Raw genomic sequence first — 1,151,512 nt, 5'->3', positions numbered from 1 at the left:
TCCCATTTGTTTTTCGACTCACTGATGTACATATGGCTTCCAATTCAACTAGTCAAGTGGAAAATATTCTCAGAAAATTTCAAGTGTCACCAAGTTGCCAAATCTCAGGCACAATTTCAAGTTGGGATCTTCTCTTCTTGACAGCATATAGTGCTGTTAGATTGCTTCACATTCCAACTCTTAAATGCATTCATCCCCAGCTTCCGTGAACTAGTGTCTCATGAAACTGTATCTCAAGATTTTTCTTTTGTATTTCTGGACAGTCTTTCTCAATTACATTTCTGAGCTCTGTTTCTTTCACATATTATTTATAGTTGATATTGCTTTGCATTTTTTTTTCTTGATTCAATTTTCTTCTCAGTCTTCAAGTTCTCCTTAAGTGATCTTATGCATATTCATGAGCTGATAACCAATAAAGGTATACTATTCCTCATAATTGAAAGAGTTTTAAGCTGGTGTGTCTGTGTGTATGTGTACATATATACATGTACACATATGTACATATATATACTATATATATACATATACACTAGCCATACACACATACACACACACATACATTGAGCAGCTTTAACTGAATGTCTAACAGAAAGGTCACCCTTAGGATGTCCAAAACTGAACTTAACACCCCCTTTCACTGTCACCCTCATTGCCACTCTCAATATTCTCTATTCTCAGTATCAAGAGATTGTCAAACAATTTATTCAGTATTTCAATCAGTGGAAATAAACCCTCTTATTTATTCTTATTTATCCTCCCCTTTCTTTTTCTTGCAGTCAGTCTTAAAGTCATGTATGTTCCATTTCCAAAAGATCATTCTAGCCATACCTACTACCATTTCTTAGAACAGACCCTCCAGCATCCCATGCCTGAATAGCTACAGCAGCCATCTATCGGGCAGTCTTGCCTCCAGACCCTAAATTTCTTAGAATTTCACTACTCTTCTTAAAATATATTTACTCCTAATCACTGGGTCTTTATTCTTTTTTTTTAAAAATAAATTTATTTATTTATTTTTGGCTGTGTTGGGTCTTCGTTTCTGTGCGAGGGCTTTCTCTAGTTGCAGCGAGTGGGGTCCACTCTTCATCACGGTGCGCAGGCCTTTCACTGTCGCGGCCTCTCTTGTTGCGGACCACAGGCTCCAGACTATGGCTCACTGGCCTAGTTGCTCTGCGGCATGTGGGATCTTCCCAGACTAGGGCTCGAATCCGTGTCCCCTGCATTGGCAGACAGATTCTCAATGACTGCGCCACCAGGGAAGCCCCTGGGTCTTTATTCTTAACTACAAAATATTGTGTCTGGAGAGTGGGAGGAATACAGAACTGGAGTATGGTGAGGTCAAAGCTGAAATAAAGAGCCCATGTTGATTAAGCACTTATGATGTGCCATGTATTTATTATCTCATATTATCTCATTTTAATCCTCTCTATATCCCTATGGGAAGGTATTATGATTTTCCAAATTTTACAGATAAAGAAACTGAAGTAGGAAGATACTCGATTTCCCACTCAAGGTCATGGCATAGTAACTGGAGAGAGATGTGAATACTCAAAGTGAGAGTCCAGGACACATGCTCCTTGGAATTACATACAGTTTTTGAAACCATAGTTAACAACACTTGTTTTCCTGGATGAATATAAAATATCAAAAATTCTAGTAAAAACACACTGTGCTTTGAAAGACAACTGTGTTAAGGTACAGTGACCTAGAGGAGCAGTCAGAGTGGTGGATGGACCAGAATAAAACATCAACTACGTCAAAAAAGGAAATTTTTATTTAGAAAAGAGGAGGCAATCCACAGGGTTAAGGTTCCTAAAATGGTGAATAGAGACAAGATAATTTTTAAAAAGCTTTCCAACTTCTCTTAAACAATAACTGATTGCACTTGGAAGTACAGTTTCATTAGAGTGGGAGATATTTTTAATAAACTCTGGGTTACAACATTTTAATATTTTATCACAGTTGATAATTTGCAAAAACAAAATAAGAGAATAAGATTCCTCCAATTTCCAATATGCCTCTTCATGCTAACAATAAAACATTTTATTTGCTCCTAAAATAGTACAAGTAAAGAGAATAGAGAAACTGTGTTATGTTATTTTAATAACTATTTCAATATGAATAGAATAAAACATAATGAAGAACACATGTTTGCTTGGTGCTAATGACATAACGTTTTGCAGTTTTATAGATAAAGCAAAATGCATAATTTGAACCAGATGTTGAAATACTTTGGGATTAGTATCTAAGGACAAATATTTCAAAAACTATGTGGAAAGGTAACCGCATATTTGCTACTGGGAGTCCTCTATGTGTCTTTATGTTGCACTTTACTTGGTTTCTCAAAATGAAATTACAATCTGTTCTCAATACTATATATATATTTTAAATCTCTTAGCAGAGGCAGTTCAGCCAAACGGTTAAGAGCCCAGATTCTGTAGTCACATATTTTGCTTTATCGTTTTCTGGCAATGGGATCTTGGGAAACTTAACCTCTGTGAGCCTCAGATTCATCATTTGTAAAGAGAAGGATAACAGTTAAACCTACCACATAGGACTATTGTGTTGTTTAAATTAAGATAATATCTGTGAAGTGCTTTCCATAGGAACATAGCACTCAATGAAAAGTAGCTAGTATTATTGTCTTTGTTATTACTACCACTTTTTTTTTCATCATCGCTACTACCCCCCTTCAAAATTATTTACTGTTAATCTTCGCCTTGTCACTCACTGTCAGTGCCTCTGTATCTTGAGAAGTGTGTCAGCTGGGCTCTTTTAATTTCCACGGCAGAGAATCACACTCAGTTATCCTCAGATGATCTAGGCTTATTTTTACAATATACAGAAAAGTTTGGGAAAATAGGAAGTGATCCTAGAAGCCACTCCAGACCTAAAATACCATTTCTTACTGTTCCTCGTAACCCGTGGCTCTGTTGGACTGGCAATAGCTGTACTGATTCGGAAGCATCTCTACTGGTCATTTCTGCAGAAACAGGTATTGCCTGGGCTCTGGGGAAATATTTCTGCCTCTTCAATACCCAGCTGCTTCTGCTGAGCCCGCTACACCTGAACTGACTCTAAAGTCAGGGTCAGTGATTTCAATTCAAACTCACTGAGAAAGAAACACCTTGATGATTTGGTCACCACAATCCAGGGTAGTGCATCCCTCATACAAGGGGCTCTCCCCTTGGTCACCACAGAGACTGCCCGGCAGTGATCCCTTGTTCATCAGCTGTGTAGCCAACAGAAAGGGAACAGAATGTGACAAGATCAATACAGAGGTGGCTGTTATTCTGAGGCTTCTTGAAGGAATCAGTGTAAATGGTAGATGCGTTGTGCAGCATTCCAGTGCTGAATGCGTGTTAGGGGCACAGCAAGACTCTTTTTTAATTCACTGGCTTCTCTAAGTAAATCATTTTGGAGTGTCAAAATACACTATTTATATTCATAATGAATTCCTCAGGGGAAGTCACTTGGCCCTGTCTCTCCATGCCACACTTATATGGGGACTGCTTTCCCTATTTTACAGCAGGATGGCAGGGGTTAGTCTGGGCAGCTATTTTGAACAACATACCTTGCTTCTTACTAGGCCAGGTGGGACCATCAGATTCCATTCCCCAAAGATGATCACTTAGCCCAAGCTACTCCTGGCTCAATCCCTCAGAATTTAAAATTGGGACTGAGAAAGAAAAGTCCACTGTGGAGTGCAACATGTCAGCTGAGGATTCATCAGCAGTCAGGCTGATGCTTTCTTTTGCTTTGTTGCATTTGCTGTTGGTTGGGTTTTCTGTTTGTTTGTTTGTTTTTCTTTATTTTATGGTCAGGAAACTAAGAGTAAGCTTATCTCTGAGAGGGAGAAAATTGAAGCAGACACAAAGAGAAGCATAACACCTTCCCCTTGCTATCCCCAGATGTTTCCTAAGAAGGAAATTTATACCTACTCTTTCACTTCTACGAGATAGTTTTAAATCATTAAACCCCACATTGTTAAGCTAGCACCTATGAGTATCTGTTTTTGAAACTAAGAATTTTAATAACCAGTACAAAGAGAAAATTTTCTTCCCAAGGATGTAAATCAGGCACTAAAATGGCATAGATTATATATATAAATTCCAAAATAAATTTTGCAACCATTTTGCAGTCCTAAGAGAGGGGGGAAAACCTTTGATTATTACATTCCAGGAATAATATGGTTCTTGTGACCTCAGCCACTCAGCTCATGCTTTTTTGTTTCATCCTTGTTTATTGAACTTTTTAGGTCTTAATATACTTACTTGCTGATGTATAGTCAAGAAAATAAATATTTAATTTTCTCAGGATCTTCAATTCACATAAATACTAATTCTCATTGTTCAGAAATGTAGATATAAACGCAGGCAATATAAGAGATGGTACAAGGTTTGCAACAAATCCAGGATATATGTTTAAATACCTGAAGATGAATATGTGTTACTAAACCTAAACCCTGATATAAATCTACTTTCTTGTCATTTGCCTTTTTCTCTAAGGAAGTGAAATATATACATATATATAAATTTTCTATAATTATAGTCTTATATATATATATTTGCATTCCAGAACACAGAGCTGGCCAGGTAGGTGATATTTGTGTCTAATTATTACCAGCTGGCCTCAATCATCCCCAACTCACAATCCTAATGCCATTTCTGACTCCCTGTAATAACTGGTTTTGAATACTAGGTGCTTCCTTAGGAGGAATCTATCCTAGCTGGTTAGATCCAGATAAGCCTTGAAGAACTCCTAAGAATGATACACATTTCTGAGTGTTCTATTTCCCAAGAATTATCTTTTTCCCAAGAATTACCTTTTTCCTTTGTATGACTCGTCTGTTCCCTGGACATATTTTGGAGGTTAGGGGAAAGCTTTCTGGTTTCCCCTCATCCACACTTTCTTTTTCACAGTTATTCCAACCATTACTGCTGCATAACAAACCACCACTAATAACTTAGTGGCCTAAAACCACCGCCATCTTCTCTGCTCATTAATCTGTGGGTCAGCAATTCAGATAGAGTCCAAAAAAAAAAAAAAAAAAAGCTGATTTCTGCTCCAGGATTCTGGAGCAAATGGATGGAGATGACTCAAAAACATTGGGGCTAGACTATCATGGAGCCTCCTTCACTCATGTATCTGGTGTCCGGGGTAGGAGTGCATAACCCTGGGCTCAGCTGGACTGTCAACTGGATAGTCTCACATGGCCTCACTAGATGGTTTGAACTTTTCTGGGCACGGCAACTGGCTACTAGGTTCTGAGATACTCAAGAAGAAGTATCTGGAGAGTGAGTGTTCAAAGAGAACAAAGTAGAAGCCACGTGGCATTTCTATGACCGAGTCTTGGAAGTCAAATTAACATTGATTCCCACTCAGTTTCTAGGGGAGGGGATAATGACCCCACCTCTCAATGGAAAGATTGTCAAGAAATTTTCAGTCCTTTTAAATCCACTCAACTGAAAGCAAACACGAAAAGCCAAATGAGAATCTAAGTGTGCATTACTGGTAAAACTAGATTGGAGTTTACAGCAGGAATATGCTACTTTCCACTCTTATTTGAATTTGCCTACCTAGTTACAGTTAACATTTCAGAGCAGCAGCCTCTTCCCCATCTCTCCACTCACTGTAGGGGAGGATAGATCCCAGGATATTTATCACATTGGGAGAGGAAAGAGAGAAGAATTCACTCTGCTTAAAGGTGGCAAGGCAGGGAAGAGAGATTCTGTGATACTGACTATGATATGGACAAATTTGATAGTCCCCTAAGACCCAACACTCAGTAAAAGAGGAAACTCAAAGAGATTAGGGTAATAGTAAACCAGCCTTCAACTGAGTTCATCTGCCAAATTGGATGAACTTGAGCTTTAATTTTCATGACCTCCTGGTTGTAGCCCTTAGAAGGTGACCATAAGGTTTACTAACTAAAATAACATAGGATAGATGACGAATCTAATACAAACGTATAGAAAACTTGAGACTGCCTCAAATGAGAATGATTTTTTTTTTTTGAGAAAATTTTGTTTACTTGGTCACCATGAAAAACAAAGTTCTTATCCTGTGTCATGGCCAAACATATCAAAAGCCACTGTCGTAGAAAAACTCCTTTATATACCCAGGAGAGAGGTATAAGAATGTTCAAATAGCACTGTTCCCATTAGAAAAAAAAAATCAGATACATTCAAATGTCTATAATCAGAAGAATGGTAAGTAAATTGTGGTATATCCAGGTAATGGAATAGTGTGCAGCAGAGAGAATTGGTGGATAACAGTTAAAAGGAACAACATGGCTAAATCTCAGGAACAGTTAATTTAAAGAATGTGCTTCTGAAGAATATTTATAGTATGACAAATATACTTTATAAAACATGCAAAATATACATGAAAACATGCAAAAGCAAACAAAATATTAAGTATAGAAACAGTAAAACTTTAAAAATACAGGAGAATGATAAACAGATTTTACATGTTTCAAAAGACTTGCATTTTCTTGGATCTTTGCCTACCAGTGAATAGTCTGTCTCCTAACACCAGCCACAAATTCCTAATGTGACCCTGAAAAGTCAACATGCCTCTCAGTCTGGTTTACTGATGCCTTAATCTTAAATTCACCTAATGCAGTTGCAATTTCTGTGTGTTATTTGTGTTCCTAAATGCCAGATCTTATCTATTTCTTCATGGTCCCAGCCAGAAAAACAAGGTAAAAGGGTACTGTACTTTTATTTATGGCGCAATAAGTAAAAATCCCTCTTGCCACTTAATGGAACATAGTTGTTTCAATAAACACTATGCATAAGGGGGAAATAAAAATTAAGAAGTCACATTAAACAAGGCTCCTTTGTCTTATTGTAAATTCTGGAAAAAGGCAGTAATTTTGCAAATGCCATTAATTCTCTGAGATGATTGTAAGTATTGAGGATATTTTCCCCTCTAGATATTACCATGATTATTCTTGATGGTGAGATCTATGCCAATTAGGTTTAAGTTCAGAGATCATGGGCTCTGGATAACTGGCCCTAAGCAACCAGCATATTAGCAAAGGTAAAAGAAAACAAGCTTTTCCTTCTCTGTCCACCCCTCATCCTGCAGATGTTCTCATGCTCTTTCTCTGTGGCAAATTTCTTGGTTCCAGAAACCAAATTTTGCTCAAATAACTACGTTATTGTTACACAGTTTCTACCCCCGGTAGCAATCCGGTAGCAAATCTAGCCAGATCAAGAACCCAGACAGACAGAATCAAGAGTTGGTAATCACTGTATCATTGAGAAATAGATTTTTTTCAGGAGAAAAACTTTTACTTTAAAGCTCCCTCCTTCTTCATGTAATGAAAGAAATAGCACTGGCTATGTTTTTATAGCTCTCTGGTGGTATGTGGATTTATTAGGCATAAAATAAGTTTTAAAAGGAAATTATTAAAGTGATGAGTCAGCTTCCAAAAGTTCAATGTTTTGGTTCAGTTGAGTACAATTACTCACATTTGATAATTCATTATAAATGCCAGGCTCCATATCTCATGTTTCTTCCAACTATTCAAATTTTATGTTCATCCCACAGCTGTATTCAAGGTAAATTTGCCAAATGTGAATCATTTTCTATGCTGCTGGGTACCAGTTGCTAGGAATGATGCTTCATTGTTTTTCTCTTCAATGGCATCATTAAAACTCCAGTCAGTTAATCATCAAAGGAATTACACAAACAACTTTTTCAATTGCACCAAACATAACAAAGCTTGTCAAATTTATTTTTATACAAAATTTCCATGACAATAATGAAGCAAACACCAAAGTCTGTCAAGCATCACAGTTTCTTCATCAGTTTTATATTTATCCATCCTAAACTTGTCAAAATATCACAGCCATCCCTAGGCAAAGATATTTGCTTCAGATTTTGTACGTACCTCTGCCAAAATAAGATATTTAAACAATATGCAGATCTATGAATTCTCAAACCCAAATGACAACTAAATATAAAAGGAAATATAAGTGAGCATTTTTGGCTTTATGTCAAATCTTTTAAACAATGCTTTTCATAGGCATTAATTCCTTAATATGTTTTCATCAATCACCCATTGCTAATAAGATTATGAGATATTTCTCTGATTCTGTACTTTAAATGGATACCTAGAAGCATTCCTATGATATTTAAAGAGAAAAGGGAAAAGACAGATTGAGTGAATTTCTTATGTCTTTCCTTCCTTCTTGTCAGGACCCAGCATAGTATCAGTGTCATGATTAGCATCTAGATAGTCCCAGATTGAAGGTTAAAAAATACATAGTGCAGGGATCTGAGGTGCTAACAGGAGTCCTAAATTTAGACATCTTCCAAGTCTACCTTCTAATTTTTCTGACTCTGAGTTGAAAACACATGACAGTATTTGAATATAATAAAGATCTGTCAACTAATTGGCCCAGAGACCAGGCAACATTATTTTTGGTAAATTGTTTCTATTTCTCCATATCTATGCTCCCAAAGATTCTTTCTTTTTTTTTTTTTCCTTAGGTCTTTTTTTTTTAACATCTTTATTGGAGTATAATTGCTTTAAAATGGTGTGTTAGTTTCTGCTTTACAACAAAGTGAATCAGCTATACATATACATATATCCCAATATCTCCTTTCTCTTGCGTCTCCCTCCCACCCTTCCTATCCCACCCCTCTAGGTGGTCACAAAGCACTGAGCTGATCCCCCTGTGCTATGAAGCAGCTTCCCACTAGCTATCTATTTTACATTTGGTAGTGTATATATGTCCATGCCACTCTCTCACTTCGTCCCAGCTTACCCTTCTCCCTCCCTGTGTCCTCAAGTCCATTCTCTACATCTGCATCTATATTCCTATCCTGCTCCTAGGTTCTTCAGAACAATTTTTTTAAAAATTTCCATATATATTTGTTAGCATACAGTATTTGTTTTTCTCTTTCTGACTTACTTTATTCTGTATGACAGACTCTAGGTCCATCCACCTCACGACAAATAACTCAATTTTGTTTCCTTTTATGGCTGAGTAGTACCCCACTATATATATGTGCCACATCTTCTTCATCCACTCATCTGTCGATGGACACTTAGGTTGCTTCCATGTCCTGGCTATTGTAAATAGTGCTGCAATGAATATTGTGGTACATGACTCTTTTGAATTATGGTTTTCTCAGTGTATATGCCCAGTAGTGAGATTGCTGGGTCATATGGTAGTTCTATTTCTAGTTTCTTAAGGAACTTCTATACTGTTCTTCATAGTGGCTGTATCAATTTACATTCCCACCAACAGTGCAAGAGGGTTCCCTTTTCTCCACACCCTCTCCAGCATTTATTGCTTGTAGATTTTTTGAGGATGGCCATTCTTACTGGTGTGAGGTGATACCGCATTGTAGTTTTGATTTGTATTTCTCTAATGATTAGTGATGTTGAGCATCCTTTCATGTGTTTGTTGGCAAGCTGTATATCTTCTCTGGAGAAATGTCTATTTAGTTCTTCTGCCCATTTTTGGATTGGGTTGTTTGTTTTTTTGACATTGAGCTACATGAGCTGCTTGTGAGCTTTGGAGATTAATCCTTTGTCAGTTGCTTCATTTGCAAATATTTTCTCCCATTCAGAGGGTTGTCTTTTCCTCTTCTTTATGGTTTCCTTTGCTGTACAAAAGCTTTTATGTTTCATTAGGTCCCATTTTTTGATTTTTGTTTTTATTTCCATTTCTCTAGGAGGTGGGTCAAAAAGGATCTTGCTGTGATTTATGTCATATAGTGTTCTGTCTATGTTTTCCTCTAAGAGTTTTATAGTGTCTGGTCTTACATTTAGGTCTTGAATCCATTTTGCATTTATTTTTGTGTATGATGTTAGGGAGTGTTCTAATTTCATTCTTTTACATGTAGCTGTCCAGTTTTCCCATCACCACTTATTGAGGAGGCTGTCTTTTCTCCATTGTATATTCTTGCCTCCTTTATCAAAAATAAGGTGACCATATGTGTGTCAGTTTATCTCTGGGCTTTCTATCCTGTTCCATTGATCTATAGTTCTGTTTTTGTGCCAGTACCATAGTGTCTTGATTACTGTAGTTTTGTAGTAAAGTCTGAAGTCTATATCAAAAATTAGGTGATCATATGTGTGTGGGTTTATCTCTGGGGTTTCTATCCTGTTCCATTAATCTATATTTCTGTTTTTTGTGCCAATACCATACTGTCTTGATTACTGTAGCTTTGTAGTATAGTCTGAAGTCAGGGAGCCTGATTCCCCCAGCTCCGTTTTGCTTTCGCAAGATTGCTTTGGCTATTGGGGGTCTTTTGTGTTTCCATACAAATTGTGAATTTCTTGTTCTAGTTCTGTGGAAAATGCCATTGGTAGTTTGAGAGGGATTGCATTGAATCTGTAGATTGCTTTGGGTAGTAGAGTCGTTTTCACAATGTTGATTCTTCCAATCCAAGGACATGGTATATCTCTCCAAGTGTTTTGTATCATCTTTAATTTCTTTCCTCAGTTCCTTATAGTTTTCTGCATACAGATTTTTCGTCATTAGAAGGATGTTGGCTGTGGGTTTGTCATATATGGCCTTTATTATGTTGGGGCAAGTTCCCTCTGTGCCTACTTTCTGGAGGGCTTTTATCATAAATAGGTGTTGGATTTTGTCAAAAGCGTTTTCTGCATCTATTGAGATGATAATATAGTTTTTCTGCTTCAATTTGTTAATATGGTGTATCACATTGATTGATTTGCATATATTGAAGAATCCTTGCATTCGTGGAACAAACTCCACTTGATCCTGGTGGATGATCCTTTTAATGTGCTGTTTGATTCTGTTTGATAGTATTTTGTTGAGGATTTTTGCATCTATGCACACCAGTGATATTGGCCTGTAGTTTTCTTTTTTTTCTGATATTTTTGACTGGTTTGGTATCAGGGTGAGGGTGAACTCAGGGAATGAGTTTGGGAGTGTTCTTCCTTCTGCTATATTTTGGAAGAGCTTGAGAAGGATAGGTGTTAGCTCTTCTCTAAATGTTTGATAGAATTCGCCTGTGAAGCCATCTGGTCCTGGGCTTTGGTTTGCTGGAAGATTTTTAATCACAGTCTCAATTTCAGTGCTTGTGATTGGTCTGTTTATATTTTCTATTTCTTACTGGTTCAGTCTCGCAAGGTTGTGCTTTTCTAAGAATTTGTCCATTTCTTCCAGGTTGTCCATTTTATTGGCATAGAGTTGCTTGTAGTAATCTCTCATGAGCCTTTGTATTTCTGCAGTGTCAATTGTTACTCCTCCTTTTTCATTTCTAATTCTGTTCATTTGAGTCTTCTCCCTTTTTTTCTTGATGAATCTGGCTAATGGGTTATCAATTTTGTTTATCTTCTCAAAGAACCAGCTTTTACTTTTATTGATCTTTGCTATTGTTTCCTTCATTTCTTTTTCATTTATTTCTAATCTAATCTTTATGATTTCTTTCCTTCTGCTAACTTTGGGGCTTTTTCGTTCTTCTTTCTCTAACTGCTTTAGGTGTAAGGTTAGGTTGTTTATTTGAGATGTTTCTTGTTTCTTGAGGTAGGATTGTATTGCTATAAACTTCCCTCTTAGAACTGTTTTTGCTGCATCCCATAGGTTTTGGGTCATTGTGTATTCATTGTCAATTGTTTCTAGGTATTTTTTGATTTTCTCTTTAAATTCTTCAGTGATCTCTTGGTTGTTAGGTAGTGCATTGTTTAGCCTCCAGGTGTTTGTACTTTTCACAGATTTTTTCCTGTAATTTATATCTAGTCTCATAGCATTGTGGCCAGAAAACATACTTAATATGATTTCAATTTTCTTAAATTTACCAAAGCTTTATTTGTGACCCAAGATATGAACTATCCTGGAGAATGTTCTATGAACACTTGAGAAGAAAATTATTCTGTTGTTTTTGGATGGAATGTCCTATAAATATCAATTAAATCCATCTTGTTTAATGTAGAATTTAAAGCTCGTGTTTCCTTATTTATTTTCATTTTGGATGATCTGTCCATTGGTGAAAATGGGGTGTTAAAGTCCCCTACTATGATTGTGTTACTGTCGATTTCCCCTTTTATCGCTGTTAGCATTTGCCTTATGGGTTGAGGTGTTCCTACTTTGGGTGCATAAATATTTACAATTGTTATATCTTCTTCTTGGATTGATCCCTTGATCATTATGTAGTGTCCTTCTTTGTCTCTTGTAATAGTCTTTATTTTAAAGTCTATTTTGTCTGATATAAGAATTGTTACTCTAGCTTTCTCTTGATTTCCATTTGTATGGAGTATCTTTTTCCATCCCCTCACTTTCAGTCTGTATGTGTCCCTAGGTCTAAAGTGGGTCTCTTGTAGACACCATATATACAGGTATTGTTATTGTATCCATTCAACCAGTCTATGTCTTTTGGTTGTGGCATTTAATCCATTTACATTTAAGGTAATTATCAGTATGCATGTTTCTATTTCCATTTTTTTAATTGTTTTGGGTTTGTTATTGTAGATCTTTTCCTTCTCTTGTGTTTCTTGCCTAGAGAAGTTCCTTTAGCATTTGTTGTAAAGCTGGTTTGGTCGTGTTGAATCTTCTTAACTTTTGCTTGTCTGTAGAGGCTTTAATTTCTCCGTCGAATTTGAATGAAATCCTTGCTAGGTAGAGTAATCTTGGTTGTAGATTTTTCTTTTCATCACTTTAAATATGTCCTGCCACTCCTTCTGGCTGGCAGAGTTTCTGATGAAAGATCAGCTGTTAACCTTATGGTGATTCCCTTGTATGTTTTTGTTGCTTTTCCCTTGCTGCTTTTAATATGTTTTCTTTGTATTTAATTTTTGATAGTTTTATTAATATGTGTCTTGGCATGTTTCTCCTTGGATTTATCCTATATGGGACTCTCTGCGCTTCCTGTACTTGATTAACTATTTCCTTTCCCATATTAGGGAAGTTTTCATCTATAATCTCTTCAAATATTTTCTCAGTGCCTTTCTTTTTCTGGGACCCCTATAATTCAAATGTTGGTGCATTTAATGTTGTCCCAGTGTTCTCTGAGACTCTCCTCAATTCTTTTCATTCTTTTTTCTTTATTCTGCTCTGTGGTAGTTATTTCCCCTATATTATCTTCCAGGTCACTTATCCATTCTTCTGCCTCAGTTATTCTGCTATTGATTCCTTCTCGAGAATTTTTCATTTCATTTATTGTGTTGTTCATCATTGTTTGTTTGCTCTTTAGTTCTTCTAGGTCCTTGTTAAATGTTTCTTGTATTTTCTCCATTCTATTTCCAAGAATTTGGATCATCTTTACTGTCATTACTCTGAATTCTTTTTCAGGTAGACTGCCTATTTCCACTTCCTTTGTTTAGTCTGGTGGGTTTTTACCTTGCTCCTTCATCTGCTGCATATTTTTCTGGTCTCATTTTAGCTTACTGGGTTCGGGGTCTCCTTTTCACAGGCTGCATGCTCCTAGTTCCCATTGTTTTTGTTGTCTGCCCCCAGTGGCTAAGGTTGGTTTAGTGTGTTGTGTAGGCTTCCTGGTGTAGGGGACTACTGCCTGTGTTCTGGTGGATGAGGCTGGATCTCTTCTTTCTCATGGGCAGGACCGTGTCTGGTGGTGTGTTTTGGGGTGTCTATGCCCTTATTATGATTTGAGGCATCCTCTCTGCCAATGGGTGGGGTTGTGTTCCTGTCTTGCTAGCTGTTTGGCATAGGGTGTCCAGCACTGTAGCTTGCTGGTCGTTGAGTGGAGGTGGGTCTTAGCATTGAGATGGAGATGCTGGGAAAGCTTTCACCATTTGGTATTACATGGAGCCATGAGGTCTCTGGTGGACCAATGTGCTGGACTCGGCTCTCTCACCTCAGAGTCACAGGCCTGACACCGAGCTGGAGCACAAAGACCCTGTCAGCCACATGGCTCAGAAGAAAAGGGAGAATAAAAGAAAGAAAGAAAGAAAAAAATGGAATAAAATAATGTTATTAAAATAAAAAATAATTATTAAAAATTTAAAAAAACTGGGGCTTCCCTGGTGTCTCAGTGGTTGAGAGTCCACCTGCCAATGCAGAGGACACGGGTTCGTGCCCTGGTCCTGAAGGATCCCACATGCTGCGGAGCGGCTAGGCCCATGAGCCATGGCCACTGAGCCTGTGAGTCTGGAGCCTGTGCTCCGCAATGGAGAGGCCACAACAGTGAGAGGCCTGCATACTGCCAAAAATAAATAAATAAATAAATAAATAAATATTTTTTTTTATTAAAAAAAACTTAAAAACTAATTTTAAAAAAGAAAGAAAGAAAGAAGAGAGCAACCAAACCAAAAAAACAAATCTACCAGTGATAACAAGTGCTAAAAACTATACTAATAATTAAAAAAAGACAGAGAGAACCCTAGGACAAATGGTAAAAGCAAAGCTATACAGACAAAATCACACAAAGAAGCCTACACATACACACTCACAAAAAGAGAAAAAAGGATAAAGAAAAATATATTGTTCCCAAAGTCCACCGCCTCAATTTTGGGATGAGTCGTTGTCTATTCAGGTATTCCACAGATGCAGGGTACATCAGTTTGATTTTGGAGATTTATTCCGCTGCTCCTGAGGCTTCTGGGAGAGATTTCCCTTTCTCTTCTTTGTTCGCGCAGCTCCTGGGGTTCAGCTCTGGATTTGGCCTCGTCTCTGCGTGTAGGTCGCCAGAGGGTGTTTGTTCTTTGCTCAGACAGGACGGGGTTAAATGAGCAGCTGATTCGGGGGCTCTGGCTCACTCAGGCCGGGGGGGAGGGAGGGGTGCGGATGAGGGGCGAGCTCTGCCGCCGTGACGTTGCACCAGCCTGAAGCGTGCCGTGCGTTCTCCCAGGGAAGTTGTCCCTGGATCAGGGGGCCCTGGCAGTGGCGGGCTGCACAGGCTCCCAGGAGGGGAGGTGTGGCGAGTGACCTGTGCTTGCACACAGGCTTCTTGCTGGCGGCAGCAGCAGCCTTAGTGTCTCATGCCCGTCTCTAGGGTCCACTCTGATAGCCACGGCTTATGCCCAACTCTGAAGCTTGTTTACATGGTGCGCTATATCTCCTCTCCTTGAGCACCCTGAAACAGTGGTCTCTTAGGCAGGTCCAGAGTTTTTCCCAGACTCCCTCCCGGCTAGCCATGGTGCACTATCCCCCTTCAGGCTGTGTTCACGCCGCCAGCCCCAGTCCTCTCCCTGTGCTCTGACCGAAGCCCGAGCCTCAGCTCCCAGCCCCGCCCGCCCTGGCAGGGGAGCAAACAAGCCTCTCGGGCTGTTGAGTGCTGGTCTGCACCAATCCTCTGTGCGGGAATCGCTCCGCTTTGCCCTCCGCACCCCTGTTGCTGTGCTCTCCTCTGCAGCCCCGAAGCTCCCCCTCTCCACCACCCTCAGTCTCCGCCCGCGGAGGGGCTTCTAGTGTGTGGAAACCTTTCCTCCTTCACAGCTCCCTCCCACTGGTGCAGGTCCCATCCCTATTCTTTTGTCTGTGTTTTTTCTTTTTTCTTTTGTCCTACCCAGGTACGTTGGGAGTTTCTTGCCTCTTGGGAGGTCTGAGGTCTTCTGCCGGCGTTCAGTAGGGGTTCTGTAGGGGTTGTTCCACATGTAGATGTATTTCTGATGTATTTGTGGGGAGGAAGGCGATCTCCGCATCTTACTCTTCCCCCATCTTGAAGGTCTCCCCAAAAGATTATTTCTAAGTTTTTAATTCCAAATGAATTGACTCTCTGGTGCACAGATAGGCTATTTTTAACAACATACTCCTAAGAGGTTTTTTATTTCCCTTTTAACATTCCTTATCTAATGAAATATATTATACTAATAGAGTTTAATATAAAACGTATTTCTGTATTTTCATCTTACTTGCTCTTGGATCACATTAAAAATTTTAAATATTGAAAAAATAACTCTTCCTTGAAATAATAAAATTACATTTTCAAATGCATAATAGAGTGGAAAACAATTTCCTCCAAGTTATTCAAAATAGTGTACTAACAAATCTCAATATTAAAACTAATGTGTTGTAATCAAAATAAATCACAAAATAACCGTAATTAAAGCAAATGTGAAATATAATATCAGAAATTCATAGCAGTATAATTAGTTGCTTTGTCCTGCCTTAAGAAGTTTTCTAAAATAAGTAGCAGTGCAAGTCCTAAAGCTTTAACAATCTGGTTAAATTTACCACAAGCCAGTGCTTAGCAAATATATAATATTCAATAATAAACAAATATTAATGTGCTTGTTCTATTTTGATCTTTTTGCTTTAATCTTTTACATTGTAGTATATTATTTAATACATAAATGATATCTGTAAGATATAAAGAATAATAATATGAAGAATTACATTGAACTCACCACCCAACCCTCCAAACTGGACCATTTCCTATAACTTCCACTACCTTTGTGCCATTCTTCTATCACACCTTCCTTCGAGATAACCACTATTCTACATGTTGTATTTCCCACTTCCTAGATTTTCTACTTTTGTCATGTGATTGCATTGTTGGGCTTTGTTTAAGTTCTATAGTTTTATATAATAATGTAAGTCATCTTCCAAGATGTACTATCTTGCCCTGATATATTTCCAGAGATGTATTCCTATTGTCATGTTTACTGTAGTTCATTTCTTTTTACTGCTGCATTGTGTCTAATTGTATGAATATACCCCACTTTGTTTATTTTTTTGTCAAAGTGATTTTGAATATTTTCAAGTTTTAAAAGGGTGTGTCTTTCTCTTTTTTATCCTCACAAACTTTACTTCTGTATTCTCTAGGGTCTATGTACAAACTGTTCATTAAGTCTATGTTTCCTCTTTAAATTGGGTACACAGCTAGACTACATTTCTCAGCTTTCCTTGACACAGGTATGTTCTGGTCAGTGGAATGTGAGACAATGTTTTATACCTGGGATACAGCTTTCAAGAAGTGTGTTTTCTCTTTCCATGTCCCCTCCACCAACTGGTCACAGAAAATAGGAGGCTTTAGAAGATGAGGAGGCTCAATAGGGAAAGATCTTGGGTCCCCATTGTGTCACAACCTCAGGAGTTCCAGGGGTGAAATTTGAAACTGGCCTCTGTACACAGAGGGCAAGGAGAGACCAAAGAAAGAGGCAGACCACTCCAGATTGGTAGATGGCAGGTTTTTTTAATTTTGTTTTTTTGTTTTTGTGGTACGCGGGCCTCTCACTGTTGTGGCCTCTCCCATTGCGGAGCACAGGCTCCGGACGTGCAGGCTCAGCGGCCATGGCTCATGGGCCCAGCCGCTCCACGGCATGTGGGACCTTCCCGGACCGGGGCATGAACCCGTGTCCCATGCATCAGCAGGCGGACTCTCAACCACTGCGCCACCAGGGAAGCCCGATGGCAGGTTTAATAAGCAAGAAAACTGACATAGGAGGCTTGTCCTGGGCAGATGCAAGATGAGCAGATCTCCCTACCACACTCCACCCCCTGCCAGAATCTTAAAAGTAGGCCCTAATGGGGTTTAGTCATGTATTAGTCCAGATGGTCTCAACAACACATTCTTCTCTCAAATCTGTATCCTTGAAATGGCTCCTAGTGTGGGAATGGTGGGTAGAATATACATTCCAAGGACAGGGGAGGGGTGGGGAGCCTCTCTGATTGCTCTTGGATCAACTGGCAGTCATGTCCTCTCAATAACCTCCAACAACATTCCCTGAATGGTCATGTGGCACCCTCAGGGCAAGTGATATATATTTGAGTTATTATTTGAATGAGAAAGAAACTTCTAGATTATTGAGCCCATTTATACATTTTGTAATGTACTTGTTAAAGCTGTTAGTATTCCTCTCAGTGTTTCACTGAGTAAAATTTTTCCACTATCATGCCCCCCCCAGTGGGGGTATTTGACAATATCTGCCAGAGCTGGGACCAGAGTAAGGTGACAAATGACCTGAGAGGGCATTATATTCTGTACCCTACGCAACTCACTCTTAAAGGGGGCTGCTACTGGCATCTAGTAAATAGAGGCCAGGGGGCTTCCCTGGTGGCACAGTGGTTGGGAATCCACCTGCCGATGCAGGGCACGCCGGTTCGTGCCCCAGTCCGGGAGGATCCCACATGCCGCAGAGTGGCTGGGCCCGTGAGCCATGGACGCTGAGCCTGCGCGTCTGGAGCCTGTGCTCTGTAATGGGAGAGGCCACAGCAGTGAGAGGCCCGTGTACTGAAAAAAAAAAAAAATAGAGGCCAGGGATGCTGCTAAACATCCTACAATGCAGTCCCCCATAACAAAAATATCAGCTGAGAATAACTGCTCTAATTAATACAAGGAAATAACAAATAAAAACTTAATAAATAATAGTGACCCTAATGTAGCTTAGAATCTACTCGTTAGATTAAATTTCTGTGGCCATCAGATTTCATCCAAAAGTTCAATAATCCAAATTCACAAGAACATGTCTATTAATTAAGTAAAGAATATGTCTTAAATGTATGGCTTTCCATTTTTTAAGTTATGCAGATGCTCTTATAAAGTTTAAAATGCAAGTGCATAGGAAATATTACTCTATTTTTAGGCATGTTTATATATTTCTTAATTTATTCATTTACTTCACCAATCACTAGATCAGGTACTAAAAATATAAATTCTAATCTTTGGTAATCTTTAAAATGATTTAATGTTAAAAACTACATTGGATTATTCGACTAGGAAAATTAAAATGGATGAGGCATGACATAAAGGCAAAAACAACTTGCTTTCCTAATCTGCCCATATCTTGCCATGTGCTTCCAACATGTCACTCTAACATGACTTCCTGGGTCAGCTAAGCTTCAGGGTTGGTGTCTGCTCAAACATCAATCTGACATTAATTTTCCTGGCTGGTCTAACTGTTTGGCTCCAAATCAAGTTCTCTTCCTAGTTTTGTGCATCCATAGTTGTGCTTGATTTGCAAGGCCCCATTTCTTATTGTCTCCAGGGGATCCAAAGGGATGCAATAGAGCAAAGTGTTGAAGAGCAGAAATTCTGGATTCTGGTGTGAAATCAAGACCTTGAACAAGATGAAAACCTCTTGTGACTTATTTTCCTGTCTGTAACATAATGATAATAGGATAATGTGAGAGACAAAGAAAGGTAATATATGTGAAACACTTAGAACAATACCTGGAACATAGTAAATGCTCAAAAACAAAAAGTCAGCTTTATTAGAAAGTTCATTATTGCCTTCCTTGCTTTCATATCTTGGGATTTTCTTATTCCTGTCTGTATGCCTACTTGATTTATATTTCACTGATTAGCTTGCTTTGTAGTTTCTGCCTTTCTTCTTTTACCTCACCCTCTATATTGCTATCTGCTCTGTCTTTTGTTTGCTCTCGTGTTGTATATATTGATTCATCCATTCATTAAGCAAATGTCCATTGGGTGCCTAATATGTTCTACTCTGGTTACAGCAGTGAAAACAACAGACAAAAACCCCTGCATTCATAGAGATGCTCCACCAATATCTAGACTCATGACAAGATTTCTGGGTTCTTGATTTCTTCATGGTTGCTGATTTGATTTTCTTACCAGAACTCTTAAATTTAGTGTATTCTTTGGCTATCCTCACTATGCCTTCTGACCTTCTTTGCTACAGACAAATGAGAACAGCTGAACAAATCTTGATTGGCTGCAGCTCCATGAGTTGCAAAAATTACTGCACAGAAATGCAAACCAAAGAAGTTCTGAGTAGCCATTTTCCTCATACATGAGGCAGATTTACTCTATGTCTCATCAGAGTTGGTGCAGAGAAAAAGTACTAGAGGTAGAGGACCACATGAAAATATCAAGATATGTCCAGAGGAAATTTGAGCTTGGAATTCTAAGCCCTGTGAGTTACCATGGACTCTTTTCTATGCTGTTGGACATAGGGTATTTGGAAAACTTTTCATCATCCATAGATGTCCTAAAGCTATTCCTAGGCTTCTGACATTGTTTTCCTACAATATTGTTGTCTGGGATCCCAGTACAAATGCAATACTTAGTTCTATTTTTTGGTGATTATATCAAAGGCAAAAATGGGCTGGATAAAGTGTGTGTCTAATAAAATGCATGAATAGACGGTAGAAATCTTTTGTTACTGTGCAGCTATATGAGTTAATTTTATTTCCTAGCTTATGTTTTATGTATTTTAATGTTTTAATTTTGAAAGATACCCAAGGAAAATTACACAATGGGCTTTAAAAATGAATAATCATGCATTTTCTACATCATGAATATAGGGCCTTAAAGTTATCTTTGAAGCAAACAGAAGATCTTTAATTCACTACTGACTAATGCCACATGCCTTTTCAGTACACAAGGGAAGGATTAACAATATGTAGGAACATGTAAACAGAGAAAATCAGTCACAGGTGCTAAAGGCACCATCATGATTGCCTTCCTATGAAATAATAATCCTGATGTTCCTCTGATGGAAAATGGGGTTCCTCTTGGGAATATAAAATCAAGTTTTGTAACATTTAAAGGCTACTCTCGTGAAGACATTTTCAAATGGGTTGATGAAGGAAGATACATGTATGCTTCTGTGATTTATATCAAAATAATTGTGTTACAGTATAAAGATATTGAGCATAGAAACCTACTAAGTGAAACTTCTGAATTTTGATAGTAAATAGAAAGTAAAATGGTAAGTCAGACAATGCTGAGCAATAGCAGATTTTTGTTTGCTTCTGATATGAACATAGCATATATTTTCTGTCTATATTTCTATAAATATTAGCATATTTCAAATTAGCTATTTTAGTTTACATGTAGATATTACTTTTGAAGTGAATGATAGGGCTCAGAACTAGTAATATTTAATATATTACATTATCTGATTGAGGTGCAGTACTTTGTAATCGCATATATATTTGAAATTTATGCATGCCAGCAATTAGACTAACTTACCTCCCTTGCTCCACCTAGTTCAACAATGGCTTTTATTAATTATTTATGTAGTGAATTAATGCACCACTGGAAGAGTTTAGTCATGTTAGAGTACTTATCAGCCAAATGATTGTCTAAGATATGACATGGGAATCTCTTGCTCTGTCAATGACATAAATTCTTTTAAATTATACAATAGACTGGAAATGGTCTACAAAGAGCTGTAAAGACACTTCCTAAGCATCAGAGGCCACTAACTATGGATTATGTGATTTAGCTTTTAGTAAAAGCAGACACAAGAAGGTAGTACAACCAAAGCTGGTTTTCATCCCATACAGAAAACCATATGAACTGAATCTGGTTTTGGATATTCATGTGAAATGTGAGCAACCTAGTTACATACAAGCTATAAATCTTTGTTTGAAATAAGAGTTTCAATATTTTATTACAAAGACAAGTGAAATTCTAGAACCGTGTCCCTCTGGAGCCTGAGGTTGGCTCACTGTGGAACTTTTAAAAGCACCCCTTCCAAACTACCCTTGGATGAACAGCCTTGTCCACCAACTGAAAATTGTGGGTGCAGCATTTAAGAGTGCTTCTGGAACAGTCTACGTTTAGTTAGTGCTCCTGTAATTCCTGTAAAACACTCAGAGTTTCCAATGTTTAAACTAAAAATATACAACTACATATATATGTTTTTACATAATGTGTCTCTTTCATTATTTTACTCACTTGGTGAGAAAAGGTGATGGAAATGTTCTTCAGGTTTTGGGGAACCTTCTCTTCTGGGGTGGAAGATTGGGCATAGGCTACAGTCAACAGAGTATGAGAAACTGACATCATTCAAAGACAGCAGCTGAGGCCAAAAAAGTAGTTAAATAGAATGAAACTACTAGGCCTACCTTTCACTGCCTTTGATTTATCTCAATAAAATTTGCATTTAAACATGGTAAGATTAGCTTCCTTTCGTATGTTTCAGATAAAAAACACTTTTTCCCTGTACAAAGGAAGTTTAATGTCTTTTCCAACTTTTATTTCCATTAGACTTTATTACTACTGTGTCTGTTGGTATTTTGCATAAACATTCAGTATCTGTAATACAAAAACATATGTGTGTGGTCATCCTATATAAAAAGTGAATATTTGTTTCAAAATAGTAGTTTAATTTGTGTTAAATATCTATCTCCCATGTACAGCAACCAAATGTAACCCAGGGTTAGTTTAATTTTTAATTAGAATGCTTCCTTTGATGTCCTATTGTGCATAAAAGACAATGCATCTTCCAAATTTAAAACATTAATTTAGATTACATTTACTGTATTGTAGATTTACATGCAAAAGTTTTACTATTGAGCCATTTCAAAGCAACTATATTGAAGTGTCATCACATTGTTTACAAGAAAGAAAAATGTCTTCAAAGTGAGGCTATTTAGCTCTCTCTAATAAACAAAATAATCACTTCTTAGATTTAAAAGTTTTCTAAAGAATTAGTAAGTGTCCATGATAGCACTCTTCTATTATATAGCACTCTTCTATTGGAAAATAGTCAATATGTATATAATAAAGATAAACCAATAAAGATAAACTAAAACAGATCAGTGCTGGTAGGTTTTACAAGGTCACACCGTATAACTATAGAGTAAGGAGGAAGAACAAATATTTAGTCAAATTAGTCATGTATTAGAACTATATATTTCCATTTTAAAGTTTAATAATCTTCAATTTCAATTTTCCTTAATAATATTTGGGAAACAAGTCACCTTTTCTTGAAATTACCTAGGCATATTTCTCCCAGATTCTGAATGTTAAACTGATTCTAAATTCACTAGGATAAAATACAAACTTATGTAAATTACATGAAGCAAAATGGCAAGTGTTCAGCCATTAATTGATGCTTACACTTGCAGAAGAGGAGGGATGAGAGGGTAGGAGAGGAATAAATTAACTAGTTTGACTCTACATGACTGAAATTCACTAAGATAATTGACAACTTTCTTTTTGTAGTGCCCAGACTGGTTCTCAAATCAGTTCGTTTAAATCATCCCACATGGTGAAGTTTATCCATTTATTGCACACTTAAATCTGGGAAATTCGCAGCTACACGGCATTAACAGCAGTTCAACTGAAAATCACATCTGAAATTCAAAATAAACAAGAAAAAGACCAGTCAATCTTAGGCTTATTAAGTGCATTTTTATTGATTGTATTAACTTCCTTCAGCATGAATACAAAGGACAAAAACTGGTCCTGTGACTTTTCCTCTTTCATTATCCCAAACAAGAAAGGAAGGATGGTATAGAGAACAGGAACATAAAATAGCTGTTTCTGCAAAAATGATCACCTTCCTCATAGCTTCATAATTTACTCCCAGTCCATAAGGTCCTCAGTTCCAGTGACTGGAATGATGGATGACTCCACTTCAGCTACAACCGGCAAGGATGCTACAATGTATCATTCCGCAGGCTGTACAATAGAACAAACGAACCAGCCGGATGGAATGGCAAGCAGAAGTGCCAAGGGAATTCTCTTCAGTGGAAGAGTAGATAGTCATTCCCTGGAATTATGTAAAATACAGCTTGTAAATATTGCTCCCATTGTGGACACGTGCATGTGCAACTTGACAGAAAAGGGCAACACTGACATGAAAAAATGCAAAAATATTTTCCACTTCAGTGCCTGTGTTTTTCACATGGCCAGATTTTGCATTAAACAAAGCTCCAGCTCTATGCTCAATGAGTTGTTAAGAATGTAAATATATATATTTGAGGATGGGGTAAACAGCTTAGGGTTTTATCATTGATATTTGGTTAACTCTGAAGCTTATAATTCAGTGCTAAAGTAATGCTAAACTGCTTGGTAATACCTGATTAAATCACATTTTTAGAATCATTCCCCTATCTCTTTATAATTCAATGCTGATTTTTTTTATTGAAGTATAGTTGATTTACAATGTTGTGTTTGTTCTGTTAGTTTCTGGTGTACAGCAAAATGATTCGGATATATATATATATATATATATATATATATATATATATATATATATATAAATTTTCAGATTTTTTTCCATTATAGTTTATTACAAGATATTGAATATAGTTCCCTGTGCTATATGGTAGAACCTTGTTGTTTATCTATTTGGTATATAGTAGTTTGTATCTGCTAATCCCAAACTCCTAATTTATCCCCCCCACACACAGCCTTTCCCCTTTGGTAACCATGAGTCTGTTGTATAAATAAGTTCATTTGTATCGTTTTTTAGATTTCACATATATGTGATATCATATGATGTTTGTATTTCTCTGTATAAGTCAATACTAAATTTTAACTACTCAGGATGTGAAACAATACCTAGCAAATTAACAAAAGGAGCCTTGAATTTCCATACCATACCGGCAGACGTGTTCACTTCCATCCTTGTCTGTGCAGCTTGCACATGAAAGAAAAATTGTAACTAACCATACTTTGCACATTCTCACATAATCTAATAGAAATCTACTCTGTACAGAATAAGGCTAAATGTTTATATCCTGGTAAGACTTTAAGAGCTAAGAGCTCTTATCAGCAAGGGTTGTTAGCAATTTCTCCAAGTTACTAGCAACTAGCGAGAAAAACTTCTTGGCCAGCTCTTATAAACAATTTGCAGATCGCTTTTGCCAAGTTCTTCTTTATCTTTTTCATTTGAAAACCTCTGTTCTACAGGAGGCTCTGTTTGGGGGTTTGTATGTTTGTTTTTAACTTGTATGCAAAGTAACCTGCTCTTCTACTTCCATACTAGCGGGAAACTCATAAGACGTAGCCTACCAGAATTTCAGGCACTCAGCTCCATGCAGTGCTGCCACATTTAATTCATAAGCCATAAAACAGACTGTGTGTGTGTGTGTGAGCATGTGTTAGGGATGGGAGATAATCCATAATCTTACGTAAAATGATTGGCCCTCATGACAGATGCAGTGACCTTTATAAGCAAATGAAACCAGGATGTGGATTTCATCTTTTACTTATTGAGATAGCCACATTTGATGTTTTGCTTTTAAACTTTTGTGGGTTTTTAACTTTTTTTTGCTCAGAAAAAAAATGAAACTAAAGGAGAAACGTTAATCATAAAATGATATTTTGTATATCTTTTATTCTCAGGAAAGAGATTTGAAACAACTCTTTCACTTGAGAATGGATAATAGAACTCTTTGCTTCAGCTTCTCGGAGCATAAACTATACAGAATTTCCTATCAAGTACTAGAAAATGCTATTATTTGTAAAAAAAAAAATAAGGGTCTTGTGATCCAATAAATTTGGGAAACACTTGATAAAACAAAGCTAAATATGTATCTTTATTGTACACCTTTGCAGAGCCTTTCATATGTTCATATGCATTGAAAATATCAAAAAAGGGATATTGTATGCAGTTTTTCTCAAGTATACATGAATTTGAAAACTTTTGTTTTCAATTAAAACCTACTAATATCCTGAGAAACTTACATTATGCAAAGCATATTTTGAAAAATGCTACTTTAATGTTGCATTCATAAGTACAACCAGTGATCTTTGATCTTATATTTTAATCATTACTGTCAGCCTTCTGATACAATGCAGTGCTACGATGTGCAGACTCTCCATTTGTGTGTTATATTTTCTTTTCATTCTGCTATTTTATAGAGCTAGAACCTGGTCTATGCAGTCTATTTCTTTTTCTGAAAAACTTCTAGATAGGTTGATGACCATTTGTGACTAATGTGACATACCTTGAAGGAACTAACTCATAACTACGACTGTGAGGACTATGCTTTGTAATCTAGAATTCTGGGTCATTTCCTGCCCTCTTTATAAGAGAGATGCAGCCCATTACAAATTGTAAAAGTATATGCAGCTTTGAGCTTTAATGTAAACTGATAATTATTAAAATTCACCTCCTCCTTTTCATTTGATATCCAGAGATTCAAAGTCAGTGGAGGAAGGTGGCATATTGTAGTGGAAACAGAACTAAACTGAGAATCAAGGGACCAGAGTTTAATCACTAATAACAGTATAACCCTGGGCAAGTCACTTTCAGGATCTCAGTCTCTCATATGTAAGATGAAGAGTATATGATTCATATATTTGAATCTTTCATTCTGAACATGGAATGGGAAATCAAAACTTCATAAGTAATTAAATTACAATGGCTCATTCTTTCTTACACATATGAGCCATTGCAACTAGAAGTCATTGAAGACTAAAAATGTATTTCTTTTTTTAACTTTTACTTAAAATATATAAACAGAAATAGACTTTGATACTCAGTTTATTAAAACCTTGTACAATTAAGGCAACTTTCCTGCCCTAGTTTTGTAGTCAAATTATTATAGATAAAAATGTGTGTTGTTTATTATAAATTGGGTAAGATCAGAGACTTATTGGCATGAGTATTAATCTATAGGCTCTTTTCTCAAAAATAGTCTTTAGTCTAATAGACTCAGAATTGAATTGCATATCTTTCAGCTCGCTGATCTACCAACTCAAAGCTTTTTAGTGCCTTTCTGTTTCAAGAAGAATGTGCACCTACTTGTTAGAAATCTTGGCACCATTTCTCTTCTGTATATAGAAGGTATAATAGCCTGACATTAAAAGAACTTAGCTTCAACGAAATATACCCATTAAGTGTCACAGCCATTTCTTCTTGGTGAAGAAAAAAGGTTTGAAAAAACAAAACTGTAGATTCATGAGAAGAACACAAATTAAGCCTTTTAAAATTCCTTTGGTTTAACAACCTATGTTTCATCCATTGTTCAGTAAAACTCATTCATTACATTTTTCATGATTCTTTGCTAGGTGATTTTTTATTTTCAATGTTTTAAGTGTGTCAATTTTACCCTTCTAACATACACGTGAAATGCTTTATGCCATTCAAATATTTTAAGGGAAAACATGACCTTGAATGTTTTTGAAGCTGTACTTCAAAATTTGTGCTTTACAATGTATTATGACAAAATTAAAATGTACACGTTTGCAACTTCTGGGGCTTATGAAGGAAAGCTTAGAGCAAATCCAAGTGTAAAAATAAACACATTTCTTCTTGAAAAGGGTAGAAAATGTTTTAATTTCTTGGGTAAAAACACATATTTTTCACTTTGAAAACAGAGGACAAATGTTTTACTGAATTTGTTGGAATGCTATAGTGTGGATGTGTGGATCTGTTCAGGTTCTTGTTTATCATTTTACTTCTACCTCATTGAGGCACAATTAGGAGGATTAGAGGCTACACTAAGCTTTCAGAAGATGATATTTAGTTATTGCTTTAGGGCACGCAGATGGGCTCCCCAGAGCGCTGAGACACTGAGCCTTGTTCTACCTGCAGGCACCAAAGCAGGTGTGTGCTGCTCATGGGGCTGCTCGGAATAGAACCTACCACAGGTGATGCTAATTAAGGAAGCCCAGGGACTTGGAAGGAGCAAACAGTTTATTGCTGATGGTGGAGTGCCAAAGGTTAGTGAAAAGCGGGATTGTCTGCTGGCCCAGGGAAGATAAGAACACAAAGGGCACAGAAATGGATTTGAATACAGGCACCTATCAGTGTGCCTTTTAAACTACATAATGCTTCATATAATGGCCTGCTTTTAGCAGTAAAATTAGGAGTCCTTGTATGAATGTACTAATTTATTAACATCAATTTGTGTCAGCATTTAAGTAGTCTCATGTTTTTTGTCATGAAGAGGGAGCATCAAGAAAACATTAGACCAACCTCAAATATGCTATGATTAAAATGAAAATCAGATGTATAATGCCATTTTAATAAGTAGTTTTATATAGTGCAACTTTACCCCCATGTTAAGAAAAATTATTTTAATTTCAATAACATATGAATTGAATAAATCTCCATCTTTCCCTGATTTAACAGTTATTTAAAAAATATATTTATTTGGAGAATGAACACAACATTCCACAGAACAATGTAATTGCATTTTTATTGGTATTGGGATCAAATGGCTAATTCTAATAAGGATAAATCAGAATTAATTCATGTTAACTTTATTGCAGATAATTTTAAATTTTATATATTCTACTTCATTATTAGTTATATTTCATTTTTAACTAATGATGCTAACCAGTAAGAAATATTGCCTAAAGAACAATGACTGTTTACAATAAGGAAGACATATAGCCTGAATATTACAGATTTCAGCATGATTTACCCCAGAGCAGCTAGTCGATGATAAGCTGTGTATAGTCCCCTAAAGTGTAGGTGGCAGTATAATTGATCATTTTGAAATTTAATTCAAGTAAAGTGTGTTTTTGTTATCTTCTGTTGTTCAACAAACTACCCTTATATATAGTAGCTTAACATCAGTACCATTTTTATTTGCTCAAGATTCTGTGGGTCAGGAATTCAGGAGGTGGGTGTGCTTGACTGGACATTTTTTTTTCTCTTTTTTATGCCATTTCCTGGGATTACTCATTTGCCTGCATTCAACTGGGTTATTAGCTAGAAATTGGGTTCAGTGGGGGCTAGTGAGAGCTGGAATGCCCAAGATGTATTCATTCACCTGTGTGGTGTCTCAGTTTGAATGGCTGGAAGAGCTGGGGACTGCCTGGGTGTATATCTCTTTCTCTTTCTATGTCATCTTTCCAGTAGCTGGACATTTTTGCCTGGCAGCCAAAGGCTCCAAGAGAGGAATAGGAAGTTGAAGATCAGGGTTGGCCTCACAGGTTACAGTGTCACTTCCACCAAATTCCATTGATCAAAACCAGTTCGCTAGTCATCTAGACTCAAGGGGAGGGGAAAATAGATTCTAAAGTTTGACGTGGGAGTAGAATGGGAGCTACTACTGTGGCCCTCTTTAGAAACACAATATAAATCAGTTGAATATATTTTGTTTTGATATTCAAAAAGACCGTATATTTTGTAGCAGGGGTCCCCAACCCCCGGGCCGTGGACCAGTACCAGTCTGTGGCCTGTTAGGAACTGGGCTGCACAGCAGGAGGTGAGCAGCGGGCCAGCAAGCAAAACTTCATCTGCCGCTCCCCATCACTTCCCATCACTCACATTACTGCCTGCACCACGCCCCCTCCCTGTCCATGGAAAATTTGTCTTCCACGAAAACCAGTCCCTGGTGCCAAAAATGTTGGGGATGGCTGTTTTATAGAATAACATTTAAAATTATATTAGACACAGACATTGTCTCTGAAAGAGAGATGAGATAGATCTTGAAATAACTGCTCGTTACATATATAAATTTGAAATCATTATCAAAAAATAGTTAAACAAGAAATCAGAAGCCATACCCTCTTTGCCCTGAAGCAGTGTGGTGAGAGCTGTTTCAACAAGAAGCACATGTCCACCGTTATGAAACCAAACCTCAATGCACCTGGCCTCTCAAAGAAGTCTAGACTGGAAAGAATGATGTAAATTGTTATGGATGAGAATTTTCACCCCACTTAAGAATGGCTTTTATTTAGAAACAAACTACTAACCTCTTGTGGGGCCATAGTGTGGCCTTGAGCATTTGAGAGTGGTCACTTCAGGTATTTTCTAGCATTGAAATCATGGTGACACCAATTTTCTAAAGGACCTTAAGGACTAAATTCTATACCCAAGGGGTGAAAAACATTGTTGTCTTAAGAAGAGATTTTTGCAAAGAATGGAACTGAAAAAATAAGCTTTAACTGAAATCAAATGCTCTTTCCTTTGTGGATATCTATTCTTAGTTCTGATAGGTAATAAAATAGAATTTATTGAAAGAAGAGAATTTGATTTTCATTTATTTCAACACTCTCATTTCATTGGTTAAAACAGTAAATCATTGAGAGGCAGAATCTTGTTCAGAGTCAAAGAGCTAACAAATTATCAAGCCTGGATAAGAACCCAGGAGTTTGATCCGATTCCTCTCCACTGCCCAATGCACCATATTGACTCACATGACTAGTACTGTGACTCTAAGTCAGGAGTCAGCAAACCATGGCCTGGGGACCAAGCCCTGCCCTCTGTTTTTGTAGAGTTCATAATGAGAATCTTTCTCTTCATTTTTAAAAGTTTGAAAAGAAACAACAAGAGGAAAAACATTTTGTGACATGTCTTGAAACATACAAAACTTAAACATTAATGTTTATAAATAAAGTTTTATTGCAGCATAGCCACACTCTTTATTTTATGCATTTCCCGAGGCTGCTTTCACACTGTAAAGGCAGCATTGAGTAGTTGTGACGGAGCTCCCTTTTGGCTCGTAAAGCCTGAAATATTTACCATCTGGCTCTTTAGAGAAAAAACCTTTCTACCCCTACCCTAGGTTTTTTCTTCCCTTTGATTAATTATCTATTGTCCTTCCCTTTCCTACCTTTTTTATCTTTACTTTCCCTCTCCCTGCCCTCTTTCTCTCTGTGTCACTTTTTTCTTTCTTTCTTCATTTATTCCTTTTGCTCCTCTCACACATTTCATTTTTTATGGTACCAAGCCCCTCAGCTTTTCCTTTGATTTTACATGTGTTTATGTCCTATGCATGGTTCTTTATATATATTATGCTCAAATCAAGACTTTGTCCAAGTGTTTTGTTTTGTTTTGTTTCAAAATGGCATTCATTCCCATAAGCAGAGATTTGTTTGCTTGTTATACATATGGAGAAATTCAATCAGCAGTCTCTTGTCAACATTTCAAAATTCACCTAAACCAGAAACATGTTAAACCACATGATGTTAACTAAAACAGTACATTCCTTACACTTGCACTTATGCCCCAAGCACATGTGTGGCATAGTTCTTCCCCTTCTTCAGCTCTTTGCTTCAGTGTTTCCCTTTCAGCAGTGTCCTCCCTGACTGCTTCATTCACAGTGGCACAGACCCTCACAATTCCTTCTCTTCCTCCCTTTCTTAATTCCTTCACTGCAAATATCTGAAACATATAATTTACTTGTTTGTTTGTTAACATAATTTACTTGTTTGTTTGTTATCTGCCCCACTAGAATGTGAACTTCATGAGGTCGGAGATTCATATCAATTTTATTTACTGCTCTATCCCCAGAGCCTAGGACAAAATAAGGAGTCAATCAATATTTCTTGAATGAATGAAAGAATGAATTTTCAGCTTTGAGACACATAGACAAAGTCATAGTGAAACAACAAACTTAATTTCTTGACCAAAATTGAAACGAGTATTTTTTAAATCTTAAAGTTATTTCCAAAACTGAAAACCTAAATTGTGAGGATTTTTCCCAAAAGAATACTGCATCTTCTGAAATTATATTTTCATTTTCTCTAATAAAATAGGACAAAGTAGAAACTATTTAGTTGTTTTACTATATCTTAAAATATTTAATGTGTTTAGGTTATAATACCTTAAAATCCACTGACCCATTTTAGATGCCAAGAAGTTGTGAAAGAAATGACAACTATCAGGTGAGAAGAGAAAATTATATAAGCTCAAATTTATAGAAGAATTGAAAGTACAGTAGAATGAACAATATTTTGCTTAATCCATGGCCCTAAAATGTCTTTATAGCAAGAAGATCCATTTTAAAATCAGGAATTTAATTTACTTGCCATGCCTAGTTTCTTCAGTTTGGAACAACTCCTCCATTTTTCATTGGTTTCTTGACCTTGATACCTTTGAAGTATACAAACCAGTCATTTCATAGAATGTCTCTCTTTTGAGTTTGTCAAATGTTTCTTCGTGATTAAAATCAGGTTATGCATCTTCAGCAGGAATAGCATAGAAGTGATGCTATTTTCTTCTCATTGCATTCCAACAAGTGTTACATGATTTTGATTTGTCCTATTGTTGTTGATAAATTTGATCACTTGTTTAAGGGGGTATCTGCCAGCTTCTCCATTGTAAAATTACACATCTTCCCTTTCTTACTGGTAAGAATTTGGGACAGGAGTAGGGTAGGTACTCTGAAACTATAAAATACCTTAATCAGATTTCTCATCAAAGTTTCAGTTCATTCATTTAATCTATTAATATGGATTTATGGTTTTCTAATGTATTCATTTGGCATAATTTATTACTGATATTATTTAGTTTGATACTCAATGTGTTCTTTACTTGTCCAGTGGGAGCCCTTCAAGTTGGCTTTTGTGTTACTTTGATGTTTCCATCATTTTTGAGTATGTCATTGCTTTCTGGCATAATAGCACTTTTCAGGTTTATTTTATACTTTCCCTTCCTTGCCCTGGTATCATTTCCACATTTCCATCATTTCTTTTGAATTATTACTATTTCCAGGTCCTCTCAGTGGACAGACCTAGGGAATACATGTTTGTATATCATGGCTTATTTCCCACATGAGCCTCTTCATGCCCACCAAACCCACATTACTCCATAATTAGGTAACAATTTGTTCTCCTAGAGCATTCACAAATGCAATTAGTCACTTGATCTTTCAATAAAAGAGGTGAGTGGCCAATTTCACCTGCAATTAACCAATTACCTCATGGTTTCATTTGCTATGTGTGAGTCCATGTATTTCAAAACATTATTTGTACTGCATCCAAAACATCCAGAGGAAAGTCAGGGACAATTTTTCAAATCCTAGATTAATGCACTTGAGGCAGCACACACTTTCTCTAAAATAGGGACTAAAAAATTAGAAATAACACAATTAGATTTTTCTTGTTATTGTGAAACAAAGAATCCTCACATAGTAAAGTGCATAACTGCAGGATAGACTATCAACGTCACAGTCTATTAAGCTCACTGGCTTGTGCAAGGGCTATCATTTCATAGACCATTCGTTGCAGTATCTCCACTAAATCAGCAGATTTTAAGAAATGAATGACAGTGTTCTTAGTTTCTTTTTCTTTTCTATTTTTAAGGTAAATATACACATAGATAGATGATTGATGGGTAGGTAGAGAGATAGGTAGATGATAGATAGATGTGATTGAAGGTGATGGCTGCTAATTTTCAATTATTTTTTCTTGATGCATTTCACCTGTAACTAAGATATTTCATTTTCTGTGAGAAACCCACCTCAATCTATAATTCAAACACCTTAATTCAAATTTAAGATAGGAAGAGAATAATTGTTTCTGTGTTTTTCTTTGGTTCCCATCCCTGTGCTCACCAAGATCTAACCTAATCTCCACCTGGTACCCCAATCCCTTTCAGTTACAAGATTTAGATTCTCCTATTCCAGTAACTTGTATAATAAAAATGAGGGAATGACTGTCTATAAATGGTTGATTGTGCCACATAATGCTTGAAAATTGCTGCCTTACAGGTTAAAGAGTCACCTTGGCCATTTACTGTGTGATGGATCTTCCTTCACCTGAGAAAAATGGGATTTGATCAACTGTTCTAGGAAAACATGTGAGTACATGAATTGGGATAGTCCATTTCCAGAGATAATTTTTTAAACATTAAAACAATGGAGAAAAGGAAAGCATGAGATATTCTTCAAAGTCTTCCTACTTAGCTCTATTCCATGAGAATTGGAAAACAATAAGATTTTGGTTGAAAGTATTCAAGACCATTTAATAATCTTTTAAAAAGCTTATTCTTATCTCACATTTCATAAACTTACTGGCAATTCATTTTTTAGTCACAGAGGCTAGAAGAGTCTTCCTAATTTGCCTGGCCAGGTTACCTCTTTTAAATAGATAGTAGAAGTCCAAGCATGTTGTGTACAGACTCAACCTGTTGCTCTATATTATGTTTGGAGAAACCCCATCTTTCCATTGGTTTAACCATACCTGCAGAATAAACACAGTTATTAATCACAAGAAGCCCAAAATCTAATGAGAGAGGCAGGCACATACTCAATAATTTAGCAAAACAGATTGTGATTGATTAGTGATTATAAGGTAATTAAACATGAAAAAACAATAAGAAAATAAGGGAAAGGGAACATGACCAATTTCATAGGGGTAATACATAAGACATTGGCATGTAGAATTGGTAGAAAGGCATTTCTAGAAGAATTAAGAGAGATATAAAGTCATCCTTTGAACAACGACTAGAGGAGCCGAGGCACCACAATACAGAAATGTAAGAAGTATTTGGAGACATTAAATAACCATTCACTTAATTATTTTCAAGCACCTCTGTCACAGCATAAAGATGGGTACAAAATCTTTGCCACTCCTTCCCTTGAATCTAGGAGGGCTCTTCTTTAATATTATATTTTATATAGTATAATATAGCAGAATTTATATTGTGCTAGTTTCTGGACCTAAGCCTTAAGAGACTGGCAGCCTCTACTTCTGTCTCTTGGAATATTTGCTCTTGGAACGTAGCTCCCATGCTGTAAGGAAGCCCAAGCAGTAATGTGAAGCAATCCATGTGGAGAGGAGTCACACAACAACTCCAGCTGAGCTCCAAGCTGATGGCCGACACCCACTTATAAGACATGAGTGAGCCATCTTTGACATGTATTCTCCAGCCCCAGTCAAACTGAACCAGCTTCGTCAGAGGTGCCCAATCCCACCAATTCTTACTATGCTAATAAAGCAGATTCATTAGTAAAATAATATATTATTTTTGTTTTAAGCCACTGAGATTTGGGGTAATATGTTGCAAGATCAATAGATAAGAGAACAACTACCTATATACCAAGATTGCACCAGGCTCACCGTAGGTAGGGGAGAAACTGACAAATTTAAGTCTTGTGTTCATGAAGTTTACAGGCATCATGCAGTGCAGCTGGAAATGGGGTGTAATTGTGGAAAATAGTGGGATGTTGTAGAACATGAGTTGAGAAAAGTAAGTTTATTAGTGATTATATTGAGAATGCAGGGGCCTCTAATATAAGTATTTATAAAAATGTTTAGATGTGAATGTAAACTATTGAAATTTTATTAAGTGGAGAGTCATGCTTTAGAACAGTGAAAGTGTTGTTAGTATTTGGGTTCAACTGGAGAAGACAACACTGAAAGTAGACTCAGTATTTAGGAGACCCAAGAATCTGAGAAAAACATAATGGGATCTTAAGCCAGAGCCAAGAGGATGCAAAAGAAAAATTAGGTTTGAGTGATAATGTCACATCTCCATGGAGCAGATTTGATCTGTTGTGTTAATTCACATATATCCAATTTCTTAGAACACTATCTGGTACATAATGGATGTTCAATATCTATTTGCAGAATAAATAAATTTTTAAAGAATAAATCAATGTGACAGAAGCCTGGATATCTTTTAGGAAAGTTATACTTCCATTTGGCTCAATTCACCTTCACCGCAGCCCAACAGAAATCTAAGGTAATCAGTCTACTGCAATCCATGCCTCTCTTCCAAAGATACAGATCCATGCATTGGTTTAAACAAGGATAAAGGAAATACATCACTTGACCATGTCTCTATCCAAAGTGAAATTATCTAAAACACTACTTTGGGCTACTTGTACAGTATAAAGTTTAACCTGTACTACATTTAATGTCTCACCTTCCAGCCTCCTGCATTTTGTTTTTGTGTGTTTCTTTGTTTTTGTTTCCATTTAATATATTCCAGGAAATTTATTTGTAGGTGGTTATGTAGGAGAAGATATGATAAATGAATGTAAAGAAGAATCCTTTATTCACACTCTCCCCAGAGGAAAGGGCAAAAAAGATATAACAATAACCAATATATGATTGTATAGAAGGGCTACATACCTGATATTATAAAATACCATATTTTCTTATAGACTTCTCATTCATAGGCTAAAATATTGCCTTCTTCATCAAACTTACCTGACAGTATATTTGTTGTTTGATGAGTAAAAGACAATAATTTTATATTTCCCAAATATACAAATGAGTATTGCTATAGGATCTATATTCATTAGCCTCTAAAAATTTTACATAATTAAAATGACAAAAGAAGAAATTTGCTGAAAAGAATTGGGAACAAAGCAAATGTATTCGGTCATACTTATCTAGTTACTTAGTCTACATAGTGAAAAATGAAAGAAACTAACAAAGACTAAAAAGGTAAGAAAATTGTGTATTTATTTCTTAATCTAATAGTGGACCACCAAGTGCATGTGTAGAAGTTCATTGTGTATTATTCAATGTTTAGGAATTACTGACACTACTTATATTCTGTTTGTAGCACTGTTTGATTTGTTTTGCATCTATATATTCAAATTCATCTAGAACAAAAATAAAAACAAAACATATTTACCTGCTGTTTGGAAAAACAGTTGGTAACTATTTGCCTAAATTCAGCTTCTTATTTTAAAATTTTTAATTAAGAATGTAGTTTTAAAAATCATTTCAAAATAACTGTTTGAAGAAACAATGTCTTTATATTTTTTTAAAAAGTGTGCATACACATATATTTAGTTTTTAGATGTTATGAGGGAAACTTTACCATATCTGGAAGCTATATGCCAAAAATGTTCAGTTATTATCAATTTATCTCTGCATAAGTCATCGCAAATGATAGTTCATGTCATAATTCATCTAAGTGTTCCTTCCCTTGGAACACTGCTTTCCACAGATAGTAACAGGACCTGGAAAAAAATAAAATAGCAATATTATACCCATTTTCTATTTCTGCATTTTTCCATTTCTGGAAATGGTCATAGGACCATTTTATGACAGATTAATATCATCTATGATCCTAAATCTCTAAGAATAAAAGTGTTAGATTCTTTTGGTAAAGTTGCCATAAGGACTAAATTTATTTTTTAACCAGTTCCTTGGAGTATCAACTCATTTTTAATTTTACGGCATATGTATCACATCTCCAACCATTTTGCCCCCATTCTAGTTCTTTTCATCCTTCAATAGTGAGGATGAGAAAACCTGGATGCATATGGATATGGTTGATTTGAAAACTAGTTTTTAAACATTTGGAAGTTTTTCAAAACCAAAAACATGTTTGCCAAGTGATCTTTTCCCCCTACATTTTAAATCCATGTGTAACTTAAAAGAAATTTAGTCCATATGCTAGTTCAGATTCGCTTATATTAAAATAATGAAAATTATGTTTAATAGCTATTTGACACACAAGAAGCTTTTAAATTAAGTTTCTCTAAATTTTATATCTTTCAAAACACACTTTGCTCCCTGTCCACCCTCAGCACTCCTCACTACTCTCCTAGAAAAGATCAGATTTAATTCAGGACCTATAAATTAGATGCTTTCAATCTACTAATGATGAGTAAGTAATGAAGAAAAATGCATTCATTATTTTCCCTTTCTCTATAGTATTTTGTTTCAATACCTCCATGCAAGTTCAGAATGGTTTGATTTTTTTCAGGATCAATAATCTGAGGGATAAAGTCAATTTTTCCATTTGTGATTTTATACTTCCTTTACAGTACATGAAACACATGTACTTTTTGGTGTTTAATTACAAGTAATACATGAGCCTTTTAACAGCACAAATAATGCAAAATTGTATAAAGAGAAAAATAATCTCTTTTTCCTCATCTTCTTCCTCCTCCAATCCCACCTACACTAAGGTAATCAACGTGAATGGTTCTGTCTATCCTTCCACACCTTTAATAGCTGGATTTATGTAGTATAATTCTTTTTCAGGTACAACTACACATGAATAAAACTATGTGTGATTTAGAACCCAGGATTGAGATTTTTAAGGAGTGAGGGAAGGGGAAGGGAAAATGAGAAGTTAAGAGTGGAATGCAGCATAGAAAGGAGTCTTCTTTCTATGTGACATCTGCAGTTCTGACCACCTAACTAACCACATACTCACCTGAAATAATGAACAGATAAGCACTCTGAAAATTATAAAGCATGAATGAAAAGTGCTTGTGAGCGTATTACTACTATATCATTTAATCTTTTGTTTTCCCAAGGACGTATAAATCAAAGTTGTTCATATCTATTAACAAAATATTCATGAATTCACAAATTAGATAAAATTCTGACAATTTTTAGTACCTTTACATAGAATAATTTGGTCCATGTGGTGCTCACTGCTCCTGAATTTCCTTCTAACATTGAATAATAACTCATACTGGTTTTCAATAATAGTAGTAATTCAACATTCTGTATCCAAGGTTTGTGGACATTGATTGAATATGCAGTATTCCGAGAAGTTGTTGGAAGAGATTTGTGCTAATTTGTGAAAGACAGTATTCTGAGGAAGGACAGAAAAAGGATATACATATAAAGAAAGGATGGGTTTCATACTATAATTTAATTTGAGCACCCTCATTCCTGTTTACAAAAAAAAATCTACTTTGTTTTATCAAAAAAATTAACTTATATGAAGTCAATTTAACAGGTTAGAAAAATTCAGATTTGCAATAACAAATGAGTTTTTTTAACTACAGAAATTTTAATAGTATAGACTTTTCTTTTATAGCCATAAATGTATAGTTATAAAATCTAAATATGAATAAGCCCCTCCAATGTTTGATTAACATTACATTAGATATTGCTTAAAAGCAATGGCCTTCCTTTTGCTTTTACCCCAGTAACATTATCATTAGCACAGTGTCTCATATACACTTACTGTTTCCATCACCCATTGTTATGATTGACAAAGCACAAGCCATGCTCAAACAGTCATCTACGCGCACAGAGCTGCAGTTATCCTAGGGTGGACTGCATATTGGGTTTCTTAATTTATAAATCTTTATTTCCAATGCACAATTTGTAAAGTCTTGCTGTTGGAAAAATGTCTGAATGGCTATCAAATCCTTGTCTGATTCCTTCTCCCCAATGTGCACACCAATTCTTTGGTTCATTGTTACAGCTGTAGCTGTTCCTTAATTTTTGACTGAAACTAATCCACGTTTGCATCATTCAGTCTGATACCACTGTCAAAACTCTACCCTCCAAAACTCTTGTTTTGGTTTCTTTTTATTTCCTTTTTCTTCTTACATTTCCTCAAAGAAATATAGTTTTTCAAAATAGCAAATCTTTTGTCTGAGTCTTTATGATGCAAATATGAGGACAGTAGGAGCTTTAAAGACTTTTTAATTTATGTTAAATTTTGGGAATGCCTGGAACACATTTTCATCCATGCACAATGCAAAGTAGTCACCAGCACAAACTGTTTAATGGGGAAAAAAAAGAATTCTTTCTATATTTTATCAGAATTTTAAGTTTTATTCCACAACATTCCCCAGATGTTTTGGAAATGGTAAAACTTCGAAAATCAAAACATCACTATTATTTTACTACACATGAAGAATTCAGCCACAATTATAGGCAAACCAGATAGAATAGGATTTTCTCTTTCTATTTAGTTTTCACTGCTGGATACCTGATGTGCTGTTTGGTAGATCAGGTATCTGCACTGGAGAACTATACCTGAAAATGAGGTAATTATTGGTTGTGTGAACATACCCATCAACCTGAAGCAATAGTAACATTCTGTCATTCTGAACATGCTCAGGCTACTTCCTCCCCAGGCTTCAAATTTAGTAATAATAGTGAAAAATAGCCAACATTTATTGAGTACATTTGTTGAGAACTTACTGTGTTCCAGATGTTACATTAAAAACTTTATCTGCAACATTTAATTGAATGCTCACCCCCGCTCTCTGGGAGGTGTCATTGTTATGCTCACATTTACGTAAAGGGATTAAGACTTGGAGAGGCAAAGTAACTTGAGTATGTTCACATAGCTAATGAATTTAGGAAAACATGATGGTTTAAAGCTGTGAATTTCAAAGTTACAGCTGAGACAGAAGGGTCCTTCCTCCCCTGCAAGACCCCTTGCCCACCACATACACCACCACCTACTATTTTTAAAAATTATTTATTTATTTATTTATTTATGTCTGTGTTGGGTCTTCGTTTCTGTGCGAGGGCTTTCTCCAGTTGCGGAAAGCGGGGGCCACTCTTAATCGCGGTGCACGGGCCTCTCACTATCATGGCCTCTCTTGTTGCGGAACACAGGCTCCAGACGCACCGGCTCAGTAGTTGTGGCTCACGGGCCCAGTTGCTCCGCGGAATGTGGGATCTTCCCAGACCAGGGCTCGAACCTGTGTCCCCTGCATCATCAGGCGGATTCCCTGCACCACCAGGGAAACCCCCAACCACCACCTACTTTTTATTTGCACGTTGTCATCCTGGAGATTACACCACAAATATTTTTTGTATCAGAATGGTTTCATGACATTCAGTAAAAACTAAGAAAATCTGTTTGAATGAAGTTTGAACTTTAGTCAACCTATCAATATTGGTTCCTTAGCTGTGACAAAGGTACACTATGAATGTCAGAAGTTAACAGGAGAGGAAACTGTGTGTGGGGTGTATGGGAATTCTCTGTGTCATACTCACAACTTTTCTGTAAATCTAAAACAATTCTAAAATAAAAACGTATCAGAGGGGCTTCACTGGTGGTGCAGTGGTTAAGAGTCTGCCTGCCAGTGCAGGGGACACGGGTTCGAGCCCTCATCTGGGAAGATGCCACATGCCACAGAGCAACTAAGCCCGTGTGCCACAGCTACTGAGCCCTCGTGCCACAACTGCTGAAGCCGGTGCTCCACAAGGAGAGAAGCCACCGCAATGAGAAGCCTGTGCATGGCAATGAAGAGTAGCCCCCCTCGCCGCAACTAGAGAAAACCCACATGCAGCAATGGAGACCCAGCGCAGCCAAAAATAAATAAAATTAATAAAATTTTAAAAAGAATTAAAATGTATCAGATACAATGACTTCATATGCATACCCAATCAGTGTTTAAAACAATCCATCCTACTACCAACAGTCATCTTCCATTACAATTTTATTATGCTTTTGTTTAAAGAGGGACATAATAATAATCTCCCCAGAAAGAAACCAAAAAAAAAAAAAAAAAAGCTGGTTTCATTAAATCCATTCTTCATAATGTCAGAAGCCCTTATCCTTCTCTCAAAATCCATGATATTGAATGGATCATGGAAAAATATGAAAGCAAATTACAGCAGTCAAGGGAAAATTGTTTACAAAAATGTTATTAATGAAACAATCATTCTACACAGATGTGAACATATTTTAATAACCTTGGATATGGCAGGAAGAGTTGTAATGTAAAAAGAGATTTACATGTACAAAAGCTAAGGGGAAAAGTTTCAACTTCCAGCATTAAGGTCTTAGTTCATAAATCTGAAGGGAAATAGGTAGAAAATAAAGGCATTAGAAGAAGATATGAAAAAATGTAAAAGAATAAATGTCTCTTTCATGAATCTCTGTCAGTATATGGTGACACACAAGCTACAGAAAACCAGTTTACTGTTTGAAGGGTGAATGTGAGTTCAGAAGTATCAACATGGAATTTTCAAGTCAATAGAAAATAAACTCATGTTGTTTATGCAATAATTTATAGTATCCTGGTTGAATTAAAAGGGATTCTAGAACATACCTTTCCCTATGAAACACATTTTGCTGCTTTAAAACTGCAAGGTGTTTGGAGAACAGATTAAGAAGATTATAAAATACATACTAATAAATCAAAAACACTTATCCTAAAAATCAAATTAAAACTTATTTTTTGCAGAGTTTATTTAAAAGTATTTTGTTCATTTGCTCTAACTGGTTTGTGGCCAACTAAAATTTAAATCATATTAATCTTAAAATATGCTTTAGATGTAAACTAAATCTAATGCCTACAAAGTTCTTATTTTCCTATTTAATTTAATAGAAATTCCAAAAGACCACTTTCTTTTCAGAGAGAAACTTGTTGAAATAATTATCTACTGAGGACTAGAAATCCCAAGGGGTCAGCTATGGATACAGAGCTTTCAAGTTTCTAGGTCACTGCATGGAATCTGAAACCAAACCCACAGGAACTAAAAGGCATTATCAGGAAACGCTGTCAAATGACCTTTATCATATGGTCTCAGTGAGAGACAGTTGTCCACTGTTGTTGACCATCTGGGTTAAGAAGCAAGAACATAAAAGGATATGATTGCCCCTAAAAATGATCTCCAGAGATTTGGTTTAGGCAAAACATTGACAGTAGACAAATTCATGCACAATGGCTTAACATAATCCCTCTCTCTCTCTCTCTCATTCTCTCTCTCTTTCTCTCCCCACCCCCGGACAACACACACACTCTGCATAAGCTTCACTAAAAGGTATTTATTGAGAAGATGCTTCAGGGAAATGGGGAATTACCCCTATGCTTTGGAAAGGAAAAGACTAAATTTTCTCAAGGGGAATTAAGGTTTGGATCAATAGAAAAAGATGATATATCAAAGCCTTACATATGAAAAAAGAAAAACTGCGTGTATTAATTACACAGGTTTTAAAATTATGAAGACAAGTGCAAAACTTATTACAAAATAGTTTCAAATTGCACAAGTTCATAAGTTGATTTTCCTGTGGTTTAGGAAATTTTGAATCAAGTTCTGCCTTTCAAAGCTTTAGTGAGTAGAGAAGAAGGTTATATAATGTGGGATTGGAGAAAGTGGGTAGAACAGTAATCCAAGTACAAAATGAAGGATGAAATTGAATCAAATACATTTAATTTATTATCGTAAAAATTGTTTTCATAATCAGAATTGAAATTGAATCTTTATGCTTATTATTGAGTACAAATATCGATGAAATTCATATAGCAACATTGGGGAGTAGAGTAATGGTTACAACTCTCCCCATCACCAAGAGAAAGCAAATTCAATGCACAGTCTCTGTTACTTATTTTGGCCACAATCAATATAGAGACTTGTGTCTGGTATTTAAATCATCTTTCTACGTAGCATACTAATTTTAGCTAAGCTCATTCTTTGAAAAATGTACTTAAAAAAAATTAGAGCTGCTATACAAAGACTTGAGAGTGAGATGGGGAAAGAGAGTCTGTGGTTGATGAAATGCAAATGAGGCTTGGCTCAGGCAGCTGGCTGCTTTGGATGACATGGGTGATAAATGGTTCTTAAAACATGAGCAGGCATCAGGCACCCGATTCAGTGTCGAACTGGCAAAAACAGTAGTATTACTAGATGCTTCCTTTAATTAATGCAACACTACTGCATTAGTCCGGACACTGCCGATAAATGGGAAAGAAGTGATATCAAAGGTAATATCAGAAATCTTTCAACCTTGAAGCTGGGATGTCTTGGCCAAAAGCCACAGTATTGTAAGAGGTTTAATTGTATTTGTAATGTACCAGAGCACCATGACAAAAATGGGGAGATAGTGTAGTCAGGACCAGGAAAGGCTGTGATAAATGAGAGAATGAGTGATTACACAGCCAGGAGGACTGTGGAAACAGACAAAGGACAGACAAATGGAAAGGGGAAATTTAGCCACCACTGTAATTTGAAAGAACTCAGAGGAACTTTGAAGTGCACAAAAGGGCAGTATTTTGTCCTTCAGGATTTGTCAGGGCTAAAGGATGCACATAATACGTAAATAATTCAGTGTGCCCCCAAATATGGTCAGACAGCATACACCTTGTAATAATGTATACACTTTAACCTATATCCAAACGGAAATGTGTATGTTATTGGGACAGTGTCTGAGAAATAGCTTAAAAAAATATACCCTCACACACACACACAAGATATTTTAAAGAAAATATATCTGGACCTCCCTATCTTTTAAGAGTGTCACCTAGCTCTTGGCTCAAATTTCCACCTAGAAAACAAAATTTTTCAGATGGCACCAATATTGTAAATATGCCTCATCAAAGTAAGATTTCTTTTAAAGCAGATAAACCAGTAAATAATTTTCTGCAACAAGCAAATGACACAGAATTGGCCTCAAATCTCACAGTGGATGCCAGTGAGAATTTCCTGAAATCACATCTCCTTTCCCATTTTGTTAACTACAATGACTACAACCTCACCTACAAACTACAAACTGGCACACCTACAAACTGCCCTTTCTAGACAATCTCAACTGTACTTTTCTACTCTGATCCTATATCTTCCAGCCATGACCTCCTATAGCATTTTAAAGCAAGAGTAAGCAAACTTTTCCTGAATCAGGCAAGAGATCATAAATATTTTCAGGTTTGCAGGCTCTAATGTCGGTCTCAACTACTCAGCTCTGCCATTGTAGAGCAAAAGCAACAACAGAAAATATATAATGAATGAAGGTCCATGTTCTAATAAAACTTTACTTATAAAAACAAGCAGTGAGCTGGTTTAGACCATGGGCTATAATTTGCCAATCCCTGATGGAACATCCCAACTCCCCATGCTTACCTGAAGTACAGATGTGGGTTTGGCCAATAATGATACCTCTTTGAGCACTGTTTACAAAGCGAGAGGAAGAGCCAGTCAGGAATACCTCCTCTTGATACGTGTCCACTCAGGAGTGTACTGCAAAGTCACTACATTATATTTGGGATAGTAACTTTCCTTCCTTTTTGTTCTCATCTTTTGCCCTAGAGTAAAAGCGGTCACCAAACCAAACTGTTTCAGATGGAAAAATTAACATGTCTCCTAAACCCAGTCCTTTCTGCCTCTTTTTTTTTTTAATCTTTATTCAGGTATAATTGACAAATAAAATTGTAAGATATTTAAAGTGTGCACTATGATGATTTGTTATAAGTATACATTGTGAAAGGATTCCCACCAACTTAATTATCATATGCATCACCTCACATATTACCTTTTTTGTTGATGGTGGTAGTGAGAACATTTAAGTTCTATTCTCTTAGCAAATTTCTACTATACAATGCAGTATTATCAACTATAGTCACCATGTTGTACATTAGGTACTCAGAATTTATTCATCTTATAACTAAAAGTATGTACCTTTTCACCAGCCTTTCCCTATTTTCCCCACCCCAAGCCCCATGGCAACCACTATTCTACCCTCTACTTACATGAGTTCAACTTTTCTTTCTTTTTGTATTCCACATATAAGTGATACCATGCAGTGTTTTTCTTTTTCTGTCTGGCTTATTTCATTTGGCATAATGTTCTCCAGGTTCATCCATGTGTTGCAAATGTCAGGTTTTGCTTCTTTTGTAAGGTTCAATAATTTCTTTATTCATTCATCCATCAATGGACACTTAGGTTGTTTCAATGTCTTGGCTATTGTAAATAATGCTGCTATGAACGTGGGGCTGCAGATATTTTTTTCAAGTTAGTGATTTTGTGGGGTTTTTTGGGAAATATATCCGGAAGTGGAATTGCTGGATCATATGGTAGTTGTATTTTTAATTTCTTGAAGAATCTGCATACTGTTTTCCATGGTGGCTGCACCACTTTACATTCCCATCAACAGTGTACAAAGGTTCCCTGTCTCCACATCCTTGCCAGCATTTGTTATCTCTTGTCTTTTGGATAATAACCATCCTAACAGGCATGAGATGATATCTCATTTTGGTTTTGATATTTGTTTCCCTAGTTATTGGGGATGTTGAACAACTTTTCATGTACATGTTGGCCACTAGTATGTCTTCTTTGAAAAAGTGTCTAGTCGGGCCCATTTTTCAATTGGTTATTTGTTTTTTGCTATTGAGTTGTATGAGTTCCTTGTATATTTTGTATATTAACTGCTTATCAGATATGTGGTTTGAAAATATTTTCTCCCATTCCATAGGTTGCTTTTTCATTTTGATGAAGGTTTCCTTTACTGTACAGAAACTTTTAGTTTGATGTAATCCAGCTTGTTTATTGATTGCTTTTGTTTTCTTTGCTTTTGGTGTCATATGCAAAAAATAATTACCAAAACTAATGTCAAAGAGCTTACTCCTATGTTTTCTTCTATGAGTTCTATGGTTGCAGGTTTTATATTCCAAGTCTTTAATTTTGAGTTGATTTCTGTTTATGGTTTAAGATAGGGATCCAGTTTCATTCTTTTACATGTGACAATCCAGTTTCCCAACACCACTTATTGAAGAGACTATCCTTTCCCCATTGTATATTCTTGACTTCGTCATAAATTAATTGACCATATATGCATGGGTTTATTTCTAGACTCTCTTTTCTGTTCCATCAATCTATGTGTCTGTTGTTTTATCAATACATACTATTTGGATTGCTATAGCTTGTAATATAGTTTGAAATCAGAAATTGTGATGCTTCCAGCTTTCTCTTTTTCAAGATTGCTTTGGCTAGTTGGGGGTCTTTTGTGGTTCCATACAAATTTTAGGACCTTTTTTTCTATTTCTGTAAATAATATCATTGGAATTTTTTTAGGGATTGCATTAAAATCTTCAGATCACTTTGGGTTGTATGGACATTTTAACAATATTAATTTTTCCATTCCATTAACACGGAATAGCTTTATATTTATTTATGTCTTATTCAATTTCTTTCATCAATGTCTTATAGCCTTCAGTGTATAAATCTTCCACCTCCTTGGTTAAATTTATTCCTAGGTATTTTATTCTTTTTGATGTCATTGTACACGGGGTTGTTCTCTTAATTTCTCTTTCTGATTGTTCATTATTAATACATAGTAATGCAACTGATTTTGTATCCTATAATTTTACTGAATTTATTTATTGGTTCTAACAGTTTTTTTGATGGAGTCTTTAGGGTTGACTATAATGTCATCTGCAAATACAGGGGTTTTTTTTGTTTGTTTTTTGTTTTGTTGGTTTTTTGTTTGTTTGTTTTTACTTCTTCCATTCTGATTTGGATGTCTTTTGTTTCTTTTTCTTGCCTGATTGCTCTGACTAGGACTTCCAGTACTATGTTGAATAGAAATGGCAAGAGTGAGTACGCTTGTCTTGTTCCTGATAATAGAGAAAGAGCCCTTCGCTTTTCACTATTAAGTATGGCATTAGCTGTAGGTATGTTATATATGGTCTTTATTATGACGAGAAACATTCTTTCTGTACACAGGTTTTGAGAGTTTTTAACCATGAAACTCAATTGAATTTTGTCAAATGCTTTTTCTATATCTATTGAGATGATCATGTGATTTATATCCTTTATTTTGTTAATAGGGTGTATCACATTGATAAATTTTTGTATATTGAATCATCCTTGTGTCCCAGGGATAAAGCTCATTTGATTATACTGTATACTTTTGTAATGTAACGTTGAATTTGGTTTGCTAATATTTTATTGAGGACTTTTGTGTCTAATCTGAGATGTTGACTAGTCCTTTTCTTTTCTTGCAGCATCCTTGTCTGGCTTTGTTATCCGGGTACTGCTGGCCTAAAGAATGATATTTAAGTGTTCCCTCCTCTTATATTTTTTGAAAGAGTTTGAGAAGAATTGTGTTTTTTTTGTTTTTTTTTTTAATGTTTGGTAAAATTTACCAGTGAAGCCATCTGGTCCTGGATCTTTCTTTTCTAGGAGGTTTTGATTACTGATTCAATCTCTTTACTAGTAATTAGTCTATTTAGATTTTCTATTTCTTCATGATCCAGTCTTGGTAGGTTGTATGTTTCTAGGAGTTTATCCATTTTTTCTAAATTGTTCAATTTGTGGGTGTATTATTGTTCATAGTTGTCTCTTATCCTTAATATATCTGTGTTGTCACTGGTAATGTCTCCTCTTTGTTTTCTGATTTTACTTATTTGAGTCTTCTCACTTTTTTTTTTTTTTTTTTTTAGTTAATCTAGCTAAGAGTTTGTCAATTTTATTTATCCTTTCAAAAAACTAGTACTGGGGACTTCCTGGCAATCCAGTGGTTAAGACTGTGCTGCCAATGCCAGTGGCGTGGGTTCAATCCCTGATCAGGAAACTAAGATCCCACATGCCATGAGGCATGGTCAAAAAATAAAAAAAATAAATAAAAAACGTCTAAAATTTTTTTTAAATCTAGCTCTTAATTGTACTGACCTTTTCTATTGTCTTTATAGTATCTATTTAATTTATTTCTGTTCTGAACTTGCTTATTTCCTTCCTTCTACTAACTTTGGGTTTCGTTTGTTTTTTTCTAGTTCCTTGAGATGTAAAGTTAGGTTGTTTATTTCAATCTTTCTCTTTTCTTTTTCTTTTCAAAACAAACAACTTTTTATTGAAGTATAATTGATTTACAATATTGTGCTAATTTCAGGTGTAGAGCAAAGTGATTCAGTTTTATATCTATATCTATATCTATCTTTATTTTTCTTAATGAAAGCATTTGTCACTATAAACTTCCCTCTTAGAACTGCTTTTGTATCATTTCATAAATTTTGGTATGTGATATTTTCATTTTCATTTTGTCTGCAGATATTTTTTTGATTTTTCTGTTGATTTCTTTTTTTTTTTTTTTAGTTTCTGCTTTATAACAAAGTGAATCAGTCATACATCTGTTCCCACATCCCTTCCCTCCTGCGTCTCCCTACCTCCCACCCTCCCCATCCCACTCCTACAGGTGGTCACAAAGCACCGAGCCGATCTCCCTGTGCTATGCGGCTGCTTCCCACTATCTATCTACCTTACATTTGGTACTGTATATATGTCCATGCCTCTCTTTCGCTTTGTCACAGCTTACCCTTCCCCCTTCCCATATCCTCAAGTCCATTCTCAAGTAGGTCTGTGTCTTTATTCCCGTTTTACCCCTAGGTTCTTCATGACTTTTTTTTTCTTAAATTCCATATATATGTGTTAGCGTACGGTGTTTGTCTTTCTCTTTCTGACATACTTCACTCTGTATGGCAGACTCTAGGCCTATCCACCTCATTACAAATAGCTCAGTTTCGTTTATTTTTATGGCTGAGTAATATTCCATTGTATATATGTGCCACATCTTCTTTATCCATTCATCCGATGATGGACACTTAGGTTGTTTCCATCTCCGGGCTATTTTGAATAGAGCTGCAATGAACATTTTGGTACATGTCTCTTCTTGAATTATGGTTTTCTCAGGGTATATGCCTAGTAGTGGGATTGCTGGGTCATATGGTAGTTCTATTTTTAGTTTTTTAAGGAACCTCCATACTGTTCTCCATAGTGGCTGTACCAATTCACATTCCCACCAGCAGTGCAAGAGTGTTCCCTTTTTTCCACATGCTCTCCAGCATTTATTGTTTCTAGATTTCCTGATGATGGCCATTATGACTGGTGTGAGAATTGTAGTTTTTTTTTTTTTTTTTTTTTTTTTAAGTTTATTTATTTATTTTTTTAATTAGTTTCTGCTTTATAACAAAGTGAATCAGTCATACATATACATCTGTTCCCACATCCCTTCCCTCATGCATCTCCCTCCCTCCCACCCTCCCCATCCCACCCCTCCAGGCGGTCACAAAGCACCGAGCTGATCTCCCTGTGCTCTGCGGCTGCTTCCCACTATCTATCTACCTTACGTTTGGTAGTGTATACACGTCCATGCCTCTCTTTCGCCTTGTCACAGCCCACCCTTCCCCCTCCCCATATCCTCAAGTCCATTCTCAAGTAGGTCTGCGTCTTCATTCCCGTTTTGCCCCTAGGTTCTTCATGACATTTTTTTTTTTAATTCCGTATATATGTGTTAGCATACGGTATTTGTCTTTCTCTTTCTGACTAACTTCACTCTGTATGACAGACTCTAGGTCTATCCACCTCATTACAAATAGCTCAGTTTCGTTTCTTTTTATGGCTGAGTAATATTCCATTGTATATATGTGCCACATCTTCTTTATCCATTCATCCGATGATGGACACTTAGGTTGTTTCCAGCTCCGGGCTATTGTGAATAGAGCTGCAATGAACATTTTGGTACATGTCTCTTTTTGAATTATGGTTTTCTCAGGGTATATGCCCAGTAGTGGGATTGCTGGGTCATATGGTAGTTCTATTTGTAGTTTTTTAAGGAACCTCCATACCGTTCTCCATAGTGGCTGTACCAATTCACATTCCCACCAGCAGTGCAAGAGTGTTCCCTTTTCTCCACACCCTCTCCAGCATTTATTGTTTCTAGATTTCTCTTTTTTTTTTTTTTTAATTAGTTTCTGCTTTATAACAAAGTGAATCAGTCATACATATACATCTGTTCCCACATCCCTTCCCTCATGCATCTCCCTCCCTCCCACCCTCCCCAACCCACCCCTCCAGGCGGTCACAAAGCACCGAGCTGATCTCCCTGTGCTCTGCGGCTGCTTCCCACTATCTATCTACCTTACGTTTGGTAGTGTATATATGTCCATGCCTCTCTTTCGCTTTGTCACAGCTTACCCTTCCCCCTCCCCATATCCTCAAGTCCATTCTCAAGTAGGTCTGTGTCTTTATTCTCGTTTTGCCCCTAGGTTCTTCATGACATTTTTTTTTTTAAATTCCGTATATATGTGTTAGCATACGGTATTTGTCTTTCTCTTTCTGACTAACTTCACTCTGTATGACAGACTCTAGGTCTATCCACCTCATTACAAATAGCTCAGTTTCGTTTCTTTTTATGGCTGAGTAATATTCCATTGTATATATGTGCCACATCTTCTTTATCCATTCATACGATGATGGACACTTAGGTTGTTTCCAGCTCCGGGCTATTGTGAATAGAGCTGCAATGAACATTTTGGTACATGTCTCTTTTGGAATTATGGTTTTCTCAGGGTATATGCCCAGTAGTGGGATTGCTGGGTCATATGGTAGTTCTATTTGTAGTTTTTTAAGGAACCTCCATACTGTTCTCCATAGTGGCTGTACCAATTCACATTCCCACCAGCAGTGCAAGAGTGTTCCCTTTTTTCCACATGCTCTCCAGCATTTATTGTTTCTAGATTTCCTGATGATGACCATTATGACTGGTGTGAGAATTGTAGTTTTGATTTGCATTTCTCTAATGATTAATGATGTTGAGCATTCTTTCATGTGTTTGTTGGCAGTCTGTATATATTCTTTGGAGAAATGCCTATTTAAGTCTTCTGCCCATTTTTGGATTGGGTTGTTTGTTTTTTTGCTATTGAGCTGCATGAGCTGCTTATAAATTTTGAAGATTAATCCTTTCTCAGTTGCTTCACTTGCAAATATTTTCCCCATTCTGAGGGTTGTCTTTTGGTCTTGTTTATGGTTTCCTTTGCTATGAAAAAGCTTTGGAGTTTCATTAGGTCCCATTTGTTTATCTTTGTTTTTATTTCCATTTCTCTAGGAGGTGGGTCCAAAAGGATCTTGCTGTGATTTATGTCATAGAGTGTTCTGCCTATGTTTTCCTCTAAGAGTTTGATAGTTTCTGGCCTTACCTTTAGGTCTTTAATCCATTTTGAACTTATTTTTGTGTATGGTGTTAGGGAATGATCTAATCTCATACTTTTACATGTCCCAGTCCAGTTTTCCCAGCACCACTTATTGAAGAGGCTGTCCTTTCTCCACTGTACATTCCTGCCTCCTTTATCAAAGATAAGTTGACCATATGTGCGTGGGTTAATCTCTGGGCTTTCTATCCCGTTCCATTGATCTATCTTTCTGTTTTTGTGACAGTACCACACTGTCTTTATTACTGTAGCTTTGTAGTATAGTCTGAAGTCAGGGAGCCTGATTCCTCCAGCTCCGTTTTTCGTTTTCAAGATTGCTTTGGCTATTCGGGGTCTTTTGTTTTTCCAAACAAATTTTGAAATTTTTAGTTCTAGTTCTGTGAAAAATGCCAGTGGCAGTTTGATAGGGATTGCATTGAATCTGTAGATTGCTTTGGGTAGTACAGTCATTTTCACAATATTGATTCTTCCAATCCAGGAGCATGGTATATCTCTCCATCTATTTGTATCATCTTTAATTTCTTTCATCAGTGTCTTATAATTTTCTGCATACAGGTCTTTTGTCTCCTTAGGTAGGTTTATTCCTAGATATTTTATTCTTTTTGTTGCAATGGTAAATGGGAGTGTTTTCTTGATTTCACTTTCAGATATTTCATCATTAGTGTACAGGAATGCCAGAGATTTCTGTGCATTCATTTTGTATCCTGCTACTTTACCAAATTCATTGATTAGCTATAGTAGTTTTCTGGTAGCATCTTTAGGATTCTCTATGTATAGTGTCATGTCATCTGCAAACAGTGACAGCTTTACTTCTTCTTTTCCAATTTGGAGTACTTTTATTTCCTTTTCTTCTCAGATTGCTGTGGCTAAAACTTCCAAAACTAAGTTGAATAAGAGTGGTGAGAGTGGGCAGCCTTGTCTTGTTCCTGATCTTAGTGGAAATGGTTTCAGTTTTTCACCATTGAGGACGATGTTGGCTGTGGGTTTGTCATATATGGCCTTTATTATGTTGAGGAAAGTTCCCTCTATGCCTACTTTCTGCAGGGTTTTTATCATAAATGGGTGTTGAATTTTGTCAAAAGCTTTCTCTGCATCTATTGAGATGATTATATGTTTTTTCTCCTTCAACTTGTTAATGTGGTGTATCACATTAATTGATTTCACATATTGAAGACTCCTTGCATTCCTGGAATAAACCCCACTTGATCATGGTGTATGATCCTTTTAATGTGCTGTTGGATTCTGTTTGCTAGTATTTTGTTGAGGATTTTTTCATCTATATTCATCAGTGATATTGGCCTGTAGTTTTCTTTCTTTGTGACATCCTTGCCTGCTTTTGGTATCAAGGTGATGGTGGCCTCATAGAATGAGTTTGGGAGTGTTCCCCCCTCTGCTGTATTTTGGAAGAGTTTGAGAAGGATAGGTGTTAGCTCTTCTCTAAATGTTTGATAGAATTCACCTGTGAAGCCATCTGGTCCTGGGCTTTTGTTTGTTGGAAGATTTTTAAACACAGTTTCAATTTCAGTGCTTGTGATTGGTCTATTCATATTTTCTATTTCTTCCTGATTCAGTCTCGGAAGGTTGTGATTTTCTAAGAATTTGTCCATTTCTTCCCGGTTGTCCATTTTATTGGCATAGAGTTTCTTGTAGTAATCTCTCATGATCTTTTGTATGTCTGCAGTGTCAGTTGTTACTTCTCCTTTTTCATTTCTAATTCTATAGATTTGAGTCTTCTCCCTTTTTTCTTGATGATTCTGGCTAATGGTTTATCAATTTTGTTTATCTTCTCAAAGAACCAGCTTTTAGTTTTATTGATCTTTGCTATCGTTTCCTTCATTTCTTTTTCATTTATTTCTGATCTGATCTTTATGATGATTTCTTTCCTTCTGCTAACTTTGGGGGGTTTTTGTTCTTCTTTCTCTAATTGCTTTAGGTGCAGGGTGAGGTTGTTTACTCAAGATGTTTCCTGTTTCTTAAGGTGGGATTGTATTGCTATAAACTTCCCCCTTAGAACTGCTTTTGCTGCATCCCATAGGTTTTGGGTCGTCGTGTCTCCATTGTCATTTGTTTATAGGTATTTTTTTTTATTTCCTCTTTGATTTCTTCAGTGATCACTTCGTTATTGAGTAGTGTATTGTTTAGCCTCAATGTGTTTGTATTTTTTACAGATCTTTTCCTGTAACTGATGTCTAGTCTTACAGCATTGTGGTCGGAAAAGATACTTGATACAATTTCAATTTTCTTAAATTTACCAAGGCTTGATTTGTGACCCAAGATATGATCTATCCTGGAGAATGTTCCATGAGCACTTGAGAAAAATGTGTATTCTGTTGTTTTTGGATGGAATGTCCTATAAATATCAATTAAGTCCATCTTGTTTAATGTATCATTTAAAGCTTGTGTTTCCTTATTTATTTTCATTTTGGATGATCTCTCCATTGGTGAAACTGGGGTGTTAAAGTCCCCTACTATGATTGTGTTACTGTCGATTTCCCCTTTTATGGCTGTTAGTATTTGCCGTATGTATTGAGGTGCTCCTATGTTGGGTGCATAAATATTTACAATTGTTATATCTTATTCTTGGGTCGATCCCTTTATCATTATGTAGTGTCCTTCTTTGTGTCTTCTAATAGTCTTTATTTTAAAGTCTATTTTGCCCGATATAAGAATTGCTACTCCAGCTTTCTTTTGATTTCCATTTGCATGGAATATCTTTTTCCATCCCCTTACGTTCAATCTGTATGTGTCTCTAGGTCTGAAGTGGGTCTCTTGTAGACAGCATATATATGGGTCTTGTTTTTGTATCCATTCAGCCAATCTGTGTCTTTTGGTGGGAACATTTAGTCCATTTACATTTAAGGTAATTATTGATATGTATGTTCCTATTCCCATTTCCTTAATTGTTTTGGGTTCGTTATTTTAGGCCTTTTCCTTCTGTTGTGTTTCTTGCCTAGAGAAGTTCCTTTAGCATTTGTTGTAAAGCTGGTTTGGTGGTGCTGAACTCTCTCAGCTTTTGCTTGTCTGTAAAGATTTTAATTTCTCCATCAAATCTGAATGAGATCCTTGCTGGGTAGAGTAATCTTGGTTGTAGGTTTCTCTCCTTCATCACTTTAATTATGTCCTGCCCCTCCCTTCTGGCTTGTAGAGTTTCTGCTGAGAGATCAGCTGTTAACCTGATGGGGATTCCCTTTTGTGTTATTTGTTGTTATTCCCTTGCTGCTTTTAATATGATTTCTTTGTGTTTAATTTTTGACAGTTTGATTAATATATATCTTGGTGTATTTCTCCTTGGATTTATTCTGTATGGGACTCTCTGTACCTCCTGGACTTGATTAACTATTTCCTTTCCCATATTAGGGAAGTTTTCAACTATAATCTCTTCAAATAGTTTCTCAGTCCCTTTCTTTTTCTCTTCTTCTGGGACCCCTATAATTAGAATGTTGTTGCGTTTAATGTTGTCCCAGAGGTCTCTGAGACTGTCCTCTGTTCTTTTCATTCTTTTTTCTTTATTTTGCTCTGCATCCGTTATTCCCACTATTTTATCTTCCACCTCACTTATCCGTTCTTCTGCCTCAGTTATTCTGCTATTGATCCCATCTAGAGTATTTTTCATTTCATTTATTGTGTTTTTAATCGATGCTTGATTCATCTTTAGTTCTTCTAGTTCCTTGTTAACTGTTTCTTATATTTTGTCTATTCTATTTCCAAGATTTTGGATCTTGGAAATAGAATCTTGGATCATCTTTACTATCATTATTCTGAATTCTTTTTCAGGTAGACTGCCTATTACCTCTTCATTTGTTAGGTCTGGTGGGTTTTTATCTTGCACCTTCACCTGCTGTGTGTTTTTCTGTCTTCTCATTTTGCTTATGTTACTGTGTTTGGGGTCTCCTTTTTGCAGGCTGCAGATTCGTAGTTCCCGTTGTTTTTGGTGTCTGTCCCCAGTGGCTAAGGTTGTTTCAATAGGTTGTGTAGGCTTCCTGGTGGGTGGACTAGTGCCTGTGTTCTGGTGGTTGAGGCTCGATCTTGTCTTTGTGGAGGACAGGTCCACGTCTGGTGGTGTGTTTTGGGGTGCCTATGGCCTTATTATGTTTTTAGGCAGCCTCTCTGCTAATGGGTGGGGTTGTGTTCCTGTCTTACTAGTTGCTTGGCATAGGGTGACCCACACTGTAGCTTGCTGGTCATTGACTGCAGCTGGATGCTGGTGTTGAGATGGAAATCTCTGGGAGATTTTCACCACTTTATATTATGTGGAGCTGGTAGGTCTCTTGTGTGTCCGTGTCCTGAAGTTGGCTCTCCCACTTCAGAGGCACAGCACTGACTCCTGTCTGCAGCACCAAGAGCCTTTCATCTACCCGGCTCAGAATTAAAGGGAGAAAAAGTTGAAAGAAAGAATTAGTAGAAGAAAGAAAGGGAGAGAGAAAGAAAGGAAGAAGGAAAGGAAGGAAGAAGGAAGGAAGAAAGAAAGAAAGAAATGAGGGAGGGAGGGAGGAAGGACGGAAAGAAAGAAAGGAGGGAGGGAGGGAGGAAGGAAAGAAAAAGAAAGAGTGAAAGGAAGAAGCGAGGGAGGGAGGGAGGAAGGAAAGAAAGACAGACAGGAGGGAGGGTGGGAGCGAGGGAGGAAAGAAAAAGAGTGAAAGGAAGAAGGGAGGGAGGGAGGAAGGAAAGAAAGAAAGAAAGACAGGAGGGAGGGAGGGAGGAAGGAAAGAAAAAGAAAGTGAAAGGAAGAAGGGAGGGAGGGAGGAAGGAAAGAAAGACAGTATGGAAGGAGGGAGGGAGGGAGGAAGGATGGAAAGAAAGCAAGGAGGGAGGACGGAAAGAAAAAGAAAGAGTGAAAGGAAGAAGGGGGACGGAGGGAGGAAGGAAAGAAAGAAAGACGGGAGGGAGGGAGGGAGGAAGGAAAGAAAAAGAAAGTGAAAGGAAGAATGGAGGGAGGGAGGAAGGAAGGAAAGAATGAAAGAAGGAGAGAAAGGGGCGGAGGGAGGGAGGAAGGGAAGGTAGGAAAAATAGAAAGAGAGAAGATAAAGTAAAATAGAATAAAGTATAAAATATAGCAGCATTATTAAAAATAAGAAAGTAATTATTGAAAAAAAAAACAAACCAAAAAAAACGGACTGATAGAACCCTGGGACCTATGGTGGAAGCAAAGCTATACAGAGAAAATCTCACACAGAAGCATACACACACACATTCACAAAAAGAGAACAGGGGGAAAAATCGAAAATCTTGCTTTCAAAGTCCACCTCCTTAATTTGGGATAATTCGTTGTAAAAAGAGGAAAAGGGAAAAAATCTTAAATCTTGTCCTCAAAGTCCACCTCCTCAATTTGGGATCATTCGCTGTCCATTCATGCACTCCACAGACGCAGGGCACATCAAGCGGACCGTGGAGCTTTAATCCGCTGCCTCCAAGGCTGCACTGTCTCTTCTCTGCTCTCACAGCTCCCGGGTCTCAGCCTTGGACCGGGCCCCGCCTCTGCACGTAGGTCACCGGAGGGCGTCCGTTCTTCGCTCAGACAGGACGGGTTTAAAGGAGCCGCTGATTCGGGGGCTCTGGCTCACTCAGGCAGAGGGGAGGGAGGGGCACGCAGTGCGGGGCAGGCCTGCGGCGGCAGAGGCCGGCGTGACGTTGGACCAGCCTGAGGCGCTCCGGCTCCGTGCGCTTTCCCAGGGAAGCCGTCCCTGGGGACCCAGGACCATGGCAGTGGCGGGCTGCACAGGCTCCCTGGAATGGGGGGTGGACAGTGACCTGCGCTTGCACACAGTCCTTGTGGCGGCGGCAGCAGCAGCCCCAGCGTCCCACGCCCGTCTCTGGGGTCCACACCTTTAGCCGCGGCTCGCGCCGGTCTCTGGAGCTCCTTTAAGCAGTGCTCTTAATGCCCTCTCCTCGCGCACCAGGAAACAAAAGGGAAGAAAAAGTCTCTTGCCTCTTCGGCAGCTCCAGACTTTTTCCCCGGACTCCCTCCGGGCCAGCCGTGGCGCACTAGACCCTTCAGGCTGTGTTCCCGCCGCCAACCCCAGTCCTCTCCCTGCGCTCTGACAGAAGCCCGAGCCTCAGCTCCCAGCCCCGCCCGCCCCGGCGGCCAAGCAGACAAGCCTCTCGGGCTGGTGTGTGCCTGAGGGCACTGATCCTCTGTGCGGGAATCTCTCTGCTTTGCCCTCCACACCCCTGTTGCTGTGCTCTCCTCCGCTACTGTGAGGCTTTCCCCCTCCGCCGCCCACAGTCTCCGCCCGTGAAGGGGCTTGTAGTGTGTGGAAACCTTTCCTCCTTCACGGCTCCCTCCCACTGGTGCAGGTCCCGTCCCTATCCTTTTGTCTCTGTTTATTCTTTTCTCTTTTGCCCTACCCAGGTATGTGGGGCGTTTCTTGCCTTTTGGGGGGTCTGAGGTCTTCTGTCAGCGTTCAGTAGGTGTTCTGTAGGAGTTGTTCCACGTGTAGATGAATTTCTGATGTATCTGTGGGGAGGAAGGTGATCTCCGCGTCTTACTCTTCCGCCATCTTCCTGCCTTCCCCCCTCTGTTGATTTCTTATTTGATCCACTGGTTGTTCAGGAGTATGTTGTTTAATCTCCACATATTTGTAATTTTTCAGTTTTCTTCTTATAATTAATTTCTAGTTTCATTCCATCCATAGTGTTCAGATAAGATGTTTGGTGAGACTTCAATCTTCTTAAATTTATTAAGACATTTTTTTGCCTAACACAGGATCTATTCTAGGGAATGTTCCATATGTACTTGAGAAGAGTGTATATTTTGTTGCTGTTGGATGAAATATTTTATATATGTCTGTTAGGGCCATGTGGTATAATGTGTAGTTTAAGTCCAACGTTTTCTTATTGATTTTCTATCTGGATTATCTACCCATTGTTCAAAGTGGGATATTGAGGTCCCCTACTATTATTGTATTGTTGTGAATTTCTCCCTTCAAATTTGTTAATATATACTTTATGTATTTATGTGTTCCTATGTTGGGGACATAAGTAATTAAAATTGTTATAGCCTCTTGATGAATTGACCCCTTTATTGTTATATAATTAATTCTTCATCTCTTGTTAGTTTGTGGCCTAAAATCTGTTTTGTCTGATATAAGTATAGCTACCCCTGCTTTCTTTTGTTTCCATTTGTATGGATTATCCATTTCCATGCCTTCACTTTCAATCTATATGTGTCTTTAAAGCTGAAGTGAGTGTCTTATTTGCAACCTATAGTTGGGTGTTGTTTTTTTTTTTTTAATCCTTTCAGCCACTCTGTGTCTTTTAATTGAAGAATTATTTACCATTTACATTTAAAATAATTGTTGATAGGTTTGGATTTACTATTGCCATTTTGTTAATTGCTTTCTAACTGTTCTGTAAGTCCCTGCCTCTTTCTTCTTCTCTTGCTCTCTTCCTTTGTGATTTGATAATTTTCTGTAGTGGGATGCTTTTTTTTAGGATATTTTGAATTTAACTACATGTTTACCTTTACCAGTGAGTTTTATACTTTTACATGTTTTCATGTTAGTAATTACCATCCTTTCATTTCAGCTTCTGAAATATCTGCTGGAGACTTACCAGAACTGCCTCTTTGTTTACTATAGTCCTGTGAGTCTTGTGGACACAACTCTCTTCAGCTTCCAGAGCTAGATGTTTTCAGGGCCCATCCCTTGGGTGAAAGTCTAAAAATGTGATGTACTAGACACACAGTCCAAACCCTTTACTCTTCAGGGGGAATCTGGGAGTTGGACAATTCCTCCTGATTGTATGGCACTGTGCCAGAAGTGGGGTTTATGGTGAGAGTATGTCTCAGCCTTTTGTATTCATTTCAAAGTGAGTATTTTCTCATTCCCCTGATGTGTAGGAGCCACTCAGCTAGCTTGTGGATTTCTTCCAGAGGAAACTTTCATGTGTACATTCAGTATGTCCACAGAAAAGGAAAGTTCAGGAGACTCTTAAGTCACTATCTTGGTCCCTTTCCTCCTGCTTCTTAACCTTAGTGTTAAACTTTCCTTACCCAAGGATAATAAAGATACTTCAACACTTCTGTAAGTTTCTAACAAGCATTGTGTTTCATTTCATTATCTGCAATATGCTATGGAAAGAGCATACAATTTTGTATGTTATCTATTGCAGCATAACAAACCACCCCTCCACTGCAAACAAAAACTGTTTATCCTTTCAGCTCACACATCTGTAAACACCTCAGACACAGTTGGTCTAGGCTAAACTTAGCTGGGTTGACTGGATTTATTCATGTGCAATTTGCTAGTCTAGGAGAGTTCTTCTCTTTACTGCTTACCTTGGGTAGCTTAACTAGAGAGGTTATGCTCTTCATGTCTTTCATCTCCTTCCTGGAACCAGGAGATTGACTGAGAATATTCTTCTCATGACAATGATAGAGGCACAAAAGATCAAGTCCCATTGTGTAAACTCAATTCAAGCCTTTGCTTGTATCATGCCTGCTGAAATTCCATTGGTCAAATCAAGTCCCATGGATAAACTCAGTTCACCAAACAATAGTAGGAGACACCATAAAGAGGATGGATTTAGGGAGATATGAAGACGTTAAGTCAAATATGCAATCTATCAAAGACTAGGAACTAGGCAAAGTTGGGTGTAACTAGCAGCCCAGCCAAATTCCAGCTACGTGATGTTGAGCTCAGTTTTTTCAACTGTAAAAGCAGGGAAGGTTATGCTTAACAAAGAAGATCATTTGTGTGATTGTGAGAAATAAATGAGATAATGTAATGTGAAGGGTCAACAGTATAGTGAAAATTAAAGATATCAAAATGCATAAGCAAATATAATTTATCCTTGAACAACATAGGTTTGAACTCTGCAGGTCCACTTACATGTGGATTTTTTTTAATAGTAAATACTACAGTACTATGCAGTCCACTACTGGTTGAATCCATGAATGCAGAACTGTGATATGGAGGAAATGCATACGGAGAGCCTACTGTAAGTTATACAAGGATTTTTGACTGCAAGGGTTGGTGTCCCTAACTCCCTCATTATTCAAGGGTTAACTGTAATAATCTGGAATGCCATGCACTATGTAACATGAAATTTATATTAGTTTAATCCACAAAAAGTTAAGAAAATCTAGTTTTCTTCAACACACTTAGTTTTGGAGTTGACAACTTGAAAATTTACTCCTTTGAGAAAGATACAGTATCAATAACACTTGCATATCTATTAATAAATCTATTAGTCTAAAAGATGATTCTGTGGTTTTTACAGAAGTAATAATATATTATTCAGCCAAAAACTGAGTATTTCTTGACAACTTTTAATTTAAGGTTAAGCTACAAAATTCTTTCCATGTGACTTGAAAGCAAAATATTTTACTTTTCATATGCTTCATGTAGTTATAAAGTCTTCAAAAGGCGTACACTATTGATGCATTATCTTTAATTCTTCATCCTGTAATGACCATGATTAGTTAAATATATGGGAAAATGTAGTCTTAAGACTCACATCTATCTCTTGGATTTCAATCAGTAGCACTCATTTTAGAATTGAATGCATTATTCCTAGTGTAAAGTCATTAGTCTCTAACTTAGAGTTTTTTACATGTCTCCAGCTGAGATCAAGCCTGTGCTATTTCTTGAGAACTTTCCTGTGTAACTTTAAAACTTATTTCAAGGAGTTGGAGTAACTGAAAAACTAAAGATTAAAGATTTTTCTTTCTTTTTGCTTTTTTTTTTTTTTTCGTTAAATGGCTTCTTGGGGAAGATGGATTGGACTGGGGTAGGTTATAATTCTTTTTTCTACAATGCTCATGACATGCACTAATGAAAATGTTCACCTTTATGTTCCTCTTGATTATAACCAAGGAATTTTTGATACTACATAGGCATAATTTTTTGTTTCTTGATTGGAAAAGGGCAGGCTGGTTGTGGAGTCTAATTGCTGAAAGATGAAATTTGAGAACTGGAGGTCATTCTGAAGTTATATTTATTTCCCACATCTTGACAAATAACTAAAACTCCATTTTTTCTTAAATTTGAGGTTAAGCTTTATTTTCTGAAGTTACCTTTTGCATTAGCACTTTCAAAAACAACTATCTACATTTATAGTGAACTTCAATATAAAACTCATATTCCAACATAATATAAACATATATGTATAAGTTGGCTGAAGAATACCTTTCTGGAGTCTTTAGCAGTAAAGGGCCAACTGGGGATAAAAAAGAAGCCAACAAGGTTCATTTGACTCTTACACTATTGAAAATAATGCACTCATTAACAGAAGACATCAGAGACTGGCTAAAGACCCAGAACGGTGACTTGATGTCTGATTTGTTTCCCTTGTCTAAAATGTGAGATATGACATTCATGTGCAAGTGGGGATCATGAATAACTGCCATCAAGGTGAATCAATTATATAAGAAAAAGTTTTATCATAACTATATTTTATCAGTTTGCTGTAACAGAAAAAATTATTCCCTGTGATATGAGAAAGTTTCCAAACTTTAAATTCTCTAAACTTCAAATCCTTAAATGAACTTATCTATTTACCCATCAATTTACCAATGTATCCATCTATCTAATGTACATGGAATAAAATTTTTCTTTTTCTAAGACTTTATCAAAATGTAATAACGGTTATCAAACATTCAACTTGCTAAGGCAGGTGACTTAGAAGTTAGTTGCTTCTCCAATCTATAAAAAAAGGAAGGGTAATTCTCCACTTTTGTCATTTGCAGGCTTATTCTGAGGATCATATGAGATAATGAACAACAGCAACACTTTGTAAGCTGTGAGATCTGAGATACTATGATACAAAGGAATTACTTTTTGTTTTGATATTTGTGATACAGTGGAAAGACTACAGGCTCTGGGGTTAAAAAAATAAATCTCATTGGTTCCTTCATCTATGAAATGGGAAGAAAAACGTATTTGGATTTGAAATGATATTTGGAAAGTATCTAGTGCTTTTCCTGAAAAATAACACATGCTCAATAAGTGATAATAATAATTATTATTAATGTATCGAAAAGGGTGAAGATGTGATCTAAATGAGAAGACAGAGTAACAGGCAATTTCTGGTATATGTACTACTCAAAGTCAGACAGGTTCACAAGACACTGCCCAAATTGTCCATTGAGAAACAAGACCACAGGCAGTAGCTGGGAAGATATGAGGACTAGTACAGGCCCTCAATAGGGAAGGAAGCAACAAGATGTAGGGAATTCAGGGAAAGCTTCTTTTTACAATAAGGGAATTAATACAAGGCTGAAGACTGTCACAGTGACTGCACAAATCTGACTGAGGTTGGGGGTGGAGGGCGAGGAAATGTTGAGATCTCTGTAGTTCAGTCTAGGTCCACCATCATCTGGCAAAGAAACAAATTTGCTGAATGACAATAACATCCATTATTTTACATAATTATACAAATGTCTGTTATGGACATTCAGTACATGTGTACCCACATGCAATATATTTAAACTTTTACTTCAATTTTCAAAGCCCTTTATATTTCAAAGTCCTGTTATCACCACCCTTTATTATTTATTTTTTGCAAGAATCAGACTAGCTATCTGCTGTCATCTACCTTAAATCAGGCCTTTACTCTTGTTGTCCACCTGCATTAAATACCTTTTTTTCTATGTTTGTTTAATTCCTACCATCTTTTAAAGCCCCAGCTGAACGCTGAGTTCTTCCATGAAGTTTCATTCTCTGAATTCTCCATTACACTCTAATCCCCTTGTTCTCTGATCTTCTATTGCACTTAAGCTGTAACACTCCATTTAGCACATGCCCTATCTCTAATCTTGTCACATTATGTTAATCTTGTCATTCTATTACGCTTGTAAACCCCTGTGAGCACAGACTATGCGGAAGGCTGAGAATTGGTTCTCTCAACTGTCATTCTATCTCCTTTCAAGTTGAAGAAATTAGAAAGCTAAAAACATTCCTAGACTTCCTGGCCACTAAGATTCCTGAAGAGAATTGGGTTCCACCAATTAGATTTACTTTGAGAAGAACTGGAGGGTAGAAAGTGAGGCAGAAACTATTCTCTTGCACATCTTTGGTTATGCTAATGAGAAATGTTATAGCCATGTGCTGTTTTTCTGCAGTAACATTCTTGTGTCCATTCTCTACCTTACCAGACACTTGCATCAGTAACAGCAGCTAATATGGTGATGGCTTTTTCACCTCTTCTGCCTCATTCAGATATAGGGGTGTGTTTTTGAAATCCTGGCAATAGTGATGATCTCCACATCAGAAGCTCCAGTAAAAATAAATCAACAGACACTTCAGTTAAAATACAGTCAGGAGTGTCAGTTGTTACTTCTTTTTCATTTCTAAAATTATTGATTTGAGTGTTTTCCCTTTTTTTCCTTGATGAGTCTGGGTAATGGTTTTTCAATTTCGTTTATCTTTGCAAAGAATCAGCTTTTAGTTTTATTGATCTTTGCTATTGTTTCCTTCATTTCTTTTTCATTTATTTCTAATCTGATATTTATGATTTCTTTCCTTCTGCTAACTTTGGGGTTTTCTTTTTTGTTCTTCTTTCTCTAATTGTTTTAGATGTAAGGTTAGATGGTTTATTTGAGATGTTTCTTGTTTCTTGAGGTAGGATTGTATTGCTATAAACTTCCCTCTTAGAACTGCTTTTGCTGTATCCCATGGGTTGTGGGTCATCATGTCTTCATTGTCATTTGTTTCTAGGTATTTTTTGATTTCCTCTTTGATTTCTTCAGTGATCTCTTGGTTATTTAGTAGTGTATTGTTTAGCCTCCATGTGTTTGTACTTTTTACAGACTTTTTCCTGTAATTGATCTCTAATCTCATAGCATTGTGGTTGGAAAAGACACTTTATATGATTTCAGTTTTCTTAAATTTACCAAGGCTTTATTTGTGACCAAAGATATGATCTATCCTGGAGAATGTTCCATCAGCATTTGAGAAGACAGTGTATTCTGTTGTTTTTGGATGGAATGTCCTATAAATATCATTTAAGTCAACCTTGTTTAATGTGTCATTTAAAGCTTGTGTTTCCTTATTTATTTTCATTTTAGATGTTCTGTCCATTGGTGAAAGTGGGGTATTAAAGTCCCCTACTATGATTGTGTTTCTGTTGGTTTTCCCTCTTATGGCTGTTAGCATTCACTTTATGTATTGAGGTGTTCCTACATTGGGTGCATAAATATTTACAATTGTTATACCTTCTTGAATGGATCCCTTGATCATTATGTAGTGTCCTTCTTTGTCTCTTGTAATAGTCTTTATTTTAAAGTCTATTTTTCTGATATGAGAATTGCTACTCCAGCTTTCTTTTGATTTCCATTTGTATGGAATATCTTTTTCCATCCCCTCACTTTCAGTCTGTATGTGTCCCTAGGTCTGAAGTGGGTTTCTTGTAGACAGCATATATATGGGTATTGTTATTGTATCCATTCAACCAGTCTGTGTCTTTTGGTTGGAGCATTTAATCCATTTACACTTAAGGTAGTTATCAATATGTATGTTCCTGTTACCATTTTCTTAATTGTTTGGGGTTTGTTATTGTAGGTCTTTTCCTTCTCTTGTGTTTCTTGCCTAGAGAAGTTCCTTTAGCATTTGTTGTAAAGCTGATTTGGTGGTGCTGAATTCTCTTAGCTTTTGCTATCTGCAAAGTTATTAATTTCTCCATCGAATCTGAATGAAATACAAAAGATCATGAGAGATTCCTACAAACAACTATACACCAATAAGATGGACAACCTGGAAGACATGGACAAATTCTTAGAAAAACACAACCTTCCGAGACTGAACCAGGAAGAAATAGAAAATATAAACAGACCAGTCACAAGCACTGAAATTGAGACTGTGATTAAACTTCCAACAAACAAAACCCCAGGACCAGATGGCTTCACAGGAGAATTCTATCAAACATTTAGAGAAGGGCTAACACCTATCCTTCTCAAACACTTCCAAAATATAGCAGAGGGAGGAGCACTCCCAAACTGATTCAATGAGGCCAACATCACCCAGATACCAAAACCAGACAAAGATGTCACAGAGAAAGAAGAGTACAGGCCAATATTACTGATGAACATAGATGCAAAAATCCTCAACAAAAGCTGATTCAGCAAACAGAATCCAACAGCACATTAAAAGGATCATACACCATGATCAAGTGGGGTTTATCCCAGGAATGCAAGGATTCTTCAGTGTATGCAAATCAATCAATGTGATAAACCATATTAACAAATTGAGGGAGAAAAAACATATGATCATCTCAATAGATGCAGAAAAACTTTTCAACAAAATTCAACACCCATTTATGATAAACCCTCGAGAAAGTAGGCATAGAGGGAACTTATCTCAGCATAATAAAGGTCATATATCACAAACCCACAGCCAACATTGTTTTCAATGTTGAAAAACTGAAACCATTTCCTCGAAGATCAGGAACAAGACAAGGTTGTCCACTCTCATCGCTATTATTCAACATTGTTTTGGAAGTTTTAGCCACAGCAATCAGAGAAGAAAAAGAGACAAAAGGAACCCAAATTGGAAATGAAGAAGTAAAGCTGTCAGTATTTTCAGATGACATGATACTATACATCGAGAAAGATGCTACCAGAAAACTACTACAGCTAATCAATGAATTTGGTAAAGTAGCAGTTTACAAAATGAATGCACAGAAATCTCTTGCATTCCTATACACTAATGATGAAAAATGTGAAAGAGAAGTTAAGGAAAAACTCCCATTCACCATTGCAACAAAAAGAATAAAATACCTAGGAAAAAACCTACCTAAGGAGACAAAAGATCTGTATGCAGAAAACTATAAGAAACTGATGAAAGTAATTAAAGATGATACAAACAGATGGAGAGATATACCATGTTCTTGGATTGGAAGAATCAACATTGTGAAAATGACTCTACTCCCCAAAGCAATCTACAGATTCAGTGCAATCCCTCTCAAACTACCAATGGCATTTTTCACAGAACTAGAACACAAATTTCACAATTAGTATGGAAACACAAAAGACCCCGAATAGCCAAAGCAATCTTGAGAAAGACAAACGGAGCTGGAGGAATCAGGCTCCTGGACTTCAGACTATACTACAAATCTACAGTAATCAAGACAGTATAGTACTGGCACAAAAACACAAACATAGATCGATGGAACAGGATAGAAAGCCCAGAGATAAACCCACGCATATACGGTCACCTTATTTTTGATAAAAGAAGCAAGAATATAAAAAGGAGAAAAGACAACCTCTTCAATAAGTGGTGCTGGGAAAACTGGACAGCTACATGTAAAAGAATGAATTTAGAACACTCCCTAACACCATACACAAAAATAAACTCAAGATGGATTAAAGACCTAAATGTAAGGCCACACACTACAAAAGTCTTAGAGGAAAACATAGGCAGAACACTATGACATAAATCACAGCAAGATCCTTTTTGACCCATGTCCTAGAGAAATGGAAATAAAAACAAAAATAAACAAATGGGACCTAGTGAAACTTAAAATCTTTTGCACAGCAAAGTAAACCATAAACAAGATGAAAAGACAACCCTCAGAATGGTAGAAAATATTTGCAAATGAAGCAACTGACAAAGGATTAATCTCCAAAATTTACAAGCAGCTCATGCAGCTCTATATCAAAAAAGCGAACAACCCAATCCAAAAATGGGCAGAAGACCTAAATAGACATTTCTTCAAACAAGATGTACAGATTGCTAACAAACACATGAAAGAATGCTCAACATCACTAATCACTGGAGAAATGCAAAACAAGACTACAATGAGGTATCACCTCAAACCAGTCAGAATGGCCATCATCAAAAAATCTACAAGCAATAAATGCTGGAGAGGGTGTGGAGAAAAGGGAACCCTCTTGCACTGTTGGTGGGAATGTAAATTGATACAGGTACTATGAAAAACAGTATGGAGGTTCCTTAAATAATGAAAAATAGAACTACCATACAACCCAGCAGTCCCACTACTGGGCATATACCCTGAGAGAACCATAATTAAAGAAGAGTCATGTACCACAATGTTCATTGCAGCTCTATTTACAATAGCCAGGCCATGGAAACAACCTAAGTGTCCATCAACAGATGAATGGCTAAAGAAGATGTGGCACATATATACAATGGAATATTACTCAGCCATAAAAAGAAACGAAATTTAGCTATTTGTAATGAGGTGGATGGACCTAGAGTCTCATACAGAGTGAAGTAAGTCAGAAAGAGAAAAAGAAATACCGTATGCTAACACATATATATGGAATAAAAAAAAATGCTTCTGAAGAACCTAGGGGCAGGACAGGAATAAAGACGCAGATGTAGAGAATGAATTTGAGGACATGGGGAGGGGGAAGGGTAAGCTGGATGAAGGGAGAGAGTGGCATGGACTTATATACACTACCAAATGTAAAATAGATAGCTAGTGGGAAGCAGCCACATAGCACAGGGAGATCACCTCGGTGCTTTGCGACCACCAAAGGAATGGGATAGGGAGTGTGTGAGGGAATCGCAAGAGGGAGGAGATATGGGGATATATGTATATGTATTGGTGATTCACTTTTTATAAAGGAGAAACTAACACACCATTGTAAAGCAATTATACTCCAGTAAAGATGTTTCTAAAAACAATACAGTCGGGAGTCAAATGGGGTAAGCTCTCATGCCCTAATATAATGGCAGAGCCCAACAGGAGAAGAAAGACTCCTCTTCTTGCCTGACAAGAGTTCAGCTCATGAGATACTGTCACAATTCAGCCAATGGAAAGCCACTATACTTTGAACTTTTAGTTCTTCCAATAAACTCTGTTTAGTTTAGCTCTCCCAATTCCTTTTCCCCTCTTTAAAAGATTCTACTCTCCTCCCTGTGTGGGGTCTTGCACGTAGCTCACCATGGTTGCAGATGCTGAACTGCAGTTCTTTGCTGATCCTGAATAAGCCCATTTTTGCTAGATAAATAACTGGCAATCTATATGTTTTTGGTCAACATTCCTAAAGGCCCTGACTTGACCATGAAGTTGAAGTTTTCCAATATATTTCTAAGCACCTAACTCCCTCTATTAAAACTCTTCCAGTCAACAATTCCTACAGTGATTTCTATGTTCAGCATTAAGTCCTGATATAGATATTAGATATTATTTTTCATCATTATCTCTGACAGCTCCTCATACAAAGTAGGAGATCTAATAAGTTATCAATAAGCACTTGGATGATTGTATGAGTTATTTGTTGCTGTGTAACAATTTACCCCCAAACTTGGCAGCTTAAAACAAGAATTATTTATTTTATCACATAGTTCCTGAGGGTCAGGAATCAGGGAGTTTTTTTAACTGGATGATTCTGATTCAGGTTCTCTAGGGATGTTATAGTTGAGATTTAGGCTGAAGTCTGCAGCAAGTTTGACTGAGACTGGAGGACCCATTTCCAAGTTCATTCATGTAGCTGTTGATAGTAGCCTTCAGTTTCTTACTGGTGGTTGATCTTACTGGACTTAGTTCCTTAACACATGGGCCTCTCTATTATGCTGCTCATGACATGACAGCTGACTTTCCCCAGAACAAGTGATCTGAGGGAAGGATGGAAAGTGTGCGAGAGGAACATCAAGATGAAAGGCATAGTATCTTTTGTAATCTATGTTAGACATGAAATACCATTACTTATAATAAATTAGTCACAGAGCCTAACTCTGTTACAATATGGGAAGGGGTTGCAATAGAGTGCATTCCAGGACATGGGGGCTATTTTGGAGGCAGTCTACCCCTTCCACCAATAATTCATGTCTGTCCTACATGAAAAATACTCTCCCCTCCTCCCAAGGACCCCAAAGTCTCACTTCATTCCACCTTCAGTGTGATATACAGAATCTTATCTAATCAGGTCCATATGCAGGGCAGTCTGTTTGTGTGTATTTCCTTAAGGAAAGCTCCTTGAGTCCAGATCCTCTCAATCTGGTGTCCAGTTAACTAAAGAGACAAGTGATCTGCCCCCTTCCCCCAACAAAAGCCAACATACATCACTGTTGGGACAGGCACAGGAGAACTGCTACAGGAACTTTTATTCCAAAAGGGAAGACAGGAGGTACACATACTGACCCACAGCAGTTCTGAAATCCATCCAGACACATGTTGAAAGTTCCTTGATTAGGACTCAGTTCAACTCCTGCTTGCATATGACTTACCATAGTTCTGGCCTCCACACTCTGGTATCTTGGTTCTGCACTGTTATCATTTTTTTCACAAAAGGAAATGTATGTCTCTAGCTGCTTCCTGCTTACAGAAGTTTGGAAATCCAAAAGCTTTCATTTTCTACTCTCTGTCCCTTTGAGTCAAGCTTTTTGCAATTCTTCAACTATCTTACCTAGAAGGTCCAGGCTTTTCGAAGAGACTGGTTTGTTCATATACAGTAGAGTGCAGGCACATTAATCTTTTGCAATCTGACCATCTGATGGCATGTGCATGTGAGGAGAAAAATAACTGAGTGACTGAGTGAGTGAATAGAAAGAGCTTTTATTTTGGTGCCCTAGAAACCCTACTGCAAGAACATCAAAAAAACAAGAACAAAAAAATCCAGATATAGCATTTCCTCTTCTCAAGAGACTGCCATGCAGTGTTGGAATTGGAAGGGGAAAGTGGAAGCTGGCAGCATTGGCAGGACTCCGAATAGAGGAGGACAGGAGAGCAAGGAAAGCCTGCACTGGTGCCCAAAGGACCAGGGAGAGATTTTCTGTCTAGAAGACCATGGTGAATAGAAGTTTAGACTGGTTCCCAGTCAATGTGGAGAATATCAGCAACCCTAGTGGTGAATTGTGACTGGGATTAGAACTTTTGTGTGAAGAATTAGGAGCTCAAAGCTAGTGAGACTGCAGTAGTAATGCAAAGATGACCTAAATTGCACCCATGGGTTAGGGAGTGCTGGAGAAATTGGGTTTACAAAGAGTATGTACATGATTTCCCATTTCTTTATTTTTGGAACAAAGCCATATCCTTAAATAGAGCTCTTTGTCTTTCAAAAAAACAACAGTCCACACTCAGCAGTCCACACCCATCAAATAGTCATCTTTCTTATGGCCCCATTCAAGAGAGAAAAAAATTATATAATATATATGTATATTTATATTTACATAAATGCACACTAACAAGAAGCAAAGATCTAATTCTCTATGTCATGTACTAAGCAAATAATTTCACAGAAACTAATTTTTTCTGCTGTAAAATGAGGATACTAATCCTATCATTGGAATATAGACTAAAAGGGTTAAATGAGATACTATTTGGATAGAAAGTTCTATAAAAACATAGTGAGAGGGGTGGGATAGGGAAGGTGGGAGGGAGGGAGATGCAAGAGGGAAGAGATATGGGGACATATGTATATGCAAAACTGATTCACTTTGTTATAAAGCAGAAACTAACACACCATTGTAAAGCAATTATACTCCAATAAAGATGTTAGAAAAAAAACATAGTGGGAAATAATTATTTGATTGACTAGCTGTCCACAATCAGGAACCAAACAAGATTCTGCCTTTTGGTGCATACCTTTAACTAGAACAGTCTGTGGCTGAGTAGAAAGATGTGATCTATACATTTAATAATTCCATTACCACTTATTCTTAACCAGACCCTGTATCATCTCTGTTTTTAAGGAACTACATGATATACTTGACGCTAAATAATTCTGCAACTCATCTACCCACATTTAGGCAATGGATTCTAGTCTTACACAGTCCCCAGCCAGCTTTAATGAGGCGTCTCTTCTAGGCAAAAAGGATTTTTAAAAAGCCAAATAGTAAATATTTTGGATATTTGGGCCATGTCATCTCTGTTGCAATGACCCAACTCTGCCATTATATCAGGAAAGGAGCCATAGACAATATGCTAATAATCTCTGTTTTCTAATATACATTATTTAATTAAGCAGGCATCAGCCAAGATTAGGCCAGAAAGCTCAAGTTTGCTGACCCCTGATTTAAACAATTACTAGAAGATACTTTGATGAGTATGTTTATATAGTCTAAATAAATCTCTTACCTCTTGTTTTAACATATACTTATCTTACAAGTAAAAAGCAATCCAAATATATACATAGAACATAGATAGATAGATAGATGATAGATAGATAGATACATATGCAGTTTAAAACCAGCCCTGTATCCCACTTCCCACAGTAAAAACCTGTTATTATTTTATTATTTTACATATTATGCTTCCAGGCTTAAAAAAAAAAAAGAGGAGTATAATTTGCAGGTAAAATAAAGACTTTGAGATTCAGAGATCATCTTGGAATATCTGGGTTCTTCCAACCCAATCACATGAGCTCTTAAAAGCATACAAATGAGAGAAGAGTCAAAGAAATTCAGTGTGAGAAGGCGTCTGTCTACCATTGTTGGCTTTAAAAATGGAGGAAGGGGACCATAAGTCAAGGAAGGAAGTAACCTCTCAATCTGGGAACGACTCTCAGTTTACAGTTTGCATGATAACAAGGACCTCAGTACTGCAACCTGAAGGAACTGAATTCTGCCAACCACCTGAATGTGTAGGAAACATTTTCCCAGAACCTCTAGAAAAGAAATAGCCTGCTGACTTGATTTTAGTGCATTGAGAACTACGTCAGACTTGTGACCTCAAAAACTATAATTTGTGTTGTTTAAGCCTCCGAGTTTGTAGTAACTTATTATGAAAACTGTAGAATTGGATGTTAGTATGTTACTCTTTTGTGACTTACCTATTCTTATCATTGGCCCATTTTTCTATCAGGTTGTTGGGTTTGCTTTATTAATTTGTACTTCTTTGTACACTTTAATAATCCTTTGTTATAGCTTATATAAGTTGCAAAAATTTTCTCTAGATCTGTCACTTGACTTTTTTTTTGCCACTAGCAATTAGAATTTGTTTCTTAACATCTTTATTGAAGTATAATTGCTTTACAATAGTGTGTTAGTTTCTGCTTTATAACAAAGTGAGTCAGCTATACATATACATATATCCCCATGTCTCCTCCCTCTTGTGTCTCCCTCTCACCCTCCCTATCCCACCCCTCTAGGGGGTCACAAAGCACCAAACGGATCTCTCTGTGCTATGCAGCTGCTTCCCACTAGCTATCTATTTTACATTTGGTAGTATATATAAGTCCATGCCAATCTCTCACTTCATCCCAGCTTAGCTTTCCCCCTCCCCGTGTCCTCAAGTTCATTTTCTACATCTGCATCTTTATTCCTGTCCTGCCCCTAGGTTCTTCAGAACCTTTTTTTTTTTTAGATTCCATATACATGTGTTAGCATACGGTATTTCTTTTTCTCTTTCTGACTTACTTCACTCTGTATGACAGACTCTAGGTCCATCCATCTCACTACAAATAACTCAATTTTGTTTCTTTTTATGGCAGAGTAATAGTCCATTGTATATATATGCCACATCTTCTCTATCCATTCATCTGTCAATGGACACTTAGGTTGCTTCCATGTCCTGGCTATTGTAAATATAGCTGCAGTGAACATTGTGGTATATGACTCTTTGAATTATGGTTTTCTCAAGGTATATGCCCAGTAGTGGGATTGCTGGGTCGCATGGTAGTTCTATTTTTAGTTTTTTAAGGACCCTCCATACTGTTCTTCATAGTGGCTGTACCAATTTACATTCCCGCCAACAGCGCAAGAGGGTTCCCTTTTCTTCACACCCTCTCCAGCGTTTATTGTTTGTAGATTTTTTGATTATGGCCATTCTGACTGGTGTGAGGTAATACCTCATTGTAGTTTTGATTTGCATTTCTCTAATGATTAGTGATGTTGAGCATTCTTTCATGTGTTTGTTGACAAGCTGTATATCTTCTTTGGAGAAATGTCTATTTAGGTCTTCTGCCCATTTCTGGATTAGATTGTTTGTTTTTTTGATACTGAGTTGCATGAGCTGCTTATAAATCTTGGAGGTTAATCCTTTGTCAGTTGCTTCTTTTGCAAATATTTTCTCCCATTCTGAGGGTTGTCTTTTCATCTTGTTTATGGTTTCCTTTGCTGTGCAAAAGCTATTAAGTTTCATTAGGTCCCATTTATTTATTTTTGTTTTTTTTCCATTTCTCTTGGAGGTGGATCAAAAAGGATCTTGCTGTGATATATGTCATAGAATGTTGTGCCTATGTTTTCCTCTAAGAGTTTTATAGTGTGTGGCCTTACATTTAGGTCTTTAATCCATTTTGAGTTTATTTTTGTATATGGTGTTAGGGAGTGTTCTAATTTCGTTCTTTTCATGTAGCTGTCCAGTTTTCCCAGAACCACTTATTGAAGAAGCTGTCATTTCTCCATTGTATATTCTTGCCTCCTTTATCAAAAATAAGGTGACCATGTGTCACTTGACTTTTAACTTTGTTTACAATTGTCTTGATATAGAGATGATTTTAATTTAATGTAGTAAAATTTACCAAAATGTGTCCATTAATGGTATGCTTTTGTTGTGTTAAGAAAACACTCTTTCTGTCTCATTGTTAAAAGATAACTAGACTATGTGCTGATTTGATCAGTAAGGAGATTTCTAGGTTTAGTGTTGATAATGTAAATTGGCTTCTTTTAATTGCATGTAATAAGGTACAGAAAATAAGAGATGAAAAAAGAGTTGAAAAGAAAAAATGAAATTTCAGTTTGTAGTAGTTATCCACTCTAATATTTAGTTTCCATTTTATTATCTTACACAATATAAAACTGACATTTTGTGGTCCAGCCAGTAGAATATTGGCAATGATAATTTCACATATGTACTCTGTACCCAGTTATTCAGATTCCTTGATGGAATCTTGTCAAGGTTTATACTCTTTACATAGCTTATGAGAATTTCTCATTCAGATCATTTGGATTCCCACACTAGTTTTTAACTGTTTTATTTGTTAGAGAATTTATAAAAAGCAATTTTAAAGTTAGCATTAAAATGTACACAGCAAAATGTTCACCATTGTCAGGCAAGATGTCTCGATAAGGAAGCTACATTTTTTCTTTTTTTAATATATTTACTTATTTATTTGTTTGCTTGCTTGCTTGTTTGTTTGATTATTTTTGGTTGCGTTTGGTCTTCGTTGCTGTGCACAGGCTTTCTCTAGCTGTGGCGAGTGGGGGCTACTCTTTGTTGTGGTGTGCGGGCTTCTCATTGCGGTGTCTTCTCTTTTTGTGGAGCATGGCTCTAGACATGTGGGCTTCAGTAGTTGTGGCACGTGGGCTCAGTAGTTGTGGTTCGTGGGCTCTAGAGTGCACGCTCAGTAGTTGTGGCACACGGATTTAGTTGCTCCACGGAATGTGGGATCTTCCTGGACCAGGCTTGAATCCATGTCCCCAGCATTGGCAGGCAGATTCTTAACCACTGTGCCACCAGGGAAGTCCCACCACATCTTTTCTTGGTCTTAGGTCCCAGAGCTTGGAACTAAGACTAGACTTGCAGACAGCCAGAACAGCATTTTGCCTGGCCTGACTTTCTCACTTAAATCCTATTTATATATTACTACTGTTATGTATCCAGTAATTTTCCACAGCAAATTTACCCACATTTCCAGTTTATTTTTCAGCATATACCCCCTTAGGTGTTTTTGTCTGCCTTGCATGGATATGAAAGATCACCAGAGCTGATGTCAGCATGGCTTTCAGTTGGAAAACCTTTACTTTTTTGCAGAAATGCAAGCTATTATTACTTGAAAACTGGATTTAAAATGTTTTGTGTCATTATCATTATTACTGTTTCTTTTTAATTGAAATCAAGCAAAAAGGGAGGCAAGTCCAAACACTAGTCCTTGTCAGCTATTGCATAGAGACTGGCTTCAAGTCTCTCTCATACAATATGCTATGCAACTTTGTGGATTTGATAATGCAAATATAATTTCTGTGTCTACTGCAAGGTTTTATATATTAAACCAGTGGGAGGCAGAGGCTATAGCAAGCTTTCTATATTTAATGAAGCTCTTCATTATCTGGCAATGTGATCCAGGAAATATCCAATGCATTTGCTTCAAAGTCCAAATTTTGTGGTGGCAGATGGGATTACTCTAAGAATACCCAGAAGCTAATTCTCTTTCTGAAGAAATAATAAAGATGATAAATATTGTTATTATGATGATTTCTTTCATCAAGGATCTAAGTATCTTATTAACCAGAGTTAAAGTCTGGTATAATTTCAAGTAAAAATAGGGCTCTTATTCTTTCCTCCTGCTGACAAAGATTTTTAGGTTAAAATTAAAGCACATTGGGCTTCCCTGGTGGCGCAGTGGTTGAGAATCTGCCTGCCGATGCAGGGGACATGAGTTCGTGCCCGGGTCCGGGAAGATCCCACATACCATGGAGTGGCTAGGCCCGTGAGCCATGGCCACTGAGCCTGCATGTCCGGAGCCTGTGCTCCGCAACGGGAGAAGCCAGAACAGTGAGAGGTCTGCGTACCGCAAAAAAAAAAAAAAAATATTAAAGCACATTTTAATCATCATCTTCTTTCACAGGTTAGATAAAAGGGAGAGGTGAACCCAAATTTAGATAGAAACCAGTACATGATTCACTTATCTGAGATTAACATTTTCAGAACAGTTAAATACCAGTTAGTCTACTCACTAGTGAATACCAGTACACAGTGGTAATCTTGAAGACTTAATGGATGAATTGAGGAACATTTATTTCAGTTTTCTTCAGTATAGACTACAGAAACTTACTCCAAGATGCTCTAAGGGAAAAAGAAATAGATGCATTTGAAAACTGGTCCATATATTGTACATAGAGTATGGATGTATAAATAAGTAAATATATAACTATTCATATATATATAGTACAAATTAACAGTTTAAAGGTTATGAGAAGTACTACAGTAAAGACATTTGTCTGACTTGTTTAAACCAGTTTTTTCCAAATTCATTTGACCACAGATCTTCTGTCTTGAATAATACCAGTTGATACATTTAAAAATGACAACTGATGAGATCTATATTCTAAATATTCAAATTCTTCTCTTGGATGTTTTTAAAATATACTTTATTTTAAATTCTAGCCAGAATCTACATAGAATGAGAATATGTCTAAATGTTTTTTCTCTATCCCTTTCCATTCCAAAAAGTGTCATTCCAAAAGATGAAATTAGCCACATCTGTTATACTGCTCTCAAACACTTTAAGTTGGACAAGAAAATGAACTTGTTCTTCTTTAAATAAAAACAAACAAAGGAAAGACGTACATAGCATTCCTCTGCATCTGTTTACCAATTACACATAATGGTGAGTCATTTTTTCCCTACAGAATTACTAATGCATAAATACAAAATATGTCTGTTTTTAATCAAGAGTCTGAACTCTGTCAGAATATTCTCAGATATCTTTTTTATTAATTCTATGACCAGGCTAAGGAGGTTAGACTATTTATGTAGCTATCTAGCTATCTAGCTATCTAGCCATGTTTTGTTCAGTCAGATTTGGAAATCTATTTGGAGAGATCCAAACACTAAAAGAGATTTAATGTATGCATAACTATCATAATCCATATGCAGAAACTTACCTGTCTGCAAATTACAGATAGGATGAGCCCAATCAGGGAGGAAGTAATGATTTCAAGCTTTTTCAATGAATAAAATCATTTTTTTAAAGCATTAGAAAACATTTTACATAAGTCAATAAAGAAAACTATCCTTTCATTCATTCAAAAATTCTTTATTAAAGCATAGGCATAAATATAAGACAGTATGTTAAAAATTAGCTGAGTGTCTAATTAAGAGAGACAAAGATGGTTAAATTCCACATTCTTGAAATCATCATGCAACTGTAAAGATGCAGGTAGTTCCCAATGGATATCACTATGTGGATAGCACTTTAGGGAACACTTGATTATTGACCAGGGTTTGGCCTGGACTCTCTTTGTGATCTCCTGCTCTAACAAACTCTACTTAACTATTTGTGAGCCTAGAATGGAGCCCAGAAAGAGACCAACATTCTTCCTCCAATAACCTGAATTAACTATGGTTTGAAGATCCCCTCCAAAAATGAGAGATAATCCCATCTACATTTCCAAGACTTCCAAGAGAGAATGATAGCTAAAGTATTCCAAACAGAAAAATGGCCACTTGATGTGGAAGGCCTCCTAACTTCTTTGTCTGAAAACACCATAGCCTATCACCATGTCCTATTTATGTCCTTGACTGGAGTTATGAATGGGGAAATGGAAGATCATTTAGTTCTACAAAGAGGTAATATGTATGTGTGAAACTTTAGGGAGTTATATTCTAGGAATAGTTAGTGACTGTTAAGTGAGACTATACTTTAGACTCTATAAATAAAAATGAGTCTCAAGCACCACTCCATTATCTATATATTTTTCACAACACATCCAGTTGATTTCTAAAACTGCAATATTTGTCATAGACAGGTGTTGTGTGGCCTCTTGGGTTGGTAACTTTAATATAAAACAAACTACAATGATAGTGATCAAAGAGGTACAGCAAATGATCTTCACTACATGAGTTACACTCAAAAGTCAAATGGATGAGTTTCTTATAGTAAGGGAATATGTTTACAGGGCAAGAGTCTAAAGTCACAGCGTCTCTTCAGAAATGGTGGATGAGTTTATTAGCACAAACCAGGCAAAGAAGCTGGACTTTAGGTATAGGGTTAGGGTTCAGAACAAGAACTTACTACTGAACAAAGGTTTTTATAATTGTTCAAGTAGGTGTATGGAAGGATGCAAAAAAAGAATTAAATTCACTAAATTAAAAAACTACACTAAGCATAATTTGTTTCCATTCAGAATTAAAGACCTCTGAATCTTCAGTATAATTATAAATCCTTACTGGCTTGGCAAAGTAATAGTAAATATATCAAAATGGTGAAATAAAAGGTACATTTCCATTTCCCAAACTGCCTCTTCCCATAACATATACATGTAATATATGCCTACATATAACAGACAGCCCAGAGCTCTGTATATCTGTGGATGAGAGTACATGGGGATAATATGAGAGAATGTACAACTGACTCATACATTTTTACCATCTAATATTGAAAGGAGAAAGGAACTTTTAAATCATATATTTTAAGCATTATAATATGTATAATAACATATATATTACATGTATACACACTTTATTTATTTATACAATACTTTTGAAGCACCAGAGTAAAGGTTGTAAGTTTTCTACGATGTAGTGACACATCAGGGAAGAAAATATATCTTAGAGGGCATTTCTTAAACATTGATGCTACTGTAAGGGAATCTATGGCATGCCTCTAAATGAAAAACCTAATATCTTTTGACTCAAATTTAAGTGACAAAATTTTAGGAACATTATGTGTCTATGTATATAATACATGTGACAGATTTTAAAACTGGAGCAAGTTTGGTCTCTGATAAGAATGAGGTGCCAGTTATAATTTGCCTATGGTGACCTTTTAAAATAATGTCAAGTCCCAAAGAACTACCACCATCTGGATGGTTGCTGGCTCTGAGACATGGATCTAAATTAGGCATAGAAAGTAAACCAGGATTATTTTAAACAATGACAAACTGATCTTAATTTGTAATAAGCCTTTGTTGGCTACCTGGTTTAGAACTATTACCCTCTCTATGTGGTTCCTAATTTTCTGGGTGGTAATAAGTATTGGCCTTTACAGTTACTCTTATCACAAGCCCACTTACATGCAGCATAAAGAGAATGAGCCCCTCCCATTTTTCTACTCCCAAATTCCTTCTGGACAGAGGTGTTTACCAGTAGAATAGGACACAAGGTATATGATAGGTAACTACATGATTAATTGTTTACACCTAATTCTAGCCAAGTTATTAGGGAGAAACAATGGGTCTCTACAGTACCTGGGAATTCTTTCAAGCATGCAGAATCAAAAGAATCCTTTCTTTTACATGTAATAAATTCTAACCCACAACATGAAGGTCTTTCTAAATCCTCTCCAGGCACTCAACAAAGGTAGAACTAGCTAGACAATATATGGCTCAACTATTAATTACTATTTACTTATTTTGGTTATTCTCATTATAATAGAGAATAATTATAATTTCTCCTAAAACACTGGTCAGCTGTGGTAAGTATCCAGAAGTGGAGCCAAGAGAAAAGCACTTAATTCTCCTAGAGGATGTTCAGAAGAGGAGGATCTAAGAGAAGGTAACTCATAAAGATAAGAAAGAGCCAGATCCTGAAATCCCTGAATGCTGAACTGTTGGGACTTAAACCTGAAGTTATTGCACAAGATTTTGAGGAGGGAAGTGACATGATCAAATTAGCATTTTAGGAAAAACTCATCGGGGTCACTATAGAGAACATGGATTGAAGCTGAGCAGGTCTGTGAGACAGAAGGCTACTTGGGATGCTGTTGAATAGATCCAGGGAGTAGTCTCATGGAACAGAATTAGCTTAGTGGCAGTGGATATGGATGGGGCAGATACTGGTGGTCAATTGAATAAGATAGGAGGGGATCAGAGTTTGACTGGAGATTCTGGGTTAAAAGCTGGCTGTATCGTGTTACCGTCCACTCACCAATGTAACTAAAGCATTAACTTTAAACTAGCTCTGGTACCAAGTATCTAGGAAGAAAAAACACTGATATTCTTTTGTAGTTTGTGTAACCATACTCATAACTTTGTGGTTGTACTGCATATGTGAGAAAACTAGTTTGCTTCGAGGGTAGTACCAACTGTACATTTCATCTATTTATTGAAACTTACTTTAGATTTTCTATAATCTGTAAAAAAAATCACATGTCCTCAACTTCTCCTTTGTAGATGGGTAATGTTTATTTTCTTTCAACATAGGCTTATATACAGAATATAATACTGAAATTTATAAAAGTGAACTTGCATACACAATGGTCTTATCTTTCTTGGTTAAGGTTAATGATAAACAATGAAGCAAGTAATTCATCTTCAACAAAAGATTCTTGGCCACATCTTCTTTCTTCTCCCTTATCTAACAAAATATGGTGTATTCTGCCAGGTTGCACTTGGAAAAGTAACATAACAAATCATCTTTAATATGACGATTTCACATCTTGACTATCACAGAAACATTTTCTGCATAACTTTATTTTTTTAATGCATAGCTTTTAAAATATTTTATTACTGATTTTTTAAAGTAATTTTATTTATTTATTTTTGGCTGTGTTGGGTGTTCGTTACTGCGCGTGGGCTTTCTGTAGTTGCGGCGAGTGGGGGCTACTCTTTGTTGCGGTGTGCAGGCTTCTCATTGTGGTGGCTTCTCTTGTTGTGGAGCATGGGCTCTAGGCGCACAGGCTTCAGTAGTTGTGGCACGCGGGCTCAGTAGTTGTGGCTTACGGGCTCTAGAGCACAGGCTCAGTGGTTGTGGGGCACGGGCTTAGTTGCTCCACGGCATGTGAGGTCTTCCCAGACCAGGGCTCGAACCGTGTCCCCCGCATTGGCAGGTGGATTCTTAACCGCTGCGCCACCAGGGAAGTCCTCTGCATAATTTTAAAATCATTTCTTTTAAACTCCAAATCATCTGTGTTGTACAATACCTTATTATATGCATCATTATATTACTAAAGAATAACAGAAACTTAGGATAAATTACCAGTAATAAACCTCTAAGTTAAGTTTCTGGGCAACTAAAATACGGTTACATTTCAGAGATGACTAAAACCAGAAGACAAAAAATCAATGAAGGATAACATCAAGCCGTGGCAGGCTGAATAATGGCCCCCAAAGGGGAACTTGTAAATATGTTATTTTATATGGTAAAAGAGACTTTACAGATGGGATTAAGTAAGGGCTTTTAAGATGGGGGGATTACTATGGACTATCCGAGTGTACCCAGTGCAATTACAGGTGTCCTTATAAGTGGGAGGCAGAGATAGACTTGACTGAAGAGAAAGAGGTAATGTGACAACAAAGGCAAGGATGGTGCGGAGATGTTTCCAGCAGCCTCAAGAAGTCAGAAGAGGCAAGGAACAGATCTCTCCAGGAGACTCAGGAAGGAGCCAGCCCTGCTGCCTCCTTGACTTGAGCCAGGAACGACTCATTTGGGACTTCTGGCCTTTAGAATTATAGTTAAATGAATTTGTGTGGTTTTAAGACACTATGTTTGTGGTAATTTACTAGAGCAGCAATAGGAAACTAATATCAGTTTTGATACCTGGAAGTGGGGCACTGCTGCAACAAATATCCAAACATGGAAAGGCGGCTTTAGAACTGGGTAATGGGGAAAAGCTGGAAAAATTATTAGCAGTATAACAGGAAAAAAGGTACATATAAAGGAAAATTTTTCAATTCAAATCAAGCTAATGATAGCTACCTGATTTTTTTGGTAAACTTCTTTACTTTTCATTCCTCTAAATACAATGCAAGCTCCTTGAGAACAAAATTCCTCTCTGTATTGATGGCTATTGTGTCCCCTCTACCTCAAACAAACAGTGCTTTGCAATTACTTGGTTCTCAAGACATATGTGAAATAGACTGAATAAGTACTTTTTTTTTAATTTCAAAATGAAAATTTTAAAAATGTAAATTGCCTTGAAAAAACTGTTAGAAGTAGTATGGATTTTAATGACTCTGGATAGTAAGAACTCAGAAGGAAGTGAGGAGTGTGTTAAAGCCTATATCATCTTAGATAATACCTAAATGGTCATAAACAGACGGCTGATAGAAATATGGGGGGGGGTAAAGATGCTGTTCATGAGACCTCATAAGGAAAAGAGGAACGTATTATTGAGAATCAGAGGAAAGGATATCTTATTATAGAGTGGCAGAAAACTGCAGAATTGTGTTCCACAGTTTTACTGTAGAATTATGTCCTACACTTTTGTAGAAAACAGAACTTGTAAGTGATGAACTAGGAAATTTAGCTGAGAAAATTTCCAAAGAATGTGTTAGCAGTGCAGCATGTTTTATTCTTGCATTGGTAGAATGCAAGTGAAAAGAGATATATTGAGGTAATAACTGTTAACCAAAAAGAACTAGTAGTGGATGATTGGGAGAATTCTTAGTCCATTCAATTTCAAAAAAATACTACATTGGAGGGTCACTGTCACGAAGCAAGCTCTAGAGAAAACGAAGTGTGTGGGTGACGACCTTTTGCTAGTGCCTCTGAAGTATCAAAAGGTAAATTATTCAGTCATTTGGAGGGCCCTTGACGAGATTAGATGCATGACTCAGACCTCCTCAGCTATCTCAGCAGAAGCCACACTCTAGCCTTCAGAGATCCGTGTCCGTTCCACATGCAAAATACATTTACCCCATCCAAAGTCTTCAAAATTCTCAAACCATTACAACATCAATTCAAGTCCAAAATCTCATAGAAATCTCATCAGCTGAAAATTCCCAGATCTCATAACCTAAATCATCTAAATTAGGGATGAGTGAGGGTCTAGATACAATCCATTCTGGGGCAAAAATCCTCTCCATCTGTTGACTTGTGGGGACCATTTTGGACTTATGACAATCAGAACTGTAAGAGACTATGTCTTGTTTTAAGCCACTAATTTGTATTAACTTGTTTCGGCAGCAATAAGAAACTAATAAACAATCCTTCAAACTTTAAAAAAATTTGGTGTTTGTGTTTGGTAACCTCTCCAAACAATAATAAGTAAAAGTAGAAGACCTTGGTTTCAGTGGAACTCTGTCAGAAAAGCTTTCAACATTTCCTAGCAGATTTTTTTTTTTCTGACAGCAAAGTGGAAAAAATTATGAGTGAGGAGGAAGTCAGTAAATACATTCTGATTTACATGATATATTTTCATCCTTGTTTGAATGAGAATTAAGATTATGTATAGGTTATAACTCTAACCTCACTATTTTCCCTTAGGTCAGCAGCCTTTGGCAAGTAACTTAACTTCTCTGAGTCTCAGGTTGCTAATGTATAAAGGAAGGAAATTATAATACCAAGTTTATGAGATAACCATGGGGATCAAATGACCTCCCTTGTAAATTCTAAAATAGCTGAAATGTTAACCTTTTACAATTTTCACCTTACTTCATTATTATATCATTTTTTAAATATTTGTTTAAATCCCTGTTGACCAAGGAAGGAAAAAAAGATATTTTATTTTATTAAGGGATTTATTTTTTAATAGTCTGGAGTTATGAATTATAGAGCTAAATTATTTTTTGCATCATTCAAAGTAGCTTCTAATTATAACAAATCAAATATTTTAAAAGCATAATTTTGTGTATGAACTGAGAACAATTAAGGATGGATTTCAGGTATTATTTTAAGAAATCTAGGTCACAAAAACTTAGACTTATGGAACATTTTACAGAGCTATTATTTATTTAAAAGGAATCACCTAGGGGTTCTTTGAATAGCCACCAACAGAAAAGGATTACACATGTAAATATAAAATATCTACAGTATAAATTTTTTTTTTTTTTTTTTGCTGTACGTGGGCCCCTCACTGTTGTGGCCTCTCCCGTTGTGGAGCACAGGCTCCAGATGCGCAGGCTCAGCGGCCATGGCTCACGGGACCAACCGCTCCGCAGCATGAGGAATCCTCCCAGACCGGGGCAAGAACCCGTGTCTCCTGCATCGGCAGGCGGACTGTCAACCACTGCGCCACCAGGGAAGTCCTACAGTGTAATATTTTTATTTTTATTTTATTTATTTTATTTTATTTATTATCCTTTTTTTTATTTTTTGCTTTATAACAAATTTAATCAGTTATACATATACATATGTTCCCATATCCCCTCCCTTTTGCGTCTCCCTCCCACCCTCCCTATCCCACCCCTCCAGGCGGTCACAAAGCACCGAGCTGATCTCCCTGTGCTATGCGGCTGCTTCCCACTAGCTATCTACCTTACGTTTGGTAGTGTATATATGTCCATGCCGCTCTTTCACTTTGTCACAGCTTACCCTTCCCCCTCCCCATATCCTCAAGTCCATTCTCTAGTAGGTCTGTGTCTTTATTCCTGTCTTACCCCTATGTTCTTCATGACATTTTTTTTTCTTAAATTCCATATATATGTGTCAGCATACAGTATTTGTCTTTCTCTTTCTGACTTACTTCACTCTGTATGACAGACTCTAGGTCCATCCAACTCATTACAAATAGCTCAATTTCATTTCTTTTTATGGCTGAGTAATATTCCATTGTATATATGTGCCACATCTTCTTTACCCATTCATCCGATGATGGACACTTAGGTTGTTTCCATCTCCGGGCTATTGTAAATAGGGCTGCTATGAACATTTTGGTACATGTCTCTTTTTGAATTATGGTTTTCTCAGGGTATATGCCCAGTACTGGGATTGCTGGGTCATATGGTAGTTCTATTTGTAGAACTATAGTAGTTCTATTTTAAGGACCCTCCATACCGTTCTCCATAGTGGCTGTACCAATTCACATTCCCACCAGCAGTGCAAGAGTGTTCCCTTTTTCCACACCCTCTCCAGCATTTATTGTTTCTAGATTTTTTGATGATGGCCATTCTGACTGGTGTGAGATGATATCTCATTGTAGTTTTCATTTGCATTTCTCTAATGAGTAAAGATGTTGAGCATCCTTTCATGTGTTTGTTGGCAGTCTGTATATCTTCTTTGGAGAAATGTCTATTTAGGTCTTCTGCCCATTTTTGGATTGGGTTGTTTGTTTTTTTGTTATTGAGCTGCATGAGCTGCTTATAAATTTTGGAGATTAATCCTTTGTCAGTTGATTCATTTGCAAATATTTTCTCCCATTCTGAGGGTTGTCTTTTGGTCTTGTTTATGGTTTTCTTTGCTGTGCAAAAGCTTTTAAGTTTCATTAGGTCCCATGTGTTTATTTTAGTCTTTATTTCCATTTCTCGAGGAGGTGGGTCAAAAAGGATCTTGCTGTGATTTATGTCATAGAGTGTTCTGCCTATGTTTTCCTCTAAGAGTTTGATAGTGTCTGGCCTTACATTTAGGTCTTTAATCCATTTTGAGCTTATTTTTGTGTATGGTGTTAGGGAGTGATCTAATCTCATACTTTTACATGTCCCTATCCCGTTTTCCCAGCACCACTTATTGAAGAGACTGTCCTTTCTCCACTGTACATTCCTGCCTCCTTTATCAAAGATAAGGTGACCATATGTCCATGGGTTTATCTCTGGGCTTTCTATCCTGTTCCATTGATCTATCTTTCTGTTTTTGTGCCAGTACCATACTGTCTTGATTACTGTAGCTTTGTAGTATAGTCTGAAGTCAGGGAGCCTGATTCCTCCAGCTCCATTTTTCGTTCTCAAGATTGCTTTGGCTATTCGGGGTCTTTTGTGTTTCCATACAAATTGTGAAATTTTTTGTTCTAGTTCTGTGAAAAATGCCAGTGGTAGTTTGATAGGGATTGCATTGAATCTGTAGATTGCTTTGGGGAGTAGAGTCATTTTCACAATGTTGATTCTTCCAATCCAAGAACATGGTACATCTCTCCATCTATTTGTATCATCTTTAATTTCTTTCATCAGTGTCTTATAATTTTCTGCATACAGGTCTATGTCTCCTTAGGTAGGTTTATTCCTAGATATTTTATTCTTTTTGTTGCAATGCTAAATGGGAGTGTTTCCTTGATTTCACTTTCAGATTTTTCATCATTAGTATATAGGAATGTCAGAGATTTCTGTGCATTACTTTTGTATCCTGCAACTTTACCAAATTCATTGATTAGCTCTAGTAGTTTTCTGGTAGCATCTTTAGGATTCTCTATGTATAGTATCATGTCGTCTGCAAAGAGTGACAGCTTTACTTCTTCTTTTCCGATTTGGATTCCTTTTATTTCCTTTTCTTCTCTGATTGCTGTGGCTAAAACTTCCAAAACTATGTTGAATAAGAGTGGTGAGAGTGGGCAACCTTGTCTTGTTCCTGATCTTAGTGGAAATGGTTTCAGTTTTTCACCATTGAGGATGATGCTGGCTGTGGGTTTGTCATATATGGCCTTTATTATGTTGAGGAAAGTTCCCTCTATGCCTACTTTCTGCAGGGTTTTTATCATAAATGGGTGTTGAATTTTGTCGAAAGCTTTCTCTGCATCTATTGAGATGATCATATGGTTTTTCTCCTTCAATTTGTTAATATGGTGTATCACGTTGATTGATTTGCGTATATTGAAGAATCCTTGCATTCCTGGAATAAACCCCACTTGATCATGGTGTATGATCCTTTTAATGTGCTGTTGGATTCTGTTTGCTAGTATTTTGTTGAGGATTTTTGCATCTATGTTCATCAGTGATATTGGCCTGTAGTTTTCTTTCTTTGTGACATCCTTGTCTGGTTTTGGTATCAAGGTGATGGTGGCCTCGTAGAATGAGTTTGGGAGTGTTCCTCCCTCTGCTATATTTTGGAAGAGTTTGAGAAGGATAGGTGTTAGCTCTTCTCTAAATGCTTGATAGAATTCACCTGTGAAGCCATCTGTCCTGGGCTTTTGTTTGTTGGAAGATTTTTTATCACAGTTTCAATTTCAGTGCTTGTGATTGGTCTGTTCATATTTTCTATTTCTTCCTGATTCAGTCTTGGCAGGTTGTGCATTTCTAAGAATTTGTCCATTTCTTCCCGGTTGTCCATTTTATTGGCATAGAGTTGCTTATAGTAATCTTTCATGATCTTTTGTATTTCTGCAGTATCAGTTGTTACTTCTCCTTTTTCATTTCTAATTCTATTGATTTGAGTCTTCTCCCTTTTTTTCTTGATGACTCTGGCTAATGGTTTATCAATTTTATCTTCTCAAAGAACCAGCTTTTAGTTTTATTGATCTTTGCTATCGTTTCCTTCATTTCTTTTTCATTTATTTATGATCTGATTTTTATGATTTCTTTCCTTCTGCTAACTTTGGGATATTTTTGTTCTTCTTTCTCTAATTGCTTTAGGTGCAAGGTTAGGTTGTTTATTCGAGATGTTTCCTGTTTCTTAAGGTGGGATTGTATTGCTATACACTTCCCTATTAGAACTGCTTTTGCTGCGTCCCATAGGTTTTGGGTCCATTGTCATTTGTTTCTAGGTATTTTTTAATTTCCTCTTTGATTTCTTCAGTGATCACTTCGTTATTAAGTAGTGTATTGTTTAGCCTCCATGTGTTTGTATTTTTTACGGATCTTTTCCTGTAATTGATATCTAGTCTCATAGCATTGTGGTCGGAAAAGATACTTGATACAATTTCAATTTTCTTAAATTTACCAAGGCTTGATTTGTGACCCAAGATATGATCTATCCTGGAGAATGTTCCATGAGCACTTGAGAAAAATATGTATTCTGTTGTTTTTGGATGGAATGTCCTATAAATATCAATTAAGTCCATCTTGTTTAATGTATCATTTAAAGCTTGTATTTCCTTATTTATTTTCATTTTGGATGAACTGTCCATTGGTGAAAGTGGGGTGTTAAAGTCCCCTACTATGATTGTGTTACTGTCGATTTCTCCTTTTATGGCTGTTAGTATTTGCCGTATGTATTGAGGTGCTCCTATGTTGGGTGCATAAATATTTACAATTGTTATATCTTCTTGTTGGATCGATCCCTTGATCATTATGTAGTGTCCTTCTTTGTCTCTTCTAGTAGTCTTTATTTTAAAGTCTATTTTGTCTGATATGAGAATTGCTACTCCAGCTTTCTTTTGGTTTCCATTTGCATGGAATATCTTTTTCCATCCCCTTACTTTCAGTCTGTATGTGTCTCTAGGTCTGAAGTGGGTCTCTTGTAGATAGCATATATATGGGTCTTGTTTTTGTATCCATTCAGCCAATCTGTGTCTTTTGGTGGGAGCATTTAGTCCATTTACATTTAAGGTAATTATCGATATGTATGTTCCTATTCCCATTTTCTTAATTGTTTTGGGTTCGTTATTGTAGGTGTTTTCCTTTTGTTGTGTTTCTTGCCTAGAGAAGTTCCTTTAGCATTTGTTGTAAAGCTGGTTTCGTGGTGCTGTACTCTCTCAGCTTTTGCTTATCTGTAAAGATTTTAATTTCTCCATCAAATCTGTATGAGATCCTTGCTGGGTAGAGTAATCTTGGTTGCAGGTTTTTCTCCTTCATCACTTTAATTATGTGCTGCCACTCCCTTCTGGCTTGTAGAGTTTCTGCTGAGAGATCAGCTGTTATCCTGATGGGGATTCCCTTGTGTGTTATTTGTTGTTATTCCCTTGCTGCTTTTAATATGATTTCTTTGTGTTTAATTTTTGACAGTTTGATTAATATGTGTCTTGGCGTATTTCTCCTTGGATTTATTCTGTATGGGACTCTCTGTGCCTCCTGGACTTGATTAACTATTTTCTTTCCCATATTAGGGAAGTTTTCAACTATAATCTCTTCAAATATTTTCTCAGACCCTTTCTTTTTCTCTTCTTCTTCTGGAACCCCTATAATTCGAATGTTGGTGCATTTAATGTTGTCCCGGAGGTCTCTGAGACTGTCCTCTGTTCTTTTCATTCTTTTTTCTTTATTTTGCTCTGCATCCGTTATTTCCACTATTTTATCTTCCACCTCACTTATCCGTTCTTCTGCCTCAGTTATTCTGCTATTGATCCCATCTAGAGTATTTTTTATTTCATTTATTGTGTTTTTAATCGATGCTTGATTCATCTTTAGTTCTTCTAAGTCCTTGTTAACTGTTTCTTGCATTTTGTCTATTCTCTTTCCAAGATTTTGGATCTTGGAAATAGAATCTTGGATCATCTTTACCATCATTATTCTGAATTCTTTTTCAGGTAGACTGCCTATTACCTCTTCATTTGTTAGGTCTGGTGGGTTTTTATCTTGCTCCTTCTCCTGCTGTGTGTTTTTCTGTCTTCTCATTTTGCTTATGTTACTGTGTTTGGGGTCTCCTTTTTGCAGGCTGCACGTTCGTAGTTCCCGTTGTTTTTGGTGTCTGTCCCCAGTGGCTAAGGTTGGTTTAGTGGGTTGTGTAGGCTTCCCGATGGAGGGGACTAGTGCCTGTGTTCTGGTGGATGAGGCTGGATCTTGTCTTTCTGGTGGGCAGGTCCACGTTTGGTGGTGTGTTTTGGGGTGTCTGCGGACTTTTTATGATTTTATGCCACCTCTCTGCTAATGGGTGGTGTTGTATTCCTGTCTTGCTAGTTGTTTGGCATAGGGTGTCCAGCACTGTAGCTTGCTGTTCGTTGAGTGAAGCTGGTTGCTGGTGTTGAGATGGAGATCTCTGGAAGATTTTCGCCGTTTGATATTATGTGGAGCTGGGAGGTCTCTTGTAGACCAGTGTCCTGAAGTTGGCTCTCCCACCTCAGAGGCACAGCACTGACTCCTGGCTCCTCAATTTGGGATGATTTGTTGTCTATTCATGTATTCCACAGATGCAGGGTACATCAAGTTGATTGTGGAGCTTTAATCCTCTGCTTCTTAAGGGCTTCCCTGGTGGCGCAGTGGTTGAGAGTCCGCCTGCCGATGTAGGGGACACAGGTTCGTGCCCCGGTCTGGGAAGATCCCACATGCTGCGGAGCGGCTGGGCCCGTGAGCCATGGCCACTGAGCCTGCACGTCCGGAGCCTGTGCGCCGCAGCGGGAGAGGCCACAACAGTGAGAGGCCTGCGTACCGCAAAAAAAAAAAAAAATAAAAAAAAAAAAAATAAAAATAAAAAAATAAAAATCCTCTGCTTCTGAGGCTGCTGGGAGAGCTTTCTCTTTCTCTTCTTTTTTCTCACAGTTCCTGGGTCTCAGCTTTGGATTTGGCCCCGCCTCTGCGTGTAGGTCGCTGGAGGGCTTCTGTTCTTCGCTCAGACAGGACAGGGTTAAAGGAGCAGCCTCTTCGGGGACTCTGGCTCACTCAGGCCGGGCGGGAGGGAGGGGCATGGAGTGCAGGGCGAGCCTGCAGCGGCAGAGGTCGGCGTGACGTTGCACCAGCCCGAGGCACGCCGTGCGTTCTCCCAGGGAAGCCGCCCCTGGATCCCGGGACCCCGGCAGTGGCGGGTTGCACAGGCTCCCGGAAGGGCGGTGTTGACAGTGACCTGCGCTCGCACACAGGCTTCTTGGTGGCGGCAGCAGCAGCCCCAGCGTCCCACGCCTGTCACTGGGCTCCGCGCTTTCAGTCGCGACTCGCGCCCATCTGTGGAGCCCCTTTAAGCAGCGCTCTTAATCCCCTCTCCTCGCGCACCAGGAAACCAAGAGGGAAGAAAAAGTCTCTTGCCTCTTCGGCAGCTCCAGAGTTTTCCCGGACTCCCTCACTGCTAGCTATGGCGCATTAGCCCCCTTCAGGCTGAGTTCTCGCCGCCAGCCCCAGTCCTCTCCCTGCGCTCTGACCGAAGCCCGAGCCTCGGCTTCCAGCGCCGCCCGCCCCGGCGGGCGGGCAGACAAGCCTCTCGGGCTGGTGAGTGCTGCTCGGCACCGATCCTCTGTGCGGGGATCTCTCCGCTTTGCCCTACCCAGGTATGTGGGGAGTTTCTTGCCTTTTGGGAGGTCTGGGGTCTTCTGCCAGCGTTCAGTATGTGTTCTGTAGGAGTTGTTCCATGTGTAGCTGTATTTCTTGTGTATCCGTGGGGAGGAACGTGATCTCCACATCTTCCAGTGTAATATTTTTAAATAGCTTGGCTGAGATTATGGAGCGTTCTCCAGAACAAAAGTGATTTTCTTTCCATGTATATACATTTCCTTTAAATTTAGAACAATCTCACCATGCACACAAGGGCTACTTTCAGCTCATCATGAATATTCACAAGAATGCCCATTATTAATAAACTTAGAGTTGTTTGTTTTATACTTCTGAAATTTCTTTACATATAAGATTCAAAATTTAAGAACTCTTTTTAAGTATTTCCTATCGTGAATTAGGAAAAATGAATTTTAAGGTAAAATGATTTGCTATCAGTTTGATTTCCATTAAAAACTAATATGTTAAATAGGATAACACATATAAATTACCTACCAAAATCCCTGATACACAACAGGCATTCAGAAAGTAGAAGCAGCTGTCGTAAAATAAAATATTATAACTATATTATATTATTATATCAGTATTAATGTTATCAATTTAGAAAGGGCCAGAGTGTTACATGCACATTTTCATATGGATGAAAAACTCAATCTATGCAAACATATATTATAAGAGTTTTTAATTCAGCTGTAGAAAGAATTAAATGTTTAAAGGGACAAAGTAATAATTGTTTTGCCTGGAAATTTAATTGAACATATTTGGGTTTTTTTTGTAACTAGTTACAATTTTTTTTAAAAATTCAAATTATTTAAGTGCTGTGATACATACAAAACTGCAAAAAAAATTGGCATTTATGTTTTCTCTTCTTTGATAGCATGAGTCTTTCTCCTTCACACCTTTTTATGAGGTAATATGCATATATTATTAACGTAGAACATCCACTTGGATATTGAACTTGAAATAGTACTGCAACTTAGCACTATTAAAATGAGAATCAGGAATAAAATCAGTATCAGAATCAGAAATCAGAAATAAAATAACACTAGAAATCATATCTAACTTTATTCCCATAATCTTGCTTTTAAAAAATTATTAAATCACTTCTTAACCTTGAAAAATTACTAAAAGCACAACATTGTTTTAAAGAATTATAAATGTGGGAGTTTTTCTTGTCATCTTCATTAATTACATATAATTTCATCACTACTGAATCTTAAGTAATATTAATATTAACAGTATAATATCCTATATTTAGTCTCACTATGCCCTCATTTTTATTCATGTTTATAGTAGAACATCTGTTTGGTTGACATTTTAAAGGAGCCTGTACTGAAATAAAGCTAAAAAATGTTATTTGACACCTCGTATAACTAAAAGTAATAAATCTAAAAATGTGCAACAAGACGAGGTGATATTTACATCATTTAAGAAAACTGCGTAAGTGCTGTAAACATAATTCACTTTTAAACGTCTTTATGAGATGAGGAAATACTTTCTGCCAATCACAGTGTTTAGATTTAAAAATGATACATTTTTAATATACATAGCAAAAAGTAACTCTAGAGAGAAGTGGATATTATGGTATGCAATAAGACTCAGACACACTGAATAAGGTAAATAGTGTATAGAGAAAAAAAAAAGTTGTTTAAATGCCGGCTTTCTATAAAGAGAAGCAAGTTGAATACAATCAAAAGCAATGTATATTTTTTCAATGTATGTTTGCCTATATACACATATAGAGAATTCTTACAATAATAACATACACCTGTTCTGTGCTTTATGCTTGTCAATACATTTTCACATGTATCAATTTTAACCTTACAGACACACTCTTAGGTAGACAGCAGACTTTTTGATCCCCATTTTACCGATTAGATAGCTGAGATTCAAAGAGTTTAAGCTCCAAACTTTACTCAATTGTAAAGTCGGAGTTGGAACTTGAATTCAAATTTTCTCATGCCAAACTCTCAAAGTCTTGATATGAGATGGTCATTTGTAAGTATTCGAATCCACATACACTAAGCATGAGGAGGAAACAACAAATTTCCTGTTACAACAAACCTTCTGGAGTTCTCTGAAGGAATGATGATAATGAATGTTTGGGTACAAAGGTATGCCAAGTAAGTATCACCTCTCCTCTCTGCCAAAGTCTGAAACAACTGAGAAGTAAGACAAAAGATTATACAGGTATGGACCAAAATTATACTAAACTCAGAATTGGAGAATGTGGCTTGGACAAATGGCAATAAAGCACTTCCAACTACTGGTCCCAGAAAATCAGAAAGATATAACCTCCCAGTTATCCACAGCCCTGGACCACCACAAGCATCCATGGGGCAGAGCCTTTGCTTGTAAAGTAACTCCATAACCAAGAGTACATGACTTCCAAAGGCAAGCAGAACCCACAAGGAAAGAAGAAGAGGCCAAGTTTCCCAGGCCCAGTTTATTCCAAAACTGACATTTAGGTGAGTGACCGGGTAGAGAGAGGCAGGAGTGTGAACTAGCAGAGCTCCCCCTACAGGGGAGAAACTATCAGGAGTGGGGAAGAAATGTTTCTTCTCCCTAAAAGTAGATGTTAAATAATCATATAAACAAGAAATATAAGTGTATACTATTTAGATTTTCAAAAAGGCTTTCAAAAATTCATGAAGTGTCAATATTTTCCACAAAAGGAGATGCAAAAAATTAATGTTAAAGAAAATATGAGTCCTACTACCCAAATAAATAATTATTTCATTCAAATGAGACATAGTGGCATCCCTGTATTTATGCTAAACCTGCAGTCCCCATTGGCCTATTTTAAAAATAATCTCTAAAGGTGAGGTATACCTGTTTTTTCCTGTACACTCTTAAACTGATATAAGGAAGGAAGTGTGTAGCTTGTTAAAACAACTTAAATGAGGCTTAGTATTATCTCCCAACTAGAGCTATCTTTATGTGGGTTGTGGTCCTCCCTTCTACCCGTGGGATAGAGAGCTTATTTACTTTAGTCCCTCACTTTGAATTTCTAATATAGTAATGAGTCTTTTACCCAGTCACCCCACCCACTGGCACTGGATTTTTAATTGTAAAGCAAATTCTTCATCTTTTTATCCATATAATGGGATGGCACAGAGTTTGGGCTCCTGATACCAACGTTTACTGGAGCTATGACTAGAGATAGTCAAATTCCTTGGTTACCATTTATGTCATTTTGGATGAACTGTAGTGTCAGAAAGCTGTGTTTTTAGCTTGTGTCACTCCCTATTGGGGGTCATCCCAGTTCTTTGCCGTCTGCTCCACCCTATGTATGTCCGTGCCTTGATGACAAATTCCATGGTGTCACAAGAAGTGCATAATTAAATTGAAATGTATTTGACAAACTTTAAACTCTTCCAAACTTTATAATGTTAAATTTATGTAAATAAATTGTAGTGAGATCCTATGTATTTGTTTTCATAGGAAAATCAATCATTGTATGCCATTTTGGAAAAAATAGAAAGCCATGGTTTGGGGCATGGGAGGCGTAATGGAGAGAATAATCCGCATTCTACTGAAATCTCTTTCTTCTGCCACACAGAAAACTTCTGATAGTTATTGCACTAATCCCTCACTACGCAGTGGGTGGTCTACTCACTAGCAGCATCACCTGGGAACTTTCTAGAAATGCAGAATTTCAGACCCCAACTTAGACCTACTTCATTGGCATCTGTATTTTAAGAAGACCCCATGTGGTGCCCATAAACATTAATATTAAGAAGTACAGAAACTAACAAAACACTGTAAGTCAACTGTACTCCAATATAACATTTTTAAAAAATGTTTTTAAAGTACCATATTATCCCACGAATACAACTGTTCAAAGAGCATTTGGAGCCCAAAGCATGTTGGGATATGGGGGAAAATGCTTAGGGATAAAACTGAAGTTATTGTCTTATCCTTGTTCAAATGAATGGACAATCCACATCTGAAAAATCTCCTTGAGCCACCTCAAGAAATAATGGAGTTGAAGAAAGTCTGGAGAATGATAAATTTGAGGGGAAAAAGGGGCTACCACGTGTGGAAGGTCTAAAGGCTCGTTCAGACTGCAAACATAAAAGATGAAGCAACTGTGATCAAAGTTTGTAAAATAAGAGAGGCCCAGAGAGCATGTTCACTGATACTGGTGCCAGGGAATGGCCAATGCTGGAGAAATACGTCTGTCCTCTACCCCAGCAAATGTAGATGAAGTATCTGCTACTCAGACAGGCAGGCAGCTGTTTGTAGTTATTAACAGTTTACTTCCAAGCCAGCTTCAGTCAGGATGGAATCTCAACCAAGTGCAAGGAATATAAAGACAGTGGAGGCCAAGACAGTGGGCTGGCTCTGTGTCAGAATTCTTTGCTTCGCTCCCCATACACAGCCACCTTTCCTTCCAGAGGGAGCTCTCTTCAGTTATTTGTGCTGCCTGCCAGTAGTTTCAGATTATTTAGCTGGACTTCACACTCTTTACTCCTCTGCTCACAGGTATGGATGTTCTCTTGATATCTTTGGCTTATCTGATCTCTGGCTGACAGCTGCTCAGACAACCCAGCATATCAGCTCCTGCCATTCCTCAGGCCACCTCAGCTCTTTCTGTGGGTGATCTAAGGCTCTTAGGTAGAGGACAGTCCTTGGACTTCATTCAAAAAACAGGAAGTATTTCTCTATATAACAGTAAACCTATCCTGTAAATGGTAGACTCTAGAATTATAAGTAGGTTTAAGAAGGTTTGATGTATCATTAAATCCATGGGAATCTGTAAATCCATAAAATTATTAAAATCCATGTGGATATTCAAAGGAGGAAAGGAGATGAATATTTCTTGTTAATATGTTGGAGGACCTCTCATAAAACACCCCTAAGTGGGCAGACACAGAGCACTGAGGAGATGGAACATATTTCCACCCAGTGTGATATCTTTTCATTCTCAGTTATAAATTAATAACGTTGTCTAGTTCTAAACTCTCATGGTGGTTAAGGAACTGAGGGACAAAAAGAGACCTCTGGCAATATTTAGTATAGTTATGTTATTTTGTTCTCAATTTGCTATGAGAAGAAAATAACGTAACCTGTTGCTATGCTCTCAGGGTATAATTTGTAAGTTTTCATATATTTAATATTTTAACATTCTTTAATGGTATTTACTTATTAATATGAATCTCTTTACTTATTAATACGATTCTCTTTTCTTTTCCATGATATGGGAAGCAGATGGATTGATAAAAATGTACAGAAGTTTGCAATCTGATGTATTTATACAAGAGGACATTTATAGAATTAAAATTGTGGACTGGAAAGGAATTTAGTTCAGAGAAGGATAAAAAAGAGAGAGAGAGAGAGAGAGAGAAATAGGAAATAAAGGAGATAAATGTCTTCTGGGTATCTATCATGTGCCAGATATGGTACTCATGCTTTAAAATATAACCAGATGAGATGAAGTTTCCTATAATCTGAGAGTTTATAACCAACATCTCTGAGGCCAGAAATATTATAATATGTGCCAGTACCCTTCCAGTTTTAAATTGATTCCTGTAACATCTATGTAGTATTTGCATAATGCTTGTTTCTGCCAGCATTAACCCATCACCTATCTTCAGCCTCTACACATGGGAGGCAAGGGTATCAGGGAATTGAGGACAATGGTAGTGAGAACTCATCTGGAGACAGTGGTCAGTATGTTCTGAACCCTCCCCTTCCCATGGTGCAGCCACAGGAAGGAGTCCCCTGCTCTCAAGCTAAGTGACAATGGCTTCCTGGGGACTGCTGGAGAGCATAGTATACGTTGTCTGGATTTTGGTAGACAAAGGGTTGGTCTTTGATTCACGCAGGAAAAATTTAAAGAAGAAGAGTTTCTGACTTTTCCCACAGCAAGTTTCTCAGCCCAACTTAGGCCCAGCAAGTTAAGAGAAGAAATAATAATTGTTGAAGTTTAGAGTTTTAAGATGATACTGGAGTTGATTTTGAATACTAGGAAAAAAGGACTAACTATTTACCTGAAACTCTCTAGAAAACTTTGGCCTTGAATGACTTTTATGCAGGAGAAGGAAACAATAAACAATGGAATGGGATTGCAGTTGACTTCTGTTATCTTACTGAGACCAGCTCATTTTACGAACTGGGTTACTCACACAATATCTCTAATCCAGGTCACGTTAAAATTCTGTCCATAGTCATACAGCCAGTAACTGTGTTTTTTAAATTTTTATTTTACAAATCTTGTGTTCTTTTCAATAAATCACATTGTAAGTGAATTTACTGCAAACTCACACACATCTATTTCTGCCTAATTCCTCACTATTCCCACAAATAAATTTCTAGTCAAATAATAAAGATCATCCTTTACAAACTTGCTTTTTTTTTACTTTCTTGTCTTTACTTAAATTTGACCTCCTGTATTTTCTGCTTATTTTAATTCTACCACATTTATTAAATACACAAGTCATCTCAGTTGAATTTAATCTCTGCTTTAAAGTAATTCACTTTTTGAGTGCCTTGCGTGTCAGCCACTGTGGGAGGAATATAACGTGAATGATACAGTACCAGTGATCTTAAGAAGCTAATGGATCTGGTAGCAAAGACACATATGTAAATTTTTTTTTACTAAAATGCAAAGCAATATTTGATAATTATATGATAGATGTTGGTTCTGGGGGTGGAAAGCAAGAAAACCTACTCATTTGTATATAAAACAGAAATATAGTACATAACCATATGCAGTCCATCTGTGGTGTTCCAAATTCACAGGGAGGACAATTAGGAAAAAATGTTTCCAACAGCTCTTGGATGGTTGAGGGACGTACAGTGACAGGGAGAAAACAAACAAACAAAACCCCCAAAACTTTGAGAATCACTGGACTAGAGGAATTAGTGAGAACAACCTGGATAACTTTTTTTTTATTTCAATTTTGAACAAATTTCAGACTTAAAAAATGTAAAGAGTGTACAGAAAGTGTTTGCATATCTCAATGTTTTCTTTGACTTCCTTCTTTTTCTCTTTGTTTTTGATTTTCTGTAGTTTGAAAATAATATACCTTGGTATAGGTTTTTTTGGTATTTATCCTGCTTATTGTTCTCTGAGTTTCTTGGAACTGTGGTTTGCTGTCTGACATTAATTTGGGGAAATTCTCAGTCATTATTTTTTCAAATATTTTTTCTGTTTCTTCCTCTCTTCTCCTTCTGGTCTTCCCCTTATGTATATGTTACACCTTTTTGTAGTTGTCCCACAGTCCTTGGATATTGTTTTTCTCAGTCTTTATTCTCTTCACTTTTCAGTTTTTGAAGTCTCTATCCACATATCCTCAAGCTCAGAGATTCTTTCCCCAGCCATATCCAGTCTACTAGTAAGCTCATCAAAGGCATTCTTCATTTTTATCATAGTGTTTTTTTAATTCTAGCATTTCTTCTTGGTCTTTCTTAAGATTGCCTCTCTCTGTTTACCTTGTCTGTCTGTTCTTGTGTGCTATCTACTTTATCCATTAGAGCTTTTAACATGTTAACTGTAATTGTTTTAAACACCCAGTCTGATAATTCAAATATCCCTGCCATGTCTGGTTCTGATCCTTGCTCTGTCTCTTCAAATTGTGTTTTTTGCCTTTTAGTATGCCTTGTAATTTTTTCTTGACAGCTGGTCATGCTGCAATGAGTGAAAGGAACTGCTGTAAATAGGCCTAGAGTACTGTGGTGGTGAAATGTGGTGGGGGGATAGAAGGGTTCTATAGTCCTATGATTAGGTTATGATTCGGTTTTAGTCTTTGAGGGAACCTATGCCTGCCTCTGGCCTGTGACCTTCCATGTGTTTCTCAGCTTTTTCCTTAGGTGGGACAGGATGCCTAGAGTAGGCTGGAGGTAGGTATTTCTCTTCTCCCACATAAAAGGCTAGAGCTAACTCAAGTTGGGTTTTTCCCTTTTCCCAGGTCAGTTAGATTTTTCAAAGACCCCAGCAGTTAGACTCTAGTTAACTAGTTTCTCTTGAGGGCAGTCCTTGTTAAGAAGAAAATGCTCTGGTATATTTCAAAATGGTCCCTTTCCCCCTCTCCCTGTTGGAAGTGAGAGGGAATTTTTCTCTGATATTTACTGTGGCAACCTGGTCAAATTCCTAGAGGTACACCTAACTCCAGGGGGTCCCTATGACTGAGCCCCCCTGGAGTTTTGGACTCTCAGACTTGTCCACAGTGAACCTACAGGAATTAGTCAATTAGAGCTCAGATTTTCCTACCCTAGCATTGTTTGCCATGGAGTTTCTGCTAGTGAGTCTCTGCTGTGGTGAGATTTGACTCCCTGTGGTTGCCTATCTTTCTCTCTAATTTGGGGCAATAGTGGTTTGCCTTGCATCTTCCCCTCTGTTTTGAATCAAGAAGAGCTGTTGATTTTTCAATCTGTTGAGTTTTTTTTTTTTTTAGCTTTGTAGTTTTTTTTTAATAGATCTTTATTGGAGTATAATTGCTTCACAGTACTGTGTTAGTTTCTGTTGTACAACAAAGTGAATCAGCCATATGCATACATATGTCCCCATATCCCCTCCCTCTTGAGCCTCTCTCTTTCCCATCTTCCCTATCCTACCCCTCTAGGTCATTGTAAAACACTGAGCTGATCTCCTAGTGCTATGCTGCTTCTTCCCACTAACTAACTATTTTACATTCTGCAGTATATATGTGTCGATGCTACTCTCACTTTGCCTCAGCTTCCCCCTCCCACCCTGTGTCCTCAGGTCCATTCTCTATGTTTACATCTTTATTCCTGCACTGCAACTAGGTTCATCAGTACAATTTTTTTTTTTTTTTTAGATTCTGTATATGTGTGTTAGCATACGGTATTTGTTTTTCTCTTTCTGATTTACTTCACTCTGTATGACAGACTCTAGGTCTATCCACCTCACTACAAATAACTCAATTTTGTTTCTTTTTATGGCTGAGTAATATTCCATTATATATATGTGCCATATCTTCTTTATCCATTCATCATCGCCCTTCAGTTTTTTTGCCCTCTGTTGAGTTTTTTACTTGTTGTTAAGGCAGAGTGGCAACTTCCAAGCTTCTTACATGGAGAACCAGGAACTAGAAATTCCCACTCATTTCCTAAAGCAACTTCTTACATGAACATACTATAATGATAAGAACCAAGAAATTAAATTGATACTATACTATTAACCAAAGACCTTATTTGAATTTCACAAATTTTTCCACAGATTTCTTTTTCTAGGATCCAGAAATTTAATCATTTCTCCTTAGCTTTCTTCTTCACCTGGGCAATTTCTGGAGATACTTTTAGTTTTTAATAACTGGAGAGTTGCTATGGTATCTGGTGGGTAGAGGCCAGGGATGCTATTAAACTTGCTATAATGCAAAGGACAGCCCCCTCTAAAGAGAATTATCTAGCTCATAATATCAAGAGTGTCACAGTTGAGAAATCCAGAATTGAGGGAACAGAATGTATACAAACTTGAATGTGAAAGGTGTGCAACAATTTGAAAGAATAATTAATTGTCTGGGATGACTAATGTATAGCTGACATTTTGGAAGATGTCTTGGTCAGCTTGGGCTGCTATAAAAACATAGCATAGATTGGGTGGCTTAAGTAACAGACATGTATTTCTCACAGCTCTGGAAGCTGGGAAGTCCAACATCAAGTTGCCGGCAGATTTAGTTCTTAGTGAGAACCCACTTTCTGGCTGGCAAATAGCTGCTATCTTACAGTGAGCTCACATGACCTCTTCTTTGTGTGCATAGAGAGAGACCTTTGGTCTCTCTTGCTCTTCTTATGAGGACATTAATCCCATTAGGGGTTCTCCACCCTCAAGGCCTCACCTAATTATCCTCCAAAGGCCCCATCTCTTAGTACCATCACATTGGTGGTTAAGGATTCAACACATGAATTTGGGGGAGACACAAGTATTCAGTTCATAAGAGAAGGGGACAGCAAGCAATTATTTTTTAAATGTAGTTGAAACTCAGCTTGGGAAGTTTACGTGCGATGCTAACAAGGTTAGGCCTTATTCGTGTAATTAATTGACACTTGTAGTTTATTGTTTGTTTGTTTGTTGTGCAAGTGGGTCTTGTTTGGAGTGACTGCCCAGCATCTTACTTCCCTCCCGATTTGGGGCATCCCCACTGCATGTAGTGTCCATGTGATGCAATACCTCTTCTCATACTGAGGAAGCCAAAGACTCCTCTCTTGTCTCCTGGTGACAGTGCCTGTAGCAGAAACAGCAGCATCCTGGCCAGATATTTCCTGCTAAAATACAATTATTGTATTTCCAGGAAAGCCCTCCAAACTGGCTTTTCCCAACACACATTTTTCAAATTTTGTTCTCCAACCTCCCATTAAGTCTGTCATTATATTCCATTTTCATTGTTAGAAAACTGGAATTGTTTTCTGAGCCTGCAGTCACAAACCCTGACTAATACAATAGGTTCCTATCTAAGGTTTTTCTATAAGGGGAGTGATGCCGTTATATTTCTGTATTAAGATGTTCACTCTGACCAGTCTGTAGTGTGGATGAAAAGGGGTAGGACTAGACATGGTAAGAAGAAATGTATTATGGTTGATCTGATAGGACATAATAAATGATGAGCTTGAACTAGAACAGGGGAGGAAAAGAAAGAAAACACAATATGAATGTGGAGATATAATTAGTAAATTGATATGACTTGCTGATTGCGAAGGTGCTGAAAAGAGTGAAAGAGGAGAGTAGGTGGTTTGTGACTCTTGAGATAGTAGCCTGAGCAGAACATTGATTCTACTCCCGGAGAACAATATTGGGAGCCAGAGGATGAGACACATGGTAGTTTTCAATATCAAAAGTGAGAATTTGAGGAAGAATAATAAGATCCCTTCTGGAAATGCTGTATTTGAAGTACCAGTAAAACATGTCTTCATATGATTGCTACTTATTTTGTGCTTACTCCTTGTGTAATGTTAATTACTGGTACACAAATGTTAGTGACCCATAGCATGGTGCCTTCAACAGTGAGTATATAAAATATTGGCTTTCACTTATCATAGCATTAAAGCATTTAAAGTAATTGTATCAAAAGTTGTAAATATGTATGGAGACAGTCAGCTAAATAAAATAATCCTAAGCAGATTTTCCATAAATTTTACATTATTAGGAATATTCTATAATCATAAATGGTAGTTCAGGATGTAGTGTACTTCAAAATGCTCATAAATTTAATACAAACTCTAGTATATATAAAAATTGAAGGAAAACATACAAACATGCAAAACACAAATTTTTTATACTATTTTTATATCCCTGGCTTACAACTTTAAAAAAAAAAAACCCACACACTTATACTTGCTCATAATAAGATGCAAATATGATTCATTCACGCTAAGCCTCTCCTTTTTACTGTAGTTCTCTCTCATCCCCACATCTCCGTACCCAATGGTGAGGACATTAATAAACATCAAAATGACTGGAAAATAATTCAACCAAAATAAAATATTTGCCAAAATAAATGAAGAATCACATTAGTAATGTCGCCACCCTAGAGGGAAATCAAAACAGTTCATGTGATTCAGGCAAGATCACTATAAAAAACTTTTTATGATAATTTTTGAAAAATTGTTCTTTTTAGTATTGCTTAGGCATCATTCCCAAGATATATCAGTAGCTGCAAAATGTGTAATCAAGAAAAATATCTTTTTTATTACATAAATTTGATAATGAATCTCAGTTCTTAGCTTGTTTTTGCCTTATTTGATGAAATAGATCTATATTTATTGATTGTCCCCTGGAAGTTGAGATTTTAATTTCAATAATCCTAGTCAAAGATAACTTTGGGAACCAAAGAAAATCTCTTAACTTTCCAAGATATCTCAGTTAACATTTTCCTTTCTCTAAGTTTATGCTCTTTCTCTTGCCCCATTGATAAGACACACTTATCTGTATATGGAGCCCATCACTTTGAATTAATTAGGAGCCAATTAAAATAGGCATGAATAACAAAGTCATGATAGATTTATCATCTTTTTCCCAGCTTGCTTTCCTATTAGCTGTCTTCTGAGTCTAAAGTAATAGAAAGGGAGCTTCTGTAATATATCTCAAAGTTGGGGAAGAGACAGACACTCTTGGTCTAAAAATGTGTCTACTATATGCCAGAAGGAGCTTAATCTCTGAAGCACAAATTGACTGATTTTCTATTAGATTCTCCCAACATCCGTAAGCATCTTTCTCCACTTTTCTCTTTCCCCTACCTCCACTGATAAACAAAATCCCTGGTAATCCAAGCCAGAGGCCAGCACTAGGGCAGGTATAAACTTGGTGAGGAGTATGAATAAAAGGGACAAAAGGTCTAAGAAACTGTGTTGGAAATGGACAAAGAATAAGGTTTGAAAGTCGTGCTCTCTCTTGAGCATGGTTGTGTCCACACAGTCTCTTCTGAAAACCTAGAAGTGAGGCCTCCATATCAGTGGACTCAGGCAGGGATGGATAGAACAGGCTATGTCCCCACCACATTGTGAAACTTGCTATTTGGGTTGGAATATTTAGTGTTTATACTGAACAAAAGTGATATTTTTTCTACAATTTGTTTGCTTCTAATAAAAATATTTGTTATAGGCTTCATTATCTATAATTTGAGGTGTTATAATTTGAGGGTGGCACTGTCTTATAATATTATACTCTGACACAGTATTTGGCTGTGCCTTAACTAAATTATTCCATAGAACTAACCCTGGCAAGACACTAGTATGATAATTAAAGTGTTAGTGTAAGGTACAAGAAGCATACCTAGTATTTGCCATGCATTTATCTAATAAGTATTTATAGAGTACCGACTATTGGTCACAATTCCCTCTCAGAGGAAAACAGACAAAAAAGGAACTGTCTCTGCATGAGAACACTACGCTAAGGATAACACTATATCTTATGTGAATTTACCAATGGTAGTTCCCAAGAGAGACCTGGAAGATGCCAGAAGGAAACAGGTTCTGTAAAGGAGCATGTAAGATCACATCTTTACCAGAGTTTTGGAAGAAAGTAATGTGACTTTGAGAGAGAGGAAGCTTATCCAAGGAGAGAATTCATAGGAAAACCCAAGCAGACATCAATTCACTGGTGGCTACTTTGAGCTCCTAGACCAATGGTTTGGGACAAGTATTAGGCCAGGCAGGGCAGTCTATTTTGGATATAACCATGTACTAAAAGTTAAGGGGTTTTGCATTTGACTTTTATCAGAAATTCAGGAAAGAACAAGGGATATTAGAACAAGAAAGGCCCAGTCCTTGGGTTCTATAATGCTTAAAATCCTTGAACACGCCACCCTCAGTGTACCATACGTCACTGGTCTGTAAGTGAGCATTTTTGGAGAAGAGCAAGGATAAAGGAGGAAAATTACGATTACTTAACCACCCAGGAAATAATGGTTGACATGCTTCTTATATATTTTATCAGACTGATTGCAGACAAGAGCAGCATGGGCTTAGGCATTGCTTAGGCAATTTTTGAAAGGAGATCGGTATATCCAGGAGCTGATAGTCTACCTCAGGGCATAAGATTCGTCTGAAATTTCCCTTTAGTTCTCACTAAAAATGGAGTTAATTTAGGTGAAAGAGATGAAAACCGAAGAGATCCAGAGTTACAAAAAAGTGAGTATTGCAGCCTCATTTCATTTCTGAAGTGATGTGGTTAAACATGTCATAGAAAACATACACTCTCAAGGAATTCCTTTTTAGTGGTGGAGAATATTCACAAGTCCTCTGATTGTTCATGAAAGAGAACAGAGTCCCAAACCAGAGTCAGCCAAGTCCCCTCACACAAAATTTTGCCACTTCAGTCTCCTTACTGAATAGATACCCAGCAGCTCCAGGACCAGGTCAAATCAGTGAGAAGTTTGACAATCCACGTGTAGTTTCAATATATAGCCTATAATATTTGCTGAAACCCCACAACTTCTTTAGGTCTCTAAAATGAGTTGCACAGGATTTGTGATGAGGGCATTGATCACAGCAGACTTTCTGCTCACCCCTAGTTGGTTATAGTGAGCTTAAGAAACTTCAGAAAAATGCAGCAGTATCTGGCTGTTGTCAAGAGCATTGTAGCAGACCCTGGGTAGATACTCAATCTTCCCATTTTCTCTTATTGAGCATACCAGAAGAATATTTCATATCCTCTCTCCAAGTTAACTTAGAGATCCATGTGATTTGTTTTAGCCAATGAAATGTGAATGGGAGTGATATTTGCTTCTTCCTATCTTCCAGATTCTCACAGATAAAATTTTCCAGATTCAACTAGAGTGTTCTCTCCCCTTTGCCCTGAGGAAGAATGCAAAAGACTCAAAAGTGACAGAGTTATGAGATAAAAAGAGCCAGAATCCCTTAGTCACAACCTTGGAGGAAAACCTTGCCCAGGCAAACACTCAATTGCATCCAACTATGATGCGAATGTGTGTGTTGGGGGTATTTGCTATAACAACTAGCATTGTTGTTATGAGACGTTAATTAATGTCTCTTACCATACAGGCATCTTTTATACCTGGCTCCCCAAACTGGTCCAGCAGTTTTAGGAATCATGTTTCATCCTCCACCAAAGTTCTTCAAAACGGATGAAGGGTGAGCATTTACATATATAGCAGCTGCCAGTTGTTCTATCTTTTCAACTAAACAGCCAAAAGCAAACATACCTGTGTCAGCTGGCGGACCACTTGTATAGCTATGGTATATTTCTAAATTTAGAAAATCTTCCCTCATGAATGACACAGAACTATGAATTTCCTACTCCATCTGCATTCTGAGCAAGAGAGAAATGTTGAGAGTTGTTAACCATGGAGAATTGATTCCATTGGTAATAATAAAAAAGTCAAGGTCAACTTCTTATACCTCAGGGGACCAAAACTTAAAAAGATTTAATAAAGCTCTGTTAAATTATGCTAAACATATGTTAAATTATGCTAAACATGTTATGCAAAACATGAGTGTTTCCTAACCTAGGCCCACAGTAAAACTAAAATCATTGCTCCACTAGTTATACTCAGTACATCTTGATGTTAAAATAGGACCCTGGTTCCGATTTGAATGTCTGTCTAGAGAGAGAAAATTTAATTACAACTGTGAAGTTGGTTAGAATCAAACAAATTGAAAATATGGGCTTGAAACATTCATCACATAGCATCTTAAACAGCTAGGATTATTTAATTAATATTTGACACTGTGCTGAAAAACTTTTATAATCAAGGAGCTATTTTTTCCAACTGAAATGATAAAGAAAACAAAAGCAAGGAAGATCTTTCATGAGCAGAATGTATTAATCAAATGGCTCCAAAATTCCAGATCCAAATTATATCAGTAATTGAAATTCTTCTGTAGAATCTCATGATAATAACCCAGATGCCATATATAAAGCACTAAGCTAAATATGCAGGTAGGTACAATTAAAATTATTGAGAAATGTGGTTTGTTTGAATGTACATTATTGTTTTGATTTTTAATAGAGAGGCTGCCTTTGGCTTGCTTGACAACATGCATTTCTAGAAGGTATAATTATGTTTGAAGCTAACCTTCCTCTACTTCAGGAAAGACTCCAGAAAAGGCCTTTCAGTTGCATATATATAAGACAAGTACCCACCTATCATTTAGGAATAAAAAAGTCTTCTTAATTGGAATGGAGATATTAATGGATTCCACATGGTTATATAAACTGGATTTATCTATAGCCAGATAATCTTATAAATGATTACATTTTTTTTCTTGAAATGAATAAGTTAATTGGAATGTTGGTGGCCTCTACAGTAGGTCACTTGAAAGAAATAACAGAGATCTGGGGGAAAATTTGCCGTGCACTATTGGTTTATCTTGTTCATTGGTTGAATTTTTCTGTGAAAGGCTGGAACTCACACTACACATTGAAAAAATAGCAAATTTACCAGCAAAGTATGTAGATGATTTTAAATTCCTTGTGACCTTGCATCCTGAGGAACTACGATGGGGTGCAGAGACGTGGTCAGTAAACATTGATCTAAACTACTGAGTTTGCCAGGTCTTGACAACAAGCTAATGTGGCAATGGTCTCTACCTCAAGCTAGCATTACTTTCCAGTGATGGTAACCAGGATTTACTTACCCTTGCTCAAAACTAACTCTACTGGGCTTTGGAGAAGATCTCAGGAAGAGAAACTGAGGAATAGATAAGATTCCCTCAGTATTCATGGCATGCAGTCTCCAAGCCATAGTGATATAACTATGAAAAGTCATACAACCTTACATTGAACCTGAAGTTGGTGAAGCCAGACATATTGGTTATTTGGGCTCCTTTCTCCAAACTCTTTTTTAAGTTGCAACAATGTATGGTCATGAACCCTTTCCCTAATGCTAATTATAGGTTTTCCTTATTCCGAACTTCATCCTGCCTTGCCTGCAGGAGGGAAAGAATAATAAAGCTTGAGTGTTCTTTTTAAGGCTTACTTGGACAAAAGTGGAATTTTCTTCCTTCAAAATGACATCCTAAGTACATTCTAAACTGGACCTGACACTTAGGTAATCTCTTAGAAGTTCACCAAGGCTATTGTAAAGGAATTCTGCTGTATCATAAGGAGATATTTTTGCCGGAGGGAGGCAGTCTGGCCACTTTTAGCTTCAAAGCTAACTTACTTCCACTCCACCAGCTCTAGTTCTCAGTATATTGTAGCCTTTAGCAAAGTTGCTTCAGCAAGAAATAAGGAAATGCCATGGAGAACAAAATCATCAAGGGCAATGAAAATAGCCTTTTGAGCTATCATTTACTTTTCCCTGAGACTAAAAATATAAACTATCAGGTGGTTCTCAAATCGGCTTGCACTCAGCTAGTTAATAGCATGAAAAAGACGTGCGGAAGTTCATCCCTGCAAAACACTGTGGTTTCTTATTTCATGGGTATTTTTCAGTTTCATAGTTCAATACATTAAGTGAATACGTGGACAACCCAAGACTCATTTTGTTGTCATGAACAAAACTGGAGTGTATATTCTCCAGGATCTTGTCACATCGTTAACTTAGAATACAATATGGGAGAAATGCTTTACTGTTCAAAATAACGTCATTGCTGTATCGATTCCTAGACTAACCACGATGGAAAGAAATAACAATGTTTTCCACCTTTCATTAAGCAGAAAGGATGGAAGGCTTGGGAGTGCGGCCGAAGATCCGGAGGCTGTTAGGCAGTGGACACACGTCAGTCTTTCTATCTATTCTATACAACACTGAACGTCATCCCTGATTTTTGTGTGTTAATTTTTCCACTCTTTTTTTTTAAATTACTTAACTCAAATTCTATAAATTCAGACAGAAGAGATCAGTTGTAGTGTCGACCAGCATAGAAAACAGTTCTGAAGTATGGTAGGTCATGTGACACTGAGCTCCTTCTATTTAAATAGCTTTACATTATCTCTCAAGTCTGGCTAAACTGTCAGACCAACATTTTTTTTTGAAGAGGCAAACATTGTTATTCAGGTGCCCTTTTAAAGAGAAACAAATGTACTGGGAAGAAGAAGAAGAAGTACCAAGGAGAAGTGCAGAAATACAATTTCCTATTTTAGGCAGTTAGATAATAAATTGCTCAAGCATGGAAATGTGGAATACTTTACATCAACTGGAGAACTGGGGTTATTAAAATGATCTGTCAATAGAAACAAAGCAAAGTTTAGGTGATGAAAGGCTAGCAGCTCTACCTTTTCTGCACAGTCAGGAAATTATAATGAGGTTTAGATACTGTTTTACTTTTCTTTCCCCCTTTTTTTTTTTTTTTTTTGGTAAATAAACAGGGAGGCTTGGAAACATCTTCAAAACTATACGTTATAGTAGATTACATTCTGTGTTTAAAATGTTGTAGAATATTTATGTTTCATAGTGAAATTTTCTGGGGGTAAAGCAATGCATATCTTCTTTTCATACTGTCTTCAAAGCAACCCTAAACAGTCCATGAAAGCCTTGCTAGGGACATTTATACCAAACATAAATGTCCCTGTGTCAAGGGTAGTACCTTTCAGATAATGATTACAAGCTCTGAATTTCCTTTTATAGACGAAAACAGACAAATTACAAAACCCATTAATATAGTCTTAGATCTTTTAAAATACATTTATCACAAAATTGCCATTAAGACTGAACATTCAGATAAATGAGCAAGTGTCTGACTCCCTTACTGGATTACCTAAAATACCACCTTTATCTTGCATCTCTATAATTCTAGGGTAAAAAATAAATAAATTAGGGAACTATGATATAACTAATCTTTAGCTATAGTTATGTTCTTGACTCCCTGGCCCTCAGTCTTTCTGAACTTTGTAGCTAGGGCTAGTTAACTTCATGAATTATCTCCTCTAAAGGTTTTGGACTGAAGTCTGAATCTAGTCTGGTTTACCATATACCCATTTCATGGAGACAGCAAATCTTATTTGTCCAATCATATTCGTTCTAAAAACTGGTCCATTTTATTTGCTGCAGCCCACTGACCAAAGACGATCAGGAGCACACATGTGTGAAACAAGGTGAGAACTATTAGTTTCTGGAAGCAAAAGAAAACACTTAGCAGAGCTATTGGCTGGGGGGACGGGTGGGGAACACACAGAAAGAGAGGTGTGCAAGAAGAGGGTCTCTTTAGGGTTTTGGCTTGTACTGGTTGATTCTAAGTAGGGACATGGAAGTAGGGGCCATTTTTGAGATGGATGCGTTAAAGAAATGAAACAGTTCTGCAATTAGTTGTTGCAGTCATCTTTGTTCAAGAAGTCGGAGAAATGATATGTGGCCGGGAATGTCATTGGTAAGAAAGTAGCAATCCCTCTGAAGAGCTGATCCTCAGTACGTTTGCAGCTGTGGTGTGGCCGTGGGCATGATTCTGTAGAAACACATTTCTTTGTCAGCATTGTCCCTAATTTGTTGGAAAATGGTTGATGTTCCTTGAGGAAAAGCACAGTCAGGACTGACTTTTACTTTCACATCTTGTTCTGCTCCAAAAAAGTCCATGCTACAAATTTCAGGTTCTTATTTTATTCACTGGATCCCACTATCCTACCTGTTTTGGTTTTCTATTCAATTGCATCTTTCTTATATTTCATTTCCCAAGGCCAGGAACATGCCTCTGAATACCATTTGGCTGGGATCACAATAGTTTTGAAAGTATCTTCCTAGTGATAATTGCTTTAAAGGACTCTGCTGCCAAACTGTGTCACCTGCCAGGTCATCAGCCTGTTTAATGGCAGGATATCTCAGTTGTGTAAACTTCCTCCTTTGCCCGCTTCAGGAACTTTCCCCGATTTTCTGCCTCATCATTTTTGTTCTGTTCAGTCTCTCTTGCCCAACCCCCAACTGGAGTCCAGCAGAAAGAATAAAGACAGAAACAAAAAGTTTTAAAACTTGGTCCAAAATAAGTTTCCAAATATTTAGGTGTTTGGCAATTGACAATTCGCACCCTAGGTAACACCAATTAATATGTTATAGTTATTAGTATTTGCTTAAAAAAAAAAGAACAAAACACATTAAATTAACCTAAAATAATCAGTGATGAAAGAGGAAGTGTTTCTTCTTTGTTTCAAAACTGAGCCAGGACGCTTGGGTTTGAGCCTCGCTAAGCTAGTAGCAATGGGATGCTGCAAAAAAATGATTAGACCTCTTTGTGCCTGGAGTTCCTTCCTTTGTAAAAACAAATGCAGTAATGGTCTTACCTCATAAGATTGTTGGTATGTAAAGTGCATCTATGGCACATAGTATCTTGCCATTTTTATTATTATTTTTAAGAGGCAATATGTGAAGATGGTGGCATTGGAAGAAAAATAATAATTGATGTTAGGAATCTTTCTAGAAAATATGATTTAAAATTTTATTCTTAACATTTAAAAAAATGTTTTAGGTTAACGTCATTGAACAGGAGTACATATGATCAGAAGGGAATAATTCAATAACGTCATTTCTGAGATAATATACGTAAGGTCTGCTGATGTGAGTAATAGGAGTGTTGCAGTGCTAATACAATTCTTAAGTGCCATTGTTAGTTATGCCATTGTTTAAATCATTTAGGTTTTTGTAATTTACATGTACTGGGAGGCCTTAAAAGTAAGTACACATTATAAATCAAAGGAATAATAATAATGGCTTTAGATATTATCAGCAAATAAAATATGACTACTAAATTATCTGAGTGACAGAGTAATATTTAAATATAATGTGTTATTATTTTGCTTTCCTTATTAAACACTTGCTTTAACCCAATATTTCAAATTATTCTCTCTTGCTTAACGTGCTCAATAAAAATATTATAATATTTTGCCATCCAATGGAGGGGTGATTTAAATTAGACCATCCCTATCAACCTTAGTTTTTTTCCTCCAAATATCGCGGAGTACAAACATGAAAAACATGACTTTCTCAGATGTATATGGTGACAGTTTTCTGAGCTCTGCTTAGCAAGTCCTCAGCATGATTGAACCCCTTCATCGTCACCTTAAATTTGTTTACACAGTTTCATTTTCTTATCAGCCAATTCAACACAGTCCCTCAGCCTCCGAGCAGAAGCCTTCTATTGTATTCCTTACTTTTATCGAACCCCAGCAAGCATCCTCCACCCAAACATTCTTGAAAATTAACTTTAAATCTTTGCCTGAGGGGATTTTTTTTCTGCCTTCCAATTTTCCACTTCTGTGGTCTTCTCTTTGCTTCAACATATTCAGAAATGTGTGCAGTTGATAGGAACACATTTGGAAAGGCAGCGCCGAGGAGCACCCCTCTCCTCTGCTTTTTCCAGAGGGCTGCTCCAGTTTCATGTGGTCTGTGTTCTGTGGTGGCGGTGTCTGCCTAACAAGGCGGTGGCCATTATCTAAGGTTTTAGGTATTTTAGTGGAGTTCAACATCTAGTCTGTCCTTTGTTTTTTAACTGCGAGACAGAGTGCCAGGGAAATGAAATTTAAATAACAGTCACAAAAACTCTCCAACATAGATGACATAAAAGGCACTTACTAAAGTAAATCATATCTTGGCAACTTAATGTCTTGCAGTAATGAGAAAATTTGAAGTCATTCCTAGGAACAATAGATCATACAGCTCCATCCTTAACAAGAGCTTAAGATAAAATGGAAAAAAATGCAATCGCCATTAATACAGGAAACAGTTATGAAAATAAAACTTGCAAGAGGATATACTAAATCGAAGATTTAACTGTCTTAAAAATAGTGCTGCTAAAAAATAAGAAGCAATATTAAATACAACAAAGAGCCTTTCAAAAAAATTACAGTTCAGCAGTCTTCAAACTCAGCTTCGTCCCAGGCAAAGCCTTATGACACATTGTGAGTGTGTATATGGTTGCTAAGATATGTGCAACTGAGCCTTAGAAATAGAATTTGAAAAATGCTTCTTCTGATTGGCATTTTCCTCTATGAGTTGTAGGTGGTTCAGTTTATTCATCACCAGTAGATATTTTAGAAAATAGTTGATCACATCTAGAGAATTGATTTTATCAATTCACAAGCAGTGATTACATTCAAAGACAATGTTTATACCTAACAAATCCACCAGGGACTAAATATTAAAGTTCATTGTCAATGTATTAATTGCACCCAGGTATGTGCAAGAGGGCAAAGATTTTCCATTTATTTTGTTTCTTATTACCAACGTAGAAGTTGTTCATGTAGAAAATCTAGAGAATTCAGATAACCTGAAAATGGAAAATAAAATTCAACCACATGTGCATCACCCAGAGATAACCATGCTAGCTTTTTGTAGTATGCCTTTCCAGCCTTTCTATGCACCCTTTAATATTTTTTTAATTTTAGAAATAAATGATACCCAATTATATATATTATTTTACAACTTGCCGTTTTTTATTTAATAATATATAACAGATATTTTTTGATGTAATGAAATGTATCTAGAAAAAAGTTTTGTTTGGCTTTAGTACTGCCTTGTTTATGTGATATTTGAAATTTAAGTAGGCAACGTACCTCCTCCACAACTAACCTTAACCTCAACTTTCAGTGACTGATGCAAAATCTTAAACTTACAATTAAAGGAAACTGAATTTCCTTTGGATGAAATTTTCGTCACATTCAAGATTCTTTGTCCCTTCTGAGATGGGGTCTGTGTCTTGGAAGGAAGATATGCATGGTGGATATAGGGTGTATGTGTATTGGTGGTGGGGGGTGGATTTCCACAGCTGACTCCTGTTACCTGTATCTTCCCCCACCTGCATGTGGTCCCTGATGCTGGTGAAGTCCATTGTTGCCTGATGAGTGGATGACAGGTGTCTGAGTTCTAAATATGATTTGATCTGATGCCACTGATTTCTGCTGGTACAGTGGTTTTGGCAAGGATCATGTCCATTTCCTTAGCTTTCAGAGTATCCTCAGCCTCTCTCTTTTTCGCTTCTGTCAGCATCAAGAAGGAGGTCTTAAAACCCATCACTTGGTTGAGAGACTTCAGCCTCTGGCTCTTCTCTCTCAGGTCCACAAGAGCCTGGTAGGTTATATTCGTTACACACTGACATCCAAGGACAACTGGTGGGGAAAAGACGAGGAAAGGAGTGTGTCTTCCAGGCTCTCCTACCCAAACAAAGCGCACTGCATTCCCCCAGTCTTCCTGAAGTGGCTTCTCTTTTTGGAGATTAAGAACACTGACCAGGCTTCCCTGGTGGCACAGTGGTTGAGAGTCCGCCTGCCGATGCAGGGGACACAGGTTCATGCCCCGGTCCAGGAGGATCCCACATGCTGGCTGGGCCCGTGAGCCATGGCTGCTGAGCCTGCGCTTCCGGAGCCTGTGCTGTGCAACGGGAGAGGCCACAACAGTGAGAGGCCCGCGTACCGCAAAAAAAAAAAAAAAAAAAAAAAAAAAACACTGACCAAGGGACTTCCCTGGTGATCCAGTGCTAAAAAATTCTCCTTACAATGCAAGGGACGAGGGTTCGATCCCTGGTCAGGGAACTAAGATGCTACATGCTGCAGTGAAACTGAGCCTGCGCATCACAACTACTGAGCCCACACACCCTGGAGCCTGTGCGCCACAACTAGAGAAGAGAAAACCCACATGCCACAACTAGAGAAAAGCCCACGCACCACAATGAAGAGCCCATGAGCCGCAATGAAATATCCCACATGCCTCATCGAAGATCCTGTGTGCCGCAACTAAGACCCGATGCAGCCAAAAATAAATAAAATAAGTAAATAAATCTTTAAAAAAAAAAAGAATACTGACCAAAAACACATCAAATAAACATGGAAAGCTCAGGGCTAATTTTATTATGCATTTTTTTTTTACTAACTATAACTTTAGGATATTTAAATGTGCATTATGAACCACCAAGAATATAAAGTATGCAGTGTTTTTCTTAAATGTATTTGACTACAGTATACTTACTCTGAGGAAAATCATACATAAGTCCTGTTCCATGGAAGATTCTTTTAGAAATGTTTCAGGTTTCTCCAGTCTGCCTGCCACAAAAAAGTCAGAATAATATTGCCAATATTCAGATCTTACCATGGTCCTCCCATCTCAAAAGTTTTCAATGTTTTTCCATTGGCCTACAAAATAAAAGTCTACACTCCTTGGCAAGACATAAAATAGTCTTTCAACATTTAATGAACTTCTGGTTCCTGATCCAACCACTTAGCTCTTTGCAACCTCTCCCTAGCTATTATTATTACCCAACAAAACTTGGGTCCAATTGCCCATGTGCAGTAAAGCCAATCTACTGACACCGGGTTTTGGTGAAGGAAAGTGCAGTGTTTATTGCAAGGTGCCAAGCAAGGAGTCCAGGCCATTAGTGCTCATAAGGCCCCAACTCCCTGATGGTTTGTAGGGAAAAAAGGAAAAGTTTTTAAAGACAGGGTGAGGGAACGGGGTTGTGGGGTATGTGACCAGCTCATGGACATTCTTCCGATTGGCTGGTGGTGAGGTAACTGGGAGTCAACATCATCAAACTTCTGGTTCCAACTGATCTGAGGTCTATGTGCTTGTGGGAAGCATACAGTTAACTTCTTCCACCTGTTGGGGGTTTCAGTATCTGCCAAACAGCTCAGAATATTATCTATAACCCTTGAGGAGGAGCCAAATGTCCTTGACTTCTTTAATGGCTAAACTATTACTATTTTGTTTTGCTTGACTGTATTCCTTTGTTTCTGCATTTTCTCACTTCTCTGATTACATTTATTATTTGGAACATGGGGAAGGGCTAGAGGCTAAAGTTTTTCTACAAACAAGAGGCAGGTGGATGACACGCGGAGTCTGTCCTAGAAAAGGCCCCCTAGGTCCCTGCTTGTTTACATTACCTCCTACTTATAATCCCACAATATTGAATTGTCCATAGATTCCAGAACAAGCCTTTCTCCTCTATACCTTTGTATGCACTGTTCCCTCTGCCTGGTATCCTCTTCTCTTGGGAGTCTAATCAACTTTTTATATCTTAAAACTCTCAGCTCAAATGCAGTATTCTCTGTGACATTGAACTTGACACCCCTAGGCTGATTTAGGTGCTTCTCCTTCTAGTGCACTTGGCACACACATCATTAAATCAATTGTCTTATTTAGTTACAACTGTTTACTTGAAGTGTACCTCTGCAGTAGGCTATAGCTCCTTGAGGGATTAGGTAGTGTCTTATTTCTTATGTGTCATTAACACAGGAAGGAGACATGAGTACAGTTCTTAACAGAATCAAGTCCCCTGTCTCTGTTATCCCATGAATTAAGCACCCAGAGTCAGAGCAATATACCAAGAAATTCTTTACTTCTGGCCCAAGTCTTCTCCACACAGGACTGCATAGTGAGTGGGGGGTAAGAAGAGGCTTATAATCGCTACTCAGCAAACCTACCAGTAACTTCCTGAATGTGACAGAACTTCATTCTTTCTTATCTCACTTCCCAAGTACACTTGGGAGTCTCTCCTTACTGTAAATTCCTTTTTTATTCACCCCTCTCCCATTCATTCCAGAGTCCCTTAAGGATTTTTTTCTCTCTTATTCCTGCCCTAGCATCTTGCTTCTTTTTCTCAGATTTTATCCTTGGTTTACAAGCTTTCCTTTTGGTCTAATTTTATTAAAGTGAATTGAGAATTTTTGGATCTCTGAGAATAGAGAAAATATTGAAGGAAAGCATGACAGTTTCAGCCTCAGGATCAAATATCGATAAGACAATCAGTCATTTACATCGTCCTGAGCAATCTTGTCTTAGAATAACAACTGTGTTTTATACAGAGAGAGATATTTCCTTTTCCTTTCTTTCTCTAAGTTGTATTTTAAAGGCTGCATCTTTTTTTTAACTTGATTAATACCCAAAAGGAGAGGCTAAATTTTATGCCCAAGAAGGTGGTAGTGATAGATTTGTAAAGAAAATACTCTCTCCTGCCATGTTGCATCCCCAATGTCTAGCAGAGTGATGACACATATTACATATGTCTAATAATCTTTTAAATGAGCCAAAAATTAACAAATTAATGATGCTCCTAACTAAAGAGTTTTAGGTATGGAATATGGTCAGGAACCAGTGTGAGAAATGATTCCGGGAACCCGAAGTTGAGTAGAAACAGAATGTTTAGGCCTCTTCTCACAGCTTTGCTCTGAAAGAAACAGAACAGCATTTGGAAAGGTACACAGGATCAGAAGTTACCTTATTTACTTGCTTTCATTTTTGTTTATCAAGATGAGAAACACATAAACATACCAATGTAGTGAAGGGAAAGTCTCTTTGAGGACTTTTCCTCTTTGAGGAAACTCTCTTGACCAAACATAAAAGGATTCACTTTACAAAAGAGAGAGGCTTCTGTCTCTAAACTAAGGGTGGAGCAGATGTGAAAATGGACACAGAGGCAGTAAAGCTTATCACAGAGGATCAGTAACTTAAAGAAATTTGTATCTGAGAGCTTCTCTCTATTTAGACATGTATATATGTATTTTTATTTTGTTTGCCTAGAGCAAATCTGACAACATTTCATGGCACACTATCAAAACTGACCCATGTAAGTTTCTTCTTTTGTATTAGTTATTCATCAATTTTATCCCTATTTCCACTTTCACTCATCTACTCTGCCCCTATAGGCACTTATTCAAATGTCTTTTACCAGTGATATTTATCTATCTCCCAGTGCATTACTCTTAGCACATGTTTAGATGGGGTTGAGGAATATGTCAGCGAACAAAATAGAAGAAAAAAATCGTCCTGCCCTTGTGGATTTTTTATTCTAATATTCGAGGAGGAAGCAGGGAGAAAGAAAAAAGAAAATAAATAGGTAAAGCATATAGCTTAGATGCTCATAAGTCTTAACAAGAAAAAAGAAATCAGAGAATAAGAATAGGAAGTGCCCAGGAAGGGAGAGGTTTGGGGTTCTGATTAAGGCAGTCAGAGTCTCACAGAGAAAGTGACATTTGAATAAACACTTGACATCACATCTTGTCTCTTCTCTGCCCAGAACCTTTAAAGAGCTTCCCACATCACCCAGAGCAAAACCAAGGATCCTTAGGAAGGCCCACAAAGCCCTACACACCTGTGCGTCCTTCACCGCTGTAAACTCATCTCCCACATCCCCTCTCTCCCAAGGCCCAGAAATAATGGACTCTGTGCTGCTGCCAATGCCAGCACCTCCCAGGCTCTGCATTTGCTCCTCCTTCAGCTAGAATCGAATTCCTCCAAATATCCAAACAGCCCCCCTGCTTACCTCTTTCTGTTCTTTGCTTAACTGTCACTCTCCCAACAAGGCCTTCCTTGAGCATGCAGTTAAAAGAAAGCAGTAACATGCCCTAAACAAAAAATGGTGATACATTGTGTCTATGCTTATTTTGGAAGGGAATAGATTTCCAAGAGATGCAGGGTGCCTTCTGTACGCCTTTAATGACCCATACTGAGACGACAGCTTCTTGGCTTCCTTTCTTGCTCTCCAGCTATGAAGTCCTGCCGTCCCTGAAAGAGGGTGTTAATAAAGCCAACAGAGCATCCAAAAGATAATAAATAAATATGTTAGCGTATTCTGTATCCCACATCTACAGTCTCTACGGCTCTTCCCTGCCTCATCTAACTCCAGACAGTGTATCACTTTCTAACATGCTTTAGGAATTGCTCATTTTGTTTATTATCTGTCTTCATTAACTCCCCTCCCCACGCTCCCACTGGCACACACACTAAAAGGTAGCTCCTGGGGGAGCGGGGGAGGAAGAATTCTTTTCAATTTTAGCCACGGATACGTTCACCAACCACCCACTCCGTCCCTGAAGTACCTAGAAAAGTAGTCTTTGAATAAATGTTTGAGAAATACGGGAACAGAGGGAGCAAACCATGAGATATTTGGAAGGCATATGGGAGATGTCCACAGGGTGTGGACCAGAGGAAGAGTGTCCCTGGCCTGTTCAACAAAACAGTAAAGAGGCCACTGTAGCTGGAAGAGATGACCACAGAGAGGAAAGTAGGGCAGTAGGCGGATCATGCTGCATTTTATTGTCCCCCAATAGGATTTTGGCTTTTGCTTTGAGTGTTGTGAGAAACCTTGGAAGAATTTTAGCAAATTAACTGTAATGGGTCAAGGGCTAAGGGAGGCCTGTCAGTAGAGTGGTACAATAAACCAGTGTAGATATGATAGACGAGGATTAGCTTCTTATAAAATGCTTAGTGTTATCCTGTGTTCATGTATTTTTAATTATGACAAATGTTATTATTGTACTTGTACTATATGTCTCCTTCTCCTTCTTACTTTTCTTTCACCAGCTATGCGTTTTTATGATGTATCCATGCTGAAGGGTGAACAGCTAGTCAGTTGTTTCTAATTGCTAAGTATTATTTCACTGTCAGCTATCTGTGTGTTTTTTCCAAACGTGAACTAGAAACAAGGTTAAGATCAGGATATTTGTTTGTTAGGGGAACCACATTAGGGGAATAAAGGTAAGGAGCAATTTGCTAAATGGGATAGTGTGAGCAAAATGGAAAAGCAATGGGTTGGTTTAAGCAGTGTTGGAATTTTCCAGGTGGGGTCTGTGAAGGAAGAATAAGGTTAGAGAACTAAAGGAACTAATAAGAAAATGGCTGAACAGATAAACCATGGGTTCCATCTAGATAGTAATAATATAGTAATAATTATAACATAACATATAATTACATATAATATAGTAATAATTATAATAACAATAACAATACCGCTAACAATAAAGTAGTTTTTCCTAAATACTTTTAATATGCAGGACACCCAGCTAGAAATTCACTTACATTCATTAAAATAAGGGACTAATATATTTGGAGAACAAAGAGAATTCAAGGCATTTGATAGGAAATCAGCAAAGCAATTTAGTGGAAATAATAAAATGAAAGTGTTAGAAGTATAGAATATGACATTCCAAAGTACTGATATTTAATTTTCCAGGAGTGAATACTTTCAAAATTGCAACCAAGTGAATGTCTTCATAACTGGATAAGGAGCTAGGCTGTTAGAGAATCATGTGCGTGAATGCTGACATTCTCCAAGATGGCGGTAGGAGTTGGGGTGGAAACCTCAGATGCTGGCATGTAATGACTGCACTTGTGATTGAGAGATAGGATGATGCCATCCCAACCTCGTGTCCCATTGACACGTAAGGCAGGGGGGAATAAAAAGCTCATACAGAGGAGGAGAGGAAAGAAGCAACACTAGAAGGAGACTCAGATTCAAGGCAATGCAGAGAAGGAAATCACGTGGAGACATTGCGTTATAAGACAGTTTATTGTCAGTGGGACAAGAGGTCCCAAATGGCACAATCGCAAGATCTAAAGGAATATAACAGAAGAAAATACATAGGGTGGGCAGAGGAAGGGAGAAAAAACTCATGAAATGGGCTTGCATTTAGGCAGAGATATCTCGTGGTTCTAAATAAAATAATGGCCATGTCACCCCAGTTAATTAAATAATTAATTTGGAGTGAAAGCTATTAAACTAGACAAGTGCTTTCACTCTCTAAATACAACCTGTGCAGTAGAAGTGCCTTCATGATGGGGGAAGGAGAGTCTATTTCACCCAGTTCTTCTGACATTCTCAGCCCAACCCCATATACATGGGCACATACGCAAAATAAAATTAAAATTAAAGCTATTAAACAAAGTGTCATATTGTCATGTTGACTATTTGATCACTTGGAAAAAATATAACAAGATATTATCCCAATAATTACATTAAATGGCCTCTCATTCTCTTACCCCTTCTTGGAGCAAATAATAGGTTAATCTGCTTCTGACATTTAATAATTTTAGCTTAAAAAATTTTTTCTAGTTGGTTCTTTGCCTGACAATTGTTAAAGTGACTAACTTTCTTTTTACCTTCAGAGTGTTTGATAGGCACACAAGCCATTAACAGGTCTGAATTTTAAATAAATACACAGAATGCATTTTCTCACCTCAATGTTTGCACGTCATTCTAAAAATAAAATATGAGAAACTAGAGCAGTTTATATTTTGGGGAATCACAGTGTGTTTAAAATTCAAGTGATAAGGTTTGTTTTTAAAAGGTAAAAAAATCCATACTAATTATTTGACTTTTACATGTGCCAACTTCTTAGTAGCACATTCATTAGATGCAGGAACCACGTAACATTTATCTCTGAACTTTGTGACTTTCCTTGTCTCTGCCGACATTCCCCAACATTCACATTCACTTTGAAGTGAAATTGGGCCTGACTTTGTTTCTGTGGAAGGTCTAAATCTCCCCTTAAGACTGATAGTGACTGGATTATGTCCTAAAAGTTGCAGTTCACAGAGAAGTTCCCAGACTCTATTTTTCCAAGTCCTAGTGGAGAACATGGTCATGGGTAACTTCTAAGATGTGAGATCATTCCCATAGCCAAAGAATTGCCAGGTAGAATTGTTTAAAAATAAAAGAGTTCCACAGCTTAGAGATACAAGTCAAATAGCTGGGCACAAATATAACATTTGTTCTCTAATTTTTCTTTTTTAATTGAAGTATAGGTGATTTAGTTTCAGGGTATACAGCAAAGTGGTTCAGTTATACATATATGTAAATATATATTTATATATGTATATCCTTTTTCAGATTCTTTTCCATTATAGATTATTACAAGACATTGAATATAGTTCCCTGTGCTATACAGTAGTTCCTTATTGTTTATCCATTTTATATATAGTAGTGTGTATCTGTTCATCCCAAGCTCCTAACTTATCCTCCCTTGCTTCCCCTTTGGTAACCATAGATTTGTTTTCCATATCTGTGAGTCTTTTTCTGTTTTGTAAATAAGTTAATTCATATCATTTTTTAAATTCCAAATATAAGTATATCATATGATATATGTCTTTCTCTGTCTGACTTACTTCCCTTAGTATGATAATCTCTAGGTCCATCCACATTGCTGCAAATGGCATTATTTCATTCTTTTTTATGGCTGAGTAATATTCCATTGCATATATGTACCACATCTTCTTTATCCATTCATCTGTCAGTGGACATTTATGTTGCTTCCATGTCTTGGCTATTGTAAATGTTGCTTCAGTGAACACTGGGATGCATGTATCTTTTCAAATTAGAGTTTTATCTTTTCTAGATGTATGCCCAGAGTAGGATTGCTCAATCATATAGGAACTCAATTCTTCATTTTTTGAGGAACCTCCATACTGTTCTCCAATTTACATTCCCACCAACAATATAGGATGGTTCCCGTTTCTCTATACCCTCTCCTGCATTTATTATTTGTAGACTTTTTGATGATGGCCATTCTGACCAGTGTGAGGTGATACCTCATTGTAGCTTTGATTTGCATTTCTCTAATAATTAGTGATGTTGAGCATCTTTTCATGTGCCTGTTGGCCATCTATATTTCTTCTTTGGAGAAATGTCTGTTTAGGTCTTCTGCCCATTTTTTGATTATTATTTTTTTGTTTGTTTGTTTTGAGCTGTATGAGCTGTTTGTCTATTTTGAAATTAAGCCCTTATCAGTTGCATCATTTGCAAATAGTTTCTTCCATTTCCATAGGTTGTCTTTTTGTTTTGTTTATGGTTTCCTTTTTTCTTCAACAGCACTGTGAGCTAAGTGCAGGGAATGGGGATGAAATGAACATGGAATGGCCCTGGAAGAACTCATGGTCCATTGAGGGAGATGGGTTGCAGAAGCAAATACCTTACAATAATTACAGTAATTAATAAATGCAACTCCTCAGTTGTGGCTGAATTGCCTAGAAGAGCTGGAATGATTATCTATTAATAGAAAGAAATCAACCTTATTATTAATAACTTGTGAACAAAAACAAAGTCAAGGATATGATACCAAATCTTTGTTTTCTTCTTCTAACCAGAAAAAGTTCATTCTCTTTAGAGTCCTTTTCAGATGGACATCAGGTGTTTCATCTCCCCCTAGCTGTTCTCTTCCCCTCTTCTTTCTACCTGCATTTTTCAGGGTCTTTTCAAACCTTTCTTGATCTTTCTACAGGGTACTGGTGCCGGACTGGAAAGATAGAAATAGATCCTTATTGGTCTTCATACAAGGAAGCTATAGTCCTTAGGAGTCTCCAAATGGAGAAGCTACAGCATAAGTCTTACTTTTTTGGTGTACCTCTGCACCAAGATTTCCCATACTCTCCCGTGAAGTTTCTTTATATAAAGTTGTTCCAGTATTAATGGGTAAAGTCTGGAAACGTGAAAAAGTGATCAAGCTCATAGATTCTGGAGCCAGACTGCCTGGGTTTGAAACACTACTCTGACATTATTTAATGTCTGTCTTCATATCATTGGTTGAGGATTAAATTAATTGATAATATATGTAAAGAGCAAGGACAAAATGAAAAGCAAAAAGTGTGATGAGAACGGCAAACCTCATCCTGCCATAGAAAGGTAAATCAGCAACTCTGCAAACCCAGGGGAGTCAGGCACACTGGCTTTGTGCTAATCCTCTGTCCTGGTGCCATTGCTTCCACATCCCCTTTTGTCTGGGAGAAACTCTTGCTCTTATGGTCTCTGAGAGATGCCCCCCAGGACTGCCATTCCTGTGGCCATCCACACAGAATTTGCCCTTGCAGGTTGATGCAGCCTTCTCTGGTCATGTCAAGGTGAAGAACTGGCTCACCTTCTCCCTCCAGCCCCATTTTCCTCACCAGGTGGGTAGGTCCTTTTCCCATGACGGAGCTTGACAGATTCCAAGGGCCCAGGAGTCCGGTCTCTGACTGCTCATCTCTGCATTGTGCTAGAATTCCTTATTGCTTTTCATGTCTCTCTGACACTAGTAAATGGAGGCTTTGCTTGACCACTTTGCCAGCTGAAGCTGAATCAACCAGCTTCTATTTCAGTTCTGTAGACCCCAAGGAGTAGTCCCATGTATGTGGTTTCCTCATCCAGGGATATTTAACTGACCCATCACATTCTTGGCTGTGAGAATCTAAGGACGCCATCACTGCTAGTGCAGTGCCAATGGGTTTATCCAGTTAATGGGAGCACATTTCCATAAACCTAGTAAGAAGGAGGTGATAGGGAAGACAGAATTGGGTTGTCTTTCGTTCCTCCTTTGGCTGGGTCCAAAATTAGGACCCCATCCTCATTCTTTTGAAAACTCCTATTTTTTAAATCTTTCTTAAGTTTTGGAGTTCTCACTTTATTATTGCCTCCATAAGGTGAAACATTTACAATATAGCCCTTAGCTAAGCACATTAGATCCTACAAAAAACCGTGGCTAGCCTTTTTTTTTTTTTTTACTTACAATCTATAGGAAACTATCACAATGTGAGTGTCTTCTATAGAGTAGCATACTATGTGCAAGGCTGCAAGGAGAGCAGTGGAGAAATTTTTACTTCAGAAAAGAATACTGCTTATAATCTTAGAGACCAAGATTTTAAAGAAATCAATCCCTAATGCCTTCTTGAACAAAACAAATAACAGCAGAACACCTTTGAGAGAACTTAATCTTAAATTAGTAGAACATGGATTAAAATCTGTCTCTCCCACTTACTAACTTCTTGTCTTGAATTATTTACCATCTCTGAGTATTTGCTTTCTCTTCTATGAAATGGGTATGCTAATATCTACTTGATATGACTTTTGATATAATAAAATGAGAAAATATATAGAGCAACTAACAAGAGTATGGTGATCATAACAAAAATCCACCTATTCATCTCTGTGTTGAATTCAACTACATGTAATTTCCAAGAGTCAGTGTGGAGTTTCCTACAAGTTAAAAAAACCAACTTAATTTGCCTCTCTGGAATATTTAAATATAGCTCCTTTAAGGGAATCCAATGATTTCTTGAAGAACCATATCTAAAGGAATTAGATGATTTATTTAGCATCTCAGCCTAGATTTCTATTCCCAAAATAATCACAAAAGATTATGCTATTCCTGTAGCTACATAGTTAGTACCCACTGAAAGTGTTTGCACTATACTCTGTAATAAATGCATTTTTCTCTTAGTTGCAAAAGACTCTATCCCCAAGAAGTTGTATGCTTTTCCAGATCATGAAAGTGTTGAAGTCAGTAATTGATATTATTAAATATGTTTACTGCTGATGCAGTGACACAGCTGAAATGTGCTTGCTTTTCTATGCTGAAAATTGATGGGATATTGAATCTGATTTCAATTCTACAGTGGATGTCAGCGAAACTTCAACATGTGAACCAAAGAAAGCAGGAAGAGTTGATAAATGTTCTTTCTGAATCAGCCTCAGAAATAAGAGCAAATCAAATGCCTGTGGTAACATATGCTGCAGTTTCAGGCAGAGTCTGTGCAAAGAAACCAAGATTCAGAGCAGCTGAGTTTTCGCCACAGAATGAAGCAAAGCCTGTGGAGCCAGAGGAACTGGATCTAAGTCTCATCTTCAGACCAGGGTTTGCTTGGGGCTTGGTCTATGCCTATGGCTGTCTTCCTAGAGGGCACATGTTTTGTTTGTTTTGGAAAGGTGACTTTTTTTTTCTACTATGCTGCAAAAATGGTAGAGAATGACAGGAAACAATATTCAGACATACTGATTAGAGAAACATCTTTTGTAAGATTATGGCCAGAAAAATGAATTTTTTGTTGGAAATAATATAAAGTAGGCTTTTAAAAACTTATATGATGCATTGCATATAAGTATGCACTATTTAGCCAAAGATTTATAAATTGCTATCAAAATGTGAATTTCACCATGGACAAGCCCAGAACTTATTCTCTTCCCAAAGAAATAGGCATGTCCAATGTTTTCCAGTGTTTTCCATTTCATAATTTTAGGTTGCAACCCTTTGTGCATATTAGACTATTTCCATGGAGGACAAATATTTACATATATATTTATAATATCACTAATGCTCTAGAAAAATAATATACTTTCACACGCTTCATCTTTTTTAATCTTTATAACAATCATGTGACCCACATAGCATGGCATTTTAATCCCCATTTTACATATTAGGGCACTAAGACTCAGGGCAGGGAAATGACTTGTTTGGTGTCATATAGTCAATCAGTATCTCAATGATGACTCTATCTCATCTATCCTGGTTTTAAGCTAAGTGGTTTTTGTTTTACATTTTAGTATATCAGAGCACATTTCCCACTTACTTTGTATCATTTACCGACATAAAATAGGAAAAACTACTAAAAATTTCCCCTTTATTATTTCATACTTTAGACACACTTAACATTAAGTATTGTGTTGCTCATTGAGCAAGGATCACGGAATGTTAGATCTGAAACATGTTTGACAAGTTTGCCAAATTCTTTTTTCATTTATACCTTCTATAAACTTGGCAGACCTTCTCCATTGTTCCCATCCAAGTACTAACCAGGCCCTACCCTGATTAGCTTCCGAGATCAGACGAGATCTGGCATGTTCAGTGTGGTATGGCCGTAGACTCCATTGTTTCTCTTCTAAGATTATCAACGTGTCAGTTTCCAACTTACTTATGAGGCTTGTTCTCTGGATCTGTTGAACAAACCAGCAGTATAACTGAAGATATGTTATAAATGGGCTAATTACAAAGGTGTGGGCAGGGTTAAGAGAAAGCAATAAGAGATGGTGCAGTACCTTGAAGTCACTGTCTCCCGTGGGCCTGAAGGAGCCAGGAGAGGAAGCAGACGCTAGAACCCCAAGAGAATGGTTGGAGGAGAGGGCTGGAGTGGAATTGGCAAGAATGAAGACAGGAAAACAAAAACGCTGAACTCACTTTCTTCTGAACTACCTATATCATACCGTACCTCCCATTGTCCCAAACCAGAAGCCAGTGTATTTTAAACAGAGCCTAAGCTAACATATTCCTTGGGAATACAATCCTGGGGAAGTGGAACTGAGAGAAGGAGGAGTGAAGAAGCAAAAGGAGAGCAAGTATAAAAAGTGCTTTACTGAGCTGGCCCATCTTCAGAACAGGCAGATGTCCTGGTTTCACAAAACATCTCCAGAAAAAGTGGTATGAAGCTGTGATGTCTGTCAAGAGTTTGAGGGGTCCCGTTGGCTCTTAGTGGCCCTATGAAGTGTCAACTCCTCTGATCTTCTGGATAGTGTCATGCAGGGGAACTGAGTGGTCCTGAGGTGTTTCCCACTAAACAACAATGAGGAAGCTGCAGGGTGCAAGGAAAAAACTGTGAAGCCTGAGCCAGCGTTCTGTGGGGTCACACCTGTGAACCATCTGAAGGAACCACCAAAGCAGAGTCACTCTCAGCCGTAAGTGGCTGGAAAGACCTAGCTCCATGATCTTTAAAACAATGTTAGCTCTGCTAAGGCTGCATCAGTCAGAGGGCAAGCAGGGTAATGGTGCAGTTCTGGGGACCTATAAACTTGTCTCGGTACAGAGGGCCAGAGTGTTTATAGACTGGGACCAGCCTCACGGGGAACAAGCAGAGACAGGAGTTGGGGGAGAAGAGAAGTGGGTCTGGAGGGGCAAATAGAAAATACGCATCATGCACGTACACAATGGGAATAAGTTTCTACAAACTAGCCACGCTCTATTTTGTAACACTATATCTTCAAAATTTATTCTTTTAAGATTTCTGAAGTTGAAGTGGCAAGACAGAGTGTTCTAGTGGTGTAGTCTGACGGCTTTGTGTGTAGCCTTAGAAAATTTTGCTCTCTTCCTTATAGTGGTTTATTTTCATCCAACCTCCTGTAAAACTGCATTTTTACTCGAGGCTCATCCTTACCATGTCAGGGAAACAAGTGCCATGTTTCCAGTCTTCCCTTTCCTGTAGAATCTGCTTCTGGCCGCCTGACCTCAGTCTCATCCCCAACTTGGAAGTCTTAGCTGTGTTAGAGATTTATATATGCATTTTAGTATTTAATTCTTTTTTATACACTGTATCGTTAGTACGTTTAATGCAGTAATTTTTTTCTCTTTGGAAATTACAATACATTTTAATTTTAATCACTAGTTAAAGAGAATACCATTCCCCCTCTTCAATATTGTAGAAACGAACCTGACCTAGAAGTAAATTTGCACTTATTAATGTCAAACATCATGTAGTTACCCGTAATTGTGATTGGAACCACATGAAAAAAAAGAAGGAAAAAAGGGTTTGCCTACCTCTGCTGTCTAAATTTGACTAACAATATTTGCAGGTGCTGGGAAATTTACTTAGACTGTCGCTGCCAGGGCACACCTTGATCTACCCTTGAGGCATGGCATTAGGCCTCCAAGTACATAACTCAGAAAGGAATTATGCAGGTGCAAAAAGGATTCACAGATGAATTGCCAAATGCCTCCTTTTGTACTCCTCTGATTCTGAAGACAATGTCACCGGTCTGGTTTGTACTAACTTTTGATAAGATCTAATTAGAAATAAAGATGAGAACAATATTATAGAAACAAAGGATTTTTTAAATCAATAAGCTCTTGGAAAATCATAAATTATTCTGAGGTCTTCCTCTCATTTCTAGTTCCACCCTTGCCAAGTTGCGTACATAAAGCCACCTTTGCAGGATTGGTATAAAATTCTGTCCATATGATTAAATCTTCTGCTATAGACAGGAGTAGATATAGTACACAAATGTTTTTTTCCAGAATGTTCTTTCTGTTTAAGTGATGGGCGAGTGAGGAGTGTCTGCACATGGGGAGCTTTCAAGAAGCTTCGTTCCTCCTTGAAATGTGGTATACATGGCAATCACCCTGGTCACACCTGTAATGGCTAAATACATAATCATAATTTCTTCACAGTAAGGAAATAAAATAAGCTATTAACTGCAGAGCTAATATTATTTTGGAATAAAGAGTGTAATTTTGGAAGGGAAGGGCACGTTTTTGGAAATCTCTTTCTCTTTTGACATTTAACTTAGAGGGTGGGAGTAGATGGTATAAATTACCAAGATCTGAGTTGTGGAACAGGGCCTGCACCCCAAATGTGTTTTATGTGGTTACCAAGCCCTCAGCTTTGTTTTGTTTCTTTGGCCATGCCATACTTTCTGAGGCCTAAGATGGTTTGTTTTCTTTTGTTTGTTTATTCATTTTTTTCACTGGTACCAGGACCCGTTCTTAGCTATGCACCAAATTGCTAATGTTGATGTACTTCAACTCCATGTAAATAAAAATGGAACTACTTTCATGTATCTCTACTTTAGAATTGCAGTTTTTCAAAAAGTATTGTAGGGTGAACATTATTATTTCAATGAAAAATTTTTCAATACTAACCTGGCTTAAATCTCTTTTTTCTAAAGCCAGTAAATAAATAAACTAACTAAAATTCCTTTAAAACACAACATTAACAATGAGTAGGGGGACTTCCCTGGTGGTTCAGTGGTTAAGACTCCACGGTCCCAATGCAGGGGGCACAGGTTCCATCCCTGATCAGGGAACTAACATCACCCCTGCATGCTGGGTGGCCTGGCTGAAACAAACAAAGCAAAACAATGAGTTGGACTATGCTAGATGGAAGGATAAAACCTCCTTGTTTTTATTGATTAAAAAATTAAGGCTTAGAACTGTGTTCTCTAAGAACACAGTTAGAAAACCAAGAAACTAAGAATGGAATCAAGGTTATTTGCTTCTAAATCCAGTACCTTTTTCACTATTCCATTCTAGTGGACTCTACCTGATACATTATAAACCAGTGTTCTTCAAAATATAGACCCCAGGTTCACCTACATTATCTATGATGCTTTTCATGATATAGCTTCAGACACACATCCTGAGATTGATTCTGCAGATGTGAAATAAGGCATTAGCATCTGCATTTTTAACAAACAACCACCCAGGGGACCTAATGCACAGTGAAATCTGAGAACACTGCCAACAGCGTGATGCCTTGGATCACTGTGCAGGCACTCTATCGATGCTGGTCACCTGCTCCCCATACATTTCCGTGAAAGTGTCCACAGCATCTCTAATTCGGATATTGATACTGAGCCTCTGACAGAAAAAAATAAAGAAATAACATGTAAGACTTACCTGGGTTAATCTATTTAGTCAGTGAAGCAATAGATGGAATATAGGATCTGAAAACAAATTAGCTCTCATCCTATAAACATCATGCACTAAGTCAAAATCAACTGTTGCATCTTATTTATTCGGAGATGCTGGCAACCAGCATTTAAAGAATGGAGTAAATGTATTTCTCTCGAGGGAATGGCCAGCTCCTCAAGGAATCTTCAGCTGGCAGCACTTAATTATATCGAGCCCCCAATTCAGAATTGGTGAATTTCTGGGAAAGGATGGTAAGTTCCATTGACTAGCTTAGAAATGACACTGTCAGGGTTCAATATATTGTTATTATGATCATCAGGAACAGACTAGAACCTATTTATTTATGGAGGTTATGAGACAGTTTTCTACTGACGACGTTCAACAGGAATCAAGGCAACATTTTTCACGTCAGGTTTTGATTTTGTTTTTGTTTTAAGAGAGTGGGGGGAGAGGAGACGGAGGGATACTTCATATCAACATTTGATTGAAAACAACCAAATGCCTGCATGTGTCTACATACAAGGTGCGGCTTCAAGTTTTCTCATTTCAAGCCTGAGTAATTTAGATCATCTGGAAGGCACGTGGGCTGCAAGGCCACAGATTCTAGTCAGTGTCAGTTGCCTTTGTACGGGAGACAATCAAGCAGCAAAGCACACTGTAATTTTTCTTTTATGTTTCAAAGGGTTCTTTAAAAAGATTGTATTCTTCCCTCACATTTTCCATGCCACAGCTGGTGGCTCCCTCCTAAATGGTATATTAGGGCCCTGGAGCACTTGATGTCTATCTTCTCTTACTTGACTGACATGATGTGTGTGTCAAAATGTAAATAGTCTAATGCAGAAAGCACAAGAATTCAAGGAGAAATTATAAAACTGTTTCTGAAATGTCTCTGATGGCTGTGCTCTGAGAAATTTCAGCCTGTGACCTTCTCGCTGTCTCTGATTCTAAGCTGGTGGATGTATAAAGTTGTGCTAATGACCACATGAATCTATAGCCACTGAAAAGACTGAAACGTTCTCTCTCCTCTCCTTGAATACACAGCCCTTTCTGCAGTGATCTGAAGCAGATTATTCACAGCTTGCTGTATAGCCCTACAATTCCTTAGAGCGAAATTAAATTAAGCTAATTTCAGATTCTTTTCCTGGTTATTAAGGAATAGTGCACTTCATTTTTAGCACTTTGCTCTAATGAGAGTTCTGTTGTTAATGAAATCATTAGGCATCGATAATGCTGTCTGCCTCTGACCAATACAACTGGACGCAGTTGTGGAATGTTAGAGATGGCAGGAGGTTAGAGACATAGGACCACTGAGTTAGGTAAACGTGCCCTCACCTTCATTTTCAGGTGCAGTATTCTCTGTGAGTTAAAAGTCAAACAGCCACACATGAGATCAGCTAATTCTCTATCCACTCCTATGATTGCTCTTCAGATACCTCCCACTTTGGCCACAGAGCCACTGCCCTGATAGTGGAGATGGAGAAGAATCTCAGGAATCCTGGTAGAGGGAGTCAGACTCCCTTGGCAGGTCAAATGCTGGTCTCAGAGTCTGCGATTCTTTCCTTGCTCTCATCCCTCTTACTTCCCGTATTTCTTGAGTGCCAGGTTTTTCCAGGTACACTGCTAAGAATAGAGGTTTGGAGATAAGTAAGAAAATGTCTGCCCTCAATAAATGAACAGCTAAATAGTCATACTTGTGCATCAGTAACATAAGGTAGATATTAATGGAGATATTGTGAGGATGGAAAGGTAAGATTTGCTTGCAGGGTGATGAAATGCAACCCCCCACACACACCCCCACACCCCACCTCTCCAGCCGGGCAAGGGATTACTCTTTCTTCCTGTCTTGTGTTGTTACAATACCTCACAGCTAAGGGTCTGGCCCAGTCAGAGTGGCCCTACTCTCCCAACATACTGTGGCATTTCACACCTCTCCTCCCTTCAGGGTTTTATTTTTCCAGAAAACATTAGATAATCTAATGGACAAAATGACTCCTATCAAACATTCCCCTCCACCGTTTCCCTACTTCTAGAAACACAAACACACACCCCACGCATACACTCTCTTGGTCTCTTCTCTGTGTTATCATGATGTGTACCTTGTGAGGACGACATAGACTAGTCTAGTTTGCAGAAATTTGGATCATGTTTGGACCTCAGGATTTATTCTGGCTTTTTTTGAGTAAGTAATGAGATCATTCAAGCCCAACTCAAATTATATGGTTGGTTAGGTTTACCAGATCAACAGACTGTCTTTTTGTGTCATTGTGCATATTGCAGAGACAAGTTCTTACTATCTAAGCTCCTGGTTTCTAAATGACATGCCTCGGTATTTCTTCCATCAGGTGAGACCCACAAAATGGAGGCTTCTCCAGTGGCCCAGCTTATGTCACAAGTCAAAACCTAAACCAGCTGGCCTTCAGGGGAAATACCTCACTGACAAGGAAACCTAACGTACACCAATTACAATCCTCCAATGGAGCTTTGGCTAGCTTACCTTATCCTAGAAAATAGGACCTGCTCACCTTATACAGAAATCCCTGCCCCCCTTGCCAATCATACCCTGTTTGAGTATTGGTGCTTCTAATGCTCTGTAAAACTCTTGCACTAAATCTCTTGGGAACAGCGCTTCACTGCTTGTAAAGCACTGTACTCCCCCAGTGCATGGATTGTCTTACCTTGAATACAGAACATCTAAGGTGTTGCTAAATTGTTCTATTTTTGTCATTTGAAACTTGTCTCCTGTTGAAATGTATGTATTTCTTTCTGAGTTTGTTTTTATTTATACATTTGCATATGACTATGTTTGTGATTGAATAGGATCAGTTACATTAGAGCTTCAGTTAGTAAAAAATATTCATACATAGCTTCAAATAGGACACTGAAATCATGTCCATAGGTCGCCTAAGTCACTATTTACTATTTCTTTCAAGTTGAGGCAATGCAAATAATTTTGACCATTACAATGTCACTCTAAAAATGATAATCTCATTTCATAGTTCTGGGGAACTATTGTCAACAAGGAGGGAAATCTGGAGGGCAGTGGTGAGGATCCAGTATTAAGCAGTTGCCTCATCCTTTCGTAGTAGAGTTTTAATCAGTTACCTAATGTGTGAATTTCAATGTCAACAGGAGGATAACACGAATACTTCACATCTGCACAGGATTTTAAATATTAAAACAAATATTAATTTATTTGATTCTCACAACTCTATGAGAAGAGAAACTTAAGAGTGGATTAAAAAAAATGTTAATAGATAAATCATGGGTGTTTTTCCCACCGGCAGAAGTGAAAAGACCTCTCATATCAAAGCATTCAATTTGCCTCCAAATGAGAATTCCTGGAACATGAATTAGGTCTGCTTCTTTAGAGCTTTGAAGAAACAACAGAGCTGGGCTATATCAGATCAAGGCACCAACACTCCTAGACTTGATAGGCAAGGATATTTTCATGTGTATGTGCAGCACCTAATTCTTGCTGGTCAGGAGTTGGGGGAGGTGTACGAGTGATGGAAATCCACTGATAATCAACAAACTTCTTTTGCTCGAAGGGTTTGTGTTTTATCCCCAAGGAGGCTTTTGCCGTGATCTCTATGTAGAAGGAAGAATTGGCTGCTCTTTCTTCTTCTTCAAGCTCCCTTCCCAGCGTGTGGTCACGAGGCCCCCCTCCAGGAGTTTGTGTAGCATCGCCACTGGAAGTCATCTTTTTTTCATCACCATCTGGAGGTCTTTTCCCAGGCACTTTGGTTGCTCCTCCAACCTGATTACAATATCCCACTGATCCTGTTTTACACTCTCTGCTTCTTAACAAGATGTCTCTTGGTGTCCCAACACCATAAAGAAGTTAATAATGCATAATGAGCTTGGACATCAATCGTTTCAGCTGTGGTGGACTAAAATTACCCTTCTCTTTCATGGCACCACGAAGGCAGAGTCTGAGCATCGGTTCAGTGAATTCCCACGTTGTCAAGACAAACAGACATAGGTGAATGTTTCCTGAACAACAGTAAGCATAGGAGCAAAGGCCACGGCAAATTCACCTCTCTTCCTCATGCTATTCATCTGGAAAAATGATAGCTTTGCATTTGTCCTTGAAAAACCAGCAACTAATAGTCTGGAAAAACTACCTTTGTCTTGTAAAATGCACAATATAACCTTTGTCGTTTCCACATAAATCCAGGTTGTCTTTCATTACCTTTGGCTTTGTGTTTCTTAATAAATTATGATTAGCATGCCTAGACACACTTTTAAGCATACTTATTTTCCTTAAGCTTGTAAGAGAGTCATGGCTTAGGTATGCCAGGAGCTTCCAAACCATATTCCTTTTTTTTTTTCTTTTAGTACATTAATAGAAAGGAAAAGGGTGTTTGCTCTATGAATTGATTGCTTGGAAAAATAAAACAGACATACAAAAGCCAGTATTTGTTAAATGAATACATGAGTAAACTAACCCTCTAAAACAACTCGGGTCCATAGACAAAACATTCCATTTGGGGAGAGAATAAGAAGTAGGAGGCAATTTGGGATCAGTATTTGCTCCAATGAGTGTAATTATTGTGTAAATTGTGGCTCTTGACAAAAATCTCTGAGTCCTGTTGAGATGTTGTTAATGCCCCAGGAAGAAGCTTGCCTTCTCTAGTGTGATTCCTTACAAAGATGCTGCCCCCTGCTTCCTCCTTTTCCCACAGGGGATGGGCAATTTGCCAGTGTTTCATTTTCAAGTACCATTGTTCACCTAGAGCTTTAGGAAAAGCTCCTGCTTTTTATTGTTAATCTAAGCCTAAATGATGACCATTTTTTTAAAATCCTGTAACATTTTATAACAAATTTATTGGGCACTGACACTAGCCACGAGGACACAAATAGCTCTGTCACTTATTTTTTAACTTAACAAGTAATTTAGTAATTTATGCAGCTTCGGAATTACTTTATTGGTTTGTGAAATCTTCTATGAGTAATTCATGGGAAAAATTATATATCTGCAGCTGTTTCTGCAGTACCTTTCCGACCTCATTCCATTAGTTATGATTCTGACAACAAAGCAACATGATAATGTTTATTACATGATTTAATCACTTTAATGTCATATTTTACGTTGCATGTATATACGACCCTGAAGAACAGTCCAATCATCCTACATTCTAAGGAAATAAGATACATGTATTCATTAAAGAAATTGAAGAATAGGTTAAAGATGTTAATGATTATTGAATGTGAGCTCATGCTGGGACCTTATGTGAATTAGGTTTGGCAGTCTTGGATTAATTCTTCATATTTAACACACACTGCACATTCGGGGGGTAATTTCCTGTGTTTTATCATAAAGACTGAAGCAGGATCAAAATGGATGCCAGAATTTGAAATGGTTCTATGCAAAAATGGAAAGCAGGTAATCTTTGCTTTTATCACCCCTTCTAAAATCCTTTGAGCCTGTGTCCCCAGCCCAGCCCTCCCCTCACTTGTCATGGGCTACCCACCCCCCAGCACTTGAGATCTGTCATTTGTCCAAAGTCTCCACTGTGACAGCGGCCTTCTGCCCGCAACCTTTCCTATTCCCTTCACTCTCAGTTCAAAAATTTCCTACAAACATTATGGTCTTTAAGAGTCCTGTCTAGTCTAGAGAACAAGAACACTGATTTGTGTTTAGGAGTTAATAGCTGGTAGTAGCTATTAATGTGACACCCTTCTGGATATAATTTGCAATTAAACAGCTGCCTGGAACTGAAAGAACTGGAGAATGCTGAGGACTTCAGACTCTGAGGCAGGGCCAATGTGAATTACTTTTTGTCACCAAGCCCTTCCCAGGACCCCTCAGGTGTTTCCTCAGCCTATGAGACATTAAGAGGGAGAAAAACAAATAAACAAGGCTCTGATTTGATTCCCAGCTCTGACAATTACTAGCTATGTGACCTTGAGCTAGTTCTTCAGTGTCCTCAACCATAAAATAAGGCTAATAAGTTTTAATGAAGGCTAAATGAGTACAATAGCTAAAACTCCTAAAAGGTTTAATATTATAAGAATGCCAGTGAAAAATCTTTTGGTTACAAATGACAGAAATTCATCTCAAACCAGGAATTCTGATATAGTAAAAATGTGTTGTTGTCTAGAAATGTGTATTTGTTTAGCCAGCAAAAGATTCTGATATGGGTGATAATCGGAGCATACTTCAAAGAACACTCTTCTAGGGGTTCAAGGAATATTCCACAGACCTTACAAAATGAGAGGCAGGAGGTGATAGAGAATGTAATGGTCCAGATCTAAAAGCATCTGGAAGATGGGGATGGAAACCTCAGTAAGCCATAGAGAGTACAGACAAGATTGAAATGTTCTGCCTAAAGTATACCAAATTGTACACCAAATCTTTAAGTACTTGAGGATAATCTTTGACAATAGAGAAAACTATGTTTTTAAAAAATGTAGAAATTAACTGAAATCAGGGAAGATAATTGGACCACTAGTGGTAAATTGATAAAAGAAGCAGAAAATGAAAGAGGTGCCAAAAGACTGGAGATGAAAAAATGCAGTTCCATTTTTCTTTAAAGAGCCCCAATCTGTTGTGACATAGAAGAAAAAATGCATTTTCTATAACACACCTGTCCACCTTCTCAGATTCTAATTCTGTGAGAACTAGTTACCATTCCGTAGGTAGCTGAAAGATATACAAATGTTCTCTTTTTTGGTAGAGGTTTAAACATCTTCCCTTGAACTCTGTGAAAAAAAAGGTTTACCTCTATCAGCAATTCATTGCAACATTCTTTTATTCCTATAAATTTGGGCCTTTTTGACTTTTTCTTTAAACTGGTTCCCTTATATGCTTGGTTCTCTCAGTTAATGAGTAGAATAAAGCTTAATTGCATGATCATTTTATATCCAAAGGAGAGTCATAATTTTACCTTTTTTTTTTTTTTAAGTATCTTTCAACAGTGAAATCACTTGTGTAGGATTGGAAAACTCCACTTTATATTCTTGAGAAAAATGAACAATAAAGAAAAATAATGCCTTAGTATTATTAAGAAAGTAATTTTAACTTTGCAGAGCCCCCAACAATCTTAGAAACTCCCAGGTAATCTCAGAATCATATTTTGAGAACTCCTGCTTCACAATCTTAAGAAGAGCAGTCTCATTCAGCATGGCCAATGAAAAGGATTTTTTATTTAAAGTCAAGTCAAAAAGGATTTTTTATTTAAAGTCAAGTCATTTTACTACCTAAAACGTAGTCTGATAGAAAAGTTTAAAAAAACTGAATAATACATTTAGCTAAGAAATGAGAAAATATAAGGGAACAGGATATTAATATTCAAATATTTTAAAGGCTTAACATAGAAGACTGACATCTCTCATGCAAAGGTGGAGTTTGAGTCCTTCCCCTTAAAGTGGAAGTTTAGTGACTTGCTTCTCATGAATAGATTGATGAGGAAGTGACACTGAATGACCTTCCACATCTAACTCATAGTCATACAAGATGATAGAACTTACCTGATTGTCTCGCTGGACACTCATCCTCAGGACCTAGCCACCATTTTTTTAGGAAGAAAGCTCAGGTCACATCACATGGAGTGGCCATTTGTAAGTATTTTGTCCACTGGCACAAGCCAAGGTCCAAGTCAAGAGCTAGCATCAACCACCAGACATCTCAGTGAACAATACTTCAGCCACCAGCCTTAGGACCATCCAGCTAAAGCTGAGTAGAGCAGAGACAAACTGATGACTGCCGTGCTCTGATCAACTCTCAAACCCATGATCAAAATATATGTCATTGTTTGTAGCCACTAAGATTTGTGATGGTTTGTTAGGAAGCAAGAAATATCCAGAACAAAGAGCAATTACTACTTGAAGGGTTAGCTCTAAATTTTTGCAACATTTACATGGAAACCAATTTTGGTTGACTATATAAATACTTTTATAATGAAAATCTATTTTAAAAATACAATCATAGAATGAGCATATTTAATGTTCTTTATTTTTATTTTTATTTTCCATGTGAGGAAATGTAGACATAACAAGGTCAAATGGTTTTCTTCTCTGCTCCTTACTGGCTCAGCCAGAACTAGAACCAAGTAAGTCTAAATCAATCAATTTCATTTTCCACTACTCCTCTTGGGGAGTCTTGGCTTCCCTACCTCCAGAGCTCTTCACAGAGCTTGACTTCCTACTTGTCAGGAGTGTGGTGTAAGGGAGTACAAGGTAGGATGGGTCTTTTGAGCAGATGATATAGAAGCATCTTTCCAACACCAAGATATTATGATTCTATGATTTAAAAAGGACATGTGTCTGACCTCTGAGAAGTAACAGTCTTTTCAGTAGCACACCACTTACATGTTTCTGGGGTTCTCTGTCTCCCAGACTAGTAATTCATATATGTATTTATAATTTAAAATGTTGCAGTATTTTAGTTAATTATCCCTCAAAGAGACTGAGAGCTGCAGCATGCACTTACGTCCTCACTGGTTCATGTTTTATACATTTAAGGAACTAATGCTATTTAATTTCATCTCATCCAACCCAAATTCTTCCAAGTAAATTTTCATCTAATTCAATTTTTATCCTTATTCTATTTTTCTTAGTGCTAATTTTTACATGTTTGAGAAAGGTAAGAATTATTCTGTTATTTTTTATTAAATTATGGTTTAGTAGAAAACATTAGAAATGGAAATATAATCATAGAAAGATGTAGGATTTTTATTACAAGTCTACATTGGTGAGCTATCGGGAATATTTTAATTGTCACTACGTGGAATATTTGCTGTCTTTTCCTATGATTGTAGCTAAAATAAATGAGATGTTTAAAAAAATCAAAGCAAAAGGCAAATATTTTCCAGAAGTCTAATGTTAATTGCTATTTCTATACAAAATTTTGAGGAAAGCAATACAGGGTAGTGGTTGACAGGGCAGATCTGTAACCAAACTGCCTAGGCTCCTATCTCAGTCTGTGCATTTCTTTACTGTCTTACCTAGGGTGAGTCACAAACCTCTTTCTACTTTCTTCATTTGTAAAATGGGGATGATCCTTATAGTACCAGTTTCATGTGATTGTTACAATAGTGAAAGGGTTAAGATTTGTAACAATACTTAGAACAATGCTTTACCACATGGTTTGTGCTGTATACCATTTGTTAATTAAAATGTGGACATTTAGTAATACTTTGTGTTCCTCTTTCTTGCGATTCATTACAAAGCTCAATTTTGTAGATTTATTTACCTGACATTTTCTTTGACAATTGATGAATAAATGGCTTTAGACTTAATTTAGGCATAACAGTAATCTGCCAATTTATTTTTCTATCTATTTTTAAATCCTCTAAAATTTTGGAACTCGGATGGTTTACTATCACTGTAGAACTATTTAAACTTAATCTAAACTGTCTACTTAATTTTAATTTTTACCTTAGGTTCTTTGCTTTGGAGATTTTGTGAAGGCTTTCATCACTCTAGGGGTAGAGTGTGTATGGGTTCATACATTTTCACAAGATTTACAGTATTACCTTTCACTCCTTTTTAACCCACTTAAATTTAAACATTTTGTGTCATGTAAAATAGGCATCTAGATTTATTATTTTCCATGTAATTAGCCAACTTTCACAATGCCATATACTAAGCCATCCATATACAGAAGTGTCGGCATCTTTATCATACACAAAGTGCTCATATGTCCACAGGTCTGTATCTGGACTCTTGAATGTAATCCATTGGTCTATTTCTTTTTCTTTTCCTGTGCCTTACCACACTTTTAACCTTTATACACATATAGTAATAGCCATTCTTTACTGAGCAATATGTATCACTTAGGATGTTAATTACAAACTATAGAGTGTAATGAGAAGCTTATTTTAAAACAGAGAAAAAAAAGTGGAAAAAATCCAGTCACTGAAGAGTGGGTAAGTAAAGAAGAATGTGGATGAACATTAGTACTCAAATGAAAAGCTTATTAACTATCAAAGTGAAACTATTGTTAAAATTACAAGGCAACTCTCCACGAGACTGACCGTATGTGACGTTCAGACAGCTGTTTTAGCCCATTTATCATCCATTTAAGGTAGTACCTGAAATTAACAATGCAAAATTTGATCATTAGCAATACACCCTGAAGAATTAGACATAATAACACAGGAATTGTCAATGGGTCCCGGATGCCATGGTGTCTGTCACCTGACAGGTAGAGTATGTACAGCATGTCACCCCCGCATTTCTCAGACTTGGTTGTGGACCTGAGATAAGAAAGGGAGTGAATGAAGACTTTGACAAAAAGAACTAAATCACTTAAAAAATGTAAATAACCAAAAGCTGCCTCCCATGTGGCACATTTTTGTCTATGCACTGTTATCTCCAGACAACATTTTGAAAATGTATCCCTCTCTATCTGTTGCTAATATTGTAATCGTCCTTTATCCTGGGTTTTCATAAGAATCCTGGAGGATTTGAGGAAGACCAATTAATCAATGCCAGAGTGGATAATGATTTGTGACCAGAGTAAAAATAGGACTACATACGTTTCAATGTGGTCCCTTCTCTCTGTTGATCAGGTTTTTTTTTTTTTCTTTCTCTTGGAATGACTCCAAATATCTTGCTGGCAAAGTGAGTGTACTTTTTGAGATAGCAAAGTTGTTTATTGAGCCACTGAGTTCAGTCAGCATCAATAACTCCTGCGGTAACAGGAAAACTGGAAAGAAAAGGCTTAGTGTAAATTCTTCAAATATAGAGTAACCCACTAGCTGGTTCAGCAAGTCACAGAATGGGCCTTATAATGTGAACACATGGTACAGGGAGTGTGTGTTTGGGTCTGTCTGTTTTAAAATATATAAGATAGTCTCTTCCTATGGATGCATTTTTATTACGCTGCCACATTTGTACCCAGGTATTTGGATAGCATGGCTGACATAGCACTCCCAGCCAAAATAAAAGAGAGATATAATTTTTCCTTGAGTTCTAGTTTTATCCTTCAAGGTATCTGGTTCAAATATTCAATTAGATTTTATCACCTTTGTTTCCAAATCATAAATTGTTTGACAAATACCATATCATTGATGTGTATCATAGAATAAAATAATATCTTCTTTCTTTGATGAGTGATTATGGTCTACTATCTTTATATTGCTGAGATTTATGGTACTCTTTTCAGCAAGAGCTACTGTAAGATGGTGAAATGAACAGTAATAAAGTTGGCAGGCAGAATGCTGCAATGTGTGTCTAATGTCTGAAAAAGGAGTCTGCTTTTATGCAAATACAAATTGGCTGTGAAGCTTGTAATTCTGGAATCCAAACATCAAACATGTGTCCTCTGTATGACCCACAGTGATTTGAAAGACAGAGTGGAGACAAAGGGTGGAGAGAGCAAGGATGGAGAAGGAAAATATTAATGTTATTTGTAGAAATTTGTTACAGGTCAGTGCCTATTAAAGAAAAAGACAGGAATGGAACTCCTGCTAAATTACAATCTTAGTAATAAAAGAATAAAGAACTGTTGTTATTATTTTTCTATAGCAACAATGAGGGTTAATTAATAGCCAACACTGCCTTTGGTATTGAGTAAATAGATGATTTCATTTTATTAAGTGTTGTCGTGAATACTAACAGTACTCCTTTTGTGAGAAGGAATAACAAATGACAGGAAGGGAACTATCCCTGGTAGATCTGATATATGGAAAGGGCCTGCTGAAATCTGAGAGTTGGTACCCAAGGACCATTTCGAGCCATATTAAAGAGGTTACTGGGTCCCCCCGTAACAGTTAATGTAAGAACTGGAAACTCTCTCTTTATATTCCTACACTGAATATCTACTGTTTGCTCTGCCTGATTCTCTCCTTCTTCCAGAATTCTTGCTGTTTATTAATGGTTCTCTCAGTAGAAGCCATGTTTTCATGACTCTATCTCTTAAGCACCATCATTGGTCCAAGGGTGAGAACTTGTCCAAGACCGGTAAAAATAGAATTCTCTGATGCTGAAGTCACTAGTCCAGGCTTGGGAACTGTATCCTACCAGACTAACCAGGGTAAGTCTGTCTCTCTGAGATTTGAAAACTTAAGATGAAAAACACAGAAGCTATAAAAAACCATGTTTTCTGCCATATAAAGGAAGCCATTATAGCTTTTATATATTGAGGGAAATGATATAAATAGACAAATGGCAGCTCAGTTAATACATTGGTCCTTTAAGCCCTGTTTCTAGGAGTTCTTAAGCCTCAGCTACACCCCCAACTTTCTCATACATTGGACATTCATCTATACCTTCTGTTCCTTGAGCTGAAACATTCCATGTTTTGCCTAACTAATTCAATTTGGGATTTTGTAATCTACAACCAGGAGTCCTGATATATTTTCTAAGGTCAATGATTTTCAGGTATCCTGGAGAGAAGGAGTGTTACATATTAACTATGGTGTATATAAAAAACATTATGGTGCCAGATTTGTGTCTAGAATTGGCCCCAAATTTTTTCTTAATAAAATTGTTTATATAAACTATATTTCAGCGGTTAAATAATGCTGAAAACATTTTAATAGTTTAGTGTGACACAAATTAGTACAGACAATTTTATTCCTTTTATAATGTGATTACATCAGGTAGAAGATACTAAATCATTACTCTTTATTTTAGCTCACCAAAAACTTCATAGCTTTTTCTATACACAAGTTAGTATAAACTTAATTGGCTGAGCACTAAGTAAAAATATAAATGGCAAATTAAAAATGGAGAGATTTGAGTTGCTTATCTCTTCTGCAAAGCAAGTTCTGTGATATTTTTCCCTGCTTTTTGTCGTTGTTGTTGTTTAGAATCATTTGCAGCTACCATGTAGCAAGAACTGAGATGGAACTCAGAGTCTAATGGAAGATGGTAATAGTGAAATCCAACCAGCACAGACAGAGAGAGGTGAGAGAAGAATACCCATCAATCAGGGTTATTTTGTGAATATAAAAGGAATTCACATTCAAGAAAGCATCTTCTTGGAAAGAGAAGGTACTCACTGTATGCTAGGTGTGGGTGAAGTCTTTCTCCATCCCCTTTCCATTCTTCATGTTTGTGTTGATTTGGAATCTTTATATGCACTCTTGTCCTTTGCTTTCTCTTTTCTATCTTCTTCAACTCTCTATAGATCCTCTGATTTCCCATATGCAGATTCAGCATCCCCAACTTTTCTGAATTAATCCCAGTTGAACCAGAATATATTTCCATAGCAACCATAACACCCTCTCCTTAATTCCAACCTAATCAGATGGGGCTTTGAACTGTTATGTTCCTATACTTATCATTAAGGTTCCAGGCATTTCTCTCTCTCAAGTGTCCCTTGCTGCTAATTTCTGTAAAGTAGAAATAATGTGTATGTCCCATGGAGTCACTGTGATGATTAATTTTTAAAATGGAGAGAAAATGCTTAGGCAAATGACTCTCATTTGTATATCTATAGTTATTATATTTGTTAGTGATATCTATACTTATTATTTGTCTTTTTTCCTATCATTACTATTATTAATTATTATCTTGCAGGACCAAATGATGGGTGGCTCTGTCTCACCCAAACTAATGATCTGGTATTTGCACCAGATTTCAGGATTGCTATTCTTTCAGTATTCTCCCATTTTAGTTCATTTGTTCAACAATTCATTTATTCAGTTAATATTTTGCAAAAAGAAGCAGGAAAAAGGAGGCTTATGTTAAAGACAAGAAATGAGGCAAAGAGGTAGCAGAGATGACTTAGCCAGTTCAGCCCTGAGAGAGATGGAGGTAAATGGGGTGCTCATATCCAAACATAATAACAAGGACATGGGTCTTTATTCCCAAAATGGGATGAGAAGAATCCAAGGAAAGAGATCAGAGTATCTTGTTAGGTTTTCCAAACTATAGTCATAATCTCTGACCTCAAGAAGTACATAATATAGGAGGAAAGACTGACACATGAACATACAATATAATGCAGGGTCCTAAGCATTATATATGTACGAATAGTAACACTAATAGGTAGTGTTTATGAACACATATTACATGTGACTCACTGTGCCAAATTTATAGGTGTGCTGGAGCTGACTCTTACCTGCACACAAAATCGAATCCGGTGCGTATCCATTTAACTCAACTTTCAGTGGCATCATGATGCTACAAATCAGGTCCTTCTTTTAACCTTGTTTGTTTGTTTTTGTTTGTGTTTTTAACACCAGAATAACACAGCCTAAATCATTTAAACCTGTCATCTTATTTTCTTATGTCTTATTTAATCCCAAGACACAGGTATTATAATTATCTCTTTTTACAGATGCGTTGTTTTAAAGTTTTTGTGACTTACTCAAGGCAGTTAGTGGTTGTACCAAAGTTTGAATTCAGTCTAACTCAAGAGTCTGCAACTCTAAACATGATACAGCCCAAGAAGGGCTGGGTATGGAGATGATACCTTTTCTAGAAAGGCTTCACAAAACTGCTGTTGAAGTTTGGTTTGAGCAGGAATAGGAATGGGCTGCAAAGATATGGGGAAGCATAGAAGCTGAATGTTCTAGCTCTGATTTTGCTCTAAATGAAAGAGGAAAACCAGCCAAGAAACATTTTGAGCCTTTCACACTGCTAAGATTGACCTGCTTTTAGCTTATTTCCAGTTACATTTTTATGAATTAAAAGAAAAAAACCCACAACTTCTCACTAACTGGAAATTCCTTTCTTCCAATTATCCAGGCCAGTATCTTGAGTTATTTTTGACACCTTTCTTCCCTTTAGGTGCACATTTCAATTAATCAACAAATATGAGCTCTACTTTAAAAATACATTCAGAGTCTGACCACTATTAATCAACCTTCAATGGTATCACCCTCCCCCAAACTGTCATTATCTCTTACCTGCAATAGTTTTTTTGTTAGTCTCCTCGATTCCATTCTTGTCCTGTAGAGACTTGACTTCACAAAATATCCAGTAAAGTAAAATCATGTAATTTCTCTGCTTAAAATTGGGCAATGGCATTGTGTCTCACTCAGAATAAAGTCCTAAATACTTACCATAGTTGGGTTTCAGCAGAATCACACTGGCTGAGCTATATGACCCTGAACATCATGAGAAGGGAGAATTGCTTCTACAGAACTTGGACAGGAATAAATAGATGTCTAGAGCTCCAGGAAGGTATCGTGGGAATGCAGGGGGCCAAGTACAGCTATGGTAGGCAAAGTCCTACCTCAATCTCAAAATGCTAATCTATGGACAGAGTACATCACACCGTAGAGTTGTCTAGATCAAGGTGTAAGAGAGTTGAAAATTCATACCTTCATACCATAATTATTGTTTTAGGGCTCTGCCTGGAGGGACATAAACTCAAAGCCAATTCCCACCCTCTTTGTGTGAGTAGAATAAGCTCAACATCCCAAGAACAGTCCTATGAGCAAGAGATGCAGGTTCTGGCTGCTGGAGTCAGAGTGAAAATGAATTTGTAAAGTTATCCCAGGGAATGTGTGTGAAGCACAGTGTCTGTTACAATCCACCCATTTCAAGGTGAGATCCATTCAACCCTCACATTAAATTCACTGTACTGATTCTTCAGGATGGTGCCTGGTAACATTTCTAAAAATAATACTTAAAGCAAGATTAGCAGATTAAGCTACAGCCTCCACTGCTGTGGTTGGTCTTGAGGCAAAGGTGATATTCATCCTCTGCCTACTTTCACTCCCCTCTTGGCCAACACTTCTGCTGCTCTGGATTAATTAAATGCTGGGGTAATCTAGATCTTTATACTGCAAGTGACAGAGCCCTTGGTACTGTGTCTTTGTTCGGCTATGATCTGTTCATAGTTAAAACAGTCTTGTGATCGCCAAGGTGGCCACAGTGTATTTCCAGAGGTTCAGACTACCTTCTGTATCTTTGTATAGAAGCAATTCTACCTCCTCATAATGATCAGAGTCAGTTACCACTGCCAATATGGTAACTTTCTTGTCTGCTGGTCTACTGGATTGAGGACCAAAATGGCCACGTAGAAGTCATAGTTTTAGAACTCTAGACCAGCCAAATTAAAAATTGGAAGGACAAGAAGCACAAATCCTCTAAACGGGTCACGGGGAGTGATGGCAATGGGGGGGAGGGTGTCCCTTCTACTTTCACCCTATCACTTCTGGACTTATAAATATCAGGGACTCAGGACAAAATGGCTGTTGGCTAAAGGTATATACCATTTCTGAAAGCAATCCTTCAAACTAGCAAGGTGTTATTTGCAAGTTGGAACTTTAGCTATGCCTTTGAGTGGCCATTGCAGCATTATATCATACTGGCAGGCTCTGGCTGCTACAGAAAATAGTAGAGCCAGTGATCCTTTGAGCCAGGCTCAATATTAAAATCGCTTTTCTGCAAAATGTATCCTTTGGTCTAAAGAAATATTATATGAGATAAAATGTCAGTAAATCAGATATACTATAAGCCTATAAAACTGACCAATACATTAAGGACAGGAAAGGAAAACACATACCAGCATATCTATCAATTACTGCCCATTCCAGAGTGGATGGGGTCTTGTGTAATCAACTTGCCACCAAGTGGCTGATGGATCTTGAGAAATGATAACATATCAAAAGCCCAGCATCACAGTTTGTTGACAAGTGGGATTTTTTTTTAATGTTTTGGCCACGCCGTGTGTCATGTGGGATCTTAGTTCCCCAACCAGGGATTGAACCCGTGCAATGACAAGTTATATCAAATTTATTAGAATAAGTCCATGCTATTGGACTCATGTATAGCCATCATCTCTTTTGTCATGGCTAGTTCATTTATGGATTTATTATACGAACACTCTCATCAATGAGTACAGAGTGTATCTGTCATATACTGAATGAGTCACTCTGTCCCCCTGCATGTTTAGTACCTCCAATTAATTCATTTACTCTGGTTAGCATTAATATTTTCTACAAAAATCTGCACACATTCTGATGACTCTCATGAGTCTAACCATATGCCCTTAATCTAGACTTTCTCTTTCAACCTTGCTCTTTCCAAGCCACTGATCAACCAGCGAAGCCTTTTACCACTTGTCAGGGATCTGAGTATGTCCCTACCACAGGCCACTTCTTTCTCCCCGTGAGATAGAAGACCAGATGCTACACAAGGTCTGTCTGTTGGGAGGATTTTTTCTTGCCACTGTCTTTCAGGACCCATTATGCACAGGACTGTGATACAGCAAGAATGTCCAGACCATCAAGATCCCCTTGGACCATATCATAAAGTAGAAGGAGAGTTAAAATTGCACTGATCAAGACTGGACTGTATATTAGTTACTGTCTACCCTCGATAAAAACTCAGGGACTGGAAAATGACCACAAGATGAGACTATGTTTCCTCTAGAATTAGACAAGTACCTCATTTGCCACATGACATTGCACTATAATGGGTGGCTACAAGGGGATTTGGGATCCTTGGTATCATGTTGGCTTGGACCTTGTAACTAACAACTTTCAAAAATTCTGCATATCCCCGCATTCCAATGGACATAGATCTCTTTGGGGAAGGATTGGGTGAACTGCTGTTGCATTTCAGGTTTCCTCCTCAAATGCACCTACATCTTTTTCAATCAAGCTCAGGTCTGGAAACTGGATGAAGAATAATGATTTTCCACTGGGGTGGTTAATACCAGTTCATCTGCCTTCAATCTTTTTTTGATTTTCTATATTAAGTTACACCACATTGGTTCCTCCATTTATCTGACTCTTGAGAATGTCCTGGTGTATTAGCCATCACCATAGATCCCTGTGGGTCAGAGTCCCCTTGTTTCCATTTCAACCTTACTACCCATAATGGCAAATACACTCACCTTGTGTCTGATGGTTAAATGTTACCACCTGGCCTCTTCTATTCTGTAAATCTATCATTCTCATAACAGAAGCTCAGTTTCACAACATCTTCTATTATTAATGTTGTCCTTTAGTGGATAGCCATCACTCCACCGCTGAGCTTCCACATTGCTAGTTCCTCTCTCACTGAGTGCTCTCCTTAGGAAAAAGAGTGTCCTCTGGGCCCTCCCAGGAAACGTAGCTATTTGCTAGGTTTGGGGCTCACATAATAGATATATTCTTGCATATCTACCTCTCTGAGTATTTTTGATCCTTTCTCAACATTCTGCCAAGAGGAGTTCTGTCATCTCCAAGTATTTTAATGTGGAGCATCATTATGTCCAGCTTTCCAAGAGCCAACCCAACAGTGTATCAAAACCAAGCCCTTGCTTGGGTGTTGAATCTAAATCATCGGAAGGAGCCCACCATATATGCAATCCTTCCAATCTAGCGTTATATACAACTCACTTTGTCCAGTACCTTCAAGTCTTATTTAAGTTTCCTTGATTCTAGCTGCTCCATACTGTCTAGACCTTATTGTTCCTTTAGTGAATAATGCTAATCCTCCCTTAGTAGAGTCAGTACTTCCCAGTTGGACCATCCTAATACTTGACTTTATTTATTGGTGTCCTAGCCAGGAGGGGTACACCTTAGGGGAGATTTTAGCATGATCACAGGCAAAGAGATGTCTCTGCATGGTCTTTAGGAAAGGATATGTTGCTATCCTCAAGCTAGAGTAAGTAGCCATTTCTGTAGACACGGATGGTACAAGGTAATCTTAGATTCAATGTATTCAAGCACATTCACCCAGGTATCTCCATAGCAGGTCATAGGATCTCACTCCCTTCCTGACTTTAGACCTTGCCAAGGCTGTGAATTCATCATTCTTTGTAGCTCTGCTATACTCACTCTTGAATTCTGGGCCTAGTACTCAGCATGGTCTACTCTCTGGCTCTAGGTGATGAGAGTCTCTGTTAGTGATGCCATGGAAGATTTTTCACTTTCACATCATGCACCGAGTTGGTCATGGACTGACCTGAGTTTGTCATTTTCTTTCTTTACCTCATAATTGACACTTAGCAAAAAAGCAATCAATTCCACAATTCTAAAAATAACTATCTCCCCTACATTACTTAAATGTTAGAGATATTGTATAATCCACTACATCCTCTTCCACTTTCTTCCCATCCCAATTTACCAAATGGAATGTCTTGGCAATTGTAAGGCAGCGTTGTGCCAAGAGTTACCATCTATCCAATTTTAATTGCTATCTGGCTGGTAAATGACCCCACTCCAGAATTCCATTCTGGCCATCTATTTTCTAAACCACCTCTGTTAACAACTCTGTTATATTGAATTCCCCAAAATCATATTCAGAGACAACGTTTGTTTGAAATAGAGTTACTAGAAAGAATTCACTGAAAAAAAATTGGTGCCGAAGTGGGTGGATAAGACTTGGAAAGAATGGACATCATGCAAGGGTGTGATATCAAGGAAATTCCCACATGTACCAAATTAGTTTTCTATTGCTACATGGCAAATTACAGCTTGGTGGCTTAAAACGATGACCACTTATAAGCTCAAGTTCTGTAGGTCAGAAACCCAGGGAGGGCCAGCTGGGCTCTCTGTTTAATGGATCACAAGGCCAAAGTCAAAGCATCAGCCAGGCTGAACTCTCATCTGGAGACTCTTGGGAAGAACCAGCTTCAAAGTCCATACAGGTACTTAGCAGAATATAGTTCCTTGCAAGGGTAGAACTGGAATCCATGTTTCCTTGTTGGCTGTTGATCAGGATCAGGGTCACTCACAGCTCCTAAAGTCTACTCTACAGTCTTTGCACATGGCTTCCTCTATCTTCAAGGTCAACAATGACCCTTAGAATCTTTCATGGGCTTTTTATCTCTGACTTTCCCTTCTGCTACCAGTGTGGTTAGATTAGGCTCACTTATTATATAAGAACATAGTTCCTATGGGATTTTGAGGCTGGTTGATACAAAGACTCTCTGTGATGTAGGATATTTGTCTCCCATTTGGTTTATGGAGCCTGATTATGCATTAGAACACATTCCAGATCTTTGACCATCAGAGATGAATGCCTATATCCATGAACTGTCAAAACTCAAATTAAATCTGACATGCACACAGAGTAGTTGGAGTTAATATCCTCTTATAAAAAGGTCAACTGGTTAGGAACCTTAATGAAATATGAGAAGACCCTTTGCTAAGTAAGACAACATAGTCACAAGAGTAACACTATAGAGCAGAGATTACAAATGCCATCTCAGAATTCTGTCTACCACAGTCTGCTACAGAGTTTCCATCAAAAAATATTTGAATCAATTACTTTATAAAATTAAGAAAATAGTATCATCAAGAGAGAAATTAATTAATTAATTAATTATTAACATCTTTATTGGAGTATAATTGCTTTACAATGGTGTGTAAATTTCTGCTGTATAACAAAGTGAATCAGCTATACCTATACATATATCTCCATATCCCCTCCCTCTTGAGTCTCCCTCCCACCCTCCCTATCCCACCCCTCTAGGTGGCCACAAAGCACTGAGCTGATCTCCCTGTGCTATGCACGCTATGCAGTTGCTTCCCACTGGCTATTTATTTTACATTTGGTACTGTATATATGTCAATGCCACCCTCTCATTTAGACCCAGCTTACCCTTCCCCACCTGTGTTCTCAAGTCCATTCTCTATGTCTGCATCTTTATTCCTCCTGCCCCTAGGTTGGTTAGAACCAATTTTTTTTTTTTTAGATATATGTGTTAGCATATGGTATTTGTTTTTCTCTTTCTGACTTACTTCACTCTGTATGACAGACTCTAGGTCCATCTACCTTACTACAAATAACTAAATTTCATTTCTTTTTATGGCTGGGTAATATTCCACTGTATATATGTGCCACATCTTTACCAATTCATTTGTTGATGGACACTTAGGTTGCTTCCATGTCCAGGCTACTGTAAATATTGCTGCAATGAACATTGTGGTACATGACTCTTTTTGAATTATGGTTTTCTCAGGGTATATGCCCAGTAGAGGGATTGCTGGCTCGTAGGTTAGTTTTATTTTTAGTTTTTAAGGAACCTCCATACAATTCTCCATAGTGGCTGTATCAATTTACATTCCCACCAACAGTGCAAGAGGGTTCCCTTTTCTCCACACCCTCTCCAGCGTTTATTGTTTGTAGATTTTTTGATGATGGCCATTCTGACCGGTGTGAGGTGATACCTCATCGTAGTTTTGGTTTGAATTTCTCTAATGATTAGTGATGTTGAGCCTCCTTTCATGTGTTTGTTGGCAATCTGTATATCTTCTTTGGAGAAATGTCTATTTAGGTCTTCTGCCCATTTTTGGAGTGGGTTGTTTGTTTTTTTGACATTGAGTTGCATGAGCTGCTTGTAAATTTTGGAGGTTAATCCTTTGTCAGTTGCTTTGTTTGCAAATATTTTCCCTCATTCTGAGGGTCATCTTCTTTATGGTTTCCTTTGCTGTGCAAAAGATTTTAAGTTTCATTAGGTCCCATTTGTTTATTTCTGTTTTAAAATCCATTTCTCTAGGAAGAGGGTCAAAAAGGATCTTGCTGTGATGTATGTCATTGAGTGTTCTGCCTAAGTTTTCCTCTAAGAGTTTTATAGTGTCTGGTCTTACATTTAGGTCTTGAATCCATTTTGCATTTATTTTTGTGTGATGTTAGGGAGTGTTCTAATTTCATTCTTTTACATGTAGCTGTCCAGTTTTCCCAGCACCACTTATTGAGGAGGCTGTCTTTTCTCCTTTGTATATTCTTGCCTCCTTTATCAAAGATAAGGTGACCATAGGGATGTGGGTTTATCTCTGGGCTTTCTATCCTGTTCCACTGATCTATATTTCTGTTTTTATGCCAGTAACATACTGTTTTGATTACTGTAGATTTGTAGTATAGTTTGAAGTCTATATCAAAAATAACGTGACCATATGTGCATGGGTTTATCTCTGGGTTTTCTGTCCTGTTCCACTGATCTATATTTCTGTTTTTGTGCCAGTACCATACTGTCTTGATTACTGTAGCTTTTTAGTATAGTCTGAAGTCAGGGAGCCTGATTCCTCCAGCTCTGTTTTGCTTTCTCAAGATTGCTTTGGCTGTTCGGGGTCTTTTGTGTTTCCATACAAATTGTGAATTTTTTGTTCTAGTTCTGTGAAAGATGCCATTGGTAGTTTGAGAGGGATTGCACTGAATCTGTAGATTGCTTTAGGTAGTAGTGTCATTTTCACAGTGTTGATTCTTCCAATCCAAGAACATGCTATATATCTCCATCTGTTGCTATCATTTTTAATTTCTTTCATCAGTGTCTTATAATTTTCTGCATACAGGTCTTTTGTCTCCTTAGGTAGGTTTATTGCTAGGTATTTTATTCTTTTTGTTGCAGTGGTAAATGGGAGTGTTTCCTTAATTTCTCTTTCAGATTTTTCATCATTAGTGTATAGGAATGCAAGAGATTTCTGTGCATTAATTTTGTATCCTGCTACTTTACCAGATTCATTGATTAGCTCTAGTAGTTTTCTGGTAACATCTTTAGGATTCTCTATTTATAGTATTATGTCAGCTGCAAGCAGTGACAGTTTTACTTCTTCTTTTCTGATTTGGATTCCTTTTATTTCCTTCTTTTTCTCTGATTGCTGTGTCTAAACCTTCCAAAACTATGTTGAATAATAGTGGTGAGAGTGGACATCCTTGTCTTGTTCCTGATCTTAGTGGAAATGGTTTCCGTTTTTCACTATTGAGAATGATGTTGGCTGTTGGTTTGTCATATATGGCCTTTATAATGTTGAGGTAGGTTCCCTCTGTGCTCACTTTCTGGAGGGTTTTTATCATAAATAGGTGTTGAATTTTGTCAAAAGCTTTTTCTGCATCTATTGAGATGATCATTTGGTTTTTCTCCTTCAATTTGTTAATATGGTGTATCACATTGATTGATTTGCATATATTGAAGAATCCTTGCATTCCTGGGATAAACCCCACGTGATCATGGTGTATGATCCTTTTAATGTGCTGTTGGATTCTGTTTGCTAGTATTTTGTTGAGGATTTTTGCATCTATGTTCATTAGTGATATTGGCCTGTAGTGTTCTTTCTTTGTAACATCCTTGTCTGGTTTTGGTATCAGGGTGATGGTGGCCTCGTAGAATGAGTTTGAGTGTGTTACTCCCTGTGCTATATTTTGGAAGTGTTTGAGAAGGATAGGTGCTAGCTTTTCTCTAAATGTTTGATAGAATTCGCCTGTGAAGGCATCTGGTCCTGGGCTTTTGTTTGTTGGAAGATTTTTAAACACAGTTTCAATTTCAGTGCTTGTGCTTGGTCTGTTTATATTTTCTATTCCTTCCTGGTTCAGACTCAGAAGGTTGTGCTTTTCTAAGCGTTTCTCCATTTCTTCCAGGTTATCCATTTTATTGGCATATAGTTGCTTGTAGTCATCTCTTATGATTCTTTGTATTTCTGCAATGTCAGCTGTTACTTCTCCTTTTTCATTTCTAATTCTGTTGATTTGAGTCTTTTCCCCCTTCTTCTTGATGAGTCTGGCTAATGCTTTATCAATTTTGTTTATCTTCTCAAAGAACCAGCTTTTAGTTGTATTGATCTTGGCCATTGTTTCCTTTATTTCTTTTTCATTTATTTCTGGTCTGATATATATGATTTCTTTCCTTCTGCTAACTTTGGGGGTTTTTTTTGTTCTTCTTTCTCTAATTGCTTTAGGTGTAAGGTTAGGTTGCTTATTTGAGATGTTTCTTGTTTCTTGAGGTAGGATTGTATTGCTATAAACTTGCCTCTTAGAACTGCTTTTGCTGCATCCCATAAGTTTTGGGTCATCATGTTTTCAGTGTCATTTGTTTCTAGGTACTTTTTGATTTCCTCTTTGATTTCTTCAGTGATCTCTTGCTTATTAAGTAGTGTTTTGTTTAGCCTCCATGTGTTTGTATTTTTTACAGATTTTTTTCCTGTAATTGATATCTAGTCTCATGGCATTGTGGTCTGAAAAGATACTTGATATGACTTCAATTTTCTTAAATTTACCAAGGCTTGATTTGTGACCCAAGATATGATCTATCCTGGAAAATGTTCCATGAGCACTTGAGAAGAAAGTGTATTCTGGTTTTTTTTGGATGGAATGTCCTATAACTATCAATTAAGTCTATTTTCTTTAATGTGTCATTTAAAGCTTGTGTTTCCTTATTTATTTTCATTTTGGATGATCTGTCCATTGGTGAAAGTGGGGTGTGAAAATCCCCTACTATGATTGTGTTACTGTCGATTTCTCCTGTTATGGCCATTAGCATTTGCCTTGTGTATTGAGGTGCTCCTATGTTGGGTACATAAATATTTACAATTGTTATATCTTCTTGTTAGATTGATCCCTTGATCGTAGTGTGCTTCTTTTTCTCTTGTAGTAGTCTTTGTTTTAAAGTCTATTTTGTCTGATATGACAATTGCTACTCCAGCTTTGTTCTCATTTTCATTTGCATGGAATAACTTTTTCCATCCCCTCACTTTCAGTCTGTATGTGTCTCTAGGTCTGAAGTGGGTCTCTTGTATTCAGCATATATAAGGGTCTTTTTTTTGTATCCATTCAGCCAGTCTATGTCTTTTGGTTGCAGCATTTAATCCATTTACATTTAAGGTAATTATCAATATGTATCTTCCTATTACCATTTTCTTAATTGTTTTGGGTTTGTTATTGTAGGTCTTTTCCTTCTCTTGTGTTTCCTCCCTAAAAAAGTTCCTTTAGCATTTGTTATAAAGCTGGTTTGGTGGTGCTGAATTCTTTTAACTTTTGCTTCTCTGTAAAAGTTTTAATTTCTCTGTCAAATCTAAATGAGATCCTTGCTGGGTACAGTAATCTTGGTTGTAGGTTTTTCCCTTTCATCACTTTAAATATGTCCTGCCAGTCCCTTCTGGCTTGAAGTGTTTCTGCTGAAAGATCAGCTGTTAACCTTATGTGGATCCCTTGTATGTTTTTTGTTGCTTCTCCCTTGCTCCTTTTAATATTTTTTCTTCATATTTAATTTTTGATAGCTTGATTAATATGTGTCTTGGCATGTTTCTCCTTGGATTTATCCTGTATGGGACTCTCTGAGCTTCCTTGACTTGATTGACTATTGCTTTCCCCTATTAGGCAAGTTTTCAACTATAATCTCTTCAAATATTTTCTCAGTCCCTTTCTTTTTCTCTTCTTCTTCTGGGACCCCTATAATTCGAATATTGATGTGTTTAATATTTTCATAGAGTTCTCTGAGACTGTCTTCAATTCTTTCCATTCTTTTTTCTTGATTCTTTTCTGAGGTAGTTATTTCCCCTATTTTATCTTCCAGGTCACTCATCCATTCTTCTGCCCCAGTTATTCTGCTCTTGATTCCTTCTAGAGAATTTTTAATTTCAATTATTGTGTTATTCATTGTTGTTTGTTTCCTCTTTAATTCTACTAGGTCCTGGTTAAATGTTTCTTGTATTTTCTCTATTCTAGTTCCAAGGTTTTGGATCACCTTTACTATCATTACTCTGAATTCTTATTCAGGTAGACTGCCTATTTCCTCTTCATTTTTTTGGTCTAGTGGGTTTTTACCTTGCTCCTTCATCTGCTGTGTATTTCTCTATCTTCTAGTTTTGCTTAACTTACTGTGTTTGGGTTCTACTTTTCAGAGGCTGCAGGTTCGTAGTTCCTGTTTTTTTTTTTTTTTTTTTTTGGTGTCTGCCCCCAGTGGTTAAGGTTGGTTCAGTGGCTTCTGTAGGCTTCCTGGTGGAGGGGACTGGCGCCTGTGTTCTGTTGGATGTGGCTGTATCTTGTCTTTCTGCTGGGCAGAACCGTGTCTGGTGGTGTGGGGTGTCTGTGAACTTATTATGATTTTAAGCAGCCTCTCTGCTAATGGGTTGGGTTCTGTTCCTGTCTTGCTAGTTGTTTGGCATGGGGTGTGCAGCACTGGAGTTTGGTGTTCGTTGAGTGGAGTTCGGTCTTATCATTGAGACGGAAATCTCTGGGAGAGCTCTCACCAATTGATATTATGTGGGGCTGTGGGGTCTCTGGTGGTCCAGTGTCCTGTACTTGGCTCTTCAACCTCAGAGGCTCAGGTCTGACAGCCAGCCAGAGCACCAAGACCTTTTTGGGAAGTCTGAGGTCTTCTGCCAGCATTCAGTAGGTGTTCTGTAGGAGTTGTTCCACATATAGATGTATTTTTGATGTATTTGTGGGGAGGAAGGTGATCTCCACATTTTACTCCTCTGCCATCTTGAAGGTCCTACCAAGAAATTTATTTAAAAGAACTTAGTATATTGCTTGGCAAAGAGTAAGCTATAACAATTCACTTAGCTAATGAACTGGTAAGATTCTGGTAGGTAGTCTCTATAGATGAATCCCAAAGCACCCAGCCTCCTAATACTCATGCCCTTGTTTAGTTCCCTTCCCTTGAATCTGGGCTGACTCTTGTGATTCACTTGTAATAAATAATATGTGACAGAAAGAATACTGTCTGATTTCTGATGCAAGATCATAAAAAATCTCATAGTTTCTGTCTCAGTCTCTTGGAACACTTGCTCCAGGGAAGGCTAGCTTCCTGAGAATGCCATGTTCTGTGGCTACCCATCTAGCCATGCAAGGAGGTGGCATGGAGGGAAAGATGCCTAGGCGGCCCTAAGTTGTCCCATCTCAGGCAGACAATACATCTGGGATTGAAGAAGATATCTTGCATTTCCAGTTGAGCCCTCAAAAGAGTCCAGACCCTGCCAACATCTGACTGCAGCCTCATGGGAGACTTACAGAACCAATAAAGGTGATAGTAAGTTGTTGCTTCAAACCACTGTTTGTCATGGTTATTTATGCAACAATAGACAACCTGGATGGAGTTCTAAGCAAGTTACTAAATTGAGTTTTCATTGAGGATTTCCTTACTGTCCCAGTTGGGTTATATCCTTTCCCCAGTTCCTACAAGTTTTTGAAGCTGGTTGATATAAACGTTTTCTGTGATGTACCCTATGGGTCTCTCATTTGGTTTATGTAACCTTATTCTTCATTGAGACCTACTCCAGTTCCTTGATCGTCTGTGATAAATGCCTATGTCTATGCACAGTCAAAACCTAAATGAAATCTGACATACACACAGGGTAGTTGGAGTTACTTTGTTCTCCCCTGACTCCCACTTATTATAGAAAGACCTGCTCATTTAAGTGTTTTCCAGCTACACGTTCCCATATTTGGAAGTTATTACATGTTGATAGTTGTCTTTGCTGACATTCACTAGCCTTGATATGCCAAGGAATTTTAAATGGAACTGAGAATCAAAGGCAACACAGTTATGCAGACACTAGAACATGAAATAACACTCCAGTTACTTAAAGAAATGGAATGAATGCAGCCCTATAAAATATGAAGGCTTTCCAGCCCCAGATCCTATTATCTCCAGTGATACCCCAGTTGTCTGTCTTTTAAAAGTGCAGATGCAATCCAGTTAGAAAAACGTCACAGCTCTCCTGTAAAAACAAGATGCTCCACCTCACAGTAATAAAGGTTTCCTCCATCAGTGAACATTGTTGTCTTTGGTCTCTGGCGCTGAGAAGTTTCCCCCCACATCTCACAATCAGTTTGTTTGACAAGTGGGCTGATCTCAGCCACAACAGCAGCAAATATCTTCTTCAACTTTGGTAACTTGCCAAAATTAAATAAAGGAAGTGATCCAAGAGGAGCAATAAACAACAGAGCTGCTAGGATGCTAGTTGAACAGCCTAGCTTGGCATCTTTGTCCAGCAGTGCGCCTTCATGTACTATTTTCAACAGCTTATTGATGATAAATGACAGAGAGGTCCCTGAACTCAATTGCAAAACCTCCTCAATTCTTATAAGCACAGTCATGCCTGACAGGCATTTAAAGATGTTGGTGACTGTCTAGGAACATGAAGGCCGTAGCTCCAAGTTTCATGGGCAGAAATGCGCTCTGAAGGAAACGACAATTATCTGAAAACCCAAGACTTCAAAACTTCTGACAGTGCAATAAGAGACACTGAATTCATAAAAATATAGGACCCCAAAACTAAGGGAGTATTGTTTAATAGGTTCCTTTACAGCAAAATCTATTAGCTGCACAAGACTACAAATCTAGCTGAGTTACAGATCCATACATCTCATAATAAAGGAATTTTTTACCTTGATTTTTTTCCCCCATTAAATGTCATTAGATCAGTCCTTATAAAATACAGCCATAGTATGTGCATGCTTGGAGGAACTGAAGGAAGTGAGTCAACAAATAACCATAGAACTAGAAGGGACTCCAGAATTTTACTGGTTTCAGTCTATTATTTTAGATTTTTCTCCATGACACCAGCCCAGAGACTGAGAGTTGCACAAAGCGTCACAGCACATCTGTGACAGGACCTGACCAGAATTTCCTGCTTCTGCACTTTTACTCAACCCATTGCTCCTTCAAGTTGCTGGATACACCACAGATGCCATTCTATTAAAAACAGGCTACTTTCAGTTAAGTTCTTCTTTATGTAGCTAAAGTCCTAGCACTGATGGTGATGAGAGAGGAAGAGGGGGAGGAAGGGTTCACTGTTCTACATTCGTTGAGCTTTAGGGAAAGTAGGGCAAGCAGTAAGCGTGTGACCAAAAGAGAATTTCTGACGTTCGAATAAAGATCTTAAATATTAGGGATTATTGACAAGGGATCTTATAGAATCTTAAAGTTAAAAGAGAATTCAACTATTCCATGTTTCAAGGAACAAAAGAACAAGCCTTATAAACATAGTCCAAAGAGGCCTTTAAAATCAGACCATATCTTTGCTTTTAGGTTTCATTTGGAAGCTCCCTGCCCCCTACCCCCCTTCCATCTCAAAGACTACGTTTCCAGTCATACGTCATTTCTCCCTATTCCCTGTTTGTTCCTCTTTTATTCTTCCTAACGAATTATTTGTTGTTGTTGTTATTTTCAATACAGCAACGTTCTCAGCTAAATATTTGCTTTCCCAGATTGCCTCCTTGCTGACAAGCATGCAGAGAGGGGAGGAGGGTTGAAAGGGAACAAACATGGTACATCCAGGCTGAGATCTAGCTTAAGTCATAGGAGAAGGGAGGAAGGGTCCTAGCAAAGCTCTATCCTTCCAGGTAAAAGAGGATGGCTGGTATGAACATTTTGTCTTTTTCCTTCATCTTGACTAAAGAATGTGTGTGATAGCTGGAGCTGCAGCAGCCACTTTGCAACCATGAAGGAAAGACATAATTGATTCCCCGAACCATGTGCAGCAACTACCTATTGTGAGCATTCTTGTTATGCCAGAAAGCCAAGTTTTTTGTTTAAAATACTGTTATTAGGTTTTCTATTACTTGCAGTGGAGAACATTCTAAACTAATGCACTCTCTCAACATGCCATTGTTATTTGTCCATGTTTTTTTTTTTTTTTAAATACTGGCCATTTTGAAATGAATGTCTCCTCTCTCCTCGTGTGAAAAGTGTTCTTCTACCTTTAAGGAAATAATTAACTATAGCCTTTCCTGTTGATCTCTCCCTCAAATCCTCCTGGAGTTATTAATTCCACACCTTTAGGTGTCCTCATAGCTATTTGTACCTGCAGTCACTAGACATTTCTTACATGTTAGTGATAACTCTGCATATAACCTGTATGTTCCCATTCAGTTTCCATAGACTCTGAGATTATATTAGCATTAATAATCACTTGTTACCTCGGTCCCCTTCACATTCATGTTCCTGCAGAGAAAGGAAATTCCTGCAAAGACAACCCACCCATTTCTCAAATATTGTGGATGCCACATGTATGAAAGGATGAGTACCTGCCTCTAGGTGGAGTTGCCCCAGACTCAGGCCTCTACTGCTGACCTTTTCTATCTGCTGCGCATTTGTTGGATCTGATGAGTTTCTTAGCTCCTGTTCTACCTGCCACAAATTCTCCCTCCTCTTGGGAGAGTGAGCTCCTGCTCTGGGTACAAAAGTCCAAAAGTCCAGGGCAGCCCAAAGCTGCAAAACCACCAATGTGTCAGAATCGCAGGATCAACTTTAGTGTCTCACGTTTCTCTAGGCTGTAGCTCAGATCCAATCCCGTGGTCCTGCAGGAGGCCAGATGCCAGTATAGCCCAGTTTCTCCTCCATGGCCCTCCTCTCTCTTCTCTTTTTCCCTGTGACTGCAGCGCAAATCTCTCCTCCTCTTCCTTTACTACTTCTAAAGAATGCATACATTTTGGCTACCTGGCACAGCAGTCATGGACCACACATTTTACACACAGGCAGGCTCCCAGGCTGATGTCAGCTGACACCCTGCTGTTACCTATGCTTTTTTTTTCTACAAGGTTTTAAGTTCTTCTGGGACTTGGAGCTTTTAGGTTTCTTTATCTGTTTGTTTGTTTTTGTTTATTTTTTTCTTTATCCCTGCACAACATCTGACATACAGTGGGTCCTTGAATAATACTTAATGAGTTAATGAGGCAAAAAAATGCTAAATGACAATGTCCAAACCTGTCCAGCTAGACAGTGGCAGAGCCAGAACTAGAAGAAATTTCTTTGATTTCTAATCCTGTACTTACTCATTCCTTTGGATGATCTTTTTGTTTTGTTTTGTTTTTTGTTTTTTTGTTGTTGGTGGGTTTTTTTTTTACTGTACACAGGCCTCTCACTGTTGTGGCCTTTCCCATTGCGTAGCACAGGCTCTGGACGCACAAGCTCAGCGGCCATGGCTCACGGGCCCAGCTGCTCCGCGGCATGTGGGATCTTCCCAGACTGGGACATGATCCCATGTCCCCTGCATTGGCAGGTGGACTCTCAACCACTGTGCCACCAGGGAAACCCCTTTGGATGATCTTAATGAGAGCTTGGAGCATGCGGAAAATAGAACTAATAACACTGTTAGCAGTGCGGGGTTTTCTTCAAGGAAAAAAACATATCTCTTGCCTGACATTAAATCTAGAACTTATAGTTTGACAGAGAAAATGGAAATTATCATTTCCTATAGACGATTTGTGGCCTGCCTCAGAGTCCTAGCAGGCCATGTGCTTTGAAAGCCCTAGGTAACCCTCGAAAGCACAGTGGAGGTCAGCTCTGCTTCTATTTGAGAATTTACAAGGTCCAAAGATGGTCAGTGGTCCACTAGTTGTATGGGGGGGGAACAAATAAACAAACATGTGTCAGATTAGTGCATGTGAAAAACAATCTCTCATATGTATACAAGCAACACTCCCCCATACACGTATATATTGCTTCATATAAACATATCTCAGCAAACTCATAAAATACAGCAAAGGGAACTCATAGAAGCAAAAAGACAACAATCAATACTCAAGTTGCCCTGGCAACTGGTGAAGGGGTAGAAAAGCTACTGCCAAGCGATTCATATGATAGCAACAGTCTTCATGAGAGACCTGTGGTAGCACCGTTAGCCATCTGGCTTTCAAAACAGTAGAGCGGAGTATTGCCAGGGCATTACATTATTTTATGCATGCTTCATTCTATCCCCCAAATCCAGGCTTCTGACTCAAACTGATACGGATTCAGTTTTCTTTTAAGACAAAAGTTACATAGGGTGTATTAAGGTAGGGGAGACAGGATTTTTTTTTCTTTTTCTATTATCTATAATTTTAAAATGAGAATTGTATCAGCCAGCTCAGGGTGCTATAACAAAATACCACAGACCAGTATGAATTAAATAACAGAAATTTATTTTCTCACAGTTCTGGAGGCTGGAAGTCCCAGGTCAAGGTGCTGGCAGATTTGGTCCCTCGGGAGAGCTCCCTTCCTGGCTTGCAGACAGCCACCTTCCTGATGCATCCTCACATGGCCTTTCCTCTGTGGCATGTGGAAAGAGAGCTCTTCCTCTTATTATAAGGCCAACAATCATATCAGATGAGACCCCCACCCAAATGACCTTTTTTAACCTCAGTTACCTCCTCAAATGTCCTATCTATCTCCAAATACAGTCACATAGGGGGCTAAGACTTCACCATGGCAATTTGGGGTGAGAATTCAGTCTCTAGCTTAAAATTCATGTCCTTTTCAAATGTAAAATGCACTCATTACACCCCAACATCCCCCAAAGTCTTAACTCAGTGCAGATAGTCTAATGTCAAATGTCTCATCTAAATATCATCAAAATCAGGTATGGGTGAGACTCAAGGTGTGTTTCATTGAGGCAACATTCCTCTCCAGCTGTGAACCTGTGAAACTAGCCAAGTTATGTGCTTCTGAAGTATAATAGTGGAACAAGGGTAAGACGGAAATTCTCATTCCAAAGGGGAGAAATGGGAAAGAAGAAAGGGCGATAGGCCTCAATCTAGTCCAAAGTTTAGCAGAGCAAATCCCCTTAGATCTTAAGGCTAAAACCAGTCCTCTTTGCTCTGATGCTTTCCCCTCCAGGCCCACTGGGGTGGCAATATCACCCCATGGCTCTGCAGGGCAGTCGTCTCTTTGGATTTGTGGGGTAACCTCCCCACCTCATGCAGCTCTCTGTGAGGGTCCCCCTCATGCAGTTATCTGTGGCAGCCTCTTGTCCACTGAAAGGAGAAAACAGCCTTCCCCCTGGGTCTATGGTGGGAGTGGCAGCCCTCACATTCTCCGAGTTGACTTTGGGGGTCATTCTTCCCTTTTCTTGAAGATTAACACATGTTCACAGCCTTCCTTCATTCCGCCCTATTTTCTCTGTTTCCTTTGGTCCAGTGTCTCATCTCTGTTCTGCCCTCTACTGAGGTGGCTGATTAAAATCATGCTTTGCACTCATACTAACCTCTTTATCAAATGATTGTTCAGATACACCCTCAGCGTTCTCTTCAGAACAAGCTTTCTCATTTTTGGTAATAATGGATAGTCTGAGAATTTTCCAAATCTTCAAGTTCTGGTTCCTTGTTGCTTAACAATTTATTCTTTAATTCATCTCTCCCCTTTCACATTTTACTATAACCAGTCAGGATGAACTAGGCTGCTCCTTCAACACTTTGCTTAGAAATCTCCTCAGCTATATATCTAATCCATTGCTTGCAAGCTCTACTTTCCAAAAAACCCTTCAACATGCACACAGTTCAGCGAATTTCTTTGCCATTTTGTAACAAGGATTGCCTTTCCTCAAGTTTCTGATAACCTCTTCCTCCTTTCCATCTAAAATCTCACAAGAATGGTCTTGAATATCCATATTTCCACCAACATTCTACTCATGATTATTTATTTATCATCTAAGGAGATGTAAGCTTTCTCTCCAGTTATTTTCTCTTTCTGAGATCTCATCAGAATGACCCTTAACGTTCATATTTCTATCAACACCTCCTTCACCACAATCTTGGATTTTTCTAGCCTGCACCTCAAAACTCTTCCAGATTCTACCCATTTCTCAGTTCCGAAGGCACTTCCACCTTTGTACATAATTGTTACTGCGGCACTCCATTTCTCAGCATCAAAATCTGTTCTAGTCAGCTTGGGTGGCTTAAACAACAGAAATTAATCTTCTTACAGTTCTGGAGGCTGGAAGTCTCAGGTCAAGGTCCAGCAGTGTTGGTTTCCAGGAAGAAATCTCTTCCTGGCTTGCAGACAACCTCCTTCATGCTGTTTTCCACCTGGCCTTTCCCCTGTGTCATGCCTCTCTCCTATTCTTTTTATAAGACTACCAGTCCTATTGACTTAGGACCCCATCATTTTGACATCATTTAAATTTAATATCTCCTGACGGCCCTATCTCCAAATATGGTCACTTTTGACTTAGGGCTTCAACATATGATTTTGGAGGTGGGGAACGAAGAGGGGGGTGGCTCGATTCAGTTCCTAGCAAGACTGTATACAACATAAAACTTTTTCTAAAACACAAACTTGATGAAAAGGAAACAAATATTTCTTGGGCTTAGTAAATTGATATGAATGGACATAAATAGCATGACTAAATAGCTATTCAGAGTATTCTAACTAGATACCATTATGAGCCACAATGAGATACAAACCTCATTCAACTGGTAGCTTTAATAGTTCTTTTTCTAGCTATAAAGTAAATATGATATGAATTTCTTTGTAGGAGTGAGAAAATTATAAACCTGGTAATGCAGTTGAGATTTACTCTGAAATTATGGCTAATTACCTACAGTTTAGAGCTGATTAAAACCTAAAAACCTGTTCTTTCTTACCTCTAGGGCTGTCCTTTTAGACTAATTATATACATTTTTTCTCCTATAGACAAGGCAACTGAGATGGTTACATTATTCTCTTACTCATATGTACTATGATTCATATCTACAGAGTAACGACAACAGTTTTGTGATTGACTTTGTAGAAAAAAAATGGATTTAACCATGTAGAGTCCAAGGGTGAGTATATTCATTGAGCCAGAGTCTATGTTATATTTTGCTTCAAATGTAATATGTAGTAGCAGTTTTCTTCTACCAAGTGTACCTATTTATAACATGCCTCCAGCATGTACTTCAGTAGCTTCACTTAAAAAATGATAGACAAAACTGCTTAAAATAACCACATGGACTTGCATTGTCTGGCCTCTACATTGCCCTCTAACCACATCTCAAACCATACTTGTCCTTGTGTTCTCTGATACTAGCATCATCATACTACAGCCAAATGGGAACGATATGACAACTTTTAAAACAAGATAGCTCAATAAGAGCTCAATAAATGAACTATTTACAGATATGTAAGACAGATTGAAACCACACCCTAAAAGTGCGACTATCCTTAGGACTAAAGGGATTGTGAGATAGGAGTGCTTATGAAAACTAGGAAGATAGATCCTTTTGGAAAAGACTTGAAAGAAACCATGACCTGTAGTGAAAGGCATCTCCTGAGGCAACCCCACAAGGAGGGAGCCAGAGGAATGGATATCTTGACTTCTTTATGCTCCCTTGAGTTGTTTTTTCCTTTTTTTCTTTTTTCATTTTTTGGTTAGGTCTCCCCACTGACCAAAAACTAAAAAACTACAAGCCAGAGATAAGGGACTCCATTGTTATAAACTATTCAGGCCAGCTCCTGGGGCAGAAAGCTAAATGGTAAAGAGTATTTGGGAGGGATAAATAGAAATATCCAGCAAATAGGGTATCTCTATACTGTGTTTGTCATGATCTCTCTTGAGAAATGATATTAGCATATGTCATTCCTTCTCCTTGAGTAATTCTTCTATTCACTTTGCTAATTCCTATTTATACTTTGGATATTAGCTTAGAAAGTCACTTCTTTAGTTAACTCTTCTTCAGTGCTTTATTAGTCAGGATATGTCAGGTTATGCTGTGATAATAAATAACACCACAACCCCAATGGCTTAATACAACAAAGGTTTATCTCCTACTTAACAAGGTCAGCTTCATGGTCATGCAACATATGCAGTCACACAGGTCCTCATGTGCAGGAGGACCAATGTCTGGTTTAAGGCTCTGCTGTAATCGTTTCGATATTCTTCATAAGGTTTTTTTGAATTGTGGTAAAATATACATAACTTGAATTCTTGAATTCTGCCTTTATTTTGGCCGCGCTGCGCAGTTTGTGGGATCTTAGTCCCCCAACTAGGGATTGAACCCGGGCCCCAGCAGTGAGAGTGCTGAGTCCTGAGTCCTAACCACTGGACCAGTGGGGAATTCCCTGAATTTTGCCATTTTTAAGTGTACAGTTCAATGACATTCAATACATTCACATGTGCATTAGGCCCTACAAATTGTGTAACTGGTCCTGCTCACTAACGGCAGATGCCCATCGTGGGAACATACTCCATCTACTCATGGAGAAATCCAGGCCTATGGGAAATCCAGAATCTTGTAACTGAACCCCCAGAAATACATGCTTCCTCCACTGCCGTGGCAGGAGAAGAATCCTCCAAGTCAGGCACACGTGCTCTTCTCTACATTGGCTCGGAAGTGATAAATATCATTTCCTACTCACTGGAATTTGTCATATAACCCAGTTTAACTGTAAGGCAGCTAGGAAACTGAGGCAGCTCTACCACAACCCATGATTACATCAAGTTCCCCAATTAGAAAGTCCCGTAGTATCATATGCCTTTCCTGCATCATTGGTTTGAAGGTGATATTTTACCAGTACGTAAATTGCAAGTACAGGGTCTATTTTTGCCTTGAGCACTTTAGTTAGGGCCTGGCACCTCATATTGCTGTATTAGTCAGGGTTCTCCAGAGAAACAGAAACAATAGGATATATAATAGATGATATCAATATAGATATATGGATAGAGATATAAGAGATTTATTATAGAAATTGGCTCACCCAGTTATGGAAGCCAAGAGGTGCCATAATCTGCTATCTGCAAGCTGGAGAAACAGGAATGCTGGTAGTAAAATTCAGTACGAGTCAGAACGCCTGAGAATCTAGAGGCCAATGGTGTAGTTCCAGTTTAAGTTGGAAGTCTGAGAACCAGAAGTACAAGTAAACAAGGAAAAGAGAAAATTATGCCTCACCTCAAGCAGAGAAAATGAATTCTCCCCCTCTCTACCTTTTGCTTCTATTCAGGCCCTCAGTAGATTGGATGATACTGTTGACTTAAAAAAAATGCACAACGTGAGAGCTGTGAGTTAAGTTTTCTGGGGGACAAAATGAGGACTATGGCCTGGGAGGCAGCATCTCAGATAGCTCTGTGAAACTGCTCCAAAGAGGTAGGGGGGAAGGTCAAATATATGTGATTTTGGTGAAGAGGGAGTACATGCAAACAAGCACGTATTTTTTGCAGAAGATTTCTGTTAGTCTCATGGTTACTCCTAGTCACAAGAAGCAGACGTCACCATGAAGGATTTTAGTGCTTTTCTAGATATGAAGAGGTACAAGAATTGGGCTCATAAAATCAGCTCCTGAAAATATCTTACTATCTGAAGACCTGCTCTGCCAGTTTTCCCCAGAGCACAGAGTGCCTCATTTCTGCTCTCCACCTGAACTCCTTTCAGGGGGTGTTGAAAGTCAGCAGATGCAGCAGCACATGATTTAATCCTTGTAGAGGCAGATGGCAAGTGCCAACGGCAAGTGCCAATGACAAGTGCCAATTTGTAGTTGACAATACCCACTCACAGCGGTGAGGGCAATCTTCGTTACTCAGTCTACTGATTCAAATGCTAACCTCATCCAGAAGCACCCTCAGAGATACACCCAAAAATGGTGTTTTACTAGCTATCTGGGCATCCCTTATTGCAGTCAAGTTGACAAATAAATTAACCATCACAGTTACACAACAAATATAATTGAATTAATGAATGAATTAGAAACTCCCACAATGGTTTATTCCAGTGGCTCTCCATGTCACTGGTCTCAGGATGCTTTATCCCTATACTATCCAGTAGATGGCCACAAGCCACATCCACTATTTCTATTGAAACTAAATAAAATAAAAAAAATTCAGTTTCTCAATCACACAAACACAGTTCAAGAGCTCAGTAGCTACATGTGACTATATTGGACACAACACATTGGACACAACAAATATAGAACATTTTCATTACTGCAGAAGGTCTTATTGGAAATAGCTGCTTTATACTCAAAAGATGAGATAACTCAAAAATTTTTGTTTTATGTGGGTTATAACTACAGAGACTTACTGTATTCGAAATTTAATTAATTAATAAAATATATGTTAATATATTTTGAAATAACAATAGTAAACACTTTACATAACATATATTTGTTTAGCTTGATAAAAAGACTTAGATTTTCACATACACATCTATGTTTAATCTACTGAGATATGTCATTTTGGTTGAACTATATCCTGCCTTACACACATAAGTAGTTGGAAAAGGAGGAGTATTTTAACAGCCTTTTCAAATAATGATGGCTATTCCTCTTTTTATACTATATAAAACTTGACAAGTGGAATTTTCTGAAATTAAGTCACAATGCAAAATTTGAAACTGTATCAGTGAACTTTTAAAACTCTGTTACATTAAAATCCATTAGCCTATCAGGCACTTTGAATAGATCTTTTGTCTATACAAGATTTTAAATACCATGCACTGGCTAATTGGAAGATATTGACCCATTGAGTTATGCAGATCTTTCAATTGTTGGCTTACTTTGTTATATAATATCAAAAAAATCATATATGCCAATATTATTATCAGTCTTACCAGAAAAGCCTTTAAGTATTAGAAAGTTGTCAAGTTCATGGTGGCACATGTATGTGTTCTAATTCTAATTTTTGTTTGAGAGCTCAAATGTTGTCATTAATAATACTCTCATGTATTTTTGCTTGAGGTGTCAGGCTTACTTCCTTTGTTTTTGTTTTTGTTTTAAATCTGTCAAATACTCACATCTGAATAGCTATTATTTGTCCGTTAGTATTTGTTTATTTTATATTTTAAACCGTTTTTTTTTTTTGTAATTGGGGTATAGTTGCTTTACAATGTTGTGTTAGTTTCTGCTGTACGACAAAGTGAATCAGCTATATGCATACATATATCCCCTCCCTCTTGTGCCTCTCTCCCACCCCCCCCATCCCTCCATCTAGGTCACCATGGGGCACCGACCTGAGATCCCTGCACTATACAGCATTTTCCCACTAGGTACCTGTTTTACACATGGCAGTGCACATACGTCAATTCCAATCTCTCAGTTCATCTCCCCACCACCCCCATGACCACACAGCCATTCCCTACATCTGAGTCTCTACTCCTGCCCTGCAAATAGGTTCATCTGTACCATTTTTCTAGATTCCACATACGTATATACAATGGAATATTACTCAGCCATAAAAAGGAATGAAATTAGGTCATTTGTAGAGACATGGATGGACCTAGAGTCTGTCATACAGAGTGATGTATGCCAGAAAGAGAAAAACAAATATCATATATTAACACATGTATGTTAGTCTTTATTTTAATTAAATATGTTCTGTTTTTAAAAAGTGGCTAGTTCAATCTTACACATGTTTTATCTGGGACTCCCATTCATACGTTGGTGTGGAGCAGAAGTATTTATGAGTATTTCCCATCCATTCATTACACAGAATATTAAAAATACATTTACTCAGGGGTTGAGATTTAATAAAATTAATACTTTTTACTGCTTCATCAAGATATTCTTACCTTTTTTTTTTTTTTTTTTTTTTTTTTTTGCCGTATGTGGGCCTCTCACTGCTGTGGCCTCTCCCATTGCGGAGCACAGGCTCCGGACGCGCAGGCTCAGCGGCCATGGCTCATGGGCCCAGCCGCTCCGCGGCATGTGGGATCTTCCCGGACCGGGGTACGAACCCATGTCCCCTGCATCGGCAGGCCGACTCTCAACCACTGCGCCACCAGGGAAGCCCAAGATATTCTTATCTTTTTAAGTTATGTGTGATGGTGAATGTTATGGGCTGAATTCTGTCCCCCTCAAATTCATATGTTGAATTTCTAACCTTCAGTATCTCAGAATGTGACTGTATTGGAGACTGGGTATTTAAAGAAGTAATTAAGTTAAAATGAGCACATTAGGATGGTCCCTAATCTAATGTGACTCATGTCCTTATAAGAAGAGGATATTGAGACAGAGGAAAGACCAGGTAAAGACACAAGAAGAAGTCAGCTGTCTACAAGCCAAGGCCTCAGAAGAAACCAACCCTGCCCACACTTTGATCTTAGATGTCTAGTCTCCAGAGCTGTGAGGAAATAAATTTCTGTTTTTTTAAGCCACTTAGTCTGTGGTACTTTGTTAAGGTAGCCCTCGGAAACAAATACAATGGATACAGTAAAAAGTACAATGACTACTAGTACTTTTTTTTTTTTTCTTTTTTTTTGCAGTACGCGGGCCTCTCACTGTTGTGGCCTCTCCTGTTGTGGAGCACAGGCTCCGGACGCACAGGCTCAGCGGCCATGGCTCACGGGCCCAGCCGCTCCGCGGCATGTGGGATCTTCCCGGACCGGGGCACGAACCCGTGTCCCCTGCATCGGCAGGCCAACTCTCAACCACTGCGTGACCAGGGAGGCCCTACTAGTACATTTTGGTGCTAGTAACTTGATTTGTGCTGAAGGAGTAGCAGTTTCATCCATCTCTACTTTTGCGATATCATTGCAAATAACAACCCAGTGAAAAAGACAAGTGACATCTTGCTATTATTATGAAAATAGTGTTGACTTCACAGTGTCTCTGAAATTGTCTTGAGGACACCCAGGGTACTGGAAAGATACTTTGAGAACAAGTAGATTATCCATATTACATACTTTATTTTATTATTATTATTCCTTGCCTGTCCCATCTGGGAGCTACTAACTCCATCTTTTCTAAAATGTCTGATGATACACATAAATCTGAAATATATCTATTTCCACTGGACTTTTTCAGAATCTGTATAAAGCATGATTTCTTACAAAATAATTAACATCACAGATAAGTCTCCTTTGTTTGTCTACGTCCTGAAGTGAAAAAAAAAATAATTTTGAACAAAGCTTTGAAACTCCATACAATTTTTCTCTTGAACAAATTTACTTAGAAAGAGTGGGTAGGATTTGGGTAAGATTATTCCAAAACTAATTACATTTATTTTGTTGCCAACTCATTCACTGCAACTACTCTGGATCTACTTAACCCACTGGCAGCTTGTTAAGTTACATTAAATCTGTATTTTTAAACTACTTCTTTTGGGGAATATCCTGTTTTTTGCACCCAAAAGCATTGACTAATACACAGGGGGTATTCTACTGAAAAATTCTAAATAAAATTACATATATATATTTTTAATTTACCCCTTGTTTTTAATATGAACCTTCACAATTTGGATCAACAATTAGGAAAAAATAAATGCATATCATTATTACTGTAAACAAGAAAATGAGAATTGAAATATTAATAAGATTAAAACCTGTTGCCTAATTTGTTCTGATAACTTCCACTGAGCAGTCATTGTACTGAGAAATAAAATATTGCCTGTCATATCAGTAAACAAAGAATGTCACAGTCATCAGCCATCACATTGCAGCTGCCCCAATGGTGAGCCCTGAGGAAACTCAGGAAGGAAACAAAGAATGCCCACCATCTATCAGTCAATTCCCCCAATCCCACCCCCAACGGTGCACCCTGAGGAGACTCAGGCTGAGAAAGTGTTACCAACCAGGGTTCTTGGCCTTCCTTAATCAATAGAAATTGATAAAAGGTCAGACAAGATTCAGGCAGGGCTTTACTGGGGCTCCTGCTGCAGCAGTGGGGGAGCAAAAACAAGTACTAGTTTCCTTTGCTCACTCCCTGGGGGTGTGAGCTGGTGCCTTATATGGGGTGAGGGTAAGGGTGTATCCAGGGGTCGGGCCAGAGGGGAGGCTTAGGTGTTTTGCCCACCCCTCTGGTAGTGTTGAGTGTGGGGGACATGCACAGTACCCTGCTTTTGCTCCTAACACCCTGTTTTTGCTCACAGCTCTTTAGAAGTGGCAGTTGGGTTTTGGTCTTTTTGTATCTTGTTATCCATAAATTGCCCCAACTGTTCATGTACGCGGTACGCGGGCCTCTCACTGGTGCGGCCTCTCCCGTTGCGGAGCACAGGCTCCGGACGCGCAGGCTCAGCGGCCACGGCTCACGGGCCCAGCCGCTCCGCGGCATGTGGGATCCTCCCGGACCGGGGCACGAACCCGCGTCCCCTGCATCGGCAGGCCGACTCTCAACCACTGCGCCACCAAGGAAGCCCCTTCATAGTTTCTTTTTATTTTGTTGCTCAAGGAGACGTTTGTCCAGGTGCAAGCAAAGGTCCCAGGTCCCAGGTCCCAGGTCCCAGCCTGTCTCAAAAGCACAGTAAGATACTGGCCCCAGATGGCTGAGGTGCATATCAAAGGAATGACGTCAGTGAACCCAGAATCTTGCATCTTCCCATACTTAGAAAAACGCTAAATTCCTTAACTTGAGGTTCTGGTTTTCTTTTATTAACAGTAATACTTTGTTCTCACTACCTGGTGTTGTTGCAGAAACTCCTATATATTCTGGCTTCCTCCCACCCTTTCCCTTCGGAGCAGTTTTCTTAGGGTTACTTGAGATGCTGCCTAGCAGGCTTGAAGTCCCAAGAATGCAGAATAAAACATAACTCTCAACTTTTAGGTTGTGCATTATTTTTTTCTGTCGACGGTACTAAACAAAACCAGTGTGTATATCACAGTCATCAACATCTATACGGAAAATCTAAGATTCACTGGTTTCATTGATGAGTTGCTTGTTTCATGAGTATATTGGGTGACTTCTGGTGTGCTCAACAGACTGCAGTACGTTCCACAGCATAGCTGAGTTTCTTTAGCTTCTCTTATGAGAACACATGCAGGAATCGTTTTATGCTCAAGGACAATTTCTTCCACATAACACAGCATTCAGGCATTTGCTAAATGCTTAAGATGATGCAAAGATCTTCTCACAGGAAAATATTGACTCTATTTGCTCCCTAAGTATATATTGCTTAAGTGGATTGACCTCTCCAGGTACAAAATATTGGTCTACTGCCTACACTTTAATAACCACCAATAAAATTGCCTTGGATAAGGTAATATTTACTATGACTTCAATCCTCAGCTTTTATAAAGGGTTTATATTAAAAAATGATCTATTGGAAGAATAGTTCTCTGACTTTTGCAAAGCTGCAGTTGAAGATAGTTCTACTGGCTTACCCACAATTTATACAAAAGAATCTCCTAGTAAATTTTTGCTTGCCTGAGGTTTTAGTACAATAAATATGGTTGTCTCTTTAGAGGAATTTCATGTTATTTACTTTGACATAAAGAGGTAAAATGATGTGCTATGTTTTGCTTCTCTTAAGCGGGTTTAAGTCCCAAATTTAACTGTTCAACAGGCATGTGCCTAGTAGTTTCTAAACACATTTTTGCTGCCCTCTATTCTGTTTCCACTACTGATTAGCTTATTTTTAATATGTTTAGACTTTAAGCTCTTAGATAGGGTATTTAGTCAAATAGAATGAATGTTTTTACATGAAAAGTCACAATACTATTTTACTTAATGTGGTAAAATAATTCAGTGGGTGCCAGTATAGTCAAATCAATTTAGCAGCCTTACAATTTAGTGTTGCGTCAGAAACTGGAAGTTACAAATGGGGCATAAGACATGATGTTTCAGTGTTGCACATTTTTAAATAGTTCACAATATTTTTTAAGAAACCCTCTCTCAAATCTCACATGGTTGGGAAAATAAAAATCCACATTTTCAAGGGAAAAAAATCATTTTTAGTAGCACTAAATTTAAACATGGAAAACTTGAAATCCCTGAGGACAAGCTATGACTAGAGAAAGATATCAGATAAAGTGTTGAGCAGGTATAGTTTATGCCTGGAAAGCTAATCTAGCAAACTCACATTCAAGAGTATGTTGAATATTGCCCCTAAATCTCATAGCAACTTTATTTTGTCAGCAAATAGCTTTGTTTGCCATTTGTACATGTGTGTTCATGAATGTGCGTAGGTTTTACAAAATTAAAGTTCTTGTGCATTTTAAAATAAAATTATGGAGCCACTTGAGAAGAGATTTGCAGGGAAAGGATGATTAATTATATTTTGCCACTTCATAATTATCCATACTTAGTCTTATGCTCTAATTATTTTTCATGTTTCTGAGCTTTTCTGTTGTTGGTCTTTAATAAAAGATAATCAACAACTCATTAGGATCCTGGGAGAAGGCAGAATGGGAGGGAGGTAAGACAGGAGGACCAAGATCTATTTTTCCCTACAAAGTTTTACTTCACGTCATTATCTTTGTTTCAATTCATCTGTTCTTGCCAGGATATAGTTTGAGTTGTTTGTGCTCCTTTTGTGGTTGGTCCTCAGGCAGATTATTGTATCAGATTTATTAGTATTGTGTAGTGTTCTTAATTTTCCCTAATGAAGTTCCTCTTTGAGCCCTGGGGTCTGGTTTGGCTCTGCTGCATTCAATTGCACATGTGTGGAAAGCTGTTCTGCCCCATTTGGGATTGTGTTCCTTGTAACTGGTCTCATTTTGCCTCTGCCTGGTATTTCCTATTGTTGTTTACATGAAACTGCACATTTTCTAAGTAGGAATACTTCACACTGTGTTATGTTTATGATACTTATTTAGTTTGCAGATTTAGGCATATATAGCATTCTTTATTTGGAAACTTATCACATGAATGGCAAATTTGGATACATAGAATTTAAAGGTAGAATTGAATTTTCCCATTTCCAAAAGCCGAAATCCCCTTTGAGGGTGAGATGTCCTTACCTCCCCAGAATGGAAAAAGAAGCATGTGCTTCTGCAGAGGGAAAGTGAAGCCCTCATTTAACTCCTTTGTTTAGGAGGAATAGAGACTCTCTGGGGCATTATTTGATCTGGAAGGCCTGGCTTGACCCCTAGAGTCTGAGTTAGGTGCCCACCTTCCATACCTCACCATAACACTGCACATACTTATCATATCTTGGATTCCATCATATGATGTTGGTTGGAAACGGTTTAATTCGCTGGTTCTCTCATGAGACTGCAGTTTCCTGTAGGCTGGAGACTGCGTTGTGTCTGCTTCCTCTCCACCAGGTGATGTTCTATCAATTCTTCCCATTTAAGGCCAAACTCAATCTGTTTTATCACCGAAGTCTCACTGACCATACCAGCCCTCAGTGTTCTCTCCTACCTGTTAACTCCTGAAATGGATTTCTGCGACATTCAGTCTTATACTGTTTACTTCACTTTCTACTTCTAATATAATGTTCATGCCTTCTATTCCTTTCGACTAGTTTATAATGAGATTGTATTAATTATCATTGCCAGCCTCCCACGACATTGTGCCAAGCACAATACTATGCATACACTTGTTTATTCATTCTAAAACATTTGGTTATTCAAACAACAAAATATCCATTCCTTCACATATATGTATATATTATGATATATATGATGCACATGATATACATAAGTTTATGTGTACGTGAGTGTATGTACACATATGTATAAATATAAATGTATATATAAAAAATGAGTGTATGTGTACTACACACAAATAAAAATGCATATATATAAAAACATATATGCACATGAGTGTATATATACATACATATAAGTATAAATGCTTATATAATTTGTCCAGCAGAAACAGAGATTATCTAAAGCATTATTCAGTCTGGAATACTTGTCTTGATGTCTATAGTCTTTGTTAGGTGCCCTTTTCCATACTACATGAGTGTATTCATCATATCTTAGATTCTACTGAATTGAAAATCATTTATATATGTATGTGTGTGTGTGTATACATATGTGTGTATCTCCTACTGCATTTATTGGCTACAAAATACATTTTAAGTGTTAAAATTCATTTTATTTTTAATATTATTAAACAGATCCAAAATATCTTTCCTCTTGAGAGTCAATGACAAAAGCAGCTCTTATCATCATTATAAATTTTAACTTTTATTATAATAACTAGTTAAATGATTTTAATAAGAATTGGGTGATATTGGATATTTAACACATATTTCTTTAAAATTATCCTTTATTGTCATATGTTTATGAGTGTGTATTTTATACATTTTAGGTATAGTGGAAGTATACTTTAAATGCCAGGGAAATGCTAAGAAAAATTAGCATCATCAACATTAATGAAGACAGGGATTTAATCTTTGGAGTATAATTACTTGCACAAAAATGCTTGCACATTTATTGAAAATGTTTTAATCGCTTTTCTAAAGCTGACTGCCACTTTCATCTTGTGTCTTTTTTTCCAGGCTGCTTCCATTTACCTATTTAATCTTTTTTATTAAACTAACCATTACCCGTAAGCAACTACTCTCAAATCATCTATGTTGAGGCATTTTAATCTATTGATTGCATTCATCTACCATTATTCAAAATTAATCAAGTACATTTAAGTCCCCACTCCCCCCATTTCACTTTAATTTCCCTTATAACATATCATCTTCTTTTACACTTAATGCCAGCAGAAGTTCATATAATGGTAATCCTCAATTTCTCTTTTATATTTTTATATTTATCAATTTCTGAGTACACTGGAGTTCATCATTACTAATTAGCTGTTTTCCACATCCCACTGCAACTTAGTTCTCTATTGTCTTATTGACAAATTATAAGTTCTGTCCTTGTTAATTTTGTGTGATCCATTATTATTTTTAGCAATGTTCCGCTTGAAGTAGAACCTAGTAATAATCAGACAGTACTCTTAAAAAATGAATAAACTATCCTTTTGTAAGAGTTGGGAGTTAGGGGAGAGGGAAGACAATGAGTGTATTTTCGTGCTTTTGTTTTAGCCTAATGATTTGGAGATTTAACAATACACAAAAGAAATACGGAAAAGCTAAAGAACATATTGCAACCTTACCTGTTGATCAAGTGCTCAACACTGATATCAATTAAGTACTTGAAACTCTATCAAAAAGGGGAGGATACTTGCAATTTCTCACTACATATTTTTTCTCTATTATCTCCACAGAATACCTGGGATTCACATGTGTTTTTTGCATGACTTTATAATGACTTTAAAAAACCACAGCAAGGCATGGCATGCATGCCTTGGGGGCCACTAATGTAGAGCCTAGGGACAGAATGAGGTATGTCAGCTTCTAGAAGAGTATTTCTCAAAGTGGGTTCACATAGTACTAGTCTTACAAGATGCTCCAGTACTAAGGGTTTTATGTCAGATAAGATTTGAACAGATTTGAAAAGAAGTCAAGTAGTAAAGAATTCTCTACATATTCAACCATAGAATTTTCACTCCTTTATCTTCTTCTTTATTTTAAATATACCTATTAAAATTCCATAGACTGTTTTGAGAAAAACTAGAATATTGGATAATGTGATGGAGTGAAGGGAAATTAATGAAACTAGTGCAGATTTTATTGCTTGTGAATTTTTTGGAAAGTCTTGCTTCAGGCCTCTTTTCCCTTAATTCAAAAACATTAATCAAAAAGATACTTTTCTAGATATCAGGGCCAGACTTCACAGATGATACTAATCTATTTATGAAGGCAAAATCCATTTCTGTTTTAATTACTCTGAATCTTTAATTCTTAGCATAATATCTCAATGCTTGCTTGCAAAAGGAATGCATAAGCAAACAACGATAAAAAAAAACAGTTTGTCAGAAACAAATTATTCATAGATGTTTTCTAGAAAAACATTGTCTAAAAATTGACCAAAAAATGTTGTCTGCTACCCAGAAGCTGTATCCACCAAAGCATTTTATAGACAAATGGTAATATGGTGCTGTGACCTAAAGGCAGTTACAAGGGCCTGGAAATTGGAGGCTGACCTGAGCCCAAAGTCATTGTATTTGAATTATAAAACAGAAGTATCTTTCCTTTATTAATTACAAAGATAACTGAATATATATATATATATATATATATATATATATATATATATATATATATATTTCTTGTAGCTTGACAGCTGGAAGGAGAAAATGTGTTGACTAGAAGATGCAAAGGAAGTCACCTTTGTAGTTCCTTATAAATTAAATGCACAATCATACAAGTGTCTTTCATCTGTCACTTGGATTCTTGACAACTTTGCAACTCTTGTGTACCAGATTCCTTCTCTGGGCCTGAAGAAAATTCCTTCTGATGGTGAAGACCAAAACAAAACGCTAAATTCATGGAGGTGAAAGAGTCCTTGAGAGCTTTTGGAGATGGCATATAACCTCCCCACCTAAGTCACGAATCCCAGCCCCCTCCCCGTCCCACACTTAGCAAGTCTTTCCACTTGCCTTTTCTTTTGAATTCTTATGGCAGTCTTCTGTTACTGCAGTTTTATTTCACATCTCTGCTATAAAGTGAAATTTAGCATGAACTCTTCTGATCGCTTCTTTGAAAGAGATAAAATACATATTCACAAGTTGAGGACATTAAATATTATTTGTTGTTTAAATGCTTTCTTGTAACATTGATATATCTTTTCTCTAGCTCATGTACAATAATTAAGAGAGAATAGTGAAAAGAAAATAGAGCATAGTGTATCTTTAATAAACCTTTCTGGTAACTTTGCACTTCTGCCATTTGCAGGAGATTCCATGGTACACTCAGACTCAATAGAGCAATGATTGTTTTGTAATTTCTCTACCATTTACCATACTGGTAACTGATATATTTTTCTTTAACCACATGTATTATATATTACCATTGTATTATATCAAGACAGCATTATTTGTAATTATTTTATTTTCTTATTATTAATCTAAATTAAACTCTGAAATGTATTGTCCACTTACCATGTCTTTTTAAAAAAATTTAAAGTTTTCTTTTTTTTCATTTTCCTGTTACTATGATTATTAATTTAAAGAACTCAAAAATTCTTTTTATTTTTACAGAGCATCTGATCCTATAATTGTACTTAGTGAAAACGAGTGAGCCAAGAAGTTTGTATTCTATCTATCTGAAGGCCTTTGTGGGATGGGGATGACCAGATCTGTAAAGTAGTGCTGATGGAGTGGGATCTATAATTTCAAACACTTTTAACATTTCATCAGTGACCTTTAGTCACTACTATAAGTAAACACCAATTTCTATTAATTACCACCAACCCATAACCAAATGAGAAAATGAGATTGTGCATTTGGCCACAAAATATTAATGTAGAGTTCTGAAAGTGACAAAATGGTCTGTTTTGGATTTGTCTACAAGCAAGTCTGTTTTACATAAATGGCTTTTTTACAGATTTGAAATGTGAATATATTTTATTTTTTTCCCAGTGAGTACACAATACACAATTCTTTGACAATACTATTAATCAATTTTATGCTGATTTCTTTTCCAATCTAACAACATCAAATGAAACACATTAAGATTTTGGACACTGTTTGGTGACTTAAACAAACTACAGTTAAAAAAAAAAGTACATCTATAAAACAAAGTATAAAAAGTCTACCCACGGCCACAAAATCCCTTATCTTGCAACACTTTAAAGTCACAATAAATGCTTTTGAAAATTACGAGATAAGAAAAAATTTAACTTCATTAGTAAAAATTATGGTGTTTCATTTGAAGTACATATCGCAAGGAAGCAAAATAAAAGTAACTTCACCTCTAAGATAATGTGGAAAGACATGTTGCTTTACACCAATTCTTGTCATGTAATTCTATAAATACAATATACAGAAGCAGATGAACAAATCAGTGAATGTTACAGTTCTGCATATCTTTAATACTGACACACAATCACTTTCCAGTGGAGAAACCACAGTTAAGAGCTCATTGGTATTATACTTATGTTGTCAATGGAGAATTGCATAACTTTGTTGAGTAGAAATTTGGAGGTGTTCTATTAAACTCATACAAACTTTCAACTCAAATCCCCTTGAAGGTATATTTAAATAGCCAGAGCATTAGACTATGACATAGAACGCCATTTAATGTTTTGTTACAGAGAAAGTCAACTTGCAATGCTGTTATTTCCCTTTGGTTACAGGATATCTTAAATGTTGGTCTGGATTTTCCTATATTCTCCTTTGAACTGGATTCAAATCCTGTGAAGAAATCAATTGTTTTCATGCTCCCGTACTATCTCACCTTACTTTAAATACAGCATGGGGAAGATTTGGAGAAGGGGTAGGGCAAATCTGCCTGCATACACTGAGGCACACCTGAGTGGGAGCACTGATTCGGCCATGGCCCCAGTGCAGACCTTGCATGTTAAGAATGGAGCTGTGCTTGTGTTGGGCGTGACTGCATAGCAGCGCTGCCAGTGAGTGCAAGATAAGATTATATTCTCTCCCACCCAGGCTTCCTTCTGACAGTTTATGCAGGTTTCTGTTTAGACCTGCACAAGAGTGAGCTCTGTGAATTTCCACATTCACCTAACTGGCTTCAAAAACGAAAAAGTTCATGGTAGCTCTCATGATACTCTCTGACTTATCCTTATTGGAAGTTTTTTACATATAGCAAGTTGACAAAGGCTTTTGACTTTCGGTAGTGTTCCCGAATTCATGTGAATTGCCACGGTATTTTTTTCTTGCTTTATACCTACAGAGGAGGATATTTTGGGTGCAATATTAGACCGAAATCAATTAATTTAAAACTAGACTTAACAGAGGTTGTGAACTATTGTAAAAGAACATTCCAAGTAACCATAAGGCCTGATATAATCTAACCAAAACAGTTAATTTTTATGCACTGAAGACAATCAGGAAGGTACGATGCTCTGCTCTGCATTACTCCAGAAGTGACCTGCATACACATACTCTGTTTTTGAAGTCTTAGTTTATTAGTCACATACACCTGCCAGTTACCAGGGATAAAAGTTTATGTGTACTATGCATAATGAATTAAAGTTTTAGTCTAAACTGGGTTATAGAGGAGCATAAAGAGGAAAGAAAAACAAACAAAACTTTGCTTTTAAATAGAAAGAGGTGAAGTAGGGAACTGCATAAAGAAAGAATTGAATTCCTCACATCTTAGAGCTGTGAATAAGTATGTATTCATTCTTCACAGAAACTTCTCATCTTCCCCAGTCTCTCTGTCCCAGAGAAATCAAACTGCATTAAAATTCAGGCACTGATGGTGGAAAGTTGATAAAGGGATTAGTAAGTGGGTCTCAGAATTTCTTTTCTCTTCTATGAAGAAATGAACTACATGGGACCAAGAAGATGTTGGTCCCATAAAGAATATTATGTTCCTCTACTCTTGCCTGTGTTGATGCAGTCTCGGGGAATAAAAAAGATGGAAACATTTAACTATGTCCTTCCTTTGCTATAATAATATGACACAATTGGTGACTGAGCCAATAATGCACTGAGTATGAACTGTCATTCAAACTGGCCCCATATTTTAGAACTGATCCTAATCATTACATTGAATATTTTTCATAGTACCAACTACTGAACACATCATAGGAAAAACATGAGAAAGTATAACTAGAAATAGAATTTACAATTGTGTAGGCAGCACATGGAAAAATGTCACAAGTGGGGATTTCAGGAAAGTTTGGGAAATTCAGGAACGTTCTCTTCTACTTGACTGATTGACTATACATGTACAGTAGCTAACATATATTTCAAAGTCATATTCAATTGGATGATACCTGACTGATGTTCAGGAACTTCTTGTTCTCAAAGTCGTGTAAACAAATGAGGCAGGACACTGTTATTAATGTCCACTTACGAGGTTTGGTTTATTTAAAAAGTGTATAAACATGCATTTTTCTTCTTTAAAATTTTTCTTTTCGATTTACTCATTCAAAATGGGTCAAACATATTTTAGTTGGTAGCCAATTTTTGAGAATGTACCATAAAATATTTATTCAAATAACTCTACTTACTGTGAACTGAACATACTCTGAGCACTGCTTTTTAAGCACTTACAATTTGGCTATATATTTGGTGGCATAACTTCACTTCTTAATCAAATAAAACACAAAATTGTATATAGACTGCATTATTTTTAAAAAAATCATGAATTTAAGTGATGCAGCTCTATCCTCTAGTGTTTACTGTACATGTATTAGAAAGATGAAACAAGATATTGCAATAGAGTTTTTGTATTTGGAAGCAGCTCGAGTATGTCCTAATAATAAATTGCCTCTTTAACTATTCGCTAGATACTCTAGAGTTCATTTTGTTTGTTTCCTTGGGGAACTTCATATTATATTCTGACTTAATGAGTTGGAGAGATTAGTTATGGTAATTCAGAAAATGCTTTTTTAGAAAAACTGTAATATAAATACAGCTCTTGTGAAATACCTTAATTTCCTTTTGCTTGTTGTAGTTCTCAGATGGGTCAATTACAGTGACAGGTAAAGCTGATTCTAAATATAACTTTAATTTCTTTTTTTTTAAGCAAGTTTAGTACATCATTGCTACCTGTATTTTTTAATGCCTATTCAGTCTTAAGACTTCAACTTCCTTCTTTTGACCCCTGCTTTTGTCAATAGTAAAAGCCACCTTTCTGCTTTTTTTTTATTGACTCAGTCGCTGATGTTCCAAGAAGACTTCGCCAACACCACTGTTCCTTTGCATCTTTCCTATTTCTACACCCCAACTGAAAACCCCCTAACATGATTGGTTACAACCAGCATTATCCAACCTAGCTTACAGTACAGAAACTCCCTTCACATTCAGTCTTTTTCTTCATGTCACGAGGAGTAGAGATTTGTGCTTATCACCAAATAAAATTGCAGTGCAAAATTTAAACATAAAAGTTACACAATTAAAAGTTAATATATGGCACCACAGCCTATTAATTCACATATAGTACAACAGACCAATAAGAACAGACGATAATATGAACAGAGCTAAAAAGAGTGAGCTTGCATAGCAATGCACGAAAGAAATTATATACAGAGGAAAATCCTTTTCTTCCTGGAGGGCGAGCTTTGTTTTCTTTCTTTTCTTATATACTCCTGACAAGAAAGAGTTAAGGTGGGTGGTGTACTTAAGAGAAGAACACAAGTAAAATATCTGTGGGATATGTGTGGCTGTGTGTCTTTACATTGCATTTACAGTTCTTTTAATAGTACATAAATAGAAATTGTTCATTGCACTGTTTAGTGTCATCACTTCCATGAGTTCAGACCTGATGGTCCTTCAGAGCAGCTTTGCATGTCTCCTCTCAGTTACTCTAGAAAGAGATTTAAAAAAATCAGAAATAAGTTTACGTTTAAAGTATTCTTTACCTTGATCAGCATAACAAAAAGCAAAGCAAACAGATAATAGATGAAGATAACATCTTGGATTTTGTGAGGTTGCGAATTTAAAAAATTATACTGATGGAAAGTGAAAGAAAAAAAACACTGTAAAATTTGGAGACAAAATCTGAGATCATTTTTGCACTTCTTATGAGTCTATAATTACTCCAATATAATAGTTAAACAAAAATCCAAGTAGTCCTGAATCAAATGAAAAATTATAAGCCTATCTTAATCAGATTATTAATAGACAACAGTAATGATAACTTCCATTCATAAAGAAATTTAGTTTTGAAGTACTTTCACTTTCATTATCTCATGGCATCCCCCAGTCTGTGATGTGAGCATAAGAGTAATACAATTTTTTAGATAAGGAAGTAGAGAAATTAAGAAGGTAGTTTACTTTCTCTTCTCACATAACCAGTAAAAGTTGACAAGGTTGGAATTCAGGGCTATTCCTTCAGGTAAACTGAATTCACGGAAGCAGTTGAAAATATTCAGCAAGTATAATTCTGACATTGGATAGTGAAATTGGTAACTTTCATGGTGAAATTAACACAAAGAGTTCAATGTTTTTTACTGTGTGTGACATACTGTGACATCCTACCTTTCTCTAGTATTTTATACTTGGAAAGTAGTTTAGTTATATTAACTACCAATGATAGCTCTTTATCAAAAGAGAAATTTTATTTATGTTATTATAATTCAAGTATTAAAATTAACAAAAATCAAAGATCAACCTTTCAAAGTTGACTGCCTAAATTTAAAAAAATAAATAAATGAAGAGCAACTAAGGAATGAGGAATTCCCAAGGAGGTTCTTTAAAACTACCAAAGGGCCAACATTTCCTTATTAAATAAGAAAGAAAAGGCAAAGAAAACTACAAGAACTATATTTAATTAATTTGTAAGTATTAAAATTAATTGCCTAAATTATGCAATTTTTGCACAGAATAATTCAAACAAAAGAGAAAAATGTTTATTTGACTGATGTAAATAGCAATGGTCTTCATTATAACCAAACCTACTCAAAATCATGATTTTTTTTCTCATAGTAAAGCAAGCTTTCTATAATTTTGAAATTTGTTTATTGTGGCAATGTCATTGTAGGGGTTCAGGACATGCTACCCCAAAATGTGGTACCTTGGCATATTGAATACCTTAAGGTGAAGGAGTTTGAAAAAAAAAAAAAAACAGCAGAAACAGAGCGGTCACTGTGACCGCTCCCACCTCATTCTTCCCTGAAGGATCATAAAAATTCCTATGTGACAGGTACCCACCCTGTAGTACCAGGAGGAAGATAATCTTGTCATCAGAGATGGGGAAGTTGGGGCTGAGAAATCTGTACAAACAAACCTTGTTAGACTAATCCTTATATTCTCAGTTACCTCTCCACCATTTACTACCCCTAGCCCAAACCTCTCTGTCTTACCAAATTTAAACGCATTTATTGTTTCTTTGTCTAAAGGATTGAAAAGTTTCCTGCTCTGGTCACTTTGAGTCTTCATTCTCTTGTGAAGGCTCCATGTTCATGTAAAAATTCAATAAAATTTGTATGCTTTTTTTCCTGTTAATCTATCTCATCAGTTTGGCTTTCAGACCCAGTCAGAGATCCTAAGAGGATCAAGGAAAACTTTTTTCTCCCTTACATTATTAACCCAGTCATCTTTCTGAATCACCATAGCCTTTTAAACGTCCTAAAGCACTTACATAATTCACCTGTAAACTGTCCTTGACTATTTGAGCCCATATATCCTATGTCAAGAAGGTCGCTGGCATTGCGCTGGTGGCTTCCCCTCAGTGCCTCAGCTTTCCTAGGTCCAGTGGATCCCTTAGAAGAAGCCGTTCCTGATGAGCTGTGACCCCCTGGAGATGGGAAACTGGGCTTGCTGTAGGGCACCAAGGTCTCCTCTGAAAAAAGAAACACAAAAGGTTGAGTTGAACAGCAATGTGGAGGCAGAACAAACTTAACTTTAAATACTAAGCTCAAGCTAGGCTATTTTATGATTCCACTCTTCAGTAAAATTAAAAATAAGAGATTAATAAGGCCCAAATAGTAAAGGAATTTCTATGTTCAAGCAACATTTCTGACAATAGGAACTGAGGCAGGATTAAATTAAAAGAGATCTTGGGATAAGTATCTAATGATATATATTATTTGCAAAATTTAAACTCAGTTTAAAAGATATTTGCATACAATAATCATATTGTTTAACTAAAGCATTTCTGAGAATAATTTCTGGGTCCAAAGAGGCTGCAATTTACTTTTTTCATTAAGAAGGAAGGAACATCATTTTTGTTTTAGTTTAAATTATGGCAACATTTTCTCAATCAACTTAGATAAAGAAGTATATATCAGTGTAATAAACAAAGCTTTTAAAATTTCTCTTGCTTCTTTAGATAGAAATACATTATTTGAAAAGCTGTGTATTTCCTTAAAAGAAAAAGAGAAACTCATTCATTTTAATAAATAATGTCCATATTCTTTTTATGTACCATCTCTCTAAAAATAATTCATGATGTGCATTACTAAATACTTACACTGAAATAACTTTTTTCTTTCTCTCTTTTTTTGCTTTCTTTCTTCTTTCTTTTTTACCCCCCTCTCTTTCTCTCCACCTCTCTGTTTTTTCTTTCTTTCTAGGTATGGGTTATTATTACTGCGATTAGATGACTAGAAAAAATGCTGACTGAATTTAGTATTTCTCTTTTTAGATAGTCTTTAATGACAAGGGTCACGTGATTTTTCTCTCACAACCTAAATGTGTAAGCATCCTAAATGTTCCACTAAATCTAGATACTAATATTATCATCTTTTGGCTTTTTTATAACTGTATCTTCTAAAACCTTAAGCACCAAGTTGTGACAAAATATAATTATTGAAAATGCATGAGTAGAGGACATATCCAGAAAAGACTGAGTCCGAATGAATAAAAGAATGTGTAAGGAAACTCTTTCAATTGTGTGTGTGTGTGTGTGTATGATTTAATACTCAATGAATCCTGACATAAGAAGAGATGTTCTAGAAAATCCATTTCTATAAGTGGCTCAACATCCCCCTACCAAAAAACATCCAACCACAAACCATGAAACTTATTTTGTGACATTTCCAGGAAGTTTGAGTTATAAACAAAAACATTTCTCATTGAAGTGTTATCAACTAAATTTAATCCTTTGGAGCAAGTGCAGGCTCCAGTTTAACCTTTTTTAATATGAGAATTTTGTGATTGCCTATTTATTTGCAACTTTGTTATTTCCATTAATTTACCTATTTGACTGAAGCGAGTTTTCCTCTCAAAATGACTAGTTACTTCAGTCAAAATGAACAAACGGTTGAAGGCAGAGATTCAACTGACACTAAAGATGAAATTTAGTGGTCTAAAAGGACTCAATACAAACATTAAAAGGCAAAAGAAACAAAAAAAAATCAAATGGTCTCTTGAGCACTGCAGATGAAGCCTGGAGGTCCTTTGAGCTCAAAGACCCTATGCAGAGGTAAACTTGAGGAGCAACCCTCACTGAACTGACTCAGCCTTAAGGGGTGTGCTCGTGATCTCTGCTGCGGAATTCCAACTTCAATTAGTGATTTAAAGCAAACGCATTTCAGATGTCCTTAAACAACTGGCATTTCCAAGATACCTGGTAGAAAAAAAAAAGGTAAAAGTCCACACTTTCTTGGGACTGTGCAGAACACACCTGGTCCAACACCTTGTTTGTGGAGGGCTTTCCGTATGTCTTCTTGGCGTTCTGTGGAGTTTATCCATTCCTGGGTTTGTCGCTGCCACTCTAGGGATGTTTTAGCTGGACAATCCAAAGAGCTCTTTGTGTCTTCTAAGTTGGATGCTTGCTGTCTCTCCAGAGAGCTTCCTTTTCTCTCTGTTGAGTTTTCCACGTTACCAGCATGCTGGCTCGGGCCTATTGGCTGCCTTAAACCCTGACCGGGAGGGGGATCTGGTGGTGGTGGAAGATCTAAAAATTTTGAATAATGTTTAGAATGGACTAAAATGTAATGAAAAGTACAGGTTTTAATTCAAGATGAAGAAAAAACCCTTGCCCTCCTAAAGGTATCACCTATGCGAAATGAATTTGGGGGAGGAAAAGGTCAGTTATTTATATCTAAAATGCACATTATTGATCTCTTTGCTATCTTTTAACCACAGTGTCTTTGAAATAAAATCAACTGGCTTTATCCGACTATTGTACATAGAGAGTGTTTTCAATTGCACATTGAGGCTGATGCTCAAGGTGTAAAGAGCAGTTTATGGTTTTTCTCCATCTTTAATCCATTGTCCACTGCCACCTCCCCAAAGTAGAAATACCAAGACACAAAGTGAATAGAAATCCTAGCAGCTGTGTTAATAAAAGTCCCTGGGAATAATAAAAGCTGCCCTGCCAATCTCCATAGGAAATGTTGCCCTTGGGAAATTAAGAACTGTATGCCATATCATATACAGCATATGACTGCTCTTATCCGTGTGCGTGGCACATTTAGCAACAGTCAAAGGGTTAAGCTAACATTTATTAAATGCAATTAACATTCTGCCTGACAACCAATTCTGGCTGTTCATTTCATGAGTTAGCTAATGAGTTACAACTAATATATTATAATCTTCCAATGGATTAATTTTAATAAGTAATAACCAATGTTCAGAGTTTAGATAGAATATGCTTCATGGTGCTAGAGCAGACAATGCATCATGAAAATTTGAGATGTAGTGGAATAGATAATTTTTCATAAAAGCTCTTTACATTAAATATCAGGTATGAAAAAATTAAAAGTTCAAATACTCAGCTAATTTTTCATTTTTCTTTTACTAGCTTTTCCTTCCATGATACTTTTATATTTTGAATGTCTTTAGTTGTGAAATCATAGTCCCTTCTTTCATATTTCTTTAAATATTATAGTTCTATTATATAATTTATACTATTATACTAGTCCTGAAATTACTCTATGGAAGATTTTGAAAGCTTCTAAACATTCTCACATTCTTTTGGATTATTTTCTTCTCATTTTTCTGGAATCCTGTTGCAAACTGCTTTGTTCATCCTTAAAGTATCAGTAATTATGTTATTTGTTCACAAAGATCAAATATCGTGGACAATATACATACTTATATCATTAATAGAGGATACTGTATATAACATAGGTAATTATTTCCCATGCCATTTTAGTAGTGATGCACTTGTTTCTAATAATATTGTTCATGAAATTTAAAAGGGGAAAGTATAAATTTCTTGTGTACAAAACATAATTTCTTTAAGGAAGGCTAAGTTGCTCCTTTTAAAGACTTTATTAAGAAGCTTCATACTCTCTTTTATGAACAAAATAATACCATCCTCCATTGAACCAACAATGAAAATCTCCGCCATATCTGCTTCGGGAGTTCCCACATTGGAGCAACATTTCCAGTTCTTATGTATGTCCTCTTGTTAGATTACGAATTACTAATTATTGAAGGGAACAGGTTTTCTATCTGGGAGAATAAAGTTGCAATTGGAACATTTCTTCCAAAATGAAGAGCTAATCCAATACTGAGAAAACTGTTTGTTGAATAATCCACCAATGAGTTTTGGTATTTTCTTTATATTCAACACTGACTCCCTTCAGTTTGTATTATTATAAATGTAAATTAATTATTTCATTTGAGTAATTGGACTTAAGACTGCCAGTTGGGGGAAAATTATTATTTTTGCTTCTAAAATAACATATCTTGTCACCGATTTTTATTCTCCATCAGAGCAGCTTAATTTTTCAAATGGCCAAAATGGCATCTGCTTATGCTAGCTAAAATTCTGATTACTATTTAATTTAACCTGAAATTATATGACTATGTAATTAGGTAATATCCTTGGAGTTTGTATAGTCTAAGAAGAAAGAACATTGAAAGTACATTGAAATAAACAAATTGGAAAAAAGATGAGATTAAGAATGGCTGTGGAAAAAAATAAAAGTATGTAATCAAATATGTTTACTTAAATTAAATTTATTATTCATTTCTCTGCTGATTCATTTCAACTAAATCAATTCACTAAAGAGTCTCTGGCTGGCCTACAGAGGATTTTCTATTGTCAGGCACACAACAGTTCAATGATATATGTGCCATTATTATACTCTTTTTTTTAAGTAAGAAGAAAAGGCATAAAGAAATTAAGTATCTCCAGCCTGGGTCTCTCCTTCCATGAACTCCAGACTCATCTAACTAAATCCATACTGGAGAGCTCAGCTTTGATGTTTAGAAAGTATCTCAAATTTCACACATGAAATCCGAGCTCTAGATTTTCCTCCACAAACTATACTTCCTCCCTAGTGTTCCTCATCTCAATTACTACACGTTGACCATAACTTTGGAGTAATTTTTGGCTTCCCTGCTTTACAGCCTTTATTAATTTTATTAACAAACCCTGTGGGCTCTGCCTCCAAACTATACTCAGAATTCAACATTTCTCATTGCTTCCACTGATTCTAGCTTGACATGAACCTCTAGCATCTATTATCTACATTACTTCCACAATTTCCCATGTGGTTTCTGTGATCCCACATAGAAGCACATTCAGTCTATCTCAACCTAACATCTAGAATGACTTGTTTTTTAATAAAAATAGAAGGAAAATCCTGTTACTCCTCTGCCTTAAACACACAGACATGCACACACACACACACACACACGTGAATACCATCAGTGGTTTCCCACTCAAAGTAAAGAGCCAATGTCCTTATAGAAACTTAAAGGTCCTACAGAACGCTGGTCCTCACTTACTTGTCTGACTTCACAGTCTATTTTTTTGCTCTCTCTGCTTCAGTCACACTGCTCCTCTTCCTTTTTATCAAATATTTCAGGATTCCACTTGCTGTTCTCATTTCCTGGAATGACTTTTCCTCAGATATCATCATTGCTCTTTCCCTTGTAATCTTCCAGTCTTTTCTCAAATGTCATCATCTTGGTTAAGTCCTTCCCTGAGCAATCTAGTTTAAAACTCCCCCCACTTCTATATTTCTCAACTTCTTTCCTATGTTTTTTTTTTCTCTATGACACTTACAACCATCTTGTATACTTTTATTTTTCACTTATATATTTATGTTGGTCTTTATCTATTTTCTCTCACTAGAATGTAAGCTACTGGAGGGCAGGGAATTTTGTCTGTACGGTTCCCATTGTGCCTGTCATTTGGTATGAGCTTAATAAATATTTGAATGAGTAGATAAATGAATAAAGAAATTTGCTCAGTGGTCAAAGCTAGTCCATGGTAGAGCTGGAAAAGAGCCCTTTCTCTGAATAGACAGTAGTGTGAGGGGAGGACAGGCTGGAAGGAGATGGGAAAAATGGCTGACAGATAGAGCACTACCTCTCTGCCTCCTTTGTTTAGCATTGCTCAATATATTTGCTTTAAAGGATATTCTTTGGCTTGTGCAAATGCAATAGATGATTTGAACTGAACAATGCCTGCTTAGGTGAGACTTTATCCAAGGGAGAAGAATATTCCTTAACATGTGTGTGAGTTTTTGCATAGTCTTTGAGACAGAGACTGAGGTTGCTTACCACTCCCAGTTCCTCTATTGGCCACAAGGGAAGATTACTTTCCCACTCTAGTAGTTAGTTTGATGCCATGTGACAGAGTTCTTGCCAATGAAGGAGGCATGTACCACTTTCAGGACTAGCCATAGAACCTCTCAAATAATCACCTACGTTCTGTCTTCCCCTCACTCAGAAACCATCAAGGTCCCATCTTGGAAATAATGGTGTCTCAATATTTAAGAAGCATACATCTTTACACTACAACTTAGAGGAGAGTCACCTGACTTTTATAAATCACTGTGTCCATGAGAAATAATGCTTAATGTGCTAAGGCACTGAGGGGATAGAAGCTGTTTGGTATAGCAGCTAGCAATAATTACTCTGATTAATGTACTCATAAAACACTGTTCTAAAATCTATAATGCAAAAATTTTATGCTAAAATGTCTATACATTAAGAGCTACTAAATAGCAACCTTCCTCAAAAGAACAGTTTGATTTTATATACAAATATTATAAATTTATTACTGATGCATGGATTCATACCATACAAAAGCTACGACATATACATCTGTGGTAAAATAACAAAATCCTTAAGGATAGTCTGTAGAATGTTATCCAAAATAAATGTCATTGTGTCATAACTAATATGTCTTTGGATCAAACACTTGGAAAGATATGTGAGCCAAAATTTGCTTTGCAATATCACCACTTCCAAAATGTATCTACTAATAGCACCTAATCCATAACATTTTTTGGAATGCCAGTAAATTTGAAATGTTAGGAACCTATTTGTTTTTTAGAAATACAAGCAATATATTGATCATGCTTTAAACTAGGAGGTAGCTTGTTTTAACTAGACATCCTGAAGAAAGCTTGCAAGGAAAGTGTTTTAGGAAGAAAGAAAAGAGCTCTCTATTTTGCTGATTTATATTTTTATATCTTCCACATATTCTGGACATGATCTTCAAACATTTTGGAAAAGCCACAAAAAACCCATATTGTCCCTGGATTTTTTCCTCTCTCCATGATATTCATATCAGGAAAATTACACGAAATTATTAATGCTGAGATTTGTAACTAGAATATCAGTGAGAGTAGTCCTTTTTATTTAGAGGGAAAAAGATCAATGCTTCAAGTGCTCAACTAATCTTTAGATCATCTGAGGCAGAAAGGAGGTAATAAGCACTTTTGCTCACCACAGGATATCCACTTATAGAGAATCAAAATTTTGATTGTACCCTTACCCTTGCATTCCATAGAAACACTTTCCAATGGGGACAAAGTAAGCAGGAAAGATAAGTAAACCTGAAGGCTTTTAGACCAAGTTATTTTGGCTTTTAAAATCTTCTTAGCATTATAAAATGACAGGGGAAAGCACAATGGTGGCTGCCAGCTAAGGACCTACCCCCAAACCAATAAAGAACAAATACTTCTTTTCCAACTAAGCCTCATTCTGTCCTATAATGATAAGTCTAAGAGACTGAGTTGAGTGCACAGAACTCAGTTATAGCTTCTCAAAGCTGACTGCACATTAGATTCTCCCATGGAGCTTTAAAAATACTCGTGACTGGTTTTCACCCCAGAACAATTACATCAGAATCTCCAGGGTATATTTTAAGAGTTCCCAGATGGTTCTAATGTGCAGCTTGGCTAGGTTCATCTTTTTGATGTTTAGTGGTACTACCTCAGGAAAGTGTGTGTGCTTGCAGGAGACAGTGCAGAGAAGGGGGAAGAAATTTACCTTTGGGTCTGACATTATATTGGGCTTTTTACATATATTATCTTACATATTCCTGAGGATAAAACTTCAGGATAAATACTTTTAGTCCTATATTTAAACATATGAGAATTAAGTTGAATATAGAGCTGATGAACTACTCATTATTGAGCAAGGATATCATCCAATAATACTTTGTTTCCTGAAACTAACAGTATTTAAACAAATACTCAAAGACCGGATGTTATACATAAATACAAGAACTGAAATAAATCAGCAAGCTATGGCCCATGGGCCAAATTAAGCCATTGCCTGTTTTGTCAATAAAGTTTTATAAGAAATCAGTCACACCCATTCACGTACATTTTTTCTGTAGCTTCACAGACACTACAATTGAGTAGTGTTGAGTAGTCTTGACAGACACTGTTTGGCTCGCTAAAGCCAAAAATATTTACTATCTGGACTTTTCAGAAAAAGTTTACTGATCCATCAACCAGATGATCTATTGCATATTTTTAGCCCTGGAATTATGAAACTAAAAAATTACTAAATTGGAAATCACTACACAGTCTTTTTCAAAAGTGAAATACCATCTAAGATATCTTAATTCAATTTCAAAAATGATCCAACAACATGGCAACTGCAATGCTACTTATGCTTTCTTCCTTAATCTTAAAAAGGAATGTTCACTAAAAGGCACTAATGGAAAATGCCAGAACAGCAGAAAAATCAACATTGCAAAGAAGTATGGCCTGTATTTCTTGGGGCTGGATAATGTAGAAATAATTCCAGATTGTTAAAAAAAAAAAGAAGGTGTTTTATTGAAACAAGACCACATTGCCAGGTGTTCAGCCTGGTTATATAACAAGGCAATGCCTAATATACCATAGCTTCTTTAATCTAAGTTAATGATTGCACAGAGCATGTCTTTTCAGTTAGGAGACGAGAGAAGGAAACAAACCTACCATCTGTCATTCCTTCCCTTCGGTGAGGCAATGCTGGTTGTGGGTCCACTCGCCCTCCCTTGTGTTTTTTAGTGGGCCGAGGCCTCTGATTTTGACTCATGGCTGCACTGGTGTTACTGTCAGTAGAAAATGGGCTGGTTGGTCGAGGTCTTTGAGAGGAGGTAAAGGCTTTGCCTAAAACGTAAACAAAGGGAATGAGGTATAGAGAATGTTATTATAAGACCTTGATTCTGTCTTGTATTTCTGCTCTAAGACTAGTCTCTAAACCTTCCTGGAGATGACATTTGAAGATTCAAAATACTAGTGCATCTCCATAGAAAAAAAATCTGCCCTGCTGCAGTTAGTTTGTCTGATTTTTATAAACAATATACTACCCACTGAAAAAACTTAAACAAATGAATATGAAACAAAACCACTAACCAAAAACTCAATATTCCTTGATTATATTTTGATTTAACCTTGACAATCTTACTAACATTTTCATAGATATAGGCAAATTCATGCAGCTTTTACTCCTTAAAATTAAAGAAGCTATTTCTAAAGTGAATTATGTACTGTCTTATCTGTTTAATCAAATTTCACCCTTGGAATCTTACAAACTCTCTTTGAGCACAGAAAAATGTCCTGTAGTAATTACATTTGAAATTTTACATGAAAGGTCTGCTCAGATACATATATTTAATTGACCTTACCACCCATATACATACATGATGAATTCTACCTCTCTTAGCAGAAACTCAATAACACTAGTGTATAGTATAGGATAGATAGTAGATTAAAATCACCTTGTATATCCAAAGTGCAATAGGTGTTTTCTGATGAATAGTATTGTATTTGAGCAGACTCCAAATTCTCATTGAAAAATGAAATGTGCTATGTCCTTTTCTTGTAGTTTAGTGTACATATACACGGAAATATATTCTGGCAAAAGGTAAGCTAATAAATTTTCAATATCTTACAATTTTACTAACATGTTTATTATGGTATGAGAGGGTTGATTTATGTACATGTATTTATTCTTTATTGCATGTTTTCATTTCATTCAAAATTACTGTATATAGTTACATTTTAAGTCAATGTTACATGATATTGCTTAATGCTTTATTAGCTATTAGCATACATGCAAGAAATGTACTTGTGCCTTCTAATTTATTAGTTTCCTTGAACTTTCTCACTGTTCTGCTTATAACTATGCCACAAAAAGCACTCAGGCAACATAAAGTTTCTGACTTATGCCTTAGAAAGCAAGAAAATTCAAATAACCATTATATTACAACATATTTTAGTTCAGATGCTATATGAAAAATAAACCTCTGCAATGCTTGGAAAATCTTCTTTACTTTGAAGATACCTAGTGCATACTCAAAAGAAATAGTATAACATTATATGATGGTATAATTAAAAGAAAACTTCCAAGACTCATTTTTATAACTGGAGAGTTTAGTGAAGGGCAAAGTCATTTATTTTTCTTTACTATTTGAATACTATTAAGATTTCTAAAATGTATTTAGAGTTTCATTAGTTTGTTTTGTAAGGCAACTCAGTTTAATTCATATATCAGAAGTTTCTTCTATGTGCATTTAAGAAGTACACATAGTCATGTAACATGATCATGCCAAAGTTATTTTGCTCAGTAAAACAAATGATTACAAAATTACTGATCTATTAATAGAGTGAATCCCATATTTATTTTTGAGTTAATGAGCAGAAATGTGAAAAATTACATATTTGGTCTTTTATATTATTATTATTTATTAATTTCAGAAACCAAAATTAGATTGTGATAAAGAGCAATACACAAGTAGTCATCATTTTATTTAACTTGCAAATGCAGTGGGTGTATTTTTAATTAGCATCCTTTAAAACAAATAATAAATTATTGGATTAAAATCTTAACTAATAAGACCATCAGCCATTTGAACTGTTAGACTGACAGCCTCAGACCCATTCACCCCATGCTGAGAAAGCCTTTCCAGAAAATGCATTTGCAGAAAGAAATGGGGCAAAGGAAAGTAATGGAGATAAAAGCTGAATAATTTTAATCACTGGGTACATTATTGATTGTGTGAGAATTTTGCAAAGTGTGAGTTATTGAAAATTTAATGGCAATCTGAGCTGCAGCTTTGCTGTAGTATAAGAAGGAAGCATATTCCAATTAATCAGCGGAGCCATGAAGGGAAAGGGGAACAAAGGATGGAAGGTGGTGAGTAGAAGCCTATTCTTGGCTCTGCAAAGGGAGCATCAGAAGAGAGTTCTGTCTGATAACTGAGCATCCAAACTGTGTTCATGCATATTAAAGAAAACCCTGCAGTCAGACTTACTGAAGAGAAAGAACAGAAGATAAATAGCTCAGTGTCCAAGGACAAGATTCTCTCATGCAAAGAGTGTTGACTCAGTCTACCAACCTGTTCTTGTAAGGCTGGTTCCATCCAGCCTAAAACCAGCTTTATCTGCTGCTGCCACCAGTGCTTGTGCAAAACTGCCGCTGGCAAAGATGGAGCCATCTGAGGAGCTACCTACACTAGATCTATGACTAGAAAAGTTACGATCCTCATCAGATGCAGAGCCCCATCCATTTACCATTGAACCTAAAAACAAATGTAGTCGTCTAGTGAGTTGTATATATTGGATAGCTCATCTGCTTGTACATAACTATACTAATGAACAAGAGCCTTCACTCCTCACTCTTCCTTGAGGTAAAGACTTCTTTAGCCATGTGCAAGCATCATCCATGTTTTAAACAGTTCTAGTGCAGAAGAATTAAGCTCATTTAAGACATGTATCTGTTTTCAACACATGAACAAAACATGTTCTGTATGATTCCATTCTTACATTGTTTAAATTGTTACACTATTATTTTCTAAAAGAGAATTGCTATGTATATTTTAAGGCCTAGACTTCAGAGAAAAACATTTTTACTGAAATAAATTATAGTGTGTTTAATTCAACTTATCAAGAACTCAGTTGAACAAATAGTGAATATATTTTGAATTTAATGCAGACTAGTGATAATTTTCATGAAATCTACACTCAAATACTGCAGAAGGGCTAGAATTATTTCAATAATTTAAAATAAAAATTTAATTACTCAGGAAATAACAAACACTAATAATCAAAAATGTTTAAATAATACCAGAGCAAATAGACTTAGAATATAACAAAATATTTAGCTTTGAAAAGTTCTATTTTTTCAAAGCTTAGTATGATTTCTTTGTTTTTCAATTACTTTAAGACCTCCAGTTTTCTCTTTAATACTAATCTTTATTTTAGAAAATTAATCATTATAAAGAATACCACTGACATTAACATGGATTTTTCTGCAAAGTGCAACATGGCAATAGAGGAAAAGTATCACAGCTTTATGTGTAAAGAACTGCAAAATACAATGCTACTGAGAAATAATGCTTATTCTTAATTTTTAGCAAGTCATTTACACTTTTATCCTTTTTTTCTTAGACCAAAGCACACTGAGACTATCTATTACTTAAAACAATTAACATTACAGTATTTATTTAGGTTGTTGTACCGTTAGTGTATGACACAATAAAAATGCCAAGAGTTGCTTACCCCAAATTTTTAAAAAGAGAAGCACAAAGTATTTATAGGAAGCTAATTTAATATTCCAAAATAAAACAAACACATAAAAGAGGCTAAAGTTAAGTGCCATAGATTTTCTTCCCCCTTTACTCCAATATTTAAGAGACAGCAGTAGAGTTAGAAGTGTTGCCATGATAAAGTGTTTGTACTTTTAGTTCAGGGACCAGGATACAATAACACGGGTTTATGCACTTTCAAGACATAGAGAACAGACACTGGAGGGGTTTGAAGGATCAGAGAAGTTAAAAGGGTGTTAAGTGTAGCAGAAAAAGAAAGAGTTTTGATTCTGTTTGCCAAAAGCATGGAGATACACTTTTTACTTTCCAAACAAATTCCCTTGACACAGGCCACTGCAAGGAAGCCAAGATAACACCAGCAACTGAGCCTCCTCTGAGAGAACCATTTCTGAGTTAATAATCACAAGTCAAGGACCAACAGCCCAAAGGAGGAGAAATGATGCAATCAGCTTTGCAATATAATGCTACAGTAGATAAGAAAAAATCAAAGTGATTCAGCCAGTGATCACAAAAGAATATGAAACCCTAGAACTGAGGATACTTTGGAAACATGGGAAAGCTCAGTTTTGGTCCCATGTCCTGTTTTCTGTATTTCTAAATGTCTGCTGAAATCTGCAAATAAATCTGTGCCGACTATTTGAAAATCACTCTCCAAACAAGCATCTCCTTTTCTACATCTCCAGTTTCATTCCTAAGCTCCTCCTAACTGATTTCCTTCTGGTCCCTTCTATCTTCCTCCTTGTCATATGAATTACTTTTTCTGGAACATTTATCACATAACTCGGTCTTTCCATTCAAAGCCTTACCTAGTTTGCCAATATATTTAAACACTGACTGAGGTATTTGAGGTTCTTCAATATCTAGCCCAGCCTACCTTTCCAGTCCCATTCCCTCTAATAGCCAGTTCAGTCCCATGGCCTCTCATTCCTTTGACACACCTCTAGATTGTTACTAACTCTATTGCCCAGTGCCTAACTTCAAAGTCCAAATCAATATCATCTCTTTTATCACCCTGACTCCATTTCATCTTCAACCCTGTCTTAGAGAGAATCAGTTTCTCTACCTCTTGTGTTTTTCAAATAGTATGCATACGGTAGCATATCATATCTCTACAAACTAGTGTTTGTTGCATATATGTTTTCTCTTCCAGACAGTGGAACTCTGGAGATTAGGAACTATTTATTATTCATTTTAATACCTCATATACAGGGACATTTCCCAGTAAAAATTCAATGAACATTGGGGTAATGAATTAAATGCCTTCGATATTTTCATTATTCAGTATAAATTCTGCATGGGATTCTATTCCATGTGTAATTTCCTAGCAATGGCCTTACTTTAGTTACAGAAAGAACATACTCATAATAACTCCCAGAAACTTTATTAACTAAGGAATATAAGGTAAGTCAACTCTTGTTGATTACTTGGACAATGGGGAAAGCAGTGATGTAACTAGTCCTTCATATGAGGATTTCCACATACAGATTTGCCAATTCCTAAACAAATCAACTATTTTCCGGCCTTTGGGTCTTTGCTCTGACTTTATCTCAATCGTTAATGCTCCTTACTATTACTCAGAAATTCCAGTTATTCATGAAGTTTTCCCTGATGCTTTTTTTCCCTTCCCTGGGAAGACAGGGTAGCATGGATGAATGACATGGCTTCAAGTGGGTGTTGGTCAATACAGAAATATATTCTTTTTCACCACTCTCTGTAAGAGCAAAGAAACTAGATAGATGACTTCAAGTTGAAGAGATGTGTGCCATAGTGATTTGCCCATAATGGGCAACAGGAAACCTCATCACAACAAACTAAAGAGGGGCAAGTGCCCTCAGCTTAATATAGTTGAGTTTGCCTTCAAAATGGAGGGCAAGAAGGAAACAAACAGAAGGAAAAAAATTTTCTTTCCCTCTTTGTTCCTTTGTCTTTATATTTGACAACCCATTCTCTCTATTTGAGATATGGAGTACTTATGATATATGGAATGGCTACATTTGTGGGAAATATTTTTAAGGCAAATTGGCAATACACCATGAGTAAAAAAGTATATAACATATATTAAATTTCTTCCATAGTGTAAAATTGTTAAAATTTATTTAATGATTACTGATTTCACCTCTCTGTGGCTACCATTCTTTCTTTTTCTTTATTTTTAAACATCAAAGGTTATCTGAAGATTTATGTAAACTATTACCAAAAAAAGACAATGATTATAAGAAAAGAAAAACAGTGATTCATCAATTAGAAAGTAAGCCATTTTTTTTGATAACTGGCTTTCTTTCATAAATGTAAACATAACCACAAAAGTTGAAATGAAAACTAGGTAAAACAGCGAAGGTAGAGATTCTTCACAAATTACAAGCAATCCAAACCAATTTGTCATGTTATAGACACAAACATAATCAATACATATTTAAACATTTAATGAAAAATGAATTTGTGTAACATAGCCAGATTTATTTGTGTTTGCATCTTCCATCTTTCCAAATTTCTCAGGTTTAAAAATTGCTGAAAGGCCAAAAAGAATCTCAAATGTATTCAAGCTGTTAAGGAAGAACTGCAGATAGGACATTAAGCTGTTGCAAAATGGTACTGAGCAGTAAAATACAATGATAAAGTGGCATCTTGCTGTATCTCTATTATGTCTTCAGCACTAAAATTAATTTATGATCAGTCATCAATTCATTTACATGTCATTTTATGCTAAATCCTTCCTTGCTGATAGATGCTCACCCTTAGACCCATTAAGCTAGAGTAAAGTGTATGCTTTATAATATGACCCTGCTAATTGTTGCATTACCATTTTTATGAGATACAAAAACTGGCTGTCCCCCATTTTTTCAGCCAATATTTAATCCAGGAACTCTTCCTATTAAGTGCAATCTGTCAACTATCTGTTAAACAAAATCTTCAGCTCTGAGTGCCTTTGGACAAATCAATCCAAATATTGACCTCTGCCTAGATGTAGAAAAACATTTCTAATATTTAGAAGTTCTTTCACTCAAACATATTGCATACACAACAATTCACCTACATTCCTCAGAGAGAAAGGAATGTGTAATATAAAAGGGAAAGCAAAATAAGAAATTAAAAAAATCTCTTCCTTGCGACCTATGACACCAGCTAATTTGTTCTACCCAGATAAAAATTGAATATATGATATTCCATGTTTATCTGTTAAATTTTGAAGTGTGTATTTAATTTCTTTTTAAATAAATCAGAGCTGTGGAGAATGTCTAAGAAAATTATTTAGTGATTTTTAGCATTACCTCTGAAATTTCCCTATTACAAAAATATTTTCCTTAAATTTTTACAACAAAAGTAAGGCATCAGGTCATGCTTTTAAGTGGCCAATTCTTTAAAAGCTGTGTGGTCAAGTAAGGTGGTGAGGCTGCCAGGTTTTATTGTTTTCAAAATAATCTGCTTTGGGACTTCCAGCAAAAACCTCCAAAGACATAAAATACAGAAAATATAGAGCCCTGATTTCCTTTCAACCAGGGTATTTATGTGGGGTTCAGCAGTCAAGGAAACTTTTATTTGTTTCATTTAACAGCACTCACTCTCAGTCTTACTATTTGTGATCACTGACGCAGTTAGAACCTTGGCTCCATGTTCAGGATATTTTTCTCCTGCCCTCTCTCCTATTGCCTTCTGTTTTTTTTTTTTTTTTTCCTGTGCTGGAGTCATTAAATCCAGGAAACACTCACCTTTGACTCCCACCATGGAAGTCAAAGAAAAAAGTATTAAAGGTTTCCCCCAACCTGTTACCCAAAAGTGGTGGGTTTGCCATTTAGAAAGAAATATTACAAGCATATTCCTGAAGACTGAAACAATCCTGTATGTTTACTTTCTAGACAAAAAAGAGTGTGATGTGCTGTAATCAGAACATTTTTTGTACTTTATTACAACTAAGTAGGTTTAAACTGTAAGTATAAATTAAAATAAAATTATAAAAATGTGACTCCCTATGAGAGTTGAATTTTGTTGGCATGAGTCATTATAACTGAATACAGAATGAAATATGAGAAAAACAAATAATAAAAGTTACATCTAAAAATTTAATATTTTTGATCTTGATTAAGTGTATAAGGGGTAAAAATGAATGTTTCCAGAGATAAAATAATGTGTTGTATTTGTATAAATATATATTTATTCATATATGTATACATGCACATGCACAGAAAGGGAGAGAGAAGAACAGACCAGGAAATCATTTTCCTCTTAAATATGCTAAATCCAAAGATGAGAAAACAGTTGAACATTTCCAGAGCAGGGATCATGATAACTGGTCTTTGGAGTAAGGCTGATTGATTTTGAACATTCTTCTGCGACTTATCAGGTGGGAGATCTTAAAGAAAGTCTTTAAACCCCTCTGTGCCTCAATTTCCTTATCTATAAAATGAGAATAAAAATAGGGTTGTGACAATTAAATGAGTTAATACATGTTAAAATCTTAGAACAGGGATCAGCAAACTTCTCCTGCAAAGTGCCATATACTAAATAGTTTAGGCTTTGCTGTCTGTCATTTATTTTTTCTTTTTGTTTGTTTCTTGTTTTCTTACAGCCCTTTAAAAATGTAAGAAACATTCTTAGCTCACTAAGCCACTCATACAAAAAACAGGCAACTGTTTAGAAGAGTGCCTTGGGTGTACTAAGGGCTATATATGTGCAAGTTGTTGTTGCTGTTATTATTATTACTATTATTACCAAATCTAAATTCCTAGCCAAGTGGTTGGAAGGAATAGACTTTCAATAAATATTTGTTGTGGAAATCAATAAATAACAGATTTTCAAATACATTTTCCACACCTGAATGTTATGGACTGAATGTTGACATCCCCCTAAAATTCATATGCTGAAGCTCTAACCCATAACGTTATGGTATTTTGAGGTGGAGCTTTTGGGAGGTAATCAGGTTTAGATGAGGTCATGAGGATGAGGTCATGAGGGTGGGATTAGGGACCTTATAAAAAGAGATCAGAGAGCTTGCCTCCTTCTCTGCCATGTGAAGACACAGTGAGAAGATGGCTTCCTGTAAGCCAAGAAGAGGGCTCTCACCAGAAACCCAATCTGCCCACACCTTGATCTTGGACCTGCCAGCTTTCCACTGTTTGTTGTTTAAGCCACCTAGTCTGTGATATTTTGTTATAACTACCCAACCAGACTAAGACACTGAGGTCATGGGTTATAGAATTACTGATATTTTCCTTTCTTCTTGGCCTTTTCCATTCATGAAGCATTATTTCAACAAATTTAAAGTCCCTCATAAATTACTTAGTTGTTCAGAAAACATTTGAAAATAATATACTTATTTCTTTACAAAAATAGGCTCTGTACCTTGTTAACTGCTTATATTCCTTAATGTGGCAGCTGTTGGAATGCAACATATTTCAGAAGTAAAATTCTAAATAATTTTATATACAGCCTTATTAGCCCATCTTTGTGTTATCACTGGGCTTTTGTTCTGGTTGGCTTTAGAGTTTCAAGGACTGGTACGTAACTGTTAGTTCTATTACATAAAAAAATGGTCATTAGTTTCATGAAAATGAAAATAGAGAATTCAGATGAAAGTGATGACTCATTTACTCACACCACACACAAATTTAGAATTCAAAGTAATTTGCGGAAAAATCAGAATCCTCTCCGTGGGCACTTACCATCTTAAAAACATACAAAGCCAATGGAAATAGCCTCTGTTTTATTGCCCACCTCATTTAGCACCATTAAACTAGCCTTGAGTGTCTGAAGAAAACATAAACACGTTAGAGCAATATTCATTAGCATGTTGGTTTCTGTAGAATTTGATCCGTACACACATGCATCTCAGGGCCACCCCCAGGTACACATACACACATGCACACATGCTCTACTACACTCAACATCCTACGTATGCTCATATACACACTCCTACATACACTCACACACACACACCTTACACATAATCACAAACCCAGGCTATACTTTCAGACACGCACACTCTTCTGTACACATACTCCCTACACACACATCCTTTTTTCTGAAAAACTATATTTACTTTTATTTTTAACTTTTATTTACTTTAAATTACACTTACACCCTAGAAAGCAAATTAAATCTTTGATCATACCTTCCCCACAAAGTTATTGTAAATCTAAAAAACCCCAAAGAAACCCCAAAAATATTTCCTGCTTGGCTACTTTGGTGTAGAGTGCAACTTCTTTTACTAACTAAGGAGAGATATTATTCATAGGATAAATTCATTGTAGAATGCATACCTAAACACCTTGAGGTTTTTATATATGGCAGTAATTAAGCACCGAATTCAAGTAGGAAAACAGACTTTTTGTTACCAATAAAAGCTTCATTTGGAATGAACATTATACCAGCTACAAGGAGAAATTCAGATTGTCTTTAACCGCAGTCATATTAAACAGTGAAACATCTTATTAACAGGTGAGCATGTAAAAGTTCAAAATAACCTTCTCCTGATTTATAGATATATTTATCATCTTTGACATTATAATATTTAAGAAAAGAACTACATAGGCTCTGGCTGACTTTTATCATTGCAATTTTTACTGCATTCCTAATAGTCCAGTATCAGCAGTGAGACATGCAAAACTATGCAGATTTTACCCTGAAGGAGATTATGCTAGAAATTCAGGCAAAGGGGCTTAACATAATAGTGCAGTAATAAGTTAGCTCTCTGCATTCAAAGATTTAAACTTTTGCCCTGCCACCTTCAGTCGGATCTGGATTTCAAATCACAGCAGTTTATCTGCAGTTCTTAAATCTTAATTAGCTCGGCATGCAGACAGCCCCCAGGTAAAAAGAAACCCTGAAAAGTGTAGGCTCGTGCATGACATTGTGTAATTCGGGAAGTCGTGCCGAGGAAACATGTAGGTACTTATGCTTCTCCATCACTTTCAGAAAGGAGTTTCCATCAGTGTTTTTGAACTGTAACACACAGTGTGAAATGTGTGCAAATTAAGAAGCCGTTGGAGGAAAAGCGAATTAAATGGGACTGTGGTAAAATGCACTCCTAGAATGAAGAGTGTCATGAAGGTAAATATAGAAATGGGTGGTATACAGAGAAGACTCAAGGATAGGACGTGCATGGGCAACACATTTGTAGCAGTTATGTCTTTATAGTCACGTAAGAGCATTTGCGTGTGTGTATCAAAGAACGGATAACTACTTGAATAGAAAGACTGAATTTTTACTTTTCTCCACAGTCATTGTGTACACATTAGGATTTAAGTTTTTTAAAATACAATTTGCTAAATTTAAATGCTTGGAAATAGGTGGCAATCCTGGGATCATCCTAGGTGGATACCAGTTGCAGCCTTTCACTTGGTGAAGGAGGCCAGAGGAAGTCAAAGGGGTAAACAGCAAAAATAACTACTTCTTGGCAGAGGAGCAATTATTGGATCAACAATATGAAATGCATAAATGTATGGTTTATCTCGCTATACATTTTCTCCACTCTAAAAATAATACCTTGTGCCACGTTAGAGAGCCTTATTCTGAAAAGTTGCTTATTTTCATCAGTGAATGATTTTACGGAGTGAAATATCAAGAAGCGTTTTAAGATTGCATTCACTTTGTATGTTGCTCCTGATATACAAAATATATCATTTCTAAAAGTCAAGGTTTTCTATGTAATAGACTTGGTTCCCCAGTAGAGTGAACTTTTCATGAAAGCCCTGGATATAACTGAATTTTCTTTCATGTCTTTAAAGCTTTTTAAAATTCATGAATTTTTCTTATCATTTTTGCAGCAAAGCAAAAGTATTTCCAAATCCTTTTTGAATTTTGTGTTTAATATTAACATATTAAAAATGTTAAAGAAATAGATGGAGTGGAATAAATCTTACATAAGAAAGTATTTGACTTTCGATGCATTTTAATATTACAAATGGGTCACTTATTCCTATTAAATCAGTTCCATTACCTGTCACAGAGCTGTCTAGATTGTCCGTACTGGATCCGGGTGTCTGTTCTAGTGCTCTCAGGGGCCTGGGGATTTCTAAAGCTTCCTCTTCATCATCAGCATCATCATCTGGAACACCTGTTTCCAAATCGGAAATCAAAGCTCCGGACATGTAACCTAATGGTGGAAGCGGGGGCTGCGGAGGTTGATTATTGCTTTGAACATGCCTAGGATTCACAAGGGAAGGAAAAAAAAAAGTACTGGTTAGCATTCCACAAAATTGTAATTAGAATGAAACAGCCTGCTGTGGTAACTAATTTTGTTTTCTTGCTTTCCTTTAACTAATTCTGGAGCTTACTATGCTTTCTTACATTTCAGCAGAGACAATGGTCTACGTATACATGACTTGCCGAAACAGTAACAACAGTATAGACTATTACACTCTTCTATGGGTATTTACGGGACAATACACAGAGGAAAAAGAATACAGACCCAGCATTTTTGTGCAAATAAATCACCCAAAGGAGAATAGGAATATTCATCACACATATCTATTTAAAACTGATTTTTTTTTGGTCCAAAAAGAATACAATTACATTCCCAGTTTTGTGTCAAAGTTCTACTCAGCCTGTGTAACCCATGTCCCCTGCTGGTCCTTATGAAGAAAAGATGTCACATGGAAATCTAATACCAACACCTTCTCCCTCCAACCATGGCCCATTCGCTGCCCTACGAGACTTTCCTCCTGCACGATCCCCCAGGAATCAGGCTGGGTGATTGTTTCCACTTTAACGAGTTTAGGTTAAACTGAGGAGGAATGGCTACTTTTTGCTCTAGCTAATATTTTTGCATCTGTCTTAGTCACCAAAGTCTTAAACACCTCAAAGGCAGAAAAGATTCATCTCAGCACTCTGTGTTTAGAACAGGAGGTGTGCCAAATAAACCAGTTGCAATGAATGAATAACTCTAATTGCAACCTTGGGAAGTAGACAGAACTGGTATTATCACCTCTCTTTCAGAATTTTTTAAAGGGAGGTTCAAATGTAAGGTTCAAATAACATGGCTAGTAAAATGCAGAGCTGGACACTATAGTCCAGCCAGCTCGTTTTGTGACTACTTAGGAGTTTTTTCTAAACCATAAAATGCTGAAGGAAAGTAAGTCTGTTATTTGTTACTGTCATTAAAGACGAAATATAGCATGTTTTGACACATTTGTCTTTTTTTTTTTTTTGCCTTGATACAAAATACTTAAAAGACCACTGGATTTAAGGGTGATTTATGCATTTTTATGGTTAGTTTTTGAATTAAAGATACAAGGTTATTTTTCTTTAATATTTGCATTTATGGGGAAAATATTTCATTTTTCCAGAATTTGTTTAATATTCTTCTCCCAACTGCATTCTTGAACTTGTAACCAACTCCAATATTAACAAGATTCTAGACCTTTTAATGTTAAAAAACCTAAAATATTAGTTCTGGAAGCTACCTCAATATCATCAGGCCCACATCTTTAATCTGATAAGGCATTTGAGGTCCCATTTATTACCTGGCATTCATCACATCTCATTCATTGGAAAGTCAGGAAGTTTCCTAACTAATACTTTCACAGAAAATCTTGAGTGTTGATGGCAACTTCTTGTTCTAAGTGTAACCTCAAATTCTGTCTGTGAAGTGGGGATGGAGTGAGTCAAGTCATGAGCAAGAGAATATAAAGTGATATTTGTATACATGAGCCATTCTTGTCTAATAATTTGCACTTTGGTCCTGAGAAGGACCGAACAGACCAACACTCTAGTCCTACAGCACTGCTGACACCTTTTGATGGAACCAAGACACACTGAGTGGTGAAAGTGTATTCTGTGAATTAGGGAGAATTAGGAGATGAACAGGAAAAGGGTACATAACATTTTTAAGTATCTTCTAGTAACAGGCACTGTGTTCTGCACTTCATGGGTCAATATGAACAGAATCCCTGGAGGTGAAGACTGGAATTATTATCTTTAAATACTCCTCCTGTGATGTCGATGTGCAGCCCAGATGGGCTGGCACTGCCATCCTAGTAGGGCAAGGTCCTGTGCGAACACATGAAGACTCATACCTCCTACATGGGGCGTCAGCATGGCATTCTGGAGGACTGTTGGATGAACAGAAGCATACTCAGAGAGAGAAGCAGGGTGTGCTCAGTGGGTACTTGGGGCAGGTGGACAAGAGCTAGTTTGTTCACTCATTCAGCAAGTGTCTATGGAGCACTCACTAAGTGGGGCTCTAAGAGTGGAAAGACAGCAATAAACAACTCAGGTGAAAACCCAAGCCTTCTGAATAATCACAGCTATAACATGGCTAGATAATTTACTAAGTACTATACAAGTGTAAACTCATTTAATTCTCCCCAAAAACAATGGTGTGAAATAAAGAATTTGACCTTGCCCAAAGAGAAGTTAGACTTTTGCCTTGTCCTCCTGAGAGGTAATCTCTAAGCTCTAGAACATCCTATCTGATAAAATGTCTTTACTTGGAGGCCAGAGGCTCCTCCAGAAAGTCTAACTATATGATTTATGGAGGGAACTTTGAGTCACAGGATATCAGCTCACCTTCTGGCAGGGCCATAGACCCTGGTCAGCCATGCAGATAGTTAACCACATCTATGTGACAGACCCCCAATAAAGACTCCGAAACTCAAGGCTCATGTGAGTTTCCCTGGTTGACCCATATTGTCACACTACGTTGCTGAGAAATTATGATTTTCACTACTCCACTGGGAGAGGACAAATGGAAGATCCGTCTTTGGAATTTCCTAACCTTTCTCCCACGCATTTCTTCCCTTGGTTGATTTAAATCTGTATCTTTTCACTATAATAAGCTATAACTTCAAGTATAATAACTTTCAGTGGGTTCTGTGGCTCCTTCTAGTGATTCTTGAACCTGGGGGTAGACTTGGGGACTCTCCAAACTTGTACATAGTGTCGGAAGTGAGGGTGGTCTTGGGGGGACTGCCCTCTCACTTTGTAGATGAGTCAATTCCTATTACCATTATCATTTTACAAATGGGGGACCATGGCACAGAAGTGTTAAGCGAGTTGCCCATTGTCATACAGCTAGTAAGGAGTGGCAGTGGAAGTGGTCCAGCCTTGGTTGACCCTAGTCAAATCCCAGACCAAGCAATCAGAATATCTGGGGTTGGGGCCTATGCATCCAGGTTATCCAGATGATTCCAAAACGCAGGCAGCGTTGAGAACCTCCAAGCTAGAATCTGTGCTTTAAAGGACTAATATGCAGGGCTTCATTTAATTAACTTGAAAGAAATCTTCTGGATCTTAAAGCAGCTGGCTTCAACTTCAATAGTTGTACTTTATAAAGCAGACTGATGCAAAAGAATACTGTTTAACAGTAAGATGTCTTTGACCTTTGGAAAAAAATCTGATGATTGAGAAAATGTTCAAGAACCTCTGGTTCTAAAAAAAGAACCTATGTTTGTAATAAGCTTTCAAGGATATTCCTGGTTTGAGTATCTCTTTGTATATTTAGTTGTATTTTTAAAACACATAGTTCATTAACACTGAGAATAAGGCATCTCATTATCAGCTTATCCCAGTAGCTAAAACTACCCAAAAAGAAGCTAAGGCTCTTTCATAAAACTTTAACTTCAAGCACAGGACGTAAATCAACATAAGATAATCAGAGGTATGTTACTGAGATTCCATTTTCAGGAGTCAAACTTATATGTTACTGTTTGGGAGAAGGGAGAGAAAATAAGAAAAAATAACTGCACAGAATTGTGAGAGTCGGTTCCACTTGTATTCCTGTCATATTTTTCACAGGATACATCAGCAGACTGCCATCTCTACCTTATGAAAGTTTATGAATCAATGAGAAAAAAAGGAATTTGGGATTTGTAATTTATTCTAGGGGCTTTTTTTGTGTGTGTGCATTTACTGTTACTAACATCGTTGTTCTTTTCTGTCTTATTTAGTTCAGCCCAGAGAAGGTCTTTTAACAACTGACACTGACCATATGTGATTTGCAGAAGCTTACATTTACATATTCACAACCACATACAGAATTAATCACAGACACTTTGAAGAATCTAAAAAGAGTCCTTCATTATGGTGTTGGAAGTGAGTTCAAGGATAAGCTAATTGAAGCTAAACTGTAAATTAGAAAAGATGCTGGTGTAGCCAAAAGTACTTGAGTCTGAAACTCAGCAGATCTGAATTCTTGCTCCAGCTCACTCTAATTAGTTGTGTGACTTTGGTCAAATTATTTAACATTTCTTCAGTCAATTTCCTTATCTGGATGATGAACGAGTTGTACAAAAGCATTTCTAACCCCAGCTGTAGAGTTCAATGAGACTCTCTTGTGAATTTAATGTGAAAGAATGTTTCCTCTATCCATGTGTTGAAAGCATGGGTCCCCCGACCTCATGAGGATATTTACCATGTTTGCTTTGCTATATCAAACTGATAGGCCCTTGTCAACTCATCCAGGTGAGCCTGCAGCATGGGCTGCATCTCTTCCCGTGGGGAGGGAGTTAGAGTTGCAGTGGACTGCTGTCCAAAGGAAATAGCAGGGGAAGAAGCCACGCCTCGGACAGGAGGTGTTGGGACACGATCATCATCTTCTTCCAGTTCATCTTCCATACCCTGGTGTAAATAAGTTTGTACTGGTAATGGTGGGCACCAGCTATCACTGTCATAGCTGAAATTAAATGAGGAAAAAAAGCACATTAACACTTAGGCACGCACACGCACACACACACACACACACACAATTACACTGGCAATGAATGGCAACCACAGTAGCATCTAAAATGTTCTCCCAGTAATTCCTCCTGATTTCTGGTTGTTGGCACTATTATAGTAAATCACTTGGCTGTTATCTAATTTCTAATCATAAGTACATCAGTTATCTCAAGATCTCAATTTATTCTTAAAAGATCTTTTTAGCTAATTGTTACCCCGACAGTTACAAAAGGCAATAACTTCCCAACAAAGTTACCCACGTGGAAAAACCAAATTGCCAGTTAAAGACAATTAATGAATTTAGTGCTTGTAGATTTAACCACTTTCTTCTCTTCTTCATCCTTGTGCACCAACAGAATATGCCAATATTCATCTAAGAAGTGTTTGATAATTTTATTTACTATTATTCTAGATCTATGCCAACCTTTCATTCTGTATGACATGTCAATCATTAAGACTTTGTGCTACAAAATGTATTCAATAACCTTTAAACTGTCTTAATTTTCTTATTTTTTTCATTAGAAACTGATGTCTCCTTGTATCTCAACATCTCAAATCTATAGAAACAGAAGTTTAAAACCTAATCCTATAAAATATATATTAAAAAGAAAAACAGCAATTTTAAAAACAGCATGTTTTAGGGATTCTGGTGAGGGAACATAGAAAATTAATCCAAAATATTTTAATTGTGACACAAAATCAGTAGCATTTTTATTTACACCTTCTCTGTAGTGCTATTATTTTCTTAAATCAAATAGATCCCAATGTACTTTTTTTTTTTCTTTTTGCGGTATGTGGGCCTCTCACTGCTGTGGCCTCTCCCGTTGCGGAGCACAGGCTCCGGCCGCGCAGGCCCAGCGGCCATGGCTCACGGGCCCAGCCGCTCCGCGGCATATGGGATCCTCCCAGACCGGGGCACGAACCCGTATCCCCTGCATCGGCAGGCGGACTCTCAACCACTGCGCCACCAGGGAGGCCCCCAATGTACTTTTAAAAGGAGACAAGGATAAGATAAGCAATTTTATTAGATGTAATTGTCCTATAAATTCAACCTCTTAAATATCTCCCAAGTCTTTATTCTACACTTCACCTCTACTCCCACAATCACAGATCAATCTCCTTCTGAGGTGAACCAGCCTATTAGCTTTCCTAGTCTCTTGGAATATCAACATTATCCTTTCTATATCTTCCATACAGGCAATCGCATTATATTTCTAAAATCTTCATTCACATCACACCTATGTTTAAATTATTAGTGATATTGCTAATGTAAGAAAAAGTTCAAACCCATTAGCAAGAACTAAAAGATACTTCCCCATCTCATCAGCCTATTATTCTAGCTTAATTTCCCATTATTTCCCCAACACCAGCCTACTCTATGTTTTTTTCATCTCTGGGTCTGTATATGACTACTCTCAAATCACGTGACTGTGAGCTCCTTCTTCTCCTTCAAGGTTCAAGTCAAATGTCCTCAGTTTCATGGGCCTTCTCTGGTCCCACCATATGGAACTGATTACAACTCCATAATACTTATACTGTGCACTCCCCATGTTATACTGGAGTTATTTGTCTCACGTCTCTTTTTCCCCACTATTCTATGAGATCCTTAACTGGAGAACTCTGTAATTCTCCACTTTGCATTTCTAGCACCTATTACAGTATCTAGCATATAGAAGGTTTCTATTAAAGAAACTGAAAATAGAATGAATATTACAAATATATATATCTAGTCTTAATGTCCCTTATAAAACACTAATTTGTAAATGTCCAGATGATTCTTGAATAGTTTTACTTGAGTGTCTTTCCAATTATCCTGTTTAAAAATGAATTTGTCAAAAAGCCTACACATGGATGTTTATAGCAGCTTTGTTTATAATTAGTGAAACTTCAAAGCAACAAAGATGTCTTTCAGTAGGTGAATGAGTAAATAACTCGTGGCATATCCAGATAATGGAATATTATTCAGTGCTAAAAAGAAATGCACTATCAAGCCATGATAAGACATGGAGGAATCTTAAATGCATATTACCCAAGTGAAAGAAGCCAACATGAAAAGGCTACAGTAGAACTCAGCTTTCTAACTGGTAAGAGCTGGCAAATAAAGAAGGTTGGTTATGGATGAGGCAGGAGAGGTGAGTATGTGCTAGATCATGAAGGGCTTCATCAGCCCCGAGAAAGAGTTTGGAATTTTGCCTGTGGGTGATGGATAGTCACTGAGAGGTTTTATACAGAGTGTGATGACATCTCTGGCTGTTGAATTTTCATCTCTTATTGAGGGTACCTGAATAATCTTCTACCTTGATGAGTTGCAAACTGATTACTTTGTTTCAGAAGCCCTGTATAATCTGATAGGAATATCTCCTCTGAAATGTCTTTTACATTTTAGTATCAGGCACACTTTAGTGTGTTACAAATAACCACTTTTATATATTAGAAAATATCAACGGTTAAACTTGTATTCCCATTTCTTGACTGTATAAGTACCAGTATGACCCGAAAAAAATATATTGCTCTAAAACGATGGCATTTTTAATGTTTTTTATGTTGGAGATCACAGTTAGATTTCATTTGAAGATAAGAGTCTGGGGTGTAAAGGTTCATAACCCACTATCCCAGTTGGATTTATTGCTTTTAATTTTCCCCATCTTCTAATCAATCTTGCACATCACTTACACTTTCTGTCTATGGAAATATCAGAACTCTTGGAATAAAACATTCACTTCACTTTACTCTGTTCTGTCCATTAAATGTGTCAAAGCCTCAACCTACCTTTTCAGATGTTTTCTTCAGTTTCTCAACAAGAATCTCCTGCTCAAAAGAAATTGGTTTGTTTCCTCCTTTCTTTGTACTTTTCCATCCTGTTGCATTAGTTTAAAGAATTCAACTTATTTCAAATAAGCTAGACTCCTCCAATTTCACCTAGCTTACTCTTACAAATCCTTCAAGCTACAGGCTAAATCCCATATCTTTTATAAAGATTTCCCTGATGAGGCCAAGTAGTACTGATCTATTACTCTTCTGAACTTGCGCTGATAATATTTTTGCACATTTACTTGAAAATTGATTATACACTGTCTTCTGCCATTTCCAATGTTGATTTCTGTAACTGTTGTCCAATTTATTTTAGTATTTAACCTTTCACATGTTAATAGTATTTTTCCTCAAGTGGATTTAAGCTACATTAACATAATGACATTGAACTATTCCTGTTTGGCCACATCTGATGTAATACCTTAAAAATAGTACATGATAAGCATATTTATTGATTAGAAATGAAAACTCACAAACTGCTTCATTATTAAGAATGCTTAGGTTTCTCTTCTTAACTTACTTAGCTTTAAATGCTATATTATTACGTCAAACAAAAATATGTATAAGTAGCCTATTTTTTTTTTAAAACTGCCCATTTTCAATATGGAATATGTATCCTGTTATACTCATCAATAGTTACAATTAATTTTATTTCATAAACTTGTTACAAAATAGCACAATTTTATTCTATAAACTAGTACATGTACTTTCCTTGCTTACATAGACTACTGTCAGGAATGTCCTACCTTTGAACAAAGAAAGAACATTTATATATTCAATCTTTCAAATGGAAGTAGGCAATTATCTCCTAAAATTTCCCTACTTCATAAGTAGTAAACAATTCTTACTTCAAATAATTTAAAGGAAACACACATATGGAATGAAAATACATACAGAACATAAGAAAATGAGTAAGTAATGGTACATATATCATGTGTTAAGGTAACATAAAAAATTGTAATTAGTTTTACTCAACTCATTTTTTTATTATTCAAATACCATCAGGCAAAGAAGAGTCTACCATATAAATATGAGTTTTAACATTATACAATTACATTGCATAATGTACTAAATGACTAAAAAAAATATTCTAATTGCTATTCCATTTAACTAGAATGGGTGTTTATCATCAATTCTTCCAAGTCTTTTCTACAAAGATAATCTAGAAGAGTAGTGAGCAAACTCTGTCCCCCTGTGGAACATAAGCAGAACTAAGAAAAATCCATGGATTCATCTCAGTCGTTTGTGCAAGAAGTGGAAAATAGAAAGAGGGGGATAAAAGGAAGTCTAGGTGAAGAACATGCGAGAACAGGTTAAAGAAATGTGGGATACAGTGCAAATCACACGATGGGGAGAATTGTGCATCACCTGTGAGGTATTCATGTCTTAATTCATTCCAGAACAACAGATACTTAGGTTTTGTGCAGTTTCTGAAGAAGGGCAAGAAAGTAATAGATGACTCTATGAATGTTATGAAAAGCATAGTTCCGGTTTTAGAGTTTCCTTCATATTTACAGATGTATATCTTATTTGAGTGACGAAAATTCGACTTTTTCTTGTAGTAACCTAAAATAGACTGTGAAAACGATTCTAATGCCAATCCAAAGGTCTTTTGGCCAACCTTTCCTAGAGAAGCTTTTGTTCTTTGACTTACTGTCAGTGAAATATGAGGCATCATATTATCTGTCTTGCCTGGTGAATAATGAGCAGGATGACAACAAATCAATGTTGCATGTGAACTAACTTGTGAAAGGCCAGATACAAACACCAAACTACTAATAAAAATACAATAAAGTTCAACAACCATGAAAGCCTGCCAATTTCTAATTACAATAGCAAAACAAAGCATTGGTTTTCTATTGAATTACTACTGAATTCTTCCTAGCATCATATGATTACATTAAAATACATTATATTTATAGCTAAGAACATACATTTTGATACATTTTTGTCTAGCTGAGAGAGGCATATTGATGAGAGAGAACATTTACCATTGTTGATATAGTACTGAATTAACAAATCATTGTCTATTAGGACAATGATTAGATAACTTTTGATATTTAGTATTGTGGGAGGAAAATGGCTCAAGGAAGGCTAAGAAAGAAAATTGATGATATCTAAGTTCTTAGAAACAATATTAAACATTGTAATAAAAAGCAAAAGACAATCTTTTCAAGATTGTGATTATTCTGGGTTAGATACATTTCTAAAATCTATCCCTCTCTCTCCATCCTGCTGCCATTGCCTTATTTTATTCTCTTATCATTTTCATGGTATTGGCCATTCTCCTGCAATATCCCATACATCATCTACCTGCCCTAGCCTCATGTCCTCCAATCCATCTTCTGTACCCAAAGATCAGAATTCCTATAAGACATACAAGACTTCACAACTGGCCTCACGACACCTTCTCAAATTATCTTCTATCTTGTGCATGTTTCAAGCTCAACAAACCTCATATGGCAGAAAGATATAGACAAGTAACTAGAATGCAATGTGATGAGTATTACAATAGAGAAGTAAGTTTAAGGAATAATGACAAATAAAGGAAAGGTAAGTAACCTTAACTAGAATAGGGTGGGGTTTCAAAGGAAGAGTAGGAAGTACCTAAGGAAAACTAATGGGACTATTCCTTTTTTTTCCTCATCTTTCATTTTATTTCTATTTTTTGGCTTTGGCTAGGAAAATTTCTCTCCATCTGCACGGCAAATAGTGACATTAGTAATATTTTGTTGTACTCATTGGTTAGAAATCTATTCTGATGTGGAGATTACTTTATGTTAGGGACTACTTCTCATTATCTTTGTCCTTTTTGCTTCTGGCTCAGAGTCTGGCACCCAATAGACACCCAACTCTGGGTACTATAATTTGTGAATAAGTGATTCAAGATTCACCTCAGAATTCAACTTCTATAGGCCTGCCCCAGCCTTATCTGGCCTACATGGTTATCCCTTTCTGTATGCAAGTTGTTATTTTGTACATATTGCTTAGCTAGGGTTTGCCATACAAAATAGTGTGTGTGTGTGTGTGTGTGTGTGTGTGTGTGTGTGTGTGGTTTCTGGTCTCTACCTCTGAATTCTGTGAGTTTCCTAAATCAGGGATCAGATCCTCCTTATTAATTGTGTTTTTGTTTCTTTCATCTCTTTTGCTTTCCTTTCTGGCACTGGGCTTAACAGTTCTTATGTACTTAAAAAAAAAAAGTATGTTGAATAAGTTCTCTATTACGATATACTAAAACAACAAAAACAAAATCTACATATCACCATAAGAAGTACAATTGCTGAATCCTTGTTTGTTAGAAATAAAAATTATTAAAAACAGGTGACTTCTAAAGTTTTTTGTTGTTTATATTTCAAGAAAACTTTAAATTTGCATAAGTTTCAAATCAAGGCATATAAACAATTCTATAAAAGCTCAAAGTTAATATCATGAATAGCAGAGTATAAATATAGAAAATATTAAAAATATCTTTTCTCAGTATTATAAGGTTTTCACATTAGAAAATACAAAAATATTAATAAGATAACAAGAGATGGACAAAGTCATAATCATCTCAAATCTACTAATCAAAATTCCAAATTACCTACAATACTTATGTTATCTGAGTTCAAGACTTTATGTTTATAAATGTTTAACAACACTACTTTTCTCTCCCCGGTTTATAAGTTTTATTTTCTTATTTTCTAATTACGGCCTTTAAAATGTATTTTTCTAAGCCCTGTAATAATATTTTCTTGTGAAATACACACCTCTGTTCCCTGCTTCCCTGCCTAGGAATTGTGTGACACTAACATATTTTATTATTGATATGTATTACATAAGATCATGGGCAAAGTTTTGTTTTTAAAAAGGTCAGAGAAAGAAGGTATACTTTTAACTTCCTATTTCAGATGTGAACATTTTAACAAAAGTACAATAAAAATGACATGCATATATATGGGAACTACAATCTCACAAAAGCAAATGAAGCCCTTTGGAGGGAAAGAAAGATATAGAGAAAAAAATATGGAGGTATGCTTATTTATATATATGCATGCCCATCTATCTATTTGTGTATATAATGAATATATAGAGTATATGTGTATATATATATTAGGTAACTGAAAGAAAAAGCAAATGGAATCTTTTTTTGGAAGCAAATGTGATAAAGAAAGTTCTAGTTAGGAAAATTAATCTGGAGACCTCAAAGATAGCAGTTATGTAAGAAAAAAGGAGATGGAGAAAAAATTATAAGCATGTGCATGTGATGTTTATGTAAAACAAGATAGGAAATAAAACCATTATTTAAATAAACTGAGATATTTTAATACCTAAATACTTCCAAATAAAGGAAAACTTGGAATAAAAAACTGCCTCTATTCTGCATTTTTCAGTTTCAGTCAAAAGCAATGGGCGACCTGGAAATTGTGAGGAAGACAGAGCACTTAGAATTACTAAAATAGAAAAAGAGACTATGTTTCTTCTGACGAGCTATTTTTTCTTTTGGATTAAAAAATAAACAGTATCAATGTCTTTCTACTTCAAAATCAATTAACACTTAAACTAACAGAGGAAAACAAACTAATTCTTGTGAGATGTTTGGGAAAGAATAACGAAGCTGGTCACAATTTAAAACTCTTAAAGGAAAATTTCTAACTTAAAAGGTTTTGTTACAGAGTGTGCATTGGCTTGAACCCCCTTTATTGTTCGGACCCCTAAATTCCCAGCAAAGCTGATGAATAAAGTCCTACCCACTGTCCAGATCCTTACAATTATCCCATTGTGATGGAGCTCAACAGTGGGCGCCCTGCTACGGCCAGACATCAAGTCATTAGAGAAATACAAGGGATGATGAAGAAGGTTATTTTAATTTCCTTTTCAGCCCTTCTCAGGAGTGCCTCTTTAGTTCACAGAGCTCTGGGTTACTTGCTTTCAAACTAACAAGCAATATTATAAATGGAGGCTGCATTATCATGATTGCAGACAATCTAAGGCACTTGATGGCCAAGGATTCTACGTCCTCAATATGTGCTGTGTTGTATTTATCAGCTAAAAATATATAGATGGGGCAAACAATAAAAGGGGGGGGGGCAATGAACAGGTTGGGAAGGCGGCAGGGAAAACAGGAAGATGACACAGTATCAAGACAAAAATGCATAACAGAGAAAGGAGGATAGCCCTGGGCATTTTGCTGGTGTGTGAGATATTTTTACCCATTTTCTTGCAGTTCCACTGCATAGTGTTCCAGCTCTGTACCAGGAAGGGGCTGGACTGGGGGAGGAGGTAGCGGAACATTGGCCCAGGTTGATCCATTGTTTTTCTGTGCTTTAGAAGAGTTTTTATTTTTCTTCTTTTTTCCACCTTTCCCACCTGAAAATAATAATACATTTATTCAGACATAGTGAATATCACAAGAAACAGAGTATATCAGACAGGAAGATGTATTTATGTTTTCAAAACACCAGAATCAGTATGTTACAGCTGTTAAAAGCAATAAACAATGAAATGATATAATAAGAAAAACATTTTTATAAATCACTCAAAATGATATTGTTTCTTTCACAATGCATTAACTGCAGAGTTGAATAAACCAAAAACATGGCTGCGGTAGCAAAAGCTAATTTATTGATTTATTCACGTTTGCTGCCTCCACATTTTCATTGTTAGATGAAATAATGGGCCATAACAAATTCTTTCAAATGTCAGATTTTAGTGCGTTTATAATGCTCTTTTGCATAATCTGTCTCAGTGGAAAATGCAGTATCTAAGGATACAGGCTAAACTTTTCCATTAGAATTTACTCAATTTAATTAATCCAGGAGAGTAACAGTTTTCTCTCAAAAGTAACTTATAAAAATCAATCAACTACAATCTGGAGGATACTTGTAAATCTTTCACAATGATATGTTTAATAGAATTTCTGACTAATGAATGGCACAATTATTTTTGCATATAGTGAGAGTAGTTCTCAGATGTCTAAGCATAACATTTCTTAAAATTCCAAATATGCGGGAAATTAATGGAAATATAGTAATCAGTTTCAGTATTCTCATAATACAAATGAATTCATGCACAAAATATGAGCAGAAAGTAGGTTGGCAGCATATAAGCCATATCTGGAATTACCAGAGCTTAATGAAATAGAGTTTAAAAAATATAAAAATATAAAAATATTTTAAAAAATATAAAAATATAGTTTTATCGTTTGTTCAATGAAGTATTTTTTACTCTGCCAAAATTAAGTACATCAAGTTTCTTCCTAAATGGACCACAGTTGGATGCAGAAATGTGTACTTCTTGAGCAGAATGACAAAAAATGTTTCAGGGGAACCTAAGTAACTTCTGTCACTTCCACTACAGTCAACAGCTCTATTTCCAAAAAAAGAATGGTATTGACCCCTTGAACTACATCTTTCTGGAACTAAAAGTTATGAGCATCAAATATTTGTAGCAGAGCTATCTAACAATAGAGATTATCACTGAAGTTTACCTCAACTCCTTTCTTCTACCAATTACTAACCTGCATCAGCCAATTCAGAAAATTATGGAATGTAATAATAACTTTGAGTGCCAGAAGGTGATGAAACTACTGAACTGGACATATACTCTATTGCCAATTATGGAATTATGTCTGTTTTCTAGGTAGTGTGCACATATACACACATATTTAAAAGAGCATCCCTGAAAACTGAGTGCTTTCACCTTTCCTTTCACTTTTTATCTTTGGCAGAAGAAGCATTAAGAGAAAGGAGAGCAGGTATCTTCTGTTTGAGGATAAGAGCTGGATCTCTGGGTTTGAAAACTAGTTTCTCACCTACTTGACAAGTTATTCATAGATATCACCTCAATTTCCATGCATGTAAAAAAATATAAAGTTACTATTTTGGGGGATTATTTTGAGTATTACAAGAGATAAGGCATATAAAGGGCTCAGAATGTATAGAATGTTCAATAAATGCCAGTCATTATCACACTCTCCCATCTCACCTGTCTCAAAGCAAACTCAAATCTACCTGTTTCCAAAGCCATTCCACACCCAACTCCTACCTCAATGAGGATCCCAGAAATAACCCGATTCTTAGAATAAAAATAATAAACCTGATTGAATTTAAGTCTGTAATTTTTGTGTTTAAGGTAGGTGAGCCTTAATTCTTTGTTTCTTGATCAAAACAATCATAAACAAGATTGTATCTTTCTCGATAGTATCAGAACTATGTCCCAATACATAAAAGAAGAATGGGTTGGGCGTGTGTTCTTCATAGCTTTTCCCTAGTTGTACCTCTTTTATCCTTTGTATATTTATATGTGTACTATGCTCATTTCACTTTTAGAAATGTTATATGATCACCACCAGAACTGAGTGATACAAATAGGGAAGTTTTTACATCTCCATTTTATAGATGAGAAAATAGAGGTTCTTTCTGAATTTGTGGTCCATATTCACACAGTAAGAGAACAAGCAATTTACAATGCAGCAGCTTTACTGGAAATTACAATTTCAGCAGCTCTGAACGCAGCTTTGTTGAAATCCTTGTCCAAGGTCAGGAAAGCCATTATCAACTTTTCCAAACAACTTACATAAAAATGTGCTGTGGAAGCAGAGGTGATTCATAGGGGGAATTTGTGAGGGTTTTCCATACAATGTCTACTTTCCCCTCTTTGGGGGAAATTTCTGCCTCTCATTGTGGGTACTTATGGTAAGACTATCAATCAACATGCTTTGTCTTCTCTAGAATGAGTTAAGAGGTGGGCTCTTAGCATAATAGTGGCATACGATATGAGCTAAGAAAATTAAATTCTCTATCTGAGATCTATATCTTGATCTAAGTGAACCCATTGTGTTGCTGTTTACTTGCAACCAAAGATCATCAAGCATTTTAAGGTGAGAACTGCCTGCATTATATTTTAGGGGAAAATATTTTGATGATTTGCAAACATATTTGACCCGTCCCTCTTCAACTGAAAATGTAAATATTTGGATTTATATTTACTTATGCTGAACAAATGATTTCTATGTAAAGAAAATTACAAAAATAGCTCATTTTAAAATTAAACTTATAGTCTATTTTTTTAAATGGCATATAAAAAGATTTAGTTATTACTACTGGCAGTGTGTTATATATGATGTATATATATAAAATTATGATTGCAGATACTATTTTGAAAAAATCTGAGTTTTATATTTTTTAATGATTGGCTTTTTTAAGAGAAGTGCTAAGAACTTATGTCTTTAATATATTATAAGAGTGTTTCAAACAGGGTGAGAAATTCATTCATATAACTCAGGAATGTCCAATTTTCTTTATTACTGTGATTATTTTAAATTTGTTTCATCACTGTGCACAAATTAAGAAAATCTTATAATATCAATATAATATGATCCAATATCCATAGGGAAGTTTGATCTTAAATCTAAGCTTTAGGAAACATACCTCTTATTATAAGCACAAAACAAACTCTAATATTAAACTCAATTTGACTAAACTAAGAAGAGAATAATCACGTCACTCTTACCCCCTAACGAATTCTTTCTATCACCGATTTAAGTAATTTTGTATTCAAATGTAGATGAAGTAGTTAATATAATTCATATACATATATATATAAATGCCACTCAGGAGACTAATGGATTCAAAAAAGCAATAAGCACTATTGTGAATCATGTTCTGCTTACAATTACTCAAAAGATAACTTTAAAAACTCAGTGGTAATCAAGATATACAGAATATTTAATAAGGAATTCACAGAAGGTCTTAAACAATCCTTGGCTTACAATATATAGATTAAAAAATATACATACATATATATATAAATATATACATATATATATATATATATATATATATATATATATATATATAGATTGAGACTTTGCATATCTTGAATGAAATAAGCCTAGGATAAAATTAATTTTTTAATTATTCAGTACAGTTGTGGGATTCCTCATAAATAAATGACAGTACAAATGACATATAAGGTTATTCAAAAAAATTCCCCTATATTATTAAGCCAGTTTAAATTCATAACAGATGTTTAAAATTTTCTGCATTCTACAATGTATCTAATTCTACCAATAGGTAAGAAGAGCAAATGACTCATTTTGGAGGGGAGAGAGAACATTAACATTTTCAGACTGAAAGGGTTTTATCTCTGAGGAAAAGTCATTTAGTAAATGTTAACCTAATGACATAAAATAATTAACTCTTTATGGTCTTGATGCCTCGTAGTCTGTGACATATCATAATACGCCATAATCTTTTATTAAGGAACTGAGGTTAAAACAAACTTCATAGAAATAAATAGTATATCATTAGTATGAAAAAAAGAAGCAAATAAGGTCATGGCATCAACTAGAAATGTGCGGATAAAGTCGTCAGTCATACACAACATACATGTTATGTTTGAAAGTTAGAATGTCTACTAGGACCTCCTCATTTTAGAGATGAGGATCCTTGGGCCTAGAGAAAATCACTGATATTCATTATGATAGGTATATATTTCTTTCCAGTAAAATGTGTTTTTCCCCACGTGTGCTATACCATACCTGCAGTACAGACTGTTAGTTCAGCTGATGTATCTTGAATATATATTAAAATTTACAGCACAAAAGAATTATCAGTAGGAAAGGTTAGGGGGTTTTTGGCAATTAAATGTAAAGAATAATGTCCCATATTAACATTCTTGTTTAGCATGGTATCAAGACCTTACTCTAAATAATATCATTCAATAGAATCCTATTACATAATATTTCGGAAAAATTGTCCAAATATAGGAAGTCACATCACCAGGCTCCTAATATTATGAACAATCTCCAAAATCATTTGCATTTTTGTTGAATTCATCTTTTGCTGTCCACACCATGGGGTTGACTTTCTTATAAGATCTTTTTTATTGTAAAGTTCTCTGGACTCTTAAGTAGGGTTCAAGGTAGATCAAACTCATCTGATCCTTAATAATTTGTATTTAGTAAAATGGTACTGAATACATCCTTGTACAATTAGTACATAAAGGGTGATGGTGAATTTTACTCCCTCCCCCAAATCATGATTTCACTAGGATAAACTGTTATTGTTATTTGAAAGATAAATGTCTGACAGTGAGTTGTGATCCAGGTACTTCTTCATGGTTGTTAGGAACACAGGTCATATGCTGGTGACAAACAAATAGTTCTCCTTACTGTGACGAGACCAACCTGAGAGACTGCCACTCCTCTCTGAGCTGTTGTGAGAGCTGGTGGTGCTGAAATCCTGTGACTGGTTGTGTGGCATTCTATTAGACAATCCCTCAGCCAATCGGTAGTCAGGGATGTAAAGTAAGGCTAAGGGTTAAAGGGCAGAGGTCATAGTGGCATCATGTGATTAGTTCACAGCACAAGCCCATGCAGAACATGCAGTTAGCAACTCAGAAGCAGATGTCATAGGACAGTGGAGGCATGTTTTGTCTACCTGCCTAATGGAAGTCAAGATGGACTACTGATCGCTATTGAAAAAAGAGCTAAAAGGATGAAACTGATTGGTGTTGGTGTGTGGTGATAGTGACGACGGTGGTGGTGGTGGGGATTGTGGAAGGTACTGAATACATGCCGGTATATTTTTTAGTTTAGGTAGTGAACCTGGTGATGAATCACTAAACTGAACAACAAATACTAATTTCTATCTCATGCAAAAATGATATGAAAATAACTCTTCAGGAAGTAAGGACTTGACATACCATTGTTACCTTTGTTCTGATCAGGTAGAGAATAACCAAATCCCATCAGATCTGTTTTTTGCTGAATTGAGCTTTTCCACTGTGGATCAGGCAGATCAACAGCCAATTCATGTATGCTATTGGAATGCAATATCTGTGTAGTGGCATATGGAGTAGCCTGTGTTATTTGGCTGGAACTGTTGTAAGTGGTTTTGGTCGTGAAGTCAATGCTGCTATAAATGGCTCCATCTGAGAGCATCGTTGCCGTTTTATCCCCTTGGCCTGGAACTGGTGGCAGCACATCTGTGGTGAACATAGGGAAATGAAACAATTTAATGATGCACAGGAAGCCCAAAACTATCAGGACTGAAGATGAAAAATAAATGTGTCATGCCACACGTTTGCATTTCAGCTGAGATGGGCTTCATGAGCCAACGAAGGGTAGATGATATACAACCATCACCAAGCTCTCAGCCTTGTGACAGGAAGGCCTACAGCTCGTCCTTCATGTCTCACTGGTTAACACACCCCTTCCCCCATTTTCTTCAACCATGAATGAGAACTTTGGTATATTTCACTATTAAAAAATGCTTTCAGATGCTCATTCTGTTTTAGAATCTATGAAATTGTTAGCTCTTTACTGAAGCAATGACAAAAGTGAATCTACAAATCATGGATAAAAGCATCTTTTTCCACTTTATCTCAAGAGACATGGAATATAACTGCTAAATAGATGCAAACATGTCCAAAATTATACTCTCCAAACTATGAGGCACTTTCTTCTGAAGTTTCAACTTGCTGTTTATCTGGGTTGATTTCACAGTTCCAGAAATGGAGTGTAACTAATGGTAGCAATTTATTTTTTCTTGGATAACAAAGGAACATTTTCATGAATAAGTCATTTTCACAATACAGCAGGATTTAACTATAGAAAAAGCAATGAGTGATCAGCGAGTTTAGTTTATGCTACCAAATCTTAGAAGTGGAGAATTATAGTTTCAAGTTGTAACACAACAAGTATAAAATTAAAATTTAGGAACAATACTGAATATCAATCGGTCCATTTATCACTTTGGTGTGCTAAATTATCTTTACATGATGCTTTTTATTTCAGAACTGCCACCTCTCTCCTGAGCACTTACTTTCCTTCCCAGAAGAAAGATACTAGTATCTAAAAAAAGAAACACACACACACACACACACACACACTAATACTATTTTTAATCATGCAGTGTTAAAAGTGAATATAATTATATTATGCTCCTTAATAATGTATGTTCTGAAAGTCACATTTCATAGGACATGAGGTCATCAACCCACTTGATCTCTTCATTATGGGAAATTTTCAACTAGTTATAGTACTATAATAATAAACCAGTTTGTCTCAGTACCAAAACCAGCTTATCAGCACAAGGAGAAAGCTGAAATAGTCAAAATATCCTAAAACTTTTAGATGAGATGATACCCAACAGTACTTGAAATAAGGATCCTTGTAAAATATTAATTTTGCTTTTACATTTTACAAAAGCTAAAAATGATCTTCTTTAGCAACAGTAACAAGACATTTATAATGCATTTTATGCACTGTATAATTTAGGTCTCTCTGAGGGTTTTGATGTCTGGAATTCCAAATTGTTTTATAATTAAGTATATATGTACTTTATTAAATGACTATTTTAAATACATATCAGTGAGATTGTTACACATGTTCACATTTGTAATATTTCACCAAGTGGTATAAGCAAGTAAATTGTTCTTGGATTCAGAATTTTGTAACTACTTTCTCGCCCTTCTTGTTTTTAGCTATAAACTAATTAGAAAATTTGATGATAAAGAAACGTATTTCATTCTAAAGCATTAGGTCAGTATCATTTTATTATCAAAAACTTTTGATATTTAATAATATATCAAGATTGTGAAGGTAGATCCTTCACTCTAGGGAAGTTTTTAGGGTTTTGTTTCTACTTCCTCCACCATGTCTTTCACTGATGAATATTAACTGGATAGATTTTTCTCCAGCATTGACCCCAGCTTCCAAACACCTTGAATATGATGTTCTCCAAAGCTTTAGATTTATATTGTGAGCCACTGCAAGTTTTTGAACTGTTGTGTGTTTAAATGTTTAAAAATGGAAAAAAAAAATAGTCCGAGAATCTAATCCTTCATAATGTTATTCTGCACCAAACAAAGCTACGGGTCTAGAAATAGAACCTCTCTCTGCTTATGAATTATAGAAACATTTCCCTCTAGTTGGATTTACTCATGATTTCATTCTGCAGTATTTCAGCACCTTGGTTACACATGCATTTATTTCTTTTTGCCTGGAATAATTACTTGTATGAATGACTGTCCCCTTCACTGTATCTTAAGTTACTTGAAGACAGGAGTACCTGGGATTTATGTCTCTAATTCCATAATTCCTCACCTAGCATTTTGCAAAGAGTAAGCATTTAATGAATAGTTAAATGAATTTTTATAGTTTGTATTGTCAAAATGTAGACATGTGATAATTAGTAACTTTATTATTCAAAACACTATTTCCATTACATTTAAACATGTACTGGTATAACATTCTCTTTTTATTGTTATTAAAGTTGACATGTTTGGTGTCAGAAACCAGATTTTTAATTTTTATTTATTTATTTGGCCATGCCAGGTCTTAGTTGCGGCATGCGGGACCTTCGTTGCAGCACGTGGGATCTTTTTCTTTAGTTGCGGCATGAAAACTCTTAGTTGCAGCATGTGGGATCTAGTTCCCTGACCAGGGATCAAACCCGGGCCCCCTGCATTGGGAGCACAGAGTCTTAGCCACTGGACCATCAGGGAAGTCCCAGTATAACATTCTCAAGGGAAAAAATGCCAGTAACCGTGATTATTCTTCTAAGTGAACATGGTAATACAATCATACATGTGAATAACACCTTAACTGCAGAACAGTGTAAATAAAAGAACCTAGGCTTTAAAATCTGTTAGATCTGGATCTCAAATTTTTCATCTTGATAAACCTTAATTTCTTGACCTCTAAGATGGAAATATAATTATCTATGTCTCATATTTATTGTGCAAAGGAAATAAAATTTGCAAAAAATCCTATCTTTGGTACATAGTCAATGCTTAAAATGCTTATCACACTGAAAAGAGATACAGTAAACCCTGCAAAAACTTTGTCTTGGCCTTGATAGCTACCTGTGAAATATTTTCATGTCATGAAAATGAAGTGGAAATGGAAGGAAACCTTGAAAATCCTCAACTGTACCCTTTGGCTAAATTAGACTGAGACATTTTAGATGTTGATGTAGTCTGCTAGCAACTGAAAAACCCAAAACCAAAACACTTTCTCCATCTTCGCGCATTTAGTTCTTGATATGTAGATAGAATGGCTTGTTATTCCAATACAAATACAAGAAAGACAGGCAGCTATTCCTTGATTGATAAAAGCTTTGGGACCAGAATTTCAAAGTCAGTGTGTAGGTCAGGGCAGTGTTTTGCTTTCTTGGTGAGGAGATGCTTGGGCATAGAACTACCCAATGTAAAGTAGTTGCCTATAATTGCAGGGCTCAGAGTTTAGACACCTAGGGGAGGCAGCCACTATCAGAGGGTCTGGGCAAGTGAGAAGCTAAACGGGGAGTACTTGATTACAGAGGGTAAGCAAGACTCTTGAGGAGTCATACAACTTACTTTCTGTCCTATCATTTACTCCCCAGTCATGCCTGTTGGCCACTGATTGTATGTCAAGCTTTGTGCTAAACCTGTATATTTAGTCATCCATTTAATTCTCATTACACACCTATCAGGTAGGGCTGGTAATTTTCTGCATTTTATTTGGAGAATGGGAGGGAGACCCCTCTTTTTCAGTTGGTATTGACACAATGCAGAGTTGTGCAATAATTAGTAACTTTATTATTTGAAACACTATTTTAATTATATTCAAACTTGCATTGATATTACATTTGTAAAGAGAAAATGCCAATATCCATGACTATTCTTCTAAGTCAATATGTTTATACACTCATACATGTGAAATCCATCATTGAGGCTTATAATGGACTCAGAAGAGTTTAGCTCAACCCTAGGTCTCCTACATTAATTCTACCTAGAAGTGTAGAAATCCTCCAGTGGATTCACATGAACTTTCTTAGATTACAGCACTATTCTCCTAATTAATCACCCAAATTTTCCACACTCTCTCCATTCTCCACTCAGCAGCAGGATGGATCATTTAAAACAGTACTCACATTCTAGCATTCTCCTCTAAAAGTCCATCAATGGCTTCTGAACATCCTTTGGCCAAAGTTTATAGTCTTTGTGTGGCTCAGAAGGCCCTCTGTTACCTGTCCTTCTATATTTCTTATCACTTTTTCTGCCTTGCAATCTATACTCAAGTCATTAGGAAATTCATTCGCTTCTTAAATAGGTCAATGTTTCTCTTACTTTCTGGGCCTTAAAACACAGGAGCTTTCTTCTCTACACACTTTCTACACACTTTTGACTCCCCACCTTTCCTTCATATATCAGCTTAAATAATAATTCATTCATAGAACTTTCCTACTTCCAGGGGGCAGCTCTTTCATCTGGGGTACTGGCAAGGCAGCTCCATTCCATTTACTGTCTGTACAATCCTCTGCCAATGAAAAACTCATGTATCGGCTGAACTAAACAATGGGGCCTGAGACTTCTCTAGTCCCATCTTTCTCTAAACCCATTGCTCTCCTAGTGACTGGATGAAAAGTTGGAGAGGGGAAGGTGGTGATTATTTATAGTAGGTCCAATTCTGTCTCCTTATAAAGTCCTATGGGGAGGACCCTGGTACCAAATTTTGAAGATCTTAGCATGTCAGCCACTTAGCATTTTTTGTCTTTTATTTAGAGTACCAGATATCAGTTGTAGAACTACAGAAAAGCTCTCTGTCAACATGTTGTTATACTTATTTAAGTGTCTACTTCTTATGTGATATTATATTTTTACTGTCTGCCATAGTGCCAGATACACAGGACATGCTCAATAAATATATATTGAATGAGAATCAGAGAAGTGAAAAGACTAGTTCGAAATCATAAGCCCTGTTTGGCAGCATGGTTCCTGATTTTAGTAATCTTGTACTAATAGTCCCAAAACCAAATGTTTTATGAATATTTATCTTCTTCGTTAGTGATGACGTCCTTAAAAACTTAGTTTTACTCCAGATAATAGATACAACAGTTTTATAATAAAATATTTAGCAAATGTACAGCATTATATGTACCTGTGCATCACTAAATTTAATTATGGAAGAAAATACTTTTTAGTATGCCTTTTTCAAAGCATCTAGGAAAGCCCAGAAAACAAATAAATGAAAAAAAATTTGAAAAACATAACTTACCTCCACGCCCAAAATTTGCAATCTCATTTGGGCCACTATTGCTGTTGTTTACTGGCAAGCTTGTGGCTGGCCATGAATCAGCAAGCCATGGATAACTGGGATCACCAGCATTTAGAAGACCTGGGCGGCTAAAACAAGAATTAAAAGGAAATCAATCCATGGAACTCAATGAGAGATTTGGACATCAGTCTCATGAACTAAAATGGATTAAAGAATTTAAGATTTTAATTCACTTTCAAATTAAAATCTGTAGGCTCTCAAGAATTAAGGAACTTTAGCAGTTCACTAAGGCTATATATAGATCAACCCTGTCAGTGGAAGCCGAAGCATGCTGCCTGGGATTCTGCTGATATCCAAATGAATTCAGTCGTCTTCCCTGAAACTGGTGGGAAACTGGTAACATAGCAGCATCCCGAAACAAGGTCTGATGATAAACTGGCACCTCAAGGGAACAATTGCTCAGAATGATTGCTCAGTATCAGCCATTTCCAGGACTTTGAACTATTGCTTCCTTAATTCCTGCAACTCCCATATTTATCTGTCCCCTATAGGCTATAACCCCTGATATGGGCCCTCATGCTTGATTAGAGGCAAGGAACTTAAGGGAAATTAATGAACAGTATTTATACTGTTCCATCAATAGCACATTTTCAGGTTCTCTAAATTTAAAATATTAGGAGAATATTAAAGGTTTTTTTAAAGTGAGATCCACTGTGGTCTGATCCAGCATGTGTATATAATCTACGAAGAAAACTTCCTTCATATCCTATTTAATACAGAATTCCCATTTTTAATATAAAAGATGGGATTCTGATCACTTTCCAGATTATTAGCATATTTACAAAGATACAGCAACATCTATAGTCATTGTACTTTTTTTTCTGATAGACCCTTTGTGATACAATCCCTAAGAGAAACATGTGTTCCTATGGAAACTGCAATAAGAAGATCCAACTGCTTTCTTGCTACATCCACTAGCTTTCATTAGACCTAATCTCTTTTTGCTAAAATATTGATTAAATGGGAGATTGGAAGTTATTACCAGAGCCAAATTACAATCTCCATATCGACAAAAGGAAAATAGATGAGGATATATGGGTTTGTTATCAACTTTTATCAATTTCAATTGAGTTTCCAAAGTTGTGGAATCCAGTCTGATCAATCTACAGCCTATTCATCATCCATGAATCATTTACTTTGTGATCGATTATGTGTAATTGTTCACTCACGGCAATTTAGTGAGAACCAATAAGGAGTCTTAAACAACAGCAACTTCATTTGCTAATGTCTAATTAATGCAATAAACATCCTGCTAACAAATGAACACATTCCTTGTGATATTTACTACTAATTTCTTCAGGGGCCTCTGGGAGATATGAAACATCTGGACTTGATTCCTCTAAAGTGCACAATAGATAGGTCATTAAACCTTGTGGTAAGCCATTTAATTCCTCCTAGAATTCTCACTTATAAGTGATTGTTTATTACAATAATAGCATCTTACTATAGAGTTTCCTCAGTCCTGATTAAGAATAATAATTTAAAAAATCTCCTCAGTATACCTTCCATTGCTCATTAGTCCTCCATCTCCTCTTTGAAATGTAACTGTAAAAAAAAAAAAAAAAGAAACATACACAAGTAGTCAATATTAATTATGATTAATAACAACTACATATTGGCCCTTAGTTTAGAGCTGAAACCTCTGGGAATTTTAACAAAATATAATTAACATAATTGTGCAGAGAATAAGAAGCAGTGGTTTGGCCTAAAGCAAAGCTATCATTTGCTCCATCTTTAATAAGACATTTAAAAATTCCTCAAGCCAAACATATGGTTAAGTCAAAGGGACAATTTTTATTTGGGTGTCAATTGGTATATACATAGTATTGGAAGACCGACATGCAATTACGAGGAATTATCAAATCATGACGTTTAATGTTAACATATAGGTGGCCTAATCAGAGGGCATAATGCAAAATGCACATAGTAGAAACTGAAACAGGATAGTCCAAACAGATAATATCCTTTCAATGAAATAAGTGAAAGTACTGATTGACAACACATTCCTCCCCATCATAGATCCTTTTAGGGACACTGAGAAGCACTATGAGTTGAAATACTATAATTACAAAGACATGAACTGTAATGAATAGAGAATACATAATGTATTGGGTGCTTTGTTTCATTAGCCAACTCTTACAAAAATGAAACTTTCAAATAATTGATACTGAATATATTCCAATTGTATATAATGACAAAACTTAAGTTCTTTATAAAACTGTGGAACTTATTAGCAATATCAATAAGCATCCAGGAGGGCCACAACTGAAGAATCCACCCCCTCTGGTCACTAGATTCCATTCTACAAAACTAACAACATGAAAGTGGGTTTCAAGGACTGGCCAAAGAAGGTAAATATCAGTTTGGGTCCATCATTCCATATCCAAAACCTTTGCAGCTAAATTTAGTTGGAATTCAAAATGCTTCAGACCTGAGATAGGTAATATGATGCATACTGCAGAGAGGGTCCAAGGCAGCAAATGTATTTAAAATTATTGCTTTTGCAATGAGATATGAATATTCATGATTAGTGGAAAAAAGTCTATAAATAACTTCATATTATTTTGGACCAAATTTTGCCACAAAATTACTTAACTAGAAAATCATTGGGAAAAAAAAATTGGTGTTTAGAAGTTTATGGATTGCAAGATTGCAATTCTGACCAAAATGAGTATGGATCAGCTAAACCAATCACTGGGGATGAAGGCAAAAATACCATTTCACAGATGTGAATCCAACATATCCTATCTTTGGAAGATACTGATTAGATTTACTGTGATTACTTGGTGAGCAAAAGTAAAAATAAAATTTTATGAATTGATTCATATTTTTAATAAACTAAGGTCATATTGCTACTTAAAGTGCACACATAGTAAATACTTTCTCATTTGGATAATCTCTCCATCATTCACCTCTTTCTCAAGTTTGAGCTAATAAATATGATCACTCTTTAGATCTTATAACTTTCTAAATGTAGTTCCCTAATCCCTTCCCTAAGGTCATCTAGGGATATATCTCTCATGGCATCATAATTAGGCAATAAGATGGCTAAGGTTCTTTCAGGAATTCATGAAGCAGTGCTTTCAGAAACATCTTGGCACCTAAAAGTTCATTGCCTCATCAAGTTTTTAGGTAACTTGTCAAGTGAATTATAAAACAATCCTGACATAACCTTTGTACTTGCCCACGACTGGCTATGGACAGCTCCTTGGAGAAAATAAAAGAATACTGATCACTAATCTGCTTCCTGACGGACTCAAGGGTTGGGAATCAACAATCAGCAGTGTATCCACACCACACTGGGTGCCTTTAATAACTGCTTTTAAGAACAACAATGAAAAATTGATCTGAAACGATTATTGAAAAAAACTGAGCACTGGTGGCATTAAATACAGGCCTGATTTGGAGGAAAAAACACAAAATGTGAAAACAGTACAGCTAATTAGCTTTCTATCTGATGTGACTTCCTAGTTATATGGATTTTTAATGAACTATCAAGTGATTGTTTTAATCTGGTAAAAGAGAGCTAAGGTAATGCTGTGAATATCATTGTGAATATGCAAATCAGCAGGTATTGATGGGCTACACCTCCAAATGTGCTGCTTAGGAGATACATGGGGAGAAACTGAGCCCATTTCTCTAACTTAGATGCTCTTTTTCCTCACCGAAATTTTCTTTTACTGTCAGAACAATAAATGATATTAGAGAAAAAGAGGACAACTGAAGCAGAAGCACAGAAATTAAGTTGTATTTAACTTCATGTACTTACCAATGGTAAATTTTTCATAAACTGTAAATTTTAAAGTATTATGATGCAGCACTGAAAATCTTATCCAAAATATATCATTCAAATGGCTAATAAGCATCTGACAAGATGCTCAACATCAGTAATCATTAGGGAAATGCAAATCAAAACTATTGGGTTAGGGCTTCCCTGGTGGCACAGTGGTTGAGAGTCCACCTGCCGATGCAGGGGACACAGATTCGTGCCCCGGTCCGGGAAGATCACACATGCTGCGGAGCGGCTGGGCCCGTGAGCCATGGCCACTGAGCCTGTGCGTCTGGAGCCTGTGCTCTGCAATGGGAGAGGCCACAACATTGAGAGGCCCGCGTACGGCCAAAAAAATTATTGGGTTGGCCAAAATTTCATTCAGACCTTACGGAAAAACCCAAACGAAAATTTTGGCCAACCCAATACAATGAGCTGTGACTTCACACCTACTAGGTTGGCTGCTATGCAAGAAACATAAAATAAGCATTAACAAGAATGTGGAGGAATTGAAACCCTTGTGCACTGTTGGTGGAAGGTAAAATGGCACAGCCATAGTTGAAAACAGTATGTTGGGCCCTCAAAAAATTAAAAATAGAATTACTGTAAGATCCATCAATTCCATTTCCAAAGGAATTGAAATCAGGGTCTCAAAGAGATATTTGTACATCCATGTTCATTGCAACATTATTCTTAGTAGCTAAAATGTGGAAGCAAACCAAGCATCCAGTGATGGATGAATGGATGAGCAAAGTGTACATATAGACACAATGGAACATTATTCAGCCTTGAAAAGGAAGGAATTTCTGAAATATGCTAAAACTTTGGTGTACCTTGAGGACATTGTGCTAAGTGAAATAAGCCAGTCACAAAAAGATAAATACTGTATGAGTCCACTTATATGAGGTGCTTAGAGTAGTCAAAATCATAGAGACAGAAAGAAGGATGGTGGTTGTGAGGGGCTGGGGGGAGGGGGTAATAGGGAGTTATTTTTTACTGGATATAGATTTTCAGTTTTAGAAGATGAAAAGATTTATGGATATGGATGGTTGTGATGGTTGCACATCATGAATGTATTTAATGCCACTGAATTGTACACTTAAAAATGGTCAAGATAGTAAGCTTTATGTAATGTTTATTTTACCACAATAAAAAATTGAAAAAATATTTATCAAGTTAATTTACAGCTGTGTTAGTGTATGGACTCTATGGTATGGTCCATATTTACCAAAGGAGAATTAAATGTTGTGAATAAAAAATTTTAAATTTCAAAACTTTCAAGATATATCGATTTCCTATTTGTCTTCCAAATCATTAAACTGTTTTCAAATGGTTCTAGACCACTAAAAAACTGTCAAAATATTTCATAAAGACATTTATCTTTGTACCTCTGCATACCAACTATACAAAGGCAAAAATACACAGTCATTATGTAAATACATAATTGACTTAAAATGGCCCATGGATACAATTTGATATACATGAGAATCTTCAATTTTGTATGTTTCTACAGGAGAGAAAAACAACAACAACAAATAATACCTTTACATAATAAGGTTGATTAGTTGTCTTTTTAAAGCAAGGGAAAAAGAGAGAACACTTTTTCGAGTATCCTTTTCTTCCCATGCTCCAAAACTTTTAGATTTGTTCCATTTTGAAAAGTAGACCCAAAATAACTGAGTTCTATTAGAACATGAGATTAAAAGCAGACTAGAGGGCTTCCCTGGTGGTGCAGTGGTTGAGAGTCTGCCTGCCGATGCAGGGGACTTGGGTTCGTGCCCCGGTCAGGGAAGATCCCACATGCCGCGGCGTGGCTGGGCCCGTGAGCCATGGCCGCTGAGCCTGCGTGTAAGGATGAACAATCAGAACTCCTAAAATGGAAGTCATATTTGGTGTTTTGATCAGCATTTTTTGTGTGTGCAGAGAGAGAAAAACAGAAAAATAAATGCCACAGCAAAGGGAAAGCTGTTTTGAGGTAGCTCTCATTTCAGAGATGTAGAACTACCTTAAAGCTGAAAGCAAGAGGGTGGGGAGGATAGGTGGTTGGACAATCTTGCTGTAGTCACAATTTTGATAATCACAGTGTGGTAACTTTGTGCTTATTAGAATTAAATTTGAAATAAGTGTGAATCTTTACCAGGAGTTTCTGCTAGCATCTAAAATTAAGAATTTTCAAGGGAGCCACATAGAGAAGTTTTTATTGCTAAAACTGACTGACTAGTGCTAAGGTTTCCAAAAAGCTCTGTAGACACCACAATCTTAAATGTTTTAGAATTGCATTAAATATTCTGAATTTATTGCAATATTTATAAAAGATATAAGGTAAAGAGATTTTGCAAGTTCATATCATACACAAAGTACCTCTACTATTATCTGACAGGATTAATCCTAATCTCTCGCTTTCTAGAATTGAGGGGGAAGGGAAACAGAGCTACGTGGTAAATTGACATTTTGAGGTAAGGAAGCTTTCAGAGTGCCTATCTCTAGTAGGCCACATTTTCCTACTCTAAATGGAAACTTTAATGTTGCCAGCCAAGCCTCACTCCCTTTCCTGATAAGCTATTTCTCAACTATGAATGTAGATTAATCCTCTTTTAATAAGCATTAACTCAAGCCCAGATAATCAGAGCATAAAAATTCCATCAAATCTTTTAGCTGTCTTAGGGTCATTTTTTCAAATAATTTCACCAAGGGTTTAGAACCTATGCATGAAGTGTTTGGTATTTCATAATTTGCTCACTCATTAAATTATTTATATTTACTGAGTAAAATCTGTTCTCCTCAAAGGTAATATTCATAAAATAGAACACACCCCTTTAAAAGTGAAAATATGTTTATTTTCATTAAAAAGTTGGTGACTTAAAAATTATGAATAGAAATATGAACAACATAAGTTTGAAAAGAATCATGTAGCCTTCATGAAGATTATAATACAATATATAGAATCTTCATGAAGGCTGCATGGCTCTTATTCAAACTTATGTCGTTCACTTTTCTATTCACAAATACCGTTAATACATATAATCAAACATTTACTCTAGATTCAAAATCACCTAGTATTTTCTGCCTAAATATGTTTACAATTCTATTTCGCCCAGTAGTTCGGGTAGTGAATTCTTCTGGCAGTCAGGAACCTCACATGCAGTGACAAGCAGCCTGTTAGTGTTCAGTGAAGATTAAGATAAATAACACTGCATGTTACTCTAGAAAAATATAAAATGAATTCATGTAGAACATGAGATATGAGGATACATTTCTCATTCCATCTGCCCTTCTTTGAGCCACGAGCAAACCTGTCGTGCGTGTTTGTGTCTGAAGAATTTAAATAAAGAATAAATAGGAAAAAAAATTGAATAGGAAGTTAGTGTGTAATTTTGCCCTGGGGAAATCTCCAAGTTCTTCCATGTAAAGAAGCAAAACACGTTCAGGCCAAATTCTACTCTCAGATCATTTAAGTGTATAAGTTTACATTTGATTCTTGATAGTTGCTTTTACAATCTAAGGAGCTAATCCACTAGTGTTCTATGATCAATATGCTAAATCCTCTGAAACATAAGAAAAATATCAACACTGAGTAGCATGCCATTTTTTTTTACCTTCCTTTTAAGCATTCAAATATAATTTTCCACATGGAGATGGACAATCAAAGATTAGCCACAATAGAATCAGTGGGTGAGTTTTTGCCTGTACAGAGAGAGTGGAAAGTATCCTGCCGAGAGTTAGATTCTCCACTCTGCAAGTTACTTCTTCTCCCCACTAGTTAAAATCTTCCCTCTGGTGGTTAAAATCTACCTGTGGGGCTTCCCTGGTGGTGCAGTGGTTGAGAGTCCGCCTGCTGATGCAGGGGACAAGGGTTCGTGCCCCGGTCCGGGCAGATACCACATGCCGCGGAGCGCCTGGGCCCGTGAGCCATGGCTGCTGAGCCTGCGCGTCCGGAGCCTGTGCTCCGCAGCGGGAGAGGCCATAACAGTGAGAGGCCTGTGTACCACAATAAATAAATAAATAAAATAAAATAAAATAAAATAAAATAAAATAAAATAAAATAAAATCTACCTGTGATGGTTAAGAAGACTTGGAATGAAGTAGGAAAAAGCAAGTGCTGAAATCAAATTTTACCTGCTTTTCAGTTCTACTTAGGATCAGTCTAGCATTATTAAAATGCATGTTTCTTAATTTACATCAATTGCAGCAGAGTTTAAGTATAATCCAAGATCAAATTTGGGGTTTGAAATAAATGAAGACATTTTTTGTTATAAATTAATTTAATTACCGATCCCAAAGTAGACTTTCATTTATTTGAAAAAAAATGTTATTGCTATCATAAATCAATAAGAAAAATTTGAAACTATATAGATATTACCATGTAGTAAAAAGTGGAAACATTAGACTTTTCGTTTTGTGAGTAAAATTACATTGCTTTAATGTTACTGGGTTTAGTTTTCATGCTTGTTAAATTATAAGATTTCCAGATAAATTTTTATGAAAACCAAAAATAAACAGAACTAGTACACATAGACTATTTTCTCTATAATTTTTATAAAACACTTCAGAGAAAAATATCCCTGTATGAAATCCCTGTGCTCTTAAAATGGATCATTAGCTCATGCATGAAATATCAGAAATTTAAATATTTGATAAATACGTACTACACTAATCATTCCTATTTAAAATCCTCATATTCTCAAGAATATAAAAATTCCAGGAGTTGGAGGATAGCATATTTATGGAGGGAAATGTGTAGAGAATATTGCCAGGTCAGATATGCAATGCTAAGTACCTGTGGTTTGGATTTTCATTTGCTTCTCACCTAGAAGAGAACAGCAGTTGCTGGAAGGCAAATTACCAGCAGAAGGTGAATCCATTCTGAAAGTCAGCCATCTATCAATTAAGTATAAAGGTTCAGAAAGGCTGCTCTGTGGCTTGGCCTTATTCCAAAATATTTGAAGTGCATAGCACCTTCCGAGTTAGCAGTTCTTCTACAAGCAGATGGATATCAATCACACTGAGAACTGATAATAGGAAATGTACTACTCTTGTCAAGCTCAAAGACCAACAGATATTTTCAAATTAAATGCATAGGTTTTGCAAAGAACTGCTGTTTAAAAAAAAGAAGAAAAAAGGCTATCTGATATAATTTTACTAAAAACATAAACAACTAATTACGAGACCTATGCTATTTTGAAGGAGTGAGTGAATAAAGATGTATGGAGGGTAAAAATGCAACACTCCAAACGTGGCATCTTAGAACTTTGTACTGAAGTGGCTAGCATAGTCAATCTTTTATTATTTTCACTAAAGCCAAGCAATGAGATAAAACATAAAAATCGTCCTTGAATTAAATCATTCTTCCTGATTTCTCATGTCATTTATATGAGCGTGTCACAGAGATGAAATGGAACGTGGTGATTGACTAAACAGACACGTTGATAGACAATACCTTCAAGGAATGAAAGCAGAGGACTGGACTGCAAAACAAGAAGTTGTGTTAAAGTATCATTAATGTTCATGACTCTGACACTCAACAGTTATTGCCCAGCATACCTTTCCAGGAAGAATCACTCACTGGTAGGATGATAAAGCACTCAGGTGACAAAGCGTAAGGAAGCAGGCATCAGCAACCAATGAGAAATGAGAATGGCAGAGCAATAGCAAGTCACAAAGCAGGAAAGCCCCTTTTCAATGGATACATTATACTACCTTCTCTAGTCCTGGGAATTTGTTCTAACCAGTAACTAATAAACTTTATTTTCACAAAATATAGACATGAGCCACAGTGTGATCGTTAAATGATCGTATTTAAATGCTATCGAATAACAAGAAAGACAACCAAGTGGGTGCTATTCCTTTTATTTTGAACTATTCTCAGAAGCTCAGACACCTACAAGCTACAGCAGCGGATGAACTTAATAAGAATTGAAGCCTCTGTCAAAGTCACTTAACACATTTATGCTTCTTACTAAAGTAAAAATTAGAAATAGAAGATGAATAAAATATCTCAAAAATTTTAAAATATTTGTAGGATGATGGTAAATTAAAATTGTTCCCTTGCAAATTCTACAAAGTGTGAAATATTGTGACACAATTTCTTTTGATGATCATTGTTAGAGAAAGTACTTAAAATGCATTGCAATTTAAACTGTAATTGAATATAGCTTCAGTATTGAGTTCATTTTTCAATCACTGACTTGATAATTTTCTCTCTCTCTCTCTTCCTTGGAAGTATTTTGAAGGCCATAATTTTGGACATCCTTAAAATTCCTGTTCTTGATTCTAAGAAGAAAACATTTTTGTGAACAAGTAGAACACCAACGGTCTTCTTTTTCTTCTGCTGCTTCTTTTGCTTCTCCTTTTTCTTCCTTCTAAAATGCCTATTGGTCACTTTGAAATAGACATCCTATTTAAGTGACTAGTAAATCACTTAATTCATGTCTCATCAATATTGGTGAGATTTTTTTTGCTTCGTTTGTATTTTCCATCTGAGACACAGTTTGTATTGTAATCTGTATCATGAAATACAAAGAACTACATTTCAAATCTTTTCTCCTTTTTTCTGAGCATTTTAGGAATGCTCTTGCTTAAATTCACTTTTCAAACAATGGTGTCATAGCATGCAAAGTCTGTGTGTGTGCGTGTGTTGAACTAGTTGAGAAAAATGTCTAAGCACTTTATCAGTGTGCATTCTTCTTATGCTTCCTTGGAGATACAAGCAAAAATATTGCCTTATGGTTATAATATGATATAGTGAAAAGCAGTGCATTAAAGCACGTTGTCTGTAATTGTTTAAATCAAGCCAAAAACATCCATTCATTCACTCAGTTATTCCATTCTGTTCCTTCCCTTGAATTTTGTCATATTTCTAAAGATAAGACATTTTTTTAGCTGGAAATAGCCTCTTACCAGCATAATTACTGAGTCCCTTTCTCTTCTTTCTTCGCCAATACAACCAGATGCTAAAACCCATCAGAATTACCCAGCAGGCACCACCAATACCAGCTATAAAAGCTGGTTGTTTCACAACATCAGTGATTTGCTCAGTTATGCTATTATTGTTTTCAGTAATGACAACTTCATTCCTTCCCCCTATGGAAGAAACAACAGTGTTAGTAAATATTAAGACAAAACCCCCACAAAAATGCATATATGGTATGCCAAAGGCACAGAAGATTAGAACATTCTTTGAAGCAGATAATGTTTGTTGTGTCCTGAGCCTGTCACAATTTATTAGTAAGCATATTTTGTAAGTTTCAGAAAAAGAATCAAATCATAAGTTTGAAATGTGATTAAGAACACTGCTCCCTTGTGTTTTGTTTTGCTGTGGACAGATTCAGAACCACTTCTTGATTTATTGCCTCATAAGTAAGTACTAAAACAAGTGCTGTGGGCTGAAATAATAGTAACCTTTCTTCAGTTAGGTAAAGCATTTTGTAATATAATTCTTTTTTTTTTTTAAAAAAAGCAACTACAACATTTAACACCAGGTATTTGAAAATTAGCTTCCCCCTACAGCACTGCCTAAATACAAATGTTTAAAATATTGCCCTTAATATTCTACCAAAGGTCTTATTTATTTATTTATTTTTTCTTTTTGCGGTATGCGGGCCTCTCACTGTTGCGGCCTCTCCCATTGCGGAGCACAGGCTCCGGACGCGCAGGCCCAGCGGCCATGGCTCACGGGCCCAGCCGCTCCGCGGCATATGGGATCCTCCCAGACCGGGGCACGAACCCGTATCCCCTGCATCGGCAGGCGGACTCTCAACCACTGCGCCACCAGGGAGGCCCAAAAGGTCTTATTTTGATCAAACATACTTTAATTTTCTGGAAGGTATTAAAATTACTATATTAAACAATGACAATTATGTAAACATCTTTTCATAGAGATTAGTATCTACAGTTAAAACGTCATGAAAAGATAAAATTCCTAAATGTCCTTAAAGTATTTGAAACTAATTTGAAAATCCACTTGAAAGTTGGATACAAAACAACTTGAAAATTAATTCTAAGGTCTATGTAACAAAAACATACATTTAAATCTGGACTAAGATGATTCTAGTAGTCATGTTTCTGACCGTTTAGCCCTCTCAGAGATAATAAAGAAAATCTCAATCCACATTTTTAAACAGGTTTTAAACTCATGGAATCATACACTGAAGAGCAATGATTTATATGTTTATTTAACAGATGAATGAATTCAGAACTGGAAATTAAGTGATTTCCTATGTTAATATCATATCTCATTAGTAACTAATCCAATACTTAAAAAATAAATGGTAAGCAAAATATAAATGACAAATTTCAGCACATCACATCACAGGAATGTGTAATTCTCATTGTTTCAGTTATCATGGCACTGTAATATATTAGAAAGTGCAAGGTCTTCGAAGTTCCACATTTGAGTATCATCTCTGCCACTTATTAGCTAAGTAAGCAGTGAGCTTATGTAGGGCACTTAATCTTTTGGAATCCCTGTTTCTGTGAGTTGGCAGCAGTACTATTTCATTTATTTGGGAGGATTAATTGAGACGATGAATGTAAAGAGGTTAATAGGAAGACTAATTATAGCCCATGTAAGGCTAAGAGTTACTTTAAGGGCCAATCAGGCAGGAATATAAGTTGCAAATTATCTAGATATGAGAGTCCTGCAAACAATAGGTGACTTGTTGACCAAGGTTTCACCTTTCTTCCAGGGCAGAAAATTAGCCTATATTCCCCAGCCTCCCTTGTAGCTGAGTACAACAAAGTGACTGAATATTAGCCAATTGTACACAGGCAGATGCATACTATCTCCAGATGTGACCCATAAACCACTGTGACAATACATCACACTCTCTTTCCTAGCATGTTGGATAGAAACGAGGGATCCACGGCAGGATGCTGACCATCTAAGACAGTGGTCCCCAAACTTTGGGGCACCAGGGACCGGTTTCGTGGAAGACAATTTTTCCATGGGCAGGCGTCGAGGAGGGGAGCGGGTTCAGGCAGTAATGCAAGTGATGGTCAGATGAAGCTTGCCCGCCTGCCTTTCACTTCCTGCTCTGTGGCCTGGTGACTACCAGTCCGCAGCCCAGGGGATGGGAACCCCTGCTCTAAGAGACGTAGAGCCATTGATGGAAGGAGCCAAGTTCCCTGAAAAATTTTATGGGGCAGAAACCCCATCCTCCATTCTGCTGAGTCATATTAGACTGGACTATGAATAAGAAAGAAACTTTTCTTTTGTTAAGCCAATCTGTATGCCCACTTGTTTGTTATAGCTGCTAGCATTTTTTATAGTCTAATATTCCATTCTTGAAACGACTTTTGTGTTAATTTCCAGATTTAAAAACCAGCTTCACTTATGTAGCGAAGCTGGTTCATTTTCCTAATCTATTTGCTCTTAGTTACTATACATATAAACATAATAAAAAATGTATTTAAAATGAGCTTATATTTTCAACCTGAGACATAGCAATACATATATCTGGTGATTGTGTTAAACACTAGTAGTTACTGAAAAGAAAACACCTTATAGCAAAAACAGAAAAGAAAATTCGTCCTTCATTTGTGTAAAAGATCCATAAAATGTCTTATTGAATATAGTGAAATATTTACTTATGTTACCCGAAGTGTATGAGTATTTCTTGTGCTGCTAGTATTTTTAAAACAATGTTGTCAGTTGGACTAATTAAAGCACAGACATGGGATGTGTGTGACCTGTAACACTCCGTTGTTCTTTCAGACAAAAAAAAATATAATGAAATATAATGTCTTCCTCCCACTGGAGAGTAATGAAGAACAAAACTAATTTGTTGGACTAAAAATTAATTAGACACATCAGATTCGATTGTACCTATTACTGTGAAAGTTTGCAGTTGTTCCACATATTATTACCAACTATGTAAGGTAACTGTGAAATAGGCAAATGATTAAAGAAACAATAGGTATATTACTAAGCAAGATTACTGAGAATTTTAAGTCAATGTAATTTTGTTATATGACATGCTGTTTGATGCTTATATATATAAATGTATTTGGTTGTATTTGTGTGTGTGTAATTGCAAACATATAAAATTATGGATATTTTGATGTAAAAGTCACCTTACCAGTGGAGACAGCAAATAAAAGAACAATACTACTTTTAAGTCTGTGTAAGGCTATTTATTATATTTATACAAATTTTAATTAAAGGTCCCTTAATGTAACTTTTTGGAATAAAAACTAAGCTGAGAAGGAATAGATGAAACAGTACATTGTCTGGCATAAGACAAATCTAAAATTATCAGCCATAAATTACATCAAATGCCAATACAAGATTTAATTAAAGCAAAGGGGAAATGAGGAAGAGGTTGAGTCACTTCAAGTGCTGTTTCCAGTACTGAATAGACAATAGGAAAATCATAAATTGAAAGAGAAATGGAGATTAGCTATCACTAAATCACTTTTCAACTAAGGAATAACAGTTGTGTAGATAAGGTTATCAGACAAGATGTTAAGGTAGATATGCAGGGGTAATTAAAGAAACAATTAAAGGCTTCTTCAGTACAACAGTAGATATTAAAAAGAAATAAATCTCTCGAGGACAAATAGCCTTTTCCAGGTTGAATTGTGCTTATGTGTGTGTGTGTGTATGTGTGTGTGTGTTTATTTCAAGTAGTACAATTCTACTGTCTATAATTATGTCTTGGGTATTGTGTATTCTAACTACATGAAAAGGAGATAGAAATATTACTTATTAGATTATTTTTTATTTCATAGAAAAATTTGAAAAGTATGATACATAAACAAATTAAAAGGTACTCATTATCCACTTGATCACTCAGTCTTTTTAAAATAATATGAGTTATGCAAAACTTTCCATTTGATTTAAAATAATCTTAGTTAACATTATTATTTTAAGTTACCATACAATTGTTTATTCTTAACTGTCATGACATGAACTTGGGGAAATGGTGTTACTGCAATTTTTACTTGCCTCCAAATACAATAAATCCCCCAAATATTGTGAAGCAAATAAGTAGCTACTACGAACCAAAATCAAAATCAAAACAAACCAACTTTTCTATGCTTGAGAATTATATTTATTATCAAAATGACAGAAAACAAAAAGAAAACATGAAAGGAAAATATAGATATTTGGTAATCCTACTGATCTTTGATTTAGAAAAATTACATTCAGTCAATCTTTTTCATATATATGCTAGAATGGCAGTGGAAAAAAAAAGCTTTGTTTACCTATCTAGGAGCTCTCATAGAAAGCTATATCTTTCAAACATGTTTCATATTTTTTAAGTGAAATATCACTGCCTTATTTCTAAATAACAAATATTCTAAATATTATTTAGAAAATATGTAGAAATAAGAATAAGTTCATCTATATCTGTTAAATCCTTTTGGGTGTACCTGTATTTCTTTCTTATTCCAACTTATTTTAGAAAATCTCAGAAGGGCAAGATTATAGGTTTCCCTCAGGTTAAGAAATTAATTCAGTTTGTATGACTAATTAACAAAGGGAAGGCAATTTAAAGAAAAGTTAATACTATAACCTTTTAAATGTTTTTAATATGTAAAAGGAAGAATACTTGAGAATCTAAAAAATTTTAACATGAGGACTGAATATTAAATCTCTTCATTATATAATAAGTACATTGTAAAAAGAAACAACTTCCCAGAATTTGGTAGTATGTTCTATGTGCATATTTCAGAAAATAAACAGAAAAGAATGCAAATGGCACATTGGCTTGTATGAGACTCTGGACAAGTATTTTTAAAATACATAAACTCTAGGAAGAACATTTAAAAAGATAAAGACACTGACAAACAAATAAAATCAGGGTCAACTGAAGGGATTTGCCTTTTGAAAGAATGAAACCACTCAAGAAAAAAAATCTGCATTTATGAGGCTTTCTACTCCCTTAGAGAGCTCAATCCATGCAGCACTAGGGAGCTAGAACTCAAGCTGAAAATCTCAGTCTTATTTCTAGGAGGTGTCAGAAGATAGCCTTCACACCTGCCAGTGTGACAAAAAATTAAGGGAGAAACCATGTGAAAGAGGGAGAGACAGGAGAGTGATGTTCTCAAATCTGTGTATAAATTCTCCCTCAGTACTAGTGTGAACCCTCAATTGTGCATGCAGAAGGACAATTTCAAGGATTTGGTGAAACTCAAACGGTAAAAGGCTGCAAAGACGGAGCAGACTTTCTCACTGCAGAGAAGATTGTGTTTGAAGTTTAAATTCCATCAAGTTAGGCAGACCAGATAAATATATTAGGCTTTTCACTGAATGTCCAGGAGCCCTATGCCTTAGAAGTAAAAATTAGACTGAGGTTTTGTCTGAAGAATATTGTCAAAACATAAATAGTCCATATTAACAATATGTAAAAACCAAGCCACCACAAGATCAAGATGATCAGCCAGTAACATAACTCCCTCTAAGGAAAAGAAAAACAACATTCTTCAGAAGATCACAAAATTGTATAGTATGTTTTCTGCAATGTCCAGTATATAGTAAACATTACCAGGCATGCAAAAACAAGCAAAACAATAATAACAACCACAGTAGCAAAAATGAGGAAAAGATAATCCAAGATCAAGAAGAATAGTAATCAATAGAAATAGACCATGAGATGACATGGATGTTGAAATTAGGAGGAAAGGACTTTCAAGCAGCTATTACAATATGTTCATTAATTTAAAATAATAGAGTCCTAATGAATGAACACATGGGGAATTTCAGAGGGAAATGTAAAATGTAAAAGAGAACAAATGGAATTTGTATTATATAAACTGAATAATTCACTGGATACTTCCACTTCTGCCCATGAAGGAATAACAGGAATGAGACATGCAATCCCACCATAAACAAGGAAAACCTAGGCAAAATATGTGAAACAAAAGGACAGAACTATGAGAAAAAAGGAAATAAACAAAGGGAATCATACGATATTCATATCTTTCTATCTGGAGACAATTTCTAAAATGTGATGCAAGGAAGGGGAGTCCAAAAATGACTGAATAGCATTCCTGAGTTTAAAGAGACAGTAAAACTGAGGCAGACTCAGGGATTGAATTTAAGGAACAGAATATCAGATAAAGGTGGGTAATATAAAATATTTTTTTCTTAGTTTTAATTTATTTGAAAGATAGTTGATTGTTTAGAGCAAAATCAATAATAATACTTTAGTTTGTGTATTGGTTTTTAATACATGTGCAGGAGTAAAAGGTAAAATAATAGAAAAAGCTTGAAAGGGAGGAAAATGGAATTATATTTTCTAAGATCCATATAGCATAGGCTAATCCTAGAGTAACATTACAAAAATAGGTATACTTAATGATTCAATAGTGAACATAAAATATTATACAGGAAGTCATTTTATTCATCCAAAAGAAATCAGTAAATTAGGAAAACAGGAACAAAGTCAGATAAAAAAAAATAGCAAAAGGGTAATTCTAAGCCCCCAAACATCAATGATCACATTAAAGATAATAAACACTCCAATTAAAAGGCAAAGATTGTCATATTGGATAAAAAATAAGGCCTCACAATATGCAATTTAAATAATACAAATGTGCATTAAATACAAAGACATAGGAACTAAAATAAAAGGATGAAAAAAATCACAAAATGCAAACACTTACACGGGTGTACTGACAACAGACAGAGTAAGTTCCAAGACAAAGAATCTTATGAGGAAATAAAGTGAGGCATTTCATAATGAAAAAGCATAAGTTCATTAAGAAGCTATAACAATCTTAAAATATACTCAGTTAAAACAGAGTAGCAAAATACATGAAACAAAAACTTACAAACAAAAAGGAGAAATACACAAATCTATAATTATAATAAATTTCCAGGCTCTTTTCTTATTAATTAAAAGAATGCATTACAGAAAATAAGTAAGGACTTGAACAATACTACCAACTGATTTTACCTGACATTTATTGAATGTTCCATTTCAAGATAGAAAAATAAAAATGAACATAGTTTTTAAATGCACAAGGCACACTCGCTAAAATGAAATTCTGGGCCATAAACTAAGTCTCCATATTTAAAAAGCTAAATTCATGTAAAATACACTCTCTGACCTCAGTGGAATTAAATTAGAAATCAGCAGCAAAAAGCTATATGGAAAATACCAAAGCATTTGGAAATTTAATAGCACATTTCCAAATAACTTCTTCAAAACCCAAAAATTTTTAGGGGAAGTGAAAAGTGTTTTCAACTTTATGATAAATGGAAACATAACACATCAAATTTGTAAGATTCAGCTGAAGAAGTGCTTAGAGGGAAATTTATAACTTTAAATATTCGTATTAGAAAAGAAGAGAGGTCCAAATCATTGATATAAGTTTCTATCTTAAGAAGCAACATAAAAGTAAGCAGAAGAAAAAAATCAGAAATCGCTTAATTAGAAAACAAATAAATAAAACTAACAAAGCCAAAATTTGTACACTGAAAGGATTAATAAAATTGATAAATCCTTATCAAGATTAAAGTTGGAGAGAAGGAAGAGAGAGAGAGGGTAGGGGACAACAAAAAAGAAGAGAGAGAGAGAGAGCATGAATCCACAGTACTTATGAATAAAAGAGATGGCATTACTACTCATCCTGCAAACATTACAATTAAAGGGATTACAAATAAGGAGATACTGCAAATAAACATGTGATAATAAATTCAACAATTTAGATGGATTAAACAAATTCACTGGTGGGCAAACACCAAAAATCCATTTACCACAACCAACAGAGAAGAAAAAAATATCTGAATAAATGTAAATTCATAACAATAAAAATAATTTACAAAGAAAACTCTAGGCACAGATATCATCATTGAATTCTAGAAGTATTTAAGGAAGAAATAGGACCAGGTCTACCAAGACTCTTACAGAATGTAAAAGAGGAAGGAATACTTCCCAACCCATTAAAGTTAGCCTCCCTGATTCCAAAACCTGACAAAGACATTAAAAGAAAACTACCGATCAATATCCCTCATGAACACAGATCCAAAATTCTTTACTAAATATTAGCAAATCAGATCCAGTAGTATCTGTAAAAAGCATAATATATCCTGACCAAGTGGGATTTATCCCAAGAATGCCAGGTTTATTTACCTTTGAAATCATAGAATTTATCATATTAACACAAATAAGGAGAAAGAAAATAGATGATTATCTGAATACACTCAGAAAAAGTATTTTGCAACTATTAAAATAAGTGAGTGAAGTTAGTAAGGCCATAAGATAAAAGGGCAATACATAAAGTTAAATTTATATATAACATAAAGTAGTTGAAAAAGGGAATTTTATAAATCCACTTGTAATAGTGTAAAAAACATTAAATACTTAGGAAAAAGTTTAACAAAACATATGTTAAGGCCATATGCTGAAAACTACAAAATATTGTTGAGAAACATAAAGACAAATAATGGAGAGGTACATCAAATTCCCACAGAGAAAGACTGACTATGAAAATGTTTAATCTTTCCTATTTGATGTATAGATTCACTGTATTTTTAAACATAAATATAATTTTTCCAACATAATTTTGTAGAAAAATATTTTCCAAATTTTTTTCCAACATAATTTTGTAGAAACTGACATGCTGATTTGAAAAGTATATGGAAAAGCAAAAGGTCTGGAACAGCCAAAAAAATTTTGGAGAAGAAAATGATGAAGTATTCACATTACCTGATTTCAGGACTTTTTATGAGATATTAGTAATCAAGACACTGTGGTTTGGCATATGGATAGACATATAAACAAATGGAATAATACAGGGAACCCAGGAATGGATCCACACATATATAGTTAACTGGAGAAAGGAAAGTTTCAGTGAAAGATACCTATGCATTTTAATTTTACTTATGGAAATAAATAAGCCTCAAGCCTCAAATCACATGCAATTACTTTAAGATGAATTATAGACCTATGCATAAAAGCTAAAACTATAAAGCTTCTGGAAGAAAATATCCTTGCTATCTAGATGTAGGACATAGTTTCTTAGAAAGTACTAAACATGAAAGAAAAATTTGATAAATTATAGATCATGTAAATTGAAAACTTTTGCTCATCAAAAGACACTATCAAGAAAAGGACTAAGAAAGCCATAAATTGGGAGAAAATATTTGTGATACAATCTATGACAGACAATTTATATTGAAAATGTACAAATAACTCCTCTTAGTAACAAGAGACAAATGACAGCATTTTAAAAAAGGCAAAGACTTGGAAATTTTACAAAAGAATATATGTGAATGTCCAATAAGCACATGTGAAGTTGCTCAACATCATTAGTCATCAAAGAAAATTGAAGTTAAAATGACAATGAGGGACTCTTACACTCACTGAAATGGCTAAAATGACAGATGGCAACATTAAATGTCAGTGAGGATATAGAAAAACGGGAAGTCATATTCTTTCCCAGTGAGAGTATAAAATTATACAATTTGAAAAAAATATTTAGAGTTTCTTATAAAGTCAAACTACATCAGTGTTGTTACCCAGAAATTCCACTTCTAGGTAATTCTCCAAAAGAAATAAAAACATATGTCCTCAAAAAAACTTCTTACACATTCTCTCAAGAGAAAAGCAGAGAAACAAAATATGATACATTCACAAGATTGAATACTGCTCAGAAATAAAACATATGAATTGCATAATACTTGTATGGGAGAATCTCAAAAACATTATGTTTAGTGAAAGAAGCCAGACACAAAATATTATATTCTGTATGATTCCATTTATATATATTTCAAGAAAAGTCAAACATAATCCATGGTGATAGGAAGCAATTTTCTGTAATGATGATAGTAGATTGAATAGGGATTTCTTCTTTGGGATAGTTTATTTGGATTACTAGTTACTTTTGGCCTGTTTCTGGTTAATTTTTGACATTTTTCTGGCTAAGAGGAGGTATACAGATTTGAAACATAATGCGCCTTCTTCAGTAACTGCCTCATTTCCTATTGTATTTCAAAGGCATCAAAATTACAAATGAAACAATAGATTAAAAATAATTTTCAAACCAACTTTCAGCATGTAAACTCTTAATGATTATGATTTTAAGAAGTTTGTGGAAATCCTAAGAGCATAAGCAATTGCTGAACATTTTGTTAGAAGCTCTAGTCAGTTTATTTGCCTATATGATGTATGCATCTTATTACTCATTATTTACTGTATTTCCACAGTTGGGATGTAGATTCAAAAAAATAATCTACCTTGTTACCAGTTGACTGATTCTAAAACACATACCATATGGATTGGTACTCACCAATTATTATTGGCTGTGGCTCACTTTTTACTCCAACTCCTGCACTGGTACTAGCTGCAACCTCTACCCGGTATTGAATACCTGGGAATAATCCACCAATGATTACAGATCGAATGGCTGCATCCACAGTTTTGTTGATGTGGAATCGTGTTTCATTCCCCAGACACCAGATCTATAGAAATGTAAAGTGAATATCCAAAGAATATAAAATTATTTTTTTCTGGTAATTAGTTCATTATAATTGATTAAGTCTTTTAGTAGAGACCAATCTATTTTCTAGTCTTATAGAAGTATTTGTAAATGACATTTTCTAAAGACTAATTTCTGCTGTTTATATATATACGTATGTATGTATATATATATATGTGTGTGTGTGTGTGTGCGTCTGTGTATGTGTGTGTGTGTATTAAAGAACAACAAAAGAAGCTAAAACTATGCAACGTTCCTTTATATTTTACAATCAACACTGAATGCTCATAGTACAATGATTCCCTCAACACCTCTGCAAGGTCTGGAAAGTGGTCCTTGATTGCAAATGGCATTTAGGTATGGATTAAAACACACAAATTCCTCTGCTTAATTTACTTATCGAGATTTATTATGCAAAGAATTATTAAAAATATGGTGATTATGAGTTGTTGTATCCAAAGTATATAGGTACACATCGAAGTAATTTATATTTCATTTAAGAAACTATTAACTTACACAGAAGTGGTTAACAAGATAAATTGACTAAAGTTATAGGTATTGACAGAGATAAAATTAAAGCCAATATTTACACTGACAGTAATAAATCTTAATATTGATCAAAACATACACATGCATGAGAAGAGAGTGGTGGGAAGTCTTTAAACACTGATGTGAGGAATGCTAGGCTTGTACTTCCAATAAGAATCAAATTTTAAGTCATACATTCTTTTGGGATATGGAAATCTGTTACTGTAAAATGTGTTATAAAAATTCTACTGTGTTTACTTATTTGTATTTCTATTATACAGTATTTATAGTCTACATGGGGACACGTAAGTAGGAACACACATTGCTTGTTTCTGAAAGAGGTAAGTTCCTGAAACTTTTTCTTTAAAAGAATGCCTGTGAATTGCAAATGTCTTTTATTTAGTCTATGAAACCTAAGTTACTAGTGAAGGATTATTTAGCCCTTACCAAAATATACACATTTTTATCAAAATAAGACAATCTTATATGAGTGAGAAAATTTACAACTTATGAAAAATTATCATGTTGTGAAAAAAATCAATATTTAAATAGATAGAAGTTGAAGATATTTAGTCCTACATGATATAAAAGTAAAATCCTAAACTCATTAAAAAACACACACACTCCAGGGTAGATAATGTTTTGCTTTTAAAACAATGTGTTCTAACACTTATAAAATTTCTGATTTTATATAATTATGCTACTGTAAAAGCACTTACTCTTATTTTCTTTTTTTTTTTTTTTTTTTTTTTTTTTTTGCTGTACGCGGGCCTCTCACTATTGTGGCCTCTCCTGTTGCAGAGCACAGGCTCCGGACGTGCAGGCTCAGCAGCCATGGCTCACGGGCCCAGCCGCTCCGCGGCATGTGGGATCTTCCCGGACCGGGGCACGAACCTGTGTCCCCTGCATCGGCAGGCGGACTCTCAACCACTGCGCCACCAGGGAAGCCCTACTCTTATTTTCTTATTCACATTTTTTATAATGTGATGGGAATAATTTTAAAATAAATTCTTATGCAACTTTAGTCCATTTGCTTCAGTAACTTAACCATTAACTTAGGAAAATTCTACTTTAACTTTCACATTTTTTCCTAGAAGTAACAATGTTTTGAGTAAAATTATTCAGCTTAATTTCACATACCAACTATGAATTTCTGGGGTGAGGTGGGGTGTCTAGTTTTCTTTTCTAATAGATCTACTTAGTATGTTATTATCAGATTTCTATAAAAATTTACTAATAGCAAAAAAGCATAGTTTTGAATTTTTACAAGATTTAAGGAGGTGTTTTACTCTCCCATGTGGTCTAATCACATCACAATTAATCAGAACCTTATTTCTCAAAGTTAGACAACTTGTGATTCTTAAGTGATGTCGCTCAAATGATGGTGAAGAAACAACAAATATATACTGTTTCCAAATAGCAACAAATTCATCAGTTGAAAAATAAGAGTTTTTCAAAATTTGTTTTTTCAATGGCTCCCTTTTTTCAAGTGAAATATTTTACAGAACCTTTTACCAATAACTTGGTAAAAGCAGAATTTACAGTGGGAGGTGGTACTGCCCACCCTCTTATCTCCATCTCAACTCCTTAAACCCCTGAAGCATCTTTTTTTTATGAGAATACAGTTTAAAAACAGCTGTTCTAAGTCCCATTACACAGAAATCTAATAACAAAGATAAAGGCACTTCCTAGGATAGGGCTTCACTATCTACCCTCTACCCTGTCTCTCTAAATCCCTGAGGTTCTGCAATCATATTATTAAAACAACAACCACAATGCTGCATTCTTATTATGGTTTACTTGTCCAACTGAGTTTGTGTTATCTGTGACCTTGGAATTAGGTTCTATGCATCCTAAGCATTTGCTTCCTTACCTGTCACACAAAGATATAAAATATTACTTTACACTCAAACTCAATAAGAAGGCCACTAGAAATGTTCCCCCTCCATGTGACTCTGAGACTTCTCTGGGCACTTTTACCTGTGAACTTTCCTTCTTCATGCGGGCCTTACCTTGTATTCTTGGATAATTCCATTCTGGTGGTCAGGGGGAGGAGGATCCCAGGAAACACTAATACTTGTGCTATTGTGGCTTCCAACAGTCAGCACAGTGACAGATTGTGGCGGGGCACTTGGGGCTGAAGAGGAAGTGATTAGAATAAACACAAACTGTAAGTCTTGGTGTACATTAAGGCTGCTTACAGAATATGAATATAAAGAAAAAATGCAAGAAGGTCTGGTTTCCAGTTCTGAATTAACAGTGACAGTTAAAAAAAATCCTTTATATATAATGGATAGATTAAAGCAAATACAATAGCTATGGTAATATGTCCTCAACAGTAAATTTAACAGTTAACATTTAAATGAATGTTTCCTATGTGCCCAGAACTGAGGCAAGAGTAAGATTTAATTCTCATAATAACCTCAGGAAATAAAAACAACTCTTATCTCAGTTTTACAGATAAGGAAACTGAAGACTTAGCTAAGTCAAACAATGAGGGAAAATTTGAACCCAGGTATGTCTGATTGATTCTAGAACTATGATTCTTTTGACTCTGATAGGCTCCCTTTTTAAAAAACAAAAACAAAACAACAACAACAACAACAAAAAACACTGCTATGAAAAATGTTCTGAGAGTATGCATTCCAAGATTTTATGTCATTATCTCTGAGTGGTAGCATTACTGATGATCTTTTTGTTTTGTTCTGGTTTGTGTTTAATACATAAAAACAGAAACACAGCTACAAATTTCACCAATGCAGAAAAAAGACACTTCTGTTTTCATATTGAGAAAAATAATTGACTGTTATAAATTGACCCATAATTTAAGATTTAAAACTTATTTTATATTGATGAGCAAGGAATTCTGATGATATAAATGAAAACATTTCATGTTGGGTCAAATGTGAAATGGACAAATTTTAATTTCCTACAGTTCTCTTTCTTTTTTTTTCTTATAACTAATTATAATCATACTGAGAAAAGATGAACAAGAAGAAAAATCATGATTTTGGACTGTAGCATCTCCTATCCAGTATATTTGAGAGCTAAATCATACTAATTTGGCTGGAAAAGTAATCAATTTTCAGTATATCTCTGAATTTAAACCAAAGGTTGAAAAAACAAATCAGAGTACTAACAGTTAAAGCAAAATTCAGATAATTTTGTGGTACAAAAGAATTTTTACATATAAGATCAATGCTTTCATAACTACACAACATAGTTCTTTGAAAACGTGTACACTTCAAACATAAAAGATATTTTAAAAGACTATCAATAGGGGCTTCCCTGGTGGCGCAGTGGTTAAGAGTCTACCTGCCAATGCAGGGCACCCGGGTTCGAGCTCTGGTCCAGGAGTATCCCACATGCCACGGAGCAACTAAGCCCGTGTGCCACAACTGCTGAGCCTGCGCTCTGGAGCCCTAGAGCCACAATTACTGAGACCAAGTGCCACAACTGCTGAAGCCCACGTGCCTGGAGCCCGTGCTTCAAAACAAAGAGAAGCCACCGCAATGAGAAGGCCACGCACCGCAACGAAGAGTAACCCCTGCTCGCCACAACCAGAGAAAAGCTTGCGTGCAGCAACAAAGACCTAACGCAGCCAAAAAAAAAAAAAAGCCTATCAAAAAAGTTTCCCACGTTTGATAAATGTCACAACATATTTCACTAAGGTATAGTCATCTTTGCATTGAGTGTAAGACACACACAGTCACGTTACCACCATACTGCTTTTTATCACTCCTCTGTGTGATAACGTTGCTCCAAAATGTGGCACAATGACATCAATCCAACTATTTGCCTACCAGTTTTGTAGTTATTAAGTAGACTTCATTGAAAAGTAACATTTTGGAGAACTGGTTTCTCATCTGCCTTACCACTGGCTTGGCGAGAACACCGTGCCTATTTCCTGACTTGTCAATTATTACGCAAATGTGAAAGAACCCACTCATTGCTCCCAGACAAGCCCAGCTGAGTTCCATTTGTTCCCTTCAGAAGGCCACAGAAAGTGGAGATGAACATACACCGAATGGTGACAAATGTCTAGTCCAGAGGAAAAGTCTAACTGCAGTGAAATTGATTTTTGGAAATATGCTTCAAATGTAGCATTCTATATTAAATTTACCCACCCCACTCATTAGTTCTACACATTATCCAAATAAAGTAAAATTTAATGGGGGATGAAGATCCTATTATTAATTTTTTTTCTTTACAAATCTTAAAGGTAGACTAATGATGCCTTTAAAAATATGTACTTCTGCTCATGTCAGTATATCACACTGTAAACCAATATGAAGGTAACATTTTTCTGTGTTGCTTATTATAAGATATGTATAATTTAAAAGTTCTTTGGTCAAACATGTACATCTATGTTACCATGAACAAGTTACACACATTTTCTTAAGGTTGCTCTTATATTGATTTATATGAAATATGTTTTTGTACATAAAATTAGTACAAAAGCAGAAAAGGGGGGAATTTCTTATAGTTGGTATCTGATTTTTTTGTACTTTGATGATAGCATTCATTATAAACCTCTAGTTTAGGGAAGGAGACACTAGACAATGGACTGGTTGAGACCAACATTAATTTCATGTCCATCACAGACTGACTTTAAAAGTATCTGCAGGTAAGAAAAGTTACAAAGGGAAGAGGGAGAGGGAACATCACTAAGAAGAATGCTGCTGCAAACATGCAAGGGGCCTTCTGGATTAGAAATTATGACTCAGACTGGCAGAGCCCATAGGGAAGGAGGCTTATGAAAGGAAATGTCATGCTTTACTCTACCCCAAAAAAGAGAGACAAAGAACAGCCTGTGTACTTGGGTTTCCATTAGCCTGTCCTTTAATGAAGCCAAATGAGCTAAATCCATGTGTTAAAAAAAAAAAAAAGGAAAACATTATAATCAAATTCCAGTGCACTGAAAAACAGGATTTGAAGCGAATGTTTCCTTAAGGAAAATTCAAACTACTTGAATGTCACTTTTTTGAGTTGTTAGATTCTATGAAATTCTCAGAATAAAAGGAGAAAATGATACTTCCTGGATTCACTTTTAGAATCTCTTTTGCTACCCTTCTAAGGAAGATGATAAACTAGAACTTCAACAGAACTTGATTTCATTATGGTTTAAGTTTGGTTTACGTTAGAAATCTGAATACTGACCTTCTTCAGTAGTACGAACTGTTTTAGATTCACTATCCATTCCTTGGAACTCATTAAAATATGGTCGAACTTTAATTTCATAAGTCACCCCCTTTTTCAGATTGACTAAGACAGCACTTCGCTCAGTCGGGACTTTAGCATCTAGATTCTGCCATGTTGATATAGCCTGCAGGCCTGAAGTCTGACGATACAACACTCGGTAGCCTTGAATAAACTGGGGCTGGCGATCCACCTGAAAAACAAAGCAAAAAACTTTTGAAACCAAATGGAAGTGTCTGAGTGATGCCATGGCTTTCTAATTCATCTCCCTGCTTCTAATATCCTTTCCCAGTTCTGAGTTCACGTTGCTCCTAAGTTTTTATTTCCAAAATGAAGAGCAGAACAACATTCTCTCCTGTTAAAAATACTTCATAGGGGGCTTCCCTGGTGGCGCAGTGGTTGAGAGTCTGCCTGTTAATGCAGGGGACACGGGTTCGGGCCCTGGTCTGGGAGGATCCCACGTGCCGCGGAACGACTAGGCCCGTGAGCCACAACTACTGAGCCTGCGCATCTGGAGCCTGTGCTCCGCAACAGGAGAGGCCACGATAGTGAAAGGCCCGTGCACCGCGATGAAGAGTGGCCCCCGCTTGCCACAACTAGAGAAAGCCCTCGCACAGAAACGAAGACCCAACACAGCAAAAATAAATAAATTAATTAATAAACTCCTACCCCCAACATCTTCTTTAAAAAAAAAATACTTCATAGTAGCTAAGATACTCAATTAATTTAAATTCTTTGTACTAGCACAAAAGCCTGTCAAGGTGTAGACCTGCCAATGTTTCTAGCCTTGTTGCTCGTCTGTTTGTTCTTTTTTTGTAGTCAACAATTCTCATTTTTGTGGTTTTATATGTAGTGTGCTATTGGTCAGGAATCTCCATTCTCACCTCTTGTTCATTCACTAATGCCTTCACTCACTCAAACATTTTCTGAGTTCCTACTAAGAGGTGCCAGTTATTCTGTAAACTCTGAGGGTAAAAATGGAGAATGAAAGTAGAGTCAGTCCCAGGCCTCATGGTGCATAGAATTCAGCTAGAAGGTGGGCATTATTTAATGATCACTCAAACAATGGGCAGGTTACATTCATAACAAATAAGCATATGCAGATATTATGAATGAGCTGTACTAGGAGCTAAGAAAGCCTAGAGTGGAGAGGAAGTTGAGTGATCAGGAAGGGGAGAGTTTCCTGGAAGAAGAACAAGTGCTGAGATCTGCATGGAAAGTCAGACTTATTTAGGGGAAGAAGACTAGGAACAGAATGTGTAAAATTCCTGTAGCTGGAGGAAGCATATGAAAGAGACTCAAGAGTTGTGGCGCCAGAGCGTCCGTTTAAAATGCATATGAAAAGCTTATACCCATTAACAAATATTAAATGAAAGACATTTATTAAGTTATCAACTTCTGGCTCCTCCAATATCCCACTATTGGCACAACCTGACAACTTTCTTGATCCTTTCATTCATTTGAGGTATAGAGGATAAGCAGCTGTTTTTAATAAAAATCTGAGATTTGCAACCTGAAAACCAATATCAAAATATCAAAAAATATCAAAAAACAAGTTCTCATTTTACATTTATTGAAGAGTCTTTATTGGAGTTACCATTGTTTCATTTCAGGGAGAAAGGGACTTTTAGCTTTTTAAACTTTTTTAATGTCTTGCCATTTTTTAGAAATGCTTGACAAATATAACTATCACAGCACCTTCTTCAATTAATATTCCATATGCTATAGTTTAGTAGCCATATTTTAAGAAGCCTTTAACTTGACATATTTCACTGTCAAATAAAGTGTAAAATTCAATGGAGAAGAGATGGAATAACCTCATTTTAGGAAGGTTGAAGAGAGAGAGGAAATAAAGAAGATGATGATGGAAACAGTTACTTCAGCTTTCTAAAAATGTCTTTAACCAACTGTTAACACATAATAAACAAAAGGTATTCTTTCATGTATTAACTTCTGGCATTTCTTCATTAGTTGCAGCATTTTAAAATATTTTTTAAGTGAAAACAGAAAATTAAAAAATACAGAACCTCAATCAAAATACAGTGAAACAAAGGGACATTTTTTTGGTATTTAGAATGTCCAAGCTAGAAAAATCCATAAAGTTCATGAGCATGAGCATGTGTGTTTCTAAGTATAGCTAATTCCAGGTTCACAGATGAGTCTCAACAAGAATTCCTTCACCCACCTGACAGTTTTCTAACCCTCAAAGATTTGTGGAATTAGTGCTACATTTGTATGAGGTTATGTCAAGGAAAAGTAAGCTCGGTTCTGATACCAAAGCTCATGATCTTTGAATCCTCATCCATGCTACCAGTTTGTGTTCATACCAAAGAACATATTTTTTGAAAAGCAGAAGTTGTTCTGACATTATAAAACAAGGCAAGTAAAAAGCAAAAAGGTAAATTTATGAGAGCCAGAGAGAGATGCCTTTCATCAAAGCTGTCAATGTCCAAAAAAAAATCCCTGCAGCATATGTTAAAACAACATTAAGCTTGCATTTTATAAACTTCTCTGCATTCACTTTAAGTGAATTTATATACTGAAAGAAAGACATAATTCACAATAATAGCTTGTTAATACTGAAAGAAGCAAGCTGTGTTTTTAAGAAGGACATTAAGCAGCTGTTTCCAGATGAAGGGAGTCTGTAAATCAGGGTAAATTGGTTTTATCCATGTTTGGTTTTCATTAATTAAGTGTTTTAGGACTTTATGAAGCTAATGTTTACTACACAACATTGCTTTGCTCACTTCAGTGTACACTGCCTTCAACCAGTGTATTCTAATGGCCTACTTGATAGCTAAATAGTTTAACTTGATTTTGCACTGTTGGTATACATTCTTTTCAGAAGGAAATTTGTTGTTACAGGTGAAAGCAAAAATGAAAGTGCTGCACATTACCTATTAAAAAATAGGTGGGATTTTTAGTGGCTATGGGCTCTACAGCACTGATTTTTGGAGCACCTTTTGACAAGTGGTCACGTTTGAGTTAAACCTTATGCTTGTCACTAGTTTTATTAACATTCTAGTTATAAGAAGGAGGATTTTCTTTTAGAGTTGATTATAATCAGAGTCCAGCCACAAATCCATGCATGGGCTTATAGAATTTTAAAAATTGGTATTTTCTGATATCTGAATAAAAAAGAATTGTCTTAAGGAACATGTGAAGTGAAGAGAGTTTCGGTCTTCAGGTCATAAGGTCTCTATTAAGTGACGGCTTAGCCTTTTAAACTTTCTGAGCCTCAGTTTACTTAGTTTGCTCAAATAATATGCATATTACAAGGGCACAGAAACAATTAAATGACTAATACAGTTTAAAGCACTCTGCAAGTTTTAGAGCTGTACGATGATAAAGCATTGCTACATAAGGGATATACTAAAAATGGGGGCCCATATGTGGACCTCAAATCAGCACTTTCATTAAAAGGTTTAAAGCAGGATGCTCAATATCTATCATTTCAATTTTAAAAATTCCATCTATACTGAAAATTCAAATTGAATTTCCTTTGGTGGGCTTAGCCTTCTAAGTAACTGATCTGGGTTTAATTGAGTTCTGAAATTCTAGTTCGCCAAAGCACTCTTTCAACTCCAGTAGCTGTGATGTTTAAGGGGCAAGGGGCCTGTAATCCTTTTTGTCCTTGAATAAAAACAAAACACTCACACACAAAAAAACTAGAATAATGATTTTAAAATAAGGGATTTATTGCTATTTTCTTTGTAAAACAGCCATTTTCATCATTTTTACCTACCCTCATTATAACAGCAGTCACTTTTAGAAAGTGGCTTTTGTTAAGTATTGTTGCTTCAAGATTAGACTTGTGGGGCAGGCAGATGGTCTTTCCAGTCTAAACATCCTATGTGTTTGGTAATAGAATCCTGCCAACTATTGATAAACCATATCAGCTGACCCCTAATCAAAATACATGGGCTGGGGAATATATTTCTTCCCTCAAACATCAACATGTCTATAACTCAAATACTAACAATGTTATAACTCAAAGAACATACACATTTAGCAAGTTGAAAATATGACATGAAAATGAAATATTTGGTTACAATTTCTTTGGCAACTGATCTGACTTCCAGCCTAAATTTATTTCACTAAAATTTACCTCTGAAATACATACTTATCTCATGTGTAACTACAAATTCATGGGGAATTTGTGATATAATTGGTTTCTTTTTTAAAGTAAAAAGTTAAAATGTATGAAAACAACTGATTTGATCATTCAACAGACAGTTACTGGAAAAGTATTTCATAATGAATGCTTTGTTCTGAAAAAACAGAAATGAAAACATGAACTTTGGACTCTCAGAACTCAAGATCATGAGGGATAGAGATATGAAAACTAGTAATGACAAGTTTTTTGGGATATAGAGATGAATATGACAAGGTCCCTCTCTTGGAAGAACTCCCAGACTAATGATCTGAAATTTTTTTCTAACTTGATTTATTCTTTTAAATTCAGTGACTTTTAAAGTGATTAACTTCATAAACATAATGACTTTGATTCTTACCCAAATAATTTCCACATTTAGAAGCAGCTTAAAAAAGAAACCCCTTCAAAACTCACAACAAAGCAGAGAAGACTTTTTCAATTGAGAATGAGGAAAAATCTGTTGTTAAAAATACAACCCTTTCCTTGGCTTTATTTGTTTTGTATCTAGCCAAAGCTACAGAAAGATGGAAGAGCCACGGCAGATGATACCCTTTCTGTGCCATTGGAAAAATGATGAGGTCATTATACTCCCTTCATGGGAGCAGAAGAATAGAAATCATTATATGCAGAAAACAAAATAAGTCTATGTGAAATTAAATCAAAAATAAAATTGGAAACAATGTAATCTTAAATAATCATAATTACTCTTAAAGCATAAATTTAGTTTTATTTTTTGTTAAAGCATTACCCAGTTTTGTACTCACTAAACATTTGACTGGTCTGGTTTAAGAAGTAAAGTGCCCCATCCAGGATCATATGTTTGAATTCCACAGTTAAAAGGTATTTCTTTCAACTACATATTTGTCTACAGTTTATCTTTAAAGTGAAAAACACTAAAAGCAGGTTTAAAGTAAGGAAATTCTAATCCTATCTTTACCTGTAAATAGACGTTGGATACTGGGAACACTGTTCAACCTGTCTGCATTGGTTTCCTTTTACAAGTCTATAGAACTGGACAAAACAGCCTTAAATGTTAATTTAGTTTCCTCTGTTCAAATAAATAATGCCTCTATATTTCCCCATATAGAAGTAGATAAGTGATAATGCTGTTTCTGATGCCTGAGGATAGAGTTAATCACTTCCTCTTTGATTGAAACCTGTGTTTATAAAATGTGTACATACGGTTATGGCCCTTATCCCTGTGTACCATCATTAAGAATTCCCACGTTTTTCTCAAGCAGATTTGTGTCTCTTTATACAGTGTTTCCCCATATCTAGTACAAAACTGGTCCTCAAAAAATGCTTGTTGAACTATGTTTGCTCAATGGTTTTATTATTAAGAGGACGCTGGAATAATTCTCTTCATTGTGTTTCATATTTCAAACATAATTAATTAAGAACTGATGAAAAATAACTGTTTTTCCTTTTTCAACTTCTTTTGTTAAGGAAATTGATGGAAATGGGTGAAATAGTTAGTTCCCTAAAGAAACTTGGATTCTAAGGGGGAAAAATCCATTTTTTTTAACTTACAGTCATTCTTCTACTACCACAAAAACAACAACAAAACTAATAGTCATAATTATAAATACTTTCTAATTAATATAATTCATTCTAATTAATTATGATTGATATAATTCTAATATTATAATTAAAGTGAAAATTTTCTAGAGATCCATAACTCAAATGACCATTACTTACACAACATACAAGATCTAGCACATATACAGGAGGCTTTAAAAAACTGTGCTCTTTTATCATCCTTATGGATTTTTAGTGGCACGAGATCTCAGGCATAAATGAGAAGTTGGCAAAACTGTATTAGGCACAGGGAAGAACATTATCTGGCTCTTCACAAAACAGACACACATATACAAGGGCTAATATCCTCTAATATGAGTAATATGGCTATTGTTATGCTATTTCTTGTTTTCATTGCAGTGGCTATCATGCGATGAAAACATTTGTATTTTGAAATAACAGTGGGCCCGTTGACATTTAATAATGCATGGAATTTGGAATTGGATGTTCTTAGCATATATTAAAATATCAATCTACTTCTTAAAACCCATTAATTTTTTTACTACATATGTCAAATTATTAAAATTATATACTTTTCTTTGTACTGCTGGATGGGATTCAGCTAAAAGAATGTGAAGATGATTGATTTATATTTAGAAGAAAACTTCAAATAAAATTTTTTGTGCTTCAAATGACATCATTAAGAAAGTAAAAAAAAATCCCACAGACTGGGAGAAAATAGTTACAAATCATATAATCTGATAAACGATTTGTATCCAATATGTAAAGAACATTATAGAACTATACTAAGAAGACAAACAACTCAATTTAAAAATGGGCAAAGAATTTGAACAGACATTTCTCTAAAGAAGATATACAAATGCTCAATAAGCACATAAAAGATTCAAAACACTAGTCATTAAAGAAATGTAAATTAAAATCACAATGATATACCACCCATACCCACTAGAACAGCTATAATCAAAAGGACAGGATAAGATGCAAGAGAAACTGGCAAGGATGTGGAAGAAACTAGAACCTTCAAATATTGCTTGTGGGAGCATAAAATTGTGTAACCACTTTGGGAAACATTTTGGCAGTTCATCCAAATGTTAAGCAGGGAGTTTAATTCAACAATTCCTAAGTCTATGCAAGAAAAATGAAAATATATGTCAATGTGTACACAAGTGTTCATGGCACCATCATTCATAATGGCCAAAAGTGGAAACAACTCAAATGTGAATCAGCTGATAAATGGATAAACAGATGTATGTGATACATCTATACAATGGAATTCTACTCTATAAGAAAAAGGAACAAAGTACTAATACATGCTATAACATGGATGAACCTCAAAAACATCATGCTGAGTGAAAGAAGCCCGATACAAAAGATTGTATATTGTATAATTTCATTCACATGGAAGAAGTAGGCAAATTTACGTAGACAGAGGACAGACTAGTGGCTGCAAAGGGCTAAAGTCAGGGGAATGGAGGAGTGACTGCTAATAGGCGGAGGGTTTCACTTTGGGATGATGAAATGTTCTAAAATCAGATTCTGGTGATGACTGCACAACTCTGCAAAGATACCAAACAATACTGAGTTTCACACTTTAATTCTGGTATGTTAATTATATCTCAGTAAGGCCATTTAAAAAGTCAGGAGACAGATCATATTGTTTATATTGTGATCTAGTTTTACTCTAGTCACACTTTTATCTATTGAATTTTTTTTCTTCTTTGCCTTTGATTACACCTTGACTTGAAATGGTGAGTGTTTTTGCTACTTTTTTTTTTTTTTGGTTTGTTTGTTTGCTTTTTTCTGTTTTGGTTTGTTTTCTTAAAGGAGTAAAAGAGACTATCATTAGGATAGTCTTTAAAAACTTACCGTCCATGTGACTTGAACAGTGGTGGGAGTCAATACAACTGGAGTATGAAGATGGACAAGGACATCACCGAGTTCTTTCTGGACTTGTCTATGGTCCACTCCCTGTGCTGGTGGGCTGATATCTATAGGGATAACCATTCCCAATTTTTAAAAATTAACAGTGGAATTCTAATATATATTATATAAGCCAATATTATGCCATTAGAAATAATTACAGGGGAAAAATTAAGAACTCTTTGGGACAAACAACGTTAAAGCATATTTATATATGTACCACTATTTTAGAACATAATTTGAGAACTGATATTTATCTTCACTAAAATAATATTAATAAAAGTGTATGCAACCCCTTAACCCCACTCAGTACACCACTGTGAAAGATCTATTATTTTCTTATTAAAGGATGAAGTATGTGCTGCAAGACTTCTTTAGAAACATCAGTTTTACACAGTTTTACAACATGTTGCCATGTTGAAGGACTTTTCCAAGTCGTTAATGGGGCCAGGTCTGAAAATTGCTGTTGAGGAATTTGTTCAATCCCTTTCCCCAGTTAGTAGGTTGTGTGTTCCTATTCCCTGATCTATTTCAGTCTGGGAGTGTGGAAGAGAAAATAATCAGGGGGACTGGGAGTGAATTATGTTACTAAAAGTAAACAAAATGAGGGAAAGAAGAGGAAGAACCTTCCCAAATTCACAAAAATAATTTTGACTGACCAATTTTAAATGCTGATAAAATGTTCTATGTAATAAATTCTGAACAGTACTCCAATATCTGACAAAAAAATCATGCTGCTATTTTTTCGAAGTGATGGGGGGTAGGAGGGAGAAAGAATTACAATGTGTAAAATGATATACTCTCAGCCATAAACTGTTCTGACCCCTTATTCACCATTTGCCTAAATACTACTCTATTTCCCATACAATGGTTTACATCCTATGTGTCCATTAAGAAAAAAGATAAATTATAGACGTCCAAGTCCATCAAATTGATATCAAACACTGAAGTTCACACATACTCAAATCAGCTTCTTTAACTGGTGCACTGAAATGTTACGTTGAATTTTTTTCTTCAATCACCTTATTTAAGGAACAAAGTCCAATTTAAAATGATTTATTTTCTTAATCTTGTTTTCTCCTATTTTCTCAGGCCACAATGCAACACTCTTGCAAAAATATTTTTAAGTGCATATCTCAGCCATAACTTAAACTGGGTGCACTAACTTAAGTTGGAACATAAATAATTGGGGACTACATTTTGGTAATTTTTTTCCAGTTCCACTTTTTTTCATCCTTAACATAAACAACACAGTGAGTTTTACTTGATTTAGAAATCATGTGTATATATATATATATATATATATATATATATATATGTATTTGTGTGTGTATATTATTAATATCAGGTGAATACTATTAATCTTTGCTGACATATCTATGATCTACTGTGATATTGATGGTACAAGTACCTGCTGCCTTGCTGAAATAAGAAATTGCTAAATTCTACAGTATTTAATATCTTTGAAAAATAAGAGCTCACACAGCCAAGTGTTCTTTGCAAAGAAGTGCTTTGCAGAATGTAAAGCTGCTGAAAGTGTGGTGTCAAAAATGATCCTGGGCTTCCCTGGTGGCTCAGTGGTTGAGAGTCCGCCTGCCGATGCAAGGGACACGGGTTTGTGCCACGGTCCGGGAAGGTCCCACATGCTGCGGAGCAGCTGGGCCCGTGAGCCATGGCTGCTGAGCCTGCACGTCCGGAGCCTGTGCTCCACAACGGGACAGGCCACAACAGTGAGAGGCCCGCGTACCGCAAAAAAAAAAAAAAAAAAGATCTGGGTACTACAATTTCTTGACTTAAAACCATACACTTCTTCATTTTCAAGTTCAATTATTTAATTTACTCATTAAATTCAGACACACTAAAAGCAACTGGATCCAGGCAAGGTAAAATAGAAACAGTTTCAGGTCGTCAAATTCCTTGTTGTACTTTTTCCTTCTCTTGAGACAGGTTCTTTACCTACAGGCCCTTTATCATTATGGGAAATTAATCACATTACTGCTTAGAGAACAATAGCAAAGTGGCATCCCCTCCTCCCTTGACTGTCATCATGTCAGCAACGTTGCAAAATCACGTGGTGACTTTATTTGACTTGATTCCTTTAAGGTGCCCTTCTCCGTTATAATAGCATGCTAGTTACTATCACCAAACTACACTGTAATTATAATAATATTTTATGGCTGTATGGTGCTTTTCATAGCATAAAAATACTACTTTGAATTACAACTATCTTGTTCAAAGCCTTTTACAAATAAGAAATAATTAACCCTTTCTCAAGAACCCTGTGGGAAGTAAGCTGTAACAAATAATAAAGCCACCGTTTCTATTTTATTAATTCCCTTCACCTACTAGTAAGAGGGAAAATTAAAACTCAACATCACATATTAACCCCTAGACTTCAGTAACTTCTCAGTTTGAAGAGGCAGGCTATGAAAGATGTGATGAGAAATCTCCCATTTTGATCTTATAATATTCTGGGTGGGTTTTTTTTTTTTTTTTTTTTTTAGTCAAAAGCATTGCATACCTCGGGAAGAAAGCTTGGTTTACTGCTTCCTGGAACAAATTGTTCCTTTAAACATGTGGTTTAATAAAATACACTGTAATGATGCTTGTCAAACTTAAGCATGAACATTCCTGGAGGGCACTTTAACAGGCTGCCAGGCTCCATCCCCAGAGCTTCTGAGTCAGGGCCTGAGAATCTGCATCTCTTATGTGGCCCCAGATGATGCAGATGCTGCTTCTGTGGGAACCACACCTTGAGACCCACTGCACTATCAAAACACAATTCCCGAACTAGAGGAAGTAATTTTGATATCCCTAACAGGGCATTTTATCCATTAAAGATCACTTTTTGCTATTGTACAATTAATTTCAAAGAAGGAGAAACATTTTTCCTTCTTTTGAAATATAGTAAAGCCCTACAGTTAAGCACCAATTTAACTTACTATGTAGTTGTACCAAATTATTCTGTTTCTTTTTTACCAAATAGACCCTGACAACTCCAGAAAGAGGACACTCACCAACATGAACAACAAGTTTTCTTCTCTTTCACTGGATCAGGTCTAGTGAAACATTATAATAAGCAATGCAGTCACATTTATCTTTGGTCCTGCAACCCCTTTGTCCTTAAAGATCTGTTTAATGCCTCCTTCTAGAAACAGTCATGTTTGCAGCTATTGAAATTACCTTGTGTGCGCACAGGATCTGACATAGCACTTGGGTCACTGAGACCTTGTGGGTTGATTGCTCTCACCATGAATAAATAGATTGTATTGGGCCGCAGTCCTCTCACTGTATAGAGGGTGGTCTTTACGTGGTTTGCCACTGTCTGCCAGCTATTGCTCACTGATTGGCTGAAACATGAACAGAAATTTCATTTAAACAGCAGTCATAAGGGTGTTGGAAATGGAGTTGGATATCAATGACAAAGGTTAATGGCTGAAAATTAAACACACACACACACAACGCTTGAAGTGTTCAGCCCAATAAATGAAACATTTGGATGATTTCAGTTTATTCAACAACAAAGCCGAGCCCACCTAACGGAAGTGCCATGCACAACAAAATTAAACTCAGCCCAGGAGATGTGATAGCCCTTTGCTAAAGCACAGCAGCCACTAAATGAATACCTGTAAAAGGAACAGAGGCCAAGATCACAACATCAAGTTTATACAATAAATATGGTCCTCGTAAATGTATGTATATATACCTTGAAAAGAATTAACCTGTAGAAAGAATAAATGGACTACAGAGTAAATTATGCCAATACATTTTCCTGTTACAAGGTGTGTTTTCTTTTGCATCAATTCCACATGCAATATTATAATAGAGCCTTCTAAAACTACATATCTGTAAAAGAAGAAAGGAAGCATGTAATGAATATTTTCCCTTGGTCACATTTTTAATAAAATTGTACATTACACAATATTGTGATTTATCACTTCCGAATGGTGAAATATCTCTGAATCTGTATGTGTGGACCCTTTAACAGTCATCTACTGATGGGATGCCCTTTTATAGCACTTTGTCTAAGGTCAAATACTGCTTTCGTTTAGAATGAGGAGGAAATGTGATTTTCAGGGCTGTCTGTTTATTTTTTAGAAGTCTTTTTACATCAAAGCATGAAACTTATAGAAAAACACTGTTTTGAAATTTGAAAACTATATATCGATCCTTAACTTTAATAGGTTAGGGAAGCCTAAAATGAAAGTGATGATTTGTCCTAATGCTTAAAAAGGAGAGAGGCTATCACTATACTTATAATGGCAAACAGAAGCACATTGAAACTAAATATGAATCCACATTTTCCCATTAGTACAACTATTTTTTCAAATTCTCATAAAACAATTTTATACTAGTATTTGCTAATTTATAGTCTATTTCCTTGAACTGACGGCAATTATTTCAAATAACAATTTGACATACCTTTTCCTTTCAGCAATCAGAAGTGCATGTACTCAATCTCTTAATCGTAGCTTTTAATATTCTCTTAGGCATAGCCAATACACTTATTCAAATATATAGCATAAAACACTGGAATTATTTTAAATTCTGCTCTAATTATTAGGAAGTAAAATTCCAAGCTTCCATGCCTCAATAACAGTTGCATAACTTAAAAAGTGCCTGTGCCTAATTAAATTATTTTCTGCTTAGTTCTAAAGCCAAAATTCACATCTGATAAATCCCTACAATGGTCAAGAGCTAAATGATTATGTCATAACTAGATCCCTATAGATGTAGGCATGGATAATGCATATTTAATCGTATAATTAAGGTATGAATGAAAAATAAAACTAAAGTCTATTCTTGAATAAAGTCAGATATAAAAGATAAATTCTTAAAATGCACTGATTAAGCATGTCCTTAGAATAAAACAGCAGGATAGCTCACTTGAGATTTTAGGATATAGGAGCTAAAGCAAAAACCCAGTGGAGAAAAAAGGAACAGTCTCATACCTGAAAGCCTCAATGATATATGCACTTGCTGGTAGGGTTCCAGGGGTACCTGGTTGCCAGGACAAGGTGACACTGTTCTTAGTAACATCAGTGACCTGTGGTTTGGATGGTGGTCCAGGCAGGTCATTAAAATCATAATTTTTACTGATTGTTGCTCCAGACTCTAGAGAGGACAAATAGAAAAAGCTTCATTTCTGATTGCATAAGCTGACACAGATGCTTAAAAGGAAAACAATCTATTAAAGAATTTGAATAGACAGTGAGCAATTCATCTTCATGAATCAAAAGTATATAAGTGAATATTTGATTTTTCCTACATATTAGTAAATATTTACTTTCACACATGATCATTAGAATTATTTGTTCTTTAGACAGAGAAAATGAAATAACAAGATTATGAAGGACAAACGTATCATATTTCATATGTGCAATGCTATGTACCAAGAGGTATAGAAATGAAAAGTGGCATAAAGCTTAGTTTTTACATTCAATAAATTTAAAAAAAATTGATCTCTCTTTAACTTGTTATTTGATAATGAGCTAATCACTGAAACTGGCTCAAGATTTCTCCCGTTAAAATAGTTCACAAAGAACCCACCTGTCACATCCAGCACAGCACTCCAGGAAGTCTCCCCACTTGAACTTGTAGCCACACAAGTATAAGTGCCAGTATCAGAAATCTAGTGGGCATAGAAGGGAGAGAATAAAATTGTTTTAATTGATTTGTAGAATAATTACTCAATCTCAACAAGGCAATATTTGACTGCGAAAATGTGATATATCATTTGGCTGTCCAAATTATACATTAGAGTCAATCATATGCACACATAAAATATTAAAATAAGCACATATGTATTTTATTCATAATGGTGATTCAAAGATTCTTATTATATTTCTACAACTAAATGTTATTTGTCTGTAAACTTTAGTTGTCTTTCTATTTGCCTCCACAGCAATCCCCTTATCTTTTAATTCCAGTTTATGTTGGTGCTTCACTGTGTCAGAGTTAGATATGGATAACTCAGGACAGAATTTTTCAGCATCCTATAAACATTCAGAGATCAGTAATGCAAAGCTGTCCTCTTTGTCTTCAATAAACTGTATTTCACAGAATAAAATATACCCAGGAGTAAATAAGCACTAAGATAATAGGGGGGCAGACCTCCTTCTTTTTTTTAAAGACATGGAGAAAAGTGAAGAAGAATTTTTTTTTTAAAAGGAAAACTAAATCTTTCCTTTTAAAGAGTGCAGTACTCACTTTTATTAAAATTGTAGCAGTGTAACAGTGAATGAAATAAAGTTGTGTCATTAAAAACAAGCAAACGATACCCATGGAATCATTGCAATAGAGAGCTGAAAGGGTCACAGAAATCACCTAATCCATAACACTTTTTAAAGCATACTAAAAACTGTCTTTCACTGATTACATAAAATGTTTTTGTTATTCATTGAAGAGCAGCAAAAGACTTTGAGGAATAGTTGACAATATAATCAAGAGTTCCCTTTTGTAAATGTTAAAAAGCAGAAGATTCCGTGATTATACCTTGACAAAAACTTCAAGATCGGTAATATGTAAATCAAAAATCCTCCCTGTGGTTGAGCTCCATGGGCTTAAATTGCAAACAACATTCATTCAGGTTAGTTTAGGGGTGAAGGAAAAGCGAGACTGGGAAGAGAAACTGATGACCAAACAGAATAAGGCAAAGCAGAAGATGTAGAATTAAAATTCCACGATGAGCGTGAGTCTAATTGTTGATAAAATATGGGAGTTCATGGAATATAATATCTGTTGGGTTCAAAATGCAAGTGTATTGATGACTCAACCTTCCACAACTGATTCTCAGGTAAGTCATTAGTGCCTGGATGTTACTGCGGTTCCACAATTTTAATTGATTTTAAATGGCATTATGTATTTTAACTTAAGTTTCAAATTACTCTGTCACGTCATTCTTTGCCATATTATCTCTGTACAATTGTCTTCTATTATACCAAGGGAAGATGGGGGATAGCCATTGTAGAAAGAGCCATTTTTTTCAAATGTGGCTGTGCACGCATTATAGTCATTAGAAACCTTTGCTTTTAAGAAGCATCACTCACAAACTAAATATAATGAGCCAAGGTTGGATTTTAATGGGATGTTCATTTGAATATAGTCTGTGAAAGAGTAAAAAATTTGCATTTTATTATAGCAGTTGAACTAAAATGTAGCAGTTGTTATTATGTGCAAATGCTAAAAGAAGAATACTAGGTAATGCTTCTTAACTGCATCTTCTTGTCATTGTGTGGAGACACAAGTCTGACATTAGCTGTGGTAGGTAGGTTTTAATGATTATTGGAATATTCTCCTTCTCAAAAGAAACGGATTCAGATACCAATTACTGGACCATGAGAACAGTGTTCATCACGCTATTTTTCCCCCCTTGCATTAAATACTGGAAAAGAAAGTAAGACGTAAAGGAATATGATCTACAGAAACCCTCTCTTGACTGTATCAGTGAAGTAGTGTAAAACATTTTATTTCTGTTAAAGACGGTCATCTTACAGAAAAAATAACAATGTTTTTTCATTGTGGAGCTTATCAAAAGTGATATGAAAACCCTAAATATCATTGCTAAAGCTCACTCTTGTATCACCATCATCATCACCATATTCATTTTTATTCCTTTAACTTTAAATAATGTCTTCTCTGGTCATGAGTACTTCATATCGTTTCCGTCCTTCTCTTTTCATCCTTAATCAGTGCTTTGAAAAAGACTAATGTGCTGGCAAACTCTCTCACCGACTTTTCTCCTTGTGTAGCTGGCTGCAGACAAGCTCCCAGGAGTATGCATCTCAGAAAGACTACTCAGAAGCCTGAGAGAGGGGCTCAAACTTTGTTTGACATCATCAAGCACCCACCTTTAATTGCTTCTTTTAAACACTATTGGGGGTCTCGACTGTTCAAGCACACCCTTTAATTCAGCAGTACAGTGGAAATGCATTAACCTCCATGGCCCAAGAAGTCTGCCTTTAGCTCAAAGAGAGAGGTTAAATTGTTTACTCAAGGAGAGCTGGCATTAATTTTTTAATAACTCCCATTTTGTCCAAAGAAGGTTTACAATTAATTTACAATAAATAAAAAGACGGGCTAAAAACCTGTATTAATTTATTTTTCTTTAAATTGAATTTGATAGCATTTTGTCTACTTAGAGCAATAATTAATGCCTATCTCAAAATTAAAATAAAAAATATATATACATTCATTATAGTAACAAAAGATTTGTGTTTGTGTATGCATGTGCACACTACAAAAAAAGTCATTCTTCCTTTTTGTTATGTGTCCGTATTTTATACATCTGATAAACATGTGATTGTAAATAATTTACATTGTAAGAAAAAAACACTCCCCGTTGTGATCATTTGAAAATACGCATAATAAAAATATTTTATCTGCCTCCTCAGGCTTCTGATTGGGAAAGTTCAACATCTTTTCGTTTGTTTTTTAATCACCTTGGTTCCCAATTTATACCTAGATACCACATGCTACTAATTGTTCTTCCACTGAATCATTTTCAGTCAATTTTTCTTCATGTACTATTACATCAACCACCCTAATTCTGGCCCTCATTCCCAATCTTGTGACTATTCTGACATACTCTTGAGCTTTAGCATAGTGCTTGCTACATGGAGGGGAGGCTTTCTATATTTGGTTGAATGAATTGACTATACTTGTGGAGGGCAGGTGGCCCCCATGATAACATCCTTCTGGTATTCACACCTGGTGTAATCCCTCACCTTGAGTGTGTGTAGGACCTGTTGACTTACTTCTGGCCAATAAAATATGTCATGGAGGTGACAAGATGTCACATTTGTGATTATGTTATATAGGATTGTAATCCTGTCTTGCTAAAAGACTCTCTTCCTTGTTGACTTTGAGGAAGCAAGCAATAATATTGGGAATATCCACATGGCAAGGAACCATAGGCAGCCTTCAGTCAATAGCAAGCAAGAAGCTGAGGTCACTAGTCTGATAGCCATTAAGAACTGAATGCTGCTAACAACTATGTTGTTTGGAAGCAAACTGATCCCCAGTCAATTTTCAGATGAGACTACAACCCTGACTGTAGCTTTGTGAGACCCTAGGGCAGAAGACCCAGCTAAGTCATGCCCAGGCTCCCAAAGAAGATATGAGATAATAAACGTGTCGTTTTGAGCCTAACAACACAAGTGTTGTGAAGTGTTTGCTAATACTGTTACACAGCAGTAGATAGCTAATATAATATTCAGAAGTAAACATTTATTTTGAGCTGCTCCTGAAGCAAGTCTAACTTGGTAAGTTGGCAGGAATGGTCATTTTCTATCATGTCATCTTCTGTTAAAAGACCAGCAATGGCTTGTTCTTGTGCACAGATTTAAATCTAAACTGCACAGCAACTTTACCTAAAATGTAAGATATTTTTACCAACTAGCCAAACCTGCTTCCTATGCAGTCATCGGTCTCATCTCTTTATTACTTTCCACATAACTGTTTGGCTGAGCTAATTTATCCACGTTTCATTATGAACTTCCCTTGTTCATGAGAGTAAATCAGAAGGATTTCTCCTTTTCAATTATTTTAAATGTACTATTACTATCATTAACTTTATGTGTTTAACCTTTTTAGTTTCATTGATTACATACATATAGGATAGAATGAAGGAATAAAAAGTTTCTAGGCCTGTTATGAACTTATAATTAACTTAAGGACAATGAACTTCCCTCTAATTTCAATTTGCCATTTGTAAAATAAGAAATAACAGGGTCTATAATAACATGTATAGCAATTATGCAGGGATGTAAGATTTTAATTTCACAACACAGTTTTTCCCTAGGGAAGTAACATACTTCTGTTGAGATGAAGATCCAAATACAAATTCCAAATTACTTACGCGTAAATTCTTAATCTGCAAGGTTCCTTGTTCTTGTATAGTTGCTCTTGGATCTCTACCCAGAAAAGTAAATCCCTCCTTTAGCCAGCTAATTACAGGAAGAGGGTCACCAGTAGCTTTACATTTCAGTAATGCTGTACCATCTACTGCTAGCGTTTGGTTGGCTGGGCCTTGTAGTATTATAGGTGGAGGTCTATCTGTCAAAACTAAAGGACAAAGATATTTTTCAGGATATTTTAATTTTATGAAATTTGGTAGTCTTTATATCATCAGTAGTCTTATATCAAAAGTAAGATTAAAGCCCCAAAGTCCTACATATTACTTATAATTTTTTCTGTAATATTCTACATCCATTATATATCTATCATCTATAATTACTATACATACACCTGTACATATTTTACTGAAGCCATACTATATTTATAACTTACTCTGAGTTACCTATAATTAAGATGATAATAAGAAAAATTCTGACATCTTAGAAAGGTTTAATCATATTAAAATTAAAATGTTGAGAGCTTATGGTAATCATTTGCAAAATGGCCATTTTGTCTCTCATATGCATGTTTAAGAAAGCCTGTGGAATATCACATGAGTACAATCAATTTTCACTTTTTCTTTTATTATAAATATATGAGTAATACATAATTTTACCTTCATAGCACCAGTTGCCAGCTTTATTTATATAGACTATAATATTTTGATGATGTTAAAATATTAGACTATAAATGATTTATTTCTAAAATTGTGATATTGGGCTCTAGATTATAGTAATATAATGTGGATGATATAATTTAATTAGTCTATACATTTAAGCAAAAAAATCTAAAGACCATATTTATGACATGACAAAAATAGCGTTTTCATGAAAATTTGTGTTTACATATCCATTTTTGTGATCAGTTGAGTAAATTTTCCATAATTTCATAAACTTAGTTCACTGTTTTTTTAATTGAATATTGATTTGTAGCAGTACCATCAGTGCCTTTAGAAGTATTATATAATGATTTAGGAAGTGTATCAGAATGTATAGTAATATTTAAATGGCTAATGAAAATATGGAATCAATTGGAGGCAGGCTTTCATCTACAATTCATTAGAAGACCATCTCATAATGAAACTGATATATCCAAGTCCAAGAAAGGATTTCTTAAGAGAAAGTTTTATAAACTTCACATAGGTTTTGGTTAATTATCCAAATATGCTCTTTATTATGTATAATAATATATAATAATAACAAATATAATATTTAAATATATATATATAAGTTCCACAAAAAGAAAAAGATGGTGAATCTGAATTATTGCTAAGCAACTGTGAAGAGTGCTTTTTCTCAAGGTCATCTTGGATTACTATGTACATAATCAAAAAAAGTCATTTTGCTTATTAATGCTCTAATTTCCTCTGTCTACTAGCTTTTACAAATACCCGTTTATATGTTTATATATTTCTCAATCTATATGTACTTTTATTTGTAGAGCTCACAGTTTGGGGGAAAGACATTAAATCAAACAGCCCTTTTAGAGGCTACCATGAGAAAGCCAACTGATCTTGATTTAAATAGAGGTCCCCTGCATGTGAAGATAGAGTGGACTTCCAATCAACCTAAACCTGTTATATTAAAATATGTATTAAAATGTGTGTATATGTAGAAAACCTTATAAAAACCTAAGGAAAACAAGATTCTCTGTGTATTCTTTGTAAATAAAAATTAGATCCATTTAGTTCACTGCTTTTCTTGATCAAATTCTTCATTTTAGAAGTAAATTAAATAATCTTCAGAGAACGTGAAAGCACAATATTATACCAATTCTGACATATCTGGCAATAATTGTGCAAATAGATATTCAAGTTGGATGCTGTGTGGAATTTATTTTCTCTCTGAGTCAAAAATGGAAGGCCAATTCACCAAACGTTATGAATAATTTTAAAATTCAGTAAGAAAAATGGATCTGCATTACCAGAGAAGAAACTATTTATTAAATTTTATATAATGTTACTTCTTTGTTTCAAATTAAATATCTATATAGAATTCTGGTAACTTCTTATAACCTGCTCTTACTGTCATATCCCTGAAATCATTATATATGGGCAAAGGACATACAATTAGTTTCTTTTTTTCTCTTTTTTACTGCCCAAATGAGTAGCTCATTGTCTTTTAAATGAATTTGATCAAAAAAGTAACTGAAAATCTCCTGGCCAGAAAGAACTTTCAATTTCAAGGATGTTATGGGTGAAAGATGACCACAAGTTTCCATGACACTAAGGTCAGGGGTTACATGAACATTTAGGGTTTCCAGTGATCTGTGAACAATTCCATGGTTTTCTCTAACTATGCATTGTGAATCCTCAATAAACCATTCATATAAGATCATGATGTGACATCTATTGTACATTTCTTCTCTCCAGTCCTTTTAGATTCTATTGGCTCTACTCAGAATTCTCATTACAATTTTCTAATTTTCTAAGAGAAGAAAAGAAATGAAGAACAGTGTTAATGAAATAATAAGAAGGTCTTTTAAAGGGATGTTTTGAAATTCAAGTGTATGAAAGATCTTAGCTCTACCTATAATAAGTAAAATTATCACTCAACAGCAGCTTTCATCACCATTAACAATCTCATCTCATGTGAACACATGAGTTAAAAATATTTCCAAAAAGGAGTCTAAGTACAAAAATGTAACAACAGAAACATCACTATAGATGTTTTGCTTGTTTTTCTGAACATGACATATGTTTCCATTCTACATTGGAATTTCATTTGGCTCTAAACTGCCCTGGATCATACCAAGCAACATGTTCAAAAGGGGATGACTTGCATATTATTAAACTGTTAACCAGTCTGAAAAATTCAAAACTATGAATAAAAGCTGAAGTCATCAGCCAATGTGGCAAGTTAATATTTAGAGACCGTTATTTATAATAAAGTGTGTGTGTGTGTGTGTTTAGGTCTTGAAGTTAGATTTTACTGTCAAAATCAATAACTCTATAACCTCCATTCAACGTTCTTGCAAAAGGATCTTGACTTTGTGAATGCTTACGAAAGTAAAAATCATTGTAGCAACTAATATTCAAGCCACTTGTAGCCAAACGTTCAGAGACATCTCAGTCATCAGATTTAAATTTCCTTATCACTCTTTTCAGTTTGACCACAGAACCAAAGCTAGAATTACTACTGGTCTGAGAGATTATATCAACAACAAACATAATTTCTCAAAACAAGTTTTCCTTTTCATTATATCAGGCACAGTTTTGAATATCCACCTGTTTCATGAACCACATCAGTCATATCAACTGGCTCTTCTAAATCATCAACTTTGTTTTCTACAAATATGGTCTGCCTTCTTCATAACACTTTCTTCATTTAGAAACACTTAAAAGTCTGTCTTTTGTAAAATACCATAAGTTCTTAAGCATTATATTTGGAATCTTTCATAGTAGTATAGAATAAAACTTAGGTTTTGGCCAGAATACCTTATTTTCCAAGTATATGTTTCTAGACATTTTTTTCTAGTAGAAGAAAACATAGGACCTTAAAAAAGATTAATAATTATATTTTATTTCTTTTAAAGAAATATGGAGGTTTGAAGGATCGACGATCTTGTCCATGTAAAGGAAGAATTTCTTGGCACCATTACCCTTGAACCTGACTTCTTCCAGTTCCATAGCAGTAAATCTCTGCTGCATCAGCAGGTATGGCCATTAACGACTCAATATCCCCTCAGCTAATGTTTGTCTGTTCTATTTATTCCCATTCCTGACATGGCGCTGAATCAGGCAATACCATGGGCTGACATTAAAAAATACTGCCTTTCTATTAATTTTAAATGACCTTTTAATCTACATGTAAATTTGAATTGCATGGAAGCTCAGCAGAGAAAGAAGAGAATCAGAGAGGTCACAGCCCAAAGCTCTTTTATCGCAGAACCCAGAGTGGGATGGTGTGGGTGTGGGGAGAATCAGAAACCCCACAAATCTAAGAGGGCAAGAGGGATTCTTTAAATTTAAGATATCAAAGAATATGGCTTAAATTAATGCTCAGAGGTTCACAAATATCTAAAACTCCCTACGTGTCAATTGTGACAAAAAAGCTCTTGGGGAAAAAAAAAATCAGACATGAAGAGTGCTGCATGGTCTTCAACTTTCACCTGAATCAGGTGCTTCAGTTAAGATTTGTAGTGCATACATACAAATAAAAAAATAGTTTTAGCATCCATTTGTAGTTTGAAAGGTATTTAATTAATTTAACTTAGTGAATGTGTAATTAACACATCATAGGATGTCATAATGTGATTGGCTAACTGAAAAGTCATCTCTGTTTCCACTGATAATAAAGATTATCTCTCTCTCCCCTCTAGTAGAATAAGATTATTACTATCCATTAGAAGCAATCATATCAGCACAAGACTGAATAAAAATATACAGCTAACATTCCTATTTCTATTTCACTAAAATAATGCATCACTATGTTTTTAAGAATAAAATAGATTGTGTTTGATGTTCTTCTTTGGGGAAGTAAATGGTATTAAATCAGGGAGAATTAGAAACTATTAAGAATGTTATTTTACCTAGATTCAAACTTAGAAGATAAGCATTAATTTTAGGGATTTAACTAACAGGTCAGAGAATTTCATAGTTTTGAAATAAAAATCATTATTTTCGGAAAACAAATTCTAATAATATCACACCATCAGTAACTTCCAGCTGAGCTTTTGCTAAAATGCTTCCTGCCACGGTTAGGGCCTGGCATATGTAGTAACCCGCGTCCGAGCGCTGAGTGTCGGTAATTGTAAGGTCCCCGGCTGGCGACACAGAACATCTGCTGTTGGCCTGTTGGGGTTGATTTGGGAAAAGCAGGTTCTGTGGAAACAAACACAATGTTACTAAGATTCTCTTCTCACTCAGAAGGAAAATTATATTAACAACAGCTACTGCAGTTAGAGAAATGTGGCTGGAAAAAGAAAACACAAAGATTTAAAAATACGGTACTGAAAGGGTTAAAGGCCGCACAGTGAGTCTCACTGGGAAACTTTTTTCCCATCATGGGAAAATAATGTGCTCTAAGAAGCGAGCATGCTCTGGCTGAACGAACAATCATCTAGGTCTGGATCATGACCTTTTACTCTCTGCCTGACTTTCTGTGAGTTACTGAACAGTTTTGAAATGCAGTTTCCTCATCTGTAAAATGTACATAATAATGCTCATCTGACTCAACTCATAAGACATCGTGAGAATCTGGAAGGTAACATCAACTGTGTCTGTGTTTTATAAACTGCAGACCACTAGAGAACCCAAAAAATATTTTCTGCTGACCCTTTTGAATATTTGACATAAGTAACTCAATTCCTCCTAAAGGTATTCAAAAGTGTGTGACTGAGACTGACCCAGAGAGACAACTGAATCTCATTCTGCTTTAAGATTTCTGCAGGCTGTAACAGCTTTGAAAGGAGCTAGGTATAAAGGCTACCGTCTGAGCAAGATTAACCAAATCATTGAAAATAAAAAGAAGATGCGGGATGCTTCTGAAGGATGCGTGTGATGGTAACGAATTTCATAATATTACCCTTTCAAAAAAAAAAGTTCTTTAGTTTCCTACATAACTCATATTAAATACAAGCAGCCAAATCACGAAATTGTGAACGTTCTTATAGGACAGCAGTAATGTTAACCTGGGTAACCTATGTTGCTTTACTGTTGTTCAATTAAAAAAAAATTTGGATATAATAAATTATATTGAGATATGCTTCCAAGTTGGATTATAAATAAGGACATATCAATTTTTATGTTGTATTTACTTACAAAAAAGAACATTATGACCCTCTGGGATCTGTTTCTCGACATAGTAATTAATTTTCCAGGTTTGTAATTAAACAGTTTCAATATGTTACAATCAGGAGGTAATAACATTCAATTAAAGGCATAAGACACATTTTCCCCTTAAAATGTTTCTACCCTTGAAGTAATACCAATGAAAGAGGATAAAATAGGGTATTAACACTTTTCAATTACGCTAAATGACTTTAATCCTGCGAACGAGGTCCTACTTTAATTAGAAGCTCTTCTCTTTATTGCAACATGATGGATGTCCACTTTATTAGATTCGAGTGTGACACAGTAAGCCCACTTTACATAAACATACTATGTTATTAAACGTTTTCTAAAAGAGGTGATGTTTGCTAGCATGTCAGGAATATAATTTCAAAATGCTATTGCCTTCCTATAAAATTTGTATTATTATATAAGGCTAGACTTTTTCATACATACGAAGTATAATTTGAGAACAAGCTAATTCTCCTGTGGAATCCAAATATATCACTGAAATAAACCATCTGAAAGAGAAGGGTCTAAATTTTAAAAGCACTTGGAAATGATACAATAACTCAAAGTGTGCACTTTCCTACAATTAGCCATTAGAATACTAATTTACATAGCACTAATACATCAGATGGGCTTAATTCTCTCCGGGATCTCTTCCTCTACAATGTGTTATCAGTCCACCTTCTAAATGATTCGATGACATGGAAAATGGCATATGATTGAGGTTAACCCATCATCTTTATTCCCTGTTTGTATGACATAGGCAAAAGAAAATGGATAACAAGCGAAACCCAGGAATTCTACAGAGCTCTTCTTGCCTTGAAGTGCCTGGCTATCCTATTAGTGCTAATTGGCATTATCAGCACATATTGAGGAATATGGACCATTAAGTCCAGGCTCTTAACTCTCTATACTGATGGATAGTCATAGATCACTGTAAAAATTGGATACTGCAGACAGTAAGACCAATTTATTTTTCCTAATGTCCCAATTCATGATTTGAAAATTTACAATTTGCTCAAGCATTTCTCTTTTGTTCTCATTCACAATCTCCTTTCTCTCTCTCCCCTTTCCTCTCTCACCCAACCCCTCTGTCTCATGTGAGGGAGATAGGTGAAATAAAGAAAACGAGGCCTAGGATTATAATCAAATCAAATCACCTAACTTGAAAATTTTTCCCAGAGATTAATATCTCTGGAATTACATGCCACTTTGTCAAATAACAGAAAAAGAAATACTTTAATGCTATTTGATCATTACTTGTTTAAAAAACATTAAAACACAATGTAGCATATTTAAATATCATGCTCATTGGGCCACAAGACCAATACACATTTCATGCAATAGCATGTATAAACCTGAAGCTATTTTAGGGCATGTGATTTACACATGATATAGCTGTATCTACATGATAACAAGTTATAATGAGATTTAACTCACTACATGGATTTAAAGTGCAGATCTGCAACAATCAAATTGCTTTATATCATTATATTTGTATCATTTATAAATAAATAACAAACTCACATAAATATATTTACTGTCAGTGGCTTGAGAAAGTAACTTCTGTGGACCCCATACCTCCCCGAATAGGTGGAGGGAAGGAGCTACAGGCAGGAGTGAGAATCTTGACAGGCTACCAGGGCTCTCCAGGCTCATCCCCTCCTGCCTTCTCAGGCACGATGTGGGTCTGGGGACAGAGGTGACCAGAGTGGTGCTGAGCTTCTGTGCATGGGCAGAGGGAAGCATGAACTTGCCACTTCAGCCAGGAATAAGGGAAGGCAGATGCATTCTGCATTTTCCCCATTTCTAAGCTTCAAAATGTGTAAAGCATTTTTACATATAAACTAATTTAATCACATAATCTTCATAACTTATGTGAAGTAAAATATATTATCCTCAAATTTTAGATTAAGAAAATGAGCTTCAGTAAATTTAAACAGTGCTACAAAGATTGTAAAAATTATACGGAGGGAAAATGGCTTTAGAATTCTTTCCTTTTTCAGGGTACGTGTGTGTGTGTGTGTGTGTGTGTGTGTTCAAGTGTGTTATAACTATATCATGTTGCTTTACACTCACTTTAGAGTTTGGGATGTTTTAATCTGAAAGCAATTTTTAAGTGAAGAATCAAGGAAGTCTATGAGTAGAAATCCATTGTATAGTTACTAACTGATAAAAAAGATGGCAGGGCTTCCCTGGTGGCACAGTGGTTGAGAGTCCGCCTGCCGATGCAGGGGACACGGGTTCGTGCCCTGGTCCGGGAAGATCCCACATGCCGCGGAGCGGCTGGGCCCGTGAGCCATGGCCGCTGAGCTTGCACGTCCGGAGCCTAGGCTCCGCAACGGGAGAGGCCTCAACAGTGAGAGGCCCGCGTACCGCAAAAAAAAAAAATGACAATTAAGTCCTGGAACAATCCTGATGTGGGATAAGGCAGTGGCCAGAACTTTACCTTATCCTTCTCATCACTGTATTTACATCCCACAAATCATGGGGGAAGTGAATCCAACGAAGAGCATTGAGGAAAGGAAGAAAGATAATTTGCCCGTCCATACTGAGATGTTAAAACTGCTAGCTTGGGGAGGTACAGAACTGTAAAGGAATTCACAACAATGCAAAATGACAGCTGAGGGAAACTTCCTGATGTCTCTCTACCCAGATAATCATACACGAGTTTTGATCAACAGGTTTTCTTAACTTAGCCTAAAGCATTTTCCGTCTCTGGCAAAGTTTTTAGATTGCCTGAGACTTTAAATCATGGTTTCCATGTTTGCCCAGGAAATTCTTCCAGAACTTGGACTAATACCAGAGGGTGCTGAGGAGGAAGACCAGTAGGTCTCTTCCTGTGAACTATATGCCCCCTTCGGAATGCTTCTGGAGAGACTAGAATGAAAATATCTCTAGGTCCCTCAGGAATGCACGGATAAGTCTTTAGACAAAGAACTCAATTTCTGATCTGGTTTAGGCTGGAAGTTCCACTCATTGCCTCAGAACCTAGAGGCTTGTGCTTGTCCAAGTTTGGACCAAGTTCTAAATGAGAAAACTGGTGTATTCAAATCGCTTTTAGCAGAGTCTGAGAGATCGTGCTGCCTGGAGAGGTCCCCGAGAGCACAAACCAGGGCACAGCAAAGACCAGACAAGTGTTTGCTTTTTTTCTGGTATTTAATGTATTATTTCCTGTCTAACCCCACTATAAGGGAATCCAGAAGGGATCATGGAAGAACATATTTCTCCTACTCAAATGGAAGCGTGCTTGAATTAACAGTAAAGAAAAGGTATTTATACTATATACCTATGAAAGGGGGTTGAAACTAGTTTCTAGTCTGATTAATAATGGAAATATTTTTGACTGTTTTACCTTCGCCCAGGATGTCCTAAGTGCTTTATATATACTAACTCACTTACTTATCCCAATGTAGCTCAATGCAAGAAAGCAAACTTACCTTTCTGTTAGGAGGTTTTAAACAGCTACAGGTTAGACTTTTTCAGATAATTTGATTACACTGCATTGTATCTATTTGATGTAAGATAAAAATACTAGACAATCAACACTAGAAAAAAAGAATGTTATATTAAAGCATCTGACTCCCGCTAATTTTAGAATTAATTGGTCTCTTTCAGAAAAAAAATAAATTCAACATTGATGACAAGAAAGGAAAGACAAACTTTGAGGATAACTAGAGACGGGGAGTTCAGAGATTTCAGAAAAGCAGTCAAGGCTTACACTCACCTGGCTGCCTTCTTTTTGCCAGAAAACTGCTGGCTGTGGGTTTCCTTTAGTTTCACAGGGAAATGTCACTGTACGACCTTGAGCAACAATCTGATCTCTTGGCCTAACCACAAACTGTGGAGGAGCTATAATTTAAAAGGAAAGAAAGTGTGTCAATATAAACTGTTGACAAAGAAAAATATATCAAAGAGAAAATCTGATACTAGGTGGATTGCTCAGTGCCAGACAGAAGCTACAGTTTTTGATTTATTTTAAAGTATTTCTCAAAACACAATGGGGAAAGAAAAAAAAAAAGCACTCTATCAAATGTGAGGAAAGAAGTAAATGTATTCTTAGACACATTTTAAATGTACACTGTAAATCCTGCAGCCCCTATCCTTGCATAGGAAAATAAATTTGTAATGCTATTCTAAAGTTTTTAAGAAAAAACATGGTTTCCCAATATGGTTTTGTGTTTTGAATGGAGAGAAAAAGAAGTATTGCATTACTCAGATATCTCCTTCCTGTGAAATCAATCTACTAACAAACATTAATTGTTCTTGTAATATTTGCAAGACATTGTACTGGACACAGAGATACCAGAAGGAATAAAATAATATGAGACCTATTCTCAAAGTGCTGATATTCTAGACCTGAGGAATTGAAGTGTTGAAAATATCAAAGAATTGAAGAGATGGGAATTACATACAAAGATAACTAACGATATAAAGAAACATATGAAAGTGCTTGATTCTATTTAATTCATTTAATTTAGATCAATAAACATTTGGCAATTACTCTGTTCCCCTATTGGGCACTAAAGGTACACAGATAAAATCATCTACCCTGCAGCCATGAAGGTGCTCATAGTCTAAGAGAAAATACAGAACATGATCATGATGACAACAACAACAGCAAAATTAAAACAAAAATTCTCTAAGGCTGTGGTAAGTTCAATGATAGAGGTGCTCTCAGAGCACAGAGGAGAAGCACTTAAATTATAGTACACATCATAAGTGTGACAGGACTTCAGGAGAGAGGGATCCCTTTGTGTTAAGGTAGCTGTGAAAGGCTTTATGCAGGAGGTGGACATTATGGAGACTTGGAGGAAGGGATGGCATTTAGAGAAGTGGAGAAATGAACATATTCCAAGCAAGGAGCTAACTGAGCAAAGTGTAAGAAGCAAGAACACATCTGGTATACAGTGTGTAATCCCAAAGGAATGGCAAGTCCCCATTGTATAAACAGCATTGGCTACAAAAGACAGATTTGTATCCTGTCTAAGAATGGCCTGAGAAGACAAACTGAGGATTTTATTCCGACTCTTTCTAAGCTGAGGAGTGATAAATGTAAAGCAAAACTTTTGGAAGCTTTAACCCTCTACTGAATGTAGTATATAGATTGTGAGTGAGACAGATTAGTGAATAAAGTAGGGAGTCTGACTGGAAGGCCAGTAAAATGGTGTAGGCAAAAATAATGAGACCTATGTACAAGGAACTCCAGTAGAAAATAAAAGGATGGGGTAAAAATGCTAAGGAAGTTCAGATTTAAATTTGGTGCTAATTATAAAGAGAAAGAAGAAAGTGAAAAACAGTAGACTGTGTAACTGGACGTTTTCACAAGGACATCTTCTTCATACTAAAATCCACTCCTGTTGAAGAGAAAACAGCATGTTTATTCTATGACTTTTCTAACCATCTGTTTCCAGTGTAACTCCTGGCTTATACTAGAAAACTTAAGACCAAGAAAAAAACTTTAAAATGAACTCGAAGTTTTAGAACCCAGTGTACATGGCCACAGTCCTAAAATTTGAACGCTGAAGAATTTTAACAGCAAGCACCATTCGGTAAAGTCCTTTACCCAGAATTCTTTCAGTCCTTTAGGAGTACATAACTGCAGGTCTAAGAACAGAGTAAATGTAGGGTATCCTCAAACATGCAACCAGTTACTCATCCTTACAAGAATGCTAGCATAGAAACAGCAACAGCATTTTTTCAAAAATCTCGAGATCTGTAGTGGCTTATTTTTTGGTGTCCTATTATACTGCCTCCTAATTCTACACACACCTCAGAGACAGAAGGAATAAATCTACTAAGTGAAATTTTCTTCTACAGCTATAGATAAGAGAAGACTCAGTTTAAAAGGATGAAGAACCCAGATTTATGGATCTATTTGAACAGGACGTGGTTTATGTTGCCCTGTATTTTTAGGAGATTACTTGCTTCTTATGATCTTCTTGTTATTTCTACACAATTCCACTGAATCAGCAGATACACTGATTTTTGTTCCATTTTTTCTAATACGAATGATAGTTTAAATCAACATTACAAAATTACTTTAGATATAACTCTTAAAACACTGCAGTGTCCATTTTTCAATAGAGATGTGAAACCACCGATAGTTATACACCAAAATACTTAAGATTGGTCTCTATCATCTGAAATATCTAAGAAAAATTATATACATTAAAAAAATTTAAAGATCAATGTATATTTCTTTACTTCTTAGTAATTCTATGAAAAAAAGTTTACTGCCAACATGGACACTAAGTAAGAAGTACTGAGTAATTTAGCTTGTACCTCATTATAAAAAATAAAAACTAAAATAAAAGTCAATATAGTAAAAATCAGTTAACAGTCTTTGATGAAAATCACATACACAGCTTATTAGTTCATCTTTATTGCTTTGGACCAGAAAGAATTTGAATTGGCTCTCAAAACTAGCTAGTAAAACTAGTTAGTAAAAACTTAGAGCCCCATATGAACTATAAAATCCTTATTTATATAATTTTTAAAATGTAATAACAGAATACACATGATCAAAATCATCAGATAAAACATCAAATGCAAGCAATGAAAAGAAATTTTATACTTTTAAGCATATTATGCTTACTCTGTTTATCTATCATCTATCTCAGTAAAATTACCATTTGTACTTTAAATATTAAACTATAGACTTCTTAAATTTGATTTTTCAAGCTTTCAAAAACCTTTGGATAGATGAGCGATTTTGTAAAATGTTCTTGGAATCCAGATCCTACAATTTTAACACAGCTGCTAAAACATAACCTCCAAAATAAGGACTGGCGAATAACCACACCTATCGATCCACTTTTTGAAAAAGATATGATTCATCTATTTACTCGTTCAAAAATGTATTGACTGGCTACAAACTATGATACATTCTGCTTGGTACAGGAGATAGAAAACAGAATAAAAAATTATTCATAGCCTATGGCAGAGACTTGCTATTAAATAAATAAATAAAACAAATACAGCAGAATATGATTTGTATAATAATAGAAATATGCAGGGGGCATCAGGGGGAAAAGTGTGGAAGTGCACAAACTAGATCAAATAACTGCTGAGGAAAAAAGAGGAAAGATGCCAGGAGATGGCTATGTTTGAATTGTGCTTTGAAGCACAATTAAGAGTTCACGAAACGGAGAGGACTCAGGTCACCTGGGACAGAGAGAGGCAGACACAGGCAGAGACTTGTGGAAGCAGATGTGTTGGGAGGATATAAATGATTTTTAAAATAAAATCAGGGATGCAGAAGTGACATAGGTAGGGTGAGATAATTTATGCTAAAGGAGCTTAAATTTTGCCCTAGAAAGTATGGAGATCTTTTCACAGATGCTTATGCAAGAAAGATATAATAAGGTTGTGTTCTAGAAAGAATGCTCTTCCTAAAAGAGAAAAGGCAGATATGAGGCTGAAAAAGCTTAGCAAGTTGGGACAGCAAATCCAGTTGAGAATTGCTATATTCATAGTAGCACCTAAATATAATATTTCATAAGAATTCTTAAAGGACAAAGAAATTCTGCAATATCACAGTGCAATATTTACCACTGATGATATAATCTAAAAGACCAGGAAATCAAAGTTTCTTGAGTTTTTACACAGTAATGATTTTTTAAAGACTAGTAATGAAATGCTATCAGCATTTGTGTTATTCGTGCTATGAAATATCCTTTCATGTGATGTTTATATATAATGTACTTTTATTCCAAGTTATTATAAATACACTGTATTTCTAATGTACCAAATTGCTTCTTGTCACCCGAAATTAAATCACACTGATCTTGCTGAAACTAGAATCATCTTTTCATTTTTAAAATTAAAAAATAAAGATACTAAAGCATTTAACAAAGCAAAAGATTTTAAAAGTATTCAAGTCTCTGAAAATGTACATCTTTTCTTATTGTCATCTGAAGTTGAGCCACCAAAACCAACTGCATCAATCACTTTTACTTCTGTAGACTCTCCTTCTCTGCCCAAGACCTATACTGTAATCTTCTGTGAAGGGATATCAGCTGAAGGAATTTATTTTTGAGGTTTTAAAATGAAAAACTGCATCAATAATTCTTCTGATAACACTTCACAGTTTCAGTATTTCTGCCAGGTGGCAATGAAAATGGTTTGAAAAGACAGTACTTGGCCGATGGCAAAAATGGGAGGGAGTAAGCAGAGAGGTGGCATTTTATCAACACAGCACGATAGCACAAAGTGTGCTACACACAAAATGGATTTTCTATGATGGCTCTCATTAAATATGAAAAAACACAACTAGGTCCTCAGGATGACAATCCAAAACACATATTTAAACCCAATGTGAATTAAAGAGTTTGAGTTATAAACTCCAGAAGAATCTGCTAGTTATAGAAATGGCAATTCTCATATATTTTGAAGAAGGAAGACTATAAAATACATATTTTTTTGTCTTCTCTAAAACCTGAAGCATTAGACAAATCTCTTGTAACTATGATGTAACGACCGACTTGCTTAACCTATTAAGTGATGATACTTTATTGCTTCAGCTACAACAAGAAATGAAATGAAGAAAAAAGAGTGGCACAATTCAATGTTCAGTTACACATGTACTAGTTAAAAACAATAGCTCCTTAAGAAAAGTACATTGTGTGATTTCCAGAGTAGTAGACCCAGATATAAAAAGGTTAATTAAGATTAGAGGTCTGTCTCAATGGTGAAAAACTGAAACCATTTCCTCTAAGATCAGGAACAAGACAAGGTTGCCCACTCTTACCACTATTATTCAACATAGTTTTGGAAGTTTTAGCCACAGCAATCAGAGAAGAAAAAGAAATAAAAAGAATCCAAATGGGAAAAGAAGAAGTGAAACTGTCACTGTTTGAAGATGACGATACTATACAGAGAGAATCCTAAAGATGCTACCAGAAAACTACTAGAGCTAAACAATGAATTTGATAGAGTAGCAGGATACAAAATTAATGCACAGAAGTCTCTTGCATTCCTATACACTAATGACGAAAAGCCTGAAAGAGAAATTAAGGAAACACTCGCACTTACCATTGCAACAAAAAGAATAAAATACCTAGGAATAAACCTACCTAAGGAGGCAAAAGACCTGTATGCAGAAAACTATAAGACACTGATGAAAGAAATTAAAGATGATACAAACAGATGGAGAGATATACCATGTTCTTGGATTGGAAGAATCAACATTGTGAAAATGACTATACTAGAGGATTCAGTGCAATCCCTATCAAACTACCAATGGCACTTTTCACAGAACTAGAACAAAAAAAATTGCACAATTTGTATGGAAACACAAAAGACCCCAAATAGCCAAAGCAATCTTGAGAAAGAAAAACGGAGCTGGAGGAATCAGGCTCCCTGACTTCAGACTAAACTACAAAGTTACAGTAATCAGTATGGTACTGGCACAAAAACAGAAATATAGATCAATGGAAAAGGATAGAAAGCACAGAGATAAACCCATGCACACATGGTCACCTTATCTTTGATAAAGGAGGCAAGAGTACAACGGAGAAAAGACAACCTCTTCAATAAGCGGTGCTGGGAAAACTGGACAGATACATGTAAAATAATGAAATTAGAACACTTCCTAACACTATACACACAAAAAAACTCAAAATGGATTAAAGACCTAAATGTAAGGCCAGACACTATCAAACTCTTAGAGGAAAACATAGGCAGAACACTCTATGACATAAATCACAGCAAGATCCTTTTTGACCCACCTCCTAGAGAATTGGAAATAAAAGCAAAAATAAACAAATGGGACCTAATGAAACTTAAATGCTTTTGCACAGCAAAGGAAACCATAAACAAGATGAAAAGACAACCCTCTGAATGGGAGAAAATATTTGCAAATGAAGCAACTGACAAAGGATTAATCTCCAAAATATACAAGCAGCTCATGCAGCTACATATCAAAAAAAAAAAACAAAAAAAAAAACAAAAAAAACAACCCAACCCAAAAATGGGCAGAAGACCTAGATAGACATTTCTCCACAGAAGATATACAGATTGCCAACAAACACATGAAAGGATGCTCAACATCACTAATCATTAGAGAAATGCAAATCAAAGTTACAATGAGGTATCACCTCACACCAGTCAGAATGGCCAGCATCAAAAAATCTACAGACAATAAATGCTGAAGAGGGTGTGGAGAAAAAGGAATCTTCTTGCACTGTTGGTGGGAATGTAAATTGATACAGCTACTATGGAGAACAGTATGGAGGTTCCTTAAAAAATGAAAAATAGAACTACCATACGACCCAGCAATCCCACTATTGGGCATATACCCTGAGAAAACAATAATTCAAAAAGAGTCATGTACCACAGTGTTCATTGCAGCACTATTTACAATAGCCAGGACATGGAAGCAACCTAAGTGTCCATCGACAGATGAATGGATAAAGATGATGTGGGACATATATGCAATGGAATATTACTCAGCCATAAAAAAACAAAATTGAGTTATTTGTAGGGAGGTGGATGGACCTAGAGTCTGTCATGAAGAGTGAAGTAAGTCAGAAAGAGTAAAACAAATACCGTATGCTAACAGATATATATGGAATCTAAAAAAAAAAAATGGTTCTGATGAACCTAGGGGCAGGACAGGAATAAAGACACAGACGTAGAGAATGTACTTGAGGACACAGGGAGGGGGAAGAGTAACCTGAGACAAAGTGAGAATAACACTGACATATATACACTACCAAATATAAAATGGATAGCTGGTGGGAAGCAGCTGCATGGCACAGGGAGATCAGCTCAGTGCTTTGCGACCACCTAGAGGGGTGGGATAAGGAGGGTGGGAGAGAGATGCGAGAGGGAAGGGATATAGGTATATATGTATATATATAGCTGATTCACTTTGTTATACAGCAGCAACTAACACAATATTGTAAAGCAATTATACTCCAATAAAGATGTTTAAAAAAATTAAGGAAATTTTATCAAGAAACTAAATATAAGACCTAATAAAATAAAAAGTCTTAGAAGAAGACATAGAAAAGAAAAAAAAAAGATTAGAGGTCTGGTACTGTTCACCCAAAACTGTGTTCTTGAAAATTTAAATACAATCCACAGTAAATTAAATTTGATTTCTGCTAGGTTATGCTTTGATACTGCATTCAGCCCAAGCTGGCTTCAATCAAAGTCACGCTACAGCTCTGTTACACTAATGCCCGCTGCTGTGAGTGAGTGGGTGATATGGAAATCAGATGGCTGAACACGAGTAGGAAGCATAGGCCTTGCATGAGGTGGGCTTGGAGATGTGGGATGGGGAACCCCAAAGGTGATCACATGATGTTCAGAGTTGTTTTTACAGGAAAATATGACTTTCTATGGCAGACATGAACATGGAGACAGTCATGAAGAAGTTGCATACATTAATATGTGATAGGGTGGTAATAGGCACCCTCAGCAGCTCTTCCTTTGGGTACAGTTTTGCACCTGAGTGAATAAGCTTCTTCTTCTGTAACAATAAAGATTATGAACTTTGTATCCTAAACTCAAGTATAAAATTTTTTTGCTATTTAATATTTTTTGCTTGTTAAATTATATTCTATAAGCATATCTGAAACACACATTCTTCCATCATTTGCTTGTTTTAAAGATTTGCAAGTTGAAAACTGCTTAATACAACAACAATAATTAAAATTAATTGAGTGCTTATTAAGTACCTGGAGGTGTGTTAAACCATCCACAGGCATTATCTCATTTAATATTCAAAGAGCCCTATGTCTTAACTTCTATCATTATGATGTAAAGACCAGAAAATTGAATCTCATGAAGGCTTTTAAAGATTAAATCAATAGATAGGAAGAAGGCCTTGACTTCTGATCTATCTGATATAGTTGGACCTCTTAAACACATATGGTTCACTTCAAACCACATGACTAACTGAGAATCTGTCATTTCTATTACCAAACTGAAGGGTAAGAATTATATGCTATAATTTCCAATATGGTATAATGTTGTTAAAATCATAACATGTTTTTCCTAAATAATTGCTTTTATTGTTAAAGTACATAAAACCTATAATCTTGCTCTTTCTGTGCCACATGTAAGTACAACCTTTCTTAAGTATACTTATTTCAAGTGATTCTTTATTCAAAAACCTACATTGCTTTTTCTATTGCTTGCCATTGCAATGCTTGCAAATCGTTCTTCTCTGTGTAGCATGTTGTCTTCCATCAGCTGGCCCAGGGTTTTACCATCCTGATGCTCACCTGTCCCCAACTAGCTCCAACATTTCAGCAGAGCAGTCTACTTTCAATCACTTGCATGCGTATTTGCTTGTTCTAGTGGTTAATCCATCTTGATATCTATTATCCTTTGATCCACCTTGTCGACAATGATTAACCTGAACACACTCTAATCTTGTACTTTTCATGTGTTCTTCCCACTTAAGGTACTTGCCCTTGCTTGTATTGTCTTGTTTCTCTATTTGTTTCCCCTGCCTGTGTGCCTTGATTCTTCTGTTCCATTGTAAACTCTTAGTGGTATGGTGTGCTGTCTATTATTTTGCAATGAAATGGTATCTTTATTTGGCCTGGAAAATCTCCAAATAGTGAACACTAAATAAAATTCTTGATTTAAAGCAAATACTCTCGCTTTTTTCCATCTCATCATACTAGAGACTATGATGCATTCTTACCAGTGACAGTAACTCACTATTATAGTAATTTGGGTGGGGAGAAGTCAAAGAAAATATGTTTGAAAAATTTTCCTGTTTCTTATATGCCCCTCTGTAAAGAATGCCCAATATACCAAATGAAAATCTATAACTTAAAGACTATAAATGAGTAGCCACCACCCCAGAGTGACAAAAACAGCATAAAAAATGTTTACCAATTCTAAAAATTCCTGCAAAAGAAATTAGTTAATAGGCTTAGCCTCAGCAACAAGAAATAGCAAAAATTCATTTCATTAGCATGAAATGTAGAGCAGGAGTAAGAGATGAACATTTACTCAGTAATCAGAACAGGCTGGCTTCTAATTGATAAATGATTGTTTCTTCAACTTATTTAATTCTATTTAATTTTTACTATTTAACACTTCACTTGATTTCAAAAGAATTTCTGTTAATAATACTAAAAATGCATAATGTCATAAAAATATTTGATTTGAAACTTATTAACACATAATCCATACCAGAAGAAATAATGAATTTATAATGAAAAATATAACTTAGGGATATAGGATTTAAAATGATCATTTTTATAAACCCCATTTATTCACATTTTGTTCATTTTTCACTATTTTTCAGGAATATAAATGATCAAATTGCTAAATTACCTACCTTTCCAATTAATCATTTTCTTACTGAGTCCATGGCAATAACTCTTCTGGATGAGTGCTGTGATTTCTTTCTCAGCCATTACCTTACTTCTAACTAATAATAAAAATTCTTATTCCATAACAAAAACCAATATCTATACCTTTTTTCAACAATAATCTAATAATCTATCTCTCAATATATATGTTATATATATATATATATATATATATATATATATATATATATATATGCTTTCTTAATGTCAAAATGAAAAAGTAAAACTACTAAATAGTCTGCTGTTTTCATAAATATGGAAAGTATAGTGGTCAAAAAAATAAAATGACTGAAATGAATCAAAATCTTTAGATTCTTCATCTATTTAGATTTCATATTCTACTCTCCACCTATGAGAGCCCTCGCATGTAAAAACTGCATTCAATCCTTGCACGAGTAAAGACGTGTTCCAATTTTGCAGCTATACTCTTTATATTTTTTAACCACTGTTGTGGAATTTATTGATTGTGGGAAGACTAATTTTTGAAGGTTCATATAATATTGAAAACTAAAAGTTACTCATGGTTGTTCAAAATCTGATGACTAAAGTAGGCCATGAAGCTAGTCAAATGTGTTATATAGTATAACTATAAAATAATGTAAGTGGCCTTCTAAATTGACATTTATAATAACTGGGAAAGCAATTCCAAAGAGGGTCAAAGGTATTGAGTTTTGGTGATAATGTGACATACACACAAAAAAGTATGTGTATGTTTTGTGATAGTGATTAAAACCATGTTCTTTAATGTACAGTCACAGATAATATGCTTCTCCTTGAAAATGAACAATGTAAATATAAAAAATGAAATAATTCTACAATTATCTAGAATAAATAGAATGCCTTTGAAAAGGATAAACTCATTTGGTTCAAGGTACCCTGCACATTTAGAGCTCACTGCATGCACATAAAAACAGTGTTATAATAAACAGCTCCACCACATAGCCAATTTTTCTTTAATTTTTGAATTTTATTTTATTTCTTTTTTATACAGCAGGTTCTTATTAGTTATCTATTTTATACATATTAGTGTATACATGTCAATCCCAATCTCCCAATTCATCACATAGCCATATTTGACCTTAATTTTTTTAAGGCAACATATTACTGGAAAAAATAATAGATAAATGAATAAAATTTATTATTATTATTATTAATAAATTATTAAATAAATATAAAAATAATAATTTATTATTATAAATTTGTACTAGAAATGAATTCAGATGTTTGTTGGCACTTTAACTCATAATAGTGTTTAACTATTTTAAGCAAACATTTACTGGTTTTATATGGTGTCAGGGTCTGAGGGTACTAAAATCTCTGTTCTCTGGAACTTACCGCCTACCAGAGGAAACTCACATGCAAACAATCAAGCATGAAACAACATGATGAACATGGTAATTGCTGTAATACAGGATGTCCCACCATTACGAGAGTAACTTGACTCAGTCTGTCTCCAACAGTTGGGGAAAGCATTGAAAGAGAAAAAGAGAGAGCGAGAGAGAGATTTGTTCTTTTGAGATTAAGTAGGTAAGAAAGGAAGGGTGTGAGGTTGTTCCTCACAGAGGGAAAAATACATGCATTATGTTAGAGATAGAAGTTTTCCAGACTGCACCAATGCACCATTACCATCACCTGGCTTCACTAACACCTTTAGAAAAGCAGGTAAGTCTGTTTGTTAAACAGAAGGATTATATTGGTGGAAACATGTATTTTTCTGTGTAAATGGTCTTTACTGGCTTTAACAAGTCCAACTTAATCCTCTAATGGTATTAAATATTTCTATATTGTAATAAATGAAATAGCTAACTCATAAAGTAACTAAGTTGGATATGTTTACAGATCATTTTAGATTTTATTATATTTCAGATTTGCACTTAAATTATAGGCAAGTACAGAAAATCATGTAACTATAGGAAATCATTCTGAAATCTAACATGCAAATTTCATAAACCTGTGAATTCTACAAGTTACAAATTAAGAAAAAAATTAAATTTCAAGGAATTCTGAATTGTAAATCACATTTTCCCATATTATACTGTCCTTCACCATCTAGCTTTGCTTCTCTACTTTGCTTTCCGAACTAAAATACTGAGTAGAAAATAAAATAATAAAATTTTGTTTTCTTTAAGGGATTGTTAATTTTCAAGGAAAATACTATTAATTTAAAAACTAATGAATCATTAAATGAGGCAATATTTACATTATTTTTGAAAAAGATCTCATTTTCACCAGCAGAAGAAAAGTAGTTCAAGTAGTGGTGAAAAAAATCCTCTCCAGATACTAACTGAGAAAGCTAGAGTTCTCAGTATTGTGGGTAGAAGAGGTTGTAAGTGTGGAGGTGAGGAGGGAAAACTATAGCTTAAAAATGGCTCTTCATGTAAATGGTGAGACAAGACATCCATTTTCACTCACTTAACCTGTCAACTTGCCAGAACTGTCATGTCAGCACTCTAGCTAAACCACAAAGGTTGATCACATCCCATTATCTCATTTTTTTAGAAAAAGACTGCATGAAGATGCCAATCAGAAAAAAAAAAGGGGGGGAAACTTGCAAGCAAGGAACAAATGTACTGAAGCTGAAGGGCTGCTTAGTTAACGGAATTTTAATATGCAACTGCAATGTTTCTTAATAACATTAATTACACGCTTAGTAAGGCACCATCCTAACTCATTAGTGCCTTCTTTTTTGTTGTATTTTATCTCCTACTAGCAGAATGGGGACTATATGATTGGCCTGTTACCATTAATGTTGCTTAATCTTTTTATAGCACTGTTTAAAACTGCTTGCATAAACATTTTCTAGGCAAGTATTACCTATGTATGCATATGTGTGTATCAATTAACTGCACCAACATTTGGCGTGCCCCTCCCACATGTAAATGTTATGCTAGACCTAGAGGCAGCAGAAAGATAAATACAACAATGTATTTACTGACAAAGAGCTAATAGTTTTGTAGGGGAGATGAAAATAATAGCCTCAATGAATCTGGGAAGCCATGTTTGCCATAAGAGATTTAAAAAAGCTTTCAGACGTATTTTAACTCAAAATTTAATTTAATTTAGTAGTTTATATATTTTAATGAACATAATTATGTACTATTCCCTTGAGTGACATTTAGTATGTTTAAATAAGTAGTGCAGTAATTCAAATGTCTTGCATATAATATTTAGGTGTAATGCACATCATGATATATATTTTACAGTATATACATATGTAAATAGATATGATGATATCTTTCTGTCAACAAATTATTATAACTTATAAAAGTGAAGATTTTTACTTTCTAAGAAGGTGTGATTAAAATATTGATGCTATTTCTTTCTGGCAATAGCCAGTGAAATCTCTTAATACTAATCTCATAATACTGTTTCTAGCCAGAATATTTACATTATTGTGATATTTGATATTTATAGTACTTTTAACTACTAAGTTAACAGATTTAGTGTTTATTTTATTTTCATTTGGATAGATCCCAAAATTAATGAGTAATGGAGTAAAGGCTTATTGCTCCACCTTCCTCTATCAAGCATAACAAAATAAATGAATAATATGGAAAAACTACCATTGCCTCAAACCACTAATTGTGAAGCACTCCTGCCAAACAAGGTCAAATCTGGAGGAAAATGAGGATGCAAGGTGAGCAACAGCTAGCCCCATCCACAATCCTCTATCAATGCCAATTTCACAAAAATTTTCTGTCAATACTGTGAGAGCCCAATCCATGATCCTTTGATAGAAAGAAAGGAGATCTAGAGTCAAGAAGGAGATTTGGGAAATATGAGACATGACTTTGCAGATAACCAACTAAAATTAAGGAGTCTGGAGAGAAGGTATTGAAGGAAAGAAAAAGCCAAGCCTACTATGGATGGTGAAAATTTAAGGGGGCCCCTATGACCTTCCCTTCATGGAGTTACTCCCATGAGTATGTTATGTTATGTGACAAAAGGGATTCTGTAGATGTAATTAAGGTAACTAATCAGTTGACCTTAAGATAGGTCTTAGGGACCTTAAGATTAGTTTAGGAGTCTAACCCAATCACATAAAACCTTTCAATCAGGGAATTTTCTCTAGCTGATAGCAGACTGGGAAGTGAGAGAGATACAAAGCAAAGCACCTGAAGGATTCAAGGGATCACTGCTGACTTTGAAGGCTGTGGCAGCCATGCGCAAAGGTTAGCAAATGAACTGTGAGCAACTTCTGGCTGGCAGTCAACAAGGAAATGAGGACTTCAATCCTACAACCTCAAAGAACTCAATACTGCCAACAACCTGCATGAATTCTGAAGTAGATTCTTCTGGAGAGTCTCCAGAGAAGCACTCAGCCTGATCAACATCTTGATTTAGCCTGTGAGATGCTAAAAAGAGGACCAAGTTGAGTCTGGTTGGACTTCTGATCTACAGAACTGTGGCCTAAAAAACGGGTGCTGTTTAAGTCATTCAATTTGTGGTAACTTGTTATGCAGCAGTAGAAAACTAGTCTTCATTACAAAGCAGGGAGTATGAAGGAAGATGAAGAGTGTTTCCTATGGAATACAGAGAGTTTGTAACATAAAGTGTTTTGCTGTGTATTACTAGAATCACTAGCTTACCAAGGAGAAAATAACATGTTTTTTGAAAAAATATTCCAGATAAGAGTTCAAGTAGAGGTTACTGAATGACCCTGATACTTTTCACTTTCTCTTCTCCAAACATGTAAATCCTAGTTTTCAGCAGTTAACTAGATGATTAATAATCAAATAGGGACCAAAACAGGATCTATGTAAAATAAAATAAAGCAAACTGTACATTAACTAGTTACTTATTAATTAATGACAGAAAAGAACATAATCAATTAATCAAAGGGGGATAAAGCATTTATATCATCCAAAAATAACCCAAGGGAACACAGAAATACTTTTGAATAAATAGTTGTCCATAGTCTAAATAGAATTATGTACAACAGGGCCTCTCCTTAAAAAAGAAACAAACAAAAAAATCTCAAAAAGGGGTAAAGGTGTTAAAACACAAGTGAAGAAGAATACTTTGTTCAAGCTTATCAAGGAAATGAACAAAAAGTTAAAGTAAATTAAAGAAATATATTTTAGAAATAAGAAAAAAAACTGCAATTGAAAAAGTTAGGAAGGTGATAAATAGGCATTAAGAAATAATACAATGTGAAAGAATGATGACTTCAAAATTATTATAGGGAAGTTAACAAATATGGAACTGAGACAAAGGAAAGCCAATATAACTGATGTATTTGAGAAAAAGAAGTGAGACAGAAAAAGTATTCAGAGATAAAACAGAAGAAACCATTTTGAAATAGAGTAAATTAAAGGATGAATCTGCAGATTCTAGGGGTTGTGCTGTCCTAGGAACATTAGACACAGGGTGATCAGGCCCAAGGTATAACCCAGCAAAATTATGGAAGAAGGGAATACATTGGTATTCATATTTGTATTCATAAAATGGTATCCCAGCTGAGGATAAAAATATTCTGTAAGCCTTGTACTTCCCTACAGTACCATTCAATACAAAAACAATAAAACATTTTCACCAAAGTCTGAGAAAAGAAAGTATGACTCAATAATTTTATACCTACCCTTCAAATTAGAGGCATTGAACAGACATTGTCAAACACACAAGGTGCTTCCAAAAGAATTGTCAGTGACTAAAACCAGCCAAGCATGAGAAGTAACCACTACTTGTTTCTCACTTGAAAAATTAGTATGAGCTAAAGATGTTTTAAATGTTTCACATTATGGGAACTCTGTTAGAATATACAAGACAAAATACAATACATTTTTTAACCTACAATTTAATCAAAACATATGGAACAATGAAAAACGTGATGCTTAATAAAAATTAAATGGGATACTGCATAAAGTAGCTAATTAGCGCCAGGTGTAGGAAACATCAAGGGCTCCTAGGAGAGAGATGATCACCTCAGGTCATGGGGTAACACCTTGCCCAAAGAAGAAAGGCTGAAGAGAATAAAAGTATAGGTTTCCTTCCAAGATACACTCAGGATGCCTTTTGCACAAAAGTGGATCTCGACATGAAAGGATTCGTATATAATATCCATCTAGTTTCTGATTTTTAAAAAACTGTAATATTTCAAATATTAAGTTGAATTATATTCAGCACATTAAATTTTCCAAATTTCAAGGTGGGGTGGAGGGTAGGGGTATTGAAAATACCAGCTGCATTATTTTTAAAGCATTATCTGATTTCTATTTTTTCCTGAATGAATTTTTTCAGTCACTAACTTTTTTTATTTTTTATTTATTTTTATTTTTATTTTTTTTAGTCACTCACTTTTTATTGGATATTTTGGTGGCCTCAATAAAATGCTTCAGAGCATGTTATAAAACAAACTCCACTTCAACTCAAAAGAGAACTTTCTAAAATGAAGATATGTTAATTTTTGTGTTTAAACAGTTAAAAGATTAAAAAAATATGTCCCTATAGATTTCTGTTTAGAATAGTGGCTGCTTCTTTAAAATAATAATAATAATAAAAGATGGGAATTTTGTCAAAAACGTATATATTTCTCAATACTTATACACTCTTGTGGCCAATTATATTCTATAAAAAGAAACATACTTTTGATTTACTAAATTAGGAAATAATTGGAAGTTTCCATAAAGTCGTGTATTGTCAATTTGTTTTTGATATTTTAAATGAGTTTCACCTGATATACTCAGTTTTTTAGTTTCCATACTGGAGGCAATCACCATCTAGCATATGGTATACATGACTCAAAATGGAGCAGGCCTCAGCTTCACAAGCAAGGCAGCTGGTAGGTTTGACAGTCCTTTTCCAAATTACTCATTATGTTTTGAGTTGCTGCTAGGAAAAAATGTGTTGCCCATCTCCAAAATAGATGTTCTTTTTTATTTTTAAGCTTGGGAAAGACTTCCAATAGAAAATAAGACAGATGGGTATAGGAAGCAAGATATTTATCTCTATTTAGACTTTTTCTTCTGTCAGTTCCCTCATCAAAAGAGTTTTCCAAACAAACAAATGAATATTTCAGCATTCAGACTTAACTCTGTCCTAGGATGTACTTTTGCTCTCATATAAAGAATGCCTTTGGAACAGTAAAAAGTCAAAACCACAAGAAGGGTTGGTGGATTTTTAATGACCAAAGTGGCATTTGTCTGGATTTTGTGGTAAAGGGCAACTAGGGAAGTTAGATTCCAGGACTCTTTCTGAGGTGTTGATGACCTTGCAGATGAGGAAGGGAAATCTGGCGACTACTTTGTTCCATTGGCAAGTATGTGATTGTTTGCTCTCAGTAGGACTTCCCACATTGATGATCCTCAAAATCAAGAGTTTTCTTACACTCTCAAAAGTACAGGCAAGAAGGTGTTTATTCCAACTGTAAATTGCATAGAGTTTCCAATTCTTTGACTCAAATGCAGCTTATAAGAGTCATCCAGTTTGGAGGTTTAAAATGATTTCTAAATTGGCTTTCCACACAGACAATCATGTTTCATCTGGTATGTAATGTAGTGATTGGTTTCTGAATCTGTAAGTTTTCCAGAATATGCATATATTTCTAATTTTGTTTTAAAATCTTTAGGAACTACCCCTTGAGCTTTCTCTAAATTTTACATAGTTGGTACGTAGTTCTTCACATAATTTATACTAGAATCAAAAGATAGATTTTCTCCCCCTTCTGTGGTTTCTACTTTGTAGAATACTGATTATGTTATTGCTAAGAGCTTCAAAGTTAAAAAACTTTTAGTCTAGTAACAAATATTAATGTAGTTTTCTATTATTTGAATATTTAATTCATGATTTTACTTAATTTGTAGCTTCTCACCTTACAATAAAAGTTGGCTTATCTATACTTCCTGAATTAAAATTGATGTAAAAAGTTGATGCAAAGAAAAAGCAGGCTAATTTCTACATTATCAGTCTCTTCCTTGGTGATCCAATAAGAGCATATCATACATTCAGTTTCCCAAATTAATAGTAGTTGCCAGGTTTAAAGTATAGTCCTTCATATTTCTGAGCACTGTCATAAGCCATTTAAGAAAGATTTATGAAATGACAGACTTTCCCAGAATAAAGTACAATGTGTCAAGAAGCTATTCTTTAGTTCCAGTCCAATGGGAATTTAAGAAATCATTTAAAAAAAGAATAAAAATCAGAAATAACTTTTGAAATGCCTTGTAGGCGACAAATATATCTCAATACTCTGTGTATACCACATTTTCTAAACAAGGTATTTTTTTATTCATGAGTTTTAATATATTGGAAATTATTAACATACTGTTCTATATTCCGGGAGCTTGTGAAATAATAGAAATCAAGTGGTCATGGTTTACTGGCATAAGGCTTCTATATATAAAGATCTATCATTTAAATGTGACTTTTCCTGTTAATTTATGAAGTTATTATCTTATTCTTTCCCATTTACTTCTTAATTTTAGATGTCATACCATAGATATGTAAAGTTATTATTAATATGAATTCTTACAAATGCAAAAAAATTAAAACTATAGTATATTCTTTAATTTTCTAACAGCATCAATTGTAAAAAGCATGATCAATTTAATAATTGTGTTTTAAGAAAAAATGCCTGCAGTTTATGTTCAAATTAATCATAAGCCATAAGCATACTTCAAAAATATTGAAATGTGAAATAATGTATGTCTCAGAAACTAGGAATGTGTTAACAAATGTTGGCATACAAAACTTTTTCACATATATGATCAATTTTGAACTCAATTCATTCCTATAGCAGTTTTGATACGCCAGCGCTTTTCTCTCCATTTTATAGAGGAAGTGATTGTGGATTAAGGATGTTGAATAACTGACAAAGGAAGTACTGCTCAGAAATGGCAGAGCAGAAATTCAGATTGGGAAGGCAAAGTTTTATTTATTGTATTTGTTATCCATATAAGAGTACATTACATAACAATAATGTTTGTGAATGTTTCAACCAAAGGGGGAAAAATGTTATGAGTCTGGATGGCTATACATCAAATGTCAACAATGTCAAGCCAGTATAATAAGAAAGCTTTTGAAGTGAGGTGGACCATTTATAAAGCTGTGTCAAATTGAATAACTTATTAAAGTATCTCTTGGTATATTAAAGAAGCAGTGTACTAAATTAATTTATTCATTCACCCACCCATCCGTTTATGCATATATCTATTTATTTACTTATAACACAATTACCAAGATTTCTTTTATTCAAACACATTTCTCAGTAGGTTAAGCAAAACTTTAAAAGAGATGCAGAAAGTTTATCAATACATTTGAAAATACCTTATTTTTGTTTACAAATAACTACCACTTAAATTACTGCAAGTGCAAGCTGTTAACTTCAGTTTTGCAAAGCCAAATGAAGAAAAAGATATATTCAAACAACTTTTCATGCCAAAGAACACAGCTCATCCCTCCCTTTTCCTCTTAGTGTAAGCATCAACTTACAGTAACTTGAAGCATTCTACTAAATTTTAAGTAGGCATGCAGATAATAAGTATGCAGCAGTACAAAATACCCTTACAGAGTGGAGACTCTAAGCAGCTTAAAATAAAAGTGCATAAAATAATAGAACTTCTTAATTTAGTTCATAATCTTTTATATTAATGAATATCAAACATAACTAATAATTGAATATTTTATACACAAGAAAAATGAAGTATTGTATTTTTCTCAAGAAAAGTTAGAAGTTTACGATATTCATCATTCATATATTCTTTTACAAGAAAATTGTTACCTATTAATTGCTAAGTAACAAAAAGCCACTACAAAACGGTCTAGTAAAGTGATGAAAAAGTTAGGAGCAACTTTTACAGCAGACAGTCCCTCAAGTAATATTTTAACAGGGGTGAACAAATGTATTTCATTCAGTCATATCCTACTATGCATGAGCTATGAAGCATTGTACAAAGCCATGCGAAATGGATAGAAGGATGGCTACTTACCAACAGGGCGAGCTGTAGACATTACAATGGTGTGGTGAGAACATAAAAAAGAAATTAAAAAAAAAAGAAAGAAAAGAAAATTATCAGAATGCATGATGTGTAATGTTACATTTAAGTATGGACAGTAGGGTGATTTCTAGTCTCATTATTCAAGTATGAACAGGATGTCCTAGCTTGATAAAAACTGAACATAATTATAGATAGAACTCTAAGAAAATAATTACTTTGCACACCGAGTTTAACTCTAAGCAATTTGAGAGGTACTTTACATAAGGTATTATTGTCATCATCATTTACTAGAGTTATTATTTCAAAGATCTTATTAGAGTTAAACAGCCTTGTGTTACCCCAAAGTTAAGAACCTGATGAATATAACTATTCAAGTCACAGGCTAGCAAATGCCATGTCAATAAAAGAAGGCCTTGCTGTCTGATTTAAATAGCAATTGGATTTTAAGCATGGTTAGTCAGAACCATTACAAGGACTACAGAAAAGGCCCTGACACTGCGTTTCAGCCAGTAATAAGTTAAGATCACATCACTTTTCATCCGTGGACAGGGTAGATGAAAATATAACAAATAGGTTGGAACATCCTTAGAGATTTCAACTGAGTAGCTCTCTAACTACTGTTAAGCTCTTTTCTTTTTTTGGCAGAGGGCAGGAAACAATGACTGACAAATAGATTCTTATTCATACTGAGAATGGCTTTCAAACTGCTGCTTCAACAAATTATTATTTTTTTATTATTCTATAACTTTCAATCACTAAAATCAGTTGTCATAGACTGCCCACTTTTTTAATGCACAGAAACTATAAGAGACACACATGGGTTTAATAATACTTTCTTTAAAAAGAATAATGCCAAATCAATTTACATAGTAAACCACTTTATATAAAAGCAATGGACAAATATAAAACATATGGTCCCATTTTCAAATGAAGAAGAAATAGATTTAGTAGTGTTTGAACTTTTATTAAATCTTACATTTTAAAATATAAATTTATTCAGCAAGCAAGTGTTTCATCTGTACCCCAGTGGGTAAAGCTCCAGTGTGAACGCAATGTAACTCTCGAACTTATGAGTAGTTTTGTCTTGATGACTTGTTGGCATGGTGAGATAGATATAGCCATTGAAACCATATTTATAGACCTTCATTCACTCAACAAATACATCACAATTCTAGTTCTGTGCAATCTTTGAAACTATATTGGAGTTTCTTCTCTATGAGATTCATGGTCTTAGAATATTATTCACAATTAAAGGGGGGGTAATACAACTCAGAGAAGACTGAAGCAATTATAGCAGCTGAATGAAAATTCTAGCTTAGTGAAACTCTAGTGTGTCCTACAGTCTATAGTGTGTTTACTATAGCAAGAGGGAGAAAGTAAGTTGAACTATACACAATAATTTCTTTCTTTTTTTTGGGGGGGCACAAAAATAACAACTGAGAACAAAACAACAGACTAACGTAATGAAGTTATGCCTTATTCTAACTGATGAGATTTCTCTTGATTTTGCCAATGTCTAGTAGTAAAAGTACTTTGTGTTTCACTTTTGAATTTGCATTTTTCAGGTGCCACCTCCAGCTGAATCTGAAACATGTTTCCTTTAGAAACAAAAAGGCATTTTGAGTCTATGATTGTAAAGAGAGAAAAAGAAAAAAACATGGTGAGAAATCATGTTTTAAAGAAATAAAATATATTTCTCAGTCTAGGAAAATTCCAAAAAAATTAAAGCTTTATTGCTCTAGAACCAAGATAGTTTTCCCAATGAAGCCTTGATTTATGCAAAGCCAATTTAAGCAACTGAAAAATGGGAAAAAATATGTTTACGAATATGCAGTTCGTGTTCACTCATTTTGGAGCCACTTTAAAAAAGTTTTATTAGATCATGAAATATTTGATTAGAATATAAATGCTAGCAGGCTTATTATTATCTAGCAATATTTCTTTCTAATTTTATATTTGTCTAGTCAGCAAAGGGAGCTACTTGTTATTAAGTTTAATTTTATAGTCTATTTTCACCATATTTCTGAAGTGGAAAACAATTGAGTAAGTCTGTTTCAGATTGTGATTATAAAACTTCTTTTTCTTTTCTCAAACTGGCTAAAGTGAATATCATGATAAAATTTTAGCACAAACATCACAATAAAACTTGTCCTTGTAACATAGCAACATTTCATCCTGAAAAAACCCCAGCAGGTGGATATTTTCAAAATCAGCAAATTAAACTAAACTGTGTCCCTGCATTAAATGGATGAAAATGGATGTGGCCTCTTGGGTCAGTTGACCCTGTTCTAATAAAACAATCCAGAGAAGGGCTGAACATTTCATTTATGTGCATAGAAAAATGAGTGTAAAAAAAATAAGCCGTAGATATTTTTTTTTCCATTAACCTCTTAGTATGAGAAATCCCAACCGCTTTTCCTAATGGTAAAAAGTATTTTTAAACAATTTTTACTCCACATTCTATTATATTATGGAGGTTTTAATTCTTTAACCCTGTTTTTGAGGTTTAAGTCTTAGATGAAATGCATACTACACAGATTAAACACTCTAATCCATTTACAGAACACAGATTAGGGGAGAGACCATTAAGGTTTGCTGATTTAAAAAAAAAAAGAATCCTATGGAAAACAAACAACTCTTTTATTAGTTTTGTAAATTAGCTTCAAACATCCATCCAGGAGTAGCATGCTTTGTTAAATGAAATGGTAAACCTGAAACTTTCAACAAATTATGAAAACAATTAGCTGGGAAAGATCTTAAAGCAAACAGACCACTTCAAATCTCATTCATCCAAGCATTCAAGTATAAAAGGAACCTTGCTGCTTCTACAAACAAACAACTCCTCACATTTTCTCACCATTTGTTTAGTCAGCAAATATTTTTTTGACGGGAACATTTCTTGGTTAGTTGTTTATTTTCTTTTTCCACTTACTTTAGAAAAAACAAACAAACAAACTTTGGGTGAATTATGGTCAAGTGAATTGCTTTTGCAAAGGACTGACTAGATAAAAGCAAACAAATATACATAAATATATAATCACCTACCAGAAAATGTAGGTTAACTATACTAAAGTGGCTTACAAATCAGATTTTGATCATATTTTATCAGTATATATATTCAATTGGTGTATCATCATAGCTTTTTGTGATCTGTTAACTAATGAGGAATGAAAATCTTTTTAAGCAACTAGCTTGCTAATTTTGTCTAAGTTTATTTTATATCTAAGTCCACACTAGAATATCTGGATGGGGGGAAAATGGATTAAGTGGAATAGGAATGAAGTGATTGAGAAGTCTGAAACTCACCAGTTTTTTTTCTAGGTATCCAGAGTAAATGGCTCCTAATATTTACCTGGAGGAAGGTTTTTTTTAATGATATGATGCCCAAATCATACATCTGGCAAAAATCATTCTTCTTACCAGCTAGAGGACCAGTCTGAGAATCCCTGACACACTTCTTGCCAATCCAAATTCCTCCAAGCCTTTCTCCTAATCTTATGAAAACTTCTGCGAGCAAAGCTGCACAAGGCTAAGAGGTCTGACTGAACAGGGTGAGATGCAAGTGAGACATGGATATAAACATGCAGCCAACTTCCTTATCATAAGGGATGGGAGGAGGAGGCATTAGTTAAGGTACTGGAAGAAAGGCTGAAAGACAGAGCAATGGATGTACTTGCTTATCTCTGAAGTTCTGTGGGTGTAAACAATGCCATGGGTAATATCTATTTGGCGAGAGTAAGTGTAGCTGTGTACTTGGTACTACTTGGTACCTTGGGCTATATAATTTACTCATGTGGATCAACATGCACCACCAGGAAGGTAGCTAATTCATTCTAGCTCACTGTAGGGTTAAGTAATGCTTTCTTTCACTTATAAGCAATTGCAGGGAGTCTATAAATGAAAATTATTCCATGACTGAGAAAGTGCATGATACCCAGAAAGTGAAAGTTATTACAGGAGTGGCACTGACTATTTCAATTTTTTAAGGTGAATGAACTTCACAAATCACTTTCTAAATCAGATTTTCTCAACATGGGAGCTCCTTTGTGTCCATTTTTCACATTTGGAAGCAGTGTTAGCTTTTTCAGATTGCTTTTTGAATGCTGAAATAAAAAAGGATTTCAAAAAAAGTCTACTAGTATAAGGTGACAATCTAGTAAACAAAAAACCAAGTATCTTTGAAATTAGTGACATTTAAAAGCAGTAAATAGTTCAAAACAATGGAAACATAAAAGATTAGTGTAAATCTTTCCCATTTTTAAGATTTACTTTTAAACTACATTAGCTATTATATATTAAATAAAAATTAATCACTTCAAATGATCATCCCTTCAAACCCAAATTTGAAAGCAATTTTACTTCAACTAAAAAATAAAGAGGACACAAAATCTAGGCATTTTAATGTAATAATAAAACAGCATAAGCTATTATTTTGATTGTGAGTTCACTTACCAATTTAACCAAATATTAGTCTGCTGGTTCAATTGTATTTCACATCTTAAGTCTCTTACCTCGGACTGTGAGGGTAGCAGAAGCTTCCACTTTTCCAACCCGATTCTCAGCAATACACATATATGTGCCTTCATCTGTACTCATGGCCTTTTTAATTCTCAGTGTGTAATCATCTTTGATGTCATACCTGTGTAGAATATGAATTGGTTTTATTAAATAATATTGATTATATTTAGATAACACTAAGTATTCAACTTCATTTTTCTCTCTTATATGGTATTTTACCTAAAATAACATACACACACACACAACGTTCGGCCATAAAATGCAATTGCTTAGATTAAAGGTACTGCTAATAAGATCATTAATTTTGTATCTTATCTCTAGCTGCTTGATTATCAAGTACTGATAATTTAGATACGTATACAACTCTGGCTGCATCAAAACTATCAAAGGTATTATTTACACTTTGACTTTTTTGGTAGCTCTTAGATAGTAAGAAAACAGTGTATAGTTCTATAGTGTATAGTTCAGTTTCTTGGTGAGTTCTGTTTTTATATTTTATAAGTTACACTGCATTCAAATATATGATTTATTTTTTAGGTACCTGGAATATAATAGAGCTGAAATATATTAAAGGAGAAAATTATCTTATTTGTTGGCAAATTGACAAAACAGACATTGGCTAAAAGAATTAAGAAGGGGTAATCCTTTTTTAAATTAGCAATATTAACTTTTAAAACATCAACATGCCTTGGAGTGATTTCTGGAAATGCACGTCCTCGGCTCTTTCACAAACATTTATCATCACACTTTTATTTTTTAACAAGTACACTAACATAGTAGTTCAGAAAAAAATTCTAAAATTTTAACATGAATTTTTTTAAGTTTGCCTAAGAATATGTTCTTATTAGATTCTAAGAAATTATACAAATTGATGAAGAAGTTATCTTTACATTGTTTTCATATCTGATTTTTCTTCTCAATTTTCACTGATGGTCTTTGTTATTTCACGCACACATTTTTGCAATAGCTTCTGGTTGATCACACTGACTGTCCTCCTCATACATACCACACAGTTAAAGCTATATTTCCAAAATATTACTTTAATTGGTTCTGTCTGCTTACAACTAGCTGTGACTTCCTACTGCTTTCGGGACCAAAAAAAACTTTTTAGGTTTGCACTGAAGATTATTATAATCAGATTTCTTCTACTTCTAGCTAGTTATAAAAGAATAACACAACTTAACATTATTATGAGCTGAGACATGGACCTAATAAAAGTTCTGTTTTACAGAACTCTGCAAGACAGAAATCAAGCGTCTATGAACCAAGCCTGCCAACTAAACTCAACTATCCTTGCTCCTCTGTCCTCCGGTTATGGTGGTTACTTTTCTGTCTGCATATTTCGGGTTAAACTTCTGCTGATTTACAATGTCCTAAGTCATGAGGGAAGCCTTATCTTCCACTCCTCTTGTTTGAAGCCATCCATTACCACACTAGAAAACCATGATACTTCTCTCCTCAGAAGAAAATAAAACAATACAAACAAACAAAAACCAAAACCGACCACCCAAAGCAAACAAAAAAACGTATTGCTACACCAATCATTCTGCACTTACTCACATTTTGATTTGTCTATTTTGATAGAGGCAGAGATCCTGTCTGCTTCACTCACTGCAATATCCAAAACCCCAACACAGAGCTTTTAACATCCAGTAGCATAACCAAGTGGTTAAGAGCACAGACTCTGGTCTTTGAGATTTTTAAATAATCTCTCCAACTTCTTGTTCACTCTTTTCGAACAACATGGCCCTTTTTCCCTAGCTCAGCATAACAACCTAATTACCACTGTGTTTTTGTACTTCTCTTGTAATTTCAGGGGATGCCCTTCCCCTACAGTTTTCATTGCTGATCATTCTTGACTTTCAAGATAACCCAAATATTCCCTCAAAGATATCTTCTTGACCACACAATGTAAAGTAGCCCTTTACCCACCAGTTACATTATAAAATTACTTTTACTTGTTTTTATTCTTTGTTTTCATATTTTTTGTTAGTTTTAGTACTTTTTATCTTTTTCACAGCACACACCTCTATCAAATTTTTGTTTGCTTGTTTATTGTCTTCCTAGTTTCCAAGAGCATGTATGCTCCAAGAGAACAATAATTGATTCTCTCTTGTTCCAAACTATATACTCTGAACCCTATCAAACAGCTCCTGAGATCTTGGATGTGCTCAATGAATGCTTACAGAATGAGTGATGAACCATCCAACAAATTCTTAAAATTCTTCTATAGTTCTTTCATAGCATGGTTATTAGTAAAACAATTGTATGCAGAACTGAAAGGGAAACTAATATGAAATATAGAACTCTATTATATCAAGAAACAGAGTAGTGTTATTAGCTTTATATATCAGTAGTTAGTTCTGAAAACTAATGTTTTAAATCAAACAAAATACTGTAAATGTTAAGACTCACAATATTTAATACATAAATGCTACTATGGAGATAGAGCTAAAATAAAGAAACTAGCAAATCCTGACTAGCAATCTACACTTTTGATTTACATATTATCACTGTAAATTTCCCTCTGTAAGTTAGTAACATGAAAAAAACCCTCTCTCTCTGCACAAAAATAAATGAAATAATTCTAGAAGAATATCTAAAACAATGTGAAGACTACAGGAGAACAAAGTAAAGCTTTGTGCTTTGTTCAATGCTTTTGAGAATATCAACTCATTATTGTGGCAACTAGGGTGGTTTCTAATCACATGTGTTATTAAAATAAAATAATGACCAAAAATGCATTTGCATAGTGTTCTTAAATATACTTTTTAATGTATTCTCATAACAATTCTGGTAGGTAAGGAGTAAAGTTATTATGTCTCCTATTTTAAAAATTAGAAATTTTAGGCATATAAACTTCAACCTGAAACTATATAGTTTATTTTTACACTTTTATAAAATATGGCATAGTGGAATATTATGTTCAATTTTACCCCCTATTTATCAGGAAAGGAATTAGAGACATAAAAATTGAAAAGGTGACATACATGAACTTGAACTCTTAACGTGTAAAAACAATAACTTCAAAAAATATAATTTAAGTCTAGAAAACTATGAAGAATATGAATCAGTGAACATAGAAATACTCAGGAAATCCCCAAATATCAATATTAAAGGAGAATACTTGAAGCCTAAATAAAATACCTTTAGGATAAGAGGGGGGAAAAGGCTATTTAATTATGCAATTATAAGAAAATACATGGAAATTGGTTATTCCAGGAAACCAACAGATTATAAATTCTGAGACATAAGGGAAAAAATGAAAAAATATTGAGTCTAATCTAATGTTCTAATTTTAAGATTAGAAAAATAATACTTTGCTATTCAGAGTCTGGGAATTCATTGGTAGCAAAAGTTTAGACCATATTAAAAATTAGCTCTCCTGGCACATTTTTCATCAATTATATTACAAAGGTTACAACTTTCTACCAAAAGAAAGCATAAAGTTTCAATTTTTAAAAATCATGATTTATGAATCTATAAAGAGAAATTAAACAGGGGATATACTACCAAAATGGCAAATACTCCCACAAATTTTTCCTTAATGGGTTCAATGAATAAATGGTCAACATGCCAATTAAGCTTTTAGTGGCAGAGTTGTTATTAGAATTCAGGCCTTGTGGTCTGACTACAGAAATTTACACTGGATACTATAAAATCATAATTGCAGTTTGCTCATTTGTGGACTGAAGTCTGCATGAGAGCAAGTGGTGTATGTGTATCCGTGTGTGTGTTGTGTTTTGGCTCACTAATGTTTTAAAATTATTGGAATAACTGATATTTAAAATTTTGACACTTTCACATAGAAATTTGGATTTTCAAATCAAGGTCTGTCTTCCTCCAAAGTACACACTTTTTCTCCTTCATCACACTGCCTACATGGGTCTAATAGAACTGTACAACTATAGACACTGCGGTCCCTTCCAACATGACTGAACCACTGTGCCAGTCTCTAGCCTGAATGCTGACAGTACCCACAACCCAAGAGACTGAAGCATGTCATGGTACCTTTGTCGATTTTCACAATAAGATACAACTCAGATCAGAGAAATTATAAACCTATAATTATGATCAAATTAGCTCTTACCTGCAAAAACTTAAGATATTTGAGGGTTGGTTTTAAAGAAATTACATCTAAATAACTTCAAAACCCAGAAAGAATGAGGTATTTGGCTCATTGCTAGTTTCACATTTAGGCAAGCTGAGGCAAAATATGACAAAGTTCCTTTCCCCAGGCCACACACATTGAGACAATTATAGTCAGGAGAAAAATTGTCATGTGTATCGAGTACCAGTCTCTGCTTTCTCTACAGGTCATGATGTCTCTGAGACAAAAACTTGCTTCCTAAAAGTACATATTTCACAAGAAATTAGATGTCAAATATTTCCACAGGTCCAATAATTGTGGCCTTATTTCTTGTATTTCTTTCTGGATAAATTCGTACATGCTTAATAGTCATCTCATTGATGCTTTACACTACTAGATTGGATAATTGGGGAAACATTTATTTTTCTCTAGAAAGCAAATATTGACTGAGTAATATAAATAATTATAAATAATAGTTCCTTATATTTAAAAAGATCGTTACAGTTTACAACTGAGATTCAATAAATTTCACAACAATAAATGACTTAGAGAAAAATGCCTATTTCCAAACACCATTTTAAAGAAGAAGATTCTGAGACTGTTGTCTCGAGTTAAAGAGAGACTGAAATCCATGTCCTGTGCATCGGTGTCCATTTAGTTTTCTAACACAGAGCAACACACCTTTTCCATTTGATATGTGTGTTTATTGCTCTGTGTGCATGTGCTTTGAGCAGGTGTGTATTTCTGCATCAGACTCTATGTTCAGAGTCTCAAAAACTCCAGAAACTAAATTTTATCAATATTTTTCTCAGTATTACTCTAAAACCATCTCTAATCCTAGGAGGGTCATAAATGTGTTTCCTAATGTATATATATATATATATATATATATATATATATATATATATATATATATATATATATATATATACTTTAAAATTATTGTTTTATTAAACAATCTAATGTACCTAAAATTTTCCCTGATTTACTCTTAGCCTTCTTTACATAGCGGAAAATAAATTTTTAGTAACTAGAGCACACTTTGATATAAAACAACTAGTTTTCCAACATGGTATGATATTATATGTGATCAACATGTAGGAGGTATTGTCTGACTTTAATTAAAAATAAGAAAAAAAAAAGAAACAGATGAAAAAACATTACTGGTGAGGAAATCCTAACAGAAATTGGGTGATTTTGATTGTGAAATCTGCCAGTCTCAGACTTGTATAAATGCAGTCATTGTTGCCAGGTTTGATTAATGACAGTTGTACAATCATGTGCTGACAGTCCCCACTATAAAGATACCTTTTTTTTTTTTCTGATATGAAACACTGCTGAAAAATGCAACCCAATCAGATTTGGCCCCCGGACAACATGTGCTATCATCACTGTACCGTGAATTGAGATTGATTGGTAACCAGCTGTGACAAAGTGGGAAAAGAAGCTCTGGTTTTTGTGTTGTTTTTTTCCCAAAGGAAAAAAAAAAGAGAGAGAGAGAGAGAGAAAGGGAACTAAATTGTGTCAAACCGTTACCATCTGTTCAGCTAAATAATAAACAAAACAAAATACATTTCTTTTAATATTTAAAACAACAGTTGGTATGCAAGGTTCTGTTTGTATGTGATCTTAAATAATCTTAAAAATGTGTCAAAAGAGAAAATATTACTGATATTTTAAGAAACAGAATACTATATGTTAAAATCACTTCCAAATTTAAATGAGATAATCTATTTTATTTCTTCCTGCTAAAGAAACCTCTCACAACTAGTGGGAAGAGTTCCTATAAATCTAAATTTACTTTGAAAATACCAAACAAGATTTTTGAAAGCTGGCAAAGTTTTATAACATAACCGCATTTTATACATTTCTCATACTCTGCAATCCCCACTGTACCTTAAGCTTCTAGGGTAGGAACTTCTCATGATTTTCTGGCTTTTATGAATATAACTAAGATAACTTAGGGACCACCCCCTCCAAATCTCCCAAGTTATAGAATTTGAGAGGAGAAAAGATGAAAGAAAATACACTACATTTTCTATTACAAACTAGAATTTTACCATGTTCAGTTTAAGTCCCTGTATCTCATTGCCTTGTTTGACTTGTGTGAGGTCTCTACACTAATAAAACTTCCTGAAAGACCGTTCTCATCTCAAAAGCGCCTTTGTTTTTCGTGGAAGGAAATTTATTTTCTCAGCGTTTTTAGCTTTGAAATCACCTACTACTTCTTATTATAGGATGTCTGGCTCCAACTCTAGAATGAGTGTTTTGAATTAGCACTTAAAACTTTATTATGTATCTGCTATATTAATCATTAAGTTGGCTAATCGTAAAAACTATGAATTGAACCAGGAAATATTTAATATCTACACAAGTAAATGTTTCTTTCCTTTTAGGGAGACTTGAAAAGTTTGTTTTCAGTTTTCAAAATACTTGCACTCTATCAAAATAGCTGAAGATCACCTTACACCTTTTAGATTCTTTCAGAAAATTAAGGAATGTCTGCAATAATAGGCGTTCCATATTTCCAAATTCAGTGAAAATTTAACTATGGAGCTTTTACATGAAAATGTTACAAAGTGTATTGCTTTGTTTTCAACAGAAGAATTTTTAAGATTAAAAAAATCACTTATTAATCTCACGGAATCATTCACTGATAATTAGAGACACACAGATCAACTAATCAATACCACTGTAGGGATGACAATGAACATGGAGATGCAGCCAATTGGAACTCAGTGATGTTTTTCAATTGCACAAAAAGAGTGCATTTTAGCAATTCACAACTTTGAATCAAGGCACCCTTCTATAAAACATAAACCTTCTTGGAGAAATTTAAATATTTTGCTTTTTCACGCTTGGCAGCTGAAAACAGGAAAAGTGGATCAATTTTCCTAAAACAATCTTTCTGCTCACAATTTATCAAACAAAATCCTTCCACAGATAATAATTGAAACTGTTATTAAAACTAACGTAAGCACTTCTTGGTAGCCTAAATCCCAGGTGATATTTTCTCAATCTATAATATTTAAGGTGTATTCTGAAGTGGAGCTTTTAAATCACAATTGAGAGCTGGGACCCTGAAATGAACACAATAGGCCATTATTTTGTTGGCAAAAGGATACCAAGTAAAGTTTTCTATACTTTATAGCCTACGTGGGTCACATCCTTCTTTTTATTTACAATTATAACACAGGCTAATGTTTACAGTTGGGATGAAGCAACCTTTATCTATTTTTTCAGGGTTCCGGTTGTAAGCAAGACTAGGCAGGGCACTTAAGGGCAGTATGAAGAACAGATATCATTTAAAAATTAAAATTAACATAACATTCATTGGGAACAAAAATCTTGGGAGATTAGACTTATAGGGAAATAGCAAGAGAAAAGTGGTCCCCAAAGAGAACCTGCTGTTCTATTCTGGAAGCTTATACGGAAAGCCAAAATGAAACTTGAAATATGATGGCATTCTTCACTCTATCTTAATTAACCAAACAATATTTTACCCTTTTTTTGGCTTTCCGTAAATGCTATCCTCGTTATCTTCATCCCAATCACAGGTGGCTCTACCCTTGTAAGCTTGACCCATCAATGGAAAACCCCTCTTCTAGTCTCTCTTTAGCACAGCTGAGAGAGCAAGGCGTTTTCCAACTAAAAAGCTAAGAGAAAGCAAGCAAACAAAAAAGATAACTAAAATACCCACAAGAATATAACAATAGTTAACTTAACACAGGGCACATTTCAAATCACAGGATAATAGGCCCAAAAGACAAGGCCTCAAAATGACTGCCAGGGAATCCCAGACATTGATCATCTTGAAAACAGAGTCCCTCTCTGGAGACTGGGCAATTAAAGCATACTACAGCCGAGCCCTTCCAGAAAGGCCAAAGCACCCTGCTCACTCTAACTAAAAGTGCCTCCAAGTTTTAATCACTGAGGCTATGGCTGTCTTTTGAGTACCCCCTGTCTCTCCCATCTTCTACACCTATGACAGACATCAGACACTCCAAGGGTTAACTCCCCTGGCAAATCTGTGGACAACTGTGAAGTTCATAGCCTGGTACCCTTGGTCAACATCCAAGTTTCCATCTTCTGTTATCTTATTCTCTCATTTTCACCTCCTCTGCCGTGAGTTTTATCTCCTCTGATATAACCTCGGACAATTTTTTTTGTGTTCCTCTTCACAAAATTTTTCACTGTGCCTTCTTAACTACCTGTTCGTTGATCAACTTCTTGATCCTCTATCTTTCTCAGATTTTCACCTTCACCTCCATGCATTAATAGAAATCTGGCTCTTCCCTGTGGGTTTGTGTAAGGGTGGAGAAAGAGTGAAAGTGAGAACATCTTCCCAGATATTCCAAATAATACCCAGAGCCTGACATGGAGCAGTTACTCAATAAATATTTTGGGAAAGAATTACATAGCCTCAAAACAAACAAAGCAAAGTTTCAAAAGCAAAACCAAAAAGTCCTATCCCATTGAATAGTAATTATGTTATCCAGTTTTCAAATGGAAACTTTAGAATTTCTTTCCATTTGACAAAGATGGCATTTCATAAGGACCTACTTCACAGGAATGCTGTAAGGATTAAATGAGTTAATACATTAAGAGTGTTGAGACCTGAACTTAGCATATGGTAAATGCCCAATAGGTGTCACGTGAGATTTTCCGTAGCTGCCTCTCACTTCTCTAACATCTCCTCCTTCAGAGATATTGTCTCCATCTCCCTTTGCCATTGTTTCATAGCAAGATCCTGGAACTTTTCTTCAGTTGGAATGGCTCCATCTTTGAAATCTAAAGTTCAAATATCTGATCCTGCCATAACCTTGGATGGTTCCTACTCTTTTAATCAGTTTACAAACTGAACATCTTCCTCCATTTCTATCACTCCTTTGCATCAACACTTATTTGTCTACCCTGCTTAGATTCCATGGCCCTAAGATGCTTGCCAATATCCTCACTTTTCTTGTCCCACTGCCTTTCTGTTGCATTTGCCTAGGAAAACCTCAATTATGTATTGACATAATTGTGTGTGTGTATGTATATATATATATATCTCTTATAAAATCATGTACTCTTCCTTTCACACTCATATGAAATCAAGTTCAAACCATCCTAGAGATATTGGGATTTTCCTTTGGCTCATAATAACAGAAAGGAATGTTTAATTATTTTCTCGATTGTCCTTAATATGCAACCATTTTGTGATAATGTTTTCACTAACCTTTAGCAGATTATTCAAATAATATCTGCAACACCTTAAATGTATTACTTTTAAATACTTTTTAAAATATTGCAGTTATTATTTTAACTAATTAGAACAGAAAAATTTAGGGTAAAAAGTGCAAATATATCACAATTAAGGAGATAATGTTGGAACAAATTAAGTGCTGAAGCAGGGTAAATTATCCTCCAATTTAGAAATAATTATTTTATTGGCATAAGTGCATTTAAGACAATTTGGTTTTACAATAGGACTAGAAATTGCAATATCAGATTTGGAAAAGTGGATATATCTCACAGTTTTGTGTTTGATTAGAATTTAATCTTAACTTTAAGTTCTTTTAGAAATGGACTTTAGAGATTAAATTCACAAGAGTCCAGAGAACTCACAGCTCAGACCAGACCTTTTGATTAGCAGCTCCCATTCTTCTTGCACTCTTCTGAGTTGGGAATGAAATCTGTGCAATAAGGGACTTCGTTTGGGATAAAATGAATTTTTAAATTTGCCACATACTTAGTGGCTTTGCAGTATTTGATGGACAAACTCCAGGAATTCTCCTTCATAGGTGTTCAAAGTGAGCGCTAGGGAAAGGGGAGGCTTCTGTGTCCTCAGAGAGATGTTCATTCTAGGCGGTTCTATGGAAGGTTCAAAAGGCTTTCTTTTCTTGCCTTCTGCCCATAGAAACTTCCTTGTGAAATATGCTTATGGAGTAATTTAGAAATTCAACATGACATAGGAGCATTTATCATTAAATGTGTCACAGAACTTGTGGATTGATAGGTCTATTTGAAAATGAAGGCTCAGACACTTCTCTAATTAAGCTACTCAACTAGTTTGATCAATTCAGCAACAATTTCATGAACAAGAAATGTAAAGAAAAATTCCCTGCCTCATATATTCTAGAAAATATGCAAAAATATACATTCACTTCAAGTCATTAGTGAACCAAAGGATCTTCTTCTTGTGTTAAATGATGACATGTTTATGTCAAGTCTATTCATGGTATTATTTGTCCATCTCACTGGTATAACCTTCATAGTTAAGGCAATAAGAAAAGACTATTATCTTTGAAATCTATCTTTGAACTATATTCTATTATTTTTGTCCTAACATTAAAAACAAAAATAAAAATCAAATAAAATAGCATTCAGGTGAGCAAGGCCCAGTTTCATTGTTTCCACTAAATTGGGTTTCTCAACCTCAGCACTATTGACATTTTGGGCAGATTATTCTTTGCCGTGGGAGTTGTCCTGTGCATAGTAACAGGATGTTTAGTGGCATTCTTAGCCTCTCCATACTAGATGACAGTAACACCTAATCCCCCAAATGTAGCAATTAAAAATGCCTTCAGACATTGCCAAATGTCCTTTTAGGAAAGGGAGAAGCATAATTGGCCCCAGTTGAGAGCTACTATACTGTACTGAATGTGTATTTGGTGAGCCCCACATGTTAGATGTAGGACTGGATATTTGAGATCAAGATAAATATGGGAAAGGGAGTTGGGGAGTCTGGGAGAAAAAGAAACAATTACAATAATGATGTCAGAGAGATCTGGGCATGGACTCCAGCTCTGCCACCCACAGGTCCTGTGATCTTGAGCACATAGTTCATTTACTCTAAGCCTCAGTTTCCTCCTTTGTTAAAAGAGGGGATTCATACTTCAAGGCTGTTGGAAAGATTAATTATAAAATATGAAACAGCCTAACATGAAGCCAGTGGGCCCTCAAAAAATTACAGTTTTTGTTATTATCTTAATATAATTTTCTCTGAAACAAATTATTTTAGTGTAGTAGTTAAGAGAGTATACTTTAGGGCTAAAGTGCTTCGATTTAAATCTCTGTCTGCCAGTGATATTTGCTTCTCAGATCCTTCAACTGTAAAATAAAGGTAGTATAAAAATACTTCATGAGGCAATTGTGACAATTGATTATATGAGTTACTTGCATGTAAAACATCTGTAAACATTAGTTTTTATTCCCATAGTTAATCAATTTTAAGATACACATTTTTCATATTTTAAGTCTCTGAAATTAGAAATCGTCTATCAGAGATGGCATATCATAGTTGATTTGGCAATCTTTTTTCTGCTTAACTTAGAGAAAAAATACTCTTGTATCTCACAAATAATTCTAACTTGAATTCAGTAACATATGGTTTTATTATATGATTAAAAATGATTTAGGTTAAACAAATCTTTTACTTTTCTTTTTATTAAGGACAACATCATTCATCCAGGCACCCAACCTCAGAATAAACTTCAGTGTTACTTTTAATCCCTCTTTTCCCATGAACCCTGACATAGAATCAATTTCTAATTAAAAAAAAAACTCCACATTTTTCTTTGTATTGCTACTTGCATTAATATCCGTGTTGGTGTGTTCACAGGAAATACTCCAATGTAATCCACTAACTAGTTTTTAAACAACTTCCTACCAGGTATGTCTACCTCCAAACTTTCTCTGCTCCAAGCTACACTACATATAAATGTAAGAATCAATTTTCTAAACGTAGAAACAAGAATATATTTCTATTCAATGGGTTTAGTGAATCCCCATTTCACAGTGTGTTCAGTATAAACACTTCACTTGGGATTAGATGCTTTCATAATAAAGCCTCAACTAACCTTGCTGGCCTTAAGTGCCACTCCACTACGCTCCAGGGAAACTGAACCACAAATTGTTGGCCTACACTTTCCACCACCAGAGCTTTTTCATCCTGCTTCCATCTCTTGGAATAGTCTTCTTTCCACTTATAGAAATTATATTCTTCCTTTCAGACCCATTTCTAGTGTCACATGGGAATACAGACACTTTTGTTTTCTGAAACCCTAAAGAGTCTTGTACATCATAGTCTGTATATAATTTTCCTTATTTAATAATTAATGTTTTTATATCGCATACTTTCCTCTAAAAGTCTTACCTTCCTTATCAAATTCTTGAGAGCAAGCTCATGTTTTTTAATATGCTGGGATATCAACACATAGAAATGTTTAATTGATGTCTGTGGTTCCTTTGAAATAATTCATGAAATATAAATAATATTTTATTAGTCTACATTGAATATTTTCATTATTCCTTTGAGATAATTGATATCTTACTATAAATTATGTTCAAAATATTTTCTTTCAGTCTCTTTATGAAATCTCAAATAAAGGTAAAAGTCTTGATTGACTTTTTTGTTTCTGCTCTATGTGCTGTAAATATTTGGACAAAACTATTAGAAAATGTGAGTCAATGAATGGAATATTTATAGTTTTCATTGAACATTTTTTATAACAAGTGCCATATGTTGTATGAATTGCAATGACAGAGAATACTCACCCAGATATTCTTTATAAAAGTGCTAAATGCCTGTATAGTCGATGAAATGAGTTGAAAGATATTATAATAACCTTTGCAATTGTGACAGTTATGCTCATAAGAATAACTAGCAAAATTTCTGCACTGAGATTTTGTCACAAGGCTATTACATAGATCTTTTTAAAAAATTTTATAAAATTTTATATTTTGGCCACACTGTGCGGTTTACAGGATCTCAGTTCCCTACCAGGGATCGAACCTGGGCCACGGCACTGACAGAGCTGAACCCTAACCACTAGGCAACCAGGGAACTCCTTAAGGCTATTCCACAGATCTATATGATTGATCAATCCCCTTCTCAGAAGAAACTTCTGGTACTTGAATTTATTGGCAAAGGTTCACTGTGCCCCAATCACAACTCTCCCTGTCTAAATATGGTCTTTTAGAATGAAGCTCCAATGAGTTAATACCGTGTACCAACTAAAATAGATTTCACTAAAAAATTGTTTCTATTGTGGTGGAGTATATTCTTAGTGTGCTTTGGAAGCATTCTCTTATCTTTTTTTTTTTTTTTTTGCGGTACGCGGGCCTCTCACTGTTGTGGCCTCTCCCATTGCGGAGCACAGGCTCCGGACGCGCAGGCTCAGCGGCCATGGCTCACGGGCCCAGCTGCTCCGCGGCATGTGGGATCTTCCCGGACTGGGGCATGAACCCGTGTCCCCTGCATCGGCAGGCGGACTCTCAACCACTGCGCCACCAGGGAAGCCCAGCATTCTCTTATCTTTTATCTCTGACAATTGTATCTTTTTCACACACTAACAAAGATATAATCCTCATTCACATTGTCATTGTAATACTGGGTCTCAAGTTATTATTTGTTTTTTTTTTCCCCTCTGTCTTTCAATTCATACCAGTTGACGTGAATATGTGGGTCAAGCAGCAACTTTCCCAAAGGAACTATTATAAGAAATAAAAAGTATATATATGTTTGTAGAAAATATAAAGTCTGGAACACAGTCCTGCCTTCCAGTTTATAACCATCCATGGAACTGTTGATAATCAAATATTATCACGAAAATATTAAAAAATACTCTTTTAGTAAATTCAAAATTGCCCTGAGAAAGAAAAGATGAGTTAAAGTATCATGCCCTGGAAGAGTTCATAGTTCTAGTATTTATCCTTTACTCACGCTATTTAATTCACTTGGCAAACATTTCTTTAGCTTCTAATGTGTTTCTTGTGACTTTATTTGTTTTCCAGATACACTGTTGTGAAGAACACAGATATATTAAGTTAAAGTGTTCTGCGAGAATAAAGATAGTTATAAATTCTATTTCAATGAGCAGTGTAAAATAAATTTTTTAAAGATGAAAAAAATTTATTTGATATGATATAATGGACTTATTTATTGCTTATAAATACCATTATAATGAAGATTATAAAATCTTTATTATGTACTTTACTACACAGATATATTTTGTGACTTTCTGATGAAAGTGACACTTCTAAATGCTCCAGGTGTTTACTAAGCTGTATTTTCCTAATCTTCAATCCCAAATGGAAAATGGAAAAAAGTTGTTCCCATCCAGTACCTCAGAGTAGTGGTCAAGAGTGTGGACTTTGGAGCCAGAAATCCTAGACCCCTTACTAAGTGACTTTGTCATACTTAACCTCATTTTCCCATTTGTAATATTGGAATAATAATAGTATTTACATCACATCCTAAGGATAAGTGTATTAATGTAAAATGCCTAAAGTAGGTCTGATATAGAGTAAGCACTCTGTAAATATAATTTATTAATATTATATTTATGGGAAAGGAAAATGCAATTAAAAACAACTCTTTTGATTCAGTACTAGACTTTTAAAATAAAGTCTAATAAACTTTTTAAGTAAAGTTTTTGGTTTTGTTTTGTTTTTTGCGATATGCGGGCCTCTCACTGTTGTGGCCTCTACCGTTGCGGAGCACAGGCTCTGGACGCTCAGGCTCAGCGGCCATGGCTCACGGGCCCAACCGCTCCATGGCATGTGGGATCTTCCTGGACCGGGGTACGAACCCGTGTCCCCTGCATCGGCAGGCAGACTCTCAACCACTGCGCCACCACGGAAGCCCTAAGTAAAGTTTTTAAATAGACATTTTAGATAAGCATTCAGGGTCAAAAACAATTTTGAATTAAAAAAAAAAAAGCCAGTTTACACATAGAAATCTAGAAGATATATGCAACACATAAAAAGTAGATGCCATTGGTAATGGTTGTATGAGTAATTTTAATATTCCTTTTTAGGCTCATTCATTTCAAATCTTAGGGATTTTTTTCTTCTAAAAATGTATTATACTTTTTAAATCGTTTTGCATTGTTGCCATTCATAGATTCATACCATTTTGGAATTTAAAGGTACTGCAGAAACTATCCAAGACAACTTACACATTTTGCGGATGTGGACTGTGGTACTCAGACATGTAACATAAATTGTTTAAAATAACATGATGCGTTATGACAGGGCTGGGATAAGAATGTTGATCTTCTAAATTCTAGTTAACCTAGCAGCTCCACATTACGATTCAATTTATTAAGAATAACAACAGAAAAAGCTAAACAAAGAACCGGAACTTTATCTTAATTTGAAAAGACTGTGGAGTAATTAATTCACCTAAGTGATTCTAACCACAAATTGTCTTATAAAGGCAAGGATTTGTGTTGATACAGTCAATTACATAGCTCTTCCCTTTATTTAGTTATTTATTTAGTTAAGGCAAGAACCCAGGTATGAGAAAGAGCGTCTCTAATGAAAAACATCCAGTATATCCACCCTTGGGATATGGTGTGATGTGACAACTATCTCATCTCCTGGTAAGCGTTTGGTCTGTCCTCCTTTTTGGGCTAAGGTAAAATGTTGCCCTGGCCCCGACCTTAGCCTAGCTGAATATTCTAATATGCCACACTTTGATGGACAAAGCACACCTGCTGTGGCTCCTGGTGGGACGACACTCACATGCCAGTGACAGGTGGCACTCAGACAGATCCTTTGCTTTGCAAACTGGCACCTGGTCTTGGCTCTGCCCTCACACAACACAAGAGCTGCCAGTTAATGGACAGCAGAGCATCTCTGACTTCAAGGCATTTCTTAGTCCAAGGGGTCCCAGCTTGTTAGTTGACCACTGGCCAGAACCCAAATTGCGTGCCAGTTCCTGCATTGTTCCTTAGCAGAGATTCTCAACAGATGGGCCAGTGTGGTCACAGGACGAGGCAACTTGTACTCCCCACCCTAGGTGGCAATTAGTTTTGTGTTAACAGCAACTATTAGCACCTATTTGATGAAAACACAGAAAAAATACCATTTTGGCATCCCTCTGAAAATTGCTAATTAATTCTGTTTATAAACAAAATCTATATTTTCAGCTTCCAAGGAGGGAAGCTTGACCTGGTCCAACTTTAGATTTTCAAAACACTGGGACATTTTATGTGAGGGTTATGCAATTGGTCTAAAAACTACCCTTAATAGCAGTGCTATACAGTATTCCTATAAAGTTGCTCATAATATAGTGTTTCTAACCAATTATGTAAAATTTTATCTAAAATGTAAAATTTGTAAGGGGCTCAATTCCATAAACAATTCATAATCACATAATTATAGAGTCCATTAGTTTAAAATACAGGTTTCATGTTGGACAGATACTAAGTCAGGTCCTGGCCCTAACACATATTAATGTGTGTCTTTGGAAACAACTTCTTTAAGCTATTTCCACATACCTCAAATGGGAGTAATATTATTTTGGAACACTAAGCTTTAAAATAATGAAATTAATATATGCAAAAATCATTTAGAAGAATGCATGGCAAATAGTAAGTCCTCCAATAGTACTTGCTTTAATCATTACATAATCTTCTTACAAAGATTATGAAAGATGGTGATTTTCTTATTACCAGTGGACAAAGGATACAGGTAATGTGTGAAATTTGAAGTTCCCAACCCAGATAACAGATTGCACTGGGGTTAGAATATAATATCTGGACCATGTTCAATCTCCCAGAGGTAGAGAAGAGGGTGAAAACTTTTAGGCTTGGCAAACGGGCTGGAAAAATTTATAAATAAACCTATATGATTTAAAAGAAAAAGTGATATCTCTTAAATCAATAATATTTTATGTGTTTCTTTGGAAATCAATTGGCCAGAGAAAGGAGAATTGGGATTATTTCATGAAAATTATATACTCTGTATTTTTTAGCATTAACTATATTTTCTTTGTAGTTATCTACATAACTAATAAATACCACCAATCAGTAGGATTTATAAAACTGAGGCACCTGTTATGTACACCCACTGTACAGTGTTTACAGTGCTCTGAATAAGTTATATCATTTTAATAACCTTTTGAATTAGAATGGATGGCATAATTATTCACCCTGTACAAATGAGTCAAAGTATAAGTTAATCATTAGTCCCAATGCATTGCTGGTCCATATCTTCAGGATGTAAAACACAAAGAGTTTAAATAGCTTCTTCAAGGTCACACTCCTAGTTAGTGGTAGAGAAATCTGTTGAACATCATTTCCAGAACATGCGAGTATAACTAAAGGGATAAATGATCAAACAGTGTCAGAACAAGGCTAAAATCCAACATCCCTGACAATGACCTAAATATTCTTTGTTATTGGTTGCTCTATTAAAAGATCCCACAATAAAGGTCCAGGCAGTTCTAATTATTTTTTCAAGCAGAAATGGCTAAGACATCTGTATAGCTGAAAAATCATAGAATTTTCATTTACACTTTTCCTTATATTTCTAAATCTTAGGGACCAGTCTATTTTTTCAAATGCCACATACAGTATTTATATACATTGCTTTTCTCCTGCTCTCAGGTTTTTTTCCTTCTTTTTTGAAAACCACTTTAATTGACCAATCTTGACCAGCCAACCTTATCAGCATGGTTATTTATCATGAGCCCAAATTACCACATGTCCTTGAAACACACACTGTATGTGAAGAAGGCTGATCTCCTCAGCAGGGTAGCTTAGCACCTGTTCAGCGTCTCTGCATCCCAGAAGCACATGCTCTAAACAATGGAGCTTCCAAACAATTAATATAAGAACATTTTCCAGGGCTAAGCGAAAAGAGCCACTTAGTGTAAAAACGCCACAAAAAGGGGCCTTATAAGTGGTCCTATTCATGCCTTTTCTTAAGGAATCATGTATTTATGTGAATCTTCCATTTCATGGAACTGAGAACTCTAAAAAGTCTCTCTTAAAATAGATTTGCACTTTAGAAAAAGGAATTTGTCAGTTGGTTCAGGAAAATTGATAGAATTTTGCACTATATATCTTGAAACTCTTTTTCTCTAGTCCCTTTTCTATTTTTATGAAATATTCATGAATTATATCCACTATGTGAAAGCCATCAACTGCATTTAGAAGTCGCAGGCATACATAAGAATGTAAATGACATATTTTATTCCTTTTTTTCTGTGACAAGCTATTATGAACATTCCTTTCTCTACGCTAGATCCTTATTGAGAAAGTTAGTGTCACATTAGAGTTAGTTTAGAAAATAAATAAAAATGAAATAAAAAATATGGTGGACCTCACTAGTGGTGGTATACTGATATAGGATTGATGCAAGGTGTTAAATTTCCTGTTTATAGTCCTTTAAAAGATTGCTAATAATTATCTGAAATACAAACTGTACAGACAAACCCAGATAAGAAAACATAGTTGAATTAATCATACTACTTCTTACTCAAATTCTGAGAAGAGATATTTTTATTCTTCTCACAAATATAACTTGAACAGAATATTGTAGCATTGGTAAATTTCAATTTTTATTGTTATGTCTTTGGTTGTAAATGATTAGTATTCTGTTTCTTTTATATTAGTACATGCTATTTTTCATAAAGCTTCAGCATATATATACTTTTTTCATTATAAAATATAAATATCCCTATGCTATGATGGAACATTGCCTCAGTTATCATAAATACTGGCAATTTCTATCACATGAAACACTTTGTGATAAGTACTAATTAGCAAAAAGCTCTAGGTTTGCCTGAGAAAAAAACATGCAGCACCCAAGCAAGACACTAGAATTACTTCATTTTTAACTTTCATTAATGTATTCAGTATGTGAAGACTTTCCTACATCACTCAATTTGATCAACATAAAATAAAAAATAATAACAGCATACTTACCTTGCTTAAAGTGACTTCTTTTTCACAGCCTATCAATGGCACTTAATAAATACAATAGGCACTTAATAAACATAGGTAAACCTTAAAGTGTTTCTTCTACAATTTCAATTATGCCTTGAAAAAACAGTTTTTTTAAAACACATAATCATTATGATCTACAAATGTCTTTCCCTTATCTCCTCATTTTGTTCCCCCTACCCACTTTATTTTCACAGTAGTGTGTAAAATTCTTATCCCTAATAAATGAGTCGTTGTGCATTTATTTGAGCACATAACGTATTGAGACTCTCTGGAGAAAAAGATATTGATACCTGGCACAATCACAAAAAAAGCAGTGACCTTTCTCTTCCTGAGATCGTCAATTGTGAAATAGTAGTATTGTAAGATGTTTCTGCAAATGTAACCAAGCAGGATCCTATGAGGCCTTCCTATGACAAGCTCTCCCCCATATCCTCTGCTTTAGCTTCTCTCTGAAGTACCTAGATAACAGTACCTGATGCACATTTCCTGAGCTGTTTGAGAGATGTGAAAACCCCCCACCAACTGGAAGATGTTAACTACTTGATGACCATGAGCACATAGGCCCAGGCCTCCAGGAGCCGAAGACTGATAATGTTAATCCCTGTGATATCACCCTTTTACCTCATCATCAGCCAGTCAGAGAACTGTGCATGAGCTGATCACATACCCTGCGACCCCCTCCCTCACCTGGCTTTTAAAAATGCTTGGCCAAAACCCATTGGGGGACCTTGGGGTTTTTTTAGAGCATGATCCACTCTTCTCCTTGCATGGCTCTGAAATAAACCTTTCTCTGCTCCAAACTGCGACACTTAGGTTTGTTTGGCCTTGCTGTGTGTTGGGCACGTGAACTTGCCCTCACACAAGAAATTAACATTTTAACAGTAGCATATATAAAATGAAGGCTCTCTTCCTATTTTGTCCCCTTTTTATATGGAAAATGTCTAAATAAATAATTTTTCCCTGGTTGGGCATCAGGGTTATTGTTGGACTTGGCAATTGCTATTTACCAACCTCACCAAAATATTTATCTAATCAAAAAATGTCTTTAATAAAACTCACCAATGGTAAGTTGTAATTTCATTAACAATGGTTACTGAGAAAGGTCAGAAATTTAGGGCTAAATCAAAGAAAGAGGTATACGGGTACTACTTAAAAACTGTCTTCACAGTGAAGAAAAAAATACTCCTTTAATTCATCTCTGGCTACTGAAAGGTTGGCACAGATATCTTCTTCTGTGTTGAAAGTTTAAATAGCTATCACAGCATTTCACAAATTTAAACTTGAATTGAAAAGCTTTTCTTGTCTCCAAAAGAAAAATAGTCACATGTTACTTACGTAGTAATTACAGGCTATGCAGCTGCCCTACAGAGCTTTACTATAAATGTGTTAAGCATGAACCACTACACAAACCTTATTCAAATTGCATTAAATGTTAAGCCAAAGAAATGTCATCCTCCACACCACTCCACACAATCGCTTACACAAGAACAATGGCCATCTCCCTAGTCTGCGACCTAAATAATGTAATAGAATCAATGTTGTTGATTTAAGCTATGGTTGGGTAAGTCATTACCGTTATTCCTCACCAAGCAAAAAGGTCTCCTTCCCCCTCATTATGCATATGTGAAGCTTATGCTAATGTATACAAATCTAAGAGTGAATAAGCTTCTTTGAAATACCATCTAAAGATTGAGATTTAAAGAAAAAGTACATGGCTTCTATCATGATAAAAGTACTGACCTCAATTTCTACATTGCACTGATCCTTGCTTTAAGCCTTTCTAACATACAATTTAAAGCTTACACAGCATTTCCATTTGCCTAATACTTTAAAAATATTTAGCTGGTCACACAAAGCACTGTAGTCATATCATGCCAGTAACAGAAGAATAAAGAGGACAAACTTATGAAATGTCTTAAGGAAACTTGGTAGAGGTATGATTTCGAAAAATTTCAACTTTGTCTTTAGAGGCCTTTATATCAGCCATTCTAAATAGGCAGGTTTAATGCCGTTGTTTGATTTGTATGTATTATTTGAGCTCAGAAGCAAATGAATATGGCAAGATTTGGAGAATATTGTGGCAAACAAAGCTGTCAGCTTTAACGACCTAACACCTAGAGCAATCTGGGAACAAATCAAACTGGGCTTAAGTTGTATTTTACCTTAATTCAAAGACATAGACGCATTAAAATGTAATACACCCTTACCACTTTCTACTTTCTCAACTTTTGTCAATAGGATCCTATTTAATGATTAAAAATATCAGGATCACCAGGGATGTAATGTGAATATCATGTAACCCCTGATAATCATGTGACAAAAAGGGCACTCTCCATGACTTTCTTCCTGAAGTCCCAGAAAGCCAGTCTAATCATGAGGAAACACTAGACAATCCCAAGTTTGGGGAACATTCTTAGGACATCTGTCCAGAACAGTCTTAGGATACTTAAGACTTGTCAAGGTCATAAAAACAAGGAAAGACTGAGAACCAGTCATAGAACAGAGGAGACTGGGAAAACATGACAACTTAATGCAATAACCTATAATATCCAACTAAAATACCCCAGGTAGGATCCTGGAGAAAAAGGAAGACTGGTGAAATCAAAATAACATATAAACTTTAATTATCATGTATCAGCATTTGTCTATTATGAGTTACAAATCTTTCATATTTGTTAAGATATTAACAATAGGGGAAACCAGGTATAGGGTAGATGGGAATTCTCTGTACTATCTCTGTAACTTTCTGTAAATTCAAAATTATTCCAAAATGCAAGATTTTTTTTATGGACAGGCTATTTATTTCTACTAATTGAAAATTAATCTTTGTCTACAGTAATTTTACAGTATAATTAATCTCAGTCTTACATCAACATTTAAAAATTATACATGAAGTGCCCTCAAATTTGTGGAAAGTTATTGAGTATACACAGAAGATGGACTCCAATACCTCAATTCCATGACCTCTACTTGCTTTTCAACCTGCTTCCCCACTGAGAGAGTTTGAGGAGGCTCACATTCACTAACCTCTCCTAATAATATGCTTTAAAACTAGGTGTCTGACAGCAAAGTGAGAAAAGAAACATAGTCAACTTTCTCTACCATTTAGGCCAAAAAGCTAAGCAAAGTAAAATTTTCACTTGTCTCTTTCCTATAGATTGCAAAGAACCTGTCACTATTAAAAAGGTTTGGTCCATTTGAAGCCAGTGTTGTTGATGATGTGACTTTAGAAAGTATAGTATCAGAGACCTAGGGATATGTAAAAATGAGATTTTGAAATGAATGTATAAATTCAGGAAAGAATCGATAACAGTGCCAGTGAAAGCACAAAAAAACTCAATTTGATTTCTGTGAAAGCATGTTTACTTTCAGTCAGTTGAATGAAACCTAATTTCTTTTTTAGGAAAGAAGATTAGCAAAAAAAGCAGGATGTGAAACTTTTTGCAGACCCTGATTGTAGTAGGTGTGATGGCTGTAGTTTCAGAAGGTAGGACTAGGATGAAGTCAAAAGAAATCTTATAGCTAAATACACTTGTTACATAGAAAAAAACATACTTGAATGATTTATTTGATCATAAAAGACAAGGTCCTGGGAGAATTTAGACTACAAAAAAGTTTTATTTTTATTTTTATAAAAGATGACAAGCATTTCTGGACTTACCCTAGAGAATTGAGAGATTGGGTTTTGGGTTTGGTGATAAGAATAGAAAAGAGTTGGAAGAGAAGATCTCCATGAAGAGATGGCAAGTGAGAAAGTGACAGGAAGTCCTTAAGTGAAAAATTCCCTATGTGGATAGCAATGTGCCTTTTCCTTATTGTATTGAATGAGATCCATTGTTTACTGCAGACCCTACAGTCTGCTACACCCAGTAGCCATGGCAACAGAGCAGTAGTTGAAGGGGGCATTTGGGATGGGTGGGTCATTAGAAATTCAGCAGGAACAGAATGGCAGGCCTAGATGGGGCCAGGAGAAGAGAGTGCCTTAGGAATCCTTGATATTGGGGCATAATAGATGGAGTGGAGGGTCAGGCATTTATGTGAAAATTCAATGAAAGAGTGACATCAAAAGCCTGGAGGACTTCAGTATATAAAACAGCAGATATCTGGCTTTCATATATAAAAATCATGTGTGAAAACAACATACCAAGATATGAGTGTTTGGTGGTACAATGGAGGCTGTCTTTTTCTTTTATAATTATTCAATGGTTATCTAACAATTTTCCATCCATATGATGTTCTTACCTTCCTCTTGGCAAGTCTGCGTCATCCTTTTTCCACCGCACAGTTGGTTGAGGATCTCCTTGGACCTGACAACGAAACTCTACAGCTTCTTCCTCCAGCACCACCTGGTTAATTGGCCTCCTGAGAAATGCGGGTCGTTCTTAGGGAAAAAAAAAAAAAAAAAAAAAAAAAACAGTAAAATAAAATGAATGTTGTGCATACTTCAAGTGCATTACAAAAAAAAGCATAGAAAATATGTGGTTTACTTTTGGTACATAGGTACCTAATTTTATAGCTGAACTATGTCTTGATAAGGCCTTACAGATCCAACGTAATTGTATAAGATAAAATATTTTTGGAACACATAAATAACTATGGTTTGCATATAAATCCATACAATCTGTTGGAAAATATTAAATTTAATCTTCTGTGAATTTCTGAGCTAAATCATGCGGAACTTGTCATAAAAAACCCTGAACAATGAATTCCAAAGAAACAAGGAAAGAGATGATTATCTTAATCCATTAAAATGACCCAGAGTGGGAAAACTGAAAGTTGAAACTAATGGAAAATATCAAAAAGGAAACAAATATTAATATTCCATCAAGAATTCTAGAGAAAACTAAAAACGTTGTGCTCTCAAGATGAGTAATATCTAAATTTTCTCACTAAGGCTATCCATTTGATAAGGACCCAATACTTCCATGAATATTTTCACTTCATATATGATTTTTTTGTGTCTTAAATTTTTAAAAAATCTGTCAATCTAATTTTTCTTAAATAAAAAAACACTATCATTATTAATTATTATAAACTATTTACTGTCACATACTTTGCTAAGGCTACTTCTAATTATCTTCTCCTAAGTGTTCCAGATACTTGCCCATTTTTATTTACTTAACTTTTCTGTTTATTTCTCTAGTATTCTGTTTTAGTGTTTCTGTCCTTTAGTCTTTTGTTGTTAATCTGTACCTAGCACTGTTAATCTGCATTCTCACACTCTTCTAAATAAAGCCTGGAAAAAATAAATTCCTGTCCATAAGAATCTTACTATTGAAGAGAAGTATAAAACAAAATGTAGTTTTACATATCTGTAAACACTTCAATCTCTTGTCTAGTTTCCTCTCTTTTTTATAATGATCTGATTCTGATACAGGAAAAATCACCATTTAAACTTTTCTTAGCCCATGTCTCTCAATCATAAGGAAGTCCAATATTGCTACTTACTGAAGTAGGAAGAGAAGTCAAGGAAAAGAAAAATGAAATCCATAGGGAGTTGACACAATTTATGGCCATATGGCCATATTTAGTCACTTAAAACTTTAGTTTCAAACCCAATTTAAGAATGTGAATACAGTGGCACAAAAACTGAAACATATTTAGCAAGAAATCTTTAAGGAAAATAAATCACATCAAATAACATATGCTGAGTATAGACTGGAAGTATATGATTTTACTGACTAAATAAAGACCCATATTTATGAAACAAATGCATAAGCTACAAAAGCATATTTTACTGCAATAAAGTCAACCATCATTGGTATTCAGAAGGAAGACAACTGCATCTGTCCACAGGGCAGCCGACAGTAGGGATCAAAATTTTCTTTAAACACAGACAGACATGCACATGCTCAAGTATCTGTACACTGGGGCCCCCAAACCCCAAGCCATCAAACAAGGCTCATGGCCTTTATCATGGAGAGGTTTTATAATGCAGGATTTAGAAATAATCCATATAGACTTGAGGGAAAAGTTTGCTTCAAAAGATTTTAGGTGGTCAGAAACAATTAGCAGTTAAGTGTGCCCCTTTGACCACAGAAGAAATCTTCAAGTTGGATAGAATTACTTAGTGTTCTCCTTTGACCACTGGACACTGTGTGCTCCAAACTATCTTAGTGCCTGCATAGTTCATATTGAGCAGTTTTTGGCAGTATATAGGCAATAGGATCAGTATCTTCTTATGAGTGTTTGGAATATTAACAGAAAAAGATGAGTCATTAGCATAGAAAGCAGGATTGATTTCTTCTTTGCTATCACTTAGGGATATTCATCCAGCTTATCAAAAGCTGCAGTAACCCAATATTAAAAGAGATCCAAGCCACTGTTGATATCACTAATGAATGAGAAATCATCTGTCAGGCTATCTCTCCTTCTCCCTCCGATTTTAAAGAGGGAATTATCCTAAAACTTGGCATATGGATGAGTAAGCTAAGAGAAGTCTTTCCCTCATCCACTCATTCATTCAGCACATGTTAATGCAGCTTCTCCTATGCCAGGTTTCGAGCTTGGTAGCTGGTGAAGAGCCAGCAGCTTGGTTTCATCAGAAAAGTGGTGAGAGATGAAACTAGTTAGTTGGTAAATGGTGAGACAATGATGGGCCTTCTATACCACGTCAAGGAATGTGAGCTCTGCCCTAAAGGTGATAGACAGATGTTGAAAGATTTTAACTAAGGAAGCAGCATTTTTAATAAGCATATGAAAACAATCATGTTGCCAGATCTGTGAAAAATGAATTAGAAGAGAATATGAAGCAGTGAATTAGGTCAAACAGTTATTGTAAGAAATTATTTCATCTTAGAACTGACACAGTGGTTCTAGGGATATGGAAGAGGGAACAGAATGAAGAGATACCAGAACTGGGTGATCAATTAGATGTGGAAGGAAAGTCTAGAAAGATTCTTAGATTTCCATTTGGCAAACTGGAACAAAGTGGCAGGTAAGGTATGGATATGGTGTGTGACTGTGTCAGTCCTCTCATTGCAGATATGGTAGATATGAAAAAAATGGACCCCTTACACTTAAGCCATTGTTAGCCTTCTGTTACTTGAAGTCAAATTCATTCATAATTAATATGGTAAAGGAGGCTACTTATATTACAGAGAGGAGAAAATAAATATGATTACATCTATAGACATAGAGAACCTGTGGATTAAAAAAATTCTAAATAAAGAAGGAATCACAAGAAACTTCTAAAGTATAATGAAGAAATTTTATCAGAAACTAAATGCAAAAATTATTCTTTAAAAGTAATATACTAAAGTCATGCCTAATACAATCAGGAACAAAATGGACATGCTGACATTAATAATCAGTAAGAAGAAGAAGGAAAGTGTGAGTATTGGAGAAGAACCAAAATAGTCATTACTTGCAGACACTCCACAATACAAATAATACAGAACAGTAACTTCGATCATTGATAACTGCGACAAGAGATAAGAACAATATAGGATCATTGCAGCAATGCTGGCAGTATTGGAAAATCCGGGATTTTAGGATAAATTGTGGCAAAATCATACCTTGGGTTGTTAATGCTATCTCTGCATCTCTCTCTCTAACATGGAAAATTTTCATGGCATGATGCTGACTACAAAGTAAATTGCATAAGAGTATATAGATTAGTTCCACTACCTTGGGATGTTAATGTTATCTCTGTATCTCTCTCTCTAACATGGAAATTTTTCATGGCATGATGCTGACTACGAAGTAAATTGCATAAGAGTATATAGGTTAGTTCCACTAAAATACACATGAATATCTTCAGGCAAAGTTATTGTATGTTTCCTTTAACATGCCACCAGTCAAAAAATTGCAACATATGAGTATAATTAGTTCAAAGAGCAAACTTTGAAAGCATTGCCACAAAACTAAAATTATCTCTTCGTTCAGAGGACACCATTAGGGTCCTTGAGGATTTTTTTGGTTATGATACCTGTTCTAAGTCCCACTGTCTTGTATGGAGACACGTGGAAGCACCTGATTTACAATTTCAAGAAGGAAGAAAGTTATGGGGTTCCCTGCTGCTGTTCTGATGAACGAAGTAGGGGTGGAGAACTTTGCAAGGAACTTTGTCTATTCTCTTCTGCCCTCAAGCAGAGTTTAGTTGCCTAGCAACTAGATAACCACAGGAGACTATGTGGTATAGAATTTTTGGAAGCCTAACATTGGTTTATGGTGGAAAATGCAATTCAATTGATAAAAAAAAAAAAGGACAATGCAAAGAATAACCCAGAAGAAAGTCATTTGCATATACATGGTACATCAGAAAGGGTTTTATACCTGAATGTACCTGAGGTTGTGCCTTCCAACAAAGTAACATTGAAATTTACCAATTCATTGGAATTTGGTCACAACTTTTAAAAAATTGTTCTGAGAATTTCCATAGCACCTGTTGCAGCAATTATCTCTAAATTGTGTTATTCATTATTTCAGTTGTTTTCTGCTAATTATATTAAGTTCATCTTCTACTTTGTAATTTTAACAGCCCACAACAAAACAGTATGTTAAAAACTGTAGGTTTGCTTAACATTTATTTAGATGGAAAGACATTTTTTGGTAGGAATTATTTTCAGTTTACTTAACTAGACTTTATTTCCAGAAAATCTGAGAATCAAAAATATGAGTATTCAAGACTAAATAAGTTATACAGGCAGAAATGTATTTTTAAATGCTTTGCCTTTGCAGGGGCTACTGCTACCATAGCCAAACACAAAACCACACCCCTTTCAGATGCAAGTTACAAAAATTACAAGGAATTATCTTGGGGTTTACTGTTTTGTGTAAAAATCATCTGCAAATAATGTAGTTAGAAAGATTAGAAAGTAAGATGACAAGAGAAGCATCCAGCAAGTCGATAACTGACCACATTCAATACCCATTAATGCCCCATGAAGTTTGTACTCCATGAAGCTCTGTACAACTGCAATAAATATACATGAAACATCTTGAACTACTGACTAACAAGCAAACCAAATTTTAAGGCATGTCAAAATAAGGTCACTGATTTTTCTACGTTGTTACCTTATGGCTGATCACACATTGAAACACGGGTAGACATCTCAAGGGCTATTTGCTGAAGGTTTATCAATGAGATTAGAGTCCCTCTGAATGGCCTGTCCCTTAATTATATAGCCATAGCGTGATCAGAGGCAATGTCTTTGCCAATGCAATTAACATTTTTTAATTGTGAGATTAACTGGATTTGAATCACCTGCATAGTTTGCTTATAAAGTTAAACTCTCTTGAGATAGCAGTGTTCTTTGGCAGCGTGGTACTATGTAAAGTACAGGTCTCAAGTAGCCAGGTTAATTTAGTTCCAAATTGGCACTGTGGAAAATCCAGCTTCGTGTGCAACTGTAATAAAATAAAATGCCAAGTCTCCTTGTGGTTACGTCAATAATACTCAGAAAGCAAAATATTCACTTCAACCCCAAAACCATAAATCTGAAATGTGGTTGCATAATATCTCTTAACTTTCTTACTTACATGCTACAATGAAGGAAATTAAGTGTCCAGAGAACAAATTTCTTTCAACTGTATTCAGTCATTGACCATGGCTGTAAAATTGGCAAAGGCTGTGCTGTGACAGCTATTACTAGGACAACCTTAACAATTTAAAAATAAACTTTGCTTGACATTATAAAAGTAGCATATGGCAATAATTATATAGGTAGAGTCCATTAAGTCCTCTAAGACCAAAGCTATGCAGTGAAAGCTCATGAGACCTAACCACTGCTTGTAAATCTTATCTTAACTTCAGTTGACCCAGAAGGATCCGCCACCCAGTAGTGTCTATTACACTGGAAAGTGAGATGGCTAGTCGTAGTATGTCTCCTTTTTTAAATGGGTATGTGTGAGGGGCAGGGGGTTATGATAGCCATTGAATGTGAATTACTGTGCCCTTCCAATATAGACTGGATGATAATGATCAGTCTGCCTGACTGTGATTAAATAAATCCTTGCTGTACTAATTTCTCTTCTTGCCAAGAATTTTCTTTGTCTGAAAGAAACCATCCTGTGAAGCAAAAGCAAACATAGGTAAATATTCTCAGAGGGAAAAGAATGCCTTTCTCACCATGTTTTAGAGGCAAAGTTTCGTGTTATTGCTGATATGATATGAGAGTCTTACTGAAAGCAGGGGACCTGTCTATTCATTTCCCTACTCTATTTAAACACTCAGAGCCTGGCACATAGTAGGTGTTCAAAAGATATTTATTAAATAAGTGAACAAATGAGAAATATTTTGCTGTTTTAAAGTTTTCAAGTTAATATTATTTAAAAGAACTAAATTGCTCTTAACAATCACATTGATTTTATTAACACCTTATGTTTTAAATTCTTAAATGAAGGCCACAAGTTATCAATAACACAGAGATATTTCCTAAGGTTTGGTTCCGAGATTTCTTCCCTCATAGCTTTGTCTCACAGTATCTCAACTACACTCAGGCCATCAACTATTCTCTCTCACTCAATAACTGAATATCAATATAACCAGACCCAACCTCTATCCTCATCCCGAAGAAAATAGTCATCTGAAGAAAGCCTCCAGTGTAAAAGACAGAACAATGCAGGTGAGAGGTCAGGGAAAGGAACTTAGAAGAAAAGGAGGAATGCATCAGGAGAAAATTTTATTTAAGAAAAAGAATATTGTTAAAATCCTGAAATGCAAGATAAGTTAAAACATCCATGAAATAAGAACAAGATGCTATAAATAAGGAATATTTCAAGAAAAGAAAGATCTAGGAGATTTAACATCACATTAATGAATTTATGCTTGACAGAGAAATGGAATAGAAAAAATGGACAGTATATTTCATTGACTTGTTTGAATAGAACGTTTTTAGATTGAGATTGCTCAGTAAGTGTCGAAACAGTAAAAGAAAAAAGTTCCAAAATGAGGCATGGTATTGAAACATTTCAGAACCATGGGATAAAGAGAAGGTACTAAGTAAAGTTTGGAAAGAGAAAAAAAAAAAGGAAAATGATCGCATAGGAATCAAAAGTACAGTAGACTCCTCAACAGTAATGATGGAAGCAAAATGATATTGAAGTGGCGAGCTTAATATTTGGAGCAAAAATATTTTTTTAAACTTGAATTCTATAACCAGCCGAAGTATCCATTAAGTTTTGGATTGAATAAAGATAGTTTGGTCTGGAATGTGCTCTAGGCTCTAGTCAAGGAGAAATCAGGAGGGAAACCCTGTTCTGAATATAGGAGTTAAACAAGAAAAGAAAAATACAGGATATAGGAAACAGGGAATCCAGCATCAAAGGAAAGGGAAGATGAATATCAGAATGAAGTTTCTGGGGTAGATCTAAATAGAATCCAGCTTGGTTGGACTGGGCAGAAGTCTGACACCTCCAGGATGGCTGTAGCAAGAGTAGACTTAATAGCTAAATAGAATTTAGAGAATTTTAAACCTTCTGTTGAAGATTTCAAGAAGAATTCATGACAGGCATAGATAAACATAAGTAAAAGGAAAAATGGATTTATTATTAATTCAAAGAAGACCAAATATAGTGCCAGAAAAGAAATGCCATTATAATAGCATAACACTTAGCTCACAGTCAATATTTACAAGGTTATAATAACTTAAATTCTAAATATTAATATATTCAATGTTTCTAAAGTCAATATACTGAAAAGACAAAGAAGGGAAAAGACAGAAAGAAGGGAAAGTACAGGTGAGAAGTTGGGGAAGGGAGTATAAGTGGGTCAGATCATCATCTTCCCAAATAAGAAGTTAAAATGTATAAAATTGCAGAATAAGCACATAGAAATATGGAAATAAATCCCAGAAGAAAAAGATAAAACAGGCTTACAGGAATGTTCAAAGATGAGAAATGTGCATGTGTGTATGTGTGTTGGGAGGAGGGAAGGTTGCAAGCTCTTTCTGTATTTCATCATAAGTTTTGCAATACTTCTAATGTTTATTAGAAATGTAACACAGAAAATATTTTTTCATGTATTACTTTTACAAACATTTAAAAATCATTAGGAAAAAGAATTTTATTTTTAGTTGCTTTTTAATGATAGTAAATTCTAGATAACAGATATCCCAAACCTATCCATAACTGGAAATTTAATTATGTACTTCAACTCTAGTTTCTTTGTCTTCAGGATCCCTAGAATTTAATTAACATATGTAAATTGCTACAAAGTATTCTTTATGAAGACATCTAGACTGCGCCATAGATTTTAGTATCCTTCTACACTGTGATACCTACTTCTAATTTTTAGATTTGGTACTGCCACTTAACTAGGATGTTACTTTATGGTCAGCAAATATTAAAGAAGAACAAACAGCATAGATGATTCAGAGAGTATGGCAGAGTAACATTTTGAAAATTAAGTCACACTGATTAAGACTTTTCCTAAAGTGCAGATTTTTAAAGCATAATTTGCAATTTTCAAACTAAAAAAACTTCTAAGTCCAATCCCACTTATTAAAGAGTCAAAATACTTGTAGATGGCTATTGTATTGGTAAAGACCCTTTAACATTTTCATTGGTTTCCTTGCCATTATAAGTGAATTATATTTTTGAACAATTAAATATCATCAGTTACTTTTTCTGTATTATATATCTTAAAGATGGAGTTGCAAAGGACATTTAAAAACTTCCATTTAAAAGCTGGAAGAGTACAGAGTTGTCATAGTAGCCAGAGTTTTAGAGGCAGAAGTGTTGCTACATGAAAATATAATTGAGAGAGGAGAGGTAAACTGTCATGAACCAGTTTTACGTTTATAAACCTCCCACCAGAGATAGAATATCTAACAATGATGAAATACAGATAGGTTTACTAGAAAACATTTTCTGGATATAGGGCATCAAAATAAACTAAAGAAGGCCTCATTATACATAGCACACTAGTTAGTTTATTTTCTCTAAGAATTGGGGAATCAAGGTACAGGAAGGAGCCTTTCCCATGCAATACTTGTCACAATCTTGATTTAGACCATCACTACTCTTTTTATGTTTAATTCTAGGTTTGGATGTTGTTTTCTTATCAATTATGGAATTCTGGGTTTTCCCTCAACTTAATATTGTACTTAGGTCAGTTCTGACTAGTTTACACCATGAGATAAATGTTTCTCAGCTTCCTAAACAAATTGTTCCAGAAAAACTGCCTGTAGACAAATTCAATCCTTTTGGTTTATAGCTACTTTCAAAATAATTTAGAAGTCCCCCCTGTAACTCCTGACATATTTAGGGATATCCTGTAGTTCTCATCATGTTTTTAGAGAAAGTAGGGTGAATATTTCATAACACAAGTCACATTTGTAAGTCTAATTGCTTGGGTAATAACACTAAACCCTTTCAATTTTCTTCTGAAGGCAATATATGCTGCTGTAATGAAACATATTTCTCCTCCAAAGCTGGTGGTAGCTACAGAAGAATAGAGATGAGTGTTTCTTTAAATAGAATAGCTGTACTTGTGGGTTTTCAATGCTAATGTTCAGTGACCGCTAATTTCATATCTTAGCAGGCAAAACTGTATTTTATTCATTACGGAGTAAAGCACATTTTGAGACTCTTATACATAGATAACTGCATAAAATGTAAGGGCAAACTGATATTGTCTGAGCTCTCTGTAGGACAGAAATTTACATGCATACTTTGAACAGTTTTATTTTTACTGTTCAATTCCTTTAATGAATTATGGGATACTGGTTTTGTCATTTGGGACTTCAAGCTGCTTAGTATCCACAAGGAGTATTACCAGAGATTACCTGATACTCAGAGCAATTGAAAAGAGAGGCCTGCACTCTAGTACATATTCATAAACCACCCCTAACACTCTAAATGTAATGGAAACCATAATATGGCTCTTTTTTTTGCATCGCAGCATGGGATCCCTTTATACCACGGGTGGCACATCCCAAACTGCAAAAGAAGTTTCTTTAGGGATGTATGCCAGATTCTGATGCTACCTCAGTGTGTTCTGGAGTAATGACATAGGATCTTATCATACCATGCACAGATTCAGAAGATTATTTTACTGGCACACACAAAAAAGTAATTTGAAATTCACAGTTATCTCTTGCATTTAAAAAAGAAATCATAATATCTTCAAAAGTGACTCTTTTATTCATATACATAGAGAGATAGATATACACATGCATCTATATATGTGTGTGTATATACATATGTGTATGTGAGTGTGTTTGTGTGTATACATATATATTTCCATACAGATACTTGAATGGGACTTCAATGGGACTTCAGTGTCATCTAAAGGAATGTTTCATTTTCCAGCATCTTTAGGATCCCCATTTTCCCCAATTTTCTTCTATTGTATTTCTCTTTCAATTTTCCACAGCTGCCCTGTAGCATTTTCTTTACTTTCGTTTAATTGGCCATCTTTACTACCTCCAATTTTCTCCTTCCTAATGCGTTTTCCACTATTTCTGTGATACAGATCTAATCACGTTTTCACTAACTAATTGAATTACTCCAGCTAAAGAGTCCTTTGGTTTTTAAGTTGAAGAAACATGAATATTATAGCAAAATAGTTGAGCAATTTTTTTCTAATTTTGATTGCATGTGTATAACTGGCAAGCTAGTCTTTTCACCATGAGGTAAAACTGCAAATAGCTCAATCTGAAATTTTTTAAATTAGAAAACAAGTGAAATGGCTATACACTGCACTCTCTAATTTTTAAAAACCTTACCCTGTGTCATGCACATAATAAATACTTGATAAATGCATCACAATGGAACGAGTGATAAACTTTAAATGTATATAATCTCTCAAATAGATTTTGAGAAAGGACAGTTTTTTTACATCCTGATGAAAGGCGAAATCCTATAAATATATATGAATAACGTAGGTAAATTAATGTTTCAAAAGTTTAATTTTCTTCACATCAAAGATTTCAGCTGAAAGACAGAACCAGAAAACAAGACAATTCTAGTCTATTGAGCTCACCACAAGTCATAAGTAACTGTCCCTGTATGGCCTGGTGTTTGGTATTAGCAAAAATATTTAAAGGAAAAGGAAAAGTAGGTAGTAAATAGCAATTTATAATTTAAAAGAGAGTTTTACCAAAGACAGTCAGCTCTGCTGGATCACTGTCTCTTTCTCCCACCATATTGGTGCCAACACAGGTATACATCCCTGCATCACTTTTCCTGGTATTGGAGATCATTAGTTTTCCACCACGGATCTGTTAAAATTGAAAAGAAAGAAAATGGAAATGAAAAGAAACAGAGAAAGAAAGGTCACTAATAAATAATTTTAAATATTTAAGCACTTTTTTTTTCTCTAAAAGAAATAGCTGAGTGTCTAAGACACAAAACTCTCCCACTATTTTGGCATCTGCGTGTATACTTTCTTCTCTTAAATTCACCCTCAATATAAGCCTCCATATTCCCTTTCTAGAGAATGCTTCTTTAAGGTAGCCTTCCTCTCTCATTCCTGGTCCTATTTTGAATCTTGAGACTGCCCCCATTAAACCACAGTGGTTGGTCTTCACTCTGAGATTCTGTTGAATGAATTTCTATTGACATTTGTCATCAGAACAAAGTACTAGACATCTGCTTTGGATAATATAATGAAATCTAATTGACTCAGAGGAATTCAGTGAGTATTTGTTGAGTACCTCTATGGGCTGGGTGGTGTTCTAGGCCTTTGAGATTCAATAGTCAACCAAATAGTAAAAATCTCTGCTTTCATGGAGTTTACATTTCAATTGTTAGTATTAAAATTATCTTTGCCTCATCTTAACTGTATTTATGAGATAATTTTTGAAGAGGAGGTCAGGTTGAATAAAAACAAAACTTTTTTTTGAATGATGAGTATGACTTGGTACAAACCATTGGCTTCTAATATGTGGTCCCTAAATGTTTCTTAAATGAGAAGCATTTTTGTTTGAATAAACAAATGTAATAATGTTAAAATGTCTGTTAGTTAAAGGGTACATTAAAGCAGAATAAGGTTTTCAGTAAGTGAATCATCAGCTTATAGCTTCTTTTCCAATTAAAAAATTTTTTTATTATTTATCTAGTTCAACAATCTTAACTTTACAATGACTGAGTGTTCTTCAAGAGATATGAGATAAGAATATGCTGGTTTCCTCCTTTAATTTTAATTTCACAGGCAGACAAAACTCAAGTAGGTACGTTTTCATCAGATTTATTCAGTCTCTAAAACTAGCCATGTCATAGAAAGGGATTTTCAACATTTTTTTTTACTTAGAAAGAAAACATAGTCAACCTATTCTCAACTGTATGCAGTAGAGCATAATAAATTATAGGTTTAAACCACGGAGGCCATTTCTCCTTTTCCCGAAGCTGAGTGTGACGATATGATTTGATTTGATTTGACCAGTGGAACTAAAGCAACATTTCACCAGAAGAAAGGCACTCACATATAGGGACTTGCCTTCTCTTGCTGCAGTTGGAACCCTGAGACCTGTATGAGAACTAGCCCGAGCTAGCCTGCTGGAAGATGAGAGGCCGTGAGGAGGAGAACCAAGATGGCCAGCTGAGAGACAATCAATGGCCAGCCATGTGAGTAAAGTTATTCTAGATCATCCCAGCTGCCAGCACACATTTAAACAAGCCACAGAAGCATGAGAAAGTCTAGCAAAGATCAACCAAGCTAGCCCAGAGCAAAGAACTGTCAGCTTACCCACAGAATCATAGTGTAAATGCAATGGTTATTATAAATTATGGTATTTTGGGGTGATTTGTTACAAAGCAAAAGCTAAATGATTACAAACATGAAAAAGAAGATCTTGAACAGGAGCACATTTTCATAAGTTTGGTACCCGAGCACAGACCATTGGGAACCAAATTATCTGTCACTGTAGATCCTCACAGTGTCAACAGTTCAAGCCAGAATCATATGGAATATGTTGTGATATTTTGCATGGCCTCTCTCGTCCTGTGTTATGATGTAATCGCAATGTACACATAAGAATAAAACCTCATTTATAAGATATTTTTAAAGAGAACAGACACCCAGAAAATATGGACTTTTTGATAGAAATGGTACATTTGTTTCATTGAGACATTATTTTAAATAAAATATATTAATTCTCAGTTATTGTACTGAGTATAAAAATTATAGTAAGAACCATGTCAGAAAGTTGAGGCATTATCTACTATTTCAGTGGACTGCTCTCACAAACTTCACATACACATGTTGAATGGATCCTCTGAAAAAATAAAACAACTGGATGCCATTTCTCTACCTTTTTACCATTTTCTGGGTGTTCCATTTTGAATATTAATTGACTGATTAGCCTGATCATCCATTTCCCTTGAAAACAGACTATTTTTCTACAAGGGTTAAACTGCAAAACCGGGCAGTTATTTTTACACTGATTTTACTTTCTATCTCTTAAACATTGAAATGAGTTCTCATATAATATTTTAGTTATAAATATTACATTGGCAAAACTGGAAAAGAGCTTGAAATATTTATCACCTCAAATTATTTCCTCTTATAATTCTGAAAGTAGTATGAAAAGAAATGTTCTAGTTAATATAGTTTATGGCTACATTTACACTTTGACACTTATGTATTGCATGATCAACAGACGTATTTGGAGATTTTAAAAAGAGCTTCGACATCACTATTCTACTGCAAAGATATATTTACATATTCACATTGGTCCAGTTATTAATATATCATATACACTTGATTTATATAATATTTGACTCTTTGAAGCCTCATTCCAAAGTTTTTATTTTTGGTTATCTTTTTTCAGTCCTTTCAATACAGTGTAAATAGTAATTAGCACTCAAATACAGTTCTACAACTTTATTAACAAGAAATAATAAATAATATAAATAAAATATTATAAATAATATAAATAAAATAATGAAATACATCCATTTTAAGCCTTGATATTCAATCTCTCTAGGGGTCCATTTTAGTTTAACTCACACTTATTCTTTCTTCCTTGTCATCAATTCGAATTTTATCTTTTTTCCAGTAGATGGTGGGTTCTGGGTGTCCCCGGGGAGGTTGGCACTCCAGGATTGCAGGCTCTCCAGCTGCCACTACAACATCTGTGGGATTTTGCCGGAAGTCATCTCGTAACACTGAAGAAAAACAATTGTAGTAAAAGAAAACTCAATGACAGTAACTTTAGCTTTCCCTTGCAAAAGGTAACTTCAAGTCTTAACTTACTTTGTTCTAATAAAATTTACTGGTATTTACTGAGAACAGAACCACGCCCATCTTAAAATACGTTAGAGCCAATCTAAGCACTTCATCAACAGGGAAATGATTAACTATGATTATGAACCTTTGCTATAAAATCTGAGTTTAAAATGAGATAAGCCTAAAGAAAATAAGATGAGACACATTCATGATATAGTATTGACATTTAATACAAACTCAAGGTACAAAACTGTTTATGCAGTATGACCCCATTTTCTATTTAAAAAGCATATACGTATACATACGTGTATATAAATGCATTAAAATAAGCTGTTATACTTGTTATACTTAAAGCCCTGAAACAAGTCATGTGCACGCGGTCTGGGAGCATGTATGCCTGTTCAGTCTGGGAGGGGAAGTGGGGTGAGAACACCTTGAGAAAGCCCTTTCTCGTGACATGAATATGGACAAGATCCACACTGTTTTCATTACACTTCTGAAGATAGACTCATTGTTCACCCTTGCAATGCACTAGCACCCACATACACAGGGCTACATTTTCATTCTGTCTGCATCTCCACCTGCCGAGCGACATCTGGGCAGCGTGACTTTCGGAGCAGAGATATCCCTTATAGCGGTTTTGCCAGTCTGAATTTCCCCTCCTTTCATTAGGAGAACAGCAGGTTGGACCTCCGTTGTAACCTCCGAAAATCTGGCATGCCTGGCTCTCCAAATGTCACCTGTCTATCTGTGCACTTTTCTTCCCCTGGCAAAATGAAAAGCCTGGAGAAATGACTCGGTACTATCAGACTGAAGAATGCTGGTTTTATTTAGCAAATAAGGACTATATCTATTTTAGGTAAACATTAGAAAAAGCAGTTGAGAAAAGGTGAAGGAGAATTAAAGGGTACAAGCTACCAGTTATAAAATAAATAAGTTACAAGGAAGTAAGGTACAGCACAGGGAATATAGTCAATATTTTATAATAACTTTGTAAGGTGTGTAATCTGTGAAAATATTTAATCACTACTTGTACACCTGAAACTAATATAATATTGTAAGTCAACAATACTTCAATAAAAAAATGCAGTTGAGACCAGCTAATATACCATATAACACAATTGCCTCTGCTTTTTGTAACTGCCTTGACTTTTCCTATTTGATATTCTAATACAGACAAGGTTTTTCCCAATGTACGTTGGGGTAAAAAAATAACCCAACACAAATATATGCGTGTATATGTATGTGTGTTATTCATGTGTACATATATATACACACACCTGCATACATATATACATATGAACACACACATACATTTTCTAGATATAAATTGGTCAAGCTATTTGAAATTGGTCAGCTATTTGAAATCAAAATTGGGCAGCTTGTGCTAGCTTGTTATGTAAATCATCTGCTGCAAATGTGGATTAGGTCAAACCAACTGCCTTTCATGTCCTGTAATGAGACCCACTTCAGCACTCTGCTTCTTTGTTGGGCCAAGTCTCCAGGTTAATTGTCATTTTCCAAATAAATAAAAATCCCCTGTCCTGAAAATAGGTCCAGAGAGACAACTGAGTGACTTTTAAGGCTTTGCTTTTCTTGTCTCCTACAACATGGTTTTCCATCTTAATGAAGTCATGCCCTTTATGAGATTAGAGAACCTTGTCTCCTATTGAAGGAGCAGTAAGAAAGAATTCAGCACAAATTGCTCACTCTTAGTTTATAAGCTGATTAATTTACTGCTTTAGCTGCTGAGGAAATGTGTTCCATTTTAGCACAATGAACTGCACATTTTTCGGTTCTGTTGTCTAACTGTCAAGAAAGATGTGATTTATATGCATAGGGGTTTGCTTCTGAATGGGCTGAGAGAAGCGTGCATTTAAATGTGATGTTCAGACAGCAGGGTAAGAAGGGGTTAACACTGTGGTTCCCTACTGCAGGTAAATCCTCAAGGTAGAGCAAGCTGGCGACTCGTTTATATTCTGAATACAGAACAGCTGCCTATTTATGCAATGTTAAGACCCGAAAAAATATGGTAACAGGGTGGTGAGCACCCCTACAATATCCGGTACTGACAGCAAATGGTGTTTTGGCAGGCTCTCAATCTAGTCCAAAATGACACATCTGGCCAGTTGGAGAACCTTCTCCAGAACTGGTCTACTGACAAGTAAGCCAAAAAGCCTCTGATCAAATGGTACTTAAGACCACTGCAAATGATTCATAAACACAGTATTACATCAGTCTGCAACAAGCTAAATTAAGAGAGAAAAAAAAAAGGTCTTTTGATATGGGGGATAAAAAGGAGAAAAATAGCATAACAAACTAGGGGCTGCTGCCCTTAAACAATATAACGTGTGTTTATGGCATTGACAAAAAAAGAAAATGACTCCAATTTGCAAATGAAGCCAAGAAATCTAACATCAACTGTAATTTTAGGGTTTCCGACTATTCACCCAGAGAGTAGAGTGAGATAATAGTATAATTGGTAATGTACCCTCTTCAACTTGTAAAATGCTCTTTGGGGTTTCTAGAGTAATTCATTTTTGCTTAGTGATACCATTTCTTTTACCCATTTCTTTTACATCTTTGGGGGTAATAAAATGTGTTTCTTCTCTCTCTCTCTCTCTCTCTCTCTCTCAAATAAAACATTCAAGAGAAAAACAACCCTTTCAGTAGGTTCTAGCACAGCAAACAAATATAGAATCTGTCTTAGGAAATAGAAAGTCATTTTTCCTCATCTCAAATTGTATAAATGTTCTGATACCTGCTTCTGTGTTTCTGAGGTTTGTATACCCATTCACAAATGTAAACAAAATAAAATGAAATATTTATTGTTTCCAAATTTTTGCTAATTATTCATTTCTGTCTTGGATTTTGCCCTCTGCTTTATGGCAAGTGATAAAAAATAGAAGGTGTTCTCTACAGTAAAGGATTTATGTATGTTAGATAATGGGAACTAAAACAGTCCTGTAAATGTAAAAAAGCAAAGAGAGTCCAAATTGAGTCTGTATATTTTTTCTCATTAAGCTCCTATTCTAGAAAGAACTGGGAGCCATATTTTCAATGTGGCTTGACAAGTAAGCCAAAACAAGAACATGCAGCAATATGTGTTTACCTAAAGCTCCAAACAAGTCTTTAAATAGGGTGAAGAGAAATAAACATGATGAACTGAAAAGAATCTGGTTAAAAAGACAAAAGCTGGGGGCAGGGTAGAGGTAAGTTGTACTTTAAAGAAAAAAAGATATAATAGGTACACTTTTGATATAGTACTTGCTTGCAGATCTAAGTTTAGAATACAAGGGTTCAAATCTCCCTGTGGGAAAAATAGAAATCTAGTTGGCTAGAACCCAAATATTCATTTCTCTATATGAGCTGAAAACACAAATGAGACTTCACTAAGCTAGTCATAACCTGGGTTAGACTTGAATTTTTTTTACATTGACATGCACGGTGACTTAGAAAGTTATTCTGGAAGATCAATAAATTCTGAATTACTACTGTGCTTGATATGATAGAGTTCCTATTCATGACGTAAAGATTTGTAACAAATTAATTCAATTCTACAGGAAGACACTGAATACTACAATGTGCTTGGCAGTGTCTTACAAAATGGTTAAGGAATACTGTAGAAAACAGAAATGACATGACGGTGCCTGTGGTAGGTTTGTTCTCTAATGCTCTGCAATAACCTCTCCCTCTTGGTATTTATTTCTTTATCTCATCCCCTCCCCTTAACTGTGGGCTGGACCTGGTGAAATGCCTTTAATGAAGTGATGGAATGTCATTTCAAAAAGTAGGTTACAGGGGTTTCCTTGGTGGCTCAGTGGTTGAGAGTCCACCTGCCGATGCAGGGGACACGAGTTTGTGCCCCGGTCTGGGAAGATGCCACATGCCACGGAGCAGCTGGGCCCGTGAGCCATGGCCGCTGAGTCTGTGCGTTTGGAGCCTGTGCTCCACAACGGGAGAGGCCACAACAGTGAGAGGCCCGCGTACCGCAAAAAAAATAAATAAATAAATAAATAAATAAATAAATTAGGTTACAAAAGGTTGTAAGTTTCATCTTTTTGGTTCTGTCTGTCTTTCTGTCTCTCTCTCTCTCCCTCTCTCCTCGTGTGCTTCCTCTGATCATGCAAGATGCCACACTGCTCGATGTAGAGGCCCATTTGGCAATGACCCGAAGGCAGCTTTCAGCCAACGGTAAGCAAGGAACTGAGGCTTCAGTCCACATCCCTTGAGAGCTCAAATCCTGCCAGCAACTACTGAAATTCGGGAACAGAAACTTCTGCAGTTGAGCCTTTACATGAGACCACGGCCCTGACCAACATCTGCATTGCAGCGTTGTGAGAGATCCTTAGCAGAAGACTAAGTTAACTCATGTCTGGGTTCCTGACCCACTGACAGTTAGAAAATAAATGTGTGTTGTTTAAGCTACTACGTTTTGTGGTAATTTGTGATACAGCAATAGGTAACTAATACAGTGCCCTGAAAACAGCTTCACACCTAGGTATCCCATTAGAACAGACCTCTTGGACACTTGCTTCTTACTGTCTCTCATTCTTTAGCTCACCAAGTCCTCTCCTTTCTGTCCTAATTCAATAGTTCTCAAAATTCTTTTTTTGCCTCAGTCAACAGAGACAAGGCAAATCATTACTCTGACATTTCATCATTTTAAAATAAATTAGCAATAATAATGAAATGAGACTGCATAATTAGCAGACTTCTGAAAGATACATTTCTGTCTTACAACCTACACATGCTTCCAAGCAGTTATTAAAAATGTAGAGCCTAAAACATTATGGATGAAAGTATTCATACACACCATCAGATAAAAAGACCATCCGCAACAAATTAAACTGATCATGGGAAAGGTAATTTTAAAAGAGATAGGTAATTAAAAGCATAGTTAGCAGCAGTTGAAACCTCTGGCAACTCAAAGCAACGCTGATCACAAGGCTTTCTATGCCAGCAGGATTTCTCTCTGTATGTGCACCTGTTGCCCTACAATAATAGCTAATGTTTAATGAGTACACACTATGTGCAAAACCTGGCATCATGGATATGTCATAGGTCATTCGGAATGACCTACTGTGGTGGACAAGTACAGAGTCTGAACCCTGCAGATCTGACTCTAGACCCTACGCACAGTCATATGCTACAATGATTTGTAATATCGCCTGTATCTATTGCTTTTGTCCCCACTGCCCCAGTTCAGGATGTCCTTATCTCTTCCTTAATTACTTCCAGGGTATCCTTTTTTTTTTTTTTTTTTTTTTTTTTTTTTCTTTTTGCGGTATGTGGGCCTCTCACTGCTGTGGCCTCTCCCGTTGCGGAGCACAGGCTCTGGACGCGCAGGCCCAGCGGCCATGGCTCACGGGCCCAGCCGCTCCGCGGCATGTGGGATCCTCCCAGACCGGGGCACGAACCTGCGTCCCCTGCATCGGCAGGCGGACTCTCAACCACTGCGCCACCAGGGAGGCCCCAGGGTATCCTTTTTAAATTTTTTCTCTGATTTCTCTTTTAATCTCTCTATTGTGGCTATTATGAGTTTGCTAAAGTGCACATATGATCACATCAATTCCTTTTTCACAACTTTTTAAATGGCTTTTAAGAAAAAATTATCTTCTTAATGTGATATCAAATGTTGTATAGAATCAGGTCTCTGTGTTTATATTTCCACGCTCATCACATATATTTCTGCTACCCTCTTGCCGTAGACACACAGAGGAACATCTAATTATCGGTGCACATTAGCATATATGGCCTTTCTGCTTGCAAATCTTCCCCAGATACCTCTTTGTTCCCTTACTTTTTCCTATTTCTTTCTTCAAACACATACTGTTCCTTCAGCGTCAGCTTCAGATTCACTCATCTGAAAAGTTTTTTCTTTTACACTTACACGGGACTAGGTAACCCACCACAGGCCTCCCATCTTTTTTTATATATATATATATTTATTTTTGGTTGTGTTGGGTCTTCGTTTCTGTGCGAGGGCTTTCTCTAGTTGCGGCGAGCGGGGGCCACTCTTCATCGCGGTGTGCGGCCTTTCACTATCTCGGCCTCTCTTGTTGTGGAGCACAGGCTCCAGACGCGCAGGCTCAGTAGTTGTGGCTCACAGGCCTAGTTGCTCCACGGCATGTGGGATCTTCCCAGACCAGGGCTCGAACCCATGTCCCCTGCATTGGCAGGCAGATTCTCAACCACTGCGCCACCAGGGAAGCCCAGGGCTCCCATCTTGAAGGGCATCAGACGAGTTCATCAAGTATACTTGACAGGTTGATTGAATTGATGAACTCCTCTTCAAAGGGTGTGTTACAGTCTTTTTCTTATTGTATAAAATACACTACAGTGTTTTAATTTGATTTCAAAATGTCATTTCTGAAGAACAATTTAAGTTGGTAGGATTTAAGAGACAGTGCACTTGACTTGCCTACCTACAAGCTCGTATATCTCTAAAATAAAAGCCAGGCAGTTCAAAAAGGTCAGAAATCAATCACTCAAAGGAACAACATATTTATGTGCAACCAATAAAACTGCTAGCACAAATTATAGTATATCATAGTAGATATTACAGTAGGTTAGGAAGAATAGTGATAGCCATTTCTACAACTGGTACACATTATTTTCCTATCCTTATCACCAGCAGCACCTCTCACCATGGGGAATGATCGGGTGTAATCCCAGCCAGCCTGAAGTTCAGGTCCTCTACTTCCCAGGAAAGTGCACTGTCTTGTCCTGCTGCAGTAAATGGCTGGTTTTGACAGCCATGCTCTGACCCCAGGGGGAGCTCCAGCCTCAGAATGAAACAGGCTCTGCACACTAGAAAAAATATCTGGGTTCTTGATGCCATAACTGAACAAACCAATTCTGAAGACTGTGTTAAATCTGGACTTTCTACATATGGGATCTAAAGAAGTTTTCTTTCATTTTTAGGCCAGTTGAAATTGAGTTTCCCCCTTCAACTGAAAGCTCTACATGGATAAGTTACAATAATTTTGTATTTTTCTGAAGTTGCAAAGACCAAAAGACCTAATAAATCTAAAGAGGAACCATCATTCACAACAAACTACTTTATTATATTTGGTACAATCAAACAAGATTTGGTCAGAATGGACATGCCAGCCACCAGCTAAATAGACAATAAGATCTGATATTTAGGGAACAAGTCATAAGTGGTTTATTCTGCACAGAAGGGGAATGGGAAAGAAAGAACTCAGTGGGGAGACATCCTGCTACCGCTGTGCAAGCTGACACTCTGGCACCTCTGCAACATGCTGACAATTCCAAAATGAGAAGCTCTCACCCCTCATCCCACTAAGATTCCCTGTGCAAGCAAATTCACTCAGCAAATGATCCAGATAAACCAGTGGTATGAATTGGAGCATGATAAATGAACAGGGATACCCTGTGACTTGCTCATTTTCAAGTCATAGCATTTTGTGAAGCCTCGAATTCTGCAGGGAATAAAACACACAAACACACAAGTCATCCAAGAGGAATGGTCAGCTCCAAATTTCTTAGCCAAGTCTTTATTCTCGAATCCTTTTTTTAGCCCTGTTCTATCCTCATCCGCAATATAATTTGAAGTCCCCCTAAGAGTGCCAAGCCTTCCTTAATGTTTTCCATTAATGTTTAAAACTTGCTGAAGGATTCTTAGAAATTGCATGGAAACATCATGCTCTCTGTAATTTGTATCCGTAACCTCTGTAATGCATATGTTCTCCTTGGGGACCAAGAGTTGAGATCATTCATAAACTCTTGGATCACATGTGGCACTGCAAACTGGTGACATCTGACCACGGCAGACTCGAGGCCTGTCTCTGGTAATCATTTCCTTTGGTTTGAGTTAAGGAGCCAGCAGTTGGCACTCCTTCAACACTTGGAAGTCCTATTTTTGGCAAAGCCTAGCATCTGATATTTGACAGGGATCTGCATACCCTATCCATTAGCTTGTGAGGAAGTTGTGGATTGAGGCTAATTAATGTTTAATCAGTTCCTCTTTTTTCTTAAAGTGCCATTGTCCACAAAATTGTTCATGTGGGATTGATGTTTCCAGAATCACAGAAAACTCAAAGGCATGAGGGGAACTTAGAGGGTGTGTCCAAATATAATAGTACGTCAGGAGGAGAACGGTGTGTAGAATTGAGGGTACTGGCCAAAATGTGTTCAAGGCGGCCTTCCTCTACTGTAAAACAAAAACTCTCCACATCCCCAAAATGTTCTACTTTGCTACCCAACCTCCTTCCAGCACCTGCCCTTTTGCTAATTTCAATCTCAGTCACAGAGATAGCTATAACTCTGGATATTGGAAGAAATAATACATTGAATTTAAAATTCAGAACTACACAGATTAGTCCTAAAAAAAAGCATTAAGTGATGTTTCTCAAGATGGTAACAAAGGGAAACCCCAGATTGTTTCAAGCTAAAATACTGCCTCCTACTTTCTCTAAATCTGGGTTGGGGCATTAATAAATAAATAAATAATCACAACATCTTTACAGCATTTACATTTACAGGACGATCACAAATAACCATCTGTCTGCTTCTAGCTCTTCAATCTGGCTCATGTCCCATGAGCCTCAAGTCTTCAGCTAAAGCAGTTAGGCTTCTAGGTATCAGGAAGGCTTGTTACAGGTGCTTTGTGGAATGTATTTTTTTTTTGGCCCACTATTTCTCACTTTTTTAGCACACTCTTTTTTGCCTCATTTAGCTCTCACTGTAAGACCAAAGAAAACAAAAAATTGAAAGGGACAAATCTTTTTTATATTATATATATATATATATAATTTGTATATATATATCTGTAAAAAAATTTAATTCAATATACTTATATATTTATTTAAGTGCACATTTAAATTTAAAATATACATAAGTGGGCTTCCCTGGTGGCGCAGTGGTTGAGAGTCCGCCTGCCGATGCAGTGGACACGGGTTCGTGCCCCGGTCCGAGAAGATCCCACATGCTGCAGAGCGGCTGGGCCCGTGAGCCATGGCAGCTGGGCCTGCGCGTCCGGAGCCTGTGCTCCGCAACGGGAGAGGCCACAACAGTGAGAGGCCCGCGTACCGCAAAAAAAAAAAAAAGTAAAATAAAATATACATAAGTATTTATTTAAATTCAAACTTCAAGATTCATTACTGCCTTAATGCTACATCTGTCAATTTGAATAAAGAAATAAAGTGCTATCAAGTAAATATTTATGTGCTGCTTTATTCTGGATCCCAATAGATTACTACTCTCCTCCCGCCTTGTTAGTCCTTATCTGAAGGCATTAGCTTTTACAGCATTCTAACATTGCACAGTTCACAGAGGTACACAGTCTGCGCAGCTGTGTACCTCTGTCATTTCACCCTTTCCTAGTATCAATGGGTTAGTGCTCTGATATTTCTCTCCCATGGTGTATTCTGATGTGCCTGATCAGCATGAATTACAATGCCAAGTAACTGCCAGATGTCATGAGTTATAAACTCAATAGTCTAAGGATTATTACACATTAGGGCACCCTACAGTGCAAGGGTGTCCTGGAATTTATGTGTTATTTATTACCTATTGGCAAGGTCTCAAAGTAATCTCACCCCTGCTGATGAAATGAGGGTTGGAAGGAGAAGAAGGTCAAGGTCAACCTTCCTTGTCAAGAATGCCAGTTACTTTGAAACTACTATTGCTCTATCTTTTTTCCCGTCTACCTGAAACTCAACAAATTTCTGAATAACTGACCTATATGTTATAATGGGCTTTCTGCTGATTTCACAATTTCCATCATTTCACCTATTTTAACAACACATTTCATAACCATAATCACTAGTGGTCTGATTTAGAGTGTAACAGTGAATCTCACCATAATTCATGAACTTAAAAATGACCACTGGGAGAGTATGCTGTTTATTTCCCTGTTTTACACAGGAACATAGACCAAAGCATAACTGCATGAGACTTACTTGAATTCAAATGCAACAATGAAAGTATTTTTTATAAATCTGTGGAGGTGATCACTCTGTAGTATATGCAGCTGTTGAACTATAATGTTGTACACCTGAAATTTACATAATAAAAAATCATGTTCCACATGCCTGTGGGCTCTTTAGTCTTTCCTATCTAATATTAAGATTTGCAAACCACACTTCAAAATATGGGCAATACTGTAAGCTTCAGGAATTTTGCTGAAATGGATGTAATTTGACCTTTGGGAAATGTTCTATTTGATTACTACATGACAAGAACTTTGAAATGTTTCCTAATCCAGAACATAGCATATTTATTTTTTAATTGGCTGATTAAAAAAAGCTCTATCATCTCTCTACTCTATCCCAAAGACCCAGTAACCTTCTTTTCTTTTGCTACCAAATGAATTCTGAACGCTGCGGTTAATATTCAGCAATCTCATTACCCATCTACTGTAAATCTTCAAAATCATCACCATATTTTGACAGCTAAGCAGGAGAAGAGGAAGCAAGAAGCATATCCAAGCACTTTTTATGAATGCAAATGTGCTAGAGACCACATTTAAATTATTTCAGAAAATTCATATTATATCATTGACAACAACCAGCGAACAATATGCTTGAACCTATGAGTAGCACAATTTCTTTTATTCCTGATGCTAACTCCACAGGCCCCCGTCCAACCTTGCCATATACTCTGTGAAAACAAACTGATACCAAAGAACAAATAATGGATATCTTTTTAAGGTGTAAGTGATACTGAGTTCTCATGATGAAAATTTATTATAAGTATGTTTTCCCCAAAAGTGTTCAAATATTTTGAAATTCATGTAAACTCTAATCAAACCTTCATATCTTACATGAAACTAGAAAGAAGTCATATTAAGCATGGAGGTTTAGAGAAAAATCCTCCTCTTCCTCATACCCTGTAGCCTTGGTCAGCCACAGAGTATATGCTCAGCAATAAGGGAGTAAATCAAATTGCCCTCGGAGATTTTTGCTATATTTTTATTTTCTGGGCTCCATGGTTATTCCTAGGACTAAGACTCAGTACAATTTTACTCTCAAAATAGTCATGGATAAAAAATAAACAGAGCCACTTCCTTCCTGCTTGGTGAGGTGCCAACTCCCTATATGGAGATAACCACCTAGTTGCATGTGATTGTTTTAGCTTCTCTGCCTGGGAGGGTACCAAAACTTAATAAGTAAGATTTATCAGAAAGCCTGCCAAACCTTTATTGTTTAGTTCTAATCAAAGCTATTTGTGATGCTAGATTATTAAAATTCACAAATTATTATAATTCACAAATTATTATAATTTCTAATTTGGGCCATTTTCATGCACCACATATCAGCCACTTCACCTCACTCTTCCCCAAACTTTCTACAAATGGTAAAATTAGAAACTTTTTTCTTGATAATTTCAATGAACAATCAAATTATAACTCTTCTGAATATAAGGCAAAATACGTGTATTAAATGTGGGCCAAATAAGAAAATCAGAGGTTGGCAAATGGGTTAATTTTCAAAATGAATTAGTGGATCCTAAAAAAATCAGATGTTACATATATTTATCCAGTGATGTCTAAAGCACATGGCTAATACAGCCCTTGAAATGGTTTTTTGCACATTTACTTAAAAGGAAGACCTTTGCTTCACTAAGCTTCTAGGAGATATGGCTTCAGTTCATCACTGGGAATGTTGTCAGTTGGTAAAAGTGCTGGGTATGGAGTTTGGACTCTAAGCCTGCTCGTTTCCCTGCTAATATCACAAGTAGCTGGGGAAAAACTTACTCATTCCTTCTGAAATCTAAAATCTTTTACCTTACCTATTATTATTTTATCTTCCATACTAAACATTTGAGAAAGTAAATGGAAGCATTCTTCATAATTATGGCAGGACAGTTCCAGGAAATCCAGGCAGAATGTTAACTACCCTCCTCTTTTCTTCTGTGTGGTTTATTCTCTAAAGATCTCTACTGTCTCATCTTTGCCCTCTCAATCATAATTCACATACACACTGGCCTTTCCTCAGGTCCTGGAACATAGCAAGCTCTTTTCCATCTTAGGACCTTCACACTATTTTCTATTTCTAGGTGCACTCTAGTTCCTCTCCACTGTTTGCCCAGTTCCTTTCACGATACCTAGAACTTCCATTTAATAAATGTTTATGGAACTATTACTTTTTGATGGGGAGGAAATATGGTATTGTGGGTAAAATAATGGGCTTAGTCAGAGGCCTGGGTTTGAGGCTCGGCTCTGCTACTTTATTAACTTGATGGTCTTAAGTCTCAGTCACGTTAAGGCTCAACTTCTTCATCTGTAAAATGGAGATATTAAAGTTTATGTCTTCAGATAGTTATGAAGAATAAAGAAAGCGATCTTTGTAAAGCACATTGTGAAGCAAAGGAAACACTTCAGAAATAAGAATTATTATTGTTGTTAGGAATTAAGAATGCTAGTAAAAAAAAAAAGGGACGCTGAACCCTATCTTCAAGAACCCTATCTTGTGTATAAAACAATTCCTCTTTTAAGGTTTTAAGGTCTTGAGGGTCAGACAGTCAAATACTATGCAATTGCTACTGGATGGTGATAATTACTATGAGTGAGTACTATCAGATTTAGGATTTATATATAACAGTATAATTCTAAAGTCAAACGTATTTAGGTATCATTTTTTATGTTGTAAAGTATTATCTGGGCAATAAAATATCATTGGTTCCTCCAAATCAAAAAGTTTAACTTTGCTCAATAAGTTTTACCCAGCTCATTTCTAAATGGTGATTTTAATATGATATTTAATTTTGCTTTGTTTAATTGATACCAAGTAAATTAGATATTTTCACTTTTCAATTAGTTCTAACTACTAATTTGAGATAACAGAAGAGTATTTTTAATCATTGGTTTCTTTTTCATTTAAAAAGTAGGTACTGAATATTTTGATGGTGACAGGTGCTATTTATCTATCACACTTAGAAGTACAAGATATTTCAAGCAGAGATCTTGTCCTTAGGGTGCTAAAGAGATTTAGGAAAGTTACCAAAATATAAGTCAAAAATCACAATCTGAAAGAAAAAAAAGCATGCAGCATCATAGAACCACATTGAAAATGTATTAGGATACAAAGGAGGGAAACTGTTTTCAACAAGAAAGTCATTTTAGCAGGGCCAGCTTCAGAGCTGGGTTTGAAACATGCACAGTATGCTTTAATTAGTTACAAAAAGAAACATGCAGGAATGTGCTTGCATGTACAAAAAACAATCTCTGGAAGGACACACAAGAAACTAATAATAAAAAAGCCTTTGCAGAGAAAAACGAAAGTGGGAAGTGAGGGATGAGAGAAGAAGACTTCACTATATGCACTTCACACATTTTGATTTTTGAACCTTGTAAGTGTATTAATTACTTAATAATATGTATATTTTACAATGTATAAAGAAAAATAATTTTGACTAAGAGTGTTTTGAAAGTATACCATCTGCTCCAGCTGGATTCAACACAAAGAGTTGGGAAGAGGGTATGGAAACCTGGTTTCTCACAAGAGTCACTCAGTGACACAAACTGCAAGTTTACAGAAAATTGGTGCTTTCAAATATAAATGCCAACAAAATACCTGTAGAATGGTAATAAGTCTGACCTTTGAGATCAAAATATATAACTCGATTAATTAGTTATTTTCTAAGGTAGAATGAATATTCAGAAAAAATTAATGTTAAGAAGGTCTGTTCATTTAAGATGAATTGAAGGCCAACTCTGAGCTAGGTACAAGAGATATAAAGGTAAGATGACAACCTTTTGATCTAGACCTAGGCCTCTTAAGTGCCTCAACAGAGGACTAAATAAAAAATGAGGAAGTTATAGGGGAAGGAGCAAGCAGTGGTGACTGCTCTAGATGAGAGAGGATTAAAGCCATCACATATATTCACTGTCAACACATGACCCATAAAAGGCAAAATATCACTTATTTTAAAAAAGTTCTTCATTTCTCCCAAATTATAAGTTGTGATTCTATAAGCCCACTTTAAATATGTGAATCAAGAAAATTATAAATTATTTCTCCTTTAAAAATAAAAACTTACCTCCATTTGAAGTTTCTTTATGGAGTTTTATTTAGAGAAAATGTGAAAAACTTTAACTTTATAAAAATTTTGGTTTATTTTCCTTGATATGTCTATGCCTTTTATACTCATATGATTTGAGTGTATAAAAACATCATGAGTTTTTTATTTTAAAACTTGGAAAAAAAGGATAAAAATAGATTAAGTATAATGATCCATTACTATAGTTTTTCTTATAGAAAGATGGTGGTATATTATAAAATGAATTATAGTCCATTTTAAACAATACAATTAGCTCAAGGAATCATTCTCTATACCAGTAAATTCAATTTTGTCTTATTCTTAGGTTTATGATAATGTCAGCTGCTTAAAATGTTGGTTAAAACTCCTTAAATGCATCTGGAGAGGTAACAGCTTCATTACTGTAATATGATGTAAAGAAAAAGAAAATGTTTTATTATCATTTGTTTTCAAAACTGAATATATTTGTATAATAAAACGTTCATTGTATATTTTCAATAGTCTTCAAAAATTAAGCAGCCCAATAACTAAAAAATGTTATTTTCTAAAAATAATTTTGTTCCTGCAGAGTCCTGGTTGCTGTTTTTATGTTCTTTTTCCATTAGATAATGTGACCATCTTATTAGAGACAAAATCATTTGAGGTAATACTAAAATACACTAACATAGTCTTTCTTTCTTTCTGAATATTTTTAATGTTTAGGTAGAAGAGACTTTCCATACAATAGATATATTAATCAAGTATTACATTTAATTGCCTTCACTAGGTATTATTTCAGTGTCTTGTAAGACTAAAAAGTGTTGGATGGAAACTATATTGGAAATTAGCTATGTCTCCAATATAGATGTGATCATTTCATGTTTCTCTCCTGTAGTAGCTTAGCCATAGAAATTGCTTGATAATATTGCTGAGAGTTAAGATGTGGAAAATAACTATAGTGATTTTTTTGTACTCTCCCCCAAATCCTACATGATGAAACCAATACCATTAAAGCACTGCAAAAACATATCTAATTTAAGCTTGTATTTCTTATCTTGTGTTTTGAGATACTTTCATAATTTTCCTCCCTCTAGCCATTACTCTTGACTGTACTTTGCCAGAAACTTCTTGTTCTTAAAACATAGTCAATATTACTCAAAAAAGGAGAGCTCCCAGACACAAATTCTTTGTAGTTAAACTCTGTCAGTCCTGCCTCCATGCTGATGATTCTAAAATGAATGCCTCCAGCCTTGAGCTCCCTGGAATTCCAGACTGCCTGCTTGACATCACCCCTTGAATGTCTAAGAGTATCCTGAATTTAATGTGACCAAAATTGAATTCTTGATTTTTGTCACACAAATCTTCCCCCCCCACCTGCAAAACTTTTGTGTCTTTGTCTGTGGTACAATCAGGTATAAATTACCAACAAATTATTATTTTTCCTTCATTTCTGTCACCCATGAACATCCCCCTCACACACACACATCATCGTCATCTTGTCCATTGGTAAGTCCCAATTACCAAGAGACTTATCCAGAATCTGCCTATTTTTCTTTACTCCCACCCCTATCACTTGGTCTGAGTCACTGTCATCTCTCAGGGAATACTGCAACTGACTCTTAACAAGCTTACTTTTACTCTTCTTACAGTCAATTCCTCACATAGCCAACAGAGTAACCTCATTAAAATTGTAAAACAAATCTTGTCATCCTTCTGCTTAAAATTCTCCAAAAGACTCATCACATCTACAGAAACATCCAAATCCTTACTCTGGCTTACAAGGCATCCTGAGATCTGGACTCTCATCTCATGATACCCATTCCTCTTGTTCCCTCTCCCCCAGCCACACTGGCCCTTCTCTTCTTCTAGCAAGACAAAGACTTCTTTAGGTCCTTTTGCTACACTATTCACTGTGATATGTTCTTCCACTAAGACTTCCTTTTAGCTCTCTTCTTCTTGTCCATCAAACCTCAGTTTATATGTCAATTCTTTGAGTTTCCCTTTTATGACTACCCAATCTAAAGAAGCAACAAGATCACACATATCACACTCTTTTGGCATTTTCCCCCTGCATATCACTTATGTGGAATTATTTTGTCTGCTAGCTTGTTCATTATCTATCTGCCTTCAGTAGAATGTAAGCCAGCTCCGTGAAAGGAAGGACCTCATTCATTGTTTACTGTGGTATCCCCAGGGTCTAGAATGGTATTCTTGGCACATAGCAAGTGCAAAGTAAATATTTACTGAATGAATAGATGAGTGAGGAATTTCAATTCTCGTCATCAAGATAAGACTAAACTGGATACAGTTGATTATTACATATGCATATTTAGTAGAAAGTTCCCTACACTGGTTTAATGATTTTACTCAATAAATGTATGGGAAGTTGCTTGTCATTTGCTTTAGTAAAAAATACAGTATGCTTTGAGGGGCATTATTGTGGAATGATCTTCCAGTAGTGGAATGCTAGTAGTTTCTCATTTTCAAAGTTAAAAACTAACACAAATTTCACAGTATTCAAATGGTCAGAAAAATGTCAGAAACTTATATCCCTGCTTAAAACATTCATAATGTTTTCAAGATTATGTTCTGCATTTTTAAAAAATATCTCAGTTGTCTAGTTGGATGGGATAAATCAGTGTCTAATAATGATCAAGATTTATTGCCTATAATGGAAACCCCATAATAACCCTGTGAGGCAGGTATGCTTATGAATGAAAAGACAGATGTTTGAAGATACCAACTTCATCCAGTTAACAAGAAGAGGGACCAGGATTTGAAAATAGACCTTTTTTTTTTTTCATTTTCTATTATTTTGAAAGGAACTTAAGCATAATGCACATATTTTATAATTCCTTAACCCAATAATTAAAGTATACTAAAAATAATTTAACTTGGAAACTAAGGTCATCATTATAATCAGTTATATCATGCTGTGAGATGGTGATTTCAAACATTAGGCTAAATTTATTTTTAATTTAAAATTCATGATGAAACTTGCTTCTTTGAATGAATCCCTAATATGAGCTTGATTCTGTACAATTGCTTTTTCATAAAAACTGGAGAACAAAAGCTAATGGTGAGTGAATTGCTGATCAGTATTACACTGTTATCTTTCTGTATAATAAACTATTGCAGGTTTTCTAATGGTAGCTCAAGCCCTGAGGATTGCAGTCTTCATGTTTTAAAAAAATATATGTCAATCTCTTTTTTCAGCAAAACTAAACTTTTAGTCAGATTCAATCATTTTTGTGTTTTCATTTATTTTAAACAGAACATTAGAAAATACATGTAACCATCTTGGAGACAGTTCATTTCTGAGTGATATAATCATTACGAGATTATATCTCTTGCAAATATAGGTACAGACAGAACATTACATCTTCAGCAGTTCCTGGCCCTCTGCAGGTGAAGCCCATAGGTTTTGGTGAATGAAAGCCTTCGGTTTGAGTCCTGGCACTGCTGATTATTAGCATGGAACTTGGGGCAAGGTATTTATCCTCTGTAAGTTTCTGCTTCTTCATCTGTAAAATGGGATCATGGTGCCTATCATCTAGGGTGACAATGAGGATTAAGTGAAAGTACTTTTTGGCATTTAGCACATAATTAACAAAGAGGAAGTATTCATTAATTTTCATGGTTTTGCATAATCAAATAGACAGTGATGTTCAAAGTTATATATTCTCCCTTATAAAGTATGCATCTCCCCACAGTGATAATTCTCCCAGTTAAGTACATAAATATATAACAAAGTTGTAGATTAAATACAGTATCATGGAAATTTCTGTTATTGCACTAATTTAATAGTGGAATATAAAGTAACATCAAATAATATTTTGCATAAGCAAAATAATGTTTACTGGGACTAAATAACTGGTTTAAACATTTATATTAATTAGATTAGATTAAAAGTTGTAGCACTTTAATTTTGCTTTATATTATTTAAGAAAAAATCAATCATTTACTTTTAGGGTAGTCTTTCTTACTAAAAACACATAGAACAATTGGGTCAAGATTTTCAGCAAAAGAAAGAATCACAATAGGAGCAAGCAAGTGCAAAGAATGACACTACTATAATGCCAGGAGATTTTTATGCCTAATTTTTAGTGAGCAATCATTTAATTTTAGTTTAAATGTAAATATTTTAACCAAAAAATTAGCTCCTTCTTATAACAACTTTTCACTATGCTCAAATTTGTCAGACATCTCTCTTTATATCTTTAATTGCTGAACAAATATTTTCATCATTTACTAGCTTAGGTATCTGATCCTCAGTATTATATAGCTGGTGATGCCTAAAGATTAAAATAAATCTTCTCAAGAACACAAAAAGGAAATAGTTGAAATAGTGAGAGGAAAAAACAAATCAGGTTTAGTTCCTCAAGAATCAAAAATCACCTGTTCCTGACAGTTCCATCTTCCACTATCCAAATGCCTGTTAGTAAAAGGAAAGCAGTCCAGCCCACCCCCTGACATCTTTAATTGACTTCCTAGAGAGTGTTATCAAGAGCTACTCAAGCGGGGCTAATAGTGCCTGCAGATTGCTCGCACATGGCAAAAGTGGGTGTGTTGGACTTTAAAAGGGCTGGAGGGAGAACATAATCTCTACTTCATGTGGGAACAAGAACCAAGGGTTATCTGAAAAGCAACAAATAATCCTTCAGCACTCTTGAGACAGAAGGAAGATGTGTAATTGGGAGCTGGGGAAATTGGTGCCTACATGCAGACATCTTGAAGATGCTTCGCATCACCACATTTAGATTGTGACCCTGAGTTGTGTTAGATGTTGGGAACTAAATGATAGAAAAAGACACTGGCCATGCTGAGCCTTCCTTTTGACAATTAACGTTGAGTCTTTTGAGAGCATATTGTACCTAGAGAGGTATCTTATATTGAGAAAAATCAAAAAGGATCTGGCAGAATTCAGACAAGCCCATGCATTTTCAGTTCCATGTAAAATGTCATCCCTATTGGGAGGACAGCACATATGGTGCCTAAGATCTACTTCTTGGACTGCTGCCTAGGCATACTGGGATGAAAAGAAGTTTGTTTGTTTGTCCTCTTTTAATTTTCCTTTTGCCACTGAATTTCTCACTTCTGTGTGTTAGAACTAGATATTTAATTGAAACAGAATGAAAGAAAGCATTGCACACAAAAAGCAGCATGTTGTATATCTTTTAGCTTTTATTAAAACCTCATATTTTCACATGACCGTTTGCCCATCATTTCCAAGACTGTCCCCTACTTCCTCTCTACCAAGCTAAGATTCATTCCTTTGAAGCAGGGCCAAGCCTTGAGGTTTCTTCAATTACCAACAAAACATAAGTAATTATGTTTCATATCTAAAAAGAGCAACTCCTGTTCACTCTCAATTTGATATATTTAATGACTATTTTCACTGGCTTACTGCATCTAACTATGAAAATTTTCACTGTGCAAGCGAAAATACTAAATGGCTTTCAATATTATTTCATTTTCTAGTTGACATCCAGTTGCAGTCTACTTATTTGTAGTTCTACATAGAATGTAGTTCTATGTAGAATGTACTATGATATTATGGTATATTTTTACACCATGGTACTAAATAGTGTGCTCAGAATTCAAGGTCATATCAGAACACTAATAATATTTACTGAATAATTTCTCCATCACTTTACTACAGAAGACATGAACAGCCTTGATAATAACCATTTTATAAGAGAAAAAGAAATAAAAATTGGCATTGACTTTGCAAATTCCTTCCACATTTAAGTACACTTTATTGACAAAGTTCTTTAGTTACCATTTACCTCAAAGGAGTTTACTATAAAGCGAAATATTGTAAGAAAATTTCTTTGCAAATGAGATCATGTATGTTATGATGGTATTTGATACTTATTAATAAATGAATAAAAAGGAACATTGGCTATTATCACCAAAATTTTTTTTGAAGGAAGAAAAGAAAGATTTTTACTCTTGCTTACATTCAGATTCACCTGTTTTTTCTTAATTAACTATATTCACAATGTCAGCTACTATAGGAATTTTTTTTTAGTGTCATATTTTTTGAATGTTTCTATACAATCTTTCCCCTAGTTCTTGTAATTTACAAAAATAATTTTTTCATTAATGATTGTAGCTGCTCAAACATTTTTTCAAGTTTAATGTATTGTCTTCTCAAAGATGTGAAAAAGATTCTGCCATTAATCAAACAATATGCAAGTTTTGCTAACGACAGTTGTAATTCTATTCATTTGAAAGGTAGTTAAATTGGTTGTTTTGGGTTCAGCATTACAGCTTCATTCTTCTATTTGTTATATCATGATAATTTTACCTTTTCAAATTACAAGCCATAGAATTAAAAATCTACTTTACATTAGCCATAGAATAAAAAATCTACTCTACATCAACAGTAAACTTATTCAAGCAATTTCTCTTGCCATTTCTTAGTGTTAAGCCACTTTCAGACACCTGGGAGATAGTAGCCTAAATTACAGGTACAGCCTGGGTGTAGGAATGACTGCAAAACTAACTTGTCCAAACCATGATGATTCATATGGTATCCCAACAAACTGAGTTAGCAGCATGTCAACTTCTATCACTAAGAGATATAAACAAAATAATATAAATAAGTCATTAGAAAGGGAGAAAAATAGAATAGACAATTAAATAAGATGAACTATAATGAAAAACAATAATAATCCTAGGAAATTTCAAGAGTATATGGTGGCTTCTTATGAATTTAGAATAATGTGAAAGAAATATTCAAAGGACAACATTTCAACATGTCAAGTTGTGAAATGTTATAGGTCAGCTACACTATGGATTCATAATAATGTCCTGCACAGATGATGCCAGTACAGAGTTAAAATGATATCTGATATCATATCATACATTGTTGCTGTGTAAAGATTAATATAATATTTCCATCTTTCTGCCTCAAGATGTATTAGTGTAAGTAAGGACTAAATGAAAAGGTTCCTGAATATAAAAACTGGTAGGCATTCAGGAAAGTTTTGATTGTAAAGGAGTCTGGGGTTTGGCATAGTGCATGACCAATGTGATGACAGTGGAAATATATAGAAATTGATAACTAGAGACTGTGCTGCATTTAACAAGGCAGAACAATAGAAAATACAAAAACAGTGAAACAAAACTGAATGCTTATCTTTTTTTGAAACAAAATCATGTTCATATGATAAACAACAGAGTAACTATCAAAATAAATATCAATGTCCTGGACAAGTTTTAAAAAATTAACGTACTAGCAGGTATTTGTGCCATAAATGAACAAATAGTTCAAGGGGATGGTATAAAAGAAAGGCCCAGAGTAAGAAGATTTTTGAAGGGGATGCCAATCTCAAATAAGGCCACACACGCGTTCCTTTTTTTTTTTAAATTCCAGTGAAGGTCCCTGATCAATCCAGTTGTAACCGTTGATGAGAAATAAAGATTGAGAACAAATGTTCTGAAGGAGCGACAGGAAGTGCATGTATTTGAAGACACCTAAAACACATACGAAATCTTCCAGTCTCCTAGTGATTCCTTCACTTTCCTTTCTAGAAACTCACACTATAAAAAGGCCATATTGTTACTTGCCTTTTTTTTTTTTTTTTACTTGCCTTTGGGTTGGGTAGTTAACTGATGTAAATTCATCAAATAATCATTTAATTACAACTCCATGCTATGTACTAAAGTAGGACCTGTAAGATAACAGTTAATAAGATACCATTTCTGTCATTAATGACCTAGGACTGTAGTGGGAACTATGGTTCAAAAAGAGAAAATGTTTAGTAATTTTCAGAAATAATCAGGAATATTAACTAAACTTTACATACCTCATTATTATAGCTGTTTGAAAAAAAATCTCAAATTATTAGACCAATTAGCATCTTTAAATTGAGAGATTAGATTATCTCCAATTCATTTTAGCCCTTACAACCTATAATATAAGCAAAACAGTAATGGAAACCAGTATGGCCAGTGAATGTGAAATTATAAGGTCCAGTAAGTGGATATGATTAGAAATTTAGATTAAAGTAAAAGAAAAAAATGCCAGCCTTTAAATTTGTAACTTATAAAAAATCAATCTATGTAGATGAGTGTTGGGGAGAAACCCTCCTTATTAAACTCCACACTCCCAAAGTTGAATACAATGATTAGGAAGTTGTTCCATAAATGCTTAATGAATTAAAAAGATGACATGGAAGACCATTTATGGAACAGATATAATATTTTTATTTTTTATAAGTATTTTTCCCCAATTTGGAGCAGCTTAATAGGTAAGATGGTACTTTTAGTTTTGGACAAATGAGAAACTAGAATAAAATATCTGTAAGACATCCAAGTTACAATGTTGAGTTGGTTTGAACATGAAGATCTGTGATAGCTAGGCAGTAGCTATTCACTGAGGAAATGTCAGCACTCATGTAATAACTGAAGACATAAAATTAAAATGCATCACTCAAGGATGTGGTAGGAATCCTGGAGGAGAGCTATGAGAAATACAAGTTTACAGAGCAAGTTGAAGAAATGGAAACTGTAGAGAATACTGCAATTTGATTCACATTGGTTTGTATGTGTGCCCTTGATATTCAAACCTATTTCTGCAAATTAAATGAACTTTTCCAATGATTTCTATAATTTACATTTTTATGAAAAAACATTTTGGTTTTAGGGCACAAAAATCACATACATCATATTAATCATTTAAAAACTAATCCTGTCACCTGTAAGCTGATCTATTCATAATAATAGCTAACATTTATTGAGCACTTACTATATACTAGATACTGTTCTAAATCCTTGACAAGAATTACCTGCTTTAATCTTAATAATAGTACCAAAAATAAATATTGTTAAATTACCATCTTAAAAATGAGAATATCTAGCCATACAAATATATACAATATATATTGCCCACTGTTCCCATGATAGTAAAGGGTAACTGGGAGATTGGAGACAGTGTTTGTTTTACCCAAAAGCATGCTCCTTGTATTCACTATATAAGATTGAAACGTAAGCATGATGAATTTATCTGAGTTTAACTATACATACTCAGAAGGAGAGGGAGACTCTATTTCCACAATTCAGTCACTTCCCAATACTATTCCTATGAAATAGGATTTAGAAATCTGTCCTCTCACAGTCTCCCTTTCCACATGTAATGAGAACATCTCACTATTCTGATTGCAATGAATGAGTGTGATACTTTATGGATGATTCAATGAATTTTGAAAGATCATTTTTTTCATTATTTTGCTATTAACTAACTGTTAAAATAAATTCCAATTTAAAATGTAATTCAGTGAGATGTTTATTGTTTTTCCAGGGGGAAAGATGGAAAGTAGGGAAAGAAAGAAGGGAAAAAAGAGAAATGGAGAAAGCCAGGAAAGAAGCAAAGAAGGAATGAGGAAGAAATCAAATAATGCATCTTGACCAACAATGGTGGAACACTGAAATTTCAGAGTGAGATCTTTCAATCTTCTTCTCATTTATTCATTTAATAAATATTAAATAAAACCAACTTGGGCAAACACTGCACTAGCATCAGTGGATGCAATGATGAGCCAAAACATACCTGAACCCTATAGGCTTTCATTGAAATAGCTATACCCTCTTGTCATGAGGACATTAAGCCAAGAGTGTGTGATCTAGATAGTGAAAAATATAGGAGTTCAGAGAAAAGCACTATGAGATCATAATAATTTCGGAAAGATGTAGGAGGAGATAGATTTGTTTGTTTGTTTTAAGTTTGGAGAATACTTTTAACATATCAATTGAAAATTTTGATTTTTTAGACATGGACAATTCTAAAACTTCAAAATTCATAAGAATTAAATGAAGGGAATTGGAAATTATAAATGTTTCTTAGTGAAACATTTTTACACTGAATTTCAAGCTACTGAAGAAAATTTTGATATAACTAGGAATTAAGAACATATAGAAATCCACTTATAATGCATCTGTTTTGATTTCTTTGAAAATCACAACTGTTCTCAAATGCATTTGGATTTTTGTAAAGTTATATCTATATAACATCAAAGGACATAACTATTGAAACTGATTGACAAATGTAATGAATGTAAAAGAAAATTATGCATTTGAAAGCTTTTTAACTTTATAGAATTTTAAATGTGCATTCACAATATGTTTCACTATATTCTGCAGTATAATTAATGAATCAAAATTAATTCTCTACTTAGCTTGAATGCCATCTATTATCTCAAAAAATGATTCTAAAATATATAACAAAGGCATTTTTCTTCCATTAAACTCATCTTTACCTTGCCTAGACTTACAAATATCACAAAAAAACTCTAGTATCTCTAAAAGATAAGGGCTTTAGCCTTGTTCTACTGATTCTACCATCTTTGATATTAAAAAACCAAAAATCATATATATATATGTATCCATGAATAATATTTAAATGTTTTTCATGTTAACTGCTGGGATAAAAGGAATAAAAATAAAAATGTGCTAAATATACCTGTTCTAATTATCTTCATCATTCTTGGGATATCTATTACCCAGCAGGCACCATATTGGATATATAACCCCTAAACCATGCAACACTTTTCAAGAGAGTATCTCCAGTTCAAAGATGTATGTTTCAGAGTTTCAGAAATTGACTTTCTAAATGTCATATAGCTTAGAGTTAGAAACCCAGGGCTCTTTTTCTCTAAAGTGTGAATTCCTTTCACTTCCCTTACAAGAAAATGGCTCATGTTAGTTTAAGTTACACTATTAGCATGCCATGCTAACAATAAGAAGTGAAGTGTCTCATTCACCAACAAAGTGGAAAAAGTAGATTTGAACACTTTAACAACTGGATTCTCAATTCTAAATAAAAACCAGCTGACTCTACAATGCAATTATTCTAAAATATGCCCAGAGAAAAGTGTCTAGAGAGTATCTAAAGATGAGCAACCAGATATTTCTCAAATGGAAAAGCAAAAGCTTACGGCACACATTACAAATTTAGGACATTTTATTTTTTCTGTTTACAGGACACTTGTAGATTTTTTTTTTTTTTTTTACTAGAGCTGAGCTATTAGAAGCTGAAACAGAAAGTTGCTTTATTAAAGGATGGGATTCCTTATTTTTACTTTTGCATCATTAAAAATAAAAAAGCTCATTGTGTTTACCAAGAAGGTTTGTGCCTTAATTTTAGCAGAGCTACAATGGCTCACTTGATAATAGAATGCTAGCCAATCAATCCCCTCTGGTGTTTTTCGAGGTCTGACTTTACTCACTTGAGAGACACCATTTTTTTCACTTGAATAAGTTTGTATAAATAAACTCAGATTTTGCTAGCTAAGCACGTGGAAGTCATATAAAGCACACCTAATCACATAGTTTAAGCATTTAAAATGTAGCATATAGCAAAAACTGCAGTTCTGTTTCTGTCAAAACCTGTCACCTGATGCATAAAATTGTTGGTTTTATGAGTCATTTTTTTTCAGTGAACTCTAATGGAAACACGACTGATGGAGATTTTAATGAAAGATGCAGATTTCTTTCTTCCTTACTTTCAATGAAACTCAACCAAACTGTCCTCTCTGTGATTAAAGGGAACACATTTTTTGGTAAATAGAGAAAAGGCCATTTATAATATATTTTAAGGACTTACAGACTTTACAGCACATATATTATCCTTTCATTTCTCTAAAAATATATTTGCCAAGCTAACTCTGTATCTAAGAACCTAAAATTTCACTTACCTCCATATGTGTTTTTTAAAATTCAAAGATAAAAATTGAAAATATATACCCTTTCTTTCTTCTTATTTCTATTTTGTTTTTATAATCTTAATAACCATTTGCTTCTATCACTGAGTGATTATTTCATGCTATGAACTTCAAGCTCAAGTTTTCTTCTGTAAAACTTAATATTGAATTATAGAATAGAATATTTCATAAATGTTAATTCCAAAGAACAATCAAGCTAATTGTACTATGATTATTATTACCCCTTCACATTAAGTTCATTGACATAGCCGATTAAATGTCCAGTATTCTTAGAAATACCTTTCATTTGGTGACCAGTAAAACTACAAAAAAATTACCTTAGAGAGCTAAGATATTTATAAACAATTTATAGCTATCTATATATATGTAGAATGAAATTGATTTTTGATGGTTTTTTATTCACATTTCCTCAGATAATTTCTTTTCACATAGCTTTGCATATAAACATTTTTACCCTGGCTCTTATAAGTGATTTTATGATGAAGAAGCTTAATGTTGGTCCCAAGCCCAGAACTCAGTAAGAGGATGGAGGTAATTCTCATAGGCACTGGTTAAGTAAATGATAAAGTTTCTGTTGCCTAATTCCCTAGTGAAGTTGTTACTCTCTTAAAGCAAAGTTTCATTTCATTTGATTGAATAATTTTTCCTTACTATCTACTATATTCCAGGCAGTGTAAAGTACATAAAATCACTAATACATGACTTTTCCCTTAAGAGGTATATGCATCAGCTAACTATTGCTGCCTCACCACAACCGCAAAACTTGGTAATAGGCGGATGACCTAAATAGACATTTCTCCAAAGAAGACATACAGATGGCTAACGAACACATGAAAAGATGCTCAACATCACTAATTATTAAAGAAATGCAAATCAAAACTACAATGACGTTATCACCTCACACCAGTCAGAATGGCCATCATCAAAAAATCTACAAACAATAAATGCTGGAGAGGATGTGGAGAAAAGGGAACCCTACTATACTGTTGGTGGGAATGTAAATTGGTACAGCCACTATGGAGAACAGTATGGAGGTTCCTCAAAAAAAAAAAAAAGAAACAGCATGGTAGTTCCTAAAAATTGAACTACCATATGACCCAGCAATCCCATTCTTGGGCATATACCTGGAGAAAACCACAATTCAAAAAGATACATGCACCCCATTGTTCATTGCAGCACTATTTACAATAGCCAAGACATGGAAGTAACCTAAATGTCCATCAACAAAGGAATGGATAAAGAAGATGTGGTATATATATATATATGAATATTATTCAGCCATAAAAAGGAATGAAATAGTGCCATTTGCACAGACGTGGATAGACCTAAAGACTGTCATACAGAGTGAAGTAAGTCAGAAAGAGAGAAACAAATATCGTATAATATCACTTATATGTGGAATCTAGAAAAATGGTACAGATGAACTTATCTGCAAAGCAGAAATAGACACACAGATATAGAGAACAAACTTATGAATACCAAGGAGGGAAGGAGGGGTGGGATGAACTGGGAGACTGGGTTTGACATATACACACTACTATGTATAAAATAGGTAACTAATGAGAACTTACTGTATTACTCAGGGAACTCTACTCAATGCTCTGTGGTGACCTAAATGGGAAGGATATCTAAAAAAGAGGGGATATGTGTATATGTATAACTGATTCACTTTGCTGTACAGCCAAAACGAACACAACATTGTTAAGCAACTTTACTCCAATTAAAATTTTTTAAAAAATTAACTTAATGGCTTACAACAACTATTCCATTGGCTCACACTTGGGTGGGTCAGCAATTAAGGCTGGTTTTTGTTGAGTACGTTTTCTGGTCTTGTTGCAGCCACTCATCCATCTATAGTCGTCTGGGGGCTCTACTGGGGCTGGATGGTCAAAATCAGTCTCATCAACATCTCCAGGTAGTTGTCCCAGCATACTGGGACAGCTGTATGGCTGTATAGTTAGGCCATTCTCCATATTTGGTCTCTCAGTCTCAAAGGGTCTAGGTCATGCTACTTCACATGGTGTCATCAATGTTCCAAGAAGACAATGTGAAATCAGCAAGATCCTCATGAGATGTAGGCTCAGCATATCAATTCTATTGTATTCTATTGGTCAAAGCAAGTGACAAAGCCAGCCATACACAAGCAGTAGAGAAATGGACTCCTCCTCTCGATAGAAGTGACATTGTAAAGAGTAAAGATACAGTGATGGAAGAAATTAGTGTACTCGTCTTTGCAGTTTACTATAGTTTAAAAAAATTAATGTGACACTTTATAAGCTTTACATACAATAAACAAGAGTTTATATTCAACAGAATATCTCTCACACATACAAATTTTAATAGCTCAACATTGCAGGCACTTTTCTCCACCTCTTATGATCTCTCAAGGAAAAACCTAAAAAGTAATTAAAAACGACAATGAAAACATAAAGGTATAACAAACATGGAGTCTCTCTTGCTTTATTGTGTTGTGCATTAGAACTTCTCGATAATGGAACTTTAATTTTGGAGCCAGCAGATGAGACCTCAATTTTACTCTTAATTTAAAGAAAAATGCTTGTTAGTTCAAAAGGATGCTATGCATGATGTTCCTGATGGAACTGTATGGATATAAAACACGAACTCCATCCCAAGCAAAGTGTGATGCCAAGGTTTTTCTATAATTTACATGATCCACCTTGCGACCTAGCTGTCTCTCCAGAGATGTCCCACGAGCAGACTCCACGGGTTTACATGGCAGAGTACGACTAACTGAAGCTCACTCTGTTAAACTTCGGTTTACTGTATAAAAGCTTTAATTGTTAACAGTTTGTTTTTATTTGATGTTCTCAGAATTTAACAGATGTTAACAATCAACAACAATACTGAAAAAGAATCTCATCATTATTAATGGGCAGAAAAACCCCCCACAAGTGTTGAATGTTCCAGCACATGGCAATCAGAATACCATGTTTCTTAGTACCGCATGCTTCATCGCAAATGTTAATGGTGCCTTCTTCCTGTATACACAAGAACAGTTAGGTATTCATAAACTATCAAGCAATACTGCTAAGTAACTTATTAGTCTTGGCTGTTGTTATGAAACATTTCTGGGCATAGGATCAATTTAAATCTCAATATACTTGAGGGAAACCTCCCACAAATAGCAATGAGTTATAAGCAGATTTTCCTTTATCAAAGTCTGATCTCGCTTTTCTTTGAGAAAATTTCTGACTTTCCAGGAAATTAAATGGCATCTGATTGGCTTGTTTACACTTTCTCATTTCCCCAAACCATTTTGTTTCATTTACTGCATTCTGTCACAGTGAAAGAGATTTGGGGATTTAAACTGGATTCATTCTGCTCAAACAGATGTCGAAGATGAGGTACACTGGTTTTAACAACTATTTAGGGGCCAAAAGAAGAATAGCTCTTCCCATGTAAAAGTCTCTAGTGAGCATCCAAAGGAGTGTTTTCTATTTTTCTCCACAGCTATATTTCACTAAATTCAGTCAAATTTATTGAGTAAGTTTTGTGTATCGCTGCAGAGAGCTGACATGCATCTTTAAAACTGCTAATGTATTATAGAAATTATAATACATGGAAATAATTTTGTTTTGCTAGAAACCACAACACAGCATTTGCGCACTGTGAGAAAAAAAATATACATCTATTTTTACATCCATAAAGTGATTTTAAAAGAAAAGCAAAAGTGATGCTCCTTATATAATATTTCAGAGGATGTGACAACATAATGAACAAATGTGGACATATGTTTATTTTTTGTTGTACGTTTTTGCGGTAGTGGCATTGGGATGCAGTGAGAAATTAATACTTGCCTAGCAGTTAAATCAGGCATGGCTAGAACTTAGTGATATAGTAGTTTTGATAATGCTTGAAATTATTATTGGTTTTAAACTATGTCATATGCATTGCAAAATATTACCAGATGAGGTGGAGAAGAAAGAAAATATTAACTGCCTGTGTCATCATTTTCTTTGTGTTTGTATGCACATGTGTGTGTATGTCTGGCTTTGATGTCTACAATTTTGTCTTAGTAAGTGATTCTTTGACAATTAGATTGTGCTGAAAAGTATTTAGTGGCCTGAAGTATGATGCTATTAACATCAGCTAGAAAGACAGAAAAAAATCAATACAAATTTTGCTCACAATTAGCAAATAATTCAATGACTTCTTGCTAGTTCTCTAGAGAGGAGGGTTGTGGAATCCTTGAATTCAAGGGAAGATACTCTGGATTTATTTCTACAGAAAAGCTTATCTCACAAACCTAATGAATAAAGGCATAATTCTAAATGAGTCAATGCCTCAGGATAATTGGAGTTACAAACCCAATTACTAAATGTCATCCTCAGTAATTATTTCACTTATGCAGTATATTAGACATAGTTTCAAGTATTCCTATAGTTTATATTTCAAAGAAAAGCTAGTCTTTCTATTTTTCTATTTGCAAAGCCACACTTTTAAATTGTTGAAAAGCAACTGCTACCTTTTTATTCTAGTACAATCAATTAGACGAAAACACAACTTTATATATCTTTCTTTTTTCTAAGAAACTATCATGGAAATTCTATCTTCCACAGTCACCAAGTTAAGTTTAAGTCTGTATTTAAACTGTGCACTTATTTTGTTGAAAGATGTTGTGGACAAACATAAAGTCTCTAACCTTGTTTTACAAAATTATTTACTACTGTAAGAGTCATCTTTTCTTTTCCTTTTATGAGTTTTGATCAAAAATCACTTTTAGGTAGCATATATGACCATTTTTGTATGGACATATAAGGGTGAGAGTACTAAAAAGTATATATAATTTGGGGGGAGAAGGGAATATTCTGTGGGTACTTAACATGTTCATATTATACCTAGTCAGCTTTTGGTTTGTTTATTTTAACTTATATTAGATTGACTAGGAGATATATAACAATTCTTCTTCTTCTTCTTCTTCTTATTATTATTATTATTTTTTTTGCGGTACGCGGGCCTCTCACTGTTGTGGCCTCTCCCATTGCGGAGCACAGGCTCCGGACGCGCAGGCTCAGCGGCCACGGCTCACGGGCCCAGCTGCTCCGCGGCATGTGGGATCTTCCCAGACTGGGGCACGAACCCGTGTGCCCTGCATCGGCAGGCGGACTCTCAACCACTGCGCCACCAGGGAAGCCCTATAACAATTATTGAATGTTATATTTGTCCAACTGGTTGTTAGCAATCCTGAAATAGTCTTAATTTTAATATCATATTTTTTCTTAAATAAAAAAATGATTATAATTTTTACAATGTATCTTTTCACTATTAGCACAGTGGCTAATGATGCTGGTGGCCAGGTGCCCGTCATTCTGCTTTCATGCCAGTCATCCTCCTAAGATAGTGAATTATTTGAGTCCTTGAAAAGGCTGTTTCTAAGGAAGAAGCAAAATATGTCAGCAATACAGCAGGAGATGTCACCAAACTGGTGTGGCACATCAATCACTTACTGATTTTTATTTGCCAAAAAAGGACAATACGCCATTTAAAGAATGAGAATACCATACCAAACCAGCTCAGGATTTGGAACTGAGAAGCACTGAACTGCAGACATGTGGCCCATCCTGATTCAGTCACAGTAATTAGGAAGGATGACTCCTGACACTGCAAACACAGGTGACGATTCTGCTGACAACACCTAACTGGAGATACTAACTAATCAGATATGAAATCCAGGGCTTTCCTCTATACATTACATAACTGAAATAAAGGTCTTTGCTAATTCCCAAAGCTTGAGATAAACAGACATGTTCTTTTCAGTAATTGCTATCCTTTTCCCATTTAGGATTTTATATCTGATTCACTCAGAGACTTCACAGTTCAGGCAGCAATTATTCTTTGTGGAAAAGTCAATGCTGCTAAAACCAGAATTCCCACGAAGTTTTTTGAACTTCTTTTTTCCTCTTTAAAAGTTCTCAGGCTAGCAGAATGTTAGTTTCAATTAACTGAACATAGCAAAGTATAACTTCCCTGTCAAAAGGCAGACTAATAAATCCCAACAGGAAGAAACTGGTATAAAATGACATTCAACAGAGTTATTGAAGATGTTTTGATGGAGACATAAGTTAATGTATACATTATGTTCATTAAAATATAAAAGTTTTATACATACATATCTACCTAATCAAAGTGCCTAATGACATGCTCAAATCTACCAAGTACCATAAAAAGTTTATATTGTCTTAAAACCTCTGTAGTATTTAGGTTAGTCTCTCTATTAAAATATAAAAAGACATGAACCGAAACTAATTTATGCAAATACATGTGTAGGAAGGAGTGATATGAATATTAGAATTCTGCTCAGCAGTATTCTTAAATTTATTTATGTGAACTTTAAAGGGAACTGTTGAATAAATAGAAGAGAAGATCTGAAGTGAAAGATGAAGGCATGAAAAATAATAAATGAGAAACAAATACAGAAGTAATCAGAGGAAGAAAAGAGGTGAGGATCATTAGGGACATTATCTGCTTAATTTGTAAAGTATACAGCCTGAGATGCTACATATAGATCATTTTAGAAGGCTGTGAGGTAGGTAACATTGATATTGGTATCAAGAAAAAAAAAAAAAAGGTTTGGCATGAGGGAGAGGCTCTGATTAGATAACGCATGGCATTACCTTTATCTCTTCTTTAGCCCAAGATGGTCACCTCAGTGACATGTTTGCCTGCAGGGTACAACTTGCATGGGGAAAAGAGAGAAGAATACTCCAAATAAAACCAGAGGATCTAAATTATTTTTATTAATATGAGAAGTGATTAATATACTAAACTGTAAATTACTTATAATAGTGTCTTATAGGGACAGAGTAAAAATGCTTTGAAGGAAAAATGAAGAGAATTAAGGTATTTTTTTTCTGAAATGGCTCTATTATTTTGTAAAACTCAATTTTAGCAGGAATGTCCTGCCTCTAAAACAGGAACTCCGAAAGCACATAAATTTATCCTCCAATATCTTTCTGAGGTGTTTCATGTTATTGATAATAGCTTAATAGTTATAAAATTGAGTAGAACTTCACTGTCTTTAGTTGACAGTAAAAGTGAGTGAGACTTAGACTATTTGACAAGATATGTAAATGATGTTGCAACAGTCACCCGAGATCTTATTTAAAGAGATCTCAGAAATCTAAGATTTCAAAGGAGGAAAAATTCATATCAAGCTGAATTTATTTTTCTTTTGAGTCTTTTTCCTTTTTAGGAAAAGAAGTGATAATTTTAACCACTCTGTCCTATATATCTGACAAGATTGTTTTAATGATTATTGAACATAATATCTGAGAAATGGTTCTATAAACTATTCAGAGCTATACAAATCTTATTATAAGCAAAAATAATACCTTGGCTTTTACATTTATTTTTCTTCAGATTGTAGCCAATCAAATTCTAGTATTCCTTAGAAGTGTCTAAGGATTCCAACAATATTAGATTTGAATTTCATTTTAAATTTGTTTTTAAACTATCTTTAAATACAATAAAAAATAATATGCACTAAAATATATTGTATTCCTAACCTACCATTCAGCAACCAACATATGTACTGCCAATATAACTGACTTGATTCAGATCTTAGACTCAAACTCATCCTGAGCAATGAATATAAAACTAAACTGCTTGTTATTACTCATGCTTATATAGCATTATAAAGTTTTAAAAATCTAGGACATCCACACACATTACATTGTCATAAATCTTGGATCAGAAGTCTGGTCAGAATCATAGACTTTATGATTTTTTCTTTTGTAATTTAAAGCTTGTTCACTTGAAAAAAAAGTGAAACTTCTTTACTTGTGAAATGGTACAAATGAGAATACTACACACATGAACTCTGGCAGGGCTCGTTGACACTGAGGGGCATCCGCTGTGCTGGATAAGGACACATCACAGTGTTAGAGTCATTTGACCAATACCAAATGATATAACACGTCACAGCAACATGAAATTGTACTCTAGATTATTTTGATATTCATCACTTTTGGATGCTTATCAGACATTCATAATAGTGATATCTCTTTAAATACTGTTTAATTATATTTTATATGTTAGAGTTCTGCTTTTGAAAAGCTTTCCATTGGTTGAAAAAAAAAGGTTTGAAAATTGCAGTTTTTTCTTACATAATAAGATGATATTGCATAATGGCCATAACCTATTTTGAACTAGAAATAGCAGCATGGAAGGATTCATGACTGTAAATTTTATATTATTCTGATATTTTAACTTAGAAATCAATTCTAAAATGTTTTGTGTTTAAACCTATTAAAAAAAAGACTCAAATTAAAATGCTTTAAAGCATTCCTTACCCCATAAACAAAATATTGATAAGCATCAGCAAAATAGATCATTCTAAATTTGTGTTTTCTTTGAATTGCTGAACAGAAGAATAGTTTAAAGTAGCACTCTTCCAGTTTCTTCATGCTTATTCACCAAAATTGATTTTTAAGGTTTAGAAACTAGCAGCCTGTTTTCTACAGAAGGCAAAAAGTCACTTTGAAGACCTCGACCAAAGACATTTTATCTTGTAACTTTTACTTTTTCTTCAGGTTGATCCCAAATGCCTCACTTACACAGATGTCCTCTGGAATACTGATTTCTTATGCAGTGCAACTCATTTTATAAAGGAATTCTTTCCTTATTTAAATTCAGACATGAAGATGCATATTTTCTTAGTGTCTATTATTTTTAATCGTTCCAAAAGTCTTTTGAAGTACTGTTTTACAACAACGTTAAATACAGTTTTGGTATTTTTAACTTAGTAATTGTTATCTATTTTTACTCTATATTACCTTATACAATATACATGTATACATACATATGCAATATGCATATATATATACACATTCCTGTCACTTTTTTGAAAACATTGCACGTTTTGCATAACATACTTCAAAACATATTTCTCGGATTAAATGAAAGGATACAATGTTCAAATGCAAGAGAAATGGAAAAGAGCTGCTCTATTGTAAAACCAGTTGGACAATGAAAGTTACATGGGGTCAAGCCCCAAAATGAAAGAGGAAATATTCACAAGGAGAGGCTGAGATGTACAACACTCCACACAATGCACTTCTCACTTGTATCTTCTCCATTGGATATTGACTTTGCTGACTCAGTATGAAATCTTTGCCAGGAAGAATTGTACCAATTTTGGAAAATCTAAAGAGACTTAGGGCAAGAAAGGGACAAATAGAGAGGCAAGCAACAAAAGAGGGTGGACTGAAGGCTCTTCCTGGATCTGGGTGCTTAGTGAGAGAGTCTCTCCTGACACTCCTTCCACCCACCCTCAAATATTTCTGGAGAGGCAGTTTCCAGAAACAGGTCAGTTCACAATAGTGTAAATGGAAAAGGGACCTAGCAAAAAGTGATCAAGACTGCACACTAGGCGGAGACTTTCCTTCTTCCCACATAAGAATCCACAGAGAAAAATAAAATTGGTCTTTCACAGAGGTATTAAGATTTAGGGAAATTTTAAGACATTTTATCCAAAGCGAAACCACAGGAAACTAACTATAAATGTTTACTTTACTATAAACACAATGAATTTATCCTTTTATGGTTCATTTTGCTTCTTATAGAATAAAAAAAAGACACTTCCATTTATCATGTCATGACCCATATATATTGCCTGAGACATTTAATCTGTGCACATTATAACTACTAAAGCCATATGCACACCTCATTATAAAAAGAAACCTCTATTCCTCTAAATGCAAAATTGTTACAGTTATTTGAAAAATAGTCAATAGGCATTGCTGCAATGTAACTTTTATTTATATCAAAAGACTCCCAAGTCAAGAATGAACTCTGCTATTCAATACAAAAAAAAAAAAAGATGCAAAATGGCATATGGAAGTAATTACAGGGGTAAAGTTCTAGATTCAATAGGTACATCATACCCATCGATATGAAAAATTAGGATTTTTATTGACCAAATGATATAAGAATGTATCAGATGTAAGGACAAGGTTAAAAAGCATCCTGAGAAAGGAAATGGTATTAGCAATGGTCGTTTTATTCAACTATCTCATTGTTACAGCAAACAGATAATAGGATAACATAAATGGAAACAACTTGTGCGTTTTAGATACATTTGTATTCTTTGTTTCTGACATTGAATCAATGTATAAGTATCTTATGATTTTGAAACTGTAGATTAAGTAAAAATTTCATTTCCATTTGCACATCCTTTTGCTACATCATTTATTCAAGAAACACTACCCGGCTGCCTGCTGGACCAGTACCAGACCGAAGTGTATTTAACTTGGTTAAAAGCCACTTACAGTATATCGAATCATCACATACACTTTAAATATCTTACAACTTTGTCAATCATACCTCAGTAAATCTAAAAGAAAAAAAGCCATTTAGTTAACAAGGTATGAATTGTATGAGGGTGTCTAGAATAGACCTAAAGCATGTTAGAAAGTGAGATGCTCTGTTAAATAATGTTTGTTTAGGAAAGAAGAGAAGAGAAGGAAGAGAGGAAAGAAAAATGAGAGAAAAATAGGAGATGAAAGAAAGTAGCAGAAAATGTTGAAGGAAATAGAATTTTCAAAATTGATTGACATTATCACCTTAGAGAGTTGCCCTGCATTCCTGAATGGCGATGGTGAAGACACTGTCTTCATTAAAATTGTATTGATGCAAGGAACTCCACATGCTTAAAGAAAACATTTTTTTCCTCTGTGGATCATGTTCTATTCTAATCTGAACACCATAAGGATTTATTTCCGCATATGCCAGAGGACAGGGGAAGAGAAAACATAGTCTATCTTTTCCAGGGCTAACTTGGATATAAAAATTGCTAATTTATATGATAAGAGGTCACAAAACTATGAAGCTTGATAAAATACAGACTTAATACAATGGAAAAAAACATTTCCTTTTAAATATTCCATATTCCTCACATTTTAACATATTTCCTTGATCATCATGTCTAAGTCCCGAGCAAAGCAGATAGAGTGCTGTTTCAATAAAGTGATGAGTCCAGATTCTGGAAATATTAAGATGTTAATTGCTCCTTAATGACTTGCAAGATATCATTCATTTTTTTGCTATTAATTTAATGGCTAATGAATAATAGTAAATAGAAGGTTCTATTGTATTTCATTACCATTCAGAAAATTAGCTGCCAAACCTGATGATAACTGTAATAATTTAATATATAATAATGTTCTTTGGTAATTTTTATCTTCTTCAGTTATAATGGTTATGATTTTATCTTTCCCTTGAAGTAGAGAGGTTGCTTTTATTTTAAATGACCTTGGAAATACAGAACGCTACCAATTTAACGTTTCTATATGTAATACTACTTCAAGAAACGATTTCATTTTTTAATAAAGTCAATATAATTTATTCAGGGTTAAAAAGCATGATTAAAAAACTATGATAGTTACATAGTAACACATCCTCCACAAAAGAAATATCTCTCATTTTGTATGTACTTATAAAAAGTATAGTCTAGCACAGAGGTCTGCAAATAACAACCCATGGATCAAATTGGTCTGTTACCCTTTTTTTTTTAAGGTTAGTAGGGTAAAAATGGTATTTACATTTTTTTAGTTAATTTTTTTATTGAAGTATAGTTAACTTAAAATATTATATTAGTTCCAGGTGTACAACATAATGATTCAATATTTTTAGACTGTACTCCATTTAAAGTTATTATAAAATAATGGCCATATTTCTCTGTGCTGTACAATATATCCTTGTTGCTTGTTTATTTTATACACAAAAAATTTACATGTTTTAATGGTTACAATTTAAGTAGTTAAGTCCATACATAATACCCTTGATTTATATATAATAGACATATCTATTAATGCTAATGTAATATATTATATATAATCTACATAATATCACATATGCATGTATGTATGTATGTCTTCTCTCCTTTGGAAACTCCTTTTCAGATACACACTCTTTAGCTTAAATAGCCTCAAGTGTTCTAGTAAGTAAGGCTGCTCTCTCACAAACTATGTATGTGCACTCTCTCCAAATATATAATATATACAGTTTTAACACCTGGTAAGACTCAGAGTCAGGTCTGACATGCTAGGAAATCAGTCTAGGTGGGCAGCGATTTGGACAACTGTGAATCCTGCTTGGCCATTTTTTTGTCTCTGTTGCCATTTTTGCTCTGCCCCCTCAGAGGCCAGCACTGATATATATACACACACAGAGCAAGAGAGTAAGCACACTTGCATTTTCCAGACCAATCAAGGCTATGTAGGTTGAAAAGTGTGTATCTGAAACTGAGTGTTTATCAAAGAGGAGGGAGTATGGCAAGACAGTGCAAATATCCCAGACATCATATATAAGGTAATCTAAATCATGACCATGTTTTAACTTGCTATAAGGCATATATTTTCATTTCCACACAGTACATTTTATTTATTATCCTAACTTTGAATATTGTAGTGTCTGGGCTTTGATAAAAATTCTGGCATCCAAATACTAAGATTAAGAATAGACTGGCCAGAAGGCAGAGTGTGTTCAAAAAAGGCTGCCATATTTTACTGTAGACATTTTCAAAGGAGATTTTCTTTGATTTTCCAGGAGGAATTTTGAGTAGGTCATCACCAAATCAGAAAACTTTGCCACTTTCTATGCTAGACTGTGAAAACAATGTCAAATTCCCTCACTTATCTGTAAGGTTGTGATGGATGATACAATTAATAAAGGAATTTTTCTAGCTCCATTTCATTTAGAAAGTTTAGACATGTTTCAGTTCTATACAAATATTGTATAAGAAACAAAGAAACAGTATAAGAAACAAAGAAATGAACCAAAATTAGATGCTTTAATAGGAGGTACATAAAACTATGTATTTCTTTTGCTAACATAAAAAGTACACTATTAATTACTATTATGTAGTTTTGTTATAAAGTAATAATAATCACTACTTTATTTAAATCCAATGGCTTATTCCTTCGATTACTATTTAAAATCATAAATATATGACCCCAGTCACATTATAATTTCAGTTCTGGAGTACAAGTTTTATAATATGAAAAGAAATATGATGCAGTAACATTTTGTGCTTAATTGAAACAGTATTGTAACAGAGCAAAACAACCCTGACTCCATATTGGATCTATTCCTTTAGCTCTAACCTTCCTGCCCTGCTGCCTGCGCTTAGTCATGCTGGCTCTGAACACCTGTAAAAGAATGTTGCCTATAGCCTGAAATATACATGATAGTCTATTCTCAAGGCTCTGCCTCCCAGGCTTGACCTTTAAAAGTATAACACTTTTCATTCATAAAAAGTTGCAGAACAGAGAATAACATTTGTCTTGTTGGAGGTTTACAGGAACACTGTGACCAGACCTACATGGACAGCTGCAAGAACAAAAGATTCTAGTACCAAGAAGTTTGCAACACCCAACCACACTCCTCCCCTTTTAGTATAACCGAAGTTGATTGTAATTTGGGTAAGATGGTTCTTGTGGCTTTCCAAATAAGGTTGATATTCCTTGCCCAAACACCTCATCTCTCAATTTATTGTCCTCTTATGTGGCAGGCAGTATGAGCTTGGACTCAGCAACAATATCACATTAAAAAAATTCTCACATTATGAACAAAATTTTAGAAATCACAAATTAAAAAAAATAATAAATTGTCAATTATTCAAAGTATTTTAATACTGACAAGCCAAGTTAATGGTGAACTGCCATATGACATAACCACAGTTTAAGAAAAAAAACTATACTGTTCGTGAGCAAGGAATGACACAAGATTTGGATTGTATAAGGTATTCAAGCACATATTTCCTTGCATGAATTACAATTGCAATGTATTAATATTTCGTTAGACCTGAGTCAGAAGGTACATAAAAGCAGAAAATCATATATATATATATAATCGCCTATTGATTGCTAGTATAGAAGACTCACACTTCTTACTAATAAAATAAGTTGCATAAACAAAGAGGGTGAACATGCATTATGTGTTATTGCATAGTACTGAATTTTTAGAATTGACAGATATTTCTTTTGGACGTAAGTTATCATACTTTTTTTTTCTTTACTCCTCTAGGTTTTAAATCAAAATAGACATTTAAATCGGCTTTAAAAACAAAGGTAACATCTACATAAGAAAACGCCTAACTGCACATATATTTTTTTTGGCAGATAATGTTCTGATTATTTAGCATATTATTTTCTTTTGAAATCCAGTATTTCTACATATAAATTAGTTTCTCTATTCCTCTTGTATCATCTCAGAAGGTCACATCTGACCATATTAGACTCCTCAAAAATCCCCAAAGACATGTTAACTTGAATAATTCATAAAGTATTTTTATTCTTAAAGTAACAATGTTGATACAGGCTGACAGCTAGTTTTGCTCTTAAAATGTAACAAGTCCCAGAAAAACTGTGGCAATCAGGGTGGGGAGGTGGGTTAGAAAGTTAGTGGTAGGCTATTTTTTCCATAGCTTTAATATTGCAAGTAGCCTTCTCTGGTTCTATAATATAGTGGTTCGGATTATGCAAAGACAATTTTTTGCCTATGCATATATTTCATTATAACATATTCAATTTTATTCCACAGGGGGGAAGCTGGCTATCTCATAAATGATTACTTCATGATTATTCCAGAAAATATTTCTTCCATCTCTCAACCTTTTATCAGCCCAGCATGATATATCTGATTTTTTTAAATCTGAAACTTAAGAAATATCTAAAGATAATATAAAACATGGGTTGGAGAACCTAAGAAGCACCTGTATTACAAATCACACCCAGCTAGCTAAGACCAAGCATAGCTATAGGAGCAACATTATTTGAAGAATTAGATCCAAAGTCACAATACATGCCTATGCTCAAAGTAATAAAGAAAAGATAATTTAAAGAAATAAATCAAGATTCAAAAGTTAAAGATCAATAAAGAGCTAATCAGACTATGAACTAAACAAATGCTTCTGCTTGGGAAGTGGTTGACCTGAGGGGACCAAAATGCCATGAGACACAACAGATGTATTGAATAATATGCCATTAAATTTTGTTGTCATGTTGAAAGACTGTACACCTATTCTAATAAAAAACCCGAAGAAGACCAAAAGGTAAACCAGCATTTGTTTCCCAGAGGATTATATAGATCAACCATTCGGATCTGAATTAAGGCCTAGAGAGAGGTGTCTGGGAATTCATGACTTATGGGCATTTGAATATTACAAGTGTTTGGTACAAGGAATGGGAAACAGGTTTTTAAAAACAAACAAACAAACAAAAAAACACACATATGGTGAAATGAGGGCAGGACTGAGCAAGACTGTCTTTAACTCACAAATTCACTACCAAGTCATTCTGAAGAATTGAGTCTTAATTTCTTCAGAGTGGCTCCTATGATCCTGGTATGGCATTTTTGGTCATTAAATATTTATGTTGTGAATTTTTAATGCAGTAAACCTACCAAATTCCTTTATAAACACCTATCAGATGAACTTTACGATATGTTCATTGCAAGGTCTCCAATAATCTTGGATACCCTATTTCTTTTGTGACCTTTGTCCGCCCTGTTTCATTCTTAACTGGTCTCTGCTGCACATACACATTGATATGAAGACAAAGCATTGTCAGATGGAATCAATAGATCATTCCTTTGGTATTTAGACTGGCTCTTGCATAGTTTACTTTCATTTTTTTTAGCAGATCAATAGTGCTAAACTGATGCATTACAAATTGGGGGTACAATTAGTATCTGTCTTCAAGCTAGTTAACATGGGAATACTGCTTGACTGGTAGAGTTTAGATGGAAAAAATTCTCTTGAAATTTTTAAGTCGTATCAAAATTGCCTCTAAAATATAAATGTTTCAAAAAGAAATGTTTAATTTCTTTAAAAAATTATTTTTCACATTTCTTAGTATTTAGTTGATTTAAAAAGACATTTTCTTATTAGATATTTTTTAATAAAATATGATTTGAAATAAAATACTTTCCATTGATGGATCAGGAAAAGGAGTTCTTTTTGAGTCTATATAGTCCTGGTCTAGAAAGAAAATAATTAGATTCATAGAGTATTCATTGAAGAAACTTTAAAATAAATGTATTAATCTTAAATGAATTTTCTGATTTAGCTTTATTTTATTATCTATATAAAAATGCACAGTTAAGACATTTTTTAAAAGGAATGTTAAGAATTAACTTTTTTACACTTACACAGTTGCTTTAATGCCTCTTTTTTACCTACTTCTTAGTTTGCATGGAAGATACATTTCACTAGTGACAAAAGAGAGTTGAGCCCATTTTCTTCCATCTCATCAATATATTCATTAATGGGACTTCATCAATCTCACTGCACTAAGAAAATGTTAAATCTTCCAAGCATAGTAAGATTGATTTCATGATTTGGGGATCAAGTATTCATTATTAGGCCATTTTTTTATTTTATATGTGAGTGCATCAAAAATAATAATAGTCAGACTAAGTGGCCTTCAACTAAAAGAGTGATATTCAGTGAAGCCATTATCTATGTAAGAGTAATAAGGTACACAATTTATTAAATTTGACCCTTAACACCAAAAACAGTGTTACATATTGATTTGCTCTTCCTTTACCTAGGATCCAGTAAGTAGCTGGACCTCAACAACTTTTCATTATACGTGGCAGTGGGGAACACAGATGAGAACAAATACATCCTAAGCCTTCTTTGCAGCATATTGCAGTGCCCGATTTGAGGGTCTCAGCCTAGATCTGAAACTTAGTTTTACTTACTTACTATGAATGGCGGTAATAATAAATATCTTACAAGATTGCATGTGTTAAAGAGCTCATTCATTCAACCTGTCAGTAGGTTCATTTCTTTCAATATTTATAGAGTTGGTGTATTAGGAGGTGGAAACATAACTCTAAACAGGGGTATATAACCCTTATCCTCCAAGAGATTAGATTTTAGTGAAGCTGACAGATTTTACATAATTATGTACTAATTTACAATTGTGATTATAGCTGCATATGGGAAATTTCAGGTACTTCACTTAGTCTGATCATTCTTGAACAATTCACATTGAGGCTCTGACTTAAGTTCTGCTCAGAAAGATATCCAGGGATTGTTTGGTGAAAGATAGAGAAGTAGAGGCCTTTTCAGCAGAGGGAATAACATAATCAAAGACTGGAAGAAGGACGGCATGTGGGAGGAAGTGAAAAGGTCTGTAAGGATCATGCATGACCTTGTAGGTAACACTGACGATACTGGACTTTTTCTCAAAAGCAAAAGGAGATCACTGAACAGTTTCAAGTAGAAGGGCAACATGATTAGGGCTAAGAGTGGCCTCAGGCAGTCCAGATAACAAGCTGTTTCATATTCCTGTGGAGAAATGCCGCTGCTTTGACTAGGATGGTGGCAGTATGAATAGAAAGAAGTAGATGGATTTGCAATGTAATTTAGGAGAGGAAATCCACTGGACCTGGTGACTAAGTACAGGGAATAAGGAAAAGGAAAGGGGCCAGATAGACACAGGAATTCTTGTACAGAGAAATTTCAAAAAGATGGAGACATTCACTAAGATAGGCTATGATAGAAGAGTAAGATAAAAAAACAAACAAAACTGAAAACCAAGAGCTAGCCCAAAGGAAATGTTTCCAAGTAGGTGGTTGGATATCTAGAAGATAGGTCCAGGCGAGAGTTACACACTTGAGTTATCAGTTTAGAGAGGGCAGTTGAAGCCATGAAGTAAAGGTGATTGTCCAGGGAGATGTACAGAATGAGAGGTTTAAGAGCACACACAATGATATCTAGGGGAATTCAATTATTTAAAGATTAGATGACAAGGATTACATCTAAGAAAAAGGAAAAGCAGTTGCTAGAGAGAGAGAAGGAAAATCCTCTGAGTGCAGAGCATGCCAAGCACCCTGCCTGGTCCACGGCAACATTACATAAGTGTCATCTACCAGGAACACTTCCAGTATGACAAAGGATAATAGAGCCTAATACAGAACAGCTTAGGAAAGTATAATACAGGATAGGCAATACCTACTTTATGTTCATCTTTCCTACCTAATAAACTGAGATACCCAAGTGGCCCAGGAGCCCCTTTTTCCTTCTCACAGCTGCTTTTAATATCCTCTTTTTCTCTCCTATTCTTGCTCTGTTGGCTCCTGCCCAGGATAAAATCTTTTAACTTTCAACTCATGTCTACATGGTACCTCACCCTAAGACCTATCCTGAGGAGGATCTGAGATGCAGAGAGGCCAGGTGGGAACAGTGGTAGAGAGAGGGAAGGAAGGAAGCAGAGGAGATTCAACCCTGCAAAAGACTCCTTCATCACAAGCTCCCAATAGAAGGCAGTGTCCTCCAATCAAGCCACATGTCTTCACTCCTCCAAATGACTCGAAACAACAGAAGAAATAAGCCAGGCCTACTCTCTTATGTCTCTAGCCTATGTCCTGCTGGAGTCTCTCCCTCAGATTCTGTGAATCAATTCCCGCCAGTCACTGACTGGTGGGACAGGAAAATACAAGAGGAAAGCTACAAGGCACAATAAGTCTTCTTACTGCTCTGGTAGAGGACAATCCATATTCCTGATCTTCAGAGTCAAAACTCAGAATGAAATTCCCCACAATTCACTCTTCCTTGTGGTGTTAAAGACTAATTAAGAAGTGAACATGATGGATGTTCACTAAACTTATGGTGGTAATCATTTCATGATGTATGTAAGTTAAATCATTAGGCCGTACACCTTAAACTTATATAGTGCCATATGTCAATTACATCTCAATAAAACTAGAAAGAAAAAAAGAATTAATTAAAGACTCTTCAAGGGTTAGCAAATGTTTTCTCTGAATTGTTTGGCTTTCAGGCCAAAAGGTCTCTGTTGCAACTACTTAGTTTTGCCACTTTTGTCCTAAACTATCCATAGACAATATGTTAGTGAATGAGCATGGCTGTGTTCTAATAAGACTGTATTTACAAAATTAGGAGGTTGACTGGATTTGGTCCACAGACCAGAGTTTGCCAATCCCTGGCCTGTAATATCATTAATGCCTTCATAGACTTCAGGCACTGAGCTAAATCAGGTGTCATAGACTGGTGTGGGGATAACTAAAAACCAGGATTGTTTCTATGCAAAACTGTCTACTATATTGCAAATGATTATTTACAAATGAATTTTGGGAACACAATCAATTCACAGAGGCCATTCTGCATTCCTCATATATAATTCTCTTTAATTATACATGGTTAAAAGAAAAACCTGTATATAAAATGCCATTCCTTACACTTCCTATAAAATTCTGTAAAGACACTGCTCTAGCTTGAATATATAAATAGTTTTTTGTTTTATAGTGCCCTCTTTGGCCTTATTCTGACTATATATATTAATAAAAACAGAAGAGTTAAAACAAATCTCAAAGATTTGATTCCAAATTGCTAAAGAAGTAGGAAGCATATTTTACATAGATTGTATGCTGCAGAGGGAATTGTTCTGCCTAGTTTTTCTAAATATTTATAGCTATGACAATATCTAGTACAAGTCTCTTAATCCTTATCCTTAGTTCCAGGGTTTAGAGTTCAAGGGTGTCTCTATATCCAATGACTGCTAGAGTTTTCACTCTGGAGACAGTGAAACATCAGCATCAAACCACATACTTTTGTTATTGATTCTTCCCTATAGACTTCCTTATAGACTGATAGGCTTTCCTTGGATTTGACAAGAACAAAACCAAGCCTTTCTAGCTTTAGCATCAACATCTTCTCTCAGCCTGGCTAAAGACTGACATCAACTAGTCTGCCCTTTTTCATCATTGACTAGCCTTCCTCTTTTATGGAGCCAATTATAGATTCTTTATTTCTTAACCCAACCCACATTTATTGAACATTATGAGTCAAATCTGAGCTAGATGCTGGGAACACAAGATGAAAGTAAGACAGATTCTGCTTTGGGAAGGCTCAAAGTCCAGTGAGGGTGCCATTTCAGGAAGAACGTGCAAATAAGGTTATCACTAAAAGCTGAAAAGAGAAGCTTAATTTAATAGGAATCAGTAATTACTTACATCTATTTTTGAACTGTAGGTGACTTCAACAATTAATTAGAAAATTATCCTGAAGAGCATGTAGGATGTTTAGCTTCTCCTCATTAGTATTTGCTCTTCCATAGATATTTGTTGAATGCATGGATTTTTATATCCCTTTTCTCTCATGGTATCATCCTATCCCCTTCACCTAAGTATAAATTTTTGAAATCTTCTTTAACTCCACTTTGCTCCCATGTCCAATCAAATCCCACTGATTATTTTGCAGATTTTCCCACATGCAACGTTATTTTCCATTGACATCAAGATCATCATCACCTTTCATATACTAAGCAGTTACTTGCTAGAGGCAGCTCATGCAGGGCCACAAAAGCCAATTGCTAAATTTTCAGGTATTTTGTGAGTCTGTTGATAAATTATATACATTTACAATTGGTACTGAAGCTGAAACAGTTTTCAGTTTGAAGAATATAATTTAGATGAGAAATAGTTTAACAGTAGATTACACATTAGAGGTGATGACAATAAATGTATTGGGAAAAGAATTAGCATACTGGGATTCAACTCCATTTGGTAAATCATGACAACTGCAACCATAGACTGACGACAGGTACAAGAGTTTTGCAAAAATCCGTGAAAGCACTCTGAAATATGAGATTCACAATAAAAGGTATTATATATTTTATTATTTGTAAATTGGTGTTGCACATCCTTCACATCTGTAAAATTTATAATAAATAAATGCTTACATGCACACACAATTTTATTTTGGAAGTTGTCTGTTAAACATTTACCAGGGCTTCCCTGGCGGCGCAGTGGTTGAGAATCTGCCTGCTAATGCAGGGGACACGGGTTTCAGCCCTGGTCTGGGAGGATCCCACATGCCACGGAGCAACTGGACCCGTGAGCCACAACTACTGAGCCTGAGCGTCTGGAGCCTGTGCTCCGCAACAAGAGAGGCCGCGATAGTGAGAGGCCCGCGCACCGCGATGAAGAGTGGCCCCCGCTTGCCACAACTAGAGAAAGCCCTTGCACAGAAACGAAGACCCAACACAGCAAAAATAAATAAATAAATTTAAAAAAAAATTTACCAGCACATATCTGATTGGCAGCCACTCCCTACAGACATACATACAAATGAGATAACAACAATAAAACTTCAAAGATACCCTCCCAGATGGTAAAAACTTCATAGTTTGTCATCCAAGGCTTTCCATATAGCCTTCCTTTCCAAACTTTCACAGTTTCTTCATGTAGACCTTCAGCTCCTGTCCTCACTATTCTAGTTACCATTCAGCAGAGCTCTCTTACAGGTTCCAATCCTTCATCTTTGTTCCCACCACTCTCCCAGACTGAACTGACCTGTCTTCCTCCCCACCAGTCAATTTCTACTCATCTTTCAAGAATCTGTTCAAGTCCTCCCTTCTCCCCAGAATTTATTCAGAACTGCTGATCAACACTGGCTTGGATTTCTAGCCATCACTCAGTATCTATGCCATGTTTCCAGGCATAGGGGTTGGATTATATAAAACACGCTTATCGTTCTCTGTTCTACTAATAGACTCACTTGATCTATACCCATGGTCACATTAACAGCAGAGTGGACCAGGATAGGCTCTCATTCGTAAGCTGTGCCATGCTAATCCACCTTCTCTCTCTCTCTCTCTCTCTCTCTCTCCAAACTGTTGGTAGCAGTCACTGGAACTCAGAGACCGTAATTTTGCAACTTGGATGGGGTCATTTCAAACTACAGGTGAAATGTATAAACAGAGAGAGCAGAGGCACCAACAGGCAGAAAGAAACAAGGCACAGAGAGAACGCTGTGTTTCTTACAGAAGACTACAACCTTGTTTTTTCAACTTCACTTTTTGTCTTTGAATTTCATGAAATAATGAGAGCATCTTTGCCAATAAACCAGCTTTTTACATGAGCAATTTTTAGTTGTTTTTTATTACTTTAACCAAAAGATGCATGAACAGAACAAACAGTAATGTCCTTGGTTCTGTATAATTCATTGGATTCCCCTCAGATGCTAGCAGAGTAGAATTTTAATTGGTTAATTGCATAGGGGTTGGGGGGGGAACACTAGGTCACTACTGTTCATTTCTATTATATGCTTTCTGACCAGTTGGGTACCAGTTGGGGCCACCATGATGGCTTAAAAAATATGTGGGAAATCCTAATAAAAACAAGTCAGGTGCATTTATAGGATTGTAATAAAATGTAGCTCTGGCCTGTTCCCAGAATCAGTGAATGGAGAAATAAAACACAGAAAAGAGACTGCATTTGTGACCTTTCATTCTCCCATATGCAAGAGTAGTTGAGGATACTTTCAATTTCATACTTTGGGTTTAAATGGCCAATTTGCTTCATGATACAATAAGATTAAAAATTTTTCTCTGTTGTCATATATGTTTCTAATGTTTTCAGATTGGGCAAAATAAACCATTTTCATAGATAAAAAAAGTCTTGTTGTATAATTTTAGATTAGCATTAATTATTTCCTTGGTTACAATCTAAAAATAAGTCAAAATTCTTTAGTATGGCTCTGACTTTGTCTTCCACAGATATGTGTTTTGACGCAAAATTCATTGTTTTTATTATACTGTTAAAATGAAAATCTTTGCATTAAAATTCCTTGATGTCATGCATATATGCATTATGCAATATAATCCTAGTATGCAATGGTCCAACATGACTACAAAGTATAAGTATTTCTTGTTATTCAACTTTGTCCAGCCACAGCAAAAACATAAAAATAAATTAAAAGCTATGGGAAAAAAAGCACTGTTCTGAAAACATTCAAATGGAAATTAACACTAAAATATCACTTAAGCTTTGATGTGAATGCCTGAAATATAAAATATTTCAATTGTCAGGTCTTACAGGTCAGATAATTTTGATACTGTATCTTCTTTAAATTTCAGTCACAAATAAAATCACATATTTGCTATAGTTCTAAGAGGGAAAAAGATCGATCTTGTGAATTAACAGGACTAAGAAGTGTGTGTACTTGTGTAGATTGAAAAAGATGAAAATTTCAGTTTCAGCACTAAAACTGTAAAGCTATGCTACAATGATTTTTTATTAAAAAGATAACATTTGTCTTGTTGTGTTTTCTTGGTAACTCACAATATTTTCTTTTTCCTTGGAATGAGATATCACAGTAAAGATTTCAATGATAAAATAAATGCCAAGTTTTTAACGAAAAACCAGCTCAGCTCAACTCAGCCAAAAAAATGGCTAATAGTTGCCTGTAAGGTTAAAAATAGAATATAAAATTAATCTTTTTATATCAATGATCAATGCAAGCTGAATAGTCAAAATTATTTCTCCTTATTAACCATTATCTTTAATGATTTATTGCATTCTTTATTGATAGTTTAAATTATTCCAGTGAGGTAATTAGCAGTCCTTGCAAACACAATGAAGCTGACTAAATGATTCAGGTGAGATGAGTCAGCAATGGAACAGGTGCAGAAACTGCAAACCTTGCAGTTGGGAAAATTATGGTTTATAAATTAACAACTTGCTGTCATTTCCTTATCTTTCCCTTATTGCCAGTGGGAGTCAGCAGGCTGTCCACTCCAGGCAATAGCTAGTTTTTCTTTCTTCTGGGATTGGTACCTTTTGTCTACCTGTGGTGACGTTTCTTGGGAGAACGTTAGAGCCAAGGCCAAACATAGGAAGAAATTTTGTTAGCTGTGATATCATGCTGTGGAAAGGTGGGAACATGGGCAGAGCTGACAAACCCTGAACTACATTATCAAGGGAGTGTTTCTTTCCACCGACTTCCCCCAAACCCCATCCTTATGACTTCACACACACAATCATACACACACAGAGAGTGTTCATATTTATCTCCAGGAAATATACAAAAGAAAACTAAGCTCTTTATCTAAGAAACCTCCTCAGCATTTTCTAAAGTTGATAGAAATAATTTGATGGTGATAAATAAGAAGGAAAAGAAGAAAAAATAAATAAACCCTTTATATTACCAGTGTGGAAGACCAGCTGTTTTAGTAATGTAAAAATACATTTATGTGTAAACCAAGTTTTAAAGTATGAGAGTATAATTAATTTTCAACATTGTTCTAACTTTTAATGTAGAATACTTTTGCAAATTGATATTTATTTTTCAACCTAGATGGGACACTCTCTAAACTTTCACATGCATTATCTTATACCAAAATCAGAAAGCCAGCAAGAACTTATCCCATGACTAAAACCACACACTTTCTAAGGACATAAGAATTACCATTGACTAATCTAATATTCTCTTCACTAGATCTTCTCTGCACATTTTAGGCCTTCCTACCTCAACGTTTTGCTCATACCATTCCACTCACACTCACCCATTTCCTCCAATAAAAATCTGCCCATCTTTCAAGATTTGATTTAAATCCCAGTTCTTCTACAATATCTCCACTGATCGTCATTGTCTGGAGTTATTCTAGAGTTACTATTTCTTTGCTTGAATATCTGTGCTAATTATCTCCCACATATTAGAGATACTGGTACCCTTAGGAGACACCAACCTGGTGTAGAATAAGATAGGAAGTTAGTGGGAACAGATATTCAAGTAAATACATATATTATAGATGATTTTCATATCTTGCTTGTGCTATCCCAGCTCTAACTCAACTCTTAAAGAACCATGAAAAACTCTTATTTTATGAGCCTCAGGTTTTCTCATTTGTAAAATGAGGGGCAGAAGTAAAAGATCTACAAGATCTCCCCCAGTTAAAAATATGTTGTTACTGAATTATTAATACATTCACACATTCATTCTTTCAGCACTAACTTAACTCTTGTTACATGCCAATCAGGTAAATAAGTTCTATAGACAAGGAACTACTTTTCAGGAAGGACCACAGTGAGGTAGGGGTATATGAAATTATGTACTATAGGATATATCCACACATTGAAGTATTTTAAAAGTAAGAGGTGTGTAATCAATAATGCAGTGCCTAACTCATCCTGTGAATTTCAGGAAACATTCTCAGAGAATATAGTGCTCTAGCTGAGACTGTTACAGATGAAAAGCAGGTGTTCCCTTCAGACAAAGTAGAGAAGGACCTTCCAAGTAGAGGGACCAGTAAGGACAGAGGCACAGAGTAGAGGTAGAGAGGGATATTAGGTAAAACTGTGATAAATTTGGACTTATATTAGGTCAATCACAGTTGAAAATGGACAATATCATATATTTCAAACAAATATAACCTTATCAGTTATTTATTATAAACTTTTGTTATTTGCTGTTCTGTGTTGCATGTATGTCTTAATTCTGTAACTACTTTGAAAGCTTGCAGCATGAAAGGTCCATTTCTTATATAAGAAAGTCATTTAATTGGACATAGTAGCTTCTCAATAAATATGTAATTTAAATGACATGATAATTCATTTAGACTTTAAAAAATAATTTATCTGAATGACATCATAGAGACTAAATAGTAAGGTTAAATAAATCTTCCTTAAAAATATAGCATCCTTGGGCCTCCCTGGTGGCGCAGTGGTTGAGAGTCCGCCTGCCGATGCAGGGGATACGGGTTCGTGCCCCGGTCTGGGAGGATCCCATATGCCGCGGAGCGGCTGGGCCCGTGAGCCATGGCCGCTGGGCCTGCGCGTCCGGAGCCTGTGCTCCGCAATGGGAGAGGCCACAGCAGTGAGAGGCCCGCATACTGCAAAAAGATAAAAAAAAAAAATATAGCATCCTCATTTACTTAACTACCATATATATATATATATATATATATATATATATATATATATATATTTTTGCTGTACGCGGGCCTCTCACTGTTGTGGCCTCTCCCATTGTGGAGCACAGGCTCCGGACACACAGGCCCAGCATCCATGGCTCACGGGCCCAGCTGCTCCGCGGCATGTGGGATCTTCCCGGACCGGGGCACGAACCCGTGTGGCCTGCATCGGCAGGCGGACTCTCAACCACTGCGCCACCAGGGAAGCCCCTTTATATTTTGATGATTTTTGCCTAGTAACTAAATAATAGAAAAAGTAGTTACTTGCATTACACTGCACAGCATAGCATTACCCTGCATTTATCCCAGGAAATCTGCTTTTTTAATCATTTAACTTCTAGATTGTACAATTCTGACTGCCACAGAGAATATACTTACACTATGTATGGGGCACCTGGGAACTGGTAAATAATGAAAAATAGTAATTTACATAAAAGACCCAATGATAGCCTTCCAGTGGCATATCATATCTCTAAAAGTGAGCACAGTGTTATATTCAAAGGGTACTTGAGTATTCATAAAATGAGGGCACATTATTTTCTAAGCCTTCTACGCTTTTATAAAAAGACGTATAATTATCTAATGATAGGCTGACATGTTCATGAAAAATAGGTGCAAATCACTGTGAGTGTCCAATCAGTGCCACGCCCTTCAGCAATAAAGATGGAGCAATTCAATGAGGGGAGGTCAGGAAAATGCAAAGAAACACATTAGCTATGTTTTGCAGGAAAATATTAAGATAATCACTTTAAAATTCATGCTTGAAATGCAGTTCTATTTAAATAATTCTGTGGTTCAATATCATTGAACTGACTGTAATTTTTGACAGAGCTGTTTGGGAACAGATTGATTCCAGAGTCATCCTTCTATCTTAGGAAGACATGGCAAAGACATTTTTAAAAATGCGTGCTGAATGCCCACCATATGCAAAATTTGTGCCAGGAACAGTTTAAGATGCAAAGGTGACTAAGACATAATTGCCTTGTAGGGCAGAGAGATACATATTAGCTATAAATGCCTTCTTAGCCTCATGTCTATTTCTGGGGAAGACTGTCTTGACATTAAAAGATATAATGGGTATAGTAGGGAAGTAAAAGTTGTAAAATAGCAAATATAAGAACCTGCCAGTCACTTATCTTATTCTACACCAACTTTATTTTGCTTTCAGATACCAGTACCATAAAATTGCATATAGGCTATTGGGCAGTTAAACTAATACTGCATTAGGTAAATGGCTTCTTAACTTTTGTGACTAGTCTGCCAATGTTGGCATATTCTACGGTGCTGCCTCAGCATTTAAAATTACCAGAAGAGTATAAAGCAAAGTGCCCGTTAAATGCAAGAATACAAATCAGCACATGAATCTAATTTCTCATGATATTATTTCTAATTCATTCAAATGAATTTTGATGAACTGCAAATTAGAGTCTAAATTAATGGGATTAATGTACAAAGGGAGATAATATCTTTAACAGCAAATATTCTTTTTTTCAAACTTTAAGTTTTCTATAATTTATTTGTTCATTATAATAAAATTTCTACTTTACTGAAAATAGGAGAGTCAATGGATTATTTTTAAACCCTATTGATCCACTTTTATTTTTCCATTCCTTCTTGTCTTCTTCATCTTTTATATCCACTTCAATTAACTTGTTTTTATAGTTTTTACCAGTGTTATGATGCTCACTAGTTCAATGCTTTTGGTTATTAAAACCTGAGCCCCATTTAAAAAGTACATGCATAGAACATTTTCCTGAAATCATTAAACAAAATCTTGATTATATGAGCTAATCTTTACATTAAGCCTTTATCATTATGAAATACTCTTACAAATTCATACTGAAGTTGCATCATCCTCTGCATAATGCTGAATATGGCAACAGAAATAAAAGGTGCTATACATGGTCAGATTGGTAAAATGAGATAAAACTTGAAACTTCTCCGGATGTTTGCCATGATGTAGATATCAATGGGATGGATAATTATATAAACCATAAATCTATCAAAATACAAAATTTAAAAAACAGATAATACTAAATATTTACATAAAACAAATGCCTTGTGATATTTCTAGAGACACCTAATCCACAAAATAATCCTATTTAACAGATTACAAAACTAAGGCTCAGAGGGGTAAGAAAGCATGCCCATGGAGCAAATTACAGTGGAGGCCAGCTTTCACCTTGCATACATGTGATTGAAAAAGCCTGTGTTGTTTTTTTTTTACTTTCTATGTTATATTGTCTCATCTTTAGACTAATTTAAATAATTATAGAGACTGAGGTGGGAAGAAAGGTGAATTGAAAATTCTAATGGGAGTTTGACATTTAGTTTGCAGGACTAGTGACAAAACTACATATTAAAGGTAAATTGTCAATGGGGAAAAATATACCTAAATCTACTGAGATTAGACTAAGGCAATAATGCAGTCTCAGAGTACAACAATGTAACATGCAATAAGGGACAAATTCTAGAATGTCTCATTTTCCAAACCTATCTCTCCAAACAATCCCCACTCTTCATTTTAGAAGGGCATCTCCAAATCAATGGAATCTGGTAGACTGAAAGAAACCTCAAGCACAACCGGAGTTAACAAACAGGACATATTTTCTATATGAATATCTGACCAGTTTAATTTCCTTTTAAAAACTGAATCAGAGTGACAGACAACACATTTGGTAAAGCTTCAAACTGCCTGTTTGGCTGAAATCATTACTGGAGCAGGTGGCTTTTATTCTGTTGGACGTTTCCCAGTTGTACAGCTGCTAAATGGGAAGTAAAGAGAGCAGCCACTCCCAGAAGGATGTGTGCCCAGGAAATCTGGCCCTTGGTAGAGCCAATCCCATGAAATGTGAAGGCTTCTTTCTGAATAGCTAGAGACAGACCAAAATACACCTTTTAATTTTATTTCATTTTGAGAGACACACCATACATAATATCATATACATACATATATTCAGACTTATTTAAATGTATTTTTTAATGGCTTTTCAAACATACTGACTTGACTAACAAAAAGTAGCCTGTAAAATATTTACCTTAAATATTTACTTAATACAGCTTCTTTGAACTGGAAATGTATGGAAGCTGAGATCATGCTTCATGTTGTGGCCTTCTCTTCCTTCTCACCAATATCAGACTCATATACGATCAAATTAAAAATTAAGGAAATGGTTTTTTTTTTTTTAAAAGAAATTGGGGCAGGGATGTTTTGAATACTTAACAGAGATCAATAGTTCTTAGGTATTTAGTATTAAAAAATTATCCTGGATACTTGCTTAAAATGCATATTACCGATTCATCCTGTTCCTTGAGACTTAGATTCTGAAGGTGTGGATTTGGGCACAGTAATCTTAATTTTTAATCATTTCTCCAACCCCATTTTCAGGAAGCCCGTATGGAGAGCATACTTGAGAAATACCAGCCTGAGAAGGCAATTCAAAAACTCCAGTCCTAGCATAGAAATATAGTCATTTTAGAGGAGTTCTTGGTTTTATTTACTTTTTAACAAATATCAATTTATTTATAATGATATTTCATATTAAACTCTAGTAAACAGATAAAGTTTTCAATTCTAAACAGCAGGGTTTCAAAGCTATGTGCACTGTAGTTTTATTTTTATTGTCATAGTAAATGACCAGCTAATATTTTTTTATATTGTGAGATGGGTTTTGTGGCAGAAGGCAGAAGCAGAAAGTGCTAGAAGTAAGTTGCTTATAATACATGGAGTTCCATTTATCTGTCACATACCACAATATGGTTATAACATTTATGCCCATGTCATATTTGTTTCTTTTTTTTAATTTTCATAGTAATATATGTTCTTATGTTCAATTCACTTTATTATTACTCTACTTATGACATGTGTTTACAGATATCACTGTTAATTAACTTTTTTATTCTTCCGTTTTCTTATTTCTATCAAGAACATGCTAGTATCACCATTAAGGTGAGGATTAAATGAGACAGTATATGTGAAACACATACCTGTGTTCAGTACTTGATAGCTGTTGTTAATAATATTTATTATTAGTATGTGAGAAGGTCAGTGTAGCTCTGTAAGCTGACAAAGTATGATTTAAGCTTTTCTATGATAGGGCATTACTGAAACCACACATTTATGTTTATGTTAACTTAGAAGACCTTTAAAGTATCTGTCTATATGGTACTGGCACAAAAACAGAATTACAAATCAATGGAAGGGGATAGAAAGCCCAGAGATAACCCCACACACATATGGTCACCTTATCTTTAATAAAGGAGGCAAGAATATACAATGGAGAAAAGACAGCCTCTTCAGTAAGTGGTGCTGGGAAAACTGGAAAGCTATACATAAAAGAATGAAATTAGAACATTTCCTAACACCATAAACAAAAATAAACTCAAAATGGATTAAAGACCTAAATGTAAGGCCAGACCCTATAAAAATCTTAGAGGAAAATTTAGGCAGAAAACTCTATGACATAAATCATAGCAAGATCCTTTTTGACCGACCTCCTAGAGAAATGGAAATAAAAGCAAAAATAAACAAATGAGACCAAATGAAACTTAAAAGCTTTTGCACAGCAAAGGAAACCATAAAAAAGATGAAAAGACAACCCTCAGAATGGGAGAAAATATTTGCAAACAAAGCAACCGACAAAGGATTAATCTCCAAAATATACAAGCAGCTCATGCGGCACCATATCAAAAAAACAAATAACCCAATCCAAAAATGGGTAGAAGACTAAATAGACATTTCTCCAAAGAAGATATACAGATTGCCAACAAACACATGAAAGGATACTCAATATCGCTAAATATTAGAGAAATGCAAATCAAAACTACAATGAGGTATCACCTCATACCAGTCAGAATGGCCATCATCAAAAATCTACAAACAATAAATGCTGGAGAGGGTGTGGAGAAAAGGGAACCCTCCTGCACTGCTGGTGGAAATGTAAATTGATAGAGCCACTAAGGTATTAAGGTTCCTTAAAAAACTAAAAATAGAACTACCATATGACCCAGCAATCCAACTACTGGGCATATACCCTGAGAAAACCATAATTCAAAAAGAGTCATGTACCACAATGTTCACTGCAGCACTATTTACAACATCCAGGACATGGAAGCAACCTAAGTGTCCATCAACAGATGAATGGATAAAGAAGATATGGTACGTATATACAATGGGATATTACTCAGCCATAAAAAGAAACGAAATTGAGTTATTTGTAATGAGGTGGATGGACCTAGAGTCTGTCATACACAGTGAAGTAAGTCAGAAAGAGAAAATCAAATACCGTATGCTAACGCATATATATGGAATCTAAAAAAAAAATGGTTCTGATGAACCTAGGGGCAGGACAGGAATAAAGATGCAGACGTAGAGAATGGACTTGAGGACATGGGGAGGGGGAAGGGTAGGCTGGGATGAAGTGAGAGAGTGGTGTTGATATATGCACAATACCAAATGTAAAGTAGATACCTAGTGGGAAGCAGCCTCATAGCACAGGGAGATCAGCTCTTTGTGACCACCTAGAGGGGTGGGATAGGGTGAGTGGGAGGACATCACAAGAGGGAGCGGATATGGGGATATATGCATGCATATAGCTGATTCACTTTGTTATACAGCAGAATCTAACACAACATTGTAAAGCAATTATTATACTCTTATAAAAATGTTAAAAAAATAAATAATTAAATGAAAACAACATTTATTATCTAGCTCTTGGAAAATGTAGGTTGGGCCTTTCCCTTCTAAGTCTCATAACACCTAGTAAAATAATAATTTCCATAAATGTATCAGTCATATGAATGTATGAATCAGAATACTTTTCTTCATGGCTCTTAAGAAGATTTCACGTCAAACAATATTCAGAATTGTGGGGCTTCCCTGGTGGCGCAGTGGTTGAGAGTCCACCTGCCAATGCAGGGGACACGGGTTTGTGCCCCGGTCCGGGAATATCCCACATGCCGTGGAGCGGCTGGGCCCGTGAGCCATGGCCACTGAGCCTGCGTGTCCGGAGCCCGTGCTCCAAAACGGGAGAGGCCACAACAGTGAGAGGCCTGCGTACCGCAAAAAAAAAAAAAAAATTCGGAATTGTGACTCTCCAAGAAAAACAAGAAATGAGAAATATACATGGAAATGAGTAAGTTGTAAAATTTAGAAGAATTAAGTCAATTCTAAAGTATCTTTGGTAAGCTGAGCCATGATTAATAAAAAATTACCTTATAATTCAAAAGGTTACTATTTATATCTGCAATAAAAATGTACACTTGTTTTGGGATATGGATGTAGCTGATAAGTTGGAAAGTTATTGTTCTATATAAGAATATAGTGCAAAAAATGAGGAGAAGCTGATTAAAAAAGCACCAACTGCTTTTTAATACTATAAAAAGTATATAGTATTGAAAATGTGCTTACCCTGCCGTAAAAACATTCCGAAGCTTTGATTTTGCTCGGTATGTAATGAATTTGTCCTTTAGCATTGAATGTCCTTCACATCATTTTAATTGCACCTAAATATTGCTATTTTTTTCTTCTTCTGTTGCGTTCCAATGATAACGTACTGCTCAAGTACTATACCCATTCCATGCTAGACCAAGCTGGCATCTCTTCAGAGACACTAGAAGTGCCAAAAAGGCTGCTGGGACTTTTTCATATACTTCTCCACAAGTAAGAAAATCATATAATAATGTTAGCTTTAGTGGGTTACTAACATTGTTCAAGGTAAGATTTAAAAAAAAACTTGAGGTAGTAAAAGGGTTTGTTAGTTCGGTTTGTACATTTATTTATTCTTTCTTTTATATTTTCTGCTGCCCCCAAAACACTTTAGGCAAATAATAAAGTCATTTATTTAATAAAAATATTAAAACTAAAAGAAAAGTTTTAAACATGTTAAATGAGAAAATTATAGATATATTAACAATAAAGGCAATTAATGTATTTGCCATGATTATGCATTAAATTTAACCAAGTTTCCAGGAAAAAAAATGCATTGAATATATATTATCTTGCAATAAAACATAATGCTAGTAAATTCATGTGAAAATCTACCTGTTGTTCTACCATTTTCTGAGTATGAAAATGTTATGATAGTGTAATTCGAAAACAGAAGGAAACATCATGGCATATCATGGCATTCTTTAGCTTGTTAATGAATTTACTAATATTTGAAGGTTTACAATATATTGAATCCATAAACTAGAAAGGCACAAATTAATTAGGTCTTTGAGGACTGGTCAGATAAGCATTCTATTCTGTCATTAAATGGTCTTGGTGTATAATTAATGACTTGGCCAATGCAATAGGGAGCTTGATGCATTTATTATGTATGTTTTCTTGAAGTTCTTAGAAATCTTAAAACTATACCCCACAGCATTTTCCACTGGGCACATAACCTAGGAAGAAAAGGGTATCTCTAAGCAGATTACTCCTTCTCTTTATGGTGTATTATTTTATCATTTCCTTTCTTATGATCTCTCTAGGTTTTTTTTGTTAATCAATCGATTGATTCAACATGAATATATAATAAAAAAGAAGAAAGTAAAATATTTTTGGCAAATTTTATAACTTACAAAAAATAAATCAAGAAAATGTGGTTACCCTGCATTAAAAATATTGGGAAGCTTTGATTTTGCTCGGTATGTAATGAATTTGTCCTTTAGTATTGAATGTTCTTCACATCATTTTAATTGCACCTAAATATTGCTATTTTTTCTTCTTCTGTTGAGTTCCAATGATAAATCCAATGCCCAGTGAAAGAAAGGAAAGATGTCAGAGAAACAGATCCCAGACTTTCCAGCTGCTTGAAATTATCTAACACTCAACATGCACATAATGAACTTATTATGTTTGCTCACCTCCTGATCAAAACTGCCCATCCTCTGTACTCTATGTCTTGACAAATGACATCAAAGTGCAACTTTTACCCCAAATAGAACGTTGTAGTCATTGTTATATGTTCTCTTACTTTCCAAATATGTCTTAAAGTCCTGTTTTTCTTCCCCTAAAAAAAAACACATTAGGATCTACCTTCTCCTCTCAATCACTCTTGCTATTTCCTTATTATATTCTGCCTGGGCTATTTCAGAGGACTCTTAATAGTTTACTACCTCCAGTTTTGGCCATTCTCTGCTCCACATAGCTACCAGATTTATCTTTCTATAATACAGACATGACTATGTCACCATTGATGGTTACAGAATAGTATCCACACACACTCCTTAGAATAAAATTCATTCAGTATGACTACCTGCCCAGGCTTAACTCCTGCCTCTCCCTTTGCTTCAGTAATTTTCAAAGCCATAACTTTGCTTTCCCACATCTCTCTGGTAAAGTTGAGCATCTGCTCTTCTGTTCTTCCATAACACTCTGTATTTCTCTAGTTCAGCACATAAAACATCTGACACTAATTACAATAAGGGCAAACATATGCCCTGAATATCACTGGATGGCCCTCATGTTAAATATTCTCTTCTGTTTTCAGCCCATGGGTGGGGTCACCAGTCTTTATTTCTATTTAGAAAACATGGTCACCACACTCTGGGGCTGTCCCACCAGACAGGAAGCTCCCTGAAGGCAGGGGTGGGGTCTTAGTAATCATGAACATTCAAAGGTTCATTATTTAATTAAACTAAATTGGAAAAGGAATTCTCTATTTATACAAGTTGACTATAAAAGGAGCCAGATGTAACAGATTATGTGCGATCTCAACACTGTCTGGAAATCTGTTCTCTTTCAACACAATTCATTGTTTCTCTACAAAACAATGTAAGCCAGTGTTCCCATTTTATCTTCAAACATTAATGTGAAAAAATGATCTTGCATCTTGAACTGTACCCTACGAAAATGATATATGTGATTATCTACCTCCTTTACCCACCCATACAACTGCATCTGGGCCCATTATCTACCTTCTCTCATGACAACAGATGATCTGTCTGTGTGTCCAGATTAGAGCAACTTCTCCACTTTTGCCTAGCGCCCATCTCCTTTTGCCTACTCAAGGACATTGTTTCAGCAATTTCCCTCTCTCTTTCATGTATCAGCAATTTTTCCCTCTTTACTAGATGATTTCCATAACACACAGACCCACCTTAAAAACAAACAAACAAACAAAAAACCTCTCTATTGTCCCCACTTTCCTCTCCTGATACTCTCCATCTCTCTGTTGCCTGGACTGAAGAACTGTGGTGTAACTTCCTTATTGCCTCTTGATTTCTCTTCTCCCATTCTCTCTTGAACCTCTTGCAGTAAAGACATCACCTCCACTATTCCAGCAAAAGTACTCTTATAATGGTTACCAATGACCTCCATGTTGGTCAGTTACTGTGGCTCATCTCCTTTCACGCTTCAGTAAGGTCTGACACAGTTGAATGTTCTCTCCAACTTTAAACATTTATTTCACTTCACCTATGGCATAACATATTCATTCCGCTTTCTGCCTACTATCTAACAGGTTTCTTCTCAGTCTTCTTTGCTAGGTCCTCTTCATCTTCTCAACCTTGAAAAATAAAGTGACCCAAAGCCTAGTCTTAGGATTTCTTCCACCTCCACAGATTTTATGTATAGTCCTATCAAATCTCATGACTTTACTACATGTATGCTCCTATCCAAATTTATATTCCCAAGCCAGACTTCTTCCTTGGACTCACTCCTCCAACTGCCTACTTGACGTCTACATTTTTAGATGTCAAATAAACAAGCCAAATTTGACTTGCTCATAAAGTCTTCACTTCTCACAGTCTTTCCATCTCATTGAATGGCAATTCCCTTCTACCAGTTAAGCTGACAATAGTTGATTCTTCCTTGGATGTTGCCCTTTTCTCATAACCTCACATAAAGTGATCTAATCCTGATGGTTTTCATTTCAAAACGTACCAGACTCTAATCACCTTGCAGCACCTCCACTCCCTCCACCTGGTTGGCTCTCACCTGGATCATAGTAACTTATCTCCCTGTTTCAGTCCTGATTTCTCAAATTCTCAACTAAATGCCAAGAGTGATCTTTTTTAAAACATAAAATAGACCATGTCTCTTCTTTCTTCAAAACTTTCAATGGACTCACTTAACATAGAAGCCAAAGTCCTCAAGGGACTACATGACCTGGCCTCTGCTTACCACTCTTAACTCAACTCACCCTGCTCACCCTACCTTATTCTTGCTCAACGCCATTCACAGTAACCTCCTGGCACTTTCTGACTTGGAACCCTCTTCCTAGAACATATTCTACCCCCACCCCTCATTTCCACAAACTAGTTTGTTTTCATGTTTATTTTTGTTTTTAATTTCTGTTAGGGCTTCACTCAAAAGTCGCCTTCTCAGGCAAACCTTCCCAGGCCACTTTATCTAAGATTGGAACCTCTCAGATGCCACCACCCAACCCAAGCACACACTTTTTTTCCAGTTCATACTTTTTTCTCTTTGTTATGCAACTTGATTACCCAAATAATATATTTTATTTGCTTGTTTGTTGTTTATATCCACTTGTAGAAAGAAAGCTCCATTTTGGTCTCTTTTGTTCCTTTCTCGATTCCCAGGGCCTAGAAAAGTGTTGGGCTCAAAATTTGTGCTTAATAATTTTTTTTTTTAATGACTGAATAGAGTTCCAAGAATCCACTGCAGTTACTCATCCCCAGAAGGCCAAGAGGCATTAGTTACAGTGGGAGAGGAACATACTTCACTAGCGCAGTGTCCCAGGGCAGAGGCTAATGCTAAGTATAAAACAAAGTGTGGGGCTAGGCCAGGACTGAGCTAAGAGCCCCTAGGAAATGGATTAGGAAAGCATTTCTGGGATACGGTCCAGGCAGGATGAGACTTTCAAGCCCTTTTCAAAGACTTTCAGATCTTTTACTTAGAGAATCCTGGACTTGGCTGCTCAAACATCACTCAGGGCTTGGGTATTCCAGGAACAAATACTTCTGGTTTGCGATTCCATTCTCACCAGTTACTTGGGAGGAGGAAAACTGCGAGATTAAGTCGTGAAGCTGCCGTGCTCAAACAAGGTTCTTCTCTACAGTCTGATTCAGTAGATCTTGGGGATGGAGGGGTCTCTGGAGTCTTCACTTTTAGCAAACAACCCTGCATAAAGCAAATATCATGTGTTGTGTGTCTTTATAACATGTGTCATAACCCCAATTTAAGCTACCCTGGTTTAAAGCTCAGCAGCTCAGTTCCTTGTGTACTTGAACTTGTCCTCTCTTGGTTTTCCAAGAAGGCAGTTCCCAGGAAGCCCTCTAGGTGTCAATCTCCAGGTAGAAGCCTGCTGTGACTGGTGTGGCCATTTCTTCCTTTTGTCAGGGATGTGGATTAAAGGACCTATAACTGTCTTTGGCTTGCTGGGCTCACTTTAGTCAAATGATCACACACATACTGCCTGCCAAATCCTTTTAGAACTTCCTGAAACTTAACCAGTGAGGATTCCATGTGAGTTAATAACTCTCCTCTTCTAAATCAGAAACATCACTAGAAGGTATGAAGCTATTGGTCAACAACATATTAATATAAATTTAGGGTTTTTTTCTAATAGCCAGCCAAAATCGACAATACTAAAGTGAGGAGGAGGATAAATGTAATTTGAACATTCAAACTTGATATATCAGGTTGGGATGAAAACATTAAAGGATGTGCAATTCAGTATCTTTTTCTTTTTTCCTCCTTATAAAGTATCTTGTAAGCCTTGTTGTATCAATACATAAAGGCCTTCTTCATTCTTTTTATGGCTCAAAATAAGATATACCCTGCCTTTTTTAGTGATGATTCTATTGACTTGATCCTCTTTAGAGGTTGATGCCTACCTTTTGCCATAATACATAAATTTACACAGATAGTGCTATTTTACACACATACATATATTTATCTGAAATATACATTTACAAAAGTAAATGCTGGATCTAAAACTACTTTAATTCCTATTGTTAAATTGTCCTTAATAAAGGTTTTATTAATGTGTAACAACACCATTGCACTAGCAATGCATGAGAGGGCCTCCAGGATGACTTTGGATAAGCATGCAAGCAGCCTGTGGGCACTTTCTTCCTGTGGAGACAGGGATGAATGGGCATCAGAAGTTAGGAGAACCCTAAAAGTGGTGTTAAACTCGTTTTATTTGTGCTCTGTGGTTATGAGAAACTACAAATTACTTAACATTTTATTATACTGTATGTAACACAGTCCTCTCTGAGTCAGCCCCTGCCAGAACTATTACAGAGCAAGAAAATGAGCTATAGATTTTTCTAATACACTTCTAAATGAAATTTAAAAACTAATAATTAGAATAAGAATTTTAGAAATGGAAGCCTTATATTAAGGGTGAGTAATTTAAATATTAATACATACACTAAAAACATGGGTATATAGAAACAGATCCCACAGACAGATGTATTAATCCATTTATCTGTCATGTTTCAAGAATTTTTGAAGACTGCTGCATTCAATGTTAATTCAAAACCAACTTTGGTAGACTAGTAGGACCTCATATCTAACAGCTTCAGGCAGTTATCTTTCTAGCAGAGCATGTAAATTAGTTATTGAATCAATTTACTGATCCCTTAGAAGATAACCCAATTAAGGACGGGAAGGTTAGCATGTATAAATTTAACTACATAAGGAGTAGTTTCTGGTTAACATGTATTTTTATTCTGCTATTCTAAATATGAACATCTCTGGACTTCAATTCAAATCTTCATATTGAAAAACTATGTGAGCAGAATTAGCGTATGTGTATGTGGGCAGCAAGGGGGGTACATATACGTTACATATTATTCACTTTGGTCCTTTCCCTGGCCTGATAATTGGAAATATTAGCTAGAGACACACTGCAGTTTGGCTCTATAGCTTCATCAGAATCAACAGAGCTGCCAGAACATTTTTAATGCTATTTGAAACCATTAATGACAAAGAGTCATTTGCTTACCCATGGTGCAGTCCTTCTCCAGTGAAAATTACTGGTCATGAATCTGGTGAACATTTACAGGAATCTCCAAATGAAACAGCTAAATCCTTGATGACAGGGAGCCTCATAAAGGTGGCTCATTCATTCTCGCAGGGCATTCATCCCTGCCACTGGGATCAATAGAAAATCTCATCTGATATATCCTTAAATGCCAGAGTACAAATGTTCTCTTCGCAATTTTGCAGAGAAAAGGTTCCACTTCCACTTTAAGGGACTGACACCAAATCACTAAAAAAACACAGTCTTATCCTGCATTTCCTTTAGACTTAAAGCCTAAGTTTGTAGAAAAAAAATAACGCTTTTTTTCTCATAAAAAATAAAAGTAAGACTCAGACACTTCGAAGATTTGTAATTGACTACCATAATAAATAAGAGTTTATGATTTGGCCACATAAATATCAACAGCTTCAGAGTCGCAAACAGAAGATATGAATTAGCAACTTGTTGCAGTATAGCTGCTCTGTAATCTTTAACAGTTTACTCCACAAAAGTGATTTTAATTTCAGTAAAGGACTTAAAAATGTATATAAATTCAAGATGCTTGCACAAACAATTCTTCTAAAGTACATCTAAAAAGACAGAAAAGGAGAAGTCAATGTAGCCTAAATAGAAGTTAAAACCCTGATAGCACTTGGAAAAACAAACAAACAAAAATAAATTTATGATAATAGATTTTTTTAGCCCAGGACCTGATAGGATATTCTAAACTATAATAGAAGAGATTTTACTCCTTCTCTAAGTGTCCTCCTTTATAAATGCCATGACTTGCTTACTAGCAATTTGCTGTTTAATTAATACAGAGGGTCTGTCAATTCTAAAATCTTAACAACCTAATAAAATGCCTTTTGGAAAGAGTATAGATTCTATTATGGTTGGTAAATTAGAAGACTAGGGTTTCTATAAAAGGGCATGTGATTTCCTTTCAACTTAGAGAAGCTTCACAAGAATATTAAATCTTTTTATTATTTCCTTCACTGAAAAAGCAAAAATACAATCAACACACACACACACACAAATTCATTATAGAATGAACATGCTCAAAACACAGAGGTATATTTATTCTAAGGAGAAGTCAGTTACTACCTAACAGATCTGTTTATTGCATTATAAGGACTGGAATGTTCCTCAAGGAACTTCAGGGAAGGTTTTGGGTTTTTTTTCATCCCCTCCCCTCCACCATTCAATTGCTAAGATACATTTATAAATTCATAATTCATTGACAAATCTGTTAAAGGAAGATAAATTTGGGAACAAAGGCATAACTTTCCAGCATAACCAAAACTAAAGATTTATATTACTATAAATTTAACTTAATCTGCCAGTAACTTGTAATGTGGCCGAATGTAACTCCATAATCCTGTCAGTGACTAGGTATGTATTAATAGAATAGATTTTTTTAAATCAAAACCTTAGAAGAACATGATCATTTTTACACATTTTCCATGCAAAGACCTATTTTTTAAAATAATATTATTTTAAAATAGTCCTAAAGCTTAGGAATCATGTCAAAAAGAAGCATGAGCATCACTTTTGCAAAAATGCCTTTCTTTCTTAAACTGTGAACATAGTTTGGTTCAGGCCATGGCCTAGGAGGCAACAGGCCAGCAGGAGGCCAGTAGGATTAACTCTAATTACCTCATGTTTCACCTTAATTAACTCCTGATACAAAAAGTAAACGCTGCAGGAAGGATAGAAGGACCCTAGGCCAGAAAGCAAGATATCTAAACTCTCATTGTTTGCACATGATAATCTTTCTTTTGAATTTCCCTTAATTCCTCCAAAAGATCAATTGATGGACACACATTACAGTGTGATTAGCTGTGCTACGGAGATAGAATGCTCTTTTTCATATTTGTTCTTGGCATGGAAACCACATTTTCAACAAGGCGATACATCAGTGAACTGTCATAGTCCTTTTATTATATTTGTTTAATAAAGCCATAATAAATAGTTTAAAAAAAGCTCTTCTAGAAGGTCCAGGACAAATTATTCTATGGTTGATGTAGTAATTATTTCAGGAAATATCTGACCAACCAATTAATAACTTTTTCTTTAAGCTACCAAAAAACCAATTTTCCAGATGCCCCTGTACCATATCTTCCTTGAGAGCAGAAGGCAATATGAATGCTCCCTGCTCCCTCATCCCTTAGGAGTGGTGAATACCTACAAACATAAAAGCAGTGACAGCTATTAAAACCAATAAAGCTTTTTTTCCTCTTCTTCCTCATAAAAGAGCCTCATTACTGAGTAGTTATCACATTTTAACCTAAGCTTTAAATAAAGTTCAAATATTTGCTAAGTTTAAAATGTAAACTTTGAGAAAGTCATGCACTGTGCATTTTCATCAGCAATCCCAAGATGCTGAAAAGAAGCATGAATAATCCAAATAACAAAAATAATTACAAATGATTTTAGAAATGGGAAAGCATGGAGGGGGGACAAAGAGTGACATTTGAAGCCTTGAATTAAAAAATGTGTAAAAACCAAGTGAACTGCTTACAGTCATACTATTACTTTTTAACTGACACATAAATATATTCTAAAATCCTGGAAAATAAATAATATAAGACCTAGCATAGGATTATTATTACTATTCATAACTGTTATCTAGTCAGTGTTATCAAACATGTAAAAATGATATAAGGCCATGTTGAAAAACATTTTTAAGTTATTGCCTCAAACCTCTCCTATAGGAGCTAAGAAAAATAACTGCTTCATTAATTTCTGACTTAGTCATTTTAACTTTAATTTTTGTTTGCAAGATAAAAATTAGTACATAGAATAACAAGTATGGAGGCCTCTAATTTTCGCCATTCAGCAAACATTTTTATGAAAGGCCAGACAGCAAATATTTTCAGCTTTGGGTCGAGCTGGATTTGGCCCAAGGGGACTTTTTGCTAACCTTTGCACCATTAAATTGTATTTCTTGCATTCCAAGGACATTTGTGTTCTTTTCCTTCTTTCCCTTTAAACTCCTAAACTCCTAAAAATCTCCAGTCCTTTACTAGACTTGGAAAAATTGGTATTTGGCAGAAGCTTGTACTTTCTATAACTAATATTTATCCTAAGCTTAGTAATTGCAATTCTGACTTCTGCACATTTCCCATCATTGCCTAATGTTTCCTGCAATGTTAACTTATATTTAGGGCAGAATACTGCCACTCACTCACTTTAAAGTCTTAACAGTTATTCAAGGCTTAACTGTAAGGATAATATGAAGCTATGAAAGATATTAAGGTAACCTTAAATTTTTTGTTAATTAAATACAACTGTGGTATTGAAACAAATTTAAATATATTTTCCAAAAAAGGTTTAAGATATTATTTTATCCCTATGAAAAAGTACACTTTCTACCTTCTCTAGTGATTAAAATGGAAATTCTTAAATCAAAATCAGTAAATATCTATACATTTATGTACTAACATATACATGTATTCATTTTTTTTTCTTTGCAAGTAATTCTTATTCATCACTTACTGGGAACTCTCATCCCTGACCTAGCAGTATATGAAATAAGAAGTACCTGATGAGTCAAAAATAACTGGAAATGCAAAGATGTATTTTAAGAGAGGTCCCTGGTTTCAAGAAACTCCTAGTCTGGTGACACAGATGAGTAAAGAAGCAATGCTGTGAATTTTGCTCTCAGAGAAGTAGGTGCAAGTATATGAATTGAAGAAGCACAAGATCTGGGAGAAACAACATCACTTGGGGAGGGTTTAAGAAAATTTCAGGGCAGAAAAAATGCCAGTACTAAAGCTTTATTCCTCACACATGGAAATCTATCCTTCAAAATCAGTTCCAAAACTTGAGGATGCCATTTTTGTCATGCTATTATTTGAATAGAATTAATTCCCGTTGACTGGAATAACTCTCATCTTATTTTAGATTTTTAAAAATCCTTATAATACATGTCAAGTAATTATAGCAAGAATAGCGAATGTGTATTTCACTTCCATTTTGCCAAATTTCCCATAATTGATTCCAGGTAAGTTCCCCTGCCCCCCTTAAATTCTAAGAACGTCCATATGTCCTTGTAAAATGTTACATTAATCATCTGGAGAGAGTTTTTTCCTCTTTCATATTTCATTTGAACATATGCAAAGAATGACATGCTTTGAACTGCATAATACATTTTTTCATGTTAGAAGCAAGCACTGGAATTCCATGTTTATGCCGTGCCATATTGCTGACCTTTAGGATCCCTTGTTATTTATGTGTTTATTTCTAGACTGATTACTAAGTTTAATTATGACATCTGTAGGCTCTTAAAATGTCAAAGCTTGTTGTCCAACAACTGTGAGAAGAAATACTCTAAGTGACACACAGAATAAGAAACGTAATCATGAAATTATCTGTTTTATATAAACACAACTAAAAGTCGGTTTTGCCTCCTTACATCTTAGACATACGCATGCACTTAATGTTTATACAGAGGGGCTATGTACATAAACTTACACATAAACTATTATATTTCACAAGGCTTTACCCTCTTTTAATGATTTCCCCATGCCTAATGTTTATTTTAAAACAAATCACCCATGAGTAATGATATTCTATATAGAAACTGTCACATAAAATTTTTGCAGTCTCAATATACCGAGGAGTCATCCCCCAATTCCTCCATAGTTGTCAAGGAACTGTGGTCCTTGGGTACCTTTAATTGGAGGCACCCATTTGCCAGTGTTGTTTTATTACAGCAAATGCCAAGTGAAAAACCAACCTTTTGTAAGCATAAAGCCAAACTGGAACACTGATCTACTCCAGGCAACCGAGGCCTGAGGACCAAGTGCCAATTGTAAAACCTTGTTACCTCGGTCTAGTTCAAACTCCACTATTCTCATTTGGATTTGCTACTCCATTGAAATGTTTGGTCTATCCCTGCTTACTAATTCCATAGAATATGTCCCTTAGAGCTTTCCTTCCAATATCTCAATGCTCTCTGAAGGACACCAACCCACCGAGTTTTCAAGTGCATACTCCTTTTATAGGTCCAATAGGTTTAACTCTGCCTCTTAAAGAGACAGGATAGGGCTTCCCTGGTGGCACAGTGGTTGAGAATCTGCCTGCCAATGCAGGGGACACGGGTTCGAGCCCTGGTCTGGGAAGATCCCACATGCTGCAGAGCAACTAGGCCCATGAGCCACAACTACTGAGCTTGCGCGTGTCTGGAGCTTGTGCTCCGCAACAAGAGAGGCCGTGACAGTGAGAGGCCCGCGCACCGCGATGAAGAGTGGCCCCCGCTTGCCGCAACTAGAGAAAGCCTACGCACAGAAACGAAGACCCAACACAGCCAAAAATAAACAATAAATAAATTAATAATAATAATAAACTGGCAAACTGGACAATAGACTTTAAAAAAAAAAAAAAAAAAAAAAAGAGACAGGATAGTCTTCAAAATGAATTACAGTGCAAAATCTAATTCAAGAAGCATTTGAGAAAAATCCTGGAACTTCCCTGGTGGTGCAGTGGTTAAGAATCCTCCTGCCAATGCAGGGGACATGGGTTCGATCCCTGGTCCGGGAAGATCCCACATGCCGAGGCACAACTAAGCTCGTGCACCACAACTACTGAGCCCACATGCCGCAACTACTGAAGCCCGAGTGCTCTAGAGCTCGCATGCCACAACTACTAAGCCCACGTGCTGCAACTACTGAAGCCCGCGTGCCTAGAGCCCATGCTCCGCAACGAGAAGCCACCGCAATGAGAAGCCTGTGCACCGCAACGAAGAGTAAACTCCGCTCGCCGCAACTAGAGAGTAAGCCCGTGCGCAGCAACGAAGACCCAATGCAGCCAAAAAAAAAATCCTGAGTTCTATCCAGCATATATACAAAGCAATATAAAATACGCTGTCTCTATATGAAGAGGAGACTTGGATTCATGGAAAAGTCCGTAACACTGGATGAATAATAGGTGCTGAATTTTAGAAATATAAACGAAGTCATTTTGTATTTAAGGATTGGAATCCCCTTCCTAGAGTTCTGTAGTAGCACATGACCAGTATAAATGACATGAAGTATAAGCTCATAAACCATCTGACAAGAGCTGGATTTTCAGTAAAATGTAGGGGCTGACGAAGAAGCAATCTAACCAAAGGCAAGAAATTTCTGGACATATTTAATTCCTTCTACAGTGTTTTTGGATCCCCTGTATCTGTGACTTGTGTCAGGAAATAACCAAGAATCCAAAGAACAATCTGAAAAACTCACACAGTCCTGTATTTTTATTATTACAAGGGACCCTCCCAGAGAAGGTAGGAAAGATCATAAATTAAAACTTACTTCAAACAGAATAAGACACAGAGATTAACAACAGAAATTTTGTAATGAGAAAAAACTTGACTTGTAATTAGAAATTTACCACTCACTAGGTGTAGAATTTTGAAAATTCACCTAACTAGGCTCCACCTCATTTTACCTCATCATTGAAATGGAAATACAGGGCTGCTGTGAGACTAAATAAATCTGCATTTAGCTCACTCTCAAATGCATAACACGCCATCTACTAGCCAGTATAAAAGTGTTCTTGAACCAAATCACAATTTAAGCACAGTTTAATAAGGGAATGTTCCTCAGAAGAAAAGTGGATCATGCTCTTTCTCACTTAAAACATATGCAAATTAAATATTTTAAATCAATTACTTGTAAAGTGATATGTTTAGAAGAACAAAATGCACTGGATAATTTTTAATATTTAAAGCGAGTTTACTGGCTTTTCAGAGCTATACTCCCAGATGTCTGGTTTATTTCACAAGGTCCCCAAAATGACTCTAGAAAAATCCATGGTGGATTTCACATTATCAATCCCTGCAAAAAGCTACAGGAAAGTAAGTGAGGTTCAGAAATATCAACTAACAGTAATTATACAAGATGTCCTTAAAGATATTGAAACATTTTAATAGTTCTGATTATAATTTACCAACAGTCAGATTATTCGTGTCACCCATACATTCCTCTTTGAGCTAAGTCTATTGTTTTTAAGGCCTGAATTTTCTGAATGGGTAATGACACATTCTGGGCCAGAAGTAAGGAATCTTTTTAAACAAAAGCCAAGCTACGTGGTTAGAGTAATTACAAAATGACAGTTTTAAGAAGTACAATTTTAAAATCAATTTCAATGCTTTTATTCCTAATGCTTTTGTTTGCTTTCCTCTACCTGCTTATCCATCTTCCTTGTCTTGTTTCTCCACACACTCCCCCTTTCACCTCTCTTTTCCCACCTGATACCCACACAACAAAGTATCTCCTAACCTAGAAAAGCCCAGCCCAAGGCAGTGTACTGCAGTGATTTCAACCTACACCCTAGCGTCAGGCTGCTTGGATTTCAGTTTCAGCACCAGGACTCTTAGAGCTATGTGATTCTGGCAGGTTACTTAGGGTTTCTGTGACCTCAGTTTTCTGGGGGATAATACAAGTGTGGTTTTTTTTTTCTACTTTTGATAAATTAAAAAAAAAAAGTTAAAGGATAGATAGATCAACATGGATGCACACACACCCACCACCACAGGTATTCTTACCCTTAAAAGGTAACACTATATTCAGCGCTGTTAAGTACCATATATGTGCCAGTCATTACCATGGCCACTTAAGTCAATTTACTCCTGAGCATATTCCTGTCTCAGTCAGTTTGGGCTGCTAAACAAATTACCATTGACTGGGTGGCTTAAACAACAAATATTCACTTCTCACAGTTCTGAAAGCGGGGAAGTCCAAGATCACGTTGCCAGCAGATCCACTGTCTGGTGAGGGCCTGCTTCCTGGTTTGCAAATTGCTCTTTTCTTGCTGTGACCTCACATGGTGGAGGAAAAAGAGAGAGGAAGCAAGCTTTCTCCTTTCTCTTCTTTTAGGGCGCTAATCCCATCATGAGGGCTCCACTCCTATCACCTAATTACCTCCTGCAGGTCTCACCTCCTACTGTCATCCCACTGGGGATTAGGGTTTAAATGTATGAACTGTGGAGGAGACACAAACATGCTGTCCATAACAATGGTCTAATTCTCATTAAGGTACGGTTTTATCTTCAAGGAATTTAGAAACTTAGGGATTTAGGACTTGCTTGGAGTTTGGCTTTAAAAGGTACAATTTGAAATTTGTGCCAAAGAACATAGATTTCAGATCCCCAATTCAGCAGCTTAAGGTGTATTGAATTATGATTTAAAACTAAAAAACAAAACAAAACAAAATATTGGTTTGTCAAGTCACACATTGTAAAGAAATCACTAAGAGACTTCCATAAAACATGTCCTGACTACAAAGCCAGGATTAAAATATCTCTTGTCACCAAAGAATGTTTTCATTAGGGAACAATGTCTGCAGAACTTCTGGGGGAAATTTTAGATATCAAGAGAATTAATGTGCCAAAATAAACTTAACTCTTTTTGCGGAACACAGGGTCCGGACACGCAGGCTCCACGGCCATGGTTCGCGGGCCCAGCCGCTCCGCAGCATGTGGGATCTTCCCGGACCGGGGCACGAACCCGTGTCCCCTGCATTGGCAGGCGGACTCTCAACCACTGCATCACCAGGGAAGCCCTAAACTTAACTCTCTTTATAACTCATTCAAAGTTTTTAACTAGGTTATTCTCATAGTTAACAGTTTTGAGTACTTCTCTATAATTGTTCATTGCAGTTCATTTAAGTATTTTCCTAAAATCTATATCTAATGAGAGTGGAAAGGAGGTAAATATGAAAAAACAAAGCAAAACGAAACAAACTTGGCAATTTAACTTGTCTTTTCAAAGACACTTTCAAAGGCACCTGTTAAAAACCAACTACTAAGAAGTAATTTCTGATCTTTGATAGTTTCTGACACAGGATCTTGAATCATATAACTTTTAGAAAGAGGGAAAAATCCTCTGTTAACTCCAGGCTTTTTACAAGACTTGCTTTTAATAAAGTCATTAAAAAGAGGTCTAGTAAAAAAAACTCTGTTGTTTACAAATGTGCCTAAGAAAAATGTCTTTACTAAAATAAATGATTTTCTTTTCATGTAGGTAATATTATATTGCACCAAACATAGACTAAGTATAAACTACTAGATGTAATCTCCTTCTTTCTCTGTTTCTCTCTCTTCAGATTTCAAGAATAGAACAAAATCACTGGCAAAGTTAATAAAATTAAGAATAAACTCTTAGCTGGGCACCAAGACCACCCTCTTACTTTTTAGTCTGAACACTCACGTCTCCCAATCCAGCATTCCACACTAACTTCTGCATCTTCCCTGAAAATCCTCTATTTTGGTTTCCCTGAATCAGAAGAGATTGTAAATGGCTTAGATGTCTAAAGTCCAAATAAGTGCATAAGGAAAGGTCATATAATTGGCTTAAAAATGAATCTTATTATTCCATTATTGAAGTGACTATTAGTGTATATAATTTATACATGAAATATATTACATACATAATAAAACACTTATGTACTGTATAGTTCCTCCTGCTTAGAAAATGTAAAGACTAAACACCTGAATCTTAAAAACATTCGTTTGGTACTAAGATTTAAAAGTGTTTAAAATTTTCTCTCTCTCTCTTTCTCTGTCTCTCTTCTTTTTGTTTGTTCTTACTGCTTAATTTTTCTAAAAATAGCATATATTCCTAAAATAAAGTAATTAAATGGCTTTGCAGGTAAATCCAGAAAAAAGCTAGAAAAACACTTAACAGTTTCTTCCACTTCAAGACAGCTTAGAGCACTAAAATTTAATAAATTCCATTAGGTTAAAAAATTCTTAAAAAATAAATGCAACTTAAAAATCCCAATTTTTTGCCAAAAATATTTTATGAATGATATAAGCACTCATAGACATTTATTTATAAGTAAATATCATACATATATACATTGCCTAAAGAAAGACATACATCTTTGCCAAACGATGTGGCTACTAAATACACAGGGGTACATAAAGAGATTTTTTATTTAGGGTTTTTTAGTCAAAGTAACTGATTGTATTCTCACCTATAAAGCTCCCTCACCAACCTGGGCTGTCAGCCAGAAGGTAGGCAGAGCCTTCTAGGTAAGAGATGTGATGATGGACTGCCTAAAGATGGATTATTCTAGAGGATGCGTCTCCACCCCTCTATAGAAACTAATGTCTGATTATTACTCTCAGATAAGACTGGTTTAAATGCATCTTCATGGAGAGGGATTCTACCATGTAGATTTTTATGTACTTTGAATTCACAGAATATCTAGGTTAGTAGGGTGCAAAAGACAAACAGACCATGATCAATCTCACTGACTAAGTTTTTTGGTCACTCATTATGCATGAATTCCCTTTTGGATGAAGGGATAAATAATTTTTCAGAAACATGATTTATTTCTACAGTAACACTGTGAATATTTTCTTTGAAAAAACAGATACTATAATGATATGTGTACTACTCACACAGTTAGATCTTTTCTAAAATTCGGATATGTCATAGCTTTAAATATTCCTTAAGTATCTGTAACCAGGAAATTTTAACATATATTTATATATAATCTAAACTTGCCACTGTTTTCTCAATGTATTCACTTTTGCTATAGACTTCAGAGATGAAATCTTCATTCCCTCTAAAGAAAAGCTAAAAACTGTTCTACTCATGAGTTCACAGTATTATGAAATAACTTGACAAGATAAGTGTGGTCTTTCTCTTTGTTTACTTAATAAAATAAAATGAAATTGATAAGATTAAAACAAATGACAGAATGTGCTTTTGCTGACTGAATCATTGCAAGACTTAAACCATCCATGCTCAACTGGCAGTTGACAGGCATATAACTGAGACACTCAACAGCAGCAATCTAAGCATGGTAGAGTCTAATAGAATGGTTGTGTCCAGAGATACTTAGCACTCTGGGGTAGAGGGGGGAAGCTTAGTAGATATCAACACCTGCAAATAGATACAAGTGTTTAAGTACAATAGATTAAATATCAATGATTCTGCATAATTGTGCTCAATTAGTCCCTAGTGGCCATAATAACTATAACAGTAATACAATAACACATAATAATTTTAAAGATCAAAGTGTTTCATGTAGTTACTGTTTTGTCACTACAATGTCATTGGAAGATGATGAGGATACTCTTATTAATTTGATTATTTCAAAGATGAAATAACTCAGAAACACAGCAAGAAAGAAATTTATTTAGAGTGAATAACAGACTGTCTAGCCTTAAAATTTGACTCTTCTATAATTTTCTTACAAATTATGAATCTTCTCTCTTTGAATGATATGGGAAAAGGCACTACCTATCTTATCATTTAGGATGTAGAAATACAAATAATAACCTAGAAAGTAGATGAGACAAAAATAAGAATTTCAACTTGGGGATGTATGGATGGATGCAATTGAGAATGGAAAACATTTTCTTTAAAATTTTATCAGATGTAATTTTTAAACCTTATGGCTAGATTTGAAAATACACAATTTTCTTGATTGTTTGGAGGTTCCAAATGATTAAGTTATTGAAGAATGATTTCCTAGTAGTTGAAATTTTCAACATGCTTCCAAAATGAATTGGAGAAGAAAAAAAAGAGTCCTGAATACTGGCAAAATAACAGCACTTTTGAAGCTGTGACTTGTTCATCCTTTAAAGAAGTATAAAACAATCCATGCAAAATATAATCCAACAGAAATAAATTTAAATGGTAGATTAATGTATCACACGATACATATTAAATTCCTTTAAAAATTCTACTTCTAATAAAATAATTTAGTAAATTGTGCTTAATAATTAAACTCTTATAAGGGAGGAATTATATTGTATTATACTCTATTACAATTAGGTCCTTTACAGAACTTATCCTGATGTCAGTGTATGGTAAAACTCCAGAAAAACTTGTTGGATTGACTAACAATGATAACAATTAATTAGTATCGGGTAAGAACTTGGGCTTTTATTATCCACAAATATCTAAAATACAATTTAAATAAAATACAGATAATAAACTATAAACAAAGCTTGAATTTAAAACTGAATTGGACCATCTTATAGTCTTATCCCTTCTAATTTTGCTGCTCTCCTAAAGCATAAATCTCCTTCTATTCCCTCCAAAATGTTCAATTTTTAATAAAGTAACATCTGGTTTGGAGATGAGGCTATGCTACCTGCTGTTCCCCCACCCCTCTGGGAAAGTGGAAAAGTAAGCAGCTATTCAACATAATTTTTGTTATCCTAGTAACAGCTGTGGTTTTTAAAGGGATAAAGCAAGAGAAATTAAAAATGAGAGTACTTGAACACTGTGTGTGGAATCTACTGTGATATGTAATAAACTACATTAAAATGAATGTATCTTAATGGAAAATTACACTGTGGTACTCCTAAATGGGAGGAGGGAGTAAAAAGAGAGCAAATGTTGGATTATGTGGTAACCTATTGCCATATGTATAAGTAAATTAAAACAGCAGGAGACACGACTAAGTAAATTATTTTCTAGGTAGTTTGATTTTGTGAGTGTAAGCATCCTGTTAGTACAAGAAAAGGAGAAATATTGGGCCTATTTATGCAAGTTGGAACTTAAATAAATTCCAAATTGAATAATAGTTATTACTGAAGAATTGGCATTGAATTTTCTCTGTTTTTTCCTTTTTCTTTTGCCCTACGCAGGTACGTGGGGAGTTTCTTGCCTTTTGAGAGGTCTGAGGTCTTCTGCCAGTGTTCAGTAGGTGTTCTGTAGGAGTTGTTCCACATGTAGATGTATTTCTGATGTACCTGTGGGGAGGAAGGTGATCTCCACATCTTACTCTTCTGCCATCTTCTCCTGGCATTGAATTTTAAAGGTGGTGTATCATGGTTAGAAGCTTTTTGATACCTTGATATCAACACTGTTCCTGATATTCGTGCCAACAGACAATTTGGTGAGGAAAGATTTTACCTAAGGCTATAAAAGCTATAATGAAAATTATTAGAAACATTAAAATCCAGAGATTCTTGGTACATTTATTGTTACTTTTAAAGACATTTTAATATTTTTTTAGTGTTATTCTAACATAGAAATGAGTATTCATCTAAAGGAAAACTGACTGACCCAAAGTAAAATGAGCTACAAATTCACTTACTTTTTGCATTCTCAAAACACATATTTCTGAAATGTTGTAAGAAAAAGAAATGGAGAAGTTAAACTCTTCTGAACACAAAATAGGAAACCGTATTACTGACTGTGTTATCCTCTTAATAATCGGTACAGAAATATGTGTTCATTGAATTTTTTTAATAGTAGTTCAATATTTCATCTTTCTTTTAACTGGTGTTTCTTCTTCCCTTTATTATCCTTAATATATTCCACTGAGAGTTTTCTTTCACTTCAAGAATAGGCAGGCGACAGGCCAACGGCATCTCCCTCCCAGAAGCCATTGCCATGAAAACTTGCACACTAATCAGAAGTGGGTCAAATGGTCTTCACATGAAAGCATCTAACAAGGTCCCCAAGGAAGCCCTTCTAAGTGGCAGCAGAGAAAAGCACGACTGCTTTTTTGTGAAAGACGAATGCTAGCTTCCATTGGCCCATCTTAAAGTACACATGCTTGCTGCTTTGAAGTTACTATAATCACGGTTGCTTTTGAAAGATTATTATGGTGTTAGAAACAAATTCCCTGAGATTTGGGATCAGAAACAGTTAGGGGGGCTTGCCATACAGGGAAAGACTACACACATAAAAATAACTTTTTTTTTTTTTGGCCACTGTTTGGTCAAATAAACACTTGTAACCTTCCATTTCTCAGCTCCTAGTTATAAATATTTACATTAACTCTGAGTTTGATAAAGTCTACTGTAGATTTTCATAATTTAGCTGAAAAAATGTATAATTATATTCCATAAGCAGTGTATACTAAGTGAAGAACTCCAAATTTGGTTGCAAGGAACAGCCAAATTGATCAAGTCAAATACTCAGCAGCTTGTATATGAACAGTAAATCAATGATGATTGAATAATAATACTGTGACATTTGGATCAGTAAAGGCTGTAATCAATTTTCTCCAAATATGAATATTCTGGACTATCTGAAATGGTCCTAGCTAAAGAGCTATCATCATCAAACAGCATTGTTTGAGAAGTTTATCATAGAATATAAGATTGCCAATTCATTCACAAATTCATTCATACATTTTTAAGTAACTGACTACATGCTAGTCAGTGTGTGATACTGTAGTCATAGGCAATTTTTCTTTTGTTCTTGAGAAACAAAATTTGAGCCAATAGAATGAGGTAAGTTATTTATGCTTATTCTCTGTCTTCTAGAAGTTTTAGCTCATGCTATTCACCAGCTTCTAAAGCTTTAAATTGTATTTTTCAAAAAAAAATAGGCAGACAAAACCAAACATAAATTTCCATTCAAAAGCAATCTTGCCACCCTGCTTAACACATCTTTGTGATTATCAGGAGATTGAGAAGGGGAATTGATATATCATTCAACTTCTATAGGTAAAAGAAATAAAAATATGTTAACTGATATTATGTCAATGAGCAAAGAGATTTAGAAAATGAGATTTCATTAATAAATCCAAATGTGTTACTTTAACATGGTTTGAAATATAATTAGAAAAAAAGAGCTCTTCCTAACACAGAAAAAACAAAAATGCTCTACTCATAAATGTGCTTTAATCTAAATTAAAAATGGTATTAAAGTCTTCTGAACCTATTATTTTATGAACATTCATGGTAAAATTTCTAATATCAGCACAAAATAATGAGAAAGGTCAAATTTTAGTGCTATCACAAACTTGTTTTGTCCAAGATTTACTTTGTATGTATAAAATGAACAGACCAAAGTTCATAATACTTCTGCAAATTCAGAAAGAAAAAGACAAAGGAGTAGCCTCCTTTAGGAATAAAAAAATAGTACTATGTTTAAATCCCACAAAATTAATGTTTAGCTCAAGGATTTGCTGTTCATCTCAGAGCCCCTCAAGCCTGAGGCAGGATTAGGTCAGACTCGTGTTCAAACAACTGGAGGAAATCAATGGATTTCACTTTATTAATAATTAAAAAGCTAATGCAGACTGGCAAGTGATTAAAAATGTGTAGAACACATATTTATTACTGCAGTTTCAATACCTCCATAATATATAATTTTAAATTGGGCCGCACAAGAAAGAAAGAGGTTATGGTAAATAAGAACAAATGACAGATAGAAAGAAGAGGCAAAGATTTCTGTGTCCATTGTAGATGGAGCAAAGTTTCTGCCTGCAGCGAGAAAAGCAAAGCTCGTAACTAGCTTGGATCCATGACAGAATGCTGGGTTACTGTTGCAGCTTATTCTGTCACCCATAACTAAATTAATCCCTATTAGGATTTGTCAATGGTGACAGAAACAAAGTTTGCACAATGAAGGACATTAAAGCTCTTCTGACACAGTCAAATAGGTTGAATTTTAGCAATTCAAAACCAGAGTTTATTAAAGATACATGTTAGACCACACTAGCAATCCCTCATTTCTAGAATCCACAGTAACTTCATTACTGTAGCTACTAATAGCCTAAATATGATTTTTGAAGTCAAAGAATAGATGAATACACTTCTAAACTAAAATACCAACCTTCAATTTGACATCAAACCTTCCTTAAATATCACTGCTTTGACAGTTCTTATTTCTCACTGTCATTTCTTCCATAGATAAAATCTGTTATGCATGGTCTGGCTAAAATTAAGTTTTTGAAGTAATGAGTCTCAAGGGAAAAGAAAGGATACGGACAATAGATCTTAGGAAGCAAAAAAAAAAAAAAAAAATTGTCCAAACTCTCTAAGGTATATATATTCCTCACCTTACAAAACAGAATGCTTTCTGTTTTCATATTTACATATCATATTGTAATACAAATCCAGGGAATTCTAACGGAAACAGCTTTGAACAAATACTTCAGGTTATTTGCTAGGAAGATGTTTTGTCTTATGCCTCCTTCTTCCTCAACTGCTAGTATAATATCGGACACTGAGAATAAATTAATCCATAGAATATAGAGAAAATAATGTTCTCCTATAAATGCACAGACTCCTGGGCTTCAAGAGAGCGAAAGATTCTGAAAGGTGGAATTAAATCCTTTAGGGAGGACACAGCTGCCTCAAAAGTATGAGACCCAGAACTCAGGAGGGCGTCTAAAGTGAAGGCAGACTTGGAATCCAAAGGGACTGGAACACATCCAGATAGTATTTAGAAGGAAGGGAAACATGTGTTCACTTATCTGCAGGCTGGACTTGGTTCTAATGAGAGGTGAAGACTGGAGAGATGACCAGGATTGTTGTGATGCTGGGGACTCAGCAGGGCAATCGCCCCAATGAGAACTTCTTCGGTCACTATGTACATTGAATGTTGTGCTTGCAAGAATAATGGATAATCTGGATTGCCATATGTCTTTAAAATGTAAATGGTTTCACTTTGTTATACAGCAGAAACTAACATACCATTGTAAAGCAATTATACTCCAATAAAGATGTTATAATTTTTTTTAATGTAAATGGTTTAAGTGTTATTTAAAAATATAGCATTCCTTCTTATTGTATCACATTTTGATTATAGATGTCATAGACCAAAGAGAAAACCAAAAAGCACTTGACTGGAATATTTTCATACATGATAGATTTTCCAGGAGGAGATTAATCAATTTACTGATTACCTACAGGTAAGGTAAAATAGGTAATCTGGGATGCACTCAAAGCTACATGGTTGATGTGCAAGGAGGGGCTCAGAGACTGGCCTGAGGACCTGGCTCTTCCTACCATCATCCCCTTGATCCTCACTCCACTATAGGTAGCCCAGCCCCAAGACAGATATTTGGGAAAACCCACTTTCTCTCTTCTGGATATGGGTCACTGCATTTAGTATACACTCTCAGGTAAAATCACAATGTTATAATCTTCTTTTTATTCTCTTCTAGTAAATGTGTCAACATTATGAAGTGTAAGGCAACAGCACAACCCAGTTCTGCCATAGCCTGGAGGAGCACATCTCTGGATTGGGATCCATGCTAGCTGCAAATGATACCACAAACACACACCCATGTGGATATAAAGTGATAGCAAATGTGATCTTGCTGAACTGTTAAAAAAAAAACAACAATGCTTTAGGTCAAAATTTAAATTATTCAAAGAGAGAAATTGAAAAGAAAAATATAAAGGAAGGAAAGAAAGAAAAAGGAGAATATACATATATAATATATATATTACATATATAATTACTGTATATATATAATTAATGTGTGTATATATATATATATATACATATATATATATGTATATATATATATATATATATATACTTTCTGATTTTCTTGATTAGTTCAATATCCAACTCTCTTGGGCAGTGCTGTCAACAGAACATCAACTGTTATGATGGAAATATTCTACACCTGGGCTGTCTTACAGAGTCGCCAACAACCACAAGTGGCTCTTGAGCAGTTAAAATGTGGTCAGTGCAAATGAAGAACTGAAATTGTTATTTTATTTAACTGTTAATAATTTAAATGTAAAAAGCCACATGCATCAAGTGGCTACCAAATGGCAGCATACATCTAGGGAGGAGGAAAAAAATTTTAAATAAGAAATTAAATTAAAAAAGAAAAACCTCTACAGCAAATTCTGAGTTTGCTGTACATTTTATAATTAACAATGCTAAATCCTGTTTCCATTTAAAAATGGCTTTTAGAGAACATTGTTCTTTAAGACAGCTTTTTATAGATTTTATTGGTGTATTAAAGTTCCTTCTTGATTTACAGTCAATTTACTATGGAGGTAAAAGGCCACAAATTGAAGAGTGTAATAAAGTACTTAAGACACATCACTCTTTGCCAGCACAAACTAGAACTTGGCATTAATTGTGAGAGAAGGGAAGGGATAAAGGGGGAAGAAAAGGGGGAGTGGGAGGGAAGGGTACCCCAAAACATTTTAATTTATTCAATACAAATTGAGAAGAGAACCAAAATCTTTACATTTTAGTAAAATGATGCCTTTATTGCATGTGGGCACGTGATGTGTGTGTCTGTGTGTGGGTGTGTATGAATGATCGAGAGCAGAGTTTGGGCTGCTTTTAGATATTCAAAGAATCTAACTAAATTTGCTATAAACTTCTGACCACTTGACAGCTGTAAGCAGTGGGACAGGCTATATTCATGTTCATAAATAAGGCAAAAATACTTCAAAATCTGACCTTCAAATTTTTCCCATTTGCACAAGCAAGACTACCATACAAAAGATAATAATCTAGTTGAAAACTTAATCTTGAGTATTAAATGTTAAGACACCAGGTTTTAATAAAACATCATCAACTTGAACCTCAAGTGCTGCTACAAATGCACCTAACACTAAAAGAAATGCTGCTACGGTAGTTCTGTTCTAGAATTTTTGTAGTCCGAATTGTAATTAAATATATTCAAGAAATCTCTGTGTGTTTTAGAAAATTAAGCTTTCCACAGTATCTCTCTTTTTAAAAGTAGGAGACAGCTCTTTGGTAAACATTAGTAAACATTTTGGTAAACACTTGTGTTTCAGTTATGAGAACGAGCTCTGAGGTCAGAATTTGAATCAGTTTCTACTGGCTGTGCAACCTAAGGAAAGTTATTTAACTCTTCTAAGTCCTATTTTTATCACCTACAAAGTGAGGAAGAAATTAATATCCACATTTGAGCAGTTCTTGTAAAGTTAAAATAATAAAATGAAAGTAAAATGTTTAGCATGGCACACAGTGTTTGCCATTAGAAAGTACTGAACAAATGTCACCAGTAAAATATAACTGTCATTATGAATTTATAGTACAGTATTTCATATTTTTGTTTCCTTGTTGTATTGTTGCCGTTGCTGCTGCTGCTAGATTTTACTTTTAGATTTAGGATTAGAAATGATGTGATACACCGTTCAGAGTGGCCATCACTAAAAAGTCTACAAATAATAAATATGGGAGAGGGTGTGGAGAAAAGGGAACCCTCTTACACTGTTGGTGGGTATTTAAATTGGTATAGCCCTTACGGAAAACAGTACAGAGGTTCCTCAAAAAACTAAAAACAAAGTTGTTGTATGATCCAGCAATCCCACTCCTGGACATATACTCAGACAAAACTATAATTTGAAAAGATACATGCACCCCTATGTTCATAAGAGCACTATTTACAATAGCCAAGACATGAAAACAACCTAAATGTCCATCAACAGATGAATGCATAAAGAAGATGTGGTACATATATGCAATGGAATATTACTCAGCCATAAAACAGAATGAAATGATGCCATTTGCAGCAACATGGATGGACCTAGAGATTATCATACTAAGTGAAGTAAGTCAGAAAGACAAATCCCATATGATATCACTTATATGTGGAATCTAAAATATGACACAAATGAACAGATCTATGAAACAGAAACACACTCACAGACATAGAGAACAGATTTGTGGTTGCCAAGGGGGTGGGGAGGGAGGGAAGGATTGGGAGTTTTGGATTAGCAGATGCAAACTAGTACATAGAGGATGGATTAAAAAACAATGTTCTACTGTATAGCACAGGGAACTATATTCAATATTCTGTGATAAACCTAATGGAAAAGAGTATGAAAAAGAATATATATATATCTATAACTGAGTCACTTTGCTGTACAGCAGAAATTAACACACATTGTAAATCAACTATACTTCAATAAAATTAAAAAAAAATTTAATTAAAAATTAGAAATGATGTGATAGAAAATCTCTGGACTGAGTGTTAGGATTCCTCTGTTCTATGCTGTGTCACTCACTTTTTTGAGGGTTTTGGGTAAATCATTTAACTCTGCAGCGAGGTGTCTACAGTGTTCCATGAGATAGGAGAACATAGCAAACTCCTCCTATGTAGCAAGAACTTCATGTAAGACAGGATTGTGAATTGAGATGTCCTATCTCATTTGAGGGTTCATTCCAAAGATCTCACAGAATAGAAAACTTGCAGAACTCAATTTTCCCATGGAATAGGTATAAAATGAGTCTGGAGGAGGGGTTTCCTCAGATATACCAAGGTGGGTGTTTAGTTTTCTTCCTAGCTTTTTACCATTGCTAAACTCTGTTCCAAAGTAATTTATCTCCAGACATATTTTCTAGATCCATGCTCTATCACTAAAATGTCACATCAATGACATTGCAATGGATATTGAAAAGGTTTAAAATAGTAATAATTATGAATGTGAAAATGTGAAAAGATCTAAAATAATATAAATTATGAATGTTAAAATAATAGCACAATGCTACTAAAACCACTCATAGATGCATTAATAAATTAAAACAAACAAAGAAACAAACTTCATATTTGAAATCACAGGGCCTGGATTCTAACAAAACATAGCAGGTGTCTCTAATTACCAGAGAATGTAAACTGTCTCTTATAGTTATCAATTCAATAAGCCCAACAGCTTTAAAATTGTGGGAAATTTTGAAGAAGTAGGGGTAGAGAGAGGAAGATTCACACTATTTAAAGTTTTATCCATAAATGAAATCTATAGTTATATTCTACATCTTAATATTTCAAATTCTCATAACTCAAATTTTAGTTGTGTTTTATTTATGGTTCAGGACTCTATAAGGAGCATGCAAGATATTTTGCGGAACTTTTTAAAGGTTTATATTTATTCATTTATTATTTAATGAATTAAAGTGAGATTTATTGAGTATCACTTGTTTCAGGTAAAGTACTCGATAGAATGCCATACAGACGAATAAGGCACGATATTTGTTTTCAAGCAGCATGCAATCTTCTGAGTAACAAGTGACGACAAAGCTATCATCCAATTATTTCTATAAGTTTCAAGAGAGGAATTTATCTTCCTGTTTAAAAAGAAGACCAGTTTATCCATCTGGAAAATGGGTCTCAGTAGTACTTGAAATCTTTTTTCAGAAGACAACTTTGTATAAAATAAGTAGTGTAAGTGCCACAGAGTGCAACAGCAGAAAAGAGGTGGATTTGCTGGAAAGAACTTGGGTTAATAACTTTAGAGCAAGCATTTACTTGGGTCAATAACTTTAGAGCAAGCTTGTAATGTGCAAGGCATTACACAGTCACTGAGGACTAAGTATTATCAGAGTATCTGGGAAAGATTAATTAATATATTTCAGTTTGGCATAAAAAACCCTATCTGAAGAGTTTCAGTTGACATATATTTAGATTTTAGCACTATGATAAATAATTATCACTAATCTCCAGCCAAATATCACATAGATTTATGATGACTATATGTGTAAAGAGGGTATGTGAAAAAAGTAGAACTGATCCTGATTCATGTTTTTGCAAACATTTTGCAACATTTTACATGTAAAAACACTCCATAAAATGTATTTTGTTTTGGCAATTGGCCAATTCCTTCTGGAATACCTCTCAAATTTTTCACAGATTTTTTTTTTTTTTTTTTTTTTTTGGCTGCACCACATGGCTTGCAGGATCTCAGTTCCCCCACCAGGGATTGAACCCGGCCCTGGCAGTGAAAGCCTGGAATCCTAACCACTAGGCCACCAGGGAACTCCCTCATAGAACTTTTTCAGGTAAGTATTCTAAATATAACCTCTTCCCTCCCCAAACACACACAAATAAAGCCCTGGATTTTTAGTGAATTTATTTGAGCTCATCTATGCAAGCTTACTAAAATTGAAATAATAAACATCTCTGAAACAGTAAAGGTTATATAATGCATGAAAGATCTCTTTTGTTGAAAAGAAGCATGGGTGAAGCAACGGGAAAGAAAATAAGCCAAATGTTAAACTTCCCATAGGTGGTATCTTCCCAATCTCCTTTTCTTCCATGGCAAAATGTAGAAGAGAGTTCCTGAATCATTAGCTTTTAGATCAAAATCAATATATCTAACTTTAAGAACCTAAACAAAAAAGTAGTTAACTTTCATCCCAACTTTGAGTTGTCCTAATACGAAGCCTTGAAATTCAATACAGTTGAAAGTAGGTTTAAGTAAAGAAGACTTTAAAAGTGATGATTAATATGAAAAATCTTAGATTTACAGCAGAATGTAAAAGGAGAAGGCCAGAAATATTGATACATACATTTTATTACAACAATTTATTATAAGGATTTTATTATAAGCTCCTGATTTGGTCTCTGGGTTGGTAATAAAATATCTGAGTTTCTAATGAGTTCTCAGATGGTGCTGATACTGCTGGTCTAAGGACCACACTTTGAGAATCATTGTACTGGGGGAAGAGTGTGAGTTGGATGAGCTCAGATTTTGGATTCCACCAAGCCTGAGTGTGAACTGCAGAGCTTTTGGTTGGCTAAGAAAAAGCTTCATGGGAGAAGTTATAAAGTAATAAGACTCCAAAGAGAGGAACAGGATGAGTTAGGCAGGCAAAAAGTAAGAGAGAGAAAAAACAAAGGAGAATTCCAGGCAGAGAAGTCTGCCTGAGTACTAGCATCGAGATGAAGAAGATGCAGAGGCTCAAGATGGCGGAAGTGAAAGGTTTTGTACAACTGAAGGGTTAAGTTTTAGAAGGAATAACTGGTGTGGGATAAGGCCAATAAGTAGACCATGTTCATAATATGAAGAGCACAGACTGAAGAGTTTTGGCCACCATTGTAGGATCTTAAGCACATTGTCAGTTTGTTTCTTAGAAATACAATATTAAAAATGTCTTGGAGCCATGGAAAGACTGGTCAGGAAGTTGGGAGTAAAGTTTGTAAGACTAGAAAGAAGTAAGGAAATCCTGAACTGAAGTCGTGGTTGAATAGTGAAGAGAAGCAGAAAAACTTGAGAGAAGTGGAGAAGAATCAATATGATTTAACAATTGATTAGTGTGATGGGAGAGAAAGAAGACTGGAACGTGACTTTGAAGCAACTGGATGTTGACACACACTGAGCTATTATTTTACTTAATAAAAACAGACTAGTGAGTACAAACCAGCATAATGCTGAAAGCTGGCTCTATTTATTGCAAACCTGAGTCCTCACTCCATTCGTGTAATAAGCATGAAATAATAAAATATATACATTAATAAAAAAAGAAAAATAGTTTTAAGTTTAATAAAAAGAAAATATGGAAGATTAGTTTCCTGAATTGAATAAGTTGCTTAACTCCCTGTGTAGCTTTCCTGATAGCAAAGTAATAGCAATAGCTATTTCACTACTGAGTTCCAAGCACGTTTACCATATGTATCCATTTAATCTTCAGTTTAGCCATTTGAGTTAGGTACTATTATTATCTCCATTTTACAAATGATAAAACTGAAGTTAAACAATGTGTCCAAGGAGACAGGGTTAATAGGAGATTCCAGAATCTCTTTTTTTACCAGCTATACACAGTGTGATAATAAAAATATTTTTACTTAAGTAGCTGGAGATTGCATGAAAATTAATAAAATATAATTTTTAAAGTTATAATATTAAATGTATATGCAGTGGTTGCCTATTTTATCCTTCCCAACAGCTAGGAACTTGCAGATTAAATAAATCTGTAAAAAGGAACAAAAGAAAAACAAAAATCTGACAGCAATTTAAAATCCTCAGGCACAAAAAAGTTATTTTGTTGATATATTAGCAATAAATAAAGATGAAGTATTGTAAATACTTCATCTTTTTTTAAAGAATAAGATGTTTGCTATTATTTTAATGCTGTAATTTAGAATGTTTTAATTTTAGTAGCCCTTTAATTTTAAAGGGCCTATCAAATTTTCTGAATTCTTAATCACAAAATTTTATCTAAAATTTTAATTATTTTTTCATGTCTTTTTGTTTGTTTTTGTTTTGTTTTGTTTTGTTTGGTTTTTTTTTTTGCAATACGCGGGCCCCTCACTGTTGTGGCCTCTCCCGTCGCGGAGCACAGGCTCTGGACGCGCAGGCTCAGCGGCCATGGCTCATGGGCCCAGCTGCTCCGCGGCATGTGGGATCCTCCTGGACCGGGGCACGTACCCACATCCCCTGCAACGGCAGGCGGACTCTCAACCACTGCGCCACCAGGGAAGCCCTTTTCATGTCTTTAACTAATTTTCAGGTTATGTACTATTTTTCATATATTTCCAGGTTCAGTCTTGTGCACAACTTTTTATTCAATCAGCAGCCTTGCTGTTGTTTACTCCTCCACTTAGGAAAAAAAAGTCAAGAACTAAAGAATCTTTATTTTAGTATGTGTCTGCTTGTTGGTATGTGCCTGAAATATGTGATTCAACCAGGAATTATGAGTTCTTTGCAAAGCATCAAGGACAAATTTAGCATTTAATGGATGTTATCTGAAGGGGAAAAAAAAGTTAAAAAATAAAATCTCCTAAACACCTCAATGTTCTCTCCAGAAAAAATAGATTTCATGTCAAGATGGTATCACATTTCACATACTCTTTCCTCAACAAATCAGAAAATTTCCATGATGAATTTACTCTGGTTTAAAAATAAATTTATAGAAAGATATAATCCAAGAAAAACAGAATAGCAATAGCAAAAATAAAAAAGGAGAATCATATGGAGGGAAACAAATGTAACTACCCACATATGTGAATACATGCAAATGGAATTTTCTGAGTTTTTCTATGATTATGTTGACAAGTATCCTTGCCTGAAGTCATTTTTCTTCTTCAGAACCTAAACATTCACAAATATCTAAACTTGTGATTATCTAACCATGGGTAGTGTGTGTACTGTAATATATGCCTCAAGGGAACTGCAAATGTCTGGAAGATGCAAAAATAGTCATAGAGTGTGAAATCATCAAAGGGATACTGAAAGTTTAGAAGCTATCATTTAAAAGGCCCTTCATGCAGAGTTTCTCTGTTGAAAACAGCCCTGCATTATATTTCTGAAGATCTAAGTTAAGCTGAAGAGACTGGGAATCTGATAGTGGTTTTATGGGCTAACATAACAGGGCATCCTGGATACTTTCAACTTTCTATAGATTCCATGGAAACAGGAAATGTAAGAACGTTGTCTTGATTATTCTAAATGCCTGCTTTAGGAAGAAATGGGGAGAAATGCCAGTGTCTTTTTCAAGGGAAAAAAAGGAAAAAAAAACCTTTCTGATCTTGCTCACTTTGAGTGTGGGGCTGGGGTGGGGATGCAGGAATGGCATCAAAAGATCAAGGTTTATGACACTTGCCATTTGGGATGGTGCTAATCAGTGGCAAGAAAGAGAGAAACATTCATCTTCACACAGATTCACCACTGAAATAATCTCTGTAACACCCACTGCTCTGACAAAAAAAGAAAGAAAGAAGGGACACTTTAGCCTAAGAACATAAGAAAATGTGTAAGAAAATAAAGCACTATCAATTCTATTAGTGCTTGAATTCTAAGAAATTCCCAGCTGTGATTTATCATTAGTATTACCCTTTTATTTTCATTTTTTTCCTTTCGTGTTCATTTGTCTTCATATAATTTTGAAATGCTTTAACATGATATTACATTTTGGTCCTCGGTCTCATCACGTTTTCCTCAACCTCTCCATTCTCCTTCCCTATGACAGCCAGAGAGGAAAAACAATAGACCAGCATTCCATGAAGGTCCACACCATCTGACTTTCCAACGGGAAAGATAATTAAGAAGTTTAAACAGTCCACTGTGCTAGTGTGTTCCAGCTTTGAAGTAAAAATTGCATTATTTTGATTTCTTACAAAAAAGTAGGATTTTTTGGCTTGCTGCCTATTACAAGGAAAAAATTCAAATTCATATTGTTTACTGATGGCCTTGTTTCATACATAATATCAGTAGCCTCCACTTCTTTAACTGCACAGAGGCTCAGAGTGAGCATGTTAGAACAGAAAAGATGCTTTAGAAGTGACTATCCATTAAGTCCTTCTGAGTGTTTTAGGATAGGCCAAATAACTTTGCTTCTCCCTGGGGATAAGAAGACAGATATGTGCCTGGCTGAGAGATGGAGGGTGAAAGCTAACAACTGAGTCGACACAGGATCTAGAACCTCTCCCAGGACTAATAAACATGAATGGGAGCCAGCCTGCATGCAGCTGACTGTCATCTAGGGGAAGAGCTGCAGGCAGCAAGGCTAGGAGGGGACTGATGGATAGAACAGGGAGAGATCCTGATAAAGCAAAGAACAGGCTCCACAGAAGTGAAGTAGTGCCCTGAAAAGAGGTAGCAGGTCAAGACTAGGAAATTTAGAGCAAGCCATACCTCATTTTATTGTGCTTTGCTTTATTGTGCTTCACAGATACTGTGGGTTTTGCTTTGTTGTTTTTTATTTAAATTGAAGGTTTTGGCAACCCTGTGTTGAGCAAGCCTATTGGTGCCATTTTTTCCAACAGTATTTGCTCAATTGGACTTTCGGTGTCTTATTTTGGTAATTCTCCCAATATTTCAAACTTTTTCATTATTATTTTATTTCTTACGGTGATCTGTGGTCACCGTGTGATCTTTGATGTTACTAGTGCAAAAAGATTACAATTCCTTGAAGACTCAGATGATGATTAGCATTTTTTAAGGGATCGAATATTTTTTTAATTAAGGAATGTACATTATTTTAGACATAAAGGTATTATACACTTAATAGAATACAATATAATCTATAGTATAAACATAACTTTTTTATGCACTGGGAAATTTCTGTGACTTGCTTTATTGAGATATTCACTTTATTCTGATGGTCTGGAACCAACTGGAATACCTCCAAGGTATGCCTGTATCAGAGTTTAGAGGCATAAAAGGATTGATTCACATGTGGTGATAAAGGATAAAAATCATTTAAGCTATTATTTAAAAATTTTTATCCAAACCAAGAATGTACAAAGATATTAATACATATTTTGCTTTAACAGTATCACATTTCTTCAAGTTATGTAGCTTGAATTTATTACAGTTAAGCAAATATTAAGTTAGATATATCTAGGACAGTATAAGAACCATCATCAATTTTTCAATGTTTTTATTGAGTGCCTACCAGAAGCCAACAACATGCTATATACTTTGGGCACAAAAACCAAATCAGCATACTTAATTTAATGGTATCACAGATTAACTAAAGATTCACATGTGTAAACAAATACATATGATAAAGGGTTGGTAAATACCTTAACTAAGCTCTGTAAAAGAATACAGAAGTGACACCAAGGAGAGATCGAAAAACTTCACCTGTTCTGCATGCTCGGTCTGGGGATGAATGGCCACAGAAAACTTCATAGAAGAGACAAAAATTGAACAGATCTTCAGTAGAAGTTTTACAGGCATCTATGCAGAAGAGACTGCATAGTTGACCATGATGTGGAGTTAAAAAACAGTTCAAAGAATCTATAATTTGTCCAGTGAATGCAAAGAGAAAATTCACTCACCTCAATAACACACAACCTATTTCAGATATCTTTACCTCTGCCTGTACTTATATTTGTACCTGTATTTATCCATATCTATCTATATATAGTGAATAAGACTATATAGATTTTGGTCTCAGACTTGGGTTCAAACCCTGGCTTTGCCACTTAATAGATACATGGCTATGAGCTTTTTGAACTAATTTCCTCATTCAAGAGGCTACATAAATTCAGTGGTAAAAAAATAATGGCATCGGAACTAAATTTATTGGGTTTTTTTGTTTGTTTGTTTAAATTTTCTCTCTAATGTACCCTAGTTCTGCTGTTTTCTTGAGGAAATTTTTAAGTTCTCTGCTTCCCAGCTCCTTGTTTTGTAAAGTGGGGATAATAATATTCCGATTTCATAGAGGTTCAAAGAGTTAATACTTGTAGGGCTCATAAACTGTACCTGGTAAAAACAATGTCCTCAAAGTATATTAGCTGTATCTTCAAACTGGGGAGAATAACACTTAGCGATTGATTTGCAATAAGATTATGATAATTTTCAAAAATGTTACTTCCCTTCTAACTTCAAGTAAGGAAAAACAAGTCTTATGTATACCTTCTAAAAAAAAAATAGTCTGAGATTTATTCATCTTTCCAAAGTCCTATTGCTAAGAACTAGATTTAGTTGGCGCCACCATTTTAAAAATGCAACCGATAAAGCTTTCTTCCAGTAAATGTAGACATGACCTAAATTACTGCAAAGAGAAAACTCCAGAGAGTCAGAGCAAAGAAAATAAAAAAGTATCCTTCACCTCTGGAAGTACCTGATTGTATCTTTCTGATTAGTTCTGAACTGCTTTGTTTTGCCACCAGGCTGAGGAATCACTGCCATTAGTCACTGATATTAAGTATTGTTTATGTCCAACCTAATGGCAAAGGGTTAAAGTAAAGTACACAAAGGATTAAACATCAAAAATCCTGGGTTTTCCTTTTGAAATGGATATACCCAACTAAATCAGATATCTGACTCCAATTACAGTAAGTCAATAACCTCAGTCACTTTAACAACGTGGTACAACGGCTAGACACTCCTGCCATGGATCATGATCTCATATCTTTCCTATGGTCTTGAGGACATAATTGACTTCTGTGTAAATGCCTACTGAATTTGTAATCCAAAAATGAAATGCAACAAACAAAACTCAGCTTGTACATGACATATAATGAAACACCTATTGAACCATAGAAATGAATGAGGATGTTTTCTGGTTCGAATGCAGAAGATCACCATAATATATTAAGGGGAAAGCTCAAGGATTCATAAAATTCTATATAGTAAATTGACTACTGTATAAAAAGGGGAAGAAATAATGTACCTTTTATATATGTATTTGCATACTCAAAAACCATTTTAGGAGGACTAACCAAGAACTCTGGAAAGAACAACTGGATGGGCTCACAAGATAATTTTTACTGTTTATTCTTTTCTACTTTTGAATTTTGAATCATGCAAATTTACTGTATCTTCAAAAATAAACAAAAATAATCTAAATTTAAGGTATAATTAAAATTTCTAAAATAAGATAAGAAAATCAGCTTCTGGTCAAGTTCATAAATCACTATATAAAATTATGACTTCAGTGAAAAAGAACTTTTATCCTAAGTACATTAGATTTACAAGTGAATAAACCTGGCTTAATTATTCCTACATAATGAGAATGAGGGAATAATTGGGGGTGACATTTTCCCATTAATCTAGTAAGCTTATTTCAAGAAGCAAACACATTTGATCTTGCCAAACAGTTTCAGACTAACTGAATAGTAGAAATGGTAGGATTGACAAGTGAATGATCATTGAATACTATGATGATAGCCAAAGTCAATATATTTATAGCATACGCCCAGCACTATGCTAGTACTGAGTTTGTGCTCTCAAGGGACTTACTGTCTAATGCAGGGAGGGCAGTAAGAGTTGCAGAAAATATACAGGTAATTAAATTCAGAAAGATTAAGGCAAGTTAAGCAATGGACATTCTGAATATACGTAGAAAGCATATGCAACTGGCCTAAAAAGAAAAGGAAAGGCTTTCAAGGGAAAATGAATCTGAAATGGTCTTCAGGAACCGCACACCTAGACATTTTCATGAAACTTCCACAGCTTGTGCTATTTTAACCTTAATACAAAATCAGGAAGACTTGCAGTTTGTGCACACAAACTTTACAAAAGTTCATCCCAATTATGATGCTGATTTGCATTCTACAGTAGTACCTATAACAGGGTCTGCTCCCATCAGCTATAATGAAATATTCCCAAGGAAATATCTCCTAAACTGTGCCTAAATTTCTGAAAATGAATGCCAAATAGCCTTAGAATCTTCAGAGACAAAGATGGCCCTACTTGAGAATGAAACTTAAAAACTTTTGCACAGCAAAGGAAACCGTAAACAAGATGAAAAGACAACCCTCAGAATGGGAGAAAATATTTGCAAATGAAGCAACTGACAAAGGATTAATCTCCAAAACATACAAGCAGCTCATGCAGCTCAATATCAAAAAAACAAACAACCTAATCCAAAACTGGGCAGAAGACCTAAACAGACATTTCTCCAGAGAAGATATACAGATTGCCAATAAACACATGAAAGGATGTTCAATATCACTAATCATTAGAGAAATGCAAATCAAAACTACAATGAGGTATCACCTCACACCAGTCAGAATGGCCATCATCAAAAAATCTACAAACAACAAATGCTGGAGAGGGTGTGGAGAAAAGAGAACCTTCTTGCACTGTTGGGAATGTAAATTGATATAGCCACTATGGAGAACAATATGGAGATTCCTTAAAAAACTAAAAATAGAACTACCATACGACCCAGCAATCCCACTACTGGGCATATACCCTGAGAAAACCATAATTCAAAAAGAGTCATGTACCACAATGTTCATTGTAGCTCTATTTACAATAGCCAGGACATGGAAGCAGCCTACGTGTCCACCAACACATGAATGGATAAAGAAGATGTGGCAAATATATACAATGGAATATTACTCAGCCATAAAAAGAAACGAAATTGAGTTATTTGTAGTGAGGTGGATGGACCTAGAGTCTGTCATACAGAGAGAATTAAGTCAGAAAGAGAAAAACAAATACCGTATGCTAACGCATATATATGGAATTAAAAAAAAATGTTTCTGAAGAACCTAGGGGCAGGACAAGAATAAAGACGCAGACGTAGAGAATGGACTTGAGGACACGGGGAGGGGGAAGCGTAAGATGGGACAAAGTGAGAGAGTGGTATGGACATATATACACTACCAAATGTAAAATAGATAGCTAGTGGGAAGCAGCCGTATGGCACAGGGAGATCAGCTCACTGCTTTGTGACCACCTAGAGGGGTGGGATAGGGAGTGTGGGAGGGAGGGAGATGCAAGAGGGAGGAGATATGGGGATGTATGTATATGTATAGCTGATTCACTTTGTTATACAGCAGCAACTAACACACCATTGTAAAGCAATTATACTCAGATAAAGATGTTAAAAAAAATGAAAAAAATAAAAGCAAGTACAGAAAAAAAAAAAAAGTTAAATGTGCTCTTGGATGATTAATTTTGTTTTTCTTTTTAAAAATGACAAAGAACAAAATGTATTTGACCCCACAAAGGATTGCAATAAGAAAAAAAAAAGAATCATAGAAATTTAGTATGGATAAAAGATAGAGAATCAAGGTATTTGAGTATTGTAAGCTATGCCTCTTAAAGACTTATAACTGGAATCTGTTTAATAGACAAACACATGATAGATGTATAATGAATACTCTAAGAAAATGTTTATGTGAAGAGAAATACCAGAAAAGGTATAGGACACTGAAAACATGAACTTATTCATAAAATTTCTCTAGTAATTTCATAGGTTAATATTATTAGATAGAAGAAAAATTAAGTTCCCATAAAACTATATTATCAACCAAAAGCTCATTTGCCATATCCACTAAAGACTTTTATTAAATTCTGAGGCTCAGTAGTCAAATATTCACATAAAGCAGCACAAGTGAGGTACTGAAGTGTCAGGTATTGGTAAATCTTAGCACTCTAAGTGTTAACATGAAAGCAGAATCCCTTTGAGAGGATAAACAGAATAAAGTTCTGGAAGCTAGAGGTAATATTTCAACCACAGAGTTTATTACACACAGTTTCGTTGCTAAGCATAGCATGTCCCACGGAATTACAGAAAATCACTACTGCTGATCTCAAAGATTGAGACTCCATCTCCTTCTGATAATTCCATAGTAAAATGAAGAAAATGTCTCTTGGCATCTTCACAATACCTTCGGTTTTTCACGTTGAATGTCTTTTTTTTTTTTTATTTTTTATTACTCAGCTAAGAAAACTATCAAGAGCTCAGCTATTAACCTTACTGAGTTATTATTATTTCCAAAGTGGGGATGACTCTCAGAGTATGTATTAGAAACTAACTAACCATTATGGAATGGGAGGTGGAGGAAGGGGCCAGGGGAAGGGAAGCTACACTCCAAAGATACTCACAAGGATACAGATATAAAGGAACACACCGGTACTCTCCTTAGAAAATGGACACTTGTGCCTAATCATTTTTTCACTTTGGTTAATCACCAGTTCAATAAGAATTGTGCACAGATTTCTTGCTTGTAGTTTTTAATGCATATATCCACACAAGAACACAATCATACAGTAGTACCCTGGTACTAGTTGAACTCCAAAGTGCAGTGTGTCCACAGATTCAACAGTGGCCAATGAGATTATAATCAAGACAGTGCTAGGGTTTCAAGGTGAGGAAGGCCCCTGAGCAGAAATCACCACACCAGATGAACTGCATTTTCTAGAAGGCATGCAAGTTCTTCAAAATGTTTCTTTCTAAAGGTCCATAAGTGGATGAGTGAATTTATTATAATAAACACTTCTTTTTGCAAACTCGACAGAAAAAATCACTTTGGTTGTACTCTCATTTTAGTTATCATAACAAAAGCAGAATATAATCATTCAGACTGCTCTGGTATCTGTTTTATGTTGAACTGTTCTTTAAAAAGAGGTGGAGAGAAAAAAAGAAAAATTTTCCTCACTCAAAGTATGCTTCTAGTCCTTACAACTGCCTTTCATTTCAGATATTTTAAATTTTGCTAGTCAATACTTTTCTCTCCTCCCTAATTGAAATGCATTGTCCAATAATTGGTTTAGAGCTTCTATTCACATCTCCATGTCCTTGGGTTGGCTAGAATAGTTCACTGAAGGCATTTTAATTGAGTCTGGGGTATACTGTGAGAGCATCCTAATATTGGCACAAAAATGTGAAAGTGATTCAGAATTCACTATGAATTTTGTTACTATCTATGTAATGGTTTACATGTAGCCAAGAAATCCGGAATTCCTTTCCACACCTAACTTGTCTGCTGAATCTCATATGTGTTACACAAAGTGAATGTTACACAAAGTGATGAATCATTCTAAGAAGATAGGATGATCCTTTACATTTTAATTGTAGGGATGGAGCAACTACTTAGACAAAGGTCTACTGTAGTCATTGAAGGGACCAGCAACCAATCAAAACGGTACAAAGATTGAAACCACCTGAACAAACTACAGCTGCAGAAACAAACTTTATCTAAACTTAAGCAGAGCCTCCTTAACATACAGTTGCCATTAAATGCTTCCAAGGGAGTCTCCTGCTTGAAAGAAGACTGACCCTTAGCACTAAGAGATATAAATTCAGCTACCATAAACCCCCTCTGGAGGAGCTTCTGGCCAGGAGGGAGACTGTCTACGGGCTTAAGGATGAACATGTCTAATGGAAACCTCCACACTTTCCCACTGAAGCCCCAAATTCCTCATTTTTGCTAAGCTGGTATATAAGCCCTTGCCCTTTGCTATTCAGCAACTTTCTCACTACTGAGTACTCCCCCATACACGCCAATTAAAATTTTTCTCCTGTTAATCCATTGTCACTTAATTTGCAGGTCCCTGACCACTTGGAGTTACTAGAGGAAGTTTTCCTCCCAAAGCCATGCTAGGAATTAAAAGCATTATCTCATTAAATAATATAAATAAAAATGAATAAATTGTTTCTTAATATCATTATTCCCTGTTTACAAATCAGAAAACTGAAGCTTAGAGAAACTGTGTGACCAAGGATATATCAGCTAATATGTGGTAGAACCAGTATTCTGACCCCAAAATGATCCTCTTTCCAATATTTATTTCCTTATGCAAAGAGACTCTGATATGATTCCTATTGACTCTCTCCTTTATAGTTTATCAGGGCTCTCCAAACTTTTCCCAGTCAATGCACTTATAGAAAATGATAATGCACTGGTACTGCCCACACCAAAGGAAATGAAAGAGGCCACTTGTAGCTATTGATATATGTGATAACTGTGGCAGCCTACACACAGCCCTACCAAACCTCTTCTCAGTGCCCCATGGCTAACAGGCAGCCCATCTGTGACATCAGGCACAGTGGCTGGGAAGCACCAGACTAGAGGATATCAAGCATTATAGAGCAGCTGGTTCAATTAGTGGTGATGGACAGCTATGCTGAGAACCATGAGAAGATATACAAATAATATTGGAAAATATCCAAAAAGTGAATAAAATACAGGACCTGCCCAGAATGGGGAGGTGATAGAAAGGCTTCAGAAATTAACTGTTATAGAAAATGTCAGCCTCTGCAGGCTTCAACTGCCTGGTAACTGTGATTATCCATTTTTTATTTCTAGCTGAAATATTTTCTGATGCTATTCAATATCTCCATATGGATGGTTCAGAGACATGACAAAACTCAGCATCTCCTAATCCATGATTTCTCCCTTCAGACTTCTTTGCCTGTTTCAGGATAGGGCACTACCATCCATCTGGCCAACTACACAGATCAGAAACTTGAGAGATCTTTGGACACTTATCTTCCTCAACCTCGATGCTTAAGCTGTTACCATTTCTTTTCATTTTCCCTCCAGAATAGCCCTCCAACCATCTAACTCTCCCTTAAATACACTTCCAAACACTAGAATATGGAAGAGTGCTGCTTTTGTATAGCTCACAAGAAAAGAATGCTTTTTACATCTTGAAATGGTTAAAAAAAAATCAAGAGACTACTATATCATGACACATGAAAATTATAAGAAATTCAAATTTTAGTATCAATAAAAAATGTTTTATTGGAATGCAGCCATGCCTCCTCATTTACATATCATCCATGATTGCTTTGGCACTACAATGGAAAACATGAGTAGTTGCAACAGAGACTGTGAGGCCAGCAACTCCTAAAACATTTACTATATGGCCCTTTACAGAAAAATTTACCAATTTCTGTTGTTGACTCTCTTTGGTCTTTTGGCTGAAGGGCTATACTTGACCACCCAGGAAATGGTTTATAAATCTTCCCATCAACTCTAATCTTTCCCTCAGGCAGCTAGATTTATCTTTTCAAATGCAAATCTTATCACTCTCTTAAAGCTTTGCAAAGTCTTTCCATTGTTTTTTCACAATGAAGATTAAAATGGCCTGCTGGGTACCACTTTATCTGGTTACAGACTTCCTTGGCAGCTCTTTAGTTACACTTAACCCGTCCACTGGAATTCAACCACAGGTGACTGCTTTCAATTCCTTTGCTCAGGATGCTCCCATTTACATGGAAATCCACTTTCTTTTCTTACCTTCTCTTTGCCCAAGTTAGTCCCATTTAGGTTTTGGTTTTAGCTCAACTTTCACTTCTTCAGGCAAGTCTTACCACACCTTTCCTCTCCAACACATTAGCTGGGCTCCCTGTCCTATGAAGGGTATCATTCTCCTTTACTGGACTTATTACAATTTACTATATATTTGTAAGATTCTTTAATTAATACTCTTCTCCATTGTTATAAATTCTGCAAAGGCAAGGATTATGGTTATTTTGCTCATCCCTTTTGCCTGGCATTTTAGGTACTCAGTGAACATTTGTGAAATGAATAAACATTAAAAAGATCCTAAATTTATGTTTACCCCTCCCCACCAAACCATTAAAGGGTAACTGGGTCAGTTATACACATATTTAAAGATGATTTGATGTACAACATTTAAAAACTAATAATGTTTGTTTGTTTGTTTGTTTTTGTGGTACACGGGCCTCTCACTGTTGTGGCCTCTCCCGTTGTGGAGCACAGGCTCCGGACGGTCAGGCCCAGCGGCCACGGCTCACGGGCCCAGCTGCTCTGTGGCATGTGGGATCCTCCTGGACCGGGGCACGAACCCGGGTCCCCTGCATCGGCAGGCGGACTCTCAACCATTGCGCCACCAGGAAAGCCCGGGATGTGGCATTTTAATGTAATACTAATGCTTGTCTATGAAATTGAAAAGGTCATAATCTTGGAAATAAGAAAATCACCAGAATTAAAGAGAAACAAACCACCAACAAACTAATCTAACCAGAAAAACAAAACACAAGGCCAATGTCAACTGAAAAAGAAATGCACAACATCAGAGTGGTGACTTAAGTTTTATCTGGGGCAAAATGATGGCTATAGCCTTGGAGACCACTTCTCAGATAGCGCTGTGGAACTGCTCCGAAGAGGTAAGGGGGTCAGTATGCATGTGATTTTGGTGAAAGAGGATACATGCAATCAAGCACACATTTTGACAGGACATTGCTCCTAGTCACAAGAAGGTGGCTGCTAGCAGATATCTCCTTTAATGATTTTAGTGCTCTTTTAGATAGAAGAAGATGCCAGAAATTGTGCTCATAAAATCTTCTCTTGAAAATATCTATGGAAAGGTCTGTTCTGCTAGTTTTTTCCAGAGCACAGATTGCCGCACTCCTGATCTCTGCCCTGAACTCCTTTCAGGGTGTGTTGAAGGTCAGTGACTACAGTGACTAGTGGCCTAATCCTTATAGAGGCAGATGGCAGGTGACAATTTTTAGTTGGCACCAAGCAATATGCAGATAAAAAAGATTTAGCAACTAGCTCTGAGTCTCTATGAAAACCTTCAGGTTCTCCTGAAAATATAAAATGTATTGAGATAAAAATGCAAAGAATTAAGTTGATAGAAGGTGGGGGTGAGGTACAGGTTCAGCAACATGTTTAGAAGTGAGGGGCATGGACAGGATCCTAAAACTTTGTGAACACAAGTCAATTTGCTTCTTAGAATACATGTTTAACTTGAAAGTAAAGCTAATAGCAGGTCATATGTCACAGTTTTGTCTTTAACTTAAAAGAAAAAAAAAATTCACTATGAAAAAAAGACACCTAGCATGCTCAGTGCCTATATAAGGCTTGCACTAAACTATCACAAAGGAATTTGCTGATAAAATACAGATACTTGTCATTAACTATACAAGCTCAAGGTAATATTTAGAGCATTTAATAATAACACATGCTGACACAGTTCACTTATTTTAATTACCTAGACAAATTTATTTTTACCTCCTCACCACCCTCCCTCTCCATCTGCATCTCAAAAAAAAAAGTGTAATCAGTGAAATTTTCTTTTACACAATCTAATTTTCTACAGGTGTCAAATTCATGGCTATTTGTGGGTAAAATAAATCCTTCCAGGGCTTCCAAATCTTGATGGGGTTTAATTATGTTCTAATTCTTGCAGATTAGTACATGAGCAACTAGAATATCTAAGCAGCTCCCTCCCTCACCCACCCCAACAGACACCTACCTGCACTTGATGGTTAATGAAGGGTTGGTCAAGCCAGGGGATGCTAGTAAGTATTACCTTGAGTGCTCAAGTGGAATCTGGGGGATTCCATCCCTAGCAATGCTGGGAGCATAGGAGAAATATAGCACTTCAATTTCTAGATTTAGCCCCTATGTACCCTCCTTTTTCTTTGATTGAAGAACTGAATTAAGAAAGCTGTATTTAAAGTGTTTTCTTTTCCTGAGTTGTCTGTAGTTGTCTTCTCCACACTATCTGTTCTGGTAGGTAACTCAACCCAACATACATTCACACTGTTATAGTGATCTTTGATTTCTGAAGGCTCACTGGATGGAAATAATTGCAGAATACTCAGGAGAGACATGTTTGAGTTCTCTAAATCAGCATAGGTAAACTTTGTTTTTCCAAAACAGATGCTCTCTGCCTGAAAGGACATACACACACATTCATCTGTTTTCTACATTTTATTGTTATGCTATAAGGTTCTGAAATAATCTCTCTTTTGAATTTCACTTGATCACACTCCAACCACAGTGTATAATAGTTCCCAGTCCTCTAAGCTGACATAGAAATTTATTTTCCATTATTGTTCACATCCCTGCCTGCCTAGACAGATTTTCCCAGGTGCTTCAGCTTTTGCAGTTCAATGAACGCATCCCTGAGAAGAGAATAAAATCCAGTTGTTTTCTTGTTTCTTTTGCATCTTTTTCCAAGAACATTTGATTCCTATTTAGATACTCATGTGCTGCTTTCTATTCAAGATGGGGCAGGAAGTCAGGGTGAGAAAGAGCACTAATCATTTCACATGAGAAAAACAATTTTGTTTCCATTAAGGCTTTCTGCCAGGGAAGAAAATAAAACAAAACAAAATGGAACAACTAAATAAAAAGGAACACAAAACATACTCATCAACAGCTTTTCCTACAAAGATTCTGCATGTCTTGCAGGCCTACTATAAAAATTTACCTCACCAAAAGGTTATTTATGCAATGATTGTTTGATATGAATACTATAAGCTATCCTGAATAAGGAATCTGAGAAAAGGTAATACAGTTTTATGCCACTGGTTTCTTTATTGTAGTGATACTTTAAAAGTTTATTTTTCTAAAGAGATTATTATTTAGATACAAAAATCTCAGTACATAATAATAAATGCTAATGATTTAAATTATGTGTATTACTCAAAAATAAAGCACAGCATATATATAGATGCACTGGATATCTATATCTATTATTTATATTTTAATGTAATTCTAATTTTTTATTAATGCTGAATATTTACCAATGTCAAGAATAAAACCTGAAACTAATAAATTTGTTTCCCCGGTTGTTATGGGACAATCTGTTTCCCACAACAATGTATGATGAAGTCTTAACCACTAGTAATTTAGAATGTGACCTTACTGGAAATAGGTTTATAGCAGAGATAATTAGGTAAGATGAGGGAATACTGGAGTATGGTGAATTCTTAATCCAATATGATCAGTATACTTTTAAAAAGATGTGAAAATACAAGAAAAGACTGCCATTTGAAGATGGAGGAAGGAATTGTAGTTATATAGCTACAAGCCAAAAGCACCAAAAATTGAGCGCTGCCCACCAGAAGCCAGGAAGAGGAAGAATACATTCTACTCAGAGTCTCAGAGGGAACATGGCTCTGCTAACACCTTAACTTCAGATTTCTAGACTGAAGAATTATGAGAGAATACATTTCTGTTTTAAGACAACAAGTTTATTTTACTTTGTTATGAAAACCCTTGAAAACTAACGCACCTATTTACCCTTCAAGATTTCCAGTGGGGATAATATCTGAAATAGGATCTCCTTGAGAATACATTGTTTCTCTTTTATGCTTGAACTAGCAGTTCAAAAGTGGAACTACAGATGGAGAAGGGATCAAGATGGTGGGAGTAGGAAGACCTTGAACTCACCTCCTCCCAAGGGCACACCAAAATTATAACTACTTACAGTAGTAATAAATATTTGCTCCTAATCAATTAATGAGTCATAGCATAAATTAAAGAGAAAAAAAATACCTGGAGACAAATGAAAATGGAAACACAACACTCTGAAACTTATGGGACACAACAAAAACAGTTCTAAGAGGGAAGTTTATAGTGATACAGGCCTACCTTACGACCCCCCCCCAAAACCCCCAAAGTTAGCAAAAGGAAAGAAATAATAAAGATTAGAGCAGAAATAAATGAAATACAGACTGAAAAAAAAAGACTAATAAAACTAAGAGCTTGTTCTTCAAAAAGATAAACAAAATTGATAAACCAGACTAATAAAGAAGAACAAAAGAGAGGGCCCAAATAAATAAAATCAGAATTGTAAAAGGAGATGTTATAACCAACATCACAAAACTGCAAAATATCATGAGAGATTACTATAAACCATTTTATGCCAACAAATTAGACAACACAGAAAGAAAAATGGGTCAATTTCTAGAAACATATAACCTTACAAGACTGAATCAGGAATAAATAGAAAATCTGTACAGATAGAGCATTAGTAATGAAATTGATCACTAATCAAAAAGACTCTGAACGAACAAAAGTCTAGGAACAGACTGTTTCACAGGGGAATTCTACCTGGGAATAATAATAAATTATTCTTATTTAAATAAGAGTTAACACCAAGCCTTCTCAAACTATTCCAAAATACTGAGGAGGAAGGAATGGTTCCAAATTCATTTTATGAGGCCAGCATTCCTCTGAATTCAAAACCAAAGACACTACAAAAAAAGAAAATTACAGACCAATACTCCAGATGAACATAAATGCCAAAATCCTCAACAAAATACTAGCAAACTGAATTCAACAATACATTGAAAGGGTCAGACACGATGATCAAGTGGGATTTATTCCCGTGATGCAAAGATGGTTCAATAAATGCAAATTAATCAATTTGATACACTATATTAACAAAATAAAGGATACAAATCATATGATTATCTCAATAGATGCAGAAACCTTTTGACAAAATTCAACATCCATTTATGGTAAATACTCTCAACAAAGTGGCTGTAGAGGGAACATGCCTCAACATAATAAAGGCTATATATGACATACCCACAGTGAACATCATATTCAATGGTGAAAAGATAAAATCATTTCCTCTAAAATCAGAAACAGAGAAGGATGCCCATTCTTGCCAATTTTATTCAACATAGTAATAGAAATCCTAGCTACAGCAATCAGAAAAGTAAAAGGAAAGAGTCTACATTGGAAATGAAGAAGTAAAACTGTCACTGCTTGCAGGTAACATGATACTGTATATAAAAACCCTAAAAACTCCACCAAAATCTGTTAGAACTAATAAATGAATTCAGTAAAATTGCAGGAAACATAATTAATATACAGGAATCTGTTGCATTTCTATACACTATAATGAACTGTCAGAAAGAGAAATTACCATCACAATCCCCTTTACAATTGCACCAAGAAGAATAAAATACCTAGGAGTAAATCTAACCAAGGAGGTTAAAGACCTGTACTCTGAAAATTATAAGATACTGATGAAAGGGACTGAAGATAACACAAACTAATGGAAAGATATACTATGCTCATGGATTGGAAGAATTAATATTGTTAAAGTGTCCATACTACCCAAGACAATGTACAGATTCAATTCATTCCTATAAAAATACCTGTGACCAATTTTTTTTTGAGAAAGAAGAACAAAGCTGGATGTATCACACTTCCTGATTTCAAACTATACTACAAAGCTACAGTAATAAAAACAATATGGTACTGGCATTCAAACAGACATAGTGATAAGTGGAAAAGAAGAGAGAACCCAGAAGAAGAAAACATGCTTATATGGTCAATTAATCTAAAACAAAGGAGATAAGAATGTACAATGGGGAAACGACAGTCTCTTCAACAAATGGTGTTGGGAAAACTGGACAGCTACATGTGACAGAATGAAACTGGATCACTTTCTCACTTCATATACAAAAATAAACTCAAAATAGATTAAAAACTTAAATGTAACCTTGAAACCATGAAAATTCTAGAAGAAAGCATAGGCAGTGCACTCTTTGAGACTGATGTTAGCAATATTTGCTGCATCTGTTTCCTCAAACCAGGGAACCGAAAGCAAAAATAAACAAATGAGACTACATCAAACTAAAAACCTTTTGCACAATGAAGGAAACCATCAACAAAATGAAAAGGCAGCCTACTGAATAAGAGAAGATAATTGCAAACAACATATCTGATAAGGAGTTAATATTCAAAATATAGAGAGAACTCATATAATTAAAAAGAAAAATTTAATAAATAGGCAGAGGACTTGAGTAGACATTTTTCCAAGGAAGACATACACATGGCTAACAGGCACATGAAAAGATGCTCAACATCACTAATCTCCAGGGAAATGCAAATCAAAACTGCAATGAGATATCACCTCACACTTGTCAGAATGGCTATCATAAAAAGACAATAAATGACAGGTGTTAGTAAGGATGTGTGGAAAAGGGAATACTTATACATTCTTGGTGGGATTGTAAATTGGTGCAGCCACTATGGAAAACAGTATGGAGGTTCCTCCAATAATTAAAAAAAGAAGTAACATATGATCAAGCAAGTTCACTTCTGGGTATTACCTAAAGAAAAGAACACTAATTCAAAAGGATATATATATATATCCCTATGTTCATTGCAGGATTATTTACAATAGCCAAGATATGGAAGCCATCTAAGTGTGCAGAGATGGATGAATGGATAAAGAAGTTGAGATATATATATGTGTATATATATATGTGTGTGTGTGTGTGTGTGTATACATATATATATGTATGTATACACACACACACTGTGGCATATTACTCAGACATAAAAAAGAATAAAATCTTGCCATTAGAAATAACCTTGATGGCTCTAGAGGGTATTATGCTAAGTGAAATAAGTCAGACAGAGAAAGACAAATACCATATGATCTCATGTATATGTGGAATCTATAAAACAAAAGAGACAAAACAACACAAAAGGGAAACAGACTCACACATAAAGAGAACAAAAGGGTGGTTGCCAGAGGGGAAGTGGGTGGGGGGAATGGGTGAAATAGGTGAAGGAAATTAAGAGGTACAAATTTTCAGTTATAAAATAAATAAGTCACAGGGACATATTCATACAGCATAAGAAATATAGTCAATAGAACTGTAAAAACTTTGTATGGGGACAGATGGTTACAAGACCTAACATGGTGATTATTTACTAATCTATTTAAATGTCCAATCACTTTTATATACCTGAAACTAACACAATATTGTTCAGTGAGTATATTTCAATAAAAATTAATTTAAAAAATCTTGCATGTGCTTGAGCAACTGGAAAAAAATTGAAAATACAAGTACTTCACACCCATTCCAATTAAATCTTTTAAAGATTTAATAAGCTGGTGATTTTCTTTTCAGAGGTAAAGGTAAATTTTAGTCTGTACTACTTTTCTACTTTTCCTCAAATCTTGCTTTCATTTCCTTGCCACAGCTCCTAATAACTCATCTGATTTAGGACTAGCACCAGGCCCCTCTATGTTTCTTCTCACAATAGAAAAATAGTATTTGGTGACAGAACATGTAGGTTAAGAGTTGGGTCTTTGAAAGGGATCAGAAAGCTTAGGTTCAACTTGGTTCTATCCCTTGATTACTGAGTGACCATGGATAAGGTTCTAAACCCATCTAAGGTCATTTTCCATATGTGTGATTCATAAAACTGTTCTAAGAATTCAATGATAAAATACCAAAAGGCATATGCAAAGTGCTTAGCATACATTAATGTTTTAATAAATATGACTGATTATTTGTATTATGATAATTCAAGAGAAATCTCAATAGTATCATCTCATTCCAGACTAAACACTTCTCTCCCCTTCCCCAATTTTAAGCAATATTTATCATGTTTCCTCAAAGTAGTTCTGTTTTTTCTTTAGTCTTCATCTAAGCAAAATACTCACTTTGTTTCTAGTAATGAAAAATAATAGAAAATAATGTAACAGGTCCCCATATTTAATTCAGCCAGATTTAGCAAACATGTTTATTAGCAAACAAGTTTACATGTCATATATGCTTTAGACGTTTTAAGGAGTCAAATATAAAGACAAAGCCCCAACTCATACCATCTCCTCCAAAATTAACCACTCTCTTGTGGTAGTGTGGTATTGTTCCTTGCACATTTCAACCATTTACTAATATGTATTTCCCCAGAATAATATATAAAATCAGTTTTCTTAAAAATGTTCATAAAAGGTATACTATGAGACTTCAATTCATTCAAATAATTTTTTCTACATTGATACATTGATACAGGTGTCTCTAGATTATTTATGTTAATGCTGTAAAGCAGCCCATTGTATGATAATTCCTACTGTCTATATATTTCTTCACTGTCACTAACCAATAAATGAAAAAAAACATATATCTATAATGCAAATGTTTCACTTTTAGGTAAATATCTGAGAGAAATTATTGATGCATATTTGCAAGAGTAAATGAATAAGAATAATAATTGCAACAATGTTTGCAAGAGCATAATTTTAAATCTTAAAAAATAGTCAAGCCTTACAAAAAATGAAGAAAAATGTGAAATATTTTCTTTATAATCATATCCAATCCCACACCCTGTGCAGAAATGCTGCTGTTACTCTTTTAACCATCTGGTGTGAATCCAGTTGTTTTTCTTTGTATTTACTCTCTCTCTCTTTTTCATACACAAAATCACAAAAGTTTCTTTTAATTAGCTATCAAAGGAATCATGATGAATAAACTGCTTTGCAACTTTTTCATTTAACATAGAACTTTCCACAACACCATACAGATCTAGTTCACTCTTTTTAATGGCTGCATAATATTTTATTGTGCCCATGAACCAAAATTTACATATTTATTTCCCTATTGATGCAAAACAATCTATGCCCACATATATAAGTATTACTATAGAATGTAGTTCCAGATGTGAAATTGCTGAATCATACAGTAATGAGAATAAACATCTTTTTATATGTATATTGGACACTGTTTTTTCAGTAAATTGTTTTTTCTGCTTTGCCCATTTTTCTTTTGGGTTGTTTCTTTACTCATTATATAGTGTGCATATCAATACTTGGTTATATACGCTATAAAAGTTTCTCCCTGGCTGACACTTGTTTTACAACTTAAATTGTGGTGTCTTTCACCTTATACAAATTTTAATTTTTTATATTGAAAATTTTTCCTAAGTTCTATTATTTTTTTGTCTCACTTGAGAAACTATTTTTCATTCTAAGATTATACTAAATAAGTCTCCTAAGAATTCTTAATACTTTCATTGTTTTATATTTAAATTATTAATTTAATATTATTTTTTCCCAAGTGGACAATTCTCATTCATACCTAAATCACTAGAATGCCTGTCAGTTCAAACTTCAAAATATTTCCCACATCAACCATTTCTCAGAACCTCCACTGCTGCCACTGTGGAAACCATCACCATCTCCCTTTGCCTAAGCTGCTATAATCACCTCTTAACAACCATGATGCCATGATTCTCATCATAGTAACTGAGCTATTTTCACACAATATAAAGCAGTTTGTATTATTTCCCTTCTCAAAGCCCTCTGTATACAAGCAACAGTAAGAATGAATGGCAAGTGCATTTTGCTAAGTGAAAGAAGCCAGACTCAAAAGGCTACACATGCTATGATCTAATTTATAAGATACTCTTTAAGAAGCAAAACTATAGCAACAGAGAGCAGAGCCATGGTTGCCAGGAATTTGGGGTGGGAGGAGGGCCTGACTTCCAAAGAGACATTATGGAACTTTTTGGAGTGATAAAAATTTTTCTTTGTTTTGATGGTCAAATATGTTTACCTGACTCTCTGTGTTTATCGAAATTCATAGAACTATATACTAAAAAGAGTGAATTTTGCCATATGTCAATTATACCTTAATAAACTTGACTTAACAAATAACCCTCTTTGGCCCTCTATTGTTTTTGAAATGCAATGTAACTTCTTATCATAGTTTATAAGGCTCTGCTTGAAATCAAGCCTGTCTACTTCTCAACTTTATCTCTCACACCTTTCCTTTCAACATCTTCTGACCCAAGAAGGCAGGGCTTTTTATTCTCTTGGAGCAATGCCAAGCTTTTTCCCTTCTCAAGGCACTGCACTTGCTCTTTTCTAGGCCAGAAATGCCTTTCTTTGTGATTATACATGTTAGAATTACTAGCTTCTAAAAAATACCTATGCTTAGGCATTGGCCTCAGAAATTCTGATTCAAACAACACCCTCATTCAACATACTCCTGCACTAGGAGACTTCATGGAGGTATGGCTATTTCAAATGACAATCAAGTTCTTCATCTAAGATTAGGCCATTGGCTTTCCAAAGATATCTTGGTCTCACTCATATTATAAAGCTAGTTTGCTTATTTATACTCTGCTTTTACCAAAGATTTTAGATTGCTTACAATATACATACTACAAAAGCAAATTAAACTAAGTAGTGAATGTATCAAGGTGGAAGAAAATAAAATAGGAAAAAATTTTAAAATATGCAGTGAGACCATCACAAAAGAGCTGTGATATTCTGTACCAATCATAGAGATGTGCCCTAAATTGCTCTGTGTTTTCTAGTCCCTAGTATAAACTGAAAAACAATCATTTTTGTAACTCTCAGTGTCTATGAGACCAACAACCACTTGCTCAGGAAAGAGAAGACTATTCTTGGTACTGACTCTGGAGATATATTTCTCCAGGGGGTTCTCACGAGGTGTCCGCAGGGTAATGCAGAGAACAACATCCTCAACAAAATTCTTGCAGTAAATAAAGTAATGAGTTTCTCAGGGCTGTTTCTTCTAATGATCCTCAGTGTGGCCCAAGGGCATAGTTCCAAAATACAATTCTGTAAAAACAATTCAGGCATGGAGCTGCAGGAGAGACGGGTGGTGGTACTTGATTGATGTAATTCATTTTCACATTTTTTTTATACTTATAGTTTAATCCAAGAAGAAATTTCAGATTACCTAGAGCAATATTTTCCAGTGTATGTTCTGAGCAGTGTTAATAGGTATTGAGTTTAAAAAACAAGTCTCCATGGTAAGTTACCCTATGCATGAAAGAACTATTTTGAAGTATACTGAAGAGATTGATGCCAAAAATTCTCCTTCGAACATTTTTGTTTCAGCATTGCCAATCTCAATTCAAATAAAAAGAAGAGACACAAACAGAAGTGTACCACACTCTTCCTGGCTCTTAACTATGTCCAGAAATGTGCTCTCCTCCCAGCATGCTTTACCTAAAATGTGGACTTGTAATAAAGCCTCCCTCTCAGAAGCAGCAGTCTTTCCTGTCACTAACAGAGCCCCCTAAATTTGTGTGTCTATCAAACTCTTAGAGGAAAACATAGGTAGAACACTCTATGACATAAATCACAGCAAGATCCTTTTGGACCCACCTCCTAGAGAAATGGAAATAAAAACAAAGATAAACAAATGGGACCTAATGAAACTTCAAAGCTTTTGCACAGCAAAGGAAACCATAAACAAGACCAAAAGACAACCCTCAGAATGGGAGAAAATATTTGCAAATGAAGCAACTGACAAAGGATTAATCTCCAAAATTTATAAACAGCTCATGCAGCTCAATAGCAAAAAAACAAACAACCCAATCCAAAAATGGGCAGAAGACTTAAATAGGCATTTCTCCAAAGAAGATATACAGACTGCCAACAAACACATGAAAGAATGCTCAACATCATTAATCATTAGAGAAATGCAAATCAAAACTACAATGAGATATCATCTCACACCAGTCAGAATGGCCATCTTCAAGAAATCTAGAAACAATAAATGCTGGAGAGGGTGTGGAGAAAAGGGAACACTCTTGCACTGCTGGTGGGAATGTGAATTGGTACAGCCACTATGGAGAACAGTATGGAGGTTCCTTAAAAAACTAAAAATAGAACTACCATATGACCCAGCAATCCCACTACTAGGCATATACCCTGAGAAAACCATAATTCCAAAAGAGACATGTACCAAAATGTTCATGGCAGCTCTATTCACAATAGCCCGGAGCTGGAAACAACCTAAGTGTCCATCATCGGATGAATGGATAAGGAAGATGTGGCACATATATACAATGGAATATTACTCAGCCATAAAAAGAGACGAAACTGAGCTATTTGTAATGAGGTGGATAGACCTAGAGTCTGTCATACAGAGTGAAGTAAGTCAGAAAGAGAAAGACAAATACCGTATGCTAACACATATATACGGAATTTAAAAAAAAAAAAAGAAGTCATGAAGGACCTAGGGGCAAAACGGGAATAAAGACACAGACCTACTTGAGAATGGACTTGAGGATATGGGGAGGGGGAAGGGTAAGCTGTGACAAAGCGAAAGAGAGGCATGGACATATATACACTACCAAACGTAAGGTAGATAGATAGTGGGAAGCAGCCACAGAGCACAGGGAGATCAGCTCGGTGCTTTGTGACTGCCTGGAGAGGTGGGATGGGGAGGGTGGGAGGGAGGGAGATGCATGAGGGAAGGGATGTGGGAACAGATGTATATGTATGACTGATTCACTTTGTTATAAAGCAGAAACTAATTAAAAAATTAAAAATAAATAAATAAATAAATAAAATAAAAACAAAAATTAACATTAATAGTGGCCTGAGGAACCTTCCTGGTGGTCCAGTGGTAAAGAATCCACCTTCCAATGCAGGGGGCATGGGTTTGATCCCTGTTCGGGGAACTAGGATCCCACAGGCCACAATGCAACTAAGCCTGGGCGACACAATTACTGAGCTCATGCACCTCAACTAGACAGCCCACGTGCCGCAAACTACAGAGCCCACGCTCCCTGGAGCCCGCGTGCCACAACTAGAGAGAGAAAACCCGCATGACACAACTAAATAGAAGCCCATGCACCACGACGAAGAGCCCGCATGCTGCAACGAAAGATCTCGCATGCTTCAACGAAGATCTCAGGTGCCTCAACTAAAACCCGATGGAGTTAAAAATAAATAAGTAAATGATAAATCTTAAAAAAAAAATGGCCTAAAAAAGGCAGAGCCAGTAAGAATTCTTCCTTCATCATGGAATTTAAAGAAGCAGTTCTGAAAAGAACTCTGTTGATAACCTGTAAACAAAGAGATTCAATCAAACACAGACAATATATGACCCAGAAGATTAATAGATCTGTTGAGACAAATGCAAGTTGTTTTAGTTACAATGATTTCGTGATGGACCATATGAAATGAGCTGTTTAAATCCAGAAATACACTGCATCCTTATTTTCCTGACCTCCTAATCTAGCCATCTCGTCACAGAAATACCTTCCAATATCCAACGTCCAGAGCAAATTAATGTAAGATCAACTCAACAAAAAGACAAATTTGCACTGATAACCTCTTGGTTGCCACATCAGTGTTCCTGATGTTGAACCCACAAAAAGTAAGATCAGGGTAAAATTCAATGAATTGTCCATTTTTTTTAAAAAAAGTAAGAGTTTTGAAATTTTCTGTATTATTCAATCTGTATTATACTTTTCTTCAGTTAAAAAACCCCGTGTCTTAATTTCTTCATGGGTTATCAAAAGAATAAAGAAAGCACATTATGACCTTGCAACTTCTACCATCAGGATGTCATTGACTCAAAACACTGGGGAAAAACATAGCACTGCTTCCTGTAATTGATGTGTCTCCTTTTGGTGATGATGCTGTGCATAGACACATAATGTCAGGCAGACCATTTGAGAATATCTTCTATAATATAGAATGAGGCACAAGTTATAACGAAGCCCTTGTCATCACCCCCGAATCAAGAAGTTTGACAATACATCTCTAGTCATGCCTGTCCATGTGTTCAAATCCTAGGCCTTCTTTGATACCTTAAAAAGTCTAGATTTTTCATTATGCAGCTCTGTATTGCTTTGGCCTGAGTTTAAAACAAGCTCTTCTAGAAAGCTAGTGTGAAATGCTGATACCTGCAATTCTTGCTATTGGAGACTCCAGATTATATGGTGCTCCTTCTACTTATACTGTTTTTTTTTTTTTAAATAAATTTATTTATTTATTTATTTATTTTTGGCTGCTTTGGGTCTTCGTTGCTGTGCGCAGGCTTTCTCTAGTTGCAGTGAGCAGGGGCTACTCTTCATTGCAGTGCATGGGCTTCTCATTGTGGTGGCTTCTCTTGTTGCAGAGCACAGGCTCTAGGCATGCGGGCTTCAGTAGTTGTGGCACGTGGCCTTAGTAGTTGTGGCATGCAGGCTCTAGAGTGCAGGCTCAGTAGTTGTGGCACATGGGCTTAGTTGCTCCATGGCATGTGGAATCTTCCCAGACTAGGGATCGAACCCGTGTCCCCTGCATCGGCAGGTGGATTCTTAACCACTGTGCCACCAGGGAAGTCCCTCTACTTATATTATTGACATAACATGTCCTTCCTGATTCACTCTTAACAACTTTAGGCTAATGAGAAAACATGATTAATTATTAGAGTTATCCTCCCTTTTGCTTGGAGATAAATGCAGCCTTCCTGATGCCTGAAGTATCCCACCTTGTATTTCAGCATCAATGATTTAGCCACCATATTAAGGGAAAATACTCATGATGACTAGTGAGGTACCTTAACATTCTCCACCACAGAACTCTTTATCCCTTTTCACCCCCATCCCCGCCAGTCCTGGTTCCTGAGCTGGGGGGGGGGGTAACCTGTCTACTCCTCATTAATCCCTTCACCTGCCATCATAAGTCATTTCATGCCCTCCCGTAAAAATCATGACGCCTTTTTCCAACTTACCTTCCACTAGTCATTTTTTACTTATGCGGTAACTAAATGGTACCTTGATTTTAAAAAGAAAATTTAAGCACTACAGCTAAAATTCAGGTGTTATTAAACACAATGCCAGTATGTTTTGATATGTTTATGTTGCTCTTTGTTCCATCAAATTATTTATTCAAGATCTGACTACAGTACAATAGAAACTTGAAGTCGTCACAGTAAATCTCCCGAATATTTATCTTCCATGATGAAATAAATTAAAAAGGCAAGTAAGGAGTAAAACAAACAAATAAGAGGACTGGAGCTTTCTTGCAGGAAATAAAATAGTTTCCCTAGATGTTTTGTTAGCTATTATTCAACACTTTAAAATGGAGCAACCATCAAAACACAGCTTATTGAAACATATATAAATGTAGAAATGCAAGAATTAAAAACTATTTGTGACCAAATGTACTTGGTAAATCAGGATGTCAGTGAGTGTGTGTTTAGCTCTAAGCCTGGCAGACTTAGAAACCTGGTTTTCGTGTGTGAGACATCCCTAAAGACTGAGAGTTTTCCACTGCGCCTCACTTGTGCTCTGTTCCCTGCAGCTGTTTCTCCCCAATCTCTCTCGCAGGTGACCTTAGCCCCAACTGTCCTTCCCTACCATTCCTGATAAAAATCCAAATTGCCAAAATAATTGCTGCTAGTCTACAAGAACAATTCCTCCCACTTTTGAGGACCAGAGCAGTCTTTAACCAACTAATTATTCCCTAAAGTAGCTGAACTTCAGCTAATGTATCTTGCTAATGTTCTATTAAAAAAAGAAAGGTCCTCCCCCCTAAGCCAGAACTCTCCTTCAGAGTCTTCTCTTGCCCAGCATTTCAAATAGCAGCTGACATGAAGCAGGCTGTGGTTGATTTTCTTCCACAGCTGAAAGGTTAAGAGCATCTTCATATTCAGCAGAAGTGGGAGAAGGTGCAGAAGAGACTCACATGCAGTTAACCAAGTTCAGGAAACTGATGTATAAAATCATAAACTGATGTTTTAAAAATCCTTAGACTACAACTGTCAAATGAATCAGAATATGTGTGTCAGTACATGTCTTTTCAGAGAAGCCAAATCATAATTATAAGGTCAATTTATTAAATTTCACTAAGAAATATTTAACATCAGGACAAGATTGCAAGGAGAACATTTTGCCAGGAATTTTCCTTCTGCAGGGAGACAAGAGGTGCATGGAAAATCAAGTATTAATCATAATATTGTTTGGTGATTATAGACTCAAAAAAAATGAGTTAGGGAGATGAATCAAACGTTCATTGGCATGGACTAAGAGAAGATGACTCACCCATGGACACAAAGGCTCTGGAATTCCCATAGTTCACAGGCTGAATGAGGCTCCCTCCCTTTGGACACATTTTACTAACTTTTGCTTTTGAGTATCCTTTTAAATTGCCTCTAGAAACTCTGCCTTTTCTTATTAAAATATTCTTTCCTTAGAAATGTTAAGCCATTTAATAGGTAAGGGTCCCTTTGGTTTAAAAGTAATTCTAGTTCTTTAAAGTAACTGATTAATTATATGTTGATTTCATAGAGTAATTCTCAGAAGGCAATCTTATTTCTTTATTTCCAGGTTCTTGGGGGACATTGCACTATAGCTCCCCAGAACAGATAATGCTATATTTTTAGCACCTATTGCAGTAGGAAGAAAACCAGGTTAGGCGTCAGGAGAGTTGAGTTTTGGTTTAATCTCTCACACTTAACTAGTTTTGTGACCTTGGGTAAGACATAATAATTGCCTTCATTTGGAAAATAAAATAATACCTGCTCTATTTACCTTATAGGGTTGTAGCCAAGTATACTCTATGTCAATATACTTTACTTATCCTTTTCGCCCACCATGAAATGTTTACTGACCACTTACTATATTCCATGTTTTGCTCTAAGCACTGAGATAGTGAGGAAAATGCAGACAAATGTATCAGTCCACATGGAGTCTATAGTCTAGGTGGATGATAGGTAAGTTATAAGAAGAAAATAAAACAGGAAGGGGGAATAGGAAATGTCAAGTGGGAATGAGAGCACTGCCATTTAAGAGGAGTGACAAGGGAAGATCTCCCTCAGAAGAAGCTTTCTGAGAAAAGAGTTGAAGAAAGTAAGAATTGGCCAGATGGGTACCCATTGGAAAATTTAATGAGGCAGAACCAATAGCTAATGCATAGACTCTGGGGTAAAAGCCAGGGTCACTTGCATGAAAAAGCAAGAAAGTAAATGAGGACTTGGCAGGTGTATTAGGAGAGAAGTCAGAGATGTGTTAGGCACTGATGCTGATGTGAGAATAAACTGAAGGGTGCAAGGACAGAATTAGAGGGACCTGTCGTGCCGATTTTGCCATAATCCAGGTGAGAGATAGTGATTGCCTGAACTTTTGACCTTGGGCAGTGGCAAAGAAGATGAATATAATCTGGATATATTCTGAAAATAAAAGAGTCATGTTTTCAACAAGAATTGGATAAGAGATTAGAGCAAGAAAGATGTACAAGATCAATCAAAGTTTTCGGGCCTAAGTAAATAAAAAATTGTGGATGGAGAGGGTTTCAGGAAGGAAAGTAGAAATATTAGTGGTTCAGGTTGGAGCATATTAATTTTGAGATTACTGTTGGACATGGAAATGAAATATTGAGTCAATAGTTTTGGAAGTTGAAGGAAGAATTCCAGGCTTCAGATACAACTTTGGTGACTATCAACATATAGAGAGGGTGGCTAAAGCCATGAGAATCATTGAGATTACCTGGTAAGCACATTTGCATAGAAAATGAGAAAATTCAAATGCCATGAGTAGGGGCACTTCAAAATATAGGGTTTGGGCAAGAAGGTGAAACCAGAACATATATCAAAGAAGGAGTAGCTGGGAAGACAGGAGAAAAACAATGCAAGAATAATGTCTTGGAAGCCAACAAGGAAGAAAGCATATCAAGGAAGAAAGTGCATCAAAGTGTATCATCTGGATCAAATGCTGATTATGGGTCTATTAAGATGAATACTCAGACATGGCCATCAGATTTAGTAACTTGGAGGTCACCATGGTTCATGATAAAGGCAGTTTGGGAAAAAGGCTGGGGGAAAAAATGCTGGATTTTAGAGTAGACTCAGGAAAAAAATCAGAACGAAATTTCAGACAAAAAAATACAAATAAGAAGGAGAGATAAGGAGAGAATTGATAAAATAAAAGTTCTTTGTGTGTGTGTGTGTGTGTGTGTTTAATGGGAAAAATAAACATAATCATGTATTGATGGCAACCATCTAGATAAGAGGGAAAGAGAGAAACATTGCTGCAGCAATGTTTTCAGAACAAAGAAGGGCAAATTATGATGTTTGTTTATTAATGTATAATCAGAAATAACTTAAGGTATGGAATATAAGATATTTATATTACAGTTGTTTTCGTTTGTGATGGCGTCTGTTTTTCTTGACAGGCCATAAGATGAGTCAAATATGAAACTTAAGGTTGTGTGGTGTCCTTGGAATTAAAGCAGCCTTTTCATGAGTTTTCTCTCCATAGTTACCTAGACTCCACTGAAATGTAACTTTTCCTGAAAGGACTCAATCAAGTTACATCACTCTAAGCTTCTGACCAACCAACAATCTTATAGTAGGGAGAATTCTAAAGAAATCCCTGAAATAGTTCCTTCTACTGGTTAATCAATTAGGTACTGCTATGAAGGGACATTGCAGGTGGAATTAAGGTTATGAACTGACTTTAAAATAGGGGGAGGAGGACGTGAAATTCATGTCTCCACACAACTAGGGCACCTACCAGCCACCGGTGGGGGACCACAGTCACCTAAGGGGATGGGAAGAACCCCCAGCAACCGGGTAGGACATGGGGCATGGGGGGAGTGAGTGGGGAGGAGAAGTGGAGGCGGGACGGGACCGGCATCCTTGAGGGGTGGCTGGGGGAGGGGAAGGGATCCCACGCCCAGATGGGGAAAGAAGAGGACCATTGAGAGGGCAGAGGATCAAAAGGGAGCATGGACAGCATTCCCCCTGCCCACTTGGGCCCCCAGGAAGCTGCTGAGGTCCCAGGCCTGATCCTGTGCCCACCGAGGTCCCCTCCAGCCGTGCAGGTCCTGAGGGAGTGGGAGGGAGGGAAGGAGGAGCAAAAGTAAAGGATGGACCTAACGGACCAGCACCCCTGAGGGGTGGCTCGGGGAGAGGAAGAGTTCCTACACCCAGCAGGACCCACCCACAGTTAAGGGTCAGGCAGTGATGGGGGAGACCCTGCGGGGTGGGTGCAGAGGAACAGAAGGGAATGCGGCCTGTGCTTTCCCTGTCCACCTAGGCACTGTGGAGCCTGTTTGGCTCCCAGGCCTAATCCTCTGTCCTCGGAGCCTCCCTCCTGCTGCAGAGCCCAAGCCCTGCCACTAACTCCCAGCCAGGGCCCCACCTCTCCACTCGGAGACCCCCTCCGAAACCCCCTGCAACTGCACTAGGCATAAACGTCACCGACGCAACCTCAACCAGGGCCTTATCTCCAAACTCTGGGACTCCACACTCCGGAGGTCCCCCTTTGAACATGCTGCCTCTCCCTTTCTGCACAGGTCCTAAGCAGAGTCCCCACACCATGCTTAAATGTCTCCCCCCTGCCTAGGCCCTGCCCCACCCTAAACCCTAACCCTGCCTAAGTTCCACCCCCTGCCTAAACTCTGCCCCCCATAGCCAAGGCTTTTTTTTTTTCTTCTTCTTTTAGGTTGGAGTTCTGTTTTACCTTGTTGTTGTTGATTCATTTATATTTTTATTTTTTCCAATAAACCTTTTATTTTTCTAATTTTATTTTATTCTTTATACTTTGTTATGGTTCTGCTCCTTTTGGCTAGTTCACTTTTTTTAAAAAATTTTTTTCATTTTTCTATTGTGGTTTTATTTTACCTTGTTGCAGTTGTTTCAATTATATTCTTATTTTTCTTATATATTTTTTATCTTTCTAATTTTATTTTACTTTTTTTTTTTAAAGATGGACAGTTGTCTCTCTCTTTTTTTTTTAATTAATTAATTTATTTATATTTTTGGCTGTGTTGGGTCTTCGTTTCTGTGCGAGGGCTTTCTCTAGTTGCGGCGAGTGGGGGCCACTCTTCATCGTGGTGCACGGGCTTCTCACTGTCGTGGCCTCTCTTGTCGTGGAGCACAGGCTCCAGACACGCAGGTTCAGTAGTTGTGGCTCACGGGCCCAGCTGCTCGGCGGCATGTGGGATCTTCCCAGACCAGGGCTCGAACCCGTGTCCACTGCATTGGCAGGCAGACTCTCAGCCACTGCGCCACCAGGGAAGCCCTATTTTACTTTTTATTGTCTGTTATTATACTGCTCCTTTTCTTCTTTTCTTTTCTTTTTTTTTTTTTTTTTTTTTTTTGCTGTGCCATGAGGCTTCTGGGATCTTGGTTCCCAGGCTGGAGGTTGACTCCAAGCTCCTGTAGTGGGAGCTCTGAGCCCAAACAGATGGACTAACAGAGAACCTCAGACCCCAGGGAATATTAATCACAGTGAGGCCTCCCAGGGATCCTCATCTTGGCACCAAGACCTGGCTCTATCCAAATGCCTGTAAACTCTAGTGCTGGAGGCCTCAGGCCAAACAACCAGTAAGACAGGAATACAGCCCCACCCATCAAAAAAAAAAAAATGACAAAAACATTTTACAGACAAAGGAGAAAGGTAAAAACCTACAGGACTAAATAAATGAGAGGAAATGGAAGAGAATTCAGAGTAATGATAGTAAAGATGATCCAAAATCTTGGAAACAGAATGGAGAAAATACAAGAAACGTTTAACAAGGATCTAGAAGAACTAAAGAGAAAACAAACAGTGATGAACAACACAATAACTGAAATTAAAAATACTCTAGAAGGAATCAAGAGCAGAATAACTGAGGCAGAAGAATGGATAAGTGAGCTGGAAGATAAAATGGTGGAAATAACTGCCAGGGAGAAAAATAAGAAAAAGGAATGGAAAGAACTGACGACAGTCTCAGAGACCTCTGGGACAACATTAAATGCACCAACATTCGAATTATAGGGGTCCCAGCAGAAGAAGAGAAAAAGAAAAGGTCTGAGAAAATATTTGAAGAGATTACAGTGGAAAACTTCCTTAATATGGGAAATACTCAATCAAGTCCAGGAAGTGCAGAGAGTCCCATATGGGATAAACCCAAAGAGAAACACACCGAGACACATATTAATGAAACTATCAAAAACTAATTACACAGAAAAAATATTAAAAGCAGCAAGGGAAAAGCAACAAATAACATACAAGGGAATCCCCATAAGGTTAACAGCTGATCTTTCAGCAGAAACTCTGCAAGCCAGAAGGGAATGGCAGGACATATTTAAAGTACTGAAAGGGAAAAACCTACAACTAAGATTATTCTACCCAGCAAGGATCTCATTAAGATTCAGTGGAGAAATCAAAAGCTTTATAGACAAGCAAAAGCTATGAGAATTCAGCACCACCAAATCAGCTTTACGACAAATGCTAAAGGAATTCCCCTAAGTGTGAAACACAAGAGAAGAAAAAGACCCACAAAAAACAAACCCAAATCACTTAATAAAATGGTAATAGGAAGAGACATACTGATAATCACCTTCAATGTAAATGGATTAAATGCTCCAACCAAAAGAAATAGACTGGCTGAATGGATACAAAAACAAGACCTTTATATATGCTGTCTACAAGAGACCCACTTCAGACCTAGGGACACATACAGACTGAAAGTGAGGGGATGGAAAAGGTATTCATTGCAAATGTAAACCACAAGAAACCTGGAGTAGCAATACTCATATCAGATAAAATAGACTTTAAAATGAAGACTGTTTCAAGAGATAAGGAAGAACACTACATAATGATCAAGGGTTCAATCAAAGAAGGAAGCAAAACAATTACAAATATTTATTCACCCAACATGGGTGCACCTCAATACATAAGGCAAATGATAACAGCCATAAAAGGAGAAATTGACAGTAACACAATAACAGTGGGAGACTTTAACGTCCCACTTACACCAATAGATAATACAGACAGAAGATAAATAAGGAAACACAAGCTTTAAATGACACAATAGACCATGTAGACTTAATTGATATTTTTAGGACATTCCACCTGAAAGTGGAAGAATACACTTTCTTCTCAAGTGCACATGGAACATTCTCCAGAATGATCACTTCTTGGTCACAAATCAAGCTTTGGAAAATTTAAGAAAATTGAAATCATATCAAGCATCTTTTCCAACTACAACGCTATGAGATTAGAAATCAATTACAGAAAAAAAACTTTAAAAAACACAAACACAAGGAGGCTAAACAGTGCATTGCTAAATAACCAAGAGATCACTGAAGAAATCAAAGAAGAAATTTAAAAATACCTAGAAACAAATGACAACCAAAATACGAGGATCCAAAACCTATCGGACGCAGCAAAAGCAGTTCTAAGAGGGAAGTTCATAGCAATTCAAGCTCACCTCAAGAAACAAGAAAAATCTCAAAAAACAATCTAACCTTACTCCTAAAGCAACTAGAAAAAGAAGAACAAAGAAAACTCAAATTTAGAAGAAGGAAAGAAATCATAATGATCAGAGCAGAAATAAATGAAATTGAAGGGAACAACGACAAAGATCAATAAAACTAAAAGATGGTTCTTCTGAGAAGATAAACAAAATTGATAAACCTTTAGGCAGACTCATCAAGAAATAAAGGGAGAGGACTCAAATTAATAAAATTAGAAATGAAAAAGGAGAGATTAAACTGACACTGCAGAAATACAAAACATCATAAAAGACTACTAAAAGCAACTATATGCCAATAAAATGGTCAACCTGGAAGAAATTGACAAATTCTTCAACAGGTACAACTTTTCAAGACTGAACCAGGAAGAATTAGAAAATATAAACAGACCAATCACAGGTAATGAAATTGAAGCTGTAATTTAAAATATTCCAACAAACAAAAGTCCAGGACAGGATGGCTTCACAGGAGAATTCTATCAAACATTTAGAGAAGAGCTAACACCTATCCTTCTCAAACTCTTCCAAAATATAGCAGAGGAGGATCACTCCCAAACTCATTCTACCAGGCCACCATCACCCTGATACCAAAACCAAAGAAAGATGTCACAAAGAAAGAAAACTACAGGCCAATATCACTGATGAACATAGATGCAAAAATCCTTAACAAAATACTAGCAAACAGAGCCCAACAGCACATTAAAAGGATCATTCACCATGATCAAGTGGGGTTTATCCCAGGAACGCAAGGATTCTTCAATATACGCAAATCAATCAGTGTGATACACCATATTAACAAATTGAAAGAGAAAAACCATATGATCATCTCAATAGATGCAGAGAAAGCTTTTAACTAAATTCAACACCCATTTATGATAAAAACCCTGCAGAAAGTAGGCATAGAGGGAACTTTCTCAACATTATAAAGGCCATATATGACAAACCCACAGCCAACATCATCCTCAGTGGTGAAAAACTGAAAACATTTCCACTAAGATCAGGAACAAGACAAGGTTGCCCATTCTCACCACTATTTTTCAACATAGTTTTGGAAGCTTCAGCCACAGCAATCAGAGAAGAAAAAGAAATAAAAGGAATCCAAATTGGAAAAGAAGAAGTAAAGCTGTCACTGTTTGCAGATGATGATACTATACATAGATACTATACATAGAGAATCCTAAAGATGTGACCAGAAAACTACTAGAACTAATCAATGAGTTTAGTAAGGTTGCAGGATACAAAATTAATGCACAGAAATCTCTTGCATTCCTATACACTAACAACGAAAGATGAGAACGAGAATTTAATGAAATGATCCCATTTACCATCACAACGAAAAGAATAAAATACCTAGGAATAAACCTACCTAAGGAGACAAAAGACCTGTACTCAGAAAACTATAAAACACTGATGAAAGAAATGAAAGATAACATAAACAGATGGAGAGATATATCATGCTCTTGGACTGGAAGAATCAGTATTGTGAAAATGACAATACTACCCAAAGCAATCTATAAGTTCAATGCAATCCCTATCAAATTACCAATGGCATTTTTCACAGAACTAGAACAAGAAATTTTATAATTTGTATGGAAACACAAAAGACCCTGAATAGCCAAAGCAGTCTTAAGAAAGAAAAAAGGAGCTGGAGGAATCAGTCTCCTTGACTTCAGACTATACCACAAAGCTACAGTAATCAAGACAGTATGGTACTGGCACAAAAACAGAAATATAGATCAATGGAACAGGATAGAAAGCCCAGAGATAAACCCACACACATATGGTCACCTTAGCTTTGACTAAAGAGGCAAGAATACACAATGGAGAAAAGATAGCCTCTTCAATAAGTGGTGCTGGGAATACTGGACAGATACATCTAAAAGAATGAAATTAGAACACACCCTAAGACCATACACAAAAATAAACTCAAAATGGATTAAAGACCTAAATGTAAAGCCAGACACTATCAAACTCTTAGAGGAAAACATAGGCAGAACATTCTATGACATAAATCACAGCAAGATCCTTTTTGACCCACATCCTAGAGAAATGGAAATAAAAACAAAAATAAACAAATGGGACCTAATGAAACTTAAAAGCTTTTGCACAGCAAATGAAACCATAAACAAGATGAAAAGACAACCCTCAGAATGGGAGAAAATATTTGCAAATGAAGCAACTTACAGACGATTAATCTCCAAAATATACAAGCAGTTCATGCAGCTCCATATCAAAAAAACAAACAACCTAATCCAAAAATGGGCAGAAGACCTAAATAGACATTTCTCCAGAGAAGCTATACAGATTGCCAACAAACACATGAAAGGATGTTCAACATCACTAATCATTAGAGAAATGCAAATCAAAACTACAATGAGGTATCACCTCATACCAGTCAGAATGGCCATCATCAAAATATCTACAAACAATAAATGCTGGAGAAGGTGTGGAGAAAAGGGAACCTTCTTGCACTGTTGACGTGAATGTAAATTGATACAGCCTCTATGGAGAACAGTATGGAGGTTCTTTAAAAACCTAAAAATAGAACAACCATATGACCCAGCAATCCCACATATACCCTGGGCATACACCCTGAGAAAACTGTAATTCAAAAAGACACATGTACCACAATATTCACTGCAGCACTATTTACAATAGCACTATTTACATGGACGTAACCTAAATGTCCATTAACCGATGAATGGATAAAGAAGATGTGGCACATATAAACAATGGAATATTACTCAGCCATAAAAAGGAATGAAACTGAGTTATTTGTAGTGAGGTGGAGGGACCTAGAGTCTGTCATACAGAGTGAAGTAAGTCAGAAAGAGAAAAACAAATACCATATCCTAATGCATATAATACAGAATTTTAAAAAGCGGTACTGATGAACCTAGTGGCTGGGCAGGAATAAAGACGCAGACATAGAGAACAGACTTGAGGGCACAGTGGGGGAAGGGAAGCTGGGATGAAGTGAGGGTAGCATTGACATATATACACTACCAAATGTAAAGTGGATGGCTAGTGGAAAGCTGCTTCATAGCACAAGGAGATCAACTTGATGCTTTGCAATGACCTAGAGGGATGGGATAGGGATGGTGGGAGGCAGGCTCATGAGGGAGGGTGTATGGGGATATATATATATATATATATATATATATATATATATATATATATATATATATATAGACACACACATATATATATATATATATATATATATATACATATATATATATAGCTGATTCACTTTGTTGTACAGTAGAAACTAACACATTGTAAAGCATTTATACTCCAGTAGAGATGTGGAAAAAAAAATAGGGGAATTATCCTGGATTATCCAGTTGGGCCCAATATAATCCATGGCCTTTAAGGCAGAGAAGGCTAGGAAGAAGGAGATTCAAAGAGATTCTAAGTTTGAAACAACCCGACCCCCTGCTGCTGGCTTTGAAAATGGAGGAGATGGGCCACAGGACAAGGAATGCTGACACCTCTAGATGGTAAGAAGCACCCCTTCCCCACAACACACACACACACACACACACACACACACACACACCCCTCCACTACCATTGTCAACAGCAACCAAGGAAATGGGAAACTCAATCATGCAACTGCAAGACATTGAATTCTGTCGGGAAACTGAATGATCTAAAACACAGATTCATCCTTAGCGCTTCCAGAAAGAAATGCACACTTGCCAGCACATTGATTTTGGTCATGTGAAATGCAGAGCAGAGGACCAGCTGAGCCTGGTCTTCTGACCTACGGAACTGTGCAATAATAAATAGATGTTCTAATCCACTGAATTTGTGGTAAATTGTTATGTAGCAATAGAACATTAATAAAACCCTATTTCCAAATGCTGCTTACTGGTGCTAAAAAAATAGCTGATGTTGTAAGAGTGGAATGAGGGGTAATAAAACTAGACCCAGGTAGTAAGTTGATATTCCATTCCATTAGCAGTACAGTTGAACTAATAATCATAATCGTACTTATAACTGTAGCCCTCATGAAGCTTAAACGTACATTTAACTTAAAATTATGACTTGCATTTGTTGTAGAGGAGATTACACTTTGACCTACAAATATTTAAATTATATTGAACAATGCAGCCTAAATATATCAAATACAAGCTAAGACTTAAAGATCATTACATATTTAATCATGTAAACTACTCCTAAACACAAAAGTATCTAATGTTTGATTGAAAGTAATGTAAGACTGGTGATGTGGTTTTAAATGATGCAGGATATGATGTGCTTGTACTAAAATTAGCACAATAATAATGAGGCACCTTAATATAGGACAGCCAAAGGACCAACCAATAATAAGTGCAGTTGCAGGATGGACCATGTTAGCCTCTATAGAACAGCATAATTAACATTTAACCAACATTAACTGGCAAATAATGTGGCTAACATTTTAACATAGCCCAAATTAACTGTTAATTGGTTGACAAGATTATTACAGTAATAAATTGAAGAGAATACTGGAAAATAATCACCATCAATTATGCTGGACAAAGTCTTCCTAATTTATTCTCTGCATATATTTTCACCAGTTGATTTACAAAGTTATTTAATATCATTATTCTGTTAAGTAAAGCTAATTTAAGTACCTGGTCAGAAGAAAGATATTATTTTGTAAGTGTTTACTTTAGAAACCAGATATGGATATAAGGTTCAAAGGTAATTATGTCAGTTACTGGTTGAAAACTACAAATTAACTAGGGATTTTTTTTATTTTTTGGCATCAAATCCATGAGCACAATATCAAGATTATTTGTTTAAATACTAAAAATACTGTTTCTCCCTGTGGTGCCAGCTTCCAAGATGGCCACCAATTATCTTCATCTGCTAGTATTTATGTCCTTAGATAGTCCCCTCCCACACTGAATAGGGCTGACCTGTGTGAACGGTACCATAACGTAAACGTGAGGGTGTGTGACTGCCAAGCATAAGTCATAAATGACATTGCTATTTCTACCTGATCTTGGATCGCTCCAGGAGAAGCCAGGTGCCATGCTGTGAGGACACACATGCAGCCCCATGGAGCTGCCTCTGAGGAAGAAACTGAGGTCTCCTGTAAACGACCATGGTCAACTCAGCAGTCATGTGAGTAAACCACGTTGGATACAGATCCTCCACTCAGTCAAGCCAGTTTAGATGAAACTATTTTTTGTGTTCTTTGCATTTACAACTCTTGATCACTTACTTAATCATTTATTGTACCCTCCCCCTAAAAAGTCAGCTTGAGAACAAGGATTTTATTCTTGTCTACTACTCACACCAAGCCATGTAACCTGGAACGTGAGAAGCTCAATTAAAAAATAACTTAAGAACATTTCTTTGTCTTCATCTCATTCAGCACACTGGTGATACTCTCTTTTTCATCCATGTATTTGCTTTCTACTTGCCATTCCCTTTGCCTGCTGTTTACTCCCTTTCTTTCTTCAACTGCAATCTCACATTCATGATCAGTTGTTATCACCATTGAAAAGTCACTAATATACAAAGGATATTTATTTCAATAGCAAATTATGTTAAGCACTTAACATATTGCTCTGAAACTCTCTTTCTTGCCCACTCAGATGCTAAAGGGCAGAATGTTGTCAGGTTATTCCTTACATCCTATACTTCTTGGTCTGTACTCCTTATGCATGTAGTTGGGCACTTCATCAATGGGAAATATACAAATATATGGATTCATGAATGATGAATGAAATCAGTGTTCAAGCTATTGTACTCTTTTAAGATAATAAAAGAGGAGATCACAACTAGAACATATAACATCCTTTAATACTTAAAATGCATTTTGTAGTTTGCTAGAACTAATATGAGCATATGATGAAGATTAAGAGAATACTTCAACTTCAACTCATGGTTGAAGATACAGGTAGTCTAACTCTACAAATATCTCTTATAGCTTCATGTGAAGAGAAAAAAATGCTCTCTCTTGCTTACACAACTCAAATTGTGTCAAAGGTCTTGTTAAGGACTGAACTACATCCACTCCCACATAATTCATATGTTGAAACCCTAACCGCAAATGTGACTGGATCTGAAGATTTGGTTTTTAGGCAGTAATTACAGTTAAATAAGGTCATATGGGCAAGATACTCTTCCAACAGAACTGTGTGAGGACACAGCGAGAAGGCCCCATCTATAAGCTAGGAAGAGATCTCTCATCAGAATCTGACCACATTGGCAAACTGATCAAGGACTTTCAGTGTCCAAAATTGTGAGAAAAATAAATTTCTGTTGTTTAAGCCACCCAATCTATGATATTTTGCCATGGCAGCTGGAGCTGACTAATACAGTACTTTAAAGGCAAACACTGTATGAGGAACACAGTGATGGGCTTTGTGGAACAGATATATGGTCTCCAACATAAAGGCATTTACAAGGAGGGGCACAGTGACTACACCAATAAGAATCACGTGTGTATTGGGTCAGGGGGTGGGGGGATGTGTTCCCCCAAAATGATTTAACAAAAGGGGCCAAATGGAGAGTCAGGGAGAAAGGTTCAACAAGGGTGTGACACCATATGGACCAGTAAATGGGGAGTGGACTTCTTGGACTCCAAGGAGCCTCCTGGTGTCCCTCAGGGTACAGCAAAGAGATATTCAGGTGCAATAATATAGAAAACATGTTCAGATACTTAAGTTTATACTCATACATGTATGTAACTGTCTAGTTACAAAGGAATACTTCTCTCTATGACAATTATGGACTATTTTATCTTTTTAAATCAACTCTGGAAATTTCAACTAGAGTAGAAGGTCTGTTTTTGTTTTATAGTAACCTCACACAGTGCTTTCAATCCAGGTGTTGAGAGAACAGAACTGATACATCCTATGCTTCCTAGACTTTAATGATGCCCAGAGCTTTCATTTTCTTTTACACACTGACAATGGAAAACATGGTCTCCTTATGTACAACATAAAACCTAATAAAGTATCCAGCTGTTCTTTCCCTGGTGATTTCTGCTGCTTCTAGCTGAGGTATAGTAATGTCAAATTTTCATGAAAAGGGTTAGAAAACATACTGTATAATTGTACCATGCTGGAATATCCATAGTACATTTGCCATTTTCTTTGTGCCTGTCTTTATATATCAAATACATGCACAGAAGCTTTATTTCCCAGTGGCTTAAACCTACAAGATAATGCATATTCTTAATATCCACCTCTTTCTACATTGCTCTCTCTTGCAATATTCCAAGAATATGCTTTCTTTGTTTTATTTCTTCTGTCTTAAACTACAAATGCATCTGTTTCTGATAAATGCAGAGATGAAAATAACTAGAAATATGTTTATAATTATTTTAAGATTGCCTTAATCAGAATAAGAATATAACCACTCATTTTCCACGTTGACTCTGAAAAATTCTGCAAAGTCTATTTCACAAAGCACAACCACGCTTACCAGTATTGTTTTAGGCGTGATGCTAGACTGCAGTGATCAATATTACACTTTCGCAACACTATTATATGTAATTCAGTATCTATAGAATGTTAGTATCCTCTTAGGTAAAACAAATCCTTGAGAAATATTTAAAAGTTTGAGAAAATTAGTTTTCATTATATGATGTGATGCTGCTTCACCAGACACAAAATACCACTTCCCCAGTCCCATCGGCCACTGGGCTTTGAATGTCTGTGGGCAAGCCCAAAGACCCAATGGCAGTAAAAATAAATTAGACTTAATGTGTTGAATGTATTAGGGCTTAAAATTACAAGAACTATAACTATGTAAAAAGCTGATTCAGGAAAATTTAAATCTACAATCAAGATCTCCTCTTCCATTTGGTCTGAACTGGTCATTCTAGGTATGGTAAATTCCCCTGTGATTGAAGAAAAGGCCAGATACATACTGACTTTTTGTTCTTATCAGTATCCCCAAAGTGGGAGGCTTTGAGAGTTAACCCCTTGTATTCTGATGCTCAAGCAATAGGGTCATCAAACTTTGTTAAGAATCAGTAAATATTAATATTTTAGGATTTGGGGGCCATACAGTTGTAGCACAAAGCAGCCATAAACAATATGCAAAGTATATTTATTTTGGGGTACCAAAATTTAAATTTCATGTAATTTTCCTATGTTACATAGTATTATCCTTTTGATTTTTTGTCCACCATTTAAAAATATAAAGAGCATATCTAACTCATGGTTGGCCAGGTTTGGTCCACAGACTGTAGTTTACTAATCCCAGCTTTAGCACTGAATAAGTGACAACACCTCAGAATCTAAAGCTGAATTTTTATTTTTTATTTATGTATTTATTTTAGCCTAGCTATCTTTGGGATCATCAAAAGGGTGAGCTACTGATTGTCAAACTGTCACTAGCTACCATATGGAATGCATTCTTACAGTTAGGTCACTAGTATTACATTTAGTAACCTGTCTGCTATGACCTGGAACTTCCTAGGCAAGATCTGACCGCTCGTTTATAAACAAAAGCTAGCCAACAAAAAGGACTTAAATGAATTTAAACATATGGTGCCTGTGAAAAGGAACGACCTGAACTGCGTCTTCTTAATAGTTTGCGTCCTATGCTAGCTAATGAAATAGACCTTAAATACATTTCTGAAAAAGGTGATTTGTCTTTTTATGTCCAATTTTTACCTCATTCTACCAGAGAACTCAACAGTGCAAACCGGCAATGAACAATGATTTAAAAATACAACCATGGACTCCTACAAGTATCAAAGAATCAAAATCACTTACCTAATTGGAAAACAAAGAGCAAAGTCATTTGAAATCAATCAGCAATCATTGTTTCCAAATCCATGTTAGAAGACATGAAAGAAAAGGAAAGAGAATATTTCATTAAGATATTTTCTTCAGAAAGTGACTTCTACACAGTCATATTCCTAATTCTATTGCTAATAAACCACCACTGTTTGGAAAACCAACTGGAAGCATTCTTTTATTGTTCTCTTTACCACTCATTACAAAGAAATGATTTTAGAAATATCTGATAAAAACCCGTACAGCACTTGTATAGCTAATATGAACTGAGCAGTCTTACCACTTATGATAGCAAGTAACATAGGACAGTTTTGAAAATCACTTGAATGACATCTTTATCTGAATATCAGCAGGGAAAGGGCCAGGGTGGAAATTATACAATGAGAAGGAAATTGAACAATTCAGATACGTTTATGGAAAGCTTGCAACTTGGGGCATCTCATTTGCCATCAAATAAAGCTGTTATTCATGATGTGCAGCAACAATAAAAAGTAGCTGTCTGGTATAAAAATTTTGCCAGCAGAGCAAATTCAGGCAAATAAGCAGTTTTCAAACAAATGCACTGAAGAGGAAAGAAAAAAAATAAGCCTATAGAATGTTTGTATGTATGTCTGCCTCTCCAACTCTGTCTTTAATATACATGATGATGCCTAAAGCCAGCAATTCATGAGTAGGTCATTATTCCCTAAAACATATATTTTCGTTCTATGTAAAGGCCATGATAAAAATGGTTTCTTCTTGCAGACCTAAAAAATGACATACATTTTAGGGCCTCCCTGGTGGCGCAGTGGTTGAGAGTCCGCCTGCCAATGCAGGGGATGCGGGTTCGTGCCCCGGTCTGGGAGGATCCCATATGCCGCGGAGCGGCTGGGCCCGTGGGCCATGGCCGCTGGGCCTGCGCGTCCGGAGCCTGTGCTCCGCAACGGGAGAGGCCACAACAGTGAGGGGCCCGCATACCGCAAAAAGAAAAAGAAAAAAAAAAAAATGACATACATTTTAAAAGACTACCTAAAGATATCAAAAAACTGAAAAGTGTCTTTTCTTTCATTCAATGGATTACTTTAATGCTATACTGACCAGGATCATCTCTTGCATTTAGAGGTGATCAGATGTTGTCCATACATGTAGGTTTCACTAAGATTTCCCATTCAGAGCATCAACACTGCTCCAAAGATTTCTTGGTAAAGGCTGAGATTCAGGTACTCAGAACTTTATTTCCACATGAAGAAGACAGTGAAACACATCTGAAACTTTCAAGCTCACCACACTTTTCTTCATTATCTGAACATTTCAACATCTTCTTGGTTAAAATTAGCTGTATAGCCAAATTATCTCAATCATAAACTCGTGCTCAAATTCTCTTTGCTCATTTAATCACAGTCAACATTTAGTAGGTTAACTGCAGATTATCTTCTAACCCTGACCTAATCCTGGATGCACCTACTTTAACAATATGGGCCACACCCATGTTTTAAAAAAGTATGATTTTAAAAAGGTATTATTGGGCTTCCCTGGTGGCGCAGTGGTTGAGAGTCCGCCTGCCGATGCAGGGGACACGGGTTCGTGCCCCTATCCCGGAAGATCCCACATGCCGCGCAGCGGCTGGGCCCGCGAGCCATGGCCGCGGAGCCTGTGTGTCCGGAGCCTGTGCTCCGCAACGGGAGAGGCCACAACAGTGAGAGGCCCGCGTACAGCAAAAAAAAAAAAAAAAAAAAAAAAAAAAAAAAAAAAAATAAAAAGGTATTATTTTTTTATTATTTGCCAAAATAATAAAGGAAAGAAAAGCTGTCTCTATGTCCCTATCTTCCCACCAGGAAAAAGTAGATACATTATAAATGATTAAGTATCTCACAAAGGATTAAGTAAATACATTATAAATGATTAAGTAACCTGGTATTTGTTCTACTAGGATATTCCTCTAATATGGAAAATTAAATGAGCATTTTGGGATGGTACTAGTGACTCACCTCTAGCACTGCTTCTATTATTAGACATGCAATTCCAAAACAAATCAATTCTTTCAATACATTAGCTTTATTATTCTAGCCTCACTTATCAGTGAAATATGGAATCAAACAATTATTTAAATAATTTACTCAAGAGAAATGCAACAGTTTAGAAAAAAATGGCATTGCTCTTTTAGTATCAAACACATAATCCTAATCCATTTTCTTGATCTATGACTAAATATATTAGTATTTTTAAAAACACTGAATACTTGTCACTGCAGATACTTAATAACTAAGCATATTAAAAATGATATCTTCATTCAGCAGTTGTGTTCTGTGGTTCCTTAAAGATCTTTGCCTGTTTTTTTTTTCCTCTTTTCCTTTTACAAAGTAAAATAAATTTTTTTAAAAATAATCACCACAACATTGCCTCATTGCTCTGTATCAACGATGTTTATGTGTTTTGCTTTCTGCATTTTATCTTTGGAGTCATTTATCTGAAATGCATGAGCTTTAGTCTTCTTGATGTTCATCGCTCCTTTTTCAACCCCTCTCTAGTGAGGTCATGATGATCACTGTCTCAGATCTCATGAACAAGTCCAGAACAAGAAGATGTGGGGCCTGACCAAAGCAAGGGAGGAGCAGATGGCATCTAAAAACAAAGTGAATTTCCATAAAAAATATCCCAAATAATGAGAACTGGAAGAAACCCAATGTGGAAACTCTGAAGTTAAATACTTCCTCCAAACAAAGATTTTTCCTAATCCCCCAGATCAAAATAAGCTATGAGCTCTAGCTTCTTTGAACATTAAAAATAGGTCTGTGGTCTCCCTTCTTGATGCCTGTTTTCTAAAACTTAGCTTTAGAATTGGAAATAACCACATTTTCTTTGTTTTACCCAAGTATATTATTACTGACCATAGTTGTTTATTGGAAATCTAAATGTTCAGTGGAATGTTTCAAGGATACTGGGATTAAACTTCAACCAATACTTAATGATTTATTATTTAGTAAAACAATTTTGATTACATTGGTTTGTGGAGTCAAGTTTGAGGGTTTTCTGGCAAAAAAAACCAGAAATTGACTAATAAAGTCATTTCGGATAAACACGTTTTACTGATTATGCATACATTTAAAAGACTCTACCATTTCATACTGGAAAGTAATTCAAAGATTTTTTTCCCCTAATTTTTGCAACATGTTCTTAAAAGAAATGAATTCAGCACCAAGATTAGTAAATGCTTATGTGATCCCAGAATCAATTTGCTTTGTGATGTTCTTATTTAATGTTTTGTGTGGACGTAAGGAATAGCTATTTTGGACAGGCTATGCATCTTGCAAGTTAATTGCTAGGTTCAAATAAAATAAAGTAACAAATACAGGAAACATAATTAACATAATTCATCTCAAATAAGGTATTTTGTTGTTATTACATTTTAAGTACTTTTTAAAAGTACAGTGAACACAACTCAAGTTCAGTTAATATAATATACTTCAACATGAACATAATTTGTGGTACAAACTCACTAACTTTTGAACATGAATAGCCTTTGTAATAAAAACTCCCTAATTTTCTTTTTGGTCATAAGGATGAACAGAATTGGCTGTCTCATTCCCAGCTTAATATTTTAGGAGACTAATCTTGGAGAAGAAATGTCCTTATTCTTAGAGCAAAGTTTTTCCTTCTAAGAAAAAAGCAATGTATCTTCTGATAATTGTGCCTGCCCTATGGATGGAAAAGGTAAACTGTTCACCTTTGAAAGAAAAAAAAAAAGACATTTTATGCCTCCCCAATTTGTCTTTGTGCTAGCGCCTCTTAAGAAACAGTAGCTGATGTTCTAATGGCTAGAAATTGCTGATATTCATTTAGAAAGTAAACAATTTCTTCCAGACATAAAAATCAACCCTTTAAATTATTTGTCCCATACAAACTTAAGATGAAACTTCATCTCTTGGAGACCATCTCTCCTCCTTTCTCTTTTTATAGAACTTGTATTTCCAAGTATTTGTTAGACAAAGATATCACCTCATCCTGGAGACATGCTAAACTTAGCAAAACAAAAATGGAACTTGTTTCTCTGTTTTCACTTCACAAATATTTTCCACACCCTTCGTTTCTGACCTCGGTAAAAAGGCATCACCAACTCATTCAGTAACACAAAATAGAAAGTATCCTTTTATTCACTATTACTTTTTGCCAGCAATAAACCTTTGCAGACTGCCTATATGGTGTCAGGCAATGGTGTGATACACTAGGCTTAGGGAGGGAAAACGAGACCTTTCCCTGTCTTTGCTCTCCAAGTTTGTATAGAAAATGCCCCACTTTTTATACCAGCTACTTTCATATGGAAGACGCTCATTTCCTAGTTGCTAGTTGCTAAATTTTCTCATTGTTTCACATACCAACAGTCTCCCCCAGCCCTAGTCCATCTGTCATACTTCTAGTAAGAAGGATTATCCTTAAATTAAGAGCAAAAGGGGGGAGAAAAGGAGGAAAAGGAAGAGGAGGAGAAGGGGAAGAAAAGGAAGAAAGAAAGAAGGAGGGACATAAGGAAGGTTAGAAGAGAAGATGAAAGAGGGAGACAGAGAAGAAAATTCCTCTGATTTCCTGTTGCTCACAAAATCAAACCTTTTTTTCCCTTAATCAAATAAGTTATCCTTTGCCCTCTGTTCTCTGTCTAACCATTCAATCTCACTTCCCATAATGCCACTTGCACACTATGGTCCTGACAGACAGGCTCTCTGTTCACCTACAGAGCCTACTGGAACGCTTCAAAAAACTCTCCATGTGTGCAAGTAGGATCCTCTGTCTTCCCTTTTCTTTTTCTTCATCAGGCATATTCCTGTTCATTCATTAATCCATCTCAAATGTCATTACTATGAGGCCATTCCTGTCTTTCCCAAGCACTCACTGGAATCTCCGTACTTTATTCTCCATACTAATCGTAATGGGCTATTAATGGAGCTTCAATTTTGTGATTCCACAGTTCCTTGCGCAGAGCTCAGTTATCACAAGTTCCGCATTTTTAGTTTATGATGTTGTTTTTCCTATCAAAGCATGAGGGCTCATTAACTGCATCTTAGTCAGCACTTAGAATGGTGCACTGCATATCTTTAGTGTATGTGTCTCTCACCCATTGTAATATCAACACCTTGAAGCCAAGGTTGCCTTATCATTAAAGAAATGACTGTGAATTATTTTCTTTGCTTCTTCCTTCAAGTATGATCACTAATGTTCATATGTAGACCCAATTAGAGGCAGATGAGTTCTAAGTGGGCTTGGGGTGTGTAGCAAAGAAGGTAATGTAGGTGAATAAATAGAGGTAGAAAAATATTTATAACCCAGCACAATACTAAAGAGCATCATTTTTGTTCTGTAATTAGGTTAAAGAGCACAGATATAGACATAGTTAGAGATGACAGAGACAGAGATATAAATGGAAGGATAGAATTTTTTGCCCTCAATATTTAGGATTTTTCCAGGTTTAAAGTATGATCAGCTATCTGCTACATTCAAAAGATAAAGTAAGTTAATATTAATCATATGTGTACTGAAACAAATCTGAAGAAAAGACTGCATTGTTTCTTCAACTTTTAACTCCTTTTTGTTTGTGTGACAGTATCTTTGAGAAGGTCCATCTTTCTCACCTACTGCCATAGACTTGAAAATGTCAAACGCAATGAAAGAAATAACCTTACAAAATAGATATGTGTCTTGATCTTACAAGGAATTCTCCTACGGGCTGTGAAGACTTTTCAGGACGACAAGTAAACTTGAGTTACAGGGCTTTATAACTGCCACCTTTGCTGCTGGTTTGTGTCTCAGTAAGGCATACACCATCAAAAAAAATTCCTGAAAAGTAACTTCTGTCAATTTTTTTCCCACCAGGCTTAAAAGTATCTGTCACTCCTCTGAGCACTACCAAAGAGCTATTGCCTCTTCTTCTGCCACAAAGTCCATTATATCATAAGGAATATCCCAGAACTGTAGACGTGCCTATGTATGTAAGGGAATGAGGAAGGGAAGGTGTTAGAGAAGCAAATTTGTGATGGATGAATGAATGAAGCAGTGAATGCTTCATCTTATCCTGAGCCTGGGTCAAAAAAGAAAAAAAAAAATCCCTCTTCAGGTCTGAAAACCTATAGTAGACATCTAATGGATTGGATTGTATGAGTCAAGAAAATTAGTGCTCGAAGCTAAGCACAGGCAATGGGGGACAGGTCCACCAAAGATTTCACTGGAGATGATGTTTGGCTTCATATGGGTCAACAGAGAATTACACAACAAAGTGTTCCTTTGGCCTCCTCTCACTTTCTGCTCTACCTCTGTCCTCTCAAGATTTTTAATCATACTTCTTTCACTCCTTACTCCCAACGTTATTTTCCTCCTTGGCTGTCTGTAGAAACTGAGCACAATTTGAACGTTCTGAAATTATCACTTCCTATCTACCAGTCAAAATTTCCATGCCTCTGGGGTAGCTGAGTTCATCAAGGCATTAGAAGAAAAGTACCTATAATCTTTATCAAGATCCTTCACCCTAAATTATAGGTGTGGACAGGACAGCGGATGTTAGATTCTGTCTTTTAAAAAAATGGAAAAAAAAAGCTTACTAAATCTGAATGAATTTTTCTGTAGAGAGTTTGGGACAGACATTCCAGAGGCTTGCTGGTTCCTCTTGCCTAAGCTGGATTAATACCCTTTCTGTATGTATATATTTTAAAGTTGGCTCCAAAGTACATGATTCTAAAAAGTATCTACCTCATCCCAAACTATGGGTAATTACTCTAAAAACCACAGTGTGATGATTTTCATTATTGAAGCAAGGAAATAGACAAACTGGTCTTTGCTTTGCATAACATATTTGATTACAGATGGTTATAACAACCTAGAGGACACACACTTATAAAAATTTAGGCATATGTGATGGTGGATCCTGAACACATGAGATAAAACTCACTGCCAGGTTTCTTATCAAGAGTCATGTGGGCAATGGTTTGTCACTGTTTGTTTATCATAGTAACAAATATACTTCTCTTTATCAACAGATGCACTAAAATTCAAATCACCAGTTTATAACAAAAATGTTAAGTATAGATTTTTGTTCACGTAGATTTTTTCACTTATAAGCTTCCGTATTTGAATTCTGTTCATAATAATCAATCTAATAAAACTAAAATCTAGGATTCTTTACCTTGTCAATTGCAAAGAAGCAGAAAGCTTCCCTTCTAACAGTAAAATGAGAAATACAGTGCAAGAAGTAGCTGGTGAAATTTAGGAACAACCAGGTTTAATTAAGGTGTCTGGGACACCATCTTAAGAATGCATGGTTGAATCAACAAATCTAAAGCTATAGCCTCTTCACAGTTAATAAAATGGCTGAGGCTGGAATATAACCAAGCCTCAACTGAGTCCATTATAATAAACTGCCTTAAGCTAGCAGAACTGTAGTCACATGTATTGTATCCTGTTAAATAATTCTTTTTTTTTTGGGGGGGGGTGGTAAGGAGAGGAGTCTGTACAGAGTACAGAAAAGAGGAGTCCAGAGGAAGAATTCAGTAGACTTCAGTCAACACCAACTAGAAATCATCAGACACATTTTCTGATTAAAGCAAGGAAGTTTTCCACAGCCTGTGTGAAATCTGCATTAAGACTCTCTCCCTCTTTTTTGCCTACTTTGACCTAGTATTCAACAAGCGCCTTTCTGATATGAAACGGTACTAACACTAATATTAATAATGCCTAATACTGATTCTTCATTTTGTGCCATACATAGATTTGTTTGACTCGACCATGTGTTTTTTTTCTTATCATTATAATAATCCAAGAAGTACAAATAGGTACTGCTTATTTTGGAGTTAGGCCTAATGAAATACATAACTAGGTCAAGGATACACAGTAAGAAATTGATAGAATCAATAATCAAGGCCACAAAGTTCAGTTCCAGAACTTTTAACTACTCACTCTAGAACACAGTCTCTGGAAAAGCAACCCACAAAGCTGAGGACCAGACTAGATGAAGAAGCCGCAACACCACACTCCCACCTGGACAGATTCACTGGCTCATCTGCTACCATATCTCTGTGTCATAGTCCTATAATTTTAACCAATTCAAGTTGGTCACAAACATTTCAAATAGAAGCAAAGGCAAGAACAAATATATCATCTGACTTCTTTTTCGTTTTAAAAGTTTCAGGTGATAGATGTGAATATACTTTATGTCTATGAATACAAAAATGAGACATTAAACACCAGAGTAGATATCTGAAGAGCAGTGCCAATTTAATTTCTATTGTGGGAATGTTTCAAGCAATTTCAGAGTTTTTAAATGCAGGGAACAAAGAATATCAACCAGTGTACAAATACCATATCTAACCACAAAAGCAGCCATTTCAAGCTTGTAAAAACAGTGAGAATAACCTTTAGTTCAACTGTATAAGTAGTAAAATTGGGATTCTTTGAACCTCAGAAAATCTAGGTATCAGATTTGCAATAGTGTTGTTTTTTCCTTTGCCTTAAATATTCAAAATTTAGTTGCTGAAAGGTTTTTGTTTCTTTGTTTTGTTTTGTTTTACTAATAGAAATTTGATTACGGATAAAATTTGATACAACACTCTGGGGCACATAAACCACATCCAAGAAAATACCCAGCTCTACTGTTTTCCAGTCTACCCAACTGCAACTGCAAGTGTCCTCAAAATGTCATCAGCAATAAACTGCAAAAGGCTTCACATCTCCTCATTAAACAGTCTCCCTAAAGCCCTGGGCTGTAAACAGAAATTGCCTGGTTCCTAAGACAGCATTTATGAATTCAGACACAGACACTGGCACTTTCACTAAACACAAAAATTTATATACTGAATGCTGTTTATGTAGCAATCAGTGCAAGGTACATAGAAGCAAAGAAACACTCTACATAATTACCATATGAATGGGCTTAATATTTTTCTGGCATACCCCAAACATCTACTGCACAATTTGAAATCTAGATTGGAGAAATGTATTCCTAATGCCCTGGTGTTTTTTTCTTGTCGGATTCCACAGCACACCCTCAAGTGACAGAAGACACAGTTAACTTTTTCCACACTAAAATGACAAAGTCTATTTCATATAGAATAAATACTATATGATTTACCTTTTCTTTAAAAAATGGATGAATCAAGTCAGCTGAATATTGAGAAAAAATTTCAACTGGTAACTTATTTCATGTTGGAATTTAGAATTTCTAACACTTTGTTTTAAACACACACACACACACACACACACCTTTTCTTTACCAAATAAAGAATATCACCAAAGAGGGCCAAAGCTGGTATCTACATTTTCCCTTCAAGCCTTGCAGGTTAGCAGCTTTATAGACAAGGGCAGTCTGGAACATAAACCCAACTGCATTTGCACAAAACAGTAACCTATTCCTTCTTGTCTTAAATCCTGGTGCTCCTTTTTCCTCCTTACTAATAAATGTCCTTTGTGGCAATTTTTTTTTTCTAGAATAGGGAGCTTTTGTCTGCATTAATGACCTGTTCACGCAGATATTCTTTCTCCTCAATGATTTTCTTAATGGCATCTGGGAACTTGTCTGCTACCTCTTGGTTGGGAGGAGCTGCTTCTCCTGTTATCTTGACATTTTTAAAGCCAAACTTCTTTCTAAAAATTATCAGACTAGCACTTCCCTGGTGGCGCAGTGGTTGAGAGTCCGCCTGCCGATGCAGGGGACACAGGTTTGTGCCCCGGTCCGGGAAGATCCCACATGCCACGGAGCGGCTGGGCCCGTGAGCCATGGCCGCTGAGCCTGCGTGTCCGGAGCCTGTGCTCTGCAAAGGGAGAGGCCACAACAGTGAGAGGCCCACGTACCGCAAAAAAAAAAAAAAAAAAAAAAAAAAAAAAATATCAAACTATCCTTTGCTGGCATTAAATTCTCCAACTTTAGATTCTTCATTTTCCTTTTGCTTTGAGTTGTCATATAATAACTTTACTTTTTCCTCAAATCATATTACAGTCTATAGGTATGCCTTTCTTATAATAATCTTGCATCCACATAAAAGCTGCATATTTCAAAATGAGATAAAAAGGTATTTTGCAAAACGTGGGAGGTTTTCACGCCTGCTGGTGTAGCAGCAGCATGTTTCACTAATTTCCTTTCCTGCTTTTACAAGGGTCCTTAAGCTGGATTCATTTATCTTGAAATGGCAGTCAACTGCCATTTCAACTGTCTGCGGCTGCAGACCTCAATCTATGGTCAATGGTACATACCAAGCAACTCAACTTTTTCTTGTAATGTCATGACTTTTCTCTGCTTCTTGGGAGGACTTCCAGCATCACTAGTGGCACTTCATATATGTCCCATAGTGTTATTTAAGGTTTACAGTATTGCACCAAACATGATGAAAAATTTGTGAGAACCACAAGAGATCACTTTTTACTGCTCCATGAAATTTACTGGAGGAGAGATGAACTGCTCACATGGCATCTTAAGCAGATACTCAAAATGCTTGCACTCACTACCATAGCAATGGTAGGTGGCTACAAAATTAATACAGTAGTACAGTGTGCACTACAGTTAATTTTGTGAGATTACTGCATCTTTGCTTACATTTACACTTCACTCAATGAGAATGGCACCATGTATGATCTGTGTGTATGTAAGTTTTGATAAATTTTAACTTTTCATAATAGATTTGTGTGTATTTTATGATAGTAAAAAATAAAAGACTAGTATCTGGGACTTCCCTGGTGGCACAGTGGTTAAGAATCCACCAAAGCAAGGGACACGGGCTCGATCCCTGGTCTGGGAAGATCCCACATGCCGCGGAGCAACTAAGCCCGTGTGCCATGACTACTGAGCCTGCGCTCTAGAGCCTGCGAGCCACAACTACTGAGCCCACGTGCCACAACTACTGCAGCCCACATGCCTAGAGCCCTTGTTCTGAAGCCACCACAATGAGAAGCATGTGCACCACAAGGAAGAGTAGCCCCTGCTCGCTGCAACTAGAGAAAGCCCAGGTGCAGCAACAAAGATCCAATGCAGCCAAAATTGAATAAATAAAATAAATAAATTTATAAAAAAAGACAAAAAAAAAAAAAACCAGAAAACAAGAGGGCCAAGATGGTATTCAGTAAGTATACCTCAATAGAAAGCAAGCAAAGTTTACAACATGTCATCAGACCAAGACCCAAAATTCTTTGGCTGCCTTTCAAAGCTTTGTATGAGCTCCCACCAAATTGTTCATTCTTTACTTTCATGCCTAGCCCCACACTTCCAACTGATCTTCTAATAACCCCCTAAACACACTCCATAAATGCCCACCTCTATTCATCGTCTATTCATTTATCTAGATGGGTTTCCTTACCACAGACCCTGAGCTCAGTCCTAACTGACTTCCATTCAAATCTAAATATGATCCTTAAAAACATAGTGAGTAATTATTAGACATAAATCATGCCCAGTTCGAGGTCATTCTCTGACACAGTATAGACACCAAATCACCAAAAAGTGAGTGGTACCTAGTAATATGCCTTATGCTTGGAATTTGGGGTGAAGTAGAGGGACCAATGGTTTAAATTATACTGAGAGGTAAAGAAAATAATCAAAAGAAGTGGTGGAGAAGGGATTCAGTTTGAATTTGTCTAATGCTAAAGTTCATGCACTTTAGCCTAACTGAACATCCATCATGTCTATGAATTCTTCCTTCATAACCCTAAACTTCAGAGTCGTGAGCATTAATATATGTCAAGTGCAGTAAACATTACATAAGTATTAGTTACCATTGCTTATGTCATTGTGCTTCCCCTCCCATGACACTAAAAGTAGAGATAGGTTACAATCTGGTTAACATAATCGGTATATATCAACGGTTTGACTCCTTAGCTTGGCTACAAAAAAATAGATGAATGCACATCTCTTAAGCACTGCACAAGAGTAGACCCAGTGAAAGGCATACAGAAGTAGGGAATGAGAATTAAGGTTAAATACCCTGAATAAAATGGTTAAAGAACTCACTATAATATCACTATCACCATAGAGAACTCTTTCTTTTGAAATTGTTTTTACTCTACTTATTGTCAAAAAAGCAGCCAGGTAGGATATTCATGTTTCATAAATGATATGGGATCCTCTTAATATAAAGGGATCCTATATAAACAAGAGTTACAGTGGTATTCCAGTAGTCTAAACACGAGAACCAGAGTGGCATTTGTTATGATTTGCCATGCAGTAAGGAGTGAATCTTAAAACCTCAAGTACTAGAAGGAGAATCAAAATAGAAACAGAAGTTCCCAGAGTTCTAACTGTTTAAGACCCAATAGAATTTTACTCACATGTATCCTTCTAGAAATTCTTACATCTAGTATTGCCTATTTCATCATTCCTCCTTTTCTTAAAAGCTTTCTTTCTAATTTACCCAGTGCTAAATTAGCTTCAGATTATTTATTTTTGTCCTTGAAAGACTACATCAATATCAACATTAGATCATTGATTAATGGAGAAAACCCAACTGTCAGACTCTGTTTAGGCACTAACTTGTGTTTTAGGGAGACTCAGATCAACACATCAGAAAGCAATGCAGGACAAAGAAATTCAGTGGGTTTGACAAAAGAATGCAAGGGAAAGAAAAAGTAAAGAGCTGAGTTCCAGCACTGTTCCCGCAATTATTGCCAAAATATCACAGATTTCAGCAGTTTATGAAAACAATATTTTGTGTTTTCAAATATGCTCTTAAAATTTTCACAGGATGTATCAGATGGGATACATTCTTGTCATTTTTGGAGAATGCGGAGAAAACAGGCATGCCAAAGACCAAGAACAGCATGTGGGAATAACACTTTACTTGCTATTTTAATGCCACTTTTTTTTCAAAGTGTAAAGTGTTGTAAAACATTAGCAGGGGCAATGCAATGTCAAAAGGTTTTCAACTATACATCTATCTCTTATTGCATTATGGTGCCCAGTTACATTTTTAATATATGCCATTATTATTAATGCCAGCTCATCATCTTTACTGTACATTAAACAGCAGATCAATTGTCACATCACAGCATAGCAAAGGGTATATAGAAAAATGATGAAATGCTGGCAGGTGATTCATATAAGCATAGCTAGTTTACAACTTGAGATTTGGTTAGATACTGTCAATCAATGAATTCTGGCTTAACAGCATGGCCCTATAGAATATGAATTGGTACACGGTTGTTGCAGCTTGTAAACATTTACACAGTCAACTGTATTCCATGTCTTAAAACAATAATGCCTTTCAAAATGTGGCCAAAACTTTACTATTAAACTCAACGGTGGCATGTGGTTAATTGCTCAATTCAAGGAGCCCTTATATTAGCTTGCTGTGTGTCTCATCCACAAGGCATTATGGATGCACCAGAGACGAAAAGGCTCCTAGCAATTTTGGCCGGGAGGGGAGGTATGGGAGTGGTAGCTGCGTAGGGAGGGAGGGAGGAAGGAGCAGAAGGTGGGTACAACAGGAACATTTCCAGTGTTTTACTTTGTAATGCAACATATAAGGGTAGCCACTCAGCATAGTTTCAGAAATATTGCTCCATGTGCAGCCAAGACCCAGGAGCATATTCCTAGCCTTTGACACTTGGAATCCCCTCATGACCTTATTATTCCCTTCCCTAGGCATGGTTCCTGGTCTCAAGGGTACAGGCTTAAACTGAAAAATGGAGATACAGTGATGGAAGGGGTAAGGAAATAAAGAAACCCTTAACCCATAAATTATCCCCAACCTAGTTCTCTCTCTTTCTCCTATCTCAGAAGGTACAAACCTGCCTGTCTCTCAGATCCTAGGAATGGCACACTGTGAATAAAATTAATCTGAAGGCATTCCCAAACAAAGAAGGTGTTTTCCCCGCCACTACTGAATCTACAACATGGCTTAGAACTATTCTCATAGAACTGTTGTTATACATAGAGGCTAGATGTTTATAGTGCTAGTTTTAAGTATATTAAGCTACATTATGGGTTAAATAGGCTTTGGAGGGCTGACCAAGAAACTTAATCTTATGGAACAATGTTTCTATGGTAAATGGCATCCCAACTTCCAAATTGTCTGACTTACCCATGGTCTTTTAGAATATGATTCAATCGTGAACTGAGAACTGTCTGCACTCTGTTCCTTTATGACACAGTGTATTTCACTGTTTGAGTTGAAGCAAAACTGGCTAATTCTTGGTTCTTGGAAAACAGAATGAATAAAACTGTCTTCAAAGCAGAATTCATGTTGAGGAAGAATTTGAATAGAACCCAGTAAGGAGGAAAACAACAAATGCCGGATACATCTCCAGCACCACCAGGGCGACTTTGCAGGAATTAGCTGGTGTTGTGTTAGTTCTTATCCCTGAAGAATCACTGCTAAACCATCTGAAGCTGCTTTCTCAAAGGGATTATCTCCTTCAATCTGTTTTAATCACAGCTAAATGCTTTCAATTGTTAGATACTGAGCTAGAATTAGAGAATCAGAATTCCCCTACATCTCTGTCATTTGGTTGAAAGAAAGAAATACACACACTCACACACATACACACACATTCTAGAAATTAAATTGTCATCTGCCATTGTTCAGGTTAATTATGAAAAATGAAAGGGTTATATTTTTAAACGGCAGAAAACCAGATCAATGCATACAGAAAATATTATACGTGAAAATGCTTTGGAGATTAGAGGTGATTTTTCAGAAGCAGGAAAATACATTCTTTAGAAAATGGCTACATTTGAAGAAGATTACCATGGTTAGAAATAAGTGAAATGAAAAACAGAATGACAAACTGAGCTACAATTTGCAAGTTAGGTAATTATTAATTGCTTATTTTGCTCATTGCTGAGATTTGATATCAACCAAAACATTCCCACACATTTATTTACTACACTACAAATTTTGAGTGTTCTCAAAAAGCACATTAGTCTACATAGTATGAGGAGAAAACTGGTCATTGACTAACTCCATTTATGACTAGAATCATCCCATTAGACACATGCTTACTCCGGAAAAACTACAAGGATGATAAAAAATGCTTTCTTTCAGTATTTCTCTCACAATACAAGTTGTTAATTGATATTTTCTTAGATGAAAGGAACAATTATTTTCTTGCATTAAAACTAAAGAAAAAACAACAACTGTGGCCCAATGAAAGAATTTCAGCAATCCAGAATATTCAATTCCATGGTAGAAGCAGTATAATTTAAGGTGAAAGCATGGACCCTGGAACTAGTTTGTCTGTATTTGAATCCCCATTCTACCACTTTCTAGGAGTATAATCTGTCCTGTCACATGAGGTCAAAATGATACTATTTGTCTTGTAAGATTGTTGTGAAGATTACATGAGCAGGTTGCTTAATGTGTGCGACCACTACGTGCCTAATAGATAGTTACACTTCATATTTTTGTGGACCAAATTTGAAACAAAGTATTACATAACAATAAGCCAGATGAGTCTTAATTCTCAATTTTCCACACATACCCCCAATTCCAAGACTTTGATGGCTATTTTACAGACATCAATAGGTTCACATTTTGCACAAGATGTAGAGCTATCAAATAATTTTATGCTGACATCAGTTGGCCCTGACAGCTCTAAGATAAGAAATAACAAGCAGTCAATGTCACACTCCTAAATCAAGCCCAAGGGCTTCCATGGCACCAGACAGTGGCAGCTTGTTACTGCTAAGGAAATGTCAGTCCAGTCAAAGCATGGGGGAGTTGTCAAATCCCTGGTTGTGTCTGCCCCGGTATAACTAACATTCTGTAAGGTAACATTCATAAAGATGCTGTTATGTTGCCAAAAACCCTGAAGCAGAACAGCCAAGGTGGCTCTCAGAGTTCAAGAAGTTGTTTGACTTCTTCAATCACAGGAATTCCTCCCTCCAGGAGACAGGTTTATTTTCTCTCTGTTTGTAGGTCCAGCATTTAGGATCAGAGATCTTATTTTCTCCCTGTGAATGTTATAAGATTTGTATACAGCCAGACATCAGTATACATGTGATGACTGACTTTCAGCTTGCATTCACAAGCAATGCTTATGAACCATTTCTTATTAACTTCTTAAATGCACTGCTTTTTAAAATTACTTATGTCTGCCCCCTTATATCATAACTGGATTTTAATTTCCTTTGACTGGCACTGATTCTGATACCCTGCTATTATCCATTCTCACCCACAGCATCTTTGCCTTGGCAGGTATCACTTACTTCTAAGGTAGCACGTGGGTTGAATCCAAGGGTCTTACTAGAGATTTTCTATTTCCATTTAATTTTAAGAATAGCTTCCAGCATGGGGAGGGGGAAGGGTAAGCTGGGATGAAGCGAGAGAGTGGCATGGACATATATACACTACCAAATGTAAAATAGATAGCTAGGGAGAAGCAGCCGCATAGCACAAGGAGATCAGCTCAGTGCTTTGTGTCCACCTAGAGGGGTGGGATAGGAAGGGTGGGAGGGAGACACAAGAGGGAGGAGATATGGGGATGTATGTATATGTATAGCTGATTCACTTTGTTATAAAGCAGAAACTAACCCACCATTGTAAAGCAATTATACTCCAATAAAGATGTTAAAAAAAACAACAAAGAATAGCTTCTAGGTAATACATATGCTGGTTTAAAAGATTCACTTTCTTGCTGTTCCTGTAAAGTATGGTGGCATTTTGTTTGTGTTACAACTTTCCCATCAACAAGCCCATTTCTAGTCTCTATGCCACAAAAAATAATGGAATGTGCTGGCTATTCTCAGTCCTATTTTGCCAATAAATATCAGTGCTCATTGATCCAGTTTTTCATTACAGTTGGCAAAGACCTTTAGTAACATTTAAGGGCTTCAATCCCAGAGTGCTATACAAGCACCAATCAGAGTTCCATCTTTTGAGTCGACGCTAGAAATATACATTCATCAACATACTGCAGGACCTGGATCTCATCCTTTGCTGACACTTACAGACAGTCCCCTGTGACTTTTATCATGAAGAGTGTGTTGGGGTTAGAACTGGGTTATAGGCTGTGGTCATTAATCTAAAGTCTCACTGTGGACTTTCCTGTGCCTCAAATTGCAAGTCTCTCTCACCCTCTTCATACACCAGTGTCAAAGGAAATACTTACATCTGTGCTATAAATCAATTTGAATATATGGTAACAGAAACAAACATATGGGTTAAATTTCCATGAAATTACACATGGTTATAAAAATTGACCTAAAAAAAAGTACTTGGAAAAACATGTTTGGGATTTGATCGAACAAAAGTATTTTAAAATATCTCAAGCTGTTTGGCAAATCTCAGAAATGCCAAGTGATTTCCAAGCCTACTCAGAGCATCCTTTGTCTAATACATCAGCCTTTCAAAGCATGAAAGTGTATGTGTGTGTGTGTGTGTGTGTATGTGTGTGAGAGTGAGAGAGAGAGAGAGAGAGAGAGAGAGAGAGAGAGAGAGGGAGAGAGATGAAACAATGAGCTTTGTAACCATCTTCAGGAGTTTCATCCTGTAAAAACAGACTAATGAATAACATTGCACAACTGCTTAGGAAATTTGTTATCAATATTTCAAATACCTATCAGGTACAGGTTCAGCTCTACACACAAGTAGAGTCCTAAGGTATGTACTTGCTGATGTCAAATGTACTTGACACTTATTTTCTCAATCAAATGGTATGTTTTCTGCAGAAAAGCTATTTGTTTCATTTAATTTGGGGAGAAACACAGGTTAAAATGCAAATGTGTTACTCTATTAGCATGGAGTAGCACACACATCACACACTTGATCTCCTCACATACTTGATGTCTGGGGCTTGAGATAATAGTTGTAAGAAACAATGAAGTCTCAACTCAGGAGAGCAGATAAGAAAAGTCAAGAGCATGAGGGCACTGCCAAGGAAGGGTTGACTGCTTGGGGGTGTGAAGGCCATAGTCCTGAGCAGTTGGAGATCCTTCAGTATGTGAAGGTGGGGTAGCATGGGTGACTTCCAGCATAGAGAATGTGTTTATGGACATGGGGGTGACACTTTATTTGATGCATCGAATTATACCTGTCTTTATACCTATAATTATATATATAATATTTATATATAAGATATATGCGTCATATATCTTATATACATTATATGAGTATATATACACATTATATATAACATACACCTTATACCTTTATACCTGCAATAATACCAGTATCTTAAATAACTCAGAGACTCTATAATACTCAAGCTTGAAAATAGCCATAGAAAATGCATAAAATATAGCCAACCTAACCAGTTAAGGATATTATCTAAATAAGTGTTTACCTGTCTCATGACTTCCCCATTTCCTTACTTATGGTTGCCTCACTCTTGGTCATCAATCTGCTAAATTTGCTGCAATCTCATCTTCAGAGTTTCATGTTCCTTCAAATCATTGTGAAACTTTGCCACCAAAAACTGTCTTAAGCATTACGTTAGGCAAAAAAACACTTACAATTAGAACTGGTAACTTCCAATTTACTTTAGAAGGAAAGCAAAACTTTTGAGCATGTTTAACTCTCCAATCACCATGATGTCTATTGAGGCAATTTTCTCAGTAATACTTTCAAAGTTGAGCACCTCCTCATTCTATGTCTCCTTCAAATCATACAGCAGAGTGACAAACTAATTCCTTTCAAGAAACACTATGTTAAGAAATCAAACTGAAACATGAAAACATTGTTTTATCACAAGTTTCTGGACTACCTGGTGTTATTTGAATCTATCTATAATTTTTGTAAGATTAACTTGTAATATTTATGTGTATGACCTAGGGATCAAAACTTAATCTTCTCTCATTTGATAATTTGTCATGGTATAAAACATACTGCTTGCTTAAGCTTTACTCAGGAAAATTAAGTGATGTGGCCCCCTCAGGTCTGCCCAGGTAACTCCTCCATACTTGAAGCCCCTTCTCTACCGATTACTCAGAACCACAAATACTGCAGTGCTTTCTGCATAGGTAACACACCAGCACTGTGCCCAATCTCTTGATTGTCTCAACCACCTTTCTGGGTTTAACTGTGTTTCCCAGCCCTATGCACTGTGGGCATGCTCCCTTGGTTCCATAGGAACCTTCAAGCTGTGAACTTTCAAATATACGAACATGCATCTGGTCCCAGCAAGGAACCAGAACCTGTGCCATCACTATCAGACGTGAGTGAAACTGCAGTTTGCCCTTGGTCTCCCATTGCTGACGATCCTTCAGCTCTACCATCTCCCACCCCCTCTCCCTCCTCCAGTCAGTCACTCTTCTGGCCTGTTCACTCGATGCCAGGCCCTGGATGCTAGCTGTTGTACTGTACTACCGTACTTTTCAAGGTACTATACTGTAAGATTAAAAATGTTTTCTTTATGTTTTCTGTTTGTTCATTTCTTATGTATTATTTGTGAAAAGTATTATAAACCTATTACAATACAGTACTATGTAGTCTACTGTGTTAGTTGGGTACCTAGGCTAACTGTGTTGGACTTTCAAACAAATTGGACTTAACTTACAAACGCACTCTTGGAACGGAACTCGTTTGTATGCAGGGAACTTACTGTATTTCTACCAGCACTGTGTCACTGCTTAGTCATCTGTTCACTAGCCTTTCACATGTCTTGTTTGTCTTTGTATTTCTTCCATGTTGCCTGGAATGTAGCACATTCTTGGTATTGCTTAAATACTTTCCAAGTAGATAAATAAATGTGAACAAATAAACTCAGATTATAATTACAATGCTCAACTGACCTCCAGTGCCATTTAAATTCTCCTACTTAAATTTTAACTATGGCTCTATCACCTCTCTCTAAAATTTTTCTCATTATGAAATATTTCAAATTCATAAACATAGTGAATATACTCACCACCCAACTTTATACTTATACTTTTTAAATTCCTCCAGACACATAATTTCTAAAAAAAAAAAATACAGAACCATTCTACTACCTTTTAGTCAGTTAAAATCCTTTCATCTGGAATTGTGTGCTGTGCTTGTGTGGGTGCATATTAAAGTACCTTTGTCTACTCTTTCACACCTACAATTTTCAGTCTAATAATTGAAAAGACTTCTAATGTTTTTAAAGAGTTGAATTTTAGTTGCAAGACACATTCAATGATACATGTAATAAATAATTACACATATCATATCATGTTTTTAAAAAGAAACAATGAAATAAGGTTCTCAAAAAAATGTTTGTGGGCTTCCCTGGTGGCGCAGTGGTTGAGAGTCCGCCTGCCGATGCAGGGGACGCGGGTTCGTGCCCCGGTCCAGGAGGATCCCACATGCTGCGGAATGGCTAGGCCCGTGAGCCATGGCCGCTGAGCCTGCGCGTCCAGAGCCTGTGCTCCACAATGGGAGAGGCCACAACAGTGAGAGGCCCACGTACCACAAAAGAAAAAAAAAATGTTTGGATGGTAGCCTGTGAGTGAAGTACCAGTTTTGGCCACTGGAGGGAAGCTACCTTCAAACTCATCAAAGAAGTTTTTTTTGCTTTGTTTTTTTGTTTTTTTCCTCATTTAACAAGTCCCCTCCCTGGTTTAGTCAGGTATTTGGTCAATGTATTAATTAGAATCCTTCATTAACAATACATTTAATGACAATGTGTAATCAAATAAAAGACCCTTTTTCTAAGAGCTAGAAACAAAGAACCATAACTGCTAACTGGTATCTGTGTCCCTCTAGAGGCAAAAGGAAACCTATAATTTGTCTTGAGAAAGTGGAAAGAGATCATGAGGCAAAGACAGAGGCAGCATCAAAGTGCAATCTTATTCCTTTACCATCTGTCACAATCACTGTCCTTCCCCATAGGCCATTTTTAAAAATGAGACAAGAGAGAGAGCCCAAGAACTTGACAAAAAGTAAGAGTTCTGAATCACACTGAATATTAAAACTCAACAATAGCAGCTAGCAACTGCTAGAAATCCAGACGAATAATGTCTTCCAGTATAAGCCCAAAGCAGGGAGTAGTTTTTTAAAACAAGTAGAGAAGAAGGAAGAAGAGGATGAGCACAAAATAAAAGCTTTAGAAATATGTTTCATGAAGGGTGGCTGTATGTTTTAAAGTTTATTTACTTAGTGTATTGAATTAAAATGTACAGCCACAGTTTCAAGAATTATTATGCTGCTATGATTTGAACAGGTGCATTCATATTACATTTAATAAATTTCAAATTGTTCAGCTGTTACATACCAACAAAAATCAATCAGCCACACAATTGCAGCAGTAATCGACTGACCACATTGTTACCTTTTCAGGTTCTTAGGCTCTCCACCACTTGGGGGCAGACTGAACAGCAACAGGGCAGGGAGGATAAGCAACATCAACAGATTCCCTAAGTGCTTTTTAAAATACGAATGTGTGAATGAAAGCCACTTAACTTTCATTTAACTCCATTTCATATAAAACTAGAGAACATAGACATTATGACATAGCCAGAGTATAATTTGAATAATTTCATACTAAAATCTTACGTGAAAGAAAAGGCATGCTCAATATTGCCATTCAGCACCACTGACAGGCCCAGGCATTACTGATAGAGGAAAAAGACAGTGTCTTTTTTTTTCTTCCTGTTTTCCTTTACTCTTCAGAGGTTTCAATTAAAGCTGTTTTACTCATAGCATAGTCAGTTGTAGTATAAACTTCCCAGTCAATGGACAAACCTCAAATGGATAAATCCCAATGAAAAAAACAAAGGCCTAGACTACTGACAGAGTCAATGCTTGTTCTGTCAGTTGGCATGAGCAATTAGGTTATTAGTTTGTAGCAACTCTAGGCAGGTCCAAAGACAATTCTTTCCTCTTAAATTAAGAGACTTCTGCAGTTGGACCTGATCAATGACTAAAGTCATTGTAATAAAAAAAAATCTGTATTTCCAGGGATAGGAGAAGTTTAAAACATAGAATAGAAAGAATTTCTCTACCCATAATTAGACTAATGCATGTATAAAATGTATCAGTGTTCTGTGGCTTGATCTTTTCCCTTTTTTAGATTTGAAGGGTAGACTTCTGAACATCCAGCACATGAGCAATTAGTTCATAATGGACTTGACCAAAGCCCATATTGTCAATGTGATAAGACCAGATTAAAATGAAAAACAGAAACATAATTACTTTCCAGGTATTATAATATTGGATAAAGAGCACAGGCTAATCAAAATAATTGACTTGGGCATATCTATAGAAGATGAATCCAACGATTTAAACGGAAAAAGACAGAGATTTATAAAAGATGAACAATAACCACTGTCATCTTAAAGAAGAACCTCAAAGGCACTAAAGCAAATCTGATGACCTAAAGTACAATAATTTGATGAACATTATTACCTTGACATTGATTTCAATAAAATGTAAATCAGCTTTAATTTCTCAATCATAAAATGTATAAAAGAACACTGGGTGGTCGGTGGCAGCACCAACTATGTACAAGAGTGATTATTATATTTTAGGCACTGTCTTTAGATATTGTACTTTACAGGTATTACCTAATTTAGAACTTGAACTTGCAAAGGAGGTGCCATCTTATCTTACAGACAACTGAGGTTTAAAGATGTTAAGTAATTTGTGCAAATGGTGTGGCCCTGGTTTGAATCTAAGTCAGTTTCACTTTTAGAGCCTATAATTTTAATTTACACTGTCGCTTGTTAATTATCACTCTGGTTTGCTAAGATTCCAGCCCAGACATACTAGCAAATATAAGTAAGACAAATGCTGTAACACTTTTATCTATAATAGGAAAACAGGTCTCTATGTCAGAAACTACCAGTTTCTGATGCAATATATTTTTCCCCCCTGTAAATTTATTTATTTATTTTTGTCTGCATTGGGTCTTTGTTGCTGCGCATAGGCTTTCTCTCTAGTTGCGGTGAGTGGGAGGCTACACTTCGTTGTGGTGCACAGGCTTCTCATTGTGGTGGCTTCTCTTTGTTGCGAAGCATGGGCTCTAGGTGTGCGGGCTTCAGTAGTTGTGGCACATGGGTTCAGTAGTTGTGGCTCACGGGCTCTAGGGCACAGGCTTAGTAGTTTTGGCACACGGGCTTAGCTGCTCTGCAGCATGTGGGACCTTCCGGACTAGGGCTCGAACCCGTGTCCCCTGCATTGGCAGGCGGATTCTTAACCACTGTACTACCAGGGAAGTCCCCTGATGCAATATCTTTATTCTCCTTATTTTTTTTTTATTAATAGAACCCTAGTTTCAGGGGCGGGGGGAGGCATAATGTGATCAATGATAAAACCACACTGCCCAGCCTTATTGCAATGTGGGACACTGTGAGAAAATGCTGGGCATAGAGTTGTAAGCAAAACACACTGGCACTTTTTAAAAAGCGGACAGACTCACTAGCCTCTAATCTTCTGTCATTCTCATTATTCTATAAATAAGACGTTGTGCAGACTTTCTTGCAAAACATGTAGGCAATTATGAGAGGGAGACCAAGAAATCTGCAAACACCTTAGGTACATAAATTGATAATTTATATATGACATTAACTTTTAGGACTCTTTTACTACGAGTTGAATAAAATCCCTAACTGATAATAGCCCAGTTTTCTTAAATGTAAGCAAAGGGATTGAAGGATATAACCACAAAGTCACTTCTAGTTCTTAACTTTTATGACTTTATTAGATTAAGAATCCCAAAGATAAGAAGAAAAGAACAAGTCAGCTTCACAAGCATTCACTGTTTGTTCCAACACTGTAAAATTCGATTAAATAAAGCCCAGACTTGTTGGAATTCATCACAGAATGCCATTCACCCTCAGACATTGTAACTCAAATACGTGAGAGTAGTTTGATCAGGTAAAATCAGTGTGGCCTGAATAATGAAATTTAATTTCCATTTAAAATTGTGGGCTCCTTTATACACCGTCACATGAAGCTTCTATTTACGTAGCTATGCTACGACTGTTCTGCCAATAAGCCCCTGGTGGTTCCAAGTTCATATTATTAGTTTGTAAAAGGTCAGTTTTGTTTTCTCCATTTTACAGAAGAGGAAACTGAGGCATTGGAGACATTAGTAAACTTCATAAGTCACAGTAATGTGACTTATGTAATGGTCCAGCACTCTTCTCCTTGTACCACATTCAATTTATTATTATTATTACTCAAAATATCCATGAGCTTACAAAATAATGGTAATGATTTAGCTAAGCAGATACATGTAAAATTTGAAATTTGGGCTTCCCTTTTGGCGCAGTGGTTGAGAGTGAGCCTGCCGATGCAGGGGACACGGGTTCGTGCCCCGGTCTGGGAAGATCCCACATGCCGCGGAGCGGCTAGGCCCGTGAGCCATGGCCGCTGAGCCTGTGCATCCGGAGCCTGTGCTCCGCAACGGGAGAGGCCACAGCAGTGAGAGGCCCGCGTAGCACCAAAAAAAAAAAAAAAAAAAAAAAAAAAAAAATTTGAAATTTGATTTCAAATTGCTGTAAAAGAGTAAATATGTTACTGAAATCTAGCCAAAAGACCAAAAGATGAGCTTATTTTTAACAAAACAGCCTGCAGGTACATGCCTTATAACAGGTTATGTGATAGTCTTGCTCTCCAATGAACTGCATAAAACAACTTCAAGCTAAAATTTCTCTGTCTTCCTTCCCACCCTAAGTGGCCTGATATAAATGTTTTGTGTACAATCTTGTTGAAATATAAGGAATAAATGACATATTTTAACAATTCCCTATCAGCCCTCTGATGATAGGACTCTATGATACACAGTCTACGCTAATGCATGTAAAATGGTCAGAAATATCCTTGAACTCTTTGAGAGCAGAATTTCATGTAAAGAATTTAGTCCTGTTGAATCAATATCATAATCACTGGGTTTAGGTACTAATGACATATTCACTAATGTTTGTTATGACCTAAGACAAAAAACCCATAAATAATACATGGAAAAGAACTCTACTAAAAGAAAAAGAAGCTAATGCAAGATGCAGTTTTTAAAAAGTTAAGACATCGGGCTTCCCTGGTGGCACAGTGGTTGAGAGTCCGCCTGCCGATGCAGGGGACACGGGTTTTTGCCCCGGTCCGGGAAGATCCCACACGCCGCGGAGCGGCTGGGCCCATGAGCCATGGCCGCTGAGCCTGCGCATCCGGAGCCTGTGCTCCACAACGGGAGAGGCCACAACAGTGAGAGGCCCGCGTACCGCAAAATAAATAAATAAAAAGTCAAGACATCAAATATGCAGTTAATCAGCATCCAGACTAAATAAGGTTGGTAGCAACGGGGCTATATTAAGATTGGAGATTTGTAGTTACTATCTGTGTAATTCATTATCACTGTTTGTCAAATGTTTCTGGTTGTCCCCTCCTTCCAGACACATGACTAGACTGCCTTCTGACTTCTTTGTAGGTTTATATGGCCATGTGACTTCCTGAAGCCTATGAATTGTGAGAGAATATGGCATGTGTTACTATAGGATGAAACATTTATCCTGATGCAACCACCTCTGGAACTGTCCTTTCCTTCTGCCACTGTCACCAGAGTTCAATATTCCTTCACCCTGGCTGATAAAAGAAAGTTAATGCCTATACCAGAGCAAGGCCCCCGCCAACCTGCAATAGGCATATAAAGAGTGATACATTTTGTTTTCCTTTTAAAACTATTGAAAAATTTGGACTTTTGTTACCACAGAATTTCTAACCCATCCCAACAAACATAATAAAATTTGGTGCCCAAAGTGTTGAATGTAGGCATGTGTTATCTTATTCTTTAGATCTTTTCCTTGATGGAGGGTGGAGCAGGCTACACCACATTCATATAAGAGGCATTTCCTTTTATTGAAAACAGCTGCTAAGTTCCAATTAGACATTTTAAAAAATGAAGATAAGCTTTGTACTGTCAGCTGTGAAATTAAGCATGACTCTAAAAGCCATCAGGCAAGAAGAATAAAAGTTGTAGATTTATAGATTTGGTGATAATAAAGATTTCTGAATTTTAAAAATGTGTGTGCAGTCATTTCCATGAGTAACTGACATAGTGAATTCTGAAGTGCAATTTTCTATTTCACTCTAATGATGGAGTAAGGACTGTTTCCTCTTTTGGGTCAAGGTAGACATTTTCACACACTAATAATACAAACTTTGTGTGCTTTTCATTTAAGACATTTAAGGTTTAACAGAAGAAAACATATAGTCGTTAAACTCTTTAGCTTGTGAGAGGAATCTGTCTTATACTTTATGGCTGGGGAACAAAAATGATGAATTATAAGACTTGTCTAGACACTCACTCAAAAATCTTAAAAGAGACATGGGTTTATATTTTACTATCTTACTACTTCCATCATGGTTTATGTGTGAACTGAAAGGTAAGACGAAAAGAACTCATTTGTTTTCTCTCCTGTTCTGGGTTAGATATAGGAATGTGAGTTTTTCTATTTCTCTAAGGGCATTCATAAATCTGGCTTCATAAACAGCTTCTAGATAATACAGATGAAGGTCATCGTTTGCAAATAATGCATGAATGATATGATAAATGATAGAGATCAAAACATACCTGAAGTCACTAACAAGTTGTTTTAAAAATAGCCTAGGTATTGAGAGGGTGTAAAATGGGTGAAGGGGGTCAAAAAGTACAAACTTCCAGCTGTCAAATAAATAATAACATACTGCATGGTGACTAGTTAATAATACAGTATTGCATGTTTGAACATTGCTAAGAAAGTAGATATTAAAAGTTCTCACTGCAAGAAGAAAAAAAGAAAAACAATTGTAACTAGGTATGGTGACCGATGTTAACCAGTCTCATTATGGTGATAATTTCCCAGTGTATACAAATACTAAATCATTATTCTGTACACCTGAAAGTAATATAATATTATACGTTAATTATTCCTTAATAAAAATAAAAAATGAAATAAAAAATGAAAAATAGCCTAGGCGGGCTTCCCTAGTGGCACAGTGGTTGAGAGTCCACCTACCGATGCAGGGGACATGGGTTCATGCCCCTGTCTGGGAAGATCCCACGTGCCACGGAGCGGCTAGGCCCGTGGGCCATGGCTGCTGAGCCTGCGCATCCAGAGCCTGTGCTCCACAACGGGAGAGGCTACAACAGTGTGAGGCCCACGTACCACACACACACACACACACACAAAATAGCCTAGGCATGTAAAAACAAAAATAAATAAAACATTTCTGTACCTGCTTTTATTTATATAGTGTCAAACGTTACAGAAATAATCTGAAAAGTAGCTGGAATTCAATGGGATTTTATATACATGAATAACTGCTGCTAAAGGCAGGTAAGAATTTTAAGCAGCATAAAAGTTTTCTGAATCATTTGTTTTCAGAGATGAGGATGAGAATCATTTGTTTTGAGAGACGAGGATGAGAAAGTGAGTTAGTTGCTTGAAACAGAGAACAATTCATTGTGAAAAGAATTAGAGATCTATACTAAACCATATCATACTATCTAACATAGAGCAAGAACCTTTAGAAGTTAAGAAGTGGTTAAACCCACTTATGGTCAATTAATCTATGACAGAGGAGGCAAGAATATGCAATGGAGAAAAGACAGTCTCTTCAATAAATGGTGCTGGGAAAACTAGACAGCTACATGTAAAAGGATGAAACTAGGAATATTCTCTAACACCACATACAAAACAAACACAAAATGGATTAAAGACCTAAATGTAAGACTGGATACCATAAATCTCTTATAGGAAAACATAGGCAGAACACTCTGACATAAATTGTAGCAATACTCTTTTGGATACATCTCCTAAAACAAAGGAAATAAAAGGAAAAATAAACAAATAAGACCTAATAAAACTTAAAAGCTTTTGCACTGCAAAGAAAACCACTTGACAAAACGAAAAGACAACCAACTGAATGGGAGAAAATATTTGCAAATGATATGACTGATAGGGGTTAATATCCAACATATATAAACAGCTCATACAACTCAACATCAAAAAAACCAAACACCCTGATTAAAAAATGAGCAGAAGAACTCAACAGGCATTTTTCTAAAGAGGAAATGCAGATGACCAACAGGCACATGAAAAGATGCTCACCATCACTAATCATCAGAGAAATGAAAATCAAAACCACAATGAGATATCACCTCACACCCGTCAGAATGGCTATCATCAAAAAGAACACAAATAACAAATGTTGGTGAGGCTGTGGAGAAAAGGGAACACTCATACACTGTTGGTGGGAATGTAAATTGGTGCAGCCACTGTGGAAAACAGTATGGAAGTTTCTCAGAAAACTAAAAATAGAACTACCATATGACCCAGCAATTGCACTCCTGGGTATATACCCAAGAAAAAATAAATTAAAACACTAATTTGAAAAGATACATGCATCCCAATGTTCATAGCAGCATTATTTACAATTGTCAAGATATGGAAGCAACCTAAATGTCCATTAACAGATGACTAGGTAAAGAAGATATGGTATATATATACAATGGAATACTACTCAGCCATAAAAAAGAATGAAATCCTGTCATTTGCAGCAATATGGATAGATTTGGAGGACATTACGCTAAGTGAAAAAAGTCAGACAGAGAAAGACAAATACTGTATGATAGCACTTACAGATATAGAGAACTAGTGGTTACCAGTGGAGAGAGGGAAGGGGGAGGGACAATACGGGGGTAGAGGATTAAGAGGTATAAAGTATTAGGTATAAAATAAGCTACAAGGATATATTATACAACACAGGGGATATAGCAAATATTTTATAATAACTATAGATGGAGTATAATCTTTAAAATTGTGATTCACTATACTGTACACATGTAATTTATACAATATTATACATCAACTAAAATTAATTAATTTAAAAAAATGCAACAACAACAACAAAAGAAGTAGCTTTGTTTTATTGAAGTGAATTCAGTTGAATTCCAGTGTTCTATGGGGGATAATGATGGCCATGATGTATGCTGTATGAGGACTTTTATTACATACTAACTCCTTTTTGTTTTTAATCATTGACTCAGTGGCTTCAAAATATTTTCATCAGTTACATTCTTACCAAAGATGATGATAAGAGGAAAACAGTAGAAGTCAATTAAATAGCCTCATATATCCCTAATTGACTGTGTCTTGTAAAATCCAGTTGTGCAAAAATATGGCTCATCTATGGAAACTGAGAAATCATGTCAAAGATAAATTTGATCAGAGCTATTGAAAACACTAGGTTATTTCGAGTGTACATAGAATCCTACAATATTATTGGAAGTGCTTGTTGTATGTAATTGTGGAGTCTTTGGCAAAAACCAGAAACAAAGCTGCAAAGAATGATTGCACAAATCACAGTCCAGTCAGCTGATGAGGAAAAGAAAAAATTAGAAACGAATACATACATTGATGTAAAACTCTTAATACCAAAATCGCTTTTTTCATGCATCTAGATTTTGCTTTGACTTAATAAATTAAATGAGTCAGAAAATGAATTTAAACCTACCCACAGAAATTCATAATAAAATGTGTGGTGGATTACTTCTGCTATGACATTTCAATTTACTCATCAGAAGACATTTGATTACTCATGAGTGCTTATATTACATTAGCCTCTTTACTCATGACAAAAAGGCTATATCAGAGCTAATCCATTATGGTGTTTTGTTTTTTTTTTTCATTTAAAGATCATCACTACTATGCACATTGAATTGTATATTTAAATGGTTAAGATAATGAACTGGTAAATCATGATCATAGACTAAAATGCTGTTCTAAATTATTTTTTTATCTATCAAGATACTGACTAAGTAATTGTTCTGATAACAGATGTTGAGTCTTAAGTGAAACAAGATTATATAAGTTTCTGCAATACCATTTAATTTTAAGACATCTCAAGTGGAAAGAAATTCACAGTTTTTCTGAAAGATACAGTTGCTCTCTCTGGAAATTAATATTTTTTTCTTTTTTTTTTTAGAACCAGATTTGAACTGAACAACAAATGAGTAGACAGAGACAAAATCTTTTCTATGCATATATCCTCAATCGCAGAGATTTTATGCTCCAAAAAGAATTGGAGCCATTGTCTTGCTTTCTTGTCTGCTTTAGCATTCTTAGGATGCAAAAAAGAAATTCATTTCTCCTAAAAGGGTCTCCAAAAATATCTTTCTCACTTTAATTTCTCATAGGTTTTCAGCCACCTGCAACTCTCTGTTTAGAGATGTAGAGAATATAACTTAATCTAAAACTTCTTTTCAATCTAAAACTTCTTTTTAGGCTATAAATAGGGACTCAATTTTATTATATGTTTATATTTAGATTCCTAAAAAGACAGTTAATTTTTTCCATAAATGTGTTCTAGATTTGAGTTTATGTGTACTTAAAATTTGACATGTGATCCACTGAAAGAAATTTAAAATAAGGGGAAAATTTCTTCTCTCAGTCACTGGAATCATAGGAGAAGCCATCTTACTCTGAATAAAGAATCTCTGGATGTCCATCCTAGATAGTACATAGAAATTGAACTTGAAGTCTTTAAACTTTTTTAATGGAAGGAAGAGCTAAGGTCTGATACCACTTCCCCATTTTGATTTACTATGAATTGTCTAGAGGAAGAATTTATATTAAGGAATGAAGGAAATCCTTCTAACATTGACATCAAGGCCTTACTCTTGCTGCTTTTCAAGTATCACTGCTTTAAATATCACAGTCATCTCCCTATGGGCCCTTCCACAGAACTGCATACACAAATGTGGTTCTTGCTGATATAAATGTTTGATTCTTCCTGGAGTTGTCCAGAGGGAGGTTGCAGCTAGGTTACTATCTCTAGAGATGGGAAGGATGACATTTTGTCTTTTGCAGGCAGGGCAGTTGCCTTCACTCATCTGGGTAGGAAGCTAAAAACACTGGTTCAGAGATTAACTTGAGAACCAAGCTCTTAGGAATAGCATTGCCAGATGATCAAATTCAGTACAAATATCATTATTTTGTTAAATCTGGCGATTCTAATTCTGAGCCTTACATCATTATCCAGTGGCTTTTTCCAGGGCAGTGTGGAAGAAGGAATCTCTCTGTAAGTATGAAGCACTAAGCACACTGTAGACAATCAACAGAAGCTTTTTCACTCCCTCTAGATTCAAATACCAGAATCTAGCAAAACAAACAAAATGCAAACACACACACAAAAGAAGCATCTTTCCCATTGGACAGCCACATGTAAATCAATGAAGCTAGAATATACCGTTACACCATACACAAAAATAAACTCAAAATATCTTAAAGACTTAAATATAAGACAAGACATCATAAAACTCCTAGAAGAGAATATAGGCAAAACATTCTCTGACATAAGCCATACCAATGTTTACTTAGGTCAGTATCCCAAGGCAATAGAAATAAAAGCAAAAATAAACAAATGGCATCTAGTCAAACTTATAAGCTTTTGCATAGCAAAGGAAACCATAAACAAAATGAAAAGACAACCCACAGAATGGGAAAAAATATTTGCAAATGATGCAACTGACAAGGGCTTGATTTCCAAAATATACAAACAGCTCCTACAAGTCAATAACAAAAAACCAAATAACCCAATCAAAAATTGAGCAGAAGACCTAAATAGACAGTTCTCCAAAGAAGACATACAGATAGACAATAGGCACATGAAAAGATGCTCATCATTGCTAATTATTAGAGAAATGCAAATCAAAACTACAATGAGGTACCACCTCACACCCATCAGAAAGGCCATCATTAAATAGTCTACAAATAATAAATTCAGGAGAGGGTGTGGAGAAAACAGAACCCTCCTACACTGTTGATGGGAATGTAAACTGGTGCAATTACTATGGAAAACAGTATGGAGGTTCTTCAAAACTCTAAAAACAGAGTTGCCATATAATCCAGCAATCCTACTTCTGGGCATATACCCAGACAAAATTATAATTCAAAAAGATACATGCACCCCTATATTCATAGCAGTGCTATTTACAATAGCCAAGATATGGAAACAACTTAAATGTCCATTGACGATGAATGCATAAAGAAGATGTGTATATTTATATATACACACACACACCATGATAACACCATTTGCAGCCACATGGATAGACCTAGAGATTATCATACTAAGTGAAGTTAAGTCAGAAAGAGAAAGACAAATCCCATATAATATCATTTATATTTGGAATCTAAAATACAACACAAATGAACATATCTATGAAACAAAAACACACTCACAGATATAGAGAATAGACTTGTGGTTGTCAAGAGGGAGGGGGATGGGGGAGGGAAGGATTGGGAGTTTGGGATTAGCAGATGCAAACTATTATATATAGGATAGATAAACAACAAGTTCCTATTGTATGGCACAGGACACTGTATTCAATATCCTGTGATAAACCATAATGGCAAAGAATATGAAAAAGTATATCTACATCTATATATCTATAACTGAGTCACTTTGCTGTACAGCAGAAATTAAATACAACATTGTAAATCAACTATACTTCAAAAAAATTTTAAAAAGGGGGCTTCCCTGGTGGTGCAGTTGTTGAGAGTCTGCCTGCCGATGCAGGGGACACGGGTTTGTGCTCCGGTCCGGGAGGATCCCACATGCCGTGGAGTGGCTGGGCCCGTGAGCCATGGCCGCTGAACCTGTGTGTCCGGAGCCTGTGCTCCGCAACGGGATAGTCCACAACAGTGAGAGGCCCGCGTACCGCAAAAAAAAAAAACAAACCCTCTCCTCTCCCCCACTACGCCCCACAAAAGAAACATCTTTCCCACTTTTCCTTCTAATTGGCTTCACATTTTGCATTTCTCCGGAATCCCTTAAATTTGTATTTGGGAAGAATAATTAAGCACAGAGACTGTATTTCTGTGAAGGATGTATGTATATATTTATATGTTGTGAGTACATAATATATGGTTTAATAGCTACCAATATACATTAGAATGCATACAAAAATAAAATAGAAGGAAAATAAATTTTGGTTTTTTAGATATTAAACCAATGTTTCTCAATCCTGGCTATAAATAGGAATTAACTGGGATTTAAAAACCTCCCCAAACTGGTGACTTGATCCCAACCACAGAGATCCTGATTGAATTGGTCTTGAGTCAGGAGGTCTTAGATGGGGAGAAGCAATTGGTATTTTTAATTAAGGTCCCCAGGTAATTCTAATGTGCTGTCAAGGTTAAGAGCTACTATTGCAGACAATAATACCAGCCAACTTGAGAAATATATGCCTATGGGCTGCTTTAGTAGAGATAATATTAGACTAAACACCTTGGATCTAATCCCAAATCAGCTATTTACTCTACGCATGGTCATGTGGTCAGCTATTTTAACTTCTCTAGGTATTGAGTTTCTTAATCTGAGAAAAATGCAGTATTCCCAAATTACCTACACATTCTAAAGAGGGTGAATGAAATAATGCCTTTGTATACAGATATAGGAATTTTAAATATTACTGAAATTACAGAATTTCTTGGTCACATCCATTTCATTGAAGTTGACAGGCATTGATCATCTTTACTAGTCTGTCCTAGCTCCATAAATTTATGATAACACAAGAATGGTCAGAAATAGCCCTATTTAAATTCTTCAGCAGATACTCTAGTATCTACATCTAGTATCTTGCCTCCAGATATCTCTGTTTCTCTTTCCAGGTCCTCTTCATTCCAGTCTCTTAGGATGTGTCCAAAGTCACTGGCACAACTTTTAGAGTCCTAGGCTACTTAGAGCTTCTTTCTTCCACTAGATGTTCTCCCATGAACATCTAACTATGTACTGGTGTTTATCTTTTAATTCAATTTTATTCATATATCACTAGAAAACTGATAATGATAGTGTGAATCAAAATCCCCAAAAGTCCAGGGAATTTAAATAAGATCTTCCTGCCTACATAGAATATGACTTAATATTTGGCTTAGACTTGTTACTTCTAGCATGAAAAGAATGAATACCACATTTTCTGAAAATTTTCAAATTAATGCTTACATTTAACTTTCCTTTTGTACACCTTGAATATGTACTCTTTGTATGAATGCAGTTTAGCAGAAAAAAATTGAAATGTTCTCCTTTAATCAAGTTAAAATCTCTTCTACCCAACTTACCTATAGTTAATATTTTTAATTTAACTCATGTTGTTCCCAAGATAAATTTCATCTGTTTCTCAAATTTGACAAAAATATCCCTACTCCCCCCCTTTACTGAAAATCCTGATTAGTCATAATTAGTCGAGTGATTAGAACCTCGTCAAGATGTCAGAAGTGAGAGCCCTGGGTAAGGTTTACACCGAGTGTTTAAAGAAAATGTGTCTGTCTTTATTCAGGGCATTGACTGTCCATTTCACTGCAGTCCACCCACATTAATTTTACTCACTTGGCCCCTGTATGCTTTTTAATTTGCAACCCTTGGCCAAAATGATAAACTCTGTTTTAAAATAGTTGACTTAAATTCCACAGAATATATTCTAATCTATAATTTTCTGATATTAAGAAATAATATTAGTGTCAGGTTACTTGGTTCCAACAGAACAATTCTATTTGAACACAGAAAAATACCAACCTGGTATCTCCCCATCATCACTTTCATACCACCCAAACATATATGAACTAAATCTGTAAGCTGAGACAAGGCTGCAAGAGTAATTTGATTTCTCATCCAATGAAGTTTAGTTGTTAGAAACACTCAATGTACTGTACTTTACAGACAGCTACGTTATGCATGTTTAAAGCTGCGATTGTTTTGTAAAATAAGATGTTTAAGGTGATAAGGTATCCATTTTGAGGCAGGGTCCAAGGTGGCAAGGAAGCATTTATTGAACATTTTTCAAGGAAAACTAGAATGAAAAGTGATACTCTATATTGTCAAATGCAGAGATAATGTCCTTCACACACAATGCCTTTGTTCCTGATAGGAGCAAAACAATATTAGCATGACATTTGATTTTCAGGCTAAGGTTTCTAAATAAATGTTCTAATGACCTTTGAAAACAAAGTTTCTAGAATAATACATTCCTCTAATTCTTGAACTAAACTAAGAGATGTCAGTTAATTATTTTGTTATTATAGAACCATGGGAAGATAAATTTATCCCACATACAGACTGACAAAAACAAGTTTTATGTTATATGGTTTATATCTCCATCTTTTTTAAAGAATATTTATTTTCAAAAGTCAGTTTAGCTTTCAGAAAATAGTTTATTGGTCTATTGGTGAACTTACCTCTTAAAATAGTGTCACATTGCATTTTTTAAATATATGTTTATTTTAACAGAAGCTAAGATTGAAGAAACACTTTTATTGTATTGTATAATTTAATGTGAGATATATTTCATCACAGTAATGATCACATTTTATAACTTTGAGGTTATACATATACTTTGCTTTGCCCAAATAATTGAATACTTTAAAAAGGTGTAAACATGTACTTATATTTTATTAATCAAATTGTATACCATACATACTAATAGAGCTGTCAAAAAAAATGAGAGATTTGTGAAAGGGAGTTTCTATCCAATTAGAATACGATAATATTTTGAAGTATTTAAAGAAGTTTCTTTTAAAATCCAATAGTTACATAAATATAGTATTGGTTACTGTATATATACATTATTGTAGTAAATTCACTATTTGAGCAAACTTCAAAACTGAAACAAATATATTTATTTTCATTTACTATTTTAAATGATTCTTCTACTTTTATTGTTACTATGTGGAAGAAAAGGGGAAATAGGATGTTTTCATGATTTCCTAAACCTAAAATACTCCCATGTCTTATGAATATATTTTTAGAACAATAAAGAAGTTCCCTGAAATAAATATATTCAGTTTTTCTTTTTTTTTTCTGAAGAAGAATAAAAGATACACACACACAAATGCACGTAAATTCTTAGGTTGATATTTGGGCTCACTCTCATTTAAATATTATAAAGCTAATTTCATACTCTGGAAAACTTTGAAAAATTAATTTTTAATATTATTTTCACATGGAAGTCTAATAGTTTTTAAAAATTCAAAGTAGTTTTAGTTTTCTTCTTTTGTGACTTTTTTTGCACTTATGACAAATGATAATTTTAAAATAGATACTGAACTTGGAGCAAAGATGTTACCCTTCAGGCTGAGAATGCTTTCTGCCATGGGCTTTAATTTTGATAATGCCATGTGAACGTGAGTGAATTTGCAGATTTTAATTTAACATTTTAGACTTGGAGATAAAGGGAGAAACTGACAATATCTCAATATCATAGACTGTACTCTTCTACCCTTTTTACATCCTACCTGAGAACACTATCCCCAAAGGTGTCAGCCTACAGTGCTAAATACTGCTGTGCATGGCACATTCTGGGACTTGGATATGTAGGCAACCTTCAGTTTTATAGTCTAACACTCAGAAAAGGCAATCACAATGATTTGCTAGGAAATCTAGTGAAGAATGCTTCCACAAGGGCAGTTGAAACCCCTTGTCTAACCTCTGTTATGAATGCAGTGTTTGAAAATTTCACATTAACTATTTGATGTTTATTGTATATTTTAACAGCTATACTCAAAGATTATTTATTTTTCAAATGTTGCAAGCCATGGGTCAAAATCTCCTTAAAATCAAAGTAAAACAGCCATCTACTTTTATTGAGCAACTTTTCAAATATAACTGTGCTCAAATTAACTCATGATGGAGGATGACTGGTAGAGTCCTTACAAGCAAATAAATATTCCCCAAGGGGTCAAAGAACTGGGAGAGCAGACTATTTAAAGACCAGTTGTAACAAAACCCAAAGACAAATAAATAATGCAATATAGAAAACTTCATCTGATCATTTTAGTGCGAAATACTGCAGGCTTATAAATGCATTTGCCAAAAACTACAGCTCACTTAGGTATCCTCTCCCCAACTGACATATTACAAATAAATATACTCCCCTCGTAAGAACAATCTTCTAAGCACAATACATAGATGCACACACCAAATTTATCACACTGCTGTTTGACCAGAAAAAGATAACATTTCCTAATACAAATAAAGTGAAAATAGTTCTTCCAATTTAAGGTCCATAAAACACTTATTAAAGATAAAAGCAGGTTATTTAGCAATACTGGACTTTGTGAGATGCAGTATGTGCAACAGAATGAAATAGAAATTTCAGTGATGGAAAATCATCCTCCTTCCCTCGTGATAGTATAATAACCTTTTAAATCATGTTTGACATTTGTAAGTCGAGTGAGCTGGCAGCTCTGCAAGGTCTATGTGGTAATATATGTGGTAAACCCTTTCTGGAGCAGTAATCTCATTGCTGTGTCTAACGGCTCTAACTTCATGTGGCCGACTGGGCCCCAAGAGACTTATCTGGCTCTGCATTTCTCAAGCCACTGGTTGCTAATGTTCCCTATTATGAGGAAAGCAGAAACGTGCCTTCAGGCAATGGCCACTCGGCTAGAGGTACACCACCAGCCAACCTTCTGCTGAGTTGTTTTGTTTTAAACTATTAAATATGCACATGCGTTATACAAAGGGGGTTCTTTGTGCTTCAAAAAACAATATGACAGCGATATTTACTCTGCTCCAATTGCTAATCTGACAAGCTCCATCTGGTAAGCAGACCCTTTATCTTCTCATCACCCTAAATCTCTGAAGGAAAGTGGACACTAGTGGCATATGTCCATGGCTGGTCCTTATGCTTAATGAAGTAGAATATTTATAGGTTTAAAATTTAAGGACACCTATAAGACATGTTATTTGATGTTGAGAAGGAGAGCTATTCCATTACAGCGAACTATATCAGTCCATTTTCTATCACTCCGCATTTCATTTGTAAAGGGAGCCCAGCACTACACATCCTTACAAAGGTGAAACTGAGATTTAATTCTTCTCAAAATATTTAATGATCTTAAGGTGGCAGCTTCAGTGTCCCCAGGGTAACCTCGACTTATCCTTCGCTCTTGCCTCTATATTTTAATTGTCTTCTCATCTATCTTTCTTCCCTACTCAATTGTAAGCATTGTGAAGGCAAGGCATGCAGGTTATTTCATAAGTCTACACAGTAGATGCTTTCTAATAGTTCCATGAGTAAATGGAAACATTTTCACTCTGTTGTAAACATGGAATATTTACATTTTCCATAGGAAGAAAAATGATGACAAAACAATCTTTTTACCTTATCATAAAAACAAACATATGAATTGGTAATTTTTGCCTTCCACAGTTGATCAAAGAGCTTCATTTATCTTGTTCTTTGTTACTCATTAAACAGATCATGCACTGAGTACCCACCCTGAGCAATCCATATTCAAACATGAAAAATATTCTAGGAATATTTTCAATTCAACATGGTACTCTGTACATACAATTTAATTTATCATACTTTGTAGAAATATAGAAGGAACATGGCAGGGAGGTACTACTGTGGGTTAGCCCAGAATCAAATGTGTATTCTGAGGGAATTAGCAAGATCTACCTTCAAAGTTGGTAGCATAGTAAATCCCATGAATTCCAGCTATAGAGGGATTAAAAATAAAGGCTATTGTTCATTTTAAGGAAAGAAATATAACTGCTGCTTTCTATTAGATGCTGATGAAAAATATCTGAACAGGAAAGATACAGTATTCCCTGGCTTAATTAACCAAAAGCCAACTTTATCCAATGGGGATTTAAAGGCATCTAAGACTTTGGTTTAGAAGTGGGAAATAAATGATGAAATCTCCTTGTCCATTTTCTGGGTCACTTTCTCAATAAAAAGGTCATAGCCAGCTGCTATGGCTTCCTTCCAAGTATATATTTCAGCTATATTAATGCATTATTTTATCTTTTTATCACTTAGGGAATATTTAGTGTATTTTCCATTAAGTGCCTGAAATTACAGTTGATCTTAAATCTTTCAAAATAATACAGTGAGCTGCAACACGGTAGAGAAGAGATTTGGAAATCTGGCATTATCCCCTAGATTTGGTGTCCATGCCACTATAAATTGTAAGAATTTCTAGCCCAAGAATAGACGTTAAATATATTAAAAAAAGGTGTGATTATTCATTCACTGGTTTTATTTGCTTAGCTAATACAACTCACAATTATTTAGGAGTGATTGTGGAAGATAGGAAAGTTAAGACTAACACTTATGTAGGCTTAGTGAAGAGAAATACAGCTTTAGTCCGAACGATCATAGTTAAATTAAGCGATCACTATGAACAAGGCACTGACCTAATTTATATATATATTAGTTCAATCAATCTTTACAACCATCCTGTGATGTAAGTACTGTTATTATCCTCATTTTCTAAATGAGAAGACTGAGGTCAAGTAACTTGTTTGAGGACACACAACTACTATGTGACAAAATTGGGCAGTTTAGTTTGAGTCGTGTTTAACCACCAACTGTATCTCTAGTGATATCTGAAGTTATAATATTTGAAGACTGGCTTGTAAACTAAAAGGAAGGTCTCATTTTAACTATTATTAAGAGTACTTGTACTAGGTACAAGGGCTAGAAAAGGGAATTTTTCACTTGACTGTCTATGCCTATTTTGCAAATGAATGATATAAAAACTTATTTTTGTTTTTGTTCACATGTGAATTTAGATATCTACAACTATATGTAGGATAGGAACTCAAATATTTGCAGAGTGGATGGATTGGTAAGTGAATAAATACATGGATCTCTGTATAAAATATATTTATATAACTTTGTCATTTTGGAGCAATGCATGCACATGCAAACACGGAAGAGTGAATGGAGGTTACATAGAAATAACTAGGAGCCACTACTGAGTATCATTTATAAACTGCACTTTGCTAATGCAATTGATTATATTATCAACCATGGTGGGAATTTGCTTTGCACCTCTCCCAATCACTGTTCATAACTATCCTGACAATAATGATAGTAATAATAATAAAATTCACTGGAAATTGGAGCCTTTAAAAGTATTATGGAAAGTATTAATAAATGCATCTTTAGAGAACTTTGCTATCATTTAAAATCAGTAACATATCTAAATTTTTAAATGCATCTATTGTTCCGATGTAGGTTTAAGACAAGTCCCCCAACCTCTCTATTTCAGCTATACTGTAGTCCCTAAAACTCTCTTATAAAGACATTCTGGAAATACTCATTATGTAAAATGTCGAGGTTTTAATGAAAATGACTGAAGCAGAGAGAGAGGAAGTAAAAGATCACGTGTGGTTTATTTAAAAAGTAAGGACTACCACCTAAATGGGAAAATGACTAGGTTTAATGTGCCACAATTTCTTCTTCCTCTTAAAAACAATTTGTTTTCTTTCAGCATTTTGACATCAGTATTTTTTGTAGCACAGCAAAGACAGAACTAAAAATTCCAAAGACTGATGTAGAAATAACCTCTTTATAAAATTAGAAGAAAAAAAAAAAAAAGAACAGATGGGTTGGGCTCCTACATTCATGCTCCCTACATTGTACTAAATTGAATTAGAAGGAATAACCATCTCTTTGGGTCCCTGCCTAAATATCTAGTTAGAGCTTGAATTGTAAATTACTATAGATTATCTTCAATCCTGAGTGGCTGCTCTATAGACTAAATTAACTCAGTAAGTAACTTTTTAAAATAATATATTTTGGAATATATAAGGCAGCTTTGCAAATGGTAAAACTCTAGGCAGTGTCAATAGCTTGAACAAAAGCAATAATAAAAGTGATTTCACCACTGCATAGTATATTTAATTCTGTATCAATTTCTCTTTGGTTCTGAATCTACGCTAATCTGCAAAAGTGAATAAAGATACAGCATATGCATTGGTGTCCCTGTTGTGTATATAGAATATATAATATGGATGGCAGATTTATATGTTTATGAAAAGAAAGAATGAGGAACTTTTTTACAGTATGAGACTATGATGAGTGTTATAGAAATATTCGCATTCCATATTTATTTCATGAATCTGCCTTCTTTGGTGTCACCCAGACTCAGAATCTTTGAAGTAAGTTGGAGTCTCCATCTTCCTTTTTTTACGTCCATCTAGTTCGCAGACCTTGCCTGCTATTCATCTGCAATGCCTTCTATGTCATAATCTTCATTCCTACAGCTGCCTTTCTAAGTTACACTTTCTATTATCCTGAACTAATTTTGCAATCATGCACCAACACTTTTCTAGACTTTCACTCTTTATTCGCTCTCTCCAGATTACCCTCGACTCTCTCCTAAGTTGCTTTTCCTAAAACACATTCTGATGCTAACCCTGCCATCTCCATCTATTTCAGTGCCTCCTCTCCTTGATTTCAATGGCAATATAAACATACTTAGTCCAATATTTTAGGTTTGCCTGGATCTAATTCCAACTCACTTTCCCAACCTTATTTTCAATAATATTTCACGTTCAGTGAAAGAGCATGACTTTTATTCATGCGTGCCTCTCTTTTCCCTCTTTCTAAAATGCTTTCTCCCTATTCTCTGCCATACACATCCTACTTAGCTTTCAGTATTTAGTTCAAATTCTTTTTTTTTTTTCCATGAAATTTCCTTGACTCCCGCAGTTCAACAATTCCACTTTCTCAGATTCCCTGGCTGTTAAGCTAGTACCACTGAACTAGACATTAGAGCACAATTTTTATAATCAGTGTTTTACTGTAATTATGTACATATATATCTAATCTTCCACACTAACTGTAGCAGTTTAAGGGCATAGTCTCTTACACTATCTAATCTACAGTGCCAAGCACACTGCATGCATATAGGAGGCACAGATGAACACATGTATGAAAGAATGATGACTTTATCCATAACAGAAAAAAAAAATTGAACTCAAGTCTCCTGAACCCCACCAAGTTATTCTGTTCACTGCTTTGATGATGGTAACTCACTATTTAGTCAGCTGTGACTGTTACGATGAACCTACTTCAAACGTTATACTTGCGCAGGGTTAAATAATCTTCATTACAATTTTCCATGACTGATGTAAACCTTTCCCCCCAGCAATTCAGTTTCCTTATATGTTGCCCTGATCTGAGGGCAGCAGTTAGAAGGCAAAGGGCCTGTGAGTGAAGCAGTCTGGATTCTTAGGCCTACCTCTCCAAAATTTCTTAGCTTGGCAAATCACTTATAGCCTTCATTTTCTCATTTGTTAGATGAGGGGTTTGGGTTGGATGATTCAGGAGTTCCTTTCCAGCTCTGAAATTTATTGGAGGTGAAAGGTATAATCTACCAACTTTGACTTTTTGAAAATCATTTTACATGCTTGAGTTCCTATGGATTATTATTAAATGATCCCTGTTTCCCCTGGTGCTGGCTGGTATGGTTCTAACACTCATTCTGATCTCTAACTTTCAAACTTTGTTTCAATATTGTTCAATTCATGCTGAGAATTTCCCTACATATGTGTCACAGCCTTCAGAATTTCCCTGGAATTCTTCACCCAAAAGGGTTCATTTCCCTATCACTGAATCCTCTGAGGGTTCTAATGCCATTTTTTATTTGGTTGAGAAGGCTAGGCTTTGCTGAACAGCCCGCGCAGGCTTAATGCCTTGCCTCCTTGGGTAGCTGTCACCTGACAAGCTCCTGCATCTGCTGCCTGGTTTCTCCACCTTCTTGGCACGTGTCCAGTGACTCTTCTGGCTCTTTCTGACCTTCATAACTATGCCTCTTCATGTCAGTGTGCCTTCTATCCCATGGTCTGTTTTTCTCCTTTCTACCCACATTCAAGGTATTTTTCCTTTCCTTTCTATTCCGTACAAATTTCCTTTACTTCTTTTGTTTGCCGATTCCTTTGTCTTCTCTTGATGTATAGACTCTGAGTGTTAACTGAAGTCTAGAAAATCAGAGGCTTTGATAAAATTGGGTGGGCTTGACATAAATGTGGGGAAATAATCAGAACCAAGAAATGGAGGTACAAACGTTTAACATTAGATCCTGGATGACAGACTTGAAATTGCAGTATGGTAAATGTGATACCGTCTATGGCAAACTTCCAGAGGAGGCAGGGATTCTGTCATCTTATCACCAAGCATTCTGGAAGCTGTTTCCTTTCATTGGATCTGCCTTGAAAGAACTTATCTCTATTCTGTGAAGAGACTGTACTTAGATAAATGCCTCATTTTAACATCCCCTCAGTTCCAAAACACCAGTGATTCCAGTTCAGCCTGAAGATCAATATGTCCAAAGTTCCATTAAATTTGAAGAGATTTAGTCAGTAGATCAGTGGTTATCAACTCTGGTTAAACATAAGTATCACCTATGGGACCTCAAAAATTATGCTTACCTATCACCCTTAAATTGACTGATTTAAGCCTGGACATCAGTATTAGTAAAAATTTCCCGCCAGCAATCAAGCTCCTTGGTACTTACCCAAAGGAGTTGAAAATTTACATCCAAATAAAAACCTACACACAAATGTTTATAGCAGCTTTATTCATAACTGCCAAAACTTGGAAGCAACCAAGATCTTCCTCAGTACATGAATGGATAAATGAAGTGTGGTACATCTAGATAATGGAGTATTATTCAGCATCAAAAAAGAAATGAGCTACCAAACCATGAAAAGTCATGGAGTTAGCTTAACTGACTGCTACTAAGTGAAAGAAGCCAATCTGAAAGGTTACATATTGTATGATTCCACCTATATGACATTCTGGAAGAGGCAAAACTATGAAGATGGTAAAAGGATCAGTGGTTGGTAGTGGAGATAAACAAGTGGATCACAGACAAGTTTTAGGGCAGTGAAAACACTCTGTATGATACTGTAATGATGGGTACATGTCATTATACATTTGTCCAAACACATAGAATGTATAACAAGAGTAAATCATAATGTAAACTGTGGATTCTGAATGACAATGATGGTCAGCGTAGATGCATCAGTTGTAACAAAGGTACCTCTCTGGTACCTTTTACCTGATTTTAGGGAAGCTATGCATGTGTGGGGGACAGGGGGTGTATGGAAAATCTCTGTACCTTCCTCTTAATTTTACTGTGAAACTAAAACTGCTCTAAAAATTAAATTCATATATATATATAATATATATTATATAATATATTATATAATATATATATAATATATAATATATATTATATATATAATATATATATATTGGAAAACTCACTGCAGTATAGTCAGCTCGATCTGTCTTTGGTGCCTGGGAGACCAGGAGGGTGGGAGGTTTATCTAATGATTGTTTAAGAACCATTTCGATATTTTTGTACATTTTCCAGTTTTGTGGTCACTTAAGCCTGGAAAAAAAGAAAAGCTTTCAGCTTCTGTAATGTCCCTTGATCTCAAAAATTATTCCTGTTCATTTAAAGGTACAGACAGGTCAAAATATGCAAAAAAAAAAAAAAAAGAGCAGTCGACCCTGTTCATGCTTCATGCTTTTCTGGGAGAAAAATGTGTATGTTGGGGACATTTCTAGGGAAAGACGTGAATGGCTGCCCATTACCATTCAACAAAAACCTTAATCGGTAACATGGCCTACAAAGCCCGGCATAGACTGCTTCTTCTTTCCCAGCTCTCCAGTCTCCTGTCACACATGACTCCTCAGCTCCCCCCTCTCAGCAGCCACTCAGCAGTACCTGAACTTTCAGCTTTATTAAGGTTCTCCTGAGCTTCATCTTACCACTGGCCTTCTCCTTCTGCCTAGAATGTCTCTCCAATGGTTCTCAAGCTTTGCTGAGCATTAAAATCACCTGGGAGCATTCTAAAGTTCTCAATGCCCACGTCCTACTCTGAACAATCAAATTAGATTTTCTAGAGATGGGAGTCAGCCATCAGTAATTAAAAAAAAAATCCTCAAGTGCTTATGATGTGCAGCAAAGTGTGTGACCCAGTGTTCTAATTTCCTCAGCTCATCTGCTTAACCTCCAATTTGACTTCAGGTCTCTACAAATTTTCACTTCCTAAGAAAAATTTCCACAATTCACAATCTGGCCAAATACCTCTATTTACAATTTTACAGCATCAAGCACCTTCCTTCGTATTGCAGTGTTAATTTTATATTTATTGGTTGGGGCTATACTCTCTGTCCCAAACTCCAAACTAGACTTTACAATCTATGTAGTCAGTAACTATACGGCATCTAATTTTGTTAACAAGAGTATCCCCAGTCCCACAACAACAACAGAAACAAACAAACTAAAACAGAATTTGCCTATGTCTAGACTCTTAAATTCATAACATGTATAGATTCAATAAATCAGCTGGACATCATAGAGGTCCATAATGGTGCTATAAATATATTGACAACTTTGCTTCTAATCTTTAGTGATATTTTTGCTAGATCTGATTTTACTGGTAAAGTGATATTCTCTGTGATAATATAATACAGTGTTATTGCACTTTTCAATTCTGGACACAAGGTATAATCATTTGCATGCATTGGCTTAAATCGTCTCTAGCCTCCTTTATTTTTTCTCCAGTACAAATGTATGCAATCTACTAATTGTGGATCTGCTGTAACACATTCTGTTAATGCAGTTGTTCAGGAAAAGCGTGATTACATTTTTTGGGGGGTGTATTTTGTAAAAAATCTGCCACATTGAAATTTCCTCAGCTGTTGGTTCACAGAGGGTGTCAGACCTGTGGGCTGTCACATGGTCAAATAAGGAAAACAGCACATCAGGCATGTTAATTAGAATTGCATAAGCACAGCCATAATGAAGTCTAATTGCTTTTGCAGTGGCAGTTACTGGAAGACCCAAAACCCATACCAGTCTTCCTCCTGTGAAAAAAAAGACAGAAAAATAAAAAAATATATATATATATGTTTTCCAAAAACTTATATGCTTTTAAGGATGCTGGCATGTAAACGCTCTACTGAAATGTTTGCCACTTGAATATTTTTGCTTTATGTTAATATTTCTCTACTTTTAAACTTCCCTATCCATTACCCTCATCCTTTCCATACACACATTTTTACTAACAACTGTTCATCTGATTCTTGCCATCTAAAGTAGCTCCACAATTTCTAGAAACAATTTCATGCTCAGTCAGTTTTGCAGTCTGTACTTGATCTTGGTGTGAAAAAGAGAAAGAACAAAATTCATCACTACACACATAAAATACCCTGTTCTTCAATAAACCCAAGAATTAAATGGGAAACCTAACAGTTTCTCATGAACCTAAATTACTGTACACCAAGATATCCAGTTTTAATCAAATTTGGAATGATTCAATGAGGATCTAATAGCCAAATGTCAATTTTATATATAATATTGTCACTAATCCTAAAGGAAAAAATAATAATAAAGACTATGTGGCTATTTGACCTGTTTCATTCATGCTTATGTTCATTTAATTCAAAGTTTTCAAGGAACAATGACTGTCAATTAAGTTAAATTACACTCTAGGGAGAGGCCTTCTGAACATGTGGATTACAATCTGCAAAAGAAAAAACAAGACATCAAAGCACTTCACTGATCTGAATTTCAGTCATCTTTTAAAATGGCATCCTAAGAAATTTTGAAAGCAGAATCTATGAGTGGCTCCTCTCAAATATCTAAAATCCTCGAAAAATCCATCTCTTACACATATAGTCACTTGCTGAATGTTTCCTTAAATTTTATTCTTACAGAATGAACAATTTGGATTATGATAGCCTTAAACATGTGAAAGACATAACATTGCTTCAATATTTGAGGAAGGAAAATAAATTGGGAAGTATCTGGGGATGGTGGGTTTCAAAAATAATTTCAGCTTTATTTTTTCAACTAAAAGAAAATGTATCACAGCAGTGTTTTAAATTAAAGAAATAAGGGATTGTTGGTTTTAAGGAATAAGAATAATTCTTGCAGCTAGATCCAGAAATCTATTAAAAGATAATGTTAAAACAATGTCTGCCAATTTGAAAAGCATGTTGTAATTCCACTTTATAAGATGTTTTGTGAGGACACAAATCTCTAAAGGGAGCATGTATGCATTGAGGAGTTTGTGGGTGTTCATGTGGATGGGAGAATGTGTGCTAATGTGCATACAGCATCTTAATAAATTCTCCTGGGTTTATTTCAAGAGTAGAAGGGATGGGCTTCCCTGGTGGCACAGTGGTTGAGAGTCTCCCTGCCAGTGCAGGGGCCACGCGGTCCGGGAAGATCCCACATGCCGCGGAGCCATGGCCGCTGAGCCTGCGTGTCTGGAGCCTGTGCTCCGCAACGGGAGAGGCCCGTGTACCACAAAAAAAAAAAAAAAAAAAAAAAAAAAAAGAGTAGAAGGGATTGTATGATGAATCAATTCCATAAAACAATGGCTTATGAACTCCAGATGTAATGTTTTTGCACTTTGTCTAATAAGCAGCAGAATTTGTCAAAAACAGCCTTCCTTTCTAAGAGAACCCAAATGAACAGCAACATCTATTTTTAATCTGTTTAGAATTCCAAGTTGTCGTTCACTTGTACAAAGGAATCAAGAGTGAAACCATTTGCACTTATATCTTAGTGGCATATTACTCAACATCTGGTATGATCCAAAGTTCTGAACTATAATTTAAACAAACTCCTGGCTAGAATGCAACAAATAAATAAGAAAAAATTGGGAATGCCTCACATACTTTTCAGAGTAGACTTCAAGAACAATAGACTAAATATTTACTCAATACGCTTATGTGAAGGATAAGGGAAAACCACATAGACAAAGTGGAAAAACAATTTTTAGCATAGTTCAAGACATAAACATCATTTTAAAAAATTCCTCTCAAAGTTATAAAAATAATTATCAGAATAGTCTATACTCATGATGTCAAGAAGACAATTTTAGAGTATTTGCAAAGTTATTCAGTTAAAAAATGGCATTGCCCCATAATTTCATATTTCTATGCTTCCATAACTTCTTTGGGTATTTTTAATTCACGTTATTTATCAAAATGGAATATCTTCAAGATATATGATTCACTTAATAAAACATAGTATAATATCTACAACATGCTACCATTTTTGTAAAGCACAAAGCTATATGAATATGCAGAGATTATTCACATATATTAATGGAAGTTTGTACAAGAAAAGCAGCAACATTTGTTACTTCTGAGAAAGGAACGGGATGCTTCGGGGTTAGGGTGAGAAAGAGACTTGATTTCCTTTAATTGCTTTTTTACTTTTTGGTTTTGTACCAATAGAGCATTTTGTTTTAAAAATAAATAAAATCTATATATTAAAATCATAGTTGAGTTCCACTATAAACCCAGCTCTTGATTTAAGACCTTTTTTGTCTTATCTTCATGGAACATATATTTTGGGAAAATAAGTGATATGTACATAAAAAAATAAAATTCAAACAAAAGTTTGGAAAGTAGCATAATGGGTGTATGATATGGAGTGAAAGTGGTCTAGGAGCCCCATGAAGGTCATAATGCCTTAAATAGTTAAGAAAAGACTTCAGGTAAAACCGGACATTGTAGGATTTATACAGAGAGAAAAATAAAAGGGCAATTCTGTCAAAAATCACATATTTGAAGCACCATACGAAGACAAGGTTGGCCAAAGCAGAGTCCCACTTGATTACAGAGATTTGTGTGTGCATGTGTGTGTGTGCACACACGTGTGTTGGCGGACTCTATGTGGCTGCGGAGAGAAATGTGGGTGTGAGTGTGTAAGTGCTGGAATGAGGTGAATATATCAGATGGCAGAGGACATTTTTTTTATGATTCTGAAAGCAGGACAAGTGGTTGCACTTATTTGGTTTCTCTCCTTTCTTTTCTTTTTCTTGCAGTTATTTTAAATCTCAAGTATTAATACACCCACAGTTAAGTGCACAAGTCAAAATTGCTCATGTGAATAAAGATATACAAAGTGAATGTATCCACGTAACCTATACCTATACGTAGATGAAGATCTATAATATCACTAGCCTCCCAAAAGATCTTTCCCCCACATTCACACCCCCAAAAGGTAACCAATATTCTTTTCCATCACCAAAGATTAGTTTTGTTAGTTGTGGAACTTTAACTAGAGAGGATCATATCACGTGTGTTTTTCTGGATCTGGCTTTTTTCCCTCATTATGTCTATAAGGTTTATCCGTGTTGATGCATGTGGCAATCCTTGACACAAAAAGTTTAACCTTGAGCTCTCTGGCTAAATAATTACACATATTCACTACCCCAAAGTACAAAGCATGGAAGCAAGGTAAGGATAATTAGGCATTAAAACCTATGAATTGTATTGCACGTTACAATTTACACTGCTTCATATTTCTTACTTCCTTTGCCCTTTACAATAAACTAATAACCTATTAGAAGATTGGATTATTATATTATTACTATTATTATTATTTTACAGATAAGGAAGTGGAGATTAGAGAGTTTGCAATAACTTACTGAAGGTCTTCTTTAAACAGCAAGTAAGGAGTTAATTGTTATTCGCAGTCAGAGCTTCCACATTCAAAGTCCATGATCATAATACAAGACCACATTATCTCCATTATTATTTAAACAGAGAAAATGGGGAAAAAACTACAATAATATAGTTTAAAGTCTATTTCTCCACTTTCATGACCTAGCATTATTCCTTAGAAAATATGACGCTGATGCTGACACTATGGGTCAGGTCTTTTCTCGAAAGCTTGTATTATTCCATTTAATCATCATAAAAACCATGTGAAGTAGGTACCATCATTATTCTTATTTTACAGATGAGGAAACTAAAGCCCAGAGAGGTAAGAAAACTTGCCTGAGGTCACACAGTGTACTAGTATATCTGAGTTGGTAAACTTCTCCCATAAAGAGCTAGATAGTAAATATTATATTTTAGACTTTATGGGCAATATGGTCTCTGTTATGACTACACTGCTTTACTGTCACAGCACAAAAGCAGCCATAAACAGTAAGTAAATTAATGGGCATGGCTGTGTTACAATCGGACCTTATTTCCAAAAACAGGCACTGGGTCAGATTCAGCCCACTAGCTGTAGTTTGCTGACTTCTTAGAATCAATGTTCACAGAATGCTTGAAAATACCATAATGCAAATTCCAAGTAAAACTTAATTCATGGGTGAAGCTGTAGAAACACTTGCAAGATATAAAAATTAAAGTACGTTGCAAAAGCATAATACAGTGGAACCCAGAAGCATAAGTAAGCTAGATTCCATATTAACTAGTGATTCCACAGTGGGTAACCTGGACTTAGTGCAAATGCAGAGCTCAGACCAGAATCAAATGACAAGTGAAAATGAGTTTCCTCAACAAAAAGTTAACCTTAACTTTTCCTCTCTTACTTTACATATGGAACAAACTTTATTCAGAGGCCTGAATAATCAGAGCTGTAAAAACATTGCATTATGTAATGTAGGCAAAGCCTGGGTTTCATTGATCTAGGAGTTAGTAAAGGAAACCAGTCAGGTAGGTTCAACAGCCTCAAATGAATACAGCAAAATTAAAATGCATGAACATATTGCCATTCGTAAATTTAAATATTTAACTTTTACCATTTTTAAGAGTGGTTGGTATGTGTATTTTTAATTTAGAGATAAAAATGTGCCCTTACTCATATTTTTTAAAGAGTCCCAATAATAAAAGCTCTGTCATCTTTGTAAATTGTATGCTTTGCTTGTCCTTGTCTTAGAATCCAGTTTATTTTTAAAACAAACATTCTGAAAATCTTTGATACTGCATTCAGCAATCCATCTGCTCCAATGTAAATTCTTTCAAGTGCAGGTGGCCTGTAATGTCATGTGAGAGCAATTAATGAAGTTTTGAATCTCTTTTGCTCGTTCACGCTTGGCTGAATGGTAAAAAGGGGTTATCATCTTTAATTCTCCAGCTTCACAGTATACACAATTAGATATCTTCATGCATTTTCATTTCCCTTTTCGATACATATATTATACATGTTATTTTGGTTGTTCTAGATACAGACCAAATGAACTCACCAATGATTTGCAGGAGGGATGAAAATTTTAATATCTAGTAGAGGTTATATTAATAATGCTTTTTAAAAGTTTAAAGAAAATATTTCAATCTGCCAGCATTGTCATTTAGATTCTCAAGTTTACAAAAGCAACTAAAAAAAAAGCAGAAAGCTTTTTATGCCAACATCAGTTGTTTAATGAAAAAGTTCAAAACTTTAGATATTTATCATGTTTCATTTAATATATAAAGACTTCTCTTCATATGCTAGTAAATCATTCACTCAAAATACATAATAACTTAATAGCTAATTTATAAATTATTTGATTAGACCCCCAAATTTTCTGATTATCATATTACGCTCTGAGCCTAACAATGACTCAGATCAAATTATACTTATAGTAAAATGTGTGAGAGTTTATGTCCTTACCTGTATAAAGATAGTGTTTTGCTAAGTGCATCGAGAATTTATCTGACAATAACCTTACATTTTATAAGGTACGATTGGTTGTAGATAGATTTGTGAATACCACATTTGTTTCCTTTTTCCTTTAATACAAAGTTTGTGCTTCTACTTTACAGGTAGAATAATTAAGATCTATTTTCTATTTATAGTAATAATTGTGGAAGCATGGTAAATATTAAAGATTGAAGGATAGAATCTCTAAAGGAAGCAGCCCATGGAATAAGTCTTGTCATTCTGAACACAGTAAAATTTCATCTATAATGCCAGTTAGTTATCATTCAACAACCATATTATAGTCTATATATCCCTATAAATTATGTTAAAAATTATACTTTCATGTTTTAAATCAGTTATTTAAAAAATCAGTCATAAAAAGGGGGGGGGGAAATCAGTAGAATTATAAAGAACTCCAATAGTTGACTCTAATAGCTTGCAAAATATATGCACTTCTAAGGATATTTCTAGTACTTTTTTTCTTTATCTTTAATTATATTTAATGCAAAGTAAAATCTTAATATAGAGGCTTAGAAGAGTTATTGTCTAGCTGGAGACTTGCTAAATTGAAGTCAGAAAAATTTTGTACTAAAACTGTCTATAAGAAAAACTTCTGCTCTTTTGTTTTTGTGAAAATATAATTTTTTTAGAAGTTAAAGTCTGGAATTTAAGAGAAGAAAGAAAGATTGAAGTTTTCTCAGGAAATCATCCTAAAGGCCAAATATAGTCCGGGCAATTCAAGACACAGAGTACAGATTTGGGACTCATCCACTGTCAATTGAAGTCATGCTTATAAGGAAAATGAACAAATGCAAGCATCTTCAGCTAGGGATGAATATTCAACCATTGAATGGCTGCTTTTTTGAGTAGGTTACATGGGACAGTATAAGCATGGCCCTTAACACGCTGCCTAACCCAACACCCGATAATACAGATAGCTTTACATTCCACTTGATTTCCCCAGAAAAATTTATTCTCTCATGCCATTGCATGTCCTGTTCTCTATAACTGGAATAATTCTCATCCCTATGTTCCTGTTCTACTTCAGTGTCACTTGCTTAGTCCCTGAAGCTAATGTTAGGCATGACTTCGTTTTGACTCTTAGTTACTTAGCTTTTCCAACATAGATTTTGATTGGTTTTATGTGATCAGTGCACAGAATAGTGCCTGGCACTAGACAGACGATCAACGTACTGAAAAAGAAAGAGTCACAACAAACAAAGAAAATGAAAGAACCTATAATACCTGGAATCATATTGTTGTCAGGGATTTCATGAGATTGCTTAAAATTATCTTATTTTCTATTGTTGGGTTATAATCACACTGGTGTGGGAAAAAAACATTTCACTCATTTTATAGTTCTGTAAGTCTCATCATTCCTTTTGATTATAAGATGATAATGAACTTATAAGTTAAGAGTTAATTAGAAAGAAGTACCCATCCTTTCAATAAGCCTAGTCAAGCCAAATCTGTCCTGTCTTTAGCTGCTGACTAGATTTTATGGGGTTAACCAAACCAACAGAAGACATGATTTCTCTTCTCTAACTGGAAAGACAAAGCATTCACGTATTTATCAACTATAGATTTAAATTAGCTTTAATAGCTATATAACGAATTTGTAGGGAATGTAATAAACCAACCATAAATATTGTACGAATTCAGCAATAGAAAATATCACTGTGGCCTAAGCAAGTTGCATAAGGTTTTATGACAGAAAATTTGTTTCCCCAAATATGTGGGTGGTAGCAGAGAAAAGTTTAACGATCATGCATTTATGGGAAACATAAGAAACAGTATAGAAACCAGATGAGAATGGAACATCTCAGGAGCAGTGAGCAAGAGAGATACTTTGTACTGAAGAACAACCTTCAATGCTTAAAGATTTGAGATCATATCTAATAGTTAATCAAGAATTAATAGTCTCTTAAATAGAAGGTCATAACCTACTTATATTAATACCTAAGAAAATATACTTTACACTATATTGAAGCAAATATATTTACACTATTTGAAGCAAATATATAGCATTTTTAAAAGTAATCACATGATAGTCTTTCACTCTCCATTAATAATTGAATGTCTCTGTGAGTGTGACACCAAAGTCCGAACAACCCCCAAAAGCACAATTTAACATACAAAACAAATTAAGCCCTAACCTCAGCATTCTAATGCATAGCATGGCATATACTTCATAGGAAAAGGCAGATACCAAGACTGTTTTTTCTTAATGTTGTTATTTTCATCCACACTGAAGCCATAATAAGTAGAAAGTATTTAATTCTGTGTTCTTAATATTTAAGAAAATACTACATCAAAAAGAGAAGGAAAGAAGACTCCAAATGTTAACATGTGTATTCATTTTGCCTTACTTATAATGTTAGTCATTTAACTGAAAAAAAGAAAAAAATTAGTCAGGTCTGGATTGGTCCGCTAAGGTTTCAACTGTTTTTTGCACGTTAAAAAATGCATATGCATGAATTCTGAAATAATCATTATGAACACACCCCACAAGTTAAGTAGAATTTTCTACTATGCATATTCAAAATGTCTTTTTCAAATGCTAATTTGTTAATTACAAACTTTTTCTCCAGCTTAACTAAACTCATAGACTTCATTGCAATCATTTGCATAATGTTTCCTATATAAGCAATGCCATCATTAAGTTACTGAAATTTTTCATACGAAAAGTACATTTTATTAAACCCAAAAGAATTAAGCTTGTTATTGAGGACAATTATACTCAGAAAAGATATAAGGTTCTGAAAATTTAAGCATTTAAAAAATAAATGGAGCACTCTATTCATTTTATATTGTGGTAACTTATAAGATGTTTTCAATTTTCATAGAGCACTGTTTAATTATCATCCACACTTCTCACACCAACAAATAATCAGGAGCATCACTAATAAAATACTGGTGTCTGGAGTCTGAGGAATATGATTAGGGTCTCTAAACTTTCATCTTCTCAGTAAGATAAAATGCTGCTATGATGGTGATGATGATTTAGTTAATAGTTAACTAATGCCAGCTGTTTTCATGATTATGATAATGACAATTGTAGTTTCAAAACTGCCAATTCATAAGTTCTGAGTTTATGTCATGTTTCTTGTCTTTTTTTACTCCTAATGGCTATTTTGCTTTTATACTTATTGCTAACATCTCCACAACTGGGGAGGTAGAAAGACACCAAAAAAAAAAAAAAGGGTAAAACACAAATTAGTCAACTCTTACTTGTATAATCCTTAATTATAACCATCAATAAAATTAACTATTAAAACCAGTTTTCAAAATACAGTTTGGATATTATTTCACTTATCAAGAAAAAAGGGATAATACAAAGTGTCTACTCTATAAGCCTATTGTGAAGATAGCATTAGAAAATGTATATAAAGTTTATAGCACTGTACCTGGCTTCTAGTATGCACTTAATATATGTAATAATAATTCATAAATTCCACTCATTCATGTACCCACTTGTATAAATTATTCTAATTTGTAAAAATAGTATATATGTTTTTACATTATATTTATTTCCTAGTAAAACTATCCTTAAGCTCAGGATATAAACCCTGAACACACAACTATTTATAAGATTTTGGAGTGACATCAGTTGCAGTGGTATTAGGAAGGCTAGAGTTGGATGCAGGATACTCATACTATCATTTAACATCATGGGAGTCCACAGGAGCTACTGGAGTTGTTCATGACAGACAACCTCAATCTGTCAGCAGGGCTTTTTCCATAGGTTTACATGGCCTTTCACTCATGGAACAAATATTAACTCTAAATATGTCAGTTATGAGAATCAAAATCTAAACTCTTTGTTTAAAGGGAAAATTTTATTCTCATCTCTTCCCATCCTCCCTGTTCTCTCTGAAATGGGCAAAGAAAATTGCATTCCTCTGAATGGTACAATTATTGAAGCTTTTCCAGGTGAAGCTCAGGAGAGATAATAAAGAATAACAAAAAAAATCCTTATGCATGAGAATGTGTCTTAACTATAGGTGGTCTTCTTATACTGACAGAGCATGTCAGTTCATATTCATATTCTCAACGGGATCATTGGAGCAATGTCAACCCCAAGGGGTCAAATAGATTCTCATTGCAGGGTTGGGTGCAAATGTGCTTTTTATATATAAAAGCACAGACATGCATACAGTACATAAACAAATAAAGACTTCATCGGTAGTATTAAAATTTCATGGGGATAGCAATTAGGAAAAAATGTTGAAAAAGCTCCTGTAAGGGGCAATAATGGAAAAAGGTGAGAAACACTATGCTACTGATATCAGAGAGGTTTTTAAATACAATCTATTAACTATTAACATGGAAGGACATACCTAGAAAATCATGAATACAATTAAAATGTGTAGAAAGAGTGGAGGGGATTATGCACAACTTTTTATAGTGTGTTTAGGAATTTTTGCAACCTCTCCATAGATTGTAAAATCAATCTAAATTACATAATGCATCACTAGCACACAAGTATCTTTACTCAACTCATAGAGTATTTTGATAGCACCTCATATAAGGGGAAAACAATTAGATGCCATCATGTAGAAAATGCATGCTTCAGTTTGCTTTAAGAGCTTCATGTAGACAAAGTCAAAAACCCCTAAAAACAAGGGTAATTTAAAACATCCTTTCCAAATACCACATCACTTCTTGTGTTTCATCTAGAGATGAATTAAGAAAAATAGTTTTTAAGATATATAATCTTTTATCATATTGTACACCACACTGTGGTCCTGGCACTCTTGCACCAATTTTTTTTGCAATTGATACTATAAAACTTTATCTATTATTTTGATATATGGCTTAACACCATAATTTCAGTACTGCAATGTGAAGAGAAAAACCCATTATTTACTGAAAGAAGAATAAAATAGGATAAAGAAGAGATGCATGAAAAATACTTGATGATATTTGCATTTATATACCAGTTATTTTGTTTCCAAACTTTATATTTCTTCACTAGTTGTACATATTATAAGAATAAACTGGACTTCCCTGGTGGCTCAGTGGTTAAGAATCTGCCTGCCAGTGCAGGGGACATGGGTTCAAGCCCCGGTCCGGGAAGAGCCCCACATGCCACGGAGCAACTAAGCCTATGCGCCACAACTACTGAGCCTGCGCTGTAGAGCCCAGGAGCCACAACTACTGATCCCGCATGTCACAACTACTGAAGCCCACATGCCTAGAGCCCGTGCTCCTCAATGAGAGAAGCCACCGCAATGAGAAGCCCACACACTGCAATGAAGAGTAGCCCCCACTCGCTGCAACTAGAGAAAGGTCGTACACAACGCAGACCCAACGCAGCCAAAAATTAAAAAAAAAAAAAAAAGTTTTAAAAAAGAATAAACTATAGGTGCAGAGCAACTCTACTGGAGAGAGAAATAGAAGAGAAATATCTTTAGCCAGAAGTAATGATTTTTCAGACAATGTGCTCATTTTATTTCAGTAAGTTCCTTGCATACACTCAAGTTCCTCAGTGATCAGACATGAAATGCTGATGTTCTATCTAAAGTTTTATCTAAAAAGGTTTTGACATGATAGATTTTTGTTTTGTTTTTGTTTTTGTTTTGTTTTTTTGCGGTACGTGGGCCTCTCACTGTTGTGGCCTCTCCCATTGCGGAGCACAGGCTCCGGACGCGCAGGCTCAGCGGCCACGGCTCACGGGCCTAGCCGCTCCGCTGCATGTGAGATCTTCCCGGACCGGGGCATGAACCCGTGTCCCCTGCATTGGCAGGCGGACTCTCAACCACTGTGACACCAGGGAAGCCCCATATGATAGTTTTCAATGACAGAAAATTTAGTTTGACTTCAAGTTTATACAAATTGTCTCACCACACAGGATGTCTCCTCAAAACTGTGTCTGAAAGATTTGTCCTCAAGACAAATCAAGTGTTCCAGGTCAATTATATATGCTTGTTGGTTGACACGTATGCACATATGTATATATGTTTTATATATATGTATGCATGTGTATATCTATTGAATTATGTGATATATTTTCACATTTCAAATAGGAAATTTTACAATTTAAAAATGTTCCTTAACAAATGCTTCATTAACTTCTCTAATTGCAATATATATCTAACGGAAGTATCAGTAATTCAGATAGCTAATTTTAAAAATCCATATCTCAACACAATATGTTTTTTTAAATATATAAAAGAATCCTTCACTTCTTCAAATTCTTAGTACCAAATCCTGATGAACAATACAGATATCTGATTTTTATTTTTAAATCAATCTTTCTTTTCATTCTAATCTAAAACAGAAGAATATTTTGACTGTCTACTGTTCATAGATTGTGTCACAGTGACTTTAAATTCATCTCTGTGAATCAGTTTATTAATCCACAAAACAATGCTTGAAGACTATCCATTATAAGTACTGATTTTTAAATTGTTCATGGAGGGGGAAAATTACTTACTAAAAAGTATATGATAATGCTTTACCACATCTATTTTCCCAAAACAGTTTGGAAGAGATTCTACATCTTGAAATTCATTCTCCTCATCTATTTCAATCCCTAGCCTATGATATTCTTTTATTTTTAAAGATGGAGAATTTTTGAAAATATCATTAAAATGAAACTCAATTGCAGAATATTCATTAGGTAGCCATCCATGTTGCAACATATTTCAAAGTGGCTGGGAAGTGACAGGTACAGTTGTTTCTCAACCTTATGAAAGATGGGTTTTGCTAGTTTTAAATGACAATTCTAAAAATTTTATTTTCATGAATAAATATAAAACATTCTAACAATATATGTAAGTGTAATTTTAATAGGTAGCTAACACTCCCCATCTGCCAGAAAATAAAGCCATTTGAAAGACTAAAACAGAAGAATCCTGCCAAGTTATTTGGCTTTAGTGCTTCTTAGATAATAAAAAAGAAAAAAAAGACCACATGCTTCCTAATTTTCCCACAACACTTTATATGCAAATTTGGATGTAAAATGCATTTATTTTATATGCATTTGTGTGATAAATGTTTCTTGGTAAAAAAAAAGAAAGGTGTTTAATTTTGGTTAAAAATTTATGCTTCAGTTTATTCTACTCAAATAGAGAAACTAGAGGTAAAGTCAACTAACACGAAGCTAGAATTATATTAGGGCTATAAATGATTACAACAATAACTATCAGTAAACTCAGTATAGCTTCAATTCATGGAAAAATTTTTTTAAATGTCAAATTATTTAGATGATGTTTACATCAAAGCGAAATAATATTTTTAAAACTTTTTTTGGATATAATTTCATGTGACCAAGTTTAATAAAGAATTGGATGGGTCTTGAAATACGTACATAGTCAGGTAATTACTACCACACTCATGCTGCAATTGTGATAAAGAACATTTCCATAACACCAAAAATTCCCTCTGATCTTTGCAGTTATTCTCTTCCCCCAAACCCATCTCTGAAATTATTGTTCACCTTTCCATCAATACAGTCTTTTACCTCTTCAAAAAGTTTACATAAATCAAACCCATGAAGCATATAATTGTTTGGGGGGTTCATTCTTTTTATTACTATGTAGTATTCCATTTTATGGATATAACACAATTTGGCTATTTATTCACCAATTTATAGATATTTGGGTTATTTCCAGATGTTTACTATGATTACTAAAGGTGTTATTACAACATTCACAAATAAGTATTTGTGTAGATATATATCATCATTTCTCATGGGTAAATATCTAGGAATTGAAATGTTGAATCATATGGTAATTGTGTACTTAGCTTTATGCGAAATTGCCAAATTTCCAAACTGTGCCATTTGTCTTTCCAACAAGGTATGAGAGTTCCAGTCGCTCCAAATTCTCAACAACATTTGATATTGTCAGTCTTTTTAATTTTAGCTAATCTAGTTTGTCTGTAGCATAACTTATTGTGGTTTAGTTAGCACACCCTATAATAACAAATAACAATGAGCACTTTTTCGTGTGCTTATTTGCCATGAATATTTATTCATTGGTTAAGTGACTATTCAAATTATAAAATTTTTTTTGAGTTGCATGTTTTCTTCCTATTAAGATGTAAGTGTTCTTTACATATTCTGTATGTAAGTCCTTTTTTAGAGATATGTTTTAAAAATAGTCTTTTGAAGAGCAAAGGTTTTTAATTTTGATGAATTCTAACCTTTTTTTTTTTTTGATGGCTTATAGAAATCTTTGTTTACTTCGAGGTCACTTGATTTTCTCCTATGTATTTTTAGAATACATGTTACAGTGTTAAGCTCTTTCATTTAAGCTAGGATCCATATTGAGTTAATAATTATATGAGGCACCTAGTAATGGTAAAGTTTCTTTGGATACTTTTAATTAATTAATTTTTATTTTCATATTGCAGCATTATTTGTTGAAAGACTATCCTTTCCTACATCAAATTACCTTCCCATATTTATAAAAAATCAACTGCCTGTATATGTGGATTTATGTCTGGACTCTATTCTATTCCATTTTTCTTTATGTCTATCAAGTCAATATCACACAGTCTTGGTTACTGTAGCTTTACAATAAGACTGGAAATGAGATATGTGAGTCCTCCATCTTTGCTCTTTTCCAAAACTGACTGGGTAAAGAAGCCTTAGTTTTTTTTTTTTTTTTCTTTTTCTTTCAGTAATTTAAAGAAGTCATTCCATTGTTACACAGCTTGCATAGTTTCCGGAGAGAATTTACTTTCATTATCATCTTTGTTCCTTTTAAAATATTGGGTATTTATTTCTTCTAACTTCCTTCAAGATTTTTTCTTTATCATTGGTTTTCAACAATTTGCTTATGATGTGCCTCAACATGCTTTTCTTTAGTTCTATTCTGCTTTAGGTTTGCTGAGATCCCTTCAATCTGTCAGTTCAGTTTCCATTAAATTAGAAAAATGTCCAGCTATTATTTTTTCAAAGATTTGTTCCATCTTTTATTCTCTCTTCTACTTCTAGTACTCTAAGTACATATATGCTAAATTTCTTGGTATCATCCTGCTAACATAGTTTCGTTTTATAGGTCTTCAAGTTTGCTGATCTTTCCTTCTGCTTTTTTTCTAATTTTCTGTCAATCTCATTCAGTACGTTTTTCATTTTATTTTTTGTCGTGTGAGTTCTTCAACTTATTTTTTAAGACTATTTTTCAGAGCAATTTTAGGTTCTCAGCAAAGCTGAGAGTAAGGTACAGAGATTTCTGATAAACCCCCTACTCCCATGCATGCACAGCCTCTCACATTCAACATACCCCTCCAGAGTGGGACATTTGTTAAAACTGATGAACTTACATTGACAAATCATCATCACCAAAGTCCACAGTTTGCATTGTGGTTCACTCTCATTGTATGTTCTATGGATTTTAACAAATGTATAATGAGATGTATCCATTGTTATGGTATCATGCAGAGTATTTTCACTGTCTTAAAAATCCTCTGTGCTCCACCTATTCATCCCTTGCTCTCCCCTAACCTCTGGCAGTCACTGGTCTTTTTATTGTCTCTATAGTTTTATCTTTTCCAGAACAGCACATGGGAAGAAGAAAATGGGCAGGGGCAAATTAGGAGTATGGCATTAAGAGATTCAACTACCATGTATAAAATAGATAAGCAACAAAGATATATTGTATAGCACAGGAAATTATAGTCATTATCTTATAATAATTTTTAGTGAAGTATAATTTGTAAAAATACTGAATCATTATGCTGTACACCTGAAACTAATTATAAGATTGTAAATCAACCATACTTCAGTACAAATAAATAAATAAATAATTTAAAAGGTGGCATTTCACACTGGTGGCATTTCAAATCATGTTGGGAAAATTAGCCATTAAAAAATAAGTTTTAATGCTACACATCTATTAGAATTGCTAAAATCTGGAACACTGACAACATCAAATGCTGGCAAGGAGGTAGAGCAACAGGAATTCTCATTCATTGCTGGTGGGAATACAAAATGGTACAGGTACTTTGGAGGACAGGTTGGCAATGTTTTATAAAATTAACTTTCTCTTACCATATAATTCAGCAATTGCAATCCTTAGTATATACCCAAAGGAATTGGAAACTTAGGTTCACACAAAAACCTGCACATGAATGTTTACAGCAGCTTTATTCATAATTGTCAAAATGTGAAGCAACCAAGACGTCCTTCAATAGGTGGAAGGATAAATAAACAGCCAGGCAGTGGAATATTATTCAGCACTAAAAGGAAGTGAGCTATCAAGGAGTAAAAAGACACTGACAAATCTTATATGCACATCACTAAGTGAAAGAAGCCCGTTTGAAAAGGCTACACATTGTATGATTCCAACTATATGACATTCTGGAAGAGGAAAAACTATGGAGACAATATTTTTTATTTTAGCCATCATATTTTTTTATCTCTAAAAGATGTATCTTTTTGTATCTTCCACGTTTCTCCTCATCATGCTTTCTTTACTTTCCAGAAGATATGGAACCTATTTATAATAACTGTTTCTACTTCACTGTCTGCTAGTTACATTACCTCTGCTATGTCTAGGACTGCTTCTAACGGTTGAAACTTATTCTGGATGTGGATAATATTTCCCTGCTTCTTTTCATGTTGTGTAATTTTTGATTGAATGATAAACATTATGAACTTTATATTACTTCTTGCTAAATTTTTGTTGTATTCCTTTAAATAATGTTAGATTTTGTTGTAGTGTGCATTTAAGTTAGAGGGAATCAGTTGAATTTTTTTGAGGTTTGCTTCTAACCTCTGTTAGGACAGCTTCAGAGAAGCTTTAGTATAAGGTTAATTCATACCCCCCACTAAGGTGATACTTGTCTGATAATTCTATCCATTGGTGGGAACATAAACACTTCCCAGCTCTGTGTGAGTGCCAAGATTTCTGCCATTGGGTAGTTTCCTTCCATTTATGAACTGATCAAAACTCAGCCAAAGATTTGAGGGGGCTTCTCTGCAGTTTCTCTCTTCCTCTCTCTCTCTCTCTCTCTCTCTCTCTCTCTCTCTCTCTCACACAGAGCTTCTTCTCCAGTGCTTTACCCTACAAATTCTATATATACCTACTCTCCAAAGTGTGTGGGATCTCTCTGTTTTACATCTCAGTGAGATGACCAGGCCCTGTTTGGGCTCCCCCTCTTTACTTTGTAACCTAGAAAGTGCCTCCAGAAAGAAAGCTAGAACAACTGAAAGGCTAATCTTTTTTGTCTCCCCTTTCTCAGACATCACTGCCTTGAACTGCCTGCTATTCAGTACTTGAAAAACCACTGTTTCTTTATTTTATCTGGTTTTCTAGTTGTTTAGGGTGGGAGGATAAATCCTAACCATTACTCCATCATAGCTGGTGAAATTAATTTTTATATAGCACCAAGATATTGATACCTTGTGTACATTCAATAATTAGATCATTTTATATACTGGTTGTGCTTCCTAACAGTATTTTTATAAAGAATTGTTATTCTTCCTTAATATTTAAGAAGTATATCTCATGACTTGTGGTTACTATTTTTTTTACAAAAATGTCATTTATTTTGCTTCTTATCAAATATGATATAAAATTTTCCATTGTGTGCTTATATACATTTAGGAAGGAAAATTAAACATCATGCCTATAAAAATTACGTTTTATGGCCAAGTTGCAGATTAAAAAAGAACTGTCACATCAAATAACAGTAGAAATTAAGGCATGAAAAGCTTTGAACATTTGAAGCAAGACTTAAATAAAAGTAGATTAAAAACACCATTAGGGCAAACTAGAAACTAAGAGAAAAGTCTTGACAAGAATAGAAACTTTAGAAAAGAAGATACTGGTCAACTAGCCAAGAGAAAATTTTATTACTTGCTATAATTACACATAATACATTATCTATACTTTGGTTACAGCTTTGTAAAGTTGCTAGATTTCTTTTATTTTTCTGTATCTAGGACTCAGATTCATGAATATTCTTCAGGGATAGTTGAAATTATCCAGTCACAATTTTGGTACGTCAACAAGATTATTCATGCCTGAGTTGGCCTGACAAAGCCATTTACAGACACCTTCTACCCTACAAGAAAGGACTCTGATTTAAAAGTTGCCGAGTGGCAAGACTTTATTTCATTGATAACTGTGAAAGGTTTTCACAAAGATAAGGCAGATAGTAATAAAAGTAATAAAAGATAGTAATAAAACTGTGATTAATTATGATAAAGATATAGTTGTAACAGAGTAACTACTGGATGATGCTACCACTTTTATATTAACTTGAACCCTATATTTATAAATCTTTCCTCATCCTTAACAATTTTGTATTTTGATTATAGAAAGCTTAGATTCCTTTTCAAAGATTCTTTTTTTTTTTTAAGAGCTTCAAATGCTTGACTTTTTATTTATTTATTAATTTATTATTTTTTTTGGCTGTGTTGGGTCTTCATTTCTGTGCGAGGGCTTTCTCTAGTTGTGGCAAGCGGAGGCCACCGGAGGCCACTCTTCATCGCGGTGCACGGGCCTCTCACTATCGCGGCCTCTCTTGTTGCGGAGCACGGCCTCCAGACGCGCAGGCTCAGTAGTTGTGGCTCAACGGGCCTAGTTGCTCCGCGGCATGTGGGACCTTCCCAGACCAGGGCTCGAACCCGTGTCCCCTGCATTAGCAGGCAGATTCTCAACCACTGCGCCACCAGGGAAGCCCTCAAAGATTCTTTTAAGATAGTTCATCAATTTAAAATATCAATTGCTCTAATTCTTCATATTAGGGTTTAGGATGGCAAAACAATCAGGTTGAGAGAGAAAGAAAAAGAGGTATTTCTCTCACATGGTGTAAAATTATAGCCACCTGCCCTATGTTTGCAATCTTACTAAACCAAATAAAAAGCTCAAAATTAAGTACTTCCTTCTACACTCCGCAGAGAAGAGTGTCTTACAGCAGGAAAGAAGCCACTCTCCACGGCTTACAGAAGCATGCTAAAAATAGCACTCAAACTTTCCTGCTCTAAGAACTTGTTCAGAAGATGAAAAAGCTGTTGGTTAACCATAAGGAAAAATTCTTGCAATAATGAAACCACATGAAAAAGGTAAAGTCAGGCAGGGCCCATGAGGGCATCTAATGTTGCTACAAGGTAGTTTTCTGTTAATATGTAATTTAGGGAACCCAAAACCAATAGGCAAAGAACAACAGGGTACATCTGAGTGGTACTTAGATTTTTTCACTTGTGATTCTATTTTCTTCTACTTTATTCTCTTTTGTACAAGGACAATAAAAAGTGTCACTAAAAAACTACCAATGTGATTTTGTAGCAAGAGACTGGCTAAGAATAGTGTACTGCAGAGGATCTAATCACAGTGTATACTTATTTCCTCACTCAATCCTGATATTCCTTAATCCTTCAGCTGTTACTTCTAATACACTTTAGGTTAATGTTTGACACATTCACTTCTGTCAGCGGATGGTGCCATGTTTTTAAAAGTATAACATAAAATAAATACAATAAAGTAAATATGTCATCCTGCAAAATGCATTATATCTTTCTATTATAAATTACCAGTAACTTTCCCCACTGCTTCTGGAAAGCCTCCGGCTACAGAATTATTTTTAGGAATTATTAGAGAAACTGAAATATTCATGTAGATATCATTGTAGGTTTATACTGCAAGTCTTTACAGGCAGAAGAGGTAATCTTGTTCAATGTTACCTTTCTAACACTTAGTGCTGAGTAGGTCCTCAGTAAATATTTGTTGGTTTACTGTATATATTAAATAGAAGATATAAAATAATTGCCTTAATACATAATTTTTACACAGAGAATGAGGAATTTCTGAAGACTGAAAACGTACATGTACAGTGATAAAATATATTTTTTACATAAAAAGTACAAAATAAACATCTTTATCACTTTCAACCATGACATAGAAGCTCTATTTTAAAAAAAGAAAGCAAACTCTAAATTTTCATTACATATCTTGCATCCTTTTCAATCATAAGTAACTATCCTTATATCTTTTATGTAATTTTTGTCCTACTGGTAAGTATACAGCAGCAATCGTCAAACATCAATGATTAGGGATTCTTATTTGCATTATCATAATATTTTGAACCATTGAGTTCAATATTGAGGCTTTTTGCCAATATGGTCAATGCTATAACTTAGTGTAATATCATATATCCATACAATTCTAAGAAACAAATATATTTAAATGTATATACACAGGGAACAATTGACTCAGTGTTCTTATCAAATATGATGCCATCAAAATGTGGCAGGATGTCACTCTAGTGATAGCAAGATTACTTGGCACTTGGTGAGCCAGCATAAAAATAGGTCACCAAACATCCACAGTTTTTTTTTAATCTGAGCCAAGAAAGTTTAATTTAGAAAGTGGTATTTATTTGAGCATTCTAGAAAAGATGAGTTTGTTGGTTGTTTCCAAGGAGTACAAACTGATTTCAGCTACATTATTTAACTAAGTAAAGAACTGGGAAAAGACATGATAGGAAACATGGAAGAACTATGTCCTTAATCTTCATTTGCACCAACTCTAACTGGCACATTCAACTTTCTAAAGCTTGACATTCAACTTAAAGCTTAATTCTGTATTTTCAAATGTTTCATGTGCCATTTGTTGCTATGTTTAAATTTTAATTAGAGTACTTATAAAAACTAAAATTAATATAATTTGCAATATAGTTTTCATTTATTTTTAAAGCACACAATGAATTCTAGCTGCCAAATTATAATCGAGGAGAAATCACACCAGGCCAGAGAAAAGCTCCTCTGCCAACACACTTTCTGAAAATTCTCAAGACTTCTTCTAAAACATAGGAACCAGAATATCAGTGATTAATCTTTGCCTGTTATTAATCTCAGAAATACATATTATAGATGATCATCCCTTATGCATTGGTATGTGTAGGAGAGTTGATGATTTGTGCTTCAAAATGTTGGTCCCTTTTATAGGCAGATATGTTTACCCTCTATCTCAGAAAACCCCTTGCCAACCATGTTTTCATTAGAATTCCTTAAATTATGGAACAATAACCTCAAAGGGGATTGTTTATCAGAGGTTTCTAGGCACCCTATATACCTGTGACTTGCAAATGAATTTTAAATGAACGCTAGGAGTGCCAAAATCCAAAAGAAAAGCCCATGTGGAAAAAAGACGTATCAAAGCCTAAAGGATTTATGCTTAAATTATTGAAATTCAATTGTGGATGCATGGCTTATTTATGCTGATTTGCTTTCTAGCTGCATTGTATGCTCTAAGTCCACTGGGTTTAGGACAGAAGACAACGACTTCTTTTCAGTATATTTTAATATTTTTTCTACATCACTTGTCCATGTTGATAAGACCAGTTACTCAAAAATGAAAAATGTTCATGTAGTGTTGTAAGTCAACTTTCTTCTCGTCTGTCTTTTAATTGGCTCAGAGATCTGGATTTTCACTGTAGTGTGAGAAAACTATTCATTAGTTAGAAGAATTAAAAATATGAAAACCTTCTTTTCATACCAATGAGGGAAACGAAACTGAATCTGATAAAAATGAAAACATATACTTATCTAATATATGATAGAACTATTATTTAAACATATTGTGCATACACAATGAACAGTATAGTAGCAAGCTATCTAGAAGAGGAATTGTTTCATGAGAAGCCTATTATTATTATGAGCACAAAATATAAGCAGGTATACCCATCTCTTACTACTATTTCTAAAGATGGGCAATACCCTGGGGAAACCTAGGGATCCAGCCAAAGATACATAGCTCCCTTGATTCTTCCTACACATCTCTGGCGTCTTTTCAGTGTTGTCAAATCTGTCAAGAGCTGTGCCCAAAAGAGGACAAATAAAGTGAATATGAAAATGCCACTTTAGACTCTAGATTAGCAAAGAATGTATGCTTGTTGCCTGCAATGATGTTTTCTCAGAATTCTAAGGAAGGACCCTTTTTCCTCCCTTCTCCAAGTGATGGGCATGAACCTGTGTCAACTTACTAGGTTTCCTAAAATTAGGCAAACTGCTAACAAGGGTGTCATTGAATAGTATTTCTTCAGTTTTACTCTGTTTGATGGGTAAAAATTACACTAACACAATATATAAGCAGGAACTTTTCCTAGTCTTAGTGTCCTTGTGTCCGTCCCCTGCTCCCTCAAGTAGCATATGGGCCTCAGAAAGCCTACATTATGAGAAGATCCCAGTGCTGAGGCTGAGAATTAATACTTTCATGGTGTGAAGTCTTTCTGCTGGAATTGACTCTGCTGAAAAACTGGAGTACACTAAGTATTTAAAACATACTCTGTATTTTTTCCCATTATTCCATACAAATGCCCTAATATTTTTTAAAAACTTGCTTCTTTGTGGGAATTAAAATATATGCATTCTTCATTGAGCGTAGGTTCCATATTTTACTAGGAAAAAAGAAGACCCAGACAAAAGAAGCTAATTAAAAAACACTAAATGTTTCTTTAGTGTGGTGTATTAACAGTATTTATGAATTATAACAGTAAGCTGTAATTATAACATGGCAGAATAATGATATAATTCAGCAAGCTCAAAGCACCTCTAGTACATCCAGATACAGTGAATACGCAGCAGGGAATGGCATTTCACAACAACCTGCTCTCATAGTCTATGCAGGTCATATAATATTTATCTTTTATTTCACTGAGTGTGATCATGATGCCAAATAATGTGCTCTGTTGTGCAGAAAGGGTTAAGTTATGGCTTTTGTGAGCCATTAGGTGGAGATTTATTGGGGGAGTTAGTAAGTCTATAGTTCAATATGTGGTGATTGAACAAGGACCATAGGTGCAGAGACAGAGAGAGGAAGAGAGCTGAGGCAAATGACATCCCTAGGGCTTTACAACATATGGCCCATCAGTCAAGGGTCAAGCCCCCTCACAAATTGCATGCACTTTACATAGCCATCTGCATCAATAAATTACTACTCTCCTGTAGCCAGACACTAATGCATGAGCAAGAGGGACCAGCCCCACTTAAAAATAAACTGTTTTATTTATTCTCGTTCATTTTGGTACAATATTGTGACCCATCATTTCCACACAAGACTTTCCCTCCATAGTCAGGCCAGTCCACTAATAAGTACACTAAGTTTTAAAATATATATATTTGTCTTTTCCAGAGTGATGGAACATATCTTATAGAGTAACTAAGGTACAGGTGAAGCAGGTCATTTATAACCTGGGAAGATGAAACTTCAACACATTATCTTATTTCTTTCTGCTGAGTTTCCCTTTGATGCCCAAAGACGGGTTTGCTAGAGAAAACTTCCTGGAATATTGTACTTTGCATTTTTGACATTGTCCATTTACAAATTAAGAATGTCAGCACTAAAGCAACCAGTTATTTCACTACCATGTATATGTGGAGAGAACCTCTGAAACTGGTAATGCTGGGGCACCTTTGAAACGGCATGCAAAATAGAGCTCAACTAAGATGGTTTTTGTGTAAATTCAGTTGTTATTTTAACTGCATAATCTCAGAACTTTTATGCTTCGGTGCTTTTGCACAAAAAAATTAAAGCTTTGTGAGTCTGAGAGTGTCTTTCATATCTGAAATAAAAAAATATATATATAGTGCTTGGTACCCAAAAAGAAGCAAACACTTTTGAAAATGAATAAATACTGGAGAAGTTCATCAGTTTGTAGCCATGTGATTGACTGGTAGTACATTTAAAAAGACAACCTGTTTCACAGAAGCAGGGTATTTGGGGTGAAAAATGGGAAAGTAAAGAGGAATAAGTACCACTTCATTTAATTCTTGCAACAATCCTCTGATATCAGTAATTATTACCATTATTACATAGAATAAAAAAAAAGAGAGAGAAGGACAAGATTAAGGGATCTGCTCAAGATCACACACTGAAAAGAGGTAGAACAGGGATTTATAGACAGCTCTTCCTGGTCCAAAGTTCACTGCCATCCAACTTTCCAAGAAAGGCGGAGGAAGCTGTGAGATCCACAGTGGGGCTGAGAAGTCATGGGATTCTAGGGGAGGGAAAGCCCTTACATATGATCTTGCTCAACCACTTTTCTGCGACTTTAAACAAGAAGCACTCACAGGAAACAGAAAGGGGGAGAAGCAGCAATTCAGTTCAAGAAGAAAAGTAATACAGGTAAGAAAATATATGCATTGTTAGTGGGAATGTAAATTGGTGCAGCAACTATGGAAAACAGTATAAAGGTTCCTCAAAAAATTAAAAATGGAACTACCATGTGATCCAGCAATTCCATACTGGGTACTTATTTGAAGAAAACAAAATACTAACTCAAAAATATATATGCACCCCTATGTTCATTGCTGCATTACTTACAGTAGCCAAGACACGGAAACAACCTAAGTGTCCATCAACAGGTGAATGGATAAAGAAAACGTGGTTTATATTTATACAATGGAATATTATTCAGCCATAAAAATGAGGGAAATCTTGCCATTTGCTACATGACAACATGGAAAGAACTTGAGGACATTATGCTAAGTGAAATAAGTCTGACAGAGAAAGACAAACACCATGTGATCTCCCTTATATATGGAACTAAAAACAAACAAACTCATAGATACAGACAACAGATTGGTGGTTGCCAGAGGTGGGGGGTGGGGGAGAAATGGGTGAAGGGGGGCCAAAAGGTACAAACTCCCAGTTATACAATAAATAAGTTATGGAGATGGAATGTACCATGCAGACTACAGTTAATAATACCATACTGTATATGTGAAAGTTGTTAATAGAGCAGATCTTAAAACCTCTCACCCCAAGGGAAAAAAAAATTCTACTATCTATGGTAACAAAAGTTAACTGGAATTAGTGTGGTGATCATTTTACAATATATACAACTATAAAATCATTACATTGTATGCCTGAAACTAATATAATCTTACATGTTAAATTATACCTCAATTAAAAAATAAATATTTTTTTAAAGAAGAGAGAACGGATAACTGTAGATCAGTACAGCTCTGAAGCTTAAATGTTGCCAGGAATAAGCTCAGTAATTGTGCATATCGAGGCTAGGTTTCAACTTATACATTTTCTGAAACACTGAGTAGAGCAGGATTCTGAGGGATGCCCAAGATCAAAAGGAAAAGAGACAAAGACAGAACAGCTTAGAAATAAATAGCACAAGGTAAAAGAGTTGAGAGAGATGCCTATACTTAATGAGATATTCTTCATCTTATCTGAAAAACTGGTTAAAACCTCAGTTTGTTTCCTATACTTTATAAGGCTGGGCCTGGGTATCCTTTTGGAAAGTTTTTGATTCTGCATATTTTCCAGAATATATAGAATACCTTTAAATGTACAAAAATATTGAGATATATATCCATGAAAGATTTTTTCTCTTGGTTTGGTATGTATTAAAAGGGCAAACTTGCATTCCCATAAACCTTATGTATTTCCTTAAATACTCTAAAGTAGTCTATCAATACAAAACTTAATTAATTACCTTTTAGACTGAGAGCAAATAGACACAGGCATGATTTAGTATGAGAAACACAGATGTGTACTTCACATCTGAGATTGGACTCTAGTTCACGAAACATATTAGAGTGGACACAAGACCAAATTCTTTTGATTTAGATGGAAAGTATACAGTAAGATTTGCATTGTAATGGATCCATTGACCCTTGGTCAAGATGGAATTGTCAGTAGAAGTGTCTTATGTATGGTATGAATCATATTTAATGGTTCTATTAACATCAAATTGAGATTGAAGTCTCAAGGAGCATGACTTAGAATAATGGAAATGGAAGAGGGCTTTATTTATTATTTTCATTTCATTTCTGCAAGTGTATTTTTTCACTTTTATATCATCTCTCATAAAAAAAAAACAAGCAATGATACACTTATTAAAATTATATCAAAGAACACAAACTTGTAAAAGGCATCCTATTTTAAAACAGATGATTCTCCCCCTGCAAGATCAATTCCGTAATGGCCTACACCTTAAGGAATAAGGAGGATAGGGACTAAGGAAAAAAGAGTGGATTGACAGTGAGCAAACATAGCATCTTCTGTTACTCCTGAGTCTGACATGCTGTGAAACGGTAGGCAAGTGGCTCTATTTCCCTCTCTCAGATTCTTTAACTGGAAAATAGGGATAACATATGCCCGCACTTTTATGTCATAAGATGCAAGGCTGAATCAGATAATATAAATGAAGCTTTTGGAGCAAATTAGAAAAAACTGGTTTTTGAGTTACGATAATTATTTAATGATGTCTTATTGTTATTACATCAGAATAATAGCTACTGACCAAATTCTGTATTCATGTAATAAAATGGACAATCATCAATCTACACAATTTTCTAATTGTCCAAGGTATTTCTGAAGGAACAGGAATTAGATATTTCATGCAGTGACATACTTGAAGTTGTAATCTGTCTTATATGCCATTTTAATTTTTAAAATGTTAAAATACAATATCTGAACTACACTCTCCATTTTCCTAACAGTTAAATGGGAAGGCAGCTCTCCATTCAGACTTGTCAGAAGTAAAATTATCAAAGAAACAGAGAATGTTAAAGGGAAAAAGAGAGAAAAATATTTCTCTTACTATATGGTCACCTATACACTAGAAGTAACCATACTGTAAAGCTGTGATTATAGAAGACTGTGAATGGTAGTGGAAGATAATGGGAAAACAAAATAGCATTGAATCCTCTAGAAGGATCAAGTTGAAAAACTGAAGGATACTTCTCCCAGCAGACACAGGCCTTTTTCAAAATGGGGAAAATTATAAAAATGTAAATTTAGAGCAGAGATTTGAGAAGATGGCGGAAGAGTAAGATGCAGAGATCACCTTCCTCCACACAGATACATCATAAATACATCTACACGTGGAACTGCTCCTATAGACACCTACTGAACGCTGGCAGAAGACCTCAGACCTCCCAAAAGGCAAGAAACTCCCCACGTACCTGGGTAGGGCAAAAGAAAAAAGAAAAAACAGAGACAAAAGAATAGGGATGAGACCTGCACCAGTGGGAGGGAGCTGTGAAGGAGGAAAGGTTTCCACACACTAGGAAGCCCCTTAACGGGCAGAGACTGCAGGTGGCGGAGGTGGGAAGCTTCGGAGCCGCAGAGGAGAGCACAGCCACAGGGGTGTGGAGGGCAAAGCAGAGAGATTCCCGCACAGAGGATCGGTGCCGACCAGCACTCACCAGCCCGAGAGACTTGTCTGCTCACCCGCCGGGGCGGGCGGGGCTGGGAGCTGAGGCTCGGGCTTCAGAGGTTGGATCCCAGGGAGATAACTGGGGTTGGCTACGTGAACACAGCCTGAAGGGGGCTAGTGCACCATGGCTGGCCGGGAGGGAGTCCGGGAAAAAGTCTGGACCTGCCGAAGAGGCAAGAGACTTTTCCTTGCCTCTCTGTTTCCTGGTGCATGAGGAGAGGGGATTAAGAGCGCTGCTTAAAGGAGCTCCAGAGACGGGCGTGAGCCGCAGCTATCAGCGCGGACCTCAGAGAGGGCATGAGATGCTAAGGATACTGCTGCCCCCACTAAGAAGCCTGTGCAGCCCGCCACTGCCAGGGTCCCGTGATCCAGGGACAACTTCCCCGGAAGAACGCACGGCGGCCTCAGGGTGGTGCAACGTCACACTGGCCTCTGCCGCCGCAGACTCACGCCGCACTCCGTACTCCTCCCTCCCCCACGGCCTGAGTGAGCCAGAGCCCCCGAATCAGCTGCTCATTTAACCCCATCCTGCCTGAGCAAAGAACAGACGCCCTCAGGTGACCTACATGCAGAGACGGGGCCAAATCCAAAGCCAAACCCCGGGAGATGTGTGAACATAAAAGAGAAAGGGAAATCTCTCATAGCAGCCTCAGGAGCAGTGGATTAAATCTCCACAAACAACTTGATATACCCTGCATCAGTGGAATACCTGAATAGAGGACGAATCATCCCAATCGAGGAGGTGGACTTTGGGAGCAAGATATATTATTTTTTCCCATTTTCCTCTTTTTGTGAGTGTGTATGTGTATGCTTCTGGGTGAGATTTTGTCTGTATAGCTTTGCTTTCACCATTTGTCCTAGGGTTCTGTCCGTCCAGTTTTTTTTTTTTCTTTTTTTTTTACTTAATTTTTTTTTCTTAATAATTATTTTTTTATTTTAATAACTTTATTTTATTTTATCTTACTTTATTTTATTTTATCCTCTTTCTTTCTTTCTTTCTATTTTTCCCCTTTATTCTGAGCCATGTGGAGGACAGTGTCTTGGTGCTCCAGCCAGGTGTCAGGGCTGTGCCACAGAGGTGGGAGAGCCAACTTCAGGACACTGGTCCACAAGAGACCTCCCACCTCCATGTAATATCAAAGAGCAAAAATCTCCCAGAGATCTCCATCTCAATGCGAGGACCCAGCTTCACTCAACGACCAGCAAGCTACAGTGCTGGACACCCTATGCCAAACAACTAGCAAGACAGGAACACAGCCCCATCCACTACCAGAGAGGCTTCCTAAAATCACAAGGCCAGAGACACCCCAAAACACACCACCAGACGTGGACCTGCCCACCAGAAAGACAAGATCCAGCCTCATCCACCAGAACACAGGCACTAGTCCCCTCCATCAGGAAGCCTACACAACCCACTGAACCAACCTTAGCCTCTGGGGACAGACACCAAAAACAATGGGAACTACGAACCTGCAACCTGCAAAAAGGGGACCCCAAACACAGTAAGATAAGCACAATGAAAAGACAGAAAACACCACAGCAGATGAAGGAGCAAGGTAAAAACCCACCAGACCTAAAAAATGAAGAGGAAATAGGCAGTCTACCTGAAAAAGAATTCAGAATAATGATAGTACAGATGATCCAAAATCTTGGAAATAGAATAGAGAAAATGCAAGAAACATTTAACAAGGACCTAGAAGAACTAAAGAGGAAACAAGCAATGATGAACAACACAATTAATGAAATTAAAAATACTCTAGATGGGATCAATAGCAGAAGAACTGAGGCAGAAGAATGGATAAGTGACCTGGAAGATAAAATAGTGGAAATAACTACTGCAGAGAAGAATAAAGAACAAAGAATGAAAAGAATTGAGGACAGTCTCAGAGACTTCTGGGACAAAATTAAATGCACCAACGTTCGAATTATAGGGGTCCCAGAAGAAGAAGATAAAAAGAAAGGGACTGAGAAAATATTTGAAGAGATGATAGTCGAAAACTTCCCTAATATGGGAGAGGAAATAGTTAAGTCCAGGAAGCATAGAGAGTCCCATACAGGATAAATCCAAGGAGAAACACGCCAAGACACATATTAATCAAACTATCAAAAATTAAATACAAAGAAAACATATTAAAAGCAGCAAGGGAAAAACAACAAATAACACAAAAGGGAATCCCCATGAGATTAGCAGCTTATCTTTCAGCAGAAACCCTGCAAGCCAGAGGGAGTGGCAGGACATGTTTAAAGTGATGAAGGAGAAAAACCTACAACCAAGATTACTCCACCCAGCAAGGATCTCATTCAGATTTGAAAGAGAAATTAAAACCTTTACAGACAAGCAAAAGGTAACAGAATTCAGCACCAACAAACCAGCTATATAACAAATGCTAAAGGAATTTCTCTAGGGAGGAAACCACAGGAGAACGAAAAGACCTACAATAACAAGCCCCCAAAAATTAAGAAAATGGTAATAAAAACATACATATGGATAATTACATTAAATGTAAATGGATGAAATGCTCCAACCAAAAGACATAGAGTGGTTGAATGGATACAAAAACAAGACCTGTGTATATGCTGTCTACAAGAGACCCACTTCAGACCTAGGGACACAAACAGACTGAAAGTGAGGGGATGGAAAAAGTTTTTCCATACAAATGGAAACCAGAAGAAAGCTGGAGTAGCAATTCTCATATCACACAAAATCGACTTTAAAACAAAGACTATTACAAGAGACAGAGAAGGACACTACATAACGATCAATGGATCGATCCAAGAAGAAGATATAACAATTGTAAATATTTATGCACCCAACATAGGAGCACCTCAATACATAAGAAAAATACTAACAGCCATTAAAGGGGAAATCGACAGTAACACAATCATAGTAGGGGACTTTAACACTCCACTTTCACCAATGGACAGATCATCCAAAATGAAAATAAATAACGAAACACAAGCTTTAAATGATACATTAAACAACATGGACTTAATTGATATATATAGGACATTCCATCCAAAAACAACATAATACACATTTTTCTCAAGTGCTCATGGAACATTCTCCAGGATAGATCATACCTTGGGTCACAAATCTAGCCCTGGTAAATTTAAGAAAATAGAAATCATATCAAGTATCTTTTCCGACCACAAGGCTATGAGACTAGATATCAATTACAGGAAAAGATCTGTAAAAAATACAAACACATGGAGGCTAAACAATACACTACTTAATAACCAAGTGATCATTGAAGAAATCAAACAGGTAATCAAAAAATACCTAGAAACTAATGACAATGGAGACACGACGACCCAAAACCTATGGGATGCAGCAAAAGCAGTTACAAGAGGGAAATTTATGGCAATACAATCCCACCTTAAGAAACAGGAAACATCTCGAATAAACAACGTAACCTTACACCTATACCAATTAGAGAAGAAGAACAAGAAAACCCCAAAGTTAGCAGAAGGAAAGAAATCATAAAGATCAGATCAGAAAAAAATGAAAAAGAAATGAAAGAAACAAGAGCAAAGATCAATAAAACTAAAAGCTGGTTCCTTGAGAAGATAAACAAAATTGATAAAACATCAGCCAGACTCATCAAGAAAAAAAGGGAGAACACTCAAATCAATAGAATTAGAAATGAAAAAGGAGAAGTAACAACTGTCACTGCAGAAATACAAAGGATCACGAGAGATTACTGCAAGCAACTATATGCCAATAAAATAGACAACCTGGAAGAAATGGACAAATTCTTAGAAGTGCACAACCTGCTGAGACTGAACCAGGAAGAAATAGAAAATATGAACAGACCAATCACAAGCACTGAAATTTAAAATGTGATTAAAAATCTTCCAACAAACAAAAGCCCAGGACCAGATGGCTTCACAGGCGAACTCTATCAAACATTTAGAGAAGAGCTAACACCTATCCTTCTCAAACTCTTCCAAACTATAGCAGAGGGAGGAACACTCCTAAACTCATTCTACGCGGCCACCATCACCCTGATACCAAAACCAGACAAAGATGTCACAAAGAAAGAATACTGCAGGCCAATATCACTGATGATCATAGATGCAAAAATCCTCAACAAAATACCAGCAAACAGAATCCAACAGCACATTAAAAAGATCATACACCATGATCAAGTGGGGTTTATACCAAGAATGCAAGGATTCTTCAATATATGCAAATCAATCAATGTGATACACCATATTAACAAACTGAAGGAGAAAAACCATATGATTATCTCAGTAGATGCAGAGAAAGCTTTCGACAAAATTCAACACCCATTTATGATAAATACCCTGCAGAAAGTAGGCACAGAGGGAACTTTCCTCAAAATAATAAAGACCATATATGACAAACCCACAGCCAACATTGTCCTCAATGGTGAAAAACTGAAACCACTTCCACTAAGATCAGGAAGAAGACAAGGTTGCCCACTCTCACCACTCTTATTTAACATAGTTTTGGAAGTTTTATCCACAGCAATGGGAGAAGAAAAAGAAATAAAAGGAATCCAAATCAGAAAAGAAGAAGGAAAGCTGTCACTGTTTGCAGATGACATGATACTATACATAGAGAATCCTAAAGATGCTACAAGAAAACTACTAGAGCTAATAAATGAATTTGGTAAAGTAGCAGGATACAAAATTAATGCACAGAAATCTCTGGCATTCCTGTACACTAATGATGAAAAATCTGAAAGTGAAATTAAGAAAACACTCCCATTTACCACTGCAACAAAAAGAATAAAATATCTAGGAATACACCTACCTAAGGAGGCAAAAGACCTGTATGCAGAACATTATAAGACACTGCTGAAAGAAATTAAAGATGATACAAATAGATGGAGAGATATACCATGTTCCTGGATTGGAAGAATCAACATTGTGCAAATGGCTCTACTCCCCAAAGCAATCTACAGATTCAATGCAATCCCTATCAAACTATCACTGGCATTTTTCACAGACCTAGAACAAAATATTTCACAATTTGTATGGAAACACAAAAGACCCCGAATAGCCAAAACAATCTTGAGAAAGAAAAACAGAGCTGGAGGAATCAGGCTCCCTTACTTCAGACCACAGTACAAAGATACATTAATCAAGACAGTATGGTACTGGCACAAAAACAGAAAGATAGATCAATGGGACAGGATAGAAAGCCCAGAGATTAAGCCACGCACATATGGTCACCTTATCTTTGATAAAGGAGGCAAGAATATACAATGGAGAAAGGACAGCCTCTTCAATAAGTGGTGCTGGGAAAACTGGACAGATACATGTAAAAGAATGAAATTAGAACACTCTGTAACAGAATACACAAAAATAAATTCAAAATGGAGCCAAGACCTAAATGTAAGGCCAGACACTATCAAACTCTTAGAGGAAAACAGAGGCAGAACACTCTATGACATAAATCACAGCAAGATCCTTTTTGACCCACCTCCTAGAGAAATGGAAATATAAACAAAAATAAACAAATGGGACCTAATGAAACTTCAAAGCTTTGGCACAGTAAAGGAAACTGTAAGAAAGACCAAAAGACAACCCTCAGAATGGGAGAAAGTATTTGCAAATGAAGCAACTGACAAAGGATTAATCTCCAAAATTTACAAGCAGCTCATGCAGCTCAATATCAAAAAAAATAAACAACCCAATCCAAAAATGGGCAGAAGACCTAAATAGACATTTCTCCAGAGAAGATATACAGATTGCCAACTAACACATGAAAGGTTGCTCAACATCACTAATCATTAGAGAAATGCAAATCAAAACTACAGTGAGGTATCACCTCACACCGGTCAGAATGGCTATCATCAAAAAATCTAGAAACAATAAATGCTGGAGAGGGTGTGGAGAAAAGGGAACACTCTTGCACTGTTGGTGGGAATGTAAATTGATACAGCCACTATGGAGAACAGTATGGAGCTTCCTTAAAAAACTACAAATAGAACTACCATACGACCCAGCAAGCCCACTACTGGGCATATACCCTGAGAAAACCATAATTCAAAAAGAGTCATGTACCACAATATTCATTGCAGCTCTATTTACAATAGCCAGGATATGGAAGCAACCTAAGTGTCCATCAACAGATGAATGGATAAAGAAGATGTGGTACATATATACAATGGAATATTGCTCAGCCATAAAAAGAAACGAAATTGAGTTATTTGTAGTGAGGTGGATAGACCTAGAGTCTGTCATACAGAGTGAGGTAAGTCAGAAAGAGAAAACAAATACCGTATGCTAACACATATATATGGAATCTAAGAGAAAAAAAAAAGAAAAAAAAAAGTCATGAAGAAACTAGGGGTAAGACGGGAATAAAACACAGACCTACTAGATCATGGACTTGAGGATACAGGGTGGGGGAAGGGTAAGCTGGGACAAAGTGAGAGAGTGGCATGGACATATATACACTACCAAACATAAAATAGATAGCTAGTGGGAAGCAGCTGCATAGCACAGGGGGATCAGCTAGGTGGTTTGTGACCATCTACAGGGGTGGGGTAGGGAGGCTGGGAGGGAGGGAGACGCCAGAGGGAAGAGATATGGGGATATATGTATATGTATAACTGATTCACTTTGTTATAAAGCAGAGACTAACACACCATTGTAAAGCAATTATACTCCAATAAAGATGTTAAAAAAATGTAAATTTAAAATTTCTCTGTGCTGATGGACACTTAGGTTGCTTCCATGTCCTGGCTATTTTAAATAGAGCTGCAATGAACACTGTGGTATAAGACTCTTTTTGAATTATGGTTTCCTCAGGGTATATGCCCAGTAGTGGATTGCTGGGTCGTATGGTAATTCTATTTTTAGTTTTTTAAGGAACCTTCATACTGTCCTCCGTGGTGGCTGTATCAAGTTACATTCCCACCAACAGTGCAAGAGGGTTCCCTTTTCTCCACACCCTCTCCAGCATTTGTTGTTTCTAGACTTCTGGAGGATGGCCATTCTGACTGGTGTGAGGTGATACCTCATTGTAGTTTTGACATATATACAATGCAATATTACTCAGCCAGAAAAAGAAATGAAATTGAGTTATTTGTGGTGAGGTGGATGGACCTAGTGTCTGTCATACAGAGTGAAGTAAGTCAGAAGGACAAACACTAATACAGTATGCTAACACATACATATGGAATCTAAAAAAAAAAAAAAAAAATGGTTCTGAGGAGTCTAGGGGCAGGACAGGAGTAAAGACGCAGATGTAGAGATCGACTTGAGGACATTGGGAGGGGGAAGGGTAAGCGAGAGAGTGGCATGGACTTATAAATACTACCAAGTGTAACATAGATAGTTAGTGGGAAGCACCACATAGCACAGGGAGATCATCTTGGTGCTTTATGACCATCTAGAGGGGTGGGATAGGGAGGGTGGGAGGGAGATGCAAGATGGAGGAGATATGAGGATATATGTATAGGTATGGCTGATTCACTTTGTTATAAAGCAGAAACTAACACACCATTGTAAAGCAATTATACTCCAATAAAGATGTTAAAAATTTTTTTTAAAAATAAAATTCCTCTGATGGCAGAGAATAAATATGAGTAAAGCAAAATAAATATCAATGGAAATTACAATCTTTCTCCAAATGTACGCAAGTAAAAAGGAAAAAAAATTCTAGAAGCTCATGTGAAATGGCAGTTACTACAAAATCAGTTTGTTGTGAAAAGAAACTGAGGATGGATATGACCAGCAATGACCAATCAGAAAGTCCACGTTAGAGATTCACTAATAAAGATGAAACCTGAAATTTGTCCCTGGATCTTTAACTTTCAGTTTAGACTTAGACCAGGATCTATAAACAAACAAACAAACAAACAAATATTTTCTGTTTTTATAACTACTTATATCATGGCTATACTCTCCATTGGTTATAAGCAGTGAATTTGAAACCTCAGAAATTCTAATTTTTTAAATGGCAGGTAAATGGCTTAAAACCTGGCTTTACTCCTTTCAAGGCACACCTGTTTGGAATGGGAGCCTTTTCTACCTCTATAGTCGTTCAGGGTTTTAAATTTCCATACCTGATCAGATGACCCTACAAATCATTTGGCAACTTGTTCCAGAGAGATTCACTACAACACAGAAAATAGAATCTTGAAGAATCTATTTAAGCGCCGTGTCTCAGTTTTTTAGATGTAAAATGGGAACAGTGTGGAAACGCTGTGAGGATTAAATGAATTAATTACCAAAGTGTTTATAATAGCACGTAATTCATGGCAAGGTTAGCTATCATCATCTTCATCATCACAGTCATCACATTCATCCTCCTCCTCCTCCTCAAGGTCATCTGCTGTCTCAAAGATTTAATGTAATATTTGCCTATTTTATGATATTTCAACTTTGATTTATGATGCGAAATGACAATGGTTAAAATATGCACGACTTCCCAAGTAGCTTTTAAGAAATTTTTATATGCTTTTTCTGGGGAGTTTTTTGATATACATTTTGGATTCTTTGTGTGTGTGCTTGTTCCTGCCTGGCTGCAGCCTCACTCCACACCCTCCACCCCCAAAGCCACCATCAAGACTTGCTCCCCACTTCCAGGTTCAACTTGAAGCTGGCCCCCCTTCAGAAGAACACCCAAGGCTGTTTTCAGTAGTAATCCATTACTCACAAAGATTTATAATCAAGGTCCATTCAAAGACTTGTATGAACAGAATGCTCTCTAATTGTGAGGGAGCAACTCCTGGTACACCTATCAGCACAAATGCCCTTTTGCTTTGTGTAATAAAAATGTGGTCCCAATTGATCATGAACTCACTACTTTTTTCACCTCTTGCACATCTGCAGCAATTTAAGCACCGCAGTTTTGCCATTTTTCAGTATGCAAAACATAGGTGGCACAACAAAAGCAAAACAATAGAATCCTCTGATGTGTTTTTCAATCACTGGACATTATCTATAACATATAACTTACTGGTTCACTTGAGAACATCTGTTTGTTTGTGCTTCATCTCAAAGATATCTTCTAGCTACTGTATGAAATGGAGCGGGTGATACATTTGTTCCCAACCATCATAGTTTTGTGAAATATTTATTTTCTAACAAGCAAACTAATGTACAAAATTGATGTGGGGAAAATTACTAGGTGGGCAGCTTTAAACTACTGTTTTTCAGAAGGCCTGAGAATGTGTCAATCAGTGTAAGGATATTTCAAAGTACTATAAACTTTTCTCCTCTCATTCACACAAAAGATGAAATCTGAAATGTATTCCTTCTATAACAGAGCAACCAGAGGTTTTGCAGTAGTTGTACTGCCTTTCTTCGAACTAAGGTAATAAGCCAAGTTTTAAAAAAACATGCACACAAATATGCATATGGGAGCATAGAGTGCCAGTGTATCTTAGCATTTCACTGCTGATATATGAGTAGTAATAGTGTCATGATTTCTGATTAAAATATATCCTTGTATAAAAAAAGCAGAGATTCTCCAGAACAAAGGATTAGGCCACAGTAAAAGCTCCCTTTTATGCCATTTCCTTAGAGAACTGACAACACAGTATAGCAATATGTCTTGTTCTTTCCAAGACTAAACATCATTTAAAAAAGATCTATTCTCAGTCTACAGAAAAGCTTTAACAGCTCATTTCTATTCAAAGTGTCTTTGGAGAGAATATCATCCTTCCCTTGGATCTAATTGTCACTGTTAAGAATTCTTAAGTGGCTACAGAACTTGTAAGGCTGTTTCTGTGAACCTCTTGGCATTCCCCAGGAATGCATTTGCCATTTGGGTAGAGGCAAGGATCAGGGTCCCGTCTCTGTCTCCCTACCTGGCTTTATTTAAAATGAAGCACTTTGTTTCTATTGCAGACAAAGAAAGCCGAGGCAGATCTCCAGATACATTTCTTTCCCATACCCTCTCTCTGTCCAGAGATACCTCCTCAGATATGCGACAGGTCAATTGGAAACCAAGAGCCTGGAGTGCCTCATTTCAGCACTAATTCTGGGTCGGCAGACACCAGGAATCAAACCAATGCAGTTTCCTTTATGTTCCTGCCTTGCTGCAGCCTTGCTCTACATCCTCTACTGCAAAGCCACCGCCAAAGGTGGATTACCCACTGGGGCAGCACAATTGTCAGAGTAGTGAAAGTGAAGGGGACGGTGCACAATTATTAGGTCACTTAATCATTTCAGGGACTCGATTATCATGACTGACTCTCCTGTCAGTCCTACTGTCGTCAAATAATTGCACAAACTGCATTTTCACCTCCATTCTGAATCTATGGCCTGTGTGACCTTGGGTAAGTCGTTTAAACTCCCAGAGCCAATTCCTCTTGCCAGATATAACACACCAAATTACTGTTTGAGCTGAATCTTCTTTATGCTGTATTGCTTCATTTCAAATGATGGGTTTACTGCAATTCAAAACAGTGAATCAACTTGCTTCACTGTCAAGAAACTTCTTAAAGCACATTTCTAAGGATCATGAATAGTCATTTTCTCCATCCTGAGTGGCCAGTGAATCTTCAAACGACTCAGTCCATTGACTGCTGAGAAATAGTTTAGCTGTGCTGTGGAGTATTATCACCTCAACTAGTGATGAATATGCCTATTTCAATAAGTTGGATAAAGAGCTTATAACAAAGTATGTCTTCCATTTCAATGATAACTGTCTTAAACAAGATAGTCAATAAATCAAAAGGGTATTCATATTTTCCCCTAAATCCACAAACAAGATGCTGTGCATCCATGAAAGACATCTTAACCCAGTGCTGTGAGAATAGCCCTCTTCTTTCTTAGACTCAAGGATCACCTGTTTTATTACTTCTGTAGGACACTGCAGATACATTAAGAGGAATAAGTTGATAGCATGTGAGAGTAGTTGAAAGTGAAATTCTAACCAGAATGACAAGAGGATCTCCTAAATGGCCTGACCCTCAGCATGTCCCACAGGTAATGCCATGGCCCAGCAAAGCTGTTAGTGTACACATCCAAGAGACAATAAGGAAGGCTGGCCAGAGCCCCAGACGGTGCTGCTGTAAAAATACATTCCAAAGCTTGGCATCTGGAGTTTGCAGCTGCCATGCATAGCCCATATGTGGCAATAAATACTGGTTCTGAGACTGGAATAGCTAGAGGTTAGGGTCAAATGGAATCATCTGAACCATCACAATGGAACAAACAGACAAAGCACGGAAGTGATTGTAAAATGGCATGTAATTTTTCATACCTCTCACTCCTTTTATTATAGTCAGCTGCTGAAATGCTAAGGTAAACTTTCGGCAAATAAGGGTTTATTTGTCAAAGAACAGCAGCTAGCAAATAATCATCCTTTATTTATTACTGTTCTTTATTTTGCCAATTCCAAATATTAAGCTCTGCTTACTGTCATCTATCTTTTTTGTCATCATTTGAATTCTTAGTACTTCCGTTCAGCCACATCTATCACTTATGACATAACCTCTCAGTAACCAATTGTCTTCTCTTTAATATGTACAATATTTTTATTCACTTATTTGTTTACTCATGCAACAACTATTTTACTGAAGATTTCCCATGGGCCAGGCACTGTTCCAAGCATGAGAGATAAAGGAATTTACAAAACAAAGTCCCAACTCTCATGATGCTTACATTCTACTAATGCAAATTCATGTATATGTTTCTTAATATGTATTGTGCACTGACCATATGCCATACGGTTCTCATCTCAAAGACAGAGGAAATTCTGTCCAAGGAAACAGACAAGAAAATAGGTAATAACAAGCCTGTGAAATGCTAGCTACAACAGCAGAAGATAATTTCCTGAGAACACAGAGAAGGGTCATTAAATTGGATATGAATATAAGGAAAGTATCAGGAAGGGCTTTGCAAAGGAAGAGAGACCTCAGCTAAGAACTGAAGGTTTAGAAGGAATTCACCAAGGGAACAGCCAGAGGGAAAAAAAAAGAAAAGAAAAGAAAACTATTTGAATGTGCCAAGCTCAGCCAATTGTTTAGCGGAGCTGGAATGTAAAATTGTAAGATGGGAGAAAAATATGGAAAGAAATAAAGGTAGAGTGAGCAGCAGTGGCCAGTCATGAAGGGCTTTTGCAAACATCCATGAACAGAAAAAAAAAGTTTTTTTATTCCTGAAGGTCACCTAATTGGGAGATTTATAGGTATATAAATACCTATATATAGGTAAAAAGGATACATTCCCAAAGAAAGATACTTTGCACGTTGAGAAAAGAGATCACACTTATTTACAGCAGAAGGTCACTGAGGAGGCATTTATGCTGAACTATGAAGCAGAAGTAGGATTCTATAGACGAGGATCATGGATAATCTGGCAAAGATGAGTATGAAATACCTGAAACTCTTAGTTGGACTTTTAAAACAGTCTGCTCCTCTGAGGAAAATGAGTATAATTTCTCAACTTCTAAAGTTAAGCAAACTCAGGAAGAATACAGGATTAGATAAAAGGTAACACAAACTTGAACTTCTATAGCAGCCATGTTCCCCCCCTCACCAAGTTACTTAGTTTAATTAATTTGGTTATTACTTAAACCAGCATTAATCCTGCTTCTACCTTTAGGGCTGACCTAAAATTTCCAGCTATACTTTCACTTGAAATTTGTACAAGTGGATTTGAATCTACTTTTGTAGTCTCCTATACATACTTTCCATGGCACATTGGCCTCCCTCTGACATGCTGGTACTTATTTTAAACTCACAGAATGTGGCTCATCAATAGGTTACAAAACCAATATCTTTTATCATATACTCCCTAGCTAGTAGAACTGAATACATGTTATCTTGCTCCAGATTCCACTCAACACATTAGCTGAAGAAATATTTAAATGACATTATAACGAAGCATCTTTCTTATCTATGAGATAGATTCAGATAACATATCCTGACATATTATTATCAAAATATCTTCATGGCATTGTTTCTTATTACACATTATTTTTCCCCAATTGTGTCTTAATCCATAATGTAATATGAAAATACTGGTAATAACATCTTCAGTTACACCATTGATCTCTCACCTCTTAAGCTGGAAGCAGAATATCATAAAAGCCCTGAATTCCATCCAACTCATCAGATTAGTTAGGTAGGCAATCCTATGTTAAGATAATGTTGCTGAAAACACAAGTCTGACCTTTTTTTACCAAAGATTTTTTCACTGTTCACATACAGGCTACCTTGTCCTTCTTTATTTTTACTGAGAGTCTGCACTTTCTAAAGAGTAACACTTTTTATTGCTTTCAATCAGTACCTAATGATTTCCTATTATTTATAGCAATCATTCCTTCTGAAATACTGTTCTAGTGCCCTACACAGGTCCAAAATGCATGCCCATTTTCATGGTCTCTGCATCTGACCACAGCAGCTTGCCAATTAAGTCTTGCCAGGTCCTGTCATTTCAGCGTTTAAAAGAGCTTCTAAAGTCCCACCTGCTCTGTGAAGCTCCTCAGCAATAAAGATAATTCAGAGGATTGTTTGTTCTGCCTAGTCATAACCTTTGGGCTACATTCTGTTTGCTGAAAAGCCCATCTTTTCCCTGATATGGTTTGCTGAGGGCCCAGTCTGCTTTGTGCACTATGTGTATTTAAATAATAAAACAGAAGCTGGTGATCACAGGGACCCTCATTGCAGATTATCAAGTGTAAATTAGCCAAGTGTTTTGATAGTTCTTAATTACTGACAACAGACAGACTCATGGAAGAGGTTGCACAAGCCACACATCTAGGTAATATGAAACCTCGCTCCACTCCTTGGCAATTATATATCTGCTGAGATATGGGGAGGGGAGGGGGACCACCAGGTGTCCACCCAGAAGGACAGAATTTGTGGATTAGCAGAAAGTGAGAGCTAATGAGGTTGTATGCTAGGAGGGCTTTCATTAGCAATGCTGTATTAGTGCATAATTCAGAGACCATTTTCAAAAAGGATCTAAAAATTCCCTGGAAGATCACTGGTACACAATATAAATTACTGGGGTAAGCAGGCTAGTTTACTCTGACAGTGCCAGGGTTTGTTTGTTTGGGTGTTCCTTATAAACCTTGGTTTCACCCTCTGCTCTTAACAAAAGGCTGTCTTGGGACTAGCTTATTCTTCTTTACTCCCTTCTCCATCAATATTCTCCACAAATAAAGTACTTTACAATACCAATTGATCAATTATTGAAGCTTTCTGTACTAAATTTTTGGACTAATGTTTAAACCTCCCATCATCTTTAAGCTAAATAAAATATGAGATGTCAAGATGTTTATGCTGAATAAAAGAGATGTTTTTGTTTATTGTTTTCACACACGCACATACACACACATTGAAAAGCACACTAAGGATTTTACTTCTATGACCTCTGTTTATACTTTATGATCTTGATGTTATCCTCATCATGCACATTAAGGAAACAGAATAAATGATTTTCCAAAATTACATACCCTGTAATTGGTACAGGCTTGTTTTTAGGGCAAAGATGCATTACTAACATTCTTAAATGTTATAAAATATAAAAACAGTGAAGGCTTCCCTGGTGGCGCAGTGGTTGAGAGTCCGCCTGCCGATGCAGGGGACACGGGTTCGTGCCCCGGTCCGGGAAGATCCCACATGCCGCGGAGCGGCTGGGTCCGTGAACCATGGCCGCTGAGCCTGCGTGTCCGGAGCCTGTGCTCCGCAATGGGAGGGGCCACAACAGTAAGAGGCCCGTGTATCAAGAACAGTGATAACACGTAAGTATTGACTTTTTAAAATATTTCTAGGATAATAAAGCAGAAAGTATCTTAGATTTGTCTTTTGTTGTCATCTGTACTTTTTGCTCTATTCATCCCATTTCTGCTAGTGAAATTAAAACAAGAGGATCACTGGCACCTAAAGAGAAATTATCTAAAGAAAAACCAAAATTTGATCAACCGTTGACAATGAGGCAGCTTCATTGGGTTAATGAATTTATAGACACCATTTAGCTATCACATACAGAGCTTCAATAATTGATCGTTTTGGAATCAAAGATATTTTTTGATGTGATAATTGAAACGCATGCCCAAGGCTGACAGCAAACCTGGCTTACAACCTGCAAGAAAAATGCTCAACCTCCAGACAGAAACACCATTGGTCAGTTTTATAACTACAGCTAAATGTGAGAAGAAACCGGATGACTTCCACTCTCATACACCCATAGATTCCCATTGGCAAGACTGTCTTCTCATTGCTTTCTACAGAATAAATTAAAATGTATTTTTCCAGAAGAAAATTGTGTTGATGTTTGGGATCTGCTTAAAAACAGAATGTTTTCTTCCACCATGAACACAAAAGAATCTGAAATGCAATTTAGTTCCTATTCTTGCTAATGTTTTTTATCTTGTGATGTCTATAAAATAGCTTTGCTCTCCAAATCTAAGGAGTTTCTGAATTGCTATAGTAAGAGTTTGGGTAGTAACCGTGTCCCCCCAGACTGTTTGTTTCTTGAGTTCAGAACCACCCACATCATGTATTGTACTATTATTTTAGCACTTCAGAGGTTAATTTTTCTCACACTCAGGGAGCCTGTCTCTGAAATAGACTTGCAACCACAAGGTGGCAGAAGAGATTTGTGGTCACATGGTCTAACTTCAAAGATTGGTGCTTAAATATATTTACTGTGTATACTACATCTACTCAGTAGTTGAATTCTTTTTATACATGGACTACTTTACACTCGGCTTGTTTTATTAACTCTTACAAATTTACACTTTGCCAACACTTTTCTTTAAACTTACAGGTGCCTTTAAGAAAGGCTTTCTCTACTTTCACACTCATTTAACTGAATTTGATTTGAAAACCTCCAAAAAGGTCTTGGTTCCCATAAATTCTTATTTCCCTGGGTAATATCACATTTCTGTGTTTCTTGTATCAAAAAAAATCCAGTATCCCCAGTGCTAATCTGAATCCTACCTCCCTAGGTTATTTGGGACCTTAATAAAGAGTATTAATAACAACCTTCTCTAGTTTTCCCTCCAAAAGTACAGTTTAAACTTTGCATTTCAATATATTTTTGTCTCTAAGAAAAGATATAGTGGCCTGCCTCTATGATGCACAGAATTGGCTACTGAAGTTTAATGAAAAGGTCATTAACCTTGGGTCAGAAGAACTGGGACCTTTTTTCTATTCTGCCACTTTTCTGCTGGGTCACTTTGAGCAAGACACTTAACCCCTTTGACCCTCGGTTTCCTCTTCTGTCAAATGGCAATGCTGGTTCAATATGGAAACAAAGGTTAAATAAATGTAACTGAAATAAGTGCCTAAAACAGAGTAGGTCTTTAACATATTTTATACTAGAAGTGCTTTAATTTCTCACTGTAATTTGGCAACCAAAAAAGAGATTAAGAATAAAAACAACCTGTAATAAAACCAAACTTTAAAATGTGGAACAATTCTTTCCTCTTTTCTAGCAGTTCTGAAAGGTGTTCTACCTTAACATCACATAAGACTATAAGTAAAAATATTTGATAGTTTTGTTTCCAGCTTTTAAGTTCTCAGCTTAGAGAAAGGACACAAAATCATCATTCTCTCAAAAAGCCCAACAAAGAAATGTTTTAATTACTTACTACATTGTAAAGCTACTTCTAAGGTTTAAGCCTCTTTCTACTTCCTGGAATACAGCAACCACGTTAGACAAATTGTTTTGTATTGGTTCAATTAAAATATGAATATGTTGATTTGATACAGCAATCACTATTCACTAGAATAGCTAAAAATGATGTCTTTAAAGAAAAAACAAAGCAACAGATTCATTATCTTCTCAAACAAAATCAGAAGTAACTACTTAGCTAAATTCTCCTTAAACATAGTAATTAAGCAAAGTATAAAAACAGAAAATGAAAAGAAAGATTATGTCAAATATGTGTCTTTTTTATTATTTTGAACGCCATATATTTCAAATACAATAGATTAGGATTTTTGTTTAATGTTAATTTTTATATTCATGGTTCTAGGTTATTTCTTTACCATTATTTCTAGTTTACTGTATCTAGAGCATAGAAACCACATCTGTGTCTAAGAAAGCAACAATCTTCGTATGGAAATAACCCAAATATTTAGATGGAAGAATATGCCATTGCCACGGTGCTGACATATGTTGTCATTTCTCAGTGGCAAAGAAGAAAAAAAAATCTGATCTTCCATCGTTTTAAACTCATTCAGGCCTTTTGATCACATTGTATGATTTTTATTGTCCAAATAGATTTTAATTTTTTCTACCCTGGAGAAAAGTTTGTTTCATGTTTGTTTCAAGTTTGTTTCATGTCAAGACATACATTTCATAATACTTTGGTAATACTAGATTTAATCTTTAAAAAGACAAAATTTAAGAAGTTTTCTTCTGGAATAGAGCTATGCAATGAATATTAAACTTAATTTTGCAGTTTACAGCACAAAGCTCTTTATGTAAATTACTTCCAGAGAAATTATTTTTCTCCACTTGATTTAATTTTAAATACCTCTTCCATGCAATTATATTTAAATACTTGACTCAATTTGTAGAACCAATTCCTTGGCTTATATGAACTTTTAATTTCTAAATTCAACTTTTTAAAAAGTCTCCTAGGAACAATAATCATATTTCTAATATTCTCATTAAAGTCAAAATTTTAGTGTTGAAATTGTGTACTTCAGACTCAGTCCCCATTTTACAGAATCAAATATAAACATCTGCTGGCCATCTGGAGAAACACAGAGACATGCCAGCTGAGGACTCCTATACTGTGCTTACTTCTCAAAAATTTGTTTGCAATGCTTCCTAGTTCTCTTTAGCTTGGATCTTAAAATACTCCACACACACCTGCAATGTCAACTTCAGTGTACCCATACATTTTTCGAAGCAACATAAATTGAAGGTTAATACAACTAGCTATATAAATTAATTTAATGCTGTTTTGTCAAATAGAGTAATTCACATTCTCTAAACAGGTGCCCAGTTACAACTCATTTACCAAAACTTTTTGTTTATCCCTAATTTAAAAATAAGATGCAAACTGTTTGTTCTTTGGAAAAAAATCAGGTGCCATTTAAAATGAGTGAAGTGATTTATGAATAAGCCATGCACACATCTGTCACTCTGAGTCAATGTATTAAGCACCAGGTTTTGTTTTGTTTTGTTTTTAAAGAAAGAGTGGCCTCTCCTCATTTATGAATCACAGCTGCAAAAAAGCAAACACTGAAAGGCATCACCACTTGGTTGGTGGTCATTAATACACAATCCAGGTGTATCACAAAGTAAGCAAAAGGATTGCAAAGTGGACAACATCAAAGAGAGTGCCTCTTCCAAACCTTCATGTTTGATTCTGAAGGAAAAGACCTGTGTCTGCCTCAGCTGCTGTTTTATTTGCATGGCTCAATCATAGCCCACAAAGACTGTAGGTACTTTTGACTAGTTTGACTAATTTACTTTTTAAAAAAGGATTAAAACAATGTTTAAACCTAAAAAGTAAAACCAACCATCTACTAAGGTTATGGAAGATTTCTCTCTGAGATACACTGTATTTAGACATACAGCACCCAGCTCCATCTTGCTTCCAGCACTAGGTGTCAGGGAGACCAGATATTGAAGGGCAAAGAGAGAAGGCATTTCCACCTGTAGAATGATAGAATGGCGTAAGGCTAAACATTTGTTGAAAGCCCAGTAGGAGACAGCCCAGTCCAGGCATTTTTGACAGTTACCAGACTCAAAGTAATCTTCCAAGGTAGACTGAGGGCCTGCATTTTATAGGTGAGGAGACTTAAAATGACCCAAGCTAAATAACTTGATCAAGATTACAAAGTAAATCAGTCAAAACCTAAGACAGAATTCAGTTCTAATCCTTTCAAGATCTAAAATTAATATGCTACTCTGAATTATAGTGGTTTTGAAGTAGGCAAGTCATTTTACTTACATTTTTTTTATATAATAGCAATACTTTAGGGCTATGATCTGACCTCCTGCATGTAGAACATTAATATGCTATGATATAATGAAGTTTTTCTGTTTATATATAAAAAATTTCTTCGAATGCTTCCTTAGAAGACTGGTTCCTAAGGTAAAACTTACAGATGGAAAATCAGGAAAAACCAACAACTCTAAAACTTTGGAACTTTATAGCCAGCTCTTAGTTTTCTGTGGTTATGGATCTAGGTCCTAGCTATCATTATCATCATCATCACCATCATCACCATCATATACAGTACCTATCCTCAAATTTGATTAGTATAATCAATTTTAATTATACTAATATTTTTTTAAAAGAAACATTCTCTTTGACTTCTAATATTAATAATTCTTTGTTTTATATTACTTAATATACATATGAATTCACAAATATAAAATTAGGTTTAAGTTTCATAAGTATATGTCCTTGGGCAACTGTAAAATTTTTAAGTATAAACCTATGCAACTTCTAAAATTTAGATGAGCAACCTAATTTTAGTTTGATAGATGATATTATGCAGCTGAAACTAAATGTCACTGGCAATATTAATTTGAGGCTGACTGTCAGGGACCACGTGAATACCACTTATCCTTTTCTATTCAAACACCTGCAAACACTTTGTTCTTACTATGTTGTCTTACAGTCTTTGTTTTCCCCTAATGCGTCACATATCTGTAAAACTTTGATTATTTCCCTCTAGATCACACACATTAAAGAACTATCATCTGGAACAAAAGCAATTGTAAAAAATTAGACACAGAAGTCACAGCAGGAATGTTTTGTCATAGGTGGTTTCCAGGTAACCCAGAAAAAGCATTTTAGTTTTATTTTTTTTTTCAGTTATCAATGAAGTAAAAAATCCAAATTAAAAACTTTTCTGATAAAGAATCCTTACACTTATGAGAATAAAATTGGTGGACTCAAGTTCCAGAATCCTTGTATAAAATGATCTCCCAAACTCATTTTATTGAGTAATTTTTCTCTGACAAAAATTTAAGGCAGTGTTATTACTAATTTAACAACATAATTTTACTTGCTTAACATCAAACAATTGGTAAGAAGCAGATCTGGGATTCAAATCCAGATCAGTTGGATGCTTTGAAATGCTAAGAGAGATAGTGAAAAATATTAAAATTCAAAGAAAAAAGAGAGCACACATACATTTGCAAAGTCAGCAACATTGTGCCTTTCTGTCAAGGAAAATGATTCTACCACTCAGAATTTGGGGTTGTAGGGGAAATACTCTATAAGTAGCACCACTGTTCTTACCGAAGAGAAGAGAAGCCCATGTATTTGTGAGAGGATAAGTGAAGGGTGACAATGGGCCTCGTATTTGGGATGTGAATACGGAGTTACTCTCAGAACTATCAACAAAGCTAACTGAGCCCCAAGTGCAGAGTACTCTGTTGAGCACTCAGACTAACTGCCCTGCAGTACAGCCTAACTCGAAAATTTTACAGAAGAAAGGCAGTATCCTCTCACCTAAAACATAAATAAGAGTCTACTGATTTCTCCCTTAGCTCCATGACAACCTACTCTTGCCAGCTGCAGGAATAAAGACTAGACTCAAAGCTTGGGAGCTTTTCCGAGCTGCTTATGGGAGAAGCATTACACAGTCCCACAGCAAATATCATTAGTGATCCATTTGCGTTAAATAAAGCAGTTCTAAACTTGGAATCTATAAGTAGAGACATGGACTAAAGGCTTCAAGCTATTCAGAATGATTCCTCTCTCAGCAGATCACCACTGAAATAATAAATGCAACTGTTTACTAAGAGTGAAATACTTTAAAAAGCACCCCCTTGTTTTTTCTTCATGAATATTTACCTTAAATCTTTCATTAAGTTGAATATACACAGTTCACCCCACCCCCATTCAACTTTCAGCACCAGTTATCAGTGATCAGTTAAGCAATGTTTGGGAACCAGCTAGACATTCAAATCAAACAGCCAATAAATTTTCCTGTTTCTTTGACTTAAAAATTATGCCTCAGAGACAGGTTGTATAAAATAAGAAGTCCAGCTATAATCAAGAGGCAGATTCTCTCCAAGGAATGAATTTATTTAAATTAAATTCATTGTTTACCAAAAAAGTGCTAAAGTGCTTTCTTGATGGCTTTCAGAATATTTTAGGGAATCTATGCAATATTGCCTTGGAGTTCCATCAGAAAGAAAAATAAAATGTTGAGTGCCAACACGTCAAAAGTTACTTGACGTCTCATGATTCATGTTTCCTTGAGAATGCTAAAGTGTGCAGCATCTTCCACATGGGGCTGAGTTCATTTTGCTACCTTGTATTTCACATTTATTTTTTTTACATGGTGGCTCAATATCTAATGGTTTAGATCTGGCCTTACCACTAAATTATCTTCCATTCAACTGAGGATTGATCCAACCTATACAGTTGGAATTAGAGTGAGTGTAGCCACACAATCTCAGGGTTAAACTTGTCTACAATGGTCCCCTCCTCCCTTACTTACCCACCCAACACACACCTATATATATACTAGATACTTTAAAGCCAAACTCAATTCTTTTTTTTTTTTTCTTTTTTTTTTTTTTTTGCGGTACGCGGGCCTCTCACTGTTGTGGCCTCTCCCGTTGCAGAGCACAGGCTCCGGACGCGCAGGCTCAGCGGCCATGGCTCACAGGCCCAGCTGCTCCGCGGCACGTGGGATCTTCCCGGACCGGGGCACGAACCCGTATCCTCTGCATTGGAAGGTGGACTCAACCACTGCGCCACCAGGGAAACCCCCAAACTCAATTCTTGATCCTAGCTCAGGGGTCTTCTGGGATTCAGGGAAGAGCTCATGGATCTCTTTTTGTGCCCAAGAAGCCACAAACTCATTAAAAAGTCATTTAGACTATTTCTTTTCCTTTTACCTAAGAGTCAGGAAATTCCAAGTAATAATGTAAGAAGAGCTGACCAGCTACAAATTCTTGACTTTGTTCATAGTACATATTAATTGACATAGTACTATGTCTACCTGTTTTAAGTTCACATTATTTAACTAACTTAGTTCCCCATGGCAACTATTAAAAAAACAGACCTTAACTGAGACTAAATGGGCAAAACATTAGCAGTGAGTGCTTATTCCAGTTATTATAACTGCATACCTATATAAAGGTACACAATTTATTTTTATGCCTCAGACAGATCCTGCAGCTGACTACAATTTCCAATTTTATAAATAATTCAGCAATAGCAAGATCATTCTGTGATATCTGGCCTTAAAATTCTTTAAAATATTATGGTTCCATTTAAATCCTAGCAATCTTTGCTTTTCTTTGGTCACAGTTTTCTGTTTATTTTGCTTGTCATTTTCTATGTACTTTCAAAAGGTGTCTTTATGAAGTTTGCTATTCTAGCAACAAAGTTTTAGATGTTTGAAAAAAAAAAAGGTTCTACTTTAAAAAGTCACATTGTACTAAACATCAGCTTGAAAGAAAGAAGCCGCAAATGGCAGAGTTTTCCTCTCACCCTGAATGAGAATCAGAAACCACACTTGTTTGCCAAAGTTTCTCTGAAGTCTCCATTGTATTCACACAGCCTCATCCTATGGAGAGTTGAGCTAAATGAGTCAGTATGGTAATTATGTGCTCTGGGAGCACAAAGAAGAAATAAAGAAGTTATTACCTTCCCAAGTTTCTCAGGCAATGAGACCCACTTCTTGAGATATGTGGCGCTCTACCAGAATCTATCATGAGAATGAGCTTTGCAGTAAAATGCACAGAATTAATTTTTTAATGAAAATCCTCTACTGGTTTTCTGAGTCAAATCCACCTGACAAATGTCACTGGGCAACGTCATCACTGGTTAACCAGCACAAGGCCTTTAGAACAGATGGTAGAGCAATGCCTTTTCAGAAGTCAGGGAGGCTAATTTCAGCCACCACCACCCCCGCACCATGAAGAGGAAATAAAATAAAATTGGCTCCATGTCACTCAAACGTGACAGTACTTTGGATTTCTCCCCCATGATGTTTTTTAGCCTTGAGGCAGATATGACAGGCGCCTTATTAAATTCCAAAAATAAATGTGGAGCAAGAAGGCAGTGCATTCCAATGAGACATCCAACTTGTTAAAATGCAACATGCATAAAACTTGGTTCATTTTATTTTTAGCCATCATCCTCATCATTTGAAATCAAAATGGAAATATAATATTTGTTACCATAATCTGAGTAAAATTAGTACAAAGATCTGTTATTTTTTAATAAAAATTAGCCATTCATTTGTTCACATGTACTTAAGCTGGAATTTCCCAAAAATATCTCCATCAATATCCGGAAATAGGCAAAAAAGAAAAAAAAAGATTTACAGAAGATTTCTCACTCTATATTTTAGCATAGCCCACACATCTACTAACATTTCCTTAGACAAACCCAGTGATATTTATAGATCCCTGACTTTGTGCATGCTGTACACTTTCCTATCTGTATTTCTGTCTCTCAAACTATTACAATCCTACTTTGATTTTCACCATCTTTTCCTGACATACACTCTCATAAGTAACCACAATATGTGCCTTGTTCATCTATTTAGCACTTAATTCATTTATTTATTCTGCCTCACGTGTTAATTCATTTCCTCCACTAGAAATGTATTTCTTCTCCAAGGAGCTCCTAGGCATCCTTACATAACCTACAGCATCTAGCCTGAGGCATTATACATATCAGGGATTCAATAAATGTTAAAAAGAAAAAACATGACCAATTGCACACATCATAATGATACAATCACTATTGTTTCTTCCTTGTCTTACTACCATGGCGCCAAGAAATTTGGATAATTGATCCCAAGAAGCAACCCAATCTCGAAGTCCCAATACGTGTATATTCTGTACTATAAAAAACACAACAGAGTGTCTGAATCTGGTATTTATCTTCAAGAAGCTTTAAGCTAGAGTGTAGGCACCAGGCTTTGAGGACAATTCTCGGGCCATCTCTATGACTCATTCCTTGTAACAATGATAACCAGCATTTGCCTTGGGATTAACAGTAACTAATGTACTTTTAATGCATCATTTAATGTTAAAACATTCCCATAAAGGAGGCAATACTAGCCCAGTGTTATATATCAGAAATCAGAGATTCAGAGAGTTTAAATCACTTGTGCAAGGCCACCTGCCTTCCAAGAACTGACAGTACTGGGGTTCAAGGTCGTGTATGTTAATGACAAAAAAACATGTACTACGCACCTTCAATGATTCCACAATTTCACAAAGCACAAATGGATGTCCCAAGGAACCTGAGGAGACTGGACTAGCAAATCCATAACACTGTACCCAGAATATTCACTCAATTTTACCAGATGATTTTTCCTAATATCTAAGGAAGTGACCCACCTTCCATTCCCAGCTCCAGGGAGCTCTGGCAGAGCCCCCTCCCTCCAGACCACTGTGTTCCCACAGATACTTCTAAGGCTTCCCCGGTCCTAGGAATAATAATAATAATGTAGGTCTTTAATCAGTATCAGGGTGCAGTTAGCAATCATGATCCAAAAGATGGTTCAAAGTGCTAAAATTTAGCTTATTTTTATTTAATTATATTTCTCATGCAAGAAGCAATTTAATATTTTGCAATATGATCAGGTTTAATCTGAAATGCGTTATGCAAAACATCATTATTTCTAGGGAAAAAAATAAGGTTAACACAAGATCATAAAGATGGGAAAGGCTTTCCTATAACTAAAATTCCTTCAGAGTTTCTGTTGCAACATCCTAGGTCAGAAAGCTGACTAAGGCAGGTTGGAGCAGGTATTAGGGTTCTAATTCTCTCCCTGTTTCTCTATCTTTCTCTTTATCATCTCTATCTCTTCCTCTCTCTATCTCTATCTTCCTCTGTTTTCCCTTGTTTGATATCTTTCATTTAATTAATTTCAAACCAGGTAATATCTTGCAATATTAAGGCACACTATAATAGGTCATATATAACCTTCCACATTGAGGACCATATACAATTTGAAGGTCCTTCCTTACATATAAAAAGAAGGCAAAAGACACTATCAGCCACTCTCTCCTCTGCCTTTGATGTGACTCTACATGTTCAAGATTACCCCCTTCTGTTCTCTCTCCCACATTTCTTCTCCCTTTTCTGTTGAAGTTCAACAAGAAAGCTGTCTTACGGAAGAACATTTGCTGTTTATACTACCCTCTTGTAAACAAGTCATGTCACTGTTGTCATGATGTTGTATCTATAGCAGAGCTGGATGCAAAGGAAATTTCAACACACCGGAGAAAGTATTTCAGTAAACTTCAAAAGAGAGTATATTCTGGATAACAATAGCATGGAAAGAGTGTCAGCTTTTCTGCTAAATACCTTCCCACACCTTAGATTTATATTGCTTTAGCTAAATAATTATCTTTTCTTTTCATTCAAAGATATGAAAGAAGACTATACGATGCAAAATAAGAATGTCTGCTTGCCAAAAAGTTGGTTAGAAAACTAAGCCTTAGAGAAAAGAACCTCAACAGGGTAGAAAATTGCTATCTCTTTAACCAAATGCCATGTTTTGCCTTTTGGTAACACTTTAAATTCTTAGAATATATTATTTCTTCTCCTGACATAAATATAAATGTATCCAATCTTACTTGAAATGTGTGAATCTTTAACACTAACAACCCCTGCCAACTGCAATCCATAAGGCAATACGTATTTCAGCACATATCTGGGTCCTCTCTTAGTATAAAAATAAAAGTAAATCAAAGTAAGTTGTTAAAAGAGCTTATTTTCCACATGTTAGCAAAATATCTACAAAGTGCTTCACATATTTGGGCTTGCTAAATGTCTGTGTTTATTATCAAATCTCCTGATAATAAAAAAGACTGTTCAAAAGTCACTAAAATAGTCAAAGCTTCTGACTTTTGATTCCTTATGCACTTGGTATTTTAGATTCCAACCACATAAAGGAAAGACTGATACAAATGGATGATCCTTTCTTGATACTTAGTTTGCTTCCTGGTATTGATTAATCATACTGCAGTTGTGGAAAGCCCTGAATTAGAGGTCAGATGACTGATGTTTTCATACTAACTTAGCCACTATTTATTTCCTGTGTAAGCCTGCCACCTGACTTAACTTGTCTGTACCCCAATTTTCTCCTCTGTCATTTGGGATCCGTAATAATTTACCTCTATTTTAATGAACAAATGGATAGTGATTATTGTTTTTATTTATTCATACTATTCTTGTCAGATAAATGAACTATAGAAATTCATTTAAAATGTAAAGTTGCATTGGAAATAGTGTTATCATTAAGTAGCACAAACTGAATTTAAAGGAAACAAGAAAATAAAAAATAACATATGTCTATTTCCTTACTATAATTATTTTAGTTTTTGATTTGTGCACTTTATGGTTTGAGTCAAAACTAGAAACAGAAATATGAGATCATTATTCTGTTAGTACCATCCCCCCAAAAAGTGTAATTTTCACAAGTGCTTCTATTTCACCAGACTTAGAGGGTGTTACATAGTTAAAATTTGACTTATAATGCTTAGAACTTTTAAAATACTTCACCTCATCCAGTCTTTGATATTTTACTATTACTATCTTTGACAACCAGTAAAAGGTTTGGTGAATAGATCTGTTTACAATATGCCAGTTAATGCACCAGTGATCAAATATGTACAAAGTACAGAGATTTCTGTATAAAAATAGAAGCATTTTATGTACTCACTCATCAAAACAGGTGAGTTTTATCAAGAGATGCTTATGTGGAGTTTCTGAAATATTTTCATTTGAATTGTTACACCTGCCAATCATCTCTGACTTCTCAGCTAATCATCAGACAAAAAGAAAAATCAAAGAAAATTTGAAATAAGATTGTAGCTTAAATTTAAAATTACTACAGCCTGGTGTTCATTTTTGGTTTGTTTGTTTACAGTTTCATGTGAAGCCTGGGCTGCTATGTAAAGTTATGTTATACAGTTTCCCTCAGCACAGCCATTTAGCTCTCATTTTCCCTGTTCTAGCTGGGTAGGGATTAGTAGCCCATTTTCATTAGAAATATCAACATTTCCTAAAGTTATTAGAGATATGTAAAAATGTCATCAAAAACTATATATTTGGGGGGACACTGGGAAAATTGTGAACTTTTCAGGATATCAGCTACCTCCTCTATCTGCAGGTAGAAAGAAAACAGGAGTATTCCTGAGTAAAGGTCCATGTCACTAGGATAGTTCTGCATTATACATAGTGGTGACTGAACACAGTGGCAGAAAATACTTGTTGACAAACAAGGTAGCCTGTTTTCCTAAAAAGGCCCAGTGATAAACAAATTTTCTTTAGAAAGAAGTGAAAAATATAATCATAATGAGCAAAAGTAGTTTTAGTCTACTAAATGAAATATGTCTCTATAAAAGAAAATCAAATAGTAAATATGGCTGAAGCTATAATTAAAAGCAAATATTTAGAAATACAGTAAATGTTCTTAAACACAATTTTTTTCATTAAACTTCACTTTAATTTTAAAAGGAAACTATTTAGAAAATTTTAAGCCATAAGTATTCTTAATAAAATTGGCAAAATAAGAAGTAGTAATTGTGATATGTACTTTATTTTTAGGGGCAAGTGGGATCAAAAAGGCATCGAACGTTAATACCAGATTATTCTAGCAGAAAGAATTTTAATTATCCAAATGAATGCTTTTGAATCACATTGTACTTTTGGCAGAAAGCATGATAGAAATATGTTAAAATAAATTTTCTTAAATCTCTGAAATTTTCTGTCTAATATATAAGTGAATTGATTCTTCTGCTGACAGAACATCACAATTTTTGACATTGCATTAAAAAGCATATACGTGTCATTGGTTCAAGTTCATATTTTATATTTAGGTAAATTCCACTCACATCATTAACGTCTTTTTTCTCTCATATTATTGAACATACGTATAAGGTTGTAAAGCTGGAAAAGGACTTTCAGGTCATATAACATTTCTTTAATTTTAGAGATTAAAAAATTAGTATTTAAGCTATTCTGATTTCATATTTAGTCATCCCTTTATGTGTGATTTTTTTCTCCCAAATATATGGTATATTAAGCTTATTTAAATATTGTTTACTGTAATAGATTATAAAATCTACCAAAATACGATACAAAGTCATTGTTTTTTCATTGGTCATCTTTTGGGAGAAGACACAATAACAACCTCTTCATTTTGTCTGATTGAGCTATTCTGTCTTTTCTAATTTAAATACTTCAATTACAGAAATGCATCACTGTTTGAATGTTACAGTGAAAAAAATATCCGCAATGCTTAAATACAAGCAACCACCAGAAACCCCCAGAATTAAAGTAAGCCTACTTCATGATGCTGACTTCATCCACCTGAGCATCAAGGAACCAATCCCAAAAGTCCCCAACCAATAACCAGAAAGCCCTGACATTGAGAAGATAAGCTCTAAACAGACACTATTGGAACATTTGTCATTGAATTTTTAATTCTGTTTCTTTTTCAATAAACTCGTCCCATCTGATGACTTTCCTAGAAAGGGTGAGTATTACATGGACAAAGCACTTACATAGGCCAACATGAAAATTACAAAAGGAAAAAGGATAAAGAGATTGCAACATTTGATTGAAAAATATTAATAAAAGTCTTATTCCTTTTAAGTAGTTCCCCTCTCTCCTTGGGGGATAAATGTCCCTTTCATATGCCAGATAACCTTTAAATAGATGCACCTTTCATTTCAAAGAATGCTCTAAAAAGCAGATTGTCTCTGTGATTCACCTAATTGTATTCTTTTCTGTCCACATTCACATTAAATGTTTGCAGTGTAATTCTTGAAGCCAAAAGAATTTCACTGCCTCAAAAGTAATAACAGACACCCAGGCATGATTAGTACTCTAATATTTGACTGCTCTCTCTTAGAACCCTAATCTCACTTCATTTTAACATGAACAACAACCCCAGGGGTTCTGAGATGGTAATGATGTCACAATCCCAAGGGCAAAAGTGGGAGAAGGGAGGGGCGAGGAGTCAGGTTTGATTTCAATAGACAGTGTGAGTTGTTGCTCTTCTGTGAATTTTGACATTGCCTTGGAAGGAAGGAAGGAGTCTGTTCAAAGCCAGCCTAGACAAAGCAATATTAAATATTTAATTTCCAAAGCCAAAACCCCAAGGTTCCAAAGCTCCATGAAAGCTAATGGTCCTCTCCCTAGTTAGGGTATCAGGAGCAATTACCAAACTCAGCACTAATTTGGCTGTAAGATACAGGGACTTTCTTTAGAAATATTTATAAATTCCCAGGTTGTTTTCATTATTTTTTAAACAGAAACACAAAGTATGCATATTTTAAAATTCTGCAAGTATTAATACACATGTATTTATATACTAAGAGGATTCACTAACACATATACTGTCTTGTATATAGACGTTAAAAGCAAATGAATTTTAGTTTCATTTAAATATTGCTCTTCTTGAGAAAAAAAACAAAGTTAAATAATAAGAATGAAATGCTCACATTTTCTTTTCTAAAATTAATATAAACATCTGATTATATATAATATTAACTTAAAACATATAAAATCTATATAAATACTTGTTTAAGATTTGGTTATAATTCTTAAAAATTATTTAAAACAGTGACATGTATATATACTTCACATGGGATAGTGTTCCAAAAGTATTATACCAGTACTGTACTAAAATTTGAAAGACAGTTAAATCCTCATTAACTTCTAAACACTCATATGGGCATTACGCACATTGGATAATGTTCTTTTGCATATAATGATGGGTAGGTTTCTCTCCTTCTGTACCACAGAAAACCTACGAAGCAGATGTCATTTATTTTCTTTGACACCAGGGCCTAATAGTATACTCTTTTAAATCATACTGCCTTTACCAAGGCATAAGTGCTTCAGATCCATTACCTATAACCCAGAGAACTGCTAAAGAGAAAAAAAGCAAGGATTGTTTTTTCACATTATTTAAATCACATTCCAAATATAATACAGAGGCTTCACCTCATTGATATTACTGAACTGTTCACAGTATTAACTTCGAATTTTCAGACATCCTAATTGATGAGGCAGCAATCAATCAGATTAGCTATGCAGAGATAAAAATTGACCATGAAGATAGGTAAAAGCGATTGTATGACCTGTTGTAGACTTTTTTTTTCCCGTTTAATTTTTCCACATAAGTAATATACTTCTTTATATTTGTTGGTTTATTATATTACAAGCACTAGCCTCAAACACAATGACTTGGTTTCAGAAGGTGTAAAATATGTGTCAGATGCAACCCATGCTGGTAAATCAAAAGTTATTCCTTAAATTAAAGGAAATAATATGCAACTGAACGTTATATATTATTGTAGCATAAGCACAGAAGTACTTTGAAAATCATGAGGCAACTGAAATTAACAGATATCTTTGAGCACTGAACTAGATGATGGGAAAGGGGATCATGGGCCAAATCAGCTAGCCAACACAATTTGGAAACTATTCTTACCAGATTCATCATTCTTGTGTCTGGGCTTTCCACTTGTTCTTTCTTCTTCCAGGATTCCTCTTACTCTGGTCTTTGTAGGACAGCCTCTCTTTAAGAGAGAACATTCCTGACCACACCAGGCAAATAGCTCTCCCTGATCCAGTTACTCTATACATCATTGCTTTATTTTTTTTTCCATAAGATTTAACTACCATTTAAAATTATATTATCTGCATGTTTCCTAGTTCATTTTCTCTCTTTCAACAGCACACAGCTCCATGATAGCTGGGATATTTTCTTTCTTAGTCACTGTTGTCAACACAGTTGCTCTAACATTGCTCGACTCATGGTGACATGCAATAAATTGAAAGAAAAATCAGCAGATTTTTGGAAAGAAGGAAGAACACAGCAAAGTTGAAGATAGGAGGAGAACCAAGAGTGTACAACACTAGTGGATTCAAAGAAAGACAAATATTCAAGGAGGAGCAAATGGTCAATTATTTGAAAGCTACAGGGAACAAGAGATGGGTAAAGCATTGAAAGACTTTGGAGATAATAGTTTCAGTAGGGCTACAAGGATAGAGGCTAGAGTCTAAGAGAGGAGGACTGGGATAGTCTATTTCCACGAAGTGTGTAGAAGAGATAGTGAGTGAAGACAAAGAATCAGTGGAGAGAAAACCAATAGAGCTATGAAAGAGAGCCATAAGGGACAAAATATCACCCCAGAGGAGGGTGACAGGATTAGAAATAAAACACCAGTATAGGGTTTCAGACTGGGAAAGAGTGGAAGCAAGTCTGTCCCTGAAACTGTAAGGAAAGAGAAGAAAATTAAGATAACATATTAAGAATTTATAGGTAAAAACAGATAAAAGATTCTAGCACAGCCAACTCTATTTTCTTTGTAAAGTAAGGGGTGAGAGTTTAAGAACTCAAACAACAGAGTAGGGCATAGCATAGAACATCCAATAAAGAAAAAGAACCTGATGAGGATTCCTAGCATTTCTTTTCTTCCCCCTTTTTAATAAAAGGCTTTTCCTTTAGACTAAGGCCCTTATCACCAAAAAATTATATGATCCTACTGAACAGGATGATTTTCCTAACAAGTGAGAAAGCAACTCACAATTTTAAGTAAAGCCATATTTTTTACCAAACCTGCCAAGCACATGTTGAATCACACAAATTACTTTCTTTTATTAACTGAAAATTAAACTGCATATTGAGTAAATATTTTAGAAACAAACTTAAAATAAAACAGTACTTCAAAATCTAGAGAACCAAAATATGCCTAAGTCAATGATTTTCATGAAAAAGATAACAAATGAATAATTTTGCATTCAAAAAAGTCTAATTTTAAGGAAAACCAGAATTGCTGTTTGAAATATTTTTTACAAATGGCCTATGCTTTAGAGAAACTGTAGTTTCTCTATATTTTATGTGGCAGCAAATCTCCTAGTTTTTTCATTAAGAAAATTTGAAAAAGAAACAAGCTTTCAGATAAGTACTTAGAGATTTGCTTGAAGGATTCTAATAGAAAAGTAAACTAATACAAAATTAATGTACTCTAATAAATAGGCCTTCAATTGATATGGCCATATATATCCAATTCCAGTATTAATATCTGTTTAATTTTCTTTTCCTGTTGCCTTTGTCAGACCCTACTGCATTCACTTTTGCCCTCAAAGAAATCTAGGTTAACATTATACTTATAGAGTAACTTATGTTTATATTATTATTATTGTTATTGTTGTTATATTTTAAAAGTAGTTTAACATGGACGATTCAAGTAATAACTCCAGAGTTCTCTGACACAGAAAAAAGATGTATTTCCCAGCACCAGGTAGAAGTCACTTAGTAAAGCTCAAGCTTTTATTCACCAGAAAAAGCAATACTTTTACTTTCATATAAACTATTATATGCTTTCACCATTTAACCTAATACAACCCAGTTAAACAATTTGTAGTATTATTGTACAATAGCTCTGAAGTAAAAAATTGATCTAACTTTTATCACAGAGGGAATTCTGAATACAAATCATTAGGGAAACTAATAACCTCCTGATTCCAATGGGTTGAAATCTCCTAAAAGAAACAAAGATAGCACTACAGAAGCATGGCAGCAAGCACTGGACACCACTGCCTATTCTATTTCTTATGAGCTATTTCAACTTGGCCCATTCTTTTAACTTTCCCAAGCCCCAATTTATGTATCTGATCAATAGCTTTAATAATACTCATGGGGCTTCCCTGGTGGCGCAGTGGTTGAAGAGTCTGCCTGTCGATGCAGGGGACACGGGTTCGTGCCCCGGTCCAGGAGGATCCCACATGCCGCGGAGGGTCTGGGCCCGTGAGCCATGGCTGCTGAGCCTGCGCGTCCGGAGCCTGTGCTCCGCAACGGGAGAGGCTGCAACGGTGAGAGGCCCGCGTAAAAAAAAGGCCCACAAAAAAAAAATAATAATAATAATAATACTCATGATGCTTATTCTTGAGGATGTTTCTGAAAAGCAAATTATATAATGTACATAAAACAATCTCAAACTATACACAGCTACATAATTTAGTATTAAGTCACACACACACTCAGACACACACACACACACACACACACACACACACTAACCAAAAGGTGCATCCTTGTCATTATGTGTTATTTGAGAGAAATATGTTACAGATACTGAGGTGAAGTCTTAGAAATTAAAATGAGTTCTTGAATGTGAAAACAGTTTCTTAGAGATTAATTTCATTGGTTTAGCAGATAGCTTATCAACAAAGCATGCCAAATGAACCTAGCAGACTGAATATATGTTGAGCCACATAAAGTGCATAAGAACTAAAAGTGAGTAGTCTAACTATTTTAAAGTTTGTGTCCTATTAGCTAGTTTGTTGGCTTGATAAGCTTAATCTGGACTTCAGCATATCAACAGAGGAACAACTTCAAGAGATCAGAAATATTTAGGTCTTTTACTGGCACGGTTCTATGTTTCTCTCTGAATTTTATTTTTAATCTTTCAACTAATATTTTAAAATTAAAAAAATATATATGTGTGTATGTGTGTGTGAATCACAGCATCTGCTCTCCTAGCTATTCAATGAAAACCCTCAATAAAATCCCAGAATTACTGCTAATTTGAATCCAGCAATACAGAGAAAATATTGCTAAATGTTTTTATAAAGAAATATTTTAGTTGTAGGCTTTACCAATTACTTGAGTCTGTCAAATAATAAGTCAAATATTAGGAAAATACACTGTTGGATTTAACTTTAGTCTGGTTTCTCTCCTAATACACATGCACACCCATTAACATGTGTGTAGAGTTTTCAACACGTGGACTGAAATAACTGTTATGTCTGTGTTTGCAAGAGCAAGGTAATGGAGTCATAAAATAAACTTCTACATACATGCAAAAACTAGTTTCACTACTTTGATGGACTTGACAGTCAATGACAGGGCAAGGCAGCTGAAAGAGCAATCAAATTATCTAATTGACTTGAAAGGACAGTATAACCTGTTTCCTCTCCCTCATCCACCCAATACTCCACCTTATCCTGATCCAACCTATCAGTCAAACCCATCATATACAAACCGGTTTGTACAGGTAAACATTAGCTTGGGCAGCATAACTGATGCCATTCTAAAAGAGGAGAGAACTGTCTTCACAAAAATTCAACTGTGTTATATATTATCCTTAACTTGTTCTTTCCTTAGAACTGGGTTGTCCGGGAGTGTCTGTCCAAGAGCACTTTGGAAAGGAGTCAAAGTGCTAATTACTTTACCAAAATCCTATTTTAGTAGTCAAAATGTATCATAGTAAAGTTTTTTCAATAATCACCATTTGAAAAATCTTCTTCAAACCCATTTATGAGAGAAAAATAATCTATCTGAGAATATTTTTCTTGACTGTTCTAAATGGAAACAGAGAAATAAAGCAAATTGACAAAGTTGTATGTCTGAATCTTGCATGAATATTTTAAAAGCCATATTTGTTGTTCTTTTTTAAACTGAGGTTTATGACCTCCTTAAATGTCATTTTTAGTCAAAGTTTCTGAATCTTATTTTTTTTCACTCATATTTTGGGGCAGTTAAAATACATTATGCTTTTTTTTTTTTTTTTTTTTTTTTTTTTGCTGTACGCGGGCCTCTCACTGTTGTGGCCTCTCCCGTTGCTGAGCACAGGCTCCGGACACTCAGGCTCAGCGTCCATGGGTCATGGACCCAGCCGCTCCACGGCATGTGGGATCTTCCCAGACCGGGGCACGAACCCATGTCCCCTGCATCGGCAGGCAGACTCTCAACCACTGTGCCACCAGGGAAGCCCCAAAAATATTTTATTCATTTTGCACTACAAGAAAGAAATCCAGAACCTGTGTGTTCCACTACTATAAACAGAAAATTATGAGCCTAAAAGCCATTTAATAAAAAACAAAATGCTTTTAAGGTGAAACAATTTTCCATTGTATAAAAAGGTCAAGAATTTGTTGAATAAAATTGCATTTTACTTTGGCCTCACAATTCAAGCTTTTAAGAAAAATCTTCTTGGTCAGCACTACTCATTAACTGAGTAATCTTGTCTTGATCAATCAAGACAATACAAGGAGTCAAAATAGCATGTGTGGAGGCAGATTTACCCCAGCTTATACTTATGTTATTTTTCTTATGGACATTTCAGCATAGGCACCAGACTCTACAAGCAGCTCTGAGCCATGTAAGTGTGGGAAAGAGCACGTAAAGAGTAGAAAGGAGAAGAAGGAAAGGGAAAGAGGAGGGAAAGGCGCTGGGGGAGGGGAAGAGGAGGAAGAAGAAGTCAGAAGGAAAATGCTCATTTAGAACAGTCCTACTAGGGTCATCTTGTTTTACTAGGATAGTAATATCTTGCTATTTATTTATTTTTTGTTTTTTTTTATTTATTTTTTTTGTTTTTTTGCGGTACGCGGGCCTCTCACTGTTGTGGCCTCTCCCGTTGCGGAGCACAGGCTCTGGACGTGCAGGCTCAGCGGCCATGGCTTACGGGCCCAGCCGCTCCGCTGCATGTGGGATCTTCCCGGACCGGGGCATGAAGCCGTGTCCCCTGCATCAGCAGGCGGACTCTCAACCACTGCGCCACCAGGGAAGCCCTATTTTTTTGTTTTTTAACAAAAAATAAATTGTATTTTTCTAGTCAAAACAGGCTTAATTGAATTTGCTTGTTGTTTACTCAGTTTAAACATATCTCAACTTTTTGATGAATATAACATTCCTAAAATAAAAGATTCATGTTATATTATTTCTTGCAGATAATGGAGGAGTAGAACTGTACCTCCAAATTTTCATTACAGAAATTTTCCAGATGATAAGAACAAGTGACGTGGATAGTGATCCCATGATAAGGATAGTGATGTGTGATATCATATGTTTAACTGAATCTCATGATACATTACTCCATTCTCATTAAAATGTTTCTCCCTAAAATTTGAACTTTACAAGAAATACGGTCTTAAAGTAAACATCATGAACATTTTCCTGTAATGAAATTTGCATAGCATGAAACCACATGTAGAAATTATATTTCTGGCTGAAAGTGAAGGATTTTGCTTAAATATTTACAGCCTTTCCAATACTATTATAAGCATACAAGTGTTAATTCAGTTTCAATGAATGAGTCATTTTTTTTTACTATTAAGTGTATTTTAATACACTATTACACACAATCTCTAGATGGTATATATGCTCATAAATTGATTTAGCTGCATATCCTATTTTCCCCTACCTCTTTAGTTAATCATATTTTTAAAATCAGGTTAATCAAAAATGACCCACACAGAGCTTTATTTAATTTATTATAGGATTTATTTTCTTAAAAAAGGTTGCCTGGTAATGAATGCTTGGCTGAAAGTATATTAAAGAAATGCACTTTGAAGAACAAAAGGAAAAAAATAAAACAGGGCTTCACACAGCCCGAGCATATTGTTGAAGATGAGTTTCCTCTGAGCAACACAATCCAAAAGCCCTTAGAAAGAATGAAAAGGTGTTTTTTCATCATTACATATTATGCGAAATTTACTAAACTAGAATCCATTAATGAAAGGAAAATTGGGGGAAACACCCTTGAAAAAAATTCAGTCATTGCTTTCAATAGAATGAAATAATATGAGCATAGTAACCCCAGTTATTCTATATCTTCTATTAAAAAATAAAATACCTAGAGTAAATTTCACTAATTTTGTAAGGAAAAGTCTATATATACTGTGTGAGATACTTACTGAAATATCTAGTAGTAAAAGGAGACGCTTTAATATACTTCAGAGTGAAGAAAAGAAGGAATAAGCATTGTAGCAAAATATCAGCATGGTTCCATGTCAGATCATTATACTGTGTTCTATAATTCTGTATATGTTTGAAAATTTTCAGGAATCTTTCCTAGGGAGAAATAAGTGTCTAATAATATAAAGTATATCTTATCTAGAATCTATATAGTCAAGAATTTCAAATGGATTCTCCTAACTTTTCTTGGATCATCACTCTTCCTATGATTTTAGGAGAAAAGTATCTGTAACTAATGAACTCAGGAGAAGTTTAATTAAAAAAACCCATGCCCCCCCCTGGAATCCAGTCAAACAATAAAACAAATTTTAGGCTAAACTGTAGAATTAACATAGATTTAATTCACCAATACAGTAGGTCCAATGAACATTAATATCCACAGTGATAGCAATGAAGCATTATAAAACTGTTAAGTCCAAAGAATATTAAATGTTGTTCTCTGTATTTTATTAATGCATTTTTTAAGGCAGTAAGGATTTCTTTGAGAAAGTGTAAGCCAAGAATGCTATTTTACATAATCTTAAATTAGCCAGATATCTTTTCCCCAAGCCTCTTTTAAGTACTGTAGTTTACTTAATTAGGCAATCTTTCAGCTCTAATATTCAAACCTTTGTGGTTTATGAAGAACCATGTACACTGTCTTTGGATTTTGACTATACAGTAAGTAAAATCAGAAATTTGTCTCAGGGTTCAATACTCCTTTTACTTTCTTCTGGTGAAGGGGGTGTCTTCTCACAGGCATCATATTGCTTGAAAGCACATTCATGAACAGTGTTAGAGAATATGGTTTACAACTAGTAGTCAAAAAGAGTAATGCTAGTTCTAAGATCATAGGCCTGAAGTACTCTGACTACAATAGACCATCTTAAAACACAGAAGTGGCAAAGGCTCATTTATACAAATTTAGAAGGACATAACTTGTAAATCAATTCCAATAGCAAAAGTATACACTAACCTCCTTTAAAATATTTGAACAACAATGAAGATGCCACATATGAATATGATATACATGGACAGTTATGGGAAACCCAACCATATGAGAAAATAATATTCTAAGCTAATCAAATCACCTTGATATAATCACACTGAAGTAAACACATAAACAAAACTAAAAGGAAAACAAAACAAGGTTTTTCTCTTCTCTGGCCTTAATGAAGTATTGTAATGACTCCTAATATAATCCGCATATAAACATAGTCTATGTCACAGTTTCTCAAAATGAATTTTTTTATTGTTCAAGGATTAAATATGCTTAGGCAACTCAGTTGAACCAAGAGAGCACAGATAACTTTACTACAAGTTTTGCAGAGAGTGTAATATGCAAATTTCAATTATAAATCTACAGGAGAAAGCAGAGTAGGTAGTATTTGACTGTGTAACCCTTTTGTCATGGAACAGAGAACAGAGTAGGCAAGTATAAATAATTAGTATTCTGCAGGACACAATTTTGTGGAATGTGCATCAAAACCTCAAATAAACAAGTTGACATCGAATTTGCACCCCCTGGAAAAAAATGGCTCAAATGCCTTGTTTAGGTGTTCCCTTCTCTTGGGAAATCAAGTTACCAATATTTAGTCTCAGTATCCATTAAGTATGACTATGTTGTACCTAAAATTGTTCAAGTAACCGTGTTTTTAAAATGTGAAGCCCTCGGGGCTTCCCTGGTGGCGCAATGGTTGAGAGTCCGCCTGCCGATGCAGGGGACACGGGTTCGTGCCCCGGTCCGGGAAGATCCCGCATGCCATGGAGCGGGAGAGCCCACAGAGGTGAGAGGCCCGCGTACGGCAAAAAAAAAAAAAAAAAAAAGTGAAGCCCTTTCCAAACGCATATCAAAATGAAGATAGAGATATTCTTTTCAAGGCCTTTTTTTTTTTTTTTTTTTTGCCGTACGCGGGCCTCTCACCTCTGTGGCCTCTCCCGTCGCGGAGCACAGGCTCCAGACGTGCAGGTTCAGCGGCCATGGCTCACTGGCCCAGCCGCTCCGCGGCATGCGGGATCTTCCCGGACCGGGGCACGAACCCGTGTCCCCTGCATCGGCAGGCGGACTCTCAACCACTGCACCACCAGGGAAGCCCTCAAGGCCTATTTTTTTTAAGTTTAAAAATTCCTTCTTTACAGTTGAACTATTAAAACCCACAGAGCCATCCTTATAAGTAAGACAGTATAGCTAACTAAGAAAATAATTCACCTAGACTTTCAGCTTGTGTAAGGGTAAGAGCTTTGACTGTGAGGAAAACAGAAAGCAAAGGTTCCTGTATATTGTACAGCTCAATGATCTTGGAAATCATTTTCCCAGGGTAGAAGGGGAAGAGGTCACACATACATTCTATTTGATTCTATTTTGACAGGGTGAAGTGGATTACCAAAACAACAGTTCATACATATTTAAAGAGGAAGGAAAGTACTCCTTGGGAGCTACAGCTTTAAGTGCTTTTCTACACCAGATGTCTGCTTTTTAATGGGTCTTCTTCATTTAGGAAATGAAAATGAAATTAGGAGTCGGCCACATTTTCCAATTGAACAAATGTGCATATCACATGGAGCACGTGGACATATCACCATGCTGTCTCGTCATCAGATTAAAATACAGAAAGAATTTAAGTGGGAAGAAAATGCTTTTTAAAAAGTTTTATTTATAAATGCTTATATGTATATATATATATATATATATATATATATATATATATATATATATATATATATATATAGGTAAAGTTTTGAACAGCAGTTGTTTCCAATGACCTAAAGACATTTTGAAGAGAATGACCAATAAAGATAAGCTGAAGGGAAAAACAGAATCTACTTTGCAAAGTAATTCATACTGACATTCCTTCATACTGAAAAATGTTGCAATTTTTAGAAAACCTTCTAGGAAAATCTCTCATCTCTTTATTACTCAGAAAATCCTCTGTGATATACCAGAGGTACATACATATACATATAACCCACTGGGAAATGCATATACCAAATTGGTAAAATAAAAGGATCTAGAGCAGGTACTATTCCCTATATTTAATTTTTCACATTGACAAAATTTCTGTACCAGTTTTTGGCTAGGATCTATATATTCAATCAATATAACTTCTCTTTTCCACTTAGGGTTTTGGGACAGGAGGGTAAAATAAGATAGCATATTAATAGTCCAATGGGCTATCCATCCATTTTTTAAAAACAAATATCTATCGTTCATTTGTTGGACAAGTATTGTCTCTCATTACAGGACTTCCTTTCTTTTGGGAACTCCTATTCTATAATTCCTGTCCAGTGGCCACATTTTTATATGTCCCAATAGATTGGTGCATAGATGGGCACTTGATCTAAACTGGACAGTGAGCCCTTTTTATTTAAGGGACGTTCTGTAGTATGAACTATAAAAGGTTGCATAAGAAGGTTAGTTAGGAGAAGAGACAGACAGACAGACAGACAGACACTGGGAGGAAGGTATGAGAGAGACAAAAAAGGTTGGAGAAGGTCTGAATCCTGGTATCAGGCTCAGCTTCCTTCCTGTGCCTTGGATCAGTGACACACGCTACCAGCTTTATAACAACCTCCCCCTTTCTTTTGTGTGTGTGTGTGTGTGTGTGTGTGTGTGGTACACGGGCCTCTCACTGTTGTGGCCTCTCCCGTTGCAGAGCACAGGCTCCAGATGCGCAGGCTCAGCAGCCATGGCTCACGGGCCCAGCTGCTCCACGGCATGTGGGATCTTCCCAGACTGGGGCACAAACCCATGTCCCCTGCATCGGCAGGCAGACTCTCAACCACTGTGCCACCAGGGAAGCCCCCAAAACCCTTTTTAACTCAAATTGATTGAAGTTGTATTTCTGTTACTTTTAACTAAAGACTACCAAATAATACATTGTAACCCTATAAACTCACTTTAAAAGGGTAAACACCTTCTATCTACCATGAAACTGGTCTGTGTAATGGGATTTCAGCTTATAGAGCCATGCAGTGCTGCACTGCAGAGCACCAAGGAGCATTTCCACACTGGCAGGGGGAGCCAGGTCAAGACAGAGTGCACCCAGATATATGAACCATTAAAGCCATGGGAAGACAAAGCTGTGCAACTGTCATGTTTACATCTGCAGTGTTCATGTAATTCACGTTCTCCTTGTCAAAAATGTTCAGAACGTGTAAAACCTAAGATGCATAGGAAAGCTTTATCATCACATACATAAAAGTCACTAAAAATTGTACTTATGCTAAATACTACCTTTGACTCCTTCATTTGGATTATATTTTCTATGAATCTCCTTCACCCATTTTTTTGTAATAGAAAATATGTGATTTCTCCTATTATACAACATCTTAATACTTAGGATGCAAAAGTTAAACAATAATTAATCTTTTTCCAAAAGATGAATGGGTAACTCTGCTGTGTAAGACTGAAAGTTCATTACTGTCTAAATGATAAAAGAGATACTAATCTCTCTTCATTAGTTAGGTGAAGTTAGTTACACCTTCTATGAAAGTGTATTCAGAACTTACATAATTTTAAGTATACACTGCAAGATTCCATGATTCAACTAGAACATTAGAAAAAAATGTCAATTTAATCATCTTGGCAGATTCATGCCTTTATTAATTTTAAGAATCATTTATAATTTCTATAAAGAATCAAGTTGAACTGAATTAAAATAGTAGAGACAGTAATCTAATATTTTAGATATATAGGGAAATGATAATATAAATGAACACATTTTAATATATATATAAAGCATTGACTTAAAATGAGTAATTTCATTTAAATAATGGCACACGCTTTTATAGTAAAATTTCTAGGAGAAGCATATCCATATTTTCAGTTGAGGCCTGAATGTAACTTTTTTGTATGTGAAGTTTCCGCTTTGTGAAGAAATGCAAGCATGTTTTCTAAAGCCATGTTCTGAATATTTTCTATTGTCATCTGTACTTCTGATTGGATATGCTACTGCTCCTATATTACTAAAGAATTTTTACTTAAAGTAATTGACATTTACACCTCTTTTCTATATCAAACATATTTTTAGAGTTAGTATCAGACATTTAAAAACTTCCTACACAATTTGGACTTTTAATTTGATGGGAAATTAGTAAAAACCTTTGACACATAAAACATTCTGCTTGTTACATCTAACTTACAACTGTGATTTCGTGAGGGCAAGTTTAGCCATTTTATAAATTAGCAAACTGATGCTCACAGAAGCTAAATGACTTCCATAAGCATCACAATTCAAATCTTCAGTTTCTTACCTAAATCTATTACCTCCAAAGGAAAGTACCCAACGTGATATATATACTTAGGTAGTCAATATGGTTCTCTCAAAAATTTTACTTATAAAATAAAGACTAGTGAGTTTGGTTATAATCATTTAACAAAATGTGGGGTGAGGGGAGAGAGAAGTTTTAAGATAAATGAAAAGGAGCAATAATGGGCACTGTATCTCAAAAGAAGTTGAAAAAACATAATGCTAAAGATATTGGAAAGATGAGAAGGTCATTCACTCATGTACTTAACACTTTCAAAAGTTTTAAAAGTAAAAAAAAATTACAAATAGACACTTTCAATGTGCCATGTTTCGTGCTAGATTCTAAGTGTATAGTATTACATAAAAATTTATAGTTCTTAATGTCATAGAATGTATAGTCTAGAGGGAAGTTCAGATTTTAATCAAACACAAATAAATGTATTACTACAAACTGCAGGAAAATATGAAGGAAATGAATAGGGTGATATAATACTGAGAGAACTTCTGTAAAGAAGAATTTCAGTTAACTCTGAAAGATAAGTAAGAATTAGACGAGTGGAGAAATCCAGGCAGAAAGGAAATCGTGTAAAACTTTAGTGTGAGAAGGAGTTTGGCATATTAAAAGAGCAGGGTGAGGGGAAGATGACAGAGGTAAGGACTAGATCATGAAGGGTCTTATTTAAAGAACTTGCTTTTTAATGCCCACTCTATGCTTTAGGAAAGCATAGTGGACAAGGGGATTTAATACATTCATACACAACGACTGGACCCTACAAATCATCAATTTAAACAGAGATTTCCATACTCTTAAACCTTGGTTATAATTTTCTTGGAATCTGGGAAGTATCTATCTATTTACTTCAAAATGTCTTTTTGGAAATTCAAAGCTGTCTTTGGCATGGATAATTTTGCCAAATGGACAAAAGATAACTAATTTCAAAATAATGAGATATTAGCTCATTTAGATAGAAAACTACTCTAGCCTGTTACATTAATTTATTTTTCTGTGTTCTATTGTTCTTCTTTATGAAATAAGGGTTAAGCCTAGACCTTGGGTTTCCAGCATGAATCCAAAAGCTGTGAAGCTTAATCAAATTAATAAAAGAAAATTGATCTAGATTGCTAGTTCACATGAGTATAATACCCACATACTACCTCCTACAATTTTTATGGAACTGGTTCCCTTCAGGTGTCATGTTAATAAGCTTGGATCAATTAATAACTGTAATTGAAGCTGAACATAATTAAGCATTTAATTTTGAGCTCTTCAAGTATAATTCCATTAAAGTCGCATCATGAAACTGGGGCAAAATAAAGAATTATTGACAAAAGATGACCAGAAATGAAAAAGCTTCACCATGCAGTGATGTATGGCTTAATTGGGTCCGAACTGACTATTAAGTATGTTTATCTTCAAGTCAACAGTAGAAAAATGAGGAGGCCTCCACACTGTTGAATTTCTGGTTGTGAGTTTACTACTTATAATTTTCCCTCATCAAATGATCTCCTATATTTTGAAGCTCTGACATCAGTTACATAGGGTCTTAAGATAGTTCTTCAGATTTTTAGGTTAAAAAGTGCCTTCATGCCACTGGTCTCCGTACACTGTCTTACACACTTGCCATGGGGATTTTTTAAAATACTACAAGAAAAACATGTCCGTCTAAACCAAACAAAACACAGACTAACCTTTCATAATTCTATCTCTTTAGAGATAGAAAGAATATCTCAATATTGGGATACTTTGCATTAGAGTCTTTTTTTCCCTTGCACATGGGAGATTTTATTTCGGTCTGTTTGTTTACGAACATAGAATAATACCATTTGGTAATTTGCTTCTTTTACTAAATAATATATAGTGACTATTTTCTGCATCAATAAAGTAAATATAGTTCTAATACAGACTTTTTAATCTCAGCAGAGTATAATATTGTATGGTTATACCAAAACTCTTTTAACCAATTTCTTGGTTTTGGTATTTGTGATATTTTAAATTAATTTTTATGATAAAATATGCTGCAAATAATATCCTTATCCATAAATATTTGAACACAATTTAAGATCAATTCCTAGAAGAAAACTGTTAGCCTAAAGCACATGCAATAGATATTTGAAGGCCATTTTCCAAATGGAAGGGGGCAGGGTGATGTTTTGAGATACTTATAAAAATATCTGCACAGGATGCTGCTAAACTACAGGAATACGAGCTTACTTCCAAAGCAAAAGTCCTAAGAACCTGAACAGCAAATCCATAATTGTATCCTAACTTATACGGTAAATATTCTTGGAAACAGCTTAGAAAAACATATAATTTGTTTATTTTTTCCTTTAAAAAGGAGGGGGCTTCCCTGGTGGCGCAGTGGTTGAGGGTCCGTCTGCCGGTGCAGGGGACACGGGTTCATGCCCCGGTCCGGGAAGATCCCACATGCCATGGAGCGGCTGGGCCCGTGAGCCATGGCCGCTGAGCCTGCGCGTCTGGAGCCTGCGCTCCGCAATGGGAGAGGCCACAACAGTGAGAGGCCCGCATAAAAAAAAAGGCCCGCAAAAAAAAAAAAAAGGAGGAACTTTTAGGAGTCATGTGTTCCAACTGTCTTGAAATATCAGAATCACCTGTGTTGCTTTGTGTAAATACCTGTTTGTGAGCACCAGTCTGGACTTAATAAATAATTATTTCTGAGTGCAGAAACTGGGGATAGTGGTATTTAAAAGTTTCCTAAAGGATCCTGATGTGGCCAGCCTGACATTTGCCCTTGGCCCAGAATTTTGGATCTAACTGCCTACTCTAATCCTCTCATTTTGTAGATTAGGAAACTGACTCCACACACATTTTGGTGTTTAGCAAACTCTTAAACAGGCAGATAGAGACCTCTAAATCTCAAATCAGTGTTCTTTTTGCTATATTAATTTGCTTCTATTGCTGTCAATATGGACTCACATGATAATCAGCCCACTGGATCTACCATTAGAAGACCAATCAGGAAAGAAATGGATTATTTAATAATATTCATTGCAATATCTCACAAAGTGGAATGTATGTGTTTTGAACCTTGTTTATTGCTATTTTGATCTTATTGCTTTTTTAACCTTGAACTTATTGAAAATTAGATGAAACTATCAAAGTAAAATACTCTTAGACAATCTTACCTTCAGTTAAGATGTCTTTATGTGACATCAATCCACTAAAATAAAAATCAATCAGCAAAAAATAATGTTTTTGTCCAAGGCAAATAAATATTTAATTATTTTTTCTATAAACTATCTGGTCTTAGATTTATAGACCATGAAACAAAAATATTGAGTTCTATTCTTCATTACTATTCATATTTGCTGCATAGAACTAACATTACCAAATTACTTCTGGAATAAAGTTGTTTATAAATGATAGATTAATACCTTCATGGATAGCCTTATTAACGTTACAAGACCATGCCTATTTTTCAACGAATCAGATGAGAGATCTCTTTCTTAGAATCTTTCAAAACTTCACCAAAAATGAAGTAGAATTGTTTATAATACATCAACCATAAGGATCTCTCAAAGATATACAATATAATATCACACCATTATTTAACACAGTCCAATGGCTTCTTTTTGCATTAAAATTAATTCAAAGGCTTAATTGTAGCTTACATAGCCCAGTGCCATCTGAACATGACTACCTTCTCTTTGAACTTATCTTCTGCTGTTTTTCTCCTCATCTATTATGACCAGTCATATTGGCCTCCTTTGTCTACTTCACTCTGCCAAATTCTTCTACACATTTGGATCCTGAAACTAGCATGGTACCTGGAGTACCATGCTCTAGCTCCAGAGAGCTGTGTGATTTTCTCAGGCAAATGCCTCCTTTTCAGAGAGAACTTCTCTGACAGGCATGTCTAAAATAGTTACCAATAAACATCTACTGCAGCACATTTTAATTCTCTACAACAGTTGTGATTAGCTAATGCTTCTTCTGATTTGCTTGTTTGTATATTTATTTGCTTACTTGTTTATTTTACTTACTTTGACCACCAAAATATAATCACCAAGAGAGAGGCTATGTCTCTCTTGTTCACAGGTAGTCTTCCATAAGTAGGTGTTGGGAAGAACGAATGAATGAGTTTGTACAGGAATAGAGATCAAATAAAATACTATAGCCAACATTTCATTTTTAAATATTTTTTCATTATGTAAAAGAAATTTGTTAATTTAATTTGGGATTGTGAAAAATTTAATATATCTCTATATCACATGAGATATGAAAATATGGCTTTCTTAAACAAAATGCCAATTTCAGATTACACAGATAACTCAGTGAGGCATTCTGTCATAAAACATGTGGCCATAAGCTATTGTCCATCTTCAAACAAATGTGAGACTGATTTCTCATTCATGGCTGTAAAAATAGCATCTGTCCATTAGTATTAACTTTGTCCAGCCTAATAGGTCCTCAGGAGCTAAGTCTTAACAGGTCAGAAGCCAATGAAAACACACTGATAATTCTAACAGTGTTCATTATCAGCCATCAGCATGCTGTCTGTCATGCCAACTTGTGAAACTGTATTAACTGGTTTCAATTCGATCTCCACGTTCTTTAAAGCAAAAGAAAATGTGAATTTATGATAAAATCAACTGATACAATATATAGCTTAATCAATCAAAATTCTCCCTCAATACTACATTTCATCCAAAGCAAAATGTAGTTCTATAGACTGAGAGAGTAATATAGTCACAACTTCAGAATTCTTAGGGAGCTTTGAGTTCCACGTGAGATACTTTTTTAAGAAATACAAGTGAATGGGCAAGGTCATGAGATGAATACGTTTCCTAATCATTCTGTTCACACTAGGTAGATCTTTGTCAAATGGTTTAGAATCACAGAAAAAGACTAGGAATTAAACTTAGCATTGCTTAGTTTTAATGCACAAATCTTAGTCTTTAAGGAGAGAGCTCATGAGAGATTCTTTATCTGAGCCAATTGCTGCCCTCAGATATTCACAGATAATTGCCACTGTGGGAGAGAATCCACCACAAGCTCCTGTTGAGTATGAAATCAATTCTCAGGAGTAAGAAGACATCTTTAGTGCCCACACATTCTGAAAAGCAGCAAGGATCTTAAAATGTCAGCTGCATGAAAGGTATATCATGAATAGACTCCACTGAAAGTATTTAGAGGTTCAAACACAGAGCCAATGAATCTGCAATTATCTTACATGAACCATGGATACTCTTAAAACTGCTACACACTAAAAGCCTATGACTGTCCTTTTGTGATTGCTGGAACTTACCTCTAATCTCATTTTAGGAGCTACACATGCTCCTCACTGGACAGTGAAAATAATTTTGTATTTCATATGGGCACAACATACAAAGAGTGTCAATATGAATTACACGCTCTTTTTTTTTTTATGGCTGTGTTGGGTACTACACGCTCATTTTTAACCTTCCCTTTATCTAAAAATGATGTTGAGATCAAATTCTGCTAGTGTATATTTATACATATGTTCTAAAAATAAAATGATGGCTAAAGTGAATGAAAGGTAGAAACACTAGTAAAACCATAAATTAATAAATGGGTGTTCTACTTAAATTTCTAAACGTAAAATGCAGATCAAAAATAAATCTGGGGCTTCCCTGGTGGCGCAGTGGTTGAGAGTCTGCCTGCCAATGCAGGGGACATGGGTTCGAGCCCTGGTCTGGGAAGATCCCACATGCCGCGGAGCGGCTAAGCCCGTGTGCCACAGCTGCTGAGCCTGCGCGTCTGGAGCCTGTGCTCTGCAACAAGAGAAGGCCGCGACAGTGAGAGGCCCACGCACCGTGATGAAGAGTGGCCCCCACTCGCCACAACTAGAGAAAGCCCTAGCACATAAACGAAGACCCAACACAGCCAAAAATAAAAAAAAAATAAATAAATTTATATAATAAATAAATAAATAAATAAATAAATCTGACTCATTTAATATAAAACTGGGAAGAAACATGATTCTTAATATGAATAGTGTGACTGCCAGAATGGATTATTTTATATCATATAAAATTTATATTTTAGAATGATCCTTACTAACTAAAATAGACATACAGTAATAACTCTCCCATTAAATCCTCTCATACCTCAACGAACTTCTATCAATAAATCTTAGGGACTTCCCTGGTGGTGCAGTGGTTAAGAATATGCCTGCCAATGCAGGGGACACGGGTTCGAGCCCTGGTCCGGGAAAATCCCACATGCTGCGGAGCAAATAAGCCCGTGCACCACCTGTGAGTCACAACTACTGAAGCCCGTGTGCCACAACTACTGAAGTCCATGCACCTAGAGCCCGTGCTCCTCAACAAGAGAAGCCACCACAATGAGAAGCCCGCGCACAGCAAAGAAGAGTAGCCCCCGCTCACCGCAACTAGAGAAAGCCCGCATGTAGCAACGAAGACCCAACGCAGCCAAAAATAAAAAAATAAATAAATAAATGCATTAAAAATAATAATAATAAAATAAAAATAAATCTTAGACTTCTGATGGGAGAAGCAGGACTCAATAGGAGAGAAAAATCATACATATATAATGATATTCCTTATATTCTCTATAACCGCAGTTTGTGTTGCCAAATAAATCAATTAAATTGATATAATGCCCATATTTAAATAAAATTATTTAAACTATATTCTGTGTTTGTAGTTTATAGGAACAGAGTGTCTATTATATAGAGGATAGAGTACCTCAAATCACCAGTCCATTAATGAAGGGAGAAAAAAATAAACAATAGCCCAACCAAGTGCTATGCTTTATGTGTGACCAGTCAATGAAGAGTGTACAATCATGTAGCAATTCAAGAATATTACAATGCATTTAAAATGTCCATGAAAAAATTGAAAAATATTAAAAAGACCACAGAAATATTTTCTTACAAGGGAGCATAGCTAGGGCAATCGTTTTCATGCAAAGAAGGGGCAGCACTACAATTAATCTTATTCCAAAAGGGAAATAATATTTTAAAAATTTTAAATCTATATCCTCATTATTATGGGCTGAATTGTGTCCCCCCAAATGATGTGTTGAAGTTTTAAACCCCAGTACCTACATATATGACCTTATATGCACTAAGGTTTTTGCTGATGTCATCAAGTTAAGATCTGGTCATACTGGAGTAGGGTGGGCCTTTAATCCAATATGACTGGTGTCTTTATAAGAAGAGGAGTGAGAGATACCCAGGAGGAGAACACCACGTGGAGACACAGACACAGCGAGAAGACAAACGTGTGAAGACAGAGGCAAAGACTAGAATTAGGCCTGGAAGAAACAAGGTAGGATCCTTTCTTAGAGGATTTGGAGAGAGCATGAACCTTGACTTCAAATTTATTTCCAAAACCGTGAGGTAAAGTGAATAAATTTCTGTTGTTTCAAGCCACCCAGTTTGTAATACAGTAATTTGTTAAGGTAGCCCTAGGAATCGACTCTTGTTCCGCATAACCCTGATCTACATAATTTATTTCAATATTTTCCTTCTCATCAGTCAAAGCAAGGTTATTATTTTTAAAGCCAATATTTGCAATAAAATCAGTAATATTTTTTTTTTGCTTACACATTAAAGAAGTATAATTCCTCCAATGGCACAACACATTAAACTAGTTTAAGACTACATGTAATTGAGCTATTGGTATGAATCTCCACACATTCCTACCTCCCTACCTAAGATCTGGTGAATTAGACTGGCCAACATTAGACATTTTCTTGAGGAAGAAAAATATGGATTATCTAACTTGGAGTTCATTTTCTTTTTTTGTTCACACATTTACAGGGAGAAAATACTGAATTATAAAAAGTACTATCAGGTAAACCATTGGATAGTCAAACAGACTTCACAAAAGGAAAAGAAAATTGCATATTCTAGGAAAAATCTGAACCTTTTTTCTACTTTTATTAGAATTGAAGGGAAGTCTAGCAGTCTAAAAAGTTTCAAAAGATGGATTTAAACATATAGATCTTTTAAAATTATGAATTCCATAACAAAAATCATGGCACTTAAATCATAAAGCTATTGTCATAAATGTCTTCTAAAACTTATTTCATGTATTTGTTGGGAAAAAATTGCTCTTAATTCTAAGTTATCTTGCAGTTTACCACCAAATATTTTTTATTTGAAGTGAAAGAATCTTCAAGTTTGAATAATGTAAAGAAGTATTTTGCTAACAAGAAAAGCAATATTTTTAAATTGCACCCACTGAATTGAATGTTAAGATTAGTGTGGCTCTAGGAAAATGCCATCCAGTATTATTTAATGGTTGTGAAGCAAGTGCAGAGGTAGAGTACAGAGTAAATGATGGGTAACCATTGGGTAACAACTGAGCTCTGTTGTTAGTCCTTCATCTCTAGCTGTTCCACTGGAATCCTGCAAAATTAAGCCAGATTGGCTGGGAGCTCTGACTCAAAATGGTTTCCCTAATATATTTTAAATAATATAGGCAGTGCATCATTCTTATTTACCTTCCACTCTAAAACAGGTTCACCTCCTATTTACATTTTTGGTTGAGATAAGGCCATGCCAAATTATGCATCATATTTTGTCCTAGGAGGGAAAGTATCCAAAAGAGAGTGATCTTACACTTATTTAAGTTGCTTTTTTCATGGAGAAGCAGTTTTGAACTGTGGTTAAGAGCACAGGTCTTAGACCTTGCTCCTTCACCTACTAGCTGTGTAGCCTTAAAAATATTACTAATTCATTTGTACTTTAGTTTGCTCATCTACAGAATAGGGATGAGTCTATTTTCTAGCTCACAGAGTTGTAGTTAAGGACTGAATGAGAAAATACAGGTAAACCAATTCCAACAGTGTCAGTTTCAGCCACCACTATCAACACAGTCATCACCAAACTATATTGCAGAGAAGCCATGAAGTCTTTTTCAATAAAAACATGAAACAGTAAAAAAGGAAAAAAAAATATGTAAATAATTAACTGGCATTTGGTTTCTTGAAAAAGATAGACAAGTTTGATTCAGTAACTTTTACACAGTGAGTGTATTCAAACATTTTGAAGCTGACATTTTAAATGTCAGCATCATCATTGGCTTCTGATGCCTTAGTTACACATCAATCTTACTTTAACTAGTTTTCCCTCCCAAGAAAATGGGAAACCCAATTTATTTTTATAAGTGTTTTTGGGAAAAAATAGATTCTTAACCTAAGATTACTTGCAAACTCTCAAAATGCCATAAACAGTTTGTACCCCACCCCCAAGAACAGAGTGTGATCAATCATTCCCATGATATATTTGCACTAAATATTGCTTAATCTTCTTAATCAACACAATAAGAAAAGTAGGTGAGGTGATCTTCTGGCAAAAAATATTCTACAAATTGCATAAACCCTTCACACACCTTGAGTAGTACCTTTACATGCAATGCTTTGTCTTTTAGCATCAAGTGGAATTGGAGAAACATATTACTTGGTTATTTGATTCTTTAGGCACAATAGGACACAATGCTACACTGCAATGCCAAGAAAAAGAGATAGGTCTTCCTCCTAATCCCAAATGACTTTATGGCATGACTGCTGCCAACCCATCCAGCTGTATTCCTATGAGTGGCTGAGATTCTATTTTGCTGCATGCTAAAAGACACTGTGCAGGAAAGCAGCTCTGTTGGGGAAGCTCTCAATGAGAGAGAGTCTGCTAGAAACCATCCTTGCTGAGGATCTCCTACTCTAAGGCCTTTCAGTTAAGTTCAGTCATGTTATTCTGAGAAGATGAGTAATTTCATTTCATGGGGCTGCTACAATCACGCAAGGAGTCATTTGATAGACACTAAAATAAATATTTGATGAATGCAAGAAAGAAAGAGAGAGAGAGATCAACCAAAAGAGAGGGTGAGGTAGTGGGAGGAGGTGACGGAGTGGGGTAGAGGAGATGGAGAGGGAGAGGGGGAAGGAAGGGAGGAAGGAAGGGAGGGAGGGAGGAAGGAAGGAAGAGGGGAGGGAGGGAAGGAAGGAAGTGGGGTGGGAGGGAAGGACAGAGGGAAGGAAGGAAGGAGGGAAGGAAGGAAGGAAGGAAGGAAGGGAGGAAGGAAGGAAGGAAGAGGGGAGGGAGGGAAGGACAGAGGGAAGGAAGGAAGGAAGAGGGGAGGGAGGGAAGGAGGGAGGGAAGTAAGGAAGGAAGAGGGGAGGGAGGGAAGGACGGAGGGAAGGAAGGAAGGAGGGAAGGAAGGAAGGGAGGGAGGGAGGGAGGAAGGAAGGAAGAGGGGAGGGAGGGAAGGACAGAGGGAAGGAAGGAAGGAAGAGGGGAGGGAGGGAAGGACGGAGGGAAGGAAGGAAGGAAGAGGGGAGGGAGGGAAGGAAGGAAGTGGGGAGGGAGGGAAGGATGGAGGGAAGGAAGGAAGGAGGGAAGGAAGGAAGGAAGGAAGGAAGGGAGGGAGGAAGGAAGAGGGGAGGGAGGGAAGGAGGGAGGGAAGGATGGAGGGAAGGAAGGAAGGAGGGAAGGAAGGAAGGAAGGGAGGGAGGAAGGAAGGAAGAGGGGAGGGAGGGAAGGAGGGAGGGAAGGAAGTGGGGAGGGAGGGAAGGACAGAAGGAAGGGAGGAAGTCAAGTCATTTAAGTTGAGGGCTTTCTTACGTAATGCTTCCATTACTCATGCTGCCAAGGAAAATCAAATTGCCTACGAAGAATAATCTTTAAAACAGTAATGAAGTTAGAAGGACAGGAAGGAATAACTATTTCGGAACAAGCCCCGCCCTGGCCATTTCTACAAGTTTTAAGGAGAAGGATGATAGGATAGGCATACATTAAAAACATTAGTCACTGTTACTATGTCTTCCCTCCTGAAATATCACCAATTTGTTCTTCTTCAAGTCATTCAGCATTTTTCTATTACTCTAGAAGACAGATGTGTAATCAGATGGAGCAAATTAGAATAAAGTACCGTAAGGTAGCAGTGCTCTACACTGCAGAAAATACTGTCTATAGCAGTTAGAAACATGGTCAAAATTGAGAGAAAAAGCCCAGCAACTAGTAATTTCACAGTTGGCCAGCTTCTCTCTAATCTTTGGTATTATTCTTGACTCTTTCTTTGACTTCTGAGTAAGTGTGTACCTATCTGGGCAAGTCAAAATTAAAGTTACTACTTTAATCAAAATGTAGATTAAATAGGAATCACACCTACACCCTTATTACCTCTAAGTAGCTTGCATATGTAATTTGTTTAAAACCTAGGAATTTGTGAGCAATCTAGATGTATAATTTTTAAGTTAGTAAAACTCATTAGGCCATCCATAATTTGTTTGTCCTTGAAGATCAAAGTACAATCTTTATTTTTTAAATTAATTTATTAATTTATTTTTAATATTTATTTTTTTAAATTTTTGGCTGCGTTGAGTATTCATTGCTGTGTGCGGGCTTTCTCTAGTTGCGGCGAGCAAGAGCTACTCTTCTTTGCGGTGCGCGGGCTTCTCATTGTGGTGACTTCTCTTGTTGCACAGCATGGGCTCTAGATGTGCAGGCTTCAGTAGTTGTGGCACGTGGCCTCAGTAGTTGTGGCTCATGGGCTCCAGAGTGCAGGCTCAGTAGCTGTGGCACACAGGCTCTGCAGCTTGTGGGATCTTCCTGGACCAGGGATCGAACCCTGCATTGGCAGGCAGATTCTTAACCACTGTGCCACCAGGGAAGTCCCTCAAGGTACAATCTTAAGGTAAACAATATTCAGGAAATTGGATGTTGGCAGTTACACATTATATTGTAATGTAGATTTCAGAATATAGGTCTTTTTTTTTCATGGAAATTACGCCAGTGACTTCAAAACCAACATCCAGATAATATAAAAATGTTACTATATTTTATTATTTGTTAAAAAAACAGAAGTATAGCAGAAACCTTCAATGAAAATCCAGGAGAAAAATATTTATTTTCCTTATACCTTATCCCCATTCATGATTTCATGATTACTTTCTGGTCTATTTGTCCTTAGATTGTTTAGTTTTTTTTTTTTTTTTTTTTTCTTTTTCTTTTCACAGCCTGCAACCATTACCCTGTGGTGTGTACCTGTACTGTAGTTTTATTACATTCAGAACTGGAAAGTTCTTTTTACCCAATCATTTTCCCCTCAAAGTCTGATCATGAGTCCCCCAGTTACCATTGACGCTTTTTAAAAATGGAAGTTCCTAGTCTCTGCCCCATACTCACTAAATCGAAATCTCTGCGGGTGGTTCCACGAATCTGGATTTTTAACAAATTCCTCAGTGACTCTTATACTCTAAAGTTTGGGTATTTCTGCCCTAAACTCACCAGTCCAGTTATGGGTACAGTCATACACAGGATCCAAAAAGAAATTTTTAGGTGACAAATGCAGTAAATGTCCATGAGCTCAGTTCAAGATGAGCATGCCAAGGCATGCAGAAATAAATACTCTGCTCTGATAACATGTCCAGATCAAATAAGGCAAACCAATCTACTTTAATGTAGAATTTAAAGATGGAAAATTGGGATTATATTTTCAGCTACAAAAAGTGTGAATTTCCTTGATCTATTCGAAGTTCATAGGTCTTGTTATTAAATTAATTTCAGAGCCACAAAGAGCAACACAATACATATAACTTAAAAAATAAGAAAAATTAAACTGTAATTGTTATTATATGCTCAGATTCTAAGTTAAGCACAGATGGCTGCAATGGGGTTTGCTATTTTGGGGGAGGATTTTGCCCTTACATTATTCTGTAAATCTCCTTAAACAATGAATCGGTGAGGTGCTGCCTTACCAAACAAAGGAAGGGAATGTGACGATGTAGAAGAGCACAGAATCCAGAAACACCTGACTTCAACTCTCAGTTGTTCCATATTATGAGAGGTATGACCTTGAGCAAGTTACTTAAAGTCTCTACAGCTTTGTTTTCCATGTTTTGCATAATGAGGATAATACTATCTTACCCTTCAAGGTTGTAATAAAAATTAGGTAAGTGACATAGCACTTATAATGACCAGCACCTAGTAGGTGCTTGAGATATTATAACTAGAACAGCAGCAATGACAAAGGCAGCAGGTACAATAATTGCATTCAAATTATACATATTCTTTATAACAAAGAAAGACTTGCAAATATGCAATTACGGATTGCCTGGAATCTGACTGAGGCTTTGGTGAGGAAAGGGAATGCTTGGCCTGTAGTGTCTGGGATAGTCCCTGTTTGCCAGTTGGCTTGTTGTTTAGAGACAATATGTTTAAATCCTACGTGTTCTCCAGTCACTGGTATCTGAAGGGTGGCAAAATATGGCACTCCAAAATACACCACTTTAGCATAAGGATAATTTTAAGCTAAAGGCACTTGAAAAATAGCAGGTACAAGAAAGGCACTCTGACCTTCCCTTTTCTTCCTGAAAGTAGGAGATAAAATTTATGTGGAAGATGCCTTCCTTATACCAGAGGAAAGACAAATTCTTATCACCAGAGAAAGGGAGTAGAGGTAGACAGAATTCTGTAGGAAAAGACCTGTTAAAGTAACTTTCATCTTTAAAGCCCCATATGTTTAATTGTCTCTCTTTGTTCAACCTAATGTATAGGCACTTAGCTTTTGCCACTTCTTTGGCTCTTCATCTCCATACGAGGGCCCCCATGTCATGTAAAACGTATATTAAATAAATTTGTATGTTTTTCTCTTCTTTATCTGTCTTTTGTTATGGAGCTCCAGACAAGATCCTAAGGAAGTTAGGGAAAAGATTTTTCCTCCCCTACATAGCAAACACACCATATACTCTTTCTTTTTTTTTGCGGTACGCAGGCCTCTCACTGTTGTGGCCTCTCCCGTTGCGGAGCACAGGCTCCGGACGCACAGGCTCAGTGGCCATGGCTCATGGGCCCAGCCACTCCGCGGCATGTGGGATCTTCCCGGACCGGGGCACGAACCCGTGTACCCTGCATTGGCAGGCGGACTCTCAACCACTGCGCCACCCGGGAAGCCCCATGCCATATACTCTTTAAGAAAATTATGTGGCTTTCAGGACTTTTGATTTTAAGAACACTCTTTTTCTTAATCCTCAGTCTGGTAGTGACTAAGAAAGAAGCCGAACTATAGTTCTTCTGACAATACCTTATCTTAACATCTGGTCTGCTTGCAGATGAGGAGCATCCTCTTCACTAGAGACAAACAGACCACTTGTAACCTAAAACAACCCACAGCACAATATAAACACCTTTTTGAAAGACTTTTATAGGACCAATGAGAAAGTAATACTGATTTAATTTGTCTTTTCTAAGTTGCATTCACTATGTTGCTCTTTGTGGCTCTGAAATTGATATAACACCATGGACAGCTACCAAAAATAACAATATCTGCAATCTTTTAAATGTTTTCCATTTTATGCCCTTAGCCTACAGTAATTCGATTATATATAATAGATTACATAGGTTACATACACACACATTGTTGGTATATATTTCATTACTACTGTCTCCTTGTAAATAGCTGAAATAATATTATTACAATGAAAGTGATCCATAACACCTTCTAAAATGCCATTCCCTTTCCAAGAGTAAACAGGTTTGTGGGTGTTTTTCCATACCATTTCTTACACATACATATACATGTAAAAGTATAGAAATTAAAGATTTTTTATATAAATGAAGTCATGCTCTTTTTCCACTTACTCTTTACATTCAACACTATGTAATGGATATTTCCATGCCCGTTCATACATCTCTACAAATACTCTATTTATATGTGATGTGAAGTGTGACTATGAGAATAAGAATAGCCTGCATTACTGACTGCCCACTGTGAAGAGATGAATTAGCTGAGGGACAAGAGGTTGACCATGTGGACTAAGGAATCATTGACCTTTTTTTTTTTTTTTTTTTTTTTTTTTTGCGGTACGCGGGCCTCTCACTGTTGTGGCCTCTCCCATTGCGGAGCACAGTCTCCGGACGCGCAGGCTCAGCAGCCATGGCTCACGAGCCCAGCCGCTCCGCGGCATGTGGGATCTTCCCGGACCGGGGCATGAACCCGTGCCCCCTGCATCGGCAGGCGGACTCTCAACCACTGTGCCACCAGGGAAGCCCAGGAATCACTGACTTTTAACCCATAATGAAAACAGCTGAATTAGCCTTAGCCTTTATGATTTTTTTTTTCTGAATACCTTGTCTCTGCTCTCTGGACTTCACCTGGACACCACCACTTAGCGAACAATGATTCATTTCACTTGACCTCATTTGATGTCTCTGGCTCCTCAACTAGGGATCAGCTAGGTTCTCTATCTCAGTTTCCAAGGGAGAAAGGCAAAACACTTATGATTCAAGCCACCTAGATAAAAACCCTAATGCATAACAAAATAAGGGAGAAAACAATTGCATTAAAGGAAGTGCCACGGAGTGACTGGTACCACAAGGAAATGAAAACCCAGGATGGAATCTTGCAAGAGATTATAAAGTCTTTTCACCAAAGGGGCTAACACTTCACTTTATCAACCACCAAATATTACCCTTCTGGGAATCATTACTATTGATTACTGTTTCATTTATATGTATCACACTGTACGGTAATTATCTGTTTATACATCTGTCTCTCTAGAGTCTGGGTTCTTTGAGAGTAGGGATTACTTAAAGTTTATCAATGAAGACCAAGCACTTGAATGTAGAGTATATTTTTATGAACTACTTGTTGAAATGAAATGCCTTTCTAAGAAACATTTTGGGGCCTGACCAAAGAAGTCATGTGCAATCTGAACTCTTTACCTTGGTCCTGAAAAGCCCACATAGTCAGGCCACTGTGGCCTTTCCACACTCCCATTTGATAACTCTTGCCCCCTGTTCACTCCTCTCCAGCTACTGGGTGTTTTTTCAGTTCTTAAACCAGCAAACTGCTTTTTCAACTTAGGAACTTTAGGCACGTGGTTCCCTATCCCTGAAATTCTCTTCCCCTAGCTCTTTATGAGACTGATTCCTTCTCATCCTCAAGTTTCAGTTCAAATATTCCCTCCTCAGTGCTGACCACCCTGACAGGGGCTCCCTGCTATTCACTACTTTAGCATGCTGTTAATTTCTTCCCGGGACTTATCCTAACCTCCATTTTGAAAAGAGATTCTTCTTATTCAGTGTCTTCCCCCAGTAGAATGTATTCTCCACGAGGGAATAGACATTAGTGAGAAGTATCATATGAGGCACATCCAATTTTGAGGCCTCAACTCAATCTAAGTGTAAAATATCAACTCTCCAGATGTACAGTATATATCTTCTTTACTGCATTTTTTTTCCCTCTCTCAGCTGGACTTCTGAATACAACAAGATCTGTAGATGCTTGCAGATAGCAGTCAAGAGGGAATTCTTCTTGACTGCTTGGGGAAAGCTTAGATAGGCTGAAAATAAAGGGGTTTTGTCCCATTGCTAACGTACCATGAATATACATTATTTCTAAATAATTAACTAGGAGATCATGAGATATATCTTTATGGGTTATCAAAATTTGAAAAACTATGTTCTGTAGCACTGATTCATTTGTTCACTAGTTTATTCATTCAGTCAAATAGTGTTGAGCACTTGCTATGCATCAGGCATTATTCTGGGTGCCAGGGAGACAACTGTGAACAGGACCAACTTCTGGCCCCTGTGAAACTTGCATTCTAGCTAGGGAGCCTGAAGATAAACAAATAGACTTGGCTGGCGGCCACTTTCTCCATTTTCGAAGCTTGCAATGTTGCATCTCTCTGACCCACCTTCCATAGTCACATCTCCCTCTGAGTTCAGTAGAGAAAGGTTCTCATCTCTAAAAGATTCTTGTAGTTATATTAGGTCCATCTGGATAATGCAAGATAATCTCCCCATCTCAACGTTCTAACTTAATTACATTTTAAAATCCCTTTTGTCCTGTAAGGTAATGTAGCCACAGGTTCTGGGGATTAAGATGTGGACATCTTTGGCAATCCATTATTTTGCCTACCAAGCTAAAGGAAGCTAAATGAATTACTTTTCATCTTCCTTTGCAGTTGGATGTTTGGCTGTTTGATTTATTCTCACTCCATTTCTGATGGCAGAAACATAGAAGTCAGCAGTGTTCGGATCAATTCCCCATTTTTCCAACCATTTTCTGACTAGCCTCCACTTGTCTTCACTGGAACCAACAGACTCCACAATGAACCCTGTTTTTTAAAGAACATAATAATTTAACCAGTCTCTTTTTTGCTTATATGTGATGCTTAATAACCAGATGATTTTTAGCACTGTATCATACAGACCCAGTGAAGATGAACGTAAGACTGTGAATATTCATCACAAGGTAGATAAAGTTAAGTCATCTGTTGTTCAGTAATGAAGCTTTCCACATAAGTTCAGCCAACACTGGAAGCAGTTGATCACTACATATATTGCCCTCATTAAAACTTGCAAAAGTGAAAGGTGTGAAATTTCAGCTTGGGTACTTGGAGGAAATAAGATTTTGAAATGGGATTGATGATCTTCCTCCAGAGAAATCACGTGGAAGCACTTCTGTCCAGGAGAAATATTATTTCATGATACCATAAAATATTTTAGGAGATAGCCAATGGTTTCATGTATGAGAACACTGGAACTATCTGAACTGTTGGAAGTTTTGCTTTATTCAATTTACTTTGTCTTTTCCCTCTCTTTCCACCTCTCTGCTTTCTTCTTTATAATGTAACAAGGAATTTCATTAGATCTCTCTTTTTTCTTTTTAATTAAGCCAAATTTTTAACAACTTTTGCCCCTCCTTTTTTGATTCTATTGTATACAGTTATTTGGTTCAGTATATAAGTTAAATTTTCCAATGAATAAATCTAGTCATCTAAATTTATTTACTGCTTGCTCCTGAATTTGCTTAATCGGGTACAAGCAGGGAATAAAGAACGTATTTGTCTGTGTTTGCCTGAGGCAACACAAGGTTGCTTAACCATTACCTTTTTTTTTTTTTAACATCTTTATTGGAGTATAATTGCTTTACAATGGTGTGTTAGTTTCTGCTTTATAACAAAGTGAATCAGCTATACATATACATATATCCCCATATCTCTTCCCTCTTGTGTCTCCCTCCCTCCTGCCCTCCCTATCCCACCCCTCTAGGTGGTCACAAAGCACCGAGTTGATCTCCCTGTGTTATGTGGCTGCTCTCTAGTTATGAGAGATCAATTTATCAATATATCAATATCAATCTATCAATATAAATTAAAATAATAAAAGATTAAGGTAAAATAAATATATATGAATATATTAATAATAAAATGTATAATATGTACATATACCCTTGAACTACCACAGTATATTTAAGTATTCTGATAAAATACATACTAAATCACTTTATTAGACAAAAATATAAAAGGGCCAAATTGTTGAATTCTGCAAGGGGAAAATGAGATGCTCTCCTCCTCATCAAATTTTGCTAATTCAGTAAAATAAATATTAACATCCTTCTCAAATGATCTATTACACACTTACAAAAACACAAGACTAATTAGCAATCCCCCAAAGACTTGGGTTTGAGAATTCTGATTCTTCAAATTGGAGTTCTTAGATTTTCCAGAAAGAAGTATGTTTCAAAGTTACATGTTTAATGAAACACTCAGGTAAGTATAGTATTGGATTAATCCACACACACATTTGTACTATGATACACAGTAGCTAAAATTACATAACAGGCTTTCAAATGGATTTTTCACATTCCCATACGAAGCAAGCAGAGCCCTGCACTACCTGTCTGTTGCTCCCTATTCGCTAGCTACCGCTTCTCTCCAGCAAGGTGCCAGGGAAGGCTCTAAATATATTTGATTAGTTTCAGGCCTTCATTTTTAGCAAGTCATCACCCTCTTAACAGCAGATGATGCCCTCTAGTTCGAATCAATGTGAGTGGCCCTGGTTACAATGGGCTGGATTAATGATGAAAAATGTGTCGTCAGCCTAGAGGTCCTTGGACATTCATCACCCAATGGGTCTGCCAATTGGTGGGCTGCCCCTGGCTCATCAGCACAATACTTTCCCAGCCTTAAAGAGATAGTGTCCTTTTCAGATTAATTTAATGAGGCCTGGGAAGTGGGGAAAGGGACATGGTGAGACAGTTAACTTGACAGCTAACTTGACAGATTTAGGTTCTATATGTTTCAGTACTTCTCTAACAAGTGTGCTTCCTTTTGAAATTTGCAAGGGAAGTATATGCAATTATTAAAAGCTGTATCTGGAAGTCTATAATTGATGATGTTTCATTCTAAAATATTTTTCTTATAAAATAAACCTAGAAAATGTTATTAATATGGATATGATAGATTAAAAATGTTTGTGGTTAACTATAATATTTCCAGAAACCTTAAATTCCTGAATAATTCTCAAAATGAAGTGAATATAAGCTTTAAAATTATTTTATTTTATTCACTTCTTTTTCCTTGAGTTCATTTCTATTGTTACTCTTAGCCTAGGACTTTTTTCTTGACCTTGATCATCAGTGCATATACTTTCATTTAAAAGATAGAAAAAACTGTAAGAAAGCCACTTAAATAAGTTCTCCTTTTAAAACAGTTTACATTCATCCTTCATTCATAAATGTTTACTTAACATTTCATTGAGCAACTTCCTGTCCTTCTCCAGCTCACCAAAGTAATGGACATGTGGAAATTAATATAAGAAATTATTCTAGGTTTTATAAACAAGTCAAATAAAATATATTTGGCAAAATTAGCAAGGAAAAAATAAATGCCAAGTGTAATTTGTACTGTCTCCTGCTTATCTGAATTTAATAAAGTTGAAAAAACTATTAAAAAAATATTAGTCACTGAAAGGAAACAACACACGTCATGGGTTAAGATTGGGGAGGGGGAGATGGTGACAGATTTTAATGTCATTGTTAACATGGAAAATCCTAATAGCATTGCCCCTTCATTTTGAAATTCTTTCTTCCAACAGGCACCTGATGTTCAATTTCTGATAAATTATAATGATTACTATGAAAAATGATTTTCTGATATAAATCAAACATTACAAATTAAGCTTTACACTATAATTACTCCTCCATCCATTGCCATGTTTCTAACAACCCAGTAATGTATGCTGACTTTTTCAATTTTGGCCTGAAGGACATAAATTTGTCATTTAATGGGAAGTTCATAACTTCCCATTAAGTTTGTAACTTCCCATTAAATGACACAGCAAGTCCAAGAAACTATAAGTTAATAATAGCAGTTAACCCAGTGTTGATTCCAGAAAATTGGGGAATACTTTTTCCAAATTAGTAAAAGAGATTTGTAAACATAATTTACCCTGTGAACATTTAATCTTGGCAATTACCAAGTTCTCAGGAAACACATACTGAGTTGAATGAATTAACCCAATTTTCTGCTGTTAGGAAATCTTAAACATAGACCTATTGCATTCAATCAGAAAATATTATTAAATGAAAGGTCTGGAGTCTGGAATGACCAGAGGATATGTAAGAGAGATTAAGCAACATCCTGAGAAAGGAGTCATTAAAGGTAATAACCATGTTAAGTTTGGCACAAGCGAACTTACATGAAGAGTAGCTGGTACAAGGACACAGGACGGTAAGGGGTTAGGAGTGAATGGGGCCAGTGACAAGAAGACAGCTTAAAAGGAGAGTCCCCCAGAGAATTTGGAGGGAGGCTGTAAACTGATATATTGAATTAAGCTGCCACTGATCTTACTATCAACTAGAACTAGCTACAACATTTAGGACATTTTTCTGGATTAGATATGAAATAATAAATTCTTTAAATCAGTATTCCACAGCCATTGGTGTTTGACATCAGCTATCATCTCACCTAACCTAAGTTAGTTTTTGCTGTATTCGCTTTAGGCTTTGACAGCTGTTTGAGGACAACAAAATATAATAAAAAACTAATCTGTAACTGAAAATATAGGTTCCCAATGTCTACATTAGAAAACAGATGCTGGGCTTCCCTGGTGGCGCAGTGGTTGAGAGTCTGCCTGCCGATGAAGGGGATGCGGATTCGTGCCCCGGTCCGGGAAGATCCCACATGCCACGGAGCGGCTGGGCCCGTGAGCCATGGCCTATGGGCCTGCGCGTCCGGAGCCTGTGATTCTCAACGGGAGAGGCCACAACAGTGAGAGGCCCGCGTACCACAAAAAACAAAACAAAACAAACAAAAAAACAGATGCATACACGTGGGTCCAATAAATAATATCTAGCTATAACTCGATAACTAGAACTTCAAAAAAGGGAGTGCTTCACTTTTATTCTTCAATTTTTCCACTTTTAGGTATTTTCACAAATTTGAAAAGGTATATAAGGTTTTGCGTCATTTAAAACAAGAACTTTTTCAGGGCTTCCCTGGTGGCGCAGTGGTTGAGAATCTGCCTGCCGATGCAGGGGACACAGGTCCGAGCCCCGGTCCGGGAAGATCCCACATGCCGCAGAGCAACTAGGCCCGTGCGTCACAACCACTGAGACTGTGCGTCTGGAGCCCGAGCTCCGCAACAAGAGAGGCCGCGATAGTGACAGACCCGCGCACCGCGATGAAGAGTGGTCCCCGGTTGTCACAACTAGAGAAAGCCCTCACACAGAAACGAAGACCCAACACAGCAAAAAATAAGTTAATTAATTAATAACTCCTACCCCCAACATCTTCTTTAAAAAAAAAAAAAAAAAAAAGAACTTCTTCAAAGAATTCCCTACCCGAGTGATGATATAGTTTTGTTTAGCCTTGCGTTTTAGGTCATGACCTGTCTTCACCTTCTGCTACTCCAAGGTCATGGCCCTATTAATAAATAAGGAAATTTGTCCATAAAATTATTTTGTTGACTTAAATACATGAAGATTCCAATGGTCCACACATCCATCAAAAACTCCTCCCCGTCATCTTAGTAAGCCCTCATGCCAAGAAGAAACCTTTCTGTACAATTTTCTCATAGAATTAGGTATGACTCTGCCCTGGAAATTGATATCTTCTCTGAATCCAAGGTAACTGTACCATTACAAATTTTGTTCTGAGAGCATTTTTACTCCTTCTAGCATTGATTATCCTACCAGACTGAAAATCAAACTATATTGAAACAACTTTGACCTTTTAGTGTTGGCATGCCACTTACAGACCAGGCAAGGCTGCGAACATATTATGCAAGTGTATTCTAATATTTGTAAAGCAGAGTAAGTGTCAAAAAGGAAGTATGTTCTGTTATCAAGAAGAAAAAGAACTCTCAAATTTAATGAGAAACAACTTGGTTTACAGCACCTTATTTGCTATAGCAAAAAATACTCATTAGCTAAGAATAGTTACCCAGCAGTTCAAATTATTTAGCAGATAACTTCTATTGCTAAAATTATGACCAAAACTGAATAGTTGCAGTCAATATTTAAAGGTATCTTTATTCTGTAAGAATTAGTTCCAATAAATGTATAAAGATAACCTAGCAAAGCAGAGAAATGTGTGGTAGTCCAAACCCACTCATTAACTTTATGAATTGGAGGATTTCCATTTTAAATTCTTAGAAAAATACCTTCTTTTTTTTTTTTTAAAGCATGGCCAGTATATTAAAAAATACTTACAAAGCAGAACACATTTTTTATAAACTTATGAAGACAGGATATCTCTGAAGATAAAATAACTGCATTGAGGATGTATTGGCATTTAAATTTTACTTTCAAACTATCTTGTTAAATATAAGAAATAAAATGACACACCCAAATGACACATTTTTGATATGCATCAAAAACTGCATACCCAACTCTTCTAAATAATATTAAATTACTTACTTTTTTCAATGCATAGTTTACCATTCTGTTTAGATTCACGCAATTTCTTTTATTTCGAATTTTTTATTTTAATATTATTTTTTAACATCTTTATTGGAGAATAATTGCTTTACAATGGTGTGTTAGTTTCTGCTTTATAACACAGTGAATCAGCTATACATTTACATATATCCCCATATCCCCTCCCTCTTGCGTCTCCCTCCCACCCTCCTTATCCCACCCCTCTAGGTGGTCACAAAGCACCAAGCTGATCTCCCTGTGCTACGTGGCTGCTTCCTACTAGCTATCTATTTTACATTGGTAGTGTACATACATATGTCAATGCCACTCTCTCACTTCGTCCCAGGTTACCCTTCCCCCTCCCCATGTCCTCAAGTCCATTCTCTACGTCTGTGTCTTTATTCCTGTCCTGCCCTTAGGTTTTTCAGAACCTTTTTTTTTTTTTTTTTAGATTCCATATATATCATGCAATTTCTTCCCCAAACAGAATCACATTCATTTTATGACCATGCTGTGTACTATCTACAATCATCTGACATTTAAAGGAAAAGTGCTATTTATAATGTTTATCATGCTTGCCAGTATACTTTTACAAGTCTTTGACATGTCAATGTGAAAAATTTATAGACATACAATAAAGCTTCATTGTAAGGATTTTCAAATAAACTAAGATGCATTTTGTGTTTGTCTAAAAGGCTCAGTAATGAAGCCCTGGGGACTTGTTTATGTATAGTGTTTTCCCAGTAGGAGAACCAATATTGGTCAGTTCTCTCGTCCTCAGAGGGCTTTCTCAGTAAATGAAACAGCATTAGCTCTGTTCTTTAAGTCTAATTAACAACCAAATCATAAATTGTAGGCTTTGCCCAATTGAATTAAGCTTTTAGCATTGCGTGTGTTAAAAAAAAAAATCCTACTGCCTTGAGTTTTATTAGGTAAAAAGAAACAAGCAAGGGCAAAATGGTGAATACCAAAAGCAAGACAGTGTACAAGTTTAATGCATTAGCCTCTTATCCCTAGAGATCACGGTTCCTACCTGTCTTAGGTCGCACTTTTAAAGAGTTGAATGATCTAGAGAAATCCCTCATGAGTATTTAGCCCTATCACTGAGTCCCTGAACAATTAAGATTCTCTGCTCAATTTATGGCTCTCTACTGGACAAGCTGGTGGCACAACAGGTCAAAAATTAAGGTGCTCACACTAATTTGTTCTGTCAGTAAACTTACATTGTCTATTAGGGTTATTTCAGGACTAAATGAAATAATACACTTAAAGTACAATATCTGTCACCCAGTAAGTCATATTAATATATGGTTGCTCATATTATAGTACTTTCTATTACTTTTTTTTAACTTCCTATTACTAAAACTGACCATAAGAACTTAGACAAATATTCCAGACATGTATAATGTATTTATTTAGCATCTAATAAAAGCCTTATTCGAAAGGTCAGGTTAATCGTTTATTTTTATCTTCCTGAATAAAAATTCAGTGTCTTTCTTCCAGTTTTTTTTTTTTTTTTTTTTTTTTTGCTTATAATGTCTGGTATATTTGCAGGAGCATCTCTATGAAATGTACTTCCAAAATGCAAACACTTTTCCTGAGCTTCACATGGATGTTTCTGGCCAGCAGGGCCATTCACCTTTGATATGGGCTACCTTAGCATTTTTGTACATCACTGTAAATTATATAAAGAACACAGACATTGCCATTTCAGAAGTTCCTTCAGTTTACATCAGTGTAATACTTTTGTGTATACACTTCACATTCCTTATAGTCCAGGAGTCTAACCATTGAATAAAACTAATAAAACTATTCTTTTCAAAATCTAGGATTGAACAGCAGAAACAAATTCTTTTAAAGCATGTGCTTTTTAAAAAGGATTTTAGCCAAGATAAAAGTACAAAGTATGTTCAGCCAAAATATAATGCTTCCTTGCTAGATTCTGCCTGCCAAGATCCGGTGTATTTCACAGATTATAATGCTGCATTTCACTGTTTTCTCTAAAAATAAGTTATACAGTTTTTATTTGAAAAGAAAATAGAATTCCTTTTATCTGATAAATTGGGAGGAATGTTAAAGGAGGCATTCAGGTCAGGATTTGCTTACAGAGCTCTCAGAGACAATATCTTTTATTTTGAGAAACATTTGGCAGAGCAGTTAACAGTAGAGATCAGAATTCATGTTTTACTCATTTACACATAGATAAGGCCACGCTCAAAAAGTTGCAAATGACTAAAGAAAAAGATTACTTTCTAGCACACTTAGAATTTTCCAATAAGTTTAAGCTAATTGTCCAGTTTTAACTTTATTCTAGTCCTTCATGAACACTTGGAATAAAATTGGTGTTTAATGGAGATATGGATCTTCTCTGCAATAATTTCATGCATTCTTTAGGAAAAAGGGTCAAATTTTCCACCGAATAATATTTCATGACACAGAAGAATAGATATATGGTTTCAACCGCAGTGCTAAATTAGCCTAAAATATTGCCTCTTTTTTTTTTTTCATGAAGCTATAAGGAATAAGGACAAGAGTACTAACATAAGTAACTTAAGTTGATTTCAGCATCACAAAACTCAACTAACTTGTTTTAAGCTAATGCCATCATATTCTACTTAATATACAACTACAGATATTGCTGTCCTATTCAAATATTTGTTTTACTCTGAAATTTATTTTTATAGTAAATTGTTATATACTGTATATGTTCACATACCTTCTTATATGTCTTATAAAATTTTACCATAAAATAAACATCACATTTTAAAGACTACTTATTTGGGGGATATAATATTGAAAATAAACTCAGCCTTCAAGAAAAGAAGTAGATTGAACAGGCACTGTTTTGACATGTTCAAGGTTTGCTATTTCTTTGTGTCATAGTGATTGAATGCTTGTAAGCAATACATTTTCTTGTACCCCCGGTAAAAGAGGGCACAGGTATCTTCTTTAAAAACAGTTATCATGCATGACATATGAGGTAAATATCATTTATCATCTTTCCATGGTCACTTCTAAGAGGGTTTCTTACAAATCTTATCTTGAGTGTTTTTGTGTCAGCAATCATGTAACTTCTTCAGTTTCCACATAATCTTCAGGATGTTCCACATTTTAACCCTATCATATCTACTTACAAGAGTTCACAATATCAAACCAAGACACATTAGCACAATAAGCATTTACAAAATTTGTCACATCAGGAACATAAAATTCTCAGAAATTTCATTAAGAGATCAAATGAATGTGAGAACCCATGAGAAGAGTCTAAGCTAGAATAATATGAGTTAAATTTTAGAAAGTATCTGATACAACATTTTTACTTTAAAAAAATGTGTTATATATAGGGAAAATTTCTGTATTTTGAACCAGAAAGTCAACTGCCTCTCTCTTTCTCTCTCTCTCTCCCTCACTTTTTCTTTCTCTCTCTCTCTTTCACACACACACACACACACACACACACACACAGATTACATGAGTAATGTGGCTTTAAGTTTTAAATATTTGTTCTTGCACTGGAAATGTTATCTTTTCTCATCATGCATTGCTTAAAAATATATCAAGAAAATTATTTTCTTCTAGACTGCTTTTTGGCTCTGTCAAGACCATAGATCTAAAACTATGTTACACAAATATCCCTTTGGTAGACTTTTGTAATTTCAGAACTAACTTTAAAAAGTTTGATGAGTAGAAAATGTAACTAGACGGATGCTAGACTATAAAGATACAAAATAAAAATGTTCTCTTATACAATAATAGAACGTTATTGCCAGTTTTATCCTGAAAAGAGTACATTTTGGTTTAGCACTACACATTACACTTTTAATGGTAGTTTTTCTGCCTTCAACTAATCAAGGACACATAGATAAGTATGAAAATGCCATGTAAAAGCATAAGCATTCTCAAATAAATCCAGTAAGCAATGCAATCACATGCCCAGAAACTCATTTCTTCACCTTTGTTTCCAGGGCATTGATGAGGAGGTAGGGTCAGAATTTTTTTCCATAATCCTGACAGGTTATTTTGCATATAAAATATATCCAGACTTTAATAACCCTCTAGGGTAATGGTAGCTCTGTTTTGACAAATATTAGTGCTTCCCTTCAAATTATTTAATCCTTTAGTTGGAAAAAATATCATATACATTAATTTCCCCGGATGTTTGTAAATCCACTCAGTTGGCTTTTACCCTTCAGAGTAAATCATATATAAGTGAATAAGCCTATAAGCCTATTTTATTTCAATCTATCCTTTGTCCTTTTTTTTTTGTCCTTTTTTTTGTAACACTGATAATTCAAAGTAAGAATCCACATAACATTGAAGAGAAATAATCTGTAAGCAAAGCACAACAGACCTGAAACTTCTCATGCTTAACATTATAAAATTTATGCTCTTACTCATTTACTCCATTTGAAAATATTACTCCAATATTTTATAATATTTGAGGTTGGAAGTCATTTTGTTCATAGCATATATGTAATACAGTCTGTATTCTTGTAGTTGGCTCTGAGCAATTACAGTTAACATTTTTTATAATTTACTGAATTTATCCCTTACTCAGTTCTAAAATGAAGAAGTCAAGTTATTCTCTGGTACTTATTTCAATGAATTTTGATGAAAGAAAATACACACATACCAATTATAAGTGCATAAATTAATTTAAAACATAGTGCACTTTATTTTTTATTCTTGAAGCAGTTGAGATTTGGAACTTAAAAGAACTGCAGAATTGCTTTTCCTATAATTCACTATAAAGAGAGACTCTAAGTGCAAACTGGAGAAACTGTCTAGGATTTTTAAAAAGAAAAAAGGTACTGATATTTTGAATTATTGAGGAAACAGTGAATGTGAAGATCTAGATTCTGCAGTGGGACTAAAGTACTTTTTAAGTGCAACAAGTCACTATACGCATCTACCTGTCAAAACTAGACCAAAGACAACTGTAAAGTCAAATATATTCACCATAAACAAAAAGATTTTTAATACAAATTTAAAAATTTATTTGGGTAATTTCAAGTATATTTGTTTTAAACTGGTATTCAATTACTTTCAGTGCAGTTTGGGTGTTGAATAACTGGGCCCTTTAGGCACGAATCAGAAGTTTCAGATTCCCAAGAATGGCAAAACCAAACCTTATGCATATTACTTTTTATTTAAAATGAAAGGATTAGGTAGTCAATAACTATCTGATATCTTTGTATGGTGATATATTGTAACTAGACTTATCATGGTGATCAGTTTGAAATGTATAGAAACATTGAATTTCTATGTTGTATAACAGGAACTAACATAGTTTTATAGGTCAATTATACTTCAAAACCAAACAAACAAACAAACTCATAGAAAAAGAGATCAGATTTGTGGTTACCAGATGTGGGGACAGGAGGAGAGGGAATTGGATGAAGGCAGACAAAATGTACAAACTTCTGGATATAAGATAAATAAGTACTAGGGATGTAATATGCAACATAATAAATATAATGAACACTGCTGTATGTTATATATGAAAGTTGTTAGGAGAGCAGTCCTAAGAGTTCTCATGATAAATTTTTTCCTTCTATTTCTTTAATTTTGTATCTGTATGAGACCATGAATTTTCACTCAATTTTTTGTGACGATCACTTCATCATGTATATGAATCAAATCATTATGTTATATACCTTATACAATGCTGTATGTCAATTATTTCTCAAAAAAACTAGAAGAAAAATAATTAAATAAAATGAAAGAATTAGTCTGAACTTCCCTAAAGGGCCAACGTTTCAAGTTAATCTAAATAGACAAGTTCACTTAACTAGAGCAAATACTAATTTTAGACTCTTCTTCCAACCTCGCCTACCTATAGAAGAAATATTTTAATATACATGACTTATTTAATCCTATTTGCTCCTTTATTGTGTTTTTACAATGAAGGATCAGTCTTATAGTTTTCATTTTCAATTAGTTCAGTGAGAATTTTGTAGGAGAAACAATAGCTGTGATTACATTTGTGACAATTATTACAGAAATTTATAGCTTTTACTTTCTGCCTCCTGAATACTAAAAGTACAAGTTTTCAATCATCTGATGTTGACGTGGTGTATATTACATTACATATATGTAACAATTCAGCAGGCCAGTTCACTCTATAAATAATATTACCTAATCAAAAGAAAGTTAAAGTAGTATTTTAATCAGCTCATCAGCATGGGAAAAAAAAACAGTCAAAAGTAAAGTAGTAATAATAGGCTGCAAGTTAGAAGCCACATGGATCTGGGCTAGAATTCTAACTTGGCACAAACTGTTGTATGATTTGAGTTACATCATTTAACCTCATGGAACCACAGTTTCAAAATCTGCAAAATGGGATCAGTATTATCTACCTTTAAGAATTGTTGTCAGGTTTAAAAGATAACCACGAAAAGCAATTCTCTCATTACAGGAAAAACAAAACAAAACAAAACAAAAACTCTGTCTTTTTGTAAAAGTCCTATACAACCCTCTGTACTCTGGATAAACTCATTTGCATTTGACTGAGGTCCAGCCTTCACCAGTTGCTTTCTATGAGAATTTGTCTCTTGCCTTGGTCTTGTCTCTCCATCTTAAAGGACCCTTCCTCTCATCCTGCTGGTCCTTCAAACTATTATCTCCCACTCTACTAATAATCACTCATTTATTTTTTACCCCCTTGCCAGTTTGATTCAAAAGTTATTAATCTATGGAAACTTCTCTTTATAAGACCATCTGTGAACTTTCTGATCTTCAGAACTTTGGGGCTTTTCCTCCTTGACTTCATTTCAATTTCCCCATGGTATTAAATATTACTGTTCACTTCTAATCTCCTTATTCTCTGCAATGCTGACATTTTGGTATCCCTTCTACTTCTCCCACTACTCACTTGTTTCCTTCTGTCATTCCATTTCTTTTCTTTTCCAAACATATTCACTCCTCGAAAATCTGTTTTTCAGCATTATCTATGTATCTATGTCTGCCTATAATTTCCAGGTTAGTAATCTGACTTTACCATTCTAAACAGATAACTCTTCTACTTTATCTACATCTAAATCTAAGCTGGCCATTATATAGTATTTCCAATGCTAGGTCCCCAAATGAACACATTCTATTCCACATAAACTTACCCCTGTCCTCACTCTTTTTGGTGGGACCTATCTTTATGGCAGCCTTGAACCCACACAAACACTTGTCAAGTTTTGCAGGTTCTGTTTTCAAATATCTCCCTCATCTATTATGTTCTATTTCTATGGCTGCTCTGCTATTTCTGGCTGTGATTATAATTAATTCATCAACACGTTCTATAAGCTACTAAGTGTCAGGCATTATGCTACAATCTGAGAATGTAAAAATGAGAACTGTATTATCTTAGTCTTATCTGCCCAACTGAAGAGCCTGAAATATCCTCTAAAACTTTTTCCCCCAAGTCATTGTATATATAAAAGAAGCAGAATATTTTCATGTGAAACTCATAATCATAAATAGTATATATATTTCTACTTCCTATACAATAATATAATTTCTTTAAACTGACACTGAAGGATTACCTAATGTGAAGCAAACTTATTTCAATAGTTTCTTTCCTTCTCAATAAATGTATTTAACATGTAGTTAAGAAAATACGTGCATTTTCTTACCTGTGTTTTCACTCACATTATCTCACCAGCTTGAAATGTCCTTTCCCTTGCAAATGTTTGATGTGCAAACCCAAATCTCACCATCTTTTTTATACATGCTACGATTGCCAACGTTCCATTACTCACTGCTTGGTTCCACAGATAGAAGTGATCCTTTGAACTCTTAATATTTTATCTGTATCACTTCTTGATTGCATATTCTCTATTGTAGTTCCTTATCTTCACATAATATCTCCTTTTTAGAATATAAGATCATTAATAGCAAAATCTACATCTAATTCATCTCACCATCTCCCATGGTGCCTTATACATAGAGGATGCTTCATAATTTTGTCAATCAAATGGCTGCATTTCTAGTCTTGAATTTCTGTTCAAAAGATCAAATACTTTATGAATCTCAGAATTTAAAATTGAAGCTGATGCAAGATTTATAAGGGTAAAACACATATACTTTATAATTAGTCAAGATCAGCTCTGGAGATTCAGGTTATGTTGTCCAGCAGTAAGGAAATCTCCTGTGTCTTCATTCATTATACCAACCTTGCAAACATGCTTCTAATCATTCAGTGAACATACCTATAAATATTTTTATCCTGAAGGTTTACTTGGTGTTTAATGGGATCTAATGATGTCCAGGGCCATAAAGGAATAGAGAGTAAACCTCAGATGCAACTGAATGTGAAAGATATGATGATGATTAAAGACAGCAGAAAAACTGACATTGTGTGCTAATGTGATAAACAGCACAGGGCAAATCAACAATGATAGCAAAGCTTTTTATAAATCTCGGCATATCACTTGAAAATAAGAAAGTTAATCAATTCAACAGTGATTTATTGAGTGTTTATTATGTGCCTAGTGATCTGCATCATGTTCTAGAATGATCAAGAGGTTCTAGTCCACATGAAATATCAAGGCAATTGAACAGACAAAATACACAAGCAATACCTTTCATCACCATTGCATTAGTTTGTAGGGAGGCCAATAACAAAATGCCACATTTTGGGGAGTTTAAACGGAAATGTATTGTCTCATAATTCTGGAGGCTAAAAGTCCAAGATCAAGGTGTCAACAGAGTTGGTTCCTTCTCAGGTCTCTCTCCTTAGCCTACAGATGGTTGTCTTTTCCCTGTTTCCTCATATGATCTTCCCTCTGTACATATCTGTGTCCTAATCTCCTCTTTAGAAGGACAGTCCTCATGTTGGATTACGGCCACTCTAATGACCTCATTTTGGTTTAATCACCTCTGTAAAGACTCTATCTCCAAATACAGTTACATTCAGAGGTGTTGGGAGTTAAGACTTTAGCATATGAATTTGGGGGCACCCATTCATCCCATAACAACTATGACTACCTAGTCATGTGTCCAGTTAAAGAAGTAATCCCTTCACAACACTGGAGAAGAGGGAACTCTTAGTGTCCTGGAATTCTTAAAGATTATAGAGGAGCAAATAAAGGGAAGAACATGCAGCTTTGGCGGTTAGAATAAAAAGGTCTTTTGTTTGTTTGTTGTCTGGTTTGGTTTGGTTTGGTTTTTGAGAACACTTAATGGGTTAGTAACAATAAAACATGTGCTGGCATTGGTGAGATACGGATTTGTAGACTATCTGGAATCTGATTAGGTTATCATCTGATAACCACTTAGGGAACAGAGCAAGATCAAGGAAACTTCTTTTTTTGTTAATTTTAAGTTTCATTTTGTTTATTCCTTCTATCCCCTAAGATAGGGCGAACACCTTGCAGAACATTCAGAAATGATAAAGTAACATTTTCATTCAAAGATAGATTTGACGACTCATATTTTATGAAAAGTGCTTATATTCAGGAGGTCTCAGATCATGTAATTTACAGCCTGGTTACATGCAGCTTTAGACATTCTTTACTAACACCTATTTTTTAAAAGTTCCTTTCACTGTGGAACTGCCTCTCTTGGGAGGGATGGAGCAGTACACCAACTCACTGTAGTTTCAGGGATAAAGCTACAAATGGCACCAAGCCCTGCTTCTGTCAGCTCACTATTCATTGAAGTCTGCTCAATCTAAGGTCTGTCTTCTCATCAGCTGATCGAGGTTGGCACTTCTCTTTGGCTAAACAACTCAAATTAGGAGGATGGACTGTTGCTCTCTCATGAATTATTCAAAAGAATGTGTTCGAATTCAGTTCCTCCCCTACCCCACCTCAGACAGAATTAATCACTCCCTCCTTCAGAATTACTGTTCTAGCTTGTACATACCTCTGTTACTATGCTGATCACATTGTACTTTACTGTATTACAATAATTTATTTGCATGTCTTTCCTCCTGGACTAGGGACTCCTTTAGGATGAGGACTGTGTATATCATTATTGTCCCAACACCAAGCACAAGGCCTGTACTCTGTCAGTCCTCAACCAGTTTGTTAAATGGGTGAATGAATGAATGAGTTATCTGGCTCTTCCCACCACCATAAATGTACATTGTTATTACTGTATATGATACCAGTATGAATTACCCACATATTCAGTCTCAGCTGTTGGAAATTTCTTGATAAGGAGTGCTTTAGTCTCAATTAGCCTTGTTGAGGATGGTTACAAAAGTTGCCAAATATAAATTAAGTCTTTCCAAAGGAATAAAATAAAACCCTTTGCATGAGACAATGATTTACTAGGAATCAGAAGGTTACTGACAATTTTTATAACAGCAGGATACATACAGCTAAAACTATACTGATGTTTGTGGCTCATAAAGGACTTAAGGCTATTTTAACTAAAATCAATCATTGCACCAATAAGAGAAGTGTTAATAGTTCTCCTTACTTAAGAAATGATTGATTTAATCAACTTTATTGCGATTACCACAAAACTATGTTAATCGACTTACATGTGACTTTGCATTTTAAATATTTTCATTATAATTAAATGTTTGACAATTTATATATACTAGAATAATAAGAACTATTAAGACATTCTGAAACACAAAAAGCCAGCATATTTGTGCATCATTCTTTTTATTAGTTACAGTACTCAGTAATGCATTTTCAATCTGAATATTTTATATTCTAAATGACTTGTTAAGTTTTATTCCTTTTCCTGTTTAATTTCTGCAAAGACTTTAGAAAGAGAGATATACTTTACACACCTTAGGGGACCCAGGCATGTGTGAGAAAGTATTAGCTAAATATTACACTAATGTCTCAATTTTTTTTCATTTCCCATGTTTAAAATTATATACTGAAATAAAATGCTTAATATGGCAGAACAACCCTATCTTAATAAATTCAGACCTACATTCTCAATGACAGGTGAATCCTTCATCCAGAAATACACATACACCACTCTGAAAGGCATACAGAAATTAGGAAATATCCCCTTCTATGAGCTCCTCCTGGAAACATGGGCCATATCTCATTCCCTATACTATACAGTCATTAGCTCCACAGCATGTCAGATAATCTTGGTACGTCATCTAATCAAGTCTAACAGGAGTGTAGTGCAGATTCACTACAAAATCCTATGCTGTTCCTAGCATAATCAAAAGGCATTCCAGTTTATCTCTGGCAGTTCATCTATTACAACAGGTGGACAACATTAAACACTGGCAACCAAGTGAGATTTAAAAATGTAGTACTGGGCTTCCCTGGTGGCGCAGTGGTTGAGAGTCCGCCTGCCGATGCAGGGGACACGGGTTCATGCCCCGATCCGGGAAGATCCCACATGCCACAGAGCGGCTGGGCCCGTGAGCCATGGCCGCTGGGCCTGCGCATCCGGAGCCTGTGCTCTGCAACGGGGGAGGCCACAACAGTGAGAGGTCGGCGTATCGCAAAAAAAAAAAAAAAAAAAAAAAAAAAAAAAAAAGTAGTACTGTATTTTTAAACGCTACCCTTATTTAATTAGGCCCTAAGGTCACATGTAGGGGATTATTTGAATTTGCAGTAATAAGTATGTGCAAGTTTTATAATGGTGTCTATGGAGTTCTGGCAGCAAGGTAAGTGCAACTTAGTAGAATCTGGACAAGAAGTACCACTTTCCAATAATCATTTTACTTGAGAGTTCTAAAGGTCAATATTAAAATCTAGGTGCTTTTGTGGATTTTTATGAGTAGATATCATAGGTCAAAACAAATACCACACATAAAAGTATACATTAATATTTTATCACAGAATTTATCTCTCTTCATATACTATACTGTATGTGTATATACATATACACACACATGCATACACCTTTCTATGTAACAAGTTTCAAAAATACTTAGGAAGTATTTAAGAAAAATTTGCTTTTAAACAGAAGTATGAAATGAGATCTTCAATTCTACAGAGATACTACACCCCTAATGTGCTTATGAACTTCATAGCATTTCCATTTATTTTCAGTGTCTTTCATTCAATTGACATGGTATAGAGGAAAACATATAAAGGATTCCTATAGATAGTTTAGAAATATTTTCTACTCTTTATCACTTCCCCAAATCATTTGACCCTTTTGTTCTTGATTGATTTTTTTATTTGTTAAACTGTTCCTTTCACACTTGGTTCGATCATTCAAATAAAGTTTATTTTTCTAGACCTTGGCTGCACCATGTAGTTCATACAAAATATGCTCCCTGTTCTATTTCTTCTTTGTGGAGCCTTATACCGCTTACAAGTGTTTTTAGTGGTAAACAGAAGATTAAATGTAATTATTAGATCTCATCAACACTAAACATGGGGGAAGAATGTCTGTGGCTCTTTTCCAGGCGGCAAATTAAAGCATTGCTGGCAGTTGTACTTCAAACAAGCCCTGATGCTTTTATCGACTCCCTCACCATCTCAAACACAGCCCAGTATTCAGTCAATACTTGTCATTCCATGGGAGCCACTAACTCACTGTTGCTGTCAGTTTTCCTTATCTAATTACAAATGGGCTCCTGTTCATGAAAGTATCTCGTACTAGAGTACACCCAGGACTGTAACTTGTTAAGAGACAATTTAACTAACTTTAGCAGTTGTTTAAGATCTTCTTATATTCACATATATTTCCTTAATAACAGCATTTTTTCTCTTTTGTTTATATATTTCCTTAATAACGGCATTTTTTCTCTTTTGTCTATATTTGATTGTGTTTTTATGGAAAGTAAATTTATGGGAGATTTAAGATTACATATTTATGTAATTATGTAACAAAGTAAGTTTATGGGAGATTTAAGGTTACATATTTATGTAATTATGTAACAAAATAAAAAACACTGGATATTGATAGCAATAGAAGTGTCAATGCATTCTTTTTAATGCTATTAATTGTTATTATCTTGATGCTGCACAAATTTAAAGTGTAACTTTTTCCTGCCTCCTACTTTTGATTAGATCTTCCCTGGTCCTACTATTTTCACATAAAATATTTACAATTTTTTAATATATGTTTTCCTCAAAACATAAATCTTGTTAAATATATATGTATGTATTTGTATACATTCATACATTATGTGAAAGAATAAAATATATTTGCACTGCATTGTAGGAAAATACAATTAAAAAGGAGATATGTACGGCGTCTTTTGCTTAATTTAACTTTTATTTTTTTGCACATTTATTAAGTAAACTTGCCTATAGCAATCCAATCTCCCGAGAACTGAAGAGTTATTAGCAAGTGACCAGGAATTTTGAAGCCTATTGTTAAGGATGGAAAGGACACTGACAATCTACACCTAAAGGCAGTTACTAAATATTAAAACTCTCTGAATTTTCATTATGCAAAAGACAGTTTAAGAAAAAAAGCCTTTCATTTTCATTATTTCTAAGGAATATTCTGTACCTTGTAATAATGAAAATAACTAATTTAGAAATAAAAGGAATACCTATAGTAAGTAGCCACACATTATGATATATTAATACATACCTAAAATACACTAAGTCCATCAAAATGAATTATTTTGGAACTATTGGCAGATACCCAAGTCATCCAAATTTATACCAGTATTCCAGCACACCTAGCATCAGCAAGGTGTCTAAACAACAGTAGCAATAGAACAAGATAAGTATTTCTGTTCCAACTCAAACTCAAACTTGACACTGAAAAAAGATGAAGTTTGCTCTTACTATGAGTAGCCTTCCTATTTTCAAGATATTTCTGCAGAGTACTGAAGAAAACAAAATAGCTAAATCTTAGAAAATGTTGCTAAGAAAATATTTAAATATAACCATGAGCCAAAATAATCCTTGCAAATTGGTTTTTTTTTATATATACATGGCAACAAATAATTGTATATATACTGAGGAGGTTATAAAATTACTTCAAAAAACTAAAATGATACTTATTTTTAGTGCATTCATCTCTTAGATATTTAAAATTTTCTCTTTGCTGGTTCTCTTGAGCATGCATCTTCAACTGTTTAATAAAGTGGGATGTCTTTTCATTAATCTGAAGCACTGAATTCAGTTTGTAAGTGTGCATTTTGTGTAGAGCAGGCTTTGGAGATCTGGGATCAAAACTGTTGAGCGTGAGTTCATGGCAAACACACTGAAAGAGTGCCTCTTCCTTTAAAAAGTCAAAACCAATAATCTAGGTATCAACATATAGTTCTACCTGGCAGTGCTTTAAGGTATTCTGAAATCACATCCTAATCTGTGTGTTGGGAACTCCAGTTCTACAAGACAAAATGATCAATGGAGGGAAAAGATAAATATGGATTATACATTACTGAAAGACTACGCAACAGATACCTGCAAAGCTTGCCTTCTACCATCCATTGCTGTCCCCAGATCTACCTTACATATTGTCCCCACCCCAAGAGCACTTTCTATCCCCTTATCTTCTTTTATCTACCTGATGTTAAATTTTATGTTGTCTATAGGTTTATCTTCTGTCTTCCTCTTTTACATGGAAGCTCTACAAGGCCAAATCTTTACCTCTACTATCTACTGCTCTGTCCCTGAGCCTATAACACCACTAGGTACATTGTACATGCTCAATATATATCAGCTAAATATGTAAATTAGGAAAACACTGAAGGAGGTGCAGAAGAATAGAATGGTAATTAAACCATTTCTTTTCTACATATACATACACATCTATGAACAGAAGGGTGATTCGTGTTGATTCACTAGAAAACATGAAGGAAAAAAATTAACCTATCAATTCACCCACAGTCTTAGTAGGGTATGTGGAATTTCCTTCTTCTTTCCTATTGGCTAAAAATATAATTTTCAAAATATGTGATTAATCAGAAAAATGGAAATTTAGACTCAAAACTACCACTAAGGATAGTATAATATGAAATAGTTCATATTATGATATGAAAAGTTATAAAAATATAGTAAGAAATATGAAAATATTGTTTGGTGCTTAGAACCAAAGAACAGGGAAAGAGCATGTTTAGTACTTGTTTATCTAGATGAAAAAAAATCTTCAGAGGTTTTGGAGTTGAAATTTTGTTAAATGCAAAACTGAAAATATTTTGGCTGCATCTGAACATTTTTCAACTCTAATTAATGAGATATATCCAACGTATTAACAGACAGTGAAACGGAGGTAAACAAATAACCAGTGGGTACAACTGAGAGCCCTTTCAACAGCTGTTTGGACTACATTTGTACATTTTCCATAATTTTTTAGCCAAAAATTATTGAATTCACAAAAAATTATCTATAAATTATTTAAAGATATGCTTTTTTTGTTCTACACGTATAGAGTACTAAGTTTGTATTTTTGCTTCCTGACTTTGGTCAGATTCTCAGTCTTGAACTTGAAAGTTTTAGATGATAAAATTAAACAACAGTTGACCAAAATAAGATGTCAGATACTTCTAGACTAAAATTCGTTCTGATCTATATGGAGCAGACCAGAGTAATCTAGTTTTAACATAATGTAGTTTATTCCTAGAAAGAAATAAAACAACTTATTTGCATTAATCTCAATTCTTTTCTTTTTTTTTTTTAGTTTAAGCATGTGTGGATCTAGTAAGATCCACAAGTTTTTTGCAGCAGAGATAAAGATGAATAAATTCATAAAGTGAAGAAGAAACAAAGTGCATTTTGATCTTATTCCAAGGTGCTATATGCTTCTTGAAGCATATAGCTGTGTATAAGGTAAATACTATCTACCAATTCATATTTACCTACTGACTTCCATTATAATTTTAAAGATGTTTGAACACAATGGAAAAATTAATTATGCACCCTAAATTTTTTTTTTTTTTTTTGCGGTATGCGGGCCTCTCACTGTTGTGGCCTCTACCGTTGTGGAGCACAGGCTCCGGACGCGCAGGCTCAGCGGCCATGGCTCACGGGCCCAGCTGCTCCATGGCATGTGGGATCTTCCTGGACTGGGGCACGAACCCGTGTCCCCTCCATCAGCAGGCGGACTCTCAACCACTGCGCCACCAGGGAAGCCCTATGCACCCTAAATTTTACTTTAGAGATTGTGTGTTTATGAACAAATAGTCTAAAGACATTATTTCCACACAATCTCTGAAAGTACCCAAATGAATAATCTGTTCACATAAGTTTTTTATATATATTTGTTTTATTGGGCATTTTCACTGCCTCATTCATATTTAACCAATCTATGTCTACCATTGTAGGAGGTCCTCAGCAATGATCACCAACATAAGGCTTTCTTTATAGACCTTGGTTGAAGTAAACACCCTTTTCTCAGTTAGCTCTGAGGTATATGAAATTTGACCACTTCCTGCTTCTTGGGAGTCTCTTCCCTTTCACTGTTTATGACTCCCCAAATTCATCTGCACTTTTGGAATTGTCCTTTCCTAATTCCTCCTCCGGATCCTGCTACTTGCTACCTAAATGTGAGTGTCACTGTAGGCTAATTCCTCAGCCTTCTCTCTCTCTCTCTCTCTCTCTCTCTCTCTTTCTTATTTTTCCTGTGCTTCATTCTTAATGATTCCATCTATTCGAATAGATGTTCTATTCTGTTCTAAGTTTGGTTTCAACTTCCTTAAACTAGATGATTCCATAGGTTCTATTTCTACCTCTGACTTTTCTCCCTGCTTCTAGAATGACATTTCCAAACTTTTCTCTGGTTTTTCCATTAATATATCAAACTTAGTATGTATCAATTCAGATAGCACCAAAATCCAATTTTCCTCTTGATTTTCCAGTTTCCATTAATGATGCTTCTTTCTTCTCAGTCACCGAGTCATCTCTCTCCACCCTTGCCTTTGATCCTAAGGTCCCTGACTATTCCAGCTTACAACTCCTGGAAATTCTACCTAAACAAGTCTGACCAATTTATATCCTTTTCATTGCACTATCACCTTCCTGGTTTAGGTGTCATGATTTCTCATCTACACTGCTGCAATAGTTTCCAAATGATTACCCATTTTATCAATGTTTCCTTTGTCAATTTATCCTACACTTGTTAACATGTAGCTCTAACACCATCACTTCATGTTCAAAATTTTGATGACTAATTATTGCATATTTATTAAATTAAGTCAGAATTCTGCAGTCTAGAATTCAAGAACCTCTCCAATATAGGTCCGATTTACATTTCTGTCCCTACCTCATGCTACTTTTCTTTAGATGCGCCAAAATAAACAACTAGTTTTGAAAATAGATTTGGAAAGCTTATAGAGCTAACAGCTTTGTAGTTAATAATATGTGCAAGTACTGTGTGGAGAGCCAGTAAGTACAGTGGCAGGGAAACACTCTAGAGCCAACTAAGTACACACTTTGACTCTAACAGTTACTACTACTTAGATGTATGACTTCAGGCAAGTTATTTAATCTTTTTGACTCACTTTCCACATCTGTAGAATGGGAACAGTAATAGAATAGTATTGGGAATAGTAATATATTACAGGGTTGTAGTGAAAATGTATGGGTTGCAAATTCAAACCATTAAGAAGATTATGTGATTCACTGTATGCTTTAGCTATTTATTAAAAGTGAGCTCTATTTAAAAAAAATATTGGTAACAATTAGTAGTATTTATGTTATGATAGGCTTAGTATTTAGGGATGTCTTTAAATACCATCACTTTATGAAGTCTTCTTATTTTCCAAAACTAAATGTAGTCTTTTTTTAATGAAATTCTATAGAATTTTTCTGTTTATCTATATTGTTCTCTGTTTGGCATGGAGGAGTATCCAGTATGTTTCTATTTTAAGAGAGAGTCAGTAAAGAGTAAAACAGAATGGTTATTTGTCAGGTACAGAATTGGAGAAATGAAAACCAAAAACATAACTAAATAGGTTGGCCTTAGACATATAAATTAGTTTTAACAGAGCTAAACCAAATAGAAAAGGAAACGTGAAGTTTTTGAGAAATCTTAAGATAAAGAAGAGGGAAACAGAAATAATTCACATATAATAACTTGGTGTTGTTACATGACATTCAGATTAAAGTTATCCTCTAACAATGAAAGGTGGTATGGGAGGAGGTGAGATCCATGCCAATGGCACTGGAGAAATGAATTTAAAGAAAGAAAAAAAGGAAACCATCAAGTAGTATTGAAGGCAAAATTGAAATGTGTTGGTTTGGATGTTTTTCAATTTAAATCTATTGATACAGGTTAATATAACATTTTCCGGATTGTATAAAAAAAACCCTCTCTTTCCTTTGTAAGAGTAATTTATATATTTAAAAATTTCAAAATATTTTTATTGTTCTCTAAGCTTGAGGCAATGCTAATGAACACTGAAAAAAATCTTTATTTAAAATTCATGATTAGGATTTTCAGAGTCAAGCAAAGCTACGGGCATGGGACACCCGTGACCCAGTTAATGTCTTAGTTGAAAGGTGTCATTACTTTATAAACTACCTATTCTAGGATACCTAGCTTGGGGATAGAATTCTACTCATAAGAAAAAAGTGAGTGACAAGAAATGAAGAGTTAGGAAAGCAGTCCTGAGGGTTATAGTTATTCCATTTATTTTCATTCCTTTTTCTTCTTTTGAGTAAATAAATGAATAATAAACATGTGGAAAGTCCAGGATACATTACACACTTAACTTTTAGGATGCCTAAGGCATTGTATATCACAATGAGAAGATAGAGTATGCGAGATAGTAGGTGTTTGGAATCAAGAACAATTTCCCTTATGGTCAATGCTAAGAAAACAAATGTTGTAGTTTCAAATCTAGAGAGAATTAGGGGAGATAATATTACCTCTTTATAACCACTGGATCTTTTAAAACTCTTTAGATATAATACCTTCAGAAATACAATATGCATTCCTAATTAATTACATTTTTTTGAAACGATTAAACATAAATAATGCTTTAGGAAAATTTATATAATATACACATGTCTTCGACTTAAAATAAAAGTGGCAGGCCTGTGTTAGATTATATATATATGTATATATATACATATATATGCATATATATATGTATATATATATATTTCATGATTTCATTGTTTATGAAAACTCTTTGGGATGGGCATTATCATCGCTATTTTACAAATGAAGAAACTGAGGGTCATAAAAGATTAAGCAACTTACTCAAGATTATATAAAAATTGTGTGGGTAAGCAAAACCTCTTAGACTCTGAATCTGAGTCTTTGCATCATACATGTGAAAGGGCAAACACAATTAGGAAAAAAAAGAACCCTAAATTATCAAGATCACTTCTTGTTTTTAAAACAATATACTTTTCAAATTGTTAATGTGGAAAAATAATAAAAGCATGGAAACTTTTTGTGAAATATGAGTGCTCTCTGGGGTTGAAAAAAAATTAGAATACATAAAGCTTTAGAAATAAATATTTGATAGTCATTTTTCAAATGATATATCATTACCTTGTAGGATTAAATATATAAAAATCGTTAATATGTTATCTATTCTTAAAATCTACCTACACCTTCTTCTAAATAGTGTTTCTTCCTTTACAAACTGTTTCTAACTTCCCAAAGTCTTCAAAGGTATGAGTCAACCCTTTCTAAATAGATGGTTCTTCCTAGGTATTGATTCTGCCTTGTTGTTTTACCTTGTCTATCTACATGACATCTCCACTCCATTCAGAGTTCATTGAATGCAAACATCCTTCTGATTAATGGCTAATTTATTATTTGCCTTGCAAATGTTTATCTGCTGGGAAATGGGATAAATACTTCAGTTCTGACAAGTAGGAGGGCCACTATTCTATGCCTGATGGAATGGTCAGTTGATGGCATCCCAGAGGACCTGGGCCCTGCCTTGATTTTCAGAGATAATCTTCTGAAAATCTAAGTATCTATTTTTAATGAGTGCAATGGAAAATCAATTAGCTAGTGGTTTACAGAAGGAAATTAATGATAACTTTTGTATGGCATCTTACAAACCTAATCACAAATAACCTGCATATGTAATCACTTGGCAATATTGTAACCTACTTATTTAAAATAAAAGTACACCACCAAAATCATAGACTTAACTATATATTTACCAAGCTCTATAACAGCATCACCAAAACCACTTAAAAAACACACCCACATATGTAAACATTTAAAATCTTAAAACAAAGGCCAAAATGGACAAATATGAAAATGTTAACAATGTCTTCCACTAAATGGTAGGTGATTTTAATTTTATTATTTGCACTTGATAATGTTTGTTAAATTGTGTAATAAAAACATATTCCTTTAAAATTATATAAATGGTATTTAAGAAAATATTTCTCACAAAAAAGAAATATATCCAATGTAAGTCATGAATGACACATAGATGGCAGAAAACCAACATTGTATATACAATTATTTTTTATCTCTGCAGTGACCAATTCTGTGGAAAGCAACCTCATGAGACAACTGGGTATAAGCCACGGAAGTAGTCCTAGTCTATTCTTCTTGTTGGGAAGCAAACAAAAATCTGTTTGTCTATGTATGTTACAGATATTTTCACACTAATGCTAAGAAAATCTGGAGTAGGGAAACATATCTAATTTCTACAAAACAAATAGTTGTAAGTTTGACTACATAAAACTATATTGTGAATTTTTCCAAACAGTAAAATTCCAGGCAGAATATAATAGAGCTATGAAATTATTAGTCTGGGTGTAATAAATAAATGGCATTTATGAGCTAACACAAAGAAAAGTCTCTTGCTGAGAAAGAAATACAGTTAACAGACAATTCTGATGCTCCACGTGGTCTGACTAATTTAGGTGTTACTTTCTCTACAACTGAAGGTAGGCAATGGAAATAGTGTTCTTTTTCTTCAAACTTATTTGAAATTACTAAACAATAATACAGAAAGAAATGGAAAACATGAGACTGACAGACAAACCTTTTAAAAAAGTCTGACAGATGCACATGTACCACCCACTGGGCCTAGAATATATTCCACATTTAAATGATGCCTTTCTGCTAAAATGATGGAGCTGAGGGTCTCATCCTGATACTTACTGTGTGAAATTCATTAGCTGTGCATTTGGATTTTGGCTAATAACATGAGCACAAGAGGAAAAGTTATCTTAACTCACAAAGAAACATAAGACAATGTAATAATAATTTTTGTAAAGACTTTCAAGCCCATTTGAATTCTCCGAAGTCTATTTTAATTATATAAAAAAAAGAGGAAACATCTTTATTCTGATATTAACTCTCAAAGAGAAATAATGCCAACAATTAATGTTATCCCCCTAAAAACTAACCCATGATTACTTTTCTAAGTGGGATGAAGTCGGCTCCGTGTTTCTTCAGCAAGTACAGGCAATCTGCTGGGGTCCTGTTATTCAGACATCATATATGTAACCAGTCCTGACAACTGCTGATTATATCTTTTTTACAGGAGTGCTTTCCTCTTTTTTGTTTGCCAGTTATATCCTCTAGTGTATATGCCAATGCAGGCAACGCCCCATCACCGGTAATTGTCACTGGGCTGTCTGTCAGTGACGAGGAGAAAAGGGTGACAGCCTTGACATCCCACCACTCATCCCTCTGGAAAATTGATATTGTCCTTCCCAGTAAACAACAGCTCAAGAATCGACCAGTCCCGCTGGCACATCCCCGAACAATCAGCTTCCATTAAGGACAGAAGCCACACATTTATCCCACCACAGTCCAATCAATAGGAAACTGACTTTTTCTGTCCCTTTTAAGCACCCTCTACTTGTATTTTGCACTTAATACCCCCCAATTACAAACACCCTGTGGTCCTTGTTTGCATCACTAGAATTCACAGTAAGATTTGAAACATTCATTTGGGAGGGGGTAGAGAAATCCTCATATGTAATGGACAATTTATTTTTAATATGATTAAGATGAAAATATTGAAGAGATATAAACTTCTGCTCCTTTAGATTTGAGACTTGCCAAAGTTTTACAAACATTTTCCATTAACTCTTTCTAAAGGCTAAGTAATTCTATTACTGCCATTTACATATAAACCAAATTAGGACAAAATAAAACCAGGTAACAGTACAGTTGATACACATGTGGCTTTCTAGTAAAGTGAAATGTGTATCACAGAGAAGATACATATTTTTAATAGAAACAAATAACCAATGGTTATTGACTTAATGGCAATCATTAAAGTCTGATGATGTTAAAGTTCTTTTTCCCAACTCACAGATTTTTAAAGCCTCTTATCATGTACAATGCTCTGAAATATTAGTTATAAGACCATTAAATGCAATATGTTATCAGTAATTACAAATACATGTTCATACATTTACATGCTTACTTTTCTACAAAAAAAATGCATGTTGGGTTGTGTTTAGTTGTGTACCCAATGACTATATGGAAATTCCAAGTTTTTAGGGCATAAATTTAAAAACTGCCTTGTCTATAATGACAGTGATTTTATAATACATGGGCAGCCACCCAGAAAATACCACCTAGGCAGAATATGGAAGTGGATAAAAAAAGATAGGATTCAACTACAGTGACAGAGAATGTATACTCTTTAAAAGGTGATGAGTGTCAGCTCTGGGGGGAAGGCAGTGAGTGGCTAAAGGATCATGCCGGAACACTCACTTGCTGATTTATGAAGCTTCACATGTGTCAGTCAGGGAGCATGATGTGCTGCTCTATTTCTGGACCAGAGTTAGGTACAAAGGAAGGAACCAGTCAAGGGAAGCCCATCATCGTCACATGCCATCTCACCCCCCAGAGCCTCTAGGAGGACCAAAGTGGGGAGGCTCCTGCTCACCTCCCATCCCCTTTGTGGGGAACTGTGTCTGTTTCCACTGTAATCTCCAACCTTTTGGAATACTTTAAACTCATAAACTACCTTCTTAGAGTGACCTTTATCTTTAGAATAAAAAAAAGAAGGAAAAAAATGCAAACATCAAGGTAGTTATTACTAAAACAGGTTTGTAGTTTAAGCACTCCGTCATAGATACAGAGAAGTTTTCACTGAAATGTGGATAAGTAGGTTTGATTTACAAGTAGCACTATAATTTTCAGAAGCAATATTCACAAAATTCCTATTATATGTATGCGTGAATTCCATTTAATATGAAATATTTATTAATATTAATGAAAACATTTCTTTTGAGGAGTTTAAATCTAATGTTGGTACATATTAAAAGCGATTTACAAACAACATAGCAAGTCAGGAGGTCTTATGATTTCTTTTTATTTTATTTTCCTTTAGAGCTTCTGTCTAGTAAATAAAGATAAAGGACTACTAAAGCTCGACAAATTTGAAGACTAAAAATGAAACAGAGGGTTTATTGTAGTCGTAGATATCTACAACATCCCAGTAGGAACATTAAAAAAAAGCCTCCAAGGGCTTCCCTGGTGGCACAGTGGTTGAGAGTCCGCCTGCCGATGCAGGGGACGCGGTTTCGTGCCCCGGTCTGGGAGGATCCCACATGCCATGGAGCGGCTGGGCCCGTGAGCCATGGCTGCTGAGCCTGCGCGTCCGGAGCCTGTGATTCTCAACGGAAGAGGCCACAACAGTGAAAGGCCCGCGTAAAAAACCTCCAAGTATCCAAGTGAAGTTTTGTTTGTTTGTTTTGCGGTACGCGGGCCTCTCACTGCTGTGGCCTCTCCCGTTGCGGAGCACAGGCTCCGGACGCGCACACTCAGCAGCCCTGGCTCACGGGCCCAGCCGCTCTGCGGTATGTGGGATCTTCCCGGACCGGGGCACGAACCCACGTCCCCTGCATCGGCAGGCGGACTCCCAACCACTGCGCCACCAGGGAAGCCCCAAGTCAAGTTTTTAAATAAACAAAATGCTAAATAAACATTTTACCTATATAACAAGCCTAATGACTTCTTCACAAGCTCAAAGAACACAGACATATGTTTTATATATTCACAGTTTTAGAAGCTGGAATTTGAATGCTTTCCATTTGTATACATGTAGACACAATCAAGACATTATACAAATGCAGGAAGTACAAATTCTTATCCTGTGCTCATTTAGTCTTCTTTGAACATTGGAAATAGAATCACTCCACACTTCCTGTTGGCACTTAAAGACAACTATTGCACAAAAACACAGTTATCTAAACCTGAGAGAAATTATTCACATAGATGAGAGAAGGCAAGTCCCCACACTCCAGCACCAATTTTTGTCCTTCCCTGAGATGGACACTGCACTTTTTCAAAGTGACATGAGCAGGACTCCATGTGGCAAGAAGCAAAGGGAACCCCTGGTGAGGGTGAAATTGAACAATTTGTTCATTCAATCATTAAAACATTCCCTGATTGAGCAGACTTTTTGTTTTAAATTCCATACTATGGCTTATGTACTTACTAGGTGCTAGGGCAAAAAATTACAATTGGATAGTATCTTATATAAAGAGATATTCTAATGAAAGGACAAGCAAGTAAAATTAATTGTAATGTGAAATAAACACATTGTTATGAGAGTTAGTGTGAGGAATGTACCATGTCCAGCACTTCCATGGTCTGGGTCTCTAAGGTGAAGGAAATGGAAAGGAAGATCAACATTTCAATCAGACTGGATATTTCCTATGCTTCTTGCTAGTTTTTAAAGCTATAACTTCACACATGTAATTGAGAGGACAAATGCTCCCAATGAATGTGAGATAACTCCTTAAATAGAAATATTTACACAGTGAAATTCCTTTCAACTATACAAAGTCATGATGTTTTTCCTTGATAATCAAATTTCATAAGACCAAGACTAACATCAACTGTAAGAACCATACTAGTTACACAGCCATTCTGCCATTGACTTAATCTTGTATTTAGGAGCAGGAGGTATGTTAAGCAAACTGTGTGCAATGTTTATTATTGTGGAGGTCCAAGTATAATGATGAAATGCCAAGCCATTGGGGAGTTACTGCACCCTCAACCTTACTAAATGGACACAATCAATACCTTAATGGGGATGTTTGGAATCAACCTTATGAGAACCAAATTGGCACATTACAACACATTTTCCAGCTAAGCATTAAGTTCATTTCCTTTTCTCATTTGAATTACAAATTTCATTTCTCTGATCCAGATGAAGACAAGATCTCATTTACAGGCTCAGAGTTTTGCCATGTTAATGTTTTACAAGGGACAATAAAGTTAATGCAGCAGAGAAACATCGCATCTCCTCTCTTGGGAGACAATTAGAGTAGAGTATAGAGTTAGAATATAGAGTTCCATATTCCAATAATTCTGATGGAAGTGGCACAGGGCCTCTCATAAAAAAATGTGAGAAATCTATGAGGTGAGAAGATTCAAGGATTAATATATGATATTTTTTTTAAAAAATGTTTAAAATGCAAAACTATAGTATAATATCACAACCAGGATATTGACATCCACATACCATTTTATCTATATATGGTTATGTATTAGAATGGATTTTCTTTATCAGACTACCTCTATGCAGTGGGGAATTGATCTGGTTGATTCAAATATATTCATCTTAAGAAAAGAGCTCTGTGTGTATATGAATATATCTGTATTGGTCTATGGTATGTCTGTCTAGTTATCCATCCATCCTTCAAGAGAAACCATTTTTGACTATGCCAGAAATAAATTTAAAACCTAGATGATTTTTTTAAAGTAACAGTAAGATATTTAAACTATTACAAGCCACGTAAATTCAAAATAATTTTCTCAAGCTCTTAGTTTGTGCCCCAGATCATGTCTAAGTATAAGGTGTAAGTTGTTTAACAAGAGAGAGTTGTCAGCCAACTTGAGAAAACAGACATTAAACAAACAAACATGCAGATATGATTTCAAATTATAATAAATACTATAATGTGAAATGACAGGGTGTTATAAAAGAAAATAGCAGGAGGACCCTAAAAAGATGCCAGCAAGTATAGATGGCCTCTATGATTAAGGAATTTTGAAATATAAAGCACTATGAAATACATGGCCTAGAACACAGTGTGTGTCGCTGGATTATTGGAATCTCTGTAGGTTAACAGTTCAATGCTTAGTGATTAGCGAGACTACTGTCAGAATCAGCTAGACCTCTGCCTTATAGCAAGATTAACTCTCACTCAAAGATATTTGGGGATGATTTATATAATGTAAAATAACATTTGTATTATCTATGTATGGGTTGTTTATTCCTATAGCATGTCTAGACAGCAAGAAGAATGTCTTGGTTATATATGCATTTTCAGAGTTAGTGGGCATCACTGGCATCAGAAAATGTAAAAATTTTGTATAGATTCAAAAGAAGCAAAATTTGTAACACCAACTTTACTGAAATTTTCGAAGTTATACTCTTAGGTCCTAAAGCAGAGGATTTTCAGTGTCTCCCACCTCTAGTGGCAATCCTCGTCACCCCTCCCACTCCCACATCCCCACTTCTCCTGGCCAAAAATGCTTTAAGTCCTTTGCAGGCTTATTAGACAAAAAGGGAAATGCAGGGCTTCCCTGGTGGCGCAGTGGTTGAGAATCTGCCTGCCAATGCAGGGGACACAGGTTTGAGCCCTGGTCTGGGAAGATCCCACATGCCGCGGAGCAACTAGGCCCGTGAGCCACAACTACTGAGCCTGCGCATCTGGAGCATGTGTTCCACAACAAGAGAGGCCACGATAGTGAGAGGCCTGTGCAACGCAATGAAGAGTGGCCCCTGCTCGCCGCAACTAGAGAAAACCCTCGCACAGAAACGAAGACCCAACATAGCTAAAAATAAATAAAAAATAAATTAAAAAAAGGGAAATGCATACCTTCTATAAAGGATAAGTTATTTAATTCATATAAAAGGGAGGTGATTTTAATGTTCCATGCCTTATAGCTTTTGATCAGGGAGAGAGTGATACACAGGCAGGTGTATACTGTTTGCATTAGCAAGGTTTCTAGAATTCATCGAGACACTAAACTTGGCATATAAGATGCTACTTCTTGGATCCTGACAATGGAAATACTGTTGCTTATCTGTTTGAAAGTTATTTTAATTAAATGCAGAAGACAATGGTAGCGTTTTTCCCAACACAGTACTTCTATCCTAATTCATTGTATAGAGGATATCAAACTGTGTAAGGTCAATATTTGGTAAGCCATGCATTATTTTAATATCCATCTTCCAATCAGAATTACATATTTAAAGCATCCAACACTTTTGAAACTTAAACCGTGAAAAATATATAGTACAAATATATTTTGTGTTGTTATTACTGGCATGGCCATAATATTTATTCTTAAATTGTTTTATTCTTTGTTTTTTAGCTATTATATTTCACAGAGTATGCTTTCTGCTATATGCCCTATTTTTTTAACACTGGAGAGTTTTGACTTAAGAAAGTTTGCTAATGCTCCAAGTTAAAACTTGGTGAGTTTAACTCTCAAGTTTTTACACACTGAATTTGAGATGAATTGTATCTATATCTTCTTTAGAAAGAGATTATTTTTAAATGTATTGTTGGTATTACTGAATTTGCAATAGAGAAGTTCTAATTCTACATTATATTCAGACCATGACTTTGTACGTAACTTGGACAAAGCTACTAATTTGACAATGATATGGAATATGGAATATTCTTGTTTAGAAAGGAAGCTACATGTTTCAATAAAGAAACATGACAGCAGAGAATGGGGCAAGAAAGAAGAGAAAGGAGGTTGAATAGAAAAAGGGAATCAATGGTAAGAGAGACAAAGAGAAGAATATATATTTTCAGAAAATACAGGGAAGTGAATGAAAGCTAACTTAGTAATTTTCAAATTGAATTTTTTATTTCTAAATCTGATTTCTTAAGAGGAACCGAAAATAGAATATCTCTGGGCTATTTTTCAGAAAATAAAAATAAATTACTATGGAATCATTCTCTAAATAAACCAACTTCAACCAGTTTACTTTTGTCATGTTAATGCAAAATTATAAGAAGGTGATATATTACTATGAAATGGAAAATAATTTATCATCTTTTACTTTACTTTTAATATCAACTAAAGATTGTGTATACATATTTGTCCTTAATAAAGGGTTGAAATGTTGCTTGAAGAGCAGTCACCAAGAACATATAATACTAATAATAAATTAAAAATAGTCAAATAGGGCTTCCCTGGTGGCGCAGTGGTTGAGAGTCCGCCTGCCGATGCAGGGGACACGGGTTCGTGCCCCGGTCCGGGAAGATCCCACATGCCACGGAGCGGCTAGGGCCGTGAGCCGTGGCCGCTGAGCCTGTGCTCCTTAACGGGAGAGGCCACAACAGTGAGAGGCCCGCGTACCGCAAAAAAAAAAAAAAAAAAAAAAAAGTAAAATAAAGCACCAGCATCAAATGAAGCCTATATTTGAACTGTCTCGGCTCCATATGCAAATGAAGCATCATAAAAATGATGCTGAGGTTGCATTTTATGGAAGATAGAACTTTGTATTGTAGATGCAAAAATCCAATTCCAAATACATAATTATTATTATGGTCATAATGTGTTTTTCTCAACACCTAAACAAACAACTAAACCCCTCTGGGATTGAAATGCCCTAGGCAATCATGCTCCATTGGCTCCCTCTTTCTGAGAAGTGCAGGCCATGAAGCTTACAGGGAGGGAGGGTTGTAATTAGCAGCATCTTCCAACCCATTGGAGTACTCCTTTTACCTATCTGTGGAACCAGTTAACCATTCAGCCATAAAGGATGCTTTAATAACACTTTACATATTCTAATTCCATAGAAAATTGGGGAAGTTATCATAGCAATAAATTCTTCTTCAGCAGCCCAAACTCACAATACAATCCGTTCAAAATCAACATACAATTTCACATTCAAGTTCTTATTAGTTTAAAATTACAGTATCAGTATTTCTCTAGGTCAATCTGTAACTCCTGAGTAATTACACGCCAAGAATGCAGTAATTATATGCTCAGTGTCTAACTTGAAGTAGCAGTCATAAAACTGTAGTTCAAATGTAATTTTCTATACCTCTTATTGGCAACCGTTCACACCTAAAGTGCATGGTATGTTCCATAGATATTCTGAACAGTTTCATCCTAATTACTGAACTATATTACATATACCAGTTTATCAAATGAAATAATTCAGGTAAAGAAAACACTTGACTTCTCTCTTTTTTTTTTTACGCGGGCCTCTCGCTGTTGTGGCCTCTCCCGTTGTGGAGCACAGGCTCCGGACGCGCAGGCTCAGCGGCCATGGCTTACGGGCCCAGCCGCTCCGCCGCATGTGGGATCCTCCCAGACCGGGGCACGAACCCATGTCCCCTGCATCGGCAGGCGGACCCCCAGCCACTGCACCACCAGGGAAGCCCCTCTCTTTTTTTTCATTGTATCAACATCACCTTTTGGAGATACATTATCAAATGAGTATATTTCAGTAATGAAAGAAATGGCTAATGCATCCAATACATTACTCCAATAAAAATATCTCAAGATGATGTAAATAGAATAGCATTAATGCAGTTACTCTACAAAAAGAGTTTCATAGTTTGTAGGAAAAAGTATTTTCCAAGACAAGCTTTATAGACAGTAGCTGTATCATTTTTTTCAAATGTGTTAAAGTTTTTGAAACTTTTTGTCTCCCTCACACATGAAATGCTACTATATGTAATGAGGTTTTCCTAATCACTGGGAAAGCTCATCTCTATTTAGGAAATAAATACGTTTTCTAAAAACCACATTGAAAAGCATGTCTTGTGTGTTTGCCCTCCACAACTGTCAATACTATTAAGATAATAAGCATCAGAGAAAGTATAATTCATGTTCTGTCTGAGGTGAACACACACACAGACACAAATCTGCTATCTCTGGTAAATCTACATTTCTCTCTTTCTCTCTCTCTCTTCTTTTTTTCTTACAGCTAACTCCCAGACTAATGAAGAAAACATGATTTATTTAACTTACAGACTTTTATAATTTCTTATATTTATATGAGCTACCCTGAATTTTACATTCTTATTAAATTATCCAAGTTTGGTCACAGACTATGGATACATATTATGATGCCTCCTTTGACAGGAGGTTTTTATCCTTTGATTTGGACAGGTAGACACATTTTATTTTCATTTTCCAGACAATATTAAACAAATCACCTACTCTACTTTACAGGTGCCATTGATGACTAAAGAAGCGATAGTGCTGGATATAAGTTCTATTAACCAGGCGTTTGTCATAGTGAAAATCCGCTGGGGAAGAACTGTGCAAGGATTGCTGCCAAGTCTGCATTAGGAAAATGAGGGAACCTGCTACAACACCCCCTAGTGCAATAGCTGGGAAATTCATTACTAAAATGCAGTAATCATCTTGCAAAAGTACCAGCATTTTGCACACATTACCTCCTGCAGATTGAAGTGGGAATAACTAAAAGAAAAAGGGTAATGATGGTCCGGGGAAATTGAATTTTCAGCGCACTTATCTTCTGTGTCATTCTATTTGCATGAGAACAATGTTAGTCACAGATATTACAGGACCCTAATGAGAACAGGAGCCTCGTCCTGATGGGTAGGAGCCAGGATGGGTGTGGATGAAACCAATCTATCAATGAGATTTTAAAAGGTGCAATAGTCCCTGCCTTGCTCAGAACCCGTGTGGGTGGGCCTTCCATCTGAGGAGAGAAGAAATTAAGAATGATGAGTTGAGAGAGTTCAAAGCACGCTGGCCTCTCTATCAGCTGGCCCTTAATGATAACGTACTACTGCTTTCCTTAAAAAGCTTCATGTCTTATTCAGGGTAAATGGTGAAAATGTGGCATTTTAGAACCCACAATGTGTTTTTCTATTGATGCTGTCAGTGTGACCAGCCGCTAAAGGAAGAGTTGTTTGTCAGTTCCCATTCTCTTTAGTGATTCATCAAACAGTGGCAGTTCATGCATACAGTATCAGAAGAGGAATAAATAACTTAACAGCTCCATACTGAACACTCACATATTTTATTAAGCTGCCACCAACGCCAGGGTAATTCAGCAAGTCAGAAGACAAACGCCTCTAGGGGAGTCTCTGAGCACATACTTTTAGTTACAAGATACTACCTGCTACAATTATTTATTATGGAAATATGAAAACATCTTTTGAGTTGCAAAGGCTAGAGATGCATTTTATCCCTTGGCCCTATTCTTTATGTCATGAGTAAACTAGTAATGATATTCATTATTAATGTATTCAATGTGTAAACCACTTTTCCTCCAAATAATCCAACTTGCAGTGTCCCCAATTACATATATTAACTTATCTCATATGGTGAGCGGTCTGCTTTTCACATGGTGAACTACATTAGTGCCTGAGTGGTAGCTCTCTAAATCATAGCTATTTAAGACCAAGTAATAGTCTTCAAACATCAATAGCAGAGGACATTCCCATGGAGGTTGGATAGACCATAGAGAAAGCTTCCAATAACCACTTTGGTTATCACCAAGCTCTACTCATTGTTGAAATGGGGTTACTAGGGGTCCTGGCATGTGTCCAATTCATACACTGCATGTTGCCAATTTAAATCTTTTTCAAAGTTTTCACTGTTAACCATTTTCAACCCTGGGTCAGTCTGCAGGAAAACAATACGTAAGTATAATTTCAGTGACTGTATTTACAGGCTAGGCAATTTGAATGAGATTATTTTTATATAAGAACTTAGAGTTGTATTTCATATGTTCCCCTTATCTTTTTTACATATCAAACAACTGAATTATGAAGCCTTGGCTAAAGGCAAGGCCAATCATGGCTACATTTCAGGATTTCCTCTGTGTACTGTTATTGCCTCTCTCCCACAACTCCCATAAGAATTTTAGTAAATACCTACTCACTGAAATTTAATATCTAAGTAGCAATGTTTATTTCCCAGAATCAAATACAGTTAATCTCTAATATCGAAACAAACTGTGTCCCAAAAGCTCATTCAGAATTGGTTTTAGAACACAGAATGCAATTCCTCATAAGCACTAGCTTTATAGTGTAGCAAAGCAAGGCTGTTTAAATCAACTCACAGCCAACATGCCAAAAACCAAGGAGCGCACAGCATCTTCACCTGTTACTAATTGCTAACAAGTCCCCACTTCTTGGACTCTGACAGCCTTCAGGGTTACCATATCCTTTTCAACGGGAGTAGAGCAGAAGTGTAATAAGAACTGCTTTGAAACCACGCAGAAAGCAAGATAATTCTCTTCCAATTATAAACTTATGTTTCTTTCTTTGGCAATCCTATCTGGGAATTGGAGAATCATTGAGCTTCCATAATGAAATAAAACTTTTAGCAAAGGACACTGAAATTAAACTTACTTCATAGCAAGAACATTCAATCAATTTTTAGACAGTCAAATTTAGTTGGGGAAGCTAATTGCTACATCTATTATCCCTTGCTTAGTAAGTTAGAATAAAGCATTGAATTACTTGCTTATTCTGCTTTAGTGGCCAGAAATAAGTGAGTCAAAGAAGAATAAGAAAGACATTAGGTGCTTGTTATATCTTTGGACTATAAGAGTTATAACAACATCATTTTTAGTATTCATTGTGCATCAAAATCATCTGGAGGGCTTATTAAAACATCTACTGCAGGGCTCCATCCCAGAGTTTCTGGTTAGGTAGGTCCGAGGTGGGGTCCAAGTGAGGTTAATGCTGCTGGTATGGCAACCACACTTTGGGAACCATTGATATTAAAGAAAGAGTACAGACATTAGAGACAGAAGCACTCTATTCAAATCCAGGGTTTTTACTCACTAGTTAGCTTAATTCTTATACGTTCTAATGAATCAATAAAAAGGAATACTAAACACCAGCACAAAGTTGTGAGGATTAAATTGAAGCGTTATAAAATAAAAAACCTGAAATATTACAGGAGCTTAATAATTTTAAGACTGTATTGCACAAACACTACTGAAATCTTTGAAAAAAATCTGTTATAATTTCTTACGTCAACCTGCAATATATAGGAAAATGTTTTTTTCCAGTGAATTTCTAATGATTTGATATGTGTGACAATTGATTTAACTAATAATGATTTCCTAATGTCATAGGTACATCAGCACATTTACAACTCAACCAGGCAGTGAATGCAAAACCAGTTGACATTTGGGGTGCAACTAAATTGGCAATTGATAACAATTGCCATCAATTAAATTGACATCAATTTAACTTTGGAAAATATGCAAAATTATTTATATGCATGAAGATACAATCTTACATTATTTAACATGATCTCAACATTAGATCTGACTGCATTTTCCACACATCTTCTAGCCTACATCAACCATCCCCCAACTCCTTCCAAAGTAGAGCCTACCTTTACCTTCTCAATCAATCCAGAAGGACACACAATTTATGATAATACTGGAGGAGAAAACTAGGAAGAAACTAGGAGATCTTCATTCCATATTATTTATTCTTTATGCTTTCAAAGTCATGATCCCAATTATTTATGGTCTCTGATAAAAAAATGGTGATTAAGATGAAAATTGTGCTAAAATGATATTGAGGAGGTGATGCTTCACTTGCTTCTAGGGTTACTGAAATATTTTAGCAAACTGGCACTTGTAGGCATTCTGCCTTGATTTTAAAGGCATAGAAACTATTAGATAGAGGTGACAGGGTGAGATTGACACTTTAAAATGACTCTGGCTAAAATATGGAAAATAGAATGAACACAGTACAGAGTGGATGCAGGTGGGTCATTTAGTAGTTCAGGTGAGAAATAATAATAGCTAGACTAGGATGTTATAGGTGGAGCAGGAATAAACAGGATCAACTAAAGATAGATCTAAAAAGTAATAGCATGCTGTAGCAATTCTTGGATATAAAAGGAGGAAGAGAATGGTGTCATGTGTACAGGAAGGTTATAAGTTAAGTCTGGGAGATGCTGAGCTGAAAAGTCTTTGAGACACAGAAAAGAAAGTCAAGTAAGCAATAGGCTATATGGGTAGAGCTCAAAAGGAAGGTCTAGACTGAAGATGGAAATTTGCACACCACCTAGAAAGAGTGGCAATAAAAGCAGTTAACCAGCAGATGGGAGCTCCTAGAGAAAGAAGAGTAGAGAGCTCTAAATAAAGTGAGATGGATTGAAATGAGCTGTAAAGAGACCATGAAGGAGAGGTCAAAGAGGTAAAACAAACAAATAAACAAAAACACAAGGAAGTGCTAGGTCATGGAAGGCAGAGAAGACAAGTGTTTTAAGAAGGTAAAAGTAGAACAGTTAACAATGTCAAATGCTTCTGAGAAGTGAAATAAAGTGAAGACTGAAAAATATGCAGAGGGTTAACAGCATGGAGGTAACTGATGATTTGCACAAGAACAGTTTTAGTAATTAGACCTGTATCCAGATCACAGGTGTGTTAGTTTCCAGTAAAAAAAAACTACCATGTGTGTTAGCTTCCTATTGCTACCAAAACAAATTACCACAAATTTACTGACCTAACAGAGTTTATTATCTTAGACATCTTTAGGATGGGAGTTTGACAGGCGTCTCACTGAGCTAAAATGAAGGTGTTAGCAGAGTTTCTGGAGGATCTATTGGGAGAATCTCTTCCCTTGCCTTTTCTAGTTTTGAAAGGCCACCTGTATTCTGTGGCTACAGGCCACTTTCCTCCATCTTCAAAGCTAGCAACAGTGAGTCAAGGGCTCACACTAAATGACTATGATTCCTTCTTCTGCCTCCCTCTTTCACCTTTAAGGACCCTGTGATTACACTGAGCCCACTTGGATAACTCAAGATAATCTCCCTATTTTAAGATTAGCTTAATCAGCAACCTTAATTCTATCTGCAAAATTAATTCCCCATTTGCCGTGCAACCTAACATAGTCACAATTTCAGGGGATTAGGACGTGGTCACATCTGATGGCCATTATTCCACCTTCCATATCAAAGTCATTTAACATTTATTGAGCACTGACCATATGTCCAGTAATCTCCTTCATTTCCCCCAAAACAAGTCATTTTAAAATAAACACTTTGAGGAGACACTTTGCTAGGCAAATCTCTTTTCTATTTTAACTTACAGAAATATATGTCATTAGCTGCTTTTTCTCTGTACATATTTACTGTTTCTTGATTATTTCTTTTATGTCACACTGAAACAAGGTCAAGAAAGAAAAACGCATGGTTAGAAAATGATAGGAGATACTTTAAATTATGTGTATTGTTTCAAGAGAAAATTCATTAGGAATTTAAAGTGTAGATTATGTTCTCAGAATTTTTTTAATGTTTGATCCATTATATTTATGTTACAAATCTACTGAGAAGGAAATGCTTTGCTGCCTTAGATAGATAGATAGACAAACAGATAGATAAGATTCAAATTTAAAACTTTTGTGCCTCAAACAATTCCATCAATAAAAGTTAAAAAACAATGAACAGAATGGGAGAAAATATTTGCAAATCAAATATGTTATAATGAACTTTAATCCAGAGTATATAAAGAAGCCTTACAACTCAACAATAAAAAGCCACAAAATTCAATTAAAAATTTGGCAAAAGATTTAAAGAGCCATTTCTCCAAAGAAGATATACAAATTGTCAATAAACACATGAAAAAAATGTTCAACATCATTAGCAATTAGGGAATGCAGATGAAAACCACATGAAATATCACTTATACCTACTAGGATGGCTGGAATCAAAATGATGGACAATGACGTGTTGGCAAGGATGTGGAAAAACTGGAATCCTCAAACATTGTTGGTGGTTTTGGAAAATGGTGCATCTACTTTGTAAAACAGTCCGGCAGTTCCCTCAAAAGTTAATAATAGAGTTTATATGCGACCCAGTAATTCAACTCCTAGATATTTACTGAACAGAACTGGAAATAAATATCTAAACAAAAACCTACACGTTAATAAAGTGTTATTTATAATAGTCAAAAGGTAAAACAACTCAAATTTTTACCAACTGATGAATGGATAAACAAAAAGTAGTATATCCATGCAATGGGATATTACCTAGCCATAAAAATATATAATACTAACACACGCTACAGCATGGATGAACCTCAAAAACTTTTTACCAAGTGACAGAAGCTAGACGAAAAGGGTCATGCTAAGTGAAAGAAGCCAGACAAAAAGAGCCAGTATATATATTGTACTTCCACTCACCTGAAATGTCTAGAATTGGAAAATTCATACATACAGGAAATAGATTAGTGGTTGCCAGAGGCTGGGGCCAGAAGTGAATGGGCTGTGATAGCTAATCAGTACTTCCTTTCTGAAGTGAGGAAAATATTCTAAAACTAGACAGTAGTAATAGTTGCGCAACTGTGAATATATTAAAAATCACTGAATTGTACTTTAAAAGGGTGAATGCTATGGTATGTGAATTATATCTCAGTAAACTTGTTATAAAAAATAATTCATGGAATAAAGAGTAATACTAATACCTATTTTCTACACATTTAATAAATTAGAAGTGTCACATCAATTCTAGAGCAATGCTTTTCAGTCTTTAATGTGCTTCCAATCACCTGAGGATCTTTTAATTTTTTTAATTTTTAAAAATTTTTTATTGGAGTATAGTTGATTTATAATGTTGTGTTAGTTTCAGGTATACAGCAAAGTGAATCAGTTATACATATACATATATCCACTATTTTTTTTTAAGATTCTTTTACCACATAGGCCATTACAGAATACTGAGTACAGTTCCTTTTGCTATACAGTAGGTTCTTATTAGTAATCTATTTTATATAGAGTGGTGCGTATATGTAAATCCCAATCTCCCAATTTATCCCTCCCCCACCTTATCCCCTGGTAACCATAAGTTTGTTTTCTACATCTGTGACTCTACTTCTGTTTTGTAAATAAGTTCATTTGTATCCTTTTTTTAGATTCCACATATTAGCGGTATCATATGATATTTGCCTTTCTGGGTCTGACTTACTTCAGTCAGTATGACAGTCTCTAGATCCATCCACGTTGCTGTAAATGTCATTATTTTGTTCTTTTTTATGGCTGAGTAATATTCCATTGTATATATGTACCACATCTTCTTTATCCATTCGTCTGTTGATGGACGTTTAGGTTGCTTCCATGTCTCGGCTATTGTAAGTAGCACTCCAGTGAACATTGGGGTGCATGTATCTTTTTGAATTATGGTTTTCTCCAGGTATATGCCTAGGAGTGGGATTGCTGGGTCATATGGTAGTTCTAATTTTAGTTTTTTAAGGAACCTCCATACTGTTCTCCATAGTGGCTGTACCAGTTTACATTCCCACCAACAGTGTAGGAGGGTTCCCTTTTCTCCACACCCTCTCCAACACTTATTGTTTGTAGATTCTTTGTTGATGGCCATTCTGACTGGTGTAAGATTCTGATCTAGTAGGTCTGGGGTGGGATCTAATATTCTGCACTTGTAACATGCTCATGGGTGATGTGGATGCTGCTTGTTCTAGAGGCACACTTTGAATAGCAAGTTCCTAGAAAGGCACTGTCCCATATGGTAGCCACCAGCCACATATGGTTATTGAGCATTGAAAGGGGGCTAGCTTGAATTAATATGTGTTGCAAGTGTAAGGTAGCACTGGACTGAAAAGACTTAGCATGGAAAAAAAAATTTAAAGTATCTCATTAATAACTTACACTGATTATATACTGATACAAAATTTTGGATATTGTGTTAAATATTACTAAATTAATTTCACCTGTTTATTTTTACCTTTCTAATATGGCTCCCAGAAAACTTTAAATTACTTATGTGGTTTACATTATATTTCTCAGAGCTATCCTAGGGTATTTTCTCAGTATCATCAACAAACTGTGTTGCTGAACTTTAAAGGCCAAGAGTTATTGGTATCAAGAAGGTTGTTAATTGTCATCATCTGTAAACAGGCAAGCCATAGTTGTAGCACAGATGTACTCTGCTGAATGAATACAAAGGATAGATAACAGGAATATACCCAAAATACTGTTGTACAGTGATCTTAAGAAGCGCTACCAAAAGCAGAAGAGTAGGAGAAAATTATTTGAAATGCACATCTTCAAATAATGTGATATAACTGAGGATTGTGCTGATGCTACAGTACAAGAAAGTACATATACTAGAGCATAGCAAAGTCAATGGACAAAAAGACAAAATCTAAAGAACAGAACTTAAATGGGAGAGATTTTGTGAAAATCAAGAATATATTCATGGTCAATGATAAATTTTATGTATATGTACCATGGAAGGGCCCAACTGGTATTGCTTAATTTCTTCAACCTCACCTAAATATGCCAACTGCGATGCAAATTTTAAAGTAAGACATAAAAGAAAATGCCATTATTTTGTGCTGAGCTGGGCATGGAAAACTAAAAAAATATTTTTTACCTATTTAAGGGGCATTGGGTACTTATATCAGTAAATAAGCATAAAATAGAAATACTTGAGCATTATCACAAACTTAGTCAAAGACAACCTGAACAGCAAATCAAGGTGTGGTCTGTCAAAATAGTGTATGCTGACAGATAGCTGTCCACATAAAATTATGCTAGAGATCTGAAAGAGAAGATCTACAAGCATTCATTCTGGCAAACTGGATAAACAAAACCTTGAGGTTGTAGCTGATTGCAGTCTTCTTACGGTCAGAATGGTCCAGAGTAAAGGTAGAAAACCAGGCAAAGAGAAAAAGAATATTAATTCATCTTCCACTAAAACAATTTTTTTTCCTTTTCTTTAAGACTTCAGACCATTTTGAAAGGCACTCAGTGAACTAAGTGATATTGTACCTAAACACATAAAGTCAGCACCAAAATTAACTTTCAATGCAAAATTGAAAATAATTTTAAGTTTATGTGCAACCCAAACTCAATGATTACACATGTATGAGGTATATTCACTAACCAATTTTACTACAAAAAATAAATGACTCCTCAAATTGAAGGTATATAATATTTTCCTGATACACTTGGAAAAGGTAACCTAATATGCAAGGCAGACATTAAGCAACTAATGCCAGTAATATATAAAAACTTCTCACTCTGAGAACTGATAGAGAGGAAGATGTATGCTGCATTGAGTGGGCATAATATGGAACTTAATGTAGCCTGGGGGGAAAGAGGAGGATAGTCAATGCAGGCATCCCTGGTGTGACTTTGAGCTGACATGAAAGATAAGTAGAAGTTACATATGTGTCTATGGAATTAAAAAAAAAATTACAAGCCAAAGACCGCATGTGCAAAGGCTCTGGGGCAGGAGGAAGCTTGATGAATTTACAGAACTTAAAATATGAGGCTGAACCATAGAGAGAAAGTATAATTAGGAGAAAATAGGTGGGAATCGTCCAATTTAAGTCTTTTTAAACAATAAGAAGCCAATGAAAGGTATTTAATCCATATTTCATTTTGATAAATCATTGAGAATGCAATGAAGAGAAAAATGAATTAGAAATTACAGTAGCGGGCTTGCCTGGTGGCGCAGTGGTTGAGAGTCCGCCTGCCGATGCAGGGGACACCGGTTCGTGCCCTGGTCAGGGAAGATCCCACATGCCGCGGAGCGGCTGGGCCCGTGAGCCATGGCCGCTGAGCCTGCGCGTCCGAAGCCTGTGCTCTGCAGCGTGAGGGGCCACAGCGGTGAGAGGCCAGCGTACCGCAAAAAAAAAAAAAAAAAAAAAAAAAAAAAAGAAATTACAGTAGCCCAGGTGAGATATGATGGTTGTTTGATGGAAATGAGAGAAGTGAGATCATTAAGAGAGATTTTTTTAAAGGTAAAGTCAATAGGACTTGGTTCTGGGTTAGATTTGGGGGCTAAGACAGGGAGTCAAAGAGCAAAAGTAAATGAATGCCATTTGTTGGGCTAGAGTACCTGAAGAGGGTCCTTTTGGATGCTGAGAGACATCGTTAGTAACATTTTATACATTTTGAGTTTGAAGTGCACCTGAAGCATTTAAGAATAATTGTCAAATACACAGTTGAAAACATGGGCCTGTAGCTTAGCAGAATGGCCTACCTCAGAGACATAATTTGGTAGTAATTTACAGACAGGTTATAATTAAAGCCATGTGTACAGATACAATAGTTTAGGAAGCATGTACAGGTTGTAAGGACTCAGAATTGAGAATTAAGGAATTCAAAATTTTAATAACCTGGTATACAAGAACATTCCTGCAAAGGAGAAGGAGAAGGAAAGACCAGAGATGTTAAAAAAAGAAAAGAGGGCTTCCCTGGTGGCGCAGTGGTTGAGAGTCTGCCTGCCGATGCAGGGGACACGGGTTCGTGCCCCGGTCCGGGAGGATCCCACATGCCGCGGAGCGGCTGGGCCCATGAGCCATGTCTGCTAAGCCTGCGCGTCCGGAGCCTGTGCTCCGCAACGGGAGAGGCCACAGCAGTGAGGGGCCTGCGTACCACACACACACAAAAAAAAAAAAAAAAAAAAAGAGAAAAAACCCGAACCAAACAAAAAACTATTTCTCTGTTTACCTCACTTGGAATAAAAATAATCTTCTCTGATGGGAAATTCCTATTTATCCCTGAAGGCCCAGATAAATTACTACTTTATTTCTGTGGTATGTTCTTAACCCACTCAGCTTCACTGTACATTTGTACACATAATTCTACTTTGGCTCATATACTGTTGTAATAATTTTTTTATGTTCTTATATAAACTTTTGAGGATAATACATTATTAAAGGAAATAGCAACTAACTTCTAAACTGGAAATATGTATTTTTTTGTCTTTATACTTAAAATACATCTAGCTTAATTCTTTTGACAGAAAGATGGTAAGTTCTCAGTTCATAAATAAGTGTCCATTTTAAAGCATGAAATGTCACATTTTCTAATAACAAAATGATAATGAAATTTTATTTTAATTGGGAAATAAACTGTACACTGTTAAAAACTCAATTATACTTGCAGTTCTAACTTGTAACTACTGTGTCTTGAAAGCATCTGTTCTTAAAGTTAATTAAACTTGACATTCAAATCCTGCCAACCATAGTTTCCAAATCATTTTAATTCCCTATAACACTCTTCCATAGAATCACATCCACTTTTGTTTTGTTGGCACTGCTCTGTAATAAACTATCCTTGAAAAGTGGAAGAATGAGGGGCCAGTGTCCTTATGGGAAAAAACAAAAACAAAAACTTCTCATTCCAGGATTTCATTGATGTAGACAAATCTGCATTTTATAATTTATAAGGCTTTTCTAGCCTGGCTTTGAAGTATGATTATCTACAGACACTTTTCTGTTGTTCTCTGCAGAAAAGGGGGAAAAAAGATAACCCATCTTTCCTGGCCATAAATATTTTATTCAACAATCCTTTCTTTTCTGATATATAAACAAGAAAGAAAAGAACCACAGTTTGAGATAAAATGTTCCTCTTAACTTTCAGAGGCTTTTTTTTAAGGTAAAAAGATTACAAAAAGTGAACGAGTTACACATCTGTCCTTCTCCACGTTTTACTATAAAGAATTTTTCTTTTGTTCTCAATGCAAATGGTCATTGGTTCATTTCTCTCACCCGGGACAGTTATGTCACATCTCTTGACTAATACGCATGCATTTGCCACTAAAAGACATTTTAACTGAGAGCTGTCACATCCGTCATCTCCACTCGGCCTGGTTAAAATTTTTATCTGCCGTCTTGAATTAATTTCAGCTTGCCTGAGCCCAGCAGGGGAGTTTAGAGTGGTTTAGTTAAATTCTTCATTTTAAAAGAATATTATCGTTCCCTATTTAGAGTTTTCCTCCACATCTAATTTTTGTTTCACATTACTGAAACAATGATATAATTATATATCCTTTGGAAAGGGAAAAACCAGGAACAAAATATAAAATAAAATAATCATCCAAGAGTGACATTTTCCTGAGGAAGCCATTTTTTTTGCTTTGTTTTCTTCACCAATTTTCCTGTTATTTCACAAATTAGCTATAACCCTGCCTAAATAGTACACAATTAAGAAGTAAATATGCCGAATTGAGAGAAAAGAAAATGAGAACCCCAGCACTAATTGACAGTAGAATCACAAAAAGAGAAGGAAAAAAAAAAAGCAAAATAGGAATAAGGCCTTAAAGACCAAAATATTTAATATAGAGCACATCTGGGACAAGACTGAATGCAACCAAATAAATAATCTATTCTCCTTAAAGACGTTCTTCAACAGTTTGCTTTTCAGGCAGCCAACACAGATATTGGTGGGTGAGGAAGTTCAAGCTGTGAGTTGGATGAGAGGGCAGGGTTGTTTGAAGCTGCCTAATGTCAACAACAGTATCTAAGTCTCCTATAAGCCACTCCTGACCTGTGGGGATACAAACCTCCTGTGACAACTACTGAACTCAGGACAAGTACATAATCTTACAGGTTGCAAGTAGAGTTTTCCAAGCATGGAGATAGCTACTAGGAAGGCTTAGTAAGGGCATATGCATAGATACTAACTCCCCCAGCCAGGACCTCTAGTCTACATTAAATACTATCTACGTACATATGTTTGCAAAATACCATTAGAATTCGCAGTATCTCCAAGCTTTTAATTAATGTACTTTGGTCAGTAGTGATTTTAATACCTTAAATTGAAAGGAATCAGCAGAATCTCTGTTGGGTAACTGTAACCCCAACACCCAACTTTTTCAGGCATTCCGTTAAAAAATCTGAGGGAGAGTATGCAGTACATGCTTTTGCTTTTATTTAATCAGGATTAAGGAAATTGTACCTTTTAATTAAGCTAAATTGGTAGTTTAAAATGCTATATTAAATGTATTTGTGAACCATAAACTATTTTATGAGTCAATATTTTGTTTCATATTTAATGGCATTTGTTTGACATAATGGGATTTAATATTTGTAAGATCTCATCTGATAGGCATTATTTTTGTGTCTGTACTCTCTACGAAAAATTGTGAAAGCTGCAACATCAGTCATCTCTTCTCCTTGAGATTATCTTCACATAATGCTGCCTTAAAAGTGTTTTTACTAAGGACAGAGAACATGAGAAATGAATACAATGTCATTCTTTTGTGTATTATTTTACCTTTGTACAAGGTATAAGAAATGAGTTCCGGTAGTATTTCTTTTGTTAAATGTTGGGTGAGTAAAGGTAGAAACAGTTTTCATGCAGAGATGATCAGGCATAGGGAATGCACAAGGAAATGCCTACTCATACTTGGGTTTCCCCAACTAGCAATGAATCACAGTATGTCCTGTGCTAAAACAGGCAAAGCAGTATTGTGTTATTAAAATCCTTTTAATCAATAGGAATGGTGAAAGTGGCTAAATCAGAAGTGGTAACCAAAACAGTTGATTGCAATGGGGTGAGGAGTGGGGGAAAACATTAAAGGAGGAAGCACAGAAGTGTTTTAAACCTGTATCCTTTAAAATTTACTAATTTAGCCATCTGGCAAGTTTACTGCTATTATTATAAATTCTTATTTAAATGATAATAAAATCACTTGCCAACAGGAAATTAGTCATGCAAGGACCTGCAGATGCACTGCTTCCTGCCCAGGCCCTGGAACTCTGTGTGTAAAGTTCAAGGCTGCTCATTTGCTCAAACCACATGGGGTAGTGCAATGCTGACAGCTTTAAGTCTTTCAAGGTATCCCCCAAGTTCAACAGATCTTTTACAGCTTTTAGGGATATAAGTGTGTGAGAGGGAAGAAGTGTATATTTATAAATGTCAGATTCTCTCCCCAAGGTATTTCATCTTTTCTTGTTAGATTAAATGTTAAAAACCCAGAGAAAAAAGGATACATCAGTCTGTATAACTTTTACACTAATTCTTGGCAAAATAAAATAAGAGTGAAGTGTGATATCAGCAATGATATTATATTAAGGATTCCATTTTTAGTCTCTAGAATTATTTTGTAAACTACATGTAATAAAAAAGTACATCATGAAAACATTTTAACATACAAAACTGTGCTTTACAAAGGAAATACTTCTATGGAACTTTTATCACTGTGGTCACAAATTCGTTTTTGAAAATACTTTGCCCTTATAAAGAAAGTTTATTTAGTAAACTAAGTATTTTATCTTATGAAGATGGTGGCTAATTTTATATAACATCAATATTAAAAGTAACACTACCTAATGTAACAATTTATTTAACACATTATAGTTTGAAAAAAACACTATTATTGTGTTATTAGATTTTCACCCTTTGGAGCCCTCTCAAGTGGGCACCAGTTCTCCCTTTTTACAGATGAAAATACTGAGCCTCAGGAAGATTAAATAAACCACCCAAGGATCACAGAACTAAGAAATACCAAAGGCAACGATCAGTCTCAGGTCTTCTGATTCAAAGACCAGAAGACAGAACACATGATGCTAGAGCCAGTAAACCAGAATGGAACTATATCTAAATAAACTGCAGTTTAGCAAACAAGCTAAAAAAGAAAGCCAGTAGTATTGCTTCTTGTTAGGTAGATAACTTCCTAACATAAACAGGTGTGTATTGCATATAGCATAGATATATAAATTTACTAAAAATTTCACCTATATGCATGCCTGAATTTCATATTCTTTCTTTAACATGTTAGACTAATCAATTAGCTTTTTACAGTGGCATCATTTGAAGTTTTTAGGGACAGTAACTTTAGAAAAGATCCTAGGTAACACAATTCATCATTGTATTTACAATTCTCTATGTAACTGAAGATACCATTTATTGATAGAGAAGTTAATCAAAATGAGTATTAACTTTGTTTTTACTAAAATCCTCCCAGGGGCCTCCCTGGTGGCGCAGTGGTTGAGAGTCCGCCTGCCGATGCAGGGGATACGGGTTCGTGCCCCGGTCTGGGAGGATCCCATATGCCGCGGAGCGGCTGGGCCCGTGAGCCATGGCCTCTGGGCCTGCGCGTCCGGAGCCTGTGCTCCGCAACGGGAGAGGCCACAACAGTGAGAGGCCCGCATACCGCAAAAAGAAAAAAAAAAAAAAAAAGAAAAAAAAAAAAATAAATAAAATCCTCCCCTATTCAACTCTTGGAAGAAAAAATGATTATTTCCACAGAGAAAACTCATTTTTATCAACCAAAACTGTCCAATCGTGCCTCCCCATCTCCCTACAAGCTGGATTTGGCTTTTCTGCACACAGTAAAGAACCGCTTCTGACAGAGCCACTGCCCTTCCCCCCTTGCTCCACCCTCTGCATCTATTTAAATTCAAACATGCACAGCTCATATATAAGCAAACAGGTGCAGAGATCAGGGGGCTGCCAAACCCGGAGCAGGCAGGAGGTACACGTGTATCTCACTGATGGTGGCACGCTACTGATAGAAGACGACAAGCCCAGAGAATAGGGAGGGTCAGTAGGTGGCTCTTTGATTTCTTTGGCTTCCTGACATGGCAGCAGCCTGGGAGTCTGCAGCTTGTAGAAGACCTTATGTTCACTACCTTATGATATTTAAGTGGCAGGAATGAAATTTTTAGATGACCTGAACAGCAGCTTTCTGCATTTTCTAATCGCTACCTCCAGCAGTTAAGTGCATGAGATGGCTACCCAGAAAATTAAGATACCAGAAGTCCCAAACCACTGCCTCTTCTCCCTCAGAATTGTCAAGAAACAAACAGCAATAATGTCACACAACACACACAAATGGATAAGCATGCTCCCAGAGTTTGAAAGCAAGTATGTGAAAGATTATTAATTAGAAAAGAAGAATGTCATCAGGTTATTTATTGTACATGTAGAAGCCATCTTTTCTATCGACACTTAAACCAATACAGATTTATGCCATATTTATTTGAGGTCACCCCAACACTAATCTCATTCAGTTGAGGGGTGGTGGAGGCAGAAAAATGATATCCTTAAATCAGGAAAAGTATCACCTTGTCATATTTCATGTTAAAAGATCCATCAAGGTTTTATAGCTTGCCTACTTTTAGAATATGTGGGGATATTCTGAAACACATAAAAGTTTAAGCAATGCTTTACTAACATTTTAAATTAGTGTCTCTCTTAACTTTTTAAAGCAATGTAGAGCTTTTAACCTCAATGCCATATAAAAGCATGTGTACTAAATCACATTACTTCTCCTTTAGAAAATTAGCTGCAAGAATCACAGTAATATACTTGCAAATTTAAACATACATTTTTCATAACCATAATTGTTATAACCCAAATGTTGAATTTTCAACGTCTCCCATGAATCAGTATTCATATTATTTTATCGTAATACTTTTTAAGAAGTTAAAAGATCATGAACTTCTTTTACTTAGAATGTCTTTTGTGACTTCTTAGCTCCTGGAGAAATGAATTCTCTACATTATCTACATAGCTCATGTTCACCCAGCTAAACTACACTAGCCACTCTTCAGATAACTATTGTGGAGACTCAGGACTCTATACTGTTAAAGCCAATGAACTTCTCATATTCGTTTTCAGTTTGAATCACAGTACCTTCATTACATATGATATTAATATTTAAAAGAAAGTGGAAAAAGATAAATGTACCAGGGCCACTGACAACTTCCTTTCATGATCCGTATTTTTACATTTAGAGAGATTAAAATAAGATAAAACAAATCTCAGAGATGTATCTACTGCCCATTTTCATCATTGTGCTCCACTGAGCAAGGCATTAATAAATAATTACTTCAGGGCTCACACTATCACTGATATTTGAGGCCTGATCCTGACTGAGGGCCAAATTGCACCTATTTTTTTTTTTTTTTTTTTGCAGTACGCGGGCCTCTCACTGCTGTGGCCTCTCCCGTTGCGGAGCACAGGCTCCGGAGGCGCAGGCCCAGCATCCATGGCTCACGGACCCAGCCGCTCCACGGCATGTGGGATCCTCCCAGACTGGGGCACGAACCCGTGGTCCCCTGCATCGGCAGGCGGACTCTCAACCACTGCGCCACCAGGGAAGCCCCTACACCTATGTTTATCACAAAGCATGCATATTGGAATTAATGAAAATTCTACTTGCTTCCACCAATTCTACCTCATTTCCCCAGTTAGCTTTTTATACTTGCTAAAAATGAGTGATACAACTTCATATTAAAACCCTAGTGCCATATGTCTTGCCTATTTTTCATCTGTAGAATCCACTCAAAAATGAATTACTGGGCTTCCCTGGTGGCGCAGTGGTTGAGAGTCCGCCTGCCGATGCAGGGGACACGGGTTCGTGCCCCGGTCTGGGAAGATCTCACGTGCCGCGGAGCGGCTGGGCCCGTGAGCCATGGCCGTTGAGCCTGTGCGTCCGGAGCCTGTGCTCCACAACGGGGAGAGGCCACAACAGTGAGAGGCCCGCGTACCGCAAAAAAAAAAAAAAAAAAAAAAAATGAATTACTATCTTTGATTCAATATTTCATTCAAAGTTTACAAAGTGTAAATAAATCGTCTTATAATATTTTCTTTTTGAACAAGGTGATGTGTATATGTACATGTGTATTTATATATAGTGTAGACAAAATATATTGTTTTAAGCAGATGCTGGGAAGAATACTGCCATGGAAAAAATCATACATAGAGAATGTTCTTAAGAGTTTTAAAATTTTTAACGAGTCAAAATTTCCCCATATGAAACAGTCACATGAAAAAATATGGGACCAATGATTACCCAGAGTTAAATTATGTAAAAAGACCCCTGTAGATTCAATGGGATTTCAAAGGAGGAAAGGGCCAATAGAATCTGGACTTGTATGAGAGTAAGGTTTGATAAAGGAACTACGATTTAATTTTCATTTTGCAGTACATTTAAGAGGAAAAGAAAATGGAGAGTAAGTTGGTTAAACAAGTAAGAAAAGCCACTGAGTCAGAAATAAACATTAACATAAGTGAGAGATTGAGGGTTTTGTCTACGTAGAGGAGGCATTTCCTGATAGGAATTATGAAATGTAAGGGTTGCATAAATAAGGTAGAATCAGAGCATGTAGGGAATTGAGAGTAAATCAGTGAATGGTGGTCTTCCTTTTTAACTTAATCTGACAGACAATGTGCTTTAAGAAAAGCAAAGTGCCATGCAGAAAGTAAATGCTTTAGAATAATTCAATTTTCAGTAAGCTTACAGGGTAGAATGGAGTAGCAAGAAGTCTAGAAAGCATATGAACAAGTGCTCCTAGGAATAGTCCAAGCAATTGTCATAGGGGGACACCAGAAGAGTGAATATGAAAAAATGAACAGGAAATAATGAATGTCAGAGAAATTCTGAAAGAATATCAATATTTAGGTAACCAAGAATTTAACAGAAATATGCAACACAGAAGTGGGGAAAATACTTTTTACTTCTTATTTTCTATATCTAGGTCAAAAAAATAGGTGTTCAGTCCACAAGTATTAAACAGAGATGAAGAAGACACAGTATATTTTACTGATTTTATAGCAGCTATAAAATATAAAATGATGTTTGACACTTTAAATGGATGAATTGTATAGTATGTGAAGAATATCTTTAAAAGCTCTTGTTTAAAAAATGGTGTCTGGGAGATGTTTGGCAAAATTGTCATAAAGAAATACAACTAGAAGTTTTCTTTTCTTTGCACGCTTGCTTATGTTAAGATACACAGAGCCCAGATTCAAATCTGGTTTTGCCCGGTTTCAATTACTGTAACCTTAGTTGAGTATACCTGGCCTTACTCATTTTGTTTTCCACTTGCATAATGACGACTGGGGACCAAGCCCTGTGCTGAATTTTGGGGAAACACCTCTCACCTGTAAAAACAGGGCTAATAACAACATCTCCTTGAGTTATGATAAGGCCAAAATGCAATTCTACACGTACACGGGGAGCACGGGATCTGACCCAACTCAGGCCCTCAGAAAAGGTATCTGCCTTCCCTTCCTCCTATAGCAAGCTCCAGAGGGCTCCCTTTAAAGGAAATTCTGAATTGGCGCACCCTGTGCTCCTTGAAGGAGCTCACGTGTGAGGAGTGTGGGGAGGAAGTTAAAGGGAAGAACTCATCCCTCCTCCTGGTAGGGAGGCCCAACCAGTAAGTTCCTGATATTTGTACAACTTATTTTGTATTCCATGTGTATAAGCAATAGGCTCCAATAGCAAAAAAAAGGCCGATTTTACAAAATCATCTGATAGTTACATTTTAGCTTTTACAATATCTCCTTTTTAAAGTTATTTCCATTTGATTAATATTTTTATTATAGTAATATACTTAGGATTTGGTTAACATATATTGACACTATGGAGAACTGTCACTTTGGAGGAAAAATCTCAGCCTACTTCTGAAGACATATCTATTTGCAAATGAGGGTATGTGTTCTTAACCTTTAAACATATAATTAAATATACTTTTCTATGCAAGTGTATTTCCACTACATATTCAAAGTTGATGATATGTTAAGAGTTTATGATTTTCTCAAATATATAGGAATATTAATTAGGTGTTTCCTGATTAGATTGATTCTCCTTTAGAATCAATCCTTTAAAATTTAAATTTAAAGCTTTAAAATTGGATAAAGGTGTTCTCAAGATCTGAGTGTGTATAGACACTTGGATATTTCTAATAGGCTTTACATACAGATGTGAGAAAGCGAGGGAAAGTAGGAGAGAGTGAGACAAAGAGATTTTTCTGAGTTTTGGTAGCTCTCTTCCAAATACTAACTGTTCAATTTATAAGAATTCACAAGTGTGCTAAACGGAGACTGTACTTTTAATTAAGTATGTGGTCTTAAGTCATTTTAAAACTACATTAACTGAATAATTTTCTAGCCTCTACAATCAGTAAAAGGGTAATATAACACAGGAGTAGGAAGATACAGTGGTGTTAGCACCATTCCTGCAATAGAATTTTACCCAAGGATGTAAAAGAAATGAAAAATCATTCATTCAGTATAAGCCTGTTTGGCTTGCCTCTAATTTATCACAGCTTACAACTCTTGCCTGCCAGCAGAGCTGAATTCATACGTTATTGTCCCAAACCTGTCACTTCCTGGACTGCTTTTTAATCTTCCTCCCTGAATTACATTCAGAAAGGTCACCGCTATCCAATTAGAACCTTATCAAAGATGCACACGCAGTCCAGATTCATGCTTATCAAGAATGGGTCATAAATCCAGAAACTGCACATCACAAAGTGCCATTACCATAATGAATAACTGAGGAGGGGACAAAAAAGAAGTGACAAAACACCTGTATATTTGCCAGTCTTTGACTCCATTCTTGGGACGCATCATGAAAGGTGAACAACTGGAAGGTAGGCAACAGGGTGATGGAGAAGAAAGGAAGAAAATCAAAGCAATGGGCTTCAAGAGTGTCACCTAGAGCATATCATGCTGCCTAAAGACATAATGAGAATGACCAAGGATAAAACAAGTACACCTGTTATGAGAGCTTATGTATTGCACCTTAGGATATAAAGGAAAAAGCAAGTGCTGCTTGGCTAGATGGAATTATATATCCACAACTTACTGTATTTCTATACAGGCTTAAATTTTTATTAATCTTGGAGAAATATTACTTGCTGTAAGGTTAGGTTAGATTTGTTCCTTTCAGAAAATACTTAGCACACTTTCTTTCTAATCCTAAATTATCACATTGGGTCATAACTTTCTTGGAAATTAATGATTTCTTTCACCCTGAGAGTGAAAGTCTCATTAACAATTTATCACGACACACCATAGGTAACTCACTACATAACACTCATAGAATGCAGCAGATAAAAATTTTGGTTTAAACAAGGGAGGAGTGAGGAGGTAATATTTTTTCAGTTTTACTGAGATATAATATGGCATACGGCACTAGAACTTTAAGGTGTACAACATAAAGACTTGACGGTAATGATTTACAGTACAGAAGGATTTCTTACTTTCCAAGAAGAAGTTAAAGAGGAATTTCTACAGGCTCCCTTTAAACAGAAAGCCCTTCAAGTATTTAGAATAAAATGGCCCACAGAATTTCAGGAAAATGTTTTATTGTATAAAGGAAGGTATACCACGAGTAGGTACTAAATTGGAACCCTGGGCTAAATTTTAACCTCGCACCATATTCTCTTAAATCAAAGTGCTGGGATTATTGAAAGTGTATGAAGTTAACATGCTGATAGGAGTATAATTTGCTCTGTTTATGTTTTCAGGGTCAGTTACCAGCAGACTCAATCATGCATATATCTATGAATGTTGATTTCAGGGAGACTGAGAGGTACTGTATAATTAAATGTAAATGGATCTCTGACATAATCTGAGCAGTACAAGCTTAATATCAAATTTCATAGCGTAAAGAATATATATATCTCCTTGCTCCTTCAGTGTGCAGTGTGTCTTTATCCCTAGAATTGTCCTAGCTGAATTTTTAGTTCACTCAGAATCTGCTTATAAAAAGAACATTATTTGGTCCCCTCTCACCTTTAAAACATTTCATCTTCATGTAAAAATTAAGCTGGCTTCAGAAAAAAAATACCACAATAAAAGTAAAACCTCTGGGACTTCCCTGGTGGTGCAGTGGTTGAGAGTCCGCCTGCCGATACAGGGGACACGGGTTCATGCCCCTGTCCGGGAAGATCCCACATGCCGCGGAGCGGCTGGGCCTGTGAGCTGGACCCGTGAGCCATGGCCACTGAGCCTGCGCGTCCAGAGCCTGTGCTCCGCAACGGGAGAGGCCAAAACAGTGAGAGGCCTGTGTACCGCAAAAAAAAAAAAAAAAGTAAAACCTCTCTGTCTGAGGCACTACAAGGTCACACTGTTAACAGAAGTATTTCCATTCCATCAGGGTGCTCATAGTCCATGTGTAACAAGCGGAATGTAATTGTCCATTTGTGAAGCACAAAATTACAAAAATCTCCCTAGAACTATATATCTGCAGTTGATAAACGCAGGGCATACAGTCACCCTTCCATCATCCCCTCCTGCCTCCAGTTTTCTGTGGGGTTTTGACGTTCAGTTGGTCACGAGGAAGTAAAGACATCCACGTTTTCTGATGTTGACAAGCATGTCATCTATAACCTAGGCTCTGACAAGTGGGGTTGTCAGGATTTGCCTTGATGGGAAAGTGATTGACCTTTGCTCATAATTATCCAAACAAGGGGAAGAAAAGTGACTAGTGAGGCAGCTGCTACTTCGGCTGCTGTCCAACTTCAGAGAAAGAGAGGATGAGAGGTCTTTTTAAAATCTGAGTGCAGAAGACACAGCCTACAGGAACACAAAGTTTTACTGTAAAGTGCGAATTGGCACTAACACTGATGTACTCTGAAGGAGTGTTCTGTTGTGAGGATGTGTTGATCTTTATAGCTAGGAACTGTTAAGTTATTGAACTGGTAGGACTTCCCTGGTGGTCCAGTGGTAAAGAATCCGCCTTCCAATTGCAGGAGGCGGGGGTTCGATCCCTGGTTGGGGAACTAAGATCCACATGCTGCGGGTTAACTAAGCCTGCGCACCGCAACTACTGAGCCCACATGCCTCAACTAGAGAGAGAAAACCCGCACGCCACAACTAGAGAGAAGCCCACATGCCACAATGAAGAACCCGCATGTCACAACGAAAGATCCTGCATGCCACAACGAAGATCCCACATGCCATAATGAACACCTGGATCAGCCAAAATTTTTTTTTAAAGTTACTGAACTGGTTTCACATCCGCATTACATACCACAACTCCAAATCACTCAAGTGATGTAGGATTCAAACACAAACTTTAGGCATTAAGTCATAATTTCATTGTGAAGATCTTACAATGTTGGAACATGTGGTTTCAAGGCTTCTTAGTATTAATATACCCTAGGTAAGTTTTGGTTTGAAGTACCATTCCAAGTACAACCCATTACTGGATTTAAAATTCAATAATTTGGGAGGAGCTTCAAGATGGCAGAAGAGTAAGACGTGGAGATCACCTTCCTCCCCACAGATACATCAGAAATACATCTACATGTGGAACAACTCCTACAGAACACCTACTGAACGCTGGCAGAAGACCTCAGACCTTCCAAAAGGCAAGAAACTCCCCACGTACCTGGGTAGGGCAAAAGAAAAAAGAAAAAAAAGAGACAAAAGAATAGGGATGGGACCTGCACCGCTGGAAGGGAGCTGTGAAGGAGGAAAGGTTTCCACACACTAGGAAGCCCCTTCACGGGCGGAGACTGCAGGTGGTGGAGGGGGAACGCTTCGGAGCCGTGGAAGACAGCGCAGCAACAGGGGTGCGGAGGGCAAAGCAGAGAGATTCCTGCACAGAGGATCCGGGCCGTCCAGCACTCACCAGCCCGAGAGGCTTGTCTGCTCACCCGCCGGAGCGGGCGGGGCTGGGAGCTGAGGCTCGGGTTTCAGTCGGAGCGCAGGGAGAGGACTGGGGTTGGTGGCGTGAACACAGCCTGAAGGGGTTAGTGCACCACGGCTGGCCGGGGGGAGTCCGGGAAAAAGCCTGGACCTGCCGAAGAGGCAAGAGACTTTTTCTTCCCTCTTTGCTTCCTGGTGCGCGAGGAGAGGGGATTAAGAGCGCTGCTTAAAGGAGCTCCAGAGACAGGCGCGAGCCGCGGCTAACAGCGTGGACCCCAGAGATGGGCATGAGACGCTAAGGCTGCTGCTGCCGCCACCAAGAAGACTGTGTGCGAGCGCAGGTCACTCTCCACACCTCCCCTCCCGGGAGGCTGTGCAGCCCGCCACTGCCAGGGTCCCGGGATCCAGGGACAACTTCCCCGGGAGAACGCACGGCGCTCCTCAGGCTGGTGCAACGTCTCGCCGGCCTCTGACACCGCAGGCTCGCCCCGCACTCTGTGCCCTTCCCTCCCCCCGGCCTGAGTGAGCCAGAGCCCCCGAATCAGCAGCTCCTTTAACCCCGTCCTGTCTGAGCGAAGAACAGACGCCCTCAGGTGACCTACATGCAGAGGCGGGTCCAAATCCAAAGCTGAACACTGGGAGCTGTGTGAACAAAGAAGAGAAAGCGAAATTTCCCCAGCAGCCTCAGGAGCAGATGATTAAACCTCCACAGCCAACTTGATGTACCCTGCATCTGTAGAATACCTGAATAGACAACCACTCATCCCAAATTGAGGAGGGGATTTCGGGAGCAAAGATACATATATATATATTTTTTCCCCCTTTTTCTCTTTTAGTGACTGTGTATGTGTATGCTTCTGTATGTGACTTTGTCTGTATAGCTTTGATTTTACCATTTGTCCCAGGGTTCTTTCAGTCCGGTTTTTTTGTTTGTTTGGTGTTTTTTAGTATATATTTTAGCACTTATTATCATTCGTGGATTTGTTTTTTGGTTTGGTTGCTCTCTTTCTTTTATTCTTTATTACTTTAAAAAATGTTTATATTAATTATTACTTATTTTTTATTTTAATAACTTTACTTGATTTCATTTTACATTATTTTATTTTATCTTCTTTCTTTATTTCTTTTTTTCTCAACTTTATTCTGAGCTGTGTGAATCACAGGCTCTTGGTGTTCCAGCCAGCCAGGCATTAGGCCTGTGCCTCTGAGGTGGGAGAGACAACGTCAGGACACTGGTCCACAAGAGACCTCCCAGCTCCATGTAACATCAAACAGCGAAAATCTCCCAGAGATCTCCATCTCAACACCAAGACCCAGCTCCACTCAACGACCAGCAAGCTACAGTGCTGGACACCCTATGCCAAAAACCTAGCAAGACAGGAACACAACCCCATCCATTAGCAGAGAGGATGCCTAAAATCATAATAAGGCCACAGACACCCCAAAACACACCAACAGACATGGACCTGCCCACCAGAAAGACAAGATCCAGCCTCACACACCAGAACACAGGCATGAGTCTCCTCCACCATGAAGCCTACACAACCCACTGAACCAACCTTAGCCACTGGGGACAGACACCAAAAACAACGGGAACTACAAACCTGCAGCCTGCAAAAAGGAGACCCCAAACATAGTAAGTTCAGCAAAATGAGAAGACAGAGAAACACACAACAGATGGAAGAGCAAGGCAAAAACCCACCAGACCTAACAAATGAAGAGGAAATAGGCAGTCTACCTGAAAAAGAATTCAGAATAATGATAGTAAAGATGATCCAAAATCTTGGAAATAGAATGGAGAAAATACAAGAAACGTTTAACAAGGAACTAGAAGACCTAAAGAGCAAACAAACAGTGATGAACAACACAATAAATGAAATTAAAAATACTCTAGAAGGGATCAATAGAAGAATAACTGAGGCAGAAGAATGGATAAGTGACCTGGAAGATAAAATGGTGGAAATAACTACTGCAGAGCAGAATAAAGAAGAAAGAATGAAAAGAATTGAGAACACTCTCAGAGACCTCTGGGACAACATTAAATGCAACAACATTTGAATTATAGGGGTTCCAGAAGAAGAAGAGAAAAAGAAAGGGACTGAGAAAATATTTGAAGGGATTATAGTTGAAAACTTCCCTAATATGGGAAAGGAAATAGTTAAGTCCAGGAAGCACAGAGAGTCCCATACAGGATAAATCCAAGGAGAAACACGCCTAGACACATATTAATCAAACTATCAAAAATTAAATACAAAGAAAACATATTAAAAGCAGCAAGGGAAAAACAACAAATAGCACAAAAGGGAATCCCCATAAGGTTAACAGCTGATCTTTCAGCAGAAACTCTGCAAGCCAGAGGGAGTGGCAGGACATGTTTAAAGTGATGAAGGAGAAAAACCTACAACCAAGATTACTCCACCCAGCAAGGATCTCATTCAGATTTGAAAGAGAAATTAAAACCTTTACAGACAAGCAAAAGGTAACAGTATTCAGCACCACCAAACCGGCTTTACAACAAATGCTAAAGGAACTTCTCTAGGGAGGAAACCACAGGAGAACGAAAAGACCTACAATAACAAGCCCAAAACAATTAAGAAAATGGTAATAAGTACATACATATGGATAATTACCTTAAATGTAAATGGATTAAATGTTCCAACCGAAAGACACAGAGTGGCTGAATGGATACAAAAACAAGACCCATATATATGCTGTCTACAAGAGACCCACTTCAGAACTAGGGACACATACAGACTGAAAGTGAGGGGATGGAAAAAGATATTCCATGCAAATGGAAACCAAAAGAAAGCTGGAGTAGCAATTCTCATATCAGACAAAATCGACTTTAAAACAAAGACTATTACAAGAGACAAAGAAGGACACTACATAACGATCAATAGATCGATCCAAGAAGAAGATATAACAATTGTAAATATTTATGCACCCAACATAGGAACACCTCACTACATAAGGCAAATACTAACAGCCATAAAAGGGGAAATTGACAATAACACAATCATAGTAGGGGACTTTAACATCCCACTTTCACCAATGGACACATCATCCAAAATGAAAATAAATAAGGAAACACAAGCTTTAAATGATACATTAAACCAGTTGGACTTAATTGATAATTATAGGACATTCCATCCAAAAAAAACAGAATACACATTCTTCTCAAGTGCTCATGGAACATTCTCCAGGATAGATCTTACCTTGGGACACAAATCAAGCCTTGGTAAATTTAAGAAAATTGAAATCATATCAAGTATCTTTTCTGACCACAACGCTATGAGACTAGATATCAATTACAGGAAAAAAATCTGTAAAAAAACCAAACACATAGAGTCTAAACAATACACTACTTAACAACCAAGAGATCACTGAAGAAATCAAAGAGGAAATCACAAAATACCTAGAAAGAAATGACAATGAAAACACGACGACCCAAAACCTATGGGATGCAGCAAAAGCAGTTCTAAGAGGGAAGTTTATAGCAATACAATCCTATATCAAGAAACAAGAAACATCTCAAATAAACAATGTAAACTTACACTTAAACCAATTAGAGAAAGAAGAACAAAATAACCCAAAGTTAGCAGAAGGAAAGAAACCATAAAGATCAGATCAGAAATAAATGAAAAAGAAATGAAGGAAATGATAGCAAACATCAATAAAACTAAAAGCTGGTTCTTTGAGAAGATAAACAAAATTGATAAACCATTAGCCAGACTCATTAAGAAAAGAAGGGAGAAGACTCAAATCAATAGAATTAGAAACGAAAACGGAGAACTGACACTGCAAAAATACAAAGGATCATGAGAGATTACTACAAGCAACTATATACCAATAAAATGGAAAACCTGGAAGAAATGGACAAATTCTTAGAAAAGCACAACATTCCAAGACTGAACCAGAAAGAAATAGAAAATATGAATAGACCAATCACAAGCACTGAAATTGAAACTGTGATTAAAAATCTTCCAACAAACAAAAGCCCAGGACCAGATGGCTTCACAGGCAAATTCTATCAAACATTTAGAGAAGAGCTAACACCTATCCTTCTCAAACTCTTCCAAAATATAGCAGAGGGAGGAACACTCCCAAACTCATTCTACGAGGCCACCATCACCCTGATACCAAAACCAGACAAAGATGTCACAAAGAAAGAAAACTACAGGGCAATATCACTGATGAACATAGATGCAAAAATCCTCAACAAAATACTAGCAAACAGAATCCAACAGCCCATTAAAAGAATCATACACCGTGATCAAGTGTGGTTTATCCCAGGAATGCAAGGATTCTTCAATATAGGCAAATCAATCAATGTGATACACCATATTAAAAAACTGAAGGAGAAAAACCATATGATCATCTCAATAGATGCAGAGAAAGTTCTTGACAAAATTCAACACCAATTTATGATAAAAGCCCTGCAGAAAGTAGGCATAGAGGGAACTTTCCTCAACATAATAAAGGCCATATATGACAAACCCACAGCCAACATCACCCTCAATGGTGAAAAACAGAAAACATTTCCAATAAATCAGGAACAAGACAAGGTTGCCCACTCTCACCACTATTTTTCAACATAGTTTTGTAAGTTTTAGACACAGCAATCGGAGAATAAAAAGAAATAAAAGGAATCCAAATCAGAAAAGAAGAAGGAAAGCTGTCACTGTTTGTAGATGACATGATACTATACACAGAAAATCCTACAGATGCTACTAGAAAACTACTAGAGCTAATCAATGAATTTGGTAAAGTAGCAGGATACAAAATTAATGCACAGAAATCTCTTGCATTCCTATACACTAATGTTGAGAAATCTGAAAGTGAAATCAAGAAAACACTCCCATTTACCATTGCAACAAAAAGAATAAAATATCTAGGAATAAACCTACCTAAGGAGGCAAAAGAACTGTATGCAGAAAATTATAAGACACTGACGAAAGAAATTAAAGATGGTACAGATAGATGGAGAGATATACCATGTTCTTGGATTGGAAGAATCAACCTGTGAAAATGACTCTACTATCCAAAGCAATCTACAGATTCAATGCAATCCTTATCAAACTACCACTGGCATTTTTCACAGAACTAGAACAAAAAGTTTCACAATTTGTATGGAAACACAAAAGACCCCAAATAGCCAAAGCAATCTTGAGAAAGAAAAATGGAGCTGGAGGAATCAGGCTCCCTGACTTCAGAGTATAGTACAAAGCTACAGTAATCAAGACAGTATGGTACTGGCACAAAAACAGAAATATAGATCAGTGGAAAAGGATAGAAAGCCCAGAGATTAACCCACGCACATATGGTCACCTCATCTTTGATAAAGGAGGCAAGAATATACAGTGGAGAAAAGACAGCCTCTTTAACAAGTGGTGCTGGGAAAACTGGACAGATACATGTAAAAGTACGAAATTAGAACACTCCCTAACAACATACAGAAAATAAACTCAAAATGGATTAAAGACCTAAATGTAAGGCCAGACACTATCAAACTCTTAGAGGAAAACACAGGCAGAACACTCTATGACATAAATCACAGCAAGATCCTTTTTGACCCACCTCATCGAGAAATGGAAATAAAAACAAAAATAAACAAATGGGACCTAATGAAACTTAAAAGCTTTTGCACAGCAAAGGAAACCCTAAATAATACCAAAAGATAACCCTCAGAATGGGAGAATATATTTGCAAATGAAGCAACTGACAAAGGATTGATCTCCAAAATTTACTAGCAGCTCATGCAGCTCAATAGCAAAAAAACAAACAACCCAATCCAAAAATGGGCAGAAGACCTAAATAGACATTTCTCCAAAGAAGATATACAGACTGCCAACAAACATATGAAAGGATGCTCAACATCATTAATCTTTAAAGAAATGCAAATCAAAACTACAGTAAGATATCATCTTACACCGGTCAGAATGGCCATCATCAAAAAATCTAGAAACAATAAATGGTGGAGAGGGTGTGGAGAAAAGGGAACCCTCTTGCACTGTTGGTGGGAATGTGAATTGATACAGCCACTATGGAGAACAGTATGGAGGTTCCTTAAAAAACTGAAAATAGAACTACCATATGACCCAGCAATCCCACTACTGGGCATATACCCTGAGAAAACCATAATTCAAAGTGTCATGTACCACAATGTTCATTGCAGCTCTATTTACAATAGCCAGGATATGGAAGCAACCTAAGTGTCCATTGACAGATGAATGGATAGAGAAGATGTGGCACATATATACCATGGAATATTACTTAGCCATAAAAAGAAATGAAATTGAGTTATTTGTAGTGAGGTGGATGGACCTAGAGTCTGTCACACAGAGTGAAGTCAGTCAAAAAGAGAAAATCAAATACCGTATGCTAACACATATATATGGAATCTAAAAAAAAAAATAAAAAGTCACGAAGAACCTAGGGGCAAGACGGGAATAAAGACACAGACGTACTACAGAATGGACTTGAGGATACGGGGAGGGGAAAGGGTAAGCTGGGACAAAGTAAGAGAGTGGCATAGACATATATACACTGTCAAACGTAAAATAGATAGCTAGTAGGAAGCAGCCGCATAGCACAGGGTGATCAGCTTGGTGCTTTGTGACCACCTAGATGGGTGGGATAGGGAGGGTGGGAGGGAGGGAGATGCAAGAGGGAAGAGATGTGGGGACATATGTATATTTATAACTGATTCACTTTGTTATAAAGCAGAAACTAGCACACCATTGTAAGGCAATTATACTCCAAAAAAGATGTTAAAAAAATAAAAACATAAAATTCAATAATTTGTAATTGTCAATAGAGTGTATTAATGGAATAAAGTACATGGTGGGAGATTTTTTCTTGGATAAAAGTATTCCAAATATTCTTGTCTAATACCAGGTTTTCAACGTCAGGAATTATCCAACTGTAACTGAAAATTTTCTGTGTGTATTGAGGCAGTGGGAAGAGGCTTGTCTCTTCTCCATACTCTTGAGAATGATCAGATTAACTCCTAGTATCCTTTTAAATGTAGAGTTTTAACATTTTCCTCCATTGTTCTTTTTGTCTATTCTCTGCTCCCTATTTTCCTGTACACTCAGAGATTAGAATTGTTCAGACTGCCTGACCATTTTCCCTTTAATAGAGTGCAATTTTATAATAAATTCTTGTATCACAAATACTTTTAAACACAGTTCAGTTGTGAACTCATGATCTAGTATAGAAGCTCTTGTGCTTTTAACACAGAGCCAGACATTTATTTTTCTTTTTTCACAGCCAGGCATTTCCAGTCTTGTGTTCATGCATGTGTCTTCTCCTCACTAAGTGTGGAAGCTAAAATTGGCCAAAGTCTGCATAAGCTCTGAGATTGTTCCTGTTATGCCACATTCTACTTGCTTGCTTGTGGCTACTTTCTGGCATAAAACAGAACACAGAAATCATCACTCCAAGTGTTTTCACCTCTGTTATTAGTTATACTCTAGACTTAGAACTAAAATAGAACTTCAACCAAGGGGTAAACACACATACAAAGGAGTTTTAAAAACACACTCCACATAGTTAATTTAAAAGATCTTAAACATCACATTAGTTCTTTTATCTATTTATTTCTTCATATAATTAAGTCTCTCTCTTTTCTGCTAATCATAGTCCATGCTCTATCTTTAATATGAAATAAGTTTTTGAATATTCTGAGCTAGATACACAAGAGATTCTGTGACAGTTGCATTTATTAATCAAAAAGAACTTCTGAACTTGCAATTCTCTCATCTTGGAAGTATCACATTATCTAAACTATTATGGAGAGGAAATTCCTTAAACCAGATTTAAGCAGTTTGGTGAATTAAGAGTATGTAGTAGACACCAGGATACACTGTACTGTCATTGATAGTATGAGTAATTAACTGTATTTCCTTAAAATAGAATCAGAATGAAAAAGGATTATTGTACTTCAATAGATTACATGTGTTTAGTGCAAAAAGTAAGAAGCAAATTAAAACCAGTGGGAAAACTATAATTTCTTGTATTATTGGTCTGGAGAATTGGACAGTATCTTCAAATAATCTATCATTATTTTAAAAGTTAAGAAATTGTACACTGAAGGGGAAATTTTTTGGATGATAAGGAAAGTTCATGACAGTCAGATTCAAGGTGTTGGAGCCATCTTTGTGTTCCAAGTTTTCCATGGTGTGTGAAATATTTTGAATTCTGAATAATTTTTATTAAATTTAATTGCTTTTGCTTGGTAGTGCTGCACAGAGCTCTTCTCTTTCAAGGTCACTGTAGAGAGACGGATTGCCCAGCTCTAAGGGAGATCATTCTGAATATACTGAGCTGCACTCATTAAATGTCCTGCTTAGGCAGATAGGACGGAGCAAAGCACTTCTCCACGTTTCCTCACTGGATAATTGACGCTTATGGTCAGGCAGCCATTTGGAGAGTTTCTCTCAAGCACAGACTTGTTTGTGCTCACTAGACTGTAAAAATAGAATCCCCTAGATAACAAGGAGAATTTCCTTCAAAATTGGTGGGAGTTGAGCCAGAGTTTTAATAACTTTTATCATCATTTAGTTTGTTACTTCTCAAGTCACAAAAAGTTAAATGCAAATAAAAGCCAAATTAAATTTCTTTAGATATTATATTGAATATATACCCTATCATTAAATCTCACTGTCATGGCCTTTTTTTCCTGGGAAATGCTAAGAAATAACATAGTAGTAAAGATAAAGAGCAGTAGACTCTTTAGTAATGGTATCAAGAATAAAGTGAACCTCACCAGAACCTCTAGTTTTGTTTTGTTTTGTTTTGTTTTGTTTTGTTTTTTGCAGTACACGGGTCTCTCACTGCTGTGGCCTCTCCCATTGAGGAGCACAGGCTCCGGACGTGCAGGCTCAGCGGCCATGGCTCACGGGCCCAGCCGCTCCGCGGCATGTGGGATCTTCCCGGACCGGGGCACGAACCCGTGTCCCCTGCATCGGCAGGTGGACTCTCAACCACTGCTCCACCAGGGAAGCCCAGAACCTCTAGATTTTTTTTTTTTTTTTTTTTTTTTTTTTTGCTTTACGCGGGCCTCTCACTGTTGTGGCCTCTCCCATTGCGGAGCACAGGCTCTGGACGCACAGGCTCAGCGGCCATGGCTCACGGGCCCAGCTGCTCCGCAGCATGTGGGATCTTCCCAGACCGGGGCACGAACCCGTGTCCCCTGCATCAGCAGGCGGACTCTCAACCACTGCGCCACCAGGGAAGCCCCCTCTAGTTTTTAAAACTAGAAAAAGGTATATTTTCTTGTCCTTTCTTAGTTATATGAAAAGGTGAAATGTATCAAGATATGAATTAAACAGATTAATTTTCTTTAATACAACTAGAATATATTATTATCCAATGGAATGACAATTGAGAAGAAGAATTTAGTGTAACCTAACAGAAAATTGCACATTGGTATTTAATTATGGAGCTAGTTTTTAAAAATCCTAAGTCTGACTCAGCCAAGATAAAATTTTAATCAAAAGAAATTCATCTATTATTTTCATATAGATAGCTCTGAGCTCTATTTTCAGTGTCTTTTGTAATTATGTTAGTGCCTCCATAGTTAAGAATAACATTGCACATCTGTCTGTAATTCCTTACTCTGTAATATCACATTCTGTGTAGAGCACAGAAATAAGAGGTATCTGCTGGGTGTTAACAGTGTGCACAAAGTACCTAACCTGAATTATTCTACAAGTAAAGTAAAAGTAGTAAAAAACACATCTTTATCACTACTACTGTCACTGTACCGTGCTATATGAGATACCTTTCAGTCATGAAGTTAAGAACTTAATGTATTTTTAACTGTAGAAACAAACATTCGATTGACATGTTACGTAGAAAGTTTATGTGAAAATTATCAGCAATTATAATAAGTCTGCTCTGATAGAAGAGGTTCCTTTCCTTTCTCTCCCCACTGATGTTAAAGTACCAAGTAAAGTACCAAGAGTTATCACGTGAAGTAAAGAGATAGAGAATGATTCAAAATAAAACCAGTCACCTCAAGATTCTCCATGTGAGTGACAAGAAAGGGCAGAAGACGAGATAAGCCCAAAGTTTCTGCAACCAACATTATTCTTTGAAGATACTCCTTTATCTGGAAATCTAGATGTGTTTGTAGTCATATAACTAACATACACCCACGATACACTTCAAATAACCTGAGGACCACGTTAAAACCTTGGCAAAGGACTATGTTGCTGTTTGGCTCTCACATAACTTTTCATATTATAAATCTAGAGTTTAAACTCCCTCATTCCCACCAATTCTGTTTTGTTCCCATATTTCCAATTGAAAATCACGAGCCAGGAGTTTTGCATGTTGAAAGCTGCCAGTAGTGTTGTCAGGGATGTGTAACTGCTGCGCAAGGCTTTTACAGCTGGCTTCGAAGCTGATCTATGGAACCACTCAATTCCACAGCTGTCAAAGCACTGATACCAACTGCAGTTAATGACACAGCATCATCCTCTAGCTCGTTTACCTGCTGCCCTGCAAACAAATGGACACTGGCAGTAAGGGGAAGTTCAGTGAACAGCAGATACCAGATTTATCATAATCACTATGATCCATGGTAGAGGAAAATCAATTTCTCTTAATCGAGTAGAGTGACTTATTAAGGGTTATGAGTCCTGGCTGCATAGCTGTGCTGATTTGATTATGTTGGGAGGGAAATTAGCGGTGGCCTCCTTCACAGTCTTTTCCTTTGTCTTCTGGCTCAGAGTTTGTTATTAAATTATTATCTTATGAAAGCCTTAGTGAGCAGGTCACGCTTTGATCAAGAAGAGACTGAGAAATAGGGTGCTGAAAAGGTTTCAGAAGTGTTGAGGGAAGAGATGTGAACATTCAAAATACCTTCACTGCAGAGCTATTGGTTTATAATTGAAAGGGCGTATATGTAGCATAAGCCTGTGCTAATGCTGGAACCTTCTTGAAAGAACCATTGTAAGTTAACCTTTGTCCTTCAGTTTCTCCTTCCTCTTTTTGATACCATAATCTCAGACACCTGGGACGCAAGTTACCTTGTTAGGCTGAGAGGAATAGGTCAGTAGGTTAAAAGTCATGTACATGTTTTTAATCTTTAAAGATGCTTTGACCAGAATCAGTAGTAGAAAAATAAAAAAGTTAAATGTGTGCTAATTTTCTTTAACTCTCCAGGTTTTCTAAAGCTCACAAATCATGAAAAAAAAGTAGAAAAGATTCTGTGAAAATAACTTTAAAATATTTTGTCACAAGAACCACTTTTCTTCACCTTCCTATGTCTCTGATGCAATATTGGGGAAAGGAAATAGAATAAATCAGTTGTTTTTCTGAACAGCTTTAGTTGGAATTTTGCAAACATATGGGCACCATCAGATTAATTTCCCTCTGAATAAAAAATAATAATAAAATTATGAGATGTCTCATCTCTTTCAAAATATATAAAAGCCAAAAATGGCAGGTTAGTAAAAATCATTATCCTTTGTAAATAGTTCTATTATAGACACTGTCCATATGTACAACCAGATATGTACAATTTTTCTTAATAATATAGTATTTAAGATACCAAATAAAATCATTGGGTGAATTTTTCGTAGGAGCAAGCATAGAAACTAGAAGGAATCCCAAGACAGAATGCTTCGTAGTTGAGCAGAGCACAGAATTGCTTTTTCTTTGTCTTTCTCAAAACACATAATCCATTACATGTACATGATTCCTTGAATAATCATGAATTTGTGCTTTACACATATTAGATTTAAAATATTTGATAAATATATTGCCAAGATTTCTTTTGATGGTTTCATAGTTCTTAATAGAATTGTTATCTGATCTCCCTGTGAGTAAAATTTCATCGTTAGTACCATGATTTTAACAAAGGAATGATGCAATTCTTAGAAATAAGACAGTCTGGGTTCCATAATCTTTTGTCACTTTGAAACTCACACATGTATTCTCAATTCTCTCTCCAGTGGCCTCATACTGTCCCTTCAAAAAATTACCTGACACATAATGGAAAATTTTTATTTTATAATCTTCCTTCACCTTTCAACTCTCACTTAAATAAATGGTTTTTTGGTCTCAATGACCCAAAAAATCTGAAATTGCATTTACAAACCTTATTTGCCACACAATGTCCCAATTATGCATTTTACCATATAACTAAATAAGTAGAGAGGTACATTGCAAGATTAAAGGAAGTAGAAAGTTAAAAGTTACTTATTGCCTCCATTCTTGGTTATCTCATATGTCATAGTCTAGAAAGGATGAATGGACATCTCCTATCCATTCGTCTCTCTCTTAGCCTATATTCATTTTTGTAACCCTGCAACCTAGCACACAGCCTAACATAGAAAAATGTTCAAAAGATATTTGCTGAATTAAACTCAACTCTACTAGACACATATCAAACATGGTTTACATGGACTACTTTCTTTCTTTGGAATTTTCATTTCTGTTAATGGTCCTCATTTTTCCATCACTTTCATTTATTGGAGACATTTTCACACTCAAGAGCATAAAGACAGTTATACTTAAAAAGTCAGTAGTCAAAAGAGATTTAGCGACTGAATGAAAACTTCCATTAGTTTATTAGGAATAATTAAAAAAAATTAAATCTGTGGATACATAGTTCATTTTTTTCATCTAATGTTTATAAAGATATTTTTGGCTGATCAAGTAGTAACCAAGAGTAACTTTTCATAAGGACTCTCTCCCTGTGGTATAAATAATCTTGTTTGTGAATATAATGATAACTCAGTCAAAATAGCCCTTTCCAAGAGTTGAAACTATCATAGCTAGTTTGATGATAAATTTGAATCTGATAAAACTGACACATTATGCCAAAAAGACCATATTAATCAGAGGGAGTTGGAGAAACATTTGCCACTGAGCTCTATGTAGGATCATTTTATTACTTATCAGTCAATAATCACCAAACGCATTCAAGTACTCTGTCTCTTGGCTCAGAGAAATTAAAACTACAATAAATCTTCTGACATACAGTATTACAGTATTATTAAACACCATCATTCAACACTAGGACATTGGATAAAAATCACAATCCTGTAATAAATCATATGTATTTTGGAGGTAAAGATTAAAATATACTTATCTTTATTCTAATAATTTTATGAGTCACAGGAATATATTAGGTCCTATTCTAAAGGAAAATATACATTCAAATTAATCCATTTTCAATACATTTTAAATGATGGATTTCAAAGAGATTCACCCAATACTTTAATAATGTGCTTTCCTGATCTTTAATGACCAAGTTTTAGAATATTATTCTTTTTGAAAACATAGCCACATATTAAAAAATACACATAAATACAAGAAAGTGGTAGGAACTGTTTTCCAATTAATTTTATATTTCCTTTACTAAATGGTCAAATCTGACAGGAACTAAAGATTTGTTTCTAAATTCCTTAATCTCACAGGTAAATTGTAATGAAGAGTGTGGAAACTTATATTATTTCAACAAATTATATGTGCCATAGATTTAAAAAATTAATGAAACATACAGTTCTGCCCCATTGAGCTTAGAGTTTATCATTTATTTTCATATATACAGATCTCTAAGATTATATATTTTCCCTTATGTTACTGAAAGCTTTAATAGTTCTTAAAGCATAAGACTTATAAATCTCTTGACAACTGACATTTTTTATCATCAGTCTTCAGCCACTAATGCAGTTGTCTTAAACTTACATTCCAACTGGGTCTAGCAAAGTAATCTATATGAGTAAATCATTCAAGGTGTGGGTAAATTTGGTTTGTAGGACACGTGGATATCTGGAGAGAACAAGACTTATCTAAAAGCATAAGTGCAATTGGAACATAATAGTAAAACACTAGGAGGGCTGAGCCTGTCTGTATTTAGCCTTTCAGTTGCCTGTATTAAAATAAGGAAAATAAGGCAGAATACCTCCAGCCTATCTCTTGGTGGGTATTAGGGAGATATATTTCACCCAAAGACTCAGTGTAGACCTAGGGTTCCACCAAGCCAATAGAACTGGGGAGGTAGAAATGACACCCACATAAAGAGTACACTGCACCTCAGTCCCTTTAATGTCATTTTCACCTTTTGCTAGCAGTGTCTAAAACTTCTCCAATAATATAAACCAAAGGGGAAGCCAATAAGAACTCTAGTACTCTAATAGGAAAAAAAAAATCTACTTCTGCAACTAGTTAATATAAGTTTACACACAAGCAATCTTATATTAGTATTGTCAGTATAACAGATTAGTAAAGAATGATGGGAATTCATCTGTTTCAATTTTGAAGTAATCAATAGGAAATCATGGAGGTTACTGTGATAGTTTTGCTATATAAAAATGGAAAACCTTTATGTATGTAGACACACAGGGACATGAAAAGAGGACAATATTCTTCATATATAACAAGCTCTCAAGTACCAATAAAAACAGCATTCCAAAAGGAAAAACACTTAAACAGCATGAACAAGAAATTCACTAAAGGAGGAAAAATAAGCCAACACTCACATAACAAAAGCTTTAGTCTCACTAGAAATAAAATGTAATTATTAGGAGATAACAATTTTATCTAACATATTGGCAAAGGAAAATGTCGAAAAGGAAGGCTATGAGTAAACCTGGACCCTCAAGCATTATTGATGGGAATTTAAATTGGAACAGCCTTACAGAAGAACCTACAAAACTCTTAAAAATATCTATAATCATTGATTCAGCTATTCTATGTAATTGAATTTATTGGAAAGAAATAATCTGGAATGTGCACAAGAATTTTCATCAAAGTATGTTCTTCATAGTTTATATATTCATATACATTCCTGAAAAACTGGAAACAACTTAAATATACAATGATAAAGAATAAGAAAATTAGCATACAACACAGGATGAAAAGTTGTACCATTAAACACTATAGTGAGGAAGAATATGATATGAGAAAATATTTATGAAATGCAAAGAAGCAAGATGACAAGTTACAAAGATAATCTGAAAAAAATGCAAAACAGAGATACACATAAAAGCATGCAAAAATATAGTCACCCACAAATCATTAACAGCAGACTTCTGAGAGATTTTATTTTAGTATATATACATTTATGTATCTTTCACGTTTCTGCACTGAATATACAAGCACTGAGAATATAAGTCCCATGAAGCCATAACTTTTTTTCTAGTTTATTCACCGACATATCCCTAACACCTAGAACTGAACCTGGCACATAGTAAATGCACTCTATCATTTGCTTAAATGAATAAAAAAGTATGTTTACTTTTTGAAACATTTCCAATCTTTGTAACTCACAAATGAATCAATCTTTTATAACTATAAAATTATATCTGTAAGTATCAAAACAACTTTGTAAGGTTAGAATCCTCATCCAGTTTTGTAAGTAAAAAAAAAAAAAAAAAAACTAAGACTCAGAAGTTAAATAATTTGCCTGAGGTCACAAAGCTAACAGGTAATTTATGGGAAGGAAGTGATCTATAGCTAGGATTAGAAGAAAGGTCCTTTGTTCCCACTTCGACCTTGGCCCCTCACCTCAATGACACAACCTCAAATGAATGGTATTCTGCTGGTTAGGATCTTACTAACTAGCAGAACACCATTTTTTATTCACTTGCCTGGACAACTGAAAACTTTAGCCTTAACTGATGACACAAGGAAGAAGAAGCACCATCCTAAACTTCCTCTTATTTCATTCCTTAGGACAGATAAAATGTCAACCTTATGTAGAGTCACTGTCTTAGAAAGAACACTATGTTAAAGTTATTAGCAGTTAGGAGATATCCAATACATAACTGACCTATCCGAACAATGAACATCTTCTTTCCCTAAATGCACTTTTCTCAAAAAATTAGGGCCAACCTTAAATCAACTTTGCAAGAATCTTCTTGTAAAAAGTATCTCTGTCAATCTAAAAGAATTTTAGAATTCATGATGAAAGATAAGCTGTAATGAAAGGCATGGCAGTGATTGTAAGGAGCCCAAGAAGAAGTTCAGGATGCAGAAGAATAGGAGAAAGTGCAAATGAGAGAAGCAAGGACAACTGTGCATAAGACTGGACCAGAAATGAGAAGTGATGAAATGAAATGGGTTTTATATGCAAGACATTCCACTCTATTATTGTACTTGAAACAAAAAGGATATCTATGAGGATACTTCTGAATATAAGAAATTCTAGAGAAACATTCAGATATTGTAGTAAGAAGACTGTGGGAAGACAGAGCTTTTCTTAGGTTAAAATTTCTACATTATTATTAATCGAGAAAGATAAGTTTCAAAATCAAATATATAGAACATATATCCCACAAAGATTTCAACATCTTTCACACGGAAACAAATAATTATTGTGCATTTATTTTCCTTCTTTCTCTCAACCACATAACTTTAAAATGTTGATCAAATTCCCCTGAGTACTTGTGCTGAAAGCCTGACATTAAACTATTAGAGAACATACAAATGAAAAGTGCTGAATAATTTATCACAAATTGGTGATTGTGGACAGAAATGTCTAAAATAAACTGATATAGCCAACGATCAAGAAGAAAACAACTAAAAATATGAGCTGGAAATACCAAACCACAAGGGATAATGTTTTTAATCCAGTGTTTGCTCCTGCATTTCTCTTCCATAAATTGGAATCTGTAAATCCGATTTGTGAATTTTAAGTAGGCCAATTATGGATCAAACAGATGATTACTTCATTGCTTCCATAATAACACCACTAGGTAACCAATTCAAACTTATATTTAATGGTCGTATATTTTCTTTTAAATCATCCTCTGAATACATTTTGGAAATGGACTGTGACAATGGTTTAAAGCTTTATTCCTCTCTTCAGCTACAAGTCATCACAATTCTGACTGTAATGAGGTTACTCTGCATCTGTCTGTCGCAAATAACCTAGTAACAACTAAATGGATTGCCATCAATCTTTCAATTAGAATATATAACTTGATTAGCACAATATTTTTTGAACTGATTGTATTACTTTGAAAAAGGGCTTTCATTTACTTTGTCATTTAGGGTCAAATGTGTGCAATCGCTGGGAGCTGAATAAATAATAATAACCTGTTTTGAATTTGTGGGCTGTAGCCTTTGTTAACATGTTTTTCTTTAATTATGTAAGCTATAACAACTAGTAGTACTTCAGAAGTAGAAATGAGCTAAACATAGGCAGATTTTTATGACAATTTTGCACATGTTATTCTATGATGTCAATTCCTAACAACTGCACTCTGTAAAACAGCTGTTACTCAAATTTACACATCAGGAAAATTTCATAAAAATATTATGTTTTAAAAATTTTTTAAAGGTTATAATTTTTAAAGGTTATAATTATGGTGAAGGAAACTCTATATCCAAAACATTTTTTTCACATTTCCTTGTAATGAAAAGCTTAGATTCACTCACATCACACCTTCAATCAAGCATCAAAGAACACAGTAACCCATGAGCAGTCTGGACATTATCTCTTTTCTTTCACTTCTCAATCTTTTCTTTGTTAAGAAGAAGAAAGAGTAGTAAAGCAAGTGATAGAGACCTAGAGCCTTAAATTGAGCGGAATTAATATTAATCTATTAAAACAGTAGCACCACATCTGAATGAAACTCAAAGTAATTAACAAAACCAACACCGGGCTTCCCTGGTGGTGCAGTGGTTGAGAGTCCGCCTGCCGATGCAGGGGACGCAGGTTCGTGCCCCGATCCGGGAAGATCCCACATGCCGCAGAGTGGCTGGGCCCGTGAGCCATGGCCGCTGGGCCTGTGTGTCCGGAGCCTGTGCTCCACAACGGGAGAGACCATGACAGTGGGAGGCCCGCATACCAGCAAAAAAAAAAAAAAAAAAAAAAACCAACACCAATCGACTATCCAAGTCCCTGGAAAGGTTGAAAGCTGTGGTGATTTATGCTTCAAAGGCAAAAACTCTTCCTTCAACAAAACCACCTGGATCTACCTAAACGGCACTCTGAGAGGTAGAAATCCAGAAACACTCATGTGACCCTGACTGTGAGATTGTGCAGACAGACCACAGCTCTTATAGTTAATACGGTTTTTCCACTATATGTGGATATCTGGCCTACATTTTATTATAGTCCCAGGTTTCATACCAAATAAAGGTTTCAGCTAAATACTACCTGGAAAATTAATAAAAACAGGGAGCTCTCATCATTAAAACTAAATATTTGAAAAGTGCCTGGATTCTCCCCTTTCAACCCTGATATTCCTGTATCATGAAGATATAATACTATATTATAATTTAATATTTATAATAATTAAAAGGTCAGAAAGAGATATAGAAAGAAGAAATGAAGCAAAAAAAAGAGAGAGAAGATAAAGACAGAAAATAAGAAAAGAGCAAAGATGAAGAGAGGGAGGAAAGGGAGAAAAACAAGTCCTTGAAAGCTGTAAGCAATTATAATGAATAAATCAATTTGCTACTTTAATTGGAATTAAAAATGGTTGCCTAAACAAGATGCATACTGGGATGTACATTTTTTATGACTAATACATGGTACAAAAATAAAGGTAACTGCACTACTACTTCAAATTCAGTATTTATTTTACCAAAGTGAACTCAAGAATCCAGAAAACGTCTCCAATCTCTGCTCCTACTTTGATTTTATTTTGCTCAATAACTCATATCCACAACCCCACCAAACGTTACAGTATATAAACACTGATTTCATTGTGTCCTGTCCATTTTCAAAGCTTCCTGAACATATTCATTTTGCCATCTGGATACTCCAAAAATTTTCTGCCTGGAATTTGTGGTTTGTGTTAACTTGGCTCCACCTGACCTAGGTCCCTCTTAAATCAATATTATCAACTCCACTCCTGCCAGGTTGGCCAGATGTTCAGATAACACTGCTCCTTTCTAGCTTCAACTTTCTACCTTCACTATGTTCTTCCCTTCTAATATACCCCACTTTCCTCTCTTCCAATTTTTCGAATATTATTGAATTCAAAAACATTTCTCTAACAAGGAAGGCTGCAACTTCTCTATCCCATAGCCTACATTCATCTCAGACCTCTCTGGTATCCTATGAAAATGGTTTTTAACCATTTGAACTCTGAAGATTCAAAAATGGAAGGAATTAACAACCTCTGCTTTTATCCGACCTGGACTCTGGACACTGGGGTTTCCAACAAGATTTTAAGAAAGTATCTTTTCAAATGTTTTACACACGTGCACACACACATGCAGGTGTACATATTAAAACTGTTGTCCTATAGCATTACTTACATTTATTACTTTCTTCCCCTCTACCTAGAATTGACAACACTTTCATATGTGTATGTCTTATTTCTTCCAATTAGTATATAAACAGTCAAAAAGCAAAGACCACACCTTCAAACACACTGAAACAGGCTAAGTTCATAATAAATTCTAGTAAGTACTTCACTGACTGAATAAATAAATGAACAAAATATTTGCAGACTTTTCTAATAATCAACCTCAATTATTTTCTAAACTCTCCAAGATATTTTCATATGTCTTTGTAAAAGCAAGAGTCAAATAAACCACCTTGAATTATATAGCCAGAGAAGAAAAACTTTTGATTCAGTGGAAAAGCTGCAGCAGAGAAAATGTGCCTAGAATATATTTAAACTCTTGGTTCCATACATTGCTGATCACCTTCCCTACTAGAACTGTACAATATAGTGTATAACTAAGAATCAACCCACAGAGCACTTTAAATTTCTACCTTTATTTTTCTCAATGCTGTTGCTCCATGCATGTTTATGAAAATCAACTGGTTAACTTTATTGTGAAAGTATTAAATTGTATATATACGGCTAATACCTTTATCAGCAAACTGCTTTTGAGTTCAAATCCTGAACTAGCCTTTGTTTTTATTGCTGATTCCTCTCCATTCTTTTCCTTTAACAACAAAGTAATATGGTTTTGATAAAACCATCCTTTGCAGCCTGAGAAAAGACCCTCACCAGCTGTTCCCAGACTTACTATGGAAGACTTACTATGTCAGAAGCAGTGAAATTGCACATTGGCTCAAAGGCCATTAGGCACAAGCTGGGGAAAAAAGGGAGGGCATTCACTTTTAATTTTGAATCTATCAGACCTGGCTTGTCGGCATTATGTCATTGGCCTGTCAGAATGAAAGAACACAAGACAAAACTGTTTTAATACTTCACTGCTCGCGATATTACTACAACACCACATGTGGAATAGATCCAAGAAGGAAGCTTTGAGGAAGCAGCATAGGTTCATTTTTTACGTTGTCATCACCGTAAAAAAGATATTTGACTGGACTTCAGCCTTTCGAATGGCCATTCTCTATGAGTTTAGCACTGGTGTAGAGATAATCTGTTTAAATCAGCTAACTTTTTGGATTTCTACATATTCTTTGACTATGAACGCTAATGAAGAATTTATATGTTAACTATTTTAGTCCACACAAAAGGAGAGGGGCAGTGAGACCTAAATTATAACCCCAATTTTTTGTCTAAGAAATGCTTACTAATTCATACATCTGTTTGGGTTTTTTTTTTTTTTTTTACATCTTTATTGGAGTGTAATTGCTTTACAATGGTGTGTCAGTTTCTGCTTTATAACAAAGTGAATCAGTTATACATATACATATGTTCCCATACCCCTTCCCTCTTGAGTCTCCCTCCCTCCCACCCTCCCTATCCCACCCCTCCAGGCGGTCACAAAGCACCAATCTGATCTCCCTGTGCTATGCGGCTGCTTCCCACTAGCTGTCTATTTTATGTTTGGTAGTGTATATATGTCCATGCCTCTCTCTTGCTTTGTCACAGCTTACCCTTCCCCCTCCCCATATCCTCAAGTCCATTCTCAAGTAAGTCTGTGCCTTTATTCCTGTTTTACCCCTAGGTTCTTCATGACATTTTTTTTCTTAAATTCCATATATATGTGTTAGCATATGGTATTTGTCTTTCTTTTTCTGACTTACTTCACTCTGTATGACAGACTCTATGTCTATCCACCTCATTACAAATAGCTCAATTTCGTTTCTGCAGCTTTAGGTGGCAAGGGGCACTGGTCTGAATTTTAAAATCATACAAAAAGTGCCTATGTTTGTGGTCACAAAGCAAACAGTCCACCTTTCTACTGTTGGGGAGAGCACATTAGTATTTAATACCTTGTTGCTGTCTCTTCCCACATATAAACACACACACACTCCAGTACTGTGAACAGTTATCTACTTCATCTGCAGAGAATGAGAGCTACACCTCAATAAACCAAGATCCTGAACTCTCACAAAAATCAAAATTCCTTGTTGCACTTCATACTCACAAAAAGATCAATCCTAAGAAGTCTCCCTTAGATCAAATACTCTAGAAACTGTTTAAGTGGAAAGACATTCAGATCAGTCAACTGACACATAGGGATTCAAAACTCCCCTCTGACAAGCTGTATGGCTTTGGGCAAAGTTTTTGTCCAACTTACCATTCAATTTCTTCACAATGAAAAGAAGAAAATAACATCCTAAACATCAGTGGCTTGGAGTGAAGATGGAACGGAGTATGAAAAGTTTCCAGAATATAATTAGTGTTCAACTTATGTAAAGGAAAGGCTGAATTTTTCACTGTGCAATACCATTGCACATTCAAGTTTCATAATATAAAGAAAACGAATGCTTACAGTATCCTGATGCGACCTTAATCACCCAAGAAATTTCAACTAATGCAAAATATAAAATAAAAATTTTAATAACAATTTCCAACAGAGCATCGTTGCTTATACAAAACAAACCAAGGGAATCTGGTTTAACTGAGTTAACTGGAAAATATTTAAACCAGAATGTTCCATTTCTCACTCAATTTCAAGCAATGAAGGACTTACAAGGATAGACAGTGAAACTAGTCAAATTATTAGCCAAACTATTCTGCTAACAGAATATCAAAAAATTTTAAATAATTTAAAAAGAATATCAAAACCTGAGTATATACTTAATGATGGCATAATAATACTAAACATCTGCATTGTGCCTCCCATTAATTTGCCCAAACATTGAGTTATAAGAAATTTGGGGATTCCTAAGTGTAAGAATTCTGTCAAACAAGACTGGTCAGGTAAAATTTCCAATTTTTAAACTGCCTCTTCAACTCAGTATAAAAAAATCGCTCAAGTGCTTTTTATTAATTATTTTTTAAGTCTTTATTCAGACTTAGCTGAAATGCATAATATTCTGAATACAGAGGAGTGTAATATACTTAGCTGGCAAAGTTGGAATTTTTTTTTTTTTTTTTTTTTTGCGGTACTTGGGCCTCTCACTGTTGTGACGTCTCCCATTGCGGAGCACAGGCTCCGGACGCGCAGGCTCAGCGGCCATGGCTCACGGGCCCAGCTGCTCCGCAGCATGTGGGCTCTTCCCAGACCAGGGCAGGAACCCGTGTCCCCTGCATCGGCAGGCGGACTCTCAACCACTGCGCCACCAGGGAAGCCCAAAGTTGGAATTTTTTCAAAGCCAAAGCTATCACTGTAATTCCAGCTATGCCATTGAATTCTATGTTTGTAACTGTTAGAAATCATAATTATGCCAGGCTAATCACAAATTCAAAGAATAAAGGCAAACTTTCCTTTCATATTTTGTGTAGCTACTCCATATTTAAAATTTTACTGTCAACTTACAACTATCAATTGAATATTAACATATCATCAGTTTTTTGAGAGGTAATTACAGTGTGAATCAATCCAGCTCAGGAGTAGAATGTGATTTAGTTTGAATCCCTTCAGCATACATTTTAGAAGTTTTATAATTTGCCAAATTACCCCAGTGCCTACAACCTTTTAGGTCATCAAAGTAAAGTTATTAGGTTGTTATATCAACATCATTGACTCAGTTCTTTTCCATATCTTTCCCAAATGTCCTGTACATTTTTAGAAGAAACGTATATGCTGGACACATTGGAATAAATGTCAGTGCATGTTACAAGTTAAAATAATCATACTTTCATTTACTTGCTACCATAATTGTTCATCACATTAAAAAATGGAGTTTACATGCTGCAATTAAGGTTGTAGATGATGCAAAGCAGTAATCCCATAATATAAAAAGAGTGAAAAAAATCTTTGATGCTTACTTAATAGGATTTATGAAAAAAAATAGTCGAGGATGAAAGTCATTCCAAATTACCGATACAAATGCTGACCCGGGCAACATTTTGAGACGGTGGTTCTGAGCATTTTAGTACATGAAATTGGCCAATGTTAACGTCCTTGAATGAAAAATAATTATATATCAATATGAATTCTGTAAAACCATAAGTCTTAGACTGTCAGCACAGAAGCCTCTAAGAATGGATAGTTATGTGTTTTCTCCCTTACCATCTCTGTTCCAAAAAATGCACACAACATTAAAATAACATACTTCACATTAGAGCTCTTTATAGTTTATAAGGTACTTTCACATGCATTTCTTTGCTTAATTTCTCAGTCTCCCTGTGTGGTAATAGGGAGATATTAGCATCAGATAATAGCATCATTTTCTATATGAGAGCACCTGGCAATCTAACATATGAGTGCCCTTTATGCAAAGAAACTTTGACACATAATTTATGTTAATGAATTAAGTTGCTTCATTTTGATTAAATCACGCTTCCATGTAATGGATCTTTGTTCCAGAATAATGTGTATCATTTTTCCATTGCTGTTTACTTGTTGTACATGGAAATATCTGTTGACCTGTTCTTGGTAACTTAAATACAGTTCATATGCCAGAAATTGCAAATGAAAAAAAAAATGTTATTTTGGAGAGAAGTAGGTAGTATAAAATAAAAGTGAAAGGCAAACTTAGGCAGGTAAAAGTTAGTCAAAATATGGAGAACATAGTGAGCACTCCTAATTTTAAAAGCACAAATCTTAAGAAGCATTAAGTACTAGGAATCATATTTAAGGAGTTAAAGCAAATGACAGATGTGAAATGTTCTGATATTTAGAAGGGCTGGTCTTTAAGGAAGATGTTGCAATGGCTTCCCTGTGACTGCTCAAAACAACCCTTCAAATCCAGATACCCTAATCTGACCACCTTCATTTTTTAATGTGTCTGATCTAAACATGCATGACAGTCTAACTGACCACACACCTTGATTCCAGAGAGGATCTTACAACTAGAATTCATCCAAGAATTTTCCAAACCAACTCAGAGGCATCTAAGGAGAGATGAGTTGATTAAATGCTATAGTCAACTACTAAACGTTTTCACAAAATTATAGAAGAAACCTCATTTAATTTCAAGACAAATCAGGAAGTCTGTAGCAATAAATAATGACCTATTATGACCTGTAATATTGTCAAGTTATTACACATTGTGCTGGACATTCCAAAGGGCCTATCAATTTTATGGCAAATAGCTCTGATATGGATTTAGTGAATAAATGTAAATTATAATGTCAGTGAGTTCAATCTTTATTTTGTGAACAAAGGTAACATTTCTAAGTTCTAACCAGTTTGTAGATTCAAGAGAATGTGTGAAAATGAGCCCTCTGAAGATTAAGAATCATTTTCAGCTTCACAAATACTTTTATGACAGAACACATAAATATTAAATGTAGAATCACTGAAAAGTAGGGCATTAGAGACATTGGATATAAGGATATAGGGATAATCACATGAAATATTTACAAATGAGAATAAAGCTGAAATAAAACTTAGAGCTTATTGTCTGTCATGATCTATTAATTTCTTAACAAGTGTGACCAGTTTTTAAAAGATACAAACATACCTTAAAACAAACTGCTAACCTGAATCATATTTGTTTGAAAAAACTAATCACAAGATTATTTTTAAATTTTATTTGAAAATTTGAAATAAGGATGTGAAAAGATTGTATTGGAATAAATTTTAGTCAAATGGACAGAGGAGTAGAATTATTTCCACGTTAGATTAGCATTTGCTACAACACTCATTCTTTATTATTAGAATTCACTTAGGATAAAAGGATCAATCAACAGTAACAATAAAAAGAAGAAAGGTTTTTACAAATCCTATTTGAAATCTTGTTTATAATTTAAAAGAATTACAATGGTAAGTTTTTGACTTGGGGTTTTATTTTGGAAATTCCATAACTTCAGTAGGCCAAAACTTAAGCCTATTAATTTCATTACAATTTTTAAATAAAACTTTTATTTATTTATTTATTTATTTTTGTGGTACGCGGGCCTCTCACTGTTGTGGCCTCTCCCGTTGCAGAGCACAGGCTCCGGACGCGCAGGCTCAGCGGCCATGGCTCACGGGTCTAGCTGCTCCGCAGCATGTGGTATCTTCCCGGACCAGGGCACGAACCTGTGTCCCCTGCATTGGCAGGCAGACTCTCAATCACTGTGCCACCAGGGAAGCCCAAATAAAGCATTTTGACCCAAGTAGTTTTTTACATGTATTATAGTTTCCGAAGTATTTCCAAACATCTATTTCAGCAATTTCAAAATGTGCTTATTAAAGAATTTATAAAAAACATTACCCAAATCAGCAAAGCATATCTAAAGTACAAGGCAGTTTTCATTCCAGCCTTAAACAGTGTAAACTCTTGGGTGTTTTTACTTTTCAAGTGTAGGTGCAGAGCTCTTCTAGATTCTGTGATTTCTGTGTTATTAATTCTGCACAAAATATTTCCAATATCCAGCTCTGTGATCACACAGGTAGCTGAGCATGTTATTGTCCAAGCAAATGTGTTATGAGTCCTCAGATGATGGACTACATTGAGGCCAGATGTCAGAGGTGCTGAAATTGATAATCCATCAGTAATTTTCTATCTGTCGCAATAGCTCTGACCCATTGAACTAAATAAATATGTTTAATCACTGACTGGTCAACTTATCAAATGGTGCCCTGGGCTAAGGGGAAAGACTTGTCAAATGTGGAACAGATAAAGAAAGAACCATAGCCAAAGGCAAGAAAATAACGGGCATCCTTAATCTCTACCCTTTTCCATCTCACTTTGAGAAAATAGACTTAAGTGGAAATCATATTAGGAAAACAACTTTTAGGCTAAGAAATAACAGAAAAATATTGCATTACAGTTCTACTGCATTTCTTCTATTCTTTTCTACATAAGCCAAACTGTTCATAGGTTTCAATCTGACTACAGTTATATAAAGACATCCCAAGTTCAATGACAAGTAACACACTGAATGCTGATAACGGGCAAGAGTCAAGGAAGAGCTACATCACGCAGTTACCATGCCACATTACAATAGCGATTGCAAATAAGGACGCTCAGTGCCTAAGATAAAGCTCTCATCTGTTCAAGTAAACTAAGGGATTGAAAATTGCTGAATGTGAACAGTTACATGACAAGCCCATTCCACACAAACATTAATCATAGTTAATGAGATAAAAGCCTTAGTAACATGTGACACTAGGTAAGTGATAGATCAGCCATCCTTTCATTGAATGTGCCAACAGCTCTGTGATTATAAAGGCCAACCACCGCCACTGTCCAGGAATGGAGCAAACTGAGGTTAGGTGCACTGCAGTGACCACAAACACTAGTGATTTCTCCAAAAGGATTTGTGGAGGTGCACAAAGAGCATACTCAGCATTAAGTTCTCTATGTCTTACTTTGCCAATTCCATGTGCTGGCAGCCATGACAGAAAACTCTTGAACTTGTTTATTCACACTTGTTTAATCCTGATTCTACACACTGATTCAGCCTGTGGGGTTAAGAAGATGGATGAGAGGAGCCAGGGCCACAGAGGGGTCAGGGTCATGATGTCGCTAGATCTCATTAACTACACCACTCAAGACACCAGTCACTCCAAATGTCACCCCAACTGAGGACTAGGGTATAGGTAAAAGAAAACTAGGTGGATGAAATAAACAAATTTTTCTTAGAACTGACATCACATATGAAAACAAAACTATTCTCAATTTGCTTTCTAGTCCCAAATATATCTATTTATTAAAATAAATAGTTTTAAGAAATGAAGAATAAACTACCTCTAAAATCCCAAGCAAAAAATACATAAACATTTTTAAAGGGCCCATAAAAGTCTAGTTAGTCCCTGCACTGAAAATTATTTTGTTGATCTTTACCAAGTAAAATTTGGCCTGTTATATATGGTAATTAGTTTTAAAAAGGTGGAAGAAGGACTAGTATTCACAAAGGTATCACCACAGTTAGAAAGCTGAAAGACAACTTTTTTGGGGGACAGAAATATAAATGATTATAACTTGTTTCACAGAGATGATATAAAGTATTTGGCAGTAAGACTATGATATGAAAACTCTTCCAAAAAACCACAATGTTAGAATTTGTAGCGACTTATTAAACACGTTTGCAATTTAGATTATTCCTATTTCCTTAGTGCATGTGCAAACCATCATTATAAGATTTCTAAATGTTCTTTGAAGAAATATAGATAAATTATGTTAGAGCTTATCCAATTTGATCAAATTATAGATATATTTATTTACAGGTATAATAGTTTCATCTTTTATTTTGCTGAAGTATTAAAACTGAATCCATTTCACAGATTGTCTATTATTAAAGTGATAATGTTGATAAAGAAATAATGGAAGTGGAAATAATGATGTTTATTTCTGGTGGCAATTTTTTTCTTTACTTTTCTGTAGTTTCCAACATTTCTAAGATGAAAAGACAACTCTCAGAATGGGAGAAAATATTTGCAAATGAAGCAATGGACAAAGGATTAATCTCCAAAATATACAAACAACTCATGGAGCTCAATATCAAGAAAACAGACAACCCAATGAAAAAATGGGCAAAAGACCTAAATAGACATTTCACCAAAGAAGACATACAGGTGGCCAAGAGGCACATGAAAAGATGCTCAACATCACTAATTTTTAGAGAAATGCAAATCAAAACTACAATGAAGTATCACCTCACACCAGTTAGAATGGCCATCAAAAAAATCTGCAAATAATAAATGTTGGACAGGGCATGGAGAAAAGGGAACCCTTTTGCACTGTTGGTGGGAATGTAAATTGATACAGCCACTATGGAGAACAGTATGGAGACTCCTTAAAAAACTAAAAATAGAACTACCATATGACCCAGCAATCTCACTACTGGGCATATACCCTGAGAAAACCATAATTCAAAAAAGATACATGCACCCCAATGTTCACTGCAGCATTATTTACAATAGCCAGGACATGGAAGCAAACTAAATGTCCATCAATAGATGGACAAAGAATGAATGGATAAAGAAGATGTAGTACATATATACAGTGGAGTATTACTCAGCCATAAAAAGAAATGAAATTAGGTCATTTGTAGAGATGTAGATGGACCTAGAGTCTGTCATACACAGTGAAGTAAGTCAGAAAGAGAAAAACAAATATGGTATTTTAACACATTTATGTGGAATCTAAAACAATTAGTATAGACGATCTTATTTATAAAGCAGAGATAGAGACACGGATTTAGAGAACAAACGTACGGATACCAAGGGGGAAAGGGGGGTGGGATGAATTTGGAGATTGGGATTGACATATATACACTATTGATACCATGTATAAAATAGATAACTAATGAGAACCTACTGTATAGCACAGGGAACTCTACTCAGTTCTCTGTGGTGACCTAAATGAGAAGGAAATCCAAAAAAGAGGGGATATATGTATATGTATAGCTGATTCACTTTGTTGTACATTATAAACTAACACAATATTGTAAAGCAACTATACTCCAATAAAAAAAAATGAAGGTATTTATAACCAGAAAAAAAGTAGAAACAAACAAAAAGACACACACAGTAAAAAGGTTTTTTTTAGTAATTTAGATAACATGGGTCCAGAAACAATAGCGATGTTATGTTGGTCTAATATATATCTGCTTATGTGTATAATTATGAAATTAATTTCATATAATTATGAAAATATTTCAGTAAAAGACAAACATGCATTTTACCTAATAAAATCTTTTATACACTAAGTGTAAGCCAAATAAATCTCAAAAATTAGCTGCTTTGCTTCATATACTTCTTTTAGAGAAACAAAAAAAATCCAATTTATATACTAGAAATTTATATTTGTTTACATTAAACTTCAAGAGACCAGAAACACTGATCCAGAATATACATACTTTTGCAAAAAAAAAATTTACCTTAGAGCTGAATGCCTAAAAGAAAAATGACTTAATTACATGTTGACAAGGTGACTAGGGACTGCATAGATGTGGATCCATGATCAGTTAAATCCTCAAAAGACATAGAAGATTAAGGAAAATCTTCATTTTATCAGCAATATTATCAATTACTTGTTGTCAACCAGAATTTGCTTGAAGAAATGGTGAAAAAGAAACAAAAAATAATATTATCTAGGATAAGAAAAAAGGTTTTTTTCATAGGCTAGGGGAATGGCCAGTTAAAAAGACTACTGCTCGGGCTTCCCTGGCGACGCAGTGGTTGAGAATCTGCCTGCCGATGCAGGGGACACGGGTTCGAGCCCTGGTCTGGGAAGATCCCACATGCCGCGGAGCAACTGGACCCGTGAGCCACAACTACTGAGCCTGCGCAACTGGAGTCTGTGCTCCGCAACAAGAGAGGCCGCGATAGTGAGAGGTCCGTACACAGCGATGAAGAGTGGCCCCCGCTTGCCGCAACTAGAGAGAGCCCTCGCACAGAAACGAAGACCCAACACAGCCAAAAATAAATAAATAAATAAATAAATAAATAAATAAATAAATAAATAAATAAATAAAATAATTAAAAAAAAGACTACTGCTCAATTACTTGATATCCAAGGTTGGCTCTTGTCAGTTTCTGGAATCCAAACATACATGATCTGTTGGAAATATCTTTTTTCAATGAACTCTGTCCAGTAGTCGCATGCAAACCCTCTATAGTAGCTCAGTTAGATTTCCACTTTTCTGGAGGACGAATGATCTAGTCTACTCCCCTCACCTTAAATTCAAGAAAAGAGACCCAGAGAGGTTAAAAGCTTTGCCAAAATTATAGAACTAGTTAATAGGAGAACAGGGCCAGAACCTGGTCCTTTCTGGGAAAAGAAATTCCCCAAATTATCTTTCCTCTCCATTGCTGTCTGATGAAATTGGCTCCCTCATTTGTCATCTCAGGCCTGCCTCTCATCAACTGGGGGCTTTGCTTAAGTTAGTTCATGTCTCAAGGCTTCAGTTTCTACATCTGAACAACAAGGGGACTGATGATCTCTACGGTTCCTCCAACCTGCCACCTTCTTCATGCACGGTTTTATGATGACCTGATTCACCCAAAGGTTGCTTTTTTTTTTTCTTTTCTGATTTAGTCCTACATCCATTTCTTATGAGAAAGCTTCCATTAATGCCCCTGTAATTAACATCAAACCCAAATGAAATGAATGGGAGATTTTCTTATGCACAGGATAAGGACCCTTAAATAAGAATGAATAATGATAATATTTCCCAGAAGACACTATGGCAGCCCTCAAGCATGATTAACTACACCACTCCTTGTCTTTCTTTCTCCACAGAAATAGAACAGTTCATTTGCATGTCATCTGATATAAAGAGAGATCCTAGCATATAATGGGTTATTACCATTGGGTACTTCATTAGTAAAGCTTTTCCTTATGATGTGACAGAAAAAAGAAAGACAAAGTAAATTGAGAGATGTAAATTCTTACATCTCTATTAATGACAGACACATATGAAGATTAGATTCTATCAGCTTATCCATCAACCCTAAAGAACCAAACAAGTAGTTAGGAAGGATTTTGCAAGTTGACCGCTTTCTAGGTAGTCCTGTTTAACAATAGGCTTTTGAGAGAAGCTGCTTTTAAAAGAAAATCTTATATGAATATTAAACACAGCATCTTCTTCCTTCTTTTAAGAATATTCTAAGCAGATCCAGGAAGAAAACAAAAATAAATCAGTCTTTCTATCAAGCTACTCTTGAATCTGTACATGTGGGTCCTGGGGAATTATATGTTATAAACGAGGGGTTGGACTACAAAATGCAATTAATTTAATTGCTTATAATCTCAAAGGATTTCAAGATAAGATGTGTAAGACATATGCATAAGTGAGATTTTTCCAAGGACTTTTCATGAAACATGATAATACTAAATTTAAGGAAATCATTTCTACCTTATGGAATTCCTTGTGTATAATAAAGTGATGAGACTAAATAAGTCACCAGTACTTAAGTTTTGTTATCTTGTTTCATTATCATGAAGACTGATTTTTCCTTTGAGGTAAAACATAAGGTAAAGCTATAAGAAAATATATAGTTGTATGTAATTTTTTAGGTTCTCTTCTGACCACATCATCATATTGGCCTTGGTTTGCCTATAATTCCCTAAAAATCCCAAGAAAGAACCCGTACACCATAATTATAGTCAGGCATGCTGAGGCAAAACCTGCAGCTTCCATACACTGGTCCTTTTCTTTCCTCAGGGGTCACATGGAACAAATATATTCTCTCTTTGGGATGACAGTTCTTGATGTGCTTGGTGAGAACTACCAGCCCTACCCATGTCTTCGTTGTTCCTCAATAATAATCCCAATTCCTCCCGCTTTTTCTACTTGTGACAGTCTTAAATCCTTAATCTTTCTCTTCTAGTGGTATTCCAGTTTTAATGGTGAATTTAAACTGGTACTCAGAACTATTAACAATATTCCACCCATAGTTTTAGCAGAAAAAAAATCAAGCTGGATCACATTTCTTAATCTGAACTATTAATGCAGTTTAGAGTAAGAGACTTTTTTGGCAGCTTTATACAATAAGAGACCCTGTTCATTAGGTCAAGTAGTGGGGACTCTTTATTCTTAGGAACAACCACTCCCCTCTTACTTTAACACGCCTGTTTCTTTTTCCCCAATAAAAAACCCTATAATTAAACTCAAAAACCATGATGGAGCAAAAATCAAACATAGAAAAAGAAATTCACAGAACTGTATGTAGAACATACCACAAGTTGTATTTAATTAATTTCAAACAGTGAATCTGAATAAGTGAATTTTAAAGAAATTTGGAAAAATCTGAATTCATCAAAGTTTAAGCAAAACACTTAACATTTAAAAGTCATAAATTATTAGTTTTTAATGAGACATTTTTATATACTTATGTTTACTTAAGGTAGTTAGATTATTTGTTTTAAACTTTTATTTTGAAATAATTATAGATTCATAGGAAGTTGTAAAGATAGTACAGAGATGTCCTCTGTACCCTTTACCCAGTTTCCCCTCAGTGGTTACATCTTACATAATGATAGTACAATATTAAAACCAGGAATTTGACATTGATACAATACATGTGCTTCTATGTCATTTTATCACATGTATATTTGTGTAACCATTATCACAACCAAGATACACAACTGTTTCATCATTACAAAGATCACCCTCTTGCTCTCCCCTCATAAACACACCCATGGCTCTCTCCCCACCATCCCTAACCCTTGGCAACCAGTAATCTCTTTTCCATCACTATAAATTTGTCATTATGAGGAGGTTATATAGATGGAACCATACAGTATGTAGCCTTTTGAAATGGCTTTCTTCACTCAGCATAATGCCCTCAAGATCTCTCTAAGTCATTGTGCATATCAATAATTCATTCCTGTTTATTGTTGAGTAGTATTCCGTGGTATATATATAACATGGTTTGTTAAACCATTCACCTATTGAGGGACATTTTAATTGTTGTTTCCATTGTTTTTGCTTTTACAAATAAAACTGCTTTAAAGTTGTGTACAGGCTTTTGTGCAGATGTAAGTTATCATTTCTCTTAGCTAAGTGCCCAGGAGTGCAAATGTATGGTAAGTGTACGTTCAGTGTTTTAAGATATTGTCAAACTATTTTGCAGAGTGACTGTACAATTTTACACTCCTACCAGTAATGAATGAGAGATCACGATTTTGTATTTTGGCTGTTCTAAATGGTAGGTAGTGATTGTTCATCATAGTCTATTTTAATGTGCATTCCCCAAAGGCTAGTGATTTTTAACAGCTCTTCAAGTGCTTATTTTCCTGCCATACATCCTTTTGGTGAAACGTCTCTTTATGTCTTATGCCCTTTTTGCTAACTGGATTATTTGTTTTATTTAATGTTGAGCTTTGAGTGATCTTTATACGTTTTAGGTATGAATCTTTGGTCAGATATATGTCGTTCGCAAGTATGTTCTCCTCGTATTTAACTTGTCTTTTTATCCTCTTGACAAGATCTTTCAGAGAATAAAAATTTCTCATCTTAATGATGTCAAATTTATTTATTTTATCTTTTTGGTTTGTGCTTTGGTATCATGTCTAAGAACTCTTTACCAAGCCCAAGGTATCAAAGATATTTGTCCTATTTTCTAAAAGTTTTATAAATTTTATGATTTATATTTAATCCATTTTTAATTCATTTTTGTATAATGTTTGAACTGTAAGTTGAGCTTCTTTTATTGCCTTTGAATATCCAATTGCTCTAAGTTATCATTTATTGAAAAAACAATTCTTCCTCCTTTAATCAATTTTTAAATTAAAAAGAGTTATTTGAAAGCCAAATTGACCATTGTTAACAATAATTACTGAACTTAGAAAGAAACTATCAAAGTTAGCAAATTTCTACAAATATGTATGCCATGAGATAATGCATGTTAATATGTTAATAACTTCCAAAGAACTTGAGAAAATACTGTAAGGGTATCATTGTTATTATCATACTCCCTTTTTTTTTTTAAATAAAACTTAGTCAAGTTATCTTTAGATATTAAATGATAGATAACTCTTCTAATAAATTTGATTCTTAAGCTCCAAGCTGCTTTGGCCTGCAAACATGTCAATAAGACCTGAAAGTGATGGATCTTCCTGATACTGATATTTGACAACTAGGAACTGTACAGAGAAAATCAAATTCCTTGAATAAACTAATGAGCTCTTAAATGTCAATATATAACTAAATTAAAAAAAAAGAAAAGCTTACTCTTTCTGTTGTTTGTTTCCTTTAGTACCCCATGAATCACAGAATTTTAGCACCAAAATGAAGCTTTAGACTTCACGTAGTCCAGCATTCTCATTGTATGTATACAACTGGATAACCATTTCTGGATAGAATACCTAAAACAAATGCTAATGATTTCTTCTAAGTGTCAAATGATTTTGTTTGTTTAAATGAATCAATGAGACCACTTAGCATGGTAGTTAAGAAAGCAAACTCTAGGCAAAGGCTCTCTGGGTTCATATCCTGACTCTTCTTACTGTGCAAAAATTGCTAAGTTAACAAAGATTTGGCCTCAGATATAATAGAAAGAAAATAATAAGTTGTCTTGAGAATTATACTCAAAATAAACTATAAATATAAAACACTTAGGAAAAAATCCTGGCATTTAGTGATTTTTTTTTTTTTTTTTTTTTTTTTTGTGGTAGGCGGGCCTCTCACTGTTGTGGCCTCTCCCGCTGCGGAGCACAGGCTCCGGATGCGCAGGCTCAGCGGCCATGGCTCACGGGCCCAGCCGCTCCGCAGCATGTGAGATCTTCCCAGACCCGGGCACAAACCCGTGTCCCCTGCATCAGCAGGCGGACTCTCAACCACTGTGCCACCAGGGAAGCCCTAGTGAGTATTTTTACTGACTTTCCACTTACAGAAATAATTTCACCTGGTCCATATTTCTCTTGGCAAAATCAATATTTTCTTCCTCTGAATTCCCACATGTTCAGGTGTTCCTTACTCTAGGAGTTACATTTTATACCATCTTGTTGAACACTCTTTGATGGCATGAGTCATCTCTTGTTCTGTTTTTTGTTTCTGAGGTAAAAAAAAAACCACAGGTAACATAAAATATACCATCTCAATCTTTTTTTTTTTTTTTTTTTTTTTTTTTTTTGCGGTATGTGGGCCTCTCACTGCCGTGGCCTCTCCCGTTGCGGAGCACAGGCTCCGGACGCGCAGGCCCAGCGGCCATGGCTCACGGGCCCAGCCGCTCCGCGGCATGTGGGATCCTCCCAGACCGGGGCACGAACCCGCGTCCCCTGCATCGGCAGGCGGACTCTCAACCACTGCGCCACCAGGGAGGCCCTCAATCATTTTTAAGTGTACAGTTCAGTAGTGTTAGTATATTCACATCATTGTGCAAGAGATATCCAGGACCTTTTCATCTTGCAAAACTGAAACTCTATACTTATTAAACAACTCTTGTTTTAAATATCAGTATCCTCAGCACCTAGCTGAGTACCTAGCAATTAGAAAGTACTGTCCAAAATTGTAGCAAACTAAATTTATATTATCCCTTGGACCACAAACTCATTTCTTAAATTTGTATCAATTCTCCTTTGAAATGCCATCTCCTATCTTTCAGGTATCAATTTAATTCATCAAATTAATTCAACCTTCTTCTTACCATACCTTAATTGGTAATAGATCTCCTACCTTCACACTCTTCCATGTTCTAATCCACCTTATACTGCCTTTAACATATCCCCTCTCATACCTTACAAGTAACATTCCCAAATCAAAAAAAACATTGAAGGGTCCCTCAGGTCTTCTAGGATAACGTGCAAGCTCCTTAGTTCGTTTAATTATGACCAATCTCTACTTCCCTATTTAAGTTATCTCCCTCTACTCTCCTACATACGTTCTCCAATTCAACAATATAGTAATTACTCCCCACACTGGCCAATCACACACAGCCTCAGGTCTTTGCTTTTATACTTCTCTCCAGTTTTCTAAGGCCACTTTCCATTCATATTCATCCAGAAGCATTTGATGTCACTTCTTCTTCTAATGTCTGTGGCATGTCCTGTCTGAGGGCCCTTACCCCACACCACAGTGGAAGGTTAGCTGTTACTCGATCAGGCTTCCCAGGCTTCTCACTTATAACAAAAGCACGATTGAAGGCATGGACCTCTTAAGCTGCTTTTTAATCCTAATGCCTAAGAAAGCCAGTAAAGACCTTTGAACATCCTCATTCAATGTGAATAAGCAGAAAAAGCAAGTAGGAGGAGAGAGAAGCAGGTTGATATATATGTATACATAACAGTCTATATTGAATATGACATTATGAAAGTAAAATAGTCATGTTACCTCTCCATAATTTTACAGTTTATATATAAAAACTGTAAAGTTTGTGCCAAAGTCTTTGTACAGACTTAGATGTTAGATAACCACATAAAAAACTTAATGATTGTGTTTATAAATAAAAAGTACTCGTATAACTGGAAAATGGCCTGATTATCAGAAAAAGGTATATGTGATAAAAAGAGTCCTTTTCTTCTTAGATGTTACTTTACACTCAGTTTCTAGGCCCTACTTGTGATGCTACTTAAAGGGCCAATGGCATAGGCCAAACGGACTTTTCTTGCTGCCTGTAACCCAGGCTGACACCCTTGCTTGCAGGCTTTGGGAGGATCAATTTTTTAACAGGCTTAGGCTAACCAGTGAGTAAGTGACCATGGGCTATTTTGGGTGGTAGAATTTCTGCAAAAACAAAAAAGCAAGACAAAATAAACATACAAAAACTTATTGGAATCCACCAGATTCTGGGCCTATATATCTGTCTGTCACATCCTCAAAGCACCTGCCTCTCTTACAATCCTTGCTTGACTTCTCTCCAAGGGTCAGAGACACTACTGATGTCTGAGCAGCCCCAGAAGGGTAGTACTAGGGAACTTCAGAGAGTTAACAGAAATTCTAAACAGGAGCCCAATATTGTTTTCCTAGATTACTTCTTGTAAAACGTATACCCTATTGACAAAAATGTATGAATATCTCCTAATTAAGAAAGAGGTGGTTGAAAATGTTGTGTTTGCATTTGAGAATATCCTAAGAGGAAAACCAATTCCAATGATTTAGAGTGTAAAGAATATGCTGATTCCTCAACTGAACCTCTGATCCTTTAGCAGTTAAGTCACAGGCTGTTACAGACTTCTACAGAAGAAATTTCCAGAGTTGAACAAAATTTCACCTGCCGTTTTTACTTCTGTACTCCTCTAAAGTGCTTAACATATATACTGACTCATGCATGAAAAAAGTACAACCCCCTTTATGTAATTATAGAAACCTTGTGGGAGCTGCTTCAGAATTAAACAATGTATATTGTAATTATCAGAAAGAAACTCAACCTAACGAAGGAAAATTGGAGACCTGTCTTTCTGATGAAACACATATCTTGAGAGAAAAGCATACAAGTTGCTGCACAAAATTACGTTTCCTAACTACAGTGTCAACCTATATACATTTTCAGTAGAATCAATTTATATTTACAAACCAGCTGAAATCAAATAAATTGAAGGTTCATAGGTGGGAAACCCTCCAAACCATAAATAGTCTTTTCTTACTTTTATCTATAAAAAATTCTGAGATTGAAAAGAGCTGAACTCAACAAGTTTTGTCTTAATACACCTTAGTATCACTGAATATGTTTGGTTATCATTCCATGGATAGGATTTACATGTTTGCAGAGTTCAGGATTAAACTGTTTTGGGAAATAATCTTTTGAAAAGAAGAGAACATCAAGATTCCTCTTTCTCTTATTTATGTGCTTTCCTTGGAATCAGAGTTAATTCAGGCTAATTTTAGTGAATGGCAACTTGAGACTTGTAAAGGGAGAGGGGGTGAATACAGCTAATACAGTTAAGAGAAACCTGATATCAAAATACAGCATTACACATATTTAAATAGCTCATAAGCTCAAACATGTACTCCAGGCATAGTAATTTCACACCTTCATTTGTGAAGATTAAAGGAGAGACATGTATGTGAAAGAATTTGATGGAGTATTACACAATTAAAAGGTACACAGACAAAACAGCCCAAGTAACACAGATGTGTGCGTGTGCACACTCATGTACCTTTTAACACTGTTCTCTAATACCAAAAAAAAAAAAAAACCCAAAATATTTGCTATTGGATTTTCTTTCTAGTTAAAGATGTTTTAGATTGATTCCTCTATGCCCATACATTCACAGTTTATAATACTTTCAATTGAGTTTACAGATTTCTTTCAAAACAGCCTTGGGCCAACATTGTGGATGCAGGGCAGTACAAATCCACAGAGCACAAACAATATTTGATTCAAATCACTATTTTTTTTTATATGGTCTCTTACTAGTGGTTACTCTTGCTGTAAGACAAATGGCTTGTATTAATTTGCTAGGGCTGCCATCACAAAATACCATAGTCTGTGTGGCTTAAACAGCAGAAATTTATTTTCTCACAGTTCTGGAAGATAAAAGTCCATGATTAAGGTGTTGGTAGTTTTAGTTTCTTCTGAGGTTTCTCCCCTTGCTTGCAGATGGCCACGTTCTCACTGTGTCCCCATATGGTCTTTCCTCTGTGCATGTGCATCTCTGGTGTCTATGTGTTCAAATGCCCTCTTCTTATAAGGCCACCAGTTAGAATAGATTAGGACCCACCCTAACAACTGTATTTTAATTTATTCCTTTAAAGACCCAATCTACCAACACAGTCAGATTCTGAGGTACTAGGGATTAGAGCTTCAATATATGAATTTGGGGGGGATACAATTTAGTGCATAACATGGCCCAAGTACATTAAGGTATGAGTGGTTGTCTGTATACCCTCCCCCAAAATTATCTGCATTCTCTATTGAAATTTGTAGAAATACAAACAGAGGAATCATGAAAAAGCCAGTAGCTCTTATATTCTTCTTAGTCAAAATCTATGAATATCAGTTCCAATTGACTAGTTGCCTCTTATGCATTTAAATAGATACATTTGTTTGTTTTAGGAAGGTTGAGTCATGATAGCAGTTCTTTGTTTCCCTACTCCTGGAATTACTTAATCAACTTCTATTATAATCACCATTAATTTCTTATTCTAAACCTTCCTAGTAAATGAAAGAAAAACAAACAAACAAACAAACTTTAAGACCTTTGAAAGGAAAAATAACCTGGGAACAGGAAAGGTTATGTCAATTATTCTCAGAAAATATAATGTCATCTCCTGAGAAGCCAGAATACTGTCCTCTTTCAGGACAAATAAAAATGTGGCAGAAAGTGAAGTAAGATTCAAATAGCAAGACTATCCAACTTAATTGGGGCCAAAGTCAACACGGTTTGGTAAGAAGTTTTATAAGGGGAAGTGATTTCAGAATTTATTTCATCAATTCATACCTACTTGAATTAAATAGCTAGGTCAAAGAAAAAAATAGAAACTTCATGACCATTCAGTGGCTTTATAGAGTTAATTATTTTATATTTTTAATTAATTAAATCTTATCTTAAAATATGGACATATAACACAAGGAAGTATAACATGCCAGCCAGTCAATAATATTTATCAAATACTGGCAATGTTTCTAGCTGTGCCTTGTACTAAGAGGGGAGTTGGATACAGTTAATTCAATAACACTAATAAATATTTTTATCTACACTTAAAAGTTACCTATAAGTCCCTTAAAAAGTTGAGTTACCATATGACTAAGCAACTCCACTCTTAGATATATACCCAAGAGAATACCCAAATGAAACCATATGTCACAAAAAAACTTGTACAAAAATATTCATAGCAGCATTATTCGTAATAGACAAAAAATGGAAACAACCCAAATTTCAATCAACATATGAGTGAATGGATAAAATGTGGTATATCCACACAATAGAATATTATTCAGCAGTGTAAAGAAATGAAATACTGATACATGCTACAACAAAGATTACCCCTGAAAACATTATACTCAGGAAAAGAAGCTAGTCAAAAAAGGCCATGTATTGTATGACCCCATTTACATGACATATCTAGAATAGGCAAATATATAGAGACAAGACAGTAGATTAGTGTTTGCTTAGGGATATAGCAGAAGGGTTCCAGGAGAATGGGAATTGGCTGCTAATGGGTATAGAGTTTCCTTTATAAGTGACAAAAATATTCAAATTAGATTGTGGTGTTGGTTGCACAACCCTGTGAATACACTAAAAAACATTAAATTATACACTTTAAACGGGTAAATTATATGTGAACCATATCTCAATAAAGTAATTTTTTTTAAAAAAGCTCTCCATGGCTCAGGCTTTTCTGCAATTTAATTTATCTCATGTGTTTTGGGAGCATAAAGGTATTTTGCCTGGATAACATTCATTTACAGCCGAAAGTAAAAAAAGAAAAAGATTACATATTTATTAACTTGGAAATACCAATGAAACAATTCACCTTGTGCTCATTTTTAATGCCACCTGTGACCTCTGTTACTAAAGTCAGTCTACTTCTATAACCTCTCTTCCTTGTACAGATAAAACATCAATTTAGTTTTGGATTTAAAGCAGGATCATTATGTTTGTAGAGTGTTCCATAGCTTTGCTGTTCTAGCAATATGTGACATAAATAATGCAACACCTTTTCCTTCTCTAAATGACTTTCTTGAGGCATGGGTCTTCATACGTGGAAACAAAAAGGAAAAAAAGGAAGAAGAAAAGAAAAGAAATCACCCTGCAGTCATGGAATTCAATCTATTTCTAGTTCCCCAACTGAATTATGAACCACATCTGTTCTCTTTTGTAGTTTCATCAAAAGCCAACTTTCAAACATTTAGCCAGTTTATTTTATTTTTATCAAAGCAAAGGTAAATCATAGCTAATCTGAAAAGTTTTTGTGTTTTTGATTTATAAGGAAGGAAAGGGGGGAAAAAAGACCAGTTTCTAAGTGACCCTTGACCTTTGAACCACAACCTCCTTGCCACTAAAGCGTTCATCACTTCATTTAATCTCCCCTCTCTGCACTGGCGTAGTGCAGAGAAAAGGAAACGGAAAAAATAATCTGGGGACTTCATCAATTTTTCATGAATTTTCATTTAGGCCAGAACCCCATCTTACCCTGGTCGATAGATCAAGCTGCTGTCATATATTTACCACCTGGGGCTACAGCTGCCATCTCTAGGCACTGCCACTGATTCAGGCTGCATCACAGGCAGCCACAATCTGCGTGAGGACCCCTGTGCTCCTTCTGCTCCAAACACAGGGAGCCCTGGAGTTCAAAATGAAATCCTATCTGCCCCAGCTACGTCTCAGCTATCTTGGTGGTCCCATTGGAAAACTATGTATTAAATTCTTCAGTGCCAAGTGCCTTACTTGTAGAACCTGCAATTCTGTTTTCTAAATATGTAAAAATCACTTTTTTCCCTAAATACCTTCCTTGAGTTAAAGTGATTTAAAAAGTACTTTCTGGATTGCTTTATTTTTTTCCAAACCAAGAGGGGAAAAAAGAAAATATGCGGTAAGTGATTCAAATCTCCACTGCAATGATTGGCCCTGAACAGTTTTTTCCTCAATTATATTGTTCTGTTACATAAAAGTGAACTCTGTATTTAATAAAACAAAAAGAGAATGAATAGAGTATCATAAAAACAGGCTAACTTCTATACAGTCAGTCAAGACAGACGGTTATCAATAAAACTGCTCATATCATATGACAGCAGAAAGCAAGATTGCTGAAATTAAAAATGAAAATCAAGATGAAGCAGAGTCAAAAATTCCAGATTTTTTATCAATAATTGTTTCACAATAGGAGTTACAACAAGGTTGTTTGCTATTTATCCATACCACCTAGATATTCCTATATACACCTAAATCAATTCTCAACTGATTTTGACCACCCCTGAGTTCTTGAAAGAACAGGCAGCACTTGCCACTCCAACTCCACTACCAACTCATTCTTCAGCTGCTGTGCTTTCTTTCCACCCCTAGAGACCACAGATACTTTTTATTTAGACCACCACGTGGCACTGGCATTGCCAACCACTTTTTCTTTCTTAAAATTATTTCCTTATTTTTCTTGTCACTCCACTTCCCATGTTCCATCACTCCAATACCTCCTCTGAGCCTCCTGAACTAGACTTCTTTCCTTTCCCCAACGTTAAATATTGTTTCCAAACAATGGGTGTGATCACAGCCCTACACACAGCTTGTCTGGACAATCACATCTATGTCTATCTACTCCCCTGGCTTCAGCCTCCATCTGGGAAAGACTTCTCAATTCCAAAAGCTCTTTTCTTAATGGAATATGGCATATTTTTACCTTGATATTTCATTGGTATGTCAAACAATACAATCAAGCTGACTTCACTTTCCTGTTCTCACTAGAGTTATTTCTCCTGTATCTGCCATCCCTTTGGATAGTAGGTATCATAATATACACAGTCACTTCAACAAAAACATCTGGGAATCACCCTCTATTCCCCAAACCAACCATAAAGTGATATAATTTATAAATACGGTTCAAACTATTTCCTTTTTTTAATCCTCACTGTTTTGTTCAGTTTAAAATCTAACATATACTCTTTTCTGAATGATTTGACAGCTTCTTAACTCCGCTCAACTTCAATCATCATCCTTTTAACCCTATCTTCAATTTTCTTTCAAAATTGAAAGAAAAGACTCTACTTTTACATAACAAAAAGTCTAGATTTTATGATTCAACACATGCCTATCTTTCTAACTTACGCTGCCCACCTACCTCATATCAAGCTACCTGCAGCTCTCCAAATACATAGTGTTTTTAGGTTTCCATTCTTTCCTTTAACAAATGAAGAAATGGATATGCCATAATTGAGCAATTATGTTGAGTGTCCTAAAATATGAAGGCCAGACATTTATATGACCCAAAGCGGTTCCTATCATTTTATAAAAATACACCTTGGTTACCAATAGGATTGACAAATCACAATGCTTTGACCTAAATTTCCATATTAACACATTTTATGAAACACTTAAGGAAATGGAGAAGACTGATGAGCTAATGTGAAAGGGATGAGCAACATATAAATGGATATTATTTGATCTTTTGTTGCTTCAAATGGCATGAACTGTTGACAAGGCATTAGAAGAAAGAATTTTATTCACTAGCTAAATCCAGTTTAGAACTCTTCTTGTTTTCCTCTCTAGGTCAGAAGTATTTTTTAGCATTTCTCAAAGCTCATTGATTTAAAAATAAAGAAAAATGCAACTGTCATATTACATGAAAAAAAAATCGTGGTTTAAAATTTTCCCTCTAAAACAGTTTGATTCATTATCAATGATGCAATTAAGAAAGAGAGAAATCCTTTATGTTAAATAAAAGTACAAGATACTTGTGTGTTGGGAGCAATTTTAACAATGCTAAGGATCAGAATAAAGATAAGTTTATAGCTGTCTAACAATAAAATGACTTGCCAATTTAGATAAACTTTAATATTGAGAAGAAAGTTAGTGAAGGATTAAAAATAGTTATTTGCTTAAAATAAATAAGCTACAAAGATATACACAGCACAACACAGGGAATTTAGCCAATATTTTATAATAACTATAAATGGAATTTAGCCTTTAAAAATTGTGAATCACTAGGTTGTGTACTTGAAACGGATGTAATATTATACAACAACTATATCTCAGTTTAAAAAATAAAAAAAAGTTATTTACTGCTGAGTGGATAAAAGAAAAACGTGTAATTAAAAGTTCTTTATTTTTATTTATATAAGATGAGCCTGGTTTCGTTTGAGCGTTTTTCGAAATATGGTACAATTCTCTCAAACTGAAAATTAGAACAATCATGGTCTGATCTTGAATTCCCCAATAATTTATTGTCTTAGTCTTGGCCACCTAACCATCATGGGTTTCATTTTATCTATAAAAGGAAAGAATAATGCATGTTATATTTACTATAAAGGGATCTGGTAGGGAAAACAATCAATAGAATTGACAATGACATATTTCAATATGCTTAAAATGTTTCAGAAGTAAGATATTTCAAAATAAAAATGGACAGTTAGCAATATTTGCATTCTTGAGGTTCTGTATGTATATTTCAAATCTCACTAAACTGCATTTAATCTAACTGCTTTTTGAAGTAAGTTATAAAAATGAAATTACCTAGCAACTGGCGCAAAATGGCATTGCTAGCAAAAGTTCTAATGCTTATATCTCAAAGTACTTCACATAATAAATTTGGGTTTTAGGATTCCTGTAGTCTTTTCCTATTGGACTTACACATTTCAAGAATGGACCGGGTTCCAGATTTCTTGGTACAAAGCATAAATCAAAAGACTGGATGCGTAAAAGCAAAAGCTTTCATTGTGATAGCTGAATAAGAAATTGTATGATTTTGTTTACTAAAAGATGTTTTTATGTATAAAGGTAATGATACACTGTGAGAATTTCGATGCACATATACACAAGTTTTATAATTTAGTGATACCATATAGCATGTGAGTATAAGTATCAAAGTTAATTGCAGACATGAGACCATGAACTATTATCCAGCACTCTCATCCCAGCTATAAAAAAAAGACTCATGCATCCTGAAATTTTTCAATTCTCTTACCTATGAACACCTACTGGTATAAGCAGAAAGTTGAAGAGCACAAACTTTTTTTAAGCTCAGTTATTGCCATCTTATTCACAAATAATTCTTGATAAAGTATTCCTTCAAAATAGAGAACACCAAAATAATTATGACACCAAATCCTCACTTATAAACCAGAAAACAAATCTAACATATTTTGAAATTTGTTCTGGAAAACCATCCAGAAAAACAAAGTTATAGACTCACTGATCAAATAGATGCAAAGCCTTGATGCCTTGATTTACTAATGCTATTTGGGCTACCTGATTAATAAATAAATATATTTTTAAGTGGCAAAGGCAGGACAAATCCTTAGCTACTGCTGATTACCAAAACTGAGCAAGACCTTCCTCTATATGCACATTTTGTCCCTAAACAGGAATCAGTTCTCTTCTCTGATGAATTTTTTGATAAAAAAATATAGTTGCTGTTGTTGGTATATTTTCCCCTTCATCCCTAGGGAAACGATCCCTGAATTTAGCCTGGAAGTAAAAGAGTTAATATAACCTAAAGAGTATATACTTTTTAAAGTTGCCCAATAAAAGTTAGATTTAAAAAATATATACATGCATATATATTAGTTATATATAAATAGGTAACAGGAATAGGTACAATAATGAATTTATACCTTGTATTTGATGCCATGTTACTCATAAACTTTTATTTTAACATCGTCAACCTTAATATTTTATTATATCTCTCATTAATAATTCAAATTTTAAATACGACCAGCATCTTCGCCTCCTTGCTTTAATGTAATATCATAATACCCACATTGTTTCAATATAAATAAACTTATTGCAACACCTTGGCTATACATTATTTTGACGAGCTTTCTTTGGAGAAGGCAAAGTAAAATTATGCAGAGAGTACTGATTGTTTTATTCTATAGGTATTAAGCATCTATGAGAACAAATCAAAGCTTATTAAAAAAAATCAAAGTAAAAGCACATGCCATTTATGAGATTCATTACGTTTACTTACATGCCACTTCCAGAGACGCATTTCGACTCACTGCTTCACCAAGATAGTTCCTTGCAACACACACGTAGCTTCCTTCATCAGGTTTACTTCTGCGCCCATGCACAATGCGCAAGAAGAATAAGGATCCGCTGGGCAGAAGCATCCTGTGGGACCGGGGATCATCCTTGTCAGTCTCCACCCGCTCGCCATCCTTGTACCACTCAATGGTGGGTGTTGGCCGGCCCTCGGCCTTGCAGTTCAACGTGGTGGGCTCTCCCTTAGAGACAATGACATCGGAAGGGTGCTCCACAATCCGCGGGGGAAAGTCTTCCTGGCGAAGACGAGATCCTACAAAATGTGACAGAATGAAGACAAGCTTTAACACTCCTTATCTATAGCTTTTGTTTCACTTAGGTTCACACTGATAAAATTAAACTATTCAATCACTCAAACTGCATTTTCTACTATTTTATTTATGTTTCAGTCTTTTGTTCTTTATGCGTCTCCTAAGTCATTCCAAGTCCCTTGTGGAACAAGACAATATAGCAATAAATTAATATGTTAATTCTAATGAGTTAGGTTTAACATGTTCCATGAGTCAGGACAAATAAAAATAAGCATGAAATTTTCTTTTGGAACCAGTAAGTTGCAATGGGTACTAAGACGTGTAAGGTTAATTTCCTGTCTTCAAAGTGCTTACTATGTACTAGGGGAGAAAGCCAAGTGGACAAGTGCCTAAAATACACACATAGAAAACGTTTATCATGCTGGCATTGTGCTATCAGAGTCAACACAAAAAAAGACCTGAATATTATGTACAAATAGTAACTCAATTTAACAGATGAGGAAGAAGTTTAATGACATATATTGACCAGGACTGTGGAAGAAGTAAGCAGTAGAGGCAGGATTTGAATCCAGGTATGTCTGACTGAGGAACTCAGGTTAAATCACTACGTTGAAATAAGTGTTGCACGGAGGTCCAAGAAATGTATTACAGGAAAAGATCGGGAAAAGTAATGTCAACTCTAACTAGAGCACAGTGAGAGGCTTCCCCAAAAAAGGTAGCATTTAAATTGAGTTGTAAAGAATGAAAAGAATATGTCAACAGAAGGAGAAAGACATTCAGAATGAAGAAGTAGCATGAGCAAAAGGACAGAGAAATGACAATATATGTATAAAACATTTCATAATCAGGGAGGAAGTTAACATGGCATGTGAGGGTAAAAGGCAGTCTTATAGCCGGAGACAAAAGGGCTTAAAAAACCACACTAAGGAGTGTGACTTTTATTCCATATGGCTAACTGATTTTGAGGGAGCAGTGACATGACTATCTGTGTATTAGAAAGGTTCTTTTGGTCTGTACAGTAAAAGATAGATAGCGATGGAGGCAAAAAAGACAGGTGAGAGTTACTTCTATATCCCAGAGAACAAATAAAAGAACCTGACCTTGAAACACTTAAGGCAGAAAAAAGAAGGAAGATATAAGTTATACCATAAAATAAACACTTGACAGAATTTGGTATTCCATACAGCAAGGAAGAGTGACAGGTACCAATAACTTTCCTGTGGCTAGAATGAAAATGGGGCCATTAAAAGTTAGAAGAAATAGGAAGAGAAGGACCTTTTTGGTATTTTAAGATGAAAATTTTGCATAATGTACTGTTTTGAATATTTTAATTTATGAAGTGTCAAAAGCCATTATTTGTGGAAAAGTCCTACCAGCTGCTGCAAATAATTCTAAAGGAGACGGCTGAGAGAACTCTGTCTGGAGACATAATGATAATCTACACTGGTGCTTTTAAAAGCTCTTACAATTTTCCAACCAATCACCCAATATTGGCACATTTCTGTTCAATAAACAGAAGTAATATTTACTCATCAATGTTATTCCAGTTAACTTTCAATATTAATTTAAAATTTGTATTTGAATTTAATAAAGGGAATTTAATTTGGTAGTGAATGAACCTTTTCTGAAGAGGATTAACTTTTAAAGGTTGCCAATTACCATTTGTTAGCTCATCAGATGCAAGAAGGAACTTGTACATTACAAGTGCTAGGTACCTAAAGCAAGAGTAATTTACACTACACAGGTCAAAATTTTAAGAAAAGAACTAAAGAGACCCAAAGCATTTAAATATGGACAGAAAATCACAACCTGCATCACAATAATAAAGAAGGTTATATATTGTTAGTACTGAGGTCCTAACACAAATGAGGAATTTATAGAATATAAAAAGTAAGAATTATTTTAAAAAGTAATAAATAAGATCCAAAAGTACTTAAATATGAATAACTAACCATAGCTTGCAAATCAGTAGCATATTTCCAAATGTAAAGGTCTGGACACATAGCCATAGAAACTGATACTAAAATGCACCAAGAGTTATATGTCACTTTTCATGTAACAGACATACGGTAGCCACAATTATCTTGTGTGGATACCTTCCTTGCTCTTCTCTAATCTTCCATATGCAATCATCTACATTCTCCCTAATGCCAAAGTTGTTCTATTATTAAAACTAAGCAAGTTAACTGTCCATGTTTTTAGAGTGCTATTTTCTACATCAAAAAGTTCTCTGCCGGTGCCTCCCTGGTGGCGCAGTGGTTGAGAGTCCGCCTGCCGATGCAGGGGACACGGGTTCGTGCCCCGGTCTGGGAGGATCCCATATGCCGCGGAGCGGCTGGGCCCGTGAGCCATGGCCGCTGAGCCTGCGCGTCCGGAGCCTGTGCCCCGCAACGGGAGAGGCCACAACAGTGAGAGGCCCGCGTACAGCAAAAAAAAAAAAAAAAAAAAAAAAAAAAGTTCTCTGCCTTATTAGGCAGTTTTGGCCTGAATAAGGCCTGAACAGGACCTGAAATACACTAACACTTATTAAATAAAATATAAAATAATAGACTAATAAGAGAATTAGAGGCAAAACATCTAAACTATTTAGCAATAAGATTTAGAATCTAACATGTCCAATAGCACTCAGAGAATTTTACTCATTTATCACTATAACATATGTAAACTATTCTAGTGCTGTTGCATTTGGATGTTCTTGTAGTAGCTTTACTCCACTGTTATAAAAAATTCAAAAGAATATGTACAACCTAAATGTAAGAGGTAAAATTATCAAACAATTAAAAGAAATTACAGGAGCATATTTTTATGATCTTGAGTTAGTCAAAACCTTCATGAATATGACACCAAAATCACATGCAACAAATATATTTGTTCTTGAAAAAAACATTAGAAAAGGAAAAACAACCCACAGAATCAGAAAAAAAACTGCAAATCATATATCTGATAGAGGACTTATATCTAGAACATATAAAGAACTCTTACAACTAAATAAAAGTACAAATAAACAAATTTAAAAATGGGCAAAGGATTTGAATAGACATTTATCCAAAAAAGTTAGACAAAAGGTCAGTAAGCACATGAAAAGATTCTCAACATCATTAGCTATCAGGAAAATGCAAATCAAGACCACGAGATATACTTCACATCCACTAGGATGGCAATAATCCAAAAAGTGTAAAATAACAAGTATTGTCTGGGACATTGAAAAATTGAGAGCCTCATACATTGCTGGTGGGAATGTAAAATGGTACAGCCACTTTGGAAAACTATCCGGAGTTCCTCAAAAAGTTTTGGAATTAACATATGACCCAGCAATTCCACTGCCTGGTATATACCCAAGAGAAATGAAATCTTATGTACCCACAAAAACTGTAACATTAGGGCTTCCCTGGTGGCGCAGTGGTTGAGAGTCCGCCTGCCGATGCAGGGGATACGGGTTCGTGCCCCGGTCTGGGAAGATCCCACATGCCACGGAGCGGCTGGGCCCGTGAGCCATGGCTGCTGAGCCTGCGCATCCGGAGCCTGCGCTCTGCAACGGGAGAGGCCACAACAGTGAGAGGCCCGCGTACCGCAAAAAAAAAAAAAAAAAAAAAAAAAACTGTAACATTGATAGCAGCATTATTCATAATACTTTTTTAAGTGGAAAGAAACCAAATGTCCATTAACTGATGAATGCATAAATGAATGTTATATATCCACATTATGGAATATTATTCAGCAATAAAAATGAAGTACCAATACACACTATAACATAAGTGAACACTGAAAATATTATGCTAAGTGAAAGAAGCTAGTCACAAAATGATTCCACTTACATAGAAATGTCCAGAATAGTTAAATTCATAGACACAAAAATAGATTTTCAGTTGTCTAGGGTAGGTAATGGGGGTGAGAGGTGAAAGGGGACTGGAGAATCTTTTGGAGGTGATGAAAATATTCTAAAATTATTTATGGTGATGGTTGGACAACTCCACGAAAATAATAAAAACTATTATATTGTACACTTTAAATGAGTAAAGTATGTATGAATTATATCTCAATGAAGTAGTTTTTAAAAAGGCATAAGTAAAGGCACTGTGAACAAATTTAATACAAGGCATTGTAACAATTCATGTTCATTCTGACCAATAGTTAGGTTATTTTCCTCATTCATAGTTTTAAGTTTAAATGTAATCATCAGGCCAGCAATGGCCAATAGGGCATAAAATAAAGTTAAAAGGTTGTACCAGTCAGATAGATGATTGATGGTCATATAGGTAGGTAGATAGATAGATAGAATGATGTGGAGATATGCAAAAACATAGCTGCAATCTAAATTTTAAGATGTTATTAAAAGTGAGGGAATTAATTTTGAACTCCCTTAAATTCAGACATTACACAACTATAGCAGTGACCCTTAAGATGGGTAAGCCTTAGATGGGTTCGTGAATTCTTTGAAGTTGTGTATAAAAATGGGTATTCTTGTGTGTGCAGGAGGGAGTAGTAGCAAGAGAGGCTACAGATTTCATCAAATTTCCAAAGAGGTCTGAGGCTTTAAAATTATGAAGGGCCACTAAAGTACTAGGATGAAAACAACCCCATTATTTGGTTAAAAAAAACAAAAAAGATAGTTGAGTTGTCAGCCAAAGTCACTGGGGATTCAAAACCCAACAGTAGAGGAGGCTGTTCATCACATGAAAAGCCATGAAACAGTTTAACTTCAAAAGCCTTGATATCCAAGGGCAAATAAGAAATACAGGGTCCCCAGCCCAACCCCAGACCTACAGAATCAGAATCCGCATCTTAACAAGATTCCCTGGCAATGCATATGTGCGTTAAAGTTTGAGAAGCACTGCTTTAAACAGTTTTAGTATGACCTTGAGCTAAGGATGGTTTAACATTTTTAGCATGTTGTTAACAAAAGAGGAGGAAGAAGGATAAAAGCAGAAGGTGAAGGGAAAATGAGACTGTATATTGTCCACAAAGCTTGAAATACTGTGATCTGATCCTCTGCAGAAAAAGTTTGCCAGTCCTGCTCTAGAGCACCTGTTTATCAATTTCCATTAATAACTTTAGTTTATTATTTTTTATATAGGACCATAGAACTTTTTTCTCTAGATTTCAGATGAAAAAATACGTCAACAGCAGGAAAATAATATTTTGCTCATGTAATGGGAAATATTCAGGATCTCTATTTGGTCAGATGCGCTAAGCACTGTATCAGAATTACTATCTGCAATTCTAACTTTGCTTGCAGCTAATAGCAAGTTCAGACATCATTTTATATCTCAATTATGAATTGTGCAATAAAATAGTCAAGTTTAATCTAAAACATTTTATTCAACTGTCTTTAGCTATTATAAAGAAACAATGTAAATTAGTCATAGGGTACTACAGGTGAATATCCAAATGTGTATTTTTACTGTCCAAGAAAGTAAGCTATAAAATAGTCAAGTGATTTGTCCATAATTGAACAGCTAGTAGAAGCAGAATTAGAACTCAAGGCCTTTCATCCAAAATGTACTAGCCTTCTGAAAATGCTGGAAGCTTAAGTAAAGAATGCATACTACAATGACACTAATTACAAAACCCCTTCTAAAATTGATTTCAATAAAATAAGTCAAATTAATGCCTCTAGTCGTAATAAAATCAGAAAACATTTTCCTTGTTTTTTCAAAGTGTGATTCTTAGACTACCGGCATCAAAATCACCTGGGATATTTTTTTAAATGAAGATTCTTGGCTCCACATTGAACAGAATGCATCAGAAGTTACAAGTGGAAGGATGTAAGAAGCTGCAGTTATAGCATGCCTACCAGGAGAAGGGCACACACGTATATCTGGCTAGATGTAAGCACGCCACAGAAATACCAAATTAGTGAGCTGAATGAAGATGCATCTTTGAATAATGTTCTAAGCACCCAAATTTAAATAATGGATTATTTCCGCTTCTCAGAGACTCTCAAACAATGATTTTGTGATGATTTTAGTAAAATATTTAATAAAAAACAAATTGAATGGTTTATTAGTGCTTTAAACTTTAAAGAATTGGAGGTGAAGTATAAAATCATAATTTGTGAATATATTTAAATTTAGTTTTATGTAGTCAATAACCACTCATCTGCAGTGAGTGCTACAGAACTGTTGTTTTCAGAAGTGATTTCAATTACATAATATAATAAAGGAGGATGAAGCACTGAGAACACCTGTTGATTTCATTTCACATATTTGAAAGTAAACTTCTTCTCTTTATTCAGTTGGAATATAATATTTCCTTGGACTAAGCTTTACTTTTCATTCACATACTAGATAGCATATCTAGCTAAGCAACACATTTCAAACTTCTCTGAATTTTCCCTCCAGCAAAATTTCTATGCAGTGTCCGTTTTTCTTTTTCTTAAAAACGTGTGTAACATACATGGTGTCCTAGTTCATAATAAGTATGTTTGTTTTAACAAAATATTTTTCCAAAAAAATTAGTAAAATAAAGCCAGCAAGATATTCTATGATTACTCCAGATCTGAGTGTGACCAGAGATTCTTACTGAAGTTATCCCTCCCCCAGTTTGAGAGGTACCTAGTGCAACATGAAAAAGTGAAGGCTGGATGACCCATCACAAAAAAGAGGTGGTGTGGTAGGAATAAAGGAATGGGTTACTGACCAGCAGATATTTATGCCTCACTTTTACCAGGTACAAATCAGAACACCAATGTCTCAAGAGTTGGTTTAGATGATTAAAAGAAATCATATATACAGATCACCAGGACATGTGGTAAGCATCCAGTGTACCTGATATTTCCCGTCTATAATCTATTACAAATATTCTTTCCAAAATTTGCCCCTTAAAACGAATCTCACTGACAAGTTTCTCCTTTCTGAGGTCATTCTTGTATTAATTTTTTCTGCATGGTAAATTTTAGCTAGACCAGGCTGATCGCTTTACACTAGATTTCAAAAGGATTAAAGCCGTTACTGCTTTCTATTTTACCAGAATAAATCCTATTCAAAATTTTCTCCACAGAAAGAAACATATCTCAGTGCTACTACTAATGCTGTCCACATTTCTTAGTGAGCTAATGTAATTTGTAATGCAATGGAGTTAATTAATAACTCTCTCAAGTCTGTCCTTAGAACTGTTCCATCCTTGAATTCTTCATAATGATTAAGTTCCAGTGTACTTCCCTTATCAGAGGGGGAAATAGAAGAGGGATACAAGAAACTTTTTTTCCTAGGAGTCCTATGATGTGATAAGATGTGGTGAGAAAGCTAATGTTTGGAAAACACAAAGACTATTTTATCCGTTTGAACCTTACTGAAATTCTCTCAGGAGATGATCTAATTTAGCAATGAACTAAATACATTTATAAGGTTCTCATTTCTTCTGGAAGCACAGCAGTGTTAAAAAAATAAGTTTAAATTAGAAAGGACATCAAAATTGAATTGAGGCCTGAAATACTACTTATTTATTACAAAAATTCTAAATGGCTTTTATTTTTTAGATTCTTTTCCCATGTAGGCCATTACTGAGTACTTAGTAGAGTTCCCTGTGCTATACAGCAGGCTCTTATTAGTTATCTATTTTATACATAGTAGTGTATGTATGTCAGTTGCAATCTCCCAATTTATCCACCCCCCATCCCCTAGTGACCATAAGATTGTTTTCTACACCCATGACTCTACTTCTGTTTTGTAAATAAATTCATTTGTCCCTTATTTTTAGATTCCACATATAAGCAATATCATATGACATTTGTATTTCTGACTTACTTCACTCAGTATGACAATCTCTAGGTCTATCCACATCTCTACAAATGACCCAATTTCATTTCTTTTTATGACTTAGTAATATTCCATTATATCTATGTACCACATCTTCTTTATCTATTTGTCTGTTGATGAACATTTAGGTTGCCTCCATGTCTTGGCTATTGTAAATAGTGTTGCAATGAACATTGGGGTGCATGTATCTTTTTGAATTATGGTTTACTCTGGGTTATGCCCAGGAGTAGGACCGCTGGGTTACACGGTAGTTCTATTTTTAGATTTTTAAGGAAACTCCATACTGTTCTCCATAGTGGCTATACCAATTTACATTCCCACCAAGAGTGTAGGAGGGTTCCCTTTTCTCCACACCCTCTCCAGCATTTATTGTTTGTAGATTTTTTGATGATGGCCATTCTGACTGGTGTGAGGTGATACCTCACTGTAGTTTTGATTTGCATTTCTCTAATAATTAGTGATGTTGAGCATCTTTCATGTGCTTTTTGGCCATCTGTATGGCTTCTTTGCAGAAACATCTATTTAGATCTGCCCATTTTTTATTGTTTTTTTTTTTTTGACATTGAGCTGCATGAGATATTTGTATATTTTGGAGATTAATCCTTGTTTTGGTGCTAACTGTCTTTTTTTTTTTTTTTTTTTTGCGGTATGCCGGCCTCTCACTGTTGTGGCCTCTCCCGTTGGGGAGCACAGGCTCCGGACACACAGGCTCAGCAGCCATGGCTCACGGGCCCAGCCGCTCTGTGGCATGTGGGATCTTCCCGGACTGGGGCATGAACCCATGTCCCCTGCATCGACAGGCGGACTCTCAACCACTGCGCCACCAGGGAAGCCCCCTAACTGGCTTGTTAATGTCATAAAACTAAAGGGCCAAGGGTGTGAAAGGAAATTGACAAAGATTAAAGACATTTCTTGTCAAACTTGGCAGCCTTACTTCTGTAAGTTTCAGTTGTACAATATGGCATCTAGTATCGTCCCTATGTATACAGTCTTCCAGGTCCAACAGGCAAAACATTGAGCTACCAGAGACCCTCTTGTCCCAAACCCCATTTTAGAGTTGAGAAGGAGAAAGAAAAAGAGAAGCAAATAACTGAAGTTTCTTTCCCCAAAGCTGAGACTAGAACACTTTGCCTTAGCTGGGAGTCCATTTCCAGGATAACTTTTTCTTCTCTGTCTCTCCTCCTTCTTACCCATATTTTGGGTAAGTCTAAAATAGAAAGTCCCAAGTACTAGATTTCAGTTATTGGGTTTTTTTGTTTGTTTTGGTTTGGCTTCTTTTTTCCTTGGCCATTGTTTCTTAGGTATGTGACCTTAAGCAAGTTACCTAAACTTCCTCATGGTACCATTTCTTCATCCCATAACTGAGGCAACTAGAAGAGTAAGTTGCTGCAGGTTCATTTTTTTATAACATGATACACTTTTTATGGCTGTCACATCATAATGGACATAACCATAGGAAAAGATAATAGGGAGCAGTTTAAATTTATTACCACAGAGCAAATTTTTAAAGATATACACTATAGATTAATGTTCATACTTTTAACGTAAGTAGAGATTAGAAAGGTTTGCCCTTGATAGGTCTTATGTCTACTATCAAAAAGCAATGATTGCCAAAATGCCTTCTTAGAGCACCCTCCAAAAGTTAACAATGATTTAAAAGCTTTTGTTTAAAAAGCAGCTCATGTAACACTTAGAATTTATTCTTAAATTTATGTTAAATTTACTTACCTTGCCAATAAATACATGGTGCTACAAATCATTTAAGCCAAACACCAACCGGTAAAACATAGATACTTATCTTAAAAGTAAATTGTTTATTTAAAATATAAACAATTAATCAATTATTTATAATATAATCTTAGTTAAAGATATTTAAAATTTCCTTCCTTATTCAGGGTGAGTAGCTGCTATTTCAGGATAAGGTAACTAAGGCAGCTTTCATAAAACTTTTCTCTGAATTTCAAAACTGTATTTCAGGTCTTTATCAGTGTATCCTTAGCAGAAATTACTGAAAATATTAAAAGTGGAACACATTCTCCCTCTTTGTTTCCCCACCACCTCATGTTATTCAGTGCCTTTGTTACATAAGTTTTTAATTGCTTAGCATAGTAATTCATTTTCTGGCTGCCTACATCCAATGCAGTGAGCCACTGACCTCTTGTGAGCAGGTGGGCCCAGGTGACAGAACACCAGCATCCAGGCGGAAGGCAGGCCTGGTTTGGGCAAGTTAAAACCAATAGCAGAAAGCAATCAAAAACAGGGGTTAAACACATGAGAATATCTATATAAAACTGAAGAGAAATTTTGAAACCACAAGTCTCTAAGTTTCCAGTAAGTTTTTAGTAGTGATTTACTCCTGAGAAATAAAAAATTAATTTCCTACTTTATAAATTCATTTTCCAACAATTCAGTGAGGAGCCAACGTATTAACCTGGACATTCATCCAAAACTATTTCAAATCAATTCGCTTCATCTTACCATGGTTGAAGTCATTCTTTAAAGAGTGATTTGCCACCAAATCAGAGGTATTCATGGGTTATGTAGATTTGCCTTACGGTGACAAAAACAATCTGTATTCCAGGAAGGTATCTTTGAAATTTAGCTTCTTACTGTCGTATTTATAATATTTTGATGTGGTTTTAAAATTGCATTTGGCTTTGCAAAAGATGATGCAATGAAACAATCTCCAACCTCATTCAATTGTTTAATAATGTTTAATTTTCTAAAAACTATCAATATTTATTTGGTGGAGACTATGAATGGGTTTCCAGAAAAAGCATTCTCCTTACATAAACTCCTAATGGACTGATAACATTTTGGCTTTCTATTCTATTTCCTAAGCAATATATTCTGAAAATGCTGTGGCAGTAGCATTAATCTTAGTAACTGCAGAGTCAAAGATCCCAGGGTCAGTGTCAGAAAACACCATTCCTACTAGCACTGATATTTTACACCTGTGCTAATAAGCTCTGTTAAATATGTAGTTTCTGATAAATTTGCCTTAAACTCGACATATTTTCCTCTAATCTGAAATGTTTTATTATAAATTTAAATTGAGATTCGATAACCCTAGTTAAAATTGCAAACATCATTTACTGTATAGTAACTAAGGCTTTTTTAAACAGAATTGAGTATGTTAATACAATCCAGAAACTTTCTTTAAAGAATAATGGCTAAGTCATTACCCCCAAAATTATAGCTGTCATGAGCCAAATGTATTAGCTGCATCGTCTCCAAGTCATACACACAATGAGTGGGTTTAGACTTGTTCATTTCCAACTGACATCCAACTGCAATTTGGCCTAACATATGAAATTGCATTGCATTACACCATTATCTTTTTAAATATGGTTCTTAAACCATGGATTACCTTATGTGGAATAGAGGTAAAACATGGAATAGAGGATGACACCTCAGATATTGGGGGTAAAATTTTGTTTGCATGTGTGCATGTACATTTTTAAGAAATAACAAAGCAGATCTTTGACAGTTAATATAGATTTTCTGTTCTTAAGAAGACTCTGACTTGCAATTGCTCTTGTCCAAGTATGAGATAGGAGTATGAAATCAAGCAAGTTTCCTATCCTCTCCACACTTTGGTTTCCATATCTATAAAATATAGCAGTACCAACCTAATATTGTGAAGACTACATGAGATTTTTCCATGTGCTGAGCACACAGTAAGCACTCAGTGAATATTCACTACTATTACTGTTACTATAATGTATAATTCTTTTATTAGTATAACCTCTATCACTATACTCAAAGGAATTTGTGACCCCATAAAGCTAAAGACTACCATCTATAAAATATAGTCTTTTTTATGCAATAACAAGTCATTCAAGGTAAGTTTCTGCCTATCTCTCTATTGTGATTTTCTACTACTGCCTGTTCTTACCTACCAAATCAAAGGTCATTCTGAATAATATACCTTACCTACATTTCCCTAAAGCCTCCATGTTTTCAACAACTCTGCACCTTAGGTTTGTCACATACACTATCAAGTTCTAAAGATGAAAATATTAGGCGCTCAATCAATACTATATATAAATGCATGAATAAATATATCACTTTTGCTATTCTTTCAGTGGAGCTATAGCAACTAAAGAATACTTCTACTGTAGTTCATGACAAATTGGATGGGTGAGACTTTAGTACCAGGCATTACTGTCTAGGCATGCTGAAGAAATTACCTGCAAATTATATTCATTGGAATTTAATCAAATATCGATGTTTAATCATTCTTTGTGTGTCCTTAAATATGTTATTGAAATAGGTTATACCAATACTGATGATTTTTCTTTATGTAAATCTTGAAACCACTGCGTGATTAATACACGGGAAGAATCTATTTTTTGGTGACTTTTCCATTATAAATTTAACGAGAATTAAGGACTATCAAAAGAATCTTTTTGAGGGCACAATAACATGACTGAAGTTAAATGACAAACAGGAACAGGAGTATTATCAGAACACTGTCTGAAATTAACCCTTACCAGTAGTTTAAAGCGGTGGTGATAAAACCATTTTCTCACTTTTAAAGCAACACATTTCTTCCTTGAAGTCTCTAAATTACAGTTCTGTGAAATTATGTATCCTTAAAATAAGGCTAAGATCTCTTGCGACTAAAAAAATAAATAAAAAGACAAGTCAAAGGTGGGTATAGCAATCCCAAAGATGAAAAGATTTTCTCTTGCATAGTAGGAACAGCCATATTGTATTTAGTTTTGTTTTTTTGTTTTGTTTTGTTTTTTTGCAGTATGCGGGCCTCTCATCGTTGTGGCCTCTCCCGTTGAGGAGCACAGGCTCTGGATGCACAGACCCAGCGGCCATGGCTCATGGGCACAGCCGCTCCGCGGCATGTGGGATCTTCCCGGACCGGGGCACGAACCCGTGTCCCCTGCATTGGCAGGCGGACTCTCAACCACTGCGCCACCAGGGAAGCCCTAGTTTTTCTTAATGTTGTACAATGGACTGATGTTGTACAATGTTGTAATTCTTTTTCTGAAGCCTATACCTTGGAGAGTAAAGGAGGTTTATAAAGGTATCTGAATACAACTTATACTTATTGCTTTGTCTTTGACGATCAAGCTCAGAGTGAATGAGCTTTCACAGTTGACCAAACCGAATGGAAGTGACAGCATCACATTTCTGTGGAGGTATTTGCAATATAGGCACCTAAATTCACTGTTGAAGTGTTTATTCCACTAAAAACACCTTGAACAAGATTTTGATCCAGAAGAGGTTGAAAAAGAAGCCATGTTTAATCAGTTGCAAACAGTTCTTAGACTTGGAATTGAATGTTTTCAAATCTTTAGCATGCTGTCGAAAAATTTCAAAGTTGGCATTTTGTCCTTCACTTTATGCATTGCATTAAAATAATAAATAAATAAATGTAAACCTAAATTAGTTTCTAAGAAAAAAAAGATTGATTTAGTAAATCACAATGATTTTGATATAACTTCTGTCATAAGGTGTACAAATGGTTAGTTACATTTAGACTGAAAATCAGAGTAGCTTTAGTCTAGCAGATAAAGAATATGAGTTACCTTAATTATCAGGATACTTTTCATTTGGGGATCTACTTTCTCTTCATTTTTGTTTATTTATGCTATCTGTTGATGCCTTTAAAACATGAGTGATTTAATAAAACTTTAAATTTCCTTTCAAGGGATGTCTTCTGTTTCAGAGTGAAATGACCACCAGATAACATCATTGCTGCAACAGGAATACTGAGTGTAGTTTTCAGTTAAAAGAGCTTGTCTGCATAGAGAAAAACGAGCTTGTTTTTCTGGTGGATGGAGAAAAGCAGCAAATGGGAGTGTTATAAATATTTTAAAATGATCTTTTTCTGCTTGAATTATGTTTCGCTAAAATACATCAGCGACTCAATTCTTTGGTTCTCTCAAAAAACGTCTGCAGTTTCTAGAGAACTTATGAAAAGTGTTATTTTCCACTCATTTCATTTACTTTGAAGCCTTATCAGATGAGGGATCAAATGAAACCGATCATCCCCAGGTTTTCCCAGATTACCATAAGGACATGGAATTAACCTCCATCCAGCCACTCTCAAAATGCAATGCTTTCTTGTCGCAAAGCAAAAGAAGTGGAACACAAAGAATTATTCTGGATTATGTTGAAGGGAAGGAAAATGCTGACAGGCAGAGGAATAAAAAAGTATGGAGTTATAGTCATTGTGAAAGACAAGAATAACAATAGCTTAGAATAGGGTGGTTATTTTTTAAAATGTAGGAAGTTGCTTTTACAGTCAAGTACTCAATACATCAAACTCTGACAAGTTGGAATTTATAAAAAAGCAGCAACTGAAAATCTGGAAGAAAATGAAAGGTGTATGAATTTTAAAAGGGTTTAATTATGTTTGCTTAATATTCCAGGTAGGTATACTACTTTCAAAAGAGGCAATAACTGTATTGGGGGTTTTTTGTATGAGATATACAAAATGTTGTTGACATTTAAAAAATAAAGAACATTGCTACTGGGTACTTTTGTTATCAATTTCTATCACTAGGGAGAAAAAAATCTTTGAGTTACATATAAACGACTGAACTAGAAGTTTGAATTAAGTCAAATAATTTCTGACTCAATAGTTAAGGCCTCCTAAGACCTCGGCTCGTCTCTTCAGTGTATGGGGACTCATTCCCTCACACTGTGTCAGGTATCATTTCCATGACAACAAGAGCCAAATCTCTAGTTTGGTATGTCCAGTTAAGGAAAGCTCTAGGCTTGTTTCAGGGGCCTGCTGAATGCTCATTCATAACCTCAAATTCTGTATCTCTCAAAATGGATCCCTCGCCTCTCTCCTGTCCCATACCTCATCCTTCTCTGCTTCCCGACATAATTCCATCTTTCTTCAGGTCCCTAATACTAAAAGTCTTCGTTGTAGGGTTATCCACTTAGGCATAGATTCCTGTGGATTCTTCCTTCTTTCTCTCACTTTATGTCTACTGCTCACTTCCATCCCTCTCTATCATTATTCCAAAAGCCTTAGAGTTTCTCAGTTCCAAGTACATTCTTATTCCTTTCCCTCATCATTCTATACCTAGAAAAATAGATTCGGATTTTAGAGAGCTAGGTGTAACTTTCCTTTAAGCGAACAAAGAAGTAGGTTAGCCAGCTAAATCTTTTCAAACTTTCACAGAGTGCTCTAAATTCTTTTCACTCCCTTGGCCAGTAAAAATCCATTTATTCAGCCAGCTGAATTACAAATTGCACTTTTCTAAGTCCAGCTTATGCAGCCAGGATTAAGCAAATTGCCTTGTGAGTTTTACGATGAAGCACAAAACTCTGAACCATCATGCCAAGGCTCGGCATTTATTTGGATAGCATTTACTCATGCTGCCACGACGTCTTTGCAACACTGATTTATAGTCAAAGGTGCCAGAACATCATTTACTGTATTAAAGCTTGGCTGTGTTTCTCCATTTTCTGAGTTCACGGCAAATTTGAAAAAATATGTTGACTGCAGGGGAAAAAATGAGATGCAGAACCCTTACTTACTGAGGTAGCTTATAGCTGATAAATGTATCTAAACTGTCCACACTGAAATCAGGCCTATGGAACAGCTTTGTCACATGAATTCTGAAATGATGATGCAGGCATTGATAAAATCAGGCTGATTTTTTTCTATTTTACTTATGAGTACCTTTAAATATAAAATAAAGAAATACCACCTAGTAAATAAGCACCTTAATTTAATTTCTAAACATTCCCTGTGAGATAATTAGCAAAAAAATAAGAAAAAAAAAGATTGTAGTAGCTTCAATATAGTTAACACGCATTCACCAACCTCAGTATTTATATGTCTACTACGTGAAGTTTGAACTCAAATATACAAAAACAATGAAACACAATTCACAGTAAAAATACACCCACTGTCTAAAGTCTATCAACAATCAGGAAATGGAGGAGGTTGTATATCTGTTGTCATTAGTTTACAACCAAATGATTTCTTTAATTATCCTCAATGGGCTCAACAAGGTATTAAACACCCAATGATCAGTCACGGAAACAAAGGCATGAATAAGAGTGCAATGTCTGACTTTGCCAGGCTCAATGAGCACCACCTTGATGTACTGATGGTTCTTAATGAAGACAACCACCACCAATTAGACAACTGACAATTAGGTTGAAAACTAAAGTGTCAAAACAGGAACAAGGGACTGACCCCTGAATACTACATTATTTTTAGGTGGTGTTTAATCACTCTCACAACAGCAAAAGACAGATTTTAGGGGTTGCTCTTTACTACAATGAGGAATTCTGCTTTACGCTTTACATTTTGCAGGTCTACATGTTAGCTTTTTTTTCACTCTTCTAAATTTTGCTGGACTCTAGCTTGATACACTATTTCATTACGATTAACCTGTATCAATGAACATACAATTAGAAAGATGGGCCACAAACAATATTTAAACCTGGGATCTAAGCAGATAGTGCATAGATTCTGGATTTAGACAGACCTCAGGTTTAGTTCTGGCTCCTAGAGGGCAGGTTATTTCTTAAGTAGAAGATACGAGTGTCACATTATTTAGCCAATATTTAGAGTGACTAAAGCTATCTTAGTACCGGGGTCCATCCAATAAGGATTGAGGAGAAGCCCCAGGTCAGCCTGGGGGAGGAGTGGCCATTTTTGTCAATATATCATATAAATAGGAGACACATAGGAAATATATATCATATCCATATATATATATATATATATATATATACACACACACACACACACACACACATATATCCATGTATATATCTTATTCCCACATCAAGAATATTGCCTGAAGAGATCATTGCCCACAGAATTTTCTTCATAAAATCAAAAATTTTCAAACACTTAACACAATTTTGCACAAGCCACTGCCTTCCCCCACATAAAAAAAAGAAAGTTTTTCTGTTTGTACACCAGCCGGCATCCCACATTTGCCCGTACTAGGATTATTTCTGAATGATGTGGCACAACCTTTAATGATATGCTTCTTGCATCACAGGATTCGATGTTCCACTTTTGTCCATCTCATTGCTTTGGTCTCCAGAAGTTGCATTTGCCTGAATTATTATTAATACACAGGGGCATTTCTGCATGGCTGTCCTTAGAGCCCACACACTTGGGCTGCCTCAGAAGTAAGATCACCTTTGGATCTCCACTGGCTCTGTTCCCTTGGACGGGATCCAAGACAGAACTGCCTTATGCTGAATTTCACTGCTGTGGCCAATGGTGTAAAAATGAGGTTCCCATGTCAGTGCACCCTGGATTTTCAAGGGTCGTATTTCCAATATAAGCACAGGCATTTAAAATGATGTGTTTCTTTTAATTTCATTTCATTCAACTTTTTTCTTTCAGGATCAGGTCCAATATTATACCCCAAAATGCATAACACTGTCAATAACTTGAAATTTCCCATAAACTAGCATAGAGACAACACACACACACACACACACACACACAGGTATAAACACAGTCACAGAATTATGGGAACAAAATTTTTCTCATTCTTCCCTTCAAGGAGGAATCTGCACTCAACATTAATGTCAAATATTTGAGTCATTAAGCAAAACATATAACTCCAATGGATATCTTATAAAAAACAGAATGTAGAATATATATAATTTTATAATCAAATTAATATAGCCACTCATTTTTAGTGGAACCGTGTCTAGTCATTAACACAAAACTTCAAATAACTATGTATTTATGAACAGAAATATATGAGCAAAGATTTTCAAGCTTACTGCACTCCTGCCAAAGGCAGTTAGTTGTATGCATGAGGCAAAGGACACGGAGTCAACTGTACCCCCAGAGTCAACTGTAGCTAGCTCAGCTGAAGAGAACTTTCCGATTCTTGGCAGAATAACAGATTCTCAAGCAGAGAGGGGATAGGGGTGAGATTTTTTCTTCTGTAAGTAACTTAATGAATGAAGTACTAATTAACATTATGGCATTGATAAATGGAGAGAGAGATTAGGGATGTACTCGATATTCAGACCTTCGCAGATGGACGGTCAAAGCCACATTAATTCCTATCTCATTGGAGCATCTGCTTCTCCCATAATCCACTGCCCCTTGGTACAAACAACACAAACTGTTGTGACTCAATTCGATTTATATCAATCTAATTTCTTTTAATCCAATTTGTATTCCAATCTACTACCTTCTAATCACTTAAATCTTCAGCCTCCATCTGGTAAATTTTCTCTCAAAATTAACGGAGCAGATGCCTCTGCGATTGTCTTCCACAGTCAAGCTAATCAGACCCTCACAGTGGCCTATAGAATCCGCTGAATAGGTACGTGACTTACGGTGTTGCCCTTCCAGTTACAAAATCTGTGAGGTAGGAAGACCATTTAATATGCCATTAATTGGTTCATTTGCATAACACTGCTTGGGAAGAAGCACTGGACACAAAAGCCAAGAGAAGAAAACTACAGGAAGAGGGCAAAATACGCTCATTTCTCAAATGAGCTTTACAGTTCAATCTGTCTTCTCTTTAGGTTAACAAACATGGGGTGAGAATATTATTTAATATTGCATGGTCTAAAAAGTTACCTACCCTCTGCAGGATATGGTATTAGAGGAGTTTTGTCTAGTCATCACAAAGTCATACTGAGACCTAACTTTTGTTGACAAACATATTCTTAAAATATGCTTCTGAATTTTGGAACTATGCACTAATTTATTCACTGGAGCATATGTCATAAAAACAATAAAGCCCCTGGCTAGCACTGACTTCCACTCCCACAAAAGTTCCACTGTGATCCATAATTAACACCACAAATTAAACATCCCCTATGAGAAAGCTGGCAGCACTACCTGTGGAATAAACATCATTCTGGAGACACAGTAATTAACAAAAATGTAAATAAATAAAAGGACCCAAGACATATAAAGACAAACACTATACTGAACTACTTTGAAGTGGAACCGGTTTTCATAGGAGACTTGGTTTCATTAATTTACAGTCATACTTACACACACAGTGTATCTTGATAATATTTTAAAATATTTTTTTTCAAATTTCAAGATATCACAAATAGAAATACTAAAGTGTTCCATGTGCCCACATAAGGATTTAGCCTCAGGAAGCCTTTCACTATTAGAAAAACTTGAAAAAATTAGCATAGAAAATCATTAAATCTATAACATAGTCTTAGAGTGAAGAATTCTTGATAAGTCAGACTCATTAACATTATGAAACAGAAAAATGTCAAAATGCCTTCATAAAGCATAACATAAAGCATAAACAGTTGGATTAAACAATTGAATGCAGAATCTATTTCTATAATTTTGACTAGAGTAAGATATAAAAGGTAAGGCCTCTTGTGGCTGGGTCACTGGGTGTCCAAAATAACCAGAGAAACCCAGGTGGAGAAATCAGAGGGCAACAACATTGGATCTTCTGGGAAAATGGCAGGACTGGGGAACTGGGGGCATGGTGAGAGACATTGATCCATCTTTCGATCTCAGCACGAAGATAGTAGGTGACATGCAACTACTCAGTGAATAAAACCAAGCACTTCTGGACCTAGCTCAGTCACAGATTTGATGCTCTAAGCCTCAGTTGTTTCACCTGCAAAGTGGACTGAAAATTATGTCTGCTTTTATCCACTGTATTAAGGATGAAATGAGATCATTCATGTAAAGGACCATTTTTGAATTCTAAGTCACTATATAAATAAATGTAAGACCCCAGAGCAAGGCCATTTAAAAACATGGACTCTGGATCTCAAATATGAGATCCAGACTTAGGTTAACTTCAGATAAATTACTAACTTCTCAGTACTTCAGTGTAAAATAGTGATAATAATAGCTCCTATCCCATGTTACAAGAAAAAAAAAGAATTAACGAATGTAATATGTCTAGATGAGTAGCTAGAACAAAGTATCTCATGAAAACATAAATGTCAGGTAAAGGATAAAAGCTAAGAAATTTGTCTTTGTATGGCAAGTTCTCAAGTTAATCTAGAGGTGCAGTAACAGTTCAGCAGCTGAAGGTAGTGTCTATTTTTTCAATTGCATTCTTCTTTTCAATAATATAGGCGAACTAACTTCTAAGGATATAACTGTTTCAAGTGCTGCAATGAGGTCTATCTATAGAGTGGAAAGAAAAGTATGGTTTATATTGTACTTTTGATTGGCTTTCATATGAAAACAGTGACCTCAATGGTATCAGTAATTTTATTAGTTACTGAAATAAACACTTACTGTATACCATGTGCCAGGCATTGTGCTAGAGGGAGGGAGTCCCACCCTCAAGGAATTCAGAGTCTTCTGCCCTGGCACTTTGATTAAACCCTTTTCCCACTCTTGGCAGTAGAATATCTGAAGCAGACGTGTCACATGCTTCCTTGAATGCCGGTGTTCACAAAACTGACTCAGAATTGTAAAAGTATTAGTCAAAAGCCCACTTCCATAATCCTGGCCTCAAAACTAAAGTAGAAATATAAATGGGTATGAATTTTAGCACATACGGGAATGATTCTATACTTGGATGAGCCACCTACACACTCAAAGACTACCTGTGCCCCACCTCTGGTAAGGCAAAGAATGGCCTTTGATGGATAATAATATGTATGTAAATGTAAGTATTTGTGTGTGTGTGTGTGTGTGTGTGTGTATATATACACACACACATATATATACACATATATATGTTTTATATATATGTATATGTGCTCCTTCTCTATATATATACATATATATATATGTATATATATATATATATATATATATGCACATACATACACACACACACGTATGCATTATAGAAGAATAACCAAGGGGGCCAGATGCTACTCTGAAGAAAAAAGCCTTGAAAATCTAGAGAAAATTGGAAGGTCCAGTTGATGAAGGAACACAGTTCCAGCTTCCTCTGTGTTAACAACAGTCCTAGCTGATTCCAGTCATTTCTCGTCTAAACTTTTACCAATGACCTCTCAGTGTCAAGCCCCTCCCCAGCAATCATTCACCCAAACGGAATCCATAATTGACCAGACTTGCCAGCAATTTGCACACAAGTGTACCAGAAGTATATTCTCAATTGTTATTCTATCATTTTAGTTATGTATATAAACCTTATTTCTGCTGCAAGTTTTAACTTAGTATTTTTGCTGCCTAGCACAGTACCCTAGTATATCATATATGTAACAAACATTAACTCATTTTCAATAATTCTAATATTCAATAACAAAATATTATCAATATAGCTACACTTTGTCAAACTTTTGGCAAAAAAGACTCTTTTATTTCATTCTCAGTACAACCTTTGTATAATTATCCTTGTTTTATAGGTGAGAAATCCAAGAATTGAAATAGCTTGTATAGATTCATATCCACAGAACTCAAGATTATCAAAACACAATAGGAAATTTTGTGTCCTTTTTTTCAAAAGGCAAGAAGATATATTTTAAATGTGCTATGTTATTGTGAGGTTTTTGCCCAAGATTTAGGAGACAGTACATTTATCAGGAAAGAGTCCTGGTTTGTTTAAGTGAGCTGTTTCAGCACCATCTTTGAAGCTCCCCATCATCAAATCCTCTCCTTAAAAACATTAGCATCATCAGTTTTAAATAGTTAACGGGGTTCAGAACATGCTCCCCCCAAATAGGGCACCTTTGTATATTGAATTTTTTAAGCTAAAGGAATTTGAGGAATGGTAGGTGTAAGAACGACTTTGTGACCTTCCCCTGAAACAGGTCATAAGACCCTCATGTGGCAGGTGACCTCCTTATACCTGGAAGAAAAAGGAGCATCCTTACCTCCAAAGACTAAGGGACACTGAAAGGAATGAGGAGAAACATAGATGTGAAGGAACAGGCCTTGTTACGTTTCCCCCAGTTTACTAAACTTACCTCATACCCTTTGTCCTATTACATTTTCCCAAGACTTTCCCTTCTTCATCAAACCTAGTATAAAGACACTTAGGTTTAACCACTTTTTGGGTTTTCATTTCCTTATGAAGTCTCCTGTGTCATGTAAAACTTAAAGAAATGTGTAGCTTTTCTCTTGTTAATCTGTTTTATTATGGAAACCCCAGCCAAGAAATTAGAAGGGTAGAAGGAAAAGATATTTGTCCTCCCCTTTAGAGTCCATTACAAAGTTTGCACTGATCAGTTTTAGTTTGCTGAAATCTTTAAGGCAAAACTGAAAGCTCATAATTTTGAGTTCTTTTTTGTAGAATAAACACATTCAAAACTCAAAATTTTCCATAAATGCCAAACCTATAGTTTTAGTTGAGGCAAATTATTAATGCTTCATATAGATTTATCTGTACATGATATTGAGTTGTATATGATGCAAAGTTCTACATTATTGACATTAGAAAATATAACTAATATTTATTTGAAAAGTTTTATTAATTTTAAGGCAATCCTTCATAAAGATTTCATAGTTTCATCTTGAAATAATTTATAGGTGCTTGGTGAAATATAGTTTAATTAAGAGAAGAAAGACCACTTTGTCTTCTCTCCAGTGTTACTTGTTCTCTTTACCTTTCAAAATCTCTATCACTTAAAAAAGCAAACTTTAAGCAAAAAAATCCAGAAACACAAATTGTTGTCAGACATTTTTGTACCATATATGTTAAAACATATCCCTTCTGCCAAATAAGTTCTAAACACTTAAATTAGGTGTGTTTTTAAGAACCAGTCTAATTTAATCCCTAAAAGGTTAAAATGTGTTAATAAGACAAACCAGGAAGCACAAGAAAGCACAATAAAATCAGTACCACAGTGTAGGAGAGAAAAATATAGAATTTATATATTAGATCTTATGATACAATCAAGAGGAAAATTATGGGGAAAATGTCCTCCTAAATAAAACTGCAAGACAGTAAAATATGCTTGAAGTTTTCAAACTGTTTTCAAGCTATTACTATTTCCTGACCTCAGCAAAGAACAGTAATTTTAAGTCCCATTAGTGTGCCAGAAGAAATAATAGTAAATAATTAAAGCACCCCTCCTACAGGAAATATATTGACAATACTTTGGTGTATATATTAACATAAAAATGCAAAACAAAGTTACTTTTTCTGTTAGTTACTCTCATCAGGAGTTTACTGATTAAAGGAAACAGAGATAGGCCCAACCCTGACACAGTGACTACTTTAGGGTACCCCTCCCCTACTCACCTCCAAGGAATCCCAAATCATCTCAAAAGCCTGCCCAGCCTCGGTGAGAGAGGGAAAACATTACTCTTAACTTTAAAATCTTACTGGTGTTCTCAATTTCTTTTATTAGTAAAATTCATCAGTATGTTCACCTGAGGTATTGCTATATCTACATAAGTGCTCCCAACTGTGGTTCAATCCGTGGTTGATTGAATCTGTGAATGCAGGACCCCTGAATATGGATGGTCAACTGCACTACGCCATTTTATATAAGTGGTTTGAGCATCCCGGATTTTAGTATTCATGAGGGTCCTGGAACCAATCTCCCACAGATACTGAGGGACAACTGCATGGTATTCTACATACTGTACCTTCAGATACAGATATGATCCCCAAAATTCTCAACTGAAATTAGAAAAGAAAGATATGGCTGCTAATAAACCTGGTTGGTCACTCTATAGCATTATAATGTTAATAAAGAATGCTAACATATAAATTATAATGCTCACATATAAAGAGATTCACTTTATGTATATTTATTTGTGTGTATTCACACTGACCACAAGCAAAGTCACTTCTCCCTTTCTACTTATGGTCCATTTTCCATAAGTCAGGTTTTAATGTACTCAACTTTCCATTTATGAAAATTTAAGTGATGTAACAGAAACCTTTACTTGAAAACAGTGAAAATACAAAGTTGGACATTCTTAAGTCTTTCCTCTCAAGATGGGGTAAGGAAAAATATAGTGTTTTAAGTACTCATGAAAGAATACTTCCCTTGGTGCAAAAGATTGCTACACTGTCATCTCACCCTGCCCTTAGGGACATTTATGCTGTGCTGAAATAACATTAATTCTTCAAAGGATTGAATTCATTCATCCATTCATCATTTATTTGTTTATTTATAGGTACTGTTCCAGGGACTAATATACTTCACAGCAGGAACAAAAAGCAATAAAGGAGATGCTTTCTCCAGGAAGAGTTGCTCTAAAAATTGGACAGAAATACAAAGTTATGAACTCATCCAGGGAGGGACTTTTTTTTTTTTTAATTGAACTAGCTGTATTAGTTCTTCTTCAATCCTAAAGGAAACATCTGTCAGCGAACCAGCTGAACTAATAAACACCTTAATGTGTTAAAAAGAGTATGACTTGATTCGTTCAAAATATAATAAATACAAAGACCCTCTCAGGCATGTAACTAATTGCCTTAGTAAACATCTGCAAGGAAACAAGACACATAAAAAAATCATCTGTTTCTAACTACGTCTTTTATGTCCTAGAATTATCATACTGGTGGAAGGGAACATATTTTAAAACTGAACCTTACAGAAAAGAAAGATGAAAGAAAGTAAGTTAGAATGATATTTTGACATTTTAGCGATAGCCTTCACAGGTGTGGAGAACAGAAAATACAATTACATCACATATTAATGTTAGTAAAAGAACACAGCATAAGTGAATATTTATGCCACATCAAAATTTGAATCTGCATTTGTAACCCATCAATGTTCATAGTGCTAGTGATAAAAAAGAAATATTAACATTACCTGCTTCATGCGTTTGTACGACATTTTGTACGAATGCATTTATATGCATTCATTTGTACGACAGGATTTTAATTTGTAATGTAAATGTCATACACTTTTGTATTTAGCAATATATATCAAAAATGGTTATCAAAAAAGCCACTTTTTAAGATAAAATGTATGATCTAGTTAACGAAGTTCATTTATTCCCTTTCTTTGTGTATATTTTCAGGGCACAATCTCCAACTAGGCCTAAAGCCACATGAATCTGCATAATTTCACATTTAAGGAGAACACCACACCCACAGGACAATTCTATCTGTTCACCCTGAGTGTGAGGGTCAAGCTGTGTAGTCCCCAGAAAGTAGCATTAAATAAGACAACTTAATAATGCACCAGGGAGGAAATCACTTAATATTCATGTTGACAGAAGAGAAGATTAATCACGGGGACTTTGTGCTCTCAAAGAGGAATCAAGAAGGCCCTAGGTTCCAGTTCCAGGAAAGTTGATTGCTTTAAAGTAGTTCACAGCAACCCTTTGATGAAACGCTAAGGTTTCCTGCAAATTGGCACTGGGTGACAAATGAGAGACCTTCCTTACTTTTACTTCAAATTAATCATATTGTCCCATTGATCTTTGTTTTCTGTAATGTGCTTCTCACAACCTTTTCTCCTTTTTTGTATAGAAAAGCAATCTTTCAGTGAATTTTAAACAATTATAAGGAATAGTCCCTCTCATATTTACTTCACCCTACAGGTGATTTCAGAAACAGCACGCTTTTTTCTTTTTTTCTCTTAGCAAATATAAATGTGTCCCTCTCACACTCTGCTCACTTTTTATGACAAAGTAAACATTAGAAAAATAATGGTCAATGTTTACCTGGTATTCAAAATGCTGAGTTAAAAGCATTCAACCTGTTAAAGACTATTTTTAATGACAGTGATTATAATTATAACCCTTTTCCCTTGAGCAATTTATTAACCCCCTTTGGATTACTCATTTGCTGTAATTTTTAAAGGGCAATTGTTTTCATATCTATTAAGCATTTTCCTCAAAACCTACCTACAAAACCATTCAAAAGCGGCAATGTTACAAACATAATAAAGGCTTAGCTGATTCATTTCCTATTCATGTGTTTTAAATGATTTCCCTTTTGACTTCTAGTAATCATTGCATTGAATTAAATCATAATGGCCTTACAGTCCTTCCATGAAAAAATGAACTTCACTGTTATATTTATAGCAAATAAATATAAATGTAATCCTGAATTTAAATAAAAACAGATTAATGTGGGACACAGACTCAAAGCACACAAACTTTAGGGATGACGAATGTTTATAATCTCTACTACGTATTAAACATAAAATACGTTCATTCACAAATATATATGCTGAGTACTTATTACCAGCTGACACTGGGTACACACAAATGAACAAAGCAGAGACACACAGAGATTGCTATCTGGTTGTACATAAGTATATAGAATATAATTTTTTTTTAATTGTGGAAAATGCTATAAAGAAGGATGTAGTAAGAAGAACCAGTTTGGATTATTGGGCAAGGAAGTCTTCTCTAAGTAAGTGACTTGTAAGCAGAGACTTGAAAGATAAATGGAGTTAGCTAAAGTAAGAATTGGAAAAGAACATTCCTGGCAGAGTATCCAACATAAGCAGTCTCTTAAATGGGAATGAATGACCTTGGTATGTTCTAGAAACTGAAATAACATCAATGCAGCTGGAATATATGGTAAGGGAAAGAACAGTGGAACAAAGTTTAAAAAGTAGGTAGTGAGACCAAGATTATGTAGGAATTTATAAGGCCATATCAATGATTACAATCCTATCATAAGTGCAACAGAAAGCATAGAGATATTTTAAACATCTCAGGAAGCTAACATCATCTGGTTCACATTTTCAAAAACCGCCCTGCCTTCTCTAAGAGTCCAGGAAGCTCTTGGAACAACCCAGATAAGAAATGATGGTGACTTGTGAGTATGGGGAGAAGTAAGCAGATTTGTTATTTATGTAGGAGACAAAATCAGCAGAACATAGCTCGGCTTCATGGTAGCAAGGAAACTTTCTTATGTTCAATACTTTTATCACAGGAAGCTGATGATTTCCTAATCACTTTTTAAATGGCCTAGAAACACCCTGAAACAAGCAGAAAGGCAGCAGTACCTCACAGGAGGGAATATCATACCACCAACCCCAGGCTTCACCTCATATGGACTCTTCCAGGGACTCCCCATGCCCCTTGGGCAAGCTGCTTATGCTTTCTAAAACATCATCACTCATTTCCAAGGAGTGAGAGGAGAAACAATGGAAGAGAGAAACGATTTCATTTTTCATTTATGATTTTTGCAACTGGGGGAGAGGTGCTTTTCTTATTTCTAGGCAAAAAGCCTAGGCTATTGAAGTCTTAGGTAACTTCACAAGTATTCATTATACAAATATCATAAGGGACATTTATACTAAAACTACTGGTTTTATTTTAATTTCATTTATTTACTGATATATTTTTTTTTACTGAATGAACAGCTGTTTCTAAAAAGTAAGTTTTCTAGTCTGGAAACTTGTTCATTAACTGGATTTTACAGAAAAAGAATAACTCTAGTTTAGAAAGAGATATATGTCACCTTAGAAAGAGAAGATTCTGCATAGATTATTTTCTCAGACGAATGCAGATAAATCTGGCGTTTGCTCCTAGAGCAGAGACTGGGAGACAGGACCAGGTGGGAGACTTTCTTTTCACAGTATAACTTTCTGGAGGTTTCGAAAGATTTACAGTCTGCTATTACTATTAAAAATAAACAAACAAGGGCTTCCCTGGTTGCGCAGTGGTTGGGGGTCCGCCTGCCGATGCAGGGGGCGTGGGTTCGTGCCCCGGTCCGGGAGGATCCCACATGCCGCGGAGTGGCTGGGCCCGTGAGCCATGGCCGCTGGGCCTGCGCTCCGCGGCAGGAGAGGCCGCGGCAGTGAGAGGCCCGCGTACAGCAAAAGAAAAAATAATAATAATTAAAAAAAATAAACAAGCAAACAAACAGGAAGAAAACCATACAGGATTTCTCCCCACTCTGTATCACATCACTCGTAAACATTTTGGTTTATATCCATTCCACCAGCACATCTTCCAAACCTGGCCACACTTCTTTCCATTTCTGCTGAGCCCCTGGTACACCTCTCCACGAGGGCCAAACATGATTCTCCTGTTTCCACTTTTTTCCCATCAGAGTCCATCCTCTACACCACAGCCAAAGATGCCTCTCTAAAATACAAATAAATTACTCTACTTGTGTGCTTAAAACCATCCAAGGGATTTTCTTTGTATTTAAAATAAAATCTAGACTCCTCACCAGGATCTACAATAACCTACGTAACCCATCCATTGTCTTCTCTACCTTCTTTTGGTACCACCTTGTCCCCTTTGCTGACAGCTCTCTAGGTATATCAGCTGTAGTGGGTTGACTAGTGTCCCCCAAAATTCATGGCCACCCATAACCCCAAGATGTGACCTTATTGGGAATAGGGTCATTGCAGAAGTAATTAAGGTAAGAATGAAGATATGGTCATACTGGATTACAATGGTCTCTAAATCCAAAGAGAATATCCTTATAAGAGGTAGAAAAAGACATACAGAGGTGTAAGGGACAAGTCCATGTAAAGATGGAGGCAGAGACTGGAGTTATGCTGCTATAAACCAAGAAATATGTGGAGCCACCAGAAGCTGGAAGAGGTAAGGAACATGTATTAGTTTCCTAGGGCAGTCATATTAAAGTATCACAAATGGGGTGGTGTAAATAACAGAAACATTTTATCTAATAGTTCTGGAGGCTAAAAGTCCAACTCCAAGATGTCTGTAGGACTGATTTCTTCGGAGGGCTATAAAAAAAGAATCTGTTCCTGCCCCCTCTCCTAGCTTCTGGTGGTTTGCTGGCAATCTTTGGCATTCCTTGGCTTGTAAATTACCCCAATCTCAGCCTTTATCTTCATATGGATTCTCCTTGTATCTCTGCATCCAAATTTCCCCCTTTTATAAGGACATTAGTCCTATTGGATACGGGCCACCTTAATGACCTCATTTTAATTTAACTATCTCTGTAAAGACCCTATATCCAAAGCAGATCACATTCTGAGATACTGAGACTTAGAATTTTGACAAATCTTTTTGGAGGTCACAATTCAATCCATATCAGAAGGATTCTTCCTACGCTTTGATTTTGGACTTTCGGCCTCCAGAACTATGAGACGATGAGTTTTGTTTGTTTGCTTGTTCGTTTTCCAGACATTTTTCTGATGCTACTATCAAAGGCCAAGATTTCTATTATTTGTAAGCCAGGAAGTTTGTGGTTATTTGTCACATCAGCCCTAGGAAGCTAATACACCAGTTTCCTCTCTGATTCTTTAACACAGCAAGTTCTCTTCCACTTTGGGGGTTTGCATGGGCCCTTCTCTCTCCTGGAATGCTTTTCCTGCAGATCTTTGTAAGGCTGGCCCTTATCCTGGTCTTAGCTCAAACATTTCCTCCTAAGAAGACTTCTCCTGATGACTCTACCTAAGAATGCCTGGCCTGCCTGGCACAGTCATAACAGTAAACTGCATCCTCACAACGTCAATTTGTCTTTTAAAATTATCTAGCAACTGGTTTGATTCCTTGCACTTTGTCTCTCTCCACCTCAAGGACTCCAACCTGTCAGCTCTAGAAGAGCAGGTCTTGGTCTATGCTGCTTACCACTATAATCTCAGTGCCTGAAAGAGGTTTCAATGCCTATTTGCTGAATTAATTAATGAGAAAAGAAGAAAGTCATTCAATCCAACCTCTTCCAGACATTTTGACCAAGGGTTTAAATAGCTTATGGCTGGATAATCAAAGTACTAGAAGTCAATGACACACAAGAAAAAAAGATTCCATTTTAACAGTGTAATTCTATTAGTATATTATTTTTCCCCACATTGAATCAACATACCTTTCAGTAAAATTCCAACCTACTGCTCCTAACTCCAACTTTACCCCTTTGTGTTAAATATAATGAGACTAATCATTTTCCCATGTGATAACAGATATTTAAAGATAACTGTGATCCTAATCAACTGCTTTTTCTGGCAAAGCATCATCATTCTTTCAACCATTTCTCATATCATGTTTTCAAACCCACCTCAGCCCTCCTCCTCTCTCCTAAGTGATCTCCTTACATGAATTCCAATTTGTCTATTTCTGTCTTAAAATTTAGCACTTTCATATATGGTCTAAGAACACACGCTAGAGTACAAGGATCACCCTTTTCATTTTAAGTCAAAGATCAGCAAACGTTTTTTAAAGAGCAGGACAGTTAATATTTTCAGGTTTGTGAGTCGTACCCTGTCTGTCACAGCAACTTAACTCTGCCTTTGTAGTAGGAAAGTAGACATGGACTGTGTGTGAATATATGAGCACGGCCAGGTTCCAGTGAAACTATTTGTGGACAAGAAAATCAGATTGAATAAAATGTTCACCTATCATGAAATATTATTCTGCTCTTGATTTTTAGTCAACTATTTCAAAATGTAAAAAAACAGAAATATAATAGTTTGTGGGTCACACAAAAACAGGTGGCAGACTGAATTTGGCCCACAGGCTGCAGGGAGCCCACGTCTATTTCAGATCATGTGTTCTATACTGAAGCCTAGGAAAACAGTAGCATGTGGGAGTGGGCTGCCAAGTACTGTGCAACTACATTGACTTTAATGATCACAAAATCACTGAAGTCTTAATTCACATGGTCTACTTCCAATTCCACCTTCTCTCATGCTGTTTCGATGCCATTCATCCACTCCTACAAATGAAAAATGTGCTTGAATTATATTTTCAAGATATGTTTTTCTTTAGAGTGAATATTAAATGGGGCTGTTAAGTGACTGGTTGGTAGGAGGTTTTGGATATTAGCAATGGAAAAAAAATGATTATGCTTTAATGTATACAATGTTCGTTTAAACAAAGATTATTCTCAATAGGGTGATTTGTTTATTCTCATTTTAAAAAGTCAAAACAGAATGGCTTCTATTGCTTCCCTTGGGAAATGATGGCACAGCGAAGGAAACATCTTTGCAAATGCTGTCTTAATTTTCTTCTTTGTTTCCAACACATAAGACTGACAGCTTTCTCTCACCACAAAAATATGTTTTCTCATATCAAATTAAGGTTCACACCCTTAGCATAAATATCAACCAAGAAGCCTGTGCATTCTCAGTGGTAAGAGGGAAGTGGAACTTCAAAAATAAGACAGCCCGTTCCCTCTAATTATGACTTTAAAACAACAACAAAGGCTAATGGTGTCTCTTTGGAAATTTTTGCAAATATACACTTATAATTATTTTGAGAACAACTAAAAAGGTGCCAAGAACAAAAAAAAAAAGAAAAAGAAAGCACAAAGAGAAACAAATAGAGCAGTTTTAGACATGATTGTTTAGAGTTGAAGAATAGATCTTAAAGTGGTCTACTGTGTAAGAATTAGTGTTGATGATTTTAAAAATCAATATATGAAGGTGTCATCAATAAAATGAAAAAGAAAAAAAAAATGTTTTGAAGCATCCTCTACATCCTCTTTAAAAACTGAGCTACTCTCATAACTGTGAAGGGAAACATGCCATGTAGGATTAATTCCCAGGAATTTCATACTAACAGCAGTCTTGATTTCCTCACGTACTTCCTACTAAGGGTATGTATCCTCTGAGGCTAATGATAATATGTCAGTAAAGAACAGATGCCCTTCATCAAACACTTTATGAAAAGAAGGAACAAATACTTAAATCAGCACTGGCTCTATGCCAAGCATGGCACTAGTTGGTTTTCATGTGTCATCTCAGTTAACATTTGCATAAAAATCCCATGACATCCAGAAAGAGAAAGACAAATACCGTATGCTAACACATATATATGGAATTTAAGAAAAAAAAATGTCATGAAGAACCTAGGTGTAAGACGGGAATAAAGACACAGACCTACTAGAGAATGGACTTGAGGATATGGGGAGGGGGAAGGGTAAGCTGGGACAAAGTGAGAGAGTGGCATGGACATATATACACTACCAAACGTAAAATAGTTAGCTAGTGGGAAGCAGCCACATAGCACAGGGAGATCAGCTACGTGCTTTGTGACCACCTAGAGGGGTGGGATAGGAAAGGTAGTAGGGAGATGCAAGAGGGAAGGGATATGGGAACATATGTATATGTATCACTGATTCACTTTGTTATAAAGCAGAAACTAACACACCATTGTAAAGCAATTATACTCCAATAAATATGTAAAAAAAAAAATCCCATGACATCTTCCCCAATCTTTTGTCTGTTACCCATATCCAACTCAAAAGCTGTTTATTGTAGATATATACTCATTCTTTTCACTTAGGTATATATGAATAAAATTCCTGCTTTTTTGTACTCACAGTTGTCCTCTGGCTTAACTTTTGATAAATAAAGATGATAATGAAAATACTGAGTACAAATAGCAAAAGAAGAAAAAGTTTGAGAGAGCAGAGCTGAGACTTGCTGAGTATACCATTCAACTGATGGGAGCACTAGCGCCCACCACACTGGGAATGACCCCATGAGCTGTGTATGTTTGAAGGGACTCTGGCTTCAGTCAGTATGATTCGCAAAGGGAATGATGACCTTGGTTAACCCATTACTACAACTTTGGTGGTCACGAAAAATGAAGTGGAGACAATTCTTGAAATCTTTGGAAAACTTTCTCAGGCTTACCAACAACTACAAATTGTTTTGTAATTTTGTTTTGGGGTATGCATGTATGTTGTAGGAGTCAGTGAGGAGGGAAGAGGGTCTTTTTCTTAAAATGATATTTAATCCAAAAGCAAATGAAGAGCTTAAAATTTGCTAACCTGAACATGAGTGTTAATTTTAAAACTTACTGCAAGTCTACTGAAGATTTGTTTTATTTTGAGTAAACACGTGGATAATGGGGATAACTGTTCTATGTTTTAATACAATCTTCCAATACTCAGCACTAAGTAAACATTCCTTAAAAATTTTTTAGGTTGCTTGTTTGTACTATCAAAAACTATTAAAAAAATAAAAACAATCATCCCCCCAAAATGTAGATCGATTATGTAACTGAAATACGGACATCTTTAACATTAACGTATACATCGCTATATAATAAGGACTTTGTACACATTAAAATAAGTTAATGTATACACAGACCTTATTATATAGAGTATATTATATATGTACACATTAACTTATTTTCCCCACTCTTAGTCCTTTAGTTTATTGTATACACATCGTTGTATAATTTATAGGGTGAATGGCTAAGGTTATTTTTTAAATTGACATACTATTAATATACATGATAAATTTTTGAGAAATTATGTAGATTATTTATTATTAACAGAGGAACCTATGGAACAGAGCTGATTTTGAAAACATTTTTTCCACCTGAAGTTAATATTGTCAGAATTATTATTGCCAAATGTCTTTTGACATCTAATATCATAGCTATGCATTTAAATTTTTTAAAGTTTATGATAAATATGAATAACTTTCAAGTCATTAGAATATGAAAACAATCTCTATTTTTCTCAATATGAATGAAGACAGTTATAAAACTACTAGTAAGATCAAGGTGGTCTCTTCAAAATTATTTCAATTTTTTTATTATGTCACTTCCCATAGGTGTTCCCATCTTAGTAAATGTATTAAAGTGTTATTGTGCTATTATCAATTACCAAATTGATGATGATGAGACATAATCCTCCCTTCTCAAAAAAGAACAGACCTATTCTAGGCCATTTTTACAGACATTTTAAAGAAACCTATGATTATACAAGAATCTTCCTTTGTAATAAGAAATAGCTTCACCTTCATTGCCAACAAAATCCTATGAGAATGCCAATTATGCCAATTTTGCAAAAACAGATGTATGGTGATTCTGTGATATGGACTAGTTTTACACGAGGGACAGAGGCCAAACCATTCATCTCAATTTACTTAGGACCCAAGGCTTAATTTGAACTCTGACCTCAGAGTGGAAAGGTCATCTGTATATCCAATAGTGCACAAGGCACTATTTTCAAAGAGAAACATATATATTTACCTTCACATTCCATTAATTTTTCAATTAATTATGCAGTGACATTATTTTATTATTTTAATTGTATCTTAAAATTAATCAATTCTAAATGTTTAAAATTTGGATCATTACTAAGGTAACAAAGTGTTTAATCAATAGTATGGATGATGGCCATTGATTGAAACTCCTCATTTAAGGTGCTCTCAATCTTGATCACCGATGGTCAAATGACACCTGACTAAAGATTGCTAAGGATCTTGTTACTCGCTGACTTTAATGGAATTTTGAAAATAGGTCATAGGAATGACAGGTAATTGGGATTAAATGAAAATACAAAGGGAAACAATGAACTATACTTCACAATTAATTTTGAAGAAAGTTTTTGTTTGGTCATTCATTTCTTATAATGAAAGAGAGTAAGTGTATTTCCATAAAAATGAGTTGCAACTTTTGTTGACCAATCTATACATACTAAGAATGCAACTATTTCTAATAGCCGATTAAAATCATCTTCTCTTCAACATGTGATTTATTGCCCTTCTCCTTCCCAGGGAGCTTCTGAGAATTAGTGAGACAATAGCCAAGCACTTGAAGCTCCTTAGGGAAAGGCTGTCATGATATTATTAAACACTACTGTTACTATTATTATTTTACATGCAGTTCTTGCAAATATTTTTTTCCTAAATTAATGTAGTGGCCTTGATTAAGCTAGACCCACCCTGCATTTAAATCATTGAATAAAAATACTCTGTGAGCACCCCTGCCTCCCAAATCTGGGAGATACATAATTCTGGTCACTTTCCAGAAAACTATTTCTTGCCTGAAGCATTAATGCTATCAAGACTTCCATATCCCCCTGGTGGTCGTCAAACTTGCAGAAAAATGGGAAATGAGAACATCAAGGAATCATTATTGAAAATATTTTATCATAGAAAATAATTCACCCTCCATTTTTCCTCAGGAAACAAAAGCAAAATCTTTGAAAGAAAAAGCACAAATCATCATTACATAAATTGTGATATTTCTGATTCAAGTAGCTAAACATCACAAATTATTAAACTGTTACAAACTTCTGCACTTTTCCTCTAGAATAATATGTTTTTATTATATTTTGTAATATCATTAGAATTAAACTATTTATTTTATTAAAATATGTATAATATAAAAGTGCAACTTACATAAATATATTTTTACTACAAATTTTTTATATGCTTGGACTTTGTTTTACAAACTCTTATAAACTAATCTTTATATTGTACTTTAATCTTCTTTCTTTGAAAAGAATAAACTGACATAATATATTTGCTCTTTAAGGTAATTTTTTTTTTATTTTGGTTGACACCACACGGCTTGTGGGATCTTAGTTCCCCAACCAGGTATTGAACCCGGCCATTGGCAGTGAAAGCACAGAGTCCTAACCACTGTACTGCCAGGGGATTCCCTTAAGGTAATTTTTTAAGTAAAGTCAACTCTTTACAACAGAAACTATGAAAATTAATGAAAAAAAGTGAAACATAAAACATGAAAATTTCATGACAGGAAATTTCCCGACATTACATAACAGAAAGCTTAATAGTAATATAAGCACATTAATTTTTCTGCAGACTTTTAAATTAACATGAAGAAAACAGATTTTCCTTCCATCCAGTTAAGTAAACTAACAATTACAATACAAACTGTACGTTATGAATATTTTTAAATGATAAATTGGATTTAATCACACAAATATAGATAGGAGATAGCCCAAATTCAGAATACATAAATTGTGTATATTCAGGAAAATATTGTGATGAATAGATCATTTTTAATTTGCACACACCATTGATGAATTCAGCAAAACCAAGGGAAAAGAGTAGCTTTTGCTTAGTCTAGAACAAGTAAGGACAAAGAAGACTTAAATGAAGTGGACCATTTTAATTTAATTCAACTGAACACTTTATAAATGTACAGTTCTATGCCGCCCACAACAAGCAATAGCAAGTAAGGTGGAAACAGCTCCTGACATGAAGTAGCCTAACATAAGTGTGATTCATAAAGCTTATACATAAATTATTACAATTCAAGTAAAACAAGATGTAATCCAGGGAGATGAAGAAAGAGTTATGGGAGTTGATGGGACAGGAGATCCTGTCAATCATTATTTGCATCCCTCATTGCAGCATAATTGAAACTTATTTTATTTATATATTTCTTTAGTTACTTTGGCCAAACTCCTAGGTATCTCTCTAACTCATCCCCTCATCATCCATTTTGCTCCAGTCTCACCGACTGACTTCCACTTCCTCAGCAACCTCTTCCTGTGTTATTCCTTACTACCTTCTCACTGTCCACCCTGGATGAGTGTGAAGAATCATAAGAGAGCTTTTAGAAAACTGACACCCAGGCTCCTGTCCCAGCCTTTTTAATGTAACTGGTCTGGGGTGAGGACTGGACAATGCTTCTAGCTAACTCTTAGTCTGGACTCAGCCCAAGGTATCCCCCTCAGAATCCTTAGCTCAACCCTCCCCCCAGAATGGTTTGGTTCATTATGCTTTCATAGCCTCCTGAGGCCACCTCCAGCTAACAACTAACCACAGCTAACAGCTAACTGCACTCTATAGTATTCCGATTTACCACTGAACCTCTTCTACCAGACTGGAAGTTCCCCTAGGAGCAAAACAATGCTAGAGTGTCTTCTTATTGTCTTCCCATTGTCTTAGGATAAAGTTTAGAATCCTTACCCATATAATCTGCACCATTAATCCCAGCCTTCTTCTACCTTTCCTTGGCTCACAATTTCCCCCTCTACTTTTCTTCTAGGTTTTCAAAGGTGACAGGTTTCCCCCTCCCACCCTCTTCAGGACCTTCTCTCAGTCTGAAATACTCTTCCCAGATCCCACCCCTCACATGACTATCTCTAATACCACAGGCCCCAGCATAAATATAACTTCCCCAAAAGCCTCCAGGCCCAACAAACTAAATTTTCTAGATTTTTTGTAGCTTAAACTGAAAGCTCAGCACCCGATTCCAAGCACCCAGAACAATGCAATTGCTCAGTAAATATTTCCTGAGAGAACTAATGAAAAAATGTGCATCTGCACTATCATCTAAACTAGTAATAATAGTCATAAACTTGGAAATAGCTAAGCAAGATGAAATTTTTAAAAAATAACAATTTATCCCTAAGTGCCATATCCCACAGACCCATTGTTTTCCTTTACTTTTTCAAGAGTATTAACAATATCACTTGAGGTCTTCACTAGCCCTAAGAGGATTTACAGATTCATTCTTAGGGATGTTATGGAACAGAGGGCAGGATGTACCAGATAGGACACAATTTGTCTTTTTAAATTACAATAACAAGGTTACTGTGGATATTACTTACATTTGGTTGGAACTTTCAGGTAACTAAATATTAGAGTATTGTAGCTTTAATTTTCATGAATTTTGTCTCAAGCCAACTGAATAAACCTAGTTTGCTATTAAGCTAAAAGCATCTATGCCCAAAGGTTTTTATTCACATATTCTATTCACATGATATTTGAAAACTTAACAAAAGACATTTCTTACCCCCCAATATTTTAATAGAGTTTTCTTAATAGCAAATTAGTAAGAAATGTAATTATTCCTTTTTCTGATGGTAAAAACAACACACACACACACACACACACATGTAATGACAAAATTCAATCATAATCCCAATCCAAGTTCATATTAAACAGAAACACCATAAAATTCAAAGCAAGAAAGGATGGCCTGCATGCCAGTAACTAATTCACATGAATGTTAAGACAAAAGGATAGACGTGCCAAAGCCTTTCAACTTGGTTGTATAAATTTTTAACTACATTGTAAGTATATCTGTATATGTGTGCATGCATGCATTTGTGTGTATATGTGTGCACATATATGCATGTCTATATACACATATATTACATATATACTTCTACATGTATATTCCTTAATCTACAAAACACATTGTGCGTGTTATGGATTATGATTATGGCTTCAATTCAACCATTTTATGTTTCATGTTAGAATTATTAAGCAATATATTTGAAAAAAGTTATTTTTATGTTATTGTATCTACAATCCTTAATGTAATTGCCAAAAAAAATGTATATCTTAGCTTTGAGTTACCTATATATTTAGAGCTGTGAAAATTATACTAAATATACTATATATTTTTTTCCTATATGCTCAGTTCCCAGTATTTCAGTCTTTAATTTTTCAAACTGCCCATGTAATTTCAAGAAATGAAAGATTGCTAGTTTCTCACAATCCAGAATAGAATTGTACACAGTTCTCAAGTGTTCTGGTGAATAAAAGCACATCTTGAATTAAGATATTAATAATAAGATACAGGATCTTTTATTTAAAAATACACATCTTTATTTTTATTGGCTAATCCGAGTGAATCTCATCAAACAAAATTAGGTCTTCATAAGCTCTCCCAAATTTACTAAATACCACCTCCTTTGAAAAAAGGAAGGGGGAGAATGTGTTTTTACACAAATGAATAGAGAAAGGATGACTTCATCAAAGAGAGTCCTAGCTACATTACAGAAAAGAGCTGGGAAACAGTAGTAGGTCTTTGTGGCCATTCTCTGTCTTATTCTGAGTACTTTATCTTGCCAGAACTTGTTTAGACTGAGTGTGGCTTCACAAAGTTGTTACTCAAATATTTCAGGCCTCCCTGTGATCTAATGTTTTCTCTGTGAAGGAAACTTTCCTCTTATTGTGAGATAAATACCTACAAAATATGTCCTAAATCCTCTCCCAAAAGATATTATTAGTTCTGTGCATCATTTATAAGGACAGTTCAACTACTCTATTTACTTTTTTTCATTTAATGCATTCACGCTACTTAAAATGGCTGTGTTATAACAATCACCATTTTGCCAAACCAAGTTCACCTCACAAACCTTCTTTTGGTTAATTTGACTCTACTTTTAAAACTTGAAATTAGAGGGGAAAAAGTAAAAAATGATCTGGCAGTTATATAAATTTACAGAAATAAATTGATTGGTGTTGGGTATAATAAAGTTACCCTGCTGGTTTTGATTAGTTCCTCAGGGTACAAAAATGTAGTTTAGTTATATTTATATTACACAAGTTATAGTCCAAACCGATTTATATTAGGTTTTATGTGAATATATTGTACTTAAATGAGCTCTCCATATATATATATTTGGAGAATTCTTTATAAGCGTTACATGGAATGGAAATTGAAGGTACTGAGAAATATCGTGATAGGATAACATGTTAGGAGATCACAATGAAGAGAAAAAAAAGGAGAATGAGCCTAGTGTAGTTTCTTTTGCAGCATCTATATTTCTATTCCAGATTTATTATGAGACCTTCTATAGTTCTAGTCATTTATGTATGCCCCAAATGAGACTACTGTATTTTCTTTTACAGCATCTATATTTCTATTCTGGATTCATTATGAGACTTTCTATAGTTCTAGTCATTTATATACACTCTGTCAGCAAACTAGTCCCTCCTGAGTTCACAGAAGATTATGAGAATGAAAGTCCCTTCATCAATAGAATATGCAATTTACTGGCCTAATAACAACACCAGGAGAATGAATTTTATGCAGAGACCCCTAACACCAAGAGCATCTTTTTCAATATTATATGCTCTGTGTTACAGAATGATGAATACTACATGCGAAAGTGTTTGATGTTAATGGGAAGAGGCCAAGGAAGTTGGATAACAGAGAAAAATCTAAAAAAAAAAAAAAAATCAAACTATAAAAATAGCATACAATCATACAAGGGTGAGTTCCAGGTGAATACTTTTTTGTATCTGTTATTTCTAAATATTAATGACTGCCTCTCTATCCTGTACCATACCTCCAAATTTAACATGGAGGCACTTAGTTATTGGGACTCCTATCTCATTATTGATATATTACACTTTTAGCAAATATAGATAGATAGATAGATACAGATATAGATATAAAACACACACATATTGATGAAATTGTATAGAGTTAGCCTCTTCTCCATCACTGGTTGCAGATGTTATGGCACAATGCCCATATGCTTTCAAATGTTACCTATGATATGGCCCCATAGCATGACAGTAACATAAAATTGAAAAAAATAAAGCCAATTTGTAACTCAAGGAATTGGCCCTCATCACCTCACTGTCCATCTTAACTTATTTTTTACTTTTAAATTACTGAGATACTGGATCCATCCTATTTGTATCTATCACACTCTTACATCAGGAACGACAAATACAGAGAATTCTATGGACTGGGGGAAAGGAGCCAGCACATAATTGTACAGCAAGCATAGAATCTCACTTATACAGCCTCCCAGCCCTTTATCGTCCAGCCGAGTAGTTAATTAACTACCACATTGGTACAGGGAATATATTTAGTTTGAGGAGCCATTGTCCAGACTTGCTCCACTCCATGCAATACTTTCCTCTTTTACTGGAAGAAAGCTAGATCCTTGACTTCAACAGGAAGTTTTATTCTTGAACATATTTGGGGTCAGGTGGCATAAACTCTATTGGCTTCTGCATAACATGCTGTCTATAAAGGAAAAATTTAATTCATCTAACATTGAGCCCTACTTTGTACAATTCAGCAGATATAAAATGCACTAAGATGTAAACATGGGCCTCGCTATATACTGACAGGCAGTAGAGATTTCTTGGAAAGCTTCGTGAATCTCTTCTTGAGTTTGAAGATGCTATATTCTCTATATAAATGGAACTACAAATTTTTAATTGAAAGCATGTACATAGGAGTTGATGTCATACCTCTAAATTACTTGCAAATCTAAAGCTGAATTCAAATTTACACCAGCCCAAAAAAGTAGAGTGTGAAGAAATCACACCTAGCAAAAGAACTACCAACATTTTCAACTTTAGAGCAGCAAAAAAGGATATGAAGAAAAATCTTTCTTGTTTAATCTGAAAGATAATTAAAACAAATAGAATGGGAGGTGTCTTAATTCTGACTCACCTTCTCAAATTCCCAATTTAAACTTAAACTTCTAAAAATACTTTCTCCTGAACTTTCTTTCTTTCCTTTGTTTTCCCACCCCCAGTCCAATTCTGTCAAATCTACCTCAATAGTTTTTTAATCCATTTCACATACACTGACAATATAGTTTGTTTCATATCTCCTGACAATTTGTTTGTTTATGCCTTCACCATTTTAGCCTTAAGGGGCTTTCTCTGCCTCTGGTCTTTGCACGTTTAACAACACCCTCATAGAGGTCACATATTGCATTTTTTTTTTTTTTTTTGCGGTACGTGGGCCTCTCACTGTTGTGGCCTCTCCCGTTGTGGAGCACAGGCTCCGGACACGCAGACTCAGCGGCCATGGCTCACGGGCCCAGCCGCTCCGCGGCATGTGGGATCCTCCCGTACCGGGGCACGAACCCGTGTCCCCTGCATCGGCAGGCGGACTCTCAACCACTGCGCCACCAGGGAAACCCATGTATTGCATTTTTGAACATTAACCAACTTTAAAACCTCTAGGTGAGTTTTTCATTGCCTTCCTTCCATGACTGAGCCTTTCTCAAGAAACCCTCCAACCCCATTTCCCAGTGAGGAATCTCCTCTCTGCACCTATATACTTCAACCAGAAACACCATATCAAGTAATCTCATGCCTTAAATACGTTCCGCCCTATCCCTGAGCTCTACAACCGCTTGTCCAAATGGCAGTCGCAACACTCCTTTTCTTTCTAAGACTCTGCTCAAGTTACCTGACAGGTGTGAAGCTGTTACCTGCAAAGCCCATTAGGGTCCCAGGGGAAAATAAGATGGAATCTAGGTGATAAGACAAGGTCTAACCTCTTCCTTGATGCTTACCCTTGTCTCACTTGCTCATAGGGTGCCCCGTGCAGAGGTCTTGCCTCAAGGCCTCCAGACCAGAGTTCCTCCCGAGAAACTGCTGCGCTGACACCTCAGCTCCGGGACCGTAGGCAGAAGCCACGCACAACACTCAATCCAAGATGGCGGCGGCGGGCCATGCGCAGAGACGCTGAGCCATCTGGAGGCTGAGCAGAGCAGCTGCGACTTCCCCCGAGAGAACCCAGGCCCCGCCTCACGCCGGCAGATGGGATCCCTTTAAAGCAGCCCTGCCCGCGGCCTGTCAGTAGAGCTGGGTACTCTAGAGCGAAAGCCCACCTCTCCAGTCTCTGATCAAAGAATAAAGCTTTCCTTTGCTTCTGAACTACTGGCATGAGCAACACCAGGCAGGAGAGCCCTTGTTGGGGACCGATTTGAGAGAATCAGTAAGGAAGCTTTCTCCTAAGGCTCTAGGCAGCCTTGCATGGGGTTCTCAGCGCAATGTACAAATACCTCAACTGCAGCAGGACTTGAGGGCAGTGACAGTATTTAAGTCGGGGCTTGGGATCTAAAGAGCTCAATCCACTGCACATAGTAGGTGCACTCTGAACATGTGCTGAAAGAATGGATGAAGAGTGAGGAAGTGGGAGAGATAATATGGGCAGTGTGTGTGGGGGTGTTCATTTTCTGGCTCCATTTGCCTCTTGCCCCATCCCACCACATTCTTTCTTCTACTCCTCTAATGAAAAAGCAATGATTTATATTCTACAGCAAACTATAACCCTTAGGCCAAAGCTGGCCCACCCCTTGTTTTTCTATGACCTGTGGGTAAGATTTTTTTTTTTCATTTCTAAACCATAGGGGAAAAAGCAGTCAAAAGAAAAATGTTATTTTGTGAGATGAAAAAATTATTAAAAAATTAAAAATTCTGTGTCTATGAATAAAGTTTTACTGGAACAAAACTCTGCCATTCATTTGCATATTGTCTATGGCCACCTTCTCCCTTCAAAAGGCAGAGCTGAGTAGTTGTGACAAAGGGTGTCTTATGGCCAGCAAAGCCAGAAATAGTTACTACCTGGTTCTTGAAGTTCTAAGGCACCCCAGTTCACAGCATCATGCTCCCTTTCCTAACACAGGTACCAGAAGACTGTTAGATCAGGATGGCGTTGATCAGTGTTGGCAGTCAGCTCTGCATTCTTTCTATTCTCTTGGGCTTATCATTAATGCTATAAAATAATCACCAAGCTCAGGTACTAGCTTGTATATGATGCCTGTCAAACAACTGAAAATGTTTGAAACCAAGAAAGGTGATTTTTAAATCCAATGACAGGATATTGTTCTGCCCCCTCAAAATAATTCATTCAAAATATTGAGACCAGAGGAAAAACAGAAAAAAAGAATGCCAACTCATGAAGCCGATCTTACACATTATTTTCCATTCCTGCTATCATCTTGCAGTTCTCTATAGAACAGAGACTATCAAGTATTTCACATTTCTCTTAAACTGTATAGCCCCAAAGGGTGCATGTCTAATAAGACCTCACTAATGTTGAAAGTGGATTATGTTCTGGATCCTGTTCAGCCAATGAGTCTGATTACAATTCTTGTCTATTTACATAGTGGACTCATTGTTTATTACCCTTCCTTTGAAATACAATGCAACTTTGTATTAAGCATCTCCTATCATTTAAATCAATAAAAATGTTAAAATATGAGTATTTTCCCCCTGAGCGTAACTCATTGCTTCCAAGTTTTTCTGATTTAGTTATGAAAAGTGGTTGGTGAAACACTTAAAACATGGTTACATTTTGCCAACCTTTCCCCTCAATATTTGAAAAAGTTTAATGGGATCCATCTCAATACTGTTTCTCATCTATATAGGTCAGGATATACAGAGGCAATAAGTACATCCTTCTCTAGTTTTAAGGGGACAGACATCTTCCAAAAGAATCTGTCTTTGTACTCACTCCTGCTTCTATTCTGCCAACATCTCTCTCCCACACTCATGTTCTGGCAATGAAGTGCAAAATGAAAGAAGTATTTCAACTGCACTTAAGCCACGCTCACTGAAAGAGAATCTCCACAGTCAGTGATGCAATACTCCCTAAATGGGCACTATAATCCCCTGACCTTTAAAACTGGGACATAACACTCCTAATCTGAATCGCATTTTCTCCCGGTCTCCACTCCCATATTTATCCCCTGGGCCCTTTCAGTTTTATTGCTTTGCTGGCTTCTCTCTCTAGTTAGATATCTAGGTTTCTGATTATTTCCCTGAAGAATTACTTTACATTTATATATGGAATAAGGCATTAGTTCATAATCTGCTAACAATTTTTGCTGCCTAAAGTTTTCTAAATCATTTCTATGTTCATTAGGGGGTATGGGTAGGTGGTGGGGGAAAAAGTTCCCCATAGCTTTCTAATGTTGAAATATGTCCATTTCTTTATCATTTTGTCCTCTCCTTTATGTCACTAATAAAGATGTTAAAGCAGACCTCACTCGAAGCTGATCTCTAGACATCACCCACCAAGTCGTTACATTTTCATCTCTGATTGCCCTTGGGTATTACCACCTCTTAACAAGATATTTCACTTCCACAGAGTCAAAAACAGGTTACAGGAAGCATCATGCCGAGTTCTTTAAATGTTGTTTGTTCTCATATTCAGACTACAGTGAAGCCTTTTTAATGAACGTGAGTACATATTGAAGAGCCAGACTAAGCTGCTACATCAAAAATAAATGTAAAATGAACAGAAGAATTAGAATAATTTTAAAAGAACACTGAGGCTTGGCTTAAATTACCATCTAAATAATAACAGCCTGGATGACATTGGAATCATGCTGAAAAACAGTATGAAGAAGCACCACCTTGCATTTTCTAGTTGCCTACACGGGGCACCAGAACCAGAAGCTTTTCTATCTATGCACCTCAGATGATAGGCAAGCTTTCTAAACCTTACACAACTTTATTTGAACTGTGCCATGTACTCAATGCAATAAAAATATATAAAGAGAGGTAATAGGGATGGATTATAATAACATTCCAAATCCCTTATGTTAAACTAGCCTATAGATATAAACATGTGTGTGTGTGTGTATATATATATATATATACGTATCAATATATAAGAACTTCTTTGTAAATCACTGACTTCCCCTTATATCCAAGTGCTCATGGGAAACACCTGCCGCCCTTAACACTTTCTCATTAGATGTTTCTCTAAAATCTCAAGAGTATTGTAATTAGTTTCTTTATCAAACAAACAAAAATGTGATTTGGATGCTGTGAAATAGATCAGTGTAGACAACATTTTGAATATAATCACTTAACATCATGTTTTTAGTTTGATGGTCATCATAAAACATTGCCAAAATATAAGAATGGCTAACTGATTTTCTTATAAGCGCTCATTTGGGACATTTTTACCATTTCAGTTGTATCTGACAATAGCCACAATTAACAGTTCATGAAACACTATTTTTTTTAACGACTACTGCAGGTATTGAAAATTTAGCAACTTCTTTTTCAAAAGCATTGACAATATATAAGATCTAATTTGCAAAAGAGCCAAAGTAGTATGAAGACCTTTCCTGTCTGCCTCCCCCCCCCATTAAAAACAGAAGGTATTAATCACTGGATTTCAAAGGCAGCTGACTGATGCTATTCATTGAGTAGGGCATTCTCACTAATGTGGCCCCATGAATAACTCTCAAGGCTTTTATTAGGGCTGAGTGGGCTCTTAGCAGCACAGCCTCCCTTTAGCAACCCTCTTCCCCTCAGGCTCCAAAAGGATTATAGATAGCAGCTGAAAGAAAGCATCATTGGTAAAAACAAAGGTGTTTAAAGGGGAAAAAAATGGGAGCAAAGTGGACATATTGGAGACAAGTCATGATTCATGGCCTGTACTGTGTTCCGCCTCTCTTTTTCTTATTCAATACACTCTTTAGTTTTACTGCTGGATAAGAGGGGACCAGACCAGTGCACTTCTCCTAGCAACCAATATCAGTCAGCAAAGAAGGCATGTCATCTGCTCAAAGGGAAAACGGAAGAATTTGGGGTCATACAAAGCCAGACACATGTTCTTTTGCATCTGATCCCAAATTGATTATCAAAAAGATTCAGTAAATGCTAAATAATTCTGTTTTATGTGAATGTTAACAATCCATAGAACTAAATATCAGCTTGTCCGCTTGCTATATAGCAGAGTTTCAAATGCTGGTCCAATTCATTTCGTTCAAATGTTCAGTTTTTCACTTTCCAATACCCCCTCACTCCTCATTGTTCATAGAGGCTGCCTCTCCCAGGTATATCCTTGCACTTCCTGGACTATTTCAAATGCAAAGATCACACATAAACTCCTATAACACCCCAAGTTCAGAAAGCTTTGAATTGCACCCTGAGAAAGATAGACTATAAAAGCAATTGCCTAGTTGTCTTATTTGCATGCCATGCTTAGTTGATGCTTAGAAAGATAAAAACCACTTTCTGAAAAGAAAAGTTAAACGAACTTGGAATTTAAATTTAACATGATGAGACGCTTTTACTGAGCAGCTCAAAAACATGGGGAGTTTCATAAGATCCAACTGGCGAACATCACAGGTGTTACAGTTTAACAGAAAAGTACAATAATAATTCATAGCCCGGGAAATGTTCTTCATAAAATAAAAGTTGTCTGTTGGATTGTGAGTAGAGGGCAGGTATCAAACAACTCAGAAGTTTATTCATATCTTAAAGTCATGTGTGTATGGGGCGGGGGGGGGTGGATAAGAGGTATCTCTGCCCAAAATCTGTACCCACATGCTGTACATATTTTTCCCATTCTTTATTCTTTCATTTTGTATTACAAGTTCGCATTATCCAGGCTTTCAAATCACAAAGGCGAAGTGAAACACTTAAAAACGTACTTAGCTGCAAAATCACCTACATGTTTTCAGGATAGCCAGTGAGGAACTCCCCAACCAACTGTTAGCACTTTCTTTTCTGCTGAAGTTTTTCAACAGCATTTGTGAGAAGAAAAGGAGGCTGCAAACCTCAGCTGAATGACAGCTTGAAGATTTGTGAGTACAGGGCTCAGGTGCCATGGAAATACCTTTTCACTGTTAGTTTTTAACTCTTGAGATTATCACTGCTTCGAAGAAAAGTATCCTCACAGCCCATTTTGAATGAAAAAATGCTGAGGAATGTTAAGTTACTGGGCACTTTCTTTTTGAAAGGTAACATTCTTCTTACTCAGTATCTCCTCTAATCAATGATGCAGATGCAGTTAGGGAGGGGTTCGCATAATTTGCATTTGGGTGAAGGCATCTTGTAGTTGTTGACATGCAAAGGTGTTCTAGAATGAACAAGCTGTTGCATATTTAAGATGGGGAAACTGAAATGCCTGCTCTAGTTTTAATAGATCAACAATTAGCTCAGTTTTCAATAACTACACTATTATTTGCCAACACATTAAAGTTCACTTTAAAATAAAGATACAAAACACAACTTAGAATTCCTATTGCTAGGTTCATCCTGAATTTCCCTTAATTTACTGTAACCCTGAAAACTACGTTTTATAATTATGAGATGTACCTTAACAAATTAGTGTACTGTATTCGAGCATTTGCTAGTATTTGTAAGTATATATTGTTAAACTTTAAAGTATGGCTATAACATTGATTTATAAAGTTTATGACCTTTTCTTTATAAAAAAAAAACCTCTTGACTTAACTTTTTTGAAGGTCAAAAGTTCTCCCTTTTTTTGTTCATACTTATGAACATTTTAATTGGTTATAACTGTTGTACAGGTTTTGGACAAATCCTTTAAATTCCAAATGGTTTCCTTGTTCTTTGCTTAAGCTTGAAAAGCAGTGTAATGAAAGAGTTGAGTTATATTCCATGTTCTCCAGTTCATTTCCAAAAAGGCTTGGGACCAAAAACTAGGGGAACAGATCCCACATCAATCCTTACAACAGAAATTAAAAAGTGGCTGTTGGGCTTCCCTGGTGGTGCAGTGGTTGAGAGTCTGCCTGCCGATGCAGGGGACGCGGGTTCGTGCCCCGGTCCGGGAAGACCCCACATGCCACGGAGCGGCTGGGCCCGTGAGCCATGGCCGCTGAGCCTGCGCGTCCGGAGGAGCCTGTGCTCCGCAACGTGAGAGGCCACAGCAGTGAGAGGCCCGCGTACCGCAAAAAAAAAAAAAAAAAAAGTGGCTGTTAACCCCTCTCTTGAGCTAAAACTGCCATGTCACATACAGTTCTAGTCACAGTGGCCATAAACTAGTGAGTACATTGGCTTAAGACTATTTTTTTTAGTATTAAATTTTTGAATCCCATTTATTCATAAAGAAACAATAAGTACCATTGGTCATTAATGAATGAAAGTGGATGTGCATCATAAGGCTAGTGGATTTTGACTGTCATCTATATTCAAATCGTTAAGCCCACATCAAAATATAGCCCCTATGCAGACTGAACAATAATTCGTGATTATTTTCAAAGATGGGTATTTATGGTTTGGGATAATTTTTTTCCAGGATAAATTTTCCCCTTTAATTGTACTCAAACATAATGCAAATGATAGGACATTTAACTAAATGACTTACAGTAAGAGAAGTTAAGGCTGAGACACTGAAGAGTACATGGTCAAATATCTATTTTTTTATAAGATTCTAAAGTCATACAATTAATTAGTGGTAAAGCTTAAAGAGGAGTCCACAGCTTCTGGACACCCATGGTGTATCCCTTCCACAATAGCAATGATTTTGCTTTAGTCAGGTTACCCTTGATATACACAACCACTCAATATGCAAATCTGGTTAATGTATAATTATAAAAAGTATTAGAATCAAGGATGTCTATACTAGATGTAAGAAAGATAAGTGGGCTATTTAGGAAAAAATGTTGAGTGGAGACAATGTTAATTTTTAAAAATTTTCTGTACTAGAAGTGTTTACTTGGAATTCAGTAAGCTTTGTCTCTTAAAAGATTTATCTTCATGATACTTTATATCAAAAGCACCAAGTAAAAAATGTAAATCAGTCAATGTGAACCAAAACGCAGGGTTTTACTAGCATGTTCTGTTTGTTAACGAATTTCTATTTGTAGTATGCCTCTCTTGTTTATTCCTTTCATTCATAATATCACTCACTTGGGAATCCCATTTGCTCTGTAATCAGCACATGATGCAATGGAAACATACATGTCATAGCACGTTTGTCACAGTTGCATAGGTGTGGACACAGATGAGTCCCCTTAAGAGGCAACAAAAGTTCTTATTTAGTCACCTGAAGACTCATGCTTGAAAGGTTATATGAAAATCTTTGTGAAACACATCTCAAATGTAGTTCATGATTAGCCTGATAGACAAAGTCCTCTTAAATTTACTTCTACTCCATACTAGGAAAGGAATACCAATAGAATAAAAATACTACTAATAATAAAAAATAATAATAAATACACTTAATTGGAGTTTATTAAGTACCAGGCACTGTTCAAAGCATTTTAATATCATTTCTACATATATAACATATATATGTAACATAGAGATATATATTACATATACACACATCTAATTCCATATATGATAACATATCAATATATATGCACACATATGTTCCACATACACATATATACAAACATAGGTATATATATATATATGTGTGTGTGTGATGAATATATATTAATCTATTCCTCATATCAGCTATTTGAGAAGACACTATTACCATGCCAATTTTAAAGATAAGAACACTCAGAATGGTTAAATTATTTGCTCTTACTCAGTCAGTAGTGTTTGTTGACTGCCTTTCAGTAATCATCTCACACTGCCCCTCCGTACAACTATGTTACAATTAAACTAGACTCCTTGCCTTTCCCCTAGCACACCTTTCTCATCTCCATGTCATTCCTCCTGTTATTCCTTTAGCTGGAATGCAATTTCCAATCTTTCTGTCTATTAAAAGTTCACCCTTGGGCTTCCCTGGTGGCGTAGTGGTTGAGAGTCCGCCTGCCGATGGAGGGGACATGGGTTCGTGCCCCGGTCCGGGAAGATCCCACATGCCGCGGAGTGGCTAGGCCTGTGAGCCATGGCCGCTGAGCCTGTGCATCCGGAGCCTATGCTCTACAACGGGAGAGGCCACAACAGTGAGAGGCCCGCGTACCGCAAAAAAAAAAAAAAAAAAAAAAAAAGTTCACTCTTCCTCTAAGGCCCACATTAAGTGACCCATTTGGTGTTGAGTTCCCAGACTATGTTCTGTGTTCCTTCAACCCCACACACCGCCCCCCACATTTACCAGATAACTACTTTTATTTTAGTGACTTGAGTATTTGTTATCTTCTCTACTAAAGAATCATCTCCTTGAAGGTGGGAACTATTTAACTTCATTATGTTCCTCACGGAGCCCTCAGCAAGGTGCTTTGTTTATAAATAGGTGCTCAATAAGCATGTGTTGAATCAGATGAATAACCTCAAGCCATCTCAAGCTAATTCCCTTGTTGACATATTTGGAAAACAGCTGGCCATTTTCAGTTAGTTACAAGAGCCTGGAACTCTTGTTAAGGAGTTCCAGGATTGAGAAGCTGGAAATAGTCTTTTGAGAGAAGCATGGTATAGAGATAAAAAACATCCCTGGACTCTAGTTTCAGCTCTACTACTAAGCAGCAATAGACTATATGACAAGGCACATAAAAACTCTGAGCTTCACACATGCACCCCAATATTCACTGCAGCACTATTTACAATAACCAGGACATGGAAGCAACCTAAATGTCCATCAACAGAGGAATGGATAAAGAAGATGTGGTACATATATACAATGGAATATTACTCAGCCATAAAAAAGGAATCAAATTGGGTCATTTTTAGAGATGTGGATGGACCTAGAGACTGTCATACAGGGTGAAGTAAGTCAAAAAAAGAAAACAAATATCGTATGTTAATGCAAATATGTGGAATCTAGAAAAATGGTATAGATGATCTTATTTGCAAAGCAGAAATAGAGACACAGACGTAGAGAACAAACATATGGTCACCAAGGGGGGAAGGGGAGGGTGGGATTGACATATATACACTATTGATACTATGTATAAAATAGATAACTAATGAGAACATACTGTATAGCTCAGGGAACTCTACTAATGCTTTGTGGTGACCTAAATGGGAAGGAAATCCAAAAAAGAGGGGATATATGTATACATATAGCTGATTCACTTTGCTGTACAGTAGAAACTAACACATTGTAGAGCAACTATACTCCAATAAAAATTAATTTTAAAAAAACCTCTGAGCTTCATTCTCCATCTGTCCAACCAACGAGAGAATTGTACCACAAAACTGCAAAAACTTCTTCTAACTCTGAGATGTTATCATTCTCTGATTTACATTTAGTATTGTTGAAGTCTCTGCTAAAAGTGACAATTTCAATTTGGGTTAATTTCATTTGTAAAACTTTACAGGGCAACTGAAGAAGACTGAGAAGACAATCACTGAAGGGATTAGAAATTAGGACTACTGGAAACTTAAAGCATATTATTATCATATAAAATTGTCTCACTACAAACATATATCCAACTTGTAAAGGCCGTTCAACATTTTCTTTCCATGGTGAATTAAAAGAATATATTTACCTCATACATTGCCAGTGGGAATGTAAAATGGTATAGTTGCTTTGGAAAACAGTCTTGCAGTTCCTCAAAAGGTTAAACACAGAATTACCATATGACCCAGCAAGTCCACTCCAGTTATACACCCAAGAGAAATGAAAACATATGTGCACACAAAGATTAATACACAAATGTTCATAGCAACGATCTTTATAATAGCCCCAAAGTGGAAATAACCTAAATGTCCATGAACTGATAATTCAAAGAATAAACGATGTGGAATACTATTCAGCAATAACAAAGAATGAAGTACTGATATACACTACAACATGGATGACCCTTGAAAACATTAGATGAAGGGAAAGAAGCCAGTCACAAAAGAGCATATATTGTAATATTCTATTTACATGAAATGTCCAAAATAGACAAATCTACAGAGACAGAAAGTTGACTAGTGGCTTCCTAGGGCTGGGGAAGGGATGGAAGATAAGGAGCAGGATACTTGGCTTCTTTTTTTGGATGAAAAAACGTTCTAAAATTGGATTGTAGTTATGGTTGCACAATTCTCTGAATACACTAAAAACCACTGAATTGTACACTTTATATGAGTAACTTGTTTGTGAAATATAATGTGAATTATATTTCAATCATTTCAGTGAAGTTGTTGGGGGAAAATATTTAAGTAGCAAAATTTAGAGGATGTCTATGTTTCCTTTATCTCAGTTTTAAAGAATAAATTTTCTAGTAAGACTCCTTTGAGTTATTTTCTTAAAATCAAAAGTAGGTCTACAAAGAGGGTCTACCTGCCAAATTCCTGGGTATATCTCAGTTTAGTATCAATGATGGTAAACAGGGTCCTAGACATGATGATTACAACAGTAGATAGGGTAGGGTAATTCCAGTTGCTGCAGGTATTTTAATCTTCCTCTTCTTTTTCAATTATTAGTGAGCTATATAATTGGAGACCAATTTTAAAAGTATTCTTTTTAATTCTATGCCTGAACTAAAGTAATCATTTTTATCTGTTGCTTAAATGAAAAGTTGCCCTAAAGGTGAAGAAAAGTCTCACTTTTTGTACCTACAGTCCTCCGCTCTACCAACTGAGCTATTGAAGGACCTTCTCACTTTTTGGACTAGATATCATTGTATAAGTCAAAATTCCTTAGTCAGATAAGAGTGTATGTGGTCCTATTAAGGCACATTAGAATCATTTGAAGGAGTGCCTTGTCAAAATATATACACCACTCAACAGTGTGCTAAAACATCCAACAGTGTTAGTATGGGGATTGGGAGTGACCATGTAAGTCACACCATTGTTGGAAATACTCTTGGTTAGAAAAGAGACATATCAAAGCAAATAGTCAATTCTATATCTCCTGCCAGGTGAAAGGTGGAATACTAAATCATCAGAAATCATGATGTCATTTATGTCAAAATATGCATGTTTGATAACTCTCTCTCTCTAAAAAGAGAGAGAGAGAATGAGAGACACATACAAATACACACCCCCAAATAAATAGATAAACCTAGTTCAAATGGTAAAAGTTTCACATGTTGGGCTAGGGCATGAAAATAAACATCTCAAAAGCACTCCATAAGCACATTTTCATTTATTCAACAAATACTTGATTCTACTATGTGTTATCCTGTGCTCTAGGCATTGGAGGAACACAGGTAAACAAAATAGACAAAGAAAGTCCATGCCCTAGGAGCTCAGTGGAAGAGGCAGACAATAATCATACTAACATATGCATACAGCAAACAGTCTTCTAAACTCTAGATGGTCTCCCTTCAGAACAGAAGGCAGATTTGCTTACTGTCTAATATAGTCAAGACAATGTTTCCCTCCAGGCCAAAGGTTAGGCAGATTTCCTTATCGCCCACTATAAAATATCCTGGTTCCCAAGCTTAGGGCTCATCAGCTGTGAGGCTAACCCATTATGTGTGCATCATCTACCTGGGCCCCACTGCATTGCCCCTAAGGGTCTTCAGGGGAAAGGTAAATCTACACAAACATGAAGTCATGCTGCTTGCTGTGACATGACTAATGAAATCTACCATCTGGGACCCAGGAGTTTCATGTCCTTTGCCAGCATTCATGAAGTTGTAGCAGTCTAACTTCTTAGCTCGCAAGTAGGGTACAATGTGAGTCCCTTCAAGGCTGTTTATACAAACACGTGCATGTGCGTGTGGACACGTGCACACACCCACATAAACTTTAAGAAGGTGATAAGAGCTCAGAAAAAAATTAAGATAGGTAAGGGGGGTAGTCCAATAGTGTTTTAAGGGAAGCATTTTTACATTAGGTGGTCCATATATCTGAAGAGATGATATTGGATAGGGACTCATTAAACCAATTGAAAAAACTCACCCATGCAACGATCAGGGGAAGCACATTTCAGATGAAAGAAAGAACAAATGCAAAAGCCCTGAGTCAGGAACAAAACATCAAAAAGAAAGGTCTAAACCTAGGTTCCAGTAGGGAGTGTGAACAGATGAGATCAGAGAGGCAGTGAGGGACCTGAATTTGAAGAGTCTTGTAAACTATTGCGAAGAGTTATCAGTGGAAGCCATTAGAGGCTTCTGAGCAAGGAGCTGCCATTATCTTATTTACATGCTTTTGAAAGGTCCCTGTGGCTACTGGGTGGAGAATTAACTGGATGGAGGTAAGGTGTGGGGATAGGAAGAGCAGGAATGGAAGCAGGATGATCATTGATCAGATTATTCCAATAGTCCAGGTTTTGACCAGGATGGTAGTGGTTGAATTAGTAAGAAACATTTGGAATCTATTTAAAAATGCATCAATACAATAAGATGAATTAATGGATGCCTAGGGGAATGGGTAAACGGATAGATATGTGGTCATCGAGTATAGTAAATTAATGGTAGAATCTACGTGGGAATATGAGTGTGCACTGTAAAATTCAGCTATGTTGCAGTTTGAAAATGCTTATATTAAAATTTTGGGGAAAAATTCACAAACACACGCATAAAATTTTAGGTATCAGGGTATATTTCAAAGGATTTACTAACAAGTCAGATAGGGGCTGTGAGAACAAGTCAAAAATGATTCCTAGTTTCGGGTCATGAAAAACTGTGAATACTGATGCCATCTACTGAGCTGGAGATGACTGGAAAGAGAAGCAAATTCTATCCCTGGCTTGAGTTTGATATATTCATTTTTAAAATTATTTTATTGAGGTATAATTGACATACATTATAGTAGTTTCAGGTGTACAACACAATGATTCGCTATTTGTATACATTGGGAAACGATCATCACAACAAATCTAGTTACTATTCAAGTCTGATATATTCTTATTAGATATCAAGCAAAGATGTCATGTAGTCAGCTGGATATGTCAAGTAATGTACGGGCACTGCGGATACAATGGTATATAGAAGAGCCAAGTTGTAATCTCATGGAATTTACATTCTTCCACAAGTGATTAGGGAAATTTGAGAAGCATCAGCATAAAGAAGTATGTAAAACCCATGTGACCAGATGAAAGATATTAAGGATTAGGTGCAAATGGAGGAAAAAACACTAAGGACTGAGGCCTAGATTACTCCAATGTTGTTTTGTTAGAGACAGGTTTTTTGGGTGAATATGCTACACTTTAGATGCTATATTAGATTTTTGCTATGCTGAAACATTGCCAGAGTTTATGGAATTTCCCCTTAAAAGACTTTATGTCATCATTCATTCATGCTTTATTCAATAATTTAAAAAAGAAGAAAATCATTAACAACATCAATGTATTGATTTAGGTTGACAGGTCTATACCTGGAAACACTATAAGAAACATAACAATACTTCTCTTTGAAAATAAATCACTAATATAGCACCCTATAACTTTCTGCTAGAACTCAGATCTGTAGACTTCTGTCTGCCTAAACTGGAAAAAGAACTATATAAGTTTTCATCAAGCTCTACAGGATTGTAAAAGAAAAATGATGAGTCAAGACCCCAATTGGGTATATCCAAAGTTAAAATATTATTAACATATCTCCCTTAAATGCAGATTTTCTAAATTGTTATCCAAGAAACCTCTCACCTATTTTCTTCATTCTTCAAATATTTCTTTAATTCCTTCCACTGGGTCCAAAAAAGAAGGAGAAGAAGGAGGGGAAGGAAGAAATGAAGGCGGAAGAGGAAGGGGGGGTACAGGAGAAGTAGGAGAAGGAGAAGAGGAGAACTAGGAGTAGAAATAAGTAAAAGGAAATCCTGGGCTTCCCTGGTGGCGCAGTGGTTGAGAGTCCGCCTGCCGATGCAGGGGACATCGGGTTCGTGCCCCGGTCCGGGAAGACCCCACATGGCGCAGAGCGGCTGGGCCCGTGAGCCATGGCCGCTGAGCCTGCATGTCCGGAGCCTGTGCTCTGCAACGGGAGAGGCCACAACAGTGAGAGGCCCGCGTACCGAAAAAAAGGAAAATCTGTTTTTTCTAACTCTTCAAAAAACAAACTGCACATAGGAAGTAAATAAATAAATAACTCCTATGGACTGCAGGAACTACTGAAGCAGATATTACTGGACACACACATCCTACATACATAAGTTTCCTTCATTACTATATATGTATCCAAATGTAGGCAATGTGCTTACGTATCCATATTTTTATTAGCAAAGATGATATTTTATACAGGTTGCTCAAGGATGCAATGACTAGATTTTTTTTTTTTTTTGGTATAATCATGACCTTTTTTTCTTTAAGATACTCTTTTCTCTATGTATTAAGAAATCCTTTTGGTTTATGGTCCAAATATTGCCTAGAATCAAAGGTTATTCAAACAAAGCCATTTCAAACGTGATATTAGTGTATAGTTGCAAGAAGAAATTTCAGGTTACTTATATGCAATTTAAGTTCTGAAATGGACTACATATGGCTATAATAATGAGTCCATTACTGAAAGAAGCACTTTAGCAAAACCTATAAACCTATATGAGATTATATATCTGCATCATGCATATGTATCATCTTTATCTCTCCAAATATCACAAGTGCCATTTTCATTTTACAACAGTTAAGGATTAAAGACAAGAAATATTTTCATCTTAAAAACATCTTTTCGGGCTTCCCTGGTGGTGCAGTGGCTGAGAGTCCGCCTGCCGATACAGGGGACACGGGTTCGTGCCCTGGTCCGGGAAGATCCCACATGCCGCGGAGCGGCTGGGCCCGTGAGCCATGGCCGCTAAGCCTGCATGTCCGGAGCCTGTGCTCCGCAATGGGAGAGGCCACAACAGTGAGAGGCAAAACATCTTTTCACCAGTATTGTAAAATTATCGAACTGACACAATGTATGAAATATAGATGTAATCCAACAGTCTTGTGACAGTTCATATTAGTTCCCTGTAAATGATTACAAAACCATATTCTTATTTAAAAATAAAGAAAATCTGGAGAACAAAGGCTAAATTCAACATATATTCTCATACATAATAGTAAGGAAAAATCTGCATTTGGTTAATTAATCTGTATCGAATGAGATAATCTTTATTTACATCCCAAATAGAAAAGTTTGCCTGTAGTTTTCAACTAAATATTTATTCTCTACAGATGCCTACAGACACAAGATACAGAAAAATCATAAATAATAATGGCACATAACTTCCATGAGGATGCAAAACTCTAACATTTTTCATATACTATAAAAATGCACATATAAATAACCCACCAAGCAAATTTCAATGCAAATCTATGGATCATTTGTCACTGAATAAAATTAATTTCTGTGTCTAGCACAAGGAGAGTCAGTATATCTTTGAAATGGTACAAGCTTCTCTAAATTTGAAATTCATGGGGAGAATAAGCACACACTTCTAAGAAGGGTAAGTAACTAGAAATCATAGAACCCTGGAAAAGTAAGGCGGCTTAGAGATCCTACAAACAACCCCCTCATTATATATGCAAACACACAATCCCAGTGTGTTGAAATAGCCTAGAGGGCAGTGTTGTCTACATCCCAAATTTTTAACAATTCCCATGGAGGGGCTGTCATCATTAGGGGGTAAACCAAAGGCAATCCAATGTCAAACGTATGACTTACATACTAATTCAGTAAGTGTCCACCATTTCCATTGCTTTGGACATAGTAGATGCTAAATACAAAAACTAGTTTCACACACACAAGAATTTAATACTACCTTTTCAACTCCTCAATCTTGGGCATTTTTCACTACATTACTATGAATGTTGCTGCACAGTTATGGCCCAGACACAAACTACCCCCTTATCCTATAATGTTAAAACAGAACAAAGGTCCTAGGTGTATCTGTGGGACAGGAAGGGCAAGGTGAGGGGAGAGCGGGAAAGAAGGGAGTGAGCTAGGATACGAAGGAGGGAGGGCAGGGAGGAAATGATGTCTTGCTACTGCTGTTCCAGCAAGGTGGTTAATTGCATTTGTTTCATATATCTCCAAACACCCTGGTACATTAATTACATTCTGTAACACCAAGCTCTTCTGATTCCCTCTGTCACTTCCACTGAGCAATTTAATTGTATTCCAGCTAGTTACACAACGACTGAAAAAAAACACAAAAAAACAAAAACTTGGTGATAGTTCTGTAATCTAATATATAGTTTATAATGCATTTCTGGCATTGCAGTATATAAATTCATGACTTGTGAGGACATATCCAAAAAGTTATATCAAAGTCTTATTGTGATAATCAAAACACTTGGGACAAAACCTTTTTGTGATGGTAATCTAAATGTATTACAAAGGTAAATGTATTGAGGAAGAAAATGTCTGGTGAATGATTAGATATGATTAGAGATATTGCCACAGTAGAATTCACAGTGATTTACTCCTATACATCTACTACTTAGAAGGGAAAAAAGAAAAAAGCAGTGTGCCCACATGAACGCCTCGCCTACTATCGCTGGGGGGCACGGGTACTTATGTAGTCCAGGGTTGAAAACAGCCACTTGACTGAAGGTAAACTCATCCGTATTGCCTCATGTTTATAGAAGGGCTTCCTTTTTGAGTCTGATACATGGGGCTCTGTGCAACAGCAGCTGCCAGGAACAAAGTTAGCTCCTACAGGCGGGCGAAAATAGGCAGTGTCCCAAATAATGACTTCGTCCACAATGTAAATACTGGAGGAAAGTTTATGTAGCAACAAGCTACTATAATGGCTCAAGTATCTGGACCAATACACCTCAGATTATTTATAAGTACAGTAATTAAAAATCTAAAGTACTACAATCCACACATGCAGGCAAAAATATCATGCTCTAATCTTCTCTTTATACTAATTATTTCCATTGATGTGAAAATTAAAGTCGCTAGGTTAATACCAAATGTTCTTTTGATTTTCTTCTGTAGAACAAACAAACAAAACAGCATGTTAACGATTACTTCCACTCATCATTCAAAAGAGCTACAAAAAAGGATTTTGCAATCCTCCCACAGGAAACTGACATCCTATGAAAATACCCCAGGAAACCAAATCTGAACAAAAGACAGGAGAATCAGAGGCAGAATGCTGTCTGCTTGACAGACTGACTCAACCTAGAGGGAAACACCTACAGCACCTGTTTCAGATCCCCATTGTGTTTGCCACTAGGGACTGAGCTGAGTGTTCCGTACCCACAGCCAGCCCACAGCTTCTGCTTCCCCCTTCCTGGAGCCTCGCCTTGTCTTACTTTTGACAGTTTTCTCCCTATGATCTAAATCTTCATTCTGATATCACGCTAGGAGAGCACGTACCAGCACGCAGGTGATACACATTGATCCCTGAGATCCCTGGCTCAAATTCCTAACCTACTGCACCTTCACTGGGGTGTCTATTACTTACTTCACTTGAATTTCTAAGCCAAAGTTCAGATACAAGAACAAACCCCAAATGGAGAACAAGCACAAGAGTATTAGACTCGTTCAAGAGATTTACTTTCATATTTCTTTTTCTAACAAAACTGAGAGCCCATCATTTATTACCCAACTCCTCAATTAATTAAGTAAATTACAACAATAGGTGACTCCTAACACGTTCCATTTGCAGCAGTTTAGAAACAAAAGACTTAAAACCTCTGCTTCCCCCAAAGTCCCCATGCCTGGCCCAAAGGGACTGAAAGATATAATGTCATTTTATTTATAGCCCACATCCGACTCAGAAAGAAATGTTGGGGTTTTTTTTTTGGGGGGGAGGGGCAGGATAGAAACATTTTAACTTACCATCAACCCGAACATGTAAAAATCCACAGAGCAGTAGTTGTGTAAACATCAGCCGACTCATTTTGACATATTAAAAATGATCCAGATTGTTTAAGAAACCAATCCCAGAGAGCAAAAGTACAAAAATAAGTATCAAAAAAAGAGGTAGGTCCAAAGTTTAGACTTTTCTAGCTGCTAATTAAAGTCAAGAAGAGCAAATGGCAAGATCAGAAGGGGTTAGTGGAGAGGTCTTGAATGGGGCACATGTAGATCCATCCAAATTAACAGGGAGCACTCCCAAGGCTGCTGTATTTCCTCACTGTGGCTTCCTAAATTCCCACGAATTCAGCCCAGCCGGAGGGATTATTCAAGTGTGTCTAACCCCCTCTCCTCAGGCTCCATGGCAATCCAAAGCCAAGTTCGTTCTTCAGAAGTCAAGAAGATGACGGGAGAGGAAAAAGACCTAATTCCTAGAAAGTGTTCCACAAACTTGCCAGCGCGCTGCCGAAAAAAAACATTGGCCTGCCCACTGGTTTCCTTTCCCCCGGTCTTCGTCTGGGTAGCAGCTCCACGTCCAGAGTTTTTTCACTAAACTTCCATAATAAGGATGTGTCAAAGCAACACTTTGCAGGCGGGCCGATTTGGCGGCCCTCTCCTTTGCAACCCCGTTGCCTCCCTCCACCTCTCTCGTTCCCGAAAGAGAGGCAAAGGGAAATAGGGATGAGGCGGGTGGAGAATCCGAACTCCTACGTGGTGGGGCTGCAGGGAGGGAGGGAGGGAGGGAAGGCGGGAGGGATAGAGGGGCAGGGCTGAGGCTGCTGCCACCACCCCCCGCCGCGGTGCCGCCTCCGAGCGGCTGTGAACCCGGGCGGCGGCAGGCGGCGGGCGGCGGGCGGCGGGCGGCGGGCGGGTGCGGAGCGGGGCGGGTGAGCCCAGGGGCCCAGGAGCGGGAGAGCAGGGGAGCGCGCGGTGCAGCCGCCCGCCCGGGTCTAGCCGCCAGTCCACCTGGTACGGCCGCCGCCGCTGCTCCCGCGGCCCCGCAGCAGAGCGTCCGCCTCCTCCTGAAGCTGCCGCGGGTGGAAGGACTTAGAGGGAAGGCGAGGAGGCGGGAGGGGAGGGGAGGAATGAAAGCTGCTTGGAGTCTGCCCCGGGGAGGGGGTGCGGGGGGTGATGAGGGGGTGCACGGAGCCCCCACTTCCACGCTCCGCCACCCGCCCGCACAGGGGGCGCCGGCCCGCTGGGCAGTTGGGGGAGGAGGAGCTGGAAAGCCTAGAGTCCTAGTGGGACAGAAATGAACAAATTCGGAGCCGAGGCTACCGGTCAACTCCTTCCCCTTCTCTGCGCCTCGTCGTTCCCCCCTGCTTCCCGCCTCGGGAGGGGGATAGGTGGGCTCTAGCCTCCTGCCCTTCGCCGCGTCCCGTTTAATGGGCAGGTAATTTTCTTGGTGAGCGATTTCATGGAAGCCCTTCCTAATTATTCATCCCTCCGTCTGCCGGAGATGCACACGCTTTCTGGAAAAAAGATCATCCGTCCAGGACCCCGGGTGCAGCCTCATTACCCGTTAAAATCACACAAACATTCACTCTTCACCTTTTAGCAAAATGAGAAGCTGAGCGGGAGGGAGAAAAGGAAAGGAAACAATATAACCACCTCTTGGAGCGGAAAGGTTGTTTCGGGGTGCTTTCTCCGTCGTTAAAAAGGCACAGAAAAGGGGGGAGGGAGATGTACAGAAATCTGTAGTCTCCACTGGCTTGTTTTAGCCAAGATCTATGGCCCCCTGAGGAATCCCGGGTTGGGGGGCAGGGGAAGGGGTGGCATCCCCTCTTCTGTTACTCAGTTGCCTTATGACCTCCTCAAAGATGAATTTGACGCGGGGCTGAGGGATGCCAAGGAGTTGAGAAAACGCTTAGGATGGAGAAAGGAGATCAGGGAGCTTGGGTGCGGGGGTGGGGGCCGGTACCCGAAGTTATTACCCTCCAGAGACTAGCACCTCTGAAAGGAAATTCGGAAAACCTGAAAACCCAACTGAGCTAACGAAGCCAAAAAACAGCTGAATTGCAGCCCAAAGATGACAAAATCCTGAAAATTAAGGCAGAACCCACCAAGTGAATGCCATTCAGGACCAGGAAGATTAAGGCAGGCCACATTAGATCAAAGGGATGCTAGTGTCTGGGGTGCCACCGGTGTGGCCGGTGGAGCCCGGCCCACGTGTGATCACAGGCTCGCTGGTAGTTGTTTGATGCTAGTTCGGATGATTACAAGGCGGGTTATAAGAACTCACGCAGGTTCCCGAGCTGAACTAAAAGCTGGGTGGTGAGTCTTTAGTTCCCCCTACTGGAAAATATTAGAAAAGATTCTTTCTGTTCGTGGCCTTGTGAAGCAGTTTGAAGAGCCTTTGTCTGGTGGTACATTTTGGTGTTGCCACTCAATTTAGCGCTCCCTTGCTTATTAGGGATGTGATATTGTGGGTTTCAAAAAAAAAATGGTCAGTGACACTCAAGTAATTAGGAGAGTTTTTATGGCACCTCTGCATGCTTGAAAATTATGGTAATGAAATAGTCTTGCAGAAGAATAAAACAAGCCACTCTTCTTGTGAAGCATTAAGAGTAATTTCAGCACAATTTTTATATACATTATTTAGTTGTTTTAAAAAAGTGCATTAGTGTGTTGAAGTTAAATCACTTGAATTCTCACAGTAATGATTTCTAAATGTATTATTCTTTTACCACTCTAAGAAAAGAAGTGGGGAGGGGAGGAGGAGACAAGTTCACATGCTTTTTTTTTTTTTTTTTTTAACCCAAAGGGCCAGGTCTAACTTAGATGATATGGTGGTCGTGGAAAATGACAAAATTCATTGGATTAATATCTCTCTTATCTATCTTTAATGTTGCCAAATAATTTATAATTCTTTAAATTTTTCATTTTAAACATTCTGACTAGATTTAAAATCAGGGATTACAAAGTCTAATTTATTCCTCTAATGCACCGCCACCACCACCCCCCAATCTCTATTTCAAATTTCCCTACCTGGGTACAACAGAAAATATTCTGAAAGTAAAGTCTCCCTAATAATAATGCAGAAATTAACAAATCATATAGATTTAAAGCTCTTTAATTTTAAGATAGATCTCAGAAAGGAAGATATTGGGACATTTCATCTTGAAGAGTTTTGTCATGGCTATTCATCTGGAGGGAAAAAGGTAGATTTGACTTCATATATGTTGCACTCAACCATCTACAAATGCTTTTCCTTAGGTGATCTATAAAGTCACTCGGAGGCAGAAAGGGCGTGCGTGGGAAGTTGGAGGAGGTAGTTTGAAGGAGAATGACCTAGCAATTGCTGTTGTTCCCTAGGGCAGAAAAATGTTACCTCACATCTCACAGAAAGTTGTCCTTGTATAGAGTATGACAAATGACCTCACACAGAGAAAAGATTTATTTAAGAGACATTCCTTTGGTTATATTTATTTGGCATTTTGGACCAATTTTGCATTCATACTTTACTTACTAAAAGTGACAAAACACACCATTGATTTCAGTCTAGTGCCATCTTTTTGCAATACATTACCTACATTATTTAATAATGTCTGTAACAAAGGAATTTAGGGGTCTACGTTTTGTGATTTTTCTTGAAGGTAAGTTCATAAATGATGTTTAAAAAGAATACTCTGTCGGTCTCTCATTTGACATAAAATGTGACCAAGGAAAACTGATAACTTTACATATAAGACTCTCATACCGGGCTTCCCTGGTGGCGCAGTGGTTGAGAGTCCGCCTGCCGATGCAGGGGACACGGGTTCGTGCCCCAGTCCGGGAAGATCCCACATGCCGCAGAGCAGCTGGGCCCGTGAGCCATGGCCGTTGAGCCTGAGCGTCCGGAGCCTGTGCTCCGCAACGGGAGAGGCCACAACAGTGACAGGCCCGCGTACAGCAAAAAAAAAAAAAAAAAAAGACTCTCATACCAAGTGATGGTTGAAGATTATGACCAAAACTCTCAACACTAACAGTTACTGTAAAAGTCTACAGACAGGAATGTAATATGGACAACAATAAATCCAAGGGGAACAAAAACACTACCTTCTGGGAGGTTTGATAAGATCTGTATTAGAGAAAAGTTTACATTTCTATTAAATTTAACACAATTTTAGTGAGCAGTGTCTATAGAAGAAATGGATTCCTCACTTGGTTTTTCTAAAAGGAAAATCTTTAAAACCTTGAACATTCTAGTAGAAGTTGGAAATTCAATTTTAGTAGTGCTTTAGCTAAAAAAAATTTTTTAGGTTTTCATTAAGGCAAAGCCAGAAATATCTTAGAACAATGAAGCACCCACACCGCCAAATTAGAAGGTTTAAGATACATAAAATTAAGTGGGCACTTGGCTATTATATCTCCCCAAATATCAAGTGGGTTTTTTTTTCTTCTCTAAACAAGCTGCTAAATAGAAAATGTACATGGAAATCTAGGCTCCTTTTATGTAAAACCTGGAATGGTATTATTATGTGCTCAAAATGTGCCTACCAGATAAATATATATTTTAAGATATCTAAAGATATCTATGTGTAGTAGACTATAATTAACCCTAACTGGGGTAAGGTGATCAAATGATCTTCTTTGTGATTGCACTTCTGAGTTGGCATTCCTGGAGAAACATAAAATACTCATCTGAAGCCAATCTGCACAATATAAGATATAAAATATTAAATATTTCTTTTCCATATCAGATTCCCAAAGGATGTGGTATAATTTGAAAAACCCCAATCTATTTATTTTTTACTCTTCCCATCATGCCCTCATTATAGTTGCAAGGTGGTATACATAGGCAAATCAACTAATAATTTTAGTTAATAATTTTAATATCTACTATGAAGTGGTGAGCACTTGCTATATGTCAGGAATTGTTCTAGTTTTTAAAAATTCATTAAATCATTTAAATCCTATGAGAGCCTTGTGTGGTTGATATTATTCCCATTGTACAGATGAGAAAATTGAAGTTTAGATATCTAACCCAAATTAATAAAAAGTGCAATCTTCCTTTGAATCCAGATCTCTCTACAAAATCTATGCTCCTAAGGGTTTTAAAATATCTTCCACATTGTAGAAACACTGTAACACTTTAATAAATTGCTTTGATTGATTAATTTAAGATCTGGTACACCAAGACATATAGAAATACATAATCGATTTTTGTTTCCAAAATTGAAGAATCTTCTTACAGCCAGAAGACCATTTGTTATCAGTTCAGTTTGAATTTTTCTATATAAGATTATCTTACCATACTATGCAGAAACAACACATCTACATGAAACATATGGGTTACTATCTACAAAAGAACACAGGACAATTAAAATAAGTGAAGCATTAAAAATCCAGATCAGAGAAGAATGACTCATGTGCTCTTAGGTTATTCTTCTTTTTATTACACTCCAACTTGTTGCAAAACGATTTGAGGGAGCCAAGATAAATTGCATATTGTTCTTCTGAAATATGTTCTAAGTATCTGATTTCAGTCAATTCATTTTCAATATTCACTAATACTCTGTATGTAATCAGTCTGCCTATCTATGTATCTATCTATGATTAGTACTTTTGGTACATTACATGGAGTTATTAAAATATTCCATTCTTAGAGATCTGAGATTTAAGTTGACTGAAATGTAGCAATATATGACAAAAACAAAGTATTTTCTACCAAATACCGTCATTTGTGGTCAAGAAGAATTTTTCTTTTTTTTAGAATTAAAATCAATTTGGAAAATTATTTTCTATCTTGATTGAAAACTTCAGTGATACTTCCAAACTTAACATAGCTTTTGATTAAATAAAATATTACATTAAGTATTAATAATAAATAATATCGAGGCATAGTTTCTCTAAGTGTGTATACCTTAAAACTTAGAATCTTTAAAAACACATAAAGCTATTTCAGAGTTCATCAATGAGATTTTATCTCCTTAAGGTCAGTACTCCTCATTCTGAGGTTATCCATTACCCTCCTCCCTCCGTTTAAGTGATCTATGAAACCGCAACCTCGGCCCTAAATTAAAAAGTAGCTCTTTGGTGGGGAAGATAACCTTTCATCTAGATTAGGAAAGTGTTTTTAGAAATAAGCATAATTGTCAGTCTCGCAAAGATAGAAATTATTTACAGGTGCACCTCCATCTATGTGGCCTCTGACCATAACAGGCTAGGCTTCCTATCCCTGCATAGTCTTTTTCTGCTGGTTATTATATCATCTCTATTTAAAGCTCTCCAGTTCTAATTTTGGTATACAGCCTAATTTCAATGATGTTGAATAATACACTTTCTGCTATTTTTATACCACAATATAATGAACCCAAGAAAATCCCTTTGATTTTTTGCCAAACTATTCCAAGTCCATCTGCTCCAACCTGGGCTTTGTATAATTGAATTTTAGCAACACAACTGTAATCCTAATAAGAAGCTTTCTCTAAAAATCCAAAACAGAATTTTTGTTGTTCTTAAGAAGAAGGGATTGTCAAAGATTTAGAAAAAGATTCATCATACCTATAGGCCAAAATTTTTAGTTATCTGCTCACTGAGTTGTCTTTTAGACTATTTAACAATGGATTCTTCAAATTCAAAAGAAGTTGCTTACTCTCTCTTAACAATAATATCATGGAATTAATCCAAGGGCACATGTAATCCAATTGAACTGCCTATGGTTCTGTCATACAGAAGAACTAATCTGGTCGGGAGCAAATTCTGATTTTCTTCCAATATCCAAATTATCTTATTTCTGCCTGAAAAAATAACTTCCGGCTGCCTGCAGAGTACAACGAGTACTATGTTTTTAGTTATTAGATACCAACAGGGAGGCTAGGTAATATAATTTTGCTTTAAAAAATGAGAGCTGTAAATACACATTCTCTTACTAAAGTGATAAAATGAAATATCTGGGGACTTTCCTGGTGGTCCAATGGTTAAGACTTCACCTTCCAGTGCAGGCAGTGTGGGTTCCATCCCTGGTGGGGCAGCTAAGATCCCACATGCCTCGTGGCCCAAAACATAAAAAAGAGAAGCAATATTGTAACAAACTCAATAAAGACTTACAATGGTCCACATCAAAAACAAATCTTTTTTTAAAAAGTGAAATATCTGGAAAAATTGTCATGGTACAAGTTTAGAAACAAAACTACAAATGAAGGAATAATATGACATATAAAGTACTTCAGATCAAAATATGTCAATTTGGATAAAAAGTCTCTCTTAAGCAGTTTCTAGTGATTAATCATTTACTAAAAAGCAGTATAGGTATAAGTGACTTTTGTTTTTTGAGTAATTTTGGTTTTTCCATTATATACTAATACTAATGTAAAAAGATCAAAAAATCAAATCATTAAAATTGAAAAATGCTAGTGTAGTTTTTGACAATTTCATATAAATGGTATGGTCCTCCTATGAAATTGGCTTGTTTTAATTCTTAATATACTTTATTTTCAATGACTAGCTCTTTATATTTAGTAGGAATATACAATTTAAATATGTTTATATTGTATCTAATGTAAGCTATATTGAGCATATAAAAATTAACTTATAATTTTTAGCAATGAGAGAAATGTTTCACCAAATTTCTATTCTTTTTTTTTTTTTTTTGCGGTACGCGGGCCTCTCACTGTTGTGGTCTTTCCCGTTGCGGAGCACAGGCTCTGGACGTGCAGGCTCAGCAGCCATGGCTCACGGGCCTAGCCGCTGTGCAGCATATGGGATCTTCCCGGACCGGGGCACGAACCCGTGTCCCCTGCATCGGCAGACGGACTCTCAACCACTGCGCCACCAGGGAAACCCCAAATTTCTATTCTTTAATTTTTCATTTTTCAAAGACTACTAATCTATGATCCTTTCCTTCGGCAATCTGGCAAACATGGGTGTTTGAAGCACTGATTGGTATAGACAGGGTCAATGAAAATTATATAGCATGAGGAGCACTGTGGAATTTTCTTTTTTTTTTTTTTTTAGCTTGTCTCTACATCTGGCCTTAAGTTCAGGTTATTACTTACCTATTATTTTGTTCCTCCCTTCTCTACTTCCCACCAAGCACACACATTAAAAAGACATTATGTCACAAAGGTGGAGCAACAATTTATAGGTGTATTGGTAGTCTATTTTCCAGCCTTTTTTTCTGAATCTTGCTTAAATTATCAAAAAAGAGAGGAAAACATTTTATTTTAAGACTTCCAGGGACTTTACAATATTCTTAAGTAAACCATTCATTCATCATTGGGAAAATTTTATTCTTCTCCAATCTAACTGTGAAGTAGCATTTCTACTTCCTTATCCCTGGGAGGAGATGGAATGATGAATTAATGCCTAATTGGGGAAATTACAGAGCATGCTGGTTAAGAGCTGGAGCTCTGGAACAAGCAGATCTAACTTTGGTTATACCACTTACAGTGTGATCTTACAATTGTCTCAACCATAAAATAAAGATTAAAATAGTGCTTACTCAGATGGGTGTAGGAATGATATTTGTTTTGTTTTGTTTTTTTTTGCGGTACACGGGCCTCTCACTGTTGTGGCCTCTCCCGTTGCAGAGCACAGGCTCCAGACACACAGGCTCAGCGGCCATGGCTCACGGGCCTAGCCGCTCCGCGGCATGTGGGATCTTCCCGGACCAGGGCAAAAACCCGTGTCCCCTGCATCGGCAGGCGGACTCTCAAACAATGAGCCACCAGGGAAGCCCTGAATGATGGTTTTAAAGAACTTGCACAGTGAACATCTTAACTGGTTTCCAACACTTAGGGTGTTGGAGTGTATTAATGAATCTCCATCATGGTGGCAGAGACAATGCTGTACGGCAACGTCAAATTATTTTCTTTCCTTCTCCTACTAAGAGCTTGGTTAAATATCCCAGCTCCCTTGCAGGTAGATATCATGTGACTGAGATGTGGTCAATGCAGGCACTTCTGGGACTGGCCTCTAAGATACCTCCCATATCACCCCAGACACTTTATTCTATCATTCATTGGATGGCCAAATCCTGTAGAAAACACCAAACCACCAGATGGAATAAATGAGTCCCAGAATAAGTATGTAGAGCGAATGATCACACTCTCTCCTGAATGTTTTTCATTGAGTTGGGCAAAGAAATAACTTATAATTATACTTAATAAATTATTGAAGTTTTTGTATTCTTTGTTTTAGCACTTAGCCTATTCCGACAAATATAATAAGCTACTTTGAATATCGCCTAAAGTTTAAATGGAAATGTGGTATTTATTTCTTCACAGGATATTGAACCATGATTAATATTAGAAAAATACCTAACTTTTAAAAACTATGTGGCAAGCACTTCAATAAGTCTTTATATTGATTGTCTTATTTAATAGCACAAAGCATATGAGGGTAATGTTATTTTTAGCCCCACAGTTCAGAGTAGTTAATGAAAACTCAAATTGAAAAAACTTTGAAAGTATCATAATTTGAAACTAACTCATATTCAGTGTCAACAAACCTGTGGTATCACACAGGATAGACTAGGTTTTTCTATGGCAGAGTTTCTCAACCTTTTTCTCACGGTTACTCTAAGATGCATTTTTAGGTATTTTTGTCCTAATCAGCTCCCCATGGAATTATACCACAGCTACAGTACATATGTTTATGCGCTGCATGTATGTATGTACTTTATACATAAAAAGAGTAAGATTTTGTTTGCCCCCCAAAACCAATTTTACATCACTGCCATTAAGGATGCATATTCTACAAATACAAACAATTCCAAAGTCTTAAGCAATAAGGTTTATTTCTTGCTATATTGTGAGTCTATTGGAGACTCTGTTCTACATCATCCTCGTTCCAGGATCTAGGTTGTTGGAGCACTCACTTTCTGAACAAATGGAAAAGCAGAATATGGCTCTTAAATTCCTTGGCTGGGGACGAATTATACTATTTCTTATATTTCATTGCCAAAACAAGACAAAATATCCACCCCACTTCCCCTTCGTGGATGCGAAGGAGCTGGAAATATTCGTTGATCAGCTCTATTTACCATCCCACATATCCATCCCCTGCAGACTTCCTTGCTTTTGGAAGGAATTATTTAAATTCATTATGGCAGTATAGGTTATTGCAGGCTAAAGAGAAACTCTAATTTATTATTTTATGTTTTGGCACTGCGTTGAGTAGCGTCCGCCCAAAACCTCAGAATGTGTCCTTGTTTGGAAATAGGGTCTTTGCAAATTTAATCAAGTTAAAATGAATTTATGCTAGATTAGGATGGGCCCTAATCCAATGACTAGGGTCCTTAAGACAAGAGGGAAATTTTGACACAGACACGGAAGTCAAAGGGTGAAGACAGCTATGTGAAGACAATGGCAGAGATTGGAGTTATGCCGTTCTACACCAAGGAATGCCTGGAGCCACCAGACTCTGAAAGAAGTCAGAAGGGATTCTTCCCTAGAGCCTTCAGAACATGGCCCTGATTTTCTAGCCTCTGGAACTGTGAGAGAATAAATTTCTGTTGTTAAAGCCAACAAGTCTGTGGTACTTGTTATGGTAGCCCTATGAAATTAATATAACCATTACAAGTTTTAATAAATTCAAAATGGGAAAATAACTTTTTGTTTATGAAAAGCCAAGTAGATGAATGATAGATTAGTAGAAATCTTGGGAAACAATGGTAATACGCATTCTAAGCCTATTTAAATCAAAAGTTTATCATATATATAGTCAAACAAACACATGTATGTCTAACACAAAGAAGACTAAAGAGAGAGAAAAATTAAAATTTAAAAACTTTAAATGATCCATTTTAGAATTTCAGAATTGAATAATAGCCTTAAGATCATCTATTATAATCTCATTATATATCTCAAGGATAGGAGGCCAATTTAAATTAATAATAGATACCTTATCTTATTCATAAATTAGTTTTTTAAAAATTATATTAATTTAACTTAGAATTTTTGAGTTTAGATATTGTCTTTTGTTAATTGTTATTACAACTGCCAGTGATTTCCTGATTAAAATTTAATTTATACATATTAGTCCATTTAAAAATCTTTGTATAATTAAAATATATCAAAATTTAAAAATAACTCTATACCATAAAAATGTTAGAAGAAATACTAAATAACTATAGTCTCTATGCGAAAATACTAAATGAAAATATTCGATCCTGGTCTTATTAATGTTTATTACAGAATGCCTCGTGCAGAATGTAGTAAAGATTATCCCAGAACCAGATTTACACAACTGCCTATGGAAATAAATAGAAGACTTATGTCATTTCCTCTGTTGATTATTTAATATCATCTTAGAGGGAAGGATTAATTCTCATCTTCTTACAGCGCTTCTGTTTTAAAATAAAGAAAAGAATTAGCCAAATCTCAATTTCTATGTCACTAGTCCACTTCCCACATCAGTTTTCTTCTATATTCCATTTTTTTTAATTCAAAAAACAAAATACTCTCTAAACTTAGAAGCTCCCCAAGTTATGAAACATGATCTTTGGCAACTTTTTCATATGTACATTAGCCCCAACAGAAGCCAGCCAGTCACCAAAATTACTAACAAGCAGTAACACACACACACTCACATGCTGGGCCTCTTACATCAAGTTGAAGGAGTACAGTCTCATCGGTCTATTAACTTTCAATCTAAAGCAACATCCATAACAAAGATTGAAACATATCACAAGCTATATTCATACAGAGAAACATACATGAAATCAAGACCAACTTCTGAACTAAATTCATAAATAGACATGCTATTAATCAATGAAACTTTGTGCTACACTCAGTGCTATGTGTTGCACCAAAACCTCAGGGTGAAAGGGAAGTGCTAGAAAGGAGAGAGAAATGATCAAATGTCTTACAGACACCAAAGTAATGAAACAGGGAAGTTAAATGTTAGAAGATTTTAAAAAGGAAGAAAATATTCCACATGTATTGAATCCCATTGATGGTAGCATGGAGCCAGAGGTGGAGGTAAGTGAGAAGACTCAGATGCATAGAATCAAGATAAAAGTAGACAAGAGATGTCAGATGGTCTTGTAAAGTTCTCGGAGGACTTAGACAAGAGACAAAGAAGACTGTTCACTATGAACAACAAAAAATTGAGGCTCTGAGAAATTAAGTAACTTTGACAAAAGACTACAAAAATAAGTGAGCGCTGAGACCTCACTGACATCAGAATCTATTTCATTTCCACTAAACCGTGTTAACTAATTTAATGTTCATCATTGCTTTCTGGCTACAGAGAGGGTGTGCTGAACATTTTTAACTTGAGAGAAGCATTGGCAATTAGTGAACTAGGGGATTTCAGGAGCAGTTCCTTGCTTGTTTGCCTCAATCAGTTAAGAAAAGGAGTAAGGAAATGAAATAGAAGGAAAGGAAAACAAAGGTGAGAGGACAGAAAAACAGGAGGGTAAGGAAGGAGAGAGGAGTGTTTGATAAACTTGGTTTCACTAAAAAAAAAAAAAAAAAAAACCTAGAGAAAGCCATGTGATTTGATATTCTTTGGGCTTCTAATTTTGTTTTGCAGCTCTTATTAAGTATTCTTTCTGATTTCTTTCTACCCACTTGACTTTGGTCTTGTAAGAAAACTGAGATGTAGCCTCATTTGTGCACACCACAGAACTTTTGAGCCAGCTTAGCCGTCATGTTTCGCCCTCCACTTAATTAAATATGCAAAGTGGGTTAGAGAGGAGTGCTTGACTAATACCCTTACTAGAGTTCTGAGTTTGACCCTGTTTGGTCCTTAAGCGAGCTCTCAGTGCTTAGAGGACTATGCTAACTGCTGTAGTTTAATAAAGTACCATGCTGTCAAAGATGGTTTTTAACAGCTCCTTTTATATGACCTTGGAAGAGTTAAAGCAACTTAGCCAGTGCATGTAGCAATTTCCTATTCACAATTTGGTTTTGCATTTATTGTCCAATTGACTTTTGCTGCTATATATGCTCTCTGGGGTGTCCAAACTAGAAATGTCTGTGTATGCTTTGCATGAGCTTTGGAAGCAGTGGTTGAGCGATTTAGTATCAGCCCCTCTGACGTACACAATGCCAGTCTCCTGGAGATGTCACTTTCTGAGTGTCTGGTCCATGAGCCTGACAAGAGGCCCAACTGCATTAGGGGCTTGAGTGGGATTCTTCTACCTGTTTCCCTCAGCCTGAGATTATTATTATTTTTTGTAATATGATGTTGTCATCACTATTGTCATCAGAAAGACATATAAAGGGATTTGTTAACATTATTGTTTTTCAGACTTCTATATTAATTTTCCTTGAAATAGTAGTGCTTCAACTGAGAAATACAATTATATCTTGCCCTTTCTCCAGAAACGCTTATAAATTAGAAGTGATGTTTGAGCTACATGACTTTTTATGGCTGATGTAATTTGCTTTTTTATCTGAATGTTTGATAAGTAGCAGTATGACTCTATTCTTCTAGTTACAAATCCATTAACCTCACCCTTAAAAACCTGTGGCTTTATAATACTAGCTTTTACATAAAAGACAAACCCCAAAATATATCATGCTAGACAAAATACTCGCACATATTTCTGGATAGGTCACCTAGGTATGATGAGGTGCACTAATTAAAATAAAAAAGATTGGGGGAAAAAGGATTCATTTGTTCAAATCACTCAACAAATGTTTATTGAGTGCTGTTACATGCCACCCTATAACAGAAATGTCTGTCTCATAAACACACACTGCTTTTCTAGATTTTAGTTCCTTCATCTGTAAAATGAAAGAGTTGGACAAGTGACTTCAAAAGACTAGTCTCCTTAAGAGCAGACATTCTATTACTTATTTTGCTCATGTAGAAAGCATGGATTTCAGCTCTTGTAGCAATAATCGGCCCTGAGCCCTTTGCAAAAGATAAAGAATCACTGCCTCAAGTTTCAGATTCTGTGACACAAAGTTACTTTGAAAGCTATGATATGAAGTGGTGTTTATTTTGATAGTCTTCCATTGGCACATCTGGTCTAATCCTTCATGCTTATATTTATGGGAAGCTGTTAGAATGTTAGCAGTTGTTCTTCAGGGCTAAGTGTAGACTGAAAAGTTATGGCCATTCCTGGTAGCTGGCTCATCAATGTTACATTACATATGTGTAAAGTACCTGCTTTATTCTAATATCACAACCCTCTATTAAAATAAAAAAGGATACTAGCATCCCTGATATAGCACAGCTTATAATGATACAGATATGGATATCATAAAGGTCAATGTTTAACCTCTGGATGCTAAGTGGTCTGGAGGGATTCCATGAAGTTTTAGTATTAGAAACCTATGGGACTGAAGGAAACTACAGTAGGCTCTCAACATTAAAACAAAAGACAGGGACTTCCCTGGTGGTCCACTGGGTAAGACTTTGCCTTCCTATGCTGGGGGGTTCCATCCCTGGTCGGGGAGCTAAGATCCCACATGCCTTGCGGACAAAAAAACAAAACATAAAAAAGAGTATCAATATTGTAACAAATTCAATACAGACCTTAAAAATGGTCCACATAAAAAATAATCTAAAAAAAAAACCAGAGATTTAAAACCAAGCATATGAGCATACAGACTTTTTAAAAGTCACTTGGATATCCTCTTATGATGACCATTTAGTTTTGACTGTTGATCTGATGGTGGTTGCAGCGATCCTGGTGAAGGCATTTTTAAAATAAATAAATGGAAACGTTGAGGTGCTCATAGTAGAACTGTGTCTGCCAGTAGATAGTGTCGAGGCTCTTTCTTTGTCAGATACCTCTTAAACAATAAAACTGAGTAAAACATCAAGCTACAAGCAGCAACAAGGAAAATGCCTCTCAAGGAGTAAGGCAGAGATTTATGGGGGCACCTTCAGCAACTGCTGCAGGGATTTCCACATGTTAATCTCCAAACACCAAGACTGTAGTACTTTCCATTAGCACCCTACCAGCCCATTCTAGGATCCCCTCAACACAAATGATACCACCCAGGAGATTTTTTCCAAGGAGAGCTGTAAAGATTTTTGAGGTCGTTTGCATTTCAAAAGAAATTCACTTAAATCATGAATCTTTTGTCTAACCTTATGTCATCCCCTTTTATGTTCAGTTGGGAGCAATTTGTCTATTCTTTCGGAAACTTTTGTTAGTTATCATGTTAACTAAATTTCCAAGTCACTGCAGGACATTACTTTGATTTGCCCTCAGCAATAAATTTATACTTGAATTTGTTATACCAAGCAAACTGGAAAGCTTCCACAAATTTAATTATTGAAGTCACTTGTACATGTTTGATTATATTTTGTTTTCAAGGCACAATATCGTAACAGAATCCTAAAGAAAAGGAAAACAATTTTGGAGGAGTCTTAAGAGCTGACGGCAGGTTTAAACAGTCATTTGTAAAGTCCAAAATAATAACTAAGACTTGGAATGAAAATGACATTTAATTGACCTAAAATACCTAACAGCAAAAGTTGAAAGAAATCTTTTTTTATTACAGTTAAGTATTTTGTGTTAGGGGTTTATTACCACTTCCTTTCCACATGACCATCATCCATTCTAAAGGGAGGAGCTAGCCACCCAGTCCCCTGCTTTTTAAAGGAGGCACACTAAATTAATTTATTGCCAAAGGACAGACCTTCTGTCTTTTCAAAAAAGTCCAAAAGAAAAAAAGACAAAATAAAACAAGAAAAGGTCAAACTAGTGGTCAGTTCACTCATGCTTCAATATCTTCACTTCATGCTATTCATATATTTCAAATCATGTATGTTCCTCTTCCAGTACGGTATTAAGTCACCAATTCAAAAGAAAGATATGCATGTTTGAAACACTAGTTAACATAAGAAAATGCTCCAAAATGGTGATGCCAAGATTCATGTTATAAAAGCAAATTTCAAATTTCTTTTCCCTCCTATTTTGCTTTATTATTATTCAAAACAAAATCCATAACAACTGGTATGTACGGAGTCTTGGTATATCCAATCTTCAGTTATTTCTCTCAGTGCAGAATTCAGCATTTCCATCTCTTAGTTATTCCTCTCAGGACAGAGTCTACAGATTCAACTCCAGCTTTTTTTTTTTTTTTTTTTTTTTGTGGTACGCGGGCCTCTCACTGCTGTGGCCTCTCCCGTTGCAGAGCACAGGCTCCGGATGTGCATGCTCAGTGGCCATGGCTCACGGGCCCAGCCGCTCCGCGGCATGTGGGATCTTTCCAGACCGGGGCACGAACCCGTGTCCCCTGCATTGGCAGGCGGACTCTCAACCACTGTGCCACCAGGGAAGCCCCTCAACTCCAGCTTTTCCTCTAAGTATACCACTGTCTCTAAACACTAGATCAGAGTATCATAAATGTTTGTGTTAACGGTATACACAATTTCCTTTTGTAGCTGATATCACTCTCTGTTTTATCGATCTCTCTTCCTCTCCATCAGACCCTCAAGCTGCCCGTTTTACTGTCTCACTTCCCACACAGTTTCTCGCAGTGCCAGATCAGGTTCTGCACTGAAACTAATATTCAGAACAAAAAACATACAGGAATGTTCTTGGGACTCAAACTTGCCCATCCAGTTTCCTTTTCCATCTGATCCCCTCTTAAAGATTTCTGAGGTAATAATTCCATCTATGCTGAAATAGTCACACAATATGATGCCTCACCTAAATTCAGAAGTTCAACTGGGTAGGGACACACTAAGCTTATCAATAAAGTTGTACTCTGGAGCAATGTGGAGAACTTATGACAACTAAGTGAATCCATGTCAGTCTGTGTGCTCCCTCTGCAGAAATGACCTGTGCGTATTTGGTCATAAGTGTACCTGATATACAGAGAATCTCAATTATTAGACCTGAAGAAAATGTCAAATGAAATACCACATTTTTGTACTTCAAGCTGTTATATTAAGGTGGCTAACTGTAACTATAAAAATACTATAGATATTCTTAATTTTCAAAAATATAGATATGAAACTTTTACTGTGTCATTTTATATATATTTTATAATTTAAGTATAATAAGAATGTTACTAAAAACTACTTTGGCTGTAGAAATTATAGGCTGTAGACCCATCAAAATAAGAAGCCAGTACTTTGGCATAAGAATTTCACTAGTATAGGCTGATTTTTTTTCTGTCTAGTTTATGTTTGAAAGAAATATTATAACATAATTCTGTGTTGATAAGGGGGTAATTAGGTTTCTTTTCATGCCTGCCCCTAAGAGGCTGTATCCTTTCAACAGTGTCTAAATTCCTTGAACTCTAAAAATACTAAAACCTTTGACATACAAATGGTTATTAAAATTATTATACATCACTCCAATCATAATATAGCTCAAAAATGTTACAAGTTTTTGGAGCCTGTTTGGCCTTTTATGGTTTTATTTCCTTATCCACTATTTGATTTGCTTTCTAGTACTTTCCTGGAGAGAGAAAAAAAAGGGTTTGCAAAAACATTAATCCTCAGGCTAGTCACAAAATGACAAACACTGTAAGATTCTACTATACAAGGTTCCTAGAGTAGTCAGAATCGTCAGAGAGAAAGTAGAATGATGGTTGCCAGGGCCTGAGGGAAGGAGAGCTTGGGGAGTTATTACTTAATGGGTACAGTGTTTCAGTTTCAGAAGTGAAAAAAGTTCTGGAGATGGGTGGTGATTGATGATGATTGTACAGTAATGTGAATTGACTTAATACACTGAAGAGTACTTTTTTTTTTTTTTTGCGGTACGTGGGCCTCTCACTGTTATGGCCTCTCCCGTTGCAGAGCACAGGCTCCGGACGCGCAGGCTCAGCGGCCATGGCTCACAGGCCCAGCCGCTCTGCGGCATGTGGGATCTTCCCAGACCGGGGCATGAACCCGTGTCCCCTGCATCGGCAGGCGGACTCTCAACCACTGTGCCACCAGGGAAGCCCAAGAGTACATTTTTAAATGGTTAAAATGGTAAATTTTATGTCATCGAAAAGATTTAATTTTATGGTATATTTTATATTTTAATGATTAAAAATATTAATGTGCATGTTTTCTTTTTAAAGTAGCTCATGCAGTGTTTATTATAGAAAATGTTCAGGGCTTCCCTGGTGGCGCAGTGGTTGAGAGTCCGCCTGCCGATGCAGGGGACACGGGTTCGTGCCCCTATCCCGGAGGATCCCACATGCCGCACAGCGGCTGGGCCCGCGAGCCATGGCCGTGGAGCCTGTGTGTCCGGAGCCTGTGCTCCGCAACGGGAGAGGCCACAGCAGTGAGAGGCCCGCGTACAGCAAAAAAAAAAAAAAAAAAAAAAAAAAGAAAATTTCAAATACTAAAATGTATAAAGAAAAAATTCAACGAGTCATGACCTTACCATTCAAGAAATAAACACTTTTTTCTTGTGTTTCCATTTTTCTCCATATACTGCTTTATAGTTGCAAGCTTAATATTTATGATTCTGTATCCTGCTTTTCTTCAGCTTAGTGTTGAAAAAGAAAACGTTCCTGTATCGTTAAACTTATAAACATAATTTTTATGGTTTGTGATATTATATAGTTTGGATATGCCACATTTATTTAATATATTCTCTTATTATAGGACATTTAGTTTATTTCCAGAATGATTTGGGACATATTCCATAATATTCTTTGTTTCCCTTTATGAACAGCACTGTCTTGAACATATTTTTCTATAAGCCATTGCGTACCTTTTTTATTTATTACAATATAAGTGTTTGCTTAAATAGATTGACTTGCTGACTCAAAGGACATGAACATTTTTAAGGTTTTTAATAAGCATTGTAAAAATATTTCTGAGAAAAACAGAAAACATTTACATTATACCAGGCATGAATAAGAGTGTCTACTTCACTAATGCTTTTATATAGAGAGAGTTCCCACCAACCAGATATTTGATAAATTATTCAGTTCTCAGTTTTTACTGCTTTGTTTGTGGGTTTATTTTTACATTTAACTATAAAAATCAAGATGTATTTTCTATTTTAGTATAAAGTGAGGTGAATATCTAAATTATTTTTCCAAAACTTATTCAATTTTCATTTATTTATAATTTTTCCTGTTCTTACTATTTAAAAGCAGCAAGTTCCCTTTCAATCGTTCTAGCAATATAGTGAAAATGATAATGACCAGAATCAATGACTGTGCTTTATGTTTGCTCTGCTAAACATTTTATATACATGAACTTGGTAATGATCCTTTGGATTCCCATTACTAAGTCCCCACTTGGTCCTCACGTTACCCTAAATCCCCTTTACCAAATTAACTATCTAGAAGTGGCAGAGTTGTGGTTCAGATACAAATCTGTCTGAATATATGACCCAAAGTCTTAAACTTCAAGAGGCCATGTAGAATCATCATTTTGAAGAAACCAACCAGTCTCTTTAGCCTTGTTTTTCAGTTTTCCACAGAATGTTGAAGCAAAGGACTTCTTAGCAGAGTTACAAATACTTGCAGATGAAAGGGTCACTCAAAAATCCTTTAAAGTGAAAGAGATAAACTCCTAAAGAGCAGGGTCCATTTGGGCATTCCTGACTCTACTTTACCCCATGTGACATTTCCTTTTCTGGAATTTCCTTCCTTTTCTATTTACCTTCTCCCTTCCATTCCCTTCAAGGCACATTTTTTCATGAAGAATTTCCTGAGTTCTTTAGCCAGAGACAACTCTTTCCCCTTTTTAATACTTATTTTGGGGAGCTCTCATCTGAAGTTTATCCTAAGCTCTTTGAGGTCCAAACAAAGGACCATTGCTATGTCAGATCACTGAGAGAAGAACGATGTTCTATTTTGGAAGAATGCCCTGTTGGCCTGCTACCCACATGGGAAAGGATGCCCCTGGATCAGAGACAGGTGGGGATGTTTTTTCTTGGTAATCCAGAGTGGCAGAATCAACTGTGACAACTGTTTCATGACTGGAGATGCAGCCAGATTACGCTTACATCCCTTACATCCTATTGATTTTTTTAAAAAAAAATCTCTGTTGAGTTTATACATGTCAGTAGTAGAATATATTTAAAATATTGTTCTAAACTGAGAAGATCTTTCCCTTACCATATACATCGTGTTCATGACCTTTTCTATAGGAAGGCAATATAAAGGTTTTGGGCTAGGCTATCAATGTTCTATTAATATAAATTTAAAACAAAAACAAACTGTTAGAAATGTAGTCTTATGCCCATAGTGTTTTTTATTATCAATTAGAATGTAAATCAAGAAGAAATTGAAAAAATTATTTTTTAAGAATTGAGTGAATCACAGCATCTATTTAAGAATAATATTGGGCTCTTCAGATATATGTCCACAAAAAGTGATAAAATAAACAAAAGTATGCAAAGAATATAACAAATACTATGAGAATCTTCCAAGGTTTATGTTTTTTCCTGATGTGTCTCATTTTTAATTTTGCCTTTCCTTTTTAAGTATATAATTTATATAAGAGGTCTAAGTGGCTTTTTCTAAGGATAGAACAAAATGTTATAAATGTTAAAAAATTCTCAAATTGTTTTCAGCTTAAGCAACACTTGTGTACTTTTATTGGACTAATACTCTGGAATGATTGTGAAAGAAAACCATGGCCAATCTACTTCATATACACTTTAATTTCTTGGGTCGGTCTTAATAGCCATTTGATGTTATCCCTGACGGAGTCAAATAATCTTTTCATACTTCAGCATTACTTCCCTCATCTATTTATTTTATGTTCCTTTTACAGTAGAAGGTTTTCTGTCGTGGTTTTTTGTTTTTAACTCATTTCCTTTGAATTTAAAAGACGAAAGTTCATAGACACAAAGTCTGATTATTTTTCCACCTAACAGGTTTAGAAATTAGATACAAATTCCAAGGCAACATTCTCACATTTTAATAGCCTTGCTTTCTTGTTTTTTGGTCTAATATGTTTATATTTTAGTTCAGCATTCTAGACAAAATAAAGATTTCCTGGTCAGATAATAAGATGGGGAAGTATTATTGTGCATAAGAACTAGCGTAAACTAAATAAGATTGACAGCTGATTGATGTAGTGGTGGGCTTAAGAGGTAGCCGAAAAGATAATCTGTACTACTGATAGCTAATCACAGTTTTAGTACATATTATTATAATATATGATGCTTAGCTTAGTTCATAAAGAAATATGTTCCACTTGAAAATTGTTTGCCTTTTTCAGGAACCCATGGAACTAAGTTATGCTTTGAACAAATTTGCTCTCTTTATACATCCATATGGTCTGAGCAGGTAGAGCAGCTTGGTGCAAGAGTAAAAGGCATGAGATTTGGAGAGATGTGTATGCCCAATTCCCGCTCTAATATTCCTGGCAGTGTCACCCTGGGCAAGGATCCCATCTGTGAACCTCAGGTTCCTCACCTAGAGAATGGAGATGACAGTCACATTACAGGGCTATTGGAAGAAGTACCGGTTGTATTAGGTTAAGTCACATGAACATGTTTTTGTAGATTAAAACATTCAAATATTAGCGATTTTATATGATTCAACCGAATGTGTATGAAGATACGATCTCCAGTCCCTCGAAGACTATTGGTATTAGCATCGCTATTACCAGGAGCTGGACTTGCGAAGATAAGCATGATGTAGTTTTTGGTGGCGGGGAGTCTTATATGTATATAAAGATGGTGAAAAGTGTGCTATTGACAACCAACAGTAAAACATTTTCAGTTTGTTTTATACCTTTGTTTTTTTTAAAGAAGAGACATAAATTTATGTGTGGATCCAATTTGCAGTAGCACCATGATCTGAGAAAGCAAATTTATATAAAGTGTAAAACTCTGTAGGTAAAAACAACATATTAAAACATGGATAGTGAGAGGCAACATAAATAAATAAATAAATTGTAGTATTAATACCAGATGTGGATCAGGCTATGTTTCAAATGTGTGAATGCACAGTGCTGACATAGACAAGGCATTTAACACATTCAGGTTCAGTTTCTTGTTATGCTGAGATAAGAGATCATTGTATGGTTTTCAGCCTACGGTCTCTGGGCTGTGGGTGAGGAGATGTGATTCTGGAGAAACACAGTAGGCTCAGTTTAGGTGACCCATCCCTTCAGTCATAGCAAGGTGCATTTTGAAGCATTTGTATGTATTGGGGCTCTTATAAGAAGTACGCTGGTAAAAATTGTTTGAAAATTACTGGCCTGTATTGTGTAGCCCCTTCTTACTCTACAAGCCATTGATTTTTATGATTCTACTTAATATCAACATTGTTAAATGTCATCCTAGAGTATAATTTGCATAGAGTTGTTTTAATCCTGGGTGGTTATAGGTTAAGTATTTCTTGATCCTTCAGTGACCTTTGGGGAGACATTCCAAGGAGACAGAGTAAAAATGGAGTGTTCTCTTAAAATATCAAAGGCAAGGAAAAGACGTAATCACTAATACAGCATTAAATTTCTGTGCTTCCCATAAATCCCATACGTGTACACAAAGGCTCTTTCATTACAAATTGGTCACACTTTTTAGAAGTGACACCACTAATAACAACCCCTAAATGATATTAATCATGTTTAAATAAAAGAGAGTTTGCTTGAGTAAAACATTAGCTAACTCTTGTTAAATTGATTTTGGTCTTCTTGGTTAATTGATTTTAAACACTATTTCCTTAGAGCTTTGATGATGAACTGCACTGGAAGGAAATGACAAGATTTCTCCTGAAATCCTGACTAGAAATATATTTCCTTTTTTTTCTTAAAAGAATACTTTCTTTTTTAAGAGACTTTTTTTAAAGTTGAACTTTGAATATGTAGGAATGATACAATTGAGAAGCAACTATCTATCTTTGAAGATAAGTTTATTAGAATTCACTAGATATTCATGATTATAATCTATAATTTTTTTAATAATACAAACAGGACAAATTTAATAATAGAAACGTAAGGAATAGGTTGAAAGATTCATTATTCAGCAAAAGTCTAAGAAAACAGGCATGCAAATGTTGAATAAGGCTCTGCTTGTTCCTTTGGGCTTCCCCGGCCCCCCTCGTCTTTCAAATGGCCACCATCAACCCACAACTCCTTTGCTTCTCTGTGACAGTAGAATAAAACTTAGGTGGTCTTTTGACCACCCCCAGTCTCTGGCAGCCCCTATTGTTCACTCCCTTAACAAAACCAGGTCTCGCCTGATATAGCACCTCACATTTCAATCGAACTGGCTACTCCACGGTTTAAATAGAGCTGGAGGAGACTGATGTTGAAAACTTCCTACCCACTGTCCTGTTCTCAGGGGTTTCACATCTTAGAAAGTGAGTGTGAAAACTGCTGGGATCTGTATTACAGGGTTGTAGCCCCATTTGGAGCCTAGTCCTCATATGCAGTTCACCTTGTGAGTATCTCAGTCAGCTCCCTATTCAAGCACAGCTCTCGCTGGGGAAGGACTGAATTCCATTGTTTGTTATTGTGAGCTGAATTAGAGTTTTACCAAGGTCTTCCTTCGCCTGGACAAATTACCTAAGTTGCTTGGGAGGAAAGAATGTCAAATGAAAAAGTAATCCATTAGGTGGCTGTGTGGGGAATGTTGAATAAGAGACAGGGCCAATTTAGCAGCCATTATAAAAGTTTAATGCATTAAAAGTTTAGAGTCTGTCAGACCACATGTTTATACCGACTAAAATTGAGGCTCAAAAATAAAGAAAATGAGATTTCACACAACTATAATTACCCTGCAAGTATTTGGGCAGACCTCACGGAAAGGAAATTAACCAGAGAGAAACTAATGTTTATCAAAATACTAAACCTCGGTAACTTATATTACAAAATGTTCTAGGTTACTGGAAATGCATAAAAAAGTCAGCTTTTAGAAACACTGTTCCTAACTACACCCCCTCAATCCCCATAGTATTGTTTATCACAGTCCAATATACAATTAACGCATCAGTGTTAATAAAAATTTGTTTTAAGTTTAGGATCTTTAAAAAGTCCATACTTACTAGGGATACAGAGATATATTAACTCAACAGGAAGGAAGCAACAATGTGCTTTATGTAATCTGCTTCTCCTTATAGGTTTCATATTCTTCACTTATGTCTACAGCCTTAAATGCATGGGGTTGAGGTATACTATTTCTTGACCTCTTCAAGTATTATTATTTTATCAACAGCTATAAGTTATGTTTAAATATATGATTTCAAAAATAACTTTACATTAAAATAATGTTTTCTTTCTCTTTTAGCCACAAGGCCACATTCTCCTTTGCACCCCACTCTTAAGGATCATGCCTTTGCAATTATAAGCCAAAATCAATGAGAAAATATAATTTAGTTAATAGAAATTACCTCAACAGCCAATCTTTCAGAAACACATCTATCTTATAAATTAAGGTGCACCTATAACCTAATTTATTTTATCATTATTTTTCTACTTTCCTTTAAAAATATTTCAATTCTTATTAGATTAGTGATGTGAAGCCTAGTGATTGCAAATTGTATTAAGACACTAATGTTGGTTAATGCTTAAAGATAAAAGCATTTTTAAAGAAATTTTTATTTCTTTTTCTTAAATGAATATAGCTTTAGTCAACTGCATTTTCTAATTCTTACTTTAACACCTGAAATTAAACTAGAAGCACTTCTAAGAAAAGGTGGTGCTATTAAAGAAATTGAAACAGGTAGTAACAGAAATCTGCAAATGCAAAAGTGGAATTAATAGAAATCTGCCCATGCAAAGGGAAATAGAGCTGAAATGGATTTAGGAAGATGTCACAAAAAATAATCCACAATAGCTGATCATCAGAAGAACCTGGGTTGATTGAAATAGATTCCCAGGCCAACTCCTGGGAATTTGAATTCAGTATTTCTGGGCTCACACTGAGAACCTACATTTTAAAAAGTTTATCAGGTAATTCTGATAATCAGCAAAATTTGGTAATCATTGATTTCTAAGCTTCCATAGAATCAATTTTGACAATAAAAGCTTTTCACCCAATTGTTATCTTTCTATCCACCCACATAACTGAAATTCCTATTATGACATGACTCTTCAAGTTACAACAAAGCAGATATACTATTTCCAGGGGACTAAATTCATATATGTTATTCAAGTTTGTTTGATAGTGTCTTAGAATCATTTAACATTTGTTGTTTGTTAATATGAACTTGATATCAGGGGAGACAATTTTCATGCAGGAAGCTTCATGAAGCCTTAAAATAGAAAGTCAACAAAAGAGGTAACATCCCCAAAACAAACTTGCAAATTTCCATTTTTTGGTATTTCTATGCTCTGAAGTCATATATTTCAAATGGACCATGAGTGATTATAAGATATGCAGTAGTAGACACTGAGGTACAGAAAACCACAGTGTAAACTGTGCATATGCCTGAAGTATCAAGTTTATTTATATCTTATTTATTTATTTATTTATTTATATTATAATAAACCCCAATATCTCATAAAGTAAAATATTTCATATTTCATATAGCCTTCACATGGTCATGTGGATAAGAATATTCTTATATAATCGGTGCTTTGTGTCTACCTAGAGGGGTGGGATAGAGAGGATGGGAGGGAGACACAAGAGGGAGGAGATATGGGGATATATGTATATGTATAGCTGATTCACTTTCTTATACAGCAGAAACTAACACACCATTGTAAAGCAATTATACTCCAATAAAGATGTTAAAAAAAGAATATATAATGAACATATATGTATAAATACATATATATTCATTCTTAGAGAAGAAGAAGAATATATTTCAAAAATATTTCAAGCCTAGATTAAGTTGCTTTAAGTTGGGTGCTCATAGCTCTTGTTTTTATACCATGCCACCAAATGATGAATTCATTCCTTATTTTTGAAATCTGGGTGAAAAACCTTTTGATTGAAATTTCAAAAGAAGGTTTTTAGCAGGAAACAGATGGCGCACTCTGATATTTTAAGTCTAATAAAGGAACTATTTACAAAAGTTAATGCAAAGTTTAAGGAAAATTACCCTAGGTCTAGTCACAAGGAGGAGCTATTACCACCCCTAGGCCTGAAAAAAGTAGCTGTATGAAGATGTCCATCTGATAGGACTGTGGCCTTTTGTAGAGGGCTAAAGGGATGCAGCCAACTCAGTTCAATAGTTGAGAAGAGAGTCTGGTAAAAAATTCCCAAGTTCACCTCTCCCTGCTTTACAATCACTTGCAACTGCCCCCATTGGCCAAAGTCAAGTAGAAGTCAGGCTGTTGATATTGTCCAAATGGTCAGTCTCCCAGGGCACAGAGCAGGGTGAAGGGTGGTGGTGGATCTTGAAGAATAAGCATAAAGATACCCACCACAGGGAACAAATCCTTTTGATGCTACTAACATGTATACCTATTTGGATTTGCATGTAAAACTAGTCATTCATTCATTTGACAAATATTTATTGAGTACCTACTATTCGTGAGGCTCTGCGAGAGGCATTAAAGATATAATAGTGAGCAAAACACACAGTATCCTTATATTCATAGGGCTTTCATTCTGTATATAAACAGGTAAAGAGAGAAAGAAAGAATTTTAGGTGCTATAAGTATTGTAAAGAAAACAGTGCAGTTTGAAGGATAAAGAGTGACTGGGGCATGGGTATCCATGGTGGTGTTTTAGTTAAGAGTTCAAGGAAGAATTCTGTGAAATACACAAGAACTGAGAGAAGCTAGTCACAGGATAATCTGAAGAAGAACATCTTACGAAAAAGAAACAGCAAGTGCGAAGATCCTGAGACTGGAACACACTAGGTGTATTCAAGGAAGAAAACAAAGGGTCAAGAAGAAGTCAGTAAGGCTGTTGAGAGTTGAGGTGGGAGTGGCAACACGTGGTCTGCTCAAGCAAGGAATTATGGTTTATTAATTCCTTGAAGAGTGTTTCTTTCATTATAAAGTAGAGACGTCTTCAGAAGTTTTAAGAAGGAGAGTTGTGATTTAACTTGAGCTTTTAAAAATATTGCTCTGTTTAATCTTCCTTTGTGTAGGCAAGCAGGAATCGGGTTATAAAACTACTGAAGTAGTCTAGGCTAAAGATCATAGTAGTGTGTACTGGTGGTAGGTGGAGATAGTGAGAACAGATTCTGCATATGGGTTGTAGCTTATTCCTCCATGTGTATTTCAATTTTACTGAAATTGAACTACTAATAAGACTTTTGAATGATCAAACTCCCTCACTTCCGGTTTCTGAAATCAACCAAGTTTAGTGAAAATAACATAGGATCAAATCTAAAAACTGATCTTTCAGTAAGCTTTCTGAATTCTTGCATAAACAGTTTATGGCAATCAAATTAATCAGATTCTGAATTTATGCCAATTAAAAGCTGAATATATCTGTAAACCAAGATCTAATTTTGTTATAAGTCTTTTTTTTTATGAGTAATTGTTTGTTAAAGGTGTGTACTTTAGAATAAATCTTTTCTTAAAATGGTTTTATCCTTTGGGTTTGTTAACGAAACAAAACTAAATTGTCAACACCAGATGAGACCAAGTGTCATTACCATAATATTGTATTTAAATATTGTTTCCAAAATAGCTTGGTATTTTAAATACAATTCTTATGCAGAGAAGTAATGAAAATTATCAAGAATATAAATACATTGGATTACAGTTTTTATTTTTAATTGTTTAAAAATTGGGTTTGATTTCTCATTTAAAAAGCAGTATCCTAAATTTTAAATAAGTTAGTTTGGTTAACATTGATTTACTCAAAGGGAAAAATCAGTTCAAACCCTCAAAGTATTTTCTCAGTATTTGAGTAAAATTATTGCTGGAGTGAGGACAACTACTCAAGAACTCTGAATTCTCATTCCACAGTTTAACATTAATAATAATAAAAATAGCTATCATTACCATGCTTAATAGAATATTCATAATAGAATCCGTTTCTAGGCAAGGTCCTTTAAACAGATTATCTGGTTTAATACTACTTTTGAAGTAAGTGTTAATTTATTCTCATTGGAATGAGAGAATTGACCACACAGCACTATGCTTCAGTGTCCCTACTGCTAATTTTATTATATGTATTTATCATCACTTTTTAATGAGTTAACATCCAAAGAAAAGGATACAAGTAAACGAACAATAGTTTACACATCCACTTAGAAAATAGTTATTGGATCTCTACATTGTGGTATACATAATTCCAGGTGCTAGGGATAAAGTAGTGAACAAAACAAGAAAAAAAAAATCTCAATTTTTGTGAATCTTCCCTATTTCAGGTCCTTTAAATTTTCTGATTAGTTTTTATTCTATGTTTTCCTTCTGGATGCTTTCACATAAATCTGATACAAGACTCTAATATTTATAACTATCTCAACAGATGTTTTCCAATTCTATATCTCTAGCCTAGATCTGACAGACTGAAAAATTAAAAGCAACAAGTCGTTTTCTAAAACCATGAGCAACTTTCTATGGTTTATGTTGTTTCAGCTATTCTGTTGTCATTACTTTCCAGACTAGGCTTTCCTACCGTTTATATTCTTAGAGATTATGGGGGGAGATTTTATGTGTTTTATTAATTACTATACTTCAGTGCCTAGAAATGTTGTGGGCTGATCTTTGGTAATAACTGTTGACAACTTGCTCAGACCGCTCAAGTCTGGGTGACGAGAGAGTGACTATCTCCACACTTTGTGTGGTAAAGATTAACTGATAATCAAAAGAACTTGAGCAAAGTTTGCAAGTAAATAAATCCTCTGGCCAAAATGTGTGCTGGACCGTGCATACCCCCTTCACTAAAATCACATGTATACTGACCTCCCCCATTACTTTTTCAGAGCAGTTTCCCAGAGCTATCTGAAATGCTGTCTCCCAGGCTATAGTCCTCCTTTTGCCCCAAATAAAACATAACTCACAACTGTCATGTTGTAGATTTTTTTTTTAGTCGACAAAGGTTATCACTAAATTAAGTTCTCTAAGAAAGCGCTTAGTCTAATAATCAACTTATTAAAAAAATTCAGAAAACCAATGAATTCTTTGGCAGACAAAGAAACAGAGTATTTGTGGAGAGTGTCAAGTTCTGGTGCCAGCAATTTCCAAGTAGAAGAAAAATGACTGTGTCCTTTTTTATGGCATAATCTTCTTTAAGAGTATGAGGGTAGGACAGCTACAGAAACCAAATTCACATTCTTGGTCAAGTTTCCTAAGAGTCATATACACAAACCGTAAGTAATTCACTGTCCTGATGGAATCAACAAAATCAGCTGGACAATACGTTAGTTGCTAGCCTTGTCTCCTTTTAGCCTTCTGCTGTCATTTGTCATTCGTATTTAGTTTCCTTTACTATATAAAGTACATGTTTATTAGTCCTCACAGAGCATATATATGTGTACCAATACCTTCAACAAACTCCTTTCCTTTCCACCTGGCTCATTAACATTATCAACATATAAAGTCCATTTTGAACCAGAAATGAAATTATTTCATCAGTACCGAATGATACTTGCCTTTTCAGCATAAGCCCATTTTACTTATAAAATATATTGAAAAACAAATATAAGGAATTGTATGCCAAACAAATAATACATTACTGTCATGCCAAACAAATAATACTCTACTGTCACTTAGGATAATAGGGAGTATCAAATCTGTTCTAGAAACTGTGCTTGGTGCTGTCACTACAAATGTAAAGACATGGTCTCTGCCCTCAGGAAGCTTCTGAAGTGGTTGGAAGGATACTATGTTACTAGGTACTTAAAATGCAGTACCAGGCAGCAAAGAAGGGCAAGGGGCCATGGGAGTTAGGAAATGCTTCCCACTGGTGGTGTCATTTGTATGGATAGAGGTGTACCAACATCTGGGCAGTGGGAAGAAGTTGTAGTCAGTGGGAAAATTCTATGCAAAAGACATGGTACGGCTTCCCTGGTGGCGCAGTGGTTGAGAGTCCGCCTGTCGATGCAGGGGACACGGGTTCGTGCCCCAGTCTGGGAAGATCCCACATGCCACAGAGCGGCTAGGCCCGTGAGCCATGGCCGCTGAGCCTGAACGTCCGGAGCCTGTGCTCTGCAACGGGAGAGGCCACAACAGTGAGAGGCCCGCGTACCGCAAAAAAAAAAAAAAAAAAAAAAAAAAAAAAAAAAGACATGGTATTTGGGGGGAATATTGCCTCTGAAATGTACAAGATGGGGATTGCATGGTACAGCTGCTGAGATAGATGGATTCTATAAAAAGAAAAGTTTATTTCATCACCATCATATTACTTTAGATAATCAGTTGCAAAATATCTAAAGAAACAGATACCAGTACCAAAACATTTTACTGAAAGCAAAAAGCCTATAAATGGCGCTTTCTTCTGACTCTGCCATAGTTCTCTCAATAATCAGTCTGGTCCCAAAAGCATGAATGAGAACTTCCTTGATAAGCAACTTTCAACTGAATTCAGACATTTGGTTTAGATTGCTTCCCTGCATAAGTTAGAAATACCGTGGATGCTGTGTAGCTCTTGGAAAGTGATTGACCTAACAGGGGTTCCTATTTTCTGAGGCAGTAAAATGTGAGGGTAGGCGTAGCTTCAATTACAATCTCTCCTTCTACTTTCAGTTCTGAACTATTACACAACCAGTTGCCGGCAAGGAACAAAGAAATAAAAAACTGAAAGCATTGCTGCCTATGGATTTTCTTTATATCTTTTTCTTTTTTTTTTTAATACCATTGGCAGAATTACAAGTCACAAAGATTGTTCCTATATTTGAGAAGCCAACCAAAAGAACTATGAAGATTTTATTAATGTCAATAGCCATTAAATCGTGAGGTTTCTAAAAAGTTTAACATGACAACAAAATAATTCTGTTATCGAAGCACATTTTTATTTTTATTTATTTATTTTTATTGGAGTATAATTGCTTTACCATGTTGTGTTAGTTTCTGCCGTACAATGAAGTGAATCAGCTATATGTATACATACATCCCCTCCCTCTTGGACCTCCCCACCGCCCCTGCCCCCTGATCCCACCCACCTTGGTCATCACAGAGCACCAAGCTGAGCTTCCTGTGCTATACCGCAGGTTCCCACTAGCTATCTATTTTACACATGATTGTGTATTTATGTCAAACCTAATCTCCCAATTCATCCCACCCTTTCCTTCCCCTTATGTGTCCACACATCCGTTCTCTATGTCTGTGTCTCTTTTCCTGACCTGCAACTAGGTTCATCTGTATCATTTTTCTAGATTCCACACATATGTGTTAATATATGATATTTGTTTTTCTCTTTCTGACTTACTTCACTCTATGTGACAGACTCTAAGTCCATCCACATCTCTACAAATGACCCAGTTTCATTCCTTTTTATGGCTGAGTAATGGTCCATTATATATATATATATATATACATATATAAATCACATCTTCTTTATCCATTCATCTGTTGATGGACATTTAGGTTATTTCCATGTCCTGGCTATTGTAAATAGTGCTGCAATGAACACTTGGTATTGATGTACATTTTTAAAGCGCCCAGAGTTTATTATAGAGGACCTTACTATAAACAGCTCAAAATTAAGTATCTTTGACACAGATAAGAATTTAAATATTTCAAAACATTTTTTTAAAGCTGATTTATCAACTGAAACACAATTAAAGAAGTGAACATGAATTTCTACGTAAGAACACATTTTTAGGTTTGGTTATATATTCTGAGGCTGCCAAGTTCACAATGAGTGGCTAGTGGACCAGCCAACTAGATAAATGCTAGGCTGAGAGAAGATGCATTTCACAACTTTTCCAGGAAAGCTCCACTAGATCTGATTAAAGAATCTCCATCTCTATAAAGCCTGCTCTGTATTCAGTCTAACGGTAGAGAATAGCTTGAAAAGGAACAAAGACTGAAGGTGATAATAATTGTTCTTTTTGTTGAGTAGTAAGTATGTACAACGTACTGATTTCTAACTCTTTAACAAGTATTGTCTCATTTATCCTCCCAACACTATGAGTTATGTGACATCATTACAGTGCTCCTCTGAAAGAAATGTCTTATTTTTATTGCCCCCTCTGAATTACTCCTGAAAAATATAGACATCTCTTGGTCCTATCTTTTCTCCAGCTGTAGCAACAGTAAGTATCATGGCATTGATGTGCTTCTGGAACAATAGAAGTGATGTGCTAATTCTTATTTCATAGAGGTTATTAATTCCAAGCAAGTTAAGGAGCTATAAAGATGCTATGTAACAAAGAACATTTAAGAAGCACCTACCATATTCACAGATTTGTTGAGAAAAATATTAGATACTCTCTGAAGGGAGATAAAAAGTAGAGAATAATAGAGCAAATATACTAAAAAGAGAGCTTGCTTTTTCCTTTTATTTTTCCTTGTGGTTTTGCAACAAAAGAGTCATAGGGGATATTTCTGTTCTTCTACCTTAATTACAGTGTATGTCTGGACATATGGTCTGTCGTCAAAATGCTTTGATCTTGTCATTATACATGAATGTTTGAGTAGGCATTTCCCTCCTCCTTTAATATGTATTCTGGACCTGTACTATGTAAATATTATTGTACTCTTTCTCTGGCTTTCGTGGGTACGCCAGATCAAAAAGAAAAACATAAAAAGGTAACACAAATCGCAACTAAATTAATAATTATCTATGGCTTGGATTTAGAGACTGAGACAAAAAAGATATCATTGAAAACTAAAATCCAAATTGAAATCCTTTGCCAATGTTTAAACAAGACTAGAAACATCAAAGCTGAAATGAATTCTTATATTTTTCTGTTAGGTCTTCTTAGTAAATAAAAATGTTACTACTGTGTTACTGGAAGAATCACAATTATCTTATTATTCTAGTATTTTTTTCTAGTATTAATTGGACTTTTGAATCTTCTGAGATACTTTAATAAACCACCAGTTTTAGAATTTCAAATAATTATCTTCAACTATAAAATAGACGCTAGAATATGGCAATCATTTTAATACAGAATAATGTATTATCAATATAATTTATGTCTTTAATAAGAGTCAGAGCCATTAAAATTTATATATTGAAGATATGGAGTTGTAAGATAAAATGTTGAGAGAAAAAACATTTTATTTAATGTGTAAATTAATGTAAATAATAATTACATTAATAAACTTAGAATTAGTTTGTTAAGTCCCAATATGGAATATAATGGTCTTTCCAAGAGTCTGAAAGTGGTAATCTAGGGACAAATAAAATAAAACATTAACTTAAATACTAAGAAATTTAGAAACCATACTTTAGTGTGGTTGAAAGGTAAAATTCATTTTAAAAGATACATTCATGCATGATAATTAGTAAAATAGGATGTTTATTTCTACAGATATATTTACCATACTCTCTCCAATGATATAATAGATTTGAAAATGCTTTCATTCATTTAAACAATACTTACTGATGTTCAATTTGGGGCTAGACATTGTGTTAGATGCTTTGTGAGGATCAATTAAGTAGGTGGAGAGGATACACAAAGAAGAAGACAGGATCCCTAACACCGGGTAGCTCTTGTTCTAAACAGGAAGATGGTCACCCACATGTGTGCAACAAAATATATTAAGTACAACTATATTTTGGAGCAAAAAGGCAAGAGTAACTTTATACAGTTGTAAAACTGTTAGTTCATTTAGGATTAGAAAGATGTTCATAGTTATTGCTTGAGTTTGCTTTTAAGAGGACCACTTTGCCCACCCACAAGGAATCTTGGTACCACTAGCCAATTCAGAATTCTGGTCTAGAGCAGTCATAGATTTTTTTTTTAGAAGTTTGCATTTCATCTTATTTTTTCTTGAATTTTTGAATTTTATTATATTTATTTTTTATACAGCAGGTTCTTATTAGTTATCTATTTTATACATATTAGTGTATATATGTCAATCCCAATCTCCTAATTCATCCCATCACCATAGAACAATCATAGATTTGACACAGGATGGTGTTTAACATATCCTTATGAGATGGAGATGTTGTAATTTTTGCTCTTTAGAAAACCTCGAAAATCCCCATTCAAAATCCCCTTTCAAAACCCCCTCCACATGTGTTGGCAGTGTTATCCATCATTGATCATATCTAAAAGATCTGCTGCTCTTTGAATAAGAATCATGTTTCTACTGTTCTCTGAAATATTTCCATTGTGATGCTCACAACTATTTTTAATATTTATGGGATGGTGCTTCAGTCTGTTGCAAATTCAGAGCACATGTTCACCAGTGACAAGAACCAGAAGAATGCCATACATTTTATGAACTGTTAATAAGTCCGTAAACTGACTGTTTTGTAGCCAAAACCCTGCTACTACTGGCATTAGCTGACATTCCAATTTGGATTTCTGCTTGAAAATCAGTGTGTTCTAAAGTAATAACTCTGTTCTTGCCCTACTTTTGCTCAAAGTAGTATCAGATTTCACTTATGGAACATAATTTTAGGAGGAAAAAAAGTGAGGCTGCACTGTTGGTTGCTTCCTTGTTCTTAGGTAAAGCCAGCATTCTCTGTTTTAGACTTTGTGCTTATTTCTAGAAAGTTAGTAGGCACACAAGCAATGTCTATTGAGTAAGCTTGTCAAAACTTGTCAAAACTGCCTTTTAAATATATGGTGCTAACTTGGATATATTAACAGCCATGGCACGGCATGGCAGGTTTTAGGAGGTACCTCTGGGTGGAAAGCAATTCATTATTCAGATATTACTAACGTTGTAACAAATGAGATAGTACCTGGGAATATTTGTTTAAACTAAGAAGTATTTTAGATATGAAAGTTTTTTTACTTTATTTTCGTATTATTTTGTATATGTAGTTTCCATCTCCCATTCTACTTCCTTACATTCAAGATACCTTTCCCCAATAGATCAGTATTGTCATTAACAAATGTTCATCAATTATCTGCTATATTCAAAGTTCTGGTTTAAGAACTGTGCATATAAAAACACATAAGACATTGTCCCTGTCCTTAAGGAGTGTTTTTTTTTTCTTTTCACCCAAGTGCATAGTTTATATTAGGGTTCACTCTTGGTGTTTTATATTCTATGTATTGTATATTTGCCAAATGTATCATGACATGTATTCTCCATTATAGTACCATATAGAATATTTAAACTGTCCTAAAAATCCTGTGTGCTCAGCCTATTTAACTCCCCTTTCCCCCAAACATCTGATTCAGGGAGTTTTCAGACACTTGATGAGGCCATGCCTAGAGAAAAAGTAGCCCCAAAATATCAGCTACCCATAAGTACATTTCCAGTGAGTGTTTGCAAACATTAATATTGAAAGGGTTCCGAAGACAGAATGACCACTCTGGCCTGAAATGACTGGCAAAGGCTTAGCTTACATGGAACTTAACTGGAAGGGCAGGACCTTGACTGAGCAGAGAAATAGAGGAAAAGTTGTTCACACTGAGATACTGGCAAAGGGAAATTCTGGAGGTAGGTGTGTTTTTGGTTGGAACTTGACACTTAATATTTGATGTTTTATATAATTTTGTAGGATGAGAAGACCTTCAGTGACCTACCAAGAACACATTTGAATCATGTCATGCCCAGTATAGATGGGAGTGAGTCATCAACTCCCACTGACCTTGAGAGAGTCCATCTACATCTAACCATAGTTCATGTGTGAAATCACCCTTCCTCCGTGGTCTCTTTCTAATGGGAGGGTTCTTAAAGTTCTGGGGTAATAGTTTTAGCCCAAATCAAGGATTGATTCTCTCTCTCTCTCTTTCCCTCTCTCTCAGCTTTCAGTGGACATTAATTAGGCCATCTTGTCCCAGGTAGAAGAGTAATATAAAGGAGGACTAAAATAAGTCTGAAAATGTGGAGAGTTACAGAGTACAGGTTGCCAGAAACTCACCAGGAAGTTTATGCTGAGTGCCTACCATGTACCATGTATTGTGCTAGTTGCAGTGGAGGATACAAAAGAGGTGAAATGCATCTGTATTGTCAAGCTTACCAAGTCAAAAAGAAAACACATGAAATAGAGAACACACAGTTATATATGTTTCCATAGTGAATTGGAAAGCACATACTTAAAATGCTGCAGCTCAGGACTGTGGAGTAAGGCCTGCATTAGGAGCCTTAACACTGGCAGAAAGTGTAAAACTCTTAAAAAATGTATTTTATACAAATCCCAGGTGCTTCTCATGTATGTTATCAGTCTTGACACACATTTCTTTCTCAAATGTGGGTCTTTTCTGGTTTTAGTCAAGAATTGGAATTCCTGTAATTATTACTAGAGGGAATACCATTAACTAAATTACAGTTTCTCCAGGGGGTAAAAGAAGAATGACATTTCTAAACGACCTAATGTTACTTTAACACGGAGTCCTTCGACAAGAGCATTTGGCTCTGCTGAGCTGTAAAGACGCAGGTTAAAAAAAAAAACATGTAAGTAACAGTGGACACATTGGACATTTTTCACTTTAAGTTAAAGGGCACTGTTATCTGGGGTAAGGGTTTTAAAGGAACCCCCAGTTATCTACAAAAGGGTTCTTGCCATTCTTTGTGACAATGTGGAGTATACTCTCCTGCTCACACATGCTCAGATTGAGAGCCGCCCAGGCTATAGGTGACAGTACTAATTCTGAGTCTAAGTGGAGGAAACAAGAGTACATTTCACAACAAATAAATAAGCGTTTGGGATCATTATCTAGTTTATGTAAAAATATCTTGGCCTTTCCATCAGTAGATGATTAAAAATGTACTCTAGATGCAACATCATTAGTCTGCAGTAAGCCTAAACACAGAAAACCTTGTGGATTTGGACTAATTTGGAGGAAGGCCAATATGAACTTTAATATAGTTTTATTGATTTTGAATATAAATATTAATTTGAACTAAGAGCTAATTTAATACTTATAAGTTGAAATCTTGCTGGGATTACTTCAATAAATAGATAAGTTTATTAAGTTCCTTTAAAAACTGTTTTATGAAGCAAATAAAAATGTTTCCTACAGTCAGACTTACACCCTCAGTATACCTGGCAAATCGTTCTGCAGTGTGTGTGAGAAGGTGCACTGAATTCAACCCTTCCAGAGAACTGCCAGCCTGTTGGCTTCATTAATCACCTAATTCCCCTGGGCAGGAAAATTAGTGATAGGCTAGTTGTGCACTCACTTGAGAGTACCAAGATGTGAAGGGTTTATATACTCAATTACCTGTATAACTTTTTCCTGAAAAGTAAATACCACTACAGGTTCGAGCCCCGGTCCGGGAAGATCCCACATGCCGTGGAGGGGCTAAGCCCGTGCGACACAACTACTGAGCCTGTGCTCTAGAACGCGCGAGCCACCACTACTGAGCCCGCGTGTCACAACTACTGAAGACTACGCGCCTAGAGCCCGTGCTCCACAACAAGAGAATCCACTGCAGTGAGAAGCCCGCGCACTGCAACGAAGCGTAGCCTCCGCTCACTGTAACTAGAGAAAGCCCACACACAACAACGAAGACACAACACAGCCAAATATAAATAAATAAGTTTATTTAAAAAAAAAAGTAAATGCCACTATATTCAAAATGACTACTGTGCACAGTATGATATGAGCCTCTGTTTCCCTACCTGTAACTTGTAATATTTGTCCCACTGATTATTATGAGGATTACAGGTATATTATTTTTGTCAAATGAGGATTAAATATATGTGGAAGTGTCTTTTAAAACTCTAAAAAGTACTGTATGTATTGAATAAGCGTTGTTGTTAATATTAGCTGAGACTATGACCTTTGTCTTCAAATTTTCAGTAAAGATTTTTTGAGAAGTATCCTCAGTTTCTCTTGCTCTTCCTTTCATCTTGGGTTAATTTTTTTTTTTTTGCTTTATAACAAATTTAATCAGTTATACATATACATATGTTCCCATATCACCTCCCTTTTGCGTCTCCCGCCCACCGTCCCTATCCCACCACTCCAGGAGGTCACACAGCACCGAGCTGATCTCCCTGTGCTATGCGGCTGCTTCCCACTAGCTATCTACCTTACGTTTGGTAGTGTATATATGTCCATGCCGCTCTTTCACTTTGTCACAGCTTACCCTTCCCCCTCCCCATAGCCTCAAGTCCATTCTCTAGTAGGTCTGTGTCTTTATTCCTGTCTTACCCCTAGGTTCTTCAGGACATTTTTTTTTTCTTAACTTCCATATATATGTGTCAGCATACAGTATTTGTCTTTCTCTTTCTGACTTACTTCACTATGTATGACAGACTCTAGGTCCATCCACCTCATTACAAATAGCTCAATTTCATTTCTTTTTATGGCTGAGTAATATTCCATTGTATATATGTGCCACATCTTCTTTACCCATTCATCCGATGATGGACACTTAGGTTGTTTCCATCTCCGGGTTATTGTAAATAGGGTTGCTATGAATATTTTGGTACATGTCTCCTTTTGAATTATGGTTTTCTCTGGGTATATGCCCAGTAGTGGGATTGCTGGGTCATATGGTAGTTCTATTTGTAGTTTTTTAAGGAAACTCCATATCCTTCTCCATAGTGGCTGTACCAATTCACATTCCCACCAGCAGTGCAAGAGTGTTCGCTTTTCTCCACACCCTCTCCAGCATTTATTGTTTCTAAAATTTTTGATGATGGCCATTCTGACTGGTGTGAGATGATATCTCATTGTAGTTTTGATTTGCATTTCTCTAATGAGTAAAGATGTTGAGCATCCTTTCATGTGTTTGTTGGCAGTCTGTATATCTTCTGAGGAGAAATGTATATTTAGGTCTTCTGCCCATTTTTGGATTGGGTTGCTTGTTTTTTTGTTATTGAGCTGCATGAGCTGCTTATAAATTTTGGAGATTAATCCTTTGTCAGTTGCTTCATTTGCAAATATTTTCTCCCATTCTGAGGGTTGTCTTTTGGTCTTGTTTATGGTTTCCTTTGCTGTGCAAAAGCTTTTAGGTTTCATTAGGTCCCATGTGTTTATTTTTGTCTTTATTTCCATTTCTCTAGGAGGTGGGTCAAAAAGGATCTTGCTGTGATTTATGTCATAGAGTGTTCTGCCTCTGTTTTCCTCTAAGAGTTTGATAGTTTCTGGCCTTACATTTAGGTCTTTAATCCATTTTGAGCTTATTTTTGTGTATGGTGTTAGGGAGTGATCTAATCTCATACTTTTACATGTCCCTATCCAGTTTTCCCAGCACCACTTACTGAAGAGACTGTCCTTTCTCCACTGTACATTCCTGCCTCCTTTATCAAAGATAAGGTGACCATATGTCCGTGGGTTTATCTCTGGGCTTTCTATCCTGTTCCATTGATCTATCTTTCTGTTTTTGTGCAAGTACCATACTGTCTTGATTACTGTAGCTTTGTAGTATAGTCTGAAGTCAGGGAGCCTGATTCCTCCAGCTCCATTTTTCTTTCTCAAGATTGCTTTGGCTATTCGGGGTCTTTTGTGTTTCCATACAAATTGTGAAATTTTTTGTTCTAGTTCTGTGAAAAATGCCAGTGGTAGTTTCATAGGGATTGCATTGAATCTGTAGGTTGCTTTGGGGAGTAGAGTCATTTTCACAATGTTGATTCTTCCAATCCAAGAACATGGTATATCCCTCCATCTATTTGTGTCATCTTTAATTTCTTTCATCAGTGTCTTATAATTATCTGCATACAGGTCTTTTGTCTCCTTAGGTAGGTTTATTCCTAGATATTTTATTCTTTTTGTTGCAAAGGTAAATGGGAGTGTTTCCTTGATTTCACTTTCAGATTTCTCATCATTAGTATATAGGAATGCCAGAGATTTCTGTGCATTAATTTTGTATCCTGCTACTTTACCAAATTCATAGATTAGCTCTAGTAGTTTTCTGGTAGCATCTTTGGGATTCTCTATGTATAGTATCATGTCATCTGCAAACAGTGACAGCTTTACTTCTTCTTTTCCTATTTGGATTCCTTTTATTTCCTTTTCTTCTCTGATTGCTGTGGCTAAAACTTCCAAAACTATGTTGAATAAGAGTGGTGAGAGTGGGCAACCTTGTCTTGTTCCTGATCTTAGAGGAAATGGTTTCAGTTTTTCACCATTGAGGACGATGCTGGCTGTGGGTTTGTCATATATGGCCTTTATTATGTTGAGGAAAGTTCCCTCTATGCCTACTTTCTGCAGCGTTTTTATCATAAATGGGTGTTGAATTTTGTCGAAAGCTTTCTCTGCATCTATTGAGATGATCATATGGTTTTTCTCCTTCAATTTGTTAATATGGTGTATCACGCTGATTGATTTGTGTATATTGAAGAATCCTTGCATTCCTGGAATAAACCCCACTTGATCATGGTGTATGATCCTTTTAATGTGCTGTTGGATTCTGTTTGCTAGTATTTTGTGGAGGATTTTTGCATCTATGTTCATCAGTGATATTGGCCTGTAGTTTTCTTTCTTTGTGACATCCTTGTCTGGTTTTGGTATCAAGGTGATGGTGGCCTCGTAGAATGAGTTTGGGAGTGTTCCTCCCTCTGCTATATTTTGGAAGAGTTTGAGAAGGATAGGTGTTAGCTCTTCTCTAAATGCTTGATAGAATTCGCCTGTGAAGACATCTGGTCCTGGGCTTTTGTTTGTTGGAAGATTTTTAATCACAGTTTCAATTTCAGTGCTTGTGATTGGTCTGTTCATATTTTCTATTTCTTCCTGATTCAGTCTTGGCAGGTTGTGCATTTCTAAGAATTTGTCCATTTCTTCCAGGTTGTCCATTTTATTGGCATAGAGTTGCTTATAGTAATCTCTCATGATCTTTTGTATTTCTGCAGTGTCAGTTGTTACTTCTCCTTTTTCATTTCTAATTCTATAGATTTGAGTCTTCTCCCTTTTTTTCTTGATGAGTCTGGCTAATGGTTTATCAATTTTGTTTATCTTCTCAAAGAACCAGCTTTTAGTTTTATTGATCTTTGCTATCGTTTCCTTCATTTCTTTTTCATTTATTTCTGATCTGATTTTTATGATTTCTTTCCTTCTGCTAACTTTGGGATGTTTTTGTTCTTCTTTCTCTAATTGCTTTAGGTGCAAGGTTAGGTTGTTTATTCGAGATGTTTCCTGTTTCTTAAGGTGGGATTGAATTGCTAAAAACTTCCCTCTTAGAACCGCTTTTGCTGCATCCCATAGGTTTTGGGTCGTCGTGTCTCCATTGTCATTGGTTTCTAGGTATTTTTTAATTTCCTCTTTGATTTCTTCAGTGATCACTTCGTTATTGAGTAGTGTATTGTTTAGCCTCCATGTGCTTGTATATTTTACAGCTCTTTTCCTGTAATTGATATCTAGTCTCATAGCATTGTGGTCGGAAAAGATACTTGATACAATTTCAATTTTCTTAAATTTACCAAGGCTTGATTTGTGACCCAAGATATGATCTATCCTGGAGAATGTTCCATGAGCACTTGAGAAAAATGTGTGTTCTGTTGTTTTTGGATGGAATGTCCTATAAATATCAGTTAAGTCCATCTTGTTTAATGTATCATTTAAAGCTTGTGTTTCCTTATTTATTTTCATTTTGGATGATCTGTCCATTGGTGAAAGTGGGGTGTTAAAGTCCCCTACTATGATTGTGTTACTGTCGATTTCCCCTTTTATGGCTGTTAGTATTTGCCTTATGTATTGAGGTGCTCCTCTGTTGGGTGCATAAATATTTACAATTGTTATATCTTCTTCTTGGATCGATCCCTTGATCATTATGTAGTGTCCTTCTTTGTCTCTTCTAGTAGTCTTTATTTTAAAGTCTATTTTGTCTGATATGAGAATTGCTACTCCAACTTTCTTTTGGTTTCCTTTTGCATGGAATATCTTTTTCCATCCCCTTACTTTCAGTCTGTATGTGTCTCTAGGTCTGAAGTGGGTCTCTTGTAGACAGCATATATATGGGTCTTATTTTTGTATCCATTCAGCCAATCTGTGTCTTTTGGTGGGAGCATTTAGTCCATTTACATTTAAGGTAATTATCGATATGTATGTTCCTATTCCCATTTTCTTAATTGTTTTGGGTTCGTTATTGTAGGTCTTTTCCTTCTGTTGTGTTTCTTGCCTAGAGAAGTTCCTTTAGCATTTGTTGTAAAGCTGGTTTGGTGGTGCTGAACTCTCTCAGCTTTTGCTTGTCTGTAAACTTTTTAATTTCTCCAGCAAATCTGAATGAGATCCTTGCTGGGTAGAGTAATCTTGGTTGCAGGTTTTTCTCCTTCATCACTTTAATTATGTCCTGCCACTCCCTTCTGGCTTGTAGAATTTCTGCTGAGAGATCAGCTGTTATCCTGATGGGGATTCCCTTCTGTGTTATTTGTTGTTTTTGCCTTGCTTTTTTAAAATATGATTTCTCTGTGTTTAATTTTTCACAGTTTGATTAATATGTGTCTTGGCGTATTTCTCCTTGGATTTATTCTGTATGGGACTCTCTGTGCCTCCTGGACTTCATTAACTATTTTCTTTCCCATAGTAGGGAAGTTTTCAACTATAATCTCTTCAAATGTTTTCTCAGTCCCTTTCTTTTTCTCTTCTTCTTCTGGAACCCCTATAATTCGAATGTTGGTGCGTTTAATGTTGTCCCAGAGGTCTCTGAGACTGTCCTCTGTTCTTTTCATTCTTTTTTCTTTATTTTGCTCTGCATCAGTTATTTCCACTATTTTATCTTCCACCTCACTTATCCGTTCTTCTGCCTCAGTTATTCTGCTATTGATCCCATCTAGAGTATTTTTTATTTCATTTATTGTGTCTTTAATCGATGCTTGATTCATCTTTATTTCTTCTAGGTCCTTGTTAACTGTTTCTTGCATTTTGTCTATTCTATTTCCAAGATTTTGGATCTGGGAAATAGAATCTTGGATCATCTTTACCATCATTATTCTGAATTCTTTTTCAGGTAGACTGCCTATTACCTCTTCATTTGTTAGGTCCGGTGGGTTTTTATCTTGCTCCTTATCCTGCTGTGTGTTTTTCTGTCTTCTCATTTTGCTTATGTTACTGTGTTTGGGGTCTCCTTTTTGCAGGCTGCAGGTTCGTAGTTCCCGTTGTTTTTGGTGTCTGTCCCCAGTGGCTAAGGTTGTTTTAGTGGGTTGTGTAGGCTTCCTGGTGGAGAGGACTAGTGCCTTGTTTTGGTGGATGAGGCTGGATCTTGTCTTTCTGGTGGGCAGGTCCACGTCTGGTGGTGTGTTTTGGGGTGTCTGCAGACTTTTTATGATTTTTGGCCACCTCTCTGCTAATGGGTGGCGTTGTGTTCCTGTCTTGCTAGTTGTTTGGCATAGGGTGTCCAGCACTGTAGCTTGCTGGTCGTTGGTGAAGCTGGTTGCTGGTGTTGAGATGGAGATCTCTGGAAGATTTTCGCCGTTTGATATTATGTGGAGCTGGGAGGTTTCTTGTGGACCAGTGTCCTGAAGTTGGCTCTCCCACCTCAGAGGCACAGCACTGACTCCTGGCTCCTCAATTTGGGATGATTTGTTTTCTATTCATGTATTCCACAGATGCAGGGTACATCAAGTTGATTGTGGAGCTTTAATCCGCTGCTTCTGAGGCTGCTGGGAGAGGTTTCCCTTTCTCTTCTTGGTTCTCACAGCTCCTGGGTCTCAGCTTTGGATTTGGCCCCGCGTCTGCGTGTAGGTCGCCGGAGGGCGTGTGTTCTTCGCTCAGACAGGACAGGGTTAAAGGAGCAGCCTCTTCGGGGACTCTGGCTCACTCAGGCCGGGCGGGAGGGAGGGGCACGGAGTGCGGGGCGAGCCTGCAGCGGCAGAGGTCGCCGTGACGTTGCACCAGCCCGAGGCGCGCCGTGCGTTCTCCCAGGGAAGCCGCCCCTGGATCCCGGGACCCCGGCAGTGGCGGGCTGCACAGGCTCCCGGAAGGGCGGTGTGGACAGTGACCTGCACTCGCACACAGGCTTCTTGGCGGCGGCAGCAGCTGCCCCAGCGTCCCACGCCGGTCACTGGGCTCCGTGCTTTCAGTCGCGACTCGCGCCCGTCTGTGGAGCCCCTTTAAGCAGCGCTCTTAATCCCCTCTCCTCGCGCACCAGGAAACCAAGAGGGAAGAAAAAGTCTCTTGCCTCTTCGGCAGCTCCAGAGTTTTCCCGGACTCCCTCCCGGCTAGGTGTGGCACATTAGCCCCCTTCAGGCTGAGTTCCCACCGCCAGCCCCAGTCCTCTCCCTGCGCTCTGACGGAAGCCCGAGCCTCAGCTTCTAGCGCTGCCCGCCCCGGCGGGCGAGCAGACAAGTCTCTCGGGCTGGTGAGTGCCGCTCGGCACCGATCCTCTGTGCGGGAATCTCTCCGCTTTGCCCTACCCAGGTATGTGGGGAGTTTCTTGCCTTTTGGGAGGTCTGGGGTCTTCTGCCAGCGTTCAGTAGGTGTTCTGTAGGAGTTGTTCCACGTGTAGCTGTATTTCTGGTGTATCCGTGGGGAGGAAGGTGATCTCCGCGTCTTACTCTTCCGCCATCTTATCTTGGGTTAATTTTTATACAATCTACCTGACTCACTCTGTCTCCTTTCTTCCTTCTCTTCCTCCCTCCCTCCCTTTCTCCTTCTCCTCCTTCCTTCCTTCCATCCTTTCTTTCTTTTTCTTCCCCTGTCTTTATCTTCATTATTTATAACACATGATTGCGAGTATTAATCAACTTGTCCTCCTAAAATAATCAACTCTCAACAGTCCTTAATATGTAGGCCAGTGTATACATGTTTATTGTGCCAGATTTTAAAACTGACTACAATTCTTTGTAGAATCTCCCATAAAAAGATGGAATCTCTTCACCCCTTGCATCTGAACAGGTCCTGTGACTTGCTTTGACCAATAGAATGTAGTGGAATTGACGTTGAAACCATTCTGAGCTTAGGACTCAAGAGGCCTTACATTACTTTGTACTCCCTCTTGGAAACCTGCACTGAAGTGTATATAAGCCCTGATTAGCCCCCTGGCTAAAGAGATAAGCCCTCCCAGTTGCATCCATTTTATGCTATTTCCCAGCCTACAATGCAGTAGCCACCAGTGCATGAATAAGCCCTGCTTACCTCAGAGAAACCACCCAGCAATCCAAATTGCTTATCCACAGAATCATGAACAAAATAAAATGGTTATTGTTTTGAGCCACTAAATTTATTTACCAATAGTTATGCAACAAAAATGAACTGATACCCCTACTGATGACAGGTTATCAGGTTATACAGAACTGAGACATCAAAAGCCCAAATCATAAAATCTCTCTCATGTCATTCTTGCTCTGGTATTTTTCTTTTATTTTTCATACTATCAGTATTTATTTTCACTTGTCCCATTATAATGATATTGTTATCAGAAAACACTTCTCTAATCTGTGAAGATCACTGGAACTGCCTTCATGTGCTCTCAGATATTAGAAAACCCTAAGATTTAGGGATATCTAGATTGAGCACGTTCTCAATTAGTCAGCAAAGTCATTGATAAACATATTAAGGATCACTAGACCTCCATGATTGTTTTGACCAATGAATGTAGTGGAAGTGATGCAGAATCCCTTCCAATCCCAGGATTCAAGAGACCTTACATTCTTCTGTGCACCCTCTTGGAATCGTGCACCAAAATATGAATAAGCCCTGCCTAGCTTCCTGGATGATGAGAAACCACAGAGGGACAGAGAGTATTCAAGAAGCACTATTCTTTAGCAGGAAAATACAATAATAAGAGAAATAAAAATTCATAATAAAGTATAAAATTATCAATTCTACTATCAGATCAAATGTTTCAGGTGCTTTAACATATTCATTCATGTATAAGTATTCACATTTTAAATTGAAAGATATATATGACAGATGTGTTTTTCATATATACTTAAAAACAGTACTATTTTTTTTAAATTTTATGCTACCAAACAAAAATTTCTATAAAAACATGGAATAGATATAAGTATGGAATTTAAAAAGGCTGAAATATCTTATGTCTAAATAAGCAGAACAACAATTGTATAAAAACTAAATAACTTGTACATACATATTTTATCTTAATATTTGTTTTTACTCATCTTATTGACTTATTCACAAAAAGACAATAAGGATGGGGGAGGATATGTTTGTATGGGGCAGGGGATATACAGGAAATCTCTGTACCTTCTCCTTAATGTTGTCATGAACCTAAAACTGCTTTAGAAAATACAATCTTAATTAAAAAAAAGAAAAAAAGACAATAAGAAGATGTGTAATACTGAGGCAGACACACTGGCAGTCACATATTAAAACGTGTGTCTGATAATAATGATGGTACAGACTGTTGGTGTTGCTTTTTTCAATCAAAGAGTAACATCAAGCCAAGACGCCACTAAAAGTGAATACTTATGCATGACTAGTAGAATAAAATAAGGAAGGTCTGGATTACTTTGTTAAACTCTCTTTCATGATCCACCAAAGTTCTATATGAAAATACTCAATAAAAGTCTACTGTCAATCTGAATTAACAGTGGCTGATTACAAATTATTTTCAAAGAGATTATTTTCAAGTACATACAGAAATTCAGAATGTGGTCAAATATAGCTTATGGTGTCTCCTTCAAAGACTGTTGTACATAATTATCATTTTGATTACTAATTTTGCTCATTTATTTATATCTAGTGTAACAGTAAACTTCAAGCTTATGCTCAAATTATTCCTAATTCTATATTAATTAAAACTTTACCAACATTAACATCTGGGATAGATTTTCCAGTAACATTTTCAAATTTTTTTAAAAATGGGACTTATTGATTAACATAAGGTTTTATGGACTTAGGTATGTATTTATTATACTGTTCACTGTAATAATTCACTTAGTTGATGAAATGTGGAAATTTCTAGCACATTTCTGTGGTTTGTTGGAGGATGAGGACAAAGTATTAACATAGGTTTCTCTGGAATACTGAGGATATAGTTTCATAAGAGTATATCTCTAAGGCAGGTATCAAGTTACCTATTTCTTAGTATGGTATCTTATAGAGCCTTGCATACGACTTGGAACATAATGAGCCCTTGATAAAGGTTTGCTAAAAGATATAATAAACAATTTCTTACTGGCTATTTTGACTCTGTCACTAATTAGGTTTCACATTAGAATTTCAGGGAAAGTTATATGACAAATTTTTTTTTATTACTGCACTGTTGTTATCATCTTTGCTCTTTGTAATCATTTCAGTGTCAATCACTTAGAATTATGAAAGAAAATTATGACAAATGAAAGCAGTTTCTAGCTTACGCCACACATTCAAATTTTAGAGTTTGTGTTTGGGAACTCCAAATGTGCTTTTTCCATAGGAACAACATTAGAAATAATTAGGTTCCCAGGCCAGAACACAAATTCCTATTCGATCATTAACGTACCTAAATTATATTACTAATATAACAAGTTTAAGTTCCAAGTTATGATAATTGATGGGCATACAGAGCAGCAAGAAAAATACTTTTTCTCCTTTTCTTATACAGGGTTGTCCAATGTTAACATTTCAAGATGTACACAGATTGTATTTTGGGCTCATTCATCAGCTTTTTTTTTTTTTTTTAAGTTTTCTCTTACTTTAAGGCCCCAAGAAGTCTCAGGAGCCCTACCCATCAAAGTGTGGCATGTAACTTACCTTTCTTTCCTCTTCCTGTTTAAAGAGAGCAATTAGGATGGAAACATGATAATTAAACCAATTCACACTGAGGTATAAATGACTGAAAGCCTTTTAACAAAATTCAAGAGAGAGATTTGCATTTTTTGTTGTTTTTTTTAAACAGGTCATTAACCAAAATCAACATTAGTTGAAGGAATTTCAAGCACTATTTCAAAATAATGTTAAAAAAAAGAAATAGACAAAGTGAGTGAGGACATTTTAGGGCAGTTAACTAAGATAAAAAAAGTTTATTTTTAATGATTTGTATGTGATTTTTAGGATCATTTCCTCGAAGATATCTTTGAATTTCACAAATCTTTATTCCTTCATTTTTCACGACAGAGTTGTCAAGAGTCCAAGTTGTTAATTTTATCTAATTGTATTATTTAATAAAAAATAATACTGCACATTGAAATGATATTAGTAGCTCTTTTTAGAAGGTAGGTAGAACAAAAATTGATGAACAGGAGATTGACTGCAAGTCAGAAGTTTTGAAATCAAGAAATACTTTGATTTTTCTCAAAAAATGTTTCTAGCCAAAATAACCTTTGAGTTCTTATTTTTTAGAATAATCACAGTAGAAAATGGGTCTCTTTAAAAATTGAAGACCAGGGTGGTGTTAAGTCTTCCTCATGATGTGTCTTAGCAATGGTGATGTATAATCTGTTATTTAGGAGAACAGAGCTTTAAATTCATTCACAGCTTTTAAAATTAAAGTTAAATTTAAAATATATGTTTACTAATATGTGGATATAGATGGCTTCTTTAGAAAAGTTGATAGGATATGCAAGAGTATTGGAGACAATGATCTTAAGAGTGAAAATATATTAATGTCACTGGTTCCATGCCTTCTCTGTCCTATATGTCCCTCGTCTGACTTACTTTTGGCAGAGCATGTATAATTCTGTGGGAGGGTAGATCTATTTCTAACAATGTATTTTGCTTACACTGTTGGATACTAAGTAATTTTTCTTGGGACAGGAAGGTCTATTCTCTGGGTGGCATAAATTTCACACTCATAAAAAAAAAAAAACACCAAGCATCAGCACTGAAGACCTGGAAGCCCTATTTGGTCATGGAAATTATAAGGAGCAACCCCTTTAAATTTATATAGTTTTCCATACGTACAGCAGAGTGAATATCTGATTAAAAGCTTTCAAATAACCGTGCTTTTGAGGATATATGTCCACCACACTGGGGTCATTAGCCTTACTGGAATGAAAAACACGAATTCAGAGCTTTTTGAACTCTGCCATACTCTATTTTCTCTGATAGTTAAAGCCTTTCTACTCCCACTAACGATCTATTCACTTGGTTTCTTATTGCAAATCAATAAATGTCAGGATATTCATGCTCTGCATATTAATACACTAAAAGCATTGCATGTTAAACTAATATTAGGTCTTTATATTTTCTATGGTAAAGAAGATTATTTTTCTTTTCTTTGGATTGTGAATTTATTATCTCTTCAAAAGTCCTCAAAATAATAAATCCCATGATAAAACAAAACAAAACAGCATTGTGGAACCATGATTTATACAGCTCCCTTGAATAAACACAGAGATTCTAGCTCATGGTGGTTATAAAAATATGAGCTACATTTCATTGTAATTGGTATCGATGACTTCAAACTACACACAGAAAGCGAAAACTAGAAAACAATGCATACTGTGGGATGATATTGCATTTAGATTAATTACTTATATGATTTAGAAATGTTGCAATACAGCATATTACACAATGGTTTGAATTAACTGGTAGCCATCAACTCCCATAGGAATAAATAACCATAAGTTTCAATGGCTGTTATTTCACAATGTTAATGTATTAAGTTATATGCTGAATATCATGTTTTAAGAAAATTGTCAATGTTGGGTGGAGCTAGTATTTATTAACCTTAATATGTTGATTTCCTAAATTTTTACACTCATGACAAACTTTAAATATAGATAGCTTCGTTATTTCAAAAGTTCTCTGTTTCTCTTATTAATGATTTTGCAGATGCAGTATGCATTCTTGTGTGCATATGTCCTAACTGGAAATATATGGGCAAGAGAGCTACCTGATTATGTTGAAGAAAGAAAACCTCTGGCTAAGACTTTCAGAATGGTAATTTTAAGAGAGATGAAGAAGAAATTAAATCAAGATGAATCCCATAGAGTTGGTAATAGGTACCCTAAGCTTCCCTATTACATTTTTACATCTTATTTTACTTCGTAACTAAGTAGGGGGATAAAAGGGGAAATTAAAACAAAATTCTTTATTCAGTAAGTCTCAGAAAGTAATATGAGACTTACTGAATAAAGTAAGAAAGTAAGTTACTGGGGTTGGGAAGGAAAAAAATAGTGTTGCCATTCTGAGATCTATTAGATCTCAAAAGATAAAAGAGTATAAATTCAAATCATTCGTTCATTTAAATCCTTAGGTTTAATGCTAATAATAGGATTCTGGTGGAAGAAAGATAAATAATGTCTGTTGGACGTAAAAGAAACACAAGGGTTTCCTTGTTCATGCATGTCCCTGTGCCTATGTGCATGTGTCCACAAACACACACATACACTATGTAAGAAAATTTTATTTCATCTACCATTAGAGCTCCCTGAAATGCTTTGTCCCAAATATCCTGCCAGATTTCTCTCCACCGTCTTGCTTATATCAGTGTTCCAGTACCAAATGCTAAGTCTTATTAAAATATTGGGATGGTCATAAGGTGGAAAATCAGAGTGCATAAGAGGAAACATTCTCCCAACAAGGAATAATTTAAACATTTAAATTAAAAAATTAAATTAAATTTTGTTTTAGTAGGATAACACTCAATTTTTAAATTTTTTTTCAAATGTTATTCTAAAAAAAAAAATGGCATGTTAATAGCAAACACTTCAGTTCAAATGTTACTTAAAATATGGACCAACTTTAAAACAAAATCACTCCCAATCTACTTACTAATGGGAAATAGAAATTGGCGTTTTTAGTCTACCATATTATATGTTGTTTACATTCACCAGATTACAAAAGAGTGATTAAGAGTGGATTCAGCCTGCACAGATTCAAAAGCTACTTTGTTTCATTGGCCAGTTTAGATAGCTTTTCTGTACCTCAGTTTCCTAATCCATGAAATGAACATAATATCTCATGTAAAGTGCTTAGAATATGACAAGTTTATATAGGTCCTAAAAAAAACTACCTATTATTATCTACTCTATGTGGCTTATTTTATTAATATTTTAGCAGTTTCACATTAAATGATTTTTTGTTGTTAAAACTATCAATTTTTTTTGCTGGTCAGTGAAAATTAGTATGGAAAAGTATTGGTATTCAGTGAGTGTGTAATTATCATGTTAATAAGGACCTTAGAGAGCTAATACATATGAAGAGACAGGACTAATATCCCTTCTAGGAATCCTGAATTATGGCATAATATTTTAAGCTAGGTACATTAGTTTTCTAAATAGCACAGTGGGGAAATTTCAAGTTTCTCATTGGAGTGGATCTCTAAATGAGCAGCATCATGATAGGACTGGGGACAACCATTTCTTTTCTAGACTAAGTCTATTCAAATGCAGTGTGAGGTTCAGTTTTGCTACTATCTATTCATTTCTTGATCACAGAGCACAAACTGCAGTTCAGAAAGAAAGTTTTAGGCTTTGTTGTCAGTTAGAACAAAGAATTAGAAGCACACATGCCTCAGTTCTACTGAAACAAAGAAAATTACTCCACTGGGAATAACAGGGTATTGGAAGCAAGGCCCACACCAGCAGAATGAAGTGGAAAATAAGACATTTATCAAGATAACTTAGAAGAAAAGAAGGAAGAAAGAAAGAGAGGAAGAATGGAAGGAAGGAAGGGAGGGAAGGAGGGAGGGAGGAAGGGAGGGAGGGGAAAGAGAATAAGAATATTCTATTCTTGACTTCCCTGGCATTCCAGTGGTTAGGACTCTGGGTGCTCATCGCTGAAGGCCTGGGTTCAATCCCTGGTCAGGGAAGGTCAGGGAAGTGCTGCATGGAGAGGCCAAAAAAAAAAAAAAAAAAAGAAAAGAAAAAACGAATACGCTATTCTTTCCTAGGTTTCTGACCTTCATCATGGCCCAAACTCCCACAACACAATTGAGGTAAATTATTGATAGAGTTCTTTGGAAAGTGCTTTTTAGCCTGACTTATTCGCATAATTAACTCAATTCTCAATTTAGTACTTCACTCTGGTGGTGAGGATGTGGGCAAAGAGGATTTTTGGCAACCATCCATTTCCCTACTGACCTCTTCCTAAGCAGGTTAACCACAGATGGAAAGGGTTGATATAAACTGTATTTTTATTTGGTCCTTGGTGAAACTGGACAAAACAGGCTTAATAGCCCTACCTTTGGATTTGGTACAAATGAGCGCTTCATAAGATTATTTCAAAAGTCTGCTTTTCTAACAGGAATTAAGATGAGCAATGCTATAATGATCATATCAATAAATAGGTTGCATAAAATTTTAGTTTGTCTTGTAATTACCTTTCAGCCAAGTAAAGTATAGCCTATGTACATACATTTTTAAAGTAAGAAATGTATGATTTTTAAAACTAAAAGCATATATGCTGACAAATGATCTTTATAGATTAATACTTTTATGTTTTTGATTCTCATTGTCTATCTGTGGCAGAGTTAAAACTTTTAAATATTAATAAACACACTTAATTCATCAGATGTTTGTCATGGGGGGAAAAATTCTTGTACACTAAATGAAATGCACATGTGGGAGAACTTCAATGTAAACTATTCTCAGGGAGATACCTATTTATGCACAAATTAACTAGGTGATCAGCAGTGATACAAAGAATATGTGAGAACTGGTATATCATTTTAGGGGTGGGGTGTAGAAGAGAGGAATTTAGAATTCCTGATTTGAACGCAAAATAAAACTGGCTTTTTGAGAAACTAGAAGATCAAGCCAGTTTTTTAAAGTGCATGAATTCTTTATGGCATAAAACCCCTTGCAGTATCCCAGTTCAATATATTAATACATAGGGTTTGTCTCATCTTTTGTGACTACTTTTCCCAAAAGAGAAATAAGGCCAAGTAAATACTGCTAGAAGGCAAGGAATTCCACTATGAACCCTGATGAAGATTTCAATCAAAGGGAAGTCACACATAGACTATAGCCCTGAGAAGGAAAATATCCTTGTGGCCTAACAGCCCCCTTCTCTGCCCATCCCCCATCACCCTAGCAGTGTGGAACTTAAACAAAACGAATAGAGCAAACAGGTCTGTAAAAGCATGTTCTTTGTAAATGGTCAAGATCTCTAGAGGCCAGTGTATTAAATTGCAGATATTATCTAGCTAAACTCCAAATCATAAAAGCATGAAATTAGTAATTGACTCAATTTGCCTCATTTATTAGTAGCTCAGACCTCTGCTTGAATTAATATTGCCCAATGGAATTTCAAGTAGTGGTGACATAGCATATCATGACAGAGATTAGTGCCTGTTTCTATTAGTCTACTTCAAACATCCCACATCCTCCAATTAGGTTAGCTCTAATCTAACATGTATGCTTTTGGCACTTTTATTGTCAATAAGATGTGACATCAGTTGTTGATAACATCATGTTCATTTTAGGCAGTGTGGGATTCATTCTGCCTTAATTTGGCATGGTCTTTACAGTTGCTTTTGCATCTTGTCTCAGCTAGGGGTTTACTTATTATATTTCCTGATGGTTTTAATAATATGTAACAATTAAAGATGGAAGTTAATTATATATACATGTGTAATATAAAAATTGCTAATATACTGAGTTCCACACTCTAATGCAAATAGCATAACCAAGTGCAATTATATATTTTTTAGTATTTTTCTATTAATGATTAGTATTTTCATACAAATGCACATTAAATTTACACTATTATTTAAATAGGTTCTATTTTTTAAAGAATTGCTGATATTCCTATGTTATTTGAGTAATAACTAAAAATAATTTTCTTATCTCTGAGAATAAAAATTTAATTTATAGTAGAACATTAGTATTTTCATGGGCATTATGGTAATAAGTCACAGGAAATTAGGCACTGTTTTCTGTTATTAAATAACTGAAAAAATATTTTTGGTCGAAATCATGTGTTACAAAACCCAAATAAGGCTAGGTACCAGAACCCTACCATGAATTTGACCTGAGTCTTGAAAGGAATAACATAAAATTTTAAAGCACTGGCAACTCCTCAGAAGTTTAATCTATAGGAAACAGCCCTGAAGATAAATACTCTACATTTTGTAACTTGGACTTCTGTGAATTTCATCATTGGCCAATGCATACTATACAGCAAACCATTTAAATAGATGCTTTGGCTTTAATTACTTGGAGCCGTTTGATTCATGAGGATGCAATACATCTTTGCCATTGTGGTATTAAAAGAAAGAAAACAATGCCAAAATATGCATGCACATGAACTATCTTAAACAGAATCTGCTTCAAATGCTTATCATAAAGTCACTGATATTTTTTCATGGTCAGTGTGTAACAAAAGTGCATCTTCAAAAAACGAAAAGATTTTAAAAGTTCTGCCCAAAAACTGTATTAAGAGAAGGGAATTAATTGTTACAAATGTCCTTGTCGTAAGATATTTCAGACAAAATTAATGACTACACGGAGATAATGGCCCTAGGACCACAGGCTCTTCCTGTTGATCATTAATCCTCAGGAAATACTGGCATCATATATGTTATTGTTGAAACTATATATAGCCAAGAGTTCCACTTTGTTCCTTCATTGTTGCTTGAGTTATACCCCACCTGATGAGTTCAAGTTGAATATGCAATGGAAAAAGTCCTGAAGGACATTAGCTATTACTAGCAATAATTATAAAATTGATAATGTCCCCCTAGAGAGAAATGAAGTACTCTAATTTCTACACAAATATAAATTATCCTCATTTTACAGTTTTCCTAGCCAACATTTTCCTCAAACAGATATTTTAAAGTCATTCAGTATAACCCATATATATTTTAGATGATTTTCAATGTTTAATAAAATTCTGATTAATTCAACTGTTAATTAGAAGCTTAAAATGGAAAATGCTGAGCCCAATGAATTCAGTGTATTAGGCTTTCTGCAACTTTATGAATTTGAACAAAAGAACAAAGAAATCAAAGCAGTAGAAAGGTATGTTTCAATATAAACTAAAATTATTCACATAATTCTATATTGATTAATAATTATAATATTATTGTTTAACTCTAATTCTATACTGATTAATAATTTGGAATTTCTTATTTTATTTTGGAGTTAAATTATACTAATATATATATGATTACAGTAAACTATTTCCAACATATACATATGTATTTTTGTGTGAAGTTGAAAAAATTTGAAAGAATGTATCTTTGTGTTAAATAAATTTCGTTTTAAATTATAGTAGTATAAAATTATTTATTGCTCATTTTTTGTCCCTTCATTCTACTACTCCATTACTCCTCCCATCAATTTTCTTTTTTTATTCTTCTTGTACCATCCTGATCCCAATATAATCATTTGATGTGAGTCAGAATTGTATATCTTCTTTTCATATTTTATGAATATAATTTTTGCTCTTACATCTTTCCCTTTCTACAACCTTTCTATGCATTTTTCAAACATTTTTTTTTTTAACGGAATGGTTAACTGAAAGCAAAAGGGTCCAAACTGTCTCTGGATTATGGTAAAAGCATCTGTCTTCTCTGGAGCCAAACCACACTTATTAGTCTGACAGAATATGGATATTCTTGTGGTTGGACTCTTGAAGAACTGTAAGCTTAGTGCAGGTAATGGATCTGACTTTGCTTCTTTTGTGTTTTTTCTAACCTGTCTTAAACCCTCTGTTTTTAAATGGTTTGATCTCCCGTTACATTGGGTCTTTGAAGAAGGCTGAGCTCCAATAAGTAGGGAGTCAAAATAGCTGGTGTATGTTTAGTAGTTCAAGTTAAGAGAAAGGAAGTAGAGAAGAGACAAGACGATAAATGTAAAGAAATGCAGATTTGGAGTCTAATAACCTGAATATGAATCCCTACTCTACCAGTGGCTGATTTTGGCCAAGTCACTCAAACTTATAGGAACTCACTTTCCTCATTTAAAAATATATATATATATATATATATATGGAGAACATATTATATATTATCTGGATAAGGTGAATTAAATATGATCATGAATGTGAAGTCAATTTTTCTATTGTCTACTACATAATAGGTACTCAATAAATATTAAAAAACTTTAAATAAAATCCAGTCAAATCTACTTAACCAGTCAGTATTCTTGTCAAAGTAGTTACTTTGGGTATTTCTTCTAACATAAGATCAGACTTTAATATTTGGTAAAAGAAAGGCATCAAAGAAATCAATATGGGCATTACCAATAGAATTCATGGATGCATTTTATTAATAGGTATAATTTATCCTTTGAGTTTATACTTATATTTTGTTTAGATAAATGTATGTACTAAATCATTTGTTGTCTAAAAAATGTAGGATATACCTTTCAAATCCTTGAGAAAATTCATAAATTGTTGACTTACTGATTCTTATTCACTCTTGTAAATATTAAATACATACATTTCATAAATACTAAATTGAGATAAACAGCAACGCTGTTTCCTTTAATTACTTAAAAAATATTAAACCTGAATATTTTGTTGCTTGGGTATGATTTTTTAAGTCAAATGAATAAAAAGAATTCTAAGGAGCATTGATTTTTAGAGAAACCTCTTAATGCAGTGTTATGAAATGGAACAAAATATAGATTCATTTGTTGGTGTTCCTAATGTAAAACACCATTTTCAATACAATTTCTATTATAATTTAGCACTGCATAGAAAAGTCATATCTAGGGCTTCCCTGGTGGCACAGTGGTTAAGAATCCGCCCATCAATGGAGGGTACACGGGTTCGAGCCCTGGTCCAGGAAGGTCCCACATGCTGCGGAGCAACTAAGCCCATGTGCCACAACTACTGAGCCTGCGCTCTAGAGCCCGCAAGCCACAACTACTGAGCCTGTGTGCCACAACTACTGAAGCCCGCGCACCTAGAGCCCGTGATCCTCAACAAGATCAGCCACTACGATGAGAAGACTGCACACCGCAACGAAGAGTAGCCCCCGCTCGCCGCAACTAGAGAAAGCTCACGCGCAGCAATGCAGAACCAGTGCAGCCAAAAATAAAGAAATTAAAAAAAGTCATATCCAAAAATTATATTTGAGATTATTTATGTGCAATCACAAAATAAATAGGTATAAATTAACAGGATGTAACCCCTTCCTCATGGTTTGTTTCATTTTGTTTTATTTCATAATATGTCTTCATGTAATAAAAATGTACTCTAGTAAAAATTGACTAGCTTATCTTAAAATTCATATGGAGAATCAAGGGACCCAGGTTAGCCAAAACATGCTTGAAAAAGAAAAACAAAGTTGTAGGACACATTTGCCAATTACAAAACTTAGTACAAAGTTACACTAATCAAGACAGTGTACTTCTGCACCACAGAGGACTTAATAGACATTTTCCCAAAGAAGACATGCAAATGGCCAGGTACATGAAAAGGTACTCAACATCACTAATCATCAGGGAAATGCAAATTAAAACCACAATAAGACCTTACTTCATACAGGTTAAAATGGCTATTATCAAAAAGATAAGAGATAACAAGTGCTGGTGAGGATGTAGAGAAAAGGGAACCCTTGTGCACTGTTGATGGGAATGTAAGTTGGTGCAAATCCTGCCACTTGCCAAAACATGAATGGACCTTGAGGCCATTATGCTAAGTGAAATAAGTCAGAGAAAGATAAATACTGTCTATATTATGTTATCATGTATATGGGGAATCTAAAAGAGTCAAACTCATAAAAACAGACAGTTGAATGGTGGCTACCAGGGGCTAGGAGTAGAGGAAATGGGGAGATGTTGGTTAAATGGTACAAACTTCCAGCTATGAGATGAATCAGTTCTGGGAATCTAATGTACAGCATGGTGATTATAGTTAAATATTGTATTATATACTTGAAAGTTGCTAAGAGAGTAGCACAACTTTTTTTCTGTGTTCTCACCACACACACAAAAATGTAATTATGTGAGGTGATGAATGTGTTAATTAATCTTATCGTGGTAATCATTTACTAATACATAGGTGTATCAAATTGTCACGTCATATACCTTAAACTTATGCAATGTTAGAAGTTAATTATATGTCAATAAAGCTGGAAAAAATAATGATGTAAATAATAGCCAAAAATGAATGTAATTACTGGCATTAGAATAAACATACAGATAAATGGAAAATATCTGAGAGGACACAGAAACCTTCATATATGCAGGAAATTGATTTTCAATAATGGTGTAATAATGTTTAATTGGAAAAGAATCATTTTTTAACAAATGATGCTAGAACATTTTGTAATCAATACACAAAAGAACAAAATTGGATATCTACTTCATACCATATACAAAAACTAACTTGAAATGGATCAAAGACCTAAACTTTAAAGCTAAAACATAGAGAGAAAACAAAGGGGTAAATTTTGGTGAACTTGGATTTGGTAGTTTCTTAGATATGATCCCAAACCAAAAGCAACAACAATAAAAAACATTTTTTATGGCCGAGTAGTATTCCATTGTATATATATATATACCATGTCTTCTTTACCCATTCAATTGTCGATTGACACTGAAGTTGCTTCGATATCTTGGCCATTGTAAATAATGCTGCTATGAACATTTTGGTGAGTGTATCTTTTCAAATTAATTTTTTTTTGTTGTTGTTGTTGTTGGATATATAACAAGGAGTGGAATTGCTGGGTCATATGGTAGTTCTATTTTTAGTTTTTTGAGAAACCTCCATACTGTTTCACAGTATGGCTGTTGGGAGAACAGGCATTTATTTCATTTTCCACTTTTATTGAACAAAAATGTTTTCTGTTATTTATGCATCACATTAACATGAACTGTAGTATTCTGCTTTGAATCTCCTAGCATAAAGGGGGAGGATAAAAAAGTTCATTTTCCAACTTCCTTCTATTCAGCACACACTTTCCTTCATAAAGTAGGTGATGCTTTCTAAGCTACATTCTTGAACTATTTTTTTTTTTAGACTTAGAAAGCCAGCATGGATTCAGTAGGCTAAGGGGCGATAGGCAGTGCTATTTCTACCCCTTGATTACATAGGCTAATGTGGTTTAGAGACCCATGGAGAAAGAACTCCCTTGAGATCAAGCTCAGGATATGTCACATAGAACAACTTTGAAAACCAAAAGGCAGCCAAGAGCTAGCAATAGGAAAAAAAAAATCCTTCCATTTGCAGAGTTTTATGTGTGATCTTTCTTGAGCTTCACCACCTTCTCATGAAACAAAGTAAGTTATTTCTTGGAGTATGGGACCAGATGTCTGTCTGCCAAGCATCATCTCTAAATATTGCAGTTTACTTCCTTTATAACCTTAGGGAACAATTCATCAGAGACAAATTTTCTACTCTGTCTCCATGTCAGGTTTCAGAGTAGGAGGTCCTTTATTTGTCTGTGACTATAATTGATTCCTATTTAGTCCCTGACCTTATGAAAGTTTCCAAGCCTTGTTTTCAGGAATCCCCTCGGACTGGAAAGCAGTGAGTTTTTACTCAATAAAAGAGAACATTAGGTAGATAACACAATACATGGTAAAGTGAAGACCTTAAAATGTGTGTGTGTGTATGTGTGTGTGTGTGTGTGTGTGTGTGTGTGTGTTTGCTTATGTAAGAAAAGTAATTGGATGAAGTTGTTCACTTTTCCAGTATAGTGAAAGAAATCAAAATAAAACAGAAACTTAAAAGAGTCCTCAGAACTCTGAAATACCGTTCTAAGTCTTTACTCGGGCAATTCCCTTTAACAATCATGAGTGCACATTTAGTGTATTTGTGTGGATGACCTCAGTAGGGTGAAAACATACTTTATTTCCACTATTGATTATAAGGCAGCAGTTCCTCTTTTCAAAATTAGTCAAGCATCTGGTCACCTATCTATTATTCTGAGGCATAGACAACTCCCTTTTTTCAGAACCTTGAAAATATTCTCTATAATGTTGTTTTCATGTTTTAAGTCTGAGAAGTATTGATTTCTCTGGTTATTCATTTTGATTTTGTGAGCAATATAGTTTCCACCTGCCAACAGAGAGCTAAATTGAGCAATTTAGAAGAATCCGTAGCATTTATTCATTTTTAAAAGACACTCAAATACATTCCTACAGACCTCAGGTCATTAAGAGCACTCTTGATATTCTTTCTTCCAAATAAAAAATATGTCAATATGTATTTTGACATGAAAATATAGAAAAGAGTGCTTTGTTTCATGTAAAATGAGTATTTTCATTCTGACACTGACCATAAATCTGATGCCTAAAGTAACCTTTATTACATTTCAATTACTCATCACCCCCCACCCCCCACCCCAGCCCTCACCCCCGCCAAATAGGCTTCTAACATAAAATAGAAACCTGAATCAGGGTCTTGAATGTGTGCTATTACTATCTGGAGCTAGATGACCTGCTTTATTTAGGTTTGGATTTTTAATCACTTTACCAATGTAATTAATTTTTAACAGAGTTTGAAAATTAACCATAGGAATCACCAAGAGTTTGTTTTTTTTTTTTTTGTTTGTTTTTTTTCCGGTACGCGGGCCTCTCACCGTTGTGGCCTCTCTTGCTGCAGAGCACAGGCTCTGGACGCACAGGCTCAGTGGCCATGGCTCAAGGGCCCAGCCGCTCCGCGGCATGTGGGATCTTCCCGGATCGGGGCACGAACCCGTGTCCCCTGCATCGGCAGGCAGACTCTCAACCACTGCGCCACCAGGGAAGCCCTATGAAGTGATTCTTTAGTTTAGATATTTAAGACACATTTCCTGTCTAAATTCTGTGTTAATTTCTAATCAAAACACCATGAAAAAATACTATATTTCGACCCTGATAAAGGTCAAAGAGCTTAAATTCAGTGGCAGACAAGACTCTCTACACCCTTCTTACTTGTTCAATTTAAGAATGTCTATTCCATAAACATTAATCTATCATACTTGACTTCTAGTTACATCTATATCACAGTTAAATTGTGCTTTCATTTGCATAATCAATATATGTATATAGTTTAAAGCATGTCTGTAAAAAGAGTTTTGGAGGCATACAGTCTGGAAAACTAGTTTTTTAAATGTTAAAAGAATGGATTTAATTTAAAATATGCTTGAATTTCAAAAATTATTGATGTTTCGATAATGACAGTGATAAAATGACTGTGGTTAAATTTAAAGGACAAAATTTTAAAATAAGTCAGAAGACACTTTTGTGAGGAAAGGTAATAATTTTCTCCAAGAGTAAATTAGGAAAGAAAGCTTGGGGAAAATAGAGGAAACAATTTTAACATCGTCCTCGCTGTTACATGGAACGTCAAACCAAGACAATATGATAAAAAGAGATGGAGTATAACAGTGGTCTGTATCAGTCATTCCCAACATGCGGTTTGAAGTACAGGAGTGCTGAAAATTGTTGCATAGACCCAAGGACACACATGCACAGCAAGCACTGACTGTCAACCAAAGAATGATGTATTTTCCATGTATATGTTACTGTTTTTCATCTGTATGTTACATAAGACATCAATTCATATTAAAGCATGTCTGGGGAATTCCCTGGTAGTCCAATGGTTAGGACTCCAAGCTTTCATTTCTGCGGCCCACGTTCAATTCCTGGTCAGGGAGCTAACGTTCAAGCTGCACTATGGTATGGCCAATAAATAAATAAATAAATAAATAGACTTATAAAACAAGCATGTCTGCCTTCCAAGCATCTTGTTATTTCCCATAAAGTAGTATTACTATAATAAATTAAAAGAGAATCCTCCTACAGGGTGAGGATGGACCATTATGGAAGATGGGAAAATTAAGACATATCTTAGCTGTCTTTAAGCTATGCACTATTTTTGCTTTTCTGAATGGTATTATTCAGCCAACTGTAACAAACTATTACCATCCCACAAAACCCTTGAAGAGCTACCAATAGCTGAGGAAGAGATGCCAAAAACATTTCTAAGAATAGATGGTTCCAAAGACTAAGTAAAATAAGCACATTTCAATCAACAGATTTTGTAGGGATTTAGAAACTAAAATTTACAGTGAAGGCATAAAAGGCAAAAGCAATATCAGGGCGGCTCCTGGGACACTACAAGAGGGCCTGTCAGAGAAGAATAAATAAGCTAAAATAAATTACAAAGCCTTTGAGAAACAGGAGCTCAGTAACCAGATCACTGGCATTACATACCTTCCGACTCCTCCACTTACTAGATAATCAACCTTGGGCAAGTTACTTTCCTCATCTGTAAGCCCAAGTTAAATATATTACCTATTTTGTGAAGATCAAATTAGTTAATTCATGGGACTTTACAAATTTTTGACGGTTTCTGGCCAGCTGTCCACCAACCCCTTTTCCTTTACCGAATAATAGAATATCAAAAGGAAAAAAAAAGAAAAAAGAAAAGAATGGGTTTGAACTGCTTAAAAAATAGTTCAAAAATCTTTGCCTCTAGTTTTAATGTATGTTAAAAGAGACAGTTTATTACAGTTTTTTCTTTTCAATATCACTGAATTATTGTCTTTCATATAATTACGATTAGATAAAAATTTCCTTTTGCTATATGATTGTTAAAAGGCTACTCTACGCAAGAAGAACTCTTCTAGAATTGAAAATTGTGCAATTTGTTAACAGAATCCTCAAAATTAAAAAGAGAAAAGTGTTATGGAATGGTATTTGTCTGTTATCTGATCAAGAGAGCCTTTAAATTTCTTGTACTGCCATAACTCATCCTAAATTCATAGGATAATTTTGGCATACTCTTTCTCCCTGAGTTTATCATACCCTCCTCCCTGCAATCTACTCAGATCTGAAGCTGATCAAATGCAGTGAAACCCCTTTACAAAATGATATTGCATGTTGAGCTAGACTGGGAACACCTGAGATGGGGTTGAGTTGGGGACAGCATCTAATTTATCTCTTATTATCTTACTCTTTTTATGCCTAGCACAAGATCTCATTCATAGTTAAAACTTAGTAAGTGTTCATTATTACATTGAAATTTGAAGTCTAAAGTTCAGAAAAAGTCATGCCATGCCTGTAGTTGTATCTATAGTTAGATAAAGATGTTGATTATTTGTGGCATGTTGAAATATGGTGTCCATCATACATGAAGGCACTATTATTGATAAGGTATAAGATATGATGATTTCTTTTCCTTTACAGTAGAGGTTATGGGTTTGGACTGTACATTAATCATTAATTGAATAATAAACTGAATATTATAATTATTAAGTTTATAATTATTAAGTTTGTGGTATTCTTATTAATAGAATGTTATGTATACTGACTTGAATTTTAATGACTTCTTTTTTCAAAGTATTTTTAATGTTTTTCTTTTCTCAGCGTGAGCGGATAGGCAAAAAATTTATAGATAATCACCTGAAGCAAGTAATAGACTAAGTAGTAATTTTCAGTGGAGTACTGATGCATGTTACCCATTGAGTTGGTAGGACTTGGCCTAAGATTTTTCCACTAGGACTGGCCAGGGTTTAGGAATAACTGGAAAAATGAAGAGGGGAAGGAAGCCCAAGCTTGAGAGATACAAACTTTAGGCTTCAATACAGCTGAACTTGGGTCTTAGCTTATCTTTCTGAAGATGAGACAAATACCCTCTCTTTATAGAGGCCTCTCAGGTCCACAGGCCAAAGTTATGTTAGTTGAGTATTTGTTCTGTAACTTAATACAAACAGCTTCTATATTAAACAACTAAATAGCTCTTAATAAAACTTTAAGGATAAGAAAAAATCAAAAAAAAAAAAACAAAGAATGATGAGTTAATTAGCAGTTGATATTTTTTTTGCTGTTAGTCATCATTAAGGTAAGAAAACATCAATTATATTTATGCCCATAATATATATGAATGTATACACATATGTTCATGAATGTGTACAAGAGTCATGCTCCTTGCAAAAAATAAAATATAATTAACAGTTTTCTATATACTCAAAAGAAACTTAGAAAAAAATCAGTATGAACTAACAAAACAGTGTAATTTTCAGGTTATTGAGGAGGTCTTTAAAAAAATATTTTTCTCAACAACCAATTTCCACAAAGGAAATCAACTCAGATAAAGTTTTTTCTTGAATGGCAGGTTGTGAAATGTGGTTCATTTTCAAACACAAAAGACTTTGTAGAAATGGGGCCGAACCAAGCAAGTGAGATTTCTGTGGCTACTCCGGAAACTTATCAAGTTTTTGTTTTACAGCTCATTGAGTAAGAAATACAGTTCCTCCAACATTTCCTTTAAAGCATTCGTTAATGTGTTAGCCATGATTCTTGTGGGGCTCTTGAGCAAAAGATGAAAAGGATAGAAATATAGTGTCTAGTAAGGTTGTTCGGGGAAGTTAAGTATCAGATGCTCAACAGTGAAATTGTAAGAGCTTGCATTTAGACGTGATCAAAAAAAAGTTCAGTAAATACGTTATTAGAAACAGTTAATCAGCCTCATGATTGAGTTGCCAGGTTAGATCCTGCTCATGTCTGCATCATCTGACACGTGGCTTCCCTTTACTGCTGAGGGTCTAGTGCACAACAATTTGTTGAGTTGAAACAAGATAATAAGTTCTTAGCAGAATCTGGTAAATCTTAGTTTTGCTCAATAATTTGTCTCCAAAGACATATGCGCTTTGAACTAAAAACCACATGCAAAAACGTAAATATAATGGTTTTCATTTATGTTCTCTATTTATTCCTGCCAGATATACATGTTTACCCTTCACATCTTAATGCATCACCCACATATAAAATCTAACTGATGTTAATTCAACTGTGCCTAAATTGATAGTAAGCCTGGGTATATATGTTCAATTTATATAGATGTTAGGCAATTGAATCTTTTACAAATTTAATATATTTGGATTAAAAAATTCTGGAATATTTAGCATATTTTTCTTTTATAAAAGGATTTTTAATCCTATTATAGTCATCTTCATATCAGTGGAAGCAACACATCCATGACAGTTATAGTTTGAGAGGTGGGAATATTCATGAGAAAATGATGGGCAATTAAACATAAAAGATTAAATTTGGAATAAAAAAGGGTTTTTGCCATTATTTTAAATGCATAGAATATATTTTCCTCAAATGCAATTTTTCTGGAGTAGTTTATTACTATAAGTAACTACATACAAATAAGTGGATATACATTAATTTATATTAATGTCAAAGGCAGAATTTCATAGAGTAATGGGAAAAGTGTAGACTGAGAATAAGACAGATGAGAACTTGAATTCTGGGTCACAAATTAAATATGTAATGTCAGCCAAAGTTTCTTAATTCTTTTCCGACCCAGTTTTTCTTGTTCATAAAATGGAAATAGCAATAACATATATTTCAAACACTTTCTAGGAAAAGTAACAATATGATTTATGTGACATTATGTGGTTAATGGAAGGGATTCAATAAAATAATTAATTAAATCTAAAGAAACTAAACATACGAGGTGTTAATATTCTTTAGATGAATTTTTTCTTTAGAAATTATCTAGTCCTAAATACTCACTCTTTGACATTTGTGTATTTTAGAGAATTCCTATTGGTTTATTAAACCTTCTAACTGAGTCATTTAAAGCACAAGTACTAAATTCACTACACTGATTCATGGCCTGAGCCAGGCACCAGTCCTTATGCATTCTAACCAGTTTTGTTTCCTGGAAAGACTCTTCTGTCACTTTCCATTTAGCCCCTTTTCCAGCTTGTAGATTTACGCTGGTGAAAATGGAAGCCGACCAAATGCTTGTCACCCAGCCAGGCCCCAGGGCTCACTCGTATGAAGACATTAGTTTTTCATCATATTTAGAAGGGTACTTCTAGTTCTGATTTGACGATGAAGTGAGGTCATCTCTCAAATATGAATTAAGTAACTGAGTTCTGGCTAAAATTATCTCCTGGTAATTTTCTTTCTTTAAATGATATATTACATTTCTTTCTAAAGAATAAGATGCGGTCATACAGTGGCATTTTGTTAAAAATCTCCTTTCCCGAAAGTAAAGGAAATGGTAGAGTTAGGCCCTTGAGAAAGCAATTAATCCCCTGGCCACAGAGAAGCAAAATGACAACGTGGATAAATACCTTGTCTTTTAACGCAAGTTTCAAGTGACTGTGGCCAGTCACAGCAGAAATCGTAATGAGGGGTCTGTGGAGAATGGTTCTTCAGAACAAACCAGCAAAGCATTGGTGGGAATGTAAGAAATGATAGTGGTCTCGGAGGAATTTCCTTTCTTCCAGGCTTACACTTTGAAGCTTTGAATCCTGAACTTTTGAACTATGTTGGCTTTATCTTGTCCTTTTGGAGAGATTTGCAAGGTACTTTTATAACACTTGCTATAATTATATTCTTAAAAATTAATGATACAGTGATTATCAAAGAAATATTGTCTGCTTCAAAAAATTCTAAAACTAACAAATACACACAGACACATACACACAGACACACATAGACACACAAAGCCTTTCTGATATGATTTGTCCTATCACAGCTTAAGAAATAACAGTCCTCTTTGTTACATATCTCCAAAGCCCCCAATAATTTATAATAAAGCTTGCAAGTCATTATCAGAGTCTGAAATGCTCTCTTTCTAACTAGGAAGAAGACATAAAGGGAAAGCTAAAAGGGTAGAAATCAAGAGAGAAACCCAGCATGTGGCCAGCTGAGGATATACAATTGAGGCTGAATATATTCTTCAAAAGAATTATTTTTAACAAATCTCCTCTCAGTTTGATTGTATGATTCAGCAAATGTACTGTCTTGGGTTTTGTGGCTCTTTGGTACTTAGAGACAGAGTCCATCAGATTCTCTAAAATAATAAAATTAGGTTATTGGAACGATTTACTGGAGCTTAGAGAGCCTCTTGCAAGGAAGATCAGTCTCTCAAAGACCCTCTATGTGCCTTGCAGTCCAGCTCAATTTCTGGTCTAGGATAATGAGAGAAGCCACAGTCACACAAAAGGGGCCTTGTATTTCAATTAGTCATTAAATATTAAAGCTTCATTATTTTCCATAAGGAATACTTTTACATTTTTTTCTATATTAACATGTTTATGTATTGATTCTAAAATCTGCAATAGGTAAAGTCAAATTTCCTAGCCACCTTATTGAATTCTGCTATTTTCACTTATTTTCAAATCTCATTGAACCAGCTGATAGTCCTACCTTACAGTTAACAGAAATGACTTTCATTCACTTCAAGTCTTTATTTAATAAATGTGTAAGTTTCCAAGTGCTGTAGTATCAAGACACACATTACCTAGATTAAAACATAAATTAATGAAAAGCTATCCATGCTGAGTAGAATAAAACTGACTGATTACAGTTACGCGGCTGTCACTAAATTAACTTTTAAAAAGGATTAAATGGGAAATATCAACTCTTGAAAAATGTAAGCCACTGAAACAACATTCTAAAATATAAACCTTGTTGTAAAAAGAATAACCTATATAGCAACAGAGATTGTCACATAGTTAGCTGGCAGTATCCACCAACCACTGATGAAATTATAATATTTATGATGGCTTTCTGGCAAACAATACAAACCTGATGAAAACTTGCATATAATAGTATACTATCCTCAATTTTAAAACTTGAAATATTCAAGATTTAACCTTCACTAGAAGCTAGTAGAACAAGAACACATTGTAATTTCCCTCTACATGTTAAACCTCCTCTTTTTGGACTTATGGTAAATATACTCATTATTATTTGAATGTTTACTGTGTACAAGATATTACCTCATTTAATCCTCACAAGAGTCCCAAGATGGAGGCATAGATTGAGGGGAGGTGAAAGAACTAGCTTGAAATCATATAGATGGCAAGTGAAAATCTGGGATTTGAACCCAGACTAATAGCAGTGACTAAGCTCTTACCTACCAAACCATAAACTTTTTTCATTTCTTATGCTTCCACTCATCAGTTATGCATTTGCTCATATTCTCTCTTCTCTGCATTCTTATTCTTATTCTTAAAACTCCAACATCAGACACAGAAAGAGGCATTATAGTAGAAAGGTTTAAAGCATACTTGGTCTCAAGCTTTGGCTGTGCCATTTTCTAGCTTATGACCTTGGGAAATGGTACTTAACTATACTATGACTCAGTTTCTCATTGTAAATGGGAAAAAATGAAATAACACAGGTAAATCTCTAAGCACCGTGCCTGGAACGTGTTAGAGGCTCAATAAATATTATTTATGTAGCATTTATAACTTTTTGTGAATAAACCATGAGTGTCTGCATTTTAAGTCATCTTTATGAGTCAAATAAAAGATTTGCCTGGTAAATAAATGTAAGAAAAGGGCAAGTAGGAAAAATTTATAGATATGTATAGTGTCCACAAAAGAATAATTAATATTAAAATAATAATGGTATAGCAACTACCTTTTGCATAATGACATTGTGAAAGTTTCTTTACAGACATCTCTAATTCTTAAAACAACAAAGTATTACTTTTCATCTCTTATAGATGTGAAAGAGCCAATGAGAATTTAGCTTCTTGCCTAAGGTTACACGGCTATTGTGTCAAAGCAAGGATTTGGTTTCTGAAGCTGCTCCAACTTTTCTCCCCATACAAGTTATAGGAATTTCCCCTTTGTAGGGAGTTTGCTCTGTGGTATAGCTATGCAATGACTGAAGAATAAGACATGGAATATCTGCAGATGTCTATGGAACCAACGCAACTACGAAGGCAAGGGCAGTCAGGAAGGCTGAGGCAACTGATCTCCAAAGTGTAGCTTAGAGGCACACCTTGCCCTATTTGTAGACCGGAAGTCAGCGTGCTAGAGCATGGGTCACCTCTGCCCATAGCAGTGATATTCAAGTTATCTGGATTTGTCTGGCAGAGGGTCTGAGGGATACCTCCACCGTAACTCAGAAGAAGGGTGGCTGCAGCCTAATAAGGAGCTGATTCACCTTTCCATTCCTGGTCCACCGTCCTCATCCAAACTCACTGTCAGCTCATGTCTTCTGCTGACTCAGTGATTGTGTTTACTTCTTACTCTTGCATCCACTTGCTCATGTGAACTTGTGCTATGCATAGCAGCAGGAGCTTTTTTGGGAATACCAAAAGAAAGGAGCTTAAGGCCCATTTGGGGAATCAAAGACATTCAGATGTGATTTCTTAATAAAAATTAATTACAAAGTGGCCCATTTAAGTATTTTCCAGTCATTAAAGAGGTAAGCTAGCAACTAACTAGCTGATTTCTAGGTTACTAAAACTTAGAAATCATCAACAATAATAAGTCTGGACCACTTGCTGCCCATGAGTTTAGGTCATATCCACTGTGTCACTTCCTGGAGCACCAGAAAAACAATCAGCCACCCCCGCCAAAACAAAACAAACACACAAAAAACCCTGGAAATACTAGAACTTGTGCTATGATACAGTGTAGAAAAAATACTATAATTGCAGGGGAAATAACAGAATCTGAGAGAAAGAACGACCTATATCAGTCATCTAAGCAAATCTGATTTCACTTAGATGACAACTAAGGTGATGAGAATGATATAGTTGGAGTATATTAAGAGGTGGATGAAATTCAGAAGGTCATCATTTGACCTATAATTTAAACCTTCATTTGAATTAAAACTAATGTGATGCCAATCTCAGTGCTATCCATTTTTTCCTTAATGACCACACACATGAGAAGCAATCCTGGATTCACAAAATTTCCAAAGAATATTGACAACCTTCCACAATGTCATACTTCACTGTTTAACTTGTTCCTTTATGGGAGAAATTCTCTAATCTGATATTCACCCTTCAAGTTGAAGGCTAAACCCTATTTTCTTGTTCATTCTTTTTACTCTGAAGGGACAGAGTCCTAAAGAAATTATCTGCCTAAAATGGGTCCCAACATTAGACCAAGTTAAAACTTCACTGAATGTTCTTAGATCTGTTAACCGTGCCCAGTGCTGAAGACATATAAAAGTGTTCATATGCAATATGCCATTGGACGTTCAAATTGCTATCTTAGAGAACCTGCTGATTATTTGATATGTGATATACATTTTACCCTGTAGGTTTAGATTTTAATAATATGAAGGTCTGAAAACGTTTACCACATTGTTTTCTTAGTTACCTTCTCTTGCCTCCAGTATTATGTTATTTTATATTTTTGCAGTGTAAATACTGCTACAGTTTCTTAGGTTTTTAAAGGTCATTATAATGAAAGGACTGTAAGTGGATTTCTTAAATTATGGAATTCTGTGGCAATATGTAAACCAGAGTTGGTATCACCTTTGCACCTTAGAGAGCTGTTCACACCTTTGTAATTCACAGCAACTTTATTTAAGGTTGATTTCAGTTAGGTGTGAGGTTTCACCTTTAAGTATATATTTAAATGTTTTTTTTCTCTTTTTCTAACTTAAAATAATCACAACTCTTGAAACTAAAGAAGACTTCAAAAATGAAACATAATGTGTAAATTTTAAATATATTTTAAATTAAAACAATTATTGAAGATTATATTCTAAATTTACATACTATATATACAAACATACACATTTATAAGGAGATTCAGAGAAGAGAAAAAAATCAGTATACTGTTGAAAATTAAGGTGTTTAAAAAATGATTAACAACCCACATCAACAAGAAATATAAAAAGACATTTCTACTGTAGCCACTTCTAGTTCTTCTCAATATTAAGTATGGTCACTGTGTGGGTGTGGATTCTTGTATTGCCTATACAGACTGTGTATTGAAAAAGAATTATAGCTAAAGATAAGTGAATCTTATTTGGGGTTTTGTGTGTAAATTTTGCATCCTAATCTCAAAGATTAACCTCTCTTCAGGAATGTCAAATTGATGAGAAAACTTAAGGACAATTTTTGAAAAGTTTCCATCTATGTAGGCAGCCAAGTTATATAATCCATACTTTTGTTTCTCTGAGATACTCAGAAAACTGTCACATCTCAGTTCTCTCTAACATTGACTGAAACAAAGTATAGAAAGCAAATCATTAAGAAAATTTTTAAAGAAATATATAAAACAGTCAGTGAAACAAAAAGAATTGATAAATTATGAGTAACATGAAGTGTAATTTAGGCACTGAAATATTTCAAACTCATTATTTTTGGTTCACTTTTCTAGCATTTTTCGTCATAAGTTTATCAGCAAAGAATCACATTATACTTGTAAAATAAACACTCCCTTTAGTCAACTTTACATAAATTCAAATAAAATTTAAGTTTGAAGAATCAGCAGGAAATATTTTACTTAGTGGTATTTTTAATGCTTTATCATCCATTACTTATTTACATTCAGGATATGAATGACAAATGTGTATATGAAAAGCATAAATTCATGGAACTGGCTGGGATGCATCTATTATTAATCTCTAATGAGAAAAATGTAGCATCCTCGAATACCCGTGTTTGTCAATTCTCTGCAATAGAAAACTACCTTTGAGCACTGTCTTTAAACACTATATTTGCTGTGACTTCTCTGCTACTTACACAAATGGTGTCACTTCAGTACTCAATGAACCAGCCACTAAATTGGTCCACCACAATGAGTCTGAGATCAATAACTAATTTTGAAAACTGATTAGTTGGCACCAGAGTAGTAGACAGTTCCGAATTTTGCCAGAGGACATAATCAGCCCGTAAATAGAGGTATTAGTGCACTAGTAATAGGTTGGTAATACAGCCCAAATCTGCCATAAGCTCTTTTTCACAAAGGGTGATTTGAGTCTTTATAAGCAACTTCACTTGTAAATTAAACCTTTTTTTGATGTTGAAATAAAGTTTAGTTTTATTACGCAACATTGCTTGTTAATAAGAGTTGTTTGTAAATGAATTCTAATAGAGCAAGCAAGCTAAGCCTTGGGTGACTGCTAAAGAGCCAAAGACATTTTTATACATCCTGACTGGCTGTGAATTCCAGATGTTTTCAATATGAAAAATGTTATGTTCTAACAGTTAATGTTGCATTGCTAGCCATTCAAAAGATGTATCTTTCTATTAGATGGAAATATTGCTAGGGAGATAACTAAATGTCTGACCTAAGAGAAGAAGTGGGGAGGGAACTGTATTAAAAGAAAGAAGAATATCAATTATGACAGTAATTGAAAAGGTAGTGAAAAGGTAAACCTTTTATCAACAATTATTTCCAGAAAACAAATGTGAATATATCATGCACAAAAAGAAGGTTGTAGCCTCTTGCATTGTCCTTGTATTTAGCTTCATCACGTGACCATATGGATAAAACTTGACCACTCTATTATAATGTGAACTGGCACTAAACTGAATACATACTTTTAAAAAGCCTTCCAAATGCATAAGCTATAGTTTGACAATTGCTGCAGGGTTCATGGTAGTGCTGTGATAAAATACAACTTCAGAGAATTGTGTTAAAATATGCCCTTCTCAAAACTCTGAGACAGTTGTGATTCTACAAGCACAAGTCTAGAAACCGGTGATATGAAGCTGGTATAATTTAGCACTCCAGATGAATTGCTACAGCAGAGTTGCATCATTTGGATTGGGGTTTTAAATGTGTGTACTCAGTGCAGTTGAATTCCTAAGCCTAAGCTGAGGGAGGAAGAACAGACAGAGAAAAATCACAAGCTATATTCCGAAGAGAGATTATTGGTTTTAATATGAGGTGGGATGTAAATACTTAGAAAACAGATTGTAATTAGGAACCTCAGGCCACCTCTGTTCATCCAGTGGATAAGAAGGCACATTGAGATGACTGTCTCAAGACCTTAGCACACAACGGTGGCAGCACTGGGACAAAGCTTTTAGTTTGGAATATTTAATTCACTGTAATCATGAAATTAGTATTTATTATTTTGGGTCTTCTTTTGTATTCTAAAGGGCAACATTTCCCCCCATAATTCCACTTTTGAAGGAAAGCTCTCAGGAAGAAAGAAGGAAAGAAGAGAGGGAGGAGAAATGAAAAGGAGAGAGAGCTCCTTCACTTGGGCCTCAAAGCCCCTCAGAGGACTTCCACGTAGATAAGCTCCACTCTTTCTTTTACCCTGTGGTCATGAACACAATGTCTTTAGGCTCATTTCAGTTCACCCAGAGTTAAATTTTAGTACTTTCCTAACCAAAATAATTGATTCTATCAAAGGCAGCGGATACCTGTCTAATTAGCTACTATTGATTCTTTACGAATTAGTTGGAAAAGCTCACAGATCATGTCATTATCCAAATATTACAGAAATATTCTATGTCTTAGTAAAAGACCTAAGAGGTGTTCTAATGTTTAATTATCTTTAATGTTGGAAACATAATGTTTATAAAACTGGCAAAGCAGGGAATTAGAGTAATAGGCAAATTATATGTAAGGAAACCAAATTGAGTTTTCTTTTATGAACAAGAGAATATTGAAAGCAAAATGGACATAATAAGCAAATAAAAAATTACAATGCAGATATACTATTCTACCATTGATCTGGTAGAAATATATTTTTATTTCTAGTACCAGAAACCAAAAAACAGTAACAGACTAAAACATTTCAATAGTTTCCTCACAAAAATATCAACATTTTGCAAGGAGATGACGTGTTAAAATTCAGATACTAAACATATATATGTGTAAACACAGGAGTGGAAACAAAGGCCTAGATTTTATTTTTAGGAACCAATCGTTATCTTTTGAAGCCTCGATTTTTAAATCTGTGACTTGGGAATTATATAACTCTAGTTGTTAAGGTTAGCTTAGACCAGCACCTCACAGCCCTCCGCTATTTCCAAAACTTGCTTAATCATAAGACTCTTCGGTTGTGTTAAGAATGCAAATTCTTTTGTGTTCCCCTGGAGGTTTTAATTCAGTGGTTCTAGGGTTGAAGAATAAGGAGCTATTGTTTAAAGGATATAGAGTTTTGTTTGGGATGAAGAAAACCTTTGGAAACAGATAGTGATGATGGTTGCACAGCACTGTGAATGTAACTAATGCCACTGAATTGTACACATAAAAATGATTAAAATGGTAAGTTTTGTTATACATAATTATTTTCCTTGAATATATCCATGGAAATTGCAGTGATGTGCTTTCTGATTTCAATGGAAGAGCTAGGCTTGTAATTATTTTGTCCATCATGAAAATGTAAAATAACTATATTCTCAGATTTTAAAGGTCATTTGCATAATGTTATTGCTTTTATTGCTTTAATGACAGTCAAATCATTCTGAGAACCATTGGAAATGTTGGACAATATTTTTGGTTAGCTTATCCATATAACATTGTTATAAGCAGAGATCTAAAGCCTTTATTTTCATCATGATATTGTGCCGAGATATATTTTTTAAGATTCTGTCTTCTGGTTACGGTCATAAGCATTTTGTTTTTTTGGCTGCCTTGGGTCTTCATTGCTCATTGCTTTGCGCGGGCTTTCTCTAGTTGCGGCGAGCAGGGGGCTACTCTTCGTTGCAGTGCACGGGCTTCTCATTGCGGTGGCTTCTCTTGTTGTGGAGCACAGGCTCTAGGCGCATGGGCTTCAGTAGTTGTGGCATGCAGGCTCAGTAGTTGTGGTGCACAGGCTTAGCTGCTTCGTGGCATGTGGGATCTTCCTGGACCAGGGCTTGAACCCATGTCCCCTACATTGGCAGGCAGATTCTTAACCACTGTGCCACCAGGGAAGCCCCCGTAAGCATTTTTTAGCTAATCTCTTCCTTAGTGTGTAGACACAGCTATGGTGTTACACATGATGAGAGAAATATATACTCTTCAGGTGTGGCAACTAACACAGATATTACACCTTTGGACTGAAATAGAAAATACATTCAGGGGGGACTTCTTGCATTGTAAGATTACAAAAAATGATTAATAAAGTGTAGTTACATGTAAATTATGGTTTATTAGGTGCTATTTCAATAACACTGTCTTAAAATACGACGTTTTCAAAAGAAACTTGCGGCCAATGAAGACCTGTTGGGACATTTAAATGTGCCCTTCTCTGTAGAGCACATTTGTAGGCAAATTTCCCTAGGCCTGTGCCCCTGGGTTTATGTTTTATATATTGAAAGAAAGGTGGTTTCAAACTTGATAAACATTTTCCAATGTAATTCTACTGACTAAATATTTACTCTGCTGAATAAATAAACGAATCAGTTGGAACCTGTAAATCGTCACTGAATTTTCTCTCACTTCGTTGTAAGTCACTCAGCACATATAACTGAATAGATATTTGAGAATGAAAGACAGTCAAGGTTAAGACTATAACTATATGGCTTTTAAAAATTCCTTCTAGCACAGGAGCACTTGAGTAAAGACTTACCCTGGTGAAACAGAAATTGCCACCCTTTAAATGTAAAGGGGTAGCACACATACACACACACAAATTAAGAAAGGAGCATATGGTCTTTTATGTTGACCTATTGAGATTAATATGTGAGGGAGGGAAGGGTGTGCATGCATGTGTATATGTCTATGTGTGTCATTGTGTGTGCTTCTCAGACGGTATGTCCTCATGGCTAAACATACTCTCTACCAAACATAATACAAAATGATGTTTGATATATAGTGTACTTACTCAACCAGAAATACAGATCGAAAGGACCATTTTGCTGTAAAAATTCATCTCCAAAGTGAAATTCAACACTCTATCAGGGGAGAGTGCTTGTTGAATTGGAAGTACTACATTGAATTATAAGAATACCAGCAAGACATTGGTGCCTTTGAGTATATAGAATAGATTTGCAGCTTTTTAAGTCCGATCCTTGTCATTAAGGATAAAATTAAGTTTCAGTTAAATATCCTCAAGTCCTGTTTGCTCCATAAAGTAGCCGAGGTACACTACGATACAGGAGTAATGGCGTCTTCTGCCCTTTTCTTGCCGTTTTAAACACTCATCCCTTGATTAAGCTGTTATATCTAAATGATTATATGCAGTTTCCTTGATGGCAATACTTATATCTGTTTGTTTCAAACTAAAATGCACACTTACCAAAAGTTTTTTTGTGACTTTCCAGCTGGGTGGCATTTACAGGCAGCAGACAGCTGAAGTTAGCAGCGTCAATCTTCCACTAACTTGTCTATTATAGTAAAATGTATATTTTCAAGGATGAAGAGATGCTAATTCAGAAGCAATTTTTAAAAGGCTGGATAACATTTCTATTTGACTTTTTTCTATAGAAATTGTTAAAAATTTCAGCATTGGTACATTGTCATGATTTTGTCAGGATGGTAGAGAATGGCAAAATTTTCTACAGGTTTTGTGATGAATACTGTCAAAATTCCCTGGTGTTTGATTGCATTAAAATGCTAGAATTATAACTACCATTTGGCAGAGGTTTACGTAATATGTGCAAATTTTAGTCAATAAATTAAAAAACTGACATCTGTACAAATTAAAATAGAATCTGAAATTTTAGTTTACTTAAATTCTCCCTGCTGAACAAGCTAGGAGGGAAGCAAATGTAGTTTATAAATTGTATTATTTATTATTACAAATATAACAACTGAATATTTAATACATAAGTATCTACACAAACACACATGCACACATACTAAATGTCTGGATAAGAAAATTATGCCATATGTGATAATGATAACTGACTCTACAAAAAGTTTATTTCACAGGTTAGATATAAAAGTAGCTTATAATAGGAGAGTTGTTTTGTCATGCCCTGAGGCAGAAATTATTTATGTCCATTGGTAATCAACTATTGTACGGGATGACTTAAAAATATTAGTAGACATGGTCAATCGTAATGTAGGCTGAGTTTTCAGACAACATATCTACTGTCTGATGGGAGACCTGCTGAAATTCATCAATCTCACATGTTATTGACTTATGCTGATTCAGAGGGATACATTACTTGACAAAATAAACTACCAGATATAACTTACTAAAGTTATATAATCATAGATCATGTGTACTAAAAAATATATTTTATATCTTGCAGAACAAAGCTGGTGAAAAGCTGCCAGTGAAAACTTGGTGAGATAATTGAAGAACTTGAGAGCTTCAAGGTAAAAATGGCTACTTACATGTACTATCTGGGCCTTTGGAGATGAGAAAAATGATCCAAGGTTATAGCGGTTGGCCATGGGAAAAATGAAAATGGGGACTTTTTTGGAACATGGTTTATATTAGTTTTGGAATGCCTCAAATCTCATGGAGAAGTAGAAGAATATGATTCTTAAAAGAAAGAAAATTTTAATTAATTTTAATTAAATAAGAAAAAACAGAAAAGGCATTCATATATATGTAGTACACTATTTCTGTTCTAGGGGAGTAGCAAGCATAATGATATGGAAATAAAAATAATGTGTCACTTTAAAAAGTCAAGAAAGTAATTAAAAACAGTGTTTTTGCCTCTATTTCTCTTTTCCCTATCTTCATATAAATGCATACTTAAATACACACATACACATACAGAATTTCAGGTTCATTTTTCCTGTATTATCTTTACTGAAAGGTGACATATATATTGAAGAAAGGTAAATATAATTTCAAATATATCACCTAGATAGTGTTGAATGACTGGAATGGTATGATTGAAGTTTATACCACTTTAAAAGAAATAAAAATCTGTCGTGTTGATAGATGTTATAACCAGAGTGCTAGTTCCCAAAAAAGAGAGTTGAAATGCATTAGAAAGAGAATACAAGTTGTATGAATACAAGTTGTTTAGTCCTTAAAATTGAAGAAGGAATGGGATATGGAATTCAGATTTAGGTCACAATAGAGAACTGAGGCCAAGTGTAGTACTGATGGTGGTTTTAACTTTCTAGACACCTATAAAAGCTGATAAATTCTTGACTTTCATTATCTTGATGATAATAATATTGTGATTAAGTGAATCTATGTTCAACTCATATCCTTAAGAAAGCGACAAAGAAATAAAGCATATCTCAGAGTTGATTATAATATGGGAGCATCAGCTGGGTATGGTCAAATGCATACCCCAGACTGCTGTTGTTCAAAGTGTGGTCTATAACCCACTGCCATAATGGGATGCATATAGGAGTTGAAAGTAAATGTTTAGAAATCATCATGGCAATCGAAATGGCTGTGACCTCCTAGTATGTAATCATTTTTATTATAATTCACTTTTAATGTATTTTACAAAATCCATGATGGATTGGAAATAAATAATAATAATAAAACTTTTGAAATTTTTCCATCACAGATAGCTTTAGAATGAGAATCACTGTCTTAGAAAGTGAAGATTTCATGTATAATTATGTTACTCAAATGGGAATCAAGGCTTACAAAAGACTAAGCAACACAAAGACTGATTTGATTCTGTTAGAGGAAGAAGAAAACCAAGGAAAATTTTGGCTTTCTCTTTGAGTAGGAGCTGATGTAGTTGCAGAATTCCTCAACTGTTTCTTAACTCTGTCAAAGATTATAATCTTAAACTTTAACACTATAGAACAAATATTGATAGAAGGGATTTTAGTCCTCCCAAAGTTAGGAAATTGTAAAGAAGGCCCCCACGACTGTAAATTCAATAAAGTCACTAGCCTCTGTGAATTGCATCCCAGGGAATTGAAAAGATAATCACCAAACCAATTTGATGGATTTTGGAGAATTCACGACAAAAAGAAGGATATCAAAAATGTATGGGTCATTCTAATTTTATAGGAAGAAAATAAGTTCAGCTAATCATACTGACATGGTTTGTGAACGTATTGAGAAGGTACTGATTACTGTTCCCAATATGATTCACTAAGAAGATGTGGTTTTAGAATCATCTTTTTTCTTTCTTTGCAGTGTTTCTAGACAGTTGGAGCATAAAAACAGAGGGCACACAGTGCAGTGAGATCTGTTGATTTTGCTAGCACAGTATTCCTTATTGTAGTAATAGACTCAACTCTTCTTTCGGGAGTCTTCCCTGCCTCCTCTTTTATTCATATCATTTTGATAGGGCTAACCCTGCACTCTGGATTCAGGGATTCACATTTTACTCAAACAAAAGACAGTGATACATGGGATTTTTCTTTTTTTCCTGGAATTATTAGAAAAGATCTACTTCTACTGCAGCAAATTTGTGAGAGTAATCTGGTTGTCATTCCACCAAATTTGATGAAAAAAAGTGAAACCATATGAGGAAAGCAGATCTGAGACATGAAGAGAATTTTGATGACATCATTAGGGCACCTGAAATTACCTATTTTAACTACTGGACTCTTAATGTACATCGTCCAAAAAAGTCTTATTTCTGGCTTAAGATGGTTTGACTTGGGATTCTCTCATTAAAACTGAAATCCTGACTTTACACCCAGTCTATCTGCACATCAAACCTATCTGTTTATACCTGGGGACAAGATGAAGAAATATGGGCTGATCATAAAGACAATTAAGTGACTGGGAAATTGGTAGAATGGCTGATTGAGCTCTATAATTATTGTTAAACAACACAGAGTTCTCAATTAAATATCATATGGTATTTCATCTTTATCTTTGTCACAGTGAGTGTGTTTCCAAATGACTTGGAAGAAGTTATGGAAGATAGGGCAGTATTTTGGACCTAGTAAACTTCACAAACTTTCCCATTACAAAACTTGGAAATATCTATTAAAATAATATAATCATGATTTCCAAATGCTTATAAGATAGAAAAGGAAGTCTTCGAAGACAAAAAACAAAGTAGCAGCAATAGAGGTGACTACAAATCTCTTCATAGGAGTTACAGCTGCCCGGTGAATGTTTAACAACCTCTGAATCCTAAAGTGTCATGTTTTAACAACCATCTTGCAGACAAGAGGCAAAGTGCTGGGCCCCACAAGGTAAACAAGTTGATTCCATTAAAGTCAGGACCCTTGAAGGACTATATCTTCAGTGAAAAAGTACTTTAGAAGAAAAGTCCAACCACTAACAATTGGAAACAGGTGGGAAGCCTGTCAGACTCAGCCTAACCTTAAAAATAAGGCTCTCTGATAATTCATAATTACATTCCTGCCTTCCATCTAGTTTGGAGTTCAAATTTACTCTTCCTGCTTCATCCAGAAAATTTCAGGTCAATAAATTAATTGAAAGTTGTCCTCATTGTTAGCACTGGTTTGGGGATGATGTAGAGTTGGGGGGAAAAAATTGAATTCTCTGGAAAAAACACACCTTCACCATAGACCTTGAAGGATTCCGACAAAATACAGCACATTTAATCCAAAGTTTCAAAACACATGAAGAAACACAAACCAATATGAGTAAGAGCTGAGAGTTGACCACCATTAGACTGTCAGGGAAAGAAATCCTAGAAATGTTCCTGAAAAATAAAGGGAAATTATCCTATAAGGAAGTTCTGAGATGCAGTAAATAATGATGAGTACAGATATTGAAAAACGTGGGAAAATAAAAACTAACATTGACTATAAAATTTTTAACTTATGAGGTTAAAAACTCCAGCAGAACAACAACAAAACAATGACAGGATTTGAAGTAAAAAGTAATGCTTTCAGATGAGAATGGTTACAGAGCACAAAACGACATCATATGAAATTGATCAGGGGAATCTGAAACTGCTAAAACTGTTAGCTATGAGAAGATACAACTTTGGGAAAATAAAACCTACCTTAAATAATTATAAATGTTGTCACATACTGGAACATTTATGTTTTATTCTGAATCTTACTAGGTAGTAGATCAAGGAACAATGAAGTACAGATTTCAATGAAATATAAAGAAAATCTTTTGTTTTGTCAAGGCTATTCTAAAAAAAAATGAACTTCCTCAGAAATGAATAATTTTCTAGTCTCTAGAGATATCACACATAAGGCTGCTTATATATGTTCTTGTAGAAAGAATTCAAGTACTAAATAGATGGACTAAATACATTGTAATATGTCTTCTGAACAGATATTATTCTTGGACTAAGATCCTAATATAAATATTATTTTTTTCTTGATTTGTGAAAAAGGAGTTAAGTACACTAATGAACCTACAAAAGATATGGAAATTTTTTTATCATATGGTGAGTTTTGAATGATAAGAATAATAGTTTTCAAACTCTGCCTCAATTTAAGATGGAGTAACAGGAACTGGATATACTCTCCTACCTGAAACAATTAAAACATCATACTGAATATATGAAACAATGGTTTTCAAGACATTGGCAAAGAAAGACATTAGTTCCTGAGAGATGAGGGAAAAAATAAAATGATCCCTATATTTGTCCCCAACTTACAGCTGGAGAGGGTTTGCAGACTTTATGCAGGGAGGGGGACGCAGGTGGAACCAAGCAGTCTCCTTAAACTGAGGCAATGGAACTGATATTTTAGGAAGGCTAGTGGCTAAAGTTCACAGGACAGAGTTCCAGAAAGAAAAGAGCTGCACACAGAGAGAATTTGGGAGATCTGCAGAGGGTTCTTTTCAAGTATTCATGTGATTAGTACACATGTGTGAGCAAATATCCATCACTGGGCAAAGAACCAGCCAAAAGAATTCGAGGAAATACTCCCTGAGGATCACAAAGGGCTAGGAATAGTTACTGATCTGGCCAGCCTGAGTGGAAAACATCATATTTCAAGGGGCATTTGGTAGAGAACTAAAAAGAGTTTTGCTTCACTAGGGCAATAATTAGCCCTAGACCAAATACTGCTTTAGTCCTACTTAACAAAGCTTAAAAGCAAGACCAGAAAGGACTGAGTTATTTTCAAGTAACTTAACCACATCTCAGAACATAGCCCAAGGATATTTTTAGGAGTATAAACATACCTAGCACCTAAAAAACTAAAATTCTTAATGTCTAGCATCCAAGAAAACATTAGCAGCCACAGGAAGAAGCAGGAAAATACAACCCATAATGTATAAAACAAACAAAAAGGAAACTGTCAAAATCAACCTGGAAATGACATAGATGGTAGACATAGTAGATGAAGACGTTAAAGAAGTTATAATAACTGTATCCCATATATTCAAAAGCCAGACAAAAGACTGAACATGTTAAATGTAGACATGAAAGCTATAAAACAAATATATCAATTTGAACTTGTAGAGGTGAAACTACAATGTGTGAGATAAGACTAATAGCCAATAAGACATTGCAGAAGAAAAGATTAATGACCTTGAAGACATAACAATAAAGGTACTCAAAGTAAAACATAGAGGGGGAAAAAAGACTAAAAAACAACAACAAAAACACAATCAGTAACCTGTGGAACAACTTCAAATGGCCTGATACTATACATGTAACTGTAGTTTATCCAAAAGAGGAGGTGTGCTTGAGCTGGAGCAGAATAGATGTTTAAAGGAATAAATTGACGAAATTTTTCCAAATTGGATGAAAACTATAGTTTCATAGATCCAAGTAGTTTAATGAACTTCAAGCATATGTTCACAGCCTAAAAAATGCCCTAATTTGTAATAGGATACTCCAGGTTCCAATTCAGATTTCATAAGAAACATTAGAAGGATAATAATCTCAGTCTTCAGTTTTTTTGTTACGTATAGTGATAACAACATTAATAATAAAATTAATAATTAACATTCATTTAATGCTTATTATATGTAAATAGTTCTGATTTCTTAAGAACTTAGCTCCTAAACTGGCACATCACCACTTCTACCATATTCTGTTGTTAAAAATCATCACAGCACATACCCAGGTTCAAGGGGAGACACTGACCTTCATCTCCTGATGGAAGAAGTGTTAAAGATATGTAGCCATATTTAATCTTTCCATAAGTTCACACTACACTGCAATATTCATATCAGCTATTAGGATTTGGGAGGAATTTGGTATTAGGATATTCAGGAATTTGGTAGACACAGTCAACTATCAGAAAATAATTCCTCTTCTTATGTAGAAATGTCCAACATTCAGTCAGAAAGAGAAAAACAAATACCGTATGCTAGCATATATATATGGAATCTAAAAAAAAAACAAAAAACAAAAAGGTTCCGATGAACCTTGGGGCAGGACAGGAATAAAGACACAGACATAGAGAACAGACTTGAGGACATGGGGAGGGGGAAGGGTAAGCTGGGACAAAGTGAGAGAGTGGCATGGACATATATACACTAACAAATGTAAAATAGATAGCTAGTGGGAAGCAGCTGCATGGCACAGGAAGATCAGCTGGGTGCTTTGCGACCACCTAGAGGGGTGGAATAAGGAGGGTGGGAGGGAGATGCAAGAGGGAGGAGATATGATGATATACATATGCATATAGCTGATTCACTTTGTTATACAACAGAAACTAACACAACACTGTAAAGCAATTGTCTTATTTTATGTTGCCTTGAGAATATCCTATTCACTGTATTTTTAAAACAATATAATAAAGGGGACAATAAAACCAACATAACTGAAATTTATATTTTCCTTTTCCTTTTTCAGTTTCCTAAAACATAACATGCTTTAAATTAATGGCTAAAATCTTTCAAGATTTGATTTAGTACTATAATATCTATGGATTTATAAAATGTCAAACTCTTGTTTCTGTAAAACCATGAAAATTGTGTGTGATTTGTTCTGTGGGAGTGTGAGATGAGTGTTGAGAAAAATCTGAAAATACCAAATATTTCTCTTTGTTAGTTAAGTAAATACAATGTATTTTATTTTGTTTTGAGTGAATCAACCTTGCTCATTTGTACTTTTAAAATTTTTGATAATTCATTCAGGGTAAGGCTAGAATTTGTCTTTTCACTACCTATAAAAATATATTTGCTAAAAAAGTAGAAGTATAATAGGACTCCACAGTATGTATACAAGGTGCTTAGAAAATCATTATTTTTTATATGACTCTTACTGACTGTAAAACTAACTATTTATAATAAGTCAACTGAGAGTTTAACATAAAAGACCTTTTAACTGGAAAATGTCTTTAATTGTTAGGTTAATTCTAATTACATGTATTTAAAAATTTTAAACTATGTGTTTAAAGATAATAATTTTGATTTTCTATACGTTCACCAAAATGTTTCTCCAATTAGTCTATATTACTCTTTAAACAAAAAATAAAAATCTTTGAATTAGATAACTAAGCCCAGCCTGAATTCTTGTCTCCCAAATTATTAGCTATGTTACCATAGCTTCACTTTACTCCTCTTTTGTAAAGTAGTAGCTATACTACCTGTCCTACATGTACTTTTGAGGAACTAATAACACAGCTTAATATCAGCCAACAGCATTCAGCACACTGTAGCAAAAAGTGTATTGTAAGGATGAAAGAAAACAAAACAAAACAAAAAACTAACCTAAACCTTAGTAAAATTTTCTAACTTCTTAAGGAACCAGGTAGAAAAAAGTACTGACACAAAAGGTGGCTTCTCTCTTTTTTGCTTCTTAGAATAGCTCCATAATTTAACTGTGAATGTGCTCTTTAGTTATCAAAACGTACTGTGCAAAACCCAGATTTAAAATATGGTCACGATTTTCTAGTTTGGTAATTGACTTCAACTATAAAGAAGCAGTAATTTTAAGTGGTACTTTCCCATAGGTTTTACAGACTTCGTATGTTTTTTTCTGACTTCCTTAAAGATCTAGTTTAACATTTCAATCTCTGCCAGGTTTGGGATCACTAAGACCAGGTTGGAAATACAAGAAGAACATTATAGTCGAATGACAACCTTAATAATAAGCAAAGGTTTTTAAATGCTTTTGCCAGGTCTGCAGAAACAGATACTAACATAGATAGCAATGAGTGGTATGCAAACCTCAAGATAAATGTTGGAGGACCATGGAAGGTAATTTACAAAATAAAATACCAGTCCTCTCAGTAGCTCTTTCAATAGGTCATGATACAGATTTCCTAGAAATGACCAAGTCAAAGTCAATCTACTGAAAAAAACGCCAAAATAAATTTGAAAGCACATTTTATTGCTAACATATTAAAATATATACCCTACCTTTCTATGCAAAACTGAAGAATTCACATGAAGTTAGGCAAACATTGAAGGGGAGCATTGCATTAAAGTCTACGTGTCTACAAAATATTTTTGATAGGTAAGAATAAAATAAAGTCACAAAATATGTATGATTATAAATGTATATATATTAGGAGTGTAAATGAAAAGGAGTACCACCTTCTAGCCACAGTATGGTTAATAAAATAAAATATAGTATTTCAATACTGTTTTTTTTTTCAGTTAAAAGATGGAATACTAGAGTAACAGAAAGTGAGAGTTGACAGACTTAGAGTCCATCCAATCAGCTCCATATTTTATAGATGAGGGGATTAAAATTGAGAATTAAGAGAACCATTCAGGACTGAGCTCTGCCCACCAGAGCAACAGCCAGCTCTACCCACCACCAGTCCCTCCCATCAGGAAATTGCACAAACCACTTAGATAGCCTCATCCACCAGAGGGCAGACAACAGAGACAAGAAGAACTACAATCTTGCAGCCTGTGGAATGAAAACCACATCCATAGAAAGGTAGACAAATGAAAAGGCAGAGGAGTATGTACCAGATGAAGGAACAAGATAAAACCCAAGAAAAACAACTAAATAAAGTAGAGATAGGCAACCTTCCAGAAAAAGAATTCAGAATAATGATAGTGAAGATGATTCAGGACTTCGGAAAAAGAATGGAGGCAAAGATCGAGAAGATGCAAGAAATGTTTAACAAAGATATAGAAGAATTAAAGAACAAACAAACGGAGATGAACAATACAATAACTGAAATGAAAACTACACTAAAAGGAATCAATAGCAGAATAACTGAGGCAGAAAAATGGATAAGTGACCTGGAAAACAGAATGGTGGAATTCACTGCTGTGGAAGAGAATAAAGAAAAAATAATGAAAAGATATGAAGACAGCCTAAGAGACCACTGGGACAACATTAAACACAACAACATTCACATTATAGGGGTCCCAGAAGGAGAAGAGAGAGAGAAAGGACCCGAGAAAATATTTGAAGAGTATATAATCGAAAACTTCCCTAACATGGGAAAGGAAATAGCCACCCAAGTCCAGGAAGCACAGAGAGTCCCATACAGGATAAACCTAAGGAGAAACATGCCAAGACACATAGTAATCATGTTGGCAAAAATTAAAGACAAAGAAAAATTATTGAAAGCAGCAGGGGAAAAATGACAAATAACATACAAGGGAACTCCCATAAGGTTAACAGTTGATTTCTCAACAGAAACTTTATAAGCCAGAAGAGAGTGACATGACATATTGAAAGTGATGAAAGGGAAAAACCTACAACCAAGATTACTCTACCGGGCAAGGATCTCATTCAGATTCGATGGAGAAATCAAAAGCTTTACAGACAAGCAAAAGCTAAGAGAATTCAGCACCACCAAACCAGCTCTACAACAAATAAGGAACTTCTGTAAGTGGGAAACACAAGAGAAGAAAGGACCTACAAAAACAAACCCAAAACAATTAAGAAAATGGTAATAGGAACATAGATATCGATAATTACCTTAAACGTGAATGGATTAAATGCTCCAACCAAAACACACAGACTCACTGAATGGATACAAAAACAAGACCCATATATATGCTGTCTACAAGAGACCCACTTAAGACCTAGGTACACATACAGACTGAAAGTGAGGGGATGGAAAAAGATATTCCATGCAAATGGAAACGAAAAGAAAGCTGTAGTAGGAATACTCATATCAGATAAAATAGACTGTAATATAAAGAATATTACAAGAGACAAGGAAGGACACTACATAATGATCAAGGGATCAATCCAAGAAGAAGATATAACAATTATAACTATATGCATATATATCCCAACATAGGAACACCTCAATAGATATGGCAACTGCTAACAGATATAAAAGAGGAAATGGACAGTGACACAATAATACTAGGGGACTTTACCTCACTTACACCAATGGACAGATCATCCAAACAAAATAAATAAGGAAATGCAAGCTTTAAATGACACAATAGACCAGATAGATTTAACTGATATTTATAGGTCATTCTATCCAAAACCAGAAGATTACACTTTCTTCTCAAGTGCACACGGAACATTCTCCAGGATAGATCACATCTTGGGTCACAAATCAAGCCTCAGAAAATTTAAGAAAATTGAAAGCATATCAAGCATCTTTTCTGACCACAATGCTAGGAGATTAGAAATCAATTACAGGGAAAAAAAAAACAAACACAAACACAAGGAGGCTAAACAATACGTTAGTAAATAACTAAGAGATCACTGAAGAAATCAAAGAGGAAATCAAAAAATACCTAGAGACAAATGACAATGAAAACATGATGATCCAAAACCTATGGGATGCAGCAAAGCAATTCTAAGAGGGAAGTTTATAGCAATACAAGCCTACGTCAAGAAACAAGAAAAATCTCAAATAAACAATCTAACCTTACACCCAAAGGAACTAGAGAAAGAAGAACAAACAAAACCCAAAGTTAGCAGAAGGAAAGAAATCATAAAGATCAGAGCAGATATAAATGAAATCGAAACAAAGAAAACAATAGTAAAGATCAATAAAACTAAAAGCTAGTTGTTTGAGAAGATAAACAAAATTGATAAACCATTAGCCAAACTCATAAAGAAAAAGAGGGAGAGGAGTCAAATCAATAAAATTAGAAATGAAAAAGGAAAAGTTATGACAGAAAACACAGAAATACAAAGCATCCTAAGAGACTATTACAAGAAACTCTATGCCAATAAAATGGACAACAAAACCAGGAAAAAATAGAAAACATGAACAGACCTATCACAAGTAATGAAATTGAAAGTGTGATTAAAAATCTTCCAACAAACAAAAGTCTAGGACCAGATGGCTTCACAGGTGAATTCTATAAAACATTTAGAGAACAGCTAACACTCACCCTTCTCAAACTCTTCCAGAAAATTTCAGAGGAAGGAACACTCCCAAGCTCATTCTATGAGGCCACCATCACCCTGATACCAAAACCAGACAAAGATATTACAAAAAAAGAAAATTACGGACCACCATCACTGATGAACATAGATGCAAAAATCCTCAACAAAATAATAGCAAACAGAATCCAACAACACATTAAAAGGATCATACACAATGATCAAGTGGGATTTATCCCAGGGATGCAAGGATTCTAAGTATATGCAAATCAATCAATGTGATACACCATATTTACAAACTGAAAAAGAAAAAAAACATATGATCATCTCAATAGATGCCGAAAAAGTTTTTGACAAAATTCAACACCCATTTATGATAAAAACTCTCCAGAAAGTGGGCATAGAGAGAACCTACCTCAACATAATAAAGGCCATATATGACAAACCCACAGCAAACATCATTCTCAATGGTGAAAAATTGAAAGCATTTCCTCTAAGATCAGGGACAAGACAAGGATGTTCACTCTCACCACTATTATTCAATATAGTTTTGGAAGTTTTAGCCACAGCAATCAGAGAAGGAAAAGAAATAAAAGGAATCCAAATAGGAAAAGAAGAACGAAAGCTGTCACTGTTTGCAGATGACATGATACTATACATAGAGAATCCTAAAGATGCCACCAGTAAACTACTAGAGCTAATCAATGAATTTGGTAAAGTTGCAGGATACAAAATTAAGGCACAGAAATCTCTAGCATTCCTATACACGAATGATGAAAAATCTGAAAGAGAAATTAAGGAAACACTCCCATTTGCCACTGCAACAAAAAGAATGAAATATCTAGGAATAAACCTACCTAAAGAGACAAAAGACCTTTATGCAGAAAACTATAAGACACTGATGAAAGAAATTAAAGATGATACAAACAGATGGAGAGATATGCCATGTTCTTGGATTGGAAGAATCAACACTGTGAAAATGACTATACTACCTGAAGCAATCTACAGATTCAATGCAATCTGTATCAAATTACCAATGGCATTTTCTACAGAACTAGAACAAAAAATCTTAAAATTTGTATGGAGACACAAAAGACCCCGAATAGCTAAAGCAGTCTTGAGGGAAAAAAAACGGAGCTGGAGGAATCAGTCTCCCTGATTTCAGACTATACTACAAAGCTACAGTAATCAAGGCAATATGGTACTGGCACGAAAACAGAAATATAGATCAATGGAACAGGATAGAAATCCCAGAGAAAAACCCACACACCTATGGTCAACTAAACTATGACAAAGGAGGCAAGGATATACAATGAAGAAAAGACAGTCTCTTCAATAAGTTGTGCTGGGAATACTGGACAGGTATATGAAAAAGAATGAAATTAGAACACTCCCTAACACCAGACACAAAAATAAACTCAAAATGGATTAGAGAACTAAATGTAAGACCAGACACTATAAAACTCTTAGAGAAAAACATAGCAAGAACACTCTTTGACATAAATCACAGCAAGATCTTTTCTGATCCACCTCCTATAGTAATGGAAATAAAAAAATAAACAAATGGGACGTAATGAAACTTAAAACCTTTTGTACAGCAAAGGAAACCATAAACAAGATGAAAAGACAACCCTCAGAATGGGAGAAATTATTTGCAAACGAATCAATGGACAAAGGATTAATCTCCAAAATATATAAACAGCTCATGCAGCTAAACATTAAAAAAACAAACAACCCAATCAAAAAATGGGCAGAAGACCTAAACAGACATTTCTCCAAAGAAGACATACAGATGGCCAAGAAGCACATGAAAAGCCACTCAACATCACTAATTATTAGAGAAATGTAAATCAAAACTACAATGAGGTATCATCTCACACCAGTTAGAATGGGCATCATCAAAAAATCTACAAACAACAAATGCTGGAGAGGGTGTGGAGAAAAGGGAACACTCTTGTACTGTTGGTGGGAATGTAAATCGATACAGCCACTATGGAGAACAGTATGGAGGTTCCTTAAAAAACTAAAATAGAACTACCATATGATCCAGCAATCCACTACTGGGCATATACCCTGAGAAAACCATAATTCGAAAAGATACATGCACCCCAATGTTCATTGCAGCACTATTTACAATAGCCAGGACATGGAACCAAACTAAGTGTCCATCAACAGATAAATGGATAAAGAAGATGTGGCACATGTATACAATGGAATGTTACTCAGCCATAAAAAGGAGCAAAGTTGGGTCATTTTTAGAGACATGGATGAATCTACAGACTGTCATACAGAGAGAAGTAAGTCAGAAAGAGAAAAACAAATATTGTACATTAACGCATATATGTGGAACCTAGAAAAATGGTACAGATGAACTGGTTTGCAGGGCAGAAATTGAAGACATAGATGTAGAGAACAAACGTATGGACACCAAGGGTGGAAAGCGGCAGGGTGGGGGATGTGTAATGAATTGGGAGATTGGGATTGACATATATAGACTAATATGTATAAAATGGGTAACAAATAAGAACCTGTGTATAAAAAAATTAAATTAGGGCTTCCCTGGTGGCGCAGTGGTTGAGAGTCCGCCTGCCGATGCAGGGGACACGGGTTCTTGCCCCTATCCCGGAAGATCCCACATGCCGCGCAGCGGCTGGGCCCGCGAGCCATGGCCGTGGAGCCTGTGTGTCCGGAGCCTGTGCTCCGCAACGGGAGAGGCCACAGCAGTGAGAGGCCCGCGTACAGCAAAACAAAAAAAAAAAAAAAAAAAAAAAAAAAAATTAAATTAAATTAAAGTAAAAAATTAAAAACAAAGAGAACCGTTCAGTGTCAGAGGGAATTGGAGTTGGAACCAGCACTGAAACCGGACTTCTGGACTCCCAGAGACCAGTGTTTTCTCTGAGCCAGACTGATGTGTCTCTATTTTGTCTCCTTGAGTTGAGGAGATGGGTATGTGTAGCCAATGGAACTGCGTGTAGAAGAACGTCCCGAGGCACACATGAACTTCTGCACTTCCACAAGCAGCTGTCACGGACATATTGATATGTGAGGTCAATACTCTTTCAACATCAGAGGTGCTTCCCATCCAAAGAATCAGAAGCAAACTCAGCGGACAGTTTTCCCCTTCTAAATTGAAATGAATTCCACTTATGTAACACTTTTATGTTATGAGTATTCCCAGTCTGTGGGAAAGGGGATTCAAAACAATAAAGCTGAGCTGGTCATTAGGTTTGTAGGTGCTGCTCAGCCCATGGTGTTTCACTTGTAAAAGTGAAATGGTGTTTTATTTGTAATAATGAGGTGTGCTTGCAAATGAAAACCAGGCATTCCACTGGGGTGGTAAAAATGTCAAACTTAGACCTGCTGGGTTGAAAGATGAAAAGAAAAACAAATCAATGAGTTTCAACAAGAAAGAAGAAATGTTTAAAATAGAAACTACTAAAAAGTTTAAATTTCCAATTTCTAAATAATTATAATTTTCCATATAATAATCTAAATAATTTTTGTATGCATGAATTTCTTTCACATTAAAATGACTTGGTATAACTTTCAGAAATAAACTAGGTAGCAACATCTTTCTATGAAATTGATCTATAATTTTATTATAAATAAGTCAACTAAATGCGTATTCTTTTAGCTAACTTTTAGTAATAATATCATTCAGTTAACACTTTCTTACTAATAACATACAGATTATATCTTAAGAGAGATAGTCCCTTTTCTAAAGTGGAAGAGATCCTATTCTCTAATTTTAAAATATCATGTATTTTAAAATTTTGCTGGTTGGTCAAAAAAAGTTTATTAGGCAATTATTATGTAACAGGCATGGGGTTTGCTCCAGTAATACAGCAGATATCAAGTTCTGGTGCTATAGCAATGCCCTCCCAAAAATTACAGAGAAGTAGAGAGACATAATAATCAGAAAGAGGTAAGTGCTATGTAGGGAAAGCATTACCACACTGTTGCCCCAGAATCATACTCCTGCTGCCCCTTCGAATGGAAACTAACAGACCTTATCTGAGTTTCAGGCCCAATTACAAAAGGAGGAAGCTGCAAGGAGAGAAACTAGGACTGGTTAGAACCAGCTAGGCCCGAGATGGCTGAAGACATGGCCTCCAGTAGACCTTGAACCTCGTTATGTGCCCAATGTAATGCACTAGCATGTTAAATGACACACCCACCATCACCACTACCATTGACCATTGCCATGACACCCATCAGAAGAGCCCATACAAGGACTGAAAAGGAGTGTTTCCTCAGTTCTGGGTCCAAACCACACCACTATTCTTGGATAAGTCATGAATATTCCTCTCTCTCTTTACTCAATTCCCTCCTTTTTACCTCAATCCACATATATAGATTGTGTCTCAGCTCCAGTCAGGTTGATTGATTGCGAACTAAGTTCGTACTTATCCATTCTTTGGCCACTGAATAAAGCTTGTGCTGTTCTAATTTTAGCATTGGTTTCGCTATTGGCTGTGCCTTGAGTGGAAAGAGAACCTCCTCAGCCGAGACAAGGGGTCTTGGCCTGGGCTAGAACCCTGGCATGGGTTCAGGAGACCATTATGTTTACAAAAGGTTACTAGTCTAAGAGATTATTATTTCTATCACTACAGATTACAAGAAATTTCAAGAGTTAGCGAGGTAAAGGAGAATGAGCCTTTCAAGTACAGGGAGAAGCATGTGTGACAACTCAGCTTTAAAAGAACTTGGCTTTAATTAAGGCTCTAAAAGAAGGCCAGTGGAGCTGAAACTTTGAGAGTTAGGGAGAAAGTGGCATAATACTGTTCTGGAGAGGAAGAAAGAAGTCAGATCATGAAGGACCTTGTGAATCTGGTTGAAGAATGTATATTATAGCAGGGTACATTCTAAACATTTAATATAAAGTAGTAACATAAAACATTTTAAATGACCTAAAACACTGGAATGACCTAATAAGTTACTTGAAAAATTCTCCGTTTTTTGCTTCTGAAGAGAAAGTAGTAAAAGAGAACAAGAATGGAAGCAAGGAGGCCAAATAAACTATACTGTAATATTGACTTGAAGAAAGCTAGTGGCAAAATAGATCAAGAAGAATGCGTTCAGTTGAAACACAGTTTGGAGGATGAATTGACAACATTTAGTGACGGGGGTAAGAGACATTTTGAAGATGACTCCTAAGCTTTTGACTTTGGGAAAAGCATGGTTGAAGGTATGATGAAATCAGATTTATATTTTAAGGCCGGACAAGAAAAAATTAAACATAAAGCTCTCTCTCTGTGTTTGTTTGGGCCTTCTCCATCCCTCCCTAATGTGCAGTGTGCATATGCATTGTACATAAACCAGAGCTCCTTAAAGATGGGAGTGGCGGCTCAACCATAAAGACCTTTTTTTTTTTCCTTTCTTCTGACTCCTTGAGTTGAGGAGATGGGTATGTGTACCTTCTAAAAAAAATAGTGTTCTTTCCCACCTCTGGAGGGGGTCATGGTGACTTGCTGCTCACTTTGGATGTGCTTACCTGAACTATATATCCTTGGTGAACTTTATGTAAAATATCAGTATGTCATTTTGATGTATGATCCTTTGTCTCAAAAAGGTATATGACTATTCCTTTGACTTCTAACAGGCAGAACAGTTCTCAGAACTTTCTGAGAATCTGCTTCTCGTGCTATAATCCTCAGTTTGGCTCAAATAAAATTCCCTTTTTTTCTTCTTAACTTGCTAGTTAATTGAATTTCTGTCAACTGGTATCATTTGCTGAGAAATAAAAGAGTTAAGGATGAAAATATTTGGAGAAAAATCAAGGGTTCGGTTTGGATATGTTAATTTGAAGGTATCTTTGAAAAACCCAAGTGCAAAAGACAAGCTAGCAGTTGGATATACAATCAGAAACTCATAAAAGGAGTTTGGATGAAAACTGCAAATTTGTGCATCATCAAACTATAAATGGATTTAAAGCCATTGGAATGGTGGACATCACCTGGGGAAAGAGTGAAAAAGGAAGTAAGAACCTAGTGAGATCAGCTGTATATAAAACTGATGCCTATTTTGTGTGAATGTAGTTGAAGGTGTTCAATATCTTTTCAAATCTGAGTAACTAGAACTCTGCAGATTGATGGGCATTGTAGTAACCTTGAGATGAATTAGAGTCAGTGTGAATGACAAAGACAAAGTTATCCTACTAAATTGAATACAATCAAAGAAAAAAATCTTTTGGTAAAATACATCCAAAATTTCAGTGAATCAAGCAGATGAATGGAGTTTTTGTTTCACTGAGAAATATAATAGCCGGCCTGACTTGACCAAATCATTGTTGGCCCTGTATTGAGAAAATGTTTGAGAATAACAATTAGATTAACATGGTAAAATCCATTTATTCTCCATTTTGCTAAATAGAAAGCCTTTTAAAGTCTGTAGTTCTAGTGTTTGGCAGTTTCAGAATTTCTTATTGCCCCATCCCTCATCTGCCAGGCCCCCATCAAATTAAATGCTGATATACAAACCAGTCTAGAAACTTACATAGTGTTAAAATTAGTCCCAATAACAGATTCAGTCAACTGAAGAACTGGTTGGGGTGCAATTTGTTATGTACAATGGTCATAGAATGGGGATATTGAATGCTCTGCTCTGTGGTCACCAGTCTTTAGATTTTGGAGGGAAAAAAGGTAATTCCATAAGAAAAAAATCATTTGGATCATCACTGGTATTCACTCTTTAATTAGAACTTTTTACCTATTACAAGTTTTACCAATGCTAAAAACTAGGATTCTGACAATTCATTCCACCAAAGCACAGATAAAACATGTTCGCTTTCACGTATGTTACCATGAAGATTTATCAAGAAATATCTAAATAACCTCAAGAAAAGTTAGTGGAAAAATAAACAGATTTTGAAACCTAATTAGTACACTAAGTATAGGGAACTTCTTTCCCTTGTTCTTCATTTTTATTATCATAAAATATCTAAAACAGAACCATGCACCTTTAACTCACTATACTAAATCAATAACATATCATCTTTCAATTTTCTGCCTTACCCACCTCCCCTTCTGGCTTAAACTGTTCTGTACATTGCCTTCTACTCAGTGAAAGAGTAAAAGGCTGGGCTTTTAGTGTGTGTGTGTGCAGAGGTGACTATTGATTGAGGTGACTATTGATTGAGCTACATGTGGCCAACAGTTGTTGGAAAAAAAGTGGAGGATTAGCTGGCCTGCCACCTATGTGGTGTCACTTATGTGAACTGACTATCTACTAATTTCTAGAACGATAAAAATTCAGAGATGAGAAGATCAGCTGACAGGAGTGGAGTGTAGGCTGGTGGTGCTTGTAGGGCTCTATCTAAGAGATGAAGCAGAGGAAATCAGGTGAGGAGGGAAGCAGATCAATAAAAGAGTAGAGAGATACTGAGATGAGAAAGAGTGTGTGGCCTCAAGGAAAGAAAAGTTGCCTCGATACCTTCCTTGATTACTGACTAGCTTCCCGATGATGCCTGTTTTATAAGGTCTATCTGTACTTCCCTCCTATGGCTTCTGTATTTCCATGCTGACCTACAGCACACAGTACCACCCTGACATTTTACTTGAGCTAGTTTGTTTGTTTCTTCTGGCATGGGTATGGTAGACATTTGAATCAGATAGATATAATTATGTAATGGAAAAATTATCTAGCTCTTACATGGACACTGTATATTTTAACTGCCACAAACTCATATTGTGTTATAAAGATCAACTGGTGAAGTAAGAGTAGCTTTTCACTTTAGGATTTACTAAGTATAAGAGGAAAATTGAGGATCAATCAATGTAGGTGGGTTGAGGATAAGGAGGGATAGATCAACATGAATACCAGTTTATGGTGTCAGTGAACACTACATTGACACCATAGTTAATCTAGAAGCTAATCTTGATTTTAACACTCCCCAGTAGCCTCCCTAGCAACCTCTGTAATTGTCTTGGAATAATGTTTCAAACAACCAGCTCAGGATCAAATATGCTCCTATGGGGTGGGAGATATATATATATACACACACACATACATATATATGTGTGGGTATATATATGCATGTATATATATATATATGTATGTATATGTATATATATATATATATATGTATATATATATATATATATATATATATATATATATATATATATATATATATAAACAAGTTGCTACATTAAGAGGAAAAGGACTAAGGCTAAAGGCAGAAAGTAAGAAAATAAAATTGAGTTAAACACGAAAATGTAATTGCTATATAGTCTAAAAAGAGCACAGTTGTTGTGATTAAAATGAATTCTTTAAAACGATTTGCTCAACCAGCGTTATAAGAATGATCCTAATTTCATAACTGGTGTCATTTATATTTAATAGACGTGCATTTATAAAGAAAACTTACTAATGTCAACATGTTGGTGCTAGTTGTCATGTGTTGGCTCCAGCAAAAAGTTAACTTCTAATACCTCCTAAATACTCCAGGTCACACCTTCTCTGACTTGGAGGGGCAACTCCATCCCCAATAATATTTTCATTTTCTGCCTCAAAGTTGTGACACATGAAATCCTTAGACATTTAAAATTATTTTCAATTTCAAATGTAATTTATATTTAACTCTACAACTTCAAAATTTGCATGCCATTAGAGGCTACATGGATATTTTCTATATAACAATAAATACACAAATCCTGGTCAGAGGGGGGACATATACAAAGTACCCTTCTATGACATAGATTTTCACATTATTTTGGAAAGTTATGACATATCTATGATTTACTGAACTTAGATTTCTGGTCTGAAAAATATATCTACTTTTTTAATGAGGGCATAAAGTCACCTGTGTGCTTTGTATCTATAGTTTCTATCTTTGTCTCCCTTCTTTTCCGGATGGACATCATACGTCCTGTAATATCATGTGATGAGAGGGACATAAAATCACTTCTGTGGTGTTCATGCTAAAATGCAGTACCTCAATCTAATCATGAGAAAATTTCAGACAAACCCAGACTTGGATAGTTGAGGAATATTCAAAAAAATAATGGGCCAGTACTCTCAAAAATGACAAGGTTATGCAAGATAAAGAAAGGCTGAAAAAAATTAAAAATGAAAGACTGTCCGAGATTAGTGGAGACTAAGAAGACATGAGACCAAAATGCAATGTAATGTCCTAGGTTGGATCCTGGGCCAGAAAATGAACATTAGCAGGAGAATTGGCAAGATTTAAATTAGATCTCTAGGTTTGTTAATAGTATTGTATTATTGTTAATTGTAGGTAATTAGGTAAACAGAAGACAGTAGATGGGGGAAATAAAAGAACAGTGGGTACTATATTTTGCCAAAATTTTTTAAGTATAAAATTATTTTAAAATAAAGTAAAAAATAAATTCCACATTCTGAGCCCAAGGGGCCGAGATTTTCATTTTATGTTTGTGAAAAATAAGACTGTTCTGATAATTCCTACAAACAATCTTGGCATTGCAGAAAATTTCACTAGTGAAATAATACTTTGTAATCCTTCTGAACTTCCAAATTGAAGTCAAAGTATTTTCTCCATGTCATTAGGACACTATTTAACATTTTATTCATGCATCTATTTTTTTAATCAAGGAAATCACAAATGTCACAAAAATCTGATATTCTAAAAATATATAAACAGTAAAATACAATCACCACATTTTAAAAGAAATATTTTCTGATTTGGGACCTTTAAAATCTATAAAGTTGTTGTTCCATAACTTGTTTTAAAGGTGGTTTAATGTGTGGATTTTTTCCCACTCTTTACCTCATGGCATATGCAGGTCAGTTGCTAGGAGTATGACAATATGGCTATGAGGCAGCAATTTATGTTGACTATGAGTTAAATTGTCATTATGTTCAATAATCTTTTTCAAAGCAAAGTTTCTAGAACACAATACAGCAAAAGCTTTTCAATGGATGAATTGTAATCCTAGATATGCATTAAAGCAAGTTTTATCCTACTGAATATTAAACTCCTGAAAATAACAACTGATGTGGAAATACTGGCAACATCCAAACTATTTTTATACAGATAATATTTCTGTAATAAAGTATTTTTTAGGAGAGATAGGATTGTGTTTTTATGATAGAGACACATATAATGATAGCTGATGTCTGGAAGGTATTAGACTGTGGTTATAATAATCATTATAATTGTAACAGTTCATGCTAGCTCAACTGCACATCTATTCTTCATTTGTCCCTAAACTAATTTGTTCTACATATGAATATATAACCCTCATCAATTTAAAGTGCCATCTCTTGGCTATGTGGGTCATTAAAGTAAATACATAATGTATGAGTTCAACAGTCCAAACTTAGAGGGGGAAAGGCTTTTTAGCCAAGTGTGAAATATTGCTACAAAGCTGACTTCTGTAATTTAATCAGTCAAGTCATGATCACTAATTACTATCAATCAATTCTAGTGTTCTTCATATATTTTGTTCTGATCAAAGGTGTTTCATTCATAATTTTGACTCCAATATTCATTATTAAAACAATTGACGTCGGCAAATTATATATATGTATACATAACTCCATGAAGTTAAAGAAATTTTCTGTAGGGATTGCTTTTCCAGAAGACAATCAAACCCTAAAAAGTGCTGAAGTTATTGGAACTAGTTCATTTAAGGAACACAACTTATCTGGGATGACAGGATGAGTAGTAAATTTGCTGTGATAGAAAATCACAAACGGTAAGTTAAGTGGAACTATTTTCCATTTTAGATTAATGTTTTGGGGGGGCTATACAGTATATGGAATATGAAGAAATCAATAAGAATGGGGAAGAATTATAACATACTTTGTGATTATGTTAATACTATAACATTCTTGACTCTTAACATTTTCTATTTCAATAACTATTATTTTACATTTCACTTCCTATCTACTTTCCCAAACCTGGTTTCAGTTGTATAGGCTTAAAAATAATATCTTTATTCTAACAAAATACTTGTATGCTGAATCAATTACAAAATATGTTTGTCTACGATCATTCTCGATTCAGCCTTGAATAGTAAGGGCAAGAGATTTTTCAGTGAGGTGGATTCATTATCTTTATCCTCTTTCTGTGAACATCTGAGAGTAGATGAAATTCACAACTCGAGGGACTTGGAGGATTGTTTTAGGAATATGCCTAGGTTTCAATTTTATGTTGAAAGTGAAATGTGAAAGGTTAATTTTTCCATGTTTTCTTCGAAGTACAACATCTGAGTATTGACTTTATTGAAAGTTTAGTAATTTTTGTTTAGGTAGTTCTCTTAAACAAGAAATCTTAAAACAGTGGTTTGTTTTCTTTTGAATTGATGTTTTTCATGTGTATACTTTTGTGCAATAATCAGAAATAAGTTTCTCTTTTTTTGGCCAAAAGATTCTTTGTAGTTCAAGTAAAGAGAAAAAAATAGCTATAGCATAGGAAGAGTGGAGGCATTACATAGTACACTGGGGATTACGGTTGCAACATAGACTTTATGTTTTCAGGGATATGTGTGTGTGGTATGTTTCTAAATATATGTGTAGAAACATAGGAGATAGGCTCTTTCCCTTTTTGTGGTAATACAATGTTTTTTCTATTTATCTTGGGCAATTTCTCATGGTATAGACTAAATGTCCATTTTAAATCACTAGGAAGATGCTGAGCTATTTATCAAACATATTAAACAAATGTATAAAATATTTTTCAGTCTTTTATTTTTCCTTTATGGTAAAAATTTTATATTCCTTTTCATGTCTTCTAGTAGAATACTGATTCCAAAGTGAGACTGCTACTAGACTTCATATTTTTTAGATGCTTTAAATTTTTTATTTGTATTCTATGTTTAGAAGTCCGGATAAAAGTTGAAGAACAAGTTGGTGTTGAGAGTCATTACAACCATATAAACTACTTTAAAACCTTTGCATGATGATTCTCAGTGGAGATCTGGGCATTTATATGTAGCTTAAAATATGTGTTTAACATCCTTGTAAATAGAGTATTAGGCTAATAAAAAATATTTAAAAATATTGCTGATGACACTGACAATATAATCAGTTTAAGACTAAGTGCTCTAATATATGTGCATATGTGTGCACATGTGTTTTGTAAAGCATATACATATATGGTGGTATAATATTTAAAAATGTAATGCAAATATTTAAGTAAATTGTGTAAGTTAATAAAAGAATCAAAAGTTTTATATGTTTTCTTGGGTGGGAAAAAGGCATGTTTGACCTGCAGTAAGTGTGGGTTGAACTGAAATCAAATGAAAACTGGCAGCTTTCATTATTTTACTTTCTAAGTAAAATAAAATGCAAATTAAACTGAGAGCATGGCATAGATTTTTAAATATAAAAATGCAAATTGATTTTAGTTCATTTCGTTATTCTAAAGCTTTACCTTAATGGTTTAAAATTAAAGTTTTTTAAAAAATGAAACCTTTGAACTATAAATAAATCAGTAAATTTTAATTTTAAATAACATTTGAACTTTAACCAAAAAATAAAGTGGCAGCAAAACTAGAAATCCCTGAGCTCTGTAAGACAGTAACAGAAAGCTTTCCTCCACTCTGTTCCTTTATACAGTCCTTGCCCTTGCTTTTATTCATTCATTCATGAAGCTCCTAACTTTTTGCCAGGTTCTATTCTCAGTATTGGGAATAGAGCAGTGAAAAGATAGACAACATTCCCAACACTCTTAGAGCTTACATTCTAGTGAAGGAGGGGGAGGCCATAAGCTTGATAATTAAGCAGAATATAAGGTGTTAGACTGTGATAAAATTTAAAAAATGTAAGCAGGGAAGGTGGATAGGAAGTGTTTGGGAGCAATGGCTGTGATTTTGCATATGGCAGTCAGTTAAGACTTCAGAAGCTACATTTGAGAAAAGGTCTGTGGAAGAGAGGGAGAACCACGCACAAAGAAAAGTGAGGAGTATTTCATGCAGGAATCTTCCCTGAGATGGGAGTGTGTCTGACACATTTAAAGAACAGCAAATAGGTCAATGTAGAGAGAGTGAGAGGAAGATGAATAAGAGATGAAGTCAGAAAGCCAAGGAGAATGGAAGGGACAGCATTTATTATTGAGGGTTTTATCGTTTACTCTGAGTGAAATCTGAAGCCACTGTAGTGTTCAGAGCAGTGCTTCATATCCTGAGTTACATTTTTAAGGGCTTATCTTGGTTATTTTGAAGGAGGCTGGGGTGGGGGTGGGGGAATAATGGAAACAGGGAAAATAGTCGGGAAGCTACCATAGGGACCCAGGAGAGAGATGATGGTGGCTTAGGCCAGGTTGAGAGTGGTGGATGTTATGAGAAGTGGTTGCATTCTGGATATATTTTGAAGAGAGTGTCAAAAGCATTTGCTGACAGAACAGGTATTGTTCATAAGAGGAATAGAGAATGACTCCAAGGTTTCTGGCCTAAGCACCAGGAAGAATGGAGTCCCTCCTTACTGAGATGGGGACTGGGCAGAAGTCAGTAGCTCAGTTTTGGATATTTTATGTTTGAGATGTCCATGGCACAACCATGTGAGATACTGAGCTGGGGGTTAACCATTGAGGGGTGTGATTTAAGAAGAAATATGGTCTAAAGATGTGTAAATCATCAGAATATTGAATAGATTTAAAGCCAATGGACCAGATAACTTCCCCAAGGAGGTGAGAGAAGATGGAAGGACAGGAGGTCCAAGGACTTCCCCGAGACACTGTAGGAGTTGAAGAGAGACTAGCAAAATAGTCTGAGAAGGAACAGCTGATAGAGAGGAAGAAAACCAGCAGAGGTGTCTCGGAAGTCTAGTGTAGAAAGTCTGAGTTGGTAGAATTGTTGGTACACCTCTGAGAAAATTAAAAGGATGCATTCAGACAACAGGAGGAACTGAGTAATTAGGGGCAGAGAAGGAGACTTTAGACCTTTGCTGAGGACCTTGAACAAGCCTGTCTAATATGCCAAAATTCTTTGGGCAGGAACTGGAAGGCTGTTATGTATAATTTTTTTTTGGTGCTGCTATAAAAATTATCACAAACAGTAGCTTAAAACAGCAGAAATATATTATCTTATAGTTCTATTGGTCAGAAGTCTGACACAAGTCTTACTGGGCTAAAGTCAAGGTGTTATCAGGGCTGCATTTCTTTCTGGAGGCTCAGGAGGAGGATGTGTTCTCTTGCCTTTTGTAGTTTCCAGAGGTCGCTCACATTCTTGGTTAGGGTGAGGGTTAGGGTTAGGGAAGGGCCCCTTTGTCTATCTTCAAAACGAGCAACGTTGCATCTCTCTGACCATTCTTTGCTTGTCACATCTCCTGCTCTCTCTTCTGCTTTCCTCTTCCTCTTTTAAATACCCTTGGGATTACATTGGGCCCACCTGCCTAATCAATATAATCTTCCTATTGTAAGGTCTGCTGATTAGCAACCTCAGTTCCTTCTGCAACCTTAATTTTCCTTCGCCACGTAAACTAACACTTTCACAAGTTCTGGGGATTAGGACATGGACATTTTCCACGGGCAGTTATTCTGCCTACTACACAGACAATATGCCTTGCTATTGAATAAGAAATTATCCTTTTTCTTCTTATTAGTATCAGCATGTTTATTTCTCCACTAAGCCCAGTACTTTCTGCTAAATAAACAAACCAGTGCATTTCATATAAAAATTTTTTAAACAGACAGAACTACACATTTTAACTTGACCAATTGTGTCTACACTCTTGAAATAGAATTGTGAGGTGCATACAACAGATGAAGTTTAAAATTCTAAATTTGACATGTGAAAAGAAGTTCAGGTTGTAAATGGATAATGTACAAAACTTTGCTTTTAGAAATGTAGATGATGTGGAAGTTGTGACACATTGTGCAATTGTTCAGTTTTTGTTATGTGTTGAGGAAGTAAAGAAAGAGCCCAAAGCCAGCAGACTGCCTTAAAGGAAATGATAGAACTAGAGCGAGGTACTGGTCGTGAGGCAGAAGCAAAGTTAGCAAACATGATTAGGAATTGTTATTAGGAAAATCTTGTCAGAGGTCAACAAAATCCAATGAGATAAATACGAGAGACAAAATACCTATGTCATTCTTGGGTCAAAATCAATAAGAACAGATGTACAAAGATGTGGAATCTAAGTTTTAGAGTTGGGCTTCTTACAGTATCAATGGGTTCCTTTGTATGGCACTGACAATTTATCATATTCTTAACAATTGTCTTGTACTTCCAATCTCTGGAAGTGTAACACAATACAAAGTCTGTTATGAGTATATCTTAAAAGTTCTCATCACAAGAATAAAAATGTAACTATGTGAGGTGACTGCTGTTAACTTATTGTGGTAATCATTTCCTAATATATACATATATGAAATTATTGGTTGTACACCTTGGACTAATGTCATGTGTCAATTATATCTCAATAAAACTGAAAAAAAATCTCTTAACGTTTCTAACTTCTGTGACAAAATTCTCTGCCTTCAAATAAAATGAATATTTACTAAACACTTGTTATATTTCATGTAAAGTGCTAGATTCTATGGTAATATAAAGATGATGCTCTTTAACATTTTACATCATATGGGTGGATAGAGCATAGATATACAAAAATCTTAAATAAGCAGGCAAATATTGAATAGTAATACATTAATAAAATGCACATGTGATTTCCTAAGACCACAATGTAGTGTTCTGTTAGGAAAAATAACTGAAAAAAAAAAAAGCAAGGTTCTTTTCTTTTATATGCCTAGATAAAAAGTCAGTTTAAGCCTGAGTGGGAATTCAATAATAGTGACTTATTATAGGTTTTTAAGAGTATATGAGGTGATCAAAGCATTGTTTGCAAGACTAGTCCAACGTGGTAAATAAAATAGATTATGCAAGGAAAAGATCAGAGTCATAAAGACTAGTTAAGATTTTATTTTTATCATTCAAAATTACAATAATTTAAAGAGAGTCACTGTGTTTAGAAATGGAATTCAAGGCTTAGATGGGAGAGGAACTGTGAAAGGAAGCTAGATAGTGTGAAGTGAAAAAAATAAGAGAATTTGATGATAATGGATATACAAATGACAGAAGACAAAATTCAATGATAACACACAAATGACCTGAAGATAGTGAGTGCATGGCCATTCCATAACATAAATAGCAAAACTAAGGTGGGAACTGTTTGGGGGTGGTGGTGGGGAGAGATGAAGTGGTTGTGGAGGGAGAGGTTAAAGTATATAATAAGTTTGTTTCCTTAGAAGATTCAAAACTAGAAAGAAAATAATAGTTTATGCAATTTCATAACCAAGAGATGATCATTGTAATTTTTAATATATTTGTTTCCATATTTCTCTATATTGTTGAAGAAATGTTTATTTAAAAAATAAGCTATATTCTTTATTTATTGGCAAAGTTAAAGACGCTTTGATAAAAAAAAGCATTCTTATGCACTGTTTATATAAAATAGTATTTCCTTCCCACACAGCAACTTGGCAATATGTAGCAAGAACCTTAAAAAATATTTAAGACTTTAGTAATTCTTATTCTAGGAATTACCATTAGAAAATAATCAGAGATGTCAATGATATATGTACAACTGTGTCCATTGTTATGTTGTTGGGAAAATTGGAAGAAAACTACATATAGTTTAGCATAATTTGTATTTTACAGGGATTATCATAAAATGTTCTTAGAAATTTGGAAGAAATTACTGGGAAAACTATTTTGGGTTAAGGTTTTTTTGGGGGGAGAGGGGGTAATTTTTCAACATTATGGAGATATATTTGATAATGCTATTTCTGTGGCTATATTAAAGTTCTATTCACTTGAATCAAACGACAATTACTTGACCATCTATTGAGTGCTGTTCTGTATGATGTGAAAGAAACTTTTTTAAAAATTAGGAATACCAACCCAGAGTCTGGAAACGCCCCCGTCAATACTGCTGCATTCTCAGCAATTTCTTAAATTCAGCAAATATTTAACCTAATGGGAGACTGGGTAACAAGAAACTTTATTACAGTAAATTTTTTTTAGTATAAAAATAATTATTTTCCTTTATGTGTTGCTGAGCTTCAAATATTTGAAAATGATTCATCTCCTTCAGTTTTTAAATGAAACGAGTTAGGGAAGAGGTTGCAATAGTGTTTCCTTGAGCTGGGTTGTCCTCAAAAATTACTTGATGTAGTTATTACTGATGAGTTATTCAATGGCCCTCTGTGGATCTTTAGCACAGTTCGCACTGTTGACAATTTCAAACTAATCAAATTTCCTGTGTTTTGAATTACAGGATTTAGTCCTATCTCTGAAACTACTCAGATTCTCTCTTTACCTACTACCATGTGTTGACATTCCCTCATTAAGACCAGTATGTACATATCCACTTCAGTGAAGTGAATTACTTATGGATACGAAATAAATAGGAGAAAGGGAGCTTTATAAAATGAATAGTGAAGCTATTAGTGACAATATACTTCCATAAATACTTCAAATGCATTATCCTGATGACTTTTCTGAAGGAAAATCAAGGCAAATTTACAAAACTCCAAAAAGACCCACAGAGATTCGTAGATGACTATGGTGCCTTGTTTCCAGTTGAAAGTTTCTAAGAAGACATTTCCATAATTAGCTCCTAGAGTCAGTTATCTCTGATTCTACATATACTGCCAAAATGCTGTTATCTTTTTATGTTAATGTCTTTGCTTAAGGCATCTCCATGCTCAACAAGAAGATGCAATTTTAATATAACTAGAGGAAATTCAAAACAGGACTCCAAGAAATTCAGCCACATTTGACTGTGAATTTCACATCATTTAGACATAGTCATACTTCTCTGAGACAGCAATTTTAGGACTCTGGAAAGAGGAAAATAATTAGACTCAAACTGGAAAAACATGAAATTCTCAGATATGAGTTAAAATTAAAGGCACCAAATTTAATTGTGATGGAAATCAAAAGATACTGTCCCACAACCAATTTGTAGCATGGTAGTTTTTAATACAATCACCACAGAAGAGGAATGGATAGCCATTTAAGCCAGACCTGTCCTTGTCACCATTCCACTGACCCCATCTCTGAAGGACAGTTTGACTTTTTCTTTGTCCAGAGGAATATAGACATCTTTTTTTTAAACATCTGCATTGGAGTGTAATTGCTTTACATTACTGTGTTAGTTTCTGCTGTATAACAAAGTGAATCATCTCTACATATACATATATCCCCATATCCCCACCCTCTTGCATCTGCCTCCCACCCTCCCTATCCCACCCCTCTAGGGGGTCACAAAGCACCGAGCTGGTCTCCCTGTGCTATGTGGCTGCTTCCCACTAGCTATCTATTTTACATTTAGTAGTGTATGTATGTCAATGCTACTCTCTCATTTCATACCAGCTTATCCTTCCCCCACCCTGTGTCCTCAAGTCCATTCTCTAGGTCTCCATCTTTATTCCTGTCATGCCCCTAGGTTCTTCAGAACCACTTTTTTTTTTTTTTTTCAGATTCCATATCTATGTGTTAGCATACAGTCATTGTTTTTCTCTTTCTGGCTTACTTCATTTTGTATGACAGACTCTAGGTCCATCCATCTCATTACAAATAACTCAGTTTTGTTTCTTTTTATGGCTGAGTAATATTCCATTGTATACACGTGCCACATTTTCTTTATCCATTTATCTGTTGATGGACACTTAGGTTGCTTCCATGTCTTGGCTATTGTATATAGTGCTGAAATGAATATTCTGGTACATGACTCTTTTTGAATTATGGTTTTCTCAGGGTATATGCCCAGTAGTGGGATTGCTGGATCATATGGTAGTACTATTTTTAGTTTTTTACAGAACCTCTATATTGTTCTCCATAGTGGCTGTATGAATTTACATTCCCATCAACAGTGCAAGAGCATTCCCTTTCCTCCAAACCCTCTCCAGCATTTATTGTTTGTAGATATTTTGATGATGGCCATTCTGACAGGTGTGAGGTGATACCTCATTGTAGTTTTGACTTGCATTTCTCTAATGATTAGTGATGTTGAGCATCCTTTCACGTGTTTGTTGCCAACCTGTGTATCTTCTTTGGAGAAATGTCTACTTAAGTCTTCTGCCCATTTGTGGATTGGGTTGTTTGCCTTTTTGATATTGAGCTGCTTGTATATTTTGGAGATTAACCCTTTGTCAGTTGCTTCATTTGCAAATATTTTCTCCCATTCTGAGGGTTGTCTTTTCCTCTTGTTGACGGTTTCCTTTGCTGTGCAAAAGCTTTTAAGTTTCATTATATCCCATTTGTTTATTTTTGTTTTTATTTCCATTTCTCTAGGAGGTGGGTCAAAAAGGATCTTGCTGTGATTTATATCATAAAGTGTTCTGCCAATGTTTTCTTCTAAGAGTTTGATAGTGTCTGGCCTTACATTTAGGTCTTTAATCCATTTTGAGCTTATTTTTGTGTATGGTGTTAGGGAGTGTTCTAATTTCATTCTTTTACATGTGGCTGTCCAGTTTCCCCAGCATCACTTATTGAAGAGGCTGTCTCTTTCCTCCATTGTATACTCTTGCCTCCTTTATCAAAAATAAAGTGACCATATGTTTGCGGGTTTATCTCTGGGCTTTCTATGCTGTTCCATTGCTCTATATTTCTGTTTTTGTGCCAGTACCATACTCTCTTGATTACTGTAGCTTTGTAGTATAGTCTGAAGTCAGGGAGCCTGATTAATCCAGCTCTGTTTTTGTTTCTCAAGATTGCTTTGGCTATTTGGGTGTTTTGTGTTTCGATACAAATTGTGAAAAATTTTGTTCTAGTTCTGTGAAAAATGCCATTGGTAGTTTGATAGGGATTGTACTGAATGTGTAGATTACTTTGGGTAGTATATTCCTTTTCACAAGGTTGATTCTTCCAATCTAAAAACATGGTATATCTCTCCATCTGTCTGTATCATTTTCAATTTCTTTCATCAGTGTCTTATAATTATCTGCATATAGGTCTTTTGTCTCCTTAGGTAGGTTTATTCCTAGGTACTTCATTCTTTTCGTTGCAGTGGTAAATGGGGGCTTTTCCTTAATTTCTCTTTTAGATTTTTCATCATTCGTGTATAGGAATGCTAGAGATTTCTGTGCATTAATTTTGTATCCTGCAACTTTACCAAATTCACTGATTAGCTCTAGGAGTTTTCTGGTAGCATCTTTATGATTCTCTATTTATAGTATCATGTCATCTGCAAACAGTGACAGCTTTCCTTCTTCTTTTTCTATTTGGATTCCTTTTATTTCTTTTTCTTCTCTGATTGCTCTGGCTAAAACTTCCAAAACGATGTTGAATAAGAGTGGTGAGAGTGGGCAACCTTGTCTTGTTCCTGATCTTAGTGGAAATGCTTTCATTTTTTCACCATTGAGAAAGATGTTGGCTGTGGGTTTGTCATATATGGCCTTTATTATGTTGAGGTCAGTTCTCTCTATGACTCCTTTCTGGAGAGTTTTTATCATAAATGGGTGTTGAATTTTGTTGAAAGCTTTTTCTGCATCTATTGAGATTATCATATTGTTTTTATCCTTCAGTTTGTTACTATGGTGTATCATATTGATTAATTTGTGTATATTGAGGAATCCTTGGGTTACTGGGATAAACCCCACTTGATCATGGTGTATGATCCGTTTAATGTGCTGTTGGATTCTGTTTGCTAGTATTTTGTTGAGGATTTTTGCATCTGTATTCATCAGTGATATTGGCCTGTAGTTTTCTTTTTTTGTGACACCTTTGTCTGGTTTTGGTATCAGGGTGATGGTGGCCTCATAGAATGAGTGTGGGTGTTTCCTTCCCTCTGCTATATTTTGGAAGAGTTTGAGAAGGCATCTGATCCTGGGCTTTTGTTTGTTGGAAGATTTTTAATCACAGTTTCAATTTCAGTGCTTGTGATTGGTCTGTTTATATTTTCCATTTCTTCCTGGTTCAGTCTCAGAAGGTTGTGCTTTTCTAAGAATTTGTCCATTTCTTCCAGGTAGTCCATTTTATTAGCATATAGTTGCTTGTAGTAATCTCTCATGATCCTTTGTCTTACTGCAGTGTCAGTTGTTACATCTTTTTCATTCCTAATTCTGTTGATTTGAGTTTTCTCCCTTTTTTCCTTGGTGAGTCTGGCTAGTGGTTTATCTATTTTGTTTATCTTCTCAAAGAACCAGCTTTTAGTTTTATTGATCTTTGCTATTGTTTCCTTCATTTCTTTTTATTTTTTTCTGATCTGATCTTTATGATTTATTTCCTTATTCTAACTTCAGGTTTTCTTTGTTCATCCTCTTTGATTTCTTCAGTGATCCCTTGGTTATTTAGTAGTTTATTGTTTAGTCTCCATGTGTTTGTATTTTTTACAGTTTTTTTTTCCTGTAATTGATATCTAGTCTCATAGCGTTGTGGTTGGAAAAGATACTTGATAAGATTTCAATTTTCTTAAATTTACCAAGGCTTGATTTGTGACCCAAGATATAATCTATTCTGGAGACTGTTCCATGAGTACTTGAGAAGAAAGTGTATTCTGTTGTTTTTGGATGGAATGTCCTATAAATATCAGTTAAGTCCATCTTGTTTAATGTGTCATTTAAAGCTCGTGTTTCCTTATTTATTTTCATTTTGGTTGATCTGTCCCTTGTTGAAAGTCAGGTGTTAAAGTCCCCAACTATGATTGTGTTACTGTTGATTTTCCCTTTTATGGCTGTTATCATTCGCTTTATGTATTGAAGTGCTCCTATGTTGGCTACATAAATATTAACAATTGTTACATCTTCTTCTTGGATTGATTCCTTGAACATTATGTAGTGTCTTTCTTTGTCTCTTCTAATAGTCTTTATTTTGAAGTCTATTTTGTCTAATATGAGAATTGCTACTCCAGCTTTCTTTTGATTTCCATTTGCATGGAATATCTTTTTCCATCCCCTCACTTGCAGTTTGTATGTGTTCCTAGGTCTTAAGTGGGTCTCTTGTAGACAGCATATATATCGGTCTTGTTTTTGTATCCATTCAGCAAGCCTGCGTCTTTTGGTTGGAGCATTTAGTCCATTCACGTTTAAGGTAATTATAGATACATATGTTCCTATTACCATTTTCTTAATTGTTTTGGTTTGTTTGTGTAGGTCTTTTTCTTCTCTTGTGTTTCTCACTTAGAGAGGTTCCTTATTTGTTGTAGAGCTGAATTGGTGGTGCTGAATTCTCTTAACTTTTGCTTGTCTGTAAAGGTTTTAATTTCTCCATCAAATCTTAATGAGATCCTTGCTGGGTAGAGTAATCTTGATTGTAGGTTTTTCCCTTTCATCACTTTAAATATGTCCTGCCAGTCCCTTCTGGCTTGCAGAGTTTCTGCTGAAAGATCAGCTGTTAACCTTATGGGGATTCCCTTGTATATTATTTGTTGCTTTTCCCTTGTTGCTTTTAATATTTTTTTCTTTGTATTTAATTTTTGATGGTTTGATTAATATGCATCTTGTCGTGTTTCTTCTTAGATTTATCCTGTATAGGAGTCTCTGTGCTTTCTGGACTTGATTGCCTATTTCCTCTCCCATATTAGGGAAGTATTCAACTATAATCTGTTCAAATATTTTCTCAGTCCATTTCTTTTTCTCTTCTTGTTCTGGGCCCACTATAGTTCGAATGTTGGTGCATATAATGTTGTCCCAGAGGTCTTTGAGACTGTCCTCAATTCTTTTCATTCTTTTCTCTTTATTCTGCTCTGTGGTAGTTATTTCCACTATTTTATCTTCCAGGTCACTTATCCGTTCTTCTGCCTCAGTTATTCTGCTACTGATTCCTTCTAGAGAATTTTTAATTTCATTTATTTTGTTGTTCATCAGTTTGTTTGCTCTGTAATTCTTCTAGGTCCTTGTTAAACGTTTCTTGTGTTTTTGTCATTCTATTTCCAAGATTTTGGATCATCTTTACTATCATTACTCTGAATTCTTTTTCAGGTAGACTGCCTATTTCCTCTTAATTTGTTTGGTCTGGTCGGTTTTTTTCTTGCTCCTTCTTCTGCTGCGTATATCTCTGTCTTCTCATTTTGCTTATCTTACTCTGTTTGGGGTCTCCTTTTCGCAGGCTGTAGTTTCATAGTTCCTGTTGTTTTTGGTGTCTGCCCCCAGTGGGTGAGGTTCCTTCAGTGGGTTGTGTAGGCTTCCTGGTGGAGGGAACTGGTGCCTGTGCTCTGGTGGATGAGGCTGGATTTTGTGTTTCTGGTGGGTAGGACCATGTCTGGTGCTGTTTTGGGGTGTCTGTGAACTTAGTATGATTTTAGGCATGCTCTCTGATAATGGGTGGGGTTGTGTTCCTGTCTTGCTAGTTGTTTGGCATGTGGTGTTCAGCACTGGAGCTTGCTGGTCGTTGAGTGGAGCTGGGTCTTAGTGTTGAGATGGAGATCTCTGGGAGAGCTCTTGCCTCTTGATATTACGTGGGGCTGGGAGGTCTCTGGTGGTCCAATGTCCTGAACTCAGCTCTCACACCTCAGAGGCTCAGGCCTGACACCAGCCGGAGCACCAAGACCCTGTCAGCCACACGGCTAACTCTGCTGGGCCTCAGGGTCTCTTGCACATATCAGTGGTCAGTAGCACAAGAGGACATCTGGTCTTCCTAAAGCCTGGCTGCCTGCATCAGCAACTTCTTCCAGTCCCCAGAATATAGACTTTTTATGATCTGGCTTTATCCCTATGAGTCTATTGAACATAGTTGGCACTCATTCAATATTTTTTTGAATAAATGAATGAATCTATAGATGGTCCTCAACTTGTGATCGTTCGATTTACAATGTTTTGACTTTACCATGGTGCAAAAGCAATATGCAGTCAGTAGAAACTGTACTTTGAATTTTGAATTTTGATCTTTTCCCTGGCTGGTGATTTGCAGTATGATTCTCTCATGATGCTGGGCAGTGGCAGTGAGCTTCAATTCCCATTTTACCCTTGATCATGATGTTAAACAATTCACACACTTACAACCATTGTGTACCCATACATCCATTCTGTTTCTCACTTTCAGTACAGTATTCAGTAAGTTCATGAGATTTTCAACACTTTATTATAAAATAGATTGTGTGTTAGATGATTTTGCCCAATTTAGGCTAATGTAAGTATTCTGAGCACGTTTAAGGTAGGCTAGGTTAAGCTATGATGTTTGGTAGGTTAGGTGTTTTAAAGCCATTTTCCACTTCTGATATTTTCAATGTACAATGGGTTAGTGGGTGAAACCCCATCATAAATCGAAGATGATTGCTACTATGATCTGTGATACATATTTCAGTCATGAGATCTTTTTTCTTTTTCTTTTCTTTTTTTTTTTTTTTTTTTTTGCGGTACACGGGCCTCTCACTGCTGTGGCCTCTCCCGTTGCGGAGCACAGGCTCCAGACGCGCAGGCCCGGTGGCCATGGCTCATGGGCCCAGCTGCTCCATGGCATGTGGGATCCTCCTGGACTGGAGCACGAACCCACGTCCCCTGCATCGGCAGGCGGACTCCCAACCACTGCGCCACCAGGGAAGCCCCTCAGTGATGAGATCTTTGAAATTTCAATTAGTTCTCTTTTGTAGGTGGCTCTTCTTTATGGGATTTGATTTGCTCTGGTTCATACAGCACTCCCAGCATCCCCTTCTCATTTTTCTTCCCTCCCCTCCATCATGCACTTAAAAGCACATAAGAATATGAGGAGCACACTGTGAGTATGAAAACAGTATTCTACTCTTTTTAGTGAATTATAGATACTTCTGCTTTGTTAAGTATCCTTCCCCCAAATATATATGAGTTAATTTTAATATTTTGGTATGTTAACATTATGATATTGAAGACATTTAATATCCTGACGTTTTAGCAGAACTGGCTTTAAGAAATATTTGCAGTTTTACTCAAATTCAAATGTAAAATTTTGAGAAATCTTTTCCAAAGCTTCCACATCCATGATAGGCTATTATTAGGCAACTATATATTAAGTAACCCAAGAACAAAACAGAACCTGTCAGGTCTTCACAGTCATTTATTTATTTATTTATTTATCCAAAAAGTATTTACTGTGGTTTGGAAAAGGAGAAGTGAGCTAGACTTTTTTTTTTTTTTTTTTTTTTTTTTTTGCGGTACGTGGACCTCTCACTGTTGTGGCCTCTCCTGTTGCAGAGCACAGGCTCCGGACGCGCAGGCTCAGCGGCCATGGCTCACGGACCCAGCCGCTCCGTGGCATGTGGGATCTTCCCTGACCGGGGCACGAACCCGTGTCCCCTGCATCGGCAGGGGGACTCTCAACCACTGAGCCACCAGGGAAGCCCCTAGACTTTTTTTTTTAATTGTGAGCCACTATATTTTGTATTTCACACATATAAATTCATTCCATCATTTTAATACCACTAGGTATGAGGTATTTCCATTTTGCAAGGGAAGGAATGGAGCTCCAAGAGTGTAAGTGTCACAGGGGACACAACTGTCAGATGGTTGAGTTGGGATCTTAATTTATGGCATTTTTAATCTAAAGTCCCTGAATAAAAGTACAATGATCCCTCAGTGATTCACTGAGTTTGTGCAACGGGCAGGTCCATATGCACTGGGGGAATACTAAAATAAATTGAATGTAGATTCTGGATTCGGTAGCTTTTAGTTTGTAAAAATGAAAGTGTAGGTACATAAACAACTATAATACATAATAGAATGTTAAGGGACAGAAATAGAAACATGTCTATTATAGTTTAGGGACTTCCTTGGTGGTCCAGTGCTTAAGACTTCACCTTCCAGTGCAGGAGATGCAGGTTTGATCCCTGGTTGGGGAGCCAAGATCCCACATGTCTCATGGCCAAAAAATCAAAATATAAAACAGAAGCAATATTGTAACAAGTTCAATAAAGACTTTAAAAAAATGGTCCACATTAAAAAAATCTTTTTAAAAAATCTATTATAGGGCTTCCCTGGTGGCGCAGTGGTTGAGAGTCCGCCTGCAGATGCAGGGGACACGGGTTCGTGCCCCGGTCCGGGAGGATCTCACATGTTGCGGAGCGGCTGGGCCCCTGAGCCATGGCTGCTGGGCCTGCATGTCCGGAGCCTGTGCTCCACAACGGGAGAGGCCACAGCAGTGAGAAGCCCACATATCGCAAAAAAAAAAAAAAAAATCTATTATAGTTTATATGATAAAATCTTGTTTAGGTGAAATTATAACTTGAAGGTCTACATACCTTTGTTCAAATTCTTAACTGTTCTCTCCATTGAGACATGGAGAAAGAAGATTGAATCTAAGTGACAGCAATAAATGGTTTTCCAAAGTCAAATACAATCATGACCTATAATATTGTTTCCAATTTACCTCATTTTTGGTTGCTGAACAATGTGTTAAGAAGAAATGGACTATTTCCAGGTTATACAACTTCATGTTTACGGTTTTCAGTTTTTCATGGGGTCGCATTTCCTTATTCGTCTTTTACATTTGAACTTGGAGAAGCACAGAGGGAAGGGTCAGGCTGCCAGAATCCTTTCAGTGTGATTCAGAAGCACAACTGCTTAGTTTCAGGCTGTTGGCACAGTAGTAGACAGGACACAGTGTTTCTGTAATTAATCTTTCTGATGTACCAACGATACTTAGCAGAACAGAATGATTACCACTAGTTACTTGCTCTTTTCACTCATTCCTGGCCAATGAGCTGGGCCAATGAGCCAGAAGAATGCTGACTGAAAACCAAAAAAGGAGCTAGAGCTATTAGCATTTTCCCCTTCTCAGTATGGTCATTTCCTCCAGGTCACTGAGTTTGGATGGATCCTATTTGATGAAATAGGGACTACATATTATTACTTATGATAATATATATATTATTCACATATGTACCCATATACCAATTTAGCTATACTTGTAGTTATACTGTATCTGTTTACATACATGTGTACCCTTCCAAAGCAAAACACAGTAAAATTTAAATCACAGAGATTGACTTTCCAAAGTAGACCATTATGAGGGAACATTATCATCTATTTTTAGAAAGGACGATAATGGTATTCAGAAGCTAAATGGCAGGGAGCCATTCCATCTGAGTCTCTGCAATGATTCATATTTTTGATGGCTCTGAGTGAGGTAAGCTTTGTCTCTGTCATAGCAGCCTCTTTATACCTGGATGAAGATATAAATCCTGGGGGCACCAGAAGGAATGGAGCCCATATACTGTGACCTTTATGCCAGAAGTAACTGTGCAACAGCCAGAAACAGAACTGAATGTAAACATCCTCACTGTTACTGTGTTCTTCAGGAAACAAAGCTTTATTTTATTGAGTAATCTTGACAGGGGATAAAAATGAATTCCTGATCATGAGAAGACTGAGAACATGTACTTTTGTACTCTGTTAAGAAAGTTGGAAAGCCTAGACTCAGTGACTAAATGAAATGGTAGCAGCTCAATATATAGCACTGTACAAAAGCTCTGTGTAGAGTGAGGCCCTTATAATGAGTCCTGGATCTCTGGAAGGCTCCTGGCTCAAAAGTCTGTACATTGAGACCTGGGGGGATGGGAGAAGTAATGAGGAATGAGCTCCAGCTTCTGCCTCTCAAAGTCTGTGAGATGTTGAGACAAACAGTACCTCCTGTTCCAAATCGGTGGGGTGGGTAAAATAGGTCTTCACTTTTCGTTCTAAGGGAGGTCTTCCTGGCCCACTATTTTCCCACCTGAAATACGGCAATCTCCGTCTCAAAATCACACCTACTCGCTCACCCTTCTCATGCTTCCAGAACAAAGGTGGGAGGTTCTTTCTGTTTGAATGCTTTGGACTGGGCCTCAGTTTTATTTCTTTTGCCAAGATGGTGCCTAATGCTACGATTAGTATTCACTCTTTGTGTTCTTGCAGCATTGGCTTAGTAGAAGAGTGGATTTTGAACTACGTGAGTGCAGGACTGCGTCTCATTCTACTTGCCATCATAGTAACTTGTACATTATGCTTTCTGTAGTAGTTAAATAATTTGTTCTGATTCCATTCTATTTGTATTTCTACCTATTCACAGAAAAGTATTTTGGAATTTATTTCATTCTGCTTTGTAGAAAACCATGATAAATTTCTGATTCTTCTAGTATATACATACTCAACATTTCCGCAAATTTTAAGGCAAAAATTTTGCATCATTACCCCAGCTCACATAATTCCAGAAAGTCAGATATGTTTCTATGTTCTTTCAGAACTACAGCAGCAACATGACAACCTCGTGATTGGTTTGGGGTCTATTTTTGTTTATGGAGTATCTCAAGTGCCAAGAATAGTGTTGGCATATTAAAAACATTCAGTGCTATTAAAATTATCATAACAAAAATTTGAGGTTGTACCTAGCAAAAATTGGGTATTCTTATGTCGGGTATTTCTCATTTACGTCTTTTTTTCCATTTACTTTTTATAATTAAACAATTCACAGGAGGAATTCTTGATGGGTCAAACACATATCCACTGTAGTACATTCTCAATCACAGACCATGGAAGGCATATATTCAAGTGATGGCACCTATCAATTTATTATGGACCAATTTGCAGCCAAGCTTTCCCCTAAACCTGTCTAATATTTTGGCAAGATACTTGAAAGGACTCACTAAAACTTTATTAGTGTAGCTTGAAATAGTTTTTTTTTTTCCCATTCTCTGGCTTAACAAAGAGAATACTGTTTTCCCTCTGAACATATAGATTTTATAGCTTAACATAGTAATGGATATGCTTGCCAAGAATCACAGTTTCTAATGAGGCGTTATTAAAATCATTGCTGTTTTAACTTTCATTTTATGTACTGCATTTTTATTTAAAACTCATACTATTTAAATTTGTCTAACTCATAATCAAAGGTTAACTTGAGTACTGGTTTGGAAATATATTTTGTATCACTTTGTATCTTCTTTTCAGTGAACCTAGTAGTTTCAATTAATTGATACTGATTTTCAACATATACAATATGTAAACTTTTCAAACAGAATTCACATTAGTGTAAAGAGAATGTTGCTTTCATATGTAATGTTTTTAAGTAAGATACAGCTTTGAAAGACTAAGTATTTCAGACACTGATTCAAACTTCAAAAGTTTTAGCTTAGTGCAGTAGCCACAGCACCAAATGAACAATTTTGTAGGTTACTATATGTTATGAATTTAAGGATAACTGGTTTATAGAAGAGACCAAACAGTAAAATTTTAAACTGACCAGAAAAAGGTGAACTTTAAACTCCAATTCTGTACACAAGAGAAACTGGTTATTTATATTGGCCAAAAATATCAAAAAGTTAACCCCAAATTTTCTTCCTAGATGACATCTGACATAAATGATGACAGCATATTTATTAATAATATATTTGAAACTGTCTCCTTTAGAGAATGTCTTTTGAATAAGCTAAAAAAAGTGAGTTTTGATGCCTTTAACTGTCACTTTCTAATAAACATGTTATCATTTCTTTCTTTTTAAGCTTTGTTGAAGTATAACTGAAATGCAAAACATCACACACGTAATGTGTACACTTTGAGGAGTCTGGACACATACATATACCTGTGGTACCATCATTACAATCAAGGTACTAAACATACCCATTATCCCCCCAAATTTCCTTGTGTTCTTTGGCTTGTGTGTGTGTGTTTGTGTGTGTGTGTGTGTGTTGTAGTAAGGACACAACACGAGATCCAGATTCTTTATATATTTTAAAGTGCACAATACCATATTGTTAGCTATAGGTACCATGTTTTACAGCCAAGATATGGAAACTATCCAAATGTCCATCAACAGATGAATGGATGAAGAAAATGTGGTGTATAGATATAGATATTATAGCCTTAAAACAGAAGAAATTTCTTCCATTTGTGACAACGTGGATGAAACTAGAGGACATTATGCTAAGTGAAATAAGTCATTCACAGAAGGATGAATATTGCATGATTGCCATTAAATGAGGTATCTAAAAGTCAAACTCATAGAAGCAGAGGATAGAATGGTAATTTCCAGGGGCTGGGGGAAGGAGGAGATGGGGAATTGTTGCTTAATGGGTATAAAGCTCTTCTTTAAATGCAAGATGAATAAGTTCTAGAGATCTACTGCATTTTCTATTACAATATTGAGACTTTAGACTAGGCTACCTTTTCTTCTTAAAAAAAAAAAGAAAAAAGAATCTTAAATCACAAAAAAATGATATAGCTGAAAGCCAAAAGATACATTTATTGGCAAAAGTTCCCTGAATTTACTGGAGTTTTGGATTACTGCATTTTTTTTTCCTGCTTTTTGAACAGGGTCTCCTCATTTCCATTTTGCACTGGGCTTTACAAGTTATGTAATCATTCCTGATCACAGCCTTCTGTGTCTGATTTTCTTAAAATAAATTTTAAAAATAAAAAAATTAAGGTATGTGGGAAGTTTCTTTTTCTGTTTACCTTAACATTTAGAAAAGATAATTGCTCAGGCAGTAAACTCTGTCAGTAAATTATTACAAAGTAAATGCGTACGTTTGACACTGCAATAAGGCATATCATGCAGTTATTAGAATTCTTCAGAGTCCAGAATCTCCTTTTGAAAGCTGCTGCAACATTGCAAAGTAAATAGCCATAGGCTAAAAAACACAAATTAGGGCTTCCCTGGTGGCGCAGTGGTTGAGAGTCCTCCTGCTGATGCAGGGGACACAGGTTTGTGCCCCAGTCTGGGAAGATCCCACATGCCGTGGAGTGGCTAGGCCCGTGAGCCATGGCCCCTGAGCCTGTGCGTCCGGAGCCTGTGCTCCGCAACGGGAGAGGCCATAGCAGTGAGAGGCCCGCGTACCACACACACAAAATTAATTAATTAATTAATTAAACGTAAAGATAGATGTTCTGTGCAAAAGAACTCCATTTCAGTATCAAGTTTTTGGTGAATGAATTATTAAGGAAAATGACAATTAAAATATTTTCCTTGCAGTTAAAGATACAGTGATAGACTGCATAAATAAGAGCTTTGAGTTATTTACAAATCATGAACTCATTTTTGGTTTACTGTATGAGCCCTATAAGTTAAAGGAAATATCAGAGGAAACATGAAAAGGCCATTATATACATTCACTTTTAAAATTAAATTCAGACTAACATGAAATTGATCTGTATGAAGAGATAAATCTTTCCAGAAAAAGTTTTTTTATGAGAATCAACAGCTCTATATGAACTAAAACCCACATTTTGAAATAATTTATAAGAAATGTATTCCAATATTGTCAATCTATAAAATATTCTTAATAGCTTCAGTTGTGTCATCAGAATGATACTTCTAAATTTAAAATTATCAAAGTTGTTTGCTATCAGACAGCTGCCTAGAGTAACTGCCATCATTTGTAATAATGTTGATTGAAGATGAAGTTGTTAAAAGGGTAAATTTTGATGACAATAAATAAATTTATGGAAAATGAGCCAGGAATATCTTATGATCAATTAAGATATCATACTAACAAACCATTACTGTAGTTTATAAAATTATGACACCAGAATATTATTTTTTGCAATTTGTAAGTTATTACTCATGTTACCCCACCATGCTTTATAAGTAATAAAATATTTTAAAAGAAATAGCTTCATATCTTAGTATCTTTAACTGCATTTTTTCCTCTGCTTTTTGAACAAGGGTCTCCGCATTCTCATTTTGCAGTGGGCTCTACACATTATGTAACCATCCTTGATCACAGTTTTCTATGTCCAATTTTCTTAATTAAAATAAAGAGTTAAGTGGGAAGTTTTCATTTCTGTTTATCTTAATATTTAGAAAAGATAACATAGTAATATCTTCTTACTGTGATCTTTTTTTTCTCTCCCTTTCCAGTGCTTTGGTTCTCACTGATTACATAACTTTCTTTGTACCTGCTTATATTTTCTAAAGCAATAAGTCACCATATTTCTTCTTAGAGTAAAAGCTTGAGTTTAAGATTTAAGCCATGGTTTTCTAGCTCATCAGATATTTTCCACTTAAATGACTGTCAGGAACCAGGTTTTAAAAAGAACATTTTTTTCTTCAATGCGAAGGTCCTGCCAGCCATCATTCACCATATTTGACACAGCTGGTGAATGAGCAAAAGACACAAATTGTTGCAGAATCCCAAAACAAACTGAGCTCTTGTTTCAGCACCACCTGTGGCCTCTTAATGTATGAAGCAGGAAAAGGAAATATGCAAATGTTCGTATTCATTTGCATGGAGCTGATTCCACTGAATAGTTTTCTTGGGTTTCCTAATGTTTTCACGATTTCCTCAGCATATACTTATCAATCATTTTTCTTGTCAGTAAGAACCTCATTTTTGTGTGTGTGTCCACATTAAGTGTTGCCTGAAGGTACTGCAATTTCTGAATCCTCTCAAGGTAAGAATATCCTTGGAAAAGTCTATAATTCTCGACAGAAAAGAAATCACCATGACTGAAAAAGCAAATAGCAATGATGCCAGTGCATAATAAGCAACAGACTACCAGAATTCGTTCTTTACTTTAATGGGACTCTTGATTACCATATATAGAACATAAAGATGAAGCAGAAACATTATAGCACTAATGCCAAGCTGTAGCATTCTTTCCTCCGGGTATGGATACCAGCCTGTCCATGGATCCCAGCCTCCCTTAGTCAGTCATTATCAATGAGTGCCTTAAAGAGACACTAAAATTTAAAGGTCCCTTGTCAAGCTAAGACACATCTGCTTTTCTAGTCAATACGGTGTCTGCAGGAGAGGATGACCCAACAAATAACTAGAAAATTAAGCCAGAATCTATCTGTTCCTCAAATGGATCAGTATTTTCATTATTATAAACCTCTACTACTAATTGAAAAAAAAAGTATGTAGTGGCTCATAATAATTGTGTGGGAGGAAAGACCTGTTGTTCTCTCCTGGGTGAACTCAAAGAATTCCTTTGGATTTTTAAATTTCATTTTCTTTTTGAACAACCTTCAGAAAGAAATGTTATGGTGTTAGATTATATGTTCTTTTTTATTTAATTTCAAATGTCCAGATAAAAATCACTCTGGCTACTACCTCACATGTGTTTTTAGAATACATGTGAGGCTCACAAAAATTGTATTTAACGTACAAAAATGCATCTGTCTATAAAATCTCCTTTATTTCCATTTTCTAACAATTTTATTTTCTTTTATCAGGCTTTATTAACCACAGTTAAGATTGTTGCAAAAATATGTCTCATTCAAGTGTATATATCTGTTTAATTCACATCAAAATGTCAAGTAAAAGATAAGCATATTAAAGCTACCCTGTCTTTATTCAAAAGAACTACCAGCAACTGTAACATTCCACAACTTATTCTAAACTTGTTTTAGAGTGAATGTTTGTGTCCCTCTAAAACTCATATGTTGAAATCCTAACCCTCAATATGAAGGTATCAGGAGGTATTGGCAGGTAATTAGGTCATGAGGGTGGAGTGCTCATGAATGAGATTAGTGGCATTATAAGAAGAGACAGATGACAGAGCCTGCTTCCTCTCTCTGTTCCCCACCATTTGAGGATACAATGGAGAAGATGGCTGTCTGCAAACTAGGAAGAGGGTCCTCATCAGACAATGGATTGGCTGGTGCCTTAATCTCGGGCATCTAGCCTCCAGAACTGTGAGAAATAAATGCTTGTTGTTTAAGCCACTCCATCTATGGTGTTTTTATTATAGGAGCCCAGACTGTAAAAGCAGGAAAAAACTTACTATAAACAGGAAAGGACAAGGCAGTCACGACCTGTCTCACTAAAGTCATTCTCTTCATTCTTTAAGCCCTTACCCATAACAGTACTAAGGCTGGAATCATTTAATATTCTGTTCTTAAGCTTTCATAATGGATTTCTCAGTACACAGAAGACAAATCATTCGTGTATTTAAAACATATATTTCAAATTATTTGCTAGACATGGCTAAGCACTGGAAATAAAGTGGTGAATAAAACAGGCATCATCCCTGCTGTTCTGGAACCCACACAGTCTGGTGGGTGAGACCAACAATAAAGAAATAAAAATAAGGTTACAAACCATGATGAATACTATGAAAGAATAAAGTGCCACATTAACAGAATTACAAATAGGTATCTTAAAAAAGGGCAGGGAAATTTTTCTAAAAATGTTATACTGAAGTTTAGAGAGACTAGTTTCTGTTCCCATGTATAGTTACCTCAGTTTGGCAGTGGTCAACCCCACTGGGTACAAGAAAGCCTTCTTCTCACTGAGAATGTGGGGCTGTTCATGCCTCTTTCTTTTCTTAGAAGACAACTGCCCTGATTTCTCATATGTTGAAATTCTTGCTCTTTGCTTTCTCTTCTTCCAACATGTGCACCTGTCACTTTGCTCTATAATCAAACTGAGAAAACTGACTAAAATAAGAGTGCAATATTATCTTTTTCTTCTCCATCTTGATATAGTCAGTGTAATAGCAGTATGCTGAAATATATACCAAAAGGTCCTGTACAATTGTGTAAATCTGTTTCAATCAGCTGCATCCAACCGTGAAAGAGAAAGATACAAAATTGACCAAAAATTAAGTAAAAAATATACTACCTACTAAGAAGTGATACAGATTTCTTGGCACCAAGAACTAAGAATTATTTCTCTTGGGGACTTCCCTGGTGGCACAGTAGATAAGACTCCATGCTCCCAATGCAGGGGGCGCAGGTTCGATCCCTGGTCAGGGAACTAGATCTCATATACATGCTGCAACTAAGAGTTTGCATGCCACAACTAAGGAGCCCATGTGCCGCAACTAAGGAGCCCACGAGCTGCAACTAAGCAGCCCACCTGCTGCAACTAAGACCTGGTGCCACCAAATAAATAAATATATATTTTTAAAAGAATTATTTCTCTTGTGGTTCTTCAGAAAAGTGAGTACTCATGATGTCATAGTAGAATAGGTCACAGTTATTCATGATGTTAAAAAAAATAAGATAATGTGCTAATGAATGCTAATATACTAAACAGAGACTAAGTTTTCCTTTTTCTCTGCTATTCTCTCTTATGTATATTTGAGTAGGAAAATTCTGAGTGTATGTTCCATCTGTGCATTTTAATTCTAAAAGGTTAGTCAACAAGGAAAGATTTTACTCTTGGTGGTAAATTCATGAGGCACTTAGCAGAGAACTCTGTGTAATGCTGATAATCTTGGAGTTGGGGGTGGGGCGTTAACCTATGTGGCATACTCCATGCAATTGAGGACACGTTTTAGCAATTCCCATGAGTATACATACTTAAGAAGTTCCCATGGATACACATACTCCCAACACAAAAATGCTTTGGTAAAAGTTTTCCCTTCTAAACCATTATTTTAATTCACAAAATTACATCAGGAATCCAACTGGATTTTAATCCATGTTGCACTTACTAATCTTAAGGAGAACTATTCACCAATGAGAAATGTTAGAATGGCCCAGCAACAGCCCAAGAAATGAGTGGCGAAACTGAAGTAACTGTCACAGTATTTCTGGGCAGAATAAACTAAATCTGTTAAACATATACAATGTACTGATTTATTTATTCACCAGATTTGATCTGTCTTAAAAAATCATATTAAAGATTTTTAACCATCTTTGTAACAAAAAAAAATGCCCTTAAGATGTTCATTCACAGATTTCTTGACTGATAATACATAGAAATAACGTTTAAAGAAGTATTCATATGTAAAAAATACATACATACTGCAGATGGAAACATGGCCCTAATTGATGCTAAATAACAGGCCCAAATAATTTCCTACTTAAGTTAACACCAGTAAGTAATTGATAGCTATGCCCTTAGAATGCCTTGCATGCTTTCATGAGTAGGCAGAGCCTGACTCCCTCCATAATGATGATGTTCCACACAGTAAAATGACCAGAGAAATGTCTCTTTAAGACCTCTCTCACCACATAAAATATTCATTCATACATCAACTCAGGCAGTTTCATGGGGAGAGGCCCATTTTGAAAGAGGGTCAAGGTTTCATATTATACAGTCGGAAGGTTCATCATACTTTGCCTTTTCCTTTGTCTTCCCATCCTATTAATTCAAAATTTTTCACAAGGAGTGGTGCTAATTAGACCTGCTCTGGACTACCACCAAGATTTTCTATCAAATTTCTTTCCTGTTTATGTTTAAGTTACTCAGAAGTTATCTGTGTGCCCTTTGGACATGTAGGACCTATTTTTTTAAACTCCCTCTGTACAAAGAATGTAATCTTAGCTTCCTGGGTTCTGGATTATGTCATAGCATTTCTCTATTTCAACTGAGAAATGTCAGAGTAAAGAGTGAAAGTAGTAATTCATCATAATAATCCCCTCTTCCCAAATCAGAAAAAAAAAAAAAAAACACTTTTTGGTTAAAAGGATTCATTGCCTGAGGTTGAATATATACTGCCTAATTAGCTTTAGTTCCGTCAAACAGAAGTTTTATCTATAAATTATCCTCTTATGAAATGATTATGGGGTTGTTTCTGATGTGATAAATTTCACCTCTTTTTGAAGTTTTATTTGGGTCATTAATTGGAGAGTCATTAATTGGAAAATAGAGCAATTAGCTGTTATCGATTGAGAATTATAAGAACATCTAGGAAGTTAATTGGCTACTGATTATTGTGTGTTGATAAAGTGGACAGGATTGTAAATTATTTTATCTACCAAATGGAATTTTAGCCTTCTAAACAACTTATAATCCTTCCTAGATGTTCTTGGACAATTTATGTTATCCCTGTGATTTTCATTATTTCAAAAAATTATGAGAAAGAGAATCATTACTTCAGAAAAGAAATAAAATTTTCTTATTTTTTGTTTCATGTTTCTGAAGATAAACCTTATTGTATCACTAGAACTAAAAACTTTTCATTTGTGATTTGTGGATAGGAGCTGTTGTAACATGAGTGCTCTAGTAATTTAAGAAATTTGGGCAGCATCTAACTCAGTTATTTCTCCTCACAGAGAAGAAGGCAAATAAAGAGAAGTAATCTGCTCAAGTCACAAAACTCATGACTCAGTCAACATAAGAAACTTGTCTTTTGTCTAGTGTTCAATATCTTATCCACTATGCTTATAGGATTGGTTTTTGGTTTTATAATCTGAAAATGTCATGACAAATTTTACCTGTGCTTGAAAAATCTTCTTAGAGATTAATTGGAAGAGTGTTAGGTTCTTTTTACCTTTTTTTTTTTGAAAACTTGTAGGACATTCTCATAATATGCATTGTATACATTGTTGGCTAGAATATTTTCTATTTAAATAATTCATTAATGTCTTTGGAGAATGATAAAAAAACCTTCAAATTTGGAAACAGTAATAGCACATATTTTGAGGATCAGGGAGAATTGCAATTTTTTAACTAAAGAACATTTGTAGTTATAGGCACTGCTGACAAACTTCACTGAGTTTTAATTTTACAGTTTTACTTTGCAAACTGAATTTTTAAAGTAACCTTTATATTAAGCAAAGCTTTCCTCATCTAGCCTATTCTTGTAACCTTGATTTTTTTTTCCCCTCCCTTAATCATCATTAGGTTTCCCTGCCAGTTCTAACCAATTTCTTGTTCCTTGAATAGATTCAACTCAATTTCTTTGTGTTTTTTTGGTTTAAATTTGAAATCCACTGCCATGTTTTTCTCATAATTTTAAGAGAGTAAAACAGGTATTCAGGAAAAGTTTTCCAGTTGCCTTGCAAATACAAAGTGGCAATGAGTTTTACAGAGACTCAAATACGTCATTGTAAGATAGAAAGAAAGGGTTACATCAGATCAATAAGACTTGTGTTAGGAACAAACATTACACCACTTGTTGACAGTCATTTCCATTTCCTCAGAAAGGACCTTGTTGTGTGCCACAACTGTGTTTTTGATCTTGAAAATGAAATCACCAGCAAGCACTACAGTTTCCCATTTATTAAAATAAGTTTCTGCTTAGTTTCTAAACTAATCTCTCTCACTTGTGTATCTCAGAAGGGCAGAGATACATTAGAGAAAGTTTCCAAATGACCGCCAACACCCATATTATTAAAACCATGTATTTTTCTCAAAATCATTTAGGGGACAATTTTGTGGAGAGTATTTTAAGTAGACTATTTAAAGCACCATGAAACAATGAAAAAAAATCACTGTTCTCTTAGGATCGCTTTGTGAAGTAAATACATGATACTTGTCACTTCTCAAGATGAAATATTAATACCATGAAAAATGTTTTAAGGCTCAATGTTCTATGATATATATTCATTTATTATAAACATTAAATAATATGTATAGTCACAATGTGTATGATTTCTAGAAGCTTCCATTTTCATACCCCATTCACACCAAATTTTCCCTGCTTTCTCATCATTTCATAAGTGTACAAAGAAAAAAATAAATTTAAATAGCTTCATGTTTATCAAAATTCAAAGGACTCATCTACAAGTTGTTGAGATTGTAACAGGTTCTTTACACTTAATAGTTTTTGTAGCAGCTAACGAGTTAATAAATGCCACAGATTTTTAGAACAGTGTCCCGACTAGATGATTCAAACGCCTTGAATAGGGCACTGAAATAACTTTTCTCTGAGAAGACTGATGAGTGTATAAGATGAGGAAAGTTTAGAACAACAACACTGACTTACTCTTATCTATATTTTACTACTAATAACAGTAATTTTGTACCATCGTTCAAGAAATATGATTTCATACTGATTTTAGGGCTTCACAAAAATAGTAGGAAGGAAAGAAAGCTTGGAAAGTTAAGAAACTTGCTTAACTTTGCACAGCCCTTGAGGGGAACACCGGGACCTCCCGATTTCCTGATTTAAAATCCAGGGCTCCTTTCCTCACAGCATTCTCCCTCTCAAGTAAATTGTATGACAAGGAGAGGAAAATGTGAAAAACAGATTTTTTCCGCCCTTCCTTTAATCTTTACTTCTGCTATCTTGGAAAGACCAAATGAGAGTTTTATGTGAGGTGAAATTTACCTTAAATTTTGAGTTTATTAAATAATCTAGAATTGTAAAACTGTAATTTTGAATAGGAAAACTCAAGTATTGAAAGGATTCCAAAAGATGCTAGGTGAAAGTGTCAATTTAAAAAAGAATCCATGAAGAATCACTGAATACAGAAGTTGTTGCAATGAGACCAAATTTAGCTGAAGTCAGATCCCATTGATCTTTATACTTTCATTTTCATTGTCCAAAGATATTATTGTCACTCTGCATGTGATATAATAAATGAAAATCTGGGCTTCCCTGGTGGCACAGTGGTTGAGAATCTGCCTGCCAGTGCAGGGGATATGGGTTCGAGCCCTGGTCTGGGAAGATCCCACATGCCGCAGAGCAACTGGGCCCGTGAGCCACAACTACTGAGCCTGCGCGTCGGGAGCTTGTGCTCCGCAACAAAGTGAGGCCGCGATAGTGAGAGGCCCATGCACCACGATGAAGTGTGGACCCCACTCACCGCAACTAGGGAAAGCCCTTGCACAGAAACGAAGACCCAACACAGCCAAAAATAAATAAATAAATATATATTTTTTAAAAAAAGCTATAATAAATGAAAATCTTGTTGGATTCATTTCCATCTGTTTAGATAAGACTACACAGGGTCAATATCTCAAAAGTTTCAGGGTAAATTAGCCCATTATTGTTCCAAATTCAAAATTTATAAAATCAAACTAGAAATAAATGTTGAAGGTGAATAAGATTGCACATAATTTTAGCGTTATCAAACTGAAGGACTAAATCAATTATCTTGATAGTATGTACCAAGTCATTCATTTGAACACTGACTACTTTGGAAAGTATAATTCCCCTCACCTTTCCTAGTAAAGAGGTTTCTCTTTAGCAAGTGTATATGAAACAGGAAGAGTAGAATAACTCTCCCAAGGAGAAATTTTAATTATATTTTTCACTTGTGTTTGTCATTTATCTAGTCTTCTTTTCCCCAAATTAACCTTTCACCTCTACTAGCGACTTCTCAGTGCCTCTTGAATAGCAGCAGCTCATAAAAGGATCATCTGAGTTAATTGTTTAATGCACAGTATTGGATGTAAGTACCACAGAAGAAAGACAGGATGAGGCTCTGTTAACAAATCTGACATGGCTGGGGATGTGAGAATCATTCTACTCTGACGTTTAGTCAAACCAATCACCTACTTTTTCCTAAAAAATGGTGTCGGACCAACGACTGATATATCTGGGTCTACGCTGAGAATACTTCTTTGTCGGTGAACCTCATTTTAGTAAAGAGTTAAAATTGGAACAATACTGGAATGTCTGGACTGCCAAGTTGAAGCTACATATTAAAGTTTAAATGCTGATTTTTCACACAAATATTCAACTTTATCCAAAGGAATTAATGTTACAAAGAAACACACACACATATGTGTATATATATGTATATACATATTATATATGTATATATAAATTTTTATATATATATATATATATATAAATTTTCAGGGTTGACAATTTATCTATGACTTTTGACTAATTTGAAACACAGTATTAGAAAGGCCATGTACCAACATCTGCGAGGGTCATTTCATTTAGCCATTTAATTAATGACTATATTCCCCATTAGACTGCAAATTTTTGCCCCTGGCTCTAGATTAAGTATCCAATAGAATCCTTGGCACATAGTAGGCACTCAAAATATTATTAAATTATTAAATGAATCTTTGAGAAGTCAATAATTTTTATTTTATCCCTATTATTTATCCATGGTGTAAGACTGCATCTCTTACCCTCATTAACTTGGATAAATATATCTGCTCTTGGTTACAAACTGCGAGATTGAAAAAGCAGTGAAAAGGCACCGAAATAGGAATCTGGAAATAGGGGTTTGGGTCACAGCTCCTCTTCTAGGTTGGCTGTGGCCCGTCCGTGCTTTTGGAATAAAGTAGGATTTTACTTTTTGGACTGGTGAAAATTGACTACTATTCTCAAGATTATCTGAGACTTGAAAATGTAAATGTTAAAAATGCCTATTATATATTAAAGTGTCAGATAATGAAACTCTCTCTAACTCTACACTAGTCTCGCCTGGCATTCTTCTACTCTTTATCTTTCATGTGTCACTAATACATGCCTGTCTTGCCCTTTCTCTTCTCATTACTCAGTTTATCCCAGCTATAATGTCTTCCTTTTCCAGCATGTAGGGCTTGTGATGGAGCAACTAAAGAGCACAGAGGAAAATTGTGGCTCCTATCTCTGTTGTCCTACACAGCAGCTGGGGTGCAACATTGATATCCTCAAATATGTTCCCATTGCATTTATCTCGCCCAAACCCTTGCAAGCATTGTCTAGGATAACCTAGAATTAAGTGAAACTCTGGAATTCAGCCTTTCTTTTGGTGGCATTTATGTTAAAAAAAAAAAAAAAGATTTGGAGGTAGCTTACATATTTCTAAAAAAAATATTTTTCATTACTTACATAAGCAATGTTTCAAAACTCTCAAAGAATGCACTTGGAAGAAAGGGTAAAGAGGTATAAAGGATACTCCTACCAGAATTAGTCATGGGTAAAAGAAACACAAGGCAGAAATAACAGCCGGTGGCAGAAGAAATTCAGTAACAAACTCACACTGGGCTAAGATAATGTTCTTGAGGATATGAAGCATGAGATTTTCTCTGCCCTGGGAGGCTCATACGCATGGGGTAAAGGCAGGGAGAAGAACAGGCATATCAAAGATTCAGGACCAAACTAAGATGTATCCTTAGACTAAAAGGATGACAGGACTAAGGGCTAAGGGATGGAGAATTGTCAAGCTCACTTGCCAGCAGGTGGAGGCAGCGAGAAAGGTGTGGATTTGTCCAGATCTATGACTCGAGATGTACAAAGGTGGTTCCCCAACTGGGAAAAAACAACCATGAAACAATCTTTTACAGAATCATTCCTTTTGATAGACTTTAGTTCTAAAATCTTATTAGGAGAGTAAAATATCTCAATTATATCTTGGTTCAATAGGTTTTGTCAGCTTACCTATAAATGTAATTGCTATATTTAGCAATATTACTATGAGAAAACGCATTGAAACAAATGTGAAGAATTGCTTTTTCCATAACCCATATAACCTACAGCCCCTTGTTGTAGTCTCCATATGATGAGTAATTCCTATCATTCCATTATTGAATCATGAGTTTACCCTAGCATAAATATGCATATGTCTTTAAGAATATAGTACAGTTCTTTCAGCAAATTCGTTTAAACGTCAATCCTTAAAAAAACTTGAAATATAACAAAAAGTACATGATTCTTCTCCATAGAAATTATCCTGTGTTTTGGGGAGAAAGATGAATTTCATGGGAATTCTTAGGTGCCTGTGGTGGGAGCGAGGAGGGAAGAGTTAGAAAAAGTTTAGTGTTGAGTCAAACTATGTAGAAAAAAGAAAAAAATGTACTACAAACTTACATGGGATCAAATGTATGTATATATATAAATTACATATGTGAACATATTTCTTAAGATTTTAAATTATATTAAAATATCTTAAAATAGTTATATTTCTCAAGCATCTAGGTAAAAGAATGATTAATTAACAAACCTCTTCATAGGACTCAAACTTGTTTTTGTTATTTAGAATGCATCTGGAATAAATATTTGTTGCATAAGCGATCATATCCCTTGTATCATATTTAAATTTAAAAGATTAATTCATTATTTCTTTAAAAGATATATGTTGAGTGCCTACTATGAACAAGGGATTTAAAATGGAATGAAATATTTCAAAATCCTTGCCCTTGTGAAGCTTATATTCCAGTGCCAGAGAAATAACATAAACAAAAATAAAGTTAAATCTATAATATGCTATTTGGGAATACATTCCATAGATAAAAATTAATTAGGGACAGTGATAGAGAACACTGAGAGTGTTGCAATTTAATCCAATGTGAAAATGGCAAAATACATGTTAACCCTCATTCTTGGGACTGGTACTATTAGCTTCTCCCTCCCAGGCAAGTCAAATTAGCTCAGGCTCTCATTGTAGTGAGACCTTTCCCTCGAGTGTATATTATTTATGTTTGGACTCGGTTTTATTCAGTATTTAATTTGTTCCTAAGCAATAATTTGGTTTAGACCATTCAGCCTAAACAACACAAGACTGTGAATGTATTTTTTTCCTTTAGTCTATTTTCCTTTAACAGTAACTGTAAGCATAGCTGCTGTAAAACTCCAGATGGAAAGGAAACAGTTCGATACCATCTCTTCTTCATCTGCATTGCCGTGGCACTCAGTTTCTCATTGCACACAGGACCTTGAAAATTCCAGGCCTCAGATGTGGTCACATGTATCCTCTGCTGAGTACTACAGATTTGCCTTCAAATGAACCACAGGAATGTTTCCTTTTTAATAATCAACAGCTTCTCTTGTAATGTGTTTTTTTGTTGTTTTTACGTATAGGCTAGCAGCATCGGTCCCAAATTTTAGCCTTAGCTGGTGGGCTACCTTCTCTATGGGAGTTTTAAAATCACTGTATTAAGTTAATTGTTTGTAACTCTTGTCAACAGCTATGGGGAAAAAAAATCTTCCAGAGTCTTGAGAAAATATGACAATCAAGGATCCATTTATATTGATAATACTTTTAATGATTTGACCCAACTTCCTTATTATGCATATTGTCACATTATGACACCACCTTAAGTGACATACCTTCTAATGAATTGTGAGAGAAAGGTCTTCTCCAACCAGTCTAAGCTTAGAGTCAAATTTAAAATTAGGCAGGCAAACTTTGGGAAAAGGGTCCACTTCCATTCCATGATAGATGGTCATGAAATCTGCCATTAACATTGCTCCAGAGGTATAAACTTTCCCTTAACCTTCTGACAAAAGAAATTTTCATATATTGAGACATAGGAAAGTCATTTTGCTTGTACATGAGTTAACTTGAATTTTATGCTAACTAAAATAGCCTGTTTGTGACCTATCAAACATACACTGTATATCTGCTTAATTATTAGAGAAAAGGACACATTGGCCAAAAGTAAAGAATATCCATATTAAAAATAAAGATTGGGCCTCCCTGGTGGCGCAGTGGTTGAGAGTCCGCCTGCCGATGCAGGGGATACGGGTTCGTGCCCCGGTCTGGGAGGATCCCATATGCCGCGGAGCGGCTGGGCCCGTGAGCCGTGGCCGCTGGGCCTGCGCGTCCGGAGCCTGTGCTCCGCAACGGGAGAGGCCACAACAAGTGAGAGGCCCGCATACCACAAAAAGAAAAAAATAAAATAAAAAAATAAATAAAAAATAAAAATAAATAAATAAAGATTTATGCCTCTTGCTACTGGACCTAGAGACTGTCATACAGAGTGAAGTAAGTTAGAAAGAGAAAAACAAATATCATATATTAACACATAGATGTGGAATCTAGAAAAATGGTACAGATGAACTGGTCTGCAAGGCAGAAATAGAGACACAGATGTAGAGAAAAAACATATGGACACCAAGGGGGGAAAGGGAGGGGTGGGATGAATTGGGAGATTGGGATTGACATATATACACTAATATGTATAAAATAGATAACTAATGAGAACCTGCTGTATAGCACAGGGAACTCCACTTCGCTGTACAGTAGAAACTAAAACATTATAAAACAACTATACCCCAATAAAAATAAAATATATCTTCCTAGGATGCAAATGCTGGTCTTCCTTTGATGATAAGACTCCCTTCCTGGGTGCCAATGCCATGCTGACTTGCTTTGTACATGCTGGACTGTTTTTTGTTTTGTTTTGTCTTTAAACCTTGAAGACATGTAACCCTGACTTGATAAATGTTCTTTGTTCTGACAAGATATAAAACTGTGCTGAAAACCCTGCTTCTCCAGAGCAGTTTACCAGAGTAATCTGGGAAGCGGGTTTCTGGGTTAGTCCTCAGTTTGGCTCAAATAAAACTCTTTTCTATTCTTATTATTGATTGCTTATTGATTATTTTTGCTGACACTTCAAAAATAGCTACTAATGGGTATAAAATGTATACTAATGAGAGCTTCCCTGGTGGCACAGTGGTTGAGAATCTGCCTGCCAATGCAGGGGACACGGGTTCGAGCCCTGGTCTGGGGGGATCCCACATGCCACGGAGCAACTGGACCCGTGAGCCACAACTACTGAGCCTGCGCGTCTGGAGCCTGTGCTCCGCAGTGGGAGAGGCTGCGACAGTGAGAGGCCCGCACACCGCGATGAGGAGTGGCCCCCGCTCACCGCAACTGGAGAGAGCCCTTGCACAGAAACGAAGACCCAACACAGCCAAAATAAATAAATAATAAATATATATATACTAATGAGTATAATCATTAATATTCATATAATTCTAAATAATTTTAAGTACGTGATTATGCAGTAACAAGATGTGAAATTATTCACACTCCAAAGACAAGAAGAGAAGAGAATGCAAGCGTGATGAGAGCAGGGGTTTTGTTTAAGAAATTCACCCTGAATGGTCTCACACTCAACAGGTGTTCAATAGATGTTTGATTAATAAATGAAGAAATGGTACCTGTCCGTGTCAAAAAAAAATCTATGTAGATGTCAAGGTCATACCCTTGCATATTAAAGGTTCATCCTTTCTATGGAAAGAAAATGGCTATCAAATAAACTGACTAATCGAAAAAAGCATAACTTTAAAATGTCAGCGCTACATAGCAAAATCTTCATCAAATGTTTATGAACTAAAACATAAGTCTAAGAGAATTTAATTTTCAGATTTTATGTAGGAGGCATTTAAATCCAAATACATTTTTTACATTAGTTATTAAAACTGTGGTATTTTCTTCACTTACTTAGTATACATCTCCAAATATTTGAACTTGCATACTTTTGACATAGGAACTGGGTTAGGTCTTTGCTTTTCTAAGTACTCTAAGTTTTTTAAAGATAACAATTAAGAAAAAAATTGTGAACAGATATTTAAATGCCAGATCAAGAGCTGTATCAAAACTTCTCCTTCCCCCTTTGAAAAAAATCTGGTTTTATTTATAGTGCTACACTACATTGGCTATAAAAAAGAGATTTTTCTTTTGAGGAAAGCAGAGGAATGGTTGAGTACATCCTGCATCTGGCACTGGTGATCTTGGAAACACATGGAACTGGTGTCCAATTACCCTTCTTCCACTTTCTGGGGTTATCACACGATCCATTCTTCTCTCCTGACAAACACATGGAAGACAGGGCTCTGTTTGTGAATGTCCACTGTCCTGGATTGGAATAATTAGAATATAATAAATGCCAGCTAGAAATACTGTATTTTTCCTTTCTATACTGTATATGGTAGAGCATGTACTTCTAAGAAATATATATATATATATTACTAAAGACCTTGAGATGACCCTAAATTTACAGAGAAATTTAGGTTAATGTAATAATGATTCTTTCCACCACTTACATACTGCTGGAGGAAAATTTTCTGTTCTCAAACAAATTTAGAGAGAATAACTGAATTGATTAAGACTAAGTAAATTTCTCCTAAAACTGAATTTTGGGTGGGGGGGGAGTGTCTGTTGACATATATATATATATATATATTTTTTGTCTAAACTTAAATTGGGAATTGTTAATGCTCATTAGTAAAAATGGCAAAACAAGAGTATGAGTACCAAATATAAGATCTTAGCCCATTATTTCACATTGTTGAGAACACAGCAACTGACATATATATAATGAATTTGATTTTATGTGTACTAAATTTCCACTAAGTATTACCTATAAATTTTATGCACCTTCTTAAGTAAGGTATTTTACAATTATAATTTAATACTTATTTTAGATGAATTTTTAAAATCATTTTTAAAACTGTAGCAGGGAATGATTTTTCAATGTGCTTAGTACTGATGTCAGTATCATACCCTCTGTTTTGCTCTTTTAAGAAGATGAGCCTCCTATGCCTTAGACATTTTCATGGATAAACTTTCCAGACCTCATACAAATCATCCAAAAATGTGTTGGGATGTTCCAAAGTTTTACAAAATTGCTGAAACTCTCTTTAATGTAAGTTAAAGCCAGCATTTTTGTGAAGGCAGCTGTTTCCTGATGTTGTTATGCAGTTACACAAGAATATAATTAGCATTTGTAATGTGTATCTAAATTTCAATCCTATTCCAATTACTGATAGATCCATCATAAATATGAAGTGAAAATGAAAATTACTTTGCATATGGTTTATGTATATATGCAAACTAGGTTCTCAGATTTCGAACACTTTGTCCATCATATTTTTAGACCCATCTATAACTAAAAGACCTGAAAGGACTCTAGGAGTAGAATGCTTAGTTTTCACGTGTATAGTGACAGCTGCCCACACTGTGGACTAAGTCCCAAGTATAATTTAGGACCTCTGCCTCATTCATCAATGATATAGTGACTTACAGAAAGAGGTCAAGATTTGACTTCTGCATATTTCAAAATTTAGAGCTTAAGAAATAACATTTTTTAAGTACCCAGAAATTCCCTAAAAGATTAAATTTTTTTCCTTAATATTCTCAAGTATTTATCATCAAAATCATTAGGCTCAAGTCCTAGAAAAATTTAAGGTTGAAGCTGCTTTTACTATTTTGACTGGAAAGATCTTTTTGTTCAGTTTTGCTGGTAGATACAACAGTTTAATTCCTTGTATTTAAAGATAGACAATATTAAATGATATAACAGTATTCTCCAGGTAGAAATATTGATGTCTTACCCTCAGAAATTGACAGTATACATAATGCTTACAGTAGGGAATAATAGTTTCGATGTAGGTGAAAGGTTAGGAATGGACCTTCTGTCTTCTAGAGATAGAGGAGACAGTCCACTCTCTAAATATACCAAATTGGCAGCGACATTGCAATTAAAGCACTGAGCTCCCGGGGGCGGGTCAGGTACAGGATTCCAACCAGAGATGAGGCCTCCCCTATGTGGTTATGATGGATTAGAAGGCAAGTCAAGCTCTCCCAGGAGCAAAAGAAAAGATTCTTCTTGTTCCCAAGTACAAAAGTTCAAGGGAGCAAGAGATGCAGTTTGGCCAAAATGAGGAATCCATACAGCAGTCTGGAGAGAATTCAAGCTACTTAATAACATGTTATTCCAAATTAGAAAATAAAATACCCAAAAAGCAAACAAACTCGAATAAATGAAAACTCTTCTCAAACAGGAACATAACACCCATTCTTAAGTGCTCTATGATGTAATCATCTTTTGAAATTATTTTAGCTATTCTGAGCTTAATATTGCAGACTCCCAAGAACTTGAGTTTTTAAGAACACAAAGAAAGTGATTTTTCCTTTTCTGAAGATTCCTACTAATGTTCTCAAAGCTGTTTTTAAAACACTATTATTATATAAACATGTAGTTGGCCCTAATTAAATAGATTTACTCAATAATCACTAAAGAAATTATATAGCACTGGGCTATAAAAAATATATGCTCTGATAAAGGTTAATGGATAATGAATATATTATAAGTTAATTTTAATAATTATAAATACAATAGAAATATGTTTTTGGCATGAAACATACAATGCCCTAGCCCTGTTAGAACTATCACAAATTTCAAATTAGTTGAAAATTTATTTGGGTACAATGCATTTTGATTAGGAAAAAATATCAAGTGGATATTTTTCATACTACCAATAGCACATATTTATTTTACTTGAGAGATTTCTTTAGTAAATGCATTTTTTATGTTTACTTTTTAAAGCCGAATAGTATCAGGGCCAACACATTAGAAAATTTAATTGGTCACCAAGATATTTCAAGAAGAGAAGAGATGGGGACTTCCCTGGTGGCACACTGGTTAAGACTCCACCAGCCAATGCAGGGGACATTAGTTAGAGCCCTGGTCCAGGAAGATCCCACATGTCACAGAGCAACTAAGCCCATGTGCCACAACTACTGAGCCTGCACACAACAACTACTGAAGCCCATGCGCCTACAGTCTGTGCTCCACAACAAGAGAAGCCACCTCAATGAGAAGCCCGCGCACCGCAATGAAGAGTAGCCCCCACTTGCCACAACTAGAGAAAACCTGCTCACAGCAACAAAGACCCAATGCAGTCAAAAATAAAAATAAATAAAATAAATTTATTTAAAAAGAAGAAAATAAATAAAAGAGAAGATAAAAATGATGACGTGTAGGAAATGGAAAAATTGAACCAAGAATAAAAAATATTTTTCTATGGCAGGGAAACTGCAATTTGGAACTAAAAGTCTATTTTTTCACTTTCAGAGTTTTAATTTTTACTAGCAACCTCATTATGAAAAGAATTAACATAATACCTTTTAATATAATTTTAAAAGGACAAAAAACAAAACTAAGTTAAGTAAAAGAAAACTATCCCAATTCTTCCACACAATTGCAATTCCATTTGTTTTGGGTGGATTGAAAAAACTGGGTTTCTCTGAGTTAATTCAGTTGGATTAAGTCCACCCTGTCAAATGATTCAGAAAAAAAATTAAGTGACTAGAGTTGGATGAGCATGTTTTCCCCAGAAACTCTGACTCTGATATACTGAGAAAAGTTTTCATATCTATGAACAAGACTAAAATTGACGAGAAGAACTTTTAGTTAGTAAGCAATTCAGAAGGCTAAAACTATTCAAATGCAAACTAGCTATGATAATTTACTATGACTACTTCAGCACAAATCATAAAATATTTCATTCGCAGAAATCCCTTTCATAAGACAACACTGCTAATGGCAGGCCAAACATAGTAGTATAAATAGATCTGTTTTTTAAGACACCATGCATCATTCTTTAATTGAAAGAAAATTATATAATAATAATTGGAGATTACATTACCTACAAAAATACATCAAAACAATAATATTCCTTATTTTGACATACCAATCCAAGATAGTAAGATATACTAAATCACAGGCATCTATGATTTAAACAGGCATTTATCAGTTTAAGAAGACAACAGATCTACAGAAATATCAATTTGCTAGGTAATTCAATTATCATATTTTTGATCCACAGAGATGAAATTTCGAAATATCAAAACATGTCAAAACCATATTTGTATACCAAAAGCCTAATGGAATCTGAAATGCATTGAATTAGCAAGTTGTCATGCAAGTATGGTAATAAGTTTAGTGAAAGAGGAGAAAGGGATTTTTCTCCTAAGACATAATGGACGCACTATTCCCTAAATAACAAAGTATAAACCAAGACCTCTAAAAGAAAAACCACTGCTCAAGGGAATTCTTTACTAATGCTTACTGTTGAAAAATTTAACTTTTTTCATATCAGTTAGACAGAACCCTCTATCTACTTGTAGGTTCATATACTGGGATAATTACTTAATCTTTGCTTATAAAAATAAAAATGAACTAGTTGAAAGAGTTCATGAGTAATGAATCAGTATGTTCAGTTAGACATTATTATGATTTTGAGCGATTTTTTCTTTCCTATCTTTAAGGTTACCCTGATCACACTTCTCCTCTTAAATGATACAGAAATGAATTAAATGAATTCCTGCATGCAAGTGTCTGGCCAAACTGTGAAAGCACTGCAAAAATAAATCAAAGGATAATGTTTATTATATATTTTCAAAAAGGCAGCCAAATTTTAAAATTTAGTTAATTAACAAAACTGTCAGATCTACCTAGGGATGGGATAGGTCCAGTGTTTCAATTAGAGGAGATGATCTTAGGCAGAAACCAGAATAGTTACCTTTTGAGGTAGGAGGTTGGTCATAGTATACAGGTAAAGAGGAAGGTAGGTAGAAGAGCTGTGGGGGCATGTGGAAATTCTCTTTAATTGCTTATATTTCTTCAATGAATTAACAAGCAAAATAACCAGCTTCGAGAAGGAGGGAAGAGGAGCTCATATAGGTTTGAGGAGAGTGGGAAAGGTTTGAAATATTCATCTTGTAAAGAGAGAAAATGAATTGGCTCAAGAAATGGAGGAGGAGTTTTTGGCTCCATTGGAGGTCATTGGTCATGAATCTAAAATGTGTCAAGCCAGTCTGACTGTGTGTTTCTCTCCAACTATGCAGGTGAAGACTAAGTGAAGAATTTAGCAAGAGTTGTGTTTTTGCCAGATGAGTAGGGCAGATGAAAGAAAACTTGGAGAGATGTATTTGAGGGACTGATTACTATGTTAGAGCAGGAAATTTCAGTCAAGTAAGGAAAGAATTGAAGGCAGTTTGGAGTGTCAGACAACGAATTGAAAACCTGAAAGAACTGGAATTTTTGCTTTTATCTGGGCTGTAGATGGGGTGTACAGGACAGATAGAAAATGACAGCTAAGAGTAGAATGCTTGACTTGAGATTATGGTGATGACTATAGGCAGAGAGGACAAGAGGTCAAAATAACTGGAGTCAGAGTCAAAGAAGGCTACAGTGGTGGATGTATCGTGCTTGTAGAAAGTCATATTGCAGAGATTCAAGATAGCCATAAATGATCTTGGTGAAGTTGCCTAGGAGCACAGATCTTTGTGTATGGTTGGTCCTCCTCCCTTTTGTGGTCTCCATCCAGGGACTGGGGGACTAAACCAGAGACTGAAGCAGAGTTCTCCATGTCCTACAGAACATTTCCCACCTCTGTATCCCTTTTAAAAATGCCAATATTTATGGCTTCATTGTCACACTCTTCCTAAAAATCTATCAGGCCTGATCCTACCAATGTCACCAGAAGCTCAGCTCCCAGGTCATCTTCCAACACAAAGACTTTCATCCTTATATGCATATTCTTTAAATTTACCAACTCTTTTACCTATCCTGACCCCCAGTCCCTTCTATTGCACTCTCTGGAACTCATGCGCCCCCCAACCATCACCCAAATCCTTCGGGGTCATCACCTTCTTCTCTGAATGTTACAGAACTAAAATAGCTATTTCTTGTGAGAATATTGCTTCTGCTGATACCCTGCTAAGTGGAGGAAATTTTATCTCCCACAAACTTCTTTCTTGAGCTCAAGTTGCTTTAGATGGCGCCCCCAGTGAGATCTGGACCATTATTTCTCCTCTTCCTCCCCAATTTCTTTTAGTTTTATGAAGCTTATACCATTAAATCCAACCATCCACCAACAGTTGTTTTGGTCATCCTGGGACCTTTCTGTCATTCTCTTAGTGTCTTAAAATACTATCAACTGGAGCCTATTCAAACACTCTCCCTCCCTCCAACACCACTCCTGTCATAATTCTCGCATTTTAATATCCATATCAACTCAAGAAGAGGTGAAAGAGCCAACAGACCTACAATCACAGAAAATACCAAAAAGGAGTCAGCTATCCAATCCTAAAAGATGTTAAGTTCTAATGGCTTTACTTTGATTTTTATTAAAAATCAAAACTAAAGATTCCTAAGTTATTTAAACTGGACCAGAGCATAGAAAAATATAGAGATCTCTCCAACTTAGTCTACAAAATAGTATATTCTTAATAACAAAACTGGAAAATATTAGCACAAAGGAAATCTACTGTTTGATATTATGAAGATTACTCATGTGAATTAAGAAGATAAGTATAAAATTCTAAACAAAGTGCTAGCAAATAAAATCCAGAGATGTTAAAAAAATATATCATGAGATATATAAAGGTGGCTAAATATTAGGAGTTATATACATTTCATCAGTCATATTAATGAGTAAAAAGTGAAAAAATAAACCATGAGACTTTGATTGATGTCAAAAAAAAGCATTTGATAACATTCAAAACCCATTCCAGACTTTCAAAATCGCTTAGCAAACTTGGAAAAGAAAGGGTTGCCTTGATTTGATAAAGAGTATCCATCAGAAACCTTCAACAAACATTATACTTAATAGTAAAGTATTCGAAATAATTACTACTAAGGTGAGCAATGAGATAAGGATGCTATTGTCACTGACTTACCAGGGACAGGAATAAACAAGACAGGCAAGTGGTAAAAAGAAACACACAGCACTGTCATTGTTTAATAGTTTCTGCTTAGATAACACAAAATAATTAATGAAAAAAATATTTTACTGAAACTGGTTGGAGTGTCCAGTAAGTGGCAGAGTTATAAGGACAGTATAGAAAAAGTAATATTATAAATGATCATAGAAATATGATAGAAAATATTTAGTTCACTATAGCAACAAAAGTAAATATGAAATAACTAGAAATCATCCTAACATATTTCCAAGCCCTATATCAAAAGCCTAGTCTAGAGCAAAGGAAGGACCAACTCTTAAGAATACTTACTCATGATGGGGGCAAAACACCCATGATAGTCCCACTTTAAAACGATTTAGTCTAATAGTGGTTTTCACCTGATGTTAGGTAATAAAGTGTAGTGGTGAATCCTGTAGACTCTGGAAAAAGAAAACACTGGCTTCAGATCCTGACTGTACAATGTACTAAGCATGTTTGTTGATTTCATTCTTCTGAGCCTCAATATGCTTTAAAAAAAGGATGGCAATAATATCTATCTTTATTAGACTGTAGTTAGAATTGAGATGTGTATAACTTTCTTGGCGCAATGTCTAGCATGTGTTAATAGTTCAGTAACCCACCATCATATTTCTCATGGATTCTTACAATTATCTTCCTGACTGGTCTCTCTGTTGCTTCCTTCGGCTCCTTTGGTTCCCAACGCAGAGTGACCCTGTCAAATAGTGATTCAGACGATGATAATCTTTGGCTCAGAATCCTTAAATGACTTCCTATTATAGGCAGAGTAAAAGCAAAGCCCTTACAGTGGCCTAAATGGCCCTTTTTTTATTCAGTCCCTTGTTCCCTCTCTTCTCCCACTCCACTCCCACTTCTTTCTCAGGGAACTGGAATCTGTCGTTCCCTCTGCTTGGAGCACTCTGCCCTAAGTTTGCTACCTCAGCTCCTTCGTCTCCTTCCTCAGATGTCATCCTTTGGTAGACAGACTCCCTGACCATCCCATCTAAAATTGAAAAACAAAACAAAACAAAACCCAAAACCCTCTCTCTGATCACTCCCTTTTCCCTTTTCCTTTTAAAATTATTTTTCCATTACCACTATGTAGCATTATAGTTCACAAAACTGTCTTTTGTTGTCTTCCCTAGTAAAGTGTAATCTGCACGGGGGAAGGGATTTTCATCTATTTTCTTTTTCCCCAGTACCAAAACAGTGCCTGGCACACAATATATACTCAATAAATATTTGTTGCATGATTATAATGGCCATTATTATAACAATAACACTATTAAATGGAGTTACTGATTTTATCTCCAAGTGTTAATATGTTGACTGTAAAATATTAAAAGTTTGGGCTTCCCTGGTGGCGCAGTGGTTGAGAGTCCGCCTGCCGATGCAGGGGACACGGGTTCGTGCCCCGGTCCGGGAAGTTCCCACATGCCACGGCGTGGCTGGGCCTGTGAGCCATGGCTGCTGAGCCTGCGCGTCCGGAGCCTGTGCTCCGCAACAGGAGAGGCCACAACAGTGAGAGCCCTGCATACCACACAAAAAAAATAATAATAAAATAAAAATAAATAAATAAATAAAAGTTTTCATTGTATTTCATCAGCATATTTTAGAGTGATTTTTTTTCGTTTTGCTCCCTGTAGTTCCTACTACAGGAAAGCTACCTTCTAATTGTAGTGGTCCTTGATTATCCTGGTCTATGATTTTGTTAATATCCCACATAGGTCTCTCCCAAACATCTCTTGATATCCATTTCTTTAGGATCCTGTACCATAACAAGCTACAAATCTTTTTAAAAAATGCCTCATTTCAAATATCTTTCCCATGAGTTACTTTAAGATCAAATTCCAAGACTGAAAAAACCTGCCACAGTGCCTACACTAAACAAGTGAGCCAGTCCAATCTCAGTCGGCAGTTTGGCTCAGTAAAGGCTTTTCTCTATCACTGTAACTATGAATCAGATTCTCAACACCTAGCATCCATCAAACCTTAGGGGCACAGCTAGGATTTGGAGAAGCTCATAGGAAGTTGTGTAGGCCTGGCTCCAACAGAGGAGCCACTGAAGTGTATAAACAGTGTGAAGAATGAATAAAAATGATGAAGAACTTTCTCAAAATTCTGACCAAACAATCTGTCAACTTTTGAGGGGATTACAAGATCCAGGAAAAATTGGCTTTTATGTTAAAGGTTATTAGTCCTCAACAGATAATATTTTCTGGAGGAAGTCTGAACTAAAGAGGCTCCACAGAGATTAGAGGATTTTAAACATTACACACATGTGAACATTCACACCAGAAAATGAGCCAAAAAATCAGCTTCCTTAACTCTTACTGGAACTGATTAAAAACTAAAGCCAAAGTCCTCCAGTGGTGTGAGATAATCAAAGGCATTTTTTTAGAGTGATGTGTATATGGTGATTTATAAACCGTAAAGATTGCCATGTCATTTGGTAAACAAAACCTAGATAACACAATTCTTCCCATATATTGCTTCAGTTATAATCCTGATGGAGTACATGTATTAGTTTGGTTGAAGTTATAAAATTTTATCTAATTCATATTCATATTTATTTTAATTGGATTTTCATACCCATTTTCTGATTAGGATATTAGAAAATCAGTGTTAACTCTGGTTCTGCTGATGTTCACCATCATAATACTTAACTAGATTCACCTACAAGCTTTTGTTTGGGATCTTACTATCCAGTAACCGTACTACTTTGATTTGAATGTAGGTAAAGTCAACAAAATATTTTGAATTCCCTAATGTCAGAGGAATATAAATCTATAGTTATAGACTTTTAGATATAATTGATTGTTAGAACTTCCAACACTCAGGATTTGATCTAACCCTTAGGTAATAATACTTTATCCCTCAAATTACTCACTAGTTCCATCTTATACAGATAGTAATCAGAGTGGGAGTATTACAAGACTCTCAGCCTGAGATTATATTCCTAATACAGCTTCCTGAGGTTTGACAAATAAATGCACCAGATAGAAAACATGCACTTGAGTTTACCCATAATTTGACTGCAGTGGAATATTGGTGCTAGAATCCAGGTTTCCTTGAACCAGAGTATCTCAGAAAAGATTTTGGAGAGAACTGGTTTTATTGGTTTTAGTAGCAGAATAGTTTTTAATGCAGCAATACTAGCAATCTCAATGTAATAACCCAAACTTCTTTCACTGAAGTGTGGAGATGGGTGGAGAAGGCAGAGGGTAAAGACCATACCACCACCATTCCAACACCATGTGCCACTGTGTTGTCTCTGACACCTCCATTACACCTTTGGGCTCAGTTGAGGCTGCTTTGAGAAAAGGTCCTAACCTCTTTAAAAATTCATTTTTAATTTCATTTATTTTATTTTAAATTATTGCCGAGTGGTAAGAACAAGTGGGTGTGGCAGCTTAATGCCCTTATTTATTTAAATTAATTTTTATTGGAGTAAAGTTGATTTACAGTGTTGTGTTAGTTTGTGCTGTATAGCAAAGGGAATCAGTTATACATATACATATATCTACTCTTTTTTAGATTCTATTCCCATATAGGCCATTACAGAGTATTGAGTAGAGTTCCCTGTGCTATGCAGTAGGTTCTTATTAGTTATCTATTTCATATATAGTAGTGTATATATGTCAATCCCAATCTCCCAATTTATCCCTCCCGCCCCCTGTTTCCCCGTTGGTAACCATAAGTTTGTTTTCTACATCTGTGACTGTATTTCTGTTTTGTAAATAGGTTCATTTGTACCATTTTTTTTAGATTCCACATATATGTGATATCATATGATATTTGTTTCTCTAACTTACTTCAAACTGAAAAAAGCAGAGAAGCCACGAAGCCAGGCGATTCCCTAGGATCACATGGCTAATTTTTAGACTGAAATCTAGTCCAGTGCTTTTCTTACTACATCAATCCTTAAAAAAATTGCTTCCTGAAGCAAAGGCAGAGCAACCTCACTAGTATTCAAAGAGTGCACATTAAAAAATAAAATGTCATACTTTTCTTTGTAAATAGATAATTTTGAAGGAAACACTGCTACTTAAAACCCATCAACCATTACAGATAGTTGCTCCTTAAGAAAACCTTAGTACACCTTCCAAGACCTAGACAAGTACTGCCCAATAAAACATCCTATGATATTTCTGCTCTGTCCAATATGGTCGCTACAAGCCACGTGTGGTTATGAAGCATTTCAAATGTGCTTCTTACGTGTGACTGAGGAATGAAATATTTAATTTTAATTAGTTTACATTTAAGTAGCCACATGTGGCTGGGAGCCACCATGTCAGACAGCCCAGGCCTAGTACTTTCCTTCCTCTCTAGTCTCACCTTTCACCAAACCCTCACCTACCACTTTATGGCTTGTCCATATTACATTTCAGTTTTATGAACTCACCTGCTCTCTCCTGACTTCTAAACATTTTGTTAGTACGACTCCCTAATTCCTCACTTCCCTTTTACTTGCTAACTTCTATTCACCTTTTGTATTTGATGAGATGAAGCTTTCCTTAAGAAGCTGTCTTAACTCTCTAACCCTCTTCTCCCTTAACCCCATATTTACAGCATCCACCTAAGGTAGACAGCATTTAACCTACATTAGGGCAATTATATTTTTACTCTCCCTTTCCATCTATGAGATTTTAAGAGTCTCTATGGAAAAAAACTGTGTTAGCCACAAGCACATGACTTGCCACATGTATTTTGAACAAATTAATATAGGAATGAATAAATGAATATTGAAATGTTTGCTTAAATATTTTAATTATACTTCTGAAAGTTAGGCAGAAAAAAATGGATGCAACATGGAGAACTATTGTCATCTCTCAAGCAGAATAATGACAAACTCCACATTTAAGTCCAACAGTAGTGTGATGAGCTGATTAGATGGAATAGTGTTTAGAAATCCATTTTAATAGTCAGCAATGATGTGATGATGGTCTGGACTAGAGTCATTTAAGTGATCATGGAAAAGAAGGTGTGTGTCTAAAAGACATGTTGAGAATTGGGTTGAATAGAAATGGAAGGACACTGAGTAACCAGAAACAATTCAATGTGCCTTTCATAAGAAATACAGAGAACAGCAATAACAAACAAAGATATTACATTTGGGAGCCAAATAAAACTTTGGGTGATGCACGATAAAAATGATGATGGGCTAGTAAATTCTGAGGAATGTCAAAGTGTGAAATGTCTAAGTTGCACAAGCAATTGATAATACATGACTATTGAGTGTGTATTGGGACAATCAGGCTGAAAGTTGTAGATATTAGAGTCATATGATTGGTTGAGCTTTTGATGGAAATCAGTGTAGGAAGAAAACACTGAATAAGTAAGTATTTAAATACATCCAAGTTAAGAGACAAAAGGAAGTGGTAATGCCAGTAGACTATTCAGAAGTATACAAAAATCAAAAGGTAAGAGTTTTAAGGAGAGGGGCATAGTTAAAAGTATTGACTTCCCAAGAGAAACTGAGTTGGAAAGACATGAAAAAAATGAAATTTGGATAGAAAAAGTCTTAGGGAGTGTTCTTTGAGACAGCTGTCATTCTTATGCCATGTATAAAAGTGCAAAGAAGAAATATTGACATTCCATACTTCTCAAGTGGCCAGAGGACTGTGCTCCAGATATAAGACCATAAATTCAGAGACAGGGTTTACTATTCTTTATTGTGTTTGGGACCAGGAATTTGTTTTTTTTTAAAGAGATGGAAGGCTGAGGTCTGCTAAAAGTTTACCCCTTCAAACTTAATATAAATAGTTTTGAAGAAGTATTTGTCATAGGTTTTACAAAACCTTGGGTGCTTAATTAAAAAGGATCCATAATCTACAGGGTCTATATAAGAATTTTTTTGTAATAGGTTATTCTCTCAGCCCTTAGGGCATAGACACACAAAAACTTATGTGCTAATACTATATTAGGAAGTGTTCTTCCAAGGAAGTCACAATGAGGGGAAAAGGAAGGGGGGTAGAGCAAAAACATGGAGGTGATTTGCCAACTCCTTACACTTTGCATCAAGCACAATTCTGCCATTTTTAAGAGGCAGCATGAACTACTACATGTCAGTCTACCTTGGGGTAAAGAAAGGAGAAAAATGCATCTGTCATTTCCCATTTCAGTTGTCACAGGTTTGCTTCATGGCTATTAACACACCCTCCCCCGACCCAAACACACACACTGCTAGGTTTCATGCAAACATCTCTAATGTGTCCCATGATATCTCATGTCTCAGAAGCAATAAGAAAGCACCAGGGAGGAAGGCTAAATGTACCATGTGGGCATGAAGCGAGATGCAGTCATGTTGGCCAATGCAAAGTAGGTAGTTACAGTATCTGGAGTGATATAGTGTTCAATGGTCTCAGAGAGATCCTGCTAAGAGGTTCTAAGATGACACTAAGAGGTTTCTGATATAGTTCACAAGTACCAGCCACTTCATTCTGTCTTCTTTGGCCTTTGCACTCAAGGGTGGTTTGCATACAGCCTCTAATTTGAGTTCTATTTTTGTGATGGGGTAATTATAGACAGTGAATGTACAAGTGTGTGAACACTGATATTTTTAGATAATACACATCCTGGGATAGTTTGAGTAGGAATGGTGGTCTGACTCGCTTATTAACTCTAATATTGATAAATTATGGTGATTTTCATACCAGCTTTATTTCTGTATAGTTTGACCATTGAAATCCTATAATCTCTAGACAAATCATTTTTATATTTGTTTGATAAAAATGTACTTCATCAACCTGATGTGGCCTTTTGTCTTTTTGAGCTAGCAAAATTTCATGAATGCCCCAGACTCAATTCAAAAGTCACCTTTTCTCTAAAGATGATATTGTATATTGAAGCTTACTAAAGCTTAAGTTCTTAAAGTCCCTTTTTAAGGAATAAAATGAATACAGTCAAAATTTCCCATAAAAATTATTTAAATCACCCACTAGGAACAGTATTAAATATATACAAATACATACATATATCTATGTATATAGTTTGTTTATACAAACCAAATGGAATCCACTAGGTGTTGGTTAGTCAGTATTTTCTATGGGGCTCCAAGTCTCAAGAAAGCCTTAAAATCAGTCACACATTTCTTCTATCATTTTGGCTCTTGAGTTTCAGGTTTACTTATATCCATTGTTTATTTAATAGAATTAAATTAGGTGTTTGACTCAACTCCATTGACCCAGACCTTCTCAAAAAGATATCATCTCTTCTCTGCTTTTATTTCACCCTCTTTATGCCACTGGCAGGTAGTTTATCATATTTATCATTTCTAGTTGGGGAGATGTGACAGTGAGGCATTCCCTACAGCCATCTCCCATTTGGATATAATGTTTTTGTCTTCCTAGATAGGCAATGACATTAGAATTAAAACTAGGAAAGATTAAAATAGAATATAATAGGAAAGTATTATGAATAATAACATGAAAAAACTGCAACAGCTCTATGTTTCTAGTAATTTGCTAAGTAAAAATCCATTCCCTTGATTTGATCTTTTAGTTGTAGACAACTTGTTCCTGGATCACAAAGCTGAGAACCGAAGCTAATAGCGGTCATGGTCTTAAGGGAGGCCTGTTTGGTACATCTTGATTTGACATAACAGCTGTCCTTCTGGAAAGGCTTCTCTGCTACAGTTCTCTACAGCTGTAACAGCATTGTGGTTGGTTCTCCCCAGAGCCATCCACCCTACTAGAAAGTGAGTTCCATGAAAACAGGGATTCTCTTATCTTTGTATCCCTGATGTCCAACACAGTTTAGGGGGTAATAGGTTCTCAAAAATGTTTGAAGAGACAATAACAAAAGAGAACTTTAAATTTTGCACGTTTCCACAGAAAATCTTATCAATTCTTACAATTCTCTTAAAATATATTATATTAGATTAAATTTCATTAACTGACAATCGAGATAATTTGTACTTACTCCATATTTGTAATTGTTATATTTTAAGACAGCATAATGATGAATTTAAACTTAATTCCTAATCAGAAGGTTTTATCTATCATTAAAAAAATATGTGCCACTTAGATGATTCATAATGTTGTTTATGCCCATACTAAGCAAGAAGAGATAATTAAATCCCCTAGTGTGCTCATACAGAGGGTTGATAAATGTTTATTAATTATTATGGATGTGCTAAAGTTAACAAAAGACAATATATACTGGATCATTTAAAATCAGCTGGTGTCTAGCTCTAAAGTTGAATTCTTCTCATTGCATTGCTCCATAGCCTGAATATAGCTTCAACTTGAATAATTAAAGCCAGGACTCTCTTAAGCAGAACTCTCTAATGCAATCTTGAAAGCGAACATTGTTGAACAACAAGTTCCATCACAAACTCTACACTGAATATTTTTAACAATCTTAGGAAACCATTGGTTTGATAATAGCTACTCTTTGGACACCAAAATTTAATTAGGCAACCTAGTATTAGACACCAGATAAAGTAAATGGATAGTTAGCAACCTTAGATCATATGGCATGAAGTAAATCATAATACAAGACTTCTTCCATTTACTGTCATCTACAGTGTGATACTAAATTGGTTTGAGATAAATGGTTTCTATCATATGCCTCTGTTCAGGATAAAAACCAGAAAATGATACTATTAATATACTGAAGTCACCTCATTATTCAGGAAGATTAGAATAAAGAACTGAGATAACAGGTCTGTAGATTGTTTTCCTAGCATATTAGAGGGCTTTGCTAATGACTACAAAGTTTAGGATCACTTATATAAATCACAAAATGTGAACATGATAGTGGTGTAAAGTGATTAGAAATATGTTTCAATAATATTTTAAGATTTCTTACATACTTATAATAGTTTTCCTCTTGCCAGCCCATGAAGTAATGAATTTGGTGTTGTAGACTTACATAATTAATTTAAAAACAATATAAAAGAAATTTTCAATGACGATTTTAATTCAGACATTTATATTTATATGTATTATGGAGTAAAGTATACATATGATAAATTACACATGTGATCTTTCATGATTCTAGGCAATTATTTCAGAAGACTGAATTGCTTCCTTTGAAATCATTATAATATGGCTGATAAAGGCTTTATAAAATTTAGAGCAACCCTAAAATAAGTAATCTAATGGGTGATGATAATATTTTCATTTGGGATTATGTAAACAAAAGAGGTCATTCTCCTTCCTGTAGGCAGAACTCCAGGTTAATATCCTTTTACAGATATGAGTTTCCCTAACATGGACAAAACAAATTGATATTGGAAACCAATTAAGACTGTGAACCCAACCCTGTTTGAAGTATCATGTTTAAGAGTCATTCATCATCAAAATTCTCCTTCACTGGCATAGTAGCCTAGAGCTTCTATGCAAGAGTTGAGTTTCCAGTGTAATACAACTTTAGTTTCCTAGCATAGAAAGAATAAATTTCTTTCAACTTCATAGATGGCAGAAAAATTTAACAATTAATAAATGCAGTAAATAATTGTGAATAAATTAATACAAGTAATTTCTTTTCCCAGAAACGTCTTAATACATTTTGAAAATCATATAATCATACCCTATTTTAAAATTTATATCAGAATTATTTTTCCTAATTTTATTTTTTGTTACCTGAAGGTATTTTTTGCTTAGCATGCTATAGGTAACAGATGCTGAAAGTGCTAAAAATACAAATGCTATTTTCAAGGAAAACAAATGCAAAATGTTTTTAAAAGCTATTTTGATACTCCATTTGAAATATAGGGTGGCTGGCAGCAGCAAAGGTGAGGGCGGTGTTGTGGAGGGAAAAGTGAGTTATTCGTGAGGGAGGAGTGATGATATTGTATTTTCAAATGTACTGACGATTAACTTTGTATCTGGAAGTAAAATCTTGGCAGAAAAATGAAGCTATGTAACCTCATAGGTTATGATAATTCTGATTTTGAATGTGATAGACTACCAGTGCACGTATTTCACCTCTACAAGAATTTGTATTGTTAATTCCATGATTATTTTAAAAATTTTATTGACGTATAGTTGATTTACAATGTTGTGTTAGTTACTGTTGTACAGCAAAGTGACTTAGTTATACATATATATTTATAATCTTTTTCATATTCTTTTCCATTATGGTTTATCACAGGATATTGAATATAGTTCCCTGTGCTATACAGTAGGACCTTGTTGTTTATATACATCCTATATATACTAGTTTAGTTTGCATCTGTTAATCCCAAGCTTCCAGTCTTTCCCTCCCCACTCTCCTTCCCCCTTGGCAACCACAAGTCTGTTCTCCTTGTCTGTGAGTCTGTTTCTGTTTTGTAGATATGTTCATTTGTGTTGTATTTTAGATTCCACATATAAATGATATCATATGGTATTTGTCTTTCTCTTTGTGACTTACTCTGCTGATTTTTAGAAGCGTTTCTAACTAACAGCAACAGCAATAACAAAACCCAAACCTACAACCAACAAATCAAAAACAAAACAAAATAAATATTGCCCACGAAGAAAACCAATCTGCCACACAACAAATGCCCTGGTAATCCTGCTAAGTCAAACCAAATAGTAATTACAAGGGTGGGCATGAAAACCAGCGGACAGAGTTATGTTTGATCACACATCAGGCCTTGCCTCCATGCTTTCTGCCGTATTCAGGGCCATAATCATAGTGCCCCATTTAGATGCCACGTCTGGGTCAAAAGACATATTCAGAGATCCAAATAAGCACTCTGAGTAGGAGCAAACTATTGACCTATGAACATCTTTATTTGCATGTTGATTTTTATTCAACATGCAATTTATTCTGATTTGAAATAGTAGATACATAGTCGGTAGTTCTAGAATAATTTTGCAGCAGGATATTTCTAATATTGACATTATTCCAATTTGACATATTTCTGAAATTTTTGAAAATGGCACATGGGAAGTAAGTGGTCAAACATGTAGCAGATGAGGCTCAGAAACAGAAAAGTCTCGTTTAGGCAGAAGTCTATTGTAACTATGCTTTTCTCATTTTAAAATGCAAGAACTAAGCTGGGATGAAGTGAGAGAGTAGCATTGACATATATACACTACCAAATGTAAAATAGATAGCTAGTGGGAAGCAGCTGCATGGCACAGGGAGATCAGCTCGGTGCTTTGTGTCTCCCTAGAGGGATGGGATGGGGAGGGTGGGAGGGAGATGCAAGAGGGAGGGGATATGATGATATACGTATGCATATAGCTGATTCACTTTGTTATACAGCAGAAACTAACACACTATTGTAAAGCAATTATAATCCAATAAAGATGTTAAATAAATAAATAAAATGCAAGAACTAGAGTATTTCTAAGAACCCTGAACACTTGAAGATTCAGTGACTCTACATGTTTTTATACATACTTCAGACTTCAGATTTTAAAACATAGGAATAAATTTATATTCTTTGGTTTGAATATCCTAGAGACTAAGGATCATTAGGCATGTCTTAGAGCTTAGTCTCAAGTTTGAAGAATTAGCTCTTGGATAATTCTATACGCTCTGATCCAATTTAATAACAGAGAGATACAGAGCACTGTGGTTAATTGTAGAAAATGATTGCCAATGACTATTTTCTGAGGTCTGGGAAGCCATCGGAAAGATCAAACAGTACACAAAACTAGGTACAGTGTGTTGTAATTAAGCATCACAGCTAATGGCCCTCAAACAAAACTCTGCTGGAAGACACAGTGATTACAGACACCTGCAGGTTAATAATTAGAAGCATCTGAGCACAGAAGCAATTAATATAGGGAAACTCTCCCAGGAAAAAAGGCTGAGCAGTAAACAAAATAAAGTTCTTTTCAAATTCCCATTTTAAAAAGTCTGTGTTAATAAAGTGTCACCAAGCCCAAACTTTTAAGAATGCATTAAATTACTTATATTTACTTTGTTCTGTAGCATATCTTTTAAATTCGCTGTACTCATAGATGTTTTCATTCAATGTAATCAGAAATGATTGTTTTTCTCCATTTACCGAGTGAGTATCAAACAATTAGAAGGTCTTCAGTATCAGGTATGATAACCAGTAGTAATGATTTGCTAGGCAAAACAAAGACCACCAACATTGAATTTATGTCTAAATTTCTAGAATTTTTTAAATGAAAGCTTCCAAAAACCTATTTTTTTCAAATTAAAACCATACTAACATGTCAAGTGAACTATCTGTAAGTGAAAATGTTCAAATTTTTAAAGTGTGAAACTGCTTCCATCTTATATAGGAACATTAGATCATTTCAGCACAGCAAGATCTTTTATATTTAATAAGTACTTTTGGTACACACAAAAATATGTTCGGCTGGCATACATTCCTCTATTTAGTGCTGATCATATTTTGCTCTTCATTGTATGTGTATGTATTTTATATTTCAAAATTTTGTTCGTTTAAGCCATCTTAAACACATAATGTTCAATTAGGTCCCACTGTTCATTTTCTGTTCCAAGCTGATTGCAAAAGTAGATGTTTTGAGGGTATGTAGCAAAAGCTAATGTATTCCTAAGCAAAATGGAAAAATGATAAACCAGGAAAAAAAGAGACATTAAAGGACATTAAAGGACTGTTCTGGCCATGTGACCTAATCATTAAAAAACACTTCCAGGGGAAAAAAATCTCAAACATTACAGAAATACAGATTCATGAATTATGTATAGTCATAAAGGCCCTTGGAAAACATGTAAAATTCAAGCCTTAAATCATTACTTTGAGAACTACTTCCATTATTTTTCTTTGTCTTAAAGAATAATTTGCATCAGAATCCCAATATATTTATCCTACAGCAAAATTTACTTGGTCAAATATGAAGGGTATCATATCCCATTTTCAATTTGTTTTTGATTTCATCTTTTTACTAGTATTATCTTTTGTTCATGAGGCAGATGTTGAACAGTTTAGAACACAATGGTTCAGGTTTCTGTTAATTATAATCCAAGTCAACTATGAATAAACAATGTAGACAGTACAGATGCTATAAAATATTAGCTTTACTATTGGTATCATAGAATCATTATTATTAAACAATTGTTTAGATACCCCTCAGATACAGTCCATATAAGATTTGTTCTACTACCACAGCTCTGGCTTCTCGAATGCATTCATTAGTCTTAATCTTCTAGATTTGAAATAATGTCAGAGACCTTTAAAGATGCATTCTGTTCGTTGCATTTATTCTAATGCTACACCTTTTTTACTGTTGTTTAAATTTGATTTTTTTTCTCTTCTTATTTTTTCTAAGGAAGATGTTACAATTACTGGAATTGTTTAGATTTTCCCCACTGTCATCGTTCTCTAGCACTTTCATACTCAAAGTGATGGTCTATGGAACTCCCCTGGGAGCTGGCTAAAATGCAGATTCTTAGATCTCTACCCCAGACCTACTAAATCAGAAGTTTCAGTTTAACAAGATTCTAGGTGATCCAAATGCACATTAAAATTTTAGAAGCATTGTAGAAGGTACCACATAGACACAAGCATACACCTCGGAGATATTGTGGGTTTGGATCCAGACCACAGCAATAAAGCAAATATCACAATAAATCAAGTCATAAAAATTTTTTTGTTTCCCAGTGCATGTAAAAGTTATATTTACACTACACTGTAGTCTATAATGTGCAACAGCATCGTGTCTGAAAAAGTATATACCTTAATTAAAAAAGATTGCTAAAACATGCTAACAATCATCTGAGCCTTCAGTGAGTCAATCTTTTTGCTGGTGGAGGGTCTTGCCTTGATGCTGATGGCTGTTGACTGATGAGGTAGAGGTTGCTGAAGATTGAGGTGTCTGTGATAATTTCTTAAAGTAAGACAATAAGGAAGTCTCCTGCATGGAATGACTCTTCCTTTCATGAAAAATTTCCCTGGGGCATGCACAGCTGTTTGATAGCATTTTACACCCAGTAGAGCTTCTTTCAAAACTGGAGTCTATGCTCTGGAACTCTGTTGCTGCTTTATCAACTGAGTTTATGTAATGTTCTAAATCCTTTGTTGTCATTTCAACAATCTTTACAGCATCTTTACCAGGAGTAGATTCCATCTCAAGAAACCACTTTCTTTGCTCATCCATAAGAAGCAACTCATTCATTAAAGTTTTATCATGAGATTGTAGCAATTGTCACATCTTCAGACTCTGCTTCTAATTCAAGTTCTCTTGCTATTTCCACCACATCTGCAGTTACTTTCTCTACTAAAGTCTTGACCCCTCAAAGTCATCTGTGAGGGTTGGAATCAACTTCTTCCAAACTCCTGTTAATGTTGTCGTTTGGACCGTTTCCCATGTTTCATGAATGTTTTTAAAGGTGTTTAGAATGGTGAATCCTTTCCAGAAGGTTTTCAATTTACTTTGCGCAGATCCAACAGAGGCATCAATATCTACTGTAGCTGTAGTCTTATGAAATGTACTTCTTAAATAATAAGACTTGGAAAATCAAAATTACTCCTTGATCCACGGGCTGCAGAATGGATGTTGTGTTAGCAGGCATGAAAACAATATTAATCTTTTGTACATTTCCATCAGAAGTCTTGTGTGATCAGGTGCCTTGTCAATGAGCACTCATAGTTTCAAAAGAATCTTTTTTTCTGAGCAATATGTCCCAACAGTGGGCTTCAAATATTCAGTAAACCATGTTGTAAATAGATGTGCTGTCATCCAGTCTTTGTTGTTCCATTTTTAGAGCACTGGCAGAAAAGATTTAGCATAATTCTTAAGAGACCTAGAATTTTTGGAATGGTAAGTGAACACTGGCTTCAACTTCAAGTCACCATGTGCATTAGGCCCTAACAGGAGAGTCAGCCTGTCCTTTGAAGCTTGGAAGCAAGGCATTGACTTCTCCTTTCTAGCTATGAAAGTCCTAGATGGCATCTTCTTCCAATATAAGGCTGTTCCATTGACATTGAAAATCTGTTGTTTAGAGCAGCCATTTGCATTCATTATCTTAGCTAGATCTTCTGGATAACTTGCTACAGCTTCTACATCAACACTTGTTGCTTCACCTTGCAGGTTTATGTTATGGACATGGCTTCTTTCCTTAAACCTCATGAGCCAACCTCTGCTAGCTTCAAATTTTTCTTCTGCAGCTTTTCACCTTTCTCAGCCTTTGCAGAATTGAAAAGAGTTAGGGCCTTGTTCTGGATTAGGCTTTGGCTTAAGGGAAGGTTGAGGCTGGTTTGATCTTTTATCCAGACCACTAAAATTTTCTCCTAACCATTAATAAGTCTGTTTCGTTTTCTTATTATCCATGTATTCAGTGGAGTAGTAATTTCAATCTTCTTCAAGAATTTTTCCTTTGCATTCACAAAAGAGGCCGAGCTTTCAGCCTATCCTGGTTTCCAATGCTAAGCTTAATCATTTCTAGCTTTTTATTTAAAGTGAGAGATTGTGACTCTTCCTTTCACTTGAACACTTAGAGGTCATTGTAGGATTATTAATTGGCCTAATTACTATATTATATCTCAGGAAATAGGGAAGCCTGAGGAGAGCTGTAGAGACAGGGGAACAGCTGGTAGGCCAAGCACTCAGAACACACACATTTATTGATTAAGTTCACCATCTTATACAGGCACAATTTGTGGTGCCCTAAAACAATTACAATAGTAACATTAAAGACTACTGATCACAGATTAACACAGCAAACATAATAACAATGAAAAAGTTTGAAATATTGTGAGAATTGCTGAAATGCGACAGAGAGACACAAAGTGCAAATGCTGTTGGAAAAATGGTGCCAATAGACTTGCTGGACATAGCTTGTCACAAACCTTCAATTTATAAAAAAACAACATCTGGGAAGCACAGTAAAACGAGGTGTGCCTGTACTGGTTTGAAAATGAAGACATGATTTGTCTCCTCTCTCCTGCACATTTCTTTTGACTTCACTTTCAGTATAAAAGGGTTAATTAGGAATGGCATTGAAATTCAATACAGCAATGGAAGTTTACATAAAAGTAGAACTAGAGGAATAACCTGATGGATCTTTTGCTGAATAAATTTTGTGGCTTTGTTCAATTGAAATTTACATTTTAAATGAATTAGCTTTACATTTAAGAACATTATTAAATTATTCCCCCTCACATTTTTATTATTCCAGCTTAATATTTAAATTCTTTCAAAAAATGTTTGAAACCATAACCACATTTCTTTTTCAACTTTATTTCTATTTTTATAGTGTCTGTGGGTTCTGGATAAGCACAGGATGCTTATGTACAGGATGAAGTCCTAGACTCCTTCCCCAATTACAAGAGGTTTCTTCTCCCCGATGAATAAGTGATAAAAGAAAATAGAGGCGGTTGGCAAAATTTTACTTGGCAATCTTGGTTTACAATTTTTAATATTGGTCTTAGCTCAGATTTTGTTATTTGGTGTTACATTCTAGCAATGCTTTAAATGTTATTGAATATAAAACAAAGATCAGATCATATTTCTTTTATTTTATACTTATTTCCATAGGAAATATTTAAGAAGAGCCTAAATCCTTTCATTGTAAACTAGTAACATACCATTAGAGTTAAATGAATAAATCTTAATGACATTTTGCTTTTTCTTTGTTTTTCCTCTTCTTTCGAGCAGCCATTGATAGAGAGGCAATAATGAATAAATCTCCTTTGTGTCAATGTTTACTTTATTTTATCTAAGAGTAGCTGCTTAAGGGACTTTCCACAAACTCCAATTTTTTTTTTTTTAAGATTTAATTTTTTTTTTAATTTATTTTTTGGTTGCATTGGGTCTTTGTTGCTGGGCGTGGGCTTTCTCTAGTTGTGGCGAGCGGGGGCTACTCTTCGTTGCGGCACACAGGCTTCTCATTGCAGTGGCTTCTCTTGTTATGGAGAATGGGTTGTAGGCACGCAGGCTTCAGTAGTTGTGGCACACAGGCTTAGTTACTATGCAGCATGTGGGATCTTTCTGGATCAGGGTTCGAACCCATGTCCCCTGCATTGGCAGGCGGATTCTTATCCACTGCACCACCAGGGAAGTCTCCCCAGTTGTTAAAATTGATTTAGTAAAATTATTGTCATCCAGAGTTAAAAAGTTTCTTTCATTTAATTCTGTATCCATCTCTTATAAATTTTCTTGAAGGCTCCCTAAATAAGGGAATGTATAAAGTGTTCCATGAATCATGGGGATGGAATGCTCTGGACTGAATCATATCCCCTCAAAATTTATATATTGAAACTCTCACCACCAGTGTGACTGTATTTGAAGATTGAGCTTTTAGGAGGTAATTAAGGTTAAGTAAGGTCATGAGGGTGGGATCCTAATCTGACAAGATTGGTGGTTCTAAAAAGAGGAAGATAAAGACCTCTCTCTTTTCACTCACACACTGTGAGGAAAGTTTATGTGAGCACATTAAAAAGGCGGATGTTTGCAAGCCAGGAAGGGAGCTCTCACTAGAACCCAACCATGCTGATACCCTGATCTTGGACTTTCAGCCTCCATAAGTGCAAGAAAATATGTTTTTGTTGTTTAAGATATCCAGTTTATGGTATTTTGATATGTCAGTGATAGGGTCCAGGGCAGGCCACCCCAAAATATACCATTTTGACATATTGATTATTTTGAATTAAAGTTACTTGAGAAATGGCCAGTTCAAGAAGAACACTCTGACCCTTCTTTGTCCTCCTGAAAGCAGGAAATAAATTTCTCATCTGAAGCTATCCTCCCTATACCAGGAGGATAGGAGGCATTTTATTGCCAGAGATAGGGAATTCAAGGCTGTATAAACAAACTTTATTACTTTGCTATCCCAAGCAAAAAAAACCTTTGTTTTGTCAAATCTTCAAAAATAACTGTCTAAAAAGGATAAGAGCTGCCTGCTTTGGTCACTTCCTTGAACCTCATATCTTTGGGGTTCCAGTATGTACAAAATTAAATTTGACAGTTTTCTCCTGTTGATCTGTTTTATGTCAATTTAATTATTAGACCAGCAAAAGAAAAAGAAAAAAAAGAAAAAGAAAAAGAAAAAGACCTAAAAGGATAGAGAAAAAGTTTGTCTCCCTTACAGCAGTCTGAACAGACTAAGACAGGTTTCAGTACTGAGAAGTGAGGTGCTGCTGTAACAAAAGTTTAAAATGTGGGAGCAGCTTTAGAACTGGGTAATGGGCACAGGCTGGATGAATTCTGAGGTTCATACTAGAAGTATAGACATTAAGGGTAATTCTGGTAAGATCTCAGACAGAAATGAGATCTGGAAAAATGTTATTGGAAACTGGTGGAAAGGTGATCCTTGTTATAAAATGACAAAGAACTTTGCTGAACTGTGTTGTATTACTGTGGAAGATAGAATTGCAAGCTATGAAGCTGAATATTTAGCTGAGGAGATTTCTAAGCAAAATGTTGAAGCAGCAGCTTGGTTCCTGATGGCTGCTTATAGTAAAATGTGAAAGGAGAGAAATGAAATTGAGAAGGAATTATTGAGCAAAACGGAACTGGAACTTGAAGATTTGGAAAATTCTTAGTTGACCCATATTGGGCCAAAAAAATGAGAAAGCATGTTGTGAAGAAAACAACAAGGGTATGGTTGAACTAGCACTTGATAACGAGCTTACAAGATTTTACTTGATAAAGAGCCAGTTTGAACTGAAGGGGTTAGAGATGGGACAAAGTGAAGGAAGATTGTTGGAAGATTTGACAGGAAAAAACAATAGACCTATTTGGCGGTGAATGTGCTCTATTCTTAAATAAGAGGGGAACATGACCCTGAAGGTGATTCAGAGATCAAGGCCACCTTCTTGGTTTCAATAGGCCAGATAGCCACTGCCTTGGGGTCCGGACCCTAGGCTAGAAGAGCTGCAGGAGTGAGACCCCTGCCTAGAATCTGGGGGTGATGCTGCAGTCACAGTGGGCCTGGAGGGCAGAGTATCAAACCAAAAAAGATTATCCTTGAGCTTTAAGATCTAATGGAATTTGCCTTACTAGTTTTTGGACTTGCTGTTTCTTTCTTCCTTCTGATTTCACCCTTTCAGACTGTGAATGTCAAACCTATGCTTGCCCCATCATTGTATTTTCGAGGTAATCACTTGTTTGATTTCACAGGTTCACAGCTGGAGAGAAACTTTGTCTCATAATGAATCATACCACTAGTCTCACTCATAACTGACTTAGATATTTAGATGAGACTTTAGACTTTAGATTTTAGAGTTGATGGGGGAATGAGTTAAGATTTGTCGGACTGTTAGGGTAGAGTCAATGTGTTTTGCATGTGAGAAGGACATGAATTTTGGGGGCCAGGGGTGGAATACTATGGACTGAATTCTCACCCAAAATCCATATGTTGAAGCCCTAGCCCTCAATGTGACTGTATTTGGAGATAGGGCTTTTAAGAGGTAGTTAAAGTGAAATGAGGTCATAAGGGTACGGTCTTAATCCAATAGGATTAGTGGCCATTTAAGAAGAGGAAGACAGAGATCATGTTCTCTCCTCCTGTGTACACACCAAGGAAAGGCCTGCAAGCACAAAGGGAAAGATTGCAGTCTAGAAGCCAGAAGAGAGCTCTCACCAGAACCTGACCATACTGGCCTCTGATCTCAGATTTCCAGCCTCCAGAACTATGATAAAAGAAATTTTTGTTGTTTAAGCCACCTCATCTATGGGATTTTGTTATGGCAGCTGGAGCTAAGACACCAGATATTTCTAGAATATCTATTGTATGTTACAGAACTTTTGAACATACAAAGTAGAAAATAGTGCTCAAAAGCAAAACAAACAAACCAACCTGTCTCATAAGTTACTTCATACTAGGAGCAACAAGGCCCTAGGTTTGTACATCAGCTACCAGTTTTCTATTTATCTCCTTTCCTCCCACAGCCTTACAGTTCTAAAACATTTGTTTTCTTTCCCTCTTGACTGCTCAGTATTCCAGAACTTCTACATAGCTTTGGAGAACAGAATATGAAATGAATTAGGCTTGGTTTCTGGCCTAACCACATATTATCCTGAAAGAAAAATGAAATTAGGTGTGCATTGTTTGCATGTAATTCAGATCACTGTCCTTCGACCAGAACCAGAATATTTCTAAGAGCAACCTTTAAGATAACATCAAGCTAGTCTGTGCAGAGGAACTTCATTATTACATTTCCTATTCTATGATACTGTTATTAGAAGCTCTGACTTTCAAATACTAATAAAATAATACTATTTTATGTTACATGTTCATGTATAAAATATTTGTGTAATTTGAATGTCTTGGAAAACAAGATTATTTTTTTTACTTTTATAGAAAATATAAAATATCTTAGGATTTTGAATATTTTTTTTTTCTGAGTCTGAATGTTTTATAAAATAGTATCTGGTAGAAATCCATTTACTGACATTTTAGGATATGAAACAGAAAATATTTATGCTTTGATTATGCTAACTTTATCATTCTAGGAGAAAGTGTTAGCAATTTCTAGATGCGGTGAAATAGCAAGAATTCTGTGGATTTTACTTCCTGCATGTAATTTTTCTGTTTAGGGTCTTATTACATTGAATAAGACCACTAAGCCACTAAATTTGCAATAATTTGTTATACCAGCAATAGGAAATTAATACACTATGCATAGTAAGGAAAGGATGCTCATGTTAAATCATTAAACAATTAAATCACAGAAAGAATGAATTCCGTTACACATGTAGCATCTCAATCAAATGTTCCCACTGGGTCAGATGATTTGTGTTTTTGTCTTAGCTCTGTCATTGACTAACTGGGTTACCAGGAAGTCACTTCACCTGCCTGGACCATATTCCTTCTTCTTGTATTGACTGTGAAGGAATTAAAAATGATCACCATCTCCCAAATTTTCTTTACTAATCCCATGTCCCTTTAGAGGTTTTCCCTGTCTATTTAAATTTTTATTAAACTTTAATTTTGGTTGCTTGGATTATGGGAAAATAGGCACATTAAAAATGCTTTTCAAATAATTATCATTTCTTCCCCACCCCTGAGCCTTGGATATGAACTTCTGTGATGGGCTATGGAGAAAGTGGAGACAGCGTGGGCTCTCCACTGGTTTGAGAATCAGAGTACAAAGACCCTCCTGACATCTGATTTAAAATAAAACCATGCCAACCCAACCCCCGGAACTTGTATGTAGCTTAAAAAGAAATCAGGAGCACCCTCAGGATTTCTTAGTAAGATTTCTGAGCAATAATAAATAATTAATTGAAAGGAAAAAAAGATTCAAGAAACTTGATGGTCACTTGAGGACAAAATAACTTGTCCCTAATTCGGCTTTGGAAGATGCTTAATGGGTGAGATGAAGTATGGGCTGACAGAAACAGAGTTAATGGTTCTTAGAAGTCAAAGGCACTTTTTCTTTTATTGGTCTGAAAACAAACAACTGACTTTTACATAGAGTCTTTAACCTAAAGCCTTTGTTTAACCTAATGGCACTTAAATTCCTTTTCTCAGATTCCCAGGGTGACTTATCTCCTCAGTCAATCAACTGGGCTGGCCCACTATCCTGCTCTCCACTTTAACTTGGGGGTCTCAGGGAAACAGTCATTCTTTGGCTTACTTCTGTTATGCTTCTGTTTGGTTCTTTCTCCATTCTATTTATCTTAGCTAGTGCCATTCTCTATTTCAAGGTCACCAGGGTCAATAATCAAATTAGGAGGCAACCAAAGCCTTTTCTTTCTGGGTGGTAAACTTCAGAATACCCCGTCTGCCTCTGGTAATTGGAAAGAAGAATGGAAAGAGAAACTCCTTCCTAGCATTGGCAGCTCTTCTGCCAAATGAACAAATCTTGCCAGAAAGCTTTCAGGGCAAAGCTTACGTTCAAAATGGGTGTTGCTGCTTCTGTTGTTTCAATTCTTTCCATTTCTGCAACTGGCAGTACAAGGCGATCCGTGGAAGTGAGAAGTGCCACAAGTGTCCAGAAAGCAAATTGTTCAGTTCATCTCCCAATTCGAAGAACATTTTATAAAAGAAATTGGAAATTCAAACAAAAAGTTTTGCTTGCTGATTATAGAAGGGGATTTGCAGTTTCTAAAATGCTGAATGTCCTCAGGAGTCTATAGCGATTCCAGACACTACATAAAAAATAAAATAATTTCCACGGTTTACAAGTCATTCAATATACCCTTCTTCCAGATCTGAAATAATTAAAATATTTATGAAGCTTTCCCCTGCCCTAGAGCGCATGAACTTTGCTTTAGAAGAGGCTTAAATATTGACTGATCCATTGTAATGTGACATTTATTAACCTTTGTAACATTTAATGTGCACTAAAAGTAATCTTGGTTTAACATGCTTCTGAAGAGTAAGAAGTTTTTGGCTATTTTTTAGTTAAGTAAGAGTTAAAAATACAAGACTTGTTTTTCTTGTAAAAGATAATTCACAGTATCAAAATTCATATGAATGCTTTGAATGGACAGAGCAGAACACCAGTTTTATATTATACATTATTGAAATTGTCAGCATCTAAGAATATTTAGGACTTTCATGTTGCTGTTGTTCACTTTGATATAATGAATGTGATTTTTTTTTTTTTTTTTTTTTTGCTAGCCAGGCACATTGATGATTCTGGTCTATATAAATATAAAGTACTTGACAGGTATAAAGAAAAGCAACATAAAAAAAAACATATAGTAAGTCCTAATGGTAAATTATTTATTTTATAAAAGCAGAGATGCATGTAATTCCAAACCTTAGATCTACAAGAATATTTTTAACACAAAAAAACTTGGTGTTAAAAGTTCACTTAATTCTAATTTAAAAGTTGTAGCAAGAATACACTGGCTTCTGGTCTGCAAGATAAATCAGAAAAAAAAATTACAGGAACATTTTAGTTGAGCAGAGTTTACTGCTCAATTTAAAAATACTATTTTTTGGATTATGTTCCTAAAATTTAAGAGAGAAGATCTTTGTAGAACACAAGAAAATCAAAAGTTGTTATTTTCTATTGGTGCCTCGATTAATATTTCAGTGACATTTATGACAAATCTCCAGGTGTCATAATTTTCCAAGTTTAGAGCTTTCGTTTAAAAAAGAATGAAAGAAAAATTTTTAAAAACTGGGAAGACTAACTGCTGAGCTGCAGCCCTGTCATTATTTCCGCCAGGTTTACATCCCTACAGCCATCTGCAGCCACAGACCTTCAATGCTAATTATATCCATGGTCAGCTCAATTTTGATGTAACCAAAAGCTAGTCCCTTTCGGATCTACTGTTGTCACAGTTAGCCAGACACAGACTTTCCGTGAAACAAGTTGGCTGCCATTCACAATCACAAATCTCCAGATAATAGGTGATGATCACAGGCATGTTTCTCATCTCCCAACCAATTTCCTTCATTTCCTTGAAAAATGTGTTTTATCTTCATAGATTCTACTAATCATTTCCTGAAGTGAGTTAGTGATTGCTTGAATTTTTAGCTAAATAGATATTTTTCAAAGACTAAATCTTGGATTAAGTTAGATAAAACGCCACAGAGCACAGAGGAATTAAAAAAGAAACTAAACTAAAAAAGATAGGTATTTGGAGAATTCAAAATAGTGGCTGACGACCAAAGATTTTAGAGAAAACATTCCCAATTCCTGAGAAGAGCAGATCGCCACATGTCACAAAACAAAAACAGTCACCAAGTCCTATGTCATTTCAAACCCAAAAACTATTGAATAAGCTTAATGCCTTCATCATTGTTGTTTGTCTCTATGGATTAAGTCCACATAGCCTGATGATGTAAATCCGTTATTTAGAAATGTCCGTATATTCTGTTCCAGTCTACAAACATTCCCCTAGTTATAATTCCTATACTTAATAAAATGAAAATTAAATAACTAAATATATTTTATAACCCAATTTTATTTCTAGGTATGGTGGGTGAGGGAGCAACTGGCAGAGTTCCTTTAATTTTTTTTTCATTTAAATGCCAAAAGAAATATACCTTTTATATTATGTCTTTAAAATAGAAAAAAAGATACAAATGAACTTATTTCCAAAACATAAAGAGACGCACAGACATAGAAAACAAACTATGGTTCTCAAAGGGGAAAGGGGGGTGGGGGGAGGGATAAATTAGGAGGTTGGGATTAACATATACACACTGCTATATATAAAATAGATAACCAACAAGGACCTACTGTATAGCTCATGGAACTCTACTCAAAATTTTTTAAAAAGCTATAAGGGAAGACAATCTGAAGAAGTATATATATATATATATATATATATATATATATATATATATATATATACACACACACACATATATGTATCACTTTGCTGTACATCTGAAACTAACACAACCTTGTAAGTCAACTATACTTCAATTTAAAAATTGCTTAATAATAAACTTTAGATCTATTAAGGTCAGTTGGTGGGGGAAAAAAGGTAATAAATTCAGTCATTTTATTGTACACACAACTGATATGTTTGTCTATTTATGAAATTTATATACTGGGTATTAGTTTGAATGATTAACAAACACAATTACTTTCGCTTTAAATACTGTATTATGGATGAATATTGACAGCTCCAAGTCCAGCTCTCTCCTGGCTAGCATATTACTGACATTTTTAGATGTTACCTTTCCTCATCCATCTAATATCTGATTTTTCTTCTAACAAAAACCTGATTTTTGTCTCTCTTCTCTTTCTACAGTTTTCCATATCCTTAAATCTACTATAAGGTTCATAATTTTTTTCTTCTTTTTTGATTTCTGGCTAACGATTTTGACTCAGCATATGGACGTTTAAGATCTGGTGTATCTTGTATCGTTTTGCCTTATCCTTGAGATAACTGACAGTTAACAAACTAGGCAAGATCCATTTTCTGTTACATAAAATGTTTTACTTATGCATTTCTTTTTAATTAATGTGAGAAGTTATGTTCATTTGTTGGTATATTTAACTTGTTAAATTAATATTTACTGAATGCCACTCTCCTAGACCCTGGGTGACAGGGATGAATGAGACATGCTCTCTAGGAGTTCAGAGTCTAGTGAGAAACTGTAGCCTAGTGCAGAGAACTCACTTGAATGTACACCAGAGATAATTTTCAAAGTTAAACTGATATACCTCATAGAAACCTGGACTTCCTAGGAAACTGGAAGATCATCTGAATACATGTTTCTAAATATACAGTCTATTGCTTGGCTGTTCAATAGGAGAATCATTTGGAAGAATTTATAAAAATAGAGATTGCATCAGACTCTGGAGATGGGGTGTGAATTTATAATTGAAAATGTACTCCCAGGTGATTCTGATGAAAGCCAGGTTTGTGAATAACTGTAAGGTTAAAAATCTACTCTTGCGGGGGGGGGGGATATATCCTAAGAGGTCAGTCATTTGCACATTATTGCTGTTGTTACACAGTTGTAGTATTACTGATATGGAAAATAATATTATTCAGTGATGCACCAAAGGGAAAATACTTCACATTAGCACAATACAAGTTATTACTCCAAAAAAGCCTTTTGGAATTCCTGCTACTCTGTGTTGCAAAATCAATGCATGATTTTAGATTTTTCATAATAATATAAAATAATATGATATTTAAGGAGTATGTTTAATCTTTTTGTTTCTCTACTGTGTCTGTTGGGTATACAGAGAGTTTTATCTCTTCTTTCCTATCATCTTTTATACCTAGAGACAAGTTTCTATCTAAACTAGAATGGGAAAGTAGTGTTTGCCATTAGTTCAGTGACATTATCTATTTCAAATACTGCTCACTGCTTAGCTTGCACAAACTCCGGGCATTTGCTCAGTTCCAAAGAATTTCAGTTAAAAAAAAAATCTTTTAACTTACCACTTTGTGTCCATTAAAAATTAATATCTTTTTTCTCCACAATTATATGCCTTAGTACCTGTCACAACCATCAGTAATACCCTTAAAATAATTTAAGGGTAATAATTTTGTGTATGTATATTAGATAATGTTTTTTAACACATGAGTCTCTAAATGTCTCTAAATAGTTTTAAACAAGTAGTTTTTTTTTTTTTTTTTTTTTTTAGATAACAGCTTACAGGTACATTTTAAGACCATTTTTTGTCCCTAATCTCTCTGTACTAGAAGGCTAAACTTACCTCTCAGTTTGGTTCTGGTAATGTTACAAGAAGCCAAATATTTGTTCAACTCACAGAATTGCCAAAGCTGCTGGAACTTGCAAATTTTAGTAGAAACCCATACTGCTTGGGGACGCGGGGGCTATCAGACCACATTACTCCAGCCAGGGGATCAGGAGACCAATATCCTAATCCAAGTAGGAGGTTGAAGTTCTTTTCAGGTTTGCCCTAATTCAACAGCTCCTAGGAGATTGGTTGGGTTATGTGATATTTGTGGGATTTTTTAATGCCTTTGAGAGTTTAATAAATCAGGAGGAAATCTTAAGTGTGTCATAATTATTTGGCATTGAGCATGAAGACTGAGTGGAAGGAACAGAATAAAAATTGTTAAAGGACACCTCTAAATTAGAACCAATCAAATTGAAACCAATCCACTAAACTTTCATTGCCCTTCTTTGCTCCCAGTATATGGTCAGTAGATATAAATAGCAAGTGACAAATCTGACTGCGAAGTGACTTTATTTTTCAATATGAGTGAAAGCAATGACACAGATTATTTTTATGGTTTCTTCCAACTCTGATATTCTCAGTTTCAGTGATAAAATTCATGATATTAAAAAAAGGTCAGTATCTACTAGTCGCACAAGATATTCCCCAAATGCTATAAACACTCCTTGTTGAAAAAAAAGTTAATAGCATTGCAACTGTTCAGATCTATGTCTTCATTAACAGAGAGACAGGACACACAATGGTTGAATAGCTGGTTTCGACTCCTAATTCTATCCCTTACGTCACTCTCAACAAAGTACGTGAGCTCTCTGTGCCTCAGTTTCTTCATCTATAAAAACAGAATTATGATTTCTATTTCCAAGGGCTTGGAGAGGATTAAACGAGTTAATAAATGCAAAGCACTGAGGAAGGGAAAAAAAACTTGCACAGAATAAGACATTATTAAATATTATGATATCTTTTCTCTGACTCCTTTCTTTGGCATATCTATCTATCTATCTATCTACCTACCTATCTATCTATCTATCTATACTGAACTAAAATACTCTGGTTAGAATGGAAAGTTTTCACACAGGCATAATATTACCAATAGAGATAATTATTCCTAATATTATTTAGTGATACATCTAAGAGAGAAAATACACATTAGCATGATACAGGCTATTCTTCTGAAGTGCTTTTTTAGTTCCTACTTATCTATGTTGTGAAAGCAAGGAGTGATTTTAGATGTTTCATAAACATAATATGACACTTAAAGGCTATTTGGATACTTTCCTTTTATTCCTGTATTGTCATCATTGTTAATCCATTTATTGCTGTAAGACAGAATCTGGTTCCAATGAGTTCTTATTGAGATTTTTGGCTGGGATTTTTATATTCAATTTATTTAGTGATTTAAACAACAGAGGCAACTTCGAGTGTTATCTGATAACTGTCTGGATATACTTTCATAAGATTCTATCAGAAACTTACCAGAGTAATTTGTCCTACTTTAAAAATTGAAAGTTATTACTTATTGTCTTGAGATAATTCTTAAGTATTAATGTATTAATGAATGTAACAAATATGTACATGAGAGGGAAAGCTCCATCTCCAAAGAGAATTGGTGGTCAGCTCTTGTTCATTAAGGGGCAGTGAATTAAGACAAACATGCTAAAAGAAGAACAAAGTGGAAGATGAGAGGAAGAGAAAAAAGTATTTAGAAGAGCATAGTCATTGGGTCGACAGATAATAAATTTATAATCTGAAACTCAAGAAGAACTGTAGATGTTTAGAAGAAGCAAAGATTCAGGAGAAACAAAGATTCAGAAATTAGGGAGGATGCCAAAAAGAATCCATGTTGAATAAAAGACATAATTGTAACTTATAAAATTGATATATATATGCATTAGTTTTACCATGTCTGAATGTTTGCTGTTTCTACATTTATACCCACTGCCTATAAAAACCTACAGTAGTATCTGTGTAGGATGGTCCTAAAATGGAACTGAATGTATATCATATGGTAATTTACAATGAAGAAGATTAGTTTGTGTGTCAGGGGATGGGATGACATTGTCAAGCATCTAATACCATGAGAAAATATAAACCTTTGGGTGGTGACAGGGGCAGAGTGTGTTAAGCAGAGTCCCTGGCATGAAGTACATACCTGATATTTTGATCATTTGCTTCAAGTATTATTGGCAGCTTTGTTGTGGTTTCTAAAACTCTATGGAGAAAAAAATGTTCTGGCTTCTCGGAGGCACTTTCCCTTTCCCTTTCTCATGCAATGAGTCAAATTTTCCGAACAAAATGTAAGCATTTTCCAGGATAGAATGAGCATGTGTTTTTTTCCTGAATAAACACTTCTTTTATTTTTAGAATTCCTTTCTAATTTGAAACAGTTTAAATAGAAGAATGAAACTGCTAATGCATTCCATTGGAAATTGATGCTGATACTTTTTAAAAAGAAAGAAACTGGATACTCAAGTTCTTCTTGGTTGTCTTCCAATCTTGTTGAGCAGCACTGAATAAAAATGCCCTCAAAACTGAGCTTCAATAATAGTGGGCTTTAAAAGTCAATTTCTGGGGCTAAATTTTTCTTAAATCTAAGCTAAAACAAAAACCAACAAACAAAGCAAAATGAATGCACAACATCCTACAATGTACATAAACCTCCCATAAAATACTCTCTTCTTGAAGATGATCCCTGATCATGCATGTGTCAATAGCACTAGAATGAGAATGCTGTCTGTATAATGTATAAATGCCCGATTAACCTATATTCTTTACTAAAATAAGTAACAGATGCCTTATGAGAGACCAAATGACAAGTTTTTCACTGAACAAGACTTCTCTGGAGAACAAAGGTCAAGCTGATAGTCCATTATACGCCATTTCCTCCTGTCTTACAAAATAACAGTAATCTAGGCTAGGTTAATACTCTCCAACATATAAACACTTAATAAATGTCTGTTGAACTGAACCAACGCCCTCTCCCTTTCCTTGCTTAAAAATAAATGGTGGTCGCACTTTTCAGTTAAAATGTAGCTACTATCTGATTGTGAGACAGTACATTATATATTCCAAGTCACTTAATGACTTTATCCTGGTAAGTCACTAGAAATGGCTGAACAATTAACATATAGTTCATTAAATGAGGAAGATCAGGCCCTTGAGAAAATCCCAGCACACTGGGAAGTAGCAGTTGAGATGTGCAGGTGCATATAATTAGAGCTAGTGTGGATTGTGAAAATTATCTTACTTTTCTGTTATTCAACCTGATTATGTATAAACAATCATCCTCATTTTTCATTTGTTTTTTATTTGCCAAAAATAAAATAAAATAAAATACTAAAATTAAATAAAATAACTGCCAGATTTATAGCAGAAAAAATTTATAGCACAAGTACTGGTTTAAGGTTTAAAAGCAAAATATTATTTGAGAATTAAATGGAAAGAAGAGATATAGAATAGAAACTTGAATGGTTAACTAACAAAGACAATCACAAATATTTCTCTAAACTTGGAGTCTTGAATAGCATTAAATTTATCATTCTTAGTCCCCAAATGGATTAATTTTGTTTTAATGTAAGTTAATAAAACCAACTTTTTGGCATATAATTCAGGTCTGGCAGCCATAATATTTAAAAATCACCATTATCATCATAACCATTATCGTTAATATCATCTTGGAGTAAAAAATTAAGTAAACAGAGTAAATAAAAGTAAACAGAGGTTAAGGCACACACTTTATGTAATTGATAATAACAGAATCATAGCAAATATAAATGTTTTATATTAAAAATATAAAATTAACTTTATGGAAAAGCTAAACACTATGTACATCCTTTATTTTTTTTTCCTTCCTTTCTTTTTTTAAAAGCAGTATAAATTACTTGTCCATATGGAGTAGTAAAACTATATAGAATATTCTTTACCACTTCAAATCTGGAAGTTCTTTGAAAAACTCATGGACTTCTCTTTCTTTGATCAAAGTAAATGGAGTGAAACATGCACCCCCAAGGCAGTTTTTAGATAGGAAAAGATCAAATAAAAGCAATTACAGTGTAATTTGGCTGGTAAGGCTTAAAATAAGGAGCCTATTGAGAAGCTTTTTCATACTTCAACTCCTGCATAAGTAGCCCAATTTTTATGTTTAAATTAATATAATCATGTTGAAGTACCTACTAAAATACAAGGTAGCTATAATTGATCCTAAAATTCTACCTGCAGGAATAAAATGCCTCTTAATTCAGAATGTAACATGGCATTTGAACAGGAATGAATTAGATCAGTCCTGTTTAAGATATTCTTTGTGGGTATAGCAGGATATTCCTTTATAGCTTTTAAAATTTCGTTCAATACTTGCAATTAAACAAAATTTTATTTACCTACCATGGGCCAGGTTGATTAATATTCGTGAAAAAAAATATCAGTGACCTTAATTTAGTAATCTGGACTAACATGGTGAAATTAGTGTAACAAATCTGGTTATGACCTTGGAGATACAATCTACACTTTTAAATAACCTAGACTATGGTAGGACATAGGAGATCGACTCAATTTGGTACATTGTGATAGCATAAAGCAGTGCTACTCAAAGGGTGGTCCCTGGACCAGTGCTGGTCCACAAAGTGCTTGTTACCAGTCCACGGCGTGTCAAGTACAGAACTTAAGAGTAAGCTTTGATAGCAATTTGACAGCTATGTGGTACTACTGAGTCTAATAATCATTTTAAGAATGGGTGGTTTTAATTTGTATGACTTTGTCTTTTTATTTTTCTAGTAATTCATTTTTATTGTATTATATGAAAGTTTTGAATCAAAACATAATGCAAAAGAAAACAAAATTGCAAACAAAGAAGTAGGTGATATGCTTGTCTACGTTTTTGGATATATTAAAAAAGAAAATAAAAGAAAAAGCACAGGGTGGAAATAGAATATTCCGTGAGATATCCCTAGGGAAAATAAATGTCATACTTGACATTTTTAATGACAGCTCCATTGCTCAATAATTTAAATTCTGATTTTCTGCCATTCTAACAGTGCTTTCAATTTAGCTATGCTAAATTCGTTAGACAACTATTATATTGTACATTATTAAAATTTATCTTGACTTTCAAAAAAGTGCAGACTAGTTCCATGTTGTAACACGTGCCACTTTTAGTTAGTTTAGTACAAGTCTATTCTTAGGTCATTTTAACAATTCAGATGGAAAGTACTTTTTCTGAATTTAGATCATTATATAGACTGATTTTCATTGTTTATATTTGCATATATACATAACTTGATAACCTGTTCGACTAACTATTAGGAAACAAAACATTATTTTTTGTCTGCAGATGTTAAACTTAAACACAAATTGCTATCAAGGTGTAGATAAACTGCTTCTCTTTATGGCAAACTGATGCTCATGCCTAAAGACCTGCATGTACTTACAGATGTACAGTGACAAAGTTTTTGATGAATGCCAAAATAAAGGCACGTCCCGGGAGTAAGAAATGCTATGATGTCAACTTGAGTTTCTGACAGTTCTACCTTAGAGATGTAATGGATGAGAAAAAACTGAACATGAGATATGAAATGCAGAGACTAAGGAATTCTCGTGATTAGTTCTGTGATGTCTGTGGAATAATTTTCCTATTCATCAAGATAAGGTGAAGGAAGTTTGATACCTTAACTGATATTCTGGGACAAAATGATTGAAGTGAAAAATTATTCAATCTACTTTCTTTCATATAGAGAGGAATATTTTACTGAAAATATAAATCAAGGAATATATTCCCAATATTATAAAACAACATTCAGATTTTTAAACTGAAAAAAACAGATTTATAAACATCAAATAAAACATATTGTGAATGACAGAGTTCCCAGATTTATCTTAAGTATTTATAATTTTTTAAATCTATGGCCCAGATCCTATTAAATAAGAGCCTATTCTGGAAAAGGAGTTTGTTCAACTCAGTAGAATGATATGTAGTGAATTACTGCACCAGAGAACACACTGGTTCCTGGGAAATGCTCGCTCACCTGGAAATACTGTACTCTTCTGTACTAAAAATTTACATTTCACAACAGTGGAATTCCTTAAGTCTTGTCAGGATTATTTTTATTTAAGGAACAAAAATCTTGTTAAACATCAATAAAAGACAATTATTTAGCAAAAGGTCATTTAATTCACAGTTTTCAAATATAGATTTGGATAGCCTATAAAGTTTAGTGTTACTGCTTGAGATGTTGATTGGTGGAGATGGTTATCGTCATTACAGTCCCAACATATATTCTTAAAATAATTATTATATATACTAACATTTTAAATTCACATATTTAGCAATTCATGAAAGCTTTATTGAGTACCTATACTTTTGTATCAGTATTGCAGATAAACAGAGAGGCTTATGTCCCATGACATTCACCGTCTACAAGGGAAGACAGATATATAAAATTCTACTTACAAGACAAAGAATAAGTTCTATACTAGAATATATAATATATACAAGATACAGATCTATAGGAGTATGAAGGTGCTAGTAGAAAACTCAATCTGATTAAAAACTTAATAAGAGAGTAATATCTGAGTTGGACCTTGAAGGACATATATTCATAAGATTGAAAGGAGAGGGAAAACATTTCACACAAAAGAAACAGCATGTACAAACCTACAAAGACAAACAGATGAGCAGCAAATACAAGAGATTGCAAATAATTTGATGTGGCTGGAAGACAAGGTAGAAAGACTGTTGGGAGGTAACATTATTTAATTAGGTTGATTTGCTTTACAGAGCGCAGTTTTTGCCCTTTTTAACAAAAAATTTGCAGATGTTATAGTTTGGGATTGTTAAGGAAAAGTTTTGAGGTGAGAGGTTAAATGATCAGGTTTGTGTTCTAGAGAGTTGACTTTATCAGCAATGTGGACACTAAGATTCATAGCATTTGCTTTTTAGGAATGAAAACATTAAACTAGGGCAGTGGCAATGGCAACAGAGAAGAGGCAAAAAATGGTAAATTGTTGAATTATAATTTATGAAACAATAGATATTAGAGACCACTCATTAAAACACCAAAAAAATGTGATGTGATGGATTTGTTAATCAACTAGATGGGAGGAATCCTTTCATGGTATATACATATTACCATGATGTATATTTTAAATTTCTTATCATTTTACATGTCAATTATACTTCCTAATAAAGCTTAAATTAAAAAAATAAAAATATTATCTTCTTCTGTATTGAATTTTAGATGAGAACAAGGCCATCCAGAATAAAGACATCATTTCCCAGCCTCTTTGTCATTACCCATAACCATGTAACTAAGTCCTGGGTTATGGGATGTAAGAGAAATTATATTGTGTAGCAGCTTTAGGGAACAATTCCCACCTATAAGATGGAGGGTATGCGCCTTTAAAAAAAAAAAATCTTCCTTTTAACTGCTGCCAGAGCTACAGGAATGATTGCTGGAATTCTATCTACTCTCTTGAGGTCTCCATTTTAGGAAGGAAGAGCAGTGAACTACAAGAGCCTGAGTCTCTGGGGATATAAATAAAACAAAATAAATGATCATATTTAAGCCATTCCTACCTGAGGTCTCTGTTACATGTAGTAAAGTCTTGTTCTAATGATACAGGAATCAGAATCTGAGGGAAGGGAAAAAGTAAGTTGAAACTTCTGGCTTGGAAGATTACTGATTTTAATAAGAAGTCAATTAAAAAGCATGTATTGAGAGAAGATACTGACATGTTTAGAAATTCTGACTTTAAAATACCAGAGTGACATCAAAAAATGTTGTCCAGCAGGTAGTTAAGTATATTGTCCTGGAATTCAGGTGACCAGCTGGATATAAAGACTTGAGAGGCATAAAAATATATGTGGTGATGTGAAGACTTTAAAAATGTATACGATGGCCCTTTGAGAGCACACAGAGGAGGTAAGAGAGCTGAGAAAAGAACGGTAGGGAGCATCAATACCTAGACTGTGGGTGAAAGAAAATAGGGGGAGCAAGAGGAAGAGAATTAATAGGAGTGGTACTGTTGATGGTGGACAGTAGCTGTTAACAGTAAAACAATAATTTACTAAGCAACTATTATATGCCAGCCATTATCATAAGTGTTTTAATGTATTAACACTTTTTTTTTTTTTTTTTGCGGTATGCAGGCCTCTCACTGTTGTGGCCTCTCCCGTTGCAGAGCACAGGCTCCAGACGCGCAGGCTCAGCGGCCATGGCTCATGGGCCCAGCCGCTCCACGGCATGTGGGATCTTCCCGGACCGGGGCACGAACCCGTGTCCCCTGCATCGGCAGGCGGACTCTCAACCACTGTGCCACCAGGGAAGCCCTATTAACACTCTTAATCCTCAAAACGATCCTCTAAGGTATTATCTAACTCATAAGGTAGGTACTATTATTATCCCCATTTTAAAGGAAACAGACACAAAGAAGTAAGTTGACACACTATTACACGATTAGCTGTGGTTTCCAGTAGGCTGGTTCCAGTGCTCTTGCTCTTTACTATTCTACCCGACTTCCTCAAAGTAGATGGAGAAGTTCAAAGGGTTAGGAAGAAATTCAGAATGGAATAATGGCAAAGAAGGGTTGAGAATTTCAAAATGACGAAGTTGTTCGCTATTACTAATGTTCAGAGATGTTAACGTTCAGAGATGTCTGGTCAGATGTTAAGAGCTGACCAGACTAGAAATATTGGATGTCACCAGTGACTTAGCTGAGACCCCCTCAGTGGAATGGTGAGTCAAAGTTTGACACGGATGCAATGGACTGAAGAGAAAGTTCACGCCTTCCTTTTAACACACACACACACACACACACACACACACTATAAGTGCAGTATTTAAGAAGTGAAAGGGCAGGTGAGAAAATGGAGAGAAAGGGCATAACCTTCATATGTGCATTAAGGGTGAGAGTCTGTGAGAAGAGGACAACTAAGGACAAAGGGATTTTTTTGTTCGCTCCTTGTTAGACGGAAGAGACACCTGTGATTTATCCTATGTAGTGAAGAGCTCAGTAGGTGGACTGTTCAAAAATACAGAAGGAAGATGGAAAACTAATTGGCCAAGTTGCAAGAAACTGTGGAAGACAATATCATCAGTAGGTCGTGTGGCAGGATTAGCCTGGAGCACATGGATGTAAATGTCCTCATGGTTCAGTAGAAGGTAGTAGAAAATAAAGAAAACCTGAAAGTAATGCACTCTTAATTATATTCTGAGAACAAAGAAAAGAAACAAAGCCAAAAAGGACCCAGATGACAGCATCCATCATAAAACAGTATGGGGATCATTATTAAAAAGCTTGGCTCCCAGTATGAGCTCTGTCACAAATTCACTGGCAGAACGCATCTTCTTTAGAATTATGGTATCTTAATTTTCTTACTTGAAAAATAGTTCTATTGAAACAGTATACTTTTTATGAAAAATTGAAATAAAAAGCCTTTGAGATAAAAATATGTTTCATGAATTTATCACTATCAGGAGAAACATGAAGAAACTGAAAGTCACCATTTGTTGTCATGGGAGTAGTCCCAGCCATGGGTCAGCTCTGCCACATCTACAGTGTCTCTGAGCAAATCATGCAGGCACTCTGAACCTTGGTCACTTCCTTTGTAAAATAAGGATAATTGCCCTTAGATCAAAGACCTGCTCAAGGATCGAACTAAATTGATATGAAAACACTATAATACAAATCACCACACAAAGCACTTCTTTTGCGAATCATGACATAGCATCTGTAACCGTAGGTAATAATAGCATTAAGAGACGATGAACAGCATTCATGCCCAGATAGCTCAGTGGAGGGTAGAGGTAGATGCCACAGAAGTCACATCTGGTTTATTTTGTGTTCCAATGAGTCACACGTAATTTTAAACAGCAAGGCAGCACTGGGAACAAGGGAAGTGGTCCAGGGGATGATGACTCTGCTGGACAGTGAATGGTTAGCTGCCATATGCTACCCAGCAGAACAGAGAGATGTGTGGCCACCCCCAGAGGGGTGGGAAAAAGATGCTGCCGGAGGTTGTGGCTGAGGAAAGTTCTGTTCAGTTATGGGAAACTTTTCTGCTTTCCTCATGTGGTCTCACCACATCCTCATGGACCTCCATGGTGGGGTTCTCTGGAGAGAAATAAAAGAATAGGCAGGGCAGGAAAGCAGACAGAGGGTAGAGAGAGATAAGCCAAGAGGTGTCAAGCAAGAGGAAGAGATTGAAATAGAAGGGAGGGAGTAGAGCTATAGAGAGGCATGAATCATCAGAAGGTGCAGTTGCACACAATCTGCTTGGACTGGAATATCTGTGATGATAATATTGAAATTTCCTCTCTTGAAATCACACGTTCTTTGGTCAGTATCTCTTTCCTCTCTGTTCTGCCACAGTTCCTCACCTTCCGACTTCTCTTTTTACTCTCTCTCTCTGACAAAGTGAGCATTCAACACTCATAGAATCAATCCCCTGACTTACGCAACTGATGCCCATTTTCAGAATTTGGGCCTCAGAACCTCATTCACACCATGGACTCTTACTTTTAATTGCTTACAGAATTTTCTGATTTCTCACTGACCTATACCCAAACGTGATGTTTCCAAAATCCCATCATCCTCCATGAGACAAATGGCTTTCCTTATTATCACCCTATTTCCAAAGTACTACCATCACACTTTTTATCCTCTAGGACAGAAATCTTGGGGTTATCAAGCCTTGCATAAAACATATCTCTCCCTGCTTCACCAACATTAACACCATACAAGTGTGTATTATACTCATCCCACATCTGAACTACTGTAAAAGCTTAAATACATTCTCTTAGTTTTCCTAAATCAATGTTTGCATTGTGTTACTTTCCAATTCAAAATTTGGTAATAGTTCTCTACTAATTATCATGTTAAAAATCAAACTTCTCTGCCTGGTTTAGTAGGTCCTCCACAATTTTGCTTTAGATATCAAATCTGACTTCTCATTACTCATGATATGGTTAGTAATTTTTTTTTTAAATCTCCTTATTGATTTGCTGTTACATGTTGACTCTGTGATAAACATAAATATAGATGGCACAGGTCCTGTTTTCCAAGAGCTTAAGACTTACAGTAAGGCCAATGCCTAGTGTCCCTAGTGGTTATGTTTGAAGTATCTCAGGGGTTTTAAATGGGGATTTTGAGAATAAGGACCTAATAGGGACCACAGAGGAAAATTCCCAGGAGAAGTGGAAAAATGAGGTGAGTCAAAAGACAAATAGAATGAAGTGGAAAAGATAAGGAATGAAGATATTTTAGGCATGGGGATAAGTAGCTTGAGAACACATTGCATATTTAAGAACTCCTAAGTTGTTTTTGATGGCAGGATTAAAAGATTTAGCTATAAAACCAAAGAGGAAGGCTGGTGTCAGTTTATGAAGGGCCTTGTAAGTAAGGCTAAGAAATGTTTATTTCATGCTGAAAGCAAAGGGAAGATGTCGAAAGATTTTAATTAAGATAATGAGTTGCACGATCATATTTGTGTTTTAGAAAGATGCCTGGCAGCAAAGTAGAAAATGCTTGGAAGGGAATGAGTGAAATACAAAAAAGTTAGAAAGTTTGGCCCTCTCATAAAGTCTTGAGAAAACAGTTGCTGCTTAAAAACCACCACCACACACTTTTCTTCACCATCAGTGCTGAAACCCTATAGGCCAACAAAATTGTTTCTGATAATGAAGATGTATTAAAATAAAAAACATTTCAAGAAAATATGTGCCTACTTTGCAAAACACAGAGATCAGTATTTCTTAAATTGCAAGTAAAAATAAACCCACTGAGTTCAATAGCAGATTAAGGAAATATCCTCTAATTCCCATGGCTTTCTAATCTTTTAGATATTTTTCTCCAGTATTTTATTTACAGATAATTAAGATTAGGGATGCATTAATATACTGTCACATTATACTTCACTTTTCAATAAAAAAGTGGGGAATTCAGATTCTACATCATAAGAGGATTAAAAAACTAAATTCTTGCTTAGTTTTTAACTCCTTGCATATAATATATACCATATGCAAGCATACTATACAAAACCAGGATTAGAGAAAACACTTGCTGTGTTGGATTATTGAATGTGTATGCTGTTCTGAACCCTCCTCCCCGCATAATTTCTGCAACTTGTCTGCCATTACAGGCTTCTTAATGATTTGCTGCTCTGTTTTTTTCTGGAAGATCTGTGCATATTTTGCTGAAGACCAATAGATGGCCAATACTATAAAATATTTATAGATAGTGTGGTAGGATAGCATCATCACTACTTAGGAACTTGATAGAAAAAAAAATTATTGGGGCATACCACAGATATGCTGATTAAGAATAACCTGCACTATGGCCCAGAAACTCACTGTATTTTGGTAAGGTTTCCAAATTATTCTTATATATCTTAACTTAAGAAGGATTATAGTAAACGGTCAATCTAAAGGCAGAGTTTAATTAATTAAAAAATTAATTTTGCTGCTACAAATGTCTTGACTTTTGGCAGATAAACACAAATATCCACTAAAATTGTACCAAGCCTGTGTTGCCTCCCGTTGAACCAATTATGTATTCTTGTTCCTATAATAATGACCTATAGAAAATATATCCCGCTAAGCTCATGTTGTCTGTTCATGGGACTCCTACGTCACGTAGACCTGATTGACTTAACCAGCAAGGAATACCAGTATGTAGCCCAACCCCTGGGCCACAGACCGTTACCGGTCTCCGGCCTGTTAGGAACCAGGCCACACAGCAGGAGGTAAGGGGCTGGCTGCTGAGGGAAGCTTCATCTGCCTCTCCCCATCGCTCGCATTACCACCTGAACCGTCCTCCCCCGACCCCACCCCCCAACTTCCCACCCCATCCATGGAAAAATTGTCTTCCATAGTCCCTGGTGCCAGAAAGATTGGGGACCGAAAATGAAGGTGCTCAGTGTGGATAAATTTTTAGACTATAGACTATATTAGGACAGAAAATGAAGGTGCTCAGTATGGATAATTTTTTAAAATAAATTTCCTATAAAAAAGGTATACTGTTTTTGGTGAGTTTGTGAGATATTTCTTAGTCACTTTGTTTTTCTGGATCATATAAAATATTCTTATTTTATAAATTAGTTGATACTGACAATTACAATAACTTAACCAGTGGTATAATGTGCTGAACCCTATTAGAATGCATTTTGAATTAAGAAACGAAGCAGTTCTTTTTCTTGATGGAAATCGAATAAAAATGTCAAACTGCTGCAATCAGACATCCCAGATATGAATATTCATTGGCAACTGTTCATGGCAGATTTATGAATTCTTTCACCTGCTGTTAGGAGGAAAAGGAAAACATTAAGTTGCCAAATAAAGACATTAACATAAGCTAAAAGAAAAAAATATATATACACAGATGGATGCTGATCTTGGAATTATGCAATCTTATCAAAAAAGACCTATTTCTTTTATTTTGTGAAAACATTTGTTTTGTACATGCAGATTGCAAAGGTCTGAGATTTGAACTCTGTATCCACTATAGCACCCTCTCTTGTGGTTTATGAAAGACAGTGAAACCAAATATCTATCAACTTGCCATGGGATAGCTGTGCGTAAAGATACTCATTAACAGTCTGAGTCGTACTTTATAAATGTCTGCCCCATTCCTTAGGCACCATTTACATCAGTATCCAAACACATTGGACTATTTTGCCCTAAAGAAAAGATTCTGATTAAATTTGAGGGTATAATTTAAATGGATGATAACAGACTGCGGCTATGGATTTATTTGGAAGGTTGAGTAATGGGAAACCATATAAAATGTTTGCTTAGGTGTGTTAGGTTACTTATTTAACCATGTGTGAATTTCAGTTAATTTGTGGAATACAGTTTTCATGAGCATTTTCAGTGCTTCCTGATGACTACCAGGGTTGAAATGCTACAAAAACGTAAGATTTCCTGAAGCAGTTCAGCATTTTCATTTATAGGCAAGGAAAGGATGCAGAGGAGCAATAAAAACTATCCTTTGAATATATTATTCTCACATACACAATTCAGTTCTTACTTGGTTCAAATATTTTTTGGCTTACCTTTTAGGTATGTTTGATACAATCTTTTAAATAGGTATAAGTTTTTCTCTTTCAGTTTATAGCTTAAATAAAGACATAGCTAATACTAATGGACATTTCTACATTAATTAATTGAATAAAATAGTAATGGAACTATGAGGCCGAGAAGAATTGGGGCTGTATTTTACCCAATAATCATAAGATTTCAAGTGAATTGTTTGGCAAAACAATCATTGCATTTTTCTACAAGACGAGGCATTTGAAGAGACCTGCAGAGATCTGAAACAAGAAGCCCCCAGTTACCGTTCCTCAACTACGCCAAGAAGTTAAACAAGAAGACTGTATCCCCAATCCACTGGGCTTGGTTGACAAAACAAAAGTAAATGGTTCTGAGTTCTCAAAAGTGTGCATTATCACACTCACTAATTGTTGGTGGCAGTGTAGACTAGTCTTGTCTATGGAGGATAATTTGTTACCATTTTTATGGAGGATAATTCACCTAACATATGAAAATTAAATATGTATGCACCATTTAGGCCAGTAGTTCCACTTCCAGGCATTGAACCTATAAAAGTTTACCACATTCAAAAGTATTAACTGCATCAGAGTTGTAGTAGCAAATGATTGACAGCAATCTAAATATCTATTAGTAGAGGACAGGTTAAATAAATCGTGGTTCACCCATACAGTGGATGACTTGTAGATGTTAAAAGAATGAGGTAATTCTATAAGTACTGATGTGGACTAATCTTTAAAGTGTATTTTTAATTAAAAAAAAACAAGGCACAAAATTGTGTACATAATATGCTATAGTTTTAACATGAGAGAGAAAAGAGAGAATATATTTTTCTGTTTATTCATTTAATCTATTTATCTATTCAGAAGGATATGTAAGAGACTCAAAACAGTGATTGTCTCTCTATAGGTGACTAGGGTGGGAATACACACTCTTCACTCTAAATCTCTTTGCATTTTAAAAGATATTTATCATGTGAAGGTATCAGCTAAATAGGTTTAAGAAATAAAATTTTAATTGCAAATAATTCATTTCTAAAACTATACCACATTATGAAAAGTATGAGTTAGTGTATACATAGAAAAAATGATCATATCCTAAAGGTTCAAGTGTTGGATACTAGGTACAGTTAGGGAATATTCTTATAGTGGACTTTGATTATTTGAGTTTCTATCCAATCAGCTACACTTTATATCTTAAAATTTTACAGTCAATGTTACACTTTTTCAGCTTGGTTAAGGTTATAGGCCCTCTCCTCCTCAAACTGCACACATGCCCACACCCACAAATGTGCAATAAACTCAGGAGACTTATCAATATTTATTACATGCACTCCAAGACCATCATCCATGGATCTTTAATATTCTATGAATCTTGGGATAACAACTCCTTATTTTAATAATGATATAAATGTGGAATGAACAATACATATTGTTCATTCTCAAATCATATACAGAGAAAGACTCTAGTAATCACTTTGAACAAGACCTTAAAAAGAAATACATGTGATTGAAATTTGTGATTATAATCTAAGCCTGCGTTAACTCTTGAAGAGCAATATATTTAGAGTCCCAAGTGGCCATCTCACCAACTCCTTTTTTAGTTATTTTGTATGTTGGCAGCATTTTCATCATTATTGAAATATTTTTTAAAATATTTGCCTAGGGGAAAAAAGAAAGTAAATATTAAGAAAGTTTTATTATATTTCAAGAGCAAAATAATAACAATGTGGGTTTTTCTGCCATTAAAAAATTTATTTGAAACTAGTTTCAAGGGTGTGATGAGGCCTAATGTTATTTTAAGATATAAATCTCAATATCAATTCAAAAATAAGCAGTATTGCCTAAAAGAGTAGTCACTGGGCTTCCCTGGAGGCGCAGTGGTTGAGAGTCCGCCTGCTGATGCAGGGGACACAGGTTCGTGCCCTGGTCCGGGAGGATCCCACATGCCGCGGAGCGTCTGGGCCCGTGAGCCATGGCCGCTGGGCCTGTGTGTCCGGAGCCTGTGCTCCGCAGCGGGAGAGGCCACAACAGTGAGAGGCCTGTGTACCCACCCCCCAAAAAAATGTAGTAGTCACTAAGATACTACCTCTCTGAATACACAAAATTCCTTAACAATTACTCTCAGTTGTTTATGTAACTATGACAATGTTTTTATGTATATGTATACAGATTTTTTTTTAGTACTGTATTTACAATAATCATGATGCGATTTTAAAATAATAGTGAATACAAGTCTAACTGCTAAGCACATAGGCAGAATACATGGAAGATTCGTTAATGTAAATTTTGTAATTACTAAAAAATAATGAAAGGTATTTAATCACCCCATAGATATGTTCTTCTTAACATAATATCACTGTTCATTCAGATTAGGTTTTGTATTTGGAGATTTTCATTAGTTATTTTCATGGATTTGTTTGAGCTTCTCATTTTCCCTCTCTTAAAATGTTTGAAAAGTAGCATAACATCTCTTTCCTTTGACCTCTTCTGACAAATTAAATATTCAACAACCCTCAAGCATCCATTACCCTTGAGATGACATCATGATCTCAATAACACTCCTTTCAGCTAATCAACATAATTACCACACATCTAGAACTTACAGAGATCCTTCTCAGACAAAGGTAGCAGCAGAGCCTCTGCTATTAAGGGGTCAGAATATAGGTTTAAATGGCTTAGGGTCCTAGATTGAGCACTTTATTTAATGTCTGGGTAAAAATATGCTTTCCCTTTAATTAATAAATGAAGGAACATGAGGCAATGAAATTCATATCCATAGGGTATGGTGGGAAAGAATATTCTATAATATCTATTTTGGATATCAAAGCCTTCACCAAAATCCTTTTTTCTAGTTTTTAAGAGGAAATAATGCAGCTGACAGGCAAAGTGAAGAGCTTCCTAATAAGTGTCCCATTGGGGGACAAAGGGATTTGCTCTCTCATTATCAATAATAGCTTTACTGGCTCTTCTGATTATATAGCTGGAAATCTTAACCCAGGTTTTATATTTAATGGAGCCCAGATACCCTAATGAGTATCTGAAAACAACAATAAAAACGACACTTACCACAAACACTTACTATGTGCCAAGCACTGTTCTAAGTGTTTTCAGACTCTCTAGTGTGTTTACTCCTTTACAGCCACCTTATGACATAGGCAGTATTATTAACTCATTTACAGATGAGGAATTTGAGGTGAAGAGGCGTTTACTTATCTTGCTCAAGGTCATGGAACTGGGTGGGGAATCTGAATCCAAACCAAGGCAATTTACACATTTAAACACTACTAAACTACACTGAACATTAAGGAGATGTTTTAAATCACGTTATATTTTTTTCAAAAGAAAGGTCACAGGAAGAGAGGGTGATGATTATCCATGGACTCATCCAACAGGTATTTATTAGTTACTGTTAGGCATGGTGGTAGATGCAACTAAGAAAGATATGAATGACAAACAAAATGAAGCTGAAGAAACAATACAAAGGTAAGTTTTTTAGAAAACTCTTTACTATTCTAACTAGTTTCCAATTACATCAAGTAAGCAAATTAAAATATATGAGACAAAAAACTTTCTATTGTTTCTGTAATTCTCATCTATGTATTCTTACAACCACTATATTTAAAAGAGCTTTAAATAAAATGGTTGTAAGGATATATTTAAAGAAGTGTTATTGACTATTTTATGCTTTTACTCTATGCAATTTTTTTTCCTCTCTATTAATTTAAGTCTAATCAGTGTCACCAAACAATTTCTCTGACCTGTTTCTATTCAAATGTGTATAATGCCTGTAACAATCTACTTTTCTGATTAACCTTCAGATTCTCTATCTACCATGAAGTCTTCCCTGAAAATGTGCATCTAAATGACTTTAAAGTATGTGGTTGAAATGCTCACTTGGTATCAACTACAGCCAATCACATATTAACATTTTACTGAATTTTTAGGTATTATTTCTTGAAGACTAGTTGCCTGGTTTAATTTTTTGTCATTAAAAGCAGCTCTATGTAATATAATTTCTGCAGAGACAGGCATATTCCATAATTGTATGGTCCAATATAGTAGCCACTAGACACATGTCTATTGAGGACCTGAAATGTGCCTAGAGGGACAGAACAATTGAAATTTTACTTTTATTTAATTTTAAGTAATTCAAATTTAAATTTAGTCACATGTGGCTAGCGGCTGCCTATTAGACAATGTAGACCTACAGTGATAAATGTAGAGCAGATATTTAATAAATTTTGTTGAATGAATGAATGAATGAATGCATACATAAAAGTTCTCAGGTTCTTAGGAAATATCTATCTGCACCCAAACTTTTATTTTGGAAAGTATTACAAATCATTTATGAAGGCAAACATTCTAGGGCTAAATTATCTTAGAATCATAAAGTTAGCCTAGGGAGAGACTCTTGATATTTAACCAGCCAAACCTTTATTTGACAAATAAGAGACGACTGAGTCCAGGGAAGACAAGAGTCTTTGTTTCAACAAGTTTGTAAAGAGGCAAGGGCTAGAGCTCAGGTGTCAGTTCCTCAGGGTAGTATTTTTGCCATAATATTCTGAAATTTGGGGGGTCATTAGACATTTTGTTTTTTCATTATCTGTAAAATTGTAAACCTATTTTAGTGTTTTGTTTTGGGGTTACCCGAAAGCAGACCGTAAAGCCAGGAGTAAAATACAGGTTGTTAATTTGGGAGGTGTGGAGAACACCGGCAGGGAAGGCTAGGTAGCAAGAAAGAGCATTATCAAGCCAGAAAATGTGGGCCTCAGAGCTTAGTTTAATGAAGAAAATTCTGGGATACAATTTAAACACACATACATCAGTTATCTCCGTTTGGGAGGGTGAGGTGGTGTCAAGTAAGAGAACTAGAGTATTTATTTGTCAGCTCCCATTAGATCCAGGACATGTGGAAGTCAGCAGATCCCAATGATGAGGCTTTTCCAGCTTCTGACCACTTCATACTTAGCACAGGGTTAATCTATAGTAGTTGCTAAATTAATATTTGTTTTATTGAATACATATAATGGGAAAGATGTTATGTACCATAAAGAGATAAGGTGCAAAATAGCTTTTTTTAGCCATAAAATCTTAATGGACTAAGAGCTTTTAAAGACAGACAGAGATACTAATCTTTGTATCCCAGGAGCTAGCACAGTGATTAGCACAAAATAAATGGTTTTCAAATGATTGCCAGAACTTAATCTTGTCAACATAATACACAAAAGAACAACATAATATTTTAATACTCTACTCCTCCTACTATTCTTAACAGTAAATACTAATTGTATCAACTATCTACTTCTAAATAATTTTTGTATATTAACTCATTATTCCTCACCTTAATTCTAAGCTGTATGTACTATTTCTCACCATAAAATAATACTACAACAAAGCATAAGTAGGACTTTTTGTGCGTATTTTAAATGATACATAAACTATGATATTCAAAATTTGCATTTATAATTTAATGCATTATTATTATTTCTAATTTGGGAGATCTTTTATTTTGGAATCTCTTTGGTTTTGAAATCTGGGGATGGAAGCCTAAGGACTTTGGTTCTTCTTATGCATCTCTGTATTTAAATTTAGCTGCAAAACTAGTGGTATTCTGAAGCATGCAATGCAGACATTGCGATGAAAGAAAACCAGAGTTTAGGGGAGCATATGGGTCTGGAAAGGAACATATACTACTTCTCCCCTAAATTTCTTTTTCCAAATAAGAGATTCCAAGATACTTGCTATAACACTCCGACAATAAACACTGAGCACTCACTAGGTTTATTCGATGTGATACCTAGGACAAACCATTTCCTTGACTTTAGAACAGGTTTCTAAGTTATTTGCCTACTAAGAAATTAACGTCTGAAGAGCATATCTGATGTCTATATTATGGTACAGTTTTACTAACCAAAAAAGTATTAAGATGGTAAATATCTGTTAGAATTCTACTGCCCCAGAAATAGAGTCATTTAGGAAAAAGATCAGTTGAAACTTGGGTAAAAATGTTGTTTAGTGGAAAAATTAAAATAACTCTCTGTGATTTTACTTCAGTTTGTTTACACTGGATTCTTTCCATTCTTTTAAGTCCAGTATCAATGCGTGTTACCAAGTGGAGAATGTTGATATGCTTCTGATAAAACTACAATAGTTAGATATATAGGGGCAGCGGCAGTGGTTTACTGAAGCCTGTACCAACTAGCTTACTTAGCTGATCATGTGCAGAGATGTGCAGCATCTCTTCTCAATTCCAAATTCAGTGAAGAGACTTCACCTTGGGAGCTTGAAATCCATCATGGTGGGAGTATCTACACCACTGAAATTTGTACATGTTACAAATCAAGTAGTTCTGCTCCCTATCCTCTTCAACATTTAGCAGCATCATTTACCAGTTTGCCACTGTATAGCAAAGCCTATGAGGTGTCTCAGAACTCATAACTAATTTAGCTCAACATAAAATTTTTTCGTAGAAGCACCTCACCTGTGTGATACATCATACTTAGGTGACCAAATTGTTTCTGGAACCAAAAAATCATGAGTCTAGAGCTGAGGTGTTGCTTTATATAATGACTGGCTCTAGAGCATGAGAAAGTAATGGTATAGACTTGTAGTTTTCATATTTAGATTTTTATTGCAATTAAAATTTTTGCTTTCATTCTGAGACCATCACAAGGTTTCCAATTTTTATTTTGTTAATGAAATCATAAAAAATGTATTGCCATATCTTCTCATCTTAATTTCACAGCTGAAAGAACATTTAATACTAAAAAAGTAAAAAAAAAAATAAAAAGATATAATCTCAGAATAAATTATAATTCTTCCTAGGAAGGAAAAATTTCCATTCTTTCACCACCATCTTACTATGTATCAATAAAAGCTTTGTCACGAGCTGAACAGGAACTTTGGAATACGAGCATAATAGATAGTAGGAACAATATCCTGAAAAATGATTATATCCAGCTTTGAACAATGTTGAGAGAGTTGAGGTTGCCAGACAGAATACCCAGTCATACAAAAATCATAGGGTGTCCATGGATCTCTTAGCTGAGGAGTTATCAGATTATCTAAATTCCTGGCTTCCTTATCTATACTCACTTAAGTAGATTTCTCATAAGAAAAGTTTTTCCAGTGTTAACTTTTCTACAGAGAAAATGTGATCACAACTATGTGGTCTCCTTACGAGCTGTCTTTCAGAAAAATTAATAAGCTCAATAATCTCTTACTCTGAAACATCTGTTAGTCTCTAATACGTTTTGCTGAACTTGATCATCCTGGGTATCACATGTAGTTTTATAATGAGCAAAATGAGGACCCTAACAACAGACAAGGTGAGTAGATTCAAGCCTGGCCTGATCAACTGCTGTTGTGATAGCTGATCAGGACACCCTGGCATCAACACTACCCCATGGCTTTCAAACTATGGTAAATATAATTTCAACTTATTTGAAAAATGTTCACTTACTTTTAAGTGAGATCAGATATCATTATTCCGTGTGTAATTATTTCTAGAAAGTTATTGCCAATGTATTTAAATGTTATTTTTCTACCTCTGAAAATGTAACAGGAATAGTGTATTTTATGTCACCTCTTTTTCTAATCAGAAGATTGATACCTGAGAAAAAACTAAACTCATGTACAGTAACAAATCAAGCAAGGAGGTACAGTCAAGTATGTGTTTGGCATATTTAACAAAGCAAACCAACCAATAGCTGTAAATTAACCATGAATTTGTTTTTGTAAAGGAGAATTATTATTGACATTTTTCAGCTTGAGGGGCCACTGAGAGTGAATAAGTTGATTGTTGTTCAGTTATTTAATTAAGTTCCAGGAAAGATGTGAATCACAAGGTCAGCCAGCATCTGAACTGAATTATAGAAACAGAGAAGTACTGGCAAAAGGCAGACTGCAACGATCACTGAGAGTGTGATACAGATTGACTCTCTTTGTCAGCTAGTATACTTACAAGTGAAAATGTGGAAACTAATTTTGAACTTTTGAAATAAAATGACTTAAAAAAAGACTAAGGAACCATGAAGAGTTTAGTGAATGAAAGCATATAAGCTATTTTAGCTTATGTGATCTCAGAAGAGCCAGTAAACAGGTACAAATATAGAGGAAAGGTTTTCCAAAACCACTTCCAGCCCAGACAACAGTAGTGAGTATTAAGAATAACAAGGTACCAGCATTGGTAGTAAATAGAAGTACTGACTCTTCAAACCATCATTTAGAAATACAAAAGTAGAAACACAGGACATTCATTCATCTTTCACGTTTTCAGATTTCTAAAAATGTGAAGACATTTACTATATGTACATTATGAACATAATTCAGAAGGTATAAATGTCTGCATAGTGAAATTTGGGCAGAATATGATATTCATTGCAATAAGCTATGAAAATCTATGTAAAATATTTCTTTCAGGACAAGTATATGTGCAAAGAATAACTATTCTGTTAACTACCAGTGTGGAAGAATAATTACTTTGTTAATTCCTAGTAAGGCACATATATCTTTTATGATCAAATTCATTCCTGAGAGAATGACAGATGTGACCAATTGAGGGAAAGCAGTAGATCCAATACAGTTTTATTTCATAAAGGTTTTTTTTTTTTTTTTTTTTTTTTTTTTTTTTTTTTTTTTTTCTTTTTGCGGTATGCGGGCCTCTCACTGTTGTGGCCTCTCCCGTTGCGGAGCACAGGCTCCGGACGCGCAGGCCCAGCGGCCATGGCTCACGGGCCCAGCCGCTCCGCGGCATATGGGATCCTCCCAGACCGGGGCACGAACCCGTATCCCCTGCATCGGCAGGCGGACTCTCAACCACTGCGCCACCAGGGAGGCCCAAGGTTTTGATTCTGTACCACATGCCAGAAGTCATCAATAAATTGAGATATATTGTCTCATTTCAACCACCATTAAGTTACAGCACAGAGCTATAGGATTATAGTCAATGAGTTGTATTTGATGGGCCATTGCCAAGTTCAGGTGACATAAGTAATGTTTCACAGTGGTTGGTCCCAGGCTTATTGTTGAGCATTTTAATCAGTGACTTTGATGATTGAATCATGAACATGATCATTAGTTTTGCAGATAAGCTGCAGAGAGTGACATCTTGAGCACTTCAGAGGAAAAGAATGAGAATATAAAATAACTTTAGGAAATTCCACAAGTTTTCAGAATTAATTATGATGAAATTCAAGAGGCACAAATAAAGGTTATCATGTTGATTGAAAAAAATTAAGGAAATATAAGAGTGAGGAAATGCTGTCTATGCATAAACATATTTGAAGAAAGTCTGAAGCACCACAGAGAAAGTGATTAAAAAGTCAAATATGGGTACACAATGTACTGTAAGTTTTAAAGGGAGAAAGAGACTCAGTTACTTGAATGAAGTAATAACAGCATGGCACTGTGGACAAAAGATATGGGACAGAAGACCTGAGACTGAATCCAAGATCCACACTTACTAACTTTGAGATCTTGGGTTGAGCCATACTATATCTCTGAATCTCATTTGAAAGATGGAGGTGATACTAGTCTTGAGCTCAATAAAAATAATTGGGATAATCTGTGTAAAAATACATAGTGAATTTTAAATCATTATATTAATGTTGGTTTTCGGAAATAATTTTTGTAAAGGCAACAACATTCAAATTACAGATATTTTATCCACATTTTATAGGATTTTTGGAGGGCTGAAAAATTTAAAGGACTTAGATAACATTTTCTATTAGAAGATGTAAAATTGCATTTGAATTTTTTATTGTTTTAAACAAAACATAATAATTCCAACAGAACCAAAACCTTTATGAAATAAAACTGTATTGGATCTACTGCTTTCCCTCAATTGGTCATGTCTGTCATTCTATCAAGGATGAATTTGCTCATAAAGGATATATATGCTTTTCTAGAACACAAATGGGAAGTAAGCATTTCTAAATTGCTAATTAACCCAGAAGTTGTTTTCTGTTAACTATAGTAGTAAAGATTTAACTTTAATTTTAAGCCAGGGTTATTAGATACTGGCAGGCTACGAAACAGTTGATTTTGTACATTTCAAAAGAAAAAAATGAGATGACTACATTTTCATCAATCTAAAACTAGATAAAGTCCAGGCTAAAAACAGTTTGTATACTGTTTAAAAGATCTTTCAAAAGGCCTTCCTGGTTTAGTAGTAGGTCTTTTCTTTCCTTCTTTTTTTTAATTTGCTATCCCCAATTCATTGTTTTTACTAGCCTGAAGTCACTACTCTGTTGATTTTTCTAATGCAGTAAATACATCTTTATTTTGCTAGTGTACAGAGACTTAGTTTTTTATTTCTCCTTTGGTCTTAGGCAGAAGGAGATGATAGTGGGAAAGACAAACCTCTGGTTTGAGTGCTAAGACAGGAATATAGAATTCTACACAAATAGATGACAATTTATTATAAAGTATATACAAATGAAATTCTAAATATCTCTTTCCATAGCACTTGTGGGACTAAGTTTTGGTGGGGTCCAGGCAAAAATGAGGCTCAGAGGAAAACCACTAAGGAAAAGGTAGGGGCTTAAGTATGTTATAATGTTAAAATAGATAATTGAAGGATTTTTCTTAAAAAAAAAATTCATAGTTTTCACTTACTACTGTTCCTTGATCTGAAACTCACAACTGATGTAAGAAACCATTTCTCCTGATTAAGTTTAATTTGCATATGTGGTTTACTATGTACTATGTACATAGATCTTTCTATATATTCACCAATTCAGAAAAATTCACATTAAGATTGCTTGGTAATGTGAAATCTGTTCAGGAAGACTGGAAAACCATATTATATTCCCAATAGATTATACTAGCATTTATAACAGTTACATCAAAACAAGCTCATATTTACTCAATTGCAAACAAAGTTGCATGAAGCATTTTAACCCCAAATAAACATACTGTTTATTCAAATGTGTAAGTGTTGGAGAAACAAAAAGTCTGATGCCAAAGTCCCTTAGCAACAAAGAACTTGAATGATTCTAAAAAGATTAACATCACTTAATCTCTAAAATAACTTAAACCCAGTAAAATTTAGAACCCTTATATTTAATGATGATGCAATTCAATGATTCCACCTTATTTTTTCACTTGAAAGGATGCCAGCTCTTTTTTTTTTCTTTTTTCTCCTGCACTTCTACTCCTCTTTATATAAGATCAAGGTAACCTAACTCTTCTACTCAAAATGTATGAAAGATACGCCCAGCAAAATCATAGCTTTTCACTGCTTGTGGTTTCTAGAACAATGCTTCTAAAAACCTTAATGTATAGACAAACCACCTGGGGATCTTGTAAAAATGCAGATTTTAATTCAGCAGGTCTGGCATGAGGGCCCAGATTCTGCATTTCTAATAAACCACCAGATGATGTCCATTCTGCTCTCAAGTAGCAGCAAGGTCCTGAAACACATAGAGAAGGAATATTTCACCAAATCTTCAAATGATAGCAAAAGTTTTTTTTTTTTTTAAATCCTGCAACTATGAATAGCTCAATAATAACACAAATATAATGCGGTGGGAATTATGACTGTGGCCCCCAAGAAGTAGCTAAGGAATCTGAGCTAAGGAAAACGGCACCAAACACAGAGGTCAGTGTCCCTATATTCCTGTCAAGAGGTAGTAATGCTTCAAATTTCTCATTAATACTCATAAAATATTTACTATACCAACAACGTAATGCACTATAGATGCACTATTTTGAGCCACATGGTACCTCTCAATTCTTAACTTGGAAGTAGATTTTGAATAGCACGTGATATTAATAAATAATATATATATTTAAAACATGACAGTTAATGAATCATCTTTAAGGACAAAATTGTGAGGTAAGGCTGTCATTGATGGAATTTCAAAAACAAAATAACTGAGCTTCCCTGGTGGCACAGTGGTTGGGGGTCTGCTTGCCGATGCAGGGGACACGGGTTCGTGCCCTGGTCTGGGAAGATCCCACATGCCAGGGAGCGGCTGGGCCCGTGAGCCATGGCCGCTGGGCCTGCGCGTCCGGAGCCTGTGCTCCGCAACGGGAGAAGCCACAACAGTGAGAGGCAAGCGTACCGCAAAAAAACCAAAAAAAAAAAAACCAAACAAAAAAACAAAATAACTAATTATAAGATACTTTTATATGGCTCAAATGGAAATGCCATAAAGACTGACTCACCTTCTGCTTGTTAGATTAGTAGAAAACAATGCTATTTAATTTTGTTACCTTTAAATCCATGGAAAGGATGAAATAGTAGAATGAGCATTGGGTTGGAGAATGAGAAGCTCTGAAGTAAAATTATTACCTGTGTAATCCAAACCTCCAGGAACCTCTTCTCCTTGAGTACTTAAGTGAGACTAATAACTCATACATATAGAGCTGGGACAAAGGAATGGGATAATGCATGGAAGATCCTTAGCACTGTGTCTGCCCACAGTTGGCAACCTACAGTTACAAGCTTAAAATATTAGTTCTCTTAATAATCTGAGTTTCTGCAAACATCATATAAATGAGAAAATACTCACAAAACACCTTTCACCGTACTACTCCTAAAAACAGCAATAATAATATTGATTTCACCATTTATTGAATACCTATTTCATGTCAAGTATTGTGTGAAAAGCAGTAAATAATCTCATTCAATCCTGGTACATATCTGAAGTTTATATATTATTTAAGAATAATCAAGTCCAGAAAAATTAAGTGGTTTGCCTAAAGTCCCTAGAGTTAATTATTAACAGCAGAACTGGTATTTCAGCTTAGAGCTTTTCACTTCAAAATTCCCTGTCTTTCCACTACAGTGATGTATAAAACTGTCCCCTGGGGTGTTGTCATCGGTTAAATGGGATTAATAATGTAGACCACACACACTTTAAAAATTGAACCAAATAATGAGTACTGAAAAACCCACATAAGACCTGGCACAAAACTAGCAACAAATACACAGTCCCTGTCCACAGCCATCACTGCAGGTAATACTCATCGCTCCAGAGTTGTCATCAAGTGAATATTAGTTTTGAGATGGGCTTTGCTTACTGTAGCAACAGCATGGTAAGGTTTTCCATCTTACAAGTCTGTTATCAGCTTCTACTGTATCCTTTACTCCTGTGTACCCAGTGTTTTCCATCAAGCTATCGATTCTATTTAGCCAGATATAACACAGCACTGTTGTGGCAAAATAAGCATTCTGCCTTTTTTTTTTTTTTTTTTTGATTCCTGGCTGAATGCTCCAAACACAACTTTCCTTTTGCTGATGCTGTTAATTACAAAAATGCTCATGTCATCTTGTTTGGACTGTGGTTTCATCCTGTTTTGACTATCATGTTGCCCTTATGCTGGTCTCCCTGTTGACAGACTTCAGCTGGTACATACTGCGCCTTGGACTCTGATAGTCATCAGCTGCAGCAAATAGACAATTTCTGCTTCAGCTAGCTGCCAGACACAAATTTCTATTAAATTGTACTTTTAATTCTCCTTAAGAAAATATTTCTAGATTTATGTATGAAAGATGTCCTTCCTTCTTGAGTATTTAGAAATGTCTAATAAGTCCTCCCTTTTCTCATATGTGCTAAAATAGGTGGCATGAAGAAAACACCAATGGTCCTTTCTATGTTCTTAATAGTGGTGCCTTTTACAAAGCTACAATTGATCTTTTATTAGCACTCTTCAGGCTGATGAAGTTGGATTTATTACATGTAGAATAAAAAGAGAAGATGGATGTCAGAATTGTTCATGTTCTCTCTCTCTCTCAAAAAAAAAAAAAAAGAAGAAATTTACCAACCCTCATCCAAACAAATTCCATGAACCCTGGTCAGTTTAGTGCACAGTTTTTTCTAAAAATATGCATTTCATATATTAAATCTTGCTTCCTCCTTTATATGTGTGTTATTAGCTTATATAAATTAGAAAGACCACAATTTAAGGACACTGAAAAAATACAGAGGAATCCTGTTCAGGTGCACAGGGAAGTGCTAGAAATTTGTGTATTGAAAGCAGAAGCTCTGTCAATCATCTGGAGCCACACGTGTCCTTGAATCCAGAGCATCACTACCACATACCTGCGACAGTACAAGTCTGCAATTGTTTCTTTCTCAATCTTCCTGATCCAATGGCCCTTACACAGTGCTACGAGACTTTAGTTCCCGAAAATGTTTTCATTATGTTGTAGACATTTTCTTTCCTTTTTTTTTGGACACCTGGTAAACATCACCTCTCCTTTGTTCCTAACAGCACTCCTATTTCTGTTTGGAGAATTAGCTCTGCCTTACTGTGTGTAGTCTTGGTACTGTGGAAATGCAGGCGTTTTCCTTTTACTACTGTAACAGAAAGGATCAGAGTCTTCTACTCACTACTCAGATATAGTCAAGGAGTTAGATGTGTGACCTTTATTTGGTCCCTCAGATGTTCCCTTCAGGGACTTAGAATCTTGAGGGAGTGTCATAGAGTTAAAAGAAATAGTTGGAAGTCTGTTTTCTTAATTAGAAAAGCCCCAAACAAAAGGAAGGTCTCAATAAACATACTTACTATAAGTCATCTCCTACAATTCCTACCGGTCCTGTACCTGGGGCAACCCAAATTCTGTCACTTTGTCTCCTAAATTCCCTTGGAATATTTGAGCTCTGACTACAATTACAGTATTTTCTTTTGCTTATTTTAGCAAGACTTTACTCAGAGATCTCTGGATGCTTGCAACTCAGGAACTGCGCATGATTATATTTTCCTACTTTAAAACTTTTCAGTAGTACGTTCGTCTAAAGAATGAGGTATCAATTACCTTGCATCTGGCTCAGTTCTACTCTCCAACATTGTCAGTTTTACCCAAACAAATGCTTTACTTGAGGTGGACTAATTTATTTATGTGTGCTTGTGTGTGAGAGTGTGTGTGTGTATTTATCTTCACCTCCTTGAATGGAATACCCGGTACTCATCCCTTCCTAACTTCTGCTTTTCCCCTCTTATTTGAATCTTATCTATCTTCAAAGCCCAAATCAATTCTGCGAGTCCTTTATAGGGCCTTTTTGTTTCAGCACTAAATCCATGATGGGATCTCTGTTCAGATTTTATAAGGATTATTACTGTGTAGTGGTAACATTCAATAAGGTTCCTGAGTACTCTATTATCTCAGATTATTATTATATTTTCCTGCATGCTTTATTTCACCAATTATCGTGGATGGGTCCAAGATATATTTCCCTGATTTCCTACAGTGTTTAGCATATTGTCTCATGAAATAATTTTTTATTTAATTAGCATTTTAGTTCTCAACATTGAATTCCTCTTTGCTTTTGGAAAATTCTTACTGTGATATTTTTTCCTTTTTCTACTTTAGAAAGTAATCATTTGAGTTGACTACTTCCCTGTGCTCTGTAATCATGTGTATTAAGTAAAGTAAGAGTTTAAAAGAATTCTGCCTTCAGAACCCTAACACTGAACAACAATGCTCTAATGGCATTGTGGCAATTTCTGGATACAGATCAGCAAAGGAAACTTTAGAAAATATACACAGTAATGTAAAGCTGCTCCTAATGATTATAAAATAACTTAGGTTATGTGGTCACCTATACAAGCTGATTTTGAGAAGACCTTAAAGGACTGACTGCTCATGAAACACCAGGGCAGGTCCATGGTCAAATGCTCTAAAAGGCTCCCACTAGAACTCTTCCTTTTCAGAACATATTCTAACTACTCAAATGCTAGATATTTTCTACTCCACGAAGTATGTGGCATCTATATGCCAAATCTCAAAAAGTGGACTTCAGCTAAGATATTTCTTTTTTTTTTTTTTTTTTTTTTTTTTTTGCGGTACACAGGCCTCTCACTGTTGTGGCCTCTCCCGTTGTGGAGCACAGGCTCCGGACGCGCAGGCTCAGTGGCCATGGCTCACGGGCCCAGCCACTCCGCAGCATGTGGGATCCTCCCGGACTGGGGCACGAACCCACGTCCCCTGCATCGGCAGGTGGACTCTCAACCGCTGTGCCACCAGGGAAGCCCTAAGATATTTCTTAAATGTTGTATAGAGTAATGAAATGTTTCATTAAATGAAAGAATATTGCCTCTTTAGCACTAAGAACACTGCATATATATTTTGGGGATATGCTCCAAATTAAAGAACAAAAGGAGACAAGATGGAAAAAAAAACCCATAAGATATATTACTGGCAAAACTTGAATATGGACTGTATATTAGACAGTATGGCATAAAAGTTAAATATTCTAAATTTGATAACTACAAAGAAACAGATTGTACTTGTTCTCAGGAGGTAAAGATTGAATTATTTAGAGGAAGAGGATATTCTGTCTGCAATTTTCTATCAAATGAGCAAACAGTAATAATAATATTAATAATATACATAAATAGAGGATGTTACATCAATCATGGTAAAATATTAATTTCTGAATCCAGGTGAAAGTTGTATGTAAGCTTATTGCACTATTGCAAATTTTTCTGTTTTTAACATTTGGGATGTTAGAAAACATTAAAAGTAAAAAAAATAACCATATAAAATGGTAAGTACGCTTTCTAAATCAGTTTAACTCTTTTGGGTATAAGAGGTATTCTAAAAAAGCTCAACTTCTTTAATATACTTACATTTATGTGAATCAAATATCTATATAGGTGGTTGGTTCTTACTGAAGTATTCTCTTATAAATTCCTTAATGGTGATTTTTGAAATAACTTAGCATATTAGTGAATGGTTTTTAGGATACGCAGTATCCTAAATATTCTATAAATCTAAAGCATTTGAAATATGTATCACCTGCAAAATTTGGTATAAAGTAAGATTCAACGTCTTCAACTCAATTTTCCTTGATTGTATGAAGTTGCTTGAATGCAGCATGGCAAGCTATAGGACAACATTGTAATAAAAATGCACTATCCAGAACAATACATGTAGTCAGTAACATTAACTTGGTAACATCTTGACATGGGAAAGGTATTTTGTCATACTTTGTCATGTTATATTATATCATACTATATTATATTTCATTCTGCAGTGATAGTACATTCCACAGTTATAACTTTGCTCTTAACAATTGATAGGGCATATTGACAGAAAATCTTTAAAGATACATAAGATTTGAATAACACTATTGACCAAGTTGATTGAATTAATATTTATAGACTATTCAACCCAAAAGCAGAAGAAAAAACATTCATCCAAGTATGCAAGGAGCGTTTATTGAAATAAATCATATACTAGTTCATAAAGCACGTATAAATAAATTGAAAAGGATTAAAGTCTTACAAAATAATTTTCTGACAACAATGAAATTAAATTAGAAATCAATAAAAGAAAGATATCTGGAATATCCCCAAATATTAGTAAATTAAATAATATACTTCTAAACAACCAATGGGTCAAATGAAAACCAAAGGAGAAATTATAAAGGCTTTGGACTCTCTAAGGGAAATTAAAAACTATGTGGACTCAATAAAAATGAAAACACAACGTAGAAGTGAAGAGATTAACAAATGAAGCTACTAAAAAAATCTATACTTTCTCCATCCAAAGTTCTATTTTTTTAAGGACTCTAAACAAATTAACAAATTAACACACAGTTTCAAAGTAATGAACAAAATATTCAGTTAAGAGGATAACAGTTCACTCAGAAAAGGGCCAAAATCAAGAATGTGTAGGAGCAAATATGGTAGTGGGAGAGGACTAGTTCATAATTAAATATGGCACTGGGAATACATAAATTCAATAACTGACATTTGGGAGAATCTCATAAAATATTTGTTTAACTATTAGGAACATATTAGAATAAAGGAAGTAGTAATAAATAAGCAGTAGACCATGTAGAACTGAAGCCAGTAGAAGATCATATAGAGAATCCCTCATTGATATTTACATATATGATGTATTAATGAAATCTTCAAACTCATTATTTCACTCACATAACAAATATATTCTGAATGACTCAGTCCCTGCTCAAATAAATATTAACCAAGTACAAGTAACAAAAACAAATCCTCAAATGGTATTCTCATTACTACATATAGGGTATTAACAGAGCTTGTTCTTACAATCCATCTATCAGGTGGGGCAGAGCTGGTACCAAAACTGGCTCTGAGCTGCTTAGTCTCATTGGTACGAAATTCAAGGATCCAAAGTGTCTACTCATGTTGCTTCAAATGAAATTCCAATAAGTTACAAAACTTATGTGTGTTTTATATCTACAGGGACATGGTCTTGGATTTGGGAATGTCAATTCCAGGGAAAACATAATTTATTCTTTATATTAGGAAACATGAATTTTTAGAAAACAGTTTAAATGGACAAAAGTAGAGACTGTAAAGAGAGCTATGTTGAAAAGTTTATCAACACACTGAATAAGTATCAATAATAGGAAGATCCTGTATTGAATATAATTCAGGACAAATGAAAACAAATTAACATGTTAAATGCAAATTATGTTGTCCCGGGAAAAATATAACTAAGAGTCATTGTGGTGCATATCAAATTAAACACATATACTAGTGATCCTTTTGCAAAAAAAACAAAAACTGAATATATATTTCTGTGTGTGACTCTGTGTGTATATCTATTAGTGTTTGCTTATAATTAATGTATTATATATTATTGTGTTTGTAGAAATATATATGTATATTGTGCCTATATACATTAATAGAAGTTTATCCTTATTTTTAAAAAATGACTCACTGCATCATATAGAATGTAATAGGAAAAAAATTCTATTTAAGTATCGCCAATACTGCCATATTAAAAAACCACAACTTTTCAAGATTATTTTTAGATTTCTCATCATACAAATTCTCAATTACCATTGTTGTAAGTCAGTTGTAAACATTTAGAAGAGATAAGTTAAAAGGACTCTTTACTATCAAGGAAATGTAACTTGTACCTTGTTTTTGTGCTCAACTCAATCATTTGCTTATTGAGCATTCATTTATGCCAAGAAGTTTGCATTGTACATTGACAATCATTGTAAAATGGTTTCTTATCGTTTATGAGATATAATTGCTTTTGCTTTTGTAAAATTGTAAAATTTTCAAGTTTCTGGTTTACAAGAATTCTGTAAAAGCCACAACAAATCAAAACAAATTTTTATATGTATTTAATAATTTGGATTGCCTCAAGAATTTGAAGAATGTAATGTTTTGGTCAATGAAGAGATTACATGTATTTACGTATATATGCATGCTTTCTCATTAAGGAGGGTGATATAATAAACGATGTAGACTAAACTCAGAGTCTAGATAAATTCCATAAAAGAATCACCAGTGGGTGTTTGGATATCTCTACTATCAAGAAGACAATAGGAACAATGCCATTATCATTGGAGATCTAAATCTAGCCAGCCCAAGAACATAGCAGGCACTTTCAATTAATTTCGATAACTGAAAGAAGTAGATTTGAAACTTATGTTTGCCTGAGAGTGTATGTGTCTGTGTGTGCATTGGCAATTATGAGAGAGAGAGAGAGAGACAAAGAGGGAGAGAAGGGAGGGAGGGAGGGAGGGAGGGGATGGAGAGGAGGGAGGGAAGATGGGGGAAGATGGGGGGAAGGGAAGAACTGGATAAGAGGTAGGAAAGAGAGACAGTAAATGAGTATTTGTGCGTAAGTGCTTATGTGCAGTTGTGGAATACAGATAAATTTCTTTATGAGCTCACTTTTGGTATTTCCCACTACCATGTCAACGTATAGATGACATCTCTATTAAATATATCCATACAACACCAATCAAAGTCTAAATGAAAACTATATATTTCTCTTACACGTGCGTGTTTCCACATAATATTACACGTTTTAAATAGTTTATTTCTTCATAATTCTTAGACAAAACACTCTATCTGACAAACTTTAATTTCTCTCTAATTGTTTTACTCTTGCTGAAATATCTGACACCTGGTGGTAATCATACATTACTACATACTATTTTTTTAATTTTTTGGATACATGTGTGATCCCACCAACCTTTGCCACCTGTTTCACAGTAAGCAACAGAGGAGAATAAAGGAAATTATTTTGTTGACATATTTGTCATCTGCTGACTATATATTCAGACCTAATAAGGATTTGAAACCCACCCCCTTCATTTTATAAACGAGGGAACTGAAATGTCAAGAGGTAAATTACTTGTTTAAGGTTCCATACCTTGTAAGAGTTAAAAGGTCCTAATCTCATTTCTGCACTTCTTGATCTGAAATGACTTTGGCTAAAATACTTTTATTTACCCTTTCCTGTCATGTTGGATTTAAGATATATGTGCTTTCTCCCCAAGATTGAAACTTAGCCTATCTCTTTGTTCTCGCTGTGTCTGAATTTGTATGTCTAAGACAGATGAATTTTTAGACGACTGCTTTGACCATGTTTTCCCTCAGTTAAAGACTAACCAATTTTCCTGAAACCTGTCCTTATGCTAGAATTTTAGGTATAATCTATCCTCGCTGGATCTATAAAATGCCCTCTACTGTTATTTTAAACAAGGACCTGTTTCTCAGGGCAGACAATGTTTCCTGTTCTTCGCCACCTACCTGTCTCAAGCTCCCCCACTCCCACACACACTGACATCTTGTGAACATCTTCCCAAACCATTTGCACTTACTTATCTTGTTTTCTTTATTTTGAATGGATTTTTCTGCCTTTTTCTACTTATCCAAATTATACCATCCTTCCAGAGTCATCTCAATTCCCAACTGTTTCTGGTCAATGAAGACATTTCCTTTCCTTGAGGGAGTGTTTATCTTATATCATGATTCTATTCTCTTGCACGTTAGGATGCATTAAATGGTGTCATTCGTCAATTGTTTTACGTGTTTTACGTGTTTAGGTGTTGCCTTCACAACCAAAGTTGTTAATTTCTTGAGGGCAAAGACCAAAGCTTATATAAATTCTGTAATTCTTGTCATTAATAAGAGTGCTATAACTTCGTATTGATTTTAACAGAGAGCAGGAAATAGTCTGGAATAATATAGAATAGTCCTCAAATTCTATGCTTATTTAGAGACACATCAATTGAAAATTGGTTCAATAAGTCTTTACTTTCTTTGGATATATCATGGAAAGACTTTAATTAATTCACTGATTTGTGTTAAATTTCTTCACAGTCTTATGTAGAACACTGCAAAGTGGAGGCATTAAATGAAGTCAAAGTTATTAATTAATCATATTGGTGATCACTGTACTTGTCATCCCAACATTCATTTTATCAATTTCACCATTTCCCCATGTATAGCAATCCTGTAATTTGGAAGGGATTGATTTCTCCTTTCTCCCTCTATTTCATGGATTGCTTTGACTGGTTTAAACAAATAAGTATTCTTTTCTATTCTGGTAAATTCCAGTAATCCTGGCCTAAAACAGTCAGCACATGGTATTCCCCTGGCCACAAAACTGGTTCCGAGTTGACCCATTCAGCACAAAGATTAGCTAATTTGGCCAACACAAATCCTTTCCTTTTTAGGTACATGGTCCAAAAAGTGTTCTAAAATGTTTAAGGCAATTTATGTTGGAATTTCCACTAAATATAACTCAAAGCATCCTAACAGTTCTTATTTTTGATGCTTTAAGGCAATAATTTGAGAAGACATTAATATGTTTTATCTCATATGGAAATATGTGCTAAAAAGGGAAACAAATGATTGAAAATAGGTAACACAAATTTATAAATGTGAAAAAAGTGCAAATGATTGCAATGGTTTCCTACAGTAAGTTGAGTCTTGGGGGAAAATGAATGCATTTAATATTACAGGTAATTTTAAAGAAGCTTAAAAACTAGTCAAATTTTTTCACTTTAAGGAATACTTAACACTTCAGGTAATACTATGCCTAAAAATATAACCCCATATAAATTTGCACTTTTAGATATTCTAGTAGATTTTTCACAATAATCCATATTGTTTATGTGTTAAGCCTGCCTTGTAGATTTGTTAAAATCAGCAAGTGTTTTTGACGTTCTTTAAATAGGTAGTTGGACTTACCATATTATAAAATTTCATATTTTTTATTTGAAAATATTTATTTTATTATATCCCTAAATAGCATGGAGAGAAAACTCACGATTTAAAGATAAAATAAAACAACCCCCACCCTAATTCTTACTTTCCAGGATATTTTGACCCAGGATAGGACACTTCTGGACGTACACCATATCTCTAGGTGTTATTTTGTCATACCATGTAGTAACTGGGCTCAATATCTACTGAAGAAGATCCAAGTGCATTGTGGTGAGTGCTAGAAAGAATGACTATAAAATAATGTAAGTAATTCTAATTAGGGCATGCCATGGTGTGATTCTGACCAGTGGTTTTGAAGTATAAGTAGAATAAATAGGTGGAAAATGGAAATGACCTGAACTAAGCCATGAAGGGGAGAAAATTCTTGAACTGCCTGAAGAACTGGGATATGGCAAAGTTCAGATTGTGGAAAATGCTAAAAATATTTCATTTTCTTATGTAAGCAGTATGGAGCAAACGAATGTTTTTTTGACTAGGAGATAATATTAGATTTTTTTCTTTGGAGAGGATATCCTGTTGGAGTTATGAAAGCTAGATTAGAAAAGAAAAAAAAAACTAGAAAAGAGAGAATCTTCTGAATAGTAATTTGAAGAATATCAGTAAAAACTGAGTCATGGAACATGTGTAACAGATATTTCTGAGCTAATATTGATAGAACTGATAGATGCTAGTCAGTTGTGAGGATGAGGGAAAAATGAATGTTACAGTGACCAAGGTACACAAATATGCAGATATTTCTTGCAATAATCAAGAAAGTGAACACAGCTGGCCCTCTGTTTATCCTCAGGTTCTGCATCCTTGGAGTCAACCAACTGCTGATTGAAAATATTTTAGAAAGTTCCAAAAAGCAAAAGCTGAAGTTGCCATGCACCAGCAACAATTTGCATAGAATTTATATTGTATTTACAACTACTTACATAACATTTACATTGTATTAGGTATTACAAGTAATCTAGAGATGACAAAGTGTACAGGAGGATGTGTGTAGGTTATATGCAAATACTATGTTACTTTACAAATGAGATTTGTAGTTATATGCAAATACTATGTTATTTTACAAAAGAGACGAGGATTTTGGTATCTGTGGGGGTCTAGAACCAATCACTCATAGATGCGCAGGGATGGCTGCAGTGAAGGAAGAACACGCACAAGGGGACAGAGTTATAGGTGTTCTGGTAACTGTGTTCTGGGAACCACTGAAAAATCTAGGCTGAGACTTCAGACAAGAGAGTCCAGGACTGGAGAAATAATGTCTGTTAAAGTTCTTCAATATACTTGAAAACAAGAATGACTGAGGATGGTTCCTTAGAAAACATAGTATCTAAGGGGTGGTGGAGGGTAAAGAATCTGAGAAGGAACCAACATGGGAATTCCATGTAAGAGGAGAATGAGGAAAAAGTATAGAGAGGGTCATGTGAAGGAGGATTTTGTAGAAGGAAGAAAGAGATGCCATTAAATGCTGCGGGAAGATTAACCAAGATAAAGTCTGAAAAGACACAACTAGGTTTAGCAATTAGTAGCATTTTTGAGCACTAAGAGAAACGGTGAGAGCTGGCTGCCTATTAAAAGGTGAGGAAGAAGAAACTGCATATAGAGACTATATGAGTTTTGAAGGTTAGAGGAAGAAAACAAAAGGGAGGGTAATTTAGAGAAGGTAGGATTAAGAGAGGGTCTTTATTGGGATGGAAGGGAATCAGGCTGTTTTTCAGTCTAAGAGGAAACAGAGAGGATGCTGAACTGTAAAATGCATTTAGGGGAAAAAATTATAAGATTGAATATGGATCAGAAAAAAACAAAAGAAATGGGTTCAAGAGTCGTGGATTGTAAAAGGGGAAAAATGGCTTTTTTTCCTCTGCGAGAAGAGGTAAAAAATGTTCTGTAATTTTGACAGGGATGGCAATGTGAGCTTTATTGGGAAGCTATCGATTATAAGGGATGATAAGAATATCAATGTGATTGGATATACTTAGATGCATTTTATGTCAGTTACATAGAAACAGATATTCCCATGTGAGTTTTTATCGGGAAAGTGAATATTTTATGATGTTTAAAAGAGCCTAGGAAATTATTACCTAATAATGGGAGAGTGCTTCTAAGAATCTAATTTATGAATGAATTTTCAAACAAGTCTCTTGCCTTTCACTAACACACACCTTTTGCTCTATTCATTTTTGCTCACTGATAAGTTTTATTGAGCGTTTGTTCTCTTTCCATACCATAAAATGAGCATTGTCTGTGCTAAGTGTAAATAAAAAAGAACTATATATATATATAATTATATATATATATAATTATATATATATATAATTTTATATAGTGTCTAGGTCTAGGTGGGAGGGTAATATGAATTAAATATAATTAAACTAAATATATATTAATTAATTAATATATCATTCTCCTATACTTAAATTACTTAAATGATGTATTAATTCAATATTTATATACGTTATAATTATATAATATAAATAATAATATATAAATAAAATAAAAACAGAAATCTTTTATTGGCCACCTATCATGTGCCAGCCTTGTGCTAGGTAGGGACTTTTCACATTATTTCATTTAACCCTCACAGTCACACAGTGAAGTAGAAACTGAGACTCACAGAGGTTCACCAATTTATCCAAAGGCACAAAGCAAGGCCAAGACATGAACTCAGGTCTCACAATACTGCATGCAGGGTGTTGCTTTAAATAGTCTGTGATCATGTCTAGTGACATAATTTTATTTCTAGATCTGTGCTAGGGGTAGAAAACAGTTGATCCTTATCTGCTGCCTACAACTCTTGATGTAAAGCCCTTTGACTCACCATTTATTATTATTTTCTCCAAAAAACAAATCTAATTTCTTAATGGTCCTCAATCTTTTATTTCTTTTCTGCTTGGTTGGTACCGTCACTTTATCATCTTTCAGAAGTCTGTGAGGTCCTCAAATCATGGCAGTTTTAATTACAAAAGGCTAACCATAACAACTTTTCCCCTAAGCTCCCACATCATGAGTTAGGCAGTGAGTTTGTGGGTGAGACCAACAGGAGAATAATCTGCAATATTATGCAATAGTGTAATAATGAATTTGGAGGATACTCTGCAGAGTATGCACCCTAGCCAGATAGAATCCTTAAAGTGAATTGTGAAAATGGTTTTGTGATAAACCTACTGGACCATGAGTCTGAACACCAAGAAGTTATTTATGACTGAGCCAGTAAATGTGACCTTGTCAAATTCCTTAAATGTTCAGTGCTGCTGTTTCCTCAAATATAGAAGAAAGAATTCATTAAACAATCTTTCAGACCCCACCTAGTCAATAAAGCTGTTGGATTGAGCTCTATATAAGAACCTCTTAGGAGTAGGGCTTTCCTTAAAGTAATGGGTTATGGAGGGAGAACAAACAAATCACTTTCTTTTGGCCTTTTACGTATAGACTAACTTCTCAAGTGGCAAGCCATCAGAAGCCAGAAGGAAAAATCAAAGACTAGATGTATCCATTCATTCCTGACATACTATAAAAATCCAAAATACCCACCTGAACTCAGTTAAGTTCAAAAGGGCTTTTGTTTTCCTAAGAGGAGTTAAACTTAAAATCACACCAAATGTCTCAGGAGTTAATGCCGCTGTTCAGATATCTTAGCTCAAATCTCTTGTGATTTACTGTCACAAAAATTTCTGAATGATACCAAAGCAACCCTACCTAACAAACAAAAAGAGAAGCTATAACCGTATATTGTCATGTGTGACAAGTTAATGTGGAGCATTTTCTAGAGCTGCCCTCTCCAAAGGTTCCAACACACAAACATCAGGCTGAGTGTACTTAAACAAGCAGCGTTTGAATTCATTCCAGCCTCTCCATTTACAGCAATTTAAGACTATTTGTATTCAGGAAACAAAATAACAAGGGACAGCTGTTTCTCCACTTTGTTCTTACTTCTATGCTATTTGAAAACACTTTGACAAGCTAAAGTTGTAAAAGAGCATCATCTTTATAATTTAGGGTAGAAGCAAGTCAGGTAAAATTATGGAGACTAGCATAAAATCAATAGTTTCCTTTTTAAGCCAATTTTACTAACAGACAACTAGCTTATATTTTGGAATACAGGCAATATGCTGGGTGTTTAACGTGTTATATCTTCAATCTTAAGAGATTCAAAACTGAGCCTATACAAGAGCAGAACCCACCACCATGGGTGGTCCTCCATATAATTAGCCCTATGAAGCATGCCCATAGCATTATGGGTCACACCACTCAAGCTGAAGACGGCTCAGCTGATGTGCATGGGAATTACCTCAACAATCACTATCAGCATTTCACAGTATAAAAATGTTATGACATGATAATAAATTACCTTCTCCTCTGATTACCAGAAGGAAATCTGGTATGGCTACCACAATCATATCACTGAAGCCGTGGACAGCACTGCACCCACAAACTTAAACTGTCTTCATTGTTATTCAACCAAACAACAAAAGGATGATGTACGAGGGCCTAGGGTATGCCTTACGCTATCCTGTCTCCATGGGGGATTGTAATGTCATGCTCAAGGAATTCCAATTTCCAGTGCTTGGCTGGGCTACACACAGCCTGAAATTTTCAAAGACGATCACAGCCTATTGGAAACGCACCTTTCAGAACTCTGCATATGAAGAAATGAGTTTGGAATCAAACTCTAAATTGCTACTTCAAAATATGACACTATTACAGCTACTTAAAAGAAAAAACAAACTCGCTGATTGAATGTGCCTAAAAGAACGCTTTTGATTTAAAAAAAAAAAACTCATCAACAGATTTTTTCCTGCTTCCTAGGATGTGTGAGAGTTGCTTCTTTTCCTCAGATACTGCACATGAATATTAACAAAAGAACACTGTGCACGGGAGAAATGCTTTTTTGTAAACTCAACGGAACGAATGTTAACTGTTTTAGGAATACGTTAGGGTAAGGGCGGCGGTGGTGGGGGGAGATGGGGGGAGTCCGAATGCATGTGATTATTTTTAGGTAGCAAATTACCTTCAAAAGGAGCCAGATGGCTCTAGGAACACATCTGCAGCTTTGGTTTTCATTTTCTCACTACTCACACTGATAATGACAGGGTCATTGAGGAGATGGGCACAAGCAGTCCTATGAAACAGACACTGCCTTGTGTGAAAATAGGAAAAAAATGAACCCTAAGATTTTTTTAGCTGAGACTATACAAAATTGGACTTCCATCATTGTTTAGCCAATTGACAAACTTTTCCTTCATGGTTCCTGTACATAGTGGTGAGGAACTTGTTCACGGCCATTACAGCACTGGGGGAAATAGGAGGGGAAGTTTGCAGATTGAAGATTATCCATGAATTAAAAACAACCTTCCTTTTCTTTCTTTTTTTTTTCTTTTTTTTTGCGGTACGTGGGCCTCTCACTGCTGTGGCCTCTCCCATTGCGGAGCACAGGCTCCGGACGCGCAGGCTCAGCGGCCATGGCTCACGGGCCCAGCCGCTCCGCGGCATGGGGGATCTTCCCGGACCGGGGCATGAACCCGTGTCCCCTGCATCGGCAGGTAGACTCTCAACCACTGCGCCACCAGGGAAGCTCAAACAACCTTCCTTTTTATGAGAGTTTTTGTTGTTTCTATTGCCTCTGAACAGCAAGGGAACCATTATCAAAGTGAAAAGGCAACCTACTGAATGGGAGAAAATATTTGCAAATCATATATCCAATGAGGGGTTAATATCCAAAACACATAAAGAACCCATATAACTCAACAACAAAAAACAAACAACCTGATTCAAAAATGGGCAAAGGATCTGAATAGACACTTTTCCAAACAAGACAAACAGGTGGCCAACAGGCAAATGAAAAGACGCTCAACATCCCTAATTGTTAGGGAAATGAAAATCATAACCACAATGAGAAATCACCTCACACCTGTTAGAATGGGTATTAATAGAAAAGACAAGAAACAGAAAATGTTGGAGATGATGTGGAGAAAAGGGAACCCTGGTGCACTGTTGATGCACTATGACATTTTCCATCTCATTCAGTTCTAAACTAAGGAACTTTATTGTGATAAAACAATAAGGAAATAATACAACAATTTTATGTCATGGCCACTGTGCCAGTTATCAGTGTATTGTTTTCCACCTTTCTCTGCCTTGTTTTATAATAGTGGAGCTGGATCCTGTAAACACATCTCCTTTGCCAGCTGGGAGGATGGTCAGCCTCTGTGGTAGACCCTTACTGAGGAAGAGGCTGGTGGAGGGGGCGGAGGGAGGTCTTCCCCTTACTTCACGTGCAATTTATTATTCTTTCTCCTAGTGCACAATCACCAGTGGAGAAAAGGATATCCAGTGGTACTCATATTCCAGCAAGTTTCACCAGCACCCCCAAGGGAAGCTGCCTAGTGAGTTTTGCGGGTCCTTGATTTGGCAGCTTCCCCAGACAGTCTCAGGAGGAGCCGGGCAGATGGTTTCTTGCTAGCTACTGCTGGCCTGCATCACCTCAACAAACTCTACCATCCAGGGGTTACTCCCACACCCTCTGCAACAAAGTCTGAAACTCAGCTTTGGGGAGGAGGGTGGGTAGTAGGTAGCGGGGGCTTCCAAGTCTGTCTTTTCCTTGGGCCTTTTCTGTCCACACTAGGGATAGTAGCTGACTCTATGTTTGCTAATTCTGAATTCTTTGGAGTTCTCTTTACCCCTTAGTGCTTAATATCCTGATACTAGTTAATAATAGCATTAAAATTCCCGTGTTCAAACTACTGGCATGGATTCTGTCTCCTAATTGGACCCTGAGTGATACATTCAGTTAGTTAAAATATTCAGGAAAGAGGATAAAGAGACATATTAATTAAAGAAACAAATGAAGCAGCTGAAAGTTACAAAGTTTGGAAAACTATGAAAACACACCATGGAGGTGTGAAAAAGGAGACCAGTATGGCAGAAACTATTAGCTCTTTGCTAAAATCTGCCATCTTCCTTTTGATATTCACAGAATTACAGCCAGACACATGACTGCCCAGCTGGTCTTCATTCACCTGCTGCCTTGCAGTTATGTATGGCCACCTGACCAAGTTCTCACCAACAGAGTATGAGTGGAAGTAACACATGTCACATCCTTCTCTGGGACTCGAGAGATCATGAATGTCTCTACTACATTCTTTTCCTCCTTTCTGGTGGGAACCCAGATGTAAAGTGACTCAGCTTTGACCATGCAGATGACAACATTGCTCTAAAGCGTGGTAGAACAACAATTTAGAAGGAACCTCGTTCCTGGTTGACTGTGAAAAGCAGAGATGCCCCTACAAAACTGGACCACTCACCTAAAATCTGATTCACAGAATAAGATAATTTTAAGCTACTGTAATTTAGGGTCTGTTTGTTATAGCAGCTGCGTTTTACCCTAACAGAACTGCCAATCAGGGAAATCACTACTGTTTCTGTGTCTTTCCAGCCTAGATGTCATTATCTAATTATACTTTTTCAGAAATATTAAACTATCATTCCCCTATTTCCATATCCAAATGTCTTTTCAATCCCCCCCAAAAATTATTTCCAATCTCTAGAACATCGTCTTGGTCTTCTCTGTCATTCTATAAGCCTGGAATGTTTTTACTCTTTCTATTGTTTCATTTTCTAATACCTCCCACCTTTCAAAAATTATCTCATCTCACCTATAACACATTTTTGACCAGATTAATTCTACTTTTTCTAACTATGAATGCAATTATTTTCTGAACAAGTCACAAGGCTAAGCATCAATTCCAAAATGAAATGTCTCCTGTCTAGAATACTTAAGATATGCATTTATTTTTTATAATAGGATCCTTCTTGTATTTAATTTTAATCTCATCAAATAGATTATAAATTCTCTGAAAATAAAGCATCTTTCTAACTTTCATTAAGTCTAACCCAGTGTTCTATACAAAGGAAATATTAAAAAGCTTACTGTTTTAACTTTTATTCTGAACTAATAGGAACCAGCATTCTGTGGAGTAATGGATTCATTGTGGGGGTAAATAAATATAAAAGATAAGCCTGGAACTTGCTGACATACCAGAAAGCTAGAAAGCCATCAAATATTACTACCAATATGTCAAAAGAAACCAATCTGAAGAGGCCCCCACTTATCAAAAATAGGACAATTTAAGCCTCAATATGCATAAAAATTTTCAATGGATAGAGGCACACATGTTTATTTTTCTCCCTAGTTTACAGATAAAGATATTTAAGACGGGAACAGAAAAAGTAGGTAACTCGTCCAAGTTCCTGCAGGTTGTAAGTTCTTATTTAACCACCATTCTCCATAATTTTATAGAATCAGTGCACAGCTATAAGAAGAAATGTCTTTTTCTGGCTCTATTTATTCTAAGAATATCACTGCTACTTTGGGGGTGGGTGGAGAATAAAGAAAAGACAAATAAATATAGAAATAAAAGAAGTAGGGACTTCCCTGGTGGTGCAGTGGTTAAGAATCCGCTTGCTAATGCAGGCGACACGGGTTCGATCCCTGGTCTGGGAAGATCCCACATGCTGCTCAGCAACAAAGCCCATGCACCACAATTAGTGAGCCTGAGCTCTAGAGCCACAGCTACTGAGCCTGCGTGCCACAACTACTGAAGCCCACACGCCTGGAGCCCGTGCTCTGCAATGAGAAGCCTCTGCACCTCAAGGAAGAGTGGCCCCCGCTCACTCGCTGCAACTAGAGAAAGCCCGTGCACAGCAACGAAAACCCAACGCAGCCAAAAAAAAAAAAAAAAAAAAAAAAAAAGTGAAGAAGAAATGAAGTTAAGAAGATAGGAAATCTACATCCTATCTTCTTAATCTTTAGGGGTCCGTGAATATTTGTAGAGGTTCCTTCATTTGACCTTTCAATCCAAACTCATTTTTTCTTTAACCCATATTCTGCCACACTCTTTATCTTTGCAGAACTTGTTCTATTCTTACACTATTTATAATGTTTCATCAATGAAAATGATTATTCATAAAAAGGATTTATTTTCTATTAATTGGGGGTGACAGGTATGAAGATTAAATAAGTCTAGACATATAAAGTGCATGGAACACTGCCTAGAAATAGTAAATACTCAATAAATGTTAAATATTATTATTGTTCTTGTTACTAATTCCTACTTTGTATTCCACATGTCAAGAGCACATGAACTAAAAAATGGAACTGAGAAGTTCTCTCAGTATTACATTAAGAGAATGAAAGTTTATGACTTAAAACTAGAGTTTTATCACTTAAGAAGTCAAACAACATTTGCCCTTTTATTATCAGTTTCTGAAGCTGCATACCAAACAGGATAGGGCTGTGCGAGTGGTTGACCCTGGCAGAGGGGAATATTTTATCACCAATATTGTTTAGAATTGCCTGTGCATAGTTACAGTTAAAAGGCTGACCAACTTTTAGTCAGTGTTATTACTGATTTAAATCTATATCCTATCCCATCTACAGAGTACCCAATATTTTTTGTTGTTGTTGTTTTGGTTTTTTTTGCAGTACGCGGGCCTCTCACTGTTGTGGCCTCTCCCGTTGTGGAGCACAGGCTCCGGACGTGCAGGCTCAGAGGCCATGACCCACGGGCCCAGCCACTCCGCGGCATGTAGGATCCTCCCGGACCGGGGCACGAACCCGCGTCCCCTGCATTGGCAGGGGGACTCCCAACCACTGCGTCACCAGGGAAGCCCCAGAGTACCCAATATTGAAGGCATCTGGGGCGGGACGCTCCTGCTATCCTTACCCCTTGCTATGCCACTGATTTCCTGCAATAATGTTGGAATCATGTAAGCAATAATACTATAGACAATAATGATTCTTTTGAATTTGGGTATTTTATGATCTACTCTTATATCTGTAGATCATTTATTATACACCAGGTGTAGTCGGAAGTACTTCACATATATTAACTCCAAGATCCCTCATAACAACCTTTTAATGAAGATAAAAATATTTTTTAAAAAACTTAAGGATTTTAGTTCAAAAACTTCACTTAAAAAGAGTCACTACTGCTTTTCTATGAGCAAAGATACTGGTAAGATTTTAAAATTGCTTTGTACTATAGAATTGAGTTTTACCTTGTAGACTGAAATAACAGCTACTGTCTTAGAGGGAATTAATTTAACCTCTTTGAAATGCTAATTGAATTCTTATCTACAAACCCAATATTTGCATTGTTGAGATACGTAAAGGAAATATAAAATCCATAGGGCTGATGAAATGATAAAAGACATTTGTTTAATGAAATAACTAAAAAGAAACAGTCACTTTTAGTCTGGGTCTATGTTCTGTCCCAAGTGTAGGAATAGAACAAAATAATACTAATACACGGAAAACATATGACACTTAACTATATAGTAGTGTTTGTTATTGGGATTGTTTTGACAATACACAGAAGAATATTTCCTGAATTTTAAAAACTAGAAAACTTTCAAATAAATAACTGAATGATTTCAGTGATTTCTGTGAGCCTAAGAACTTAAAATTTTCACCAGCTTCCAAGTGTTCATTCTTGTAAGGCCAACATCATTTATGCTTTACATATTCCTATCAGTATATTCTGTTATAATTTTAATTATAATTTTAATAAAAAACATTTTCCGTTGGTAGGAAATCTTACGACATAACTCCCAATGTAGCTGATTGGTGGGAATGATTCATAATGAAACAGATACATAATAATCCATACTACACTACATATTGTAACAATAGCTGCATATTTTTAGACTCCCATATTTCAATCCACCTCAAGTAACCCTACTTCCAAAGTACATTAGTGTGGGGAATTTTGTCTACTTCCCATTGGAATTTCCTGGTATAAACTAGTTCAGACCAAGCAATTATTATTATTTTGTGTAATTCATTTGGCCGTAGCTAAAGATTTTCATTCGTAGGTTTTTAAAGGAAAACTGAATATATAATATTTTCCTTCCTCTTTATTATGGACTATGGTAATGGCATAAATTACATATAATCATAAGAATATAAGATTATATATTTTAATTATTTAATTCAAATTATAAGAGAAAATAAATAGGTTTTCACCACTGAATATGGAATGGATTTTTGTGTACATAAGAGGACATTTTTCATACTGAAACTAGTACCATGCCAGAAAAAGTTTTATAAGTAAATTCCTGTCTTATGATAAGAAACATGCATGTTCATATGTGTGGAAATGAAAGAAAGAGTGGGTGTTTGAGAATGCTAGAGGTGTTGATTTAGACGGAGTATAATTGTACTTGAAATTCTGATGCTTAAAATCACTGTGAATCAAAATAATGTGTACATGAAACAAATCGATCAACAGGCCTTCTCTAATAACTGACATGTGAGCAGAGCAATATTGAACCAGGATTGAACTCAAGTCAGGCTGTCAGTCATGATTTACCTGGTGGAGCATTTTGTTGGCGTGAAAGTGAGTCATGTCTTTGACTAGAACATACAGAAAAATAGAGTCATCAGACAGACAGAATAGAGATTGACTTGCTTAAAAACTTCTATTGAACCAAAGCCAGTATTTATCCTAATTCTCCCAGTGTAGGCTCATACAACACAGGTCGTAGTTGAAGTTGCAGTATAATAACAGCAGAGTGCTGGTTATTGCTCTGAATATACTGTAAACTGCTAAAACAAAACAACACAAATTGGATTATTTCCCTTTGCTGTTTTCTGGTATACTAGATCTTATTCATAAAAATGTTCAGTTAATTAATATATATTAACTTTTTCTCTACTAAATAACTTGATCTACTAGCCTAGAGGTTTAAACAGACTCCCCCAAACCCCAACATAAAAGGCTCTCAACAAAAGACTGCCATGTTTTCTCTCTTGTTAGTTTTCTAGAGATCATGATGATGTTCTCCATTCCCTTCCTGAGATTACACATTTTTAGTGATGTTTCAGTGGCTGGGGATGAGGAAAGAGTTTTCCAGAGGGCCTCACACCTTTCAGGACATCACTGGGATCAAGAAGTACAACATCCAGAGAAAGCCTAGTAGCATAAAGGATGATTCAGCTCAGCAATGGATCAGGGAGACAATATTTGTCTAGATGAATGTATTCAAGGGGATAACAGATTCCTTCATGGCCTAATCTACCTAACCCCTCCTTCTTTTTTCCCTTTGTGAACCCTTACTCATGCTTCAGATCTCTAGTTAAATATCATTTGGACCGAGATGTCCTCCCTGACCCCCTGACTAGGTTAAAGTACCTTATTATACACTCACACTACTCTCCACTTCTCCCTTGTATAATTCACTGTTACTTATCTGTTTGGCTGTGTTTATCTAATTTTGACCTAAATTTCTAGTTCCTTGCCTATAACACGCACTCAAAATTTTTTGTTAAAAGAATGAATAAATAACTGAGATCAGTGAAAGCAGTTATGTTTTATCCTGGGCTTCTAGGGAGAAAATTTAAGATAGGTAGTTTGAGCTTGATAAGTCAATACTGGACCATCTTTCTCTATCACTTCTTAATGATTTCTTCCTCTGGTTTGGAGTCACAGCTCTCAGCTTATTTTAGCATAAGGAATACAATTAACCCGATGCCTCGAGAAACACAAACGTCCTTAACTTTATAGTACACATGCTACAATGCTACAAATAATTTTTACCAGCTTAATGAATGGACCATATAGCAGCCATCTGATTCTTCGACTCATTCCTTGTTTATGTACTTGGAGTCTCCAGGTGTTGCCAATAGCTTAGAATTATTTTTAATAGGCTAATGGTTGACATTAGAACAAACCATGTGCACTTGAGCATGATAAACATCATATCAAAAGTGTTGCTGGGATTCCCTCGTGGCGCAGTGGTTGACAGTCCGCCTGCCGATGCAGGGAACACGGGTTCATGCCCCAGTCCGGGAGGATTCCACATGCCACGGAGCGGCTGGGCCCGTGAGCCATGGCCACTGAGCCTGCGCGTCCAGAGCCTGTCCTCCACAACGGGAGAGGCCACAACAGTGAGAGGCCCGCGTACCGCAAAAAAAAAAAAAAAAAAAAAAAGTGTTGCTAGTATCATAGCTATCTCACATATTAGACTGACCTTGCACTTAAAAACAATAGCAATGCAATTATGGTCACTGTTAAATTCAGAATCACATACTTTAGCTCACTCAATGATTACACTTATTCATGGAGCATTTCCTGATGAGGATTCTGTACTCATTCAATAGAATACTGCAAGACACTAAAATCGGTCATGTAAATTCACTTTCAACATTAACTAGAATCGGAAAGAATGTGTTTTAACAAACATATTGCATCATATTACATTCTTCTTTAGAGTGTCACTGATAACAAAATTCCCAATCTACATTTGGTCTTCAAGCACCAGTGTCCTGTCTCTGCATTAGAGACTTTGTTTTCAGTTACTCAGTACTTGCACAAATATTTTCCTTCTCTCTTCTCACTCCCTGTTTGAGTAACAAAGAGTATAACACATATTAGGCAGTCTAAAATCTTCTCTGATGTTGTCCAGAGGCAGGTAGTCAAATAGCTTTCGAAGGAAAAGTCCTCCTCAACACAGAAAAACATGCTTAAATATTTTGTAAGGGACTTTGTAAAGACGGAAATAAATAGGAAACTACAAGCTGGTGAATCCACTCCCCTAATGTGTCTTTGCTGTCATACAAGCAGAATTTAATTCAAAACTGAACACCGCTTTGGAAATTTACTTTCCTCAAGAAAACTGCAGACTTGAGGAGAAAGTAATTACTAAATATAAGTGACGAAAGGGAACAATGGGCCGAAGCCTAAACAGATCATTATAGTTGTTACCAGAGGGTTTCAGAGTCATGAAGAGGAAGAAAATGGTATGTGCATGTTTGACCTTTTAATATTACACCCTCATTAGCTGCCTTCTAAACTCTGAAATGTTTGACATGTAATTTAACTTCTGAGAAGATAGGCCATCTCTAGCCCTTACAGAACAATTCTGTTTAAAACAGAAAAAGAACAAAAGAAGAAGACAAAAAAAAGTAAAAGAAGAGGAAGAAAAAAGTATTGTGTGACTACAGTTTTAGAAACTTACAGACAATATTTATCATTTGGGACAGTCTTGAATCACCTCTAGTACATTTTTTTTTTTTTTTTTTTTTTTTTTTTTTTGTGGTACGCGGGTCTCTCACTGTTGTGGCCTCTCCCGTAGCGGAGCACAGGCTCCGGACGTGCAGGCTCAGCGGCCATGGCTCATGGGCCCAGCCGCTCTGCCGGACCGGGGCACAAACCCTTGTCCCCTGCATCGGCAGGCGGACCCTCAACAACTGCACCACCAGAGAAGCCCCCACCTCTAGTACTTTTAATAGAAGTTGTAAGTTTCTCATTATTGATTTTGACACTTTTTATTTTTCTGGTCATCGTTTATTGCTATTGACTGGGGAGAGGCTGCAAACACAAATATTTGTGCAAATTTAAATTTAAAATAGTTCTTAAAGAGCTCAATGAATCTTTACCATAACTTACATAAATTGCGCAGAGATAAGTAATGATGACTTTCAAAGTATCTACTAGAGAAGAGGTGATATTTGCTATCTAATTCTTTGCTGACTATTAACACATTTGATATTAAAAAATATCCTCGTGGATCCTTTATGAAAAATTAGATGCTGAATTTTTTAGATAAAAATTCTTCAGCATAAATATTATTGTCAGACAATAGGATCAGTAGCTTGGCTACCCTATCAAGTGAGAAGAATCCAATAAGCAGCCTATTTGCCTGTTCCTTATTTCAGATCCACTGGACTAACAATTCATGCTTGAAAATCATAATTGAAGAGAAAATATGACTATAAACTCCTCAAGCACTGGCATTGTGTGGTTTCCTCTCTGAATCCTCAACACTAGAAGATTCTCAGCAGATGAGCCTTTTTGTTTTTCTTTGTTGCTTAGTGGTCTGGTTCAGAAAATAGTAATAAAATCCTTTATTACAAAGTTCTTATATTTTCCAGAAAATTTTTTTCCATGTTATTTTTATCCATTATCCCTTTGGCACAATGTGAAATTGTGAGGACACGTACCAGGTGAAATATCTAAAGTGCCTTCTTTACTTCTCGAATTACATGGTTTTCAGACTCATCTCTTAGTGGGAACTTTATTCTAAAATATATGAAGACATCTTAAGTGCATGTTTTTCACAATAAATATTTAATTGGTTGATGGGAAAGAACTGTTACCTTTTTTATATATTCTACTGCTCCAACTAATTTGATTAAAAGAATATATTTATTTTGCCCAAACCAAGTTTAGCTGCTTCCTATTAATTGAAGAGGTTCATGATAACTCATCACGGAAATGGATGTTTCCAATACAATGGACAGACTGACATGTACCGTATCTACTCTTCATGATGACAGCTGTGAAGGTTTTTGTTCTTTTTGTTGGTAGAGACAAACAAGAAGTGGAGAGGTGGGAAGGGATACATCCTTCAAACTCCTAGTTTCCTTCAGGCCTTCTCTTCTACTCACTTCTATCTCATTTTCTCTGCATCATCTCTGATTACAAACAGAATTCATAATTTACTCCATCGCCATAGTCATCTAGCATTTGTATTAATGTGTGCCTTGCTCAGGGTTGGAGCAGAGAGAAACTTTTTACTTAAATGAATTTATATTTTTATCAGCATTGCTTGAGAATGCTCATTTTCTCATATACTAACTAGACAGAGTCTGTTTTTAATTTGCCAATCTAGTTTGTAATATATTTTTATGTATTTTTCCGATTACTAATGAGAGTGAATATTATTTTGTTTACCAAGCATTTGAGTTTCTTTTGGGAATGACCTTCTTATATTTTGCCCATGTTGCTATTATGTGATCATTTAAAAATGACTTATTGAAAAGATTGATATACTTTTCTAGTTCTTATCTTTTAAATGTGTATGTTATATTTCAATGTCCTTAAATCAGTAGAAGCAGATTTTTCATCAAGAACACAATATATTCCTTAATTTTCATCTTTAACTATCTTTTTTTTAGAGTATTGAGTAGAGTTCCCTGTGCTATACAGTAGGTTCTCATTAGTTATCTATTTTATGCAGAGTATCAATAGTGTATATATGTCAATCCCAATCTCCCAGTTCATCCCACCCTCCACCCCCTCCTTTCCCCCTTGCTATCCATATGTTTGTTCTCTCTGTCTTTGTCTCTATATAATCATCTCTTACATACAGAATGCCAAAAATAGGGACCCTGAGAAATATGTTTATATGTATAATAGTGAATTTCTCTTGAGAGTTACCAGATCAGCTAAAATGAACACAGATACTGGGCTATTCAATTATAACATTGAGTAAGGAATTATTTAAATATTTACATTCTTTTAAAAATCACATTAACTTCATAAGTTTGGAAATAGTTACCTTACAACATTACTTAACAAGTACAAACTAATTATAAACTAAAGCATCATTTGTCCCTCTCCAGCATTTTTAAGTTTTCTTTTTTTTTTAAGTGATAAAAGCATATTTTAATCAGAAATTATTGCAATCAAGGAAAGGAGGTCCAATGATAGAACTGGGCTCAATTCTGAATACAAAGAAAAGTGGGAATTTATAGCTATGGAGCAGAGTCGGGGTGGTAGTTGGTGGGTGGAATGTAGGGTCAATTCTTGCTAACAGATCTAACAGGATTCTTGCTGAGGGCAGTCAGGGTGATCGGATAACACCTGGGGGATGCTGAAGGGTGAGGACCATGAACAGACATTGAGGGTGGAGAATTCTGGCTAAATCAACTTGGCTTTTAAGTTTTCTTAAAGCAAAAAGATAACTTTTTAACAGTGGGGGAAATTATTCTTGTTTGTAAACAAAGTTACTTTTAAATAAAGTTTTTAAAATGTTTTGACACAAAAGGATGGACAAATCAATTGCATAAAAATTACCACACGATTACATTTAATGGAGCCAGTACAAACTTAAATATGTCCTAAGTCTCAGGCTTATGTTATCTACAGATTAGTAAGTTTTTGTGCTAATTTAATTTTAGGTTTTTTGGCTAAAGGTCAGTCAAGGTTAAAGTTTCAAAAAAGTAATGTTATTTAAACATGGAAAATACCTTAAATATAATTATTTTCGTCTTGCATATGTATATGTACTTGGAGAGAGGAGCTGCAGGCACAGTGTTTCTTAATGAGCTATAGCTATGCTTAAAAGAGCCCATGTGATATGCTAATTCAAATTTCTTGATAAAAATTGGTTTAATATTTTTCCAGGTTTTAAAGTTTGCCCAGTAAGAGTGCCAGTACAAACAATGAGAGGTATTTATTTATTCATTCTTCTCTTTGAGGAGTCTCCTAAGAAAGTTTTTTTTTTATTTGTGAAATTATATTTAATTGGATTTCTAATCATTATTATGCCACTTGTGAAAAGCTTTCTTCTTTTACTAATTTTGTTCTACATGTTTTACAGTTGCATTTCTAATGTTTAAAAAGTGCTAACTGAATACCTATTGATATTTTATGAATGTATTTTAGAAAGCTCTACTGTCTCATTTCAATTATAAATATCTTCATTTGAGAACTAGTACTTTGTAGAGAAACAGTTGAATATTTTTTGAGAGAAAAATGCAGCTTCATCATAAACAGCTGATTCTCTCATACATACATAAAGGTAGAGAAAGATCATAGGTAATTAGTTCTTTTTTGTTTAACTTTTGTTTTTTTAATTTCAAGTTTTCCATTTTAGAATTCAGGACAAAGCCTCCTCCTTCACTCCAATCCCCCACAAAATCCGTCTTCTTCAGATCTAGAAATCTCTGATAACATAAGGCTGAAATTCTAAATACCCAAGATAGTTGGGCATGAAATGACCTGCTGCAAAAGCTATTACTTTAAAAGATCTTTTATCTTTATAATTCATATAATTTTAAAGTTTTAGTTTGTAATGTAGCTATTTGTTTCAATATAATAAGAATGTTATAGACTTGAGACCACAAGACTCCTAAAAGAAAACACAAGCAGTAAGCTCCTTGACATCAGTCTTGGTAATGATTTTTTTTTGATCTGAAACCAAAAGCAAAGGCAACAAAAGAAAAAAAACAAATAAATGCAACTATCTCAAACTAAAAAAACTTTTGTACAGAACAGGAAACTATCAACAAAACAAAAAGACAACCTACTGAATGGGAGAAAATAATGCAAATAATTTATGTGAAAGGAGTTAATATCCCCAATATATTAAAAACTCATAAAACTCAATAGCAAAAAACAAAATATCTGATTAAAATATGGACAGAAGGTCTAAACAGACATTTTTCCAAAGACATTTAGATGGTCAACAGGTAGGTAAAAAGATGCTCAACATCACTAATCATCAGAGAAATGCAAATCCAAACCTCAATGAGATATCACCTCACACCTGTTAGAATGGTTATTATCAAAAGGAGAGAAAATAACAAATGTTGGTGAGGATGTGGAGAAAATGAACCCTCATGCACTGTTAGTGGGAATGTAAGTTCTATAGCCACTATGGAAAACAGTATGGAGGTTCCTCAAAAAATTAAAAACAGAACTATCATATAATTCAGCAATTTCACGTCTGGAAGTAAATGAAAACATTAACTCAAAAAAGATATAAGTATCCCATGTTCATTTCAGTGTTATTTACAATAGCCAAGATATGGAAACAACCTAAGTGTACACTGATGAATGAAAGGTTAAAGAAGGGGTGTGTGTGTGTGTGTGTGTGTGTGTGTGTGTATCTATGTTATGGAATATTATTCAGATATTAAAAAGAATGAAATCTTGCCATTTGTGACAACATGAATGGACCTTGAGGACATCATGCTAAGTGAAATAAGTTAGACATGAAAGAGAACAACCATGTGCTCTCCCTTATTTATGGTATCTAAGAAAAACAACAATTAACAACAACAACAAACCAAGCTCACAGATACAGAGAATAGCTTAGTGGTTGCCAGAAGCATGAGATGGGGAGTGGGCAAAATGGGTGAAGGGGTTCAACTTCCAATGACTACAGCTAAAAATACCATACTGCATATTTGAAAGTTGCTGAGAGATCAGATCTTAAAAGTTCTCATCACAACAAAAAAAATTGTCTGTGTATGGTGATAGATGTTAACTAGATTTATTGTGGTGATTATTTCACAATATATACAAACATCAAGTTATTATATGTACACCTGTACTAATATAATGTTATATGTCAATTTTACAATTAAAAAATTATAGATAAAATCTACAATAAAATATGCTGTAAATTACTTAACATAAAATAAATTAGACAGTTTAGAGAAAAAAAAAAAGCCTTTCAATAATATCTTGTTCCCCAAGCCAAGAAAAAAATGAAGCACAAGAAACTATACAAAAAGCCAGGAAAGCAGTCTGGAGAACAGAAATAGGGACAAAGTTTTGAAATTACAGCACAATCTTCTTCTCAATCCTTTCTTGATGTGACAAAGATTGGTATTCGGTATTCCAGGTCTGAAAAGTCTGGGCCCTGGAGCTGAAAGTGTCTATAGGGTGACAATTCACCAAAACTTGCAATAAAGGCAATTTGATCACAAGGACCCTAGGTGAGATATAACCTAACCAACATTTACAATATGATGGTCAAATCCAAATCCAATGTTCCAGGCATGTTCTGACAAGAAAATGGTTGAAGGATTACCTTCCTAGAGCTTTGATTTTATCTCAACATTCCAGAATCTCATCAGTTTTAAAATCTTACACAAGCAGTATCACTTTATTGGTAAGAAAATGGAGCAAGAATTAACACAAAAGAAAAATCTCCCTGTGACTATTCTTTTTACCTAAAATAAACAATATCACCATTTTTTCCAGGCTCTTATACTTGAAGAAGCTGCACGCTTACCAACGACTACATGCATCTCAGAAACATCTGATCACAAATGCTGGACTCCTGTCTTGAAACCGCTGGATTATGTTAGCCTAAAGGTAGTCTTTTCCCCAAACTTTGAATATTATAGAATTCAAGATAATGAAAAATCTTTTTAAAAAAATGATGTCTACTTATTAGTCATGCAACACTATGAGTTTGTCCACCTCATCATGAAGTCCTTATTTAGTAATGAAATGCTGATTAACACTGATTAACTGATAGATCACTGATTAAAATGGTTCATTAAGGAAGTAACTTGCATCTTATTAATAAACAACCGAATTATCTTCATCTCACAAACTGTCATTAAATAGTTTAGTCTTAAAAGGAATTTCTCTATCTCCTCCAAATAGTAATTCTTTATTTCTTAATATCTTTCTTAATTTCAAAATGCTAGTCTCAGTACATTTACAAAATAAAATTTTAATTAGATTTTTTTTTGTCCTCAGGCAAAATTTTCACCATTCTTGGGGAAAGTTTCATAAAACATTGTACTTAAAACCTCCATGCTAAATAGTCAGGTAATATGCAATAGTCTTTAGTCCCTTTAAATTGTGTCTTTGATTGTTATTTATTCTTCCTCCTTCTACCTCTGAAATATGAATGTTGCCTATGGTTCATCGTAAGCTGGTTATTGTTTTCTCTTTTCTCTTGGAGAACTCACTTGATAAATGCTTTATCTCCACCCAATAACACCCAAATCCTTTCCTCTAGTGCAGCTACTTTCCCAAATGTCTTCTGTTATCTCTATATTTTCATTATTTGTTATGTCTATATTTTCATTATTTGTTATGTCTATATTTTCATTATTTGTTATGTCTATTTGATATTGTTCTTTAGCCCAAAATTCAATATTGGACAGTAACTCTGGTCCAGTAAAAGCTCATTAAAGACTACATATAATTTAAAAAATTGGGTTGGGGTCCTGAATGTGCCCTGATTGTTTTTGTGTGATCTTCCTTAGGGTCACTTAATACCTTCTGTACCTCTAAAAGAATGATATTACGATAGAATGTTGTTTATTCCTCTACTCTCCAATGTAATGTCATTTGATGATTAAAACTAATCATTTCTCCCACCCTTTTGGTTCTTCATGAATCTTCAATTTCTATGATTTATATCCTCATTCTTCTATTCACCCAGGCATTTGGAATCATCTTAAAAATGTCCTGATATTTTGAACTCTAAATCCTGCCATTCAAAATGTATTGGCAATTCACACTTTATTTTGATTCTTGCACAATAATATCCCTCAGATACATCTGTCCCTTCCTATTTCCACTGTATTCTCCATGATCTAGATATTACTTCCCCTCTGACATAATATCAAAATCATCCTAACTCTTCACTGGTCTCTAATTTCTATTCTCCCATTCCTTTCCTTTCCTTTGTTTCACTGAATTGTTTTCTTCTATTTTTCTTAATTTTCTTCTCTTCATCCTTATTTTGTTCCAAAGGAACAAGGAATAAGGTGATAATCTAAAAAAAAAAATGTTCTGAATAAAGATGCAGATGTAGAGAATGGACTTGAGGACACGGGGAGGGGGAAGGGTAAGCTGGGACGAAGTGAGAGAGTGGCATGGACTTATATATACTACCAAAAGTAAAATAGATAGCTAGTAGGAAGCAGCCTCATAGCACAGGGAGATCAGCTCAGTGCTTTGTGACCACCTAGAGCGGTGGGATATGGAGGGTGGGAGGGAGGCGTAAGAGGGAGGAGATATGGGGATATATGTATATGTATAGCTGATTCACTTTGTTATAAAGCAGAAACTAACACACCATTGTAAAGCAATTATACTCCAATAAAGATGTTAAAAAAAAAAACACCTCCTCTCCAAATTTTAAAAAAGCAGAAAGAATAATCATCAAAAGTGGAGTCATAAAAAGTGGTCAGAAATGAGGTTTGAGATAATAAATGGATGTTGCTTTAAGCTACTAAGTATGTGGTCATTTAATAAGCACCATGGAAAACTAGTAAAGCATTCCATTCATTCATTAACTCATAGAACAAATGTTTTACTTTCTGTAAGCAAATTATCCTTTAGAGGGGTTAGAGTGTCTATTCTTGCAAGGTGATCACTGGGAGAACCAGAAGCCCACTTGGGCAGTATGACTGAGATCTGGGTTCTTTTTCCAAAACATAGCTGCCCCCCTATACCATCGCTTCCATACTAATGTCTTCCCAACACACTCTTCACTAATCTGTTCATTCCCTAATCACTGACAATATAATGACCATACATGGCCCCTTTGGCTCTAACTTCTATAGCCAGCCTCATTACTCATTCCTTTCTAACACAAACGTCTCCCATCGTTGTCAACTATTTCCTGTCCTCTGCACATACTAGTCTAATACCCATATGCGAGCCACCTCCCTCTGTCCCCCTTAGACATTCTTAATCATTCTTATTCGAATTATTCTCTTCATTCTTTAAAATTCTGATAATTCTTTGGATTAGTTTAAAGCTTAGTTACCTTTTTCTACCATGAAGTCAAGAAGACTTATCACTGTCAAATATACTATATATTTTACATATTTACCTTTTTCATTGTTTTCCTTCTCCTTGTAAGGCTCATAAAGAGAGGGATGTTTACTTTAGTTAACTAGTGTATCCTTAGCACTTAGAATAGTGCCTAGCACAGAGGAGTGCTCAAAAAATATTTGCTGAATAAATTCATAACACTTATTGTCAGTATTACTTATTTTGTGTTGAATTTATAAAGCCATAACTAATCTTATATGTTAGCTTATTATCATTTAATTTGGGGGTATGCATATTATGTCCTCATCTGGATTGAGGACCAGGAACCAGTGATCATTGCAGTGCACCCCCAGAATAAGGCCAGTGTAGCCTAAGTAATGCAACAAAAATCTTTGGACTGAATGGAAAGAAAAAGTTGGACATTGTATCTTTGTATTATAACTGTAAGTAGTGTTATATATTCAGCATATCCTTCAAAGTTTTATTCAAATAAATTGTAGTTTTAATGATTCAGATTATAATTGTGAATGTTAATTCTTTGTAATGTATTCATCTTCTATGGACAACAGCTTTTAACATTTTGACTTTGACAGCTTAACCACCTATAGTTTTTATTTTTGGTCAGGTAATTAAATGATCTGCAAAATAATAATTAAATCCTTGGGTTTCCCTGGTGGCACAGTGGTTGAGAGTCCGCCTGCCGATGCAGGGGACACGGGTTCATGCCCCGGTCCGGGAAGATCCCACATGCCGCGGAGCAGCTGGGCCCGTGAGCTATGGCCGCTGAGCCTGCGCGTCCAGAGCCTGTGCTCCACAACGGGAGAGGCCACAACAGTGAGAGGCCCGCATAACACACAAAAAAATAATTAAATCATTTAGGCATTAATTGTCCTAAATTTGTGTGAGTGAATAATTTTGTAATAAATGTGTTTTTAGTGATCAGAAACTCATCATAACTTATCTGCCCAGATATTTAGATATTTTTCATATATTCAATTGTTTTAAAACAGGCAACACCTCTTCGCAATACATATAATTGGTGCGCTCATGTCAGAGATTAAAAAAAAATAATCACGCACACTTCTTTACAAGACTGAATATACACTACCAATTTGTTACTAACATTCTTCATTGTGATGTTATTTAAAGGAGGATAAACACACACAGAACTCACTCTACTTCTCTAAAAAATCACTATCAGGAGCTAAATAAATAGTTAGAACCCAAAAGATGATGAAGGAATTTTCAATTTTTAATTAGTTAATAAATTTCGAAGTAGGTGGCAAAGAAAATACATTAGTAGGTTCTTATCAATGAACATATCTGTACGGAGTCTTCCACATCATGGTCTGTCAATAAATGAAGGAGCTGAAAATTTTCACTAAATGGAAAATAGGCATTTTTAAAAGTGTGTTTATATAGGTTATTTTCAGGGATGAACACAGTAGGAAATAAAAATACTGAAGCTGAGAACTAATTTCTTGCAAGAACTGCAATTACAGCTTCTATTATAAGCAAAAATCTGCAAGTTCAGTTTGATATAAAGGATTCTATTCCTGGCATCTGGAGGGGGAAAAATAATAAATAACCACTTGCAAAGAACTCAGATGTATCATTCTATAATAAATCTGAACGACAGCATATACAACCATTTCACATACAACATATATAAGACTAACATTTTAAATTGCAATAATGAAATCAGTGTAGTTCCTTTGTAACCAGAAGTATAAAAGACTTCTTCCACAATTTTAATGTAGAGAAACGCAGCTTCATTGTATTGATTTGAAGTTCTCATAAATTCATCATAAAAGCTCATCCACAAATCATAAGACAGTAACTACTCAATTCTAAGTGTGATTGTACAGCTTACAATTTGAGTCCAAAGTGTGATACTGAGACAAGAGAGCTAATAATACGTTTTCTCATCATATGCACAAGTCACAAATTTTACCTGAAATAGGTAGGGCATATTATAAATATATATATGTATAGTATATAAATTATATATTAATATATAAGTACATAAAATATATAGTAAATATAGTAGGTACAGCAAATATTATATATAAAAATTACATACATAAAAGTTTACATATATGTATGTATATATATATACATATGTATAGGTACATATGTGAATGTGTGTATGTATATAAGTGTGTGTGTATATATATGTGTGTGTGTGTGTGTGTGTGTGTGTGTATACATATAGGGTTGGCCCAAAAGTTTGTTTGGGTTTTTCCATAAGATTTTACATAAATAATATTAGATATATATATCAAACAAAAATCTATCATTTGAGTACTAAAAGTTTATCTTTAGGGTTCCAAATGTGACACCTTAACCATAACTTTCTTTGTGGTAGACTAAAGCTCCTCTTTTTTTTTAATGTGCATTTAAAAAAATTTTAAATTTTATATTGGAGTATAGTTGATTTACAATGCTGTTTTAGTTTCACATGTACAGCAAAATGATTTAGTTATACATATTCATATATCTATCCCTTTTCATATTATTTTCCCATATAGATTATTACAGAGTACTGAGTATAGTTCCCTGTGCTGTAAAGCTCTTCTAATGAAGCACGAAATGCTGCCAGGAAATCTACAGTGTAGTTTCATTTATTTACTTTTTCCTACTGTGTACTTTTAAATGGTGAATATGCCAACCATTGTAGCTGGCATCTCTGAGAAGCTGAGGTGCTTTCTTTCAGAAGATGCAGCTACTTTTTACTAAAGCGTTTCATTTTTATCCATGTTTTCTGGCACACTCCTTTTCAGCTTTCAAAGCAAAATCCAAGGAATCTTATTTTCAAAAACTTGAAAGAGCTGGCTAAAATATACTTCTTTTATGGATTTCTGTGTCACAGAATTTACCTCATTGTTTAGAGAACATTGATTTACTCATCTAGATATCTTGAATCCTAGTGCAAGAATAGAGGCTCATTTCTGTTCCACCTGATATTCAAGAGGAAGGTAGAAAAGAATCCGAATAGGGGAAAAGTATATTTGTGTGTGTTTCTGTGTACCTACACATGCATGCACACACACACAAGTGCATGCACATGTGGGCACAGAGAAAATAAGCAGACCAATACCCTGATAACTGGAATTAAAATTCCAGAAGAAGTAATAACATAGAAGAATTTAACACAGAGATTGAGATAAGGGAAATTATAGACAGTAAATAATCAAAAGGGAAAGAGAAGAAGGATTTCAAAAGAAACTTCAAAGGCTAATTAAAATCACCCAGATACAGAGAAAGCAGACCTTCAAGCAGAACCATGTAATGCATTAAGAACACAGACAGCTAGAGGAAGAAGACTAGATGTAATCTTAGTACAAGAGAAACAAGCCTCAGTATAAAGATGGAAATTGATTTCACATCAAGGGAGGGACTGGGGCTCTTCCTTTGGTCTGTGAATGGAAAAGATATACAGAGAGGGACTTCAGCTTAGAACAACAGTGGCTATGTTTGGAGATGTACAAGACCCAAGTTTGAAGATGTATGACCACGAAATGAACTGAGAAAATATTAGACTTTTGGATGTGTAACATCCCACCATCTCTAAAGAAATATGAAGGAGAAAAATGATTTAATGTTCTTACACATTCCAGCATACCAAAAGATGTGTCTTTTAGAACACGCAGACTTTCCACTGTGTCTTAGGAAACAAAGACAGGATTACAGAGAACAGAAAATGACCCCACAGGCCAAATATTTAGATTCAGTTTGTAAGACTTGAAAGATGCTTATTTAGATATAACTGGCAACAATTTGGAATACAGTTCACACACACACACACGCACACACACACACACACACGAGAGTAGGTCAGTAGAACTAAAGAAGATGTGGCACATATATACAATGGAATATTACTCAGCCATAAAAAGAAACGAAACTGAGCTATTTGTAATGAGGTGGATAGACCTAGAGTCTGTCATACAGAGTGAAGTAAGTCAGAAAGAGAAAGACAAATACCGTATGCTAACACATATATATGGAATTAAAAAAAAATGTCATGAAGAACCTAGGGGTAAAACGGGAATAAAGACACAGACCTACTTGAGAATGGACTTGAGGATATGGGGAGGGGGAAGGGTAAGCTGTGACAAAGGGAAAGAGAGGCATGGATATATATACACTACCAAACATAAGGTAGATAGATAGTGGGAAGCAGCCGCAGAGCACAGGGAGATCAGCTCGGTGTTTTGTGACCGCCTGGAGGGGTGGGATGGGGAGGGTGGGAGGGAGCGAGATGCATGAGGGAGGGGATGTGGGAACAGATGTATATGTATGACTGATTCACTTTGTTATAAAGCAGAAACTAATAAAAAAAAAAAGAAACTTCATGAGCAAGAAACAATAGAGCTTTATATAATATTGCTTTTTTGATCATGCTACAATAATAGCTAAAAATTACTATCTCAAAAGCTATGACATTTATATACATATATAGGTGATTATATATATATATATATATACATATATATATATATATATATATATATACTTTTTTGAACAAAAAGAAATCAAAGTAAAAGCAATGGTTGGAAGAAAAGATGCTTAGCTCTCTTTTCAAGACATCTCGGTGGCAGGATATATTTAAAATGATATAAAGAAGCATTCAAGGGAAGAAGTAAAACCAGAGGCTTTAAAGAGAAAAGCAGATATTCCCAGCTGTAGAAGTGTTCAGTGGAACATGTAGTTGGAAAAAAATAATCAAAGGTGAAGTGGAGCAGAAATAACAAAAATGAAAGTGCGAAGGAAGGTCGTTTATACTGACGGAGTTAAGAGAAGAAAAGAAGAAGGTAGTCAGCTAAAAATAAAGATTCTACCCACAGAAATTCTAAAGCTTATTTGCTCATTCAACAGTCATTTATTATGAACGTACTGTGTGTCGGATACTATAATATGGAGCTTTGAAAATGAATAGACCACAATTCCAAACTCTCAAAATGATAACTACGATGCAATATTTATCATCATTGATCTTCATTGAAGGGAATCAGGTCTTATAATATTTTAATGTTTTTCCCCTGTAGTAGTTTGCTAGTGAACACATATAAAGAATTAATATAAATGCTTTATAGTCTGCTTATTAAAAAGAGCATATGCTCTGACAGTAGACTGACAAGGATTATTTCTGGCAGAGTTAAATGAATTCTGATTAAAGGGTGGACTCATAGTAAGTATTCAGAAAATGTTACTTATTATTTTGCTTTTTAATTCTCAGAACAACCATAGGAGATAGGCACTATTATTATCCCCATTCTAAAGAAAGGATAGAAAAGATGAAGAGAGATTAAGAAATTTCATAGCAATCGCCATGTTAATAACTGGCAGAGCCAGGACTCAAACCCAAGGTCTGTTTGCCCTCAAAATGTGAACTTTAACATCATACTATAGTTGTTTTTCAATGTAATCTATACAAAAAGTTTGACCTCGAGGCACAAAGTAAAGTCCTCAACAAATATTAGCTACTACTATTAATATAAAAATTCTGTCAAGTTATTGATGACATCATTTCTCAGTTTGGGTACCTATCATTGTTAGACAACAGCCTGCTAGCAATCACTGGCCTTCTTTCTGTATTGTAAACATACCACTTTTGAGTCTCTTTAAAGGCCTCTGTGCTTACAGTTCCTGTGCCAAAAATGCTTCTTTTCCATTTTGATCTTCACATGGGTGAATTTGTCCTGAGATTTAGGTCTAAATTCAAATTGTCCCCTCTGAGAAGCTTCCCCTGAACACCTTGTCTAGTGCCACACGAGCCTGCCTCCTGTGCAGCCCCTTCACAATAGCCTCACAACTCTGACCATCCATCACTCTCTCATTTGTTTATTTTTAATGTCTCCCCAAGAATATGTCACCACCACTCTTGTTCACCTCAGAATCCACGCAAGATCGGAGCTTAGTAAATATTTGCTGAATGCATAAAGTGACTAGGACATTTCCTTATTCCTAGAATGTGCCCCATAAATGTTGGTTCATCACTCTGCTTGCCCACCTAAATTTGAAAAGAAGCCAAGTTTGAATAACAACTCCTCACTTCAAGTGAATACATAATTTTTCTATAGCTTCATATCTTAACTCCCTTAAATATGTCCTTTGTCAATATTAAGGATGCCACTCTTATACAACTTAGCCAAAATGACTCTACCTTCTCTGCTTACCACAGTCCTTCTAGCCACTAACTTGTTCTGAAAGTTGTTAAAGACACTTATAAATTTGTTTTAGGTGTCCAGGTTAGAGACAAACCTATAAAAATGTACAAAATATGGTACTACACAAATATGTATTTAATATTTGGGAGTGCACACACAAAATTTAACAATTAAGTAAACCTAGAATACTAAGCAAAACTGCTACAATAATTTAAGAAAAGTGGAGAACGATAAGGGTTTTTGTTTGTTTTGTGTGTGTTTTCTCCTCCCTCCCTCCATCAGGCCTCCCTTTTCTCCTTCTCCTTCTTCTTTTTGGTTAGGTAGAAAGAAAAAGAAGAAGAGATATTTTACTGTCTGGGAGAATCTCCTTGTTCCAGAAAGTGTGCTCAACTTAATCAGATGAAAGCTGACAGCCTCCTCTGAATTCCTCCAAAATAAGCAGAAAAGTGAAGTACCCAACTGTTACTACAGTACCTCTTTTATCAAGTAGGTGACAAATTATACAAATATTACTAATATTTATTACTGTGTTAGTTGTATCTTTCAAGACCTCATAAAATCGTCTTTAGTAGAATACTCTATGCCCTTATTTCTGTTCCATCTATGAAATTTGATTTTAAAAATCTCTAAATTTGAGTATTTATCCATGGTCTTGAAGTTTATTCTCTGCAAACAGTAAAGAAAACAGCTACCCAGATAACTTTCCATAAATCACAGACATCCATGTTCTGCTTCTCTACTGGCCTCATTTGTCCTTGTCCTTCACCCATGTGGCATATAGCTAAATATCTACTAAGCTAATGTAAATAGTGTCCAAATCACTATGAAGGACATTGCTTTACCATCAGCACTCATCATCCTAAGAAAAAAAAATGTTTAAGGTCAAAAGAAACAATTCTGAAAGTAGTATCTTATTGTAGTTTTAATCACCCCACTGTGAGCCCCAATATGCTGAAAGGTCGGGTATTCAGAATGACAGATTTAATAAGTAGATTTGCAAGACAACTGAAGTAGTGTATACTCAGAATAATTTTTCCTATAGTATATTTGTTTTGGACTATTGGAAAAATGCTTACAAATAATCCTGAGAGTTAGTTGTTTTTTCTATTTTACATATAAGGAAATTGTGTCTTGGAAAAATGATTAGCTTTACCAAAACTGATTAGTTAGCCAGAATAGAAACCCTAGTGAAAATACTTTCACTAGGAGGTCTAGTAAGTTAGCATAAGGGCATTCGTTTTATTTTAAGTAGATTGGCACAGGAATTGCCACAAGTGATTTAGTCTGGATATATTTTATATTGCTACCCTTATTTAATAAAGCTATAATAAATTTTAATGAAACCCATTTGCTGTAGGGTCAAAAAATGGCTTAAAACACAATCAGAACATGATATATAGAAATGAATAATATAGATTGTTCAGATATAGAAAACCATTTTAATGATAATAACCCATCTACAGCTTTATCCCAAATTTCAAAGTCCTCGATATATTACCTTCACATGTAGTATATTTATAGGAATTTTCCTTAAAGTTAGAAACCCTATGAAAGTTCAATAGCTTTTATTACTCTCACTTACAAAACGAACTGAAGAGCCATTATTACAAAAGTACAAAATGCAATTGTTTCTAAATTTAACATAAACTTTAAGTTTAAAACTATGACTTTAAAGTCTACTCTGACTAGTTTGTTTAGAATCAAATCTATTACTGTTAAATTTGAAGGTGAAAGTTTCTAGAATTTATATAAAGTAAAATATGTTCCCACAAAAGTTCAACAATTTTTCAATATTTTTCTACTTGTGTCTATTGTAAGGGAACACAGATTGGCAAAGAATTAAAGTTGACTGCTAAAGGACTATTTACAAATTTTTATGTACAATTTTAATTAATAAATATCTCACAGCAGCATAATTTACAATAGTGAAGAACAGGAAACAATACAGACGTCCACCAACAGAAGAAAACTGGAAAAGTAAAATATAGTATATTCATACAATGGAAATAAGACAATCTCTTCAACAGTAGTGCTTGGAAAACTGAACAGCCGCATTAAACCAATAAGATTAGAACATTTCCTCACACCATATACAAAAATAAACTCAAAATGGTATAAAGACCTAAATGTAAGAACTGAAAATATAAAACTCTGGGAAGATAACATAGGCAGAACACTCTTTGACATAAATCATAGCAATATTTTCTTGGATCAGTTTCCCAAGGCAAAAGAAATAAAAGCATAAATAAACAAATGGAACCTAATTAAACTTAAAAACTTTTCACAGCAAAGAAAACCACTGACAAAATGAAAAGACAACCTATGGAATGGGAGAAAATATTTGCAAATGATGTGACTGACAAGAGCTTAATATCCAAAATATACAAATGGATCATACAACTGAATATCAAAACAAAACAAAACAAAACAATCCAATCAAAAAATGGGCAGAACGGGACTTCCCTGGTGGCGCAGTGGTTGAGAATCAGCCTGCTAATGCAGGCAACACAGGTTCGACCCCTGGTCTGGGAAGATCGCACATGCCACGGAGCAACTAAGCCCTGCACCACAACTACTGAGTCTGTGCTCTAGAGCCTGCAAGCCACAACTACTGAGCCCATGTGTTGCAACTACTGAAGCCCACGCACTTAGACCCCATGCTCCACAACAAGTGAAGCCACCACAATAAGAAGCCTGCACACCACAATGAAGAGTAGTGCATACTAGCCACAATTAGAGAAAGCCCACACACAACGCAGACCCAACGCAGCCAAAAAAAAATTTTTAATAAATAAGTAAAAAATAAATGTCAAAAAAAATGGCCAGAAGATTGAATAGATTTTTTTTTTCCAAAGAAGACATACAGATGGCTAACAGGCAAATGAGAAGATGCTCAGCATCACTAATTATTAGAGAAATGCAAATCAAAACCACAGTGAGGTATCACCCCACACCTGTCAGAATTGGTATCATCAAAAAGTCCACAAGGGACTTCCCTGGTGGCGCAGTGGTTAAGAATCCGCCTACTAATGTAGGGGACACGGGTTTGACCCCTGTTCTGGGAAGATCCCACATGCTGGGGAGCAACTAAGCCTGTGCGCTACAACTCCAGAGCCTGCGCTCTAGAGCCTGTGAGCCACAACTACTGAGCCCACGTGCCACAACTCCTGAAGCCCATGCGCCTAGGGCCTGTGCTCCGCAACAAAGAGAAGCCACTGCAATGAGAAGACAGTGCACCACAAGGAAGAGTAGTCCCTGCTCGCCACAACTAGAGAAAGCCCACATGCAGTAATGAAGACCCAATGCAGCCAAAAATAAATAAATTTTTAAAAAGGTCTACAAATAACAAATGTTGGGGAGGGTGTGGAGAAAAGGGAACCCTCTTGCACTGTTGGTGGGAATGCAAATTGATTCAGCCACTATGATAAACAGTATGGAGGTTTCTTAAAAAACGAAAAAATAGAACTACTCTATGACCCAGCAATTCCACTCCTGGGTATATATACAGAAGAAAACAAAAACATAAATTCGAAAAGATACGTGCACTTTCAATGTTCACAGCAGCACTATGTACAATAGCAAAGACATGGAAGCAACCCAAGCGCCCACTGACAGAGGAATAGATAAAGAAGATGTGGTATATATATCGATACATAAATGGAATACTACTCAGCCGTAAAAATAACTGAAATAATGCCATTTGCAGCAACATGGATTGAACTAGAAGATATTATGCTTAGTGAAATAAGTTAAAGACAAATATTGTATATCACTTATATGTGGAATCTAAAAAATAATACAAATGAATGTATACACAAAACAGAAACAGACTCACAGATATAGAAAACAAACGTGTTACCAAAGGAGAGAGGGAAGGGAGGAGAGACAAGTGAGGGGTATGGAATTAACAGATACAAACTATTATATATAAAATAGGCAAGAAGGCTATACTATATAGCACAGGGAATTATACCCTTGTAGTAACCTATAATGGAATATAATCTTCAAAAATACTGAATCACTATGCTGTACACTGAAACTAACACAATATTGTAAATCAACTATACTTCAATAAAAAATGTGGTTTATTCATACAATGGAAATTCATACAGCAATGAGAAGAAGTGAACTGCGATAGGCAACAACACGAATGAATCTCACATATACTACATTGAGCAAAAGAGGCTAAAAATTAAAGACTACATACTGCATGATTTTTTTTAATATGAAATACAAAAGAATGCAAAACTAATGTATAGTTTAGAAGTCATGATAGTGTGAACCTTTAGGGATATGCAATGACAGGAATGGGCCATGATTAGTGCTTCAGGGATACCGGTAATACTCTATTTCTTTATCTGTGTGCTAATTATATAGGTATGTTTCATAAAAATTTATCAAACTGTACAGGGATGACTTGTGCACATTTCTCTATAATGTATTTTAATAAAAATGTTTTCTTTTTAAACCCTCACCCTGTTTAAACATCATTACAATATTTCAAGGTCATTCAAGTTATTAGAGCCAAAAAAGAGACCTAATCCAGGGAGAGGCAGAACCAGAAAAGAGGAGCACCTCTGAAGCAAATAAAAAGAATACTTTAGGGCATCCCTGGTGGCACAGTGGTTGAGAATCTGCCTGCCAATGCAGGGGACACGGGTTCGAGCCCTGGTCTGGGAAGATCCCACATGCCACGGAGCAACTAGACCCATGTACCACGACTACTGAGCCTGCACTCTAGAGCCCGTGGGCCATAACTACTGAGCCCACGTGCCACAACTACTGAGCCTGCGCGTCTGGAGCCTGCGCTCCACAACAAAGAAAGGCCATGAGAGTGAGAGGCCCGTGCACTGCGATGAAGAGTGGCCCCCGCTCACTGCAACTAGAGAAAGCCCTCGCACAGAAACAAAGACCCAACACAGCCAGAAATAAATTAAATAATTTTTTTTTAAAAAGAAAGCATATTGAACAAATTTAAAAGAAGGAGATAGATTTTTAAATAAAAAAAAGAATACTTTAAAGAAGGAAGGTAAGAATAGGTGGACAATGATATAAAATTCTGTGAAGAGACCAGGTAGACTAAAGATTTGATAACCAAAATGTTATATTATTACAACATCATTGGACAGAGTGTGGGCATTATGTATTTCTTGAGCTGTTTCTATGGCTCCTTAAAAAAGAAAGGTAGATTAGGGAGAGAAAGAGGTAAAAAACGGAGGTAAGATTTGGTGGTAAACACAAAGGAGAGTGATCTTGTGGAAGCTGAGGAATTAGTAGAATGGAGGCATTGTTGAGAATTTACTATCATGATTTTACATGACTTGACAGCTACTATGTTTTCAACTTCCTGGAACACTTTCATTTGGGAGCAGTTTCTTCCACGCTCCCTTAGTCATTGTAAGAATTTTGTTAAGGTGTTCTCATCTACTTTCTATCTCTTCCCCTCCAAACCCCATACCTAAAGGGGAGCATGTGACCCAAGCTAATACCATTCATGTTCTCCCTATTGGAAATGTGGATCCTGGGACTGGGTATTCCTATTCCCACACATAGATGATAGGATGAAATGATACAGAGGATGGGAGGATAGCTAACAAAATATTAATAATGGTTACTGTTGAGTTAGTATTTCTAGAGATTTTATTTTTAATTACCTTCTATGTGCTACTTATAATTTAAAAATTAAAAGAAATCAGACTAAATATAAATATATGCTTATAGAAATGTAAATTTTTACATATGGGCATATTTTGGACAGAATTCAACAAACGTCAGAAATTTGAGAGGTAGGAAAATGGGATTATGTTTTTGTCTCTATTTTTATATTTATTTAGTATTATGTTGTCTTTATACATTTAATTTTTTTGTAATTTTTATGTGAAAATGAAAATATTCAAAAGAATGGAATTTAAGAAATTTTAAATAGGTAAACATTCTTAAATATCTGTTATACCCTCTTAACATTTTAAAAGACTTTGTGACACATCAGAGCTCTGAACATTAACATTACTTTTATTATTGAGTCTTATTTCAGAAACTAGCTCTATTGCAGCTATTCATCTCCTACAACGTTTGTTTGAACATTTTGTTTGAAAAACTTATTTTTTTACCAGGCACTGTTTTTTCCTTTAAGGAGAACAATACAGTCCCCTGGTTCCAAATGCTTTAGTTATATTTTAATCATAAACAGGTATATGATAGCTTCCATCTAGGTGAAACATTTTCAAATTTTAATATAATATTGGCTAAAAATATTTTCCATTATTGAAGAAGCAAAATTGCTTTCAATAATAAATAAAGGGAAACTCAGGATGTAATAATAGAGGCTATAATGGAAAATAAACTATAATGATCTATTTTTACATTTAGATAACAGGATTAGTTGTTTACTGTGACAAAACAAATTACCCCAAACTTAGGGGCTTAAAACAAATATCTCATATAGTTTTTGAGGGTGATGAATCTGGGAGTAGTTTAGCTTAGTAGTTCTGGCTAAAAGACTCATGAGATAGTAATCAAGCTGTAGATCATGGTTACAGCCTGAAATGTCTGATTGGCTCATTCATGTGGCTATTACCAGAAGGCTTTAGTTGATCACCATGGGGGTCTCTTCATAGATTTTCTTACAAGATAAGCAGCTAAATAGTTTCAGAGCAACGGAGAGAGAAACGGAATCAGCAATGTTTTTTAAAACAATTTCAGAAGTGATATCCCATGACTTCTGCCATATTCTATAGGTCACATAGACTAACTTTGGTACAATGTGGGAGAGGATTACACAAAAGGGTGTGAATATCAGAGAACAGGGATAATTGGGTGCCATCTTGGAGGCTGGCTACCACATGCAATACCAAGATATTTTACTTATCCACTTATTTATTTTTTTACTTTCACCAAGCCTTTCCAGGTTCTGCTCTACTTGTACTTATTGTTTTGTGCAATCCACATCTTACATTATTTACACTACTCTGCAAGGTACATTTCTGGGACTTTTTTTCATCACACTGGGGAAAAAAATGGGCTTTTGCCCTTTACTCATCAAATAATAATAATGATTATTGGAGATTATAATGCTAGTAATAGAACCTAACATTTGATGAGCCTTTTCTGTGAATTTTTATGGTTTATCTTAAGTAATCCTACAACAACTCTGTGAGGTAGGAGCTATTATTATTATTCCTATTTAACTAAAAAGGGGACTAAAGAAACATGACTTGTCCAAGGTTACTTAGGTAGTAACTGTTAGGACTGGAAAGAACCCAGTACTATTTGTCATGAGATCACATACTCTTTTTGTATGTTATAATATTTTAATCTATTATTTAAAGCTATCGTTAAGAAATAGCTTGAATTCAGTAATGAACTTTTTTGGTTTTGATTTTACCACCTAAGTATTTATTTACAATATTAGTATTGTTTAAATAGTGATATATTTAATTTGGGAATATATATTTTATATATATTATGTTTTCAGCTTAAAATATAATGCATATAATAGTTTTAGCTTGAAAAGGCTTAATTGTATTTATTTTATAGCCTTATGAACAAAGAATATTTTAAAGAAAGGCAAAACAGGACATTTGCAAATTTGATTTAACTTAAATTTGACATATATTTTAAATGAGTGCATTTATTTATCTATTCTTATGTAGAATATTACCATTCACTCAATTTATTCCTTATTGTATTTCCTCACTTTTAACAAAATAATACTATGAAAAACACATTCCTACATTTTAATATTTATCTCTTTAATATTTTTCTTGTGTCTATGTCACAGAGTAGAAATTTCATAATAAACCATATCTTATCCTGCAAGTACAGATTTGTTTTAGCACAGTAAATGAAGATCACCTTTCATTTCTGCTAGTTAACTAATCATAGTCTGGGACTACATCTACATATATAGAAATATCACCATGACTTCCACTTAGAAACTCACCATCAATGATGAGATATTAGTTTACATATAGGAGATAACCAGATTGACTAGAGAAAAGGTTGAATAAGGAGCTCTTTCTAAATATACAATATATACAAGTCAGTTTACCAAGGCCCTAGCTCTCTTACCTATGTTCTGGTCAAGATAGATGCCGTCAGAATTTGTAATCCTAAGTGTAGTGAGGGCCAAAGGATACAGAGTAGGAAGAGGTAAATGAGGAGGAATTTGTTGAGAATTGATTTTTTGACTGCTTTTGAGACATTTCACTCAAATATCAGAAATAAATGTAGCCAAATTAGCATCACTAGAAAGACAATGCCATAGCAGTAGTGTTTGGGACTGCACTGCACATTATTAAGACCTAAAAATGTACGCTGCAACTCCCTCATCAATTTCTTTGGCTTAGTAGCAAATTCCTGTAATAGCTCTAAAGCTCAAGACTGGCTACAATTTCCCATATTACTTGGAAAACCTCATTACCAAGAACAGCTGCAGGATACTGATGAGGTTTAGGGGAAACTATCTCTTAAGGAGCCATCTACATCTCTGATACATCTACATCTTTGATACTACATCTTTGATACATCTACATCTATATTAACTTTCAGAGTGGGTGGATATTTTATTCAACAGTTTGAGGCCAATTCCGAATTCTAGTTGAATGTGTATACCAATATTTTTTTAAGCCATAGGTTATAACCAGTTGCTAAAATAAAGATTTAGTTTTAACTTTTTTATAATCATAGAAAATATAAGAATATCAATAGTTTATATATGGCTAAATGAGTTATTTAGACTGTGCTGTAAATTAGCTTTTCAATTTCTGTAGCTAGGAGAGTTGTATAACAGGGGAGCTATGGTAGAATCAAAAGGTTCTCCACGGACTTGCTATTTTTTTGCATCTGGGCCCTTGACTTAATACATGACATTCCTTTTTCTGACATTCTATTTCTTAAATCACATTTGCCATCCTCTCAATTGGATGGGAAAATCAAGTTTCATTTTGTGTTACGCTCTTTGTCCTTTTTCACTTATAAACTCTACATTGATTTTAGTAAGGCACTCACCACAGCTTATGAAATTGGGCAGCTTCTTTGAAAAAAAGAAAATGAGTTCGCTTGTGAGCCTGTTTTCTCCCCAAGCCCTTTGGAAACTAATTACTACATCTGCAGTACAATAGCAAGGGGAACAGAGCCTAGCAGAAGGTTAGGGAAGGCAATCAGACAGCATGCTCTGTCTGCACAACATCCTGCGAGCCAGGATGCTGCCTTATCTTTTGCTGATTACCCCTGTATACAGCGTGTAGCCACCAGCCACAAACTCCTTGAAGAACTCCAAGTGCAATTTGGAGTTGCCAGTGCAGGCTGCTCCTTCATATAATGGCACCCTAGGTCATTAAATAGTAATTTATATTGTTCTGCTTGGAAAAACGAAGCCACTGCAATGTTCTTTTTAAAGAGAAAGGGGGAAGAGTAATGTATAGACATAGAGACAATAGAGGACCTGGGCTACTCAAGACACCGGCAAGCTGAGTGCACAGAGAAATAACCACCCTGCATCTAAGGGTCCAGGATTCTTTGTGCCTTTTGATGCCAAGCAAACTCTAGCCATGCTCTAATGAGGTGCTTTCCTCCTAACCTGTGTGAAGCCACTGACATTTGGCATGTTGAGAGATAGATCAAAAAAGGCCTACAAGCATGTATAAATGTTTAACACCCAGGTGTTCGACTTGACATTTTCTTGCTATCTAGCAGCTGCCTGATTATTTAAGCATTACCAACAGTCATTGAACATGGAGAAAGGTCCACCTGTACTAATCATTTGCTATAATAGGATCAGTGTTCAACACTCAGTTTCTTTTGATTACCACGGTTAAACTTTCTCTTAGGTCCCCTAGCTTGCTAGAGGAAAAAGACTTACTGAACTGTGCTATATCAAAGCTCCTACTATTGAAATATTAGTGGAGGCTTTTGTGTCCCCAATAATAGATGTTTTTCTCCTTAAGAAGCTCAGATAAAGATTACTAAAAAAAATTTCACTATACAGATATGCTATATCATTTCTCTTGTCATTATAAAATCATACAAAGTGGATATAATATAAAGAAATAACTTTCATGCCAAGCTGCTATAATTTCATAGTCTAATTTCTTGTTATAAAATTAATACTAAATTGGCATTAGAAGACAGTGGAGTCTGTTCTAGTCCAAGTCATGTCTCTGACTCTATTAAATAGGTGAACTTGGACAAGTTAACTTCTCTGATCCTCAGTTCCCCCACTGGTAAACAGTTATAATAGGTTTGTTAAGAGCAATTAAAAGAACTTTAAACAATACACCTGTTATAGTAAGCGCTAAGTAGGGTAGGCTCAGTTAGCACTCTACACCATTTCAGGTAGAAGCAGGGAGGGGTGGTGTTTTTTTTTGTTTTTGTTTTTGTTTTTTTTTTTGCATTACGTGGGCTTCTCACTGCTGGGGCCTCTCCCGTTGCGGAGCACAGGCTCTGGACGCGCAGGCCCAGCAGCCATGGCTCATGGGCCCAGCCGCTCCGCGGCATGTGGGATCTTCCCAGACCAGGGCACGAACCCGCGTCCCCTGCATCGGCAGGCGGACTCTCAACCACTGCGCCACCAGGGAAGCCCAGGGTGGTGTTTTTGAGTATGTGTCGTATCAAGTGGAGGTAGACTGCTGAAAATATACTTTCCTTTTCTCCCAAATAGTTTGCCCTAAGACTATTTTTATTACTAATATTTTTACTTGCTTGGCAGAATCTAGGCACTCAACAGATAGTTCCTTTTTTGTTTTTAACCCACATTTCCCTTCTTTATTCCTTCCCTTTTGTTTTACTGATAATGGAATGAGAATCTTCTGCAAATAAGGAGGGAGGGTTGGTGAGATAAAAGAAAATCCTATTCCTTTAATTCTGTCCTCTATTTGGACCGGTTTAAAACAGAAGCCGGATAATCACTTTTTCAAGTTTGTTCTAAGTTGTTGTCAACATTAGATTTATTTTTATTGCAACTGGGACTTGCTATCTGGGTGCTTAGTTACATTCCTGCTGTATATATTGCAATATTAATATCATGATGGGTTGTTATAGAAAGCAAATGGCATATGGTTTGTGAAAATACTTTGCTAACAATGTAAACATCCAAATACATGCCAGTTGTTCTTGTTATCTGACACTTGTCATAGACCTAAATACTTTGGGATTTTGGGGCATTTTTGGACTTTTAAAATATTTTTATTTCACACGTTAGCCAAATCTCTGGCTTAATCACTGTTGGCTGGTATTTGAGTCACTAGATTTATCACTTCTGAGAGAGAATGAAAACGTGTATCCCATTTACCATTTCTGAAGATACAGGTGACCCTTGAACAACATTGGGGTTAGACGTGATGACAAAAATCAGGGTACAACTTACTGTTGGCCCTCTGTATATGCAGTACCTCCACATCTCTGGTTCTGCATCTGAGGATTCAACCAACAGCAGATCATGTAGTACTGTAGTATGTACTATTCAAAAAAATCTGTGTATAAGTGGATGCACACAGTTCAAACCCATGTTGTTCAAGGGTCAACTCTATATTGAATAAAATGCATTTAAAGCATTTGTGGATATCAAAAGATAAAATTGTAATCATATTGCAGCAAGTCACATGCACTTTATCATTTGAGGGTTGTGTGGTATCTCTTTCTGTACGAGGTTTTGGTGGCTGATGAAACAAATTTAAACCTTACACTCTAGAGAAAATAACCAATAATGCTACAGTAGGGTTTGGCCAACTATGGCCCATGGGCCAAACCCAGGCAGCTGTCTGTTTCTCTGTGGCCTACAAGCTAAAAAGCTTATTTTAAATTTAAAATGGTTAAAAAAAATCAAACAAGAATGCTATTTTGTGACGTGAAAATTATACAAAGTTCAAATTTTGGCATCCATAAGTAGAATTTTACTAGGACACTGCTACATCCATTTATTTACATGTTGTCTGTGACTGCTTTCATGCTATAATGGTAGAGTCTAGTAATTGTGACAGAGACCATATGGCCCACAAAACCTAAATAATTACAATCTGGCCCTTTACAGAAAAAGTTTGTCTACTCTTGGCCTAAGGAATCATTAACACTTTGAGACAATTTAGTATTCTCCTAGATCAAATAGGGTAGAATATATCTCAGTCATTATGTATACATTGATCAGGGAGACAAGCTGGAGAAATGTACATTAGATTGGAGACTAAAATCTTGAAAGATTTGTGTCCTGGAAAATTATGAAAAATAGATGGACAGAGTTGAATTGTACCAATAAGACATATGGGTTTTCCAACTCTGATATAGATTGATTTACACACACACACACACACACACACACATATATGTGGTTAAAAGGGTAAATGTTAGAGCAGGAACTTGATCTTTTTTTTTTTTTTTTTTTTTCTTTTTGCGGTATGCGGGCCTCTCACTGTCGTGGCCTCTCCCGTTGCGGAGCACAGGCTCCGGACGCGCAGGCCCAGCGGCCATGGCTCACGGGCCCAGCCGCTCCGCGGCATATGGGATCCTCCCAGACCGGGGCACGAACCCGTATCCCCTGCATCCGCAGGCGGACTCTCAACCACTGCGCCACCAGGGAGGCCCAGGAACTTGATCTTGATTAGAACTCACTGACTGAAATTCAACTGGGTGGCTTCCTCGTTCTCCACACGCTCTCTAAACCTGACTCTAATGAAAGTAAAAACTTAGAGAAAAAAATTAAGCATTTATGAAGCTGCTTGTAACAGATCCATATTAATTTAGACATAAAGACCAACAACCTTTTAAGATAAGGCATAATGCCTCCACAGATAGCTTTCATCGATATGTAGCACCAGTCTATTGGTGGTCACTTAAAATGCATAATTGTACCTCATCAAAAGATTCTGCCCGGGGCTTCCCTGGTGGCGCAGTGGTTGCGAGTCCGCCTGTCGATGCAGGGGACACGGGTTCATTTCCCCGGTCTGGGAAGATCCCACATGCCGCGGAGCGGCTGGGCCCGTGAGCCATGGCTGCTGAGCCTGCGCGTCCGGAGCCTGTGCTCCGCAACCGGAGAGGCCACGACAGTGAGAGGCCCGCGTACTGCAAAACAAACAAACAAACAAAAAAACAACAAAAAAGATTCTGCCCAATTAACATTATGTTCTGACACTCATCAAATGCCCAGGTTTCATCATCTTGAAATATCCACTTTATAGCAGCCATTTTGGCCGTCTGTTTCCATTAAAGCCAATTGTTCAGACTAATAGAAAACATCTGGAAACAATGAGATAGACGTGTCCTGTAAATCAGAAGAAATACCTAGGAGAAGAGAGATAGCAACACCTTAGTAAATAACAAATATTAATGCTTCCCGAGCACTTCTCTAGCCCTAGACTCTGTGCTAAGCTCTTTATATACATCATGTCCATTAATCCTTGCAACAATCCTATGAAGTAGGTACAAATAGTATTATTGCTACAGAAAGAGGAGTTAAGGAACAGTTACAGATTTTTTTTTATCTCAGAACAGGATCTGAAGTCCAGGAATTTGTGTGCATGTGGTGTGTGTGCGCGCGTGTGTGTGTGTGTGTGTAAGGGAGTCTTGATGAGACATTCTACTCTGCTCTTAATCAGCAGGCAAGTAGGATTGGCTTACTTGTCACCATAGGACATTTTTGGTGGTGAGAGGGGATGGAGTTTATGAGAGAAGGTATAATGTTGTGTGCAGATAGACTGCCAAAATATAATTCTTCTTTCTCTCTCAAATAGTTGGCTCTGAGTTTAGGTTATTTCAATTTCTAGAACAATATGTAATATGAAATGAGTATTGATTTCATGCTAATTTAATTAGTATTTCTTTTTTTTAAAAAGTACCATCAAACTGTCCATTGCCATGTCAACTATAACAAGAACTCCAGACATGTATGACTTAATAAATAAAACAGATATACCCTTGGTATGTGTACTATTAGATGAGCTATTAGCATAATACCATGCTTTAGGAAGACATGCTCACTGATGAACTGGGCCAAGTTTCCTTAACAGTTTAACAAGACAGTCCTAGTTCAGTGAAGCCTCAGGTTGACTGGTTTTCAGATCCTGAGATTTCCCAGCATATAAACAATAAAAATACAGGCTACGTATTATACAATGCCATGCCAAATTTGAAGCTCAGTTTTAATTTCCTGTTGAGATTAAAATAGTAATAAGAGACAGAAGGAAGACCTGGGGGCTTTAAAAGGGATTGGAACTAAAATTAGCCAAAAATAAAGAGGATAAAGAAAAGAATATGTGCCAATGAAGAAAACTTCTCCATGGTGTCACAAACTAACACTGGGGTCTCTTTCCTTTAGGACTCACCTGGGAGTGATAGAAAGGGCATGGGTCCAAACAGAGCTGGGTCCTAATCCTTTATAAAGCACCTATTAGCCCTATAACCTTGTACAAATTAAACTCTCTAAATCTTATTTTCTACCAAAGTAAATTGGAAAAATACCTATCCAACAGGATAAATGATAAAAAAATAATATGTGAAGTTTCAAATGCAGTTCTTGAAATTAGGAAAAATGACAAATACTAATATATTGCCTTTTCTGTGTGCAATCTTTGTGTGTGTGTGTGTGTGTGTGTGTTCTTGGCATTTTTCAGTCCCCTCTCTTCCCTTACCTGCTAATATTTCCATTTTTTACACCCCCAAATGTCCCTACATTTAATTACTAAAAACCTAGCCACTATAAGAGCTAAAAAGAAAAATCTTGAATAGTCAAGCACTCATTAACCCTGACCAAAGGAATAATAACCATTAGTTGGGTATAAATAAGTCCTAAATAATGTGAACATTTGAGCAGTGTAACTCACAAGGTCCCTTTCCCAGCTAAAAGTACCTGACTCTTAGAATTATTAGTCACCCAGGATAAAAATATAAAATATTTTGGAGAGAAGATTGCCTCATATTCATTCATTTTTTAAAATCAATAAAATTTATGTAGCACCTACCTTGCATATTAGATATGAAAATCGCCACGAAGAAACTTACAACAGAGTGGCTAAGACAGGTATTGGTGAAATGATTATTTTGTTAAATGTAAAATTGTAACTGCAGTAACTGTTGTAAATGAAAGTATAAATAAAAATTCTCTGTGAGGCGGTAAAATAGAAGGGGTTGATATAGACACCTGAGAAGGCTGCATTGATGAAGAGACCTCAGCTGATATCTGAAAGTGAACAGGAGCAAGCAGATGGAGAGAGGTAGAAAAACAAAAGCATAGGCAAGAGCATGTGTGAAAAGAGACATGTTGAATGTGAGGAAATGAAAGGAGGATGTTATGTCTAGAGCAGAGAAATATTACAAGAGGGAAGAGGAAAATAGGAGCTATGTTTACTTTTAATAGAATGCTAGCCTGAAGGTGGAGTAGATGGTTGACTACAGGATGATTTAAGACATACTTAAAGATGCTACCATTAACATTCTCTCCCAGATATTTTACCATTCATTCATCTACCTAGTTAATGAACTACTCCTAATCAGATACAGGCAATCTTCACTTTGCATGTTAGTACAGGACTGTGCAAGCTGAAAGCATGAAAAGCAATTATAATATTAATGGTAAGATTAAGATATTCTGTAACTACAAAATTTTGGTCAAAATATTAAAACCTCTCTTACTCTCAGTTAAAAATGTATAGGGAAATAAAAATAATAGTAATTTTCATTTAAAATACTAATTTAAAATTTTGGAAAAATCAAGAATTGAAGTATATTATTTGTTCATAAAAAAATACTTATCAAGAGTCGTTTGAACAGTTGTTGCCTCCTTCTCATCATATAACGTGATATGGAGTATATTTGCTGTGTGTTGGTGAACTGTCATACTCCTTACTAAGTTTGGATCAGCTTCCAACGTTTTATCTTTCACACTTCCAATGTCATGAAATATCTCTGAGAATTCCTTTAATGTCAAGTATTTTGTCAGAGCACTTCCTCTGGGATATCTTTAGCCTTTTCATCACAACCATTTTCCTAATTTATGTTGATAAGTTCACCTTCTCAGTCCCTCTAGCTGAATATCTGGGATTTCTTGAATGGTGACAGTGTCACCATTCCCAGGGTGAACTATTTCTTCTATAACTTCATTTCCATTTAACTTTTTCTCTTCCAGTGTTATCACCTTTCGTTCTTCTGCTGCAGTTTCATCTTTGTCGGTCAATTCCCTCTTTCAACTATCCATTTTTTCAAGTGCCACAGGATATCACTGGGAGATAAGGAGTCAACACAAATACATGTGTTGCTGTTGCTGTCTGTGAGCATACTGAATACCAGGTATGTGGTGGCCAATCACTGATAGGTTTTCAAAGAAGTAATTGATTGGTCACTAATCATGATGTGCATCTGTGTCTTATAACAAGTTTTTCAAGTATTTATAGTGATCATGCATGGTTGAGGCACACTGTTACAGAAAATCCCAATAATGGGAAAGAAACACAATAGTGAGAATACACAAGAAGCTTTTAGACTTTTTTTTTTTTTTTTTTTTGGCAGTACGCGGGCCTCTCACTGTTGTGGCCTCTCCCGTTGTAGAGCACAGGCTCCGGATGTGCAGGCTCAGCGGCCATGGCTCACGGGCCCAGTCGCTCCACGGCATGTGGGATCCTCCCGGACCGGGGCACGAACCCATGTCTCCTGCATCGGCAGGTGGACTCTCAACTACTGCGCCACCAGGGAAGCCCTAGACTCTTTATTTATGTTTACATGGATATAATTTATCTTTTTCTCCAGATAACTAAACTGCCATCAATTATCAATAAGTATGATCGACCTTTATATAAGAATCAGGGGCATGGGCATTTTCTACACTCTATTAGTATAAATCCAGGATAAGACACATACATGTAATTTTTTTCAGATCAACCTTCAACAAGAGTAAAAAAATACAGGAAACATCACTAACAATCTGGGATATTTAACCATCAAACATGCAAAGATATACATAAAAGGTTTTGTTTTATACTTCACTTTCAGTGTCCACTACATTTCAAACCCAGCTTTGATCTTTCTGCTCATTTCAGCAGAAATCTCATATGCACTAACTAGTATTTTAAAATTAAAGTCATTTATTCAGCAGATGAGATATTAAGAGTTATTACTTATCTCATATATAATTCTACCAGTCATCCTGGTAACAATCATTTCTCTCCATAATATCTCCTTAAAAAAAGTCAATAATCTTTTCACAGTGGATAATAACTTACACAGTGAATGTGAAAAGAGTGTTCAAGTCCTTTGTGCAATCAACCCAGTGTCTTTTGTTAAGTATGTATGACTTCAAATCAGTGTAAAATGGCAGGCTAGCAGTTAAATAGTGTGCATTACTGGATCTAATTAATTCTACTATTTTATGCCAAAAATTCCATTAGTTTCCATTAAAAGTCTTGATGTAGTGCAGGCTCCTTTATGTTTTGTAGTTAAAACAATCAAACTTCATTTCAAATGAAGGATTATACTGCAGAACTAAAGGAATGCTAGTGTGGTTTTCTAGCATTGAATAAGTTACTTTTAACAGGATATTCAGACAAAAGTTAACTGCAAAACAGTTACCATGCAATGCAGCAACAGAAAACTTAAATCCACAGGGAAAGGCAGCTGGTAAAAGGCAGTTTAAGAGTTTGCCCTATGGGTTATTTTATGATAATATTATAATCTGCCATTGAAAATGAAAGTTTCACTAGTGTTATTAGTAATGTTAGAATCAGCAGTGTAGCCAAATTTAATATTATTATTGTGCTTGAGATTTATATCTCTGCTATATATGCTCCTTTAAAGATACCACATACTAATAATTCATCATATACTTTCATAGCCCTTTTTTGGGTCAATAAATAATACTTATTATGTGCACACTATGTGTAAAGCATCACCATCACTATTTGATGACAAATAGATCATTTACTCACATGGAGAATGAACCATGAAAAAGGGAAATGGCATAATTTTATCTGCTCCCAAAGTGTATGAAGTATTCAGAACTCTTTCTAATGGGTATCACTAGATTCATTTAGTTTACTTTTTTTTTTTTTTGGTGATTAGAACCAACTTCCTTTATAGTTTGCTTGATGATCAAAACCAATACTTATGTAAGATAATCACAATTATAGTCTATAATATATAAATTTTAATTCTTACTTAAGAGCTTTTTAAGTAAAAACATTGATAAACTACTTCACATGTATATTTTACTGCCAGAGGCTTATTTTTTATTAATTAATCAGCCATCAAGCATCATCTGAAAACACACTATTAAGTAAGACTTTATATTAGTAGTTGAGACTAACACTAGTATACAATTAGTATGGCTTCAATCAAGAGAAGTTTCTTCAAGATAGATTATAACTGTAGAGACCCCAAAATTTTGAACATTTGTGTTAGTGTCCATCCATGCTTTTCTTTGGAGGAGACGATCCATAGCTTTAGTCAGATTCTTGAAATCAATGTTCTGTTAAGGGTGGGAAATAGTCTTCTGGATAGATGGATATACAAAGAGCTTACACTAAGTATTAAATTGAATTACGTGAATTAAACAAAGACCGAGGGCAAACGTTCAAAAAGTCAGTGATACTATGGGTTGGGATAGTAGAGAAGAGCTACACTGTAAGACAATTTTAACTGTATAAATAGATAATATATACCATACCCCGCTTTTCTAGGTATTTGGAGATAAATATATTTTTTATTTATTTAGTTATCATTATAAATAAAAAATCCTATTTCAATTTTATATTTCACTTAGGCTTAAATTCTTAAGCTACACAAAATAATTTGAAAACCTAGTTAATATGACTGAACAATTAAGTAGCATCATTATACTCCATGAAATGGATTTTGTCAAAAGACCAATATTTTCATCGACACTTCTTTCCATAAAGATGTTAATTTTATGGATGGAATTAAGCTCAACTGATTCTAAAGAAAAAAACCTAGGATATGAATAAGTTGTATATTTAGTATTTTCTGTGCAGCTGTTTTAAAACCAACTTATCCACTGCTAAGTACAATAAGTCACCAACAGTAAACAAGAGCTGAAGTACATAAAAAATTAATTTTAGATTTCACTTTACATTTTCTTCTACAAACATTTTGTCAATTACTTAAATCCCTTATAAAATAAATTTAATATCTAATAGCTGCTTCAAAAATTGAAGCTACAGGCTTATTTATAATTTACATGTCATATTCTGTAAATCGGGGAAATTCTTTTGAAGAGTTTAAAAATAAATAATATTTCTTTTTTGCAGTCTTTATGAACAGATAATTATATATAGGTTTCAGATGCAGAACAGTAATAAACCTGGATAAAACAATAAAGCCTATTCTATTTTCATGTATGCAAGGTTAAGTAGTAGGTATTAAACAGAATTACATAGTTACATATAGACAGGGGGAAATTTCTTCCCTAATTTAATAACCATAGTAAGATTTAGATTAGTTTTTCATTTTAGAGAAAGATGTTTTTAGAAAACTTTGGATCTTTTTATAGTTTTATTTTAGATATTTTATATCAATTCCATTTTTCCATGAATTTGACCTTGGTTATGAAGCAAGACCAAAGTAAATCCAATTTGTCCCAAACCTCCTTTGGATGAATTACATCCTTTCTTGTATTTTGAGTCTTCATGCCAGCTTTGCATCAAAATCTCTTTCAATTATTTCATAAAGTTTTTGATTCATAATAAAAGAAATATTTATTTTTACAATTATTATTTCTCAGAAAAAAGGATATTCTAATTTCCAAGCTTTCTTAATTTCTCATTGAATGCAAAAAATATGAAATTTAAGCAGTCACTGAAAATACTGTTTTTGAAACTATGCAAGATTTCTTTCAATTCAAAACTAAAAACAAAGCATACTTTCTATTTGTCATTGAGCTTGACCATCCCTCTCCTTTTCCTTACTCCTTCTAACTGAAGGTATCTGGCACTTTTATAGCCTGCCTGTTAAAGGGGCTACAAGCACCAATTTAAAGGAATTAATAAAAATCATGATTTAGGGCTTCCCTGGTGGCGCAGTGGTTGAGAGTCCGCCTGCCGATGCAGGTGACGCGGGTTCGTGCCCCGGTCCAGGAGGATCCCACAAGCCACGGAGCGGCTGGGCCCGTGGGCCATGGCCGCTTGGCCTGTGCGTCTGGAGCCTGTGCTCCGCGGCGGGAGAGGCCACAGCAGTGAGAGGCCCGTGTAGCGCAAACAAACAAACAAACAAACAAAAAAACAAATCATGATTTATATCAGGTCTTCTCTCTTAAAAATATGATTTACCTGAAAATAGAAAGATTTAAACTAAGATATACTGTGAATTAAACCAAGATAAAAAATTATTTCTGTATAGAACAACCTTTCTTTCAAACAAATAAGAAGGAGGTTACCAGATGGAATCTTTCTCCCAACTCTGATATTCTATGATTATAAAATCATTTTTATGTTTAAAAGCAGAAGAAACAATCATTTAGTTGTTATGCCAGGACCAAGGAATCATTTCTTGCAATTTAGAGCATTAGTGTTAACTTAATATTTTTGATTGGTTATTCACAAATGCATTGGAGATAAAACATTGACTCATGAATTCCAGAATTACAATATAAGCTACACAATATATCCATCGGATGAAGCCTCATTCATTTCAAAGAGAATATAATAATCTGAATTGTGTTTCTGTTTTAACATCTGAACATACTTACAGCTTTCTCAATTATTCAATGCCTCAAAGTCCCATCAAAAGAACAACTACATCAGCCACGTGTCTCTAAAAAGGAGCACATTTGTATGAGCTGAGAAAAAAGCAATCAATATCTGTTCATATTTTCCATTAAAAATGTCCAATGGAAAAAACTTCACAGCTTCAATGCCTCAATTGGTAATTCATTACTCATGTTATTACGATCCCCATCTTTGACTTGGTTTAAGACAGAATAAATCCAGTTTCTTTGTATTCTGTCTAGGATTATTTTGCAAGCTTTTTTCCCTGCATTCTTTATTGATTGCTCTTAAGATATCCTTATTTAATCAGAAGGTCAAAATCTGATCTCAGTACTCTAAAAATATACAACTAAGACTATATATAAAAAACATATAAGGGGCTTCCCTGGTGGCACAGTGGTTGAGAGTCTGCCTGCCGATGCAGGGGACACGGGTTCGTGCCCCAGTCCAGGATGATCCCACATTCCACGGAGCGGCTGGGCCCGTGAGCCATGGCCACTGAGCCTGTGCGTCCGGAGCCTGTGCTCCGCAACGGGAGAGACCACATCAGTGAGAGGCCCGCGTACCGCAAAAAAAAAAACCCAAAACAAAAAAAAACATATAAGAACATGACTCTCTCTATAGATAGCTAGACAGATATGGATATGTAGGTATGTGTATTTATTTGGCAATGTTTATATTAAATATGAAAGTTTATTGTTACAGGATTTAAAAAAAATTAATCTTAAAAAAAGCCTCAAATATGAAGCCCTTCATAGATAATAAGATCCAAAAAATGACTCAAGAATGGCATATGTTAATGAAAAAGTAGTAAAGATCAAAGCAGAAAGCTAAGGCATATGCATATGGAAATCTCATCAAATTCAGATAAAAGATAATGTATGTGAAGAAAGAATAAAATACATCTGTCCATCTGTCTAATACGGTTAATTAACCTAGTCTTAGAAGTTTCCAAGAAAAAGGTTATTTATGAAATTACAAGTTCATTTCTAAAAAAAAAGAATAAATGTAACAGTTCAATAATATAATAAAACTTACAATTTTAAAAGAAAAGAATAAAAGCTTGCTTCACAATAAAAGAAACCTTCAAGACAGATAAAAATCATGGTATGAACAAGGTTGCATTTTGTTACTGATTAAAAGGGTTTGACCATGACATTTCATTCATCAGATTCCATTTCTCATTACATGAAAACAATGCACATTTATCAAGTATATGTGTGGCTTCTCACATTTATGTTGTATCTAAAATTTGTTTTGCCTTAATTTCCAATGATTATAGTATTTATTATGACTTTTATCAGAATTGCAGGCTCTCATCATCACAGTCCTTCAGAATTTCAGTCTATTCTAAAGACTTTGTGCACACAAAGAAATTTTAGCCTCATCCCATTACTGCATTATTTCAAATTTCTTTGTGTCAGTTGTTGACTTAAGTATAAATCATTGACTGTTAAGGACATAGATTCTCACTAATGAAAATGGAAACCAGTTGAATCCTCTGGAACTGGTACAAATCATTAACATGATTCAGCAATAGTCCACTCTGGCAAATCACCATGAGATGATGATTACAGCACCCCTTAAAAGGTAGTAAATTGTAATGCACTGACCACTCTGTGCTCACTTCACTTCTCTGCTAACTCAATAGTCCACTAAGAACAAAGTAAACATAAGGTAAATCTTAACAAAAATCTGAGTGTATAGAAAAATCAAGATCTACTTCCTTAATGTGGATCCTGAAAGATAACTTAAATATTATGAGGTATGATGTTGTGCTGAGGGGTGTACTATACTAACCATGGAAAAATTTACCAAATAGGTGTTTTTTAAAAATATATGTGTGTGTGTGGCTGCGTGCGTGTGTGTGTGTATGTATATATGTATATATATATACATACACACATATATGTTTTTATTACTCTTCATGATTATTTGGGGACTAACAAGAAAGTAATCTTGAGAAAACACTCTGCCTTTGTCAAAGTATCTCTTTAGATATGACTATTATGGATTCTGGAGAACAACACTTTAAGTTAAATATAAAGATCTCATAAAAATATTTATGGAATAAGGCTGCCTTATAAACAAAGCCCACATTATATGAGGCAGTTTTGCTGTCTCACTCTACATGCCTGGAGAGGAGAGGGCCCAGAGCAGATTTGACTTATGCTGATTTCTGTTGTTTACTAAATAATGTTGAAATACCTCTTTACCCTACTATGATTAAGGCATGTATTAATATGCTGGTGGCAATATATGTTTGTGAGTATCTTCAACATTTCTACTGTAATTTTAAAATCAGGATTAATATATTTTTTCAGAGTAAGAGAGTAAAAAATAGTGTTATACTAAGCATTTTATGAGAAATGAGAATACTTAGCTATAAATTAATTAGAAAATGCCATAAGTTTAAAAATAGCAAATTTAGTATTTTAAAATTTTTCTATCGTACTTTCCCCCTTGATTTTAAACTTATTTTCAAACAATTATTTTTAGTTTATAAAAAGCATATAGTAATTTTGCACAATGTTGATTACTGTTTAAGGCTAAGAATGAAAAATCACTTTTCTAAATTTGAATACTTTATGATACTTAAGTGCTTCAGAAAACAGATGCTAATTTTGAGTTTGACTTAAATATATGGTCTGGGAAAATGATCTTTATTGTGAGGTTTTTACCATGTTTGAGGAGGTTTTTTTAGGATTCAGACTGATTGGGAATGACATTATCAAAATAAGAAAACAATATTGCGCACTGCAGAATTAAAAAAAAAAATACAACCTTACATCAGTACTGTCCAAAAGAAATATGATGTGAGCCACAAATGTAGTTTTAACGTTTCTAGTAACCATATTAAAACATTAAAACGGAACAGGTGAAACTAATGTTAACAATATATCTTACTTAACCCAATATATCCAAAATGATATCATTTCAACATACAATCATTCTAAAAATTATTAATAACATATTTCCCATTCTTTCATGTGTTTTAAGTCATTAAAATCTGGTTATGTTTTATACTAACAACACATCTCAATTTGGACATGTGATTAGTAGCTGCTCTACTAAACACAAAGCCTTAAAGGACTGGGTGGCAATGCTCTTGGACACTACCTTTTAAAAGAAATTTGCATTTAAGGCAAGAAAGGTAAAATATATATAGAAGATATCAAAAGGAAGAAAATATCACAGTACCATAAATTTAATATTTATGATATTAACCCCCTTGGATGTGAAAACATACCAACAGAATTTTCCACAGAAGTGTAGTCAAGGGCAAGAAAGTAGGTCTGGAAGAACAGCTGAAGGAGGTATTATAGTATACTTCTTTTATTGGTGCCCTGTATCCAACACAGATTGCTCCCATTGACTTGTAAGACAAAATCACTTGAGGTACAGGCATTGTGCTGTATGTTTCTTACCATATAGCATCTATTTCTATTTTCTCTGGTTCACACTTATGGTTATTCAAAAAAAATACAGTTTTAGAAAAACAACTTTGTCAATACCTATGTGTTTTAAACTTAATCCTTCCCCTCTCTCCCTTACATTCTTTGTTCCTCTGTAGCCTTTGCAACATGTGCCTGCTAAATAAATAAATAAATACATACATACATACATACTTGTATGTTGGGTGTAAGGGTGCATATTTATGAGAACCAGGCATGTGGGGAAGTCACACTGTGAAGACAGTGTTACTCACAGAGGATCCTGACCCTTTGAAATACCCTCAGCTGCTCTGAAAGCCACAGGAAACCTGTTTGTTTATGGAAGTGTGCCAGGTGTTTCTTTTTCATAAATTTGTAATTGATTAATCATCATAATCTAGGAAAAAAAGGGCAATGCCATAATGAGAGGCTGTATTTTCCATCTGTACATTAAATAAATAGAATATTTCAAATGATAAACAATGAAGAGAAAAAGAGGGAGCAAGGAAGAGAGAAAATATGAGCAGAAAGTTAGGCAAGTGGATTTATAATTTAATCATAGTTTATACTCCCAAGCTGTTTGAATTTTACATCCACTTAGTAAAACCCTGTGAATTGACCAAATCTGTAAATATTTTATTCTAGAATTATACCTGATTTAGTTATTTTTGGAATAATATTCAGTCAAAGGAATGAGGTAAAACATGGTATGATCATCATTTTAAAAAACTGCTATACTTAGATAATAATATCTTATTACAATTAGTTTTGAATAAAATAGGAAGTTGACAATAAGTGAAAAATGTGTATTTTTAAATGGTAATTGTCTTCCTTGGAAGCTTCCAGTATTTATTTAAAAATAGAAAGTGGACACTTAAGAGAGATGGTAGGATGGAGAGAACACTAAACTAACACTAGACAATAAACTAACCATGGAAGAGATGAGCAAACATGACTAAGTTATCGAGCAGATCTTTTTCTAAAGCTAGATTACTTTAAATGTCCCAATCTCCCAATTCAGACATACATACACTATTGATACTATGTATAAAATAGATAACTAATGAGAACCTACTGTATAGCACAGGGAACTCTACTCAATGCTCTGTGGTAACCTAAACGGTAAGGAAATCCAAAAAAGAGGGGATATATGTATTCGTATACTGCTTCGCTTTGCGGTACAGTAGAAACTAACACAACATTGAAAAGCAACTATACTCCCATAAAAATTAATTCAAAAAAAAGAATATGTCCCTACAATGGACAGCATGGGAGAATAATTTACCTACCTGGATATACACTGAAACATCAGGGATGAATTTTAGCAGGGTCTGAACTACTTGGTAAGAGACAACAAAGGAATTACATATGGGCAGCTCATTGTGAAGACTACATTTTGAAGAATACGAAGCAAATATTAAACACAGATTTCAAGCATAACAATAAAAGATTGCTAGTTAATAAGAAATGACCATTGTCTTTTTGCCTCTCACTGTGGTTTTATTTTGGCTTTTGTTCTGAATTATGATTTACAGGTGAACAATAACTGATTATAAACAATAAATGATAAATCATATGTACAGAATTGGTTAATGTAGATCACTGATAGAGCCTTGAGCTGTACAGCTGACCAACTAAATCATCACCATCAACATCATCATCATCATTTATTTGGGTGTTAGTTAGAAAGGAAGACTCCCAGGCCCTACTCCAGACCTACTGAATTAGGATCTTAATTTTGACAAGATTCCCAAGTGATTTGAATGTGTATTAAATGAGAAGAACTGCTACATATATTGGTTTTCACTTACATTTCATTGAGTATAGCTAGATATAGCTATACTTTGACCATTACATGTACCAAACCAAGATGAACAATGGGCCAGTCAACAAAACTTTGGTTTTTGGTTGTAGAGCATTGCCATAAGTTTTTCAGAGTCTCTATGGCCATGGTGGAAAGTCACATTTAGAGGAAAAAAAAAAGTCTATGATGCTCTTTTAACTTAGATGTTTTTGCTAATATTTTTCTACTTAATCTATAAAATTTTGAACAAGTAATAAACTGAAGATTTAAATTAACAAATTTAATTTTTATTTAACAATCTTCAGATATATAAAGTTACTATATAGGAAACTTCCTTAATCTGATCTAGACATATAGATATGTTTAGCCATGCAAAAAAAAATGACTTTATCTATGGATATGTGTGTCTGTGTGTGTTTGTGTGTCTGTGTTGCTAAACAATGAAATAAAACATCATTTCACAGATGCTTTAAAAAAAAGGAAAATAAATTATATTTAAAATGACTACCTAGATTTATAAGATACAATTTTGTTAACTGAACTAGCCTGTAGTTTAACATGATTATTAATTTCAACTAAATTTTGATTATATTAAATCTTGACAAGTCACTTATTTAGAAAACTTTTCATCTCAAATATAAAGTAATTTTTTACTTCATACTACATAGTCTATAGTTTTCTAATATATTTCTCTGTCATTTACCAACGAAACATACTAAAGTTTCAGGTAACTTTTTATCTAATAAATACTTCTAGAACAAAGAAAAGATTAAAAGTCAATTTCAACTTGATTTAAATCAAGAAAGGAAAACAAGACAGTGAAACTCTAGAAACACTGAAAAAAAATAGTGAGATCCATCTGTTAGTGACAGAATGGGAAAATGAGATTGTTTGCATTAGAAAATGCTGCATAGAGCAGATTATTCCAAATTGTGTTTTGCAGAAATCTGACCTCACAAAGGTGTGAGAAAAAGTGTGCATTGAACAAAATAAGTTTGGGGCACTCTGAGGAAGTTCAGTGAAGATTAGTATATCACATTTATGAGGTCTCTTATTAAAAAGAAACACACACATAACTATTTTATCTGCATTTTTCAAACTTATTCCATTAATGTGTTCCTTTAGATTTTATTGTAGAATACTGATATACTGATAAATATACTGATTATAGAACACTTTTTGGATTGCTATAAGAAGTTATCAATACCTATTGTATCAGTTCCAATGGGATAAAAGTAAATTTTAATATTACAATATATTAGTGTACCAATTTAAATAGATATTTGCTACCAAAAATATTGTCACTTTTGCCTATCTTCAGTAAAAAAATCCAAAAAAGTAGACTCCAAGTTCATCAAAAGCTAATGTGCTCAAAATAGCAATTGAAAATTAATATTTGATTACCATTATTTGATAATGTGGGCACTTCAATGACATTCTGTATCTATGAATGGACATACTGAAGTGGAGGCTAAAATATCTATGAGATGCACTTCTCTTATATCATCATACATACATGCCAGTATGATATATTACTTTAAAACTAGAACAATGACAAAGTTTAATTCAGAAAGAAAAACCAACAGAGAACAACAGAAATAAACAAACAAAAAAATAAACACACAAACAAAAACCAGCATTACACCCTGAAAAGTATTTTATAAAAATCAACTTTGTATGCAGTTTTCTTTATGGGGGTTGTTCTGGACTAAATTGGTCCAAAGTAGTATATGGAAGAAAAAGAAATATAGGATATGTTTATTCTTTGTGTCATTATTCTTTGTGTCATTTAAAACAAAATTTTATTTCCATTTTATTTCCATTTCTATTTACTTAATTATAATGTTTAATACGTTATGAATCTATGTCATCCATATGTTATAAATAACAATGTTCATGATGCCTACTTTATTTTATTTATTTATTTATTTATTTATTTTTTAAATTAGTTTCTGCTTTATAACAAAGTGAATCAGTCATACATATACATCTGTTCCTACATCCCTTCCCTCATGCATCTCCCTCCCTCCCACCCTCCCCATCCCACCCCTCCAGGAGGTCACAAAGCACCAAGCTGATCTCCCTGTGCTCTGCGGCTGCTTCCCACTTATCTACCTTACATTTGGTAGTGTATATATGTCCATGCCTCTCTTTCGCTTTGTCACAGCTTACCCTTCCCCCTCCCCATATCCTCAAGTCCATTCTCAAGTAGGTTTGTGTCTTTATTCCCGTTTTACCCCTAGGTTCTTCATGACATTTTTTTTTAATTCCATATATACATGATGCCTACTTTAAATCATTCTTGGAAGAAGATGTATGATTAGATAATTAATTGCTTACTAATTACTTTATGGATCTTGACTGGCTAATCCCACTAATCTAGGAACTTTAATAAGTATTTACATAGGAGTTACATATTTCAGGATTTTTTAATATAACAAAGGCAATAAAATATAAAAGTCATCCATTCTTAGAAGATAATTGAAAACATCATTCTTAATGCATAAATATTCTGAACTTCAATCACTTAACTAAAAGGTTTTTGTCATACTTGTTGATTGATGAGTTAATACAAAGAAAATAAGCTGAAAGCAGAATTCAAATGATGTCAATTATTTTAGGTGTCTTTAATCACCTCTGTTTTGAGTTTCAGTTAATATGGTTAATTTTCCTATATTTATCATATAGGTAACATCATTCTTCTAAGTATTCATTCATTAATCTCTTTATAAATTTTATAAACAATGTGAAATGGGAATGATATTTCACCTTATAGAAATTCTTCCATTTTTCAAGCTATGTAGGCTCAGTTGCTCTCCTATTGTCATTCAACGAGTCGATATTAGAGCCAAGATACATTGTCTATAGTTTTCTCGTCCTATATGTGTCCTCAGAGTATTCAATTACCCACCAGAGAGCAATGGCAAATATTAATAAATGATTTATGGTAAATCGTTAGCTACTGTCCCATTATCCATTTATCCCGACGAGAGCTTAGCCTATTTAGAAATTACTGCACCTTCACTCCCACTTTGTTCTTAAGGAAAATATCCATTGAGGATATCAGTAAAATCATGACAGTTCAGGAGTTTTGGCAAGCACACTGTCCAAAGTAGGGGAATGTGAGTCATGTTTCCCATTATAAAAATAACGACTGGGAAAAAATGCCACCACTTTGCCTCGCTCACCTATTTTCAATGAATTATTGCTTGTCTTTTCATTTCTCAAGCAAGCCATCACTTACATTTCCCTTCTGTGACTTTCTTCCCCACACTTTATAGCAATACTCCATTTTTAAAAACTGCTAGCCTCCATGCTCACATTGTTACTTCCTACTCTAAGTTCATAGATTAAAGTCGAAAGATATTATTATTAGAAGATTATAGAATCTTGGAATCACAGAGCTAGATCAGACTTTGGAGATCATCCATTGAACTGGTAATTCTCACTTATAGGTGAAGTGAATTAGAGGCAAGGGTGTATGCAAATGTCTAGGTCAGAATTTCCTTTGGCTAAAGAGAACCTGGAGTAAGGTTTGTGCTCAAGTTCTTATGTGGCAAAAGCCTACCCCTGAAATGTCAGGCTACAGTTGGAGAGATAATAATGATAGCTATTTTATCTCTTAATTTAGAAACATGATAATGTTGATAATAGTTTTTGAAAATACAAGTCATTATTGTTGATAGCTACCAAGACTAATTAAGACTTAAAGAGGAAGAGTGACTTTCCTGGAGGCATACAGATAGAGTAGGGACAGGGTCCTGGTTGTGACTTTGAATGGTTCTATTTACTGTTGCTGTATAACAAATTACCCCTAAATTGAGTAGCTTAAAACAGTTTAATTTACTCCCTATTTTGGGGGTCAGGAATTGGAGAAGAGCTTGGCTGGGTCGTTTGCTCTTGGAGTCTCTCATGCAGTTGTAATCTGAGGTCAGTTGTGTTTGGCTGCAGTCAAATGAATTTTACCTTACTGGGCTTCCGAAGTGTCCCATAACTTGGCTAACAGGTAACGCTGGCTCTTGGCTAGAAGTTCACCTGGGGGCTTTAGACTGGAGCACCTACACATGGCCTTTCCAACATGAAGGTCTCAGGGTAGCTGGATTTCTTACGTGCTGTATGGCTTCCCCCAGAGTGAGAGTGCCAAAAAGACCAGGTGGAAGCCAAACGTCCTTTAATGAACTATCCTTGGAAATCATCCAGCATCACCACCACCATATTTTATTGGTTGAAGTATTCACAATCTTGCCCAGATTCAAAGGGAGGTGACGTACATCCCATATCTCAATGGTAGGAGTGTCAAATAATTTATAACCATTTAAATAAACACCATAATCTGGGTTCAGTCTGGCTCTGGTATACCCTATTATATCCTGTCACTCCTTCTGAAACTTTATGAAAAGTTATCATTTCCCTATGTTTTCCTGGACAGCCAGGTATATAGTTTTCATGTTAGAATTACACTGGACTTGGAAATAAGAAAAGTGTCATATATTTAATATTTAAAATTTAGGTACATATCATTCATTAAAAAGTCAACAAAATATAACTGAGTACTGCTATGTGAGAGTCCCAAACCTAAGTACTGGAAGTACAACTATTAAAGAAAAAAACTGCCCTCAAGTCTATTAGGAAAGGCAAAAAGTAATAACAGAGTTGGAAAAAATGTTGCTAAGTTGTTATAACTGAATTATGCACAGGGTTGGCTATGGAAGGGCTTTACTGAAGGTTAAAGAATGGGGTTAAAGAAATGGCTGCAGAGAATTGAGGTTAGAGGAGCATCTGGAGGGACCTTTGACTAACAAGGTGGCCAGACCTCTCCCTGACCAAACACACGGCATTCCAACACATATATTAGAGAAAAGTTTAAATTAAAAAATCGAGTTAAGTTTATAAGGCTAAGGTGTAAGATACATATGTGGTTAAAGAAGATGAGTGTGGAAAATTAAATAAGAGCCAGAATTTGAAGCCTTTTCTATCATGATCAGGGGTTTGTATATAAAAATATTTATATTTTGTATATAAAAATATTTATCTGGGCATTTAATATTAATGATGTAACTGAAATAACTGAAAGGCAGAAGTTGTTATTATAACATTTCTGCGGTGATACTTTTAAACAATGGAAACAGTGCAATTAAAATATTTAAAAGTAGTCAAAACTACATAAAGTTACAAATAGAATTTTGAGCAGAGAGAAAGCATATTGAAACAAACCATGGATGCTTAATACAAAGGGCAACATAAATGGAACTAGACTGAGATCCAGTGTTGACTTAATTTAACTTTGCCATGGCATGTGTTGGGTTATGTTGGAATCATCCAGTATTTGCATTATATATAGTAATCAAGGCAGGGCAAGCAGCAGAGAGAATGGATTCTACATGTTAATTCTCCAAGGACAAAACACATGGAGTTCAATTCACCTGGCTCCTGTGATTTGACTGCATGTGAACTAGCTAATTAAAGTGAGTGTGAGTTTCCTAGATCAGGTATGAAACAAAGATCTTTTGTGGTTAAAATTATCTGCACATGGCATGTGTTAAAGTAGGATAAGTATGCAGGATGTTGTTTGCAGCTCAAATATTTAATTATTTATAAGAAGAATGTCTGTTGAAAATAAATGGGATGCAGGAAAATAATTTTACAGGCCAAGTGGGGGCACCAATCCTCAGTCTCGATACAATGGAGGCTTGCTCCCCAAAGTGTGCTCTTTAGAGCAGAAGCATGTGCATCAGGTGGCAGCTTGTAAGAAACAGAGAATTTCACATCCCACTGAATCAGAATCCACAAGATTCTCCGGTGATTCCTATGGACATTAAAATCTGGGAAGCACAGATTTTGGGGACAGGACACTGTAGGCTTAGGATAACCTTGAAAACTGTAGTACAGACCTTTGCATTTGTTTTCATTAGTTGGTTTAAAGAGCATGAATCAAATCTTGAACAGGAGGAAAACACATAAAGGAATAAAGGTGAGAAAAATTTCAAATGGAAGGGATTGAATAAGTAATCAAGAAGGAGTAGCAATTCATACATATAATTGCTACCTATATCCATATCTATATCTATACAGTCGAATTTGAATTAAATAATGGACAGTTAGTAGTAGTTGTAGACTGCTATTAAGTGCCTGCGACAGTGGCTGGCATATGTTAGACATTCAATATTAATATTGAGTGAATAAGCTTTACATATATCACTTTATCATACAAAGTAATTTTGCACACATTATTTCACTTTGAGTCTCACAACATCTCTGTAAAGTAGACAGAATGAATAGTTGGTATCATTAGACAAATGCTTTCAACTTGTCTGCTTTGTAATAACTTAAAATCAACAGGTATGACAAAACCTTTTAGTGTATAATTGATGTTAAGAATGTTCATGCATTAAAGACAGCATTTTCAATTGTCTTTGAAGGAGGATAATTTTTACATGTTACTGCCTTTGTTTAAGAAAGCCTAGGATAGTTAACTGCTATGTAAATGCTAACTAACTTTGAATAGGGAATTCACTCAGTTTAATTAATTTACCAAATTATCTTACCTTGTTACATCAAGGATTTAAAACAGGCATCATGAACAATGCAATTTAAAAATATAGGAGAGAGGGAGCTAGGTTGGGAACACACCACACTTTGTCAGTATTGAAATACAAATAAAAATATCATGATGCTGTAGGTGACTCTGGGAACACATTTTGCATCTTTTTTTTCCTAAATGTAGAACATTTGGCCATTAATCCTGTACAACCTCCAAAAAGAAATTTGCTTTAACATGAGGCATAAAAAATAGGATCTTGAGAATGTTGAAATGCAGACAAGTAGCAAATTTTCAAAATCACAGGTGAGACTAGGATTTGAAGTCACACTTTCTGATTAAAACTTGAAAAAATGTTCCTCCATAATGACCCTCATTTTCAATTCCGAACTTGGAACACAATGTGTAATGTGTGATCTGACCAAAAGATGGTTGTTTGCAGTTCATACTGAACATCAGCGTAAATCTGGAACATATTTTCAACATAACATGCCTCTCAAAACAGCTTGCTTATGTTAAGGGGACAAATAATAGTTGGAATTCTTGTAGAGAAAGAACAAAAGTAATTAAATAACATATGATGCTTTATTTTATGAGATAAATATTTGACTTATATAAAGGTATATTGAATTATACATTTTATTAAATGAGCAATTCTTTCTTAAGATATTGAAAATGTTTTCTATTGTTGAGGACAGAAGTTTGTTACTTGACAAATCAAAGATATTTTTAAAAAAATATTTTACAAGCTGATTCTTCCAATGTATTGTTCATTTTAAATTTGCTCAAATTCATCATAAGCAAAGTAATTACATAAAGGATAATCTCTTTAAAGGATCATTCAGGTTTTTTGTTCCATCATTAGTTCTAATTGGTTAAGTGCTTTAAATCCATACTTTTTAAACTTTTGAACTGAATACCAATCTCTGGAATCAGAGTCAACCACATTACGAAGTTCAACTTGGATTGAACTCTACCAAACTACATGGTTTAGGGAATTTTCTCTTGAAGATGGAAAAGAAACTCTTTTACTCCATTGATACCCATAAATGTCCAGTGATCTTATCCAACAAAAAATGATAATTATAGTTGCTTCCATGTTTTCTACACTGGTTGTGCATCAGGCACAGTTCTGAACACTTAATATATAATGCCTCAACTCTTACAACCGTCATTCAAAAAAATGTCATTATCCTCAAATTATAGAAGAGGAAATGGAGGCTTAAAGAAGTTAAATTTGCCCAGGATCACAACTCAGCCAGACTATATTCTAGCTACTATGTTCTTCCTACCATGCTCTGCTTAGCTTATTGCATTATACAAAGTCACAACTTTAACAAGATAGTGTTTTCATTTCCAGGAGGTCACTGGGCTTTGCATTTCTGTAAATCTCTTAATACTCCTCTAGGTAAGGAGAAGTGGTAACACAATATTACTATAACTTATTACTCCATAATTATACAATTACACAATAACATTATAAGGTCTAGTTCAGAGGGGAAAAGACAGCATATTCTGAAATATTCAAATTTGAAGGCAATGGTAGAGAATATCCTCATTTTAAACTTAGCTAGGGATAACTTTGTGGAAGGCCTATAGAGTATATGTATGGTAGTAAAGGGACCATATAACTTACTTTCCAAACCAGGACACTTTTGAGAGTGAAAGGGAATAATCACCAGACAGATGGCAGAGCAGCAGGTTTAAATAGGGACTGTCCTGGGAAAATCTGAATGTATGGTCATCCTGTACACAGAGGAGTGATAAATGCTGATAAAGTTGAATTGGTGAAGGAGAGAAACAGAACTGAGACTAACCTGAACTCTTAATCGGGAGTGCTTTATTCCTTAAGGCTTGAATTAAGTAATTGTATATACCTCATAGAATTTTTTGCCTTCTGGAAGAGGCATGCCAAATGAGGGTTAGGAAAATTTGTCCAATGCTATTTGTGTTTAACAAATTGCTTCCTAGTTAGAGTGATCTGATATAATGAATTAACTTTGAAAAGGATACTCTTAAAAGGGTCAGCAACTGTTCCAGGTTAGAGAAAAAAGGGAAGGAAAAATGCCGGAATCATTCAGCCTTTTATGTCTTCCTGATTCAGTAGCGGTATCATTTCCTTCTTAATCAAAGTACACCCTTCTTCAACCAGATATTTAAAACATTCCATAAAGTACAAAAAACTATGGTTGTAAAACAACAAACATACCACATGAAAAATGAATCTATAAATACTAAATGTTTTTGCATTGTGTTAAAAATAATTTATATAATTCTAAAACTAATAAAATCGAACAGACTATCCAATAAATGGAATTTTATATGATGTTTGTTATCAGCTAAATAATTCATTATTTCATTTTATATACACACTCTTTAATTAACTTACTGACTCAGAGGTAAGATGCTGCTAAGCCGCTCATTTCCCCAAGCCCATAAAAAAAAAAAGTACAAAACGCATGAGAGTATAAGAGCAAAAGGTTAAGAGTTTAATATGAAGGAATTTTTAATCAGAGGAGAAAGCAGCTGGTTGAGGTTCTTTCTACCTCCAACTGGAGATCCCAGATTGCATGGTGATTAGTGACACCTGTTTTTTACTAGTCTTTTCCTGAAGCAGGCAAAGCATGAAGTTGGCTATAGAAGTGTCCCTGGCATTTTGTTGTTCTTTCTTTAAAAAACCACATTTCTTTTAAGGCCAGATATTTATTTTTAGCCATGGTGTGCCTATTAAAAAATTTAAGAGGCTAAATTCGTCTGTAGGTAATAGGAAACTATTTTATAAGGGGAAAGAGAGGATAATATTTTCAGTAATTTGGAAAGTCTATTTTAGTATACTCATAAGTGTTTAAAAATTTTTTAAAGAGTCACTTGCAACTTACAGTTTCAATAATATTTTACTGTTAGAATCATACTCTCCAGATCAAATCACTGAAGGAAACTGATATCTCGGTTTGAGTACCACAGGTTAGTATTATTCCATATGGCCTCTCCACTCTTTTGCTTTAGCTACTACTTCCTTGGAATCTGTATTAATTTATTTTCTTTCTTCCACATGTCAGAGTTGGATTGTATTTAAAAGGCAATCTGGTTCAACTTGGCCATGTTATGGATTAGAATTCTGAGGCCTAAAGAGAGGAAGTGACATAATCAAGATCACACAGCTTGAAGGTGGAAAAGCTGAAACTAGGGTGTGGTACTTTGTTATGGCCACCTTATAACAAACTAATACAAAGGACTAGGTAATGAGAATCTTTATTTTATATTTTACAAAGTTATGACCCAAGAGAGGCAACCTCTCCAGGTTTACAACAAAAACAGACATAGAAATCCAAGTTTCTAACTCCCAAGCTAGCTAATCACTTTCCAGTACTCCATGCTATGTCTCACACACACAAACCCAAACACAAAAATATCCTGTAGAAATCCTTCATCCCAGGAGAGAGACATTTCAGAAACTCCATTTACTGTTCATGGTTTGGTCGAATACATGGTTGCTTTTCATGTTTCTGCACCTACTTAGTGAATACATTTATTTAACAGAGTGTTACAGAGCTTCAACTATGTGCTAGGTAGCATATCATACTTAAATGTTTTTATAGACAAATCCACAACTGCATCTACCACTTTTATTGTCTATTAAATTGCCAACCTCAAATATGTATTAAAATGTGCTTAAGTTTAGCACTCTTAAGTTTTATAGGCACACTCCAAAAAAATCCACATCACAGTAGTGACTCATGATTAAAGAGAAACAGTGGTATAAGGGACAAAGCACTAAAATTGTTGTAAAAAAAAGATTTGAGTTCTTTATTCTTTAAATTTTGATATTTGATCAAATTACCTTGATGACCACACAGATTCCATATAACTCAAACATGGAAGAGGACTAATGTGATTAAGGAACTGAAGTTAGGTACAATCTTCTTTCCCTTCCACTTAAATTGTCCCTACCCTTATTTCTGGTGAACAACCTAAGAGTTCTATGCCTCTGGGTCTCATGAAATTACCTTTTACAAACTGTGAGCCCATGTATATAGGATTAGAACTGTAAGACCTAATATCTTCTTTGTGAACTTTAATTAAATTTAATGTCTCTTTATTCCATTTTCTTATCTGCAAAATAAGTACAATCATCTTACTTTCCTCACTGGGCTGGGCTGTTGTGTGCATAGCATGGAAAGAAAAACAAACAAACAAGAAAAAAACATGCTCTTAAATGTCTTGCAAAATCCAAAGCACCACAAAAATATAAATAATTGCAATTACTTGAGGGTATAGCAATCATAATCTCAAAGGTCTCTGAACATCAACGTGATCAGGCCCAAATGGCTTTATGTACCGAGCTCTCTTACCTATTCATCACTAATAATTCCCTCATTCTTCCTTTCCTCTTGGATGTATTCGGTGTATATAACTGACAAGCTGCTGTTTTAATTCAGAGAACTTATAAAAAACCCATTCCACCTCCTTCAATAAGACTACATGGTCTTGGAAGGCAGGACCATATCTGCCTGTGGACAGGGCTACTTAGGATGTAAATAGATTGTAAAGTTGCCTGGGAGCAACTGGTATCTCTTTTAATCATAGGTGGAGCACTCTTGGAGCATAATGTGGAGCACTTATCCAGTTAGGAAAACAGACTAAGAAAAGTAGATAATTAAAAGTAAAGAACTATGTTAACCCTAATGGATCATCTGGTTTAGTGAAATTATCATGGAAATTGTGGTAACTATATCCACTGCATTTTCTTCCTTCTGAGTCCCCAAACATCTTGAAATAATATACTCTTATGACTATGGAATAATAAACTACATTTTCACTGGCCATTTGAAAAAATGTATATTTTTCACCCCCAAAATCATTCTAAGCTTACTGCAATAGAATGTCCAGAGTTTTGACTACAGATATATTTTATTCTAGTTTATTTAAAAAAATTCCCAAATTTAGGAATGGAGCAAAATGTAAAAACAATCTGTAGCTTCATATGTCCTCCTGTACAAATGTTTTATAGATATTCTATTATGGATTATTATTTTATGATTAATTTCCATGATTTCAATTATTTCTCATATTGATAATTAAAAGCTTTTATATTTTATAGCCGGAAACATTTGCAAAGAGTAAAAATAACCCAGTAACATATTTGATTGATTCAAGAGTTTGTTCCTAAGCCTGGCCAATAGACAGTGAAGATCCAACTTATATTTTCATAGCATAAGACCTGAGACTCTTAGATAAATACTGTTATTATTGGATTCAAATTTCATATATTCATAGCTAATTAATAACCTATACTATATATAGGCTATTAAAAATTAAAGAAATTCTCAATTTTACCACAGATTTCTTACTTTCACTATCACTGGGTAAGTAGGGTAGTATCCCCTTTTGCTGATCATGTGTCCAGAAAAAGGGATACAATGGTTGGATTAGGGAGTTTTTATAGTAACAAGTTTTGAGATCTTCTGATCTAATCCAAGCAAATTCAAAGAGGAAAAACTGATTTTCCCACAAATAACACAGAGATAAACAGGAAGAGTAACCAGATGGGCAAAATGGACTCAAATTCATTGATTTATTCACTCCTTGAAGACAATTATGCACAAATCATTATTCTAGATGCTTCATTTAGAGTTGAAAAGAGATATAATCCGTTACAACAAAGAAGTTACAGTTTGCTGGGTGGTAGGGCCATGAGAAAGCAAATATTTGACCCTAGAAAAGATGAGATGAGAGAGGAATCTGGGCAGGTACAAGTGTGGAGGTAGGGCTATGTCTTGAAGTCTAGCTAATTTTCTAACACCATTTTATTGATGCTTCTAGTATCTCTGTGTTCCTATTAACCTGAATATTGTTAGCACAAATCTTCATACATGCCTTTTTCTCAGGATAAAACTTGAAAATGAGCTTATGACATAAATCCCCAAGTACCTATGGTTACTAACTTTTACTCTAGGGTAGTTGTCTCTTAGCTAGGCTCTCATAACAATCTCTGGACATTTCTATTACAACACTTATTGATTCCAGAATTAAACAAGAACTGAAAACTCCTCAAAAGTAAAGAATGAGTCTTTTTTGAATGAGCACTCTTCTAGAACCTAGAAAGTGCCTGTCCCATGGAAACTGTTTAGTAAGTATTCAGTGAATACATGAATAAACACTAGGCACCAAAATAAATAGATTTTGATATTTCTTAGAATTTATGTTAGTGAACGATTCATGTAATCAATCATCTGAATATAAAAAGATGAATTGTCAATTTCCAAGAAACAAAATTAATCATAAAATTTGTTTAATTTCCTCATGAAATTTGACTATAGAAAAAGTTTATAATGTACAGAGCTACTACAGATGAATTTTACATAATGTGAATACTTGAATAGCATTTGTTGGTTTTTCATTTAAAGGTGCTTACTTGTGTAGAATTCAGACTGGATACATCCGTGCTCAATATTTTCTCCATTAGATTTTAAAACCCCTGAACTTCCTTTGTAATTCCTCCCCATCGCTCCCCACCTATCACACAACAGTGTCATAAGCTGATACCCAAATGCATATGTGTAATGACAAAGCACCAATTTCCCTAATTAGTGCTGTCTCAAATTTGACAATCTCAAACATGCTATTAGCAATAACCTTGAGGGGTCTATGAGTGAGTTATTAAAAGGGAGATCTTATCCAAAAATATGATTTGGGCACTTAGAAAGTCTTAATAGCATCTGATCAGCAGTATGTTCCTTAATTGGAAATAATAAAAGCAGCAGCATTATCACAAGTAATCAGATTTTCTTAGTTATGATACTTAAACATCATAAGACAGGTGATTTATTCAACTATTTGGAGCTTTTCCAGAAAAGATAGGACATAAATCAAATACAGAAGAGCAGCAAGACAGTGCAATTTATGAATTGTGAAAGGGTTATACTCCCCCCACCTGCAGTGTAGAAGTTTTAATGAACATGGTGCAGTTAACCTTTGACAAATAACACCACTTCTGTCCAGATACTAATACACAGATTATTTCTGTATCTTGCCAAGTACACGTTCAAAAGCCATTTGTCAGAACCGTCTTAAATTCTAATTTCTCCAATGACCTAGGGAAAAGAAACTCACTTAAACAAACAAAAAAAGCTAGACAAAATTGCTTTGTGTGTTATTGTGAACTGCCCTAAGTAAAGCCAGCGTTTATTTGAAATTGCAACTATTAATGAAAGTATATTTTTATTCTCCTTACTGCTATCTCTATTAAAAATGCATTGTTTATTTTTTTGAACATATATTCCCTAATTTGTCTTTCATTAATTATATATGTACCAATAAAAAATTTTACAAAGATTTGTTAAGAAGTGGTAATATTTTCATTAATTTATATGGACCTCATATAAAGGAAGATTAAAGACAAAGCATAAAGGCAAAGAAACAAACAAACAAAAAATTGACTGTAAAATAAAAGGCCAGAAGTTTTACCGTAAAATGTTCAACAAGCTAAGTTTGTTTCAGCTACATTCAGAACAAGGACTGAAAATAATTTGATTACAGAGAAAATTAGTTTGCCTGTAATGCTAAGAGCAGCCCCTGGTGGTTACTGTCATATAATTGAGTCATGGGAAATTTTCATGAAAGAAGAAGTTGAAATAAGAACAGAAGATACTGGAGAGTTCTTTATTTTTCGATAACACATGATCTCTCCTTTGACACTTTTTCAGTATGTGACCTGCAATGTTTGCCACAAATCACAGATAAATTATCAAATATCTAAATCTGAAAGTTTTTTTTCCTTTGAAGCAATCTTTTAAAAAAATAGCTCAAACAACCACTCACTTAATAGTTTACCCAAATCAGCACCCCTTGACTCCCCAAAACTCACCGATTATAAGAGGAAAACTAAGGAAGCATTATTGTGGGTACATATCTGTAGTTCAAACTAAAAGTATGACTTTACTAGATTCACACTTCATTAGATCATTATTTTTAAAGTGCATAATACAGTCATATTAAAATAATAGAATAAAATATAAGCCTCTAATTATGGCTCTATAAAAGAAACAAGACAAACAAAAGTTCGTTTAAAATATTTAAAAAATATACTCCTTCTTGCAGGGGAGTAAATAGGGAAAATAATAACAAAAAGAGTTAAAACGAACTGAAATAATTCTGTGCTTTATATTTTTCCTGTCTTCCCTTGATTTGTCCTCCCAAATATGTTCCACCTGTTTCCAGAACAGTAGTTCTCTGTCCACCTAAGTCTTTGGCTTATATTCCAATAAAAATCTGAGATGATTTGTGTGTAAATACATGTTACATCTACCTTTAAAAAAAAATCATAGGGCTTCCTTGGTGGCGCAGTGGTTGGGAGTCCGCCTGCCGATGCAGGGGACACAGGTTCGTTCCTCAGTCCGGGAAGATCCCACATGCTGCGGGGCAACTGGGCCCATGAGCCATGGCCGCTGAGCCTGCCTGTCTGGAACCTGTGCTCTGCAACGGGAGAGGCCACAGCAGTGAGAGGCCCGCGTACCACAAATAAATAAATAAATAAATAAATAAATAAATAAAAATCATAGATGTTTGCTTAACTCTTTTGAATTAATAACCAAACCATAAACATTAGTATATTTGTTTAAGTTGATGCCATTATAAATTCTTCACTAACACTGGATTTTCAATTTTTCCTTCTCTTTGCATTCTAAGTGTTTTGCAAAGTGTGTTTTGGGGAATCACAGTTCTATAAGATATTACTTAAAAACAAATAAATAGGTATTTCCCTGGTGGCACAGTGGTTAAGAATGAGCCTCCCAATGCAGTGGACATGGGTTCGATCCCTGGTCCAGGAAGATCCCACATGCCACAGAGCAACTAAGCCCGTGCACCACAACTACTGAGCCTGCGCTCTAGAGCCCGCAAGCCACAACTACTGAGCCCACGCGCTGCAACTACTTAAGTCCATGCACCTAGAGCCTGCGCACCGCAACGAAGAGTAGCTCCCACTCGACGCAAGCAGAGAAAAGCCCGCTCACAGCAACAAAGACCCAACGGAGCCAAAAAATAAATAAATAAACAAAACACATTAAAAAAAAGTCTCTATAGACTTAGAGGTTTAAAAAATTCTACATACTATATTCTCTTAAAGATTCAGAATGTAAATTAGCATATTAAACTCTTTGCTATATCCTTTAGTAGAGAAACATATTTAACTTCTAATTCAGGATTCATCAGACTTTTCGGTGACATGGAACTCATTTTCATAGCAAACCTAGCAAGATATGGTGGAACTTATCTTTCTGAGGAACACTCTGTGTAACACAATTCTAATTCTTTGAGGCTGAGTACTAAGTGTACTTTAATTCCTAAAACCTCCTCATCCTTAGGCACTTCAGGACATTCAAGACTGATCCAGAGGAAAAAGACTGTATAACAGATGACTGTTGTGGCCACATCCCCAGGGCTGTACTTTCTTAAGCCTGCCCCACCAAGCCCTTATCTAGTGACCACCAATCACCCACAGCCTCAATACCACATTTTTGATGTCCCACTATTGTCTATAGGATAAAGTTCAGTCATCTTTCCAAGGCACATAGTTTGGCCTATGCCCTGGCATCAAAACTTGAACACCTAATGATATGTATTCTTTTATTTCAACCTTCATGACTTTGCTCATGCTGGTCCTTCTGCCTAGAATATCCATATCTTACATCCTTTCCTGATAAATTCTACTCAAGCTAGAATTTGTGATGATATGTTTATCTTACCCAATAAACTGTGAGCAACTAAGGACAGGAACAGCAAGAAAAGTACTCTGATATTTTTAATTTATTCTCTCTGATTCTATTCAATTTAGCTTTAAGAATAATCCCACTGATTTTTTAGGGGAGAGGGGCAGCGGAGGGTTGGATTGGGAGTTTGGGACTAGCAGATGCAATTATATATAGAATGGATAAACAACGAGATCCTATTGTATAGCATAGGGAACTATATTTAATGTCCTGGATTGAACCATAATGGAAAAGAAGATGAAAAAGAATACATACATATATATATATATATATATATATATATATATATATATATATATATATATATATATATATATATATATATATATATAACCGAATCACTTTGCTGTAAACCAGAAACTAACACAATATTATAAATCAACTATACTTCAATTAAAAAAACGCGTAATTACATTGAGTTTCATCTATTTAAATGTAAGTTGGGCTGACTCTAAGGTATGATTGTATTGTTGCTGTATGTATACAATTGGAAAAGAAAATAAACATTTCTATTTCTTTCTTTTGAGATAGATTATCTTTAAAAAGCAGATTTAGAGGCACAGCAAATTTGAGCAGATTACTCATGCAGCTGTGTGCCCTGACATATACACAGCCTCCCTCATGATCAACATCCCCCACCAGAGGGGTACATTTCTAAGAATTGTTGTACCCACATTAACACATCATATCATGCAGAGTCCATAGTTTACCTTAGGGTTCATGCTGGTGGTGTACATACTATGAGTTTAGACAAATTTATGCTGACACGTATCCACCATTAAAGTATCATACAGAATACCTTCACTGTTTATTTTTAGTTGTTGTTTCAAATAATACATGACTATTTTTGAATATTTAAGAAATAAAAATATAATCATATACAGTCTAAACGTCTAAAAATTACATCTATTAACATAGTTTGTATTTTTTCAGTCTTTGAATCTCTCCATATGTACAGATAATTTTTATAAAAATGTATCATACTATACATTTTGTATACTGTTTTTATTTAATAATACAGTACAATATACCTCACTAAATATTCTACTATAATTTTATTATAATTAGTTTTTGTTATATTCACTACTTTATTTTTTAGATTCCACATACATATGATATCATACAGTATTTGTAAAATAATAATTACATTATTTTAAAAGAAGCATAAATATTTTATTGTGAGAAAGAGAAGTCAAAATGTACTTAATCAGAATTATGCAGCTGAATTTTAGATACTTTTAGTTTTCTTTTCAGGGTTACAAACCACAATGTGATGAACATCCTAATAGATGTATATAGGTATATCTGTGATTACCCTCCTTAAAACAAATTCCTAAAACTAGAATTACTGGATCAAAAGTTATACGAATTTTAAACATTTTTCAGGTGTATTTTTAAAATTATCCTTTAAAATTGTTAACAATTTATAGCCTTACTATATGATTTCCCATAGTTTATTAACCCTGGGTGTTGTACTTAAAAATAAAAGAAATAAATGTCACAAATAAATATCATTAATAAATCTAAAAATAGGTGAAAATATACATACATGTTCTAATGGTCTTTTATTTCTAGTGAGATTGAATTATTTCCCTATTAACAACTATATTTATATATAGTATTTTGTTATTTTTAGCATTTCATTCATATTTTAATTGATCTTTAAAACTTTATAATCAAGCATGTTATATGTATTACAAATAAATATACAGGCTTTAAAAATTTTTAAGATGCTTTCTAATGCAGAAGGCTCATTAATTAATATTTCTCTTTGTGATTATTTTATCTTTAATTTTAGGCTTAGAAATAACTATCAATATAACATAATATTAATCATCATTTATATTTTCTTCTATTATTTTCAGCTTTTTTTATACAAATAATATTTTAATGCATATTATTTATCAGTCAAGCCACTATGGTGGGGAGGAGACAACAATCCAATATCCTGACCTTTAATTTTAGGATCTTCTGTTACTTTACTAACAAATATTTAGGGTAAATATGTTGCCACATTAAATTTATATGGATTGAAAGATATCATCAGGTTTCAGGAATTTTAAAAATGTGATAAATAGGAAATCTATTTGATGGCCCCATAGCAACTTGCTTATATAGAGTTTAGGACATCTTATAGCCATCAATTCTCTCCTGTTATCATAGGGGACAGAGTTTCCAAAAAAGACCCCTAAATCTATAAAAATGTTTTTTGTCCTTCCTTCCAAAAATCAAATATTAAATTAAATTGACACCTGCGTTAAATTAAACCCACAAGCTAATTTCAGAGGGAAAATATGTGTTTAAATTATTTAAACTAGATACAAAGATGTCTGAGCATTCTACTTGTGTGAAATCAACTATTATAAAAAATGCATATTGACAATCTTTTTACACAGGATATTGACAAGGACTGAAATTTTTTTCTATAGTAGTTAGGAATGTGTTAGGTTTTAGTCATGTTTAAGAAAAGCTCCTTGATAGTAAAATTATAATAGCAGAGATCAATTATAAAGAGAAGTGTTCAAAGCAATAAAATCTCTGATTCCTTTATTTAAAATTAACTGTATTTTAATTTTTGAATGTAATCAACCACCATTCAAATGCAGTTGTATTCACCTATTCATGACAAGGTATAAAAGTAGATTTCTCTAAGTCATAATATTAACACAGATTCCTTCCGTTTTCTTTGGTCAAACCTGAGTCTTAATACCTTACAGTTAAAAATTTTAAACATCTATGAATGATAGAGATGTCAGTTTTTAAAAATTACACACACTCAAACAATGCCATTATGAAAAATAGACTGAACAAGAAAATTGCCATAAATTCCTTCAGAGTCACTTACGGCTACCATATGAAATTATCTCTTACACTGTTTTGCAAATCACTTCATTGGTCAAATAAACTGAACAGGTGGTGTTTGTGTTTACATATATTCCTAGATTAAAAAAACAAGCACATGTTTTAATAAGGACCTGACACAGGTTTGAGTGTGTCTAGCGGAGAGTTCCTCAGAGATGAAGAGGGAGTTTGCAGGAAATGCAGAGAAGGCTCAAAGAAAATGTAATAGCTATCCTCACACGTACAAAAGAACTGCCATGGAGCTGTAATGTGATACACTTGGTCTAGTTGCCCCAGCACAGAAAGAAAGTTACCCTCAGGAATAGAGGTAAGAAAGATTCTAAATGGAAATGGGCCACTTTGAATTTTATTGCCATTTTTTTTTTACCAGCTCTAAGAAAATATACATACACACATTGTTCCTTCTCTTTCCCCCTAAGAAGGAAAAACATGGCATAATCCAAAACAATGTAATTCCAGGATGATCTAGAATAAAACTCTGGACTTGTATCTTATTACAATGTGTCTTTTATGGCTCATATATAATAGCTGAAGAGGTGTAGTACTGAAAAACATACTAACTGTTGATATCAAAGAACCTGGGATAGGGCTTCCCTGGTGGCGCAGTGGTTGAGAGTCCGCCTGCCGATGCAGGGGACACGGGTTCGTGCCCCGGTCTGGGAAGATCCCACATGCCGCAGAGCGGCTAGGCCCGTGAGCCATGGCTGCTGAGCCTGCGCATCCGGAGCCTGTGCTCTGCAAGGGGAGAGGCCACAACAGTGAGAGGCCCGCCTACCGCAAAAAAAAAAAAAAAAAAAAAAAAAAAAAAAAAAAGAACCTGGGATAAAATTAGTCACTGGAAACCTGAGGAGATAAAGACAGAGACAGAGATAATAAACTTCTATTTTCTGTGATTAATTTATATAATATCTATCTATATCTATCCATTGAGAGATCCATTGATATATTCATAAAGCAGAATCTATATCCAGAGAGAGAGAGAGAGAGATTGGAATGGTAGATACTTACTTATTTCTCCTCAAAATACAGCAGCTCAACATCAACATTAACTTGTTAGAACCCAAATAAGATTAATAGCAAAAAGATAAATCCTCAGATAAATTAAGGAAAGGTAAGTCTTTTCAAAGTTATATGTACTTTTGATTTCCAATGTAATTTGAAAGGCAAGGGATCATTTTACAGAACATTAGTAGAATTGGAAAAGGTCATTAATCTGAGTCCCTTGTCTTTTGCAGGGAAAGCTAAAAGTAAGTAGACAATAAAGCATGTATAAAGCTGAAGAAATCATGTATAAAGTTCTTCTTTTTCAGGGAAGAAAAAAAGTAGCACTCTTTGAATAGGCCAGAATGAACATATGCATTTTTTCATAGCACAAATTTTATTCAAGCTAAAAAGTCATACTTCCTTGAGAAAAAAAGTAGGACAACCAACCATTCTCTTTTAAAATATTTACTTGAGTTTAAATTTTTAATTGAATTTTTTTAAGGCTACATTAAAACTCAACTTGTTACTACACAGATTTTCCATCATTTATTTATATTTAATAATTCAGAATTTATTGAGTTTCTATGATGTTTCAAGCAATATAGGTACTAGACTCACATAGCATAGGAGGAAAAAAATGGATCATGAAAGAGAATAAAAGTCTCAAAATGACAATATTTCTTTAAAAATATAATCTAATTCTTCTCTGTCCTCCACCTCATTCTTTTGTTTCATTAAATTGTTTTATGTTCACATGATTCTCAGAAAGTAGAGTATAAGTTCTTTGCTCAGAGTAAAACTGTTTAATTTTCAAATACTATCCACAGTTGTTCAGATATCACCAGCAAAATTTGCATGACACTCTTAGCTGACCTGATCCATTCTCTCATTTATGAGTAACTACTCAGTTTTGATTTCATTAAAGTTTTATTTCATTATTGATTTGGGCCTAAACCAATTTTCGAAATTCTTAGTTTTAGCCAAAGTGATTGGTTGGGAGATTGGCACTTGATTTAAGGTCATCCAATCAGAGAGGAGTGCAGGACTTGTGTTCTAAGTTTGAGGGGAAAATTGTTTGCCCTTGTACATGACCTAGATTATACTGTCCCAGTTGCTCCTGGCAGCCATCCTGTGATGCCAAAGAGAGTCAGAAAATACTTACCTGACACAGGATTTCTCTAAAAGAGTGTGCTAATAAAAAGTGCATAATAATTTGCTAATATCTCAGCATAATATTATTGGCCAGAGAGCTGATTGTATTTAATTGTATATATCCCTATCCCTTGGATTTCATCACAAGGTTAATTCAGGAGTTAAAATAATTTCATTATGCAATGAATGAGGACATTGATTTTGTGTAAGTGTGTATTGATTTTGAGTGTATGTGTTGTGTTCCAAAACAAATCCTTTTTTAACAAATAAAAATTGCTGAAGGTAAGTCTTATTCAGCCTCAAAAATAGAATAATAGTAAAACCAAATAACTCTAATGTGGTGTGATATTCTTATAAAAAGATAACCGGCTTCCAAAGGCTTACATGAAAATCAGTCTTACAGTTGTAATTAATCACCCCAGCACATACATTTTCACACGTCTTTTTAATCTTTATTTGGGGTGAGGTAAGAGGAATATGGTCTCATCTCTTCTGTGAACTAAATGGAATATTAGTTCATAGAGACCCTGAGAAGCTTTCTTTACATCATCCTTTCAGCCTTTATGTTTCCATTGTGTCTGTGCTTACAAATTTCTTTGCCCTGTTATTTTCAGGTAGAGTAGATTTTTAAAAATGACTCTATTTTATTCAGGTAGAACAAAGACAGATTTTACCTATGAAACATTCACTTGCCTAAACTGTAAGAATTCAAATTTTAATTCTGACTGAGATCTGACCATCAGCTAGCCTTTCATCTTTTAGAAATACACAAAAATTAAGGGTATGAGGGAGTTCTAGGTAGTGCCTTTCTTAGCTAAAATATGCAGAACATCTACATCTTTGTACACAGCATCTCTGAAGAATTTTTTTTTTCTCTGAAGTATTTGATCACTGTCAGGAATCTACCTGTAACTACTGTCGTGAAAGCATTAACTTTCCATATATAATGACATTATTTACTCACTTACTATCTGGTGCCTGATTCAAGAATAAGCTAATAAAAATAAATATTTTACCAAAAATAAACTACATCACTTATGAGAGGTGACATCAAATTGTGATACATCATCCACCATTCACAGATAACTGTATTTATAACTCCTATATAGGCCTTACCCTACTATACTGATGCATAAAAAGAATGCTATTCACCTCACAGTGCCCTGAAGAATGAAACCTGGACATTCAAAAGAAAAGAATAAGAAACACAATGTCATTCTAACCTGTAATTCTTAAATTCCCAACCTCTTGTTCTAGAAATCAGTACAAGGTTTTTAATCTTGATACTTGCCAGTCATGTTATGAATTAAGTTTTTAAAAACTTTAGAGAAAAGTTTATACTCATAAATAAATAAAATATGATTCTTGCTTAGTTCTGTTGTAGAAAATATTAGGCCTATTTACTGGCAAGGAAATCTTTACTTATTGTCAAAGACGTGTGGAGTTTATCTGGCCACCTTAATAAAGCGAAGATTGGGCAGATTGACATTTAAAATCTGGGTACACAAAATTAAAAAGTTTGGAAGTCCCATTAGCTGCTTTTCATTAATTATTACTTAATCATCAAGTTGAACAGACTTTATTTATTTTACTTCTCTTTATAATTTTCAAACTTGAAAATTTCTCCCTGGATTTGAGCTAAACACATTTGGAAACAGCAGATAGATAAGGTACTTCTGGTAGAGACCAAAGTGCATTTCAGATACTTCCTTAAATGTCTTAGCCTATAAACTGAGTCCCCACCAAAGTAATAAGATTAGGAATGCCCTACAGAGAAGAACAGGCTAAGCAGAACCAGCTAGAAAGGATTATAATAAAACACCAGAGCATTTATAAAATACCATCAGAAGGAAGCCACTGGTTTTTCAATACTGTTTGCTAGTTCAAGGGGTTATACTTCTTTAGAATGACCAGAATAAGGCAAGAATACTGGTAAAATAACGATTCTACAAACACCCAAAACAGAATAACCCTTTTTGTACATGTAGCTACTTACTTACCCTTTTTAAAAAGCCAAATTTGTTAAAGTAAAATACATTTCAAAGAAATTTATAAAAAGTCTTAGAATCTCACGTGATTTATATGAAGCTTTATGTTAGCAATAATTTGGTATTTTTACAAAGCAGTATATTTTAGTTTTTCTAAAAGCCCTGGTAATTTAGTTCTCAAAGATTTTCCCATAAAAGGTAATGCAGAAATACGGGTAAGATACAAAAGTTCACTGTCATAGCGATTAACATCCATTAGTCATGAAAGTCAGAGCTTTTTATAAATGTAAATATGTTTCATAATATAAATATGTTTCACTCTTCCAGGTCAGAAAATTTCAACTAAAGATGAAATTAAAGCATTGGTCAAGCTTTTAAAATAAAGGTCAAAGTGAACATTTCCTCAATTTATGTTCAGTTCTCTGGGGTGAGTTACTACTTTCTAAAGAATGAGCCACTGGTATGTATCTTATGTAGAATATCTAGGTCAGAAGAGAGGCTAAGGTAGCAGACTAACTGCAGATTTCTTCCAAGTTTGTGACAAAGTAGGAAATAATTTACTTTGTTCCCAAATTTGTGTACTCATCAACACACTGAGTTTGAGTTTTTCTCATGGAGGACACTTTCTTTTTATGTTATTGAACTTGTATAAATGTATCCTCTTTTGTATCTTTTATGACTCAAATCAATAAAGCCATATAAAACTCTAAGCCAATTGACTTCAAGTCAGAGACTATACTGATTTAATGATAAAGTTGTTCCTTAACAATAATTTTCCTTATACTATTGCTATTGTTTGGAATGCAGTGTTGTACAGTCAAAAAGATCTATAAAAATGTATTTGCTCTTAAGTTTGAAGTTGAAGACTTAAATAATGTTTTTATTTACTACAAGAACAAGGCTAATAAAATCGTTTTAGTAGAAAAAGTTTTTAATGAGAATTGTGATTAATTTTACATCAAGTATACTCTTCTAGCAATAAAACTTAGAATTAGGAGTATGTTTTATTTCAGGTATTATTTCAAGATCAGTGTCAGAGAGTTTGACAGAGAATTTCTGGACCTTACCCATTTTTGATGCATATAAAGTTGAACTCTGCTTTTATTACTTCCACAACCTACTCTTATCTTTTTTGCAGTGGATGACCTTGCTCTCCACTTCAGTAAGAAAATGTATCACCAGTGCTGTACTTATGCTAAATTTCTATGCTCTGCTATAATGTAAAAAGTATCTTATCAAGTCAACTCCTCTACTTTCGGGCTGAATCCTCACCCAACCTCCTTTTCAGGGACTATTACCGTCTTCTGTCCCAACTTTTCCCACCCTAGTGAATCTCACCCAAACACTTACAAATATGTAGGAGAATCTCTCATTTTTTAAAGAGAGAAAACAATCAATAAATAAAAATAACAAAAACAGCCTAACTTGATGCCACATCCACCACTAGCTTTTGTACCACTTATTTCCTCCTCTTCACAGAAAATACTTCTCTCCAGAGTTGTCTCAATTTTTTCCTCCTCATTCACTCGTCCACACCATTCTAAAATTCATTTTCAGCACTCCTATTCAAAGGGTGTTTATCAAGATCATTAACGACCTCTATCTTACTATATACAAAGACCAATTTTCTCTCCTCATCTAGCATGGAGGCTCTTATTGGGGACAATTTCGCCTACCTCTCCTTCCCGCAGGGGACAGCTGGCAATGTCTGGAGGCATTTTTGGTTGTCAAAACTGGGGGTGTGTGCTACTATTGGCATCTGGTGGACAGAGATCAGGGATGCTGCTAAACATCCTACGTGCATGGGACAGCCCCCCGACCACAAAACATTATCTAGTCCCAAAGGTCAATACTGTTGAGGTTGAGAAACCCTAAACACCTCAACCTTTCAACAACATCCGACAGCTCTAAACACTTGTCTGTGTCTCTCACTAAGAACATCAGCCTAATGAGTCCTTACCTGTATTTTTCATTGTTTTCATTGTGTGTAGAAAAGTGACTTGCCCCATATTAGGCAGGCAATTTCTACATTTCATCAGTAAACTTCTCTTACATGATTATTGCTTTATTTAGCAATCTATTTAAATCTTGGACTAATGGTAAAACAGATTGGTTTAACCCTTGCAGAATTGTTTACCTAACTTCCACTCCACAGTACAACTTCTCTAGGGCAGTTCAAGATGAAGTTCTTGTTGTTTCCCACCCTTCCTTCCACCTGTATGTTGGGAGATGAGATGAGAAAACTTATAGACTTATAGCTAAGGAAAAATAGAGTTCAAGGTAGCTTGAATTCAAGTCTGTTACCATTGATGAGTATTTAGGTTATTACACAGCATTTTAGGCTAAATAGTCCTCTTTGAACTGGTCAAGAATTTCAATTACCATTTAACATTTTGAATTGTTTGCTTAATTGTTTCATATGAAGAAATGGATTCAAGTCTCAGAAAATAACTTGCAAATGGATTTGAGAAAATCGGTCTTTTGAACATTTAGAAATATCTACAGCAGAAACCACAACAGGGATTACCAGAAAAAGAAATCAGTGAATAATGAAAAGGTCAACATTGAAAACTGTTCTAGATGATAAAAATAATGTGAACTTCCTTCTCACTAGAAAGTAACATAGATATAAATAATACCTGATAAACTATTCATACATAAATTTCACCTAGAAGTGAATTAATTATATTTCAAAGAGGAAAAAAAGCCACTATATTAGTTTCTAATATGCAAAATATGGTAACAATTATTGCATGTAAAAACATTTAATTCTTAACATCAAATATTTAAACCTGTATTAAGCTTCATCCTTTCTCATTCTCAATAACCATTCTGAGCCTGCTCCTTAGAAAGAGTTTGTGTATGCACATCTTGGGAATGCATATAAAAGCAGGATGGAGTATGCTATAACAATGAAATACTACCATTCCTTTCTGCCTCACATATTTCAGATTACCACATACTGTCGACGATACAGAAAGGTACTTCCTTTAAACAGAAAGCTGTAAATTCTTACTGAGAACAGTAGTATACAGTAATGATTTTAACTTAGAGTTTACAAAAAGTTTTTCATGGATTCAATATGCAAATTATATTCTTCAACTTCAAAATAAAATAGCTAAAATCATACCATTAGGTAATAAGGCTACATGACTGTTTTCAAGTGATTTTTCAAAGCCCAGTTTACATAAAAGATGGGCAGGTTTCATTTGAGTCTGCACTTCTACTTATGAGTTATTAATTACTGCAGACTTTCTTTCATTGATCTTAGAGTTCTGTCTTCCTCTATCCACTGAAGCCAATGTTCCAGACAAAACATTTATTGGTGAAAAGGGGAAATTTTTTCTGCTATAGAACCAATTTTGTGTATAAAAAACTGCCTTTATGTAGAGAGTACTTAACAACACTTAACAGCCTCCTTTAACCATGAATGCACTGAGCATTTGCAATGTGAAAATGCCTAACACCACACAAGATAGAACAACACTAAATTCTACCCACCTGAAGTTCAGTGTCTACTGATGGGATTGAAGAAAAGTTTTTATTTGTGTTGTTACTTATGTCAAAAAGCATCAGCTACACAATTGCTTTGGCTTCTTGAGATTCATCTAATTAATGAAGAAGGATAAAGTAAATTAATTATATCAAAGGTTTATTTTAAACCTTATTCTTATACCTTCACAGTATTTGGGAGCTGATCTTTGTTTATGTGACTCTTCATGAGGCCATGTAATGGTGTCTTCTCTGGACAGCCAAATCCTAGTCCCCGAAAGATGACAATTTTACTTAATGAAGTATCTGGAAGTGGTGAACAGTGACAAAGCCACACAACTCCCCATGAGCTGGTTTTACTGACAAGGTGTCTTTTGTGCACCTGATCATTCAACGCTAGGCAACAGTGAACAGTTGTATTAATACTGTATTACTATGAGTTACCTTTGAGAAAGGGCTTGAAAAAAATTGTGTTGTGGCCTAGAACTGAGGGTTTGAAGTAGAAAAGCAGGGTATGGTCACAATGATATACTGATCATGATTTTTAGGGGAAAAAGCATATTTTCTCCTGAAAAAACATGCCTTTCAAGGATTCTTAGAATCATGCAACAGTGAAAAGGTGTTCCCTGGTACTCAATGACTTTCCTTGGTATTCATGAATTAAGGAAATCTTCCAATAAACTGGACTATGGCATCAGAACGCCTGTTACTCATTGTTGAGGACTCATGGCCTCCAGGGCAGGTACTGATTTGTCTACCTGCCCAGATGATTCCCTTTTCAACATCGCTCCTGTTTTTCACTATTCAGTATCCCACCTTCCATTTCATTCTCTCCTCCTGCCCACTTTTCCATGCCCAAGAATCTCATACCACTTTATTTTTCTCAGGGATCCCCTAACTTTCATTGAAGTAGCAAAGGAAATCTAGGTGTTTTCATTAAATCATATATATGAATATTTAAACCGACATGACAATATTTCAATTTTTTCACATTTATTCATTTTTATTTTTACTGAAGACAAACTTTGATGCTTTTCAAATATTTATTTTATATACCCAGACTATGGAAATAAGTCAGATACCAGGCTATAAACCTGTCAAGAATATACTAATGGAAATGTCTTAGAAATACATGTGTACTCAACAGAAAAAAATAGTACATTTAGAACATTTAAACAGAAATCTGAACACTGAAAATAAACATCATTATACACCAGACATTCTTGTTCTTTTCAATATTGTATTGTTTCATGGTGTAATCTTATTATAGTCATAAAAATACATATATTAAAGCTCAGCTGCCATAGGTTTACATAATGATTTTGTTTTAATAAACTATAACTATTAGACCAGTGAGTTATCACAAAAGGGGAGAGAGTACTCCCACTTTGCTTTCAGAGTCAATTTCTAGCATAATTTTTAATGCTACATCCTAGAATTTGGCTTCATTTGAAAACAGTCAGGAAACCTTGGTAATTGTTTTGCTTATTTCAGATGAAAAAGACAGTTACTCTGGTATAATAGGCAGAATCCATTTATAGAGTTCAATTTGTTTATTAGCAACTGAAAACACCTCTGGATAATGAACAAAGTAATAAACAAATCTCTGAGAGGGAACGTAATGATTTTATTCAAGCAGGGTCAAAACTGATGAGCAAGACAGAAATCATCACTGAATTACTAGGAAAGTCAACATTTACTAAGAGTGATAAGAAAATGCTCTGAGTATGAAAGATAGAAAGGAAAATAGAGAAAGAAGAAAAAAATAAAGAGAAAAAAGGAAATATTGTAGTGAATGGAATTCTTTTAACAATGTCACCCTATAAGCAAAAATTATCTTTTTTTTTAATGCAAGGGGAAATATTTTTAGCAAAATGCCTTCTGGCACACTTTCTACGATAATGAATTTTGCATGAGCATATTTTACTTTTTCAGTTACAATTTCTACTTTGCATTCACATTTTAAAGATAGGGAGAAAGGACTGTAGTTCGTAGGGATGAACTTCTAGACAAAGGTTGACCATAAAGCCAGTTAACTGTTTTTCCAATAATTACTGGCCTGTAGGGAGACATAATAGAAATATATGAATTTCTAGCATCATGGTTTCCAGTGACTACTGTGCTTTATGGGACTGACAGGACTAAATAAAAAAGATGCAGCAAAAGAAGACCTCAATTTTATGATTTTAAAACTAATAAATAAACAAGGCTCTACAAAATAGAATTTGCAGTCACGTCCAGGATTATAAGAATTAACTTTGGGAAAATATATAGGTCAATGTTCAGGAAATTTAATACACTTATTACTCAGTTTTTAAATTAACAATAAACCAAAGTCTTGCTTATTTTCTAAAACATGAAATGTAACAATCCTTGGGAATACTAATTTTGGTGCAATAATAGAACACAATTACTCTGCTAGTAGGGGAAAAGAAAGGTAACTATATACAATGTATATACTGTTTTATATTATGTATTTTTGTATTATGCATAAAACTGATTATGTTGTATAATATATCTTGGGTAGTAACAGCACATGTCTACAATTAGGCAGATTTGTTTATCTGTCTCCAGCGGTAGGCCATGTGCTCTTCCTTTTTTTTTTAACTTTTTATTTTATATTGGAGTATAGGCAATTAACAAGGTTGTGATAGTTTCAGGTGCACAGCAAAGGGACTCAGCCATACGTATACATGTATCCATTCTCCTCCAGACTCCCCTCCCATCCAGGCTGCCACATAACATTGAGCAGCGTTCCCTGTACTATAAGTTGCCCTTCATTTTTTATTCTTCCCACATTAGAGTCTGATACACATGAGTGATAAATAAGTATTTGCTGAATGAATGAAAGTACACCGCTTAAAAGAAATTAGCCAAATAAAGATGAATAATAGGAATTTAGAGCAACAGATCAGAAATCAGTACTTTTCAAATATTTCCATTTTGATACTTTTGTCTTTCCTTGGTTTTTTTTCCCCCTCTTTTTGTGTCCCTTATATCTTCTTACTCAAGGTCATTTTAATATTAAGTGTCAGGACTACCCAGATCAGAACCCAGATCTTCTGATTTCAGTAACTTTATTCTTAGAGCCTAGCAGCTAAAATATCATAAATGTAGAAATATATAGCATAGCTTTTTCGACATTAAAAATACTGTCATTTTATATTCTTTGGGACTATGAATACATGCATATACAATATTAAAAAATCCAACTCTGACATTTCAGCTTTTAAATTTAACATAGAACAGAGACATGATCAGAGAAAGCGATGACTCAGTCATTGGGAATATCTGTTCCAGTTTGCACATGCCAATCATAAATAATTCATTTTATAATAACCCACATCTGAATATTTTACTACCCTTACAATCAAAGGGCCTAAAAATTACATAAGTGTCTTTTCTGCAGCTGCAAGAGACACTTTTGCCTATGAACTAACAAAGAATTTTCTTTGGCTCTGGAATTCATTCATTTATATTCATTCATTCCCTCTTTATTTTAAAATTTGTCAGAGATTTATTAATAGCCAATAAGAATGAGCCTTCTGCATTTGAAAAAGATTTGGAAACCACTCTCAGGAAGCTTACAGACTTGGTGGGAGTGGCATGGACTTATAAATATCTAAAATGCAGTATTCAGCAAAAATATAAGGTGTAGATTGTTTAGCTAAGCTACTCCATGGTACTGGTGTCTGGGCATCCATTTTGTGTGTCCAAGTGTCCTGTAGAGACTTTATACTGACACTAGACCCTTCATGCAAGAGTATTGCTTAGATAACACCTACAGAGACACAAGCAAATGTTAAGTCCCTGATTTGATTTCCCCAACAGCCCTTGAGATCAACATTCTCTCTTGCCTCCCAGCACCTGTATGCCTTTCACGGCCCTTGGATAAGAACCTTAAGGGACTTAGGAAAACCCCACTCTTTTGTTTTGAATTGACCAATCTGACCCTAGCCCAGGAACCCCAAAGCACTCTAGCTACAGATGCTAATAAAAGTGCACCAGGTCCTGGCACTCTCTCTGCCTGCACCCTGCCTTGACCTCTCCAAATAGCCCCTTGAGGTGTGCTGAATACCTCCTCTGGGACCTGTAATAAACTTCTCTATTTCAATTTCTCTTTTGGTCATTTGTTGAATAGATGCACCATCTGGCACCCTGTGCTCCACTTAACAAATGTTAACAAAGTCAGAAGATGACGTTATAAACTCAGAAAAGTGAAGACAGGGGAAAGGGGAACGTAAGGTACCCAGAAAAATATGGTGGCTCCACAGAGGATCTATCTTTTTAATACATATCTGAAGAATGAGGAAAAGCAGGCAGCAAGTTGGAGAGGGCAAAGAGGCAGTCATATGCCAAGAAAAGTTATAGTTTTCTTTCTAAAATTTTGAGAACTACTACTGATTAAGTATTTCTGAAATACAATTGATATGTTGAGTAAAAAGAGCCCCTGGATAGGTAGACAGAAATCAACACCTGCCCAGGAGGTCTTAAGAGACCTCAGTGATGAGTAACAGGTGCCTGAGTGAAAGATCAGCTTGGAAAATGTGTGGATAATGATATGAAGGGAAGATATAAAAAGCAGCAAATTGGGTCTTGAAATTTTCTTTGAGGTAATGTACTTTAATTAATTCAGGAAGAACAGACTGACACCCCATCTCACGATTCCTGACTTCATCACATCTCTAAAAACCATTTTTCCACATAAAGATACATTTACAGGTTGCAGGGATTAGGATCTGATATCCTTGGGGCTATTTTTCAGCCTACTACAGACATTTAATTTTAAGTGGCTGCAGGAATCAGGGACTGGAGGTATGAAATAGGAAGCAGAATCATTTGCTAAGAGAAGATAGTGCTAGTGACACTGGATTCTTGGCATCATCAATTTCTGATGTAGCTGTTGGGGAGATAGCAGAGAGCTGACTAGCTGCTAAACAGTGGTTTTTTTCCTATTCTTTTTCAGATTCTTTTCCCTTATAGGTTATTACAAAATATTGAGTATAGTTCCCTGTGCTATACAGTAGGTCCTTGTTGGTTATCTTTTGTGCATATAATAGTATGTATATGTTAATCCCAAACTCCTAATTTATCCCTCCCCAACTTTCCCTTTGGTAAATATGTTTGTTTTCTATGACTGTTGGTTTATTTCTGTTTTGTATATAAGTTCATTTGTAACCTTTTGTTTTAGATTCCACATATAAATGATATCATATGGCATTTGTCTTTGTCTGGCTTACTTCACTTAGTATGATAATCTCTAGGTCCATCTATGTTGATGCAAATAGCATTATTTCATTCTTTTTTATGGCTGAGTGATATTCATTACACACACACACACACACACACACACACTGCATCTTCTTTATCCATTTATCTGTCGATGGACATTTAGGTTGCTTCCATGTCTTGGCTATTGTAAATAGTGCGTCTATGAACATTGGGGTTCATGTATCTTTTTCCAATTATGGTTTTCTCTGGATATATGACCAGGAGTGGAATAGCAGAATCATTCAGTAGCTCTATTTTTAGTTTTTTAAGGAACCTCAATATTTTTTTCTCCATAGTGGCTGCACCAATTTTAGTGTAGGAGGGTTCCTTTTCTTCACATTCTCTCCAGTATTTGTTATTTGTAGACTTTTTGACAATGGCCATTCTGACCGGAATGGGGTGATACCTCACTGTAGTTTTGACTTGCATTTCTCTAATAATTAGTGATGTTGAGCATCTTTTCATGTGCCTTTTGGCTATCTGTATGTCTTCTCTGGAGAAGTATCTATTTAGATCCTCTGCCCATTTTTTGATTGGGTTATTTATTTTTTTGATATTGAGCTGTATAAGTTGTTTGTGTATTTTGGAGATTAATCCCTTGTCAGTTGCATCATTTGCAAATATTTTCTTCCATTCTGTAGGTTTTCATTTTGTTTATGGTTTCCTTTGCTGTGAAGAAGGTTTTAAGTTTAATTAGGTACCATTTGTTTATTTTTGTTTTTATTTTCATTACTCTAGGAAACAGATCCAAAAATATATTGCTGCAATTTATGTCAAAGAGTGCTCTATGTTTTCCTCTAGGAATTTTATAGTGTCCGTCTCTAATCCATTTTGAGTTTATTTTTGTATATGGTGTTGTGTATGGTGTTTTTTTTTAACATGTAGCTGTCTGATTTTCCCAGCACCACTTATTCAAGAGACTGTCTTTTCTCTATTGTATATTCTTGCCTCCTTTTTAGTAAATTAATTGACCATAGGTGCATGGGTTAATTTCTGGGCTTTCTGTCCTGTTCTATTGATCTATATGTCTGTTTTTGTGGCAGTACCATTTTTGTTTTGATTACTGTAGCTTTCTAGGATAGTCTGAAGTCAGGGAGCTGGATTCCTCTAGCTCTGTTTTTCTTTCTCAAGATTGCTTTGGCTATTTGGGGTATTTTGTGTTTCCACACAAATTTAAAATTTTTTTGTTCTAGTTCTGTGAAAAATGCCATTAGTGATTTGATAGGGATTGCATTGAATCTGTGGATTGCTTTGAGTAGTATAGTCATTTTCACAGTATTGATTCTTCCAATCCAAAGAACACGGTATATCTTTCCATCTGTTTGTGTCATCTTCAATGTCTTTAATCAGCTAAGCAGTGTTTTGGATGGAGTAGAAAGACAGATAGTCACAAATAGGGCAGTGGCAATAATCTGATGAGTTGCAGAAATGTTTCCCAGTCACCTTCAGATGGCTGGATGTAGGACACAAGATGACAAGTAGTTGGATTAATCAGAGGCTCGAGCTTGCGGACCATATGCAGTTGAAAAAGATAAGTGAGAAGTTGGGGTCAGAACTACTGTTTAAATTTGTTAAAGTGTTGGATGATGGGACTTAGGCCAGATGAAAAAGCAAGTAAACTCAGGAGAATGCTGAAATACTTGAGGAAAAAAAGTTGAAACATGATAAATAGGAAGTAAAATATTAAAGTTTATGTTCAAAGAGATTTATTATTTCAAAGGGAGAACAGATATCAATGCCTACATGGTAATGGGTGACTTGATAGTGTGAATGTTGAATATTATTGTTGAATAGAATAGGAAGTGAGAGGGCAAGGACTGTCATTCTTAAATTTTAATGTGTTTAAGTATTGTCTGGAGACCTGATTCTACTTTTTTTTTTTTTTAAGGCAGTTTTATTATTTATTTATTTATTTATTTTGGCTGTGTTGGGTCTTCATCGTTGCATGCAGGCTTTCTCTAGTTGCAGGGAGTGGGGGCTACTCTTCCTTGTGATGCATGGGCTTCTCATTGCGGCAGCTTCTCTTGCTGTGGAGCATGGGCTCTAGGCACATGGGCTTCAGTAGTTGTGGCTCTCAGGGTCACTAGTTGTGGCTCGTGGGCTCTAGAGCACAGTCTCAGTAGTTGTGGCGCACAGGTTTAGTTGCTTCATGGTGTGTGGGATCTTCCCAGACCAGGTCTCGAACCCATGTCCCCTGCATTGGCAGGCGGATTCTTAACCACTGTGCCACCAGGGAAGGCCCTGATTCTACTTTTGAGGATTCTGATTCAATAGGTCTGCTGTGGGATCCATGAAGTTATATCTGTAACGAAGACAATGTGGATAAAAGTAGCAGACATATCACACTCTGAGAAACTGCCATAAGATGTTAGAATTATAGCTTATATAAATATTGTTGAAGTAGTATGGAAGATTTTGGATGAGAGAGAAAGGTATGTCAAACCAGTCGTCAATACAGGTGAGTGATAAAGAAGTCAATAACACTAGAATAAATAGTAGTGGGGATAAGAAGCATTGGATGAGATGGACAAAAATAGATAAAAAGGTTTTTGCATGAGCATAAGAGTGGAATAGGTTGAGATTTACAATAGAGGGCAAGGAGAATGCCAACTCCAACCCTGGGTGGGATGAGGGTAAGAAAGTGTGTTGTCTCTAGACAAGGGCCATTCAAAAGAAGTTTTTTTTAACATCTTTATTGGAGTATAATTGCTTTACAATGGTGTGTTAGTTTCTGCTGTATAACATAGTGAATCAGCTATACATTTACATATATCCCCATATCCCCTCCCTCTTGGGTCTTCCTCCCACCCTCCCTATCCCACCCCTCTAGGTGGTCACAAAGCACCGAGTTGATCTCCTGGTACTATGCGGCTGCTTCCCACTAGCTCTCTATTTTACAATTGGTAGTATATATAAGTCTATGCCAGTCTCTCATTCGTCGCAGCTTACCCTTTGTCTTCAAGAAAGAGCCAAGGGCTTCCCTAGTGGCGCAGTGGTTGAGAGTCCGCCTGCCGATGCAGGGGACACGGGCTCATGCCCCCGTCCGGAAAGATCCCACATGCCGCGGAGTGGCTAGGCCCGTGAGCCATGGCCGCTGAGCCTGCACGTCAGGAGCCTATGCTCCGCAACGGGAGAGGCCACAACAGTGAGAGGCCCGCATACCGCAAAAAAAAAAAAAAAAAAAAAAAAAAAAAAGAAAGAGCCAAGGTTCAAGTAAACTAAAGGAATAATCTTGTCACTTGTGTATACGGATTTATCCCTCATAGATAGTATATTACTCATATTTTATTTACCACATTCTCTTTGCATGTAAAAGAAACTCAATGAATGTTATAATTTTAAAATAGTATTTATTTTTTCTTTATATACCAATGTGGCCAGAAAACAGTCTATAGATACTTATCTTAATAGCATATTTCTTTTCAAAACACAATGTTATGATATTAATGTACATTATTGTAATAGATACTTCAAAGGAATAATTCTGATAATTGAAACATTATTTGTTTTTCTATTCAAACAGCAATACTTTATAATACAAAAAGAATATATTGACATACACATATATTTATAGATTTTCTCACTTTTAACAGTAATTGTACTCTAATTTTAGTGTACGTAATTAAAAGCAATGTATTTCTTATTTGTTTATTTTCCCATTTTATTATGTCAATATGATGTATTTCTCTAATAGAATGTCCACATTTCAGTCATAAGGCAGCAACAAAAATAATATACAAGCAAAAATTTAAGTTGAAAAAAAATTTGTTGAATGTTCACGGCAACATTATTAATAGACAAAATGTAGAAGCAATCTAAATGTCCATTAACTACCATTGAATGGATAACTAAAATTCATACAATGGAATGCTATTCAGCAATTAAAAGGAATGAAGTATTGATAATATGCCAAAATATGGATAAACTTTGAAAAATTATGCTAAATGAAAGAAGCTGCTCACACAAGATCACATATTACATAACTCCATTTATTTGAAATATCCAGCATAGACAAATCTAGAAAGAAAGAAAGTAGATTGGTGGTTGCCAGTTGCCAGGTTCAGGGTGTAGCAAGAGGGAATGGGTAGTGAATGCTAAAGGATACAAAGTTTCTATTTGGTTGATATCCTAATATTATCTTATGATAATGGTTGCACAGTTCCATAACTGTGTTAAAAAAACATTGAATTTCACACTTTAAAATAGTAGATTTTGTGCTATGCAAACTGTTTCTCAATAAAACTGTTTAAAAAATAAAAAGCTTTCTGTCTAAATTCTCCCTCTTGGTTAACCTGTGGTCAATTGTATGAAAAGGTCTCCAACAATATCTCCTCGTATCTCATTCCTTCTGTTGTGTTACTTCAAGTCAGTTCACTCTTCCTTGCCTTTAGTTTCTATAGAACACTTCCAGAGGCATTGCTACTAACACAGAGACCTACTCCATTCAAAGTAACATGAGTCCCACTTAAGTCTTTTTCTTTTTTCTTTTTTTTTTTTTTAAACATCTTTATTGGAGTATAATTGCTTTACAATGTTGTGTTAGTTTCTGCTGTATAACTAAGTGAATCATCTATACGTATACATATATCCCCATATCTCCTCCCTCTTGCGTCTCCCTCCCTCCCTCCCTATCCCACCCCTCTAGGTGGTCACAAAGCTGATCTCCCTGTGCTATGCATAACATCACTAATCCTAAATCTTTACTTTTCAAATCACTTAAACTCGATTTTTTCATAGCTGACAGCAGCATGACTTCCTACCCCTTCTTTTTCCCTTGCTAATGAATATAAAACACATCCTGGAACACAATCGCAAGTTTCTTGTAAAATAAACCTCCAAAGCCAATTGAAACACACTGGGTGGTGTCCCAAATCTTCGTCCCAAAGATCAAAGTCTGATTTCCCTGGATTGTTAGCATACTTGAAATGAAAACAGCCTGCTTCTAGCCTTCAGTCTTATGATTGTGACAATAAAAAGAATAAATGTGGTAGAAACAGCTGTACATTTTCAGGAATGATAAACTTCAGCTGGAATTTTTTTAAACTTAAATTTGAAGTTTATAGCAGCAACTAGCTTTAGACAGAAATGGGGCTTTGAAGATGAAAGGCAAAAAGCAGCACAACAGAATAAGGTTGGTCAAAAGAAGATAAAAAAATGAGTAAATAATGCAGGAAGTAATCAGATTCAGAGAAACATGGTATAAAGTACTTAATAAATTGAAAACCATTTCTGAGGGAAAATATATCAAAATGACAGTTCCTTGCATTATATTATGAAGGTAATAAAACTGAAGAGTCAAAGACTCATCAGAAATATGCTACTTTATAATTAATGAGAAACAGTAGATGAAGGGCAAATAATAATGTGCTTATTTCTCTTATCACAGAAACCTAGGTGAAGTATAAAATATGAATACTTCAAAAGTGAAGGAAAAGGTTTTATGTAGAAGTTGGGAAACTTTGTAAAAAAAACTGGTATTTTTAACTTTACTTTTGAAATATAGAGATTTTTGATTTGGGATATCAAGTAAACTTGAGAATCTGGGTTGATTATGTTTTTGAAAGGTGATAATTTGTACTAAATGGAAGCCGTGAGCTCTCCTGGTTAATTGCAAATATGCATCTTGACTCACGTTGAAGGATCCAAACTGTTCTATGATTTATGCCAGAGTTTTGAAAATCCTGGGTTTTGTCAAATTATATATATATATATATATATATATATATATATATATATATATATATATATATAATTTTTTAAAGCTTTTTGATACACAACTTGGAATATTTTTGTGGCATAGTGGATGAAGGGAAATTAGTAACCAACTTCCATATTATCAGAATTTGATTACTGTGCTAGGAAAATATAGTTGCTAAACAAATTCCCTCAATGAAGAGAATTATAAATTTCAGTATTTTTAACATTATCCTTTAGTGGCAGACTTTGCAAGAGAGAGCTGCAAATCACTGGTCTCCTAAATCAGGATTTTATGAAGCTGAATTATTCTAACCATATTCTTTCAGCTAAGCGACTAATTTTGACTAATTTTGATGTTATTTTTATGTTACCCAAGTCTATAGCCTCTTCCCCCCCACCAGAAAAAAAGTAAAATATTGAACATAAGCATATTGCTTTTCTTTGGTCCTGCCCATGACAAACTTGTAAAGTATAGAAGATCTGTAACAAGCAAGATTTCTTCCATCTCTTCTTTTTATCATTGCTTTCCTTCAGGAAAACAGATGCCTCTGAAACTTTAGGCAGATGCATAAGCCTCTCAGACTTTTTCTACATGAATAAACAAAGGAAGGCAAACATCTCTCTAATAACTCTGGCAAAAAAAGTTATCAGTTGAGTGTCCTATTCTCTTATGTAGAGACCTATTTGATAAGCTCTCAGTTAAAGAGGTAATTGAAGTTTTTAAGAAATCATTTTCTCTAGCAGAACTTTTACATATTTATTGGCAGATTTTTACCGAGAAAATTTTGTTAAATGACACCATTCAGGATGAATTCATTAAAAGTATTTCATGTGGATGTTTTTACTTTAAAATATACAGATATTAATCCACAGAAAATAAAAAAATAATCTTTCAAATGGGAGATTACAATTACAATAAAGTCAGATAAACTTTTAATAAATTAGTTAAAATTAAAATAGATACAATCAAACACTCCATTTAACTAATATTTAAAAAGTCTCATCTGAGGCAGTGTAAATATTGTGTTGATGTCTGGATAATTGAAAAAACAGCCAAGTCCATATGTTTAAATAAATCATTCCTTCTATGTCCGTTTATCTATGTTATCAATGAATTCACATTTTCCATTAAGTTTAAAGTATAGGTTCCATTGTAAGTACACCGAATGTATGCTAAACAAAACCTTAGCAACCTTTTTAAAAATAAATCTACTTTAATATTACATCCCTAAAATTTAAAAAGTATGACCACACAGAAATTTCCTCTGTGCTGCATGTAGAGAATGCATAAATGCTTTTTTAAAAAGCTAAAGGAGTGATGGATAATGTAATGAAGCAAAAAGACCCAAAGCCTGGAAAATTTGTTCATGCTTTGTTGAATGTGCCTGTATTGAGTTGAGTATTGTATTTTGTGTCATTTGAAAGGGCACATGTCCATGGAAACAGCCAATAAAATGTTTTGTAATAAAAGTGACTAAAATATTCTAGGCAATGGTTTTGAATTTTCAGGTGAATAAAGTCCTTATTATGCGACCTTTTTACTGCAAGTACATTCTTTCAATCTACATTTATATAACAGTAAATGTAAAGGCTCAGTACCTCTAACTGTAAAATAGCATTGCTCACAAATCAAAGCCTCAAAGGGAATATTCTTGTGATACTTCCTGAAATGATGAGAGCTCTTCAGACATATATCTTTAATGCCCCATGACTATTTATAATCACTGAGAGGCTTTCTCAATTTAATGACTTTTAGGCTTAAGTTGCTAAGATCTTTAAGCCCATTCATCGTTAAGATTTCCCTTAGTAAATTGTTCCAGGATGAAAATTCAGAAAAAAACTGTGTCTCTCAACTAAGGAAGGGTGATTACAGTTATTTTGGGAATATATCAAAATAACATTGGCAAAAGGAACAGAATTTGATGAAGCTATTCTTATCCTGACCACTAAAATTTAAGTTTAAGCTGCTGTATGCATAAAATTTATCAAGTAGGATGGTAGTAAATTCTAGCCTATTAACTGTACTAGCATTATATAACCTGCCCTGTAGTTTCTAATGTTAAACTGATGGTAGGGATAGCTGTTCTTATATAACTCTAAGGCTTAAGCTTGTATCTGCTCTTCTGTGAAAATTAGATGGATGCCATAAAAATTCTTTAGCAGAGATCTGTTGTCAGTTAATGTTTCCATATAAAATTGTTATAGAATCCTATCCCGAATGAAATTTTTTGGCCATCCCAATACAAACATCATTCATTCACTCATTTCTTTAGGGAATGGTGAAGTACCAACCAGTTTGGGTAGGTTATGTAATGGTAGTAAAACAAATAGGCCAAGATTACAACCATTCTACTAATGGATTTTATGCTTACATCAGTTGAAATTTAAATATTGGTGGTCAGAAATATATATAGGAACTATAAAATGTTTTTTATTACCAGTTAGTATCTAAGATGTTTCCATTTAAAAATCATTTGGGAGATTAAAAATGGTTTTGTAATCCTCTGAGTTACCTTCAAAGACTGTTAATTGTGCCCAAATAAAACTTACACAGCCAGTAAAGTTCTTTACATCAGAAGAACATTTTGCTTTTGATTCCTCTGACTGCCAATTGTAGAGATTCTTTTTGAAAACTTGCTACGAAGTTAGTTCATGGGTTACAGAAGAATATCAAAGCTCTTACCTTTTGATTACATTTCCTTTTTAAAAATAAAATTGGTGTACCTAGTTTAATCACCTACCTAATGAACCAAATTAAGCTGATGTTCCATGATGAAATGTATAATAATCATGTTTACACTATCTACAACTCTTGTTAGATCGATTATGGGGGTTTTAGTCAAGCTACGTTTCATGAAGAAATGGTGGATGGGTCTTTGTGAAAGATTTATAGAGTTAATAATGAAAACAAAATAAATATACAGTATATCATGCTTGCCAGTCTGCTCTGTGGCTATACAACTTACGTCAGACATCACCTTCACAACAACAAGGTTGAATGGCTTTACACCCACATTTTAAGCAAAAATGCATATAGAAAATGGATGGATGTGATGCCAAATGTGGCAGTTATTTCCATGTATAACATCCTTGAAATAAACTACAACATGATGTTGGTACATTTTCATGAGAGTAGATAGACATGACTTACAACTGGAGGATGTTTGTTACTCACAAGGATTTGCTGTCAGTTAATGTGGGACAGTTAAGGTGGAGCTTGCCATTGGATATTCCATTAAGCAATCTAAAGATTCTCTACAGGCAAATTTATGCACATGCAACAACTGAGCTCAGTCATGGAAGTCAGAAACAAAAACAGATTCCACATGATGGCTCAACTGTCTCATTTTTAATGGTCAGTAGCGGCCTGTAGACAAGGCTCAACCTGCTAGGTAAACAACCAATTTGTTTGTTGTTTGACTTGTAAACAAGGGTTTATTTATTCATTTGTTAATTTTGTTTCTTGCTTTAGCACTTTAGGTTGTATTTTTTCTCTGACTTAAACAACTTTTATCTAGACTCATTTAAACTGCAGTTTTCTTCAAAATCTGTAGCAAGATACTTTTGAATAACCTCAGTGTGGAATATCTCCAATTTCTATGACAGAGTCTGTTTTTTGTTGTTTTTTGTTTTTTTTTAGTAAACCAAATGGTGTTTGGAACCATATCTATCCGTAAAAAAAACTAAAAACTAATAAGTAAACAAACAGATGGACAAATAACCCGAGATATACATATTTTCTTCTTTTTTGGGTAAAGATCAAATATTCACTAAGGCAATAATGCCAGCTTTCTTGTAGTTAATAAACTAGCTTTAAATACAATTTCAAAGAAAGAGATGCCACAACAGTATCTAAAGCAGGACTGCCTGAATGAATGTATCATCAATGCACCTAACTTAACAATAAAATAAATAAACTTCATTTCCTTATGGTCATATTTTATATGCTAAACTGTGATAAAACCAGAATAAAGTAATGTGCAAAGATGCATAATTTAAGTATGACAAATCCTGTCATTAAAGTATTGTTTACAAACTAGCCCTTTATGAGAACATAATTCAGATAAAATCTTTTAAAACAAAGCTTCTAACCAATAGTGAACATACAATTGTTTTGCAGACAAAGCCAAGCTTAAACCTCCTTTAAAAATGTCTCCTTTGCTGTAAGTTGAATAAGATTTATATATGAGGTAAGCCATAGATCTGGTTTATACTCTCCAATAAGAGAGAATAAAAGGGGGCTGTGGATTAAAGCCCTCTGTGTATATTCCTTTTTCATTAAGGACCACAAAGAAAGAAAACTGGATTAAAATGGCTAAATGTTCTTGGAACAATTCCCACAAATGCCAATAAGTATAGGTTTTGGTTTCTTTGGTTCTCATGGCTCTAATCTTTAATAGCTTATTAGAATGTACAACACAGCATCGGGTACTTTCCATACAACACACATTTAACATCCTCACATTACAGACCAGGGGCCAAGATTATGGTTCAAATGCAGTTAGGTTTAAGCGACGCAATAGGAACCACAGGAAATGTGAGAGCTGTCAAATACTACACTGTCCATGCTACTGAGCTAGACTGTACCAGAAAGAGGTCAGCCTTTGAGACTTCCATGTCTCATCTCTTACAATTCTACTGAGTCCACCTTTACTGAATGTGTATTTTATGATCGCCTTATAAGGGTTTTTGTTGTTGTTGGCAGTGGTGGTGTTTTTAACAAAAGCATAGCACAAGCTGCCTGGAAGATCAGTAACGTTTTTTCTTAGAATTTCAGCAAAGTTGTTTGCAGGGATTCAAATAAGATTCTATGAGAATACTTATTAATCTGGGCCTGGGTTTCTAACCATTTATTAGATGGCAATGGAAAAGAACCTCTCTTTCTCTATGTCTAAGTATACATTGGAAACTCTATTTTATCCCTAATAATTGTACAAATACAAAATGACATTGCATTCCATCATTTAAAATAAACAGATCAGGGAATTCCCTGGTGGTGCAGTGGTTGAGAATCCGCCTGCCAATGCAGAGGACATGGGTTTGAGCCCTGGCCCAGGAAGATCCCACATGCCACTGAGCAAGTAAGCCTGTGTGCCACAACTACTGAGCCTGCGCTCTAGAGCCTGTGAACCACAACTACTGAAGCCCGTGCACCTAGAGCCCGTGCTCCACAACAAGAGAAGCCACCACAATGAGAAGCCTGGCAACACAACGAAGAGTCCGCTCGCCGCAACTAGAGAAAGTCCATGCGCAGCAATGAAGACCCAATGAGGCCAAAAATAAATAAATAAATGTTTAAAAAATAAAATAAACAGATCAAAAGCTTAAAATATTTCCACACTGGTATCAGAAAGAAAGACATAGTGTTTATGAGCTTGGGGTCACCTACTGCAAGTTAAGGTCTATAAGATGAGGAGTTAACCTCTCCCTTTTTTTTTTTTTTTTTTTGCCCAACACACATATTAGGCACTGAAAAGAACAGGCTAAAGGCTTGAATACAGTTAATAGAATCTTTGGTAGAACCATCAGTCTCTATATTTCATATCAGATTGTGGTTTGTTGCAAGAAAAGTATGTATTAAAAAGTTCCCAAAGTCAGTGTCATGTCAATAGAATTGAGTACTATTTTAATGTATATTTATATCCTACTTCAGTCTAGTGCTAATTTTGGAAAACTGTACCATGTTGACTCTATCAGAAACTACTCTCTAAATTCTGAGTAATGGGGATCTCCAGCAAGGGACTGTCCTGCACTGTCCTGTTATAGTCCTTTAAGCTCTCTGCCTTGTGAAAAAGGATCATTAGCTGCATACATGGTATTCCACAACATGTATGTTCTGGTTGGCTTCCTTTGCCACACGTTCTCAGAATTCCTCTCCCCACATGGAATTTAACTCTCCTCTTCAGTTCTAGCTAATATCAAAAGTTTGCTTGTTGTTTATTGGGTTCAAACCAATGTTTCAAAATGCTACTTTTATACAGAAACCATCATTCCATGTCTGAACTGTGATTGTCTAGTTTTCCATACACTTTGAAAAATAATCTCCTAAAGCAAAGACCACATTTCATTCCCTTACAATGAGCATAAGCAGCAACATCACTTATTAAAGCTTATTCAAGGCTTGATTTAGTTACTGTAAAAGAACAGATGTAAATAGCTCATGAGCAAAGTTTCCTACCTAATTTGGGGATATTGTTGAGTTATACAGAAGGTAATTTTCCATATTCTAAGACAAAAACAGAAACAAAACTCAGTATCAAAAGACTCCATTAGTTTAAGCAGACTACCTCCTTTTCTAATATACTACCTCTACAGTTTTCTAAAGTATAGTTTTCCATATTTTTCTGAAGTCTTAGTTTTCAGAAATTCTCAGTTCTAAACCTATTACTTAAGAACTAACCTGATTTAATCCAGTTAAATGGAGCCTAGTCTCTTAGCTTTTAATTTATGTTATCTTTCAGCCATAATTACTTACAGTGGAATTGGAATTCCTCTACACCTCTTAGGTATGATTGAGAACTCAGTCAGCTTACCTCTAATTTTGGAGGGCATTTTTAAACATGTGCATAGTTTTGAATAAAGATGGCTAACTAAAGCCTACCAATTGGTTGGAAGTAGAAATAATAAGAGAAAAAGAGGCAATTTTCTTTTTCAAACAGGTAACAAAATGAAAACTTGGCAGCTTTTCTTAAGAAATATTGACATTTAATAGTTATTGCACTAATCCCCGGAGAACTAATTGGTCAAAAGCAAGTGTTTTTTGTTTTGTTTTGTTTAATGAATTATTCGTTTCTCACCAAATCACACTTTGCATTCATTTGAAGGTTAAACCACATCCAAACAGTTTGTCAGGAATATCTTATTAATATTGACATGGAAGCTCTGTCAGTGGGGGGAGACATAACTAAATATCAAGATGAAATCTCAGATAAACTAGGGAAATCTTTAAAAGATTCACAGAGGGCTTATGGTATGGGAATCACTGACTAAAACTAGAAGGAAAGTATTTAATTCAAAGAAGCATAAGTAAATCATTATCTGATTACCAGAAGCAACCTTAAAATCAACAAGTTTAAAATGGCATAAAGATTTGAAGCTCTTCATTAGAAACTCAAAATTGCCGGAAAGATTTTCTCCATGCATTGTAAAAGAATACTTTCCCAAGGCTTGTTAGATGGATCACTCATTACATAAGATATTTACAGATGTGATGCTAAAAAATAGCTCCAAGTCAATTAATTTGGAAAATCTTAGTTTTTAAAAGATTACTTATTACATTTTTTTGTTGAAGAGTTTATTGAGTTTTATTATTCTAGGGTTGTCAAAACTTTTAATATGCTTATATTCCTTATGAATCTGAGAAAAAGTAGCAGTGTTAGGAACGTCTTGTGGACAGGATTCCAAAGATGACTTCTTTAATAACAAGTTACCATGACAGATGTTTAATGTGGAAGAGTTACCTTAAAAACTGGAAATCTTAACTAAAATAACTTCATTCTAATATAAGAAAGAAAGTTAGGAAAAGAAAGAAAGGAAGAAAGAAAGAAAAAGAGTTCTGTGGTGAGTAAACTATTTTACAGCTATTTCCATGAATTTTTACTCTCCTTTAAAAATAGAGTGAATGTCATTACTTAAATACAGGATCAGGTTCTGGGTCATAGCACTGTAGAAGATAAAGACACTGTCCCTTTTCTTAACTAAAAAAACCCTGGTAAGAAGAGCACCCTGAAGTCACAGTGAACCACTCATTCTAGTTCCTGTCTGTCTGTTGATTTGCTTTTTGTAAGGGTCTTCTAAGAACTTAAATCTGAAAGGAAGTAAAGCCATGATCAGAACAGCACTTGGGCTCCTTTATTCATGATGGCTGTCACTTACCTCTCCTGGCTTCTCTAATTCCCTTTACATTTTCTTCTCTCCTGTCTCTTCTTGAACCTCACAATTCTCCTTCAATAGTAATCATGTTCCAGACTAATAGGACGATACACTATTTTAATTTTACCTTCATCCTAGTAGAAGTTCTTAGCAAAAGTAATAAAAAAATAATAAAATGGTAAGATGCCATTGTAATGCATACTGGATTTAAAACTTTTTACCTAATGTTATGGGGACAAAAACTTTAATTTGGACCCACCTTTACTATTCTTTCTATAAATCATTATCATGCAGCAACCTAAAATTTATTAGAATGATAGGGCTATGAGAGGCAAAAGTAGAAGTGTTTTTTGTTTATTCATATAGTTAATCAGCAAGTATTAGCTAGAGTCTATTTTATTCTAATAAGTGTGGTAAGTTAAGCACTGTAAGTATAAAAGTTAATAGAGCAAAATTCCCATTCTCTAGAAGTGTCCGTTACTTGGAGGAAACACAGAAATTAAGAAATAATCAGAACAATGTAATTACTACAGCGATGGAAATGTGAACAAGACACTCGCCAGAAAGAGGAAGAAGCCCTGGGTATTGCTTAGAGAACTGAAACCTGGAAAAAGTGACATCTACATAAAATCTAGTAATAATCATTAGGAGTTTCCAAAGTGTCCAAGAGTGAGACAGAAAAAGACTCCAGAAAGAGAAAAGTGGTTTCAAGATAGGCAAGAAAAAGCATGATGTTAGATGAAATCTGACTCTTGCCTAGCACCTGTGACCAGCTTAGCGTACACTGTTGCAGATGTTTGACCTGCCAGGCTTCCTGCTCTATTTACCTTCACCTGTCTTGCACACTGCCTGCTGCAAAATCGGTGCTCAATCTTGATGTGTAAGAAATGGAACCTGGGTTAAAGTATATGCCTCTGAAAGTTAAAGGATGGACATATTTAGAGATATGTAGAAATTTATCTCCCTAGGGCTATGTGCGTCTATTTCAAAGAGAAATGAAACCCAAGAGCCATTCACTTACATTTCAAAGTCAAGTTTACATTACATTTACAAATTGTAAAATTTTGGAGAGATAGGTTTCTTGCCCTCTCTCAAGAGAAGAGGGTGGCAGCTGTATAGTGGTTCCCATTTAAACTTCATGATTCATCATTTTGGAGTTCCTCTCCTCTGGTATAAATCCCTTCCCTTTGTACACACAGGCATAACCAACTGGCTCTCATCCTTTGCTTCGGGTTGAGTACTGGGGTTTAGAGAAATAGTCAGTGTTTGATCCAGAAACGTCATTTTGTTTTCAGGATAGCATAGATAAATATAGATATTAGAAATTTATTAAATTGAGCAAATTAATGCTTCCTCCTCTATTCTCCCATAGGTACTTATTCATACCTCTAACAATAAACTTATCACATTGGTTTATTTGTTGCCCTTTAAATGTGAGTTACAAGATGATAGAAGCTGTCATCTATTAATCTTTGAGTCACAAGTTACTTGTGTGTTTCCTACTGACACAACAAAAGGAAACAAATATTCAGGTGTAGTTTAATTCCTTGGACATATTCTACAATACCTCCAAGTAAAAATAAAATTGGCATCATATATCTTTATAGCCCATCATTTTATCCCATAGAAAACCAAAGTTTATATTAAATTTTTATTAAATTTATTTATAACTGAAACATATTGAATTTTTATTAATTTCTTTATAAAACTCAGAAAACAAGAATCCATCAACCATGTGACATTCTATGGTACTGAGCTAAAATGGAGGATTAGGTGAGGGGGTGATCAAGATGGACAAGAAGAGGCAAAGAAATAATAATTCCTACTCCACCTCAAAAGTAAAAGTAGGAAAACATTTTCACTTTTGAATTTAGGGTGGCAGAAAGAGGAAGATGGTACCTTCTACACAAAGTAGTAAAATTATCTTCAATAATATCAAATACTGAAATAATCACTGGAACAAAAGAATTGTAAACAATATAGAAAGATTACAAACATTTCTTTCTTTATAATTGTTTATATTCCCGCATTCAAGTTAAAAAGTCTCTTTTGTTTTCATGCAAAGTAGAAATCAGGGTAGAATCATTTTTTTTTTTTATTCTACCTTGAGGTGGTTTTTGTGATACTCAAAATCAAATGCCAACTGTCATGAAAACATAATTAGATATAAATATTATTATTACTTTCGTTTATGGGTTATTACAAAAATTTAACATATGTTTACATCCATGACTAGGAAATGAAGTGGATTAAGAAAATATTGTATGTCAGTGAGAACCTTTTCTTTCTCTCTTTTTTTAAAATAACTGGATTCTCTCTTTGGGAAAAAGAGACATTGACTTTACTACAGAGATTATCAGTAAATTTCTGCTGCTCACCCACCAGCCTAATCACTATTGTCAGGAAGTCAATTTGAGATCACAGGTCACAGCTTTAAATTCAAGTGTGGCATAGGGAATTTAATCAATATATGTATGCACATGGAAGAAAATATGATGCAAGCAAACCTATTTTAGTAATACATTTATTTAAACAGGCTTAAAATTATTCTGGAAATGTGTTTAAGTGAAGATAATATTTGGGTTGTGTGCATTTTAAATTAACCTGTGTTAAATATGAGATCTCCGACAGCTCATTAGTATAAGGCCTAAATATTTTGCATTTTAGTTTCTGCCTCAACAATTCTATTGAAACTGCTTTCTTAAAGGTCACCTATAACCTCCCAATTGCCAAATCCAATGGCCTTTTTTTATTGATCTTCTTTGATACTGTTGCACTGTTTGATACTGCTCACATCCTCTTTCTTGAATGTATACTCTATGTTACAGAATAAAATGAATTCAAGACGTGTACCCCTCTAGAAATGCCTCACTGGGATTCCTTTTGGAATCCTTTTGACAATAAATGCAAGCATAGACTAGGTGGAATTCATGAAAAGTTAATCAGCTATTGCATTATTCAGGCATTTGGGATGTCTCCCTTTCAAATATGAGCAATCATAGAGGATTTATCACAGAATTAAATGGGAAACTACACAGAGGTAATGGGTTAGCTCACGGTAGGCAAACTACACCTATGGGCCAAATCCAGTCTACTGCCTTTTTTAGTAAACCAAAGTTTTATTTGAACATGGCCCCACTCATTCACTTACACACTGTCCGTGGCTGCTTTTTTGCTACAAGGGCAAAAGTGAGCAATTGCCATAAAGACCAAATTTCATGCAAAGTCTCAAATGTTACTATTTACCTTCACGCAGAAAAAGTTCACAGGCCCCTGGGTTAGAGGATTAATTAAATGACCTGAGAAGGAACTACCTAACTTTTGATGCAAAGAAAAGGCATCGTTATTATAAAGCTTCATGCCAATATGAGAGGATAGTGTGGAACTAGTTGTAGGCGCAAGATTCTTGTAGAGATGCCTGTTAAGGTATGACTTTCCTTTCTGGCACCTTCTCTCAAGAATAAATGTGAGAACCCAGAATAATTAGTTATCTACAAAGATTCTAGAAGACCTCATACCATCTCATCCACTGTTCTGGCTTCCAGAGTACACACAAGCATGCAGAGCTTTATCTGGGGAAGGTGCCTTATCCTTGGAAGCCCTGTGTTGAGAGGAAGAAAAGGAAGGAACAGTGATGTATAGTGCCTTCTCTTATAACTATTGCATCCCAATAAATTAGTCTGTTTGAGAATCTCTATGTTGTGAGTAAAACTGATCTACTTTATTCCAAGCAAAAAGCGTGCTAGAAACCTTGCCATAGAGAAGTTCCTGCAAGCTTTGTTGTACTTAATTTCTTCCAGGATTCTATCATACCTCCAACATTCTTACAATAACCAATCCTTCCACCTGACCATTATTTCAGCTAGCCTAGGTGGGCTTGTCTCCCTTATAACCAAAAGATATTTGACATAAATGGACTTGGACTGACACAAAGGAGACAGAAGAATCATAGCAGGCTCTTACATGGTCCACTTTATATATAAAGATATCAAAAAAAATTAACCCAAATAAAAGTTTAGTATTTTCACACTGGTCTTACTTAGCTCAAGCTACTATAACAAAGTACCATAGACTGCGTCATTTAAACAACAGTTCTGGAGGTCAGAAAGTGCAAGATCAAAGTGTCAACTGATTAGGTTCTTGGTGAGGGCGCCCTTTCAGGCTTGTAGACAGCTACCTTCTTGCTATGTCCTCACATGACCTTTCCTTACTCACATGAGTGAGTGGGAGAGAGCTAGATCACTCTGTGTTCCTCTTCTTATAAGGGCACTAATCCCATCATGAGGGCCATACCTTCATGACCGAATCTAAGCCTAATTACCTCCCAAAGGTACCACCTCTATATACCATCACACTGGGGGATGGTATTTCAACATACGAAATCTGGGGGACACAAATATTTAGCCTATAACAACATTCATGTAGAAACTTTCACTTTGATTCAATATCTGTCATCAGATTATCCAGATACGTGTTAGTTCAATTGTTATCCAACAAAATATTTTTTTCAGTGGAATTTCTATAAGTAAAACCCCATTAGAGATTTTCAGAGGGCTTGATTTTGTGCTGAATGTCTAGGTTTGTGTTCATATATATATATAATCACAATATACTTTTTAAAAAACATATAATTTAAAAAAATTGAGGTGCATTAATCATTTGAGATGTTTTAGACTTAATATTAAAAACACAATCTCCTATATCTATAGAAGTCTGGCAGAAACAACATTTTAAAAATAATCCAATTCAATAATTCACTTCACCCTATGAGACTACATTCTCTTATTCCTGAAAATATATTTGAAAATTTTTCTTTAATAATTGACATTCAAACTTGTGAAAAATAGGTTGGAGAAGTCAAATGTGTTCCCACTGTACACCTACCTACCTTATAACCACGAACAATACTCAGAACCCCTCAAGAAAGAGGCATACTCAGCTGTTAAATGAAATGAGATTATTTCAAAGGTCCTTTCAAGTTATAAAATCTCATAATTGATAGAAGACTCTCAATAATGATCTGACCTGCAGATTTACTGTTTTCTGAAGCTTGTTATACAGTTTTTCAATTGACATCATCAACAAAAGAGAAATAAGTTACCATACCTTAGTCAATTTTCTCACTGTAGCTCAAGTAATCAACATCTAAAACTCCAATATTTTGTGCCTCTAATCTGATAAAATGATAAAGAGTTTTACTAGGATTTTCTCTCTAACATTTCAAGTGGTATTTTATGTACAGGCAGTCCTTGTTATGCATATTTCTGAAATGCAGAGATTTGTCACAGTTTAGTTAAATAACTCCAGTGTCCCAACAACGGGGTTCAAATTTCAGTTTCCATGGTATATCAACCATGAGTAAACTCATAAAGTGCAAACTTCACTGCTAGCTTTTCTGACCACAAGTCACTACATAAACGAAAGATGTGCATCAAGATAAATAACAATTTATGTCACTTCTTTCAAAGTCTGTCTGTGATTGGTCACCGTTCATTTGTTATTAAATACATATATCGATAGCTAGCTTGTTGTGTTGACTCCTTGTCTCCCTGTGATAAATCCAGGTGCCATTTTACAAAAATGGGTAATTAAGAGAGGAATTTAGTCAACAAAAATCACCTCACAACTGTCAGGGTGTTTACTATCAAAAAAACAGAAGACAACAAATATTGACAAGGATATGGAGAAGTTGGACCCTTGGACACTATTGGTGGGAATACAAAATGGTGCGACTGCTATGGAAAAATGACTGCTATGGAAAAGAGTATAGAGGTTCCTCAAAAAATTAAAAGTAAAACTACTATATGATCCAGCAATCTCACCTCTAAATATTATCCAAAAGAATTGAAATCAGGATCTCAAAGAGATATTAACACTCCTATGTTCATAGGTGCATTATTCACAATAGCCAAAAGGTAAAAACAACCTAAAGGTTCTTTGACAGATGAATGGATAAAGAAAATTGGCATACAGACATAACGTGCAATACTATTCAACTCTTAAAAATGAAGGAAATTCTGCAATATGCAACAATATGGATGAATCTTGAGGACATTATACTGAGCGTAATAAGCCAGTCACAGAAACACAAATACCGCATGATTCCACTTATATGATGTATCTAAAGTAGTCAAAGTCATAAAGGCAGAGAACAGAATGGTGGTTGCCAAGGGATAGAGAGAGGGGAAAATGGGGAGTTGCTGTTCGGTGTGTATAAAGTTTCAGCTATGCGAGATGAATACATTCTAGAGCTCTTCTCTACAACATTGTACAACAAGGTACACTAAAACTTTAAAGAGAAGAGATCTTATGTTGTGTTTTTACCACAATAAAATTAAATTAAATTAAAAACTCAATGAGTAGTAAAGAATTGGAAAGTGATGATGCTGGAAGTGAAACTCAAATTGAACATAAATGGAATTTTAGAAGGAAAAGCTATCCGTGTGATTGTCAACATTTCCACCCTCTGCAACATGCAGCCAAAGGTACTTAGTGAAAGCAAACTTGCTGACATAGATGAGAAAAGTGGTTATGAAGAAAATGATGAAGATGTCCCAGAGGAAGTGATGCTGGCAAAATATTTCACATTAAAGGAACTCTCACAGATATTTCATTACACTGAAAGCACAAAAAATAGATTGTTGGAAGTCGATCCAAACTTAGAAAGGAGTATGACACTTTAAAATGCATCGAAAAAATGCCTGTTCATAGCATAACTTATGTAACAAGAAGGCAAGGCCTGTTCTTCATGAGTTTTCATAAATAACTGAAACACATTAATTCTCAGTGTTTTTGATGTTTTAAATCACAGCATACTAAATACATTTTACTATTTTTAAAATTTCCCTATTCATTTACAACAGACAATAAGAGGATTTTTCATGTTTTGACTCTAAAATTTAAAGGTCATAGAACAATCATAATTTTTCCCACTGATTATTAAGATTTTTGTACAATTTAAGTTTGCATGGTCATTTTTACAGTTCTTTACCATCTGGCAAAGTGAGGACTGCCTGTATTAATTTCAGTTAATTTTACTGAATACATCCTATAAGAATTTTCAACACATACAATAGTAGAATGCCATTATAAACCATTTGGGAGGTAGAAAGTATTGAGGAGGACTTCTGACTAGAGTTGATACTTTGTCTGATTTTCATATGAACTTAAACTTTATGCTCTGTTCAGTGTGTAAGAGACTTTCCCTTTTAGAGGCATAGTAAGGTTTAAAAGTAAAAGAGCAGTTGAAGAGCTCTAGAGGTTGAGTAAGCTAATTATCATTTCAACATCCTGGTTTACGGTTTGAATACCTAAAATTCTAATATCTGACCCTCCGTCTCATCTTCTTTACTCTAGCATTTTTTTGAGTCTCACCTTTCTCATTTTTTCCTCCTCTTTCTCCCCTCATTCCTTCCCTTGACTCTTTTCCACCTAACCAGTCTTGGAATAGATCCACATCTTTATTATTGTTGTTTTTATTTAATATGTATTGTGTTTTTTGACAAACCTTTGACTTTGATTCAGTATCTATCATCACATTACATCATAGAGCATAGTGCTCAGAACAGACAATAATTCCTAATTCTCCTCTTTCTCTCTCTCACACATACAAATCAACACAATAAATAACATCTTAGAAAAAGTGTTTTTCCTTGTATATGACCCTCAGTCGATTTCCCCCTCTGTGTTTCCATGGCACTGGAATTATATGCATTAAATGAAACTCATTTGCCAGCATTAACTCTTCAATACTTAAACAATTCTCTTGACACACAGGTTAGAAAGATTTTAATTGCATGCATCAATCTGGGTCCAGTTCATCACAATCACCAAATCCTACAAACATAATTGGCTTCTGGGAACGTGCACAGTATTAACCCTTTAAACAGTTCACTGTGCATTTTGGCAAGCAATTATGTTTCTAATGTGTTAATTGGAAGGATAAAGACATGAAAAAATATAAACATTGAAAAGCTCACTCTAAGTTCCCATTTAAATATATAAAATATTGTAATATGAAGTCATATATTCCAGAAAAATATATACCATTCATTTGCTAGTACAGTATTAAGTTGGGGCACTCTGCATGAGAAATTGATAAGATATGTAGAAATTGGCCCAGAAAAATGTGTATTTCATACTCTGATCTATATGACTTTGACCCCTTGTCTGAGAAATGAAGAGACTAACTTTATTGGTAGCTAAAACATTGTCAATTTCTATATACATACGGTTTTCTGAACAAGTTCTTTAATTAATCCTGAAAATAATCTTTTTTTCCCCCTAGACTCCCACATACTACCCTAAGTACTGATTATTTTGATAGTATACCTCAAATAAAATCTAAACCAAAATTATAAAGCAAAATGCCTTTAGTTCATTTTCCCCTTTTATTACATCTTGTAAAAGAAACTGCTTTTAATCTGATGGCCTTCCTTAGGTTGTATTCTATTAGAGGAAATTGGACCAGAATTGATCTGGGTAGCAAAATTTATCATTACCCACAGAAAACGGACAATGATATGTGATTAGGCTACATATGCCCATCACTGCCTTTTTCAAGAGCAAGACTTGAATAGAAAAGCCTGGATCCAATGAATCAATAACAGTAAAAGCAAAATTGGAGAGCTGTCAAATCAATTTAATTCCTCTCTTCTGATCAAGTGGCATCCAATCACCTAAAGCACAAAGTTAATAATCAAATTAGATTGCTTTTGACTCCTTTTACGGGAGTCAAAACACACATCTGACTGTGACATTTTATATACTCAACTTTGAAAAGCCAATAACATACTGATGTATACTAGAATTAAATGCTCATTGCATTCTCAGGATGAGGCAGAGGGCAAAACTACTTTTGATTATGCTCTTAAACTCAATGGAATAATTAAAATAATAGGTTGCATTCATCCATTCAACAAATATCTCAAACCTAAGGAACTTTGCAAGCATCAGCATATTAATATGGTTTATCCCTTTCTGTGGCATTTCTTTTGCAAAAAGCAGCCGTTTTTCACTCTTTGCTAGTATGGAAGACCTAAATATAACATTCATTCAATCAGATCATACACCTTGTCACCTGGCTCTAGGTATCTTTCTTATGGGTGTCCTTGGCAATTTATAACATAGCTCTTCTCATACTGTATAATAATTTCCTGTGCATAATAAATGAGAGAAATAACACAATATTCTTTCAAATGTAAATGTTCACCACAGTGCTATTTATTGAGTGCATGAATTACTATGAAAAGATAATGTTATGGATATAGCACAGTCTAAAACTGTGAGAGTGTTCTGGTAGAGATGAGATTGGGTTTTAAGAAAAAATAAAGTTAAACTTAAAATCCTTCTTAAGGGGAGAATTTTTTCTTCAGTAGTGTTACAGAAGCTATAAACATACATCTGATGCTTCATCACATCACATTACCAAAGGCAACATTTCATTCAAAAAGATGGTCAATGTCTTCATCAGTGATATTGGTCTGTAATTTTCTTTTTTTGTAGTATATTTGTCTGGTTTTGGTATCAGGTATGGTGGCTTCGTAGAATGAGCTTGGGAGTGTTCCTTCCTCTGAAATTTTCTGGAAGAATTTGAGAAGGGTAGGTGTTAGCTGTTCTCTAAATGTTTGATAGAATTCACCTGTGAAGCCATCTGGTCCTGGACTTTTGTTTGTTAGAAGATTTCAAAAATGACACAAACAGATGGAGAGATATACCATGTTCTCAGATTGGAAGAATCAATATTGTCAAAAACATGACTATCCAAAACTTATGGGCTGCAGCAAAAGCAGTTCTAAAATGGAAGTTTATAGCAATAAAATCCTACCTCAAAAAACAAGAAAAATCATAAATAAACAATCTAACCTTGCACCTAAAGGAACTAGAGAAAGAAGGACAAACAAAACCCAAAGTTAGTAGAAGGAAAGAAATCATAAAGATCAGAGCAGAAATAAATGAAACAGAAACAAAGAAAACAATAGCAAAGATCAGTAAAACTAAAAGCCTATTCTTTGAGAAGATAAACAAAATTGATATACCTTTAGCCAGACTCATGAAGAAAAAGAAGGACTCAAATCAATAAAATTAGAAATGAAAAAGGAGAAGTTACAACTGACACCACAGAAATACAAAGCATCGTGAGAGATGACTACAAGCAACTCTACACCAACAAAATGGACAACCTGGAAGAAATGGACAAATTCTTAGAAAGGTATACCTTCCAAGACTGAACCACAAAGAAATAGACAATATGAACAGAAAAATCACAAGTAATGAAATTGAAACTGTGATTAAAAACTTTCCAACAAACAAAAGTCCAGGACCAGATGGCTTCAGAGGTGAATTCTATCAAACATTCAGAGGAGAGCTAAAACCCAGCCTTCTCAAACTCTTCCAAAAAACTGCAGAGGAAGGAACACTCCCAAACTTATTCTACAAGGCCACCATCACCCTGATACTAAAATCAGACAAAGCTACTACAAAAAAAGAAAATTACAGACCAATATCACTGATGAACATAGATGCAAAAATCCTCAACAAAATACTAGCAAACAGAATCCAACAACATATTTAAAGTATCATACACCATGATCAAGTGAGATTTATCCCAGGGATGCAAGGATTCTTCAATATACACAAATCAATCAATGGGATACACCATACTGACAAATTGAAGAATAAAAACCATACGATCATCTCAATAGATGCAGAAAAGCTTTTGACAAAATTCAACACCCATTTATGATAAACACTCTCCAGAAAGTGGGCATAGAGGAAACCTACCTCAACATAATGAAGGCCATATATGACAAACCCACAGCAAACATCATTCTCAATGGTAAAAAAATGAAAGCATTTCCTCTAAGATCAGGAAGAAGATGAGGATGTCCACTCTTGCCACTATTATTCAACAGAGTTTTGGAAGTCCTAGCCATGGCAATCAGAGAAGAAAAAGAAATAAAAGGAATACAAATTGACAAGAAGAAGTAAAACTGCCAATGTTTACAGACGACATGATACTATACAGAGATAATCCTAAAGATGCCACCAGAAAACCATTAGAGCTAATCAGTGACCCTGGTAAAGTTGCAGGATACAAAATTAACGCACAGAAACCCCTTGCATTCCTATACACTAACAACGAAAGTTCAGAAAGGGAAATTAAGGAAAAACTCCCATTCACCATTGCAACAAAAAGAATAAAATACCTAGGAATATACCTACCTAAGGAGGTAAAAGACCTGTACTCAGAAAACTATAAGACACTGATGAAAGAAATCAAGGATGACATAAACAGATGGAGAGATATACCATGTTCTTGGATTGGAAGAATCAAAATTGTGAAATGACTATACTACCCAAAGCAATCTACAGATTGAATGCAATTCCTATCATATTAGCAATGACATTTTTTACAGAACTAGAAAAGAAATCTTAAAATTTGTATGGAGACACAAAAGACCCTGAATAGCCAAAGCAACCTTGAGGGAAAAAACCAGAGCTGGAGGAATCAGACTCCCTGACTTCAGACTATACTACAAAGCTACAGCAATCAAGACAATATGGTACCAGCACAAAAACAGAAATATAGATCAATGGAACAGGATAGAAAGCCCAGAGAAAACCCCACGCAACTATGGTCAACCAATCTATGACAAAGGAGGAAAGGATGTACAACGGAGAAAAGACAGCCTCTTCAATAAGTGGTGCTGGGAAAACTGGACAGCTACATGTAAAAGAATGAAATTAGAACACTCTCTATCACCATACACAAAAATAAACTCAAAATGGATTAAAGACCTAAATGTAAGGCCAGACACTATAAAACTCTTAGAGGAAAACAGAGGCAGAACACTCTATGACATAAATCACAGCAAGATCCTTTTTGACCCACCTCCTAGAGAAATGGAAATAAAAGAAAAATAAACAAATGGGACCTAATGAAACTTAAAAGCTTTTGCACAGCAAAGGAAACTATAAACAGGATGAAAAGACAACACTCAGAATGGGAGAAAATATTTGCAAATGAATCTACGGACAAAGGATTAATCTCCAAAATATATAAACAGCCCATGCAGCTCAATATTAAAAAAAAACAAACAACCCAATCCAAAAATGGGCAGAAGACCTAAGTAGACATTTCTCCAAAGAAGACACAGATGGCCAAGAGGCACATGAAAAAGCTGCTCAACATCACTAATTATTAGAGAAATGTAAATCAAAACTACAATGAGGTATCACCTCACACCAGTTAGAATGGGCATCATCAGAAAATCTACAAACAGTAAATGCTGGAGAGTGTGTGGAGAAAAGGGAACCCTCTTACACTGTTGGTGGGAATGTAAATTGATACAACAACTATGGAGAACAATATGGAGGTTCCTTTAAAAACTAAAAATAGAACTACCATACAACCCAGCAATCTCACTACTGGGCATATACCTGGAAAACCATAATTCAAAAAGGCACATGCACCCCAATGTTCATTGCAGCACTATTTACAATAGCCAGGACATGGAAAAAACCTAAATGTCCATCGACAGATGAATGGATAAAGTAGATGTGGTACATATATACAATGGAATATTACTCAGCCATAAAAGGGAATGAAATTGGGTCATTTGTAGAGACATGGATGGACCTAGAGTCTGTCATACAGAGTGAAGTAACCCAGAAAGAGAAAAACAAATATCGTATATTAATGCATATATGTGGAATCTAGAAAAATGGTACAGATGATCCTATTTGCAGGGTAGGAATAGACACGCAGACATAGAGAACAGACGTGTGGACACGGGTGGGGGGTGGGATTTATTGGGAGACTGGGATTGACATATATACACTACCATCTGTAAAAGAGATAGCTAGTGGGAACCTGCTGTATAGCGCAGGGAGCTCAGCTCCGTGCTCTGTGGTGACCTAGATGGGTGCAATGCCGGGGAGGGAGGCGCAAGAAAGAGGGGATAATGGGGATATATGTATACATATAGCTGATTCACTACGTTGTACAGCAGAAACTAACACAACATTGTAAAGCAACTCTACCCTAATGTAAAAAAAAAAAAAAAAATGATGGTCAAGAATACCCTTGAGGGAAGCAGTTTCCAATGTGGATTCTAGGGCGAGATGGGAGTTTTAGTGGATGCTACACTGTATATCTTAACATTGTCACAATGTGCTCATCAAGAGTGCTGGAGCCCAGGCTGCCTTCAGAGAGTTTTCCTGGGGTTAGGAGAAAAAGCAGGTAAGTACACAGTTAAACTTTTTCTTTCCCAACTGATATATTTATAGCTCTGTGGACAGTTTTTCGGTTGGTGACTGCATAAAGTTTAGACAGAAGAAAGGAAGTCTGTGGTTAAAGAGTAAAGATGAAGAAAGAAGAGAAAGTGGTGAGTTAGCAAATCTTAGAGAAAACAGTTTTCTTCACTTCAATAATATAAAATGAGATTATACAGTGACAAAACTGTCAAATAGAGTCAAAATATAAATTAAGCCTGGGAAACAATATTAATGAAGATAAGAAAAGGGAAAGAATTTGTAATGGACAAAAGTAAAATGACAAAAAGAATGGAGGGGAGGAAAGTTTTGGGAAAATAATAGAATAGTGATATTGGAAAAGGGAGTGGGAACTGCTGCATCCTTTTCTCAAGAATAGCTTCTTTGTTGAAAGCATTTATAGACCTAGCTTTAGAACAAGGCAGTGCCTGAGGTGCACGTTCTTTTTGCTTTTTCTCCTCTTATTCTCCCAAAATATGATTCACCCAAAAGGAACAGGAGACCAGAAGTGACATTTCCCAAGCTCTGTCCCTCAATAAGAAGGATTAATTGGGAGCAATATCCATAGTGTTGGCTGTCCTATAGCCCAACAGGCTTTGGTGTGGAGAAATCCATGGCAGAGCTCAGCACATCTTCAAGCATAGGGTTAGATATAAAACAATCAAAGTGGAAACAGAAGGAGGAAGGTAGGTGTTAGCTACAAAGATATAGAAAATGAGCCCTGGCATTAGTTAGTGATCAATACCACCTTGCAAAGTCTTGCCTTTAAAAGGCATCAGTGTTTCCGGGCTATAAAACGATGTGCATTGTGTTAATGGATATGTGTTTTTAAAAGGAACCTGGGAGCACATTTAAACATTTGCAGATGGAGCAGATGGGACAAAAAAAAAAAAGAAAACTATTCAATACGTTATTCAGCTTACACTGCCTTGGTCTGGACACTGATCTAAAAAAAAGGCAAGGGCTAGAAGGAGATTTAATATCAGTATCAGATCTTTAGTACAGACATACACACATCTGCTTTGATGGGGACTAAAAGGAATCTGGATATCAGAAAGTCCAAATAAAAGAGAAAAAAGTCTTGGTGAAGGCCTGGAGAAGTCTGAGTTTATGAGACTTCCCTTCTCATAAACTCATCCCTTAGCAAAAGATAACTGAAGTATAAAGAACTTTTCCCAGATGGAGAAATCTTGTCATGCAAATTTTGTTTATTCAGCAAAACCTGGATAAACAGCAGATCTGATTAGTAGCTAGATAAACGAAGTACTATGGTTGCTGCTGCTAAGAGTTTTGAAAAGATCTTAATACAATAATTACGATGATAATAGCAACTCTTAAAGTCTTTATATTTCTTTTCAGTGTGTCTCAAATTGACAGTCTAGCAAATAAATGTTTAGTGAATTTAAATTACAACTGTATTTGTGTTTAAACTTCTGTAGATGTCTTCTGTGTCTTATAAGAACTCAGAAAGATGTCCCGAGGACCTTATTTCTTTAATTTTCACTAAAGAGATACAATCTGTACACTTTTTGAAAAGTTAACAATTACTTTCTAGAATGGAGCTAACACTGGACATAAAATGGTTATGAAAATATGGAATAAAGTGTATTTTATTATAAATACAAAATATAAACAATTTCTTTTAAAAGGCATCCACTGATAACCAAAAAAAAACCAGTGTTTTTTGTTTGCTTTGTTTTTATTTCAGGAGGAACAGGAAAGTGGCATAAAACCTGTAGCGAACGGAGAGGTAAATAAATGGTTTTCCACCATGGTTAAAAATAATTTTGGAGTTGTCTCCACACAAGTACTCCAGATAGATCTTGGAAACATCATAAATCTGACAGGGCTTATAGGACAGATTTAATGACATCAGTGCACTTCAACAGACTGCTCTCAACCAGGGTTCATAATGGTTACTTTATTTTGAAGAAGAATAGCCACCACTACAAGCCTGCTGGAGCTGTGAGAATGTGCACATTTTTCCTAGCTCTGTCTTGTGCCACCAGGTTAGTAGCTTAAAATTGACCTTTGAAATAGGCAAAAGCTACAAATCAGGGCATCTCCCACCTGTATTAAACAGTTACCAACACACCACTGTCACTCTCCTCACTCTGGCTTTTTATCATTTATCTGAACAGTGCCACAGTAACTCATTAACACATTGCCAGGGAACTTGTCAATAAGACACCTCGTCAATGGTCAATGTTGACTTTCGTTTTCAGCCCATAGCCTAATAGTGCCTCAGGACTTCCTGCTCCATTCTCACTGTTCATAGAACTGACTCAGTGTCAAGATGGCCAACACTGTGCTGTCTTATGCATTTGAACATACTTGATAGGTCTGGCTAGGACAAGGCTAACAATACAATCTGTCCATGATATTAATATGGATAAGTGTGAATTTACAGTCTACTTATTCTGTCTAATAAACATGTAGCCCTTTATAGATTCTGTGACATTCTAGCTATAGCTCAGCATCTACATTAAAATAGTTATGAAAAGTTTTAATAATAGAATTTCATTCATATTCTTGGAATACCATCAATAGATACTTTATCCCAATATCCCAGTCTAGCACTACTGACCTACAAATTAGCAAAACTTTACATATAATCGGATAGTTTGCTTTTTACTATCAATAATACCAATCTACTTTTTCCAGCTACATTTGCTTTATCAAGGTAAAGAAAAAGCAGAACAAGATACCTAGAAGCAAATGGAAAATTACTTCACACATCTAAATATAAAATGTGTAGCAGCCCTGTGGACAGAAGAAAGGCAATTAAGAATTGTGCTTTCTCCCTTATGGCAAATGAAAATGTGGCCTAAAGTGGAAATGGACAGGCAATGCTCTTGAGTTAGCTGTTACCATATCAATAGGTGTAAATTGCAACAGGCAATGTTGACTTTAATTGGAAGATCCCTATCATTGCCCTGATTTTAGCTTTGAGATACACAAACAAGTCATTTTATTCTGTCAGTTCATATCATAGTAGAGATACAGGCCAGGGCAACAAGTTCAACCAAAACAAATAGAATATAATGACTCACTTTATCTAAGAACTCCAAGAAGGTGGCTATGTGCACTGACACACTTAAGGACAGGTGTTAATGATTTCTAAAGGCTTGTTAAAGATAGAGGTCCATTTAAAATTGTGTTTAGTTTGGCAAAAAAAAAAAAAAAAATGTCCTGGAGGAACTAGGATGAACAAAAGGAGAAGCAGGAATAAACAAAATATTGCCTCTTCATTGCTTACTAGTTTAAAATCTATACAATAGAAATGTCTAGAAAAAAAAGACTCCACTACAATTTTGGGAAAGCTAGACAGGTTACTATTTCTCTACCAAAGCCATTAATAACTGGGTCATAGAGCAAAGTCAAGGCATTGGATCAGAATTAAAGATGTGAGAAACCACTGGAAAGCAATTTGATAAGACATTTTAAGGGAAAAGAAATTGAAAAGCTCAAATGTATCTATTAGTGAATTACATAACTATACTTCCCAAACTCTGGACTGTGGGGCACCTAGGAGGTAGGGAGTTGTCAGTATGCATCTCACACATAGAGGCTGTGCAGCACAGTGATTAGGCACTTGGACTGAAGCTGGACAACCTGAGTTCAAATCCCACTTCCTCTCCATATGACTTGCACAAGTTACATAAAGTTCTCTGAATCTCATTTCCCTCTCATATAAAAATAAGGGAAGGAAGAGTTAACTCCCTCAGAACTGTTAAGAGATCTAAATGAGTTACAATATCTAAAGGTTTGGGGATAGCACTTGTTACATAGAAAATACTCCAAAAGGGTCTGCTCTTAGTATACTTACAGGACAATTAGCAATTGTAAAATACAACACCACACAAACTAATAGTAACAATACAAACTGATCATAAGATACAAACTAATTCAAAAGAATTATTATATTTATAGTAGCCTTTTCTCAGTACGCATCTTCTTTATCAGCAGATGCTCAGAGTACAACCATTTTCCAGAGGAAGTTCACAATATTTTTTCAAATTAAAAAGAAATGAGTCAGAATTTTAAAAGTAAATACAGATATGTTTGAAAATGGCCTACTAAACAAACAAGCAAGCAGACAATCAAAAAACTTCCATCTATTTACCTGATCTCTATCTCTAATGCCAGACAAGCATTAAAAACAGGGCTGGGTCTCTGAGTCTCTGAGCATCATTACCTCCTCTATACACTATCTCCGCACTGACACCAGAACACTGGGTTCCCCAAAGAGATGAACAATTCATCACTGCAGAGGTTTGGTGGTTTATAATGTGCCAGAACAAAACCTCAGGGCCTATTACGGTCTTGATATGTGTTTGGCCCATATTTCAAAAATAATTATTAAGAAAACATACAATCAAAGAAATCTCCTACTAATTGTAAAAGGCCAACCCTGGCAATGTTCCTAATAAGATAGGAGAAAATAATAAATTATTCTGCTTCATAAAAGGGCTATTTCCCCTAGCACTGTGTGCCTTACACAGATTAGAAGCTTACTTACATTTACTAAGTTGATAAAAGCAAATTTTAAAATGAAATAGCTCACCAATGTCTTTTTCTTTACAGGTTAGGAATACTTATGATGTTCCTGATTAAAACAAATGACAAAAGTTCTTTAAAAAAACACTGTGAAGTGGCTACATGAAGATAATATATTGGGTTTAGTTGTTGGGAGACTCTGTACCACTTTCTGACTGGTAAGAAAAGTAATAAAGCTGCACTTGAGTATGAAGAGGATGACCTCTTTTGGCTTATTTGGACTCAATATGACAGTCACTGAACTAGCTAATTAGCTTGGCACAATTTCAAGCTGTTGGATCGTAGCAAGTGATGGAGTACAACAGGAGGCATCTCTTGGCGAGAATATAACTCATCCTTTTCTGGGAGGCATTCTTGTGGAAAGAACTTTCAGCAGCTTTTTGATCTCTGGCACTGATTTAGAATAAAGAAAAACGCCCATTTAATTCATCATGGTAATATTCAGTGGTGAGCAAGCATAAAAGGATAGCAATGCATGATCTATAAAAGTGACGCATTAGGAAAATGTGCTGTTATCCAGGCAATAAACCTTTCTCTTCAGATAAATAATTTGGAAAACTTTATACACAAACTGCATTAACATACAGAAATTGTAGGCAAGTTAAAAACCTTCATAATTTTCCTCTATCAGAGAGAATGTATACGAATGTACCCCTCAATGATCCAAATCATAGATTCCAGAAAATTCCACATTTATCAACAAAATTTGAATCATTGACTGACCTGCCTCCTTTTGAAAACATGGATTCCCAAATAGCTAACCAAAGCAAGAGATGGCCTTTTGTCAAGCTTACTCAGATGTCCAATCTGCCTGAAAGATGCGTTTATAACCAAAAATTAGTAAACTGATCAGCTCAGAAGGTCTGTAAATGTTGTAAAGTGTGTTGTGTCAAAACACGGCCTCTGTATATCTTTGGAGAAATGTCTGTTTATGTCTTCCGCCCATTTTTGGATCGGGTTGTTTGTTTTTTTAATATTGAGCTGCATGAGCTGCTTGTATATTTTGGAGATTAATCCTTTGTCAGTTGCTTCATTTGCAAATATTTTCTCCCAATGCTCAACATCACTAATCATTAGAGAAATGTAAATCAAAACCAGAATGAGGTATCACCTCACACCAGTCAGAATGGCCACCATCAAAAAATCTACAAACAATAAATGCTAGAGAGGGTGTGGAGAAAAGGGAACCCTCTTGCACAGCCACTACGGAGAACAGTACGGAGGTTCCTTAAAAAATGAAAAATAGAACTACCATATGATCCAGCAATCCCACTACTGGGCATATACCCTGAGAAAACCATAATTCAAAAAGAGATATGTACCATGGGCTTCCCTGGTGGTGCAGTGGTTGAGAGTCCGCTTGCCGATGCAGGGGACACGGGTTCGTGCCCCGGTCTGGGAAGATCCCACATGCCAGAGAGCAGCTGGGCCCGTGAGCCGTGGCCACTGAGCCTGCGCATCCAGAGCCTGTGCTCCACAACAGGAGAGGCCACAACAGTCAGAGGCCCGTGTATCGCAAAAAAAAAAAAAGAGACATGTACCGACATGTTCGTTGCAGCACTATTTATGATAGCCAGGACATGGAAGCAACCTAAGTATCCATCGAAAGATGAATGGATAAAGAAGATGTGGCACAATGGAATATTACTCAGCCATAAAAAGAAACAAAATTGAGTTATTTGCAGTGAGGTGGATGGACCTAGAGTCTGTCATACAGAGTGAAGTGAATCAGAAAGAGAAAAACAAATACCGTATGCTAACACATATATATGGAATCTAAAAAAAACAAATGGTTCTGATGAACCTAGGGGCAGGACAAGTATAAAGATGAAGAATGAACTTGAGGACACGGGGAGGGGAAAGGTAAGCTGGGATGAAGTGAGAGAGTAGCACTGACATATATACACTACCAATTGTAAAATAGATAGCTAGTGGGAAGCAGCTGCATAGCACAGGGAGATCAGCTCGGTGCTTTGTGTCCACCTAGATGGGTGGGATAGGGAGGGTGGAAGGGAGACGCAAGAGGGAAGAGATATGGGGATATATGTATACATATAGCTGATTCACTATGTTATAAAGCAGAAGCTAACACAGCATTGTAAAGCAATTATACTCCAATAAAGGTGTTAAAAAAGAAAAGAAAAAACACGACCTCACCTGCTAGAACTGGCAAGTATTCACAGCGAGCAGAAAATGTGGTTCTTTAGAGGCTGTGTTGGCTTATGTCCTGTCCGTGGTGTCAACAGTCTATGCCTTGGAGGGTCAGTGCCTCTGTCACCAGGCTCAGCATACATATATCAGCCCTGTGACCACACTGGAGAAGTTGAGTTGCTAGAGTTCACACAATCCACTCAAATTTGATTCCTCCCAGAAGGACCAATACTAATGCTAAGAATTTTCTTGAAAGTGACTTTGGCCAGGCTAGGTAATGTTCTGAGAGATCAAAAGAACCTGCTGAGCTTTCTCTCCTGATCATTCAAGAGGAGTGGCCAGCTAACTCCATGTTTCTCAACCCTGTTATTTTTGGTCAATGCCCAAATCACCTGCTTTCCCTTTTGCTCTTATTCTCTATCTCTATTCTTACTCTCCTGATTGGTACTCTTTCCCTCTTCCCCAACCTTTTAATTTTATCTCCCGGGACAAGGCTTAACAAACTCTCCTACCATCTCAGCTACTTCTCCATCATCTTCTTGACTTAAATGTAACTTCTCTCCTCCCTGAAAATATCGCTTCTATAGTCTTCTCCACTGAGGCTGTTTATCACTAGAATCCATACACCTCAGGTGTAGAAGTTGGTCAGCTTTTTTTAAAAATTCTACACTATAGTCCTGCTCTGCTTCCCTCTAGTTGCCTCATCATTTTCCTGTAAGCACCTCCTTGGTGCATTACTCACAAACTCTTTCACCCTGATCCTGCTATCAACCTGAAGTTATTGTGTTCTCTTTGTTGACCTCATGATCTCCAAAGACATACACTTCATATTAGCCATCCAAGCCTATGTCTATGCCCTGGATTTTATCAACATTATCCAGAACTGTTTCAATATGAATCATTATTTTTACATCTATCCATCCTCTCATCAAAGCCTCTTTTCCCTCTAGCTCTATTTCCCCTCTTTTCTCAATACTCCTTTACTCAAAACTCATTAATGTCTTCAATTGCTTTGTCAGTTTTACTTTCAGTCCCCATCTATTCTTCATCCCGTTCTAATGTAAATTACCTAATGAATTATTTTATCTATTTCTCTCAGAATCAATTAAACTCCCTTGTCCCAGTCTTACATCTACCTGGGAAGTCTCAACCCTGGATAAATCTACTGTCTTCACAACTATATTTAGAGCTTAAGTCCACTATTAACTCATCATTTACCAAATTAATATTTATTGAGCAATTCTGGGTTCCAGGTACCAATTAGGTACCAGGGGTAAAATAGTGAACAAACCAGTCAAGGGTTCTGCTGCATAGCTGCTTCCATCTAGAGGGTAACAGAGGCACTGATTAAATAATAACATAAATAAATGTAAAAATGCAAACATGATAAGGACAGACTTCTTAATATGGTTCAACATGTACTCCATGATTGAGAATCTACTTATCATTCCAGGTTCATATGGAGTCATGGTCTCTTTCTCTGTTATTCTTACAAGATGTTTCCTTTGACTAGAAAATGTTATGGATAATTCCTATTTATTCTTTTGGTCTCCTTCCATTTTCAGGTATGTGTTCGGTACTGCACAATGTATTCTTTTTTTTTTTTTTTTTTTTTGCGGTACGCGGGCCTCTCACTGTTGTGGCCTCTCCCGTTGCGGAGCACAGGCTCTGGACGCACAGGCTCAGCGGCCATGGCTCACGGACCCAGCCACTCCGCGGCATGTGGGATCCTCCCAGACGGGGGCACGAACCCGTGTCCCCTGCATCGGCAGGCAGACTCTCAACTACTGCGCCACCAGGGAAGCCCCACAATGTATTCTTATGACACTTAATATGTTGCCTACCCATGGTGGTAAGAGGTTTCACTAACCAGTTAAATCTCAAGGGATAGGCAGTAAAATGGAAAGGAAAACTGTGGAGGAAAGGAAAACTGTGTTATCTGTTGGGAAACGTGAGAAAAGAGTAAAGAAAGTACAGAAATTGGAGAAGAATGTAATAGAGGACTGACTAAACACAAAGAGAGGAGGAGACTGGCTATACAAAAAGGAAAAGAGAATTTTAATAACTTCTATAAGTGTGAAGAAAAGGAGTGATGCCTAGACAAAACTATTGGGATGTTTTCTGTATGATAACTATATAACCCCTCTTACTTGTTTCTTTCAGGAATGCTGAAATAAAGATTTATGTTATGCTTAAAGGCTCCTGGCTGTTGAACTGTGTTTCTTACATTTTCTTTTTGTGGGGACAGGAGAAGGGGATGTTTGCATGCAAAGGCAGGCTGGGGGAATATGAGCTATATTTTAATTATTTGTGCATTGTATAAAAATTGTTTGCTTCACTGTTTTCCCTGATAAATTTTAAGCTCCATGGAAGCAGGCATCATGATTAATTGGCCAGCACACTGCAACTGGCTATTGCACTTTTCTTTTTTCCCTTCTAAGTCTACTAATATTTATTTCAAATTTTAATGTTGATTACTAAATATTTGCAATAATTAACTTGATGTTCCTGCAGACAAAAGAGTCCAGAACCTTCCTAAACACCAAATATGACACCATGTTTCCTTGCTTAATTAGTCTCTTAACTCCTTACAATTTCCTGATTCAGGTTTGATATCCTCTGTGCTGCTTGTGTGACTTATCACTATCTTATCTAAGAACCATCTCAGCCATAGTGTATTTATAATTAATTCTCCCCAATAATTCTGTCACACTGAACTTTTTGTCATTTTTTGGAGCTTATCCTGCATTTCCTTAATGGATGCTGTGGCAGACTCTTATTTGCCAAGCCAACATAATGAATGTGAAAACGTGGATACACCATAAACTGTTACACAATATATTCCCTTCATATGATTAATACTTTTCTATGGGGACTATTTGATTTTCAGAGCCATTGATATGGTTCTCCCGTAACTTTCTTCATGAAGTGTTTAAAGGCTACTAAGGAGAGAAAGAACTATAATCAACATTTTAGCAATTAATTTATTTACTAGAGATTAAATAAATATCATCATGGAAGATGGCATAAATCCATTATATACAAGCCCACAATTAAAATGATCCTTTTAAAAACTGTAGTGTTTAAGAAATTTAGAATACTCTTTTGTAAAGAACACATGACTCTACTTTGCCCTAAATATTGGTGATAAGAATACAAAGACACTTCATCTAGCTGAAATTGATTTTTGACATGTCCTGGTGATATTTTTCAGGAAATGAAAGCGTTTTAAAAAATTACTAATTTGAATAAATTTTTAGTAATATGGCCAAAAAGTATCTTGTTATAATTTCCTGCTTTTTAAAAAGTGATCATGAGGATGCAGGGAGAGGACTGGGGCTGGCGAAGAGAACTCAGCCTGAAGGGGGGCTAATGCACCACAGCTAGCAGGGAGGGAGTCTGGGAAAACTCTGGAGCTGCCAAAGAGGCAAGAGACTTTTTCTTCCCTCTTGGTTTCCTGGTGCGCGAAGAGAGGGGATTAAGAGCGCTGCTTAAAAGAGCTCCACAGATGGGCGCGAGCCGTGGCTGAAAGTGCGGAGCCCAGAGACGGGTGTGGGATGCTGGGGCTGCTGCTGCCGCCGCCAAGAGGCATGTGTGTGAGCGCAGGTCACTGTCCATGCCCCCTTTCCGGGGAGCCTGTGCAGACCGTCACGGCCGGGGTCCCGGGATCCAGGGACAGCTTCCCTGGGAGAACGCCCGGCGCACCTCGGGCTGGTGCAATGTCACGCCGGCCTCTGCCGCTGCAGGGTCGCCCCACACACTGTGCCCCTCCCTCCCCCCCGGCCTGAGTGAGCCAGAGTCCCCGAAGCGGCTGCTCTTTTAACCCTGAGCGAAGAACAGACGCCCTCCGGTGACCTACATGCACAGGCGCGGCCAAATCCAAAGCTGAGAACCGGGAGCTGTGAGAACAAAGAAGAGAAAGGGAAATCTCACCCAGCAGCCTCAGAAGCAGCGGATTAAAGCTCCAAAATCAACTTGATGTACCCTGCATCCGTGGAATACATGAATAGACAATAAATCATCCCAAATTGAGGAGCCAGGAGTCAGTGTTGTGCCTCTGAGGTGGGAGAGCCAACTTCAGGACACTGGTCCACAAGAGACCTCCCAGCTCCACATAATATCAAATGGCGAAAATCTTCCAGAGATCTCCATCTCAACACCAGCACCCAGCTTCAGTCAACGACCAGCAAGCTACAGTGGTGGACACCCTATGCCAAACAACTAGCAAGACAGGAACACAACGCCACCCATTAGCAGAGAGGCTGCCTAAAATCATAAAATGTCCGCAGACACCCCAAAACACACCACCAGACGTGGACCTGTCCACCCGAAAGACAAGACCCAGCCTCATCCACCACAACACAGGCACTAGTCCCCTACACCAGGAAGCCTACACAACCCACTGAACCAACCTTAGCCACTGGGGACAGACACCAAAAACAACGGGATCTACAAACCTGCAGTCTGCAAAAAGGAGACCCCAAACACAGTAAGATAAGCAAAATGAGAAGACAGAAAAACACACAGCAGGAGAAGGAGTAAGATAAAAACCCACCAGACCTAACAAATGAAGAGGAAATAGGCAGTCTACCTGAAAAAGAATTCAGAATAATGATAGTAAAGATGATCCAAGATTCTATTTCCCAGATCCAAAATCTTGGAAATAGAATAGACAAAATGCAAGAAACAGTTAACAAGGAACTAGAAGAACTAAAGATGAATCAAGCATCGATTAAAAACACAATACATGAAATGAAAAATACTCTAGATGGGATCAATAGCAGAATAACTGAGGCAGAAGAACGGATAAGTGAGGTGGAAGATAAAATAGTGGAAATAACTGATGCAGAGCAAAATAAAGAAAACAGAATGAAAAGAACAGAGGACAGTCTCAGAGACCTCTGGGACAACATTAAACGCACCAACATTCGAATTATAGGGGTTCCAGAAGAAGAAGAGTAAAAGAAAGGGACTGAGAAAATATTTGAAGAGATTATAGTTGAAAACTTCCCTAATATAGGAAAGGAAATAGTTAATCAAGTCCAGGAAGCACAGAGAGTCCAATACAGAATAAATCCAAGGAGAAATACGCCAAGACACATATTAATCAAACTGTGAAAAATTAAACAAAAAGAAGTCATATTAAAAGCAGCAAGGGAAAAACAACAAATAACACACAAGGGAATCCCCATCAGGTTAACAGCTGATCTCTCAGCAGAAACTCTACAAGCCAGAAGGAAGTGGCAGGACATAATTAAAGTGATGAAGGAGAAAAACCTGCAACCAAGACTACTCTACCCAGCAAGGATCTCATTCAGATTTGATGGAGAAATTAAAACCTTCACAGACAAGCAAAAGCTGAGAGAGTTCAGCACCACCAAACCAGCTTTACAACAAATGCTAAAGGAACTTCTCTAGGCAAGAAACACAACAGAAGGAATATACCTACAATAACGAACCCAAAGCAATTAAGGAAATGGGAATAGGAACATACATATCAATAATTACCTTAAATGTAAATGGACTAAATGCTCCCACCAAAAGACACAGATTGGCTGAATGGATACAAAAACAAGACCCATATATATGCTGTCTACAAGAGACCCACTTCAGACCTAGAGACACATACAGACTGAAAGTAAGGGGATGAAAAAATATAGTCCATGCTAATGGAAATCAAAAGAAAGCTGGAGTAGCGATTCTTATATCAGACAAAATAGACTTTAAAATAAAGACTATTAGAAGAGACAAAGAAGGACACTACATAATGATCAAGGGATCGATCCAAGAAGAAGATATAACAACTGTAAATATTTATGCACCCAACATAGGAGCACCTCAATACATAAGGCAAATACTAACAGCCATAAAAGGGTAAATCGACAGTAACACACTCATAGTAGGGGACTTTAACACCCCACTTTCACCAATGGACAGATCATCCAAAATGAAAATAAATAAGGAAACACAAGCTTTAAATGATACATTAAACAAGATGGACTTAATTGATATTTATAGGACATTCCATCCAAAAACAACAGAATACACATTTTTCTCAAGTGCTCATGGAACATTCTCCAGGATAGATCATATCTTGGGTCACAAATCAAGCCTTGGTAAATTTAAGAAAATTGAAATTGTATCAAGTATCTTTTCCAACCACAATGCTATGAGACTAGACATCGATTACAGGAAAAGATCTGTAAAAAATACAAACACAGGGAGGCTAAACAATACACTACTCAATAACGAAGTGATCACTGAAGAAATCAAAGAGGAAATAAAAAAATACCTAGAAACAAGTGACAATGGAGACACGACGGCCCAAAACCTATGGGACGCAGCAAAAGCAGTTCTAAGGGGGAAGTTTATAGCAATACAAGCCCACCTTAAGAAACAGGAAACATCTCGAGTAAACAACCTGACCCTGCACCTAAAGCAATTAGAGAAAGAAGAACAAAAAAACTCCGAAGTTAGCAGAAGGAAAGAAATCATAAAGATCAGATCAGAAATAAATGAAAAAGAAATGAAGGAAATGATAGCAAAGATCAATAAAACTAAAAGCTGGTTCTTTGAGAAGATAAACAAAATTGATAAACCATTAGCCAGACTCATCAAGAAAAAAAGGGAGAAGAGACAAATCCATAGAATTAGAAATGAAAAAGGAGAAGTAACAACTGACACTGCAGACATACAAAAGATCATGAGAGATTACTACAAGCAACTCTATGCCAATAAAATGGACAACCTGGAAGAAATGGACAAATTCTTAGAAATGCACAACCTGCCAAGACTGAATCAGGAAGAAATAGAAAATATGAACAGACCAATCACAAGCACTGAAATTGAAACTGTGATTAAAAATCTTCCAACAAACAAAAGCCCAGGACCAGATGGCTTCACAGGCAAATTCTATCAAACATTTAGAGAAGAGCTAACACATATCCTTCTCAAACTCTTCCAAAATATAGCAGCAGGAGGAGCACTCCCAAACTCATTCTACGAGGCCACCATCACCTTGATACCAAAACCAGGCAAGGATGTCACAAAGAAAGAAAACTACAGGCCAATATCACTGATGAACATAGATGCGAAAATCCTCAACAAAATACTAGCAAACAGAATCCAACAGCACATTAAAAGGATCATACACCATGATCAAATGGGGTTTATTCCAGGAATGCAAACATTCTTCAATATACGCAAATCAATCAATGTGATACACCATATTAACAAATTGAAGGAGAAAAGCCATATGATCATCTCAATAGATGCAGAGAAAGCTTTTGACAAAATTCAACACCCATTTATGATAAAAACCCTCCAGAAAGTAGGCATAGAGGGAACTTTCCTCAACATAATAAAGGCCATATATGACAATCCCACAGCTAACATCGTCCTCAATGGTGAAAAACTGAAACCATTTCCACTAAGATCAGGAACAAGACAAGGCTGCCCTCTCTCACCACTCTTATTCAACTTAGTTTTGGAAGTTTTAGCCACAGCAATCAGAGAAGAAAAGGAAATAAAAGGAATCCAAATTGGAAAAGAAGTAAAGTGGTCGGTGTTTGCAGATGACATGATACTATACATAGAGATTCCTAAAGATGCTACCAGAAAACTAATCGAGCTAATCAATGAATTTGGTAAAGTTGCAGGATACAAAATTAATGCACAGAAATCTCTGGCATTCCTGTACACTAATGATGAAAAATCTGAAAGTGAAATCAAGAAAACACTCCCATTTACCACTGCAACAAAAAGAATAAAATATCTAGGAATAAACCTACCTAAGGAGACAAAAGACTTGTATGCAGAAAATTATAAGACACTGATGAAAGAAATTAAAGATGATACAAATAGATGGAGAGATATACCATGCTCCTGGATTGGAAGAATCAATATTGTGAAAATGACTCTACTACCCAAAGCAATCTACAGATTCAATGCAATCCCTATCAAACTACCACTGGCACTTTTCAAAGAACTAGAAAAAAAAATTCAAACTTTGTTTGGAAAAACAAAAGACCCCGAATAGCCAAAGCAATCTTGAGAAAGAAAAACGGAGCTGGAGGAATCAGGCTCCCTGACTTCAGACTATACTACAAAGCTACAGTAATCAAGACAGTGTGGTACTGGCACAAAAACAGAAAGATAGATCAATGGAACAGGATAGAAAGCCCAGAGATAAACCCATGCACATATGGTCACCTTATCTTTGATAAAGGAGGCGGGAATGTACAGTGGAGAAAGGACAGCCTCTTCAATAAATGGTGCTGGGAAAACTGGACAGGGACATGTAAAAGTATGAGATTAGATCATTCCCTGACACCATACACAAAAATAAGCTCAAAATGGAATAAAGACCTAAATGTAAGGCCAGACACTATCAAACTCTTAGAGGAAAACATAGGCAGAACACTCTATGACATAAATCACAGCAAGATCCTTTTGGACCCACCTCCTAGAGAAATGGAAATAAAAAGAAAGATAAACAAATGGGACCTAATGAAACTTCAAAGCTTTTGTACAGCAAAGGAAACCATAAACAAGACCAAAAGACAACCCTCAGAATGGGAGAAAATATTTGTAAATGAAGCAACTGACAAAGGATTAATCTCCAAAATTTATAAGCAGGTCATGCAGCTCAATAGGAAAAAAAACAAACAACCCAATCCAAAAATGGGCAGAAGACTTAAATAGGCATTTCTCCAAAGAAGATATACAGACTGCCTACAAACACATGAAAGAATGCTCAACATCATTAATCATTAGAGAAATGCAAATCAAAACTACAATGAGATATCATCTCACACCAGTCAGAATGGCCATCATCAAGAAATCTAGAAGCAATAAATGCTGGAGAGGGTGTGGAGAAAAGGGAACACTCTTGCACTGCTGGTGGGAATGTGAATTGGTACAGCCACTATGGAGAACAGTATGGAGGTTCCTTAAAAAACTAAAAATAGAACTACTATATGACCCAGCAATCCCACTACTAGGCATATACCCTGAGAAAACCATAATTCGAAAAGAGACATGTACCAAAATGTTCATAGCAGCCCTATTTACAATAGCCCAGAGATGGAAACAACCTAAGTGTCCATCATCGGATGAATGGATAAAGAAGATGTGGCACATATATACAATGGAATATTACTCAGCAATAAAAAGAAACATAACTGAGCTATTTGTAATGAGGTGGATAGACCTAGAGTCTGTCATACAGAGTGAAGTAACTCAGAAAGAGAACGACAAATACTGTATGCTAACACATATATATTGAATTTAAGAAAAAAATGTCATGAAGAACCTAGGGGTAAAACAGGAATAAAGACACAGACCTACTTGAGAATGGACTTGAGGATATGGGGAGGGGGAAGGGTAAGCTGTGACAAAGCGAAAGAGCGCATGGACATATATACAGTACCAAACGTAAGGTAGATAGATAGTGGGAAGCAGCCGCATAGCACAGGGAGATCAGCTCGGTGCTTGGTGACCGCCTGGAGGGGTGGGATAGGGAGGGTGGGAGGGAGGGAGACGCAAGAGGGAAGGGATGGGGGAACAGATGTATATGCATGACTGATTCACTTTGTTATAAAGCAGAAACTAATAAAAATTAAAAAAAATGTGATCATGAGGAATAAAATTTAACATTTTTATTATGAATATATTATTGTTCTTTTATGTTAAGTAATGACACCTACAGAAGTTTTTGAGTCCTTTAGGTCTATTTTCCTGTCTGTTTCTTGAGTTTTTTAAAAGTCTGTTTTGGTAAATCTTAAATCTTTTTTTTTTTTGATGCATGACTATCATTTTTAAGGCCTAGGGAATGTTTATACTTATTTTCTACTGATGCTGAGGCTGCCAAATCATAACAATAATACATATTTATTGAATGTAAACTATATATGAGATGTTTTTCTAAGCTCTCTGTATGAATTAACTCATTTACTCCTCACATGAGGTTATATCTATTTTGCACATGAGGAAATGGGGGCAGAGAGAAGTTAAAATATTTGCCCAATATCACATGACTAGTAGGAATTTGACCCCAGTTAGTGACTGTGGTTTTAATCCTTGTGCTATGATGCCTAGGTAAATGTGTATTGAAAACTTTAGACTATATTATGAATGTGTATAAAAAATACTGTCATATTAAAATTTTAGAAGTCAAAGGAAACATAAAAAAGAAGACAATTAGAACTAATACGCATTAGTTTAACACAAATTTATAGAGCACTGAGTGTATATCAGGAAGCTTTAAAGTGGAAGCAATACAGACTTTGTCCCTACTGTCAAGGAACTAATAGTATAATGGGCAAAACAGAAATGGGTTCCACTAAAATGCCATTAGTGTTAGAAAAGGGAAAATAAGGGGAACCATAGAACATGGAGCAAGGGGATATATCGGATTCCAGAAATAACTACTGTGAACATTTTGGATCATTAAGTTAAATATTTTTCTCTATCTTTGTATAAAGTAATCATTTTATATACTCTTCTCAAAGATGTTTATCTTTTAAGAAGTACAATATTCAACTAAAATTTATGAATAATTATGTTTTACATACTTCTTATATATCAGTTACTCCTTGGTTATATCTACAAAGAGCTGGAAATTAAAATTAAAGCAAATTTTTTAAAAGTACTTCAGATTAATCTGAATAGTTAGAATGCTTTTAGGTTAACCCCTGTGATTTAAACTTTGGGAACAGGACAGTTATGTTAAACCATGGATTCTTCGGGCTACTTTGATGAAAGCACAAAGTTGAGTCCAAAATGAAGGAGAAATGTACTACGTCAAGGTATACATTTTCATTTACTTATTTTTTTTTTTTTTTTTTTTTTTTTTTTTTTTTTTTTTTGCGTTACATGGGCCTCTCACTGTTGTGGCCTCTCCCGTTGCGGAGCACAGGCTCCGGACGCACAGGCTCAACAGCCATGGCTCACGGGCCCAGCCGCTCCGCGGCATGTGGGATCTTCCCAGACCGGGGCACGAACCCGTGTCCCCTGCATCGGCAGGCGGACTCTCAACCACTGCGCCACCAGGGAAGCCCTCATTTACTTATTAATTTTACTGTCCTGCTAGACAATCCTTTGGGGGAGTTTATCTGATTCTTAAAAATTCCTTGTTGGTAAGACAAAGCTGTAGCTTTTACATTACAGTGTTTACTGTAAAATAATTTTTGATATGGAGATTTCTTTCTTTTTAAAACAATTAGTATTCAAATACCAATATGATTTCTAGAACAAATGGGATTTTGGAAGTTTCCTGGTAGACTTTATGGAATTTATGAAGACCTTGAAAATGTAAGCAAATTTTTAGTATAATTGCTTTTTTGAAGGAGAGGACATGGCTATGTGAGACTCTCAGAGCAGGATCTGAGGCCAGGAAACTATTAGTACCATTAGTCTTGGGAGCTTTAGATACTGCTGCATTTTACTTTTTCACGGATTGATTTTAAGTAAAATATTATCTGATAAATTTTATCTGGTAAGCAAGCTTATTACTTTTCTTTATGAATATAATAGACTAACACCAAACCTTGGGTTTTCTAAAGCCCAACATACAGTCAAAGATTATTTTATTGGCAAAGTATGTTTCAGTATCAGTGGGCTTTAAAGTCATAGTAAGCACTTAACTGTTTTGTTAATTCCTTTTTCCCTCTGAGTTGACTGATTCAACCAGAAAACTAATAGGAAACCTTTGATTGTGTCAAAGAGGATATGATTATATCTTCTCATTTAACTGAAGATCAAAGGGATGGTCTTTTCCCCCCAGCTGGATCACTATCATGATTTTAGAGATAAGGAAATGAAAACCCAGACTTTTTCTGGGAGGAGGGGGGATGGTTCATTTTAGCTCTAGTTTTTCATTAACCTTCTGCTTACTCTTTCAAGGCCATTTATCTACCTTGTGTTCAAAGTTAAGAAAGGCCACAAAAGGATGATATTCCCTGTTAAAACTTGTTAACCAGGAAAGATAAATGTTAAGTTATAAATCATGTCTATCTAAGCCACTTAAATAAAATAATACTTCCTTCATGATTTATTATTAATTTACATTAGTATTCATTTACCTTGTCCAAGGGCTTATTGTAAAAGAAATATTCAGGCTCCAGTTACAAGTTCAAACTTAGTATGAACCTTCTATTTCTTAAGATAAACTTGAGTGACCTTTTTTCTTTTATAAAAAACCACTAGTTTTACTTACCCAAGTTTTGTTGCCAAATGAATGCCCAAACATTAATTTAAAAGAGTTTTTAAAGAACAGAGAAGAAGATAAAATCCATCAAATAAAACTACAAAAGAGGAAAATATAACTAAGTCATCACCTCCTACACTGTTGGGGGAAATGTAAGTTGGTACAGCCACTATGGAAAACAGTATGGAGGTTCCTCAGAAAACTAAAAATAGAATTACCATATGATCCAGTAATCCTTCTCCTGGGCATATACCTGGACAAAACTATAATTCAAAAAGATACGTGCACCCCTATGTTCACAGCAGCACTATTCACAATATCCAAAACATGGAAACAACCTAAATGTCCATCGACAGATGAATGGATAAAGAAGATGTGGTACATATATACAATGGAATATTACTCAGCCATAAAAAAGAACAAAATAATGACATTTGCAGCAACATGGATGCAACTAGAGGTTATCATACTAAGTGCAGTAAGTCCGAAAGAGAAAGACATATACCACATGACATCACTTTTATGTGGAATCTAAAATATGGCACAAATGAACCTATCTACAGAATAGAAACAGACTCACAGACATAGAGATCAGACTTGTGGTTGCCAAGGGTGGGTGTGGGGAGAGGGAGAAGGATGGACTGGGAATTTGTTGTTGGTAGATGCAAACTATTACATTTAGAATGGATAAACAACAAGGTCCTACTGCATAGCACAGGGAACAATATCTAATCTCCTGGGATAAACCATAATGGAAAAGAATGTTAAAAAAAGAATGTGTATGTACATATATATATATATATATATGTGTGTGTGTGTACATGTAAAAGTGAGTCACTTTGCTTACAGCAGAGATTGGTGCAACACTGTAAATCAACTATACTTCAATAAAAAATAACTAAGTTATCAAAAGTCGATGATGTGTCTGCACTTTTGAAAATCAGAAATCTGATTCACTACCATGTTTTTTTTCTTACTTTTCAAACTTTTGACTGTTTCTCCTATCTTATCAGAGAGAAAATTTCCAATAATTCTAAACTTTTGTGTTTTACTGAAAATATTTGTACCTTAAAATTTTAACTTATGATAATCTGAAACACAATGTCAAAATTAAGGAACAGGCTACATACTAGCAATTCTTTTTTCTTGAGTACCCACTGTGCTTCAAAACCTCTCTGGGACATGTCTTCCTTTGTCACAGATACTTTTTGGTACTCATTAAGCTAAAATTACTAGCAAAAACAAAAACCCATGAACAGTTTCATGGCTGGTGGTCTATGATTTCAAAAATTAGTTATGGTTTTACCAATTAACTCTTTTGATTGTTCTATACAAATTTTATTGGACAAATGTCCTTTGTGGAGACTTTTCCTTCTGGGAGTGTGGGAACTTTTTTCCTTTCCATGTGTGGGTGGGGAGTCTGCATTTGTAGTGCAAATGTTACAATTTATTTAAAATACTATAACAAACTTTGGCCTGAGGTTTTTAATTCTCTTTTAATCAAGTGGTACTAAAATAAATACACATAAAGTAATTTCCTTTACCTGAAAACATGGTAAAGAGTAAAGAAAGATAAATGTGTGTAACACTGATTAAAAGTGACAGAATTTTAAAAGGACAAAAAACTTTTTAAATTGATGCCATCACTTTTATCAGTGTGAGAGCACAGCTTTAAGAAAACATTTTTATTTTATCTATTTTTGGATAGTAGTATAATGGAATATGTAGTTAGTCAAGGATATTCCTGGAGCTAGAATGAGTTCTTCTGTTCTTTGCTTCATGACAGAACCTTTATATATTGTTTATGTAAACCTTTGCTGTAATGTGAAATTAATATGGAATTAAAGCAGAATTCAAAGAAAGGACCTAAGTAATAGACAACTTTTTTTTCTCCCACTAATACTTACCAATTACAAAACAGTTTTTATTGCCCTCTTTCTTCTTTCAACTTCTCCTACTCCCATGTGGGCTTTGAGTAGAATGAATGAACTCTATACATCTAGCTGAATAAAACTGCTGTAGATTACTCACAACTTTGAACACTCGAAATATTTTCTTGTCAAAAGTCTTTACACTTTCTTCATCTAATAGTTCTTCTTGAATCTCTGACAAGGTCATATAACTTCCAAACTAGAGGTGGCAGAGAAACAAAAAAATAGGGAGAAGGAAGGCAGAAAATGGGCCGAGTACTTTTTGTTTGTTTGTTTGTTTTGTTTTTTGCAGTACGCAGGCCTCTCACTGTTGTGGCCTCTCCCGTTGCAGAGCACAGGCTCCGGACGCGCAGGCTCAGCGGCCATGGCTCACGGGCCCAGCCGCTCTGCGGCATGTGGGATCTTCCCGGACCGGGGCATGAACCCGTGTCCCCTGCATCTGCAGGCAGACTCTCAACCACTGCGCCACCAGGGAAGCCCCGGGCTGAGTACTTTTGTAGCAAGAAACTCCAAAATATAATGTTTGTTTGTTTTTTAATCAAGAGACTCGTTTTTCCTTCTCCTAATTATAACTATTCTCTTTCTGGAGACAGATCTAGTGATGTCCTAAAATACATTCCTTCTCAATCACTTCGAGAAAGCACGTAAATTCTAAACAGCCTCTTGAAAAAGAATTATGATTTTCTCAGACTTTCAGAAGAAAAATTCTTGAAACAAGTAGAATTCAATATGATTTATTTTGTAATGAGAAAAACACTTAAAAATTAAATTTTTTTCCAAATGGGGACTAAATTTTATTCCTGTATTGCCTAATTCTTTATTTAGAGTGCTATATAATTTCACTGTTTAATGGAAGTACCCAAAGAAATAGATAAAATCCTGGGAGATTTGAGAAAAGAGGCTCTCACAACCACTAGAGAATTTAGCCCACATTTAACCTTTTTTCCCTGGTTTATTTCAAGTCCAAACAAATGTATAAGGACTTAAAAACTATTTAAAAATATGTCTCAGAAAAGTCAGTCATATGAAATTATAGAATATGTACATAAATGAAGCATTTGTAATCAACTGGAGAACCACAAAGAAATGAATTTGGAGAAATAATTGTAACCTAATGCTTGATAGACACCAGATGACATATGCATGTGTTCTTTACAGTTTTTTGGGGGTAACTTTTAAAAATAATTTTATCATCCAAATCTATATTAAACAGAATTGTATTATACTGAAGCAATTGGAATTTTAAACAGCTTACCTTCTATAAAGAAATCAGGAAGCTATAAAAACCAAGGAGTTATTTGTAATATTAAAACGAAATGTTTTTTGATCAAGTATGGGTTGGTTCCAATTGCTCAATATGTGTCTTAGATTATTTTTAAACTAATTAACTTATAGAAATATTATTTTACCTAATTTAATTGCCCTTGGTAATCAGGTTTTCTTGTTTAAGATTCTTAAATATTCCTCGGGATACCACAATCTTTCTGTTGCTCATTTTCCTTGTAAAATACATAAGACTTAACCTAATTTTTTTGAAATATTTGTTTAGATCATTTATCTAATGATGTAGATGGTTCTTCAAGGCTCAGATTTGGGCCTTCCTCTGTTCTCTATCTGATTTATCTGCCTCACTAATCTCATATAGAATCATTTAAATCCCTTCTTTATGATAATAAGTCCCAAATTTAGATCCTCAGTCCAGACCTTTCTTCTGAGCTCCTGTCCACCTATACAGTTGCTTACTTGACATGTTCTCTTGAATGTCCAGCAGATATCTTCAACTTAACATGCCAATAATGGAACACAATTTTTTTCTGTTACAACTCTTAGCCTCTCCAGCCTTCCTCATCTCAGCTAATGGCATCACTTGCAAATGAGTTACTCAAGCCAAAACTTTTTCTCATTCTTTCTTATTTTTAAAACTTTTAATAGGCTTTATTTTTTAGAGGAGTTTTAGGTTCACAGCAAAACTGACTGGAAGGAACAGAGTTCCTATTGCTCTCACACAGGGACAGCCTCCCATTATCAACATCCCTCACCAGAGTGGTACTTTCCTAACAACCGGTGAACCTACATTGAAACATCATTATCACCCCAAATCAAGAGTTTACATAAGGGTTCACTCTATGTGTTCTATTCTATGGGTTTTGACAAATGTATAACTGTCATTCTTGATTTCTCCTTTTTTTCTCCACCTTCATCCCTCGTTCAAATTCATCTATGACTTATATGGATTCCACCTACAGAATAGTTCCTGAATTTGTCCTTTATCACTGCTACTACCTCTTATCTCATATGTGAAATAAAACAGTAGCCTCCTAAGTTGCCTTCCCATCTTTACCCTCAGCAAATGTACTCTTTAAGCGTCGATCAAATCGTTTTACTCTTGGCTGCATGGATTTTGACTGTACTTCAAACACTACCCATTCTCTGTACAGACTACAGGTTCTAAATAATCTAGCCTTTGCATACATCTCTAACCTCTTCTTGTACCACTCACTCCCGAAGTCACGCCCTTCGAGCCACAGGCACCCTCTTCCTATTACTCAAACCTCGACACTGTCACTTGCTCCAGTGTCTTTGCACAAGTTACTCCTCTCCTGGATGCTCTTCCACTCCCCATGCCTTTCATGTGGCTGGTTCCCTCTTGTCCTTTATTTTTAATTTTTATTAAAAAATTTATTATTATTATTACTATTTGGCTGCATTGGGCCTTCGTTGCTGTGCGGGCTTTCTCTTCATTGCTGTTGCGGCGAGCAGGGGTTACTCTTTGTTGTGGTGCGGGGGCTTCTCATTGCGGTGGCTTCTCTTGTTGCAGACCACGGGCTCTAGGAACATGGGCTCTGTAGTTGTGGCACTCAGGCTCAGGAGCTGTGGCACATGGGCCCTAGAGCACACAGGCTTCATAGTTGTGGCGCACGGGCTCAGTAGTTGTGGCTCACGGGCTCCAGAGCGCAGGCTCACTAGCTGTGGCGCACAGGTTTAGTTGCTCCACAGCATGTGGGATCTTCCCGGACTAGGGCTCGAACCCATGTCCCCTGCATTGGCAGGTGGATTCTTAACCACTGTGCCACCAGGGAAGTCCCCCTCTTATCCTTTATAACTCAGTTTAAATGTTCACTCTGGAGAAAAGCCTCCGTTGATCACCTGACCCCAAACAGGGTTATTAAGCCAAACTCAACCACTTGCTAACTAACTTTGGGCAAGCTCAAAAACATCACTGAGGGGCTTCCCTGGTGGCGCAGTGGTTGAGAGTCCGCCTGCCGATGCAGGGGACACGGGTTTATGCCCCGGTCCGGGAAGATCCCACATGCCGCAGAGCAGCTGGGCCCCTGAGCCATGGCCGCTGAGCCTGCGCTCCACAACGGAAGAGGCCAAAACAGTGAGAGGCCCGCATACCGCAAAAAAAACAACAAAAAAAACCATCACTGAGCCTCAATTTCCTTATCTGTGAAATGAGTAGAAGAGTAACTATGTACTTCGTAAGGTTGTTGAGAGGATATAAGCAGTTGATATGTGAAAAGTGCTTAATATGTAATAGCTGTTGTATGGTAAGCACTCAGACATTGTATTATTATCTTGCCTCTTTTTCTCTTTATCTTTCATCAACATATTCACTTTTTTTTTTTTTTTCTCAAATGCACTCAACCAACAGTGGCAGGTTTATAGTTGGGTTCTCTAATTTTCCCTCCCTATTCCTCCCAACACCAAAACATCTTCTGTTAAAATTTGATTTTAGATTAATTATCTTTTCTAATATCATTGTTATCACTTGGAGAGTTTTAGATAATAATAATCCAGTTTATTTAAAATATAAAATCTATTGTATTAAATGGTGATGAGGTACTTACTTTATGTATATTTTTAAATTTATGATATCGACAATCATATTCCTAACCTTTTTCTTAGGATTTTAAAACCAAAGGTACTAAGAAAATACAAACAAACAAACAAAAAAACTATATCACACAAGAGAATGAGAATATTTTATGTGGGAAGATGAAAAGGAGAAGCCAGTAGCAACCCAAATTACCTGTTTATGCCATGTATGTTAGCTTTTGGCATTAACCTACTTTCTCCTGCATTTTATCAATATCCATATCCCTAATAAAACAGTGATGTCAGCAATGTCAGCAGAAAGAAAAAAAGGTAAATTTTAAGTTCACAGCTTTAGAAAAAAAGAAAATAGATAATAGGTAATTAAGTCTGATGTCATTTCCTGTTTGTTTGTTTTTAACCTATCAAAAAGTATATAAGATCATTCTATAACTAAAGTGAAAATACAAAAAGAGCAAATAAGTTTCTAAAATATTCAGATAGTGATTGGGCTGTCAGAGGTAAGAAACATACCTTTTATAGAAAATAATTTTCAGTATTTGAGTCGATTTTGAAATTATCACCAAGAATTTTCTATAAGTTCTTTAGTGTAAGAAGATTTTTAAAATATAAAGAATGTGAGGTTTTAGGTGTCAAAGCAAAGCTGGATTTCTTTGTGAATTGAAGATTTCTAATCATCTTTCTCTGCACAATGTTTAGCTTTAATTACCTTCGAAAACATACCAACTGCACACAGCAATAATTTTATACTTATGTTGACAAGAGCTTAACTATACTCAGAGCACCACAAAATCCATCATCTCTAATCCCAGTGGCTCTGGAAAAATAACACTAAAGAAACCTCAGCTTAATTTAAACCTGTAATAAGCCAAAGAAGGAATAAAGATAACTATCCCCAGATTAGCACACATTCTGACAATTTTAAGAAAATAATTACCACAACTTTCTTATGTGGAATTGCTAATTTTGCAAGGCACAAGTTAGGATAAAATAAAGGACAAAAAGAGCTTCACCACATAATTATATTGTATCTAAAGCAGCAAAATCTCTAACTGGATTTCAATGCCTCCTACCCCACCAAGTGGACTAACGTGTTATTTTTGTTAACAGCTTTTAAAATAAAATATTCAAATTGCAGGCTAAGGAAGCAGAATAAGATTCCATGGTAAAATAGCTGTTTCCTTCCAAATTTAGGTTTATAGATTTTAGCACTGAATTGTAAAGCAAGCAGCATAAAGTATTTTATATACAGTTTTAGATCTATGGAACTATTCAGAAACATACACCCAACTTTCTTTACAGCTTATGATTTTAGTATATAAAGTAGTTCAGTGTAACTCAGGCTAGATATTTAAAAAAGGAAAGTTGATTATAAATGAGGTACAGAAATTAGTATATGCATAAGATGTTATAAAATAAGATAAAAAATAAATACCTTTGGAAATTTTAAAAAGGTTTTATTTGACAGAAGTAATTTGAGATTTTCTTTATTTCTTAACAGATAATTTAGTCAACCAATAACATTTCCTAAAAGCAAAATGGAAAGATTCAATGATTTAGAAATGACAGTACTATTTAAGAAAATAAAGAATAAAACTGAAAGTATCATGTAGAGGAAAAGTCAAAGGTTTCGGAGTCAAAAAGACTTCTGTTAAAGTTTTGAATGACCATTTACAATCCTGGTGACCACTGGCCATCTTAGTCCCATCTGTCAAATGGAGTTAATTATACTTAATAGGTAGAGGTGTTGCAATACATTCCACAGTATGTGACTAGAGCTAGCCTGATTATGAGGACAACAATAATCATTCTTGTAAGAAAAGTAAATAGCAAATAATCAGGGCTTACTCCATGTCAGATACTATTTTAAAGGCTTTCATGAATTATCCCATAAAAAACCTCATACACATTATCCCATTTAATTCCACTTATTATTCCCATTTTACAGAAATGGAAACTGAGGCACTTTTTCTAAAACCAAGAGAAAATTAGGGGGTCTGGATTTCCCCTGGGTACACTATCATGGTACATGGTCAAGGACACTACCATTAAGGAATGTTAAGCTACATCCTGTAAACACTAAGGAAACAAACTCTGAGGGGGGAAAAGTCTAATAACCCTAGGAATAGTTGCATACAGCATTAGTTTTAAATTTTCTTTTCAATATTATAATGTCTTTCTGCTATTTCAGGGCATTAACATTTTGTTAAATAATACAGTAAAATTAATCTGTGGTGTGACAAAGTCAGGAAGCACCTTCTCTATCTAGTCCGAGGTAGATATCTTGGTACCCATCTTGGTATGGGTGACAGGCATAAACCGAAAGAGGAAAGCCCAGATGATAAGAAAAGTGACCCAGAAGAAGCTGGAAGTGGCCCTGAGCCAGAGGTTGGCTGAGGTGAAAAAAGGCCACCAAAATGTAATATGTCAGCAGTCTTCAGAGGTTTTCAAAAATATAGGTTAAGCAGAACACTTGAAGCATGAGATAAGTCAGGATGTTGCTACTTGGGTGTTAAAGGGAAGAGTAATGACCAAGGTTGAAATCTGGAGAGCGTGAGCATATCTAGATTGCTTTAGTTCACCTTAGAAAAACACACACACACACACACACACACACACACACAAAGCCAAAAGAAAAAAAAAAGAAAAATACCTGCAATTCTACCTGCCAAGATAGACTGTGTTCACATATTTTTTTAATCCAAAGATATAATTACAGTCTATGGTTTTGCTTTCTAAATTCCCCTTTTCAAAACTTATCAATATAGTACATGCTGTAAACATGTTAATGTGTAAATAAATTTACTACATCCATTTAATGGCAAAGGTACCTTTTAAATAACTAATTCTGAAACAACTAAAAACAAACCTCACCATACTTTCAAGCCATAAGTCAATGGCCTTATGACTCCTTCAACAAGCGTTGTGGAAAACTGCCTCCAGTAAATGTAGAAACAAGCATGAATTTACGTCTCCCCAAGATTTTTGTACTTTTGGGATATTAAGAAAACAAGTTCTCTTGAGGCGTTTAAATTCTGAGACTTAGAAGAGAAAGAGGGTCTCTTTATACTTGAAGATAGATTGTATCTTCTACAAACCTTTGTCCTCAGCATTTCTGTAGAGTATGGTCTGAATAAACCCTGAAGTTGATCCAAACTCCTGTAGGGAACACTATAAAACTGAGATCTGTCCAAGTTTCTCAAAGCTAAGCCCCAGTCTAGGTAGACTTCGAGTATAGAAGGCTCTAAACTAGGGTTAATTTGGGGGTCCATGTACGATGTGGACTTCAGAGTGTCCATGAACTACGTGCAGTTAAATACAAAACTCTCTGTGTTTGTACATGTGAGTTTTTCTAGTAAGAAAATCATTGTTCTCAAAGGGAGCCATAACCTTAGAAAAATGTAAGGAGTTGTGTTCTACAGTATGTAAATTGCTCTCTGATTTCTACTTGAGAATTATGGCGAGGACATAACTCATCCTTGAGTCTCTGCTTCCCAGGCTAATCCCTGGAAAATCAGGTAGAAAAGGTTTTATTAATCTTTCATATTCTTCAGGAAACTTGTCCACCAGAGGAAGCTCAGGAACCTTTGCAGAGGAATGTAAAATGAACCCAGAACAAATCTAGAGATTTTGACTAAAGATGGCTGGTGATGTGCCTTTATATTTTGAAAAATAGTCTGTGACTTTAGGACACTTTTAGCCCTTTTCCACATTTATTCTCAAGGAATAAACACAATACATATTTTATAGCACTCTCAAAAGGAGCTATCAAGCTTTCCTTTAGACAATAAAAAGTCGGTTGCTTTTTTCACTCAATCTCTAAACCAGAAATTTAAACTTCAACATATTTTGATTTAAAAGAAATAGCCAGGGCTTCCCTGGTGGTGCAGTGGTTGGGAGTCTGCCTGCTAATGCAGGGGACACGGGTTCGAGCCCTGGTCTGGGAAGATCCCACATGCTGCGGAGCGACTAGGCCCGTGAGCCACAACTACTGAGCCTGCGCATCTGGAGCCTGTGCTCCGCAACGAGAGAGGCCGCGACGGTGAGAGGCCCGCGCACCGCGATGAAGAGTGGCCCCAGCTTGCCACAACTAGAGAAAGCCCTCGCACAGAAACGAAGACCTGGCACAGCCAAAAATAAATAAATTAATTAATTAAAAAAAAAAAAAAAGAAAGAAATAGCCAGACTTCCTCAAAAACACAGCTCATGTGTCAAGGCCATGCTACTTCGACAGAGTGTGTTTCCACAGCCTGGAGCAGTCCTTGGTGTCCTTGGAAATGCAGAATCTCAGGTCCCACCCCAGTCCTACTAAGTCAGAATCAGTATTTTTAACAAGATCCTTAGGTAATTTGTATGCACATTAAAATGTGAGAAGCACTGTTTATGCTATTTAATTTGCACTTTCCACAGCTGTGTGTGTGTGTGTGTGTGTGTGTGTGTGTGTGTGTGTGTATTCTGGGGAGGAAGAATATGGTTAGGAGGCATAGTCAGTCTCTACCAGAGTTTTCTCACTTTTTATCTTTGTAAAGCTTTGACATTTCCTTTACAAGGACTTGAGTGACTGTTATCAATTTGAAATTGGGATCCAATTGCAACCACAAATTAAAAGCCATTTTGAAGCATGATCTTTACTAGCTACTTCTAAATTTTTATATCAAAATCTAAATTAAAGTTTAAAATTTTTAGGAAGTTTGAATTATACAAAATCTTGTTCTATTTGGTTTTCATAGTTCACTGAAAATTATTTTTAAAATACAAATATCTGTGAATATGTCTTTCAATACTTACACAAAATGTCATGTATTAATTACTGTTTTAAAAACTATTTTCCCAAATACCTATTTCTAAATGAAATATTTACATACTTATGTTTTATAAATATCAGATTCTTATAAATCTTGTATGCTTTCTAACTTTACTTTAGAATTTCCTCTTCCACATCTCAATGTTGTATCGCTAAGCAATTTCATTTGTAATCTTAAGAAGGCTCAAGGGTTTCAAGCAAGAATGCATGTGTTCTTTCACTTTTTTAACAGGTTTCATGAAATGACAAAAAAAACACAAAACAAATATACAAAATTCAAGAAAACACAAAACTGAAAAATCAATTAAGAAGAACAATGACAAAAAGTGTCTCAGGAAGCAGGGATCTCAGAATATTTACTATAGCATAGCTCTATGAAAAACTGAACAGTTAAATAGACCATCTAATTAATATTGTCTGAAGCACATCATGTATTCTGAAATGATAAACATTTAAGGTTATATGGCTCTTCATCTTGTAGGATTATAAAAATAAAGACATTTATTTCTCTCTTTTCCTTTTGAAAACCACTCCAATCAAACAAAAAAAAACAAGAACAGGGAGTAGCAGTCTTCAGCTTTTATGAATGAAAATATATGGAGATAAAAGGCTCAGAAGAATGATAAATGACTTCACAAAAAGGAGGAAGGTGGAATCTCAGGGTCTTGAGAAGAAGAAATATTGCTGAGAAGCAAGCTGGCAAGCCCAGCAGATCTTAGATATTCTCAAGAATTGTAAGCACCAAAGCAAAGATTGAGTAAAGATAAAAATAGATGATTTGCAAATACATTTTTAAAAAGCAATTAGAACCTCAGGTACCCAACCTTACTCTCTCTCAGCATCACAGACGATTTACAGTTCATTCTCTGCCGAAACTTCATCAGAGAGGTGGCAGGTGCAAAATATGGCCACAGAGAGGTGAGATGAACTATGGGATTAACTGAGAGACTACAGTATCTTAATATTTTTTTCTAGGTAGCTTTCAAGGGCTTACATCCAATCTTGAAGCCCTGAGACAGGAGATTAGACATGAACCAACCCTTAGAAAAGACCCATAGACACTGACAGGAAGCTGGAACTGAGTAAATGAAGGTGGATGCTGGGAAGCCCACACCCGCAGAGATCAGATTCATTTGCTTACTGAGTTTATGGAGCCTCCATTGCTTTTCTTTGTTGAAAGAAATTTTCAAGGACAGAGTAATTGTAAAATTACAAGGTAGCAATTTATGAGAATAAATGCCTAGAATTTTCAGATTTATGCTTCGAAATCACAAGTAGATTTCCTGAGAAGTATTGTGTGAGGCATGCTGTTCAAATGACAATGTAAATGTTAAAACACATTTAAGTGAAGTGAAGAGCTTTTCAAATCAGCAGGCATTTTGGCTAATGCTTCTATATCAAATAAGAGGTGAGTTTCAGTTTAAATTTTATATTCCACAGGGGAGAAGGTAAACATTGTTCTCTGAGTACCCATAAGCACCTGCTATTAGATGTCTTGGATGGTATGGGGGGGGGGTGAAAGCCATAAATAAATATATGCCTAAAATAACATCGTCTACTTATTCTTCAGGATACCGTTGTAATGGAGTAATCTTATATCTAATGCTCCTCAATCAGAGGTTTCCCATGTATTATTCCTGATTTACCTCACTATTTTTTTTTTTTTTTTTTTTTTTTTTTTGCGGTATGCAGGCCTCTCACTGCTGTGGCCTCTCCCATTGTGGAACACAGGCTCCGGACGCGCAGGCTCAGCGGCCATGGCTCACGAGCCCAGCTGCTCCGCGGCATGTGGGATCTTCCCGGACCGGGGCACGAACCTGTGTCCCCTGCATCGGCAGGCGGACTCTCAACCACTGTGCCACCAGGGAAGCCCTACCTCACTATTTTAAAAAGGTATGTCAACTGGTTAATTGTTTAATGCCTTACAGCATTTCTTAAGTTTTTATTTATCTGTGCCTAATTTCTCCAACAAGTGTATAAACTGAGGACAAGAAAGATGTATTATATTTCCTGTGACTTTCCCATAGTAGCAAGAATACAGCCAAACAGTAGATTAAAAAAAAATTAGTTTATCTAAAACAAATCATTCAATTTCGGGGTTTACAAGTCAAGCATATAAAATAAAATGGCCAATTTTTAACGACAGCAGAGTAACAACAAAATCATCTCTACAGACCAAATACAAGAATTGAAGAATAAAATTAATTTATAAATAGAAGTGTAAAACAACCATTTTTCTAAATACTATAAACACATATCCTCCTTATAGTGAAATACTTTTATTAATTCATTGTGACACTGTAGAAGGCTCCAGTTACACAATGGTGAGTAAGACAGGACTAGTCACCCCTACATACCCCTTACAGTATATAATATATCAATATGAATTAAGGATGCAGATTTGCCCGAGGGGTAGAAAACATAGTGAATGGAGCTTGAGAGCTTTGGGTTTAGAGCTCTGCTTTGACACTTGCTGACTGACTCTTACAGAATATATTAAATATAGGTGACATTTCTGGCAGCCATATAGAAGCTATTTGATCCCTCATTCTTCATAAACTCATGAGATGACATAGGCCAAATTATTTGACCTTTTGTGGCAAAACTAGTGTAGAAACACACCTGAAAGAAGCTACTATTTTTAAAAAACGACTATAGGAATCATGTGCTCTTTCCTAAATAAAAAATTATTAAAAATACAGAAATTTATGAAGTGTATGAAAGCTAAATGCATAGATAGAATACTTAAATGAAGACATTAATTAAAACTAACTTGCATGCAAGTTTTATGAAGGTCTTTACAAACCATTTCTTTACGTGTATATATTTTTCTTAAAACTGTGCAAGATGTTTTGTACAAATGCAAACAAGTGACAAATACTGAATGCATATAAAAATCGTAAAATATGTAGCTTCCACATTTTTAGCTCACATAAGATGCCCAATTTATTATATTCAACCTTATTATATTAATAGAAATGAGTATATGCATGATCACGGGAAAATATGATTGTAAGAAGCAAATTGCAGAGATTATTATTATATAGTGAGTAGTGTGAGAGATCAAGTCTCTTTTAATTAAAGGCTCTATTTCAGATTAGGATCCACGGGATATAGTCATAAAAATGTGTGCTGAGAAGAAAACTTGAGAAGTTAATGTACTGATAAAAATAAAGATTTAATTAAATTCATAAATATTGTGAACAGCAGTACTAATAGTAATTCAGCTCCTATCAGCAGCAGTTACAGCATTCAGCATACATCACATTGTTCTTACATAGTCCTAAAGCGAACTATGGGTCCCTGCTTACGGGTGCCATCAATTTCCTAAAACCAAGCTAAAATTATACTCTGGATAAGAAAGTTTTTATCACTTCTCTTATAAAGGATGGGGGTGGTCTGACAGGGGGAGGGGGAGCAATTGGGGCAGCAGTAGAACAAACTGGGCCAGATTTGTGTCCAACTGGCCTCCTGCAATGCCTTATATTCTGTATCAGGGAAGGATTTCCAGATTTCTTCTTCCTAGCCATCCTCTACCTCTAGAGAAGAAAGGAAGAAACCCTCCCAACCTCACTGCCTGCTTTTTCACTTTGTTCTCAAACTACCACTTTAAAGTCCTCAGAAATAAACCACAGATGGTCAGACAAGGCTAATTATTACTACCAGAGCAATAGTGGCTGCTTACTGATTTTTTTTTCTCAGATTTTGGATGTTCCAAGCTAGTTAGGATTTAATTTGTTTAGACAAGCAAACACCCATCCTAATCGTGGGAGTATTCTGAAATCTATGCCCCTGTCTAGGTAGAGCAAGTAAATCTTTCATCAAAGTTTGTATAGAAACAAAGGTGTTACTTGGGGCTAGACTGAGGCATAGTGTGTATCACGAAATGGCAGCTTTGCGCTCAGCCAGTTGCACGGGGATTTTCCTTGGCCCACCTCCAGCTTTTTCAATTTTTATATGGAATGTATTTAACTGGTGCTTAAATTCTCCAGATCTATTAGATTCTACTGGTCAGGTCATCTTCCACCAGGAGCTTCACATATATAAATAACCTGCTTGGCCTCTGAAGGTACTGGAGTTTGTAGTTCCCACACTGACTAATAATATTGTTTGGTCCTCAGGAGAGACAAGAGTATCTTGGCCCATGTCAGAAGTTTTCGAATTCATAACAGTCAGAGAAATAGAGTTGTACAATTTATTTTTTTATTTTTTACTTTTATTTATTTATTTTTTTTTGCGGTACGCGGGCCTCTCACTGTTGTGGCCTCTCTCGTTGCGGAGCACAGGCTCCGGACGCGCAGGCTCAGCGGCCATGACTCACAGGCCCAGCCGCTCCGCGGCATGTGGGATCTTCCCGGACCGGGGCACGAACCCGTGTCCCCTGCATCGGCAGGCAGGCTCTCAACCACTGCGCCACTGGGGAAGCCCCTACAATTTATTTTTTAAATTATTATTTTTTTAATGGAAATAAAATGCTTTGAGGGATTACAAGATTTTGAGATGCATTGGACAAAATCCATAGATTAAGATTTTACAGGATATGTTTTCAGACTTGCTGTGCCTTATTCAGTAAACCTATTTTTATCAAACCATGTTATAAAATATTGATTATAATTATAGTCCTTTTTATTTCATCTCATGACATGTTTAATAGTTTCTATTTTTTTATTATAAGGTATGAAAAAATCATTTTATATATCATATAATGAGGAGTACACAGTTTAAAAAAACTGCGTGGAGGATGTATGAGCAAAAAAGTCTGACCACAGCAAAACACAGCCCTATAATAAGAAAAATAATAACAGTAAGTAAACATTTACAAAAAGTGCTTATCATTTATGCCTGATTACTGTGAAGCACACTAATCATTATATGTTCAAATAAAATGTATCCAATTAATTTTATTTTGTCTTATATTAACATTAACCTGCTTATTTAAAATTTTAGTTTCAAGTCTGTTGAATAGATGGTGGTTTTTTGTTTTTGTTTCTGTTTTTCGGGTTTTTTTTTTTTACCATTACTGGTTATGAAGTGAGTAAAGGAACAGGAGGCTGGTGTACAGAGAGAAAAGAAGAAACCCAAATGTCCTCTATGTTTTTGGCAAATATTATTTAATTTGAATTTAGCTTTCAATACTTTTTTTTACAGTAATAGAAAAAGCAGGTGATTGCTTCTGGAAATCTTGTTTATATTATATGTGTTTAATATTTCAGTTAATTTTTATTCTAAGTAGATTGGCAATTTGTCATCAGTTCTCAGGGTTCCCACAGTCATCTGTCAATAACTAATTTGAAAAGTCATTTTGAGTTAGAGCTGTCCTGTTTACAGGACTCTAAAATCTAACTGCCCTCACCTGCAACTGCACCCCTGGGACATTTTATGCTACAAAAAACATACTTTTCGACACCTTTTTCAGTTTCTCAAAAAAAGTGTGTTACCGTAATAAACATCCTTGTGAAAGTTTGCTCCTTCCAACATATGCAAATATGTGTCATTTCATCTGAGTTAAATGCAATCTGAAATGTTATATATGCCATGTCCACAAAATAGAAATATTATCAGAGAACAAATCAATAAACTATTGATGAAATTCTGTCACTGCTGAGAATAAAGACTTTCTAAATCATTATTAGTTATTTTTGAACACATCAACAATATTCAAAAATAAAATCAATAGCAATTAATTATAGAAAAGTGTGTCTATGTGCTGATAATAAAGCAAGTAAGAAGTAAAGAGGCTTGATTAAATTTTTCAAGTAAAAAAAAATAATTGAAATAAACTTAAAAGTCAATTTGGCTTCAATGGTAGAAAGAGATGTTAGATATCAAATAATCAGTTTGACTAATTTTTTTCACTTTTCAATACACTCTTTGAACCTTGGGAAACACAGGATCAGAATTAATTAAAAATATTCCACTCAGGACCTCTTCCTACATACTAGGACCTCTTCCTACATACTAGGAATTTCATGTTTTTGCTCAGACAATCCAAGTTCACTGTTTTTCTTCTGCAATATTAATTAAATATGAAACCATGTTGTTACCTTGATAATGTTTTGAAAGTTATACTTGAAATAAATATCATCAGCTGGGACATCGGGATTGCAGTGAACTAACCTCTCTTAATAATAATTGTTAAGCTGCCTGATTAAACTTTGGTCATCATTGAGAACTCCAGTTCATAATCCAATTACACAACCAGATATACATAAGCATTTTACCTCTTATATACTAAACATATGAAAAATTAACCCCAGATACCTTCAAATTATATTATACATACCAATAATATAGAATAAAAATCCTAGTTTATTCATTTTCCTAACAGTTTGAAAAATATCTACATTAGCTATATTTACAGTATTTACAACAGTAGAAAAGGGAAACAAAATTGGATTCACTTTTGTGAAGTATGTATATTTGTGTATACATATTTGATAAATGAAATATAGTTAGTTTTAAAAAGTACTACATAAGTGTTTTGGTGTTTGGGGATAAAGATGAGTTATAAATTATATCATTGATTGATATGATATGAAAAAGAATTTTTTGGCTTAAGCTCAGTCTTTGTCATTGTAGTGTCAAGATCCAAAGGCATTGAGTAACTTTCTTATGAGAGGATGGGATATGAAGGTAAGGAGATTTGTTACGAAACCTTGAAAACAGTGTACACTGAATATATTTACTGGCATTGTGTCACTATTGCTCCAAAACATCCATGGGATTTGGGTGGAGTGAGGCAGAATCTGTGAGACAAAGAAAGAATCAGGAAGCTAGGAATAAGAAAGGAAAAAAAACAATTAGGGGAAAGTGTGGAGTTTATATTTAATTTCTATATTTCCCTTTCACAACTTCTCAGCTAGGATTCAGCTTTGGCTCCCATAAGCACACTGAAAAAACAATGGCTTTATCAGATGTCGTTTGTGACCTCCTAACCAACAAATCCAGAGCAATGCCTCCTTCTGGTCCTCATTCAACTCATCTCTGCAGCATCTGACTCTGTTCATCACTTTTAAGTACTCTCTCCTGGTTCTCCTCATCTGACTACACCTCAGTGCAATGCTGGCTCTGACTTCTTCAACGGTGCCTTAAAAGTCACTATTTATTCCCCAAATATTTTTTCCGTGGCCATCTTTAATTACATTTCATTTTATTCCATTTAACTCAACTAATTAAACATTCATTGAGCTTATTGATATCCAGCGCCAAGAGAAGCATGATTGGTTAGAAAGGGTAAGTTTAAAGATACTTAAGACTCATTCTTTGCCCTCAGGAAAGTTTTATTTAGTGGAAGATACAGCAAACTATAAATCTTTTCCTTTTTTTTTTTCTATCTATTTATGGGTGACCTGAAGGCTTTAACAAGTGCCTAGTTAAGATGAGCTTCACATATTTATCTCTACCCTCAACCTTCATCCCAAACTCCAGATTCAAATTCCAAATACCCTCTGGACATGTCCCCGTGGATGTCCCACCCACTTTTCATATTAAGTATTTTCAAATGTAACATCATTTAATCTTCCCGTCAACAGGGAGGGTTTCTTTGTTTTATACATGAGCTCAGTTAGTGGTCACATGATTCTTCCTGTTATCAAGGCCAGAAACCTTCTATTTTTCTTCCCTCACCTTGAATAAGTCCAAACACTTTCCAAATCTTCTTCTAAAATATCTCCCATTGTTACTCTCCAGTCCATTTCCACTGGTCGCTGCCCAACATCAGACACTCTCATCATTTCTCAAATCAGACAGAACAGACATAATGGCTTATTTGATTTTTACCAATAAGTTTTATACAATGTTGTCTGTTTAATTTTTGCAAGGTACAATTCTGGTCATGTCCCTCACTGTTCAAAAATTTCCCCATAGGGCATAGCCTAGAAAATAAAATCTGGTCTCTTTTACAGGGAACTAAAATGTCTATCATTTGGCACTGCACTCCCTTTTTCATAGGCTTTTCCTACTTTCTCTAGTGCTCATTATCTCAGCAACAATGTTCAATTACAGGCCTTTCACAGCTAAATGCCTTTGCTTATACAATCTCTCACCTCAACATCTAATGCCTTTGGCTTGCTCTATAATTGTCATAGCTATTCTTCAAGTATCAGCTCAAATTTCACTTCCACTTGGAGAATCCTCCCTTACTTCTTCTTCCAGTTTAGAGTCAGAATTAATGGCAAATTTGTTTCTATGTCCATAAAAATTTGTTCCTGTCTTTATTTATTCAGCTGTAAGTTATGATCAGTCAATTATGTATCTTTATTTCTAGCTACTCAGGTGAAGGCAGGAGGCCTATGTATAGGAGCATCACAGACATTCGTTGGTTAGGGTAAAACCAGTAAGGAAGGACTACCGAAATGCTATATAATCTTTGGAAAGACCTGCTAAAGAATGTGATACACCTCACCTCTCCCTTTCACTGCTCCCCAGGCAGCCTCATCTACTGCATGCCTTCAATTAGCAGCTACATGCTGAAGACAACAAAATTGATCCTTCAGCCCAGAGCTCTTTCCTGAACTATACATTCCACCTGGATGTTACACAGGCTCTGCAAGTTCAACCTTCCTAATTATTAACTCAGCTTCTTATCCTCTAAACCTGACTTGTCTTCCTGAATATTTTCTCTATTGGTGGTACCTTTCTTAACCAGTTACCCAAGGTAAAAATCTGGAGCCATCCATGATCCCTTCTTTTTGCTTACTTCCCACATGCTACATATTTTATCTCTTAAATATTTCCTAAGCATTCTATTCCACTTCGTCACTGCTATGAATTAAATGTTTTGGGCCTCCCCAAACTAATATATTCAGATTCTAACCCCCAACGTGATGGTATTAGGAGGTAGGGCCTTTGGGAGGTGTTTAGGTCATGAGAGTGGAGCTCTCATGGGTAGGATTAGTGCCCTTATAAAAGAGACCCCAGAGGGCTTCCCTGGTGGTGCAGTGGTTGAGAGTCCTCCTGCCGATGCAGGGGACACGGGTTTGTGCCCCGGTCCAGGAGGACCCCACATGCCGTGGAGCGGCTGGTCCCGTGAGCCATGGCCGCTGGGCCTGCGCATCCGGAGCCTGTGCTCCGCAACGGGAGAGGCCATAGAAGTGAGAGGCCCGTGTACCACAAAAAAAAAAAAAAAAAAAAAAAAAGAGGGAGAGAGAGAGAGACCCCAGAAAGCACTCTTGCCCCTTCCACTGTGTGCAGACACAGCTAAAACATCGAAAAACTGGCTATGAACAGGGAATCAGACCCTCACCGGACACTGAATCTGCTGGCACCTTGATCTTGGACTTTTCAGCCTCCAGAACTGTGAGAAGTAAGTTTTTGTTGTTTTTAAGCCATTCAGTCTATAGTATTCTCTTACAGGAGTCCAAACTAAGACTAAGACAGCAACTGATACACATTCATGGCTCAGGTCTTCATTATTTTGTGCATAATCTACTAACCACAGTTCCCTGACCCATTTCCTTTAAAATCTCCATGGCTGCTATAATGCTTTACATAACATGCAAGTCTGAACGCCCCATTCAACTGCTTTAGATTCTTCTGTGGTTTCCTATTCATCTATGGAATTGAGCCCAGCTTCTTCAACACACTCTACAAGACATTCCATGTCCTTCCTCCCTGACCTCTCTGGGCTCATTTCTGTTTACTCCATGCCTCACACTTGATGATTCAGCTACATAAACTGCAGACTCTTCTCTTTCCTGCCTCCCTGACTCTGATCACACTGTTCCTTGCTCCAGATATTCCTTGCCTTCTACCCACTGCATTTCTCTTTTTTCCCTTGATCTTTCTACTTTGCTGATGCTTGGCCTAAGTCTAGATGGACCATTACATTCACAAGGAAAATGCAACTTTTTGAAATTGGCTTGAGAGTTCCTCACCTTACTCCCATTAGCATTACCTTATCCTCCCTTTTTGACCAAGTTTATCTTTATACTCTGGAAAAATCTGAGTTTCTTAAGGGTGGGGAACATATCCCGGGTATCTCTGAAACCACAGTGCCTCAAAAAGTGGGTGTTCAATAAAGGTTTACAGAAGAAAAAAAAGAAAACTGATAAGTCACTTTATGGTGACACAGTTAGTTGGCTTGTTAGAAAAATTACTCTGGCCTCAGAGCAGAGCTGTCCAAATGTGCACTTCATGGACATTATACTGTGTTTTGAGCTATCTAGTGAATGTGGACCACTTATTCTTGTTTTCCTACTACAGATTGTTCAGGTGACCTAATATTTCACATTCTAACTTTCTAATTTGGCCCATGCAGAACGAAAATTTTCCAGAAACCGGATGAAACACTGTAACCATGTCAGAGAATTTTCTCTAAGTCAATTTACACTAACCAGACAGGTTCAATTAAGCTGTAAGCAAAATTGATAAGCTGGATGAAGAGGTTATTACAGTTAAAAGAAGTCTATCTACCCATTTAAAAGTGGTTGTTTCTATGGCTAATCAATCATAAATTTCTCATTACTTTAATTGAGAAATTTTCTACATTTTAGATCCTATGAAATTCTCTGTTACTCTTTTCATATTTTAGTATTTTTTTAAGAAAAGCAATTATGCATCCTCATTCATCACTAGGGTATCTACACAAGAGAAAACTTTAATTGATGAGAAAAATTAAGTGCTTAAAATGAATAAGTCCATAAACATTCAATAGCTGTAGATTCTTTTTAAGCATCAAAATGTCAAAATAGCTTTGACTCACATAATTAAATTTGCCCAATCATTAGCCCATAATGTAATGGCTCTTGGTGTTATTCAGGGGGAGTTCAACAACTTCACTCTTGATGTTTTAAAATTGACTACAACACTGGAAACGATTTCCACATAATCACTAGAAAGAGCTAAATAAAAATGATTTATCGATAATACATTTGAGCGGGTAACAGCTTCTATAGGTCTTGCTTTAAAACATTTAATTAATGTTTCTATTTGGCGCAGCAATTATAGCAGTGCCCCTTGGAAAGCGTTGTGGTTCTAAATGAGGGTGTAGTCCATTCCTCAGTTATGTGACCAGGAGCATCTTTTTATACATCTTTTCATACATCATTTCATACCAAGAGTGAGCTTGATTTCTGCTCTTAACTCTTGAGAAATCTGAGTGTTCACTTGAGAACTGTAGTTTTGATCTTAATCTTTTAATTCACTGTAGTTTATGCATACTTTCCCTGGGTCACCTCTAGCACTTAAACTATCAGTGGTGAAGGAACAATCCCTTTATTTAAAAAAAAAAATTCTAATATCTTTCAGATGATACTTTTATAAAATATACTGAAAATGAATTGCTCTAAAACAAAATTAAAAATCCAAAGACAAAACACACATCCACTTTTTAAAGTATTTTTGTTTCTACAAACAGAAAGTAACTATGGCAAATTGCTATAAGCTTTTTGTAGGCTTACTCAATTTTTGTATTTATCTCATGATTGACCAACAACAAAGTTCTCCAACCAGCACTGGTCTTTAGACCATACTTGAAGATCACTGAATCTATACCCAAGTCTTTAATCCACAAAGGCAATTTTCAAAATGGGACTATACTTGCTACTCAGTTTTCTAAAGGGTCCTTAAAGCATAAAGATGGAGGGAAATTTTCCTAGCATTGTATCTTGACAATGGCTCCTCCATCCTTAAATCCTCTTAAGACAGGACATACCCCGGCCATAGTTTTTCCTAGCTCCCACTCTTACATTTGTTGATTAACCCTTAGTGGTGACAATGTTGTTTATAGATTTATTTATTTTGACCTCTTAATTTCAAAGTACTTCCATTAGTCCCAGCAAGCTTTTTGTTTCGTCAGCCAATTCTCTAAAGGAAGCATTTCCTGAATATCCTTAAACTTGCATTTTAACATCTAAATATTAGGCTTCCTTTTAAAATATATGCTGGTTTCTGCTCTAGGACTCATCCATCCTACTTGGTCATTAAGTGGAAAAACTGATTACCACAATACAGAGAAAATGGCAGAAAGAGAAGGCACAACTGAGTGAAAACACACAACAGTAATTCAAGACAATGCTGCCAAGTGTCATTAGCTGAATGAAATTACAGTAGGAACAGAGTCAGGCAATTCTCACTGGCCAACAGCTTACAGAGCAATATGCTGCCCTAAACATATTATATGGATATGGATATATAAGTATATATGCAGAGTTCTGTGGTGGATTTTATATGTTATATTCATTATACATGAATTATGGATCTAATATACGTATATGCAAAATATAAGTATATATATAAATATACACAAACGTGTATTCACACATGTCACTCACACACACACACACACACACACACACACGTCCTCCCTGGAAAATGCATCAGAGACAAATAGCATTTTAATAAACCAGTTTGGCATAGATTATCTGAAATGCATATCTTAAACCTAAATCATTTCTCTGAGCTCCAGACTGGAATGTTCAAGCGCAACTCGACACTTGATGCCTCCCTTAGATGTTATCTAAAGGAGCTGCGGTAGTACTAGTGTGTCCCAAACCAAACTTCTGCCTCCTCAAATCCAGTTTTTTTTCTAACGAAGACTACCTCAGACAGTCCCATTCTGTGAATTTATTTTAGGGAAATTCATAGTCAGTGCATTTTTCTTTTTGAGAGCATAATAACTATTGATAAAGGATTAATTAAATAACTCAACAGCTGTTCAGTCAGATATTATTCAACTTTTCAATGAATGAGATAGATTTTTATATCCTGACTTGGAGAAATATGATCCAAGGTACATTGTTAAGTTAAAAAGGCAAGTTTCAACACAGTAAGTAAAGTATGATTAATTACTATATGATAATGGTAATCTATTAATATAGTCATAGATAAAAACATTTGGAAGAACACATGCAAAAGAGTTCAGTGTCTATTTCTGGGTACTGAGATTATAGGAAATGTGCACTTTTTAAAAGGCTTTCTATAATATAAGACTTTTAGTAAGCATTTTTATTACTTTAAAATCAGAAAAATAAACATAAAAAAAGGAAAAGAAAGACACACAGAAGTGGCCAGGTTAGAAGTACAGTAAAGAAAAGAGGAATCTAAAATAGGGGAAGAGAAGAAAAAGGAAAATTAAGCAAGGTGATGCTTAGAGACTTCATGAGCATTTGAACTGTGGCTCTCCCAAAAAAGAGAGTCAGGTAAAGACCAAGCAGAGCGATCACAATGCTGCTAGGTTTTAACTTTACATAAAATAAGAGTCAAGCAATTATTTAAAATGATAAAGTAAGAAGGGTTTAAATGATAATCCCTGTTCGCCATAGACTTCAGTGATCTCCTAATGCCCTCAGGCCACAAGACCAGCATCTGCAAGCTCAAAACTGCCAAATGTCTCAGAGGTCTGAGGTTTTCAGTGAGTGAAATGACAGGGTAATAAACTTGTGTCAAAGCCTCTAAAAACTTAAAAAAGAAAGGGTAAATAGGCCTACAATTGTCTATAAACCAGGTAGTTCTTTTGATCTGATTCTGTGCAATCTTTTGCTGCTACCAATGGCTGCTTGTGGTCAATTATGGAAAGATGGCTTCATTTTTTGGCCAGTTTTAACGGATCTTTATTAAGTAATGCCTTCAAAATAAGGTAATGTGCATGTTGAGAGAAGAGATTAACAGTGCTATGTGTGATATTTTTTGACATGTAAAATCTGAGTTCTGACTGCATTTTAGAGAACAAAGGATATAATAATATTTTGATGGGAGCACATCAAATATTTTTGTGCCAGTTTTAACCAACTTTGACCCTTAAAAACAAACATAGAATTTTTATCTACTAACAGCCACTATGGAATTTTGGCTACTACCAGTGATGTGAACCCAGTGATGTGAACCCAGGACACAAAGAAACAAGCCCAGGATTTGTACTTACAGTCACAAGCATTTCTTGATAAAACTGCCACAATCAGCTTATTACACCCATTTAACTAGATTTTACTGTTTGCTGTTAGCTGCTTTTGCTTAAAACACTTAAACCTGAGCTGAGTGCATGGAAGAGTTAATAATCAAAGCAGCAAAACAGACACATCGAAAATTCTTATATCCAAAGCAAGAACAGTATGCCAACATTAACATGAAAATATCTAAGAAATTATTTGGTTTATTCTTAAAGCAAGGCTTTTGCGTAAAAACGTAATGGTGTCATACAATAAAACATTCTTATTTTTAAAGAAATTTATGTTCAAATAATTGTTTTAATCATAATCTTTGGTTCATGACACATTATCATCATTGGTCCGTGAGCCGGTTCCTTCCTTCCCCCCTCCCTTCTTTCCTCCCCTCTTTCTTTCCTTCCTTCCCTTTGTCACCAGCAAAGCCCATGAACAATTCTTGGGAAATAAAATTAGAACCTGGGTAATAAAATAAAGTCTAACCTTTTTCTTTTCCTTGGTGCTTAGTCTAGTCTCACTTGCTCAAAGGGTGCGGCGTGCAGAAGCCTCACACCAGGCTCTTCGGATCAGAGTTCCTCACGTGAAAGGGCCGTGCTAACACCTAAGCTCAGGCAGGGAGGGTGTGCAGAAGCCCCTCACACGGCAGCAATTCAAGATGGTGGCGGTGAGCCGAGGGCAGAGATTCTGCTCCCCGCCCTGTGATCTGGAGCTTGAGCAGCGCAGCTGCGCGCGCCCGCCCTGCAAGAACTCCGCCCCCTCCCCTCCCCTCTGGCGATCCCTATATAGCAGCCCTGCCCCCGGCCTGTTGAGGAGTGCATGCGCTCTAGGGTGCAGGTTCAAACTTCGGCGTTCTTTAATCAGAGAATAAAGCTTTCCTTTGCTTCTGAACCGAACTCGGTCTCATTTTATTGGCTCGAGTGACACCAGCTAGGAGAACTCTTGCTGGGGACCAACTCAGGAGAGTCAGTGACCCTTCCTTCCCTCTCTCTGTCTTCTTTTTTCTTTTTTCTTTCACCAAGTTTTAAAAATATAACAAATAGCAATGAACCCATACCCTAAGTCAAAAACTAGATTACGATAAACTTACATGGATCTATGTGCTCTCCCCTAATCCTTGTTTGTTTCCTCCAACTGAGACAACTAAAGTTCTGAATTTTAAAATTATCATTTTTTTTCTTTGAAGGAAAAAACCCCACATTTATTACATATATAGGTATTCTAACACTATCTGTTGTTTTCTAAAAATATATATACTTTTATGGAAACTCACTTGTAGTTTTATAGGTCCTGATTTTTTCATTTGATATTGCATTAAGATGAAATCATTGATTACTTGTGATTAGCTGTAATTTATGCATTTTCATGGGTGTATAGTATTTCATGGTGGACTAGACTATAACTGATCTCCTCACTCTACTGTTGATGGACTTTTGACTATTCTCTATGGTAAAACTTAGCAATTCCACTCCTGGAAATATTAGCAGAAGATATTTTTGCATATGTGCATCAGGAATGTTCATAACCATACTAATCATAATTTTAAAAGCAAAAAACTATCAGAAACCTTGGTTTTGAACTTTAACCAAAGGAATTACTTATCAGAGCTGTCCAACATTCTCATGCATGCTTCCCTTGTGAAATCAAGTGAATATTAAGGTATCTTTATATTTGTTTGAACTTTAAACTTATTTTTTATTAAAAAAATCGCCTATTTTCGAGAAACACTTTTCTCAGTGTGTACACTCATCTCCATCTATACTGTTAACACTATTCTACAACTATCCAAAATGGATAGCAGGTAATTCTTTAGTTCTGTTTTATTCTTTTGCCATAGCACTTCTTATTAACTGATATTTCCCTTGTTGTTTGATGATTTTTATTTATCTCCTTACAACTGAGCAGGGATCTTGGCACCCTTGGACATCACTGTATCCCTATCATGCTGAACACTGCCTTGTACACAGCAGATGGTCAGTAGATATTCGTGAATGAAGAAGCTGTGACTAGTGCAGTGTTGATGTATGGCAGTGGCTGATCACTGTGTTTTGGCATGTCTAAAGAGTGTTTATTATTTTAAGGCTGTGGATACAGTGATTAAAACATGTTCTGTAAGAACAGTATGTTTTAACTTCATCAAAAACAAGATTCTTATGTTTAAGTCTGCAAAAAATGCAAACAGAAATGTTTTTCATCATTTATTAAGTACCTCTGTAATTAACGCACAACACTTCTTTATACTTTGCCAAGAAAGTAATAACTTTTTTGCTGGAAAATGTAAAACTCAACCAAAAAATAGGGCATCTATTTATTTCAGAGGCTCCCTAGTGATCATTGTGGCCCTAATTAAGGACAGCTTTCTAAAGTGAGAGGTAATTGCTGACACACAGAATGCAAAGAGTTCAGTGAGAAAAATGAGCAGTAATGAATATTCACTTTGAAGCTTGCCTGACAGATTACTTAGATTACAGAAAGTTGGAGAACTATCCTGAATATGGCTGGTAAAGGAGATTATTTTCTTGACCCTCACTTCCATCATTACTTAATCTGTATCAGTTTTAATGCTTCGGTCTGGGAGCCTTGCCTCTAAAAGTCAAAGATTTATGGTGAGTGAAAAATGTCCATATTAAAAAGGTAAGAGGAGATCCAGATGATATCCACTTTTGATCACTATAATTAATAGCTGAATCTTCAGTAGTAACTAATTGAATGGGGGGGGTTAGTGTGTTGCCATGGTAATGTCCTAGCCAAGAAGTTTTACCCATTTTCCAGTCTGCTGCCCCTTTGCATAACTGAAGTTATAAAATGCTTTAATTGCAAGATTTGCAAATGATGCAACATCTGGGCTCAAATTTACATATAAAGGGAGAAGTTTAATGGAGTTATTAGCATATCTGTGTGAACTCCTCAGTTTTTATATTTAATTATGAAACCTGCAGTTTCACCAATGAACTCTGTATACGATAGAAAAAAGTAGCATGGAAAGATATAAGAATCAGCAAGTAAGTTTCCACCATTTCATTTTAGGAAGTACAATTTTTTAAATGGCCAGTCTTTCTTTGAGTTTATTGTGATTAAAAAATTGGTTAATGGAAGAATTTGTTTAAAAACCTGCATCACTCTCATGACTCTATATAGTGAAATAAAAATTTTAAAAGTATGTCCAGATTATACTTTAGAAAATTCAGCAAAAAGAAAATATCAACTGAAAAATAATGTTGTTACCTCACCCTTGTAACAAGAGTGTAATATTATTATTTAATTATAGACATGTGAGAATTCCTGTACCAGTATTCCCATAAGAGAAGAGAATATATATGTTTTATGAATTAACTAATTCAGACATAATACAAATAAGTGATGTTTCTATAATAATACTGTCCGAAGAGGTGGGGATAGGATATGTGGGTTTATAAGTCTGGTGTTACTGGTGTTTTACGTAAAACAAAACAAAACAAAAAAATTGTGTCATTAGAATCACTGTTTATTCTGGCTATTGGGTTTTGAAATGAAGTCTATCAAGGCACCCCACAAAATTTATAATAGCATGTAAATATCCAGAGTATCCTTTCAATCGATATGATAGTTATAAAAATGGAACTACTTTATAGGTCTAATATGCAGAAAAATACTGAAAACCAGGAGGAACAGTGACAGAATTTTAAAAGAAACAAAAGTCCAGAACCTCTCACTATTTTTCAAGTGGCACTACAGCATCACTGAGCTTTCTAGTAGAATTTTATGCCTGGAGCATCTTTTTCTACCAAAACTATGACCTTGAGCTGTTTTCCAGGATGCTGACACAGCTAATTACCTGAGATTTTGTACCTCTAAATTTCAATGTTTGCAGAAAGGTTGGCTTATTAAAAATTACAGGGCCTCCCTGGTGGCGCATTGGTTGAGAGCCAATGCAGGGGACACGGGTTCGTGCCCCGGTCCGGGAGGATCCCACGTGCCACGGAGCGGCTGGGCCCGTGAGCCATAGCCGCTGAGCCTGCGCGTCCAGAGCCTGTGCTCCGCAACGGGAGAGGCCACAACAGTGAGAGGCCTGCGTACTGCAAAAAATAAATAAATAAATAAATCACAAAAAAGCACTAAAAATATAAAGGTTTAAAAGTAAAGATATATATATGGGCATATGTATCTTATACTACTAAATTGAATTTAATACGTTCTTTTGTATGTATCAAATATTACACAAAATTAAAAATTTAATTAAAAAGAAAATCTCATCTGAATTGAAGGTACACAGTACAGGACAAAGACAAAGAGCACGAGACCTGGTATCCAGAGAGCTGGATTCAAATGGATCCAGCTCTCCCATTAAGGCCAAGTGAACTCAGGTAAATTGCGTAACATCCTAACACAGATTCTGCATCTATTAGGTGCAATTGATAATGCTTACTAACCATCTTATGATAGACATTTAACAATGCAAATAAAGTCCTTAGCAAGATGATAGTACGTAATAATTTTCAGATAATATTAGAATGTAATTTTAACTATCTACCTCATTTGTTGGTACAGCTACTACTTCTGACAGAAGTAGCTGAAATTGGTCAGAGGAAGGTAAAACCATGGCTGACTGATAAATTTGAGTTAGCCTATGATCTCCTAATGAGAGCATAGTCTTTTACTAATAGCCAATTTGTTGGAAACAAAGCTGCTTTTAAGTCCCATCTAGGCCCATAATTTTTCACTGTTGCACTAGATTTCCATGCTGCTAGGCTATGAGAAATCCTGCAGGGAGCATCCTTCTCCTCTTGGTAAGACAAAGGCAATAGATAGATTTTCTTCAGAGCAGGCGGTCAGTAACTCTACCTAGCAGAGAAGGGGAGGTGCTTGGTTAAGATCAAACAATAGTTCGAGAGAAAGAGGTAAGAAACTGAGGGAGGGGAAAAGCTGAGAATGTGTAGAACAGGACCAGAACATTTCCAAGTGGTTCCAGGGTAGCTAGAGGCCACCAGAAAGGAAGGCATCCTTCTTGATGTGAATATCAACATCATTAAAAATGGGGAGGCAGGGCTTCCCTGGTGGTGCAGTGGTTGAGGGTCCACCTGCCGATGCAGGGGACACGGGTTTGTGCCCCGGTCTGGGAAGATCCCACATGCCGCAGAGCGGCTGGGCCCGTGAGCCATGGCCGCTGAGCCTGCACGTCCAGAGCCTGTGCTCCACAACGGCAGAGGCCACAACAGTGAGAGGCCCGCGTACCGCAAAAGAAAAAAGGGGGGGGGGAGAAATAAGGAATTAAATTAATAAAGAGGAAGAAAAATATGAAAAAGAAAAATGCTTTAAAAAAAAAGGAAACTGTTGAATTTGAACAATGATAGTACATCATTATGGCCCAAGGACCACTCTTTAAATATACATTGAGTTGCTAGTTATAGCTTTCATTTAATGAGGTGGAAACTGAGACTTAAAGAATTGACAAGCCACTCAATAAACATAAATTAAGTAACTTTTATTTATGCTTACCTGGGAGTATACAAAATCATATAAGGTCAAGTCCCTACTGTCCTGAGACTTTCTGTCTCCTAGGAAGTGGGCGCATGGGCCAAACTGAGCATATCATTGTGACTACTGTGGTTTGAGGATAAGCATTCCACTCAAAGAGAGCCTCCTCTTGATTTTTTTGCAGAATTATTGGGACAGTAATTGAGTATTGGGACAGTATTGAGCTTATTCCTTCAGAAGCTTAGAATGGGAATCCTGGAACTTCTGGGAGTCATTGTTGCCACCCTGTGGAAAAAATGCTTCCTAAAGATGACATGACAGAGAAGTTGAGCTGAGAGATGGAGAGAGATGGATTCGCAACGTTTTCAGTGCCTGAATATGCATCTATGTCTGAAATCACCATACTTTTAGACTATTAGTTGTGTGCATGTTCAGCCCTCCTCTTCCTTAAACACTTAAGCCATGTGAGATGGTTTTCTTACTCTTGCAAGTAAATTTAGAGTTCGGACTAATAAAATTTATTTAGAATTTGTAAGGGTGGAAATATATAGACAACCCCAAATTAATTTTGTTTGACAAAAGCCTTTTAACAGCTGAATTTATGATCAATTTAATGCATATGTTTTTACTACACTTTAGGCACTATTAAAGTCTTAAGGCTTAATCTTTTCCTGTATTTTCTTGAAATTCGAAATAATCTGAGTGCTCCAAAAACATTACTCCCATTGATCATACTATGCTACTTCTTAGCATCTGTAGAGGCTGAAAAATGCTTGCAATTTTGCTGGTTATTTCTATTCCAGAATTCTTCTTAGACACAGCATGAAGCCACCACTCTAAGCCCCATGCCTACATGTTTGTGGTAAAAATAGAACTTTTGTGAGCAAATGTGATGGCTTGGAAATAACTGCTACCTGCTTGTACCTTCATGTTGCAAAAATGTTAAGTACCTCAACCTGTTAATTATCAGCCAACAGAACTTGGAATCACTTCAGTAGGAACAGAAACATTTTCCCTTAAAAAAAAAAAAAAAGAAAAGAAAGAAAAAAGAAAATGTAGTCCCTGCTAAGCATTCAGTGTTAAAAACCTCAGCTTGTAGGCGTACAAACACATATTCATAAAATTATACAACAAAGACAGAGAGTCATGAACAGCAAATAGTTCAGCAGTTAGGTTTGAGGAGAAGTAAGGGAATGGGTCAAGGAGAGCTACACTGGTGGTTCAAAAGTGATGCAATGTTCTATCTTTAAACTGGGTGAGGCACAAACAGGTGGTCACTGCGCTGGTAAACTTTATATCTAACATGTATTTTGAGTAAGATTTTTTGGCTTCATTGCCATTTGTTTTTTTTTTTTCAAATCCTTACTTTCCTAGCATGCTTTTTTTAAAAAATTCACTTTCCTTTTGAGTATGTTTACATTTCTCTGGGGATGAGGCTGTATGGAAAGAGTTGGATGGGCAAGGAGACTGAAATACAATGGATAATGTACATATGTGCGCATGTTAAATTAAATATAACACAACCACCTAAAGGGTGTTTTATTCTTTCCCAGAAATAGTAATGTTTTAAATTTTAAATTCTCAAAAGGGAACAAGGACGTAACATATGATCTAACAAGCAGAGAACCCTCAAACTGTTTTCACTCTTGATGTGATTCTAATGGATTTTAAAGAGTGTGTTAAGGTGGTCTGAGCAATACCTTCTCTATTTTTAGTAGTATTTTTCCTCTTCCTTTTCCCAGCAATTCCCTGCTGTAGCAGCGGCTGAGTCCAGTTCACATTCTCCTGCTCCACTTGTAGAGCTAGCTACATCATGGTCCCCCACAGAGACACTGTGACCAGCCTTGTCGTTTACCCTCCTCAGAGGTCTGGGTCCCAGCCCCATGGGACTGTCAAGAGACAGCAGAAAAAGAATTCTTTCCTATCTTTTCAGTTACCAAGTCTACAACTTTATACCTAGTAAACAATTATTTATATCAAAGTCCCGCTGTTCAATAGTTGCTGTGATTCTTGTATCTTGACTGGACCCTGACTTGTACAACCATCTGTAGTCAATCCATAACTTTCAGAGCAGCCCCTTGGCGGTAATGAAGAAGTCAACAAAACTACTGAGCTCATGTGGATGTGTCTACATGCATATGATATAGAACACTTTGGCTATTTATTTAGCGTTTATTATGCCAGGAATTGTGATAAATACTTTACTTGCAAAATCATGTTTAATCCTTGCACTATTACCAAGCGGTAGATAATATGGATTGTTCACATTTTGTAAGTGAGAGAACTGAGGCTTATAGAAGTTAAGTAGCTAATCAGTCTAAAGTCCTCAAGCTGGTACATGGAGGTGCTAAGATTCTTACCCTGACTGTTTGACTACATAGTCTGTGCTTTACTCATAAACTATACCAACCAGTGGACAACCTACACTATAACCTCAGAAAATCTGAAATTTCTACAAGCAAATCTTCAGTAACCTTCTTTTTAGCATCTTCTCTCCCCATCAGTATTAGCCTCCTTTCCAGTCTCTATTCCACAGACAAGAAATCCTGTCCACTCTGTCCTTTCCTTTCTGGCTCAGCAATGCAGGCTTCCCCAGGACTACAAGGGCACCACTCTATCCATAAACATTTCCTGTATTATAGCTCCTCCTTAATCTCATATACAAATCTACATACACTGACTCTAAATTGATCATACCACTCTTCTCCTTAAAGTATTCAAAGGACCCCAGTTACTATATGAATTAAGTCCAAAGCCCTTAGCCCAGCATTTTAGATCCTTTGTGACCCAGACCGAACTTACTTTTCCACTCCCGACCATTGAGCACTCCACATCAAACTACTGTAAACGTAGCCAGGGCACAGTGTTTTTTTCTGCTCGTCTTTTCCCTCTACCATGTAAAGTTCTGAGTACAAAATACAGAATTTGTGACTAAATGCAGGAATGAATTAAAAACAATACTGTAGTCATCACTGAATGAAATTCTAAATCTTTCTGTTTCCATGAACTTCTTTAAGTTCGTGTCTCTCCTGAATTGCTGTCTCCTTACCTCCTATAGTCAAATTTCCTCATTCTTTTGCTCATTCCTTTCATCTGCAAATTTACTGAATGCCTTTAATTAGTCTCATATTTCAACATCTGTCTGTAATTCTCTAGTGCTGCTTCTTCCATGAAGCTAAATCCCAAGATGATAGATCTCCCCCCTGCCTCTCCCTCTCAATGCTGATTAGATTGGGCATTCTTATATCACCTTCCTTATAGCACTTATATCCATTTTCATGTTGAGTGAGAAAATTCTTAAAGGTAAGGACTGTCTCACTCATGCTTAATTCCTTAAAGTGCCTTTTTTTTTTTTATTGTAGACATCTTTTGAGTTATCTGAAGAAAGGGCTCTTCAGAGAGGGCTACAATTACAGCTGGGCCTAAGACACTGAAGTTCTGCACTCTATGTCCTTCCAAAGATAATGTTCTTACTTCTGTCTCCAGCTCACCTATGATAAAAAGTTTCGGATTCTAAAGGGAAGTGCGGTAAATATGAACATTTTGAAATCCTTCACATTCTTTAGTGAAAGAGGCAGATTTTTGATTTTAAAATAGCAGCAAACATCATTCATGATCATACAACTATTGGATTTTAAAATAAATTACCAACTCACTACAGAGATTTCAGAATGAGAATTACCTGTGATCTTTGGGTTTTATTTTCACCTGGTCACTGAGACGCAATGGTGCATAGAGCCTGGAACATATATTCTGAAGTCAGACATATTTGATCATTGAATTGCTGCTGCTATTTCCTGGGACTATGACCTTGGGATATTATTAAATCTCTTTAATCTGCAGTTTCCTCATAAATAAAACAGGAAAATACTGAGTACCCATTTCATAGCATTGTCATAATAATTAATGAAAATCATGTATGTAAAATGTTTAACATAATGCCTAACATATAGTAAGCACACTTACTCTACTATAGTACAGTAAGCTTTTTTTTTTGCGGTACGCGGGCCTCTCACTGTTGTGGCCTCTCCCGTTGCGGAGCACAGGCTCCAGACACGCAGGCTCAGCGGCCATGGCTCACGGGCCCAGCCGCTCCGCGGCATGTGGGATCTTCCCGGACCGGGGCACGAACCCGTGTCCCCTGCATCGGCAGGCGGACTCTCAACCACTGTGCCACCAGGGAAGCCCTACAGTAAGCTTTTAGTATTATTAACTACCCCAGCATCTCCCAGTCCATGTGAAAATCCTCAGGACAGCCGTGGATGTGGCTAATGGAATATAAGCTACAAGAATTCAGTTCCCAATTAATGTCAGCTCGTGAATGGAAAGTGTAACAAAACAAGAATCCATTGTATTTGTGGGATGGAAGGGGTTGGAGATGAATTATGTGGCTACCAAAAGTATTAATTATGGTGAAGTCTTCACGTTAGTCCTAGGGGAAGGTCAGTTCACGTGGGAATACGGGTTAGTGATCAGGGGAAGGCAGAAATACATTTATGCAGCTGGTGATACTCTGTGGGTGGCTGTAGTTGATATAATACAGGAGGGCCAGACACACTTAGAAAAGCCCAAAGGGCCCAGGGCGATTCAAGGCTGTAGCAGAGATTTCAGGGAAAAATCAAGGGTGATCAAGATGGGTGGGCTGGTCAAATGCAAATCTAATTTTAGTATGTTTACGATATTTTGTGTATAGGCAATTTCCCCCCATCCTCATCTGTCAGATTGTCTTGAATGGTTTTCGTGCCACTTGCTTTTGATATGTGGATAGCTTCAGTCATACCCAGCTAAAGGAATGGGCTCACGGCCTCTGCAGCCTTGATAAATATGGGTTACAAGCTTTGGTAGTAAGGATCATGGCTGCCATTATTGACCTTAATGGGAAAGAACAGAGGAAATGTGTTGTTAGCTAAAGATAAGGTGAGTAGTGTCACATGTAGTTTTTAATATTTAATGAATCTATATGAGCACAATCCATTATGTGACAATTTAATTATATGACAAAAAAGTTTGATAAATAATATTGTGGTAGGACATCTAATTCATTATTTAACAAAGAAATCAATACATTCATAAATCATAGTTCTCCACAGATGTACTTTTTTTTTTCTCCAAGTGTGTAAAAACCCTTATTCAGAATCCATAGGCAATTTATTTTCTGGTCAGGACAAGTTTGAATGGAAGTTTAATTGGGCCCAGGACAGACATAAATTCTATTTACTTTTTTTTTTTTTACCCATTAAATGGAAAAGCTTTCATTACAAGTACTTTTTCAGGAAGCCTTAACTGTATCCAGACAGTATTTTCCTGCAGTGCGTTTTAAGAGCAGAAAGTAGTGGTAGCTATAAATTATGTATCAAGCTATAACAAAACATAATACAAGAATATTTTTGTAGACCCACCTTCCTGGTTTGACTTCAATATATATTAAGTAAGATAACTTTTTTTTCTTACTCTAGTGTTTTTCAACAGTCTTAGATTTATAAATATCACAGCAGATTAAATATTTATTAAATATATGCTTCCAGAATGAAACTAATTTTAATTGTTTGGACCTCATTATAGAAGAAATTATTTATTTCATTCCAGTTTAAATATTTGTAATATGGGAGATATTAATTCCTCGTTTAACCTAAATCCCATCTTATTGTGTGACTATCATAATGTCTTTTCACATAATTCACATTTATCCAGTTTGTAATTTAATAGAGTTATGCTTGTTTTGGCTGAATTTTTATACATTACCAACTTTGCATCCTAATTACAAATAATATTGAACAGAAGAAAAATCACATAATACGTTTTTTTTCCCCCACTTAGGTTGTTTCTGATTGTTGATCATATGTGAGTGAAGTATTTAAGTTTCCTGCATTCCTCAAAAGAATTATCAGTTTAAAAAACTATTTTTCAATAATAAAAATGACCTCTTTCATACAGAGTCCCAAACTACTAATTCTTTATAACATATTCAGAACCAGAGTACAGCCACCTAAAGCCTTCTTTGAATGTAATAAAATACATTATTTGCATTTTTCATCTCATTTTAGCAACTTTATTGCATTAGTAACTGTCTGTCATTATATACTTTACTATTAATGATTATTTAAAGTAATGAAGCATAAAAGCCTTATGGATGCATTTTCACCTTTGAATGCCAATATCCCCATTGAGTTTTTCTGTAAGAACCCACCTAATAATTCATTGTTTGACATTTGATTGAAAATGAAAACCACTGCAAGAGAATAAAATTTTCTTACATCAATTACCACTGAACACTGTAAAACAGGATTTCTTTTTCCAAGGTTATGTTTTATGTAATGTTGTAGCACCCTAACAAATGTCAAAGTAGAATCAAGAGAAAGTCTAAATATTTCTGAATGAGCTGAGCCTCAGACCATATAAAATCAGAGTGGTGAAGATCTTGAACTTACCTGGCTCTGCAGTTTTCTAACTTGGGGATTTGGGGTAAGTTTATTAATTTCTCTGCTATACAGTTTCCTCCTTTGTAAAATGAGGATAGTAATAATACGTTTCTCATAGTGTTGTCAGAGGAATAAAACAATTTTTTTAACTTTTAATTGGAAATAAGTTTAGACTTAGAGAAAATTACAAAAATGTACAGGGAGTTCACATAACCTTACGTCAGCTTCCTGTAATGTTAAAAACGTACATAACCATAGTATGGTTCTCAAAGCCAGAAAGTTAAAATTACCATAATACTAGTAACTAAACTAGAGACCTTATTAGACAATCACCTGTTTTTCCCCCATTTTTTTCTATTCTAGGCTCAAACGCGAGATCCTATGTTGCATGTTATCCTTACATCTCTTTAGTCTTCCTCCAGTCTGAGATAGTTCCTCAGTCCTCCCTTGTCCCTTATGACCTCGGCCCTTTGGATTAGAGTTGAGAAATTATGCCAAGGATGATATTTTAATTTGGCTTTATCTGATATTTTCTAATGATTATATTGAGTTTATGCATTTTTGATAAGAACACCACAGAGGTGATATTGTGTCCTTCTGCATGCATTGTATCAGGAGGTACCTATGCCACTATTTCTCATTAGTATTCGTGTAAACCTTGACCACTTGGTTAAGGTGATATCTGTTGGGTTTTCTTCCTATAAAGCTACTATTATTCACTTTGTAACAGTAAATATCTTGTGGGGTATGTTGAAACTATGCAAATATCCTGTTTCTCTTCAGCCTTTCATCTGCTGATTTTACCATTTATTAGTGAATTTTACCTGCAATGATTATTACTATGTTTTTTGTCTAATGGTGATTTTGAGTCTTCTTTACTAATTGGAATACTTTATAAGGAAGTGTTTCCTGCTGTGTATTATATTTTTTCAATTATTAATTTATATTAGACTTGTGGATATTGAATGGTATCACTATTTATTTTGCTGCCCAAATTGCACTGGCTCTGGCCACTGGTACTCATTCAGCTTGGTTCTTCTGTCCTTTGACACATGCTGGGTTTTTGAGTTTTTTTTTTTTTTTTTTGCATTTTCTTATTCTTATTTTCTGTCACTACTCAATGTTTCAAGCCTATTTTGTATTTTTCTGCCCCAACCCTAGACTCAGTCACTAATCTAAGGAGCCCTAGTTCCTTTTACTAGGGAATAATATTTAGAAACCAAGATCTGGGTGTTCGGTGTGTTCATTGCTACTGGGGTATAATTGCTTCTAAGCAATCTCAGCCAACATACTCACGCATACACAGACATTTATATTTATTTCTATGTCTGTATGTTTATATATTAAAAATAAAATGGATAGCTCTGATTCTAACTTGACATCACAAGGTTCATTCTAGCCTTCTCCCTATCCTTATTTGCAACATCTTCCTCTGACAGTGAAAAACCTAGCTCTCACCATGTATAATATAGTCACTTATTTGTTCAGTCCCAACCACAGAAAGTATAAAGTGATTTATAAAGTAGCTACAAAATTGCTAAACATTAGGTAACTACAGACTTGCTAAATCACAATCCGGTGAGAAACATTTGCTTTCTAGAGTATGTACAGTATTTGTATATAGTTTCTTAGTCTTTAGGTTTAGAGCATCCAGTCAATATACTACTATCCAAATTTCGTTAGGTTAGCTCTTCACTATTACTGTCCTAGCTGTTTTTATTTTTGTGAATTGATATTCCTAGAAGCTTTTAAATGTGCCAGGGAAATTGTCTGTTTAGTTTAATTTAGGTGGTGTGTTGGTGGACAAAAAGCTAGTTCTAAACCTGCTGGTCTCAGTTTGAGTGTCAGCAGAAGAGTACAGTGGATTAGAGCTGGATAACCCATGGTTTCACTACTCACTTTCTCCCTCTGTTAACCCCTGAATAGATCTCCCTAAACTTTTTTCCCTGAAATTTGACAAAACAGTACGTACCTTGGGGGTCTCTTATGGAAGGTAGAAGTGAAGGTGTAGATATTCTTTGAATAATTGCTATGTAATTAAAAACTTATTTCATATTAATAATTTGCTTTCTAAGTTTGCATCTATGTATATTAGTTTTACTTAAAGTGGGATAACTTTGTTTGACAAATCCAGTGGGGGATAACTGAGGAATGCTTCAGTCTCCATGTGAATCTATGAGGAATACCTGGATAGTTGGAATCTTTTGAATAGTAGGAGTGCTGATGTATTCAAAATGAAGATAAGAAAATAGAGGAACCTGATACAGTATATTATTGGTACCATTCTGGAGTGCTTGATAATTTGGGTAGTGATTGTGAGAAACAAATGCTGTTGCTTAGTACCTATTTTAAAGTCTAAAGCAAGAAAACCAAAGAGTAAGCCAAATCCTGAAGCTGAAATACAAAAATGAACAAAACTAATCATGTTATTCTTTTTTTATATAGTCAGAATAAAAAGGAAACCTAATCTACGTTAAAGATGATAGTAGACAGAAAAGTTCTTTAGGCTGATAATAAGCTAAAGAAGAACTCATCTTTATCATTTTGGATTTTCTTAAAGATAGCAACACTATAACTATTATGAATGATTCTAGACACTGTTATTTCCTACAAAATTTATGTAGACAAACACTTTTTAACCAATGATTTAAATTTTTCTAACAAATAATAATCTTATAACTGGAGCTAAAATTGACACAAATCTCATTTAAATATTTTTATTCAAAGGTAAATACTTTCCATTAATTTCCTTACTATGCTAAAAAGAAAAATGAAGCATAATTGGTATTCTGGAGCTAGAGTTAACAGGAATTGTGAAGTAACATATTCTTTGGAACACTGACATATTCTTTCTCTGGAATTATTTTGCCCTTCTAATATTTTAAATATTAATATTAAAAAATGGAATGAGCAACAGGACTATCATATAATCGAATTACCATCTTATCAAGGCTAATGATAGGACTGTCTCTTTCATGAATCATTAGTGATTCATTTCACACAATCACAAAAGCATTCACATGCATTTATGTGGGGTCCTCCCATAACTAGATAAAAATGTCAGAAGGTTACTTAGGCAACATTCATTGAACAAAGTTGAAAACTTAAGACTGGGTCAAACCTACATGACAATGTCTTCAAGCTTCCAAACACTCCTGAAAAGAAATGGCAATTTTTTAAACAAAAGGTAATCTGCTTAGGCCACTTAATATGTCACCACTCTCCAGTTAAATTATATCTTTTATAATTAATAACCATATCCCCATAATATTATACAAATACTCAACAGCGCATTAAGAAACCCCATTATAAATTCTACATAAACCTGCTGGATTACAAATCACGTGTTTTGTGATTTTAGCAGCATTCACTTTATTTTTAATAAATTTATTTATTTATCTATTTAGGCTGTGTTGGGTCTTTGTTGCCACATGCAGGCTTTCTCTAGTAGCGGTGAGTGGTGGCTACTCTTCATTGTGGTGCATGGGCTTCTCATCATGGTGGCTTCTCTTTGTTGCAGAACACGGGTCTAGGCATATGGGCTTCATTAGTTGTGGCACACGGGCTCAGTAGTTGTGGCTCACGGGCTCTAGAGCGCAGGCTCAGTTGTGGCGCACGAGCTTAGTTGCTCCACGCATGTGGGATGTTCCCAGACCAGGGCTCAAATCCCCCGTGTCCCCTGCACTGGCAGTTGGATTCTTAACCACTGTGCCACCAGTGAAGTCCCAGCAGCATTCACTTTTATCAGGATTAGCACTTAGCCTTTTCTGGGTTAGCCTTAAGCTAGAAGATAATACAGAAAGCTTTCTGAAATCATGTTAATATGTAGTATAGTTTGTATAATAACCAAATATTTTCTATCTATGACTTAATGACTCTTCTCTAGCATTTGAAAAGCTCACGTTTCATTGAGTTATACAAGATAGTATGTGTGCATAGAAGAGTAGACTATTATTCTTCAAATAAAAAAAATAATATAAATACATATATGTGGGGAAAACTGTACTGAAATTATAAAATTTAAAGTCCGTCTCCCCACTTCTCCTGCCCCCCCATGTGTCATCTCTTCTGTCCCAGTCCCTTGGTGATGTATAAGCAGGTGTTTTCCCAAGCATATTGTTTTTGTGTTTTATTTCTAGGGTTCTATAAAGAAGAAAGAAATGCAAGTTCACGACACCTTTGACAGGGTTCCATTTTCATAGAGTATAAGCATCCACATTCTCTTCTGTCCTCTTCTAAATCCAGCTCAGTTTAGCTCAGGTTTGAAGTTCTTAGGGCTCCTCAAAGCCCCAGGGTTTATCTCTTGCTAGAGACTTCCTCCTGCTGGTGGCCTCTGGGCTTGCAGCCACTCCGGGTTCTTCCCCATGCCATTGCTGCTGCTGCAGTGAACACAACATACAGAACCCCTGCCTGGTTCCAAAAAATTGCCTTGGAGGCTGAAATAGCCATGTGCATCCTAGCGCTCCCCATTCATTTCACACTATTGCAAAGGCATTTTGTCTATGTCTTAGCCATACCTGCTCATTGAATCTCAAATCTTCCCTCGATATCACCAGGGCTCACTCTCCTTGAAGTCATGACCATTTTCTCTCCCAATGTTGGCCTGCTGTAGCTCCTTCCCTCCTGTCTTGTCCCTCTTCCCCAAATCTGGCTGATATCAACACTACCGCTGTTTAAGACTTCCGTAGATCTTAAGTCCTCCTACCTGGAGGCAATCAGAATCTCTTGCTTCTGTCACTGTTGCTAAATCTGTTACTGTCTGCACAATCTGCAAACAACACAGAGCCAGAATAACTCTGAGGTCACCTCTGGTGCCCTGGGATCTGCTGTGGCTGCCTGCAAGCTGCCTTTATGAACCAGTTCTAACTTTGATCAGAGACTGATCGGAATGTTGCATAGACACTCTGCCTGACTCAGAGTGGCTTCCAAAGTCTTGTCCAGATCATTTTCCCTACGTTTCCTTGGTCCCTGTTTGTCTTTGGATCTGGGTTTCTGGATTCAGATTAATTTAGACCATTGTCTGAAGTCACGCCTGGAGACTCACAACTCATAGTGACAGTGTTTCTGGCTGTCCCTGGAAGCCATCTTCCTGGAAAAGTCCTGTTTCCATGCTGCAGTTCTGCGAGCTCCTTTTGAATAAGTGCCTTTCAATTTGAGGAGTATTCTGGTCCGTTAACACTATCCCATATCACTAATTGCAACTTTCTCTATTGATGGCTTAAAGAATTTAATGTGACAAGAAGATGCTAATATTATTCACCAGGATATAGTATGAATAACATATTGTTATCACTACTTTTATGCCAAAGGGATTCAACCTACTTGCCTTCCTTATAATTCAATGTCATGACTTCTTTGAGATTAATATAATGTTTCTAATTTTTAGTAGGAGAAAATGAGGATAAATGATACAAATAAATACATGAAATTATATGTAGTTATTTTTTATCATAAACAAGTGTCATGTGACTATTAATTTTATAAAGTATGTTCAAATAATTAAGTGGATAATTAAGTCTCAAATCTATCTCCTCTAAATCATCACCATAAAAACATAATGTTTAAAATATAATGTTGGTTGTTAGCAGAATCAGACTAACAGTAGGCTTATATTTTGCTCACTGCCCGCCTTTGTGTGAGCCAGAAATGCCCTGAGCCTTTGTCTCTGCAGCTCTGTACTAGAGAATTTTTCCAAGCCAGAGTCAGTGGTCTACATAAGCTTGGAGGCCTGATACAATAGACAAGTCTGTTAAATCTTAAAATTTCAGTATGTTGGAAGCCAATTTGAATCATGTATCCCTCTTGCTTATGAACTTGTGAGGAAATGTCTTCATGTACTTAGATCTAAATTTTTAAAAACTTTGATCCTACTGAAGACAGATGTCAACCTGTGTGACTTTTATGATGATTGGCCAAGAATATATGAAATAAATAGTGGAGGTAGAGTTGGGAAAGTCAAAGGCAAGAGAAGAGTTAAGCATGAAAGTTGATTGGGTTGAAGAGTAAGAAAATGATGAACATTCATTAAGTAACTTCTGCTTCATAGACACTGTGCCCGGCCCTTTATATACAATGCGCCATTCAATTCTCAAGGTAGCCCTAAAACATAGGCATTGACAGCTCCATTTTAAGACTAGACAGAGTATGTCAAAAGCCTAGCAAATCCATGAACAAAAGCAAACATCCTATTTAGAACAAAAATTCTAGCTGACTTAGGCCAGAAAACAACAACAACAATAAACAACAACCAACCCAACTTATACATGTATGAAAATGAGAGGGTGGTTTACAGAAATAGAGAAGCTAAAGACACACTCAGAAAGTCAAGAATCAGGCAGCTCCAGTGTTTAGCAGATGCCTTCCAACAGTCAGGAAGTGACCTACCCACAGTCACACAGTGGCAAAACCAGAACATGAACTCTGGTCATACCCAAAGTTTAGTGTTTTGTTGTGGACTGAAGTGTGTTCCCCCAAAATTCATTTGTTGAAGTCCTAACACCTGGTACATCAGAATGTGACCGTATATGGAGACAAGGCCTTCAAAGAAATGATTAAGTTCAAATGAGGCCATGAGGGTGGGCTCTCACCCATTTAGCTTATAAGAAGTGGAGATTTGGACACAGAGAGACACCAGGGATGAATGCACACAGAGGAAAGACCACGCGAGGACACAGTGAGAAGGCACTATGCAAGCTAACGAGAGAGGGCTCAGCAAAACTCAAACCTGCCAAACATATAGATCTTGGACTTCTAGCCTCCAGAACTGTGAGAAAAAAATTTTCTTTTGTTGAAACCGTGATATTTTGTTATGGCAGCCGTAGCCCTAACACTGTGCTCTTTCCACAACATTATCACTTTAATTAATGAATCTTATTTTAAAATGATTTTGGGGAATTCCCTGGCAGTCTAGTGGTGAGCATTCTGTGCTCCCACTGCAGGGGGCATGGGTTCGATCCCTGGTTGGGGAACTAAGATCCTGCATGCCGCGCAGCACAGACAAAAAAAAAAAAAAAAGATTTTGTAAGGCCAATATTCTGCACAAATACTTGTAATTGTAGGCATCCTGAAATATGTGTTGACTTTTTACTCATTAATGCTTGTTAGGGGTCGGTGTAGCATAGTGGAAAAGAGTAAAGGCTGTGGGCATAAATCTCAGCTCTGCTACTTACCAGTTGGTTGTCTTTGGTCAAATTTCTCAACAATTCCCTGGCTCCTTCCTCATCTGTAAAGTGAGGATAATAATTGTATCTAACTCATGAAGTTGTTGTGAAGGTTAAACAAATTAATCAGTGTGAAGGACTCAGGGCATGACCAGGCCTAGACTGTTTCTCTAGTTACATCTCATGGAGGCAAGGGTGAAGGTGCTTGGTAAAGCATCTCCAGAGGGGCAATCAGGCCATGTTCCCTTATCACATTTAGCCTGCTTGGTTAGTGGTCCTACAAGGGATCCTTCAAAACTCTCTAAGATCACTTATGCTCCTCATCTGCTTTTCACCTTTTCTTTTTTCCTGCCTTTGCCGTTTTCTTTTTGTGAATAAGGAGGAAGACGTGGGCCAGATATTCCCAATGGCCATTTCATTTTCTCTCCACTTTTTGCCCCAAACCAAAAGTGACTGTTTTGGCCCTGACTCATAACAGATTCATAAAAATATCAACATCTGAGGATCTTCTGAAACTACCAAATATGGCTTCTAAAGCACTTTCATGTCTGGTTTCATATAAAGAAGCAGGGTGATAAATAAACAATTAAGAATATGTTTATTTTTACTGCTATGCATTTTATAGCCTGTTCTATAAATCATCCTTCTTTTGCATTTTGGTGTGATGATTATAGATAAAACCAGTAACTAGTATTGACACATTTAAAATATTTTGTTCTGACTAGTTTCCAGCTATATCCCCATTGCAATTCCCACCCTGAGAAGTGGGTTTATTTAAAATTATAGCAACCTTGCAACATCATGCCCTGTGGCCTAAGCAAGTAATATTCGTCTAAAAGGTGCAATGCCATAATTTTTCTTTGTTCTTTCAGCAAGCTGAATAAAAATATATTTTCCACAACTTATTCAAGAAGAGATTTGATTAACACATTTTTCATTGCACTGTTATCTTGACAGCAATGGCTTTTCTAGCCATTTAGCATAACAGATGAAGAGATGGGTCATCTAAATATGTCGGTTAATTTTCACCTTCAAAAAATTAGACACCACATGTGTATGATTTTATTGGAAACATTTTTAGTATGTATTGCAAGTATGTTGTTGAAAGGCGTTCCATGAAATATCTACTCTTGTGAATTTATTTCTAGTTAATGTACTATATAAGCTAAAATGGCTCTGAGTGATCTGAATCTCATAGATAGTGATGCTTTTCACATAAGAGTATGACTGTCTTCTTGGTGTATCATTTCCAGCTTCTAATTTTCATTTAATATGCACTATTATTTTTCAAATTTTGTTTTGTAAGGATTCTGCTCTAACTTATCTCAGAGTGATGCGATCGTCTTCAGTCACCATTCAATAATCTTAGGTAGCCCCAAATGCCAGAGAGATGAATGAACAGGTAAGGCCTGAGGCACATCCTAGATGTACTCCAACAGGCTAATGCACAAAAGCAAACACAATATGTGACAGCTCAGCAGTGACAAAGGAAAATAATCTATCAGCTCCTTCCCAAGGTCTATTTGCCAAGTGCTCAACCAGGACTTATGGATAGCCTCATTTATAGATAAGGACATTATAGAATTTTACTGAGTTTAACTGACTTCTCCAATGTTACGCTGTAAGTTAGGGACAATTCATGTTTGTAACTCACAGTCCCACTTTTACAATTCTTTGCTAAGCCTGTTGAATGACTCCAGTTTTTAGGGCAGAGAAAGGGAGTATGTTAACATTGCACACAGACTGTCACAAGGAAAATGTGTCAGATAAATGAATGAATGAATGAATGCATGAATGAAGAAGTTTTTTATTAAGTAGTTTGCTAAACCATTTCTATATATTCAATAATTATTTAACGTGGCATTTGTATAAGCAATTCCTTAATGTTTTAGTCCAAATCTTAGTAGTGCAGGGTGAATATCCTTTTTGTTGTAGCTGGCTGATTGGCTGACAGTTATTTCTCAACTCTAACATCTTTACACAAGCACACTTTCACATGTTCACACATGAGCACACACACACACACACACACACACACAGTAGAAAGAGGAACATATAACTCATGATCTGATAGTAGAGGGACTCATTTGCTCCCCCTGGGTGGACCAGGGAGGTGAGACTACTTACCAAGTGTCTTAGTCCATTAGGGCTGCTATAACAAAAATACCAGAAACCAGGTATGTTATAAATAATAAATATTTATTTCTCACAGCTCTGGAGGCTGGGAAGTCCAAGACCATGGAGCCTGCAGATTCAATGTCTGGTGAGGACCTTATTCCTAGATGGCCATCTTGTTGCCGTAACCTCCTATGGCAGAAGGAACCAGGGAGCTCTGTATCCTCTCATATAAGATAGCACTATATAAGGGCACTAATCCTACTCATGAGGGCTCCACCCTTATGACCTAATCACCTTCCAAAGGCCCCACATCCTAATCCTGTCACACTGGGCATTAGGTTTCAACATATGAATTTTGAGGGACAAAACATTCAGTCCCAGCACAAACTAGCTGAGAAGTCAGAATTAGCAATAATTGGTTTTTCCCAATGCCATGTAGCCAGCAGCCAATAAGAAGGGACACCTGACATCCCAACCACATTCCAAATCTATGCGCAGGACTGATTTTCCCTTCCTTCTTATAATGCTCTTTTCAACATCCTCCTGAATTCAGTGGTATTCAGGTTTACGGTCTTGTCTTATGTTTAGAATGGGGGTTTATTTTCTGCTTCTCTAGTGCTCACTTCAGATCTTGGAGAGCATCCCTTTGGCTCTACCTCAAACTTTGAATCTCTATCTTGCCATATGCCCTTGGGATTCAAAATACTTCCTCTTTTTCCCCATAAGCTAGAGAATGGACACTGTTGCTATTGTCCAAACAAGTAAAACTTTATCAGAGGCTTGTGCAGTTTAATACGAACAAAATATAAAAAGATTTTTTTCTAAAATTTGTGGTTTGTTTCTGTCCTAAGCTGTGCATCAATATACAAACTATTGTTTTGCTACTTGGATTTTGAAAGATATGCATTTTAATAACTAATAGTATTCCATTGAATAGAATTGAAATTAGATGTACCATTTCCTTCAAGAATAATAAAATGTATTATAGCATACTTTTAAATCAATTATATTTATCATTTTACCTTACTTTCTAGCAATTCTGGAAATAAAAAAAAAGTTTAGATGTTACATTCAGAAAAGAAACTTCTAACTGCTGAAAGATCCAGCTAAATTTACACATTTATCCACACATTCTCTGGACTGTGGTTTCTGAATTTAAATTCAGTATTGAATTTAAGTTTAAATTTAGCACAGTATCTTCAAAAATGTGTTCTAGGTTTATATGTTTCTCATTTGTCTCGATGTAAGAAGTCACTAAATTTGTTTTAGGATAAAGTTTTAAATAAACATGGTTTAAGGAATCTGTAATAGAGATGCAGATTTAGCTACAGATAGCCTACCTGCCCTCAGATTCTGTGTTTTTCTAAAGTTATTTATTTTTAGCAAGATATTTATCCTATAACTGAAGTCATTTTTTACCAGCACCTCCAACTTTCTCATCTATGTCAATTTCTCCGTTTACTACTCAGGGGGCTTGGGTCAAAGTTTGTCTATGGTACTAGAGGAAGTAAAGGATACAGAGAAAAGTCAGCCGAGGCAGTAACAGAAACAACTGCTCAGGTGCTCAGGGAATTGGTGCCACCTGGTTATGTCAAAAAAATTGGAGAAAGATGAGAAAACACACAATGGGGACATATCAAGAATGTTATCGGGACAATGCCAACTTACAGAATTTTCAGATTAGACTGGTAAATCTGCTTGGAAGGGGCCTTGTATGACATGTGTATAGATACAAGCATGCTATCTTTACTTACTGATTATGTTTGTTGATAATATATCTATTATGGGATATATCTATTATGGGAAGATGTATCTATTCACACTTTACCAAAGACTTAGGAGAACATCAGCTACGCATAGTACAAAAAAATTGTTACTATATTTAGGTGGCTCTAGAGAAAGACAATATGGATTTTGGGTGGACTTAACCTCAACCCCTCCTCCATCCAAGTGATTTTTTTGGAACCACCTATGTCATAGGGCACAAACAGATTTGCTAGTTACTAGGAATTAGTTACTTTCACTTAGTTCCAGCTCTCTTCCAAATGTGTGATGTTGGTTTCTGGGGACTTCAGATGAGGGATGTATAGTCAGTACTGTTACATAACCAATTCTGCAAAATTCACTCTACTTTGTATACATTCAATACATTTGGAGTGATGAGTACCACTATACAAGTTCTAGAATGAAAGCTTCTCCTACTAAAATAACTTATATTGGGTTTATTGGATTTGTAACTAACTGTATTTCAAAAACTCCTAAAATATACATTGTCCTGCTTTTTATTTATAGAAGGAACCCTGTGAATTACAAATTGGAAAACTAAAAGGGAAACAACAACCAAAAGACCCAAATACCAGATATTTCTAGACATGCAAATAAAATATAAGCATTGCATCTGGAAAAAACAATAACTTTTGAATAGATTTTCACAATTGTTTAAATAGAAAATATCTTAGATAAAAGTAATACGACTTTTTAGATTAATTGGGAAAAATGTTTTCTTTGCAAAGAGGCATGAAATGTCATAGTTGATAAGACCTGATTTGCTTTCTAAAAAATGAATTAAAAACATGAATGTTTTCATCTTAACAGTCGACAAGGACTAGCTGGGAACTGGAAAAGCATAAAAAGATATCCCTAGTGAATAAAAGTATCATATATCAAATAGGAGAGGCACACTTATTCTGTTTGGGCTCATTTATGGTTTGAAAATCATTTCGAGTTGAGTTTTAAAATGAAAAGCTTTATTTCTTCGAACTTACATTAGCTTGCATAATGTAGAGTACCCTTTTTTTTGTCCCAAAGGACTTAAAACTACCACTGCCATAATATATTCAAAGTAATTAATTTATAGTCATCAATCATTCCTGCCATTTTTTGGTATCCATTTATGTTTCTAGACTTAGTTTTAGGATTACAGCCAAAATTCACACACATTGGAAAGAATACTAAACAAGGAAAAATATCCCTTAAACCACACAAGGATTAATTTCATTTTCAGAGACACCATTTGCTACACTCCCACTGCAGAAATAATTAATACAGGCAAACAAGCAAGCATCCCCTGAGATGTATTTTGTTTATACACACTGCACTCCTATTACATTTCTCTTCCATTCCAAACAGAGTCCTTCAGTGTTTATTATACCTGAACATATTTCTTATCATTTTTTGAAAAATCAAATAAAACCCTTCAAGGAAATTGAGGCTTAAAAAATGTAAATTTTATTAGTTATGTACAAGGATTCTTAGCTATGTATTATCAGTTTAAGGGATTAGACAGTTGTTTCATCTTCTTATAAGTTTGAACTGCTAGGATATGACAGTTGATGTGAGAAATTCCTTAGCCGCCGTCAACTGCATGCTAAAGCCAGTAGCTTTCACACATGAATAATATGCCTATCTTGGGGCATGGCTAAGCAGTTATCTTTATCCCTTACATCGTGAATATGTGGGATGCTCTTGCTCTCTCTGCAACTGTTAGACACAATCCATTTAGATTGCTCTTCGAGGTCAGCTACAAAGCTCCAATGAAGATTTCGTATTTCAGTGACTGACACCCAAATGTAGAGAGTTATGTTGCAGTGTGGAGGGGCTCAAGTTAAACCCCTTAGTATGTGAGTCAGTAAATTCAAAAGAGGAATGCAAAGTAAGTAAGATGAAGGAGGTGACAAGCAAATTGTGCTTACCTATGCGGTTTTTTTTTTAACATATTTTTTGGAGTATAATTGCTTTACAATGTTGCGTTAGTGTCTGCTGTATAACAAAGTGAATCAGCTATATGTATACATATATCCCCATATCCCTTCCCTCTTGTGTCTCCCTCCCACCCTCCCTATCCCACCCCTCTAAGTGGTCACAAAGCACCGAGCTGATCTCCCTGTGCTATGTGGCTACTAGCTATCTATTTTACATTTGGTAGTATATATAAGTCCATGCCACTCTCACTTTGTCCCAGCTTACCCTTCCCCCTCCCCGTGTCCTCAATTCCATTCTCTACATCTGTGTCTTTATTCCTGTCTTGCCCCTAGGTTCTTCAGAACCTTTTTTTTTAGATTCCATATGTATGTGTTAGCATATGGTATTTCTTTTTCTCTTTGTGACTTACTTCACTCTGTATGACAGACCTATGTGTTTTTAAAGTTGGAAGAAACAAGAACTTTTAGACTGGTAAAATGGAAAATACATCAACCACTTCTAGAAGTTATCAAGCTATGTTCGCTGTATGTGAAAATACACGTTATCTGAAGTATTTCTTACTAACTCCATCTTTCAACTGGATCATTTCATTGGATCCATTGCCTGCCTTGAACTTTGCTCATTCCTCTCAGTTTTTTTTTAGTACAGAAAAGGCAGATGGATCCTTCCAAAAGAATCATATTTTTCTTCTACTCAAAACCCTCCAATGGCTTCCCATTGCACTCTGAATAAAAGCTGAAGTTTTTATACTGGTGTGTAAAGTCCTATATTATCTGAGCCCCACCTCCCTACAATAGCACAGATCCTATAAATAATATCCCCCTAATTTACTCTTTTCCAGTCATACTCACTTCAAACTTGTCAAGCATATTGTTACTGCAGAGCCTTTGTCTACCAGGAATGCCTTTGTCACTTCATTAGTGAGGTCTTCCCTAACCATCCTGTTTAAAACTTCTTCTGTTACCTAACCTAACAAGGCAAAGCCAATCTACTGCCACTGGGTTGTGGTGAAGGAATAAACAGTGTTCATTGCAGGGCACCAAGCAAGGGAATGGGAGACAAGCCTCAGATCCATTCCCACTTGGTGTCTGAGTTAGGGGCTTTTTTAAAGGGGAAGAACAAAGAGAGTGGGAATAACCACTGTCTGTAACAAGTCTTAATCATACTTTCAGGAGTCAGGATGTCTCTGGTTTACAATTCTCAGGCCACCTGGTCCATGGCTGGGGGTCTGGAGAAACAACCTGAGTTTGTAAGTTAATAATAATGACAGCAAATTTAGTACATAAAGGATGTTATCGACAACAGCAATTTTAGTCATCTGACTCTGGTTCATTACTGTTCACTTAGCACAGGATTGAGGCCAGAGGGAACAAGAAAGGGAATACGTTTTGTATAGAGAGATTAATCACAAACTCGGTAAGGGAACTCGAGTTTGGAGGGACTCAATTTCACATCTCCCTCTCACTGCATTTTCATACTTTCTTTACACTTAAGTTTTTTTCTCCATTGCATTTAATAGCATCTGACTCAATGCGTCTTTCTCTATTATTTGCTTATTTCTCCCAAGTCCCATGAATGTTCTATGAGAAGAGGGATTTCTGGCTGTGTTAACGGCAGTAATTCTGGTGCTTAGAACAGAACCGCACTTAATATCTTAACAAGCTATCAAATGAGTACAGTTTTTTATGCTCTTTATATAAATATTTCACAATACAGATTCCAAAAAGAAGGCAGTATAAAAAGTAAGTATAAAATAAAGGAAGTAGTAGTTTCTATACATAAGCTCGTTTGAAAGCATTATTATTTTTTTTATTAAAAATCAAACTCCATTACATAATGAGGAGTTTGATTAAAATCAGTGTTGTACAACCAGCTGTTTTTCTATCGTGTAGACAAATTAGGATATCCAAAATTAATAGATCAAGTTATGTAATTTTACTAGAAAAGAAATGAGGCAAGTAGATGGATTAAGGCAACTTCAGTAAGTGGATTATGATGAGAGAAGATAAATATAAACTTATGATTAGAAGCTATAGTATTAGAAATGATTTAGTATTGCATTAGTAAACTTGAAAAATGTTCCACTTTATACTATTCACTATTTATTTTTCTTGGTGATTGGACTAGCAAACAAAATATCTTTTAAAATTTATCTTCCAGACAGACACTATGGTTTTCTATAGAGACTTTCTAGTGGACATTGTGATGCATTCTGGGTAGTCAGCATTTTTAAAATACCCTTTCTATGGTTGGGGAATTTCCAGATTTATGAATTAAGAGAGGAGGCAGAAAACCTGGCTTCATTGACACCTTGGAGGCTAGGTGGTCATGTGCCACTAGTCAGATTTACCCATATATGGCCTTGACCTGGAAGGGAGCCAGTTGAGAAAACAAGCACCCCTTGCCAGGTTCTGTTCTTAGCCCTAAGACTAAATTAATAAATGTATGTTATATGTAAGCAGTCCCTATATATTAAATTGCTTATTACAGTTTATGACATGTACAACCAAAACTTATAAAATAATTTCAAATAATGGTTGAAATGAATAAATTAGTGACTCTTTCTTCTACGAGTACATCTATAGTCCTTCTCAGGTGAGAATACATTGCTTTCTTCTTTAATGGAGACAGCCTATGTCTCAAGATTTGTATAATCAACAGCCCATTTCACAGTCCTGAGTGTGTAAGTGTTCAGTAGACAATTGTTGACTGATTAAATAAATTATATTAGCTTTAATAAACGTATACTTATTAAAAATTGAGAGGCTCTGTCATCATGGACAAAGCAAGAATTTCAGAGTCACCCAGCCCTACTGCATGACCTTGAAAGTTCCCTTAACTGCCTTTTACTTCACTTTCCCCTTCCATAAAATGGGGATAATGATGTCTCCTTTTCATGACTGAGATAATTAAATCAAACAATGCACTTTAAAACAGTTGGCACCTAATGGGTACTCAGTTCAGATGGTAACTAGTGTTTATATAGTTACAGATTTCAGAATAACCTTTATTCTAGAGATACAAATGTAATACTTTCTGTTTGAGGCTGAAGAACATGCCATATGTAATTACCTAGAAAGATACTTCAGAGCATAGACTGGACAAAATATGTCAGGCAGGCAAAATATGAAATCCTTATGTGAGTCCAAAATTGCTGGTGTACATTAATAAATACTTGAGGCTGGAACCTACATGTTTCTGTCTGTACTATGATACAAACCATGTAACAGAATGTAAATTATTTAACA

The 1,151,512-nt window shown here is 35.7% G+C and overlaps 1 protein-coding gene across 4 annotated transcripts; it reads right to left on the bottom strand.

Moving 5' to 3' along the window:
* Window positions 1-178,786: 178,786 nt before the first annotated feature.
* ROBO2 (roundabout guidance receptor 2) lies at window positions 178,787-765,756 on the bottom strand (the record flags this gene model as incomplete). Of its 4 annotated transcripts, none has more annotated exons than XM_081235996.1 (29): window positions 765,126-765,756; window positions 705,775-706,101; window positions 340,517-340,674; window positions 337,667-337,787; window positions 326,863-327,001; window positions 303,798-303,925; window positions 299,278-299,289; window positions 279,736-279,860; window positions 274,880-275,051; window positions 270,192-270,397; window positions 265,883-265,964; window positions 265,285-265,447; window positions 263,516-263,682; window positions 260,279-260,400; window positions 252,679-252,910; window positions 249,531-249,655; window positions 246,802-246,973; window positions 236,461-236,643; window positions 227,297-227,339; window positions 225,735-225,862; window positions 220,397-220,678; window positions 214,900-215,056; window positions 206,592-206,852; window positions 202,179-202,384; window positions 193,037-193,219; window positions 190,632-190,805; window positions 184,130-184,402; window positions 182,144-182,344; window positions 178,787-180,367 (listed from the first exon to the last, which is right to left on the bottom strand). In XM_081235996.1, coding segments are annotated over exons 1-29 (4,605 nt in total). In that variant the 5' UTR covers window positions 765,187-765,756. The 4 variants fall into 4 exon arrangements, with proteins under 4 accessions (XP_081092122.1, XP_081092123.1, XP_081092124.1 ...); XM_081235997.1 differs by having other exon boundaries at window positions 182,153-182,344; XM_081235998.1 differs by lacking the exon at window positions 184,130-184,402.
* Window positions 765,757-1,151,512: the final 385,756 nt, after the last annotated feature.

The sequence above is a fragment of the Mesoplodon bidens genome, assembly GCF_964165515.1.
Source record: "Mesoplodon bidens genome assembly, chromosome: 5".
Lineage (NCBI taxonomy): Eukaryota > Metazoa > Chordata > Mammalia > Artiodactyla > Ziphiidae > Mesoplodon > Mesoplodon bidens.
The sequence above is the reverse complement of the archived record's forward strand: the minus strand, read 5'-3'. Positions and strand labels throughout refer to the sequence as shown.